Genomic DNA, 1,108,061 nt, shown 5'->3' with positions numbered 1-1,108,061 from the left:
AAAGCCAACACACTGATTATGTTGTGTTCACTCTCTTTGAGGGGTCTGGAAGAAAATCAGCTACAGAGTTCAGTAATTAATAGCTCACAATGAAATTGTTTGATGTTGACAATCTCCAATGTGCTGGCACATGACTCAGCAAATACGTCATTGCAATGGCTATTGTGAGACATAACATGCAACTTTGAATTAGGATATCTTGACAACTCTGGTAATGATGATGGTCCTGTGTATTTGCTGTCTTCATTCAGAATAGGCTGGTAAAATATTTGCATTTTCATAGCATGGTAAAAATGTTGGTTTTGTTTAATCAGTACTACTCTACACCCTATTAATAGCTGCTGTTGTTGAAAGTTCATGGAATCAAAGGGCTGAGAGATGACACACAGTATCACAGATGTATTATGAGGAGGTAAATGTAGGGAAAAAGTTAGAACATAAATATGGTACTTACAACCACTAATGATATGTTAATGTTCCTTTGAAAGTTCCTAAGTGAAACACTCTATGGAATTATTGAATAAATAGGAATCCAGCTCAACTGCTGAAAGAAACATAAACATGTGTACTTAAAGTAGAAGAATAGTGGAATGTAATCAGGAAATTACAATGAGGTACACCACCAGAGTTGCTGCAAAAAAAGAACAAATTTACAATGTAAAGATTCTATATGAAGAAACAGTTTCCAGAGAGATGGAGGATAGGTTGTTGAAAAAACAAGGGACACAGTAATTTGAGCAGTTAGATAAAGTAGGATATAATTTTGACTGTCTCAAGGAGTTGTATTAAGAGCTACTAAATTTTATGTGAAATAAAAGGGACTAACAGACACCCAAAAGGTCAGTTTTTTCCAGCTTTTATGCCCTTTGAGTAAATGTTTAATTGTAACAAATGCTCATCTGGTATGATTCACTCCTAAAGTGTTCTCAAGAAATTATGGTCCATAATGTTCTAAAAGCCTGTTGCATATTTCACAGAAATACATGCCACCGAACAATAGCATTAGCACAGATGGTTTAGGTAGAATACTGTGTCTGCTTATACTGCTTTTCATTCATTCATTCATTCAGCCACCAATCACTCATTCAATTAAAGTTAAAAATTTTCCTAGTACTTAATGATGAACATTATTTTCAATTTTAGTCGGAGCTACAAATTTTTGTACATTATGCCACAGTTGTTGAAAGGCAAACCTGTGCTTCAATTAATTTTCAAAGCAAAGACTTCAGTCTTTGGGTATTTCCTATCTATAATGAAAACAACATTAAGTCTACTCACCAAAACCAATCTTGTCGAAACAATACTGTCTTAGCCTGCCTGGCTATCTGTGTGGTCTAACATACTGCTCCCCAAGCAGGAAGGCATGCTGGTCCCGGCACAAATTCGCCCAGTGGGCTGTTTCCCCTTATTCTGCCTGAGTTACACTGTCAGCAATTGCTGCACAAATACTGTCTCCACATATGCATACACCATAATTGGTCGTATATTTTTATTATCACAGAATCGATTTTCTGTCACTGAGTGACCATCTTCAGTGCTGTATTATATAACTTAAATTAGTAAGCACTGGTGTCAAGCTTACGGCAATCACATAGACTATGTGATTGCCGTAAGCTTGACATCAGTGCTTACTAATTTAAGTTATATAATACAGCACTGAAGATGGTCACTCAGTGACAGAAAATCGATTCTGCGATAATAAAAATATACGACCAATGCTGTCTCTCTTTTCAAGTATACCCATTATCTGGTCGTAGTGCACAGGACACTATGGAGTCACCAATCAATACACCATAATTACTCTACCACACAAACATTTGGGGTTACACTTGTCTGGTACAAGTTGTTCCTGGGGGTCCACTGGGGTCCAAACCATACAATAACCCGGGGTTCAATGTGGGGCAGGTGGACTGCTGTGGCCTGTTGTGGTGTTGTGAACCACTGAGGGCTATGGCAGGACGAAGCCTCTCCATCATTTCTAGGACCCTGGTTCAATACACAATACTGTCTTGGTCAGTCATGACTAATAAGACTTCATAAAATGTAACAGCTATTGGTTCTCTTGTCAACATTTATGGATGAAACATAGTATGCATCATCCAGAGGTTGTGTAGAATTTCTTCTGTAATGGGACCTCACTTCTGCTTCCCTTTAATCAGCGTAGCTACAACAGTAGTGTTATCACCAGTCTGAGATGTTGCTGGCCAAATTCTGTGACTCGCATATTTCACTGACACACTTCTAGAAGACAGTTTGTGAATCAAAGGTACGCTTGGAATGAATCTGGTATACTGGATACTTGTTGTTGAAAGTAATGATTCTATCTACCACTGGCTTTGTAGGGCTACTGTGGGTTATGACTTTAATGTTACATTGTACATAAGTCAATACTAATTTTATCAGTTCAGAAAGGTTTGCAGTTTGTCAATGCTATGGAGGCTGAGAGCAGTGACTGATCATGGGGCTGTGGGGTCACCACGTCCCTAAAACCAATTATTTGAATGAAAATGATTAAAATGGCAAAAATATTATGAATAATAGACTTTGGCAGAAAAGTGGAAGATTGGAAAAGGGTTTGTGAATTACTTTCTTAAGCAGATAGGTGGTGGTGGTGGTGGTGGTGGTGGTGGTGGTGAGGAGGAGGAGGCAAAATGAATGTGTGGTTGAAACACAGTATGAAAAAGGGACCAAATTATCAGAAGAGTGGCCAAAAATGACCTATGAAGAACCTGAAGTTGTTCATTGGGGTTTCAGTATATATAGTAAATAATAGTGTTTCACACATTATGTAAAATTTATCTCCTATACATTTACGTACATTATCTGCAAACCACAAGTTTATGGCAGAAGATATTTCCCATAATATCACACACATGGGTTTCTTCCTGTTCCATTCATGTGTGGAGTGCATGAAGAGAGAGACGTAAAATTCCTTACTATTATTAATCATCCTTGTCTTTGTGTACATTCAGCATTGCCTGTCAGCACCATTTGGTATGAGACTAACACATGATTAGTATTCTATGATTAGACACACAAGTGATTTGTATGTATTCTCCTTCATACAGTGACTAAATTTTCCCAGAATCTTACCAGTGATCTGAGTCTGGCACCCACCTTCCCAATGACTGAGTCCTTGTGGTAATTACACTTCATGTCCTCCAAAGTTGTCCACCCAACTATTTGCATGTGTTGACCAACTCCAGTTGTGATATACTGATAAAGTAGACAAAAGATAATGGTTGTATGCATGTGGATGTTGGAGACTGAAATACCGTATGATGAGATAAAGGAAATAAAAGTAATAATTAGAGCACACTTCAGGCTAGCTGCTACAATACCTAACAATCAGTGGTGAAGGCTAAAATTCAACTGTGGCACAAAATAACATTATTTGTATGACAGTGCCACAGTTTACTCATACCACTGTCCTTTAGTAGTTTATTAAATATCATCTGAGGTAATTCAATTTAGTTATTTCCTAAAGAAATTCACCATGTCCAATAGTCACTGATTTTCATGACAATAACATTCCACAGTAATTTGCACATCACTGTTTTGACATTTTGGCTTATAGAAAATGTTGTATGTCAGAAATTTAGAAATATTCATGGACATCATTCTCCTTATGCAATGTGAATCCAATATATATAAGTACCATATCAAAAAATGAGGTAAATTACATGAAATTATTATGTCATGTTGGGCATGAAAATTAAAGTAACAAAAGTCAATAGTAAAGTCGGAATCCAATAACGGTTTTGACAAAATCTAATGGAAAGCAGGGTTGCGTATGAACTTACATGTTAATTATCTCCTCCAGTAATTACCTTCTGATAATTTAAAGAACTTTCATGTAAAATTTTAATTCCTTGGCTATCTTTTGGTGTGGAACATGGTATGGAATTGTGCTCATTAGCCCACAAAGTTTTTTGTCTATCATAATATAGGTTTAACTTTTAATTAAATGTAACCTTTAATAAAACTGCTCTATAGGCAAGCTAATGGATCAGTGAAATCAATGGAATCAAAGCAAGAAAGTGAATAATGAATTCAAATGAAAATTAGTCTTATTTGTAAGTAACTGCTACATACAAGTAGGTAAATATATGGCAAGGTAAAAAGCTTATGTATCACACAATCTTATATCCTTTTTAATCTGAACACTTAGTTCTTGGTCTTTCAGTCCTCTCTTGCATCTTTTAAATATTGTATACTGTTGTCTTTCCCTGTAGCTTACTCCTGAATTCCTCAGAATTCCTAATGTCTTGCACCATTTTACATTGTTTAACATTCTTTCGCGATTAGTGAACCTTACAAGCATGTCTTGATTTTTCTTCAGTCTTGCCTCCAATATCAAATTTGATGTCATAATTGCATCACTGATGCCTTTAGTTTTCCTAAATCCAAACTGATCATTATTTAACAGCTCTTCAGTTTCCTTTTCTGTTCATCTGTATGTTATTCTCATCAGCAGGGGATACATGAGCTGTTGTGATGATGCTGCTTGTGCTATAGTTCTTTCAGTTACCAACTTTTACTATCTTCAAAAATGCGTGAATAATATTTTTCTGGAAGTTTGGTGGTATGTCATCAGTCTCAATGGTTCTGCACACCAACATGAATAATTGTTTGTCTGACTAAATGCTATCTATCTCTTCTTCCTTGTTTAATCTTGAGTCTGCCAGAGCTCTCTCAAATTCTGACTCTAATATTGAATCCTCCATAGCTTCCATATTGACTCCACATTCTTCTATCATGCCATTGGACAGTTTGTACACCTCAAGAAGAGGCCTTTGATGTATTATTTTCATCTATCAGCTCTCTCCTCTGCATTTAACAGTGGAATTATGACTGCACTGTTGATGTTGCTGCCCTTGCTTTTAATTTGATCAAACATTGTTTTGATATTTCTGTACTCTGAATCCGTTCTTGTGACTATCATTTCTTTTTCAGTTTCTCCACATTTCTCATGCAACTATTCTTCCTTCTCTGCCCTGCATCTCCTGTTTATTTCATTCCTAAGTGATTTATATTGTTGCATTTCTGTCTTTTCATGAACACTTTCATACTCCTCCTTTTGTCGAGTGAAGTATTTCTTCCGTTACCCAAGGTTTCTTCACAGTTGCCTTTATTGTGCCTATGTTTGTGCATCCAACATATGTGACTGCCCTTTTTGGAGATGCTCATTTCTCAACTCAACTACCTACTTTGGTATTCCTCACTGCAATATCCTCATTCTTAGTGAACTTGTGTCTCATCATTCCTCCATACATCAGTATCCCACTTGCTTCTACACTGGTTCTTCCAGACTATTTTCTGAAACTTCAGTCTATTCTTTATCACTACTAAAGTGTATCTAAGTATACGTTTGCTCCTGGGTACTCTAATGTTCTGACAACTTAAAGTGTGGGTGTGGGTGTGGGTTATACTGATTTATTTCCCCAAACCACATTCCACTTCTTTATGAGGTGACATACTTGAAATTTTGCAACCCCTCTTCTTTATGGGATAGTCAGCTACTGGAAAATATCTTGACTTCTTCTCTGTTGAATAGAGCTAGGTACAATAACTTCTAAGCCTCTTTCTACTTACAAAATGAGTAGACATACAAACTTTCCTTTTCATCAGTTAACGGTGTATTTGACTTTCCTGCACAACATAATTCACACTTTCAGCATACATATGCAACTTTCTGTAAATACCTCATACCATCAAACTTTAGAAACAAAATGAGCTGCAGTTAAAGTTGGCTTGACTACCAAGACTTTCTTAAAATGAATCCAAAAATATATGTTGCCTCTACCAAGGCTGAGTCAAGAGTCTACAAGAGTACTTTTTCAACTGTTCTTGTTATAATTAACAATAGTCAATGACACAATAAGCACAGAGTGCTGTGTAAACTCCATGATTTTTCATTACACACTCACTAACACATCTATGGGTTGGCCAACAGGTATTTGTTGGTGCCATTCGATCGCCCTGTCTACATTCTTCCCGCGACTGATTTTAAACCTGCATACACAAACATGTGACGTGCAGTAGGTAGAATTTTACCATCCCACACTTGTATCTAGAATATCATGTGTTAAAGATGGTAGAAAGCTGAGTGGTTCTAGAATTTACACAGAAATTCTCAAGTCACTAATATCCCCTCCCTCAGATTGAACATGCAATATTTTATACATAATCATTATGCAAGTAATATCACTCATAATAACATTCCATGTCTTAACCATATACATTTTTACATATATTTATGTACATATCTCTCCTTTCCATAACATTTCTTTTTCCGTGATTTCCTTAAGTCACTCGAGGCAAATGCTGGGATGGTTCCTTTGTAAGGGCGCGGCCGACTTCCTTCCCCATCCTTCCCTAATCCAATGAGACCGATGACCTCACAGTTTGGTCTCTTCCCCCAAACAACCCGACCCCAGCCCGTGACATTTCTCTGTCCTCTCTGGAACAATCTTTCGCTTATTGTTTCTCTATCCTTTTCTTACTTTACATTGTTATTAAGACATGAGCATTTACTAATGCTTTTAGTCAGCTTTACTGAGGGCCAACCTTTCTCTTTTATGAAACTGCAAATTATACTCTTATATGTTAATGGTAATTAGTCAGACATGAATAAATGGATTTTAAGGAGGCAGATGACAAAACAATAGGGGAAGTAAAAATATCCCAGCTTGCTTCGTCACATCACCCCCTCATTGGATTGACCAGACTAATATTGCATATAGTTAACTTGGCAATTCAATGACCACAAGTGACCCCAGACAGTGGGTTAAAAATCTACCCACAAAAAATATTACACAAGAAATCTTATCAAAAACTACAGTACATATGTTTTTTTTTAATTCCTACATATATGAACTGGCCATACACACTATTTACATACAGTGTATTGTACAATTGCACAAAATATTTACTAGTTATACTTTTAATAAAAATTATGTATCTTCATCGTAAGTGATATCCTTTTTGGTTAAACAAGGATTACATTCTAAGATACTTATCACTTTATGCAAGTCCTGTCTTGCTTAAAAAACTTAATCCTCATGGGTGACAAAATTTAAATTACACTGCGCATTGCAGTTCACTTTTGAGACAAGCACTTTCACTCTTTTAATGAGCTTTGACACATTTTCTCACCAAGTTGTCCACACCATCAACAGGCCCAAGTGGCAGTTAGTCAGGAAATGCATTGCTGTCAGTTCCTTTGGAGGTGGTTCTCCTCTGCCGCAGTGCATGAAAAATTAGACAAAATATGCTACTCTAGTCTACTTACTTTTTCTTCTAACTGAAGTCTGAGGAAAAAAAATCAATGGAGTAGAAGGAGTTGGCCACCAATAAATCCTTTAGGTTGCTCAGTTGCGGATGTTCTGCCAACAGGATTGTTTGAATTTCATTGGTTGTTAAGCTTTTTGTGGCTGCTGGCAAGTTATTGAAAATGTATGATCCTGAATGATGCACACCTTGTTGTACAAGAGTAAGTGACTTTAAATCCTTCCAAAGATCATTCTTATTTCTAGTATTGATTCCATGAACTGAGCTTTTGGTTTGAAAAGTGATATATTTTTAATGACAAATTTTATTAAAGAATAAATATATTGGGAAGCTGTAGTTAGTATCCCTAGTTCCCTAAACAAACCTCTGCAGGATGTTCTAAAGGTTCACACCACATATCTTATTGCATGTTTTTGTGCCTGGAAAACTTTAGTTTGGCTTGATGAATTACCCCAAAAAATAATCCCATTTGACATTATGGAGTGAAAGTAAGCATAATATGTAAGCTTTTTCATTTTTATATCCCCTATGTCTGACAGAATTTGCATTGCAAATAGTGATTTATTTATATGCTTCAGCAGTTCTGAGGTGTGCTCCTCCCAGTTGAATTTATTAACAAGCTGTAATCCCAAAACTTTAACACTGTCCACTTCTTCTATCTACTCGTCATCAAATGCTAGGCATTTACTTGTGGGACACCACTTATAAGTTCTGAATTGCATATAGTGTGTTTTTCCAAAGTTTAGTGACAAAGAATTGGCTAGGAACCAGTGATTAATGTCCACAAATATTCTACTAGCTGATCTTTCTAAGACTACAGTTGATTTGCTATTTATTGCAATATTTGTATCATCGGCAAACAAAACAGACTTGGCATCTGATAATGTTACTGATGAAAGGTCATTGATATACACAAGAAAACATAAGGGCCCTAAGATGGAACCTTGTGGAATTCCACATGCAATTAGTTCCTAGTTGGATGATGCCTGATAGTTTAATACATGTCTCTTTCCTAATAATACTGTTTGTTTCCTGCCAGACATGAGATTTGAACCATTTTGTAGCATTTCCTGTTACACCACAATATTCTAATTTACTTAAAAAGATATTGTGATTTACACAGTCAAATGCCTTTGACAGATCATAAAATTTACCAGTTGCCTGCAATTTTTTGTCTAATGAATTAAGTACATTTTCACTGTAAGTGTAGATAGCCTTCCCAATATCAGAACCATTTAGAAATCCAAACAGCAACTTTGACAGTATGTTATTTGTAATAACATGATTACAAAGCCAATTGTACATTACCTCTTCTAAAATTTTTGAGAATGCCAGAAAAAGAGAAATTGGACAGAAATTTGACGTTACTTCTTTATCTCCCTTCTTAAACAGTGGCTTAACTTCAGCATATTTCAACCATTCAGGAAATATTCCACTGATAAATGACTGGTTACACAGATAGCTTAATATGTTACTTGACTCAAAATCACATTCTTTAATTAACTTTGTTAATATTTCATCGTACCCACTAGACACCTTTGATTATAAAGAATTGATGATGGACAAAACTTCTGCTGGGGTAGTGAGTGTCAAATTCATATTATGGAAGTTACTTGAAATGTCTGGTCTGAGGTATGCCATGGCAGCATCTACAGAAGCTGACAACACTATGTTTTCAGTAACAGTTATAAAATGTTTGTTAAAGTGTTCTGCAACACTATACACATCTGTCACGAGTGTATCATTTGCTCTTAATGCTCTTTGCCCCTCTTCATGTCTGGTTCTACCAGTCTCCTCCTTCACCATATCCCATAGTGTCTTTATTTTTTTATCTGATGTTGTTGTGGTCTTCATTCCTGAGACTGGTTTGATGCAGCTCTCCATGCTACTCTATCCTGTGTAACCTTCTTCATCTCCCAGTACCTACTGCAGCCTACATCCTTCTGAATCTGCTTAGTGTATTCATCTCTTGGTCTCCCTCTGCAATTTTTACCCTCCACGCTGCCCTCCAGTACTAAATTGGTGATCCCTTGATGCCTCAGAACATGTCCTACCAACCGATCCCTTCTTCTAATCAAGTTGTGCCACAAACTCCTCTTCTCCCCAATTCTATTCGATACCTCCTCATTAGTTATGTGATCTACCCATCTAATCTTCAGCATTCTTTTGTAGCACCACATTTCTAAAGCTTCTATTCTCTTCTTGTCTAAACTATATATTGTCCATGTTTCACTTCCATACATGGCTACACTCCATACAAATACTTTCAGAAATGACTTCCTGACACTTAAATCAATACTCGATGTTAACAAATTTCTCTTCTTCAGAAATGCTTTCCTTGCCATTGCCAGTCTACATTTTATATCCTCTCTAGTTCGACCATCATCAGTTATTTTGCTCCCCAAATAGCAAAACTCCTTTACTACTTTAAGTGTCTCATTTCCTAATCTAATCAGCATCACCCGACTTAATTCTACTACATTCCATTATCCTCGTTTTGCTTTTGTTGATGTTCATCTTATATCCTCCTTTCAAGACAATGTCCATTCCATTCAACTGTTCTTCCAAGTCCTTTGCTGTCTCTGACAGAATTACAATGTCATCGGCGAACCTCAAAGTTTTTATTTCTTCTCCATGGATTTTAATACCTACTCCAAACTTTTCTTTTGTTTCCTTTGTTGCTTGCTCAATATACAGATTGAATAGCATCGGGGAGAGGCTACAACCCTGTCTCACTCCCTTCCCAACTACTGCATCTCTTTCATGCTCCTCGACTCTTATAACTGCCATCTGCTTTCTGTACAAATTGTAAATAGCCTTTTGCTCTTTGTATTTTACCCCTGCCACCTTCAGAATTTGAAAGAGAGTATTCCAGTCTACATTGTGAAAAGCTTTCTCTAAGTCTACAAATGTTAGAAATGTAGGTTTGCCTTTCCTTAATCTTTCTTCTAAGATAAGTTGTAGGGTCAGTATTGCCTCACGTGATCCAACATTTCTACGGAATCCAAACTGATCTTCCCAGAGGTCAGCTTCTACCAGTTTTTCCATTCGTCTGTAAAGAATTCGCATTAGTATTTTGTAGCTGTGACTTATTAAACTGATAGTTCGGTAATTTTCACATCTGTCAACACCTGCTTTCTTTGGGATTGGAATTATTATATTCTTCTTGAAGTCTGAGGGAATTTTGCCTGTCTCATACAACCTGCTCACCAGATGGTCGAGTTTTGTCAGGACTGGCTCTCCCAAGGCTGTCAGTAGTTCGAATGGAATGTTGTCTACTCCAGGGGCCTTGTTTCAACTCGGGTCTTTCAGTGCTCTGTGAAACTCTTCACGCAGTATTGTATCTCCCATTTCATCTTCATCTCCATCCTCTTCCATTTCCATAATATTGTCCTCAAGTACATCGCCCCTGTATAGACGCTCTATATACTTATTCTACCTTTCTGCCTTTCTGCTTTTCCTTCTTTGCTTAGAACTGGGTTTCCATCTGAGCTCTTGATATTCATGCAAGCGGTTCTCCTTTCTCCAAAGGTCTCTTTAATTTTCATGTAGGCAGTATCTATCTTACCCCTAGTGAGATAGTCCTCTACATCCTTACATTTGTCCTCTAGCCATCACTGCTTAGCCATTTTGCACTTCCTGTTAATCTCATTTTTGAGACATTTGTATTCCTTTTTGCCTGCTTCATTTACTGCATTTTTGTATTTTCTCCTTTCATCAATTAAATTCAGTATCTCTTCTGTTACCCAAGGATTTCTACTAGCCCTCGTCTTTTTACCTACTTGATCCTCTGCTGCCTTCATTATTTCATCCCTCAAAGCTACCCATTCTTCTTCTACTGTATTTCTTTCACCCATTCCTGACAATTGTTCCCTTATTTTCTCCCTGAAACTCTGTACAACCTCTGATTCTTTCAGTTTATCCAGGTCCCATCTCCTAAAATTCCCACCTTTTTGCAGTTTCTTCAGTTTTAATCTACAGTTCATAACCAATAGATTGTGGTCACAGTCCACATCTGCCCTGGAAATGTCTTACAATTTAAAACATGGTTCCTAAATCTCTGTCTTACCATTATATAATCTATCTGAAACCTTCTAGTATTTCCAGGGTTCTTCCATGTATACAACCGTCTTTCATGATTCTTGAACCAAGTGTTAGCTATGATTAAGTTATGCTCTGTGCAAAATTCTACCAGGCGACGTCCTCTTTCATTTCTTAGCCCCAATCCATATTCGCCTACTACGTTTCCTTCTCTTCCTTTTCCTACCGCCGAATTCCAGTCACCCATGACTATTAAATTTTCGTCTCCCTTCACTACCTGAATAATTTCTTTTATCTCATCATACATTTCATCAATTTCTTCATCATCTGCAGAGATAGTTGGCATATAAACTTGTACTACTGTAGTAGGCATGGGCTTCGTGTCTATCTTGGCCACAATAATGCGTTCACTATGCTGTTTGTAGTAGCTTACATGCACTCCTGTTTTCCTATTCATTATTAAAGCTACTCCTGCATTACTCCTATTTGATTTTGTATTTATAACCCTGTATTCACCTGACCAAAAGTCTTGTTCCTCCTGCCACTGGACTTCACTAGGAGGGAACCAGTGTTCAAACATCACTCCAGTGAATGTCTCTGAGGAGTGTCCTAAAATAATCAATTTTTGGCTTATTGGTTGCCCTCTTTAGTTCAGATTTAACAGATTTTATATCCTGTTCAGTATTAACATTTAACAGAAGGAACTGCATGTCATGGTCTGAGAGCCCACTGACTTGGTTTTGTAATATAATTTTGATCATTGGACTTTTCTATAAAGATATTATCAATGGCTGTTTGCGAGCAAATGGCTACCCTAGTTGGGAACTTTACAGTGAAAATTAAGTTGAATGATAGTGTTACTAACTCAAATAAGTTCTTATAGGGAAAGTCTTTAAGGAAATCTATACTGAAGTCACCAGCAGCCACTATTTCTTTGTTTTTGGTTGTTAAATTGGTCAGTACAGCTTCAAGGTGATTTATGAATAGATTAAAGTTACCTATTGGTGCTCGATACACACTTAATATTACCAAGGATTTTTTATGAAATTCTACTTCCATTGCACATGCTTCCATATGCTGTTACAAGTAAAATTTATGAATGTCTATGTTCTTAAATTTATGACAGTTCCTGATGAAAGTGGCAACTCCTCCTTTCTCCATTTCTGCTCCACAAAAATGAGTTGCTAACCTAAATCCCGTAACACTTAAAAGTTCTATACCAGTGGTCACATGATGTTCAGAGAGGCACATTATATCAGTTGGGTTTGAGGACTCTAATTCATCTATGCAGATAATTGATTCATTAGTTTTATTTCTGTCCTCAGGTATTTTGATGCAATAAAGATAGCTGACATTTCACATTGACTGAGTTAAAATTGGGTAGAGTTGAAATTTCTGCTGATTGTTGAAAATTCTTAACCAACAGTTGTTTATGCTGATGTAATAAACTAAAATTATGTGTTTTTGGTTTCTTTCTCAAACTGAAGGTTTGTCAATCCAAACCTGTCTTAAAACTTGGTTTCTTTCTGTCCTCCCTACTCTAAAAAAGGGTCTTTTCTGAACCCTATAACCACTGATATTTTATCACTCATGACAGTGCCTCCCCCCTTCAACTTTCCTGTTATTTTCCCAGCCAGTTTACCCTTCCCTTTCCTGTTGAGGTAAAGGTCATGCCTAGTATAATCCCTCCTATTGAGAGAATCAACAGGAACCACACCAATTTGAGACTCTGCACTCGACATAAGCAGCCATTCCAACTCCAAATTAACTCTCCTGACAAAAGAATTCAAATGAGGTCACTCATGGTGAACAAGAACAGATACAAACTCAACATTAGTATGCTTTGATGTGGATGCAACCTTAGCCAGGTCACACTCTATACTGTACCCAGGATCACTGTCAATACTATTACTTGGCCCACACACTATAACCACAGTGTCTTCCTGAGTGAAATCTTTGCAAAGTGATCCTAAATCCTCTGTCATCTGCTCCAGACCAGCACTAGGTTTAAAAAAGTTGGTGACCTGGTATTCTGATCCTAGTTCATCCTGCAAAAGTTGCTGAACACCTCTTCCATGGGAACTACCTTTCTTACTCTTTACTGATTTCCCTAAATTCTCACTTTTCAATTTGCTGCTGAAAGTTTGTGGTGCCCTGTGTACACCTGCAACTGCTTATGGCTCACCAGCTTCTAACTGAAGCAATGGGTCAAATCTATTTTCCAAATTCACGATGAAAGCTGTCAGACAAAGTTCTAGGCCTGTTCCTCCTGTTGCCTGTTCCTCCTGTTGCCTGTTTCCTCTTCCCACCTCTCTTTTACCCTTCTCCCTCCTTAACCTTTCAAGACCTCCCCTGGCCTTGTCTAACTCAGCCTGAAGGGCAGCAATTTTCCTCTCCTGTTCTACTATCTTCCTATTTCTACTACATATCCTACAAAACCACTGATGAGTCTCATTTACTTCCCCTATTCCCACGCCACTACAGTCACCCACATGGAAAAAACTATAGCACCCATCACACCAAATACCTGACCCAACAATTCTATGGCAAGCCAAGCACTTTTCACTCATGATAAACGTAATACTTCATTAAGAATAAGTCATTTAAATTACAGATAAATACGAAAATATGATTCCACAAATTTGGCCAATACACAACTGTATGTTAACAAAAACAACAGTGTAAAGTTTCTGAAACAACAACTTAAACCTTACGCTACATTCCAGAAATTTGAGTTAAATAATGAAGTAGTACACTACAGTTCAATTGCTGGAGAGAGCAAAGAACAATTAAACGAAAGTCTATAGATTTACTGCAGTAAAATGTAAACAGAAAATATGACTATAACCCGACTGTATGATCTTTTCACGTTTTCTGCTATATTATGTAAAGAAAAGTGAAACCTTTAATGGTATGCTAAAAAAGCTCATTACTTTACCTATTTACCACATAATCAGTACTAAACAAAACGTTGTTATAATCTAAAATGACTTCTCTTTACAAGAACACCAAAACTCGCATTGGTCACCTGGCTGCAGGGCTGCCAACCACTGCCCTTCTTCTCCACTCTACTCCGAGTACTATTCTTATTCAACCAGAAAATTAAATCCTCACAAAATCAGAAAATGTTACCAAATAGTTAACTTGTCAATTTATTCACGTCACTCTAGCACCACAATTATCAGCAAAATTACTTTTCGTTGTTCCAGTATTACCACTTTAAGCTCATAATTCCTCAGAACACAAACAGAAGTTTTTGGATAACCTATAGATCCAATGATGCAGCATTATACACTCCTGGAAATTGAAATAAGAACACCGTGAATTCATTGTCCCAGGAAGGGGAAACTTTATTGACACATTCCTGGGGTCAGATACATCACGTGATCACACTGACAGAACCACAGGCACATAGACACAGGCAACAGAGCATGCACAATGTCGGCACTAGTACAGTGTATATCCACCTTTCGCAGCAATGCAGGCTGCTATTCTCCCATGGAGACGATCGTAGAGATGCTGGATGTAGTCCTGTGGAACGGCTTGCCATGCCATTTCCACCTGGCGCCTCAGTTGGACCAGCGTTCGTGCTGGACGTGCAGACCGCGTGAGACGACGCTTCATCCAGTCCCAAACATGCTCAATGGGGGACAGATCCGGGGATCTTGCTGGCCAGGGTAGTTGACTTACACCTTCTAGAGCACGTTGGGTGGCACGGGATACATGCGGACGTGCATTGTCCTGTTGGAACAGCAAGTTCCCTTGCCGGTCTAGGAATGGTAGAACAATGGGTTCGATGACGGTTTGGATGTACCGTGCACTATTCAGTGTCCCCTCGACGATCACCAGTGGTGTACGGCCAGTGTAGGAGATCGCTCCCCACACCATGATGCCGAGTGTTGGCCCTGTGTGCCTCGGTCGTATGCAGTCCTGATTGTGGCACTCACCTGCACGGCGCCAAACACGCATACGACCATCATTGGCACCAAGGCAGAAGCGACTCTCATCGCTGAAGACGACACGTCTCCATTCGTCCCTCCATTCACGCCTGTCGCGACACCACTGGAGGCGGGCTGCACGATGTTGGGGCGTGAGCGGAAGACGGCCTAACGGTGTGCGGGACTGTAGCCCAGCTTCATGGAGACGGTTGTGAATGGTCCTCGCCGATTCCCCAGGAGCAACAGTGTCCCTAATTTGCTGGGAAGTGGCGGTGCGGTCCCCTACGGCACTGCGTAGGATCCTACGGTCTTGGCGTGCATCCGTGCGTCGCTGCGGTCCGGTCCCAGGTCGACGGGCACGTGCACCTTCCGCCGACCACTGGCGACAACATCGATGTACTGTGGAGACCTCACGCCCCACGTGTTGAGCAATTCGGCGGTACGTCCACCCGGCCTCCCGCATGCCCACTATACGCCCTCGCTCAAAGTCCGTCAACTGCACATACGGTTCACGTCCACACTGTCGCGGCATGCTACCAGTGTTAAAGACTGCGATGGAGCTCCGTATGCCACTGCAAACTGGCTGACACTGACGGCGGCGGTGCACAAATGCTGCGCAGCTAGCGCCATTCGACGGCCAACACCGCGGGTCCTGGTGTGTCCGCTGTGCCGTGCGTGTGATCATTGCTTGTACAGCCCTCTCGCAGTGTCCGGAGCAAGTATGGTGGGTCTGACACACCGGTGTCAATGTGTTCTTTTTTCCATTTCCAGGAGTGTATGACTTGAACCTCACTAATTGCTCTTTCTGTTAAGCTCTCATTCCCAGCTGCAGTCTTATGAATTGCACATTATACACATTACCCAATTTGCCTAGTTCAAAATTTAGATCCTCAAGATAGTTACACCACATTTGTCTTGTATACAGTTATCTTTCTCATTACTCAATCTTGTCTGTCTGTTCCATTATTTTACTTAAGTTTCTTACGTCGATAGCAAGTGGAGTGCATTCTCAAAAAATATCCCACTGCGGAGACTGGCTCCCTAAACATTAAGACCCTAACTTCAATCATTATTTTGTTATTTCATTATTTCATCATTATTTAATAAATAATCACCTGCTCTGCTTATCTAATGTAAAATTGGTTCTCCTGAAAAACATTCCACAGTAAGAAATCCTTATGCTAAGCAAACTTAGCCCACATTACCAATCAGACAAAATTATCACTTAGAAAAACCATTATTTCACTGTACTCCATCAAATTTCTTAAGATTGTAGCCTGAAGTGTGATATACAGACCTTGCTTAGTCTTTCCATACACATTACTCCAGGCAGCTATGTTTAAAGTTATAATTCCTTTATGTTAGAAATGGCTATACCATAACACACTTCTAAAGGTACATAGTTGTGACTCTTCAGGCTTTCCCGGCGGATATGTTGTAAATAGTCTTCACGGGTGTGCCACCGGATGACGTTGTGCAAATCCCACGATATTTCTTTGGAGCAACTGTCAGACATCATCAGGTGGTTGAACCTCGCTGGTGGCTAGGTACGACCGACAAGATCCGCATGTCGACGCCGCTGTATACAGGGTATTACAAAAAGGTTTGGCCAAACTTTCAGGAAACATTCTACACACACAAATAAAGAAAAGATGTTATGTGGACATGTGTCGGGAAATGCTTAATTTCCATGTTAAAGCTCATTTTAGTTTCGACAGTATGTACTGTACTTCCTCGATTCACCACCAGTTGGCCCAATTGAAGGAAGGTAATGTTGACTTCGGTGCTTGTGTTGACATTCAACTCATTGCTCTACGGTACTAGCATCAAGCACATCAGTGCGTAGCATCAACAGGTTAGTGTTCATCATGAACGTGCTTTTGCAGTCAGTGCAATGTTTACAAATGTAGAGTTGACAGATGCCCATTTGATGTATGGATTAGCACGGGGCAAGAGCCGTGGCGTGGTACATTTGTATCGAGACAGATTTCCAGAACGAAGGTGTCCCGACAGGAAGACGTTCGAAGCAATTGATCAGCGTCTTAGGGAGCATGAAACATTCGAGCCTATGACTCGTGACTGGGGAAGACCTAGAACGACGAGGACACCTGCAATGGACGAGGTAATTCTTCGTGCAGTTGACGATAACCCTAATGTCAGTGTCAGAGAAGTTGCTGCTGTACAAGGTAACATTGACCACATCACTGTATGGAAAGTGCTACGGGAGAACCAGTTGTTTCCGTACCATGAACAGCGTGTGCAGGCACTATCAGCAGCTGATTGGCCTCCACGGGTACACTTCTGCGAATGGTTCATCCAACAATCTGTCAATCCTCATTTCAGTGCAAATGTTCTCTTTATGAATGAGGCTTCATTCCAACGTAATCAAATTGTAAATTTTCACAATCAACATGTTTGGGCTGACGAGAATCCGCACGCAGTTGTGCAATCACGTCATCAACACAGATTTTCTGTGAATGTTTGGGCAGGCATTGTTGGTGATGTCTTGATTGGGCCCCATGTTCTTCCACCTAAGCTTAATGGAGCATGTTATCATGATTTCATATGGGATACTCTACCTGTGCTGCTAGAACATGTGCCTTTACAAGTACGACACATGTGGTTCATGGACAATGGAGCTCCTGCACATTTCAGTCAAAGTGTTCGTACGCTTCTCAACAACAGATTCGGTGGCCGATGGATTGGTAGAGGTGGACCAATACCATGGCCTCCATGCTCGCCTGACCTCAACCCTCATGACTTTCATTTATGGGGGCATTTGAAAGCTCTTGTCTACGCAATCCCGGTACCAAATGTAGAGACTCTTTGTGCTCGTATTGTGGGTGGCTGTGATACAATACGCCATTCTCCAGGGCTGCATCAGTGCATCAGGGATTCCATGCAATGGAGGTTGATATATGTATCCTAGCTAATGGAGGACATTTTGAACATTTCCTGTAACAAAGTGTTTGAAGTCATGCTGGTACATTCTATTGCTGTGTGTTTCCATTCCATGATTAATGTGATTTGAAGAGAAGTAATAAAATGAGCTCTAACATGGAAAGTAAGTGTTTCCGGACACATGTCCACATAACATATTTTCTTTCTTTGTGTGTGAGGAATGTTTCCTGAAAGTTTGGCCGTACCTTTTTGTAACACCCTGTATAAAAGATACCAACAATTTCCTCCTGTGGTGGCCAATTATTTTATGGAGGACTTTGAAGATAAAGCTCTACAGTCAGCCACTCTCAAACCCTGTTGTTTTCAGTGGTATGTTGACGATACGTTTGTGGTGTGGCCACATGGACTGGATACTCTACCTACGTTTTTTCAACATTTAAATTCGCTCCATCCAAATATTAAATTCACTATGGAAGTAGAAAAAGATGGCACTCTACCTTTTCTTGATGATTTGGTATGAGGGAAAACAGATGGAACCTTGGGACACAGCGTATACCGCAAGCCAACGCATACAGATCTATATTTGCAGGCCACAAGCTGCCATCATCCAGCAGAATGCGGTAGTGTATTACGTTCACTATAGTTGAATTCTTTTATCTTGGCGGCTCGCGCATGCCCGCCCAGACACGGGAGATTGCTGCGTTGCCAGTTGCACACGACGCACGCGCCAAGAGAAACAGCACCATAGTACAGTATAGTTCGCAAGCTTACGTTTAGGGGGGAGCGCGCAGTTTATGAAGTAAAGCCACCACGGCCGCATTAACCCTTTCGCTGCTACAGAGACGTGCTCCCCGCATTCCGCGCTGTGCGCGATTTTGTCACTGCACTGATTGCCTGTGCAGACACATTGTGTTCCGACTGCTTTGACACTCTTATCAATCGATTCCACAAAAACTATTTGGCCCAAAAATTAGATTTTTACACATCTTCTTGACTGATACCTTCCCCCCACTTCCTTTGACTGACTGAAGTGCTTCAAAATAAAGCCAAACGCGCCCGGTGTAAATAAAACTTTTATTACAGTCGCGAAAGACGGAATATTTCTCAATATTACATACGACACCTATGTGGTACTTAAATTAAATGAGATATTGTTATACAGTAAATTTTATATGAAATTTAGGTACCTTGTCCACATTTCATTCTCAACATTGTGGCAACTAAAATCGACCATACGGAAAGTATACGCTATGGACTTTTACCTCTGCAAACTCTTCAAAATTTCGTGCAATGGTTTACTACATTTAATGCTGCACAATAACTGGGTTGAACATCGAAACAAAATTAAGTTATTTGTAGGGGGAAGGTATCAGTCAAGAAGATGTGTAAAAATCTAATTTTTGGGCCAAATAGTTTTTGTGAAATCAAATGATAAGTGTGTCAAAGCAGTGGAAACACCGTGTGTCTGCACAGGCGAGCAGTGCAGTGATGACAAAATCGCGCACAGCACGGAATGCGGGGAGCACGTGACTGCAGCAGCGAAAGGGTTAATGAAGAGACAAAGCACTAGAAATTTCAAAAAACTGCATTCAAACGAATAAAATTCGTGAAGTAAGACACTTCGATATTGTTTTAAAATAAAAAAATATTTAGCATCGCACAAGGTTTGAACTCATTACCTATCGTTTTCGAATCCAACGCCTTAACCATTACGCCAACACAGCTCGTCCTGCAATATTTCTCCGTAAGGACTCTAACACGTCACGCAAAATTCTGACAAACACTGTTGGTATGCCTATGAATTACTTGCACTTCGTCGAAGTACAATAGGAAATAAACAATTACCGCTGTTATTTATTGCGAAAAAGCGGTTCGTGAAATTGATACAAACACCTTTCCTTGCTATCGCCTGAATTAAGAGTCTTATTGCTTGTTTGGTTTAATTAATTAATAGAAAATGAAGCAATTGGCATAAAGAATGGTTTTTCCAAACTTTCAAAAAACGAAGTCTGCTATCAAGACATTGCTTTTGTTCTATTACTTTATTTATAACAACGTTTCTAAAACTGAAGACACTCGTCCGTCCTCTGTACTACAGTCGAGATCTGGCAACATCGTTCTCTGTTCATTGGCTGACTGTATGTTTTGACGTCAGATGCGCAGAACGAACCTAAACTCGGCCGTCAAGATATATGACGCGCACTTTAGTTCATAGAGTGCGTGTGGTATCTGACTCTGAAAACCTGCCGAGTGAGATGCAACATTTGAAGACAGTCTTCCGTCAAAACGGTTATTCTGAGAGACAAATACGTAATGCATTCAGGCCCAAGTGAGTTCAATCTATGGATCAGAATGAAGATACGAAGACACCCACCACCTTGGCCTTCTTGGTGTACTTTGGTGCCATGTCGTCAAGAATTGGAAGAGTCCTTGAAAGATATGACATCAAGTGTGTTTTTCAACCATCTGCAAAACTGAGGAACCTGTTAGGTTCGGTTAAGGATGATCTCGGTCTGAGGAAATGTGGTGTGTACAAGATTCCTTGTCAGTGTGGGGCGGCATATATAGGTCAGACATGTCGCACAGTACAAGAACGTTGCGATGAACATCAGCGTCATACATGTTTACGCCAACCAAAGAAGTCGGCAATTGCAGAACACTGTCTGAACACAGGACATCACATGATTTATGAAAAGACAGAAGTTTTATCCCCAGCATCCTCTTTCTGAGATTGCATCATTAAGGAGGCAATACATATCTGTACAGCTGATAACTTTATCAACAGGGATGCGGGATTTCAGTTGAGTACAGCCTGGAACCCTGCATTGGCTGCTGTTAAATCATGATGAGAAAGCAAAGAGCTTTCGATAAGAGACCCGTCATAACTTTGGCAGCATTTTAGTAAACACAGCATCAGCGCATGCACAGAACGGCCATTCTGTGTCTCCCGGCAGAGGGTGTTTGAGTCTGGTGCCATCTATCTGCAAATTTTTGCGCATGCATGGTTTCCATGCCTGCGCAATCTTCACGCGCGTGCTCTATATACAGCGGCATCGACATGCGGATGTTGTCAGTTGTACCTAGCCACCAGTGAGGTTCTACCACCTGATGTAGTTGGACAGTTGCTCCGAAGAAATATTGTGGGATTTGCACAATGTCATCCGGCGGCACACCCATGAAGACTATTTACAACAGGTAGATAGTGATATCAATATACTGACTGCACTAAACATAAACACTTCTTTTATACCACAGTTAATATTAAGATCTAGTATTATAGATGATATTTACTGCACATTATCTCTGCTGCTACACCCATGAGCCGATTACTTCAGATGCCAATTATAGTTTTCAGATAATCTGCACCTTCTCCTCCACATATTCTGATAACTATCATTTTCTCTTTACCTTACCTCTCTGTTTGACAGAAATTCTTTAACCATGGTACCAGTTTACTTTGTTCCATCCTCTTATAATTCCATTTCTTATAACTAACACAACCATATACAGATAACACTGGAGAAACCTTTTCCAAAATATTCCTACACTAAAGTATCCAGCTGTATAAAATCACATGGAAGTTGAGGATAGAATATTTCTGATTCACTTATAAACTACAGATAGGATAGGAGAAGAGTTTGACTGCCTCAGGAAACACGAAAAATGAGACAGACAGCTGGGGTAAGCATTATCGTCACGTAATGAATCCAACACATAATCCCCTACATGCTTGTACCTCTTACTTCTGGTTCAATGCACACTCCATTCTCCTAACAAAATCAATACTACCCAAGCTTAGAAACGTTTTAAACTCTTGTGGATTGATATTCAAACATCTAATGATACACATGCAAAAATTTCTTTACCTCATCATTTACTTTGCTAGATGTTTCTTTGGTTTTGATGAGGACAAGGTCACCAATTCTGAAATGAGTCAGATTCAACCCTTTGTCATGCCTTCTCTTCCTTCCTGCTGCTTTCTTTTTCATCATCTCTTTAGCCAATCTGATCTTTTCATCTTATGCTACTTCACTTACCTGAGAGAAATCCACTTCTTCTCTGATGATGTTGCTGGGTCTCTCATTGAACATAAGCTCACATGAAGCAAATCCTGTCAATTTGTTCCACAAGTTGTTGATAATGTTTTCAAAATGCCGAATATCACCCACCTAAGCAGTGTCTTTCTTACTATAATAAGTTCTGCACAGCCTATTAATCACTTTCATAACCCTTTAACTCATGTTACCTTGTGGAAAATAGGTAGAAATCATTATGTGTTTTATCTTGTGTATTGCCGTACAGTGTTCAAACCTCTCTGAAACAAATTGTGGACCATTGTCAGACAAAAGTGATGTTGGTACCCCTACATTGTAAAAGTAATCAGATGTCAACTTCTCAATTATTGTACTAGTATTTGCCTTCTTAATTTCATACAGTTTTACTTCTTCTGAGAATGTGTCCAAAACAATGAAAATATATTTACAACCTCCTGTAGATGTAGGCAATGCTCCTAGAAGGTCAACTGCTATAAGCTCTTTAGGTTCACTAGGAAGGACAGAATGCATTAATCCTTTTGGTCGCACACCAGTTGTCCTTACTCTCTGACATTTATCACGCCTTCAGGCAAACATAAAACATTGGAAAATCCAGGATGGAATGTAACAATACCAGAAAAGGAAAGTTGCTACTCACCATATAGTGGAGATGCTGAGTCACGATAGGCACAACAAAAAGATTCACACAATTATAGCTTTCAGCCATTAAAGCCTTTGCCAGCAGTAGACACACATACACACACTCACACAAACACAACTTGTACACACGTCTGCAGTCTCAGAGAACTGAAACCACACAAGAAGCAGCAGCACCAGTGCATGATGGGAATGGCAACTGGGTGGGGGTAAGCGGAGGCTGGGGCAGGGAGGGGGAGGGATAGTATGGTGGGAGAGGCGGACAGTGAAATGTTGAGTTTAGACAAAGGGCAGGAGAGAAGGTGCAGAGGGGGGAGGGGGTAAGTAGCAGAAAGGAGAGAAATAAAAAGAAATTAAAGGACTGGGTGTGGTGGTGAAACTTTTCTGTATTGACGCAGAATGAAGGAGCAAAGATCCATGGAGGTGCAAAAAATGCGAAAAATTACATAAGAAAGTGCTGTATTCCTTTTGCATCACTATACTCAATGTCCAGCCTTCTTTCTTTTCTTTCTTGTGTTTCTCTTGTTTCCTTACGAAATGCACTCCACGCTCTACTTATGAGCCACACTGTATCAACCATCTCAGATGCTTGCAACATATGGCCTCAAGACCACGCTGATTGTTGGTGCAGCATCTTATGTCTGACATTACTCCCGCCGATATAATTAAACCTATACCTTAAGACGGATCACACTCTCTGTGTCAGTTCCCGTATTTTTGTGTGTTATCTCCCGCTCTTTTCCCGTGCCACAAGATCTTACATCTCTACCTACAAACCCCTCCCCACTGCCCATACTTTCTCTGTTCTATCCCTGTTTGCACCCACTAAATCCACCTCATCCAGTCACATCTGCCATCCCCCTTCTTTATGCTCATCCGCCCTCAAACCTGAAACCCATAGTAATACACATACGTTTACTAATGATTTGTTATTCTCTACTTTGACTCTTGTGACTTCTCACCAATTTTAGTGAATTTTCGCCTTCCACTATCATCATCATCTTCAGATTTCATCTCGTTTTTTCCCCTTGTGCATCCATTTCGTTCTTTTCGCATTTTTCATACTTATTTTGGTGTATTTTAGCATAATTTTTCGGACATAATTCTACTTTCTTACGTAATTTTTTGCATTTTTTGCTCAATCATGTACCCTTACTCCTACCATCTGCATCAATACAGAAAAGTTTTCTTATACCTAGCCAGATCCCAGTCCCGCATACTGTTCCTGCGTTGCTGCTTGGCTCATGAAAACCCCCCTAATGGCCTTACCATCAAATTACCCATGTCTGGTTGCCATCCCTCGTTCCACAATGACCTTTACCTGTTCAGATTCCACCAATCCTTAGCCCTCACCAACATAGTCCTGCAAAACCATATCCACCAAGCCCAATCCTCCTTGCAGTACCTCCTCTCCATCCACAAAATTCTCCTGCTATGCAATCCCAAATTCCTGGAACCAATAACACACATTGAAACCCTTGCCCTGCAGGAACTTGAGCAATATGCACAATGACACCTCAAAAAGCTCTCCATCCTGCTCACTTCCTATTCCCACCTCAGAGTACCACTGTCCACCACTTCTACGGCAACCTCCAAAGCTCCCACACGCCCCCTCATAGCTGACAAACCCTGAATCATAGACCTACTACACTTATCCCACCCTCCAAAACTCCCTCCCACCACTACACGGAACCCAGAACCTAAACAGACCCACCACACAGTCATGAACTTTTCCTCCAGAAGCCTTAGTCCCACAGAAATATCAATCCTTTCCAAAGGCCTCACCTTTTGCCCTGCTCTCAAATTCAACCATGCAGGACTAGTTAAAGACCTCTCCTTGTCCCGGTCCCTACAGTGGAAACACATTTTCGTCAACAACCCAACCAATCAGACTCAACCAAAGTCCAACATTGAACTTGCCTAATTCAGTTCACTCCTCTATCCAACCGTGATCCACCCCCACTGCCTCCAAACTGCCCCCAGTTAACTTTCCAGAATTTCTTAACCTTGAACCTTGCCTCACCGTCTTTCCCCAAATCACTCAACATGCAAACTAACCTTACATCTGCAAAAAGAACCACAGTCCACCATCTAAAAACTGGTCCCAACCTTATAATCCTACCTGCAGACAAAGTCTCCACCACTGTTGTTTAGAACACCAAGGATTATGTGGCAGAAGGACTCCATCAGCTGTCAGATACTTACACCTACAAACCATGCCACTGTGCATTCCAGTAATCCAGCAGGATCTCCAGTCACTACTCAAATCCTTAGGCCCATCCCAGAACCTTTCCCCAGAGTCCATGTCTCTACTTATCCCTACCACTCCCCGCATTCCTACCTCCTACATGCTTCCTAATGTCCATAAACTCAGCCAACCAGGACGCCCCACTGTGGCTGGTTACTGTGCCCCCACTGAGAGAATCTCTGCTCTCATAGACCAACACCTTCAACCTATTACCCAAAACCTATCCTCCTATACAGGGTGTTACAAAAAGGTATGGCCAAACTTTCAGGAAACATTCCTCACACACAAATAAAGAAAAGATGTTATGTGGACATGTGTCCAGAAACACTTAATTTCCATGTTAGAGCTCATTTTAGTTTCGTCAGTATGTACTGTACTTCCTCGATTCACCGCCAGTTGGCCCAATTGAAGGAAGGCAATGTTGACTTCGATGCTTGTGTTGACATGCGACTCATTGCTCTACAGTACTAGCATCAAGCTCCTGCACATTTCAGTTGAAGTGTTCGTACGCTTCTCAACAACAGATTCGGTGACCGATGGATTGGTAGAGGCGGACCAATTCCATGGCCTCTCCTGACCTCAACCCTCTTGACTTTCATTTATGGGGGCATTTGAAAGCTCTTGTCTACGCAACCCTTGTACCAAATGTAGAGACTCTTCGTGCTCGTATTGTGGACGGCTGTGATACAATACGCCATTCTCCAGGGCTGCATCAGCGCATCAGGGATTCCATGCGACGGAGGGTGGATGCATGTATCCTTGCTAATGGAGGACATTTTGAACATTTCCTGTAACAAAGTGTTTGAAGTCACGCTGGTACGTTCTGTTGCTGTGTGTTTCCATTCCATGATTAACGTGATTTGAAGAGAAGTAATAAAATGCGCTCTAACATGGAAAGTAAGCGTCTCCGGACACATGTCCACATAACATATTTTCTTTCTTTGCGTGTGAGGAATTTTTCCTGAAAGTTTGACCGTACCTTTTTGTAACATCCTGTATAAAAGATACCAACCATTTCCTCGACCGACTCTCCGCAGTTCCTGTCCCTTTACCACATGGTGCCCTGCTCATCACTGTTGGTGCCACCTCCCTGTACACTAACATTCCTAATGCCCATGGTCTTACTGCTATCGAACACTACCTTTCCAGATGACCCATGAACTCCAAATCAACAACCTCCTTCCTAGTCTCCATGACCAACTACATCCTCACCCACAATTACTTCTCCTTTGAAGGCATTACGTACAAACAAATCTGCGGTGCGGCTATGGGCACTCGCTTGGAACCATCCTATGCTAACCTATTCATAGGCGATATAGAGGAATCCTTCCTAAAAACCCAAAATCCTAAACCCTTCATGTGGTTCAGATTGATTGATGACTTCTTTGCTATCTGGATCAAAGGTTTGGACACATTATTCACATTCCTCCAGAACCTCAACAACTTATCTCCCATTTGCTTCACCTGGTCCTACTCAACCCAACAAGCCACCTTCCTAGATGTTGACCTCAATCTCAGAGATGGCTAAATCAGTACCTCCATCCATATCAAACCTACTATCTGCCAGCAATACTTCCACTTCGACAGCTGCCACCCCTTCCATACAGCCTAGCCACCTGTGGTTGTAACATCTGCAGTGATGAGCAGTCCCTCTCAAAATATACCGAGGCTCTCACTGAAACCTTCACTGACCATAATTATCCTCCCATTCTTGTACAAAAACAAATCTCCCATGCCTTATCTTTCCAGTCTCCCATCATTTCCCACAGTCTGGCCACAGAGGAGCACTCCCCTTGTAACTCAGTACCATCCAGGACTGGAGCAACTGAATTACATTCTCCACCAGGGTTTCGATTACCACTCATCATGCCCTGAAATGAGAAATATCCTGCCCAGTGTCCTTCCCACCACTCCTACTGTGGTATTCTGCCACCCACGTAACCTACACAATATACTCGTCCAACCTTACACAACCCCTGCTCCCAATCCCTTACCTCATGGCTCATACCCCTGTAATAGGCCTAGATGCAAGACCTGACCCGTACAACCTCCTACCACCACCTACTCCAGTCACTAACATCACCCATCCCATCAAAGGCAGGGCTACCTGTGAAACCAGTCATGTGATTTACAAGCTAAGCTGCAACCACTGTGCTGCATTCTATGACAACCAACAAGCTGTCTGTCCACATGAACAGCTACCAACAAACTGTGGCCAAAAATCAAGTGGACCACCCTGTTGCTGAACACGCTGCCAAACATGACATCTCTCAACTCAATGACCGCTTCACTGCCTGTGCCATATGGACCCTTCCCACCAACAACAGCTTTTCTGAATTGCGTAAGTGGGAACTTTCCATGCACTCCTGCATACCCCCATCCAGTCACCACTCCCATGATGTACTGGTGCTGCAGCTCTCAGTGTGGTTTCATGGTTTCAGTTCTCTGAAACTGTGTGTGTGTGTGTGTGTGCGCGTGCGCTCTCTCCCTCCCCCCCCCCCCCCCCAAACTGAAGTTTGTACTCTACCCTCCCTCCCTCCCCCCCCTCTCAATTTATTGACTGAAGTTTTGTCTATTTTTCCTCTCTAAACCCCTGTCTAACTTGTCAACATGATCCATTGAGGCCCATGAACTAAATCCAATTGGAGTCTTGGATGCAATCTCCTTGTAACTGCGTCAGTTTGTGTCATCTCATCAGAAGCTCTGTTGACACATATTAGCTTTTTCAGTTGGTTCTTGTTCAGCTTCTGATCAAAATTTATTTAAAATTCCCTTTCCAAACTCAGCAAATGTGATCCACTGATTTGAGTTTCTGTTTGCCCCAGATAAAACTTATACATTAAGAAATTTTTTAACTAATTTTATTTTTAGACTATGCTTTATGTCAGCTACAATATTATCCTTACAGTATTGAAGAAAATCTACACAAATTATCACCATGAAAACTTTTCACTGGTAGGCTGGCTCATAGAACACAACTGTTAGAACACAGATTTTTAGTCACTGTATCATTGTGAATCTCTACTAGCTTTCTGCCAATATTTCACAACTCATTTCCTAAAATGTTAGCATCTTTAGTTATATTATCTTTGACATCATTTAATTTTATATCAAATTTGTTAATTTTACCATCTATCTCACTAGGTAAACTATTCATTTCATTTTTCTAAGGTACTTTTTTCGGATCAGCTTCTATTTTATCATCTTCTTCTTTAATACTAGAACTTCTCACCTTGTACTTATGTTTACTGTGACTACACTCTTTGACAAAACTAGTTTCAAAGTTATCAGATTTATTTTCAAGAGTCTCTACTCTGGAACATGTGCCCTACAAACCAGTCACAACAAATGATTTAAGCTCCTCTAATTGAGTGGTATTTACTGCAGTTTTACTTTAAATATTATCAAATCTCTCACCAAACACCTTAAATTATTCATTAAAATTAGTAGTAAGTTCTTCATATTGTTTACTGAAATCAACATTAAGTTTTTCACTGTTTTCTTTAAGTTTCCAGTTTAGTTGTTTACTGAAACGACACACATCAAAGAAAAAGTTTTGCATCACCTCAGTTCCAAGAGTTCCAGAACCTGCACTGAAAATTGGAATAGAGATCAACATAAACATCATTTACGCACTTTTTATTGCTCATGACAAACACACATTGCATGTTGTACCACCATACAGCAAGACCTTCAGCGGTAGTGGTCCAGACTGCTGTACACACTGGTACCTCTAATATCCAGTAGCACATTCTCTTGCATTGATGCTTGCCTGTATTTGTCATGGCATACTATCCACAAGTTCATCAAGGCACTGTTAGTCCAGATTGTCCCATTCCTCAATCGTGATTCAGTGTACATCCCTCAGAGTGGTTGGTGGGCCAGGTCATCCATAAACAGAACTTTTCAATCCATCCCAGACATGCTGCTGATATGGTTGCACTATCAGTTGGGGGATGGTATTCATGTATCATACAGACATTATGGCGCTTTCCATGACCATCAGTGGCATACGTAGGCCCTATATAATGCCACCCCAAAACAGCAGGGAAACTCCACCTTGCTGCACTCGCTGGACAGTGTGTCTAAGGCATTCAGCCTGACCCTGTTGCCTCCAAACATGTCTCTGACGATTGTCTGGTTGAGGTATATGTGACACTCATCATTGAAGAGAAAATGATGCCAATCATGAGAGGTCCATTCGATATGTTGTTGGGCCCATCTGTACCATGCTGCATGGTGTAGGGGTTGCAGAGATGGACCTCGCCATGGATGTCGGGAGTGAAGTTGCACATCATGCAGCCTATTGCGCACAGATTGAGTCATAACACAATGTCCTGTAGCTGCACGAAAATCATTATTCAACATGGTGGCATTGCTGTCAGGGTTCCTGTGAGCCATAATCCAAAGGTAGCACTCATCCACTGCAGTAGTAGTGTTGGGCAGCATGAGCGAGGCATGTCATCAACATGTCCAACCAACATCACTTTGGTTCATTCCAAGACACCTGGACACTTCCCTTGTTGAGAGCCCTTCCTGACACAAAGTAACAACACAGATGCGATTGAACCATGGTATTGACTATCTAGGCATGGTTGAACTACAGACAACACGAGCCGTGTACCTTCTTCCTGGTGGAGTGAGTGGAACTGATCGGCTGTTGGACTCCCTCCATCTAATAGGTGCTGCTCATGCATCGTTGTTTACATCTTTGGGTGAGTTTAGTGACATCTCTGAACAGTCAAAGGGACTGTGTCTGTGATACAATATCCACAGTCAACATCTACATTTAGGAGTCCTGGGAACCATGGTGATGCAAAACTTTTTTGATGTGTGTACTAATAAATTATTCGTACTGTTCAATGGAATTCACACTGCTCTCTTTCATCTGCCATTAGTATTCTGCACATTTCTGTCATATCTGATTTCTTTGTTTCTTCTGAAGACTGATCTAGCATTCACTCTCCCCCACAAATCCACTATCATCTAAATTTTTGTCACACACTGTTTTTGTCATGCTGAAAAATAATTTCACTATATTCCGTCACATGACCAGCAAGACAAAGTACTCAAACAAACTACACTCTTAAACAAATAAATATAAAACCAGTTCTTAATTTACATGTGCTCTGGTCTGAGGTTCAATTGTTGGTTATATTATTTAAGTCCAAAATCTATTCTTATAACATGTCCATTTTCATTTTCAAATCATCTCCTTTTTCAAGTATTATTTCTTCTCTGTATTTACTTTCTTTTATTTCTTCTCTGTATTTACTTTCTTTTATTTCTTCTCTGTATTTACTTTATTTTAATTCACTTCCATTCAATAAATGTTGCTAAAAATGTATCAGAAGTATTAGTGTTTTAATGTACAACATTATGATCCCAGATAAATAGCCCCCCAAAGTGAAAAGTACCCAGCTCCCACTATGATCATATTATGAACAGTTATATCTACATCTCCACAGACACTCTGCAAGCTACCACACAGTACATGGCAGAGCATTCCCACACCATTACTAAGTCACTTCCTTTCTTGTACCACTCGCAAATAGAGTGAGGGAAAAATGATTATCTATATGCCTCCTTATGAGCCCTAATTTTTCGTATTTTATCTTCATGATCCTTACACACAATGTATGCTAGTGGCAGAAGAATTGTTAAGCAGTCATCTTCAAATGCCTGTTCTCTAAATTTTGTCAATAGTATTTCCTGAGAATTATGTTGCTTTCACTCAAGGGATTCCTGTTTGAGTTCGTGAAGTATCTCCGTAACACTTACACGTTGTTCAAACCTGCTGGTAACAAATCTAGCAGCCTGCCTCTGAACTGCTTCAGTGTCTTCCTTCAATCCGATCTGGTACAGATCCCAAACGCTTGAGCACTGCTCAAGAATAGGTTGCAAAAGCATGCTATATGCTGTCTCCTTTACAGATGAAACACTCTTTCCTGAAATTCTCCCTATAAACTGATTTCAACCACATTACCTCCATACCACAGCTCTCACATGCTCATCCTATTTCATATTGTTAGACTATTTCAAACAGGGCATTAATAATACTGTATTTGAACATTACAGGTTTGTTTTCCTTTCCATCAGCATTAACATTTTTTAACATTCAGAGCCAGCTGCCATTCATCACATCAACTAAAAATTTTGTCTATGTCATCTTGTATCTTCCTACAGTCACTGAACTTCAACACCTTACTGTACACCACAGCATCATCAGCAAACAACCACAGATTGCTGCCCACACTCTCCACCAAATCATTTATGTATATAGAGGACAACAGCAGTCCTATCATACTTCCCTGAGGCACTCTTGATGATACCCTCATCTCTGATTAACACTTGCCATGGAGGACAACTTACTGGGTTCTATTACTCAAGAAGCCTTCGAGCCAATCACGTATCTATGAACTTATTTCATATGCATATATCTTCCTTAACAGTCTGCAATGGGACACTGTGTCAAATGCTTTTCAGAAATATATAAATGTGGAATCTGCCTGTTGCCCTTCATTCATAGTTTGTAGTATGTCATGTGAGAAAAGACCAAGCTGAGATTTGCAAAAGTGATGCTGTAGATTACTCTTTGTATAACTGAATTGGGATCCATCTGGACCTGATGATTTATTTGTTTTCAAATCTTTCAATTGTCTCTCTGTGGCTAGGTATGCTTTTCACTATGTTGTCCATATGGGAATCTGTCTGATGGTCAAATGACAGTATGTTTGTTTGATTCACCTGTGTGAATGATTTTTTGAATGAGAAATTTAAAACTATGGCTTGCGTTTTGCTGTCTTCAACTGCCACACCAGACTGGTCAACAACTTGCGATTTTATATAGGACCAGTATTTTCTTGGGTTCTCTGTTAGATCTTTTGCTAGGTATGACAGTGGTAGTTGTTGTATGCTTTATGTATAGGTCTTTTCATAGACACATGAAGCTCTATTAACATTTGCTTATCACCATTTGTGCATTCTCTTTTGAATCAAGAGTGCAACAGCTTCTGCCTCCTCAGCACATTCAAAATTTTGTTATTAAATCAGGGTGGGTCTTTTCCATCCTTTATCCACTTACTAGGCACATAGCTCTCCAGACCACAATTTGCTATCTGCTTAAACTTTGCCCATAATTCTTCTTTGTCCACGTTACTGGAACTAAATGATGTCAATTCACAGTCCAAGTTAGATGCTAACAGCTGTTTATATGCTCTATCTAGCAGCAATACTCTCCCAGCCTTCTGGGCTAATTTATTAAGTTCTGTAACCACAGTTGCTATAATGACATCATGATCACTAATCCCTCTTTCTATACTGACATTGTCAATAAGATCCAGCATATTTGTAGCTACAAGGTTTAAGATATTTCCATTATGTGTGGGTTGCCAAGCTAGCTGCTCAATACATTTTTCATAGATGTGTTCAAAAGTATTTCACATGCTGGTCTGTCTGAACCCCCCTGCAATGAATCCACAGACATCCCAGTCTGTATTTGGTAGGTTAAAGTCACCTCCAAGTAGCACTACATGGCCTGGGTATTTATGCACTACTGACCATAGACTTTCTCTAAATGACTCTAGAACTGTCACAGCAGAATTGGTTGGCTCAAAACAACATCCAACAATTAACTTGGTTTTACCTGCGCCTATTATACACGACCAGATAACTTCACTGTCACACTCAGCTTCGACCTCAATGAGGACAATATTTTTGTCAGATGCAATGAACTCTCTCCCTACCATGGCCTCTAATCTGTCTTGCCAATACATGTTCCACAACTTACTAAATAACTCAGAGATTACCACTTCAGGTTTCAGCCATTCTTTGGTCCTAAGAATAATCTGAGCACAAGATCTTTCCTGGAGGGTGTGAAAAGCAAGCTGGGATATTTCTACTTCCCCTGTTGTTTTGCCATCTGCATCCTTAGAATTCATTTTTTCATTTCTGACCAATTACCATTAACATATGTGCGTATAATCTGCATTTTCATAAAAGAGAAAGGTTTTAGAGAATACAGCACCAGATCTAATTTTGTGCTCAGTTTTGTGTATGTCATCAATTTCCTAATTTATTTTGACTATTCCTAGTTAATATCTTTCATTATAGGGTGAAACAAGTAATTTTTTCGTGACTTAGATTCTGCTGTTGACTTATAAACAAGTATAAAGTCTGTAATAATTATGAATATTTGGAAAAAGAATCACTAGGACTCTTAAAGTATTTATTTGTTCTATTTGAAAACTTATTAGCAAAGACAGTCCTTAATTAATTCCAAAGTAATTACCAGTTTTGTCAAAAGTATCATTTGCTTAACAATATCTGTTAATTTCATGATTGAAACAAATAATACAATTTAACCCTTGTAATAGAAGAAACTGTTAAAAATATGGAAATTTTCTTTGTATTCAGTTAATTGAATGAGTTATATTTCAATTGTAATTTATGTAACTTAAACATCAAACAATGTATAGTTTCAGTACCTGTTATTGTGATGATATTTAAAGACCCAATTTTTGGTCCCGAGTCAGTCAGTCCACAGCCGATTTTCAGATGAGGAATCTGTGCTGGTTAGAATAACAACAATACATCAACTTCATTGTGGAATAAGTGTAACACAATTAAGACATGTGTTAAAACAATGACAGTGTCTGTTCAACACGTACTGTATTATTCTGCAATAACTGTGTGGTTAGGTTTTTATTGCTCATGGATATTCAACATTAAACTATTGTAGAAGTATGATGAGATACGCCTGCAAACTATTACTGCAGCTTATTGAAACTGAACCAATAGTGAACTGGCCAGATTAACCATGTATTATTGGGGGGTGGGGGGGTGGGGGGGTTGTTTACAGTGAAAGTAAAGAACTATGAAAAGCAACTTTGCAACTGTTGGCTATGTCATTTGAAGTATTCAGTTTTGAACTTACACTCCCATATTTTTCAGCCAGTATAACAATGCTGTACTTTAACACCGAAGACCATCAATGAAGACATAAAGAAGGCAAATGCCACATATGGTGCCCTTCCGGGTGAGGACAATTTTATATGGACACAATAAACTTGGACTTGTGAACTTTGAACAGGGAACTCAAGAACGGTTTACAGTATAGTGATTTTAACAAAGGAAGTGCAATGGCCAATCAGTGCATGGGTTTCATGGTCACAGTAGCACAGCAGCCAATCAGTGAGTGGGTTCTATGGAAGCAGCCATTGAGTGCAGGAGCAGCCAATCAGCATGCAGGTGGACTCATCTGCCCGGTCTAAACAAGATGCCTCACTGGGAGAACTACAACTTGCAGCAGCCGTGCAGATGATGAATCGAGATGACAGCAACAGCAGCACCACCAGCAGCAGCAGGAGTCAAGTGAATAAGAATAATTCAATTTCATAGCAAAAGCCGTTTTATATTAAGTAATGCATAATGAGTGGCCTTAACAAACAGACAGTGTGATGGGAGACAAGGAACAACAAGGGACTGGTTCTGTAGATGATAGTGGCTATAAATCAGACATGAATGTAACTGTGAATGCTGGGGATGGAAGTCCTATTGTAGAGGAAATGATAAAAGCGCCATCTGCATTGCGTGGTGATGTGAGCGAAATGGACGAAAACAGTACTGAAGTGGATGAGATCGTTAAGGCTAAGGCGGAGAAATCTAGTAGCAAAAGTCAGCAAGAACAAAAGCTAATGGTAGACATAAAAGTGGAAGTGATGTTAAGGTAAATTATGAGTAGTCTGAGTAATGTGGATATGAAAGAAGAAATTAGTAGTATGAAAGAAGACATTAGTAGCATGAAAAAAGACATTAGAAGGATGGAAAAGAAAACTGGTAGCATTAGAACTGACATGGTTAGCTTGAAGGATGAACTGAAGAAAGAAATTGAAAAGGAGATTATGGTAGTCAGCTCTAATCTTTCAGAATTAAATAAGAAGGCTGAGGCAGTATTTAAAGATTGTGATGAGAAGATAAAGAAAGTAGAGCAGCATAGTAATGAGAAATTAACATTAATGAGTAGCAAATATGTAGAAGAGAGAGAGAAACTTTGTGGTGAGTATAGTAGGAGGGTGGAGGCTGCTGGAAAATGGTGTAAAGATGAAGTCAAAGCAGCCAGGAAATTTTGTGCCGAAAATCGGGTTAAACTTCAAAACCAAACTGATCAGATTAAATACGATTTTGAAGTGGAGGTAGCAACCAAGTGTGCAGTAGTGGATTGGAAAAACTGGTAAAAGTGAATAAAAATGTAGATTCAAAATTGGCTGAAATAGAGAAAAAAGATGGAAGAGGTGCAAAATCTAAAGCATAGAGTATGTAGTGTCCCAAATAGTCCTTCATTTGTTAGTTGTAAGAAACTTAATAATTTTTAACCATATGGGGAAGTGCATCCACTGGATTTCATTACGGAATTCAATGCTTTGTCTGAAACATGGAATGACAAAGAGAAAATGTCATTTGCGAGAGGTTTTTGAAAGGGGATGCTTATGGAACTCGGGTAGCTGATAGCAGTACTTCATGGAAAAGCTTTGAGAAAGCATTTTTTAGATGAATATTGATCAAAAGATAAGCAGCAGAGAATGTTGAGTGAATTTTGGGGAGGAGAGAGATTTGACTCTAGGAAGGGTACTATGGGTACTGTGAAAGGTTTCTGTCAGTTTTGGGTAAACAAACTGAACTATTTGGACAAAGAGCTAGGTAGTGAAACAATAATTATGGTTTTAGAAACTAAGTTGCCTCAGAAGGTTAGAGAACTTGCTTGTACCTACCCCTATGGGTAATATTTGTGATTTTTTGAATTATGTTGATAAAGTGGAGAGGGTGAAGCCCTCAGTGGAAGATCATATGAGGAATTTTGATGACAATAGAATGAACAGAACTAATTGTACAAGAAATTCAAGGAATGGCTGGGTGGAGGATAGCCAGAATGGGCACAGTAATGGTAGGAGAAATTCAAGTAAAAGAAATGGAGATGATTTTAATTCTTGATCAAACCATTTAAACTGGATAATGATCCAGTTTTGGCTCACACTAGAGTAGGTAGTGATGAAGAGCCATGTGTGTATAAATGTCTTGTAATCACAGGTAAGGGTACTGTAAATGATAGTAGTAAGATGAGTGTAATTTCTAATTCTAGTGAGATGCTGAATGATGGTGTGGGTAGCAATGTTTATTCCATAAAACGAAGGGGAAACTTACTATAATAAAATCAAGTGATGAGACAGAGTGTGTTGCTGTTGCTCAGGATGTCCAAAGTTTCAAAATGGATGGTAAATTTTTAAGAGAACATAAGGAATTTAGGTGTTTTGCTTTGGAAACAAGGTTCAACTAATTAGCCAAGTATTTGAGGACATTGAAAGTGACAGTGTGTCTGATTCTGACAGTAGTTGTAATGATGATAGCAGTGATGAATGCAGCAGTGATGAGGATGAGGTATTTGAATTTATAATTGATAATGATGGCAATGTGCTAAGTAAAGAAAGAATAAAGGACAATATTAAGCTTAATGAAGAGTTAGAGTTTGAGAGTGGTAATGAGGAAGAGGACCCTGCAATCTGTCATTTCACTGTGTCTGATAATTATATTGGTAAGCAGGATGATAGTTTTTCCAGGGAAAGGATTAATGAGGATTTGTTGTGTGAAGAAAATTACATGGTAAGTAAAAAGGAAGTGTGGTACCCCGTAATAACAGCAAATGTACAACGTATACATGTTAAGTGTTTACTGGACAGTGGTTGTGATTTGAATGGCATTTCACAGTAATTTTTTGAATCTTCTAAGAACACAGACAGTATGGTAGTGATGCATGTGTCTGGAATAAAGTTATTGGCACTACTGGTAAGCTATCAAAGAGTGTGAAATACTGTGGAATTGGCAGGACAGCTGTTGGAGTGTAATTTCTTGGTGATTCTAAATCTCGGCATTGATGTAATATTTGGAACTAATTTCTTGTGCAAATGGTGTGAAAATATTGATTTTGCTGGTTGTAAGTTTAGTTTTAAGTACAAAGTATCATTTTTGGGAGGTATGGACGAGTGTGTGCAAACTGAATTAGATTTGCCATTAAGAGTTTTGTTCACTGAGTAGGTTACTGAGGAAGAAGAGGAGGAGAGAGTAAGGTTGGAAATAATAAAGAGTGTTGAGGGTATCAAAGGTATTACAAATAGTCAAAGAGAGGAATTAAAAGGTATTCTTCTGAGCAACTGTGAGGCATTTTTGGACAGACCAGGTTCGGTAAAAGATTTTGAGTGTAAATAAAAGTTTAAGGATCATGAGCTCTTTTTCAAGGAACCTTATATTATTCCATTTTCAAAAAAAGAAGTGGTGACAAAAGAAACTCAAAAGATGGTCTTGTGGGGGATTATTGAAAGGTCTACCAGTAGGTATAATAACCCACTTTCTTTCAGGAGTGCTAGTTCTGCAAGGTTCGCAGGAGAGCTTCTGTAAAGTTTGGAAGGTAGGAGACGAGGAACTGGCAGAAGTAAAGCTGTGAGGATTGGGCGTGAGTCGTGCTTGGTTAGCTCAGTTGGTAGAGCACTTGCCCGTGAAAGGCAAAGGTCCTGAGTACAAGTCTCGGTCCGGCACACCATTTTAATCTGCCAGGAAGTTTCAACCCACTTGTGGTTGTAAAGAAAAACAACAGTGGTGTCAGGTTGGTTCTGAATGCCAGGAAGTTAAATGAAATTGTAATAGGGGAGAGTGACAAACCAGCTAACATAGATTAAATTTTGCAAAAGTTCCATGGATGTAAATTTCTGACTTCTTTTGATGTGACTTGTGACTACTGGAATATCAGTTTGGCCAAGGATTCTAGGCCATGTGCAGCATTTTTACATGAAGGTAAGTGTTACCAATACTTTGTGGTGCCTTTTGGTCTGAACTTATCTGTGTGTGTATATATCAGAGCTATTGACAGGGTGCTAGGTGAGATATTAATCAATGAAATAACAGTCTACGTAGATGATATCCTCATAGCGAGTGCAGAAGGGTTCAATCACTGTAAGATTGTGAATGAAGTACTGATAGCTATGGATAGTGGAGGTATGAAACTAAAATTAAGCAAATCTGAATTTGTAAAGAAGGAAATTTCATTTTTGGGTCACAGGATTAATGAGGAAGGTATACAGCCTGATACAGAAAAGCTTGCTGCTGTTACAGATTTCCCACCCCCAAAGAACAAGAAGGATCTTAAAGCTATGTTTCACTTCGTTTAACTGTCCTTGCATTGGTAATTTGTTGAAAAAGAATGTTGTGTGGAACTGGACAGAAGAGTGTGAAGAGCCATTTCAGAGTTTTGAGAAAAGGATTAGTATACAGTAAGATGTTAGCACATCCAAATTTTTCACTGCCTTTCTGTATGAGAACTGATGCAAGTTTTTGTGGTTTGGGGATAGAAATTTTCCAATTAGTACCTGCTGAGATGGGGGCCGAACACAAAACTTCTGATTTTGCTAATAGAACATTGCAGCCACATGAAAAGAACTATCACATTTCAGAATAAGAAGCATTGGCAATTATTTTTGCATTTCAAAAGTTTGAGTACTATTTGTTCGGATGTGAGACCATAGCATGTACAGATCATAAGGCTTTGAATTATCTTCACAAGTGCAGGCTGAAACACATCACGTTACCTTATGCATTATCTAGGATGCCAGCAGGGAAGAAGGATACTGACAGTAGTGAAAACCGTGAAGAATGTGTAAGGTTGTTTTATTTGCATGGAGTGAAGGATGAGAAGCTTATTAGGAGGATTTGAAACCAAATAAGAAGGGAGCAGAATGAGGATCCCTATTTAAGGTTGGTTAAGTAGTACTACAATTCAGACAACATGCCAAAGGTGAAACAGTACTGTACTATAAATAAGGGGTGTTATTTAGGAGGAAAAATTTGAATGATCAGGACTGGAAGCTATGCTTTCCTGACCAACATGATGATAAATTTATTGACTACTTGCATGAGAGTTATGGACATTATGGGGCCAGGAAAATAGCAACTAAGATACAGGAGACAGTAATATTTAACAACTTGTGGAGAAGGGTTAAGCAGAGACTAAAAAGACGTGATAAATGTTGAAACCATGAAACCACACTGAGAGCTGCAGCACCAGAGCTAAAAATGGCTCAAATGACTCTGAGCAGTATGGGACTTAATTGCTAAGGTCAGCAGTCCACTAGAGCTTAGAACTACTTAAACCTAACTAACCTAAGGACATCACACACATCCATGCCCGACGCAGGATTTGAACCTGCAACCATAGTGGTCATGCAGTTCCAGACTGTAGTGCCTAGAACCGCTCAGCCACCCTGGCCAGTGCACCAGAGCAAATATCAGCTGATAGTTATTTGCTTAAAGGAAGATGAGAATTAATATCAGGCAGGTAGAAGTACTTAAACTCAGATAAATACTGCACTGCCAATGAACTTCACGAACAAGCTTAATTGTAGAGGTGGACACTAACATTAACTCTAATTAAGGGTGCCACAGACTTCCAATAAGATGAAAAGCAATATACAAAGAACTAATTAAAATATTTAACATACCATAAATTCTTGCTTATAGAATTCAGCCTGCAAATTCCATGGAGGGGTGAGCTGCAGTACCAAAAACAGAACCAGAGCATCCAGAAATTCCAGTAAGCATGCCTCTCACAGCTTGGCAGATTTTCAGTAATCCACTCCTGAAGTTCCTTGGCACTGCAAGCCAAACACAGGCCAACCTGACCCCCTGCGTATCCTTCCAGGTTTATGCCCACAGAGAGACAGGTGAGTGGTGGCGAAAGACCTTCCTTCTGCTTGGTTGCTCCATTGATACTCTAATCACTGTGCTAACTGCCATAGTGCCCTTGCAGGGCCAGTAAGGCGGCCCTCAAGCCCATGCCAGAGACAGCTGCACTTGCTGGGCAACATCTTAGAGCCAAAGATAAGAGCATATTGATATCAATACAGTACAACAAGCCGCCACAGCTCACCTACACAGGGGCACTGATTAAAACTAAACTGTGTAGAGTTGTTTTGAAGTGAACACTTAACTATGACAAAGAATTTTGTACTTGAAATCAGTCTGTTACACTAGCAATTTTTAAAAAAATAAATAAATAAACAGCCATACACATGAATTACTATTGATATTAAAATACATATTCCTTTAGGTTATTAAGTTATAAGGGAGCTACTTTGTTTAAATAATTACTATGAGAGAATCACTTTGATAGAAGTTACTTTATTATAATGAGAATATTTTTGCTAATATTTGTTACATATTTTATTTACATCCTGTAGATAATTTTTTTTGTTAAGTTGAGATTATTAAGAAGTAAATGAATGCACACATATTTCATCTGAAACTACTTTATAGATACCTATTGCCTTTTAATGATATTTTGTATGATTTCTATGCTACTGGAAAAGCCAAAATGAAATTAGTGGTACACAATGAATATGATCAATACTGTTTTTCATTGTTGTTCTTACCATCATGCTGCTGAGTGCATGGTGGAGTATTTGGAAGTACTTGTTGGAAGTTATCAATGAAATATCTCAAACATCTTCTTCACATGGAAGAGTTCTACATTGTTTATGCTACATCCATTACTAAAAAGTAATTTTAACTGAACTAGATAAGTATAGCCTGTTATGTTATTGGAAATATCTTATCGATGAAACATGAATTATCTACATTTTATGGTACACACACACACACAGAATCTTTGCAAAGACATATTGAATAATATATGGAAAAGATTGTCTGAATGAAGTGAGTCACAGCAGTTTTGGAAGCCGTTTAGTCAATATTCTTGTCAGATTCATTCATTCCTATTTTCTTGTGGTTATGTGCTGTTCGCAGTTCACACAGTGTAAGATCAACGGTCAGGAACCAGGCTGATTGGAGAGTTTTGTTGTGTATTATGGTATTTTACTACACTGGTGTTTCGCATTTTTCCATGGTAAAGTCGCATAGCCTCAGTGGCACACTAGTAAACTTACACATGAGTTCTCCAGCCATCCTGATTTAGGTTTTCTGTGATTTCCCTAAATCGCTTCAGGCAAATGCCGGGATGGTTCCTTTGAAAGGGCACGGCCGATTTCCTTCCCCATCCTTCCCTCACCCGAACTTGCGCTCCGTCTCTAATGACCTCATTGTCGACGGGACGTTAAACACTAATCTCCTCCTCCTACACATGAGTTCATCTGTTTGTTGACAGATGTAGTTGTATACACAAATTTCACTTTAGTTGCATTTTGAGAGGTGTGTAATTGCAAAACTAATGTGAATAGTTTATGGAAGATCACAGAAATGTTGACATGCAAATCCATTATTGACCCATGATGAGTATACTTTCAGCATGTTATGTCAAAAGAATATTTGTGTTATGAATATAATAGAGGGAAACATTCCATGTGGGAAAAATATATCTAAAAACAAAGATGATGTAACTTACCAAACGAAAGCATTTGTATGTTGATAGAGACACAAACACACACACAAAATTCAAGCTTTCGCAACCCACAGTTGCTTCATCAGGAAAGAGGGAAGGAGAGGGAAAGACGAAAGGATGTGGGTTTTAAGGGAGAGGGTAATGAGTCACTCCAATCCTGAGAGCAGAAAGACTCACCTTAGGGGGAAAAAGGGACAGGTATACAATCGCACAGAACACATATCCATCTGCACATATACATTTGTGTTACATAGATAGTGAATGCTATTTACACAGTGCATGTTATTGAATTTGAGAGGAAGGTTATTTTGGATGGACTATGGTAAATGATAGTTATAGCCCTACCATAATGTAACTTTAGAACAGGCAAATGTCTTGGTTGCACAAGATAGGTTATTTAATCTTCACATGAGACGCATTTCACCTGTTCTAGGCGTCATCAGATACACTGTGGTAATCATAAAGTGGAGTGATTGAAATGTAACTTTGTTGGATCAGAAAAGGAGGTAGTTGAAAAGAATTTACATATAAGCAATTACTTGTAGAGATACATCTGAATGGGTTAATGATTGTCAGTCATATAATTTGCACACTGTACACATTGATTTGTTGTTATATTAAATTTTATTACATATCAGTGTGAGGAATACTTGCACAAAAGTTTGTACTTGCACAGTATTCTGTGTCATAGGTACACACAATTGCACACTACTGAAAAAACTGAAGGAAGGGCTTTATTAATTGCTAATTTTGTTAGTTTATGATGATACACATCACTTTGCTGACATGTGAGGGACACTAGCACAAAACCACGTACTTGCACAGAGATTCTGAAAAACAATTTTAGTATTTCATATTTCAAAGTTTTATGAGTTATGGACTACTTTGCACAGAGAGCAATTGTAATTTCAAAATGAATATACAAACATGCAAAGAAATTGAAAATTACTTTGTCAGCTATAAAATTCTGACATTTCGGTGACTATTGCACAATGCCTTCCTCAGGGTGTATTGCTGACTTTTGAATGGGCGCTAGTTTGATCACTTATATACTATGGAGGAGTGCTGTCATTGGATATGAGGATGAGGAGGAAGGGTATTAGGTGTCATTTTATTGGTCTTAGCATAGCATGTTGTCATTGGCGGAAACAGGCATTTTCCATTCGAGTTTCCTTTATTGCTTGCCATTGGTGGAAATCAGCAAATAGGTAATTGAGCAGCAACTGCAGCATAGTGCTGTTTAGTAACTGCCCAGTATCAACTAGGGCCTTGTCAGCACTCTATGTACCCTCCACCACTGTGGCCTACCACGTGCCTGTTACTTTGTGAGAGCTGTCCTTCTGCAAAGCCATCACAGCTGGCAGCAAAGACACTGGGGATCAGTACCTGTCTTTTCTATTCATGTTGCCGGGTCGTTTGACTATTTATATAGCCTCTCTGATCTTCCTCCTAAAGCTAAACAGCTGTTTCACCAGTACACAGGCCTCTCAAAATTCATTCTTCATCCTGCACTGTTCCTGGTCTTCTACCATCACTGATTTGTTGTATTGTTTGAGATGGATACATCTCTGGTGTTCAGATAACCTTGTGCTTATTGGATGCCCAGTCTCACCTACATACACCAGTCCACATTTGCATCCGATTTCATGAACTCCGGTGGCATGAAACTTGTCAATTGTATCTTTCGTTGAACCCAGAATGCCTTTTATTTTTGTTGTTGCTACGAAACATCAGCTTAATACCTGCCCAGCAGAGAATTTTGCCCAGGTTGAAAAATACCAGTAAATGATCGTTAGGATATGTAAGACATGAAGTGTTGACCTCAGGTGTCAGACTACCAAAATTATAAACTTACATAAATTTTGTAACCATCTTACTTAATTTATCTGGTCATTTTAGAACTCAATTTATTATACAGATTCATATTCTGACCTTAATTTCAAATAGCTCTGTGGTGGTTTGTCTGTTAGTAATTGATTCTTGTAATGGGTCACCCTCCTCTAACATTACCTTTTTTTATAGAAATAAATGATACCATGTATAGTATCAGTTCTTGTATAGGTGAACATTATATGAGCTGTCTAACTGCATAAATCATATTATTATTATTATTATTATTATTATTATTATTATTATTATTATTATTATTATTATTTTGGGTGGGTGGGGGGGGAGGGGGTTGGGGAAATTACCCACTTACTACATCCAAAAATTCATCTAATGAGTAGAAGGAGTTGTCATTAAGAAATTCTTTTAATTCCCTTTTAAATGCTATATGGCTATCTGTAAGACTTTTGATGCTATTAGGTAAGTGACCAAAGACTTTTGTGGCAGCATAATTTACCCCCTTCTGAGCTGAAGTTAGATTTAACCTGGAGTAGTGAAGATCATCCTTTCTCCTAGTGTTGTAGCCATGTACACTGCTATTACTTTTGAATTCGTTCGGATTGTTAATAACAAATTTCATAAGTGAATATATATAAGATGATGTGACTTACCGAACGAAAGCGCTGGCAGGTCGTGTGTCTATCGACCTGCCAGCGCTTTCGTTCGGTAAGTCACATCATCTTTGTTTTTACATATATTTTTCCCACGTGGAATGTTTCCCTCTATTATATATATTTTGTGAGGCTACAGTGAAGATCTCTAGCTCTTTAAATAAGTGTCTACAGGATGATCTTGGATGAGCTCCAGCAATTATTCTGATTACATGCTTTTGTGCAATGAACATTCTTTTACTCAATGATGAGTTACCCCAGAATATGATGCCATATGAAAGCAGAGAATGAAGATAGATGCGGTAAGCTAATTTACTGAGATGTATATCGCCAAAATTTGCAATGACCCTAATAGCATAAGTAGCTGAACTCAAACATTTCAGCAGATCCTCAGTGTGTTTTTTTCCAGTTCATACACCTATAAATTTTGAATATTCTACCTTAACTACCAATTTCTGATCAAAGTCTATATTTATTAATGGTGTCATTCCATTTACTGTGTGGAACTGTATATACTGTGTTTTGTCAAAGTTTAATGAGAGCCCATTTGCAGAGAACCACTTAATGATTTTCTGAAAAACATTGTTTACAATTTCACCAGTTAATTCTTGTCTGTTGGGTGTGATAGCTATACTTGTATCATCAGCAAAAAGCACCAGCTTTGCATCTTCGTGAATATAGAATGGCAAGTCATTAATATATATTAAGAACAGCAGAGGATCCAAGACCGAACCTTGCAGCACCCCATTCTTGATTGTTCCCCAGTTTGAGAAATCACCAGTTCCTTTAGCGTATTATGTGAACTGCTTATTTCAACTTTCTGCACTCTTCCAGTTAGGTATGATTTAAACCATTTGAGCACTGTCCCATTCATACCACAGTACTTGAGCTTATTTAGAAATATTCCATGATTTACACAATCAAAAGCCTTTGATAGATCACAAAAAATCCCAACAGGTAACTTCTAGTTACTCAGAACATTTAATATTTCATTAGTGAAAGATATATAGCATTTTCCATTGAAAAACCCTTCTGGAAACCAAACTGACATTTTGTTAAAACCTTATTTTTACAAAGGTGTGAAGCTACTCTACGATACATTACTTTTTCAAGATTTTGTATACAATGTGAATACAATGTGTTATGTTTCAGGCTAAAATATGTACAAAGAAATCAATTTGTTGGTACTCTGTATGTAAAGTTAAAACTATTCTTCTTTTAAAAATAATTGAAATTGTGATATTTCTGGTATATACAAAATTTGTATTATTAGTGGCACAATCAAATGCTAATTCTTAAATTTATTTCTGGAGTCATTTACAAAATAATGATATATTTTAATGAAGATTCTTCTTTGGTCGAGAAAGTTTGTTAACTCAGGCACAATGAAAAAACTGTGATGAACAAATATAATGAAGTGGGTGCATATTACATTACATGTAGTGATGGCTCTAAGAAATATATAGGACAAAATGGTAGGTCATTTCAAGTAAGATTTCAGGAATACCTTAAATAATCCCCACTCTGCATTAACAGTGCACCTACATGAAGAGGGACACAGCATCGCAAGCCCTTCAGAAAATTTAAAAATACTTCACAAAAAAGAAAAAAGCAATATTTTGAATATATTAGAGGAAGCGGAAATTTTTAGACATAAAAAAGAAACCATACAGTTCATGTTGAATAACTAGTTGGAATTAAAGTAGCGTATCATTCTGGCTAATTTTGATTGTTTGTATGATTAGGTGCTAGTATGTAATGAAAGTCTGTGCTATTCTTGCTTGTAAAGGTAGCAACACAGCACTCCTATTGTACATATATGATGTCACACTGTCCCCATGGGCAGCTTCTGTTCTGCCAGCCAGCTAGTCTCTCTTTGTCTTGCCCTCTACTGAGCTGCACTGCCATCATACTGGTAAGACACTCTCAACTGATTCTTTCTTAATTGCAATTTGTGTGTGCCATGACAAATCATGTTAGCAGTGACAATTCCTTACCACCAACCCAGCCTCTTTTTTAAAAGAATTTTATCATATGCTCACTTTAAAATATTTTCTTTTTTCTTTTTAAATGAGGGCAATTTTTTTTAAAAAATGGGGAACTTTTACTTTATCTTTCACTTGTCATAGTATTGATGATATTCCCTGAATAATAAATTTTGACTAGGAGCGATGGGTATGCCTATAATCTTTTAACATTGTGAGTATATTTTAGACATTCCTTTACTACTTTCAGTATCCACAAAATGTGGTGACACTGTACTTTACTTTATACTGTATAGGTTCACCTGATGAAGCAGCTTAAAGCCATCAAACTGGTCATGTTTTAATAAACAACAGTTTTACCAGTTGTAAGTGAAGTTCTTCCCAACACATCGGTTAGAAAGGATAACCATCTTAATTTCCATCATATACACATTAAATTCATAATCTACAATGGAAGACCACTAATCTAAATGTACATGGTACACTTATGTCATTATAAAAGTAATATAATTGCTCAGACACATCTGACTAATCACCCAATTTCTGGGTGACATCAAGTAGAAAAATTGTCATAAGTATATGGCATCACACTGTCCACATGGACAGCTTCTCTTCTGCCAGCCAGCTAGTCTCTCTGTCATGCATGTGTGTTGCTTTTGTCTTGCCCTGTACTGAGCTGCCCTGCCATCAACTGGTAGGACACAGCCACCTGATTCTTTCTACATTATAATTTGCATGTGCCATGACTAATCATGTTAGCAGCGACAATTCTTTATCGCCTATCTGGTCTCTTTTTTAAAAGAGTTTTATCATCTGCTCACTCTAAAATATTTCTTTCTTTCTTTTTAGATGCATATAAATTTTAAAATAATGGGGCACTTCAACTTCACCTTTCCACCTTTTGCTCGCCATAATATTGACGATATTCTCTGGATAGTAAATTTTGACTAGGAGCAATGAGTATGTCTATGATCTTTTAACAATGTGAGTATATTTTAGGCATTCCTTTACTAATTTTAATATCTGCAAAGTGTGGTGACACTGTACTTTGCTTTATACTGTGTAGGTTCACCTGATGATGCGGCTTAAAGCTGTGAAACTGGTAGTGTTTTAATAAACAACAGTTTTACCAGCTGTAAGCAGAGTTCTTCCTAACGTCATGCTTTTCAACAGCTGTGGTTGCCAAGAATATAAAATACTTTCTAACCAATGTTTGGTTTGAACTTAAAATCACCTACACATTGGGTGACATGTTACAGTGAAAAACTTGTCAAAGCATCATTCTTTTTTGATAAAAAATTTCACAAACACTACAATAAGTGTAAACTTCCTCCATTTGTTGTGAAAAAACAAACTAGATGAAATCAGTGTTAATTTTAACCATGACATACATAAGTGAACCCTTAGATGTCAATGTAGTCTTGGGTACAACAAAGTTTTAGCTTCATGCCTGTCGCTATTATGTATACATAGAGAACCTAAACCAAATGTCTTATAGTTTTTGACAGTGTAGGTTTTAAAATTATAAAAAAATATTTTGTAATTTTTTTTAATATGTTATTTTATAAAAAATTAATTTAAAGTTAATGTCAAAATTATTTTGTTCTTTGACTGGGCTTATATATATTGTAAATAACAATTGGATTTTATATGGCACAAAATAATTATATGGAATAATATACCAGTATCCATGCTTTTGTCCAATGGAAGACAGTATTATCTAATCACCCCACCACAGTGGCATATGGTGGGCTTATGTAACAGTTAGAATGTTAACACTGGTTCTCCGCCAATTACCAGCTGCAGATCTGTGTTAGCACTCATAGTTGGTGCGTTAGTATCATGTTTGTACATAGTACTGTTTTTATGATTGAAACAAATACTAACAAAGAGATAGAGGGGCTGGCCAGTACTTAGCTCAGTACAGCCAATAGATACACAAAACAGAACAGAAAATTTACATTCCTAGCTTTCGGCACTTTGTTCCTTCGTCAGGGAGGAGAGAGGGGAAAAAAAGGGAAGAAGGGAAAGTGGATTCAGTTACTCACAACCCAGGTTATGAAGCAACAGGGAAAGGTAAACAGGGAGGGTAGCAAGGAAGAAGGCATGGTTGTCAGAGGGAAGCCAAAGATATTCTACTGTAAGTACTGTGCCAGCTTCAAACCAAAGAGGATGCATACAGAAGTAAAGAGGTATATAGTATAAAGATAAACACAACTATGTAGAATGAAAAGATGTGTGAATGGCTAGAGAGGAGAAGGAAAAAGGAGAAGACTGAAGAGTAAATGGGAGTGAGGTTGGTTAATGTAGGTTCAGTCCAGGCGGTGGCGGGATGAAAGGATGTGTTGGAGTGCAAGTTCCCATCTCCGCAGTTCCAAGGGACTGGTGTTGGGTGGGAGAAGCCAAATGGCATGTACAGTGTAGCAGGTTCCTAGGTCCCTAGAATTATGCTGGAGGGCATGCTCTGCTACTGGGTATTGGACATCTCCTAGGTGGACAGTTCGTCTGTGCCCGTTCGTGCGCTCAGCCAGTTTAGTTGTCATCATACCGATGTAAAAGGCTGTGCAGTGCAGGCATGTCAGCTGATAAATGACATGTGTTTTTTCACATGTGGCCCTGCCTTGAATTGTGTATGTTTTACCAGTAGCGGGGCTGGAGTAGGTGGTTGTGGCGGGATGCATGGGGCAGGTTTTGCAGCAGGGTCGCTTACAGGGGTAGGAACCGCTGGGTAGGGAAGGTGGTTTGGGAATATTGTAGGGTTTGACAAGGATGTTACGGAGGTTAGGGGGGCGACGAAAGGCAACTCTGGGTGATGTGGGGAGAATATTGTCAAGGGATGATCTCATTTCAGGGCTTGACTTGTGAAAGTCATATCCCTGGCGGAGTAATTTGTTGATGTATTCGAGGCCAGGATAATATTGGGTGACAAGGGGGATACTTCTGTGTGGCCTGGGGGTAGGAACATTGTTGTTGGACGGGGAGGAATTTGATGTTTTTATGATTGATATGACTATTTCCAGTGAGCCAAAACATTATGACCACTTCCCACCTTGAGGTTATATGCTGCCTGGTGGCACTGGGGGCATTGACATGGTAAGAGAAGTATATGAGTGGAGCATACAAGAATGGGGAATCCTTCTAGTGATGATGAGTGGCAGAAATGTGGAAATTCATCAATTTAAGCAACTTTGATAAAAGCGAGAGTGTTGTGGCCCAAGGCCTGTGAGCGAGCAGCTTGGAAGCAGTGAAGTTGCTACTTTCAGTGGAAAGTGGTTGAAGAATGCTGAAACCACGAGTAGGTGACAATGTTGGATGTCCATACCTCATCACACAACATAGGGATTCGAGACTAGACTGCTCTCTAAAGGAGTATAGGCAGCTATCTGTGTCACAAATGTTTTGGAGTGCATTATTTAATGCACAGTGTTCACCTTGGTGTTCTGTAGCAGAGTACCCCTATGTATTCCTATGTTGACCAACAATGTTGTCAGTTATGATTACAGTGGGCACTGGATCATCGGGGTTGGACTGCAGACCAATGGAATCATGTTACCTGATAGCATGAATCCTGTTTGTTGTCAAACCAGGTCAATGGTCATGTCCAGATGCGCTGTCATCCAGGCGAATGATTGCTCAAAACCTACAGCATGCCAGGGAGCAATATTATGTTATGGGGACATTAACCTGGGCTTCCATAGGACCTACAGTAGTAATCAAAGGCACCATGACAGGTGTGGGATAAGTGAACATTATTAGGGAGCTATACAACCCCTTATGCTTGATGACTTCCTCAACAGTGATGTCATCTTACAGCAGGATAACTGCCCTTGTGATAATCCCAGACTCATGCTGCAATGGTTTGAGAATCATGACAGTGAATTCACATTGATGTCTTTACTATCATAATTGGCTTATCTGATTCTGGTGAAACTCAATTTGTATGTTACTTGGTGCCAGCTCCACACCCACAAACCAACTGCCCATAAATTATGGGAAGTGTGTGACCTGTGCATAGGCACCTGGTGCTACAAACCTCTAGAAACTTTTAAGTACATTTCGAATCCATGGCTCGCAAAATCACTGCTGAATTGAATGCCAGAGGTGGACCAACACACTTTTAAGCAATTGGTCATTATGTTTTCACTCATCAGTGTATATATGAGGACTGTTCAAAAAATTCTGGAACATTCATAGTTTTGAGCCAGTGGTGTGTTGGAGTAAAATGTGGTTGGCATCACTGCACATGCCTGAATTTAATGTGTAACTGCAGGATGTTTCATTGTTGTATGTCTGTTGGTTATTTTTTAGTGCTCTATTGAATAGGAAGTTGTATCATACAGTTTGGGAATTTCGAGATGACAGAGTTAGAGGAGCAAAGTGTCTGCATAAAATTTTGTGCGAAATTCAAGAAAATCTTTACAGAGGCACACAAAATGATGCAGGGAGCCTACAATTATGAGTGATTAAGCTGTACTTGGTGTTATGAATGATTCACATGGTTTGAAAATCGCCAGATGGAAGTGAAAGATGACCCTCGTTCAGGAAGCCCTTTGATATCTAACTGATAATGCTTATGTCAGGAATGTGAATGAAACTGCATGTGTCAATTGAAGACTGACTGTCTGATGGATTGCAGAAGATTGTAACATTTCAGTTGAATCATGTCATGAAATCCTGACACAACATTTTGGAATGCATTGTGTTGCTACCAAATTCATCCCATAGCTCATGAGTCAAGACCAGAAAGACCTCTGCCTCACAATCTGTGAAGAACTTTTGTGTCATGTGAATGGGAATGAGATGTTCCTTAAGAGAATCATAACTATTGATGAAATGTGGGTCTACAGTTAAGATGTTGAGACCAAAGTTCAATCTTCCAAATGGATCAGGAAAGGTCCTCCAAGACCAAAGAAAGCTCGTCAGGTCAGGTCAAATATCAGAGCCGTGCTGACAGTATTCTTTGACCTTGAAGGATTAGTTCATCACGAATTCATGCCACAGGGACAAACTGTTAATCAATGGTACTGTTGGGACATGTTGTGATGCCTGCGAGAAAATGTGAGAAGAAACTGGCCTGAAATGTGGTGAAACAATTCATGGCTCTTGCATCATGATAACACACCCACACATTCATCCCTGTTTTTGTGTGACAACTGCACAAACAATGAAATCATTGTGCTGCCTCATCCTCTGTCCTCTTCAGACCTGGCCCAAGTTGACCTTTTTATTTCCAAAATTGAAAACCCCATAGAAAGGATGAAGATTTGCAATGATAGATGAGTTAAAAGAAAATACAAAAACAGCACTTTGTGTGATCCAGCAAGAAGCATACGAAGACTTCTTATGGAGGTGGAAACAGCATTAGGAACAGCATATCAACTGTGTGGGAGAGTATTTTCAAGGAGACCATGTTCAATAAGTAAAAGATAAGCATAGAAAAATTTGTGGACAAAGTTCTGGAAGTTTTTGAACAGGCCTGATATATGTGGTGTAATACCACTTACAGAACTGAGAAAGATGATGATGTAATGTTATAAGCCATACATATGGTATGTTGGCCAGTACTTACCTCAGCTCAGTACAGCCGATAGATACACATAAAACAGAACCAAAAATTTACGTTCCTAGCTTTTGGAACAAATGTTCCTTCATCGGGGAGGAGAGAGGGGAAAGATAGGGAAGAAGGGAAAGGAGATTCAGTTACTCACAACCCAGGTTATGAAGCAACAGGGAAAGGAAAATAGGGAGGGTAGCAAGGATGGAGGCATGGTTGTCAGAGGGAAGCCAAAGATATTCTACTGTAAGTACTGTGCCAGCTTCAAACCAAAGAGGATGCATACAGAGGTAAAGAGGTATATAGTATCAAGATAAACACAACTATGTAGGATGAAAAGATGCGTGAATGGCTAAAGAGGAAAGGGAAAGAGGATAAGACTGAAGAGTAAATGGGAGTGAGGTTGTTTAATGTAGGTTCAGTCCAGGGGGATGGCGGGATGAAATGATGTGTTGGAGTGCAAGTTCCCATCTCCGCAGTTCAGAGGGACTGGTGTTGGATGGGAGAAGCCAAATGGCACATACGGTGTAGCAGGTTCCTAGGTCCCTAGAATTATGCTGGAGGGCATGCTCTGCTACTGGGTATTGGGCATCTCCTAGGTGGACAGTTTGTCTGTGTCCGTTCATGCGCTCAGCCAGTTTAGTTGTTGTCATGCCGATGTAAAAGGCTGTGCAGTGCAGGCATGTCAGCTGATAAATGACATGTGTAGTTTCACACGTGGCCCTGCCTTGAATTGTGTATGTTTTACCAGTAGCGGGGCTGGAGTAGATGGTTGTTGGGGGATGCATGGGGCAGGTTTTGCAGTGGGGTCGGTTACAGGGGTAGGAACCGCTGGGTAGAGAAGGTAGTCTGGGAATATTGTAGGGTTTAACAAGGATGTTACGGAGGTTAGGGGGGCGACGAAAGGCAACTCTGGGTGGTGTGGGGAGAATTTGGTCAAGGGATGATCTCATTTCAGGGATTGACTTGAGAAAGTCATATCCCTGGCGGAGTAATTTGTTGATGTTTTCGAGGCCAGGATAATATTGGGTGACAAGGGGGATGCTTCTGTGTGGTCTGGGGGTAGGAACATTGTTGTTGGACGGGGAGGAATGTATTGCTCGGGAAATCTGTTTGTGGACAAGGTCTGCAGGATAGTTGCGGGAGAGGAAAGCACTGGTAAGGTTATTGGTGTAATTGTTGAGGGATTCGTCACTGGAGCAGATACGTTTGCCACGAATACCTAGGCTGTAGGGAAGGGAGTGTTTGAAGTGGAAAGGATGGCAGCTATCAAAGTGAAGGTACTGTTGTTTGTTTGTGGGTTTGATATGGATAGAGGTGTGGATGTGAGCTTCAACAAGATGAAGGTCAACATCCAGGAAGGTGGCTTGGGTTTTGGAGAAGGACCAGGTGAAATTCAGATTCGAAAAGGAGTTGAGGTTATGGAGGAAATTAAGGAGTGTTTCTTCACCATGAGTCCAGACCACAAAGATGTCATCTATAAACCTATAACAGGCCAGGGGAAGCAGCCATTGGGTCTTCAGGAAAGCCTCCTCCATGCGGCCCATGAAGAGGTTGGCATAGGACGGAGCCATCCTGGTTCCCATGGCCGTTCCCCTGATTTGTTTGTAGGTCTGGCCTTCAAAAGTGAAGTAATTATGGGTGAGGATGAAGTTGGTAAGTGTGATAAGGAACGAAGTTTTGGAAGATCTTCGGGTGGGCGATGGGAGAGGTAGTGCTCAAGGGCAGAGAGACCATGGGTATGTGGGATGTTTGTGTAAAGGGATGTAGCATCTATGGTGACAAGAAAGGTTTCAGGTGGGAGAGGGGTGGGAATGGATTTGAGGCATTCTAGGAAGTGGTTTGTGTCTTTGATGTAGGATGGGAGTCTGCGGGTGATAGGTTGGAGGTGCTGGTCTACCAGAGCTGAGATACGTTCAATTGGGGCTTTGAAGCCTGCTACAATGGGATGGCCAGGATGGTTCTCTTTGTGGATTTTGGGTAATAGGTAGAAGATAGGGGTACGTGGCTCAGGTGGAGTGAGTAAGCCTATGGAAGCCGTTGTGAGGCCTTGTGAGGGACCTTGGATTTGTAGGATTTTTTGCAGCTCAGTCTGGATGGAGGGAATGGGATCCTGGGTAACAGCTTTGTAGGTTGAGGTGTCGGAGAGTTGACGCAGTCCTTCTGCCACATACTCCACACGGTTAAGTACAACAGTTGTGGAGCCTTTATCCGCCGGGAGGGGGAAATAGTCATATCAATCATAAAAACATCAAATTCCTCCCCGTCCAACAACAATGTTCCTAACCCCAGACCACACAGAAGCATCCCCCTTGTCACCCAATATTATCCTGGCCTCGAAAACATCAACAAATTACTCCGCCAGGGATATGACTTCCTCAAGTCAACCCCTGAAATGAGATCATCCCTTGACCAAATTCTCCCCACACCACCCAGAGTTGCCTTTCGTCGCCCCCCTAACCTCCGTAACATCCTTGTTAAACCCTACAATATTCCCAGACTACCTTCTCTACCCAGCGGTTCCTACCCCTGTAACCGACCCCACTGCAAAACCTGCCCCATGCATCCCCCCACAACCATCTACTCCAGCCCCGCTACTGGTAAAACATACACAATTCAAGGCAGGGCCACGTGTGAAACTACACATGTCATTTATCAACTGACATGCCTGCACTGCACAGCCTTTTACATCGGCATGACAACAACTAAACTGGCTGAGCGCATGAACGGACACAGACGAACTGTCCGCCTAGGAGATGCCCAATACCCAGTAGCGGAGCATGCCCTCCAGCATAATTCTAGGGACCTAGGAACCTGCTACACCGTATGTGCCATTTGGCTTCTCCCACCCAACACCAGTCCCTCTGAACTGCGGAGATGGGAACTTGCACTCCAACACATCCTTTCATCCCGCCATCCCCCTGGACTGAACCTACGTTAAACAACCTCACTCCCATTTACTCTTCAGTCTTATCCTCTTTCCCTTTCCTCTTTAGCCATTCACGCATCTTTTCATCCTACATAGTTGTGTTTATCTTGATACTATATACCTCTTTACCTCTGTATGCATCCTCTTTGGTTTGAAGCTGGCACAGTACTTACAGTAGAATATCTTTGGCTTCCCTCTGACAACCATGCCTCCATCCTTGCTGCCCTCCCTATTTTCCTTTCCCTGTTGCTTCATAACCTGAGTTGTGAGTAACTGAATCTCCTTTCCCTTCTTCCCTTTCTTTCCCCTCTCTCCTCCCTGATGAAGGAACATTTGTTCCGATAGCTAATAAATGCTAAATCTAATAAATGCTTTCCTTGCAATCATAACTTTTGAAAGTTTGTTCTCCTTTGCTTGCTACACACAGACTGTTAGCCCCACAGAAGAAATGAGAAGGAACTTGATGTGTCGGCAGCTGGGCCAACACCTTGTAGATCGAAGTGGCTGAAAGTGCACGCTAAACTAACGCAGACGGGCGTGAAGTACTGGAACATGAGACTTATTAATGAATAAGAAGAACAGTACGTAGCTGGAATAATATACTTAACTTTATTCTCTTGTTGGAATACATCTCTTGAATAGTAGTAAGCTATAAGCACTGATACACATGGCGCCTTGCTAGGTAGTAGCTATGGAATAAGCTGAAGGCTATTCTATCAGTCTCTCGGCAAATGAGAGGAAGACTTGGTAGGTCTGGTCGCAAGCTATGTCGTCCGTACAACTGGGGCGAGGTCATGTCCGTGTCTTGTGACCTGCCATGTGGTGGCGCTAGGTTTGCGATTACACAGTGGCGACACGCGGGTCCGACATGTACTACAGGACCGCGGCCGATTTAAGTTACCACCTAGCAAGTGTGGTGTCTAGCGGTGACACCACAGAACTTTCTGTACATAATTTATTATAGCTAATTTCACACTGGGATATGTTTTTGGTAAAGGCCATAGTTTCCAAGTTATTCACAAAAAAGCATACAAAAGTACCCTTCAAACACATTCCCAATCACACACTTAGCCTCCACCAGCCAGAATTTCTAGTATGTTGTTCATGGCACTTGCTCCTGCCACTGTACAGAAGTTTGCAACTGCACAATTTATTTCTCACATTTGACTTTTTTTGTCTTCATTGACTGGCTTATAGTAAAACTGACTTTTGTGTAAAATTTATCTAATAATTTTGTAAACTTTGATAGCATAAAGTTTACAATTACATCATTGTGCCTGATGGGTACAGGCCTTTTGACAATGAAATTACTGTGCTTGTAAGGATTAGGTTTGGATTGAATTATCAATGTAATTAGGTTTAGCATAAGGTTTATAAAAGTCATTTCCTCTCATTACCCTCATGGGCATGTTTAAATTAATAATGTTACAATAAAAGTAATACATGTGCTGGTGGCTAAAGAGCCCAATCGGTTGATACTGAGAACAGTTCACGTAGATGGAAATTACTGTACAGTGGTAGGAGGGCGTGCCATAAACAGCATATTATAAATCCTGACCATTGAGGGAGGAGTGTTGAGGTGGAGATGCGTTTTGTACATTTTGCTTGCATAACTAAAAAATCATGCCCTCCATCAAAAATGTACCGTATTACAAAATTGAACTACATTAAATTTCCTACAAAAATGTCTTTTTCATTTTTTTCTGTAGGAAAAAGACATTTTTGTAGGAAATTTAATGTAGTTCAATTTTGTAATACGGTACATTTTTGATGGAGGGCATGATTTTTTAGTTATGCAAGCAAAATGTACAAAACGCATCTCCACCTCAACACTCCTCCCTCAATGGTCAGGATTTATAATATGCTGTTTATGGCACGCCCTCCTACCACTGTACAGTAATTTCCATCTACGTGAACTGTTCTCAGTATCAACCGATTGGGCTCTTTAGCCACCAGCACATGTTTCCATGTAGCAAGCGAGAGAATATGAAAATCTCTCACGTGGTTTCTGAAGGCCAGATATAACATTACAGGTTGCATAACATGATATTGATAGGGGCAGCTTAATCACCATGTTTGTAGTTAATTTGCAATTTGGGAATTTATAGGAGACAAGATGGTACCGTGTGAAAGCTTTTGTGTAGTGATGCCTCAGCTTCTTAAAAAAGTAATAGCGATTTGCATAAAAAAGGTGAAAAGCAATAACCCATGTGTCAAATGCAAGTTTTGCTACCATGAAAATCTGTAACAGTAAATTTGAAGTATGTAAAAGATGAACAAGACTGAACAAGTGATCAGCAATAAGTAAGAGGTGTGAAGAATGAAACAATGAGCATGCTAAAGTAAAAAGAAAAAGTAATATATGTGCTAGCAGATGATTTAGTGTCAGTCAGTTCAAAATATCAAAAACTTTTGAGGGTGTAGCGATAGTAGAAAATTATCCTTCTGCAATGTGCCACTTGTCAAAGAAGTTTATGAGATGTTATGAAACAATGGCATTGTTTGTTCTTTGTTGGTACTTTTGGTCACTATGTGTAATGAGAGATGTATTTTATGCATTGCCTTTGTAGCTGTCTTTGTAAATATTAGAATTAATCTTGAGAAATACCCAACATTTAGTGGTGACCCCAATGTAATCGCAATGCCTGATGAGCTAAACAACCATGTCGGCTACAGCATATGCATTAACCTTCTGTGATGTGATGTATACAAGTAACAACTGTGCCACTTACTTCTCACACAACTTACAGAGGGACCTAAACTACACTCATGTCAGAACCAGCAGCTACAAGCAAGATGCCAGTGATCTCAGTAGTCAGCTGCGTATCTGTAAAACTGTCTTCTTTTTGGCAACAAAGCCCAGTGCTTTGCTTTGCTCAATTGTAGAGTCAGTTTGTGTTGGCACATGTCACCACCAATGAGATGGAGTACAGCTATGTTGTTGCAGGACTAAACGAAGAAATGGGCAGTGAAGTACAGGATATCCTAGCCATGCCCCCAGCCATGGAACAGTATGCAACAATTAAAAGCACATTAATCAAATGCCTGTGACAGTCAGAGGCCAAGAGACTGGAGAAATTGCTGCACACAGAGGAGCTCGGTGATCACACATAGTCACAATTATTACAACATTTGCCCACTATGGTAAATATTACAGTCAGTGATGACATACTGAGGAGCATCTGGCTGTCATGCCTGCCTGTGGATCCACAAAAAATACTTAACAGTGTGTTCAGGAGATTTAGACACACTTGCAGAGACAGCCTACCATATAGTGACAGTATATCTGTCTGCAAGTGTGGCAGCTGTCATATGACAACCAGAGAGTCCCACCACAGCAACATTCGCATCGCTACTGGCACAACTAGCAGATCTTACAGCACAGGTTGTGGCTCTGCATGCAAGTACCAACTGATGGTGCCATTGTTCCACACTGGGTTATAGCCATTCACCACCAACCACGAGAGTATGTTGGTGCCACAGATGTTTTGGTACAGAGGCCAAGAAATGTAACCCACCATATGAAATGGGAAGCAACGACAAGGGCTCAATGATGACAGAAACTGATTCAACATATAACAATGGTTGCTTTTTCATCACTGAGCAATACACAAAACAGCTATTCTTGGTAGAAACTGGAGCAGATGTGTCACTTTACCTGGCCAATGCCTGCCTCACTATAGTTGTGGTGACTGTAACCTGTTTTCCACCAATGGCTCCACCATTCAGACATATGGAGAAGTGATGTTAGCTCTCAATCTGAGTCTCTGACATTGATTCAAATGGCAATTTGTAGTTTCTGGCATAGTGCATCTGATATTAGGAGCCGGCTTTTTGTCATACTTTGGATTACTTCCAGATCTTAGACACCACCATCTTCTGGACACGCCAACCAATCTAAGCAGCCAGGGTCAATTTTATCACAGTTACTGTGCCTGAATATGAACAGTAATGAGTGATTCATTGTATAAGACTCCTTCAGCAGTATCCAGAGATTATGTGGCAGCAACCCAAGCTTGCACCAGTACAACACAATATGGTGCACCATCTATTAACAACTCCTGATCCACCAGTCCACACGCGACCATGGATTTTGAGCCGGGTAAGTTTAGAGCAGCAAAACAGGAATTGGTCTTCATGCTAGTGCAGGGAATCTGCTGACCATCTAGCAGCAACTGATCTTCACTCTCGACATTATGCCAAAGAAAACTAATGGATGGGGAGCTCTTGTGGTGATTACCAACAGCTCATCAAAAAGACTATTCCCGATTGATACCCTGTGCCCCGCACTGAGGACTTCACACACAACACATGTGGTAAATACATTTTCTCTACTACAGATCTAACATGGGCTTACTATCAGATACCAGTCACACCAGAGGACATCCCCAAAAAGGCAGTATGCACTCTATTTCAACTTTTTTTAATTTACCAGGATGCCATTTGGCTTATGCAATGCTGTCCAAATTTTCCAGTGGTTCATGAACAAAGTGACACATGATCTTGATTTCTGGTTCATCTATATTGATGATGTTTTACTTATGTCCAGATCAGAGACAGAGCACCTAAAGCCATTACACCAGCTTTTAGACTGTCTTCATGCACACGGTTTGCTTATAAATCCAGTGATGTGTGTTTTCAGAGCGCCAGAGACACAGTACCTGGCCCACATCATCTACACACATGGAACACGGCTTCCACAACAGAGAATAGCGGCGATCTTGAATTACCCAAAAGTCATAACCGTACATGAGTTACATCAATTTCTAGGTGTCATGAACTTGTATAGGCAATTTGATCATAAACGTGCCTTATTAGTGGCACCTTTAAGTGAATACCTATGAGGGATGCATAAAGCTGGTGAGGAAGTGTAGTGAACTGATGCAATACTAGAGGCTTTTGTGAAACTGAAATCTGGTATCACAGATGCTACACAGTTGGCTCACCCAGCTCCACAAGCACCTCTTGCCCTCATGGTTGATGCCTTTGTGACAGGAGTCAGTGCTATATTGCAACAACAGACGAACCAGTCGTGGCAACCATTGGGATTTTTCAGCAAGAAATTTTTGATGGTACAACAGCACTGGTCCACGTAAGGCCGGATGCTGTTTGCTGCATACACCACTGTTAAGAAGTTCTGGTACACGCTTGAGGGGTGGCAATTCACCCTAGTTATGGACAACAAACCTCTCAAGTATGCACTTCAACTAAAATCTATAAAAGCCTCACCATGCCAGCTGCGCCATTTAGATTTCATTGGACAATTCACAACCAAAATTGTATACATCAACTGTAAGAAGAAAGTGGCAGCTGATGCTCTATCTTGCATTCAAGAGACCACAAGCACTGTGGACTATGAAACCATCAAAGCAGCACAACAGCTTGATACAGAGCTGCAAGAGATTTTGGCGGAATACTCCTGTCTACAGCTCCGACATCTTCCACTGCCAGTGCCAAATGCCTATACATACTGCAATGTGTCACCATCAAGAGCATGTCCCTTTGTGATGAAAGTTCCTTCCAGCAAGCCATTGCTTCATTGCATCAACTGTCGCACTCAGGAGTCCATGGAACCACCAAGCTGGTCAAATGAACTTCTGTATAGCTGAGTTTGAATGCAGGCTATAAGGCTTATGTACATCAGTTCACTGCATGCAAGTACAATAAAATTATGTGCCATGTTAGTGCACCACTCAGCACATTTCACCACCCAATCAATATTTTGAGCATATACATTTGAATGTAGTAGGACCTCTCCCACAATCTGAAGTGTTCGGCCATAATAAGTCAGTTCACACATTGGCCAGAGGTTTTTCCCATAGCAGAAATCACAGCAGGGTCTGTAGCTACCACCTTTTTTCTGTTGGTGGCTCACTGGATCACCCATTTTGGCATTCCTCTATGCATCACAACTGATCAAAGTAGACGATTTGACTCACATCTGTTCAAGGCCCTCACTTTGCTGCTAGGAGCAAAGAGGATTAGAACCACAGTGTACCATCCAGCAGCAAATGGACTTGTGGAACAAGTGCATCAAGAGTTAAAGGTGCCCTACATTTTCACAACTCACAATGTTGGACCGAGTCAGTACTAATCGTTTTACTACACATCTGTGCAGCTGTAAAAGAGGATGTGATAGCCATGGTAGCCAAGATGGTATATGGAATAATGATTCATCTGCCAGGTGAATTTTTTGACAGTGCCCTGAGTGCTGTGGTCAAGGCCTTGAACTTTGTTACAAAACTGCAGTCACACATGCAGCAACTCTACCCCACAGCACCAAGAGAACAACAGACTCATCATTCATTTGTATTCCATGAGTTGTCAAGATGCAAACAAGTTTTCATTTAGCACAATGTCATGCACAAACTGTTGCAGCCAGCTTATGGTGGACCCTACAATGTGCTCAGTAGAGGCAACAAACAGGTTAAGGTGGACATTGGTGGTAACCTGACGACGATTTCAGTTGACAGACTTAAGCCAGTTCACGGCATTACATCCAACAGTTAGGACAAGGCAATTGGACAAACCAATACAGAAATATTGGCACAGATTCCCATCCGACACCCAAGTGTAGGTGTGATGCAACCTAGGTTAACCAACAGTGCTGGTGACACCAAAGAAGCAATACAACTGGAAGCACTGCAAAGCAAGTTGTTATGCAGCTGGGGCATTATATGAAATTCAGTCAACAATATCATTGGCACAGGGGGTTGGGGAATCCTGCAGTGATAGTGGAAAATTGTCTTGCTGTAAGGTGTCACCTGTTAAAGAAATCTGTGAGATGTTATGTAGTCATAGTGTTGTTTATTATTTATTTTTACTTTTGGTCACTATGTGTAACCAGAGATGTATTTTATGCATTGTCTCTGTAGTTGTGCTTTGTAAATGTTGGAATAAATCTTGTCAAATACCCAACAAGGGCACATCAAGAGCTGAAACTGAAATATAAAACACTCATTGGGAAATATTGCCTAAACCAAGGCAACACTTTTGTCAATGGTCATCACACACACAAAATGTGATGTGTGCTGAACAAAAGGTGCAAGAAAGCACTACATGTAAGTATAGCTCCAGTGATACCACAACAAATAAATTTTTGCCTTAAGACTCTGATTGTGGTAATGTAACAACTGCAGTGACATGTCTCACAATAAAGAGCCAAGAAAGAACTCTTCAATGTAAAGATTCACCAAAGGACTCTTACTGTATGCCAACAGTCATAGAAAAGACCAGTCCACATACATTTGTGAAAGGATGTGTTCAAAGCATGCCATTTTTGGCTATGCCTTGTGCCATGTTAAATGCAGCGGTAGAGAATATTACAGCAGTGACTATAGGTAATTGCAAAGACACATATAAAAATGAAACCAAGACAGCCCCATGGCTTATTGCTGAAACTATGACTGACGTCATCACAAGGATGCCAGTGACATGTTTTTCCACAATGACTGTGTCCAAAGAAAGAAGTTTAGTGCCACAATTCTGAACTAAAAACCTGTATGATAAGTTTAACTAATCATATTTGCTAGATCTAAGTACAGTGAATCATGATGAAAACACACGCCATGGATTTCACATAAACGAAACAGAAGGCCAAGCTAGTTTCCTGTATAAGTGAACTGTATCTCAAAATTAGTGAGGATGAGGATCCAGTTTCCATAGATGACAGCCATAAGGAATTTTTAGTACAAAGAACCATCATACTATTATTCATGGATGTAGTTCAAATATCCTGCATTTTTTTCACTTGAAGAAAAGCCAGCTGGTGAAATAAGTGAGAAGTTACTGGTACAAAGTCCTAAAACCCAAGTTATTGCTGTAAGTTATTGTAGAAAATTAACTTAAATAAATGTGATTTTTGCGAAATGGTATCCAGCAAGAAAGGGTAGCATCATTAAAAAGGATGCACTTAAATGTTCAGTATCACAAAAAACAAATTAGACTTACTGCAAGTGTTTCTAGAGGAACACTCACCATACTTGGAATAAACTCCAGTGAAATCATATAGATTAGATTATGGTGGTAGTCATCCTGGTCTGTTCTGGCCACTAGTGTGCATTCCAGCTTTCATCACACACACACACACACACACACACACACACACACACACACACACACACACACACACACACACACACACACAGAGAGAGAGAGAGAGAGAGAGAGAGAGAGAGAGAGAGAGAGAGAGAGTCTTTGGCAGCTTCAGCTGTGTGTCTGTGAGTTGCGTTTGCATGAGTGTGTGTGTGTATGTTGTCTAATTTTGAAGAAGGCCTTGTTAACACACACACATGACCACAGTCTTTGGCAGCTTCAGCTGTGTGTCTGTGAGTTGCATTTGCATGAGTGTGTGTGTGTATGTTGTCTAATTTTGAAGAAGGCCTTGTTAGCTGAAAGCTCACTTTCTGACAGTCATTTTGTTGTGCCTATCTGTGACTCAGCATCTCTGCTATATGGTAAATACCAACTATTATTTTTGTAACATTGGTAAGCAGTTATTATTGTATGTTTTAACAGGCTGCAACTCTGTGTATGCAGTAGTTACTTCCCTACTTTAGAAATTACCATTTCGGTGGAACAGGAGGGAATTAGAAAATTTTAGTTCTAACAAAGATAAAAAGACTGGATTGCAAATGAAAAAGGTTTACTACCCCTGGAATAGAAGGTTACTTAATAGCACATAGTTATAGCAGGGAATGACGTTAGTGAGGTGGGGTGGTAGTTTATGTTAGTAAGGATAAACAGTTAAAAAAATTCCTTTCATGAGCTCCACAATGAAGAAGAATCAAACAAAATAACTATTGCTGTGTCCCACAATAACAACCATAAGTCACTTAAGCACTAAGTGATTGGGGTATATTGCCCAGCAAATGTTGATGTAATGGTGTTTATGAATAGACTTGGTAGTCCATTTGGTCAGATTTGCCCTAATGACCTTACTATACTTCATGACTTTAACATACACATATCAAAAAAAAGTTTTACATCACCCCATTTCCCAGAATTCCTGAAGATAGGTGTTGACTGTGGATATTTTATCACAGACACAGACACAAACCCTTTGACTGCCCAAAGACGTAAACAACCATGCATTAGCAGTGCCTATTAGGCGGAAGGGGTCCAACAGCTGATCAGTTCCAGTCATTCCACCAGGAAGGAAGTACACAGCTCATGTCGTCTGTAGTTCGACCATGCCTAGAAGCTCAATACCATGGTTTGATCATGTCCGCATTGTTACTTTGCGCTAGGAAAGTCTCTCCAGGCATCTTAGAGTGAAGCAAAGTGATGTTGCTCGGACATGCAGGAGATACAGAGAGACAGGAACTGTCAATGACATGCCTCATTCAGGCCACCCAGGGGCTACTACTGCAGTGGATGACTGCTACCTATGGATTATGGCTTGGAGAAACCCTGACAGCAACACCACCACATTGAATAATGCTTTTTGTTCAGCCACAGGATGTTGTGTTATGACTCAAACTGTGCCCAATAATCTGCATGATGTGCAACTTCACTCCTGAAATCCATGGCGAGGTCCATCTTTGCAACCACAACACCATGCAGTGTAGTTCAGATGGCCCCAACAACATGCCAAATGGACCGCTCAGGATTGGCATCATGTTTTCCTCACCGATGAGTGTCACATATGCCTTCAACCAGACAATTGTCAGAGAACTGTTAGGAGGCAACCCAGTCAGGCTGAACACTTCTGCTGCACTGTCCAGCGAGTGCAGTAAGGTGGAGGTTCCCTGCTGTTTTGGGGTGGCATTATGTGGGGCTGATGTACGCCACTGGTTGTCATGAAAGGCGCCATAATGACTGTATAATACGTGAATACCATCCTCCAACTGATAGTGTAACCATATCATCAGCACATAGGTGAGGCATTCATCTTCATGGATGAAAATTTGTACCCCCATTAAGCACGTCTTGTGAATGACTTCCTTCAGGATAATGACATTGCTCAGCTAGAGTGTCCAGCATGATCTACAGACACAGACTCTATCAAACGTGCCTGGGATAGATTGAAAAGGGCTGTTTATGGATGATATGACCCTTCAACCACTCTGAGGTATCTACACCGAATTGCCATTGAGGGGTGGGACAATCTGACCAACAGTGCCTTGATGAACTAGTGGATAGTATGCCATGACGAATACAGGCATGCATCGATACAAGAGGACATGCTACTGGGTTTTAAAGGTACCGGTGTGTACAGCAATGTGGACCACCACCTCTGAAGGTCTTGCTGTATGGTGGTACAACATGCAATGAGTGCTTTTCATGAGCAATAAAAAGGGCAGAAATGATGTTTATGTTGATCTCTATTCCTAATTACTGTGGTGTCACCGCCAGACACCACACTTGCTAAGTGGTAGCTTTAAATCGGCCGCGGTCCATTAGTACATGTCGGACCCGCGTGTCGCCACTGTCAGTGATCGCAGACCGTGCGCCACCACACGGCAGGTCTCGAGAGACGGACTAGCACTCGCCCCAGTTGTACGGACGACTTAGCTAGCGATGCACACTGATGAAGCCTCGCTCATTTGCAGAGCAGATAGTTAGAATAGCCTTCAGCTAAGTCAATGACTACGACCTAGCAAGGCGCCATAGCAATTGATAGTTATCGTATGAAGCATGTCTCATCAAGAACGATGTATACAAATGATGGATTAAAGTTAAGTATTCCAGAAGCTACGTACTTTTCTTTATAGCATTCATTACGTATCCTGTTTCAGACCTCACGCCATCCTGCGTGAGCTTATAGCGTGCATTTCGGCCTCCTCAACCAAGTAGTGTGCGTAGTGTTGGCTAACTGCTAACACTACATATATTGGCGACGAGAGTAAAAACGGTCTTCTTTATTCTTGCTTTGCTTAAATTACTTGTGTCATAGCTTCGCCACAATCTCTCGATGTGCTGTCCAAATTTTATCGCTTGCAGAATCAGCAGACGCAGGCGTTATTGGATGCCCTTGGACAGCTCGTCCAGGGTTAACGTGCAATGCAAAACGATGCGGCCGCCGCCGCTTCACCACTACCGCAGCAACAACATGCTGTTGCACCCCCGTTCCGGCCATTTGACCCGGCCATGGAATCCTGGACGGAGTGGTCACGCCAATTTGGATTTCATCTCGCCGCCTACAGAATTCAAGGTAATGAGCGGCAGCCTCACTTCTTGTCGTGTGTCGGGGTGCAGACGTACCGTGTGATAGTGAAATTGTTTCCTCGACGCGACATCGCAACTCTGTCCTACGAAGAAATTTTGTCGGCATTAGATTCCTATTTCAAAGAAACAGTCAATGTCATTGCAAAAAGGTATACGTTCTTTCGTACAAAACGTACGGCCGGTCAGACTAATAGGGAGTGGGTTGCAACATTGCAAGGCCTTACTAGGGATTGTGCTTTTGAGTGTGAATGTGGCCTCCCTTATTCAGATACAATGGTACGTGATGCAATTGTGCAGAACGTTTCTGATGTTCGTATACGGGAACAGATTTTGAAACTAGTCAATCCCTCCCTTCAGCAAGTGATAGACATATTGGATAGGCAAGACACACTTGACTTTGCTCAGGAATCATTTGAAACTTCGCCAGCCGTGTGTCACATTAAACGGCCCGCCGGGCGCGCTGCACAGAACGATAAACAGCCCTCGCGCCCGTCCGCGCAGCTGCGGCCTAGCTCTCAAACACGTGTGCCGCGTAAGCATGCCAATGCAGTTCTAAAATCATGCCCGCGGTGTGCAACTAGACATTCACATGACAATTGCCTGTCACACCAAGCTATTTGCTTTTACTATAATAAGAAAGAACATGTTCAAAGTGTTTGCCAGAAAAAGCTCAGATCAGACAATCACAACCATTCCAGGCCCTTTTCTTCGCGCCGGAATCGAACCAAGAATACTCAGGCTCGTGAACCTTTGCCCATGGACATTCATGTAGTTAATTCCACTCCGTCCAGTGCCACTTTCTCTAACAGTGACTGTGTTCGTCCCACAAAATTTGTGCGTCGACGTCGCCGGAAATCCCGTCAGGTCGCAAGTGCTTCTCTACCAGTATCAGTTCCAATTGCATGAGAAAGTCGCTCTTGTCATCAGCAGGACAATAAAATTTTTGTACACTTGGACTTTGAAGGCAAAGTGATACCATTCCAGCTCGATACCGGAGCTGCGGTTTCATTGATCAATCACGACACGTACAAACAACTGGGCAAACCTCCGTTGCGTGCCGCAAATGTTGAATTAACTAGCTTTTTAGGTCAGAATATCCCTGTGTTAGGACAGTGCACCCTTCTTGCAACATACAAGGGACAAACAAAACTTGTGTCATTTTACGTTCTTCGTTCTTCTACTGCAGTGAACTTGTTTGGTTTAGATTTATTTCAGTTGTTTAACTTGTCTGTCAGTGAATCAGCCTGTGCCTTCTGCCAGTGTTTCTAGTCTATGTGAAGAATTTGCAGACATTTTTGCACCGGGCCTTGGTTGCGCTAAGAACTATGAAGCACATTTGGAACTGAAAGTAAACGCGCAGCCGAAATTTTTCAGAGCGCGCAATGTTCCTCACGCATTGCGTGATGAGGTCGCAAGATCGTTAGACGATTTAGAATCACAAGGTGTAATTGAACGTGTGAAGGCTTCTCTCTGGGCCTCACCCTTAGTGATTTTGCCAAAACCTTCCGGAAAATTGAGACTTTGTGTGGACTTCAAGGCCACTGTGAATCCACAACTAGTGATTGCAACTTTTCCTTTACCCCACCAGGAAGATCTTTTTGATAAACTGTGCCCAGGTAAATACTTTTCGAAGTTGGACCTAGCCAATGCATACTTGCAAATACCAGTGGACGCCGAATCCCAGCGCGTCTTGGTGGTTAACACGCATCTTGGTTTGTACCGATTCAAAAGACTGCCATTCGGGTGTGCATCCGCCCCTGCATTGTTTCAGCAATATTTACAAACTGTTTGTGCGTCGGTCCCTACTGCTGCGAACTATCTGGACGATATTGTGATCTCTGGAAAGACAGCAGATGATCATTTAGCAAATCTCCGAACATTATTTCAGGTATTGCGACAAAATGGTCTTTGCTTGCGGAAGGACAAATGTGTGTTCTTTGCTCGTGACTTACCATATTTGGGACATGTCATCAATGCCCAAGACATACACCCCAGTCCAGAGCACATCTGTGCCATACAAGACTTGCCTTCACCGCAGAATTTGAAGCAGCTACAGAGTGTGTTGGGAAAAATTAACTATTAGAATAAATTTGTGCCACGCGCTTCTTCCATTTCAGCTCCGCTTCATCGCTTACGCCGTAAAGGTGTTCCGTTCGTCTGGACGACAGAATGCGAACGCGCCTTTCGCCAGTTGAAATCGGCATTGCTTTCCAATACTTGCCTTATGCCATTCGATCCCCTGAAACCCCTTTTGTTGATGGTAGATGCATCGGATTTTGGGATCGGTGCTGTGCTTGCGCACAAAGATGGTTCGCATGATCGCCCTATTGCCTTTGCGTCCAAATTGCTGTCGTCTGCGCAAAGAAATTATTCACATATCGAGAAAGAAGCTTCGGCTCTCGTGTTTGGTGTTACAAAGTTTCACGATTTCTTGTATGGTCGTCACTTTACCATCATCACAGACCACAAACCTTTGACATCGCTTTTTCATCTGAACAAGCCTGTACCTCCACGTACAGCGCAGAAATTCATTCGCTGGTCAATTTTCCTCTCGCAGTACCGCTACGATATCTTGTATCGGTCCATTGCTAAGCACGGCAATGCTGATGCGTTGTTCTGTTTGCCTGTTGCTGAGGATAGAGCATTCGATTCTTCCGAACTTGCTTGCATGTTCATTGATTCGGAAACCGATGACGTGGTCGAATCGTTTCCGATTGATTTTCGTCGTGTGGCTACCGCCACAGCTGCTGACCCTGTCCTTGCTACCATTTTGCGTTTTGTTGCTACGCAATGGCCCTTGTCAAAGTCACGGATCGAGGATCCGTTGGTTCACCGATTTTTTGCTCACAAGGAGAGACTTTTTGTATGGCGTGGTGTTTTGTTGTTGCGTTCTGATAATGATCAGTCCAGGGTCGTGGTCCCACGTTTGTTACAGTCCTTTGTCTTACGGCTTCTTCACCGAGGACATTGGGGTATAGTGCGAACGAAACAACTTGCTCGTCAGCACTGTACTTGGTTCGGAATTGATGCTGCGATTACAAAGATGTGCTCTTCTTGCATGGCGTGTGCCGAACAACAATCCGCACCACCGCGGAAATTCTTTGCATGGCCGAAAGCCACTTCCCCTTGGCAACGATTACACATCGATTTTTCTGGTCCATTCTGGAATGCTCGATGGTTGGTTGTGGTGGATTCCTTCAGTAATTTTCCTTTTGTTGTCTGGATGTCTTCCTTGACATCATCTGCCACCATCCAAGCGTTATCTGCTATCTTTTGCATTGAAGGTCTTCCACAGACTATTGTTTCCGACAATGGCCCACAATTCATGTCCGCAGAATTTCAGTCGTTCTGCAAGGCCAATGGTATTCAACATCTGACATCCGCGCTGTTTTCGCCTCAGTCAAACGGTGCTGCTGAACGATTGGTCTGGACTTTCAAGTCATAGATGTTGAAGCTGAACGAGTCGCATTCTCGGGAGGACGCGTTGTTGCTCTTTTTGTCTTCGTATCGCTCTCAGCCCCGAGATGGTCGTTCGCCGGCTGAGTTGCTCCACAGTCGTCCTCATCGAACCTTGATGTCTTTGCTACATCCACCGCATCAGGTTCCTGTGCAGCGGCAGACGCCTTCTTTTGCTCCAGGCGACGCTGTATTCTATCGCAACTATCGAGGTTCACGGCGTTGGCTCGCAGGGCGCATTCTTCGCTGCCTCGGCCGTGCGATGTATTTGGTTTTGGGGGCCTCTGGTGAGGTGCGTCGGCATCTCAATCTGCTGCGCCTCTGTCGTCGCTCGGGTTCTGCTGCTCCCCGTCTGCTTTCAGCGACGGTTCCGTCCGGTCAGCGCCCTGGGGACCCATCTACTGGCTCGCCTCATCCCCAGGTGTTACCGACGCTGCCTTCCATTTTGCCCCATGGCGACACGCCGCCGCTGCCTGTTCTCCCGCCGGCACCGCCCACAGTGGACGCGTCGCTGCAGCCGCCATGCGCCTCCCTCGGTCACGCGCCGCCGATCGCTTCCCGTGACCAGCTGTCGTCCGGCATGGAACTCTTGCCCGCTCCAGACCATCTGTCGTCTTTGCCAGTCGGGCACTCCGTCTCAATGGAGGTCGACCCTTTGGCCCCTCCTGTATCTCTACGGGCGCATACACAGCATGTTGACGTGCACCTTGGACTAGGTTTTCAGGCGTTTCCTAGCTCCCCTCTGACTGAATGGTCGGATGCGGGTGGCACAGCCTCGCCTGTTGTTAGGCTCCCCACCTCGTCGCATACGTCAACATGGGGTCCTCCTCCCCACGGCGGGCGGAAGCCTTATAACACGACCGTCCGCCGATTTGCGGGGGAGGAATGTGGTGTCACCGCCAGACACCACACTTGCTAAGTGGTAGCTTTAAATCGGCCGCGGTCCATTAGTACATGTCGGACCCGCGTGTCGCCACTGTCAGTGATCGCAGACCGTGCGCCACCACACGGCAGGTCTCGAGAGACGGACTAGCACTCGCCCCAGTTGTACGGACGACTTAGCTAGCGATGCACACTGATGAAGCCTCGCTCATTTGCAGAGCAGATAGTTAGAATAGCCTTCAGCTAAGTCAATGACTACGACCTAGCAAGGCGCCATAGCAATTGATAGTTATCGTATGAAGCATGTCTCATCAAGAACGATGTATACAAATGATGGATTAAAGTTAAGTATTCCAGAAGCTACGTACTTTTCTTTATAGCATTCATTACGTATCCTGTTTCAGACCTCACGCCATCCTGCGTGAGCTTATAGCGTGCATTTCGGCCTCCTCAACCAAATAGTGTGCGTAGTGTTGGCTAACTGCTAACACTGCAATTACTGTACAGGTTCTGGAACTCTCATAACTGAGGTGATGCAAAACTTTTTTTGATGTGTGTAAAAGCACTTTCTAATAGTACAGTAAACTTCAAACTCAATGATGAACTAAGCTCTTACAGTCTCATATATACAGTAATACCAGACACTGGAGTAACTAAAGCATGACTGGACTCGCATTCGGGAGGACGATGGTTCAATCCCGCGTCCGGCCATCCTGATTTAGGTTTTCCGTGATTTCCCTAAATTGCTCCAGGCAAATGCCGGGATGGTTCCTTTGAAAGGGCACGGCCGACTTCCTTCCCTGTCCTTCCCTAATCTGATGAGACCAATGAACTTGCTGTTTAGTCTCTTTAGAAAAAAAAAGTAAAAAAACTAAAGCATGCTCTATTGAAATGGGTTATCAATTTATATGTATAGATACGTTAATGTCCATAGATTAGACTTTCCTTAATCTAACCACTTTTGTCAGGTGACAGTACATTAACTCAGGTTATTAAATGACCATTTTCCCCATAAACTGCCCTGTAATGGGTTGATGCAGCCCACCACAAGGTCCTCTCCTGTGGCAATCTCTTCACCTCAGAGTAGCTCTTGCAACCTATGTCCTCAGTTAGCTGCTGTACGTATTCCATTCTCAGTCTTCCTCTACAGTTCTTAACCTCTATAGCTCTCTGTAGTACCACAGAGGTTATTATGTGATGTCTTAACAGATACCCAACCATTCTATCCCTTCTTCTTGTAAGTGTTTTCCTCACTGATTCTATGGACAAATTTCTCATTACATAACTTATCAGTCCGACTAATTTACAAAAATCTTAATCAAAATATCCACGGGTGTACTGCCGGTCTACAGTGTCCAACAGGCACAATATTTTGGCGATCATACATGTCGCCATCATCAGGTGAACTGACGGACTGAGCTCCTGTGAACATGCCGGCATGGAGATCCGTACACTATGGCTGCTCAGAGGGAACTGGTTCTGTTGCAGTGGCAGCCGATTTAAATACCCTCCACCCGTGGTGCGCTCCCTCCATTGTCCGCGCCTTGCGCCCCGCGCCATGGTTCCATGGTTGCGCGGTGGAACAGACTGCGACGGCGTCTGAGATGACATCGGAGTGATGGCTCTGTTCGCCATGGTCATCAAAACCATATGTTTGCTCGATTTACTCTTGATTAACCCAATCGCTGGTTCCCAAGCATTGCTAAGATTATAGCCACAATCACAGTTTATGAGGTCGTCATTGGTGCAAATTTCGATAGCCTCTCTAACAACACTGTCCCAGTATATCAATGTCTGTACCAGAATCCTCGTGCGTTCATACTCCGTAGTGTGATTTTCCGACAAACAATGTTCAGCGACCGCCGACTTGCTCGGGTACATCAGTCGAGTGTGCCTCTGGTGTTCACAGCATCGATCCTCAATGGTACGCATTGTCTGACCAATATACGACTTGCCACATTGACACGGAATCTGGTACACGCCAGCCTTCCTCAAACCGAGGTCATCTTTGGCACTCCCCACCAGTGCATGAGTTTTATTCAGAGGACAAAACACAGTTCCAACCTGGTGTTTCTTCAAAATGAGGGTCATTTTCCCCGAGAGTGCGCCTTTGCACGGAATAAACGCAGTGCCTACCTCCTCCCTCGTGATTTCATCCATCTCCACAGGTTGTGCTGTAGTGGTCGGGCAGAGAGCATGTTGAATCTGCCACTCTGAGTGCCCATTTTTTCGAAATATAATTCTCAGATGTTCCAATTCCTGGGGTAGACTCTCTGCATCAGAGATAGTGTGCGCCCTATGCACTAGAGTTTTAAGTACCTCATTCCTCTGTGAAGGGTGGTGGCAGCTGTCTGCGTGCAAATACAAATCAGTGTGCATTGTCTTTCAATACACCCCATGACCTAGGGTGCCATCAGCCCTTCTTTTGACCAAGATGTCAAGGAAAGGTAATTTACCCTTTGTTTCAGTCTCCATAGTGAATTTGATGTTGGGGTGTATGGAATTTAGATGTGTAAAGAAGTCAAGGAGTTTATCCATACCATGTGGCCAGATGACGAATGTAATGAAAAATGAAATGTCATGTGACGAGGGCCTCCCGTCGGGTAGACCGTTCGCCTGGTGCAAGTCTTTCGATTTGACTCCACTTCGGCGACTTGCGCGTCGATGGGGATGAAATGATGATGATTAGCACAACACAACACCCAGTCCCTGAGCGGAGAAAATCTCCGACCCAGTCAGGAATCGAACCCGGGCCCTTTGGATTGACAGTCTGTCGCGCTGACCACTCAGCTACCGGGGGCGGACATGATGAATGTGTCGTCCACATAATGGAAAAAGCAAGTAGGTTTCCATTCGGATGACGACAGGGCTTCCTCCTTGAAGTTCTCCATGTACAAATTCGCTACCACTGGTGAGAGTGGGCTACCCATGGCGACTCCCTCCTTTGTTCGTAGTATTCTCCATTAAAAAGAAAATATGTGGAAGTCAAGACATGCCTAAAAAGTTCAGTGGTCTTCTCGTCAAACTTCTGACTAATCAATTCTAGTGACTCTCACAGGGGTACCCTAATAAACAAGGAAATGACATCAAAAGTCACCATGATATCTGACTCATCCAACCTGAAGCTATCAAGGCATTTAACAAAATCCATGGAATTACGAATGTGATGAGGGCATTTACCCACATAAGGACTTAATATTCCCATCAGGTATTTGGCCGACAAATATGTACGTGCCCTGATGTTGCTGACAGTGTGGCGTAATGGTACCCCCTCTTTGTGAACCTTTGGGAGTCCATATAGTCTAGGCAGTACTGGACCTTGGGGTAACAATTTCTTAGCATCACCCTCCGGTAAATCTGCGTCCTTGAGAAGCGACCTTGTCTTGTTCTCCACCTTCTTTGTAGGGTCAACGCTGATCTTCCAGTAGGAGTCATCATTTAGCAGGCTCTGCATCTTATCAGTGTAGTCCTTATGGGAGACAACAACTGTACCATTGTCTAAGTCCTTATGTGGGTAAATGCCCTCATTACATCCGTAATTCTGTGGATTTTGTTAAATGCCCTGTGAGAGCCACTAGAATTGATTAGTCAGAAGTTTGACGAGAAGACCACTGAACTTTTTAGGCATGTCTTGACTTCCATGTATTTTCTTTTTAATGGAGAATACTACGAACAAACAGAGGGAGTCACCATGGGTAGCCCACTCTCACTGGTGGTAGCGAATTTGTACATGGAGAACTTCAAGGAGGAATCCCTGTCGTCATCCGAATGGAAACCTACTTGTTTTTTCCGTTACGTGGACGATACATTTGTCATCTGGCCACATGGTATGGATAAACTCCTTGGCTTCCTTGCACATCTAAACTCCATACACCCCAACATCAAATTCACTGTTGTTGTTGTTGTGGTCTTCAGTCCTGAGACTGGTTTGATGCAGCTCTCCATGCTACTCTATCCTGTGCAAGCTTCTTCATCTCCCAGTACCTACTGCAACCTACATCCTTCTGAATCTGCTTAGTGTATTCATCTCTTGGTCTCCCTCTACGATTTTTACCCTCCACGCTGCCCTCCAATGCTAAATTTGTGATCCCTTGATGCCTCAAAACATGTCCTACCAACCGATCCCTTCTTCTAGTCAAGTTGTGCCACAAACTTCTCTTCTCCCCAATCCTATTCAACACCTCCTCATTAGTTACGTGATCTACCCACCTTATCTTCAGCATTCTTCTGTAGCACCACATTTCGAAAGCTTCTATTCTCTTCTTGTCCAAACTGGTTATCGTCCATGTTTCACTTCCATACGTGGCTACACTCCATACAAATACTTTCAGAAACGACTTCCTGACACTTAAATCTATATTTGATGTTAACAAATTTCTCTTCTTCAGAAACGATTCCCTTGCCATTGCCAGTCTACATTTTATATCCTCTCTACTTCGACCATCATCAGTTATTTTACTCCCTAAATAGCAAAACTCCTTTACTACTTTAAGTGTCTCATTTCCTAATCTCATTCCCTCAGCATCACCCGATTTAATTTGACTACATTCCATTATCCTTGTTTTGCTTTTGTTGATGTTCATCTTATATCCTCCTTTCAAGACACTGTCCATTCCGTTCAACTGCTGTTCCAAGTCCTTTGCTGTCTCTGACAGAATTACAATGTCATCGGCGAACCTCAAAGTTTTTAATTCTTCTCCATGAATTTTAATACCTACTCCGAATTTTTCTTTTGTTTCCTTTACTGCTTGCTCAATATACAGATTGAATAACATCGGGGAGAGGCTACAACCCTGTCTCACTCCTTTCCCAACCACTGCTTCCCTTTCATGCCCCTCAACTCTTATAACTGCCATCTGGTTTCTGTACAAATTGTAAATAGCCTTTCGCTCCCTGTATTTTACCCCTGCCATCTTCAGAATTTGAAAGAGAGTATTCCAGTTAACGTTGTCAAAAGCTTTCTCTAAGTCTACAAATGCTAGAAACGTAGGTTTGCCTTTTCTTAATCTTTCTTCTAAGACAAGTCACTATGGAAACGTAGGTTTGCCTTTTCTTAATCTTTCTTCTAAGACAAGTCACTATGGAGACTGAAACGGAGGGTAAACTACCTTTCCTTGACGTCTTGGTCCAGAGAAGGGCTGACGGCACTCTAGGTCATGGGGTGTATCGGAAGACAATGCACACTGATCTGTATTTGCAAGCAGACAGCTGCCACCACCATTCGCATAGGAATGGGGTACTTAAAACTCTAGTACATAGGGCACGCACTATCTCTGATGCAGAGAGTCTACCCCAGGAATTGGAACATCTGAGAACTGTATTTCGAAAAAAATGGGTACTCAGAGTGGCAGATTCAACATGTTCTCTGCCCAACCACTACAGCACAACCTGTGGAGATGGATGAAATCACGAGGGAGGAGGTAGGCACTGCATTTAATCCATGTAAAGGCACACTCTCAGGGAAAATGACCCTCATTTTGAAGAAACACCAGGTTGGAACTGTGTTTTGTCCTCTGAATAAAACTCATGCACTGGTGGGGAGTGCCAAAGATGACCTCGGTTTGAGGAAGGCCGGCATGTACCAGACTCCGTGTCAATGTGGAAAGTTGTATATTGGTCAGACAATGCGTACCATCGAGGATCTATGCCGTGAACACCAGACGCACACTCGACTGATGTATCCGAGCAAGTCGGCGGTCGCTGAACATTGTTTGTCGGAAAATCACGCTATGGAGTATGAATGCACGAGGATTCTGGTACAGACGTCGAGATACTGGGACAGTGTTGTTAGAGAGGCTATCGAAATTTGCACCAACGACGACCTCATAAACCATGACTGTGGCTATAATCTTATCATGGCTTGGGAACCAGAGATTGGGTTAATCAAGAGTAAATCGAGCAAACATATGGTTTTGATGACCACGGCGAACAGAGCCATCACTCTGACATCATCTCTGATGCCGTCGCAATCTGTTCCACCGCGTGACCACGGCGCGGGGCGCGGACAGTGGAGGGAGCACGCCATGGGTGGAGGGTATTTAAATCGGCCGCCGCCACAACCGAACCAGTTCCCTCTGAGCAGCCATAGCATATGGATCTCTCTGCCAGCACATTCACAGGAGCTCAGTCCATCAGATCACCTGATGATGGCGACATGTATGATCACTGAAATATGGTGCCCGTTGGACACTGTAGACCGGCAGTACACCTGTGGATATTTTGATTATCAAATACTCCGGGAGAAACTCAAGAATACAACAATCTTCTCTAGCACTACATATCAAATGTTTCTATTCTCTTCTGTTTGGTTTTCCCACAGACAACATCTCCCTTCCATACAATGCTGAGCTCCAGATGTACATTCTCTGAAATTTCTCCTCAAATTAAGACCTGTGTGTGATAGTCAAATTCTTCTGACCAGGGATACCCTTTTTGCCAGTGCTACTCTGTTTTTATGTCCTCCTTGTTCAATCTGTCATGGGTTTTTTTTTTGCCCAGGTAGCAGAACGTCTTGACTTGATATGCTTTGTGATCATTGATCCTGATTTTTCTCACTGTTTTCATTTCTAGTACTTTTCATTATTTTTCTTTTTTTTTCAATTTACTCTCAATCCATATTCTGTGCTTATTAAACTGTTCATTCCATTCAGCAGATCCTGTAATTCTCTTTCACTTTCAGCAAGAATACCAGGGTCATTAGCAAATCTTATCATTGATATCCTTTCACTTTGAATTTTAATCCCCCTCTTGAATCTTTCCTTTATATCCACCATTGATGCTTCAGTGTACACATTGAAAAGTAGGGGTGAAAGACGACAACCCTGTTTTACACCCTTTTTAATCCAACTACTTCGTTCTTGGTTTTCTACTCTTATTGTTCGCTCATGGCTCATGTACATATTGCATATTACCCACCTTTCCCTATAGACTACCCCCATTTTTCTCAGAATTTCGAACCTTTTGCTCCATTTTTTCCAGCTTGACAAATCCCATGAATGTGTCTTGATTTTTCTTTGGTCTTGCTTCCATTATCAACCACAATGTCAAAACTGGCTCACTGGTTTCTGTACCTTTCTTAAAGCCAAACTGATCATCATCTAACACGTCCTCTATTTTCTTTTCCATTCTGCTGTGTATTTTCTTGTCAGCAATTTGGATGGATGAACTGCTAAGCTGACTGTGTGATAATTTTCATACTTGTTCACTACTGCAATCTTTGGAATAGTGTGGATGATGTTTTTCTGAATGTCAGATGGTATATTTCTGGACTCATACATTCTACATACCAAAATGAATAGTCGTTTGTTGCAACTTCCCCTAATGATTTTAGAAATTCTTATGTAATTTTTTCCATATGCTCTGCCTTATTCAATCTTAAGTCTTCCAAACCTCTTTTAAATTGTGATTATAATACTGGATCTGCTATCTCTTCTATAATGACTGTTGTTTCTTCTACTATCACATCATAAAGCAAGTCTTGCCCCTCATAAAAACTTTCAATGTACTCTTTCCACCTATCCACTGTCTCCTGTGCATTTAACAATGGAATTCCCATTGCATTCTTAATGTTATCACCTTTGCATTTAATTTCCTTGAAGGTTGTTTTGACTTTCCTAAATGCCAAGTCACTCTTTCTGACAATTATCTTTTTTTCAATTTCTTCACATTTTTCATGTAGCTAATTCAGCTTCACTTCCTCACAGCTCTTATTTAAATCATTCCTAAGTGACCTGTATTTCTGTATTCCTGTATTTTCCTGAACGATTTTGAATGTCCTTGTTTCATTGATCAGCTGAAGTATTTCTTCAGTTACTTATGATTTCTTCATAGTTACCTTCTTAGCGCCTATGTTTTTCTTTCCAGCTTCTGTGAGTGCTCTTTTTAGAGATGTCCATTGCTCTTTAACTGAACTGCCTTCTGAGCTCTTCCTTAGCTCATTATCTACAGCCTCAGAAAACTTCAAGTGTATCTCTTCATTCATTAGTACTTCCATATCCCACTTCTTTGCCTACTGACTCTTCCTAACTAGTCTCTTGAACTTCAGCCTACTCCTCACCACATCTAAATTGTGATCTGAGTGTATATCTGCTCCTGGATATGCTTTACAATTGAGTACCTGATTTCAGGAGCTCTGCTGTCTATGATGTATTCTAACTGGAATCTTCCCATACCTTCCAGCTTTTTCCAAGTATACCTCGTCTTCTTGTGATTCTTGAACAGAGTATTCGCGATTAATAGCTAAAATTTATTGCAAATCTCATTTAGTTTTTCTCCTCTCTCACACCTATTACCAAGCCAGTATCCTCCTATAACCCTTTCATCTACTCCTTCCCCTACAATTGCACTTCCTAGATATTAGATTTTCCTCTCCCTTTTATACTGAATTACCTGTTCAATATCTTCATATAATTTCTATGTTTCTCCATTTTTTGCTTGTGACACTGACATGCATTTCTATTTGATGAGAACAACCTTATCACTGAACTGTACAAAGTAACTAACTCTCTGCCTTATCTTTCTATTCATAATGAACCCTACTCCCATTAATTTCTGATGCTTTTAAAGGCACATTTGCATGTTGAGCTTTTATTAGCAGAAAACATAATTATAAGTAATGAAATAAAGAAATAATTTGGGCCATAGGGATAGTCCATGGCTGCACAAATATAGTATGCAGCCACTGGAAACATTTGAAGATTTTTGATCATCAGATGATTAGCAGAATAAGAGGCACCTTTGGTTTCTTGGTCTTGTCCAGATCAGACATGCTTTGGCACACCACCATTAACACTACATTATTTTATTAAAAGATTCATGAGTTGCAACCAAATGGCACTCGTAATTGCATGATACAGCTCTCAATGTAAGTGTCTTAATTTAATTGTTATATTTCAGAATATACTGCTATTTCTAACGTATGTATGTTTTATTTTGCATCTTTAGTCATTGTAAGATTGTTGGGTGACATGGCATGGCAAAAGGTTCTGTACTTCTAAGCAAAAACCCATCCAGCTTGATCCACTGCCATCTTTGGGTGCTGTCTTATTATGAAGCCCAATTTTAATCAAAACACAGAGAGAAGAGTATCAGTTAAAAATACACGAACAGGCCTTTAACAAAAAAATCCATGCTCAGGCACCAAGGGTTTGTATGATATTTAATATTCACTTCTATAATTCATTGTATTGTCTTGATCCAGGTACAAATGAGCTAAAAATTAAATTGGTGACTTTGAGTCTGGACACATTGTTATATGTACTGTATTGTCTTCCTTTTCTTTACATGTTTATTGGATACTAAAAACTGGATACGAGACCATTGGAATACACTGAAGTAAGACGAATTGTATGTCAACAACTGAAATAATGCTGCTATTGTGGATACAAGGTAAGACACCACATTTTTACGTCAGCAATCTTGCCCAAGCGCTTTGTATTATCATGGCTTGCTTGGTAGATCTACCACAATTTTCCATTTCCATAGCAGTGATTTAAAGCTACATTGTGGTTACCAAAATGATTTACATTATTCATACAGTGCAACAATAGTTTTATCAGTTCACAGTATGGCTGACTTTAGTTCTGTGTGACATAGTATGGTGTGCAGCCATTAGTGTTCAAAATTCCACCATTACTTACGACAATTATTTTCTTGTTCAGACATTTTTGCACAGTGACAGTAATTTTTACATTTATTCTGACTACACGTATGAGTATGAATTTGTATTGTGTCATACATTATGTGTGGCATGGTATTGGCCAGAAAACAATTAGGAAAGATGGAGAACCAAAGACTGCAAACACAGATGCAATCCGACTCTGACATGACATTAAGTAATGAAAGTGACATTACAAGTGACTCAAATAATAATGAGTGACACATCATTGATGATTCTCAAGATGCAAATTTAGAAAATGGACCGTCCACCAGTAATACGCCTAAATCTAGTTCCGAACCTATTTTGGTATCTGACGTCAAGTCTAACGACGTGGCGAGAGCAGAACAGTTGCACGTCACTAGTATTGTCAGTATGTTTGATGCTATTATGAATCAAATGGCACAACATAAACAGGACATTGATGCACATATTGACCAACTGATGATGTCTATATGCACCACTTTGAAAACAGCTCATGATGAGATGAAAACATGACATGATGAAATTAAATCAGATAAATCAATTAATGAATTCCAAAGTAATTTCCAGTTTAATCAAAAGTATTGTTTGTGTAATGATATCTGTTAATTCTATCATTTAAACAAATAATTCGGCCTAAACCTTGCAGCAGAAGAAACTGTTAAAAAAACAGAATTTTTCGATGTATTCAGTTAACTTCATGAGTTAAGTTTTAACTGTAATTTCTGTAAATTAAACTTCAAACAATGTGTAGTTTCAGCACTTATTGTTGTGAGAATATATAAGGGCCCGATTTTGGATCCCAAGACAGTCAGTCCATGGCCGAGTTTCAAACGAGGGACCTGTGTTGGTTAGATCAACAACAATGCATCCATGAAATAAAGTGTTACACAATTAGGCTGCGTGTAAAAACAATGACAGTGACTGTCCATACATACCTTTCTATTCTTCAACAATTGTGAACTTTGTGGTTAGGTTTTTTACTGCTTGTAGATGTTCAACAGCAAACTATTGTAACAGTATGTGGATGTTCACCTGAAAACTATTAATGAGGCTTAAGGGAAGTTAGAACAATAGTGCACTGGCCATATTAACTGTGTATATGTGTATAAGTGTCGTAATTTAATTGTGTTATATTTCAGAATATACTGTTATTACTAACCTATGTATGTTTCAGTTCACATGTTTAGTCATTGTAAGATTGTTGGGTGACATGTCATGGCAAAAGGTTCTGTACTTCTAAGCAAAAAGTCATCATGTTCAATCCACCATTATCTTCAGCTGCTGTCTTATTGTGAAGTCCAATTTTAATCAAAACACAGAAGAAAAAACAGGGTTAAAAATACATGAATGGGCCTCTAACAAAAAAATCCATGCTCAAGCACTGAGAGTTTGTATGATATTTAATATTCACTTCTATAATTCAATGTATTGTCTCGATCCAGGTATGAATGAGCTAAAAATTAAATGCTGTTGATATTATCCTACACTCATCTGACCAGAAATCCTTGTCTTCTTCTCCTTTCACTTCACTGACCCCACTATATCTAAATTGAGACTTAGTATTTCCTTTTCAGATTTTTGAGCTTCCCTACTGTGTTCAAAGTTCTGACATTTCATGCCTCGACTTGTAGAACAATATTCTTTTGGTGGTTATACAATCTTTTTCTCACCTTACATTTTGACAGTCTTCTCCCAGAGATCTGAATGGGTGATTAGTCCAGAATCTTTTGCCAATGGAGACATCATCATGACACTTTTCCAATTACATGCTACATATCCTGTGTATACACATTATGTGTCTTTAATGCTGTGGTTTCTATTTCCTTCTACATCCTGAAGCCACTGATCATTGCTGGTTATCCCACCTTTTGAGAGTAGTCTTTACAATTTCCACTTCAAAATTGAAAATTACATTGTTATTACCAAACACAAAAACACATCCGATCACATCTGAGGCGTGCCCACTACTACCAATCTGTGGCACTAACAATATTCCTAAGAGTTTACAAATTCTCTTGACAAATTTACAAATGAATCCAGAAATAAAATAACAAATATTGTCAGACTGCATAATTATTAATAGAAATTTTAAATGTGCTGAATATTTCATAATTTCAAATACTTCTAAAAGAAAAGTAATTTTAACTGTACATACAAAGCTAGCACATATTGATTGTAACAACAAAAATAAAGTTATTTCATTTTATACATTTCTGCCTGAATGAGATAATACTAAAAATCTACTCACCAAGCGGTGGCAGAACAAACATAAGGACTACTGTAATTGGCAAGCTTTCAGAGCCAGTGGATCCTTCCTCAGGCAGAAGGGTTGAATGGGAAGGAAGAAGGGTGAAGGAAAAGGACTGGAGAGATCTAGGAAAAGGGGTAGATTTTGCAAAGTCACTGAGAGCCATGGGTCAGGAGAGACTTACCGTATGGGATGAGAAGGAAAGACTGGTTGTTGGGGACTGCATCAGACAAGATTTGAAAACCTGAGAGCATAAAAGTGGAAGACAGGATAATATGCAAGCCAGATATTACTACTAAAACATCATGCACGAGTTAGTGAAAGTGTAAAGCTAAGTGCATTGTACGTCACAGAGGTGGAAGGGGGACAGTGAAAAATGGATGGGAAAGACATAGAAAACTAAAATGGAATTCAGCAAAGACTAGTTACAGTGAAGGAATGCTGAGATGGAAGAAATTAACGTAAATTAATGCCAGGTGGGTGACGAGAACCAAGGACATGTTGTAGTGCTGGTTCCCTTCCCCCAGACAACAGTTTCTTAGAACTCTGCAGGTGCTAGCACTACAACATGCCCATGGTTCTCACCACCCACCTGGCCTTAATTTATGCTAATTTCTTCACTGTAACTACTCTTTGCTTCACTTTGTTATAGTTTCCTACATCTTTCATTGTCTTCCCTGTCTATTTTTCACCAACCCCCTCCCACCTCTGTTATGTACAATGCACTTTGCTTTACACTCTTATTAACTCGTGCATGATGTTTTAGTAGTAATCTGTCTTGCATATTATCCTGTCTTCCACCTTTAAGCTCTCAGGTTTTTAAATCTCATCCGATGCAGTCCCCAACAATAAGTCTTTCCTTCTCATCTCGTATGGAAAGTCTGCCCTGACCTGTGGTTCTGGGTGACTTTCCCGGAATCTACCCCTTTTCCTAGACCTCTCCAGTCCTTTTTCTTCACCCTTTGCTTTGAAGACTGCAATATTGGAATTTAACACAAGGAAACAAATAGAATTTGGCATGAAAATATCATTGAGAAGTTCTTAGGATTCACAATCCAGGACAACTTCAAATGGGACATGCAATTAGATTCCTTAGTCTGTAAGCTGCCAGGGACTGTATTTGCCATAAACATGATTAGCAAATATTGTAAGGATATGTTTGCACTATAAACTGCTTACCATGCACTATTCTCATCAAATTTAGACTTTGCTGTAGGAGTGTGGGGTGCAACATCTCAAGCCAACCTAAGCACATTATTAACACTACAGAAAAAAGTTATCAGAATTATTTGTGTTGCTAAACCTAGAGAATCATGTTGGAAGTTGATCCCAAAATTAGGTGTGCTTACCATTATAGGTGTACAAATATTGAAAATTATATTGCTCATGAAAACAATACATCCAAATTTCAACTATGGCCTGCACCAGCATGATACCAGACAAAAATCTGGATACTATGAAAATAGCCACAGAACAGCTTTACATGAAAAAATGCACTTCACGCTGGGCTGAGCCTAGCCAATGCCCTACCAAAAAGTTTCACAGCCCTTCCTACTAACAAATTAAAAGTCTAGCTAAAAGGAATTCTAATTGAAAAGCCTTTTAATTCCTTCAATGAGTACTTCATCTTTATGAAAATGATTTGCATCTATCTCAAGTTCATAGTTTTAGGTAACTCATAACTGATCTAATGTTGATAACAACAATGTTTGCAACATTGTTATTTGTATATTACCAAATGTAAAATACATCAAAATGTAAAATTTATTAATATAAATAAATCTTTAGTTTGTAACTTATAAACTGACATATTCAGAAAAATAATCTGTATGATGTCCTGAAACTGTATTATTTTTAAGGATTGTGTGGTGTCACCACCAGACACCACACTTGCTAGGTGGTAGCTTAAATCGGCCGTGGTCCATTAGTACATGTCGGACCCGCGTGTCGCCACTGTCAGGATCGCAGACTGAGCGCCACCACAAGGCAGGTCTCGAGAGACGGACTAGCACTCGCCCCAGTTGTACGACGACTTTGCTAGCGACTACACTGACGAAGCCTTTCTCTCATTTGCCGAGAGACAGTTAGAATAGCCTTCAGCTAAGTTAATGGCTACGACCTAGCAAGGCGCCATTAACCATTTGTAACGTTGCATGTACCTCAAGATAGAGTCTCACTTGTATCATCCAGAATGCTGTATACCAAAGGACAATATAAAAGTTAAGTGTTCTAGTAGCTACGTTCTTTTCTTTATCACATTCATTACGAATCCTGTTCCAGACTTAACGCCAGACGGCGTGAGCTGACGCGTGCCCTTTCGGCTACTTCACTGTGGACTGGCTGCCTTAACAGTCCACTACATTGGCGACGCGGATTAATCAGGATCTTGTTCTTTCTCATTGCTTCCATTTACTTGTGTCATGGCTTCGCCACATTCTCCAGATGTACTGTCCGAATTTTATCGCTTGCAGAATCAGCAGACGCAGGCGTTATTGGATGCCCTGGGACAGCTCGTCCAGGGTCAACGTGCGCTGCAAAACGATGCGGCCGCCGCCGCTTCATCGCTACCGCAGCCACAACACGCCGTTGCGCCGTCCTTCCATAGTTTTGATGGAGCCAACGAATCCTGGACAGAATGGTCCCGACAATTTGGATTTCATCTCGCCGCCTACAGAATTCAAGGTAATGAGCGGCAGCCCTTTTTGCTTTCGTATGTAGGTGTGTCCACCTACCGTGTGATAGTGAAATTGTTTCCCCGACGCGACGTAGCAACTCTGTCATACGAAGAAATTTTGTCTGCTTTAGATGCCTATTTCAAGGACACAGTAAATGTCGTTGCAAAAAGGTATACGTTCTTTCGTACCAAACGTACGGCCGGTCAGACTAATAGGGAGTGGGTTGCAACTTTGCAAGGACTTACTAGGGAGTGTGCATTTGAATGTGACTGTGGGCTCCCTTATTCAGATACTATGGTGCGTGATGCAATAGCACAGAACGTTTCTGATGTTCATATCAGGGAACAGATTTTGAAACTAGTAAATCCCTCCCTTCAACAAGTGCTAGACATTTTAGATAGGCAAGACACACTTGACTTTGCTCAGGAATCATTTGAAACTTCGCCAGCCGTGTGTCACATTACCCGGCCCGCAGGGCCCGCTGCACGGAACGCTAACCTGCCCTCGCGCACGTCCGCGCAGCTGCAGCCTAGCTCGCAAACACGTGTGCCGTGTAAGCATGCCAATGCAGTTCTAAAATCATGCCCGCGGTGTGCAACTAGACATTCGCGTGAGAATTGCCCGTCACGCCAAGCTATTTGCTTTTTCTGTAACAAGAAAGGACATGTTCAAAGTGTTTGCCAGAAAAAGCTCAGATCAGACACTCACAACCATTCCAGGCCTTTTGCTTCGCGCCGGAATCGAACCAAGGACAATCAGGCTCATGAACCTTCGCCCATGGACATTCATGTCGTTCATTCCACCCCGTCCACTGCCACTTTCTCTAACAGTGACTGTGTTCGTCCCACAAAGAGTGTGCGTCGACGTCGACGCAAATCCCGTCGCGTCGCACGTGATTCTGTTCCAGTGTCTGTTCACATTGCACAAAACAGTCGCTTTTGTCGTCAGCAGGACAATAAACTTTTTGTAGATTTGGACTTTGCCGGACAAGTGATACCGTTCCAGCTCGATACCGGAGCTGCAGTTTCATTGCTCAATCACGCCACGTACAAACAACTGGGCGCACCTCCGTTGTGTGCCGCAAATGTGCAGCTCAATAGTTATTCCGGACAAGCTATCCCTGTATTAGGACAGTGCACTCTTCTTGCAACATACAAGGGACAAACAAAACTTGTGTCTTTTTACGTTCTTCGTTCTTCTTCTGCTGTGAACTTGTTTGGGTTAGATTTATTTCAGTTGTTTAACTTGTCTATAGTCAATCAGGTCCTATCAGTGAATCAGACTGTGCCTTCAGCCAGTGTTTCTAGTCTATGTGAAGAATTTTCAGACATTTTTGCACCGGGCCTTGGTTGCGCTAAGAACTATGAAGCACATTATGGAACTGAAAGTAAACGCGCAAACGAAATTTTTCAGGGCGCGCAATGTTCCCCACGCATTGCGTTCTGAGGTCGCCAACCGCTACGATATCTTGTATCGGTCCACTGCTAAGCACGGCAACGCTGCTGCGTTGTCCCGTTTACCTGTTGCTGAGGATAAAGCATTCGATTCTTCCGAACTTGCTTGCATGTTCATTGACTCGGAAACCGATGACGTGGTCGAATCGTTTCCGATTGATTTTCGTCGTGTAGCTACTGCCACAGCTGCTGACCCTGTCCTTGCTACTGTTTTGCGTTTTGTTGCTACGCATTGGCCCTTGTCAAAGTCACAGATCGAGGATCCGTTGGTTCACCGATTTTTTGCTCACAAGGAGAGACTTTTTGTACGGCGTGGTGTTTTGTTGTTGCGTTCTGATAATGACCAGTCCAGAGTCGTGGTCCCACGTTCGTTACAGTCCTCTGTCTTATGGCTCCTTCACCAAGGACATTGGGGTATAGTGCGCATGAAACAACTTGCTCGTCAGCACTGTACTTTGTTCGGAATCGATGCTGCGATTACGAATATGTGCTCTTCTTGCATGGCGTGTGCCGAACAACAATCCGCGCCGCCGCGGAAATTCTTTGCATGGCCGCAAGACACTTCCCCTTGGCAACGCTTGCACATAGATTTTGCCGGTCCATTCTGGAATGCTCGATGGTTGGTTGTGGTTGATTCTTTCAGTAATTTTCCTTTTGTTGTCCGGATGTCTTCCACGATGTCATCTGCCACCATCCAAGCGTTGTCTGCTATTTTTTGCGTTGTAGGTCTTCCGCAGACTATTGTTTCCGACAATGGCCCACAATTCATGTCCGCAGAATTTGTCATTCTGCACGGCCAATGGTATTCAACAACTGACATCCGCGCCGTTTTCGCCTCAGTCAAACGGTGCCGCTGAATGATTGGTCTGGACTTCCCAGTCACAGATGTTGAAGTTGAAAGAGTCGCATTCTCGGGAGGACGCGTTATTGCTCTTTTTGTCCTCGTATCGCTCTCAGCACCGCGATGGTCGCTCGCCGGCTGAGTTGCTCCATGGTCGTCCTCATCGAACCTTGATGTCTTTGCTGCATCCGCCGCATCAGGTTCCTGTGCAGCGGCAGACTCCTGCTTTTGCTCCTGGCGACGTTGTATTTTATCGCAACTATCGAGGTTCCCGGCATTGGCTCGCAGGGCGCATTCTTCGCTGCCTCGGCCGCGCAATGTATTTGGTTTTGGGGGCCTCTGGTGAGGTGCGTCGGCATCTCAATCAGCTGCGCCTCTGTCGTCGCCCGGGTTCTGCCACTCCCCGTCTGCTTTCAGCGATGGTGCCGTCCGGTCAGCGCCCTGGGGACCCATCTACTGGCTCGCCTCATCCCCAGGTGTTGCTGACGATGCCTTCCATTTTGCCTCATGGCGTCGCGCCGCCGCCGCAGCCGCCGCCGGCGACGCCCGCAGTGGACGCTTCGCCGCAGCCGCCTCCCTGGGTCACGCGCCGCCGTCCGCTTCCCGTGACCAGCTGTCCTCCGCAATGGAACTCTTGCCCGCTCTGGACCAGATGTCGTCGCGCGTCGGATACCCCGACGCAATGGAGGTCGACCCTTTGGCCCCTCCTGTCTCATTACGGGCGCATACACCGCATGTTGACGTGCACCCTGGACTAGGTTTTCAGGCGTTTCCTAGCTCCCCTAGGTACGAATGGCAGGGTGCGGGTGGCACAGCCTCGCCTGTTGTTCGGCTCCCCACCCCATCGCATACGTCAACATGGGGTCCTCCCCACGGTGGGCGGAAGCCTTATCACACGACCGTTCGCCGATTTGCGGGGAAGGAATGTGGTGTCACCGCCAGACACCACACTTGCTAGGTGGTAGCTTAAATCGGCCGCGGTCCATTAGTACATGTCGGACCCGCGTGTCGCCACTGTCAGGATCGCAGACCGAGCGCCACCACAAGGCAGGTCTCGAAAGACGGACTAGCACTCGCCCCAGTTGTACGACGACTTTGCTAGCGACTACTCTGACGAAGCCTTTCTCTCATTTGCCGAGAGACAGTTAGAATAGCCTTCAGCTAAGTTAATGGCTACGACCTAGCAAGGCGCCATTAACCATTTGTAACGTTGCATGTACCTCAAGATAGAGTCTCACTTGTATCATCCAGAATGCTGTATACCAAAGGACAATATAAAAGTTAAGTGTTCTAGTAGCTACGTTCTTTTCTTTATCACATTCATTACGAATCCTGTTCCAGACTTAACGCCAGACGACGTGAGTTGACGCGTGCCCTTTCAGCTACTTCACTGTGGACTGGCTGCCTTAACAGTCCACTACAGATTGTATTTTATTATTCAATGTTGAATAAATATTATTATTATTATGTAACCATTGAACTCCTACAGAGCTTAGCAGAGGAGAAGGTTCAGAAATTACCAGCCATGAAAATGCACCGCAGACTGATGCCAATCATGAGCACATGCCACTGCCACCTGCAGTATTTGACCTACGGGGTTTTCTAATTCGAAAGCTTAAGAAAAATGGCTAACAATATAAGAAAAGTGAAAGTTAACTTAAGGAAACCAATGAAAGAAATGAGCTGAGAGTTCAGAAAAATGAAGAGAAAAATGACAAACAGTTTAAGACTAAAGCAGGTCTCTAAAAATGCAAAAACCTCTTAAGTAACAGTGAAGAAACCAGAAACATACAGTTTGAGGAAACTAAATAACTGGCTAAAAACTTAAACAAGAACCTAGACAAACAGATAGGAGCTGTGAATCAGAAACTAGAAGATCATATAAAGAAATATGAGGAACAGAACAAGACTTTGGACAAGGAGATAGATGACAAGATATAAAAGGTGAAGTCAAAAGCGGTACATTAGCACAGGAAACTAAAGGGACAACAATTGAATTAAGGAAAGACATCAGTAACAAGACAAAGACTACTGACAATAATATGTAGAACATTTCCGGGCAGGAAGGCATGCTGGTCCCCAGCACAAATCCGCCCAGCAGATTAGTGTTGAGGTCCGGTATGCTGGCCAGTCTGTGGTTGGTTTTTAAGGTGGTTTTCCATGTGCCTTGGTAAATGCAGACTGGTTCCCCTTATTCCACCCTAGTTACACCATGTTAGCAACTGTTGCGCAAACACTTTCTCCACGTACACGTACACCATAATTACTCTACCACACGAACATTGGGGTTACACTTGTCTGGTGTGAGACGTTCCTATGGGGTGTCCACTGGGGCTGAACCATACAATAATCCTGGTTCAGTGTGGGGTTGTGAACCACTGAGGGCTATGGCGGGGGTGAAGCCTCTCCATCTTTTCTAGATCCCCAGTTCTATACAATCCAATCTGTAGAACATTGAGGCCCACACGAATAACAATGTCAATACTAAAGATATTATATAAGGTAAGTCATGCAGGGAGGAGTACATAAACTTGCAGAAGAATACAGTGGAGAAAGTGGTAGAGAAAGTTAAAGTTTTAACCACCAGGCCGTAGCAGGTATTGAATCATAATGCAGCATCTGACAGAATGGTACCAGTAAACGTAAGCAAACATGCTGAGATAATATATTTAGTCCAATTTAAGGATGTGCAAGCAACCGTTAATCACAGTAACCGAGGAGCATTAGACATGCTCCTGAGAGAAAAGGAGAGTAGTACTTTTTCGAGATGAGAGGAGTGCTGTCACATTCTGATCCACCAGTAATTACCATTCTGACTAATAATAATGGCGTGTGACGAGTGCCTCCCGTCGGGTAGACCTCTCGCCTGGTGCAAGTCTTTCGATTTGACGCCACTTCGGTGACTTGCGCGTCTATGGGGATGAAATGATGATGATTAGGACAACACAACACCCAGTCCCTGAGAGGAGAAAATCTCCCACCCAGCCGGGAATCGAACCCGGGCCCTTAGGATTGACAGTCCGTCGCGCTGACCACTCAGCTACTGAGGGCGGACACCATTCTGACTGAGAAATAGGGAATGTCATTTTAGAGAGAAAAAATAAAATTTTGCGAATTTTGTGTATGAGGGACTCCAAAAATATGCCTTTTGATGTGTAATATCCTAATTTAAGAGTGGTAAATTTCTGCTTGATTACAGCACAATTTGAAATTTTCTACAAAAGGGTATAAATAAATATAAAGTCCACCAAAATTTGCTTAAAAAGTGCTCAGTGAACTCAAGCAATTTTCTTTATATTCTATTTCTATTATCAAACACAAAAAACACACAGAAAAACATAAAAAGCTTCAGCCAACAAAATTCATCAAAAACTGCTTCAATTTGTTCCTAGGAATCATTCTCCTGCTTACTTCCTCACTTCTAATGTATACTTCTTGTTCCTCATGAGTATGCTAATGTATTGTGATTGGTTGAGATGAAGTTGTGAAGAACCCTTCTTCGTGAAGGTGGTATTGGTGTAGAAGATGAATCATTCGCATGTTTTCTGGTATCTATTGTAGTGCAGAAATATGAGCATAACTTAGAAACAGATACTGTTGTAACACTAACACATAATGATGATGATAGGGATGATAATGATGAACAACTCATTGCAAACAGTAGTGCTACGGCAAGTGCAGGAAGAGGCGATGGAAGCAGTGACAGTGAATACCAACCGTCTCCCAAGAAGAAGGTTAAAGTTGCAAGTATCATCACAGCGTTTGATGACAACACACTGGAGAACATGTACGATGATTATTACGTAAGAGGTTTCGACACATACGACAAGCTTGTGAAAAGATACCCTAAACTGAAGTCTAAAAGCAATATTAAAAACGTACTGGATTACATGGCAAAGAAAAGAGAAGGAAATACAGTTTTCAAAGGAAATTGTACACTGCTGTTCAAGACCATCAAGGAGTGTGTAATGGCGAAATTCGATGAAGCGCGAGAATGCAGTTCTGCCGTTCATTATGGGCATTTACAAAGTCGTGTGAAGTTAGCACCCCTTTTTCGAGAAATATACATTTTTTTCACAGTTCTTGTTAGATGTGCCATAGTTCTAGAGTTCTTTCCACAAAATTTCAATAGTTCTGCAAAATGTAACGAAGAAAACAACAATACTCGAAAAAATTTTCGTATCGAAAACATTCTTCGTCAATTTTCGCAAATTGTAAATAAGTACAACAGTTCTGAGCACAGTTCTGAACAGAACTCCAAGAGTTCTATCGAAAACCCAAGTAACATTTTTTTGTGCAGCTAATAGTTTACGAGATAATTGCAATTTAAAGAGAAAATCTTTTCACTTACTGTGAAGTTGGCACACTTTTTTTCACAAATGTATACTTTTTTCAGATTTCTTGGTAGATATGCCATAGTTCTAGCGTTCTTTGTACCAAATTTCAATAGTTCTGCAGAACTTGGCGAGGAAAACAATATTCGAAAAAATTCTCGTATCGAAAACATTCTTCGTCAATTTTCGCAGATTGTAAATAAGTACAACAGTTCTGAGCACAGTTCTGAACAGAACTCCAAGAGTTCTATCGAAAACCCAAGTAACATTTTTTTGTGCAGCTAATAGTTTACGAGATAATTGCAATTTAAAGAGAAAATCTTTTCACTTACTGTGAAGTTGGCACCCTTTTTTCAGAAATGTATACTTTTTTTCAGATTTCTTGGTAGATATGCCATAGTTCTAGAGTTGTTTGTACAAAATTTCAATAGTTCTGCAGAATATGGCGAGGAAAACAATATTCGAAAAAATTTTCCTATCGAAAACATACTTCGTCAATTTTCGCAAATTGTAAATAAGTACAACAGTTCTGAGGACAGTTCTGAACAGAACCCCAAGAGCTCTATCGAAAATCTTAATAACATTTTTCTATGGCGATAATAGTTTGTGAAAAATTGATTTAATGTGGGACACACTTTCTCTACAGAAAATATAAATATATTCGTACAGCAGTTCTGATGACAGTTCTGGACACCACGTGAAGAGTTCTATCGAAATTCCTAGTAGAATTTTTTAGTGCAGGTAATAGTTTAAGAGGTAATTGCAACTTAATTAAGAACCCCATAAGAGCTCCTACTGTGAAGCTGGCACTCTTTTTTTCAGAAATATATATTTTTTTCAGAGTTCTTGATAGATAAGTCATAGTTATAGAGTTCTCTGTACAAAATTTCAATAGTTATGCAGAATTTAGCGAAGAAAACAACTTTGTATAACATAGCTGATTCAGGAACCCTTTCCTTCTGATACAATTCTTACTGTTGCCACAATAAATCACTTGTGCATAGATTCCTACGGTACTGATCATTACAAAAATACAACCATTAACCAGCGGCGCACATTTCTTGCAGCGTTATACAAAGGATTCGGCTTATCCGCTGTGAAAATACCACACTTAACGCTATTTTAAAATTTACGGTGGATGGCTTCCGTTTATCTACAATGTCAGCATCTATCGAATTATCTTCATGCAAACGTGATGCCTGGATCACACACGTCCCCTTTTTAGGTACGGAGGAAACTAGAGTTCAGTCTTGTGGAAGCCAAAAAAGGAAATGTGGGCATCCCTTCTTTTACTGATAGCAAACTCTAGAGAAATCTCCACGCTTGTTTTTCTTCATCATGCCAACAAAAGAAAAATTCTCCCTTCATAGCTCTATTATCATTCCAGTACTAGTAAACCAGTTGTCCGCTTTCACATTTCGACCTGACTGAAATATAGGTTTACACAGTCACAGAACAACATCAAAATCTTTATTGCTCAGTTGGTAAATCCTTCTGGTTGCAACACAGCGTATATTTCCAAATTGTACAGGTAAAATACTTAAGAATCCACAATTAAGAATCCATACTCGTTTGTTTTGATTGATACATATTGGCGAAAACTGTACCTTCCACAGAATCCTTCCAGCTTCTTGTCTACTGTAACATTTTCTCCAAGGGTGTAAGATTTGTGGTAGTTGCGTACAAACACAGTAAATATTTCCCGAATAGCTGTTAGCTTGTCTAATTGTCTCCTTTCATCACGAATAGCGCGACTGTAAAATCTAAGGCTGTCCAGAATAAATTTGAAACGTTTTATGTTCATTTGCGAGGTGAAAGTTTTCAATGCCATCACCATCAGTTCCACACAGATCTTCCAGGCTTTATCTGTTACTTTTGTTAACAACAATTAAAAACAAGAGACTCATGAAGGCTTTCAGTTCAATATCATCTATTGATTTTACCCCTCTCTCACGCTGAAATGAGGCTTTGATGCTCTCAAAATTCTGATTGGAATACAAAACTACAATAGACAAATATCGTTATCTATGAGGCAATTACAGCATCACAAATGCTGCTTTGGCTGCACCTATTGGTACAGGTAAATTTCGAATAATATTATGCTCTTCGAACAATATGCTTTGGATTCCTTCAACACTGTCTAGTACTTCCCACTTACAATAATAAAATTCCTATAAAATAACGCAACCACGCGCAGTGTATTAATCTGAAATTTGACGTTCAGACAGCGGACACTGACTATTAAACAGTTCAAACAGAATTTAAGTGCAGTTTACATTTTGGATTAGCTTTGTACTACTTACTACGTTGATAAACAAATAAATTAATCGCTGAAATGAAATACGAAAGGGCACAGTGGATAAAAACGAGCAATCGACTCATATATCATCAAGAGAGCATTAGCGTCGATACTGAATCATACAACAATGAAAGGCACACATGAAGTGTATACTTTTAGAATCAGGAAGAACCAGATGAATTTTATTACGTAAAACAGTAATTGTTTTGAGCTCTCATGACATCCAGGACCCACTAACAGCTAAAAATATGTCCAGGACCCTCATGGATGACAGTTACGTGGCAACATCACCAGCCGCTAGGATACATAAAAACATGTGCTGTGTGTAACGAATAAATTTGACATTGCTGTCGTTAATATTGTTGCAAACATTTGTTCTAGTTAGAAAGGAAGTGTGGAAGTTTGATGAGTTACACTACAGCGAGAGTTAAAAGTCTTTACAATGTATAGAAATGTAAGTATATTTACTGAATATATCGTACAAACGAACTAAGTAGTATGTTTAAATCCTAATTCAATACATGACTGATAGAGGTGTTATAATGTTGAGGGGATACAGTATTAAAGTTAATAAGAAGTTCGAAATTTGTAAATAAGAACCTCGTTTATTTGGTCCTCAGTAATCCTGATTTCCGGTTTATCCGGATTCATATTTTGTGTCCCTTGGTATTTTTCTCTTTTTTTCTTGTAACACCAAGATGTGTAGTCGGTGAGGTACATAGGCTGCTTATCATTAGGCCGGTAATTTAGTCTAGTACTGAGTGATAAGGAACTCGGAGTGTGTGAATGACATTGTTTCTCAAGTATTGTACATTAATATAACGGTGTATTGATGCCCATCAAGTAAGTTGCATAGTAACCACGCCAACAGCACTCCACCACAGCTCATTGTACCTCTGGTGCGATTCTCGACAGGTGTGACACCATCTGGTTAGTGGCGCGTGTGAATGTATCTGCTCTCTCAGCCATCTGTTTGTTTTGCACTGGCGAGCCTTCTCTCCTTGAATCATCTAAGCCTGCACATCCCACGCTTCCACCTACAGTTACTACAGTCAGTCTTAAGAAGGTGTACTGGCATTTGTATAGTGCTGAACATTTAGACTTTTTGTATTTAGTAGAATATACATCCGGGTTTTCGATTTTCGGTTTTCCAAAATAAAAGTGAGAATTTACGATCGTACTCATAGCTGTACTTTCAGCAGTACTTTATCTCCTGCGTTCTCAATTTCGTAGAAGTTGTCCTACGAAAATTGCAGAAGAAGCACTCCTGGACGAAAGGATATTGTGACGATATTCTTTCGTCACAGCCTGGGGTTAGAGACCCGGTCCGGCACACAGTTTTTATCTGCCAGTAAGTTTCACATCGGCGCACATCCACTGCAGAGTGAACACACAATCTATTTCATAATCTACTGGCACCATAAAAATGTTATGAGGGTTTTTAAAAGAACTCTTTCGGTGCTATCCAGAACTGTCAGCAAAAGGGTTGTGCCAATTTATTGTAATGTAGACCAAGTGTGTCTCTCGAAAATGCTATTATCTCATTAACTGTTATCCCCACAAAAAATGTTATTACAGTTGTCGGTAGAACTCTTAGGGTCGTATTAAGAAATGCCATCAGATCTTTTGTACGAATTTATTTCTTTTACATGACGAAAGTGAGTCCCACATTAATTATCTCACATAATGTCATCGTCACAAATAATGTTATTATAGTTTTTGGTAGAACTCTGTGGGTGATATTCAGAACTGTCATCAGAACTATTCTACGAATTTTGCTATATTAGATAAAGTGAGTATCAGATTAAAACAATTATTGTATAAACTATTATCGCCACAAAAATGTTCTTATCATTTTCAATGCAACTCTTCCGGTGCTATCCAGAACTGCCAACAGAACTGTTATACAAATTTATTTTTTCCAAACTGACAAATAATTTTTTACCATACCAAAATTTTGCCGAGTTAATGTTTTCTTCCCGAAATTCTGTAGAACTATTCGTGTTTTGAGCAGGGAAATCTAGAACTATTGCATATAAATCAAGAACTGTGAAAAAAAATTATATTTATCGTAAAAGGGGTTCAAACTTCACGGGAAATGCTCATAAGCATTCCTTAATAAAGGCAGTTACTACGTAAACAATTACCTGCACAGAATATGTTACTAGTATTTTCGATAGAACTCTTACAATGCTATCCAGAGCTGGCATCAGAGCATACGAACAGACATAATTTTTTCTTTTTAGTACGAGTGCCCCACAATTAATTAATTACCATACAAACTATTATAACCACAAAAAATGTTATTATGATTATCGATAGAAGTCTTGAGGTGTTAACCAGAACTGTTCATCAAAACTGTGAACGAATTTACTTTTTCTGTGGAGAAAGTGGGTCTAACATCAAAGCAGTTACCGTATAAACTATCATCGCCACAAAAAGGTATTATTAGGATTTTCGATAGAGCTCTTGGTGTTCTGTTCAGAACTGTTGTACGAATTTACTTTTTGCGAAAATTGACAAAAAATGAATTCGATAAGAAAAATTTTTCGAGTATTGTTGTTTCTCTCGCTAAATTCTGCAGGACTATTCCAATTTTGTACAAATAACTCTAGAACTATGACATTTCTATCAAGAACTCTGAAAAAATATATATTTATGAAGAAAAGGATTCCAACTTCACAGTAAGTGAAGAGGTTCCCTCCTTAAATTGCAATTATCTCGTAACGTGTTAGCTGCACAAAAAATTGTAATTAGGATATTCGATAGAACTATTGGGGTTCTGTTCAGAACTGCCCTCAGAACTGTTGTCCGAATTTACTTTTTGCGAAAATTAATAACGGATGTTTGCTATTCGAATTTTTTTGAGTATTGTTGTTTTCTTCGTTAAATTCTGCAGAACTATTCAAATTTTGTACAAAGAACTCTAGAACTATGCCATATCTATCAAGAACTCTGAAAAAAATATATATTTCTAAAAAGAAGGGTGCCAACTTCACAGTAAGTGAAAAGATTTTCTCATTAAAATGCAATTATCTCGTAAACTATTAGCTGCACAAAAAAAATGTTACTTCGATTTTCGAAAGAACTCTTGGAGCTTTGTTCAGAACTGTGCTCAGAACTCTTGTACTTATTTACATTTTGCGGAAACTGCCAAAGAACATTTTCGATACGAAAATTTTTTCGAGTATTGTTGTTTTGGTCGCTAAATTCTGCAGAACTATTGAAATTTTGTGGAAAGAACTCTAGAACTATGCTACATCTACCAAGAACTGTAAAAAAAATGTATATTTCTCGAAAAAGGGGTGCTAACTTCACACGACTCATTTACAACATTGGGCATTGGACGTAGCCAGAAATCTTGGGTGTACAAACTTTACAGCTTCACTAACATTTATTACTAATTTGAAAAAGGAGTTTAGGATAACATCATGCCGTATCACTATGCTCCAAGCACGAAAAGATAAGGATGACGAAGAAGACCTGATTGAAAGAGCTCAAACGTTTGTTGCTGACGTCAATGAGCATATCACGAGAGAAAACCTCAATATTAGTTCTGTATGGAACTGTGATCAGAGTCAGTTCAACTATGAACTTTCTTGTGGCAGAACACTATCCATGAAAGGGGAGAGAAACACTGTCGCGATGTTGCAATCAGTTAACAGTGCAACACATAGTTACATGATCAATGTTTCTATATCAATGGATGGACGATTGGCAGACAAACTCTATATATGCTTCCAAGAATCCAGTGGGAAGTTTGGACCCTGCTTGTCAAGGGAAATAGAAATTCGGTGCCCTCCAAATGTCATCGTCAATGCAAGTGTGAGTGGGAAGATGACAAAACAACATCTGAAGATATTTTTCCTGTCAGTTTTGAATCCACATTTGTCGAGAAAGTCATTAGTACTTTGTGACTCCTGGTCTGGACATAAGGATGAACGAGTATTACTGGAAGCATCTGGCAGAAAACACGTAGATTTAAAAATCATTCCACCTAAAACTACAAAATATGCACAACCCCTGGATGTGTATTTCTTCAGGCAATATAAAATATATGCCAAGAGAATAACAGACTTCATTAAACTATGTTCCAGTAATATGCAGCCGTAATTGCGCAACAGATTCTTTATCATGAATATGCATTCTGTCATTTACAATCAGTTATCTGCGGGAGTATACAGACCAATGCTTCGTTACGTGTGGCAGAACACTGCCTACGATATTGGTGAACCAGTGAACAACTTCAAAAGTGTTATTGACCTGGCATTCAACATTGATATTATAGAATGTGCGAATATGCCATGCGATCAACTTGCATTTCTTCACCGTGCGTTTTGCAGTCATTCGTATTGCTCGGAGCATTTTATTGACATTCCGCATTTACATTTATAGTTAAGATTGCTGCATTGCATAGGGCATCTACAATTACATCTACAGCGATATCTAGAGCATGACTGCAGAGTTTTTCAGAAAAACGACACCCACCAGCACATTCAGAGGTACATAATGGTTCTGTAACCAAACGTTCACACAGATCTGTTTGTTCAAGCCCAAGTACTTTCCTGGTTAGTCTTCCAAGCATAAAAGTGTACGAAGCACCATTTCACTAAATTCAAGTCATAGTTAACCTATGAGTGGGAAAAAAATATATTCTGGGATTTTAGGATCTTCAGTTGAAAAAGAATGTATTGGGGTCTTTCCACTTGTGACAAAGCAAGCTGGGATATTTATACTTCCCCTCTTGTTTTGCCATCTGCTCCTTAAAATTCGTTTTTTTTTTTTTTTTTTTTTTTTTTTTTTTTTTTTTTTTTTACTAAGTACCCATAACATATAATCTGAATTTTCATAAAAGAGAAAAGTTGGCCCACAGTTTTAAAGACTATTACACCAGATCTAATTTTGTGCTTAGTTTTATGTATGTAATTGATTTTATAATTTATTTTGACTATTCCTAGTTAGTATCATTTGTTACAGGGTGAAATCAGTAACTGTTTTGTAACTTAAATTCTATTGCTGACTTATAAACAAATATAAATTCTATAATAATTATAAACAGTTGGAGGAACAACAAATAGCATTATTTAAGTATTTATTTGGCTGTATTCAAAAACATGTAGTGCCCAGAGTCGATCGCGGTCCTCTGGTTTGGAGCCGTGTGGAGGGTCTAAACCAGAGGCTCAGACGACTCTGCGACTATAATGGTTGCAAATTCATCGACCTCCGTTATTGGGTGGAGAACTGTAGGGCCCCCCTAGACAGGTCAGGCGTGCACTACACACCGGAAGCAGCTACTAGGGTAGCAGAGTACGTGTGGCGTGCACACGGGGGTTTTTTAGGTTAGAGGGACCCCCCCTTGGGCGAAACGATAAAATACCTGACGGCTTACCAGAGAGAACATTATCATCGTTGATAAAGAACGTCCGTCCTCAGAGACCAAAAACAGGAAAAGTTAACGTAATATTGGTAAACTGCAGGAGTATCCAGGGCAAGGTTCCTGAATTAGTATCTCTTATTGAAGGAAATAGTGCGCATATAGTATTAGGAACGGAAAGTTGGTTAAAACCGGAAGTGAACAGTAACGAAATCCTAGACACAGAATGGAATATATACCGCAAGGATAGGATAAACGCCAATGGTGGAGGAGTATTTATAGCAGTAAAGAATTCAATAATATCCAGTGAAGTTATTAGCGAATGCGAATGTGAAATAATCTGGGTTAAGTTAAGTATCAAAGGTGGGTCAGATATGATAGTCGGATGCTTCTATAGGCCACCTGCATCAGCAACCGTAGTAGTTGAGCGCCTCAGAGAGAACCTGCAGAACGTCGTGAAGAAGTTTCGTGATCATACTATTGTAATAGGGGGAGACTTCAATCTACCAGGTATAGAATGGGATAGTCACACAACCAGAACTGGAGCCAGGGACAGAGACTCTTGTGACATTATCCTGACTGCCTTGTCCGAGAATTACTTCGAGCAGATAGTTAGAGAACCAACTCGTGAAGCTAACGTTTTAGACCTCATAGCAACAAATAGACCGGAACTTTTCGACTCCGTGAATGTAGAAGAGGGTATCAGTGATCATAAGTCAGTGGTTGCATCAATGACTACAAGTGTAATAAGAAATGCCAAGAAAGGAAGGAAAATCTATTTGCTTAACAAGAGTGATAGGGCACAAATCGCAGAATATCTGAGTGACCACCATCAAACGTTCATTTCTGAGGAAGAGGATGTGGAACAAAAATGGAAAAAATTCAGAAACATCGTCCAGTACGCCTTAGATAAGTTCGTACCGACTAAGGTCCAAAGCGAGGGGAAAGATCCACCGTGGTATAACAATCATGTACGAAAGGTACTACGGAAACAAAGAAAGCTTCACCATAGGTTTAAGAGTAGTCGAATCATAGCTGATAAGGAAAAGCTGAACGAAGCGAAAAAGAGCGTAAAGAGAGCAATGAGAGAAGCATTCAACGAATTCGAACATAAAACATTGGCAAACAATCTAAACAAGAACCCTAAAAAGTTTTGGTCATATGTAAAATCGGTAAGCGGATCTAAATCCCCTATTCAGTCACTCGTTGACCACGATGGCACCGAAACAGAGGACGACCGAAGAAAGGCAGAAATACTGAATTCAGTGTTCCGAAACTGTTTCACTGCGGAAAATCGTAACACGGTCCCTGACTTCAGCCGTCGCACGGACGCCAAAATGGAAAATATTGAAATAAACGATATCGGAATTGAAAAACAACTGCTATCACTTAGTAGCGGAAAAGCATCCGGACCAGACGAGATACCCTTAAGATTCTACAGTGATTATGCTAAAGAACTTGCCCCCTTTCTATCAGCAATTTATCGTAGATCTCTGGAAGAACGTAAAGTACCTAGCGACTGGAAGAAAGCACAGGTCGTTCCCATTTTCAAGAAGGGTCATAAATCAGATGCGAATAATTATAGGCCTATTTCACTTACGTCAATCTGTTGTAGAATAATGGAACATGTTTTGTGTTCTCGTATTATGACGTTCTTAGATAATACAAATCTCCTTCATCATAACCAACATGGATTCCGCAAACAGAGATCATGTGAAACCCAGCTCGCCCTATTTGCCCAAGAAATTCACAGTGCCGTAGACACTGGCGAGCAGATTGATGCCGTATTCCTGGACTTCAGGAAGGCATTTGATACGGTTCCGCACTTACGTTTAGTGAAAAAAATACGTGCTTACAGAATATCGGACCAGGTTTGTGATTGGATTCAGGATTTCCTAGAAGAAAGAACACAACATGTCATTCTTAACGGTTCAAAATCTGCAGATGTAGAGGTAATTTCGGGAGTACCGCAAGGAAGCGTGATAGGACCTTTATTGTTTACAATATACATAAATGACTTAGTTGACAACATCGGTAGCTCCGTGAGGCTATTTGCAGATGACACGGTTGTCTACAAGAAAGTAGCAACATCAGAAGACTCGTACGTACTCCAGGAAGACCTGCAGAGGATTAATGAATGGTGCGACAGCTGGCAGCTTTCCCTAAACGTAGATAAATGTAATATAATGCGCATACATAGGGGCAGAAATCCAATCCAGTACGATTATGCCATAGGTGGTAAATCATTGGAAGCGGTAACGACCGTAAAATACTTAGGAGTTACTATCCGGAGCGATCTGAAGTGGAATGATCACATAAAACAAATAGTGGGAAAAGCAGGCGCCAGGTTGAGATTCATAGGAAGAATTCTAAGAAAATGTGACTCATCGACGAAAGAAGTAGCTTACAAAACGCTTGTTCGTCCGATTCTTGAGTATTGCTCATCAGTATGGGACCCTTACCAGGTTGGATTAATAGAAGAGATAGACATGATCCAGCGAAAAGCAGCGCGATTCGTCATGGGGACATTTAGTCAGCGCGAGAGCGTTACGGAGATGCTGAACAAGCTCCAGTGGCGGACACTTCAAGAAAGGCGTTACGCAATACGGAGAGGTTTATTATCGAAATTACGAGAGAGCACATTCCGGGAAGAGATGGGCAACATATTACTACCGCCCACATATATCTCGCGTAATGATCACAACGAAAAGATCCGAGAAATTAGAGCAAATACGGAGACTTACAAGCAGTCGTTCTTCCCACGCACAATTCGTGAATGGAACAGGGAAGGGGGGATCAGATAGTGGTACAATAAGTACCCTCCGCCACACACCGTAAGGTGGCTCGCGGAGTATAGATGTAGATGTAGAAAGCCAGCCCTTAATTAAGTAATTACCAGTTTTGTCAAAAGTATTGTTTGTGTAACAATATCTGTTAATTTCATCATTTAAACAAATAATTTGGCTTAACAATTGTAGTAGAAGAAACTGTTAAAAAGAAAGAATTTCTCCACATTTTCAGTTAATTGAATGAGTTATGTTTTAATTGTTATTTCTGTAAATCAAAAATCAAACAATGCATAGTTTCACTGCCTATTATTACGATGATGTATGAGGGGCCAATTTTTTGTCCCAAGACAATCAGTCCATGGCTGATTTTCAGACAAGGAACTCATATTGGTTAGATAAACAACAATGCATCAACTTAACTGTGAAATAAGTGTAACACAAATAGGCCATGTGTTGAAACAATGGCAGTGTCTGTTCAATAGGCACTGTTGTATTCTGCAAGAACTGTGAACTGTTTGGTTAGGTCTTTACTGCTCATAGATATTCAAAAGTAAACTACTGTAACAATATACTGATGTATGCCTGGAAACTACAAATGAGGCATATCGAAAGGTGCCAGTAGTTAACTGGCCATATAACTGTGTATTATTTTGGGGAGGGGGGTTAACAGTGAAAGTAAAGAACTGTGAAATGCAAATGTGCACCTGTCAGTAGTTAGTGTTGAGTTTCCACCCCCCACTTTTCAGCCATTATAGCAATGCAGTATGTGGACACTGAGGGAAATCAACAAAGAAATAAATCAGGTGAAAGTCACACACTCTAGAGAAATTTGATGTGATTGTAAACCAGCAGGAATAGTAAACGCCAATAACATATTCCACAAGCAGTTGCATTGCCTCAAAGTCATTGCCTTTAAGGTCATGATTTGACACCAATATGTGACAAATCTTATTTGCAGTTGTTTACTACTGAGAGTGGATTACAGGACCAATTTCTAGTATTGCCAGATCACTTCTAAGTGCACTTTCCCTTATAGCTTGCATTATCTTATAACAATAATCCTGATCTGTAGAGAGATCTTTGACAATAGTGTCACTCAATGGAGCCAAAGGCTCTGGAAAGAACATTTTGAAAAATAAGGGTTTTATTTTGAGTTCTATTGCACTGTCAAGCTTGTTGACAATCTTACCACTCCACTTGTTGTTAGTCAAAGTTTTCCCAGCCAACCATTTGAGTGTATGGTGCAAAGGCAGCTCAATGGTATGAAGAGTACAAACCAACCACATGAGTATATGATTCACTTTGTATCACTGCAATGCACGCGTCCTCATACCCAAAAAGTGTTAAAATTCATTGAGTCACTACCAATAGCATGCAACCGTTCATCAGTGCTGGTTTTATTTAAATAATCCAAAGATTGGTTAGCAATAGTTTCAGCAGGTTTCCTTCTCTGTCTCTAAAGTAAAATATCAAAGATACCTTCCACCTGGCTCAAAGCTAACAATGTAATACTCTTCTTACACAATACTTGAAACTGATGATTTGAGTTATCTGCTTGTAACAGAACTTTAATGGAATATTGGCATCCATCAAAGAAGGTACATTCAATTTTTGCCTATCCTACATTGAGCATGAAATTATTCATCAAGTGATTTCATCACTTTTTCTTAGGCCCTTCTTACTTTATTGTGATGAACCACAAGTCTCCTGAGTCCTTCAGTAATTAATCCAGCATCAAAATGTGGAGCTTTTGTAATGGCAGCTATAGAACCTTGACCAAAACTGTACCTAATCCTCTGCAATGCAACATTGTGCAATTATAATGTATTATATTGACTTGTACTTGAGCTAGAAGGTACATCAGAATCATCACATGGTATCTGCAAAAGACCTTCAGATTCTTCATCTTTAACATCAGTTGTCTCTTCATCTTCTTTGAAAAAAAAAAAAAACATTTCATTTGCTTATAATGTTAATTCTTCCTTCCTTTTCTGTTTGTATTCAGGAATAATTCTTAACTCATCTACTTGCCTCCTCTGTTTTTGAAATTGCATTCTTTGCTCAGGTAGATCTGGTAACACAATTTGATTTTGTCCAATGGATCCATCTTTCTCTCTTTGACCTTTATTAAACATTAGTTCTTTGAAAGGGTTCTTCACATCCTTACAACATGATCAAGAGATGTACACTTCATCTTTGCAGTCAGCACCACCTGAGCATCGACCCTCAAATCCTGAACATAGTTTAATCTCACACTTGCAACTGAGGATTTCAAAGAGCTTGTCTAATTTTGCTTTGAAAGCCTCTTTCACTTCCAGATTTCATATGCCAAGTGATAATTTTTGATCTTCTCCCAGTTTTCTTTTATCTTCTTCAGGACTGTTTCTCTTAAATTGAAAATTGGTACCACAAAACAGCTGTTTGCTACATTCCCCTGTTCAAGCGCTTTTGGATAAATATCCCTTGCAAGACTGGAGCGCCTGTCTTAGAACATCACACAGAATTGGGAGTTCAGAAGGCAACGTTTCTCGACCAGTTCTAATGAAATTACTCATGTGAGTGGAGTTGCCAGTCTTGTATTCCTTTTACTAGCCATGGTTCTTGATTTTCAGATTTGACAAGTGGAAGAAACTATTAGTGTCTGGAAAAATAAAGACAAGAAAATGTCGCTATGTGTATGATATTAATAAAAAGACACTCTGCTGCAAATGAGTGCTGCTAGTTTAAAAACTTTTACAAATGACATTAAAACAGTTTTCAGATTTTCTGATGTATTCTTATCCTTAGAGCAGAAGTGTAGACAAAAATAATGATAAGAAGGGACTTCTCAAAAGAAGACAGTTTGCTGCAAATTTTATATGAAATATCAAAATATTGTGAAACTGAAGTAGCTGTTTACCAAGCAAAAAGTTCTAATAGCCTTTTCTTGTGAATATAATTGGGAATTGTTAACAAAAACACAACTTTATGAAACCCTTCATTTTTTGAAAAATTAAGTCAAAATATCTGACATGCCCTAACATAGAAATGTTACCACGCAACATGGATGAGAAGCAAATTAGGAAGCAGTTCACGTTGGTAAAAAAAAGTTTTCATTATTTCCAGGTGCTACAAACTGCACCTGAAGCTCTGAGTTGAAGAGTTCCACAAAAAATTACCAAAATCTTGATCACATGCTTTAAAAATTAAATTTGTATTTGCTCACTTCAGACAGGAGGCAGTGATGAAAATGTGACAGACTGCAGGACAGAGCAATGCTTATGAAGAATTTGCATGTGCCTTTCCCAAAGAATATTCGTCAAAGGAATGCAAGAACAATAAAGCTGGGGATAATGATGACAGAAAATTACAGAGTTGAGGTGGCTGGATCCCCATGCAGTACTTCAGAGAAATGGTAGGGAGAAACTGGTTTCTAGATGCACCTTATGGGCCATTGGAACTCTTGCACGTTTGCTTGATGAAGCTCCCACATCAAATTAAGGAAGAGATAAAGATTTCTGGCAGAGACATGCATGATATTTGAGGATTTTTGCAGCTGCTGCATGAATTAGGATACAACAGGAGTGGAGACCTGAGAGCAAAAGAACATTTTGTTCAGACTAATTTTCCATTGGTAAATCTATGAGTAAACAACTGGAATTTGTAAATGAGACAGTAACTATCTTTTGGGATGTCATTATTGCCAGAAGACTGAAGAAACAACTATCAGTGTGATGACTGACCAAATAATTACAGTTGAGATGATAGATGAGAGGGAAGATTAGAGATTGGTGAAGTTAGAAGACCTAGCCTCCAACAAACCTCTAGGAATGAGAAGCAAAGAAATGATTCCTGAAACTGATCAGGAATACCTGCCCCAGAAAAGACAGTTTGATGTGCTAGAACAGCAGGAATATTGTATATTGATATTGAGGAACTTAAGAACACATTATTTGGAGAAGATGATGGTATTGAAGTTTGTGTAAATGTAGATTTTAGCTGTAGATTAGCTCAGTGGTTCCTTGATACAGATAGCCAAGCTTCTATTTTAGGCAAAAGTATTCACGATGTTTGTGATAGGGAAATGAGATGGCCAGTGTTCAAGACATTGAATGTAAAGGTTAGATGGAAAAAGTGAAAGTAGATTTTAAGTGCCTTACTGCATGGGTAGAAAATGAAATTGTGGCTCTGCATTTCGATAACTATGTGGAGAAATATGGAGGACAAGCATTTGTTGCATTGACATTGTCAGAAAATCATGAGAGCAAAATCAAAGCAATTTATGAAGAGATAGAAGCAAAACTTCAACATATTGAATCCAAGGATGCAAGAGCAGGATTGGGTTAGAGAGATTGTGGACTTCCCACTGTTGTGACACAAACACCATCAGGAAACCATAAAATTAACCTTGGAAAGGATTACTGCAAAAGCAGAGAAGAGGAGGGAAAACCAATAATGGAGATGACAATCACTGTGGGAGATACATTTTACTAAGGTCAGGAAGAGATTAAAGAAGAGTGAATATTTAAACAGTAAGTTTTTCTACATATTTTGTCAGCCTTACTGAGTAAAAAGAATTCTCCACCATCATGTCATGGAACTGGAAACTCTATGAAGACATAAGCTGGTCAGAAATCAACACATTCTATACATTAAAGTATTAAGAAAATGATGAGTATTGAAAAAATGAAGAGAGATGCAATATCTAGTCTCCAGTATGTTGCATAAAGGAGCAGTTATATTAAGAGGAGGTGGTCCAATGAAAAAGAAGAGAAATGTAGTTAAAGAAGATGTTTTACATGGAACAAGCCCAAATGTTGTCAGAAGGAATCAGGAAGATGGTGCAGGAGATACTGCCAATAGGATCATTAAACTGATCATTGACTATAGTTACCCTGCACATTAATTGAGGTTTCATTTTTTGAAGGTAAATGAGTTAGGGTTTAGTAATGCTGCACAGCTAGGGTTTAGCAGATATAAGGGTCACCGCCATATGTGAGCAATTTTATGTGAATAATGTACATGAGTTTTGATGCAGTGATTTCGATAGAATTTTTGTGAGCTGATGAGAGTTTGATGTAATGATTTTATGTAATTTCTTGAGCTGTTGCCACGACAGAGAGCTGAATAATTAACTATAATAATGTCAAATGTAAAAACAGAAGAAGGATAAAAGAGTTTATGACCCATGTTGAAGGAAGGAACATCTAAAATTTTTGGATCTACTGCCAAATAGAGAGATGATGGTAATGTATGGATTGAGGTAATGGTAAGAGTGAAAATAAGTAATGTAGAGGACCAACAGAGTTTGCAGATGTAGAAAATAAAGTGAACTGACATAGAGTAAATTTCATATAAGTCTTGAGCAACATAATGCTTGTGATCTTTTTGTTACAGATTTGCTATCTCCAATTTTAAGAGAACCCACAATGAGTAGAGAATCAACTGAAATGATCAGTGGATGGAAACCACATTTCTATAGCCAAAATAACAAAGAGAGCAGAAAGAAATAACAAGGACAAATAAGAAAATAGGTAAATTAACCTGGTACTGGACAAGATTATCAAGAGGTGGGAGAAAGAAATACCTGGAATAAATATGGGAACAAAGGACAAATGAATCAACATAAAATGAATTGCTTTTTCTGATGACCTAGAAATAATTATGCAGACACCCTGGGAAGCCAAACATGCCATCGAGAAACTTCATGAGGTTGCCATCAAAACCAGACTCCAAATTTCTTATGAGAAAACACAATTCATTGACTCCAAACATTCAAATCTGAAACCACTTGCAACAAAATATGGTGACATCAAACAAATTAAGTACTTCAAGTACTTGGGTGAAATGATCAGCAACACTGGCAATGAAAAAGTAGCTCACACAACACAAGTAGAAAAATTATGTAAAGCTTATACAATGATCTGGAACACATATAATAAGAAGTAGCTATCCATCCAAGTCAAACTTCACCACTGTCATACAGTCACTCTTCCAGAAGCGCTCTACACAACTGAAACATCATCATTACCCATCAGCATCAAGGACATTCAGAAAATGGAAAGGCAAACACCCATGAAAATATTTGGACCCAAGATTGAAGATTATATCTGGATGCGCTAAAGCTCTGAAGAGCTGTATTCAAGGACTGAACGTAGTTGCTCAGGAAAGACAATTCAAATTCTACAGACATTTAGCAAGAATGGACACCTCAAGAATGACCATGAAAATCTTCCTTGTCGTCAAAGGAACTCGCCAACTCAGGGCATGCTGGCTAACAGAAACCCAAAATGACCTCATGCAATTCAGTATTGACCCACTAGAAACCACATGGACTGTGTACAGACAGAAAATCAACTCTCATAAGTTCACAACCAAAAACCCAACAGAAAAGAATCTGAAATTGAAAAATGCATGGACACAAGAAAGAAGACAGGCTCATAGTGAAAGGATGAGGAAGTTTTGGGAAGAAAAGAAGAAAAATTAAGAAGACCAGTGCTAATTAATGGTTTTATGTGCTCCTTAGAGGGCGAAATGAACAAATAAATAATAATAAAATAGGTAAATAGTAGTAGGGCCACAGTAGTCTTGGGGTGATGGATGTTGTATGGCAATATGTAAGTAATTGAGAGAGAGCTGTTGAGTACCAGCAGACCTTTCTGGTAAAACTTGTAGTGAGTGAGCCGGTGTGGCTTGTTTGTTGTGGCCAATTCTTATTTTGATATCTTTCATGATGTCTTATCTTCTTGGTCTTGCCTCCTTGACCAGTTTTGGTTTTGAAATTGGCAAGAAAAGGACTGAAGATGGAAGGCTTAGATGATGGGCCATGGGTGTTTTTGAGAGAGTGAGCATGTAAAGCACATATCGTGTTGCTGGTTATCGAGTGCAGCACATGAAAGCTTGTTGACTTACCAGACCAAGTTGTGGCTGTGGTGTTAGTTAGGCACTTCATGCTGGAGGATGGGCAGCTCACTGGTATTGTATTGCTACTTGCAGCCATCTTTGGCAGTTCTGACTATTTGAAATCAATTAGCAGTTAAGCTTGCATTGTCTGTAGCCTGTCTTACTTGCAGGGAATATTTTATATTATAGGCTAGCCTATTTAATTGAGCTCTGATCAGAAATTTGTTTTAATCACTGAACCATACAGTAGTTTTTACTCCCTTGCTCTAGGGAGCTTTAAATAGTCTCTATTGTCTAAAACTTACTTGTGTGTATTTATTGCTGTTCTCACTGATAGTTTTAAAAAATAAGTGCAAGCAAGTTATAATTTACTTGTAAGCACAGCAGCTCAAAACAGTTTTCTCCTTATTTGCAAAGATCTATACATATTCACATGTATATATAGGCAGGCTGCTTTATTGCTAATAAATTATTGTAGGCTACCCCTTGTGCATATGCAGGTTATGGTGTGTCAGCTGGTTATTCATTCATCTGCATGGTGAATCATCCTTATTATCATCTACAGAAACTAACTGATGTGTGTGTATGTCATAGAGTTCAACTGAAATTTGGTTTGTGGCTGTTCTGGCTCAGCATTTGTGTGCGGGGCCTAGTTGGGCTCTCTGTTGTCCCAAGCTAGCAGGTCCATTGTGTGTCTATGGTCCAGTGGTTGTACTGGATGGAGCAGCCCTTGTTTATGTGGATTGGCTGTTGAATGAATGCTTGTGGACACACTGTTAAGTGCAGCCTTATTAAGTTAAGTTATTCACTTGTATTGCTTTCTTATTGTAGTCTCAAGGTTTTGCTTGAGTATTAACTGTCATTTTGTTGTTTTGTTGCTTGGAAAATACCCAAGTTTATGATTTCACTTTGATGTATGGCCTTGTCTCGAAGGTCAAGGTGAATCTGATCAATAGGAAATGGTAATCTAGTTCCCAGTGCTGGTACAGATTTGTTTTAGTGTTTTAATTGAAACTATTTCTTGTTTTTCTTTTTTTTTCTCTCTGTTATACTTGCCATTTTTAAAAGAGGAATTTTACTGCACTTGAATTTTCAGTGTTATTATAACAATTTACAATAACTGTGCTAATAAAATGCCATGGTAAATGATGTCTAGTTAAAGCATCTTGGTCAGTCCTACCATGATTCCTGCTACTCAGTCACAACCACTGCTGGTTCCTAGTGAGCTGTTCAATTCAATTTATTGCTCGTAACACATAATTTTATATGCAAATGCAATTTCAACAAACAATAAAGTTTTTACAATTACAATTTTTTTAGTTTACATTATTTCTTATTATACTGTAAGTCATGAAAAATTCAAGTTATAAGGGCAGTTTTGGATAAGCCACTGCTTGACTCACTTTTTAAAAGTATCTCCTGTCAATATTTTAACTTCATTTGGTAACAAATTATTAAAAACATCTCCTTTGACGTATGGGCTTTTCGCTGCTAAAGTTAATCTTCTATCCACCATATGAAAATCTTTTCTATACCTTGTCTCATAGTTGTGAATATCTATGTTTCTTTTTGTGCTCTTAGTGTCTTCTTTCACTAACATTATAGTTTCTAGTATATATATGGCACAAACTGTGAGAACAGTGTGTCTAACAAATAGAGATTTGCAAGAACTTCCTGGTTTTACTTTTTCTATGATCCTCAAGGCTCACTTCTGCAGTATGAAAAGCCTTTTCACATTAGTTTGGCACATCCCATGCCACAGTACTACTCCATAAGACAAGAAAGGATACACTAATCCATAATATACAATCCTTAGGGTTTCAGAATTAAGATATGGTGATAATCTTCTTAATATGTATAGACTGGGTGTTATTTTTTTACAGACATAATCAACTCGCTAATTCCATGAAAGTCGATTATCTATGCATAAACCCAAGAATCTACAATCTGTATAATTTTCTGGTAGAATTTCATCAATCACAGTATTTTTTCTGTTAGGACCACTTGGTTTAAAATGAATAATATTAGTTATTTCTATGTTTACCTTCAGATTCTCTCTTATCTTTTACTATTTAAGGTTATATGTTTTGCGTTGCATCCCTCTCTAGGAACAGTTCCATCTTGGTAGCAAGAGCATGTTTGGGTGTTTGGGAGCTTAACTGAGAAAGATAATTGGACATCATTTACCATCACAATATAATAGTTTAGGGTGTTACTTGGTAGATTTCATTTTTTTATGTAAAATTGTTGTGTGTCATTGCTAGCCACTTGTCTATCATTGTTTGCACTGTTGCACGTATCTTGTCTGCAGTGGCATCCCATGGTGTGATCAGTGTTGGCATGCTTAGGAAGGAAGAGCTTAAATATGAGTTAAAAACAAAAGGACTCAGTGGAGAGAATGATGTTAATCAATTGTACACTTCGTTGTGCATGACCCTGGCTCTTCCTGTCCAGTCCTCAGCAGAATGGGTTGGACAGATAGCTCTGTGCATCAGGGAATTAGCAGAAACAGACAAGAGTATTGAGTGTCCCTCAGTAGGGGCTCCTACCTGCACTCAGATGTATCAGGTGCAAGCCCAGATCTCACATTGGTTAAATAGAGTAGAGGACTTGAAGGTAGTGGTCAATAATGTGGCTAATACAGTTTAAAACTTGCTTTGATGACCGCACAAAGAAGGTTGAGTTCTGTGGAATGGAAAGAGCATCACATGAGGTTGATGGAGAAGCACAGATGGGAGATAGAGTGCAACAAGCTGTGATTGATACTGCACAAGGTTTAAACAGAGGTTTCCAAAGTTTTGCTAGGTTACCCAACCCATTTTTAAGTGTGCTTCGTAGTGTGGTGCTCATCACTGATTCTGTGGAGAACCTTATAAAATTCCTGTGGTTTCCAGTCAATTTGGAGAAACAGATAAGAATATTTAAATTTCCGTGGCAGGTAATGATACAGCTCATTTACCCACTATGTAAAGGTTTGCTGATTGGGTCTGTCAGTGATGCCTTGAAGTAGGAGAGAGAGATGTGTAAACTGAGGTCCACTCTCCTACAGAGAAGATTACCCCCATGGTTTAGGAATGGTTTAGGAATGAGTTGATTAACAAACATTTCTTTCATGTCCAGCTGGAAAGGGAGCCTCTTTCGCACCACATTTGGGAAGTGTTTATGGCAGCACAAGCCCTTGAAGTGGCTTTATTTGAAGCCAAAATAGTTGTGGCCATTGTTCATGGAATACATCCAGAAGATCAATTCCATATTTTGTACATGGATGGATCCTCCATATTTCAAGAATTAGAATTGTTAATTTCTGATGTTATTGGCATTGCACAAGCCAAGGCAAAATATGGATGTAGGGGAGATGTTAAGCAAACTGAATATGGGATTAATTCAGAATATGGTGCCAGTATTGCTACTCAATCCAACAGATGTTTTCATTCTGTGCAGATCAGGTACTTTTCCTGGCAGTGCAGTCATCAGCTGAGTGTGGCACCAAACAGCTGACACCAGAATATGGTCGGATAGAGTAGCCAAAATAAGATACCACTTGCTTATAATGATCTCAGTGTGGCTAGTAACCAAATGTTGCTATTTGCCTGCACCCATATTAATTATGAATGGATATATGGGTTATTCCCCCCCCCCCCCCCCATCTGTGTATCTGTTGGGAGGCCAGAGAAACATGTGGTTCCTGAAGAGGGGCAGCAGCCTTTTCAGTAGTTACAGTGGCAACAGTCTAGATGATTGACTGATCTGGCCTTGTAACATTAATAAAAATGGCCTTACTGAGCTGGTACTGTGAATGGCTGAAAGCAAGGGGAAACTACAGCCGTAATTTTTCCCGAGGGCATGCAGCTGTACTGTGTGATTAAATGATGATGGCATCCTCTTGGGTAAAATATTCCGGAGGTAAAATAGTCCCCCATTCGGATCTCCGGGCGGGGACTACTCAGGAGGACGTTGTTATCAGGAGAAAGAAAACTGGCGTTCTACGGGTTGGAGCGTGGAATGTCAGATACCTTAATCGGGCAGGTAGGTTAGAAAATTTAAAAAGGGAAATGGATAGGTTAAAGTTAGATATAGTGGGAATTAGTCAAGTTCGGTAGCAGGAAGAACAAGATTTCTGGTTAGGTGAATACAGGGTTATAAATACAAAATCAAATAGGGGTAATGCAGGAGAAGGTTTAATAATGAATAAAAAAGAAGGAATGCGGGTAAGCTACTACAAACAGCATAATGAACGCATTATTGTGGCCAAGGTAGATACAAAGCCCATGCCTACCACAGTAGTACAAGTTTATATGCCAACTAGCTCCGCTGATGACGAAGAAATTGATGAAATGTATGATGAGATAAAAGAAATTATTCAGATAATGAAGGGAGACGAAAGTTTAATAGTCATGGGTGACTGGAATTCGATAGTAGAAAAAGGAAGAGAAGGAAATGTAGTACATGAATATGGAATGGGGTTAAGGAATGAAAGAGGAAGCCGCCTGATAGAATTTTGCACAGATTATAACTTAATCATAGCTAACACATGGTCCAAGAATCATAAAAGAAGATTGTATACATGGAAGAAGCCTGGAGATACTGGAAGGTGTCAGATACATTATATAATGGTAAGACAGAGATTTAGGAACCAGGTATTAAATTGTAATTCATTTCCAGGGGCAGATGTGGACTCTGTCAACAACCTATTGGTTACGAACTGTCAATTAAAACTGAAGAAACTGCAAAAAGGTAGACATATAAGGAGATGGGACCTGGATAGATTGATAGAACCAGAGGTTGTAGAGAGTTTCAGAGAGAGCATTAGGGAATGATTGACAATGGGGGAGAGAAATACCGTAGAAGAATGGGTGGCTTTGAGAGATGAAATAGTGAAGGCAGCAGAGGATCAAGTAGGTAAAAAGTTGAGGCCTAGCAGAAATCCTTGGGTAACAGAAGAGATATTGAATTTAATTGATGAAAGGAGAAAATATAAAAATGCAGTAAATGAAGCAGCAAAAAGGAATACAAACGTCTCAAAAGTAAGATCAATAGGAAATGCAAAACGGCTAAGCATGGATGGCTAGAGGACTAATGTAAGGATGTAGACACATACATCACTAGTGGTAAGATAGATACTGCCTGCAGGAAAATTAAAGAGACCTTCAGAGAAAAGAGAACCACTTGTATGAGTATCAAGAGCTCAGAAGGAAAACGAATTCTAAGCAAAGAAGGGATAGCAGAAAGGTGGAAGGAATATATGGAAGGTCTATACAAGGGCGATTTACTTGAGGGGAATATTATTGAAATGGAAGAGGATGTAGATGAAGATGAAATGAGAGATATGATACTGCATGAAGAATTTGACAGAGCACTGAAAGACCTAAGTCAAAACAAGGCCCCAAGAGTAGACAACATTTCATTAGAACTACTGATAGCCTTGGGAGAGCCTGCCCTGACAATACTCTACCATCTGGTGAGCAAGATGTGTGAGATGGGAGAAATACCTTCAGACTTCAAGAAGAATATTATAATTCCAACCCCAAAGAATGCAGATGTTGACAGGTGTGAAAATTATTGAACTATTAGTTTCGTAAATCACGGCTGCAAGATACTAAAATGAATTCTTTACAGATGAATGGAAAAACTGGTAGAAGTCGACCTCAGGGAAGATCAGTTTAGATTCTGTAGAAATGTTGGAACAATTCAGGCAATATTGATCCTACAATTTATCTTAGAAGATAGATTAAGGAAAGGCAAATCTACGTTTCTAGCATTTGCAGACTTAGAGAAAGCTTTTGACAATGTTGACTGGAATGCTCTCTTTCAAATTCTAAAGGTGGCAGGGGTAAAATACAGGGAGCAAAAGGCTATTTATAATTTGTACAGAATATAGATGGTGGTTATAAGAGTTGAGGGGCATGAAATGGAAGCAGTGGCTGGGAAGGGACAGAGACAGGGTTGGAGCCTATCCCTGATGTTATTCAATCTGTATATTGAGCAAGCAGTAAAGGAAACAAAAGAAAATATGGAGTAAGAATGAAATTCCGTGGAGAAGAAATAAAAACTTTGAGGTTTGATGATGACATTTTAGTTGTGTAAGAGGCAGCAAAAGACCTGGAACAGCAGTTGAATGGAATGGACAGTATCTTGAAAGGAGGATATAAGATGAACATCAACAAAATAAAAACAAGGATAATGAAATGAAGTCAAATTAAGTCAGGTGATGCTGAGGGAGTTACATTAGGAAATGAGACACTTAAAGTAGTAGATGACTTTTGCTATTTGGGGAGCAACGTATTTGATGGTTGAAGTAGAGAGGATATAAAATGTAGACTGACTATGACAAGGAAAGTGTTTCTGAAGAAGAGAGATTTGTTAACTTTCAGTATAGATTTAAGTGTCAGGAATTCTTATCTGAAAGTATTTGTGTGGAGTGTAGCCGTGTATGGAAGTGAAACATGGACGATAAACAGTTTAGACAAGAAGAGAATAGAAGCTTTCAGAATGTGGTGCTACAGAAGAACACTGAAGATTAGATGGGGAGACCATGTAATGAATGAGGAAGTACTGAATATAATTGGGGAGAAGAGGAATTTGTGGCACAACTTGACTAGAAGAAGGGATCAGTTGGTAGGATATGTTCTGAGGCATCAAGGGATCACCAATTTAATATTGGAGGGCGGCATGGAGTGTAAAAAACATAGAGGGCGACCAAGATATGAATACACTAAGCAAATTCAGAAGGATGTAGGTTGCAGTAGTTACTTGGAGATGAAGAAACTTGCACAGGATAGAGGAGCATGGAGAGCTACATCAAACCATTCTCTGGACTGAAGAACACAACAACATATGGGTTAGTAGATTTGGGAAGCTCTGTGTCACTACTCAGTTATGACTGGTACGTTAGACATATGCATATTTGTAAGCTTGAGCAGTCGCACCTGGCATCTGTAAGGTTTCATGCCGTCAATGGTCAGCAACTAGTTACTGTCAGTGCCTTGCAAGTCAGTTGCAGTTTTGCGACAATTTTCTTAGACACTTTGGACCATTATGATTAAGGATTTGAGTTTATTAACTTTAGTCTGTGACTTTATGGATAAAACTGGATCACTGTTGGTTTATGGTCCACTGTTGTTTTATTTCAAGTTCATGCTCACAACTAATTTGGTCTTTCGTCATTGTAGGAGTGACCACAGGGTACATCTGGTGGCTGCTAGTTATGGGGAGCTTAATTTTCAGCATCCATTAGAGGTGGAGGCACAACACATGTGTCAGATATTACAACAGTTTCCTCACATACAGACTAAAAACTTGGGATGACTAATAAGGTGGAATACCATATTCAGCTTAGTGTGATACTCCTGTTAGACAGTCAGCATATCATTTGTCCCCCCTGAAAATGAAGGCCTTGCATGCTGAGATTGAGTATAAGTTGGGTGAGTGTGTTATTTGGCCATCCACTTTGCCCCATATGCCTCCAATATTTTTAGTTAAGAAATGTAATGGGGCAGGGGTTAGACCTGTGATGGACTACCTTGTGTTAAATAAGAAGGTGGTGTTAGAATCCATTCCTTTGCCACCATGGTTTTACTTGGTTCACTGGTGTGAGATACTTCACAGTCCTGGACCTCAACCAAACCTATTAACAGATTCTCATAGTGGAGGCTTCTAAGGCCTTTGCTACAGACTATAATTTGTATGAATTCCATGGAAGCCACACTCTTTTAGTGCCTGTTGGATGCCATCTTGCAGGCCATAAAATTCTGGTTCATATACAGTTATTTAGATGATGTAGTCACATACAACAAAACCTTCTCTGAACAGCTGGAGCTCCTCCGTCAGGTTTTCAGAAGGTTGGGAGAGGCAGGTTTAACCACAACGCCATCCAAGGTTGATTTGGTCCATCAAGAAATCTCATTTTAGGGCATTTAATATCAGTAAATGGGGTTCCAACAGATTATTCTTATACACAAGCCATTTTGAGTTCCGTCCTCCAAAGAGTAAGAAGGGGTAGCCTGGTTTTTGTGAATGATTACTTTTTTTTAAGAAATTCCCAAATTTGCTGAATTAGCAGCCCCTCTGAATGTACTGCATAGGAAAAACAAGGAATTTACATGGTCTGATACCCAAAAGGGGGCCTCTGATGCCGTTAAGCATGCAATGAGCAATGCTTAGGTTTTACAAGTCCCATATTTTGACTTGCCCTTCATCCTTCAGACTGAAACATCAAATTCTGCAGTTGCAGCCATGTTGCTGCAAGAGCATGACAATCAGTGATGTCCTTTGGCTTATGTGTTGTGTGCCCTTACTACTGTTGGGACCAAATATTCCACCTACAAACTGGAGGCACTCGCCGTACTTTTGGTTCAAAAAAATTTTTATTCTACCTAGAACACCATTCCTTCATGTTGGAGATGGAAAACAAAGCCCTGTCATGGGTGCTGGCACCTCCTGCAAGACCTGTCAGATTGTGAGGTTGGCCATCAGAATATCAGTGTTTAAGTTTGAGGTCAGCCACATCAGGGGTTCCAACAATGTGGTTTGTGATGCCCTTAGCAGAAAGTTTGAAGCTGATGCTGAGGAGGACCCTAGACAAGAGGTAGCCCAGCGAGTGGCTTTGGTGACTGCGGTTATGGTTGAAGTGCCTGAAAGGTTTGGAGATCTGGGGCCATGCCAGGATTCAGATCCTAATTTAGGAAAGATTAAGCAGTGAATCCGGTCTGGAGAACATATACCAGAGTACCAGGAGGTGGGGAGGTGGGGTTTTGAAAATCTCTCTTCCTAGCAAAGATGTAAAGCAATTAGTTAGACAGTGTTAGGAATGCAAAAGATCTAAACCCAGTTTTGGATGTAAGTGCAGCTTTCTTAACTCCACGTGGACAGAATTTCCCATGTAGTGACTTTTCATCGAATACGTAGGCCCACTTTCCCACACAAAGTCTGGTTATAGGTATACTTTTGTTGCTATTAATGCATTTTATAGGCTCATGTGGTCAATGTCCAGTGTTGGCTTAGCAGCGGGAGCCAGTGTGAAACTGCTATGTAAAATCATTTCATGGTCTGGTCATCCTGTTATACTGATGAGCAATAATGTCCAAGCTTTTGTTTCCTGAGAAATTCACAGGTTTTGTTTAAAAATGGCATGAAGCACATGACTACAACATCTTATTAGCCGCAGTTGTCCTTTCTGGAGAGGATTAATAGGAATTTGAAGACTGTGCTTATTGCTTTTCATGCTGGCAAAATGGGACCAGTCTTTGCCATGGTTGAACTTTGGGTTTAACATGGCAAGATAACCTGATTTTGTTGATGTTTGGGCATCCAGTTACTTCCCATCTTTCTAACATATAGTGGGAATCTGAATTGTTGGCAGAGGTGGTATTCAGGTGAACTGGCGATGAACTACACCCAATATTCCTTGGGCTCATCATAAGGAGGCACTCCATTTCAACTAAGGCAGAGTGATGAGTTTTAAGGTTGTTGAAATTGTTGATGTGCTTTACGTCACAGGGCATTGAGGGAAGAGCAGGAAACCCAACAAGTTTACCCCACTCTCTATGGGACCAGTATGTGTCATCAAGCTGTCCTGCTTGGTTATGCTGCAGGTGCGAGATGAGGCTTTGAATCCCATGCACAGGGTGTGCATCAGCCAGGTCAAGGATGGCAAAGTGGGGTATGGACTGTTTGACCTACTGCCCCCCCCCCCCCCCCCTTTTGGTGATCTACTATGTCCACAGTCTTGCCTCCTTGGACAGCATTGGTTCTGAGATTGTGAGGGAAGGAGTGAGCAGGTAGCACTTGGATGGTGGGTGGTGAGCATATTTGTGGTAGCGAGCGTGTAAAGTGTGTGCCGAGATGGTGCCTGTTTAGAGCTGCACCTGGAAACTTGCTGGCCTAATGGACCGAGTTGTGGCTGTGTGACATTAGATGCCCACTTTATGCTGGAGAGTGGGCAGTTCTGCTTCACTCAGTGGGGATTGCTAACTCAACCTGAAGTGGTCTTCTGCTTTATCAGCTGTGGATGTAAAGCTGTGGCATGGAATATTGACTGAGGGTTTCTGGCCACAACAGCTCACTGGCATTGTATTGCTGCTTGTGGTCAGCTTTGGCAATTCTGATTGTTTGAAATCAATTAGCATTTAAGCTTTGCTATGTATTTGTTTTGTGTCGAACTTGTCACTTTGGTGATCCAATGCTGGCTCAACCTCTCAGTCTTAATGCTAAGTCACCTTTGTACATTTTGAGTACCAAGATGTTATTGGTTATGAAACCATGGGCTGTAACCTGTCTTACTTACAGGGAATATTTTATATTATAGACTAGCGTATTCTTAGTTGAGCTCTGATAAGAAATTTGTTTAAATCACTGAACCATACACTTGTGTTTCCTCACTTGTTCCAGGGAGCTTTAAACTGTCTCTACTGTCTAAAAGTTACTCGTGCATATATATTGCTATTCTCACTGATATATATTGGCACACTGCCTTATGAACTGCCTTATGACTAGTAAATTCTTGTAGGGTACCACTTATGTACATGCAGGTTATAGTGTTTCACTTAGTTATACATTCATCTGTGTGGTGAATCATCCTTATTATCACCCACATAGAAACTAAATGGTGATGTGTGAGTGTTATAGAGTTCAACTGTAATTTGATTTGTGGCTGTTCTGGGTTGGCATTTGTGTGTGTGGGGGGGGGGGGGGTCTAGTTGGGCTCTCTGTTGTCCAACACCACTGAAGATCCATAGCGTGGGTGTGGTCCAGTGGTTGTATTGAATGGTGTGGCCCTCGTCTATGTGGGTTGTCTCTTGAATGAACACTTTTGGATGCACCATTAAGTGCAGCCTTAGTAAGTTTTGTTATTCACTTGTATTGCTTTCTTATTTCAGTCTCAAAGTTTTGTTTCAATATTAACTGCTGCAGCTACTGTAGTTTTCTTGTTTTGATGTTTGGCGGATGCCCAAGTTTATGATTTCAATTTGAACTATTTCTTGACTTTGAATTTTTAATTATTTTTTTTTCTCTTCTATACTTGCCATTTTTAAAACAGGAATTTTACTGCACTTGAGTGTTCAGTGTTATTATACCAATTTAAAATAACTTTGTTAATAAAGTGTCATGATAAATTATGTTCACTAACACAGGTCATAATCCACAACACTGAGCATAGAAGCACAATAACCATTCAATTTTAAGAGACACTGTTTCAATTTATTCCAATGACTGCATTTAGAAATTAAATGTGCACAGCCATGACCTGATCATATACTTGGAATTACATAGAGTAAGGTCACCAATGCTGTGAGCAATTAAACTTCAAATTCTGTACATCCATGTGGAACAAATGAGTTAAAAACATTACTCTGTGGATGATCCTGCATCGCAACCAGGTTGCCTTAGTTCAGACTCAGACCCATCCGCTACAGTGACATTAAGCTACTTTAAAGAACCGTATAGCTCTCTTATCCAGACTATGACACTAAAATTCACGTGTAATGGACTCGTTGTGCCTTGAACTGACATTAGCTTTTAATGATGCTTTTTCACGTATGATGCTTTTGTAACTTTTGTATTTTGTATGTTTTTGTTGAATATAGACTGGTCTGTAGGTCTTACAAATGAACATTATCTATGAACTGTGAATTTTATCTGTCTTTGTCTTATATAATTACGTTTTTCTTGTAGAACTTATATGTGGAAATGTTAAACTCAACCAGATTATAATTTAATACCAACTGAAATTTTATTTATAGCCTTGTACTTAATTTCACACACATAGTGACACAAGTGTACTTTGTATATAGAAATATGACTTTGATATTTGTGCTTGAAATGATATTATTTTACATGAGCTTGTTATTATATGTATTCTACTTTATGCAAATCTTGTATTGTGCACTTTTTTGAAGTTTGATTTATTTTATGTTGATATGTATAGGCTACCTAGAATTTTGAAAATCTTGTATTTAAATTTTAGAAAGCATTCTGTAATTAGAGCAAAGCAGCGATTGGTATAAAATGCTAAAAATCAAATAAAAACAGTCTTGATCACATTCTCAGAATTTTATTCATTAGCAACCAGTTTCAGCCCTTTCCTCAGACAATCTTCAGGTTTCTTCAGGCCATTATGGCTCTTGGTGGTGGCAGACAGAGTGAGATCCATAGAAGTAAGCAGTGGCATCCTTACTTCTAAGGAACTTGCTCTATCTGCTGCCACCAGCAGCCATAATGGCAGGGAAAAGACTGAAGGTGGCCTGAATGTCTGCTAGTGAATAAAAATCTGAAAATATGTTTGAGATTGTTTTTATGGCTTGTATTTTCTCCACTGCACAACAAAATTAAAGGATCACTTTTTCAAAATTCCCAAATTGTCTCCCATTGTGATGCATAAGTTTCAAATTTGGCTCAAGGGTGCATACAATCTTCCTCTCTAATTATGCAAAAGTGTAGCACCCTGCAACATCATTCTTGGGCTCTACAACACTTCATACAGCAAGCAAAAAAAAGGCCACTGCTCAGAAGTTCATGTTGTAATGGGTCACCCTCCTCTAGCATCACTTTTTCTCAACAGTAGTAGTCGATACCAGTTACATTTTTCAGTTTTTGGACAGGTCAATATTATCTCAGCTACTTTACTGAGAAATTTCATATGATTTTATACACAATATGTTACATTTCAAGGTAAAATTTATGAATAAAAATTATTATTTTGGATGTTATAGTCAATAAATACAAATTCTGAATGCACAGTTAAAATTCCCTTTTTTAATTTTATTTATATACCAAAATTTGAAATTATGAATTATTTGGCACACTCAAAATTTCTTTTATTAATTACACAATCTAGTCCTGTTTATTATGTTTATTTGTGGATTCATTTATAGAATAATAATTAAACAAACAGAAATTCATTTGTAAAGAAAAATTATAAACCCTTTGGAATCTTGTTATAACTGCAAAGTGAAGTAGTAGTAAGCATGGGTTAGATGTGATCAGACATATTTTGTATTTTGGGTAAACAATATAATTTCAGCTTTGTTAATGTGAAAATTCAAAAGACTATGCAATATAGTGAAATGTGACAAAATAAATTAATGTAAAAACAAAAATTCTGCAACAACAAGCTTCAAAATTATTTAGATCGATTCAATGATGTGGACCTAAAATGTGATCCCACGGAAGAAGAACTGGAGCCAACTCTACAAGAAAAGACAAGTAAACTAAAAAGTTTATTGTAATCTTACTCCTCTCAGATATTCAGAAAAGACATTGCTCATCATGGACAACAGCAGCTAATAGGAAAGAGGGGGGTCGATTACAATGTGATGTGTAATAATGTGGGTTAATGGAGTCATGTTGGCAACAAATGTTATTGCAATTGTGCCCAGTGCCATTGTGGATGTGTCATATGATAGGAAGGTGGTCAAAGCCCTCTTACCCACATTTCACTCCTTCTTTTGATGCCTTTGTGATAGATTTTAGAACTGTCATTCCCAGTGCTGAAATCACAGAGTTTTATTTGCAAGTGACTGCAAGACTGTGACTGCAAGACACACTGCCACTCAGAACTGACACGGAAAACCTCAGTGATTAGCATAAAGGGCATCAATGAAATCAACCCTCTCCCTGGGGCACTGATAACCACACATTTCGTTGTCAAAAATTGCAATTCACTGTGCAATGAGCAACATGAAGACATTTTTGACAACCTCAGACATTTCAGCCCTTCTTTAGGGATACTGTTTTGCTGCATCCCCATTAAATATCATCTGATCCCTTTGGTGGGCCAAACAACAACTTTTGCTCTTGTTTACAGGCTGAGACTACTAGGGGCCATTCAAAACAATCCAACAAAATCTGAATGAGATGCTCAACAGGACAGGATACTTATGCATTTTCATCCTTCCTTTTTCACATCCTCCTATGGTATGACCATAGGACATTGGTATGACATTAAGATAAGCATAATAAAATGGCAAAGGGTCTGTCTAAGACCACTGATTTGGCAACACTCTGGGTGCCACCCATGCACCTGATATTGATAAACGCTGCCTGGGGAGGGGAGGGGGGGGGGGGTGCTGATGGGGTTGCCAAACTCTCAGCTGCTAGAGCAGCCTGGAGGCTTATGTGTGTTAGTTTCAGACAGGTACTTTTGTAGCATGGTCAACAAAGATGCATGGATGGCACCCAGGGTGTTGCTTAACTTTAGGTTGTTAGAGGGACCCTTTGCCATTTTATTCATTTGTAGCTTCATTTTGCATGGCATAAGAGGGTATGAAAAAGCAGGGATGAAAATGCATAAGTATCCTTCCCTGCTGCAGATCACATTCATATTTTGTCTAATGGTTTTTAACAGCCCCTAGTGGTTCTAACCTGTGGCTACATTGCTCTCCAAATTGGTCCCATCATGTTTAATGAGGACGCTGCCCCAAAATGTTCTTAGGGAAGGGATGATACATCTGGACTCGAATCTGTCAAAAGTTGTCAAGAATGTCTCCCTATTGCTCATCATACTGTGAACTCTTCTTTCTTTTAGTAGCCATTGAACTCCTAATTAACTATTTTGGAAGGTGTCAAATTTATTTGTCAACTCACCGGCCCAATTTACAAACCTCCACTTTCAAAGATGATTTGCATCCCTCTTACAGTGCACTGAAAATAACAAAAGTGGTTCTGCAAAAATCAGCTCTGAATTGATCAAACATGAACACCTTTAAATATAAGGCAGCAGAGGAGGAACAGGATTCTGTGTACAAGTGAAAGGGTCTGATAGCAAATAGAATGAGTTGTATTCAACCATGTTGGGTCACTATGACTATTGCTGCCCAGTCAAAGAAACCCAGAAGATGGTTAAACATTGCCAAAGTGAGAGTAATCCTAGACTTAAACTCCCACCAGGTCTGATTAGGTTCAGGCAAAACACACATGATCTAAAGCTGCTTTGAAAAGCTACCACTCTGCAGATTTTTAAGAAAAAATACAATCAGGCATAGAAAAATTTTAAAATTAAAATTGCTAACCTAAGCAATAGAGTACTCTGATGATCTGGGAACCCTCATATGAAACCTCTCTCATTTCCAAATGCAATTTAAAAAACTAGGAGTCACAGATACTTGCAGTTTGCAGCATCATGTAAAGCAGTTCAAAAACTTTTGTGTAGATTTTGTTTCTATAGGATTCCTTTTGTTTTGTTTCAGGTGCTAAATAATTATTAGAAATGACTGCATCTTGAGAGAGAGCCCAATGAGTGATATGGTAAGTAGAAACTAAATCAATCATTGCTGTCCAAAGGAATTTCTGGCATGAATTTCAAATGGAGCCACCAGACCTTAAGATGATTAAAGCACGGCAAGTTCCTAGCCACTGGGAGCGTATACAGACAGTCAGGTTCTGGCATAAAGTATACATCTGATGAAATGGTACAAGAGATCAGAGAAACCTTCCAAAGAAACTGATCAGAGTCAGTTCACTTATCATCACAAGAGCTAAACATCCGTAGCTGTACAGTTCACAAGGTGCTGCAGAAATTACTTTGCTTGCACACTTACAAAGTTTAATTTGTGCAAACATTGAAGTGAAATGACATGCATCTTCAACTTGAATTTGGTATTGACATGTTTGAATGGATTAGACAAAACACCAAATTATCTAGGAAATGTCATTTTCTCTAGTGAAACAATTTTCCATAAAGGTGAGAAACTCAAATACTATATACAAATTTTTAATAGCTGTTTCACTTTTCCTATATACCAATCAGCCCCTATCACAGACACAAAGGTTGAGGCCCCATGCCACCTCACTCAAAGCACCAAGCTTGATTTTATGGTAGTGAATGAGGATGGGATGGTATATCCAGTGCAGTTTCTAAAGTGTGCTTAAAAGGAATCTCAAAACCTCCTACCTACCTGATTAACTGCAGCAATAGAGAAAATATGTATCCAGATGAGGAAAATGAATAATGCAAAACAGTGCATAAAAAGGAAAGTAAGGGATATGCCTCAAACTATAGACCAACCCCATTGATTCCCAACTTTAGTAAGATATTTGGAACTATTATCCTGTTCCAGCTAAGTGCCTTTTTCACAAAACACTACTCTTAGATTCTCATCATATCTTTTGAAAAGGGGCAAACATGACCACAACAGTTACACAGTTCTTCCATGAACTGTATTGCTTATTGCAACAGAGGATGCAGACTGCAGGTATATGTTTAGACCTGACAAAAGCTTTTGACACAGTAAAATAGGTTACTCCTACAAAAACTGAAAGTGTAACAAAGCAGCATACTGGAGATCCATCCATGCATCTTCTAGCCACATACCTATTAAATCATAAGCAGTGCACTAAACCGACATATACATTAGAAGATAAGATTATAAACTTCAAATCCACCAGTGAAACAGTAATAGATGTGAACCTTAAGGCTCAATGCTTGGCCCATTTCTCTTCTTTGTGTATATTTAAAAAATTCATAGCCCATTAACTCACATATCGTAAGCTATGCAGATGATAACTCTTTCTTTAAAAAAATGTGATGAGCTAGAATCTTTTGCTACTAGTTGTGTAACACAAATACCAAAATACTACAGTGATTAGGGCTTCAAGGTGAATGTCACCAAATACCATTTTGAACAGGCAGTTCTCATTGCACCATTGCAAATAATGTATGCAACATCTTCATAATAGAAACTTGCGTTGAAAATTTCTGGGTGTGTACATTGATGAAAATTTGCAGCAGACAAACCACTTTAATGTTTAATCTGGAAAAGTCAGTTCATAAAGACAGTTTATAGCCAGAAATTACAAATAGTGTAAAGTGGAATTACTTACCCTTTTCTTAATTATGGGATTGAATTATGCAGTTGTGGAGCAGAGATCCACTTAAAATGAACATAGCTGTTTCAAAAACAATAAGCCTTATTAAAGTAGTTAAATTTCTTATGAATCAACCAATGAAAGTTATCAAATGCAGTGATGTTCATGATTGCAACACCAGAACAAAATATAACTTCTTCCAGCAAAGAATGACCCAAAAATTGACAGATCAAAGTTCATACATCACTGGTATGATTTGATGTAACTGTATACAAAAACAATCTACTCACTAAGTGGCAGAAGGAGAACACACATATAAAGTTATTGAAATTTGCAAGTTTTTGGAGCCAGTGGTGCCTCGTTCTAGCAGAAAGGTTGAAGGGAAGGAAGAGGGGTGAAGGAAAGGAATGGTGAGGTTTAGAAAATGCGGAGAGTTGGAAAAAGTCATCCAGATATCCAGGCCAGGGGAGACCTACTGGACAGGATAACAAGAAAAGGCTCATTGTAGGAAACTGCCACTTAGTGAGTAGATATTTTATCTATCCAGTTACATTACATTTTCAAAAACTGATTATTTTTATTGATATATTAGCCTCCATGGCCATCATTACTTCTTATGTAACCTCCTTGTCTGTCTTTATTGTCATCTGTCTTTTTCAAACTATCATCTGTTGTATACTCTATGTGCTAGTTCACTCATTTATTTACTTGTACCACCTATATTAACCAATATCCTACCACTACATGTTTCATAGTACTGATTTCTGTGCACTTAAACAGGTCCATTGTTACTTATGAATTTGCACATAACACTTTGTTTATGGATCACTACATTGCAGGGCCTTCTCCCAATCATATTTCACCAATTTATTTGCAGATTTGACAGCAATTTTATTTCCCAGCCTCCACATACCTTGCTTCTAAGCAATTCTTTCACATTGTTGTGTATTTGTTTTTCCCAAACTGCACTGATTGACTTTTACTGCCGTGTCCTGCCTTACTTCATTTGCTAAACACGGTAGATTATGTTTCCTCCGATGACTTCCTCCTTCTATTGCACCTGTTTTTAGAATTTTATCCGTTTTAACAACTTTCCCAACTGCAATTTTTTCCTCCAACCATAATTTTTTGTTCTACATTGTCCTGTTTTCTGGTGAGAAATTATCACCCACGTATTACCTCTTGTTAATCCTTGTCTGTTATCCCAATTTTTGTAGAAATTTTACTGATTTTTTTCCAATCTTTCTCCTCACTTTTCTTCCTTTCTGCTTTGGTGAAGGACCCACTTTCCGTCACACATCATGTCAAATGGAAATATCACTTTGCAACCCGATCCCAAAACCTTTTCAACAGCAAACCTGACATTGTACCCTGCCTTCAACTGTTCCCACCATGAGCCCAGCATGACCCTATGCCACTACCTTAAAATCACCTGTTACAAGCCTTCCAAGAGTTCCTAATATTGAGCAATGCTTCACAACCCTTCCTCAGGGCCCTGCAACATGACCCTAAAATGTCCTCTGCAGAACTCCAGGCTCTTCACTCCCTAAAAACTGATGACGCCAACATTATCCTCATAGTGAACAAGGGATCTACCAATGTGGCACTTGACTGATGGGAGTATGTAAGTGAGAGTGTAAGCCAGCTATCTGATACCTCTGCATACGGCAGCTGCCATCAAGATCCTACCCCTTTAATAGAAACTGACCTGCAGTTCATCCTCAAAACCACAGGTCCACCAAGGACTAACACCTCAGTCAATATAACTTCTTACACCACCCAAACCATGCACCCCCACCTTTACCTTCTTCCTAAGATCCACAAACTAATCACCCTGGCCCTTCCATAGTTACTGTCTTCAAAGCACTCACCGAATATATGTCTGCCTTAGTTTATGAACACCTGCAGCCTATAGTACAAAGACTTCCCTCCTTAATTAAAGACACCAATCATTTCCTAAATCATCTGAATCTGTGAACATCTCACTCCCACCACACACCTTGCTTGTCACCATCGATGCCACCTCCCTCGGTACTAACATCCCCCATGTGTATGGTCTGTCTGCTGTTGAACACTTCCCCAATCATCACCCACTTGTTTCCAAATTTATGATGCCCTTCCTCCTCACTTTAATCAACTTTATACTTAGCAACAACTACTTTACTCTTGAGGGGCAGACATACAGACAGATAAGGTGCATGGCCATGGGAACCAGGATGGTTCCTTCTTATGTCAGCCTTTCCATGGGTCACTTGGAAGGGGCTTTACCGGGATCCATAAGCTTTCAGCCATATAGGCTCATGGTGAGTCTAACCTGCTAAAATTCTTGGAATCTCTAAATACATTATGCCAATTAAACTTCACATGGTCCTATTCAAAATCTCATGTCAGTTCTCTTGATGTTGATCTCATTATCACTGAAGGTCAGCAACACACTTCTGTTCACAGGAACCTACTAACAACCAGCAGTACTTACATTTTGACAGCTGCAATGTTTACCATGTCAAATATTCCCTCCCATACAGCCTAAGCATGTGAGGCAGACATATTAGGTGGGATGCAGACTCTTTACAGTAATACACCAACATTCTCCCCTCAGCCCTCGATGGACATAATTATCCTACCAGCCTACTTCAAAAGCAGGTTACCCAGACCATCACATCCAGCCCTGATGCTGCTGATCCCTCCAAAAAACTCTTGTTACTCAGTATTATCCTGGTCTTGAATGTATTAATCAGCTATTTCAACAAGGATATGGCTACCTAAAATTGTGCTCTGAAACGAGATCCATTTTCTGTGACATTTTGCTCACCACACCTACAATAGCTTTTCATTACCATCCCAATCTCCACGAATCATTATTAGACCCTATGCACCTTCTGCATCCATTTCCCTACCCCCATTGCTCCTTCTCCTGTGGTCATTCCCATTGTGGACCTGCCCTGTACACTCTCCTACCATCACCTGTATTAGTAGAGTAACTGGCAAAACATATACCATCAAAGAGAGAGCCACCTGTGAAACAACCCATATCATGTTAAATTAGAATTATACTAATACCTCCAGCTGCTGTCGGGCATTGATATACACTCCTGGAAATTGAAATAAGAACACCGTGAATTCATTGTACCAGGAAGGGGAAACTTTATTGACACATTCCTGGGGTCAGATACATCACATGATCACACTGACAGAACCACAGGCACATAGACACAAGCAACAGAGCATGCACAATGTCGGCACTAGTACAGTGTATATCCACCTTTCGCAGCAATGCAGGCTGCTATTCTCCCATGGAGACGATCGTAGAGATGCTGGATGTAGTCCTGTGGAACGGCTTGCCATGCCATTTCCAACTGGCGCCTCAGTTGGACCAGCGTTCGTGCTGGACGTGCAGACCGCGTGAGACGACGCTTCATCCAGTCCCAAACATGCTCAATGGGGGACAGATCCAGAGATCTTGCTGGCCAGGGTAGTTGACTTACACCTTCTAGAGCACGCTGGGTGGCACGGGATACATGCGGACGTGCATTGTCCTGTTGGAACAGCAAGTTCCCTTGCCGGTCTAGGAATGGTAGAACGATGGGTTTGATGACGGTTTGGATGTACCGTGCACTATTCAGTGTCCCCTCGACGATCACCAGTGGTGTACGGCCAGTGTAGGAGATCGCTCCCCACACCATGATGCCGGGTGTTGGCCCTGTGTGCCTCGGTCGTATGCAGTCCTGATTGTGGCGCTCACCTGCATGGCGCCAAACACGCATACGACCATCATTGGCACCAAGGCAGAACCGACTCTCATCGCTGAAGACGACACGTCTCCATTCGTCCCTCCATTGACGCCTGTCGCGACACCACTGGAGGCGGGCTGCACGATGTTGGGGCGTGAGCGGAAGACGGCCTAACGGTGTGCGGGACCGTAGCCCAGCTTCATGGAGACGGTTGCGAATGGTCCTCGCCAATACCCCAGGAGCAACAGTGTCCCTAATTTGCTGGGAAGTGGCGGTGCGGTCCCCTACGGCACTGCGTAGGATCCTACGGTCTTGGCGTGCATCCGTGCGTCGCTGTGGTCTGGTCCCAGGTCGATGGGCACGTGCACCTTCCGCCGACCACTGGCGACAACATCGATGTACTGTGGAGACCTCACGCCCCACGTGTTGAGCAATTCGGCGGTACGTCCACCCGGCCTCCCGCATGCCCACTATACGCCCTCGCTCAAGTCCATCAACTGCACATACGGTTCACGTCCACGCTGTCGCGGCATGCTACCAGTGTTAAAGACTGCGATGGAGCTCCGTATGCCACGGCAAACTGGCTGACACTGACGGCGGCGGTGCACAAATGCTGCGCAGCTAGCGCCATTCGACGGCCAACACCGCGGTTCCTGGTGTGTCCGCTGTGCCGTGCGTGTGATCATTGCTTGTACAGCCCTCTCGCAGTGTCCGGAGCAAGTATGGTGGGTCTGACACACTGGTGTCAATGTGTTCTTTTTTCCATTTCCAGGAGTGTATATCAACAGGGACAGGTGAAAATGTTGTGTCCCGACCAGGACTCGAACCCGGGATCTCCTGCTTACATGGCAGATGCTCTATCCATCTGAGCCACCGAGGGCACAGAGGATAGCACGACTGCAGGGACTATCTCACGCACACCTCCCACGAGACCCACATTCTCACCTTGTATGTCCGCACATTACATTCGTTGTGTCCCACCACAACACACTCACTACTCATGGAAGACATTCTTACCAAGTCCCTTAAGAGTTCGGGGAATATGTTTGCATCCACACAGAAGAAGGTAATGGCCAGTATTGCCAGAACTATACACTTATATGGATATGGTCTGTTCTTTCAGACAGACACCACATCCATATAAGTATACATTTCATGTTATGTTATATGTTAATATAGTCATATATATTTTCTTTTTGTATGTCTGTACTTGAATATATTGTGCCAGGAATAATAGCATTGGTTTCCACTTGCTATCCTTTCTTGATTTTCTACTGCAATACTATCATCTCCTGTTATTATTGAGCCTAGATATTTAAATGCTTCCATGCTTTGATATTCTTTCTTATTTACTTTTATTGAAGTATCTTGTTTATTCCATCAGGATTTCTCATCACCATACACATTGTTTTGCTTGTATTCATTTCCAACCCTAACTTCCACAACATACCTTCTAATGCGGTATGATTATCCTTCAAAGCTCTGGCATACCTTGGAATTAATGCTACATCATCAGCATACACCACCACCTGGGGCTGCTGATTAAATATAATACTGATCACTATGTATTTGTTGGCATATGCCAAATCAGCTTCTCTAATCCAAAGTTAAAGAGCAGCACAGAGGTAACATCTCCTTGCCACAGCCTCTGCCCTTCTTCCCCCCACCACCCCCCTTTGCATGGAACTCTCTTGACAATGCTTGTTCTATTCTGATCCTGCAAACTGTTTCTTTCAGTGTCATTTTCAACAGCTTAATTAATTTTAGTGGGCTTCTGAAATCTTATTCCTATCTAGGCTGCTTGTTTAAAATCAAAATATAACTGATGCAGTTGCTTGTTAAATTCATAAAATTTCTCTAGCATTTCTCTCAGTAAAAATATTTGGTCCATAGTGGATCAACTTCTGAATCCAGCCTGATAATCTTCCAGTATCTTTCCACCTAGCTTAGAGGATAAAATCTTACTGAACACCTTATATTTCTTACCTAAGAGTGTATTTCCATGCCATTTACTCCATACTGACTTACCACCCTTCTCGTGCAATCAGGAGATTATTGCCATGCTCCAATCCTTAGGCACTTCTTCCTTTATTTGTGTTTCCTTTACTAATTCATTAATAGCCATCTCCACCGTCTTTCCCCAAGCTTTAATAATTCAGCAATTATGCCATCTCCTCCTGCTGCTTTATTATTCTTTAAGTTTGACCAAGGGAGGTGGTGCAGTAGTTAGATACTGGCCTTGCATTCAGTTCAAACCTGTGTCCGGCAATCCTGATTTAGGTTTTTCATGATTTCCCTAAATCACTTCGGGAAAATGCCAGGATTCATCAGAAGGACATGGCCGATTTCCTTCCCTAGCCTTCCCTAATCTGAGCTTGTGCTCTGTCTCTAATGACCTCATTGTCGTCCTTTGTAATTGCGTTCTTCATTTCCTCTAAGGCTGGTGGTTCAACTTCCTGGTTCTCCACTTCTAATTCTAATTCCAATTCTAAATCTGGTTCCTGCTCATCATAGTTCAATGTTTCCTCTCTGTCACCATCCCCCCACCCCCACCCCCTTCATTCATTCCATCAAGTAACTCCTCAGTAAAATTCTTTTGTCCTCTTCCCAAAGCTTTGCTTTTATCTCCAATTATATTTCCATCTTTATCCTGACAGAAGACTGTTCTCTGTTGGAATCATTCAATTTCTCTAGATCTTTCATTGAACTATGGATATCTTATTATTGTTCCTCAAGTTTGTCCAACTGCTCTGTCTTCCCCCTTTCATACTACCTTTTCTTCACCCACATAACTTAAACACTCTTTTCTTCTTCTCTCTACTGAGCGATGTGGCGCAGTGGTTAGCACACTGGACTCGCATTCGGGAGGACGACGGTTCAATCCCGTCTCTGGCCATCCTGATTTAGGTTTTCCGTGATTTTCCTAAATCGTTTCAGGCAAATCCCGGGATGGTTCCTTTGAAAGGGCACGGCCGATTTCCTTCCCAATCCTTCCCTAACCCGAGCTTGCGCTCCGTCTCTAATGACCTCGTTGTCGACGGGACGTTAAACACTAACCACAACCACAAACAATCTTCTTCTCTCTGTTTTCTTCCACCTCTAATCTTTTACAGTGTATATAAATGATCTCATAGAAAGTTTTGGAAGTTCTTTAAGACTCTTTGCAGATGACGCAGCCATCTGTAAGAAATCAGCAATGCTAAGGGACGATATCAATTTGCACAATGACCTGCAGAGGACTGACGAATGGTGCAGGCTCTGGCAGTTGACCCTGAACTTAAATAAATGTAAAGTATTGTGCACATGTAGGAAAAGAAATCCACTGCTGTACAAAAACACTATTTGTGACAAACTACTGCACACAGTATCTACATTAAGATATCTAGGAGTAACCATCCACAGTGACCTTAAATGGAATGACCACATAAAACAAATAGGAGGTGAAGTAGAAGCCAGACTTAGATTCATGAGAAGAATCTTAACAATGTAAGGAAATAGCTTACAAGGCACTTATTTGGTTAATTTTTTAATACTGCTCATCCATCTGGGATCCTTACCAGGTGGGATTAATACAAAAGATAGAGAAGATACAATGAAGAGCAGCATGCATCATCATGGCATCATTTAATTGGTGTGAGAGCATTAAGGAGATGCTCAAATGGTTCAAATGGCTCTGAGCACTATGGGACTTAACTTCTGAGGTCATCAGTCCCCTAGAACTTAGAACTACTTAAACCTAACTAATCTAAGGACATCATCCATGCCCAAAGCAGGGTTCGAACCTGTGACTGTAGCGGTCGCGTGGTTCCACACTGTTTACTAAGTTCTAGATAGTGTAGAGGAAAAACGCTGATAAATAATTATAGCATCTATACAGCTAATGCTGGAAATATGTTAGCAAGTTTTGCAATCATTTAGTTTCAGAGTAAAATGCATCTATAGTTAAAACATTGTTACTGAAACAGAATACCATATTTTGGCAAGTAAGACAGCAGAATTTAATAGCAATTATAGTTTTATCTAAAAGTCTGCATTTAGAAGAATCTTCCCTTACTATTCATTTGCTCAGAAACATAAATCTTTATTTGTAATTTGTAAAAAGACAGCAAACAACAATAGCTGAAAGTAATCTTATGAAAGAAAGGCTTCTGAGAGCCATTTTAGTTGGTCTGCAGCAGGTTATAAAGTGAGCAATATCTGTGTCTAAAAATGTACCACGGATGAATTATCAAAAATTAAAACTTGTGCAGTGTGCCGAGTTTTATCTAAATTTTGCATCTGGGAGATATTTATATATTTCAGTGACTGTTTCCCAGTGACTGACTGTGAGCTTGCAGTTAATCTGAAGAACTGTGCTGGACTGCAATAATGCATTCTGCAAACTGTGACAGTAGCATTGAACAGTGAGCTGTGTTATTCCCAAATATTTACTGTGTACATCATTTTTCATTTAAATATACTGAAGCTGCACAGAAATGTTTTTTCTGTTTTCCTCAATGTAGCAACAAGCAATGCAAAGGAATTCATGATGGATCTTAAGCAAAGATTGAATGAATTCAGAAACACAAATGTGATTTTTCTTTCAGGTGCATAGTGCCAAGATACACCAAACAGGTCCTGTGTAAATACGAGAGTGCAAAAAGCAAACAGATGTTCAAAATATCTGCAGCGGATGTAAGAATGCAACATTTGTGGATATAAGTGAACTTGGAAGTAGTTTCACACACCCCACAGCATCTCTACAGAGTGGGAAATAAATTTGTTACTAGCAAGATTTTAGAAGTAGTGGGGAAAATATTAAGCCTGGAGCATGATAGCTAGAAAGTCATACCTCTCACAGACAAAAGTGATGTGTTTAATTCTAGAAATAAGAAATGTGTAGTAACAAAACTATCCAACAATATTGGGCAATCTAAAGAAATATGTCGAAATTATAGGGTGCAAGAAGCAGACAGCAACATAGGAGGAAGCCACATGGATGGATATCCAAGGGATGGAAAGCACTCAAAGTCAATGAGACAAAAGAAAAGTCTAAACACCTGCATGGATGATTTTTTTTATGGACATAATCTCTTCAAACAAAGCTGAGGTAAGTGGTGTAGTAAAAATGTTCTTAGGAAATTTGGATGTTATTTTAAAATCCAGTATACATTTAAACTGCAGTGACAAGTATCTCTCCATATACCACCAGTCAAAAAACAGGTTTTACACTTTGACATTGTGCTAAATAGTGAGCTTCATTTTATCAGCATTCTATGTCTGTTGGAAGACTGGTTAAAGGCAGATTAGACTGATTCATTTTTGATACCAGACCCTACGCTTGCAGAAGAAATCACATATATGGAAGTATTTTGATTTTAATTAACATGAGTTGAAACACAAAACTGTTGACAGATTTCAGTACCTTCTTACAGCAATAGTCATAGAAATCACTGAAGCAAATATAATTGTCATGTGTATCTATTGTTCTCTAAATGGAAACTGAGTCCTTAACACTGATTTTTGTGCAACAAGCAGGACAAAAAATTATTGCCCAACGTAATAGATATTTTTGATTTACAACAAACAGTAACAACTATGACAAGAATTACAAAATCTACTGTCATTATTTGCACTAAATACTTGTTAATACGATCTGTACTGCCAAATGTGTGAATACAAATTTTATTGATCATGAAGCTGAAGTGGTAACCCTCTCAGGTTGTTGACTTTATAGCCAAAAACATAAAAAGTACTGTGACTGCAAGAAGGTTCAACTCACATAAGTAGAAACATTCAGTCACTTATAATCAAAAGAAAGTGTGGAAGAAGTTTCTCAGATGCATGTGACCAACAAAAGATGAAAAGTTCTAACATTTTAAACTATTACTTTGAAACACCATTTCTTCTCAAAACATTGGTTGTAAGAAACAAAAATCTAAAAGCAAATATGCAGGTAACAAGTGGCACAAAAATCTCAAACAACACAAACAGAGAATAGCTCAGTTGCAGAAAAAACTACAACATAACCGCCAACCCCCCATCAACAATTAAATACATTCAGATTTATAGAAGAGTCATATATAAGGAAAGAAATAATTGATAATCATGAGTTAATATCAGAGTCAGAAAATAAAAGCAAAGTAATAAAGTGGGCAGAAAATAGTAAAAAAGGAAATATCACCCTGAACAGTGACAACAAGAGTTACTGATCCCCAAACAGATTGCAAATCTCTTCAGGCAGTGTTATGCAGACAATACAAAAAAATGTAATAACTAATAATAAGAGAGGGAGCCCAAACAGTCACCAGAACAAAGCAAATTCTTGCCGCCACTCAATCTGTCTCCATGAAAAAACCCCAAGTTAAAATCATTCACACAGAAGAAAACCTTCAACAAATGTTCTCTTGAATTGATGATATTCCAGACTTTCTTATCTTTCTTATAAAGGAATGTATTATAAATATTGGAATACCCCTAGCAGACATAATCAACCTACTCTGTTTCAAAAAGAACCTTTCCTGACTGTCTTAAAATTGCCTAAGTGATCAATATTCAAACAAAGATGTCAACGAAAATTGAGAAAACTGTAGACCAATCTCATCATTATCAGGTTTTGTCAGAAACCGCTGAAAAATCATGTATAACAGATTAATAAAATTCCTGGACAATAACAAAATCTTCAATGATGGCCAGCGTGGTTTCTGGAAAAACAAATCTATGACTAGTGCCATCTACAATTTTTTACATACCTTTCTAGGTCTAATGGAAAAGATATAAAATTCTGCTGATATTTTCTTCGCTCAAAGCAAAGTTTTTGGAATCTTAAGCCACAAAATCCTATTGGAAAAGCTCCAAAAGTATGGCAGTATAAGCACTGCATTAAAATGATTTTCCTCATACTTAACAATTCAGAAACAGGGTATTGTAATAACAAATGAACTAAATGATAGCACTAGAATATATTTCAAAATTCTTCTGGCACGTGGGGAATGAGAATTCATTTGTTCCATATGTATTGGCAGGCTACATAAAGATATTTAGAAACATCCTTGTTTCAATCAATCTAAAATATACTTTAGCAATCTACATCCCTCATAATTTTAACATGCCTAACGTTTGTTTGTGATTTCCTTGGAACCAGCTCCCTGCCCTTCAATTCATCCTTTCCCCTTTCTAAATGGCAAAAAGATTGTAAGATCCATTCATATACTTCTGTGCAGCCACAAAGTAGCTATGCCTGAACAAGTGTGAAAGATTACAAGTATATTGTACATATAACTGGGGGAAAACAAAGCATATGAATCAAATCCAGATGTAAGTAATCATTTTGTTTTATGCATCTACATGTGCCATCAAGTGTCTCATTGATTCATGGTGAATTCCTGCTTGAAATATAATTATTCAGTAATATATTTTTATGTTAACTTCTGCCATGATATTTCCATTCAACCTTACTTAATACAAAACATTTCTTGAGATGTGTCTCTAGTTTAATATATAATTTTTCTTTAAGATACAAATCTGTGGATGTAATAATTTTTATTTCATTTTATTAGCTAATTATTAGCCATGAAAATCACTATAGCAAACGAAAGCACTGTTTCATATGTCATGAGTTATATGAACTCCAAAACACTAGTTGTGGCTTTTTCCCCTGTTTTTCTAATTGTTGAAGCACCAGTCAAATTGGAAGCCCAGTACCTTACAAACATAATAATGACATAAATTTTCATTTACAAATATGTTTCATTTGCTTGATGGTAAAGTTCATATGTTGTTTGATATAAATTTTGGCATTTTGAAATGTAACAGGGACTATATACATGACTATAGTAAAATTTATCAGAAACATTGTACTTCAGAAAATCATAACAGTTACAGCATGTAATTCTTCTCACAAAAGTACTCTGACAGTGTGCAATTTAGTTTTATCCTGTTTTTTAATAAATAAAAAGATGAAATGTCTATGTATTACAGACTTTGAATCTCTGGTAGCATAAGCATACAACAAATAACAGTACTCATAAATGTGTGGCAGTTAGACAGGTTTCTGTGAAAAGTGTATGAGTATGTGTGTGCATAGTATGTTTGGGAAATGGAGCTGAAATTAGTTTTTACCTAAAAAATATAGTAGGAACTTTGCATCTAACATTGGCTTACTTTCATATTGCTTCCATTACAGGTTTTGAAACTACTGTTGATTTTACATGTCTTACAGAACTACAAATACCAGAAATATTCTTTAAGCAAAACATTTTGTTGTAACAATTCTCACACAGTGTAAAGATCTGATGAAATAGCTGTGGATTTAACCATCCATTTACTTTTCTCATTGTGAAACACTTTAACAAAACATGATTGTTATGAAACAAGTAAGAGAATGGAACATGTGTAAGTATGATATTGACTAGAAGAAATAAAGTAAAATAATTTATAGCTTGTATGAATCCTTCTTTTCTTCATGGATATGAAAAATAACCCTCATTCTATTATAAGAGGGCTGGAACTTTATTAGTGGCAACTATTTATTTATAGCTCGTACAAAATAGAGACATGTTTCAAATTTTTACTGACCTTCAGAGTAGTCACCAGCATTGTGTATAACCCATTGCCAGCAATGTTGAAGTCGTAGGATACTCTTAGCAGTGTCAGTTGCGTTGACAGTTCATGCAGCGCAGTCTATTGCCCGACAAATTTGTAGCACTTCTGAAGTGAATGCTGTGAAGTGTTTCCTTCAGTTTAGAAATTGAGTTGAAATCACGAGGGCTTAATTCAGGGGAGTGCAGTAGGTGGTATAGAACTTAGCAGCCCCATAAGTCAAACAAATCAGTAACAGCTTGCACTGTACGTCCTTGAGCATTGTCCTGCAAAATAATGGTCATGTCCTGCAGAAAGTGTCACCACTTCTGTCTCTTTGATGTTCATTTTTGGAACACAACATATGACCAGCTTAGAGACAGAAGTGATGACACTTTCTGCAGGACCTGACCATCATTTTGCAGAACAATGCTCAAGCACATACAGTGCAAGCATTTGACTGATGGGGCCGCTATGTGCTATACCACCTACTGCACTCCCCTGACTTAAGCCCTTGTGAGTTCAACTCAATTTCTAAAGTGAAGGAAACACTTCACAGCATTTGCTTCAGAACTGCTACAAATTCATCGGGCAATTGACTGTGCTGCATGAACTGTCAAAACAACTGACACTGCTAAGAGTATCCTACAACTTCCACATCACTGGAAATGGGTTATACACAATGCTGGTGACAACTTTGAAGGTCAGTAAAACTTTGAAATACACATCTATTTTGTACAAGCTGTTAATAAATAGTTGCCACTATTAAAGTTCCGACCCTCATATACGCAGCATGAGCAGTACTTATAAATATCTTGTTTGCAAGCTCACTTTATTAATGTGTTCTGATGCAGTTTGACTGGAAAGGTGTCCTTCTCAGTAATAAAAATTTTCTAACATCTGTCAGTCAGTTACTGAATACATACAGCCATTAATCATCATATAGTTGGTTCTTGATAGAGAAATACTAGGGCAAAAATGTATTATACAATTTCACATATTAATTTTTGAAACAACTTTTATTGTCCCTGCAATAAAAAGATCAAGAATTTCACAGCTCACATTATCCAATATGTCATCAAGAAACAAAAGATATAAATAATACATGTCATTCTCACTGATGATTCCATAAACATAAGACTAGAATCTCACCACTCTGTTTATGTGGAAAAAATTTTCCAGATCATAACACTTGAAAGAACTGTTAAAATTGCTTGACTTTTTATCTACAACTGTGCTACATTTACAGAGTTCTTTTAACAGTGTCCCTTCTACTAATTCACAATTTAATGTCAGTTTTTCCTGATATATTGCCATTCTTTCTATATACTTATCTACACTGTAGTCATTGCTTGGATGTGATTGACAAAAATGTATGTAGTGAGTTCACACATGTCTGTTCAGTAAATCAACAGTCTGTCAAAGCCTGGTTATGAAGACCTATGGCACAGTTCACACGGTTTATGTTTCATTATAAGAGTTCACATATCATCTCACTAATTTCTGACATCAACACTCTTTGGTTTCTTCACAGTAACTTTGTAGAGCATTTGTCAGGCACCATCACAGTAGTGTACACCACAAAAGCAGGCACCAATTAAGCCACACCTTTAGACATCATACGAACAGTATTCTTGAGGGCCTGACGTTTGTTGCAAAACCAAATACGTATCACCTCACGCTCATATCCCAACTGATGGGCAAGTGCTGTAATTTCAGTTCCTAAAGAAATAAAAAAGATAATATTAGCTGATTGTACGAAACTATGAAAACCATTTAGAAATATTTAATTTTACTGCTTGAAAGTTATGCAGTAAGTTGGATTTCAGTGCTTAAAAACAGTGTAATATTTAAATAAAGTATTTTAAGAGAGTGCAAACTTATTATGCACATGTAAACAATTCATTGTGGGAACTATAAATTAATTTTTTTATATAGGTTCATGTTTGCAGCATACTTGCTAATGACAGATCTAAAATAGGTTATAGCTATTTAATCATAAGCAGTGAATTCCACAATTCTTGACAGAAATTTCTGTAATAGATGACTCGAGCTCTTTTTGTAGCATTCATACAAAGGCATGGTTCTGGATTTGAGTCCTGGTGCTCCACATAACTTCAATCTGTCAGAAAGTTGTGGTAGTCATTTTAGCTATTGTGGACACATGCTGAGAAATTTTGTTTTCAAGAAATCATTAACTGTGCTCATAGATGGGAACATCAGTGCACTAATATTGTTCATTCAGTAATATTGCAGTAGTGCATATGAGGTGCAATCAGCCTCTTTAATTGAACAGAAGGTGATACTTGCATTTTAAGTAATTTATTGTGTGTGTGTGTGTGTGTGAGATTGAAGTAATATAAGTAATTCATCACTTCTTTAAATTCACAAAAATAATGTAAAAATGTTTTTGATCTCTGTTTTCCATTCACTGCTGTTTTTCTACCTTATCCTTAAGTTATACCTGAACCAAAATAACAAAATGATTGACAGAAAGCTGCTGACAGCTATCACAGCAACAAAAAATCTAAGAATGAGACTGGTCACATCCTCAGTTCTTTTCACTATTTTGTATTGTTCTTTTATATCATGTGTCTGGAACCAGTGTGTTGCAGAAAACGTGTGGAGTTAATTTGTTTATTTTGTTTCTGTATGCAGCATTTTTAATTTGCATAAGATGATGTCTGGAGTTAGCATCAAAATCTACTGCAATACTGCCAATTGAATTCAACAATGAATGCTAATAGGAGAATATGTTGAATGAATCCAGTAGAGAGCCAAACAGCTGTAGCTGCTGCAGCCATATTGCAGCCACAGGTAACAGCAAACAAACACCGCCCTTCCCACATTCAAAGGTGCAGAACTGTCTGTTACTTTGTTTCTTCTGATCCAGATGTAACAACATTTTGTAAAGTCATATTTAATCTCAAAAATTAATAGTTCTTGTAAAATTATCCTGAATACAAACCCATAAAGTAAAGTGTAGCAAAATTGCAGTCAGATACCATTCTTCTTAAAAGAGGTACAAGACTAAAAGCAAGATGGAGCAAAGAAAATGAAATGAACGTACATTCCTTCTCGCTTGTGTAAATCATATGCTAAAAGATCAAAATCTTCATTCTAAACAGAGAGAATGATCCTGATGCAATAGTAGGAGAGGTCTGACTGCACTGTAATCATTTGCAAAGATATTATTTAAATGTTTGTGATGGTAATCTCAGATATGGGTTTGGCTAGATTAGCTACATATCATTAGAGACAGTTTCAAAATAGTGTTTATGATAAGCACAATTTTTTGTGACTCACAAGAAAACTATCTTTGTTTCATATATTATAAAAAAACATTAAAGTGTGAACAATCTTCAACCAATTCTCCTAGAGATATACTCATATATAATATATCATTCAGAGAGCTCACCTGATGGATGTGTGTTCCTTTCAAAGTGTGCATTTAGCAGTTCTAGAGCTTGAGGAGTGAATGACGTACGACGCTTTCTCTTTTTTGAGGGCTCCACTCCAATGAACTCCGTTAGGTGATTTTGTCCACTCTTGTATCTGAAAGATAAATATTCTTATTTTCTTTCATGGAATGATATTGGATATTTGGAGCTCTGATGGATGGTATAGGAAATTGGTTCCAGTATCTATGTACTGGGAAATAGGCTCCTTTTTACTGTAAAGTGTGGTATACTGTTGACAACACTGTACACAAGGGACCTTTTGGAGTGAAAGACATACTAGCTGTCATCATTTCTAGCTCATGTGCTTCATACAGGTGTTTTTAGGACCATCAGATTGGTGGAGTTTGATATTCCAAAAGGTGGATCAGTAAGCAGAAGATGACAAGTTAATGCACTGCAAGGCAGGTGAGTTGGGGACCTGGAGGAATAATGGCAAAGTATAGCTTGGTCACATGTTCAGATCACAAAGATTTCATCAAAATGTGAGTCAGAGGTTCAAGGTTTTTTTGGTCAGGAACAATGCCTCTAGACAGCTTTCAAAACAGGATGTCAAGAAGGGCACCACAGTAATGCCCATGGCTATGCCACCGTTCCTTTACAAACCTGTTTCAAGGGAAAGTAGTAGTGTAAACAGATGTCATTGATCTTTTTTATGGGAATAAAGGAACTGGCATTGGCAGGAAACTGGGGGATATGATAATGTTTAGTCAAAACTGGAGAAATGATGGTGTTCAATCATAGCAAGGCAACAGGCATGAGGAATCCAATGCTTAACTTGCCTACCTGCTCATTCTCATAGCAATTTTACCTCACTTTGTCTTTCTTGAGATTTTCCTTGCAACCTTCCCAGTCTTTCCATTTCTAATCCCTCCTTGATGCTCTTTAAGTGTGGTGATTGTCTACTGTCACACTATGTTTATTTTTTCAATTACATTTTTCTAGTATCATATTAATTCTTTGATTGAGGAAAATGACACAATCATTAATTCAATAGTATTCATAAGTACCTCTGCAGCTTCAGAAGATGGGCGCATGCAAGCTACAAGACATACAGAAGCTGACATGTATCAGTGGTTGAGCATCCCTCCAAGTTTTTAACTCAACTTACAGGTGTAAATCATGACAACAGCCTGCTTTGGAAATCTGTCCATTGGGTTGCCTATCTATAAGTGTGACCTAACATGATACAATAGTAGGAGCAGATGACCTGCCTCCATTTTCTGACATACCTGACCCCTAGCATAACTATGCTATAGTGAGTATTACAAATCAGAGGGTGGAGAGATACTCTGTCCATTAATATGGGACTTTTTCTGTGTCTCTTGTAGTCTTTGCAGTTTTTTGGGCTTCTGGAATCCTGAAGGTACTTATGAATAACACTGCATATTGGCATTGAATTTTGCTGAAATGAGATTCAAATCCTGTGGTTTCAGGTCAATACCAAGTGAGTTCCTTCAAAAGCCCAGTGACTATTTCCTTTCTCACTCTTATCTGACTCAGCACACCAGCTCGATGTCAGCAAGATGTTAAAAATCTAAAGTCCCTTCCTTTAAGACTATGAAAATTGCAACGTTCATTCATTTATTCATACATTCATTCCTCATGTTCCACAGATCCCACCAAGAAGGCAAAACTTTAGGGATATGGAACAAGCCAAGGCATACATTAAAAAAAGACAAGTATACCACAAAAACTTAATCTATAGACTGCATCAGTACTGATCAGTACTAATCATACTATTGCCAGCTAAATTTAACTATGTAAATTAGAAAGAAAGCTGCTACTTAGAAATATCTGGTGTCCTTGATTTATTAAATAATTGAAGTTTCTCTTCTATTGTTTTGCTACAGAATTCTTGAGCATATTTTATGTTTGAATCTAAAAAATTTTTTTGATCGTGAAATGCTTCTACTCACAAATCAACAAGGAGTAGAAAGCATCACTTGTGCTGAACACAACTTTCCCTTTTCTCCCACAATATTCTGTGAACCATGGATGAAGAGCAACAGGCAGATTCCAGATTTCTAGATTCCCAGAAAAAGTTTGACACAGTACCACACTTCAGGCTGTTAATGAATGTCTGAGTATACAGAAGAGGTTCTAAGATATGTGCTTGGCTCAAAGACTTTTTAAGTAATAAAGCCCAGTACATAATCCTTGATGGCGAGTGTTCATCAGAGGCAAAAGTATCATCAGGATTTCCTCAGGGAGGTATAATATGTCTGCTCTTGTTCTCTACACAGGTAAATGGCCTGACAGATATGGTGAGCACTCTACAACTGTTTTCTGATGATGTTGCAGTGTACAGGAAAGTGTTGTCTTTGAGTGGTTGTAGGAGGACACAAGGCGACTCATATAGAATTTCTATTTGACATGATGAATGGCAGGTTAATCGAAATGTGGGAAAATGTAAATTAATTCAGATGACTGGGAAAAACACTCATGTAGTATTGGAATACAGTATTGGTACTGTGCTGAACAGTCAGATCTATTAAATCTCAAGGCATAATGTTGCAAAGTGATAAGAACTGGAACGAGCACATAAGGTCAATCATAGTGAAGGTGAATAGTCGACTTCAGCTTATTGGAAGAATTCTAGGAAAGTATAGTTCATCTATAATGGAGATAATGTAAATATCATTTTTGCAATTTCTTTGTGAGTGTTTGGTACCTCAGCCACTTCACATTAAAGAGAAACTTTGAAGCAATGCAGAGGGGTGCTGCTATAAATGTTACTGGTAGGTTTGATCAATATGTATTACAAAAATGCTCTGTATACTCACACATGAATACCTGGAGGGAAGAAGATCTTCTTTTGATGAAACACTATTAACAAAGTTTACAGAACCAGCACTTGCAACAGATTGCAAAGCAACCCTAAGGCCACTAACATATACTTTGTATAAGGGGTGTGAAGATAAGATAAGAGAAATCATTGTTCGTATGGAAACATACCGTCATTTTCCCTTTGCTCCATTTGCAAGTGGAACAGGAAATGGAAAGCCTAACATTGGTATGGGATACACTTCACCATGGTGGCTTGCAGAGTATGTAGATGTGAATGTAATATTTATTTGACTCACTGGTATTTTTAAAGAAATTACTTACTTACATCTGTAAACTCAGAGATCCGTTTACAATATATTACTACTGGTCATGTGGCTAACAGAACTTTTCAATCCTTCAACCTAACAAGAAAGACTTATGACGTTCGCTTTTAATTTTCTTTTTAACTGGTGGCTTTCACAAAATAAAATGGAACAAAAACACGTTGGACTAGGTGTCCTCATCTTACATTAAAATCATAACTTTTCTCAGTGGCTGTCCCATCTCACACCACACACAGCTCTAGGCCACATCCTGCTGGTTTGCTGTGGGCTCCAAGTGTCAATCTGGTGCTTATTCAGAGCTCACAACAGCCCCTGGAGCTCTGCATATGCTCTCAACTTGACACTCTTAGAGCCAGTAGCAGATTAACAGGACACGGCCTGGAGCTGTGTGTGGTGTGAGACGGGACAGCCATTGAGAGATGTTCTGATTTTAAATTAAGATGAGGACTCATAGTCCAATGCATCTTTACTCCATTTTATCTGTGAATGCTGCAGTTGTGTTTGTAGACTTTTTAGCATTTTAACTTCATGAGCTAAATCTTACAAGCTGATGATTAGAGCATTGTCTCTTGAAACGTATTACTGAGTTGTGTGAAGGGCAACAATTACAATTGAATGCTACCAATTCTTACTGTAACTTAATGCAAAATTAAATATTTGTAGTGATCTAGTGAGTTAAAATGCAAAAATAGCTGGAGCAAGCTATATTCTGGACCTACCAGAAAGTCTATGATAAGTACAATGTGAACCCTATTCAAAAATAAATAACTGAAAAGCAAAAGCAAATGAAGGAAGTCTCAAATAGTATCAGCTGCCCTATGTGCAATATGAGAGAATACTTGATAGGAAGTATAAGGATATACAAGCAATGCAGAAAAAGAATCCAAGCAGAAGCAAAGATAGGAAATTTAAAAAAAGGAATCATAATACCTGGACAAGTGCCTGTCACTAAATAAGGCTGACTTTATTTGCAAGTTGCATCAGGTTTGCAAGAGAAACTGGAAGTGACCACCTTATTACAAAAAATAATGACAAAACTTAATTTTCACATAATGACTCTATAAATGAAATGAGAAATTTGGGGTTGTGATAGTTGCAGAAATATATGTGTGACCATAAACATGAATACAAAATACCCTCTAAATACTCTCTATGAGTTAATGTATGGAATTTGCAGTCTAAAATTGTTTGGAGTTATTCTATCAAGTGCACATTAGTTCAGAAGACAGAAGAGTTTCTTCTTTTTGCTTGCATGACCAATAAATGAATCAGGGCTGACAGATATTAAAATGTCAAAATAATGTCACCTTTGTTTCAGACATACCTATTCCACCAGCTGGGAAATAAATACTGATCTTATTTTAAATACTGTTACCAATTGCTTTAATACTATTTAATAAGCTTGTTTTAGATATCCTAGCCTGTGAATAAGTATGTGTGTTGAAGAGACATGGATTGAGACTGGTGTTCCAACTTGCCTCCAAGATACGAGATATGTTATGTCTCATTAAGGACAACATACTTTTTTGAGTTCCTGGTGTGTAAGGCGTCCCCTGTGAATGTGGAGCATTTACGCAGAACAAACTATTCACAGTGTTGCTGAGCAAAGCACTCATGATACAGGGTGTTTCAAAAATGACCGGTATATTTGAAACGGCAATAAAAACTAAACGAGCAGCGATAGAAATACACCGTTTGTTGCAATATGCTTGGGACAACAGTACATTTTCAGGCAGACAAACTTTCGAAATTACAGTAGTTACAATTTTCAACAACAGATGGCGCTGCAAGTGATGTGAAGGATATAGAAGACAACGCAGTCTGTGGGTGCGCCATTCTGTACGTCGTCTTTCTGCTGTAAGCGTGTGCTGTTCACAACGTGCAAGTGTGCTGTAGACAACATGGTTTATTCCTTAGAACAGAGGATTTTTCTGGTGTTGGAATTCCACCGCCTAGAACACAGTGTTGTTGCAACAAGACGAAGCTTTCAATGGAGGTTTAATGTAACCAAAGGACCGAAAAGCAATACAATAAATGATCTGTTTGAAAAATTTCAACGGACTGGGAACGTGACGGATGAACGTGCTGGAAAGGTAGGGCGACCGCGTACGGCAACCACAGAGGGCAACACGCAGCTAGTGCAGCAGGTGATCCAACAGCGGCCTCGGGTTTCCGTTCGCCGTGTTGCAGCTGCGGTCCAAATGACGCCAACGTCCACGTATCGTCTCATGCGCCAGAGTTTACACCTCTATCCATACAAAATTCAAACGCGGCAACCCCTCAGCGCTGCTACCATTGCTGCACGAGAGACATTCGCTAACGATATAGTGCACAGGATTGATGACGGCGATATGCATGTGGGCAGCATTTGGTTTACTGACGAAGCTTATTTTTACCTGGACGGCTTCGTCAATAAACAGAACTGGCGCATATGGGGAACCGAAAAGCCCCATGTTGCAGTCCCATCGTCCCTGCATCCTCAAAAAGTACTGGTCTGGGGCGCCATTTCTTCCAAAGGAATCATTGGCCCATTTTTCAGATCCGAAACGATTACTGCATCACACTATCTGGACATTCTTCATGAATTTGTGGTGGTACAAACTGCCTTAGACGACACTGCGAACACCTCGTGGTTTATGCAAGATGGTGCCCGGCCACATCGCATGGCTGACGTCTTTAATTTCCTGAATGAATATTTCGATGATCGTGTGATTGCTTTGGGCTATCCGAAACATACAGGAGGCGGCGTGGATTGGCCTCCCTATTCGCCAGACATGAACCCCTGTGACTTCTTTCTGTGGGGACACTTGAAAGACCAGGTGTACCGCCAGAATACAGAAACAATTGAACAGCTGAAGCAGTACATCTCATCTGCATGTGAAGCCATTCCGCCAGACACGTTGTCAAAGGTTTCGGGTAATTTCATTCAGAGACTACACCATATTATTGCTACGCATGGTGGATATGTGGAAAATATCGTACTACAGAGTTTCCCAGACCGCAGCGCCATCTGTTGTTGAAAATTGTAACTACTGTAATTTCGAAAGTTTGTCTGCCTGAAAATGTATTGTTGTCCCAAGCATATTGCAACAAACGGTGTATTTCTATCGCTGCTCGTTTATTTTTATTGCCGTTTCAAATATACTGGTCATTTTTGAAACACCCTGTACATCAAACAAAGAGAACTTGAGAAGTCGTTCATGGCTGAACATTGCCTAGAAACTGGACATAAAATACAATTTGAAAAGATGAGAGTTTTGGCTCAAACATCTTCCTACTGGGTTTCTGTTATGAAGTAAGTGGCCAAAATTAGAATAAACAGCGACAATTGTAACAGAGACCAAGTGAACACACTTATTAGTGCAGGAAGTGGGGCGTTTGACATCAAGGGAAAACAAACATGGAGCCTTGGCACTTGTAGGGACAAAGGAGTGAAAGTTTCAAATGTGATGCCAGCCCCTCATACCAAGTGATATCACTGAGTCCCATGGGAGGACAGAGCTACTGTGAGTACCCAACTTGCCTTCTGCACATGTGTCACTTCGGCCTTCTCCAGGAAGTTGCTATTGCAGCTATATAGGCAGAATACTGTGCCAGCCGTGGCAGTCAGTGACTATAACCGATAATGGTATGATGGTGCAGACAGCTAAGAAAAGATCAAGTGTTTTATTCAAAGTGACACAGCTTGTAAACGGAGAAGATTTTACTGAAGCATACCACCATGAAAGACACTGAGGCACCCTGTGATTAAGTTGGAGAAAATGTCCAGGGTAACCACTTTAATTAAGAAACAACTTTTGGACCAAAGAACTATTCCAAATTTTTAGCTAGTTTTAGTGTAATTCCTATTTCATAAAGTATTTTACTTTATATTTTACTTGTATTCAACTGGTGTAATAGAAAATCTTACCTCTCCTCTGCTTCTTTCATCCACATTTCTAAGACAGGTTTGATTTTCTGTGCACTCTTCGGAGTTATGTCTAGCTTCTCAAACCTACAAATGCAATTTTTTGTGTTAGTATACCATCATTTACATTCATAGACAATTTCATTAAAACCATATTATTTACATGCATTAAATTAAGTGGATTTCATGCAGGAAGGTGTAAGTCTAATAGCAAGATTCATTTGTAAGTTGTATTAATTCTATATCTTAATGTCAACGAAAATGAAAACTATAGATTGATAACCATAAAGAATGACCTCTCTAGCATCTGTGTAAAGTTCTCACATTGATCATTTTATAGAGAAGCTCCAATGATTGCCTTAGTATGAAAGCTAAACAACTTTTCAGTTATACTCTGTGTACTTAAATGTTGTTTGTGACTATTTATCCAAAGTTAATGCTATTCTGTTGTTATTGAAGGCATAAAAGCTTTGAGTAATAGCGTCATATTATATGCTTATTTCTACTTTTGGATGAAATTTTTTCAGTTGCAGACTCATTAGAGATAGTGTAATTGATCAGTTTTGATCTGTGAGGGGGAAGAGATGAACTGTAACATTGCTCAACCAATCATCACAGCATATACCTGGAATGTTTTCAGGGAAGCCACATTTGTTAAGGTGGCTACCTAACTCAGTTCTTCTTTTATACTGTGGTTACAATTTATGAAATATTTTTGTCTTAAAATATAGTTGCTCATTTCTCTGTAAACAGAAATTAATCATTCAAAGCACAGTTCTCATAGGTACAGTGCTTTGTTGTATGCTCTCCTTATCAAAAACTATCATGACTGATCTTAAATTTTAGCCAAGTTTGAATGTATTACATCTCATTTAAAACATGTTGTAGGTCAAAAGAAAGTGAATGCAATTTGTTCAAATAATTAATCTCATAGATGAACTGTAATTAGTGAATGGTAATATTAGATATAAGCACTTTTTAGTTGAATCAACTTTTTATCAAAACAGTTACATGCTATATATATGTATAGTATATTGCATCTGCTTGGAGGGAAAAAGGAAAACACTGCGTAAATTGACACCTAGAGAAACAAATGTCTTTGTCAGATATAGATCTTCATAGATCATGAATTTCTCTAAGATAGGCTCTTTTAAAATTGTATGTATTCTGTGCTGTCTTTTGCAAATTAATCTGGTTCCCTACAATATAATAAAGAATCTTTACTGCAGTCTGTTTCTGCATTACCATAAATCGGTGTAAATAAAATAATTCTTCTTATAAATATGCTCTTAATGATTGATTGATATTGAGTAAAAAAGCCACATAGCAAACTAAATTCTAGCAAATACATGCACATCTAATTTATAAAAACATAAAGAAAATAATTCTGATTACAGGTAGCAAAATCACTTATATTATGAAAGCAACATGCAGTTATAAGAAGCACTAAAAAGGAATTAAGCTGAAATGGTTACTCAGAGGCCAGGCAAGAAGAATGTATAAATTATTTGACATGCACCAATTTACAGAACAACTAGACTCATACTACATGCATAAAAGAAACATCCAGGGTTGCCAAGCAATTTCAGTTTCATAACTGTCATGTTTATTAAAGCTGACTGCAAATTCTACTGAAATATTGATGATCAACTGAACAAGTAAAGTTACTGTTGTAGTGCACAGAATCTCCATTTTACTCAATAATAATGTTGGCAACCCTGAAAAAATATTCACTAATGCCAATGCCCTGGCTCACTGATGAAATAAACATAAATCAAATGATGTGTCAAAAATCTTAGGAAATTTAATTTTATATAATGTTTAAAAATCCAATGCTAAATCCCTTGCAACCATCACAATGTAATGGACTGTGAAATTTTACTGTCTAAATAATTTTCCTCTTTCCAGTCTGTTATTAACAGGCACATCATATGAAACAGCATTCCAAAAAATAACAAACATCAAAACAAAAGTGAGTGGAGGGGTATTGGCTTTTCCAACAAAAACGTAATCCACTTTATTGTGAAGATTACGCTTAAGTTGTTTGAAGTTTGCGTGCTGTAAGTTTTAATTTATTTGTGAAAGGGATTAGGCTGAAACAGTAAGATATGTTAGGTGCAGTAGAAGTAAAGAAGATAACCAAACGTATGAGAATAACACGTACATAGCCTGTTGCTGTGACGCAAGGTGTGCAGCACAGTACATCTGAGTGGCCAGGGCACTGGGGACAGAGTAAAACACACTTACTGAGAACTTTATTGCCACTTGCTTTAACTTTTTGCCACAACACATGCCATACTAATATTATTAACTTCTTGTAAAACTGCAGACACAATTATATGGTAATGTGGGGGGAATGTGACATCTGGCAGACTTACCAAGAAATTCTGTATTAATAAGAATGAAAGTTTATACATCTTGCATGTTAGTGTGTTGCTAAAGAGACAGTACTAATCTCCAGAAACACATTACATTAATTCAGCAGTCACCTATAAATACTAGTTGCTTTCCGATTTTGGTTTGAATAACTAATATCAGATTTTAGATCTCTTCTTTTGTGCCCAAAACCTTTCCTTCAATGGAGTTGGAATAATTTCATAGTGGTCATTTTTGAAGATATGCAAATCATGATTGAATTCTCTTAACGTTTCTGATTTACAGGCAAAATAAAAAGAAATGCTCTCACTTTCCAACTTTCGCAGCCCATTACCAGATGCACTAAAAATAATTTTCGTGACATATTCAGTAAGTTCCAGCACTTCATAGCAGCATATAAATGAGTATTGAAATTAAATGAGATATTCTTTGAAATTTCATGAACACTGAGTACTTCTTTAGCTCAGTATTGCTTTTTAATTTAATTTATTTCATCAATGTCATATTCTGTCAACAGAGATACCACAGAAATTGAACCTTTATAGGTATTTGCTTAAAGGAAGATGCTTACCTTTGGGTAACATTAGTAGTGTTGGCTTGAACTGCTGTGCTTAGTATTTTAATATAAAACAATCTTTTATGTTTCTTAGCTTTGAGATTTAGTTCACTCACAGCAGTATGTGCTCTCTACCACTAACAATGCAAAATTTGACAAACTGTCTTCATAAAACTTGTAGCCCCATACTTTTCATACAAAATGTAATTATGTTTATGAAATAAATTAATTTTTTTCAATCTCTTTACAGTTAAATGTACAACTGAGAGACAAGAAAGCACCATCAAACCTGACATTATATCTATCTTACCATAAATAATGTAAAGGCCTGGTCAGAACATCAACAGTTATGAAAAGAATAGATTGCTACTCATCATAAAGATGAGGCACATTGAGTTTCAGACAGGCACAATAAAAATACTGTTACACACTGAACTTTCAGCCAAAGCCTTCTTCAGAAGAAAAGGGAAAAACGCACAAACTCTCACAAGCAGGTGCACCTCATGCATGCACAACAGCAGCCATAGGTGCATGAGGTGTGTCTGTGTGAATGTGCATGTGTTTCTCTTTCTTTTCTGGAGGATGATTTGTGCAAAAGCTCAGTGTGTAATAATCTTACCATTATGCCTGTCTGCAACTCAGTGTGTCACCCTTACAGTGAGTAGCAAACTATCCTTTTCATAATTGTTGACACTACTATAAGTTATGCAGTACATCTATTCTTGTTTACAAAGTGCAATGGATAAGAACTTTTTCATCTAAATTTACAAATAACAGAAGCAAATTGGAAATGAGTATAAAGATGTGTTTTATATCACTCTTGTATGTATGATAAAATTCACACAGATGTTATGAAAGCTATCATGAAAGTTTTTTACTTATTTATGAGTATGATGGACAGATTACCAAACAATGGAATCTCCTGGTTGGAATATCAACAACATAAGGAAAAAAGAGACTGCTACTTACCATAAAGATGAGACATTAAGTTGCAGACAGACACAACTGAAAGACACTTACATATTAGCCTTCATCAGAAAAAGAAAGAGAAATATACACACATTCAATCACACAAGGAAGCATCATCTCCAGCAGTTTGGACCAAAATGAGCATTTGGTCTGAGCTGCCACAGATGAGGGTCATGTGTGCATGAGGTGCACTTGACAGTACGAATGACTGTGTGTGTGTGGGGGGGGGGGGGGGGGGGGGGGGCGTGTGCGCATGCGTGTGTGCGTGTGTGTGTGTGTGTGTGTGTGTGTGTGTGTGAAGAAAAGACTATGGTCAAAAGCTAATATGTGTCTCATAATTGTTCCTGTCTGCAACTTAAAGTGACATCTTTCTGGTAAGTAGCAATTTATCTTCCCCTTAGACTGCGGATAGGAATGAGCAGTATTTACATCATCCTATCATTCCTTCCAGTTACCTAATGTGGCTGTCCACCATTCAATTTAATGCCCTCTCTCTCTCTCTCTCTCTCTCTCTCTCTCTCTCTGCAGTTGAGTCAGTAATCTTCTCCCGGTAGTTTCTTACATTTTTAAGATGGCTGTGAATATCTATATACATACTCTGCAAGCCACCATATGGCGGTATGTGATGGATAGATTAGAATTTAAAAAAAGGGAAACATAAATAGCTGTAATTTCATGGAACAATTTACATTGATTTTGCATTAATTTCTACACTGTTCCCAATTACTATTAAGAATTTGTTTGTATAGGTTACTATGAAACAGAGAAGTGTGTTCCAAAATGGCAGAAAAACATTGTGTTATGGATGAAATAAAAGGAATACTACAACTGAAATTAAATGAATGCTGTACTGCTTGCTAGTGCATTAGGCAAATATTAGCAGCAGGATGTAGAAAGATCCTAGGAATAAAATCCAAAATGAACAAAAAATAAATAGGGCTAGCAACATCAATGGGTACAAATTCTCAACATATGCTAACAATACCTTTGTACCAAAATATTAATATGTGAAGGCTTTGCCTGGTTACATGTATGGCCCTAATTTCATGATGATAAATATAAAACTTCTGGACAGATTAAAACTGTGTGACAGATTGGGACTCCAACTTGGGACCTTTGCCTTTTGTGGACATGTGCTCAACCAACTGAACTACCTAAGTACACCTCAAGATCCACGCTCTCAGCTTTACTTCCACCAGTACCTCATCTCTTACCTTCCAAACTGGTACTGGCAGAAGTAAAGCTATGAGTATGGATCGTGAGTCATACTCAGTTGTCAGAGCACTTACCCATGAAAAGCAAAGGTCCCAGATTCATGTAGCAATCCAGCAGACAGTTTCAATCTACCAGGAAGTATCATAACATCATACACTCAAGTGCAGAGTGAAAATTCATTCTGGTAACTAGACCTGCCTGATTCATATTGAATGATTTGAGATTTCATCCACATTTTTTTGAAAGAACATTAACAGTATATCTGAATGTAATAATAAAACCTATTATAGCGTGCAAGAATGTGAGCTTCAAAGAGGCACACTTACATAAGTGTTCATAAAATGTTATCACCAATGTGCGCTACAGATAATGGAAAGCAAGCGAAGTTCCGCAAGTTTTAAGAGCAACTGGACAAATGTGATGTCATCAATGCACTTATGGTAATATGACAAATTTCTTCTCTCTCTGTTTGTTTTTTTTTTCACTGTGCCCCAAAACGTACTATACAATGGTATGAAAGGACTATTCTGAACAAACTAATGATTTAAGTGAAGATAGCCGAAAGATGTAGAAGTGCAATTGAAAAGTTCCAGAGTTAGATGAAAAAGATAAAGGTATAAGAACTATTCAAAATTAGTGTCTTCTTCTAGAACTGGATAACTTCTAAAGAAAAAAAAAAAGACTTAAAACATAGGTGGCCAAAATAGAAATTTGAATTACATAACATCAGCTTCATCAAAACAATGTAGTCTTACCCTTCTCATAACTGTATCATTGCATAGTTTTAAGTCTCTTTAATTATTTCACATTTCATTATTTTATTTCAGATTGGCATTTAAGCTACATGATTTCCTTTTCTCCCGTTGGGTTTATCAGGAGCTCTGAATATCTACCAAATTATTTAAATGTATATACACTGACAAAAAAAACTCCAGCTCCAAGAAGGAGTTGTGGGACATACATGCTGGTAGGTATTTTTCTACTACTGAAAGATGATGACTGAAATTTCACACCAGTCACATTAGACTGGTGCTAGTAGTGCCACTATGAGGATGTAAATCAGGTTTGGTTTACATACACACTGTAATGGTCATGAGTATTAGTTTATCTCTGAGATTGGACTTGGTGATTTGATGCTAGTCAAAAATGCCTTTAAAGCAACAAAGACACCATTATAAGAACCTCACAGCATTTGAACAAGGTCATGTATAAGGCTATGAGAAGCTGGATGTTCCTTCTGTGATATTGCAGAAAGGCTTGGCAAGAATGTAGCCACTGTACATCATTGCTGGCAGTGGTGGTCATGGAAAGGTATGGCCGCAAGAAGACCAGGCTCCAAACGACTGTGTGGTACTCACAAGAGGGAAGACCACTACGGTCGACATATGGCTCTGGTGTACTGTACTGGATCTGCAGCAGCAATCCGAGCACCAGTTGGCACCACAGTGACACAACGAACTGTTACAAATAGGTTACTTTCAAGGAAGCCCCAAGCCAGATGACCTGCAGTATGCTTTACACTGACCCCAGATGAATTCCAAGGAGTGTTTCCCAACGGGAAAGCACTCACCCACACACAGCTATTATAAACCAACATTCAGAGTGGCCTGTTTTATCACCAGATCTGTCTCCAAGTGAGCACATATGAGACATAATCGGAGGACAACTCCAGTGTCATCCACACAACTACCATTAATCATCCCTGTATTGACCAAACAAGTGCAACAGCCATGGAAATCCATCCCACAAACTGATATCTAGCACCAGTACTACACAATTCATGCACATATACATACTTGTATTCAACTTCCTGGCAGTTAAACTCATTTTTAATGTACCAGCATTTCACGTTTCCTATAGCTCTTCTTGCCCTTACATTAACTAGACAAATGTGTTCTTGAAATTTCATTACTCTGTATTTCTTATCTTTTGGTGTCGTGATTTTTTTTCCAGCAATGTAGATACAAATATTGCCTGTATGAGGTTCACTCTGAAAATTTTGAAGGTATAACCTGAATTTCTTCTCTTGTTTTAAAACTTTAATATTTTCTAAAATTATGCTTCTGTGTTTTGTACATATATGCCTCCTAGGAATGCTTCCTAGCACACACAATTGCTTCCAAGGGCTAAAACACTGCCTTTGGATGCTATCTTAAGTTTTGGAAACATAAATAAATCAGATGTGACCAGATGTTGGCTCTGAGAGGGATTCAGTGTGTCTATGTTTCAGAACCATCCAGAAATTTATGTTTTGGCTGCACTTTGAGTTGTTACATTGTTGTGATCAAACAATATTCTACACAATAAAACCTTTGACTCTTACCCCCAGATTCTTTTTTTAAAAAAAACCTAGGAACACATACCCCATTATGCCAGCCTATTTTTATAGCCATACCTTCTTCAGGTGTGACTGTGCTGTGACTTACAGTGAAGCAGTGAGCACCATTCTCCCCCCCCCCCCCCCACACACACACACACATTTCCTACTTTCCTCTTGTTAGATGAGTGTCATCTGACTTTCTCAATCTTTCTCTGAGCACACAAAGTGCATTTTCTACAGAAGATGTATCTAAACACGTGAATTAACCTTTATCTGAAGTGAATTTATTTATTTCTGAATTTGTTTTTCTAATGGACAAAACACAAAAATGGTCACTGAGAAGGTCTCCCCATCATGTTTACCAGCATTGACTCTTGAAACTGAGCCATCAATCACAATTTCTAATACTGAATTTCATTTTTCCAGAATTAAACAGATCAAGCTGATGTCGACAGGACTTTGTGAACTGAATAATGTGCTATCTGCTCACTGCACAACTTCCTAACAAGAAGGCTCTCGTGGGAGATTTTAACAATGCCCACCAGTTTAGCCCAAACAATAAATTTTATGCACTAATGGGTGTAGGCTTCCTTTTCAATCTTTCTCTGAGTGCACAAAGTGCAGTTTCTTTGGGAGGAGATGTTTCATTTGAAGTAGATTTGTTTATCTCTTAATTCACTGCATCAATGGATAACAATGGTCAATGAAGAAGAAGCAGCCACAAATAGCCAATGTAAAGGCTCAAGGCAATGATCTACACTAAAATCCAGTGCAAACTTATAAAAAAATACTGCACAAAAATGTTCCTGGTTTATTTCCACAGTCGACAAAAAGTCAATACGTTTAAGTATTTTCATTACTTTTATTGGTGCACATGGTTGAAACATGCAACAACTGTTACATTGCATTGATCACACAAATTGATACAGTGTCTCAGATGTTGGACTGCTGTTTGAGAGGAGTGATTTCATTCCCCAGCAAGTCCATAACTTGCAAACTAATTGATGGAGTTGTCTCATTTTTGGTGAAAGTGTAACTTAAAGTCCAACTTAAAGATATCACTGTAGGTGTTCTAAATGGTCACCATTAACATCCACACACAAACAATGCAGCCAAACTGCAGCACAAATTGCTGACTGCAACATGTTCAGTTGGATATTTGCACATGAATTTATGATGGATTCTCGAAGTTCATCCAATGTGCATGGCTTTTGTCAATAAACGCCATCCTTTAGTGTTCCCCACAGGTAAAAGTCCAGAGGAGTTAGGTCTGGTGAACGTGGTAGATACTCCACAGCACCTCTACGGCCTATCCATCTTCCTGGTAGATTTTCGTCGAGATATGCCCTAACATGATTTTGGTAGTGGGCTGGGGCACCATCTTGTTGAAAGTAAACTCTTCCATCTCCATACAAGTCTTTAATGGCAGGTAAAATGGATGTGCAAAGCTTCTGAAGATACACCTCACCGGTAACTGTGCTGACAAAGAAGAATGGCCCAATCCAGCCCTGGTAAGACAACCCACACCACACATTTACTCCTGGAAAATTCACGGCTTTGTCTACATGGTTGTTCAGATTTTCAGTGGCCCAGTAGATGCAATTGTGGCAATTTACTGTACCATTGAGTTTGAACTGTGCCTCATCAGACCACACAATCATCTCTGCAAACTCTTCATGATTGCGCACCCTGTTAGTAAACCACTCGCAGTACTCCATTCTATGATCTGGGTTGTCCTCATTCATTGCGTGTAGCAATCGTGGGATATAGCACTTCCACTTTGCTGTCTTCAAAATTCGCCGAACACTTGAGCAACTCACTCCAGTTTGATGGGCACACTGTCTCAGACTTCTGTGGTGAGCAAGTGGATTGTTGTAACACATGACGGGAGTTAGCTGGGCTTGTTACTGTTACAGGTCATCCAGATCGTTATTTGTGTAAATCTTTAATGCAGCCTTCGGCTTCAAATTTGTCTTGAGTGCGACGAATCATTAAACGTGTCGGTGGCTCTGTTTGGTACTTATTTCGCCACTGCCGCTGAACTCATTAATGTTTTTGTACTTCAAAACTGACTTCCTTGTACTTCAAAACTGACTTCCTTTCTTTGAATGTAAGCCTTGCACCAGCCATGTTTACTCGAGCAACTAGGTGCAACAAAGAACAAAATACTGACTATCTAGTGACTGGCATCTGACAAAACAAAACAACGCAATACAACGCTTGTGTGGTGATTGCCGGAACTACAAACTATTACACTACCAAAGATGAGACAACTCCACTAGTCAGTTTGCCAATTATGGACTTTCAAACAGTGGATACATTTTTTTCAGCCCCTCTGTATGTACTTTAGAGTGCCTTGCAGAATCTGGATGCAGATTTACATCATTGTTTTCAAAATGTGTTATAGAGTATGTTTATAGAATGTGTTTTCATTAGTTATGAATGCTTTTGTATGTATACTTGGACTGCATTTTAAACATGGGCTTCTTGGACAGGAAATGCTAAAATTTAGAACATATAGCACTAATAAAATTATTCAGTAATCAATAACGGATGAGGGAGATACTGAGAGAGATTGTACGGTCATCTTCAACCACAATGCACATTCACATGTCTTTACGTATGCACTGCAATTTGGACATATGCCGCAAAGGCATTGTCAGGCTGCTTTTCAGTCATTCCTTAGCTTTGGAGAATTTAAAGAATGTGCTATGGGGCTCCATAAACTCTTGCTACATAGATAAAAATATCTGCAGTCTTCTGAACATGGAGAAGGTCTTAGCAGAAAAGAGTTTTAATCTGGAACTCTAATTCACTCTTCATAATCTGTTTTTGCTGACAATGTTACATGAAAGTTGCTAATGATCTACAGTTTTAGTTATTGTCCTTCAGAAAAGTTCTCTTTGTCAAACTGATATTATGACAGTCTAAATTCCATGGTACAAACAAGACAGAAACAAAAAACAAAGGAAGACAACACACCTGCAAATGAATGTTTGGTGATTTAAAGGCATGCTTAAAAGCTCAGAACATTGCACTAACTTTCAAGCTTCTACTCTGATATCAACACACACCTCTCCCCCTTAACCTCTCTCTCTCTCTCTCTCTCTCTCTCTCTCTCTCTCTCTCTCTCTCTGTCTTCTGCTTTTCCTTGCACACAAAAACACACATTTACAAAGTTGTACAATGTTCTGTTCATACAAACTGTTATCAGCTTATCTGTGGAAAAAGGCAATTGTATAGTGTTTCCTCAGACCTTGCATGCACAGGATGCATAGGATACATACAATCTTAAAATCAGTACCTTAACATTATGACAAAAATAATCTGACATGATATAATGTACTGTACTGGACACTGGTATGGAGAAGTACTAGACATGCCTCGTGATCTCTGGACTTCTGCAAACTGAATCTCACTCAACGCTTTTTTAGATACAACATAACCATTCAAGTCCATTTGCTAATTCAGTGGGCAGAGTGACCTACTGTCAGAAAATGGTGTCATTGATATGATACTGGAGGACTCCAAAAGATAAAGGAAATGACCACAATGTATCGAGGGGATTTCTTACATTTATAAGAGAAGCGAAATCTGATGCACCAGTTTAAATACCACAACTCAACAGGAATTTTGTTAGAAATGATCTTTTAGCATCAGGTCTTGCCCTACTTACATCAAACAACAGGCTCCTAAGCCTGTGAGTAAATTAACAACTTTTAAAGATTTGAACAACATATAATAAAACTTGAGATATATTACAGAGGACAATGTGATATCATGATTTCCTAAACTGTGTTTGCAATTAAGCACAGTTATAAGATTATGACTCTGTTTTGCATTGTGTGACAAAATTTTGAAATCAGCTCTACAGCAGTGTGTTCAGAACACTAGTGATGTGGGAAAGATGTAGGAATATAAAGGAATTCACTTAGGAAAGGAATTGTTTGAAACTCTGGAAGAATCAGGTTTTATGTATGTACTGGTAGAGAAGAAAATAGTTGAAAGTCGTTTATAGTACTGTTTAGCTTCAAGTTGCACAAATGGTATCACAGTGTTTGTGTGACCAAACACTGCAAAACATAATAAAAGAATTTTATTCATCACTGCAGTACTTCTAGTCTATGTGAGAAAATGGTTTTTCATGTACTGTGTTTCCCTGTTTCATATTTCATACTATTTTGTTCTATGCAAAGTTCATATGAGTCATTAAAAGATGATCATCAACTGTAGAGAACAGACATAACAATATTCTGTTTGGTGTACAGTTCCATTTTCAGCTAGCTTAATGTCCATGTACTGCAGGCAGCCAAAATTGTCCTCCTAGTAAAAACCTGGTCATGGCAATAGCTTTGCATAACCTTTCATTGCATTTACTAATGATTTGCAATTTCTACAGAACAGTGAATTTTGAGAGGATCATAAAGATTTAGATTTAGATTAGTACTTGTTCCATAGATCATAAATACAACACTTTGTAATGATGTGGAACATGTCAGGTTAATAAAAGGGGTCTATACAAGTATTACATTGCACAAAATATTACATGAACTTAATTTTTTTTTGTGGGGGTTGGGGAAATTACCCACTTACTATATCCAAAAATTCATCTAATGAGTAGAAGGTGTTGCCATTAAGAAATTCTTTTAATTTCCTCTTAAATGCTATATGGCTATCTGTCAGACTTTTGATGCTATTAGGTAAGTGACCAAAGACTTTCGTGGCAGCATAATTTACCCCCTTTTGAGCCAAAGTTAGATCTAACCTTGAGTAGTGAAGATCATCCTTTTTCCTAGTGTTGTAGCCATGTACACTGCTATTACTTTTGAATTCATTTGGATTGTTAATGATAAATTTCATAAGTGAATATTTATATTGTGAGGCTACAGTGAAGATCTCTAGCTCTTTAAATAAGTGTCTGCAGGATGATCTCGGATGAGCTCCACCAATTATTCTGATTACACGCTTTTGTGCAATGAACACTCTTTTACTCAATGGTGATTTACTCCAGAATATGATGCCGTACGAAAGCAGAGAATGAAAATTGGCATGGTAAGCTAATTTACTCAGATGTATATCGCCAAAATTTGCAATGACCCTAATAGCATAAGTAGCTGTACTCAAATGTTTCAGCAGATCATCAGTGTGTTTCTTCCAGTTGAACGCCTCATCAATGCAAACACCTAGAAATTTTGAATATTCTACCTTAGCTACAGATTTCTGATCGAAGTCTATATTTATTAATGGTGTCATTCCATTTACTGTGTGGAACTGTATATACTGTGTTTTGTCAAAGTTTAATGAGAGCCCATTTGCAGAGAACCACTTAACGATTTTCTGAAAAACATCATTTATAATTTCACCAGCTAATTCTTGTCTGTTGGGTGTGATAGCTATACTTGTATCATCGGCAAAAAGTACCAGCTTTGCATCTTCGTGAATATAGAATGGTAAGTCATTAATATATATTAAGAACAGCAGAGGACCCAAGACTGAACCTTGTGGCACCCCATTCTTGATTTGTTCCCAGTTTGAGAAATCACCAGTTTTTTGCATATTATGTGAACTGCTTATTTCAACTCTCTGCACTTTTCCAGTTAGGAATGATTTAAACCATTGGAGCACTGTCCCATAAATGTGATATTGTGTCCATAAAATTCTAGTTACACTGCATAGAGGTTTAGGAAACATGTACATATTTTGATCGGCCACAGAATCTGAGGTTGCTAGTACACCATGCATTAGAAATGAAAAATTGATTGTAGTCTCTAACCTGCAAATGGCACTCTGACTGTATGCTGGACCTTCTGTGATGCTGAGAGCTTGTCCCACTTGTGTCTGAGTAAGACCCAGAGAAAGGCGACGCAGCTTGAAAGCCTTGGCAAATTCCTTGATTTCATCCAAGTTAATGCCATCAACGACATTGCCACTTGTTTGATTGATTGTTGGTTGATCTGTGACCATAAACATTGAAGCAAATTCAATCATCCAAAAATTTATTATTTAAACATAAATAGCAAATACAATCAATGAAAACAGAATGATTTTCTCTTTCATGTGAAGAAAGAGGTTACATCATGCACAGAACTGATGGTCTCAGGTATAAGACATTGGTTCTTAATATGTTATGGCATTATCATACAACATAAAAGTTCTCAATTTTTACTTATGTCAAATGGACATATTTATATTAAAGTTAGTTATGTCTTTAAAATTATATTATTATAATGATCGCAATCAATATGTGATACCCAAATTAATATGTGTTAATACTACCACCTGTTCTCTCGTTCTGATGTCAGAATGATCTGCCCTTCCTTTCTAACATTCACCAATGTATCCTCCTCTCCTCCCAGAGGAGTTTTTTTTTTACTTTAATACGTGTCTATCACCAGTACTTAGGATAGCACCTTTTGAATTTTTAATAGCATAGGGTTTATGAAGCATTTAATATGTTGCTTCCTTTCTACTCATCAAACATTTCATCCAGAATGGAGGGAATTCTTTTGATATTAGCAGCATGATATCATAATGTGGTGATTCACAGAGGAATATTAAGGGTAAATGTGGGTTATATTCTGTTCAGTATGTAGGTAGAAGTTTTTGATTAATGATTTTATAGTACCATTACTTTTAAAAAAGTCCTTTATATAGCAGGCATGATACACAAACTGTCACTTTCGTTTTTTACACTGCTCTGGTTTCAGAACCAGAAATTTGACATATAATCAGCTAGATTTTGACAGCCATAAACAAATTATTCATGAAGTAAAACGCAATGAAAGAAAATTTCCCTAACACTGGTAGTAATAATCTATCACATTTCTAGGAATTAAAATATAAATTAATATTTGTTATCTTTTTTATGCTTTTGTTAACACAAGTAAAATTAATTATATATCTTCATTGTCACTATTTGTGTCTCCCCACTAAAGTGTGTCTACCACAGAAACAGCCCGCATCTCGTGGTCGTGCGGTAGCATTCTCACTTCCCACACCCGGGTTCCCGGGTTCGATTCCCGGCGGGGTCAGGGATTTTCTCTGCCTTGTGATGGCTGGGTGTTTTGTGATGTCCTTAGGTTAGTTAGGTTTAAGTAGTTCTAAGTTCTAGGGGACTGATGACCATAGATGTTAAGTCCCATAGTGCTCAGAGCCATTTGAACCACAAAAACAAAGATCCATGAAAGACTTGTGTGACTTTTTAATGTGTGGTCTTTACTCACACTGAGATAAGAAAATGTAGCACGACCATTAACTGAGAACATACAGCTTGACTGTGGGGTGTGGATTATCAGAAGTATTAATATGTGACCTATACTTCCCATCTATTGGTATACCAATTGTATGTGAGCACAAACTCTGATTTTGAGAGCTTCCACAACTGAGGGTCATGCTGATCAAATTCAAAATCCACTGTAGTTGGAAATACTGTATCTTTTTATTGCACAGCTAAGTTTTGAAGCTTATATCTCTATCATCAGATGGAGATATAAGCAGGCTGGCCAGTCAGTCATAAAGGATTAAACACACAGTTGTATGACACATGTGAGCCACTTTGCCAGCCACCACGGAATTATGTATAGGATAAAATCTGCATTAGTGACATGTAGTTTTTCTTCCCGTGTTTTTGGTTCAGATTTGTTGATGGATGTGTGACTATCTAAAATATGTAGTTATATACTACAATTGTTTATAACCTTGTAATGGTGAGAGGAATGAGAGCTCCACATATACTTTGCATATTTGTCTATTTTCAGTTAAGTATTTTACTTTAAAAATTTTCAAAAACCTTGTCTACAGATTAATAGCAGCAGACCAAGTACCACCCAAAAATATTAAAATAAATTCAAAGCATTCTTATCTGGCTATACCATTTGTTTGTTATCTAACTGTCTTGATTATCAGCCCTTATATACCTGCCATTTTATGGGCAGTAATGTTCCAGCAGATAACCCTGAAGTCTATTGAACACAAAATAAATTTATTCTCCTTATTAAAAGTGCATGCACCCAATTTACCTAAATAAATATGAAGTATAACTAGGCGACATCTTAACTGAAAAAGCAGCAAACCTGATTTCCCTGACAATACTTTAGTTACACAACATTGGGAGAACATAACTGTGTGTGTGTGTGTGTGTGTGTGTGTGTGTGTGTCTTTGTTATAGTTGCATATTTCTATAAAAAGTGTAGTTAATTACACTGTTAAAGTAACATAAATAAAAACTGAACAAAGGAAACATAGAAACACAAAAACATCGTATCAGAATAAAATTAATGAGACATTAATCTTACTTGGAGAATCAGCAAGGAAATCAGTTGTGGGACTGCTCCTGTTGTGCTGTGAGTTGCCATTGGTGGAACTCTTGTGCTGATTCTGATTAGATATTTGTGGTGTTGTAGTAATGGTAATATCAGAGTTATTAGCTGCTAATCGATTTATCACAGTCATTGATGTTTCTGAACCATTCATCATGCCATTGTGATGATGATGTTTCTCCTGCAAGACCTTAACAAAGATAGATAAGGGTTCAATAAAAAAACTGAAAGATATTTATGGAAGCAAACATATAAAGTGAATCATATGTACAATAGATAGATTATGTAATCAAATGCATTGCACTATTCTAAATTAATATGGGCAACAACTACAACATTCAACTGTTTGACATTTTTGTCATGACACAAAACGTTAGCTGAAATGGAAAAATGTAGCATCCAGGATGAGGACTTTTAATGTTTCTTAGCATTAATCGTAATGTAAGATGAGAAATTGAGACTATTGCAGTTTCAAAATAACTATAGGAACAAATGTGGTCAACATCCTTGGTAAGAGCTCTTGTATGTGTGGTGTAGTAAATGTCTCTATTGACATGCCATCCATTCCACAAATGTCAGATACAACGTACAATATACCATCTAGCATCTACTTCTGTCTTGTAAGTGAAGTCATGTGGACTTCCCCAAAATTACCGTATTTACTCGAATCTAAGCCGCACTCAAATCTAAGTTGCATCTGAAAACTGAGACTCGAAATCAAGGAAAAAAAAAATTTTCCTGAATCTAAGCCGCATCTGAAATTTGAAATTCAAAATTCATGGGGAGAGACAAGTCAGACCACACCTCCAAATCAAAACAAAGTTGGTCCATTGTAACATGAGAGACAATTTAGGTCGAACGGATGAAGATACAGCTGCAGTAGTTTGGTTCGAGTCATAATCTTAAGAGTTAAGCTTTAACAAGTAGCCATTGCTATGTGCCAGGTGCTCCATCCATATTTATACAGGTACCCTTCCTCTTTAAGGTGCTTCATCTGGTTTGAATAGATTGCTTATTTTGTTTTGATCTGATAAATGGAGTTCTCTTTGTTACAGGTGTTTACGTCACTCTAAGCTGAAAATGCATTACTGCACTGTCTTGCATTGTTTGTCGCATTCTGATAATGAGTGTTCATGACCTGTAGTCGCTCGCGGCGTGACTTGCTTTTGTGCGTGCTACTGCCGCTTACAATAAAAAATAGAGGAATTGTCTCATAAGCGAAACAATGGCAAGAGACTGCTGTTTGTTGTTACTTACACTGCTGCTTTCTTTCATAATGATCAACAAGAACCAAATAATAGAGTGCATATGATAGAAGATGTTCTGAATGAGAGTTTAGCAAAAATTTTTCTCCGTTTGAAAATCTTTGCAGGCGCCTCTTTAGTACATTACATTCTGCACAGAAATTAGAGTCATCTTAGATTTTAAAATCTAGTCAGTTGCCGTGCTTCATTTCTGACTGTATCACTATTCAGCATAAGAATAATACGAATATAAACATGACATGATATGTATATTCTTCCGCGTTTGCTGTTGTCTCACTCTAGTTTTGTAGTTTATTAGGCAGACAGGATTTAAATGAGATAGCAGCAAACACAAAAGAATACATGGCGTAATGTTTACATTCTTCTACCGTTTCTTTTAATTTATTTACTGCCACAGAGGTTTTGGTGCCAGTATTTATCTTTGTGCCTGCAAAGCATGCGTGTGTGGTGGTACATATATTCGACGGCAGAAGTTAGTTGTGGCGGCACCTACCAACATTTTTCAGAACTTCTGCTTACTTTGTACTCGATTCTAAGCCGCAGGCGGTTTTTTGGCATACAAATACCGGAAAAAAAGTGTGGCTTGGATTTGAGTGAATACGGTAATCCAAAATATGTCCCTGCCTTGTGTTTCCTTCATCATTTGCTTAAAACTCATATTTCATATAAATACTTTGTATTCTTGTTAGAGTTTACCCAGGCTCTGAGATTGGGGTGGGGGGCATTTCATATTACTTCTGGGGTGAATGAGAAAACAGATACAAGTTTTCATGGCGAATAGTTCTGGGTGCACTAGTCAGTATCCATTTCATGTCCTGACTTCATTTAAACTGATATCAAATTGATATGTCTCTAGGTTTGACACAGTTGGATGTAAGTTCAGTTCACAAAATTTAGTTTTGCTATGTGGTGTGAGGGGTGGGACAGTTTCCCTTCCCTGTTCCCTCAAAGGATACACTCTTGGTTTACTACCTGATGTTTTGTGGTGCTTCCCCAGTTTACTTAAGGCATTACAAATATCTGAAAGCTTTGAGCAGTAAGTTTTAACAACAAATCCTTAACTACATTCTGAAATTAACATTGCTTCCATTTATAATTTTCTGCTGTTTTCACATACATTTTCTTAACCAATAAAATTGTAATATATTGTCTGCTGTCATGCCATTGGAGTTTCATCAGCACCACCACTTCAACCATTGTCATCATCAGCTATTTGGCTTCTGCTGCCTTATAAAGGATTACTCAAACTTCTCCATGTATTATGGTCTTCAGCTACACACATCTATTTTGCACTTTAATGTTTTCTAATTGTATATACTCACCTACCTTTAGATCTCTTCTCAGTTTTTTCTTATATCTTGGAATCAAGCCAAGTACTTTCTCTGTCCACCTATCATAGATTTACTCACCTACATGTCCTGTCCACCTCTATGCTGCTTATGATTCATTTGTTACTGTCTGTCACATTAATTTTCACCATCTATGTCTCTCCACATTACCAGCTCTCAGTGTTTGATTGGTATTTGTGTGGAATGTCCATGTCTCACTGGTACATATCAGAACTGGTAATACTACTGATTGTAAAGAGATACATCAGAAGCTTAGTCTTCAAAGCTATAGTAAGTTTAATGAAAACACCTGCGGACATTTTTACTCTTTATGTTTACAGCACTTCTCTTATATCCATCCAATTCTTGTCAGCTGCTCAAGATAAAAAAAACTCGTTAATTTGTACTATGACTTCATTATTGATCTGCACAATTTTTATATGTTCATTAATCATCAATTCAGCCTTATTTTAAGATGTGCTTTTAAGCTTCTGCTCTAATGTTATTTCAATAATTGTTATTTACTCACTATGGGCAAATAGTACAATGAAATCAGCAAAATGTGGGCTGTTCAGGTCAGTTCCATTAATATATATTCCTTCTCTTTTTCCAGATTAGGAATTAGAAAACTTTCTCTAGCACTGTTGAGAATAGGTCTGGCAGACTGGTATCACCTTTCCTCCACTTTCAGTTCTAAATTTCCCTCTAAACTGAAGAACCATTGTAGCACTTGTAGACTTGGTGTACATATCCTTAATATGTAGTAACAAAGGAATAATCAGTTTCTGGTTTCTCAAGAGCTGTACATACAGACTGCGTTGAATTCCAGTGAAAAGCTTCCTCAACTTGGCAAAGTGGCAATCCATACTCATTCATCCATCATATAAATTCATTCAAGGCTTACTAATTATCACTTGTGCTACATATGCTGATAAAGCCAGTTCATTCATTTGCTTGATTAAAATTCAATGTCTTTTCTATTGCAGCCTGCTGCATACTGCTATAGCGCATGCAAGTGTGATTGTGCCAATTGTAGTGATGCCACACATGTGTACTTAAATCAGCCACCAGGGGGCCACCTGTAGGAAGCACGCATATGGCCTCTGCCAAGCTGTCTACTAGCTACTTGTGTCTGTATACACAGGGAGTAGCATCAGTTCAACTCTCACTACGGTCTTTTAGTTTATACTGCTCACATCAGTTGTTCTGTGTATCTCTTATAATTCAAAGATTTAAGAATAAAGCCATATTTGTGTTACGTGTATCAGTTTTATATATTAACTTGAATACTACACAACTGGTGATCAGTTTGGATTGGTTTCCGTGAGTGCAGTCTTTAAGTGTGATTTCATCAGGTTTAGTCATTACAGACACCATGCTACTGGTCCTGATTCAACAGCTTATTTCAGCGTGACCAATTATCAGCTTTCATTAATAGACAGGGTACCACTGTGTCAGTCTATCCATCCACTTTTCCTCTGTGTGATGATTCAGCCATGGATTGGGAAGCTATGAAAAAAGACTCAGACAGTATTTTTGGCTTTTGGTTTGATAGACTTGAATTTGTACAAAGCTTTATTCCACCTAAGGTGTATTAATTACTGTGTCAGCTTGCCACTTACAAGAACCAGTAACTCTTACTTTTGATCACATACGCAGTTTATTGTTCAACTAGTATCACAAACAAATACATGTCACAGCAGTGCGAGTTGTATTCTGCTGATGCCACAAGAAACCAAACCAGTCAAATAGGGCTTGGGCAGCCAAACTTCACAGCCACACCTGTAAGTGTCAGTTCATTACTGATGCCCATAATGACTCTTATGCATACTCTCACATGTGACACAATTATCTGTTTAGCTTCAGACAAGGAAGGGCGCCAAAAGACTTTACTCTTTGAAACCCACATTGACATAAGTTTTGCAAATATGCAGTGGGTTACCAAATTGGAGCATAGGGTGATGTGGCAGTAGTGTCACAAGATGTTCCCACTAGGACAACAGATTGCTTGCACAAGGAATTGGCAGTGGCGGCCGCAAGCATGTGGGACCAGTGCCAAGCAGGCCAAGGGTGGCATAAGCAATGATGACCAGCATCAGCATTCTCTGTTTCTATATTGTCTTTTCTGTCTTGTCCATCATGAACATTTGGCATGCCCTAAGAGCTGGACTACTTGTAATGCTTGCCAGAAGAAAGGCAGCATTGCCTACATGTGGCATTCACCGAAGGTTGTTCAGGATATGGACATGGAAGTAAACTGTGTGGCTCCAATGCTTGTGACTTCATCTACATTGTTTATCAAGTTAAGTGTTTTTGCCAAATGCTCTGGCTGCAGATCAACACAGGTGCTGCAGGGATGTTACAGAATTCTCAAGCCTATGTGACTTTAGGCTTAATGCCATTGACACCAGTCATGCAGAAGCTGGTCAGTAATAACAAACAGAACATTCCACTGTTGGAACAATTTATGGCATCTGCCTCTTACAAGTCAGTGGTTTGTTCCATTGCATTTTTGATGGGTGCTTATGCCGGTGTTCCCATCACAGCATTCATGATGTTATGGCTCCACCATTCCATCCTCAATCAAATGATGAGGTGGAACAACTAGTGCATGCTTTCAAGTCCCAAATGAAAAAGTTCGTTGCAGATTCTTGGCTGGATGACGCCCTTCTCCATGTTCTGAGCACCTATGCTTTATGCCTATGGTGGAGTGAGACCCAGCTGAATTGCTTCACAGCTAGCAGCCATGCCTTCTCCTCCACCTCTCGCAGCCTGTGTCACACCTGCCATGGCCAGTTTCATTAGGACACATCCCATTGGGATCACAGACGTGAGTGCGAGGGTTGGTCACTGTTGCAAGTGGATACCGGTCACTGTTATCCACCACCAGGGACTCTGTCTTCATGATCTCCATATGGTTGATGGGCTGGTGGCATGCCACTATGATCAGTTCTGCCCCCCCCCCCCCCCGCCCCCTCATCAACACATGCTACCGGTTCACAGGTGTGGCCTCCATTGCCACAGCCCACCCCACTGCCTATTGCTTTGAGCCAACTGTTGCCTGCTGTGGAGGTGGCCCCATCCCATTGGTTGCCCCCTCCACATGTGGTGCCCTAGGGCTCCAACTTCCTGGCACCAGACACCAGTTTGTCTCCGGCCTCAGGTCCATTGCGTCAGTATGGTGTTCCCACTCAGGTTCAGCCATCATCACCAGTAGGTCCAGCCCTGTCTCCTCTGCACTGGAATCTACCTGCTGATGACGACACAGAGAGGACAATAGCACCCTCCTGGCCTGGTGCTGTAGTGAAGCCCCTCGTGGGCTTATCGCCCTCGGGTATGCCCACATCCCTGTGCATTCCAGCCTCATGGTCAGTGCCCTTCTGGCACATTGTCCTGCCTTCACCATTAGCACTGGCTACTACCACTCTGGATCTGATGGATGTGCCTCTTATCAGGCCACCACCATCTCATCCATAGTTTGAATGGCTTTTTGCATGAGGGAGAGGTATGCTGTATCCTGATACTTGTGCGTGTAAATGTGAGTGCACCGAATGTGGTATCACTGTGCATGTGTACTTAAATCAATCAATAACTGTATCAGCATGGGCTGGCCACTAGAGGCTGCCAGTAGGAGGCACACACACCACAGAGCCTCCACTGCACTGTCTGCCAGTGACACCTGTTTACATGCAGAGCAGCACTGAATCACCCTCGCTATGTTCTTTTAGTTTTGTTCCACTCACATCAAATGTTCTGTGTATTGTTTACAATGCACCTTCTGTATGATTCTTTTGCCTTGTTATGTGTGGAGTTAAGATAAACTTATTTCCATTATTGTCCAGGGATTTGTGAATAAACCCATATTTGGTGTTACCTGAATAGTTTTCATGAATTACCTTGGTACTACAGAGTCAGTAATAATATGGTGAAATGCTTGCACATTATGGAGTGAAGGCTAACGGTTCTACAGTGTTTTGTAACTTTACTGTCTCCATTCTTGGGAAGAACAATTATAGCATGTTTCCAGTTTTGAGGACTTGACTTCCTCTGCAGGTATTATTCTTGTTTATATTTACTATTAAGTTTACTATTCAATTTACAGTTGTGTATTAAGGTGGAGCTGCTACAATTTGTGTAGCAGCAAAAATTAATTTGAATGATGAAAATTCTGTAACAAAATGATAACTTCATTGCTTGATTTTGCACTGTTGTTGCTTGTGAAAATGGATGGATGATTAAACGTAGATATGGAAACATCTGACATGGTAACCGTTCTCATTAGGAATGTACACTATCTTATTAAAAGTATCTGGACATCCCAAGGTAATGTAGAATTGACCACTAGATGTCATAAGAAGTGGATCTGCAAGTATTAAAGGATGAGGCAGTGAGTATTGTGTTCTCAGAAGAAAAACAGTAAAAGCAGAGTCAGTTAGAGGGCTCAGTGACTTTGAATGCAGACTAATTATTTGATGTCACCTGAGCAACAAGTCCACAACAGACATTTCAGTCCTTCTATAGCTGCCAAAGTCAGCTGATGGTGATATGAGTCTGAAGCTGAAAAGTGAGGGAACAATCACAGCTAAACTGAGACCAAGCAGACCTCATGTACTTGGCAGACAGAGATGAGCATCGCAGAGACTGTCTGTAAAAATCACATGAAATCAGTGAGAGGAATCACCCAAATGTCCCAAAATGGTATCAGCAGTCAACTAGCACAATACTGCTCATAGAAAGTTAAAAAGGATGGGACATGGTGACCAAGCAGTTCCCCATATGCTACATATTTCTTTAGTTAATGCTAAGTGATGTTTGAGATGATGTAAGAAGAAATACAACTGGACACTGGGTGACTGGAAATGAGTAATCTGTAGTGATGAATCATGCTCTACTGTGTGGCAATCCATTGGAAGTGTTTGGGTTTGGCAAATTCCTGGAGAAAGTTACCTGCCGTTATGTGTAGTGCCAACAGTGAAATACAGAGAAGATAGTTTTACAGTGTTAAAGGTGTGTTTCATGGTTAGGATGTGGTCCCCTTATTGTACCTAAGAACATGCCAAATGAAGATATGAACAGACTTTACAGCATTTTTCACTGCACACAGCGGAGGAAGAGTTTAGAGATAATATATTTTTTTATATTAGAATGACACAAAGCATAAATCATTATCTGTGGGCAATGGTTAGTGGACATAACATTCCTTAAATGGAGTGACCTGCCCAGACCCCTGAGTTGAACATAATGGAACACATTTGGGATGAGTGCTTCTGGGTGTCCTGTTGAGTTGTTGTTTCCATTTTACACACATTTTAATGACCAATGCAGACATCTTCAGGAGCTGCAAGTTTTGCTGTTATATTCACTCATCATCTGAACTCCAACCAGACTGTGAACTATTGTTTGAACTTCTGTTGGTCACACATTGCTATTTATAGCTGAGCTCATTTCCTGACACCTGCTACATTGTTTGATGTTCTATTTTCAGAGTCAGCACGGGTATTCTGTGAAACATAAATTCTCTCAGCATCTTCCAACTCTGATTGGTGTCATTCTCAGTGAGATTTTAACACTAAGCACTATTTCAACTGGAACTATTGTGTCAATTTATTAGGTTTTATGACAGCTTCATTTTTATAGACTACTTAATTATGCTGTGCCAGCCGCTGTGGCCTAGTGGTTCTAGGCGCTTCAGTCCGGAACCACGCAACTGCTACAGTCGCAGGTTCGAATCCTGCCTCACACATGGATGTGTGTGATGTCCTTAGGTTAGTTAGGTTTAATTAATTCTACGTCTAGGGGACTGATGACCTCAGATGTTAAGTTTCATAGTGCTCAGAGCCATTTGAACCATTTGGAATTATGCTGTCCCAAAAACTTGGCATTTGCACCGCAATACTGATCTCATCATATTTCATTTTATGATTACATTTGAGGCAGTACTTGGCCATTTACTGGTTGTTGTACTCAGGTGTGTCACTGATGTTCCTTGCCATCTCCCTTTGACTGCTCTGATTGTCTGTCCCACGTAAGACATGCCACATTCGCATGGAATGTGATACATGTTCAGCTATTGGAGACCTAAATCACCTTTAACATTATAAAAAATACTTTTTATCCTAGCTGAATGGAGTGGCTCACACTAGATGCTATTTTTTCTGTAGGAGTCTACAATCTTTCTGGATATTTGGCCACCATAAGGTAGATAAGCCATTTTTGCTTTCTCTTCCTCCGTCTCAGTCAACCTCTGTCTCACACATTCTTGATTTTGGTCGCACTGCCTATTCAAGTTGGTGATCTGAGTACCCATTTCTTTGGAGCACTATTTGCAGGTGTTGTAATTCTTCAATGAGGGTTTCTTTACCTGAAAGTGTTCAAGCTATATGGAGCAGTGTCTTTGTGACAAACTGTGATGGCTCTAGGCATGGAGACAGAACTCAGTGTGTGTAAGATCTCTTTGTACTATGTGTCCCATGGAAATGTCCATTCTTATTAATCAATCATGGTGAGAAAACCTGAGAGATCACATTTAGAATGAGTTAGAGCATCAACTTTTCTCCAGACTGCAGCATCCAAACTTTCTCTGGTTTCAGCTCTTAAGCAAAATGGGCAGCCACTCCTCCACAGACATCCATACACAACATCGAAAATGTTCCCAGCAGAGTTCAAGCTGCTACAAAGGTGAAGGGTGGAAACACCTCATATCAATATCCACTAGTAGATGTCTAGATACTTTTGATCAGATATTTCATCTTGCTCTCATGGAGGCAGAATGGAAGAAATACAAAAGTAAAGGAAGAGGAGAAGAAAAATTATGTGGGAAATATAAAACTCACATGTAATAAGAATCATCACAATAACTTTAAGTAAGTTTGGTGCCTCTTGCTATTTAGCTTCCATCTCCAACAATACAAACATCTAAAAATCTGTTTTCTTTTACCTGTTGAGATACCTCTTAGTTTAATAAACACATCCAGAAAAATTAATAAATATCCCTACACACAAGTGTGTGTAGAGCTTTTTCAGATTTTTTTGGTGATGCACAAATAATGCTATAGCTTGTATCCAACCATTTTGATTACCTGCATTCTAATGAAACAGGCGCAAGAAATTTCTAAATTTTTGTAGGTCAGTTAACAAATTGTTTTTACTCCTGTTACTGAAAACTGTATGAATAGCAATAAGTGTAATCATAGAAAATATTTGTTTCAAATCATTGATAATTGATGGAAAATAGTACCGGGTAATGTTGTGGCTGTGAATGCTGTTGTGCACGTTGTTGCTGATGTTGATGCTGCTGCTGCTGCTGCTGTTGTTGCTGTTGCTGCTGCTGTTGCTGCTGTTGTTGTGCTTGTTGTTGTGTTTGCTGCTGCTGCTGCTGCGGTTGCTGTTGCTGAAGCTGTGGCTGGTGCTGTGGGGACTGCTGCGGGATCTGAGATGTTGCTGGCCCTTGATGAGGATGTGGATGGGTATGAGTATGTGGTGGCTGTGGAGGAGCAACCATTGCTCCAAGTAATTGTTGAGCAGGACTTGCACCATTGCTTAGAAGGTGAGGGGGCAGTGTTGGAGCTGCTCCCTGGCCAAGTCCCAGTCCAGCAGCACCAGGAGGTTGAACTGTAAATGATATAAATTTAAGTGCAATAGGAATCTAATAGAAATCCCTTAGCAGTTAAGCCTAACAATCTTAATTTTGACTGTTGGTTGCTTAGAGATGTCTGCACTGTATGTCCTGACTCAAGTTTCATTTGAAGGAGTCTTTAAGTTCTAAGTAGACTGTGGTAATCAATTTATGAAGTAAGTACAAGAAACAAGAAAAAAAGTTGAAATGTAACTAAAAAAATCAGCAAAAATGAAAGAATGTCCCACAGATCAATAAAGTATAAGAAATTCTTTAGTAGGCAGCAGAGAGCTATAGTAACTGAATTACATACAGAAATTTGCCCAGACTATAGTACTCACTGAAGCAGTGATCTCTTGAAGATTAAAAGACATCATAACATTGCTTGGTTAGAAATTAGTCAACAGTTATTTCTGTCATGCATTGTACTCTTTGTCCTTTATTTTAAAAAATGAATTTAAAAATTGAGATGCTTTATTGATACAACTTAATTTTTTGTATATTTCCTAAGTAATATCATGCGTTTAAAAATGAATATAGGGGTTTAAAGGCTTTGTAGCATTTATTACAGTGTGCTTGCATATATGCCATTCCCTAGATATTTCATTAGAAAATGCTAGTAGCAAAGATGCTTTTTATATCTTACAGTTTGCAAGGACAGAACCTGTTGCTACAGGGCAATGTGCATTCCATATTAAGTTATACTGTAATCCTCCAAGTAATAATAACATCAGTAGAGGGTATCGCCAGTGTGAAGACACCAGCTGTCTGTGCAAAGAGAAGAGTATGAAATGACTGAGAGTGACTGAAGTATGTGTTGAACAAGTAGCCCCGAGAAATCAGTTTGGAAGGCTAGTTGTGAATTAGCAATTCCAGTGAAATTAGTGTGTGGACTTTTAAGGAGTTGCTTACAAGTATGCCCTTATCGTTTGCAGTCATTACAAGCTCTAAAGCCCACAGACTTCAGTTTATGTGGCAACTCTGCAAGCCAAACGTTGTTGCATGATAATGAAGATTTTTCTGGATAGTGTTATCTTCAATGATGAACTGACATTTCACCTAGATCGAAATGTGAACGCACACAATGTGTACATCAGGGAGGGTCAGCATATCCCCATGAGATGCTACATTTGCAATGAGACTCCCCTAAATTGAATGTTTATTTGTGCCATATCCTGGCTGTAAGTTTTTGGGCCTATAATTTGTGATGTTCTTTAAGTTATTTTATAGTTTACATAATTCATTGGTTTTTTAAAAAAATCAGTGTTAACCTAATAAAATACCACATGTTGGCTCTTTATAGTATCATATGATCAGTGAATGACTTCGTTTTAGGTTACCTTTTTAGTATTTTAATTGTTTTAAGCCGTTTTAATGCTATTATTTTTACCCACTCTTACACACACATCTCAGCATACAAGTACCGCCCTCTTGTATGTTTGTATGCATGTATTGAACTGTGGACCTAGAAATGATGGAGAGGCTTCGTCCCTGCCATAGCCCTCAGTGGTACACAACCCCACAACAGGCTACAGCAGTCCACTCACGCCACCACAGTCCCCAACATTTGTGTGGTAGAACAAGTATGGTGTATGTGTATGTGGAGACAGTGTTTGCACAGCAATCGCCAACATAGTGCAACTGAGGTGGAATAAGGGGAACCTGCCCACATTTGCTGAGGCAGATGGAAAAAAAACCATCCACAGGCTGGCCAGCATAATGGAACTTGACACTAATCTGCCGGGTGGATTCGTGCCGAGGACCGGCATGCCTTCCCACTCAGGATGCAGTGCATTAGACCACATGGCTAGCCAGGCAGGCAACATTATGTAAGTAGTAAGAGTAAGTAATTTGTCATATGCTAGTGGATTATTTTTTCAATTTTTCTGTATACCTATAATTTAACATGTATATCATGTTAGCAATTGCAAGTCTAATCATTGATCCTTCTGTAGAAGGCATTTTAAAGATGTGGAAACCTAAGTGAAGTGGTTTGAATAAGCTTTTCATTTCTGCAACTGATTGGCTGAATTTCACTTTATCCTCATGAAGTAACTTATGTTTCTTATCTTGATGTGCTATGGCTCTTTCCTCAATTGGAAGAATCTAAATTTTATTTGGCAGCAAAATGGTGCACTGCTCCACTTGCTCAGTACATGACTGGTTAAACTACATTGTACCTGACTGTTGGATTAGCCACAAGGGGCTGGATGACAGAGCATGTTTCTCATGGCCACCATGTTCACCAGTCTGATGCTATGCGATTTTTACATTTGGGGGTTCATAAAGGATCATTTGTATGTGCCTTAGCTGTCAGCTGATCTACCCAACTTAAGAAACAGGGCTGAAGCAATTGTTGCAGCAGTTACTCCAGACACACTGATCAAGGTTTGAGAACAACTCACGTAACAACCTGAAGTGTGCTATATGATGAAGGGTGCTCAAGTAATGCTTGTAAGATAAACTATTTGAGTTGCTCCATCATTTGTTGTGTTAATTATAACTGTAAATTGAATGTAACATATGCTGCAATGTCTTAAAACCCTGATATTCATTTTCAAACACCCAGTATTATGGATAGAATGGGTTCTGATGTGTAGTTTTTCACTTATACTTCAATTTGTTACACATTAAGAAGCATTTGTAATGGTTTAGGGTTTTAATATGTGTAACATGTTAAAACTGTGTGAAACACCAGAAAATCAGATCTCTGTCTTTTATAGGCAGTGCACTACCAGTTATGCAATTCAAGATGTCTTGTTGACTGAATCAGGTCTTCAGCTTATCACTGGCTCCAGCTTCACTATTCCAAGTGAACATACAAATACAGCAGCACACACGACACAGAGTCAAAGAATTAATTCTTTGTAGTAGGTTTTGTTTAAAGCCACAGACAACAGGGAACCGAAACTGATGACATTTCTGTCATTAACTTCTTCAGTTATTAAAAACCTCCTTCTTTTAATTCTACTATGTACTTCATATTGCAATGACATCCTCTTACTTATTTGTTTGTTACGAGCCTTCTTTATTGTCATAGTGAACTAAAGTAAATCAAATGAAAATAGGTTTCTCAAATCGCATCCAGCGCAGTCCCCAACAATCAGTTTTTCCTTCTCATCCCATCCAGTAAGTCTCCCCTGACCGAGGTTCTGGGTGACTTTTGTGAACTCTGTCACATTTCCTAAGCCTCTCCAGCTGTTTTCCTTCACCCCTCTTCATTCCTCTTCAGCTCTTCTACCAGAGACAGGAACCAATGACTGCGAAAGCTTGCATACGCAAAACCTTTTTTTATTTGTATGTTTTCCTGCCACCACTTGATGAGTAGCTATTTTTTTCTATCCAGTTACATCAGATTTAAGTTTTGCTACTCTCTGGTCAGTACATTGATGGACAAAACATGGAACAGAAGACAAATTGCAGTTATTGACATCAAGCAAGGAACCCCCACCCTCACACTGATGAAAAAATTGGTAGTCTGATTAATAGCTCCCCAGAAAACTTGGTTTAAAAAAAAAAAGAGTGAGTTCATGGAAAGTTATGTAAGACATCAACAATAATACTAAATCTGCATGAACAAATTCCAATTATATCAGCGATAAATAGAACCAGGAAAGTTTCTCTCAGAAACTACGATAAGAAGTAATAAAGTATTAAATGCTCAACTAACATTCTTTTCTGTAATTTTTGACTGTTTAACAGTAGCTGCTGTTCAACAAAGAAATACAGCCATCAATTAACAATTAATCATAGAACAGAAGAAATAATAGAACAACACCAGTTGGATCTATATTTTAATTGTTACATTACTGAAAGAGAGTGTCAGTACTTTTTATGAGTGTCAATGCTGAAAATCTGTTTACGAACCACTTGAATTACATCTGTATAAAAGATATAGCACATTCCTTTATCTATGCAGACATTCACTGTTTTAGATATCACTTTCATGATCCAATGGGAAAATGTCTTAGTGAAACATTCAAAGACCCTTAGCTTTATTCCTGGTCAGTCCTAGAATTTGTTTCTGATTCTGCATTGGACTTCCAACTTTAGAAATATTTCAGGTATGTGAAAAAGGCACACTACACTATAAATCATCTTTCAGGTTAAAACCATACATCCACTTGCAGCTGGCTGACACAATTCAAAACCTGAAAGCTGACAAGGGTGTACAACCTCCAGTAGCACCATACTTAGGAAAGCACTATGGTACACAAACCAGCCAAACAGTCATTGGCATCTGTAATTTACATTGAAGATTTTTAAATTGGCCAATGACGAACTATCTTTTTTCTCCAAGCGGTGTCAAGAACGTTATCAAGTTTACCAAATTTTGTATTAAAGTATCAGTTATTGGTTAAATGGGGCACAGCTCTGAAGGGTTTACACTGGGTTATTGGCCATTAGTCATCAACAAGTATGTTTATTATAGTCCACGTAATAGGGAAAAATTTCTTGTCTTGGTTGCATAAATAGAGAAACTTAGCCTTTTCTTTCTCACAGATATATGCATTAATCATTACACTTTTTTCGAACACATATGAAGTAAATCTCATACAGTACTCTACTTCAGGTTGCACAATATCCATAACATGGTGGTAACATATATCTCCAAGATTCTATAACTTTTTTGCATGTTGTAGCACATAAAATGGAGGCTATGATGAATTTACTTGACCATTTATAAAACAATTTCCAAATTAAGATACAATGAAAATTGTTTAATGCTTGTATTTTAGTACTTTTTGCCAATGACTTCACTTATCTTGCAAGAATGAGTGTTTCTGAGCCCTGCCATAAGATTTATAGCTTATTTATTACAAAGAGAGCATTAAACTTGTAATTACTGTACCCATAGGATGAAACTTTGTGTTTCTTTGTTCATGTAAGATGTGAATATTTCCTGATAGTTTGTTGGCATTACTGAAAATTATGGCCTTCAATATCAGTGAATGTTAGGAATCATTTACGTAAAATACGAGTCAAAAAATTCAACTTTTGAGTAACACACATTTGTATATTATGAAAGCCATCTGAAAATGATTAGCACCACCACAAACTGACATTATTTTTGAAGAAAAGAAGGTTGATGATTTACCTGTTGCAGCAGAAGGTGGAGTCAGCAAGTGATGTGGCTGTGCCAATGTCTGCAGATTTGCTAGGGTCGTTGTCACCACTTGTCCATTGCTTAGTGCAAGGTTTACCATCTGCCCACTTGTTACATGATTCACAGGGATTGTCAGTATGGTCTGTGTAGCAATACCTGCATTATATGAACAACACATGTTTTAGTTATTGTGTGTCAAACACTAGTAGAAGCTTCATGTAGTTTAATGCAGTCACAGATTTCTCCTTTTTGTGCAGTTTTAGACTTGAAAGTACATATACACCTGACAGAATTTACGGAACATATAGACTTCATCAAAATGTTGTAATAAGATGATCTGCTTTTTATTTACAAAAGAGCCCACAGGCATAATGACACATGAAAAGCAAAATGTTGCATTGTCTCTTCATTTGAATAAAATATTTGGTCTTATCAAGATCTGGTCTTGTCAAAATGGAAGTTCTATTCTTCCTGTTTGAGTGATTAAAATGTTTAATATCACACAATGGTAGCAATAATATGTCAGTTTAAAAAGAAAACATTTTACTAGTGTGTTGCAGTTTGTATCAGATAAAAAATGATGCAGTTAGGTGTGGACAAAGAGAAAGAGAAAATACGATGTCAGTTCCAAAATACCAAAATTTTTATAAAAGAATCAAATGTGTTGTACTATTGGTATTTCTGTAAGTGGCTAAAAATGAAACCAATAGAATAGGAGCAAATGTTACGAAATAATGGTGGATGTTTCTTCTTGCTGCAGAAAGTTAAATTTCAGCTAGTGATAAACTAATGAAAACTTAAAGTATAGAAATATATTCACTGGAATGCAACATCACACATGTGCACATAAAACATAAAATTGTGAGAAAAGTTTTGCATACCCTCATGGCCTTTATTATTTACAAGTATTTTCTTTATTTTTATGAAAAACCTCTTACACAACACTTTTTTACCATAAGAGCCTGCTACACACACACACACACACACACACACACACACACACACACACACACACACACACACACACACACACAAACATCTTTATAATGGAGATAAAAGTAAACATTCCTTCTCAGTGTTGAATCTCCAATAACTGTGAACAGGTCAATGCACCTAGTGTATATCGTTCTGGTGTCAGAATGTCTTAAAGGGTTATTTCCCACATAGACAGTGTGTACAGTGTCACTTTATGGGAAAGAAATTTGTCAACAATGGAAGTTGCCTGCCAATTTGATGTACACAACAGCAACGTCATTCAAACATTCACAAGAAAACACTTCAGATCTACTTTGTGGTGTTTGCATGTGGTTAATAGTAGCAGCTGATGGCTGCTGCCTACAAATTATAACTCATAGGTAACCTAAGAGCAATACCATAGAACTGTGCAACACATTCTGTATGCAACAATCTCCATACGATGAATTTGGCCACTAGACATCCAATAGGAACAAGATTAGAAATCTCCCAGTATGATTGTGCATTGAGATGGTGAACAAGGGAACACATGGAATGAAAACCATACCAGTGGCATCAGGTTCTCTTCATTGGTGACCAGGATTTCTCTGATCCCTGATGATCATCATAGAAGATGTGGTTTCCCTTGTTCAGGTGAGAGGTGCATCAGTCTCATTTTGAACCAGTGTCACATGCAGATGTTAGGTGCCCCTATTTGCTATCAAGAATAGTTTGAGGGCAATGTAGCACAGGGATATAATTCTCCTCCGTATTGTCCAGCCTTACAGTCAACATATCAGTGATGGGCTCATCTATCAAGAAGATTATGCACAACCACAATGTGCCTTCCTCCAGGAATAAATTTATTGGAGCTGTCTGCAGTGCCAACAGAGTTTGCTTGAGACTAGTTGCAACTTCCATGCATCATCCTAGGAACTCACATTGCATGACCTCAGGATGGTTGCTGTTGAAGAGTGGGATAGACTTGAGCAGTAACATCTTAACTGCCTCATGGACAGCATGTCAAGGAACATCCATGTCTATGACAGTTTATTAGGTGGGGCAACAGGGTATTGGTTCATATCCAACAGCACATTTTGATTTCATAGATATGTAAAGATTTGCACTTTTGGGCAGACTGTCTGTATTTGGGCTATTTTTTGGCAATAATAATGATGTATGACTCTATGGCCTGGAGTACATCTTTGACTTCCATGTTTTTAAACAGCAGCACCCAATGTTTCCTGGTGGTCACCCACTCATTGGTGACCAGGATTTCTCTGATCCCTGATGATCATCATAGAATATGTGGTCTCCCTTGTCCAGACAAGAGGTGGGTCAGTCTCATTTTGAACCAGTGTCACATACAGATGTTAGGTGCCCCTTTTTTCTATCAAGAATAGTTTGGGCCTGATTATGCTCAATTTGGATCATCGGTTGAGAACTGGTGTTTCCAATGTGGTAAGGTCATTGGCAAATTTTTTTGGTATTATAAGTTCCATTTTTTCATTTCTCCCCTTGGAGCCTACACATATTCGCATATCTCAGGTCATACAAAACATTTTTGAGCTGTTTATGTTTATATGAACTGCTTTTACCTTGTGATGTAGGTATGAGAAGTTGAGCTCCTTGTATTCCCTGGATAAGCTGCCCTGAAGCAAGTATGAACTGTGGCATGGCAGCTGGCTGTGGAGCTGCCAGCAACTGTGGCTGAGCAGGTGAGAGCAGTGGAGAGCTGCTTGCACAGGAAGTTGGTACTGCACCACCTGAAACAGTGTACATCAATCAAGAGGTCAAGGTACCACGTATTTTGTTTTTTAAGAGAGTCATTAGACATGAATTAAGGATCATCCAGCTGAGACTACAAATCTGTTCCCAGTAGAGCAGTTTTCATATCCTAAAAATCTTTCTGATAAAAGTGCAATTGCAGCATGCTTGTCACACTGACTGTATTAAGGATAAACCAATGAAAAATGAAAACGATGGACAAAAGCAGAAATCAGATTAGTGAGTTACTAAAGATGTGAAAAGGAATAACTTCCATGGTACTTTGGGAAACTTCAGTGGGTAAAAATACTAGAAGGAGATAGGGATTTGAATATATCCAACACATAATAGAGGACATAGAATGCAAGCATTACTCTGAGATGAAGAGGCTGGCATAAGAGAGGAAGTTGTGGTGGGCCACAGCAAACCAGTCAGAAGACTGATGAAACTGAAGTAGGCAGTGGCTGAAAAAGTGAAACAATCCCACTGGCAAGGGAGTAGTATTCCAAAAGAATGTCAGATTAAAGAGACATCGGAAGCAGACTGTCACGGCAGAACAAAGCTTCCTTGCATATGATCTGACAGTCAGCAGTGTATGAAATATTATTGCATATTATTCACTGAATGAGAATTTCATGACATCAGCTGCAATGGGTATAGATGTATTACCCAACTGTGAAGTATTAATGCATCTACAGCCATTGCAGCTGATGACATGAAATTCACATCCAAACCTGGTTTTCCTGTTTATATGTCACAACTGTGTAATATATCCATACCCATTGTCACTGATGTTATGAAATTTGCATTCAGTACATAATTTGGTATAATATTTGATACAGTCACTGCTCATCAAATCATATGTAAGTTTCAAAAGTCAAGATGAGACATATGATGATAAAAATGGTCTCAATTCCCTGTGGCATGTCATCCTACCTAAATGGGAATCAAGTTATGTTGCAAGCTTAAAGAAAGATGTACATAAGACTACGATATAAGGATGTGGACTATGACATAAGGAGTTTTTGGTCAGAATGAGAAGCACACAGTGGTAGCTGAAGCTGATAAGGCAACTGCTAATGATAAATAAGAAATACAGGTCCAAAGCCTGGTCTGACACAAATTTTCACCTGTCATAATTGGGTAAGACATCTACAACCATTGCAGCTGATGACATGAAATTCACATTCAGCAAATGATTTGGAATAATAAAGCTTTTTCATGAAAAGAGCAGAGCTGGAATCAAATACTGATACAAAATGAAAAGATAATTTCTTGAAACCATTAGTCTGCACACAGCACTGTGTGGAAATGAAAACTAGACTATAGGAAAACTACAGAAGAAGAAACTGAAAGTATTAGAAGGAGCTTAAAAGTTAAATGGAGAGGTTATATACAAAATAAGAAGGTACTAAAAAGAAGCATGAAGTAAGCTGGACTAAAAAAAAATATATATACACTCCTGGAAATGGAAAAAAGAACACATTGACACCGGTGTGTCAGACCCACCATACTTGCTCCGGACACTGCGAGAGGGCTGTACAAGCAATGATCACACGCACGGCACAGCAGACACGCCAGGAACTGCGGTGTTGGCTGTCGAATGGCGCTAGCTGCGCAGCATTTGTGCACCGCCGCCGTCAGTGTCAGCCAGTTTGCCGTGGCATACGGAGCTCCATCGCAGTCTTTAACACTGGTAGCATGCCGCGACAGCGTGGACGTGAACCGTATGTGCAGTTGACGGACTTTGAGCGAGGGCGTATAGTGGGCATGTGGGAGGCCGGGTGGACGTACCGCCGAATTGCTCAACACATGGGGCGTGAGGTCTCCACAGTACATCGATGTTGTCGCCAGTGGTCGGCGGAAGGTGCACGTGCCCGTCGACCTGGGACCGGACCGCAGCGACGCACAGATGCACGCCAAGACCGTAGGATCCTACGCAGTGCCGTAGGGGACCGCACCGCCACTTCCCAGCAAATTAGGGACACTGTTGCTCCTGGGGTATCGGCGAGGACCATTCGCAACCGTCTCCATGAAGCTGGGCTACGGTCCGGCACACCGTTACGCCGTCTACCGCTCACGCCCCAACATCGTGCAGCCCGCCTCCAGTGGTGTCACGACAGGCGTGAATGGAGGGACGAATGGAGACGTGTCGTCTTCAGCGATGAGAGTCACTTCTGCCTTGGTGCCAATGATGGTCGTATGCGTGTTTGGCGCCGTGCAGGTGAGCGCCACAATCAGGACTGCATACGACCAAGGCACACAGGGCCAACACCCGGCATCATGGTGTGGGGAGCGATCTCCTACACTGGCCGTACACCACTGGTGATCGTCGAGGGGACACTGAATAGTGCACGGTACATCCAAACCGTCATCAAACCCATCGTTCTACCATTCCTAGACCGGCAAGGGAACTTGCTGTTCCAACAGGACAATGCACGTCCGCATGTATCCCGTGCCACCCAACGTGCTCTAGAAGGTATAAGCCAACTACCCTGGCCAGCAAGATCTCCGGATCTGTCCCCCATTGAGCATGCTTGGGACTGGATGAAGCGTCGTCTCACGCGGTCTGCACGTCCAGCACGAACGCTCGTCCAACTGAGGCGCCAGGTGGAAATGGCATGGCAAGCCGTTCCACAGGACTACATCCAGCATCACTATGATCGTCTCCATGGGAGAATAGCAGCCTGCATTGCTGCGAAAGGTGGATATACACTGTACTAGTGCCGACATTGTGCATGCTCTGTTGCCTGTGTCTATGTGCCTGTGGTTCTGTCAGTGTGATCATGTGATGTATCTGACCCCAGGAATGTGTCAATAAAGTTTCCCCTTCCTGGGACAATGAATTCACGGTGTTCTTATTTCAATTTCCAGGAGTGTATATGCAGAAGAAAGAGTGTTTCATACAGCGTAAGGAAACTGCCAGCATACTTGCAAAACACAAACACACGAACAAAACACACACCTGCTCCACTGACACTGAGGTTGAGTGGCGCATTGAGCAGTGGAGAGCCAAGCCCAGCAATACCCTGTAGGCCAGCTGCCAGTGATGCCACCTGTGGCAATGACTGCTGTAGCGATGCGAGGTTCTGCAACGTCACCATACCTGCCACTGAAACACAACATGACCTGTCATCACTTCTGTGTCTTTTCTACAAACCATTATCAGCTCTTGACACTGTTAATTTTTTTCTCTTGTCCAGGCAAAGAATAATGCACCTCTTCAAGAAAATACCTGCTGAAAGTATGATTTTGATCAGTGGGAGCAAAGTGTGGGAAACGAAAGACAAGAAACAAATAAAGTGAGATGGATCTATGTCCACAACTCCATGTTTTCCATGCAAGAGACCATTTTATTCACATCTTGGAGTAGCATGTCCAGCTTATTTGAATAGATATCACGCTGTTATTATCTACAGAGGCCATACAAATTCCCTGTGGCTTGTGCTGTCATAACAAGTTAAGTCTGTAAGTGTGAGGCGGATTACTGATGACTGCCTTGTGGGACTAGTTTTTCTTTCACTAACCCACACAGATAAAGCATATCTGCCCTTTCTGCAGTACAGACTTTCTCTCCTGCTGCACTGCCTTCGGTTGTATGGAAGGCCATTAGCTGCTAAATTATGGTGCTCATATCCACTTCTGTGGTGCTCATATCCACTTCTGCATTACAGTGTACCTTGAAAACATCTTCACTGAGCACTGGATCAGATGAGGAATTCCAGTTGTGTGGCCCTTCTGGTCACCAGACATCAATCCTTTGAACTTTTACCTGTGGTGATACGTTTCATGTACTGAGATGTGCAGACATGGAACACTGCATTAATGCTGCCTTTAATTCAATTCAGATGCAGGCTGTTGCATTTCAATAAGTGAAGCGGCCCATATTGTGATATACACATACATGCTCAAAACTTCATGGAGGCCACTTTTGACACCTCTTGTGGGAGACATGGCAAGTCACTGACCACTGTAATATGCTGTGCAGGGTGCTTCATACTACAAATAATTCCCAATAGCATGGAAGCCACATTTTTCCTGACAGCCATTTACTAAAACTTATTTGTTCTTTACAAGTACACTGAAGAGCCACAGAAACTGATAAACCTGCATAATATCGCATGTAGCCCCCCCCCCCCCCCCCCCCCCCGCTCCCAAAAGCATCCAGAAGTGCCGCAGCACAACATGGCATGGACTCGACTAACGTCTGAACTAGTGCTGGAGGGAATTGACACCATGAACGCTGCAGGGCTGTCCATAAATCTGCAAGAGTACAAGGGGGTGGAGATCACTTCTGAACAGCACGTTGCAAGGCATCCCAGATATGCTCAATATGTTCATGTCTGGGGAGTTTGGTCACTGGCACAAGTGTTTAAACTCAGAAGAGTGTTCCTGGAGCCACTCTAGCAATTCTGGATGTGTGGGGTGTCATATTGTCCTGCTGGAATTGTCCAAGTCCATTGGAATGCACAATGGACATGAATGGATGCAGGTGACCAGACAGGATGTCACCCATAAGAGTCATATCTAGATGTATCAGGAGCCCCATATAACTCCAACTGCACACGCCCCACACCATTACAGAGCCTCCACTAGCTTGAACAGTCCCCTGCTGACATTCAGGGTCCATGAATTCATGAGGTTGTCTCCATACCCGTATACATCCATCCGCTCAATACAATTTGAAATGAGACTCGTCCAACCAGGCAACATGTTTCCAGTCATGTTAGTGTTGATGGGCTTAGGCGAGGCATAAAGCTTTGTGTCATGCAGTCATCAACGGTACACAAGTGGGCCTTTGGCTCCAAAAGCCCGTATCGATGATGTTTCATTGAATGGTTCACATGCTGATACTTGTTGATGGCCCAGTGTTGAAATATGCAGCAATTTGTGGAAAGGTTGCATTTCTGTCATGTTGAATGATTCTCTTCAGTCATCGTTGGTACCGTTCTTGCAGGATCTTCTTCCAGCCACAGTGATGTCGGAGATTTGATGTTTCACCAGATTCCTGATATACACTCATGAAGTGGTCATACAGGAAAATCCCCACTTCATCGCTACCTCAGAGATGCTGCGTCCCATCGCTTGGGTGCTGACTACAACATCAAATTCAAACTCACTTAAATCTTGATAACCTGCCATTGTAGCAGCAGTAACTGATCTTACAACTGCACCAGACACTTGTCGATTTATATTGGCGTTGGCAACCGCAGTACTGTATTCTGCATGTTTACATGTCTCTGAACTTGAATATGCATGCCTGTACCATGTTCTTTGGTGCTTCAGTGTGTATTCTAATGAATTTTTCCTGTAGTTAGTCTCAACCATTCAAAATTGTTGTTTATACTTTTGAATACATTATTATAAGTAGTTGCTAGTATCCAGAGTCTATGCTACATGCAGTACACACAGCAACTACATGGTATAGAGACTTGTAAGGTATATACAAGCAGATGAAGCCATTCTGTCTGCAGCGCTTTTAAAAACTGTTCAAAGTGCTTGGCAGAGGATCCACACAGTAGACACAATGACAAGATGATTCCAAAGATAATAACTGGCTAAGGTCCTGGATATCGCATTTTCAGCTGTCTTCCACAATGTAGTGAGGAGCATAATCTTACTGAAAAGTCCTATGTTGTCTAGGAAAGGAAATCATCACATAAAAAATAACGCACTCTCGAGGACTGCTTGATGATCAAAATGGTTATGAGTGCCGTCCATATGAATATCCCATGTCATGGCATGAAAAAAATTTCTAGAGTCTGCAGTCCACAAGACAGCAATAACTCTTTTATATTCTAGAAGCAATGGTTTCAACATATTTACTCTCCCATGTGTCAAGCTCAACATGGACGACTTCTTCTACCTTGTGAAGGTATACAGAAGTAAGAGGCTGGCAAAGGACGTGGTTACTTGATACGACAACGGCTGGCAGTTACAGTAGTGACTCACTGGTGCCGTTGAGGTGGGCGGCGCTGGCAGCGGCGACGGCGGCCGCTTTGGCGGCGGCGGAAGGCGAAGGATCTGGCGAAGGCGGCGCCGAGTGCGCCGGTCCGGGGCCCAGCGAGCCGGGCGTCGAACCGCGGCCGCCTGGCTCCGGAGACGCGCTACTCTCACACGTGTCCTGCACAACAGATACACCACATTCTCACTCCAAAGATACCTTCTCTGTTCAAAACGTGACATTTGCAGTTCGTGCGCTTTTGGAAACGACGCATAGACTCATTGGAGGTCAAGACCTGTTCAGACGAAAGTATAACATGTAAGGCAATATGATTTTAAAGTTACGATATAGTAGTGGAACTTGGATTCATTACCGTTGCAAAACAATGAGTACTTCTACTAGCAGAAACTTAGATTCATTTTGAATACCAGTTGGGAGGATCACGTAACGAACAACCTCATTCCAAAAAGAGTCCATGTTAACAGTACCAAAACCATTATCTTTGGCCACCATTTGAAAAATTCGCTTGCAAGTGATAACTGATCCCTCTCCGAGTAGGTTACAGAATACTGTGCTCAAGAATCTATGAAGACTCCGAAAGAAACATATGACATAACATTGATAATCAAGCAGTACAAAACAGTAGACATAAATAACGAAATATCTGTACCTGGCCACAAATTGTAAACCATATAATTTTTACATTTTTAAATGTCATTATTTTGAAAGTAAAACAAAGGAGCTCAACTAACTACAAAAACGATTTTTCTAAACTTTCGATTCTGTAAACTTTGTTATTACTTCTTTTTAATTTACTTGTTCAGCAATTTCATGCTCAAACACCAAAGCGCCCAAACGGTAGTCGAACGTAAAAAGTCTTTAAATAATTTTAATTTAGAGAAACTCCTTTCGGCCGGCCGAAGTGGCCGTGCGGTTAAAGGCGCTGCAGTCTGGAACCGCAAGACCGCTACGGTCGCAGGTTCGAATCCTGCCTCGGGCGTGGATGTTTGTGATGTCCTTAGGTTAGTTAGGTTTAACTAGTTCTAAGTTCTAGGGGACTAATGACCTCAGAAGTTGAGTCCCATAGTGCTCAGAGCCATTTGAACCATTTGAAACTCCTTTTACCACTTACTTCAGTTATTGGTGCTCGTAGCTAAATTTTCAAAGAACCAGTAATATATGGGACAAAATTCAACTTTGTTATGAAACACAGGCCGGCCGCGGTGGTCTAGCGGTTCTAGGCGCGCAGTCCGGAACCGCGCGACTGCTACGGTCGCAGGTTCGAATCCTGCCTCGGGCATGGATGTGTGTGATGTCCTTAGGTTAGTTAGGTTTAACTAGTTCTAAGTTGTAGGGGACTGATGACCACAGATGTTAAGTCCCATAGTGCTCGGAGCCATTTGAACCATTTCTTATGAAACACAGTATACTTTTTAGTCTTTCTTTTATGCTCAAAAGCGCGGATACTCCAGAAATTTCCTATGCTAGTTCTTCCCCACTTATGTTAACCGAATCACCACGAGCCAAAATACAATCTAAATGCTTACTGTGTTTTAGCTGCATTTCTTTGGCCATGGTATTTAAATCTTATACATTGTATAATAATTGCTATGATTGCTAAGCTGTTCAAATCTATCACCTAATGCTTTTAGTGCCCTATCGATTCTAAAATTTTTTTAAAAAAATTATTTTATTTTGTTCTTTCGGATTTTTGATGGGTTCCTCTCATGCTACGCATAAGAACTTCCTTTTTATTCTTACGGCGAATTCTTAAGCGATTTGCGAGCGGCTGTCGCTTGCTATCGCCTTACCGCGAGCCACATAACAGTTCAGTAGGTCACGCAACCGCGAGCGGAGAACCTGCAAACGGCTGCACAACGAGAGACGTCGTCATAATAATGAAAATTTAGGTAACCGACACGACGGAAATCTCTCTTATGATTACGACTTACATTTTACGTTTGCATACAGTAATATTTTTCTGTTACAGAATATTTAACCATTCACCATTTCTCACGCTTACAGCCAAACTGAGGCCCCTAAATTTTGGCGTCCCGCACAAATGTCCAGGTTGCGCGCCCCTAGAGCGGCCCTCGACTGTGAGCATGTTTGATGTGTACAGGCTTCACATAGGGCACCAAATTCAGTGACGCCAACGCTCACCATTCGGTGCAATCTGTCTCTAAGCAATTTCACGTCAAAAATCGAACTGTATAATAGTGTAAAATATATACATAAAAAACTGAGCGAAAAAGATGCCAAAGAATGCAGATGCGGAAACGCGTAACAACCAACGATGATGACGGTTGTAGGAGAATAGTTTCGACAGCAGGTTAGTCGATAATGACAAAGGTCAGTCATATAATGAGGATTATATTTATAATGAGGATTATATTTAGCCAAACGACGGCCATCTTCAGTGCCTACATGAACATGAATATCGTAAAATGTGGTGAAACAAATGGAGAGAACGTCTGAAATTCAGCGCGCTTTTGATCCAAAATGATCTTCATACATGCTTCTGTTTGCTGCATAAATGGCCGTGTAAGCAAAATACTAAAAAGTCGTCAATAAATGAAACGTTGCTTTTGTCATTGCATCGCTTAATCTAGAGAAATTAAACATCACTTCTCAGAACACGCTGACTATTGTGCTTCTGTCTCATTGCCTCATCTCGAAAATGATCAGGAAAGCTGGTGAATTTTTACTGCATAATACCATGCTGAATTGAATGACAAGAATTTCGTTAATTATGTCTGTAGCTGCTGAGGGATTAAGTTATTTACATACAACAAGTTTTCAGTTATATAACCATCGGCTATAACTTGGTTTAAGAATCATGAAAAAAGGTTGTATATGTGGAAGAGACCTGGAGTCACCGGAAGGTTTCAGACTGATTAGATAATGGTAAGACACAGATTTTGGGACCAGGTTTTAAATTGTAAGACATTTCCAGGGGCAGATGTGGACTCTGACAACAATTTATTGGTTATGAACTGCAGATTAAAACTGAAGAAACTTCAAAAACGCAGGATTTTAAAGAGATGGGACCTGGATAAACTGAAAGAACCCTAGGTTTTAGACTGTTTCAGAGGGAGCATGAGGTAACGACTGTCAAGAACAGGGGAAAGGAGTACAGTAGAAGGAGGATGGGTAGCTTTGAGAGATGAAATAGTGAAGGCAGCAGAGGATAAAGTAGGTGAAAAGACGAGGGCTAGTAGAAGTCCTTGGATAACACCAGAGATACTGAATTTAATCGGTGAAAGGAGAAAAATTAAAATGCAATAAATGAAGCAGGCGTACGATAGTACAAACGTCTAAAAAGTGAAATCGACAGGAAGTGCAAAATGGCTAAGCAGGAATGGCTAGAGAACAAATGTAAGGATGTAGAAGCATATATCACTAGGCGTAAGATAGAGGCTGCCTACAGGAAAACTAAAGAGATCTTTGGAGAAAAGAGGACCCCCTGTGTGAATATCAAGAGCTCAGTTGGGACGAGGAGGAGATTAGTGTTTAACGTCCCGTCGATAACGAGGTCATTACAGACGGAGCACAAGCTCGGATTAGGGAAGGAAATCGGCCGTGCCTTTTCAAAGGAACCATCCCGGCATTTGCCTGAAACGATTTGGGGAAAAAAAGGAAAACCTAAATGGGGATGGCCGGAGACGGGTTTGAACCGTCGTCGTCCCGAATGCGAATCCAGTGTGCTAACCACAGCGCCACCTCGCTCGGTGCTCAGTTGGGGAAAACCAGTCCTATAGAAGGAAGATGTATTTGAGGGCAATATGATGGAAATGGAAGAAAACTTAGACGAAGATGAGAAGGGAGATACGATACTGAGTGAAGAATTTGACAAAGCACTGAAAGACTTAAGTCGAAACAAGACCCCGGGATTAGGCAATTTCCGTTAGAGCTAGCCAAGACAAAACTCTTCCATCTGATGAGCAAGACGTATGAGACAGGCGAAACACCCTCAGACTTCAACAAGAACATAATAATTCCAATTCCAAAGAAAGCAGGTGCTGACAGGTGTGAAAATTACCGAACTATCAGTTTTATGAGTCACGGTTGCAAAATACTAACACAAATCCTTTACAGACGAATGGAAAAACTGATAGAAGCCGATCTGGGGGAAGATCAGCAGGGATTCTGGAGATATGTAGGAACACAAGAAGCAGTACTGGCGCTAGGGTAGATTAAGGAAAGGCAAACCTACGTTTACAGCGGTTGTGGACTAAGAGAAAGCTTTTGTCAGTGTTGACTGGAATACTCTCTTTCACATTCTAAAGGATGCGGGGATAAAATACAGGGAGCGAAAGGCTAATTAAAATTTATACAGAAATCAGATGGCAGTTATAAGAATCGAGGGTCGCGAAGGCAAGCAGTGGTTGAGATGGGAGTGAGACAGAGTTGTAGCCTATCCCCGATGCTATTCAATCTGTATATTGAGAGATCAGTAATGGAAACAAAAGAAAAATTTGGAATAGGAATTAAAGTCCAGGGAGAAGAAATAAAAACTTTGAGGTTTGCCGATGACATTGTAATTCTAACAGAGACGGCAAAGGAATTGGAAGGGCAGTTAAACGGAATGGACAGTGTCCTGAAAAGAGGATATAAAATGAACACCAACAAAAGAAAAACAGGGATAATGGAATGTAGTCGAATTAAATCAGGTGATGCTGAGGGAATTAGACTAGAAAATGAGACACCTAAAGTAGTAGATGAGCTTTGCTATTTGAAAAGCAAAATAACTAATGATTGTCGAAGTAGGGAGGATATAAAACGTAGCCTGACAATGGCAAGAAAAACGTTTCTGAAGAAGAGAATTTTGTTAATATCGAGTATAGATTTAAGTGTCAGGAAGTCTTTTCTGAAAGTATTTGTGTGGAATGTAGCCATGTGAGGAAGTGAAACATGAACGATAAACAATTTAGACAAGAAGGAAATAGGAGCTTTTGAAATGTGGTGCTACATAAGAATGCTGAAGATTAGAAGGATGGAGCACATAACTAATGAGGAGGTACTGAACGGATCTGGCGAGAAAAGTAATTTGTAGTACAACCATACTAGAAGAAGGGATCGGTTGGTAGGGAACATTCTGAGGCATGAAGGAGTCACCAATTTAATGCTGGAGGTGTGCGAGGAGGAGAGGGGGGGGGGGGGGTAAGGGGTAAAAACGGTAGATGGAGACCAAGTGATAAATACAGTGAGCAGATTCAGAAGGCTGTAGGTTGCAGTAGTTACTCGTAGATGAAGAGGTTTGCACAGGATAGAGTAGCATGAAGAGCTGCATCAAACTAGTTTTTCGACTGAAGGGCACAACAACAGTAACAACTATCGGAATTAGAACACAGAAATATCGACAATTCTTTTATTTACTTTCTTCAAAGAGTATAACTGTCAACACCTCTCGCTTTGCTATGAAAAAAAAAAAAAAACTATTCTCTTACTACTTTTCACTGCTCAGCTGTGTTTATTCTTTGAATTTTTTGAATTCATTTTCGACGCAAATACAGCTTAATCTTCAGGCATTGTAGTACTGTTAACGGTGTGTTATACCATGTTAAGTATATTCTGTTATTGTTCCTCAGCGACGTCTATTGTGGTAACTATCAGGCTGCCAAGTTCTTCTAAGATTCTGGGTCGTTTGAGTGATACAGTAAAACCGTTTCGATCCCCGAGGAAAAATATACACGGCAACTTCAATCAGGCTGACACCAGCTGAATTAGCTTACAGTTTGAAAATATAGATTTCTTTGAATGCAGAAAGACACGATAGTGCGAATCACCTAGCGCCTAGGTGTTATACTTTCTCGTTAGTAAATAAAATCAACATGAAAGAAAGTTGTTCCACTTTCTCGATAGTAAGTAAAATCAATATGAAAGAAAATCATTTAACTATATCTCTTTTCCTTTTTTTTTTTTTTTTTTTTTTTTGCATGAAATGGGATTATAACCTTCAAGCCATACGGAAATCAAATGAACGTTGTTTAACTCTTCGAAGTGAAATTAGATGTCAATTGTCAAGCAGTACGGTAACAAAACGAAAGAAATTTCCATCGAAGAATGTAGTTACAATCGATTCTTGTTAACTCGAAACACGGTAAATCGAATTTCTCGATAAATCTAACTAAACGTAGTGTCATTAACGAAAAGATAAACTGTAGAGTGGAAAGTAATAACGGCCTAAGTGCCAATTTTTGTTTCAGTTAGATCCGAAAAACCAAGCTAAGTCAGTTGCCAACAACCAGAAAAGCGGACAAAGTCCATATAAGACCCGAAAGATAGCATGAGCGGTAAGTGCCGGCCTACCGGCGAGGCTGAAGTGGGCTAAGTGCCACAAAGCTTTTTAATTGTTAGCAGCGAGTGACAGAGAGTTTGGTCAGATTGGAAAACGTAAGAGGCTGCAAGAATGTCAAGTACCTAAGGACCTTGCAAAACTTCTGGAGAATGCGACATTAGACAGTCCAATTGTGGTCATTATGCACCAGACTTTTTATTTTAATAACGCAGCCGATATGCATATTAACACAACGAAAATAAATGTTTCCAAATGTAGTTGGATTCAAGTGAAAAAAATTGCACCTTACGCAGTCAAGATGAGAACAATATTTAACGAACTTGAAGACCGCAGCACTGGAAGACTTTCGAGAAAGGGATTACCACATAGTAACGAACTTTGTTTTACCGCCACAACAATGTAAAAACAACTTGTGAGCTGAAAAGAAAAAGGATCTGCAATAGATGCTGCCGTGTTTGAAAGCAGTTAATAGAACATTTCTCGAAACGTTAATCAATTAAAATTACTTTGTACTCTATAAAATTAAAAGAAGGGTTAAAAATAATTTTATCACAGGTTAGTATATCTGTAAAACGTATCTGTAAAATGGTTATTATTAACAAAAATGATAAATGCTTGAGATTTCTTTCATTGGCACTTGCCGATACCTCTACGGCATTTAGCAAGTTCTGCGTTTTCCAGAATGAAATATTTATTTTCACTGATAAAGGGAAGGCGACATAAAAAATTTTGCAATAAATAAAAAATACTGTTGATGTTTCTTCATTAAAATATTTTTGTTAAAACAAAAAAGAAGAATAACTCTGAATCAGTCTTTTGGCACTCAGCCCGTTATTGATTTCCAGACTACAGCTGAAGATATGCTGTTTGTTTTGGTATATTCCATAAATCGAAGCGATTGCATTACGTACCACAACGAAGCACTGTAAATCTTAAGTTAGCGATCAAGCGTTAGTACAGTGAAGTACGACTTCGGTGACAGAAAACGCGCGGGATCATTGTTGTCTTTTTTAACTTTTTTACCGCATATCCTCATTTCGACTATTTCTTGATTTCAGTTTCATCAGTCACACTACCGTTAAATCGAAATCTCAATGATTTGAACGTTTTCTGTGATCCGTTGAACTTTGAATTAACGATAGTCGACTGTGTTTATACACTTCATTATCGCCAATCACGACCCTGCAAGTAGATCCAAGTGGGAAGCTGTCTGAAATGTCTAATGGACCATGTCCTGAAGAACCCCGAGACCATCTGTCACCATAACGCCGAACCAAGCACGGAGATTCAGAGGGATGACCAGTAGCCATGAATCAAGTGATAATCTGCAGCTCTCTGTTAGACATGGAGCGTACTTTATAGCTCGTACCGACTCCCATAAATAAAGACGCTGCTTGTAAACACCATTCTACGTACGGGTAATAAGTGAACGTCAGGAGAGCATCTCATTAGCACCTTCGTGCCAGCGGGAATTATGGTTAGACAGGAGAATGGGGGATCGATGGGCGCTGTTGTCATAATATCCGAGAAACAGAGGAGCGTCTCATTAGAGGGCTAGCCGGAGCAGGCAGCCTAATTCAAGATAAACAGAATAGTGTCAAAGCCATTGCAGGCGTCCATTATGGTCGGACGGAGGCCTTAAGCCGCGACGCTTTCCGACACCAGGCGTATATTTTACAACGTCGTTGTTTCGCCGGAGTGGAAGCGCTCCTACCCGGCGAAACGTCGAACGCAAAGGGAACAAAGTTCGTTTGCTTGTCCAGTTTCCAGACTTAGTTTTTCAGTCGTTTTCGCAACTCCTTTCAGATGTATGGCCGCAACACCTTTTAACAACGGTCTCCGCTCTTTCTGTCCAGCGCCAACTAACTAGTCTGACAAACTTCTATCCACGCCACAATTAACAGTGATACAATTGTCTCGATTCCTCACTTTTCCGACATATTTTGTCACTGCACACGCGGCAGGCCGCTGCACTGTGTACACTGCTATTCAGATGCTCTGGCACCAAGAACCGAACAAAGAGATAGACAGTTAGCTTCGCATATAACAGGATGTCACTACATCCGCCTCTTTGTTGTCTCTCCCGCTGGCAGCAGGTGTTCTTAAGCACTTTGCTAGCAGTTGTACACCGGAATTTACAGCAAAATAGGTGGAGATAAAACTACGTGTTTGTTCCCAGCTAAGCCGCAACACAACGGAGAGGGCTTTCATGACGTCGGAAATATCCCTTTCGAGCATCGTCATATTTGCAAAATAGATTCTCCACCCTTTTCCCTCCCTTTTCTGTCTCTCCCTTGATAAACAGACACATGTCTGTTAATAATTCATTTTTCTTGTAGTCTTTAAACAGCCCTCACACAAATCAACATCAGAGATATTCTAACAATTTAGCCAGTTTTCCTTTAAATTGTAACGTACAGAGAGAGTGTCCACAGAACTCACCATTAGAGGTGTACGCAAAATTTAGCCAGTTTTAACATCTGCAGAGAGGAAACCAGCATTTGAGATACTCATAACATTTAGTCGGTTTTAATACATACAGAAAGGAAGTTTCTGGTAAATTTTTTTCGGTTTCATATTTAAAAACACTGAAACAGCATACAATACTTGGGGACATGATTCTTCGCGTAAAGACTAGGAGAAATATTCATATCTACGTGGCTCCAAATAAGCTTAGCTTTCGAGCTTCACACATGGCATGCTTTAAACGCAACTGTACATTACACATTTCATTTTCTTCATTTTACGAGTAGTTGGCAACACTACACCCAAAGTGACCACATTTCACACGAATACTATCTTTTATTCGTCGTCACACAGAATTCTGAACATGCATACCTCTAACGTAGTGCGTGCTTTCTCGCACACTTTCACATCGCAGTCAGCTGCTGCGTAGACCGTTCTGATACAATCCTACTGCAGGTAGTCCAATGGGTGTAAGTTGGGAGGATGCAGACGCCAAGGAATTGGTCAATCGCTCTAGTGATAATTAACTATTTCGTAACTTTAAAACAAAGCATTACCGAGTCCATGTTGACAGAATCTTCCTACTTCTACACGAGAAATACGATCCCTATGTACTGGTTAGGACGGTTGATAATTTTAAAAGTAGTGTGAATGCGATATATCGATATTTAAAACCTGTCATTGTAGGTCTTCGACGTATCGACAAAGAATCGATATATCACAGGAAAAATGTCAGCATATCAGCCCATAAAAACATCTGCTGCACATTGTAAATATTTATTATTAGATATTCTGTACATCAGCAAATTAGCAGTCTACCAATCCCGGTTACACAAAGAATTGAAAGAAAACATTTAATTTGAAAATTTGTAACTTAATAATGGGACTTTGTGTAGATGAAAAGCTTGTATTACAATAGTTTTTTGTTCGACTGTTGTGTTGTTAATTATCAACTGTGTACATGGTGCACTGTGATGCAATATTTCATTCCAGTTGACCTCTCATACTTTATTTTCTAAGTTTGTCATTGGCTACATGTCGCAATAAGCCTTTTTTCATGCTTGTATATGAAAATAGCGTGGTGAAGCTAAACATTGCAGTTTCTGTTGGTAGCGCCGATTACGTCAGGATTTTCCCTCATACGTCTCCACCCGCCGCAAATCCCAGTCTTGTCATATAGATTTTTTTTCATCATTTTCAGCAACTGTTTCTGAAGGATGCTGATGTGTATAAATAGTACACTAGTTGCGTTAAAAATTGTTTTTAACGCGACTCGTGTGCTACTTCTTCACACTGGCAATACTGATACCCATTCTCAACACCACCACCCAGTGAAATCGGACTTCTTTTGTGCCACATATACTTGCTTCACACAGTCAAAGAGAAAGATTGGACGTGATGAACGCTTAAAAAGTGTTATGATTCCTTCACACAGTAAAGTTAAAATTATGTTCTATTACAAGTTCCAAAGAACAATTTCAAACATTTACCGAAAATTGCAAAGAAAATATAATACAAAATAGAAATATCGGCAACCGACATTGCCATTTTGTTATCGGCATATCGATTTATATGGTCCAAAAATATATCGCCGATTTATATCGATGAGTCTGGATAAATATCGATGTATCGGTATTTCACCAATAGCGCTGATGCTGGTCACTATTTTCGATGTAGCATGTATAGCGCAGATTTTGAGTTCATCACCATGAATTTCTTGTGTCCTTTCTCCCGCTCCTTCACATTTGGCAGCTACTGCAGTAATGGAATATTTATTTCCATAAAAAGTATCCTGTGTCCACAGGCTGAGTCATGGGTAAAGCAGAGGATAGACGTCGGAGCACTGACGTTTCCAAGGGTGGCAGGTTGGGGCTACGAGTCTACAAACATAAGCTATACTGCAACAACTAAACGAAAGATTTAGCGGAATTATAGAAATAATTTGTTGTATGAGAATTCTATAATTAATAAAAATCCTGTGTGCCAAATTGCAGGGGGGGGGGGGGGGGACTACGAAAATACGGTCTAGAAGGGAGACTGCAAATGTCGTGCGACCCATCCTAGAATACGGCTCAAGAGTGTGTGATCCGCGCCAAATAGGACTAACAGGTGATATCGGAGCTGTACAAAGAAAGGCAACACGGGATGGTCACAAACGTTTTTGCTGAAAAAACTGCTGAAAAAATTCAACTGGCAGACGACTGAAAATATACGTATGTCAGCTGAACGCCTACTTACGGAGTTTTAAAAACCGGTTTTAAGTGACGAATCTACAGTCCTTTACGCATCGCTCCCATATGGATTACAGTGACTATATTGGACTAGTTACAGCGCAACCAAAGGCGTTTAAGTTGTCAGTGTTTCCACGCTCCATGTGCCAACTGAACTGGAAGAGCCCCTAATAACTGGTATCTTCTGCTATGCATTTCACAAAAAAAAAATGGTTCAAATGGCTCTGAGCACTATGGGACTCAACTGCTGAGGTCATTAGTCCCCTAGAACTTAGAACTAGTTAAACCTAACTAACCTAAGGACATCACACACATCCATGCCCGAGGCAGGATTCGAACCTGCGACCGTAGCGGTCTCGCGGTTCCAGACTGCAGTGCCAGAACCGCGCGGCCACTTCGGCCGGCTGCATTTCACAGTGGTATACAAAGTGCACTTGTAGCTGCAGGTATATGTACATAGGTCTGAGCATGGAAAGCGTAGCTTTGGCGTTTACATACAGAAAGCTGCATATGCTTGAACCAACGTAGGTTAACTCCTAAAGAAAGACAAGAACCTATAATTAGCGGCATGGAAATACTGAAATATTTGTAGATGAAAAGAAAATGATGAAAGTGTATTTTGCTTAAGGCAATTACATCAACTTCCTTTGTGATATGTATCGTCATCTACTGATGCTAACATAATCTGAAATGACTGAAATAAAAGAGGTGAGCGACAGAAACGTAGAAATGACCGTAATGGTAACGTGACCTTCTTACGAAACAACTGAATCGCAAGTCATTCGGCAGGAACTAAAGAAATATTGTGCCGAGTTTCTTCCTGTACCGGTGAGAAAGCTGCAGCCGGGGTTTCGCTTTCGGCTGATGACCGAGCAGTTTTTACGTGAGACGCGCGGACGTGTCGAACTCTCGCCCTGATTAAGCAAGGTTCGGCAAGCTAAGCAAAGCTCACTTCGCATGTGCGGTGTCGCTAACCTCGAAGGCGCGTTCGGAAATTAAACACTGCACACTGCTGAAATGGCATCAGCAGAATACGCTGTTTACGTCTAAATAGCAAGAAAGAGCGCGGAAGCAGCAGACAGCGTTTTATCCATCTACAAGGCAGGCTTACAGTGCAACTCGTCCTGCAGAGAATACGTTAAAATAAACTGGTTATTACCGAACGATAAGGCGCACGGGTGGTTACAGAGGCCACGTAATCAGGAGCAGAACTAGACAACCCCGTCCGACAACATTAACTTAAGATTAATCGAGAATTCTCTAGTCCACTACTGTCGTGTAGATTCCTTATACAATACATAGCGCGGTTATAATTAAACTTTCGCTACTTGGAAGCGCCTCCTTGAAAAACGATTGATCGTAGGACAATGAAACATTGTGGAAGCATTTGTAAGGACATGCGGAAGAGAATAACGAATCAACCACGGAAAGAAACAATTTTTAATTTCCACTTGCGAGGGTAACATTTGTTAGTTGCGTACCATGTTTACGTTCCAGGTTACAAACGTTGATCAGTGTGACGACCATTTGAATCCACGACAGGCTGGAGCCACGCTGGAGATTGCTCTACTGCTGCTAAACACATCTCAGGTGAGATGTTGGCTACCTCCCTCGCTATGCTCATCTTCAACCTCCAATGTGTGTTAGTGTCCCTTCGATAAACTCTGTCCATCAAGTAACCCCACAGCCCGCATCTCGTGGTCGTGCGGTAGCGTTTTCGCTTCCCACGCCCGGGTTCCCGGGTTCGATTCCCGGCGGGGTCAGGGATTTTCTTTGCCTCGTGATGGCTGGGTGTTGTGTGATGTCCTTAGGTTAGTTAGGTTTAAGTAGTTCTAAGTTCTAGGGGACTGATGACCATAGATGTTAAGTCCCATAGTGCTCAGAGCCATTTGAGCCATTTTTTGAGTAACCCCACAGCCAGAAATCACTCGAGTTCAGATCTGGTGATCTTGGTGGCCAAGCAGTTTGGAACGATCGGCCAATGATTCGGTTTACTCGAAATGTGCTGCGGAGCAATGTGTCGATACTCGCGAAAGACAACAGCTCTGACATAAAACAGCTTTACGAGTGAAGCCCTGCTCACCTCGTCCAGACCTACGTTGACTGTAACTGTAATGCACTCTGTTGCTTGTTTTATCGCCGTACCGGTACCAGCGCCTAACGGCAAGTCATGACACTAAAATGTTGGATACCCGAACGACAAATCATTTTCCGCCTACACTGGCTCAAGTAGCGAAAGTTTAACTATAAAAACTGTGCACACAAAGAACGGTAATGAAGAACGTTCCAAGGGCCATTTTTCTACAAACTGCGTTTTCAGTGCTACTGTGTTTCCGGTACTCTGTTGCACAATCCTAGATTTGTTCCAAGTGTCAAATCACGAAGAAAATGTTAGAAACTAAAAGGTGCACGGTCTTTGTGCCAAATTAGAAGGTGCATGGTCTTTGTGTCAAGACTTCCAAACTTCATTCCAATGCATACAACTGACTTCTTTGATTTGAAAGATGCTGCTGAAACATGCTTGTCATTGCAGTCGTGTAAGATTTCCAGATGCAGTATGATCAGAGTGTCTCATTCTTATCCATCTCACATAGCTACGAAGGATGCTTACTCCGAAGCAGAAGAATGAATAAATTCAAAAGAGCAAAGTTCATGCCAGATCTATGTTATGCCGTACTCCATCTGAATGCCCAGACATGTTTAGTAGTGGCAAAACGGAAAAACCTGTCGACGATGTTGCCATTCCGTCCTCAACAGCGTAGGGAGCTTTACAGTGAACTTTGCTACATCTGATCACAAGAATGGAATTCATCATTAGGATTTGTAGCCCCTTGTGTTTTTCGTGTTTGCACAGGAACATCTTAATCAAGCTTTTGAAGACAACTCTCACTATGCAGTTTAATAAAAATTGCCTAGTTCATAATGTAATTCCAAACTATACCAAAAACTCTGTGAATAGCATGTCATCTGCACCAAAGAAAGGGAAAAAGAAAGTGGCTTGGAAAAAACGGTGTTTTCCATAACTGGCGGACCTTACATCCAACAAGAATTGAATTGCGTAAGAAGAAGAAGTAAGTACTGTAGAATTTTTTTGTCGTTTTCTTATTAAAAACGTAAACGAAATGGTTTTTGTTGACTAGAGTTTTGCTAGTTAAAATATTACTGCTCTATTTCTGTATTTGTATTATCACAAATAAAACGTGGTGCCTATGTATTAATGCACTTCGAACAAAAACTTTCTTATTGGTACGTAGAACCAGTCAGCTTCCTGATACGGCACACAGAAAGTTCATAATAAATTATTATTTAATTTTTCTCATTATTTATTGCAGTGATGAGGTGAGCAGCATAATTTTGTGGTATCAGAATAATTCCAATTTTTTGGCTACAAATAAATTTTTTATAAAAGGAGGTACATCGTTCTTTGAGTCTCCTGACAATTGTGAGATTTGGCACCTAGAACTTCCATTCTTCAAATAATTGGCGAGGTTGGACGCTGGCGGATATTTGGTGGCTGTCAGTGATTATAGTGAAAAGTGATTCATCTGTGATAAATAGGCAATTAAAATGAAAGCTGTCAGGCGTTTACAGTAACTAAAATGCCGCCAATACCTCCGCAAGCCAGAACCCGGCATTACAATAAAGATGTAACTTCTATATGCCCCATCTAAAGATGAGCCTGCAAAGATACCGGCATTACAATAAAGATGTAACTTCTATACGCCCCATCTAATGATGAGCCTGCAAAGATACTGGCATTACAATAAAGATGTAACTTCTATATGCCCCATCTAATGATGAGCTTGCAAAGAAGGGCTCGGAAACTAGATTATGAGAAGAAACACTTATTTTCAAAAGTGTTTCATAATAAATTCTGAGTCATGTGTTCTAGACACCTGCTGGGGCTGATTCCTCATACAAGCTTGCGGCCTATACCCTCTGTATCCTTATGCATCCTCCACGATGTCAACGGAACATAGCACTGTAATCCTTTTTTCCTTCGAATCGTTTTTCATCTGAATGTAGACTCGTAAGAAGGACCAATATGCATTTTTACGACTAGAGAAAGCTTTCAACAATGTTGATAGAGCCTTGCTCCTCTAAATTTTGCAGATTGTAAGGATAAAATGCCAACGACCTTGCCGCAGTGGTAACAAACGGTTCCCACCAGATCACTGAAGTTAAGCGCTGTCGGGCTTGGCTAGCACCTGGATGGGTGAACGTCCGGATCTGCCGACTGCTGTTGGCAAGCTGGGTGCACTCAGCCCTTGTGATGCCAATTGAGGAGCAACTTGACAGGAGCAGCGGCACCGATAGCGAAAACTGACAACGACCGGGAGTGCGGTGCGCTGACCACATGCCCCTCCGTAATCGCATCCGGTGACGCCAAAGGGCCGAGGCGGCCGGTGTGTACCGCTGGTCCTTCAAGGCCTGTTCGGGCAGCGTTTGTTTCTAAGAATAAAATGCAGAGAACGAACGGTCATAATAAACTGTACAGAAACCATACTGCAGTTATAAAAGTCGAAGGGTATTAAAGGGAAGCAGTGATCGAAAAGGAATTGAGAGAGGGTTGTAACCCGTCACTGATGTTATTCAGTTTGTACAATGAACAGGCAGTGAAGGAAACGAAGGAGAAATTTGGGCAAGGAACTAAAGTTCAGAGAAAAGAAATCAAAGCTTTGGGGTTTGCCGATGATATTTTAACTCTGTCGGAGACAACAAGGGACTTGCAAGAGCAGCTGAACGGAATCGCCAGTGAAAACAGATTATAAGGTAAATCTCGACGAGGGTAATGGAACGTACTCGAGTAAATCAGGCGATGCTGAGGAAACCAGGTTAGGAAATCAGACACTAAAAGAAGCAGCACGGTTTTTCTATTTGTGCAGCAACAATTAATGATGGCCGAAGTATAGAGGATATAAGATCCAGACTGGCTACAGCAAGAAAAGCATTTTGAAAAAGAGGGATTTGTTAGCAGTGAATAAATTTGTTAAAAATGACTACATGTAAGTACTAGAAAGTCCATTCTGAAGGTACCTGTCTCGAGTGTAGCCTCGTACGGAAGCGAAACGTGGACGATAAGTAGACAGTACAGCCGTACAGAAAATATTCAATACAATAAAGGGTCATCAGACAACCACAACATTTATGTCGATGCTAAAATATTACTTTCAATTACAATTCTATAACTAGCAAAAAACGGAAATGAGGGAGAGGTATAGTTTAATGTCTAGTCGATATCGAGGCTGAGTAGTACCTCAGTAGAACAAGCATGAGGAAGGAAATCGATGGTAGTGCTGTGGAAGAAAGCCTCGCAGCATTCGCCTAATGTTATTTGGGGAAAACACGGAAAAGGTAATTCAAGCTAAACAAAAGAGAATTTTACTTTCGCCCAATACGAGTGCAGTGTGGTTCCGGAAGTGTCTGTACTTCGGAACCTTAAAGATAAGCCTTTTGTATTGTAAGTTGTCAAACCAGCCCCAGCAGGAGTGGGCAGTATTTGGAGATATGGCAGGAAAGATCATTTGAAGCAAAAAAATTTCTTATTAACATACGTCCTACTCCGAATAGTTTCCGAGAAAGAACACATTTAATGTATACTGATAATTATTTTAATACATTGTCATGTTTACAGACGTACCCACGTATAACAGTTGGTAGACATTACAACATGCTCAAAAAAATGGTTCAAATGGCGCTGAACACTTTGGGACTTAACATCTGAGGTCATCAGTCCCCTAGACTTAGAACTACTAAAACTTAACTAACCTAAGGACATCACACACATCCATATCGGAGGCAGGATTCGAACCTGCGAGCGTAGCAGCAGCGCTGTGCCCGACTGAAGGGCCTAGAACCGCTAGGCCACAGCGGCCGGCTTACAACATGCTTTTTACAAAATATAAACTGAAAAACATGTATTTTAACATATTCGCCTCTAAGCAATACCGTACACGTCGCATTAGAGCTGTTGTACAGTTCACAATAAATATTTGAATATTGCACCGGCAACTTCAGTGCATTTGTGGACTCCTGGGAGAACATGTTGTGTTGTTTACCTGAATGCCTTCGCACGTTCCCTAATGAGGACAGCAGCGTTCATGAGGCGACCAAGCAGTTCATCTCGCATATTCATCTTTCGTTTGCATACTTCACACTTCATCGAAACTCACAAACAAAAAACTAATGGCGTAAGATCTGGAGATCCTGGTGGCCACGTAATTGTGCTGCCACACCCAATCCAGGATAAGTGCGTTTGAGATGTTCCCTCATACGTCTCGTAAAATTTGTTCGGAAACCATTCAGAATAGGCCATGCCTCCGTATGAAGGTTTTTGCTTCAAATGAGCGTTTCTGTTAGACCACGAATACTGATCATACCTCTTGGGACAAGCTGCATGGCTTATCACTTAACTTGTTCCTCCCGCCTCAAGCGTACTGCAAGTTCTTTAATTATCTATGTGTGACTCTCAGTCTTGCTAACAAGACTGGAAAGAGCAGCAGTGTTATTCACAACCTATGTATTAATTACGACATGTTTTGTGTAAGGTTACTTTCTCGCGCAGAGATACCTGATTTCGCTGTTTAACTGAATTTTCTGAACTGTGTGTTTCGTTTCCTATGCGCTGAAAGAACAATATATATTCCACACAGGTCCACTTCTGGTCGCTTCTACTGGGTTCTTACGAAAAATTGTTTCAACATGTTCCAGTACAATGTTCCTGGACAACAAACTGTAAAAAATAAAGAAGAATTCAACAACCAGTCGCAAGTCAATGCGTGTTTTTATTGTAAATCTAGATTTCAGCTATTGAATAGCTGTCTTCAGTGCTTAAAAAAAAACACTTCAGCACTTAAAAGATCGAAATATTGTTCAATAGTAGTGAGAAAGCTGGGCAACGTACCGTTTAAATCGAATCATACAGAGCCGTCAAGCTTGTGACAACACATGTTACTGTACGACTCGAAGACGTATGTGGCCAGATTCTAACTGAGACTGTTGTTTATAGATCAGTACAAACAGCCGCAACTTACGTCTTATTTATAGAGCAAAGTCCTCTGTACCAGTAACATCAACGCACAGTTACCAGTATAGTTTATATATAAAACTGATATTAAATTTTAAAAAACCGAAACCAATTAACTTTTATTAATATTAACGATTTTGGTAAAAAGGAAATTACATGCTAAAAATTACAGCTATGCAGTTAGTGGAAAATTAACATACTAAATAAATGTGAAGAACAACTTTATAATACTGTAAAACATTTTAATGAAAATTTTTATAATTTATAACTTTATAATTTAGTATATTAAGGAAAATTAAACACTTGAGATTAACACCAAGAAAACGATTATTTTACTGGAAGAATTGTTTTCTGGCGTCTGGACAACTACGCCAAAAACACCATATTTCTCGTGTTACCAATCTGAAGTAGCTGACAGATCGCCAGTGAACTTTCTTACAACATATAGTACATACAAAGCAAAGTGTGAAATGCAAGAAAAACCTAGACCACGTGAGAGAAAGCACAGAATTTTACATGATAGGCTGAGAATAACTAAAATTCTACTGAACATATCTATAATATTCGGTGTCCCAGGAGGAATAGCCAATATTCAGGGATATAACAGGAATAATCATTCGAAGAAAAAGTTTGTTAAATGTGGGGTCTAAAATACGTACCTTAAGAGCCATGAACACTTTAATCTTCGATGCTGTTGAACAAATCTCTTCTATTGCAGGCTCTCTGCTTCTGATACTTTGAGAAGTGGTAGAGTGGGAGAAAATAAGAGAAAAATGTCCAGCAAATATGGGCTCTAAATTGCATACCCATGAGTATTTGTTTATCTCACTACTGTGAAACTCACCTTTTATACCAAACTAACCTCAAAGCTCTTGAGGTATGCGTTTTGGAGCTCGTGTTTACCAGACTTCTTTGCTTCGAATGAGCGTTCCAGTAACATCCCTGAATATTGACCATTGCTCTTGGAACACCCTGTATATCTCCAACAACCATGCTCCATCCGTCAGTGGAACAGGTAGAGCTAATACGAGAACGTATTGGAAAGCAATGCTTCCGATTTTTATGTGAAAAATCTCGAAGCTTTTAAAATAAAACAAACATTGTTAACACTACGCATCTTGATTCTTCATGTCTACATATTTATTTCTCGGCCTAGTCACCCTGGCGACGAACACATTTCTCCGAACGAGAGGTCAGCTCGTTGATACCGCCACTGTAGAACGTTCGACTTCGTTCTCGGAACCACAACCACACCTTTGCTTGCGCCGCTTCATCGCTATCGAAGTGAAGTCCTCGATAGCGTTTTTTAAGTTCTGGAAACAGGTGAAAATCGGGTGGGGTCAAGTTGAGACTGTGTGGAAGATGATCGATGACAGTAAACCCAAGGCGTCGGATTGTTGCAGATGTCGCAGCGCTCGTGTGTGATCTGGCATTGCCATGGTGAAGAATATGGTGCTCCACGTGTGAACGAACTCTTCGAATTCGTAACTCGATTAAAGCACGCAGTTTCTCAGCACCAACATAGTTGCATTACACGCCGCTGTGTTACACGCTACAATTCGGAGCCCTCTAACGGCAGAAGAAATATGTAGCCATGAAGAATAAAGTTGTAGAATGTTAATAACGTTCGTTTTACTTAAAACACGCCCTCATGTATAGTACAAAACATACGCCTAATGCCAGCTCCCTCCCTCCTTCCAAACCCAACACCAAAACAAGGAAGTCGATTAAATATGTAGCCATGAAGAATAAAGTTGTAGAATGTTAATAACGTTCGTTTTACTTAAAGCACGCCCTCATGTATAGTACAAAACATACGCCTAATGCCAGCTCCCTCCCTCCTTCCAAACCCAGCACCAAAACAAGGAAGTCGATTAAATAAATAAAGAAAAAAACTTACTCTATGTTGGAATAAAGAGTTATTTAGTGAAATAATACAATAACTATACTGCATCAGAGTTTAGTTTCATGACAATTTACGACATTTAATTATAGGAAAAAGTAGTAGAGCAATATGAATCTTACCGGGAGTGTACTAAAGGCACTCGAAGATTCATCGCGAATAGGATTTTTTGTGTGGGTGGAGTGCAGTGGCTATGTGAGTCTGAAAAGAAACCAGCCATCGATCTCATCTGTCTGAACGAGTGAAGCAGTAAACGAGAGACCGACACGCTAACCATTAATCCATCGCCAGCTCCCACCGCTGGTGGCCGAGCGGTTCTGGCGCTACAGTCTGGAACCGCGCGACCGCTACGGTCGCAGGTTCGAATCCTGCTTCGGGCATGGATGTGTGTGTTGTCCTTAGGTTAGTTAGGTTTAAGTAGTTCTAAGTTCTAGGGGACTTATGACCTCAGCAGTTGAGTCCCATAGTGCTCAGAGCCATTTTTGAGCCAGCTCCCATAATAATAAGAACAGTCACATAACTGTGTAACGCGAGTTTCTCCCGGCGTGTAAATTGTTTTACAGATATGATGACGATACTTTTGTGTTTTGGCTTTTTAGAATATCTGATTTCAACCCACCTGACTATTCGTTTCATGATGGAGGTGGAAAAAGATGGCTGCCGCCCCTTTCTTGATGTGATGGTCAGGAGGCTAGGTTGATGGTACATTGGGACACGCCTACACGCCTATTACAGAAAACGAAACGACGGATAGTGTCACCATCCAGATCAGTGTGAAGTGATGCTTCATACCTTGGTTCATCGGATCCCTGTCATCTAAGGTCCTAAAATTTTGTCAGCTGAGTTGGCAAATTTCAAAGTCACCTTCCGTCAGAATGGTTATAGTGAAAGACAAATCAGACTGGTGTTGCGCTATCGATTAACCGTGAATCGGGTAATTGATGATAATACGAGGGCTATTCGCTCTATGCTGGTCTGCAGCTTGTTGTCTGTGTCAAAGTGTTGTCTTTATATTACCAGTTCATGTAAGGTGAAATGAAACTCAGAGGGAGCCATATCCAGAGTGTACGGTGAGTGATCAAACATTTTCCGCCGAAAACGCTGCAGAAGCTTCTTCATTGCCCTAGCAGTGCGTAGTCGAGAATAATTATAACGAAGAACGTAACGCATGACAGTTACGTTATATGGGCTGCCTGAAATCAGGCGAAATCTCCCAGTAGGTACCCATGCATGGCGGAAGACTATATTTTCTAGGCATCTTTACGTGTTCACGGTGCATTCAGAATTGAAAAGAGCGACAAGACACGATCGGCGAGCATGCTAGAGACACTGCCCAACACATATGTGCAAAGAAAGGTTCATTGGATTTTCATTGTGGTTTCCACTTCGTGAACGAGCGGGCCTGCATATACGAATGGCCCTCATAACAAGGTGGCACCTCAGTCTGCGGCCCTTTTACCTTATGCGGTAACCATTTTCAGCAGGATTGGTCATACTTTGCACAAATATGATGTGAAATGTACTTTTCGACCGCCATCTACTGTGCGATTAGAGGTCTTTTGTGATCCATAAAAGATTATCTTGGTTTTCATAATGTGGACGTATATCGTATTCCTTGCAGCTGTAACATATCATTTATTATCGGTCAGACCATCTGGACCATGAAGGACCTTCGAGGAAATTCAGCTATTTCAGAGCATTGCCTTGTGCACCGGTCGTCCTATGGAATACAACAACACGGAGGTTCTGGCATGCACTTCCAGCTGGAGGATGGTGTTCTTAAGGAAGCAGTTGAGATAAAATTAGTATATGACCTTACAAATAGAGATGGAGATTACTGGTTAAATTCTGCATAAAGTCCTGCTCCCTCCCTGGTCAAACAACAGAGGGACAGCGTTAACGCTACTTCATCCGTTGGTTATTTTGATTATCGACAAGTTCTGACGCTGGTTCTTTGGTTGAGTGGTGGCGATAATGTTTACAGAGTTTGTGTTATCTCTGCTTTCTTGGAGAGCGCTTTGTCGTAGCATTTATTTCTGAAAAATTACAGTCTGTGTGCATGTCGAAAGACCGATAGTTGTCAGAGGCGTGACAGGGCTGCATCCCCGTAAGTTATTTGAACAAATCACATAATTATCAAAAAACCTTGAGGGAAATAGGAATACGGATTATTTACAAGAACCGAACACGTTTCATATGTAAATTGACATAAACCCTTTGGAACAAGAAAGAATAAAAACTATTTTTAGGCGTGTAGCAACACACTCACTTTGCACATATTGGTTTACTAAGTTGCCTGTAGAAACACACTTGTAAACACACTGTAAACTGACATACGGAAATTATGGAGCTTTTCTGAGTTTCCTACAAAATCTGGCCGCCCTACGAGGTTCACCGAGCGAGGTGGCGCAGTGGTTAGACACTGGCCTCGCATTTGGGAGGACGACGGTTCAATCCCGCGTCCGGCCATCCTGATTTAGGGTTTCCGTGATTTCCCTAAATCGCTCCAGGCAAATGCCGGGATGGTTCCTTTCAAAGGGCACGGCCGACTTCCTTCCCCGTCCTTCCCTAATCCGATGAGACCGATGACCTCGCTGTCTGGTCTCCTTCCCCAAAAACAACCAACCAACCCTAAGAGGTTCGCTGAATCACCTAAGCGGTAGAGCCCTGCATACTTCCTGACAAGCACTGTACTACGTTGTATCAACCAACAGTCCTTGATGTATCACGAAGTGTGAAGTACACGCTGTACATTCCTTTACGCCTTTGTGGAAGTGGCGGCCATTCTTCAATGTGCTCCTCTTCTGCACCAGCTGGCCAGTGAAGTAATCTCCTCATAAAAATTTAAGGTGCGTCAAAGAACATGTTAACTGAGTCGCTAATGGCAATGTCGCCGTCCTGTGACGCGAGAAATTGGAAAGCCCGTCTTTCGCGCTGTTTTATTTACTGTTCTCCCCATTTTTTCCCCCGCTGTCCTGGCCGCAGTAGCATTTGAAATTTAAGAACGAATATTTCTGTTATTTATCCGGCGAGCGGACACGATATCGGCGAATTGCACTCGACCGTGTTGTATGACTTGTAGATGTAGTGTGTAGGCTTTTTAAATAAAAAATAGAGGGGGGACCAGGAACGACGGCAGACGAAATCGAAAGGGGGTGGGACGAGTGAGTGAGCGAGCGGAAAAAAAAAATACGCGAACTGCGCAGGCGGAGCGAGGGCGGGCGGCCTGCGATCCGATACGCGCCAGTGTTTGTTTATTAGCGGGTTCTGTTCTGTAGTTGTGTGCCAATAAAACAGGCCGCGTGACAGGTAATCCAACGAGCCCTGGAGACAGCGGCAGCGCGCCGCGGCGAGGCGCGCCCCGGGCGCCAGACAGCCGGCCTTCAAAGCGCCTGTCAGCGCGCCAAGTTTTCGAAACACAAACAGTTGCGAGCAGAAGCGGCCACCGCCGCTACGGTTGGCTACCCTGCGGCTGACCGAACGCACCCCCTCCCCCACCCCCGCACGCCACTCCAATCCCGCCACCCTCTGCCGATCCACATCCCCTTCCGGATCTCCCGCCGGCGGGGCCCACTCGCTCTGTGTCCAAGTGGATTTGCAGACAACACATGCTCACACGCGTACATACAGAGAGAGAGAGAAAAAAATGTTGTAATTGAATATTGGAAACGAACTCCTTTCCCGACACTTCCAAAGCGTGGTTTTAATCCCCTTTGCTCATCGTCGGAATGAGGTGAGAGCCAGATACAATATATATATATATATATAGGCATACATATATCTGACGAAATTTCCAATCAGCATTTTCGTATGCACGTTTCGTTTGTCAAGAACAAAAAGAGGGACCAAAAAAAATTGAGGGAAAGAAAGTGTCCCGGGGGCGCCGCCAGAATATCGAAGGCAAATGTAAATTATTTATTTAGAATAAAATTATTATTGAACTTCAGAAAGGAACGAATGATCAACTGACTCCGAATGGAAACCAATATCCTCTTGCGCTATGACATTTTTGTTTTCGTTTTGTTTTCGCGCAGTCTTTATTTGGCGCCGAATCTCCGCCTGCAGAGAAACGTGCTGGATGTTGTAGTCGTAACATTGACGCGTAGCAACGGTTCCTGCAGAGGCGATTACAGTGATTCTCACTTGGAACGGCGGGTGTTGGCAATATCTGCAGCAGAAGTTATAGTGATCAGACAAAATCACCTCTGTCAAGCAAATATAGGATTTTTTTATTTTTTTATTTTTTTTTAAACCAACAACAGCAGCGGCAGTTACCAATAACGTTTGTAATTAAACACTAATCTTGGTATGCCGCACCGACTCCTGCAGTTAAGCAGTGTACGTATTACAGCCGACCTATGTTTTTCCCATATCGTTTCCTTCGCAGCTAAAATTGTTAACTCCTACCTAGGAAGGAAAACGTCGTTCTATTCTATGACCAGTTCGGAGTTAGTTTTTGATGATTTATTTTCCAAGTATATATATTATTTTTGTCTAATTTATTTGTTTTTCAGTGTTATGTTAAAAATGAAAGTGCAACTATAATAACGTTTTATTTATAGACATTACACACCACATTTCTTTCCATTATTGGGAGAAAGAAACATTTGCTTCAAAATCTGTTGATCACTCTGCAATCAAATATAATTGACAGATTTTCGAAAAAGAAACAATGTCTTTACTATTATGTCCTCTTTCGGTATACTATAAAATGGTTCAAATGGCTCTGAGCACTATGGGACTTAACTGCTGAGGTCATCAGTCCCCTAGAACTTAGAACTAGTGAAACCTAACTAACCTAAGGACATCACACACATCCATGCCCGAGGCAGGATTCGAACCTGCGACCGTGGCGGTCGCGCGGTTCCAGACTGAAGCGCCTAGAACCGCCCGGCACACCCCTACTTCCTATTAATACTTGCTTACTATGAGAATATGCAGTTTAATCGATACGTTGTATTAAAAAATCATTCCAACACTGGTTCTTGGTACGATTTGTTGCGCAAGTGTCAGGAAATGTGATGTCGATGAATGCAACTGTTACCAGAGAGGAGTTCGTGGTAAGTAGGGTATTTTCGTCTGACGTATCTAGAGCATCAATTTTCTACGCGGAAAATAAAGTGCCGCTATAAGGTTATGCGCGAAACTCACTCTTGGGGAAAAAGTCAAGCTCCAGTTTCAGCATTAAATAGCTATCAGTTACCAGTAATGGTATACAGCTGGTTTTAGATTTCCGACAATTTTTTATAGGAGGACGAGAGAAATGCCAAATTTCGCTACATTTCATACGTACAAAGCAGTGATTTCGCGATAAAGCCATAAAAGTAGCCGAGTTCGCGTTACGTTTCATTTGTTCGTTTACGCGAAATTTTCATGTTCTTAAGTCATACCTTCTGTGCAGTGCCATGTGCTCTCGATATGAGCTTTGCGCACGTATTCCACTGACAGAGGTTATTTTATCTGATCACTGCCTTCTCAAGCAGACATTACCAACACACGTCCACACACGTGAGAATTTTGAGAATGAACGTGTAATGACTGTGCTTCAACTTAACGTTTGCTACATCAAGCTTATTTCAGCCTGCAATAGAGGCTCTGCGAAAACAAAAGGAAAACAAAGATGTCGTAGTACAAGAGGATACTGACTGGGTAAGCCAATTTAAAGATCTAAAGAAGGCAAAGGCAGACCCACCCCAATAAGATGATGCGTAGAAGGCGCTGTAGTGTTCAAACGAACCTTCGGGCTGGTTAAGACAATCTAGCGTACGTGTAATTTTGATCCTATAGGCTTAGGGAAACGTGCATTTGCTTCGATTACATTATTCAGTTTATTTTTTATGTGAATCCTGCATATGATTAGAGATACGTTCACATTATAAGGGGTAGTCTTAAAGTTTTGATTATCATATCGAAAAATAGTTATGTCATTATTTTTATTTATTGTTTGCTGGTAAAAGTCTGCAGTCCCGGTACGTACACTGAAAATACCGTAACAAGTAACAAAAAAAAATAGAGCAGCCAACTACATTTTACAAGTGTGTATCGCCGGGATTTCAACGTGTACTAGACCCGCAGACATTTACCAGGAAAAAATATTACAGCGTAAATTTACTTTTTCGAAGAAATAATTAAAAAATTTATGAGTACCAGCCGTGGTTTTTGTAACTCCTGTATGAATATAGAATGGTTTCCTTTCAAAACGATCTATGCTGTCACCTTTCGAATGTTCGATGGGCATTCAATAAATAAGGCAACAATTTTTTTCTCGGTCTGCTTCGGTTAAAAAAATGGTTAAATTGTTGTGGGACATAGGCCCAATAGTATCATGAAGTCCCGACAGGTGGCGATGCTATACGCAGCCTTCAAAATGGCGTCTGTGACGGAGTGTGTACCAAGCAAAGAACTATGAATTGAATTTCTTTTGGAAGAAAACCAGAGCATCGCAGTTATTCATAGCCACTTGCAGAACGTCTACGGAGACTTGGCAGTACACAAAAGCACGACGAGTCGTTGGGCGAGGCGTCTGTCATTATCGCAACCCACAGCAGTGCTACCGTCAGCAAATTGAAGAAACTTCAGCGTCTCAGTCGCCACAAAAATGCGAACGAACTTCTTCTCCGTGACAACGCAAGACCTCACATAAGTCTGCGCACCCGAGAGGAGCTCATAAAAATTCAGTGGGCTGATCTTCCTCATACGCCGTTCAGCCCGGATCAGCGCCTTCCGACTTCCATCTGTTTGGCCGAATGAATGATGCATCCCGCGGCAAGCAGTGCGTGGATGAAGGGGAGGGGGATAAAATGGTTTATTGAAATCCCGAATACAACCAAGTAGCTTTCAGAAAAAAAAGTGCTTCAGAAAAAAAGTGCTGCATCAATCATTGAACGCCCCTCGTGAGTCCGTTTCGTCCTGGGACAACAGCGCAGGAATGCCTCAGTAGTATCACAGCATCACAACAATGGGAAAGAATTCTGCTGCGTTTAGGGTAGGTAGACGGCGCTGCAGGGAGGTGAGCTGTAGCCAGTGGCCAGGCGGGGCGTCGCGTGCGGGCAGCGGCGGCGGCGGCGCAAGTATAGCGGCGCCGACTGAATAGACTGAATAACCGACGAGCGGAGGTCGCGTGACGCAGCTGGCGCGCGCCGCCGCCGGGACGCGCCACTTGCCGACCGCCCCGTGCGCAGTTGGTGCTCAGGTTCAAACAATTACACAAATGAGTTTAAATTGGATATAACGTATTAATCAAGGTAATTACCAAGGGTACGCCTGTGCGTGCGTATGCGTGGCTGGTTGGGCACCGTGAAGCGGGGTCGGGAGGGGGGGGGGGGGGGCAGCAGCGGGTCGACGCGACGTCCACGTCGACTCACGTCCGGCGTCCAGTGGCCCCTACGGTACGCCGACTCCGGTTCGATGGTAGAAACACAAGCCAGTCACCCGAGACACGTGGAGTCCAAGCATCCCCTGTTTAACCCTCGAGCACGCGCGCTTTTGTAAAAAGTACAACAGCAGCAGTTTTTATGCCTAATCGATGCCTTAACTTTGAGCTATTGCCCTATTGCTTCCCTGTATTCCATTGCTTATGTTTCCTCGACAATGTTAAAGTGGCTTCAGTTCGTTTGATTAGCTTTCTCGGTTTGTTTTCTGAATTGTAAGCAACGACGTGTCGAATGTTGTACAAAGTACAACGCGCGCCTGCTGGTGTGACAGTTGCAGACTTTGTTCCAACAGTCAATGTCCAGAGGAAACTGAACTATGAGGGTCACTCCAAAAGAAATGCACATTATTTTCCTAAAAATACAGTTTTCATTCTGCATGTGTGAAAGTTTTACAGTGTGTAGATACATCCTTCCCGCTTGTTTTCAAACTTAGTTCAACCTGTTCCCGTGAGTGGCGCCGTCACAACATGTCTTCAAGATGGCTGCTAAACCAAGTTCGTCAGAAGCAACGTGCTGTCATAGAATTCCTGTGCTGTGAAAACGCGACAGTGGGAAGCATCCACAAGAGGTTGAAAAAGGTGTATGGAGATGCTGCTGTCGATCGTAGTACAGTTAATCTGTGGGCAAGCAGGTTACGTGATGAAAGTGGGCACGGCAATATAAAGCGGGCACGGCAATATTGAGGATTGTCCTCGCAGCCGCAGACCTCGTACTGCACACACTCCAGACAGTGTGCAGAGAGTTAACGAATTGGTGACTGCTGACAGACGCACCACAGTTAACGAATTGTCACGCTACGTTGGGATAGGGGAAGGAAGTGCTTGCAGAATACTGAAAGTGTTGGTGTTAAAAAAGGTTTGTGCCAGGTGGGTTCCCAGGATGTTGACAGTGGCTCACAAAGAAACAAGAAAAACGGTATGCAGCGAACTTTTAGAACAGTACGAGAATGATGGAGATGAATTTCTTGGAAGAATTGTGACAGGTGATGAAACATGGCTCCATGATTTTTCACCAGAGACGAAGAGGCAATCAATGGAGTGGCATCATGCAAATTCACCCAAGAAAAGAAAAAAAAAATTTAAAACCACACCTTCTGCTGGAAAAGCTATGGCTACGGTTTTTTTCGCTTCCGAAGGACTCTTGCTTGTGGACATCATGCCAAGTGGAACCACCATAAATTCTGATGCATATGTGACGACACCAAAGAAACTTCAAGCTCGACTGAGACGTGTTCGACCACATCGGAAAAAGCACGATGTTTTGCTGTTGCACCACAATGCATGGCCACATGTCAGTCAAAAAACCATGGAAGCGATCACAAAACTCGGATGGACAACACTGAAACACCCGGCTTACAGTCCTGACCTGGCTCCATGTAACTATCGTCTCTTTGGGAAACTGAAAGACTCTCTTCGTGGAACAAGGTTTGAAGATGATGATTCCCTTGTGCACGCTGCCAAACAGTGGCTCCAACAGGATGGTCCAGAACTTTAGCGCTCGGGTATACCGGCGCTGGTTCCAAGATGGCGTAAGGCAGTTGAGAGGGATGGAAATTATGTGGAGAAATGAAAATATTGTTCCTAAAGGATGTATCTATACACTGTAAAACTTTCAAACAGGTAGAATAAAAGATGGATTTAAAAAAATAGTGTGCATTTCTTTTGGAGTGATCTTCGTAAAAACTTAACTATACCTGCTCTTTTTTTTTCGTTTTTATAGATGCACATTGAACTTTACTTTGGTTACAGCGACATCTGAATATGTTTATTCATTTCATTACTTTGACGGTTTATTCCAATTCAAAGGGTGTATCAAACAAAGAAATTCGCAAGCTGCACGAAGTAGGTGATAATAAAGTCTATCCAGACTTTTCAGACTTGGAGGAAAGGAAAGTAGATTTGAGTGATGAAAACACTGAATAGGACCATGGCTGTGAATCTGAACTTGAAGGTGAGGATAGTGATGATCCTGAAGAGACAGCAGATGTACGAGCGTTCTTTATTGAAAAGGTTTCACGTTGGTGTAAATGTGAGTGTGCTAAAACATCAAAACCTACAGAAAAGACATTGTACAAATTCCACCAGGTCCGAAAAGAAAGATGATGGGTATAACTGATGAAGTTAGTGCCTTTTTGAAAGTAATTGACCTTGACTTTATTGATGAAATCGTAAACTATACAAATACATATATAACTAAACAGCGAGAGACGCATCAATTCTCGCGCAAAAGAGGTGATAAAGTGACGTTTTTTTTTACGAAGAAGAAAATGCCATCATGGTAATGTACTCGAGCTCTGGGCAGCAGCTGGAACATGAATGCTACTGCTTAGGATTAGTTACAGTAAGTTTCTATTTTTTCTAAGCTGTATGCGGTTCGGACAATATCGGGTATCTAATGCTCCTGAGGACACAGTAAAAAGATATGTGGTGCCTATAGAAAATTCTAACAGGAACCTTACAACTGACAACTGGTACGCAAGTTACCTCCTTTCTGAATATTTTCGCAGAAGACTATCACTTGCATTCGTACAATGATGAAGAACAGATGTGAAATTCTTCCAGAATTTCTCCCAAACAAACCAAAAAAATTGGAAGTGCAATGTTTGGATTTCAGTAGGATAAGACTTTAGTTTCATATGTTCCTTGTAAAAACTGTGCTATCATACTTTTGTCTGCTGTGCATGACATGGCGACAGTGGATGAAGAAATACACAAACCTGAAATCATAAAAATAGTGGAGTTGACGTTGTAGCTAAAATGTCTACCTGATACTCCATTTCAGAGAGTTACAAGGAGATGGTCATTGCCTACTTTTTCATTATTCTGAACATTGCCGGAATTAATTCGCAAACAAATTGTCTGTGAAAGGTGCTATGAACCTGAACGTATATCAGAAAAACTGGCTAAATTGTTATTTAAAGAACTAGAAGAGCAAAACCTTTTGTTATACATGTTGAAGATAGTGAATATGAACTGCTTTCTTCAATAAATATAATAGTTTGTTTAAGACAACTTTGTTTTTACTGACAAATGACCATGTTGTAAATTTTACTACGCGCGCCTGCTCGTGTGACAATACAGGCGCGCCTGCCGGAGGGTAAACAATTATTTACGTTTTCGGCGATTTCTTTGAACCAGTAGTTCCCGTGCTCCAACCATTCTACATCTATAACTATACTGCGCAAGCCACCTTGAGGTGTGTGGCAGAGGGTTCTTTGTATGACACTGTCACTTCCCCACCTTTCCTGTTCCAGGAGCGAACAATTCGCGGGAAAAACGACTGCCAGTAAGCTTCCGTGTGGGCTCGAATCTCTCTAATTTTATGTCCAAGGTCTTCTCGCGATATATACATAGGAGGAAGTAATATACAAGATGATTCAGCACTCCATACCTCTCAATGTTTTCAGCACCTTCGAATACCACACGCAAGATATTCATATGCTCTTGCTCGCTACGCGCGAACTGTTAGTCCTACAGAAAAAATGAACAAGACTGTTGGGTAGGAAATACGGTGTAGCTAAATTTATCCTCGGATACGTTTTAGCTGGAGGCCACGGTTTTTGAGTTATTGAAGAGAAACGCATTTGAAGGTCACTTCTGTACTTTTTATTGAACAATTACTCGCGGGGTAGCCGCGCGGTCTTGGGCGCCTTGCCGCGGTTCGCGCGGTTGCCCCCGTCGGAGGTTCAAGTCCCCCCTCGGGCACGGGTGTGTGTTTTGTCCTTAGCGTAAGTTAGTTTAAGTAGTGTTTAAGCAGTTTGGTCCCATAGGAACTTTCCACAAATTTCCAATTTCTTGAATAATTCGAAAACTAGCGAGTAGGCATCCCATTGCAAAATTTTCGGAGTTTGTCTTTCAGTTCCTGTATTGACTCACGGTCTTGCATTGGTACTTTTCAGTTATGATCATTTTTCTATTATTTTTTTCATCTACATTCATCATTCAATCAATGAAGTGGTTGACAAAGTCAACAAGTAACAAGTACGTTTAAAACACTGCTTTGCTAACCTCACATAACTCACGTAATTTTCATAAAAAGACGTCACTTTCGAAAAAAGTTTCCACAAATTTCCAATTTCTTGAATAATTCGAAAACTAGCGAGTAGGCATCCCATTGCAAAATTTTCGGAGTTTGTCTTTCAGTTCCTGTATTGACTCACGGTCTTGCATTGGTACTTTTCAATTATGATCATTTTTCTATTATTTTTTTCATCTACATTCATCATTCAATCAATGAAGTGGTTGACAAAGTCAACAAGTAACAAGTACGTTTAAAACACTGCTTTGCTAACCTCACATAACTCACGTAATTTTCATAAAAAGACGTCACTTTCGAAAAAAGTTTCTTATACACTGCAGTCGCTGTTGTAATGCGGAAACGGAGTGATTTGTCTGACGTCCAAAAGGACGTGATCGTTGGCTTTCAGACCAAAGGTGGAAGCATTTCCGAAACGGCTAAGTCTGTAAACTTTTCGCGTGTTGCTGTAGTTAAAGTTTACCGCGCATGGCCAAATGGCATTGCCCAAAAGCGGCGCAGAGGCAACTGTGGTACACAACGGACCATAGATGACAGGATGAAACGATAATTAAATCAAGACCATAAGCTGTCGACAGGCGTTGCCCCGACCGGGACTCGAACCCGAGATCTCCTGCTCACATGGCAGACGCTCTGTCCATCTGAGCCACCGAGGGCACAGAGGATAGTGCGACTGCAGGGATTTATCCCTTGCACGCTCCCTGTGAGACCCACATTCCCAACTTAATATCCACACACTACATTCGTAGTGCCCCTGCCCATTACACTCATTACTCGCGGCAGAGAGTCTTACCGAGTCCCGTGAGAGTTCGGGCAATGTGTGTGCATCCAGCACAGAAGAAGGTCAATGACCGGTTAGCCTTAACTATACGTGAAGTTGGTATCTGTTCTTTCGGATATGTCCGAAAGAACAGATACAATCTTCACACATAGATGACAGGGGTGAACGACAGCTGCGAAGATGTGTACAGGCAAATAGACGTGCAACTGTTGATCAGCTGACCACTCAGATGAACCATAAGGCTATCTAACGTGTCCCCTCAACGACCGCTCGGCGAACGTTGCTCCTATGTGCCTCCGCAGCAGGTGCGTGGTTCACGCACCCATAATGACTGCTGGACATCGGCGACGAAGGTTGGAATTTGTACACCAACACAGCAACTAGAAGTCCACTGAGTGGCGATAGAGTGGCAAGTGCGGCGTGAAATGTCTGGAAGCATACACCCTTCATGCGTTACGGTTTGGGGAATGTTTTCGTGGCATTCCCTAGGCGATCTCGTCATTCTGGAAGACACAATTGATCAACACAAGTCTGCATCTATCCTTGAGGACCACGTCAATCACTATATATAGTTTGTTTCTCCTCGGCACGATGACATCTACCAGCAGGACAACGCAACGTACCACACAGCTCGCGATGTACGTGCTTGGTTCGAAGAGCACCACGATGAGTTTACCGTACTCGGCTGGTCAGTAAACTCCCCGATTTTAAAGCCAGTCGATAATCTGTGGGACATCCTCGATCGGCTGTTCGCGTCATGGATCTTCAGCAGAGAAGCATAACGCCGCTGGCCTCGACACTAAAGTCGGCATGCCTGCACATGCCAGTCGTACCTTGGAGAATTTCGTTGACTTTCTTCTTGCACATCTCGCAGTGGTCTGCGCTGCACAAGGTGGTCATTCAGGCTTTTGACAGGCGATCACATTAATGTGACAGAACAGCTCATTAACAGTTTAGGCGATTATTTTTAAAATTCATATTCAAAAGAACGACGGCTTTAGGTTTTCTTTGAGTTCTTAATCACTTTAGACCAATCCCGAGATGGTTCCTACACGGTATTCAAGCCAGTACGATGTAATGAACTGGTCGTCGAAGGGACGTTAAGCCCTTAATTTCCCTTCTGTTAAAAGAGGCAGACATACAGAGTTCCACAAGTCAGGGTCAGGTGGCGTGAGAACTTCTTCGCCAAGCTAGCCCTGTTGCAGAAGTAAAAGTGTTCGAGACGACATAACACCAGTTCGCATTTTCTGAGGCAGGCGCCGACGTGTCTCTAGCGTGAGTTCACAAGAGACAGTAGAGAGACGTTAAGCGTGTCGTACGTCGACGCGTCGTCGGTGGGAGGCGTGGTGCGGCTGAAGACTAGAGGCGGAGATCACAGGCGAACTGGATAAAGCGAGTTAATTGGCAATTACTTTCCGTTCACGTCAGCTTATGCAGATGGTGCAGGATGCTGGGGTAAACGCCCCTCCTCCATTTAAGACCAGGAGCAGGTGCTGCAACCAGCCTGTCGTCAACACGGCGTTAAACGGGCGCACTGCGATAGCACGCTCCTTCTTGCTGCCGATATCCTCGTTCTGCGACACCAGCCTTAGAACTCTCACTGTGGCCAGTTCAGTCACGCAACCGTCTAACTGTGGAGTTCGCAGCAGCCCGGTAATATGAGGAAACCAGCAATCTGCGCTGGACAACTACGAGCACAAAGTTACCCACTTCGTACGACGGATGTTCAGTTAGTAGCGCAACTCTATTTTTCCTCAGTCAGTTTCGATTGAAAAATATGCGGAATTTGTTATGGGATATCGTGGAATATTCAAACTTCAGCCACTATGGTTTCATGGAGTTCCGATATGTGACGGCTCTATACGTAGCCTTCCAAATAGCGTCTGTAATGGAGGTGCGCACCAAGCAGAGATATGTCATTGAGTTTCTATTGGCGGAAAACTAGAGCATCGCAGATACTCATAGGCACTTGCAGAATGTCTACGGAGAACTGGAAGTCAACAAAAGCACAGTGAGTCGTTGGGTGTGGCGTCTGTCATTATCGCAACAAAGTCAAGGAAACCTGTCTTACCTCCTACGTGCTGCAAGCCAATGTTGGAACGCCCAGACACTCTCATTCGAGGTGATCGACGTATCACGATTAAATACGTCGCTGCTCAAATGGACGTCTTTGTTGGCAGTGCGGACACACTCGTCCACCAGTTGGGGAACCCGAAAATGTGTGCCCATTGGATTCCTCGCCGCCTAACGTAAAGAGCATCGAAGGACTATCTGCGCGTAATTGCTTGCGCGCGTTATGAGGCTGATCGTGACAATTTTTTGTCGAACATCGTCACAAGTGATGAAACATGGGTTCGTCACTTTGAACCGGAAACAAAACGGGAATCCACGGAGTGGCGGCACACTATCTCTGTTCCGAAGGAAAAGTTCAAAGCCGCTCCTGCAGTCGGTAAAGTCATGGCGAAGGTCTTTTGGGACTCTGAAGGGGTTATTCTGATGTCCTCCCTCATGCTGCAACGATCAACTCCAAAGTGTACCGTGCTACCCTCAGGAAACCGATGAAACGAATTCAGTGTGTTCGACGCCACAAGAACGCTAGAGAAATTCTCTTTCTCCATGAGAACGCAAGGCCTCACACAAGTCTTTACACACGAGAGGAGCTCACAAAACTTTATTGGGCTGTTATTCTTCATCCACTCTCTAGCCCGGATTACACACCTCACGACGCACATCTGTTTTGCCAAATGACGGATGCACTCCGCGGAAATAAGTACGTGGATGATGTGGAGATTATTGATGCTGCAAGACGTTGGTTCCGACGTCGGCCGGTATAGCTGTATCATTCGAGCGTACAGCCGCCTCCCCCCACCCCCACTTCCCTTAAGGTAGCGTACAGCCGTCGCATTGAACAGAAATTATTTGAAAAATTGTGATTTGTTGTCAAAAGAGTGGGGAATAACAAGGTGTATTGGAATCCTGAATAAAACTGTTGCATTACTTACTCAACGCCCCTCGTAGATCACTCGCCTGCGGTGGAAGACTTTAACAACAAAGGAAGGAATCAGTTTTCATGTTTTGGACTATAATCGGAAACATAACTGAATAACTCAAAAAGATAAGAATGTTGCCAGAGAACAACGCGCCGCAGGTCATCTACTTTTAAAGAAGGGTCGTTGGAGAGAGGTGCACGACTATGGGCCTATATCGCTTATGTCAATCTGACGAATCTCTGTCTCTCTATTTTCCTCTCTCTCTCATTATCCCTCCCTCCCTGTCTCTCTCTCTCTCCCACACACACACACACACACACACACACACACACACACACACACACACACATACACTCCTGGAAATGGAAAAAAGAACACATTGACACCGGTGTGTCAGACCCACCATACTTGCTCCGGACACTGCGAGAGGGCTGTACAAGCAATGATCACACGCACGGCACAGCGGACACACCAGGAATCGCGGTGTTGGCCGTCGAATGGCGCTAGCTGCGCAGCATTTGTGCACCGCCGCCGTCAGTGTCAGCCAGTTTGCCGTGGCATACGGAGCTCCATCGCAGTCTTTAACACTGGTAGCATGCCGCGACAGCGTGGACGTGAACCGTATGTGCAGTTGACGGACTTTGAGCGAGGGCGTATAGTGGGCATGCGGGAGGCCGGGTGGACGTACCGCCGAATTGCTCAACACGTGGGGCGTGAGGTCTCCACAAGTACATCGATGTTGTCGCCAGTGGTCGGCGGAAGGTGCACGTGCCCGTCGACCTGGGACCGGACCGCAGCGACGCACGGATGCACGCCAAGACCGTAGGATCCTACGCAGTGCCGTAGGGGACCGCACCGCCACTTCCCAGCAAATTAGGGACACTGTTGCTCCTGGGGTATCGGCGAGGACCATTCGCAACCGTCTCCATGAAGCTGGGCTACGGTCCCGCACACCGTTAGGCCGTCTTCCGCTCACGCCCCAACATCGTGCAGTCCGCCTCCAGTGGTGTCGCGACAGGCGTGAATGGAGGGACGAATGGAGACGTGTCGTCTTCAGCGATGAGAGTCGCTTCTGCCTTGGTGCCAATGATGGTCGTATGCGTGTTTGGCGCCGTGCAGGTGAGCGCCACAATCAGGACTGCATACGACCGAGGCACACAGGGCCAACACCCGGCATCATGGTGTGGGGAGCGATCTCCTACACTGGCCGTACACCACTGGTGATCGTCGAGGGGACACTGAATAGTGCACGGTACATCCAAACCGTCATCGAACCCATCGTTCTACCATTCCTAGACCGGCAAGGGAACTTGCTGTTCCAACAGGACAATGCACGTCCGCATGTATCCCGTGCCACCCAACGTGCTCTATAAGGTGTAAGTCAACTACCCTGGCCAGCAAGATCTCCGGATCTGTCCCCCATTGAGCATGTTTGGGACTGGATGAAGCGTCGTCTCACGCGGTCTGCACGTCCAGCACGAACGCTGGTCCAACTGAGGCGCCAGGTGGAAATGGCATGGCAAGCCGTTCCACAGGACTACATCCAGCATCTGTACGATCGTCTCCATGGGAGAATAGCAGCCTGCATTGCTGCGAAAGGTGGATATACACTGTACTAGTGCCGACATTGTGCATGCTCTGTTGCCTGTGTCTATGTGCCTGTGGTTCTGTCAGTGTGATCATGTGATGTATCTGACCCCAGGAATGTGTCAATAAAGTTTCCCCTTCCTGGGACAATGAATTCACGGTGTTCTTATTTCAATTTCCAGGAGTGTATGTTCGATTTTTGGTTCAAATGGCTCTGAGCACTATGGGACTTAACATCTATGGTCATCAGTCCCCTAGAACTTAGAACTACTTAAACCGAACTAACCTAAGGACATCACACAACACCCAGTCATCACGAGGCAGAGAAAATTCCTGACCCCGCCGGGAGTCGAACCCGGGAACCCGGGCGCGGGAAGCGAGAACGCTACCGCATGATCACGAGCTGCGGACTGTGCGATTTTTATCAGTGATAATGAACGACATAATCTTATCTCGTGGTTCTAAACAATGTTTTCACGAGATTTCTGTTGGTTATAAGACAAATGCTTGAACTGCTAATCCCTTCCCTCGTAGTTCCAGTCGGAAATCCTTCTGTCCTACTAACAGCCATCCTGAAATTGCGCTGAAAAGAACCGATCCCTCCAATGTCGCAGAAAAAGAAAAAACCGTACTATATTTCAAGTTTCCACAAAGAGCGTATCAAAGTCCTTGCATCAAACGTCTAGGAGCGATATATCACGTCATGGATAACTATTTTTGTTAGAGCCACTAGGATTCTTTTCACAGAATGATGAGAGTGATGGGATTTCACCGAACTAGCGTAGTCTATTAACGAGGTGTCTGCATTTGATGGTACCTACCCCTATAAATTGATTAATTTTCAACAACAAAGTCTTAATACTGTGTGTCTCTAAGCGAAATAAGATATTTTAAAAGCTCGGCTTACCCCCTTTCACGCGGAGCAGATGACTGAATTATAGACAACACATATTGCATAGCAACTCCGCAGAGAACCTCCACCCTGACCTCTCTCAGTGCAATAAACGATTGTGCACGGGGGAATCAAAAAGTTTCCGTTACGAGGCAATACAAACGAAAATCAATATACTAGTCAGGTAAAGTCGCCATGAGCACGGAGGCAATCATCTCACAGATGCACCAGGTTGAAGGCCCCCTGTTTCATAAAACACCGTGTCCCGCTACTTGAACAAGTCTTAATTGCCTGCTGCACATCTTCGTCCGACAGGAATTGTCAACCCTTCGAGGCCTCTTTTAAGGAGCCAAAGGCTCGATAATCGCATGGGGAGAGATCAGGACTACAGAGCGGGTGTTCGAACGTCTTCCACTTGAGTTGGTGTAACGGCTGTATTATGATATTTATCACACCGGGGACATACATTATCATGAAAAAGCAGCGCCCCTTGTCGCAGTTTTCCACAACGGTGGTTTTGGACAGACATGCTGCCCCATACACATTCTTCATTCTCCGATGAATGTCTGCCGGTGTTTGTCCTTCGGCAACCAACAAAAGAATAACAGCACTTTGGTCCTGTTTAGTGTCGCCATAGTTTACGTTTCCGCATGTACTGCAAGCGCGTCGACGAGACATGAATGTCGGTGCTTATTCACTCGCATCAGAGTCGCGCTACGAAGCATATACGCTGCAGCAACTTTTTGATCGCACATTATAGAAGACGCCTGCCGTCGCCGAAAATCGTCAGTAAACGTTTTGTCTCAAACAGCACGTAATTCCCCATGACATGATCTATTACAACTAGACACTTTATGCGAAGTCACCCTGACTATATCTTTTTGGAAACCGAAAATCTCAACAGGGATCTACATCAGTTCCGCAAACAACGATCTTGCGACACTCAGCTCGCTTTATTTGTCCGCAAATTTCAGAAGTCTGTTTATCTTTATGCCGCTGATTCCTTGAATTCCGCAAAGTGTTCCGAGACAGCACTGCACTGTCTACCAGTGAGCAAAATACAGCTTACCTGATAATGGACAAGCTTTATGATTGGTTTGAGAGCTTGCTAGCAGATCATCACGTAGTTACAACGGAAAGAAATCAGCATATGTGAAAGTAGCTTCCTGCATACCCCAAGTCAGTATTGTAGGGCCGTTATTGTTGACGACATATGAAAGTTATCTGGCAGATAACATCGGAAGCGCCGTGAAACTGAGCGCGGACGAGGCTCTTGTACATTGGAAAATTGCAACGCCAGAAAGTTAGAACGAAATCAAAAAGGTCAGCACAGGATCAAAGCTTGGTCCAGAGACAGAGGCTGACATTCAAGATAAATAAATTTAACGTATTGCACATAAATATGGACATTTTTTATGCTTGATGGTAAGGCAATCCCCAACTGGGAACCCTTCTGCTCCACTGCTAGCTCACGTGGTATTTGGCCGAAAAGATCCGAGGCTCTATAATGAGACGAATCTGAAAGAGAAAAAAAGGCTGAAAGACCCATTACTGTTAGATTACACGACTGACGGTTGAAAAACAACCATAAAATACCTAGGATACACATGGTGGCCAGAAACAGTCTGACAGCCTTGTAAGGGTATTCCAGGGTAGGTTGTGCTGAGAAATAAGTGCTAAGAAAAAAATTACAAACACTGCGCCGTTTCCTAATTAATTAACATTGAAGTTAGCCAATCAGGCCGTTAGTCTAAAAACGCCAAGTGGCCCACCAGAGACGTTGTCGCCAAACGTGTTCTTCGTTTGGTTCCCTAAAACCGAATGAGGCAGCGATACAAAAACAGGGCATGGGATGATAGTAGGGATCGAAGCCGAGCCAAAGACTGAGCAGTCTCGTGCGTTATCGGCTACTCTATGAGTGTAACTGATATTAATTGTATCTGGCGGGCCGACTGAATTAGAGCGCGCAAGCGCCTGACTGACTAATTTCAACGCTAATTAACTTCGAAACGGAGCAACGTATTGAATTTTTTTAACAATTAGTTTTCAGCACAACCTACCCTGCACCACCCTTACAAGCTGTATATCTTGAATGACCTAAGAGGCACGTGCACATACAAGTATCTACCGCAAACGGAGATAACAGATTGTGACTGCACTAACCCTACAGAAATGTAATTCACCCAGAAATGTAATTCACCCACGAAAGGGGTACCTTGTAATTCTCTCCCCCTGAGTGTTGCTCTTCTGTATGGGACCTCTGTCCGACAGGATTAATAGAGGTGATTTAGAAGCGTCAGAGAAGAGCTGTACGTTTCATTATGGATTCGTACAGTAATTGCAGAGCTTCAAGGAAATTCTCGTCAAACTCCACCTGCAGACGCTAATAGAAACGGATTGGACATCAGTGAAAGGCTAACTGTCAAAATTCAGGGAGCAAACGTTCCAAGGAGAGCCAAGGAAACAATTACTTCTCCGTCTAGATTTTGCGAAATGGCCATGATGCGAAAATCGGAGAAATTAGAGCTCGTACAGAGTCTTAGCCATCCTTGTTCTTCCCACAACCAGTCGCGAACGGACAGAATAAGAGAAAAATGCTAGCGGTATGCGAATACCTCTCCGCTGCACACAGTTAGGTGGTTTGCGAAGTGTTGATGTATAAGAAGGATTAAAAAGGAAACGAACCAGAGGCTGTAAAATGAAAATCGCTGGTGAGATCGTAACAATATTGCTTGTTGAAGAAGGTGTGCCCTGGAAGAGCGACGATGTCCCGAACTCACAACGTCATCTACACTCAGTCGTGCTGAAAAATGTGAAATGAAGGCTTCAGAACAAGAACAAAGGGGCGTAGAGCGTAGTGCGGGGAATGACACAAGTGTACGAAGAGCACTGCATGACCGTTGCAAGAGGAAAAGCGTGACACAAGCGATTCAACGAAGGACTGGTGTCGTTGGCCGACGACGCATGATCTGGAACGGCATACCGCATTACCGGTACCATTGTCCAGAAGGTGGATGCCCTCATTATTGAACACAGGCCAGCTACAGTGTCAGCCATTGCTCCAGATGTCGGAATGAGCGTCGGAATTGCGATGGACGCGCAGTGCCTTCAGTACACTTGCGCCAGTCTCCGACGAATTCCCCGCGCTCCTTTCTCTATAAGAAAACGCTCTACACCTCCTTGTCCCTCTTCTAAAGCCTTCATTTCTGCTTTAAGCACTACTGAATGCATTGGATGGACGACAAGTGCATGTGCTCGCTCTGTCGTCAATGTCTCTCTAGCGGCGAATCTGGGGAATTGTCAGTGTTGTAGGGACCACGCCTTCTTCCGTAGGCAGTGGCATTACGATCCCTTCACCGGCTGTAACATTACAGCTCCTGTTCGTTTCTTTTTGAAAACACGTTGTAGATATAGAAGACGCGCATCCCTGAAACTATTTGGGGATGACTGATTTCCCTGTCTTTCTAACAATCGCTCTAGGCGTTGGTCACCAGGGTGTTTCAGGAGGAATAGCAAATATTTTAGGGGGTGGTAGTATAGACTAATTCGAATAAAACATTAGATATTAGACGTGTCAATTTTTTATAACATATCGTCATATACAGGATTCTCATCTTGTAGAAGAGTTGGAAAGGAACGGGAATGTAACTTTTCTTTAATCCCTGTCTTCCTCTGCAGTTTCTACCCTCTACAGCTCCCTCTAATACCATGGTAGTTTTTCCCTGATGTTTTAACGGATGTCCTATCATCTTGTCCCTTCTTTTTGTCAGTGTTTTCCACACATTCCTTTCCTCGCCGATTCTGCGAACAACCTCTTCATCCTTACTTTATAAACCCACCTAATTTTCGTTCCAGGTTTCCCACAATCCATGTTTCAGTACCATACAATGCTGTGCTCCAAACGTACATTTTCAGGAATTTCTTCCTCAAATTAAGGCCTATGTTTGATACTAGCAGACTTCTCTTAGCCAGGAATGTCATTTTTGTCAGTGCTAGACTGCTTTTATTGTTCGCCTTGCTCCTTCCGTCATTGGTTACTTTGCTGCCTAGATAACAGAATTCCTTAACTTCATCCACTTCGTGACCATCAATCCTGACGTTAAGTTTCTCGCTGTTCTCATTTCTCATTAATTTCGTCTTTCTTCGATTTACTCTCAGTCCATCTCCTGCACTCATTAGATTGTGCATTCCGTTCAGCAAGTCCTGCAATTCTCCTTCACTTTCACTGAGAATAGCAATGTCATCAGCGAATCTTATTATTGATATCCTTTTAACTTTAATTTTAATCCCATTCTTGAACCTTTGTTTTATTTCCGTCATTCCTTCTTCTACGTATTGTTTAACAGCAAGTGTGAAAGACTACGTCTCTCTCTCACACTCTTTTCTTGGTCTTCCATTGTTATTGTTCCCTATTGGACCTGTACATAGTGTATATTACCTGTCTTTCCTGATAGCTTTTTGCCGGCCGAAGTGGCCGTGCGGTTAAAGGCGCTGCAGTCTGGAACCGCAAGACCGCTACGGTCGCAGGTTCGAATCCTGCCTCGGGCATGGATGTTTGTGATGTCCTTATGTTAGTTAGGTTTAACTAGTTCTAAGTTCTAGCGGACTAATGACCTCAGCAGCTGAGTCCCATAGTGCTCAGAGCCATTTGAACCTGATAGCTTAAAACTATATTCATCAGAATTTCGAACATTTTGCAACATTTTACATTGTCGAACGCTTTTTACAGGTCGACAAATCCTGTGAACGACTCTTAATTTTTCTTCAGACTTGCTTCAGTTATCAACTGCAACGTCAGAACTGCCTCTCTGGTCCCTTTACCTTCCCTAAAACCAGACTAATGGTCATCTAACAGATCCTCAATTTCTGTTCCATTTTTCTATATATTACTCTTATTAGCAACTTGGGTGCATGAGCCATTAAGCCGATTGTGCGATAATTCTCGCACTTGTCGGCCCTTCAATCTTTAGAATAGTGTGCATGCGTTTTTCCGAAAGTATGATAGTATATCGCTAGTCTCATACATCCTACACACCAACGAGAATAGTAATTCAGTTGCCACTTCCCCCAATGTTTTTAGAAACTCCGATGGAATGTTATATATCCCTTCTGCCTTATTTGATCTTCCACAGCTCTCTGAAATTCTGATTCTAATATTGGATCCTCTATCTGTTCCTTATCGGCTCCTGTTTCTTTTTGCATCACCTCATAGTGGCCTTCAACGCACGCTTCCCACCTATCCGCTCTCTCCTCTGCATTCGACAGTGGGGTTCCCAATGCGCTCTTAATGTTACAGCAATTACTTTTAATTTCATCGAAGGTTGCTTTGTCTTTTCTGTATGATGAATCAGTCCTTCCGACAATAATTCATTGAAAGGGGGGAGGCGGGGGTCTTTTCCTGGCCCCTTCAATCTCCCGATCTAACTCCGCTGGATTTCAGTGCCCGGAGGCTCAGCGAGAACATTGATTACAGAACAAGGATTCGTGATCTGATAGATCTGAGACAACGGATCTCTGCCGCAGTAAAAGCCACAAGTCCTGTCATGCTTATGAACGTGTGGCGTTATCTGTGGAGCTGTAGACGGTACCCACATTGGACTGCACTAACATGAATAAAAATGACATCTTGGGTTGTCGGGTGTTCTGCCGGATATCAGCGTCGTATTTGCACGATATTTCGGTCACGTAGCTCGTAACCTTCATCAGGTGCGACCAGAGACTGATGAAGGTTACGAGCTACGTGACCGAAATATCGTGCAAGTACGACGCTGATATCCGGCAGAACACCCGACAACCCAAGAAGTCATTAGATCGCCGGGAAAGCCTGAAGAGTTACATGAATAAAAATGTTTGAGCTCCTGTGTCCAATGTTGGACAAATAAACTTATGAACCTTTATAGGTACTGAAATATAAACAAATATCTTTATATACCTGTAGTCCGGATACGGTATACAAATACTGTTTTGCCCTAGGGCTACATGGACTTCTCGGACACATTGTATTGGTGTCGGACTGTTTTTTTTCTTTGTCACCGTCTTCTTCGGAAGAAGACGAAAACGAGTAGAGGTAATGGAAGATACGTATCTTATCATTAAATGATTACATATTTTTAATAAAAATCTATTTGTCGCTAATGGCCAAAAAGACAGCATTTTGCGGAGAAGTTACAACTCATAAGACAGTGTCAGTTTCGTAGCGTCGCGAGAACAGTTTAGCAATCGGTTGCCCACGTTGCACGCCTGTTCGGGTGGAGGACGGATGCTACAAGCGCGTGCAGAACAGGTGCGGCTGGCCGCTCGCGCCGTACTGAGCGTTTAACGCGCAACGAGTGGTAGCAACATATCTGCGATGCGCATGCGCACACAGACTTTCGCCGTGAATTAACTGCAAGCGAACGCATCGCTGCACCAGTAGCGGGCCAGATAACGGTCTGTGCAGACGCTCGCGTGGGCGAGCGGGCTCGTTGCACTCACTGCGTGACTCCGCTACCGCTGCCGGGGCAGAATGCAGCTTCGGGGCGCCGCATTCATTCTGGACACTCTCGTCGCAAAGCGGGGTCAACCCGGTGCCTGGCGCAGCCACGCCCAGTGAACACCGACGGTCCAACCACCACGTATTTGTTTTGGAAACAGACGCTTCACTGCTGCATTATTTTATATATTCGTCATTCCTTCTGGTTTGGGGAACGTAGCGAATCTTTCAGGCATGCACTACTGCCATCAGACAAGTCGCAGGCAGTGCTTGTCGCAGCCAGTGGTCATACCGGATCCTGGCTCACTGGGCCCCCGAAATTACGATCGCAGCCTACATCTTGACTACGGCAGGAAGATTGCTCGAAAATGGAGCTACACTCCAGAATTTAGAAACAATGAACAAGTAAATAAAACAGAGACACTCAATTCGTGAAACTCTACAAATGCAATATCTAAAGTTAACTGTATGGGAGAAGTGCTTCAGTCATTACTTTTAACTGCGTTCTAGAAAAAGTTGCAAGAATCTGGAATTTTGAACTAACAAAAATCATAAAACTGAACCAATAATTTTTGGAAAAAACAGTTGGAATTAAGGTAAACTTCTTGGATTATACAGATATTTTCAGAAAATCTGACAGAAGCCGTTTCCCAAATAAATCTCCTGGAAAAAATTAGCAAAAAGTCTTATCTTGAAATTTGAGCTGAGGAAACGAAATTCATGACAAATATAGAAAATACACCAAAATACATAGAAAACCAAACACGTAAAATAGAGTGAGTTACTAAATTGAAATAGCATGGAGAAACTATGCGCCAAAATGGACTAGAAAAGTAAGAGTTGATGAAACAGAAAGAGCATATGTTTTGATATAAAAAAAGTATCTCCAACAACAAATGCATATTTAGGAAAACAAAACTAAAACATTATACTACAGTGGTAATACCAGAGTGTTTATATCCATGTGAGCACTTAACGGTGAACTATAAGTTGGTCAGAATAGTGATACTTCAGAGAAGGATATTTATTAGAAAAGTAATGGTGCAATACAAACCGTAGATGGTTACAAAATGAAAAGTAATGAGGAGATCTACGAACATATATAGAAAATATCAGAAGTATTGGCAAAGCGTCGATTAAGCTTCCTCGGACACCTTTACCGAATGAGTGAGAACAGGTTAACGAAGCAAATATTCCTGTATTTGTTGACAAAGAGATCACCCCCACCATGGATGGTAACCGAAGGAAACTTCATAAGCCAAAATACCTAAAAATGCATTTTATTGGATGCCTTTTATTGGATGATCAGTTCGGCAAAGCTATGCTTTCACTATCGGGTCTTATGCTTAAAACATTACAACATTTTGACCATCCGTGTTCAAATGGCTCCAAGCGCTATGGGACTTAACATCTGAGGTCATCAGTCCCCTAGACTTAGAACTACTTAAACCTAACTAACTTACGGGCATCACACACATCCGTGCCGGAGGCAAGATTCGAACCTGCGACCGTAGCAGCAGCGCGGTTCCGGTCTGAATGACCATCCGTGTTGTAAGTCGTTTCACACTGCATATACTCTACCCATTATCAGCTGGTGGTAAACATGTAATCGGCGCAGCACAGTTATGTTTATGTTTGTACGTGGAAATTTCACATTTGACATGCGGGTTTGTAGTGATCTGCAAACGTACATGCGATGTGAAATGACTTGCAACACTGATATACAAAATGTTGTAATATTTTTAAGCATAAGATCCGATGACTACTGTACAGTTCTGTCGAAATCTATCTTCCAATAAAATGCTTTTTAGTGATCTTGGGTTGTGAAATTTTCTTCATTTACCATACATTGCGTATCACCTCCACACTGACCGTGTGATTACAGAAACAAGAAAATAACTAGAAAGAAGCAACATCAACGTCAAAGAATTGGAAACAGCGGAAGCAAAACCTGATAGTAAAATACTACGTTTAGAAGACTTTCAAGACAGAATAAATATGAAATCGGAAGCATGGACAGGAGAATGGAATAAACAAGGAGAGAAGATGAACGAGCATTAGAAAAACAGGAAACAAAGACAAAGAAATAAGAGAAATTAAAGCTGTTACGTGATACTAGTCACTCAATATGAAAAGGAAAAACGTCGTAGCTTTGGAACGTCTATTTCCAAAACAAATACCTTATCAGCTACTCACTTGCCAATAAAACTCGCCTCGAAAATTAACAGAGACGATCATCAACTAACAATGTAGTTCCTGTCCAGCAAACTGTCAGCAAATCTGGTGCTCTTAAGAAAAACTGCGCAGGTAACAAAATTGTTTATTTTGAATGTTATATGGCTATTCAGGTGCTCTCAGGCTTTAATGAGAAGGCGAGGTCCTTTAAGTTTCTAAGGAGATTAACGGAGAAAATTAAATAGAATCACGCCAAACTAGGAGGGGGTCACTAGCAAACATCTCTGCGACGGTGCTAAAAAGATGGAAACTGGTTCGAATACTGCTGGTGGGTAAATTTCGTCGCCAGTATTTGGCCGGCAAGGGGAGGAGAGGTCATGGTGTACAGTTAAAGATCATCAGACAGTGTGGGAAAGTACTAGATTAAACACCATATCTCTCTGCAGTACTTGATACTCTTTATTTCGTGACTAGAATTGTAGGATAGTATTCACCATTTTGTGATTCATGTGTTCATTTGTACCACCACGGAAGCAACCAAGAACCTTTACGCTCAATTTTTATCAAATTATTCGCGGTAGAACGCTCATAACAAAGCCGACAGTGTTTAAGATAGAAATATTTGGTTTGCATCGCGAGAGATTACCCTCACCATTTTATTAGTGTTAAATCGATAGACTTTGACGTTCTGCCTCCAGTCTGTGGGCTCGCAAAGTGTTTCCACTTACGGATCTTAACTTTAATGTGTGATTCGAATCCTGGAGTTCGTCTTAATTAAGCTGCAGCTAAACACTCTGGACTGGTATTGTTATCGTTATTTATGTTTGCGTATTGTGTCTTTTTCATGTACTTGTGGTCTGGCCCACAGCAAGCCCGCGGATCGCTCAGGTAGTCCGAAATTGTGGGCCGGCTCGTTACCAAGTAATTGTATCGTGACTGCCTCTCAATTCAGTGTGCTTACGGATTATATCTCCTTGTCCTTTAATTTTCTGTTAATAGACTGTTGTCTTGCCCTGTTCTCTTATTAATTTCAATCAGCAATCGAAATCCCTGCAGAGCGTGAAGAAGACCCCTACGCCATTACGGTCCAGAACAGGCAGAACTTACTCTTTTTTTTTCACTTCTATCCCTCCGAAGGCAAAAGAACAAGCAAACTACAAGCTTCAGTGTGGTGACCCGGTGGGGACTAATCTAAAGGAGTAAGCTATGAGTTTCATCCGGTCTCTTGATTTTCACAATTATCCATGAGCAGTGCTGTGCAGAATACGTCATTGTTATAGGCGGCTTTCTACTGTTATTATTGCAGAATTTGGCCAATTCTAGATCCCTTAGAACCTAAGACTATGGGACGTTGTTTTTCTTCTTATCTTACCAGAAAGATTGCATGCGTTGGTTGATGGCTTGCCTCTGTTCATTTGCTTTACCCTCCTAGGTTGTGGTTCATGTTGTTAGATAGGAAATTGTGCAGTACTGATCAGTAACCTGATATTTTCCCTGTTCTGTACGGTGTCATCTTCTGTGCCGTTAAGTTTTCTCAAATTCCTTCTCGTCTCTTCCAGCCAATCCGTGGTTTTTTTGCTTTTTAAAATTTAGATATGAGACTCAAAATTTTTTCTTTAGTCTATTGTCTTTCATTCTCCAAAAAAGACCGTTAAGTTCTAATCTGCTCTTCTTTGTTGTGACTGCGATTGTTTCAATGTTTCTGCATATATCTTCATTTCTCCTCTTCATCCAGTTGTTATCTTTGTTCTTTTGTAGTCTTAAATTTTTTCTGAATGTTTTCCTTTCCTTCTTTTCCAGTTCCTGTAGTTCACCTCGTTTATTCAGTGTTAGGTATTAAGATCCGTATAACACTCCTAGTTTAATTACTGTTGCGCAGTGTTTAATTGTTTTTCTGGAACGGTATTGATCTTTTAGTATGTCGGTTTTGGGTGAATTCCTACGCTAATTCCATTTTTTTCAATCTTCATTTGCTTGTGCTCTTATCTATTCCATTTGATTGTATCAATTCTCCAAAATACTTAAACTTATCGATCTTTTTGAAATTCAAGTGCTGTGTTTGCATACATTTTTCTCTTTTGTGTCTATGTTCTATGTATTTCGTTTTCTCTTACGATATTTATAAGCGGGTTCTAGCTGCAATTTTATGAAGTGTTTTTGTTATTGTCTTTATATCTGTTTTGCCCTTAGCAACTACTGCAATATCGTCAGCAAAAGCGAGACAGTTCACCTCAAACTATCCTCTTCCTATAGTTAGAAGGATTCCTTCGATGCTTTTCTCTTCTTCATCCCTCTATCTCACCCATTTTTCTAAGACCAAATTGAAAAGAATCGGCAAAGCACGTCGCCCTGCCGAATTCCTGTGTTATTTCTGAAGAGTTCAGAAACTTCTCCCAGGAATTTAACGTTTGAAGTTGTTTCTGTGAGTGTCTATTGGACTACCTGCCTGGAGGTTTTATCAATACCTGCTTCTTCCAATGCTAGGAATAATGAGGGAACGTAAGTGGCTAATTCTTTATGTCTCAATAGCACCCATTAAAATGAATCACTATGTTCTGCTTCGAACTGTTGTTGTTGTTGTGGTCTTCAGTCCTGAGACTGGTTTGATGCAGCTCTCCATGCTACCCTATCCTGTGCAAGCTTCTTCATCTCCCAGTACTTACTGCAACCCACATCCTTCTGAATCTGCTTAGTGTATTCATCCCTTTGTCCCCCTCTACGATTTTTACCCTCCACGCTGCCCTCCAATGCTAAATTTGTGATCCCTTGATGCCTCAGAACATGTCCTACCAACCGGTCCCTTCTTCTAGCCAAGTTGTGCCACAAACTTCTCTTCTCCCCAATCCTATTCAATACCTCCTCATTAGTTACGTGATCTACCCACCTTATCTTCAGCATTCTTCTGTAGCACCACAATTCGAAAGCTTCTATTCTCTTCTTGTCCAAACTGGTTATCGTCTATGTTTCACTTCCATACATGGCTACACTCCATACAAATACTTTCAGAAACGACTTCCTGACACTTAAATCTATACTCGATGTTAACAAATTTCTCTTCTTCAGAAACGATTTCCTTGCCATTGCCATTTTATATCCTCTCTACTTCGACCATCATCAGTTATTTTACTCCCTAAATAGCAAAACTCCTTTACTACTTTAAGTGTCTCATTTCCTAATCTAATCCCCTCAGCATCACCCGATTTAATTTGACTACATTCAATTCTCCTCGTTTTGCTTTTGTTGGTGTTCATTTTATATCCTCCTTTCAAGACACTGTCCACTCCGTTCAACTGCTCTTCCAAGTCCTTTGCTGTCTCTGACAGAAATACAATGTCATCGGCGAACCTCAAAGTTTTTACTTCTTCTCCATGAATTTTAATACCTACTCCGAATTTTTCTTTTGTTTCCTTTACTGCTTGCTCAATATACAGATTGAATAACATCGGGGAGAGGCTACAACCCTGTCTTACTCTTTTCCCAACCACTGCTTCCCTTTCATGCCCCTCGACTCTTATTACTGCCATCTGGTTTCTGTACAAATTGTAAATAGCCTTTCGCCCCTTGTATTTTACCCCTGCCACCTTCAGAATTTGAAAGAGAGTATTCCAGTTAACGTTGTCAAAAGCTTTCTCTAAGTCTACAAATGCTAGAAACGTAGGTTTGCCTTTCCTTAATCTTTCTTCTAAGATAAGTCGTAAGGTTAGTATTGCCTCACGTGTTCCAACATTTCTACGGAATCCAAACTGATCTTCCCCGAGGTCCGCTTCTACCAGTTTTTCCATTCGTCTGTAAAGAATTCGCGTTAGTATTTTGCAGCTGTGACTTATTAAACTGATAGTTCGGTAATTTTCACATCTGTCAACACCTGCTTTCTTTGGGATTGGAATTATTATATTCTTCTTGAAGTCTGAGGGTATTTCGCCTGTCTCATACATCTTGCTCACCAGATGGTAGAGTTTTGTCATGACTGGCTCTCCCAAGGCCATCAGTAGTTCTAATGGAATGTTGTCTACTCCCGGGGCCTTGTTTCGACTCAGGTCTTTCAGTGCTCTGTCAAACTCTTCACGCAGTATCTTATCTCCCATTTCATCTTTATCTACATCCTCTTCCATTTCCATAATATTGTCCTCAAGTACATCGCCCTCGTATAAACCCTCTATATACTCCTTCCACCTTTCTGCCTTCCCTTCTTTGCTTAGAACTGGGTTGCCATCTGAGCTCTTGATATTCATACAAGTGGTTCTCTTCTCTCCAAAGGTCTCTTTAATTTTCCTGTAGGCAGTATCTATCTTACCCTTAGTGAGATAAGCCTCTACATCCTTACATTTGTCCTCTAGCCATCCCTGCTTAGCCATTTTGCACTCCCTGTCGATCTCATTTTTGAGACGTTTGTATTCCTTTTTGCCTGCTTCATTTACTGCATTTTTATATTTTCTCCTTTCATCAATTAAATTCAATATTTCTTCTGTTACCCAAGGATTTCTACTAGCTCTCGTCTTTTTACCTACTTGATCCTCTGCTGCCTTCACTACTTCATCTCTCAAAGCTACCCATTCTTCTTCTACTGTATTTCTTTCCCCCATTCCTGCCAATTGTTCCCTTATGCTCTCCCTGAAACTCTGTACAACCTCTGGTTCTTTCAGTTTATCCAGGTCCCATCTCCTTAAATTCCCACCTTTTTGCAGTTTCTTCAGTTTCAATCTGCAGTTCATAACCAATAGATTGTGGTCAGAATCCACATCTGCCCCTGGAAATGTCTTACAATTTAAAACCTGGTTCCTAAATCTCTGTCTTACCATTATATAGTCTATCTGATACCTTTTAGTATCTCCAGGATTCTTACAGGTATACAACCTTCTTTTATGATTCTTGAACCAAGTGTTAGCTATGATTAAGTTATGCTCGGTGCAAAATTCTACAAGGCGGCTTCCTCTTTCATTTCTTCCCCCCAATCCATATTCACCTACTATGTTTCCTTCTCTCCCTTTTCCTATTGACGAATTCCAGTCACCCATGACTATTAAATTTTCGTCTCCCTTCACTACCTGAATAATTTCTTTTATCTCGTCATACATTTCATCAATTTCTTCATCATCTGCAGAGCTAGTTGGCATATAAACTTGTACTACTGTAGTAGGCATGGGCTTTGTGTATATCTTGGCCACAATAATGCGTTCACTATGATGTTTGTAGTAGCTAACCCGCACTCCAATTTTTTTATTCATTATTAAACCTACTCCTGCATTACCCCTATTTGATTTTGTGTTTATAACCCTGTAATCACCTGACCAAAAGTCTTGTTCCTCTTGCCACCGAACTTCACTAATTCCCACTATATCTAACTTTAACCTATCCATTTCCCTTTTTAAATTTTCTAACCTACCTGCCCGATCAAGGGATCTGACATTCCACGCTCCGATCCGTAGAATGCCAGTTTTCTTTCTCCTGATAACGACGTCCCCTGGAGTAGTCCCCGCCCGGAGATCCGAATGGGGGACTATTTTACCTCCGGAATATTTTACCCAAGAGGACGCCATCATCATTTAATCATACAGTAAAGCTGCATGCTTCGAACTATTGCGGCAAAAATATGGTACGAATACTGGACGTGGGTTGACACTATTTGCTCTCGATTTATGACGACAGGACGGACAGTCGAAGTTAAGTATCAGATTCTGTTCATCTACATTATATCTGTTAGTTCGGTCACGACAGTTTTGCCCAATTACAATGGTTTTTGAAACTGCAACGTATCAAAATCCGAAGGTAAAGTACATATTCTTTTCTCAAAGTCTTAAGTAGGATACGTAACTCCTCTTGTACTGTTGTACAGAGGAGAACGTCTCTGTTGTTAGCGACGATCATGAAAATGAAGGAATGGCAGAAGTGGACCCGTCGTCGGCACAAAGCCGGTTTCTCTGAAAGGGTTGCATCGAGCTTAACGCCCCCACTGACGGAGTCATCATCATTACGCGTACTCACTTCGCTGCGAAGATACAGAAGCAACTGAACCAAGAAAATTGAGAGCAGTTTAGTGGTGGAGAAAGACATTTCCCCTTGACGGACAAAGACTAGTAGCCAGAATCCGAAGCTGTTACCTTGGAGTGCAGTATGGATTGGCGACGGCTCCTACGGAAGCAGACTGAGGCAGCGCCACATCGTTTTTCAGTCATCCATTGTGTCACGGCGAGTTGGTTCATTGGTAATGCAGTGGTCCCGTATTCGGTAACAACGGCGTTCAAATTGCTGTCTGAATATTCTGATTTGTGATTTCCGATATTTTCCTTAGTCTCTCTAGGTGAATTCTGTGATGCTCTTCCAAAGATCAGCAGTCGATATCTTACCTGTGTACCCATCTCCAATTGATGCGACGTTGCAAGGAACTCCGACAGTACCGTCCAACACCTTCACAAGGACCTCAATTAGCTGAGGAAGGAAGCCCACAATTTTCTTCAGGTACGTCATACACAGCCAATGGCCTTGTCGCAGTGGTAACATCGGTTTCCGTCAGATCACCGCTGTCGGGCTGGGCTAGCACTTAGACGGGTCACCGTCCGGGTCTGCCAAAAGCTGTTGGCGAGCGATGTGCACCCAGTCCTTGTCAGGCCAATGGAGGAGCTACTTGACTGAGAATTAGTGGTACCGGTCACTAAAACTGACAACCGTCGGAAGAGCGGTGTGCTGATCACATACCCCTCCATATCCGGATCCGATGACGTCTAAGGGCTAAGGGCGACACGGCGTACGGTCGGTACCGTTGGGCCATCAAGATCTGTTCGGATGGTGTTTTTTATGTCATAGACAACTGAAGCCACTCACTGACGGTCAGACCCATGGAGCAGCGTAATAGCGGGGATATTGACTGCTGCGTTTCATCTGCTGTTCCAGTCGACATTTTCTGTGAGATTATCGGGTGATTTAGTGGGTCAGTCGAGCTGCGATACGCCAGTTACGTATGCCTGCAGCTCTGTTAACACGTGTGTTGTCATCTTGGATGATGGGAGTCATGTGAACTGATCTTTCCACTGCTGCTCGGTAGAAATACTTCGTATTTACTTGGACTGGCTGAAAAGCAATGGCTTAACATTTTTTATTCTGTTCTCAATATCGGTTGAGATATCACGTTTCACGAATATTGCGCAGTCGACTTTACAGTTTCGTTGATTCAAGTTGATTGCTGCGTTTCATCTGCTGTTCCCGTCCCTGACACTTTTGTGGGATTAAGTTCGGGCTATTTAGCTGGTCAGTCGAGCTCAGGGGACCGATTTTGTAGCGTGTGGCATGGGAGTGTGTAACGTAACTATGCCGGAGCATGGGAAACAGTTCAGAAAGATGAAAGCAGGAATTAGAAGGGTTCGTCAACACATGGAGCACCCTCTCGTTTAGCATGAACATGCCAGACGACACACCAGCGCTACGACATCTGCAACAATCCGGCGCCCTCGGTTCACCCTCATCGACCGTCTTTCACATAGTCTCGACTTAGTCCCATCCGATTTTCATCTCTTTCCAAAATTTAAAGAACACCTTTGATGACTTCACCTTGATAGTTATCAAGCGGAGCAAGCCTCTACAGAGGCGGTATCAACAAACTGGTCTCTAGTTGTGAGAAATGTGTTCGTTGCCAGGGTGACTATATTGAGAAATAAATACGCAGGCATGAAGATCTGAAATATTAATAAAGTTTGTTTTATTTGTAAATCTTTAAGAGTTTTCGTATAAAAAAGTTTTCGGAGGCATTATTTTTCAGTACGCCCTCATATAAACGAAAACCACAAAATTGTGGATGTTCTCTAGGGAATTGTTGTTCTTTTCATTTGTAATAATGAAGACGAGTGTGTCCACAGCATATTCATCATGAAGACGTAAAAGAAAGAGCAATATTTCGTTACTGAGAAATCTGAAATTAATAGATGACAATGGGCGTTTAATAAGTAATGCAACCATTTTTTATGAAAGCAAGATGGTTTTAGTCAGGACCACAATACATCATATTGTTCTCCACTCTTTCGGTTACAAATCCCTATTTTTCAACAAAGCTCATCTCCGTTCAATGCTACGGCCTCCGCCACTTTGCTGTGAGGGCCTTTATGCCCACAAGGTACCAGTCTGCTGTTCGACGTTGGAGCCAACGTCTTGCTACGTCAATAACATCCGCATCATCCATGTACTGCTTCCAAACAAATGGAAGTCGGATGGTGCGAGCCGTGCTCTAGGGTAGATGAGGAAGACGTACCCCAACTGGTGGACGAGTGTGTCACCATTACCAACAGAGACGCCCAATCGAGCAGCGAGGTGTTTGATTGTGACCGATCCCATTGAATGAGAGTGTCCGCTCGTTCCAACATTCGAGGAGTCACAGCTGTGTGTGGCCGGCCGGCACGTGGGAGATCGGACAGGTTTGCACTGCCTTGTTGCGACGATGACGGGCGCCTCGCCCAACGACTCGCTATGCTTTTTTTCCTTGCCAGGCCTACAAATATCTGTGATGCTCTGGTTTTCCTCCAAAATAAACTCACTGATAGCTCTCTGCTTGTAACGCACCTCCGTCACAGACGCCATTTTGAAGGCTACGTGTAGCACCCCTCGTATCGGAACTTCATGAAGTGTGGGGGCTCAAGCGAGAATATTCCACGATGTCCCGCAACAAATTCCGCGTTGTTTTTTTTTCCAATAGAAACTATCCCAGGTAAAAGAAATGTTGCATTACTTACTGAACAACCTTGCAATTCATTCCGAGGTAACGTGAACTGGTACGAAAAATACCCCCAAAACATCACAGAAAAACGTCTGACCTGAACTACAACCTTCAGGCTGGGGATAAATGTTTCACTTGACCGTCGAGCCGATGTTTTGCATCATTTGAAAAGAGGCACAACTGAGTCTCGTAGGGCCATACCACATGCTTCACGTAAACTATGTGGACTTCCTGTGTTGTCTGGTCCACTGAAGATGTGCAGTGTTACATATGGCTGTCAGCAACGGCCATCCGAGAGGTCGCCGACTCTATATGTCCATCCAGTGCGGTTTTCTTCTCTTCTCTTCTCTTCTCTTCTCTTCTCTTCTCTTCTCTTCTCTTCTCTTCTCTTCTCTTCTCTTCTCTTCTCTTCTCTTCTCTTCTCTTCTCTTCTCTTCTCTTCTCTTCTCTTCTCTTCTCTTCTCTTCTCTTCTCTTCTCTTCTCGGAAGCTGGTTGTGACGGCACTCATTGCCAGCACCAATTCCTGACGGGTTTGAAAACTGATTCTCTTTGACAAGCCGTGACCTTCATCTCCGGTCCCTGTCAGTTATCGTTTTCTTTTTACGAACAGTGTTTTTACGCCATGTTGCATAGCTGTAAGTAGTATAACACTGCTCTTAGACACGTTTGACCGTCCGCGTTGATACCCCAACAAATTGGGCAACTACATTCGGTGTGGCCATGGGCACATCCAAACACGGTAGCTCATTCCTGTCATTTTGTCAAGGCTCAACGTCGTCTCCTCTTACTGCACTGATTCCATACAACCGATTGGCACATACGCACCACTTTACTGTCATGTCTCAAGTCAGCGGCTGGTACCATTACAACGGCCCGCCCATCTAGCCGCACGCTCTAACGCGCTGCTTCCCGAGCGGGAACGCATGTCGGTTCACGGCACGAATCCGCTCGGCGGAATAATGTCAACCGGTGTGCCGGCCAGCCTATGGATGGTTTTTAAGGCGTTTTTCCATCTGCCTCGGCGCATGCGGGCTGGTTCCCCTTATTCCGCCTCAGTTACACTATGTCGGCGCTTGCTGCGCAAACACTATCTCCACGTACGCGTACACCATAATGACTCTACCACGCAAACATTTGGTGTTACACTCGTCTGGTATGAGACGTTCACGTGGGGGAGGGGGAGGGGAGAGGAGATAGGGGGGTGTCCGAATCGCACAATAACCTTGGGTTCGGTGTGGGGCGGCGTTGGGGTGGGTGGACTTCTGTGACCTGTTGTGGGGTTGTGAACTACTGAGGGCTACGGCGGGACGAAGCCTCTCTGTCGTTTCTAGGTCCTCGGTTCCATACACATACACATACATACTCCATTACAACGCTCAAGTGCGAACACTGTTCTGTTTTGGGGAGGTGACTAACGCTTCCTCTGTAAGGTTAGTTTCCAGAAGAAATATTAGTGTCTGCATAGGAGAATCGCCTGGATAGGTGTGTGTTTATGTGTGTGTGTGTGTGTGTGTGTGTGAGAGAGAGAGAGAGAGAGAGAGAGAGAGAGAGAGAGAGAGACAGAGAGAGAGAGAGAGAGAGGGAGAGGGAGAGGGAGAGTCGAACGAAGCACAGGGTATGCCCTAGGGATTGTGGTTATAGCTGAAACAACCGTTTCTCGGTTATATAGGTTTTTTTCAACGCTAGTTTAACCTGTGTCACAACCACTCAAAATAATCGGTTTTTGAAGTAGCCGATTTTCGTTTTTTATTCCTATTATTTCCTGTAATAAATGGAGAAATCGAACAATGATTCAAAAATTTTGACTAACTCAGTTTCAGCATACATAGAATCAGAATATTAAATTAATTAGGCAAATGCATGAAAACTCGGGCCTTCCATCGTTCACTGCTTTTCTCGAAATGAGATACGGGAATGAATACTACAAAAAGTCACCAGTATTGAATCTAATCTTTTGAAAATCTTACATTATGTTGTAATCTAGGATCATATCACTACTTGGGCATTACGAATAGTCAGCGAGAACGGGTGAAAACAGAGGTTAATTTGTCCGTTTTCAAAAGCCACAAGCAGGTAAAGGCGTATCAGAGCCATTTGAACCATTTTGAACCAGATGGGGCACGCCTCGCACTCAGCATGTACACACGTAGCATCCAAAAGGCAACGCCACATGGTAACACGTACAGTATCTATTCTTATGCTATGTCTTTGTTGCTCGTTTCTGTCGGCATTGTTACTAAAATAGAACTGATCGCTTTTCCCATTTTCTGTAATAACGCAATGTTTCAAATTAGTGGAAATTTTACGAATAAAAATTACTTCTTTTTTTTTAAAAAAAAAAGTGGTAGTAAGAACCAAAAATTACACCAATGTTGCTATGGCAAATTGATATTTCGATTTTTACCCAGTTATAGAAAAAATTTAAAAAAACTCCTGTTATAATCAAGATGAAACAAATGCTAAAAAATATCGACTATTCAGATTTAAAATACCGCTATCGATTTTAACCATCCCTACTATTCCCTTAATAGGCTCGAAACTTCTACTGTGCGCTGTAGTGCCGGAGAGAGAGCGGATGTTTTCTGCTCTGCCAGTAAGTATAGGCGCAGTAATGAGAACAGATGATTGTTTGGTTTGTCGGAGGGGCGGCGGCGGGCTTCTGGGGGAGGCAGACTGATCGCTTTCCATCCGCACAAAGAATACTCCCCTCCCCCCCCCCCTTCCCGACCGGCCCCTCCCTCGTCACCCCTTCTCGGACGGGCCGGCAGGCTCAATAAGAGCTCGCAATCAAATCCGCACGCACAGCGCCTGCTCCCCCGCCTCTAGCGACCACAGTCTGCACGCCTTGCTGTTAACGCCGTTCACTTTGCGCCTTCCTCCCGGGACTCACTCAACAGAAAGGGAAGGAGGTCAGAATTTTAACGTCTTTTCGACAATGAGGTCGTCGCGTCGGAGGCGGAAAACAAATATAGATGGAGAAAGATAGGGGAACGATTAAACCGTGACCTTTCCCCATGGTTATTTTAGCCCTAGCATTTAATCTTAGTACCCATCGCTATCGACATGAGGTAGCGGTTGTTATAAAGGGTTATTCAAAAGGAAAGTTTTGTGTTGACAGAAAAGCCAACACCGTGTTACGAGTGGAGGCCGAAATGCACGCATTTTAGCTCACGCAGGCTGGCGTGAGGAGGGAAGAACCATACTGACGTGAGGTCTGGAACATGACAAGGAATGAGAATTCAGAAAGCGGCCGTAATTAGTTTGATACTTAACTTTAATCCATTACTGATGAACGTCGCTCTTGACGGTACATGATTCACAATATTCTCTGTTGAGGCTACAAGTAACTGAATATGGCGCCTTGCTAGGTCGCAGCAAATGACGTAGCTGAAGGCTATACTAAACTGTCGTCTTTGCAAATGAGAGCGTATGTAGACAGTGAACCATCGCTAGCAAAGTCGGCTGTACAACTGGGGCGAGTGTTAGGGAGTCTCTCTAGACTAGACCTGCCGTGTGGCGGCGCTTGGTCTGCAATCACTGATAGTGGCGACACGCGGGTCCGACGTATACTAACGGACCGCGGCCGATTTAAAGGCTACCACCTAGCAAGTGTGGTGTCTGGCGGTGACACCACAGAAAGAACAGATGTCAATTGATTATTACAGACACTGCGCATGTCAGTGGATGAAGGAACGTTCAAAGTTTTATATTCGCACAGAAACTGTATACTCAACATGAGCACGGTGGTTGCTGGAGAAACATCGAAACAGTAATCCATTTCATTCAGCACTCGAATCAACAGGTCCCTGTCTATTGAATCGACGGCTTTAACAATTCGATGTCTGAGCTCTTGAATAGTAGGTGACATGGGCGGGACATAGTCTCTGCGTTTTATGCAGCCTCACAGAAAAAATTCGCAAGGTGTGATGTCTGATGAACTGGAAGGCCAATAGTATTGAACAAAATCTTGTTTTCCGGCTCTTCCAGTAAATGCTGGAGGATGGTGTTGTTAAGATAACACCGCTCCATAAGGTGAAAGTGAGGTAGGGCGCCATCATGCACAAAAATGAAATCGCTGGAATCTTTGTAAAGTTGACGAAACAACCAATTTTGTAGCGTGTCCAGATATGACATTCCTGTCACAGTTTCCTCCACAAAAAAAGGTCGATTAATTTTGTGAACAGAGATCGTGAATGGGGCACGGGAAGGAAATCTATTATTAGACCCTTCTGTGTGGTCGAATCCCTCTAATTTAACTGAATAACTTCTCTAAATTTTAACAGTAAAATCATACAGTAAGGTGACAAAAGTTGTGGAATAGCGATATGCGCATCTACAGATGGCGGTAGTAAGGGGTACACAAACTGTAAAAGGGCTGTGCATTGGTGGAGCTGTCATTTGTACTCAGGCCACTCATGCGAAAGGGTTTCCGACGTGATTATGGCCGTACCCGGGAATCTTAGTTGGAGCTAAAGGCATGGGACATTCCTTTTCGGAAATCGTTGGAGAATTCAATATTCCGAGATCCACAGTGCCAAGAGGGTGCCAAGAATACCAAATTTCAGGCATTTCCTCGCACCACGGACAAAGCAGTTGCGGATGGCAGTAACAACTGAGAGCAGCGGCGTTTGCGTAGACTTGTCATGCCAACAGACGAGCAGCACTCGTGAAATAATCCCAGAAATCAATGTAGGACGTACGGCGGACGTATCCGTCAACACGATGCGGCGAAATTTGGCGTTCATGGGCTATGGCAGCAAACGACCTACCGATTGCCTTTGTTTACAGCACAAAGTCTGCAGCGCCTCTCCTGGGCTCGTGACCGTATCGGTTGAACCCTAGACTACTGGAATACCGTAGTCTGGTCAGATGAGTCCCAATTTCAGCTGGTGAGAGCTGATGGTAAGGTTCGAGTGTCGCGCAAACTCCACGAAGCCATAGACCCAGGTTGTCAACAAGGCACTGTGCAATCTGGTGGTGGTTCCATAATGGTCTGGGCTCTGTGTACATGGAATGGCCTGCATCCTCTGGTCCAACTGAACCGATCATTGACTGTAAATGGTTGTGTTCGGTTACTTGGAGACCAATGACAATTTGTGGGCTTAATTTCTATGGATGACAATGTCCGATTGTTTTGGAGAAGATTCTGGACAGTTCGAGCGAATGACTTGGACACCAAGACCTCCTGATGTAGATCGAGTGTGCACTGTAATTATCGTATGGCAGCGAAACTTCCTAGATATGCTAATGCGTTAAAGCCGAACCGATTTACGCTGGAAAAAATTTTGTTCCTACACGAGCAGACCTAGCGCTGTACACTGTTTGTATGACGGTACGACAAGCATGCTGTCATTTGATAAGCCATAACGTAAATGATCAGCATGACTTTCGTGAAGAGAGACTGTACGCTGTTAGTGAAACTGTTTAATGTGAACGGCAACAGCTTCACTGCTGCGTTGAGAGAGTATCGCCAACTGAAAGATCTGCAGAGAGGTCCTAAGTTGTTAAATGGCTTAAAGAAGATGATAATGAAATTCGAAAATATGGGTGAGCTTGGTGTGGCACCCGGAAGAAGAAGGGGTGCTATGCCGGCGGAAGTTATTGACGAGATTGCTGTTGCTGTAACTGACCATTCAGGACGTGCCCCAGGTAGTGCTAGTGCTCGTTCAGTGTCACTAGAATTGTCCATTCCAGGGTCAACAGTACGGGGTTTGGCGGTCTATTTTACACTGGTGCAGCAACTGAAACCTCTTGACCCGCAGCAACGTTCTGAATTTGCTGTTCGGTTTCTGGCACAGATCGAAGTCGAGGAAATGTGGCCGCGCAATATTCTATGGAATGACGAGGTACATTTTACATATTTTATTCTACAGGGTGCATTATTTGAGGTACTGTTAAACCACGTGTTGTGCACGAGGAGCCATTCCACTCGTCGCACTCATAAGTACCTTTATTCTCGGTCCGTTCATCCTAGGAGACAGTACACTCAGATGGCCTGTCAGGTTTACCGAGACATCTCCACATTATCGAGACCTCCTTGTACAGTATATGATTTCCGCGTTGGAAACTGTGTGAAACACAGCTGAGCTTGATGGGCACCTGGAAGAGGATGCAGCATCTCGTCGACGTCTTTGTTGCTGTGTAAACTGCGGTTAATAATAAAATCAACTTATGCCTTTGTCACTAGTTTGACTTTGTCAGCTCACGTCCCATTCCTAATCTATATTATATGTGGAAAATTTTTTGTACGTCTTTCTTCCATTCACAGCCCCCGATTAGCACCTGGTGGCCACAACTGGACCTATTTTTTTCCAGCGCTAATTGGTTCAGCATTAGCCCATTAGAATATCTACCATACGATACTTGGTTTTGCTGCCATACGACAATTACAGCCCATACTGGACCTCCGTGAGTAGCTACATTTTACCCAGTGTCGATGAGAACCTTAAAATATAGACAGCCCCTTACCTCTCGGGCACAGTCGTCACGCTCACTTACCCAAGTAGGTGTGTCAGACACTAAACGTACATGCAAATTCCCCCCTATGCACATTCAACAAGCTTTAAAGCAATGTTCACATAACCCAGCATTGCATTTCTTTATTGTACTGTCAATATATAAAAACTATCCCATAAAAACCGCTGAAACAAGAAAAGCGTTTCTGTGAATACAGCAGCGTACTGTTTCGTTTAGCAGGTCGGAATGGCGTCAAGTTTACGTCGCCTGGGCCAACATTCGTTGAAGAGGACACTGACTAGTGTGGAAGTGTCTTTTATGATGGAACTGCTACAGGGGACCGAAGTAAACGATTATAAAGTAAGACAAAGAATTTTTGCCAACATTTTATATTATAACTGCTAATATGCCTGTTTTAATAGTTTCGTGAGATGGTCTGTACACTACGATCCTGATGATGAAATGCTTGCTTCTTGAAACACGTTGCTGTGGTACGTGAATATTGCTTTGTAGCATCTAACAAAGGAGACTTCATGCCGAAACTGAAACTCCGCTAACAGCGAAATCGTTCTACGGTAAATATTCAATGTAATCTGCTAACTAATATGGTTAGAAAGGTTCTGCTTACCTGTCACTGGATTCCCATCCGTCACAACACAGCCATGACAGAATATTAATCTAGTTTTCCACACAGTCCATATTTACCCTTAAGATTTCATAACAACAGGGGAGAAGACAACTAAACACATCAAAAAAATGTTTTGCATCACCTCGGTTCCGAGAGTTCCAGAACCTGTGCAGAAAATTGGAATGTGGATCAACATAAACATCATTGCCGCCCTTTTTCTTGCTCATGAAAACTACACATTGCATATTGTACCACAATACAGAGTCCAGATTGCTGTACACACCGGTACCTCTAATACCCAGTATCACTTCCCCTTCCATTACTGTATGCCTATATTAATCGTGGCATACTATCTACAAGTTCATCAAAGCATTGTTGCTCCAGATTGTCCCACTCCTCAACAGCGATTCGGCGTAGATCCCGAAGAGTGGTTGGTGGGTCACGTCGTCCTTACAGTCATTCTCAATCTATCCTAGGCGTGTTCGATAAAGTTCATATCTGGAGAACGTGCTGGCCACTCTAGTCGAGCGATGTCGTTACCCTGAAAGTAGTCATTCACAAGATGTGCACGATGGGGGCGCGAATTGTCGTCCATGAAGACGAATGCTTGTCCAATATGCTACCGATATGGTTGCACTATCGGTCGGAGGATGGCATTCACGTGTCGTGCAGTCGTTACGGCGCCTTCCATGACACCAGCGGCGAACGTCGGCCCCACACAATGCCATCCCAGGACATCAGGGAACCTCCAACTTGCTTCACACGCTGGACATTGTGTCTAAGGCGTTCAGCCTGACCGGGTTGCCTCCAAACACGTCTCCGACGATTGTCTGGTTCAAGCCATAAGCGACACTCATCGGTGAAGAGAGCGTGATGCCAATCCTGAGCGGTCCATTCGACATGTTGTTGGGCCCACCTGTACCGTCCTGCATGGTGTCGTGATTGCGAAGATGGACCTCGCCATGGACGTCGGGAGTGAAGTTGCGCATCATGCAGCCTATTGCGCACAGTTTTAGTCGTAACACGACGTCCTGTGGCTGCACGAAAAGCATTATTCAACATGGTGGCGTGGATCTCAGGGTTCCTCCGAGCCACAATCCGTAAAGTAGCGGTCATCCACTACAGTAGTAGCCCTTGGGTGGCCCGAGCGAGGCATGTCATCGACAGTTCCAGTCTCAAAACGGTTCAAATGGCTCTAAGGACTATGGGACTTAACATTTGAGGTTATCAGTCCCCTAGACTGAGAATTACTTAAAGCTAACTAACCTAAGGACACCACACACATCCATGCCCGAGGCAGGATTCGAACCTGCGACCGTAGCAGCAGCGCGGTTCCGGACTGAAGCGCATAGAACCGCTCGGCCATAGCAGCCGGCTGGTTCCTGTCTCTCTGTATCTCCTCCATGCCCGAACTACGTCGCTTTGGTTCACTCCGAGACTGCTGGACACTTCCCTTGTTGAGAGCCCCTCTTCGCACAAAGTAACAATGCAGACGCGATCGAACAGCGGTATTGACCGTCTAGGCATGATTGAACTACAGACAATACAACACGAGCCGTGTACCTCCTTCTTGGTGGAATGACTGGAACTGATCGGCTGGAGGGATTCCCTCCGTCTAATAGGCGCTGCTCATGCATGGTTGTTTACATCTTTGAGCGGGTTTAGTGACATCCCTAAACAGTCAAAGGGACTCTGTGATACAATATCCACAGTCAACGTAAAGCTTCAGGAGTTCTGGGAACCGGGGTGATGCAAAACTTTTTTTTTATGTGTGTGTATTCATTAGGATCTCGCCCATAACTGCCACGTGTTGGTACTCACTTTTCCCCCATTTCACAGCGTTTTAATCTGTCAGGATGTTTCAAAACAACGCACTATGTGCTCCAGGGCGAAAGATTCATCCTGGAAATGGATAGTTTTCAGAGATATGTTCCTACGCCATAAATGGTTCAAATGGCTTTAAGCACTATGGGGCTTAACATCAGTCCCCTAGACTTACAACTACTTAAACCTAACTAACCTAAGGACATCACACACATCCATGCCCGAGGCAGGATTCGAACCTGCGACTGTAGCAGCCGCGTGGTTCCGGACTCAAGCGCCTAGGACCGTTCATCCACAGCGGCCGTCTCCTATACAATAACTGTATTTATAAAGTTCGCTGAACATCCTCTACAAGTGTGTGACAGAATCTATTTCTCTTCGTGTCACCTATTGTCAGTAAAGCACACTACACATTAAGTCTTGAAAACATCGGTGCAGTGAGTATTACGGTGGTGCACATTGCACTGTTAGACACTTAATTCTGATAATGAGACTGCTTTGTGATTTTTAAAATTTGTTTTAAATGAACGCGACAATCTATCTGGAAACGTGATTCATAAAGGACAGCTGTAGGATTCGGCGCAGACATAAAGTGTGACCCAAGGATAACTCCAAACTTGTTTTAGTACGGTAAGGTGATAGCTGTGGCATGCACAGAAAGTGTGCTCTGGTGCGCTGTGAACCAAGAAAAGTCCAGAGGACGGAGCTGCGTGCGACCCCACTTGCTATTTAACGCCGCGACAGCGGTTAAAATTCATTGCCAACTTGTTGCTGAGCCAAGGTGTCCCTCTGCTTCATGATAACGCCCGGCCTCAGTGCTGCGGGCTACAGAGGGTGTCTCTTTCAGTTTACATTACACTTTGAGGTGCAAACTGAATATACTCTCAGAAAAGATATAAAATCTGCAGTCAGAGTTGAAAATTAATGCAAAATATTTGGCGTACACTTCTTCAATGACAAATATTGGTCCTACGCTGATATATACCATGGCGATCTTTGTGATCTGATTTACCCTTGCACTGCTCTGTGCACATTTACTAGCTTATCACATGGAATATACATATCATTCTGTCTCGACTGAATGACGAAATGTGACTTTTAGTATCCAATTCATCTACAGCACTAGGAAATGCGTAGAGTACAGTGGTTCGGCTGCAAATGGCGAGTAGTCAAGCAGCTCAGAAATAGCACAATTAGCTACTGTTGATGTCCTAGAACACCGAGCGAGGTGGCGCAGTGGTTAGCACACTGGACTCGCATTCGGGAGGACGATGGTTCAGACCCGCATCGGTCATCCTGATAAGGTTTCAGTGATTTCCCTAAATCGCTTCAGGCAAATGCTGGGATTGTTCCTTTGAAAGGGCACGGCCGACTTCCTTCCATAATGCAAAGGGACCGATGACCCCACTGTTTGGTCTCTCTCCCTAATCAACCAACCAACCACGAATTCCCTAAATCGTTTAAGGTAAACTCCGGAATATTTCCTTTGGGTAGATCACGGTGGAATTCCTTTCCCTATCCTCTCCCAGCCCAAGACTGTGCTCCATCTCCAACCACCTCGTCGTCGATGGAACGTTCAGCAATCTTGCCCTGTAGTCATGTGTTCGTAACACAGTATCTACACAGAAACGTTGTATTGGTACTGATATGCCCTAAAATCATTCTGTTAGTTAACAGTGATCAGCAGAGTAACGACATGTTTTTGAAAAAAAGTCACTGGCTCCGTAACGCTTATATGAAGCGAGGACAGAGTAGTATGCCAATTTGCGTCATGCGTATCCTTTCTTCCATCCTTTCTTTATATCAGAAATCGGAAAGAGGATCTTTCACGTCTGTGATTTTATGAGACACAAAATGTTAACCTTAGCAAGCAGAGAAACAATGTCAGTTTTTAAAACCATTACAAGAATACTTCGTGTATATGCAAAAGGTCCGAAAACAGCTTTTCAGAAAAAAAGTTGTCCGTAACTTCGTAAATACCACTGACTATTCGTATTAACAGATTAAGAAGGTAAACGTTCCCAGCAACTTAAGATTCTGTGGGATTACTAATGCCATGCTCTTCAGCAATAGCAGTGCTTCTTTTTCCATAAATTGTCGTATTGCCAGCTGGCAATTAGCGATCTTGTTAAACGAGTTTATAATAATTCAATACGTAACAACCGCTTACATATAAACGGCGTTCGAAGGTACCTAATCGTATTTTTTGCATGGTCTGTACGAAGCTCTTTAGTGGATGTATCACGTGTGATCATTGATGGCCCTTGTTACGAGTCCTTGTTACGATTCAAATTTCGAGCTTCCGCTATTTGGATTTACAACTAATAGTGTTCCGCATCGCATTTCCCTCTCCGTTTAATTAATTCAGAATTAAGCTTTGGTGTATTCTGCGCAATTACACTTCGGTGCTGCAGTTTATGGCGTTTAAACGCAGTAATTAAATAATCTAATTATGTACGTGCTCTGTCAATTCAATCCTCTCAAGACCATTGAAAGTCCTCCGTGGACGTGAAACACTGGTAACGGATATCTACTATTTATTACAGTCCTTTGGGGAAATACTTTTCGATCTTACTTATACCTTTTGTTACATAAAGAAATCAGGCTATTTACATTAAATTGCAATAGAAAGTCATCCAATTCTTCTTTTCTTTATAGCTTCAGCTATCCCAAATTCAAATTGTTTATATCTGCATGATTATTCGGAAGCAGTTCTTCAAGACATTACTAGCAAAATGCTACCTGTCTGTGCTTCGTCAGTGCTTGTTATTCTCTGGTGGGAGATATTCGTTTGTAAATCATACTCTCCGTTGCCGATCTATACATCCCTGCGATGATAATTGTTTTGTTCCTGAAGTGCCCTCATAGCGTCCGATCTTCAATTTTATAGCTCTGTTCCGCTGATGCGGAATTTCTTTTCCTGGAATACGGATAATGATCGCTACTTGCCTTTACGAATGTAACCGGACGACAGCAAAGCTGTGCATATTTATTGTTACGCTCTGTGACAGATGCTGCGAGCTCGAACGCGACAGAAACGCGATGTGTTTTTGAATCGTACTCTTCAGTTCTTTAGTACATTCATTTCTCGGAAGACAATTAAACACAATATTGACAATACGCATTTGAGTATTATTTCTGTCTATAGCAACGTGACACGGGTTAGTCTGTCTGTCAGTCTGCCTGTTAATCTGAACAGAGACAGAGACAGTTCGACATCATTTCTGCACGCAAGCGACTTATTATCTGGCGACCCCCCTCCCCTTTCCCTGGTACACTTTTACCACTGTCAGTTTACACTACCAGTTGTGATACGCGCTGTCTGGTGTGGCCATCAGTTTGGCGCCCCCGTTGGCTTTGTCGCTTGGGCCTTAAACCGACCCTGAACAGAGAAACAGCATTAGTTCGAGATACGTCGATGTCTTTTAATAAAACTACAATTTGCAGAGTTCGTTATCTGGGTAGTGGCTTCCAGTTGCGCATGTTACGGATTCATGTGCGACTCTTCGGTATGTTGGCGTGCAAAACTTAAAAACGAAAGTAACTTTGGCTTGACGTGTCACTGCCAAGGAACACAGTTTAATGAAACTTAGATCATACACTGCTGGCCACCGTAAATGCAACACCAAGAAAGACAAGAGGTAGCACAACAAAATTTATTTTGTAGATAACATGTTAACCAAGTATCAAATGATTACGTTTACAGACGTCTGTGACATGTGGTTCCTGCCAGAATCAGTAGCCAGAGTAGCCGCCATTGTTGGAGATCACCGCTGCCACACGTCTCGGCATTGAGTCAAAGAGACGTTGGATGTATTCCTGGGGTACAGCAGCCCAAGCAGCTTCCACATGTTGCCAAAGATCATCTGGTGTGGCAGCTAGGGATGTAATCTGGGTCACTCGTTGAGCAATCATGGACCACATGTTTTCTATCGGCGAAAGATCCGGAGAGCGAGCCGGCCAGGGAAGCAATTCAATCTGGTTATTGACTAAGAACCTTTGGATAATGCGTGCCACGTGTGGTCGCGCATTGTCCTGTTGAAATATGGCTGTGGCCGAGCCCTGAAGGTAAGGAAGGACAACTGGCTCCAGCACCTCGGATATGTAGCGCCGGCTATTTAAAGTACCGGCAATGCGTACTAGAGGCGTGCGAGAGTAATATCCAATACCGCCCCATACCATAATACCCGGTGCAAGACCAGTGTGGCGGTGCATAATGCAGCTGTCCAGCATCCTCTCTCCACGGTGTCTCCACACTCGAATCCGACCATCGTGGTGCTGCAGACAGAAGCGTGCCTCGTCAGTAAAGACAACGTCATTCCATTCTGCCGTCCACATCCGTCTGTCATCACACCATTGGCGACGGAGACGTCTGTGGTTCTGCGTCAATGGTAGACGAAGCAATGGACGTCTTGCGGACAGACCACTCTGCTGTAAACGGCGTCGAATGGTACGCGCAGACACTGGATGATGCATTACAGACGCAATGTGCTGTGCTATGGTTCGGGATGTCACTGAGCGATCCGTCACTGCCATGCGCACAATTTGCCTATCAGTACGTGCAGTGGTGCACCGAGGTGAATGCGATCGACCACGTCGGTCCGTCGTACCCTCCTGCATCCAACGGTCACATATCCGCATTACAGTTGTTTGGTTTCGTCCAACACGACTAGCGATTTCTCTGTATGATAATCCACAATCTCGGTAAGCCACTATCCTTCCTCTGTCGAACTCGGATACTCGATCAAAAGATGTTCGCTGTTGTCTACGAGGCATAACTGATCGTCGTGTGAAACAACCACAAGGTAAACACACATGCCGAACGTACACTCGTCGAAATCGCCAAGCCTTAAATGGCGCTATGAGGTGGCGCCTCAGGCGCGCGTGATGTGCGTCTGCGCTGAAATTCTAATCAGTTGCATATCTCATCGCTGCAAACTCATGGTGTAAATTTCACTTGATTCGGATTCTTTCTTCAGGGTGTTGCATTTACGGTGGCCAGCAGTGTACATAGAAATAATTGCGACAGTATAGCACAGACGGTAACTGAAATAAATACGCATTGAGACGAACAGAAACAATATTTTCATTTAAAGACAATAATCACACTGAAGTCACGGCGATTCAGGATGGACGCCCAGACATTACAAAAGGCGGGACATGGCCAAAGAAACTGGTACACCTTCCTAACATCGTGTAGTGCCCGGCGAGCACGCACAAGTGCGGCAACGCGACGTGGCATGGAATCGACTAATATCTGAAGTAGTGCTGGAGGGAACTGACACCATGAATCCTGCAGGGCTGTCCATAAATCCGTAAGAATACAGCACTTTGCAATGCATCCCAGATATGCTCAATAATACTCATGTCTGGGGAGGTTGGTGGCCAGCGGTTTAAACTCAGAAGAGTGTTCATGGAGCCATCTTGTAGCAATTCTGGACGTGCAGGGTGTCACATTGTCCAGCTGGAGTTGAGTAAGTCCGTCGGAATGCACAATGGACATGAATGGGCGCAGGTGATCAGACAAGATGCTTACGTACATGGCCGCTGTCGGAGTCGTGTCTAGACGTATCAGGAGTCCCACACCACTCCAACTGCACACGTCCCACACGAAAGCTGCTGCCGGAGGCCCCAGGCGAGGCGTAAAGCTTTGTGTCGTGCAGTCACCAAGGGTACACGAGTGAGACTTCGGCTCCGAAAGCCCATATCGATGACGTTTCGTTGAATGGTTCACACTCTGACACTTGTTGATGGTCCAGCTTTGAAATCTGCATCAATTTGCGGAAGGGCTGCACTTCTGTGACGTCGAACGATTCTCTTCAGTCGTCGTTGGTCCCGTTCTTCCAGGATCTTTTTCTGGCCGCAGCGGAATCGGAGATTTGATGTTTTACCGGATTCCTGGTATTAAGTCACAGCTATTTATGATGTTCCTTCGGACATAACAAACGGCGGGACAAATTTCATAACAGTGTGTGTGACCACCACAGAGGCAGTGCATAAGTTTTGTAAACACCAGTGTGTTTTACAACATGGATACACCACGGTCGCTACTTTCTTCACAATAATACTCTTTAATGGTGTCTCTGAAACTCTGAAAAACTGTCTACTCTGTTGCAAGTCTTTCGAGGTGACGCCATTCGGCGACTTGCGTGTCGATGGGGATGAAATGATGATTGTAAGAATAACACAACACCCAGTCCCTGAGCGGACAAGATCTCTGGCCCAGCGGGGAATCGAACCCGGGCCGTTGGGTACGACATTCCGTACGCTGACCAGTCAGCTACCAGGGGCGGACAACAGTGCCATTTTCTAGTCGTAACAGAACATGAATCGGTACAGACACATAATTCCAGAATGAAATCTGTCTTGGATGGTAACACAAAGCACCCCCAAGGTAACTCTTTAGTTTTTCAATATCATTTTACTGTTGAAAATTAGCTCTAATTCTCATTATCGAGAACAGACTAACCTCTATGTAACTTACTCAAGATATAATGTTCCATGTTTATTCGACCTTTTCATTCTTACAAAGCACAAATCCATCCCTCTGAGGTTTTTCTTCAAACACTGTTTAGGAGCTGGGCTTTGCAAAACACATTCAGGCCACTGTAAATTGTAACTATCTCTGATAAAACCAAGGTTTTGTATCAGTAGTCACATATTCAGCCCAGCCAGTTTGTAAATTTGACTCATTCACATAGAAGTCAAAGACAATATACTTTTAAACTGTGTACGGAGCTTTTACAATACCAAGTCACCATTCTGTTCCTCTGTGCGGAAGCAGTTGTTTAAAATACCAGATTCAATCTTGCAGTTTAGTAGGCTATCAGCACGGTTTTAGAAAAGGAATTTTTTTAAAATTTAAACTGTGTAATACCTGAGCACCCTGATTTTATTTGTTTCGGATTATTAATGCTGTCTCGTTACATCCTCATGGTCACTTCATATTTTCTTTTCGTAAGTGCCATTACACTTTTATTGCAAATCTGTTTCATGGAGGTGTATGTAAGTCGAAAGCGTGCGTTGATGCGAATGTGCGAGCGAAAGTTTCTATTTTCTTTTATGTGTGTTTCAAAATTCTGTAATACATAAACACACACATATGTATCAGGTGCTTCTGCATAAGCTTTTACAGTGTTCTGCATTCGTTGTTGAGTGCAGTTTATTAGTTGGTTCTGTCTTTGGCGATCTGGGCTACGAGAAGTCCGATAGCGGACAATTTAAGTTGATAAGCCTGTCATACATCGAAGTCGACAGCTATATTGGTACCTCTGTCTTTAAAATAAAAACACGGGTAACGGTAAGTATTCACGATGGGTCGAATTTTATATGGTACTTAATAGATATTAATAAGAGAAAGTCTGTCGGATCACAGTCTCTTCTCCACTTGCTGGCCAAATACTGACCAAAATTTTGCCGCCATCAGGACATGAATAGCTTCCACCTTCAGGTCAAATGCCAAAGCATTGCCGAGCGTGAAAGAGCTCGGCTAATGTTGTTTTACCTAAAATTGTGCGTTCTCTGCAATTTTTGAACATGTCTTTACAATGCGAGGCAAAAGGTGACAGCTCTCACGTACTGTGAGACCTTGAAAGAGGGGAGCTTCCCGACTGTCCTATTGTCTAGTCTGACGGTGAGCTCCTGTATTACAGCAGTACTCTTTTCTGTCACTGCCTAAGAAAAGCAGACTTGAATGATAGCGCCATCGAAGCTGGAATTATATTTCTGATCGTCGCTGCAGCAAACATCGATTACAGAAGTCAGTATTTATGAGTAAGCAAGCTTATAAGTGTCTAAACCTATTTTATACGAAACTGTAAACGTGTAAACGGATCGGAGTGATGGTGCCAGGAATCCGAACTGTCGGTATTTGCGTGGCTGCGTGCTTATAGGTATTGACATTTCCAGCTGATTACGAAAGAAAACTCATCCTATATTAACAGAAATGGTGCCGTTGCGTGTTGTCCGTCTAAACAGTGAATTAATGAGTCTAAATAATTCCATCCAAACACAATTCCATAACCCAATAAAGACATAGGCTGCAAGGGTTCGTTTTTTTATTGTACGAACACTGTGTGAAAAAAACTAGTAAGTCTGAGATTACATAACAGACTAATTATAGAAGCTAATGATGTTTCAACCCAAAACTGTACTACGCAATCACGAGGACTCTCATACATTTTGAAAAGACTACTGTTAACTTCGTGACTTGATCTGCGCATGTGCAGCGATTACAGTTAAACAAGACACCACAATAGACTAGAACGGATCATTTTGTGGGACAGACGTCTGAGCCTAACACGTTGTAAATGCCTCGAAAACGGTCATGCTGACTGCGCAGTTTGACTGACAGACACTGCTGCGGTACAAATGATTTTTTTTTCCGTTGAGTGTCGGTCATCAAACGCCAGTATCAAGTCATACAACTAAGCTTAATAACCGCCACAGTGGCGTAGAGGTTAAGATCAGCTGATGATGTCGTCACGTCTCACAATAGATGCCCCACCACTGCGTCAGGATTGTCTGTAGAGGAAACGTCTGGCCTGGCACGGGGCTGGAATGAAATTTCTCTTATCTTCGAGGAAGCGAGTAAAAGGCTGCTAAATAAGCAGTGACGTTGACATGACGCAGAGCGCTTCAGTCGCATAAGACGTGAAATAGGTGGTGAAACGTCTTATTAAAATATTTCATTGTGAAAGCATATTTGTAGCTAAATCTTAGAAAATTAGTATCTGTGTGTTTCACAGTTTTTAGAAATTCAACCCTAAAAGGGTGAAACAAAGCCAGAATGATTGCCTGAACCATTATCGCCCAGCCCAAACCGCTAAGGATATAAACTTGAAATTTGGAGAGGGTGTCGAACCACTGAGAGCTATTGTTATTTAATTTTATGAACACAAGACGATAACGAGGAGCTACAATTTACATGCACGTACAGTCAGGAGTTCAACTTCACCGACACGTATAAATCCCTAAATTTATAGCACATAATTATAGTTATTGGATTACGCATCATAAAGATACCAATGTGTTCAGTGAATTGTGACCGATGGTTTAGGCCAAAAGTTAATGAACCATTTTTAAAAAATTTATTAATGGCTTTTGCACATACGACGTTTCAACATTTAAGTATATAACAGCCTGAAACGGCTAAAAATAATTGTCATTTACTTTTATTTAACTTGAAATTAAATCCACAAACTAAGGAAGTTAAAATACGAGTACGTCTTTCAATATGAAAGGATGGTTTACAATACAAATCATACTTATTCATTTACTATATTCTAATGTAGAAGAATAAAATAAAAAGAAATCTTTTTCTTATTTGTCCTTCTGCCAAAATATCTTACATGAGTTTATATACTTTTATGTGTTCTGTCGATAAAAGCCGGCCGGTGTGGTCATGCGGTTCTAGGCGCTACAGTCTGGAACCGCGCGGCCGCTACGGTCGCAGGTTCGAATCCTGCCTCGGGCATGGATGTGTGTGATGTCCTTAGGTTAGTTAGGTTTAAGTAGTTCTAAGTTATAGGGGACTGATGACCTAAGATGTTGAGTCCCATAGTGCTCAGAGCCATTTGAACCATTTTTTTGTCGATAAAAAGTCTGAACGCTTGTTTGTATGGTATTGATATAGTACACCAGACGCTGCATTACTACCGTAGTTTCTTTATACCTTCTGTCGTATCCGAAGACAATGTGGTTATCATCTTCCTCGCTGCCGCATTCATATGCAAAAGATGGGATCATGCTGAGGCGTTAGAGATGTTGCTGGAATCTCCCCTGATTGAATCTAAGTCGTGCCGTGCCATTGTCACTGTAACTTTTGTTCTATATTTGGAATTTGATATGGAGGATGTGATGAGAGGTGATGTACCACAGCAGCATAGTGTCTCCATTTAATTTCCCTAAGACCGCGTTGGTTTTTGTCCCATTAGGTCCTGATTCTACTTCTTGTGGCACTACCGTATACAGACAGATCAGGCGTACATATGTAAAGTGCCTCATTCTATATAAATTATAATTTTACAGTTAATTCTGTCTCTATATGGTTCAAATGGCTCTGAGCACTATGGGACTTAACTTCTGAGGTCATCAGCCCCTAGAACATAGAACTACTTAAACCTAACTAACCTAAGGACGTCACACACATCCATGCCCGAGGTTGGATTCGAACTTGCGACCGTGGCGGTCGCGCGTTTCCAGACTGTAGCGCCTAGAACCGATCGGCCACCCTGGCCGGCCTGTCTCTATACAACGACCTATTTTTCCAGAATATTTTGTTCCACTGGATTATACATCAAGCGATTCTGCTCACATCAATTACGACAATGCATCTCGACGTTTGGCAGTTGTAAACTAATCAGTGTGTACTGTTTTGATCTGAAGATGTGTATAGGCAAAAATAGTTACTAAATAAAATAATTGTGATCATAACTATAAAAATTTCTGTGAATCCACAGATTAAATTCTTGCTCGTCACTACGGCGGAAGTTGTGAGTCCTCCCCTCCAAGCCGTCAGTATCTGGATACGGAGAGAATGTAAAGAAGACGAGAGACGGTGCGGAGTCGTGTGCCGTGAGGTCGTATCGAGAGATAAAGGCACCTGGCCGCAGCCTGGCGCAGGTTTGCCGATTCTTTTGAGTAAGTGCCCCGTTTTAGCTTTAGGACTGCCTTTTCTCTGAGCAGCTCACAACTTGCGTGGTCGATTGCGCAACATATATAGCTTCATACGTCAGTTTTTTTATTTGAATCTTCGATCCGTTTTTCACTTCCGTTTGTGAGCTTCTCAGATTTGAAAATCACTTGCGGTACCATTGCAGTCTTTCATTTACTTTTGAGGTACCTACCACCTGTTAACACAGCAGTCTGTCTCAAGTGAGGTAACTCAAAATATCGTAACTGCTGTTGGGTTTGAAGGTCACTTCTTGAACGTCTAGAAAAGCATGGCGTCCAGCGAAAACGAACCCCAGTACAAAATTGAACGACATTATATTTCCTATCTGTAGGAATGCGTAGTTTTTGAAAGCCAGGTATAGAATTGTGGGTTGCATAAAGCGACATCGGTGGCGGCAGTTGAATGACCCTGTATAATTGCCTCCTTTTCACTTGAGTGTTTTTCGCAATAACTGTCTGCATTATTTTTCACTGATTCATTGTGCCCAGCAAAGAAGTGCGTCTGAAAGTATTCAGTGGCTCTTTTTCCCTTCTCTGCTCCCAGTGACTCTACATTCGTTCACTGCGTTTCTTTTTATGTTCTTCTGTCCTTCCTGGATTTTTTACTTAGCAGTTTTTTTCTTTCGCCCTATGATCCCATAGTGAAAGATTTCTTCAGCAATGCCATTTTTTTTAGTCTTTGCTAACTTCCCTCAGCTAGTTTTTATGGTTTTTCATCGTGAGCCTGTTTTCCATTCAACGTAGGAGATTGTAAAAGCATAGTCACTCTTTCTGGGTGGTAGCTGTGGTTTTTTGTGTAACTCGATAGATCTCTGGAGATTTATTATTTTCTGAATTCCATTTTCGCATTTTGATCCCAAGATTTATTCGTGAATTTTTCTTTCCTGAGTTTCAATGATTTTATTTGGCATCTGCCACCAACCAACATGGATCCAGATGGGGAAAGAGCTTCTGTTTAACATCTGCAATGTAATGTGATTTTCCCCTTTGCGATAAAGACTTTTTATCGTGGTTATTTCCGGTGAGTCTGAATGCTCTTTCAAATGTTCCACATTTTTCTTCGTTAGCTTCTCGATTTAGGTCCGCCGCTTCAATAATTTCTGCTACAAACGAGACATGTACAATAAGTAACGCATGACATTTTTTTTCTAAAAGCAGACTGGTTTTATTTAGGATTCCAATACACCGTATTATAGCCTACTGTTTGGGATACAAAACTCTATTTATCAACATAATCTCTGTTCAATGCGACGTCCTTACGCCAATTACCGCATAGTATCACTCTACTGGTCGACGTCAGGGCCAACGTCTTTCTGCATCAATAACCTCCCCATCATCCACGTACTGATTCCCGTGGAGTGCAGCCTTCACTGAGTCAAACGAATGGAAGTCAGTAGGTGGGAAATCCGGGCTGTAGGGCGGAAAAGGAAGAATAGTGCAACGAAATTTTGTTAGCTCCTCTCGGATACGGAGACTTGTGTGAGTCCTTGGAGAAAGAGAATTTCGTTTGCATTTCTGGAGCGACGAACACGCTGAAGCCGTTTCTTCAATTTCCTGAGAGTAGTATCATACACTTCAGAGTTGGTCGTTGCACCGTGAGTGAGGACGTCAAACAGAATAATCCTTTAAGATACCCAGAAGACCTTCGTCATGAGTTTGCCGGTTGAAAGTGCGGGTTTGGATTTTTTCTTCGGAGGTGAGATGGTGTGGTGCCACGTCATGTATTGCCGTTTAGTTTGTGGTCCGAAGTGATGAACCCATGTGTCATCGCCTTTGACGATGTTCGACAAAAAATTGTCATGAACAGCCTCGTAAGGCGCAAGCAATTCAGCACTGATGGCCCTTCGTTGCTCTTTTTCGTGTTATGTTGGCCGGAAAGGAACGCAGTGGGTGGTGGACGAGTGTGTTAGCAATCTCAACAGAGACGTCCAATTGTCAGCAGGGTGTTTGATTGTTGTTGTATTCTCCAACAGTTTATTGAACGTAACTTCTTCTACAATACAATAGCTGGCTGTACAATACATGTAGACGTCCGTCGATCTAGCCGGAGATGTGGTTCCTCTCGGTCGGCTGGTACTTCGATCGGTGGTGCAGTACGGCGGCTTCGGTGATATCTTCTCGGAGACTCTGCTATAGCGGTTGCCATTAGCAGCGGACGAAGACTGGTCTGCCTTTTTTTTTTTTTTTTTTTCCTTTATTGAGTTTCGATTCCCCCTGAAGGGGGCGGGCTGCCCCGGTCTGCCTTCTACCGGCCGGGCCTATATAGTGAGCTGGAGCCAATAGAAACCCGGCGTAGGAATCCGTGGCCGGATATGTCGCGGCGACCTCTGCAAGGAAAGGTTCCTATTAATCGACTGGAATCTTCGACGTGTTTACCTGATGTCTTCGCCTGTTTGGCTGTTGGTTTGTTTCCCTCATAGCGTGGCTGTTATGCGGTGCTGTCTGCCATTTAGGGGAACCCGATGGCAGACAGTACAATTGTGATCCGTCGATCATCTCGAATGAGAGTGTCCGCACGTTCCAACATTGCAGGAGTCACAGCTGTGTGCGGCCGGCCGGCACACCGGAGATCGGACATGTTTGCACTACCTTGTTGCGATGATGACAGACGTCTGGCCCAACGACTCATCCTGCTTTCGTTCACTGCCTTGTCTCCGTAGACATTTTACAAGCGACTACGAATATCTTCAATGCTCTGGTTTTCCTTCAATAGAAACTCAGTTACAGCTCTCTACCTGGAACACACCAAGCGCTGCCACCTATGCGAACTTCATGAAACTATAGGGGCTGTAGCGAGAATATTCCGCAATGCCCACGATAAATTCCGTGTTTTTTCTATCGAAACTGGCCGTGAAAAAAATGTTTCGCGTTACTTACTGAACGATCCTCGTACTAAAATATGCCAACTTGGGAGATTTTGCCAAATTCCGTGATTAAAATTGATTGTAGAATCCCGATCTGTCGCCTTCCATATAGTGCTTTTGCTCATTATTATGATGTTGACAGGCTGCTTTATTACTTGTACTGCCAGTACAAAGAACACCAAATCCGACCGAAATTAAACGAGTCGTGACGAACGAGACAAGGTGCGGCACCGTCTACAGTTGGGATTAAGATGTCTCCTGCTGTGTGAAATACAGGTGGCCGTGAGCCGCGGTTGTTCTCATTTTCAGCTTAATGGATGGGCGGGATCCGACGCCCGCTACGTTCCAGACGCGCCAGTATTACGTCCTAACGTCTGTGTCGGAGGGGCGGCCGTTCTTTGCGGCGAATTCATCAAGTTATCAGGCGGAGCGCGCAGTGCCTTTATCTGGGCGGCCGCGGGCGCGCTACCTGTTTTACAGTGGGTCTGCGGCGTGCAGCTGCCGGACAAGCACCCATTGTCTAGGCGGGGCTGATTAGTTGCGCCCCCCTACCCCCTCCCCAGCCCGCGCCGGTCGGCTCCGCTGCGGCCCTCCTCTCGCTACCTTATTTAAATGCAAATGAGCTTCATTTCGCGATATTAATGCGCTCCCTGCCTGCTACTCGCCTTGATTTAGCGGGCGTGGGAAGCATGTCCGCGCGCTTTCCGAGCGCGCACATGCATACGAACTCAACGCACACACCCGCAATCTACAGACGCACATACGCGCACGCACATCCCCTCACACGCACGAGGCGTGCGTGGCGAGTTGGGTTGAAGGGATGGGGGAGGGGGAGGGGAACGTGTGGTGGGGGGGGGGGGGCAGGGGGCGTCCGCCTCCAGCGCTGCCACTGGTTGTTTATTGGGCCCGCAGCTCCCGGACAGCCGATGAAAAGTTGTAGTCGTCGCGCTGCGAGCGGGATTTTGCAGCCAGCTGCGTGGGTGGGCCCAGGGCGGCCTCGGATTAGCCGTCCCGCTTCTCACACGTGCCTGTGTGTGTGTGTGTGTGTGTGTGTGTGTGCGCGAGAGAGAGAGAGAGACAGAGAGAGAGAGCTTGTACTGCTACAGAGCCCGACTGACGCGTGGATGTAGGTATTGAGACGTGGCGATGACGCGGTGTAGACCCACCGTGAGCACCGCAACGCCCCCTTGCATTCTCCCGTATCAAGAACAACTACCTAGACACGGTTTCTAAAGGCGTCTACACACCTTCAATTTGACTACGTAATTACTGTTATGTAAACCGAAGGGGGAGGGTGGAGAAAGTAAAGGAAAGGGAAGAGATTACTGACGTCAGCTGCATCGTTCATGAGAATCAGCGAAGACCAGTGAAAGTGTGTGCTGGCCGGGATTCGAAACCGGCACCCCCTGCTTACTAGGCAGTTGCGTTAACCACTGCGCCACCCGGACACGATGTTGATCGGGAATGCGTCGGGTATCTCGGCACGCATCTCAGCCCACCTATCGTCACCTAATCTCAGTCCCTGTACATGTCCTCTACGCTCGCTACGTCGAGATTCGTGGGTTCATCGCCCATCGAGGCGAATAAATTACATGAATGTGAATTCATATGCAGTTTATCACGCGTGGCGTCTGGTCTGTTACTATTACCAGACGCAACAGCGGAGTTCAGTCAGGCGTTCACCTACGCGATGGACTCGTCTTTTGCGACGATACATTGCGCAGTTCCCTTCGGCGATCATACAGTTCGCACATACTTACCGTCGTCAGTCATCTGACCTTGACCTTTTGCCACCACGACCTAAGTGACAAAACAGGTGAGCTTTCGACTTTTACTTAAGTTTACCAGAATCTTCCTGAACTTTGGGTAATAGAAAGTGCTCCTAATCGGGGCAAAAACAAAAAAAAAGAGCACCCATCTACGATGTTTTAACAGAGAAACCGAAACTTCTGAAGGATGGCGCTACTCGTGATTGTGAGTAGTGGAGGAAACAGACAACGTCGGATTCATTTTCGGAAAAAACAGATTTTCCAGTAAACAAGAGTCCTCACACGAACAGTTTGTAATATAATTGCGAACGAGTGGTGAACTAGCTGCCACTGGCTTCAGTATAAAATATTCACCTGCATCTACACGATTACTCTGCAATTCACCTAATTAGGTGTCTTGCAAAGGGTTCATCGAACCACCTTTAAGCTACTTCTTATCGTTCCACTCTCGAACAGCGCGCGGGAAAAACGAACACTTACATCTTTCCATGCTATCTCTGGTTTCTCTTATTTTATTATGATGATTATTCCTCCCCTATATATTTTCAAACTCTGAGGAGAAAGTTGGTGACTGAAATTTCATCACAAGGTCCTACCAGCGAAAAACGCCTTTCTTTTAGAGACTGCCACCCCAATTCACGTATCACAAAACGAGCTGCCCTCCTTTTTAACTTTTTCGATATCCTCCGTCAGTCCTGTCTGATGCGGATCCCACACCGCACAGCAGTACTCCAGAAGAGGGCGGACAAGCGTAGCGGGAGTAGACTCTTTAGTAGACCCATTACATATTCTAAGTATTCTGCCAATAAATCGCAGTCTTCGGTTAGCTTTCCCCACATATTATCTATGTGATCGTTCCCCACATATTACCTATGTGATCGTTCCAGTTCAAATTATTCGTAATTGTAATCCTTAAGTATTTAGTTGAGTTTACAGCTTTTACATTTGTGTTATTTATCCTGTAACTGAAATTTAGCGAATTCTATTTAGTGCCCATACGGTTACTTTTTGTACCACACAGATATCTTCTCTAAAACATTTTGCAACTATTTCTGATCATCTGATGACATTACATGACGCTAAATAACAGCATCATCTGCAAACAATACAAGAGGGGTGCTCAGATAGTCCCCTAAATCGTTTATGTAGGTCAGGGACAACAAAGAGCCTGTAACCGTTCCTTGGGGAACGCCAGATATTACTTCTGTTTTACTCGATGACTTTCCATCAATTAATTTGTTACGAACTGTGACATTTCAGACAGGAAATCACGAATCCTGACAAACAACTGAGACAATACTCCACAGGCACGCAATTTAATCAAAATTCGCTTGTGAGTAACGATGTCAAAAGAATTCTGGAAATCTAAAAATATGGAAGCAATGTGACGCCCCCTATCGATAGTAGCCATTACATCGTTCCACAAGAACGATGCTGTCCTTGTCAGTATATATATATTTTTTAATTCGGCTCAGATTGTACCCTGTGCTTATCTTAACGAGAAATACAATACTATTTTGCAGCATGTTAAACCTTCAAATTTACTGGTGAGTTTTCTGCACATGTAAATACCATTTACATAGTAAAACAATGTCTTACGTTTGATACGTCAGTATAAAATTAGATCACACTACTTTTTGTATTTTTGTCCCGCTTTAGCCGAAGGATAGTGAAATAATTTGTAAATCATAGAATTAAAAAACTTCCTTGTTAAAATAAAGAAATAACAGAACTATGATGTTTTCATTCTCTCTATTTAGTTTAAAAAACAGCATTACTTACTGTATGTAAAAATGGTAAAAGAGCGGACCCGCAAAATCACAGACCCACATCCCTAACATCGGTTTGCTGCAGAATCCTTGAACGTATTCTCAGTTCGCATATAAAATATTTTCTTGAGATCGAGAGGCTTATGTCCACGAAACAGCATGATTTTAGGAAGCATTGCTCGTGCGGAACACAACTTGGCCTTTTCTAACATGATATGTAGCGAACTCTGGATGAAGGGCAACAGGTACATTGCAAATTTCTAGATTTCCGGAAAGCATAAGAATGGTAAAAGAACGGATCCGCAAAATCACAGACCCACATCCCTAACATCGGTTTGCTGCAGATTCCTTGAACATATTCTCAGTTCGCATATAACATATTTTCTTGAGACCGAGAGGATTATGTCCACGAAACAGCATGATTTTAGGAAGCATTTCTCGTGCGAAACTCAACTTGGCCTTTCCTAACATGATATGTAGCGAACTATGGATGAAGGCAACAGGTACAATGCAAATTTCTAGATTTCCGGAAAGCATTTGACACGGCGCCCCATTGCAGGTATGAGACCATGGAATAGGTTCACGGATATATGAGTGGTTCGAAGACTTCTTAAGTTATAGGACCCAGTATGTTGTCCTCGGAGGCGAGTGTTCATCAGAGACAAGGGTGTCGTCAGGAGTGACCCACGGAAGTGTGATAGGACTGCTGTTGTCCTCTATACACATAAATGTTTTGACAGATAGGGTGGGCAGAAATCTGCGATCTTTTGATGATGATGCTGTGGTGTATGGTAAGGTGCCCAAGTTGAGTGACTACAGGAGGATACAAGATAGAAAAAAAATTTGGTGTGATGAATGGCAGCTAGCTCTAAAAGTAGAAAAAATGTAAGTTAATGAGGATGAGTAGAAAAAACACACCCTTAATGTTCTGATACAGCATTAGTAGCGTCCTGTTTGACTCAATACGTCGTTTAAATATCTGGCTGTAACGTTGCAAAGCGATATGAAATGGAACGAGCATGCGAGGATGTGGTAGGGAAGACGAATGGTCGACTTCGGTCTAATGGGAAAATTTAGGCAAGTGTGGTTCATTTGTAAAGGAGGCCGCATACAGGACGCTAGTGCGACCTGTCCTTGATTACTGCTCGAGAGATTGGGTTCCAGGTCGGATTGCCGGCCGGAGTGGCCGAGCGGCTCTAGGAGCTTCAGTCTGGAACCGCGCGACCGCTACGGTCGCAGGTTGAATCCTGCGTCGGGCATGGATGTGTGTGATGTCCTTAGGTTAGTTAGGTTTAGGTAGTTCTAAGTTCTAGGGGACTGATGACCTCCGATGTTCAGTCCCATAGTGCTCAGAGCCATTTGAACCAACCAGGTCGGATTGAAGGAAAACAACGAAGCTGTTAAGAGGCGGCTGCTGGATTTGTTACTGGTAGTTTCGAACAAAACGCAAGTGTTCCGCAGATGCTTCGGGAACTCAAATGGGAATCCCTGGAGAGAAGAAGTTCTTTACGAGGAACGCTATCGAGACAATTTAGAGAACCGGCATTTGAAGCTGACTGCAGAACGATTCTACTACCGCCAACATACATTGCGCGTAAGTACCACAAAGATAGGATCGAGAAATTGGGGCTCATACGGAGGCATATAGACACAGGACACCCTCCGCGAAGCGCCGTACGGTGGCTTGCGAAGTATCCATGTAGTAATAGAAGCTAGAACAACACATAATTTCGCCCGCATCTCGTGGTCGTGCGGTAGCGTTCTCGCTTCCCACGCCCGGGTTCCCGGGTTCGATTCCCGGCGGGGTCAGGGATTTTCTCTGCCTCGTGATGGCTGGGTGTTGTGTGCTGTCCTTAGGTTAGTTAGGTTTAAGTAGTTCTAAGTTCTAGGGGACTTATGACCACAGCAGTTGAGTCCCATAGTGCTCAGAGCCAACACATAATTTCTAGTTTATCTGCTTACGCTGATTTTTTTTAAAAACCCCAGAAATTATCTTAAGTGGAAATAAAATGTTTTTTCTTTTAATATTTAGTTCTCAAATACGATTTATAAACTTATTTCTGTTACAGAGGAATGTCTGTGTAGTACTTATTTAAACGGAAATAACACACCCATTTCCACGGTCACTAAATTTATATATATTTTTAAAAAAATCTTACTAAGAGCTCATGGAAAGGTAACTTATAACTGAAGGAGAAGAGCGGTGGGAGGGGCGGAGGCACAAAATGATTTGCCGCGCTTATGTCGAAAGATGTTCTTGAACCGGTCCTGGACCCACTGTCACTTTATCGTAACGAACACTGCATGGAATACCAGAACTTGGAACGGAACTGAGGGGAAGGTCAGTGTATCGTACAGTTCAGGTAACTGTAACTTGAACGGAAACCTGCGCAGTTTAACTGAACGTGTGCAAGACCCTTAATACTGACAACTGTCACCAACCACATCTTTCACTCTGATGTTAAAAAGGCGCACAATGCGATTCAGAGGACATGTGCCTATCGTCTGATGCAATGCTCTAATAAATATTAAAACTCCACAGCATTACTGCACCATCCATCAGTGTAGTGAATTGTGTTCTACAGCATGTGTTCGATGTTAGTGTCTTGGAGAACTCAAGACTCTGCAATGGAGAGGATCATGTATCGCCATGCCGCGTCGTTTGTTAGACAGTTAAGGAGGACGGCTGGAGCATGTTGAAGTTACTGTGAACATGAAGAATAACCAACACGAAACTGCTGAGAATAGCGGAAGGAAGAAGTACCCATGCCATGAAAAACAATAAATTCAGTAGTTTACTGGGCTCTAAAGCGGCCTTCTTTGGAGCGAATTTGGAGGGATGAAAAAGAAGACGAAGGCTTAGGAAGAAGTTCGTTCATGTCGTCGGAGACTGGTGGAAGTATAAGGGATAACATGTCTTGTGAGTTAAAATTTTGATAATGATTTAAAGGATTGTTAGTTTAAACACTGTCATATAAAATCTCTGTTATATACGTTTTGCATGAGCAAACAAGTGGTCGTGAGAAAATGATAAAAGAAAGCAATAATAGTAAAGGAACAATAGATTATTGTAACCAGCTAATCACTGCACGAAAATTACTGTACCTGGGCCCACAGTCCCGTAACATTTTGGAAATGACAGCACTTTTCGCCTGGAGTGTTATTAAGCGTACTTACTCGCCACGATCGCGATTTCGGCCTGTTACGCTATTTTCATGGGACTGCTCACTATGATGTGCGTCAAGACAAAAAAATTTTAAGTTTCTTAATAATTATTTAACCTGTTGTCAGACAAAATCAATGGTGGACCGTCGAGAACTATGTGGACTGCCCATACGTCAGCAAATAAAGGACATCGCGTTAATGTACGATGTACGGGTGAGTTTTCTTCGATAACGTTACACATGCTTCCTACACGGAATGTTGCTTTCTCTTTCTTAAATTTTTGTTAAGAAAGGCGCAATAATATCTGCAGTCTTCATAGGACATCAGAATTTTAACAATAGGAAGGTTTTGTCATATTTACTTATTCGAAAATCGGAATCGAAATTCATAGCATTTCGGTTTATACTCCAAAAAGTTTCCATCAACTAAAGTTTTCGAATGAACATCAGATGCATTTACGAAGAGCCTGTTATCTGTCAGTCTACATACAACTGACACAATGGTACAAAACAATTTACTGACATAGTCACTTTTAAATCCGTAGGGTAACACTGCATCGTATTTCTGGACAACACAGGCGCAGCAATATCGTATTTATCCGCCGACACCGGACAAGCAACTTTCTACTAAAATGTGTCCCCTGTACGGGCATATACATAATGGATGTACAGTGCACGTCGTAGACACATGGCTGACAACATATGGATGTTTTGGTCTGGTAGCGAGTCATTCTAGGATAGACTAATGGTAAGGTGACCTGCAGCTGGAAATCCGGGTTCGAGGCCCCCTCCGGCACAAATTTTCATTGTCGTCATTCCATTGGACAGCTCATGGTTGTCCTTGTTTCTTATGGCTGACGACATATGGAAGTTTCGGTCTGGTAGCGAGTCATTCTAGAATAGACTAATGGTAAGGTGACCGGCAGCTGGAAATCCGGGTTCGAGGTCCCCCGACAGCACAAATTTTCATTGTCGTCATTCCATTGTACAGATGATGGTTGTCCTTATTTGCAACTGCGAATACATTTCATGCTCTGTCCTCTGTGCGCAGACAAATTTCAAGCTATCAGCTTGAAAGTTCTTGTAACCTCCTCCTCTGTTATCCACTCACTGATACAAGTTCTCATGTGAGTTCCATGACGAATCGGGATCAGACCATCAACTGGTGTCCAGAATCGCACTCTTTAAATCACTTTGGCTCTAAATGAGCTTTATGACGTGTCTAGCTGAAGAACGCAGGGTCCAGAAGGAACGACATGCTCCGTTAAAAGTAGATCGTCTGTCGCTAGACGTGCATAATATCTTGGAGCTTTCTGTAGCAAAAGCAAATCACACGATGGAATTGCATAAGTCCCATTCTTTCTCCGTAGAAAAATACTGAGCAACGATCTTGTGTGTACTCCCTGTAGGGCGGGTGTTTTCCTGAAGTTAGTGAAATAGTAACAGTGCCTCATCAGACCAAACTAATAGTTCCCATATCGAAAAGCTCCATTTGCAACAACTTGCAATAAGTGTTACCCTTCCGAAGCCCTTTTTTATTATCCGTGTAGTACTCTGGTTACGACTAAGCCAAAGGTATTGCATATTACATTCCACACATATGCTGTGCTTTAGACATCCAAAGATGAAGCAGAGTTTTACTGTTTATCTACTAGCTGTTTCACCATCATCTATCCATTGTCAAGTGGTTCTAAAGGTATGTTTACACTGGATTACAGGTATCGCAACTTATATGAGCGTCAAGTCAGTTTGACATGTTGCGGTACACCATCTTATATAAAAATTCACCCAACTTTCTTGCTGACCTCCCTGAGTATAAAAGTTGCATATATATATTTTGTAAGTAGCTTTTTCGCGATATATATGACAAGTTCGCAGAAGTTGAGCATGCGCAGTACGAGTCTTTCTTGGCGCCGTGCCGCAATGTTTGTTTACAAATGCCTATTTGATCTTGAGTGTCCTGTGGAGTCCGTTACTGTACTGGATGCGCCTTGTGATATTGTGCTTTCTTTCCTTTCTTCATCAAAAAGGGCAAGCGCACCAGCAGATAAATACATAAATCTTCAACATTATTTTGGGAAGTCATCGCAAATTCCGAACATCTGCATCATCGAACGCACTGACACAAATCACCAGATTTAAACGCATGATCATACATGTGTGACTTGGAAGTAGCGCTTTCATACAAGTAGCGATCATGTCCCGAAGACGTATATGTATGTCACTCGTACTTGTGCCTGTACAGATCCCAGATATAAACGTACCTTAACGACGGCACCACGTGAACATTCAACGTGTATGATGAGGACCGACGGTATACAAACAAGTGTCCTGCTAGATAACAGCACCAAGCAGAAAGTCATGTTGTGAATTGTACTGCATTACCGGCCGACATAAAGGCTGTTTTCCAGCAACAGAAAAAGAAAATGCTTTCCGGCGGAAAGATTCTAAGGGCAAGGTTAAGCAACACAGTAAAAAAAGTTAATAGCAAACATTAAGTTGCTAGTTTCACTAGAACACGCCGTTCGCCATTAGTAACTGCGTGTAATGGGTGTGTCAGTTGCATTGTAGTCTCGGAGACAACTCAAGTGTCGCGAATGTTTCTTTCCTTCCACTAGAGAAGGAACGAATAGCAAATGTCTGAATCACTTCCCATTCGTAGCTGGACCAAGGCCACTCGTATATTACGCCACAAGCGCCCCGAGCTACAGCACGCCCTTCGCGGAATTGCCTGCTTCTAGGCGGAACAGCGGACGAGTGCGGGTTACACAGCCGCAGCTGAAGTTCTCGAACCCGAAAATGTCAACCGCCATCGGTGATGGCAGGTCCCTCGGCCAAACATAACAGACCTCTCTGTATTGGACATCCGTCAATTAGACTTGTTTTCGATAAATAATGTCGGGCCATTTTTTAATTGGCAGTTTATTTTGTACCTCATTTGTTTGCTGTTCAAATAAAGCCACCCCATCACGGAGGCGCTTCTATGGCTGCCTGAGAAATTTCGTTTTTTTTTCAGTACCTGTCCTGCGAATTCCAGTGGAGTATATAAAGTAACAGTTGTTACACTTTTCATTCTACTCACGACAGGTCTATTAAACTTTGGTAGACTTTATGAAAACACCTTTGCGATAGAGTTAAAAAGTATGGATTTTCACGCAGGCTACAAATTATTTCTCGGAGGAAACGTTACGTGTCATTATGTCAACAAAGAACTGCAACAGACACATTTAGACTCCATCAAAGGCTTAATCTCCGTACATCTTAGGTGTAGCTATAACGAGCATACGATGTTCATAACTCTTCAGCAGTTTACAAATCGAGCTGCAGATTCTTCCTTCAAAACTTTAACTAGCTGGCTCCCTTCTGCACTATATCAAATCCTCTTATTAGCGAACTACAATCTTTAAGCTGCTGAAGAAGTATCTCTTATTTAATAAGTAGTAAACATCTTACTTTTTGCAGCACCTGACATTAGTTCCTAAACTGGATATTTCATCTTATTCCCAAATAACTCCACACCAAGCGTTATTATATTAATTGTTATTCTTACTGGGTTATTGTCCGTAATATGAATTACTTTTTCAATGGTCCATACATACATGCCAGGATCGCATGTCAGTATTATGGTGGTCCTGCACAGTAAACTGAATAATGTCTACCTTTAGTTTTACTTCCTCTTCTTCACTAGGTGACGGACAAATTATAAGTTTGGACCTCTGAAATAATACGGAGTGTGTGACCCACTTTATCAGTGCTCTAGCATCGCAGAGTAGAAAATGTTCATTAGTTTTTCCCCTGCCAGTAAGTGAGCTTCCAAATACGTTCTTCTCGCGATACGCTTTTCGCCAAGAACACAAAACATTAAAAAACTAATATTTCTTCATTATGAGCAACATAACAACATTCGGAGCATTTGTGTATACTGTTCCAGTATATCTGCTGATGACATTCTGAAAAAAATGATAACGATTTTGAAGGAATTCATATACTTAAAACAGGCTACTGTTGTATTTAGTACATACACATGGTTACCTATATACTCGTACATTAAGACACACATGCACGCACACCAGTTTTAACCATTCTTTGGGTGAAACAATCCCGTCTCAGCTTCAAACCACTTTTCCCTAACAATTTTACAGCATTTTTACTGTCTAAACTACAAAGTCTCTCACATTTATTCCTAACTGAGGCTTCCCTTGTCCCGTTACCAGCTGTGGTAAGTCCTGTACGTCACTGCACTAGTTTCTGAGTCACGTTTAGTGGAACTTCTGTTAGGAGCAGAGATAAACAGAAGTCAAGTCGCAAGATACTATAGAGTTTTCTGTCTGATGGAGGTTCTCGTCCAAGCCTACGAAAAAATACTTCAATGCGTTTGCCGGCCAGAGTGGCCGAGCGGTTCTAGGCGCTACAGTCTGGAACCGCGCGACCGCTACGGTCGCAGGTTCGAATCGTGCTTCGGGCATGGATGTGTGTGATGTCCTTAGATTAGTTAGGTTTAAGTAGTTCTAAGTTCTATGGGACTGATGACCTCAGAAGTAAGTCCCATAGTGCTCAGAGCCATTTGAACCATTTCAATGCGTTTTGTTACAGTATCGAGGGACTGCCAGTAAGAATGGGAGATAAGCGTTGGCAGAAGTGATAAGTTTCAGACGAGTTAAACAATAATAAGCACGTAGCACTGCATCTCGTTGTAAAGTGTCATTCTTGCTTTCAGGTCCGGGAAGCATGACACTTCCGCGGTTGTTGACCCATGGTTTAAATGAAGTCGAAGACGAGTTCAAAATTTTGAACACGTAACAGAAGGGAGAAATTTTCACTTAATACAAGATGACGGCTTTCTGGACACGATCGTCATCATGGAGTGTGACACGTTTCCACTAATCCACGGTCCACTGTCTATGAACCCGTGGCCACTGCAACTGAAACTGACGATGTAGACGCTGTACGCCTTGTAGCCTGTTCTTAGTTTCACCGTCCTTCAGCCACTTTCCATAAACACGACGGTAGTATGTGAACAACCGATCAGCATCGCCGTTTCCGAGCTGGTTCCTAGGCACCGCGCCATGATCTGTCCTTTGTCAAACTCGCGTGTCTCAGTGTATTTCTCCACTTTGGACCCAATCGTCGCCAGAATGATTCCCCATACGTCTTTGCTGGCTTATATACTTACATACTTATATATACACACACATATATCTATACCCATACTCCGCCAGCCACCTTACGGTGTGTAGCAAAAAGTACTTTGAGTACCAGTGCCACTTGCCTCTTTTTTCCGTTCCAGTCGCGTTTGGTCCGCGGAAAGAACGCCTCTCTAGCAGCGTCTGCCACTGGAATCGACCGAGCATCTCCGCAATGCTTTCACGTTTTCTAAATTAACCTGTAAAGAAACGTGCTGCTGTTCCGAGGATCTTATCTATTCCTGTTTCCTCTATCGATCATATCTGGTGCAAATCCCAGACTGGAGCAATATTCAAGTAATGATCGAACGATCGCTTTGAATGCTATTTCCTTTGTTGGGAGAAATTTCCTGGCGACCCTTCCGATGAATCTCAGTCCGGCATCTGCCTTACCTGTGATTAATTGTATGTGGTCGTTTCACACCAAATCGCCCCACACACATACTCCTAGATATTTTATGGAAGTAACTGCTTCCAGTGATTGTTCTGTAGTTGTGTAATCACACAATAATGGGTCTTTGTGTCTACGCATTTGCAATACATTACATTTCTTTTCGATGTCGAGGTTCAGTTGCCACTGCCCACTCAAAGCATCGATCCTCTGCAGGTCTTCCTGCATTTTGCTACAATTTTCTACCGTTGCAACTCTCTGCATACAACACCATCGTCCAGGAAAATCCTCAAGGAACATTCGACGTTATTCACTGGGTCATTTATACAGGCTGCCCGAGAAACGTTGCGTCAGACTTCAGTGGAGGGGGAGTTGGGGAGGTGGTAGAGATTACGTTGAGGAACAAATTGAGGATAGAAACCCGTGTCTGGAAACGTCATCCAACGACGCTACAGAGCGTCGAAGTTACAGGCGCCAGCACCTGCCACCAGGCAACCTCTTCTGCAGCAAACGTGACTCTGTACGCAGCCGGCCCATAGGTGGAACGTCTCGCAGTGATGTTTGTTATTGAGTTATCGCGACTGATTGCCACGATAGACAATGAAGGAGGAGGAACTAGCTGTGGTATAGAGAGGCTTGACTTACATAACTGCGTCGCTCTGTTGCTTTATGGATGATGGTTTTGGATACGGTCTCCATCTATAATTTATTTTGCTCCTGTATACTGAAAAACACTGGAGATTTTACACGGTTCCAGAAGAAAAACTATGGATGGAAAACTATGTGTCTGCAACTGCCATCCACCAATGCAACTGAGCATCGAATTCATAGGAAACAATGTGCGTCTATGTAGCAGCTAGCTCCATCTTCTCCACCGGCGATCGTGGCAATCAGTCGGGGTTACTGAGTAATGAACAACAGAGACGTTCTGTTTACAGTCCGTCAGAGTACAAACTCACGTTTGCTGCCGAAGGGTGGCTTAGTGGCGGGCGCTGGTGCCTGTATCTTCGATGTTCTGTAGCGTCGCTGGATGTCGTTTCCAGAAACGGGTTCTCGTCCTCCATTTCTTTCTCAAGACTTCCTCTACAACAACTCGAAGTGTGTCGCAATATTTTTGGGACATCCTATACGTAGTGTCAAGTAATGGTGCTGTAACATTCCATGGCGTCCGCCCGAAGTTACTTTTACGCCTGAAGACTTCTCTCCGTTCAAAATGATAGGCCTTATTGTAGAATAAGAAATCAGGGGGCCTATAATGCTTCCTTGGGTAGCTCCATACACAGGGTGACTCTTATCAACGTTTTAAAACACCCGAAGCGCTGTAGATGAAGATGAGACAATTAATATGACACATGGGACTGCAAATGTAGGGAAATACCCCAAAAGTGGATGACAAATGTTGAACATTTGACGTCACGAGATGTCGTACCTCGCCGCACGTGCAGCGGTTGGACTTGTCGATCGTACTCTCACCGGGGGGGGGGGGGGGGGGGAGGGGGGGGAAGTGCTGCACATCACTCCACTAGGCTGCTTTGTTTTCATTCTTGCATTATCCGACGTGATGTGGTAGTGCTCGCGCTATTGGTAATACAAGACTACGATTAATCGGTTTACATTTACGAAGATAGAGTAGCCTAGCGAAGCGATATAGAGCACTGCACCCACCAGCGACAGCAGGATCGACAAGCCCGACCGCTGCACGTGCGGCGAGGTACGTCATCTGCTGACATCATCACGTTGTTGCGTTTATGCCACATCGCCAACCACGTTTATTATATTTTGTTGCTGTGTTTTAACGCACAGTATACGACGATTTTGTTACGGGATGGTAGCGAGCAGGTAGAATCACAAAGCAGACACAAAGCAGGTGGTCACATAGCGTGAGAACGGCCTGGTAAGCAAGAGAGATGGTTCAAATGGCCCTGAGCACTATGGGACTTAACATCTGAGGTCATCAGTCCCCTAGAACTTAGAACTACTTAAACCTAACTAACCTAAGGACATCACACACATCCATACCCGAGGCAGGATTCGAACCCGCGACCGTAGCAGTCGCGCGGTTCCGGACTGAAGCGCCTAGAACCGTGAGGCCAGCAAGAGAGAGGGAGACGCAGTGCGGATTCACCAACGACGCTGGGCACCAAGAAGCGAATCTTTTATTCTTTAGTATTTACTGTTTTCATAATAATATACAGCTCCAACCGTGCTGATGACGTTACTTGCCCTGAGAAATTGTTAATAGTAATTTCAATATCACTCAGTTCATCCTGAAATGATAATTTCTAATTTTAGTTACTGTCAATGTTTCTTGATGGTTGGTCGGTTTAAAAGGGGGGGGGGGGGAGCAAACTGCGTTTTCTTGATGGAAGAGATGGATCAAGGATCAATCACAAGTGCGCCCTAGAGGCTAGGGGCAAAACTGCTAACATAGCTCACTACTAGTCTACGACACGTTTCCGAGGAGGTAATACATGAATCTGCGTATAGAATCTGATCTCATGTAAAGAAGGAACAGTTTTTTGGAAAATTGCCTCGGATGACGTACTTGTCCGATGTGTTAATCCAAGTCAGTCTACGATCGGTTTTCTAAGTGGCAATACATGAACTAGTGTGTGAAGTGCAACTCCGTGTAAAGACGGAATTAATTGTTAATTTTAGCTCGGAAAATGTATTTGTGCGATCTCACGTTGATTTTACAGTCATGTGAAGTAATGTTGTGACTTTTGCGGTGCTCGGGAACTAATGATTAATGACCGGGAATCTTGTTACGAATATTAACGATAGACTAGCTCTCAAAATCTTTTTCTTGATTTTTTGGCTTCCGTAAATAGAAATAATATCCAGTGGCTTCCCTACACTCCGTAGTTTCAGTTTTAATGGCACTGAATTCTTTCCCATTTGTCACTTGTTTATGCACTGTTTACTACATGCACATCAGGCCCTGCGACCAGCGGAGTAGAAACCAGTTGGGACGGCAGCTGTATGTTTACAAGACGAGAGGTAAGTAAGCTGCCTCCAGTTATGCTAAGGATTGTGAGCGCGGACATTATGTACTGAAATCCACAATATTTGTTAATCCTGGCACATCTTTTTTTATGTGAAATCACAGTACAGTATTTGAGGGTAACAGTTTTCATCGTTTGGGGATTATACTTGACGTACATTCTTACGAATACTTTACAACGTGGTTAACACTTGTCATCCACTTTTGGGGTGTTTTCCGACATTTGCGGCCCCATTTGTCTTACATTAAATTTCTCGTCTCATCGCCTTTCTACGTCTACATCTACATCTACATACATACTCCGCAATCCACCATACGGTGCGTGGCGGAGGGTACCTCGTACCACAACTAGCATCTTCTCTCCCTGTTCCACTCCCAAACAGAACGAGGGAAAAATGACTGCTTATCTTTGTGATCTTTCCGCGAAATGTAAGTTGGCGGCAGTAAAATTGTACTGCATTCAGCCTCAAATGCTGGTTCTCTAAATTTCCTTAGTAGCAATTCACGAAAAGAACGCCTCCTCTCCTCTAGAGACTCCCACCCGAGTTCCTGAAGCATTTCCGTAACACTCGCGTGATGATCAAACCTACCAGTAACAAATCTAGCAGCCCGCCTCTGAATTGCTTCTATGTCCTCCCTCAATCCGACCTGATAGGGATCCCAACGCTCGAGCAGTACTCAAGAATAGGTCCTATTAGTGTTTTTTAAGCGGTCACCTTTACAGATGAACCACATCTTCCCAAAATTCTACCAATGAACCGAAGACGGCTATGCGCCTTCCCCACAACTGCCATTATATGCTTGTCCCACTTCATATCGCTCTGCCGGCCGGAGTGGCAATGCGGTTCTAGGCGCTACAGTCTGGAACCGGGCGACCGCTACGGTCGCAGGTTCGAATCCTGCCTCGGGCATGGATGTGTATGATGTCCTTAGGTTAGTTAGGTTTAATTAGTTCTAAGTTCTAGGCGATTGATGACATCAGAAGTTAAGTCGCATAGTGCTCAGAGCCATTTGAACCATTTGAGCCATATCGCTCTGCAATGTTACGCCCAAATATTTAATCGACGTGACTGTGTCAAACGCTACACTACTAATGGTGTATTCAAACATTACAAGATTCTTTTTCCTATTCATCTGCATTAATTTACATTTATCTATATTTAGAGTTAGTTGCCATTCTTTACACCAATCACAAATCCTGTCCAAGTCATCTTGTATCCTCCTACAGTCACTCAACGACGACACCTTTCCGTACACCACAGCATCATCAGCAAACAGCCGCACATTGCTATCCACCCTATCCCAAAGATCGTTTATGTAGATAGAAAACAACAGCGGACCTACCACACTTCCCTGGGGCACTCCAGATGATACCTTCACCTCCGATGAACACTCACCATCGAGGACAACGTACTGGGTTCTATTACTTAAGAAGTCTTCGAGCCACTCACATACATGGCAGACCAATCCCATATGATCGTACCTTAGTTAGGAGTCTGCAGTGAGGCACCGAGTCAAACGCTTTCCGGAAGTCAAGGAATATGGCATCCGTCTGATACCCTTCAGCCATGGTTCGCAAGATATCATGTTAAAAAAGGGCGAGTTGCGTTTCGCAGGACCGACGCTTTCTAAAGCCGTGCTGATGCATGGACAGCAACTTCTCTGTCTCAAGGAAATTTATTATATTCGAGAATCCTGCAAAAAACCGATGTTAAGGATATTGGTCTGTAATTTTCAGGATCTGTCCTTCTACCCTTCTTATATACTGGCGTCACCTGCGCTTTTTTCCAGTCGCTCGGGACTTAACGGTGGTTAAAAGATTCGCGATAAATGCAATGACGGGAGGAAAATGAACTGCAGTGTCTTTCCCAGATCGCGATCTTCAAGTGTGGCGTGTGGGGAGGTGTTACGAATGTCAAGAGCAGCGACGCGCAACGACGCCACCAAGACGACCGGCCACCGCGACGTCCCCAGAGGCGAAGGGCCAAGGATGCGGCGAGCACAGACAGTGTTTCGGAGGCGACGTTCGACAAACAGAGGCGGGCGTGTTTTGGAAACAGGCGGCCCCGGCAGCGGAAGCGGCGGCAGCCTAGCGGCCACCGACTGGACAAACACATGGCGCAGCACGGCGCGGGCCGTCCGGCTTAGGTCAGAAAATTGCTTACAAATACAGCGGCGCGCGCGACGGTGACCGTTTAAATAAACACGCCGGCAGTCCATATGTATCCTTTGTCCATTCCACACTCACTTCAATACAAATCATAAGCTACCGCTGCTTCCGCAGGCGGGGTGCGGGAGCGGGAGGGGTTCCGGGGGGGTGCGCGGCGGCGGAACGAAATAAAAGTACAAAACAAGCGAAAAAAATAAAACCGTGTATACACGCACCCTTACACAGCCGCCCACACACACATAGTCGGAGATCGGCGAACTTGTGTATACTGTAGGCAATCCTTGCATCTCTGCCATATTTTTCCTTCAATTAAACAAAAATATTATGAAATGGTGGAAAATATTTCAATAAATTACTTGTCATGTAACGATAGCCTCCTGCTCCGCCCCCTGCTACCGCCGCCACGCCTCCCGGTTCCTCTCTCTCGCTGGCGGCCCTCCTACGGGCCAGTAAACAAATAAAAAAACAAACACGCGCGGGGGCAATCTCTCCAGTTGTACAGGGAATGCAATATTTCGTTTCTATTCCGTGCCGCCCGCCCACACACGCACACACACGCTGTCCGCCCGCTCTGCCCTCTTCGACACACCCGCGCGCTGCCTATAATTCTCCGCGTCTCACACGGACGTGCACCACGTGTGTTCTCGCTGCGGCTGTGTGCGAGCTCCGGTCGTCGCCGCCGCCCCCGTATATACGGGTATGTGTACAGCGTGTATTTTTCTTCGGCAGAAATTCCATAATAATTTCCGGCCGGTTTGGCGCTCGGCTGGAGCGTCCACCGGCAGAAGCTTTCGGGTCCGGTAGGAGGCGAGCGTGTGTGTGTGTGTGTGTGTGTGTGTGTGTGTGTGTGTGAAAAGGGGATGGTGAGACAGTGGGAGTAAGGGATGGAGGAGGGGGGGGGGGGTCGGCCAACTGAGTGCCCCCAGGCCTCCTCTCGGGGACGCTGCTGCCGCGACTACACCTCTCGCCATATTGTTAAGTAAATACGCCCGTTATATAAATACGGCACTCGGCTTTTCCCTGTGTATGGTGATTACACGCGGCTCTGAGTCCGGTTATGTCAGCTGTGTTATTGTAATGAACGAGTGCAGGCGAGCGCATTGCCGGACCGGGCGACTCCTGAGGATGGGGGCGGCAGCGGCGGTCTGCTCCGGCAGGCCGACGTTTTAATATTGACCGAGTGATTTTCTGGCAGCATATTAAAAATTACATATACAAACACACACGCAGGCGCGCGCGCGCACCCGCGCGCCCGTCAGGCTTCGCTTCGCTCCCGTTCTCTTATTTGTACCTAGGTGTAATTAGAATAACAAAAGTTATCGTTTATGTAACTCTTTCCTCTCGTTCCCCCCCCCCTCCCCCCTACTTCCTCCCCCGTATGTACGCTTTTCTGCCGACCGAGGAAGAAAATTAGCTACGAGTCACACCGCGAGCAACGGGCAAAGCGAGCGGACGAAATTGAATTACTAACGTTGCAAAATGAGTTCTTTTTCCGGTTCTTATGTAATAAGCTCCGATATCGGACTGTATTTTTAGTTAATATGGCAGGTGAAATGGGGGGAAGAGGCGGTGGCAGAGCCTCCATTATCGCGCTTAATGAAAATGTGACAATAATTTGATCGACTCCTGTTTCCATAATTACGGCGTCGGCATTAATTCACAAAGGAAATTAGGGATAGCTGTATTTATCGACACTTAACTTTTCCACTTCGTTTATTTATTGCCTGAAATAAACATTCATTAGTTCGCGCGCTCGCGCCGTTGACAAGCGTGTTTCGCAGACGAAATTAGGAAACAAAACACACGACGCGCAAACGGGTGTGCTGATTTCTGTTGTGATGAGCGCGTTCTTTGCCAAGTCTATGCAGAAAAAAAGCCGAATGTCGACGATCGTGCGACGCTCTGAAAGGCGGTGGCATTTTTACAACCAACCAGTGTTACCTTGTCCTCGTTGGCATTGTATAGCTGATGCTGTGTAGTGAAAACGATATAATGGTACTTATAACTTTGCAATAGTATCTTTTTATCTCTTTTTTTCTATTCCATGTTCATAATAAACAAGCAGTCAAAGAAGCAAAGAACCAAGAAGTGAAAAGGCACCAGAAAACAGCAGTAGCTATAATTTTAATAATATCCTTCCTCGCTCTCTCGAAATCTCAAGCTTCAATCCTTCCCGATTTCCAATTTTCTCTCCACTTCGTTTTCTGCTTTTTGTTGCTGTTACTCCTCTTAAACACATAAGAACAACACTTTCTAGGAGATATCTGAAACAATGTAAGCAATTTTTTGTCAACTTGCCACTGTATCAATCAAAATCTTGTATGAAATGCGACGGCGCTTCTGGCCTGCATCCAGTCGCCGCACACCGAGAATAAAGTTATTTAATTTTTTTAAAAAAATTTCCTTCAGCCGTCGGTAACAAATGAAAATGAGTCAGCAGCAGACATATATTTCCTAGAGCAAGCGCGTAATCAATATCAAGAGAAGCATGAACGATAAAATGTTAATAAACCACAATCACAAAACTAAAGAGACAGTGACATAATTGAAATCCCGGCATTAGCCGCAACCGTGCCTTGAAATAAATTCAGTGGCGAAGCGTGTAAATTTGTGCCGGACCTGGACTCGAACCCGGATTTCCCGCTTTTCCGGAACGGTCGCCTTAATTCTTTCGGCTATCCGAGCACACCTCCCATCCAACCCAAACTCCCAACTTGTTGCACACTATACATGATTGCTTGACAGCTCATAAAATGAACAGCTTTTCTTACAATACAGGTGTTAAAACTATAGACCGATAGTGAATGTAATGTCCACTGGTCCGCTGTATCTGTGTTTACGTAGAATCCCCTGTTCATTATCCTCATTACTCACAACCTTACACTGATTCCCGCAAAAGATCGGACGAAGAGTGCATCTTCAATCAATAATCATTATGTGCCGTCAAGCTGCATATGTTTATATGCGTGGTATCTGTGCCTTCGGACATGATACTACTCAACCTAAATTTTTCGTCAAAGGCAATACTTTATGCCAAATAGTTGCAAGTATCTAGATCGGAGCTTTCTAAACTGTCTCGACAGCCCGGGTTGTCGCGAGTCTAGTAAATTCACATTTACAATCCTCGTCAAGCTCACGTCAGTCACTGAATTCGCAATAGTATTAAAAATTTATATGTGAAGAGGTGTTCAATGTATAATTAAACTGTACGTAGAAATGAAATACAACAATTAATATTTGTTTACAGAATCATATGCTACAACAGAATCTCCTTTATTAATACTAGTGAACTGGTGTCTCGTGAAACTGTACATATTAAGGAATTCACCACGAGGAAAGCTCTGACCTAGAGAAATACGAGTACAGATCGTCTGCGTAGGAACGAGATAACTTCAGTAATATGAGTATATTTATTGATACACTTTGTGACAGACTTGGTATGTAACATATCAAATTTGTTTATTTGTTACGGACAATGGAATTGATTTTCTTTCGCTTAGTTTACTTTGTCGATTAAGTAAATATAAAGAATAGTACATTAAGTTTTTTCTTTAGTAATGCTCAATCATATTCTTCCCTTTATACGATAGCTCAATAATGTAAAATTGAGCAATACGAAGATATGGCAGTATCGCCAGGAGTCGATGTGATGATGCAGAAGTTCTGCGTGAGAATACACTCGGTTCATGTGCAGGTTAAAATTACCTGAGAAGTCCATCATGGTTCTGTGAGTTGTATCAGCATGGAGATCAAGACGCACCAATTGCCCGAATTTGTGATTTATTTAATTTAAAAACGGAACACATTCGCGAAAACATGATTCCATTACCGAGCACTACGTACAAGGAAAAAACGAGTCGTTAGCTCACATATCTGATCGAAAGTATCCGGAAATCTGTTGGTGGACAATAATATGAAGTGTGTATGGTTCAAATGGCTCTGAGCACTATGGGACTCAACTGCTGAGGTCATTAGTCCCCTAGAACTTAGAACTAGTTAAACCTAACTAACCTAAGGACATCACAAACATCCATGCCCGAGGCAGGATTCGAACCTGCGACCGTAGCGGTCTCGCGGTTCCAGACTGCAGCGCCTTTAACCGCACGGCCACTTCGGCCGGCTTGAAGTGTGTACACTCTTCGCTTTTATAACGGCTTGAACTCTGCCGGGGACGCTTTCAGTGAGGTGTTTTATGAACGGTTGTTTTCTCATGCATACAACCATTGTCTCGGAACTGTTCCTCAACTTTTTGCAGTACACAGTGCTGAAAATGTGTTCACATCCTTTAGCGTTCTGTAGAGGACACTGAGGGGAGCACACCCTAACCACGAGAAACACCCGCATAACTTAACATCACCGCCTCCAAGCTTCACTGTTGACTCTAGACATGATAGCAGGTAACGTTCCCCAGGCATTCACCGAACCCAAACCCTTCTATCGTATGGTCACAGCGAATAGCGTGATTTTCAGTCATCCATTGTCCAGTTGCGTTCTTCTTTACAGGAGCACAAGCGTCGCTTAGCATTGACTAGAGAAATGTATGTCTTACGAGGAGCTGCTCGACCACTGTAGTCCATTCTCTTTAAGTTCCTACGCACAATCATTGTGCTAACTGTACAGCTCGTAGCACCTCAGACTTTAGAGTGACTCCTTCCGCTAATTTCACGTGATTTTTAGTCACGCCTCGGACGATCGACGATGCCTGACCGTCAATACAAGAGGTCTGTCTCGTTTTGGCTTAACTGTGGATGTTCCTTCGCGTTTCCATTCCACAGTGACATCACCAACAGTCGACTTGGGAAGTTTTAGAAGGTTTCAAATGTGCCTGATGGATTTATTGTTCAGGTGACGTTCAACGGCTAGGTCACGTTGGAAGTCACTGAGCTCTCCAGATCGACCCATTCTGCTCTTACTGTTCCTCTACTGACACCACAGTAGTCCCCGCCTTCTTTTACACCGGCTGGTGCGCCTCTAGTGACATCTAGTGGTCAGTTACGCATTACATAGGGGTGTTCGTAGATTTTTGATCAGATAGTACGCAAATAGTCTTAATTTGATAATCTGTGGCTTGAAACTAAAAGGACGGTGATGCTGTAGGCTCCTGGCAACATTTTGTACGTCAGAGATTTTGAGATATACGAAATGGACGAAAAACAGTTTAGACAAGAAGAGAATAGAAGCGTTGGAAAAATGTTGCTACAGAAGAATGCTGAACATTAGATGGGTAGATCACGTAACTAATGAGGACATACTGAATAGAATTCAGAAGAAGAGAAATTTGTGGTACAGCCTGACTACAAGAAGGGTCTGGTTAGTAGGACACATTCTGAGGCATGGTTCAAATGGCTCTGAGCACTATGGGACTCAACTGCTGTGGTCATTAGTCCTCTAGAACTTAGAACTACTTAAACCTAACTAACCTAAGGACATCACACACATCCATGCCCGAGGCAGGATTCGAACCTGCGACCGGAGCAGTCGCACGGTTCCGGACTGCGCGCCTAGAACCGCGAGACCACCGCGGCCGGCTCTTAGGCATCAAGGGATCACCAATTAAGTACTGTGGCGAAGCGTGGGGGGTAAAAATCGTAGAAGGAGACCAAGAGACGAATACAGTAAGCAGATTCAGAAGGATGTAGATTCAAATGGCTCTGAGCACTATGGGACTTAACTTCTGTGGTCATCAGTCCCCTAGAACTTAGAACTACTTAAACCTAACTAACCTAAGGACATCACACACCTCCATGCCCGAGGCAGGATTCGAACCTGCGACCGTAGCGGTCACGCGGTTCCAGACTGAAGCGCCTTTAACCGCACGGCCAGAAGGATGTAGGTTGCAGTAATTACTCGAAGATGAAGAGGCTTGCAAAGGATGGAGTAGCAATGAGAGCGGCATCGAAGTAGTCTTTGGACTGAAGACCACAACAACAACAACATGAAATGTGGAAGGATGTATTGTAGGAATGATGTTTGTTGAGTACTGGTGAGCGTCAAGAGATGGCATGATAAGTGGTGAAATGGCGAGCAGAATTGTAGTTACACAGGTTAACAGCGGGGCGTAGTCTACATTTGCAAATGGAAGAGGAATGTTAGTTTGTACTTTATACGATGTATAGAGCTGAGGGATAATTTTATGGTCTGGGAAGGGGAAGTGGTTGAAATTACCCTGGAAAAGGACGTGGAATGTATGGACACGTAAAGAAGATGGAAGTAGATGTCAGGGTATACAGTGGTGTGTTGGAATCACAAAGGAATGTCAAAAGTTTTCAAGATGTTCTAAGAGACGAAGGAAATCTATAAGCTGGACAATAAACGCTTGAGGGAGGGTTAACAGGAACAGATATGGAAAGCGAGGTTCAGTGCATGCTGCTCAAGCATTAAGAGGGAGACGCAAAGCTTGGGAGCAACGCAGATACACGCAACATTTGTGCAGAAGAGGACTGCTGTTGGTCGTGTAGGGAAGTGTGACAGTCAATGGGCTTAGCTCCCATTATGTCAGGACGGTTAGTAGTTTCAATGTAGGCCTTCTTTTGGATGGTTAGCAGGTGGATGTTCAAGTTTAGCGTTTGTTAGATTATAAATCCAAGAAATATTGCTGTTTTAGTTAAGTGAACAGAGTGGTGGTGAATTGTGAGGTAGACGACGTCTCAGGGCCGTGCTCGGGTGCTTTTCCTTTAATTACCGCCTGCGTTTTCGCAAGGTTGACGAAACCTAAGTATACCCCACCCCCTCCCCCCTCCCCACCAAATAAAGTCTTTCATTGAAGGGTCGTCTAAGTTTCACCTTGATTTCCTATGAAAAGCTGTCTCAGTGTAATGGTCATAGTTGTTGTTGTGCCCTTCCTACCAACAACAGGTTGTCTATTCTCCATGCCTGTCTACTCTTTTCAAGCCTTTTCGTACCCGCATAAATACTGCGGCCTAAGTTCGTTTAAACCCACTTACTGTATACAAGCCTTGGTGTGCCTCTGCAATTTTTACCTCCACATTTTCTTTCAATGCCACATAGACGATTTTTTGATGCCTCAGGATGTGTACTACCAATCCATCCTTTCTTCCACTCAAGTCGCACCATACGTCTTTTTCTCTCCAATACAATCCATACCTCCTCATTAGCAATTCGATGTACAAATGTAATCTTCAGAATTGAAGAGAGGAAATGGAAAATGTTCTGTGCCATTTTTTCATGAAACGCATTATCAGTGCTGTTGCATTTCCCAAGTTCTGATCCTGGTGCCAAACCATGGAGAACACCTTTCAAACATGCGCATGTTATTTGTGCCAACCTATGCTTCCCGTTGGACTCCCAAAATTTAGAAGATACGAGAAGTAACTTGTGTTGACTGCAGCGCTCCTAGTTAAAAGCCTGATGCCGTATTTATGTAGGCCTATTTGTGTTAACGTAAATAAAACTTAGTGCCTCAATATTAATAACATTTGGAACAAAACCTTTATTCCTGCTTTTTTTATCGAAAACTGGCAGTTTGAGATCGTCGCTATGTACAAAATACAGTTGAGTCCTGCAAAGACAAAAAATAAACAGTCATCAGTCACTGTTAATAATGCTATTTATTTACACAAATAGCGCCGTTAGCGATTTCGAAACGACAGGTCATCTTCAGAGGCCGTTCGCGTTCTTGTTACATTTGTTGTCATATATGTGAGTTGTTGAAAAAAAGCAGGCAACAACTAATGTAAACAACAACAAATGTAATATAAAGTGAACGGTTGCGTCAAGACTAACCGGTCGGTTCGAAACCAGTAATGGCGATATTTGTATAAAGAAATAGCAATATGAAAAATGGGTACTTGTTGTTTCGTTCTCTGTCAGAATGGATTTCTAAAAATTTCCTTATTGACTCTTAGAACCGATCAGTTTCCTCGTGTGGTACTTAGAACGTTTTTAATACACAGTTTTCTTGTTTGTCTCATTATTTATTGCGGTGATAGGGTGAGCAACACAATTCTGTGCTATCAGAATACCTTCTCAATTTTTTGTATGCAAATCAGGTATGTACAAACAGAGATATACTGTTTTTTTTTTCATTCTCCTGACAAATATCAGATTTGACATTCAGAACTTTTTCCACTTCCAGTCTTCAGATGTTCTTCACCACTACATTTCAAAAGTTTCTGTCTATTCACTTCTTGTCTGAGCTATTTATCGCCTGGTTTCATTTCCGCATAACGCTACACTCCAGACCAGGCACGGATCTAGGGATGTGCTGTGGGGGTAAGGTGGGGGTGGTTGCAGTTTATATTCCTTCTTCCTCCTCCCCCCCCCCCCCCCTCCTCCAACACACACAAAATTTTAACGTACCTCAATTGACTAGGATTTGATAATAATACCGAAAAATATATATAAAAAGCTTTAAGTAATTTGCTTATACTATCGCTGAGTACATTGTCTTAACATAATTTACGAGAATAATAGTTGACAAGATATAAAGTCGAAATATACACTCACCATTATCAGTATTTCAACTGGCACTATTATTGTGAGCTCAAGTCTGCAGAATATCACTATGTGAGTGTGTAAATAAGCGGAATGCTGTTTCTTTCCGTTTTTTCCGCCTATGGCCAGGAATGTCAGTGCTTCCGTTATTTTCACTTAGTGAAGGGCCTTTCCTTTTCTACCTTGCCTTATTCAGCTTCCTGTGGTTTGTCGGTTCCGCCCGTTGACTAAAGAACCGCGTCGGATTTGTTGTCGGCACCAGGTAGTGTCAGCCTGTGAATGTGCGCCTTTCTCTGGCTCAAGTTATCTCTGCAGCAGGCGAGTCTGCAAGCGCATCCAGAACTCAATCGAGCAACTGAAAAGTGTCTTGTGCTAAACATAGGTCGTAATTTTGGCGAATTCGAGAATGAAAACGTGGTCCAAGTAACTTGCATTCTTTTTATTATCTGTACCATCGGTCAGTATTAATTTACGTTTAAGATACGTGCTTGAAAATGAGCCGAGGTTGAAATCGGTCTGTCACACAGATAATAAAAAGTATACAGCCTACTTGACAATGTTTTCATTCAAAAACACATTGAGGCTGTAGGCCCACACAAAAATAACATTTTGTAGATTTTTTTGCCATTTTGAGAGTCCTATAGTGCTATTTTATTTTCCTAAAATTATGGAAGAAATATGGATATTGAAGTACACTGAAACAGGAAGCTGCATCGTTCATGCCTCAGACGGGCTAATCGGGACTGAGCGACCGCCGTGTCATTCTCAGCGTCATTTGGATGTGGTATGGGGGGCCTGGGATCAGCACACAGCTCTCCTGGCCATCAACGTGTTTGCAGACCTTCGAACCGCTCCTGCTAATTCAAGCAGCTCCTCAGTTGGCATCATGGGCCTGTTCCAGTCCTCTCAACAGGGAAAACTCGCTGACAGAAGTCAGCCATGCTGAACACTCAGCTACAGCGTTGGACGTAGGTAAAAATACAGGTGTGTGAAAACCTGTCACATATTGCTACAGGAGAGGGTATTGGTAAAAACTAGAAGAAAGGTTACGACAATGAAACACTGAAGTGACTGAAGTCATGAGATTGCGAAATGCACATATACAGATGGCTGTAGTATCTTGTACACAAGATGCAGGGTGCGGCAAATAAAAGTAGCTCGTAATAGTGGATAACATTTGTGGCCACATTAAGGAAGGAGGAAAAGACCTACAGTTATTTCCAACAGGGTGGAGCAACTGCCCATACACCCAGCTGGACCTTGGAACACATTGACGCATTCGTCACGCCTGGCAGAGTTGTTAGCAGAGGTCAGTCTGGTCACGGCATTAGGTGGCCACCTAGGTCACCTGATTTGTCAGTATGCGACTACTTTGTGTGGGGAGCCCTCAAGTCTAAGTGTATCGCAACAGCCCCATAGTATTCACCATGGACAATGCAATGGCTGACGGCCTTTACTTAACGACTGAGAGCAGCGGCGTTTTCGTGAGTTGTCAGGGCTTACACCTCATTGACAATGGCTAGACTGGATTGTGTAAAAATTGGACTGTGTAAAATTGGGACTTTGTACAGGCGCTGATGACAGCGCAGTTGAGCGCCCCACAAACCAAACATCATCATCATCATCATCAGTTCTTACAGTTAAACAACACTTGTAACGTCCCCTTTGAACAATTATACAAGACTGTGCTTAAACTGACGCACAATATTTTTAGCGCAACGCAATCTGACTTTCAAAATTCCCTACAAAAGAATGGCCCTGACTAACATTAAACTATACCTTTCACAAATCACTTACCTCACAAAAATCTTGGTTACTCCCACTACTGCAATATAGCAAGCGCCACTACTGCCAGCTAAATAAAAGATTCAAACTATGGAAGGCACTAACTACTGAGAGGGATAGTTAGCAAATGAAAGATATTAATAGAGAACAAACGTTGTATTTACCTTAATAGTCATCATATATATATATATATATATATATATATATATATATATATATATATATATATATATATATATATATATATATATAGCAGTTCATGACAAATTTCAAAACTCCGCCATCTCTCTCCCCACATCCACCACTGCTGGCGGCTCACCTCCAACTGCCCAACGCTACGCGCTGTTCACAGCCAGCTGCCTAACACTACAATGGCGAGTATTACAACAATGAAAAGCAGCCACAGACTGCACACAGCACAGCCAGTGATTTTCATACAGAGGTGGCGTTACCAATAAAAAAAACCTAAACAGCCTACTTACACACTGCCTGAAATAACCGCAGAAATCAATGTTGAACGTACGACGAATGTATCTGTTAGCACAGTGCGACGTAATGTGGCATTAATAGGCTGTGACAGCACACGACCGATACGACTACCTTTGCCAACAGCAGGACATCACCTGCAGCGCCTCTCCTGGGCCCGTGACCATGTCATTTGGGCCCTGTATGGCTGGAAAACTGTGGCGTGGTCAGATGAGTCCGGATTTCAATTGGTAAGAAGTGATGGTAGGGTTCGAGTACGGCGCAGACATCACGAAGCCATGGGCCCAAGTTGTCAACAAGGTACTGTACAAGCTCGTACCGGCTCCATAATGGTGCGGGCTGCGTTTATATGGAATAGACTGTTTCCTCTGGTCCAACTCAACCGGTTATTGACTATAAATGTTTATGGTCGGCTGCATGGAGACCATTTGCAGACATTCATGTACTTCATGTTCCCAAATAACGATGGAACTGTTATGGATGACAATGCAACATGCCACTGTTCGTGACTGGTTTGAGTTCGAGCGAAGGATTTGGGCACTCATATCGCCCGACATGAATCACATCAAACATTTGTGGGACACAGTCGAGAGATCAGTTCGTGCACAAAATTCTGCTCCGGCAACACTTTCGCGATAATGGATGGCTGTACTGTAGAGGCAGCATGGCTTAGTATTTCTGCAGGGGACTTCCAAAGACTTGTTGGTCCATGCCGCGTCGAGTTGCAGCACTGCACTGGGCAACAGGACGTCCAACACGATATTAGGAGACATTCCATGATTTTTTTCATTTCAGTTCATGCCCAGAAACTAGCATTTTTGAGATACGGATCAATGTGTCTTTATTTCTATTTGTCTGCGACTTATAAGAAGACACAACAGGCAGTGATGTATGCGTCTACACGCACCGTTAAACGTCCTTCAGCTCTTTTTCGTAGTGAATCACACACTCTTTCAAATAATCTGGCTCCATTCCGATTGGGTCACATCCATTGGTTACACGCACCTGTAACGTCTACACATTGGCGATCGGTTGGGCATACACCAGTACTTTTAAATGTCGCAATCGCCAGAAATCCAACGGATTCAAGTCTAGTGAACAGGAATCCCTACACCAATCCACCGCCCACAAAATACTGTGATGAAGTCAGATGTGTCTGTTGAGTCCCAGTCGTGACGCTGGAAGCGTAAGATCACAGTTCATTATAAAACAAATCTTTGTTCATAAAGGGAAGCTTGTGCAGTGCTCGTTCTTTTCTCTGACTTCGCAATATATCTGACAGTTGAGTCTGGCCACTGAAACACTGCTACATTGAGAATAAAGAATTGTATGTACAACAGATATTTGTCATTCGTGAGTCGCCTAACCATGGAAAAGTCGTAGGACAGTGAACTATCTTGAGACTAAGTCAAGTTTCGTATTTTAACAGTTATTTGTTTCCTCTAATGATTGACACAAATCACAGTGAAATTGCTAGAGACCAAAATACTCTAAAACACAAATCAGATTACGAAATGACTAACGCTGTGGGATGAAAGGCTGTATGGAAAAAGAGCAACAAAATCCCCTCATTAGGCAAGCTCACAAAATCAAAGATAACAATACTACAAGATTTCACGAATTGTAACTAAACTAAGGAACTCTAGTTGCGTGGAAAAGCCTGTCCTAATGAGATTCACTGACTGCCTTCTGCCAACAACAGAAACCTGAGACCACACTGATAGCCTCACTACTAAGAATGTAAAGCTTTCTTCCCAAGCAGACAGGTGCAATGCTAACAAAATAATTACCATGAAATAGTGGCAGAGAATAAACGATATCGCATAGCGATATGTGACAGTAATATCACAAGTTTCTACGATCGGTAGAAAACAATGTGGTGGCCTCATCGTGTGTAAACCATAATCATTGTCTTCCTGCAAGGATAACGTTCTCCATAGCGTTCTCAAAAAAATCAGTTATAAACAACATCTGTTAATCTGGACATATGATCTGTCAGTGTCCCTGACGCCTTACGTCTGTGATTGCTGGAGGATTTGCAGTTACCTGTAGTGAGGTAATTTCCTACCTCCTCTGTAAATAACGAAGAAGTTGTGAACAGTGGATCTTCAGCCCTTATCTCAATGGGTGTGGTTTCTGAACGCACATTATGGGAGCTTTCCTTCTAGTTTTGTCCAGTACTACCTTTTGTAGTAACACTTGGTTCAAGAATCATAAAAGAAGGTTGTATACCTGGAAGAATCCTGGAGATACTAAAAGGTATCAGATAGATTATATAATGGTAAGACAGAGATTTAGGAACCAGGTTTTAAATTGTAAGACATTTCCAGGGGCAGATGTGGATTCTGACCACAATCTATTGGTTATGAACTGCAGATTGAAACTGAAGAAACTGCAAAAAGGTGGGAATTTAAGGAGATGGGACCTGGATAAACTGAAAGAACCAGAGGTTGTACAGAGTTTCAGGGAGAGCATAAGGAAACAATTGACAGGAATGGGGGAAAGCAATACAGTAGAAGAAGAATGGGTAGCTCTGAGGGATGAAGTAGTGAAGGCAGCAGACGATCAAGTAGGTAAAAAGACGAGGGCTAATAGAAATCCTTGGGTAACAGAAGAAATATTGAATTTAATTGATGAAAGGAGAAAATATAAAAATGCAGTAAATGAAGCAGGCAAAAAGGAATACAAACGTCTCAAAAATGATATCGACAGGAAGTGCAAAATGGCTAAGCAGGGATGGCTAGAGGACAAATGTAAGGATGTAGAGGCTTGTCTCACTAGGGGTAAGATAGATACTGCCTACAGGAAAATTAAAGAGACCTTCTGAGAGAAGAGAACCACTTGTATGAATATCAAGAGCTCAGATGGCAACCCAGTTCTAAGCAAAGAAGGGAAGGCAGAAAGGTGGAAGGAATATATAGAGGGTTTATACAAGGGCGATGTACTTGAGGACAATATTATGGAAATGGAAGAGGATGTAGATGTAGACGAAATGGGAGATAAGATACTGCGTGAAGAGTTTGACAGAGCACTGAAAGACCTGAGTCGAAACAAGGCCCCGGGAGTAGACAACATTCCATTAGAACTACTGATGGCCTTGGGAGAGCCAGTCATGACAAAACTCTACCATCTGGTGAGCAAGATGTATGAGACAGGCGAAATACCCTCAGACTTCAAGAAGAATATAATAATTCCAATCCCAAAGAAAGCAGGTGTTGACAGATGTGAAAATTACCGAACTATCAGTTTAATAAGTCACAGCTGCAAAATACTAACGCGAATTATTTACAGACGAATGGAAAAATTGGTAGAAGCGGACCTCGGGGAAGATCAGTTTGGATTCCGTAGAAATGTTGGAACACGTGAGGCAATACTAACCTTACGACTTACCTTAGAAGAAAGATTAAGAAAAGGCAAACCTACGTTTATAGCATTTGTAGACTTGGAGAAAGCTTTTGACAATGTTAACTGGAATACTGTCTTTCAAATTCTGAAGGTGGCAGGGGTAAAATACAAGGAGAGAAAGGCTATTTACAATTTGTACAGAAACCAGATGGCAGTTATAAGAGTCGAGGGGCATGAAAGGGAAGCAGTGGTTGGGAAAGGAGTGAGACAGGGTTGTAGCCTCTCCCCGATGTTATTCAATCTGTATATTGAGCAAGCAGTAAAGGAAACAAAAGAAAAATTCGGAGTAGGTATTAAAATTCATGGAGAAGAAGTAAAAACTTGGAGGTTCGCCGATGACATTGTGATTCTGTCAGAGACAGCAAAGGACTTGGAAGAGCAGTTGAACGGAATGGACAGTGTATTGAAAGGAGGATATAAGATGAACATTAACAAAAGCAAAACGAGGATAATGGAATGTAGTCAAATTAAGTCGGGTGAAGCTGAGGGAATTAGATTAGGAAATGAGACACTTAAAGTAGTAAAGGAGTTTTGCTATTTAGGGAGTAAAATAACTGATGACGGTCGAAGTAGAGAGGATATAAAATGTAGACTGGCAATGGCAAGGAAAGCGTTTCTCAAGAAGAGAAATTTGTTAACATCGAGTATAGATTTAATTGTCAGGAAGTCGTTTCTGAAAGTATTTGTATGGAGTGTAGCCATGTATGGAAGTGAAACATGGACGATAACTAGTTTGGACAAGAAGAGAATAGAAGCTTTCGAAATGTGGTGCTACAGAAGAATGCTGAAGATAAGGTGGGTAGATCACGTAACTAATGAGGAGGTATTGAATAGGATTGGGGAGAAGAGAAGTCTGTGGCACAACTTGACTAGAAGAAGGGATCGGTTGGTAGGACATGTTTTGAGGCATCAAGGGATCACAAATTTAGCATTGGAGGGCAGCGTGGAGGGTAAAAATCGTAGAGGGAGACCAAGAGATGAATACACTAAGCAGATTCAGAAGGATGTAGGTTGCAGTAGGTACTGGGAGATGAAGAAGCTTGCACAGGATAGAGTAGCATGGAGAGCTGCATCAAACCAGTCTCAGGACTGAAGACCACACACAACAACAACAACCTTTTGTAGTTAGTTATACGAGTATGTTGATACCTTTTCTTTTTTTTTTCAAACACTCTGTATAAACGCTTTTAGTAAAATGTCCTTGTCCTTTGGGGCGGAGGAGGTGCCATGATCAGCCACTCATCTCTCCCCCCCCCCCCCCCCCCCGCCCCGCCCAACGGGGTCTGCGACTGTTCCAGACAAAAGTCCAAGCCCAAATGCCTTCATAAAATACTTCCAAACATAAAAAATTATATACGAAACATATAAATAAATTTCTTAAGTGCGCGAGTCACACTTGTTTATTTTCTCACTACACGTTTTGATGGTTCACACCGTCTTCAAGCAGAGTATTTCCTTGTTAAATTCCTTGAGTTAAGTCTGCTGCTGTCGAAGGGATCCTGTGCTCTAAAGGAAGACCACGACTGTAACAATAAAATTCTCCAGCTGAAGATGATGGTGTGAATTATCGAAATGCACAGTGGGAATTTAAACATATGGCTAACGCAGTAAAATCTCTTACTTATATTTACAAACAGTTGCAGCCCTCACAGTGCCGCCAGTTATGCCGCCGCCTTTCGTACAGCCGCCAGCGCGTAAGGACCACAAAGATAAGATCGAGAAATTAGGGCTCATACGGAGGCATACAGGTAGTCCTTTTTCCCTAGTGCGACCTGTCCTTGATTACTGCTAGAGTGTTTGGGTTCCAGGTCGGATTGAAGGAAAACAACGAAGTAGTTAGGAGGCGGGCTGCTAGATTTGTTACCGGTAGCTTTGAACAAAACGCAAGTGTTCCAGAGATGCTCCGGGAACTCAAATGGGAATCCCTGGAGAGAAGATGTTCGTTTTGAGGAACGCTATCGAGAAAATTTGGAGAACCGGAATTTGAAGCTGACTGCAGAACGTTTCTGCTACCGCCAACATACATTGCGCGTATTTGAAAGTGTGGCCGACCGCATAGCGACCGATACCGCACAAGTCTGCATTTTATATTCCGTGTACGTTGATCATCATCGGTCATTTTTCTGCCCAAATAGCATAAATGATCTACTGCTATTATTGGCTCATTTCCTAATCCAGCGGTTTCACACTTTTTGGCACCCTTGCCCTGAACATGAACACCTGCGGCTCCTTTCGCACATGACATGCGACTCGAAGTGTGTGGTAAATGAGTTTAGGTTTCGGGAAAAATGAATAAGAGTAGTTATTTATTAACTGTTGACATGACATATCAACTTTTAATATTATTACATCTTATTTTTACAACGAAGTCAGTGGGAAAGGTGAGCTTGTTTCTTCATCATCGCGGCACAACATTGGAAACTGCGACTGGTACCTCTTTCTCCACATTCATTCGCTGTCTTTATTCCGCACTGATGACTGTAAGTACTGAGAAACCAGTCTAACAGAAGTACGATTTTGCAAATGGTACAAAAACTCGTAGAGTCTTGTTATTTACTTACGGATAATCCTTTACCAAGCTCCAAATCTGAAACTTGATGGGGAAACGAATTTCAACTTCAGTGTGGAATCTGAAGAAAATAAATTGGTGTTGTTTTTCAGTGGTAAATGTTGATGGACGTTCTGTTCGGAAAGGGTCTTTGATCCGGTAGTTTTAATAAACTTCTTCTGGGAAGTACATCAGTTAGTAACCACTTAGTTCAGTTAAATGATCCACAAATACATAATTCACTTCTTCATTCAAAGTCACTGTCTTCTGTTTGATGAGCAGCGAAAACATAATGGATATCTTTATCATCCAACTTTTTCTTCCACAATATTCGTTTCATTCTGAAGGCTACAATGTTGCCTGAAGGTTGTAAAATGTTGGTGTTATTACGATGAGTGGATACGTCCTAAGAAATGAGTTTGTCACAGATGTTACGAAGATACGCCAGTTCAAAACACATTCAGTATCTACGAACATCTCGGAACCCAAAGGTTTCTCTCTCACTCCTGAGTTCCTATATGCTTTCAAGATAATCGCGCCAGAAAGACAGCGAGTGTTACTGTAGTGAATAAGGGAAAAAAGTTACTGTAATAAATTAGGGACATGCTCTGAGGCCCCATATCAACGTAACTGATGGTTAGTGAGAGCGTTAAAGCGGCTGCTTCCGCGAGATTGGGAGACGCGCCGGGCCCGGATCGAATCGGTTAAAGATGGTGGCCGTTGTGTCATGCAGCCTGGATGTTGTTTTTAAACTGTTCTGCACATCCAGTTAGATAAATACCGGGCTGGTACCCACGTCCTGCTTGAGTCACATGATATGCAACACTTCGAGAACATTCTCACATTTGAACATGAGTTTTATTCTAGACACAGAAATTTCATCCTTGGATGAAATGGATGAAATTGGTGGCTTCAAGATGGGCATCCGACAACCAGTTACCACTAACATTGCCAAAACCAATATTGCTCGCCGACTCCGTAGACGTAGGGACATGGGGAAGAGGCGAAGAAGAGGAAAAAAAATAAAAAACAAATGAGGCTCGTAGTGCAGATTCGCCTTCTTTGAACCACACTAACTAGCACACGCGTTCTTCCTTTAGTCGTAAAGCAACAAACCAAATTATTATTTTTACGACACCATCGCGACGCCCGTAGTGTAAGGCCGCAACGCCCCTGGAAGGAGCGACGCAGAGTTTGGAGACCCCTGTCCTAATCTAATTCCCTCGGCGTCGCCTGACTCAATTCGACCAATTGATAATGGCCCTTATGAAATTTACATCTACATATATACTCCGTAAGCCACGTGCGGTGTGTGGTACAGTGCGTGGCGTCGTGTTCTCTGTACCATTACTAGTCATTTCCTTTCCTGTTTCACTCGCAAATAGAGCGAGGGAAAAAGTATGAAACCTAATTTCTCGTATCTTACCTTCGTGGTCCTTATGCGAAATGTATGTTTGCAGCAGTAGAATCTTTCTGCAGTCAGCTTCAAACGCCGTTTCTCTCAATTTTCTCAACAGTGCTCCTCGAAATCAATGTCGCCTTCCCTCCAGGGATTCCCATTTTAGTTCCCGAAGCAAATTTTTAGCACTTTCATGTTGTTAGAACCTGCTGGTGGCGACTCGAGCAGCCTGACTCTTAGTTTCTTCGATGTCTCCCTTTAATCTGACTTGGATGTAAGACCGGAATGTAGTCTTTCGCCCCTGTTGTTCAATCTATACGTCGAAAAGGCAATGACGAACATAGAAGAAAGGTCCCAGAGTGAGATTAAAATTCGTTGATGGCATTGCTATCCTCAGTGAAAGTGGAAGTAGATAGTGTTAAGGAATTCTGCTACCTAGGCGGCAAAATAACCCACGACGGACGAAGCAAGTAGGACATAAAAAGCAGACTAGCACTGGCCAAAAGGGCATTCCTAGCCAAAAGAAGTCTACTAGTATCAAACATAGAAATTTCTGAGAATGTACGACTGTATGTATGGTAGTGGGACATGGACTGTGGGAAAACTGGAAGAGAAGAGAAATGAAGCATTTGAGATGCGGTGTTACAGAAGAATGTTGAAAATTAGGACGACTGATAAAGTAAGGAATGAGGTGATTCCCTGCAGAATCGGTGAGGAGAAGAATATGTGAAAAATACTGACGACAAGAGAGAGAGGGTGATAGGATACCTGTTACGACATCAGGGAATAATTTGCATGGTATAGTACAGGAAGCTATAGAGGGTAAAAAATGTGGATATTCAGCAAATAACTGAGGATGTAGGTTGCAAGTGCTACTCTGAGATGGAAATGTTGGCACAGAAGGAGAACATATGGCGGGCCGGATAACACCAGTCAAAAGACTGACGACTTAAAAAAAAAAAAAGAAAAAAACCGAACTGGTGCGGATCCCAAACACCTGAGCAACACTCAAGTTCTGGTCGCCCTAGTGTCCTATATGCGGTCTCCTTTACAGATGATTCACACTTTCCCAAAATTCTCCCTATAAACTAACCATTCTCCTTCCCTGTCATAATCATCGCATGCTCGTTCCATTTCATATCGCTATGCAATATGCAATACTACGCGCAGTTATTTAAACGACGTGACTGTATCAAGCATGACACGAATAACGCTGTTTCCGAACATTACGTGTCTTTTTTCCTACTCGTCTGCATTAAACTCCTTTTTTATGTTTTTAGAACTAGCTGCCATTCATCACGCCAACTAGAAATTTCGTCTAACTCATCTTGTATGCTCCTATAGTCACTGAGCTTCGACGCCTTCTGTATACACAGCGTCATCAGCAAACAACCTCTCCGCCATGTCATTTATGTATATAGAAAACTAGCTTAGCTCCCGCTACTTCGCTCACGTAGACTGTATAGTCTGCACAGATTTTTTTTATTTTTCTTTAACAGAATTTTTATATTGTTCACAATTTGCAACACCTTCCAAAATTTTCATGCCAATTAAGGCCATATAATCATGGTCTTTCCCGCATGTGCTTCTGACAAAAAGCGATTCTGTTAGCCGGAGTCCAAGGATTTTGTTAATCATGTCTTTTGCTTTTTGTGGTGATATTTCCATAGGAACTTCCATCCCCTAACACATATTTCTTTATCTCTAGCCGAGTAGTGAAATAACAATTTTAACTTTACACTTTTTTAATATAACAAAATATTTTCCAAAAATTTTTCATCCCCTATTTCACCCCTTTAAACGCTGAATTTCCAAAAACACTGAAACACATATTATTTTATTTCTAACTGAAAAGTCAAATAGCAGTTTTCGTAACTGTAACTTTCAAAACGCTTTAGTAGTTCTTTAATATCGATGTATTTCCAAAAAGACTTATCACCCATTATTTTACCCCCTTGAAGGTTGAATTTCCAAAAATTTTGAAATACGAATTCTATTTCACCCACTTGGGGACTGAATTGTCAACAAGTATTTTTATTGCTTCCAACCGAGAAGCCAAATTCAAATTTTAACAGATTTATCTATAAAAATGCTTTCTTATGAAATAGTTCATAAAACATTTTATCTCCTATTGCACCCCCTTAGGGGTTGAATTTCCAAAAACAATGAAACGTATTTTTTAAATTGTAGCTGAGAAGTAAAGATTTAACTTTGAAAATACTTCAGTAGCTCTCTCATAATGATTTATTTTCTAAAAATATTTCACCCATTATTTCACCACCCACAGTAGTTAATGTTCCAAAAATGCTGAAACACGTATTTCTTTATTTTTGACCGAGAATCCAAATACCAATTTTCGTAAGTCTAGCTTCAAAACTGCTTTAATAGCGACATTTTTTCGGAAAACCTTTCATCCCTTCTTTATTCCACCCCCTTTAGGGGTGGAATTTCGAAAAGTCTTCTTAAACGACTGCTACAGCATGAGATCCACGCCCTCTCCAAATTCAAACTTTCTGTCCTTAGCATTATGAGCTGGGCGATGAGGAGTCAGTGAGTGAATGAGTCAGTCGGGGCATTACCTTTTATATGTAGAGGTAATAGTCGTACTATCACATTTCCCTGGGGCACTCCTGACGATACCCTTGTCTCTGATGAACACTCACCGTCGAGGATAACATCTTGAGCTCTGTTATTAAAGAAATCTTCGAGCCACTCACATATCTGGGAACCTACTCCATACGCCCATACATACCAGGTTACGCTTATAGTAGGAGAGAAATCAGCCGTTAAAGTAACTGCCATCGCAGCAAATGCCGCTCGAGACGGCATCCACGGCGATGTCGGCGCGGCAAGCACGGCACGGCCGGCTGCGAGGTGCGCGCGCAGAAAGCGGCGAAACCCGGCCGCGCCGCAGCCCGGGCCGACACGCTGCGATTAGCATTCGGCCTCCCCGAGTACAGATTGTCTAATGAATAAACATAACTCAATCCAGACATTATGCAGCCCGCTTCCGTGTTCGGCACGTTCCAATTAGAACACATTTCAAATTCGGCCGGAGCGCTGCGGCCCTCCACCGCGACGCCCCGGCCTACCGCTCCACGCCACGGCGTCTCCATTCCCAGCGGCGAGCGCAAGCGCCAGCTTTGAGCAGCTGGCCGTGGACTTCCCTCTTAAGAGTTACTTTGGCCGAGAAACAGCTGGAAAAGTGTCGCGGCACTTACATAGTAAGATATTAATTATGCTGAATGAGATTTTCACTCTGCAGCGGAGTGTGCGCTGATATGAATCTTCCTGGCAGATTAAAACTGTGTGCCCGACCGAGACTCGAACTCGGGACCTTTGCCTTTCGCGGGCAAGTGCTCTACCACCTGAGCTTCTGTAAAGTTTGGAAGGTAGGAGACGAGATACTGGCAGAAGTAAAGCTGTGAGGACCGGGCGTGAGTCGTGCTTCGGTAGCTCAGGTGGTAGAGCACTTGCCCGCGAAAGGCAAAGGTCCCGAGTTCGAGTATCGGTCGGGCACACAGTTTTATTAATTATGCTGTTGCACAAAACCAAACGCTGAGGAGTCATTTCATTATGGACTCCTCCTCTGACAAGTTTAACCCTTCGATGCATAGTAGCTGGGCTCACAGAACTACATGAGACGGAGTCTGTAAGACTCCTACCTAAAAGAAAATGAAACATGTTGGCACCAACAGAAATGTTATCAGTTTTTGAAGGGGGTAATGACAGGGAATGAATAAGAGAGTACAATAACGGGGAAAAAATCGCAACACCAAAAACTAATTAATGTAGAGTAATGAAATTTCTGGAATACATTTGTTTCGATAACATGTTTAAGCAATTAACATTGTATGATAACAGGTTAATATAAGAGCGAGACAAGCCATTGCAAATGTGAAATGCTGGTACATTAACAAGCGGTGTAACCGCCAGAGTGTTGAATGCAAGAATTGGTACGTGCGTACATTGGGTTGCACATGTGCCGGATGTCAGTTTTTCGGACGAATTTCCACGACTGTTGCACTCGATCGGTCAATACAGGGAAGGTTAATTCTGTCTGTAGGTGATGCTGGAGTTCTCGTCCGATGATGTTCCATATGTGCTCGGTTGGAGAAATATGGTGATCGAGCAGACCAAGGCTACATGTCGACACTCTGTAGAGCTCTCTGGGTTATAGCAGCTGTATGTGGGCGAGCGTTATCCTGTTGGAAAACACCTCCTAGAATGCTACTCGTGAATGGCAACACAACAGGTTGAATCACCAGACTGACGCACAACTTTGCAGTCAGGGTGCATGGGATAACCAAGAGCGTGCTCCTGCTGTCATAGGAAAGCGCATCCCAGACCATAACTCCACGTGTAGGTGCAGTGTGTTTAGCATGCAGACGAGTTGCAGGCATTAACTGGCCTCCTTCTAACCAACACACGGCCGTCACTGACACAGAGGCAGAACCGGCTTTAGTCAGAAATCACAACAGACCTTCACCTTGCTCTCTTTTCGCCACTTAAGCGGTAAATGGCGGTGGTTTGGGGTTAGTGGAATGTACACTACAGGATGTCTGGCTCGGAGCTGCCCTTGAAGTAACCGGTTTGTAATAGTTCGTTAAGTGATAGTAGTGCCAACTGCTGCTCATATTACTCTTTTAGATGCGACAGAGCCAACGCTGAAACCTGTGACCTTCCCTCTCGGTAGTGACATGCAGCCGTCCGCCGTCCGTCCTTCTTGTAACCGTACATCTCGTGACCACCGCTGCCAGCAATCATATACATTGGCTACATTTCTACCAAGTCTTTCTGCAATATCCGGAAGGAACATCCAGCTTCTCGCAGCCTTATTCCACGACCTCGTTCAAACTCACTGAGCTCGTGATAACGGTGTCTTTGTCGTCTTAAAGGCATTCTTGACTAACGTCAACTTACCAGCTCCAATCCCAAAGGCAACTAATTCTCACAACCGTTAAGAGCGTTTACTTCAAGTAAACCTTATTTGTATCCTCATAGTGACACTACTAGTGACGCTCTTATGCGACTGGCTTGAAATCTGAATAATCGTCCTTAAAATGTAGAAACACCCCTACCAACTTTCGTTTATGTCGCACAACTGCTTCTTGGTCTTATGATTGTTTTTCCGTCTGTTTGATTATTATGATGTTGTGACCTTTATTTTAGAGTAATATGAAATACAGTATCATAAAGTATGTTACAGTTTTCCTGAGACTGAGTAACTAAATCTAAATTTTAGTGATCATCACCGGAAGATTTGCTCATTAAAAATAACACTCTTCAAAAATAATTTCACCGTGTCCTTCGAACGTATTTTGTATGCCTCTGCGGAATATTTGACCACTTTTTCTATCCAATCGATCTAGGCACGTGAAGCATCATTTTACTGGTGACCTTCCAGTTTCCATAATCTTCACCTGTTCGCAAGTCTTTTCATGTCTTCAAGAGGCCTGGGTTGCCGATTCTTCTCTCAATATAAGAAAAATTCTCCTTTTATCACATCTGCCTCCAAATGCGTGGAATGTTGATGTGAAAATAACTACAATATATTTATTGCTGCTACGTCTCTTACCTTTGTGCATAAGACAAAATACCATCTTCTTCACTGCCAATTTCAGGTGTGTGTACATGCCTTCACCTCGTGATTTACGTTCAGTTGTTTTTACGTCATCTACACTAGTCTCGTAAAGCAGAGAACATAGCAATATCACATTTTTTTTCTTTATGGCTACGTAACTTACGATTATCAAATTGTCTTTCAAACAAAAATAAGGAAGATAAAACTGTAGTATTTTATCCATCTTCAGCAACTGTAGTTATATATATATCGAAATAATCGATAAATAACGCGATAGTTACAACCTAAGTACCCAAAGCCGGTTAAGAAATTAAATTTCCTTTACGCAGCTGATTGCTGATTATTTCGATAGATCATAAAACTACTCTGAACGTAGAAGCCTTCATTTCTAGTGGAATTTCGTTTTCGTTTTGCTGCAGTACCTCTTACTGGACCAGGAAGAATTTTCATGATATTGTGCTCACGTATTTTGCTCGTTGGTGGCAGTGATTTACTCTGTCGAGTTCCATCACTGCCGATAAGAAAATCAGTTATTAAGTAGTCTGTATCATCTAATTCTTCACTGCTTGTTTCACTTGGGACGCTAAAGGACGAGAGTTCATTATCCTTGGAACCATTAGTGTCTGAATTTACGCTATCTTCCTGATAAAATACAGCTTCATCTTCTAGAAATTCAGTAATAGCTGATTGAAAATTTCGATCACTTACGTTGACTTTACATTACATTCTTTTGTCTCTTACACGTATTACGCTACCCATGTTCGAAGTAAAGATTAAAAGTAATTTACATAATGATTCTGCTTATGAAACTAAACTGATATCTTCTGAAACTATTTTGGCAATGAGAAATACACTTACCTCCGAAAGAGTACTCGGTTGTAGCTTTCACAGTACTTCTGACAACAAAGATTATGCCTGTGCAGCACTGATAATTGTTATTAGAAACTTCCTATTTTTGTGCATCATTCAGATCAATGATAAATAATTGGAAGCACGTCTTGTTTGATAAGAGATGGTCTAAAACGCCCCCTGTCGTGCTTTGCGCTTGAAGGAATAGAAAATTCATAAAATAATATAATTAATTTTACTTTCAATATGTATCATATTTGCGAAGAAAGTAAAATCTATTTCCAACGATTATGCTGCATATTAACTGACATAAACTAAGTTTAAGACAATTTATTGAGAAAACGAGAGGTTGTCGCATGTAAAAGGTATCTGTTATACATCGAAGTGTTAAATGACAACATTTTAGGTTACGCTTGATGGTGACCTTTACGAATATCAACTGAAGAGTGGAAAAGTCAAACGTTTCAGATGTTCTGAGTGCCACTCCATCTCTTCCAAATCGCGTTGTTGTTGCTAGTGTGTTTTCGGTTCTCTGTTGCATATCCATAGACTGGTTCCAAGTACCAAATCATGTACCCAGCTCTGCAACCCACTCTAGTACCAAGTGCCGAGAGACCACGTCTCCCCATTTAGTTGGTACACGGTTTGTGTGGTAAGAACAAGCTTCGTAATCTTTTATTTGTATCAATAAAACATTTTTGTAATTGAAGGAGATAATTTGGGTTTAAAAATAGTAAAAACATATGGAGTTGTGAACAGATAAAACAACAAGTGTCTGGAATATGTTATTTAACGTCATTTCTTCGCCAACAGCACAAAGAGTTCTACACTAAACTTTGCAACATTTGATGCCAAGAATAGAGTTGCATAAGACACAGAAGTAAATACAGCAAGATTTTTCTTCTTGAATTTAATTTTGCTATTCTCTTGTAAAAGAAAATTTAAAAGATATGTAAAATTGTTTTGATGACCGTCTTTATACTAGTTAAAACATTTCTGCTAAAATTATGTACTTGCATTTCACAAATAAAACACAGTGCCTCAGTATTGATGGTACTGAAAGCAAAAACTTTTATCGGAACTCAGAAACGGCCAGTTCCTTGGTAAGACTCTTAGAACCTTCTTAACAAATTATTTATTTTCTAATCTGTCTCATTTTTTGTGGTGATGAGGTGAGCAGCATAATTCCATGGTATCAGAGTATATTCTCCTGTTTTTATGCAAATAAGTAATGTACAAAAAGACATATATTAAAAAGATTTATATTAGTTGTTGATTCTTCTGGCAAATGTGAGATTCGGCACTTAGAGCGTTTGACATTCCCATTCTTCAATTAAAATTTCAATTTACTATCATCTGTCACAATTTATTATGTCTACGCACCTTTCAGAGGATGGATTTATGTCAGTTAAGAAGGCCTGTATGTATACTGGTTCTCTAGGACGTCCTGATCAAGTTTTCAGAGGATGCCGGAAATAGAGGAGGCAAGTTCTGCCCAACGAAGTCCTAAACATGGAAAGCCGGAGAGCGAGCGATGCTGAGAGGTTACAGACTATTCTTTGATCCCGCAGTTCTGGCGCTACACATGTCCTTACTGATTTGGAAAGACACGTTATGGCACGACAGTCACTCTAGTACGTAGGTACTGTACTTTAAGGTCGATAATGCTGGCAGCAGCCAGACGTGAAACACTTGTGAACCGAGGACCATCCATTTCTACTGGCCTTCAGCCCATCCAGAACTAGGGAGCTCTCTTCCAGGGCGTTGTGAACGTACATACTGAAAGGTGGCTACACTGAGCCACAGCGCCAGAGATCGCGCTAGAGAGTATTGTTCCGCCGCCTCCACTGGCAGTGATTATTGAGAACTCGTAGTGGGCAGTACTTCGGGAGAACTCGTGGTAGTCAGTGCTGAGATGTCGTAGTGAGGAGTGTTTGTTGAGATGAGCTAGTAGGCAGTGCTTGCTGAGATGTGATACTGAAAAGTTCTTGTTGAGATGTGATAGTAGCGAGTCGGTGTGGAGAGATTGTAATGTCTAGAGTGCTTTTCATCAATATAAATTAAGGTAACAAACTACTTTTCTTTTCTTTCTCATTATTTCAATGTCCTGAATAATGCGTCATTACAGGTTCAGTCCACAAAGCATCTGGCTTGTGTTCTTGTATTAGAGTGTAATTCTGGTTTTCTTGAGTAATTATGGTATTTCTATTTTCTTTAATTAATTCAGTATAAATGATATTTAAAATTTCTTGTGTTGTTGAAGAAGAACCGTGCCAGATGCGTACGTTGAGCCATACTTCCACACACAGAACAGTTACACTTGTGCTTTGGTTTCGTAGGTTTTATAGTTGCTGGGGACTTAATTAATTAATTGTGTTAATGAAAATTTCCATTTCATTCTTTGTTGTTGTTCTATGCAGTCAGATTGCGTAATAATACTAGTCAGGGCCAACCGTTTACGAGACTTCGTAATCGGACAAACAGCTACAAAAATTTAAAAATTATTTGCATTATATTTTAATTAAGCCCCCACGCACGTGGCGACCCTGCCAGGATCGTGCATGGGGGCTTAATTAAAATATAATGCAAATAATTTTTAAATTTTTGTAGCTGTTTGTCCGATTACGAAGTCTCGTAAACGGTTGGCCCTGACTAGTATTATTACGCAATCTGACTGCATAGAACAACAACAAAGAATGAAATGGAAATTTTCATTAACACAATTAATTAATTAAGTCCCCAGCAACTATAAAACCTACGAAACCAAAGCACAAGTGTAACTGTTCTGTGTGTGGAAGTATGACTCAACGTACGCATCTGGCACGGTTCTTCTTCAACAACACAAGAAATTTTAAATATCATTTATACTGAATTAATTAAAGAAAATAGAAATACCATAATTACTCAAGAAAACCAGAATTACACTCTAATACAAGAACACAAGCCAGATGCTTTGTTGACTGAACCTGTAATGACGCATTATTCAGGACACTGAAATAATGAGAAAGGAAAGAAAAGTAGTTTGTTACCTTAATTTATATTGATGAAAAGCACTCTAGACATTACAATCTCTCCACACCGATTCGCTACTATCGCATCTCAACAAGAACTTTTCAGTATCACATCTCAGCAAGCACTGCCTACTAGCTCATCTCAACAAACACTCCTCACTACGACATCTCAGCACTGACTACCACGAGTTCTCCCGAAGCACTGCCCACTACGAGTTCTCAATAATCACTGCCAGTGGAGGCGGCGGAACAATACTCTCTAGCGCGATCTCTGGCGCTGTGGCTCAGTGTAGCCACCTTTCATATGCCCTTCCTCCACGGCTAGAATTTGATGGTATTTTTGCCAGCATTGGTGGTGAAAATACCACCAAATTCGTCAAAAAAATACGGACAAAAATAAAAGATAATATTAATGCGTAAATATCATATAACTAGATAAAATTTTGGCTTTGCACTGACCTTTCAATAACCTAATATATAAAATACAGTAAGCAATACAAATTCTTTCATACATGTGATTTTACATAACAGTTTACACAAGTATTATGTGGTTAAACAGTTCAATCAATAGCGTCAGCAATGACGAATATGTGCAGGTAAGAGTCTCATAACTTTTCACAAACAGTAATACATAAAAAATCAGTTTATACAAATATTCACATAAACGCTTTTGATTTAAAAAAAAAAAACAAGTAATTGATAGTTCCACCAGTAGCACCCAGTAATGGTCAACAGGTGCAAATACCAACAAGTAACATTTTTTCAGTAGAAACAGTCCATCAGTGGCACCCAGTAATGTTGAATAGGTGCATACACCAACAAGTAACACCATTTCAGTATAAGCAGTTCCATTAGTGGCACCAGCAATGTTGAACAGGTGCAGACACCCACAAGTAACACCATTTCAAGAAAACCAGAATTACACTCTAATTCCAGAACACAAGCCAGATGCTTTGTTGACTGAACCTGTAATGAAGCATTATTTACGACATTAAATAATGAAAAATAAATCAAGTTTCGTTACCTTCATATATTGACCAAAATCACTCTAATCATTACAATATATCTCCACACCGACTCGCTATTACCACATCTCAACAAGAACTTTTCAGTATCACATCTCAGCAAGCACTCCCTACTAGCACATCTCAACAAACACTGGCAGGGTCGCCACGTGCGTGGAGGCTTGATTAAAATATAATGCAAATAATTTTTAAATTTTTGTAGCTGTTTGTCCGATTACGAAGTCTCGTAAACGGTTGGCCCTGACTAGTATTATTACGCAATCTGACTGCATAGAACAACAACAAAGAATGAAATGGAAATTTTCATTAACACAATTAATTAATTAAGTCCCCAGCAACTATAAAACCTACGAAACCAAAGCACAAGTGTAACTGTTCTGTGTGTGGAAGTATGACTCAACGTACGCATCTGGCACGGTTCTTCTTCAACAACACAAGAAATTTTAAATATCATTTATACTGAATTAATTAAAGAAAATAGAAATACCATAATTACTCAAGAAAACCAGAATTACACTCTAATACAAGAACACAAGCCAGATGCTTTGTTGACTGAACCTGTAATGACGCATTATTCAGGACATTGAAATAATGAGAAAGAAAAGAAAAGTAGTTTGTTACCTTAATTTATATTGATGAAAAGCACTCTAGACATTACAATCTCTCCACACCGACTCGCTACTATCACATCTCAACAAGAACTTTTCAGTATCACATCTCAGCAAGCACTGCCTACTAGCTCATCTCAACAAACACTCCTCACTACGACATCTCAGCACTGACTACCACAAGTTCTCCCGAAACACTGCCCACTACGAGTTCTCAATAATCACTGCCAGTGGAGGCGGCGGAACAATACTCTCTAGCGCGATCTCTGGCGCTGTGGCTCAGTGTAGCCACCTTTCAATACATACGGACACAGATACGTACATACTTGCTTTGTTACGAGGGTTGGATCTTAAACAGTGGCAACTATTTATTCACAACCGACAAAAAAGAGTTACATGTTTGCCCCTGTTACTGTCCTTCAAAGTTGTGTAGAACCCGTTGCCAGCGATGTAGGAGGCGTAATATACCGTTAGCAGAGCCTGTTTTGTTGATGGTGCGAAAGGAAGGTCTACTTCCTGTCGAATCTCTGGAACAGTTGTGAAGTGAATCCCTCGAAGTGGTTCCTTCATCTTCGGAATCAAATCAAAGTCACAAGGACTTAAGTCCGAGGAGTTTGGTGGCTGGTACTGTACTTCCCAGTCCCATCGACCGAACAGAGCAGCCACAGCTTGGGGTGTATGCGCCCGTGATTGTCGTTCAAAATGATGGGTGGGATGCGCAGAAAGTGTCGCCGCTTCTTTCGCAAAGCTGGTCGCAGGTGATGCTCCAAAAACGAATAGTAATACTGTGCATTTACGGTCTGCCGTGGAGGAACGTAATGCGTTAGGATAACACCATCACAATCGTACACGGGAATTACCATAACTTTAGACTGCTCCATTGGCACCATCAACAGAACAGGCTCTACTAACGGTGTAATACGCCTTCCACATCGCTAGCAATAGGATCTACACAACACAGGTAACTACTTTGAAGGACAGTAACAGGTGCAAACATGTAACTCTTTTGTATAGGTTGTGAATAAATAGTTGCCACCGTTTAAGTTCCAACCCTCGTAATTGACATAAATGTCGCTGGTGGATGAGGTCTAACGTTTCAAAATGTGTAGTGGAAATTATAATTTTGTTGTGACTGGTTACAATAATTTGTTGTTTCAATTGATAAAACAAGGGTAACAGAATCTAAACGTAAGGTGGAATAAAGTTGTCATCAACAAGGAGGTAGATTTCAGCGCCAAAATCCGACGTCCGAATTCACTTACACACCCCATTGTAGGGTGGTTGACAGTTTAAGGAGGACTCCAAGCCACAGTGCAGTCACATCAACAAACATTGCAAGAGGTGAAAGATAAGTTAAGTTGCACACAAAAATCCTAGGACTGACTAGTAATCGAATCCTTGGTGTTTGGATCCGTAGACCCGCACCTAACTAATGAGTGTAATCGAATTAAATTAGGCGATGCTGAAGGAATCAGACTAGGGAATGAGACTCTGACACACTAAATGAGATAGACGAATTTCTTATTTGGGCAAGAAAATATTTGACGATGTCCGAAGCAGTGAGGATATAACGTGCAGACTGGTCACAGCAAAAAAGCGTTTGTCAAAACAGAATTTAGCCGACATCTAATACAAACACAAATGTTAATACATCCTTTTTGAAATAATTTGTCAAGAGTGCCGTCTTCTACGAAAGTGAAACGTGGACGATAAACAGCACAGACAAGAAGGGAACTGAAGCTTTTGAAGTGCGTTGCTGTAGAAAGAATGTTGCACATTTGATGGGTAGATCTAATAACTAATGAAATGGATCGGGAAGAAATGAAATTTGGGTAAATGAAGGGATCGGTTGATAGGACAAGGAACAATCAATTTGGTAAGTGAAAGAAGAGTGGAAGACCAAGACTTGAACGCAGTAATCAGGTTCAGGTGGACTTAGGTTATGGCATTTTTGCTGTAATGCACAACTGGTGCAGGATAGATAAGCGTGGAGTGTTGCAACAAACAAATCTTGGATCACAATAATTTTCAGAATACTTTATGATTAACCGCGTTGTCACGCTCGGAGTTGCGATATGCAGCAACACAGAAACACATTTAATTCTCTTGTAGTTTTATTCTCCATACAGTGAGTGACATCAGATATTGATAGGCTTCATCTGAGACTTAGTAGTGTTTTATTTTTTTAAACTACGTCAGAGGAAGAGAGGTTAGGGCGTCAGTCCATCCCACCTGCTTATTTACGCTGTAATTACAACGTATACTGGTTCAAAATGGCTCTGAGCACTATGGGACTTAACTTCTGAGGTCATCAGTCCCCTAGAACTTAGAACTACTTAAACCTAACTAACCTAAGGACATCACACACATCCATGCCCGAGGCAGGATTCGAACCTGCGACCGTAGCGGTCTTGCGGTTCCAGACTGTAGCACCTAGAACTGCTCGACCACTCCGGCCGGCAACGTATACAGGTGCTAACAGCTAATTAACCAGATAACCCCCCCCTCCCGAACACTATATCGCTTAAGGCGAACACTCGCATAATACGAACAAAATTTCGTCCCCGGCAACCATGTACATGACGTTCGGTTAGCACTAATTCGTGACAGCTTTCTGGTCCGTTGCGTCATTAGATTTTTTTTTTCATTTAACGTGAACTTTTAAAGTTTTTCTCATTTTTTTCGTTTTTTTTTATGGTGGAGCTGCGTGAGTAACATTACTCGACGCTCGCGATCAACAATGACAGCAGTCGCAATGCCACAGCATGATCAATAAGTTTCAATCAATAAATGCAATTCTGTTTTCAGGTATCAACAATTGCGATGCCAACAACGTGAACAATAAGTTTGAGTCAACAAATGCAATTCTGTGCTCAATTATACTTTTTTATATTTTAAAACTGAGCTAGTGACGTTGCAAGCAGTAATAGGGGAGTCGTGGCCACGAGGAAGCACAGAAGCATAGATCTGCAAATAAATCAAAAATCCTAGACGAAGTAGGCCATCTTCAGCCTTTGAATCAAGGCCTTATTGCTCCTATGAAGAAGTCGTATCGCAAGCGTCGTGAAAGCAGCAATTCACGTTGCTGAAAAAGAGAAATGGAAACGCAAACTCGGAGTGTGCTTGGTGCAATAAAAGCTATCGCTGCACCATGGATACCAGTGTCACCAAACCTACAGATCGCTGCATCCTGGATATGGTGTGACGTAGAGAGCTCTTTTAGCAAAGCCTGGACACATAAAAACGCTAATCCTCTTGACGATTTAGATGGTACTACTTCAACCGAAGAATGGAATATTATACAACACGTTGCGAACCTGGGAGATAGTTTCAAGAAGTTTTCCAAAGCAGTCGATGTTGCCGTGTGTGCTCCAGTGAAATCTGATGTCCAAAGAGGTGTGTCTGAGGGGAAATAAACGTCATCAGAAGAAAGAGAAAAGGACAATATCATTACGCCTACTCGCCACAAAGTGTTACACGCCTTGGACACTGCAGAACGTTTCGTTGCAACATCCGACATGGGCGCTAGTTCTACGGAACACATTTATTTTTTGTGTCATTACTGCAATTGATGTTACGTTGGAAGCCTTGTTTTTAATCTTCCGAGATAAGGGAATAATGGGTACTCGCCTAGTGTTTTCTATGACGACGTACATAATATGCTTTAGTACGTATGTACTTATAAGCGTGTCCGGGCTAGAGGTATACAAAAACATTTGTTTATATTTCAGTACCTAATACAATTTGTATATTAATTTGTCCAATATCGTACAAAGGAACTCAAACCTTTTTATGCATAATAGTGCTGTTCAATGTGGCCACCATTCATACATAGCTCGAATCCGTTGTCTGAAATCTGCCAGATCTCGGACCCTTGTTTTGTAAACATTACCCTTGATAAACCCCCATACACCGAAGTCCAGCGCAGTCAGATGGGGAGATCAAGGAGGCCAGCCAATGGTGGTCCCCTTCCGATCCAACGTTCAGGAAATGTCTCGTGGAGAAATGTAATATCCCCATAATCGGAAGGGAGGGGGGGGGGGGGGGGAGGCGCCACCCTGCTGTAAAATGAGTCGGAAGGCATCTGTGGAACTGCACAATTCACCAACACGTCAAGATAGGTGTGGCCTGTCACTGACACGCTGGCGCCGTGTGACTCAGCGCTGTCCATGAAATGGTGAGGATCACATCTTGGAGAGTGTTTCTAGCGGTTGCGTATCTACCCAACAACATAAAATGTTGAGTTCGTTATGAGGATTCGTTTGTGTATATCTCTAGCTCGGATACCCTGTATAGTACTAGTGGTTCATGTGTAAGTAAAAATGTATTCCAAAAATAGAATTTTGAGTCCCCGGTTAACAAGAATTATTTTAATACGAACTCCTGATTTTTCGTTCCCTTGGGATACGTGTTAACGAGGGTTTTCGGTATAAATCTCAACGAGTTAAGGATTATTTAATCTAAATCATTATTTTTGTTTGTGCATTTGTATGTAATAAACATTATTCTGTAACTTGGCCATACACGGAGCTGCGATTACTTATACCCCCTTTTCTGGGGAGAAGGGGGCGGGGACTCGGCCAAGTCATGGCGATTGTCGCCATCGAGTGGGTTTAACTTCAAATTATTTTGTCACAAAAGTGACGAGTTCTTTTGTCACAAGAGTGACAAGTAGCATTAGCTCAAACTAAGCTGACACTCGGTGCCGATCCCCTATGCCTGAAAACCCTTCTGAAGTGCTTTGCAACAGGTACTTGCTATTTCCCAGTATTGCTGCAACGATCGGCTTATTGTGTGAACATGAGATTTGCTCCTTGATTACGTATGAGGTATTACAGTTAATATCAGAGAACGAAATAAATACCTCTAGAGTGAGATTCCTTGAAAATGACAAATGAGATTTTTACTGGACAGTAAGGGAAATTTCAGCCACAGCCTACAGACCGTAATTTATTCTGAAGTTTTTTCAGCTATTTGTTGAGACCACGTTTGGATGAGACAGAAAAATCACTTTGCGATAATGCCTACCCAAGTCTGGTGAAATATTTTTCTAGAACGACTGGGAAAACATCGTAATGCTACCTGCGTGTTTATTTTGTATTGGCAGAAATGAGAAGATAAAACAAGCAATAAAGAGCGTGAAGTAAGTCAAACAAGCAGTGCTATCTCCCCCCCCCCCACCTCTCTCTCTCCCTCTCTCTCTCTCTGTCTCACACACACACACCCACACACACAATGAAGGCACATCGGAGAAGAAAATCCGTTCTGCATTTCGCACGTTTGCCGCTCTGCCGAGGATTGAGGACGACAAAATGTTTATACTTGGTATAATATCCATCCATTTTCTGTTATATCCTATTCAGTTGAAATTAATGCTGTTTTTTTTTCTTTGTCCTTAATCCCCCCAAATAATGAAGTCGGGTATGTTTCTTAGCAACAACAATCTGAAGTCCCTCCCTAGAATTAAGACTGAAAAAAAAAAAACCAACGACGGATACCATGGAAAGTAACGTATTGCACAATGTTAGATTTTTATGGAGGCCTGTATTCAGTCACCACATGAATGTGAAGTAAGTGCGGACATACTGCGGAAGTTTGGAACCATCTGTAAGGAATCCCTCACCTGTTCTTGTCCGTCTGATTTTTGTATCACAATACCTCTTCTTCCAGTAGTTCATTAATAATTAAAATTCATCAACTCAATTCTCACCAGCTTTGCAGAGCCAGTTTCACCTTACTGAAGGAAGCTGTTTATGATGACTCAGTTAAGTAAGGTATGATCCTCTTCGTGAAGCGAACCTTCGTATATACCGATTTATCATCCTTTCCGTCACTTGTAAAAGTATATGTTGGTTGTAAGGCAACAGTACTATTCTCATTCCATGGCTTCATGTCTGTGTAAAGTACTAACCATATATCATTTTCTTTATACTCTTTTATAAATGAAGATTCTGTTACACTTCGCTGAAGCGCACTAGACAGTTACTACGCCACTGTGGCTTTCTTCCCGTCGGAAACGGAGTACTGAGATAACTGTGCCAACCAATCACCAACATATTCGTGCACAACCCCTCAAACGTTCGACAAGGACATATTTGACTTACGAAATGACTGTGTTAAAACAGGTCAAATATAATGTTTTTTGAAGTTAGAACCGCCTGCATGGAACTGAATAAAGGCAATACTGACACAGAATTAACGGATCACCAATATAGATCTAAGAGTTTCGGTTTTCACGTTATTCTGTTGACCTCAGGGCAGACAAATCAAGTCAGTTCGAACTTCCAAGGCTGCATATGTTTATTCATCTTTTCTACAAATCAAGGAGAAATTTAAAGCACAAATTTCGTTGACATTCACGAAAAAAAAAATGCACTCGGCAAAAGCTATGGGGCACCCATAGTGCACACATCATCTTCATCTTCAAATCCTCATGGATGATGATGGTGCGGAGGACTCCCTTTCATAGACATGGTCCCTTCTTTAGTTCCTCAAACATGATTCGCCTATGCCCCATTATCAAGCCACTGACACACTGGACATTGTTTGGTTTGCGTACAATTGCTGGACGCACAGTGTTTCTGCATTTTTCAGCACAGTCCCTGCCATCTCCGAATACTGATACCTAACGAAACACAAATGGCTCTGAGCACTATGGGACTTAACATCTATGGACATCAGTCCCCTAGAACTTAGAACTACTTAAACCTAACTAACCTAAGGACACCACACAACACCCAGTCATCACGAGGCAGAGAAAATCCCTGACCCCGCCGGGAATCGAACCCGGGAACCCGGGCGTGGGAAGCGAGAACGCTACCGCACGACCACGAGCTGCGGACTAACGAAATACAGATTTGCGACATACGCTATCTTACCGATGTGCATTAGCGTAACTCGGAAACCGAAACACACCGACCGAGGTGGCGCAGTAATTAGCACACTTTACTCGCATTCGGGAGGACGACGGTTAAAATCCGCGTCCGGCCATCCAGATTTAAGGTTTTCCGTGATTTCCTTAAATCGCTTCAGGAAAATGCCGGTATGGTTCCTCTGAATGGGAACGGCCAATTTCCTCCCTATTCCTTCCCATTTTTTCTATCATGTACAAACTCTAGGGACTGATCAATGAGAGAATACAGTACAAAAAAGCTCTAATGAACCTACATCCGGAAATGCGTGGTTTCCATGCCAGAGAGCATTTATTCAATCATAGTTACTTAGAGAGACAGTGGTCTAATATGCGCTGTACCATGCAGTCACAGTTACAGTACGCGTGGTTTCCTCCCAAAGCGTGGTATTGTTCCTCTACGTCATGCCCTAGTGCCCTTTCCTCCCATAGTAATGGGTAATGTTGTGTCCAGTTCACTTCTCTCGCTGACTCACCTTGTAGTGGATATGATACAGCGTTGTACATAATGGTTGCGTGTTCGAATCGAGAGCCTGCCGACAAGGTGGTTACTTACGGAAAGGCAAATGGCAACGAGCTGCGGGTAGCGTGTGCAGGATTTGCCTGCGACAGACTTTTCACATCGGTAACAGTTTTGCCGCTGGTAAGCCAGATGACCGTGGGGAACATTCTCCAGGAGAAATGCAATCTTATCACTTTCAGCATATCCAAGGCTTACTAGCGACAGACTTTCCACATCGGCAGCAGGAATTATCGGCGTTTCTTGTGAGTAACTTTGTCTCCCCTGCTCGAAGAAGTGCCAATGATGATTCGAAGTTCATGTGGCTGCTATATGATGATGCTCCGCCCCACTTCGCCGTTAACGTCCGAACGCATCTCAATCGTGGTCTACACTGGTCGATTAATCGGTCGAGGGGGTCCAGTTGCACGGCCTGCTCGTTCACCGGATCTCAACCCGTGCGATTCCTGTTTATGGGGCCATCTCAAAGGTATCGTATATGCATAGCGCATCCCAGATGTGGAAACACTGGAGCAGCGTATTCATGCTAACTTTCACACTGCTCGGATGCAGCATGGACGATGTGAATGTGTGAGCCTGAACATGTGACGGCGCGTACACGCATGCCTTAAGGCACATGGAAACCATTTTCAACACATACAGTAATGTGGCTGCATGGTACAGCGCGTATTAGACTGCGGTCTCTGTAACAGTGTATCATTGAATAAATGGTCTCTAGCATGGAAACCATGCATTTCCGGACATAAATTCATTAGACCTTTTTTGTACCGTATCCTCTCATCGATCAATCCCTAGAGTTTGTACACGGTGGAAAAAAATCACTCTGTATACTGGGAATCCCAGAAATGTTGCGACAAACTTTGAGAGAGGTCGAGGGTGCCTTGAGAAACAAATTGAGGTTAGTAACCTGTATCCGGAAACATCATACAATGTCGCTACAGGCTACAGCGCCTCCCAATATGCCACCCCTTCGGTAGCGAACGTGACTTTGGACGTTGGCGGAATGTCTAAAAATGTTGTTTGTTATTCAGTGATCGTGACTGAATTTTAAGATTGCCAGCGGAGAAGATGGAGCTAGCTGCTCCGCTGACAGGCCTTGTGTCCTATGAATGCGGTGGTCTGTGGCCTCGTTGGATGACTTGTTTCGGTTTCTTTTTCTCCTGGAATCCTCTAAAATCACCAATGTTTTTCAGTGCACAGACGAAAAATAAACGGCGTCAGCATAAAAAGTCGCGTTTGCTGCTGCAGCGTTGGCCTAACGGCAGGCGATGGCGCCTATAACGTCGTTGGATGACGTTTCCGGACACGGGTTCCTATTCTCAATTTGTTCCTCAAGACACTTCCTTACAACCCGTCGAAGTGTGTCGCAACATTTGTGGGATATCCTGTACGTGTGTGTGTGTGTGTGTGTGTGTGTGTGTGTGTGTGTGTGTGTGTGTGTGTGTGTGTGCGTGCGTGTTTTTAGAGAGAGAGATTATAAAAATCTTATAATGATATATGGGACGACATGCAGTTGTCTGGTGTTTAGTACAAGAACAACAGCCTGTAAGTGAGTCAGAATTGGAGGAGTGGCGGGAAGGGCAGATTTCTTTAATAATAAACGGTTTAGGTAACGTCGAGCGACAGGGTGTGCTGTTAAGACATCGTACTCGTCTTATTATTTAAAACGGTCAAACTTGGAGATATGCGATCTGTTGTTAACATTGTTCTCGCATTCAGGGGAATCATATCAAGTTTCAGGTTGTCCGTTACTTCTCCAAACTGCTTAAGGCAAATACCAGAACTGTTCCTTTCAAAACACAGCCCATTTCCTTCCACTATTCTTCTACAATGCAAGCTTGTATTTGGTTGCTGATGACCTCTCCGTCGACAGGACCCTACAACCTAATCCACCTTCCTTTGGAACACTAAATTCACGAAAGTGAGACATGTGGACAGATGTCACGTCGGAACATTGAGATCATGCTCTGTTGTGAGTGGTCCTCCCCAGAGCAAGCGAGTGCCTTCTTCAGGCGGCGACGTAGGGCTGGTCTGCACGCAGACGCACCGCGCTGCGTCAGCCGTTGCGCTCGGCGCGCTCCCACTTGTTTTCGCCCTGATTTCGCAAACGGCTGGCTTAACTTATACTGCGCAGCGGTGCAGGCGATGGATCTTTATGCCCGGGGCCGGCGGCTGCTAACCTCATTTACAAAGACGAATTCAGAATTCTGTAATTAACTTTACCCTATAATCATATGCAAATTGAGAGTCGGTAATTGCCATCGACAATATTTACCGAAAGAAGCGAACAGACGAAGGTATAATTAGTGAGCAAAGGGAACGAAGTAGGGCCACGAATGGGTAACGGAAAGGAAGGGGAGAGGGGTACGGGGGAGGTGGAGGAACAGGAGGGGGACGAGAGCTGCAGTAGGGTTGGTCGGACAGCAACCCCTGGCGAGCCCGAATTACATACAACTTCCCAGAAACTGCGAGTGGTAGTTTCAATGTCCGTCGACACATACCAGTTCGTTAGCATGCCATGAATAATTCATTCGCGCATAAAGGCAACCTTAATTACCAATCAAAGACAACGTCTTTGGAAACTTCTTTCCTACGACTCCCCGAGCTCCTCCCGGCACTAAAGTTCCGTGCCGGCCATTATAATTATTTCTACCCTCATTAACAATTTTTTTGGTGCCCGGCCGCGCTGACACCCCGGCGTCCGGGCCCCCCGTGTAATAGGCACGGGCGCGGGCCGGTGGGCGGGCGCCGTTCCCACCATTGCGCTTGTAATTTTCCGTCATTTGTGTGTCACCGCGAGTGATGTATGGCGGCTAAATTTGCAGACGCGCCCGTCCGGCGGGCCGGCCGCGGGGTGAAATAAACGCGACGTGCCGCCTCTATTTGCGCAGTCGTCCACTTACATTACGGCCGCCGCCTGCCGTCGCCACCTTTAATTCTGCTAATTACAAATGTGCCACACTCTAGGACCAATCATATTAATTAATTCTAATTAGGCGCAAAGCCGGCTGCAAATTAGAGTGCGCGTCGCGACGGCAGGAATCCGACTGCGACTTGCGAAGACGCGAGCGAGTTCTGTTCCCGTCCTCGTACGTATACCGCGCTGCTGCCCTACACAGATCAGGTCCTCGCGTCTTCTACTCCTGCCGGTAACACCTGGCGAAGCAGTTCGATCCCTGTCCGGCAGTCTTGATTTAGCAAAATAACTGTCTCAGTCCTCTGGCCACTGAACTACTATTAAAAAATCAGTAAAACAGTATTGATCATAACAGATTTTCTTTTTTTTTTTTTTCTTTCCAGTCGGGTTTGCTCTGTACTGTAGACCACATTCATACCGTAAGCACCATGATGGCGGCTAAACACCATGATGGCGGCTGGTGGCGGTGGACGGAATAAGATCTGCAAGAACAGGAACGTCAACTGTTTTGCGGATCTTCCACCGACCGCCGCCACCAGCCGCCATCATGGCGCTTAAGGCCAGAAGATGGTCTAAATTACAGACCGAAATTGGCTGCCAGGCCAAATAAACATCGTTGCGATCGAGACTGTTTCATTGAATTTTAATATTTTACACCTATCGTTTTCACTTTCCGTTGAAACAATGGCTCTGGCTCTGAGCACTACGCGACTTAACTTCTGAGGCCATCAGTCCCCTAGAATTTAGAACTACTTAAACCTAACTAACCTAAGGACATCACACACTACCATGCCCGCGGCAGGATTCGAACCTGCGACCGTAGCGGTCACGTGGTTCCAGACTGTAGCGCCTAGAACCGCTTGGCCACACCGGCCAGCTTGAAACAATGTTTTCTAAAATTGATGTGCTAGTTTAGCTTACATCTCATAGTTAGTAGTGTACTACCTATCACTGTTGATGGTATTTATAAAGGAAGTGTTGATTAGATAAACTACAAATTATAAGGTGTAAGGCATTCGCATTTCTATGGATGTTGAGAGAAGCCTGGGATACAGTTTGAGTGATATTAGATGCACGGTGCCGTAGGTAATGGCACTAAAACAAAAGGTGCAGTCAAAATTCATCTCGTAGGCAAACTGCTGTAGTAATTAAATATTTATAGATAACTAAGAACAATTTCTAATACCGGTTTACTTAGTGTTATTCGGTGTTGGCATAAAACCGGAACGTCCTCTTATTCAGGATGTTACACAATTCACGTTACACACTTTTAGAGATTGTAGAAGGGCCTGAGTAGATCACGTTTTATACAGCAACCCATGTCCGGAACGTCGTCCAACGACGCTACAGAGCGTCATAGTTATAGGCACCGGCGCCTGTAAATGTATACATGCGCAGGACGACTCCGTGATGATGTTACAAATGTTCTATGATGATGGAGAACAATAAATCTATCAATCCGAGGTAAGGGTCACTATACTGGAAATCAACGAGTCGAAAATTATAAGCGAAAACAGTTCTGATAACTCTGACAGTGGAATACTTACACTGGTCCTGCTGTTGCTAAGACTGTAGGGTAGGTAACTTTCAGAGCTGGTAGTATGGATCTGAACAAGGAAAAATGTCCAGTAAACATGGGCTCTAAAATGTATACCTTAAGAGTTATGAGCACTTGTTCATCTTCGCTAATATGAAACACATCTCTATTGAAAAAGTGCTCACATCTCTTAAGGTATGCATTTTGGAGCCAATGTTTACTAGACATTTTGTTCTTCTTTTAGTCCATATTATCATCTCTGAAAGTTGCCTACCATACAGTCTTAGTCACAATAGTACCAGTACATGTATTCCGCTGTCAGATGTATCAGAACGGTTTTCGCTCGTTGGTTTCCAGTACAGTAACCCTTACCTCAAATTGATACATTTATCGTTCTGTATCATACTAGATAACTTTTATCATCATCACGGTATTACAGAGTATATGCATACATTTACAGGCGCCGCACCTATGACTTTCACGCTCTGTAGCGTCATTGGATGACGTTTCGAGTCAAGTGTTCCTACGTAAAATTTGATCTATTAAGTCCCCTCTACGACCTCTAGAAGTGTGTAACATGAACTCTGAAATACCCTGTAGATAGAAAACAACTCTGTTGACAGCACGGGATGAAAAAGCTGCTATTCGCTTCCACGTCCACTTAACACGTTGTGAACATGCTATCTCGGAGGGACGCAGATGAAATGTATTTTCTTAAGAGAAAGAATACAGACTACGTCAGGCTGCAATTTAATGACATGATTATACACTACTGGCCATTAAAATTGCTACACCAAGAGGAAATGCAGATGATAAACGGGTATTCATTGCACAAATATATTATACTAGAACTGACATGTGATTACATTTTCACGCAATTTGGGTGCATAGATCCTGAGAAATCAGTACCCAGAACAACCACCTCTGGCCGTAATAACGGCCTTGATACGACTGGGCATTGAGACAGAGCTTGGATGGCGTGTACAGGTACAGCTGCCCATGCAGTTTCAACACCACCACAGTTCATCAAGAGTAGTGACTGGCGTATTGTGACGAGCCAGTTGCTCAGCCGCCATTGACCAGACATTTTCAATTGGTGAGAGATCTGGAGAATGTGCTGGCCAGGGCAGCAGTCGAACATTTTCTGTTGCCAGAGGGGCCCGTACAGGACCTGCAACATGCGGTCGTGCATTATCCTGCTGAAATGTAGGGTTTCGCAGGGATCGAATGAGGGGTAGATTCACGGGTCTTAACACATCTGAAATGTAACGTCCACTGTTCAAAGTGCCGTCAATGCGAACAAGAGGTGACCGAGACGTGTAACTAATGGCCTCCCATACCATCACGCCGGGTTATACGCCAGTATGGCGATGACGAATACACGCTTCCAATGTACGTTCACCGCGATGTTTCCAAACACGGATGCGACCATCATAATGCTGTAAACAGAACCTGGATTCATCCGAAAAACTGGCGTTTTGCCATTCATGCACCCAGGTTCGTCGTTGAGTACACCATCGCAGGCGCTCCTGTCTGTGATGCACCGTCAAGGGTAACCGCCGCCATGGGCTCCGAGATGATAGTCCATGCTGCTGCAAACGTCGTCGAACTGTTCCTGCAGATGGTTGTTGTCTTTCAAACGTCCCCATGTGTTGACTCAGGGATCGAGACATGGCTGCACGATCCGTTACAGCCATGCGGATAAGATGCCTGTCATCTCGACTGCTAGTGATACGAGGTCGTTGGGATCCATCACGGCGTTCCGTATTACCCTCCTGAACGCACCCATTCCATATCCTGCTAACAGTCATTGGATCTCGACCAACGCGAGCAGCAATGTCGCGATACGATGAACCGCAATCGCAATAGGCTACAATCCGACCTTTATCAAAATTGTAAACGTGATGGTACGTATTTCTCCTCCCTACACGAGGCATCACAACAACGTTTCACCAGGCAACACCGGTCAACTGCTGTTTGTGCATGAGAAATCGGTTGGAAACTTTCCTCATGTCAGCACGTTGTAGGTGTCGCCACCGACGCCAACTTTGTGTGATGGTTCAAATGGCTCTGAGCACTATGGGACTTAACTGCTGAGGTCATTAGTCCCCTAGAACTTAGAACTAGTTAAACCTAACTAACCTAAGGATATCACAAACATCCATGCCCGAGGCAGGATTCGAACCTGCGACCGTAGCGGTCTTGCGGTTCCAGACTGCAGCGCCTTTAACCGCACGGCCACTTCGGCCGGCCAACTTTGTGTGAATGTTCTGAAAAGCTAATCATTTGCATATCACAGCATCTTCTTCGTGTCGGTTAAATTTCGCGTCTGTAGCACGTCATCTTCGTGGTGTAGCAATTTTAATGGCCAGTACATGATCTGTTTAGTGTCTTTCCACTGCTTCAGATTCGCTCCGTTGTACATGATCTGTTTCAGAGTACATGATCTGTTTCAAAGTACATGATCTGCTTCAGAGTACACATTCCGTTATCAGATGTATCTAGGAGTCCAATGAAACATCACCTATATTTGAGGTTACGTGAGACTGTGACGTAAAGGGTTGTTAGCTCCGGCTATGTGGCTGGAGCCAAGGTTTTCTGAGTGCAACCCCTCCGCACAGAATCACGTTTCCGGACACGGGTTCCTGTCCTCAAATTTTTCCTCAATATACCCTCTACACCCCTCGAAGTTTGTCGCAACATTTCTGGGATTCCCTGGAAGAGCGAGGGGGAGCGGAGAATTACAAACGGGAAATTACCGACGCTTTCACATACAAAGTAAATCTTCCTGGCAGATTAAAACTGTGTGCTAGACCGGGATTCGAATCTGAAACCTTTGCCTTCCGCGGGCAAGTGCTGTACCAGCTAAGCCGACGACCCGTCTTCGCAGCTTTACCTACTCCAGAACCTTATCTCCTCCCTTCCAGCACTCACAGAATTTCTCCCGTGAAACTTGAGGGACTAGCGCTCCCGAAAGAAATAATCTTGCGCAGACATCGCATAGCCACAGCCTATGCAGGTGAAATCAACCTAAAGAACTTAGAAGTCAAGGACGCAGGTAGGTATTTGCCACATGGCAAACAAAATACCGACTTACAGATATACAAATACACACTATACCTCTATATTTTTGTCTGTTGCCTCTGAAACAAATTACAAACAAACTCACCGGACAAAAAATTAGTGCCCCGCTGGGTAGCCGCGCGGTCTCACGCACCTTGCCACGGTACGCGCGGCTCCCCTCGTCGGAGGTTTGAGTCCTCCCTCAGGCATGGATGTGTGTGTTGTCCTTAGCGTAAGTTAGTTTAAGTTAGATTAAAGTAGTGTGTAAGTTTAGGGAGCGATGACCTCAGCAGTTTGGTCCCATAGAATCTTACAACAAACTTCCAAATTTTCCAAAAAATTTGTCGTCCTAAAGAAATCATTACAAGCATAATTAGGAAATGAGTCCACAAGATTGTGCAGGTACGTCGCATCCAGCCACTCGCTGAGGACTTCAGCACCTAATTCCTACAGATTGCAAGGATGTTGATGTCAGCATCTTAACCGCTGTTCCAACATGTCCCACAGGTTTTCAGTGGAGTTCAAGTCAGGTATTTTGCAGGGCAATCGAGATGTAACAGGGGGAGGGAGGTCGTTCAAAAAACCAGTCACACATTCTTCCAGCCCGATGAACTTTGCTGCTGTCATCTTGAAAAATAGGGGTATCAATGGCCTTCCCTCGGTAACAGGTTGGGATGGACCTTAATTCGCTGCCTGCAGGAATTCCTGTCAGGTTTGGAAGCTGCTATATTTCACAAGCCGTTAAACGCATGTTCGGTTCCTCTCAACCAGGATCTTTTTCGACAACAATTCTGACGTCGTCTTTCGAAGCCACATGTGTTACACCTCCGCTTGTAGACACGTTGAACAGTACACTGCGAAACACCAACACGTCCAGCGACGGCCAAATACAGTTGTTCCTTTTTTGCCACTCTCTCACGTCCTTACATTCACCCATTTTTAGGTAAAATGTACGATGGAAACATCAATGCCTCACTTACAGCGACTACCTTACGATCACGCACAGGCAGTGAGCGCGCAATTGAGCATTTGACTCGATCGCTGCGCTATTTGTGTAGGCCTAACGATTCATCTGTCCTTGCGAGCTGAGGTGACTAACTTTTTATCCGGTGACCTTAACTACAAATCAGTCGGTTCCGATCAACGTACACCGGACGTTTTCGTGGTGCCAAATATTTCTAGTTAGGAAAACGGAGCGAATCTGAAGCAGTGGAAAGACACTAAACTCATCACTTATTATTGGTTTTTCCGCCTTGAGCTTACTGATATTTTATTAAAGGGAATTTCACACTAGAAGCATTTCCCTTTTATTTATAAAGCATCTGCCATGGTTATTCTGCATATCGGATGGGTACGTTTGTACAATTTTGGTTCCGAGCAAGATGGCGCAGTGGTTAGCACACTGGACTCACACTCGTGAGGACGACTGTTCTAGCCATCCCGATTTACGTTTTCCGTGATCTCCCTAAATCGCTTCGGAAAATGCCGGGATGGTTCCTTTGAAAGGACACGGCCGATTTCCTTCCCCATCCATCCCTAATCTGATGGGACGAATATGTCGGAAGATTTCGTTTCACATACACACTTGGAAGTTTTCGCCGTACTGCAGTTTCTTTCGCTGCATTTTGGTTTTTTTACGCCTCATCTTTGTAAATCGAACTGAGGTTATGTGTGTTTCTCACTCTGCACAATATTACAGCGTTTACGTCTGTTCATTTGTTTTCGTGCAGGTTGCGAGCGTTGCCAACCTAGGAAACTATTACTTTTTACACAAGCTGCGACATGGTCGCAAATTGAACAGTGACCAAATATACAATAAATTTCCTTTACTTCATGTCTATGGTCACAAATTTTTTGTCGTCAGACAACCGGTTTCGGTCTATAATGACCATCTTCAGATCTGTTTTATAATAACATGTTCTAATATACTGGAGCCATCGTGGCATCGCTTATAAAACAGATCTGAAGATGGTCATTATAGGCCGAAACCGGTAGCGTTATGACAAATAATTTCTGACCATAGACGTGAAGTAAAAGAAATTTATACTTCTTTTTAACACAAGCGCGCGTGCTCGCGTGTGTGTGTGCGTGCTACTGCGGAAGGCGGTCACGCAAACAAACTTATCAAACTCATCACATCTGGGAGGACGCCTGTTCAAACCCCCGTCCGGCCAGTTAGTTGTAAGTTTCTGTGGTTTCGCTAATCAATTACATCAAGTGGCGGGATGGTTACTCTGAAAACACCCAATCTGGGTGTGTTCTTCACTCTAATGACTTCGATGTCGACCCTTCACGCTTCCCAGTTGGTAAATCTTCTGACCCAGTCTCAGTTTGGTTGGATTTGACTCAAATAAATCAAACTCTACAATAAGTCGTATCTCGACCTGCCCGCTGTATCCTCCGGTGAAGAGAATTAAATGTAATTTAAAAACCACTTGGAAGTCGTTAGGCTTAAAACTATAGGCATATATTGCTGTCGTCTGTCTACTGTAGAAATTTTGAACAGGTTTTGTACTCCTGCACCGTGTCGGGCGATTTATTGATCACATCTGAGGCGAGTAAGTGATCTTTGCTCTTGGTCGACAGGTGACATCTCCAGTGATTGTCACGAGGGGGCAGGTGGCGGCCGCGCGAGTATAGATTTATGTGGCGCGAGTGCTCTTAGAGTGGTAACAAGTAGTTGTGCTTTGGTCTGCAAGCGGTGTGAGAGCGGTGCTATTGGCAAGAGCGCTCATGAGCTGTGTTTCCGGATGCATAGTGCTGATTAGGGCAGTACAGAGCAGCGCCGTGCAGTGATAGCCGGGCAATAACTAACAGGGCTCAGTCTCCCGCAAGAGGCCCTGGATTCTTCGGGATGGTTAGCTAGCCAGCTACATATTTTGAGTATTTAAATAAATTTGTCTAAAATAGGAAGAATAATTCTTGATTTTTGAGACTATCATTATAGATCACGAATTTTCGGTATATGATACTACGGTTTTGATTAAAGCCCAGCACCTTACCACTCCACCACCTAGTCCCTACCATTTCAACTCCCCCACTGCGACCTCTCTAGAGAACGAAAATCTTCTCTGCAGCTTTCAACATGGATTTTGCAAATGGTGTGAAACCAAGGTACATGTCTTCGTCCACCAGACGCAGAAGGCTGGAAGTACCGACGCCCGTGTTGAATCATAGTTCCTTGACCTTGGAAAGAGGTTGTTACAATTCTGCACTGCTTCCTAATGAATAAAGTACGAGATTATAGAATATCATACCAATTTTGTGATTCGAATTAAGAGTTTCCAGTAGACAGAACATGACATGTCATTGTTAAAAGAGCGAAATCTTCACATTAAATTTCTTTATTTCACTTATATTATCACAAATATTGTGCATCTTCAATTCCCACTATGGATTCAGTATATTAGAACTTTTTTTTTTTAGCGGATAGATCTGAAGATAGTCATTGCTGACCGAAACCAGTAGGCAGAGGGCCTAAAATAGTTGTGACCACAGACGCGAAGTAAATAAATTTATTCTACATTTTGGAACCACTCTCCATTCTCCATTCGCGCCCATGTCGCAGCTTGTGAAATCTTTATACGTAGTAGGAACGCAAAGAGAGGATTATTACTGCTCACCATATATACGTATATGTAAATGAGCTAGAGGACAACGTTGTAAACTAAGTGGGACTGGTCGCGGATGTTGCTATTGTATAAGAGGGGATCAAAAAGTTTCCGTTCGAGGGTTTGCTGCAACATATATGCAACGAAGCGCGATTCCGAAGTGGGTATATAAGCACTGACATGTAGGCTAGGGATTAGTGTAGCACATGTGTGTTTCCGACGTGCGTGCGGTAAATGCGGGAACGTGAACTATGGCGCCGTTATTACCAAATGCTTCCAAACAGGACCAGCGCGATGCTATTTCTTTCTTAGCTGCCGAAGGACATACAACGGCAGACACCCGTCGGAGAACGGTTGAAACGTTCGGGAAAACTGCGACAAGAGGTGCTGCCGCTTCATCATAGCGCATGTCCCCAAGTCGCAAATGTCGTAACGCAGAAGTTACACCAATTCAAGTGGGAAACACTGGAGTACCCGCCCTGTACTTCTGATCCCTCTCCACGCGATTATCACGCCTTCGGTTCCTTAAAAAAGGCCTTGAAGGGTCGGCGATTCCTGTCGGACGAGTATTTGTAGCAGGCAGTTACGGACTTTGTTCACGCAACATGACGGTGTTTTACCAAACAGCTGTCTTCAACCCGATGTGTCGCTGGGATGATTGCCACAATGCTCATGGCGATCTTGCCTGATTGGCATACCGATTCTGGACTTTATGGCCGTCGAACGGAAACTTTTCGATCGCCCGTTATATACAAAGCAAAGCTAGGAAACTGACGTGAAATGCTTGAAAACTTGCAGAGGATCGGCGCTAGATGCAGAGATCGGTATTTGATCTTCAGTACAAATATAAGTACCGCCGAGAGCTTAAGTAGGGAGAAAATCACTTTGTGTACGAGTATGATTACACGATTGCCGAACGATCATTTGCAGTACCCACAGCTGTTAAATATCTGGGAGTAGGTGTGTGGAGCTATTTCAAGTAGAAAGACCACACACAACTAACTGTGAGACAAGCAAATCCCAGACACAATGACTGGAAGAACGTGTAGTCCACTCACGAATAAGGTGGCTGACACAATCCTCGTTTAACGGATACTGGAATATTATTTGTCAGTGTGGGACCGTTACTAGGTAGTGCTGATACATGATGTGGTGTCACCACCAGACACCACACTTGCTAGGTGGTAGCCTTTAAATCGGCCGCGGTCCGCTAGTATACGTCGGACCCGCGTGTCGCCACTGTCAGTGATTGCAGACCGAGCGCCGCCACACGGAAGATCTAGAGAGACGTCCTAGCACTCGCCCCAGTTGTACAGCAGACTTTGCCAGAGATGGATCACTGACAAATACGCTCTCATTTGCCGAGACGATAGTTAGCATAGCCTTCAGCTACGTCATTTGCTACGACCTAGCAAGGCGCCAATACCAGTTTATATTGAGATTGTAATTAATGTATCATCAAGAGCGATGTTCTCCAATTATGGATTAAAGTTAAGTATTCCAGCAACTACGTTCTTTTCTTACTAGATTCAACTACTTTACCTTGTTCCAGACCTCACGCCAGTCTGCGTGAGCTTAAACGCGTGCATTTCGGCCTCCTCTAGCAACACGGTGTTGGCTCTTCTGCCAACACATCACATGAAATAGAGAATATACAAAAAAAGCAGCATGTTTTGTCATATGTTCGTTTAGTATGCGCCAAAGCATCACAGAGATGCTCATCCATCTCCAGCGACAGCGCTCGAAGAATTTTTTGGAAATTAGTAGTAAAATCCTGTAAGACCAAGCTGCTAAGGTCATCGGTCCCTAAGCTTACACACTACTTAATCTAAGCTAAAGTAACTTATGCTACGGACAACACACACACCCATGTCCGAGGGGGGACTCGAACCTCCGACGGGCGGAACAACGCGGACCGTGAAAAGGCGCCTCAGAGGAGTTGTGCACAGCGATGTGGTCCACTGTTAAAAGTCCGGGAGCGTATATTTCTAGAAGAGTCAACCAGTAAATTACTTCCGCGTACGTATTTCACGGAAAAGATCATAAAGATATAAGGAGCAATCAAAACGTATCCGTTCGAAGGCCGCACAGTCCACAATCGGTATGCCAATCAGGCAAACTCGTCGTAATCAATGAGGTAATCACCCCATAGACGCACTAGATTGAAGATGCTCGTTTGGTAAAACACCATGTCCTACTGCGTGAAGAAGTCTATAACTTTCTTCTTTACATCCTCGTCCGACGGAAATCGTCGACTTTCAAGGCCTTTTTAAGGGTCCGAAGACGTGCTAATTGGATGGGGAGAGATCAGGATTATAGCGCTGGTGCTCGAGCGTATTCCACTTCAATTAGCGTAACTTCTGCTCTACGACATTTGCGATATGGGGAAGTGCCTTTTCATGAAGTAACAGTACCCTTTGGGGCACCATTTCGTAACGGTGATTGTCGACGGACATGCTGCCCCATACACATTCTACATTCTCCGATGGATGTCTACCGGTATTTGTCCTTCGACAGCCAAGAAAAGAGTAATGGCAAATTTGTTCAGGACCGTCGTGGAATAATCGCGATCCAGCCCATATAGTTTCATTAAGCTCCGACAAGTGGCGGCGCTATACATAGCCTTCAAAATAGCGTCTGTAACGACGTTCCAAACAAAGAGCTGTGATTGAGGTTTTTTGTTTTTTGAGGAAAACCAGCGCACCGCCGATATTCATAGGCGCTTGCAGAATGTCTACGGAGACCTGGCGGTGAAAAAAAGCACGCCGAGTTGTTCGGCAAGGCGTCTGTCATGATAGCAACAATGTCGCGCATACCAGTCCGTTCTCCGGGGTGCCGGCCGGCCTCACAGAGCTGTGACTCCTGCAATTTTGGAACGTGCGGGCACTCTTATGCGAGGTGACTGACGAATCACAATCAAGCACCTCGCTGCTCAATTGGACGTCTCTATTGGTACTACGACAACGGCCTTGCCCCAGTGGTAACACCTATTCCCGTCAGATCACCGAAGTTAAGCGCTGTCCGGCTGGGCTAGCACTTGGATGGGTGACCATCTGGTCTGCCGAGCGCTGTTGGCAAGCGGAGTGCACTCAACCCTTGTGAGGCAAACTGAGGAGCTGCTTGATTGAGAAGTATCGGCTCCGGTCTGGGAAATTGACATACGGCTGGGAGAGCGTTGTGCTGACGACTTGCCCCTCCATATCCGCATCCAGTGACTTCTGTGGCCTGAGGATGACACGGCGGCCGTTGGGTACCTTCGGGCTTTCATGACCTGGTCGGGAGGAGTTTTGTTATTGGTACTGCAGACATAATCCTTCTGTTTGATGTCTTCCCTCCTGATTCAACGATCAAGTCTGAAGAACATTATACAACCGTTAGAAAACTGAAGAAACGACTTCAGCGAGCTCGTAGACACAGCAATGCAGACGAACTTCTCCATGACAAGGCAGGGCTTCACACAAGTCTGTGCACACAAGAGGAAAAACTTCATAGGACTGTTCTTCCTCATCCAACCGACAGCCCTGATCTCGCAGCTTCTGACTTCCAGCTGTTAGCGGATATTGAAGGTGCTCGCTGTCTGTCAGCTTTGGTGTGTGACAGGTTTCGGCTGCGGCGAGTTTCGTCACAGAGCTAAAAACATGATCAATATATTTGCTCGCATTTGGTGCACTAGCTGTACATTGGTGAGGAAATGTTGTGCAAAATGTTTCAAATGGCTCTGAGCACTATGGGACTTAACTTCTGAGGTCATCAGTCCCCTAGACTTAGAACTACTTAAACCTAACTAACCTAAGGACATCACACACATCCATCCCCGAGGCAGGATTCGAACATGCGACCCTAGCGGTCGCGCAGTTCCAAACTGAAGCGCCTAGAACCGCTCGGCCACAACGGTCGGGCAAATGCTGTGCATGTTTTAACTTATTATGGAAGTGAAATTTTATATTTCACTGACGCCTTTCGACTATTTTTTAACGTACCTGTGCCACAACATGTAATGCATTGGTCTATGTTTCCTTCTGATGAAGACACATTTAAAAACACTGAAACCATGGTAAAGGCGTTTTAATAAGGCTTCCAGTTTGCAATTGATTAACTGTTTACTATTCCTACAAGAAGAAAAAAAGTGAAACTTCCTGGCCGATTAAAACTGTGAACCGGACCGAGACTCGAACTCGGGGCCTTTGCCTTCAAGGGCAAGTGCTCTTCCAACTGAGCTATCCAAGCACGACTCACGCCCCGTCCCCACAGCTTAAAAAGTGTTGCATTACTAGTTGAACACTCCTCGTAGATATTTATCTTATGGGCGAGGTATTATTACGTTGCATAGTAATCTACGTGCGTCGCGTATATTGCAAGCTTACTGGACCACGGCAGTCTTCGCCGACGCGGAAGAAAGAAACATTTCGACACATATCTGCAGATCCGGCACCTGCAAGTGCTTTGCTACAGTTTATACCGTTAAAATATTTATTTTCCTGCGACGGAATTGGAGGGTAGCAAAAGGAAAAAAACTGCGTACGAACCAAGACAGTCGGCAGCCGTCCTACTTGGCGGACCGTTCAAAAGAGGGTTCTCCTCGGAAGCAGGGGGTGCGGCCGGTTCGGCAAAGGAGGCGGCGGCGGCGGCGGATTCGGCTGCGACGCCGCGCGGCGCGGCTGCGGGTGCGCAGACACGGCCACGGCCGGCCGCCTTTGTGATCCAGCGGCGCGTGAAGCGGCTGGACGCGCCGCCGCTATTAATAGGAGGACGCACCTGCACGCGCGCTGCCGCCCCAGGGCCCGCGTATTAAAACGCGCGTCGCCTCAGCGCTACTGCTCCCTGCCGACCTGCTTGACTTCGGTCGGACTCCCCGTTCGTGAATACTTTCGAGTGGAGACACTCAGACCTGGAAAGGAGAGCATACGGACTGGCCCTCTTTCCGTTTCGAATCTTTCAGGAGCTGAGGGTCCTAAGGCAGTACGACGCGTTCCTCAAAAACACTCGAGAAAATAGAGTTTACGCAGGTTGGTTTTATTCAGGATTCCAATATACCAAATTGTTCTCCTCACTTCTGGCTACAAAACCCTGTTTTTCAACATAACCTCGGCTCAATGTGGCGGGGAGGGCCTGTATTCCCGCATAGTACCACGTCGGAGCCAACGTCTTGCTGCAACAGTAACGTCCCGATTATCCGCGTATTGCTTCCCCCAGACTGCTTAGCTCATTAGACCAAACAGTTCCCCCCCCCCCTATTGTTATTTCACCCCTCTCGCCCCACACGAGCAAGGGGTGGACTATCAGAAGTACAATTCTCCGCTCTCCATCCAAACAAATTTTAAAAAATTACAATGAGAAATATAAACAAAACTCGGGGTTGCTTTTTGTTTCAAATTAAAAATCGAAGGCAGACAGTTCAAAATTGGAAATATGTACATGTTAAGAACACATCACAGGAAGGTGAAATTATTCTGTTAAAAACACCGAAGTACTGCACTTTCCCCTAAAAACTGAAGCATCTGACCTAGGGTGAGAGGTATTCCCTAGTGTTAAAGCTGTGGGTAGAAAGACAGTGGTCTGTTAGATAGGAAAAGCTACGGAGATGCGAGGTAGGAGCTCAAGTGGATCGTGGGAAATACAGTCTTTGGCAAAGATAGTGGGTAGGAGTAGTGTGTCTTGTGCGTAAGGCAGTGGTTGCAAGAGGAAAAATATGGTTCAAATGGCTCTAAGCACTATGGGACATAACATCTGAGGTCATCAGTCGCCTAGAACTTAGAACTACTTAAACCTAACTAACCTAAGAACATCACACACATCAGTGCCCGAGGCAGGATTCGAACCTGCGACCGTAGCAGCAGCGCGGTTCTGAACTGAAACGCCTAGAACCGCTTGGCCACAGCGGCCGGCTTGCAAAAGGAAAGCTATGGACGTGGATAGAGAGGGAAAGGAAAAAGGAGCCCTGATGTGGAGTGGAATAGGCAGAGAAGAGTTAAGGTTAGTAGGCGGGATAAATATCAGGGCGGATCTCGTTATCTGGGAGAGAGAGTTGGTTGAAGTTGCGTTGGGATAGGATATGGATTGTGTGTAGATGTAGGGACGGAGGGATGTGTTTGTGAAATCGCGGCAGCATATCAGGGTTGGTGATCTGAAGGGAGATAATGTGGTGACTGGCATCTAGTATGTGGACAATATACAGAGTGTTCGATGTGGGTGAGAAGGAGTGGGAATTTGAAATGGTAGAGGATCCAGGTAGGGGACCATAATGTGATCCGAAAAACGAGACAGAGTGCATGGCGTTCGAGGATTTGGAGGGACTTTCGGAACCTTGGTTGAGCGGAGATCCACGCAACATTTGCTTAGCAGCGGATAGGTCGGTTCAGGCTTTGTAGGTGTGGGGAATAGTGGAGGGGTGTAACCCCCTTCGGCCAGTTAGTGGTTTCAGTACTTTTAGTTTATTGTGGGCTTTCTGCTGCATGTTTACTAGGTGACCAAACAGGTAGTCCTTCGTTGCTCTTTACTCTCTTCTGTTAGGCAGCGAGGAACCCAGCTGGCGCACACCTTTGGCACACCTGCTGGACAAATGTGTCAGAAATGCCAACAGGGACACCCAGTTGTGCAGCGAGATGTTTGACTGTGATCTGTCGATCACCTCGAATGAGAGTGTCCGCACGTTCCAATATAGCAGGACCCACAGCTGCGTGAGATCGGCCGGCACGCTGGAGCATTACAGACGCCACTTTGAAGGCTAAGTATAACACTGCCATCTATCGGAACTTCATGAAACTACAGGGGCTGAAGTAGGAATATTCCACGATGACCCACAACAAATTCCATATATTTGAAACCGAAACTGGCCAAGAAAAAAATGTGTTGCACTACTTATTGAACACCCCTCGTAAAAAATTTCCAGCGCTGTTAAAAATAAAAAAAAATGTACAGAATTTTGAACGCACCCGTCCGTAGATACGTGCTTAGCGTTCTAATCATGAAATCGCGAAGTTCTGGTTCGATACTCGATTTACGCAACTTCTTTTACTTTTATACGAATTCTATATTTATTATAAAATTGAAATGCCAACTAACAAATATTGAATCATAATTTTCTAGAAATAATATCATACTTTATTTTTATTAATCGCATGAAAATGTCAGTAAAACCCTATTTTACCATGTCTAGGTGGGATCATATGTCATCCGGATTATTGCAAATCATGATAATCCCGAAATTCACAAAAGAATTACAATGACACAGGTTAAATGCTGTAAACAAACACTTCATTTTTATTTTCACGTAAATACACAAATTACAAATTATTCTGACATTAAGCTGACATTAATTTTTGTCGTATATTGATAGAAAACGTAATAAACTGAGTTTTTCATATACTCAAATAATCAGCAAGTCTTTTTTGCAGCTACATTCGAATGTCGTTTGCGTACAACAAGATGACGTAGGCTTTTCACCAGCATTAACTCGCCAGAAGTTGTTTTCACCTGGTGTTCATTATTTTATTCAACGTGTTGTTGCTCTGTGCGTGTCACAATGTCTTCAGATCAAGCGCCAACATCGTCAGCTAATCCATCGCCACAGTTGTAATTGTCAGACGAAGAAACGGCGACAATTTCGTCATCAGAAATCATGTCGTGGCAGCTAGTAATTTACATAATTAACTTTCATGTATGAGTATCCTTTTTGTCCATGGACACTACCAGCTTCCTTTTCTTCATGATGGTCAAATATTGTACACAATTGGTATCCTTAAAAAAAGGCTCAACCGACAAAAAATTAATATTTGGTGTAAAATACAAAATAAAATATTTTTTATTTCTAGAGATTACGAATAAATACAAAATAACATTAAAACAGCATTACTACTTATTGTATTTCAGAGTCCATGTAGACTATGCAGACTCCGATTTATCTTTGAAAATGTTTTCCATGAGAGGGAAGAAAACAGCCTCCTTTTGTTTCCTCCCAGAGAATCTTTGATACAGTTCCGTAGCCTTGCCTAAAAGGAATATACGTACATACGGAATATCCGAACATACGAGGTGTGCCTGGAGATTAGTCAGTATTCAGGGATATGACAGCAACGATGACATGAAGCAGAAAACTTCATATGGACATTTGCTAGACCGAATAGTTTCTGAGATAGAATATATATTATGTACATTGTCATTCACTTTCTGTACTGTTCAACACATTGTCAGGTTTCCAAATGTACAAACCAACAAAAGTTAGTGAACACTATAAAGGCGTTTTACAAAGTATCAGTTGAAAAACACGTATTTTTAACACTTTAAGCAATACCGTACAAGTCACATTAGAGCTGTCGAGCAGCTGACAATAAATGTTCGAATATACCATCGTTAATTTCTGTGCATTTGTGTACTCTCGGTAGAACATTTTGTGTTGCTAGTCTGCATTTTCCCTTATGAGCGCAGCAGCGTTGATAATACCACCAAGCAGGTCATCTCGCATATTGATCTTCCGTTTCTACACCTTAGACTTCTCTCAACACCACAAACAAAAATCCAATGGCGTTGGGTCTGGCGATGTTGGTGGCCAGTTAATTGTACTAACACGACTAATCCATCAAGTATGGTTAACGACACCAGTCGAAAGAAAAAAAGGGACAGTAAATGTGTTGTATCTCGAAAACCATTCCAAATAGGGCATATGTGCATATGAAGTTCTTTGCCTCAAATGGTCGTTCATGTCACATCCCTGAATACAGCCCTTGTGGAACACCCTACGTCTAAGACATCAGAGCTAGGAGATTTGGTATGCCGCTCTAAATGCGAAGATATCGTCAGAAAGTATAGTAACGTCCGGCGTACATAAAGGTAGTGTTATACGACCGTTGCTCTTCAAGACATAAAAGACGTTGCATATAGTGTCTGTATAATTCTGAGGCTACTAGCAGACGCTGTACCTGTGAACAGGGAAGACACATTTTTAGGACATAAAGTGCTGGCGATAGCGCTTTATAATTACTTAGAAAAACAAATATATAGGGAAACATCAAAGACAAGAATATACAAAGCAACAGTGAGACCAATTACGACATACACAGCTGAGACAAGACCTCAAACATCAGAAGCTAGAAGACTTTGGAAACAATGTGAATGAAAAGACGACGTTGAGAGACACGGAGAGAAGCGAAAGCATTAGAAAAGGGTGTAAAGTGAGCTCAATTAATGAGCTGGTACATAAGAGAAAGCGTGAATGTAACGAACACACGGACAGGTTGATGTACGGAAGATTGTGAAAATCTTAAGAAATAAATCAGCAGCTGCTAAAAGAAATATAGGCCGCCCAAGGAAAAGATGGAGCTGCTACCTCAGTGTAGACTGAGGGTCACTCAAGAAAACTAGCTGTAGCCGAAGAAGAAATGAAGAAGAAGAAGATGATGAAGAAAGAAAGCGAAGCGCTTGAGATTGAGAATAGGGATTATTTTTGCGGGAAGAACTGTTTTCTTGCGTATGGACAACAATGCAAAAAAATCTATGTGTGTCTATTACGACAGCACATGAAATCGTTAAATTAGCTCATTAATTACATGAAATATATAAAAATCAAATGTTTATTGACCCTGGAAGCCGTTTGTTGGGCAACCTGCAACTGGGATTGTGCCTCAAAATGGTTCAAATGGCTTTAAGCACTATGGGACTCAACAGCTTAGGTCATCAGTCCTCTAGACTTAGAACTACTTAAACCTAACTAACCCAAGGACATCACACACATCCATGCCCGAGGCAGGATTCGAACCTGCGACCGCAGCAGCAGTGAGGTTCTGGACTGAAGCGCCTAGAACCGCTCGGCCACAGCGGCCGGCCTTGTGCCTCAGGTTATCCGTTTAGTAAAGGGTTGCTTTTTTGAAACCACCATCATTTTCTCCCATTGCGACGCAGAAGCGTGAAATTTGACTCAAAGGGGCGTACAGCCTTCCTGTGTAAGGGTGAAAAGCATGACGCCCTGAGATATAACCCTCGGGCTCGGCGGCTCTTCAGACAGCAAGGCGTCGACACATGCGGAAAAATATGGTCAGAGCTCAGAAGTTCTTGTGAGGTGTAAGCTGGGCTAATGATGTCACATCAGATTGAACCACAGTTCTGTCCAGCGCCAGCGCGGACATGTCACGCGATGGGAAGGTGTCCCACCCCTCACGTACCCACATCTCATCTCTTCACGCCTGTATGATAGAGGTAGGAATCGCGATTCCCAGAGTTTAGATCACACGGTTTTCTTAAGGGTGGTCGAGGAAAACATCTCAGTCACCCCGCCGCATAGAATCGACACGAAAAGGGCCCAAGGAGGTGGCATAAAGAGCGTTCATCTACAGACATTTCGCGGTCACAAATTACAATCTGCAGTGCGATGTGCAGGAACAAATGCGTCTGCAACGCCGTTGTACATGATCTGACGCTCTGGTATACATCGTGGGGAACCACTAGAACCTTTGAAAAACATTCGACGAAATTTGAAGGCAGTCCGAAGCAGCAAACGGATTATGCTTTTTCAGTCCTCGTGATTCGGGCAGCCACTTGTGATTTGGAGAGGAGGGGGGAAGGCGTTGTGACATTGCCATTTGTTTAAATAAAACGCCAAAAGGTCCCTCTAACCCCTCCCGCCCCTCCCCCCCTTTCCAGCAACATCCTCGGTAACACCTGCGCACGTTCGTTGAGCTCTTTAAAAATGTACCTGTACGGAGACAACCCTTCTACATCTACATCTACATTTATACTCCGCAAGCCACCCAACGGTGTGTGGCGGAGGGCACTTTACGTGCCACTGTCATTACCTCCGTTTCCTGTTCCAGTCGCGTATGGTTCGCGGGAAGAACGACTGCCGGAAAGCCTCCGTGCACGCTCGAATCTCTCTAATTTTACATTCGTGATCTCCTCGGGAGGTATAAATAGGGGAACCAATATAATCGATACCTCATCCAGAAACGCACCCTCTCGAAACCCGGACAGCAAGCTACACCGCGATGCAGAGCGCCTCTCTTGCAGAGTCTGCCACTTGAGTTTGCTAAACATCTGCGTAACGCTATCACGCTTACCAAATAACCCTATGACGAAACGCGCCGCTCTTCTTTGAATCTTCTCTATCTAATCTGTCAACCCGACCTGGTACGGATCCCACACTGATGAGCAATACTCAAGTATAGGTAGAACGAGTGTTTTGTAAGCCACCTCCTTTGTTGATGGTCTACATTTTCTAAGGACTCTCCCAATGAATCTCAACCTGGCACCCGCTTTACCAACAATTAATTTTATATGATCATTCCACTTCAAATCGTTCCGCACGCATACTCCCAGATATTTAACAGAAGTAACTGCTACCAGTGTTTGTTCCGCTATCATATAATCATACAATAAAGGATCCTTCTTTCTATGTATTCGCAATACATTACATTTGTCTATGTTAAGGGTCAGTTGCCACTCCCTGCACCAAGTGCCTATCCGCTGCAGATCTTCCTGCATTTCGCTGCAATTTTCTAATGCTGCAACTTCTCTGTATACTACAGCATCATCCGCGAAAAGCCGCTTGGAACTTCCGACATTATCTACTAGGTCATTTATATATATTGTGAAAAGCAATGGTCCCATAACACTCCCCTGTGGCACGCCAGAGGTTACTTTAACGTCAGTAGACGTCTCTCCATTGAGAACAAGATACTGTGTTGTGTTTGCTAAAAGGTCTTCAATCCAGCCACACAGCTGGTCTGATATTCCGTAGGCTCTTACTTTGTTTATCAGGCGACAGTGCGGAATCGTATCGAACGCCTTCCGGAAGTCAAGGAAAATGGCATCTACCTGGCAGCCTGTATCTAATATTTTCTGTGTCTCATGAACAAATAAAGCGAGTTGGGTCTCACACGATCGCTGTTTCCGGAATCCATGTTGATTCCTACAGAGTAGATTCTGGGTTTCCAGAAACGACATGATACCGGTTTCCTAGGCGCCTGTGTACAAGCAACCCCTCTTCCAGTTGAGTGGCACTACGCTTCTGCCCTAGCAGCTGCCTGCAGACAACGGATTAGCCGAGCGGTCTGAGGCGAGCCAGCACGGTAGCTCAGCATGCTCGGTCAGAGGGTTAGCAGCCCTCTGTAATAAACTGAGTGAACCAATCAACAAAGAACCTTAACTGCTGTCATCGGACGTCCGCAACGAACAAATTCATCGACCAATATGGAGCAAAAATGAGATAAAAAAAAAGGCGCTGCAGTCGTGGACTGTGCGGCTGGTCCCGGCTGAGGTTCGAGTCCTCCCTCGGGCATCGGTGTGTGTGTTTGTCCTTAGGTTAATTCAGGTTAAGTAGTGTGTAAGGTTAGAGACTGATGGCCTTAGCAGTTGAGTCCCATAAGATTTAACACACATTTGAACATTTTTATGCAGGCAACGGAATCTATGCAAATGATCGTTCCAAGGGAAGCGGTGATTTCATCGACGCCCTTTATGCCACTTTCTGAGGCCCATTCGTGGCGATTCTAAACACCGATGTGCCTGAAATTCTTTCGTCAGCCATCCATAAGAAATACGGGGGGGGGGGGGGGGAGGGGGGGGCTGTGGTATTGATCATCGTCGTGGAGGCATAAAAGAAGGGGTGAAATGTGGATGAAAGGGGGCACAATGCGTCCGCTTGGCGCTAGGCTGGTGACACACGTGTCCACTCCCCGCTGTTTGAATCGTAGACGAACCCGCGGATGACGCCGTAGGGCGCCACGCCTTTGCACCACTACAGAATAAGGCTGTAGGTAGCTTCGTGCCAAATTTCTAACTCCTGCGTCGCAATGTGGGAAAATGACTGGATTTCAAATTAGTGACTCTTTAACTCTTTCGTGGGCAAAATTATTGAGGAGTTTTTTTAATGAATGCAGAGCAGATAGTAGTTAACACATAGGTATATTTATCATACAGAATATCAAATTTGCTCCAACTGTGAAATTGAGATCACACAACAAGGCAGGAAGTATTCTTCCTACTGCCCTTCCTTGGAGTTAAATGACAAAAACATCTTTTTCAATATATGTCATATTTATTTGATAAATTTACTTCTCTTGTTACAATGATTGTTCACAATTACTTGCCATGAAATTTTCTGAAACATGGGTGTATGCAGAGTGATATTTGACAATATGTACAAACACAGCGAGTGCTCTTTTCCGCAGCTTTTGTACTACAATGACGGCACGACCAGTAGGTTTCTTTTAAATGGGTTGATGCTCCCCTACAGCCACATGACGAAAATCTTCAGATGCTTTACCCCTTTTTGCCAGAAAGACAGGTTTTTGTCCACACCTTTTTTGGGATGAGAAGCCAGTGGTCAATTGTCTGGCTAGATGGATCTTGTACGTGAGCTGATCGTGACGTCCACTTTCTCTTTTACTTATTCTCCACAGGATAAAACTGTTCACTGCAGCAACGTCCACCAGGAAATAAAATATTCTGTGCCAACATTTTACAGAACGTCTGCCAATAGCGTACCTTTCCCGTAATTGATCAAACTTATCGACACCACCCATTATTTTGTTGTATTCTGCCACAACTTCAGGACAAGAAATCTCCGTACTAGTACCATCCTTGTTTTTCCTTTTCACTGTGGCTGTTTCTCATGGGTCATGAACTGACGACAGGAAAGTGACTGGACGGTTATCCATCCATTTTACTGCAGAAATGGCTCCTTTTGTTTCAAACTGGAATTCCCCTCGTTCCAATTTTACGTTTTCCTTCATAAATTTGGGTAAATCAAAAGTATTTACCTTATACTATAGCTTTGAGGAAAAAAATCACAAAATGTCACGCAAACAGCACTGAAAGGCTCCTCTACAGAGCAATGCCTCTGCGCGAAGGTACAGCAAAAATGGCGGGAACTTCCGATTGGAAGCAGTACCCTATACTGTTCACTAGGTGGTAGCACCATACAGAGGTGGGAACCGTGAATCCTACGGGACTAGGAGCGAGTTCATTGTAGTGGGAAGTAGAGATGGGCAAACTGCAACACGTAACTGTTTCGAAACAAATGAAACAGTACAATGTAAGGTTTCGATACGCTATTTCGAAACAGTGAAACAGTTTGTGTTTTGCAATCTAATAAACCTACACATTTTATCATCTTGAATGTCTACTGTATAAGTATGTCCATATACACATAAATGAGGTGCGAGAGCGCTAATCATATCGTAGAAAGTATGAAACTATCACTTAGGCCTCTTGGCAGTTTCGTATTTCCTGAAGCAAATGCGCTGCTTTCGTGTCGTGTGACTTCCATACTTTTCAATTGGCTGAGTACAGCCGTAGCTGAAGACGGAAGAACCACCACGAACGGAACCGAAGGTGGGAGCAAACTGCAGAAACAACGGATATGCTACCGGGATTCCCACATTCCGTTAGTACGGGTAATATACCCATCTTGTTAACTTCCATGCACACAAAGGGAATCATTGTGGATAATAGGCACAGTGACTATAGATTCACAAATAATGCCAAATAATTCGAATAAATAACAAAATATAACAGAAAAAAGTTTTGTCTTTCAAGGTGTTTCGAACCGTTACTATAAATTCACCATGCTTCCCAGCCCCTCCCGTTCACCATTACACTATCAGTGATATGTCAAACAGCCGGCCGCGGTGGTCTCGCGGTTCTAGGCGCGCAGTCCGGAACCGTGCGACTGCTACGGTCGCAGGTTCGAATCCTGCCTCGGGCATGGATGTGTGTGATGTCCTTAGGATAGTCAGGTTTAAGTAGTTCTAAGTTCTAGGGGACTAATGACCACAGCAGTTGAGTCCCATAGTGCTCAGAGCCATTTGAACCATTTTTGATATGTCAAACAGATTGCTTGCAATTATACCTACGTCAAATTTATGTATATGTCTAATAACTGTCACTCTACGCCTTTTTTTACTCAAAATGTTGTAGGCTTACTTGCGTTTCTTAATATGATTACTCTGCATGACCAGAGAAACGTATGTTATAAAAAAAAAGTGTAATTTAAGTGAATGATTTTCACATATTTATTATTTTGAATGTGAATAGTATGCGTTGTTTTATTGTTTGGTTAGTGTTTATTAATACAACACAACAGTTGTCTACAGGCAAATGAATAAATAAAGCAGATGTTACGCCATTTCGCAATAGGACAGTCAGATAGAAACGAAGCTTTATTTTCGGATATCTTAAGCTTCATGCTATTGCTTGTCAAAAAGATTTCGACACTCTTCAAAGTGTTTCACGAAGTGGTATGTCGTGTTTCAGTACCTGTGCCGAGCCCGAATCTCGTCCGACACAGAGCGGAATGAAACATAACTGTTTCGATACAATTAGTCCGTTCCAAGCACTGGTGGACTGAAACAGCCTTATTTTGAAACAACAATTTCTGTGTCTGGCTCGAGATCGAATCTGGTCCGGTTATCCGAGACAGGGGCGGAATGAAACACCACTGTTTCGAAACAGTGAACCACAGTCGTTCCGAAACACTGAAAAAGTTCCACGTATCGATACACTGTATCGAAACATAGAAACAGTGGCCAAGTCTAGTGGGATGCATGTTTCCCAAAGCTCACGAAAGGGTTAATTCTTTTGCGCTATGTAGATATTCCTGCTTTTTATATCGCGGAAGGCATTTGATAAATTCACTTTCACAGCTGGTTACTGGTCTAGGCGAAGTGGCGTCGTTTCTGTTCCATTTACTGTGAACGCACCACCATTTGACGCCGCCTTCACTCCGCTCACGGCCGGTGTGAATCAGCCTTAAGTGGTTTCGTAAGTCTGGAATGGGCTGAGGACGAAAAGCAGCGTCGCGCCGTGCGTGTTGGGAGCGCCGGCGCGGCTGCAGCACGTGGGGCGGCGACTGCGGCGTGGCGGCGCGCCCCGCGGTGCCACTTGTGTGCGCACTCCCCTCTCCCCATTGTTCTCGCAGCCCTCCCCGCACGGGCAGAGTGTGCCGTGCTCTGTTTTTGTGCGGACCGCCGGCAGCACAGACGTCGCCAGTGGGGGGCGCGGGTAGCGGCCGCCGCCTCAATGACGCCCCGGCAGCGGCGATTAGCGACGGACGCTGGTCGCGCGACTGCCACCGCCGCCCGCTCGTGACAAGGCGCGCCGTCGCCGGATAAAGGTCGGGACACACATGCCCGGACCGTGTCCGTGCCGAGACACGTCCGAGTATCGGCCGTCATCCGGACAACGAAATACATCATTAAAACAAATGTAGCGGGCCCCACTTGACCGGGCCGTGCACGGGGAAAGTCAACGGGCCGGGGCCGGGCCGGGCGGGATTCGCCGTGTTTAATTTTTCACGTGACGGACACGGCCTGACGGTAGAATTGTCTTGTGAGCTGTGCAACTGCGCAAGACTGTTCTGTATACAAAACATGGATGTGGAACGACTAATAGAAGAAGTTCATAAGTTTCCTGTTCTTTACGATCAGGGAAGCGAAAACTACAGGAATATCGAGTACAAAGACAGAGTTTTTCATCAAGCTAAAACAGAATTTTTTCAATTGTACATGACTTTGAACTGAAGCAACTCATAAATGACGTATCAGTCCATCAATTCACTCCATCATCCTCCAATTCCTCAGCAAAATCTGTTTCAATACCATATCCGTCACCTGTGGAAAACGAGTCAACAGAACCTACACAGCAGCTTTTGGATCTGCAAAGGGATTCACACAATTCGTATACAAATAACGAAAGTGATCATCCTCCAAGTTCCCCTGCATCCTCATCAGCTTCAGAAACTAATTCACTGAATATTCCTCATTTGTTTTTCTTAGGGTAGTTGTATTTATCTTTCAGTTACTAAAGTAAGAAAATAAAAATGCTGTCCTTAAAACTTCATATTTATTTGTGTTCCGTGTACTTTTCTTTAACCTACCATAAAGAAAAAAACAGCCTGTCGTTCCTTGGGTGAAACTGATACTCTCCAGAAAGTGGCGTATTTTCTCAGTCTTGGTTCTAGTTTCTTTAAAAGTTCACAGAAGGTGTACTGCGTCATCCTAAAATATTCATAAAACTTAGTCTCATTATCTATGAGATGATAAAATAATGTTCGAAACTCTCCCTGTACTGGTCTTGTTTTCCAGGCCCGTGGATCCACAATTTTCTTCTTCCTGTGTGCCTTCTTTCTTTTTCCTTTTCAGATGGTTCAGATGGCTCTGAGCACTATGGGACTCAACTTCTGAGGTCATTAGTCCCCTAGAACTTAGAACTAGTTAAACCTAACTAACCTACGGACATCACAAACATCCATGCCCAAGGCAGGATTCGAACCTGCGACCGTAGCGGTCTTGCGGTTCCAGACTGCAGCGCCTTTAACCGCACGGCCACTTCGGCCGGCTTTTTCCTTTTCGTCTAAAGCAAGTGCCGTAAGTCCTAATTCACCATTACGAAAATTAGTGAACATGTTTTACAGTTTTCACAAACAGAAACACAGATCACAGCGTGCGAGTCACTACAAGGACGCTACGGTCGCAGGTTCGACTCCTGCCCCGGGCATGGATGTGTGTGATGTCCTTAGGTTAGTTAGGTTTAAGTAGTTCTAAGTTCTAGTGGACTTATGACCACAGCAGTTGAGTCCAATAGTGCTCAGAGCCATTCGAACCATTTGAACCACTACAAGGAACAACAAAGACACGGAAGTGCCCGGGTCATGTGTGGCCCCTGCAGGAACGGACCGGAGCACGGCCGTCACTTGTCCGACGCTCGGCCCTGACACGGCCCGGACGTGTGTGTCCCGACCTTAAAGCGCCCGTAATAAACACGGACCGCCCTCAGCTGCTCTGCTCCCATCCGGCACCCTGCTGTAATTACCTTTCTTGTTGTGCGCTACACTATTCCTCCGAAAACACTCCTCGGCCAGAGTCGAATGCAGGGTTTTGGTCGGATTGAGGGGGGCGCTGACAGCACAGAAATTTTGTATCACTATGCTGACATCAAATTCGTAAAGGAAGGTGTTTTATTATGGGAATGCTTGGTGTCTGTGCTTTTGAACATGTGGGCAAACGAACACCTTCACTGGAGATGCACAATTCCTGCGGGAATCTCAAAGTAGCGAACATGGAGGACATGGGCAGAGACTGCAGATATGCGGCGCTAGGTGGGAATGTGGGTGGAACGTGAGGCGTGCCGAGATAGTCCGCGCAGTTGCAATAAACCATGGGTCCAGATGGCGCAGTGGTTTACGCAGCTGCCTCGGTAATCAGGAGATCCTGATTTCGAGTTCCAGTCTGACACGCATTTTCACTCTTCCCCAATGAATCCGCATAAGGTCCCAATGAAGCTGATATCAACAGTTTCTCTCCTTTCCTTTCCTTCCTTCCCCACCACCTTCAATTTACTTATTTAATCTATTATAATACCAAGTACAACAACAAGAAAATTTTCAGGAGTGTTAAGTCTGAAAGCTATGTTGCAAAGAATTTCTTTCACCCTATTTCTTATTTTTTTTTTTTTTGTGCAACAGGTGTAATTCTGGTGGGGGAGGGGCGGGGGAGCGCTGCAGCCCCACCCTCTACCTCCCTAGATTCGCCTCTCACAGTCTCCTCCATAGCTGAAACTCCGGCGGAGTTCTAGATTTCGAGGTAGCCGTTCACGATCTGTTCACCCTAGCTATATCGGACATCCTTTTTTATATCGACGTCTACTACTACCGTCACATGAAAATTATCCAGGCACCTATTAACCTATTAGTGGACACTGATAAGGGGTACATCCACCGCCTGTATGATGGGCTCAAGTCTGTTTGGGACACTTTCAATGAGGCTGAATGTCTGTGGACGGATGGCAGCCAGTTCTTCCTCAAGAGCCGACAGCGGAGAAGGCTGTGATGTTGGATGCTGGGGTCCGGAGTGAAGTCGACTTTATAACTCGTCCCGAAAGTGTTTCATTGGGTTCAGGTTGGGACTCTGGACAGGCCAGTCCATTTCAGAAATGTTATTGTCAGTGGTGGCTCGTGCAAAATTTTGCCGATATGCAACAACGTGATGGCCTGTAACTTTTCGACTTACAAGTTTTGTAATCATAATTAAACTGAATACTTTAATTTTACGTATATAAACTGAACTGACTGAATATAGCTAAATTTTACAATTAATCGTTTAACATTGCGAGCAACAGAATAAAATGAAAAAAGTATTATCAGCAAGAGGAATCGGATCCGAGCCAATGAATTGCCGGTCAGTGTGTTTGCCCGATCAGCCACGGTATCATTATGACACGTGCTTTTCCCTCATACTCTAGTCTTTCACAATACGTTACTGACAGTTTGAAAGAAAATTATTGACCTGGTGCTATGAGCAACATAGCACACAGTGCCCAAGGGGATGACGCCACATCGGAGCATATGCAATCGAAACCGTACAGCTGGTCTCTTCTCTGAGTTAATTGTGGTGCAGCTGACCATCAGTTCAGCACTCACCACTCGCATCTAGTTATCGCGAAGAGAGCGCTACAAAACATGTTTACGTCTGTTTTATTTCCATATCAGCACGCATTCGAAGAGAAATTGCGTAATTTTAGTTCCATTCCGATTCACATGTTTTAATTTTAGTTTAATGTTCTATCCATCCTCAGCAACTGTAGTTGTATATGTCGAAATTATCGGCAACCATCAAAAATACCATTTTTGTACAGGTGCTATAAACCACATGACCACGGCATTTTCCTGCATGCATCTTACTGTTGACATTCGTAAATAATGCGATAGGTATATGCTTCTGAAAAATGGCACTATCTGCCCAAAACATGTTAAGAAATTAAATTTCTTTTATGCAACTGTTACTGATTATTTCTATATGTCGTTTTAGTGTGATTTCTGGTTCTCATTCAAAGAGAAATGGCACAGTTTTAATGCGATACCTACATTTGTACCTGATAACCACCCGCCACAACCCATTGCCTTACACTATATCTCAATTGTTCATCAGCTGTAAGCAGATTATAACGCTGTAAAATGTGCCTATATCCTTTTGCATGTGGCGTTTTCATAAGCACAATAAGAGGAGTACATCCGAACCAGGAAAAATACCCGCATAACGTGACGCAACCACATACGTCACTGTTGGCACTACAAGTATCGCAGGTAATGTTCTCCATCAATTCGACAAATCCAAACCCTTCCATCGGATGGCCACATGGCACAGCGTGGTTCCTTATTCCAAATCAGTCACTTCCAATCATCCACTGTGCAGTGGCGTGGCTCTTTACGTCACATCACACGTCGCTTAGCACCGACAACACAGGTGTGTGGCTTACGAAGAGCCGGTAGACCATTGCACTCTTTCTTTTCGACTTCCTAAGTACGGTCATTGAGCTAGCTGAACTGCTGGTAGCAGTTTGGAATTTACCAGTGATTCCTTCCGCTGGTTTCGTACGATTTCTGACAACTACCCTCTGTAATTTTCGACGGTCCCTCTCGGTCAGTACATGAGGTCTGCCTGATCTTGTATTGGCTGATTGTTCCTTCGCGTTACCACTTAACAATCACGTCACCATCAATCGACTAGGACAGATTTAGAAGGGCTCAAATGGCCATAAAGTGGCTGTTATTCAGGTGACAATAAACGACTAGTCCACGTTCGAAGTCAAGCTCTCCCGACCGACACTATTGTTATTGCTTCTTTGTTGTCAATACTTCTCGCCTCCTTTTATAGTGGTGCGTCCACCTCTTGTGACACGTGGTGGTCAATTTCGCGTTATACAGAGGTGTCCACAGATTTTTGATCCAATAGTATATCTCCGCAAGCCATCTTGTGTGGCGGACGCAACTTTTAGCACCATATTAATTTACCCAACCTGAAGTGGAATGACGGATCTCCGTGATTCCAGTTTCTCTGATCTCGTCGTGGACATTTTGCGAAACGTATGCGGAAGTGTGAACCAAAACATTATGGCGATTGCTCATGCGAGACTGAAATCCGCCAGGTTGTGTAACGGGTGCGCGACGCCGTAAAGAAAATATATAAGCGGAGCAGAGACGAACAGGGACTCGTTCTAGGGATGGCACACGCGGCAAAGACAAAATAAACTGCTGTAAGAGACTTTTGCAAAGGGCAGATTGTTATGGCCTGGCGCTTGGGAACGACCATTTCGGTAACGGCGAAGTTGGTCGCCTGCTCGCGTCTACTGTTGTATCTATGTAAAATGGGTGAAGGATAGTGAACCCATGAGTAGGCTTAAGGTGTTGGACGTCCATGCCTAGTCACGGAACGTGGAGGTCGGAGTCTTACTCGCTCTGTAAAGCTTGCTAGGCGGCTTTTTGCGACAGTACTGACGACATGCAGCGCTGGCGCAGCCACACCGTCCAGTGCACAATGATGAACACGAGCCTCTTCAGCAGACCGCCTCCACGTGTTACCATGTTGACCCAATGGCATCGTCCACCTCGATTGCAGTCTACACAGAATTATCGAAATTAGACCGTGCATCATTGGAAATGTGTCGTCTTGTCGGATGAATCACTTTTTTCGTTACAGCAGGTTGATGGTCGTGTCAGGATACGCCGTCATCCAGCGAATGGCTGCTCGAAACAAACACCGCGGCTCTGAGAGGATTGGTAGGAGCAGTGTTGTTATCCCATGGGGGACAGTCAACTGGGTTCCATGAGACAAGGCGTAGTATCTCGAAAGTACCACGACAGCTGTGTACTAAGTGAACATTATTGCAGACCGCTGGCGCCCATTCGTGTTTGATGTCTTTCCTGGCAGCGATAGCCTCGTACAGAAGTCTTGCCCACCTGGCCGTGCGGTTAAAGGCGCTGCAGTCTGGAACCGCAAGACCGCTACGGTCGCAGGTTCGAATCCTGCCTCGGGCATGGATGTTTGTGATGTCCTTAGGTTAGTTAGGTTTAACTAGTTCTAAGTTCTAGGGGACTAATGACCTCAGAAGTTGAGTCCCATAGTGCTCAGAGCCATTTGAACCATTTGAATCTTGCCCACCAAATTCGTTGGTCCAGCGGTTCTAGGCGCTTCAGTCCGGAACCGCACTGCTGCTAAGGTCGCAGGTTCGAATCCTGCCTTCGGCATGGATGTGTGTGATGTCCTTACGTTAGTTAGGTTTAAGTCGTTCAAAGTCTAGGGGACTGATGACCTCAGATGTTAAGTCCCATAGTGCTTAGAGCCATTTGAACCAAATTCGCCGGATCTGAACCCGATGGAACACACCATCAGGCATCAGCTTTTCGTCCACAAGCTGTCGCCCATAATTTAAGGGAACTGTATGAGCTGTGCGAGACATCTGCTGCCACATATCTCCGCAAACCTACCTGAGGCTTTTCGGATCGATGCCACGCAGTATCTCTGAAGCGTTGCAATTCGAAGTTGAATTCATGACGATTACTCATCATGCTTCGGATCATTAGTGCATGCGATACATTAAAGAGAGTTAAATTACAGGTTAGCGCCACCTTGCTTGCTACCCTTTAGTTACACTGAAAATAGTCGTATAATTTCAGGAAGTAGGAGAATATCTCTTGCTGATAAAGCGCGTAGGTTCAAAAGTTATCTTGACTAAAGCCGTAGTGTAAGACGTAGCAACATTCAAAAGGGATGTCTGAACAATGGAGGCAATGGTGAGAATGTTAACGATGTAGTCGAAATCGTGCACCCGTACAGAAATCTTTCACAATATTTTTCTTCGATGTTTATTAGGTTTTAACGACTCGTCAGCGGTGAGATCATTAGAGGCGGGGCACTAATTCCGTTTGCCGGACAAGGCCCCGGGGACGGAGCAGGTAAGGAAATCGGCCGCAGCCTTGTAAGCACATATCCCGCCACGCTTCTTGAGTAATGTACACGGACTGTAAATTATGATGGCCGTAGCAAGATTTGAAAAGGATTCCACTTCATACTAAGGCTTCACATGAATCAGAAGTTCTGTTGCTTTGTTGCCTATTTAGTCAGGGGGCTGCGATGGTGTAATGGTTGGCGTTGCTCGTTGCAAAAGCGGGTGTCGGGTTCGATTGCGGGTGACAACAATTTTTCCTACGTTGCAGTCGTCAGGTACGAAACATGGGCTCAAAACACAGACCTCAAGAGTGAAGAGCTATGGGCACTTGTTCAGTAGAAGACATAGGTATCACAGTAGCGAAGATGAATAAGAGCTCATAGCTCTTAAGGCATGCATTTTAGATTGAATGAATATCTGACATTTTTTATTGTTTTGGTCCGTACTACCACCTCTGAAAGTTGCCTATCCTACAATCTTAGAAACAGCAGTGTCCGTACATGTACACTCATCAAAAAAAGTTTTGCATCACCCCGGTTCCCAGAACTCCTGAAGATAGACTCTGACTGTCGATATTGTATCACAGACACAGTCCCTTTGACTGTTCAGAGATGTCACTAAACCCGCCTAAAGATGTAAACAGCCATGCATGAGCAGCGCCTATTAGACGGAGGGGATCCGACAGCCGATCAGTTCCAGTCATTCCACCAGGAAGGAGGTATATGGCTCGTGTTGCCTGTAGTTCAACCATGCGTAGATTGTCAATACCGCGGTTCCATCGCGTCCGCATTGTTGCTTGTGCCAGGAAGGGCTCTCAACAAGGGAAGTGTCCAGGTGTCTCGGAGTGAACCAAAGCGATGTTCTTCGGACATGGAGGAGATACAGAGAGACAGCAACTGTCGATGACATGCCTCGCTCAGTCCGCCCAAGGGTTACTACTGCAGTTGATGATCGCTACCTACAGGTTATGGTTCGAAGGAACCCTGAGAGCCACGCCACCATGTTGAATAATGCTTTTCGCGCAGCCACACGACATCGTGTTACGACTCAAACTGTGTACAATAGGCTGCATGATGTGCAACTTCACTCCCGACGTCCATGGCGAGATCCATCTTTGCAACCATGCAGCGCGGTACAGTTGCGCCCAACACCGTACCGAAAGGACCGCTCAGGATTGGCATCACGTTCTCTTCACCTATGAGTGTCGCATATGCCTTCAACGAGACAATCGTCGGAGACGTGTTTGGAGGCAACCCGGTCAGGCTGAACGCCTTAGACACTCTGTCCAGCGAGTGCAGCAAGGTGGAGGTTCCCTGTTGTTTTGGGTGGCATTATCTGCGGCCGACGTACGCCGCTGGTGGTCATGGGAGGCGCCGTAACGGCTGTACGATACGTGAATGCCATCCTCCGACCGATAGTGCAACCATATCGGCAGCATATTGGCGAGGCATTCGTATTCATGGATAACAATTCGCGCCCCCATCGTGCGCATCTTGTGAATTACTTCCTTCAGGATAACGACATCGCTCGACTAGAGTGGCCAGCATGTTCTCCAGACATCAACCCTATCGAACATGCCTGCGATAGACTGAAAAGGGCAGTAAGGACGACGTGACCCACCAACCACTCTTGGGGGATCTACGCCGAATCGCTTTTGAGGAATGGGACAATCTGGACCAACAGTGCCTTGATGAACTTGTGGATAGTATGCCACAACGAATATGGTCATGCATCAATGCAAGAAGACGTGCTACTGGGTATTAGAAGTACCTTTGTGGACAGCAATCTGGACCACCAACTCTGAATGCGGGAGTACCGCAAGGAAGCGTGATAGGACCTTTATTGTTTACAATATACATAAATGACTTAGTTGACAACATCGGTAGCTCCGTGAGGCTATTTGCAGATGACACGGTTGTCTACAAGAAAGTAGCAACATCAGAAGACTCGTACGTACTCCAGGAAGACCTGCAGAGGATTAATGAATGGTGCGACAGCTGGCAGCTTTCCCTAAACGTAGATAAATGTAATATAATGCGCATACATAGGGGCAGAAATCCATTCCAGTACGATTATGCCATAGGTGGTAAATCATTGGAAGCGGTAACGACCGTAAAATACTTAGGAGTTACTATCCAGAGCGATCTGAAGTGGAATGATCACATAAAACAAATAGTGGGAAAAGCAGGCGCCAGGTTGAGATTCATAGGAAGAATTCTAAGAAAATGTGACTCATCGACGAAAGAAGTAGCTTACAAAACGCTTGTTCGTCCGATTCTTGAGTATTGCTCATCAGTATGGGACCCTTACCAGGTTGGATTAATAGAAGAGATAGACATGATCCAGCGAAAAGCAGCGCGATTCGTCATGGGGACATTTAGTCAGCGCGAGAGCGTTACGGAGATGCTGAACAAGCTCCAGTGGCGGACACTTCAAGAAAGGCGTTACGCAATACGGAGAGGTTTATTATCGAAATTACGAGAGAGCACATTCCGGGAAGAGATGGGCAACATATTACTACCGCCCACATATATCTCGCGTAATGATCACAACGAAAAGATCCGAGAAATTAGAGCAAATACGGAGACTTACAAGCAGTCGTTCTTCCCACGCACAATTCGTGAATGGAACAGGGAAGGGGGGATCAGATAGTGGTACAATAAGTACCCTCCGCCACACACCGTAAGGTGGCTCGCGGAGTATAGATGTAGATGTAGATGTAGATGTATGGTGATACAACATGCAATGTGTGGTTTTCAAGAGCAATAAAAATGTCGGAAATGATGTTTATGTTGATTTCTATTCCAATTTTCTGTGTAGGTTCCGGAGCTCCCGGAACCGAGGAGATGCAAAACTTTTTTTGACGTGTGCATTTCACTGTCACAGGTATACGAACGATTTTTGCTTACAACTTTCGAATCAGTTGTTTCCAGAGGAGGATCCGTTATCTTAAATTGATACATTTGCCCTTCTCCATCATCCATGAAAGTCTACATCATGACGGAATCACAATGTACAGGTGTTTCAAAGTCTTTGCGTTAAATGTCTGTGTTGATAGGTCACGTGTGGAGAACACAAGCTGCTTTTTCAACAGACAGGATATAACCACGAGTAAACGTCTTACTAATTTCATGTTTATGGTGCCTTTGTGCCTTCGTTCATATTTAGACATCTCGGCGTCACTGATTAATGGCATTCTTCCGGGTGTGCAGCTGAGTTATTTGAGGTCCAGTGGTCTTGAGCTCCTGCGAGTTACATATACTCGCTTCCCTGTTCCCAAACGAATAATTGGATCGTACATCCGGAGAGACACCATTAATTTCGCAACTTGGCGAACTCAGATGAAGTTGGTGCAGTAATTTATATCTTAACAAAAAATATTTTCCCGCTGGAAGTCCTACCACTATATGACTCAACAGCAAATTTTTCTACAAATTTACACAGTGTCTCGTAGATACGAAAACGCTATGAAAATGTAGAAGCAACGCTTATGTTCATAAATTTACTGCAGGTATCTGGTCTTAAATTTACTGCAGGTATCTGAAGGTGACCTGTTGGCGTTCGTAACCAACAAAAAAATCAATCGAATAGCAAAGCAGTATAGTGGGTGTTAGCTATTTTACAAATTTCTTACCTTGGACGCACGACAGTGATAGAGAGGACCGGCGGTGAAGCTCATTAAGAAAACATGAATCCATTCGTGTAAAAGGTTTCGTAGGCTTTGTTTTTTTCCTAATCAAAATAGCCTGCAGAGAAATCGAGCCGAATTATTCCTGAATACAAATCTTACAAATCTGTCGCTGTAGCAATGCGCTCATTCCACTCTGGGCAGTGGGGCAGATTTATAGTCGGTCTACAATGAGTCTGGCAGACAGAAGCTGTTTCTTAGGTCTTTCATTTGTTTACCAACAGTGACGTTGGAAGCGCAGAATGCTTCTTAGATGGAGTATGTGGCGAACTGGCGGCGGGCAGCAGCGCAGTGAATGGGTGATTTGTGCTGCCGCCACGGCTCACCAGGTTACCGAGTTTCTCCAATGAGCGTGTGGGGGAGGGAGGCGGAAGAGGAGGAGGATGAGGAGGAGGAAGAGGTAAATGAGGAGGTGGAGGAGGACAGGCCGCTGGCGAGGGTGAGGGGGGGTGCAGGAGGGAGGGGCGGGAGAAGCGGGGAGGGATCGGCAGGGGACAGAGAGGAGCTGCGAGAGGGAGAGAGAGGGAAAGAGAGAGACGATAGCCGCGCCGCCATCTCATTTGAATTGCTAACTAGGAAACCTCCATGCAATTATTGGATTAATGTAAATTACGGTAGAGTTAGAAGCGCGGGGGTATAGGATAATTAAAATCCGTTGATTAATATGTAAATTTAATAAGATTACAGCGTCGTGCACACGCTCTGCAGAGAGGGCGCCAGCCTAGAGGAGGCGAACAGAGGGCCAAAACCTAATCTAGACTCGGCGGCGCTCCGGCGCACTCACGCAAGCGCGGGGTTGCTGCGGTGGTGAGGGGAGGGAGGGAGAAAGAGAGAGAGGGGGGGCAGGGTAGTGGCAGAGGGACACCAGGAGTGTGAGAAAGAGAAAAAAAAGGGGGCACAAAAAAGTTAATCCGGGCGCAGTGTACTAATGTGGCTAGCAGAGGCGGTGGCGGCCACGCGGTCCGCAGTGTGGGGGGAGTGTCTGGCCGGCCTGCCGCGGGTGTTATGATGACGAGCAACAACAGAAATTAAACACGGGACGCTTCCTGCGGCTGCCGCAGATTTCCTCCGCTGGCGCGCGTCCGCGCTCGTTAATCTTGGCGCGGACCCACCTCGGGCTGCAGCCGGTCGCTTTGGCCGGCTCTCTCTAGGGTTTCCTCCCGACTGGGCAAGGTATTCGCAGGTGCTTCCGGCTTTCTTCGGGCGTAATGTGCGGAATTAAAGCGACCCACGTTACGAATTGCACTGGCCGACATTGTTGCTGACACTTCCAGCCGTACACGGCACCACTGTTGCTTTTACCACCAGCGACTGAATGATCATTCGCTATAGTTAAATTACGTCTGTCACTTGCTGCTGCAGCGTTGTCACATCGGCAGCCGGCTACCACTCGGTTATAGGTAGGGTGACCAGATGCAATTGTTTTAAAAGGAGGACAAACAGCTTCAAAAAGGAGGACAAAGGAAGAAAAAAGAGGACACATCAAACGGGTCAACTGCAGATGACGATACCACCCATCAGCTTTGGAGAAGTCACGTGACTGCCGGGAATTCTCGGCAAAACTAGTAGTTAATTGTTACTGATGGTCAGGTGGTGGTTAACTCAGCAATATTAAAAAAACTAAAAACATTGATTGTGGTGACAGTGTGGCGTCAATTATTTTGTTATGTCAACAACACGGAATTGTTGACAAAGCGAAAAACGTAAGACCATTCACCTCCCATCATTCGACGCACCGCTACCAACATCTACAATTCAAGAAGCAGCTGACGACATGTAAACTGTACTTTAACCTTCCGAATACAAATAAATTTAATGACTACGAAACAATGAAATAAAACCATGACAGTTAATGTGTCGAGTTATTTCTTACCTTTATTGGCCACTGAGACGTACTTTCCAGCTCCACATATCTTACATTCCGATTAAAATTCATTTCTCCCTTTCTTGAAAGCCGGATATTTGCAGGAAAGGACATTAGAAAATGAGTACTTTCGTTCATGCATAGCCAAATATTTTACGTAACTAACTCGGTTAAAAATTACACACCCAAATCACACGGGCACTACAGGAAGCCAAGCCAAATACAAAGCGAAGATACGAAACGAAAATTTTAAATAATCGATATTTGCATTCGCTTATAGGTCGATCAATGATAACGTCGACGATCCTGGTGCCACATACTAACACCGCCTTCGTGCATGTTTATCACGAAGGCTGTGCCAATAGTTAAAGTATTTAAGAAAAGAGCAATAGAACGGGACGAATTGCAAATTTAACTGTATTACGCTCAACTTTGCGAAAAAGCCGGACTCTGTAAAAATCCGCCCGGACCCTGGACAAAGAGCTAAAAAGGAGGACATGTCCGGATTAATTCGGACGTCTGGTCACCCTAGTTATAGGTGACACAGAAACACGGTGGGTCGTTTCACAAATGCTGTTCATGTGTTGATACGGAGCAATGCTGGAAGCAGCCGCCGCGAGGTATGACGGAGATGCTCCGTCGACAGCTGATTTTAAGTGACGAATGACTGGACTGCAGCAGACGACACGTATTGTATCCCTGAATTTAAACTCATGTCCTGACCTATTCACAATCTCGTGATGTGCAATGTATCCGAGAAAATGGCGGTCAGAAATCCGAGGCAGAACTATATTCATGATCGCTTTGTTCACGGCGATTAAAGCTAACCTCTACGTGCAAATTGAAGACAGAAAAATTTCGGTTTCAGCGCTAAAAAACCAACTGTAATTTATGGCTATCATTCATTGGTTACCTGAAACTGTCCTTACACTGGCTACACAAAATGCCGCTTTATCAACCGATGAACAGTTCTGTTTGGCACTTGGTTGTAGATTACAAACGATGCTGGCATCTTATAGGAAGGAAAATAAAGTAAAAATAAAATAGTCAGTATGACTATGAAAAGGACGCGGTAAAGTATTAAAAATTAAGAATATTACATTTAAATTAATTATTTGAATAGAAATAATAATGAAATCCTGTCCTTCACGAATTTCAAACCTACGACCTTTCACACGACAAGTTCTTGTGATAACCACAACGCTGCGATAGTAACATCGTTGAAAGCTTTACATTTATGACTCATTTTGCACTCGTGGCGTCAACAACTCGTACGTAACTGGCGAGCATCCAGAACTCGGGACCGGTTTTTCGTGCTCCACCATGTATGTTTTTCCTCTCTTTCTGTATCTTAAACTTCTTTAAAAAGATACACACTGTCTGATAAAAAAGTTGAGGAGCCAGAAGATTTGGTTGGACGTCATTGTAACTTCGCTCACGTACACATCATCGACAAATATATAAATGGTTAGAGTCGCATTTCTCTGTGACCGGTAGAACGGCCACAAGGGTGCATTACTGTGGTTCATGTTTAGTCTTGTTACAGTGCATGCTGAACTATACAAGGGGGGGGGGGGGTGACTGGCATCACATGCTGAAGGACACGGAGATGCCACGTACTCATGTGAAACGGAGTTATCAGCACCTGATACGAGTTTTAAAGGTACCTAATTGTGGTCGCCATTAGAACACGTCAACTGCGTCCCAATGCCAGTATTGGGGCAGTTTGCCTCAGGAGCGAACAGAATGGCTTTATGACGAAATTCCGAATCAAATCAATGCATGCATTCAGGTCAGGGAAGTGCGTCATACAGATAAGTGGGCTCAACTGCCCAAGTTCTTTATGAATTTGACTCGATTTTGTAATCATTGAAGTAATGTCACATACAATCTCAAACCGTAAAGTTTCATTTCGTTCCTTTCTTTCCTTCTCGGTTCCTCGCTGTTTTTCCTGCCAGACGATGTATTTTAATGCTAAAATTTCCTCTTACCTCCCGTTATAAATACTTTTTAATTACAATATACTGCAGAGACAGACCCTCTAATCAGGCCACTACACAAGTCACTTTCACGTAGAACGGGGGAACGACGTGTTTTGTCAAAATTACAAATGTAGGCAAAGCAGACGCAACAGTTAAACTATGTGGCGCGCACAACCCGCCCGTGTAATATTCAGGCGGTGAGCCAGGAAGTTGCAAGTAAGAGTTAAAAGAAAAGGACCTTACTACAGACTATTGGAGTACATATTCGCTGATCTCCAAAAATGGTTCAAATGGCTCTAAGCACTATGGGACTTAACAGCTGAGGTCATCAGTCCCCTAGACTTAGAACTACGTAAACTTAAGTAACCTAAGGACATCACACACATCCATGCTCAATGCAGGATTCGCACCTGCGACAGTAGCAGCAGCGCGGTTCCGGACTGAAGCGCCTAGAACCGCTCGGCCACAGCGGCTGGCGAAATTACGAAAACTTAGGAAAAATCAGTTACTACTTCCGGGGTCTCATTTACTAACATAATTCTTTCAGCGTCTGTTTGCATTAGGCGAAATTCAATTACATTTGTTTTACTTTTATTTATATTCATCTTATGACATCTTTTTAAGACACGATTATTTCCATTCAACAGTTTCATGTCCATAACAAACCTCAAGATTTTTATTTTTTCTCCCTGAGTTCTCATTCACTTTCCAAATTTTACATTAGTTTCTTTTACCGTTTTTTCAACGTACAAGCAGAATAACAACGGTGATATTTTACAGCTCTAACTCATTCACTTCTCAACTACTGCCCCCTTCCATACCTTGCGACTTCATTATATTTCCAATAATCGTAATAGTCTCGGATAATTAGTAGGTCATTATGAAATTTGGCTGCGAGTGTGTTTACAGTGATGACTTACCGTTTAAGAAAAAAAAAAGAAGGGTAAAAGCTACCAGTTATCTCTGATGAATATCGTTTGTGTTTATGAGCTGTGCCTTGCCCACGCAGCCTTTGCATGTCTGTCAAATCACGCACGTGTCAGCCCAGGACGCATCTCCATTAATCAGGCTAACAGAGGTACGCTGCAATTAATAAGCGTGGTTCGTCAGCACTTTCAGGATGAATAAGAAAGGCCTCCCAGGCTATGAAATGTCTCACTTCCACAGTGCACCAGAGTTCCTAAAAAATTGTCAGATACACTAAAAAAAAGACTCACCACGAAGAAATTATCCGAATGAGACGGAAATTAAAAGATGTGATATACATGTACAGACAAACGAATGATTTATTCAAGAGAAATAGCTTCGTAAACTGAGCAAGTCAATAACGTGTTGGTTCACCTCCGACCCTTATGCAAGCAGTTATTCGGCTTCGCATTGACTGACACAGTTGTTGGATGCCGTCCTGAGAGATATCATCCCAAATTCTGCCCAACTGGCGCATTACATCGTCAAAATCCCGAGCTGGTTGGAGGGCCCTGCCCATAATGCTCCAAACGCGCTCAATAGGGGAGAGATCCGGCGACCGTGCTGGGCAAGGTAGGGCTCAGCAAGCAGTAGAAACTCTCGTCTTGTGCGGGCGGGCATTATCTTGTTGAAATATAAGCCCAGGATGGCTCGCCATGAAGGGCACCAAATTGGTCGTAGAATATCGTTGACGTACTGCAGATGACAACGAAAGGGGTCTTCATATAAAAGGAGTGACACCCTAGTCCATCACTCGTGGTTGTCGGTCCGTAATGAGGGCGACAGTCAGGTTGGTATCCCACCGTGTCCAGGACGTCTCCAGACACGTCTACGGCTGTAATCTCAATGCCTGGAGAAGTACTGTTTTTAGTGATGAGTTCGAAATGAGCCCTCATGACCAGCGAAGTGGTTTGTGGATACGCTCCGGGCAGCGGTGGGATACCAAACTGACTGTCACCCTCCATACGGTCCAACAACCTGCGGTGATGATCTAGGGTGCCATGTCTTATCATAGCAGGACCCCTTACAGCATAGCGGGTCGTCGACGATAACCTACGCAGTGTTTTGTTGCCCTTCATACAAGCCATCCTGGCCAACATTTCAGCAAGAAAATGGGCGTCCGCACGCGGTGAGAGTTTTTACTGCCTATATTCGTGCTTTCCAAACCCTACCCCGGCCAGCACGGTTGGCGGATCTCTCTCCAATTGAGAACGTTTGGAGCATTGTGGGCATGGTCCTATAGCCAGCTCTGGGTTTTGACGATTTAATGCGCCAATTGGACAGAATTTGGTACGATATCCCTCAGGTGGACATCCAACAACTCTATAAAACAATGCCAAGCCGAATAACTGCTTGCATAGGGCCAGAAGTAGACCAGTGCGCCCGCATCTCGTGGTCGTGCGGTAGCGTTCTCGCTTCCCACGCCCGGGTTCCCGGGTTCGATTCCCGGCGGGGTCTGAGATTTTCTCTGCCTCGTGATGGCTGGGTGTTGTGTGATGTCCTTAGGTTAGTTAGGTTTAAGTAGTTCTAAGTTCTAGGGGACTGATGACCATGGATGTTAAGTCCCATAGTCCTCAGAGCCATTAGACCAGCGCGTTACTGACTTGCTCAGTCTATGAAGCTCTTTCTCTTCAACAGATCATCCAGGTTTTCTGAAACTGTAATCATTTGTTTGTCTGAAAATATAAGTCACATCTACCGATTTCCAGTCCACTCTTATAATTCCTTCTTGGTGCGTCTTTTTTTTTTTTTTTTTTTTTTTTTTTTGTCTTAGAGTGTACGAAAGGATTTACACGAAGGTGTTGCTTTGAGCGAAAAAGCCAGCAAATTACAAAACAATACTAAATAGTGAAAATAAAAGCAAAGCAATGTGGAAGGTCGTAAAACAAGAAACCGAGACAGAATCGCAGTAACTTTCTGACGAGAGTCATGAGTACGTCGATAAATGATCCACAGAAACTGCCAGATTTTGAGAATGAATATTTTTCAGGTGTAACAGATAAAATATAACAAAAAATTCCAAAATTAAATGTTGTTTCAGTAAATAAAATATAAGACAAGTAGAATGATGTTGTTGCCCACTACACAGAATAAAGTCAGGAAAACAGTAAAGAAATTAAAAATTAATAAGTCAGCAAAATGGGTGAATTGGTAGTCTCTGTACTTAAAGGCTCCATCTTTACATGTGGAATAATTTTTATGGGGTCCCATAAAAAAAATGGAAGAAGTCTTCAAACTACAGGAAAGGTCAGTTAAAAACTGTGTGCCGGACAGGATTCAATTCTGGGTCGCGATTCTGGCCGCGGGCAAGTCCTCAACCGACTGAGCTAAATTATTTTTTTAAGGATAGAGATACAGCTATTGCTTCATAAAACTGTTATATAAATAACAAAGACTTACAGCCACATGCTTCTGGTGTAAACAGGTACAGAAAAGATCTGCTACAAAGTGTATGATCAAAGATTTGAGCCCCACACTATAATTTGGCCACTACGCTAATAAATATGCTTCAGAAAAGTGAGTGATGGCAAATCTTAATACTTGAAATATTCATGCCATCTTCTGTAAGTACGTGAAATCAGTGTAGCATCCTCAGGCTGTACAAGACTACAAAAAAAGAAGAAAGTAAGGTGCTTAGCAGGCAGAAACAATCACTCACAAAATATTTCCTCAGATCCAGAGTGATATTTTTGAAACATATCATTACCTGAGAATTTACGTTCACTACTGAACCTGTCACATTTAATAGGTAAAGTGTGCCTGTAATTCACATAGTCAGTCGATTTCCACTCCTCTCGGTACATAACACAAAACCATTGCAACATCGTATATATCATTCCACGTAAGGTTATCATTATTGTATACTGAACAGTCGAAGTAGGCTTCATCCGGTGGGTCGGGTGGTCCGTTCGCCCTGGATGCAACTGTCTGCTTTCCAGCCGTCTTATGCAGCTCGTCGAATGGCGCGATTTTATCGTCGTTATTTCCTCTTTTACATATTTTGTTATTTGAGACAGAAGTTTCAATTTCGTTTTTGATTTTGCTATCCATGCACGATTCAACACCATCCCTCGCAGCTTTACTTCTGCCGACACCTCATCTCTTGCCTTTCAAACTTCAGAGAAATTCCCCGGAAACCTTACGGGACTAGCACTCGTAGAAGAAAGGATATTGCGGAAAGTTGGCTTAGCCACTGTTTGAAGGATTGCTCGAGTCCGGTAGGACACACAGTTTCAATCCTCCACTACATTTCATATCAGCGAACACTCCGCTGCATAGTGAAAATTCATTCTGGGTACGGAAAAGGACCATTAGAACAATAACCGAAAACAGCAACCGAGCTCCCTGTAAAGATATATTTGCATAACTGGGGGTTCTATCTGCAACAGCACCTTGTAAGCACACTTAACAATCGGTTATGCATATTACGAAGAGCATCACCTACCGTTTCACAATCAGTAGTATTCGTGATCACGGAACAAAAGCCAGTCTAAATTTACATTTACCAAGAGTAAACAAACAAAAGAAACAAAACAATATTTTCTACAAGAGAAAAAAATGGACAATAAGTTGCTCAAAGATATTAAAGGAGTAACTAAAATCCAAATTCATACAACAAAGTTAAGGAGTACGTAGTTAACATAAAGTGTGTAATTATAAAAATTTACCATTATTTAACAATAAACAGCTGCCCGTGTACAGTAATGTGTCATAATTTAATGATTCTTACTGCAGAATCCTATGTCCAGGATCTTTGATGGGCAATTCTAACCGTTTCCCATTTTCTGGCACTCAACATCTCATTGATTGTGGTGAGGTGCTGACTCAAATTTTTGAGTCTGGCACAGTGGTCAACAGGAAGAATTCAATGGAATAGCGTAAGTATCACCAAGGTCCTGATGTGTGTGTGTGCGCGCACACACAATACAGTGTAGATTGTGTTTGTGTGTAGTGTGAGTAGTGACCAGTGATGTGATACAAATGAAGAATTTTAAGGTAATTTTTGATTAAGATAATGGTACTGAATGCATAAATCATAATTCATTTTTAATTGCTTTTTTTTCACTTAAGATGACATGTCTAATTCCATTTGTAAATGATATGTGGATGAATAACTTAATAGCAATCTGATGGCCAAATGTTATTAAATGATGGTGCTGCATCACATAGTGAGCACTTACTATGTACCTAAATGTTTAGTTTGACGTTGATACTACATCAGAATATTTTATGATCTGAAGATGGCGTAGTCGAAACCGGTAATAGTGAAGTGTAAAAGTTTGTGTAATCAAGACGGACCTGTAAAATAAACTGGAGCTATGCGTTTAGTTTACGGTACATCACTATGCCAGACTGATATTCAATGGAAGAATTCTCAGGAAGTGCAGTCTGCCCACAAAGGGAAGAAGCTCGGAAAAGCCTCGTTCGAGCAATATTTGATTATTAATCGTCAGTCTCGGATCCGTACAAGATTCATAGAGCAAATAGAAAACACCCGAAGAAGAGCAGCACGTTTTATTATAGGCTTCTGCCGTCTAGTCACATAAATGTGACCACCTGTCAAAAGCCGTGAGACGTGCAGAAAGAGAGTCACGGGCAGTGATGTGTAGCCCTGCCACTCCAGTACAGTGGCCAGATACACTAGGTTTCTCGCCTGAGGATCCACGGCACGAACAGCCCGATCGGGATGGTCCCACAGATTCCAGACTGGGTTTAAATCAGTGGAGCTTGGTGGCCAGGCGAATATGGTAAACTCGCCTTGGTGCTCTTCGAACCAAGCACGTACACTGCGAGTTGTATGATAAGTTGCATTGTCCTGTTGTCAGATACCATCGTGCTGTGAAAGAAGAAACTGCACGTAGTGGTGGAAATGGTCCTCAAGGATAGATGCATACTTGTGTTGACCCATTGCGCCTTCCAAAATGACGAAATCACCCAAGGACTGCCACGAAAACATTCCCCAGACTGTAAAGCTCCCTCTTGGCTCCAGAACGTTTGCTGTCAGACGTTTCACGCCGTACATGTCGAAGGCCATCTGTCAAATGGAGCATAATAAGTAATTTATCTAGAAAGGGCACTTGTCACCATTTACCGGACATCCAGCTGCGGTACTGGGGTGCAAATTCCAGCGTTCGACGTCGACGAACAGTGGTCAGCATGGGAACATAAACCAGGCGCCTACTGCAGAGGTCCATACGCAGAAACGTTCGCTGAACGGTTATTGAGGAGATACTGTTGGTAATCCCTTGGTTCATCGGAGCGGTCAGTTGGTAAACAGTTGCACTGCTATTCCCCCGTACATATCTATGCCTCCGTTGGTCACGGTTGTCATATACGGCTCGTGGTGCACCAGCGTTGCCTCGGCGCCTGTTTTGGATAGCGCCATTTTGCCACGGACGGTACACATTAACCAAGACGCCCAATGAACAGGTTACAAACTTAGCCGTTTCGGAAGCGCTTTCACCATTGATCATGCCCTTCTAGACGTCAGACATATCGCTCCGTTTCCGCATGACAAAGACTGCACTGTTTTCCAAGTCCCCTCGACACGCTTTACATGCCCTACACAGCTAGTGCTGCTTCCTGCTGTCAGTGAGTGACGTCGAACATTGGCGGTAGTCACATTAGTGTGAACTGGACCGCGTAGTTGGTAAGAGCGAAAGCGTCACGGAGGTGCTCAGCCAACTCAAGTGACCGACGTTGCAAGAGAGGCGTTTACTTTTTCGAGAAAATACTTTCCTAGAAGAGTCAACCAATACAGGGCTATTACAAATGATTGAAGCGACTTCATAAATTCACCGTAGCTCCATTCATTGACACATGGTCACGGCACACTACAGATACGTAGAAAAACTCATAAAGTTTGGTTCGGCTGAAGCCACACTTCAGGTTTCTGCCGTCAGAGCGCTGGAGAGTGCAGTGAGACAAAATGGCGACAGGAGCCGAGAAAGTGTATGTCGTGCTTGAAATGCACTCACATCAGTCAGTCATAACAGTGCAACGACACTTCAGTACGAAGTTCAACAAAGATCCACCAACTGCTAACTCCATTCGGCGATGGTATGCCCAGTTTAAAGCTTCTGGATGCCTCTGTAAGGGGAAATCAACGGGTCGGCCTGCAGTGAGCGAAGAAACGGTTGAACGCATGCGGGCAAGTTTAATGCGTAGCCCGCGGAAGTCGACGAATAAAGCAAGCAGGGAGCTAAACGTACCACAGCCGACGCTTTGGAAAATCTTACGGAAAAGGCTAAAGCACTAGCCTTACCGTTTACAATTCCTACAAGCCCTGACACCCGATGACAAAGTCAAACGCTTTGAATTTTCGGTGCGGTTGCAACAGCTCATGGAAGAGGATGCGTTCAGTGCGAAACTTGTTTTCAGTGATGAAGCAACATTTTTTCTTAACGGTGAAGTGAACAGACACAATGTGCGAATCTGGGCGGTAGAAAATCCTCACGCATTCGTGCAGCAAATTCGTAATTCACCAAAAGTTAACGTGTTTTGTGAAATCTCACGGTTTAAAGTTTACGGCCCCTTTTTCTTCTGCGAAAAAAACGTTACAGGACACGTGTATCTGGACATGCTAAAAAATTGGCTCATGCCACAACTGGAGACCGACAGCGCCGACTTCATCTTTCAACTGGATGGTGCTCCACCGCACTTCCATCATGATGTTCGGCATTTCTTAAACAGGAGATTGGAAAACCGATGGATCGGTCGTGGTGGAGATCATGATCAGCAATTCATGTCATGGCCTCCACGCTCTCCCGACTTAACCCCATGCGATTTCTTTCTGTGGGGTTATGTGAAAATTCAGTGTTTAAACCTCCTCTACCAAGAAACGTGCCAGAACTGCGAGCTCGCATCAACGATGCTTTCGAACTCATTGATGGGGACATGCTGCGCCGAATGTGGGAGGAACTTGATTATCGGCTTGATGTCTGCCAAATCACTAAAGGGGCACATATCGAACATTTGTGAATGCCTAAAAAAACTTTTAGAGTTTTTGTATATGTGTGCAAAGCATTGTGAAAATATCTCAAATAATAAAGTTATTGTAGAGCTGTGAAATCGCTTCAATCATTTGTAATAACCCTGTATATTGCTCCTTCCCACGTATAGCTCGCGAAAATATGACGAAGGTAAAATTAGAGAGAGTCGAGCTCACACAAAGGCTTACCAACAATCGCGACTGGAACAGGTAAAATGGGGGGGGGGGGCAGTATTATACAAAGTACCGTTAGCCACACACCGTAAGGTGGCTTGCAGAGCATAGATGTATATGCAGATGGAGGAACTATTGTTTGGAGAAAAGTATCGCAGCAGGCGTTACCATAATTGGAAGACATTTATCACCTTGCATAAAAACTTAAGAGAAACTCAGTCGCCCAGTCCACAGTGAGCTGGCCGTGATTCTTGAAAAGAATTGGTCGGACTGTTAAATTTAAATAGGTGATGCTGGACTGAAAAATGCCCAAGACGAATGAGTGGAGAATGTGGTAGGCGTGTAATTACTGCATCATCAGTAAAAGATGTGTGCTAGTGATTGATAACTCACACAACTGAGTACTGTCAATGGATTACATTATAAATCATACCCTGAAAGTGACGGTTGGGTCGCTTCGAACAACTGCTATGAGCTGAAACTGTTACTGATCTCAAAATACTCACTTTAGGATTCTCCAGAACGCAATAATTTTTATCGTAAATGCTTGGTGCAGCCTATATATACATTCTTCCTCGGAGCCATTCGCGAATTCAACAGAATGTATTGGTACTACACTACTGGCCATTAAAATTGCTACACCACGAAGATAACGTGCTACAGACGCGAAATTTAACCGACAGAAAGAAGATGCTGTGATACGCAAATGATTAGCTTCTCAGAGCATTCACACAAGGTTGGCGCCGTTGGCGACACCTACAACGTGCTGACATGAGGAACGTTTCCAACCGATTTCTCATACACAAACAGTAGTTGACCGGCGTTACCTGGTGAAACGTTGTTGTGATGCCTCGTGTAAAGAGGAGAAATGCGTACCATCACGTTTCCGACTTTGATAAATCCAGTGATTGTCAGCAGAATATGGAATCCGTGGGTTCAGGAGGGTAATACGGAACGACATGCTGGATCCCAACGGCCTCGTATGACTAGCAGTCGAGATGACAGCCATCTTATTCGCATGGCTGTAACGGATCGTGCAGCCACGTCTCGATCTGTGAGTCAACACATGGGGACGTTTGCAAGACAATAACCATCTGCACGAACAGTTCGAAGACGTTTGCAGCAGCATTGACTGTCAACTCGGAGACCATGGCTGCGGATACCCTTGACGCTGCATCACAGACAGGAGCGTCAGCGATGGTGTACTCAACGACGAACCTGGGTGCACGAAAGGCAAAACGTCATTTTTTCGGTTGAATCCAGGTTCTGTTTACAGCATCATGATGATCGCATCCGTGTTTGGCGTCATTGCGGTGAACGCGCATTGGAAGCGTGTATTCGTCATCGCCATACTGGCGTATCACCCGGTGTGACGGTATGGGGTGCCACTGGTTACACGTCTCGGTCACCTCTTTTTCGCATTGACGGCACTCTGAACAGTGGACGTTACATTTCAGATGTGTTACGACCCGTGGCTCTACCCTTGATTCGATCCCTGCGAAACCCTACATTTCAGCAGGATAATGCACGACCGCATGTTGCAGGTCCTGTGCGGGCCTTTCTGGATACAGAAAATGTTCGACTGCTGCCCTGGCCAGCACATTGTCCAGGTCACTCACCAACTGAAAACGTCTGGTCAATGGTGGCCGAGCAACTGGCTCGTCACAATACGCCAGTCACTACTCTTGATGAACTGTGGTATCGTGTTGAAGCTGCATGGGCAGCTGTACCTGTACACGCCATCCAAGCTCTGTTTGAATCAATGCCCAGGCGTATCAAGGCCGTTATTACGGCCAGAGGTGGTTGTACTGGGTACTGATTTCTCAGGATCTATGCACCCAAACTGCCTGAAAATGTAATCACATGTGAGTTCTAGTATAATATATTTGTCCAATGAATACCCGTTTATCATCTGCATTTCTTCTTGGTGTAGCAATTTTAATGGCCAGTACTGTAAATACCATCAAACATGCGCTGCACAGTGGGTGGTGGAGTATATATTTAAATGTGGAAGCCATATTACTGAGCTTTATTCTATTTTACAAGGAGGTAAATTCGGAAGGTAATGGTCTTGTACTGCTGACTACGGAGATTGCGAAATTTGCTCGCTCCATCCTGTACTTAGCTTTTGTAACTACTTGTGTTGACTTAGCTTTTATAACTACCTGTGTTGTTTGTTCTCTCTTATTGAATACGCGTTCAATTACTACCTTAAGGCTACGGTCGCAGGTTCGAATCCTGCCTCGGGCATGGATGTGTGTGATGTCCTTAGGTTAGTTAGGTTTAAGTAGTTGTAAGTTCTAGGGGACTGATGACCACAGATGTTAAGTCCCATAGTGCTCAGAGCCATTTGAACCATTTTTGAACTACCTTAAGGCAACAAACTAAAGGAGACTGTGTTCTGAATTTATACCTTTGTCGCACGTCAGCAGGCAACAGCTCTGTGCCGTTAGCTGCGAGTGTTTCGCGAACCTTTACCTTCGTCGTGGTCTCCTGCCAGAGAGACATCGTGCCTTTCAGACGTTGGAGACTAGCTGCACGCACCCGCACAGTAGACCCTTGTGCGCCGCATTTGCAGCTGACAACTGTAACACATCGTCAGCCTAGTCCCACTTAGAGGCGGCTACTGTTCAGCACACGAGAACTTCCCTCCGCTTAGCGACACAGTATCCAACGAAAAGTATCGATACTTTACTCATGCTTAATTTCGTACTAATGAAAGTATCGAAACAAAAAAAAAAGATTAGAGACGATTCTATCAGCACCAGTCTCATCATATATGATTTTAAAATGTATCTATAACAGAGAGAGACGGTTAATTTTCACAAGTTTTAAATAGAACTTAAGTCTACTTCCACGTATGTTCTGCCAAGTAACGTAGCTCGATGAAACTTGGACCATACATAGAAACAACAGTTACAGTACAGTGCAGAAGGTAACTGACAGGAATACGTAACGACACGAACTGAAATGACACTCTTATTCGAAGAGAATTACACTGAAGGCGCCGAGATTCATGATGGTCCCGTGAAAATTACATAAGGCGGGGCACGGTTCTTAATAAGGTATGTGGTCAGCATAGGCGGCAGTGCATGCTCTGCAACATGCTCCCATGTTGGCCAAAAAGTTGATGAGGAGCTCTTGTGGTAGGGCGTTCCATTCCTCCATCAACACAGTTGTCAACTGCTAGATGGTCGCTGGTGTACTGCAATACGTATTCCAAATGCATACCACAATTTCTCATTGTGGTGTAAGACGGGGGATTGGGTTGGCGAGAACATTCGCGGAATATACTCTCGTTCCAAGAAACGATCTATTTGCGCTGTTCGATGAGGTGCCTTGTAGATGAAGTCAGGACCAATCTCACCACTGGAAAGACGCACTTGTGGAAGGAGAACAGTAACACAATAACATACACCGTTTAATGTATCGTGTTCGAAGGTCTGGAAGTCAGTACGTCCATTCATCATTATGCTATCCCTCACCATAAAACTTGGATCACCAAAACCATCATTTCGACATCGCTGAACGTATCCTCATGTGGAAACACGTAATGCTCCCAGGAACACGGTCGAACATTATCGTTTTGGTGGTCGAGATGCTATGGTGTGGGAGGCATAATGTTGCATGGGAGTACTGTCCTTCAAATCTCTGCACGCGGTACACCCACCGGCCAACGTTATTGTGACGCTGTACTCCTTCGCCAAGTGCGTCTTTTCCGGTGCACATTCGTCCCAGTCTTCATTTCTAAGTATGACAATGCGCGACCGCCTCGAACAGCGCAGTTGGAAAAGCTCTTGGAACGAGAGGATATTCGGCGAATGGACTTACAAGCCACTTCCCCCGACTTATATCTCATCGCGAACTGTCGGATGCGTACATCCACATGCGCCAACGACCATCCAGCAGATGTTAACCAAGCTTTTGGAGACATGGAACGCCCTACCACCTCAAAAACTTACCAACTTTGTGGCCAGCATGGAGTCAACTTGTAGAGCATTGCCTTCATTGGTGATCACACACCCTTTTAAGAACCATGTCCTGCCTTTTGTAGAGTCTATGGAACCTTCATAAATCGAACTTCTCTTTCAGTTACTTTCTGTACTATGCTGTAGCTATTCTGTCTATGTGTACTCCAAGTTTCATGGAGCTATGTTACATGGCATAAACACATCATGCGAGAGTTACTTTCGTCCTTACGTTTTGCACACCCGTATACAAACTATAAATCAAGCAATGTTTTTATTTTCATTAAAGATTCAAATAAAAAAAATTGGAACATGCAATATGAAATTGCAGAGTATATTTTAGGAATCCGCTGAATAGAAACCAAAAATAAACAAATTAAAACTTATCTAAACTTCCCATTCCTCCTTCGAACAGTCACTCAAATCAATATTTTATCCAATCGTTTCGTCGATAGTCCGTTTCGTGACAGTGAAAACGTACTGCCTGTCATTAAGAACAAACTCACGGAGGGCACTGATCTCGCTGGAGTCGTCAGTCACTCGTTGGGAAGCTTATACAACTAGAGGGGAAAAACCTTCACGTGTTCCCATTCCTCTAAAGGATTAGCCCACAACCCTGATACAAATGCTGCCAAATAAAGGCTCATTGCATCTTTTTGATCAACCAGAGTGGCTTCGAAAACGGCTACTGTTTCACATTTTTTCTTGTCTTTCCTGTGTGCTAACATCTTATGATGACTGCAGATATCGTATACCGTTTGAAGCTGCTAGAAACGTAAGGGTCGCTAATAATTTCGTACACTCACACTGTCGTTCAGTTGTTGGCCTGATGGTGCTCGCACGTTCAAATGCTGAAAGTGTTGCAACTGAGTTATGAGGCCAGAATGTTGGGTAAATAATTAAAATGTAATAAATCATTATTAGGGTCATTCGATACGATGCCTTCTGCAAAGTTCTGGTATGTGAGAAAGCATCAGCTGAAAAAAGTATGGATATCGAGATAAAAATGCTCTATACCAAGAAGTATGGATACTTTTTCCGTTTCAGTTCCCCTTCTGCTAAGCTATTACGATGCGCGTGTTCTTATTATGCCCAGCCCTTCTTCCAGCTATGCTGGGAGGCTAGAGCGTGCCCAAGATCTTGAGGGGCTGTCGGGAGGCTGCGGCAGGGCGGTTGTGGAAGAGGGAAAGTGGAGAGAACAAAGCACAATTTCTTAAGAACTAAAGAGCAAAACTATTGGAAAACTGTATTTATTAGGTGAAACGGCCTAATGCTACCACTTTTAATGTACTACCTGCAATGTATTTAACTCAGAGAATTTAGTTTACATGGGGCATGAACATATTATTTTGCTGTCAAGCGGCTAGCATTCATATGTATTCACATCGTTATCATTTTTTTTTGGTTGGTAAAACGAGGAAAAACCACCGCGATTGAATGTTGTACAACGCTAGGGGAAGTTTTCAAAGTCCAGAGCCACGTGGCATTTTCAGTCTCAAGGAAATTTTTTTCTTGGTGGAGGGACAAGCATCTCTCCTCTGCCACTCGCTGAATGCATTCTTCTTGCTGAGAGGCGAGGGTAATCATTGTTTTTACGCTTTCTATGATATTACTGAGTGGTAAGCTTTTGCACTGAAAATTTGAAACGATATTACACCATAATTTAAAGAGCACAGCATCGCGTCAGTGTAGTTCCTAGTTAATTTTGGTTCTCTTCTTACGTAACAAATCTTATCCATAATGATCACTTGTCAAATTTTATGATAGCAGTGAAAATCGATGTCACATCCACGACTGTGTACATTTAATCTCTAAACTCGCTACGTACTAGAGATCGCTAACACGCATTTAGTGCGTTGTCGCTCGACAGCGAAGTAGCTGGCCGCAATTGGAGGAAAAAATGGTTCCAATGGCTCTGAGCACTATGGGACTCAACTGCTGTGGTCATAAGTCCCCTAGAACTTAGAAATACTTAGACCTAACTAACCTAAGGACATCACACACATCCATGCCCGAGGCAGGATTCGAACCTGCGACCGTAGCGGTCGCACGGTTCCGGACTGCGCGCCTAGAACCGCGAGACCACCGCGGCCGGCGCAATTGGAGGAAACGAATTGGCGTTAGTTCTTGAGTATCAGAAAGTCTATGCTAATCCTTTATTAAATTCCACAACTCTTCACAATATCTCTTCCACCGCAACTATGTGACACCGCTTACAAAGATGCGTCTGAAGGATGGGGATTTTAAGTTCAGCGGTACCCTCACTGCTATTCGAGAACAGACGATATCGATTTTTTTTCTTTCACGGGTCTACATTTCATTTCTGTGGTCGCCCTTAACAACACAAACGCAACAGTAACCCAGCACAAACATTCATCGCAGCCATTCATGCGCCTCGGCACACTAAACTAAGTAAGGAACAGGAACATGTAATCACTACTATTACACCTCCCAAGAAAACTCATGGAGAAACATCACAATGAAACGTAACATATGATTGCATTAAAACATATTTGAACTGCTCTCCTTAACAATTACTCATTTTAAACATTTAATGTTTTACTCATTTTAAACATTTAATGTTCTTTCATTCCACTGCATGCAACATTTCTTCACAGTATTTAAGAAGTCTTATAATTTCAAAAATGCCTTACCATAATGGGTGTGAACCTCAAAAAACGTTATTACAACATAATCAGCTGAAAAGCTTCCACTGATCAGTGGCAAACATCATGTTATTGCAATTGTTCTCAGAAAATTCATCAGTTGGGTTCAAACAGTACTGGGCACTTCACAAAAGTTCAAAGATCGCCTTTAGATTATTTATCAGGGAGCATTAACATTGTAATGAAAGTACATACCATCTGGTCTACTACAATTTTTGATGATTGGTTTCAATTTGATAAATTTAAATTTCCAGTCTAGTGCTGCAAAACGCAGTTATCCATTTACTCCACAATTCCTAATTAAGTGGCTGGCACCTCCTTCAAGCTATTTCTGCATGTTCCACTCTCGAAAGGCGAATGGGAGAAGTGAACGTTAAATCTTTCTGTGGGAGCTTTGATTTCTCTTATTTTATTCTGATGATCATTTCTCCCTATGTAAGTGGGCGCCAAAAAAATATTTTCCCAATCGGAGGAGTCGGTGATTGAAATTTCAGTGGAAGATCCTGCCGAAACTAAAAACGCCTTTGTTTTAACGATTGCCAACACAGTTCATGTATCATATCCGTGGCACCCTCTCTCCTATTTCAAAATAATACAAAACGAGCTGCCCTTCTTTGAACTTTTTCCATGTACTCCGTCAGTCCCATCTGAAGCGGACTCCACACGGCACAGAAAGGGCGCACAAGCGTGGTGTAAGCAGTCCCTTTAATAGATCTGCAGCACTTTCTAAGAATTCTGTCAATAAATTGTAGTCTTTGGTTTGCTTTCCTCACAATATTATCTATGTGATCGTTCCAATTTGAATCAGTCGTAACTGTAATCCATAAGTATTTAGTTGAAGGTACAGCCCTTAGATTCATGTGATTTATCGTGTAATTAGCGGACTTCTTTTACTATTCATGATGATAACTTCACACTTTTCATTATTTAGAGTCAACTTCTGCTCTTCGCACCATGCAGATATCTTGTCTAAATCATTTTGCATTTGATTTTGATTAAGTGTTAACTTTCAAGGCGTGATTTATGCTGCGGAGTTTCGGGAAACAATGTTTAGTTACTCAGCTTTAGTGGCACTGTCACCAGTGACATCACCACTATTATCGCGTAGTGAAGGTATTGATTACTAAAGAATTAGCAGTGGTTTGGCTTACTTTGAAAGTACGTAAGAAATAATGGTTTCAATCTTTCTGACGTTATTACATGTCCTTGAATGGAGAAAATGATATAGGATATGAGAGAAACTCTGTATAAAAACATGAGGATTGCTCAGACGCACTAAGACAACGATGCACAGCGGCAAACGAGGCAGGAATTTGAAACAAGTTGAGTGAATTGGCCGCGGCCCGAGAATAGCCGAACCCATTTATGACTGCCACTTCTTAGCTTATTTTAGACCGTGCAGAAATAGGTCATCTTCAGCGCTGCAGAGCTATCCGGACAGGACAAAAGTTGTGGGACAGGTACCTAATACCGTACGCAAATCAGTACATTTCGATGTACTGCAGCAACTTCACATTGCGTCCGTCCAGTATCGAGACGGAGGACGCTTCTCCAGTAATAACGCCACTCCAACCGTGATTTTATTAAGCTGCAACAGCGATATCGGTTATCATTTGGAAGAGGCAGGTTATATGGTATAGAAAATACTCGTAAATCATTTGATGATGAACGACCAGAGATTGAAGAATCATGGTGCACGGTTCGAAATAAAGTTATTTATGTCGAATGCAGCATTTACGAGTACCACTGTTTCAATTACTAAAGGACAGCAGTTTTTAGAAATAATGGACGACAAGTATAATGTAAAGCAACCATAAAATGGTAGTGTAATAAAGCTATACTGATTTTAGTGTTATTAGATAACACCACGTTATACCCCATGTCTCTTGGGAAATGAAAATACTAACTGCGCAATTTATAATGATTCTTTGCTATTCCAATCTCGACATACAGACTAGCATTCGCATATCTGACGATCCTGGTGTTGTTTCACAACCGAGTAAGTAAAACAGAAAAAAACTGAAACGAATTCCCAGAGACGTTTTGGGTATGAGTGACTTTTAGCTTTATAGTTTGTTTCACTTTAGGAACTAGATGTACATGAGCGTCCATCATCGTCACTTTCGTGAGCAACAGTTTTAAATGAATATCGACTGCAGTCATGATTTACTTTCGTGACTCACAAGCAATTATGAATAATATGAATGCCTTCTGTAAATGTCTGTACAGGGTGCTTCTACAGGGAACGAACATATTTTAAGAGGTGATAGTATGAACCATTAATGCTACTTTTTCTTAACAATTAACGTTAAAAAAATTCAGTGACACAGCGAATGTTGCACAAGTTTATGTAATGTTTCCCTTCCAAATTGGTCCATACGACCACAGTTTCACCCTAAAATACCCCGCGTTTTTAATTATTCGAATTCACATCTACAGTGTCAGTTCTCAAGTTCTGGTATCTCGGAAGCATTCTGCATGACGTCGAAATCCTAACTTTCAGGCAAGCTGTTTTAAAATTTACATAAATAGCTCTTCATCCATAGTCAATTATTTTCAGTGGCCATTTCGTACTTGATATATGTCTGAAGAACGATTCAGAATTTATTGTGCTAAACGGAGCTGTTAAATATAAAGGCGACTGGAAGAAAGGAATGAAAGGCCCGCCCGGTTAGCCGAGCAGTCTAACGCACGGCTTTTCGGAGCGGGAAGGAGCGCCTGGTCCCTGGCACGAATCCGCCCGGCAGACTTGTGTCGAGGTCCGGTGGATGGTTTTTAGGCGGTTTTCCATCTGCCTCGACGAATGCGGGCTGGCTCACCTTATTCCACCTCAGTTACACTATGTCGGCGATTGCTGCGCAAACAAGTTCTCCACGTACACGTACACCATCATTACTCTACCACGCAAACATAGGGGTTACACTCGTCTGGTGTGAGACGTTCCCGGGAGGGGGGGGGGGGGGTCCACCTGAGGCCAAACCGCACAATAACCCCGGGTTCGGTGTGGGGCGACGGAGGGGTGAAGTGGACTGCGGTAGTCGTCGTGGGGTTGTGGACTACTGCGGCTGCGGCGGGGACGGAGCCTCTCAATCGTTTCTAGGTCCCCGGTTAACATACAACATACAAGGAATGAAATGCCTGAAGAAGGTAAAGGACTTTGTGTGCAGGTTGAAAATGGGAACGGGAAATATATCGCACTTAGACAAAATGTGCAAGAAAATTCTTATGTTAGAGCTGATGATTACTGACCTCGTTGATTGAATGCAGGTACGGCGAATGGTCAGATGAACGGGCACCATAACCAGAGTGTCCCTGAAACAAAAACAAGTTGATAAGCTGCCTGCCTCTGACGTTGATGATAAATAAAAAGTTTGACTGCAACATAAAAGAGTATTTCTTCACTTACTTATTGACAGGCATACACATCGCGTCCTCTCTCTCTCTCTCTCTAACAAACAAACACACACACACACACACACACACACGTAGGGAATATTGTTTATATGAGCAGTATTCAAACAATAATGGCTTACATTTTCTTTGTATGGACATATAACATTTGTTTGTAATCTTTGTTATCAGTTACAGACGCAGTCAACTGTCGTCCCGGGGAATACGATTCTTTCCAAATCTATCTGTCTTCACTAAATAAGTCCAACTATCTTTTTAAGTCTGTTGGTTTTGTTATAACTATTGACAAATTCTACATTTCATTTTTCCCAATGAATTTTAGTTTTTAGCATTACTGTCAAAACCCACGTCGATTACTTCACAAGTGGTGGTGTTTTAGAGTCTTACTGGGAACATTTGTCTTCTGTGAACGAATAAATAAATTTCTCTGGCATCCCAGAAGCCACTGATAATTGATAACACAACGCAATCATTTGTGCTCAGTTTTACACGACAATGTATGTACTGCAGAGCTGATGGTGGATTTCCAAGACTATTACAAATATGTAGTTCTTCTCCGATGATATCGACGGTGTTGAACTCGGCAAGGGAAAACTTAGTTTTAGCAATACTCATAATATAGTATACGCGGAAACAACCCGAATAACGCAACCGCAGAAGAGATGGCTGCTGTGCTTCTCTTCCAGTAGCAACTTCTGACTAGCCGGCGCTCAGTGCTTTGCCAAAAACATTTCGCCGCTTTTGTTGCTGCTGCTGTTGCCCAATCGTATATTTCCACTTTTCATGGCCTGTCCTGCATCATTACTAACAACATTACCGCTCACTGCATTTGGCGCCATGTTAATCTCCAAGTAGACACGTCGGAGCATAACATGAACTACTTATATTCAAGAAGGTATAATTCATATTATATTGTTCCCTGCAGCAGCACATCTCACCACCTACGTTATTACTGAAGACTCAGCTACCATCACAAGCATGTGTAACTGGCTGCCGCGTTTTGATGTTCATAGCTGTGTCGCCTGATAAATCAAATATAGAAGAATTATATTCTTCTGACGTTTATTGATTACAGAACTGTAAAATGTTATTTATTTTCTAGAAACACGATTTCGTTCATGGACTCTGTTGCTGTTTTGAATAAAGTTTGTGCCACTGATAATTCGCTCCTTCAAGATGCTGTTGAGTGAGGAATAAAGTAATCAGATTTAGTAAAACCAATAAAAAATCGTTATGCAAAATATTGCTGTTGAAGAAGTGCTTTTGAAAGAATTTTTGATCGCGACATTTTTGAAAACTATTAATTCTGGAAATTTAAGGAATGCAAAAATGTTGAAATCTGAACACGTTCGCATCAGATAATCAACTTTTCCTAATACGAAAGAACATTGATAGGACAGATGAGAGTGGGAATAGCACACTGAGGGTTCCGTTCAAACTCGACCGGGAATCGTGAATCTCGATCATTTTTGCCTGTTATCGACATTGATACTGAAAAGATATGGGTTATGGGGATTCTAAGATTTTCGAGGATGTAATTTCAGTAATATAAATGTGAGAAAGTCTTACAGGAGGCGGGCGGCCATTACTACACACATCAAAAAAAAGTCTTGCATCACACCGGTTCCCAGAACTCTTGAAGATAGACGTTGAAACGTTGAATGTGGATATTGAATCCTGATTCAGTCCGTTTGACTGTTCCAGAGATGTCACTAAACCCTCTCAAAGATGTAAACAAGCATGCATGAGCAGACCCTATTAGACGAAGCGGTCCGACAACCGATCAGTTCCAGTCATTCCACCAGGAAGGAGGTACACGGTACACGGCTCGTATTGTCTCTAGCTCAACCATGCCTAGACGGACAATACCGCTGTTCGATCGCGTCCGCATTGTTGCTTTGTACCAGGAAGGGTTCTCAACAAAGGAAGTGTTCGGGCGACTCGGAGTGAACCAAAGCGATGTTGCTGGTACATGGAGGAGATACAGAGAGGCAGGAACTGTCATGACATGCCTCGCTCAGACCGCCCAAGGGCTACTACTGCAGTGGATTATGGCTCAGAAGAACCCTGACAGCAACGAAAACGTGTTGATTAATGCCTTTCGTACAGCCGCAAGACGTCGTGTTACCACTCAAACTGTGCGCAATAGGCTGCATGATGCGGAACTTCACTCCCGACGTCCACGGAGATGTCCATCTTTGCAACTGCGACACCATACAGCGCGGTACAGATGGGCTCAACAACATGCCGAATTGACCGCTCAGGCTTATGCTTTCAACCAGACAATCGTCGGACACGTGTTTGGAGGCAACCCGGTCAGGCTGAACGCCTTAGACACACTGTCCCATGGATGTGTGTGATGTCCTTAGGTTAGTTAGGTTTAAGTAGTTCTAAGTTCTAGGGGACTGATGACCTCAGATGTTTAGTCCCATAGTGCTCAGAACCATTTGTCCCTGCTGTTTTGGGGTGGCATTATGTGAGGCCGACATACGCCGCTGGTCGTCACGGAAGGCGCCGTGACGGCTGTACGATACGTAAATGCCATCCTCCGACCGATAGTGCAGCCATATCTGCAGCATATTTGCGAGGCATTCGTCTACATGGAAGATAATTCGCGCCCCAATCGTGCACATCTTGCGACTGACTTCCTTTAGGATAACGACATCGCTCGACTACAGTGGCCGGCATGTTCTCCAGACATGAATCTATCGAACATGCCTGGGATAGATTGAAAAAGGCTGTTTATGGACGACGTGACCCACCAGCAACTCTGAAGGATCCATACCGAATCTCCGTTGAGGAGTGGGGCAATCTGGACCAACAGTGCCTTGATGAACTTGTGGATGGTATGGCACGAAGAATATAGTCATACATCAATGCAAGAGGACGTGCTACTCGGAATTAGAGGTACCGGTGTGTACAGCATTCTGGATTAGCACCCCTGAAGATCTCGGTTAATGGTGGTACAATATGCAACGTGGGGTTTTCATCAGCAAAAATAGTGCGGAAATAATGTTTATGTTGATCTATATTCCAATTTTCTATACGGGTTCCGGAACTCTCGGAACCGAGATGATGCAAACTTTTTTGATATATGTATAAATATCTGTAGTTCTGCATTCAGGCTGACTGCGTCGCAATGGTAAAGTCAAAAATCAGGCAAGGAATGATTTTCACTACAGCCGACATAATCGCCTTGGCAGAATTCTGCAGCTGTATACGAGTAGATATTAAGATAATTCTCATTTATTGCTCCGTCTCAGTTGCACACGTTTTTAATTCGATTACATGCTTCGATCACTCGGATCATCTTCAGATCCAAGCAATTACATGAGCAACCCGTCTTGTCTACCCAGGACAACATATCAGAATACTGACAGAATAGTGAACAGCTGGCAAGAGGTTACAGAGGAGCACGCAGAAGCTTTGGAACATGGAGGAGATTGTGATGCAAATGTTGTAGCTGCCATTTCTACAGTTTCAAACAGTGTTGCAGTAACTGGGTAACACTGTCAAGTGGACCTGTGCGTGAAACGTCTAGTAGAGATGCAGCAGGTACGGTAGACTGCCTGTTCTTGAAGAGTGAATTGACTGCAAATATGGAGTTATATGCATGGTCTAAAGTTAGTTGTGAACCTCAGTCGTCCGAGAAATGTCTTTCTCCTGAGGGTACATGTTTACTGGCAGAAGCTGACATTGTTGATAATTTCATGTAGATATTTTCGAAATGTTTCACCGAAGAATCTGTGTCCCTGATTCATTGGTATGAATATTCACAACCCCATAACTCATGATGAACTAAGATATACATACTGTTCACAAAGAGGGCGTAATGATATATTTTCTTCTTTAGGGGCAGCAGCATAATATATGCCAGATAATTACATGATTATTAGAAATATGCACCGTAATACATGCTTATAACAATTAATCTTTATTAACGACAGACTTTCTCGGCATTTATCGCCATTATCAAGTACCTGCATACGTATATAAGTGTGAATGTCATTTATATTAAAGTGACTATATTGTACTCGTGTCTACAATGCTGTGACATCTATATTACGTCGTTGGAGAATTGCCTTATAACTGTCGGTGTTTTAATTATATTGTAAATGACGTAAATATATGGAAATAATTCTTAATTATGGTTTGATGGTAGTTTGACAGTTCTACTCTTACAACGTAATACGTTTGCAAAGATTATGCTGATGGACAGGTGGACAGCGATATTATTTTATTAATTGAATTTCGTCGCAATTATCTTTGGTTTCAGATTTATTCATTTTCGTGTTCTAAAAGTTCAGTACGGTGTTTGAGGTAACAGCCTATTTATGTCTAAATTCTGTATGCTCATTTAGTAGTCCTTGTGGATAAAGAAGCTCGACTGATGTCTTTCTGTTTCTAAATGTGTTTTTCAAATCCGGCGTTAATTTTTTCTTTTGTTTGGCCAATGGAAAAGTTACTACAGTTGCTACATGTGAATTTATATATACCGGGATTATATTGGTATGTTCTAGTGTTGGCGAAATGTAATGCGTCGTGGTGGATAATACATTTTGTTACTTAAAGGTTTCATACCGTAGTTGGGTCGTTATAATTAACCAGCATCGGTTTGTACAGGGGACTACTGAATACACCATTGTTGCGGTGCACGGTGTACGCGTGAAAACCACTGCTTTGCGTTACGCCGTTTTCCCTCGCTTTGCGCCTCGGGCCACGTGGAATTTGAGCGAACCGCCACGCCGTGCGCGCCATCTGTTGGTCGCCGCCCAAAGCTCCTCCTCGGCGCCCCTCGTGACGTAAGGCGTGACGCCGTCTATTCACCCTTCTTGCCTCGTACCCCGCCTTTATGGCCTAGCATAATTACTAAATTTAACCAAACTAATTAGCCAAGCTGCTTGATTAATGTTAACAAAGACGCTTTAAAACACACAAGAAAATACACACGCAGCACTGTTCCCTCTGTGCTGCTCCCACTTAAAGGTGAAACCAGCACTGTGCTTTGCAGTGACAGGCGTTTTATTAAAAATAAAAGACAAAAAAAAAGAGCAAAGAGAGAGGGAACTGTTAATTAAAAGACGCGATATAACAGGGAAGTGTGAAGAAGGAGGGACGCGGCGGTGAAGGGAAGTTTTATTCTGATAATTAGGGCTACAAAAATATTAATGACTTGACTCCCTAATGTATCCAGTCGAGAAGCGAGAGGTGGGCTGGAAGGGGCAGCAAGCGATTCACAGGCAGGAATGTCTGCGCGCTGGGACTGGGGAAAATTGCCTGCAAAAGAGCATCCCGCCACTTCGTCAAACAGAAGTCGCGGGACTCTGTTGCGGTGAACTTCTGCATTTAGGTACATCGCTTCTCCTGAGTACGAAATCTGAGTTTCAAAATTGTCATATTCAATATTCATACGAATATAAGAGAATATTAGCATTGTACGAAAAACGATGTAGGGGAACGAAACGTAGTCTTGTGGTGCATTTTCCCTAACGGTTTTTCCTTTGTTTGTTTTGACTTTCAGTTATCTGAATACTCACCCACTTACAGTCTCTGACACGTTGGTCAGCAAATTGAAGGTGGGAGACGCAAATCATCGCAAAACGAAAGCCAACCTTAGTAATCACTTACCATGCGGGCAGAGTGTGAATGATGTGATTACCACTATTAGACCGCTTTAAGGGTAGTTAGCTTGTCGCATTTCCTACCGTTCGTCAGGACTTCGCAGATAAACATTCTCTCAAATTAAATTGTATTCATGGAATTTCAATGTTAGAAATAGTTTGGGGAAGAATTCCTTGGTTCACACGCACGAAGTGACCATTTCATATCTTCGCTGGTGATTGTTCTTAGAAATCCAACAGATCCTATTAATTTTTTCTTAATTCTATCATAGGACAATCAGATGTCTTTAGATTTCCCCAGCATTCGAGCCTTTACTTCAGCGACTTTTTGGAAAGGCATGTCTGTTAAAATTAGTGATCAGCGTGGAAAATAAGATACTAATAATAATAATGTCGTATGACGAGGGCCTCCCGTCGGGTAAACCGCTCGTCTGTTGCAAGTCTTTCGATTTGACGCCACTTCGGCGACTTGCGCGTCGATGGGGATGAAATGACGATGATTAGGACAACACAACACCCAGTCTCTGAACGGAGAAAATCTCCGACCCAGCCGGGAATCGAACCCGGGCCCCTAGGATTGACAGTCTTCCACGCCGACCACTTTTTTTTTTCCTTGGCTGATCGTTGTATTTGGTCGCTGCGGACGTCCCATGACATCCGTTGAAGTTCGTTGTTGATCCTTTCACTCAGTTTTTTATTACAGAGGCCAACCAGCTCTCTGACCGAACACGCTGAGCTACCGTGCTGGCTAACCACTCAGCTACCAGGGGCGGACAAGATACTGAAGAATACACAAAACCAGTGCTTTAATAGAGGCAATCATCAAACTAGACTAATAACGCAAGTAACTATTTAAAAGTCTCTGTAATTTTTTTTGTCTAATTTCATTGGGAACCATGTGCACCACGACCTTATTATTGTCAATATATTTTGGATAAATGGGAGCATCGGTGGTAAATACTGAAATACTTTATTTTACGATCAGAACTAGTCTAAAAAATTTATAGAGCCCTCCGTCCCTATCTCAACTGTAAATTCAATTTTCTCATAAAACGATTGTTTAGATCAGCCGATTACAGGAGAAACATGTGGTACCATAGAAAATTTGCTTACATATCTTACAGCATTTGATGCTATACGCAGTTATTTCTAGAAAATTTGTAAAGTTTCAGTGAAATGTTGAAGAATTTTTTAAGTGCAATGATGGTAACAATTTCCTTAGAGTGTATGCAAGTCCGAACGATCAGTGTATCTTCAGCCTGGAACAATGAGAGTAAGCGAATTGTGGCTTGTCCCTAAAATTCTCAGTAGCTTTTAGTATTCTAAAATTCCGTTACACAAACGATCTTTACATCATACGATCAGTTCGGTCCTGACTTGCAGGCAATTACCATATTTAGAAACAGTCGTGATTTACCTTTCTTTTCGTCATACAAAGACTCTCAAGTGATTTGCCTGCTAACTGACAATTCATTTACATGGCAGTCTCTCAATTCCGTGTCCCTGTCTCTATGACTTGGATACCACTGAGAAATCACTCAGTTTCGGGCTACAAAACACGATCCATGGACCATTATAACGAATCTACTATTATTATTATTTCTCTTTCCTGTCTCAGACGTTATGTCTGGTTAAAAATGGAAGGTGACGCGGACCTTGATCAAGCGTGACTTCCTTTTAACTGTACGGTATATGTTACATTGCATTTAGGAACTTTCAGGTAATTGAACAAGTATCAATAATTACAGATTTCTGTAGTTGTATATATAAGTTTGGATGTATCTGTATTGCGTTGATGTACTGGTGGATATTGTGTGGTATGACTCCTGTAGTTGATAGTATAATCGGTATAATGTCATCTTTATCCTGATGCCACATGTCCTTGACTTCCTCAGCCAGTTGGATGTATTTTTCAATTTTTTCTCTGTTTTCTTCTGTATATTTGTTGTATTGGGTATGGATATTTCGATTAGTTGTGTTAATTTCTTCTTTTTATTGGTGAGTATGATGTCAGTTTTGTTATGTGGTGTTGTTTTATCTGTTATAATGGTTCTGTTCCAGTATAATTTGTAGTCATCATTCTCCAGTACATTTTGTGGTGCATACTTGTATGTGGGAACGTGTTGTTTTATAAGTTTATGTTGTCGGGCAAGCTGTTGATGTATTATTTTTGCTACATTGTCATGTCTTCTGGGGTATTCTGTATTTGCTAGTATTGTACATCCGCTTGTGATGTGATCTACTGTTTCTATTTGTTGTTTGCAAAGTCTGCATTTATCTGTTGTGGTATTGGGATCTTTAATAATATGCTTGCTGTAATATCTGGTGTTTATTGTTAGATCCTGTATTGCAATCATGAATCCTTCCGTCTCACTGTATATATTGCCTTTTCTTAGCCATGTGTTGGATGCGTCTTGATCGATGTGTGGCTGTGTTAGATGATACGGGTGCTTGCCATGTAGTGTTTTCTTTTTCCAATTTGCTTTCTTCGTATCTGTTGATGTTATGTGATCTAAAGGGCTGTAGAAGTGGTTATGAAATTGCAGTGGTGTAGCCGATGTATTTATACGAGTGATTGCTTTGTGTATTTTGCTAGTTTCTGCTCGTTCTAGAAAGAATTTTCTTAAATTGTCTACCTGTCCATAATGTAGGTTTTTTATGTCGATAAATCCCCTTCCTCCTTCCTTTCTGCTTAATGTGAATCTTTCTGTTGCTGAATGTATGTGATGTATTCTATATTTGTGGCATTGTGATCTTGTAAGTGTATTGAGTGCTTCTAGGTCTGTGTTACTCCATTTCACTACTCCAAATGAGTAGGTCAATATTGGTATAGCATAAGTATTTATAGCTTTCGTCTTGTTTCTTGCTGTCAATTCTGTTTTCAGTATTTTTGTTAGTCTTTGTCTATATTTTTCTTTCAGTTCTTCTTTAGTATTTGTGTTATCTATTCCTATTTTTTGTCTGTATCCTAGATATTTATAGGCATCTGTTTTTTCCATCGCTTCCATGCAGTCGCTGTGGTTATCCAATATGTAATCTTCTTGTTTAGTGTGTTTTTCCTTGACTATGCTATTTTTCTTACATTTGTCTGTTCCAAAAGCCATATTTATATCATTGCTGAATACTTCTGTTATCTTTAGTAATTAGTTGAGTTGTTGATTTGTTGCTGCCAGTAGTTTTAGATCATCCATGTATAGCAAATGTGTGATTTTGTGTGGGTATGTTCCAGTAATATTGTATCCATAATTCGTATTATTTAGCATGTTGGATAGTGGGTTCAGAGCAAGGCAGAACCAGAGTCTCCTTGGTATATTCCACGCTTAATCTGTGTTGGCTGCGATGTGATATTATTTGAATTTGTTTGGATATTAAGTGTGGTTTTCCAGTTTTTCATTACTATATTTAGGAACTGTATCAATTTAGGATCTACTTTATATATTTCCAATATTTGTAGTAACCATGGTTGGTTGGTTTGTTGGGGGAAGGAGACCAGACAGCGAGGTCCGATGACCTCATCAGATTAGGGAAGGATGGGGAAGGAAGTCGGCCGTGCCCTTTGAAAGGAACCATCCCGGCATTTGCCTGGAGCGATTTAGGGAAATCACGGAAAACCTAAATCAGGATGGCCGGACGCGGGATTGAACCGTCGTCCTCCCGAATGCGAGTCCAGTGTCTAACCACTGCGCCACCTCGAACCATGAGTGGGGTACACTATCAAAGGCTTTTTGGTAATCAATGTATGCGTAGTGTAGCGACCTTTGTTTAGTTTTAACTTGATATGTCACCTCTGCATCTATTATCAGTTGCTCTTTACATCCTCGTGCTCCTTTGCAACAGCCTTTTTGTTCTTCATTAATAATTTTGTTCTGTGTTGTATGTGTCATTAATTTCTGTGTAATGACTGAAGTTAATATTTTGTATATTGTTGGTAGGCATGTTATGGGGCGATATTTAGCTGGGTTTGCTGTGTCTGCTTGATCTTTAGGTTTCAGATAAGTTATTCCATGTGTAAGGGTATCAGGGAATGTGTATGGGTCTGCAATGTAACTGTTAAATAATTTAGTTAGATGTGAATGTGTTGAGGTGAACTTCTTTAGCCAGAAATTTGCTATTTTATCTTTTCCAGGGGCTTTCCAATTGTGAGTAGAATTAATTGCTTGCATGTTGCAAAATTATCACTTCAGGCATTTGTGGTAGCATTTTGTATATGTCTGTTTCTGCTTGTATCCACCGTGCATGCCTGTTATGTTGTACCGGGTTTGACCATATGTTGCTCCAGAAGTGTTCCATGTCTGTTATGTTTGGTGGATTGTCTATTTTAATGTGTGTGTTATCTATTGTCTGGTAAAATTTCTTTTGGTTTGTGTTGAATGTTTGGTTTTGTTTCCTTCTATTTTCACTTTTTTTGTATCTTCTAAGTCGTTTGGCCAATGCTTGTAATTTCTGCTTCTTTTCATCTAATTGCTCTATCGCTTCTTGTTGTGAGATTTTACCTAACCTTTTTCGTTTTTTTTCTGACATTTCATTTCTTATAAATTGTGTTAGCTGTCCGATGTCTTTTCTCAGTTTTTCTATTCTGATCTGTAGCCTGTGTTGCCATGCTGGTTTTGTGGGTTTCTTCTGTGTGTTGGTTGGAGGCTGATCTCTGCCTAGTGAGTATATTTAGTGTAGTGAGTGCTCCTATATAAACCAGTAGTTGTAACTCTTCCATAGTTGTGTTTTCATTTATTTTGTTGTGTATGATTGTGTTGATAGTTTTTATTGTTGTTTCGACTTGTGGGTTATTTGGCGGTCTATGCAAGAATGGTCTAATGTCTGTATTTGTGTCTTTGTATTCTATATATGTCAGCTGAAATTTTTCTTCTATATCTAACATGTGTGTCACTTCGTGTTCTATTTGTGCTTGTTCTGGTGGCTGTCTTAAGATTTCGTTTTCCTCTGATTGTTTAATTGATGTGTGTTGTTCTTTGTTTGTTTGCTCTGGGATGTTTGAGTCCATTACTGTATTTTCTTCTTCTTCTGATTGCACATTATTTTGTTCCAGTATTTGTTGTACTTGTTGTTTGATGTTTTCTAATTCTGACTGGGGTATCCTGTTATTTTTGATTATTACACGGATCTGATCAGCTAGTCGTTGTTCTGTTAAAAATTTTAATTCTAGGTACCTGGTAATAAATGTTTTGTATACTTGTGATCTGTATCCAGTTGTGTTGGTTCCTAGGTTTGTTGCTTGGTAATAACAGAACATGAGGTGTCGATTAACTTCATCTGACCATCTCATCCTCTGTCTTTGTTTTCCTTCTAGGGTGGTTGCAGGAAGCATATCCTGCAAAACACGTCTATTTGGATTTAAATCATTTTCCAGTTCGCTAGCAGTGTCGTTACCATTGTGGGCGGGCGTAGGGTTCAAGCGTCGTCCCCGACCATGACGGCGCTTGTCCGAGGCTTCTTTTGTTCTGTCCTGAACCAACTAATCACAGTAAAAGGGGGTTAGCGCTATTAGTGGTCTGTTCTTTTCGTCGCCTTTTACGACTGGCAGAACATACCGGAGGCCTATTCTTTTCCCGGGCCTCCACGGGGTGTTATAATAATAATTATTATTATTATTGTTATCGTTATTATTATTACTTACGATATTGTAGTCGTGACCATTATTTAATTACACCGTAATGTAGGCATTTGCAGAACACTGGTCTAAAGTAAAAGAAGACCTGAAGGAACTAAGCTGCTCACGTTAATATAAACAAATAAAAAAGAAGAGTACAGAATATTCCAAGATCATAATGCCGCTATTCGGATGCAAAGATTGCCTTTAATACCTTCAAGGGTAAGTTGGGATGACATTTCTAACCTGCTCGCTACAAGAACTAGACCTATGTTAGGGAGCTACAAAAGTCAGTATTGAAAGGAAAACAAAATTAATGACCCAGTGCCCTTCTGCATCATCTCTCAAGAATTTGAAACAGTTTCTTTGTGATAAATTGTACGAACTTCAGAATTTGTATGCATCTAACCCTTGGAGAATGCATTCAGCACTACAGTTTGCATCATATGGAATCACTGTACAGACATTCTGAATTGGCTAATCTTAGGAAACAGGTTGGATAAAGAACACACATTTAAGGCTACCTTAGATTTAAAAAAAAAACGCAGTTGACACTGTTGAGTGGTACGCTCTATGGAATTCTGAAATAATCATGGATAAAATACAGGGAGCGAAATGTTATCTACAACTTGTACAGAAATCAGACTGCAGCTATTAGGGCCTAAGGAAATGAAAGGGAGGATGTAATTGAGAATGGAGCGAACGCGGCTGCTGCCGATATCTTGTATTACTGAACCTGTAAATAGCGAAAACAGTAAAGGAAAGAAAGTTAAGACATATGGGGAAGGAATTAAAGTGCTCCTTTTTTCGGCCTTTGTGCCACACCTGTGCAGGGTCGGCACGGTTAAGAAAGCATTTATCATGGTTAATTTAATAGGTGGCCGTCGTCGCACCACTATCCTCCCCCCGTTCCCCACGTCGGGGCAACTGTCTGCGTGTTGTGTCACTTATGTGAAAGTGTGTGAAAGTTTTCGAAGTGGTTGCGAATCGTGTAACTGACGCGGAACTTGGGATCAGCCCGATATTCACCTAGTGGGATGTCGGAAACCGCCTGAAAACCACATCGAGGCTGGCCGGTACACCGGCTCTCGTCGTCATTAATCCGTCGCACATTAGGTGAGAATCCCGAAAAGTGGCCATAAATAAAACAAAGTTCGGAGTTAAGAAGTTTCTATTAACAGGTTGCCTAGAGTTACGTTGGGACTATTGAATCTCGGCCTTAGCAGCATTTATTTGTGAACCGCGCTCAGAGTTAGCCGGGTGGAAAAGCACTGCGGCGTTCGGATGAAATATTTTTGTTCAGCGACATCAGACCAAATTTTTATAAACGGAGGCTGTTCCACGAGGTATTTACTTATTTACGAATATTTACTTTTTATTTAATCAACTTCTTACCGGAATGAAAACAAGAAAATTGCAAAACGCTGGCGAAAAAAGGTAAGGTTTAGATTCCACTACATTATCTCTTTTTTTCATTTCATGCGTAAGTATGTACTATTATCTTCGCCTTAAAATCAAGCTACTAGCCGTAACTTCGGCTTTCAGCTATTTTTTAAGTGACAGTTGCAAAATAGAAAGTGACGTCGAAAAATTTCAAAGCTACGCCTCTGCAGCAGCCAGGCATTATGTCGAAGAGTACTCATGATACAACATGCCAAGAGGAGCCCACAGACTGTTCATCCACGGGCTGAACGTAATTGCTTCTACACTTTTGCCAATTAATTAGCTGTTGAAAGATGCGTAGGCATCAACAAACAAATTAATAACTCAATATCGCCTTAGCTTTGCTTGAAAGTCTTCTCGCGTGAAAAATGTGGATGATGTGTCCCGGCGACTTCCGGCAACAACCGATCTCTCTATTTCTTCTTTGCGGGAACCATCTCCGAGGAAAGTGAAAACTTCGTCATTGGAAGCTGTTGCCTTTTGTTTGTTTGCTCCAGTGGCTTACGATGAGTCAGATGCTGTGGATGATGATGAGGATACAGATATTGGTGACGAAGAACATGAAGAAGCAAATGAAGATGAAGAGCAAGTTGTACAATAGGAAAAAAACACGTAAAACTTCCCATTTTTGTTACTGATATATATTTTCTGTGATATAGACACTAATAGAGAGAGTTTTGTAATAAAGATTACCATCAAAATTATGCCTGTTCACCGAAAAAATTTTTTGTCCACGTCATTACTTTTTTCCAAATTCTTATCACCATACTGGATCCGAAACTTTGAATTGTTCAATTCTGACATAAAAATCGTTACAAGAAGGGTCAGAAACGGCATTGCACACATTTCTGGTCATACTGGAAAAGTTTTGAAAAATTGACCAGGTCATCAGGATTCTGGCCCAATGTGGCGCCGCGTGAATTCGATTCGCCGCTGGCCCACCTCCCTGTCTCGGAAGCAGCGCTTTCACACGCACGACTGTTCAGAGGGTTTGGGATAAGAGTTGAAGTTCAGGAATAAAATAAACAAACTTAAGGTTAGCTAGCTGTAGTGCACTTCTATCAGAACGGCAAAGCACTTGGCAGGTCAGTTGAATAGTATGGATCGTGTCTTGAAAAGAGGTCGTAGGATGAACGTTAATGGAATACAGTCAAATTATATTAGGAGATGTTGTGGTAATCAGGTTAGGATGTGACACACATAAATCAGTAGACCACCTTTGCTATTTATGCAGTAAAGTAACTAACAATAGACGAAGTGGAGGATATAAAACATAGACTGGCAAAGGAAAGAAAAGCTTTTCTGAGAAAGAAAAAGACTATTAAAATTGAATATAAATTTAACTGTCCAGAACTTTTTTTTCTAAAGCATCTGTCTTGAGTGAAGTTTTATACCGATGTGCAATGTGGACCTTATAAGCAGTACAGACAAGTGGAAAATAAACGCGTTTGAAACGTGGTGTTACAAAAGAAATGCTGCAGATGGGATGGTTAATAGAATACTACTACTCTATTCTATCCGAACAAGCCCCGCAAGGCCCAACGGTACCGACCGACCGCCGTGTCATCCTCAGACTACTGGCGTTATTGGCTGCAGGCACGGAGTGGCATGTGGTCAGCTCTCCCGACCGTTGTCGTTTTCGTGACCGTAGCCCCTACTTCTCAGTCAAGTAGCTCCTCAACTGGCCTCACAAGGGCTGAGTGAATCCCGCATGCCAACATCACTGGGCAGACATGGATGATCACCCTTCCGGTGTCAGCCAAGCCCAACAGCGCTTGACTTCGGTGATCTGACAGAAGCCATTGTTACCACTGCGGCAGGGCCGTTGACTGTGTTGATAGAGTATTTCATGAAATGGTCCTGAAAAAACTGAGGAGAAAATAACGGCAAATCGCGAATAAAAGAAGTGACTCATTCTGAGGCATTAAGGAATAGCTAATTTGGTAATGGAGGGAGTGCGGTAGTTAAAAATTATGGGAGACAAATGCTTGACTACAGTAAACAAGTTGAAGTGAATATAGGTTGCAGCAATTATGCAGGTAAGGAGAGGTTTGCACAAGACAGAATAAGGTGGAGACCAGCATCGAACTATTCTTTACACCGAAGGCCACAACAACAGTAACAGTGTTGCGAAATTTATTTCGGAATACGAACTGTGTGACCACCAACCTTCAGCCTGAGAAGAAGATGAATACCTGCAGGTGCGTCGTTTCTTTCACCATTCCTCAACACGTTTCACGTACTGACACCTCGCTGCGCAGCAAATTGACCCCTACTGACTGTCATTGGCCACAGTATTTGGAAGTTCTCTGTTTCGTAGTCGTCCCGCAGAGGCACCACGCCCTCGTCTGTCGTGACATCCCTCCAAGCCATGTCGCCCGCCGAGCTGTGCGCCGAAACAGATGAAATAGCGGGTGAGGGGCGCTAGAGGGGTGGGGGGAAGCGAAATTGTCTGATACACAACTGCCGGACCGTGCCCGGCCGTCCGCGTTCCAATCACAACTGAAATCTCCCCAAAGGCCGGGCCAAACTACATTATGCCGACCGAGTCCATCTTGGCGTTTCCATCGCGCCCACACAAAGACAGCGGCAGGACTGGAGGGGGTGGCTGGGCAGGGGGGAGAGGGAGGGTCTAGGTGACAGACGCATCGCACACGGGACGGCTGCCTGCGGGACACAACGCTGCCGCCGAGACGCCCAGAGCCAACAACGCGCCAATCGGCGAATTACTTTAAAGCGAATTACCGTCAAATATTCATGTATGCTAATTGCGCCGAATGCTACACCAGTCTAAACGAACAATTGCATCATTAATTAAAGAGTCAATTAGATGTGTTTTCAATGTTTCATTAGTTTATAAAATACGCTTTGCATGTGTGCCTAAGATTTTACTGTTGTATATACCACCAAGGCGTGGGCTGCAGTACGGCCAGGCCAGCAATATTTAAGCATCATATTTTTCTCGCGCGTTATTTAAGTACACAGATTCAGCAATATGAAAAAAAAAATCCTCGTACGTGATACGGTGGCTGTTGGAAACAAGGATTAGAGAACTGTCCATAGCTAGGCTATCATACCATTCGTCTGAAGCGATTTAGAAAAATTATGGCTATTTATTCCAAGATATACGGATAGATAACAAACGTAAATACCTCATGAAACGGCTGCTGTGTCTCTACCCATTCGTTACAGCACAAGCTTCTCTTCTGTTGCGTTCCTCTCCTTTTTACGTAGTGCATTATCAGTAAAATGTGAAAGAAATTAAGTTTTAATGTCAATTCGATGACGAGGCAACTAGAAACATAGCAGATGCTTGGATTAGAAAAGTACCAGTAAATCCCTACCCCCGATTCTTCAAAGAATCGAACTCCCATCCACAAAACGTCACATCTTCCGAATTACATCTCCTACTAAGATATCATTTTGTAGGTACGTTCATTCAGCGGTATATGCCGATACTGCCCGCAAAACGTGCTGCGAAAATGTAGTAAGCGACAAACTTCTTTACCTTCATCATTTTATGGGGGATGTCAGTGGGCTGGCTCTGAGCACTATGAGACTTAACTTCTGAGGTCATCAGTCCCCTAGAACTTAGAACTACTTAAACCTAACTAACCTAAGGACATCACACACATCCATGCCCGAGGCAGGATTCGAACCTGCGACCGTAGCGGTAGCGCAATTCCAGATTGTAGCGCCTAGAACCGCTCGGCCACTGCGGCCAGCGTTGTCAGTGGGAAAGAGTTTCGTAAAGGTATAAAATTATGTGTAAAGTTAGAAGCTGCTTAGAGCCCTCATTCTCTAATACTGGAAGAATATAGTCGGGGTTATTTGCGCACGGGTTACACGGCCTTAAGCCATACACACAGTTTCGAACTGTAATAATAATTATGCTAAGCCTTTAACATAGAAATATTAAAAATCAAATCATGGCACAGAAAACAAAAACTGGCTCTGAGGCATCCGTACATATTCATTTGCAATATGTCCAGACCAACACGTAAAAAAAAGTAACGACAGAATAGTCTGTTTCCCGTGGGAAGTTTTCCGGAGCACCTCAATATGTGGTGGAGCACCCCTTGTTCAGATGCAGGCTTGAATCCCTCGTGGCATATCATCGATGAGACCATCAAGCTAGCCCTGATCCAGATTCTCCCACTCTTTACTGGCGATTTTGGAAGCGATTCTGCGTAAGTCGAGCAGAGTAAGTGATCGTTGTCGACTTCCAAAACGAGCTCGTTTCAATCGATTCCACACAGGTTCGATTGGGTTCATCTCCGGTGAACAGAAAGACACTCCGTTCTAATGATCCTAGCATGCTGAAGGAACTTGTCCACGAGAACAGCACGGTGAGCACGCGAGGTATCATCCATCAGGATTAAATTTTCAGCAAAATGTTGGCGATACGGCCGCTCTATTTGCTGCAGAATCTCGTTCCTGTACTGTAGAGCAATTGTCTCCAGACATGTTGTCTGCGAGCGTCAGGGTACAAACAAATCCCAGGATCGTCAGTAAACAACAGCTGACGCCAATCCTAGGGCGATCTTTTCGTGTGATTTTTTGTCCTCATGTAACGGAGACAATGGAATTGTGGTGTCTGACGTTGTGCTTACGGTGGTCGTCGGGAATGGAGATTCGATCAGCCCCACTCAAAAGTGCCGGCCGCTGGTGGCCGAGCGGTTCTGGCGCTACAGTCTGGAACCGCGCGACCGCTACGGTCGCAGGTTCGAATCCTGCCTCGGGCATGGATGTGTGTGTTGTCCTTAGGTTAGTTAGGTTTAAGTAGTTCTAAGTTCTAGGGGACTTATGACCTCAGCAGTTGAGTCCCACAGTGCTCAGAGCCATTTGAACCCACTCAAAAGTCGTAGATGTCAATCATCCTATTCACCTGTCGAACGTGGACGGCCTGTGTGGTGTAAGTCCTCAACACTGTCAATTGGAACCGACTGCATGACCTCCACACATCACTTTGACTCCGGTGCACACATCGAGCAACTTCCCTGGTTGACAAGATTTCTTCGCGTAATGTGATGATATTGACCTGGTCATGCGACCCTACTGATGCTTTGTTTTCAACTGAAAAGCTGCAATAAAAGATGTAAAACTATCGTAAGCTATCATAAGTAAGAGTAGACTACGGCAGTTTTCCCAGTAACATTGATCAGTTACGATCGTAACCACGTTACATGTACATTACGTGTGTTGCAGACCTATCGGACGTTCCTCATTTCGATTTTTTTTTTTTTTTTTTTTTTTTTTTTTTTTGCTTATGCATTGAGTGCCTACTAGACTGCACTAGTAAGCAGAAGCTGTGAATCGTCTGGGAACTGAATAAGGGTGTGTAGAGGGGACATTTTTGTTCTACACCGGCCGCTGTAGCCGAGCGGTTCTGCTGCTACGGTTGCAGGTTCGAATCCTGCCTCGGGCATGGATGTGTGTGATGTCCTTAGGTTAGTTAGGTTTAAGTAGTTCTAAGTTATGGGGACTGATGACCTCATATGATAAGTCCCATAGTGCTTAGAGCCATTTGTACCATTTTTTTTTTTTTTGTTCTACGTAGTTGTCTATCTCACTGTTACTTAAATAAACATTATGTACGGCAAAACTCGAATTATCAATGTTTAATTCAGGTTTTATTCCACAATTTGTAAACGGAAACAGAGGGATGTTGTAGTAAAAATAAAAAAATACTTCAGGTTTATCGTATAGCGCTAGAAAATGCAATTTCCTATAAAAGGTAACATAAAATTTAAAAAAAAAGAACATAAAACGAAAACTTATCAAACCTCGCTTCAGTACTTCGTCGAACTTATACAAAACACGTTCTGTTATTCATTAACAAATTTCACACTTATTAATAACAACAGGAAACTCTTGCCTTTGGTCATGATGAAGAACGTTCTAGAGTACAAAATAACGGCAATAATCATAAACATTTTTAATGTTTGTTCATGCAAACTGTACTTGATAAAAATTAATTGATTTGGTTACATAAAAGGGCAGAAGTTACACGATAAACTAATTTCTGTTACTTACAAAATGTCTGTGAGGCCATAAAATTCACAATGGACTAACACCGAACGAGGTGCTGTTCTAATAATGTGCAAAACAAAGAACAAAGAGATGTCGTCAGCTCGCAGTTTCTCTCTCAAACATTCAGTTATGTTTCTTTCCCTACTAATGGTACTAGACTACCGTAAACCTACCACTTATTACTCATTTATGTACTGTACCAAAACCACCGAACCGTAATTCTGGTAGAGCGCAACTCTAGCTACAATCCATCCGAGTGCGGCATCCTGTCCGTAGGTAACTGTGTGTATGTTTACAAAGGCAAGGGTGACTTTCAGATGGATACAGCAACATTCACAATAGCAACACAGCTGCACGACATATCGAGGTGACGCAACACTTCTGTTGATGCCTGTAGGTGGGGACGGAAATCGACTGTGCGTTTTGCAAGTAGCCATCCCGCATTCACCTCAAGCGACTTGAAGAACCCACGGAAGACAAACCTGGAATGCCTTACGGGGATTTAAAGTGCCTTTCTCCAGAACGTGAGTCCAGTGTCGTACCACTGCATCACCTCTCTTGGTAATAAAACATGAAGTTGGTTCTCATCCTTACATCGTCTGGAAACGAACTGGAGGGAATTCGGGTGGAACTAAATCCTTAACCATTCACGCAGTTGGTGCTGGTGGTTCACCGACATTGCGATGAGCTGCATTATCTCACCCTCTCGGGATATAATTGGTGGTAACTGAATCAAAACACATTTCAGACAGTCTGCTTGTGTAGCATATCACAAGTACTCTTAACAACTACGTGACAAGTGAATAAGGACGGTTTACGGAAGCAACAACATCCCGCCGACAATTACGCGTTTTGCTCGGTAGGTCTGCGGATTAAGACGCATGTGTTGGGAGCGCGGAGCCCTCATATTTGCTGAGTAATCCCCGTATTAAAGCTCGGGGCGAGTGGATCTGGCGGCGGGAGAAAATGCTGTGGACTGCGGTAGGTCGCGCGCGCGAGGCTTACGTGGGACTTGATGAATGGGGCGCCCTGGCACGGCCCCTCTCCGTTGCCTGCATACGCGTCAGCAGCAACACTCGCTCCTCGCACTTCTGCCACCAGTCCACTACTTTCGTCTTTTTTTCCTCTAGATTTCCATATGGTTCTAAATATACTTGTTGCTGCGGTCTTCAGTCCGAAGACTGGTTTGATGCTACTCGCCACGCTAGTCTATCGTGTGCCTCTTTGTCTTTGTATAACCACTGTTACCTATCAGTCTCAACCTGCTTATTGTGTTCAAGATTTTTTGGTTCTCCTCATACTGTGGTAAAGACTTTTTGGCTCTCCTTTATAATCCCCTCCCCCTTTCCCTCCACACTTGCCACTGTTATCAAACTGACGACTCCTTGAAGGAAAAAAAAATGAAATTTTCGAATAGCATTATTGGCCAAGAGACCCAGTTTGGGATTATCAGTCACCTGGTGTAAGTCTTTTTATTGACGCTTCTTCGGAGACTTGCGTGTCGAGGATGAGGATAAAACACACATCTAGTCCCGAGCGGAGAAAAACTTTTTTTCTTCAACAATCATAAAACTTTACTCAATTTAAAGTTTTATGATTTTTAAGGAAAAAAGATTGTTATATATATATTTTGCCAGTACTACAGCCGTTGGAGAGCCTTGACTTCTTCAACAAACTTCCTCCACATTTTTCGTTTGTTACATTATTTTTCATTTTAGATTTCCTTTTAAACTTTTCTCTTCCCTTAAATTTTCGTTGAATATCCTTTCGATGTTTACAGCTCGTTTTGTTTTTGGTTCTAAGATATCTTTTCAAGTGTCTCTTTTTGGAATGCTTTCAGTCTTTACGTCAAGTTTTCGAATGTATTCGTTTTTTGTTTGACGAATAATGCCAACAAATAATAAATTTTGTGAAACTTCCTGGGAGATTAAAACTGTGTGCCGGACCGAGACTCGAAATCGGGACCTTTGCCTTTCGCGGGCAAGTGCTCTACCAGCTGAGCTACCCAAGCACGACTCACGCCCCCTCCTCATAGCTTTACTTCCGGCAGTACCTCGACTCTTACCTTCCAAACTTTACAGAAGGTCTCCTGCGAAAGGCAAAGGTCCCGAGTTCGAGTCTCGGTCCGGCACACAGCGTTAATCTCCAAGGAAGTTTCATATCAGCGTACACTCAGCTGCAGAGTGAAAATCTCATTCTGGAATAAATTTTGTCTTACTAGCACAAAGATTTTTATACAACACAAACGTATGAGAGTAAGTTGGCAGTCTGCACTGTAGCTAGTCTGCAGGAGAATCTGTAGTATATTTTGATTTTTGGATACTTCATAGTTTGGAGGACCCTATTGTATGTGGGAAGGGTGATACCGACATTTATCACAGGGGCAATGCAAATGAAAAACACTTTATGGATATAACATGACTTACAATTTTAGCATTATTAAGAATTTTACAGAGAGACTACGATGTGTAATGAAACCTAAATGAAGGAAACATGGGGAAACACATATTGAGGGGTAGTTTAGGTCAATCATCTTGCCTTTAGTGTGATTACGTATGAAATTTGAGAGTAGAATTTAGATTTTTGTATGGGTGCGTTTTAGCATAGTAATATTGTTAACACAGATTTAATTTAAGCAGGTGTAAATTAATAAAGTGAACCCAGGATTTCGTGATCGAGAGGCAGCAACGCCGACCACAAGACCACGATCTGCTGGTTGACGATTCCTTCATGTCACAGGATATTTCTTATCAATCTAGACGTTATTTTTGTCACGTTTTGCTTTAAACATATTTTCCGCTAACTGGATTCAATAGCCCTTCATCAATTATTCTACCTAAAACAACCTTCACTTTCCTTCTCTAAAATCACGTTACATCTGCTTCTGTTTTCATATTTTCTGTATTTTTTATCGTCTACATTCCACCTTTGTACGAGGCTAAGCTATAGACAATAAAATTCCAGAAAACACTTCCAAACATTAAAATTCAAATTTAACGTTAGGGAAGTTCTCTACTCCAGAAACGCTTTCCTTCCTATTGTCAATCTATGTCTTATATCCTCTTTATTTCTGCCGTCTTCATTTATTTTGCTGTCCAGATAGAGAAACACGTCTGTTACTTTTAATGCATCATTTCCTAATCTAATTCCCTCGGCATTGCCTGATTTAATTTGACTACGCTCGATAACAAGTGTATCTAACAACACTGTGTCTAACAATATCACATAGAGTATGATATTTTAATGGTGTAGAGTAATCTGCTATTTTATCCGTTTCAACCGTATCAAACGTTCCTTGTCAGCTCATAAATTACGTGGTGTAGCCAATTTAAATTAAATACACTAACGGAAAAAAAACTCAATAGCAAGAAGGAGTTTTGCGACATAAAAGAAAATGGTAGGCATGTTTCTACATCTGAAATACGATGTCTATTCGAATTTCACGCCAGACGTATTAGGGGCCGCTAGTAGAGCAACTATGAGGATGCAGATCAGTTTTGCTTTCAATACGCGTTGTAACGCTCGTGAGTGTTAGTTGCCTTTGAGATAGGCCGTGGTGAGTTGATGTTAGTCAATAATGCCTTTAAGACGACAAAGACGCCATTATCAATACCTCACTGAGTTTGAACGAGGTCGAGTAATAGGGCTACGAGAATCTGGATGTTCCTGCCACGATAATGCAGAAAGACTTGGCAGAAATGTAGCCACTATACATATTTGTTGGTACTAGTGGTCATGAGAATGTGCGGTCGCAAGACGACCGGGCTCGGGACGAATATATTCCCTAAATTTCATTACTTTAAATCAATTATTTTTTTGGTGTTGCGATTTTTTTTCGTTGTTTATGTCCACGGAGGAACTGCCTTTGTCATTAGAATATGATGGAGAATAAAACAATAGTGGATCATGTTGACGGCTGTTCCAGAATCTGTATGAATAAGAGTCGAAAGTATCTTCATTTACCGTCTTACCCATGAGACATGGGTACTTAGTTTCTTTTCTGAATAGTTCCGTAGCATCCCCTGTCTCTACCTGTATTGTGTAAAAATATTCATTTGTACATCCAACATGCAGACTAGTCTGCGTTATACATTCGATTCTTTGTTTGGTTCTAGAGTTTTACTCTGCATCATTCCTCCTAACGTCAAGTTACTGAGTCCCTCATGCCCTCTCAGACTCGCCAATGACTTGTCCTTACTGCAGTTATACTCAGAAGAACTCATCCCTATTCTTTTTTCACTAACATCTCTTCTCCTCGCAGATACTTTATTTGTCCACTAAATTTCTAAAATCCTTCTACAGCATCACAAAGAAATTTATGGCACATCTTGATTAAAAATAGGGGATAGTTTTACAGGACACATTCCAAGACGTCAATGAATCGTTAGTTTGGAAATAGAAGTAATTGTTGAGCGCACAAATTGTAAAGGGAGACCAAGGCTTGATTACAGAATATTTTTTCAAAAGGATACAAGTTGTAATTATAGGGAGATGAAGATACTTGAACAGGATAAACTAGGATGGAGAGCTGCAGCCCATGTTCTTCAGACTGAAGACCGCAGTGCCAGCTTTCAATTTTTGGAGACTAAATATCACGGGAACTAACCATTGTTTGGAGACTTGCATTCTCTTGGATATGTTCATCTGCTAGAAATATGGCACCAGTTGATGCCTGTGCGGTAATATTCTCTTAAAACAATCTTTCACAAATGTTTCACATCTTCCTGACGCGAGTCATAGACTGCTCTCAGGAAGTCCATAGTACTGACGGATATTCTCCTCATCTACTCGATTTCTCTTCAATTAATTGACAAGGATTACTATGTATGATTCATCAGGCATAAGGAAAGTATCTTCAGCTAAAAAATCATCTTCCTCGCAGAATCATAGCAGAAAGCAAGTTGGTCTAAGACTAGACAGTTCCTTCGTGTAGTGCGCATCCGTCGGCCATTGCAATACAGGAGCGGTAATCTAGTTTCTAGGACATTACCAACTGCGGGTCGCGACTAATTAATGAAGCGTGTTCTCTGTGAAGCCTTATATTAGCGGCCAGAGTTGGCCGCTACTCCCTGTGCCAGCAAGCGAGTTAATTAAGCTTAATTACGAATCGAGCCACTGCTTGACCGAACGGCGACTGTCGAGTTAGTTGCAAGAGCGGGGCGCTGTTTTCTTACAGCCGCTCAAATGCCAAGGAACGCTCGCGAGAGGTCCGGGTCACTATTCTGTACTGGTTATAGAAATGATCCCTTCCTTAGAACAGCGAACAACATAGCTTAAGAGACGAGCATATCTGCTACTGTGGATACCTCTCTTCCTCCCAATGGACTTATACAAAAATCAAGCGAGACAGAAATTTAATATCAGCAGCACAAATCTAAGTGATGGTGAACTAGCAAAAAATATTCCTAGATAATTCGTGATGTACAATGAATCCAATTTTTTTTTCACTCCTTTAAAAAGAATTTAGTGGATGGCTTTTGGTTGCAGGTACCAGAAGAAGTCCCTTCTTAATAGTAATCAAAATGTTGGGCATACATTTTAAAAGGCGGTGGCTGAGAAATTTTTTTCTACTAACTACTCGTTAACTTGTGAAATGCAACAACAGACAAAATGTATGCAGAGCGTTTAATTTTCCTTATGCATTCATGCCTAGCGCTTTAAATCACTGAGATTTTGAGAACATACGTCCAGTAATAAAAGTCCTTATACTGAATAATGTAAAGATTCCTTCAAGAAGCTAAAGAAGACAATTTTGCAATTCCAGCCTACAAAGAAATTAATTGTTTTAGATTGTCCTTCACAATAATTTCGCCTGGTAAAAAAGTGGATAGTATTGTTTAGCAGGAAATGCAGAAGCACAATACCAGGCTGCCGTAAAATAGCAATCCTGTAATATCAATAAAAGATAACGAGAGAGAGTCTAGTTGATTTAAAATTCAGAAAAAATAATGCAATGAAATTTGAACGTAATAAGAAAGGAAAAAAATGGATGATTCTCTGGAAGCTTCCACTTTCGAAGAACACTCTATAATGCAAAACACTTATCGTTAACCCCACTCAATAAAGATTTTTACATATATCAAAGAAACTGAAGCGAACATTGAGCACTCGTCGAAGTAAACCAGCAATCTCAAATGATTTCACAAAAAATACGCCTATATCATCTTCACCAAGATACGGATATTAACTTTGTATATTGTAAATTGCTCAGCTGTATCTTGCACAAGGGTGAATAAAAAATCTCTCCTGTGGCGGACATGTAATAGCTATATGAAGAACGATATCTTTACAGAAGGGGAAAAACCGAAAGCAGGGTCTAAAATAAACAACCTTACATCTTCATCAAATCTTTCAAACCTCTCAGATTTATGCAATTTTGTCATATGATGAGACCGTGGCTGTTATTTGAAGCCGGCCGCGGTTCTAGGCGCGCAGTCCGGAACCGTGCGACTGCTACGGTCGCAGGTTCGAATCCTGCCTCGGGCATGGTTGTGTGTGATGTCCTTAGGTTAGTTAGGTTTAAGTAGTTCTAAGTTCTAGGGGACTAATGACCACAGCAGTTGAGTCCCATAGTGCTCAGAGCCATTTGAACCATTTTTTGTTATTTGAAGACAAATGTTGATGGTGTTGAGACATCAACCAGCCACAAATTTATTTTCAGTTCCTTCATTCAAAAGGTACCGTTACCGGTTTCGAATCATTACGATTCATCTTCAGACGCTTTACATGCTTTCATTTCATTAGAACACATGGTGCGTTTTTTTACGATTCATCTTCAGACGCTTTACATGCTTTCATTTCATTAGAACACATGGTGCGTTTTTTTACGGATTCTAATGAAAGCATGTAAACCGTCTGAAGATGAATCGTAATGATTCGAAACCGGTAACGGTACCTTTTGAATAAAGGAACTGAAAATAAATTTGTGGCTGGTTGCTGTCTCTACACCAACAACATTTCTCTCAGATTTAAACTAACAACTCCTACTTTGTGTTAACTTGGCGACACCAGCAATTATTTCGGAGATATAGTTTGAGTTGTTCTTTCCAAGGTAATGTAGAAGCAATAAGTAGAATTAATCAAATATACCTTACATTTCTCAAGTTGCGAAAATATTACTTTTTTTTTGAGTACCTTCCATTTTCGAAATGAAATACTGCCTGTCAAGGCTCTCTGCGGTTGCGAAGAGTTCTGCCACCGAGTCTGTGCAATACACCAACGGCGCACGTACTCGTCGTCTTCATTAGATGATGCTACAGTTAAGTAGTGTCATAACCGCGTCTATTGACAGAAAGTAGCCAAAGAGACGCAAAATGCAGAATTCGAGTCCGGACGGAAATACGTTATCACATATCAGGTTGTTGTAGCATACGCTCTGATGAAGAATGAAATATTAATTTACCTTACGAAATACTTGCACGGCATTACTTTAAATATTGTTCGATTGCAGCCAAGCTATATCCAGCTGGACGAAGAGAAATACGAAATATCTACATGGAAAGTCGATATGAATAGCATTTCGTCTTGTTCAGAGCAGTAGCGAGTTAAAGAAAAAACTAGTAGCACCAGATCTAATTATTGCAAGGAATCTAGGAATGCGCCATAGCGTTCGACAAAGTTCAAGTGTAAGAGCAGTTATCATAAGAACTGATTATAGAGTTATTTTTAAACCGTTATTCTTACTACATGTTGTCGGTCAATCGAACGTGATAATCATTCTGAATGAGGCACAATGAAGAATACGACCTTCGGTGATTTGACAGTCATTTGCCGGTTACTGACGTAATTAGTGTTTGCGCGCCAATCCACATAGCTGTCATGCCACCAGCGAATACAGTTCGCGGTCTCCCGTATTTCTCAGTGTGCGTTGAGAGCGGAGCCAGTTATTAAGTGGACGTGATTGGCGTGGTTTGTGTATTCAGCTTACTGGCACTCAGCGCATATAGGCAGTGGCTCCGCATTCCTACCAGATGTCAGCTCACCTACTTGCGGATATGACTCCTAACTGCAACACATACACAAAAGTTACAGCGTGGATTTCATCTGCCTAATTTGACCAGAATCCAAAATTTGGTGGATCCAGAAGTATATGTGTGACCAGATGGTAACCTAAGAATGTGGCGCAAGACAAGAATGGGAACTTCAGGTAGAAAATATTTCGTGAAATTCGATAATAATGTGGAAGAACACTGAACCCGTAATGGGCGAAATGCTACTTCGAACCGGGAAACAATCTTCGGAATCACGGATACTTTTTATGATATTCACTCGCTTATTCACTTGCTTATTCTTCTACATATACACCACACCCAAGAAGCATATTTTGTACCGTGGAAAAATTTATTATCACCCTGCCGGAAAGAACTCGCCGGCTGAGATAGCCAGTTTGAAGGTTTCAAACCTTTACGGACTTCACGACGCTGACGTTGTTGATATGAGGAAGAGATACGGGGTCATAAATGTAAGCAGGTGTTTTAAATGTATCAGCATGGAGTTTCGAATCGCCTAGACACAGCAGGATTATTATAATTTGCAGAGTATACTCAATGAACAGATGAAAATCATCCATCCAATCTTTGAATGATCGCGCACCGAAACGGACAATCGCACAGAGAGGGCAGAAGTACTGAATTCGATCTTGTGAAATAGTTTCACTGCATAAGATACTAATATGGTTCCTACTATCGTACTAATGTCAAAGTTACAGATTTTGAGATAAGTAATCGTGAAACTGAAAGTTGACGGAAGTTGTTCAAATGAAGAAAGATGACGAGATCCGATGGGATACTTGTACAGCTTCATGTAGAATATGCGAAAGAAGTCGCTCCCTTTCGAGCATCATTTTATCTTAGGTCTCAGCAGTAACCAATCCTTCTAAGCGACTGGAAAGTAGGCTACCACCAGGTTATTCCTTTGTTTCTGTATGTGTTGTCAGACAGGCACGCATAACTATATTACTAACGTCAATCCGTTGTAGAATATACAGTAGAACATGATTTATGCTCACTCATCATTGCCTTTTTTGTGACCGAAAATCTACTGTCTGGAAATCAAATTTGATTCCCGAAACAGCCTTCTAGTGAAATCTAATCCGGTCTTGCCGTTATTGTGATACTGGTAGCAGTAGATAATAGTGCTCAGGTCGATGCTGTGTTCTTTGACTTTCGGAAGGCATCCGATAAAGTAACGCACTGTCGCCTTGTGGAAGATATAACCCTACAGTAAGCCTGGCCAGTTTTGTGACAAGATTGAGTCTTTCTCGCAGATATAAATCAGCAGGACGGATCTTTGGGTGTCAGATCTTTGGGTTTACCCCGAAGAAATGCTATAGTGCAGTTGTTGCTCATGATATACATAAAAACGATCTAGCTCATAACTAGCTCACAACAGCAAATATGTACAACATGGAGGTCTCCCTTAGTAACACCAAAGCTACGGCCTTCATCTGGAAAGACCACAAGAGAGCCAAAATTTCAATACAAAATACAACCCTCGAGCATCAATTTTCAGATACCTAGGATACAACTTCAGTAACGTTAAACAATACAGTACGTAACACAAAATCATAAACTTCACAAAAGTCACCTAGCTACACAATACACGAACAGCTAGCTACATACTATGGGACAGGAAAATGTCTGAAGACATCCTAAGGAATTTCTAAGTGAAACAAATTCTCATCACGGTACAGAACCACCGAACATCTGTGAAAGACCGTGAACTACGGATGAAGACCTGCCGCATCCTTCGAAAAATCTGAAAACCAATCCAGAGGTAGAAGAGATGTAGGAAAACCAGCAAAGACATGGAATGGTTACAGGCCACTAGGCAAAATACTGGGTCCTCCAGGCCTGTTACTGGATAAGAAGAAGAAGACGAAGAAGAAACTCTAGTGGAAACATCGGAAACTCAATGACGCTGTTCAAAGAATATGCTCTCGTACATAGTGTTGTCATTACTTTGTACATCTACGCCCCGCAAACTACTTTATGAATTGTAGCGGAAAAAAATTTATTTTCGTTGGAAAGACACGAAAATCCGGTTACAGTATGGTCGGCCTTTATTGACACATTTTATGCTTACAGTAATACAACTGGTTTTCGGTGTCAATATGTTTTGGATCACTTTTAGGTACTTCAATGTTCTGGTTCAACTACACTGCTACATGTATGTCTGAAGATGAAACCGTATAATTTCGAAATCGCTCATTCGAATTAAATACCGTCAATGTAACAGATGAAGGTATGATCCAGTATTACTAGATAAATGTAACTTACTGCATTTAAATAGGCGCAAAGACTTATTATTGTTCTGTTATATGACTAGCGATGAATCACATGAAAATATCTGGAAGAGGGCGACTGAAATGATCTACTATATTCCATATTATTTTTGAAGGGGAGCTTTATATTGGTCCCAACCCGATAGTGTATTTGCTTTCGAAACAGTAGACATATAACACTAGTTTCGGGGTCGTAGTCCCATTATCAAACCCTCATTCATGTACACGCAGTCGAACTGGAATCTGGTACAATCATTAGTCTATCTGTGATCAATGATTATCCCAGCTCGACGGCTGTATACATGAATTAGCGACTGAGTATAGGGCTACGATACCGAAATATGTAATACAAAGTGTAGCTGCGCACCTTCTGTATTCAAAGAAAATGTAATTCGTACAGGAGTTCGACAGATTCTTTAGTATTGCTTGGAAATTTGGGACCCTTATCTGATAGGATTAAAAGAGGAGGCAAACAAGATTCAAAGACAAGCATCCTATGTCATCACGGATTCTTTTAACAGGCACGGGAGCTGTTACAGTGTTGCTAATCCAATTGCGATGGCGGACGCTATAAGAAAGGCATTGCGCGAAGCGCAAAACTTTACTATTGAAATTCAGAGACCGTACTTCCCAAGAAAGGACAGACAATATATTAGTTCTTGTCACGTACATCTCGCGAAATGAACATGACTGGAAAATCAGACAAATTCAATTTCATACGAACGGTTACCGACAGTTGTTCCGCCCGCGCTCCATCCGCGAATGGAATATGGGGGGCGAGGGTGAGGGAGATGGGGGTGGAGGAGAGGGAAAGAGGGGGTTGGTAGTCCTTTCGCTTGTGACAAACATATGTAAATTTAGATGCCTGCACTGCTACACTGGCGAGTGTAAGAACTCTCGGAGGGAGGACACGGAAATAGGCGTCCCCAGCGTTGAATATCAACTGAAAAAATTGAAAACAAATAAGTCGTCAGGTCCAGATGGAATTCTGTTTCGGTTTACCGAGCGAGGTGACGGAGTGGTTAGCACACTGGACTCGCACCCGGGAGGACAATGGTTCAGACCCGCGTCCAGCCATCCTGATGTAGGTTTTCTATGGTTTGCCTAAATCGCTTCAAGCAAATGCCGGGATCGTTCCTTTGAAAGCGCACGGCCGATTTCCTTACCCGTCCTTCCCTAATCCGAGTTCGTGCTCCGTCTCTAATGACCTCGTTGTCGACGGAACGTTGAACACTACTCTCCTCCTCCTCTGCCTACTGTTTCGGTCTTACAGATAGTAATCTCTGGCATTGGCCTCGTACTTACCTAGCACGTATCGTCAGCGGAAAGTTACGAGCAATGGAAAAAGTGCGCAGGTAATTCCCACGTATAAGAACAGTAAAAGAAGAGACCCGGAATATTACAGACTATGTCCAAAACTTTGGTTTACTGCGTCATTCTTGAAAATTGTCTACGTTCAAATATAGGAAGTTTCATTGAGAGAATAAGGCTTGACAAATCAACCCGGATTTACAAAGCGACGCTCGTGCGAAAGTCATCTTCTCTACCACGATATCCTGCAAACCACGGATGAAGGGCAAGAGGCAGGCCACGGAAGAGATTCTCAGATATGTGAGTGGCTTGAAAACATTTCAAGTAAAAGAGCTCAACGCGTTGTCCCGGGTGGCGAGAGTTCATTTGAAACATCGGTATCGTCTGGAGCACCTAGGCTAGTGTGACATAACCGCTTTTGTTCTCTATATACATCATCAATTTAATGGATAGGATGAGCAGTGATGTTGTAATATGCGAACACAGCATTAGTGATATGCAGCTCGACACAGGCGCGTGGATTAAATATCTAGGCGTAACACTGCGAAGCGACACGGAATGGAACGACCACGTGAGGCTGTAGTAAAGAAGGCGAATGGTCGACTTAGGTCTACTGGAGGAGTTGTAGGAAAATGATGTGACCCATTGGTAAGTACTGCTCGAGTGTTCGGGATCCCCACCAGGACAGATTAAATGAACGAATCGAAGCAATTCATAGGCTTGCTGCCAGATTTCTTACTGGTAGGTTCGATCAAGACCGCGAAGACAAGAGACATCCAGTTTCGTACGCAAGCATATAGACCAAGGGTCGTCAAACGTTTTTGCTCACGAGCCAATACTGATATCGCGAGGCGGCACCTCGGACCGCATATATACCAGTCTTGTTATTAATTGGTAACCTACTTAACTTAGTGTGTTATGAGCCCACAACAGACTAGCTATTGTAAGGACGCGATAAACTGGCTGCCGTCCCCAATACTGATCATTAAAAGTCAGCACCATTCGCAACACTTCGTGCGGACTGTTCTCTGTTCCAGATCGCTGCCGCCCTCAGCGACTCCAATGATGTGTCACTGTCATTGCATGACGAAGAACTGTTTTGATGTCTGTGTGAGCAGATGACTAATTGATTAATAACAGTAATTGTACATAAATTTAAATACATAATGATATGTGACACATGATCATAATATTTTATTAAATCATGTGAATTATTTTCATTCTACTTATTGCGTTGTATTGCAAGAGCCTCAATTTATATTCCTTTCTGCGAATATGTGACGGATTTGAAGATGATCACCTTGGTAATACGCATTCAAGAATCTGTGTTATGTCCGCAGCTCGTGGTCGTGCGGTAGCGTTCTCGCTTCCAGCGCCCGGGTTCGCGGGTTCGATTCCCGGCGGGGTCAGAGATTTTCTCTGCCTCGTGATGACTGGGTGTTGTGTGTTATCCTTAGGTTAGTTAGGTTTAAGTAGTTCTACGTTCTAGGGGACTGATGACCATAGATGTTAAGTCCCATAGTGCTCAGAGCCATTTGAACCAATACGTGTTACTTCTGTGTCTAAGTTTATAGCAGTAGTCATCAAACTTTTGTGCTTAAGAGTTAAGAGCGATGTTGTAGGGCGACACCTCTGGCTGCCAAGGAAAGAATGCGAGGGGGAGGGGCGGGTGGAGCGAGAGAGTAGCCACTCAAACAAATATTTACAATTTTGACGAAAGCATGGTTATTGGTAGAAGTTTATTACTCACACACTTTGAATCTTCATTTTATAAGATATCAATCAAATATTTGCAATATGTTGTTGTTGTTGTGGTCTTCAGTCCTGAGACTGGTTTGATGCAACTCTCCATGCTACTCTATCCTGTGCAAGATTCTTCATCTCCCAGTACTTACTGCAACCTACATCCTTCTGAATCTGCTTAGTGTATTCATCTCTTGGTCTCCCTCTACGATTTTTACCCTCCACACTGCCCTCCGATGCTAAATTTGTGATCCCCTGATGCCTCAGAACATGTTCTACCAACCAGTTCCTTCTTCTAGTCAAGTTGTGCCACAAACTCCTCTTCTCCCCAATTCTATTAAATACCTCCTCATTAGTTATGTGATCTACCCATCTAAACTTCAGCATCCTTCTGTAGCACCACATTTCGAAAGCTTCTATTCTCTTCTTGTCCAAACTATTTATCGCCCATGTTTCACTTCCATACATCGCTACACTCCATGCAAATACTTTCAGAAATGACTTCCTGACACTTAAATCAATACTCGATGCAAACAAATTTCTCTTCTTCAGAAACGCTTTCCTTGTCATTGCCAGTCTACATTTTATATCTTCTCTACTTCGACCATCATCAGTTATTTTGCTCCCCAAATAGCAAAACTCCTTTACTACTTTAAGTATCTCATTTCCTAATCTAATTCCCTCAGCATCTCCTGATTTAATTCGACTACATTCCATTATCCTCGTTTTGCTTTTGTTGATGTTCATCTTATATCCTCCTTTCAAGACACTATCCATTCTGTTCAATTGCTCTTCCTAGTCCCTTGCTGTCTCTGACAGAATTACAATGTCATCGGCGAACCTGAAAGTTTTTTTTCTTCTCCATGGATTTTAATACCTACTCCGAACTTTTCTTTTGTTTCCTTTACTGCTTGCTCAATATACAGATTGAATAACATCGGGGAGAGGCTACAACCCTGTCTCACTCCCTTCCCAACCACTGCTTCCCTTTCATGCCCCTCGACTCTTATAACTGCCATCTGGTTCCTGTACAAATTATAAATAGCCTTTCGCTCCCTGTATTTTACCCCTGCCACTTTCAGAATTTGAAAGAGAGTATTCCAGTCAACATTGTCAAAAGCTTTCTCCAAGTCTACAATCGCTAGAAACGTAGGTTTGCCTTTCCTTAATCTTTCTTCTAAGATAAGTCGTAAGGTTAGTATTGCCTCACTTGTTCCAACATTTCTACGGAATCCAAACTGATCTTCCCCGAGGTCGGCTTCTACCAGTTTTTCCATTCTTCTGTAAAGAATTCGCGTTAGTCTTTTGCAGCTATGACTTATTAAACTGATAGTTCGGTAATTTTGGCATCTGTCAACACCTGCTTTCTTTGGGATTGGAATTATTATATTCTTCTTGAAGTCTGAGGGTATTTCGCCTGTCTCATACATCTTGCTCACCAGATGGTAGAGTTTTGTCATGACTGGCTCTCCCAAGGCCGTCAGTAGTTCTAATGGAATGTTGTCTACTCCCGGGGCCTTGTTTCGACTCAGTCTTTCAGTGCTCTGTCAAACTCTTCACGCAGTATCGTATCTCCCATTTCATCATCATCTACATCCTCTTCCATTTCTATAATATTGTCCTCAAGTACATCGCCCTTGTATAGACCCTCTACATACTCCTTCCACCTTTCTGCCTTCCCTTCTTTGCTTAGAACTGGGTTTCCATCTGAGCTCTTGTTATTCATACAAGTGGCTCTCTTTTCTCCAAAGGTCTCTTTAAATTTCCTGTAGGCAGTATCTATCTTGCCCCTAGTGAGATAAGCCTCTACATCCTTACATTTGTCCTCTAGCCATCCCTGCTTAGCCATTCTGCACTTCCTGTCGATCTCATTTTTGAGACGTTTGTATTCCTTTTTGCCTATTTCATTTACTGAATTTTTATATTTTCTCCTTTCATCAATTAAATTCAATATTTCTTCTGTTACCCAAGGATTTCTACTAGCCCTCGTCCTTTTACCTACTTGATCGTCTGCTGCCTTCACTACTTCATCCCTCAGAGCTACCCATTCTTCTTCTACTGTATTTCTTTCCCCCATTCCTGTCAATTGTTCCCTTATGCTCTCCCTGAAACTCTGTACAACCTCTGGTTTAGTCAGTTTATCCAGGTCCCATCTCCTTAAATTCCCACCTTTTTGCAGTTTCTTGAGTTTTAATCTACAGTTCATAACCAATAGATTGTGGTCAGAGTCCACATCTGCCCCTGGAAATGTCTTGCAGTTTAAAACCTTGTTCCTAAATCTCTCTCTTACCATTATATAATCTATCTGATACCTATTAGTATCTCCAGGATTCTTCCACGTATACAACCTTCTTTTATGATTCTTGAACCAAGTGTTAGCTATGATTAAGTTATGCTCTGTGCAAAATTCTACCAGACGGCTTCCTCTTTCATTTCTTAACCCCAATCCATATTCACCTACTATGTTTCCTTCTCTCCCTTTTCCTACTCTCGAATTCCAGTCACCCATGACTATTAAATTTTCGTCTCCCTTCACTACCTGAATAATTTCTTTTATCTCATCATACATTTTATCAATTTTTCATTCTCTGCAGAGCTAGTTGGCATATAAACTTGTACTATTGTAGTAGGCATTGGCTTCGTGTCTATCTTGGCCACAATAATACGTTCACTACGCTGTTTGTAGTAGCTAACCCGCACTCCTATTTTTTTATTCATTATTAAACCTACTCCTGCATTACCTCTACTTGATTTTGTAATTATAACCCTGTATTCACCTGACCAAACGTCTTGTTCCTCCTGCCACCGAACTTCACTAATTCCCACTATATCTATCTTCAACCTATCCATTTTCCTTTTTAAATTTTCTAACCTACCTGCCCAATTAAGGGTTCTGACATTCCACGCTCCGATCCGTAGAACGCCAGTTTTCTTTCTCCTGATAACGACGTCCTCCTGGGTAGTCCCCGCCCGGAGATCCGAATGGGGGACTATTTTACCTCCGGAGTATTTTACCCAAGAGGACGCCATCATCATTTAACCATACAGTAAAGCTGCATGCCCTCAGGAAAATTACGGCTGTAGTTTCCCCTTGCTTTCAGCCGTTCGCAGTACCAGCACAGCAAGGCCGTTTTGGTTAGTGTTACAAGGCCAGATCAGTCAATCATCCAGACTGTTGCCCCTGCAACTACTGAAAAGGCCGCTGCCCCTATTCAGGAACCACACGTTTGTCTGGCCTCTCAACAGATACCCATCCGTTGTGGTTGCACCTACGGTACGGCCATCTGTATCACTGAGGCACGCAAGCCTCCCCACCAACGGCAAGGTCCATGGTTCATGGGGGGGTTTTGTAATATATTGGAAATATATTATTTTTCTGAAGGCTTTCACAGTGACGAATTTTCCGCATGTAAGCGGGTACTGTGGCCAGTGCCGTCGCAACTGGATCTCATGTTTATTGTTCTGGTTTCCATGTACTTTTTCTAATAATCTTCGCGCCCCTGTACCTGAAAGAAAGCCAAGTGGCTGCAGCAGACCGTTTTTTGCAATAGGCCAAATATAATAGGCCAGAGACTGTTTAAAAAAATGTAACGTAATTAATTCAAGATGGTTACAAAGGGATAGCCTTGTAATTAACAAGTGTTTAGAAGTAAGTTTTATCTGTTGTATTATACGTGTTTTTTGAGTGACTTACTGCTACTGGGGTGCACAGTTTTGCCACTTGTTAGTAAATGGTAATCTACATAAATTAGTTTTTGGAAAGTGACTAACTGCTATTGGGGTGCACACTTTTGCCACTAGTTATTAAATGGTAATCTACATAAATTAGTATGTCGTTTTAATTAATAACAGTGGCTGCAATACGAAACACGATGACGAATTTTTACTAAAAGTTCTGAATGTCTTTTTTTTTTAGTGATTGCATTGTATTACAGCGGCATTAATTTGATTTCATATTACTTCCTACAAACATGTATGACATTTGAAGATGACCGTCTGTATAATGCGCAGTCACAAATCCATTTTATTTCCGTGTGACATTTATGCCATAGCAGCTGATCGGTGCTAGCTGCGCACATACCTTAGTTGTCAACATAGAAAGACAAACAATAAAATACTTTCCCCTCCCACTTCTTTAATCTCGGAATGGCCGTTCTACATATCACTCTGCCTCTGGTGAAGGAGGCAAACTTTACTTAACTCACGACCAAAATGGAGAAGGAGGAATTAGTGTTTAACGTCCTGTCGACAACGAGGTCATTAGAGACGGAGCACAAGCTCAGATTAGGGAAGGAGGGAGAAGGAATGTGGCCGTCCCCTTTAGAAGGAAACATCCTGGCATTTACCTTAAGCGATTTAGGGGAACAAAGGAAAACCTGAATCAGATGGCCGGACGTGGGTTTGAACCGTCGTCCCCCCGAATGCGAGTCCACGACCTAAATCGGCAACCTCACATCTTAAAATGTTACTGTGTCTGTAAGTATTTTTGTTCGTCACTGAGCAGGAAATGTACACTACTAAGATGTTATTAACGTTAGTTGACATTTTTGAATTCTGTTGTTAGTTGTTAGGTGCATGTTATTATTAAAATACGGCTGGCAATCGCGGGCCGCACGAACACTTGATTCGGGCTGCATGTGGCCCGCGAACCGCAGACTGACGACCATTGGTTTATACCATAGCAGCTGATCGGTAGAGTCGCGGACGCCCGTGAGTCGTCAGCACATAAAATTAAACATTCCCCCTCTCAATCCTCTAACCCCGCAGTGGCCGTGCTGCTTACCCCTCAGCCACTGAAATAAGCGGCCAGCTTTACTTAGTTCACGGCCAAATTGACCAGCATCTTAATCACAAATATTACTGTTTCTGTGGGTACACTTGCTATTGAGCAGGAAAACAACACTCTTAACAAGCTCTTAATTTTACTTGACTCTTTGGATTCAGCTGTAAGCTGCTAGGTGCATATTACCTTAAAATACGGCTGTGAACCGCGGACCACGTTTTTACGACTATTGATATTGACAGCCCTTTTCCCTCAATGCATTTCCGAGAAGGGAATCACAAGCTGTGGTACAAGGTACCCTCCGCAATGCACTGTGTGGTGGCTTGAGTAATACGTATGTGATGGTAGATGTAGATGCAGATGATAACATACACTACTGGCCATTAAAATTGCTACACCACGACGATGACGTGCTACAGACCCGAAATTTAGTCGACGGGAAGAAGATGCTGTGATATGCAAATGATTAGCTTTTCAGAGCATTCGCACAAGGTTGGCGCCGGTGGCGACACCTACTACGTGCTGAAATGAGGGAAGTTTCCAACCGATTTCTCATACACAAACAGCAGTTGACCGGCGTTGCCTGGTGAAACGTTGCTGTGATGCCTCTTGTGTGGAGGAGAAATGCATACCATCACGTTTCCGACTTTGATAAAGGTCGGATTGTAGCCTATCGCGATTGCGGTTTATCGTATCGCGACATTGCTGCTCGCGTTGGTCGAGATCCAATGACTATTAGCAGAATTTGGAATCGGTGGGTTCGGGAGAGTAATACGGAACGCCGTGATGGATCCCAACTGTCTCGTATCACTAGCAGTCGAGATGACAGGCATCTTATCCGCATGGCTGTAACGGATCGTGCAGTCATGTCTCGATCCCTGAGTCAACACATGGGGACGTTTGAAAGACAACAACCATCTGCACGAACAGTTTGACGATGTTTGCAGCAGCATGGACGCCAGTCACTACTCTTGATGAACAGTGGTATCGTGTTGAAGCTGCATGGGCAGCTGTACCTGTACACGCCATCCAAGCTCTGTTTGACTCAATGCCCAGGCGTATCAAGGCCGTCATTACGGCCAGAGGTGGTTGTTCTGGGTACTGATTTCTCAGGATCTATGCACCCAAACTGCGTGAAAATGTAATCACATGTGAGTTCTAGTATTATATATTTGTCCAATGAATACCCATTTATCATCTGCATTTCTTCTTGGTGCAGCAATTTTAATGGCCAGTAGTGTATTTGTTTCGACAGCTTCAATGCGGTGCGAAATAATAGCGACATTTAGGGATCGGTCCCAAAAGAAATTCTCCGCAGTGGCCTCTCGAGGAACACGGCCGGTGCGAGGAGTGGCAGCAAAGAAGAGACGCTGAAAATGCGAGTCGGCGGCTGAGGACAGCGCGCCGTGCGGCAGAGGCACGGCGTCGACTTTTTCGCCGGCAGGGGAGGCGGCCGGCGGTGCGCAGCAAAGCCAACAAGTGCCGGGCCCGGCCCTAATATTGTGCCGAGAATCGGCCACTCGAGTGGAGGGAGTCGTTTATTGATCTGAGTGGACGACGGTCGGCGGCGGCGGCGGCGGCGGCGGTAGGGCGGGCTGCAGCTCGCCAGGGGCAGCGCCCCTCCGCGTCTTGACTGGCCGGACCTCGCGCCATGCCGACCTGCAACCCGGCTGCCGGCTGCCGGCGCTGCCCGCCGCCCCACCTGCTCGTCGACGTGTCGCGGTTTTCCGCTCATTACAACTCTTCCTCTGCTAGGTCACTATTCGAAAATAGGACGATCTCCATGTTGCCGTATGATATAAATTGCGGTTATCATTCCCCTCACACGCGGCCGCGTCCGCTGTTCGCGATTCCGTTTTGACTGGAGAAGTGGACCCATCCACTATATTGCAATTCGACTGTTTTATTCTATGACATACCGCCTTTTAGCGGTGTTTTGGTCTGAGGGCCGACGAATGTCGGGTAAAAAGATTTCGGGCTTTTCCACAGTAATGTTTTAGTCATATGTTCACCTAAAGATGTGGCTTTAAAGCCACGAAACCGGTACTGATGCAGTAATAAAGGACTAAATGAAGATGGCACGGTTGTTAATAGCTGTCGTTGTCCTACCTACAAGGTTGTGGTTCAAATGTCTCTGAGCACTATGGGACTTAACTTCTGAGGTCATCAGTCCCCTAGAACTTAGAACTACTTAAACCTAACTACCCTAAGGACATCACACACACCCATGCACCCATGCCCGAGGCAGGATTCGAACCTTCGACCGTAAAGGTCGCGCGGTTCCAGACTGTAGCGCCTAGAACCGCTCGGCCACCCCGGCCGGCTACAAGGTTGTTTTCAGACAAGAAAATGTACAGTGTGATTCTTATTAACGTTAAAAAAATCGAAGCGGGGTAGATGACGATAAGACAAGTAATTTAATATAAGACACTTGGGGCCGAAAATTTTGGGAAGCACCCCAAAAGTGGATGACAAATGCTAAATATGTGACGTCACCAGATGATGTACCTCGCCGCACGTGAAGCGGAGATAAGGGTGCATTTTTGAGCAAGTGTGTGAAGGGGTGACTAAGCGATGCAATATTTGCATTCATGCAACCTGTGCAAATTTCAAACACCTTTTGTAAATGTGACCTGTTGTAAACTCAGTTACAAAATTATTTTTCTAGTAGTAACCAAACAAAATCTGCTTTTATTTTATGTTTCTTTCCTTTCGACCCTTCTGTTTTCGATTACAAACTTTGTTTAGTAAAGAAAATGTAGGCCAATTACTGGTAGCGACGCAGTTCGGAAGCTTATATTCATTTAATTGTGACGCAATACGATAGATTTTTATTATATTGTAGTTTGGGGTTAACCAGCAGAGACCGCGAGACTGGCGAATATAATAATAAATGTTACCTCAATGTAGCCATATAACTGTCTAACGCAATGCAAAAAAAAAAAAGAGAAAAAGAAAGGAAGTGCCTGCCAGACGCAAGACACGTACCCTAAGCCCCACGCACTGATTGCTTGACTCGGGTTGTGATGATCAGGTGTGACAGACTGACAGGCTCAAACGCTGCACATGTGACGAGGTAGGTCATCTGGTGACGTATATGTTGAACTTTTGTGATCCTCTTCTGAGGTATTTCCCGACATTTGCGCCTCCAATGTGTCTTATGTTAAATTACTCGTCTCAGCGTCATCTAAGTCGCTTCTGCGTGTTTTAAACGTTAATAAGAATACCCTACATAACACCTCGTTACCCCTTTAAGGAGGTATGTCGGGTATATCCGAGCATGGATTGCTGGTTCTCACCGCATTCGACGGAAATTTCCGCGCGCAACATTCTGTGGCGTGTAGCTAACGGGAAAGATGAGATTCAGGATGGCAGGTTTTATAATATTATCAGTCGTTTCTACCTCCACTAGTCAGGATAATGCATACTGCCTGGCAAAAAAGTGAAGAACTCTGGAGTCAATGTAACTTCATGCACGTACACACCATCAACGGGTATGTAAATGATTAGAGCTGCGATTCTCTGTGACAGGAAGAACGGCCACCAAAGTAGGTTGGTACGGTCGGTGTTTATATGTTTAGCGTTGTCACCAGGCCTCTACAACTCATCTCTAGTCCTTCCTATTATCTTTAAACTTACTTCAGTTTCAACAAATTACTAAAAATCTTATTTAAAACTCTCCATTTCCATTAACTAATTTAATTTTGCTTTGTAACTCATTGTTATTACTTCGATTTTCATTGCTGAAAACAATATTTGGTTTTAATAAGGAACAACGTGAGTTATCGTACGTTAAATTGTAAAATGTACGACCTGTTTCTGGAACACTACGCAACAGGTCTCTAAATATGCAATAAATGAAACGATTGAAGAGTGGCATCCTACCAGGCCTGGTAGGGTTTACAAGGGGCGTGAAATACGTCAGATGTTGAGCGATCACTGTGAAGGTCTCGCAGATGGCATGTACTCGTGTGAGACAGCGTTATCAGTACCTAACACAGTTTGGAAAGTTCCTCATTATCGATCTCTAAATGCTTGGTGGTAGAATCGTTTAATATGTGGTCTTATGGGGCATTCGGATGTGAAAGTGGCCCTGTTTGGGACTGCATGGGAACTTGCAGTCGGCCACGTCTGACCAACTACAATAGAGGAACCCTTCACTATGTACCTGCTATTCGAGAACAAGTAATGAGCTCTGGTCACCATTATGTCTCATCCCGCACCAGTGGTCGGAGACTAGCAGCAGCCAATTATCGTCGCATTCGTAGGCTGCCTTTAACACCACAACACAAACGGCTGCGTATGGAGTGGTGCCTTAACCGAGAAGCCTAGAACGCTGACTAATGGCACAACATTGCGTTCTGTGAAATCGCGGTTCTGTAGTACCTTGGATGACAATCGTTGGCGAGTATGGCGGCGACATAGGAGGAGGTCTCATACTTTCATTGTTTTGCAGATGCACAGCAGTATTACTCTTAGCTTCATGTTGTGGAAGTCCATCGGCTATGATTTCAGGACACCGTCTGTAGTGACTCCGACGTCACAACGGTACGTCGTGGGCATCCTACGTCCTCGTGTGCATCCTCTCAAGCGACAGGATCGACGTGCCATACTTCAACAGAACAACGCTCGTCGAGGTAGTTCTGTGTCCAGCAAGACACTACTCCGTTCCAGTGCCAGCATCCAGGATATCGCAGACCGGTTATAACGGCTGTGAGACATCTTGCCTCGGGAGAGAATACAACGGCATTATTGCGTACTTCCCACACGAATCAGTCCAAAGAGGACGCAACGTCATTATGTAAGTGGGATCAGGCTGCCAAGTTCTTTGTAAATTCGACTGGATTCTGTAATCACTGAAATAACATCACGTACCTTCTCAACCATGGGGAAACAATCTGTTGTATCTTCCCCTGAAGGGTCATCAACTGGACACAATTTGAACACTTAAATCGGCTGTTCTTACAGCCAGACATTTTCCAGAACATTTTTTCCAGCATAATGAAGAAAAGGGCAACAAAGAAATCTGCAGTAAGCAGGAGAAGAATCCTTCGAAAAGAGACGTCTTATTGGTGTGCATAATGTGAAGTTCCTCTATATGCAGAACCATGTTTTAAAATATTTCACTCTGAAAGAGACCTGTAATTATCTGAAAATGTAATATCATTCTCTTCTATAATACCGTCTAGTCTACGTTAATTCACTTTAGTTTTGGTCCGTAAACTATAATCAACAAAATAATGTACAGGTGAGCGAGTAAGGCACGTGGCTCGACTACGCGACTACGCCAGGCAGAGATGGGGAAATTATCAACTTAGATAGAGGAGCGCACACGAAAAATACCCACTTAATAGGGTTATGAGATACGATATCATTAATGTAATAGTGAAGTGGGAGAGAGCTTCTCAAAATTTTAACTCAATAGAGATATGCCATGAATATGGTCAAAATACTACTACATTTAGAAAGTACCCCTACATTTAGAAAGAGCTCCTTTGAGAGCTGTGAACGCTCAGAGACGCATATTACGAAAAGCAGTCACAAATTTTAATTACCATCTCGCTAAAAACACATTGTTTCCAACCATGCATTTGCAGTTGACGGTGTGACTGTGGGCGAAACTCTGAAAGAGGTGATACATATCGATTTATGCTAGAAAGGAGCACACTAGATTTACTGGTCAACCATGAGAAGACAAAATACATGGCAGTCTCTCGCCAACAAAAAGATACGGATGCCATCAGTATAGACGATCATAATTTAGAAAGAGTCTAAACATTCAAGTACTGTACTGTCAAATAAGTGTGGGGTTGAGAAGGAAATTCGACAAAGAATAACGAATGCGAACAGGACGTGCTACAGATGTAGCTCTTCAGGGTTTCCCACCGATTTGTCGACATGTTGAATCATCGGGTCTTCCTCCGGTTGCTCACGTCGTTCCCGCGCGGTACTTCGACAGCGTAGATCGCTGTCTTTCTCAGGTACTCTTGAGACTGGTTCTTGGGTGGTTCTGGTTCAGTATTTGTGCTTGGATGATGATAAGCGCTCCGGGAGCATCTGAAGAAATTACAAGTTACGCCGTCGAAATATCGTACGGTAACGACGCGAGCAACCGTCAGAAGGCCCGATTATTAAATATTTCAGGGTGCACTACGTTTTAAACCACCAATGCATGTCAAGCATTATATCCCAGGAGAGCAAGATACAGTTGTACATGTCTCTAGTGCGACCGGTTATATAGTGTGGTTGTGAAATATTGGTGTGTACGGCATACAGACAATGGAAGAGGCATCCTACAGCCGGCACTGAGGATGCTTGTCACAGAAGTAAATTGGCAAACATATGTAATCAATTTTTGTCATGTTACAATTCTATTTACTCACGATTCTGGGGCTGGATGTGTCGATTATTTCGTTATGTTTTATGTTTATGTATTTGTATATTTTTTTCTTCTTCCAAGGGCCTAAATGTCCTGTTTGTGTGCAATAAATGATAATGGTCATGAATGGATGAATTTGAGCAGACCTAGGTTATAGAAATCTGCAATTTGTCGATCAGGAAACGTTACACATCGAAACACGTGATTCTGAAGTCACTCAGTGGTTTCTTCATGTGAGGAAGGAGGAAGAATTCACTTGCAACCCATAGAAGCACCAGGTTTGACAGTGTGCTGAGCAGAATGAACGGAAAAACTCTATGTTGCATTATTCTGTGTTTTTGTGTTTTACGTTTTAGTGATTGCATATTACCAGCTTCTGCAAATTTGCGAAATTATTTTCAGCGAAACAAGATAGCTGCAAACAGACCGAATAATTCATAATTACATTACTACCATGTAACGAATTACCAGAGACCACATGGGTTCCTTATACCAAAAGAGTCAGAAAATACGAAACAGCATTGCCTGTGTTATTAAGAAGTACAGTGCGATATTCCTTCAGGTACCCTAATGACTACAGCCATCAAGGTATACAGAAAATGTATTCGAAATTGGGAATATGAACCACCGTCGGCTGTATTGACAGTGAAAATTTCTGCCAGCATCGTACTTCTTAATAATAAAGGCATTCGGATTTATTTGCCAATTCCAGGCCCTCGACTCTCAATAAATGTGTCTTTCGTGGACGTGAATATACGTAACGTATTAGTACAGATTGTGACAGCTGGACGACGACATATGCAACTTTGGAGTCTGGTCGTGATTCGCGCACGGATAGCCGAAACGGTTAAGGCGACCGCGGGCGTAAAGCAGGAAATCAGGTTTCGAGTCCCGGTCCGGCACAAATTTTCACTGCCGTCATTCCAATATACAGCCCATAGTGGTTCATATTCACAATTACGAATATGTTTCCTGTAGTCAGAAAATGCCCTGAACAACCTCAGAAAGTGTATCGGTGTAGTCGGATTCAGCCTGTAGAGGTATGTACTATCTCCGTGCTTTGAGCGCAATACCTTATGTCTGATTGATGACCGTGACGGCATTTTCTTGGAGCGGACTGCACGTTGGACGGTGCTGGAGCGTTAAGCTAGACAAAACTGCTGTTTAGCAAGAGAGACGCTTCCCAGTGCGCGATCGCAGGCGCGGCACGTATGCAGACGAAGAGCAGTCGGGATTTGTGCGGCCGGCGTGTGTCCGGGCATGCAAAGGACTCAATCTGCTTGCCGTCCGCGCAGAGATAGCCTTCCCTGTTATTCTCCCGTGTCCAGCTCCTCCCCGTCCAGAGACGTCCCCTTGTCATTTCCGGAAATAGGCTGCCTGATCCACCCCGCTTCTTCTTCCCTCCGCAGACAGGGTTTCGAAAGCCATGGCAGCCAATTTATCCTGCAGTGCCGCCCCACTGCACCCCACAAGCCATCTTACGAACTTGCCTTTGTTTATCTGCGATAGTCTGGTTATTCACCAAATGGTATCCCAGTGTGCGTGGACGTTTCGCTAATACAAACTTGTTCTAGCGTTACACGAGTACTAAATGAGCACGATAGCACAGATGCTGACTGGTTCAAACCTCGTTATTTGATCGCATCGTGGTACACAATAGAAACTGTAGTTTCTGTTGATACTACATGTGGCATTGACCACGAAGGTGCAGCTATTTATGGTGCTCCATTGCAGCTGCATGTACATACTGCTGGGTCATAAGTCAAGCAGAGAGACTGAGAGTCAGAACTTCGTTTATAGTTGCAACAGTACTCCACAAGAAGACCCCGTATGAGGGATGGCCGAAGAGTGCTTCTCATGGCATAGTTATAAAATGGTTCAAATGGCTCTGAGCACTATGGGACTCAACTTCTGAGGTCATCAGTCCCCTAGAACTTAGAACTAGTTAAACCTAACTAACCTAAGAACATCACACACATCCATGCCCGAGGCAGGATTCGAACTTGCAACCGTAGCGTTCTCGCGGTTCCAGACTGCAGCGCCTAGAACCGCATGGCCACTTCGGCCGGCATAGCATAGTTGTAGACAGAGAAGATTGTTAATGGAGTACCTCGAGATTTATAGGCAGAAAGTTCTCAGTTACAGGGCAGCAATCGTATATTTACCTGTCGCTAAATAGGAAACGATCTCTTGGTTTGGCTTCGTAAAATCACGAGGTCGTGGTGAAAAGCGATGCCTCTGAATTTTTTTATGTGAGAACTCCTACGGCTTTTAAAATAAAACCAACTTATTCTACATCTTTATTCTTCACGTCTACATATTTGTTTCCCAACATAGCCACCACGGTGACGAACATATTTCTCCAAACGAGAGACCACTTTGTTGATACTGTCACTGTATAATGTTTGACTTCGTTGACGGAGCCACAACCACACTTTTGACTGCACCGCTTCGTCGCTATAAAAGTGAGGTCCTCGAAGGAGTTCTGTAAGTTTTGGAAACAGATGAAAATAGGATGGGGCCAAATCAGGACTGTATGGAGGACGATCGGTGACAATGAATCCAAGGCGTCGGATTGTTGCAGATGTCGTAACGCTCGTGTGACATTGCCATTCTGAAGGAGAGGGTGCCCCATGTGAGGACGAACTCTTAGAATTTGTGCTTTCAGTCTTCTGTGGTTAGAATCTCGATTATAAGCGCACTTTTTCTCACGCACAGGCGTACTTATGGTACACACCACCATGTTACATGTTAAAATTCAAAGCCCTGTAGTGGAAGACGTTTGCATCTTGCGTCAACATAGCGGGAAAGTCGAGCGAGTAATATGCATGACATGTAATACCTCAACCGATACTGAGTACAGAATAAAAAATTCGGACCCATTACTTTTCAGTACGCCCTCGTGTCTTACTTCTGCCTATCACAGAAACGCCAATACTCACATTGGTGAGGTAATAGGTAGGAATTCTCGTAGGCAGATTGTTTCCGAGAACGTTTCGTTTCTATAGCATGATGGTAACAGCAGGCAGAGTTTTAGCCCTTTTATTTCTTAGTCCGATAACGTGGTGGTCATCTCCCCAGCATATTTCTATAGTTCATTGAATTCACTACGTCATCTTTTAATTTTTAGATGTATTTTAATGTAAATTCAGCCTTTGAAATGACAAAGTATATACGTATACAATTAAATTACTAACATTGTACTCCAAAGTATTGTACACAAGTTAGAAGTTGAAAAAATTGCCAGATGTTAGTTTTAACTCCCAAAATAATAGAAAATAAAAGTGTAATTATTGAATGTAGTCATTCCTCTTTTTTAAAAAATGTTATTTATTCTGACTGCAATTTTGACACACAGTTATTGTCGATCATTATGAAGGCAAACAATCTCCAAATAAATCACTCTATTGTTAAAAACTAAGTACCTTTAGAACTGAAAACATAACGGTACTTTCTTGGGATACTGAAACCCACTCTACAGCACAGGCCGGCCGCGGTGGTCTAGCGGTTCTGGCGCTGCAGTCGGGAACCGCGGGACTGCTACGGTCGCAGGTTCGAATCCTGCCTCGGGCATGGGTGTGTGTGATGTCCTTAGGTTAGTTAGGTTTAAGTAGTTCTAAGTTCTAGGGGACTTATGACCTAAGATGTTGAGTCCCATAGTGCTCAGAGCCATTTGAACCATTTTCTACAGCACAAAGTTGTGGCACGCTGGAACATAGCTCCCAGTAACCTGAAACCAAATACGTACCTGTGGTCGCATAAATCTACCCACCGCTCCGTGCACAGTGTCAGCGTAAGCCTTGTAGCTAATACAGTAATAGCGAAAACCTAACACGAAAGTAAAAACGACATTTACCATATCTACCGAAGCACAGGGCTCATTTAGCCAACATGGTGGATGGGTTACAATGGAGGTAGTTCAACAGGTAAGTTTTGTGGGACTTCACAACATCGTCCCTCGCGCGGTCCACCGTCTGTTCTGACACGTCCGGTTGGCCGGAACGTTTTTAACCGCGCAAAATCCATCCTCCTCGAATTTATTGTACCATCCCGCTATACTTTTGTGGACTGGTGATGTGAAAATTGCCACTGAAATATCTTTGCTCACTAACTACCGATTGGTAAAAAGCAAATCCTAGCATACAAAATTTTTCTCTGCATTTCTACATCTAGATGACTTCTTTGCAATTTACATTTAATTGCCTGACAGAGCAAACCGTCTTCAAACTATTTCTCTACTGTTGTACCCGCTAACAGCGTGTGGGAAAAATGAACGCTGAAATCTTTCTGTGCGAGCTCTGATTTCTCTTATTTTATTACGATGATCATGTCTCCTTATGTAGATTGGCGACAGTAAAATATTTCGCATTCTGAGGAGAAAGATGGAGAGTGAAATTTCGAAAAAACAAAAAACACACCTGTGTTTTAATGAACTCCACCCCAACTCTCTTACTACATCTGTGACATTCTCTCCCCTACTTCGCGACAATATAAAACGAGCTTTCTTTCTCTGGATTTTTTCTATGTTCTCCGTCGATCCTATCTGGTAAGGATCCCATACCGCGTCGCTTTACTCTAACAGAGAACGGAGAAGCACGGTGAAAACAATCTCTTTAGTAGTCTGTTGCGTCTTCTAAGAATTCTGCCAATAAAAAGCAGTCTTTGGTTTGCCTTCTTCACGACATTATCTATGTGATCGTCTCAAATTAAGTTGTTCATAATTGTAATTCCTAGATCTTAGGCTGAAATGACAGCCTTTACATTTGAGTGATTTATCGTGTAACAAAAATTTAACATATTTCTTTTCGTACTGATGTGGATGATCTCACTCTTTTTTTTATTCAGATAAAACTGCCCCTTTTCGTATCATAAATTTATTGAATCTACGTCATTTTGAAATTGCTTCGATCTTCTGATGAGTTTGCTAGACGGTAGTGACAACATCATCACCAGACAATCTAAAAGTGCTGCTCAGATTGTCTCCTAAATTGTTTATATGGATTCGGAACAGCACAGGGCCTATAACACTTCTTTGGGGAACGCAAGATTTCTCTTCAGATTTACTCGAATGACTTTCCGTCATTTACTACCTACTGTGGCTTTCCGGCAAGAAATCAGGAATCAAGTTACACAACTGAGATGACACTCGATAAACATTCAATTCGATTAGACGTGTCTTCAGAGTGCAGTTTTCACTCTGCAGCGGAGTGCGCATTGATATGAAACTTCCTGGCAGATTAAAACTGTGTGCTGGATCGAGACTCGAACAAGGGACCTTTGGCTTTCTTTCAGAAGTGCTAGCTTTCAAGTTCACAGGAGAACGTCTGTGAAGTTTTTAAGGAAAGGGACGAGATAATTGCGGAAGTAAAGCTATGAGGACAGGTCGTGAGTCGTGCTTGGATAACTCAGTTGGTAGGGAACTTGTCCGCGAAAGACGAAGGTCTCAAGTTCGAGTCTCGGTCCGGCACACAGTTTTAATGTGCGAGAAAGTTTCGTAGATGAATCTTGTGAGAAACGGTGTGAAAAGCCTTCTGGAAACCTAGAAATATGGAATCAGTTTGAGACCCACTGTCGATAGTACTTTTTACTTCTGGCGGATAAAGAGATAGTTGTGTTTCACAAGACCTATACTTCCTGTATTTGTGTTTTATGTCAAGAGCCCGTTGCCTTCGAGGTAATTCATAATGTTCGAAAACATTATATGTTACAAAATCCTACTACAGAGCGACATCAGTGATAAGGGCCTGTAAATCATCGGATTACTCCTATTTTCTTTACTGAGTATTGGTGTGACCTATGAATTCTCAGCAATTACGGTCGATGACGCCTGAGTTTGCTGTTTTCCAACTTGCCTGTACCACGTTCAAAAGAACTGTCAAATTTCCGTTGCACGTACTGTATCATTTGTTGCATTATGTTTAACCATTTAGTTATACCCATTCCGTAAAATGTTTCTCACCCATTTTGAAACGTGTTCTCGGAAGTTTGGCATTCGAGAGGACGACGGTTCAAATCTCGCTCCACGCGAGTGCGCGATGGTTCCTTTATAAACGGCATCACTGGTTTCCTTCCAAATCCTTCATACAATCCGCGCTTGTGCTCCGTCTCTAATGATCTCAACGTCGACGGGATGTTAACCCTGATCCTCTTTCCCACCGCTTTGAAATTTTGGGAGTAAGGTTCCCCAGCGATGTATGCCGTCTCTCATTGCAGTTTTTTAAGCGTTACCGTAACACTCTGATGTTGCTTAAACAGGTCACTCGTGAATGTTGCAAGTCGTCATTCAATCTTCTGTCTCTTTTGGTAATCCAATCTGAAATGGGGTCTAAGAGCAGACAATAATACTCAAGTATTGGTCAAACGATGGTCCTGTAAGCGACCTCTTCTGTACGAGGGCCACACTTTCTTTTCTCGTTGGTAAAGTAGTAAATTTCACTCACGCAAACCTTATTCTAAAGCCCACTCCAGTCACAGCGTACTACATCAGCATAGGGCAGCATTGTATAAGTTTAAAAAACGTCCAATATTGAAATTCGTATAAGATAGCGTTCTGTGATTGAATTCCTTCCTGCAAAAGCTGGAACGCCCCATCGACTTTCTGAAAGGCTTAATAAGGTGTTTGGAGATGCTACGGTGGACGTAAACACCGTTGGATTATGCAATCGTTGCTGTATAGAAGCTGAAGGCAAACACAGTTATCCGGAGCAACGCGGAGCGGTCGACCAGCAACAGCAGTAACTTCGCACAACGTCCAGCGTGTCGATCAAAGCACTCACTACGACGGCCAGGTGACAACCGATGACCTGTGCCATCAGATATCCATCGGTAAAGGCAGTGTAACGGGCGTTACTGAAAAACTGGGCTAATCCAAGATTTGTGTACACTTGGCTGGACGTATTGCCCCAGCCACCATATACCCCTGGCCTCGTGCCATCAGATTTCCATCAGTTCAACACACTCAGATAAGCTCATTGGGGTATCACTTTAAAAACGAGGAGACTTTAAGAAATTCTGTGTGACAGAGGCTGAGGAAGCACGACTATGGTTTTTACTGCACTGGTATACCCGCTGTTGTTTCAACATGAAAAAAAAACTGTGTACAAGGATGATGATTACACTGAAAAGTGAAAAAAGTGATCAGTTAACTGAGGGTGTTATAGATGTTATCCTACATATACGGCATATAATTTTATTGTAAAAAATCTCTGAGTCATCAGTTTCTTAATGACCCTCGTAGCTGTGGAAAGTAACATGTAAAAGAGGAAAGAGCAATTACACAAGGGGCAAACAATATTTTACTCCTTGTGAATGTCACTGAATCAGGGATGTTGGACAAAATGTGGATATTTCAAAAAAAAAGTTATATAAATAGCTGTACCTTTTGACTGCATTGACTTAGAACAGGTCTTGCTGAGATTTCGGCTCGCGGGCCCCACTCTGTCTCGAGTGCCATAGAATTATCGTGGCTGTAAATTTCCCCTGCCGCCCTGGAGTGTGAAGAGGAGGGATGGCGCGAATGCGCTACATTTAAATGGCAATGAAGCCTCACCGCATATGATTTGGTTTTATATTTCACATTTCACAATAACATAGACGGCAAATAAAACCAGTTTCCATATTATTTAACTTTTTTTGGCACGCTGAAGACAATCTAATTTTTATCTGGTAAAAAGTCCCGGCACAGAGAGAGACGCAGACAATTTCACAGATTTTGACACTCAGATTACCACGTAATTGTGAATTACATAGTTTCGTAATCTAAAAAGGTCTCTCACACACACATGTTGATCTAAATATTGTAGCAAGTTTGCAACTACATTTTGGAGACGTGGTAAAAGGATTTGTTTCTAAAACGGGAATTACACTGCAGATCATTCAGCTATATCTGCATATGTATAGCCGCACTTTCAACTGAAACGACAAAGGGTCTCGAAAACAGATGGAAGATTGACATTGTCCTTGTAATTCTTTCCAAAGCCATAACATATTCTTCAGACCTCGCGTTTCATTTAACGCCAGTGAACTAAGGGAACTGGACTTTGTTTATCAGAATTTGTCCCTTCTACAATGCGATTTTCTTCTTAAATGCATCCCCACAAATCAAAATTAAGTTGTGTCTCCCCTTGCAATGCCTTACTGTGGGCACTGTGCAGTCAAATCCATTTAAAACGCGATGTCTGCAATCCATTTCGGACGTTCTAATTTTCGTTCATGCACTCCTTTTTGGCAAATAAATTCAATAATACGGGGCTTTAAATCGAAAAATCGTCCCAGTCATACCCCTTGACTTAACCAACGTACTTTGCAGTAATACATAAAGTCTCCATACTCTATGACATGTCCATCGAAAACTGACGCAACTGACAGTGGAATAATACGTCCGACTCCAGAAATTTTAATATTCGTACCACCGGTTTCTTCTTGTGCTCCATGTTTTAAAGCTAGCTCATTGCTTCTTGATTTACAGAACAATGAATCCCGTCTGCCGATCGTTATAATTTTTTGCTCTTTTATCGTCAACAAAACCTTAAAATTCTATCTGCATTGTATCTTAATGTCATTTCATAGCAAATTTGCAGTACCCGTCGATATGGGAGTGAATAATTTGAGATGTGATCAAAAAGTACGGTGAATATGAGTAATTTCATTAGAAACCAAGTAATAAGCTCATATGGAGTTTGATTTAATCTCCTCCAAATTACAGTCCTTGGCTAGCAATGCACTTACCCCAACGGTGAATACAGGACTGGAAGCATTTCTGGAAGGCTTCTTTTGGAAGAGCATTAAGCAACTCTGTCATGGCTCTCTAAATGCCAGGAACGGTGTCAAAACGGTTTCCTTTAAGGATGGTTGTAATGTTTGGGAGAAGCCAGAAGTAGCATGGTGCTAAGTCTGAGAAGGCGGATTTCGACAGACAGGAACACTCCGGCCAGAAACACGCGAATCAAAAGCGAAGTGTGGCACGGCGCGTTGTCGTGATGAAGAAGGAAGCCACTGACACTTTTTTCGTTTCTCTTTCTTCGTATAGCGCTTCGCAGACGTCGTAGAACGCCCTTGTAAAATAAAACGTTTATAATTGTTCCCCTTGGAACGAACTCTGATCGCTCTATGCCCTCAATATCGGCAAAAAAAAAAAAAAAAAAAAAAAAAAAAAAAAAAAAAAAAAAAAAAAAAAAAAAGATCACGTCTTTGATATTCGATTTCGATTGACGTACCTTTCAGGTCGAGGAGATTCACTGGTTTTCTACTGGGAACTCTAAATTTTCGTCTTAGTGTCATACCGATAGACCCAAGTTTTGTCTCCTGTTACAATTTTGGACATGAAGTCCGGATCTGAATGAAGACTATCCTTCAACTCCGTGAAAATTAATACGCGATTTTCCTTCTGTTCATCATTCAAATGCTGGAAACAGATTTTGTACTCAGTCGCCTCATCTGCAAACTGTTGGTTAAAGTGCTTGGCATGGGTACGAGATGCTAAGTTCTGCAGTAAGCTCTCGAATAGTTATTCACCTATTGGAACGAACAATGTTTGCCTCTTTTCGCAGATTTTCTTCTGTTTCTGACGTTAAAGGACTTCCCAAATATTACTTGTCTTCTGTCGACTCATTTCCGCTTTTAAATCGCTCAAACTACTCTACTACTTGCAAACAGTCTTCGAAGTCACAGCAGAATTGTCTTACACCAAATTCAACATCACATGAGACTCTTTGGCATTGTTTTTTCATTTGAAGCAGAATTTAATGTTCGAAATCTGTGATGCGCGACAGACACGGTAAACAAAACTTCATTCTAGCGTCTCTGGACGCTGACTGACAAGTGAGAACGTGCTGTAACTTGCTTGGCTCAACGGATCAGGCTATCGGACAAATTACATCAAATTGTTGAAGAGTCAGCAGCTGCTGCTAAAAAAAAAAAAATTCATTCACCGTGTTTTCTGATCACAGCTCGAAGATATTGAGCATTCTCATTCCTCTCTTTTGTCATTACCATTCATTTTAAAGGCTTGTGACGATAGATCACTAGACTGCCTCTTTTTGTGTAAGCGCCCATTGGGCCTGTGAACGTCCTTCATACCACGAACAAGTAGCGAAGGGTAAAAAGCACTGATACCAAGATTCTGCCGAACTGAAGAGAGATATGCTGACCGACAATGCGACATCGCAATACCAAATGCAATCTCGCGCTGCACTGAGTACTTCCGCAAAGGACCGAGCAAGGCCGGCGTGCGGTATGGCAAACTGTGGCCGCCACTGACGCAGAAGCTTCATTTCTTTCTAAGGGACCGTAGACTTTGGTATTTGACATAAATTTCAGTTTGATACCTGTTTTCGTCCTGAGAAAAAGGGATCTTAACGGACGGACAGACAGACGTGCAACAAAGTGATCTCATAAAGACTCCTGTGTTACCAGTCGAGGCACGCAATCGAAGTGGAGAGCGCCTCGTCTTTGCTTGATAACTTCCCGATCGGTTGCTGCTTTCGTAGGGGATAGCTGGTGCTCGTGGTGCCCTTAGAAAACGCGTTCTTAGAGATTAGGCCGGGATGCCGACTTAGTGGAGACAGCCCACCAGGCCTCCCGGAAAGCAGCAGGTGCCGGCCGGCGTCCGCCACTTCCCCAGGCGATCCGCTGTTTTCCTGGAGATTTCCGGGGTCGACTTAAAGCTGATTACACTTCTTCCAGCAGAGTCGCCCCACTCCAGAAGACTTTTCCTGCTAGCGAGTGCCCCTCTCGACGCAGAACCTCCATGAAATCCGCACTGCTGAAGACAGGCTTGGGTTACACCGAGGTGATGCCCTAATTCTCACTCGAGAGCTTGTTACGAGTAATAAGGTGTTTTAGGGAACATAGTGAAATCTGTAAATAATTACGAAAAAAAGTTCGTTAAAGAGGCTGATGTTTGAAGATGTACCCCTCCATGAATATATTACGATCGCGCCACGTGATGACTGTTGTCAGAGGGGCGAGAGACAAGGAAAGAGGAAACGGTCTGTGCGCATGCGTAGCGCCAGCAGCGGAGTCCTATAAGGCGAACATAAGCCGTTTTATTCTTGGTAATTGAACCAATCTTTGCAGTTCAGGCTGTAGCGTCGACACCAGCTGATACTACTACACACCTCTGCTGTTTCTCCTGGCGAATGTGCAGTACAGTCCACGAAAACTAAGTTGAGAGTTTGTCACAAACAGGTTATTACGAACGTAGGAGAGTTGCCCGGAAAAGTCACTTTCGCTACCCTCTGAACTAAATACCGTTACATTACAAGAAAATTTAATGGAGCAATCTTAAAGCTACACAGTCATCACACAGATTTTGATCATTTATCATATCTGTTAACGAATCGACAGATTCCTTTCTCATGAAAATTCTGAAACCTCATACTGCAGCCAGCCTGTGATACTCGTAGCATATTGAAGTTCTTCATCAGATAAAAAGCGCTGGGAGACAAGGCACTTCTTTCGTGTGCATGAACGTGTGAAAATTAGTCGCAGGAAAGTCTGCGCTGAAGGAGAATTTTTTCGTCAGTTTTCTGTACCAGTTTGTCCCTGACTGTAGACATTTCTCGTCGTGTACGTTCGTTACCCATCTATACTACTAAATGGCCTAAACGATGCACGGTCCCATTTGTGGGTTATCTAACGACTTTCAGAGCTGCTCTCAGGAATATCTGCTATATCTGGAATAAAATTCGCTGTCCAAAAAAGAAAGGGAAGTACCCAGAAGGTAAAGAGGAAACGAAATACCTTGAAGGCGTATGTGATGTTATTTCAGTAATTAGATAACTTAGTCAAATTTACAGTGAACTCGGCAGTACGGGCCCACTTTCACTGAAGAGCCAAAGAAACTGGTACACCTGCCTAATATCATGTAGGGTCCCCGAGAGCACCCAGAAGTGCCGCAACACGACGTACACTTGCCCAATATCGTGTAGGGTCCTCGCGAGCACCCAGAAGTGCCACAACACGACGTGGCATGGACTTGACTATGTCTGACGTAGTGCTGGAGGGAACTGACACCACGAATCCTGCATGGCTGTCCATAAATCCATAAGAGTATGAGGGGATGCAGATCTCTTAACAGCACATTGCAAGACATCCCAGATATGCTCAATAATGTTCATGTCTGTGGAGTTTGGTGGCCAGCGGAAGTGTTTAAGCTGAGAAGTGTGTTCCTGGAGCCACTTTGTAGCAATTCTGGACGTACGGAGTGTCGCATCGTCCTTTTGGAATTGCCCAAGTCCGTCCGACTGCGCAATGGACATGAATGGACGCAGGTGATCACACAGGATGCTTACGTACGTGTCACCTGTCAGAGTCGTATCTAGACGTATCAGGGGCCCAATATCCCTCCAATTGCACACGCCCCACTCCATTACAGGGCATCCGCCAGCTTGAACGGTCAGCTGCTGACATGCAGAGTCCATGGATTCATGAGATTGTCTCCATACTCGTACACGTACACCCGCTCGATACAATTTGAAACGACCTCGTCTGAACAGGCAACATGTTTCCAGTCATCAACCGTCCTATGTCGGTGTTGACGGGCCCAGGCGAGGCGTAAATCTTTATGTCGTGCAGTTATTAAGGATACACGAGTGGGTCTTCGGCTCTGAGAGGCCATGCCGAACTTGTTTCGTTGAATGGCTCGCACGCTGGCACTTGTTGATGGCCCAGCATTGAAATCTGCAACAATCTGCGGAAAGGTTGCACTTCCATCACATTGAACGGTTCTCTTCAGTCGTCGTTGGTCCCGTTCTTGCAGGATCTTTTTCCCACCGCAGCGATGTCGGAGATTTGATGTTTTACCGGATTCCTGATATTCACGGTACACTCGTGAAATGGTAGTACGGGAAAGTCCCCATTTCATCGCTGCCTCGGAAATGCTGTGTCCCATCGCTCTTGCGCCGACTGTAACACAACGTTCAAACTCACTTTAATCTTGATAACCTGCCATTCCAGCTGCAGTAACCGATCTCACAACTGCACCAGACGCTTGTCGTCTTATATAGGCATTGGCGACCGCAGAGCCGTATTCTGTCTGTTTACATATCTCTGTATTTGAATACACAAGCCTATACCAGTTTCTTTTTGGCGCTTCAGTGTAGTAGTATAACGTTGCATCTTATCTGGCTTGGAAGCATCAACTCATCCGGCAGCGAAGTGAATGATAAAGCCTTTGTATCCTCTCCTTACGCAAGGTAGCCAATAGCTTACTGGTTCTTGACATCCTGGATATTTACACTGGGTCGGAGTAGATGTCTAAGCTTGTCACTCACATGTTCTATCTGGTGATGTTGCTGGCCACGGCGGTACATCAACATCACCCAAACAGTTCATACATATTCGTGCCACGTGTCGACGAATATTTTCCTGCTGAAAAATTTCGCAATGATATTGTCGAATGAGAGGTAGCACATGAGGACGTACGATGTCCGTGACGTACCTTTTGGGTCATCGGAATTACCCAGCCCTGACCTGAAGGCACTCTCGATGACTCCCTAAACATTTCGCTGTGCTTTTCCGAAACAGTGGAAGAATGGATCTCTCCCCATGTCGCCGCCACACTTGTCGACAATCGTCATTTGGGGGAATATAGAGTCGAAATTCGTCGCAGAACAGAATACAACGCTATTCCTCAGCAGTCTATACTTCTCCGTAATGGCACCATTCCGGACGTACCCATTTTGTTGTGACGTTAACGGCAGACTACGCATAGACTAGTAATTCCTTAGCACGGCTGCTGCTAGTCGTCGTCCAATGATGCAAGATCACACAGAATGTTGGAGGGAGTCCATTATTTGCTCTCGGGTTTATGATATGCTTGGCACACAGTACGGTGATCCTGTCTTGAAGTGATCAGACGTGGCCGACTGGAACCTTGACGACGATTATGCCTGCCCTCATCTTCGCTTATAGTTCAACATCGGACCACTGGGACATCTGGATGCCGCACAAATGTAGATACTGCATGATTCGACAGCCAGTCAAGTGGAGACCCACAATGAGGCCCCTTTAAAGCTCAGTCAGCTGCTGGTAACGCTGTCTCACACGAATAGAAGGCATCTAAGTGCCCTTCACAGAGACCACTCAACATCTGACGCAGTTCATGTTCCTGATATACCTTACCAGGCACAAAATACGAACCATATTAATGCAATCTGTTGACCACTCTACCTCTCAGAGAGAATTGTAGCTGTTCAAAAATGGCTCCGAGTACTAAGGGACTTAACATCGGAGGAACTGTAGCTGTAATCATTTGCATAGATGCTGATGATGAGTATGCGCAGGTAGTTAAATTGACATCAAACCATGTCTTATGGGTGCATCACTTTATTGTGAGGAACTGTAACTACATATGTGGTTGATAGATATCTATAGTCGTTGGTAAGAAAAGGAAAGGGGGCAGTGGGAAGAGGAGTGTTGCAGGTGTTGCAGTCAAGCCTGAAAAGCCCCGAATGTACCTGCAGAACATGCAAGCCCGAGAAATAGCTGCGACTGACTGGCAGCTGGCCCCCTAGGAATCGATTCGTTAAAATGCTAATAACAAACTCAATGACTTCTTACAGCCGCTATAAGATGTGCGTTGTGCATCACAGACAGTTTTACTGTTGAAATTCCGAAAGCGTACGTCAGGAAAGAGTAGGGTAAGATATTACTTCTACCACAAACTATTATGCCAACGGCCTTGCGGCAGTGGTAACACCGACTCCCGTCAGATTACCGAAGTTAAGCGCTGTCGGGCTGGGCTAGCATTTGGATGGGTGACCATCAGGTCTGTCGAGCGCTGTCGGCAAGCGGGGTGCACTCAGCCCTTGTGAGGCAACTGAGGAGCTACTTGATTGAGAAGTAGCGGCTCCGGTCTGGGAAACTGACATACGGCCGGGAGAGTGGTGTGCTGACCACATACCCCTCAATATTCGCATCCAGTGACGCCTATGGGATGAGGATGACACGGCGGCCGGTCGGTACCATTGTGTTTTCATGGCCTGTTCGGGAGAAGTTAAGTTTAGTTTTCACAAACTATTATGCACTATCTGATCAAAAGTACCCGGAAAACTGTTTGTGGGCATTAAGGTGCGGTGTGTCCACTCTTCGCCCTGATGACGGCCTCGAAGTCTGCTGTGCATATATTCAGTGAGGTATGTGAATGTCTGTGGAAGTATGGCAGTCCATTCTTCCCCATGAGTTGAAACCAGAGAAAGCACGAATGACGGACGGTAGGTTTAGGAGCGAATTCGACGCTCTAACTCATCCCAAAGGTGTTCTATTGGCTTCAGATCGGGACTGTAGACAGGCTAGGCCACTTCAGAAATGTTCTCACAGATACTGCTTTATAACAAGGTGCACAGAGCGGGGTAGCGCAGTGATTAGCACACTGGATTCGCCTTCGGGAGTAGGACGGTTCAAACTAGCATCCGCCCATCTCGATTTAAATTTCCCGCGGTTTCCCTGAATTGCTTAAGACAAATGCAAGGATGGTTCCTTGGCAGCTCATGCATCCAAGATGCTGACAACATACGAGAGCTACGTCAGCGTTGAAAAGAAAATAGAAAAGAACAGCCCAAAGTTTCTCCATCGGGTATACAGCTGTCAGCGACAGTCCAAACTTTTGATTTATCTACTCTGTAACTATCATGTAAGGGACAATCAAAAACTTTCCGTTTGAGAACATTCATGCAGCGTATATGCACACCAGCGCTACACCGATGCGGGTATAAAAGCACCGACATGGAGACAAGGAGTTAGTGTGGTCTTCAAAGTAAACTCATTGATCGACCATTATACGTCTCTGTGAAATCACTGTATTAAGAGTTTGATAATTAAATTACATATTAATAAGAATAATGTGTTAGGTGACGATCAGTTTGGCTTTAGGAAAGGTAAAGGCATTAGAGAGGCAATGCTGACGTTGCGGCTGATAATGGAAGAAAGACTAAAGAAACATCAAGACACATTAACAGGATCTGTCGACATAGAAAAAGCGTTCGATAATGTAAAGTGGTGCACGATGTTCGAAATTCTGATATAACTAGGGGTAAGCTATAGGGAGAGACGGGTAATATAATAAGAGTGGACGACCAAAAACCAAGAGCTCGGATTAAAAAGGGTGTGAGACAAGGATGTAGTCTTTCGCCCCTACTGTTCAATCTGTACTTCCAAGAAGCAGTGATGGGAAGGATATCAATGATACGATTCGCTGATGACGTTGCTACCCTCAGTGAAAGTGAAGAAGAATTACGTGATCTGCTGAATGGAATGAGCACTCTAATGAGCACAGAACATGAATCGAGAGTAAATCGAAGATAGACGAACGTAATGAGAATTAGCAGAAATGAGAACAGTGAGAATCTTAACATCAGGATTGATGGTCACGAAGAAGATGAAGTTCAGGAATTCTGCTATCTAAGCAGCAAAATAACCAATTACGGAAGGAGCAAGGACGGCATCAAAAGCAGACTAGCGGTGGCGAAAAGGTCATTCGTGTCCAAAAGAAGTATACTAGTATCAAACATAGGCCTTAATTTGAGAAGAAATTTCTGACAATGTTCGTTTGGAGCACAGCATTGTATGGTAGCGAAACACGGACTATGGGAAAACCGGAACAGAAGAGAATCGAAACATTTGAAGTGTGGTGCTACAGAAAATTTTGAAAATTAGGCGGACTGAGAAGGTAAGGAATGGAGGTTCTGCGCATTGTACTGTTTCTTTTTTGGGGGGTGGGAGATTAAGGAGGAAAGAGGATTATGACCACCACCCCCACACAAAACCTGTCGCCCTGTCTCCTCCCTTCCTGGAACCGCGCCTTAAAACTTCAACAAAAGCGTGTTACGACACTGGTCATGACAGACTCGCAAAGCAGCCTCAACCTAGCCCACTCTGCCAGGTATCGTCTCTGCTGAACAGCCCTACAATACCCAATGTTCTCGCCATAAATGTTACTGAACTTGTCGGGACGCGGGAGTGATTCTGGTCAGCAGATGGCGCAACGAGATGACGACGACGGGAGCGGCCGCGGCGGCCGGCGTGACGTGCAGAATATGGGCGGAGCGGCGGGCTGCAAGTATCGCCCCTTCCGGCGCGCTCTCTGGCGACGTGTGCCGCTGACACGCGACACGCCGCGACAAGCGACAAGCAGCGCCGACAGGCGACAAGCGCGACCGACCGGCCGCCCCTCCCCTCCCCCTCCTCTCCCCCCTCGCCGCACAACGCCCTCCACACCTGGCGGCCAGCCGCGCTCTCCAAATGACATAGCGTCTGCAATTATGCCTCTACTACACTCGCCACCGACGGCCCGCCTCATTATTAATTTTGCGACGACGAGAGCGCGAGCGGAGCGCGCAACGCATGTATTCGTGTGTGCGTGAGTGGGTGGGTGCGTGAGAGAGGTGCGTGGATGTGAGGTGTGGGATGGCGGGGGAGGCGAGTGCGGCGCGGCCGCGGCAGCGCGCTGGAGAGCCAAATCTGACACGTGTCAATGCGTGGCAGCGAGTGCATGCTGGAGGCGGCCGGCCGCGTGGCAGGTGCCAACGCCGCTCCAGCAGCGGCGCGGGCTGACGCACCGCACACCGCGCCAAGTGCTGCCCGCCATTACGCCCTGAATATTTAATGCGCCGCTTAATACGGACCGCGAGCTGTAAGAAAATCTCACACCTCCGGCGTTTACCCAAATCGCAAACCCGTGCTCCGCGTCCGCTCGAAAAGTAGTGCGTCGAGCAGAAAATTCTCGGACAAACGTTAGTTTATGAAACGATAGTACTTGTACGGCGTCTACGAGAGGCGCACTTCACTTGCTTGCGTGGAGCCACTTATCAGCGCCATAAACAGATGAAAAACAGTAGACAACACGTAGAAGAGCTAATGTTCTCACGTCAGCTCTGCCGTACAGGCGAACTAGGCGGCGGCCTGAAATCCGTTTTACATGAGCGACATTCTGGTTAAAACTGACTTTTCGTGCCTACGAGTAAATCAGCAAACAAAGACGACGCGATGTGTCTACGACGTCAGTGATCTATAGGGAGTGCCGAGTGTAGAGTTCTAAATTTCCGAGTACGCTGCACTCTGCGCATGTGTAGAAACAGGAGACTGCAGGGGCGTCTGCTAACATCTGAAATTAACCCATTCTGGCCGAGCCCACTCCTACTGTAGGAATGGATTTTGGTTTTCGTGTCTTATTCATCTTTACTGTGTTATCTGCTTTGTTTTCGTGAAAAGTTATACAAGATCCTGGTATTTTTTCCTACTGGTGTTCTAGAAGATGGTTCAAATGTTTCTGAGCACTATGGGACTTAATCTGAGGTCATCAGTCCCCTAGAACTTAGAACTACTTAAACCTAACTAACCTAAGGGCATCACACACATCCATGCCCGAGGCAGGATTCGAACCTGCGACCGTAGCGGTCGTGGGGTTCCAGACTGAAGCTCCTAGAACCGCTCGGCCACACCGGCCGGCGTTCTACAAGAGAGACGAAATATCTGAAAAAAAGGCATTTACGTTTTACAGAGAAAACGTCTACACTATTAATGAAAAAGAACGTAAATAATTAAACGTATTTTAAGGAAAATTATTTCAACAGCAGGAAACTCAGAATTATTTAACGATAAAAATAATTTTCGATGTTATTTAACACTTACGAAGAAAAGAAGATACAAAGGCTACAGCAAAAAGGCGCTATTTGTTGCGTTCTAGATACTGTTTGTTGTGTTTGCAAATATATATTTTTTTGAACAAATAAATGTTTATGTTCTGAAATTAATGGATGAGAATTTTCGTATTCTTTCATTTCCCACAATTGTAAAGAATTTTTAGATGACCTGTGACAAGAACCTCGTCTATGAATTCGACTTTGATCTTTAATAAACTCTGTTATCATTGTTTTTCCTACATTTTGTACTATATTCACATTTTTTGTATAAAAAGGGTAGTCTCTCATAGGCTCACTTTCTCCGTTCGGATGCCAAAGTCTCAAAACACACGCAATTTTGCGCTGACATGTAATCGTAAAAGGACCTTTCGAAACAGACGAGACTCAGTGGAGGAATAAAACTCAAGGAGCTTTGCAGCTAAGTTGCTTATCTGTAGTAGTCAATTGAGACAAGGAAGACGATCATGCAAAAGTGTCTTTAGGCTACGGTCACAGTGGCACCGACATCGGTCGGTCCCGTCGACAACCGACGTAGGCGGAAGAGCGCCAATCTTTCCAAATCAGTACGTCAGTGCTTGCGCGGTTTCACTGCAACCGACCTCAACTCAGACTTCGGACGACGGTCGGTGGAATTCAGATCAGTTTATTACCTTCTGTCGAATAGGGCGATGTATCCGGAGATGTTATCAGTAATGAGGACAAGAGAATTGGGGTCGGAGGTTCGGGGGAACTCCCCAGAATTTTCCAAAAATATTGACAATAACAGGAACATTGTACGATCAATACATACCGTATATTTTACCTGTTTTTCAGTAAAACAAAACATTCTCTGAAAGCAGCAGGACTACCTATATAACGCAATCAAACTAATCAAATAAGACAATCGGAAATGTTCTTAAACAAAGAATTATGACTTGAAACTATCGTTATTTACTCATAAAAAACTGAATACACTTCGTAAAGGATAACAAGTATAATGCTCCCCAAACACAGAATACAACAATGAGTACATCGCTAGTGGTTTGGGAACTGTGGTTGCAGTTCTAATGATGTGTTGAAAAGACTTGCAACGCAATTGTGAAGACACGAGAAAGACGCCTAATAAAAGAATACTCTGGCAGGCTTTTCCTCTCTCTAAAAGAAGCAGTTACATTAAATTTTACGTTTGTTTGCCCATACCCGAAAGAGACTAAAAAAAGTGCTACACTATTGCTTTAGACTCGACAGTGACGTCACAACGTGAACGTACACCAGATCGCAACATAACTACAAGGTCACGCACCCACAGTAGTCAAATGAGCGAGGCACCGCTGTGGCAGGGAAGTGTTTAAGTATATTATATGGCCTGTGTTAAACAGATGATGAAAGGGTATTGAATTACTTTTGAACTAATACAGGTTCACAAAATGATACAACGAAAAACATAGTGTTGTCAAACTAACAAAATAAATAAAATAGCGAATTCGGTAGTTTTAGCATAAGATCGCAGTTTTAGCCTAGAACTCGTGATATTTGTGGACAAATTGAGCGAAAGCACGTGCAAAACATTGACTGTGAGAAATTTTGACATGAAAAACTCTATCCGCTCGTTAGTCGAACTTTCTTGTAAGACGAAATACCGTTCGATTGGTAATAACTACGAGACTAGTAAAGCATAAGCAGTGGTTGAGCCCACAATGGGTAGATCATAACTGTATGTATTTATTGCAAAGTATTCGTTTTCCCTGTGTCATCGTCGTACCAGTGTAGGCATATTTGCGTGACTGTTAAGAATTAGCTATGTGTAAAGTTATAAACTGGTGTGTCGTGGAAAGGCGTCATTATGAAGAACTTACGGAGTCAACTAACACACAAAGTGAGGCAATAAAAATATTCTCCAGAGTACGTGACAGTCGGTATTAAACTGAAAATTACAAAATATTATAAGACGTTGTCTAACATGACTCGTAAATATGAAACGAACTACAGAAAACGCATGTCAGAGGAAACACGGTGTCGGAAGGAAACCAAAAAGTCTACAAAGTCTAGTGCCGAGAGAATATGAGATATACGTCAGCGTTGAAGAGGAAACAGAAAAAACAGCTCAAAGCGATTACGTAGTTGGTCCATCGGGTATACAGCGGTCAGCGACAGTCCAAACGTTTGATTTATCTACTCTGTAACTATCATGTAAGGGACAATCAAAAAATTTCCGTTTGAGAACATTCATGCAGCGTATATGCAGACCAGCGCTACACCGATGCGGCTATAAAAGCGCCGACATACAGACAAAGAATTAGTGTGGTCTTCAAAGGAAACTCTGATCGCCCATTATACGTGTCTGTGAAATCACTGTATTAAGAGTTTGATAATTAAATTACATATTAATAAGAATAATGTGTTAGGTGACGATCAGTTTGGCTTTAGGAAAGGTAAAGGCATCAGAGAGGCAATGCTGACGTTGCGGCTGATAATGGAAGAAAGACTAAAGAAACATCAAGACACATTAACAGGATCTGTCGACATAGAAAAAGCGTTCGATAATGTAAAGTGGTGCACGATGTTCGAAATTCTGATATAACTAGGGGTAAGCTATAGGGAGAGACGGGTAATATAATAAGAGTGGACGACCAAGAACGAAGTGCTCGGAATAGAAAGGGTGAAAGACAAGGATGTACTGTTCAAACTGTACATCGAAGAAGCAATGGTGGAAAGGATATCAATGGTACGATTCGTTGATAACATTGCTACCCTGAGTGAAAGTGGAGAAGAATTACGTGATCTGCTGATTGGAATGAACAGTCTAACGAGTAGAGAACATGAATCGAGAGTAAATCGAAGAAAGACGAAAGTAACGGGAAGTAGCAGAAACGAGAACAGCTAGAAACTTAACATAAAAATTGATGGTCTCGAAGTAGGTGAAGGAATTCTGCTACCTAGGCAGCAAAATAACCAATGACGGACGGATCAAGGAGGACATCAATAGCAGAAAGGCATTCATGGCCAAGAGAAGTCTACTCGTACCAAACATAGGCCTTAATTTAAGGAAGAAATTTCTGAGGATGTAGTCTGGAGCACAATATTATATGGTAATGAAACATGGACTGTGGGGAAACCAAAACAGATGTGAATTGTAGCATTTGAGATGTGGTGCTGCAGATGAATGTTGAAAATTAGGTGGACTGATAAGGTAAGACACGAGGCGGCTCTGCGCAGATTCGGAAAGTACTGTGAGGAAAACACTGACAAGGAGAAGGGACAAGATGATAGAACATCTGTTAAGACATGAGGGAATGACTTCCATGGTACTAGATGGAGCTGTAGAGTGCAAAGAGATTGGAATAAGTCTAGCAAATAATTGAGGTCGAAGGTTGCAAGTGCTACTCTGTGATGAAGAGGTTGGTGGCACAGGAGAGGAATTCGTGGCTGACTGCATCAAACCAGTCAGAAGACTGATGATAGAAAAAAAAAAAAAACTTGTGATTTTATCCCGTACTTTTCACGAAAAATCTACGGCGCAGATCCGAGCTGTGCACACAGTATTTTTTTGAGTTAAGCAGTCTGTGGCATTCCGAGGACGAAAAATATAGTAACAGGTATATTTCCCGCGATCTATGGTTTGAAATTGCTGCTTTATTCGAAACTACAGCCTCATTTCAGCGTTGTACTTATACTTAAAATGGTGCAATTTGCAAATTGGTGGGGCATTCGGATGTGACAGTGGCTCGACGTTAGACTTCTTGGGAACGTGAGAGCAAGGCATACTCGTCGCCAACGTTCTAATGGACCAGTTACAACAGTTGTAGGCGTTCCCCACCGAACCGTTTTATGCATACAGGCCAGAGAGGGTGCTACGTTATACTCACAAGGGGCTCATACTGCCAAGTTCTTTGTAAATTTGACCAATTATTGTAAATACTGAAATAACATCATACTCTCAACCTATAAAGTTTCATTTCGTTTCCTCCTTCCATTGTGGGTGCTTCAGTTTTTTTGTCTGGCAGAGAATATTTAGAAAGTTAATAACGTCTGTGCAGATTAGTTCTCCTCTTTTTCTCGGGAGTGTGCATTGGGCTTCAATTTTTCTATTCTTCTCATCAGAAGTTTGCTAGTTTGACTTGTCAGACTAGTAGTAAGATAATTTTAACACTACTCCGCACATACGAGGCATGTTCAGATAACAAGAATATTATATTTTTATATTTTTAGAGGATGTTTATTTGAAAAAAAATTCAGGGTACTGTTGATACACTTGTTGACTATTTTCCCATACAATCGCCATCCCGCCAAATGCACGTGGTGAGCAGTGACACGAGCTTTTCATGCCCTTCTCGAAGAACTCTCCCGTCAGCTCCTTTTTTCACTTCAGAACCTCTTTCTGAACATGCAGGTCGGTTGAAAATTTAAGTCCAGTCGTGTGTGTCTTCAGGGAGGTAACAAAATGATAATCTAAAGGCACCGAGAGGGCCATGATAGCTAAGACTGTGCGAGGACGGGTGTTGTCGTGCAAAACTCCTCTCGTCATTGTTTCCCTCCCTTTGTTTTCAATGTTTCTTGTTTTTTTTTAGGATCTAATAGTATCGTTTTGCATTGATGGTCTCCGCTTGAGGCATAAAAAAAATATAATGTCCCTAACCATGGAAGCCATGGTTTCTTTGCTCGAAGTTGTGGTTTCGAATTTTATGGCAGGCGGAGAATTAGTGTGACGGCACTGTGACGACCATCTTTTTGTCTCAGGGGTATCATGAGCCACCCACGTTTCATCTCCACTCACAATACAGCTCAGAAAACCCTCATCTTCCGATTCAAGTCACTCAAAAAACTTACAGGCCCTATGACAGGATTTTTTCTTGTGTTGCTCTGGCAGCAGTTTTAGGACGCATCTTGTGCACAACTTCCGTTACCCCAGCGTTTCTGTGAGTATCTCGTTTAAGAGAGTTGTGGAAACATTGCAGAAATTTCATCCACTGTCAATCGGGCCGTGTTCACGAGCAGTTTCCTCAATTTTTTGTACCATCAGTCAAAATGGAAGGTCTTCCATTCCTTTGTTCGACATGAACATTTGTTCTACCTCCACTAAACTCCCTACACCACTTAAACACATTCGTTCCGTTCATAACAACTTCGCTGTAAGCCGTTCTGATTCGCGAAATAATGTCCGTAGGTGTTATTCCTTCTGCGAGTGGATCACAGACGTGGCGCGGACTTGGCGGTATTTCTTACCGACATCTTTCGCACAACTGGACACTGCAACGTGAGTTTAGGTACTAACGTGTTCCTGCGATGCTCGCTCTGGTCAGGGGATCCCCCTCTACCACTCATTGTTGCCAGTCCTCAAAAACCAAAAACCACAGCACGTAAAGTTCATTGTATAGTTACTTTCTCAACCTGCCTCGTGTCTGAAATTTTAAATACGAATGACTTCACTGCATCGGAAGATATTTATGAAACGTGACCCACTTCGGATACTGCTGTGATGTGTTCGCTTTCAGGGATTCCGGGACATATCGGTTGGCGACAGTGGTGCGGTCGGGGCGTTCGCCAGCGATCGGGCAGCGGCTTACGTAACGCGTGAGCTGCGCCGCTGGCGTCAGCGTCAGCGGGCATAATTAATCAGCGAGCGTCCTCAGCCATGCGGCGCCGCTGCGGTAATTTGTACGGGCTCCACCGCCGCCGCCGCCGCCACCACCGCCTCCCCCGCCGCCGCCCCCGCGCAACTCGCACAGTCACCTGGCTGACAGCCGTCTTTCGCAAGGCCTCTACCCACTGTCACGAAGCACGCTGTGCCCTTTTCGGGACAGGCGAGCGATTACGACAAAGACCTAAATAGTGACAGGAAACGTAAACTCGAGGAACGATTTTACGATGTAGCTCATAAACCTGCCCGTGCCGACCTTACTGACTAAAGAAAATGCCAAAGCACTTAGAAAGAAAGACTGCTGAAATGGAGATTTCTTTTCAGGGAGACGGAAAATTTGTGTTGGTACCGCGTTTCTCGACCTCTGAACAGATTGCGACAACTCCGAATTGCCGCCTAGTAAACACGACACAACGCCGCACTTTAGTCAGGTAAGCCAGGTACACATTCTTATAGGCTCATCAAGCGACCTGTGTACTGACACGAGAAGGAAGTATGTGCTTTCTTATAATCGATATGCCACAGTGTGGTAAAACACTGCGGCTACCGAAATGCTGATGTTTTTGTGGAGGCTTTCATTACAAATACTGGTATGATGTGGCTCTCCAATTTAATCTATCCTGTGCCAGCCTCATCATCTCTGCCCAATTACTGCAACCTACAGTGTCGCGTCCCGGCACAGTTTCCCTAGACCATTTTTATTTATTTTTTGCCTTCGTTGTTATTTGCGAGACGCAAACAGGACATTAACGAGAATTTTGGTTTTGTCTGATCGACTGTGAACCTTTATACTGGGGATGAGAGGGAGATGTTTTCCTAGTTTGGGATGGGTGTTCGGTTAAAACAGTTTGGTAATTCTCGTGGAACTGACAGGATTGTTCTGCAGCAGTAGCAAGTTATTCTTTTATTGCTTTTCATCTTCCCTTTATCAGAATCGACTTCTTTCACTGCCACTCCGTCTGCTAACTACTACTGGCCACTTGGCGTAAATCATAAATCATCAACACACTGAAAAAATTCACTATTAATCATTACTTCCCTGAATGCGTAATTTCTATAAACCGCGTGGTCACCAATTACATTTGCTTAAGGGCTTTGAGAACACCAGAGTCTACCACAGAAGTGCCAGCGCTAAGATAAAAGTAAAGCTGGATCCGAGGAATTCTCGAAGTGTGACAAACTTCCGAAATTGACTGTCCAATGTGTATCGCTCAGGCTTTCACAATCCGATAATGCTTTCTTTAGAGCCATAATCACGTTATCTGAAATTCCGGAACATATGTTAGAGTTCAAGTCAGGTAAATAATAACACTCGGCCTCTCCACTCACATTTTCACTAGTTGATAACACGGTTGGACGTTTTTTCCTACGTACACTACCATCTCATACTAATGATTGCCGCAGCCTAGGACCCATTAAACCGACAGCGGACTGGGGAGACAGCCTTCGACATCATCAAGGCGCTCCAGCAGTTAAGATTTCAGGGACGTCTCGCACTTTGCAACAGTGGTGGGGGGAATCAGATCATGTCACACGTTCAATAGCACGTATCTAACAACTCAGTTCCATCAACAAAACATGACCGATCTGTCTTCCAATGAGTCTCCAAACTAAATTACTGCTATCCCTCCCATTTACGTCCGCAGCTCGTGGTCGTGCGGTAGCGTTCTCGCTTCGCACGCCCGGGTTCCCGGGTTCGATTTCCGGCGGGGTCGGGGATTTTCTCTGCCTCGTGATGACTGGGTGTTGTGTGACGTCCTTAGGTTAGTTAGGTTTAAGTAGTTCTAAGTTCTAGGGGACTGATGACCATAGATGTTAAGTCCCATAGTGCTCGGAACCATTTGAACCTCCCATTTACGAATGTAACTCAGAGACGGAAAAGACACAAAAATAGAAAAATCTACTTTTTCTGTATTATTCGTAGGACATGTTTAGAAAAAACGTCGCTTACGCTGCTTGTTCATGAAGAGCTATACGCTGTCAGTGAGTTAAGAAACTTCACGAGTATACCTTCCGATTTTGTGTGGTACGTAGGCGAAGAAAACGCTATCAAAAATGATCAGCTGACGGGAACACTCTAGAAACACTGGGAAGTCAATTTTCTGGCAATGCTGTTATACATTCAAAAAGTATTGTAAATTTGTTTATTCGCTACTTACACGAATCCCCTAAAAATATATGTCATTCAAATAAACGTCATCTAGCTAGTGTCGCAAAAATCTGTTATCGAAATTCAGTTCTTTATTCGTGGCAAAATTTGCGCAAATGTGCATTCTGTTAAAATGTATGATCCATTCCAATAGTCTCCCTGGTAATGCATATGGCTGCAATTATTTCCAGGGATATAGTTCTACAGTCATCACACACATTGTGAATTTTTTCATCTGTTCTATTAAAATGTGTGCTCCATTTAACAGACTTCCCTAATAATGTGAACGATTGTAATTATTTTCTCGAAATTTATATTCCACAATGGGCATAGTTCTACTAGACGGTGATTTTGATTTCTCATTACTCCCTATTGTAAAACCGCTATTTGATATATTAAGTAAATAGATGTTATTCGTTCCATACTGCTGAGGTCTGTCTACGATACCACGACGCCCCCTCTTCTGCAGTGCGCTTTACCATAAATGGGAACATGATTTAAAACTTGTATGAGTCTGATAAAATATATGATTTTCAAATTTAAAAAAGTGTTATATATATAGGGTCTATTTGTAGTTTTCATCTTAAATGAGGACACCTATTTAGATTTTTACAACATCAGAACGGTGTGATAGTTTACGATCCAGATGAAGGAAGCTGATGATTGGTGATTCTATGTGTAGGTCCTGTGCCACTCAGATATGGCGAGCTCTGAAGAGAGAGTGTGGGCTTAAGTCAGCAATTTGAAGGCGAGTACGTAGAGCTGCAGTGAGTACTTGTTTCATTCGAAGGTTATGGAGAGCTTAGGTACGGAGATATTTAGGAACGATTAAGAGAGGAAATCTAGTATATAGATGGAAAGGAAGGAGCTGTTACATCTCGTAGGATGAGTAAATAGGATGAATTTCGTTGTGTGTTAGTGGGACAGGGGTGACTCGAAATGACAGTTCTGTTTTTATGTAATTCATTTTCGCCATCCATACGTATCTGTAACTGAAGGCCAGCGTGGCGATTGCATAGAGGATCTAGGTTTGATTCTCCATATTGCCAATAATTTTTATTTTTTTTTTTAATGGGAGACCATTCAGTTTCGTGGGACCCACTTAGGAGCTACACACTGGTGGAGTAGCGTCTTCTGCTTCGAAAGCCGTCATTAACAGAGGGGCGTTTATTAACTGTGACATTTCCGGCTGTGAAAGTTTATATTTTACGGTTCTTACCCCTACAGTATTTCTTTCCAGACTATAACTAACTTGTGTATCAAATTTGACTGAAAACGTTCCACGCGTTTAGGATGAGGGCTTAACCCGCAGCTTCGCTCGCATACGCGCGTGTCAGGCATATTTCACATACATTTAACGTATTTTATTCGTAATTGTACACGTATTTCACTTGTATGTCTAGCGAATTTCACCGCACAGTTTTATTTTCATGCAGTTTATGACTTCGTATCTCCTGGACTATGTGCTGGACAATGATATAATTTTGCAGGTACATCGAACGGTAGCTGCGAAATGTGTTGTGAATAGAGTTAGTAATTAAGAAAAAATAAATTAAAACACCATGCATGATATGGCAATTTTTCATGCATTTGTCGTCATATCTCTTGAAGCACATGTTATATAATGACACATTTTTGTAGATACATTCAGCGGCAAATGAGGATACTGTCGGGAAAAGTATTGCGAATAGAGTTATTTGGAACGAATAAATAAATTTAAATATGTTGCACGATGCCGTAGTTTCTTACACATTTAGTGTTTATAACGTCGTATCTCCTGTATTAACTGTCGTACAATGATATAATTTTTATGGTACACTCAGTTGTATATGTGAATATAGTCTGCAAAATATGTCACGAGTACAGTTAGTAGTAAAGAAGTAATACATTTAAACGTCATGCGCCATGCAGCAGTTTTGCTGCATGAACAGGGAAAATGTAGTAAGCGACAAACTTTATTGCTTTCATTATTTTGTGGAGGTCATCCGCGAGGTTTGAAATTATGTGTAAAGTTAGTTGCAAGTCTCCAAGTGTTCTCATTCTTAAAAACTGTGTGACTAAAGTATGGACATTGTCGCGTTGTGGGCTGCACTGCTTTTTCACTCCCAAGCCCAGCCCTTTGATAGGCGTGTGGTTCTTACTCCCACAGTGATTCAGTCCAGACAGTAAATGACATATGTACTAAATTTGGTTTACATCGGTCCAGTGGTTTAGAGGAGACGTTAGCACATACACATACATACATATAATAAATGCATATAAACATTCATTTTTTATACTTAATATGGATATAAAACACTACCTCTTCATGCCATTATTATATTCGTACTGTCGTCAACATGATGTGTCCCACCTCTCGAACAATTAACGTAAAAAAAATCGCTTCATTATTTCATTCATTCCTTTTTTTGTGGGGTAGATTACAGGTTGTAACTGATTCCTTTGTTGAATAAATTTATTGTGCAGTTACTGACAATGATCACTCTTTTCTATGATATTAAAATTCTCCGATATGGGGGCTAATAATTTTAAACTGGCCGCAGAATTTTGAACTGGCGCGCACCAGTTAGACAACAACTAAGCACATCTTAAGGTGTTACTGTCTCTGCAAATATTTTTGTTTCTTTCTGAGCAGGAGAATTACACTACTAAGAAGTTCTTAAATTTAGCTGACGTCGGCTTTTATAGTTACCAAGTGCGTATTATTACAAAATTGGACCGTACGCGACCCGCGGACCGCAGGCTGACAACCCCTGTTCTGAATATACATATACGTCCTGCCAGTTGGGATCAGAAGTTGTATAACATTGTACAAATGGTTCAAATGGCTCTGAGCACTATGGGACTTAACATCTGAGGTCACCAGTCCCCTATAGCTTAGAACTTCTTAAACCTAACTAACCTAAGGACATCACACACATCTATGCCCGTGGCAGGATTCGAACCTGCAACCGTAGGAGCAGCGCGGTTCCGGACTGAAGCGCCTAGAACCGCTCGGCCACAACGACATTGTATACTAGCGATACTACAGTATATAGGAAAGTTTTATTGTTGGACAATTTTAAGAAAATGCAGAAAGAATTGGAAAAAGTTTCCTCTTGATCTAATGAATGGCTGCGCTCCTTAAATTAGGATACATGTAACTGGCTATAACGATAACAAAGAACCTGATAGGATTTCATTACATTCACTTTGTAGGGCTATTTAGGAGAAAACCTACGCAACGATATGAGTTCTAACGATCACGTAAAATCAGTATTAGAGAATGCGTAGTCTTGCTTTGGGGTATGGTGAGTGGAGGACGACCTTTACAGGTTTCTCTAACTTTCTCCTGCAGCGTTTCCTCAGTTGGCCCTAATTTTCCTGGCCTGTCTTGAGGAACGCGGGCTTACCACCTGTAGTTTGGGCCCTCGTTCCCCTTCAATCAGAAGCTAGCCTCACCTAGCAGTCTGGTCAGCCAGACTATCTAGCCTACCGCCATACCGGAGTGAATGGTACACACGACAGTTGTGGGAAAATCCCGTACTGTAAACACAAGCCTTTGATTTTTCATTTGGCATCTCGCTGACAGTCGTCGTAAGTTTCTCTAGGCACACGCAAACTGATTGATTGATTTGAGGTCATCGGTCCCTTCGGATTAGAGAAGGATGGGCAAGGAAGTCGGTCATGCCCTTTCAAAGGAACCAAATTGGCATTTGCCTGAAACGATTTAGAGATATCATGGAAAACCTAAACCAGGATGGCCGGATGCGCGTTTGAACCATCGTCCTCCCGAATGCGAGTCCAGTGTGCTAACCACTGCGCCACCTCGCTCGGCCCGGCTAATTGATGCATAGGCTTTAAACGTAACACGCTGCTCGCGACACGCTTGCTGCCCGGAGACGGGTATGTGACCATTAAGCTGCCACCATCGTATACCCCCTTTAGGTATCGTTAGGTTAAGAGAGATCACAGCACATACAGAGGCATGTTGTTGTTGTGGTCTTCAGTCCTGAGACTGGTTTGATGCAGCTCTCCATGCTACTCTATCCTGTGCAAGCTTCTTCATCTCCCAGTACCTACTGCAACCTACATCCTTCTGAATCTGCTTAGTGTATTCATCTCTTGGTCTCCCCTTACGATTTTTACCCTCCACGCTGCCCTCCAATACTAAATTGGTAGACACCATTATACGCTCGCTCAGTTTTCGAATGGAATATGAAAGAAAATCGACAACATCGGTACTATGCATATTCTGCTAATCTGAATTTGAGGTAACATTTTTTCCCCACTTTCCTGCTTCTCCTTACTGATCCGGCATCTTCTAAACTAATAACACATGATCCAGTCACATTAATGTGATCACCGGCTATATTCGTCGTCAACGTACAGTAACCACTCACAGACAGCAGCTGGCAGCACTAGCAGTGAAGGGTGCATAAACTGTGTCAGGGAGGAGGAGGTAAACAGTGCTGTCGCTATCGTAATGCGGAAAAACAGAGCGATTTATCTGACGTCCAAAAGGCATGATCATTGGTTTCCGAAACAAGGGTGGAAGCATTTCAGAAACGTCGAAGTTCGTAAAATGATCGAGTCCCGCTGTGGTTAAAATATACCGAACACGGCAAGCCGGCCGGGGTGGCCGAGCGGTTCTAGGGGCTACAGCCTCGAACCGCGCGACCGCTACGGTCGCAGGTTCGAATCCTGCCTCGGGCATGAATGTGTGTGATGTCCTTAGTGTTATATCCTAGCCAGTAATGCCAACCGAGCCCGCTGCCAAAAGGTTGGCAGCATCAAAGTCCGGACGCCGTCCGCATAAGCAGCGCCAGCGATACAGGAAATCGCCGCAAGTCTGCGCGCGCCACCGCTGGCTTCTGGCTTCTTAAGCGCTGGAGTCGCGGGCGCTAGGACAGTTCTGGATTCGCCGCTCAGTTGTATACTCGCCACCGAATTGTCTACCTGCTAGTCAGTTGTGTGTTCATCGCAGCAGAGTTGTTGTTTGTCGTCAGCCGACGCTGACCTAGCCGCTCCGACTCGAACTAGACAGATTTCTGTAGACCATGTTCACCACTGTGTTCTGTATCGTCGTTAATAAAGATAAGTACCGACTTTCATTTAATCCGAGTGTTTGGGTTTTCATCTTTCTGTTCACTGTTCCAGCGGACCGGTCGGCCCGCTATTAAAAGTGTGGCGGTGACTTCGTAGGCCGTTTCTACAGCGAAGTGTTGTCGCTACGAAGGCCGTCACAAAACTGGTGACGAGGACTTCCGAACTCGTGTGCAGGGCTGGTTCAACTTGTTTCTTGAGATAGAATTTTGGGGGCTGGTTTAATTTGTGTTCACTATGTCTGCCGAATTACAACAGTTGATCTTGTTACAGAGTCAGCAAATACAAAGTCTGGTGGAAGCAATCGCCAAACAAGCGGCTAATCCACCACCACACAAGGAACAAGCACAGGCAGCACCGCCTTTTCGTGCTTTTGAGGCATCACAACAAGAATGGCAAGAATATTTCGCGCAGTTGCAGGCGCACATGTCAGTCTACAAAATCACAGGTAATGAGCGGCAGCTTTATTTAATTTCCACTGCAGACGTGGAAGTCTATAACTACTTTGTAAGTTGTTCCCGGAATCCAAGCCAGAAGCTTTAGACTATGACGTTGTTGTTACCAAGCTTGCTGAGTATTTCGAGTCGCGAGTTCATGTGGCAGCGGCCAGATTCAAGTTCTTCAGATTAAAGAAACTGCCACATCAATCTAATAAACAGTGGTTAACAGATTTACGGGGCCTCACCCGTCAGTGCCGATTTAATTGTTTGTGTGGAGCTTCCTACAGTGATGTCATGTTACGCGACGCTATTACTCAAAACATTGCAGACTCTCGTATTCGTGCTGCTATCTTAAAGTTGCCTGACCCGTCATTAGAGACTGTGATGAACATTATTGAAGCCCAAGATACTTTTGACTATGCTGAGTGTGAGTTAGATCAGCCATGTATTTCTCAAATTGCCTCTGCTAAGCAAGTTATGTCACGCCCGCGGCCCCACCGGCAGAGTCAGACTGTAAACACTAGCCGGCCGCGTCATGTTAAACACATTCGTCAGCCGCGTGTGCAAAATGATAGAGTTAAGTCTTGCCCTAAGTGTGTTCTTGCTCATCCTCGTGAACGTTGCCCGTTAAGAAACGCGGTTTGTCACTTTTGTCAAAGGAAAGGACACATCCAGACTGTTTGTTTGCGTAAACGCAAGAACAATTCTAGTGCTGCCCAGCCCATGGATATTCATGTTCTTCAAAGCCAGCCCGCCCAGAAGGTCGCGTTTAGAGACTCTTCCACGGTTCGTGTGGGTAATAAACTTGTTCGCAATAAGCCACCCACCCAGCCCTCTGCTATGCGACCCAAGCGTAATTCAAACGCTGTAAAAAGTAATGTACAGACTGCAAGTGAAGCGGGAGTTGTTGTTCCACCCGCCCAACCCACGAGTTGTCGTAATCAGCGAACACGCGCTAAACGCGCTGATTTTGTGTCTTCCGCCTCCGCTGCACCGATCCAGAGACAGTGTAATAAACTATTTGTGAAGCTACGCATCCAGGATAAGACCTTCAATTTTCAATTAGACACTGGTGCGTCTGTGACTCTCATAAATAGTGCTACGTATGCGGCTATCGGCCGCCCTCAACTTTCAGCGGCAAAACATTCTTTGGCTACTTATAGTGGCGAACACATTCCTGTGTTAGGTGTATGTAGCGTGCCAGCCACATTCCGGGGCAACAAAAAAACAGTTTCATTCACAGTGCTCCGCGCTACAGACAGTGTAAACATTTTCGGATTAGACTGTTTTGACTTGTTTGGCCTGGCTATCCACGACAATGTGTTGCAAATTAATTCCGTTGTTGTTCCTCAAGACAGCATAACCGACTTGTGTAAACGATACAGTGACATATTTAAAGACGAACTCGGTTGTGCTGCGAACTTTGCCGCTCATATTACGTTAAAAGATAATGCTCAGCCTCGATTTTTTCGTGCTCGTCCAGTGCCTCACGCCCTCCGGGCACCTGTAGAAGATGAACTTCGTCGTTGGCAAAACAACGGTGTTATTCAACCCGTTTCAGCGAGCCAGTGGGCTTCTCCCTTAGTTATTATAAAGAAACCGTCTGGCAAGTTACGTTTGTGTGCTGATTTTAAGTCGACAGTTAATCCTCAGACTGTCATTGATTCTTTTCCTTTACCTAGACCGAACGAGCTGATGGATAAGTTAGGGAAGCTCGTTTCTTTTCCAAAATTGATCTCCGTGAAGCATATTTGCAATTGCCCCTCGACGAGCAATCACAACAGTATTTTGTCATAAACACGTCGTTGGGGTTGTTCCGTTTTCTGCGTTTGCCTTTTGGTTGTGCGTCAGCTCCAGCTGTTTTTCAGCGTTTTTTGTCCCAACTTTTGGCTAATGTGCCATCGTGTTGCAACTATTTAGACGATATTGTTGTGTCCGGTCGGACGCCTGCTGAACATTTCCGTAATTTGGAGTGTTTGTTTACAGTGTTGTCTCAGGCAGGCCTACGTTGCAACATCGATAAATGTTCATTTTTCCTTACGGAGTTGGAGTATCTGGGACATGTTATTAATGCTCAAGGCATTCATCCCTCCCAGTCACATTTAGCAGCTATTCGTGATTTGCCCGCCCCTCGCAATCTGCATAAATTGCAAGCAGTTCTTGGCAAATTGACATATTATATTAGGTTTATACCTAATGCATCACAGATTGCTGCACCGTTGCATCGTCTCCGCCGTAAGAATGTTCCGTTTGTGTGGTCAGCTGATTGCCAATCAGCCTTTCAGCAGCTTAAAGAGGCTTTATTGAATGATCGTTGTCTGGTCCATTACGACCCTAACAAGCCTCTGGTGTTGGCTTGTGATGCCTCTTCTTTCGGCCTCGGTGCTGTGTTGTCTCACCGAGTCGGTAACACCGAACGTCCTATTGCGTTCGCATCTAAATTGCTAAACAAAGCTCAGTGTAATTATAGCCAATTGGACAAGGAAGCGTTGGCTATTGTGTTCGGTGTCACAAAATTCCATCACTACCTCTATGGTAGACCATTCTATTTAGTAACAGATCACAAGCCTCTGACGTCGCTGTTTCATCCGTCTAAACCAGTTCCTCAGCGGACAGCTCAGAGACTACAACGTTGGGCTCTTTTGTTATTACAATACCAGTATGAGATACTGTATCGCCCTACAGCTCAGCATGCAAACGCTGACGCGCTTTCTCGATTGCCGATTGCTGCGGATGAGGTCTTCGATTCCTCTGACGACTCTTGCCATCAGATTGACGACGATGAGCATCATTCCCTCCGGGATTTTCCGATTGATTATCGTCAGGTGGCACGTGAGACAGCTACGGATCCTCATCTGAGTTTACTATTACGTTTTGTTCAACGTGGTTGGCCGTCCAAGGCAAAGGACATATCGGATCCTGTGGTTCGTCGCTATTATCCGCAACGTCATCTGTTGTCCGTTTCGCACGGAGTTTTGCTGTTACGCACCGAGAATGACCAGCTTCGTGTAGTGGTTCCCCACGTGCTCCAATCCAAGGTCCTCGACTTGTTGCATCAAGGTCATTGGGGAGTGGTCCGCACCAAGCAGCTTGCCCGCAGTCATTGTACATGGATCGGCATTGATAAGCAGATTACGCAGATGTCTACAGATTGTTCGACGTGTGCCGAACACCAAGCTGCTCCGCCTCAACGCTATTTTGAGTGGGCACGCCCTGCCGGTCCCTGGCAGCAAGTACATATTGATTTCGCTGGTCCATATTGGCATTCTCGTTGGCTCATCGTGATAGATACATTTAGTAATTTTCCGTTTGTTGTGCCCATGCAGTCTACAACGTCTGCACAAACTATACGGGCGTTGACTTCAATTTTTTGTATTGAGGGTCTTCCCGAAGTTTTAGTGTCTGACAATGGTCCACAATTTACCTCTGCTGAATTTGAAGGTTTTTGTTCTGTCAATGGCATTCGCCATGTTCTTACTCCGCTGTTCCACCCTCAACCGAATGGTGCAGCGGAACGTTTTGTACGCACATTCAAGGATCATATGGACCGCCTTCGTGCTACGCACTCTCGTCAGCAGGCCCTCATCACGTTCCTGTCGTCGTACCGGACCACGCCACGCGACGGCCCTTCGCCTACGGAGCTTCTCCACGGCCGTCGTCATCGCACCCTACTACGGTTGTTGCACCCCCCGGATCGACCCGCCGCTTCTGAGCATCGCACGCGTTTTCAGCGCAACAACGCCGTTTTTTTCAGAGTTTATCACGGTCGCCGTCGTTGGGAACGTGGTACCGTGATAAGTGTCCAGGGTCGCGGTTTTTATACTGTTCAAGGTGCAACTGGGGTGCACAGGAGGCATCAGAACCAGTTGCGCCGCGCTGGCCGCCCGGATTCTGCCGCTCGTTCTTTGTCCACAGATTTGGTCCGCGGCGGGTTCCAGCCGCGCCTTCCGACTTCGCTGCCGCCCCCAGGGCAGCAGCAGCAGCAGCCGTCGCCGCTACCACGCCGACAGCCCGTCCCGTTGATACCTCCCGCGCAGCTTCATCCGGGAGCGCCCCAGGTGGTCGCTCCGGCGCCTGCGGTCCCTCTTCAGTCGCCACCGCCTTCGGAGCTGATGGACGTCGACCCCTCAGCCGGGCCGCCTTCCCAAGCGGTGGCTGTGCAGTCTGTCCTGCAGCCGCTTTCCCTGGGCACCCCCAAGGAGTCTGACACCGCAGCGCCTTGTCCGGCGCCCACTCAGCAGCCGTCGCCGCAGCGTCAGGAGACGCTGCCTCTCTTCGTGGGTCCCGACGCCCCGTCGCGTCCAGTACCAGAAGCTGCGCCCGTGGTCACAGGCGTGCACCCTGACCTCGGTTTTCAGTCGGTGTTTCCCGAGGCCCCGCGCAGCCAATGCTGGGGTGCGGACCGGGGACTGCCACCGACAACAGTCTCCGCCCCGGTCTCTTCTGCTACACCTGCGGCCAGACCCCTCCCCCGCCGTCGACGCTCGCCACGTCATTATTCAACGACGGTGCGGCGATTTGGGGGGGAGGAGTGTTATATCCTAGCCAGTAATGCCAACCGAGCCCGCTGCCAAAAGGTTGGCAGCATCAAAGTCCGGACGCCGTCCGCATAAGCAGCGCCAGCGATACAGGAAATCGCCGCAAGTCTGCGCGCGCCACCGCTGGCTTCTGGCTTCTTAAGCGCTGGAGTCGCGAGCGCTAGGACAGTTCTGGATTCGCCGCTCAGTTGTATACTCGCCACCGAATTGTGTACCTGCTAGTCAGTTGTGTGTTCATCGCAGCAGAGTTGTTGTTTGTCGTCAGCCGACGCTGACCTAGCCGCTCCGACTCGAACTAGACAGATTTCTGTAGACCATGTTCACCACTGTGTTCTGTATCGTCGTTAATAAAGATAAGTACCGACTTTCATTTAATCCGAGTGTTTGGGTTTTCATCTTTCTGTTCACTGTTCCAGCGGACCGGTCGGCCCGCTATTAAAAGTGTGGCGGTGACTTCGTAGGCCGTTTCTACAGCGAAGTGTTGTCGCTACGAAGGCCGTCACAAAACTTAGGTTAGTTAGGTTTAAGTAGTTCTAAGTTCTACGGGACTGATGACCTCAGAAGTGAAGTCCCATAGTGCTCAGAGCCATTTGAACCATTTTTGAACATGGCGAAAAGGAGCTATCCAAAAGTGGCGCCGAGGCAACTGTGGTGCATCTCGAGCTATAGATGGTAGGGACGAATGACGTGTGCTGAGATATGTACGGGCGAATGGACGTGTAGCTGCTGAGCAACTGACCGCCCAGATCAACGAAGGGGTTACCAACACTGTATCCTCAACGAATGTTGTTTCGTATAGGCCTCCGCAGCAAGCGCCTAATTCATGCAGCCATGCTGCCTGCTGTTCATCGGCTACGAAGGCTGGAATTTGCACGCCAGTACCCCAGCTGAATGTGCACGGCTGGCAACACGTGGCCTTTTCAGATGAATCACTTTCTACACTCCACCGGCGTGAAACGCCTGAAAGCAAACATCTTGCAACAATCGTAGGAAGGGTCCCGGCCGGAGGAGGGAGCATTATGGTCTGAGGAATGTTTTCGTTGCATTCCCTGTATGACCTCGCCATTCTGAAAGGCACGATAGATCAACAGAAGTACGCATCTATCCTTGGGGACCGCATCCACCTCTATTTTCAGTTATTTTTCCTCGGAACGATGGCATCTACCAGCATGACAATGCAACGTGTCACACAGCTCGCAGTATACGTGCGTCTTTCCAAGAGCGCCAGGATGAATTCACCAAACTCCCCTGGCCACCAAAGTCTCCGGATTCAAACCTAATCGAGAATCTATGGACCACCTCGATCTGACATTCCGCGCCATGAATCCTCAATAGAGAAACATAGCGCAGCTGGTAACAGTGATGGAACCGACATGGCTTCACATCCCTGCCTGTACATTACAGAGCCCCATTAACTCTTTTCCTGCAAGTCTCGCTCTTGACAGGTGGTCACGTTAATGTGACTGGGCAGTGTAAAACTGTAAAACGGTCATATCTGTTTGAACACGTTAATCTCCCAAACTGCTGGACGGATTTTCACTGGGGTTTTCTCAAGCATCTTTAGCGTGGCTGAGGCAACGTTTAGGCTTTATTTCATCAGAATTGTGTCACAGAAAAGTAGATATCGTGATTTAAAGTTTTATCTTAAAGTGTCGTGTCTGTTTGTGTGCTTGAACACGCTGAATTTCAAAATTACTAGACGAATTTTCTTGAAGTTTTCAAACGAGACTTGAGTGTAGCTCGGGTCAACATATATGCTCTATTCCATTAAAATCGGAATATGAAAAAAATGATACCGTAATTTAAAGTTCTGTCTAGAATCGCCTGTCAGATTAGTTGTTTACATGTTTCATCACCACGGCATAGTACACCAAAGAAAGAACAGATAGCTTGGTAGTACACCAAAGAGCCAGCACATGGCGCTGATAGTTCCGTTTCAGTTCAGTAACACACGTAGTTTGAGAAGTCAGTGACAGAATTAAGCCAACGGCCTTGCCGCAGTGGTAACACCGACTCCCGTCAGATTACCGAGGTGAAACGCTGTCAGGCTGGGCTAGCATTTGGATGATGACCATCCGGTCTACCGAGCGCTGTTGGCAAGCGGGGTGCACTCAGCTCTTGTGAGCCAAACTGAGGAGCTACTTGATTGAGAAGTAGCGGCTCCGGTCTCGGAAATTGACATACGGCTGCGAGAGCGGTGTGCTGACCACATGCCCCTCCATATCCGCATCCAGTGACGCCTATGGTCTGAGGATGACATGGCGGCCGGTCGGTACCGTTGGGCCTTCATGACCTGTTCGGGAGGAGTTTAGTTTAGTTTAGTTTTTAGTGACACAATTAAGCGCCGCATGCTATTCTTAACGAATTCAAATTAACAGCGAATTTACGCGGCAGGGATATGTAGATTTACTGATTTCACTCATTACTTCCCTTCTTTCGACAGATCTTGTTTACATACTTGACGAGGAAAAACTGATTTATTCAGTTTGCTTTATAATCTGTCTGATTTCGTTTTGTTTACGAAGAAGGATGCCTCGAAAACTGCCGAGGCTTTCTGAAGACACCACAACGGCTAAAATACTGAGGACTATTCAGTCTCAAGAATTAATGAAAATTGTGAGGCGACTCTTGCTGCGCTTGAGGACATTAGGTTTTAAGATGCTCTTTAGAAACTCCTTCCGAAAGCGAGGCGCGATGTAATTCTGATCGAGAGTGTCATGAATCAGCTTGCACCTCAAAGTGCTTCTTTCCCCGAGGCTTAAAGTGATTTCCCTCCAAAGTAATACTACGTTACAATAATTTCATCTTATAACTATAATAAGGACCACAAAATTTTATAACTAGAAAATTTGCCTAACGTACACAGGTAGCTCCATTTGTTTCCGTTGCCCTCAGCGGAAGGTAAACGCTTCCTTGAGTCCGGCTACTGCACAACACACGCCATTTGGTTGTTCGATATCGGCCTGCAGTTATATTAGACTTTTTACCGTAACCTTGGTGCTGAAAGAACAGGTAATTCACAGCAATGAGCGTCGCAGCTGACGAAATGAGGAAGTCATCAGCCGGCTCCCTCGTGTAAGGCGTAAGCAAGCAAGCCAGCGCGCGAGCAGGAAGCAGGGGAAGCCATCGACTGGCGTGAAAGGGGGTGCGCCCTGACCGAGTCGCAGCGAGCAACAGGAGGGAAGCAGCGCTTTGTCCCACATAAACAAACCGGCAGACATCCGGCGGGCGCACGCCGCCGTCTTTTGTTTGTTGTTGGTAGAACGCCTAGTCCATCTACAATACTGAAGAAGCTTTAGACGCTGCGTTAGGCGCACAGGCGCTGTGCAATGGTTAGCAATGGGTAACGTAGGTTCACGCGAAACAATGATTCCAGTCTCTCGGTTGCGACGGAAGTAATGTGGGCTGCAGATGAGCAATTCAGGACATCAGCACCGACCTGAAGATAATCAGCACGGTTGATCTAAAAGACAAAGGGAGTAAACACAAATGAGTTCTGCAAGGTCACGTTAGTTCCTACTGTGGCACATTTCACATCGTTATTTGTGTTCCGAAGGTAATAGTAGCCAAAGATTGCGACTGAGGAAAATTTTTTGGTAAGTGGGAATTATTTTCTTCTTATCTTCACCTGTGTAACAACTCATTTACATTCAACTTTCGATGTTTGTGGGTGTGTAGTTCCTACATCATATCGTTACCCACACAATGTGGAGTGTGTCAGTAAGATTTCGATTTATGAAATGTCTTTCCCGCCTGTGATTAATAAAGATAAATAAATAACCAGATCTCAGCATCTCCACTCATACCTCCATAGTAAATAGTGTTATAGGATATTTTTTATATCTCAAGATGAGAAGAGGTCTTGCTCAGATGGGCTGTTGGTGAACAGCACAACAGAAACAGTGAATGACTGACATAGTTATGGACAATTTGAGTGATAAGGTGTTGTTTTAAGGCCCAGCGTGCTGCAACACAAGAAAGATAGACCGTCTTCATTTAACTGAGGTTACTTGGATCGCTGTAACGTTGCAACAGAGTAGGTAGTATAAGAAATGAAATAATCACATAAAGCTAGTTGTAGGAAATGCAGGTGCCAGGCTTAATTCATTGGAAAAATCTTAAGGAAACGTAATTCAACCACGAAAGAAGTGACTTACAGAGAACTCGTTCTACTGTTTACTGCTCATCAGTCTGGGGCGTTTACTGTATTCGTTTAGAAGAAGCTACAGAGAAGATCCAATGAAGTGTACGGGGATGAAACTGCAGTGACAAACACTACGAGAAATGCGTTATGCATCACGGAGAAGTTTACTATCGAGATCCTGCGAGCGCACGGACGGAAAACATCTTTTTTCCTCCCGCATACGTCTTGTGAAGTGATCTAAAGGATAATATCAAAGAAATTACAGCTCATATGGAATATAACGACAATCGTCCCTCTCAGGCATTATTCGTGAATGGTGTAGGAAGAGGGGAAATGGGAGTCAACACAAAACTGTTCACTGTAGCAGGGGACATATGGCAGCCCCTAGTGGCTTGCACCTCTGTTGCATTTTACTTTAATTCTATTTGACGCTGTCAGATATGACAGCAGCTTTCGTATTTTTTGGTACGTTATGCTGTAACATTTAGTTTTAATTTTGTACGACGAAGGTGTCCCTTGTGACACCGAAACCTAGGTTACAAATTAATTGTGTTCGCGACTGAGGGCCGTGTTTTTCAAAATTTTGTATTATACAACAGTCGCTGATTGACAGGCATGTTAAAAACCTTAAGATGTATGAGAGTATTAGGCGTACGCCTAGCAGCAGGAAGACCAATACATAACAATATTAAACCCAAACACACGTGTTCTATAACTGTCGGACACAAAGAGAGCGAAGAAAATCCAGGATTATAATCCTTTAAGAGCATCTGTGGGATGCGCAATGAGTGAGTTGAAATCGAAACAGTCCGTCCCAGTCAAAACCTTATAAGTCGAAAGAATATGATACACTATGTAATCAAAAGTATACGGACACCCCCAAAAACAAACATTTTTCATTTTAGGTGCATTGTGCTGCCACCTGCTGCCAGGTACTCCATATCAGCGACCTCAGTAGTCATTAGACATCGCGAGAGAGCTGAACGGGGCGCTCCACGGAACTCACGGACTTGGAACGTCGTCAGGTGATCGGGTGTCACTTGTGACATACCTCTGTACCCGAGATTTCCACACTCCTAAACATCCCTACGACCACTGTTTCCGATGTGATAGTGAAATGGAAACGTGAAGGGACAAGTACAGCACAAAAGCGTGCAGGCCGACCTAGTCTGTTGACAGACAGAGACCACCGACAGTTGAAGAGGGTCGTAACGTGTAATAGGCAGACATCTATCCAGAACATCACACAGGAATTCCTAACTGCATTAGGATCCACTGCAAGTACTATGACATTTAGGCGGGAGGTGAGAAATCGGATTTCATGGTCGAGCGGCTGCTCATAAGCCACACATCACTCCGATAAATGCCAAACGAAGCCTCGACTTGTGTAAGGAGCGTAGACATTGGACGACTGAACAGTGGAAAAACGTTTTGTGGAGTGACGAATCACGGTACACAATGTGGCGAACCGATGGCAGAGTGTGGGTATGGCGAATTCCCGGTGAACGTCATCTGCCAGCGTGTAGTGCCAACTGAAATTGTAATAATTTTTTGGCACTACACGTATATCACACCTGCCGATATGCGTCCCATTTGGGTAATTCCTTCGTTTTGCACCCTTCTTGTGTTATAGTGTATCACATTTCTCTTATCAGCTCCGAATAGTTTTTTGTCCAGAAGCAAAATAAAAATTGTATCAATAAAATTCCATTTAGCGACCAGGGTGACATTAACCGCGATGATTGCCTCGTGACATTGTTCATTACGAAGATATGAACAGCAATGCGTCTTATTTTAAACGGTGCCCCATATTTTTTGTTTGGCAATCCTCCAGACCTGTTCAAAAACGTACCGCATTCACGTAAATATGACGTTACTAGAAACTTATCACAAAACTGACTTCGAATGTCCTGTACTAAAGTACGCTGCAGGTATCGGAGGCAGCGTAACTCCTCCACTTTCTAGAGTTGACAGTAAACAAATGGAAACACAAGAAAAATGCAGTCAATCCCAACAAATGCAAACGCAAAAACAATGCAGTCAATCACAACAAAAAGTAATGGTGATGCACTTTTTAACTAAAGATTACCTTTACTGCACACAACATGTAAAAGTACAACAGTGCTGTATTGTAAATAAGAAAACATTATTACAATTACTGTTCTGCTATCTTTCGTCCTCCATACATGAATAGTATTTTTATTTTGTCTTCGTTGGCGTGCATTTTACTCGCCTCAAACCTTCAACTCAAGACGGCAAAGACGACCACTGTGCATTTTCTTTGGGTTTCCATTTGTTTCGTGAACTCCAGCCAGTGGACGAGTTTGAAAGTTGCACGTTAATTTTTTTTAATTTTTTTTATTTTTTATTTTTTTGACAGTTGAGCACTGATTCTGCTGTGGCGTGCATGCACAAACTCTGAGTCTGAGATATTATTATCCCGAGTGGTAGCGAAAGAATAGTTGTTGAGTGTAGTCGGACGCAGCCTGGCGTGGAGATAAGCCGCGCGTCAGGGTAGGTGGCATCCTGCTCTGACCGTGCTAGTAGCGCCGGAGGAGATTTTCTTATTAATGGAGGATTTTTGGTAATTTGCCTTTTTTGCTGCGCGTTGTTGTTGCTGGCTTGCACACTGGCTTGTCAGATTAACGTACGCATACACTGAGAGTAATATTCGTATCTTTCTCATGATCGGATACGTGACTATTGATCGTAGACATTGTGGAATAGATAAAGTTTTCAAACTGTTTAAGGAAAAGAAAGTTCCGAGTAAATTTTGTCAAAGTATGAATCTTAATTTTCAGAACATGGTAAATTAAAAGTTTTTATTGGTTCCTTTCATTTTTTACACCGTTTAAGGTTTGTTGACCAAATCCCTATTGATCATTCAATTTCTATATAGAGAAACAAAGGAATAATAGCATCAGTAGTTGTAACCAGCCATGGATCGTAGTATCTCTTTTGAATATTTTAGCATGTCGCTGGTCATGCAGTTGCAGCGGCAACACGAGGTAAGTTGTCTGTTGGTTACAGGAGCATTGTAGTATAATTGTTAGGAGACGCTAGAGAACATTTCAAAATACGTGCTCAGATACTGGAGAACTGATTTTTGATGATTTGTAGGAAGAGGGTTAATTTTTTTTCCTCTATCAGAATACTGATATGTTCCAGAAAATTTTTGAATACTGACAGGTCGGAATAAGTGTTTCCATAATACAAGTTGAACGGCTACGTATAAGATTTTTTGATATCGATACTAAAGTTTCACTAGATGCCTTGCGATTTTTATAGAAAAGTATAAATAATGAAAATATTGTCAGAGATGGAGCGTTACACATCTCCGCAAGTCTTTCACGAGGCAAAAAATAGTAATTACAACTTACGAAAAAAAATTTCAAGTTACGTTACACCAGGTAACTGCACTGTATGCTAGCATCGGACAGTGAAAGTCAGTTTTGTGTTACGTTTTTAATAAAGTCACGTTTCGGTAATTGGTACACTGTGATGTGTTTTAAAACGATCCAATGGAGAGAAAGTGAATTTCTTAGTAAAAAATACATGGTGCTATTTAAAAACGACGTACTGTTGTTACGAACAAAGTTATAAGAAAGACAATCATGCTGGGTAATGTCGCCCTCGTAGCTAAACAATATTTTCTTGATACATTTTTGATTTTGCTTCTGGACAGACAGTTATTTGGTGTGCTGGAGGTAAATGGCATATCGTATATAAGGAACATTGGGAGGTGGCAAGTTGACGAAGGTGTGGTGAATGCACATAGATATCGCAATTAGGAAACTGTGTAATGAAGAAACCGCTGAAAATCTGTATCAGGATGGCCGTAAAGGATTTGAGGCTTGCTCAGGGTTAAGCAAAACCTGGGTATTTGGAAAAAAAAAACTGTGGATAAAATTGGATTTCATGAGACCTTTTTTTTTCAAAACTTTTCGTAGATGACTATCTACAGCTGTTAGACATTTTAAACAAGTACGCTTGTGCCATCAGCTGTAGAATTGTATGTTTATTCTCTACCAGTTTCGATTATTATAGTCGTCTTCACAGGAGATGTTTTTCGTATTGACGATAAAATAATTCGGTTTATATTCCTATCATTAATTTGTTCAAAACACTAAATCGTTTTTAGAACTACTTTGTAAGTGCCTCTTTTCTTGCCCTGCCAGCGCTCCATTAATTTTGGCTAAAACTAGGAATTAATTTAGGAGAGGAAAGGCCCGAGGTATCAATGAGTATCTATACATTTCTGCATGCTTCCAAAGAGTAGGTAGTAAATTGTACTTTACAGTCAGTAAGATTCTACTTCAAGTTAAAGTTTATTGCTGGAAGTGTAAATGTTATTTAACTGTTTTTCTTATAGTCCAAGAAAAGTCAAAACACAATATTAATAAAATAAATTCTTGTAACAGTAAATAGTTTCCTTCAATAAATATGATGATTCTTTTTAATTTGTGTAAGGCTAAGTAAGTAACATTTTGAGTGTTAATTAAATTTTCATTTATATACTCCCTACGAACAAGCCTGAAAGGGCAAATGTACCGATCAACCGTCGTGTCATCGTCAGTCGACAAGCGTCGCTGGATGCGGAGACGTAGGGTCCTGTTCTCGGCACACCGCTCTTCCGGCCGTTGCCAGTTTTCGTGACCGGAGCCGCTACTTCTCAGTCAAGTAACTCCTGGATTGGTCTCACAGGGGCTGCATGCACCCCGCTTGGCAACAGCGTTCGGCAGTGCTAGCCAAGTCGGACAGCGCTGACTTCAGTGTTCCGTCGGGAACCAGTGTTACAACTGCGGCAATTACATATAGCTGGGTTTTATTACGTTTATGGCGGTTTTTAATTTTTTTAACCGCATAAGGTTTTATTGGATTTTTCATGTTTTTTTTATTTTTTTTAACCGTATGGTCTTTTTGGGTTGGGTTGAATCACAGGAACTTTGATCTGGCTCCTCCAGAGTGCTGGTCCATTGTCTTGCTTACTGCGACACGTCAGTCGGTTAGAAGAAGGAGAAAGGTCATCGTGGGTTACTGATATCGATCGATATTATTATCAAGGATCCACTCTGTGATACTGCCGAGAAAAGCTAGTAAAATTTTTCATAATTTTTTAAACACGACGAAAACAGAATTGCTGTCTCACACACGTCAACTGCAACAGTTACAAGCGACTTCAACGGAAGCAATTCACGCTACAGCGGAATCTGTAAAATATTTCCCTTCCGTGTACGTAAAGCGACAGAGCTCCTGCATTTTCCTTTTTTTTTCGCCCGGTGTTTCGACGTTACGCCGGCGTCGCCGCCAAGGATTTGGCGCTCCGTGTCCGCCCGGAATTAATATTCGCGCGGTGCGGAGCGCCGTAGGTGTTAGGTCCATCTGGGGCCCTCTACCGTACTGCCGTGTTGCGATCCATCGCCTAATGAGAATTCATGCCCAGCGCGGCCGGGCAGATCTTGCCGACGACTTCTAATGACGTGGGGAGGGAGGCTGGGTGGTGTGGGGAGGAGAGAGTGGAAGGCTACGTTTCGCGGATACTCACGTCTCCCCCCACCCCACCGCCTCATTCTCCCACCACCCTAACCGGCAGGTCTTTCGCACTGCCTCTCCTCCCACTGCGACCCCCGTAGCACCTCCGGCGCAACCCGACCCTCGCGCTCTCTCACCGTGCCACAGCCGTGCAATAATGATGATTTATTTTATGGCTAAAAATTATAGAGGGAGTCATTGCATGAATAATGTTTCGAGCTACTCGTAGTTTGCGAAGGTTTACTGTAACGAGTGCGGGGCGAACGGGGAAGAGGAGAACAGCGTCCGCGCGAGGCTAGCAGCGGTGAGAGGAGGGGGGAGGGGGAGGGTAGGAGGAGGAGGAAGAGGAGGTGGTATGTGGCCGGCCGAGGGATGAGGGCGGAGAGCCGGACGATAAAAAATGACGCCCCACCCTCGAGTTGAGGGAAACGCCTGCGTGCTAAATCATATTTTCGCATCGGGATATATGGCAGCAACAGAATCCCGTGATCCCCGCCGATGTCGGTGCGCGCTGCCGCCGCCGCACACGCTCTCTCGCGCCCCGGTGCCATATAGTTTATTACAACGGGCGGGCAGAAAGTGGCGGAGCCGGCCATTGCATGATTTAAGCATGTACAGATCGGCAACCGGCGTCAAGAGCCTCGTCCTCCCCGCAAATTTATGGGCCGACCGGCGGGTGGTGGCGGTGGCGCGCGCGTTCGCTCGGCGTGGAAAAAAAAAGCGAGGGGGGAAAAAAGGTACAGATACATTTACATATTTTTGTAGTTGGCTTTCGCGTAATGTTATCCATTTCTAATAAATTATGGGCGGCGTGAGGTAGCGATATATATAGCGGAACAAACCTCCGTGTCCTGGGGGGGCGGGGGAGGTGGGGCGGGGGTTGTAGGTGGGGATTCGTCTGTCGCGGACAGAAGAAGGGTTAATGTGTTGCCTCCCCCGCCCGCCAGCGGCACCTAGCGGTGGTCGGGGCGCGGTTGCAGGAATCGCGTCACTCTTATCGGATCTCGCGAACTCGCGGCAAAAATCGACAGCCTGGAGGTAGTACGCTCGTAACGGTCGAAAGGCCACAGTTTTCAAAACGACGCTTTTGGAAACCGAGTAATATTGTTACTCGACGAGAAGAAATATTTCTGCTCGGTGGAAACTATACAATTTGCTCTTTGATGCACATTTCCAGACGCTACTCTTTCGAGATGTTTACTCAGAACAGGTCGTAGTATGACAAAATACTATTCCCTTTGGTTGTCCTTATGCATAGCACTAGCTTACTTTCTTTTTTTTTTTAGTGGTTGAATCCTTATCCCTTGTCAAAATACTAATTCGTTTTCGGAAAGGATTCTGCCTTGAGGAAACAACTTTGTTGATTTTTCACCCATACACGTTTCACAATGTTTACAGACCACATTAGTCTATGGTGGCAAGTATTTATTTTATTCAGTGGCCGGTTTAAATCGTAATTATGATCTTCAGATAGATCTGTGTCCTTAAAGTTAACAAAAGAGGCACAAAGGAGCTGTAGCTACAGTGCACTAACGAGGGCACTGTGGTTACCATAATTCCATCATTTTTTTATACCAGGTGAGGATGCCACTCAAGTTTATATATATATTTTTCGCCCCTTTTGTTAACTTCAGGGACATAGATTACTCTGGGGATGATCATTACGACTGAAATCGGAAACTGAATAAAAGAAATAATTCCGATCATAAACTTCTGTGGTTTTCACATGTTTTTAAACTCTGGATTGGTGTTATCCTCAATGTGACCATGTCACCCCTCATCATACATGTTTCTGTGAAGTTCCACACGTAGCTGCTATCATTTGCAATACAAACGATATAACGTAAATAAATGTAACATACAGCGTATACAGGGTGAGTCACCTAACATTACTGCTGGATATATTTCGCAAACCACATGAAATACTGACGAATCGATTCCACAGACCGAACGTGAGGAGAGGGGCTAGTGTAATTGGTTAATACAAACCATTAAAAAATGCACGGAAGTATGTTTTTTAACACAAACCTACGTTTTTTTAAATGGAACCCCGTTAGTTTTGTTAGCACATCTGAACATATAAACAAATACGTAATCAGTGCCGTTTGTTGCATTGTAAAATGTTAATTACATCCGGAGATACTGTAACCTAAAGTTGACGCTTGAATACCACTCCTCCGCTGTTCGATCGTGTGTATCGGAGAGCACCAAATTACGTAGGGATCCAAAGGGAACGGTGATGGACCTTAGGTACAGAAGAGACTGGAACAGCACATTACGTCCACATGCTAACGCCTTTTTATTGGTCTTTTTCACTGACGCACATGTACATTACCATGAGGGGTGAGGTACACGTACACACGTGGTTTCCGTTTTCAATTACGGAGTGGAATAGAGTGTGTCCCGACATGTCAGGCCAATAGATGTTCAATGTGGTGGCCATCATTTGCTGCACACAATTGCAATCTCTGGCGTAATGAATGTCGTACACGCCGCAGTACATCTGGTGTAATGTCGCCGCAGGCTGCCACAATACGTTGTTTCATATCCTCTGGGGTTGTAGGCACATCACGGTACACATTCTCCTTCAACGTACCTCACAGAAAGAAGTCCAGAGTTGTAAGATCAGGAGAACGGGCTGGCCAATTTATGCGTCCTCCACGTCCTATGAAACGCCCGTCGAACATCCTGTCAAGGGTCAGCCTAGTGTTAATTGCGGAAGGTGCAGGTACACCATCATGCTGATACCACATACGTCGACGCGTTTCCAGTGGGACATTTTCGAGCAACGTTGGCAGATCATCCTGTAGAAACGCGATGTATGTTGCAGCTGTTTGGGCCTCTGCAATGAAGTGAGGACCAATGAGATGGTCGCCAATGATTCCGCACCATACATTTACAGTCCACGGTCGCTGTCGCTCTACCTGTCTGAGCCAGCGAGGATTGTTCACGGACCAGTAATGCATGTTCCGTAGATTCACTGCCCCGTGGTTTGTGAAATCCGCTTCATCGGTAAACAGGTAGAACTGCAACGCATTCTCTGTTAATGCCCATTGACAGAATTGCACTCGATGAGTAAAGTCATCACCATGTAATTGCTGATGTAGCGACACATGAAACGGGTGAAAGCGGTGACGATGCAGTATGCGCATGACACTACTTTGACTCAGTCCACCGGCTCTCGCATTGTCCCGTGTACTCATGTGTGGGTTCATGGCAACAGCAGCTAACACACCAACTGCACCCACTTCTCCTGTGACGGGCCTGTTACGGACCCGTTTGCGTGCTACGACCATACCTGTTGCATACAGTTGGCGGTAGATGTTTTGCAATATGCGGCACGTTGGATACTCTCTGTCCGGGTACCATTCTGCATACACCCTGCAGGCTTCAGCTGCATTTCGTCGACACTCGCCATAGATGAGTATCATCTCCGACTTTTCAGAGTTCGAATACACCATGGTCACAATTCCTACAACACTACACTATCACAGACGTCTAGTAACACGGTGTACTACAGTTGGTCTGCGTGCGGAGATGAATGGAGAATAACAATAGCAGCAAGCGCTACATGCGGACACTGCGACAACTAGACCAAACCACAACAGTGCACTACAGCCACAATCGTAAACACGGTCGTCATCGTAAACATGTCCCTGCAGATGCTGCTCGCCGACCGTGGCTCGTGTTTGTTACAACACGCACCTGAACGTCGGAGGTTTTAAGCGTCAACTTTAGGTTACAATATCTCCGGATGTAATTAACATTTTACAATGCAACAAACGGCACTGATTACGTATTTGTTTATATGTTCAGATGTGCTAACAAAACTAACGTGGTTCCATTTAAAAAACGTAGGTTTGTGTTAAAAAACATACTTCCGTGCATTTTTGTATGGTTTGTATTAAACAATTACACTAGCCCCTCTCCTCACGTTCGGTCTGTGGAATCGGTTCGTCAGTATTTGATGTGGTTTACGAAATATATCCAGCGGAAATGTTAGGTGACTCGCCCTGTATATAGGGAAAAATATCCACTACTATACAACCACTACTGATGACAAATTGCTGGAAACAGTATCTGTGGCATATATCTAGGAGTAACTATCCAAGGCGACCTTAAGCGGAATGTCCACATAAAACAAACAGTGGGAAAAGCAGACGCCAGACTGAGATTGATAGTAAGAATCTTAAGGAAATGTAACTCTTCCACGAAAGAAGCTGCTTACAAGGCGCTTGTTCGACCGATTCTTGAGTATTGTTCATCAATCCGGGATCATTACCTGGGCGGGCTGATAAACGAGATAGAGAAGATCCAATCAAGAACGGCGCGCTTCGTCACGGGATCAGTGCGAGAGCGTTACAGAGATACTCAACAAACTCCATTGGCAGACACGACAAAAGAGGCGTTGCACATCACGGAGAGGTTTGCTATTGAAATTTCGAGAGGGGACTTCCCCGGAAGAATCAGAGAAACATTACTTCCTCCCAGATACATCTCGCGAAATGACCACGATGAGGAAATTCAAGAAATTAGGCTAATACAGAGGCTTGCCAACAATTATTCTGCCCACGCGCCATTCGCGAAAGGAACAGGGAAGGGTGAAAGTCAGCTCAAGGCAGAATCCTATTCCAAACATATTTAGTTGAAAGCAAACATGGGCACAAAACTAAACGACTGAAATCGGAAACAATAAAAGAAATAATTCCGATCATAAACTTCTGTGGTTTTCACATGTTTTTAAACTCTGGATTGATGTTATCCTCAATTTGACCATGTCACCCCTCATCATACATGTTTCTGTGAAGATGATTACAAAGCTGTATCATCCAAAACTTTTACACTTAACATTCAGTATTTTAAAATTTCATTTTTATCGATTTTAATGACAAATACATCATTTAGTATTTAAATTTTATGAACAGTATATGCGATAATATGGCAAAGAATCAACATTGGTCCAGAATAACTTCGTCTGCAAAAAAACTTAGAAACACGGGGATTAGAACATTTTGCTCAAGTATGTCGAGTGTCCGGCAAGACTTTCTGTTGCCACGTCTACATATTTAAGTTGCGCCCAACAAACCTGTGAAAGCTTTATCCAAAAACACAGAACGTTTCAAGTACCTCTGCGAGAAGTTTCTTCAAATGCGAGAGGCGAAACTGAAAGATTGCGCGTTTACTGGAGCGGAAATTCGAAAAATGATGTTCGAGCTCAACTTTAAATTAAAAGAATTAGTGACAGGTTGATTTCGGTATCGTTCACGTAAGCAGTTATTCAATACAAACGAATGCATGATATTTCTGTTGTAACCCACATGGTGAACTTCAAGACGTTAGGTTGTTTGATGAGCCTCAAGATTCACTCTTTGAAAGATACTTTGATTTTTCCCTGATTTCAGGGATCAATAAAATGAACGTATTGTTCAAGAAAGAGAGTGATGAAAAGCAGTATTAGGGCAGCTGCAATACCAACATGATGCGAGATTACCGTTGGTACAAAAGACAATTCATCCGAGGATGCTTTAAGGAGAATAGAGAAAGGAAATATACGCCAATGTTTTGATGTTTATGATTCAATAATACTCATATCGAAAAAACTAGTTACGTCTGTTTAAAATGAACGTTCCGGCCCCATAAAGACTTTCTGGTTTAATGACTGTGTTGTGGTGTCTCAGTTTTATGTATTTTATTGTTATTATTATTATTAACGTCTAGCCCCTACTGGACCGCACAATGTACAACAAATGTCATTTTCAGAGATTAGTTTTAGCTTTTCTCTGTGCCCATATTACTTTCATCCTCTCAGAATGAGCTCTTTTCTGCACGTGACGCCAAGTTGTTCCGGTATTTTCGGGTTTTTCTTCCAGGTAAACTGTTCATTTGTAAATTTTATTCCTAAATAATGTTTTTTTATCTGTGTTATTGCAAGCTGTGTTATTTCTGCGTTCTTCAGGTCTTCATTTGCTGCTCAGTTCACTTAACTGTTTGAATTTTAACTTTTCTGCCTATCTCGCAACATGCTACCTGTCTAGTTATTCTGGTTAATTCCATCCTTCTTATATGGAAATGAAGCCCCATGCTTCTTGACAGAGCGTAGAGGAACGATGCGGGAGACCCACACCGCCCTACTAGGCAAGATCCTAATGGAGGTGGTTTGCCGTTGCTTTCCTCCGCCCGTGATGGGAATGAATGATGATGATGCAGACGACACAACAACACCCAGTCATCTCGGGGTAGTTGAAAATCCCTGACCCCGCCGGGAATCGAGCCCGGAACCCCGTTCTCGGGAAACGAGAACGCTATCGCGAGACCACGAGCGGCGGACCCTTCTAATATATCCGTTGTATTTTAGCCTAGGTTTTTCTATATCCGAATACACGGAATAATTTGGTACACTTCAGTTCCTTTACTTGTTTTTACAGTTAGTCCGTATGTTCCTTCTACAGTATTATTTGGACCAAAATTTTTCCGTATTACTTTTCGTGCTTTCTTTGGCATTTCTTCAACGTCTTGTTGCTTTATTACTGTTATTTTTCATTTATTTATTCTTCATAATTACAGCCTATCATATGAAAAGCTAAAATAGGCCATACACATCACATTTCCTTGGACAGTAATACTTTATGTATTAACTATTTATTTCTGATAATTTAAGAAAAACTACAACTGTTTCTACTACTTCAAAGCTACAGTGAAACCCTTAACCAAATACCCAAATACTTACACCACTACAAGAACTTCGGAATTTGTAGTCTGTTTGTCATTTATTTGGGTACATTTGACTTGTAGATGGGTGTTTCCGCTACTGGATCCGCCTTCATACTATCCCAGTCAACAGCCATTGTTTGCTGGATTCCTTCAGCGACGGCCACCACGGCAGCAGCGTTTCCAATGTAGCAAGTAATTCCACCCGCCATTTTTTCTCCCATGATCACCTGCACCACCGCAGTGCAGATTTTTGGGACAGTATTTCATTCGGTGGTCGCCGAACTCAGTTATCTTCCCTCCATCTGCAGAGTAAATCGTCCAGCCTTGATAGCAGCTTGTTGACTTATGTTTGTACGCCCCGTGAAGTCTTCCTCGGCCTTCCTGGATACTGCGGCTGCAGTATCGTCCAAGATGCGCTCCTTAGTGCTGCTTTGGGGTGGAAGATTCTCAACACCTGACGTCCATTAGAGCCTGTAGTCACACAATGTGTGTTCTGGTGTGCACGCAGAGCCGGAAGGTCCGTTGCTAGTCAGATAACGTATCAATCCACTCGACGGATTAAGATATCTTATTTTTAATGTTTCACTGATGTTGGGGAGAAATTCGTGTTCTCCCGTCCGTGCGTGATGCGTCCCATTCATTTTGCCATAGTTATAGTATGTGGTCTTTTATTGCCGTTTTCGAACTGGCCTCTGTTCCAAGCAGCCTTCGTACTTCCACTTGATTGCCTTCCCTTAACCAGTAAAAGAACCCCCATTTCCTAATTTCCAAATCCAGAGGGCGTATTCCTGGAATTATTAACAAAGCAACATTCGGGGTAGCGCAGTAGGCGCCCGTTAGTCTTAGTAGCACTCGTCGTTGAACTCTTCTCGCTAATGAGACTAACTTTACTGGACGCAAATCTATGAGCCCAAACGCTCGCTCCATATCCTACGACTGATGTTAATGAAGATTGGTGGTATACTCTGATTGTTTTAAGGGGAAGCCCAAATTGCCTATCTGCAATGGCTCTAATTTTATTCATCACGTTTGTACCATTTCTGCTGCTTCCTCTGTATGATGTGCAAAGTTACGACGTTCATCCAGAAATATCTCGTTACCTGCGCTTCTCCTATTCGTTCTATCGTTTGATTTTATTTTAGGCTTTCTTATTCGGTTCCCTTTCAGCAGCAGGTACGTTGTTATGTGAGGTAATAATGATAATCTAAAACTGCGACACTAGCCGTCATGTTCGTGGAGCACCGCATTACATTTGTCTTCTATAATTCTTCCTGAGTCACCACTTGCAACGGACAGCACGTCATCTGCAAATGTCACCAGTCGCCTTACGTTATCGCTGCCATGTAACTTCTGCCGTATGGGCTACGCGCTACATCCCAAAACTCTGGAACACACACTGAACCCTGCGGACAGCCTTCTGTTATTGTTTTCGTTATTTTCTTTCCTGGGCATGTTAAAGAGGCATGTCGCCGTGGCAATAATCTTTCAGGCAGTTGTACAACCCTTTTGGACACTCCACCTCCATTAAGGCGACCAAAGAAAGACGGCCACCATAGGATATCAAAAGCGCCAGCAATATCAACAGTCATCGCTAAAGCGTATGTAGAAAGTTCCTGTTACTAATTTCTTGCTTTAAAATTAGATGGTACTTCCTTTGAGATACGGGATTCGAGTTCAGTAAAAGCGGTATTAAAATGTGTGTGGCCATCCGGATTTGGAATCTCCGAGGAGTTCCAAAATGAACGCTAGGATGGTCGCAATCACTTCTTGCAGATGCTGGAATAATTCCTATCGCGCTCGCCAACTCCTTGCGTTACCCAATACTCTGTTTCTAGTAGTGCGTATGCCAACGAGACAAGCTTTCGATTTCACCTCCGAACGGTTAACCTTGGCATCTGTGTTTGCAAATATTGTTACCCGCCAAATAATTAATAATCGTCGGTAGTGTCCCATTGCCACATCCTCGAAATGCACCAAAAATTATATAAGCGTCTATAGACGTATGTCCGTCCAAAATGTATGCAAGCAAAATATATTATTAGAGTTCATTAACAGTGTATATACCTGTTGTTATCTGACATTGTTAACTTGGAAGATAGGCGATCTGTTATGTTAAAATGTGTAGATAAAAGCTCATATGTCAAGATCGCTAAAACTCCTTCACTGATTAGTAGTTTCAGCTCACTGATGAGCCATGTTCAAATAAATAAAAATTATCACTTAATTCAGCATGTATCAGTCACCAGGCATTACACATCGTCACTATCTGTCGATCTGAATCGCTCTAGTTGACAAAAATGGTTCAAATGGCTCTGAGCACTATGGGACTCAACTGCTGAGGTCATAAGTCCCCTAGAACTTAGAACTACTTAAACCTAACTAACATAAGGATTTCACACACATCCATGCCCGAGGCAGGATTCGAGCCTGCGAACGTAGCGGTCGCGCGGTTCCAGACTGTAGCGCCTAGAACCGCTCGGCTACTCAGGCCGTCTCTTGTTGACAAGTACACACTAAAGTAGGTCCTCGGGATGTAAATTATATTGACATGACGATCTACTTTAGTGTGTACATGATAAGAAGACAGATTCAACTCAGCAGATAGTGACGATGTGTAATGCCTGGGGGTTGATATATGCTGAATTTTGTAATAATTTTTATTGAATTTAAGATGGTTCGTCAGTGACCTGAAACTAGTAGTCAATAAATTAGTTTTAGCTATCCTGACGAAGGGTTTTTTATCACCACATTTTTGTATACGCATGTTTACACAAATTATTGTAAGAAAACAACAAATTTGTGCAACTCGCGCTGAGTTACAAGGCGTGCTAACAGAAGCAGCACGACATGGCCCTCCACTCGACGCGCCTCCCGAGCCAATGGTTCGGTAAACAAAACAGGCGAGAATAAAAAGTCGCGCTTGGATGGTGTTTTCGTTAGTTGGAAAAAAAAGAGAGCGAGCCCGTCGCAGGCTCGTTCTTTGACAGATAAGCAGCTAATACTCAGCGATTCGCTTTGATTTACCGAGCGTCGCGCGCGCCTCATTAGGCAGATGGATGGACAATGAAATCAAGCGCACTCGCGTGCACGCAGAGACGCGCAGGTGCAGGTGCGCCATATCCTCTCCTCCCCCCCCCCCCTCTGCCATCCCTGGGGGCCATCGCGCACCCGTCCTTCTGACTCCCACACATGGCGGCTTTCCTATCGGTGGCGGCGCTGCACGCGCGGATATTCGACGACTAAGTTTGAATGCTCGGCAGCCGCCGTAAATCTTTATTAAGCCCGGCGCTTTTATTACTTTCTGTATTGTTGTTTTATAATTAAACGATCGGCCCGGCGCGCTCGACTCGCCTCTTCTCGTCGTTGCGAGCGACGACGTAGCTGGCGCCTGTTGTTTTTGTTTTTTAAGCTTTGTTTTTCGAGCGGCGGCGCGGGGCTCCCGAACGTGCGTGCGTGCGTGAGGGCGTGAGCGGGTGCGTGGCGTGCGCCGGTGCCGCAGCCGCCGTGCTGACGAGGCGCCGGTGAGGCACTACAAGGCAGCTCTCCCAGATGTGAACAAGGCGCACACTTGTCGTAATCGCCTCGACTCACTCACAAAACTGGGCAGTCACTCAGTATGTAGTCTGAGTGTCTCTGCCGATGACATCTGCACTGTGTCTTCTACGACAAGTATTTTGATTGTGTAACCGAGTGATAGTGCAACAAGAACACCACTTTTCGGACTGAATCACAAGCAGCCTCTGTCAGGATAAGCGTGTAAGCATTGTTATGGTCGACTGCGCACCGTCATCTGGAATAGTACTGGCCTCTCTCTACAACTTAAAACGTCCCCTTTTATCAATTTTACTAGACTGTGCTTAACCTGACGCACAATATTTTTAGCGCAACGCAATCTGACTTTCAAGATTCCCTACAAAAGAATGGCCCTGACTAACATTAAACTATACCTTTCACAAATCACTTACCTCACAAAAATCTTCGCTGCCCAAGCTACTGCAATACAGCAAGCGCCACTACTGCCAGCTAAATAAAAGATACAAACTATGGAAGGCACTAACTACTGATAGGGATAGTTAGCAAATGAAAGATATTAATAGAGAACAAACAATGTATTTACCTTGATATCATCATATATATAGCAGTTCATGACAAATTACAAAACTCCGCCATCTCTCTCCCCACATCCACCACTGCTGGCGGCTCACCTCCGACTGCCCAACGCTACGCGCTGTTCACAGCCAGCTGCCTAACACTACAATGGCGAGTATTACAACAATGCAAAGCAGCCACAGGCTGCACACAGCACAGCCAGTGATTTTCATATAGAGGTGGCGTTACCAATAAAAAAACCTAAACAGCCTACTTACAAACTTTTACCCTCCACACTTTCCACCACTGTCCTATCAACCGATCGCTTCGTTGGATCATGACGGCCCCCCAGTTCGATTCAGGATCTCTTAATTACTTATACTATCTATCCGTCTTATCTCCAGCATTTCAACAGCTTCTATTGTCTTCTTCCCTAGAGTGTTTATCGTCCACGTTTCACTTCTGTACAAGGCTGCGGGAAAGACTTCCCGACTCTAAAACTGTTGCCCAAATAGCAAGCCTCGCGGGACTGTACGGAGGACGATCAACGATAGTGAACCAAAGGTGTCGGACTGTTGCAGATGTCGCAGCGCTCGTGTGTGGTCTGGCATTGTGGTGCTGAAGGAGAGAGAGGTGATCCACGTGTGGACGAACTCTTCGTATTCGAAATTTGATTACAGCACGCTGTTTTCCGCAAGCCGACATAGTTCAAATGGATCTGAGAACTATGGGACTTCACTTCTAAGGTCATCAGTCCCTTAGAACTTAGAACTACTTAAACCTAACTAACCTAAGGACATCACACACATCCATGCCCGAAGCAGGATTCGAACCTGCGACCGTAGCCGTCTCGCGGTTCCAGACTGTAGCGCCTATAACCGCGCGGCCGCTTCGGCCGGCCGACATAGTTAGTAGTTACTTTACGCACCGTCGTATTATACGCTACAAATCGGAGTCCTCTAGCGACAGAAGGCTGAAAATGTGTAGACGTGACGAATAAAGATTAGAATGTTAATAAATTTTGTTTTATTTAAAATACTTTAAGAGTTTTTAATTAATAAACTCGGAGATTACTTTTCATTGCACTCTCCTCATTCCCTCAGCATCAGCTGGTTTAATTCACCTGCTTTACCTAAGCATTGTTTTACTTTTGTTGATGTCCATTTCACAAGTCGTTTTCAAGGCACTTTCCATTCCGTTCAACTCATCAGTTGTTTTGCTGTCTCTTACAGAGTTACAGTGACATCGGAAAACTTCGAAGTTTTTATTTCTTCTCCTGAACTACGTGCCTTTCCAAATTTCTTGTCGGTTTCCTTTGCAGCTCCAGCTACGTTCATATTGAATAATATCGGGGATAGGCTACAATGTTATTTCACTTCCTTCTCAACTACCACTTCCCTTTGATGTCTTTCGACAGTTACAACTGCTATCTGGTTTTGGTACAAAAGGTAGACAGCCTTTCGTTCCACGAATTTTATCTCCGCTACCTTCAGAATTTCAATGAGTGTATTCCAGTCAGCATCGTCAAACGCTTTCTCTAAATCTACAAATGCTATAAACGTATGTTTGTCTTTTTTCAACCTATCTTCTAAGACAACTATATCAGTATTGCCTCGTGTGTACCGATATTTCTCCGGAAAATGCTCTCATAAAAAGAGAGCCATAAAGATCTGCGAATGTTACTACAAAACCTAGCAACCTAAGTACTCAATATTGGCTGCAATAGCCTTTCGGCGACATTTTTTTAAAACCACTGTGAAGTATCAGCAAATCCCTCATTTGGAATCGATTGAGAGATTGATGTTACACGTCTCTGGAAGAAAGGACAGAAGATAAATTAGGATTTAACGTCCCATTTACGACGAGGTCATTAGAGACAGAGCACAAACTTGGAGCGGGAAGGAAATCGGATGTGTCCTTTCACAGGAATTATCCTGCATTAGCATTAAGCGATGTAGGATAATCATGAAAACCTATATCTGGATGACTGGACGTGGATTTGATCTGATGACCTCCCAAATGCGAGTCCAACGCATTACCACTGCGTCACATCGTTCGGAACAAGCCCGTTCGTCAGTATGCTACAACCTATTGCGTTCTGCGATTGTGAAGGCTACTTGCCCTATTTCGGATCTAACTGGCAGCACCATGTCACACCCTTATTATGACGATGAGACATCCAAAAATTTGCGTTCATATTGCCTCATACAATTTGTTAATTTGTGTGGTACAGACCATGGACAGCTCTCCTGTTTACTCAGATACCTCATTTGTCTGGGGCAGTGACCGATTTCTGTCAGGAAGTATCGCACTTGCTGACGGAGGATCCGAACTTTATGGATCATCATCAGTTTCCTTTCCCTTCACTAAATTATTGCACCAACCGCAAAAGCGATGTTTGCATGCGGTTTCTGTTCTGCTGACTTGCATCCAATTATGATCGTCCTCAGTGCAGTTGTTCACGATTCATAATAAAGTTTCACGTGGTTGTGTTGCACTTTAAGACAAGATCTCCCTCCTACCACATTGGAGGGACACAGTCAAAGAGTCCTTCTAGCTTATTCTGTTCTACTTTATGTGCTGCTTCTCACATGTGTCTACATGAGTATGCACGCATGTCGATACATATTGCCAGTTAAATATCAACTCATACTACATTTAGATGGACTTTGCATGCATGTGATGTATTCTCGTAGGAACTTTCTGCCGTCTCATGAATCGAGAGATCAGAAACGCGATCAAAGACTGCTTTACGGGAGGAAGGGGAATTAGCCGACAATGATTCATTATGTGCTTACGTTTCAACACATTTAAGTGAATATCATTATCAACTTTCTTATTCCATTTGATTTGAACCGTGGGAAGAAGGACTGTGGTTTTTCCTCCATATAAGCCCGCATTTCTCTACTTTTACCCTCTTGGACTTTACGGGAGGTATACTTGTGGGGAAAAATATAAAAGAGTATTCTGCTAGTCTGACGGTTACATTCTCCTGGAGACTATTTCGCCGACCAGATTTTTCGTCATCTGCGCCCTGCTCTCTGAACGCCGGCCAGACTGAACAATATAGAACATTAATTTTTCTTTACTTAGTGCGTTATATTCTTACGCAATAAACGGAAAAGTTGTATCACTTCAGAAAGTCTTCCTCTTTTCACTCGTTCTAGTAGGCGGTGAGTATGTAAAGGAGATAATGTGGGACAGAATTTCCAACTGCGCCATCTGGATTGCAGTCAGAGGACATTTATTCAAAACCTCCTCCAGAACCTGGGAACCAGATCTATATTTAATGCTTGATTGACATTTCTCCGGTTAAAAATATGTACTTCTGGGCGTCTAAGTCTATCGTTGTACTTAAGGGGTGCAGTAGGTGATTTGGCCAATATACAGGATGTTTCCAAGTCCTTGCACCATATGTCTATGGGTGATAACTTGGAATGGGGAATAAGTTTTGTTAGAGACAAAATGTTCGTTGACGCTTACGTTCCGAAACGAGGTTTCTTTTATAATCGATTATGGCCCTGAGACGCGGCAGATTGTATGCATTCTGTGGCGTTCGTACGCGATGTGCGTTGCCTGTAACACAGTCTTGTGCTCCATTTGAAAGGGAGTAGGCTGAGCTTCTAAAAGCTTTTCTCCTCTTAGAGACACTCAGTCTCAATATTTTCTTGTTGAAGGAATGTCAGTCTATCACTTTACTGGCTAGATAGAGTGCAGAGACAGCACACCTGGTTAGTAGACACTGCTAATTCGGCGAAATCTCGCTTGCCCAGGGCTAGCGAATTGTATAAAATGACACCTAGCATCCACAGGAAGCGCGAGCAAACATTTTGTCTCTAATGTAAATGCCGGCCATGGTGGCTGAGCTGTTCTAGGCGCTACAGTTTGGAACCGCGCGACCGCTACGGTCGCAGGATCGAATCCTGCCTCGGGCATGCATGTGTGTGATGTCCTTAGGTTAGTTAGGTTTAAGTAGTTCTAAGTTATAGGGGACTGATGACCACTGCAGTTAAGTCCCATAGTGCTCAGAGCCATTTGAACCATCTTAAGATATAGATTTATTACGGTTTCAGTGGTTTCTGCTGTGCTAACGACGATTCCGCCCTTTTGCGTGAGGACGTCAAAATCTTTGTTTTGACGAGAGACTCACACAGTGTATCAAACACGATAGTTCCTATCGAACTCTCTTTGACATTCGGATGTTTAAGGTTGAAAATTGGAAGTTACATGTTCGGTAAAACCTCATCTTCAAAATTACCGGAGGCGTTGTCGTAGGTGCCTCTTCAGTCGGGAGGTCCGACCTCTCGGAATCGGAGCTTTGTTACATCCCTGCTACACACAGACGTGTGAAAAACTTGCCAATAGGAAGACTACACACTTTTTCGCGAGTGACTGCCTAGTATAAAGCGCGCCTGAAGCTCGCCTGATGGTGTTTCGTTCCCTTTTTTCGCTGTAACCGCAGATCTCTGCAGAGTGGACAGAGAGACGGCGGAGCGTTTGAATCGACTGAGGCTAGACGCCAATTTCTTGCAGAGCCACGCTGTCCGCTGTCCGCGACAGCCGCAGGCGACACGAGCGCCGAATATCTGCGTCATATCGGCGCTAAAACAAGTGCCCTGCAGGCGACACCTCAGCACCACTCTTTGTGCACGACGCACGTGCGCCGTTCGTCCCTGCCTGAATCGAACGTTAATTGAGTGATAGCTTGGTGATTCATCAGCCTTCGAATTCAAACCAAAGCCTCACCCCCGGTTCCAAACCCTTCTCTCGCCTTGTCGTATCTCCGACGCAGACAAGCGCCCCCCCCCCTCCCCCTACACCGCCCGCCGGCCACTCCTCCCCATTTCCCAATCCCTCGCGCTTTTTCTCTCAGTTCCTCTTCCACCGCGCTACTTCTGTCCTCTGAAAAATCCCTTTTTATACAAACCTTTTACCGTAAAAAATTAAAAACCCTTTTTTACCTATTAAAGATATAAAGAACTAGTACACTAAAAATTCAATTGAAAAAAGTGCGAGATATTTTTGTCGATTGAAGAGGAGAGAACCTGGGTGGCAGAGCGGTGTGTGGGAGCAAAGAGAGAGGGGGAAGGGACGGGGTTTGTAAGGCGAGAGAATTGTGACGGGGGTTGATTCGTTTTTGTTCTCGTAACTGATTTTTCGAGCACACACACACACACACATACGTACACGCACTCACACACGTGCGCGCTCACGTAGACACACACGCACACGTCGGGGGAGGGAAAAAAATAAAAAATGGAAAAAGCCTCCCTCATTCCCTTCTCCGCGTGCAGACAATAGATGTGTGGTCCTGTATTCTCATCGAGTTCGCTTGGACTGGATTGGAAAAAACAGATAGGAGGTGGGCCGGGGTGGGGGTCGTTAGTGGGGCGGGGGGTTGGGGCCGGCCGTAGAGGGGTGCTGTGGCGCGCCGGGCACAAAGAGGGAAAGAGGGAGGGACGCGAAGCGCGGAGAAGCGGGGGCGGAAGGTGCCGCGGAGGCGGCGGCGGCGGAGGGCGCGGCCGGCTGCAACCGTTGATTAGGAGCGGCCGAGGGGCGCCGTGTGGTAATGAGACTGGATTATAATTATGATAATGAATTTTCGAGCGAGCGCGTGACGTGTCCGCGGCGAGGCCTCGCGGGGTACAGTCGCAGGCGGCCGCGCTGGCCTCGTCGTATTTCGAGCCGTCGCCGCCGCTGCCGCAAGCGTCAGATAAGGCGGACGCGTAACAGAAGCTGCGCGGCGCGGGAGGCGGCGTACTTGACACCCGACGCGGGGGAAAAGAGCGGAAGAGCAAAGCCGCTTGGTACCGGCTAAGGAAAGCACCGCGCAGTTCCTAGGGGGATTCTTCGGATATTTTCACGTGGCGAAGACGGTAGCAATACGGTAGTCATTTCTGTAGACGGATTTAGGAAATGCGTTATTAAACACAACTTCCAAAATTCCTTCGCGAAAAAAATGTAGTAAATATTCCAGAATTCGAACAGAGAAGAACTGCCAAACAGGTGTGGGAGAAACCGACCGGTTACAGCCGATACCAGTATTTTGGTTCTGAATAACCGTTATTTTTCGGTATTTTTTTTTTGCCTAGGTTGTATCGGGTGTTTTTCTTCCATTCTTTTTCTTTTTTCCGTTTGGGTCATCTAAGGACCACGCGCCAGTTTCAGTCATTCCTCCTGTTAAAATGGCTCTGAGCACTATGCGACTTAACTTCTGAGGTCATCAGTCGCCTAGAACTTAGAACTAATTAAACCTAACTAACCTAAGGACATCACACACATCCATGCCCGAGGCAGGATTGGAACCTGCGACCGTAGCGGTCGCTCGGTTCCAGACTGTAGCGCCTAGAACCGCACGGCCACTCCGGCCGGCGTTCCGCCTGTTCTTCTGTCTCCTTCCTCCAGTATTCTTTCATCTTCTCACTATGTACCCTTTTTCTCTCCTCAGACCATTTTGACCCTGTGTTCCTGCCCTTTTCAACACTTTCCTGTGCGGCTGGTCCCGGCGGAGGTTCGAGTCCTCCCTCGGGCATGGGTGTGTGTGTTTGTCCTTAGGATAATTTAGGTTAAGTAGTGTGTAAGCTTAGGGACTGATGACCTTAGCAGTTAAGTCCCATGAGATTTCACACACAACAACACTTTCCTCTCGAAAAGCTGTCATTCTTTTGCATCTTTTTCACTTATGTTGTTTCCTTACAAATCTTTCCTAATTTCCTAAAACCAGGCTATTGTTGATTTACTGTCCCAAATGTCGAAAAAACAGCAGTCGCCTATTCCGTAGCATTTCAGTTATGTTTCCTGTGTTCATTACTTCTTAACTTCCATAATTCTGTATTTCTTAGCGGAACGAGTATTTTTCGGATGATTCTTCTTCCTAGGACTTCAAGGTTGTGTAATTTGTAATTCAATACTGAACACTCACTTGCGTAAAGACATTCTGGTTTTACTACTGTGTTATAGTGTTGTATTTTCAAATTTTTAGACAGAGACCCTTCGTTGTAGATGTTCCTGGTTATACCATATACTCTCTCCATTTTTCGTACTCTTTCTTCTACAGCGAATTTTTCTAATCCACTTCCTTGAATCATTTCTTCCCAACTTTTTAATTTATTTACCCTCTGTATCTGCCCAATATCGGTTACTAGGATTTCTGGACCATTTTTTAATTTTGTTTTTCCACACAAAGTCTTAAACCTGCTTTGTTGGCTGTTTCTTCTAAGAGATTTATTTGTACTTCTGCATTTGTCATGTTTTCAAAAAGAATGGCAAAAACGTTCACAAATGTTTTTGTATTGAATGCTTTAGATATTTCACCCCGAAACTTTTTCTGATTTGGTGGCTGTGAGCATTTCACGAGTAAGGTTTGCTAGCTTAGACTTAATGCCAAATTCTCGTATCGCTTTATCTAGTGTTTCTCTATGAACCGAATCAAATACCTTTTTAAAATCTATAAATGTTACAATATGTCTTTCGAGTTTGTAAGTACCAGGTTTTTTATTTTTATAACAGCTGGAAAATAAAACGGAAAAATCAATAAGCCATGGCAGCAGTGCTAAAATTCTTCGTTTATAACCAAACCCTTTTTAAAGAATGGGTAATTTTTATTCGTAATATTTGCATTGCTTTGAAAGACTGCATTATTATAAAAAATGGGAAAAGTGATCAGTGCTACTTTAATGAAAATACCGACAGAAACGAGCAACAAACACTGGGCATAAAAATAGGCACAATCTTGCTGAGACAATAATGTACCTGTTACCATGTGGCGTGGTCTATAGATGCTACGCGTGTACATGCAGTGTGCAAGATTGACCCATCTGGAGTATATGGTAGTTCCTCTCTGTCGTCGTCGGACATCAGTTGTATTACAGAATGGCACCATCGCTAGTGGAAGTTAGAGTCGATGGTAGAAGTGTACTGGGGATTTTTCGTAGTAGCCACTCATCACTTTTCGAGAAAAGCAGCAAACGGTGGATGGATTAAGTTTTCTTTTATTTACCTATTTAATTTAATATTCTGATTCTGTATATCCTGAAACTAAGGAAGTCAATATTTTTAAAAATTTTTATTCAATTTCTACGTTTATTACAGGACATAATAGGAATAAAAACCGAAAATTGATTGTTTTAGAAACCGGTTATTTTGAGCAGTTTTATTAGTCCGGTTAAACTGGCATTGAAAAACATCGACACAACAAAAAACCGGTTGTTTCAGCGATAAGTGCCATCCCTACTGCCAACAAGAGAAACTTAGAAGCAGCTTAAAGCACTTAATAAAGGCAAGACTTCCGGTTCAGACAGCATACCAATAACGTCTCCTTGAGAGTCTGCTGATACAACAGCCCCATTCTTTGCAGTCATATACAACCGCTGACTTGACCAAAGACAAGCACCAAAACACTGGCAAACTGCACAGGTCACACAAAGACTCAAGAAAGGAAGCAGGAGTGATCCAATGAATTAGAAACCCAGCTGCACAGGTCACACCAATCCTCAAGAAAGGAAATAGAAGTACTCTGAAGAATTAAACACTAATATCGCTAACGTCGATTTGAAGCAGGATTTTAGAACATATACTGCGTTCGAATATCGTGATTTACCTCGAAGGTAACGGTATATTGACACACAGTTATCACGGATTCAGAAAATATCGTTCTTGTCAAACACAGCTGACTTTTTATTTGCACGAAGTAATAAGTGCTATCGACAGGGGATCTCAAATTGATTCCATACTTCTTTATTTCCAGAAGGCTTTTGACACCGTTCCTCTCAAGAGATTTCTAGTCAAACTGCGTGCCTATCGAGTATCGCTTCGACTGCGCCACTGGGTGCAAGATTTCCTCTCAGAAACGTCACTGTAGGTAGTAACCGAAGGAAAACCACCGAGTAAAACAGAAGTGATATCTGGCATTCCCTAAGGAAGTGTTATAGGCCCTCTGTTATTCCTAATCTACATAAACGATTTAGGAGATAATCCAGGCAGACCTCTTAGATTGTTTGCAGATGATGCTGTCATTCACCGTCCAATAAAGATAACATAAGATCAAAAGCTCTTGCAAAATAACTTAGACACGATATCTTAATGGTATGAAAAGTGGCGATTGTCTCTGAATAACGAAAGGTATGAGGTCATCCACATGAGAGCTAAAAGGAATCCGTTAAATTTCGATTACACGATAAATCACACTAATTTAAAGGCTGTCAATTCGACTAAATACTGAGGAATTACAATTACGAAGAACTTAAGTTGTAACGATCACATAGATAACGATGTGGAGAAGACAAACCAAAGACTATGTTTGATTGGCAGAACACTTAGAAGATGCAACAGGTCTAATAGAGAGACTACTTAAACCATGCTTGTTCGTCTGCTGCTGGCGTATTGCTGTACTGTATCGAATCCTCATACGATAGAATTGACGGAGGAGATCTAAAAAGATCAAAGAAGGGCAGTTCGTTTTATATTATAGCGAAATAGGGAGAGAGTGTCACGGATACGGTAAGCGGGTTGGGATGGCAATCATTAAAACAAAGATGTTTATCGTTCTGGCGAGATCTTTTCACGAAATTTCGATCAACTTTCTCCTCTGAATGTGAAAATATTTTATTTTCGCGAACTTCCATAAGGAAAAATGATCGTCATAATAAAATAATAGAAATCAGAGGTTGTACATAGAGATTTAAATGATCATTTTCGCTGTTAGAGAGTGGACAGTAGGGAAATATTATGGATGTGTTTCGAAGAACACTTTGCCAGGCGCTTAAATGTGAATTGCAGAGTAATTATGTAGATGTAGATACAGGGTATCCCATTTACCTTGACCACCCCAAATAATTACGCCCACAAGCAAAATAAAAAAAATTTTAAAGAAAATGTTGTGTAGCTAGCAGGAGGACATTAACCAAAATGATTACCTTCCCTTTATCTTTGTTCATTGAGAAGGTACGGGCAGCAGTATGTCTTTTGTAAATAGCATCCTGTTTTGAAACTTCTGGGAGATTAAAACTGTGTTCCCGATCGGAACTCGAGCCAGGTACCTTTGTTTTCAGTGGACAAGTGCTCTAGCAGCTGAGCTACCCGAGCATGACTGACGATCCAGTCACAGCTTTACCTCTGCCAATACGTTATCTCGTAGCTTCCAAACTCCACAGAAGTTCTCCTGCGAAACTTGCCGTACTAGCACTCCTGAAAAAAGAGTATTCCGGAGACATGACTTACCTAGTGTCTGGGGGATTGTGTCAGGAGGCACCCTGTGATTTTTATTCCGTTGGCCACTCCCTCTCCTCAAGACCCTTTGAAAACCGTATCAATGTGTATCACTCACGTAGAGACGACGATTATTAAAAATGTAATACAAAATTGACTTTGACTGTCCTGTATTAGCACAATGTGCAGCTACCCGGGGAACGTAACCCGTCGACTTGTAGGAGTTGACAGTAAGCAAATGGATACACAAGGTACCTGCTCACTAGTCCTTCAGTCAGCTGTCTTCATTTACCTAATCTTTTTTATTTGTTTGATTTTAGTTTACAGGGTTCCGGCCCGAGAGTTCTTACACTCAACTACATACATATTTTGTATAAATAACGTAACATCGCCATAATAGAGCAAAACAATTATCGTGGAATTAATTAAAGAACAGCAACATGACAAGGTACAGCTGAATAGGTAACACGGATTAAAGATTTTCTGTGACAATTATCAGTTCACGATTAAACTGTAACAATGGTCCCTTACAAGTAACCTTATCCATAAGTTTTAGACAACACACATCACTATTATAAAAAAGAACACTGTTTACAATGAAGTTTGACCTGGAACGTGTTAGCACGATGGGTATGGCACTGCACGTTGTAAGTCAGCCTCAGATCGTATGGTTATCGATGTGGTAACAGTACCAATTTTGGACTCATCCGTCATCAACTGAAGGTTTGTGTAAGTACAATGTACGCCAACGAAGGGACGGTAGAAATACTACTCATTTGGTGTACTCAAGATAACTGAGATTGAATGACCAATGTACCTTGTGTTTCCATTAATTTAGTGTCAACTCCTCAGCAAGTGGAGGAGTTACTTTACTCCAGGCACTTGCAATGTGTGATAGTACGGGAGAGTCAAAGTCTGTTTTCTGTTACTTGTTTAATACCCTCGTGTTTACATGAATTACACATTTTTGAACAGGTGTTGAGGAGATGAAATTAATTATCGAATAAAAGATGTACGGTGTGGTTCTCCTTGTATACATAATATCTGGTTGATAAAGAGATGATTTTTTTTAAATTAACTGGTTAGTTTCATGTTCCATGGATCATTTGCGCGATAAATCGTAATGATGTGGAACACGTCACAAATTATTTTGTAAATACTGTATGCCAGCATGCTTATCATTTGTGAGCTATACTATGAGACATACACAGATCTGAATTAGTAGACGGCTACGATACACCAAAATACTGCATGGTAATTCCCCGTACATCTTTCTTGAATCAGTGTAGCAAGTGGCTGAGAAATGAGTGGCTTGGTAAGTGGCTGGTGAGTATATTTCCGTTTTGGTCAGAAATGAGCACACGTGCAGAGAGTCAGGACTCCAGTCCACGGTGCCCTCTGCTGGTCAGGAATTAAATCATTGACATCATAGAATTTCCTGCACAAGTTGAATATTTCATTACTAAGCACATGTTCAGTACTTCGTTATTTACAGCACAGTAATATTTATAGACGTAAAATAATAAATTAAATGCACACACTTGAATCCACTTGTATAATAAAGTAACAGCGACCCTACCTTCAGATATCTAGTCATATCGCTCATGTAAAGATCTTTTTATTCAATGTGAAATCTTAAATGTTTTTCTTTTTTTAAATGTTGTGTGGTTATTATCGTGTATCATAATACTTCTTTCTTTTACCTAGAGTGTATGCCGTCTAGCGAGAGCGTCGGCTTTTTACAACTTTGGGAAATTTGTCTGGGAGCCACATTAGGCAACGTAACCTACGACAGGGAAGTCATGTGCGCCATCTGTGTGTGAATCTGTGTTTGGTACCATATTTTAACAGTCCGTGTATCGTACTCTCCGACATGGGATTTGGGGACCAGCATAGCATTTGTCTAAACCGGCATGAGAAGCCGCCTAAACACCACGATCAGGCCGGCCGGTATACCAGCCCGCTGTCAGTAATCGACGCGTAGATTCGATCTTAGTCCAGCTCACCCCCATGTATCACAACCTAGCGCAATGTGAGTTACGCTATACGAGCATGTCAGTCAGACCACTTTTACGTAATCCACTTATCACAGATGCTTCACATCTGTATCATAAAATACGCTAAAGGCAGATACATAAACGCAATTTTATACATTTCCTTGACTATAATACGAACTATTAATAATACCTCTTATTACCCGACATTTGTCTTAGCGTTATATCAACCTTACAATGTCCCCGTCATAGAAGGCGGCCGCCTGTGCTTTCCGCCACTTCCCTACGCCCGTCTGCAGTACGTTTTCTGTGTCAGAATGTTGTCTTCATAGCGAGCGGGTCGCGTGAACAGAGACGAAAATCAAAGTTCGGGCTGTGTAGTTGGGTGATCAGTTTCCATCGAAAACGCTGCAGGGGTGTCCTCATTGCCCTGCAGTATGCAGCCGAGAATTGTTATGTCATGAAAAAGGAAATGACGGATACGTTATGAGGGGTTGCATGAAATCACGCGAAACCTCGAAGCGGACACACATACTTGACAGGGGGGACTGTAGTCCCAGGGATTTTTAAGTGCTCACTGTGTGCTCATAACCGAACATAGCGACGTAATGCGATTGACAGACATACTAAAGACACTGTCCAACACATCTGTGCAAAGCTTCAGCGGATTTTCACCGTCGTTTGCATTTTGCGACCTATCGGACCTTACTTTCCAAATAGCTTTCGTAGACATTTCTTTGAGAAACACCTCAAATAACAAAATTGAATGGAATCCCTGCCAGTTCTATACAGAGTTAGTAGCAGAATTAATCCCTTTCTTAACCATCACATTCTATCTCTCGGAAAAAGAACTATTCCCAGTAGTAGTTGGAGGAAAGTAGAGGTAATACTTGCAAGAAAGACAGTGGAAATGATCCATGTAAGTGATCCATGTAGCTACCGTCCAGTATCATAGACAACCATCTGTTGTAGCAACTTAGACCTTATTCTGAGCTCAAAACTCACGAGGTAACTGCAACAGAATGACTACCACCACGCCAACTATGGTAGATTCTGAATACGTCAAGCGAAAACGAACTCGCGTTTCTCTCGTATGACATTCTGAACCAACCATCAAGGCTGTAGTGTTCCTTGTCTTAGGAAGAGTATTTGTATTTACGTAGGTGTATGTGCACTGGCACGCCAATAGTTGGTTCCATGCCCACCAAGGTAGTAACCTTTAAATAAATGACGCTCCTCAGTTTTATTAATTGATAATATCGTTATCACAGTGTTTGGAGTGAACTATTGCACCCACCTTATGGTATCAGATCAATGTATTTTACATTTTTAATTTTCGAGTAAGCTGTACAGATTCGCTATTACGAGTAATTTTTAACTTATTTGTCTTGTAGCTGTGAAAATCGCCGGTGAGAACCAAAACTGGCAATTACTGATTGAAAATGTGTGTGATTGTGCCCGACATATAAACTATATTCAAAACAAGTATGTTCCCATTGTCGTGATTCCGTCAGTTTGCAATTTTGCAACGGCTGACCTGAAAGGGCTGCGTGTACGTATAAAGTTTTGTTTCAAACTTGAGAAAACCTTTGCAGAAACGCAAGAAATGTTGACGTAAGCTTTTCAAGACAATGCATTAGGTCAGACACAAAGTTGTGATTGGTGCAGTCGTTTCACAATCGCGCGAATATCGACCATTCCAGTCGATTGTCAACTAGCATCACTCCAGAAACTGTTCAGAAAGTAAGAGATCAGATTCAGCAAGATCTTAGACTTACCTTTCAGCACGTCAGCACCTCTACAACACCTAGGGAATAAATTATGGTACATGTGAAGGTCCCCGTCAGAAGAAATAAAACTAAGGAGGATATCGACGAAGTTTGTGTTACGACTGTTTCAAGACGATCAGACGCAACATCTCGTCGCAGCCTGCAGGGATCTAAACGACTACTTCGGTATAACCCAAAATTTCTTTTAAAGGTTTTCACTGCTGACGGATCTAAAACTAAGCAGCAGTCTTCGCAGTGGGATAGTCCTCTCTCTCGGCCAAAAAAAGCTCAACAAGTCAAGAGTGAAAATAAGTTCTTTTTGATATTTTTTATCAAGGTTGTTCATAAACAGCTTGTCCCTCCTAATCAGATGGTCAATAAAGAGTTCTATCGCGATATTCTAAGACGCTCCAAAGACGACATGAGGTAAAATGCACACAAACGCGACGTACTGGGTACTCCATTACGTCAATGCATGTCACCACACGACCTACTATTCACGAATTTTGACGAAAAACAAGTGGACAGGTTGTACCCCACCAGGCGCAGACACAATATTTACATCTACATCAATGGTGGATGAGGGTATTTCGGATACCACTAACTGTCACCCTGCCATGTTCCACACGTGGGAAGAATGATTGTTCAGTAAGCCTCTGTATTAGCCCTAATTTCTCACATTTTCCCGCCGTAGTCATTACGTGAGATGTATGTGGGAGGAAGTAATATGTTGTCCGACTCTTCCCGGAAAGCATTCTCTCGAAACTGCAATAGTAAGCTCATCCATGATGCACACCGTATCTCTAGTAATGTCTCCCACTGGAGCTTGTTGAGTATCTCTGTGATGCTCTTGCGCCAACTAAACGATCCCGTGACGAAACGCGCCGCTCTTAGTTGTATCTTCTATCATTACTATCTGGTAACGGTCCCAGATAGACGAACAGTACTCAAGAATCGGTCAAAGAAGTGCCTTGTAAGCTACGTACTTCGTGGACGAGTTACACTTCCTTGGGATTCTTCGTATATCCCAGGCTGGCATCTGCTTTTTCCCACTGTTTGTTTTAAGTGATCAGTCAACTTAAGGTCTCTCTGGACCGTTACTTGCAGATATTGTAGGGTAGTTTTGTTTTCAACAGTTTGTCATAAACGGTGTAGTTGTACAGTATTGGATTTCTTTTCCTATGTATGTGCAACATATTATGTTTACTGATGTCCACGGTCAACTGCCAGAGCCTGCACCATTCATCAATCCTCTACAGGTCAGTCTGCCAATTGATACTGTCTTCCGTCTATTTTTTCTTCAGGGAATGCCATCATCTGAGAACAGACTTAAAGAACTTCCGACGCTTTCTAGTAGATCATTTATTTACTTTGTAAACATTAACGATCCAATCACACTCCCTTAGGACACACGTGAAATTACCTTCACATCTGTCGATCTTCTTCCGTTAAGAGTGACACGTTGAATTCTTCCTGCGAGGAAGTCTTGAATCCAGTCGCAAATCTGGTCCGATACTCGGTATTTTTGCAGTAATCGGCAGTGAGGCACGGTGTCGGGTGCCTGCCTGAAGCCGAGGAATACGGCGTCAACGTGAGCGCCGATGTTCACAGCGCTATGTTCTCAAGGAGGAACATAGCGAGCTGAGTTTCGCGGGATCTCTGTTTGTGGAATCAATGTTGATTTTATAGAGGAGTGTTTCGTCCTCCAAAAACGTCATAATTCTCGAACATATAACAAGTTCTGTTATTGCACGATACATTGAGGTCAACGACATAGGCTCTAATTATGTACATCTGTCGTACGACGCTTCCTGAAAACGAGGATGACATGTGCTGTTTCCAGCCGCTAGGCGTCCTTCGTTGCACCAGCTAAATACGGTAAGGGGAACAAGTACTTTCGCTTAATCTCTGTAGCATCTTACTGGTCTCTCACCTGGTCCTGATGCACTTCCGATCCAAAGCTATTGTAGTTGATTTTCTGTTCCGCGATCGGTTATCTCAATACCTGCTATTTCGACGTTCGTACGATGATTGAAAAGACGGGCGGTGTTATTACGAGGGTTGCGCAGAAAGTAATGCACCGCATTTTTTTTCTCAGCCTAAAACAAGGCTACGAACACGAAACGTTGTATATGAATTATTTGATGTCTCCTGAGTGAGCGCGCCAAGTTTCTGTTACTTCCGACAGATAGCGTAGCTGCAGGACAGTTTCAAAATGGCGTCTACAGGTGAGGTACGTTACAAGCAATGTGCCGTCGTTGAATTTCTCACTGCAGAGAAAGACACAGTGGGGACTATCCATAAAAGCTTGTGCAAAGTCTGTGGAGCGTTTGCTGTTGACAAAAGTACAGTTAGTTGCTGGGCACGGAGAGTGAGGTCATCAGAAGGTGGTTCGGCGGAGTTCCACGATTTGCAGCTCTCGGGGAGACCATCCACGGCTGTCACACCTGACATGTTGCAGTGAGCCGATGTTGTTTGAGCCACTAAATGATGCCATTCGTGGAAGACAATTTGAGGATGATTAGGAGGTGATTCACACAGTGAAGCACTGGCTCTGCCACCAGGACAAGGATTGGTACCGACAGGGCATACACGCCCTTGTTTCGCGCTGGAGGAAGACCATAGAACCGGATGGAGATAAAGTGGAAAAATAGGGCTTTTCGATAAAACACCATTCTTTCGTGTGTGTGATTTTCATTATGTTCATTAAAGAATTGAGAAGAAAAAAATGCAGTGCATTACTTTCTGGGCAACCCTCGTATCTCCCGACCTGAAAGAATTTCGGAAGACCGAATTCAGTAAACGACCTTCTATTTGCTATCTGCCGTTTCGCTCACAGCATAGTCACCGAGTGACTGAGTAGATGATATCAGAACAGTTTACTGACTTTCCTTAAGATCAAAACCTCTTAGAGTTTTTTGTGGGACTGGATGACAAAATTTTACTTTCAATGTAACTGAATGCTCGTCTCATTGTTCTCCTTTTGCCCATTTTTGCTTCGTCCAGCTTTTGTTTGTGAGCTGTTTTTGACTTCTCGTGAATCCGTGATGACGTTCTCTCAGTTTACGAAGCAGTTTTCCAACAAGGCTGTTCAGCCACGGCGGGTCTTTCCCATCCCAAGACCTTTCTCGGCACGTAACTGTCTAAGCCATATTGAACGATGCTTTTAAGTTTTTCCATTTGTGCTCCACACCTTTGTCCACAGCACTGAATATCTGACGTTGAGTAGTCAGACACTCTGGAACTTGTACCCTCTCACTCTTACTAAGCAAAAATATTCTTCTATCTCTCTTAAAATTCTTTGTAATAGCCGTAGTCATAGTAGCTGTCACCATCTTATGATCACTGATAGTTTCCTCTGCGCTACATGATGCGATAAGTTAAGATGTGTTTCTTGCGAGGAGGTCTAAGACGTTACTTTACGAGTTGGTTATTTAACTACCTGCTCGATGTAATTTTCACACAAGACAGACATAATAACTTAGAACGAATGCCTGTCTCGGTTAGCAGCTTTGATAGCATGACTCTCTCAATCTATACCTGGCAAGTTGCAGGCACCTCGTACTAAACCAGCATGATCAGGAAAGTTATTAACGATATTCTGGAAGTTCCCTCTGAAGTGCTCTATCGCTACTATTCCTTATGCTTAACTTCACCCTGACTAATTCGCATTCGGGATCCGTGACAACATCGGGGGATATTATCGACTTCTTTCTTGCAATAAATACGCCGCCACGATTGGTGACTAACCTATCCTTACTATAAATGTTCCAGCCTGAACTTAAGGTTTCGTTGCTGTTCACTTCCGATGTCAACCAATTTTCTGTTCCTAATACTACCTGCGTATTATAACCTTCAATAACCGATACTAATTCTGGGACATCCTTCCCAAAGATGAAATTCAGTTTGAACAGGCGAAGATCTCTTACTGCATAAAAGACTGCAAGCGGTGTCGCACAGGGTACTAAACACCCTAAGAAATACAGACTAAACGCCCTGCCGGCCGGAGTGGCCGAGCGGTTTTAGGCGCTTCAGTCTGGAACCGCGCGATCACTGCGGTCGCAGGTTCGAATCCTGCCTCGGGCATGGATGTGTGTGATGTCCTTAGGTTAGTTAGGTTTAAGTAGTTCTAAGGTCTAGGGGACTTATGACCTCAGATGTTAAGTCCCATAGCGCTCAGAGCCATTTGAACTATTTTGAACCAAACGCCTTACAAATACAGAGTTCCAAGATGCACTTCAAAAGTGGCAGAAACATAGTGGTCGGTGTAAAATAAGATATATATAAAACGTAGAAATGTTCATCCAACGGCTGCGACAACGACACAGAGGAGAGAACCCGGGGGAATGTGAATGGCGCGCGCATCATATCAGTAACAATTTTTCTTGCACGCTTCTCACTCGCCTTTTCCTGTAGGTCCGTCTTATCAAAGACTTTTTTTTATTTCTAACAACCACTAAAATATGCTGGAAAAATATTCATGTATTAACTATCAATTTCGATCATCTGATCATCTTCAGATACCGTAACATTGCTTATAACAGCCTGCGTGGAAATGTTTTCAAAAATAAAATACAACCTACCCTTCTTTGCTGGAGTCGGTAGTAGAACGATGACTTCATTCTTTCTGACGCCGCAGTAGAACTCAGAATGCAATAAATACGCGATCAACAAATTTTGTAAAAGTTAATACCTTAACGCTTAAGCAATAATACTTGCTTTTTCATGTAATCTTCCTTCCTAGGCCTATAATTTCAGCTGACTTCACTGGCTTCATATCTGCGTTTGATAAGAAGTTAGAAATCATTAACGTTTTTTTTTTCTTGGAAATGTTTGTTTCTAACGGGTGCATTGCTTCCTTGTGGTACGAAAGGGAAAGGATAACCCGTGAATCAAAAGGAGATACTTTTGTTTTCAGAACTTAATATACGGATTTAGTCTTACAACCTGTTTTCTTACTGTTTTTTCATGCAAACCCTCGAATACACGTTAGTAAAAACAGCCGCGACGAGAAAGGGTAAATATCTGTTCAAACTAAGGTTTACATTTCTATCTCTCGGCTTAAGTAATCGGATTGATAGAATGATTTTTGTTTTTCGTCACTATGGTAGGAAGATGATTAAATTTTGCAGAGAGATTTCTGAAATAGGATTAAGCGATCACGTTTTAAAAGTTCGATAACGCACACTGCCTCTAGATAATCCGCGCTACTAACCTTTGTCCTAAATACCAAAATAAAATATTAAACTTCGGTTGGGGACATTACTAAAGCTTTAATTCATTGGTTATTACCTTCACCGCAGGCGGATTAGGCTTTGCCTTACTCCATTTCCACTCACAACAAATTCTGTATCTTTTCGTTGGCGCAGTTTGGGCAGAGGATAACCGAACAGCAAAATGAGTTACATCGGTACTCTGTGATTCATACAACCACTGCTCCCTCTTGCCGCCCGTCTACCAACAGAATCAATAAGTCTTTCATTTCGCTCTTGAAATCGTGGAATATGAACACTTTGTCAAAACAAATGCGAAACAGTTGTAGTTTGTAACAGAGTACATCTCGAAATACTGAATTTGGGATGTGGTGTTTGTGTGAGTCTGTATATATGTGTCTGTGTGTGTGTGTGTGTGTGTGTGAGAGAGAGAGAGAGAGAGGGGGGGGGGGGGAGGGCGGGGAGGGAGAGAGAGGGGTGGGTGGGGAAGGTGGTCATTGAGAAAGGTGAGGGAATGTGGCCAGTGAGAAAAAATTGAATTCGTGTTGTAGGTATGAGGAGTTTCGCATCCACTAAATATGGTTCAGTTTTCCGTTATTTTCATAAATCGCTATAGGAAAAATTGGTTTCATTCCGTAATTCCGCTGCCAATTCTTTTCCCTAGCTTTGTTTAGCTTAGTTAGTTCTCAACCGTTGTTGACAACGACAAGGTAAACTCCATCACATATTCTAATGAAAAAAAAAAAAAAAACCAGCAGTTTCACTGGAAGATTGTGACCACTGTTGATGCCAGGTTCTAGATTGACAATTTGGCTACCTAAAACCAAGTGCATTTGTGAATGGCGCTGCGAGCCTCACACTAGTTGCAAAGAATAAAGTCTAAAAATTAAAATAATAAACTATGCTTGTGAAACTGCTGTTCCCACAAAAATAGTTCGTCAGCTGCGGATCCATAAATAAAATACATCTTCGAAAATAATGGAGAAGACAATGTTTCATTATTTATATTGTCGCTGAAGTGCCGAGGGATGTGGTTAAGACAATGATCTCGCATTTGGGAGAACCTAGATTCAAATTCCGGTCTGCGTACAGAAACTGTTTTCTGTGGTTTTCCTAAATGAATTGAGGAGAATGCCGTGATAATGTCTTCGAAAAGAGCTGTTTTCCTGCCCTATTCTTTTGCTACGGCTACAATGACGGAACGTTGAATTCTTCATTCCTGCTTCGAGTAAACTAAGGTCGGCAGAAGCTCAACAGCAGTCACACATAGCTTTCATCTGTGCATCGGATTACTACGAAATTTCAAAATAATTCTAGTTGGAAAACAGAAGCGGCTTATTTATTTCTGAGGTACAATCTTCAGTAATTTAGATAAACGACTGGGAATGTACAGAAGACATTAGTCCATATACACTCCTGGAAATGGAAAAAAGAACACATTGACACCGGTGTGTCAGACCCACCATACTTGCTCCGGACACTGCGAGAGGGCTGTACAAGCAATGATCATACGCACGGCACAGCGGACACACCAGGAACCGCGGTGTTGGCCGTCGAATGGCGCTAGCTGCGCAGCATTTGTGCACCGCCGCCGTCAGTGTCAGCCAGTTTGCCGTGGCATACGGAGCTCCATCGCAGTCTTTAACACTGGTAGCATGCCGCGACAGCGTGGACGTGAACCGTATGTGCAGTTGACGGACTTTGAGCGAGGGCGTATAGTGGGCATGCGGGAGGCCGGGTGGACGTACCGCCGAATTGCTCAACACGTGGGGCGTGAGGTCTCCACAGTACATCGATGTTGTCGCCAGTGGTCGGCGGAAGGTGCACGTGCCCGTCGACCTGGGACCGGACCGCAGCGACGCACGGATGCACGCCAAGACCGTAGGATCCTACGCAGTGCCGTAGGGGACCGCACCGCCACTTCCCAGCAAATTAGGGACACTGTTGCTCCTGGGGTATCGGCGAGGACCATTCGCAACCGTCTCCATGAAGCTGGGCTACGGTCCCGCACACCGTTAGGCCGTCTTCCGCTCACGCCCCAACATCGTGCAGCCCGCCTCCAGTGGTGTCGCGACAGGCGTGAATGGAGGGACGAATGGAGACGTGTCGTCTTCAGCGATGAGAGTCGCGTCTGCCTTGGTGCCAATGATGGTCGTATGCGTGTTTGGCGCCGTGCAGGTGAGCGCCACAATCAGGACTGCATACGACCGAGGCACACAGGGCCAACACCCGGCATCATGGTGTGGGGAGCGATCTCCTACACTGGCCGTACACCACTGGTGATCGTCGAGGGGACACTGAATAGTGCACGGTACATCCAAACCGTCATCGAACCCATCGTTCTACCATTCCTAGACCGGCAAGGGAACTTGCTGTTCCAACAGGACAATGCAAGTCCGCATATATCCCGTGCCACCCAACGTGCTCTAGAAGGTGTAAGTCAACTACCCTGACCAGCAAGATCTCCGGATCTGTCCCCCATTGAGCATGTTTGGGACTGGATGAAGCGTCGTCTCACGCGGTCTGCACGTCCAACACGAACGCTGGTCCAACTGAGGCGCCAGGTGGAAATGGCATGGCAAGCCGTTCCACAGGACTACATCCAGCATCTCTACGATCGTCTCCATGGGAGAATAGCAGCGTGCATTGCTGCGAAAGGTGGATATACACTGTACTAGTGCCGACATTGTGCATGCTCTGTTGCCTGTGTCTATGTGCCTGTGGTTCTGTCAGTGTGATCATGTGATGTATCTGACCCCAGGAATGTGTCAATAAAGTTTCCCCTTCCTGGGACAATGAATTCACGGTGTTCTTATTTCAATTTCCAGGAGTGTAGGTCGAAATCTCAACACTCCATAAGAGGTATGAAAAGCAACGTTTATCACTACCATAAGACTCATATACATACAACGTTCGTGACACCAATTTTGCTGAAATTCAGTCTTAGAACTGCAAGTAATAAGACGAAAGCTATTAAACAAAAATATACATCTTGGAGTATGTGGCCTTTCAATGCCTACAAGTTACTCTTCAATATCTCACTTGTGCTATAACTGGACGGCTTCCTGTCAATCGTCGTACGGTTCGAACTGTAGAGCCTTGGCTGTGACCGAATAGGCTGACTGGGACCCCTGTATCTCGGAGCTTTTTTGGGGTATTCTAAGAGACTTTTGACAGCAAACCTAATTTGTGTTTTGACAGCTTCTTTGTGTTCATTTCTGAGAGGCGTGGTATTTTGTACCCTAAAGGCCTTGCCGTAGTGGTAACACCGGTTCACGTCAGATCACTGAAGTTAAGCGCTGTCAGGCTTGGCTAGCCCCTGGATGGGTGTCTGCTGAGTACTGTTGGCAAATGGGGTGCACTCAGCCCTTGTGAGGCCAACTGAGGAGCTACTTGATTGAGAAGCAGCGGCACCAGTCACTAAAATTGACTACGACCGGGAGAGCGGTGTGCTGACCACACGCCCCTCCATATTCCCATCCGGTAGCCCCTAAGGTCTGAGGATGACACGGCGGCCGGTCGGTACCGTTGGGCCTTCTAGATTTTTTTGTAGTATTTCGTGTATCTTGGTGAATACCCACATTCAATCCGCTTGTTTAATTCTGTTACAATCGCGCACGTTTTAATTTCTCATAATGCTGTGGAATGAACAACTTTCAAATAAAATCAGGGTTTCTACTTGAATTTAGTTCTTATTTCAGGAAGACTGTTGCTGGCGCCTGTAATACGTCACTTTAAGCAATCTACTGCATTAAATTTGGTGCCTGTTCCCCAGGCAGGGTAAACTGGAACAAACCAAATTAATTATTCTCTTTTTCCAACTGATTGAGCCTATTTAAAGTGTAACACAATAGGCGTTTGCAGCTTGCATTTTTATGGCTATGAAGAAATAAGGAACAAAGTCTCATATTGCAAATCGTAAATTATAGCATCAAAAGAACAAGTAAGGAGTTTAATAACAAATCGTTCGAGATTGCGGTTATGGATGGAGGTTTTAATAATTAAGACGAAACGTTTGAAATTTAGAAAGAAGAATGTAGCAGGAACAAAGCTGCTAACGCGTCGCGGTTAAGAGAACACAACGAGCTCATTAGTCCTGTTAATGGGACAGCACACAGAATTAGCTGCGTATTACACGGAGTCTCTATGTTGTTATTACAGATAATGCAAAGCAGGCGAGTCACCACAGGTCTGCTATAGAACAAGATAATACAAAACGATGACGCCCCTTGTGGCAGGTACTATTTTCAGAGCCTCCCCTTAGCTGCTGAACCATTTTGCTAGATGCATCAAAACAGCGAGGATCTCACATGACGCCTCTCATGGCATGAACTTACGACGCATGACTCAGGTGTAACAGCGACGAACAGGTAAGGCCTCCGGCAAGGGCTGCGGTCAGTTGACAGCTCGTGATGGCCGGTACTGCGACTCCCTTGTCACTGCCTGACGCCAGGGAGGATAAGAACGGGACGTAACAATGGAGGAAAGGCAGAGCGGTCAAGTGTTGTATCAACATGTGCCGAACCTCAGTTTTGCTACAAATATAAACCAAACTCAAATAACGTTGACTGATTTAAAAGTCTGTTAACACAACTTTGACTTCTGAAATAGCTTCGAGCGGAAAGGCCCAAGCTAATAGGCTATGGGCGTGATTCGCTCCTGATCCAAGGAGAGTTTTGTTATTCTTCTCTCTTTTAGTCTTCTTCTGTTTCCATTTTTAATATAAGCAGATAACCTTCTCATTACGCTGAATACAAAACAGTTAAAAATACAATCCGTACTAATACAAACGCGAAAGTGTGTTTGTTATATTATCACGACTAAACCGCTGAATTGATTATGATGAAATTTGGTAATGGAGACAGCTCGAAGGCAAAGGAAGAACACAGGCTACTTCAGAAAGTGTCTAGTACAAAACATTTACCCTTCGACCTTTGAACTTTATCATTTGTGAAAATGCTTTTTTTGGTTGATGTGTTCTATGTAATGCGATTCAACGTAATGCGTACAACGCTTGTACTATCTTCAGCTGTGCAAACCTCTTAAATTCCGACTAAATATTGAAACCTATATCCATTTGGATTTACTTACTGTATTCACCGTATTCTATTACCAAAATGAACTCTGTGGCCGAGCGGTTCTAGGCGCTTCAGTCCAGAACCGCGCTGCTGCTACGGTCGCAGGTTCGAATCCTGCCTCGGGCATGAATGTGTGTGATGTCCTTAGGTTAGATAGCTTTAAGTAGTTCTAAGTCTAGGGGACTGATGACCTCAGATGTTAAGTCCCATTGCGCTTAGAGCCATTTGAAACAAAATGAAGATTCCTTGCCTCAGATTGTGTCACGTCAACCGATCGCTTCTTTTAGTCGCGTTTTGCCATAAATATTTTTTCCCCCAATTCGATTCTGTGCCTCTTCATTATTTACTCTATATACCCATCTAATCTTCAGCATTCCTCTGTTAGATCACATTTCAAAAGCTTCTACTCTTTTCTCGTCTGGACAGCTTATCGTCCACGTTTCACTTCCGTTCAAGGCTTCACTCCATACAGATACCTTGAGGAGAGAGTTCATTAGACATAATTTTTTTTTCTCTTTTTCAAAAACATTGTTCCTGCTACAGCCAGTCAGCATTTTACGTCGGGCATCTTGAGTTATTTCCCTAACTCAATGACAATGTCGATCCACCAATTTTAGTGCTTCATTTCCTAATCTAATACCTTTACCATCGCTTGATTTAATTCTATTACTTTCTATTACTTTTGTGTTACTTTTGATGATGAAGTGATATAACAGTAAAGAGGGGAAATTGACATAACATATGCGCTCACTCGTCACGTGGTTCACGCGTGAATGAAATGGGAGAGAGGTCAGTATATTATACGAAGGTTGAAACTTTAACAGTGGAAACTATATTTACAACTTCTGGAAAACAGATACATGTTTCAAAGCTTTACTGTCCTTCAAAGTAGTCACCATCGACGTGTATAGCCCGTTTCCAGCGATGTGGAAGTCTCAGGATACCCTTAGCAGCACCAGTTGTTTTAATAGTTCAAGTGGAGTGGTATATTGGCCGACGAATCTCTGTAACAATTCTGAAGCGAATGCCACCAGGTGCTTCCTTGATCTCTGGAATCAAATTGAGGTCACTAGAGCTTAGGTACGGGGGGTGTGGTGGGTGGTACATTACATCCCAGCTCCATCGAGCAAATAACTTACCTCCTACGCAATATGCAGCCGCGCGTTGCCCTGCAAAATGATGGGCGGGTCCTGCAGAAAGTGTCGCTGCTTCTTCCTCAAACCTGTTCACGTTTGCAGCACAGCCTGCGCTCAACTTGGAGAATGAACGGCGGCACTTCCTACACGATCCGCCCATCATTTTGCAGGACAGTGCTCGGGCGCATATGGCGCAAGTTGTGACCGAATTGTTCGATCGATGGGACTGGTATGTGCTGTACCACCTACCGCACTTCCCGCCCTTCATGAGTCCTAAACTGAAGGAAGCACTTCATGCCATTCGCTTCAGAATTGTTACAAAGATTCATCGGGCAATAGATCGCTCCAGTTGGACTATTAAAACAAAGGGCGATGCTAAAGGTATCCTACGACTTTCGCATCACTGGTGACTGGTTATAAACAACGCTGGTGGCGCAAAACTCTGAAACATGTATCTATTTTGTGCAAGTTATAGAAACGCTGTCCAGTCATATTAATGTTAGCATCTGTTACAAGCCTGAATAACCACCTTTTCCAGCGCGGACAGCTGCGAGACGTGCAGGAAGAAAGTCAGTGCCGTTCAGGAAGGGACGAACGAGAATACGGAGCCATGCCGACTCTAGTGCCGTGGCCTACTACGCTAGATTTCTCGACAGAGGATCCATGGCACGTAGAGTCCGATCGATGTAGCCCCACGCATAATCGACTGGGTTTTAATCGGGGGAGTTTGGTGACCAGAGGAACGTGGCAAACTCATCCAGGCACTCCTCGAATCACGCACGTACACTGCGCGCTGTGACACGTTGCATTGTCCTGCTGGTAGATGCCATCGTGCCGAGGAAAAATAACTGTATAAAGAGGCGGATAGGGAACTCAAGAATAAATTAAAACTTGTGTGGACCTATTGTGCCCTCCAGAATGATATCACCCAGGGAATGCCACGAAAACGTTCCTCAAACCATAACGCCCCCTCCTCCGGCCTGGAGCCCTTTGCTCCCAGACGTTTCACACTGTACACGACAAAGGCCATTCGTCCGATGCAGCGTAAAACGTGATTACTTCTGGTGCTCCTCGAATCGCGCACGTACGCTGCGAGCAGTGTGACGAGGTGCGTTGTCCTGCTGGTAGATGCCATCGTGTCGAGGGAAAATAACTGTATATAGAGGTGGATACGATCCCCAAGAATAGATGAATACTTGTGTTGACCTATTTTGCCTTCCAGAATGACGATATCACCCAGGGAATGCCACGAAAGCTTTCCTCAGACCATAACGCCCCCTCCTCCGGCCTGGACCCCTCTGGTTTCACACGTTTCACGCCATACAAGCCAACGGCCATACGTCCGATGGAGCGTAAAACGTGCTTCCTTCTGGTGCTCCTCAAATCGCGCACGTACGCTTTGAGCAGTGTGACGACTTGCATTGTCTTGCTAGTAGATGCCACTGTGCTGAGGAAAAACAAACATCATGTAGGGATGGAGATGGTCCCCAAGGATAGATGCATACTTGTGTTGATCCTTTGAGCCTTCCATAAGGCGAGATTATCCAGGGAACGCCACGCAAACATTCTCCAGACCGTAACGCACCCTCCTACTGCCTGGAGCCATCTGATGATCGTTGCAGGGTGTTTGCTTTCTGACCTAGGGAGCGTAAAACTGGATGCCTCTGAGAAGGGCGCCTGCCGCCACTGAACGGACTTCCATTTGCAGTACTTGCGTGCAAATTACAGCTTTCATCGCCGATGAACAACAGTCAGCATAGGTGCAATGAACCGGACACCTGCTGCGGAGGCCCACACGCAGCAACGTTCGCTGGGCGTTCGTTGAGGAGACACTGTGGGTAGCCCCTTGGTTCATCTGGGAGGTCAGCTGATTAACAGTTGCACGTCTATTCGTCCGTACACATCTCCGAAGTTGTCGTTCAAAATGGCTCTGAGCACTATGGGACTTAACATCTGAGGTCATCAGTTCCCTCGAACTTCGAACTACTTAAACCTAACTAACCTAAGGACATCACAGACATCCATGCCCGAGGCAGGATTCGAACCTGCGACCGTAGCAGTCGCGCGGTTCCGGACTGAAGCGCCTAGAACCGCTCGGCCACCGCAGCGGGCGAAGCTGTCACTCTTGTCATCTATGGCTCATGGTGCAGCACTGTTTCCTCGGCGCCGGAATTGGTTGCATCATTTTTTCCATTCACGGTACACTTCAACCGCGGCGGCCGCGAAATGATTACAAACTTCGGTGTTTCGGAAGTGCTCCCACCATTGGGTCGAAAGCTAATGACCGGGCCCTTTCGGACGTTAGATAAATCGCTCCCTTTAAAGCATTACGCACTCGCACATTTTAAGGAGGAAGATGTCCTCGACTGTGAACGAAGTTCTAGCGCGCGAGGCGCTTCTCCTTCTGACACGGTGGTTTGGGGAGAGAAATTCTTGGCTTTATGGTACCGCTTGACTTTGTGCTTTTTTCCTTTTTTTGTGATTTTTTATTATTATTTTTTTATATTAAAATAAAAGAAAGATTAAAGGATAGTGAGAGGGACAGTGAGAGAAGTAGAAAGCGAACGGCCTAAAGTGACTGGCCGGTGGTTTTAGCAAGAGTCTCCGCTACATCTGGTGATGGCCTCGCATGGTTTTCATTACTAAAATTGGGGGCGTTTGTTTCCGCGCTGTTGACGTGCAATGGCTTCCATGGCTTCCTGAGCTTCGGGATCCATCTTCCTCCTACCAGACCGGAACTCTTCCTTCACCCATAGATCTATGATGTCCACTAGGTCGCCCCATTGAGAGGGCGTGAAGATGGGGTGTGAATTGATCGTGGCTAACTCTTTCTTCGTGAGCGCTTCCATCAATGCGTCACGGTATCTGTATGTGCGGAGGGGGATCGGTCGATGGGGTAGGGGAGGTTTAGGCTGGTCTGGCGGAGTGAAGGGGTATGGGTGATCTGAGTAGGGGTATGGCCCGTTTTGCAGTGACGCGGCAATGTTCTTGAGGATGGCCTGCACGTTACTCACTCCAGGGAATGGTAGGCAGAGCCTCCTCTTCTTCACCACTACGGTCGCAGGTTCGAATCCTGCCTCGGACATGGATGTGTGTGATGCCTTTAGATTAGTTAGGTTTAACTAGTTCTAAGTTCTAGGGGACTAATGACCTCAGAAGTTGAGTCCCATAGTGCTTAGAGCCATTTGAACCTCCTCTTCTTCGTTGGCTTCTCAGCTTGCGAGGAGTCAGGAGGCGCCGTAGCACTCTTGCTTGCGGCTGCCACCTTGGAGGGGGGCAGCCCAGGTGGCACAGCGTCATCCCCAGACACGCTTTATATATCCTCCATTTCCAGTGCTACCACCTGCCGTCTGCGAGTGGTTGTTGCACGTTGACGTCAAACATAGGCGGTGGTCATATTAATGTGACTGGACCGTTAAATAGTTGCCACTATTATAGTTCCAACCTCGTACACTGAAAAAGCGCCGTCTGCCTCGTACTTTATACTGATTTTTAATCAATAAACGTTGAGGTAGGAACGGAGGGGACACATGGAGTTTTGCACACTTATTTTCTGCCCAGCACTAGCGAGGTAGGCTCTGCGGCGAGTCCTCAGACGCGTCACGGCTGAGCGACGCAGTGACAGCGGCAGGCGCGCGCCGAGTGGGCCCGCTGCAGATTCGGACGGGTGGCCGCCAGCTCCCGGCGACAACCCCCGTAAATCCTGGAGCTGGAAGCGCGCCGCCGCGCCTAAGGCACATAAATTACCCAGCTGCTCGCGGCCTTCCAGGCCTACCCGAACGCACAATTTTTCCGAACAAAAAAGTGCGTTTATCATATTGTGCGGTCGGTAAAAACGATACATAAATTATCAATACGCCAGTGACGCGTCGGACACGTGGCCCGTACATAAATCATTCCAAGTGAGGGCCCGGCTCTAGCGCACGCGCCCGACCGCTCGCCTCCGATTCCAGACGCGCCAGTGTTGTTTTTGTGCTGTTATCATTACGGTTCGGCGCCAGGTGGAACCAGCAGTCGCGGTATTTGCGTGCCTCCGGAATGTCAGTAATACATTAGATCAGCATTACGCGGTGTGGAAAGATTATACAGCACTCGTTATCGCGAATTTAAATCTGAGTATAGTGACAAAGCGCAGTACCAACGACGTTGTACTCGTAGCTCAGAGGAATGAGATTCAAATCTCCGTCTCGATGATCAGATTTATGTTTGCCGCGATTTTCTTTTAACCGTCATGGAGAGGACAATCATTTTGGGTCCACTCATATTTCTCAAATATGTGGATGACCATCTATTTAACATTCAAAAGCAAAATTGGTACTTTTTCCCGACGATACTAGTTAGAAGAGAAAGCAATAGGAGACCTGGTGTGATATTTTCCAAGGAATTATTAAGTGGTTCTCTGGAAATTGACTCTTCCCAAATTTTGAAAAAACACACTACATTAAACTCTCTTCAACAAATATTTATGGCAACAACTGGTCTAGTACGAGTACATGAGAATGAGTCAATAAACGGGGTAGACTGCTCCACATTTTTGGTGTACATATTGATGAAAACTTGAACTGAAAGAAGTATGTTACTGAGCTTTTCAAACAGTTAAGTTCAGCTACTTTTGCACTTCGTATAATTGCTGATCTTAGAAACAAACCTATCAATCTCCTGACATATTTAGTATATTTTCCACTCAATAATGTCTGATGGAATTTTTCTGCGGTAACTCATCATTTAGAAAGAAAGTATTGAGTGCACAAAAGCGAGCAGTAAGAATAATATGTGGTGTTCACCCACGGACGAAATGTGGGTACCTCTTCAACAAGCTAGGCCTTTTAACTGCGCCGTCATAATACAAATATTCGTTAATGAAGTTTTTCATAAATAATCCATCACAATTTGAGAAGAATAGTGATGGCCATACCTACAACATTAGAGGGAAAAATGACATCTGTTACCTCGTGTTAAAGTTGTCAGTAGCTCAGAAAGGAGTTCGGTATGCAGCAACGAAAATTTTTGATCACTGCCCAATATGCCTGACAGGTGGTGAAGAAAGTTTTAAATCTAAAACCATTTCTCCTGGGCAATTCATTCTATTTCATTGACGAATTTCTAGTTAAAACTGGTAGACAGTTAAAAAAAGTAGTTGCATGAGTAGGATTAAAAATAATAAAGTGTTCATTGACGTTAACACTAATCATGTATACATATCCTGTAAACTGACTCGTTCCACATCGCTTCGATAAAAGAATCGTTCAGATGATCTATGGAACATGTAACTCACTAACTAAGACCATTAACTAAGACCATTAACCCCCCATCAAAACAAAGCAAACGCGCCGTAGTAAATACTGATGTAAACAAATTACTATGATTATGTTAAAACATATTATAGATTTTATTATTATTTTTAAAACCATAGCCATCTGTACCATGTTAAATGTTTAGGTGGAGGTGACCTCTATAATTCCAGCTGTGTTAATCATAATTGCTCTAATTTCCACAACACTCAGTTGCAAAATATAGTGGTAAGTGTAGTACAGTGACGTCTATCTGAACAAGAACTGGAGATTAAACCACATTTAAAAAATCGATAAGCAGAATTAATCTTGCTATTCGGAGACTTTTGTTGTCCGCCAGATATTATGGCCTAATGCAGTGTTTCATCTCTCCATACATAGCAATCACATGAAATAATTCTCTTATAGTAGTAGACAGCTGTCATTTGACAGGCTTACAGAATTTTAAAAATAATTCTGTACACGCAAAGAGATGCGATATGTATTTACTAAAACGTCACTACGCAGTCTCACAGGAAATGGAAATTCCCTTCGCAGAAAAATATTAACATAGCTTCACGATATTTAATAGTGTGTACCCCTTCATACATCACTGAGGTGTATCTCAAGGACGTTGTGTGTTTCCTGCTGGGGCATCGAGGAGTGCGGATAGTGCGTAAACCCCAGCGGTTTGAAAATTCTAGCGGTGGAACTAATTTTCATTACATCTATCTCACCAGCGAAGCCAGAACAAAAGGTGGCTTATAGAACTTCGTAAATTTCCTGCATTAAATTCCAAACCTTTCAGCATTGTCTCATAGAGTCTTGGGTTACCATACGTAAATGAGACTTCGTCGGGACGCTCTGAGATGGGGGTGTAGCAATGAAGTAAAAATTTTAATTAATATAATCACTTTTTATTTAGAACATAATTACAGAAGTAGTTGGTATATCACATTTTTCGGAAGATTTCAACTTTTTCGGCAAGTCTTTTTTGGCTTTTACGTATCTATAAAACTCCGTGCAAGTCAGCTTGTCGTTAAACTGGCACTTTAAGATTGATTCCACAGTACTTCGCAGCAGTCGATTTCTTTCACCAGTCCACAGGGCCGACATCAGCGAAAATACTGTTTCCACAGTAGCGTTGTGTGCAGGAACAGAAAACAAATACTCGCAAAATTTTTGCAGTTGGCATTTGCGTTCAGGATTTTCGGTTTCCTTAAGTAAGTGAATCCACCCTTCTTTCACGGAGTATTTAGACTTTCATCCTTCCGAGTGACGCCTATTTTCTAAAAAGCTCTTCAGATACATATATGCCTGAAAACAATTGTCGTCTGAAAACTTCACATCATTTTTAGTCAGGCATACAATAGTGTTTTCAATCATCATCCAATATCTCGGGTTTCAAACAGCGTCATCCAATAAATTACTTGATATTTATCAAAAGAAATAGTCCATTTCTGTAAGTAATAATATGTTGTAGTATAGATAACCATAGTCTCTTCCTCAAATTTCGATATCAAATTAATTATTTCTTGGTTAAGGTTCTCATTTTTTTTTATTTGTTCGAATACATCTTGGTTTGCATGCCAATAAAATTGGCGGTCTTCCTTTCATTCAGACATCTTTGAGTGTCGATTAATGCATATATTTCTTATTTCAAATATCGAGACTTTATTCTTCTCCACGCTTTTGAAAAAATCTGAAATTATTTGAGATGGCCTGTCTTTGGCGTCAAAAAACTGTTTTAATGGAATCCAAAGCTTAAGAATTCTCTCAACTCCGGCCGTTAATGGCAGCCGTCTTGTTTTTGAGTGAGATAGAAGAGTCTGACGATTGACATAAACGGATAAGCAGAACTCTTTCAGCTGCTCCGTCCTTGCTGTGGATCTTGAAAAATAATTAAATATTTTCATGACGATTATTTTAATGTTGACATTTAAGACTCCAAAAGGAGAGAATATGGGCAGGGCATCCGACTCCTTCTACTTTCTTTCCTAGTTGTTTCTTAGTCCACTGAAACACAATCCGCTGGCCACATCGATGAACCCCTCTGAAGTTGGTATTAATAAGGTCTCCATGAAAGGCGATTAATTTATGTAATTGAATTTGCAGTTGTTTTAAAGTGTCTAGACAAAATTCGCAGTTGTCTCCGACATTTTGTTATTCAACGAATAAAACTTCAATAGCATATTTTGGAGTCTCTCAGTTTCGATAAAGTATTGAACAACTAAAGGAAATATCTTTTCAGGTTTGTGGTTCGGTGCGTCGGTGCCTATACCATAACATGAAATTTCTTGCAATCGCTTTATGCATTAAAACACGCCCTATATACCTACAGCAAACTCTTCAGACATTACCAACTTGTTCTCGTTGTTCATACTACGCTTAGAAAGAATCGTCTGATCAGATCGCTATTCAAATGGGAAATGCCCGTTTCTTCCGCGTCGCGCTCCTTAAATAGTTCCACCCCCGTACTGTTGGAGGAGTCTGGTATTTTCTCGAATGATGGCGCTAGGTATAGAAGGTGTCTGCATCGTCTATACAGGATACACGACATGCAATGCCATCTGTAAGACGATCTTGTCAACATTAACTTGTTGACATAAATAAAACTGATAGAAGCTGAATTTACATGTTGCGCTAATAGATAGCGTTACTTCAGAATTTGAACCAAGCTCGTAACAGTATTTTGCAAAATCGGGACAAAATTGGCTGTTGTCGGGATGTCGGGACCATAAATCCCATAACGGTGACGGTCCCGATATATCGGGATGGATGGCAAGCCTACCTGTGACACTCTTGATCGTGATTAGTCGGCTGGTCGGGGATGTTAAGCTGCGAGGCTGCACTTGTGCTCTTCGGAAAGAACCGGTTATTCGTGGTTTTATACTCTCTCTTTGTTTCATCCATAACGCTACAAACTCCCAAGCGCTTACCATAGTCTTCAGTTCGATACAGAGACACACTCAACAATTCAAAATAGTTCGGGAAAAGTCTAAGGTAAACTTCTTTGACTTAGATATTTCACTGGCCAAAGAAGTGGTATTTCCGTATTGACCAACAAACTGGTACTGACTTTGTCTTGCGTTTTGCATTCATTCATTGCATTCTCTCCTTGGCGTACCAAATGAGATATGTTCTGCATTTGGATTAGAAGTGCAACAATTTATCCTCTGTTTAATTGAAACGTATACTTTATTTTAATAATCTCACCTAATAACTAGCTTCTCTGTTCTATTAACATAGGTGCGACGCTGTTGCTACAGCTGGGTTATGAAATCCCCTTCTGTGCTGTTTCAGGCTTATAGTTTCCATTCAGGTAAATAGTTCAAACTAATTACGGCAAATTGAAGAAAGCTGAAAATTAAAGGTATGGAAGGAAAAACTAATACAAAAGGTAGATCCATAGCGGATAAAACAATCCATTTATTAGATGCACCTGCATTTTATGATGCATATTATCATTCCAGCAGGAATTGTTATTTATTTAACTTCCTGTATTAGCTACCGAACTAGACAAGAAAGTCACATACTCCCAAAATTTTATAATGGACTTTTCGTTCAGACAGTTCGATAAACATTTGCCCTCTGCTTCTTTTGGGTCATTCCGGAAGGTAATGCAGGAACGAGCGGCTCATAAAAGCGATTAACGATCAATTCCGACGATGACGTGTTGAGTATGTGGATCAGCACAACTCCAGCTAGACTGTGTTGACGTGAGTCAGTCATAAAGCATGTACTAAGAGATTACATGAAATAGAAACACATTTCGGGTTTATTCTTCTACTTATTTAAATTTGTAGTACAGCTCAAATTACATACATATCAAAGTATTCTATTCTTGGTCGATGATGGTAAAATACTGGGCTGATGCATTAGTGTCGCAAGCACATCCTTCTTTTACTTGTAAAGAGGAGGGAAGAGTAATATCGGTTTAGTGTCCCGCCAACAACAATATCGTTAGAAACGAAACATATGTTCGGATATGAAAAGAATGGGGAAAGCAATCGGCAGTATATTTTCCAAGGCAATTCTTGTAGCTTTCGACTTATCCAATTTAGAGGAAACACGAGAAACGCAATTCTGAATGATCGGACGGGAATGGAACCTCACAACTCTCGACTGACACTCCGGTGCCTTGTACACTACTCCAACTGGCACCGTTCCTGCCTCTGAAGTCCTGATGGTAAAATACCGCTGATATGCAGAGGTTACTTCTCACTGCACGGGCACACAAATGTCTAAAGCGTGAGTGTAATACCATGTGTCGTTACAGTCAGTTCTGAGAGTATCCACAGAATAATGTGTGGCGAAGGAAAAAGGAGTTCACGGACGTGACGTACGTGAAAGGTTTCAACGCCGGTAATTACGAAGGGCACCATTAACCGTGGAAAGTTCCGACGTCGGTTAGTTACTACGCCCATTACGTGCGCCACGGCATACTAGTCACGCCATGCGAATTGGACAAGGCGTAACTACTCACAACCCAGGAACTTCTTGGTGATCAAACGAAGCGTCCACGACACGGTAATTTGCAGCACACTTATTTTTCCTTAACGGAGTGTTTCTACTGATACGTTGCTCACTGTTGAACAGGAGCTTGAGCCTTTCTGAGCTGATGGCGTGACCACTTTCAGCATTTTAAAAATGTGCAACTGATACTGAACAATAAATGAGAATTCTCTTAAGGGTATCTGCTCCGTATTCTCTGCCCATGGACTGACCAAATGGTCTCGAAGAAAGCTAATATTATTAGAGGCTCTATCTTAGCTGGCTTAGGAGTAAGGAAAGATTCGGCCATGGCATTGTTAATGCAAAAATCTCAACATTCAACATTTAGGTTCAAAATGGTTCAAATGGCTCTGAGCACTATGGGACTCAACTGCTGAGGTCATTAGTCCCCTAGAACTTAGAACTAGTTAAACCTAACTAACCTAAGGACATCACAAACATCCATGCCCGAGGCAGGATTCGAACCTGCGACCGTAGCGGTCTCGCGGTTCCAGACTGCAGCGCCTTTAACCGCACGGCCACTTCGGCCGGCTCAACATTTAGGAAAAACATGTAAAACCTAATTCGGCATTGTTGGACAGGAACGTAGTAAAACTCGTACCTCCAGAAAATGTGTCCAGTGTCTCTGCCACACCAGCACCCCATTCGACAAGAAGCTCAATAATGTACGAGTAGAAGTCGGGTGACTGGATGAGATTCGAGGTGCCGAAGTTCAACCTCATATTCGCAAGGTCACGCGTTGTAATGCCTGCCACTGCCCTCTTTCTCACTGTGTTAGTCCGTCCACGTTTAGTGATAAGAGCTTTAGCGTAAGCTAGCCTTCATTATTTGATGCAGTTAATTGTTTCCTCCTAGTCTAGTAACAGGCATCATTCTCTCTTCATCTAAGAAACGTGTTATCATAAGACCACGGATAAGCGAAGAGAGGCCAAGCATTACGATCAAAGACAGTTCTTTTTGAAACTAGGCTTCAATACAAAAGAAAAGGAAGGCACTGCGGATTCGCAGTTTGAAACAACAAATATAGTAAAGCACATCGTCATCAACATGACAACTTAGGATAATATTGGAAGTGTTGCTTCCCATACTGCTACTACATGGGCACATTGCATTCCGTTACCTGACCATACGCTGGCGAACTGTGCGGAACAGGCGGCATCATCATCTTTCAAAATCGCTATTAATGCTATGACTCCGAAAGGCTTTTCAAGAGAAACTTCAACAAAAGTTTCTTTTGGTTCCAGGTGTAAGACCATGACTGTTGGGAGATAGCATGACTGTTACGATTATACTGAGTTGCAAAATGACTGTTCTACGGTGCTACCAGCACCAGACGAACCACAAGGCAGTGGGAAAGAAGAGCTCGCTAGTTCATTAGAAATGGCTGTTCTACGGTGCTACCAGCACCAGACGAACCACAAGACAGTGGGAAAGAAGAGCTCGCTAGTTCATTAGACTCTTACATAGTTTAAGGAAGCAGCAGACAATCTAGAAAAAGCTCCTACTTTGTGTGGCCAGCCTGATGGGTTGTACTGTAGGAAATTCATATTCCAGTTGGCCCACGGATTTTTCTGCACAATATGTATTCATGTACGTGGGTGGGATGTCACCATAAAAAGACGATTTAAAACTGGCTGTCGTTTAATTAAAATAATGAAACGAAATTGGAAACTGTATCTTGAAACATTGGCTACACCAGTGCAGAATCGCCTCCATTTTTAAGCAAAAGGACGCAGTCAGCGCAACAGACAATCTTTTTTTAAATATCTGAAAAAGTTTAACAGACTTTTAGATATAATTTGAAGAATGGCTCATGAGAGTTAGTCTCTTCCAGTCAACTCACATGAAATGGAATGCTTATAGCTTTGCGAAGCACGCACTATTTTTTTATCCGTAATAATATTATTAGAACAACAGCTCGTTCGACATGAAGAGTCACAATTTAACTTAATAATTTTTCAGAATGAGTTTAGAAGCTTTATATGTCATCTGGAGGTACATATCTTTTAAATGTCTCAAATGAACCACTTAAATTGTACATGGTTATCATTTCACGTGCTTATGCTTCTTGAAACACATATAGTAAATCGTGTAGGAGACATGCACCTGAAAAATGAGTTTTTAAGCCCCGGAATGCGCCACATGAAATTAATACTGTTGTCTTACCTCAGAATATGTTAGCGAAGAATTCGTAAGAATTTACAAATGTGAGCGAGGAGGGGACTTCATTTCCTGTCTTTCACGGGCAATGTCCTTTTTCGGCCACCAGTGTCTGCCTGACTGCTTCAAAATGCCACAGTCACTTTTCTATTCTTGCTGAGAAGTCAGACTTTCCACTACATCCAGATGCTAGTCAAACATCAGAATAAGAGCCTGCGTGACGTTTGGAAGCAGGGAAGGTGAGTCAGTGACAGTATGAAGCTTTGGCGCAATCCCTGTACTGTGAATGGGTGATTCTGAGATAGAACACTGCTGTGAAAGGGTTTCGACTCACATATAATTCAAATGCGTCCACACTGCTGGGTCTCGGAATAATTCTGATCGTGTTGACTCGTTCCTGATGTTGGTGAGAGATTTGGAGAGATCAACCAAGTTGCGGGTGCTGTGTTTGTGCAATTCATTGTTGCTACTAGTTGCGGATGCCGTCACCACTTTGGACACTGCTGATATCGGCACACTTGGCAAAATGACACTCTTGCACACGCATGTTCCAGATAACCACGCTCCAGCAATACAGTCTCTTGCCCTCTTTATTAGTTCAGAGAGGTTTCTATGTGCCTGACCAAGTGTACTGTGGACTAACTAAATTCAGATTAATCTGGTAACAGCCTGTATAACCTCAAGCAGCTACGTCCATACATCACTTAAAGCATAAAATGTTGTACTGCGGAAAATACCGTGTAAATTTAAAGTTCAGTTTTACTATCGCAGCCATACCGACAGTCTGTATCAACGGGTGATACACTGCTGCCTGATACTTATAAAAATCTACGTAATGCATGCGATGGCAGTTATCATTTTGTATTCTCCGTAATGGACACGGAGTCAGCGCCACTTTACACGCCGGTCATTTTCGTCTTCTGAACAAGGACAGAACAGCTGTCCATCGCACACCTGGACCATCCTCCGTTAATGATCAAATTAAAATACAGAGGCAAATCTCTTCGTAGATCCGTGTAATGCAGCGAGTGTGGTTGTCCGATACAGGCAGAGAACATACAAAACCAGCTACAATAATTGCGTTTGCCGTAAGCGACGCGAGTGCAGTCAGCCATTTGCATTCCGTGGAGGAATGTCTTGAGTCTTCTTTGCAGGTAGTGCTGCACGAGACATCGTACTGTGAGAAATATTCACGAATTATTATTATCATATTAATAGCGTCCACATTACCGAGGCGACCAAAAGCAATATGTTCAAAGGAAGTGAGTTTATAAATCTGTCACGCTTCATTTATATGCTAAATACCAATGAAATCAGCGAGAAGAGCTGTACCCATTACTTCGGAGAAAATGATATGCATGGGTTCATAGCGAGAGACCCTATATTAGGGACGTATATTCGTCGCAGGTGCCCAAATAGAGCATTAAGTCTTCACAGGTAATTTAACCGACCTAACACCTGATTACTCTCATTATTCGTGCTTCACGACAGTCACGCTCATTTCCATGGACAATTCCGGTTCGGCAAGACAACTACTTCATAAAGAAATGCATTTCACATAGCAAATTTAGTAATATACCTTTTTCCGCAAAATTCATGAATGGTAACAGAACCTACTTCATAAATTTTTATCCCTCATCACTATATCCCTCGAGAACAGAAAATTCGTGCGAAACGAATTCTGAATTACATAACCTGGTGAAAAATCCTTTGTTAGCTTTGCATTTTGTAGCAATAAGTCGAAATAAAGCATTCCTCAATCCGGTGGTTGCTTTAAGCATCACGTTGTTTCATTGATCAACTAGGACGTTTAAATAAATAAAAGTAAATTAATAAAAATGAGGCTGAACCTACCCAATGTGACTCTTTACAACGAGAGGCAGAGAAAAGACTAGAGTATCGCCAATATGAAATAAGAGATAGTAAATCATTTCTCATTTTATAAATGCAAACAATCAATATTATGGCACAATATTTAATAATCATCTGGCGCGCTAGAATTGTTACCTGAGAAAATTTCGCGAACGCCTTGGATACGAGTGTCGTTTAGTGTCATCAGGACTCAAATTGTAGATATTTTTACACAGGCACATAATAAAGGAACACGTTGCCTACTGTATATGAAGATGTATAAAACAATGAATTTCATAAGTGCAGGATGGAAAAGTATCTTACACGTTGTATCATAGAGTTCTGTCCATCTGATACATACGAATTTATATTTTTGAATATTTAAATAAAGATGAAGGCGGATATCGCCACAGGTTACATACAAAACCCCTTGTTGCACGCTGATTACGCTTATAATTTTGTACCAGTGTCAATTTTTTCCGCTGCTACACGTTAAAGGTTGAATGTCGCTCGAATAAGACAGACTGATTGGTAACACCGCAGACACGAAGATATTAGGAGGTGGAGAAGGCGTGACTGGACAAGGAGACGGCAATGAAAAAGAACCCGAAAATGAGAAAGTAGTGTAACATTACTGACCTCAGAAAAAGACTCACGTTTCCTGCTTTGAACGGACCCATCTATTAGAGTTATATGTGTCACTGGAACGCTGAAGTATTACTCGTTATCGAAACTAAAAATGCTTTTGCGAAGAAGAGAGAGCAGGGGGCGTTAGCAGTAGAACAGTAAATGGCTTCTTTCCCACAGAATCTGTTTGTAGGAGAAGGCTGCGCATATTTTCTTTCCACACGTCGCTCACTGAGTCTTCCACGACCAAGGAGATGCTTAAGAAGCATGAAAATTGTGCGTGACTGTTGAGAATGGATGACGGTATTGAGTGTAGTGTTGTGTGCAATTTTGCATGCAGTGTGTGTCAGTGTAACCATCAACGGCGCATCGACAACTGTGTCATTTTCTCTCGCTTAACGAGACCTGCAATAACTGCTGTAGCTGTGTGGAGTAAGGTTCAGGACAGAGCAATCACTAGTGCTCTCACACTACTTCTTAAAGCTTCACAGAGCAGGTAAACTGCGGAGGCGATTTTGTTTCAACCCTCATACTTTGACGCCTGCTCGTGATCGCAAATTTCACGTCACCACCTGTTATCTCCTTGCCGGTCATCTACACCCACAATTACATCAGTAACCTACAAACCATCGCGAAGTTCATGACAGAGAGTACGTCCCATTGTACCACGTAATAGGGTTCCTTCCTGTTCCACTCGCATATGGAGTGCTGGTAGGATGGCTGTAAACGCCTCCGTGTGTATTGGTATTAGTCCAAACTTGCCTTCACAAATATTACTGGAACGATGCACAGAGGAATTTCTAAATTCCACACTTAATAGTAGTTCCTGAAACTTTGTAAGCAGGCTTTCGCGAGATAGCTGATGTCTTTATTCATGTTTGTGCGATTTCAGATTTTTCAGAGGTTCCTGTCACGGATAATGGAAACTCCTCTGGTACTAAGAGTCGAATTGGCTCTGCCTCTGTCACACAACAGCACCAATTTGCATTAGCAACCTTGTCCACAGAGGAGAGTGTGGTCAAAGGTACATTAATGATATATAGTTGACGTTTCGTAAACGTTGCATCGAAGTTGACAATGTGTGTCCAACGAGGCAAAATCGTCTTGGAACTCTGCGGTGTCAGTTTTCTCACAAAGGACTAAACTCTCAGCGCAACGGGCAAAATGCAGCACCGAACAAAAGAGTCGTGGCTTCAACTATGGTGTACTAGAGGCTTCCAGCACGCAATTATCGGAAGTATTTCGGTTTCTGCCGACTGAGAACTAGGGAAACATGAGTTTTAGTTCATAAAGCACATCTTGGTGTCTGATGCAGTAAAGGCTGTCAGACACGCAATTTATCCGACGTATTCTAGTTTCTTTCGACTGAGAACCAAAAGTGTTTATTTTCCAGATCGGTATTTGGGCTCATAGCCCGTCATCAGTGGTACATAATATGCACGTTTACATCAAAAGACGTGTTAATCAAGTCATTGACCATGGGTTATATGCACTAATACCAGTCTGATATATAAATAATTTTCAGGTGCAGTTCACGATGTACAGAAAGATGTTCATCAACAAACACATACAAGATGCAGAGAGTTCAGCATACAAAATTTTCATAAGGCTTGTAATGTACTGACCCTCGAGGACTATTTTTTTCACTTGCTGCAGTTATTTTGTGACCTACCACCAAATTTCTTACGATGGGTCGTGTGGCCTGTTGTGCGCGTGGTTTGAGGTTTTCGGGCGCTAAACAGCGTGGGGTGGCCTGTTAGTCGCTACGTCTGGTTGCAGGCACTGAAGGAACTAGTACCTAGTACATTAGTACCCACTAACTCCACAGCCACACGTACCATTGCTCGTGTCCCGGAACGTTGAGGCGAGCCATACTTATATCCTATTTGTTTTCTTTCTTTCATGTCTCTTGTTTATTGCCTATAGCATTATTTATCTTGAAAATCTTATTAAAATGAGTAAATAGGAAATTTGAAATCATTGATATCATTAGAAGAAAAAGTAGATCATCGGGAAGAGTGAAAAGTGACAGAGCCATCAATTTAATATTATTACAATATTTGGGAAACATTATAATTTTGTTTAACGCGTTGACATAAATGATAACCTCAGACATACAGACTTCCAATTTTTTAGCTTTCAGAATTGTTGCTATAAAAACAGCATTGCATATCAGTGCGACTGTGATAGCTACCCTTCTTATAATCTAAATATATGACATACTTAAACACTATGTGGCAGATGTACAAACTGTAATCTAAGGATGTTCAGTATTGAGTTACAATTTTGTCTCTAGTATAAGATTCCACTTTGCTATTATTTCTACATTTAAGAAATCTGTACTGATTTTATCTACAATGGCTTCATTTACAATGATGTGCTGTAATACGCACTGCCATAAGGACATTGACTTATACAGATTAAAAAAAAAAAAGAGTCCGCAGCTCGTGGTCGTGCGGTAGCGTTCTCGCTTCCCGCGCCCGGGTTCCCGGGTTCGATTCCCGGCGGGGTCAGGGATTTTCTCTGCCTCGTGATGACTGGGTGTTGTGTGATGTCAAAACATGGTTCAAATGGCTCTGAGCACTATGGGACTCAACTGCTGAGGTCATTAGTCCCCTAGAACTGAGAACTAGTTAAACCTAACTAACCTAAGGACATCACAAACATCCATGCCCGAGGCAGGATTCGAACCTGCGACCGTAGCGGTGTGTGATGTCCTTAGGTTAGTTAGGTTTAAGTAGTTCTAAGTTCTAGGGGACTGATGACCATAGATGTTAAGTCCCATAGTGCTCAGAGCCAAAAAAAAGGACGACGTTATAAAGCTGAAAGTCGATCACGCCATATGCTCCGAAATTCCGCTGACTGGCCTAGAAAGAGTATACAGCATATAGCCATCGGCTGCAGTTTATCTTACCTTCAGCCGATCGAGATTGTACGCTACACCGCCAATGCTACTGGTTGTCACGCGACTTCGTCCGGTACACCCACTCCGCAGTTTCACCTCTCGCCCTCATCTTAACTCGTCCCAATGTTTCTATTTCAACCATGCATACCTGTATGTCGTATTTTAAATCAAATACATATATCAAGAAAAGCCTTTCTGAAAAACGGAAATACGTAAGCATTAAATATGAATTAAAGCACCTTCCAGGTCGGACCGAGATTCGAACGTGGATAAAGGCTGGAAATAAATTTCAGTGCTAGGAAATCTGTTCTGAAAGTGTTTACCTCGAGTGCTAGTGATACGTGGACGATGAACGATAGAGGCAAGAAGAGAATATAAGTGTGTTTTAATGGCCATATTCTGCAGCAGCTATTACAAATCAATTACTGTTTGTTTTTTTTTATGCCTTGAGCGTATTGCAGATTAAGAGAGGGGTTGACCAGAATCATATTGATTTTTATTTATGAAACATCATCAGTGGCGGTTCTGTGAAAATAGCATCTACATTCCAATACTTACAGGTATAAACATTTTTTTCCTTTTAAATGAGGTGTACAACTTAATCAGAGCGTTTGTTAGTCCTGTCGGCTTCACAACTTGTAAAATAGAATAGCAAGCGCCTTAACTAAATTGCGCAGCATATTCAAAAGCACAACCTTGTTTTTAATTTATGAGTATCCATAATTATAACATGATACGGATGCTATATTTACAGAACGGTCCCTGGCGATGCTTTATCAACAGTTTTTTATCTGTGTGATCGATCTAAGTTGAAAACTTTGAACTATTAATGCCGAGAGTAGTATCAACTGCTTACGAGAATTGGACGTTCCGTGCTACGGACGCATCTCTCTGGAATAAGAAACCAAATTTGTATCCTTGGGGACTCGGGTTACAGAGATCGGACGTGGTTTATGTTCGAGAGATTTTGCTATTGCTGTGGGACGCTATTAAGCTCCATTGTGAATTTTTAGTTAGTCGATGGCACAATAAACAAATTCAAGAAAATAATACGCATTCAAGGTGTGTATTTACCAATTTATAAAAGATTTGACAAACATTCTTCACATATCACGTGACGTAGATCGATCGGAGGCGCTGTGTGGGATGATAGTACGAGCCTGTATCTTTTCATGGTCAATATTCTTCGAGAGAATATCTCAGAAGCAATAAACTTTTCGTTGATAAAAAAAGTTAGACACATCAATCCATACGCATCATACAACATAGCACCTAGTTGTGGCGAACGATCTTCGTAGCGAAATAAACATTTTAGAGATTTCAGGTGGAGCAGTTCCGACGAGGAGTACCAACGAGATCGACGCTGCGGGACATATATCTTGCTCTCCTGTGGTATTTAAAACCAAACACTTATATTCTTTAGCTTTTAAAAGACTGAAGCTAAAACCTAAATAAAACCACTGGAAATCATAATTAAAAATACCAAAAATAAATAAGAAGTAGAGAATTTTCTTAAACAAAATTTCTTAAATAAATAAATTAGAATCTAATAAAATAAGTACATAAATTTAGAAAGATGTTATGTATGCTGTATTTACAGAACCGCCACTGGTGATGATGATTCATAAATAAAAGCGAAATGCATATGGTGTAACACTCTTTTAAACTGCAGTCAGTTTAAGAAAGGTAAAACAGATAATAATTGAGAGAACTGAAGCTTTGGAAATGTGATTATACATACACAGAGGTGACGAAAGTCATGGGAAGCCTCCCAATATCGTGTCGGATCTCCTTTGGCCAGTCGTAGTGCAGCACCTCGACGAGGACGGACTCAACGAGTCGTTGGAAGTCTCCTGCAGATATACTGAGCCATGCTGCCTCTATAGTTGTCCATGGAATGTGTGTGAACTGACCTCTCGATTACGTCCCATAAATATTCACAGGGATTCATGCTGGGCGATCTGGGTGGCCAATTCATTCGCTCGAATTGTCCAGAAATTTTCTTCAAAACAATCGCGAACTATTGCGGTCCAGTGACACGGTGAGTGGTTGTCCATGAAAATTCCATCGTTGTTTGGCTGCAAATGGCCTCCAAGCAGCCGAACATAACCATTTCCATTCAATGATCGGTTCATTTGGACCCAGTCCGCTCCATGTAAACACAGTCCGCACCATTATGAAGCTACCAACAGCGTGCACAGTGCCTTGCTGACAACTTGGGCCCATGGCTTCGTGGTGCCCGTGCCACACTCGAACCTCACCATCAACTATTACCAGCTGAAAGCTGGATTCATATGACCAGGCCGCGGTTTTCCAGACGTCTAGGGTCCAACCGATGCGGTCGTGAGCCCAGAAGAAGCGCTGTAGGTGACGCTATGCTGTTAGCAAACGCACTTGTGTCGGTCGTCTGCTGCGTGGTCCATTAATGCTACATTTCGCAGCAGTCTTCGCGGATACGTTCGTCGTTGATTCCTGCAGGTTATTTCACACAGTGCTGTTTGTCTGTTAGCACTGACAAATCTACGCAAATGCCACTGCGCTCGGTCGTTATGTGAAGTCCGTCGGCCACTCCGTTGTCCATGATGAGAGGTAATGCCTGAAATTTGGTATTCTTGGCACACTCTCGACACTGTGGATCTCGGCATGTAGCGATTTTCGAAGTGGAATAAATGATGACTTTGCCCTTTTACACCTTGTTTATGCAATACCACTGCCATGTGTATATGTCCATATCGCTGTCTCATTACTTTAGATAGCTAGATTGGATGACTACTGAAGAAGTACTGAATCAAACGGGGAGGAGAGGATTTTATAGCACAACTTGTCACGTTCTGAGATATCAAGGCGTTGCTAATTTGGTAATGTGATTGTATGTGTGTGTGGGAAAGAGGGTAAGAGGGGCAAGGTTCAAATGGTTCAAATGGCTCTGAGCACTGTGGGACTCAACATCCGTGGTCATCAGTCCCCTAGAACTTAGAACTACTTAAACCTAACTAACCTAAGGACATCACACACATCCATGCCCGAGGCAGGATTCGAACCTGCGACCGTAGCGGTCACGCGGTTCCAGAATGGCGCGCCTAGAACCGCTCGGCCACACCGGCCGGCAAGGGGCAAGGGGTGGATATAAATTGCAGAAGGTGACAACGTCTACCATTAACAGTTCCAGGGGGATATAGTTTGGAGGATAGACTAGGGTGTAAAGTCATCGAACTGAAGCCCAGAACAATAAATTAATTCCTGCTTTGTATCAGAATAGTTTATTTGATTTTTTCTGGAAATCTTCTGAAATGGTTAATTATGTCTGAATATTAGTATTTTTTTGAAAAAAAAGAAAGAAATTCAAATAATTTGAAGCCCGCAAAATACATACTGAAACAAACTGCTGAAGATTACAAAAATTTGAGTGACAGATTTTGGGGCCGTGCAACAGCTATTAGAGTACGCGCGGTGAGAACGATTCCGAGTTTGTAACAATACCCAAGGCAAGCGTTCCTCGTGCGCTGCCTGGAAGGCGCCATCCACTACGTGTGAGAAGGGGTGGTATCGGGGGCGTGGCGCGTGGTGCGCACATCGGCGCTTTCCCGCGCCGGAAGTCTGTCTGATAGCGGCCACAATGGCGCCGCAAATGCACGGAAGCGAGCGCTGGTAGCGCGCGCCAACAACAGGTAATTGTTGATAGCGGCTTCCGCGCCCGGGCGCTGGCGCTGCCAGCCGCCGCTAGTGTCCGCCGCGAGCAGGCGGCAGCGCTACTGCACAGCCCTTCTCGTACCTGTACTGGAGTCGGAGAAAGAAGATCTCTAGATTTGTAGTTGACTTGGTGCGTCTGCTTCGCGTGTCAACTTCAACTAATTACGTAACACGATTTTGTACAAATATGTGACTATGAGAACGCCTCAGTCTTGTCACAGGTCTATAGACGACCACTTGTTCGCCTTTAGATGTTTGCACTTGGCAACTGGAAGCTGGCCAAACTGCTGCCAGATGTTAGGTACCTTCTTTCCTTGAATCTACTACAGCCTCCTGGTTTTATTCCTCAGTTACGTCTCAGTTGCCTTTTCAGAGTGCCCCCCAGGTTGGCTTTTTTTATTTCTGCGCGTTCCGCGGGGATCAAAATAAGAGCCGATTTTATCGCTATATAAAAGTGTTATATTTCATATTTGACATTCTCAAATAGTTCTTTCAGCATGCACTGCTGTCAAGGTTAGTAGAGGTACTGAAGCAAGGTAAATGAAATTATCTTCAACATTATTTCGTTTAGCCAAAATGAACTACTAACAAAACTGGAGCAGAACACGTTTCATTCAGTTATCTAGTACATAGTACATGTCTTGTACTTGAACAGCAATTTGGGGGGAGGGGCGGAGGGGAGGGGGGATCCATTGTTAAATGAAACTACAGCCTTTTTTCTTGTATACGCTCACTGCTAAGAGTTTCAAGTCATATATTATGGATCCTCTCAGATGTGTGTCTTGTCACAATTTTATATTATTAGCATAGCAGATTATGGACATTCCAGCGTCAAAAAGTTGACTTATAAATTTTCATGAATTCACGTTTGGGGCCATTTACTGGCAGAAGAAGCAATACAAATGGTTCAAATGGCTCTGAGCACTATAGGACTTAACTGCTGTGGACATCAGTCCCCTAGAACTTAGAACTACTTAAACCCAACTAACCTAAGGACATCACACACATCCATGCCAGAGGCACGATTCGAATCTGCGACCGTAGCAGTCGCGCGGTTCCAGACTGTAGCGCCTAGAACCGCTCGGCCACTCTGGCCGGCAAGAAGCAATACAATTCTCCGAAAAGTGTCATAATCCCTATTTGAGGGCTTCTTGTGGGTAGCCCTTTAGACAGATTTGCGTGTTGCCATATGTGTCACTACACAGTTATTCCCCAACGTGGTTTTTTGTCAGCAATGAATTGTAGTTGCATAAAGGACCATTACTTCAATGCTTCTGGCTGCAGAAGCGAAGCTTTGGAAATAACGAAGGTAGGAGTAGAGTAAGCAGCCATTTGATCAACTCTTAAGAGTCTAATAGACAATATTAAAATTAATTAATAATATTTTAAAAAATGGTTCAAATAGCTCTGAACACTAGAGGACTTAACTGCTATGGTCATCAGTCCCCTAGAACTTAGAACTATTTAAAAACCAACTAACCTAAGGACATCACACACATCCATGCCCGAGGCAGGATTCGAACCTGCGACCGTAGCGGTCGCGCGGTTCCGGACTATAGCACCTAGAACCGCTCGGCCACACCGGCCGATTAATATTTAAAAGTATACCCGAAACTTTCTGACTGATAATACCTGTCTGCCATAACAGGACTCTAACGCGGTCCTATTTATAGTGAAAAACGCGCTTTCGGAAAGAGCTATCAAGAGGCGACTTACGATACGTCTGCAGAATTTTAATGATGTCAGAACTTATCTTCCAACTTACACATTTCCCTGATATATCCCTGTATACCTTGATGGTGTAACATTCGTTGAATAATTGATAATTTTCTAGAATATGGGTAAGCCATGTTTCCACGAATATTCTTAACAACTGTATTTGAGTCTATGTAAACTCCTGTTTACTGTAAGATTGAACCTAAACGAAATTTATCATAACAGGCTCGAGGACAGCTATCCAATTAGCGAGCACGCAGTCGTAGCACCACTTCATATATCTAATTGAAGAATGTAATTTGCAACGTATTAACCAACGGCACAACATGTCAAGTCACTAAAAAGTGTTGTATGTATGATCTGTGAAACAAGTAATGAACATAACCAAGTAAACTAAATTGGTTACCGGTTGTACTTCATAACATTGTACAAAAATTAGGGTTTGAAAGTTATTTTAGCTAATTCTTATTACAACACAAAAATTATTTTGTAACGGGTATCAACAGTCCTCGAATGAAGAGTTTTTGCATAGAAAACTGGAAATTATGATTTCGTCTGCTTTATAACTTCCCTTCGTCGGAATACACTGATACGAAAATCAAGGTCTCCAATGACAGTTGCTACAATATTTTCACATTTATGTGACGAAGTATACCTGGTGTACCAGTATCGTTTTTCCAATTCTACTCCATTTGCAGATGTGTTGCAGGAAGAAAGATTATTCGTACTACTGCACACAACTCCCCTTGCACGAAATTTTGGAAACTGCCCCCTGAATTCCTCTGACTCTCAATGTTGTATCTCTGATTCCCAAATCTATATATGTACTTGGACGAGAAGGACAATTCCAAAATAAAGAGCAATGAGCCCTGAATTTTTATTGCCCATTAAGTATTTTCATATCTAAAAAGGGCTATCATAAAATGTAACCGACGATAGATACCATATGAGTCTACTTGGGAATGAGAAGCCAGACATTGTAAAAATAACGCTTCAGAAAAGCTGTGACTGGTTGATGTTTGTTAAATAAATCAATGGATTATTAGTTCTATTTCATTGATTGATCTTCGATGAAGTAGTCGAATAAAATCTGGTCTTTGGCGAGGCATTTTAATATTTATAAATTCGAATCGAATACATCCGGATGCAGAAATATAACGAACTGTACACATAGAATGATGGAAGAATATATGTGGTTTCAAAAGAGCTAACAGTCAGAATAAAGATAGAAGAAAGACGTTATACGGTATTAGACTAAAGCTTGTGCTCATGTAGTGTGTTTGATACCCGCCCCAATGGATGAGCAATCAGCACGACTGACTGTCGTGCAGAAGATTCGAGTTTGATTTCCGGTACCGTCCGAGACTGTTTCTTGATGGGGGGTGGAGGTTGGGATGGGAAAGTTGATGGGGTTTACTAAGTGTCGTAATGTCAATTGAGAAGCAACTTAAATCACGGCCCTAAGATCGGAAAGGTGACAACGGGTGGAAGAACAGTGTGTTAGCCACATGCCTCTCCATACCACAAGCAATGCTGCCGGTAGTAGAGAATGAAAAGACGAGCGACCTGTATCGGAAACCAGTGTAAGTGACGCGGTCCATAATATTGTCTATGGAAAACCGGTGAGGACATTCAGAATAGTTTCTAATGTCCTATAAAGTCTGACTTAGCCGTCAATGAACTACTCGTATGTCCATCCTATGGAAAACCCTGCTAGCACATCTGAACTCATGTCGCGGTTACGCACATGCGTAGACGATTCCTGGTTTGCTAAAAAGTCCGGCTCGAACGTCTTGCTGAAGGCGTGACATTTTGAGGACCAATTCGCCATCCAGATTGCTTCGAGGCTAGTTTAGACTCTGACAACAGTACCTGACTGTTATTTCTGGGAATCCATTTTACTTCATAGGTTTCATGAACGCCACTGTAGAAAAAAAGATGCAATGTCTCAGTTGTGCGACTGGATTTGTGATTTCCTCTCATAAAGGTCCCAGTTGGTAGTAATTGACGGAAAGTCATCGAATAAAACAGAAATGGTATCTGGCGTTCATCAAAGATGTGTTACAGACCCTTTGCTGTTCCTAATGCATGTAAATAATTTAGAAGACAATCTGAGCCGCCATTGTAGATTGTTCGCTGCTAATAAAGTCATCAGAAGGAGAAACCAATTGCAAAATGGTTGAGAAAAGATGTCTGTATCGCGCGAAAAGTGACAACTGACGGCAAATAATGAAAATTGTGACGTCATCCAGAAGTGTACTAAAAGGAATACGTCCATTTTCGGTTACACAATAAATGACAAAAATCTGAACCCGCCACTTCAGCTACATTATATCCGGTACCAAGCATGGAACTGTTAACTGCAGAATAGTCATACAGAGGTAGACAGAGCTTGATTTTGGTTGGAACGTGCCGGTACGCAGTTTCGGCAAATTCCAGGGCATTTTTTTTAACTCACTGGAACAAGTCGGTACCGGAGATTTAAAAAAATACACATGTATTAAGTAGCAACACAACTACAATTTGCCGCTGCGCCGAAACCAGTGAGCATGGGATCACCAACGTGATGCGATGGGCAGGAGCGTAGGGCGAGGTTCTGTGTAACTAGAATAACATATTGGTTAATGCAATGCTTCAGTCAGAAAATTTAAGTTTCCGGAAAAATCATGGTGAGCTTTTCCAAAATATAGGAATGCAAACGTACACCCAAAACTTCCTCTTCACCGATCAGCTGCAATGCAACTGTTTAAACATTGCGGCTGGCGGCAGTTGAAAACACGACACACAGTCACGACGGCTACTGACTTGTGCCGATGAGTATTAAGCAAAACTACAGAGTAACGTCAGGTTGGTACAAGCGGCAGACGGAACACGAGTCGTTTATGTTAAATCTTGTCGTTTATTGTTTTGTTTATAAGAAATTATGTTTTAAAAACCTGAATTCAGAACAGTATTTTGTAAAAGTAATTTCTCATTGTGAATTTTACCACAAGTTTTCAAAAATGGCCACCTGTGATTTTTATGGCTGGGGGTGGCGGGGTGAGGGAGGAGCATTGTGTGGTTAAAGACGTGTGTTCCGGCACCTAAACTTTTTGAAATTAAACCTTGCATGTAGAGCTACAATTTTTGTATGAATGATTCATTTCACGGTAACTAGTTTCTGACGTAGCTCCGCCTAACAGAAGCGAAGATTCCTCGTGCAAATTTGTATTGAGGAATTTATAGCATAGAAGTCTGCTTCATTCGTATGTGGCACGCTTTTTGCGAGAAATCCTCGCTGTCGTCTAACGCTAGGCCGAGGCACTAAAGTAGTTACCACGATATATCATCAAAGAGCGTAGCTCGTTGCAGTTCTTTCTTCTGTAACAGTTATGAAAAAAACCGCAGTGTTGGAAAATAATGAAATACAGGGTGTCCGAAAAGACTTTCCCTGATTACACGAACTGATAACTCAGGCTAGAAGTAAGATACAAATATGAAACTTGTGTCGAATTGTTTACAACTATCAAAGTTTTTTTTTTCTGTTTTAGGTTCGCAGTACGTAAGTAGTGGATGAGGTGCAGTGCCCAAGAAGCCATGTTAACCAAGCAGGAGAAGGCACAGTGTGTCCTGTGGTACCATGAGACACGATCACCAACCACAGTGCAGAGACACTTCCAGACAACATTTGGAAGGTATCCGCCTGATGTCAAGAGCATTAAGGCCTGTTATGAGAAGTTTAAGAACACAGGATCGGTTGCTAGCCTTCCGAGGTCTGGTCGACCAAGAACCTCAGCAAACAGGGTGGAAGCTGTAAGGCAGTCTTTTCTGCCAAGTCCGAAGAAATCGGTGGGCAGGGCCTCGCGTGAATTACAGATGCCAAAAAGCTCTTTCCATGACATTTTATACAAAGGTTTATTGTTTCGTTCATACAAAGTGCAAATCGTTCGACCTTGTTGCCCAATGACAGTACACGTCGATATGATTTTGCGATCGAAATGCTATCACGTATTGAGGACGATGATGGTTATCTCAGATGAATTGCCTTTTCCGACGAAGCGACCTTTTTTGCCAGTGGAGTAGTGAATCGCCATAATGTGCGCATTTGGGGTTCACAAACCCCTGGCGAGGTCATGGAGTGCACCACAGGCAGTCCAAAGGTGAATGTTTGGTGCGCGCTATTGCACAATCGAATTATCGAGCCATTCTTCTTCGTTGAGGCTACCATCACATCTGCAGTGTATCTGGACATGTTGCAACTGTATGCTGTTCCTCAGCTGCTTCAGTGTCACCCCGATGTCTTGTTTCAGCAAGACGGTGCACCGCTCATTGTGGTTTGGACGTTCGTGCCTATCTCGATACGACCTTTCCTGGGCGATGGATTGGTCGTGATGGGCCAACGGTTTGGCCTCCACGCTCTACTGACATAACCCCAGTAGACTTCTTTTTATGGGGTTATGTCAAGGACGAGGTCTACCGAACACGTGTACCAGATCTTGAAACCCTGCGGCAACGGATAACCACAGTCGTTGAATCGATCCCTCCAGTGATGTTGGCTAATGTGTGGACGGAAATTGAATATCGCCTAGATGTGCTACGTGCTACCAAGGGTACTCATGTGGAAGTTTACTGATGTGTGAAAAAACTTTGATAGTTTGTAAACAATTAGACACCAGTTTCTTATTTCTATCTTACTTCTAGCCTGAGTTATCAATTTATGTAAACAGGGAAAGACTTTTCGGACACCCTGTATAATTAAATATCTTTGCAGGCTGGTTGTACAATGACTGCCCGGCATCGTTATGTGTTTTCAAGACAGCAAAGTCAGCTGGACTTCTTACTGAGTACGATTCTGAAGCAGATCGTATGACGTCTTCGGCTAGGTAACTCTTCAGCAACCAGGGATAATTATAGTACACTTGTGTGATGGAATTCTACGGTTATTGTTTGTCGTAAGTGATACAGTTGAAACAATATAGAGTTACCAGTGGAGACTTCTGGAACGACCTGCTTGCATCAGAGGCGACTGTACCCCGCGACGCCCGGGAGTCCCCTTACTCTCTCCCCCCCCCCCACTCCACCCTTCACAGGCACTGCCGGGCTCCCCACACTAGCGGCGGTGCGCGGACAATACAGCCATTATGTATGCACGCTATGGCAGCGCCGACCAAACTTTCTATACGTATTAAACCCTATTTACTTGCGAGCGCACTCACACACGCATCGGGCCGTTAATTTATTCTGGAAATCTGATTAATTTCGTTCGCCGGCGCTTCAGCGGCCCGGGAGGGGCGGCGGTGGGAGGTGCTGCGGCGGAGGCGGCAGTAGCGGCTCTCCTCCTCCTCCTCCTCCTCCTCATCGTCCTCTTCTTCCACCTCGTCCTCCTCCTGTCCGCTCCTCTCCGTCTCTCTCGCTCTTAATTTACACAGATGCGTTCTATTTTTTTTATTCCCGACTGGCCAGTCGGCCACGCCGCGCAGTGTCGTGCTGCAGATGTCACAAAACTGCTGGTGGTGGAATGGTAAGGGTGGCGGGACAGGAAGGGGTGCGGGGTTGAGTGGCGCGCGAGTGAGGGGTGTGGTGGTGGGGGCGGAGGGGAGGGGGCAGTGACTGGTCGGGGTTCAACAGGAGGGGGTTGAGGGCGGGGGGAGGGGTAGGAGGAGGCAGTCATCGCAGTCCACTTGCCGGGATTAGTTGGAGAGCGGCCGCGAGCCCGAGGTGACGCGCCGGGCTTCGACACCTCCCGCCCAAGGCGGAGCGCACCGCCACGTATTTACAACTCATTAGCATCCTTCCCCAAACGCATATTTTGCCTCGGTTCTGCATGAATGACGTCACAGTATCCTTCGGCTCCGTTTCTGTCTGACGTCTAGTTGCTGCAACAACAGGCGACCGACTCATACATTCCGCAGATAGTGCTGGGTATTTTGATAGTGCTTCAGGGTATTTAAAGGACATAATAGAACCACCAAAAATTGTTGTAATGAATATTTAACAGACAACCAGTTTTTGATCAAGTGCCTGTAATTCCATCTCGCACAAATGTAAGAATGGGACTGCGGCTGGTCAATGACTTGCAAGAATAGATATCCAGCAACCGTAAATTTATGAAATAATTTTAATACGCTACCAGTTTCGGCATCTCATTGGACTCATCTTCAGGCCTCTCTGCACGAAACGAGATAAGCCATCCAGTCGTCTGTGCTTGCCAAAGGAACCACTACAAATAACTAATAATTATCAATGAATTTCGACAGTAGCCGCGTAATTGAGATGTTATTTTGACTACCAGTTTCGGCATTCCACTATGTTATCTTCAGGCCCCATATGCATCTACCAAAAATAAACGATACTGTCATACAGTGCCATATATTCCTGGATATCGTGAATTCAAAACTGTTTCCCAAGTGCTTCATTCAAATACATGATTGCAGTGAAGTCTTCGAATGAAGCACTTGGGAAACACTTTTGAATTCACGACATCCAGGAATATATGGCACTGTATGACAGTATCGTTTATTTTGCGTATGTGGCCTGAAGATGACTTGGTGAAAAGCCGAAATTGGTTGTCAAAATAAAATGAAATAACATCTCAATTACACGGCTGTTGGTGGATTTCATTGATAATTACTTGACCAGCTGATGTCCACTGTCCACGATGGATCAACAGCGATTATAACAAACTGTTTCCCTTAGATGTCTTCACAATATATACGGACTTCTCACAAAATCTATGTCTATGCATGGACTGAGAATACAAAGCACCACAAATATCATTTTAGCACTTGGATCTGAAATCCTATAGTTGTATGGGGTCTGCGCTTCGTAGGTAAACGGCAATCTGAATACCTTTTAGTCGACACAGACTGCTTTTTGAAATCGTACACTTATTACATACATATCTTACCACAAATCAACATATCCATTGATATCATATGGTAATCTGGCAAGTGCTAAGCTTACTTTTTCTAAGGATATTGCGGTTAGCGGCGAAATATACATGCAATAAACAACAGCAGTCGCTTTCACTTTATATATATATATATATATATATATATATATATATATATATATATATATATATATATATATATGTGTGTGTGTGTGTGTGTGTGTGTGTGTGTGTGTACGTGATCTGCACTCATAAAATCGATGTCCACATCATACTGATATTAACGGATCTGCCTTACGCCTATACATGTATACATAAATGGAGTGACCGATTACAAATATTTGGATATTATAGTGTTATTAAGTTCATATATCACTCGATATTTCTAACTCCTGTAACTATGTACTAAAAATATTGTAACGTCTTTGATACGAGCTGTAATCAGTAAAAAACCGCAAATCAAATAGTGATCAAATCCCGTTAACAACCCGAAATCGTAATGTCCGAAATTACTGACTTGAGACTCATGAAGGACGCGCCACATCAAATGAAACAATGGTAAGTTATCTCATAAGAGATGATTTACCGAGGGTCGTGGCAATCGATATATTTACATCTGGTAACAGCGTGAAAACTGGTGGAAAAATAAAAACACATTTGCCTCTGAAACTTTTTTATGTCTGGGCAGGAATCAGCTGTGGTGACCATAAGAAATCCATTGTTACGCAAATCGGGTTTTTTGACAGGTCGTTGGTACAGGGACGAGAGACACCGAACGAAATCCACCACCAGTGGCGATTCTTCCCCTTTTTTCTAGAGACGGAACAGTTCAAGTTCCTAGGCGTACGGATAGATAGTAAGCTGTTGTGGAAAGCCCATGTTCAGGATCTTGTTCAGAAACTAAATGCCGCTTTATTTACCATTAGAACAGTATCTGAAATAAGTGACATTTCAACACGAAAAGTAGTATACTTCGCATATTTTCATACGCTTATGTCATATGGTATTATTTTTTGGGGTAATTCTTCTGATTCAAAAAGGGTATTTTTGGCTCAAAAACGGGCTGTTCGAGCTATGTATGGTGTAAGTTCGATAACCTCTTGTCGACCCCTATTCAATAGTCTGGGAATTTTGACATTGCCCTCACAGTATGTATTTTCTTTAATGTCGTTTGTTGTTAGCAATATTAGCTTATTCCCAAGAGTTAGCAACTTTCACTCAGTTAATACTAGGCAGAAATCAAATCTGCATGTGGAATGCACTTCCTTGACTCTTGTTCAGAAAGGAGTGCAGTATTCTGCTGCATCCATTTTCAATAAGCTACCACAAGAACTCAAAAATCTTAGCAGTTGCCCAAACACTTTTAAGTCTAAACTGAAGAGTTTCCTCATGGCTCACTCCTTCTATTCTGTCGAGGAGCTCCTGGAAGAGCTAAAAAATTAAGCAAATTCCAGTGTTACATTCTTGATTTTCTTTATTTAAACTAACGACTTGTCGCCTGAATATGTTTCTTATATTTCATTTTATCTGTTTCTACAATCGTGTTATAATTTCATGTATTGACTCGTTCCATGACCATGGAGACTTCTCCTAAATGTGGTCCCACGGAACAATAAATAAATAAATAAATAAATAAATAAACGACAATGCTCGTCTCTTCAGAACACTAACGCAACAAGACGACGGAGCCACTCGAACGACGTGTTCAGTATGTCAGCATGCCCTGGCAGCTGTATTGCAGCGAGATCGGAAACTCAGATGACTGATTCAAACTGAAAATATAGCCTTCTCGAGATAGGACAAAACGTCTCTTAATATCTCCTCAATGTAATATGTAGCTATAATGGGCGTCTTGGTCGTTCGCAATGACTACGCCTTAAATCTTTCCACCGATTTACTCGTATTAACATAAAAGTAAAACCGATTATTTTTACCATCAGAAGTCATTAGTGCATAGATTTATTGTTTTCTTGACGAACGCTTAGCCGACTTGTAGCTTTTATGATACAGAACTGTAACCATTTTGCTCACACCAATTTTCATTTTATGTCAGTGTCTTCGACCACAGTGCCTTCGTGTACAGTGTCGTTACTTTTTACTGTGCTCTGAGGTGTCTCAAAATAGATACTGTCACTGCTACGAAGCGTACCTCTTACAGTCACTTAAACAGTTATTAGTGCTGTTATACCATCACTCAGCGTTAGTAAATGGGAACAATTACAGAGCTGGAGGACTAATTATATGGCTTATTATTGTTTATCCATTCCTGACCACAATCAGTCGATCTTGGAAGGTGCCGTTAATCTGCACAGCAGAGAGCTCATGATTCATTTGCCCGTCGTCTCAGCCACGGCGCTATTGGCTGGCACAGTTTACGACTGCCTTCTCAGACACGCTGATGTAAACCCTGCACTTATGCGCAGTTAATCAGATCAATCGGCACGCCGGAGCAAAGACTGCTAATGAGATACTGTCGCCGTTTTTATTCGTGCCAAATGCAGCAACAGCCTGTTAAGAAACTGCAGTAATTCAGCGTCAAATAGAAACTTTAGCTATCGTTATGTGTCATTCATGATTCTTTTTTAACTCGAAAAAGTACATACCACTCTAACTGCATCCTAGCTATCAATCCTTCTGCCAGGCATAAGGCAGGACCGTAGGGAAGTTATCATAATAGAGTTTGGTCATTTCTCGTTAAGTATATGGGTTGATTAGAAATTTCAAATAAACCAACTCACTTTTTCTAAGCGAGATCGCTCACATGTGTAGTGCGATGACGTTCGAAAAGATGGTTTTCAACACTAGTGCATTTCCTATAGAGAAAGAACTGAGGTAATGTAAATATCCTAACCACCAGACCTAGTGCCGGTGCCCAAATGTTAACGCAGTACCTCATGTGACTACTTGGGACGTTGTTGATGGTTCAAATGGCTCTGAGCACTATGGGACTCAACTGCTGAGGTTATTAGTCCCCTAGAACTAAGAACTAGTTAAACCTAACTAACCTAAGGACATCACAAACATCCATGCCCGAGGCAGGATTCGAACCTGCGACCGTAGCGGTCTTGCGGTTCCAGGCTGCAGCGCCTTTAACCGCACGGCCACTTCGGCCGGCGACGTTGTTGAGAAACACACGTTTGTAGAAGAAGTTAAGCTGTGTGTTTATTTTGGTGCTAATTGAAAATAGTAACTAACGCGTCAGTACTTCTACTTCCTTAATGATCCAGATCGCTACGAGCACAATTGCACAATCATACATCACTTTCATCCAGAAACTACATTCATTTGCCACGAGCAGAGAAGGGCGACCTTAACTTACCATATTAGCATGTCTCAGATGGAATCTAGCCACAACATTCGGGAACAAACTACATCCAAGTATAGCTCTACATGTACGATACACTGCCATTTTAATCTGTGTTTTTTATTATTTTTTAAAGTTGTGGAATCAGAAAAATTCTTAATAGTTAAGATCGCAGTTATAATTTAATTGAATACTAGTTTAGGCTTATCTACATCTACATACATACTCCACAATCCACCATACGGTGCGTGGCGGAGGGTACCTCGTATCACAACTAGCATCTTCTCTCCCTGTCCCACTCCCAAACAGAACGAGGGAAAAATGACTGCCTATATGCCTCTGTACGAGCCCTAATATCTCTTATCTTATCTTTGTGGTCTTTCTGCTAAATGTAAGTTGGCGGCAGTAAAACTGTACTGCAGTCAGCCTCAAATGCTGGTTCTCTAAATTTCCTCTGTAGCGATTCACTAAAAGAACGCCTCCTTTCCTCTAGAGACTCCCATCCGAGTTCCTGAAGCATTTCCGTAACACTCGCGTGATGATCAGACATACCAGTAACAAAACTAGCAGCCGGCCTCTGAATTGCTTCTATGTCCTCCCTCAATCCGACCTGATAGGGATCTCAAACGCTCGAGCAGTACTCAAGAATAGGTCGTATTAGTGTTTTATAAGCGGTCTCCTTTACAGATGAACCACATCTTCCCAAAATTCTACCAATGAACCGAAGACGACTATGAGCCTTCCCCACAGCTGCTATTACATGCTTGTCCCACTTCAGATCACTCTGCAATGTTATGCCCAAATATTTAATCGACGTGACTGTGTCAAGCGCTACACTACTAATGGAGTATTCAAACATTACGAGATTCTTTTTCCTATTCATCTGCATTAATTTACATTTATCTATATTTAGAGTTAGCTGTCATTCTTTACACCAATCACAAATCGTGTCCAAGTCATCTTGTAACCTATGAATATGAATAACTTATTGGGTAGTATTAACTGCGATCTCCGAATTTTCGCAGTTGACGCACTTATACATGCAGGAGTATTATTCGAACCTGCGACCGTAGCAGTCGCGCGTTTCCGGACTGAAGCGCCTAGAACCGTTCGGTCACAGCGGCCGGCGAGACCATCTCAAGACGAAGAAAATACAAGAGTTTGTTCAAAATATCTAGCGAAGTACGCGACGGCACAGAAAACTTTTTGCAGACTGAACATAACACGGTATCCTGTAAAAAATTAATCTACAATGTTTGTAGCGCACAACGAAAGTGTGCCATGTTCAGAACTCTTCGAGTTACATATGAACAACTTATTGGGTAGTATTAACTGCGATCTCTGTATTTTAGCAGCTGACGCACTTATACATGCAGAGGTATTATCCGATGTAGTCAGATCTGGACAAAACAGCATCCTGGGGTAAAATCTGACCTCTAGGTCTTAAAGTAGATGAATTTGAAGTTTTCTATTTTAAAATATTTTTTTAAAAAATATGGAAATGTTTGATCACGCGATTAGCAAGTCGCAACTATACGCAATCATTACATATATCTACATACAGGTGTAAAATAACGCGCGGATATCAAATGGAAGGATGTATAAGTGGTACTATAAGTGGTTGGAGTCACTTTATTTGTCGAATACTGGGAATCATCAGTTTATCTACGGAAGAGATGACTTTCAACACATGTACTACTTGTAACAGATTAATGCCCATGCGTGAAATTTCAAATCAGGTCTTACCAACACCGCACTTCGTTACAAAATGTAACAGAAATGACAAAAATGACACCAAATATATCGCAAAAACCAACTTTAAACAATCCAAGTATCAGATTTCAGGGCTCAGCTTACAATTATTGTTTAGCCCTCTTCGTCGCGATTGTGTAGAGTTTATGATGGGCAAAAAGGGAGCTATAACAGCACGCATAGACGCACATAAGCAATCTGTCAATGAAACAAAAAAGTACCATTTGATTCGGAAAATACAGATTTAGGTGTTGACAATTTCAAGGCGCCTTCAAATTTGTTTACTTCCCCACAGAGATCCATCAAGCGTTAGGAGGTAGGAAACTAGTGACAAATGAAACGCTTAGTTTGTCTAAACTGGAGCCAAATTTATAAACAAGTAATGCGCATCAGGCAGTAGATACCATTTACGTATAAAACATTTAAAGACACAGGGCGTCTGCATAAATCATAAAAGAGAAATTCGCCGAAGAGGTTCATGAGATGTGTCACTAACAACAACATAATCTTTTGACGGACATGCTCTTAACGGTGGAACAGATACGAAACTCTCTCGGAAAGGAAGTTAATCAGTACAATTATTTATCATAAGTCATAGTCCCATTCCCAAGCTGTCACTTTCAGGAACGCATGCCTTCTGCTTCTGGTTGCTGAAATTACATGGTGCATCTAAAATTCTCGATGAATGGTGCCATGAAAACAGGAAAACAGAATACAAAAACGCAAAAGGCACTTTTGGCAACGCTTATAAGGCTGCTAGAAAACATCAGTGTCGAAAATCGACCGAAAAATCGAAGTCGCTGTCGAACTGAATGACTGGCAGTTGTGCACTGGAACCATAATCGTTGCTTATCCTACCCCTGATCGAACTGCGGCCCCTCTGACTGATGGCTGGCAGAAAATTATTTTGGTTGCACAGATCAATGAAACATTCTGCAATTTCCATTCCAGTTACCTTCTACTTGTCAATGAAATTGTGCTGCATAAGTCGGAAACAGATGTTCCGACTTTCTAAATGATGGCGCTAACACATTTCTTGCTTTGAAACTTCCTCGCGAGCTGAAACTGTTTGCATGACCAGGTCTCAAATCCGGAACCTAGTTTGCCGGACGTAAAACTACAAGGTGAGGTTATGAAACGTGCTTAGATAGCTCAGTCTTCAGCGAGGGTTAGCTGCCCTCTGTAATAAAAAACTGAGTGAATGAATCGATGATGAACTTCAACATGCGTCATGGGACGACCGCCCCGAACACACACAACGAACAATAACGAACAAAATGAGATTAAAAGAAAGAAGTCGGTAAGGTCACTGCCCGCGATTGTCAAGGTAACGAGTACGAATCCCGGTCGTCCACGCAGTTTTAACCTACCAGGAAGTTTTAAAGCAGAAAGATTTATCCTGGAAACTATTACTGCTCGTCTCCAATTCCCCAGTGTTAGTCAGAGACAGTAGCCGATTTTGTGGCAGCGTCTTTTGTACTCGTTCGACGTCATCCGCCGTTAATCTCGCTGACTATCGATCCTATCGTTGCGCATCATCGGCATTTTTCTTTCCATTACGAAAACATTTTAGCCAGTCGTAAACACATTTACTACTCACAGCATCATTTCCCTACACCCACCCATACTGAAGCGTTTCGGTCGCAACATGCGCACTTCCAAAGCCCGTTTTGCACCAGTGACTTTCTTGCGTCAATCGACTTCTCGTGGCAAGTGAGTCTACTGCAGCACCGCTGGTGTATAATTCGTGTGCTGATTCTCACCTGCCACGTTTACATGTCGGCGCAGAAACTGGGTATATTCTGACAGTTCTCTGCTGTGCAGTTTCGTACACTGAAAGTAAGTTTATTTTGGAACGTCATTACTACAAAAAATTAAAATATGAAAACAGACTTGAGGAACTAGCAATGCCAATGGAATTTATCAGTGCCCAATGCAAAACATAATGCGGATATTTTTTACAAAGGTCGTATAAGTTCTCCACAATGATGAGAACTGGAAGAATAGGAAAAGTTTTGTCCAAACATTTCATAACACTAATATCTATTAACATGAGAAAATGTATACCTACAACCGAGCGAGGTGGCGCAGTGGTTAGACACTGGACTCGCTTTCGGGAGGACGACGGTTCAATCCCGCGTCCGGCCATCCTGATTTAGGTTTTCCGTGATTTCCCTAAATCGCTGCAGGCAAATGCCGGGATGCTTCCTTTGAAAGGGCACGGCCGACTTCCTTCCCCATCCTTCCCTAATCCGATGAGACCGATGACCTCGCTGTCTGGTCTCCTTCCCCAAACAACCCAACCCACATGTATACCTACAAACCCATCAAGACAACAGTTACAACGCAGTAATTAGCACCTTTTTATTTTATATTTTGGGTCTTATTTTCTTTCTAATTGCCAAATAAGCTCTCTAACAATATTTCTCTTTCCGTGGTTCGGGGTCTTTCACTACTGAAAGAATTTTCATTAAAAAGCTTTTCCACATATTTACGTTATTGTTTGTATACAGTACAAGCTCTTTCTTTGTCCCGGTGTTGAAAAAGCTAAATACCTTTTTACATTCAGGTATTCGGTCTTTTTTGTGGGAAAATACAAGTAGGAAGAGTGTCAAGATCTCGTGCAACCTCTGGGATGTGTCGGGAAAACAAAGTAAAGATTAAAAGAAAGATATAGAAGTCACAACATGCACAAAATCCGTCACTACAACATCAGTGAGTGCAGTGAGAATAGCTTAATATTTTTAAAAATAAAATGCAGTCTTCAGCTGCACAAATATTTTTATTATGCTTTGCCGGTTTCGACAAATAAATTTGTCATCTACGGAAACCTATAAAATTAGGGATATTATAAATCTTTACACCTTGGCTACACATTTATATGAAGTATAAGAAGTATACCACAGAAACTTACTTAGGACTGGTTTAGTAGATGTCAATATTGTCTTCATGATCTGTCGAAACTGATAAAGTATAATAAAACACTGTATTTGCAGCTGACGACTGAATTTTACACTGAAAAAATATTTACTACAGCTATGAATAAAAGAATAGCTTAAGGTATCACAGAATCAAAGGAGAAAATAAAAATTAAAATGACACAAAAAACACAACATCCATAACTGTAATACATGTGAGCGCGGCGCGAATAGTTTACTGCCAATTTTAGCGGATAGACGTCACGATCTTCAGCATGCACAGGATTTTAATACTCTACATTCTGCACAGTCACCTGATCCTAACGCACTCTATGTGGTTGGTGGCTGGTTTACACGCATAGAGCTGACGCGTACCCTCCACGAGTAGACGATCTTGACAATAAAACCGCTCGTGTAAAACTAGCTCTTCACATTTTTGCCTATTAGATAACGACCCATTCGGGGAACATTTGGAAATGTTAAAAAATGATTAGTGAGACACAAAAGTACAAATCCATTACTATAACACAGGTGGGTGTGTCGAGAATAGGTTTACTTCTGATGTTTAACAGACGACAGCACAGTGCCCTGTTTCTGCGCATGCGCAGTGTCCAACATACTCTGGATTTCAAAACTCTACACGTAGCACACTCAATTGATCACAGGCCCACTCGCTACGCATTTGGAGGCTGATCTACAAGCAGGCATGTCGCACGCTCCCACAGGGAGTAGTCGATTTTGACCACAAAGACACTCGCGTAAAACGGGCTTAACAAACGTTTGTCCATTAGGTAACGGTCCATTTGGCGAATGTTTAGACGAATCTCGTAACGCAGGCAACAGCGTGGCACTCAAACAGTAAGTAATCAGTGTGTTGTAGCTCACCGTTCTGCACACCATCTCCGCAGAGCTGCAGACGGACGATGCGCCCTCGGCTGCAGCCAGACCACGATTGCCGGCGTGGCGTGTCTTGCGCGAGCTGTGTTGCAGTGAGTGACACTTGGGGTAGGTGGGGCGGAGCGGAGCGTCTGTTCGCCCCCTCGCTCCGCGGGGCCGCTCCCCCTCGTGGGTGGCTCATATAAAATTAATGGGCACAGTTCTCTCGAACGATTTTGTGCGCCCGCGTTCTGTGAAATGACGTCGTAATTATGCGTGTGTTCGCGCAGCGGCGGAGGCCGGGGCTAACGACGACGGCGTGACTCATGCGTAGCTCCTGGGCTGCACGCGGCCAGCGCGCTCCCACTTTGTCTCGTTTTATTGCTGGCCGCTGTAGCAGAAGCGCGGCAACTCTAATGGGATCTGCGGCCCATCGTCCGCGCTGGCGAGGCCTGATTTGATTCCCCAGTGCGGGTACAAAAATCGTCCCATCTCCGACGAGAGATAAGCTTACGTCGCTGGTGCTAAAAATCTTCGTAGTTATCGGGCCTCGTCGTATTCATCTAACTCCTCCAATACTTGATGCAACACATTTTGTGTTTTGACATAATGACCTTTCTAGACTCTGAGAAGCTCATCTGCAGAAGCCAGCACGGTTTTAGGAAACAAGTGGTCATGCGAGACACAGCTGGCCCTCTTTGTGCATGATATACAAAAGGCTCTAGATACCGGCTCCCAGGTTGATGCCATATTTCTCGACTTTCGAAAGGCGTTCGATTCAGTTCGGCACTGTCGCCCGCTACAAAAATTGCGCGCTTACGGTCTATCCAGTGACATATGCGGTTGGATAGAAAGTTTTCTAACAGGCAGGGAGCAGTATGTCGTCCTGAACGGGTAACTTCAACAGAAACAAGAGTAACTTCAGGTGTGCCTCAGGGCAGCGTAATAGGTCCTCTGCTTTTTACGATTTACATAAACGATCTGGTTGATGGTATTGACAGCGGCCTTAGACCGTTTGCCGATGATACTGTAATCTACAGAATGTAGTATCACACGAATGTTGTGAACAAATCAATGAGGATTTGCAGAAAATAAATGCGTGGTGTAATGACTGGCAGTTATCTCTCCATATTAGTAAGTATAACCTTCTGCGTAAAACAAGGCGAAAATCTCCATTAATGTATGAGTACAAAATAAATGATCAGTCTTTGGAAGCGGTAACATCAGTCAAGTATCTGGGTGTGACTATTCCAAATGATCTCAAATGGAATGATCAGATTACGCAAGTAATGGGTAAGGCGAACTCTAGGTTGAGGTTTATTGGTAGAATACTGAAGCGATGCAGTCCTCCAACAAAGGAAGTAGCTTACAATACGTTAGTTCGTCCAGTCTTAGAGGATTGTTCGTCCGTATGTGACCCTTACCTGTTGGGTCTCATTCAAGAAATTGAGAAGGTCCAAAGAAGAGCGGCAAGATTCGTGACTGGCACATTTAGCCATCGCGAGAGCGTTACAAATTTCATAGAAAGTTTGAAGTGGGACACACTTGCAGATAGACGACGCGCTAAACAGAAGAGGCTGCTCACTAAATTCCGAAGTCCAATCTTCACCGAGGATGTAGAGCGTATATTATTACCACCAACTTTCAAATCGCGTAATGATCATCATTCTAAGATAAGGGAAATAAGAGCTTGTACTGAGGCGTTCAGACAGTCGTTTTTCCCTCGTGCGATCCGCGAGTGGAACAGAGGGGGGGGGGGGGGGGGGGTGGAATATGATTTTGGCGCGAATTGTGCCCTACGCCACAAACCGCTTGGTGGCTAGCGGAGTATATATGTAGATGTAGATGTTTCAACTCCCCAATATGGATCTTCTTCAGGATCCTTTCGTGCCTCTGGGTCGCTGAAAATTTACTAGTTCGACAGGCTGCAGATGACAATATCTTCCTCTGTTACGTGGAACTTCTCCAGTGGCGGATCTGAGAGGAGTTCAGGGGGGTCATCATACCCCTTCACTCCTCCCCCAAAGAACATTTTACTAAAAATGTTTTCATTTTTACATAAATTCCTTCCATCCGTAATCCTAAACAGCACAGGAATAACCTTTTCTTCTTCTGCAAAGAACTTGGTGATAATTCTCGATCATCACTTAGCTTGAATTGTACACACAGCTGCCGTCTCTGAGGAGTTATCATCATTTCATTCAGTACAGAAATACACTGGAGGGAAGGCGACGTTCATTTCAAAGATCACTATCGAGAAAATTTAAGGAACCGGCATTTGAGGCTGACTGCAGAACGATGCTACAGCCGCCTAAGTACATTTCAAGTAAGGACCACGAAGGCAAGATTAGAGAGATTAGGGCTCACACAGAGGCATATACAGGTAGACAGTAATTTTTCACTCGTTCTATTTGCGAGAGGAACATGAAATAACTAGTAGTGGTACTTCGCCATGCACCGTACGGTGGCTTGCGGAGGTATGTAAGAAGATCTAGATAAAAACGTATTTCCCCTCGAGCTTAAAAAGACACTGGCACAGTTCCTAATATTCCCCATACTTCATTACGGTAATGCTGTTCTCCAAGGGCTTTCGTCTAAGACCTCACGGTGGCTGGAACTGGCGATGACTGCTTCTGTGCGATACATTTCCGACGTACGCTGTTTCGACCATATCACTCCTGTCTACGAACAGCATCATGGCTATAAGCGATGGTTGAATATCGATCAAATCTACACCCGAAGGCGACTTTTTACGTTTCAAAAATAATCCAATTAATTTTGTTTTCTCATTTGGTATAGTAGAGGAGATATGCGTCTTCCACTTTACACTCAAAACGAAAGGGTATAGCTGGTGGAAGCCCTCCATCCATAAAGTCGAAGTCGATTTCGCCAATCGGAAAGTTAATGGTCGGTTTTTGTTTGGAAGGAGAAGATAAATGACAGGTTTTAAGGATTTGGCAATCCCTCCTAATTCTTCTCACATTTTTGTAAAAAGATACATTATTTCGCTACTAAGTTGAAAATTTTTCACCTAATTCTCTTAAATGGCTACCTGCTCTTTCCTTTCCCTCTGAACTACCAGCAACGAAACTTACCTCCACCTACGGAATTCGAACTAGTTGCCTCAATGAAGAGAGTGTTAACTACAAAAGCTATCGATGCGGCTCTGTGCAAATGTAGTAAAAGTTATCATACTATGCTTCAATGTAGGAAGGTTAAACTTAATAGTGAAAGGAGTCAGTTACGGAGTAACGTGGATGCTGGTGGGGGAAGCAGTCATATGTGCCATTATTGAAGGTAAGTTCCCATAGGAGTCAGTTACGGAGTAACGTGGATGCTGGTGGGGGAAGCAGTCATATGTGCCATTATTGAAGGTAAGTTCCCATAGGAGTTAGTTACGGAGTAACGTGGATGCTGGTGGGGGAAGCAATCATATGTGCCATTATTGAAGGTAAGTTCCCATTCTTCGGCTGGAATGGTTAGCAAAACAGCGGGAAACTAACACTGTGGTGACTAGGCAGGATTAAAACTCCACTGAAACCAGAGATGTAGCCAGTATATAACCATCACTCTATTCGTGAATAGTACGAAAAGAAACATAAGCAGCTGACACAATAAAACGTACTCAGAACTCTTGAGCATGGTGTATGAAGACAAGATACAAATATACGTGTTCTAAACGAAGTATTGCTATCGTTTTACGTCCCGTCGACGAGAGCTCAATAGAGACGGAGCCATGTTTGCATAAGGGAAGGATATGAGACAAATTGAACAGCGTCATTTTCCTGGCATTTGTATTAATTTCTACCAACTTTTATTTACGCAGGGAAAAGAACTTTGGCTCTCTACATACTACCTGATGAAAAGCATAGAACACCCCTACGTAACGTGGAATCGACCGGTAGATGTCACGAGAGGCAGACACCCCAACATAAAAGGAGGCGGGGAGTACCGTTTTGTTAGTAGACAGGCACTAACAGCAGGATGGGTTGGTCGGGAGAGCTCAGTGACTTCTAATGAGGACTATCCACTCGAGGTCACCTGAATATCAAAGCCATCAGCAACGTTTCATATCTTCTAAAGCTGCCCAGGCCGATGGTGATGAGATTAAGAAATGGAAACGCGAAGGAACAACCACAGCTAACCCACTATCAGGGAATTTGATATACTGACGGACGGGTAGCGTCGAGCATTGTGTAAGGGTGGTTGTAAAAAATCGCATGAAATCAACGACAGGTATCACTCGTGGGTTCCAAAGTGCTACCGGTAGTCCATCTAGTACAATGACTGTACATAGGAAGGTAAAAGGAATAGGGTACGAAAACAGTGGTTAAGCAGCTCCTCATAAGCTACGCATTTCTGTAGTCAGTGCTAAGGGACGCTTTAGGTTCCAAGACCGACATCACTAGATAGTGGACGGCTGGAAACGAGTAATCTGAAGTGATGAACTACGCTGTACGCCGTGGTAGGGAGAGTTTGATTTCGGATGCTTGGAGAATGTTACCAGCGCTATGAGTAGTGACAAACAGCATTGGGATATTTTTAGTGGGAAGGGTGTGGTCCCTATATTGTGGTCAAGAAAACGATAATTGCTGAAGATATGAACACATTAGACAGCATTGTGCGATGTGTACATTAGGTGAACAGCTCAGAGATGATGACTGTTGAAATGAGCATGACAGTGTACCCTGTCATAAAACGACATATGTGAGGCAATGGTTTGTGGACAACAGCATCCCTGAAATGAACTGGTCTGCCGACAGTTCCGACCTGAATCCAATGGAATATCTTTGGGATGAGTTAGAATGTCGAAATCGATCCACACCCCAGCTTACAACATCACTGCCTTCTCTGGTTTCGGCTCTTGAGGAAGTACCAGCTGCCATTACTTCACAGATATGCAGTCAACTCACTTAAAGTATTCTCACACATCGTAAAGGTGAAGGGCGGACATACCCCATATCAATGACCACTAATAGATGTGTCCTCGGAGTCTTTCGCGGTGGCATGATTCAATAAAATCTTGTCGGTTTACAAGACGCGCCATTTCGAATGGAACAATCGAGCTTTCGACAGCTGCGTCTACCACCGTCGTCAGGAGTTGAAATCACTGACTGCCGGGGCAGGCACGGTGTTCTGCTCACACAGAGGTAATGGCAGCGTCTGAAACCTTCCAGAACACCGTGCCACCCCCGGAAGTCAGTGATTTCAACTCCTGATAACGGTGACGGAGGAATCTATCGAAAGCTTGAATGTTTTATTCGAAATGACGCGGCTTGTAAACTGAGAACATCTTATTGATATACTAATAGACGTCGGTTACTTTACTAATAGACGTCGGTTACTTTTAGATAGTTAATTTCATACTTGGAGCAAGCCAACAAGACGTAAAGTGCAAGTGATGTAAGGACACAAATCTCCCCTATACTATCTTGTTTTGTGAACTTTCTGTGTGCGCTTTAAACTACTGCTAATTTGTAACGCGCCGTAATTTTTATTATAAGTAATGCTGAAGTTTCCAAGTATTAAGACAAATTACGTACCAGTTTTATGTGCCTGACATAATAGTCTCAGCTGCCCATGTGAAGCGTCTCATACACAGTAACAGCCCTCGCTCATCTGTACTGGATGTATTTTTCCACGAGACGTGAATTCCATTTACAGTCTGTTAAGGAAGAGCATGGACGGCATTACACAAAGATACGATATTGCGGTTGCTGTGTTATTCAGATTACGATGTAAATTCCCTTTGGAAATGCATGCATGCATTCCACAGCCGTTACGAAACACATCTAATGAATTCAGCTGTAGTATAGAATGACAACAACGAAAATTTATGTCGGATCGGGATTCGAACCCGGATTTCCCGCTTATCGCGAGCGGTCGGTCGCCTTACCGTTTGCCTACCGCGCACGACTCACCGCCAGACCCAAACTTCTATGTGTCGTCAACTATGCGTCTACGACCTATTGTCGTACATCCATTACATATATTCACGTCTAGGTCAGACGTTGTGTGCATGTGTGATTCTGATTACGATGTAGAGTTCCTTTGGACGTGCATGCCAAATGGTAAGGCAACCGCTCGAGATAAGCGGGTAATCCGGGTTCGAGTCCCTGTCTGGCACATGTTTTCATTGTCGTCATTCCATTCTACAGTTGATTGTAGTCCTTATTCACAACTGAGAATTCATTTGAAGTGTTACACACAGATGGTAAAAGATATCGCCTTACCTCTTTCACAGTCCACTAGAGGGAAAATTTGTCCTTCATACAGTGTCCATAAAGCATTGTCCGCAGCTCGTGGTCGTGCGGTAGCGTTCTCGCTTCCCGCGCCCGGGTTCCCGGGTTCGATTCCCGGCGGGGTCAGGGATTTTCTCTGCCTCGTGATGACTGGGTGTTGTGTGCTGTCCTTAGGTTAGTTAGGTTTAGGTAGTTCTAAGTTCTAGGGGACTGATGACCATAGATGTTAAGTCCCATAGTGCTCAGAGCCATTTGAGCCATAAAGCATTAGTTTAGTTTGAATTCTTGACTGAGATTGGCACGTGTTTACCTACAACTTAAATGCACAGAAGATGTTATACAAATTTATCAAAGATGCTTGACGTCGACTGCCAAACGTTTGTTCATTTACAAAAATGAAGACTGGATATTGCAAGATCCCAGCACCGCAGCAGGCTTTGCCGCGACCGGAGAAAGTGGGAAGATGTATTGGTATTGGATTGGTCCTTACAGCTGCATGAAGCTAATCCTGTTGAAAATGTATGGTCTTAGATGGAAAACAAATTTCATGAAAAAGGATCTTCACTTTGAAACAGCTGTCAATGCAGATAAGACGCATTTGGAGCTCTCTTCCATCTGAATACGCCGAAACCTTGGTCTCAAGCATGCCTTAGAGATGCCAAGCAATTACCGATGCTGCGGTTGATTGGACGTATTATTAATTGTAATTTCATTTTTCTTTTGTTGATATGTAATGTACACTACTGGCCATTAAAATTCCTACACCACGAAGATGACGTGCTACAGACGCGAAATTTAACCGACAGGAATAAGATGCTGTGATATGCAAATGATTAGCTTTTCAGAGAATTCACACAAGCTTGGCGCCGGTGGCGACACCCACAACGTGCTGGCATGAGGAAAGTTTCTAACCAATTTCTCATACACAAACAGCAGTTGACAGGCGTTGCCTGGTGAAACGTTGTCGTGATGCCTCGTGTAAGAAGGAGAAATGCGTACCGTCACGTTTACGACTGTGATAACGGTCGGATTGTAGCCTATCGGTTTATCGTATCGCGACATTGCTGCTCGCGTTGGCGATATCCAATGACTTTTAGCAGAATATGGAATAGGTGGGTTCAGGAGGGTAATACGGAACGGCGTGCTGGATCCCAAGGGCCTCGTATCACTAGCAGTCGAGATGACAGGCATCTTAGCCGCATGGCTGTAACGGATCGTGCAGTCATGTCTCGATCCCTGAGTCAACAGATGGGGACGTTTGCAATACAACAACCATCTGCACGAACAGTTCGACGACGTTTGCAGCGGCGTGGACTATCAGCTCGGAGACCGTGGCTGCGGTTACCCTTGACGCTGCATCACAGACAGGAGCGCCTGCGATGGTGTACTCAACGACGAATCTGAGTGCACGAATGGCAAAACGTCAATTTTTCGGATGAATCCAGGTTCTGTTTACAGCATCATTATCGTCGCATCCGTGTTTGGCGACATCGCGGTGAACGCATATTGGAAGCGTGTATTCGTCATCACCATACTGACGTATCACCCTGCGTGATGGTATGGCGTGCCGTTGGTTACACGTCTCGGTCACCTCTTATTCGCATCGACGGCACTTTGAACAGTGGACGTTACATTTCAGATGTGTTACGACCCGTGGCTCTACCCTTCATTCGATCCCTGCGAAACCCTAGATTTCAGCAGGATAATGCACGACCGCATGTTGCAGGTCCTGTACGGGCCTTTCTGGATACAGAAAATGTTCGACTGCTGCCCTGGCCAGCACATTCTCCAGATCCCTCACCAATTGAAAACTTATGGTCAATGGTGGCCGAGCAACTGGCTCGTTACAATACGCCAGTCACTACTCTTGATGAACTGTGGTATCGTGTTGAAGCTGCATGGGTAGCTGTACCCGTACACGCCATCCAAGCTCTGTTTGACTCAATGCCCAGGTGTATCAAGGCCATTACTACGGCCAGAGTTGGTTGTTCTAGGTACTGATTTCTCAGAATCTACGCACCCAAATTGCGTGAAAATGTAATCACATGTCAGTTCCAGTATAATATTTTTGTCCGATGAATACCCGTTTATCATCTGCATTTCTTCTTGGTGTAGCAATTTTAATGGCCAGTAGTGTATTTGATTTAGCTTGATATCAAATAAATTTTTCCACTGATTAACCCGACCACGATCTTACTCAACAGACTGTAAATTCAGAAGCAGGTTTCACAGTAATTAATGCTAGGATTCTCTTCGTGATGAAAGGAAGGGATCTAGCAAAGAGGAAAAAAGAGAGGACAGATAATAATTATTCTTCTAATTCTCGTGGGTAACTGGTCCTTTCGTAGCATCCCGCGGATGCACGCAGCTGCGATAAGGGTACATTAGAATTACGTACTCGTAAGCTACGGCGCCACAGCCTTTCTTCTGGCCTTTTGAAATGCACCGGCTGGGCAGAGGGCGTGCGCAGCACGGACGACACGGCTAGCGAAGGCGCGGCGCAGACGAGAAGAGGCGAGGCGACGAGGAACAGGCGGCGGAAGCCGGCCTAATGACGATTACTAATGTATGTCCAGCGCGCTAAGCCGATTCGCGGCATTCTTATGGAGATGCGGGGACCCGGATTATCTCATTTGAATACAATGTACCCTTCCGCCGCGGCGCCTGGGCTCATCTCCAGGTAGCAGTGCGCGGTGGGCGCCACCGCTCATCCCTGGGGGCTTTCCTCCGCTTGCCTGCGATAACACACGCGTCCGCCGCCCAGCTCTGTGTTACACAGCGGACGCTCGCTGGCAGTGCTCTGTTTGCGGAGTACGTGCTCGATGTCTTCGCGAATACACAGACTAAAAGATGGGACTCACAGAAAGGAAGACCTGTATCCCTAACTAACTCTATCCTTCTGCGCATTCAGAGTTCAAATACAATGACAATGGCAATGTTCGCCTGACTGAAAATGTTTCCTGACGCATATGAAAAATGGCGTTGTGTCTTGTCGAAACCGACCGTATTTAGAAAACTAAAACAAAACTTGCCACTGAATTTCTGTAATTGTCATCAATTATCTACAGTTTCCTCGAGGAAAATACGCCTCTCTAAAGAAATCCAAACACATCCCTCAAACTAACGTCTATGTTCGATACTACAAATTTGTGGGAATGTTCATCTACACTCCTGGAAATGGAAAAAAGAACACATTGACACCGGTGAGTCAGACCTACCATACTTGCTCCGGACACTGCGAGAGGGCTGTACAAGCAATGATCACACGCACGGCACAGCGGACACACCAGGAACCGCGGTGTTGGCCGTCGAATGGCGCTAGCTGCGCAGCATTTGTGCACCGCCGCCGTCAGTGTCAGCCAGTTTTCCGTGGCATACGGAGCTCCATCGCAGTCTTTAACACTGGTAGCATGCCGCGACAGCGTGGACGTGAACCGTATGTGCAGTTGACGGACTTTGAGCGAGGGCGTATAGTGGGCATGCGGGAGGACGGGTGGACGCACCGCCGAATTGCTCAACACGTGGGGCGTGAGGTCTCCACAGTACATCGATGTTGTCGCCAGTGGTCGGCGGAAGGTGCACGTGCCCGTCGACCTGGGACCGGACCGCAGCGACGCACGGATGCACGCCAAGACCGTAGGATCCTACGCAGTGCCGTAGGGGACCGCACCGCCACTTCCCAGCAAATTAGGGACACTGTTGCTCCTGGGGTATCGGCGAGGACCATTCGCAACCGTCTCCATGAAGCTGGGCTACGGTCCCGCACACCGTTAGGCCGTCTTCCGCTCACGCCCCAACATCGTGCAGCCCGCCTCCAGTGGTGTCGCGACAGGCGTGAATGGAGGGACGAATGGAGACGTGTCGTCTTCAGCGATGAGAGTCGCTTCTGCCTTGGTGCCAATGATGATCGTATGCGTGTTTGGCGCCGTGCAGGTGAGCGCCACAATCAGGACTGCATACGACCGAGGCACACAGGGCCAACACCCGGCATCATGGTGTGGGGAGCGATCTCCTACACTGGCCGTACACCACTGGTGATCGTCGAGGGGACACTGAATAGTGCACGGTACATCCAAACCGTCATCGAACCCATCGTTCTACCATTCCTAGACCGGCAAGGGAACTTGCTGTTCCAACAGGACAATGCACGTCCGCATGTATCCCGTGCCACCCAACGTGCTCTAGAAGGTGTAAGTCAACTACCCTGGCCAGCAAGATCTCCGGATCTGTCTCCCATTGAGCATGTTTGGGACTGGATGCAGCGTCGTCTCACGCGGTCTGCACGTCCAGCACGAACGCTGGTCCAACTGAGGCGCCAGGTGGAAATGGCATGGCAAGCCGTTCCACAGGACTACATCCAGCACCTCTACGATCGTCTCCATGGGAGAATAGCAGCCTGCATTGCTGCGAAAGGTGGATATACACTGTACTAGTGCCGACATTGTGCATGCTCTGTTGCCTGTGTCTATGTGCCTGTGGTTCTGTCAGTGTGATCATGTGATGTATCTGACCCCAGGAATGTGTCAATAAAGTTTCCCCTTCCTGGGACAATGAATTCACGGTGTTCTTATTTCAATTTCTAGGAGTGTATTATACTGTATGGAAGGTAAACATCAACTGTGAGGAAAGTGGAAAAGAAGATAATCGAAGCGTCTGCAACGTGAAAATGAAATGAACTGAGAAGAAATGCGGTGGGTCTTTATGGTGAAATAAATACGGTCCAGTCACAAATGTGATCGCCGACTATGTTCGACTTCAACGCGAAATAACCAGTCACAGACGCCATGTGGCGGCACTGGCAGTGGAGGGTATACAGGGTGTTACAAAAAGGTACGGCGAAACTTTCAGGAAACATTCCTCACACACAAAGAAAGAAAATATGTTATGTGGACATGTGTCCGGAAACGCTTACTTTCCATGTTAGAGCTCATTTTATTACTTCTCTTCAAATCACATTAATCATGGAATGGAAACACACAGTAACAGAACGTACCAGCGTGACTTCAAACACTTTGTTACAGGAAATGTTCAAAATGTCCTCCGTTAGTGAGGATACATGCATCCACCCTCCGTCGCATGGAATCCCTGATGCGCTGATGCAGCCCTGGAGAATGGCGTATTGTATCACAGCCGTCCACAATATGAGCACGAAGAGTCTCTACATTTGGTACCGAGGTTGCGTAGACAAGAGCTTTCAAATGCCCCCATAAATGAAAGTCAAGAGGGTTGAGGTCAGGAGAGCGTGGAGGCCATGGAATTGGTCCGCCTCTACCAATCCATCGGTCGCCGAATCTGTTGTTGAGATGCGTATGAACACTTTGACTGAAATGTGCAGGAGCTCCATCGTGCATGAACCACATGTTGTGTCGTACTTGTAAAGGCACATGTTCTAGCAGCACAGGTAGAGTATGCCGTATGAAAACATGATAACGTGCTCCAATGAGCGTAGGTGGAAGAACATACTGACGAAACTAAAATGAGCTCTAACATGGAAATTCCCGGGCACATGTCCACATAACATCTTTTCTTTGTTTGTGTGTGAGGAATGGTTCAAAAAATGGTTCAAATGGCTCTGAGCACTATGGGACTTAACATCTGAGGTCATCAGTCCCCTAGAACTTAGAACTACTTAAACCTAACTAACCTAAGGACAACACACACATCCGTGCCCGAGGAAGGATTTGAACCTGCGACCGTTGCGGTCGCGCGGTTCCAGACTGAAGCGCCTAGAACCGCTCGCCCACACCGGCCGGCTGAGGAATGTTTCCTGAAAGTTTGGCCGTACCTTTTTGTAACACCCTGTATAAATAGTGTCGCGGGGATGCAGGAAACAGTGCAGTCGTTGTTGTAATGCGTAAACGGAGTGATGTATCTGACATCCAACAGGCATGGTCTTTGGCTTTAGGGCTAGGGATGGGAGCATTTCCGATACACCTAAGTCTGTAAGCTGTTCGCGTGCCACCGTAGTTAAAGTATACCATGCATGACAAAATGGCGCTATCCAAAACCGGCTCCGAGATAACTGCGGAGCAGGAGCACCAGAGGGCCATAAGTGACAGGGGTGAACGATAGCTGCGGAGATGTGTGCGGCCGAACAGACGCGCAGCTGTTGAGCAACTGACCGTGCATGGCTCAAGCTGTTTATATCTCAGTTAATCCTGTATATCGGGTTTGAGCCTTGTCGATAATTTTTGAATAATAGGTATTGTTATTTGTGTTGGTTTTGTGTAGTTTATTTGGTACTCAGGATTAATGTAAGTTCAATTTTACTACCTGCTGTTTTAAATGGTTCAAATGGTTCAAATGGCTCTGAGCAGTATGGGACTTAACATCTGTGGTCATCAGTCCCCTAGAACTTAGGACTACTTAAACCTAACTAACCTAAGGACATCACACACATCCATGCCCGAGGCAGGATTCGAACCTGCGACCATAGCAGTCGCGCGGTTCCGGACTGCGCGCCTAGAACCGCTAGACCACCGCGGCCGGCTGCTGTTTTAGTTAAAGTCATGCTGGTATCGCTGTTTAAAATTTTTTTCATGCTTTCGATTAGAGAACTGGCCTGAGTTATCGCAGCTTCTGCTGTGATACGCATTCTACTGAATTCCATGTTTGGCTATTTTAATGAGACGAACGCTACTTACTTACGACAGTTCCCTGTATTTCTGTAATTTAAGTATAAGTTTTATACCTGACCATTGCCTGTAGTGATCTTCTACGCTTACAGCTACTAATTGATATATTAACTAAATGTTTATCGAAGCCTGAGGTATTTCTTGGAACATGCGTTAACTGAAATGTTTTTGTCTGTTCTATTACTAGGCCTAACTGCAAAAAATGGTTAAAATGGCTCTGAGTACCATGCGACTCAACTGCTGAGGTCATCAGTCGCCTAGAACTTAGAACCAATTAAACCTAACTAACCTAAGGACATCACACACATCCATGCCCGAGGCAGGATTCGAACCTGCGACCTTAGCGGTCACCCGGTTCCAGACTGGAGCGCCTTTAACCGCACGGCCACTCCGGCCGGCGCCTAACTGCACTCAACTGCTTTTTATTGAGTTTATTGTGAGACAGAAGCTCTATGCAATGTTACGATTCCAAATCTCAACTCAAAATTGGTCAGATTTCAAATATTAAATCTTTATTATAGATTTCCTTGCATTCATCTGTGTTTGTCAAGTTTCACGTGTTAAAAGAAACTCATAATAACAGTTTTCTTCAATAAATTTGTCTTTCCTAGATGAAGTGTTTGGCTACGTCTTTTGCTTTGAAATTGAATTAAAAACAGTCTTGACAGGAATAAAGTACTTTTTGGCAATGGTAATCTGTTTTTAATTCAGTTTTAAAATATTTTATCGATAGCGCTGACATTCTTCACGAAAAGTGTTCTCAAAGATTGTGTTTTTCAAGGGCTGGCAACTTATCGCTCCCAGACCCTCGCTTGTTTATGTATTTCACTTTCAATGAGCGTCAGTATCCGCTTTCATACAACTAATTTTGATGTGTTCGTTCCACTTGAGATGCAAATTATCGTTACATTTAATATGGCAACTATTTTTCGTGGCAACACAGACGAATAGAATAGAAAGTTTACGAATAGAAACTCTACACCTGCTTATAGAGTTCGTACGTAGACGTAGGAACTGGCACTGTTTCTCGGAAGTGATAAATTTTTGCTACAAAGAAAAGGCGTGAACTAAATCAGATCTGCACCGCCTTCCCACAGGTAGCACTGAGTATCTGCTGCCGAATGACTTGTATGGCGTAGCGGCAAAAAATGTGTACAGTTACCTTTCACGTGAGTTATTCCGTCTATTAGTGAGAACTGTCACTAAATCTTCTACTACCGTTCCTGAGATAAGCCTTCACATACAGACAGAAATACGCATCTGGAGACTTCAAATTAACAATAACAGGGGCGATCAAAGAGTTTACCCTTGAAGGCCATACAGTCCAGAATGGTGATGCCAGTCAGCAAAATCGCCGTGAGAGTTGAGGCAATCATCAAATCAACGCGTCAGATTGAAGATAACATATTGGTAAAACACCATGTCCTGCTGCGTGAATAAGTCAGTAACTGCCTGCTGCACATCACCCACCGATAGGAATGGTCGCCCCTTCAAGGAATTTTCTAAGGGACAAAAAGCGTGATAATCGCATGGGTAGTGATCCAATCCGAAAAGTTTTGTGACTAGACTAATAAAAAAAAATAGACAGAGATCAAGACTACAGCGCGGGTGCTCCAACTGTCGAATCGCGACCCCTACGGAATTTGGCGCATCATTCCACAATGATGATTTTCAACAGACATGCTGCTCCGTAGACATTTTTCATTCACTGATGGCTGTCTACTGGTGTTTTTATTTCGGCAGCCGAGAAAAGAATAACAGCACGTTGGTCCTGTTTGGATATATTTGGTACAAACGTATTCATAGTTCACATTTATCGCACGCACGTCGGAAAGACATTGAATGCCACACTGATCCTTCGCCAAGATGTCGGTGCTTATATACCCACATCGGAGTCGCGCCACGTTGCATGTAAGCTGCAGCAACGCTCTCACACGGAAACTTTTTGGACGCTCCTTATATGTATAAATGTGTTGTCATTTCATGCGTTTACTTGTGAAATTTGTTAAATAGGCGACTAGGTTTACTTGCAATTGCGCTGTCGGCACTGACTATTTTGTAAAAGTGTGTAGTAATTGCGTCTGTACAATTAACGCTTATGTTGATTTATGCATGCCACAAATTTAGCAGATCTTGTTATTGAGAACGGAAGTAAACGCCACAGAAATGCAATTACCTTTAGAATTTAGACTGACGACAGAGTTTCTAGTGATGTATAGCACTATCACCATGTATAGTATTTTCGGATCTCGATACACTGATATATTTCCATGTTCGACGAACATTAATGACCCGCCACTGTTGTTACCTGCCATGCTTCTGCACGACAGTGAATGGCTCCTGGCTGTTATTTTTTTACTGTTACAGGAATGATGTCTCGCAGCCGAGAAGTACTTCTTCCCGTAAGCTAGTAATCTTTTCTTTCCGGGTTATGTAAGTACACTAACGTTACAGTGATATCTAGGGACACAGAAGCTCTTAATCTTAGAGGTGTCAGCTCACCCATCGAGAAGAGGGCCTAATTAAAGAACAGAACTGACGTCTGCTTAATGTTAATGCGGCACGCAAGCAACTGGCTCGTATCCTCAGCGGCCCCAAGGCACGGGGTTATCACACGCCCCATATTTCCCCCACACTTCGCGCTTCACTTAATGGGGTTCCTTTACGCCCCCGGGACTCAGATACCACCCAGTCCCAGTCGTCTCTACTGGCAACGACTCCTTTATGATATTCCTCTTGTTGCACTCGACTTTAAAACCGACGGCCGCATCATGAGGTAAGTAAGATCCATCTGTATTACCCCTAATTAAAATTTTTTACAAGCACCAATTTTTTAACAGATCTCTCTCCCGAAAAGGTGAATTAATACATCACTTACATCTTGCTTCAGCACATGTCAGACGTTAAAATCCTGCGACACGTATAAATGCCATCGTCAAAAGTAAGTCTTTTCTCTGTATGAATACAGTGACGTCAGACGAGTGTGAATCTCTGTACGTCGTGAAACGACGTGAACTACATGAAGTGTTGCCACTTTAAGCATTATTCCTGCAAATCGTTACATGTAATCAGGGTACGAGAACGTTGATTTGTGACAATTTACGTGAGTGAAGCTAACAGTGGTAACCATACATGTAATTTACTGTAATTTACGTCATTTCATCACGTACAGAGCTTCAAACTCTTCTGATGTTACTGTATTCCTCCAGTAAAAATGCAATGTTTGACGATGATATGTATACATGTCGCAGGATTTTAAAGTCTGACGTTTGCTGAAGCAAAATGTAATGTATTATTTTCACCATTTTTTTCGACAAGATCGCCGTTTAACAATCAGAGCAGTGTCTGAGTTAACAGGAGTTGACAAGGAAAGTGTCGAACAAGTTTACCGATTTTTTCAATGTTTGCATCAGTTTTTGCTGACAATGGTCTGCCAGTGCGAGTGTCATCACTGGTGTCTTCGCTGCCATCTTTAAACCGTTTAAACCACTCAAACACTTGTGTTCGCGATAAACAATCATCGCCGTACACTTGTTGTAACATTACAAACGTTTCACTTGCAGATTTTCCTAGTTTGAAACAAAATTTGATGTTAACATGCTGTTCTTTCTGTACACTCAACATTTTCCGACGCACAGACTAAACGTCAACTACTTAAAACAGACGCCACGGGCAGACTGAGTGCAGGAGGCAGATGAAACTCGAGCAGTAGGCGGAGCGAGCGTCACGTGACAGGCCACGCGACTTTCAGCCTTATTGCATTCGTTTTATTGTTTCACCAGTACTAGTCCGGTTTTTTTCTAGCCACACCTCGTATACGAGTACAATCTGTGCTTCATTTCTGTATTATTTCAGCTTTTGCAGCACCACTTGAAAATGCCAAAATTGCAGTAGTGAAATAAATAATTTCTACAGTCAACCGACTGTGATGTCGTTTAAAAAATTCTACTTGACTGTGAACCCCCTCCACGAGACATTAATCATGTTGGTTACTGTTACAAGGCTCGATAAGTCAATCATCTAGACTTTTGCCCCTGCAACTATTGAAAAGGCTGCTGCCCCAGGAACCACCTGTTTGTCTAGTCTCTCCACAGATTTCCCTCCATAGTGATGGCAACTATGGTATGGCTATCTGTATCACTGAAGCACGCAAGCCACCCTACCTAGGTAAGATACATAGTACATGGGCCCCTAGTACATGTCACATTACAATGCGGAAAGAAGAGGGAACAAGTACGTCCCATGAAGACCCATAAAACGTGAAAAGGAACAGTTCGTGTTCACAGTAATTAGTAAATAGACATATGAAATATGGGGATGTGTACCTGTGATCAAAGTAGAGCCCCAATGTGCACGTGACATTATGTCCAAGCAGCTGCTTTTTACCTTTCTTTAAAAAAAGAAATCATTTGAAAGTCATGAAGTTGCATGATAAATACTCGATGCATTTGGTTCGCCTTTGAAGTTTCGTTCCGAAGCTAAATAAAATAAGGTGCCTAATGATACAGTAATCGGATATAATTTTAACACAGCGTGTTAAAAATGTACGACGCCAGATGGGACGAAAGGGCCGCTTATTCAGCGCACGCGCGTTGCTAATGCCTTGGCCGTCGCTATGGACCGGACTTGAGCGCAGACCTCCGACTAGCAAACGTAATTACGTCGAGATCGCGATGACAGCGATTGGAAGCGGATGGCGGCAACAGCAAGGCGGCTCCGGCTCACGTCTAGCGGGCTATCACTCACAGGCAATCCGGCAGCGCGTTGTCCGCGCGACGCTGCTATTGACTCTAGCGATTGGGGGCTGTGCTCGCACTTCGCGCTACGCGCTTAGTCCTCTAATCCCGGCGATGGCGCCAGATCGCCAAGAGCAGCCCGTCCACTCTCGGCACCACACCGCATGCTCTGCTCTCTCTAACGTACGCACCTCCAGTGCAGGAACCGCATATTTAACTGATAAGCGGGGAAGGAAAGAAAGCCCACGCACGTTATTAAAGCTGAATAATGGAATCATGACCACAAAGAATTAGTTCATCACCTCCAGCTATTCCAATGCGTGGCCAAGCGAGGTGGCGGAGTGATGACACAATGAACTCATACTTGACAGCATGGCATTTCAGATCCCCATCCAGCCATCCGGATTTGTGTTTTCCGTGATCACCCTAAATCGCTTAACGTAAATGTCGTGATGGTTCCCTCTGAAAGGGCACGGCCGATATCCTTCCCCGATCCACACTAGTGCTCCGTGTCTAACGGCCTCGTTACAAATGCAAGTTAAAAATTTGGTTTTTTGGTACTTCTCGTTCTCTACCCTTCCCACTGTACAGTCAGGATCCTTTCAGCCAACTACGAGGTGAGTTGTATTGGAATAGAGGCAGTTCCAGCTGGGAATATTTCGGCAGGTTATTTCCAGTTCTGGCACTTGCATTACGTCAAGGGCAACAACTAGAAAATTTGGATAGAACCGAGTACTGAGAACTATTTTTACGTTAATTCCGGACAATATGTCCCAGGTGGGACGTATGAAAACCTAGTGCTTGTATAATTTACAGAGGATGAAAAAAAAATGAAAATACCTAGACACAACACATTACCATGACTAAGCAGTCATGTAAATACCTCAAAGTTCAAGAACAAAAGATTGAAATAGTAAAGGAATTCAAATATCTCGGAGAATGGATTAGTTGGAATAATGGGGAAAGCAAAACAATGGAATCCAGAAAAAAAACTTGAATTGGCCTTCCAACAACAAAAAATACATACAACAAAAAATCCGTTTCATGGGTCTCCGGCTCCAAAATTACACATTACAAGACAGTGATTAAGCCTGAAGCACTGTATGCATCAGAAACACTAAACATGAATTTCGAAGGCCAGATGGATAAACTTGAGATAAAGGAAAGAAAAATTTTAAGAAAAATCATAGGACCAAAATTTCAAGACAATAAGATTATATACATCAAAAATGAAACTCTCTACAAGAAAATTGAAAAACTTTCAGATACTATACGAAAAAGGAGGATACATTTTTATGGTCATCTTCTCAGACTGAATTCCAAAAGATTAACCAAACAAATCTTTGACTTTTTCCGTAACCGCAAAACGAAACCCAACTGGTTTAAAGAAATTTAGAAATACCTAGTAGAGTTAAAGATTTCAGAAAATTCACTTATTGATCGAACAACTAAAGTAATTACTAAAGATGAAAACATAAGGCTCCAAGACAAATCTACACAAAAGTCCAAACCCTTCATCTCGGAAGAAGAGAGGAAAAGAAGATCAGAAAGAATGAAGAAATACTGGGCCCTAAGAAAAGAACAACACACAAAGAAATGATTGATCCAGCGTACACCAAAGAGGGTGAAACGAAAGAAGAAGACCATGACTAACACGATGTAGGAAACCTGATGCCATTCAAAATAGCACCCAGTCGTATAATGGATAAATATAGGTGGCTGTGTGGTTTTAAGGGAATCTTAAAGAATTCCTCCTGCAACATAGTGGCAAGTTCAGGTAACGATGATGTAGGTGGATAGCGATCATGCACTCTCTCTCTAAAATAGACCGCAAAGGTTCAATGATATTGAGATGTGGTGACTATGGTGATAAGAGAAGATGAGACAATTCATTCTTGTGCTCAAAAAACCAGTCCTGGAGGACGCGAAACGTGTGAACAGAGTCCCTATCGTCTAGAAAAGCAGCATCACCAATGGGGGAACATTGGCCATGGGGTGGACCTGCTCAAAATGGTCACGTAATCCTCGACAGTAATGTGACTGTGCGGAGTAACCATGGAACCATGGGGCCCATGGAATACCACAACATGGCTGCAAAATCATCACCGAACCCCCGCGATTCATTCTTTCATTCACGGGATGTAAACTGAGCCAGAAGTTGAAAACAGTGCCCAGCAAGACTCATCTGACCAAATGACTTGCGGAAGGAGCCAGATAGGTCGCTAAAAGCGCAACATGAGGTTTTAAACACGGCAGTGTACACTGCTGACATCAAAATGGCGGCCCGATGAAGTCGGCATGCAAAAAATGGTAAAATGGCATGGGGTGGACTAGATCCTTTGATATGTAAATGATTAGCATTTAAGCACAATCGCACAGCGTAGTTGCGCTCATATGCGAAATCATATGCGCTCTGTACATAAAAGAAAGATTACGCAGTGGGTTTTTCATTCAGAAATCGCATCTGAGTGTCGGTTGTTTGTAAGAAAATCGTATTATGCCTCATGTTAAGTACGAGAAACGTCTATCACCACATGACGGAATACGACAGCGGCAGGATCGTGGCCTGTCGAGATGCCAGTTTATCATTCCGCGATGCTGTTGCTCGCGTTGGTCGGGATCCTGTCACGCGAATATGGAAGCGATGATTATAGGAGGGGCCTGTATTCTGTGCCTAGTAGGCTCTCAACGGCCCTAAGCGACTAGCCTCATTTCAGTTGAGTACCATTTCTGTGCACATTATGACGATAGGTACATCCTTGTGAGAAAGCTCCGGGGAGAAAAAGGTTGCAGATTACATTCGTTGATGTCACATGGGCTTAGGACCTACGGCGCGTAAGTCTAGGGACCGATAACCTCAGCACTTTGGTCCCTTAGGAATTCACACACATTAGAACATTTTGAGCTTAGGACCCGGCATAATGGTATGGGGTACCGTTCTGCACTCCACACAATCACCTGTGTTTTGCATAGCCTGTAATTTGGACAACAGCCGTTCCTTTTCTGAGTTATTAAGGCCTGTAGCCAAATGGCGGAAAACAATAAGTTATTCGTTATCGTCTATCCTTACTGGTTTACAATTTTAGTGGTTAGCAGTGTGTGTACAGGGTGATCAGAAACAGTCAACGTTGCGCCGTTTTCGAGTTATTTAACACTGAAGTTAGCCAATCAGTCCACTGAGCGCGTAAATTTAGCCACTTGCATGGGCTAAAATGCGGTACTGCACAGCCATCTATTGGTCCATAAGTTACCACTTGCTGAAGTACTAATTACCAGTTAACATGTGCCTTTTTCGTAAGTGATAAATGAAAGCTGGGTGTACAAAAGCTACGTTTGTTCAGTTTGAGGCAGGCTGCTGAAATTTGCGCCCGCGGCGACCTGATCGGTTAACTCCAATGCCAATTAACTCGGAAAGGGCGCAATGTATCGACTTTTATAGACATGCTAAGTTATTTGATTATCACGAAAAAAATAAAGTGACGCAGAGAGAATACAGTAGGGTATCTTTAAACGTCCATACCATTTTTCACGCCAACTAATATTTACAAGACTATTGCTATTTTTTGTAATTCACAAATGACAACTTAAAATATGCTAACTAATGCATAAATACAATGATGACATAACTGAGATTCCCTAGAGGTGCTTCGTCTTAACGAAACACGTTGGTTGCAAAATGCAAGAAAAGTTTCAATGCTGGTAACGTTTCGCCTTCTTACACAAGGTATTGCACGACCATCAAACAAGCCGAAATGTTCAAATGTGGTTTCTGAATGAGAAACCTGCAGCTTAATCTTCATTTAGATATAGAATTTAGATGGTGTTACTCTTTCCTACTTCCTGCAGTTGCACTGAGATGATAATCTTTTGTATATCCCAGCACCATGTCAGTGGAGATGCTACGCGTGTTCTCGGGATATACCCGATAGACATATCTATTAATTATCGCGAGTTAATGCACTGGCTGAAAATGGGAAAACTGAGAGACCTCTCAGGGGAGGAAATACAGACCTTTGGAGAGGTGAAAAACTGGAGAGTGAATTCAACGGTAAGGGAGTTGCACGGACGTCTTCAAAAAGTCTCGTACGGTTCTTGTATTGTTCCCTAACATCAAGAAGCGACTGAGGATGAAACGTGTCTATCCTAGCCGAAGCATGGTGCACTCCTTAACCAGCCGTGGACCCCACATATCTGCTGTGTGTAAAGCAGGATCAGGAGGCTGATTGTGCCTGTGAAGAACAGAAACCATAGGACACATACTTACTCCCATCCTGTAACCGTTGCTTGCAGAAAAGACAACTAGCACGCTCAGACAAGTAATAACACAATCACTTAGAGACCAGACCTTGTCGACCGATCCCAAAGACTGCGTAGACAGAACACGTAGAGCGCTGCGTATAGAGCAAGAGACTAGAGTACGAGCAGCTACGGGCAAAGGCGGCGAGTGACTCCTCAGACAATAGTAGCGAGACGTACGAGGGGCTTTCAGTAAGTAATGGAAAACATTTTTTTTCTCTGCCAGTTTCGGTTGCAAAAATGCGGAATTTGTTGTGGGACATCATGGAATATTCCGCTTCAGCCCTTACAGTTTCATGAAGTTCTGGTGGTGAACCTATACGTAGCCTTCAAAATGGCGTCCGTAATGAAGGTGCGTTCTTAGCAGAGAGCTCTCATTGTGTTTCTTTTGACGAATAACCAGAGCACTGTAGATTTTGATAGGCGTTTGCAAGAAGTCTGTGGTGACTTAACAGTGAACAAAAGTACGGTGAGTCGTTGGGGGAGGTGTCTGTTGACATCGCGACAAGGTCACGCAAACCTGTCCGATCTCCCGCTTGCCAGCCGGTCGCACACAGCCGTTACTGCAGCACTGTTGGGACGTGCGGACACTCTCATTCGAAGTGACCAAGCACCTTGCTGCCCTATTGGACGTCTCTGTTAGTAGTTCTGACACACTCGTCCACCAGTTGGGTACTCAAAGGTGTGTGTCAGTTGGGTTCCTCGCCGCCTAAAAGAAGACCATAAAGATCAACGAAAGACCGTGTGTGTGGAATTGCTTGCTCGCTACGAAGCTGATCGTGACAATTTTTATCTAACATCGTCACAGGTAATGAAACATGGGTTCATCACTTCGGACCGGAAACAAAACGGCAATCCATGACGTGACACCACACCATCTGTCTCCTCCGAAGAAAAAGTTCAAAGCCACACTCTCAGCCGGTGAAGTCACGGTGACGGTCTTCTGGGACTCTGAAGGGATTATTCTGTTTAGCGACCTCCAGCATGGTGCAACGATCAACTCTGGAGTGTACTGTGCTACGATCAGGAAACTGAAGAAACGACTTCGGCGTGTTTGTCACTACAAAAATGCAAACGAACTTCTCCTTCTCTACGATAACGCAAGGCCTCACACAAGTTTGAGGACCCGACAGGAGCTCACGAAACTTCATTGGAATGATCTTCTTTATTCATCCTACAGCCCGGATCTCGCAGTTTCCCATTCCCATCTGTTGGTCCCAATGAAGAATGCACTCCGCGGGAAGTGGACGTGAATTTTGGGGAGATTATTTATGCAGCAAGGCGTTGGCTCCGACATTGACCAGTCCAGTGGTAGCATGCAGGCATACAGGCACTTCCAGTATGATGTAAGGACATCGCATTGGGAGGAGATTATGTTGAAAAATAAGGTTTTGTAGCCAAAGAGCGGGGAATACTGTGATACATTGGAGTCCTCAATAAAATCAACCTGATTTCAGAAAAAAATACTGTATAACTTATTGAACGCCCCTGGTAGTAGTAATGGTAACAGATGGCACCAAATGTGTTGTCACTGGAATGTCACAAAAGCAAGTGTACATTAGACAGTTATATTAGAATGTATAACGGAGATGTGGGATCACGCTATCTGAGGGCGAGAGGCTCGTAAGTACTTCTGAGGTCCCCGTACTAGGACGGCGAGCAGCAGTGGTTGGTCCAATGGCGAATTACGATGAAATCAGGGCAGATTTTTTTAGAAATACTAATAGAGTATAGTAGTCTATGTGATATCGTCTATAAAAGTGGTTTTGCAGGAGATAACTCTCATATTCATGCTTATATCAAGTTCAATGAAGCATTTTAGGTAGTTCATTTACCAGAAGCATTTTAGGTAGCTCATTTAACAGATTATTTGTAGAAAATTTTAGTTGAAAAATGGTTCGAATGGCTCTGAGCACTATGGGACTTAATTTCTGAGGTCATCAGTCTCCTGGAACTTGGAACTACTTAAACCTAACTAACCTAAGGACATCACACACATCCATGCCCGGGGCAGGATTCGAACCTGCGACCGTAGCGGTCGCGCGGTTCCAGACTGTAGCGCCTAGAACCCCTCGGCCACCCCGGCTGGCAAACTTTTAGTAGCTTGTAACTTGAAACTTAGTGAGATCGTTGAGAGAGAGGAACCTATGTGTCAAAAACTGATTACAGATACTTGTTCAGTTTTAGTATTGATCACCTGACCAGCTCTTTGAAATATTATTACTGTAATACAAATAGAAATTGGAATGTGGTGCATCCATTTGTACTTACAGGGTGTTTCAAAAATGACCGGTATATTTGAAACGGCAATAAAAACTAAACGAGCAGCGATAGAAATACACCGTTTGTTGCAATATGCTTGGGACAACAGTAAATTTTCAGGCAGACAAACTTTCGAAATTACAGTAGTTACAATTTTCAACAACAGATGGCGCTGCAGTCTGGGAAACTCTATAGTACGATATTTTCCACATATCCACCATGCGTAGCAATAATAAGGCGTAGTCTCTGAATGAAATTACCCGAAACCTTTGACAACGTGTCTGGCGGAATGGCTTCACATGCAGATGAGATGTACTGCTTCAGCTGTTCAATTGTTTCTGGATTCTGGCGGTACACCTGGTCTTTCAAGTGTCCCCACAGAAAGAAGTCACAGGGGTTCATGTCTGGCGAATAGGGAGGCCAATCCACGCCGCCTCCTGTATGTTTCGGATAGCCCAAAGCAATCACACGATCATCGAAATATTCATTCAAGAAATTAAAGACGTCGGCCGTGCGATGTGGCCGGGCACCATCTTGCATAAACCACGAGGTGTTCGCAGTGTCGTCTAAGGCAGTTTGTACCGCCACAAATTCACGAAGAATGTCCAGATAGCGTGATGCAGTAATCGTTTCGGATCTGAAAAATGGGCCAATGATTCCTTTGGAAGAAATGGCGGCCCAGACCAGTACTTTTTGAGGATGCAGGGACGATGGGACTGCAACATGGGGCTTTTCGGTTCCCCATATGCGCCAGTTCTGTTTATTGACGAAGCCGTCCAGGTAAAAAGAAGCTTCGTCCGTAAACCAAATGCTGCCCACATGCATGTCGCCGTCATCAATCCTGTGCACTATATCGTTAGCGGATGTCTCTCATGCAGCAATGGTAGCGGCGCTGAGGGGTTGCCGCGTTTGAATTTTGTATGGATACAGGTGTAAACTCTGGCGCATGAGACGATACGTGGACGTTGGCGTCATTTGGACCGCAGCTGCAACACGGCGAACGGAAACCCGAGGCCGCTGTTGGATCACCTGCTGCACTAGCTGCGCGTTGCCCTCTGTGGTTGCCGTACGCGGTCGCCCTACCTTTCCAGCACGTTCATCCGTCACGTTCCCAGTCCGTTGAAATTTTTCAAACAGATCCTTTATTGTATCGCTTTTCGGTCCTTTGGTTACATTAAACCTCCGTTGAAAACTTCGTCTTGTTGCAACAACACTGTGTTGTAGGCGGTGGAATTTCAACACCAGAAAAATCCTCTGTTCTAAGGAATAAACCATGTTGTTTACAGCACACTTGCACGTTGTGAACAGCACACGCTTACAGCAGAAAGACGACGTACAGAATGGCGCACCCACAGACTGCGTTGTCTTCTATATCTTTCACATCACTTGCAGCGCCATCTGTTGTTGAAAATTGTAACTACTGTAATTTCGAAAGTTTGTCCGCCTGAAAATGTACTGTTGTCCCAAGCATATTGCAACAAACAGTGTATTTCTATCGCTGCTCGTTTAGTTTTTATTGCCGTTTCAAATATACCGGTCATTTTTGAAACACCCTGTAGTAATATGAACTATTGGATATATTTGCACGATTATCATTCGCAGGTCTAGTCACATATAGAGTATCCTTATGTGTTTGAAAAGTTTCGTATTATGTCTTTCTGACATACTCATTCGTGACATTCTTTAAATCTAAACTCTTTCCTAATTTCCAATTTTCCTTTCTTCTTAAAACAGAAATTGTGTCGTGATTACTTTTAAGTTTAAGAGTATGTAACATGTTTAAAATTTTGTTAAAATAATACGATCGCAGTTAGAATGCTCAGCAGCGTGTTTTCAAAAGAGTCGCCTTTCTGTCCCGGAGCGCATTTGGCAAAGCGGGTGCTTCCCCCCGACTGCAGCGAATGAACTGCTGCGCGGGCGACAGCAGCGCCACCGGCGGCGGACACGTGAATGATGTCGCGCCGTTTCACTGGCGCGCGCGCGCGATCCGCTGCCGCAGGTGATTATAAAGATGGTAAAAGCAATTGCGCGCAACTGGTCGCCGCTAGTAATGATGACCGGGGATCATAATAATTAGAGTATTTACAGCAATAATGGGGAGCAGTAACAGTTGGCCGGCCTGTCGCGGGTGCGATTAGGGCGGCAGTTGCGCGCGGCCGCGCATGCGCCCTGGCAGCGGGCTTTCTTGCGCGCCGCGCCGGCGCGGCCGGATAAATCATCGTCATTATGGGCCGGCCTCAATAGCAGTCGGGCAGGCGGTCGCGAGCGCGAGCGCGCTGGCCTTGCGGCATCAGCTGGGCGCCGCAGCACGTGGCGCGTTTTGTCACGCCCGGAATGGCACAAAAGGGCCAGCCCCGCATAGGGCGGCCGCGCCAAATGAATACGCCCGGATATCAGCCGCATTGTGCTGGAGGCGCCAGATTCCGAAGGACAGAAATAGATATTGGGTAAACGCCCTGGTCGCGCGCACGCGACCTCCACAATGGCACCCGCGGCTCCAGCTGATACCTGTCCCAGAATGAGCTTTCCCTGTGGATAATAAACACGGCCGACAAGTCGAGAACAGCAATTTGTACCGACACAGGGCGATGTCAGCGGCTCTGAAATATCGCTTCTAGATTGGATCAGTCGACCGGACGAGGCACTGTACAGCGACGGAACTCTACACACGGTACTACGTGGTCTGCGAATGTATTTCCAGACGAATTCTATACAAAATGTTTTGCTGCAACGGGGTCACACGCAAAAATAACTCTCTGCATTACAGTAATCTGCTTCAGCGGCAGACGGTACTTGGATTGGGCAATGGTTTTATTTTCTGTTCTTCCGCACTGTATAGTTTCGGCTTTTTGGCTATTTTCAGGGTCCTCAACTGTACGATGGTGGCGCCGGGCATCAAATGGCACAAATACATTTCTCAGCTGAAGTAGGCTTTTAACTGTACAGCTAACAGAGTTCGAGTTTGAATAGATCTGCTATGTTAGCTAGGCATTTCGTTTGTATGTTGCTGGTGGCATTTGGAGTAGGGTTGCCGGAACTCCCGATTTTCGCAGTATTTGTAGACTGTTACTACCGATGTTGGCCAGCAGAGAGTATCTCAGAAAGATATTGAGTCTCCCGCTTCTAGAAAGCCACTCCCCAACCAATTGCTACTCGCCATCCGAGCACGAGGACGTCAGGAATAATCTGATACTATAGCCTTAAGTAGTGTGGCCACATATCTAGATTCGTTCTTTTTTATTTTCTCCTGCTCTCCACGAAAGTGTGTGCTGCCCTACAGTCTGACATCACTGTCTAATGTACTTTTTTGTGACTCTCGGGCGACAATCACTATTCACGTATAATTACAATTCTGAAATATTTTGTGTAGACAGTTTTTAGGTAGGTTAAAAATTGCATTAGAGAGTACGCAACTGTACCACTATCTTTTATTCAAGATAATCGATTTCGATTCAACATAACACCATCTTCGTATCTCAAAAGCATTCTCACAGTTGCAACAGCAATTGTAGCTTAGAGAGTGTAATAATGATTAATGGAGTTACAGTGGTATTGCAAGTGTAAGAATGCTTAGATGAGCTGCTTTTGAAGCCCGAAAATGGTCTGATGCTGGATCGAAAACAATTTTCTTCAAAAATAATATAGATGCAGCTGTGTATTTTACAATGCAATTTTTAACTGTAATTCTATAGGCCTATTTACTATTTTAGGTTTGTTAAGACTTCCACCATGTGCTTTCGTATGTTTATGTTGTATCCTGTAAAACGTAGTGGTCAGTATTGCTTCATGCCTAGGATACAGGATTCAGTTGCGTTAGTAACTAGTAATTCCGCTGTATCATTTGGTTTTTGTTGATACTTTACGTGTAATGTTCATCCTACGTCGGTCTATCTTCGCCTGTGTCACAGTCGTCTGGTCTGCTGCAACTGTTGCTGTTGTATGTCTCGCAATATTGTCTTTTGTGTCATTCTTCGCCTGTGCTCGTTTTCGCGTGTAGTCTCATCGCTGCGAGTAGTCTTCAGGTAAAGCTACAGATACTCTGCACTGTCGTTGAGAGCGGTCCACAACGTCTGGTATCTAAGAGATTATGTTACGTCGCTGTGTTCGTGTGTGTGTGTATGTGTGTGTGTGTGTGTGTGTGTGTGTGTGTGTGTGTGTGTGTCTGTGAGGGAGAGAGAGAGAGAGAGAGAGACCATCCCTCTCCCTCCACAGGCAAAATCAGCCCATTGAATAAGCCTTACACATAGCTCCCCAATGTTCGAGAAGAACGCGTATACTTCTAGTCTTTCCACATTTGTCCCACTTCCTTTTCCACGAATTTACTCTCCAGTTCTTGAGCTCTCTCAGGGTCCTGTGAGATGCCCTTCACTGTGTGTAGTCTGCTGTTTTCAGTCAATAATTTGTCATGCGGACTTTAGTAATATACATCCCATACCGAGCAATGCGCAAAGTGCTTCCAGCAACGTGGTGCCAAAAGCTCCAATAGCCGTAGGAGCCCACAATTGTTACCTGCACGTTACCCCCTTGGTGCAAGGCGTTAGCAGTGGTGCAGAATCTATATGCCCATATGATACCCGCAAAACATATAGTTCAACTGAGAGTGCAGCGGTATGTTCTGATTATAGGCATGGGCAATCTAGTTAACACTGGCAAATACATGCAACAACTTGCATGGTTTTTTGTAGCTATTTGTGACCGAAGTTGATGCTCAAGTATCTTCTTATCATGTTTATTTTAACGTTTCTTCATCTATTTGGACACTAGCGTGCTTTTACTAGTTCTATTTCAACACCATGTAGAGGGTTTTATTTTCACAATGGCGAGTCTATTTCTATACGGTGGGCAAATTGAAAGTGGGCTGATATATGTTTCATGCATCCGACTTACATCTTATGTCCCACGTGTGGATGACATAAGTTGGGTTGCCTATCTTATGATGCATGAAATATTTTCCAGGCCATTTTTATTTTGCCTACCATGTAGAGCACCAGTTGCTCGCCGTTTGCAGTACTCCTGATATTTTGGCTCTCTCGAGCTGGTTGCTATCACGAGGTCATATACGACTACTGCTACTGTGCGATCGTCCGCTTCCTCTGGTATTAGGAGGGATTCAATGGTGATGTTCCAGGAAATGGGTCTGTCCATCGATCCTTGCATGCATCCCTTGGTGATATTCCTGACATCTTACGAGTCCCCCCTGGCCACTCGGTGACTTGTTTCTTCAGTGGTCAAGAACACCATCATAGAGGCCGCTGGGAGTTACAGGTCTTGAAGGCGTACAAACATCGTGGTCCACCTGAAATTATCGGATGCCGCTGCAATACCTGCCGCGCAGGATTAGCCGAGCGGTCTCAGGCGCTGCGGTCATGGACTGTGAGGCTGGTCCCGCCGGAGGTTCGAGTCCTCCCTCAGGCATGGGTGTGTGTGGTTGACCTTAGGATAATTTAGGTTAGGTAGTGTGTAAGCTTAGGGACTGATGACCTTAGCAGCTAAGTCCCATAGGATTTCACACACATTTGAACATTCTGCATTACCTATTAGTAATGCTATTGCGATTTCTCTTGTGTTGTTTTCTATTTGAACTGCCTAACTAACCGCGTCATACTGAAACAATCTAGCTATACTCGCCGCTGCTACTTGTCCTTGCTGCATAATACAACACGTAGGGCGACAGACTCGTGAAAGGAAAAGCTGAAAGACGCAGATCCATCTGGGGTGGAGTCCATTATAAAAGAAAAGTAGGAAATTATTTGCTGGTAGAGGGAATATATGCATTGAGCCATAGTTAGCTTAGTTAATTAAAGATAAACCAAACGTTGTACTGTCAAAAAAAAATAAAGAAATGAAAGGTTCGTTGGGCTTTGCTACTGCTTTTCCAAAATCAAATGTATAGCTTTCAACATGATGTAGACTAAGAACAAATACATTTCCAATAATATACTTCGTAGCTGTAGACGTAGTCCACTACTAAACCAAAACAGTTCGTCGGTACAGCGAAATGAGCCACTGTAGATGAGCCATTTTAAGTTGATCCTAGGCATTTGCAAAGGGCTGGGCACGGCAGCTTCGCGGGCCTACCTGAAGCAATAGCGTAACGCGATATTGTAAACACCTCTACGGCAACACCTTAGTGCTGTAACAGCTCTGTGAACGGTTACTGTTTTCGCCTGCCTCCGTTAACGTTTTGCAGTTGAAAGTTGGTGACAGTGCTGCGAGCTGTCAGGGTTCTTCTTATGCAGTCTCGAATACAGCCGACATGATGTCAGACTTAACCACTTATATCCGGGACCTTGTCTTTAGCTCATGGTTCAGGATGTAACACATCAATAAAGCAGATCTCTATGCTGTAAGATATAGCAAAACTTTTCCTCGAACAAGTAAAACGTAAGGACCTTTCATATAATCTAAAAGCTTATGCAGACAGAAAACCATTGCTATTCTGGCAGTAAAAATGTGAAATTTACGCGAGGAATCCGCTGTTCCGTGTGAACATGGAGTTAGAGACAAAACTAGTTACTTAGAAAATTCATTCGTTCAAAACAGTGGCTGGTGCAGTTTTTCCACAGTGATACAGTGTTATTTGTTATTACACTCGTGTCATAATGAAACGCGTTGCTTACTCGATACATCCTGAATGCGCTTGAAACTTAATCATTTTCACTGGCGCCAACCCCTAAGCCGCGACCACTACTATAAAATTTCTCCGATAACCATGCTGGTGAGCACAGTGAAAAAAATATCTATACTATTTTTTTGTGCGACAAATCTTCCGACTGTTTTGATGCGGCCTGCCATGTCTTTCTGTCATGTGCCAACCTCTTCATATCACAGTGTCACTTGCACCCAATATTTTCAGTATTATTTGTTGGATATAGTGCAATGGTTGGATATAGTGCAATTCTGTCTCCTGCTACAGTTTTTGCCCTCTACCGGTCCCTCGTGTAGAATATTAGTTATTTTTCTATGCCCTAACAAAAATGGTTCAAATGACTCTAAGCACTATGGGACATAACATCTGAGGTCACCAGTCCCCTAGACTTAGAACTAGTTAAACCTAAATAACCTAAGGACATCAGACACATCCATGCCCGGGGCAGGATTCGAACCTGCGACCATGGCAGCAGCGCGATCCCGGACTGAAGCGCCTAGAACCGCTCGGCCACAACTGCCGGCTATGCCGTAACAGATGTCCTATCATATACTCCCTTCTTCTTGACAATATTTTCCGCATGTATAAGAATCGGTAAATCTTTGATACGCGTAATCCTAACCGTGATATTCACAAGTAACGAAAAACTATCAGCGATTCATCCCTTCTGTGACTTAGGAGCAGTGAAAAGCGGATCAAATTTAAAATTTCTGGACTTACTTGTAACGCCGCCGGCTGCTGTCTAGGTATCCAAGAGCACCTGAAGGTGATTCCAGAGACACTACAAACTCTTTCAGATTCCATGGCACCTCCAATACCAAGCCTTCACAAACAATACATCAATCAGAACCTTAAATAGCCAGTATGAAGTGAAAATACAGTAAACACCTCTATATTTAATGCATTAAAGGAACACGGTTGAGTCGCGAGTAGTTTCAAATTTATATGTCTTCAAAGCTGAGCGACTGTTGACGAACAGTAGTGAAACAACGTCTGCTGCGAAAACGGCTTCGTGAACAGAATAACATTTGCTGGTAATCATCTGCTCGCTACGAAGTTTTTGTGAGGTTTTCTTTTTTTCGGAATTTTTTTTTCGTCATTTCCATTGTGCCTGCTTGGATCTCATTTCAAATTACACGTAATTCGAAGTAGGGCAATATTTCTAATAGCAGCATTAACTCTAGCAAAGGCGTCAGAGTGATATTTTGAATAGAAGGACAAGTAACATCTTCCAGTTAACCGTCAGAGCTATAATTTAACGCGTGCCGCGGTAAGGGCTAATGGACACCCAGCAGCGAACAATAACTTTATTGGTACATCGTCGAGTCGGCAGACAATGGCGCTCTCCATTAGAACGGCAATAACGGGCGGAATTAAGACGCAGCGCAGTGGAGATGGGATCTGGCGGCGCGGCCGGCCAGGGAGTTCGGCCAGCGTCGCGGCGGTGCGTGTCGCTTTTATCAGCCGTGTCAGAGGCTTGTAATGACGCCGACAAGGCGCCGCCCGCATTAGCTGGTGATAGATTACAAGGCTGATATTGCGCGCTCTGCCCGCTATAATCGAGCCGTGTGTTTTCCTCCATTGACAACAAACGGACGTGCGGAAGTAATTAAATCATTATTGGCGATGCGTTTAGCCTGGCGTAGGCGACAGCAGAGCAGAGGTGGCGGGGGGGGGGGGGGGGGGGGGGCGCACCCGTAAAATGTGTGACGACATTTTAGAAATTTCCCAGCTCTCACACTGCATGGAAAGAAGGTGACATTTTTCACTTTCGCTGTATCTATTTTATTGGTACACTATTATAAAACTGACACAGCAAAGTGAAAAAAAGCCACATTCTTTCAATAAATTTATTGCTGTGGTTCCCACGATGAAGAAAATGTCTTACATGGGCAGTAAGTCGAACGGAGAGGTTCTGTTCTGTCGCACACACACACACACACACACACACACACACACACACACACGCACACGACCACAACAAGAGAGGAGGAGAGGGAAAGACACAGTTGGGGAGCAGAAGGGGTGGGGGGGGGGAGAAATATACAAGCACTGTCATACGGCGAAGTCGATTCAGACAAACAATGTAGTACGAAGGTGAGTCATCAGTCAAATGAAAACTTTAAATATTTTTTTAAATATTATTTATTGTGCAGAAGTGGTACAAAGCTGTATCACTTTTCAACATAATCTCCCCCACGCTCAATGCAAGTCCTCCAACGCTTACAAAGCGCATAAATTCCTTCAGAAAAAATTCTTTTGGTAGTCCGCGCAACCACTCATGCACAACGTGGCGTACCTCTTCATCAGAACGGAACTTCTTTCCTCCCATTTCGCCTTTGAGAGGTGCAGACATATGGAAATCACTTGGGGCAAGGTCTGGTGAGTATGGTGGATGAGGAAAACACTCAAAATCCAGTTCTGTGATTGTTACAACTGTTGTACGGGCAGTGTGGGGCCTTGCATTGTAATGTTGCAAAAGGACACCTGCTGACAGCAATCCACGTCGCTTTGATTTGATTGCAGGCCGCAGATGATTTTTTAGGAGATCTGTGTATGATGCACTGGTGAAAGTGGTCCCTCTAGGCATGTAATGCTCCAAAATGACGTCTTTTTCGTCCCAAAAGAGAGTCAGCGCAACCTTCCCTGCTGATGGTTCTGTTCGAAACTTCTTTGGTTTTGGTGATGAGGAATGGCGCCATTCGTTGCTCGCTCTCTTTTTCCGGATGGTGGAAGTGAACCCAGGTTTCGTCCCTAGTAATGATTCTTGCAAGGAACCCATCACCTTCTCCTTCAAAGCGCCGAAGAAATTCTTCACAAGCATCAACACGTTGTTCTCTCATTTCAGGAGTCAGCTGCCGTGACACCCATCTTGCAGACACTTTGTGAAACTGGAGCACATCATGCACAATGTGGTGTGCTGACCCATGACTAATCTGTAAACATGTTGCAATGTCATTCAGTGTCACTCGGCGGTTTTCCTTCACTATGGCTTCAACTGCTGCAATGTTCTGTGGAGTCACAACTTATTGTGCTTGAGCTTGAGCATCTTCCACTGAAGTCACACCATTTGCGAACTTCCTACTCCATTCGTAGACTTGCTGCTGTGACGAACATGCATCACCGTACTGAACCTCCATTCGTCGATGAATTTCAATAGGTTTCACACATTCACTACGCAAAAACCGAATAACAGAACGCTGTTCTTACCTGGTGCAAGTCGGTAGTGGGGCGGCCATCTTCATACTGATACTGCGACGGTATGTATACATCTGCACTATGCTGCCACCTACAGGCCATTCTGCACGCTGTTTGTAGCACGCTTACCAGCTCACAGGATAACGACGAGAAATTTCGATTTAAGATTTTCATTTGACTCACCGTTGTACATATGTTATCACAGTTTGTGTGGGAATGACAGTAGTTCATTACCCCTCCGAATACTGAAATTTATGTTTACGTCATCCCTCTGAATCACTTAATGTGATATGCTTTATGTTAAAAGGGCACGTTGTAATGTTATCAATCCAAAGTCACTCTCTGAATTCGATGGTACCACCGTCTATCGATCAACCTCCTCGTTTACAACAACGAAAATGGCCAGGTGCGAGTAGGACTCGCGCACTGAGGGTTCCGTACAAAATTATGTATAAACGCAGTCCATCCATGCCGGGAATTGATAATCCCGATCATTTTTGTCTCTTATCGATATTGATACAGCCAAGATATCGATCACAGGAATTCCAAGATTTTCGAGAATGTTTAAATTTCAATAATATAGATATGGCATAACGTCATACAGGAGGCAAACGACAGTTATTATAATCATCAGTAGTTCTGCACTCAGGCTGACTGGGTCGCAATGGTATAAGTCAAACATCAGGCAAGGAATGACTTTATGCTCATATGACGTGTTTCGAAATTTATCCATCATCAGATATCCAGGAGCTATTACTGCACGTAGATACGGCGTTTCACACACAACTTGAAACGCCGTATCTACGTGCACTAACAGCTCCTGACGATGCATAAATTTTGAAGCACGTCATATGAGGAATAAAGTCATTCCTTGCCTCTTGTTTAACTTTTACTGAGGCGACCCAGTCAGCCTGAATACAGAACTACTGACTGTTTTACTTTCAAGTTTGGCTTCGGATAACACATGACAAATTAACAATTTTCGCATTTTTCCTTTACTTTGAAACGCATACGTTTCATATGTATTCATTACCAGCGATGGCGAGGCATGACAGAATCTCTGACCAGAGAGTTATTTATCGTGGCTAGTCTGCGCTTGACCGCGCGAGACGACAGTTGCGAGTGGCAGTCTGTCTGTAGTAGAAGTCGGATATAGTTGTGTGTGGCGAGTCGGCATGCGTCCGCGGTGTGCTCTGCCCACGAGTCTGGTCAGGAATGTGGTGGACGATATGTATATTATTATTGAAGGTAATGAAGCAGCATTGCGCTCAGCTAATAACGTGTGTTAATTGTAATTAATCTGTTCAAGAAATGCCCCAATAATAATTTTTTATAAAGTAAATCTTTTAAAGAAAAATAATCATTTCAATTTAAGAAATTTTTCCACTTTTTAAAGAAAAATATTCATTTCAAGTTAAATAATATTTCCTATGCATTCCGTCCAAGAATCAAAATTAAATATGGGCCAGCATTGCGCGGAGCTGTGCCGAAAAATAAGAGCAGATATAGATGCAGTTTTAGCAGTTTTACTGAGGTAAGAATTTGTCAGGTTTAATTATTTCACAGGGCCGAAGGTCAGCGCAGCTGCCCTTATAAGATTTATCAGGTTTAATTATTTGTGTTAAGATGTTACATACAGTTCTTGGTTCAGTATTTAATTAACACTATTATTGACTTTTAATGAGCAATCATCTTAACGTTAATTTTGTGGGGACTTTACATTTGGGCCATTATTATTCTTTAATTTTGCAAGGAGGTTACGCTTGGCTCAATTTTATTATTCAGTTTTGTGGGAAGACAACATTTCACTTAACATTGACTTTCATATTCTTGCTGGGAGGTTACAGTTTCACTATTATTGACATTTAAAATTTTTGTGGGGAGGTTACAACTTGTACAGTGAAACCTTCCTTCTTGGCAAATTTCATGGTTCTAGGTCAACAGGAAGTACACTTAGGTTTTGGTGAGTGAGTTTGCGAGTACTTAAGTATGTGACATAAATGGCCGTATCGCCAAGCGACCGTGGGCCTCAGTATGGGACATAAATTTCAACTTGATACGTCTACCCGTTCCTGAGGAAAAGTGTTTTTAACTGTCGGATGGACAGACAGAAGACAGACAGACGGGCAACAAAACGATCCTATTAGGATTAAGGTACGAAACCCTAATAATTCATATAAAATTTGTGTGAAATAAAATAATAATCTAATCTCATGCTTAAATATTTATATTCCATGTCTTTAGAACAATGTTGAAGTTTTTGACATAAAATTTTGTAAGTTCAGTTCTATTACACATTGCTACACTACTGACCATTAAAATTGCTACACCAAGAAGAAATGCAAATGATAAACGGGTATTCATTGGACAAATAAATTGTACTAGAACTGACATGTGATTACATTTTCACGCAATTTGGGTGCATAGATCCTGAGAAATCAGCACCCAGAACAACCACCTCTGGCCGCAATAACGGCCTCGATACGCCTGGGCATTGAGTCAAACAGAGTTTGGATGGCGTGTACAGGTACAGCTGCCCATGCAGCTTTAACACGATACCACAGTTCATCAAGAGTAGTGACTGGCGTATTGTGACGAGCCACTTGCTCGGCCACCACTGACCAGACATTTTCAATTGGTGAGAGATCTGGAGAATGTGCTGGCAAGGGCAGCACTCGAACATTTTCTGTATCCAGAAAGGCCCGTACAGGACCTGAAACATGCGGTCGTGCATTATTCTGGTGAAATGTAGGGTTTCGCAGGGATCAAATGAAGCGTAGAGCCACGGGTCGTAACACATCTGAAATCTAACGTCCACTGTTCAAAGTGAGGTCAATGCGAACAAGAGGTGACCGAAACGTGTGACCAATGGCACCCCATACCATCACGCCGGGTGATACGCCAGTATGGCGATGACGAACACACGCTTTCAATGTGCATTCACCGCGGTGTCGCCAAACATCCCACATTTTCTCCTGGTATGACAGACAGTAACTTCTTTTTTCTTAAGATAAAGAAACCACTGCATTGCAGACATTTTTACATTGACAACAAAGTGATTTTCTGGGAGACACGTGTCCTGAACCGCCGAAATGAGGACTTCTGCAACCAAGATCTCCGCCAAGTTGTCCATCATTGAAAAAACATGTCTTATTGGATGGCGAATACAGACGGACTAACATGGTCACCGTCTTATTTTTCGTTGTGATAATAGAAACTTTATAGCACCCTACGTATAGCTCAATACATGTTAATGGTGCGAAATTGTCAAATCTAAGAGTAACTTCAAAGGTACCCGAAGGCGGTGTCATAGTGCCGTTCCAGTTTAGTTGGATAGAGTAAGGTTATTCGCCGATAACGCTGGTGAATATAAACGACTTCCAAAAAAAATACCCCGAGAAATACACGCTTGAAGAAAAAATGCAGATGCTATCCAATCCTGCTGGTTGCGCTGTTGTATTTGACCACCAATGGCACCTGCGCTATGTCATCAATCCGTTCCAAGCGTCAGTAGTGGTCAGAACAGTGTTTTGTTCGTTCTAATCAGAACGTGGTTCGTATGGTAGGTGGTAGGTAGCGTAAGTGTTTGGTGTTTCAACAGGTACTGCATCGAAGATTTATACCGCTAAGTCACAACGCTTGCGAAAGCGCGTATTCAGTGACTGTGGCGATGATATCTGGTTTGTGGGACGCTCAACTGCGCGGTCATCAGCGCCTGTACAAAGTCCCAATTTTTACACAGTCCAATTTTTTACTCAATCCAATCTGTATGGCCATAAAATGATGAAGATTCCCGTCTGCTCATGCGCACTAAGTTACATTTATATACTTATTCTTAGGGTCAACTGACAATCCCTGCACCATATTTCTATCCTCTGAAGTTGTTCCTGCATTTTGCTTCTCTATGCACAATATCCTCCACAAACAGCCTTAAATAGAGCTTCCGATATTATCTGCTAGGTAGCTTATATATACGAACCAAGTACGACTGCTGTGACCTATATGCTGTGCCATGACCACGACGCTAGGTTCACATCGAGGAGATCGCTACTACTGTCACACAAAAACTACTGCTTTTTACAAACTCTTCCGGTTTGCTGACATTCATTTTAGGATAGGCTCTTTAAACCGTTTAGCAATTTCAATAACATTATTTCCACCTTTGTACTGCTGTAACACGTGAACCCATGGTCTAGAGGAAGAACGTGCACAAAATGTGTCCATAAATAGCGCTCTATATGTCTTCCCACTTTATCATCTTTCCCAAACTTAGACCACCCTGTGAAGTAAGCTCCTTAATAACCAATCTTGAAGTAGTTAAAGTAACTTTTTCATTTATGGTGACCGCTTTCGGTTAAGCCATTTTCAGATCAACTGTTAAACAGAAGAATAGAATAAGCCATGAAAAATATATCACATTACAATAGCTGATGAATGGGAATATACAGATAAGCCTTACAACATCCATGATGAGGTGGTAGTTTTTCCAGTGTTTATTTAGTAGTATCTTAGAGTAAGTACCAATCATATGTGTCAAATAAACAATTTGTCACTGACCGGAAGCTAGGCTGGAAATTATACAGAGTTAAGCTTCGTCCACATAACCTCATGTATACGTCAACGAAGGATTAACCAGGACAAGCTGACCTTAATATCAGATTGTTGAAAATTTTTAAAAGTTTGAAATACGATCAAAAATGTATCCTTGCGTGCCTTACCTTTCTGTTTATATTTTAAAACTGTAAACATTTTAAATCTACTATACCTATCACAACACTAATTCTGGCGCGTTACGTAACCTCCGCTGCATACCTGAAGATGGCTTGCGGTGTATAGATGTAGATGCAGATAATTCGGTATTCGGTTCACTCATTCCGATGCCTCGAAAGAGTAATATGTCATTCATCAGATCAAATTAAGATTTGACTTGTTCACGGGTGTAAGTTGTCTCACTTTTTTTTTCACTTTACCTCTGTCACATCCGCTATTCAAACACTTAGTTTCGATGCGTTTTTAGAGAAACTGTCTACAAGAATTTTTTCAAAGCAGAAAATTCTTGACTACCAGTTTAAGACAAAATAAACTGTAAAGAAATCAAAACTAGACATTTGCATTTGTCCCTATTTAATTTCTGTTATTGGTGTCATATCGGTCAGTCTCAGCGTAAGATGAATTCTGATTGGTTTATTCATTAGAGGCATGGTTCGCATCATTCAGTATTGCACCATAGTGTGAAACTGAATGAATAATATAAACATAATGGATCGCAAGACTGGCAGGCTTCAAGCTTCTCTCTAATGTCACACGAATGATTGAGGAGGTACACGGCTACAAATGTGACTGCAAATAAAATCACGTAGAAAGTAAAAGTCGACATTCAATGTGATCTGGTCGATTCGGCAAAGATGGCGCCATAATATGTTTGCCCATTTTGTCTGCCATTTTGTTTCATGGATGCCTTCGAATTAATACAGAAATCTCTCATCTTGGGTGATGCTGAGGATACAGTCACAAGTAAACGAAAAATCGACGTTCTACTTCGTACTGAACAGGGATGGCAGAAGGAACTCGACACCGAACTTTCGAAAGACAAGTGCTGGCATTCGCTTTAGGTGACTCGTGCCACGGAAATAACTAAACCTTAATCAGAGTCGTTGAATGAAAATCTGAATACCGTTCCTCCAGCTTACGAGTTTAGTATCATAACCACTGGTTTACCGTGGTTTGTAGCGCAAATGTAAGCCCTCAACTTTCGTGTGTTCTATTGGTGAAATATAACACTACGACGAGCGTTTAACAGATACCTAAACCACAGACAGAGATTAATCGATCACGAGATGTTTTAAATCAAGTCGGTATTCGTGATTATATCGACAGTCTTGATAATCGAACAACTTTCTATTCGTATGACTATAGAAGCTGACGAGCAGAGATCTAGTGATATTATATAAAAACGGTTCCCCTTAAACGACACACGTACGCTGTGAGTGAATTCGGAATGAAACGATAAATGCATATGTTATTAACTTCGCGCTTTGTATGAAGATGTGGGTCCTCGTAATTTCGTACCCACACTCACTTTAACCGCTTGCTACAAAACGTTACTAAATCGGTGACGTAAAAAAAACGCAATGAAATTCGCGCAGCTATTAGCCGACGATCTGCCGGTTAGGATCTGTGCATAAATGATGGACCAACATGGTGAAAAAAATTGCAGACTGGAGTTCTCCCATTAATCCTATTTAAAATTCATGTACTTATCGACTATGCAGTCCTCGGACGTTGATCTGTTTACTTTGTTTCATTATCTTTCCGAAATTTTATTAGACTGTTGTATAATTTATAGGGTTTTTATGTATCGAAAAGAATAATATATCGAATGTCAGCGGGCGAACGGTCAGAAGCTATCTTCAGTGCGCTAGAAAATATTGAACTTTCATTGCCCAAGCGCTTTTTTGGTTGGCTCAGTCGCCATATTTATGCAAATTAAATTGCACGAGCAAAAGAAAAATTTGTTTTTGCTATCGACGGTAAGGATCGCCGTAGTTCGGAATACAGTTAGGAGAGAGAGTGGAGAGGGGCTGGATTATTCCGACACGAAACAGCCCCAGTCCGTGTTTTTACAAGTTCCCCAACGCGATAGGTATCTGGAATAATCTGCTCTCGCAAGAGGTGTAATAAGGGCCCTCGCCAGCGGAACGGCACTCGACGCCGCATCCATTGTAGAATGCATCCGTTTCTACTGGGTTATGAATCAGAAACTGTTGCGGCGTGTTTCCTCAATTCTGGCACAGAAAAAACGTGTTTTCCGAGGGGCCGTAACAAGGTGAAAAGAAATTAATCCTTGCAGTGAATGGCAAGTGACGTCTCTCCACAGCAACGTCGTAACATTTCCACATCTGTAAAATGTTGAAAAAGGATGGTCCACCTATCATCTACGCGACGAAACTAGAACTACGAAAATACAAACACTTTGTGATGAGCCTGTATAAGGCATTTGACTGTCCCAACTACAACATTCTTTTGGAGAAACATAAGGCATTTGACTGTCCAAACTGCAACATTCTTTTGGAGAAACTTAAATTTTATCGTTTTTGAGGTACAAAGACAAATGATCACTTTATATTTAACTGATATGAAGCAAAGGGTCATGTAGCCCTCATGATGAATCTTCTTCCGAGTGTGGGAACATTGGTAATGGTGTTCCACAGGGTTCAATTTTAGAACCACTCTTCATGTTGCTACATATAAATGACTTTCTATCTTACGCTGATAACGCAGAAATAGAGCTCTTTGCTGGCGATTTACGATGTAAGCATCATAATCAAACCCAAAAGAGCTGCAACAACAGAAGGACAATAGTATTACTGATTGGTTCTCCTAAGTGATGTATCACTTAACTTAGAAGAAAACACAGGTCATTCGAGTTTGCACGAGGCAAGATATACCATGATCAGTAACAAGACAGTAAGAGGGAAAGGAAATATGTAAGACCTGCGCATATTGATCAGAACTTGAGCTGGAAATCACAAATTATGTATCTTCTCAAACGCTTCAGATCAGCAACGTTCAGTCTACGTATAATTGCTGATTCTGGTGATGAAAGCATAAAAAAATAGCTTACTTGGCGTAACGCTAAGACTTGATGTTATATGGAATAATTTTCGGGATGAGTTCCACATGTAAAGAAAAAGAAAAATTCTTCAGGGTTTGTTACTGCATTGTCAGTATGTAAAATTGTTCAACATTTTGGCCACTGTTACAAAGGCCTTCGTCAGGGCATTGTGCTGACATCCTGAGGGAGACCATTTTCAACACAGGCCGAAACGTTGGAGAAATGTACAAATCCACAATGCGGTCACTTACCCTGATTTTATGGATAGTAACAACGGCCGCCGAAGCTCACGCGTACATAATATCTAGCGTCCATCCTCAAACTACAGGGTTAGGCAACTGTTTAAAAAATTACGTACTCTAACAACTGTATCACAATACATATATTCGCTTAAGTTGTTATCAGGCACTATTTGAAAGTAATGTAGCATTCACAAATGTAACACAAGGAACAAATATAGATTTCACTATTCGTAAGCTAACCTCAATCTTGAACAAAGAAAACAAAGTAACCTATAATGAGAATATTTGATCTAGTGAATTCAAGGTTCTGGCAGATAACAAAAGTTTTACAACAAACAGAAGTAATTTTTTTGAAAATAATTATCAGTTTCTAGATGACAAGGCACACTTACGCAAAGGTAACCGGTTTCGTTCATTACATGATTATCTTCAGAACAAGTCATTTTGACTGATCCGAAACGGACCACCTTCGAGTAAATGTGCCTTGCGATCTACACTGTTGTAATTATTTTCAGAGATTATAATTGGATCGCCATTAACGTTATCAAAAAGAAATCATTTCTGCTTGACAACTCCTTCAATTTCTGTGTGTGACTGAGTTTCACTTATCAAAGTTAGGTGTACGTTAAGACTGAAGAAAATAAAAAAAATAATTCAATTATGTAAATAGCCTACATTTAGCAGTGTTTTTACACAGAAAATATATCTTTCACAGAGAAAATTTATCGTATTTGTAAATTTACATACACGTTCCGCATCTTAACGAGATGGAAATATGATCACTTGAACAAGCAAAAATTGAACTAAATTCTCAACCATCGGAGTTATTGTTTTGACGCTAGGGAAAACCGTATCGTGGTGATCTGAAACCTCTTTCCCAGTGAGAAACGTAAGTCTCACCTCTAGTATTATTATTTCCTGACTTCGTTAAAGGCATGTTTATAATAAAGGACACCGACGATAAATCGAGATATAAACTGAAATGTTGCACTTTACGGAGCTACATGTTTCGTTAAGCGATGCAATACGAATTTTTCTTGTGGAACTGTCGCTTACAAAATCTCAACAGTCTGGGACAATTGGTAACTTGAATAACAGGAACAGATGAAGACGACTTCCTAGTAACTGTGCGATTCTTTGCAAGTTTACTTAGCGAGGAGGCGCAATTGTTAAGACACTGGACTCGCCTTCTGGACTAGTGGGTTCCAAATATCCGTACGACAATTTAGATTAAATTTTTCTGTGGTTTACTGCTAACGCGCTTAAAGTAAATGCAGGGACGATTCTTCGAGAAGGACGTGTCCGATGACCAATCCCATTCCTGTCCTTTCCGAGTTTGTGTTCTGTCTGTAACGACCTCATCACGTTAAAAACTGATCTTCCTCCCTTCTTTCGCAGATCGTGCTGTCAGTGCGAGAGATTAAGAAAAAGACTCAAGAATCTGCAATGGAATATTCTACAAAATACGTCATACTCCATACCACTATTAAAATTCAGAGCCCAGTGGCTTCAATAAGAAACAGGTACTAGGCGAATAGGAAACAATAATTTCACTGACCAAGTGGCGTTGACGCATCTTACTCGCATGTGGCATTGGTAGAAAATAATTCTATTTTTCACCCTGACTCTTATACAATCTGTGTTGTTTACACCACCATAGTACACTTCAGTGCAGCAGTAAAAAAGCATAAAGTCCGCCCATAAGCACTGGCGGACCCATTGGTAACGACCGACCGCCTTGTCATCCGCCGCCAATACCATTACTGGATGCAGTGTGGAGGGGAGTGGGCTTACCACATAGTACTCCAGGTCTCTGTCAGTTTTCGTGAGCTGGGACGCTACCGCTCGGTCAAGTTGCTCCTCAGTTGGGAACACGAGGCTGAGTGCACCCCGTTCCAGTTCACCCACTAAGGAGAAATCCCTGGCAGTACCGGGAATCGATCTCGGATCTTCCGGACGGCAGTGAGCCGCCCTAACCAGTCAGCTTAGGAGGCGGTTATAATATAACAGTAAGCACTTGGAAACGCTAACAGCTGATAGTGGTGCAAATAACAGTGATTTTATAACAGCTACGGTGGAAAATGGAATCGTCCTTCAATAAATTTGTGACTGTGGCAGCCGAAATGAAAAACAGCTTATTGAAACGATTAAAAAGCGCCCTGCTGTGGACGAGTACGAGCCGTAATCGGAGGTTTACCAACACTTGTTCTTCCCGTGCAACATTCGCGGCTAGTGCAGGAAAGGTGGTAAGCGAGAGTGCTATATGAAGTACCCTCCACCATGCACCTTAGGTGACTTTCGGAGCGTTGTTGTGGATCTAGAATACGCTGAGCCCATAGCAACTAAGTGTTCCTCTTGCTGAAAGAGAAATCTGTGGTTTCGAGCATTATACTGGATGACTGCATCGACTAACACAGCTATAAAGTGAATTGCAGTGAGTTGTTGAATGATCAGCCAGTCTTCCTCTTGTAGTCCTTCACCTTTTCATAACGCTGCCTGCCTCCGATGGTGGGACGAAACAACGCAAGTAGGGAAATTAATGGTACAAAGGAGCGCTTACTGAATGAACATGTTCTGCCTTGGCGTAAGTAACGGTTGTTAGGGAGTGCAGTAGTTACGAAGATGATCCTCTGTTGATTACATTTTGATGTATTAGTTGCCAACGCCATCTGATGATGGCAGATGTTTTCTTCACCACTACTGGTCTCTGTGTACATTCGGTTTGCACCATGTTTTATATACGGTGCGTATGATTTGTCCTCAATACTTTTGTTTGCCCACTGCTGTGTGGCTCGCTTTTGCAAGTACTGGTGCAACGGCTGCCCATTGTGCATATAATTGTCCTGTGGCATTTCATATTGCAATTTCTTCTTTTTCATTTTAACACAGCTACGTTCTTTTTCATTTCAACACAGCTACGTTCTGATGATGATGTTTCGAAATGTATCAGTAAATGAAGTTGCTACCAATATTTTCCACAATTCATTAAATGCCACTTTATTAAGTGTATCAGACGACGACGTATAGAGTCAGCTCGCATCACAATCAATGTAGTGTACAATGACTGTACATCTCTCGTGTCTATTGAAGGAATACTGAGCAGTGGACGATACATCGTGAACTACTCCTTGTGTTATCTCTTGTTTAATTTTTGGACTCTTGACGTCAAAGTCAAAAGTGTCTGCTTGATTCAGTTTGCTCCTTACAGTCATTGTCTGCTCTTCGCCAATACGTGATAGTCTTATGATTACATTATTACACTACAGATGCAGAAGTAGGTGTGGAAAACAATGTCCGTACGTGTATGACTTTTCGTTCAGGATCATTTACAGTGTGCAGTTCGTTCATAATGTGAATGAAAACTCATTCACTGGGGACTACTAAAGAAATCCACGAGTATGTTACTTCTTCTGACTTACACCTCAATGTCAACCTTTGACTGATTATTGTTATCAAATACTTTAAAATATTTGTAAACCACACTGTAAAAGGTGTTAAGTCATCTAAACTGAGGTACGAACACAAAGTAAATGCCATCTTTGACAGAGAAGCGATAATGCAATTAAAAAAGTAAAAAGTTTAAAGGTAAATAAATATAAAGGGAGCAAACCAGTAAAAGCAGCAACATTACACCGAAAAGCAGTGCCTATATATCAGCTTAAATTAACATTGCCATTAAAATAAAATTAGTTCTTGATAAAGTATTAAGGAATGGCTTGAAAAAGTATTACAGTTTTACAGCAAAATGTTGGAGTACATGGACAAACACAATTAAATAAATAAATACAGGAAGATGTAGTAATAGAAAGGAAGAGACAGTGTGGGAAGCGCTTGGGAAGCTGTGAGGGTTAAGTGAAATTTAGAAGAGAGGAAGTGGTGTGTTTTGTTTGATCATTTAACATTATATTAGCACTGTATGTCAGATTGTGTTGATTTCCAGGGCTTCTAACAGGATACGTTAGTCTCATAAGCCAAAAACTAGTTAGGTAAACTGATTAATCCGTGGAACATACGCAACATTGTGCTTTTCTTTTATAATTATGTTGACAACAATGCAATTAGTCATTAGAGACGGAGCGCAAGTTTGGATAAGGTAATGATGAGGAAACAAAAGTGCGTGTCCTTTTGAAAGGAACCACCTCGACAATCGTCTTGATCAGAACGTAAATCTGGATGGCCGGTCGGAGCGTTAGAAACAGCGCTTGTGTTAAATAAGAGTCCATTGTTCTGACTACCATGCCATCTATCATGCTTGCAATACAGGTGTAGGTACAGACGTAGGTAGCATTGCGCGCCAGTTGTTTCTGTTACGTGGTTCCTCTACAACCACAAGGCTACGACCTCGTAGTAGAATGTACAGTGCTGTCCATATAAACCTGAACTACTTCAATGAGTCGTAACATCAGAACCAATAATGGGACATAATTGTAATTTTGGGAGATGATAATACGGAATTGGGAGACTATACACACACACGCACGCACACACATACACACACACACACACACACACACACACACACACACACACACACAAACACACACACACACACACATATTTACATACATGCATACAAATCTCCCACAGCAAATGTTGGAAGTGCCCTCCAGCAGCATCAATGCACAACTGTACTCGTTTCACCGTATTCCGCGACGTTCTGGAAGTGTGTCCTCGTCAATGTTGCTTATTTCGTGCGTAATGACGTCACGGAGCTCTGCAGTTCCGTGTTCTAATTTTGCACACTCAGTTTTTAAGATACCCCCACAAAAAATCCGGGAATGGGGGAGAGTTAGGTCGGGTGATCTAGAGGGCCACAAATGTTTTGAGATTATTCGGTCACCAAAGGAAATGGAAGTCGTTAGACGTATGACACGTTGCTCCATTTTCTTGGAAATAACCTTTTGTGAATTCGACGTCATCCAGGCGCTTCACAAGTGTATTGAAGATGTCCGTATAAATTGTAGTGTCTACAATCGCATCAAAGAAAATGGGGCCAACAGACTTGGAAGTTGAAACCGCGCACGACACTCTACCCTTCTCATCATGCAGCGGTGTTTTTTGGGTGATACGGGGGTTTGCTCCAGTCCAGTATCTGATCTTTTGTGTGTTGATGTAACATGGCAGATGGAACCCTGTCTAATATGTAAATCATATATGGAGAGAACGCCTGCACGTTGAATAAGAAACCCCTGAAACCATCGACGGTAACGCATTATTTTCGCCGACTTTTTCACACCTCTCTGATATGTGCCATAAGAAATGCCATTCTCCTAGCTCAATCGAAGCAACGACCTCCTTGAAGAGTTCTCCTAGCGTCCTCGAACATTATCAAATGGCTCTGAGCACTATGGGACTCAACTGCTGTGGTCATTAGTCCCCTAGAACTTAGAACTACTTAAACCTAACTAACCTAAGGATATCACACACATCCATGCCCGAGGCAGGATTCGAACCTGCCACCGTAGCAGTCGCACGGTTCCGGACTGCGCCCGCCCTAGAACCGCGAGACCACCGCGGCCGGCTCGAACATTATCAATAACCTCTGCACTCAATGACGGTCTGTGTTTACCACTGTCGCTGTTTAGTACACCAGTTGCGTCCAGCTTCCTTAAAATCGATAAAATTGTTCTCCCTGTTGGAACATCACGCACACTGGATTGTCTTCGGAATGTCCGTTGTGTTGTAACCAATGAGTCTGCCTTAGTACGTCTCGAAGTGCGCACTACATGTTTCTGCCAGCTAAAGACTGCGAACGAATCACTAATTTACTTGCCCGCATCTCGTGGTCGTGCGGTAGCGTTCTCGCTTCCCACGCCCGGGTTCCCGGGTTCGATTCCCGGCGGGGTCAGGGATTTTCTCTGCCTCGTGATGGCTGGGTGTTGTGTGCTGTTCTTAGGTTAGTTAGGTTTAAGTAGTTCTAAGTTCTAGGGGACTGATGACCATAGATGTTAAGTCCCATAGTGCTCAGAGCCATTTTGAACTAATTTACTCGTTATTGTTACGCGACTCGAATTACACGCTTACACATATTTCACAAACCGTGGCCGACGAGGTTACGAACGAACTAATACGAGCACGCCATTGCACCGTACAAAGGGCCTCATGCGCAGAAACAACAATCAACTTTCCAACAACGAGGATACTTCCTATTCTCCCAGAGCTACTGAGATCATTTAAACAACTTTCCCATTTCTAAGAACTTTCGGAGGGAAATTATGACCTACTGAAATAGCTCAGGTTTATATAGATCTCCGTGTAGTTGGAAACACTGTTGTGACAGAGAAACAATGCTACAGGCATACATGATAGCTGAAAATGTAAGAGTTATGAGGGAATAGTTGAATACGTTTGTGTAGTGAGAAGGCGGCCCATTAAAAGGACCAACGAGCAAGTAAATTTAGCGAAGTCACAACTATGCGTCCGATGGTAAGAAATGCCTTCAGCGCCCCAGGAAAGATTCTTGCTACAAGTCACACTTCGTCACTTGCTACCCACGTGTTGGACCCGCACCGTGGAGCATTTGCAGGCTCAGAAACACTCCAACGACAAAAAGCTTATTATCGCGGGGGCAGCGCTTCTCTTCGTCGATAAATGATGCAGACCCTCCGCCTGTTCTAACCCCCCACCCCATCCTGGCAGCGCGATGACTCACAGCGCGAGCGAACAATTAACTATGCCTCAGTCAGACGTAATTAACAAAAGTACTCTAAGAGTGATGATGACGCATAAAGAGACGAGACTTTTCATCTACCTCCTGCAGTGCGGCCAACTTCATTCGGTACCAACTGCGCGCAAACAAACTTCACTACAAGTGCTTCCGCCTGTCCCTCCACACGAAAATAGTGCCGCGTCAGTAATTAATTACTACGCGCCGTAAAAGATAAACAACGACACTTTACGGCTTCGAGCAAGGACGCATCTAATTCATAAAACTCGTCGTTCAGGGCGGAAGTCAACGAGGCTGATTACCGTTCTTGAGAATAAATTTGCAAAGCTGTGTTATGCCCTCGCAACGTTTAGCTACGACACCCAAACTACTATTGTACGCATTTACGGAAGTTAGTTGCAGCAATCATAGACACCTCAGAATGCTGGATACATCATAGTGTGGGTAAACAAGGCGTGTAAGTTTTGTGGACTGTTTAGCTAAAGCATTTTGGACTATAGTGAGTAGGTTCCATTGCGTTCTGAGAACTTCTCCACTTTCACTCGGGAAATGACGTCTGCCAGTTGTCACACATCACTTGATATTTTGCGGTAATAGAAATATAGTTAAAAATATAAAGCATGACTCATATGTGCTTGTATTTGTGGTAAATTATAGTTTTTATCTATTGACAAACCAACGTGAGAAGAATTTAAAGCAACTGCACTCTACCATGCATCGTGACTGCGAATTCGTAATTTACGTGCAACAGAGCAATTGAGAATCATGAGGGCCTAAAGTATACAGTCGTCGATTTTGAGAGTGTAGCACGCATGCATGCTCCTGATATCTGCTGATCTTATAGTGAACCGGCTTTATCTTTATCTGTAGCCCCACACGGTATATATGAATATTCAGGAAAAGTCGTCTCACGGATTTATCGGATATTCATTACCATATGGGCCCAAAGCACAAAGCATAATTTTGTTTCTCTGCGCTGCACGTTTGTTATCTATGGTTGATAACACAACTGACTGTCTACACCATGTTCTCCGTAGTAGTACTTCATAATCGGAGGTGTATTGGCAGTTTTACCTCATGCTCAAGTCACAAATTGTGCTTCATGAAAATAACGATAATGAGAGTCATGAAGTGTTGAAATAGGTGTGTGTGAGGCATTCTGTATCCGTTATCTACGTTCTGATTCTAGTTTCACATTGATTACAAACTTCACAACTGTCAAAAGACACAGTTGTCAGGAGCATTGAAAATTTGTGAATTAACATTAACTATAAATATAATCTTAAACACAGTATTAATTAATATTTCACAACATAAAGTGAGAACATTACGTTTTCATAGGAAATTCAGGATGTTGAGACTTGGTTAAAAAAGAATTTTGACTTATGAGACTAGGGATTTGTCTACAAATTTTGGAAAATGAAGAAAGCTTCACATACCAAGGTCGCTATACTTTTGAATTTTTACAACATATTATTCATCAGTGTTACAAATCTCTTCACACTGCATATACACTTCCCACTATCACGAAGCTCACCACATATCAGCAGCTCAAATGTAAAAGTATGATATGTCGATGTGTGGTGTTCTTAGTGCTGCATATTCAATACAAAGCGATTTATAACAACAATGAATAATATGTTGTAAAAATTCAAAATTTTAATACCCGATGATGACAGCATCTGTCGAAACCGGTCATCCGATAAAATGCTCTTTTAGCGACCTTGGCTTGTGAAACTTTCTCCAGTTACCATACATTGCAGATAGCCCCCAGAATGACCATGTTAGGATTGTACCATACTCCAGAATGTCAGATCAAACATCTTTCAGCCGCCTACATTTCCAAACTGTTATTTTATTAGGCAACCTGTTCCAGGGATATATTACGCCATCTTCAGGCCCCCTGACCGATGCGTAGGAAGATTCCAACAAAGGTTCTGATCAAACCGAACCGAGATGTCGGTCAGGGGGCTTGAAAATGGCCTAATATATCGCCGAAACTGGTAGCCCAATAAAATAAGCTTGGAAATTTAAACAGCTGAAAGGTGTTTGATTTGACATTCTGTACTGGACAGCCGAGGTCCCGCAACCATCTCTGAAATGATGGACATACAGATACTAAACTTGGCCAGAACGGGTTGAAGGCACAATGGTACAGACTGACCGCCGTGTCATCCTCAGCCCAAAGGCATAACTGGATGTGGATATGGATGGGCATCTGGTCAGCACACAGCTCTCCCGGCCGTTATCAGATTTTGTGACCGAGGCCGCTACTTCCCCATCAAGTAGCTCCTTAATTGGCCTCAGAAGAGCTGAGTATACCTCGCTTGCCAACAGCGTCCGGCAGACCGTACCGTCTCCCATCCAAGTGTTAACCGAGCCCAACACCGCTGAACTTCGGTGATTTGACGGTAGCCGGTGTTACCACTGCGGCATGGCAGATCTGACTTTCACAAACATCTATTTTTCTCAAAACTTTGTTTCTATTCTTTGGACCCTTGTGGTTCTCAGTGTCTCCATTAATTGATAATGTACTAGTGACCCGCCAAGCATTAGCACGGGTAACTCTAGACACCCACACCCGAACGGTCTATCTGGCGTAGCGGTAATTTTCTTTACAGAAAACTGCTTAGAGTTATGATTAAAATTCAGAGAAAAATGTTCGGTAACTTTACACTGAGGTGACAAAAGTCACGGGACAACAATATGCAAATATACACATGGCGGAACTATCGCGTACACGAGGCATAAAAGGGCAGTGCATTGGCGGAGTTGTCGTTTGTACTCAGGTGATTCATGTGAAAAGGTGTCCAATGTGATTAAGGCCGCAAGCCCAAGCCAGCAGCGGCGTTTGCGTAGTGTCGTCAATGCTAACAGAGAAGCAACACTGTTTGAAATAAACACAGAAATCAATGTGGGAAGTACGACGAACATATCTGTTAGGATACTGCGGAGAAATGTGGCGTTCACGGACTATGGCAGCAGACAGCCGACGCGAGTGCCTTTCTTTGATAATAGCACGACATCGCCCGCAGTCCTCTTCTAGGCTCGTTCGATCCTAGACGTCTGGAAATCGTGGCCCAGTCATATAAGCCAGATTTATACATCTACATCTACATAATTACTTTGCAATTCACATTTAAGTGCTTGGCAGAGGGTTCATCGAATCACAATCATACTATCTCTCTACCATTCCACTCCCGAACAGCGCGCGGGAAAAACGAACACCTAAACCTTTCTGTTCGAGCTCTGATTTCTCTTATTTTATTTTCATGATCATTCCTACCTATGTAGGTTGGTCTCAACAAAATATTTTCGCATTTGGAAGAGAAAGTTGGGACTTAAATTTCGTAAACAGATTTCGCCGCGACCAAAAACGTCTTTGCTTTAATGACTTCCATCCCAACTCGCGTATCATATCTGCCACACTCTCTCCCCTATTACGTGATTATACAAAACGAGTTGCCCTTTTTGCACCCTTTCGATGTCCTCCGTCAATCCCACCTGGTAAGGATCCCACACCGCGCAGCAATATTCTAACAGAGGACGAACGAGTACAGTGTAAGCTGTCTCTTTAGTGGACTTGTTGCATCTTCTAAGTGCCCTGCCAATGAAACGCAACCTTTGGCTCGCCTTCCCCACAATATTATCTATGTGGTCTTTCCAACTGAAGTTGTTCGTAATTTTAACACCCAGGTACTTAGTTGAATTGACAGCCTTGAGAATTGTACTATTTATCGAATAATCGAATTCCAACGGATTTCTTTTGGAACTCATGTGGATCCCCTCACACTTTTCGTTATTTAGCGTCAACTGCCACCTGCCACACCATACAGCAATCTTTTCTAAATCGCTTTGCAACTGATACTGGTCTTCGGATGACCTTACTAGACGGTAAATTACAGCATCATCTGCGAACAACCTAAGAGAACTGCTCAGATTGTCACCCAGGTCATTTATATAGATCAGGAACAGCAGAGGCCCCAGCACGCTTCCCTGGGGAACACATCACTTCAGTTTTACTCGATGGTTTGCCGTCTATTACTACGAACTGCGACCTTCCTGACAGGAAATCACGAATCCAGTCGCACAACTGAGACGATACCCCATAGGCCCGCAGCTTGATTAGAAGTCGCTTGTGAGGAACGGTGTCAATCTAGAAATACTGAATCAACTTGAGATCCCCTGTCGATAGCGGCCATTACTTCGTGCAAATAAAGAGCTAGCTGCGTTGCACAAGAACGATGTTTTCTGAAACCATGCTGATTGCGTATCAATAGATCGTTCCCTTCGAGGTGATTCATAATGTTTGAATACAGTATATGCTCCAAAACCCTACTGCAAACCGACGTCAATGATATAGGTCTGTAGTTCGATGGATTACTCCTACTGCCCTGAGCACCAGTTGGTAAGAACAGATGACATTGTTCGAATGTGGCGCAGATTCCACGAGGCCATGGACCCAAGTTGTCAACAAGGCACTGTGCAAGCTGGTGGTGGCTCTAAAGTACCGGGGGTTGTTTTACACGGAATGGACTCGGTCCTCTAATCCAGATGAACCGATCATTGACTGTACATGGTTATGTTTAGCTACCTGGAGATCATTGGCACCCATTCAACGAAGGAACTTTTACAGCTAACAATGCGCCATGTGACCGCGTCACAACTGTTCGCGATTGGTTTGTCGAACATTCTGCAGAATTCGAGTGAATGATTTGGCCACCCAGATCACTCATGAATCCCACGAACATTTATGGGACATGATCGAGAGATCAGTTTGTGCACAAAATGCTGCACTAGCAGCAATCCGCAATTATGGGTGCCTATAGAGGCAGCGTCCACGCCACGTCGAGTTGTTGCACTACGCCTGGCAAAAAGGAGGTCAGACACCATATTAGAGGTATCCCATGAGTTTTGTCACCTCAGTGGATACCATCACTTTCATATAACTGAAACGATTTAAACAGCGTACACCAGGAAAGTTCTCAGGAGGCACGAATGTTACCTGGTCCACACTATTTTAATTGCATTTGGAGTGAGGTCCTGCGGCAGCTCAGTTGGCCTCCCGATAGTGCAGCTCTGGCCGGCCTGGTGCCGCATTCGGTCGAACTAGCGATTATCTGTCGTGCCGATTAAAACCGATATCGGTATTTTAACTCTGAATAATCAGTATTTTTCGATATTTGTTTGGTCTCGGTTATAACAGGTATTTTTTATTTTTTTCCCAATAACTGGTATATTTGCCATGGCAGTGGTACTAAAATTTTTAGTTTTAGATAGAACATTAAAAAAAAGTTTGATAAGGTGTTATGTGGCTTCTGAAAGACTGATATCGTGCTTGAAAAGTACTGCTTCTGATGAAAGACGTCAATTTACAGATCAACACATTAGAAAGAGTATTTATGAACAGATTGGACAATTTTATTTAATCGTACGGCTAGGGCCCCCCGTCGGGCGGGCCGTTTGCCGGATGCCGGTCTTTCAATTTGACGCCACTTTGGCGACCTGCAGTCGATGAGGATGACAGCACAACACCCAGTCCCTGGGCGGAGAAAATTCCCCGACCCAACCGGGAATCGAACCCGGGCCCAGAGGATTGACAATCCGTCACGCTGACCATTCAGCAACCAGGGACGGACGAGACTGGGCAATAAACACTCGCCATTAATTCATTATTGAAATTTTAAATAGTGTCATGAATTTGTTAATGGTAAATGTTATGTTTTGCCCACTATCTAAATTGTTCATCTGAAGTTTTTAAAAGAGCATTTTTGGTATTGTTCTGTAAAATATCCCGCTTGAAAGTAAGGATACATATTTGACAGAAAAACGCACTTTTCATTCGAAATAGTTAAAGGAGTTGATTTGCTTCCTGGTGTCTACATAATATGCCTCTCTCTGCTTGCGGCCCTTAGAAATGGAGAACTTAGCACGAAAAAGTTCTCCAACCTTAATTTTCACCCTTTACCACTGACTATTAGCAATACCCAAATAGCGAAATGATTCTCGATTACAACGCGATTTTTAACAGAGATTTAGAAAATTAGAATCAGTAGGAGAATACTGGTAATTTTTTTGTACTTTTCATACCCTCACTACTTTTCGAGAAAGGAATGAGTTTTGTTTATTTACCTGTTTTATTCGATATTTTGATTCTCGGAAGTTTGAGGGAGTTGCAGAATTTCTCAACCTTGTCCGATGTCTACGTTAATTGTTGAAAAATAATAGCAACAAAAAACCGAAAATCGGTTATTTCAGAAACCGAATACTTTGAGCAATTTTAAGTCAGGTTAAGCTGTTGATGAAAATAACCGGTGTAGCCGCAAACCAATTGCTTCAGCGATAACCGCCATGCCTAGCCTTAAACCTTCCTCATGTTTTGCCACAGACCGCTGAACGTCAATGGATCGTATTCACAGTGACCGACGCCTTTAATTTATCACAGTTCAGCCAATTTGCACGAAATATTTATAAATTATACATACAAACCTTCCTCACGAATCACTGTATCTCTTAGTAAAAACAGTTTTAAAATTCCTACTGTAATTCCTGAGATTAGCCGAACATACAGATAGAACTTGAGATAGGGAACTTCTAATTTATGTATGTACAGACGTCAAAAGTACCATTATGAAGCGACTGCAGTTGTACACATGTAGAAAAATACTCAGCTTCTCGAAAAGAATATTACGCAGGGTGCGACAGCGAAAGCAGAACACCAAAAATGTACCGAGGTACGATTTTCGCTAGGTTATAGCGGAAACTGTATCGAATTTTTTGACGTACGCAAGCAGTTTTTAATGTTTATAGATGTCGAATTATGATGTAGACTTTGGCTTTTTTTAATGGAACGGTATACCTTTTTGTGTGGCTTTGGAAAGATTTTCCCAAGAGGTCATCGACGACATATGTGTGGAACTCGATCAAGTAGTAACAAGATAACAGTGCACAAACCACTGTCACTCCGTCAAGAGAAGAGATCCCACAAACGCTTGAACTTCTGTGCCAAATGTAAGTAAACACGAACTACCGTACAGTTCCTGTTTTTACTTGTGAATCTGAAGTTCTGTAACTTAGCGAAAACCGGGTGAAAACTGCGATTCTATATGTAATGCGACCGAAAAGTTGCGAAGATGAAGGTACGTGAGTCTGTAAATAGGAGTTCAATTGTTTTCGTTCGATCAGCAACTGTAATATAGCACTACTGGTATTGTCGACAGTAACCGAGGACACTAATTTAACGTGTAGAGATACATGGCATTAACGGGTAGTGGTCGTACTGCATAATCACCTTCGTCCGTAACTTGTCGCTAGTATTGCGCTGTTCATTTCTTCGTAAAAATGTCGTTTTTACAAGAACAACGACTTTTCATTGGCCAACAGTATTTTGCCAGTAGTTCCTACACCGGTGTTGCAGACACATTTAATAGATAACATCCATATTCCGCAGTGCCGAACATTTCATCAGTAACGAGATTAATTGCCCATTTCCGGGAACGGATATCAGTTGCAGACATAAAGAGAACCAGGAAACCAGCAATTTTGACGAACGCTAAACCAGTTGAGGTGAGAAATCATATTTTTTTACGGTAGTTCTCTGGAAAGGGGGCAGAGGTTAAAAATGTCGTGCGTATCATGTTCGTAGTGTGCAGAAACTGACGGCATCAGATAAAGAAAAGAGTAAATTCGGCCTTCCATCTATGGAGTCGCAGAATTGAACCGTGTTATCTTCACAGATAACGCACGGTTTTGCCTTATTGGATACATGAACAGTCAAAACACAAGAATTTGGTCAACCGAAAATCCACATGTCGCTCATGAAAACATCCTGCACTGTACGGTACAATGTCCCTCATGGTTATGCTGTGTTCCAAGATGTCAGTGCCCCTGTTCACACAGCTCGCATGTCCTAGACTGGTTTTGTGGGCACTAGGATGAATTTTCGCTTCACCCCTGGCCACCCCAGTCACCAGATCTCCATATTATTGAGTCTTTGTGATGAACTCTGGAGAGAAGGTTGTGTGATCGCTATCCACTCCCATCATCGCTATGTGAACGCCACTAATTTGCAGGAAGAAAGGTATGATATTCCCTTTGAAACCATGCAGGACCTGTATTTATCCATTTCTGGAAACTGTTTAGAATACCAGCGGTTTCCCTATATCTTATTACACCTGGCAATACGTTTTTTGTTTTTCTTTATTTCCATATTTTTATCTACTCACTGTACCTCTCTCCCGTTTCGTTGACAATGTCAACAGAACATTCGGCGTAGTTTGTATTCTATAATTTTATTTACGTAAAATTTGTGATCTGTGAGCAAACAAACCAAAACACGAGAAAAATAAACCACAAAAAGAATTCTACATCTATGGTAATAAAAATTATATCAACGTAATGTGACTGGTAGCAGTAACCCAGATATTAATATTCCATAATATTCACAGTCTTTATATTCAGCGTACATGCCTACAACCAGTTAAGAATAATAGTATAGTTCCGCGAATGTCAAGTACAGTTGAGGGATTTCTTACTCCAAAACCTAGTGAACATATGTTCTCCAGGTATAGGATTATTTCATTTCAGCTTACTTTTTAATCAGATACTAGAGAACTACACACGTGACTTCATTTACTATCTTCCTGTCGATATCCATTTCTGGGCGACCGTTGTGACTGAGCGGTTCTAGGCGCTTCAGTCCGGAACCGCGCTGCTGCTACGGTCGCAGGTTCGAATCCTGCCTCGGGCATGAATGTGTGTGATGTCCTTAGGTTAGTTAGGTTTAAGTAGTTTTAAGTCTAGGGGACTGATGACCTCAGATGTTAAGTCCCACAGTGCTTGGAGCCATTTGAACCATTTCTGGATGTGTGAATCGTTTTCTTTATAACGTAAGTTCTAGTGGAGTTCGGACTTTTAGATTATAGCCAGTAAACCATTCCTGTGCCTGAGCAGTTCCTGACTTGATTGTATTCGGGACTACCGGGCTAAGGTTCGTGACCAGAATATCCAAAACAAATTGCAGATTACAGTATGTGACAGAAGATCTTAAGACTCTGGTACCTCACGTGCGTACAGTAGGGTTATGTGGCTTGAAGGCTATTGGCTAAGTGCAAGACTACGCTGTTAAAGGTCTGTGGTTCAGTCCTCGTTCAGTACGAGAATTTTTATCCGTCATATATCACTTCTGAGACACTGACACGTTCGTTAATCTGTAAAGTATCGAGTTAACGCGTTGTTCGGAGTCCACGGCAAACAGCAGTACTCTCTATAACTGGCTAGGGAAGTAAATTCACAGATCTGAGAAAGCTGAGGGCTCACCATATCCATCAGGATCATGCCTAGTAAATGCATTATTACTTATTAATCGTATGGTATATATTACGAGCTTTTGAATCACAACAGGAGCTGTACATATACAAAGATTAATATTACATTTCAACACAGACATCCAGTATAACAATACTAACAATAGTTCTAGGCGAATATTGAGATATTAAATAGTTTAACACTCCATTCGTCAATGCCAGGATATCTTCGAAATGAATTTTGTAGACACGTGCGGTACATGTCGATACAATATCACCACAATATCTGATACCTAGTAAACCACTGTGGTGTTCAAACCAACAATGTTGATGATCGATTTAACTTGTTTTACGTTACGAAGAGAAGCAGTTCGGGGAGAGGGGGGGGAAGTATTATGCCTTCAGAAATGAAACTTTTTATACTATTTCTTCCACCCGTCATCTCCATAAGCAATCGACAAGTGAGTATTTCTTCCCCCGAAGCGTAATGCTAGTGAAATGTAGCGGAATTTTTTACGGAAAAGAAAAACATGTAGCAATTCCTTCAAAAGCAGAACGTTTCTGCATTGTTCTAGAATGTTGGTTAAGCTACATCAGGGCGACGTACTGAGGTTACAACGGAGAAATAATTCACAGTTAATGTGTAACCATCACTGACAAGTACAGTGCAAATTATTGACTCAGGCGGAATGATTAAAAACGGGCCTTGGCGGTAATAATTATCCAATTGAAAAAACATTTCGGAGCATTAATACGGGGTTGTCGGTGGCGGTCAAATAATTTATGTGGCACTATTCAGTCGGCAACAACCATGATAAACTGCCGCAGCCGGCGAACCAAGTAATAGGAGACGGAAGAACCAAAGTCGTAAAAAGCAACATCGATTTATACAGCACGACTGTCTGAATTATTGGCGCCGCCGCGCCGTCTTCGGACTCGGAGAGAAAACACGCGGCCCAAGTGCTGGTTAGTCCTAATTGTTGTAATTGCGGGCAGTAAACAGCAGCACCTCGTAATGAGGGCAAGACGGATGGCTCACAATTACCGCAAGTGGTCGGATGGTACGGAGTGCCAGCGATGCTCACTTCTCGCCGAGCTCTGCTGGAAACAACGGCTATTCCCGGCCTGTGCGAAAGACGTCAGATGCTGTTTTCCGCAGACTCGTCAGCACTGCGTCAAGCCGGTTGTCATTTCGTCTGATGTTCACTGCCTCGTGAAATTTCCTTCTCCTGCTCATGGGTAAAACGTGGCAGATGGCCAATGCACGCCGTTGGGTATTAAATGTGCACCACCACGAAGGTAACATGCAACAGACATCAAGGCGGCAGGAAGTATGCTACGTGCTTGGATATCCGCATAATTTAGAATTTCGCGCAATAGCACGCAATAGGGAAGAGTAGAACCATCTATATCAGCGGTCGTCAAATATTTTTGCTCAAGAGCCAATGTAATATCTCATTATATTCTACTAATTATCCCTGCACAATTCTAGGAGTGAATTACGTTTCCTACTTGACCATCTATTTACTCGTAGAATCGATGCGCAAAGTAGTACAGTACTATTACTATTACATGAGCGCATAATTACTCTTTGTAATATATTCTCTCTGGTGTGTTGAAAGGGCTTCTAGGATCTTCTCCGTGCCGAATAGCCGCATTGAATAATTGTAATTTTGCCATCGAGATTACTGGAAGAAAGAGATTGAAAATATATTGTATGCTACTCAACAAAATATATACTGAGCATTTAAATCAAAGGTATGTAATGAATTTCATTATATATATATATATATATATATATATATATATATATATATATATATATATATATATATATACTATCAAAGCAAACTTTCCGCTTGATTTGAGGTTTCCCGACTGACTACGCAACGCAAGAAAACCAAGACATTTTATTTACACATGATTGCAGATCGCTTCGAATCATCGAGACTGCGGACAAGAAGAGTCATCGTCCGATTCTGATTAAACGAGTAAAGCTTAATTATAACTTTCTTGACGACTGTGATGATTGTGATATGGCTGCTTATGAATGAGTTCATTAATAAAATACTAATAACTAACTTTCCTCCTCACCAGCAACCAGTATAAACATAATATTAAATAAAATTATACCAATAGTGACATTGCGAGGTAAGGATGGGAAAAACCGACCGGTTAAAAACTACACCGGTACTTTAGTTCTCAATAACCGGTATTTTTTGGCATTTGTTCGGTCTCTGTTGTAACAGGTAAATATCAATTAGGCGAAGCAGCAGTGCTAAATCATTTTAAAAAGGAGCAATTTTAATAGTAAAATTTGCATTGTTTGAAACATTGCGTTATAATAAAAATGGGAAAAACGATCAGTGCTATTATTATAACAATGCTGTCAGAAACGAACAACAAACACGTGACGCGAACTGCTACAGCATTGCTGAGATGATAATTTCCCTATTGCCGTGTGTCGTGGCTTTAAGGTATGCGTGTACGTGCAGTGTGAAAGACTTGTCAACACCAGGTCTAACGGTAGTTTGTCGCTGTCGTCGCCGGACATACGTTGTACTGCAGAATGGCAGCAATCCAAAATATTTTTTATGAGATGACAGAGCAGTGAAGCACAATACTTCAGTTTTTAAAAAGATCAAAAGATTTGCCTGCCATTTCTATGAAATAATAAACGAGGACGGAAATTATGGTAATAGCAATAAATTATAAACAACAGTTCATTAATAGTACACAGTAAAAACCAAAAGTAGCTGATCTGCTGCCTGTGTCTACAAATACGCCTTTATCTGCGTGTAGCGTTTGAAAACAGGCAGCGTTTGAAAACAGGCAAGTTAACATAAAAAACAGAGTTCTTCTACCCTTGTTTCCATCCCTTAGCGCTGACTATTTGTAATGCCCAAATAGAGGTATGATATCCGAGTACAACATCATTTTTGAGCAGAGTTTCAAAAAATTAAAACTCTTTAGGAGAGTACTGGTTATCCTTATGTAGTATTCAACCACTCATCACTTTTCGAGAAATGCAGCGAACGGTAGACGGAGTAAGTTTCCTTTTATTTGCCTGTTTAATGTAATATTTTGATTCTATGCATCTTGCAACTGAGAACGTCAAAATTTTTCAATCTTTGTTCAATTTCTACATTTGTTACAAGAAATAATATTAATAAAAAAACCAAAATCGGTTACTTCCGAAAGCGTTTATTTTGAGCAGTTTTGACAGGTTAAAAGTGGCGTAGAAAAAAAAAAGCGATGTAACCGAAATGTTGTGAGGCAAAACTTCGGGCCTCATATGTACCTATCTTATCATTAACTGGTAATCTTCATAAATTAGCTTGTTAAGAGCTTCCAAAAGACTAGATATAAGCAGAGCCAAAAACGGCAAAACAGTCTTGCCGAAAACGCTCATCTAAATCTAATAACTGATTTACTAGCGATCTTGGCGTTTGAAAGTTTCTTCAGAGTCCAAGCTACAATCAGAGCGCGATAAGCTGGCTGCCGATCCCCAGGTACTGATCGTTACAAGTGTCGACTGCTTCTGTTTCAGACTGTTGCTACCCTTAACGACACCAAAGTTGTGGCAGTGTAATCGCCTGACGAACTGTTGTGCTAGTTGTGTAAGCGGTACTTTAATTTATCAATAACAGTACTTGTATTGATATTTAAATGCGTTAGTCACTATGAGATACGATCTCAAATGTTTGCTAAATGTTTTGAATGGCAGTTTTCTTCTAATCATTGCGACGTATTACAGCAGGCTACATTTAATTTCGTCCTTTTTGCTAAGAATATGTACTGCATCTGAAGATGACCATTTCCTGTAATGCACATTCACGAATCGATGTTACTTACGTTTGAAATTTACAACATAATATGTGACTGTACGAGGCACACACGTCAATTAGTTGTCAACACTGGAGCACAAACGAGAAAACATTCACCCTCTCATCCTTTAAAACCGCAGCGGCCGCGCTGCTTACCCCTCTGCCTTTGCGGTAATCGGCTAACTTTACTTAGCTCAAGGTCGAGTTCACCAACGTCAATTAAAATTTAAATGTTACTGTCTGCGCAGAGGTCTCTTTGTTTCGTAGCAGAAAAACTACACTATGAAACTCTTGACGCCAGTTCAGGTTTTTCGCTAGTTACTTGCTAGATGCATCTATGTATCTGCCTGTATAAATAAAAATCATTTGTGACATGCACGAAAGATCATCACCTGAGAAAGATCTCACTGATTTGGCTGATTTCTTTGTTGTGTTCGTTATTGTCAGGACAAGGTATGCATGAAGAAGAACAGAAAATCCAGCGGTGAAGTCGGTAATAAATATCAATTGCCGCATGTATGAAGTTTCATCAGTTAAGAACGGCTCGACAGATTTGGTACATTTTCGTCTTTGTTGTCTTCGTAATTTTCACGATGGGGTTAGTACAAAAGAAAATTTTTGAAAATGCACTGGAAAATTCGTAAATTTCAATTATTTGTAAAAGATCATCACTTGAGAAAGACCCGACTAATTTAGCTGTTTTTTCGTAATTGTGGATAATAATGGTGTTTTTGGTGTGAAGAAGAAAATAAAAAAATTGCGTTCCGTTTGATAGTTCGGCTGTCACATGTTTTCATAAAAAAAAGAAACAATTTGTCACTTATATGTATGTATAATACACATGAAATATATAAAGAGGAAACGTTGGCACCGAAATTCCGAAAATTTTTACGCGTCACTCTAATAAACGTTTGAATGAACATAGACTACATATTTTTGTAATATATTAAATATATATGTAATGTATAGAGAGGATACGTTGTTACTAAAACTCTAGAAACGACGTTGACAGATTTACTTCGGATTTTTACACAATACTCTACTGAACATTCGGATGGAAATTGGCATTGAGAGCATGGAGGAGGAGATGGACAGAGGAGGGGAGAGAAGGTTATACACAGACAGGTGGGGGGTGGGGGGTATAGGAAGTGTATGGAGAGAGGGGGGGGGATGAGCACATGGGCAGAGAGAGGAGGGCAAGGAATTTAGGATTTATATGCAATTCTCATACATATTTAGCAATTGCGAAGCATTGCCGGATTCGCTAGTATCATTATTGAATGCAACGGAGAATGTCGGGCGGCGCGATTATTTAATTGGAGCCGCGGGCGGCCCGCCGGCCACAGTTTGACGACCACTGATCTACATATTCCATAAGGGAAGATTACGCAGTTGATTTCTCATTCAAAAACGACATCTGACTGTTGGTTGTTTGTGAGAAGCTCGTATAACGTCTACCGGTAGGAGAGGGAATTCAATGGCTGCAGGATCGTCGCTGGTCGACACTGGGATAGATCTTACGCAGTATTGCTGCTCTAGACGGTTAAGATCGCGCAACTCTCAAACGAATATGGAATCTATGGATTAAAGAGAGCCATACGCAACTCCTAGCAGGATCTCCAAAGACCACGCGGCTAGAGCCTGAGAGGAAAGGCGTATTGTTCGCCCGGTCGTAATCATTGCACAGTCACATGAAGAACTTTTGAGTCATGAAACGGACTGTTGGTGTGGTGTGGTGTGGATACTAGAGTTGGGCAACACGATTCTTTTTCCCGATTCGATTCCTACGATTCAATCTCACATTGCGAATCGATTCCTACGATTCGTTCACGATTCTTTCACGATTCATTCTAGTCTGCGATGGCACGATTCTTACGGAATGCAAAAAGTTCTCCATCTTACTCACAGATGGCAGGACATGTCAAATTGTCAATGGGGTTACAATCGAACTGTGTCAAGATAAGATATGCCAGAAATAGTTTATTTATGAATAAACATGCATACGACGTTACAAGTGTGATTCTCGATTTATACGTTTAATACCTTAATTGATGAAAGGTCACGTTTCATTTGATTGCGTCTGTTGTGTGGCTTGTACGTATATAACTACAGAAGTCTGTTTTATAGTAACAAAATCTAGCAGTGAGGCAGACGTGGTTTGGCTCATATCATCCTATTCAAATAAAGTTGAAAGCAAACAGTTAAATAAATATAAATTTTCATTTCCGAGATACCAGCGATCAGAGGAAACCATGTCCGACCTAAAACATATCTAGGATGATTGTTACTATTGGATGTACAGTAAGTCCAACGTCTTCGTATTCGGATAATGTTATACCGCCATCTCACAAAATTTTGATACACCTCTACTGTAACATCCAATAGTAACAAAGATTTACGAAATTGTGATATAAAATACTTATTGTGTAAAATTGAGTTTTTTCAGGAAACACACCAATACAGATAAACTTAAAAATCAAAATCTTTATCTAAATATAAAATTCTATCCAAACTGTTAAAGCCGTTCCCAAGAAACACGAAATTCGCGTTTTTATTTAATAAATTCTTTTGTGAAAAATCGCGTGCTGTAAGGAAAGACACCTATATACAGATAAAGATAAAAACCAAAACCTTAACTACATTCAATACGCACTAACAAAGTTTTACGAGATGGCGTTATAAAAACATGTGAAATAGCGTTTTTATAATATAAAATTGGGTTTTTACGAATGGAACTATGTAGGATATATGTACTGTAAAATTGACTTTTTACGAAAGAATGGAACTATGTAGGTGAACTCAAAAAGCAAAAACAAGTCTAAATACAAAATTTCATTCAAATCGTTAGGGCCGTTTTCGAGATACGCGAAATATAATACATAATCCAAGTGCTATTGCTTCGTGTGTAAAGAAGGTGTGTTTTGCATTGCATCTGCAACATATAAGAGGTACGCATTTATTCATCATACTTGGATTTCTTGATTTTAATCGTGTGTATTGGGAGCTGTGTACTCGCTGTATATCGTTCCTGTCATCACTAGTTCGTGTATTACTCGCGCAAAGTAAGCTGACGTAAATGGGTAATGCCTTTACGCTCGTTCCCATCAGCCACCGCCAAGTGTCAGCTTGAGCTTGGTTTTCACAGTAATATTACGGCCCACGAACTTCGTTTTTTCGTTCCGAGCTTCCTTTGTTCACAAGCATCCTCCACTTGACTGCCATCTGGCGGTCGTAATGATTCGGCACGACTCGGCATGATTCGGAAGTTGCCTTCGAAGCATAGCGTACTAAGAACCGATGAATCGTTGGAACTTGGAATCGTCACGACTCGGAAACACGCAATCGCTCTTACGATTCTTTTGAACGACGATTCGTCCGTATCACGATTCGATTCTTACGATTCTTTATTTATAGTCGTTCAAATGAACGACTCATTCACGAATCGCCACAACTCTAGTGGATACTTGGCATGCTCAAGGCGCGTCAGCTTCCAGGCTCAAGGCGCGTGAAGTGGCTGGACGATCCTACAGGTCCGAGTGAACAGTATGTCCATACTCCTGGGTGCTTGTCGATTTCCGCTATGTCTAGCACGAGGTATAACACGATCTTCCCATAAACAACCAGTATTCCCATGCGATTTCTGAATGTGGAGTCAGCTGCGCAATCTTTCCTTATCTAGAGAATGTAGGTGCTGGTACTCCTACCTACTGTGTGCCGTTGCACTGAAACTCTAACCATTTGCATGTCTAAGCGTGTAGTACACTTCAAGTTAATTTGACGTTTGCCACATGGGACCAACAAGATGTAAATCATTAACGATGCAGTAGCGAGACTCACAGCTAAGCAGAATTTTGATAACTGAATACAATTTCTCCGACGAATTGCCGTTTCGTCAATATCCTCAATCTCGTCTTATTAAAGTATCGTGTGCAAAGTTTCACGTTTGTGCAGAGGAAGACGTTTAATATGTAGTTAGACACCTCTTAGCTTCTCAGTCAATTTACTACAATCTGATAGCACGAAATCGAGGGTGGGAGCAGTGAAGGAAACGTTAAATTAAGCAATTCTATTTCAGAACCGATTACTGTATCTGCACTATTCTTTGCTGTAGTTATTTTCCGTCAGTAATCCAGAATAACTGCATTTGTTGCCAGTAGCCATGAAGTACACTCTGTATGTCCTTACATTCCCTTTTCAATCAAAGATCATCCATTTTCTTAGTTAGGTTCTGGCTGCACGATTTGTATAAGGGGCGATAAAAAACTTTCTTTTCGAAGACCGTACTGTCCAGTATCTGTATGCTAATCATGCATAATCGCCATGAGCACTGAGGCAACCATCCCTCCGATGCACCAGGACAAAGATACCCGTTTGGTGAAACAGAGCCGCGCGGGATTAGCCGAGCGGTCTTGGGCGCTGCAGTCATGGACTGTGAGGCTGGTCCCGGCGGAGGCTCGAGTCCTCCCTCGGGCATGGGTGTGTGTGTTTGTCCTTAGGATAATTTAGCTTAAGTAGCGTGTAAGCTTAGGGACTGATGACCTTAGCAGTTGAGTCCCATAAAATTTCACACACATTTGAACATTTTTTTTGTGAAACAGAGTTTTCTGCAGCGTGAAGAAGTCCATAACTCCCTCGTCGTCCGACAGCACTCGTCGACCCTCCATGGAGAGAGATCTGAACTACAGGGCGGGTGATCGAGTTTCCCCACGCGAGTTGGCGTGTGCGTTATCATGAAACAGCACGGAATGTGGTGCACCATTCCACAACGGTGGATTTTGACAGGCGATGTTGCTCTATATACATTGTTCAATCTCTGATGGATGTCTGTCGGAATTTGTCCTTCGGCTGCCACGAAAAGAAAATAGCGCGTTGGTCCTGTTTGGACGCAGTTAACGTTTCCGCATTTACCTCACGCTTTCCGGAAAGACACTAATGTCACACTAATCTATTGCCTACATGTCGGTGTTTATACTCGTATACGCGCATCGAACTCACAGTACGTTATACATAATCGGCAGCAACGTCCTGAAACGGAAACTTTTTATCGCTCTTTTATGTCAACCTAAATCAAGTCGTCGCTCCACGTTATGTAATTATGAGCGGAGGACTAGATCTAACAGAAATGTTGGGCTTAATGGAGTCAGTTCTTAGCACGAGTATGTTTTGAAAATGAAAGATGGGAAACGCGGTTACTTATGTCTAGTAGACTTGTCACAGGGGCACACCTTGTATTTACAGTGAGAGAACACACGGACAATATGGAGAGTACCATTTGTTTTAGCATGAAATAGTGGACCGTCGTATCATCCACAGTAACAAATCCGTGAGGCGATTCACACTGATCTTTTTAAAGGAGTAAGCCAGATATTGATTGCAAATTCGTTGCAAACTTAGCTTTAATTAGTATTCAACAGATGTGGCATCCACCTCCCAGAAATCTCGTGATTAATCTTTTACGTAAAAAGTACTGTACGCTTTCTTATGATACACTTATGACGCCAACTATTTCAGAGATCTTGAATCGCTGATATTCCAACAACATATTGTGCTCTTTCTAAAGTGGTAAGGCAGATTCAGTAAAAGTATTATTTATTGGGAAGGGACAAGCGTAATGTGTTCATATCGAATATGTCTTGCACCGAACTACGGATAGAAAACCAAACATCCTCCAACTTACGTGTACTTATTTAATCCTAGTATACGGATGCACCAGAGCGGCTTGAGTCGCGGTAAGTAGAGCAGAACGAACGCGAACAGCTGCTGGCAGCTGGCGTGGCGAACACCGACCTGCTGTTACGTTTGCTAAGTGAGGGCATTATCACCTTCGACCGTAACTTGTCAACTGGCAATGAAAGGCATTTCTACACTATAACTACAAATATGTAAGCGAGAAACATTTCATGATTTATTGACTGTGGTGGAGATTGAAGATGAGTTAGATGGAATTTTGTACCGCCTTCTGGAATATAACAAATAAAATAACTCCATAAATGTATTGAATGCACACTGCTGTGAGATCAAACATCGATCACTATGCAGCGGACGAATAGTCTCTCAGAGATGATAAAGAAGTTATCTCAAAGTGAACAGCGTTTCGCCCCTACATCAGGTTACATACAATTTAGAAAAGTCCGTCAAAAGTGACGTTAATTAATTTTTGCTCTGAGTAGCTTACAGTAATTTATTAATGATTTAATGACAGATTTGAACCCACTACGACCAAAGAATAAGAATAATTTACCTTTACTTAAACACACATCGAGAACGTAATAATTTCTATTCGGTGTGATGAATGGCAACTTGCCCTACATATAGAAAAATTTAAGTTACTGCAGATGATTAGGAAAAACAATCGCGCAATGTTCGAATAAAGCATTAGTGGTGAGCTTCTTGACACAGTAACGTCGATGAAACATCTGGGTGTAACGTTGCAAAGCGATACGAAATGGAACGAGCACGTCACGTAGTAGGAAACGCGAATGGTTTCCTGGGAGAATTCTAGGAAAGTGTAACTCCTCTGTAAAGAAGACCTCATGTAGAACACTAGTGCGAACCATTCGTGAGTACCGATCGAGTGTTCGGGTTCTCCACCACGTCTGACTAAAGGAGAACATGGAAGTAGTTCAGAGGCGTGCTGCTAGATGATTGCATTTCGGGAATGCTTCGTGAACTCAAATGAATCTCTGGAGGGAAGACATTCTTTTCGTGACTGACTGCAGAACGTTTGTAATTCCGCCAACGTATAATTTGCGTAAGGACCGAGAAGGCAAGACAAGAGAGATTAGAACTCGTACCGATGCTTATAGACAGTCGCTTTTTCCTCGCTCCATATGCGTATGGAACAGGAAAGGGAAATATTAGTAGTGCTACAATGCACCCTGCGCCATGCACCGCGTGGTGGCTTGCGGAGTACATTTGTAGTTGTATTAGTCGACCGCAATATTATTGCACCAGGGCTTATCGTGAGTTTTTATCGTGACATGTTACGAAGACACGCTCAATCAGCTGATAGTATAACCAGGACTGCCTTAAAATCACTCACAGTGTGGTGCACTTTTCTTGGCCACACCTGTACTTGTTTTCTGTAACGTCAATGTATTTTTCCGATAACGGCCACGGGAAGTCAAGTGCAGTAGTATCGTTGTTGGCTGGCAGACGTAGAATCTGCATGACACTAACCGTGTTTCCACACGGTGTTCACGGACATGGCCAACAAACGGCAGTGGCAACGCTACTACAGAGTGTATCAAGGAAAGGTATACAGCTGAAATACCGAGAAGGTATGGTGCAAGAAGAATCGGGCCATGTATTACTTTCTCCCACGTATGCCTTTATCTCGCGAATTGACCAAGACGAGGAAACTGGAGCTAATAAGGAGCTTTATCGACAGTCGTTCCTACCACCCACCAATCACGTATGGAACGGGGAGGATAGCAAAGTCACTCTGGTACCAAAAGTACCCTCCGCCACATACCGTAAAGTGGCTTGCGCAGGACAGACGTAGATATGGTCTGATATCAGCAGCTGTGCTGTCACATAGTCACATTCACTATAATATTTCGGAAAGTAAGTGGAACGTCAGCGATTTCTGGTGACTGTCTATAGTGATACAAGGCACGAAACTACAAGATTAAGGACTACATCTAACAAAAGTTCCATCACATTTGGATGTGATGGAATCCTAAGAGAATATTTAGGCGGTAGTAAACATAATGAAACGGTTCACCAGTGCGGTATCGACCAGCGCCCGTCGACCGCACTTTGAAACACGCGCGGCGCTAGTCACCGCCGCGCTTCCCACAAACGCCGCCGCGGCCAAGGGGGGCTGCTCCGACGCTGTTATGCCGCCGCCAATAATCTGAGGGACCCTCGTGGCTTTTGCCAGGTGTGTTGCCACCCTAGGCGAGAACTGGAAAATGACGTCGTCTTTTTTTTTTTTGCCACCGGTCTCCACGATATATCCCCCCCTCCCCACCCCCTCAACGACCAACAACATCCAACGGCACAACAATGCAAATCTCCTGTTATAGTTCTTAAGGTGACCAATCGTCCTCATATACTGGGGACAGTCCTCTGTTTTCATACCTTGACATCAATTCCTTTAAAAATGTTTTTTTCCCTTTTCAATCTTTCTCCTCGTTTGTTCAATTTTTTCACTGTTTGTTTTGAAATTAATTTTTTCCGACCATTGCTATCTCTAAAAGTTTGCTGCCTAGTCTTGCATAACGGTAAAACGGCTCTGGAACCCGCCTCTCCACTCTGAGGTCCAGCGGCGGACGCATTTAAGTTATGAAAAAGGCTTTTCTCACTCAATTGTGACTTGTTCTTGTGATTCAGCGTTCTCATGTACTTGTTAGCCAGGGCTTAAGGACTTTGTAATTATCATTCTTAACGTGAAGCCAGACTGGATAATTCAGAACATGTTTGTTTGTCTTTACAAGGAACTTGTACAGTCAACTGCTACCAGAAAGATGTGTATTCATTCTTAATAATCTCTCTCCGACTTTTAAAACGAAAAAAATAGACTTATCGACGAAGTGTGGAATATTCCAGCTTTTGTTAAATTAGTCCACGGTGGAGCTGTCATTGCAACGCGAGTCGCTGGGACATTATTGCGGAAGCATGCTGCAAGCCCACATTATACTGGCGTAAGGTTTCGAAACGAGCTAACAGCTATGATCCCAAAGTAATAGATAACGTGTTAAATTATTAGATTGAAAAACTGAGCGATTTAGTTTTATTAAAAAAGTTCAGATCGACATGATATTTTTAACAATGAAAGCATTAGAATGTTAGTTACGGCAACAGCGTGTGACGTAGTGCAAGGTCCGCAGGTGTTAGCTGCCGTTTACTAAACAGGTTTATGACGTGTAAAAATACAAAATAATGCGAACTAGCTATTAAACAGCCTAGAACAGACGCTTAATAATAATAATGTCGTGTGACTAGGGCCTCCCGTCGGGTTGACCGTTAGCCGGGTGCAAGTCTTTCGATTTGACGCCACTTCGGCGACTTGCGCGTCGATAGGGAGGAAATGATGATGATTAGGACAACACAACACCCAGTCCCTGAGCGGAGAAAATCCCCAACATTCTGTCACGCTGACCACTCAGCTACTGGGGGCGGACAGACGCTTAATGAAAGTGCAGATTTGTAAATACACGCAACTATAAACGACCCTGAACGAACTACTGACTCGTCTGACCCTGAAATGCTTACTGTCGAGGAAAAATAAAACTATCCTGGCACTTCACTCCACTGTAGTAGGATCGTGCATTTTTGCGATAGCAGATCGGATTACTTGCCATACTCCAATGGATGCCTTTTCCGAGATATGTGAAACATCTATCATCTACATCTCGATACATATAGGTCTACCACAAGCCATCGCTTTTACTGTGCATCTTCGTGGGTACTTTGCAAAAATACACTGGTGTGCAAAATTTAAAAATGAAAGTAACTTTCGCAAGCAATGTCACTGCCAAGTAACGTAGCTTGATGAAGCTTGGACCACACTTACAGAGAACTACCACGGCATTGAACAAAAGGTAACTGAAAGAAATACTTAATGACACGAACAGAAATGACACTTTCAAAGACAATAATTACACTGAAGTCACCGCGATCTGTGATGGTGTCCTGTACAGAAACAAAAGGCGAGACAGTGTTTTTAATAGGGTGTTGGACTACCACGAACGGCAGTGCGTGCTCTGCAGAGTGATCCCATGCTGGCCACAAGGTTGGTAAGGAGTCCTGCAATGTAGGAGGTTACTTTCCTCCACCTACGCGGTGACTACTGATCGGCGGTCGTTGGTGCCGTGGACGTGCTTCAATATGTCTACCCAACGCATCCTGCTCGCGCCGTATGGCAGTTCAGTCGGGGGAACGAAAGGGCAGCCGGTTCATTCTCCGTACATCTTCTCGTTCCAAGAGTTCCTCCATCTGCGCTGTTCGATGCGGTCACGCATTGTCGTCCATAAAAAATTAAGTCAGGGCCGAATGCAACCCTGAAAAGACGCACGTGGCGAAAGACTAAAGTTTCACAACAACGGTGTCGGGTGAGTGTGCCCTGTTCAAAAATTTGGAGGTTAGTACACCCATTTAACACTATTCCTCCCCACAGCGTAACACCTGCACCACCGAAACGATCATTTTCGAATATGTTACTGACTGCCTTACGTATTCCCGCCTCTCGCCGTATGAGGCTAAGTCAGGCACATACTATGAAACAAATGTATCTACACTACTGGCCATAAAAATTGCTACACCAAGAAGAAATGCAGATGATAAACGGGTATTCATTGGACAGATACATTATACTAGAACTCACATGTGATTACATTTTCACGCAATTTGGGTGCATAGATCCTGAGAAATCAGTACCCAGAACAACCACCTCTGGCCGTAATAGCGGTCTTGATACCCTGGGCATTGAGTGAAACAGAGGTTGGATTGCGTGTACAGGTAAAGCTGCCCATCAGCTTCAACACGATACCACAGTTCATCAAGAGTAGTGCCTCGCGCATTGTGATAAGCCAGTTGCTCGGCCTCCATTGACCAGACGTTTTCAGTTGGTGAGAGATCTGGAGAATGTGCTGGCCAGGGCAGCAGTCGAACATTTTCTGTATCCAGAAAGGCCCTTACAGGACCTGCAACATGCCGTCGTGCATTATCCTGCTGAAATATAGGGTTTCGCAGGGATCGAATGAAGGGTAGAGCCACGGGTCGTAACACATGTGAAATGTAACGTCCAGTGTTCAAAGTGCCGTCAATGCGAACAAGAGGTGACCGAGACGTGTAACCAATGGCACCCCATACCATCACGCCGGGTGATACGCCAGTATGGCGATGACGAATATACGCTTCCAATATGCGTTCACCGCAATGTCGCCAAACACAGATGCGACCATCATGATGCTGTAAACAGAACCTGGATTCATCCGAAAAAATGACGTTTTGCCATTCGTGCACCCAGGTTCGTCGTTGAGTACACAGACAGGCGCTCCTGTCTGTGATGCAGCGTCAAGGGTAACCGCAGCCATGGTCTCCGAGCTGATAGCCATGCTGCTGCAAATGTCGTCGAACCGTTCGTGCAGATGGTTGTTGTCTTGCAAACGTCCCCATCTGTTGACTCAGGGGTTGAGACGTAGCTGCACGACCCTTTACAACCATGCGGATAAGATGCCTGTCATCTCGACTGCTAGTGATACGAGGCCGTTGGGATCCAGCACGGAGTTCCGTATTGCCCTCCTGAACCCACCTATTCCATATTCTGCTAACAGTCATTGGATCTCGACCAACGCGAGCAGCAATGTCGCGATACGATAAACCGCAATCACGATAGGCTACAATCCGACCTTTATCAAAGTCGGAAACGTGATGGTACGCATTTCTCCTCCTTACACGAGGCATCACAATAAAGTTTCACCAGGCAACGCCGGTCAACCGCTGTTTGTGTATGAGAAATCGGTTGGAAACTTTCCTCATGTCAGCACGTTGTCGGTGTCGCCACCGGCGCCAACCTTGTGTGAATGCTCTGAAAAGTTAATAATTTGCATATCACAGCATCTTCTTCCTGTTGGTCAAATTTCGCGTCTGTAGCACGTCATCTTCGTGGTGTAGCAATTTTAATGACCAGGAGTGTAATATACTGATATTCTGAGGCGGGTAATCATACCACAGTTTTACGACGGTTATTTTTGTATCAACTTCCCAGCACTTTCGTCATAGAAGGCACACGCTTGTGCTTTCTGCTACTTCTTTAAGCTGATCTGCGGCTTTTTGTCTGTGTCAAAACGTTGTCGTCATAGGCAGAGGTTTATGTGAGCAGAGATGAAAATCAGAGGGAGCCAAGTCTGGGCTGTATGGTGGTGATCAAACACTTCCCATCGAAAACGCTGGAGGAGCATCCTCATTATTCATGGAGGGTGCGGCCGATATATTGTCATGAAGAAGGAAATGCGTGACAGTTACGTTGTGTGGGCTGCACGAAATCAGGCGAATATTCTCACAGGCACTCATACTTGACGGGAGATACTATTGTTCTAGGCATCTTTAGGTGGTCACTGTGCGCTCAGAACTGAAAAGAGCGACCTGACGCGATCGACTGGCTGTGTAAAGACACTGTCCAACGCGTCTATGCAAAACTCCATCGGATTTTCATTATGGTTTCCATTTCGCGACCGATAGGACCTTACTTTCCGAATAGCCCTCGCATTATGCCCTTTTACTACATTTTTGCAGTTGGTGCACCTTATTTTGTTTATATATTTAATTTCATCTGTCACATCCAAGTGCGCATGTACAATTAAATAGTAATTAATTAACACTTCATTTGAATATCCTGTATTTACCAGTAACTCACAGAATCGATCAGTATACAATTAGCACGCCAACGTGGAGCTGGACTGCTTTAACAAGTCGATTATAACAAGTTTTACTTTCATCTTGGTTTTCGTTACAGAAATGTTGCCATCATACAAAAGTGTGAGCATTGCTAACATTCTGCAAAATTTTATTAATGTGTGTTTTATTCTGTGTCGTTCGAGAGTTCTTCCAATTACTCTGTATATTCCTGAAAAGTCGATGTTTACTTTTCTTTCGTTTCTATAATTCTGTACATAGTTGTATCCAAAGTATTTTAAATAAATTATCACTTTATTATCATTATTAACTCGATTGGCCACATTGGACCACTTGAGTCATTCCATGTTCATTTTCTCTTTGAAGATTGGACTACTTGCTTCTTGCGCTCAGCCCAGTACTGTTTCATTCGTTCGAACGAAATTTGCTTAACTCGTCTGAAGTCTCTACTGGTCTTCTGTGCGTTATTTCTGCTGAAAATTTATGATTCATGAGGAGAGTGTTAGTTTTGTTTTTGTTCTCTGCATCAGAAATTCTAAGTCCTACTGCTTCAAGATCTTGCTGAAATTCTTTGACCCACTGTCCTCCAGTCTTCTTTCCGAGACTTCTTATCACTATTTGTTTTAACATCCTGTTGTCAGGCAGTCGTGAGACATGAAAGAAATGTGAGATTGTTTTCTTCTTCATTGTACTGGTGACTGGGTCAATCTCACAATAGACAGTTTCATCAGGGAGATTCTCGAAACTCCATCAACCTAGTATTTTCTATTGATGCATGTTCTGAAAATTCTTCGTTCAGTCTTGAGGAATTGTTCGGTTCTTCTTTCATTTTTAATTTGGAACAGAGTTTCACAAGCATAAGTTGCTTCCGAGAGAGTTACAGTTTTGTAATGTTGGAACTTAGTGTCTATTGACAGGCATTTCTTATTATATGTTGACCAGGCTAGAAATTGTCCTTTTTTCATTTTTTTGGTTCTATTTATCCATGTTGCTTTCTCAACCAAGATTTGCAAAATAATTTCTCCAAGATATTTAAATTGTAAAATTATGTTAATTGCTTGATCATTTATGAAGATTTTATCAATTCAAAGAGGTTTCATGGGCATGATTTCAGTTTTCTCAAAGGATATTTGTTATCCTATTTTTGAAGCAACTTTCTGAAGGCTTGTGATCTGAGCACGAATTTCTTCCATGTCAAGGGCTAAGAGAGCTAAATCGTCAGCAAACCCAAGGTAGTTTGCTCTTATTGCTGGTTTTCCTCCTATTTTGATTTTACATGGATTTTCTTTTTGTCAGATTGACATGATGTAATCGAGGGCCACATTGAAAAGCAAAGGGGACAATCCATTACCTTCTCTGAGTCCCCCTGCTGAATGAGACTTACCAGTTTGGGATGGAGGCCATATGACCTAAGGATTTTTAGAAGTGTGTGTCTATGAACACTATCATATGCTTTTTTTAAATCTATGTATGAGATGAATAACCGTTTATTTCTATACTATTAATACTCCATTATTAGTTTCAGGCTAAGAATTTGGTCTGAGCAGCTTCTGTATGGTCGAATCCTCCATGATATTCTCCAAGTTGTGTCCAGAATATTTTTGATCCTATTGTAAATTATGCGGGAGAAAATTTTGTATATCGAGTCCAGAAGGGTTATTCCTCTGTAATTACCTGGGTTGGTTCTACCTCCTTTTTTAAATGGACGGATTATTCCTGAGGTCCAGTGCTCTGGAATTTTCTCTGTGATCCACATTTCAATTAGATGTTGGTGGAGATTTATGACCGCAGGTTTTCCAGCATCTTCCAGATTTCTTCAAATACATGGTCTTCACTACATGCCTTGTAATTGTTTAGTTCCTGAATTGCGACCTCTACCTCATTGATAGTTGGAGGGTCTATTAGGTTTGGGGTGGTTAAAATAGGTGCTTCAGAGTCTACTTGAAATGTTTCCAGTGGGTCATCACAATTTAAAAGTTTGTGTTACATTACTTTAATGTAACATAATCCAAACGAAGAAACTATTGTCGACATGAACAGATTTGTTGTAGGTTATTTTCAAGCTAAACTAATATGGCTTGTTCGGTAGCGAAGAAAAGAGTGCGAAGTAATAAATGTCCGTTTAGCTCTATACCTTAAAATAAGAAGCTCAGCCATTTCTTGGTCTAAATACGAGTGTGCGGAAAGTCAGACCAGCTGTGTGACTGGACTGAAGAGTTAGTAACAATCAGAACACAATAGGTAATTCGTAACAGAGAGAAATCGTGAGACATAAAAGTAAGATTGGGCCGCACCCCAAGGTAGCGTTATAGGACCTTTACAATACGTATCAATAACATAGCGAATAGCACCTAAATTCCATTAGTCATTCCGCGGATGATGATGCCGTACACAGAGAAGTCGCAACTCGAGAGAATTGTAGTGAAGTGCAAGGCGACCTGTAGATGATCGACGCTTGGTGCAGAGATTGGTAGTTGACCCTCGATACGTATAAATAAATGTAACATATTGCGAATAAGAAGACAGAAATACACAATAGTAAATATATTACTGTTATACTTGATGACATGAGGGCATTAAAAAATTCTATGGGGACAACTGAAAATTTGTGCCAGATCGGGACTCGAACCCGGACTTCCCTCTTTACGCGATCGTTCGGCTTGATCGCATTGGCTACCCGAACGTCCAGATTTCGAACTTCTCACACACTACTTCCGTAATGCCGCCACCCCCCCCCCTTTTTTTTCCATTTTCCTCGTTGCTCGCAGAACTCGCATGATTCCCGCAAAAAAGTTGGACCTAGAATGCGTATCCGAAAGAACCGAAACCACAAAGTCATGATTGTGCGGCCGTGTATTTACACGATGAAAGAGAAATATCGATGACAGCCGTATGAGGGCACTGAAATAACTCAATGGCGACAAGTAAAAATTTGTGTCGGACAGGGATTCGGTCCCAGATTCCCCGCTTCACAAGCGGTCGCCTTAACCGATTTTTTTTATTATAATCCATTTCTTTTCGTTTTCTGTGCTGTTCGCTACGTTATTTAATTCGAGTGACACCCTCCAAGAGTCTGTCAAGTGCCATAAGTCTCAAGACGCTACGCCGCTTCGGTTACCCAAGCACGCTTACGAACCTACCTCCGTAGCGGCCCCTCCCTGTCCATTCTCTTCACTGCTCATGGCATCTCGCATGATTCCTGCAAGACGTCCGACCCAGGGTGCATCCACGCTGAAGATATGATTAAATGCCGTCAAGGTTTAAATAGTACTACTGTACATAGTGTTCGGAAATTTCCGCTACGAACTTCGAAGTATTGTAGAGGGGAGTGAGTGCGTGATATTTTGAATAGTACGGCTTCGATTCAGGTGATTAGCTTATTGACTTGTGCTTGAGGAACTAAATTAGGGGTGATGCAGCACAATTATTAGATAACAACTCGAAAAGAAACATAATGGAACATCCATTTATCACCTAAGCACATTTGTTTGTATTAATGGTTCAAATGGCTCTGAGCACTATGGGACTTAACATCTATGGTCATCAGCCCCTAGAACTTAGAACTACTTAGACCTAACTAACCTAAGGACATCACACAACACCCAGTTTGTATTAATACTGCACCATTAATGCTCAGCAATTTTTTGAAAACATTTCTAGTGGAGAAACAGCTGTGTGGCTAGAAGTGCTATAAAAATGGACACAAAGAGTCTCGGCTACAAAAACGTTTATTTCGATGGTATCCGGTTTGGATCATTTTTGACCATCCTCGTTACAACACTAGCCACCGCCTACCATCATGGTATGAGAGTCTGAGAAGGGTTAAAAACTGACCAAAATCGGTTACCATCGAAATAATGTTTTTGCGAGCGACATTGTTTGTATCCATTTTTAAATAACGTGCTTAAATTATTCCAAAACAAAAAAAGAACTCAACGTACAGAACAGTACTGATGCAGAACAACAGCGGCTCTATGTGGTGACCACCAATGTTTTACAGGCATTGTACACCTCATCCTGTCTACAATGTTGCATACCAGGACGAGCAACTCGGAAACCGTCGTATAAGGGGAAAGGTACGTTTCTGAACATGGGTTCATATTCAAAATATTATAAACACTCTCCCCTCTACAAGTTCTAGAAGTTTGTACTGGGAATTTCCGAACACCCTGTAAGTGCGTGTGGTGTCTGTTCTTTCGGACAAGTGATGAACATTTCTACAAAGGTTTTTGAATACCGGACTGGTGCGCCATGGAATCTCCATTATCGTCAGCGTATTAATTTTGAAGGTCTAATGGCCATTTCAGAACTGATCACTCGCCGGCATCATGTGGCTGCATCTTCCGAATGGTGAATGCAGAGAGAGACAAGGTGGCGTTGTTCCGCCGCCCGAGGACTGGACCATCCCTGTGATAAAGAGTCGGAGGCCCCGTGGCGAAGGCCGTGCGAGGAGCAAGACAAGAGGAGACAGACGCCTTTAATCAAAGCGGTGGCGGCGGCTGCGGAGGAAGAGGAGGTGTGGGGGTGGGGGTGAGGGGAAGAGGCGCCAGTGCTGGTCCGCGGCAGCAGGCAGCCAGTGTCCGAGTTGTTTAGTTAGCGCTACAGTGCGAGCCAGCGTGAAATTACATGTGCGGGCGGGCGTCCCTTCTCCGCCGCCTCCGCCTCGGCCCGCGCGTCCCCCGGGGTCCTGATGGACGGCCCGAGTTAAGGAGAATACATTACCGGCCTCCTCAAACAATGGCCAGCAGTGGCTCGCTTCTGTCCCGCCCGCGCTAGTACCGTGCTCCGCCGTCGAGGCGCTGCCGCTGCGCGCTTATTTCGCCGCCCGCCGCGCTTCTGTTTGTATTTCGCGTTCTTCGCGCGCCTTCGCCGAGTGTTGCGCAACTTGTAGGCGCTCCCCTTGCACTACACTGCGGTGGCACCAAGTTTCTCGCCCGTCTTGGCAGCCACGCGGGGACACGCTCGTTCGTCATTAAGTCCTCGCCTGTCCCCACTGCACCTACTCCCTCTCGCCCAGTACTGGTCACAAGACTGACGATGCATAAATTAGCTACTTCCACCTTCGTGTTGAGTTTGTCAAGAAAGCAGAAAGCAATAATTTAATGCTATTTTGTCAAAAACTGACATTTCAAGCCCCTGGCTGTGTACAAAATACAGGTTGATTCTTGCAGAGAAGATAACAGCAACCAGCCACTTTTTATAATACTGTTTATTTACATAAATGGCGCCGTTATCGGTTTCGAACCGACTGGCTCGTCATCAGAGGGTTTGTCCACGTTAAGATACATTTGTCTTATAATTTACATTAATTTTCACTCTTTTATTCCGTCATATGATGAAATTCCTTGGATTGGTGTACCTTACAGCCAAACCATGACGTGAGAAACTGTCTATTTAACAACAATTGTGCCTCATAACCATTTCAAACGATGTAAACAAACTATTAAAGTGGAAAAGTTTTAGTTAGTTACGTCAAAAATTCCGCGCCGTTACGTTGTAATGCTCACTATTTGTGTTCATGCAGCAGCGAAGACTATATGAAGGGCTTATTTCAATAGTGGTACAAGTCCATTTTTGTTCATTCTGCGAAATATTCAAGTACATATAGTGCAGTTGAGATACCAGAAATATTCAAGTACTTATACTTGAACTGCACTATATGTACTTGAATATTTCTGGTATCTCAACTGCAGATTTTTCAGCGCTCATTTAACTTTAACTCTGTATCTCAGAATGAACAAAAATGGACTTGTACCACTATTGAAATAAGCCCTACATATGTCCGCGGACTTTTCGACGTAAGTAACTAAAACATTTTCACTTTAATGATTCGTTTACATTGTTTGAAATCGTTACAAGGCACAATAACAGTTAAAGAGACAGTTTCTCACATCAATTCCTGCCCAAGGAATTTTCGCCATATGGGGGAATAAAAAGTGAAAACTAATGTAAACTACAAAGAAAATGTATCTTAACGTGAACAAGCCGTCTGATGATGGACCCCTGAGTTCGAAACCGGTAATGGCGATATTTATGTAAATAAGTAACATTACAAAAAGTAGCTGGTTGCTGTTATCTTCTGCAACAATAATTTAATGCCCAAAAAAGCGTAACCAAGTTTTTGTGATCGGTTTCGGCCGAATTTGTCTATTTTAAGGTTTAACGCTGATATACAGGACTTTTGCTGTCACTGTTGTCAGCTGATGCGCGTTATTTGTCGCAGTAGGTGCCTTGTCGCTCCAGCTTCTATCTTCTTCTAGCATTCTCCTGTACCAAGTGAGACGAGAAACAAGTACTGTGTAATCAGCACAGTTTTCCTGAACATTAATTAACGTTTATAAATTTCTGCAATTTACGTGGGAGAAACGGGGTAAATATGGTTTTTGACTGCATTAATTTTTAGTGAAAATATTTCAACGATTTAATATTTGATCCTTGACGTAATACGCTTGTGTGGTCGACGTATGATCATCAATTTACGATTTTCTTCTGTGACTTAATTGTAAATTGCAACAATTTTTCGCAGAATCGGAAAAGCGAAAAAGACTTGAGCGGTCACGCAAATTAATTATGAGCTGCCGGAAAAGTGATGCTGCATAATTTTCTAATACCCACTTACAATTCCGAGAAATACTGCATGCAAATTCTCTTCTGTTTCGCATTAATAACACTCATTAAATTGATTACTTAAATTATTCTGTACACGGTGGGAGATATTTCTTAAACGTAACTGTCTCGTCGAAAATTAATCAAAACATTTTAATCGCGTATGAATAAATGTGGGATTATTTTCGTGTTGCATCAAACTATCTTCGACAAAAAACTGGTTTTGTTCTCAGTATTTTCAAGGTTAACAATAATTCCAAGACACAACAGACATTTTAAACAACATATGCTTTTTCTGCAATAACACAACTTTCCTTAAACTGGGACGCGGATCCCCGATATTATTTGTAGAAAATACTGTGAAGGAAAATGCTATCGTCTAATATGACGTATCTTCAGTTCAAAGAATATTTTGATAACTGACAGTCATGAACGAAACAAAAAGCAGCCGAAAACAAACATAAGATAGAGAAATGCAATGGTGCAACCGATAAAAGCACACTAATACTTCTTGTTAATTAAAAATAATGTAAAATAATTATCTGTCTCAGTCAATTTTATATTCTCCTACGCCGTGTTTCGAGGCCTCACACACTCATCTATGGGTGGATCAGTGTCTTACATTAGAATTCTTTTGCTAGTTATAGGCAACTGTCTGTTTTAACAATAATTCCACGAAAATACCTACTAATGTAATCCACCGATCCAAGTGAATATGATGGTTTAAGTCTTCGAAAGGTGTCGTGAAGAAAATAAAAGTGACGGGCACAGGTAAAAGTTTTAATTTGTCTTTTATCTCATGAACAGCGAGTTTCCAAATTTCAATCCAACATGAACGACGTAAGGTTGTAGCTGTTTTTTCTTTGGTTTTCCTGGCTTGACTGATAGAAGACATTATACATCTCCTGCCACGTTCACGATTCAGTTTTTCTACACGCTGTATCCACGAATGAAAGAATCATCAACTTCACCATTAGTATTTGAATTTTTTGAGAACAGAAGTTCCCAGTATAGTGGATAAAGATATAATATTTTACATCCGATAGAATGATACTTCACCATTAGAGAATATTCCTGTTTTCATTCCTGTATAATGTGTGTTCGGATACTGACCGTGACGCATAGGGCTGGGCGTGAGTCAGTCGTGGACGGATAACCAAAGCTGTTGACGCGACAGCCAGTGTAAAGCGTGAAACCCGGGTTCGAGTCCCGGTCCGGCGAAAATTTTCGTTGTCATTCCCTTATAAAGATGATGGTTGTTCGTATTCGGATCTGTGAATACAAGTCATCTAAAACAGAATAACGACTGGAATGCAAGAAATGTTGGCGTTATGAACCTCTCCGAAGCCGAAAAGCTCCACTGCAGGTACCGACAGTGAATCCATGAATAGTGCTCTCATGAAACTGGGTCCGCAGCACGTGGTCTAGTGGTTAGCGTTGTTGCCCGGGATTACAGGGTCCTGGGTTCGATTCCCGGCCCTGTCGGGGATTTTCTCCGCCTGGGGACTTCGTGTTTGTGTCCTCCACATCATTTCACCATCATTCAGGAATTGACGAGACTGGACAGTGTAAAGATCGGGAATTTGACGGGCGATAATAACCACGATGTTGAGCGCCCCACAAACCAAAATCATCCTCATAGTCATCATTATCTTGAAACTGAGATCAATAGTAGACGACGGCGCCAAATTTGGTGCTGTAGTCCTTGACTTCCGTATGGCGTTCAGTACAGATCCGCATTATTGCCACATAAAGAAAATACAAACTTATTGTCTACCGGAACAGATTTTTGACTGCACTGAACATTGAAACAGTATTAGGAAAAACAAATGCGAGGCTGACATTAACTGGAAGAATGCTAAGAAAATATGAAGGGTATTCAAAAGAAAAGGTACGAAACAACATTGTGGATATAATAGAAATCTACTCAAAAATAATCAACAGAAACTGGAGCACAAACATCCCACTGTTTCACGAGCCGGAGCATTCGCTGTTCCCAGAATTCTTGTGGTTGTGACAGGAGCCAGTCCACCACTGTGTCCTTCAGTTCGTCGTCCGAGTTGAAGCGCTTCCCTTTGAGAAGTTTAGTAGCGGACGAATCATGGAAGCCGCAGGGCGATGTGACCGGGCTGTAGGACGGATTCTCAAGCTGCTACCACTTGAACTTAACCGTTACATATTGCATGACTTTGCAGACGTGTGGACCCGCGTTATCGTGAAGCATAATCACTCCTTCCGTGAGCAGCCGTGGTATTTTGCTCTGGAAGGACTATTGTAGGCTACGGAATGTCTCACAGTACACGTCACTGTTGATAGTTTGTCCGTTTTCGAGGAACTGGTTGAATATCGGGGCTCGGACGGAGCAAAAGACGGTGAGCATCACCTTGCCTACTGGGACACAGCCTTAAACTTTATAGGGGGAGGTGACGACGCTATGTTCGCGTCTACGTTATCCCAAAGCGGCGTATGCAAATTTCAAAAGGTTTGGTTGTTACGACGTTCGTAGATTTTCATGACCCGCCCATTTAGCTGAGTGTTCAGCAGGTCTGACTGCCATGCAGCGGGACCGGGTTCGATTCCCGGCCGACTCGGTGATTTTCTCCGCTCGGGGACTGGGTGTTGTGTTGTCTTTCTCATAATTTCATCATCATCGACAAGCAAGTTGCCCAATATGGCGTCAGCTTAGAAAGACATGCAACTCGGCGGCCGAACTACACTAGGTGGGACTCCTGGCCATCAGAACCATACGATCATTTCATTTCATTTCGTTCCTTTTCATCTGAACACCCGTTATACAATTTATTCGCGAAACAGATAACTTAAAAAGCCTCGATCTATGAATTTTCTCGTTACTCTAGATCCTTTCCCAGGATGACATAGAGAAAATGCAAAAAACGAGTTGCGCGTTCGTCACCGATCAGACGGTGTCGACGGATCACGGCTGCCCCGTCCTAAGACGCCCAGGTTTGTGCGCACCAGATGTTACTCGCCGCATCCGCGTCAGTCGATACGCGGCTTCAATCCGTGGCGGTTTTCCGCTGCTATCACTGATTGCCTAGTGTGAGCAAGAACACCATCAACATGATAAGAGCATTGGCTGCCTCCATAGTGATATACACTGAGGGGACCAAAGTTATGGAATGCCTTCTGATATCGTGCCGAACCCGCTTTTGCCCGGCGCAGTGCAGCAGCTCCATGTGGTATGGATTCAACAAGTCGTTGGAAGTCCCTTCCAGAAATATTGAGCCGTGTTTCTTCTGTAGCCGTCCATAATTGCGAAACTGTTGCGGGTGCAGAATTTTGCGCATGAACTGACCTCTCGATTATGTCCCTTGAATGTTCGATGGGATTCATGTAGGGCGATCTGGGTGGCCAAATCATTCGCTCAAATTGTCCGTAGTGTTCTTCAAACTAATCGTGGCGTTGCGCATTGCCATCCATAGAGCCGGCCGGAGTGGTCGAGCGGTTCTAGGCGCTACAGTCTGGAACCGCGCGATTGCTACAGTCGCTGGTTCGAATCCTGCCTCGGGCATGGATATCTGTGATGTCCTTAGGTTAGTTAGGTTTAAGTAGTTCTAAGTTCTAGGAGACTGATGAGCTCAGAAGTTAAGTCCCATAGTGCTCAGCGCCATTTGAACCATTTCATCCATGAAAATTCCGTTGTTTGGGAACATGAAGTGAATGAATGGCTGCAAATGGTCTCCCAGTATCGAAACATCCGGAGGACAGAGTCCACTCCATGTAAGTACAGCCCACACCATTATGGAGACACCACTAGCTTGCACAGTGTCTCATTGACAACTTGGGGTCATGGCTATTCGTGGGGTCTCCGCCACACTCTATCCGTACCATGAGCTCTTATTAATTGGAAATCGGAATTCATCTGGCCACGACAGGGTTTTCCAGTCGTCTAGGGTCCAACCGATATGGTCACGCCCAAGAGAGTCGCTGCAGACGATTTCGTGCTGTTAGCAAAGGCGTTCGAGGCGGTAGTCTGGTATTCTCGGCACACTCTTGACACTGTGAATCTCGGAATGCTGAATTCCTTGACGATATCCGAAATGGAATATCTCAATGCGTATCTACAACTATCATGCGGCGTTCAAAGTCTATTAATTGCCGTCGTGCGGTCATAATCACACCAGAAACATTTTCACATGTAACACCTGAATACAAATGACAGCTCCGCCAGTGCACTGCCCTTTTATATCACGTGTACCCGATGCTACCGCCATCTGTATATGTGCGTATCCATCTCCCATGACTTTTGTCACATTCGTGTACAACATTGAACACAATAGGAAACCGAAGCGAAAAGTTGTGTATGAGAAAACTGTATCGCCAAAGAATGAAAACAGAGTAAGGCAAGGTTTGAATTTCGAAGTGATGGAAGGGTCAACTAAAAATTTTACTTGATTGTTGTTACATGAATTCAAACAAAAGGCGACGATCAAACCAAAAACAGGAAAAACAGATACCTAGTTTCGAGAAGTAAATACAGTGAGGAACAGAATCTTCTCTCTTATGTAGGAATCCAATGAAGGTATAATTTTCTTTTTCAGTTCCTGAACTGGCACCTTCATTTTGCTGCTTATGCCTTTTCAGGCGTCCGCCACGCGTATTTTTGCTGTGGTAGTCTCTGTCCTTGGGTTCTACGACTCCTCTTATGCTTTGTAGAGCTCTGCCAGGGCAAGACACGTCTCTCTGTTCATTTTTGTCGCTCGCGAACAGCAGAACTAACTTATCGACTGTACGAGTAGAACACTGAATCTCTTTTCCGCGGGACGGTAGAACGCTCCGCTTCCCGCTTGCGATCGCTGCGCGGCAAGTTGGACCGTGACGGCCACGGACTGCAACACGGCATCGTCTGCACGAGACACAGCAACAGACTGCCGCTGACCGCTGCCGCGCTCAATGGATAAGCGGCTGCAGCTATCGGCAAAAGGGACGAAGTAGCTGATGTTGATCTGCTCGCAGACTGAATGTCCAACGTTACGAGACTCAGCGCCATCGGCTTTATTTTGCTCGCCAACCAGACAGTTTGTTGACGAAAACGAACGCGTGTAAAATTGCTATGTTAGCTCTATTAAAACGCACATTTCTTCCCTTGTCCATGTGCTAGCTACGTTGTTCTGACTGTGGCATATATAAATATATACTTCAATACCAGTAAGACAAAAAGAAAAGATACATGTCCGTTTCAGTGAGAACATGAGCTTGTAGAAGTTCACCAAATCAAACAAACTCGACCTTGACAGAGTACCCACTTGTACTTAAATACCATCAGGTATTACAGATATAATTTCTATTAATTTCATAAGAAAGTCCCACAACCTTTCAAAAAACATGTAGATGAAGAAAAGATATTAAATACAACTGGACTCAAACACACGACCGGAAAAAAATCCGTTTATGTAAAGTTATGGAATTTTTGGAATTTTGTGGTAAGTAGGCCTACTATGGGACCAAACTGCTGAGGTCATCGGTCCCTAGGCTTACTCACTACTTAATCTAACTTACACTTCATGATGGGGGGGGGGGGGGGGGAGCCGCGCGAACCGTGACAAGGCTCCTGAGACCGCACGGCTGTAAAGTTATGATAAACCGAATACTTTCCACCTGAAATTACCGACGCACGATCCAATTCTCTCACTGGTCCATTTTTTGCGGTTATTGCTAGTCGTCAGGTAAGCTAAAAGGTTGAGCACCCTTGCTCTACACACTAAGCTAGGCTGTAGCTTCGTTTTGGATTTGATCTTATAGTCTTCTATAGGCTTTAATCGCCAATAAGTTACTAGTTTACATTTAATTATAACAAATCCTAATAACAACGACACGCTTTTCACGAATCTTTAAAGAGGCGTTGTCTTAAAACGGCCGACTCTGATAACATACGTGCTGTAACGGGAGCCTCAATCTTTCTGCTTGCGACTTAGGGAGCGTTCTTTCTTCCTATTGACTCTGTTTTACGTGACACGTCGCTGAACTATCGCAGAACTTATTTTATGTTTCATGTGACGAACTCAACTTGACACAGCCGGAATAACATAACTCGTAGAGCGCCACGTCAACGTTAGATAACTTATCCCGTGTGCCGGCGGCTTTAGTAACAAGAGCATAGACGTTCATCAACGACAGCTTCACGGTCAAATTTCTAGGAGCGGGAAATATAGAATACATGAACACCTCGTGAAATGACAACTACCGAGAAAAAGAAAAATCCCGAATGTCGTTCTTTCCCTGCGAATGGAACACTAAAGCGTGACGGTACCCGAAGTTCATTCTGCCATTCAGAGGAAGACGGCTTGCGGAGTCTAGGTACGGATCTAACGTATCAAAGATGCGACTGAAAAATACGTCAGAAAAGAACAGCACATTTCTTTCTTTTTTAATTTGTCTGTAATGAGCCATAAAAATCTATACGACATTTTACGCAGTCGTGGCATATTATTACGAAAAGACATACGTTATTAATACGTAAAGTTCTCTAACAATGTTCTGTGTGTATTTCTTTGTACTGGAAGAAGATTTAAATGTGAGTCTGCGACTAGAAACAGCTGTATGGCGACAATAACGTATACTTACTGCCGAGGACCACAACTTAAATGCCGCTGTCGGATCTTAAAGTCAATAAACATTTCTATTCCTCCTGCTGTTAATAATTACCAGTGTCCGAAGCAATCTAGAATTCTTTCAGAAACAAATTCAGACAGCACAAACACACAGTCGTAGTGGTGTTGTATCTCTGAATATGACATGAGAAAATGCACTGTAGCGACGTTTTTCAGGTACTTTTGGTCATGGAACTCGGGGAAATATGGTGGCCTTAATAGATTTATTCATACAACGCTAACGCCTCACTGTCTGACGTACGTTTAATTGTGTTACAGCACTACATCAAAATTTGTTACGTTCTTCTTGAGTATCGTTCCAATTATGTGTAGAGAGTTTTCGCAGTAATCTGTATCATCAGTTTTTATCTTCTTAGTTACTGTGTAGCATAATTCGTTTCCCAATTTGCTGTTAGTCTTCCACCTGACCATCTATACGACACCCACACAGAACTAAATAAACGACTGTCCTACTTGGAAGACCGAGACATCATTTCTTCTGTCTGTTTCGAAGATAGACTGTGTCGAAATGTTCCTGCAGCGCGGCCTTGCTACGAAGCGGAAACACGGGAAAGTTTTATACCCTTTTACGCGGTCATGTAAATGAATATATTCACTACTTGTAAATAAAACAATTATAAACAAGGGACACCTGGCTGCAGCCGTTCTCGTGCCTCTTCCTGGTTAAGAATTCATTGGCCTAAGTGAGACTTGGGCATGTTCTGTCACCTACGCGAAACACTGACAGCAACACTGAAAAATTCAGTGGCTAAATGCAACTAAAAAAGGGCGCATAAGCAGATTTATAATTCAGTGCGTGATATTCGGTTCGTGATTACCCCAGAGAGATTGACTTGCGGTTAGTTTATTATTTTTTGTGAGGAAGGGAGAGGAAATAGTAGCGAAGAAGTTCATACTGTCTCATTGAAGACTGACAAATATTTTCTGCTGCGTTTATCTAGTATGGGGAGGAAATAGTTGAATTCCCAGATTTATTTAATGATGTATTAAAATGTTGAATTCCCATAGTCGTGTGTAAGACAGCTTCTTTCCTTTATGAAACACTCTCAAAATAAAAGCTCATAAATTCATCACAGGAAGACAAAATCACATGGGTTCGATGCTTTATAATATTTTTTGATTGGCTGCATTTATCTTTCTTTAGCTCTCAATGTTTTGTACTTCGTTATTGAGCTAAGCAAGCCAAAAGCAGTGCAAGACGGCAGAAACACTCGAGCCCTACGAACCGGCGATAAGAAAACAGGGAATTTTTGTTTCGTCTCGGTCATAGCAAACCATAGTATACATGTAACTAAAGGAACTAACATTAGATAAGATCTTCTGAAAAATCTCTAATAATCAAACTGATATCGGTTGAAAATTAAGTTTTTCGAAGTGTGCTCAGTTATTCTTTTTGTGATGTAATTCTTATTTCCACAACACTGTGGATCTGAATTCTGCAACAGACTACTGTGTAACCCATACTGTCCTAGTGAACCACATAGGTTTGTTAAGAACGGTAACATTAATAACACACGAATCCCGAAGCATCCGTTACCGCTAAGGCACTGATAAGTTCACTATAATGAGGTTAGATTATATCCATTGCACGGCCTTGACGCTATAAATACTGTTAGAAATTTTCTGCTGTTCCTTCTGTTACTCTGCGTTATATTAGAATATGCTATGTACTACAGTATTTCTAATATGCGTGCGCTAATCTTCCTTTCGAGAGATTACTTGCCACAGCATTAAAAACTGAAAATTACAGAAGCAACATTGAAAAGTGAACATATTAGAGGACAATTCTTCGTTTGTGTGACCATGGTGTTCATTATTGCGGTATAATTACTTAAGGTATTTTAGACCGGCGTTGCAGCTAGCAAAAATGCATATTTATTTCATGATATACGTTTCGCTTTATTCATTTAAAATATGCAGATGGATGTAAGTTCAACAATACGAAACTTCAGTAAGTAAAATTACATTTGTGTATGTTAAGAAACGAATTACTTTTAAATATAGATTGAAAACAAAATTTGTAAATGTGTTTGATTCTATACCACTGACGAAGTTTTAAGTGAATAAAACAAAACATGTATGGTACAATAAATAAGCGTTTTTAGTGTCTGCAAAGGCAAACTTGAAACAGCTGAAATGATTATTGGAAAAAGTCAAGCTGTACAGAAAATAGCAATAATACAAATGTCATAAAGAGTTATTCTTAAATGTTAACTATCGTTTAGTTGATATTGTGTAATGGAGAGGGGGAGGGGAGGGGGTGGACAGCGATCGAAGACAACAATAAGTGAGACAGGTGCGTGGGCAAAATATCGTAGCTTGTAACTGTCTGAAGTAACTTGCAGTGTGAAGTATTAACCGTTCGACTTCGAAGAATTATCAGAATTCCGCCAACACGACCTTCTTTCTCTTCGTGTGTTCTGTTTAATTGAATCCTCGTCTTCCGCAAAGCATAGAATAGCATAGTCTCGCAGTTTCTCTTTTCAGTTTTGGAGGAATGTCATTGCATGAAACTGAATATTATCATTTTACTGTAGGCGGTATTATGTAAATATATACCTAGCTGGGGCTTTTTAAATTAGAAAGTTCAAATTTCTTTCGTAACAGGAAATGTACCGTGCTTCATTCCCTTTGCATTCTTGGAATCGTATCAGAGTAAAGTTCACCGAACCATATATTATATCTCTGTGGAGGCCGTACGAGTAGCGGTAAAACACTGAGAGACAATCTAGAGGCTGGTGAAGCGGCATAAATTTTCATCATAATTTGGCTGTGAAGAGGAGGAGGAAACATACATAACTTTTGATCAGTAGACTGCATCAGCGTCGTGTGTTGAATTTCACCGCTGTAGACCATGTCCTTTGAAGTGAAAACATACGTCGTTCTTCATGGTGAACAGTTCTTCGGGCTTACGGTCAAAGCCTCTTTTAGAGTTACAAGCGAGGGGATGGTGAAAGTCATTTGCCAGTTTCTTCTTACAAGCTATTTCAAAGACTCAGCTATTTATCTGTGCATGTCAATGTGCTATATATCGTTGTATTCATGTTGTTCGGTTGGGTATGGAAAGAAAGAGAGATGTTTAAGCCAGACGTAGGTGCCTATCCTACTCTTCCAGAGTGCACAGAGAGCCAGTAAGCTGAACACTTTAGACAGCAAACCACCATCAATCGAGTCACATGGAACATTTACATTAAAACCATTTTCCCCTTTCTGCTGATCGCTGTATGTTCCACTAACATTATCTAAATCTTTCTTGACGTTCTTCGGGCAGAAGATTTAATCGAACTAGGATGCATTCCATCTAGTAGTCGTGCAAGCTGTGTACGTCCTGTGAAGACGTTCTGTGAATGAAATAGGAAAGACAACGATTGGCGTTAAGTGCAGTGTTTTGTTTTATAGGAAGGAAACTTGCAACCCATACTCGAGCAAGGATGTTAGCTTGCGCGTATACACGTTGGTGAGTGGTAGCTTTAGGGGCGTGCGACCGTCTTCTCACATTTAACGGCGCGTCCTTTACAAATTCCGATAAAGGGAAAGATTGGACTAGATATTAGTGTTAACAAATGACAGGCATTAATAAATTAGCTAAATAAAAGTCACAAGGAAGTAAATTTAACAATAGTAATAGTAATAATAATAATAATAATAATAATAATAAATTCTTTCTAGAACGAGCAGAAACTAGCAAAATACACAAAGCAATCACTCATATAAATACATCGGCTACACCACTACAATTTCATAACCACCTCTACAACCCTTTAGACCACATAACATCAACAGATACGAAGAAAGTAAATTGGAAAAAGAAAACACTTCATGGCAAGCACCCGTATCATCTAACACAGCCACACATCGATCAAGACGCATCCAACACATGGCTAAGAAAAGGCAATATATACAGTGAGACAGAAGGATTCATGATTGCAATACAGGATCAAACAATAAACACCAGGTATTACAGCAAGCATATTATTAAAGATCCCAATACCACAACAGATAAATGCAGACTTTGTAAACAACAAATAGAAACAGTAGATCACATCACAAGCGGATGTACAATACTAGCAAATACAGAATACCCCAGAAGACATGACAATGTCGCAAAAATAATACATCAACAGCTTGCCTTACAACATAAACTTTTAAAACAACAAGTTCCTACATACAAGTATGCACCACAAAATGTACTGGAGAATGATGAATACAAATTATACTGGAACAGAACCATTATAACAGATAAAACAACGCCACATAACAAACCTGACATCATACTCACCAATAAAAAGAAGAAATTAACACAACTAATCGAAATATCCATACCCAATACAACAAATATACAAAAGAAAACAGGAGAAAAAATTGAAAAATACATCCAACTGGCTGAGGAAGTCAAAGACATGTGGCATCAGGATAAAGTTGACATCATACCAATTATACTATCAACTACAGGAGTCATACCACACAATATCCACCAGTACATCAATGCAATACAGCTACATCCAAACATATATATACAACTACAGAAATCCGTAATTATTGATACATGTTCAATTACCCGAAAGTTCCTAAATGCAATATAACACATACCGTACAGTTAATAGGAAGTGACGCTTGATCAAGGTCCGTGTCACTTTCCATTCTCAACCAGACTTAACGTCTGAGAAAAAAAAAAATAATAATAATAATAATAATAAAAAGAACAAGAATAGCAAAGTGACACTGACAGCAACAACAATGTAAAGATCATATCAGGTAACACATGTTTATGTTGAGGAATTATTATAATGCAATTGGTGAAAGAATGGTATATCTTTGTTAAGGACTCTGGATGTGATTGAAGAGAACCAGAAAAAATGGCATACAGGGAGCTGCTGGGATTGCATAATGAAGGGGAAAGAAACTGGTTAAAGCAGATTCGTGGCTTTGAAAAATAAAGAAGAGAAATAAACCAGAAAGAAAAACAGAAAGAAGTACTGAGACAAAGTACGACGATTCTCTGGGCTTTTTGGACGCTCTGTTTACAAAAGAGCTGGAGATCGCGCATTAACTGGACTTCTTTCATCTACAATATTTTACCACGTTTTCCAACTTACTTTCTTTACTGTCCACCTGTTCATCATAAATTTTACATTCTATTTTAAACCAACCACTGATACACTAGAGACTTGAAATTTTAAGTACTGCTTAGAACTCATTGTTTTTTTTTTGTTTTTTTTTTGTAGGGGTGGGGGTGAAAAGGCATGATAGTGCCTGACTTCTAGGCTGCTCTGCACGACTGGAATGTTATGTGTGTAGTACTGGAAAGTGTTTCAAGGGGTGTAAGTGTAGACAAGCATGGCTGAGGAGAGAGATGGGTTGGAGGAGATGGATAGTGAGAGAGGGCAACAGGCAGAGAGAAGGGGGAGGGACTGAGAAGAGGTAGAAGGAGATGTGTGCAATATTTGTTTCGTTCATACTCGTACAAGGGCGATGCCGCGGCTGTAAAGCTAGCATTGAAATGAAAATCTAATAAAATATTAATTTTGTTCGCTTCTGTATTTAATTTTTTTGGAAAATAACAATTAAAAAGATTCATATATTATTATTAGGCAGGTATAACATTATTCAGTTTATACTATGTACAGCAGTGACGCGTGAATAGTTCACCTCCTTACTATTATCTAATGCACAAGTCCCACGTTTTACGTTTTAAATCTTACAAGTATTTTCATAGCGAGCAAAAATTCGCAATCACAAATTTTGTAGACTATCTGTGTGGGGTTAGGAGTCTATATGGGGCTAGGAGAAATTATTTAATAGTTTTTACTCCGATTTAAAAACATTGTCTTTACAATAATCGGAAACGTTACGCAAGCAAGCAAATACTTCGTGACACTGCAATATGTTTGTAGAAACATTGTTGGCCAGATGTGTTTTTAGGTACGCCTGGAGTCACTCTGCCTAACATGGCTAACCCAACAGCAAGTCTGAAAGGGAAGAACGATAAAAGATGTCCGTAACTAAGAATATTGGAGACTAGCAGGTACTGCCTTTCCTTAATAGTAGTTAAAGAGTGGACGTGCTCTTCTTGAAACCAGTTTAACAACTGTCAACGATTTACTTGACCTGTATTTAAGTAGTATTGCTAAAGTCAACTACACATTATCGAACCCACTTTGAAATTCGTTATGTTTAAGGAGGGTAGGTAACATTATCAACAGTCTTTTCTGTTATACTACGTGATCTCTTCTAACAGTAAAGTCTAATAAAAAATAATCATATTTTTGAATTTATAAACCAAAACATTATTCATTTTTTCTAAACGATGATACCGACTTCTCCACCATTTCTTATTTGGCCATCAGTGCAGATTTTGTACACGCGTAAGTGAATACACATTTACTTACAGTCAATCTAAAAAGAATAAAAATATTTCCAAAAAGCGGACGGGACGTTTCGCCCACTGAACTCGAAGCAGTGATGCTATTATTAAGTGCAACTGTCCCACGACTGTTCCTGTCACAAGCAGCAAATTCTTTATATGTTCCTCGTTGTCTATAAGAATAAATTGAAAATAACGAGCAAATAACGAAAGGAAACATTCTTTTTCAATTTATTTCTTGTTGTTTTCAGGCGGTGACTAATATCGGCATATATCCTGAGGTGTTCGGCTAAATATACAAGTATGCTGCAGTGTGTTGAAAAGAAAGACAGTACAATTGGAACAGTATAACAAGCAGAACAGAACCACAGCAGACTATCTCTAGTTTACTTCAGTAGAGTGCCGTCTGAATGAGGAATTCCGACGCTCTTCGTCTCCGGGCAGAAGGCTGCAGCTGCTGTAAAATGGCCGTACAAGAGTTGTCGTTGCTCTTCCTTTACGTGTTTCCGTTCCTTCTGGCCACCAACATTTTAGTAGGAGCTATGACGGTAATGGTGTTGGGTTTATGTTGAGGCTTTGGTCTTATATGTCCTGGTACTTTTGGGAACGGTTAAGTACTAGTTCTAGGAAGCGAAGGACGCCGTTACGGATCAGCTTGGGAACGACCGAATGAATGAAGATCTTTTACTGCGTCAATCAATTAATATTTCGGTTTTAAACATCGCAACAACACTTCGTGTTTCGTAGTCACGCTCTTGATCATCAGGTAACTTTACATTCAACTGCATTTACGTAGTACCTCTTTCGGTACCCAGGTACCACTCTTCGTTCTACAGAACGATTCCGTGAGTAGAAGTGGTCCTTCGCTGGAGAAACACCTAACAAGGAAACATATTTTGATGAAAAGCCTCTGATGGTAGGGACGTGACATAGAAAAGTGCAGTTCAGATCAAAACAGTAAAAGTATACAAACATAGTAAACCATTTTCATTCGTTTGAATACAGCCACTGACATCTTTGACTACATTCGCAGAATGAAGAAGATCGAAAGGTAAGACTACACGGTGAAGCGGCTTACATGCTGCGAACAATCTTTGCTTTCCACCAACATTATATCAATAAGTGTGTGCATTTGATTTCTTTGTTATTGTAATTATGAAAAATTTTTTCAAATCTGTATTGTCCACTGCCCAAAACAATTTGTAAAATTTTTTGTGGGGAGCATGGGGGCTATGTAAGTAGGCTGTTTAGGTTTTTATGTTGGTAACGTCACCTAGCCCTCTGTATGAGAATCACTGGCTGTGCTGTGTGCCGTCTTTGGCTGGTGGGCGTTGTTGAAATAGTCGCCATTGTAATGTTGGGCAGTTGGCTGTTAACAGAGCGTAGCGTTGCGCAGTTGGAGGTGAGCCGCCAGCAGTGGTGAATGTGGGGAGAGAGATGGCGGAGTTTTGAGAGCAGATGATCTGGACGTGTGTCCATCAGAGAGGGTAAATTTGTAAGACTGGATGTCATGAACTGATATACATATTATGACTTTTGAACACTATTAAGGTAAATACATTGTTTGTTCTTTATCAAAATCTTTCATTTGCTAACTATGCCTATCAGTAGTTAGTGACTTCAGTAGTTAGAATCTTTTATTTAGCTGGCAGTGTTGGCGCTCGCTGTATTGCAGTAATTCGAGTAATGAAGATTTTTGTGAGGTAAGTGATTCATGAAAGGTGTAGGTTATTGTTAGTCAGGGCCATTCTTTTGTAGGGATTATTAAAAGTCAGATTGCGTTGCGCTAAAAATATTGTGTGTCAGTTTAGTGATGATCAGAATAAGTAAAGAGAGAAATGTCTGAGTACGTTCAGTTTTGCTCAGCTGTTTGAAAATCAAATAAAGTAAGGGGTTTACCAGCACAGTAATTCACTAATTTTTCTAAGGGGACGTTTCACATTCGCAGAGTGGAGAAGATCGAAAGGTAAGACTACACGGTGAAGCGGCTGACATGCTGCGAACGTTCACAGAAAGGATCACTGTATTTTTATGTGTTTATAGTGTCAACATTGATGTTCCCGTAAGTGGCTCGCGGTAGGACAAGAAGTCAGGGAAGGTGGGTTCCAACAGAGTGCAAAATGAGCGGATGTGAAGTAACTTGCCTTTACAAGAGCAGGTAGGAACGACACAATGTCTTTTTTCTAAATAATAATAGAAACGGTGCGAAGAAGAAACGCGAGTCTATGCGATGTTAGGCAGACGGCGAGGCCGTACCACAACACCGGCGATCGGCGTGTGGCATGCGTAATTACACCAGCCACACGCTCAAGCTCGCCTTCGGTCGCGTAACGAGTGGCTGCAACACTATCGCCAACACGCAGGACAAAGTCCTGGCCCCACCTTTACCTGCTAGCAGACGCAACAGCCTACTCTCAGGTACTCATACCCACGCATCTTACTTAAAACATATTCTAACGGAACACCGTATCAGGTCTTCCTCTTTCAGGAGAGACAGACGGCTGCGAATACCCCCCATACACTTCGCATTACTTTCAATAGAGGCGACTGGTGCTGGCGATGGACGTTTTTCGGCCACATATTCCATCTTGCGTACAACTGTCTCCGTTACGTGCATACACTGGTACGGAACAGACTAAGTCTTTTCAAATGAAACTGTATTGTTCCAGAAACCTTTTCAAGTCTCAAACATCTTGATGTATGTATGCAGACTAAAGTGATGATGAAAATTTGTATCAAGGCCGGGATATAAGCCGGGTCTCCTGGTGACTAGGCAGATGCGCCGTCCTGGCACAGTGGCTATGAATAGCTGGAGGGACTACCCTGGAACGCCACCTCTTTAATCCAGATTCCCATTTCGCCACGTTCCACTTGGTGCTCGCCCTAAACTCGAACAGTGTTGCAGAAGCTCTCCAATTGCACTGGAGTAGCGCCTCAGCATCATCGATGCCTCAGACTTGAAAGTTCTCTGGTACCACGTAGTTTCATATGATTAAACCATTTATGCCTGAGAATCAGTCAGGATCCCTAGTTGCCTTCGATGCTGAGGTTCTGTTCAAGTACAGTTGGAGTGCCTGTGCAATGCCGTTCGAGTTTAGGAGAGATTAAAAATTTGGACTGAGGAGGGAAGGGAGTGCAGTTGTGCAAAGCCACTGTGCCAGCGTGGCGTAGTGGTTACCGCATCTGTCTAGTGAGCACGAGACCCGGGTTCGAATTCTAGCCTTAGTACAAATTTTCATTCGTAGCTTCAGTCGGCATATATACATCTATATTTTGTTACTAATCGATCACCCTACGAAGACTTGCGGCGCAGTGGCTGCAGGAGTAGTTGCGTCGATAGAAGGTGGAAGGCGATATATGACTTCGGAAGGACATCCATTTCTTTCTGGTCGTTATCAACCTTATCTGTCAACATATTCACTGATCGTAGCAATAAAGTTAAATCATTTCGAACTCAAGTAGATATATTTATGTGGTTTCTAACTCAGCGTGTTACGTCCACTTTCGTTTACGAGTACGTAGACGCACCAACTCAGCTTCGTCTGTTAGCTAAAACTGACCATGTTCGCTGCGCAAAATAAGCTGTATTAACCGACGCCATTCGACTTCTATCGGTACAACTAATCCCAACAGCCACCAGACAGACAGTCTTCTTAGAGTGAACTATCAATACTCTACCCGCTGTTTTATCACCACAACCTTTCATGTTCATCTATTCGAACAACATAGGTATGTTCATTTTCAACAAAGTAAAGTCCTATATAGCACTCCATAACATAGTTTCTAAAAAAAAAAATTATGTGTCAAGAACGCGACTCAGGAACAATCTGTCCCGAAATCCGAGAGCAAATACACACCTTACTCGCTCACCTCCCAAAACAGTATTTCTGTATTCCTTTCATTAGAAATAAAACTAAAGAAATGTATTCTACGTCATATAACGGTCAGTTATTGGCGGAAAACCCGAAAGGAGGAAAAAGCTGAGCGGAAACAAGATGAAAAGGGTAATGGGCAAACTAACAGTTCTATCTTACAGAATAATTGAGTACGACATCGAATGATTGAAATGACGTGCATGATACATATCATCCTTTAGAAACCTACAAATACAATTTTTTCGACAAAAAAGAGTTGAGCAGGAGAAGCACCTGTGTGAATGTTCCCTGCATGTACTGAGTGATTATAATTAAAGTGCAGCTACTCACGGATATCCATTGTGTTCTGTGATTATCGTATGCCAACGAAACTTGATAGATATGCTAATGCGCTAATTCGGAGCCGATTTAGGCTGGAAAACTTTAGTTCCATTTTTGGTCACCAGGTGCAAGTCTGGTGCTGTAGAGAATCTCTTAAAAACCACCGGTGATCATATCAAATAAACTGTGTAAGCGGTGATTAATAATAAAATCAACACTATGCCTTTCTCACTTGTTTGACTTTTTCTGTGCGCGTACCGTTCCTAAACCATTACATATTCTAAATATCTTTCTGCATTCACTGCGCCAGATTTGCACCTGGTGCATAAAACTGGAACTAATTTCTTTCCAGCGCAAATCAGTTCTGCATTAACGCATTAGAATACCTACCAAGTTTCGCTGGCATACGACAATTACGGCCCACACTAGACCTTTGTGAGTAGCTGCTATTTAATAATAGCCGGATGGTGTGGCCGTGCGGTTCTAGGCGCTTCAGTCTGGAACCGCGTGATCGCTACGGTCGCAGGTTCGAATCCTGCCTTGGGCATGGATGTGTGTGATGTCCTTAGGTTGGTTAGGTTTAAGTAGTTCTAAGTTCTAGGGGACTGATGACCACAGATGCTAAGTCCCATAGTGCTCAGAACCATTTGAACCATATTTAATAACCAGCCGGTATTTGAGACTCGACATGTATTATAGATTCAAATATTCAAATGTTAAGAACGATGATGTGGCGTGGAATATACTTGAATGACATTTAAGATATTGCTACCAGACATTAAAACTTGCCAGTTTACGAAATTTCTCTAAATTTAACTGCAGAATGGCATTTGTGCCTTGTCAGTTCAGCTTTCGTTAGCTTAATGTTTTCACTGAATAAACAACGCATGACAACATGTGGACGGAACTGGCGACGACGCGCTATCTTGAGGTTGAAAAGAGAATCAAATGTTGTTACATCTCTCGCTCACCGTGCTATTTTGCGTTCTGGAGTACCACGTCTGTTTTTCGCCACACCGCTCTTCGTGTCGCGCCGGTGTTTCACGCGATAAAAATGAGCGGAGACAACAGTATGTAATGTGGCGCGTTATGGTGGCATTTAATGTCATTTCCCCAGGGTGCGGTTAAATGACAATTCAAAATAAATGGTTTAACTTTTTGCTCTATTGGTTAATCAATTTATAAACGAAACAGCAGCGCGTTACATGTTAACTGCACGGTTAATGTCATTATGCTGTTTAAATTAGAGGTTTCGCTGGAGCAGTAAATACGAACAATACATCAAGCTCAAGTTTTTACTGCGCCCCCGGCGTGCTATATTGCCCGACAACGGGCGACGCGTCGTCATACGGTAGATGGCCGATGCGTGTACTTGCGACTAGCCTCTCCCGAAAAAATTATTCAGCTATTTAACTCTAATGGTAATTACCGTAATGACTCCAATTTTCTGTAGCGTCGCACATTTACATGTAACACGAACTGACTGCGCGGAAAGAGTGTCCGCCGGCTAATAAGCTGCGCCCCGCGCCACATTCGGAAAGCGCCCAGTAATCATTACAAAAAAAAAAAAAAAAAAAACCAAAAAAACACAAAAATTTCAACCCGTTTGCCTTTCACAGAGTAAATATTGTATTGGCTGCACAAAGTACTGATAGCAATAATCACTGAAAACCATTAAAAAGATTCCGCGAAAGGAAGGTTCTAAAAAGTGCGATACTGTTTCAAATTAGCGACCGAGTTCTGTTTTCTCAAATTATGGAATCCAGGCCAGGAGATCTACCAAATACAGTGAAACACGTTTGGTGTGAAAATGTTTAAAACGGAAAATCTGCTAACGTGAAATACTACAGGATGTCCTACCATCATTTCAAAAAGCCACAGACTGGAAACTATTAGACACAGAGAACCGTGGTTTGTTGTAAAATGTTTAGCATCTCTCAAAGTATTTTCCATTGTCACTTGTTGTAGAGTTGACATGGAGTGCATTAAAAGGTGACAGATCTGGAGAAAGTACAACGTGTCACCTGGTATGCAGAATCAAAATCTGTGACAACGGTACTGCGGAATTATCGACGTCATTATGAGAGGGCACTACCGGCAAATACGAGTACAATTTGGTGGTTCAAAATTTTAAAAGAGACAAGCAGTGTCAAAGACCTTCCTCGAAATGGACGCTCTTGTGTCTGAAGCACATGTTGACAGTAAAAGGTCAATTACCTGTGTCAGTCACTTTTTATTTATTTCCACGGCGAGTTCCGTTGGCGTAAACCCTCATCGCCGCGGGAGTAAATAAAAAGTGACTGACATAGACAGCTGCTTTAATTTACCTTTTACTGTCATAAACAGTCACAGTTTCCTAAACACAATCCAAAATGTACGACATAAAGCGATGTGCAAGCTGCATTTACATGCAATCCCCAGATGACAATTGGCCGCGCATCACGCGAACTGCAGGAAGCAAGATCAGCCGTGCGTACAAACTGCAAATGGTCCAATCATTGCCGATATGCATTCGCATGTTCCATGCAGGCCTCCATAGACGCTGACAATTACTGCCTGAAGAAGTGTCTCTTTTCACATGAAGCAACGTTCCACGTTTCTGAACGTGTTAATAGTCGCAACATTCGGATTTGGGGTTCCGAAAACCCACACAACACAAGTGAACACATTCGTGATAGACCGAAGTTTAATGTTTGATGTGAACTAATGCACGATAGGGTGATAGGCTCTTTTTCTCCGTAGAGAAAACCAAAACGGGGATGATAGTCTCATTTTTCTTCGCAGAGAAAACCATAACGGGAAATGTCGTGCAAACACAGATGGAGTAGCTACAGCCGTCCGTCATCTTCCACCGTGATGGTCACCCCCACACAGGAGATTCTTTTCCAAGGGATACCCCTAGGATCGCGTGTACGTAGTGTAACACTAGTCGACGACATTGTTACTCTTCGTGTACGACTCAGTGAAGTATCCACAATTGCTGATTCTGCAATACTGACCTATACGTGGACAGCTCGTATATAGCCTTGATGTTCTATGAACGACGAGCAGGACACACTGAAAGAAACAAAAAATCTCTGAAAGCTGCTAACCGTTTGACAGCTAGCCACGATGCTCTATATCTTATTGTTTCCTGGTTGTAATTTTTTAAGATAATACTGGGGCTTCATTGACACCCTGCATTCGACAAAATACTGTGTTAATTTCACACATTTTTTTCTTTAACACGGAAAAAAGTTGTTTAAAATGAAAACATTACGCTTCTCGGACGAACAGACACACTCCCTTGTAGCAGCCGCGAAGCCATCTACATTTACTGGCTTTTCTTTTCTTTCTTCGTTAGAGTGACGTAAAATATTTTCCAAATGCTGCTACTTCACAGCTAATCTTTCGATACTGCCACTGTCAAAACAGTCAATTCTTGATTTTTGTCTTGTCGTAGTCGATGAATTGCGTGTCGAAATCAGTGAATGCTGCGTCAAAATATTTTAGTGTTATTATTTTGGTTTTAAATATATTTACTGTATTTTATATTTTTAAGTGCAATACCAGAGAAATGGGGACTAAAGTAAACAGGTCTTCCGCATAAAATGGGAATGGGAGTAGCTTAATGCAGTTTAAGAACGGAGGTCGAAAACCGAAACCCATAAAATAGTTTGGTAACGCCAACTCTCCACTGAGGACGATAATTAAATATGAGAGTTCAAATTAAGCCAGTGTGCGAGGGCAGTATGCTCGAAATTAAGCCAATGTGTGAAGGCAGTATGCTCGAACCAGACAGGGAACGTATGAGAAGGGCTAAACACGAAGATGTACAAACTGTGTTACCTGTTTTGTTCAAACAGACTAGGTCTCAGAGCGGCTCCGTTTCATGGCCTTTATTGCTGGAAAGAGCTAATGAACTTGCAAAACTAATGGATACTCAATTTTCTGTTAAAATAGGTTGGCTTGATAGAGAAAGAGAACGGCACAGTATTAAAATTTTTGCGATGAAGGTAAAAAAGTTTTACCGACTACGACTACAGATTAGTTGCAATCCATTTTGCCTGCGTACTGAACATATTCGATATGACGCGAAAAATGCCAACGTCAACAAAGACGGCTTATTTGACACTGCTTGTTTTACAATACCTTTGTCGTATAACGGATAACAGTTTTCGGGGGTACAGGTACTCTAAGGAAAAATTACGGTATTTGTGTGACGCAATTCGGGCGGATCTGAAATACAACCCTTATTGGCCACCGAGAAAAGTTTAAAACCGCGATGTGCTATAAATGTAAGAACATCACCAGTCGAATATCTGGCGAACAAAAAGCGTGGATGTCGACCAGTATGTTCACAGACTGGCTTTTCAATTTGGATAATCAGTAAGACTAATCTTCTCAAAAAACAATAATACACTGTATATAGCCTTCAGTTCTTGATTTTGTCTATGGGTGCGACGTAGCCGATGAATTGTGTGTCGAAATCAGTGAATTCTGCGTCAAAATATTTTAGTGTTATTATTTTGGTTTTAAATATATTTAGTGTATTCTATATTTTTAAGTGCAATACCAGAGAAATGGGGACTAAAGTAAACAGGTCTTTCGCCTAAAGTTTAATGCAGTTTAAGAACGGAGGTCGAAAACCGAAACCGAAACCTTCAATACATAGTATGCACCTGCAAGCCCAAATTTTTGTAGAATCTCGAATTACTGTTATGTAAATTTGACGAAACGGAAAATATAGTAATTTTTACTCTTATGTCGTTCAAAATGAAATTCCTTCAACGCTACGATATTTTCAGTTTCGTGTTCACGGTAGTTCTATGTTTAGGATTGCACTGCTTAATTAAAGTTAGGCACGAGAATACTCACGTCAATGATTTCTGTAGCCAAAGTTTCAGTCTGTAGCACTTACGAGATCGCACTTAAACTTCTTACGATGAATGTAATGGTGAAATGAACGTTTTATGCGAAAAAAGGGGCAAGACTAAGAGAAATGCAAGTGTTTCACGCACAACATTCCATAGGACCTACGGAAAATTTGAAGGAGCCTTCCGGAGTGAATGAAACTTCGAGTGAAGTATATTATCTCTCTGGGTGACAGTTCATCGAATTACATCAAGATACTAAATGCATATAAATGATCATGTGTATCTTGCTTACACGCTTCTTATACCACCACCGAGCAGGTATAAGAAGTATGTAGAAATTAGAACAGCGGCAAAGCACACGATCTTATCAAGACTCTAGTAGCACTGGGTACTTTAGATATTGACTCTAGTAGCACCGAGTATTTTAGATACTGTCTGTGTCGGAAACACAACAAAGGATTTTCGGGACTCGAAGGTTTTACGTCATATCCCTGAAAGCTTGAACACAGCTACTGGAGACCGGGTAGTACGTAAATAACGCTCAATATTACATCCCATGTTTTGCATAAATTAAAGAAATTTTGTCTTTCCATTCTTATTACGTCACATTTAACAGTTTTTGCAGCTCCAAATAACATTAACGCTGAAAACAAAAAAAAGTATGGATAACTGTGCATAGCAACAGTGCTTGTACTAAGATACATACTGTAGACTCGATAGGGCACCACTTATAATTGCCATTATGACTCATATAAAAACTTCGGATGTAAACACTATGATAGCTTGTACATTTCTGAAAATGGTACAGGGGCCATTTGCAAATTAATGATTACTTTTCATGCTGTATATGTTTCTCATAGAATCTACATTTATTCTGTTACTTTTGCGAAAGACAGTACAGTTTACTGCTCGTAAACGGATTTTTGCATTTAAAATTGAATAGCTTACGACTGAATCTCTCCATGCCAAGTGCAGCCATAACAGCGGTGCCATTAAAGGCAGAGAAAATTAAAGTCATGCTTACAATTTTACAAGCAATCCAGAGGTACAGTGTCGTTTGTGTATAGATGTTATCGTAGCTTGCGCAGCGCAGCAATCAAGTGACGCAACTGATGCAATACCCAAATTTAACTATGATAGTATGAAACTATCGACATTTTCCTCAGAGTTAATCACTTCTCGAGGCAGAGGTCGCCTTTCTGTTAACTTCTGCCTTAAGCCGACGGTAACAAGCCTTCTTTTACCACTTAATCTACCAACAAAGTTGCCTCATATCGGTACCACTCTCGTTTTACTAACATAAATAATAATAATATTAACACTCAGACAGAACAGTGACTGTTGTACATGATCTTATATTGCTCAGTTTTCTCGCTCAACTCAATATAGATTTTGCTCTATGTGTGATGCTGTGAAATAAGTGATTTGTTAGTCGCCCTTTTCTTCAAGTTCCATGGCATGTTTCCCGCACTTGCTAATCGTCATCCGCTTGCTTATCGAGCGTCAAAGAACGATAACCTTTTTTTTAATATTTTTTTTACTTGACTTGAAACATGAATTGTGAACTGCAAAGCCTCAATATCGTAGTGGATGGGAGTTGGTAGTTGCGACCACCACAAGATATTGTTTCAGATCCTCGTCTGGCTACCACCTACGTTGATTCCGGAAGTCAATCCCGTCGTATGCCTGAACGATTTCTTCCACAAAATTGTTTCCTGCATCATCTATGTTAAAATGTGTCTGTATTCCGATTATAATAATCTCTCTTCAAGAAATGATGCACCAGTATCATTCACTTTGACGTCTGTATTTAACGACGAAGTTCATCAAAATTTCGTGGCAGTTCGGTGCAAAATTCAGTAAGTTCACATCAAATGTCATAGATAAGTAATTTTGGCATGTACGTTATTCGCTCAGAATGTCGATTAATCTTCAATATACAGGGGAAAGCAATTCCTCCAAGCAATTACTATTTTTAAACTGATTTTAAAACATCACAGTTCCATTTTCATTGCAAGCCGTTTCACTTGAGATCTTAAAGCCTTTGAGGATTGTCGATGAGACAGTGCTCTGATACGGGGTGTGCATACTACTTGCACAGGTCAAATAAAGTTTTTTAATTGGAAACGGAGTTAAAATATTTCGAAACCGATCCTTAAAATAAAAGTACCTAGTTGGCGCATGAAGGAACTTTTTTTCGTTATACAGAAAGCGCTGTCTAATTCGTGTGAACCTGTAATTTCTGAAGGATTTTTTCCATAGCAAACTGGAAACTAAACTGGAAAGTGATGAGAGAAATAATTACCCAAGTTCTGGTACAAAATTATTTATTTTTATCAATGAAAGCCGCTGTTGAACATCGCGTATCTTGAAAAGTATATTTCGCGCGTAGGTTGAACGCTGAAATTTCACACCACGTGCAATATAAGTTAACCGTTGCTCCACTAAGATTTTCATATGTTCAACTGTGCGTGAATTTCTAAGGGACCTATTTGCTGAGGTCATGGGTCCCTAGACTTACACACTACTTAATGTAACTTAAACTAACTTATACTAAGGACAACACGCACACCCATGCCCGAGGGAGGACTCGAACCTCCGACGGGAGTGGCCGTGCAGTCAGTGACATGGCGCCTCTAACCGCGCGGCCACTCCGCGGCTAAGATTTTTCGCTGGTGTTAATTTTTTGAGTTCTCTTTTACTACAATAATTTTGAAATTGTTAGTATTTGAATAATGAAACTGAGTGAGCTTCTTCCCCCCCCTCCCCGCCCCCCCCCCCTCTCTCTCTCTCACACACACACACACACAAAAGCGCGCGCGCAACTTCACGAGTTTCCGCAGCTATCCTAACCTTCTTTATGATTACATATCCAATTGCTTCAAAGTAATCAATTATAAAATGTCAGTGAATAATTTTCGAAGTTCTGATTCTTCGTTGTCGTTTTGATTGTATTGCAAAATAAAAACATGTAAAACATACGATCATATCAGGAATGAGAGCATTAATTCTATAAAAGTAAATATGAATAAGACGAAGAGATGTGTTTCGTTACTTTTGAACGAGCAGCAACGTTACTAGAGCTCAGTTTTGTGGTGTGTCCCGCTAGGAATTGTTTAAACTTGGTGAACCGATGTAAGGTCACAATCGGAGAAAGGTTCCAAATACAGTTTCCATTCATAATGCTGAAGCAACAGTAGAGTACGAATTATAATTTTTAAGCGACAGTGTGATAAATGCCATGAAAACAATGAAACCTTAAGTAATCGATTAGCATCAGCGAGAAGTGTTTCCCTAAAATTTTTAATGTTAAACACCAATTTGTAATCAAGAATTAATATGTACGAAGTACAGAACTACATGGAAGTGCAACTCGGGAAGCTTAAGGGCTTTGAAACCTGTGACGAAGAATAACTGTCTACTACTAATAATTTTGCCTACTACTTGAAGAGGAGGAATAAAAGAAGACGATGGCATAAAATACTCTGTAAGAAGTAGATCGGACAGGGCTTAGTTAAGACGTTAGGGAATAACTGCCATTGCACTAAAGAGAGCCGTAGAGGGAAAAACTGTAGAGGAAGACAGAGATTAGGATATACACAACAAATAGTTGAAGACTTTGGAAACGAGTGCTACTGTGAGACTAAAGTATTGGTAAAGGAGGAATAAATCTTGGTGAACTTCAGTCAGAAGAAAGATGAAGGAAATACAACTATCATCTAAGGAGAAGAGAGCACAGTACTGCAGCTTTTCCTCTTCCTTTATATAAACTGAAAGTATGCTAGATCGCCACTCTTACAGCTGCACTTTAAAAGTACAATATTGAGTGCAGGCATCCTGTCAGCTGACACAATGAAACTTCCATGGGGATGACGAGTAATACCGCAGTGAACGAAAGGAAACTGCACATGGGGTAGAGCGGGCTCCGAGAAGAACACAGGAAAAATAATCTTCCTGGCTTTCACTGAACAGAGTAAGAACACAGTATGGAGTTTATGCGTGTAAACAGAAGAGCGCTTCACCGTTGCAACAAGCTATCAACGTTTCCGAGAGATAAAGCAGAACCGAAACCCTTTTTGCGTAACTCGTTCTTCTTGATTACTTTTTCAATGAGTTCTACGCGAAAGTTAGCATTAAGTGCGAGAGACAAATCTGGTAATTGTGCTCCATTGCCCGAAAACGAAAAATATTGATAAAAAACAATCAGTTAGGATTCTGAAGCAAAAAGCAGAAGGAACATTTTGGCAGCAAAAAGACGCATTGACTGATGAAACTGTGTGGCGGATCACGATTGATACGGGTAACGGCAATATCGATTGAGCCATTACGTATCGTTTGGTTTTGCAGTTCTTGCAGTAACCGTTTTTTCTGACAAAGTTAGGGATGTCAGGTTCGCCTGTTACGCACACAAACGTTTTTTATTATATAAACTCAAAAATATTTCAGCACCGTTGTACCAGCATCAGTGGGTCTCCTTTATTCAGATTTGTAAACTGTGAACACATTTTAAGTTACAATTGTTTTAACTAAATCAGGACCTAAACAGTTTCTGTCCGTTGTTGTTATTGCCTTAATTTTTCTATAGTACTGGAGGGTCCTCACATAGCCCAATAAAGCAGAAAAATTAAGGTAGATCCAACGACAACAGATAAATACTGTTTTAAGCCTAATTTCGTTAGAATAATTATCACTTAAAACATGTTTAAATTTAACATGTGAATTATGAATACCCACCGGCTATGGTAAAAGGGTGCTGAAACATGTATGGGTTTATGTAAAAAACAGTTGTTTGCATAACAGACGGCCTTGATATCTTGATACTCAATAATTGTAGAAGAAATGTGATTCGCTGTCTGCCGAAAATGTTGACACTTTATCCATGATTATAATTGTTGCTGCCTCACATCATGGACATGTAATATAAATCTGTTTTGTATTTTTTTCGTTTTGGTTTTAAATCACTTCAGTGATATTGCAGGAAGGGGCTACAACTTTTGTGTGACAAGGTTATTTCAGTCGCGGCTGAATGCCCGAGGCACCGACGGGCGAAAAAACATTAAAGAACGGCAAAAGCAAAAGGAAAGATGGGGCCAAGTAGGAGAGGGAGAAAGAAGTTGAAGACGAAGAATGAGAAGAAGAAGAAGAAGAAGAAGAAGAAGAAGGACAGATTGGAAATGGGAAGCAGGCGAAAATGTACGAAAGGCGAGCATGACGAGAGTCGGGTTGGATTTTGCTGAACAAGAGTTCCGTAAGACCTACCTCTCCCAGGTACGGGATGTTGGTCCCTGGTTTTCAGCAACTTGATGCAGCCATTCGCTTTGTGCCAAGTAAGCCAAACCAATAAGAAATGGAAAACGCAGGATGGAATAATGACAATATTATGAAAACGATGGAGCGCTATTCACCATATAGAGGAGATGAGTCGCAGACAGACACAACAAAAAACTGATGGACGTGTGAACATTCGGCCAAAAACGCCTTCTTCTAAAGTAGACAACACACACGCACACATACACATACATTCATACATTCACAACTCACACACATATGACCACTGACTCTGGCCACTGAGACCATGGTCATGCGTGTGTGTGTGTTTTTTTGTACATTGTCTAATTTAGATCTTCTGGCCGAATGCTCACATGTTTAGCAGTCTTCTTGTTGTGCCTGTCTGCGACTCAGTATCTCCTCTATATGGTGAGTAGCAATCTATCCTTTTTATAATAAAAATCAAATGGCTCTGAGCACTATGGGACTCAACATCTTAGGTCATAAGTCCCCTAGAACTTAGAACTACTTAAACCTAACTAACCTAAGGACATCACACACACCCATGCCCGAGGCAGGATTCGAACCTGCGACCGTAGCAGTCCCGCGGTTCCGGACTGCAGCGCCAGAACCGCTAGACCACCGCGGCCGGCTTTTTATAATATTTATAGTATTAAAATATATTTTATATTTTTTGTTTTGCTTGTTACGGCATTACATTGATCGGCAACGAAAATACGAAAAAAAAATCGCGTAACTGTTGCAAGCAGTGCGACTTTGGACTGTATGTAGTTCCATGTTTTTGGTCAAATGTTTGAGCTGAGCGAAAACAAGACTCCCTAGGAATTACACAATTGATTTTTGTCCTAATATTCACAGCCAAACAAAAGGTATAAAGGGATATCAAACCGACGAGCGGGACATCTAATTTTGCAAAAAAAGATTTAACTGCTTGGCAGTAATCAGGATAACTGAGAAAAACTTAATTAATGAGATGACGGTAAATTAAAATATTGTACGAACACCTGTTACGTAAACGAAGTGTCAAAAAATGTCAAATCAAAGCATAAAGTGAAACCTCTATGTTTTCTCTTGCTCTATATACACTTAATAATAACAGAATATCGTTCGATATTGAAAAGTGTTTCATGCTATCTCAACAACATATAAAAATAAGAAAAATTAACAAATTGAAAAAAAGAAAACCCGTCAAATGTTTCGAGAAATGATTTGTCTAAAAATAAGAAATAAAACAAATTAGAGAGTGCCTTTGAATGACGCTCGAAATCACGCATTCCTACAGCAAACGAGGTGCCGACTGACAAATTAATTTGATTGAATTCTCATGGTTGGGATTCACAGTCATATAATATTTCTTAAAAGACATCATAGTCGCCGTTGACTGTATGAAAGTCAACGGCGACTATGATGTCTTTTAAGAAATGACAAATTAATGTTCAATATTAAACTTATAATCCAGTAATTTTAAAAAGGCAAATCATTTCGCAAAACATTTGACCAACTTTTTAAATTTTTTATGCATTATCCGGCGTTTCCCTGGTATGTATTTATTCCAACTTTCTATTAGTCCATCTCCTCCCTCCATCTCTTTCTATAGGTGTCCACCTCTCTCTCTATGTCTGTCAATTTCCTCCTCCCCCATCTCTCTCCACGTTATCACCCCTCTCCAAATAGGAGGTTACTGATTCTTAATCCCACAGTATTTCTTTACACATCGTAAGTAATATGTGTACCAGATTTGGTTGAAATCGATCCAGGACGAGATACAGGACAAGTTTTCTGCTTTGGCTTTGCAGGTGAACAATTATGGAGTACACAGTGATAACAGTGAAAACGTACTGCTTGCATTCTTTGTGTTGTTGAGCATCTCCCCACAACACGTTCCCTCCTGGAAATTCAAGTATTCTCAAATAGATCAGCCAAGGTTTGAGGTGGAACAGCAGTGTGCAAATGACGGAAGGGGGAAGAGGGGGAGTAATGAATAAATTCGCCCTTGGCTCGAATTATCGTAATTATGCTACTGGGTCAGTACCCTTTTTTTACACTTCGTAGCAGTAAATGATCCATTGCATTATTCTTCTTAGGCTATAGTAACAAAGGTGTTTGGCGTTCGTCTGTTTTTATTATCTGCTTCGGCTCTTTTTCCTTCATAGCGATTCCAGTGGGAGGAGAAACGGCGAGCTTCTTAAGCAGCGCCGCGAGTCTGTTTCGCTAAGTAAGCGCAGTGTCGGCCTCACGGTAGCGTGGCGCCTGCCGAGCCGCGAAGACGGCTCCACCCTCGGGCCCGACAATAATCTATCTGCCCTCCTCAGACGGAATCCAATTACAGGTGCTGCAGCAGCTTATAACTGCCGTAAAGAATGCCGGAGCAACAAGTGTTACAGAGTGGCTCGCAAGTGCCGACGCCACCCCAGCAGCCGGCAGCCTGCCGCCCGTCCTCCCCTGCGAGCCGCGTGAGCTGTTCCGCAAATCACACACCAAACAAAGCAGTCTCACTGATTCTATCCGGGGGGCTTCTGTCAGTATGTGCGGAACTTACGGCGCGAGTAACTTACCGTTAAGCACCGGGAGCCCGTAATTAAGCTAGATTATACAGAGAATCTTAGCAAATAGGAGACTTGCTCGATGATATTTGACAAATAGAATCCAGGACGTTATTCTGGACGGCTGGACAACGAATGATCTACAGAAAAGAAAGTCAATACAGGTACGTCTAGAGTTGTAAAATTACCGAAGGCTACTGTAGACAAGTAAGAACAGACTACGGTAGTTTTCCTAGTAGCTTTGATGAGTTAAGCTCGTACCCGCATTACCTGTATGTGTTGCATACCTACTGGCGTTAGCTCATAACCATCGCTTTCTTTACGTACGCGATCAGTGTCTTGCTAGATTCCCCTACAAATCGGAAGCAGTAAACCGTCTTGAAAATGAGTGAGGATATATAAAGGGCTGCATAACCTACGGAACATTGATGTCCTGCATCGATATCTTCCTGTCTGTTATTTAAAAGTAAACAGTGTTTAAAGTAAAACTGATCTTATCTATGTTTAATTCAGGTTTCATTCGAATATTGTTAATTTTTAGCCGGCCGCGGTGGTCTAGCGGTTCTGGCGCTGCAGTCCGGAACCGCGGGACTGCTACGGTCGCAGGTTCGAATCCTGCCTCGGGCATGGGTGTGTGTGATGTCCTTAGGTTAGTTAGGTTTAAGTAGTTCTAAGTTCTAGGGGACTTATGACCTAAGATGTTGAGTCCCACAGTGCTCAGAGCCATTTGAACCATTTTGTTAATTTTTAAACTTGGGGATGACGTAATAAAAATAAATAAAACGATAGGATTTTATCGTATAGCGCTATAAAACGTAATTTCCTCAACAAAAAGGAAAAATTAAAAAAACGCGAAACAAAAATGTATCAAACATCGCTTCATTTCGCACTTATCAATAATAACAGGAAAAATTTGCATTTGATCATGATGAAGAACATTTTATTGAGTGGAAAATAACAACAATAGTTATTACGTATATTATTTTTATGTTTGTGCATGTAAACAGTACTTGTATCAAAAGTAATTATTTTGGTTAAATAAAAGCGCAGAAGTTACGCTATCGACAAATTATATAACACACAAAATGATCTAACACTGAATGATGTGCAATTCAAATTATGTTAAAAAAGGAAGAAGAAGAAGGAGAGAGAGAGAGAGAGAGAGAGAGAGAGGAAGAAGCCGTCGGCTGCCAGTTTCTTTCCCTACCAGTTCTACCAATACCACTGGTAATCCTGCCATTTACTACGTCATTTATGTAGTGTAGTAAAACTACCGAACCGTAGCTTTGGTAGGGCGCAACTCTAGGTACATTCGAAGACAGTGTAATAGGATCTCTACTGTTGTCAATACACAAACACGATCAGCAGTTCTATAAGGCTCTTCGCTGACGGTGCTACGCGAAAGCGTCTTAGTTGGACAATCGTAAGAAACGGTAGAAGTACAAAATTTTCAAATGTGTAACGAACGGCAGCTCTCTTAAAATGTGGATAAATGTAAGGTAATGTCTATAACAGAAAGAACCCATTAGTGTCTCTGTACTCTCGTGTTCTCGCAGCACAATCACTGATCCGGGCGTGCAGCCGCATAAAATCTATTTCTTTCTCCTAATATTTCGGCCATATACCTTCCTAGCATCTTCAAGGGCTTCAAGTGAGACGACAGACGGACACTACAGCATTCACTCCGTCCTTTTTACCCGCGGAACGCGACCTTGAGCATGTGGCTATAAATTGATCGGAGGCAAAGAAGAACGCATAAATTGAATCTTTGACTACGCGGTCGATCCGGGCTGGGATATCGATGTACCATTACGAGCTGCGCTGTGGCGACATCCTTACAAGTTTATTAAAGAAAGCGTTGGATTCTATGGTTTGTCCAAGCTGAAACAGCTATTAATTAAATTCTTCGCCAAATGAAATTTAGTCGCTTCTTTCAACACGAGTTGCAAAAAGATGAAGTCGACGCTAGAATTGTAACGTTTTCTTATTGCATACTGTGACCATTGTCGATGCAGTGCTCTACCATAGCCGAGGTTTTGGGCTGCAAAAAACAAGGTGCCTTTGTGGTGTTCCGTGCATCTTTCATAGTCTGTACGAGCCGTCTGTCTGACATACGGAATGTCAGTTTCATAGGGGAAATTGCAAACATCAGTCAAGGCATCTTTGGTGGAACCCAAAAGGTTTCGGTGAAGTGCAAAAAGCCACTTTTATTTTGTGCTTAGTCAGGCATCTTTCTAGTTTTGACAGCAGGCTTCCTATATATGGCGGAAATTTCATAGATTTAAAATATCTAATAACGTCTTCTTCCTCTTTCCTTCTGTCGACGTTAGTGTTTTTTTCGTAGCGCCACAACGGACACGTAAGCATGGAGTCACCGCGTAGCTATAGATTCAGTTTATACTTACAACTTTGTCGCCGTTCGACGTCTCTGGCGTTTGTATATCTACAGCCGCATGCGCATTGGCACGTTCGCAGGTTTAAATGGAAGAAGCGAGTTTGGTAGTCTTCCGAAGTCAAAAGAGTGAGTGTAACGTCAGTCTGTCGGCTACGCTGAAGATGGCCGAAATGTTAGGAGAAGGAAGAGAATTTATTCGGCAGCACGCTATAAACTGAATTGACCAGTAATATCCGATTACAAGATTAGTGGTGTACATCTCGAGTACGTCTCATCGTGTGTTTGGAGGTAATAATACTAAGAAGCAGTATGAAACTGGATGATCATGTAAAATCAGTATTACAGAAAGCGAATGGAAGATTTAGATTTGTTGAAAGGCTCTGGGGAAATGTTGTGCATCTGTAAAGGAAATTGCATAGAAGACGTTAGTACGACTAATTCTAAAGTATTATTCCAGCGTTTGGAGTCCTTACAAAGTACGCAGGTCAACAAACATCGAGCGAATTCAGAGATTCGATGCTTGGATCTTAACAAGCCGGTATACCTCATACGGCAGCGTCACGGAAATGCTCTCTGTGCTTAAATGGAAATCAGCACAAGAGAGACGAGGTAGTCCTATCGAAACGTTCATGTGTAAATTCAGAGAGGCTGTATTCTAAGAAGAATGTACGGGCATTACGTTGCGACTACCACCTCATGGGAGAGATAAGTGGACGTACTCATTTTTCCCACGCTAATTACGCTAAGACACAGGGCAGAAAACCGATAATATGTCACGATATACCCTCTGCCGTTTACTGTAAGTGGCTTTCAGAATATACAGGGTGTTTTTTCTCCAATCTGAGACAACTACATGTCTCGAAATCGACGCATCGTACGAAAAAAATGTTCTAAATGAAAAGTTAATATTAGTAAAGGTGACAGCTGTGTGTGCTACAGCTGGTCACCTCCCAACCACCCCTCCTGCGTGGATGGGGTTAACTTCGTATTTCCAAATGGTAACCACCCATTTTCATTGCATATTCTGATTCTACACCAAAACGTTCGTACTGTCTACTCAAACCACTGTTTCCCATTCGCAGTAGATGGTGATGTAATCGACAAATATCAAGTATGCCTGTTTTTGTTATTAAGAACCGACGCATTTGATTCTAGATTTCATTTACGATGTAAATGTAAAGCTTTGTGTTCTGCCGGTTGATATCTATGTTCGAAATTTTATTGGTGATACATAATACTTAATTGAGTATTGTAGCATTGAACTATGGAACATGGCAACACAAAGACCAAAACACTATGGCAGTATGGTATAATTAACTTCCATTGCATGGGTCGCACTACCTGTTTTCACAGAGAATATTTACGGATCTTAAGACGTCAGCGTTCATAGCACAAGATTTACGTTTTCCTTGCGGAAAATTTGCGTCTTAAAGAAGTGGAAAGTTCATACAGCGTCATTTCATGGAAATTGGTTACTCACCTTTTTTTCCTTGCAACCTTTGTGTTTGATCATCGGGGACGCATAACTGATATTTTCTTTACGTAAATAAGATGGTTAAATCATTCAATAAACAAGTTATGAGAAAAAGACATGACATCTAACGCACCCATGAATGCAGTGTAACAAATCTACAGTGCAGTTGTTTTCGAACAGAAATTCTCTATTTTATTACTTGCAGGTTGCTGCATATTCTGTTTACAATCTGTCATAATCTCGTAAACTTTATGACAATACCAGAAAGCCCTCCATAGCGGCGATTCTTTAGACTCTGAAACATGTTTTTATTTCTTTATTATTTCTGTAATTAACTTCTTTTATTAAAGAATTGTTATTTCTGTTGTGTGATTGTTTTGTTACAGTATTAAGAACGCTGCAAAATTAGTACAGTTCTTGCTAAATAAGATAAATGGGACATATGGAATACATAGACTTCTCTGCTCGGATTACAGTCTTGTTTATAAATTTTGCTATCTAATTTACGATATTTCAGCTCAGTGGAAGAAAACAGAATACTTTTAGTCAATAGGTAAAAAAACTGAACATCAAACACAAATTTGTCTGGACATTTAATTGTTAGATTTGCAAGAGCTTGCTTAAAAATCACTGGGATACTCAAAACAAGTGCGATTATTGAGAAATATGTATTTCAAAGAAAACTAAATATACGTGGAATTTATAAGACACCAACATTTGTTCCTTTATTAGAAAAATTAGTTCAAATCACATATCGTTGAGTTTTTGATAATATGTGAAGGCTTGACATGATGCCAAGTTGAGATATAACCGCAATAATTGACTATTATTCTAATTTTTTTATTGCAGTCTCTTTATAGCGATTACTGGTTATATTCAAATTTCGAACATCTTTAGATCCTCTGTAGTTGCAGAGTAACCCGTCAGTTTTGCGCAGCCTCCATACATCGCTAATAACAATCATAATGGACCAACTTTTCATAGAAAAATTCTATACGAAAAGGTGACCTGTTTATTGTCTTTCATCCTCTCAAAAATTTAATAATGTAGTTTATATTCGCAATGAAGTCATTCTCCTACGTTGTAAGAACCCATATGAAATAAAGCTTTTTTTTCGCCTAAGTAACAAGAACCTGTATGAATTAAAGATTTTCTGTTAACCATATTAAATATTACTGAGACATGAGTATCTTCCAACTGGAAGGCTTTTGATTAATTTGTGCAGCGTAATTCCTTAACAGTGTCATGAGAAATTTATGAATTACTAGCGAAAATTTCGAGAGAGGCAGGTCCTTTAATGCCAACTGCATATGTAACTGTAATTAAAAGAAATGACACAAATAGTATAAGCGCAAAGAAAAATTGGAAGCAGAGAGGTCAGTATGACTGCAAGGAAGAATCTTTTATGGACTCAGTACTAGGCGGGTGACGTAATTTAATCTAGAACCCAACTACACGGTCTACGTACACCACTGTGGGTTCTAGAATATTCTAATTACACCACTGAGAAATTATTAACGGAATAAGTTTTCACACGTTTTTACAATTATTATGTAACAGGAACTTCGTTTAAATTTTGCACGGTTAAACGTCCAAAGCAATTAAGATTCGTGCGGACGCCGCTTCTGTCGCAAAAGCATCGCGAAATTATTTGGTCAAGGAAAAAAATCTATATTTATCCCGCAGTTGTCAATAACTAAGCATTTGTAACGCAAATATTTATAAGAGCTCATGGTATATTCTGATTACTTAGAACAAGTCGCAACAACACGAGCCGGCCGCGGTGGTCTCGCGGTTCTAGGCGCGCAGTCCGGAACCGTGCGACTGCTACGGTCGCAGGTTCGAATCCTGCCTCGGGCATGGATGTGTGTAATGTCCTTAGGTTAGTTAGGTTTAAGTAGTTCTAAGTTCTAGGGGACTTATGACCACAGCAGTTGAGTCCCATAGTGCTCAGAGCCATTTGAACCATTTTTGAACTAACAACACGAAGAAAATGCAAAGAGGAAACACACGTGCAGAAACCTGTACAGCATCAATTATGCATAACTCTGAAGTATGTGATAAGGACTGACATTATTGTTACCACGCCATAAATTGAAAAACTAATGTCCAGAAAACTCCTGGTCGCCGATCACACATTATTTCTGGGAGGACACCGTTTTATATATCCGCAGTGCTCTGATGTCCGTTCAGGATGATGAAGCAACTTAAAGAGGGGGACATATGTAAAATATTTTGTGCAGCTGTTAAATTCTGTGGCATGAACATTTCTCGGATTCAAAAACTTACAACTGCTCGCCGGATATTGATAAACAGAGCGTTATCATATTTTTTCAGAACACGTTTTTTTATCAGGAGCTCAAGTAACATTGTATTTTCGCTATAAATATACTGCATGAGTATACACGCGCTATGTTTGTCACATCGAAAAATAAACTGAGTGAGATGCACGTCTGCTTTGGTCGCCATACCGCCCGGAGGCAACGTGTCTTATTTTGCAGTTGGTGTTCCACTGAAGTCGCCTTTCCACGAACATAAACAGAGCTGGAAAGTAGATAAGCGCGCCCGTTTCCACCATCACATCGTAAGATTTACATAATAAAGGCTTCATATTGCTCGATTAAAGTTGTCTCTAGACGCTGTTGATTTACAGATGGATATTTTTATGATAAGAGGAAAAATTGCACCCATGTTTCTCTCTATGTCTTCTAAAAATACAAAAAATAAGAGCAGCTAGCTAGTATGCTATACGAGGTGCGCTTAACAGAGATGCATTACATTCTAAAGGAATTTCAGTTGCATCAAGAAGAATTATGAGAAGGGGTGTAGTTTTTCAGACACAGCTCCACTACGAGTTCATGAAATGTCTCTGTATTTTGTTTTATTCAAACCTCCAGGTGTCGTAATAAAGGATTACTTTTAAACGTGCTGTGACACAGTGCCTTCTTGAAAAAGCTGTTTCTTTATACGAATAATATTTTTAAAAAAAGGATGAATTAGCGAACAAAATTTTGTTTTTTTGTAAGAGGCCAAGTATCTCATACAGCGCTGCAAGTCCCACGCTTACTTTATTTATATATCATAGAAACAGGTTTTAATATTTTATGATGATTTTTGTTTTTAATATATCGGATGTTTAGTGTGCGCCGCATGGAACTGAAGAAAAATGTAAGTGCAGCTACTACGCTGGGACGACTAGTGTATCAACCCCGAAGGAAGATTAGTTACATAATTACTGTAATTACTGTGTGGAGAATTTAAAATACAAGAAACTAATAGTTAAACATCTTCAAATATATTTACATTTGATTCTAGAGGTAGATTTCTGTACGCTTGTTCGCCCACTGCTCAGCAGTGTGGGATCCGTACCAGATAGGGTTGAAAGAAGAGATAGAAAAGATCCAACGGAGAGCAGCACGCTTCGTTACAGGATCATTTAGTAATCGCGAAAGCGTTACGGAGATGATAGATAAACTCCAGTGGAAGACTCTGCAGGAGAGACGCTCAGGAGCTCGGTAGGGACTTTAGTTGAAGTTTCGAGAAAATACCTTCACCGAAGAGTCAAGCAGTATATTGCTCCCTTCTACTTATATCTCGCGAAGAGACCATGAGGATAAAATCAGAGAGATTAGAGCCCACACAGAGGCATACCGACAATCCTTCTTTCCACGAACAATACGAGACTGGAATAAAAGGGAGAACCGATAGAGGTACTCAAGGTACCCTCTGCCATACACCGTCAGGTGGCTTGCGGAGTATGGATGTAGATGTAGATTGTAAAACATAATTAAAAAGCACAGCCACTAAAAAATCAGCACCGAGCCTCAGGTAAAATTGTAGTGTTGTCTGCACCATTTATCCGTAACATAAAGTTAGTTGCGCAACTTTACTTCCACTCTTAAATGGTTTATACATGATATGAAACAAATTTACATTGTCTTGTAAGACAACAAAGCGACGTTTTATTAAATCAAAGCCTAAACATGAAATAGAACTTAAGCATGAAATTACTTCGGCATTAAAACAGTCGAAGGGGCCGAGGATTTTCTTTAATTGTGTGATGGTGCTAATGTATCTTGGAACCACAATAATTTGGACCTATTACATGCTACAAATTATGAAGCAATTTATGGCGGTACGAACCACTTTTTTAAATAATATTTTGGAGGTATTTTTGCTTCTCAAACATTTGTCAAGGGCAATGCAGAACATTGTCCGACAAATAAATTAAAATAGTCCCAACCGTCCGGCTCAGACCAAGGTTTCCATCATGTGAACCAAACTGGAAGCCCCTTCCAAATATACCCACTTGGGTACCCATTTGCCCCATTACCGGCTTGCTGGAATTTGGTTGAAAGAATAACGTTCTACAACAGTCCGCCAAGCCCTCATTGGTCAGGAATGAAAGACGCGATTTGTAAGATGTCTCGGTAGTTTTTCCGACAAAACTACCGAGCCGGAGCCAGTTTCAATAAAATTCTTCTACATCTATTACACTGCGATCTTGTAACGTCCTCCAGCTGTGAAATATTTTTCCACACTGTGTTTAATTTGTCGATTAATTGCACTGTTTTAGTCGATAACTGGGGGATAATAATGCTAGAATTTTACTAGTGCTGTTCAGTTTGAAAAAGTGCCTTCTGACAGCAGGTATGCACTTCAGTTTTTCATTGTTTTGTGCAGTCCATATAACTTATCAACTATGTACACTCCTGGAAATTGAAATAAGAACACCGTGAATTCATTGTCCCAGGAAGGGGAAACTTTATTGACACATTCCTGGGGTCAGATACATCACATGATCACACTGACAGAACCACAGGCACATAGACACAGGCAACAGAGCATGCACAATGTCGGCACTAGTACAGTGTATATCCACCTTTCGCAGCAACGCAGGCTGCTATTCTCCCATGGAGACGATCGTAGAGATGCTGGATGTAGTCCTGTGGAACGGCTTGCCATGCCATTTCCACCTGGCGCCTCAGTTGGACCAGCGTTCGTGCTGGACGTGCAGACCGCGTGAGACGACGCTTCATCCAGTCCCAAACATGCTCAATGGAGGACAGATCCGGAGATCTTGCTGGCCAGGGTAGTTGACTTACACCTTCTAGAGCACGTTGGGTGGCACGGGATACATGCGGACGTGCATTGTCCTGTTGGAACAGCAAGTTCCCTTGCCGGTCTAGGAATGGTAGAATGATGGGTTCGATGACGGTTTGGATGTACCGTGCACTATTCAGTGTCCCCTCGACGATCACCAGTGGTGTACGGCCAGTGTAGGAGATCGCTCCCCACACCATGATGCCGGGTGTTGGCCCTGTGTGCCTCGGTCGTATGCAGTCCTGATTGTGGCGCTCACCTGCACGGCGCCAAACACGCATACGACCATCATTGGCACCAAGGCAGAAGCGACTCTCATCGCTGAAGACGACACGTCTCCATTCGTCCCTCCATTCACGCCTGTGGCGACACCACTGGAGGCGGGCTGCACGATGTTGGGGCGTGAGCGGAAGACGGCCTAACGGTGTGCGGGACCGTAGCCCAGCTTCATGGAGACGGTTGCGAATGGTCCTCGCCGATACCCCAGGAGCAACAGTGTCCCTAATTTGCTGGGAAGAGGCGGTGCGGTCCCCTACGGCACTGCATAGGATCCTACGGTCTTGGCGTGCATCCGTGCGTCGCTGCGGTCCGGTCCCAGGTCGACGGGCACGTGCACCTTCCGCCGACCACTGGCGACAACATCGATGTACTGTGGAGACCTCACGCCCCACGTGTTGAGCAATGCGGCGGTACGTCCACCCGGCCTCCCGCATGCCCACTATACGCCCTCGCTCAAAGTCCGTCAACTGCACATACGGTTCACGTCCACGCTGTCGCGGCATGCTACCAGTGTTAAAGACTGCGATGGAGCTCCGTATGCCACGGCAAACTGGCTGACACTGACGGCGGCGGTGCACAAATGCTGCGCAGCTAGCGCCATTCGACGGCCAACACCGCGGTTCCTGATGTGTCCGCTGTGCCGTGCGTGTGATCATTGCTTGTACAGCCCTCTCGCAGTGTCCGGAGCAAGTATGGTGGGTCTGACACACTGGTGTCAATGTGTTCTTTTTTCCATTTCCAGGAGTGTATTTTATAACACATTACTCCTCAAATTTTGGTCATCATCACAGCTTACGCTGCAATTTTTTAATCACAGCTTGTGATAATTCCGGTAATGAAAACTGACAACGGCTGGGAGAGTGATGTGCTGACCACATGCCCCTGTGTATCTGCATCCGGTGATGCCTAAGGGCTGAGGGTGACACGACGGCCGGTCGGTACCTTTGGGCCTTCAGGACCTATTCGGACGATGTTTTTTCGTCTATAGTTACATATTTTTAGGTGTAGCTGACGGGTACACCCTACATGTAAACGAGTATAACGTTTTATTGTTCAGAACTTCACATGCGGGATTTTTTATGGTTGTTCATTCTTCACAATAAACACAGTTTTCTATTGTCAGGTTTACTTTGACGTGTATCTATCATATTTCTGTGTCACAGAGTGGCACTGTAAATTTCTGATGCTTGGTAGGCATAGTTCTATCCTACAGCTGTTCCCCTTAGAAGTGTTTGTTGCTTGAATTTGTGTTGTGTTATTGGACGTACGCACTACTTTCTGTACTTGTTTTAGAGCGATTTCTGAGCTGATTCTTTTACTTTCATAAAGGGGAAATCTCAAAGCATCTAAGTCTGCTTTCGTGGAACACACATGTTAATTTTCAGGGAATGCTAATAATCTTATCAACACATCAAGTTCTTAGATGAAAAAAAATGAAAATCTGTTTCAGCAATACGGAATCTACAGGAAATATGGTTTGTAATACAGATTTGTTTTTGTTTTTTAAGCAAATAAAATGTGTGTGGGTTGATGGACTCAAAATGCTAACTGGATTCAAAATTGTGAGATATGTCCAAATACTGTTTTTTTTTGGGGGGGGGGGGAGGGGGGGAGAAGAATAGTCTATATAGGGACTTGTGACGTTGTAATTACTCCTAATGATGGAATGGATGGCAGAATAAAGTTTATTGAGAAACTTAAAATACTTTAGTGGCAAAATACGACAAAATTATTAAAGAGTGATGACGTGCAGAGAATAAAATCTTCCCAAGAAAACTTCCCAAAAAAGGTAGAATGGTGTACCAAGGACGCAAGAAAAGCACGGAGGAGGGTGGAGCAAGGAAGGGATAAGAGCAAGAAGTACGGTAATAACCTGAGCAGTTTAAGTTCACAGGAGTCATCCTAAGGTACATAAATATGCTTTTCCCAGTTCACATTATTACAAAATAATTTCCCAGGTTACTTTTTGTCTGATGCATGAATCAGCTTATTGTTTTCAGAGAATACTTCACTTATAAAGGTATACGATATACACTAGAATTTCTGCTGGAGATTGGAAACTTTGTAAGTTATAAATTTTTAATGGCCGTAAAAATGGTACAAAATGTGGTTCATTTAGTATAAAACAATATATTTAGTATAAAACAAATTAGAAAGTACCTTAACTTTACTGTGTGATAATTGTATCTTCCTCGTTAGGACTGTTACTTGACATACAGAATGCTGAGAAACAATCTGAAAAACTTGCAAGGGTGTTGGAGGGTAGATTGTGCCCAGAAATAATTGTTACAAAAACAATTTCGATATTTCGCACCAGTCCCGAGTCAGTTAGCATTGGCGTTAACAAATCAAGCTGTTGCGCCAAGTGTGTGCACTTCATTTGGTTTTCTAAAACCGAATAAGAGAGCGGTTCAAATATTAGACATGGGACGTGGATCGACCCGAGCCAAAGGCTGAGCAGCATCGTGCGCTATCATATTCTACTGTATGAGGACAACTGATACTAACTGTATCTGGCTGTCCTCTAGAATCTGCGCACGCAACGGACTATTTGGCTAACTTCAATGCTTATTAACTCAGAGCCGGCACTACGTATCGGAATTTGTTTCTTAACGATTGTTTCTCAGCACAGCCCACCCGGTAACACCCTCGCAAACTGTTTCAGACTGATTCTGACCACCTTTATATTCCGACTGCTCATAATGTCCTTGGTACTCAAAATATTCGTCTGGTATTTGTAAAATACGAACTCCACCGAAAAAAATTCAGGGGTTGTTCAGGGATATTTTCTGAGTATTTTGTTGTAAGGGACACGTGGTTGTCTCCAGTATCTCTTTACAGACTAGTAATCTAATTACGATTTGTGAACTTTTTTTTTACTCCACATGGCTTTGTTTCTGTGAAAATACCGACACACGGTGAAAAAGCTTGCAATATGCAACCGCAAAACTTAACAACACAAAGCACAGAGTGATGCAACAAACCTCAGATGGAAAAATAACTGGTTTCGTCGCTGCGGGAACTGCTCAACATAGGGTCGTTGTGCGCCCTTCCATCGCAATCAGTGAACCAATACACATAGTCCATATAATTCTGTTCTTCATCAGTAAATCAATCCAAACCGCTGTGTATCACTATTAACGAACAACTAACACTGTGGGAAAAACAAACCAGAAACAGAACAGAGGAAACCGAATGCAGGCTTGAGGACGAAGAGTAAAGAGGACATCACCAATGTCAGCACCAAGTATCGTGAGGGTCCTGGATGGGAGTTTCGTCGGAGACAATGTTATCGTGGGACTGCTCTTGTTCTATATACACTTAAACCATCTTAATGATAAGGTTTGCAGCATTCTGCGACTGTTAGCTGATGACGTTGTATTGTTCGGGAAAGCGTCGCCCTTGAGTGCTGTAGATAGATACAAGATGACATGGGTAGAATTTCTATGTTGTGAGATGAATGACAGCTTGCTCCAGATGTGGGAAAGTCTAAGTTAATGCAGACGAATAGTAAAACAAGGCAGTATTATTGGTATGAGACTTGACGTCGATTGAATATACATGCATGATATGGGACGCGCACACAAGCAATGTCGGTTGTAGAGAAGAGGAATGATCGATTCACCTGCAAAGGAAATGCTGTACAGAACACCTGTGTAACGCATTGCTGAGTATTGCTCGAGTGTTTGGGATCCTCAACAGGTAGGATTAAAGGAAAACATTGAAACACTTCAGAGGCATAATGCTGCTGGTAGGTACAGTCAACAAGCGAGTGTTACAAAAATGCTTGATAACTCAAAGGCGTATCCCTGGAGGGAAGAACACGTTCTTTTCACGAAACGCTGTTTTGTAAGTTTAGAGAACCGGTATTTGCGAGAGACTGAAGAATGATTCTACTGCCACCAACACTCATGGGTTAGGCCTTAGGCCTATTTCGACTGACCGACTACTGCTTACAAGGCAGTACGAGGAATGATGTATGATCGTGGGACATGTGATCAGCATATTCGACAAGCCATCCAGCCGTTATTGCAAGTAGATGCGTCCTGATGTTGCTGCTTCTGCTTCCTTACTGAAACAGCTCCTCATTTGGCCTTACAACGCTAAGTTTCAGATATCTTATCCGTAGGAAAAGGTACCGGTAATCGAATACCGATCATTCCGTATCGAAGGCAGTGAGGCTAATCATTTTTTAAATTCCTCTTTTCTTTCTTATTTTTCAGTAATCTTGGTTAATTATTATACGAACACAGAAGGTCGCTCTTACTTCTCGGCGTAAAATACATCAGTTTTCCTTAGATTTATCAAAATTGAAAGTCCTTGCATTTGAAAAAAAAATTGCTTTTCTTCTCGCGCTAAACGAAAATGTTTTATCCTCATCAGTAGTTGCTATAGACGAAAGTAGTTTTATATTGTTTCTTGTGTAAACCAACGTAAAAACTTTGTGAATTTTTAAGTTTTTCTGCATTTACTTTTTTGTTAAAGAAAAACAATAATCATAATTAAGTTCCTACTATGCGAAATCCAAAATTTTATAGTTTCATAGTTACATTCACCTATGTATTGTTTGAACGTAATAAACATTCAGAAAGCAAAAAGAATGCAATTTTCTAATGTGTTTCTTTTCCACTGTCCTAATCACTTAGTGTTTGCAAACTTATGTTGGGTAGTGTAGATACTGTCCTCTCCATTTCTGTTTATGATGTAGTTCGCAAAATTTCCTAGGATCCACATCAGTATTGTTCTTCGTTTTTGGGTAATCCTCTGAGTAAGGCCAGAGAAATATGTCGGTGTTGTAATTGGTTTCTGAGCTTCTTGTAAGTATCGCTAATCTCTTCCTGACTCCCCGTTCGTCTACGGAGCGTCTATAGAGAATGTAGTGCAGCTTACCTCGGTCTTGACGACGACGGGCGCGTCCGGGTCGCGCTTGATGGGGACGGGGGCGATGGGGGCGGCGGCGGGTGCGGGTGCGGGGGCGGCGGCCAGCATGGCGTCGCCGCTGTCCTCCTCGGGCCCGTGGCCGGCGCCGCCCTCAGCCATGTCGGCCTCGCATCCCGACTCGTCTGAAACACGCAGCATGTCTGCGTCACGCGCTGCCGTCCCTCACGTCATATCAACAAAATAGTTCCTACGGTTTATACTGAGAAGTAGAACTACGCTACATGGGAGTGTGCCCTTAAGGAAGCCCATGTTTTAAAATATGTAGGTTTTCTAGTTTAATAGAAATCCTCCGTTGGAGGACTATTTGGCAGAAAGTAATAATAAATACACGATAAAATAAACACAACTGTACAGGAAGGTGGTGACCTTTCACTAATTCTTTTTTAGTTGTGTTCTACGGAAAAATTGACAATTTTGAAAACCTGAACGAAAATACTGGGTTTCAACAATAAGGTTAGAAAGAGGAAGCAAAGATATGAAAAATCACTCCACAGGAAGAATATTTCATACAGGTGATAAACAAAAATTAAAATATTCTCATTGGACAAAATAGTATTAACAGAAGACCAATATTCAAATTAATTCACAGCCTAACACGAAAATATATTTTAAACATTAAAACAAATAAATAAATAAACAATAAGTAAATAAAAATTCACACACACACACACACACAAAATAGTCACCCACCATCCACCCTTCCTTCATACTCACCCCAACACCCCACTTCACTCTTCCTGGATCCGTCAAAAAATGGCTCTGAGCACTATGGGACTCAACTGCTGAGGTCATTAGTCCCCTAGAACTTAGAACTAGTTAAACCTAACTAACCTAAGGACATCACAAACAACCATGCCCGAGGCAGGATTCGAACCTGCGACCGTAGCGGTCTTGCGGTTCCAGACTGCAGCGCCTTTAACCGCACGGTGGATCCGTCAATTAGTTCCTATGATCCCTCAGTCAGCTCTATATCGTGAGGCACAGGGCAGTGCAAACACGTGCAATTTTCTACAGTATAGGTTATGTGCAGAGAAGTATTTACTGGAAGAAACCTATACCACGTACATTTTGCACATATAGAAAACAAACTGGTGGATGAACAGGTCATAAAAATGAATTTAAGTAAAAAACACAAACATGTAATTGTAAACAGAAATAGCTAGATCTAAATAAACTGCAAAGAATAATTACAAATCTCACATCAAAATACGCGTAATTAACTAACATTATATGCGGTGTATAACCGCTGAAGATGCTTAACATGAACAGTAGAAACATGTCTGGCACTCAAGAAAAAATTTCAGTTGTAAAAGACGGAAATTTTCTTATCTTTATGACAGAACATAATTGGAGTTACTATTAGCAACTGAGGAGCAATGGTAGCAAATATTAACAAGTAATATTGAAATCAACTGTCTTGCATTTGCTGATGGCTTTGCTACTATTTCTGAAAATGTGACATCTGCTGTAATATAAATTCATCATTTAGAAGAAATAGACTGTCAGACCAGCTGAAGAATTTCTGCGGAAAAAAAATTAAATTTTTAACCATCATTAAAACAAAATAGATATTAGACAAACAGGTAAGGATAAAAAGTTAAAATATCTCGGGTGATAATCCAAGGAAATGTTTTGGAAAAAAATGCTATAGAAGAAAGTATCCATAAACTAGAAACGGTATTCAGTGTAACAAAAGACTTTTACAGTAAAAAACGCCTATCTAAAAAAAAATAATGCATTACAATACAGTACTGAAGCCAGAATCTCCAAGCAAGTGAATGTCTAGGATTAAATTATAATTTAGATAAATTAGAAATACGAGAAAGGTGGATTATTAGAAAAATATTAGGCTGAAAAAATTATGGAAGGCTAGTATTATGAAGTATCCCTGAAATTTATTGAAAAACAGAAGACGTATCAGAAGCACTGAGAAACAGAAGACTAATATCGTTGGAACTGTTGTATATTGGCCAAGACTGTAGATTAACCAAAAGTATCTTCAAATATTTATGGAATAAAAAGTCAACAGAAAGCTGAATGCACGAAGTAAAAAAAGCGTTTAGAGAAAAAAAATTGATATAAAAGCTGAAGAAACAACCGACACAGAAGTTTTTAGGGAAAAGATGTTGAATGCGGAAGGGTTTAGGAGAATGAAAAGCATTCGTTGGTATGGTAAGAAGACAGGGAAAGAAAACATAGCGAACAGATGAAAGAATACTGGTAGAAACGAAGAACGAATAAAGTTTTGAAATTGGCACTTGGTCTTTAGTCGGAAGGAAAAATTTACAAAGTGAAAATAACCGCACCATCACGCCCAGAGGGACACGCCACGCTTGCAAAATATTTGTAATTTTTTAAACAGTTTTCGATAGGTGAGCGCACTATATAAAAAAACATGTAACGAAATGTCGCTGGTGCGAATCCCACTAGTAGTAACATCAATTTTACCTTTATTTGAGTTTCGTATGACAAATTGACGAACCATATCGTTAGTAAAATTAACGCCGGCCGCGGTGGTCTCGCGGTTCTAGGCGCTCAGTCCGGAACCGCGCGACTGCTACGGTCGCAGGTTCGAATCCTGCCTCGGGCATGGATGTGTGTGATGTCCTTAGGTTAGTTAGGTTTAAGTAGTTCTAAGTTCTAGGGGACTGATGACCACAGATGTTAAGTCCCATAGTGCACAGAGCCATTTGAACCAGTTTTGAGTAAAATTAACGAACTGAGAGGATAAGCAGCATGGTTTGCACAAACGCTAAAAGGCCTAAAGTAAGCAAACGTCATAATAATGAACATACATAACAGGAATTTATTTAGGAAGAAAATTCAGAAAGTGATCTTAAGGGACGAACAAGAAAGATAAACAAAACAGCCTCGTAACATTAGACACCTCCGGAAGGAAAGAACATTACAAGTGAAACGATTGTGGGCGAGGGGGATGAAGAATGCACTCAGCAACAACTGAAATACTAATTTAATGTAGTGTGTAAAAGGTAAACAGATAAAAATAAAAATAAATGAATGAATTCCACATTTACAAACAAACAGAAACGCTAACTAACAAATATAGAATCATAATTTTGCAATAAAAATAACATCTTTTTTTATTTTTAATTGCTAAGTGCGTGAAAATGTCAGTGTTCACAAAAAGATTAAAATTTGCTGCAAAAATGCGGAATGTCGTATAGTAAATGCAATACCTTTTTATTTCCAGAGACTGATCAGTATTACTGATTTGCATATCTTCTGTTATTGTAAGAACTGAGCATTTCGAACGTAATAACTGTAAAATCTTTTCCTCTTTTATTCTTGTTTATAGGAAGAGACTTCAAAAAATAGCTTACTCATTATAATGGCAGGCCAAATAACTTTTACTGATTTCTGCGACGCACTTCAAAGTCGCATTGATACATGACACTATGATTCAACACTGTTACCAAGTCAGTTCCAACAACGGTCGAAATGTTCTACTAATCGTTCAGTTCCTCGAGGACAGCAGACACAGAGCCATTCTAGATCTGCTGTGTGAGCATCCTCATCTTTGCAAATTCTCCGCCCCCCCCCCCCCCCCCCACCCAAAAAAAAAGATTTCTTTCAATTACCGAGAACATGAACATCGCATGGTACAACATCTGGACTGTAGGACGATTATTTCCAAACTTCACATCAAAAACGCGAAGCAATGCTTGTGTTGTGTGCACTGTGTAGGGCGTTGCATTGTCGTGCATAACAATGCCTTGGCTTAATTTTCCCCGCCTCCTTCACGTTTTGTGCAATGTACTGTCCCCCGTACTTCAAGTTGGCAGTACGTTTCCAGTTGCCACACTATTTCACTCGTACCCTGTGCGCTCTGGTGCACCTGTTACCCGTAACGTATCAGAACTGTCTCTGCAACAAACGCGGAACATGTACCCCTCTCTTCTGAGAATGCGCTATTCTTGTTGTGCAATAGTCTTCAGCGTGGGGCGACATGCGCAACTTATTCTGATGCTGCTACGTATAAATGTTTCGCACTTACCAGCGCTCGGAAGTCTTCTAATATTCAAAGGCAATTACGTGAGGATTAATCGCACAATGAGCTTCAAACCCTGAAAATATGGAGGAAATCGAATGAGCCAGTCCTTAAGGTCCTCTCTTGTTGTATTTCTGCTAACGGAATATAGTATTCGGAGCAAAATAAGCAATTGCTTCTTGTAACACGGAACTGAATCGTGATCCAGTTGTAGAGAAGGCGATAGGCAGGATTTGCCTCAGAGAATTGCGATAGGTGGAGTGTCAATGAGATGTAATTGACTTGTTCACAGGAGCGCAGCTCCAACGCCTGACACCGCTCCCAGTACAGACCGAGAACAAGTAGTGATTTCGCGAGCGCGCCTGTACGCTTTGCCACGATCCGTAACTTCCTGGTGTTTGACAACTGATGCTCTCTTATCAGGAGAGCTATTTCAGTCGAAGCCTAGAAGCCGAAATAAATAATATTATTCAAGAGTTCCTGCTGTTCTCACGTACGAACAATATGCTTGCGGTAACGTAGCATTCTTTGTGTGTATCATACATAACAGCAACTGCATGAGGGTTCGTGACTTTTTCTATGAATTGGGCTCACCTGTGCTCAGATACAAACCATGTAACAGCGTTTAACATTGCCGAACGCTGCATTTCCAAAGAAGGGATACAACATATGATTCTACCTAATCCGCTGGAGATACTGGAACTCAACATCTGTCAATACGACAGTCGTGTCGCTATTGGAACCAGCGATGTCTTATTACTTAGAACTTAGGAAAAGAATAAAGTACAGTCTAAACACTCACAAGTCATAAATATCAAACGTAATTCTCTGTGGTTTCTCGAACATGCTCTCAATACGAACACGAATTTCATAAATTCTGTGGAATGAGTCTAGAGAATTTCCACTTTTCTGGAGCAGCTGGTATAAGTAACTGTGCCGAAGAAAGACGAAATTTGCTGAGAAATTATTACGACAGAGCAAATAAGTGACGTTAAAAAAGGTTTCCTCTTCAACGAAAGCGTCTCGGGATGAATATTTATTCACAATGGTACAATAAATAAGATGCGATGAATGCTTTTTGACAAAGGTACAATACTATTTTTATAATTATACAACTTTCCAACATATCACTATATTATGAAGATGGCACTCCCTTCGCAACTTCTACTCCTACAATTACATCTATAAAACGAAAGTAACCTCACTAACAAGAGGACCACACGGCAATCGGATTTTTGAAATTTTACATATTTTTGGTACGTGAAGTTCGGAACTCAAATATTAGTTCCCAAAAATAGTTCGATGCAACTCTCAAAAATTCTCGAGAAAATCGACTTCTAAGTTTTCCTACCACCTTTAATATACTAAGAAAGCAATGTCATTTTTCTCGACAGATCGTATGGCAGAATGCTCGCCTACCATGTGTCTACCACGCGCACGATTCCCAGACTTGCCACAATTGTAAACAAAAGAAGCGTAAAATACACAAAGTGAAAAAGAATTTAATTTGTAAGTTTCTAATTTAAACAATTTTTTATAGAAAACCAGTAATTAAGAATTTATATTTGTAATTGAACCTGGAATTCATGTGCGATATGTAATTGGAAATAGGAATACCTACATATTTCATAAAAATAGTAATTAGATATCTGTTAATTAGTACACATTTGATGAAGTTAATTCTTAAACGACTTAGATATTAGAACTGAACGGGAAAAAAATAAATAATGACCGGTAAGAGACTTGAACCAGTGATAACAGTCACGGGCGCTATTATTTTTTTCCCATCTTGATGTATTTTAAACTACACGGAATTGGTACAAGAACGTGTGCCTCTCTTGAATGGCTCCCAGTTGCGCCGCTTCGCGACATATTGTCGTCGACGCGAGCCGTCTGATCTGTGGCTCCGTGTGGTGACTCCCCTTGTGCCGAAGCCGAGGTGATGGTCAGAGCGACCGTGGGTGGAGTTGGTTGTGAGCCTACGGACAGGAAGGACCTGGGTTGATTGAATGATTAAACTCAATGCAGGAGTTGGCAGTATTAGCTCCGAGTGTTACTGTATTGTATACTCGTATGAAGTGAGGCGGCGCAGTGGCGTGATTATTTGAGAACGGCACTTGCAGCAGACAGTTGGTTTTTCACCTGCCCCAGAATGCGGATCAGCCTCCGACGCTGCGAATATTCGAAAACAAGCTTCTCAACGAAACCTTGGCGCAACTATCTGGGAATACTCGAATTTCCAGGAGGGAACGTGTTGTGGGCAGATGCACTCTAGTCAACAACAAACAGAACGCAAGCGGTACTTTTTCTCTGTTATCTACTGTGTACACCATAATTATAACTTATCACATATTCTGAGCCACTGGGATGTTCAGGAAGTGTCACCTCAGTCTTCAGTCTTTAATTTAAACAAGCACTTGTCACGACTGAGTGTGTATGTGGCGGTTATATAGTATACGCTCTCTTGGGGGTTTGAAAGTTAAGTGGAGTTTCAGACGCTAGTTATATTACGTAGTTTTAAACTGTCTTCCTTCTCTGTGCCAATTAAACTTTAAATTCGGAGCTAGGAAGTTGTTGTTGAAAGCCATGTTGTCCTGCGCGTGCTAATCACTTTTTGAAGTATTATTTGATTGTGCACTAGCGTGCTGACATTCCTTAAAATATGAAATACATTGATTATGTGGGTAGAAGGAATTTTACTATCACATTTGTGAAGGCTTGGTGGGACTACGGATTATAACCTTATGTCTTTGCCAAATCCTAATGTGAACTAATTTTCAAGTTAGTAACCGCTGTTTCTAATACTGTCACAAGTAACCCACGTTGGCCAATCCGTCGCCACTCAGCATCTTTACAGTTGCGTAGTTCAAGTGTTCGAAGAATATTACTACAGGACTTGCAATGCCATTCATACAAGTTGCAGATCGTCCAGAAACTGAAATCCAACAATCGTATTATGCGAGGACAAGTTTGTGAACTAATGCTTCAAAAGATATACGAGAACGAGTACTTTACTAACTGTGGATGTCTCACGAAGCCCATTTGTTAACAGGCAAAATGTTAGATATTTTGGGCACAAAACAATCCTACGGAGCTACACCATGCGAGGACAAGTTTGTGAACTAATGCTTCAAAAGATATACGAGAACGAGTACTTTACTAACTGTGGATGTCTCACGAAGCCCATTTGTTAACAGGCAAAATGTTAGATATTTTGGGCACAAAACAATCCTACGGAGCTACACCAGCGTTCATTGTACAGCAACTAAGTTACCGTGTGGTATACCGTGTTTTCATAAGGTGTGATAGGCTCTTATTTGTTTGAGGACGAGAATGGTCATACGATTAGTCACATCGAAGCGTTACGTCGCCATGCTTGAAACCTTTGTTTTGCAACAATTACCGAGATTTACAAATACTGTTGACGCAGCCTGGTTTCAACAAGATGGATGAACGCCACACACAGCGCTAATATCGATGACTGTTGTAAGCTAATTGTTTGGGGAACGTGTAATTTCGAGAAATTAACGAGGGGACGGCAGAAATGTCTGCATAGAAAAGCAACTTACCTGCAAGATGTCATATTAAAAAATATAAATTAGGGAGTATGTATTTTAAAAAGGCATTATGTTTACTGTTCATGACATAAATAAATACTTTAAGATGATTTGTTTCATGAAAATATTTAATTTTCAAAAGTTTACGTTTCTTTGAATCATCCTGCATCTAACACGTAAGAAGAAAATTTAGTTTCAATTTGCTGGTTAGCGTTTAGGCGACGGCTGAGCGCGTGTCTTCGTAGCTCTTGATACAGTGTTGTTACCGAAAGTGTAAATCAGGAGTGTCCAACCCGCGGCCAGTGGGTCGCATGCGGCCGAACGCAAGTATATATGTGTACCTAGAAGTGAGCCTGCATCACACGATCGGTAAGAAGAATCCATAATATTCCGTTTGCGCAAGTTATGAAAAACTGAACATTTTCAATCTGAAACTCCGCCACACGACAATATGTGTTAACCATAAGTATACACTTCCAACTTCCTTTTTTTCAAAAAAAAAAAAAATGGCTCTGAGCACTATGGGACTTAACATCTGAGGTCATCAGTCCCCTAGAACTGAGAGCTACTTAAACCTAACTAACCTAAAGACATCACACACGTCCATGCTCGAGGCAGGATTCGAACCTGCGACCGTAGCAGCCGCGCGGTTCCTGACTGAGCGCCTAGAACCGCTAGACCACTGCGGCCGGCGGCCTTTTTTTCCAGCAGTTATTTTTAGTGTTGAGTGTGTTATGTGCGACCCAAAAATACTCGTCATCTTCCAGTGCGGCCCAGATAAATTAAAAGGTTGCACACCCTGGTGAAAATCTTTATCTGAATATACCGTACCGTACATCCTTTTAATCTAAATGGTAAGATTATCTTTTATGGTCTTCGTTCAGGCCAGTATAGTCTGATGCTAAAATTATACTCCATCTAATATAAGAAACTACTTCATAAAATACCAGTGGCTATTGTACAGCGCGTTTCTTCCGCTCCTGAATACCATAAAGCCGCTAGTTCACATTCAGAAGAAAATCAGGAGCTGATTTGTGGCGTTAACCAGGCAGGGAGGCATTATCACGCATACTGCGCTGTCTCCTGTTATTGGATAGCAACAGGTGTCGATGAAATTGATATATTTTACCTCTAGGCTGCATTGGTGGGCAGACCACGTGTCGTGTTTACGCTGCGTAATCGGACTACGGAACTACGCGAAAGATAGTTGTCAAACCGTCACACTGCAGAGGACGTTGTATAATTTAACATACTGTAGAGAGAGCTTCTGCTGTCGCATCGAAAAAGTATCATCTGCAAACTGCGGATGTGAGAAAATGCAAGTCATTTCTAAACGGGAATCCTGCTCTACTGGACCAAAAGCGACAGCTTTATCTTCGGGTGGCACCACCCGTTTTGATTCCCTCTTTTGTTTCGCTGAGTACGGGGTACTGGCCATTGCTCGATGCGATTACAGTTTCTTTGAGTGGTGTGAACACAGCAGGCAACTCCGATATCTCACTGTTGGGGAAGACGTTGCAAATGGCCTAATGCATCTCTCGGTTCGAAACTCGTAAGGTGTTTGTTTTGAATAAATAGAGTGACTAAAAAGTGACCAGTTACTGTTTTACATCACGTAAGAAATCACTTGCACTTATAAGTAATCTGGAGGGAACATCTTAGCTTCCAAACACTGTACTTCATATATACAACAGCTCTGTGTTGCGAATGGCACGTTTCAGTTCATCAGTATCCAGGGAAAGTATAATTTGACAGCCTTTCTTAATCCTCAGATTAGGCTTGTTAACGAGTGTTACTGCCTCGTCGTATAAAACTCCAGAGAAAAAAATTAAGGAAAGATTTTACGTTCTGTCGACGTCGAGGTCATCAAACCCAAAACGACCAAGTAGTGAAATTAGATGAGAAATCAGCTATTTGCTTCTACAGGAACCAGTCGATAATTCGTCTGTCGTGATATGGGGAAATCCGCGTCGGAATTTGAACCTTCATTCCTACTGAAGAAAATTCCAGTATTTCAATTTCTTCGCCAGCTCGCTTGGTGTTTGAACATGACTGTTCATACGTAAATGGAATTAGTTGAAAAGCTGCATAAGAAGTTCTTGGTTTACTTGCCTCTACAGTGTTGATCTAGTGTCATGGAGAGACAAACTAGAAAACTTGCTCATGCATCGAACTACGGGGAGCCTGTGATCAGGAAGCAGTTAAAATTAGACTATGTGAGAAACATTCTCCATAGAGACACAGGCAGGCTACGCACTTAGCAATGCATGGAACCGTGCCCTTGATTAAGAAAGAGCACAGAGGAAGACTATCGAAGTTTACCGCCTGATGAGAAGGATGGCGCTGCAAGGAAAAAAAAAAACCGATTAGAGAGCGCAAAGAATACCTATGAGTGTAGAGGGCGCCGCCTGAGTAGGCAACATTCCTGTGGTGTCATCAAGAAGTAAACCAGTCAGTCAGACCCCGTCCTATGGGTTTAAAAAGTGGTAGCCTCATCAGTTCACGGTTTCCGCTCCACTAATCACCAATCCAGGTACCCTGATGCGCCGACGTCCACATTCCACCTTCCACACACATCTATGCCTTATTCATCCTCACCCGCCAGAATTTTAACCAACTCCCATTCCCCAACGATGAAATCCATCCAGAGATATACCCATGTTTCCAACCCTAATCACAGCGCTCCACCTCACACCATCATCCAATTTTCTCCTACCCCTTCATCCTCATTGCTGACTTCTAGTCACTAAATGCGGTTCTATAGGGCCTCATAATCATATCCATCATCGCACCTTCACCATGACAATTTTTTCGTATGTCTCCTCGCATCACCATTATTCCATAGCATCATTTACGTTCAAGAGTGATTGTATTTCAACCGTATATAAAATCGGCAAATGGGTTTTAAAAACCATCAGTATTTTCATTTATGCGTATTTTACAAATCCTCGTTTATTGTCACTTGTTTTTATCTAAAATTCGTCACTATAGTCCACCTATGTATTTTTTAAATCACCTATTATTGTCATCTTTTAAATGTTTTAACCATTTTTAAATACAATTTGTGAAACCTTTGGCAGAAGAGCAGTTTTTGTCCGCCGCCAGCCCGCCCCATTGTGGGAAATTGAAAAACCAATAAAAAAACAGTTCGCAGACTGACGTCGCTGAAGTGTTAACGGACTTCCAATGAAACTCCGTTAGCTGTTAGCAAAGCACTTGTGGCATTACCGCGCACAGTCACGGCGATCCGTTGAAATACCATTGAGAAACCGTACCACCACCTCCACCACGCCCAAGGACATCGAAGACGGGCTGAAATATTAGAAGACCGCCACACCTTATACCATAGAAGAACACGAAGACCGTCAGATCGAACACCAGATCTGACACCTGAGGAGGGCCAGGGAAGAATAAGATGGTCAGAACTCGCACCACAAAGGGCCGCACCCAAACAGAAACCAACCAGACCCCACATGAGCGAAGAGCCGACAAAGGAAAGAAGACCAAGTAAAAAAAAAATCGGATCATTGCCTTATCACAATAAGGCAACTAGACGACGCAACGACCCAGATTGCACCGAGAAGACACGACCATAAGCGTGAAGACCCAGTGCGTCAACCCACTAAGCTATCAGGAAAAGTCGACAGATGAAGTTTGCTATAACCACTCATTATAGTTGGTAATTTACGACGAAAGGTGAGTGTGTGTTCACGAGTCAGACAGTCTTAGCCCCTGATGAGGATGATGGAGGCAGATATCGAAAGCTTGGGAGTTTATCCGAATTTGACGAGGCAAAAAAACCGAGAACCCTTTATGCAAGGACTCCGTCGCGATAAACTTCGTAGCTTAGTGAAGAAGTTGACTGAAGTCAGTGATCAGTATGCTAGCGTCTTTCTTTTGCTTTTTTCCCCTAGATTCAGGACACGTTTCCAATTGGTCGGTAAGTGAGGCCTTGAGGCAAAGTTGTCTTGTGACAGACAGACCGAGATGGCACAGTAGTAAGAGGGCAGTGGTTCAAATCCTCGTCCGCCGATCCGTATTTACGTCTTCAGTACCTTCACTAAATCTCTTGAAGTAAACGCTGGGACATTTTCTTTCAGAGGGACACTGCCCATTTTTGCCCAGCAAACGGCACTTCCTACCGAGACCGAGAGAAATTCAATTCCCTTGAAAGAATTTACACAAAGAAGTGAAAGAAAAATAAATGAAAAAAAGATCAGGAAGAGAGATGGATGTATTAAAGCACCACGCGGTACTTTGAGAAATGAAGTTGCAGTTTGTATCGTGTTGGCTGGGCCGGTCGCGGTGCAACGATGCCGGAGCCTGAGTATTATTGTATAAGGTAAAAAGCAGCCTCGCGCGTATATAGTAATATATCTGAACTCCCATGTATATGTTTTAAAAATGTCCTAATAATAATCTTTGTCATATAAAGTAATTTTTGTACAAGCATTCATTTCAATTTAAAGAATTTACTAATTTCTCCAATCCATGATCATTCCGATTGTTGCAAAAGAAAAATCAGTTGCTTCCTTTCATAAATGACAAATCTATCGGCCAGCATTGCACAGAGCTGTGCCGGAAAAATTTATTGTAAGAGCAGATATTTAGCGACTTTATTGAGGTAAGAATTTTTCCTTTTTTTTTTTTTTTTTTTTTTACTAAGAATGATCTTACAGGGCCGTGACGCAGCATTGCTGTCGTCCAAAATTTACCACGTTACTGAATTTGTTTTTTATTTTTTTATTACGAGGTTTAGGAATTTTTCTGTTTTGAGCTTACATTAAATGAGAAAAGAATTTTGTGGGTACATTAAATGGGAAACAAATTTTGTGTGGAGGTTAAATGTGAATGAATTCCTGTAGGGAGGTTATAAATGGGAACCAATTTTGTTCTGAGGTTACACACAAAAAAAAAAAAAAATTAGAATCATATTCATATTATTATTATTATTATTTATTTTGTGGGGAGGTTACATATAAAAAAAATTTGTGGGGAGGTTACACTAAGAGCAGATATATGACTACTTCTCAGAGATTCACAAAGAAATACGATCCTGGCAGGGTCGCGAAGTGTAACCTCCGCACAAAATTTGTTTAAATAATAATAATAATGATACGAATATGATTCCAATTTTTTTTAGTGTAACCTCAGAACAAAATTGGTTCCCATTTATAGCCTCCCTACAGGAATTCATTCACATTTAACCTCCACACAAAATTTGTTTCCCATTTAATGTACCCACAAAATTCTTTTCTCATTTAATGTAAGCTCGAAACAGAAAAATTCCTAAACCTCGTAATAAAAAATAAATTCAGTAACCTGGTAAATTTTGGACGACAGCACTGCTGCGTCATAGCCCTGTAAGATCATTCTGAATAAAAAAAAAAGGAAAAATTCTTACCTCAATAAAGTCGCCAAATATCTGCTCTTACAATAAATTTTTTCGACACAGCTCTGTGCAATGCTGGCCGATAGATTTGTCATTTATGAAAGAAAGCAACTGATTTTTCTTTTTCAACAATCGGAATGATCATGGATTGTAGAAATTAGTAAATTCTTTAAATTGAAATGAATGCTTGTTACAAATTACTTTATATCACAAAGATTAGTATTAGGACATTTTTTGAAACATTTACATGGGAGTTCAGATACATTACTAGATATGCGTGAGACTGCTTTTTACCTTATACAGTAATACTCAGGCTCCGGCATCGCTGCACCGCGACCCGCCCAGTCAACACGATACACTATTCCAGACCAGAGCAGACTGCAGACGAGCACAGACAAGCAACAACTTACTGCTACAGCTACACAGTTCCTACTCAGTCAACACTGCTCTCTGGTCAGCGATTCTCTTTTACCTTGCATATCGCAGGCAGCGCATGAGCCATGCATCGAAATTACATCTGCTCGGACCTCTTACTTAAAATTACATCTGCTCGGACCTCTTACAAGTTGCCGGCCGGAGTGGCCGAACGGTTCTAGGCGCTCCAGTCTGGAACCGCGCAACCACTACGGTCGCAGGTTCGAATCCTGCCTCGAGCACGGATGTGTGTGATGTCCTTAGGTTAGTTAGGTTTAAGTAGTTCTAAGTTCTAGGGGACTGATGACCTCAGAAGTTAAGTCCCATAGTGCTCCGAGCCATTTGAACCATTTTTTGAAGTTCCAGTTGTTTACGAAACGTCAGATACCCCCTTTTTTCACAATAGCAGAGGGAACTGAAGGTCATGGAGTCATTACAGTAAACAGAAATATTTTATTAGTAGCACTTTTCTGAAATGGCATATAATATCAGGCCAGTGATCAGTAAGCATACATTTTTTTTCTTGTAACAGTTGTTAAAGCACGGACATAAAATCATTTGGGCTTTCAATCGATAATCAGTAAATAATTATTTTATTTCGTTTGCAACCGATGTTACACTAGAGAAATAATTAGAAAACAGCTTATGCGCATGACAAGGTACATAGTTCACTTGTTTAATTTGTAATTAGTTGGTGTCGTGGTTTACGAATCTACGCTTCTGCGAATGAGCCCTTGATCCATTGAAATGTTTACTGGAAGCTTTTCAGACTTCCGCAAAATTTCTGCTTTTGTTTTTCAAAGCATGCAACTCAATCACAATACGTACGAGTTCCACATCGTCAGGCACCGACATGTTCGCGGTGAAGGCAGAGTTCTAGCTGAGGCGTTCCGGGCATGGGTCATTTCAACCCAGGTGATTCATGTGAGAAGGTTTCCGAGTTGATTATGGCCGCACGACGGAATTAACGGACTTTGAACGCGGAATGGTGGTTGGAGCTAGACGCATGAGACATTCCATTTAGGAAATCGTTTGGGAATTCAATATTCCGCGATCCACACTGTTAAGAGTTTGCTGAGAACACCAAATTTCAGGCAGTACCTCTCACCACGGACAACACAGTGGCCGACAGCCTTCACCTGACGACAGAGGGCAGCGTGAAATCACCGCAGAATACAATGTGGGGCGTATCGGTTAGGACACAGCGGAGAAATTTGGCGTTAGTGAGCTATGGGAGGAGACGATCGACGCGAGTGCCTTTGCTAGTAGCACTACATCGCCTGCAGCGCCCCTCTGGGCTCCTGACCATATCGGTTGGGCCCTCGGCGGCTGGAAAACCATGACCTGGTCAGATGAGTCCCTGTTTCAGTCGGTAAGAGCTGACGGTAGATTCGAGTGTGGCACAGACCCCACGAAACCATGGACCCCAGGTGACAACAAGATGCAAGCTGGTAGTGGCTCCCTAAAAGAGTGGGCTGTATTTACATGGAAAGTACTGGATCTTCTGGTCCAACTGAACCGATCATTGACTGGAAGTGGCTATGTTCGTCTACTAGGAGACCATCTGTGACCATTCATGGACTCGTGTTCCCAAACAACGATGGGATTTTTATGAATGCCAAAACGCCATGTCACTGGGCCACAGTTGTTCGTGGTTGCTTTGGACAACATTGTGGTGAGATCGACCGACATGAATCCCGTCGAAAATGTATAGGACACGATAGAGAGGTCCTTCGTGCACAAAATCCTGCTCCGGCAACACTTTCCCAATAATGGATGGCGACAGAAACAGCATGGCTCAATATTTCTGCAGACGACTTCCAACGATTAGTTGAATCCATGTCACGTCGAACTGCTGCGCTATGCCGGGCCCGACACGATATTAGGAGGTATCCCATAACTTTTTTCACCTCAGTGTAAAGAAACTGTAGAAATATTAGTTGCTAGGTTGAGACTCATTGGGAGAATCTTACCGAAATGTAATTCAGCTTAAAATGGGCTTCTAAAGAGGCTGAATTGCAAAGAACGTGACGACCGTCGTCATTGTTGTGCCCGCTCCGTTTGAACGTCGTCAATGTGAATAGCAGAGGGAATATAGAGGGACGAGTCTGCATCACGTTGCGGCCTAAGAGAGGAGCTAGGCTCGGCTGGCGGCAGCGGCGGAGCGCAGAACACACACACCGCAGCTACTTTGCGCGCATCGAACTAAGTTGTCCGACGGCCGGCGGAGGCCCTCCAGCTGCCGTAGCTACACCGCCACTCGACAGGGGGCCGCAAAGTACTCGAGCAACATTTCAAATGCTCGCCCTTGTTGCTCTTTGGATGCCAACTCTTCTCCCTACTTCCAGACGGGTGAGTAAAATGAAGTCCGCCCTACGAGTAGGGGACCCGCAGGGCAACCGGTGCTCGGGAAAAGCAGAAATCCGGACACACTTTCTTTCATATACGAGGCAAATTACGTAAATTTTGGTGAGGCTCATCTGTAAACGGAAACTTGGTAGTGTTCTTACTTCATCTGTAATGAGTTCTCTAAGGTTCTGTAATAGTGAAACAGTACAAGGTGAGTCAAAAAGAACTTTAAAACTGTGGAATGTGATACGAATTTATGAGTTAATTAACAGAATCTGCAGATGTGTCATTCTGTAGCAAACAACCTCAAGTTTGATTCACATAGTACATCAGTACCCTGTTCCGCCACCAGGAGCGCCAGTATAATGCACAGGTAAAATGGCTACTTTCACTGTTGCGGAGCGTGCTCGCTGTGTGTTTTTGTTTCATGAAACGGACTTTAATTCCACAATAAAGATGTTTTAGATGGGATGGTTTACTACCAGCAAGACGCTGCACCACCTCATTTCCTCACGGAAGTTCGAGGTTTCTTCGATAACCGCTTCTCATGTCGATGGATCGGCCGTGAAGGGCCAGTCATATGGCCGTATGGGTCCCCAGACTTGACACCACTGGATTTCTTTCTCTGTGGTTTAATTAAAGACCGTATGTATGTTCCTCCCCTACCAAACAATTTAATCGACCCGAAAAATCGAATCTACGCTTCTATTGCACAAGTTACGCCAGATTTTCTGCAAAGAGTGTGGTTTTCTGCAAAGAGTGTGGGAAGAAACTGACTACCGGTGGGAGGTTTGCGGCATCACACAAAGTCACATAGTAGTGACATAGAAGCAAATTGACACTTGACGCTTTTATGTGAAACTTGAAGTTGTTTGTTACAAAAGACAACTCCACCGATTTTGTAAGTTATCTCAATAAAATCGCAATAAATTTATGTATCGTTCCAAAGTTGTCAAGTCCTTTTTGGCTCACCCTGTATAACGATAAATCTGTTTCGGAATTTTCTGAAAACGAAACATACGCAGTATTAACAAGAGTTAATCTCGGTAATGATAAGCTGAAATGGCTGCATAAAAAATATGAAGAAATCGAAAAAGAAAGGCTCACTCAGCATACAAAAAAGTCAAAACAGTCTTCGGGAAATCAAAAACAAGAGTGGTATCATTAACAGTGCAATGGGAATTCCACTGTTAAATGCAGAAGAGAGATCGGGTGAGTACGCTAAAGGTGCCATTGACTTGCCTGATGACGTGATAGAAGAAACAGGAGTCGATAGGGAAGAGATAGGAGATCCAGTTTTAGAATCAGAATTCAAGAGAGTTCTGCAAGATTCAACATAAAATAAGACAGAAGGGATCGATAATATTCTTTCAGAATTTCTAAAACCATAGGAGAAAGTGGCAACAAAACGACTATTCACGCTGGTGTGTAGAATTTAGGAGACTTTCGGAAAAGCATCCACACAGATTCGGAGACAGCAAGAACCGATAAGTGGGAGAATTATTACACTATCAGCTTAACAGCTCATGCATTCAAGTTGCCGACAAGAATAATATTAAGAAGAATAATATATAGAAGAATGGAGAAGATAATTGAGGACCTGTTAAATGATGATCAGTTTAGCTTTAGGAAATGTAAAGACAACACAGAAGCAGTTCTGACGTTGCGGTTGGTAATGGAACCAAGATTGAAGGAAAATCAAGACACGTTCATAGAATCTGTCGCCCTTGGAAACCGTCCGACAAAGTAAAATCGTGGAAGATGTTCCAAATTCTGAGTAGAATAGGGATAAGCTATAGGGACGTGTAATACACAATTTGTACAAGAGCCAAGAGGGAACAATACGACTGGAGGACCAGGAACGAAGCGCACGGATAACAAAAGGTGTAAGACAGGGATGTAGTCTTTCGCACCTGTTGTTCAGTCATACTTCGAAGACGCAGTGACGGAAATAAGAGAAAAGTTCAAGAGTGGGATTCAGGGTGAAAGAATATCAATGATAAGATTCGCTATCTACAGCGCAAGTGAAGAATAATTACAGGATCTGTTGAGTGGGGTGAATAATCTAATGAGTGTAGACTATGCGTTGGGAATAAATCGAATAAAGACGAAAGTAATGGGAAACAACAGAAATGAGAACAACGAGAAACTGAACATCAGAATTGATCACGAAGTTGATTAAGTTAAAGAATTCTGCTTCCTAGGCAGCAAAATAACGTAAGACGGACGGAGCATGCACGACATAAAAAGCAGACCAGCACTAGCAAAAAGGCTTCAAACGTAGGTCTTAATTTGAGGAATAAATTTCGGAGAATATACGTTTGGCGGACAGCGTTGTACGGTAGTAAAACATGGACTATGGGAAAACCGAAACAGAAGAGAATCGAAGCATTTGGGATGTGATGCTACATACAGTGTTGAAAATTAGGACTATTAAGGTAAGGAATGAGGAGTTCTTACGCAGACTCGAGGAGGAAAGGCATATTTGGAAAATATTGACAAAAAGAGGAGACAGGATGAATGGACATTTTTTAAGACATCGGGGAATAACTTCCGTGGTATTAGAAGGAGATGTAGATAGTAAAAACTGTAGAGGAAGACAGAGACTGGAATACATCCGGCAAATAATTGCGGACATAGCTTGCAAGATGAAAATGTTGACACAGGAGAGGAATTCGTGGCGGGCTGAATCAACCAAGTCAAAAGACTGACGACTCAAAAAAAATTATGATCATCAGCAGCCCCATCCCAGGACTGAAAACCCCATTACCTATTCCAGTCACCATCTTTTCCTTAGTCTTCCCGAATTACTCCCAGAGGAAACACAGGATTAAGCAATCCCTTCAATGTTTCTGTATTCTCTTACTTTATCCGTTACTTTGTACTTCATCCGTTACATCGTATATACTCTATTCTGTAAGTCAGAAAATCCGGGAGTGCACATTCTCGTAAGAGTTGGGATACGTATTGCTTCCTGCAACGTATGTCTTGCGAAAAGACCACAAAAAGGAAATTAGAGAAATGAGAACCTCTAGTTCGAATAAACATTGGCTGCTCCATATTTGTTATGGGAATCAAAATTTGGAAACCTATAAATGAGAGACGTTTCGGAGGTCCAGCCCAGCGAAACGATGTTTGGTTCTGCTGTTTAGGGATATTTCATGGAATGTAAAATACATAACACTAAGAAATATGGAATGCATTAAAGAGAGGCAAACCTTTTATTATATAATTTGTTCTTCGTATTTTTTGCTGATTACATTAAATTCCATAGAACATCTCTTAAGGGTTCGAGTAAACGTCGTTTCGATCGGTTCGACTCTTGTTTCTGTAAGTGTCCAAGTTTCATTTCCGCACAGCACAGAGGGAACGGTTGTTATTTACTGGAAGTATATCTTCGAATCCTTCCTTGTTTCGCTTTTCTGTACTTAAGGTATTGGGTTTGGTCGTTGATAGGTATCTCTATGCACGTTTAAAATGCGTGTTACACATTAGAAGTCACACACTTCTTCAAGCGTATGATTTTCGAGATCTGGAAAATAATTGACTTTAAAGGCCACAACTTTATTTATTTAAATAGTTTGTCCGTAACCTTGACTTAACCTTGAAATATTTCTCCTGCAAATACGTGATAGTTCTTTGTATATTAACTACGAACGGCATGCATAATAGTATTGTAGATTCTGCGATAGTTCAAATAAAATACATTTCTCGTTGTGTTATTCGTCAATCTAAACCTTACAATACGCAGAGCAATGCACAGCACCGTTCGCACACTCCATTGTCAGCTGTAAATTATTTTGTTAGGAGACTAAGTAGAGCTAATATTGTAGAAGTGTTATGATTAAGGCTTTCAAGCTCTACAAGTAGGTGTTTGGCACATCCTTAATGGATGCAGGTTAACTCCGCAATTGCTCTCTTTAGGGTGTAAATTAATAACCGCTACAGGTGATTTTAAGTAATACACGACCGGTTTCAAATGGTTTAGATTCAGGCGTATGTTTCCATACTTGGAAAGCTGGAAATTAATAAAGCTGGTGTACCTATATCGTTTTGACAGTACATTTGTCACATTTTGTATAAAAATATTTCGTGTTTTTATATGTTGACTACACGTTAGTCACCATGCTAATTATTGGTGCTTCCACGTTATGTCTTTGTAAGCAGTAGTACCTTAGATAATGGTAACTTCAGATACTCATACATTCACAACACCCTACATGCGTGTCTGAAGTTACCAACATCTAAGGTGCCACTACGTTATCAAAGACGTAATATGGAAGCACCAACAATTAGCACTGTGACCATTATACATTTAAACATGTAAAAAGCGAATTTTTTTTTACAAAAGTGTGACAAATGAACTGTGAAAACGACATGAATACACCAGCTTCATCGATATCCAACTCTGACTGGCATATACCTGAATGTAAACCACCTGAAGATGGGCACAAGCCCGAAACCGAATGTGTGTTAAATAAAATCACCTTCTATTGTGACTGGTACCGGTTATTAATGTACACCCTATATCCTTTCTTCTTCATTCCTCACAACTCAGCTATCAGAACATTAATAAAAGGATTCTTACTGTACAAAGGCTAATTCTACAAGAATTACTTAGTACAATCGTGACTTGTGAGCGGCCAGAATGAAGTTGTTCTTTCATTTCTGCTTCCATTACCAAGCTCTGAACGTGTCTTTCCCAGCTAACAGCGCACGGAATCCACGCCCTGTCGCCATTCTTGTTCATGGCCTCTGATATTTCCTTTACAGAGTTCGCTATAAAGTGAACAAACAGGTTTCTCACAAGCAAGCAGCTGGTCCAGCTCTAGTAAGCACAGCTTTGAGATGCTACAAAACTTAACTGGAAACTGATCATAAGATTTTAACGTTCCCATCCTTCTACAGGTAAATCAGCAACGTCTCTAACTCCAGGTTGATAAACGCAAAGAGATAAAGAGAAATAGACGATAAGTAACGGATGTAATGTGTAATTTAAAGAGAGCAACCAGCAAAAAAGGAAAAGAGTTCAGGGCACAGGGCATGATTCACTTTTACCGATGACTCAGTCGGTATTTAATGCAAGGAGATACAGTTCTACGACGATGTTAAACGCACTACTTTTTATTGCAAACATTGCAGTTTGTTATTAAATGAAACGCTTAGTTCTGATGTTCACAATGTCAAGTATAATTATAACGTATTGTGTTGACGTAGTGAAGGGAAAACATAACTGGAGTTAATATTTCTTTGCTGCCTACGAAAAAGGGGAAATACACGTCTCATGTTTACCATAACACAATTGCTCTCTTACGAATGGTCTAACACAATTATTTGTGAGCCACAAAACTGAAAAAAATATCTTACGAATTCGATTTCACGACTACGCAAACCTATCATGTTCTCAAAGTCAAAAAATTGTTAGTTATTGTCATAGAAGAAAACATAACAGCTGATCTTAAAAATCTCTGATTGCATAACATCCAGGATTTGAGAACTAACAATCTGTAGAGCTACATCTTGAAATGTTTCTAAAAATATATGAGAGAATATTCCAAATAAGTGCATCCGTAATTTTTTGTTATTTAACATTTCCCTTTCTAGTTTGGATGTTTTTTCTACGTAGTAAAAATTTATTTTTTAGTCAGAATAAATGAAATTAGCCTGATGATCAACACTAATAGTTAGGGAGTTACTCTAAAGGTAGTACCGAAAACGAATTCTAAAATTATAACAAAGTCAGTTAAGAACTTAAATACGTTCAAGAAATAATACGTTGTTTTTCAGCGTAACAGCGAACGGAAACTGAAGTACAGTAAATTAAGCAAAAGGCGGTACAGTGTATGCTGGAAGCACAAGAGATAACTCACGTCCCATAATTTTATCCTTTCTTGTCGGTGCCACGAGAATTCCAGACTCTCATGAGAAATTGAAAATTGTCGTTAAGTAAGGATACCATGTTCGCCATTAAAATATGATTTTGATGAATTAGAAGTTTCTGTATTACCAGGTGGTTAACATGGTAGTATCTGATAACTGTGTGATGAATCCTATTACCGGTATCCTTAGTATTCTGAAGTTGGCGAACTGAATTATAACTAGCAGTAAGACTAAAAGAAAAAAGGAAGGTGAATATAAGCTTTTCCCATCCCTTTTACGTTTGTCATGTCGTATTAACGTAGTAAAATAATGTTCACATACGGGACTCACGCTCTCGTGATTTCAAGATAACTGGACGTTAACGACAGTCTTGTATTCAAAGAAGTAATCAAAATTCAATATACCTACAAATACGAATTACCGTCATGCTGAAAGCGGAATGGATTTGATACTTCTGGAGCTTAGGGAGCCGGACGCCGTCCGTTCTTGCATTGTCTTCCTGCATCTAGCATCCATTACAATGAAATAATGCAAAGGTTAACGTTGATTAAAGTTACAACCAAAGATATTATTACTTGAGAGTCAGCAACATTGTTTGATCGCAGCCTGTCTTATACAGTCACGATACTCTTGCTCATTTTTGTTACACATTGCGACAGCAGCGTTCCAAGCGGTGAGAAAGCTACATTTTTGAATACGATATCAGATTAGTGCGAATAGTATCGTTTTTATCTGTTTGGAATATATTTTTTGTAACAGAGAGCGTATGTAATGCCATAAAAACCTGCATTAACTGAAAACTGACAAAATATTTGTCTTTCTTTAGTTTTCTAAGGACGCTGGGAGGTATGAAACGGTACATTATGGACAGTTTATTTACGATTCTCTCGTAACTTGCAAATATTTACTGAAGAATGTAGTTTTATGTTAAGAACAACAGAATTAATAGTAAACGACGAAATACCTTACCTTCTGCAGAAAGACGTCGCACTTCTACGCAACAACATGAACTTTTCTTCACTACATCTCAAGTCAAATCAGTAAATGTGAAATGCAGAAAACTTTTATGGAATACAAAACCTATATTATTTAACGTACCGAATAAGCCACCACAACTTTAGCTGATGGTGAAACCACACGTACTTGATAATAAAACGTCAAAAGCAATAAAACGTTTTCCCAATACAGAAGAAATCAGTTCCACAATTGTTGCTACATCTGAGTCACAAACGACAAGACTCTTCAAAGCATTCTCTTTTGAAGCAAAAGTAATTACATTTACAAAAATATTAGTTTATTAGAAAATCGTGCGAAGTGTAAGAATGTGCCTATTTTAAACTTCATAAAAAATTTTCGCACTTCAAGCAAGGCGGCTACCATAATAAGAACGGACAACAACAGAAATATGTGCTTCTCATGCATGAAATATGTGTTCATGTTCTCTTGTCTCAGTGGAGTATGCAACAATTTTACACATATTCTATAGTATTTCTCCCAGATTAAGTTGTAACTTGCGTCACTGAATCACTAAGATTCGGCTGTTTTATATTTATTTCACGACCATTAGCGTCTCTCGATAATTTACTAATCCACGGTAATTAGTATATTGTTAATTAAGAATAAAAGTAATTAAAAATGAACATTAATTTTACGGCTGGCTTTCTCGTCGCTAGGGGCACTAGTGTCGTTCCATGTGTCAGTAACAATTTTCAGATCAGTGAGTGTCGCGACTGTATATGTTAGACTGTGGTTTGATGGAAACGATCTTGGGTACATTTTCCTTTATCGGGGAAAAACTAGGTCTTGAAAGTCTACATTAAGGTACGTACCACATTTTCACCACGTCCATTACGTATGCTTGCAACGTAACTATGATGTGGCTGCTAAAGATAGAGATATTATTAGTGTGTACAAATCAACTTGAGATATATTCTTGCTTTAATTGCTCAGTTCTAAATGTTTCGCTGCTATTTGTTCTGAGCTCATAGGGCCACTTCTCTCCATTTTTATATATAATTTTTTCTATAATAATTCGATGTTTAACGACAGCTTGATTAACAAGCTTCTTTTAGACCGAAAAAAAATACTTCCTACACATTTCTTGTTACTGAAATGATGACATCTGAAATTAAGTTGTTGAACAGTAACTCTATTCTCAATCCTATTTTCAAATGCTTATACCCACATCTACGGAATCTACATTCTTTTGCATCTTCGCGGAAATTAGGAATCCTCCCAACAACGGAATATCTTTTTATGTTCCCAAAAATTTCGTATAACTGTATTCCTTGTTAAGAATTTGAGTCCGAATAGTAACCCACTAACGCAAAATGGAAAGTTACGTGACCCATGTTGCTGCCTATTTTTCTTAGATCTGGTAAGTGCAAACAATATCTGTGCATCTACGAGTCACTACAACAGATACATGATGTAACAATTGCTATCATTTCAACCGTGAATGATAAAACCTAATGTGTAGAAGATTATTGACAAAACTGCCCTTGCAGGTTATTAGGCTCTAGTTCTCCAGGAATAAGAGACGACTTATTTTAAGGGGATGAATGACACTAGGGGTAACTACAGTAATACGTGCCTAACCTTCATTCCTCACTGCTTTTCAGCCCGAGACTACAGATATCATTAATTAGTCTGCATAATCTAGGAACGTTGCTATAGGTGCTCCACGGGAATCCTACCGTACATCGCAAAATCTTCTCTAAGTTGTGCAGCTTGGATCAGATTTCGAATTTTGCTTCCAGTCTTGTGAATGATACTCATCTTAAGTTTCACGCAAAGGAAAACTATGGGAAACTTAGATTCTTTTTCAACTTACTGAGATTTTAGCAGCATGAAATGGCTCCGTATTAGCGATGAATCACCTGACCGAGCGAACTAAAGCTTTCTGATTACTTCCTGACGAAAGAAACTCGTTAAACGGTGTTATTTTGCTGTTGATCACTGTGAAAATGCAGCGCCCATGAGCGACACGCTCCTCGCGATTAGCCACGAAAATGTTTTTGCTTCACACCCCATTACACAACTTCCTCACAGATTTCACATCGGGATTAGGCCGCACGATGAAATAACGATCGCTGGCGTCCAAAATTGTCATAAAAATAGTGAGCCGCGCGGCGATGGCACTTTATTTCCTGCAGGGAACGAGTGTTTCCTGAAACGAAATTTGGAGTAAATGGCGTCCGAAACGCCACCAGATGTGTAGCGAGGCATGCCCCTCTGCGCGTTAAGAAATTTGATTCGCGAGTCACGACGCAGTAAAGCAGAATTCTGAATTATTAAATCCCAGAATGAAAATCAAAATAATAACCAGTCATCTGCCTCACCTTTTACATCTTTATAATCTGTAATGAAGGGAAAGGTTTCAGCCATGAAGTAATAGTAGTTACATATGTTCAAAAATGGTTCAAATGGCTCTGAGCACCATGGGTCTTAACTTCTGCGGTCATCAGTCCCCTAGAACTTAGAACTACTTAAACCTAACTAACCTAAGGACATCACACACATCCATGCCCGAGGCAGGATTCTAACCTACGACCGTAGCGGTCGCGCGGTTCCTGACTGTAGCGCCTAGAACCGCTCGGCCACTCCGGCTGGCTAGTAACATATTTCATGGCAGTCAACTGTATTGGTTTTGTAAAACTATGGAAAACGCAAATCGGGATGGCTGGTTGAGGGAAAGAAACTATTACTTTCTGAGCAAATTTTTTGTATGACCTTCTTTGGTTGTGGTGAATTTTAGCAATGCAATTGCACTGGTTTGCTGTTCAAATTCCCAATAGACGTAGAAAAACCATGTATCACAACCAGTCACGGTGCGATGTTATGTCTGTAAATCACAAGTGGCGATATTGTAAGATCACAGGTTACAGCAAGCGCGAGGTAAGTCGTGAAACGCTGATACATTAACAACCGGCGTAACCGCCAGGATGTTGAATGCAAGCATGCAAACGGTTATGCATTCTGTTGTACAGGTGCCGGATGTCAGTTCGTGGGATGGAGTTCCATGCCTGTTGGACTTGGTCTGTCAGTACAGGGACGATTAATGCTGTTTGTAGAGGACGCTAGATTTTCATCTGATTACGTCCCATACCTGCTCGATTGGAGATAGATCTGGTGATCGAGCAGGCCAATGCAACATGTCGACACTCTGTAGCGCATGTTCGGTTACAACAGTGGTGTGTGAGTGAGCGTTATCCTGATGGAAAACACCCTCTGGAGCGCTGTTCATGAATGGTGGTCAACAGGTCAAATCACCAGACTGACGTACAAATTTGCAGCATGGTTGCTTGGGATAACCACAGGAGTGCTCTTGCTGTCATATGAAATCGCACCCCAGATCATAACTCCATCTTCAGGTCCAGTGAGTCTACCACGCAGACAGGTTGGCTGCAGGGCCTCACCTGGCTTCCTAACCAACACACGGTCATCACTGGTCCCGAGGCAGAAACAGCTTTCATCAGAAAACATAGCGGACCTCCACCCTACTCCCCAATGCGCTATCGCTTGACACCACTCAAGTTGCAGATGGCAGTGGATTGGGGTCATTGGAGTGCACGCTACAGAAGGTCTGGATCGGAGCTGTCCTTGAGGTAACCGATTTGCGATTTGTAACAGTTCGTTGGGTCACTGTGGTGCCAACTGCTGCTGAAACTGCTGCTGCACGTGTATTTAAAGCAAACCTGATCTGCATCCTCATAGTGGCGCTAAATTTGAATTTACATCAACTTTCGTTTATGTCGCGTAGCTCCTTCTTGGTGATGCGATTTTTTCCCGTCAGTGTATATACACTACTGGTCATTACAATTGCTACACCAAGAAGAAATGCAGATGATAAACGGGTATTCATTGGACAAATATATTATACTAGAACTGACATGTGATTACATTTTCACGCAATTTGGGTGCATAGATCCTGAGAAATCAGTACCCAGAACAACCACCTCTGGCCGTAATAACGGCTTTGTTGCACCTGGGCATTGAGTCAAACAGAGCTTGGATGGCGTGTACAGGTACAGCTGCCCATGCAGCTTCAACACGATACCACAGTTCATCAAAAGTAGTGACTGGCGTATTGTGACGAGCCAGTTGCTCGGCCACCATTGACCAGACGTTTTCAGTTGGTGAGAGATCTGGAGAATGTGCTGGCCAGGGCAGCAGTCGAACATTTTCTGTATCCAGAAAGGCCCTAACAGGACCTGCAACATGCAGTCGCGCATTATCCTGCTGAAATGTAGGGTTTCGCAGGGATCGAATGAAGGGTAGAGCCACGGGTCGTAACACATCTGAAATCTAACGTCCACTGTTCAAAGTGCCGTCAATGCGAAAAAGAGGTGACCGAGACGTGTATCCAATGGCACCCCATACCATCAAGTCGGGTGATATGCCTGTATGGCGATGTCGAATACACGCTTCCAATGTGCGTTCACCGCGATGTCGCCAAACACGGATGCGACCATCATGATGCTGTAAACAGAACCTGGATTCATACGAAAAAATGATGTTTTTCCATTCGTGCACCCAGGTTCTTCGTTGAGTACACCATCGCAGGCGCTCCTGTCTGTGATGCAGTGTCAAGGGTAACCGCAGCTATGGTCTCCGAGCTGATAGTCCATGCTGCTGCAAACGTCGTCGAACTGTCTGTGCAGATGGTTGTTGTCTTGCAAACGTCCCCATCTGTTGACTCAGGGATCGAGACGTGGCTGCACGATCAGTTACAGCCATGCGGATAAGATGCCTGTCATCTCGACTGCCAGTGATACGAGGCCGTTGGGATCCAGCACGGAGTTCCGTATTGCCCTCCTGAACCCACCTATTCCATATTCTGCTAACAGTCATTGGATCTCGACCAACGCGAGCAGCTGTGTCGCGATACGATAAGCCACAATCGCGATAGGCTACAATCCGACCTTTATAAAGTCGGAAACTTGATGGTACGCATTTCTCCTCCTTACACGAGGCATCACAACAACGTTTCACCAGGCAACGCCGGTCAACTGCTGTTTGTGTATGAGAAATCGGTTGGAAACTTTCCTCATGTCAGCACATTGTAGGTGTCGTCACCGGCTCCAACCTTGTGTGAATGCTCTGAAAAGCTAATCTTTTTCATATCACAGCATCTTCTTCCTGTCGGTTAAATTTCGCGTCTATAGCACGTCATCTTCGTGGTGTATCAATTTTAATGGCCAGTAGTGTATATTGTAAACAACAACTGTCCTATCACATTTCATTCTAGTACACCTGAAACTGACTTTACATTTGTCGATTTTGTTGCGTTAAGAGCGACGGGTTCAATACTGTTTGAAAGGAAGTCAGTGAAGAGTACTGGACAGCGGTGGGTGGATTTTTGTGCTATTTTACTGACAGTACGAAATATTTTCTCCTTTCTTTTAGTAGACGAATCATATTTTGTAACCAGTCAGCCTCATATAAACTCAATGGCGAAAACTCGTGGGAAGATACTGTGACACAAGTCTGACATCGGCTGTTGAGGGCTGTGCACTGTATTTGTCTCCGTATAGTCCTGGTAGAAACGAGTTGCTAACGTCCCACACTCAAATGAGCAGCGAACTAGCTCAAAATAGACCGTCGATGGCCCCGAACGCCTCTGCGGAGGCGATGTGACGTCCGTTCGTCCAATACTTGCGGTCGTCGTGTGCGTCGATTTATGCCTGTGGGAACACTGGGACAGCGGTTTTGAAGGTCCAAGCTAGGCATTGTTGACATCAATATCTCGATATGCCATAATGGATGCGTTTTGCAACTATCATAATCATATACTCAAATTCGGTTACCTCATGTCGTGTTGCCTTGTTTACTCGCGGCATACGCAATATGTAGTCGCTACACACGGATGTCATACACGGTAGAGTCTATCTGCAAACTGAAGGGTGAGTAAGCTAGCCCCCCCCCCCCCCCCTCAATCTCTCTCTCTACAGGAAGGTTATAATTAAACTTTGGTTACTTGAACCAGTGTAAACGGAAAACCATTTAGTGTACGAGTACCCAACCTTATAGGAATGATGTTCACACCGCGTGCTGCAGGATTTGCGTTGTTAGTAGTGACAGTCTCATGACTTCCTGTTAGGTGCCATTTACTAGTACGACGACACTGGGTTAAAACACAAGCATCAGTGTGCACTACAGTTGTAGACACTCAACGTAGGTCTGGAGAAGATGATCACGGCTTTACTTGTAAAGTTGCTGTATCAAAACAACAGCAACGGAGCTGTCGCTCTTCGCGAGAATCGGTGCCTTAAAGGATTACAGAGAGGTCATGATTCCTCGTTGAGGTTAGTAGAGAACGATTCGGATGTTAGAATTAACTGACGATTCGGTAATTGCTTCCGGGAGATGGTTCAAATGGCTCTAAGCACTATGGGACCTAACATCTGAGGTCATCAGTCCCCTAGAAAAATGGTTCAAATGGCTCTGAGCACTATGGGACTTAATTTCTAAGGTCATCAGTCCCCTAGAACTTAGAACTACTTAAACCTAACTAACCTAAGGAAATCACAGACATGCATGCCCGAGGCAGGATTCGAACCTGCGACCGTAGCGGTCGCGCGGTTCCAGACTGTAGCGCCTAGAACCGCTCGGCCACCCCGGCCGGCTGATGACTATGGCTTTAGCAAAGGCACCGTAGAGGCAGTCCTGACTTTGCGCTTGATAGTGGAAGCAAGACTGAAGAAAACTCAAGACTACGGCGTTTTTCTCAGAGTGTCACTGGGCACATGGCTTTTTAAATCCTCCTAACTTTCATTCTTTTTATCATTTGGAGTTGTTTCTCTATAGCCCAATGTAAGTTAGATATTCTTTCTCTACTTCAAACGTAAATAGCTCTTTCATCACCTATTATCTAAAATATTTATATATCTATCACAGTGTGCAACAACAAAGGCAGTTTCAGATACACTTGCAAATCACTTAATGTAAAGGCCGAAAGCGGATGTGAATTTAATGAAATTCTTAACAGCGCATGGAGCGGCTTTTCATTAACTAAACCCTACAGTTGTCCAATCAGCACCCTCCGAACATCGAGAAACGAATAGTTTATTTCTTCACGTCCGCAGACAGTACGAACGCATTTTAGAAAACCATATCAGAAGCTCAGGAATAAACCGTATGCGTCCTGTGCTTATCAGACAAAAACCCGTCCTCAGGAGGCTGTTGCACTTGCAGTAGCAGGAACCTAGCGCCGACTGATTCGTGTCGCCCCGGCGGCCCAGGTCCGCTAAGTGCCGGCAAGCTGCAGCGACGTCCCACCAGGATTCCAGAGCGTTCCGCCTCCCCTCATCAATAATGTGCACACTCTTGCCCGCAAATGTGCCACAATTAGTGCGAACCACATGGGCCAGCAACGTTTGGGACACAGGTACATTACCATGACAGCTCAATGTTCCACGTATCTTCCAGACTGCGCTTGTTCTGGTGACCACAGCAAGGCAGAATTGTTCCAGCTTCTCAGATTGCCTTAGTTTCATACTGATATTGTACTCCTACCTGCGTTCATTACGAACATACACTAAATATAATTTAGTAATAACAAAATCATCACCTGCATGCTTGGATGAACAGGCATTGGTGACGATAGACAGCCATCCGAAATTACTTCAAAATACATTCGCTGAATAGGTCCCACATCCATACCTAACGCAGCTGAAGCCAAGGTATTCGCATGCAGTGAGTTTATTTCGAAGCAATATCGGACGGCTGTCTATCGTCACCGAAGTCGATTCATCCTGACGTGCAAGTAAATATTATATGTAGGTGCAGATGTAGACGTACATGCGGGGGCGAGGAAAAGGCAATAATATCGTAGGTCACGAATCCTCATATTCTCATTCTCACTAGTGCGGGGATACAGAATACTGCTGCGAGATTTAGTAATGAATGTAGGAGACTATGGAACAGACAAGTAGACAGCGTGACATATGGAAGTTTGAGTCCGTCCGGGAGGCGTGCACGGATAGCTTAATGGTTAAGGCGACCGCTCGCGATGAGCAGGAAATCTTCTTCTTCTTCTTTATCGTCGCCTTGTCCCACGTCACGTAGGGTCGGCGTTGCTCTTCTGGATCCTTCTCCTCCATAGTACTCTACCCATTGCCTCTTCCTTCTTCCATCCTTTCTCCCTTAGGTCCCCGGATATCTTCTCCTTCCACCTCATCTTCGGTCTTCCTCTCCTTCTCACTTCTTCAATCTTTATATCTTCAACTCTGTTTCCGATATACTCTTCCCCTTTTCTCTGTAAGTGTCCGTACCACCTTAGTCTGCTTTCTTGTATCTTTTTCCCCATGGGTCCCACTTTCACTGCTCCTGTAACAAATTCATTTCTAATCCTGTCCTTCCTTGTTACCCCACACATCCAACTCAGAACAGTCATTTCCGCCACTTCCATCTTCCTTTCCTGGGCTACTGTGATTGGCTATTTCTCTGCCCCGTATATCATAGCAGGCCTTACCACCGACTTGTACACTTTCCCTTTCAACCCAGTGCTCACCTTCTTGTCAACAACACTCCACTCATTTTCCTCCAGTTGTTCCAACCGCAATTTATTCGGTGTTGTATCTCGCTTTCCAGTCCTCCGTCCCTCTGTATGTACGACCAAAGATATTTAAATTTGCAGGCCGATTCCAGCTCATCATCCTGGATCCTACAAGACCTCATCTGCACATCCTTCAGTGCTAAATATTCTGACTTTGTCCTGCTAATTTTCCATCCCTTTTTCTTCTAGTGCCTTCCTCCAATCCTCCAGCTTTTCCTCAAGTCTGTCGATGCTCTGCTCACAAAGAACCACATCATCCGCAAACATCATATTCCACGGCGCTTCCTTCTTCACATCTTTCACCAGCACATCCATAATCACGTCAAAGAGGTAGGGACTAAGCGCAGATCCTTGACGTAACCCTACTTTTACTGGGAACTCCTTCGTCATGCCCACTCTACTTCTCATCTGTGTTATTCCTCCTCTGTACATTTCTTTCACTACTCTCACATACTTCTCTGGCACGCACTGCTCTCTCATGCTTCTCCATATTTCGTCCCTTGGGACTCTGTCATATGCTTTCTCCAAATCAATGAAAGCCATATGTAGATCGGCTTGTAGCTCCCCGTGTCTCTCCACTATCCGCCTTGAAGCATGTATTGCATCAGTCGTTCCTCTTCCAGGCATGAACCCAAACTGTTCTTCACACACCACAATCTCCTTGCGTTATCTTGCTTCTATAACTCTTTCCCAAATTTTCATTGTGTGTGCCATCAGTTTAATACCTCTATAGTTACCGCTCGCGATGAGCAGGAAATCCAGGTTCGAATCCAGGTCCGGCCCAGATTTTCATATGTCACCTATAGGTGGTACATCTATACCTATTACAGCTGAACCATGATATTTGCATTCGGCTACTAATGAGTTTAAATAATCAAGCAGACAGTGGAGAACTGCTCTGTGATATAAAAATTTAAATGAGACAGCGGATTTACTTGAGTGCAGTATGTACCACACGACGGAATGGTAGCACATGACGTAATATAAGCAACAGAGTTATGCTGTTAGGCCCCGTTCCCACTTATAGTAGTCACTTCAGACCCCTCGAGGAGCAAAACCTCAGTTGATCATCGAGATTTCTTGTGTAGACTTTGCGACTGGTTACAGGGAAGTTCGTATCTCCAGTACAGGGAGTTAGCGGGGCTCAGCGGCGGGGTCGTAGGTAGGTATGAGGAGAACAGGCGAAGCCAGAATTGTGTTTCCTGTAATAAGAACAGTGGTAGCCACCTTCATATTCAGATCGATGATGTGCCGAGAAACTTTGCATCGACGGTTGAAGCCGCGAAAAAATTCTTAATCACAGAACACAGAAGTGAAGTAGGTTATCATGGAACGTGAGTCTGTAATTCAGCTTATGCGTATGTCATATCTAAGTTCTGCACAACGCTGTTAATGTGGTAATATTCCGCTTTCACATACTTCTCTGCAGTTGCGCAGGTTTGGCAAAGCAAAACGATGTGAAAATATTTTTTTGACACCGACCTACATAGGGAAGAATGATCACCACTATAAAATAAGGGAAATCAGAGCTCGTACGGAAAGATATAGGCGTTCATTCTTTCCGCGCGCTATACGAGATTGGAATAATAGAGAAGTGTGATGGTGGTTCGATGAACCCTCTGCCAGGCACTTAAATGTGATTTGCAAAGTATCCATGTAGATGTAGATGTAGATGGTCACGATAACCCTCACCAAGAGCTACTTGTTGAAGAACTGTTGCTGGACTAAAAGTGTCGAAGGTAGCCAATGTTTTCGGTTTACCGATGCAACATTGTTGACGATGTATGGGACTCTCTAAAAACTGGCCTCAACAACGAGCAAGTAAAATAGTTAACTGAATTCTCCGTCTGTGTCGAAGGAACATAATAATAATTCCAAAAGAAAAATCTTTCTTGATGTTTTGCAATAATTTTTTCTAACCAACTCATCTTCCTGCGGAGACTTAATGTATCATCAGCTGTCACTTAATGAGCAGTCCTCAATGCCCAGAACATTGCACACCACTTGAGCCAATTGTGACGACACTAATGGTGCTACTACTTATACGAGTAAAGTAAAGATTAGTTGTCGCTAATAATGATCCCAGAAAGAGATAACTGGTTAGTGAATAGATAAAAATTGTATCACAGCGTCCAATAAGTGTAATTTTTTCTGTACTATCGAATAATTCACGAAAACGTATCGAGTGCTATACGCCACACTGAAATGTTGAAAGCAAACAAATAATCACAATGAAATTATCTTTCAATTGACTCACGAAGAAGTAAAAAATGCAGTTCATAAGATTAATACCTATGACGATTGTGAAAAGATTCAGATGAAAAGTTATAAATTAGACTCAAATTCAGCGAGGGTGCACCAGTTCCTACGTTACTATATGGACCAGAGAGAGTGCCCCACTGGGACAAGACCTCAAGGGAACACAAACACAAATATTAAGTTACGCAGAATGGTTATAGGCTGTAACAGGGTAGATAAAATGAGAAATGAATATTGCCAGTAACACGAAAAAAATAATAAAGAACAAAATTAATCTGACAGATCAAAAGAAAAAACAAGAGTTTCTCCACCTTGATCGTTAGTACATTTTAAGCGTTGGTTGACGAAATTTCTATCAACGTCTCTGTTGTGAGTTGCTAGCTTCCCACTTTTTTGACAAGAAACATGTAGATATTGTTCCTTAGCAGAGTTACCGTCTTTCAGACACCTTCTCTATGGCCGGAAAAGTTATTCAAATTAAACATTGTTTTGAGATTCGGCCGTCGGTTTTACGGTAAGGATTAGATTAAAATTTCGTACTGTTGGGACAACATTCCTCATAGCTTAACGGAAGGTACAAAAACGCATATAAAAATAATTAATGTACAACGTGACTACTGGAAACGGACATTTATAGACTGGCTAGTACACCGCTGTCAGTAGTGAGAGGGAAAAGACCTGTACTCCATTTCAGTAGCGTTGGAACAGTGGACGACATAGTTTCACGTGTTCGCATACGAAACCCTTGTCCTAAACGCCAGGCCTGTCGTGTAGTATGGCGGATATTCCGTCGACATTTTAATCTCACAGCTCCACGTCGCAATACGATCTTCCGATTAGTTACAGCTTTCGGGACACCAGGAAACATTCTTAAGGAAAGTCTTCATATCCTGATAGGAAAAAAAGCGATTACACCTGGAAACATAGCTATTGCAAGAGGGCAATCATCAGCAGTCGCATGCACACTGTGTACGAACGAGCCTTCAGTGTTGGTGGTTCAGCAGTTCGAAGGTATAAACTTCCAAAAACGAGCAGATTTCTCTGTGCCTAAGCAAGTGATTTTTGAAGACGGTCCAAATGCAATAGTATTTATGAATGATGAGACGCATTTTCACTTAAACAGATCAGCTAACATAGAGAAATAGCGTTTTACGCACCTAAGCAGTCGTACGTAGTTCATTAAAGACCTTTTCACTTCCCACGTGTGGCCATGTGGCGTGCGGTAGTTGCTGCTGGTAATCGAGCTTTATTGTTTTTTAGGACGGTGTAACAGTGACAGTGACCTCCTTACGTTATGCACACATGCTTAACACGTTCTTTCTGCCGGACTTGCAGAGACGACGGATAAACACGAGGAGAGTTTACTTTCAACAAAACGGGGCAACATCGCACTCTAAAAATGCATCCATGGCAGTTGTGAAGGACATTTTCCGCTGGGCGCCTCAGTTTTCGCTTGGATGAGATTCCGTGGCCATCGAGACCACGTGGCTTTTCCGCTTTCGAGTTAATCTTTTCGGGGTATTTGAACGATAGTGTCGAGGTTGACAAGCCTCAACGTTTAATGCGGTTGAAAGCTGCCATTGAAGATGATATTTTAATGATTAATTTGAAGCTAACGGTCGTCCACTACCATATTATGCATTTTCGTTCAGGTATTACCTTTCAATAGTCATATGAGTCTTCATCACGATTTCTTTCCAGCTAGCCGCGTAAGAACTTTGTGAACGACAAGTCTTCACTGATTTTTGCCGTGGTAAAGCTTTTCTCTCTCCATTGCATCCCACGTTACTCATCTCCCCTTGAGATCTCCATTAATCTGGTCTGCCTATCTCCTCCTAGGCGGCCAAATCAGTATTTTTCTTCGTATTTCCATCTCCAAATGCTATCTTGGAGTTCCGAGTCGGTTGCAATCGCTTTAAATGACGTAACCACTTCAGTCTCGCAGCACTCATTCTCTCCTCCACGTTGAGGTCACCTTCAGGTCTCTCCTGACATATTCGTTCCTGACTCTGTCTCTCCTGCTTTTTTTGTAGAGCTGATCTAAGGAATTTCATTTCACGCGTTTGTATTTGACTCTCTTCTCTCATATTTATGACACAGCTCTCCAGACTACACCTCTTGACTGAGATTTTATACATAGTTTGTTTAGCTCTTAGACGAACTCTCTTTCCCAGATTAAATTTCGTACTTGGTGGAAGAAGCTGGATCCTTTTCATACTCTGTTTAAAACTTCTAGTTTGGCACTTCCATCTCTTGATAGGACTCTACCCAGATAACTGAAACTCTTCACACATTCAGCCTTATCTCCTTCACGGTGTGGGTATCGTGCTCATCTTCAGTGCCACCGTCTTGGTCTTACTCAAAGTCAAATTGTGTTGTTTAAATTTTTTATTTCAGTAATGCAGTCTCGTGTTGCCCTCCATTTCCGTCTCTCCCCAAATGGCGATGTCATAAGCAGCCGCAATGAGATCCTCACTTTCTACTCCCTAGATTCCCTTCATGATTGTATCAGTAAGTGTAATGACGAGTAACGGTAAAAGCGAATAGAACCTCCATTTCCGTGTCTCTCCAAATGGCAATGTCATGAGCAAAAGCACTGAGATCATTTTCTACTTCTTTGATTTCTTTCATGATTGTGTCAATAAGTGTAATGAAGAGTAACAGGGAAAGCGAAATGCCTTGCTGAACACCTCTCTTTGTGTTAAATTATTCTGATCTTCCACCCTCTACTTGTGTACTGTTTTCAACAGCCTTCACAAAGTGTTTCTACTTTTTTAATTAATTTATCAGAATTTTATTTTTTCTCAAGCTTTACCATATTTTACCCCTTGGCATACTGGCATATGCTTTTTCCAAATCCAGTAACGCAACTACACTCCTGGAAATGGAAAAAAGAACACATTGACACCGGTGTGTCAGATCCACCATACTTGCTCCGGACACTGCGAGAGGGCTGTACAAGCAATGATCACACGCACGGCACAGCGGACACACCAGGAACCGCGGTGTTGGCCGTCGAATGGCGCTAGCTGCGCAGCATTTGTGCACCGCCGCCGTCAGTGTCAGCCAGTTTGCCGTGGCATACGGAGCTCCATCGCAGTCTTTAACACTGGTAGCATGCCGCGACAGCGTGGACGTGAACCGTATGTGCAGTTGACGGACTTTGAGCGAGGGCGTATAGTGGGCATGCGGGAGGCCGGGTGGACGTACCGCCGAATTGCTCAACACGTGGGACGTGAGGTCTCCACAGTACATCGATGTTGTCGCCAGTGGTCGGCGGAAGGTGCACGTGCCCGTCGACCTGGGACCGGACCGCAGCGACGCACGGATGCACGCCAAGACCGTAGGATCCTACGCAGTGCCGTAGGGGACCGCACCGCCACTTCCCAGCAAATTAGGGACACTGTTGCTCCTGGGGTATCGGCGAGGACCATTCGCAACCGTCTCCACGAAGCTGGGCTACGGTCCCGCACACCGTTAGGCCGTCTTCCGCTCACGCCCCAACATCGTGCAGCCCGCCTCCAGTGGTGTCGCGACAGGCGTGAATGGAGGGACGAATGGAGACGTGTCGTCTTCAGCGATGAGAGTCGCTTCTGCCTTGGTGCCAATGATGGTCGTATGCGTGTTTGGCGCCGTGCAGGTGAGCGCCACAATCAGGACTGCATACGACCGAGGCACACAGGGCCAACACCCGGCATCATGGTGTGGGGAGCGATCTCCTACACTGGCCGTACACCACTGGTGATCGTCGAGGGGACACTGAATAGTGCACGGTACATCCAAACCGTCATCGAACCCATCGTTCTACCATTCCTAGACCGGCAAGGGAACTTGCTGTTCCAACAGGACAATGCACGTCCGCATGTATCCCGTGCCACCCAACGTGCTCTAGAAGGTGTAAGTCAACTACCCTGGCCAGCAAGATCTCCGGATCTGTCCCCCACTGAGCATGTTTGGGACTGGATGAAGCGTCGTCTCACGCGGTCTGCACGTCCAGCACGAACGCTGGTCCAACTGAGGCGCCAGGTGGAAATGGCATGGCAAGCCGTTCCACAGGACTACATCCAGCATCTCTACGATCGTCTCCATGGGAGAATAGCAGCCTGCATTGCTGCGAAAGGTGGATATACACTGTACTAGTGCCGACATTGTGCATGCTCTGTTGCCTGTGTCTATGTGCCTGTGGTTCTGTCAGTGTGATCATGTGATGTATCTGACCCCAGGAATGTGTCAATAAAGTTTCCCCTTCCTGGGACAATGAATTCACGGTGTTCTTATTTCAATTTCCAGGAGTGTATTTGGTCCTCTCCATGCTGTTGTTCCTCAAATTGATGTTCTAGGATTTTCCCACTCTCTTGTTTATGATGTTTTCCATTACCTTAAGACAACGTGACAACAGTGTGCACTTTCTTTTCATATCACCCCAGAATCCGATGTAGCCATTGTATTTCTTGGATTCTAGGTGTCTTAATCATTTCCGCTGTCAGCACATCTACTCCTCCCGCCTTCCTACTTTTAATTTATTTCAGGGTATTTTCAGTTTCTGCTCAAGAAATTAGATGCTGTTCTTCCTCTATTCCGGTGACTTCGTTGTGACTGTATTGTTCATTTTCCGCGTTCGGTAAGGTTTCAAAACAATTCTTCGTCACTTTCCTGATGCCTTCCATGTCCCTGTTTCAACCGTTTTTATATCTTCTCTGCCAAATCTTTTACTTAAAAAAACCCATATAACAGTTTTTGGCTCCCCTTGCTGCCTCCCTGTAGTTTCTAAGCGAATATTTTCCAACTCTTCTCCTTCTCTATTTTTACTCCCTTTGCTTGGAGTTTCTTCTGTCGGCATTCCTACTCCATCGTTGTCATCTTGTGTTCATCTTTTTGCACCAGCCATATGTGTATCCTCGTGTAAAGACTTCCATGACATCTATACGGGGAAACAAGGTGCTACTGAGATTCTATTTAAAAAAAGGATGCCAACACTGGTCTAAATGGGGCCTGGGTTACTGTTTTAGGCAGCTAGAAGAACAATTCTCTGCAGAACGTTATGGCGAGACATATAAGGCAACATAACATATTAACTACTCTAGGGAATTGAATGAAAGTGTGGGGGTATGTTGGCAGAGGTCACCCAGTCGTACGTGGGAAGTTGGAACTCCTATGGCGTGAGGTCAGGTATGTGGGCTGGCCGCACGACACGAGGCAGTTGAAGGAATGGGAAAAGACAGTGTGTGTCGATCAGCCAGTTGTTACGGTGCGCTGTGGTGGTGATCTTCATTACAACAAGTTTCGAGATATTTGAATGATTTCACACGAGGGGAGAATCATTGGGGAAAGGACGAAGAGTGTAGCCCATTAGTTTCGTACTGCTCACGACACTGTTTAACGTCCACAGGGAGTGTTGCGAACTAGAGGCTCTGCTGGGCGAGGTAGATGAGATGACCGCTACATTGTGCAACAAACAAGAAGGATACACCTTAAAGAGAGGGAGCAACTTATAATAGTTTTGTTATACACGGACGAGCCAAAGGAACTGGTACACGTTTCTAATACCGTGTAGGGCCTTCGCGAGCACGCAGAAGTGCCGCAACAGGACGTAGCATGGACTCGGCTAATGTCTGAAGTAGTGACGCAGGGAACTGACATCATGAACCCTGCAGGGCTGTCCATAAATCGATAAGAGTAGGAGGGGGGGTGGAGATTTCTTCTGAACAGCACATTGCAAGGCATCCCAGGTATGCTCAATAATGTTCGTGTCCGGGTAGTTTGGTGGCCAGCGGAAGTGGTTGAACTCAGAAGAGTGTTCCTGGAGCCACTCTGTAGCAATTCTAGTCGTATGGGGTGTCGTATTGTCCTGCTGGAATTGCCCAAGTCCGTCGAAATGCACAATGGACATGAATGGACGCAAGTGGTCAGACAGGATGCTTACGTATGTGTCACTTGTCAGAGTCGTATCAAGACGTATCAGTGGTCCCATATATCTCCAACTGCACACGCTCTACACCAGTGCAGAACCTCCTCTAACTTGAACTGTTCCCTGCTGACACGCACGGTCCATGGATTCTTGAGGTCGCCTTCATACCGGTACATGTCTCCACGCTCGATACAATTTGGAACAAGACTCGTGCGATCAGGCAACATGTTTCCAGTCATGAACAGATCAATGTCGGTGTTAGACGGGCCCAGGCGAGGCGTAAAACTTCGTGTCGTGCAGTAATCAAGGGTACACGAGTGAACCTTCGGCTCCGAAAGCCCATATCGGTGATGTTTCCTTGAATGGTTAGCACGCTGAGACTTGTTAATGGCACAGCATTGAAATCTGCAGTAATTTGCGGAAGGGCTGCACTTCTGTCACGTTGAACGATTCTATTCACTCGTCGCTGGTCTCGTTCTTGCAGGATCTTTTCCAGGCCGCACCGATGTCGGAGATGTGATGTTTTACCAGATTCCTTATATTTGCGGTATTCTTGTGAAATGGTTGTAGGGGAAAATCCCCACTTAAGCGGTACCTCGTAGATGATGTGTCTCATCGCTCGTAGCCGACCATAACACCACTTTCAAACTCACTTAAATCTTAATAACCTGCCATTGTAGCAGCAGTAACCGATTTAACAACTGCGCAGACAGTTGTCTTTTATCGGTGTTGCCGATCGTAGCGCTGTATTCTATCTGTTTGCATATTTGTGTATTTGAATACGTGTGCCTATACCACTTTCTTTGGAGTTTCAGTGTATGTCAAATACGTAAGACTTGGTAAGATGGTGCAACATTCCGCAAAGGCTACTGTCGTTTGAGGGACAATATGGGGGTCAGAATGACGTGGAAATTACAGCGTGGCATCGTGCTGACGCAGCCTGACGTCACACCGTCACCTACGTCAGAAGCTTTGTGTTGTCTGAACGAGGTTCCAGTATATACAGCAACATAAAATTTATGTGGCTGTGGTTGGTTGAAAGAGCGACGCAGAAGCTCTTTTATTTCGGCAGGTTCGAAGGTCGTGGGAGCGAAAGCAGGGGTCGCAGTAGACGGTCGGGTCGGTGGTGGCTCTCGTCAGTCGGTGTGATCTATCACTAATAATATTGGTTGGAAGGAGACTGGTTGCGGGACCCACAGCAGACGGGCGTATATCGTGTGGCGCTAGAGATATTGTTTATGATTGCGTAGTCGCATGCCGGTCTATAGCGCAGCCGCAGTATTGGAAATAATTAAAGTGTAACGTGATCACAGTTGCTGAATTGTATGGATAACAAATATCTTATGCGACGTATTCAGTCTATAATAAACTGTGCTGTGATTAAATTCACTGTAATCATGAAATGCTGTTGCTTGAAAAAGTGAAACTCTGTGCTCTTTACCGCAAACCGAGTTGTTAAGGATTTCCTACTATTATCACCATTACTGCATGCACCACTTCTGCCGCACCTGTATGGCCCCACGACTGAGCGCATCCAATGCAGCGAAACGGGCATCTCTGAAGACGCAAGGTTAGTGGCTTTCAGAAAAACCGCGAGATTTGCATTTCTCCAACGAAAACCTGGTGGGTACGGTTGCTCTGTTACAAAGAGATTCAGAGGTTCGTCTTGTCAGCTCAAGGAAACTGTTGTAAATTGAAGTCACATTTAACACACAGGCACACAATCTCGCGCCCCACAGTGGCAGGCTGACTGCGTGAGGGTGGTCTCTTTGCCCGGCGACCAGTCTTGGTGTTCCGTTGACACCCACACATTGGCGACCAGGAGTATAGGGACTGGACTCATGAGGAAGGGGGTCACGCGTTCTTCTCGGATGAAAGCAGATTCTCTGAGCAGTGATACTGGGCGTACCATCACATAGCCAAAGTTGGGAACACGTAATGCCCCCAGGAACATTGTCGAACGTGATGGTCCAGGTGTTATGCTGCAGAAGCAGAATGTTGGTAGGGCGTGCTGACCTCCAAATCTTTGAACATCGTCATTCACTGGTCAACGTTACTGTGACACTGCATTCCCCATGAGCGTCTTTTCAGGTGTGTATTCAATCCTGACTTGATTTTCATGGATAACAGTGTGCGACTGCATCGAACTGCGCAGGTGGAGGAGCTATTGGAACGGGAGGATATCTCTGAGCACTATGGGACTTAACATCTGAGGTCACCAGTCCCCTAGAACTTACGAGGGGCGTTTAAAAAATCCGTGAAAAGTCCGCGAGATGGCACCACCGGCGCGTATCCAGGTCCTGTTTACTTAGTAGCATCTTTGGAAAGAACACACACCAAGTTTCAGCCATATTGGTCTATTTCTTTGTATTTGGCATTCGTGTGAATCAAGGAAGCGAATGATTGTCAAGAAAATGAACGAAAAAGAATTTCGTGTGGTGATTAAAAATTATTTTATGAAAGGCAAAACGCCTCAGGAGACTAAAGAGAAGCTTGATCAACATTACGGTGACTCTATACCTTCGATTAGAACAGTTTATAAGTGGTTTCAAAATTTTCACATTGGCCATATGGGCACAAGTGATGCTGAACGTTCTGGGCGCCGTGTAGAGGTTACGACTCCAGAAATCACTGAGAAAATCCATGATATGGTGATGGATGACAGAAAAGTTAATGAGCGTGAGATTGCTAGTGCTGTGGGCATCTCGAATGTACGGGTACATAATATTTTGCATGAACATTTGGACATGAGAAACCTATCCACAAGATGGGTTCTGCGATTGCTCATGCTTGACCAAACACGGAATCGTGTGAAGTGTTGCAAGGATGATTTGCAGCAGTTCAGGAAGAATCCGCAGGACTTTAAGCTCGTTACATCACTGAAACATGGATACATTACTATACTCCTGAGACCCAAAAACAATCTAAACAATAGGTTACCAAGGGAGAATTTGCACCAAAAAAGGCGAAGACCATTTAGTCGGCCGGAAAGGTTATGGCGACTGTCTTTTGGGATTCGCAACGGATAATCCTCATCGACTATCTGAAAAAGGGTAAAACTATTACAGGTGCATATTATTCATCGTTATTGGACCGTTTGAAAACCGAGCTGCAAGAAAAACGCCGGCGATTGGACCATAAAATGTCCTTTTCCTTCACGACAATGCACCAGCACACACCTCAGCAGTTGTGGTCGCAAAATTAATGGAAATAGGATTCCAATTCGTTTCACATCCTCCTTATTTTCCAGACTTGGCTCCCTCGCGCTACTATTTGTTCCCCAATTTGATGAAATGGCTGCCAGGCCAAAGAGTTTACGCAAACGAGGATGTGATTGCAGCAACTAATAGCTATTTTGCAGACTTGGACAATTCTTATTATTCGGAAGGGATCAATAAATTAGAACAGCATTGGACGAAGTGTGTAAGCCTAAAAGGAGATTATGTCGAAAAATGAAAAAGGTTTATCCCAAACACGTAAATAGTTTTTATTTTCGCACGAACTTTTCAAACGCCCCTCGCAGAACTACTTAAACCTAAGTAACCTAAGGACATCATACACATCCATGCCAGAGGCAGGATTCGAACCTGCGACCGTAGCGGTCGCGCGGTTCCAGACTGAAGCACCTAGAACCGCTCTGCCACAGCGGCCGTCAACGTCCTACCACAAGAACTCTTTACCAACCTTATGGCTAGCAGAGGATCACGTTGCTGAGTACGCACTGCCATCCTTGACGATCACACACTCTATTAAGAACCATGACCCGCCTTTTTTAATGTCCAGGGCCATCATAAATCGCGGTGACTTCAGTGCATTTATTTTCATTGGTTAAAAGTTTCTGTTCGTCTCATCGCGTATTTTTTTTTTTTCAGTTACCTTCTGTACTATACTGTACCAGCTCTTTCTATGTTTGCTCAAATCTTCATTGAGCAAAGTTATTTGGCAGTGACGCGTCAGGCGAAAGCTAATTTCGTCCGTAAGTTTTGCAAACCAGCGTAATTTAGTTTAAGCTCATGTAGTCGAAAACAACAATAATTTCAGCCTCAGTGAACGGAGTCGTCGACGTGTCGCTCAACGCAAAACGCAGAACTGCAGTTCAGCAAGGATCTCGCTGCGAGGGCTAACGAGCTATTCTTATGACTGTTGCCAGGAAGACGCAGCTGCGAGCGAGGGACACGTTAGCTGCCGTGGTTCCTGGAACCTCTTATTCTGGGTTCACGGAAGCCGGCGCAGCTTACAGGCGTGGCACAATTAACACCGCGAAGCTTGCGACCTTTTCAGCGTCAAGTAATTGTAGCTCCCATTAAATTAATTCGTTAGTTCGCCAAATCTAAACTGTTCCGGCAGCTGTAGTCGGTTCCAAGCTCGTATACGTCTCTTGCAGGGCGTGACCAGATCACTACCAGCCGCACAGGAATTCTGGGCAGCAGGGCACAACGGGACTGTGATGTTTTCTAGACTGGAGAATACTGCAACCTGTTTTAGGGTCATGCAGCTGTGATTCCAAATGGAAGGTGCGACAGCAATTTTGCTTGGTTTTGAGTGCGACTTGTAAGTGAGCGGTTGTCTTTTACGTTTTCAGTTCTATTTTTATAACTTTTGGTGGATTTCAAAGCAAGATAACACGTTAATTGTACGCCATTAAATGTCGTTTTGCCTTAAAGCGCATTTCGTTAATCCCAGTTATACAGTTGAAAAATCCCGACGAGAACTTTAAAAATGTGTTCACTGTAGAACAAAAAGACGAGCTGGTAGCATACCTGAGGTCAATGGAGAAGACTTTTCACTCCAACGATGAAACATCCCACTGTCAGTTCATCATCCTATCGACCAGCAGTAGGTAATGACTTACCACACAGATTTGACAAAGAAACTTGTCTAGCTGGACAGGACTGGGTCATAGGACTTTCTACTAGGCATCCTATGCTGTCTATTCGCAAGCCATAAAATTCATCTGGTGCAGGAGCGATGGGATTCAACAAAGTAATAACAGCAATTTGGTACTAAACATTAAAAATAATTGGACGTTTTTCAAAAAGGCATTAATATGTTTTCTTATTCTAACCGACTTTTTGATGATATCATACACCTTAGTCTAAATTTTTCATGAAACAACTTCATGTTTAAGATTATTTACCTAACAATTTCAACATTTATGCAATAACTGCATAAAATAACTGCCTTATTCCATTCGGCCACGTGCGTTAGATAGAACGGGAAATATACAAGCATTTCTTTGAAAAAAATGTGAAAAATACGTAATATACAGTTTAAGTGATTTTCAACTAAGGGGCGTTAAGTTACAGTACAGGGTGATTTTTTTATGCCTTTAAGAAGCGTTTTCTCGTGCTTGTCTATTTTACAAAAATTGTTAAAGTGTCCTGTTCCGTTCCCCTGTAGGTTTCCGCTGGCCTCACCATTATCTTTCATTTAAGTATTCTCCTCCGTAGTAGTCCGAGCGAGGCGATCTGTGTAATGTCGATCGAAAGACATTGAAAGTATTAAAGATCATTACCTAAAGCAATTAAATGAGGGAAACATGGACAAGTATAGGTGAGGGAAAGGTTACGGCTTTGTTTTCTAAGGAGCCACCACGTTATTCGCCTCTAAGTGAGGAAACCGGCATAAAACTAAGGGGTCTGTGTTCGAATCCTAGTTCGTCACAATATTTTTAACGTACAATGATAGCAGCAAATACTCTGCTTAGAGGAAATTACTGGGTTGGTGCGTAAGTTCTTAGCATTTTTCCATAAGTTTAATAAACACAACAAGTAATTAACAGAGACTTGCGTCATCAATAAAATATTCTCCTTCACTATTTGCTACAGACTGCCAGCGCTGCAGTAACGACTGTAGAAATCACGTGTTTCTCAGGCGAAGCACTCGTCGAGCCATATTGAGAGCACATTTTCACCCGGAAAGGAAGTTACCTGAATTCTTTCGATAGAGAGCTGAAAGGTGAAAATCTGAGGGCGCTAGATCAGGTGAATGGGGTGGGTGCGGAATGACTTCCCAACCCAGCTCTTGTATAGCGTTTTTTGTCAGTCTAGCGGAATGCAGGCCGGCGCTATAGTGGAGTAGCATCATCGCACGTATTCTTCCTGGTCGTTGTTCTTGGACTGCGTCTGCAAGAAGTCTCAGCTGATGACAATAAATGTCAGCAGTGATGTTTACACCTCGGGGAAGTAATACGTAGTATACCACACCGTCGCTGTTCCACCAGATGTATAACAGTATCTTCTGGGGATGCGCGCATGTCTTCGTACGGGGACCTCCTGTTTTGTTTGGACTCAACCATTCCTTTCTTTAACTTATATCAGCATAAAGACACCACTGCTCGTCACTAGGAACGATACAGAATAGAAATGGTTAGTGTTGTTCACGAGTCAATTGATAACGGGCAAGTAGAGATGCATCCGCTGATTTTTATGATTTTGGCTTAGAGTATGTGGTACCCATAGACATAATTTTTTTTCTATCTCGCTTCATAGTGACCACTTCAAATATATGTTACCCAGCAAATATAGTTCGCATCAGTTTGAATCTTCATAAAAATATCGACGCAGTGGTGTACTGTAGGCCTATACTGAAACTGTAGTACTTAAGAAAAGTCTCAGGTTTTATAGGCTTCTATCTGTCTCCTCCAACTGGTTAACAATTAGACGAGCATTAGGCTGTCCTTCGTTTCCATGATGTTTACGAACACCAAGAAGAATGTGGAAAGATATCTACATTTCGTAACACTTTTCAGTAATAAGTATATGGCTTTCAGATTTTCTAAGAAACTCATATTTAACAGATACCCAGAAAAAGCCCGAAGATTCGCTTTTCAAAAATATTCTAACGAATAACTAATTGCATCTGCCGAGTGCAAAATAGTGTTGTAATAAGCATCACGTGTTTAGAGCAAACAGATTTACCACAGGAATGTAACTTAGTTTCCGCAGCTCCACTGTGAAGCCATTTCGTAAAAGAGAGCTTCATGTATCTGAGCGACGTTAACAATAATTACTTTAATGGATCGAGTATGAGGAATGAAGTGTGCAATATAAAATACAATGAAATTACGAAAATTGATGAAGTGAAGGGGGAGTAATGAAGTACCTGTTGATCCGCTTGGCTATGTAAATCAACAGGTATTTCAAAATCCACTGGCGAGATTCGCCGGCGCAACATTAGCGCATTTTTCCAATGTATGCGAAAGGTGTTGTGAGGCTTGTGTGTAATAACGGTCTTCAGGAACGCTTTGTAACTTATTCCTACATTCACCTACATGTAAAATCTTTATGTGAAGTACATTTTTCAGAATTTTTCTCATTTCTCACGAGTAAGCAACACCCTGCTCAGATTATAGTTTACCGCCGTGTTGTTTCAGACACTTTGTCATCATAAACGTTTGATTTGTCATGAAGTACTGCCATTTATCTGGATCAAAGAGACGAAAACATGCAAGTGTTATCTACAATGATGTAGCTAACGAGGAAAATACTTGTCACGATATAGCTTTTGAAAGAAAAAGGAAAAAAGAAGAATCACTATTCTAGATGGTCTTCCACAAAAAGGTTTACACATTGTGAACTTTAACAACTGATGAGGTATCCACTTGTGATTATATGGTACTACCATTCGTTTGTTTATTTGCAGTTGCCAGCAACTACTCGTAAATAGCAAGATGGCTGGGAACTTGTCCTTGGAGCATAGAAAGTGGATTTTAAAGTGTTGTTGGAAATGAGAAAACATGAAAGAAGAGCAGAGGCGATGGCGGGCAGCGTTTGATACTGCCTCACCGTCACGTGTTACAATAACGGAATTACGCGACAAATTTGAGCGGGAAGGCAGTGTGCGTGATCTGAAGAAGGAACGATGTGGCAGGAAGAAATCAGTAGCGGACGAAAGAGGGGTGACTTAGTGGTACAAGGATTTACAAGATCTCCAAATAATGTCATACGGCAAGCTGCGCGTGAGTCACGTGTGACCAAATCAAATGTTCATCAATTTTAAAGCAAGCAAAGTGGAAATCTTACATTCCCATGTTGCTGCACGGTGATCCAGATAGGCGCCTAGACTTCTATGTAATTTCGTAAATGGTTGTGCAATAATGAACATTTGACTGATGTCATTGTTTGATCTAATGAGGCGACGTTTAAACTGAATGAAACCATCAATCGCCATAACTGCGCGTAGTGGGCAAGAGATAGTCCACATGTTACGTATGAAAGAGCTGTTAATCTTTCTGGTTTATCAGTGTGGTGTGATATGTCTGTCAGAGGACTTGGAAGTCTATTTTTTTTTAAGTAACAGTGACAGGTGTCAACAACACGGTGCACCACAACATTAGTATCGTTAGGTGCAGCAATTCCTAGATGAAACATTTTTTTGAGAGGTATATAGGCAGACGAGGCAGTGTTGAGTTTCCACCCAGATCTCCATACTCAATACGGTTAGCTTCTTTCTGTGGGAAACTGTAAACGACACCGCCTATGCCACAAAGCTACGTACGCCGGATGAGATGAGATAGGCGACTGCAGTCATGGACTGTGCGGCTGCTCCCAGCGGAGGTTCGAATCCTCCCTCGGGCATGGGTGTGTGTGTTTGTCCTTAGGATAATTTAGGTTAAGTAGTGTGTAAGCTTAGGGACGGATGACCTTAGCAGTTAAGTCCCATAAGATTTCATACACATTTGAACATCTGAGATAGGCGACTGCGACTGCTTGTGAAGCCATTCCAATGGCAACCATAACATGTGTGTGTCGATATATACGGCAGCGTTGCAGACGTTTTATTGCTACCGATCGAGGACATTTTCAACATCTTCAGCAACGAAACATCATCAGTAATGTCGTGACCATCAAATATGACTTAAAAACTCATAGTTATTTTTATTCGAACTATTAGAGTTCAGACAATGTTAAGCCCTCTGTTGAATGCACTGTTATTTCGATCGTGAATACTTCAAGACTGCCTATACAGTAGTTGGCAATCAAAACTAGAGGTAACTGGTACATTTCATATGTATTGATCTGCAGGTCATAGAATTACACGCAGGCGGTGGACAGACATAGAAGCATAGCACTGTATCTGAAGAGTTATCCGGCATATTCGAAGGACTACTGGTGGCAGTCCTAATGGACATTTCATGAGTGTTTACTAGTAGCTGGGACGTAACTACTTCTTCGCGTTAGTTACTTTAGTTCTCGCAATGTAGTCGCAGATCGACATCCGTAAAGTAAATACGAAGTACTCGTAGCACGTTTTCAAGAATGGCTTTGCATACGTTGTATTTAACGTGACTATGTTGTTGTCCATTGGAAGGTTGCTACACCAGAACATTAGAGAAATGCAGGAAGACGTGCAGAGGAATGACGATTGGTAGAGGGTCTTGTAACTGACCTAGGCGTATTGTAATTAGATGAAAGGATCGACAACTGTTGGATAACACTATTAGCGAGAAATCGCTAGAAACAGTAACCATCGTAAAATACCTAGGGGTAGCCATCCGCAGCGACCTACAGTGGAACGATCGTACAAAAAAATCCAGTAGTACGAAGAGCAAATGCCAGCCTGAGATTCATTGGGAGAATCATAAGGAAACGCATGTCATACACGAAAGACGTGGCTTGAAAAATGTTTGTTCGACCAATTCTTGAGTTATGTTTGTTAGTTTGGGATCTTCTACCAATCAGGATTAATAGAAGAGAGAGAGACAGAGAGAGAGAGAGAAAGGGGGGGGAAGGAGGGAGGGAGGGAGGGAGAGGATCAAACGAAGAGCGACGCTAGAGCTTTACGGAGATGTTCAACAAATTCCAGTGGCAGACGTCACAAGAGAGGCGTTGTGCAGCATGGACAGGCTTACCGTTGAAATTTCGAGAGTGTATATTTCAAGAAGACTCGGTTAAAAAGAAATTCCTCTCACGTTCGTGTCGCGAAATGGTCATGGCGAGAAAATCGGAGATATTAATAAGTTTCCTTTGATTTACGTCTATGGTCACAAACTTTTTATTAACAGATTACCGGTTTAGGTCTTTAATTACCATCATCAGATCTGTCAACAAAAAGTTTGTGACCGTAGACGTAAATTAAAGGAAACTTAATACGTATACCGGTCACTGTTTTTTCGCGACGATATCGCAGCTTGTGATCGGAGATATTAGATGTCACATAGATGTTCACCGACAATCATTCTTCCCATGCGCCATTCGCGAATGGAACAAGAAAGGTGGGAAAAGATAGTGGTACAACAATTTTCCGCCACACACCGTAAGGTGACTAGCGGAAGTAGATGTAGACTGAGAGATTGCCGATGAAGTTTTATGATGTTGCGCAACAGAAGCCTTGGACAGTGCTGAGGTGAGCCACAATACAGACGCCCGCCATACCTCAGCGCTCCTCTGCCGTGACGACAGCTCTAATTAACATAATGTCTTCAACAATTAGCCTTAATGATGAACTTGTTGTTTGGAAGCACGTAGTCAGCTCTCATCATAGACCTTTCGTCACTGAGCAGTCATCTGCATACTTGGGCTTGCTGGTGTACTTACCTTCCTGCCACGTATGTGCTCTGTGCTTTACATTCAAACGTCACTCTTACATCAGTTCGTTTGGTGTTATGATTTCAGGTATCATTAACGATATACAGAATTGATTATCTACTCTTCGAGCAGTACTGGCGTAGGATCCTCGAAAAGCGATGCGTGCGGCACATTTTCCGATTCGAGTCTCTTGAGGACAACTCCAATGTTAATCTATCATCGCATTCGAGGCCCGCATACAAGATGCGGTAATTCTGAGTCACATCCTCCCATTCGAGCATCAATGTGCGATCAGGAACGCAAAGAATTCTCTGTCTAATTTAGAAAAATAAGAGAAAGTTACTAGCAGCTTCCGTGGGAATTTGCAAGTTTAGCAAATATTGACGAGCTGATGGTCACAGGACTGGAGATACACTGATGAGGCAAAACATTATGACGACCTGCTTAATAGCGTGTTGGTACATCTTTGGAACGCAGTACAGTAACGATATTGCGCGGCATGGATTCGACGAGTCCTTGCTAGTGGCCCAGACACATGAGCACAAGTCATGCAGTTTTCGTAAATTACAGGCTGGTGGTCTGTCGACACAGAGCTGGTACCCAATAGCGTCCCAGATGTGCACCATCGGGCTCAGATCACGCTAATTTGGTGGTCAAAACGTCAACATTAGTTCACTATCATGCTCCTCAAACCAATGCTGCACGGTTCTCATCTTGTGAGAGGACTGTTATCGTTGTCGGGCAAGACGTCAAGCACGACAGGAGGCCCGCAATAATGTTCACGTTGTTGCCATGCTGCCCTACCACGGGTTCCAAGTCCAGGTGAATATCCACGACCATTGGAGCTGCGATGAGCAGCGCTTTTGCATGGTGGTAGGCGTCAACGATGGCCGGGGAGGTGCTGTCCCTTCTGGGGTACTGGTTATTCTTCGTGTTTATCTGCCCCTGTTGGCACGTATCGATAAAACGTCTAATATGGGACCGATCATCGAATGGACGCGTAAAATTCTGCTCTAAAAATAATTTTGTCTGTAATGTCAAACAAACCGAGGCTTTTCCGTCGACAATGGGTGTCGCACGAAAGACGTGATTAGCAGAATTTGCTCGGGCTGATTCCAGATACACATTGCAAAAACAAAATTGGTGAAATACCAGAGACAATGCGCCTGTCGGCTCTTAAGGGGCTCCGGAAAGGCTCAAAATCATGAAAAGTTCAATTTTTACTTTTTTGCGTTTCTGAATCTGCAGACTATTACCTTTTAATAGATATATAATTTATTCAATTCCGAAGACTACAACTATTTTTAAATTTTTTTTGAAATGTGTTCTACATGGGCATGACCCACTGTGGCGCTGTTAAACTGCTGTCAAATGGTGTTATTATTAACGTCCGTGTTCATCAGGTACATTTTAGTGATGTGAGATAAAGTGTGTGTTGTGGCTAACCTGTGATGGTTCAATATATATCGCTGGTGTGATTGTCGATTTTTTCATGTTTATTTACTCTGTCGTTATCTCGAAAATATTCGTAATTAATTCTGTTTCTTGAGTCTCTGTTTTGTTGAAGTATAATAATGAGTAAAAGTAAAGTTATTAGAAATCCTCTGAAGGCTTTTAAGAAAAGGAGAAATGTTGGAAAGCCAAAGGTATGTGTTATTACTGTAAACAATGAAGACGATGAAAATCCCCAACATAGCTTGTGTCCCAAAGAAGAAGACAGTTGGTGTAAATATAGCAAAGGATTGCTAACTGGTGAAGTGTACACTCATAAGCATAGTCTGCCTCATGCAATAATGGAGGTGATAAAACCTATTTTCAGAGACTTAGCAGCACCTGAACTGTTGAAAAAGTGTATTCACGGAAAAACTCAAAACCCCAATGAAAGTGTAAATAGTGTTATATGGTCGAGAATCCCCAAGACAGTATTTGTTGGAATAGAAACACTTCACTTTGGTGTGTATGATGCTGTTGCGACTTTCAATGATGGCAACATTGTAAGGTGCAAGGTATTTAGAAATATGGGAATGAAGATAGGTTCTAACATGGTACGAGCGATGCTTGCTTTAGACAAGGAACGCCTTCGGGCTGCAGACAGGGCTGTAAAGAGTCTAGAAATACAAGCAAGAGTAAACAGGAGGAGGAACAAGAGGAAGCTGGAGGAGGAGTTTGCAGAGGATGAAGATAATCCATCCTATGGACCTGGAATGCACTAAAAAGTTAATCCAATCTTTGTCGCTCGATTCCCAAAACTTTTATTTTCTCATACTAATTACATGTTTTCTAAGGATCTTCCAAACATATTTGTTTCAAACTTTCAGTAAATGTTACACAGTACCTTCTGCATAATTTAACACAGCCTTTTTCCAAAAAACTGTATATTTTTGAATATACAGATAAAAAATTGCAAAAAATGTTGTGAATTTTCATTACAATTGAAAAAAAAATCATCTTTAATAACTGAACTAAAATTTTGTAAAATCCCTGTGTTAAGTTGTCGCCCATATTCCAATAAATAATCTGTAAAAAGTTCAACTTCCTACCTCAAATACTTTGTGAGGAAAGATGTAATTTATAAGCGTTATTTTAACATTGCAAGTATAGGGCGTTCCGGAGCCCCTTAAGAGGGACACCATGTATAAGGTGTTACAGTATTCCATATTTTGAGGGATGGTGATATGGACCAAAGCAAGACAAAAATATTCAGTAAACGAGGCCTCTAAAATGCATACTTCAAGAGCTGTGAACACTTGTTCATTTTCGCTAGTGTGAAAATCTCTTGGCGACAGGCTAATAGGACCTAACATACTACCAGACAGGTATTGTTAGTTCTTTACTAACGAATTGTCTGTCCTACTAGAGGAGGTAACATTCCAACAATGGCTGGATACGTAGTTCATACATGATGGAGCACCAGCCTACTCTCTCCGTAATGTCCGAAAACACCCCATACACATATTTAAATGGCAATTTATTGATAGGAGAGACCGACTACGTTGGCCAGCTCGTTCCCCTGATGTTAATCCTCTGGATTTTTTGTTGAGGGCCCACTTGAAATCTTTGCGGTATACAAGCCACGTGAACGACGTACAAACACTACAGGAACGTGTCATCAATGTCTGCCAGTGCATCCGTGACAGACGTGGAGTTTTTCACACTGTGCGTGATTCCCCAGAACGTCGGAGAGAAGCCTGCCTTACTATGAATGGACACCATACTGAGCACCTCCTTTAACAATGGCAAGTCGTATGTAATAGCAAATAGATTACATGAAAAGCTCTTCTAACGTGTTCTCATTGGTTTACTGCATTCTGTAGTTCATTCGTAATGGCCAAGAGCTTGCAAGAGAAGCGATGTCTTTCACACTGGTGAAGATGAACAAGTGCCCATGGCCCTTAAAGTATGTCTTTTAGGGCCTATTCTTACCGCACACTTTTTCCTTGTTTTGGTCCATACTACTACCTCTCCAAATACTTTTTTTTAATACCCTATACACACTTTTTACGCACAATTTTATGTACAATGCATCGTAGTTGTAATGCTTCGGGATACGAGCTAAGTCCATACATAGTATAAAAATGGATATATCTTTTACATCTTCACCTAAACCACTTGACCGATTTCAACCAAACTTGGTACACAGGTCACTTACTGCCTGGAAAGAATCATCTACCTATTAAGGGGATTAGGGTGGTGGTGAAACAGCAGTTTAGCCCACGATGCGAGGATAGCCGTGCTATACGAGTACTCATCCAATATTTGCGAATGAGAGCGCTTAGTGACTTGTAAACATCGTTACACATAATTTCAAACCTTTGTGAAACTTCTTCTAGCTGAAAAGCCCCACAAAATGATGAAAAAGAAATTGTCGTTTACTACATTTTCGCTGCAGTAAAATTGCGTCATGAAGTATGACGTTTTAATTCACCTCTTCTTTAGTACTTGAGCGGTTCTGGCGCTACAGTCTGGAACCGCGCGACCGCTACGGTCGCAGGTTCGAATCCTGCCTCGGGCATGGATGTGTGTGTTGTCCTTAGGTTAGTTAGGTTTAAGTAGTTCTAAGTTCTAGGGGACTTATGACCTCAGCAGTTGAGTCCCATAGTGCTCAGAGCCATTAGTACTGACTGTATCCACGATACATATCGAAGACAGCATTCACAAATACCACTCAATGTACAAGGAAACATCTATCATTGTTCGACACATAGTTCAGGACATATGAGGTCATAAACACTGAGAAGTGTGTAAAACTGTCGCATCCTGCATGACATTTGAATTTACTATTTATTTTCTACTAACTCTATTCACAACACATTTTGCACACAGTAGACACATAAACCACAGGAAGTACGTGCAAAGTCAAATCATTGTACGACACATAGCTCAGGAGACGCTGCGTGAAAAATGGAAATTCGCTAGACATACGGATGAAATATCCATACAATATACAAGTATGAAGTATATTAAATATACGTGAAACATACACTGAACCGCGAAAGAAACTGGTATAGGCATGCGTATTCAAATACAGAGATACGTAAACAGGCAGAATACGGCGCTGCAGCAATTGTTATAACGGTTACTGTTGCTGCAATGTCAGGTTATCAAGATTTAAGTGAGTTTGAACATCGTGTTGCAGTCAGGACACGAGCGATGGGACACAACATCTCCGAGGTAGCGATGAAGTGGGGATTTTCCCTTGCGACCATTTCACGAGTGTACCATGAACACCACTAATCCGTTAAAACATCATATCTCCGACATCACTGCGACTGGGAAAAGATCCTTCAAGAACGGGACCAGCGACGACTGAAGAGAATCCTTCAACGTGACAGAAGTGTGACCCATCCGCAAAGTGCCGCAGATGTCAGTGCTGCGTCATCAACAAGTATCACCTGCGACTCATTTTACGAAACATCATCGATATGTGCTTTCGGAGGCTCTGTAATGATGTGGGGTGTGTGCAGTTGGAGTGATATGGGACGTCTGATACGTCTAGATAAGACTCTGACAGCTGACACGTACGTAAGCATCCTGTCTGGTCACCTGCATCCATTCATGTCCATTGTGCATTCCGACGGACTTGGGCAATTCCAGTACGACAATGCGACACCCCACACGTCCAGAATTGGTACAAAATGGCTCCAGGAACACACTTCTCACGTTTCTACTCTTCCGCTGGCCACCGAACAGCCCAGACACGAACATTATTGAGCATATCCTGGATGCCTTGTACGAGTATCTACATCTACGTGATTACTCTGCTATTCACAATAAAGCGCCTGGCAGGTGCTGCAACGTGCTGTTCATCAGAGATCTCCACTCCCTCGTACTCTTACGGATTTACGGACAGCCCTGCAAGGCTCATGGTGTGACTTCCCTCCAGAACTACTTCATACATTTGTCGATCTATGCCACGTCGTTTGCGGCACTTCTATGTGCTCACGGGGGGCCTACAAGATATTAGGCAGATGTACTAGTTTCTGTGGCTCTTCAGTGTATTTGACACGTGCGTACGTAGGCAAACGGTAGGTAAAAAGCTCGCTCTAAACCCCTGGAACGATTTCAACAAAATTTGGTACACATATTTGTTACAATTTGAAAAGAAGTGCTGTGTGGGTAAGAATCACTAACTTCCTATTGGGGTGAGCGTGATATCGTGGAGAGAGAAGGGAGGGGGAGGAGATGGACGCTTATAGGGGGGAGGGGGGCAGAGGGGGACTGACAGAAAGAGTGGGAGGGGGAAATGGGCAGAGAGAGATAGCAGAGAGGAGGAGATGATTGAGAAAGGAGATGGACAAGGACGAGGGGAGGACGGGATGGATATGGACAAAGTAGGAAGCAGGAGGAGATTGTCGAAGAGAGGGGGAGGACGAAATGGAATTTGAGGGGAGGAGGACGTGATGAAAAGAGGGGAAAGGAAAAAATGGCCGGGGGAGGGGTGGGGGTAAAGAGCAGATGAACAGAGCGGAGGAGAAGATGGACAGAGAGAGGGGGAGGAGCAAATGGACAGAGAGAGGGGAGAGAGGAGATGGACAGAGACAGGGGAAGAGCGAGGAAAATGTGGGCAGAGAGATGGAGAGGAGGAGATAGAAGGGGGTGGGGGAAGGAGGAGACGGACAGAGTGAGGGAGGAGGAGGAGATGGAGAGAGAGAGAGAGAGAGAGAGAGAGAGAGAGAGAGAGAGAGAGAGAGAGAGGAGGAGGAGGAGGAGGAAACGGACTAATAAAGAATAAAATAAATACATACCCAGGCAACGCTGGGTATTCAGTTAGTAAGCTAATAAATAAATAAACATCTTAAATAGTCGCTGTGTGTGATGTAAATTTAACCAGTGACTAGAGGCGGCACCGAGCCGAGGCGGTGAGTGCGTTGTCTGGCACTTCCAGCAGACGCGTTCCTCCAGCTTCAGCTCCAGCCAGTGGACAGAGTGCAGTCGCCTGGAAGAGACCGCGGCGACTCGCAAGGAACCCGTGAAGAGCTTCCCCGCGCCGCGCCGGGCCGTGCCGCACTCCGCCGGCCCACTTGCGGGTTAATTAGCGTTGATTAATCCGAATTAACGATTGCGCAATCAATTATGTGGCGTAATGCGCCGCCGTGCTGCGCAAACAAACGACACTACCTAATTGCAGCACGCATCTAATTATGGTTAATTATGGAACCTTCATTAATGTAATTGTTCAGCTCTCGCCGCGAACGTACGAGCGCTTTCTTTCCGCTGGCGCTACACTGGTTAATCGAAAAAGGGTTTTAGGGCCTGGACATAAAGAACGTGTTTTGTGAGATCAAGCTGGCAGCGCAGCAACGTCCGTCCTAATGAAAACGCGCGCGCTCCGCCCCCGCCACATTTCTTGTTCTAATTGCAGGGAGTGGAAAGGAAAATTACTTCATCAGTTAAAAGCCAAGACATGTCGCTCTCGAAAACAGTAAAATTCTTGTATGTCACCCTGTACCTTTAACTATAAAATAAATAGTTAAATGAAATGAGTTTTGAAATACATTTTAGTGAATGGATGGATTTCAAATTGTTGGGTGCTAAACAACGTGGTCATGAACACTCTTTCTCAACTTAGTGGTACCTGCGTATGAGTAGACAGTCTTGTTAAAACAAAAAGCAAATGCCATAAAGTACCGCCACAGTAATAAAACATTTCACATACGATCTCCAGTGTATCTGTTCATACCGTTGTCGTACGTTAATAGTATTAATAAAGTAGTGGAAAACATTAAGATGGGTGGTTGATCGCGGAACTAACAGGAGGAGGCTGCCTACAAAAAACATTAGTCCAATTAAATTGGGCAGAAGTCCTAATGCCATACCAGTTGTATTACCTCCTCGAGTTGATGGTAAAATACTTTATTTACACAGTCAGTTTCAGTCGTCTGACCATCGTCAGATTCATAAAAGTTCCGTCTAACACCAAAAAGGAAAAAAAAAAAAAAAAGGAAACCGACGCATCACGAAGGAATTATTCGAATAGGACGGAAAACGATAGATATGCATTAAAGACAAACAAATGTTTACAATTTCAGAAAAAATTGATGATTTATTCAAGAGAAAGAGCTCCACACTTTAAGCAAGTCAACAATGCCTTTGTCTCCCTCTGGACCTTATGCAAGCAATTATTAGGCTAGGCATTGGTTGATAGTGCTGTTGGATACCCTCCTGATTGATAGCATGCCAAATTCTGTCCAACTGGCGCTTTGCGTGATTAAAATCTCGAGCTGGTTGGAGGATCCTGGCCATAATGCTTCACACGTTCTCAATTGGACGACCTTGCTGGCCAAGGTAGTATCTGCCAAGCACGGAGACAAGCAGCAGAAACTCTCGCCAAGGGGGCATAATCTTGCTGAATTGCCAGGATGGCTTCCCATGAAGGATAACAAAACGGGACGTAGACTATCGTCGACGTACCGCTGCACTGTAAGGGTGTTGCGGATGACAACCAAAGGAGACCTGCTACGAAATGAACTGGTACCCCAGACCATCACTCCTGGTTGTCGGATCATATGGCGGGCAACAGTCAGGTTGGCATTTGTTTGCTGTCCGGGGCATCTCCAGAGACATCTTTGCTGGTCATCGGGGCTCAGTTCGAAGCGGGACCCATCAATGACGACAGGTTTACTCCAGTCAATGAGATGCTCAACTAAGGCCTGAAGATGGTGCACTGAAGCGCCTAAACTGATAGCTACACAAGAAATGAGATCATAAGCCCGGATGTAGGTGTTTCATTTTCTTGCAATAGTGAACGGCCGTAGTCCGACAGATCTCCAGTCACAAGATTGGACATACAAAAACGTAAAGAGTGTAACCACGTCCAGACGTCGTGGGATTGCGCAACCACCCCTCATTATAGATGTCTGACGTCGTAGTCTGGGCAGACTGGTAAAACAGGATAGGCGGAAAACTGTGATGAAACTAACATTTGACTTTAATGCTGGGCAGAATACAAATGTGTCTGAACCCACAGAGCACTGAACACTCCTAACGATGAGTTTCCGCAGTCGAAAACCAGTCATGTGCCAATGTTAACACCATGACATTGGCATTGGCAACTATGACTGAAATGAGCACGTGACTATCGACACTGGACGTTGTTACAATGGCAGAGCGTTGGATGGTCTGACGAATCTCTTCTTTATACCGACGGGGGGGGGGGGGGGGGTCGAGTCCGTCGTCTTCCAGGGGAATAGCTCCTTGCATTTGTATTGCGAGATGGAGACAAGCTGGCGGTGGCTCAGTTATGCTCAGGGAAACATTCACGTGGACATCCATGGGTCCAGTGGAGCTCGTGCAAGGCGCTATGATGATCGAGAAGTATCGTGCACTGATTGCAGACCGCGTAACCCCTTTCTTGACGCCGGCCGGTGTGGCGGAGCGGTTCTAGGCGCTTCAGTCTGGAACCGCGCGACGCTACGGTCGCAGGTTCGAATCCTGCCTCGGGCATGGATGTGTGTGATGTCCTTAGGTTAGTTAGGTTTAAGTAGTTCTAAGTTCTAGGGGACTGATGACCTCAGATGTTGTTAAGTCCCATAGTCTGCAGAGCCATTTGAACCCATTTCAACCATTTTGAACCCTTTCTTGACGATCATGTTTCCCGAGGGCAGTGCCATTTTTCAACAAGATAATGCGCCGTACCACAAGCCCAGGAGCGTGATGGAGTGGTTTGAGGATCACAGTAGTGAGTGCCAGTTGATGTGCTGGCCCTCAATTCGACAGATCTGAACCCAACCAAACACATCTGGGATGTGACCGAACGTGGCGTCAGACTTCATTCCCCCTCCCCGGAATTTTCGGGAATTAGGTGACTTGTGTTTGCAGATGTGGTGTCAACTCTCTCCACCGACCCACCAAGGCCTCATTACTTCCATGCCAAGACGCGTTGCCGCCGTTGTCCCTGCAAAAGGTGAACGTACCGGCTATTAAGTAGATGGTCACAATGTTCCGGATGATCAGTTATAAGAGGTGTGGGGGACTACGTCTGAAAATATATTTATTGCTATTGTTTCATCATCGCCTAAAACTGAGGGTCGGTCTCTCTGTAGACCAAAGGTTTCTCTCCTATCAGCATACAATAGACACGACGTTAAAGCATGTTGTACTATGAGTGTGATGCCGCAAACACTGTATTCTGGTGGGCGTCCATGCTGCAAGAGACACGGTTACGTCATTGGCAAGACAAGTGTGCCATGGTCGAAGAGTTGGTTCGGCTGACTGCAGCTTGCTGTTGGCCACTTCCAGCCACTGTCTTTGTCACTCAGCCAATGCCCTCTTTCTCACCAAAGACACAGTCTGTAGACAGATATTAAGGTGAACTGTAGTATTTTCCTAGCAGACTGCTTTCGCTCCTTTGTCAGTTTCCTCCTTCCCTTCGATTGCCATGTGCCAGGGACCCAGCAGAAGGCCACCTCTTTCTTCTCCCTGTGCAGCAGGTGGACAATTTCCTCTACCATCTGAAATGTCCTGGGAATATCCACCTCATGTGCTCCAGTACCTTCTTGACCGCCCACAGCTCTGCATAGCACACCGATAAATGGCTTGGCAGGCGGGATTTTAATGTTAAAATGTGGGAAGACAACACAGCACCCGACATTGCCCCCTTGCTTTGATCCATGGGTAAAAACCACCATGTTCTCGCGGTAGTCCGATAAAATGAAGTTAAAATCTTTTCTAAAACTATAGGCGGACAGATGGTTTTGCTGTACTCTTTCGAGTAGAGGGGGGAAGGGGGGTGTCTATCATCCAGGGAGAGTATATTGATATGTGTCTGCTACATCAAGCTGCTCGTGATAGTCCTTCGCACAGACAGAAAGAAGCTCAGTTGGCCGGCGAACGTGTAATAAATTTCGGTACCTTTAAATCTATATTGTCTATGGTGATGGTTGGCGAGGCACAGTAGTAGTAAATCTAAGCTTCGCTGTTCCTATTCTGTACACTTATCGGTATATTTTACGTTACTTAACCAAGGCCAAAAATTTTTGTGCATTGAGGGTGTTTCAACCCGATCCAGTGATCTTCTTCAGGAGCTGCGACTTGTGTTATACACATCCGTCGCATAGATTCCAGACAGCCGGTGAAGTATTGTTGGTGTCTGTGGTGCCACTATTTAGAGCCAAGTTCGACTCCCGAGCTAAGCTCTTCGATGCTCATTTATTGCTCTTTTTGTCGCATCCCTCACTGTTGTTCAGTGAAATACACATTCTCTCAGCATTTTGCAGCAATAACGGGCGGTGACCGTCGGTGACGTCTTAAAGGTCTTAATGAATCGAGTGTCTGAACTCAAGTCTTCCTTAAATTAAAACCTCGATTACTGGATTTCCGACATCTTTATTTCGATTGACTCGCAGTCGCAGAAACATGAAGTCTTCACCACGATGCTGGTGATATTTCATTGCATGAATATACTCGAGGCAGCTTATTTGCTAGCTTATTTTAGTTAAGTATTATGATATTATCTAGCAATTATATAATTAATATTATACTATATTAATATTATGGTAATAGTTATAAAACGATTCGCAGCACCTGAAGAAGGCGACTGGATTGATTGCCGAAATATCACGCGAGAAATGGAATCAAGAACTCGGCTGGACACTCAAACGCACACAGTCAATAGCTCAAGCCGAGAAAAACCGAGAGATCACATTGCGTTGTGTGTTCATCTCGACTAGACTACAGAATACATCATTAGTATTAGAGCGAGTTTTCGCTACATACTTCCAGACATATTCTGTGCATTACTTATGTAGTTTCGTGTCATAATTTCATACACCCATACAAATATTATAAATGCGAAAGTAACTCCGTCGGTTATGTTTTCACAACTAAACCGCTAAACCAATTTCGATGAAATTTGGTATGTAGGTAGCTTTATCCTGAGGAGGAACAAGGCTACTTTAGAAACCAAACAAAAAAGGACAAATCTACCATCGTGTCGCCCTCCTATACGGAGTCAGTGAATGTGGTATGGAGGGGCATGTTTTCAGTACACGCTCTCCCGGCTATTGTCAGTTTTCGCGACTGGAGCCGCTACTTTCAGTCAAGCAGCTCTTCAATTGACCTCACAAGGGCTGAGTGCACCCTGCTTGCCAATAGCGCTCGAGAGACCCAGACGGTCACCTACCCAAGTGCTAGCCAAGCCCTACACCACTTAACTTTGGTGATCTGACGGGAACCGGTGTTACCTATGCAGCAAGGCTCTTAGCCGCAGTGAATATAAACCATGTCAAAAGATTGCTACATCCGTTGTATAATGTACACGTCGTATAATAATAGCTACTTCAATAGCTTGATGCATAGATTGATGATCCTGCCCATTCCCCTCTGCATGCACTGCTTGGCAGCTACGCTGTGTGTTCCGCCGCTTCGTGCGTTGGGGAGTTAGGAAGGAGTTGGGTACTTTAGGAGCTAAGCTTAATCCAAATAGACAGACATGTGAGGGCATCTGTTCGTGCAGCACGTACAACACGACGTGAAAAATCAAGATTTTTCTATAACAGATCCTTCATAACATTGGTGTAGTACGGTCCTTGGAGAGTAACGTCTGGCCACACTGTTAGTAAACGCAGCGTACAGTGTTCGCGCAGGAGAGCCGCTCTGCGATTTTCGGCAGGCGCGTTTGCATATGGTAGCATCTATCTGCAAATCGTTTGCGCATGCACGATTTCCGCGCCTACGCATTCTTCGCACGCGTGTTCTAGATACGGGGCGCCGACGTGCGGATACCGTCAGTCGTACCTAGCCATATTCAAGGTTGAACCACCTGAAGATGTCAGACAATTGCTCCGAGGAAATATTGTGGAATTTGCACAACGTGATGCGGCGGCAAACCCGTGAATATTATTCACAAGATATTAGAGCTGCCTGTCCTTGGCACAATTGACCTCCATGTGCTAGGTCAACTCACCAAATTCGATCGAGTGTCAACTCCTTGCAGTTTATTGTAACATACAGTGCAGCTCTTCGAGTAGACTCCATCATCTGCCAGCTTATGACAGAAAAGGAAAAATGACATAGTGAGACATTTCCAATGCCAAGCGTAATTCCTCCTAATATGCGACTCCTAACTATTGTTTCTAGAGAGACTTCAAAATAAAGACGATACCAAGCGAAATGATGCAGTGAGTCGCAGGACTGGTGTTCGTGAGGTGCAGAGTCGAAATCCCGTAACTAGTCAAAAAAAAAAAAAAAATGGTTCAAATGGCTCTGAGCACTATGGGACTTAACATCTGAGGTCATCAGTCCCCTAAAACTTAGAACTACTTAAACCTAACTAACCTAAGGACATCACACACGTCCATGCCCGAGGCAGGATTCGAACCTGCGACCGAAGCGGTCGCGCGGTTCCAGACTGTAGCGCCTAGAACCGCTCGGCCACACCGGCCGGCCGCAAGTAGTCATCCTGTTTAGATTTTCTGCGATCTCTCATTTAAAGAGAATTGTGGAATGATTCCTTCCACAAGTTCACAGCCCATTTACTACACAGTCTTCTTGAAACCAAGCAAGAGTATTTGGCTAATGTTCTCGATGTAGTCTAGAAGGTAAATTCCAACCTTCTTTACTTACATCTAAGGAAAATGTTGAAAATCACTTAGTAGGGTTCCACATTCATGACAGCAGGCTCGAACGTGTCCTATGAGTACTGTTTTTCTCCCGTTCAGGCACGGGTTAAATAAATTTACAGTCGAGACAACATTCATCAAACGGAGAGCTCTGAACAGAACCGGTTCGACAACAATGCTGCAATCAGTGGAACAGATCCGGAATGCTAATGAGCAGCGTGTAAAAACAAATCTAGATTAGCATTTCACGCCGCGGGAGGAAATATGACGTCTGGGTAATGCGGCTGCCTGCTGTGGAGAAAGCGCGCTGCAGCCGGGGACGCGTGTATCGCTGGCGGCTGCTGCTGGCGCTGTCTGTGATTTACGGTCTTCCGAAGTGAAACTACTTCTTACGTGCTTCTCTAAAAAGGAATGTCAAAGGGAAGGCGGGGCGACGGCGACTTAATGAGGCCTGCATTGTTGCCGTGGCAGCATTCTCGCTATTTTAATCGAAGGCCAGACGTATTCCTGTGCAGATGATGGGCGGCACGCAGGTGCGCCCTTTGTGTCTGGTCACAGCAGAAGCGGCACACGCCTCGAGGGTACCTCACAAGGGACACTTTCTACCTCGAATGTTCGGAACCGCACGAAACCATGCTTGGAATAACACTCTATCACGAAAAAAAAAATAATAACACTGGCCTTGTCATTTCCAGGCAAAACGTTGCATACTTCACCAACTCACTTTTTAATAGAGAGAAACAAAGCAAAAAGATATCAATGCCAAATGGGCGCAATTACACGTAATTCAATGACAGCGTATCACATTTTCAGTCAACAGTGCCAAAAATCCTTTGTGTAAAGTAATTGTAATGACGCAAAACACACATATCCTACACACCTGATAGTGCTTATATTAGTCTCACAGTGCAGATGCGGGATTTAGACGAAGTGTTTGAAACAGAATGCAAGAGAACAATGTGCACATCTCACTAAAGCCACGTTTTTACATTAAAAACCAATTTCACCTCAACCAGTCGAACATCAAAAGCCACACTAACTACATTTTCAAATTGTGGTATGGTTATGTCAATGTCATAACCTGCCTTTCGTCAAGCATATTGCAACATAGTGTATACTTCGGTGCAAAAAATTGATTGTAAATAACAGCGTGAAGTTTGATGATGAAATAACGATCATGTATCTTCGCTTGTGGCTTGTGACACTGTAGTCTTACAAAATCAGCAATACTTCTGATATTTGTCTTATATTGTCGAAAGAAGTTAACTTCAAGAAGATGGCAAATGTATTGTTCTTTTCAGCTGCAATATCTTCAACATAACATCTTTGTAGCAGGGTACGATTTGTATGACTTGACCAGGAATCACACAGCAATTGGCTCTTTCCACTTGTTACATTTTTGTTAGGAAACGTTTCATGTGTTCATTAGTCATTTTTACACTTTAGCTTGTCTGCATTGGAATGTTTCGTGGGAAGGTTACTTCAAGTGTCTCTGAAATATTTGGTTCGAAAGTGCCTTGTGCCTCTGGGAAACAGATGTACAACTTGTTTTCTAGTCTGCCTGTCACTGATAAAGCCATATCAGCTGTGTAACTATGGGGACAGCTATGGACAGACTGTAGCACACTAGCTGTAGTTTTTCTCTCCTCCGTGACACAGTATTAATGAAAACATTTCACACTGGAATGTACTCTGGTCACTGTTCCAAACAATACCTTTCTCCACGCCGTGCTCTGTCATAAACATGTTCATTTGCTCCACAAATTGTTGTGCCTCCTGACGAATACTATTATCGTCTTCTATGTCCTTACGTGTGAAAAATGTAGTAAAATGTCTGTATGAAATACCATATTCAGCCTTAGTGTTGTCGATAAAGGAAATAGACGCTTTGAAATTGTCGAAGCCAACCATTTTATACGCTTCTAGTGCCCACATTTGTAGACGCCAATAGTGAACTGTAGATCCATACAACCTTGCTCTGTCAATTTGCGATATTAAATGCTCGTTTGTAATTTATGATTGCGACGGTCTGTTTTCCTTGAAACGAACTCCTGCTCACCTTTCCTAGACCCATGCTTTAGATTTAATCTGCAATTTGATCTACTTTCAATGCACTTACAGCGCCTCATTAGTTTGCTTTAGGAATTGAAGCGACGATTGTAATAGCCATCATAAGTGTTCTGCAATATGCTGTCATCAGTATCTTCTCGTACACTGCGCATCGACTGTTCGGGTGAAGGTACTTCGTACTCACTTTGACTGGAGTGTTGCCATCCTTTGGAGATGAACGTCTTGTACTGCTTGAACGGCCACCGTTAAGTTCGGGTTCTTCATGTCATTTAAAATCAATAAATCTGTCCAGCTAACATCACGTACTTCTGTGTCATCCCCATTATATTTCAGAAAATCAGCAAACTCTCTATGCTCGACTTCGATTTCATTTCCATTTCAGCACGTCGCAACTTTGTCTCTAATATCTGGACCACATTCGTAGGATTAATTCTCTTCGTGGTATCACTGTACACAGTTTATACGCAACCCGCATGCGAACACTCCAAGAGACACGTTCATACTGCAGCTATACCATTCCCGCGACTCGACCACTTGTTAGTGCAGCTCTACAACATGCCACCGTCTGATGGCGTTAGCAGACAACTGCGGACTTTTGCATCGAAATGCCACAGACCATTGATGTTTTTATGATCGAGTGTTAGTCTAAGCATGGTTTCGTGCGCTTCCGAGCGTTCGACGTCAAAGGCGTCCATTGTCAGTGTTTATACACTGTACTGCCGCCGTGGTACAGGCTAAGAGTTAATCCTTGATTGGTGTTCACGTTTCATTTTCGCGGCTCTGTGAGAAGAGACCCACATGTCACTGATACCCGAGCTGAACCGACTACGCTTTTACGTCAGGGACAAGCGACGCGACATGCTGCAGTGAAACAGCTCATCGTCCTAGAGAACCAGGGGGCAAGCAGCGCATAAGATGCCGATGCAGATGCGTGGTGTCAGATCATTAACGAACTAAGTCGATGGAACAATCATGATTTTGCTTGTCAGCATAGAAACGGGACTACTATTGAACAGCAACGGATAGCCTTCTATAGAGGGTCATCTTTTCAGCATCATACAAAGAAGAGACATGGATGTGAACTACGAGGAACTTAGGAGAATAGATACAACAGTGGAAAATTACATAGATATAGCATCCAAAAATATGAACCATCAGAATGAGAAAAGCCGTATTTGGAGCAAAGCTCTATAAGGCTTTGACACATGGACAATGGAGAAGATAGATATATAATTAAGTTATTCTACTGCACGATGAAAAATGGATGACCTTTTTTTGACGAAACTCTTTCAATGTAGTTTTCAGCCACGGGTCAGACAGAAAATGTCGTTTCTGGTTTCGATAATCATTCAGTATGACCCTTAATTATTTTTACCTTGTTTTCTATTTATACTGAAAATTTCCAGCTGTTCCATGCCTCATTACTTCTTTTTCATCCTTCAGTGTATAGAATGCCATGCATCTTAAAAACATCCATCCTGGCAGCTGCTAATTTTGTCTTGGCTGATCATTTTATTGTCTAGTTGTCGCAGCAATATATTAACATGGGCACTGCCACTACCTTATGGCACTTTCTTTGAACTGACTTCGGGGTTTTCTCCTTAAACGTCCTGTTAACTGTAATGTCTCTGGCAGAAAGATATATACATCCTAATTAACGCAAAATGCATACTTGTTCCATAATTTATTATTATTATCTGTCTTCATCTGTTGTTTCTCACTTGAACCCATCGTTATAGCGACAGTTACAAAGTACAAATCTGGTCACTTGATTAAAATTGTCGGTTAGCCATCTACTTCTTGTAGCAGCAGAGATACCGGCTACGAAGCGCAAAGGAATGATTAAAACTAAGGAAAAAAATACTCTAATTTGGGCGTCATAAATGTCCCATTTTCAAGACTACGTTTCCATTTGCAGACTGTACACACAACAGTCACCTGAAGCCTCTCTGTGAGCGTCGGAAATGACTTATTTTCGCGTTATTATCAAGAAGTGTATACTGGGTGTCTTCACAAGAAGGCGTCAACGGTTGCCGGCCGTGTTTCAGTAACTTAGGAAGAACTGTTAATAACGAAAACACGCGCTTTTTCTCTCAAATTTTTAGCACAAGTTACGGAGAACGACTCCGCTTTAAGCTGGAGAGAGCAAGTCCCATGAAATGAGATTGCGTTTACTCCACTGGAATAATCCAGCTGCGGTCACCCCGTTATTAAAGCTTTTATGCGGTGTTATCATTATAAAGTATTACATCACCCTTCCCTTAAATACCACGTATATTTCAAACGAACCGTACACGGATCCTTTCCGCTGTGTCCCACGAACATATTGTGCGTAATTGCAAGCATTAACCTTGTTAATTAAACAACTCCGGATTTTCTCACTCTCCTGTGTCCCTCATAAAAGCAAATATTTTGCCATGTCTCAGGTGCACGCATTTCATTTCTGCTAAACGCCGTGCCACACGTCGGCCGGATCTCGTTTAAACTTTGAGTTTATTCTACAGCCGCCCACGGCTGATAAATATTCTTACGTTCTGCACGTATTGCGTATAAGGGTTGTTTGCGTTGTGACTGTATTAATTTTCAGGGTTTATGGAAGGGAGAGGTATCAGTATGAAATAATAAAATCAAAGCTGTCCAGTCATGACGTCTAAATTAAAAAGCTGTGAACCGTCAACATTTGCGGCTGCCTATCAAAATTTAATAACAAAATTCAAGTTAATGATATTCAAAACGAAAATTAAAAATGCCCCAGAATTATTAACCACAAGATATGTTAGACTCGACAAAGTGAATAAGTGTAAGTACTTAGGAGAAATAATACAGCTACACTGTCTAGGTAGGGAAGCAGAAAAAATTAGTCTAGAAGATGGAGACGACTTAGCAGGTAACGAAATGACATTTACAATAAAGAATCACTCTCAGTAAAACAAAACATCAACACTACAACGCTATCATAAAAGTCATAGAGCCTTAATGAAGCAGAATGCTTAGTCCTTAAAAAAAGGGAGAAATTGAAGGAGGAAGGAAGAAAGATTAGAGTTGTAACGTCCAGTCGACAGCGAAGTCATTGGATACAAGGTAGCATTTCGAAAGCATGGGGAAGAAAATCGGCCGTGCCCTTTTCGTAGGAACCACCCCGGCATTTGCATGGGACGATTTAGGAAAATCATGGAAAACCTATTCTAGATGACCGAACGGGGATTGGAACCGCCGTCCTCCCGAATGCGAGTCCAGTGCACTGACCACTGAACTACCTCACTTGGTAGAAACTGAAGAGCTATAGAAAAGGAATAAAAGTTACTACGAAAAATACTCGGCCGAAGAAAAGCCTGGAGGTCACTGATCAGGAATGAAGAAGTCTACAACCAAACTGAAAAACTATCTGACGCTCTCAGGAAAGGAAGGACGTCGTTTTGTGGTCACTTGGTTCGAATGAACCCGGAAGGCTGATTAAAGAAATGTTAGATAATTTTGACAAAAAATCCCATAACGCTAATCAGTAGTTTTAAAGAAGTGAAAAGTAAGAAATTAACATTATGAAAGCAGAAGTTCTAGACAGGCCTAGTTTTCGAAACAAGATTACGAAGTTTAGGGTCTCTTAGGAAAATGTGTGAAAGTGCATCACTGCCAGTACATATGAAAGAAGCAAAGATCACAGTGAAAAAATGAAGAAATACCGAAAGAAGTCAGGAAAGCAGATAAAATTATAATGAAGTCACTTTACGTGATCCGCAGATGGCAAAAGTAGAGGAAAGCTATTAAGAATGCATGTACAACTTCCCTTAGCGTCGTCGTTAAACTTCGATGATGTTAAGAGAAAGTCGTATTTCCTTAGTGGTACTTGCGGTGTTATGAGCAACTACGTCCTTTTTCTGGAGGTACTCCTCGTTGTCTTCTAGTATCCCTCATATACAGCTCTTCATCTGGTTCCGAAAACGATAACTGAGGAGTGTTCGGACGCTTGAAACAGTGGATCCCTATAATTGAAAGTGCTTCCCACTGCCAAACCCACAGAGTCTGTTTAAGATATTCACGGGCACCACACAACACGAAAGACAGACCAGCCTGCTGTAATTCTGAGCGCTCATCCCCTACCTGACACTCACTGGGTAGAAATTTATCAGTAGCTCGGTCAGTTATCTGCGTGGAAATTTGCATGGACATAGATACCATCTTTGAAAATACATGACAGCAGTATACCAGAACCTTATGTAACATAATACTAAAGAAGAAAATAGCACTTTTGATTTATTAATTCAAAAGAAGAAAATGTTTTTATTAAAATTATAAACCGGTAAAAGTATAAGCTACTTCCTGAAACAATTTTAACTTTCATTCTCATGCACAAAATGTGTTATCTTCAGTAAGGTATACGTGAGGATGAGGGTTAGTTGTGTGTAGTGTTTTCGTTTTTCCATATTTGTTCATAATTCAGTGCTCTGTCAAACTCAGATGGGGATCACCCATTTGTCCCACATCAACCTCCTCCTTCTATTCTATGCACTTCGTGACAGCTCTTATCCATCTTAGTAACTGTCGACGTATCCCTGTCTGTTCTTTCTCTCGTTTTCGTTTGGTTAAAACCTTCATTTTCCACCTTTCCGGTATCACTTTTTCTCTTGTTGTACATTGCGTCACTTTCTCCTGCATCCCATTCTTTCTCAATTTCTTTTTATGCCTTACTCATCCATTCAGAATTTGGCTCTTTGTAATTCTTGTACACCTTACAACGACCTATATTTTTGACTACCCATAACATCGTTCGTATTTTTATATTTTCTTCTTTCATGGATAAAGTGGCGTATTTTATGAACTGATCTTGGATCTTTGCCCTCGCTCATGCTGGCGCGTCCAGTTCAATTAGCTGTTTACTTCCTTATTATGATCCACTTTTTCTTCAGTTGAACTAACTACAACATTTTTTATTGGCCTCCGACTATTTCTTATCAATATGCCATTTACTAATACATTCACATTTGGATTTGTCTTTATTCTCTGAAATTTGGTCTACTGTTAATGATTACTAAGTTGTAATCTGAATTGACATGCATTGAATGCATTTGTGTATGCATTATAACCTAACATTTCATTCCTAAGTCCCTTAGAACTGCCACTTTAGAAAACTTGTTTTCTTGTATGGTGTTCAATGCAATACCACCATCATTATGATGTTGATTGTTACTATATTATATTCATGTGATGACTTCCGATTCTTCATCGTTGAGGATGTCTGGAAGGCGGTCCATACAGTCTCGCGTTGCAAGAGTAGCAGTTTGAGTAAATGAGTTGCAACATTGCGTGAACAAACCTGTGAACCAATTATATTTGTGCTCGGAGTCTTTCGCTGTATTGTGACTGAATAACGTCTCCTCACTTTAAAGGCCGCGTAACTTTGAATAAAACACTCAGGCTTTCCACAGCTTTCTCCGCCATCGTCATCACGACCAAAAATCACTGTCTGCCAGTGCTGGTACGGTGGTCCGCTTATATAGGAGCTGAGGAAATTACATTAGGAAACGGGACACTTGAAGTAGTAGATTACTTTTGCTATTTTGGCAGTTAAATAACTGCCGATGGCAATGGCAAGAAAAGTGTTTCTGAAGAAAAGGAATTTGTTAACGTCGAATATAGATTTGAATGCTAGGAAATATTTGTATGGGATACAGCTACGTGTGGGAGCTAAACATGGATGAGAAACAGTTTAGACAAGAAGAAAATAGAAGCTTTTGAAATTTGTTGCTTCAGAAGACCGCTGAAGATTAGATTGGTAGATCACATAACTAATGAGGAGGTACTGAAGAGAATTGGAGAGACAATAAATTTGTGGCACAGCCTAACTAGAGGAATGGATTAGTTGGTAGGACACATCGCGAAACATTAAGGGAGAGATGAATACAGTATCAGATCCAGAAGGATGCAAGCTGCAGTAGTTTTTCGGAGATAAGAGGCTTGAATCACAGGATGGAATAGTATGTGGAGCTGCATCAAACCAACCTTTGGACTGAAGACTACCACCATAACAACGACAGCTCATAGCAGCTCTGGCCCGCCAAGGGTCCCTGGCCTACACCTCTTCGTCCGAAGCAAATCGAAGGCCACGATTATCTTTCTTCAGGACTCCAAAATACGAAAATCGTATGGGGAGAGATCGGTACTGTATGGAGCATGAGTGAGGTTTCGCCAGCGAAATTTCTACTGTATAGTCGAAACCAACTTGGTTATATATGTGCGGATATTAGACTGCAACAGAATGATGCCGCCTATCAACATTCCTTGGCGTGTAGTCTTGATGGGGCGCTACAAGTTTTGCAAAGTGCGCACGTGCTGCTGTGCGTTAATTGAAGCATGCCACCAAATCCAGAAGCCCAGGAATGTCGACAGACGGCATCATTCTGTTGCATGTTGCCCACCTGTTGCCAAGGTAGTTTCGATTACGTTGCAGAAGTTTCACTGGCAAGCGCTTACACATTCTCCATACAGTCTCAATTTCCTCCTTATAAGAATCCGTTTTCTCAGAGCCCTGCAGAAAGATATTTGTGGCTGTCCATGTTCTTCGGACGGAGCGGTGCACGCCAGAATAAAATCATAGATCCGTAGGCAACCGCAAACATTTTCCCATGATGGAATTTACTGTCTTTTTATCACAGTGGGAAAAATGTATTAACAGTTACGGCGCTTACTTTTGAAATGATAAACAGATTACTTACCTTTTCCATCTGCCTCCTTTCCATTGGATTGTCCGTTATACATTTTCCTATTAGTCATTAACTGCCCACCGAAGAAGTATCATAAAATGACGACCAATTGATGTTTGTTTTCACATAAGTGGAGCGATACTACTTACGAATTAGGATAATCGATCACAGTTTCACCAGGGATGCATAACTAACATTATTTACGTCTTTAATTTTGGTTTATAAATAAAGCTAATAAATATTTACTGAATTTTCCGTCGGTGATTGGCAGAACATGATAATAACATTAAAAGGGAAAACACTTCCTAATGTCCAGCAAAATTATATTTGTTTTGTCACGAAGCGGCTTTCGGATTCTGAGGCCATCTTCAGGTGACAAAATAAATATAATTTTGCAGAACATTATGAAGTGTTTCCCTTTTTAAAAGTAATAAAACTGACGATACGGTGACAGCCACATGTTACGTCAAGCTTTAAATGTTCATTCTATAACATAAACTAGACTAGACCAGTGTAATTGTTTGGGGACAAACAGCATATAACTGCGTACACAACTCTTTTTACACAATGCAAAAAATGGCAATTTTACATCAGTCTGTACTGCAAACAAAGACAAACTAGACTAAGAAAAGGTTATCATATATACTGTCTGATCAAAGGTATCCGGAGACTACCGTTCTCGTATGTAACGTGTTGCAATCTGCTGGGGACACTTTCAATGAGGTGTCTGAATGTCTGTGGAGGAATGACAGCCCGTTCTTCCACACTCTTGAAACAGAGAAGTTAGGCCGGCCGCTGTGGCCGAGCGGTTCTAGGCGCTTCAGTCCGCTGCTGCTACGGTCGCAGGTTCGAATCCTGCCTCGGGCATGGATGTGTTTGATGTCCTTAGGCTAGTTAGGTTTAAGTAGTTCTAAGTCTAGGGGACTGATGACCTCAGATGTTAAGTCCCATAGTGCTTAGGGCAATTTGAACCACTTGAGAGAAGTTAGCGATTTTGGACGCTGGGATCTGGAGCGTTGTCGACGTCCTGACTTATCCGAAAGAAGTTCCATTGGATTTACGTCGGGACTCTGGGCGGGAAAGCTCATTTGAGGTATGTTATTGTTCACAACCCATTTCTTCACAGATGCTACTTTATGATGGGGTGAATTGTCGTGCTGATACTGTAAGCAGCAAACAATGCTACAAAATGTGTTAATATCCTTCCGCATATAGCGTTTTCGTAAGAGCAATAAGGAGCCATACACGAAAACTGAAACATTGACACCCTCCCCCTCCTCGCACAATATCGTAACGTCATCTCATCTGTAGTACCCTGTTGGCCTGCACACGATGGCAGGTGACGCTCTCCAGACATTCGCCAAACCCAAACACTTCCACTGGATTTCCACAACTTATATCGCGAATCGTCACTCCATATCACGTCAGCCGCCGGTAGCTGAATGGTCAGCGTGACGGATTGTCAATCCTCTGGGTCCGCGTTCGATTCCCGGTTGGGTCGGGGAATTTTCCCCGCCCAGGGACTGGGTGTTGTGCTGTCCTCATCATCATCCTATCATCCTCATCGACTGCAGGTCGCCTAAGTGGCGTCAAATTGAAAGACCGGCACCCGGCTAATGGCCTGCCCGACGAGGGGGGGGGGGGGCTAGCCATACGATTAAACAAATAAATAACTCCATATCACTCGTCTCCAATCCACTATCCAGTGATGTCGCCCTTCGCACCACTCCGAGCGTCGCTTAGCCATGACTAAAGAAATGGGTAGCTTATGATGAGCTGCTGGACCATAGCACCCATAGCACTCCGTATGCACATTCGTTGTGCCGGACGGAGTACTGGTAACACTTTGGAACTTACGAATGATTCCTTGTGATGATTTCACGCAATTTTTTACAGTCAGCCTCCACAATGCTGACTGCTCTGGTCATTCAGAACGTGAGGTCTGCTTGGTCTTGGTTTAGCTGTGGTTGTTTATTCGCGTTTCCACTTCACAGTCTCATCATTAGCAGTCGACTTGGGCAGGTAATAAGGGCTGAAATGTCCCGGATGGATTTGTTACTCAGGTGACATACAGTCACTGTTCGACGTTCGAGGTCATTGATCTCATCTGACTGATACATTCTGGTATTACTGCTTCTCTACAGGCAACATATGAACCACCTCCTCCTTTCACACTCGGTTCCGCTCATTATAGCATCTTGTGGTGAATTGAGCCTTACATAGGGGTGTCAGGATACTTTTGATCAGACACTGTACTGGATTGGCTGGGTAGTTAAAAACGCTTTGTTACTGTACTGTTAATAATAAGGGCTGTTTTATGTCTAAAACAATCCGCTTTCATTATAATCATGTTATAAAATTTCGTTTTTTTAATGAACATTTTAAAAAAATTTGGTAATATGTGATGGCGCAAAGACGCTCGTTCGACATCGAGTGGGTTAGCACAGTGCTTAGAACGATGGTTCAAACCCGCGTCCGGCCACCCTAACTTGGGTTTTAAGTGATTTCCCTGTACTGCTTAACACAAATGCCGGGATGGTTCCTTCGAAAGGGCACGGCTGCTTTCCTTCTCCATCCTCTCCTAATTAGTAGACGAGACATTAAACTCTAACCTGCGCTCCCTCCTTCGCTCGCTTGACCTGAGCTAGTAGTCGATAAATACACACGCATCACACCTCCTTTTGATGGGTCGTGATGCCGTTATTTAAATACACTGTAGGTATGGAGCGCTGTTTACAGAAAAAGTGCAAGTATGACTGTTTTACCTCATTTTGCCTTCATGCAATATATTTGAAGGTGCATGAGGTGACAGCCAATCAAGGAATATCTTAATTAAAAACAAATTATTTCAGAGGGGCAGTCAAGTCTTTATATGTTTTCTCCCTGAGTAACTTCGGCTGTGCCTACATGACACAAGCTGCCTGCTTTCAGAACCGAAGCAGTTCTGTCCAGCTAAAGCTGCTGACAACGGATGCCTTCAGCCCTCTGCTGAAGTAGCTAGCCGATTCACGCCATCGGTTTAGCCAATAGCGTGCTTGGGAGGTACGTCACGTGTGTGGGCGCTGGAGGGTTCTGGAGAGCAGAGCGCAGTTGATTTTCACACTGTTGTAATCCAGACCTCGAGGAGAACAGATGTCTTTCTTGTGAGGCAGAGCCTCTGGCTCTGCGCCTCATGACCAGCTACCAACAGAACTTATCACGAACCGCCTCCCCTCCCGTTGCCACACCATTTTGATCCAGCAGCCACAAGAAATTAAGATTTAAAGGTTGGTTGATTCGGGGGAGGGGACCAAACAGCGAGGTCATCGGTCCGAGACAGGAAGGAATTAAGGACATTAGCCGCGAGAGGGCATTTATTTACACACATGGGGGAAGTTAAAAATTCGTCCTGGACTAAGATCTGAACCCGGATATCCTGCTTGTTAGGCAGATGCTCTGACTACTAAACCATTCAGTCACAGTGATCAGTGTAACTCCACGGACTACACTAGCACAAATGTAGTGCCTCTTGCCCATTACTCGTAATGACTGCCTGATTAAAATGATATCTGTTCTTTCGGATATAACCGAAAGACTAGATTCTACACACACCCACAGACACATTTAAAAAATTTATGCACACCAAGCTTGAACTTTTACTGGAATCGGCGAAATGCTGCGAGTAATGAGGATAATGAGCAAGGGGTTTGCATTAGTGGTGTGTGGATAGCTTGAGAATTATGAGTTGACGAGAGGTGTGCTAGGCTAGTCAGTGTTAGGATGGCTTAGTGGTCAGAGCAGCATTACAAGCAGGAAGCCTGGGTTCGAATCCCTGTCTGGTACAAATTTTGAACTTCTCCACAGATTTAAATCAATGCGCACTTGTAGCATCCGTCTGTAATTCCTTCGTGCTTTTACTTAGTTTGTTCGACCTTCTAGACAGGCCTACGCCTGGTAACTTCGTAGCCCAGGTGCGCCCCATATATCCTTTACATTAAAATATATGCTCGTTATTTAGCCTCATTTCCTATTCTGTCATTTAACGTCAGCTCGGGAACCCACCTAATAATTCCTCACCGCCCGGCCTCCTGCACGAAGGGAATATTTTGGTAATGAAGGGAAATGAGCGGGTGGAGCAGCAGCTAAAATTTGTAGAGGGAGGGAGACCAAGACTTGAATACAGTAAGCTGTTCGAATGGATGTAGTGTACTGTAGTTGTGGAGGTATGAGAATACTTGAACATAGTAACTAGGGAGCTGTCTTCGGAGTGACGATGACAACAACGTCAGTGTTCGTATTGGGGGCCGACGTGCCGCGCCGCTGAGCCTCAAGACTACAGAGGCGGCGTTCGTTGTATCGACAGCGTCTGCGCTGCGGGTCTGGCCAGCGACCGGGGCCCGCCGCCTGCCCCGTCGCCGCCGCCGCCGCCACCGTCATTAGCGGCGGGTCATTCCTCATCCGGCCGGTAATAAGATTACAGCTAATTACTGCTCCTGATGTAGCATTAGGCATAATTAACGGCGATGGAGTCCGAAAATTCCGGCACAGCCGTAACTCGCCAGCAATTATCTCTACAAGGCCGAGGTTTCTTTTATTGCCGTACAGGGCGCCCTGCAACGCCGCCGCCCGCTGCCTGCGCAACCATCGGCTTCGAGTCCTGAGCCCCTCCTGCCCTGAGTATACCATCCTGACTACCCCCATTCTCAATGCGCGACTGTGAATACACGGCCACTGTTAACAATCAAGAGTAGCGCTTGCGGTAGAAATGAAAGGTTTCGGTGGCTTTAAAAATATTCTTATGCTTTACTTATTTATGGATCCGCCATTTCACGGATGCAATGCCCGCCAATCGTAGCCGAAGTAGGTGTCGCACGACTGAATGTTGCCACACACCTCGGCGGTAGCCCGATCTAATACTACTAATGTAAGAAATTTTCGCCGCTAGCATACTGCTGGCCGTCAAAATTGCTTAAACACTATCGCGGTATGCAACAAACGCCACTGTGCACTATATGCTAGAATACGCAGATATTTAGTACACTACTGGCCATTAAAACTGCTAAACCACGAAGATGACGTGCTACAGGCGCGAAATTTAACCGACACGAAGAAAATGCTGTGATATGGAAATGATTAGCTTTTCAGAGCTTTCACACAAGGTTGACGCCGGTGGCAACACCTCCAACGTGCTGACATGAGGAAAGTTTCCAACCGATTCCTCATACACAAACAGCAGTTGACCGGCGTTGCCTGGTGAAACGCTGTTGTGATTCCTCGTGTAAGGAGGAGAAATACGTACCATGACGTTTCCGACTTTGATAAAGGTCGGATTGTAGCCTATCGCGATTGCGGTTTATCGTATCGCGACATTGCTGCTCGCGTTGGTCGAGATGCAATGACTCTTAGCAGAATATGGAATCAGTGGGTTCAGGAGGGTAATACGGAACACCGTGCTGGATCCCAACGGCCTCGTATCACTAGCAGTCGAGATGACAGGCATCTTTTCCGCATGGCTGTAACGAATCGTGCAGCCACGTCTCGATTCCTGAGTCAACAGATGGGGACGTTTGCAAGACAACAACGATCTGCTCGAACAGTTTGACGACGTTTGCAGCAGCATCGACTATCAGCTCGGAGACCATGGCTGCGGTTACCCTTGACGTTGCATCAGAGACAGGAGCGCCTGCGATGGTGTACTCAACGACGAACCTGGATGCACGAATGGCACAACGTCAATTTTTCGGATGAATCCAGGTTCTGTTTACAGCATCATGATCGTCGCATCCGTGTTTGGCGACATCGCGGTGAACGCATATTGGAAGAGTGTATTCGTCATCACCATACTGACGTATCACCCTGCGTAATGGTATGGGGTGCCGTTGGTTACACGTCTCGGTCACCTCTTATTCGCATCGACGGCACTTTGAACAGTGGACGTTACATTTCAGATGTGTTACGACCCGTGGCTCTACCCGTCATTCGATCCCTGCGAAACCCTAGATTTCAGCAGGATAATGCACGACCGCATGTTGCAGGTCCTGTACGGGCCTTTCTGGATACAGAAAATGTTCGACTGCTGCCCTGGCCAGCATAATCTCTAGATCTCTCACCAATTGAAAACGTCTGGTCAATGGTGGCCGAGCAACTGGCTCGTCACAATACGCCAGTCACTACTGTTGATGAACTGTGGTATCATGTTGAAGCTGCATGGGCAGCTGTACCTGTACACGCGATCCGAGCTCTGTTTGACTCAATGCCCAGGCGTATTAAGGCCGTTATTACGGCCAGTGGTGGATGTTCTGGGTACTGATTTCTGAGTGTCTATGCACCCAGATTGCGTGAAAATGTAATCGGTTCAAATGGCTCTGAGCACTATGGGACTTAACTTCTGAGGTCATCAGTTCCCTAGAACTTAGAACTACTTAAACCTAACTAACCTAAGGACATCACACACATCCATGTCCGAGGCAGGTTTCGAACCTGCGACCGTAGCGGTCGCGCGGTTCCAGACTGTAGCGCCTAGAACCGCTCGGCCACTCCAGCCGGCTAAAATGTAATCACATGTCAGTTCTAGTATAATATATTTGTCCAATGAATACCCGTTTATCATCTGCATTTTTTCTTGGTGTAGCAATTTTAATGGCCAGTAGTTTATTTCGGCACAAGCCAATAAAGCAGGTAGGAGTTACCCCAACTACACTGTCTACATCAACGGGGTGACAATTATTGAATTATATGAAGTAAAATCTTCATAGCTTCCTACAGGTTTGCGTTAGGAAGTTCAGACTGCTTGGTTGGTCGCGGGGTATGATGAGAATTAGTATGTGCTCTATGGTTTGGTTTAGCAATGAAATTCACTTTCATGTTGATTGGTTCGTCAATAAGAAAAATTGGCGCATTTGGGTGACTGAGAATCCGCATTACGCGATCGCGAAGTCTCCTCAAACTCAACGGTTGACTGGGTGGTGTGCAATGTCCAGTCACGGAATAATCGGTGCGACGTTCCTTGATGGCACGGTGACTACCAAATGGTACGTGAAGGTTCTGGAAGATGATTTCAAAGGTTCTGGAACATGATTTCATCCCCATTATCCAAAGCGACGGCTGATTTCGACAAGATGTGGTTCAGGCAAGACGGAGCTCGACCTCATCGAAGTAGGAGAGTGTTTCATGCCCTGGAGGAGTAGTTTGGGGACCGCTTTCTGGCTCAGGGTTACCAAGTAGCCACTGGCATGGGCCTGGATTGGCCGCCATATTCTCCGTATCTGAACACGTGCGACTCCTTCTTGTGGGGCAGCAATAAGATCGTGATACGCCTCGTGTAACAAAGAGAAACGTTTACCATTACGTGTCAAACGTCGATGGCAGCAGGATTGCGGCCTCGACATTGCAGTTTCTCCGCAGTACTGCTACTTGCACTATTCGGGACACCACGACTGCCATGCAAATACGGAATACTTGGGTTTAGGAGGGCCGTAATAAAGCGGGACTGCAACGGCGCCACGCGACTAGCGCTGGAGAGGATAGACATATTGTTCGCCCAGCCGTGCAGGATCGTATACCCCATCACGCAGCTTGTCGAAAAATAGGCTTTTTTTTGGCATGACAAGTATTAACACTGACAGTGCGACGGCGTCTGGAGGACCATATACTGTAACTGACCATTGTTGCAGCTTCCCTTGACGCGGTCATAGATTGAGATGAGCCGACTTTGAATTACCCAACGACATCACTGGACACAGGAGTCTTTTCAGACGAGTCCTGATTTTGTGTACAGCAACATGGTGTACGTTTCCATTTTGGGGGGTTCTGAGGAGAACGAACTTCGAGATTTCATTTGTCATCCTCGTACGGACACAACACCTGGGGTGATGGCAAGGCGCGTCATTAGATACAAAACGGAGCCACCTCAGGTTCGGTAATTTGAACAGCAGTCCCCACAATTCAAATGTAAGAAGGCTGATGTCTCTATGACGTCATCTTTTAATAAGGTAACGCAAAACCGCATTTTGCCTCTTTTGGCCTATGTATGTATGTATGTATGTATGTATGTTAACCGGGGACCTAGAAACGACGGAGTCTCCGTCCCCGCCGCAGCCGCAGTGGTCCACAACCCCACGACGACTACCGCAGTCTACTTCACCCCTCCGCCGGCCCACACCGAACCCAGGGTTATTGTGCGGTTCGGCTCCCAGTGGACCCCCCAGGGAACGTCTCACACCAGACGAGTGTAACCCCTATGTTTGCGTGGTAGAGTAATGGTGGTGTACGCGTACGTGGAGAACTTGTTTGCGCAGCAATTGCCGACATAGTGAAACTGAGGCGGAATAAGGGGAACCAGCCCGCATTCCCCGAGGCAGATGGAATACCGCCTACAAACCATCCACAGACTGGTCGGTTCACCGGACCTTGACACAAATCCGCTGGGTGGATTCGTGCCGGGGACCAGGCGCTCCTTCCCTCCCGGAAAGCCGTGCGTTAGACCGCACGGCCAACCGGGCGGGCCCTATTTTGTCCTAACATACATCGATACTTAAAAATTTCTCACAATGCGTGTTTTGCGTGTGGAAAATTCACTCGATTCGACCGAAAAAAACAAATTGATGTGAATTCCATAGACCATAGTCAGAAAACTGTACGTTCGGGAGCTGACATCGGTTGCACTGAAATCCTGCACATACTGGCGTACTGATTAGAAAAGATCGACTGTCTCCGGTCGATGTCGGTCGTCGACGAAATCCCTCGATGTCGGTGCCAATGTGACCGCAGCCTAAGTCGCGTTTCGGTGTTGCATCGGTAACTGAATTTCCATGTGACGTCTTGAGCATAGTGTGGAGAAATGAGAATGACCGTTATAGCATGCGCCCGGCACAAGATTCCCTGTATGGTGGTATACGGTGCACAAGCGTCGTCAATGTAGAGTATGACAAGAGGGAACGAGGGGTTATCGCGAGCTTAACTACCGTGAGGCAAGAAGAGTCGTCTGGCAACAGGTGTTAGCCGAGGCTGTCGGCGAAAGAAAGCTGTTGAACAGTGCCACGCTGCTTAAGCACGTCTACAGGTTCTCCCCTGCTTTCTAACTCAATTATCGACTTGAGAGATTCTTTTCATTGCTCACACTTTCCTGTTAATGTAACCGTAATAGTTCTCGAACCTATGCATATTTTACTGAAGTGTAAAAGAGCGAAAAGTAGAATAATTGGATAGGTTTCAAATAACACTTTTCTGCTTATAACATCATACACAATCCTGTACAAGCAATTTTGATTACGTAACATATAATTAACTCTTGTAAACAGTGCCGTTGTTTATGCAGAATCTAAGGCGATATAGCCATGGACTGTGCGGCTGGTCCCGGCGGAGGTTTGAGTCCTCCCTGTTTGTCCTTAGGATAATTTAGGTTAAGTAGTGTATAAGCTTAGGGACTGATAACCCTAGCAGTTAAGTCCCATAAGATTTCACACACATTTGAACATCTTTTTATGCAGAAGCTGTTGTTTAAACTGAGTGTCTTTGGTTCGCTAAATATGCTATTTGACATACTGTTACTGATTCTTGCTGCTTGTGTGACGACTGGGCAGTTTTCCCCTGTTCTAAAGCGAATGCGTACGATTTTCCGAGGAAAGTGATGTCTCACAAAGCATTTGTAAAGCCTGCATTGGGATACTGGTGACGTGTATGTGATCAATTTCAGATCAGACTCACAGGAGACGTTTAGTACAAGGATAACAAGAACTGTTTTAGAATTGTAGAATGATACGGACATGCTAAAAACTATCAGCCAGCAGGCACTGAATAAATATACATCGAACTTGTAGTGTAAATCTGCTTCGAAAGTTCGAATAACTGAATTTCAAGTCGATATTGTCTGAAGATTGTAGATCACAGAACGAATGTTCTATTAAAAATTACGTTGAGGAGTGCTTCATTATGAACCGAGAGAAACAGAAAGAAGAACTGCAAAATTCTTTGAGTCTTTACAGGTTCTTTAGTAAGGGTGCGTGTGTCACAAAATGTTTAACAGTAGGAAGGATTGCGCACTCAATATATTCAAAAAGGCCACATTGCTAAACGAGTCATAAAATGCACTGTCTCATCCGACCAATTATCTCATGTAGTGACTAAAAAGCCAAAACTAGAGAAAAGTTGCTACGTATACATGTAGATCAGGAATTCTAGCCGCAAAGGACTGTAACGTCCACGGCTTTGTGAAAAAAGCCTTTTTGTCAAATATTCGCCAAATCGTCCATCGTTTCGTTCATTTCGTCATTCGAATGCCGATCTATACAGCTGCCCACACTTTTCATATTTTCCACATTTCTGTTGTTTGGGGACAGGAAATGCAACGTTGAGTTCACTGTCAAATTCGTCGTCGTCGTCCACATCGACGCGGTGTTTTGAGCTCTGAAGGACTTTCAAAATGTCTGCGTCTGTAGTAATCGTCGCTATACACACGTCATCACCGACGGGCAAAAATTCAACCATGGATAGTGCAGGACAACGTAATAATGTAGAAAATTTTCACATTTCTCTACCATATCACATAAAATTTTTCTATAGCGCCACTGTTTAAAAAACAGAATTCGAAAAACAGACTAAAGTGTTTTAACCATGGCAGTATCCAAAGACAAGCGGTAACACAGCACCACTGTAGTGCGGACATTTTACCATAGCAGACGGTCGCGAGCGTAAACAAACGGGAACTTAGACCGCCATCAGGAGGTGTGGTGCGGGGAAACAAGCCCTGCCTCCTTCTCGCAGCGCTATCAGTCATCGCGCTTGACCATTGCTTCTGCGAAAGCAAAACTAACATATAGTCGTAGAGATCACCGATTCGCTGTAAGTCCATCTCCAGTTTATTTTGTAGGCTACCGGTTTCGGTGATACAGTAAACCATCATAGTACGCCATCATCAGGCTCTCTATTCTAGTCAGTGGTTGAATTTTCCAGTGACAAAATGCATGTATGTCATGTACGAAAAATGACCAGTTTCTCAGCCAGCACGACTTCAGAACAAGTCAACACCTAGAATTCGTGTATACTTTTATTTCATCGTCGACGTGTGCTAATCTCGTGCATACATAAACTGGTGCGAGGACGGGTTGTTTTTCATATATCACGTACATACATTCTGTTATTGGAAAGTTCAGCCACTATCTAGAATAGAGAGCCTGATGATGTATTATATCGATGAAACCGCTAGCCTAAAAAATAAACTGGAGATGGACTTACAGGTGACGGCTTTTTTTATACTTGTTACATACATATCGGTTTACGTTCTTCCATCCAACATAGCAAGAATGGACGCATTTAAGATCCTTCCTGGTGTCGTGGGAGTCGTCGGCTTGGTTGACACTGCCCAGTAATTTAAACACTTCCGATGGCCACCCAACTCCCCAGACATGATCATTGTTGAGCATATCTGAGATGCCTTGCAACGTGCTGTTCGGAATAGATCACCACCTCATACTTTTACGAATTTATGGACAGCCCTGCAGGATTCAAGGTGTCAGTTTCCCTTCAATACTACTTCAGCCATCAGTCGAGTCCATAGCACGTCGTGTTGCGGCACTTCCGTGTGCTCGCGGGGGCCATACACGATATTGCGCAGTTGTACCAGTTTCTTTCGATCTTCACGGTATTTTGGAAACAAAACGGTAGTTATTGTGGTTATTATACTGTCATTAATTATTGCTAATTTGTTTGTTAATGTGAATGTTGGTGTTTTGTCTATTAACTGAGAAAACGTTAGCATGAGAACTCCGACAGTACAGAGAAAGTGAATTACATTCTCATGGGAATTTTGTAATGTACAACTAGCCAGTTTATGGGATTGGGAAAACAGAGAACATTTTACGATAATACTGTTATTTAAAGAGAGAGTTATTTTAATATTTGTGGAGTTTCTTAATTTGTTGATGTAGTAAATTATTCATAAAAGCTATTACGTTGCAATTGGTCAAATGTAAAAGATGCTGGATTGCGTGGTTTAATACTAATATCGGATCGGCTGTAATGTGTATCAGCCAATCAGAGGACAGTATGTTCGCGTGTATTTTGTGGGCTAAAGAACTGCTTTGTGAAGCCTAAAAAGTGCAGCTTGGAGCTCAGCTGTCATCATGTTCGGATGCGAATATATGGAGTTCTGATTTGGTGTGATGAATAATTCTTAAAACTTGACCGTGGAGTGCCGCAAGCGGATGCGAACATGTGAGAATCACGAACACTGAAATTCCGATTTTAATATATCAAGTGTGACTTTTGAATAACCAAAATCTACGTGGTATGTTATACAAGCCATGACCGCAAACATTCGTAGTGGTCAAATTGTGTAATATTTGAGCGCTGTCGACCGAAGTGGCCGAGTGCTTCTAGGCGCTACAGTCTGGAACCGTGCGACCGCTACTGTCGCAGGTTCGATTCCTGCCTCGGGCATGGATGTGTGTGATGTCCTTAGGTTAGTTAGGTTTAAGTAGTTCTAAGTTCTAGGGGACTGATGACCACAGCAGTTAAGTCCCATAGTGCTCAGAGCCATTTGAACCATTTGAGCTCGCATTCTCTTAAACACAGTCGTTTTTGGTTACGGGTTTGATTAATTGCCATAAGCAGGTTACGACGAGTGTCTGTAATTGCGTGTGGAACTAGAATTCAAGATTAGCACGGGCTTGGCAGTGTCCTGTATCAAACAAGTACCAATGAATCGAAGTTTTTACTCATATCCTACCTTTGAATCAATTGCTCAGTTAATCTGGTACCGAAAACCATTTGTTGCTTTTCCAGTAGAGCAGAATCACTCGTTTTTAACAGCGATTGCGTGTGGACCGGACTGCTGAAGAAGGAATCACCGTAAGGTGAGTGAACATTATTTCTGTAGGACGGGCTTATAGAAACCGCGATGTTGCACTACGCAGAACCTGCTACAAGCAACACCTCAGTACGAGAGCAAAGGCTTTCGATTTTCCATGTCGTCTTTGGCGAGTTTCCTGACAAGAAAGTGTTTCACAGGTACGTTTGGAAATGGACTTGCGAGGCTGCATAATGGACAGCAGTCACGTATGCAAATGGTGGGGCTAATCACACAGCTGGCGCGGCGAGTGCGCCTGGAGAGGCTGGGCCGGGTCCGGGGCCGGCATGCAGATCAGATAATCACGGTTTTACGCCGGAAGTCGTTAGAGTGGTGGGGGCGCCGCGCCGCGCCGCAGGCAACTTTCTGCAGCGCTTCCGCGCCCTCGCCGGAAGCCGGCCCGCGACTCGGCCGCAGCTCGCAATAGCGGCCGGCGCTGCAAATTATGCAGGCGAGACCGCGCCGCGGATGGAATGACTTATAAAACGCACGGAGTGCCTCCTTTCTTACCGTTGCAGACAGACGTACCGCCGAAATAACTGGCCGAATTCGCGGTTCGGCTATTGCAGCTTTCTCTCGTCCACAGAGAGTTAAAGACGCACAGCACTATAACAGCTGGTTTGATGGACGTTGGTCACACTATAAGGAAGCTTGCAGTAAAAAGGCGAATTCGAACACGATTCCTGACTGCAAGACCACAGCGGGGCTGTTCGGCTTTCTAGCAGATTGGGCTTGCAGTCGGCAGGAGCCAAGCTTGGCTATCCAGACAGTCGCGAATCCAAAGATACCCCTCACCCTCACCCAAGGTTGGGAGGAGGGACCAATAATGGAGATCATGACGAGCTGTACCAGGATTATCCCATGCCCCTAGCTAACTGCTCAAAATGGTTCAAATAGCTCTAAGCACTATGGGACTTGACATCTGAGTCATCAGTTCAAATGGTTCAAATGGCTCTGAGCACTATGGGACTTAACATCTAAGGTCATCAGTCCCCTAGAACTTAGAACTACTTAAACCTAACTAACCTAAGGACATCACACACATCCATGCCCGAGGCAGGATTCGAACCTGCGACCATAGCAGTTACGCGGTTCCAGACTGAAGCGCCTAGTACCGCTCGACCACACCGGCCGGCAGGTCATCAGTCCCCTAGACTTAGGGTTCAAATGGCTCTGAGCACTACGGGACTTAACATCTGAGGTCATCATTCCCCTAGATTTAGAACTACTTACACCTAACTAACCTAAGGACATCACACACAGCCATGCCCGAAGCAGGATTCGAAATTGCGACCGTAGCAGCAGCGCGTTTCTGGACTGAAGGGCCTAGAACCACTCGGCCACAGCGGCCGGCTAGCTGACTGCCAAAGTTGCCCCACTCACATGAAACCAAGGCTGTGATGAGAAAGGAATCGTGAGGCTCATGGCCACAGCCAACCCGAGATGATCTCACGCCTCTGGTTGAACTGCCAAGTTGCCCCCTCATATGAAACCTTTGATGGTAGGTAGAGGAATCGTGAGCGTCATGACTCAGCCGCTGTGGCCGAGCGGTTCTAGGCGCTTCAGTCCGTAACCGCGCTGCTGCTACGGTCGCAGGTTCGAATCCTGCCTCGGACATGGATGTGTGTGATGTCCTTAGGTTAGTTAGTTCATTTTCACAGACGAACATAGGCTTTATTTGTTGTAGGTACGTTACATATGGCGAACTCTGTTGCTAGACGACGGCATTGGAAATCAAAAGACGCAGTCAGATCGACATTGCACACATTGTGGTTACAGCTGCGCTGCCTTGTTACTAATTATGCAGTATATATACTTCCTTTTTCAGTAATAATTGTGTATTATTGTCTATGTTAACTATTAGGAACATAAAGTTTGCGTGTGACTTGACTGATCCTAAATGGCAGGCAATTTATCTTACGTTAGCAGAACTCATTATCTCTGGTTCGTAAGTGATTTTGTAACTAGATAGATTCGTTGGTGAAAAATTATTTTCTGACATACTTTTTCTGATTACTACTAACGATGGCTCACATCACGAGATCCACTAGTCACACTGGGGACCTCAAGGAACTACCAAATGCAGACACCACTAACGTCGAGATTAACTCTCCACAACATTCCCAGCCTTCAGAGACTGAAGCGGAAAATGTTCTCACGGATAGTGAGATACAAGTTTCTACTGCCTCATTACAAGGGTCAAACAATGTAAGGGATGACTCAGAGGCAATGCAGAAAGCGCTGCCGAATTAACAAATAGTAAAGTATCACAGCACAATGACACATGAAGACAAATCTTTTCAGAGGTAGTAATTTCAGGGTCGTTAAGTCATTCTGAGGTACAAACAGCTCCTCATACGGCTTCACATAACAGTAATGTTCAATTTGATACGAATGACTCATTGCAAACACTGTTTGAAACCATATTTAGCAAGTTCCAACAAGATACACATAAGTCCCAACAAATCATGCTTACAAAATCCCAACAATAGACCCAAACCATGTTTACCGAGTCTAAAAATAAAGATTCAATTGATGTGACTTCTGAAATTTTCCCGGTGTATTTCTTCTTCTAATAATTTCCGGGTATGCAGCCGATGATGATGGCCGGACGTCTCTGGGCCGAAATATCGTGGCAGAATGTCGACGGGATCCGGCTGCATACCCGGAAATTATTAGAAGAAAAAATGATTCAATTGGCTCTGAGCACTATGGGACTTAACATCTGAGGTCATCAGCGCCCTAGAACTTAGAACTACTTAAACCTAACTAACCTAAGGACATCACACACATCCATGCCCGAGGCAGGATTCGAACCTGCGACCGTAGCGGTCGCGCGGTTCCGGACTGAAGCGCCTAGAACTTCTCGGCCACAGCGGCCGGCTCCGAGTCTAAACAGGACACACAAACAATGATAGAAGGCTTGACAACTCAAATATCACGACGTCGCAGACAGAAAATGAAACGGTTATAGAAGGCTTGCAAACTCAAATCGCGCAGATTAATACGTCACAAACAGACATGCCCCCTCAAATCACGACGTCGCAAACAGAAAATAAAACTGAACTGACCAAACCCTAAAGTGCAGACTTTAAAACTGAAATTAACACGGTTGAGACTGTGCAAACTCAACAAACAGAAAGAATCTCAAGGATTGAGCAGGTTTCCAAAATCACAAACAGGAAGTGTGAACTGCCGTTAAGGCTGCAATATCAAATAATTTGATCACGGATCTCAAACAGCACTGCAATCAAAATACCTGCAAAATTACAGAAAGTAGCACCAAAACAGATTCTGTAGAAGAAATTGTTCATTGTGTTGTAGAGCAGTTAGGTACATTCTCCAGAAAACTGACAACCTAATGATAAAGGTTACACAGACTTGCCTAACAACGTAGACGCAAAACTCGTATGTCACTGCCCCTGTACACTTCTCCCAAAAAGAAGAATGCTTAAAAGTGAAACGTGTACAGTAAGGGCAAATAAATGCTCATCAACACGAAAGTAAAAAATAGATTAAATTCTTTGGAAGTGGAAGTGGGAAGTATTAGACCATCCCGCATATAGTCTTGATTTCATTCCGTGTGATTTCAACGTTTTTGGGTCACTCAAGAAACACCTCCGGCGATGCCACTACGCATCGGATGAAGAAGTGCAACAAGCTCTGACAGAGTGGTTCCATTGTCAACCCAAGGAGTTCTTCTTCCAGGGTATTCATCATCTCGTGTCAAGGTGGCAAGGTGGGATGAATGTCTCAACAGCCATGGTCATTATATGTAGCTCTAGCCAGTAATAGTCTGGAAATGGACAATTAAAAAAAAAAAGAAAAAGAAAAAACCAGTACAAAGAAAGAAATGTGGCTTTCTACAATATAAAAGTTGGGGTGATGGTAAGTAACGTAAGTTGTAACATTTTCTGTTTTTGTGCTCAGTGGCTCAATTTGTTCGTGAAGAAACTGCGCATGACACTGATGCGTTTACGTAGAGTGTGGTGTAGTGTTTGTGCAGTAGATAGCGGCAAGAGAGAAGGAACGCAGAAATACACGATGCCGGCAGACAGCCTGCTGGTCTCAAACAGCAAAATGTGACCCGTAGAGTAAAAGTTCCTGCCCGTCAGACGGATCAGAATCAACAGGATCCACATCCTTACACAGTTAGACATGGCAGAGAGGTTTGGTAATTAGCCTACGACTAGCAATTGACGACTGAATGGTTATTCAGTGTCATAGTTCGCGGTAACTTGGCGTTTAATGGACGTACTACGTAGCTGATACTGCCAACTCAATGTTTTCGTTTCCCTTGTGAGGCACAGGTCTTGCTCATACAAGCTTTTAACTCCACTATCTTATTTTCTTATCTAAGAATTCTGTTTTCTTCTTTTTAGTCCTAAGTCCTAGACCTTCTGGTGACGAACAGACCCGAACTATTTGATACAGTTAACGCAGAACAGGGAATCAGCGCTCATAAAGCGGTTACAGCATCGGTGATTTCAGCCGTAAATATAAATATTAAAAAAGATAGGAAGGTTTTCCTGTTTAGCAAAAGTGACAAAAAGCAGATTTCAGAGCACTTGACGGCTCAACACAAAAGTTTTATCTCAAGTACAGGTAGTGCTGAGGATCAGTGGACAAAGTTCAAAACCATCGTACAATATGCGTTAGATGAGTATGTGCCAAGCAAGATCGTAAGAGATGGAAAAGAGCCACCGTGGTACAACAACCGAGTTAGAAAACTGCTATGGAAGCAAAGGTAACTTCACAGCAAGCATAAACATAGCCAAAGCCTTGCAGACAAACGAAAATTACACGAAGTGAAATGTAGTGTGAGGAGGGCTATGCAAGAGGCGTTCAACGAATTCGAAAGTAAATTTCTATGTACTGACTTGGCAGAAAATCCAAGAAATTTTGGTCTTATGTCAAAGCAGTAGGTGGATCAAAACAAAATGTCCAGACACTCTGTGACCAAAATGGTACTGAAACAGAGGATGACAGACTAAAGACCGAAATACTAAATGTCTTTTTCCAAAGCTGTTTCACAGAGGAAGACTGCATTGTAGTTCCTTCTCTAGATTGTCGGACAGATGACAAAATGGTAGATATCGAAATGGATGACAGAGGGATAGAAAAACAATTAAAATCGCTCAAAAGAGGAAAGGCCGCTGTACCTGACGGGATACCAGTTCGATTTTACACAGAGTACGCGATGGAACTTGCCCCCCTTCTTGCAGCGGTGTACCGTAGGTCTCTAGAAGAGCGTAGCGTTCCAAAAGATTGGAAAAGGGGACAGGTCATCCCCGTTTTCAAGAAGGCGCGTCGAACAGATGTGCAGATGTATAGACCTATATCTCTAACATCGATGAGATGTAGAATCTTGGAAGACGTATTATGTTCGAGTATAATGACTTTTCTGGAGACTATAAATCTACTCTGTAGGAATCAGTATGGATTTCGAAGAAGAAGATCGTGTGAAACCCAGCTCGCGCTATTCGTCCACGAGACTCATAGGGCCATAGACACGGGTTCCCAGGTAGATGCCGTGTTTCTTGACTTCCGCATGGCGTTTGATACAGTTCCCCACAGTCGTTTAATGAACGGAGTAAGAATATATGGACTATCAGGTCAATTGTGTGATTGGATTGAAGAGTTCCTAGACAACAGAATGCAGCATGTCATTCTCAATGGAGAGATGTATTCCGACGTAAGAGTGATTTCAGGTGTGCCGCAGGGGATTGTCGTAGGACCGTTGCTATTCACAAAATATATAAATAACCTTGTGGATAACATCGGAAGTTCACTGAGGCTTTTTGCGGGTGGTGCTGCAGTATATCGAGAGGTTGTAACAATGGAAAATTGTACTGAAATGCAGGAGGATCTGTAACGAATTGACGCATGGTGCAGGGAATGGCAATGACTCTCAATGTAGACAAATGTAATGCGCTGCGAATACATAGAAAGAAAGATCCTTTATCATTTAGCTACAATATAGCAGATCAGCAACTGGAAGCAGTTAATACCATAAATTATCTGGGAGAAGGCATTAGGAGTGATTTAAAATGGAATGACCATATAAAATTAATCGTCGGTAAAGCAGATGCCAGACTGAGGTTCATTGGAAGAATCCTAAGGAAATGCAATCCGAAAACAAAGGAAGTAGGTTACAGTACGCTTGTTCGCCCACTGCTTGAATACTGCTCACCGGTGTGGGATCCGTACCAGATAGGGTTGATAGAAGAGATAGAGAAGATCCAACGGAGAGCAGCGCGCTTCGTTACAGGATCATTTAATAAAGCGTTAGGGAGATGACAGATAAACTCCAGTGGAAGACTGTGCAGGAGAGACGCTCAGTAGCTCGGTACGGGCTTTTGTTGAAGTTTCGAGAACATACCTTCACCGAGGAGTCAAGCAGTATATTGCCCCCTCCCACGTATATCTCGCGAAGAGACCATGAGGATAAAAGCAGAGAGATTAGAGCCCACACAGTGGCATACCGACAATCTTTCTTTCCACGAACAATACGAGACTGGAATAGAAGGGAGAACCGATAGAGGTACCCTCCACCACACACCGTCAGGTGGCTTGCGGTGTATAGATGTAGATGCAGAAGTCTGGAGGCTGACTTCCGCGCAAAGCACACAGGACTATAGTAAGAAGTGTTGAAAATCTTGCGGTATGCTTCCAAATACTGCCAAGCTTTTGAGATATACAGGGTGATTCCGTGATGATGTTACAAACTTTCAGGGATGATGGAGACGGGTAAATGTATGAATTTGAAGTAAGGGTAAGTGTGTCAAGTCGAAAGTTATAAACTAAAATCGTTCTGAAACCTCTTTTTTTTATTTTGGTCCACATTAACAACTCTGAAACTTGCGTAGCCTACAATCTTAGCAACAACAGTACTGGTACAAGTATTCCACGGTCGGTATCAGAACGATTTTCGCTTATAACTTTCGACTCGGTCGTTTCCTGACCAGGATGCCTTACCTCCTTACGGACACACTGTACACATGTATTTTATACCCAAGTGAGGATGGGTAAAGGAAAGAGGAGAAATAATGTGTTGTGCACTTGGGGTGACTTTCGGCAGTGAAAGTGCGTGTTTAAAGCAGTTTTTCACAAACAATTAAGTGGAGACACATTCCCAAGTTTACTGTTTTTAACCGATCGGAAAACACGTTATGCAATATGGTTTAAGACGCTTGCTCATGCTTTTAATATTTCTCACATCCTGCCTTATGATAGAACGTGAAGTTGCATTAACGTGTCTCAAATTAAAAGGTACGACATATCCTAAAATAGAATTGCTGATTATAGTATTAGGAGAGATCGACTTCGCTTTCGAGCAATGAAAGGAACCACAAAGCTTGCTTCCTGCGCTATTGAACTCCAAAGTTCTCCATTTAGACAACTAAACTTCTGTACTAAACTTTAATAGGCACGGACTGTCGGGGCCCAGACACATCTGGGAAAGTGACTACGATAGCAGGCCGGTTGGAAATTTAGAGTGGTCTGGTTGAGATCAATGGTCTTCTAAAAATGAATGCACGACATTTTTCAACCGATCTTATCTTCTTCGAAGGCGACCATTGTGGCCTAACGTGTATAATAAGTGGAGAACCAAAGCATTTAGAAATCCTTTGCAGATCCTGGTACATACACCACTCTGTATGTATGTTATCTACCTCATTAAGTTTTCTGATACATTAGTCGTATCAAACACAATACAGGAAAAACATTTCAGTTCATCTTGTAAACTACTTGAAAAAGAATCAAGAGAGTGTAATTTACTATCTCGTACATAAACGACTTGGCCACGCGGTAAGTTAGTTTAGGTTAGATTAAAATGGTGGGTAAGCCCAGAGACCGATAACCTCAGCAGTTTGGTCCCTTAGGAACTTATCTACCTACTTACCCTGGTTCCTTCAACAGCGGACAACGAGTTCATTCCCTTCAGTTCCTTCAAGTAGAATTTTAAAGAATTCCAGTTCTGTGCTGTTGGAATGCAACTCTGAGTATCGGTATGCTTATTAATAATTTTGTCAAACTTTGCCGATTCGTCACCCATACGTAAACTTCACCAGTTATCTTTCTTTTTGCCTTTTTCACCCTAATGCTTTTTAATAATAATCCATGACATTAACCTGAAGAAGCTTTGTCCCTACTGAAACAAAAAAATCGTGTTACGAGGCGTGTGAGACAGGTAATGAGACAGACAGCAATGTGAGCCATCCGCCAACATTGTCTCGCTCTGTTTGTGCGGACCGATGTGTTAATCCGCTACAGATGTTCAGTCCCAGTTTCAGCTCCTTACAGCCATCACATGAGTTTGAGAGCGCCATCAGTGAAGCTGTGTTTTTGCTGTATATTATGAAAATGGATCAGCGGAATTTAGAGCAACGTTATGCCATAAAATTTTGTGTTAAACATGGGGAATCTGCGAGTGTGAGCTCTGAGAAGTTGAAACAGGCGTATGGGGAACATTCCTTATCAAGAGTACACGTGTTTCGATGGCGAAATTATTTCTGGAAGGCCGAGAAAAACGATGAAGATGAACCCCGCTCAGGGAGACCATCAACTTCAACAACTGACGGAAATGTCGAACGTGTGCCTGCTCTTGTGAGATCAGACAGATATTTAACAATAAGGATGAAGGGTGACCTGTTACACTTAAATAGTTTCACCGTACATAAAATTTTGACCGAATATTTGCGCATGCGACAGGTTTGTGTCGAAATGGTGCCGAAAAACCTCACAAATGAGCTGAAGGGCAATCGGTGAAACGTGTGCGTTGGTCATCTTGAGAGGATTGTAAATGACCAAGGATGGTTCAGTTGTATGATGACAGGTGATGAATCCCGGATTTTTTAGTACGATCCTGGGGCAAACCGGCAAAGTGAGGCGTTGAACGTCGAGACACCTTCTCGACAGAAAAAAGCTAAAGACATCCTTGAAAGCCTCAGTAAAAGGGGGAATCGAGTGAGGCCGGACACTGTAGCCAAGGTGATGTTGCATCACAACAACGCCCGATGTCACATGGCCACTTCCAACAAGGAATATTTGGCCTTAAAAGACATTCCTGTTGTTCCGCAGCCACCCTATTGACCTGATCTGAATCCTTGTAACATTTTTCTTTTCCCTAAATTGAAAAAGTCTTAAAAGGATGTCGTTTTGGGACTCTTGAGAAAATTCAAAAGCTTGTGATCGACATGTTAAAGGTCGTAACAGTTGAAGCCTTTCAGCGCTGCCGATTCGTTGACTTGGAACAACGGCTCCGCTGGTATATAGCTACCGAAGAGAAGTACTTTGAAGGCAACAATATTGTTCTTTGAAAAAATAAAAACAATCGTAGATAAAAAAGTCATACTTATACTTTTCTGACAAACCTCGTATGTTCCTGTAGAGTGAAGAACAATTAGGTAATGCGTATATACGTGTGCACCAGTAAGTGAAGTTATCACATTTATTCACTGAATATATCAGTTTGCTTATACTATTCACACGTGATGTTGCCTCATTTCTTTGGTGTCTCAAAATTTCAAGATCGTTGCATATTATTCGTCTCAGAAGATTGTCTCTTCAAAGCGGTATTTGGTAACTACATCTTGCGTATTAAGAACTAACCTCGCCATCGGGGGAACAGCAATGGAAGGATAATATTAACTTGGAAAAGTACGCACCGATAGATGCAAACAACGTCAACGTTTCTCTTCTTTATAGACTGAGTGCATGAATTGTACTCGCCATAGCGGATCGTCTAAATTATGAAGCCATCCACCTGTCGAGCACAAAAGTTGAACACATCGGTGACGGCAGCAGCGAACAATGGAAACGCGGCGGGGTAGGTGCCAGGACAATTCTTGGCTCATCGCTCCAACATAATTATGCGCTCGTGGGAATTCCACGCCAAGTCTTCAAGACCGGACAGTGTTTGGTTATTTTTAGCTCCGGGGCGGTGTAAATGATACTTGGAGGAAGAGCATTTCTATTGTTGACGCTCCTTCGCGGTGAACATCGGAATCTTCCGCCAATGCGGTGACATCTAAGAATAATATGATCATTACACGAGACGAAAAACCGAATAATGAATGCACTACCCCACGTATTTGATCTTTCCATTAAAATGTAAAGGGTGTTCATAAATTATTCGCTGGATTACAAATCGTAATAACTTTACCGCATTAAAAATGTCAGAAACGCGTTTTACGTCATCCGTTACACTGTCTCTGGTAACGTTTGCAAATTTGGTCTCTTCACAACGTTCTGTGCAACACGCTCACTACACTTCTTGTAATTGTAGGGATATTGTGCAATGTGAATGTATTGCCGCTGAAAAAGAAAATAGTCCGATCACATAGCCATACAAACGAAACCATAAAAGGAAAATTTGGATTTCTCATAACGTATTTTCACAAAATTCGAGGATTTTCAGAGCCCGAAAGTCGTCTATTGCGCTTGTTCACAGTACCGAACAGAAACCAAGTTTCCTCGTCGCTAAAAACAAGACGTTGCATGATTGCTCTTTATATGTTCCGGTTAGAACGTTAATGGAAAATTCCACACGTTTTACAATCTTATCTTCATTGGCATATCTTTAACTTTTTCGTAAACTTCGGCACAATTACTTTTGTGAGGGATATGGGTAAACCTTTACCATATTAATGTCACTACTATGTGTGAAGCATGTGACCTATCTGAATGCTTTCGATGAAACGTGTTACCATATTCAAGAAATTATTTCAACCAACGTTTCATCGATTATGTCGTAAGGTATTTAAAATTTTTCCATGTATCGACATAGAACATTTCATCTTCCACAGTCAGAATATGCCCTTAATCTTCCCTTCGATAGTTGCCATTTTTACTGTCCTCTCATATTGTAAAACCGTTCTCAGGGTTACCAACCGCAAGCAACGAGCTACTCCAGATGTTTCGCCTACTATTGTCTGGCAACGTTAGAGGACTTTCTTTCACTCGAAAATGTTCTTTCAATGCAAAATTATAATCTGGGTAGTACAATATGGATTTCTTTGCTAACTCTGCAGTTTATTTTTGAAATTTACATTCATGTTGAATCTTAATACTTCTTAGAACCAGATGTCAAGCCTTAGCTAAAATAGTTCTGTCTGTGGGGTTTGGAGTTAAAAAGTGCCAGGGAAAAGAGGCATCATGCGCAAATGAGACAACACAATTACATAAAACGCATATTGCATTACACTTTTATGAAAAAATTAAGCATTAGCATTGAAGTGGCGAGTGGTTCAATCAGGCGAAACATGGATTCTTATGTAGGTGTACAAGTGCAGATATCTCTGTTGGTGACTGAGGAAAGTACTGAACTATATGACATGAGTATTTGCTTCATTTGGAGACAAATTATTATAGCTACTGCCGATTGAAAGTTTTTAGGTTGATTAGTACCTCCAAGTACACATGGAGCAAAGCGAGCCATTAATGTTCGTTTTTCCGTGGGCAGCAGGTCAGCTATTGTAGTGTGTACTCATGGACGCAAAACGGATAGTCTGTACTGACATGTGTAGACCACTTCTTCGCGGTGCAGTTGGGCCTGGGCAGAAAACATCAGGAAGTAAATTATATGACGTATCTGCAGGAAGGCTGTTCGACAGAGAGAGAAAACATCTAGCACACTAAAGTGCCTTCATATTAAGGTTCCAGTAATCATAATATCTGAACCTATACCCCTAACATCCTGTATATTATTCAGTGAATAATTTTGCAGTGATAGTGTGTTACAAATATCGTCAATCTAAAGTGCTTGCATAAAAGTTCCTTGGTTTTGCCACTTCAGATTTGTCTGAATACTGAAGCATTCAAAAACTGCCGCTGACTTCGTCATCAAGAGTTACCTACTGTACTAATATGCAGTGTAGTACTTTTATATGCAGTTTGCCATAATAACATCATGGAAAAATCATGAAATCACGAAACTTCCATATGCCTCTAGAGATCCTGTTGATATCTGTGATGGAAGAACATTAGCAGCAACACTGACTCCGTCAGATTATACATAGACAATTCTGCTTATTTTTCTGTAGCTTTTCAACATCGAGTAACCGTTTTCATTCTCGTCTTAAGGATGTAGCCACTTCTCCAGTTGAAGATGCTGTTGCACATTATGATCCTGTCAGCTTCTTTAGTGACAAAATAGCAGTAAGTAGATACAAGGGAAACGATATTCGCTTCATCAAACGTAATCGTATGTTCGACCATGAAGCTGTGTTCGGCAACAATACATTTGCCAAAATCACGGTATTATGATATCGTACGTCCCTAGTGACGATTGTAGCTGCTATAGCTCACGCAAAATAAGGTGGCCTCTGCGCAGAAATGCCTTCTTGTCCTGAGCGATGGACGAGTCCATCCTGTGGCTCCGCAGGGGTGTCCTCCTCAACTGAAGGCCGCCTGGAGGCTTCAGCACTTCCAGCATTCTCGTTGCTCTCTCTTTACTATACAGCATGGTCCTGCAGTCTCTGTTTCCGGTAGGTCCAAGGAAAGCTTTTCGTAATCAAGTACATGTAATTATGTGGAATGCCATTAGATTTATGTCGGAAGAGACAAATGAGGAGTGGCCGAGCGGTTCTAAGCGCTACAGTCTGGAACCGCGCGACCGCTACTGTCGCAGGTTCGAATCCTGCCTCGGGCATGGATGTGTATGATGTCCTTAGGTTAGTTAGGTTTAAGTTGTTCTAAGGTCTAGAGACTGATGACCTCAGATGTTAAGTCCCATAGTACTCAGAGCCATTTGAACCATCTGAGGAGAGCAAACACAGCTACAAGCACTTCCCAAGGCTCCACTGCTTCATAGAAGACGCAGAAGAAGGAGAAGAAAAATTTATATTTAGGTAACACTGACGAACAGTTTGTCAGGTGACTGGTACATAATTTCCATGTGATATGTATCCTTTATTTTACATTGTAAGTGTTATAGTACATGAGACTGTCCGGTATGCTGCTGTTGTACCACTTTTTGGATGAGATTTCTTTGTGGCAGTTCATTGTCAAATTTGTTTTGTTTTGGTTGAGTCTTTGTTTATACGACTATTTCTTTTTAAGCAAATGTTTGTCGAATTATTGGTCATACTGACATAGCCCGTTATTGCATCGTTAGCAGACTTGTTAGCTGTAGCTTACAAGTTATACAAGACAGACCGTCCGTGCAAGAAGTTCCCAGATTGAATTTATTCCTGGCGTAGAAGCGACGTATAATCGCTCTTTCTGTTGAGTTAACTGCTAATATTTGTTGTAGAGAATAGATAATTCAAAATGGAGAAAGAATGATTATAATGGTGAGATTAACGACGAAAATCGGCGGAGCCTGTGTTGTAGGTCTATCGTTAACGCGATGATGGGTGACAGTGGGAAGACGATTAATCTGTTTTGTGCGTCAGAATTAACTTTGCAATAAAATGACACCTCTAAATCGGCATCGGACTTGGTTATCATGTAATTAAATAAAGATAGATTCGTTTTCTAAAACTTGCTGTTAGCACTTATGGCTGCGTCAGTGGTGGCCAATCCATTGCATCAGCGTGTTAAGACGAACAGTAACGAATATTTGCTGAAAAATATTAAAAAATTATTAAATAGGACAAGGAATAAATTAAATAATGCAGATGGATAAAGTAAATCTTCGTGTTATTGTAATTTATCTAATCGAAATTAACATTTTAAGATACTACCTTTTATTACTTCTGTTCAGTAAGACGGCTACGACAGAAGAGTACGAGTACAAAAGTCTTGAGATCCTAGCATTTTTAATAAAACAAAATCATATCGTAATAAGTCACGAACACATCCTTGAGATTGGGAAGCTGTGGTAATACAAACTTGCCGGACCTTTTCTTTCGAAGCGTTGCCAAATTTTGTTGTGTTGTATGAGTTAACTGGGGAATAAGTAGTGTAAGGAGTGTGACTAAACGGGAACGTCTCTATGAACCGCTGTCGCAAGTCCTTGTTACTTCCGTGTCTTACACCGTTGTTGCCGATCGGTACGAGGCCACAGCATCCGTAGGTTGCCAGTACTGACCGAGAAACAAGGAGACATTCCCCCTCTCAAGAACTTTCTAAACGCGTAGGGGCTATGCCATTCTTCCTCAGCTGCTCGCATTTCCTTAGGCCAAAACCGTCATATTTTCATAGAAGCACGTACAGAAAAAAATATTGTCGACATTAGTATCGATTAGTATATGAAACTCCTTGAGATCAGTGGGTCAGGGAAATCAAACTAGCAATAGAACTTCGCGGAACTAATATTTATAACAGTAATCTCTGAGGAAATATACGAGGGAAACAGGTGGTCAACAATGGAGTCGGGAGCATTGAGAAAGAGTTGCTATAATACTGGAGATCACGGGAAATATTGGAGAGTTTGTCACTGGCCACTCTGAACGTCCGCCAAATATCATCACAACAACAGAATAGAAGACAGTGCACATTCAATAGGGAATGAGTCACGCAAAATATCACTCTCAAATTTGCACGGAAACAAATGAAATTTATTGGCATGAATTAAACCTAGCCAAGCCCATCGCATTTCCTTAACACCACGTCCAGCTGGCTAATGGCTCCTTGCGGTGGTCTAGCGGTTCTAGGCGCTCAGTCCGGAACCGCGCGACTGCTACGGTCGCAGGTTCGAATCCTGCCTCGGGCATTGATGTGTGTGATGTCCTTAAGTTAGTTGGGTTTAAGTAGTTCTAAGTTCTAGGGGACTGATGACCACAGATGTTGAGTCCCATAGTGCTCAGAGCCATTTTTTTTAATGGCTCCTTACTCCGCTCTAAGACCTCCTCCTACCGAGCAAGTACGCACTGAACACTCGTCGAGAAAAGGAGGAAAGTACCTAAGCAGCATCTGACGTCCACACACAGGAAAGCACTTTCGAAAGCTTGGTAGACTTTCATTACCGGAAAAGTACGATCACGAAGGATTATTTACTTCCGAAATGATAACCACTTTAAAACACAGTCTCTGCTCCAGATGGTCCATGACTTGCTACCTATAACCGCAGACGGATGCCGGCAAACTCCGTGACTCGGAAATCCCACACCACTCCACGGCGTTATTTAACATTCAGGCCTTTCATCCAGTCAGAATCAGGAGCGGAATATAGGCCTCCTCGTTAGCCATTTGCTGCTCGCGCATACACCGCTTCTGTAAGCTTTTTCTGCAACTGATGTTGGAAACACCAGACGTCTTCGGGAAAACTCTCCCAGACATACATGCTCCGATCGAAACTCTTACAAGTGGACTAGGGAAAAACTGACCCATCAGCTTTTGGCTGAAGAAAGCTTCCTTTCCCCAGAACTCGACCCTGCTGGAGACAATACTCAAAGAAAAGGCACACACAGGAAATGACACGTCACAGTCGAACAAGGTCCCTGTACCCGAACTGGATTTGCCTGTTCACCCATTTCAAAACAAGAAAAGAAAATGAGCAACGCGCAAACGACACAAAGCAAAGCGGGCAAATAAAGCATTTGGTAGAGGTTCCTGCACAGTTGTTTTCTCAGTTTAACGGCGTCGTGGACGGGGAAGCTCCAGCCCGACCTCCACCAGTAGTTTAGTCAACCATAGTTAAAAACCCCTCCCACTTAAAGCCACCAAGTTAAAGTGTCCGCCAATACTACCTCACCTGCCTGTTTCTGAGCCGTAAACACAACGGCCCTGCCACCCCGCCCAGCTCTTCAGTCCGCTTTGCCGGGTAATAATCGGAAGCGGGAAACAGTCCAGAAACAGCAGTTATACAGTAGTTATCAACTTCCAATTTCTCATGTTTCAGGCGTCTTCTAACTCGCGAGCACATTTGTTATGATAACCTGCTAGTCGATACCTGAGCCCTGTAGTCAGTCCTTGCTGGGCTGTGGTAATTTGTTTTAAGGTCGCTGTTTGGGTGAGTGGTGGCTCGGCGGAAAGACGTTCTGCACGTCTAGTGTGATGAGCATGGTCTCTGTGTTTGAATAAGGTACAAAAGTTCTAGCCTGTTCTGTAGCGGGTTGGTTGTAAGGAGGAAGTGTAGCTACTCGGAGGTATAACGAAGCAGGAAGAGATGGGTTGGTGATTACAACCTCGGTTTGTGTGAGAAATACTGGGAAGTGCGACATGCCTTTCTCCGCGCAAGAGCGACGAGATACGAGGTGATGCATGCTTTAGATGCGTTGCTTGGCATGCCATATTGATGCTGGGTATCCATGTCTGTACTGAGCAATTATGAGTGATATTGTGGACATGCAGTTTCGATTAGTGTGCGGCCAGAATCCGTTTCCTTTATGCTATGCATTTGTTTCGTAAGCGTGCTATGTAAATCTATTCTTCAGAATACTTTGTGAGCGAAGCCTTTGTCACGCTGTGACTGATGCCACGTGATCCATCTAACTTTGTGTCCTTAAGGTATAATGACTAGTGTAAGAGTGCCAGTGAGGTTCTGGAAGGTACCGATACTGATGTGGAGCATGCCGACTCCAGTTCCGTGGCCAGCTGTGTTAGGTTTCTTGGTTGAGAATCAATGGCGCGTACAGCCCGATTGAGTTGGTCCAACAGATTCTCGATTGGGTTTCAATCCGGGGAGATTGGTAGCCAGAGGAATACGGTAAATTCATCCTAATACTTTTCGAACCACTGCAAGCTGTGTGGCACGCTGCATTGTTCTGTTAATAGCTGCTATCGTACTGACGAAAACAAACCATGTGGGGGTGGACATGGTCCCCAAGGATACATGCATACTTGTGTTGATCCACTGTACCTTCCAAAATGACGATATCACCCAGGGATTGCACGAACACTTTCCACAGACCATAACGCTTCCTCCTCCGACCTGGTCTCCTCCGAAGATTGTTGCAGGGTTTTTGCTTTCAGGCGTTCCACGACGTAAACGCCAACGGCCATTCGATGGGGCGTGAATCCGTCAGTCATCTGAAAACGCCACCTGTCTCCACTCAGTGGATGTCCAGCTCCGGAATTGGCGTGCAATTTTCAACCTCCGATGCACAGTAGTCAGCGTGAGTGCATGAACCAGGCGCCTTCTGCGGAGGCTCAACGTTCGCTGAACAGTCGCTCAGAACATTAGTTCAGGAGACACTGTTGACAGCCCCTTGGTTCATCTAGGCGATCACTTCTTCAACATTTGTACGTCTATTTGCCAGAAAACATCTCTGCAGCCGACGTTCTCCCATGTCACATATGGCCCATGGTGCACCGCCGTTTCCTCGGTGACAGTTCTGGATAGCATCATTTTGGCAGGCACGGTATACTTCTACCATTGTGGCACACGAACAGTTAACAAACTTAGTGCCGGCCGGATGTGTGTGATGTCCTTAGGTTAGTTAGGTTTAAGTAGTTCTAAGTCTAGGGGACTGATGACCTCAGATGTTAAGTCCATCAGAGCCGTCTGAACCATCAACAAACATAGCCTTTTCTGAAATGCTTCCACCTTTGGCCCGTAAGGTAATTTGCGCGTCCCCCCCCCCCGCCCCGACACGCTTTATATACACTCCACTGGTAGTGCTGCCAACTGCCGTCTGTGACGGATTATTTCACGTTGACTTCGACCGTAGCCAGTGTGCACACATTAATGTCACTGGACCGTGTACGAATGGGCAATATAATCGGGGACATTTTCTGTAAGCTTCAGAGTTGACACAACACACAGGACCTTTATACACCGAAGGGTCACCAAACCCACGGAGGGTAGCTTCTTGACAGCAGTGCCGCCTCTCCCTTAGAGCGCATGAGCCGCAGTGTGTCGCGGTGTGCGCTAGCTGGAAGTCCCCTGTCTGCGGTCCAGAGTGCGAGCGCCGTCCCGAGCCGCGGGCAGACAGAAGGCGAGCAGCCGTCGCGCAGCTAATCGCGCCCGTGACTCACCCACTCCCTGATTGAAGACGGCGCCATTACGGGATCGTTACGCGACATTGAGTCAGCGGGCAGCGGAGCCGCCGCTAAGCGTGTCACAATTACCGGGAAGCGTCGCGGGGGTCACACCACACCAGCGCCGCGCCGTGGCCTTTCCGTGAGTCACGGCCCGCTTATTACGGGCATCGCGACGAGGCGAGTAGCGGTGCCGGCAACCTGGCCCTCCTTGCAGCGTCAGGCTTATTCCCGACAGGTCGCGCACAAGCGTTTTGGTCGCCTGCACCACAGAAGTGCGTGGATTTGAAGTGGGCGTGAAAGTGCATAAGGCTGCTGAGAAGAATGGCGGCGGGAAGTGAGATGTGGAAACATTCCCTTTTTGTGAAATCTCATATACTGCTACAATTACCTGTTGCTAAAATTTTATTAGCACGTCGCGTTTCGGCAGCATACAGCCATCACCGGGTACATTTACAGTTACTTTTACACTGTAATTAAAATGAAGTAAGGTTAGCTTCGTTTTCTGTGTGTGCCAGTTCGATTCATTTTAATTACAATGTGAAAGTAACTGTAAATCCCCCTGATGGTGGCAGCATGCTGCCGAAACGCGTGGTGTTAATAAAATATTAATAACAAGTGACTGTTGCAGTATACGTTATTTCACAGGAATCTTGCAATACGATCGCAGCCCTCAAACAACATCCGTATAACATGGTTAAATTTCTTTCCTTATTACTATAAGTTGATAATTTTTATTTTGGGCCCGTCTAATTACAGCTCAATAAACACAGTTTTTATGCCACATGCGTTTCGCATTTTTTTAAGGCATCTTCAGTGGCAAACTTCGTGGATGCTGATCTACATGCTGTGTTTTGTTCCTTTCTTATTGCTGTTCTGCTTCTTACAACTGCAATTTGAAATTTCGTTCTCAGACTTTGCAGCACTAGGAACTGAAACGAGTGTTCAATTCTAGTGCTGCGAAGCCTGCAAACAAAATTTCAAATGTCAATTATAAGAAGGAGAACAGCAACAACAAAGGAACAGAAACACAGAATGTAGACTAATAGCAACGAAATCAAACCATGACGATGTCAAACCATGACGATGCCTTACAAAGAATAAGGGCGAATCTCGTATGACACAAAAACTGTGTTTCACTCAGCTCTAATTAGACGGTCTTAAAATAAATATTGTCAACATACCGTAATATTATATGCAACTGAGGACGATAGGACTACAAAAGCCGAAAAAGTCCTTCCCTTCGATCCCTCTCAACTCGGGGTTGCCTACGGTCTCTGAAATTAGTTGTCCAAAACTTGTCTTCTGTGTTTCATGGTTTACCGTTCATGATCTGACTGTAGCATTCATTTTTTTATCTACAGCACATGCCCAATGCGAAATTTCTTGTAAAATATGCATGTAAACATTACATCTACATTAAAAGCCAGAAACGGGCGAGAAAATTCTACCATTTGCGATGACTTAACTGAACAGATGCGCCTGTTGTAGACGACATTCAGTCGGATCTACTGATATCCTTGGGGGTGCCAGCTATGAGAAAACTATCCCACCTGGTATGTAACATATATATGACAGATGAAATACCCTCAGAATTCTAGAACGACTCCAACGAAAGCCGGTACCTATAGGTGTGAATATCCCGAACTATGAGATTAATGAGTCAGCGTTGCAAGATAACTAACAGGAATTAGTTAAAGAGGGATGGAGAAATTGCAACAACCACACCATGCAGCGCCTTACAGATGGGCCCAACAACATGCCGAATGGACCGCTCAAGATTGGCATCGCGTTCTCTTCACCGATGAGTGTCGCATATGCCTTCAACCAGAAAATCGTCGGAGACATGTTTGGAGGCAACCCGGCCAGGCTGAACGCCTTAGTCACACTGTCCAGCGAGTGCAGCAAGGTGGGGGTTCCCTGCTGTTTTGGGGTAGCATTATGTGGGGCCGACGTACACCACTCGTCATCATAGAAGGTGCCGTAACGATTGTACGATACGTGAATGCCATCCTCCGACCGGTAGTGCAACCATATCGGCAGCATATTGGCGAGGTATTAGTCTTCATGGACAATTTGCGCCCACATCGTGCACAACTTGTGAATGACATCCGTCAAGATAACGACATCGCTCGACTAGAGTGGACAGCATGCTCTCCAGACATGAATCCTACGAACATGCCTGTGATAGATTGAAAAGGGCTGTTTATGGACGACGTGACCCACCAACCACTCAGAGGAATGTAGGCCGAATCGCCGTTGAGGAATGGGACAATCTGGAGCGACAGTGCCATGATGAACTTGTGGATAGTATGCCACGACGAATACAGACATGCATCAATGCAAGAGGACGTGTTATGGGTCTTAGAAATACCGGTGTGTACAGCAATCTGGACCACCACTCTGAAAGTCTCGCTGTATGGTAGTACAACATGCGATGTGTGTGGTATTCATGAGCAGTAAAAAGGGCGAAAATGATGTTTATGTTCATCTGTATTCCAATTTTCTGTACAGGTTCCGGAACTCTCGGAACCGAGGTGATGCAAAACTTTTTTTGATGTGTGTAGATTTAAGTGTTAGGAAAACTTTTCTGAAGGTATTTGTCTGGAGTGTATCCTTACATGGAAGTAAAAGTGGACGATAAACACTTCACACTAGAAGAGAATAAAAGTGTCTGAAATGTGTTGCTACAGACGAATACTGAAGATTAGATGGGTAGAGTGTCCATTTCAGACGGCACTTGTCGAGAACGTCATCGAGTCACGTACGGTACGTTAAGCGTATAAGCGGATACTATGTCTTCATACTTTTATATGGGGCGTATTCTACCAGACATAAAAATATCTCTTATCACCTTGTCCCGGCACATGTGATATGGCAGTTTCCCTGCGAATAGCGAAACATGAAATCTCCTCCCACACATTGCCAATGGATCCACGCCATCTAGAAGAAAGCTACAGAGAAAGGAAGAAACATCCACTACGAAATATTTGAAGGAATACTCGATCCAATCCATCCTCTACATGCTGTATCACATCAGCTCAAAAAGATTCGAGACAGAAATAATATAAAAAAAAGAAAAATTAAGATGGTAGTTTTAATGTTTAATGCACCACGTGTTCTAAGTAGTCTGCCCCCTCCCCCCCCCCCCCCTCCCTCCCGCGGAGTGCAACGTAATAACGTCCACAGAACCGTAAGAAATTGTCAGGAAAGTCCTTATTTCGGAAGTTTCTTGCGTGAACAAAGTAAGAGCATATGGACTATCAAACCAATTGTGTGATTGGATTGAAGAGTTCCTAGATAACAGAACGCGGCATATCATTCTCAATGGAGAGAAGTCTTCCGAAATAAGAGTGATTTCAGGTGTGCCGCAGGGGAGTGTCATAGGACCGTTGCTATTCACAATATACATAAATGACCTTGTGGATGACATCGGAAGTTCACTGAGGCTTTTTGCGGATGATGCTGTGGTGTATCGAGAGGTTGTAACAATGGAAAATTGTACTGAAATGCAGGAGGATCTGCAGCGAATTGACGCATGGTGCAGGGAATGGCAGTTGTATCTCAATGTAGACAAGTGTAATGTGCTGCGAATACATAGAAAGATAGACCCCTTATCATTTAGCTACAAAATATCAGGTCAGCAACTGGAAGCAGTTAATTCCATAAATTATCTGGGAGTACGCATTAGGAGTGATTTAAAATGGAATGATCATATAAAGTTGATCGTCGGTAAAGCAGATGCCAGACTGAGATTCATTGGAAGAATCCTAAGGAAATGCAATCCGAAAACAAAGGAAGTAGGTTACAGTACGCTTGTTCGCCCACTGCTTGAATACTACTCAGCAGTGTGGGATCCGTACCAGATAGGGTTGATAGAAGAGATAGAGAAGATCCAACGGAGAGCAGCGCGCTTCGTTTCAGGATCATTTAGTAATCGCGAAAGCGTTACGGAGATGACAGATAAACTCCAGTGGAAGACTGTACAGGAGAGACGCTCAGTAGCTCGGTACGGGCTTTTGTTAAAGTTTCGAGAATATACCTTCACCGAAGAGTCAAGCAGTATATTGCTCCCTCCTACGTATATCTCGCGAAGAGACCATGAGGATAAAATCAGAGAGATTAGAGCCCACACAGAAGCATACCGACAATCCTTCTTTCCACGAACAATACGAGACTGGAATAGAAGGGAGAACCGATAGAGGTACTCAGGGTACCCTCCGCCACACACCGTCAGGTGGCTTGCGGAGTATGGATGTAGATGTAGATGTAGATGTAGACATGACGATTTGTCGACAAAGAGTTAACCTTCATGTGAACAGGTACTGATGAAACCGAGTCCCCTTCCCCATGATTCTTTCTCTAAGGAAAGAATGTCGCGTTTTGCATTTCAGCCAAAGCACGGTAAGTGTCCACTGTGGTGGTGTTTGTTCGGGAGTCGAGGTGTGCGGCACAAACTTTGTGTACACTTTTCTCGTCTTCACAACATTCTGAAGAATATCTTGAACCCGTAATGTAGAGATGTTGCTCCAATGGGATTAGTGACACAGCAACGTTGACACACAACGACCGCACTTCCACAACTTAACAGCGTCTTCTCACAGCAGACTGGTCGAATGTACATCTGCAGTTTACATATGTTAGTTCTAGGTGCTACCGTAGTTGCTGCGCTGACTTCCCGTATACTCCTGGAATAAAATCAGTTTCGGAGATTTTAAACGGACGATATATGTACTCGGAGTGAAGCAAAATTGGTACTTTAGCTATATTTACTTTGGCAGAGAATGATTCTGTCTCCATCGACTCGGGCACAATAAACCTGTTATACTTTATATTCGTGCCCTGAAGTGATCTCTCCAGCAATAAAGTTCGTCTCGCTGAACTGCCTTCAGCGTTAAGCTAGACGGTAGCAAATATTTTACCTCCTTTCATTTAGCTGATAGAGGCCCAAATCAGGCATAATCGGCAAGGGCGATACTGAGACAGCTAATTCTTCTATTTAAGTTGAGAGGTGGCATGAGCCCCCTCTCATATTTCTATCTTACGATTCTCCTCTCTAGTTGCATGCGGTGGAGGGTTGCTTTTCCTTAACACGCGTACTTCCCACGCAGCGTCTCTCGTCACCCGGGTGGGCCGGTGACAGGCGGGCTCTGTGGAACAGGAGAGAGTTAAGCCGACGTGTGTGAGGCAGTCGAGTGAATGCTTTTCAGACGCCGACATTGTCAAGAGACACGCCCGCTGGGGTGTGAAGTAGCGGCTGGGCTAGAGGTTCCGTTACTTCAGAGAAACCTTGCGAAAACACTTTCTGGCGGGCTACCAGCGAGGCGTGGGAATGACTTGTGTACCCACGCAGTTGTGGCGGGAAAATTCCCGCACTTTCTGCAAAATCAGCACAGAAATTGGCGCCAAGAATCTCCATTGGTGGAATGGTAGTGCTCCGGCAATGGAGTGGAATTTCCGCCGGTTTTCGAGTTGCTGATTGGAACGTAACCACGGCCACTGTCGTGGGGGCGGGAATGTTCGGTGTTCGGCCTGTGCGGGTGCTCTGGGTAGTCGGCAGTCGCCTTTCGGTCGAGGACGTCGGAGCAACCAGCCCTCGCCTGCGGTACGCCAGATCGTGTTCTGGGAGATAAGAAGACTGTTGGTAATGTACGTCCGCAGCACCGGCAGATAGGGATTTTCCTAGGTGATAATCAGAGCTCAGCAGAGCGCGCCTGTTCATCCTTTTCTAACTTTGTTCAGTTTCGAGTAGCAGCAATTACTATTGGGTTAGCTGTGTGTCTCTCTTGAGATTTGAGTGGAAAGGAATTGGCTCCACATACCACTTCGTCTTAAACCTCACGATCTAAGTTAGGGACAACTTCACCTTTACTGTGTTTGTATGAATCTCCAATTTTAGCCAATTTGATGTTTTATATTTCCTGTGTCTCTTTTACTATTCTGCGTTTAATCTTAATAAATCATATTGTTATTTTGGACAGAACTTTCTTTCTGTTAATCAATAGAGCAACCCTATCATTCCTCACTATGCTAATGAAACCTTTGTTTATTTAACTTATTTATCAAATTAAATTATTGCAGGTGCCAAACTCTCTTCTACTCCACTAGCAGGGTTGATTAGAGTCAGTTCGCGTATTTGTTTTATCCTTGTGCAACAGCAAAAGTCGGAGTTAGAATAGGGGGGGCTTAGAGCATGATTTACACATGTGGATTCTAGTAGAATTTAGTGATAAATACACTACTAGCCCCGGCACCTCGCAAAATATGGCGACCCTTGGCCTCGGATCTTTCCTGTGAATCTCTGATAAACAAACAGGATTCTTAGTAGGAACATTCAATTTTTTTTCTCTCTATTTTTTTTAATGATTAATACCCAAGTTTTTTTTGTTTTGGTAGTTCCGCGTTTAGTTTTAAGTAGCGGCGCATGACTACAGTTTTTGTTTTCAGTATATATATTTTTTGTTCATTGTTTTTTTTGTGTTTCGCTGATGTGGTGTCTGTACCGCATCGCACTTTGTCGGATTTGTGTGTGGTTTCTGTACCACATCATATTGTGTTTGTGATTACAGCGTTGGAACAGCGTTTTGAAATTTTATGTTTATGTGTAAAAAATATATGGAGTAGATTAATTTTATTGTGCATTTTAGATGAATTTGTTTTTATGAATGATAACGAGAAGTAAGGCACGACTATTATCGGGCGAAGCTAAAACAAAAGAGGATAGCATAATGGATAAGGGGCAGTTTACTGACGGGAATAGGTTCGGAGATGAGATGGGCGCATTTTTAGCAGGACAGGACGCCAGGGGCATTGATGAGGAAGGTGATTTGGACGCGATCTCAGAGCAGCGTTGCGGCCGTGATTATGATAGTGAAGTAGAGGATGAAACAGAGACAGGCACACAGGTCGAGACGGTAGCAGAAGTTTATAGTCAAACGAACGAGTGCAGACAGAGGCCAGCTCGGTCACGTCAGAGCTCTAGCGCCCAGGTGTCCAGAGTTACATCGCCCATGTTTGAAGAGGATCAAGAAGATGACGTAAACCCAATACTGAGCTTCCTACGATCAATGAAAGAAGAAGCTGACGAACAGCGTAAGAGGGAGAAGGAAGAAGAGGAGAAACAACGTAAGAAGGAGAAGGAAGAAGCTGACGAACAGCGTAAGAGGGAGAAGGAAGAAGAGGAGAAACAGCGTAAGAAGGAGAAGGAAGAAGCTGACGAACAGCGTAAGAGGGAGAAGGAAGAAGAGGAGAAACAACGTAAGAAGGAGAAGGAAGAAGCTGACGAACAGCGTAAGAGGGAGAAGGAAGAAGAGGAGAAACAACGTAAGAAGGAGAAGGAAGAAGCTGACGAACAGCGTAAGAAGGAGAAGGAAGAAGAGGAGAAACAGCGTAAGAGGGAGAAGGAAGAAGAGGAGAAACAACGTAAGAAGGAGAAGGAAGAAGCTGACGAACAGCGTAAGAGGGACACTGAGGCAATAATCTCGCATATAGGGGCAATTCGTGGGGAATTATTAACAATAAAGAAAGAATGTGGAGAAGCAAAACAAATGTCAATGGTAGCACAAAAAGTAGCAGGCCTAGCCAAAACTGCAGCAACAGGGGCAATGAAAATCGCAAGAGTAACTCTTAAACTCGCAGGGCGCTTGCGACGTGCGACACAAGTCCACTCGAAATCCCTAGCGGCCTTAAAGACTCAAGGTAATATTGCGGTTACGAACATCACGAAACGAATGAAAGAAGTAGAGAGTCGGATAGCAAAACTAGAGCGAAATGGGCACACGAGCACTGCGCGTTCGGATACCAATGATGGAGCACACAGGATTGTGTCTCCGAGGAAAAGCCCGCCGTGCTCTAGCCCAGTGACAGCGTGCGGAACAAACAATGCACACGCAGAAACAGCGAGTAATAGCCCCAATAATTGCAGCCCACTTAGAAGAGTGAATGCTGAATGCCACTTCCACTGTGATACAGACGTAGCACATCACAGTTATCAGCAAGATAGATCAGGACACTCCGCAGACGTGCAAGTATCGGAAACGTCTGACAACACCAGTGCGAGGATCGGACAGAATTTTGATCACAATCACTTCCTGTCGATACTCAAATTCCAGAAGTTCAAAGATAATGGAGGGTCGATGCATCCGAAGAGCTGGGTGATGCAATTTACTAATTCATTACCGTCGTCTTGGCCAACCCAGGCCAAATTAGAATTCATGTGTGGACACATCGAAGGCCAAGCCGCGGAAAAGATGCGGGGCGTGGCAGCGACGTGTCGGACTTATCAGGAATTTGTTGGTGCATTCCTGCGGACCTACTGGTCAAAGGAAACGCAAGACAGGATTAAAGAGGAAATAATATTTTGTCCTGAACTGGAAGTGTCCGGGCATAAGAGCGCAACCAAATTTTTTGATGACTTACTCAAGAAGAATCAGTTTTTAGATAGTCCATACAGCAACGGAGAAATTATTAAATTTTGCTTTTCGAAATTGCCAGTTAGGTATCAACAGACACTTGTCGGGAAGTGTGGATCTGACATAGATGCATTCAAGAGTCTACTGCGTGAACTCGAAGTAGTCTTCGATAAACAAGACGCAAAGGACAGGAAGAAGGCGCAAAATAACAAATACCACGGGCCAGCAAGGGAAGACGACAACAGATCGCATAATCGCACTGGTCAGTTAGGAAACCAGGGTTACCGAGATCAAGGTTACGCTATTCAAGGTTATGGAAACCAGAGACACGGAAACCAGAACGTCAGGGAACAGGGTCAATCCAGACAAGCAATCTGGGACAGGAGGAATGACGAACGGCAAAGCGACCGTAATTGGAGGGAGCGAAACCAAGGACAACAGGAGAACCAGGAGATTGAAATTAGACCTCCAAATCCTAATGCACGTCAGAGGAGGGGGAGTCTAAGAAGGGATTGACGCTAGTCCATAGGACTCCACCACTTCTCTCACATAAAGGAGTTCGTAGAATAGTAGTAGTGTAAGAAATGTACATAGTAGAATAGGCAAAGATATGAACCTTTGTTCGGGGAACAATAATCGTTACATTAATAGATTAAGATTGCTAAAGTATTAACACGCTGCGTTGTCTTGCATAAGAATTTACTGCTGCTATCCTCTTTTTGTTTATGTTTGCGATCTCCAATGTCGATGGAGTAGGAGACACTACCTTTTCATGAGCAATGTTTTTGTCCTTTCCTATCTGGTGTCCATGTTAAGGGATAAGGATGAGTGACGAGACGTCGCACAAACGGGCGCATACAAGAACGTGCTCTTAGAAGCGTTCTGAGAGGTCGTGATACGCTCCATAGCGGCCACAACCAGTTCGTGAGACGTTCATACCAATGCTTGCAGGCACGCGTCAGTGCACTGCACGATTGTGGTATATTGCGCGATTTCGAGGGTGAATATGGGCAGTATAGTTTTTGCAGAGCTGCGCCGGTATCGTTGTCTTGCAAGTCGGGGTGAACCTGTGAGCATTTGACTCTAATGGTGCCCTAGACGAGAGAAATGAGGGCATAAAAGCCTACCATGCTAATGTGCTGGTTGGGGATTTAGCGTGCTGCTCGTTTTTGTCACAGATGAATCACCAAGGAATTGTACTTGGATATTCGTGACATACTGTGTAGCTGGCGTGTGTTGGGTGTCTGAATCCTCAACAGGAACCAGTCCTGGCTTGGTCATATTACATTGCTTCTGGAAAGGTGTACTTCGATCGCGAAAACCGCTTCACATAGAGAAGGAAGTTGCAACTATAAATTTATTGTCGTGTATAGCCATGGCTAACCCAGTCTCTGGAGTTTCAGTGAGGCGTAATGAAAACTCGGAGGTCATGTCGTACGGCGCGCACATCACTGTCGTCAATAGCGGCGAGCAGCAAGACATCTCAGCGTAACAGGAACTATGTAAGGGTATTGTATAAGGTAAATAAAAAAATAAATAAATAAATAAATAAATAAAATAAAATAAATAAATAAATAAATAAAAGGGAAAGTACGATACTAGGATAAGTTAAACTGTAGGATTTAACAATAACTAGATTAATATTGTGGGGGTTTTCTACCACAAGTGTGGCGCGCGCCTGTTGAGTTGCTATTTTTCAGGTCACCAATCCACAGACCCGAGATGGAGGGACGACGGGCGAGCGAAAGTAGCGTAGTTGCATGTTCTTTATAGCACAGTAAAACTTAGACCTGCATAACAACATAATTTAATTAAAAGACGTAGAATGTAGATCGTTGGGATATGGTAGTTAATTCTTGAAGCATGTCTACTGTCGATCTATATAATTAATAGTAATATTAGTGCGGGCCCGCACATTTAGTTGTTCATTCATTACAAAGCATCAGTTATCACACACCATGTACTTACTGAGATCGGTCTCTACACGTATATCAAAATAAATTATTTCCATGTCTAGATTAGATGTTATAATGATTGCCATAGATTAATAACTATAAAAGTAAAATAAGAGTGTCTGAAATGACAGACCATCAATGTTTCATTAGGTAAATTTATTATAACATAGAAGGTCATGGGAAAAAGTTAGGCATAAGACTTTTGTAAGAATTGTACAGATGACGAGGAACGTGGCAATGCAGAGGCCAGCCAGCGCAAAAACAAGAGGTCTTCGGCTACCTGATAGAGGGCGAGCGTCCCGTCCTACACGCTGACAGTCACCCGGCTGCCTACCTGAGGGATTACACGGGACCCTTGCCCCGCCACAAGCGAAAGTGGGGCTGGCCGTTGACCCTGACACGCGACAGCCTGCTAGCTCTCCGGACGCGGCAGCCGCTTGGAGGGATTCCCTGCGGCAGACCACGTTGTCGTGAGTACACGAAGAAGATCACATATCGTGTCAGAACCTGCGCCTCATGTGCCTCAGGACAGAAAGGGACGCTCTATACTCACCTGTTTGGGTTTTTACAACTCACTAGCATTGGCCGATCTGCATACACAAAGCAGTATCGTGCCACACCAACAAATGTATGGTCTCATGTCTTACTTCTCCTCTCTATTAGAGAGCAGTTTTTAACAATAGTCGCTCCTAGTTCGATCCTGTATGGATGACCTCACACACTTGTGGAGTCACTCCACGTGCCATCATCCCTCGTCGAACTGCAATATTGGGAAACGTTAAGTTCTGTCCAGCGAGAGAAGAGACCTAGACTAGTGATGTATCCCAACGAGTAGACCTCAGAGACAATTAATCGACGTGAGGAGAGCCTATCACTGTGTCTTCCTACCATACGGCCGTGATCATATGCGTGGGTCTGACTACAATCTCAACAGCGTACTGCAGACACTCCAGAACTCCCTATTGCTGTTGCCACAACGTAGCAACTACAACCGACGTTTAGCCTTATGTGATGTCAGTACAGTGGAATCAGTGAAGTGCCACGGATATTTCTAACAATGTGATTTAGTGCCTCATTCTCAGCACAGTCGTGAACTTTGTGCAATGTGCACGCACAATTTGATGCCCCATGAACCTTGTTTTTTTTGTTTTTCTTAAATTTCTTTCTCTTATGTTGTTTCTGTAATGTATGTTATACCTTGTATGCGTTTGTGTTTTACACTGTAATTCTTATTACAGATTACTGTATTGTTCTCCACATCATGTTTTTTTTGTATTTTGTGTTTATTGTTGTGTGTATGCTAACAGTGTGCCTGAAGTCCCCATAAACTGAAGCAGATACCACCACTGTCATTGTGAATGGACCATCAGTTCAGGGAACATTTTGTAAAGGTTATTCTTGCTGCAGGGAGACAGAATGAATCGGAGGTTGTAACTAGATTCTGAAAACTCACAAAGAGATTGTTAACTTAAATATTATCATGTGTGAATGAGGTCAGGTTAGTTAATGATTAAAATTGTTGTAACATCTTGGGCATTTAATTGCGGAGCACTCCAACTCTGATTGTAAAGAATAAACTGCTCCATATTTGGCTCAGATGCCCGGGCCATGTTTAGAGCGTGAATGTCTGCGTGAATCGGTGTTTGGAAGGGGCTCCCTGGGTATGGATGTGTGATGTGAGTGTTAGTGTTCCATATTAAGAAGGTGAAGTTGGCTACATCATAAATAATCCTCCCTCTATGAGTTGCATTTTTCAGTTGCAATGATCTTTTTTATAGAGTGCGGTATGTGGAGTCACTTTGTAAGATTGTTCTTGGGCGATTGACTCACTACCTTGCTCCTAAGTGAGCCAACCGCTCACCAATTACAATCTAAAATGGCGTAGGGGCAATGAGAGGTGGCATGAGCCCCCTCTCATATTTCTATCTTACGATTCTCCTCTCTAGTTGCATGCGGTGGAGGGTTGCTTTTCCTTAACACGCGTACTTCCCACGCAGCGTCTCTCGTCACCCGGGTGGGCCGGTGACAGGCGGGCTCTGTGGAACAGGAGAGAGTTAAGCCGACGTGTGTGAGGCAGTCGAGTGAATGCTTTTCAGACGCCGACATTGTCAAGAGACACGCCCGCTGGGGTGTGAAGTAGCGGCTGGGCTAGAGGTTCCGTTACTTCAGAGAAACCTTGCGAAAACACTTTCTGGCGGGCTACCAGCGAGGCGTGGGAATGACTTGTGTACCCACGCAGTTGTGGCGGGAAAATTCCCGCACTTTCTGCAAAATCAGCACAGAAATTGGCGCCAAGAATCTCCATTGGTGGAATGGTAGTGCTCCGGCAATGGAGTGGAATTTCCGCCGGTTTTCGAGTTGCTGATTGGAACGTAACCACGGCCACTGTCGTGGGGGCGGGAATGTTCGGTGTTCGGCCTGTGCGGGTGCTCTGGGTAGTCGGCAGTCGCCTTTCGGTCGAGGACGTCGGAGCAACCAGCCCTCGCCTGCGGTACGCCAGATCGTGTTCTGGGAGATAAGAAGACTGTTGGTAATGTACGTCCGCAGCACCGGCAGATAGGGATTTTCCTAGGTGATAATCAGAGCTCAGCAGAGCGCGCCTGTTCATCCTTTTCTAACTTTGTTCAGTTTCGAGTAGCAGCAATTACTATTGGGTTAGCTGTGTGTCTCTCTTGAGATTTGAGTGGAAAGGAATTGGCTCCACATACCACTTCGTCTTAAACCTCACGATCTAAGTTAGGGACAACTTCACCTTTACTGTGTTTGTATGAATCTCCAATTTTAGCCAATTTGATGTTTTATATTTCCTGTGTCTCTTTTACTATTCTGCGTTTAATCTTAATAAATCATATTGTTATTTTGGACAGAACTTTCTTTCTGTTAATCAATAGAGCAACCCTATCATTCCTCACTATGCTAATGAAACCTTTGTTTATTTAACTTATTTATCAAATTAAATTATTGCAGGTGCCAAACTCTCTTCTACTCCACTAGCAGGGTTGATTAGAGTCAGTTCGCGTATTTGTTTTATCCTTGTGCAACAGCAAAAGTCGGAGTTAGAATAGGGGGGGCTTAGAGCATGATTTACACATGTGGATTCTAGTAGAATTTAGTGATAAATACACTACTAGCCCCGGCACCTCGCAAAGTAACATTATCTCGCATATTTCTCTATAAATTGTTGCCAGGGACACACGGACGGAATGCTTAGACACCTAATTGGACAGCATTTCTCCCATCGTGCACTTTGCACAAATTAAAATACTATCAGCCTGTATTTACTACACGATTGTGAAGCCTGTTTTTGGATGATGGTATCGAATTTGTGCCGCATATGAAGAAACCGGGTTGCGACACAGAGCCTACCTGTTGCAAGTAACATCAATGGGGCTACATCAGTTTCTATCTCCATCCAACGGATGGCCAACCATCAGTATTGTAATATGACCTGACAATGCGGACACATTTGTGACTAGCCTAGGACACTGCAGCACAATCCTTCAATCAAAAGCTGAAACGCGCCCCTCTCCTCCTTTGACTGCTGAATTTTTGTAATGAACATTTCTCGCACCGTCAGATCTTGAACTTGTTATACACAGATCTAGCGTTAGTTAACGACCTATCTCCTTGTAAATTATGGTTCATTCCAGCTATTGTGCGATGTGTCGAAAACGCTTGTACTGCCATTTCCGTGAGAGAAATGGAGAGTAACGAACGTTTTGACGGGAAACAAAAACTGTGGTTTTTCTTATGTCAGAATGTAAATAACACCGTATGGAATCCGTATTCGCTTCAGAATCAAAATTTTGTGTCTGTAATATAATAAGACAGTGCATGGGGGCTTAATTGAATGCAATGAAAATAATTTTAATTTCCGCTTTAGTATTAGTCTGTCCGATTACGAAGTCTCGTAACGGTTGGCCCTGACTGTTATTATTACGCAATCTGACTGCTTAGAACAATAACAAAGAATGAAATGGAAATTTTCATTAACACAGTTAATTAATTAAGTCCCCAGCAACTATAAAACCAACGCAACAACAAGCACAAGAGTAACTGTTCTGTGTGTGGGAGTGTGACTCAACGTACGCATCTGGCACGGTTCTTCTTCAACAACACAACAATTTTTAAATAACATTATACTGAATTAATTAAAGAAAATACAAATACCATAATTACTCAAGAGATCCACAATTACACTCTAATCCAAGAACACAAGCCAGATGCTTTGTTGACTGAACCTGTAATGACACATTATTTAAAACATGGAAATAATGAAAAATAAATCAAGTTTCGTTACCTTCATATATTGACCAAAATCACTCTCATAATTACAATATAGCTCCACACCGCCTCGCTATTACCACATCTCAACAAGAACTTTTCAGTATCACATCTCAGCAAGCACTCCCTACTAGCACATCTGAACACGAACTGACTACTACCAGTCCTGGACAAGCACTGACTTCTAGCACATCTCAATAATGACTGCCCGTGGAGGCGGCGGAACAATGCTCTCTAGCGATCTCTGGCGCTGTGGCTCAGTGTAGCCACCTTTCATATGCCCTTCCTCCACGGCTAGAATTTGATGGTATTTTTGCCAGCATTGGTGGTGAAAATACCACCAAATTCGTCAAAAAAATACAGACAAAAATAAAAGATAATATTAATACGTAAATATCATATAACTAGATAAAATTTTGGCTTTGCACTGACCTTTCAATAACCTATTATATAGAATACAGTAAGCAATACACATTCTTTCATACATGTGACTTTACATAACAGTTTACACAAGTATTATGTGGTTAAACAGTTCAATCAATAGCGTCAGCAATGACGAATATGTGCAGGTAAGAGTCTCATAACTTTTCACAAACAGTAATACACAAAAAATCAGTTTATACAAATATTCACATAAACGCTTTCCATAGCTCAAGAATAAGCAGTTGACAGTTCCAGCAGTAGCACCCAGCAATGGTCAACAGGTGCAAAACCAACAAGTGACATTTTTTTAGTAGAAACAGTCCATCAGTGGCACCCAGTAATGTTGAATAGGTGCAGACACCAACAAGTAACACAATTTCAGTAGAAGCAGTCCATTAGTGGCACCAGCAATGTTGATCAGGTGCACACAGTAACAGGTGACTTCATTTCAGTAGAAGCGATCCATCAGTGGCACCCAGCAATGTTGAGCAGGTGCAGACACCAACAAGTAAAACCATTTCAGTAGAAGCAGTCCATTAGTGGCACCAGCAATGTTGAGCAGGTGCACACAGCAACAGGTGACTTCATTTCAGTAGAAGCAGTCCATCAGTGGCACCCAGCAATGTTGAGCAGGTGCACACAGCAACAATTGACATCATTTCGGTAGAAGCAGTCCATCAGTGGTACCCAGCAATGTTGAGCAGGTACACACAGCAACAAGTCACATTTCTCAGCAGAAGCAGTTCCATAAAATACACTGTCACTGATCACACTGTTCATCAGAGTTTATAAGCAGAAATTAAACATGTCCTTGTGGCACCAATCATGTAGAGAAGGTACAAGTAACAGTCCATAATTTTTTACAATCACTGATCACACAGTTCATCAGCAGAAATTAAACATGTCCTTGTGGCACCAATCATGTAGAAAAAGTGCAAGTAACAGTCCATACTATTCACCATAACTACTGAGACAGTTCAGTCATGAACAGTAGTTTGAATGCACATACAATTTCTTTAACAAATTATTATCAATGCTCTTACACTAAACATACAAATCATAATAAACACACAAATGATATCAGGTAATTGTCACATTAACTATTACAGTACACAATAACAGTTAACCTATAATATTTATGGGTGTCAGTGCAAGCCACAACAAACAAGTGAAATAATATTTAGGAGATAGGTTGGGATCACTTCTCTGGGATTATAAAAGGAAAACACACAAAACACATCCACTCATCTTTCATCCACATTAAGTACTACTGTGTAATTGAATAGTGTTAACTGTGTAAATGCAATTCTGTCAAAATTTTATGTTCATCATGTGTATCAAGTAGTAGTGGCAGCAATGTATAACAGTCAATAATAGTTAGTCAACGTCATAGTCATCATGTCAAGACCAATGTTTGCCAAGCCAGATCAAATTGTACTGTTGCTGAACAACTGTCAGGAAGCCAAGATATGCAAATACTTCCTCTCTTCAAAAAAAAGTGTATACTGCTTAGTGATTTAACAAAGTGTGTGTATAGACAATCTTCCTTCCACTTTAGTGTTCTAGTCTGCCATCTTCATCCTCCTTGTTCCATATAAACCAACAAAAACAATATGCTCCTCATTTACTTTACCTCTTATCCACCAAAACTCCAATAATCATCACTAATCTCAATACTTCACTAATACCTCATTTACCTTACCTCTTGTCCACGAAACTCCAATAATCATCAACTTCACATAATCTCAATACCTCAATAATACGTCGATACATATAAACCTCAGCACCAATATCATTTCACTTCCATAACAACTCTTTCCTCTAGTCAGTCTCCTCGAACAAGTACAGATAAAATCCTAGTGCAAACTTCAGTTCATCATCCCATACAATCCGAAGACACAGTGTCCACACACAACCTCTGTATAATCCATCTGACCCAAATCTTCTACTCATTATAAATTATAAGATACATTTTGGTTCCTTGTCCATCATTAAATAAAAGAAATGCATACATGACCTCTAATAGACTTAGTTCGAATAACTCTCAGTAATTAAGTACGATTACGGAGTGTGAATGATCATAATATTTCACAGTGTGTACACCACTTCAAGAATCATAGCAGAAGCAAACATGTGGAGTATTTTTTTGTGTCAAGTGTCACTTCCTATTTCAATTGCTCACGAAAAATGCAGTGTAATAACTGTCAATGGTCTAACCTAGTGTTGGTATGTCATGTCGTCAGCTTCCTTCCTATTAGCATAAATTTATACAGCTTCCATAAAACCTCAGCTCATGTGACTTCTATGACTTTCTTGCACCAATGTCGTTCGTAGAATTACTGCAGTTCATTTTCTTATCTTAAAATATAAGGCACTAAGCGTAAGCAAAACATGCAATAGCGAGTAAATATACCAGTAGAGAACAGAATGTCAACAAGTGGATGCAGCACAATTCCTACAACGAGGCTCTGCCAAGCGAACAATCTATAATTAATACCACAGTGTAACCTAAACTCTATGTTCGTACACTGTACATCAGCATTGCTATATTCTAAATTGAAGAGTAGTTATGACAACAAAACAGAAATGTGTAAATATGCAATCCATACAAAAAGCAGCAAACATATATCTTACGTGATAAACAAGTCATTAGCATCATATCAGCATAAGCAAATAAATGTTTATATGTAATCTTAATAAGTACACATGAAGGCGCAAGCAGATAAATCACAAAGTATAACTTACATATCTAACCACATCAGCACAATTAATCAGGTGACAATTATAATTTAAATAAATAAGCACAGCAGGCACATAATAAGAAAAATATGACATCAGTGAAAAAGCATAGCAGCCAAGCGATGCATAATATACACAAGTAATAACACTGTTCATTAATCAATAATTGTCAAAATCAGTAAATGTACACAAGCACGTCGCTTCACAAGTAAATTCATAGAACATAAAATTTAGCACAAAGTATGAGTCACGTAATCGCGAGCAGCAAATTACGTCTAAAGTACGTACCTAAGTGGAATTATGTTACCTGAAAAATAAACTCAATTAACCGTTACCTTTTTTTTTGTCTATTACTTTCTTCTTCGAAATGACATTCTTCCTGAAAATTTTCTCCAAAGCAAGTCGTCTTAACGTCGGGCACGCACAGAATTTACCTGAAGGTCTTAAATATTTTACACAACCTTATCCTGAAAAATACTGAACGTTAATAACATAATTTATGAAGTCCTTGTAGCTTTATACAGAATTTATTCGGAGAAATTAGACTGTGTATTTGTTTACGTCTGTCAGTGCATTCGCACTGAGCGCTCGATCAGCTGTAGGCGCGTGACGTAGGAAGCGATTGTTTGCGGTCAACGACTGCCTTGTGCGGCGCGCCGACTTGACTGTTGCTTTGAGTATGTGCCGCCGCCAAAACACAGCGCGGTATCCTTGTACTCTCTTCGTGTTTACATGTAGCTGTTGGTTTCTCAAAAGTATGTCATTCCACAAAAATTTTTACGTTGGATATATGATGTATTCCCTTAGAGCGCCGAGATTTAAGAGTTTCTACTTCAACAGTGTTATCATGAATAATTTTGCGAACTCTATACGGACCGTTATAAAGCAGAAAAAATTTGCGACATAAGCCTTTTCCTTTATGAGATAAACGGTGGGACTTAATTAACACCTTCTGGCCAACTGACAAGATTTTTAAACGACCAGGACGCTTAGCTGATTTCTCTCTTCTAGCAGCCGCCGATGCAATATTTTGTAGAGCCAGGTTGACAACTTCTGAATGCCGCAGTTTCCGTGAAGGCGGAAAAGGAACGATTTCAGAAATGCGATTTGTTGGTACTTTATTTTTTAATATCAGTATAGGCGGTAAAGAAGTTGAATCATTAGGAAGTTCATTCAGAATGTTTTGAAAAATATGAAGATACTGATCCCAAGTTCTGTGATTCTGATGACAATAAAGACGGCACAATTTACTGATTTCCTTCATCCATCTCTCTGAAGCGTTAGACTGAGGGTGAAAAAGTGAAATGAAAATTGGTTTAATTTTACGACGCCGTGGAGTACGAAGCCAAATTTTAGAGCGAAACTGTGATCCATTATCTGATATAACGTTATCAACATGACCCACTTCTTTAAGAAAATGTTTGATGAAAGCATTAGATACTGAACGAGCTGTTGCTTTGCGTAAAGGTGTAAAACACACATATTTTGATGTCAATTCCACTGCTACCAAAATGTACGCAAAACCATTAGTAGAACGAACCACTGGACCGAACAAATCGACTGCAGCCATGTCCTTTAATTTCGCTGGAATGATAGGAAACAACGGTGCTCTGTGAGAAATCGTTGGCGGCTTAGCCTATTAACATAATTTGCATTTGGCAAGAACAGATCGAATACGTTTTTCCATATTACTGAAGTAACAATTTTCTCGTAATTTACGAAAGCATTTTCTGGGACCAAAGTGCGCATAACTGAAATGTGTAAACGAGGTGTGGCCAAATCATCCAATCTAACAAAGCGTCTAAGAAAATTACAGACACCAAGGAAACTACGAACATCACGTTTTGTGGTAGGAACAGCATAATTACGAATAGCGTCTAGTTTCTCTGGATCAGGAAGAATACCTTCTGTAGAAATAATGTGACCGAGAAATTTCACCTGAGAACGACCAAATTCAGATTTTTTTAAGTTCTCTGTAATGCCAACTCTTGCAAAAATACGTAATAATGAATCCAAAATTTTGTTGTGTTCACTCCAAGAACGTTTAGCAATAAGAATGTCGTCAACATATGAAGTGATATTGTCACGAAGATAATCAGGTAAAATTTCGTTTAAACTACGAATGAATGCTGCAGAAAATATAGTAAGTCCAAACGGTAATTTCCAAAGTCACTTTTGGGTAAAATCGTCATATCCGGTTAATCTTTACTTACTGTCTAGATAGATTGATAGTAGAAGAGTTGTTTTTATAGATGCAAAGAATAGTGAAAGAGTTGGCAGCGGTGCAGAAAACTAAAAGGGAAATAGCACCACTACAGCTCGGGGCCCTGTGATCGCTACGGCACATATTCACTTAGTATAGTGAATCCCCTGAGGACATTAATAGCTGCACATTAATTTCAGTTTGTGACTTAGTAACAAATTTGGCGGAAGTGCGTACGTAAATTGATCTAACCATGAACATGGATGTATGTCATTCTTAAAATTACAAAAGATCCTAAATTTCCGAACAGTCAAGAAGTGTTTACAGTCAAAGCTTCCGCCTCGCGGCGACAAAGACCTACCGCGTCTGTCCCAGTCCCAATGTCGATTATTGTCAAGTTCGCGCGCCTGGCGCTCTCTTGTTGCATCCCGTAAATGAAACAGATTACTTTCTTCACACCCTTCTGCTAAACTAACACTTGTCAATTTATCTGAGATCTCCTCAACTCTTTCCGATGAGTCACTTAATTGTTCTTTCTGATTATTTACGTCTTCCGTAAGTGTCGCGACTCGGTTTTCGGTATTGTCACATTTAGTAGTTAACTGTCCACACTGTTGCGTTAAGTTATTTATTCTGTCATTTGGTACGGATTCCTCGATTCTTTCAATTATTTCTTTCTTATCGTGTGCACGTTGTAAATTTAACTCTGAAAATTTCTGTACTGTCACGCGATCTTTTTCTTCCCGTTCTCTGTCCTGTTCCTCTTTTCTGATTTCTGTTGAAATTAAGCTATTATTGTGAGCCTTCAAAATCGGTTGTACTTCTCTAATTTCTTTCTTTGATTCATCATTCATGTTCTTGAAACATGTCCCTGTTCGTGAGTCTAACTGTGTTTCCATTGTTCCCATATCAGTTTCTAATTCAGATCGTAACTGTGATCCCACTGCTTTCGTCTCAGTATTAATTGTTCCTATTAGTGATCTCATTGAGTCTAACCATGTTTCCATTCGTGTTTTATATTCAGATCGAAAATCTAATATTGCACTCATCAACTGCTCCATAGTAACTGGTTCGAAATTCTTTTCGCCCCTAACATTTCCCGCAAAACTAACTTCCTTCGTCATAGCAGTAAAGCTATCTGTGTTCGATACAATTCCAGAATCTTCTGCCGTTAATCTCGGATTCTGTGAATTTTCTGATTGAGAAAAATTTTGAAGTGGTTCCGGACTATTTTCCCGACTTATTACATTGTTTTCAACTCCATTATTCATGATACTGTTTTCCTCTGTTGGCGAGTTCGCCATGTTAACAATTTCGTCATTCTCACTATCCATCATTTTTGCCTTTATCATCGATCGCGTAATCATTTACAAAACATACAAAACTCGTCACTATATGAAAATTACACACAATGACACTTTATCTCCAACAACACCATTCACACGAAATGTTTCCCTCAAACACGATTAATCGAACAATTGAAATAATTGCACTAAATTGTCAAACGCGTATACAAGACAACAAAATTAAATTCTGAAAAAAAATACCATTATAAGAATGACAATTACCAAATCTACACATGCAAAACAGACTATAATTACTAAACTACAAATTGCTACAACAATCCTACTGTCTACTATTTCTACAATCAGAAGATTCCAAGGGACGATCCGAAGCAGCGGTCGCCACGTGCATGGGGGCTTAATTGAATGCAATGAAAATAATTTTAATTTCTGCTTTAGTATTAGTCTGTCCGATTACGAAGTCTCGTAACGGTTGGCCCTGACTGTTATTATTACGCAATCTGACTGCTTAGAACAATAACAAAGAATGAAATGGAAATTTTCATTAACACAGTTAATTAATTAAGTCCCCAGCAACTATAAAACCAACGCAACAACAAGCACAAGAGTAACTGTTCTGTGTGTGGGAGTGTGACTCAACGTACGCATCTGGCACGGTTCTTCTTCAACAACACAACAATTTTTAAATAACATTATACTGAATTAATTAAAGAAAATACAAATACCATAATTACTCAAGAGATCCACAATTACACTCTAATCCAAGAACACAAGCCAGATGCTTTGTTGACTGAACCTGTAATGACACATTATTTAAAACATGGAAATAATGAAAAATAAATCAAGTTTCGTTACCTTCATATATTGACCAAAATCACTCTCATAATTACAATATAGCTCCACACCGCCTCGCTATTACCACATCTCAACAAGAACTTTTCAGTATCACATCTCAGCAAGCACTCCCTACTAGCACATCTGAACACGAACTGACTACTACCAGTCCTGGACAAGCACTGACTTCTAGCACATCTCAATAATGACTGCCCGTGGAGGCGGCGGAACAATGCTCTCTAGCGATCTCTGGCGCTGTGGCTCAGTGTAGCCACCTTTCAACAGTGCTCTCGCGATGTCGCGTTAAAGGCTTCCAGGAACACTAAAAGAAGTTGCTTTTTAATACGTGTACCGTTGCAGCCCCTTCAAGAATCGAAATAGGAAAGTTGTATGCGAGCGATACTTTCGCAAATTCATTGCGAGTATGATTGACTACCTACATCCACATTAAAAGGCGGTGGAGTTTCACTACTAAAACTTCTCCGACTTATTCGATTTACCGCTCAGGAACAGTGCCTTTCACTGTTAATAATTGAGTGTGGTTCGCAAGCGTAAAGAGTCTACATAGAAGAAGAAAGAAGAATACTGACCTTATGAGCAGGACTCGTAGAAGAAGTAGAAGAATACAAAATAGATGAAGTGGTTTCAACAGACAGTAGCCTCTTATCCTCTCAGTGAAAGCGTAAGAGTATTTGGCACTCAAGTAAATAATGGATCAGAACTTAAAGCAAACCAACTGTAATATTGATTCCGGAAAGAATGGCAATAAATTTGGGTGCAGCATTGAAATAGAACAAGAACAGAAAATCAGAAACGCTAGGTCATCTCATTCGTAGATTATAATGCTTCCATTACGGCAGATAAGATCTATGTCCCGAAACTCGGAGAGCTTTCTCCTGCATTAAATTAGCTTTCAGCACTTTATTATACGCTGAATTTGTATACAAAATCTCATTAGTACACTAATTAATCTGTAAATCATGGAATTCTAATTTCTATTTAGATTACGCAGTGCTTTACTTGTCTGTAGTGCGATATAATTATGCTGCTTACTGGAGCTGAACTCGAAACTGTACATAAAACTAAAATAGGCATTCTTCAGTCGTGTTTTGAATGCCATTATTTCTGTTCAGTGGGACACACTAACATCCAAAGATGGCATCAGCCTGTTTCCGGGAGAGCCTGACGTCATTATGTAACGTGCTATGGTTAATGAACGTCTTGTAAATACGACTTACGTAAGAACGCAGCAATCGTGATCGCTGAGCCTCATGAGAACGCTACGGACCTTCGAGGGTTCTGAAGTTCTTCTCTTTTTCATTATGCTAAGATGTTCAGATAAACACTGCCAAATGTTGTAAGCGCGTGCGCTAGTTTCCTTGGGTTGGGGTCCAAAACACGTAAGTTAATACTATCCGACAACCTGTCGAAAAAGCTCATAGCGCGTGTTGATACACTCGATTCGCCGTAGCCCTAGAAAACAAAAGTCTTATTTCCTCAAACACAACAAGGGTGGTGCGTGAAACTACAGATACAATAGCCCCTTCGCTGTTTGACACGCTAATATGTGCCACTTGGAAGACAAAAAGAAAAACGCTTTCTACATCTGTATCACGTGGCTACTCTGCAACTTACACTTAGTGCTTGTCAGAGGGTTTATCGAACCACCTTCACAATAGTTCTCTGTTTGTTTCCACTCTCGAACAGCGCGCGGAAAAAACGAACATCTATATCTTTCTGTGCGAGCTCTGATTTCCTTTATTTTTATATGATGATTGTTTCTCCAGCATCAACAAAATATTTTCGCGTTCGAAGGAGAAAGTTGGTGATTGAAATTTCGGGAGAAGATCCCGCGGCGACGAGTAACGCCTTTGTTGTAATTATGTCCACCCCAAGTCCCGCATCGTGTCCGTGACAGTCTTCCCGCTATTTCTCGATAATACAAAATGTTGAGCCCTTCTTTTAACTTTCTCGATGTGCTCCGTTAGTCCCATCTGGCAAGGATCCCACATCGCGCAGCAGTACTCCAAAAGATTGTAGTTCAGTAGATGTTTCACCTTCTATGTCTTCTGCCAATAAAACTCAGTTTTTGGTTCACCTTCCCCACGACATTTTCTGTGTGATCTTTCCAATTTAAGTTGCTCGTGATTACAATTCCTAGGTATTTAGTTGAATTTAAGGCCTTTAGATATGACTGGTTTATCGTGTAACCGAAGTTTAACGGATTCGTTTTAGCACCCATGGTGGATAACCTCACACTTCTCATTATTTAGCGTCAATTGCCAATTTTCGCACAATACAGACATCATATCTAAATCGTTTTGCAGTTTGTTTTGATCTTCTGGGGACTTTACTAGACGAGAAACAATAACATCATCTGCAACCAACCTAAGTCGTCGCCAAACGATATTTTATATATGCTCGTTTGCGTCCAGTAAAGTTTCTTAGTTTTGTCATTTAAAACAGTAGCTTCAATTTTAAGAACATACAGGTAGATCACTACTTATTCCTTGATTACCGATTCCCGGTAGTGCATAGCATTGTCGCCAAACGATATTTTATATATGCTCGTTTGCGTCCAGTAAAGTTTCTTAGTTTCGTCATTTAAAAACAGTAGCTTCAATTTTAATTTCACTGTTAACAACAATCATAAAAAACGGGTGAGAAATGTTGTTATTACTACATTACGTAGACACAGCAATGACACAAGGAAAATATTTAAGCATCGTTAACTGTACCCTCGCCAATACAGATTTCAGAAATTGAAGTGGCATGAGCTTAAAAAAACTATAAAACTAAGACTCTAAAGTTTAATGTTTCAAAACAGAGCACACAGACATAACTATTTACACACTTCACTGGCCGAAATTCATGTACCTATATATCCAATACACCTGCACACGTACTAAGTAGTAACAATATCTGCCCTATTCTACAGGGTTGCCGAAATAAAATTTGACTTGGTAAAGATCTCATGCCCCTAAAGAAAGGCAATTCAACTTGCATCATGTGGCCTTGCTGTGGATGACGTTAAGTTGGGTTACCTATCTTTAGGGGCATGAAATCTTTACCAGGCCACTTTTATTTTGGATACCCTTTAAAAATGTACCATGTAACTTTTGTAAGCTGAATAACTTCCTTTCAGCAAGAAGGGCCAACTCGATGCAAGTCCATTTTGCAGAGGGTGCCAATTTGTGGGTTGCGTATGTGGGATATTTTGTATCATGTTTTGTGCTATAATGAGTATTTTTTCTCGGTTTTGCCTGGTTTTGTCTGTTAACGGTTTCGCGGAAATATACCCTTTAATAGCAAAGCAAAGGAAATAGATATAATTTTTTCTTGAGCTTGGTCATACAGCGTAGAAATGTAATGCAGTTGATATATAGAAGACTACAATATTGGGTGCAGTTTACTTAATCCCAGGACTGTGTATACTTTCGAAACCTAACAAAGACGAAGTAGTCATCTGTAACAAGAATACTATGGATTCGGAAAACCCTTCGCAAAAACTATTTCGCGCAACTTTTACTTTGCAAACCGATCAGTGCTTTTGTGACTTCTCGATTAAAGGCTGCCTCCCGAACACAACACCACACGTATGTGGCTATCGTGAAAATCCGTTTGATTAATGATGCAAATATGCTGGGGCTTTATTCTGATCGTCGTCTAAGTGGATCTCCGCAGTCGTTGTGATTTTTGCAATCGTTCATTTTACGTGAAGCTTATATCTTGTATCCAATAAATTTGTTCCCTGAGAAACGTGCAATAAAATGGTACTCCAAAAATGATCAAATTAAAAATTAAATATTTATCCTCTACAATTACATATTTATCCTCTGAGATAAGAAACAGAATATAACCAAATAAAATGGATGAAACAAGTTACAAGAATGGACAAATATTAACAGCGACCTGGCACACTTTTTCATGATTATAACCTGTTGTTTTTGTTTTTTACGGAATATCTTCGGATCAATAGCACTTGCAGGCCAATCAATCATATTTCAGATTTGTAAGAAAAGACAGTATGAAAAATTTCGTTGTCGCGGGTTGTCCATTTGACAGTAAGCGTGCTTTTTATTAAAAAAAAGATAAGTAAATAAATAAAAAAGAAAGGAGGTACCGGATTTTAGGTAACTTAGAGTTAACGTGACGGCCACTGAGAACTGAGCACAGAATTCTGGCAATAATGTAATTAACATTATCTTAGATGCGTTTACTGTCACTTTATTCACCACTACAAACTACAGTTGCATTTAATATTATTTAGATTTTCAGAAAAGCTGTCGGATGTGACTACGTGCAACGATTCCTGTTAACCAGCATTTTAACGCACACAAAGTGTTACATATACAAGAACGGTATGTTAAATTCTAAGTACAATACATGCTGTGTTATAGTTAACTGTAACCGATTTCGAAACACAATAGAGCACTTGCGCAATACCTGCAGAAACCTCCTGCTTAAAAATCAGTTCCAGTTTACGTTTAGCCTTTGATGTATTCTTAAAGAGGTGCGAAACTTCATCCCTCGTTTGGGGTATCCCATGGACATCGTAAATAGATACTTACGATTTAACTTCATGTGTTACTAACAATTTTCTTTACCCATATCTTCATTACTCTTGTTCCCATATTCACCGCTGTATTTTACTGGCATCAATATTTTAATTGCGCTATTCCCCATCTTTTTGCATGTTTTCTATTCCTCGTGTCTCAGTCAAATTCGGGCGTATAAATACATTCTGGTTTTATTATTATAAGGTAGATCTGTAACTTTGCTTGATAAGAGATAGATCATGTTTTGCGCACATCTTTAGTCAACTAAAGGCTGTTTCCATCTTCCTTGACGTGAGCTATTAGTCTACAAGTCACGGCCCCTCTTCTGCATTACCTACACCAAGATATTTTAATTTTTCCGTAATCTGTATTCATGAAATTTGGAGGATCTTTTAGACGTATTATATATTACGTTTTTGCGTAAGATATTTGAAGAACTGCTCTTTCTGCAGTTCTTTTCAAAATCATGATTTTCTTTGTTGTCACTGCTAACAGTGCTGCAAGATCACTTTTATAATGCCTGCTAGCTGACAAATCCGGCATTTTCCGCGTGTTCGATTTGCCAGCTTTCTATTAGATGCTGAAACAAAAAATAAAGTTTGTTTATAGTGTAATATCGAAAAAACATTCATTTCCATGTATCCGCGAAAACACCTTTCAAGTTATGAAAAACTGTACAAAGAAATACACATAATATACAAACGCATAAGAACAGCTGCTTCGCGTGTCTACAAAGCGATTTTGTAAAGGTCTCTATGACAACGCCATTTCATAGCTTTATAGAAGGCTATTGCTTTCGCCTACAACAGTTTGCGCTTCGCTGTTGAAAGCTGTCAGAAGTGCTGTTAGGTGTCAGGGATTTCCTTAAATTGACTCGACTGTGGGAGTACCTTAGTAGCAAAGACTAATTTATTACAAATTTACTCATCTCAGTGTTAATAACGTCATGTTTCCTGCACTAGGTGTCTGTCATACAATGATATAATTTTGTAGATGCATCTACTGGCATGTGTGAATACTGTCTGCGAAAATTTATTGCGAATATTAACGTCATGCATGATGGGGCATTTTTTCACGCATCGCATTGTTTGTGATTAAATTATGATAGGTATGTGGTTCTTACCCTTACAGCGATTCTTGCCTTACATTAAGGGGTATGTGCACCGAGTTTGAATGAAATCGGTGAAGTGGTTTAGGAAGAGATGTTGAAAAGACACACACACACTTCTGCATTTATAATATGTATGGATTTGTGTACGTGCTGTATTATCGTTTCGAATCACTGTCGCAATATTTTGCTGGTAATTAACGTTCAGTATACTCAGATTTAGATTAACTCTAAAGGTAGCTTTCCCTCAATACTCTAACAACTAATGATGATTGTGCACGTCACCGCGCTTTCATATAATGCTAATACGACCAAAATTCTCGTTTCCCGACCAACGAACAGAGGCTCTGAAGGCAACAAGTGGTTTTCTGTTGAACTTTTCACCCTCTACGAACCACATTGCCAGCAAGCAGAGCAAATTACGGAGTCATACAACGAGCATTTACACCGTGTGACTGTTGTCATTTATGGACAACGAGGTTTACTTACGGACCACGCGTACCGCGCAAAAGCTGCTCGAATAATGACCGGACTTTGGGACGGAAATGTTTCCAGCACATTTAATGCACCGTTTGTTTGAGCTCGAAACAAAGAATAATCGCCATTGTACCGTATTCACGGCGCACACACGAAACAAAACCTTGATTTGCCCGTCTCTTTTCTAGAGATGTTTTGCCACGGCTTTATGGCTAATTTGTGTGCGACAATTTTTTCCCGCAGTAGTGTGAAGAATACTGAGAGAGGACAAATTACTAATGTGGATACAGTGAGATTTTAATGCTGGAAACGGTTGCACTGTAAATTTTAGAGTGTTTTTGGAGCAACAGAAACAGAGAATAGATCAAGTGCTTATACAATGAGAATTTAGGTTTGTAAGTAGCTCGTGACTGATGAAATGTGACAAAATAAAAAAAGTAGTTTGTTTCAGTGATGATGCATTACATTTTTTTATTTTTTTTTATTGGTCTATCCAACTGTATGCAAGCTGTTGGAGTACTGCTTGTAATCGATATTCAGTATTCGTAAAATCCTTGAATGGATACACACAAACAATTTTTGGAACTTTAAATGACTCAACTTTTTTGATTTATTAAATATAGTGTCATTAATTGTTGATCTTCCCACAAAAAATTGTATGTAGCTCAGTGGTATATATTCAAATAATTACGACGCTGCTTTCATTTCTCAGTTACGTACCAGTATATCCGGAAACACAGTACGCATTTTGTAGGTTTCTGTTGAAATTGTGAGTCATTGTCCTCTGCTGCTAACAACATTGAGAGAGCGGTTGTTACTTACTGATGCATAATCTGCCAATTTGCACATGGTGACCATTATTGTGGACAAAAACTTTTACACTGCGGTTTCCAAGCTACTCTCAGAGACCACGATTAATTCGTCATGGTAGTGAGGAAGTAGTCATTAATTTTATTATAACCTATTTTCTTGATTTAGTAGTTGAAATACGAAATGTAAAAACCGCTACTACAAATGTAAAACACCTATGATGACAAATGGAAAAACGGGGAACAACTAAAATTATAACCCTGAATATTACTCCATTTACATGTAAAATAAGGTTTGTGCTCCATTCTTTTTTCAAGTGAACCAATTACCCATTATGTATTCTAGATAAAATTTTTCTTTAGAACAGAATGAGTCCGAAGATGAAACTATTTTAGTTTAATTTTAAAATTAGCTCTACTGTCAGGTGTTTTAAATCATTATGTGTGTGCTAAGGGTTTTTTAAGCAGTAGCTATAATTGTAGTTAAGGGTATCGAATTATTTCATGAGATAATATACGTACTACAAAGCTGTCGTTGAAATGTCTAACGTCTCGAAAAAGTGCTTATGAGAAGAGCGTGAGTGTGCACGAGCATTAATTTTACTGCGTGGGCCTATATGACGAAAATTTCCATTCCCCGAGATCAATTCCACCGAAGCGATTCCGTAGGGAACCAGTGAAGGAAACTAAATGCCTCAATTTACTGAGGTAGTATACTCTGACACTTGTAATGGCACAAAGTGTAAAAATGGCTCATCTGAGTTGCTTAAGAACTCTAGAAAATGGTTTGTTCAAACTGGCATCAATAGGTACAGCAAAAATTTCGAATATTCTCCCTTCGCTAATAATTCTTCGCCGTGTACCACATTTATAATTGTTTTTATGTCTTCTGATGTACAGATCTACAGATGGCGGATCTGTTATTTACCAATTAATACATATTTCTTCGGTGTTGCGTAGGTGGAGTAAATGACTAAGTATTGCGTAGAGGCACTGTCTCATCACTCTCATTCAGACTAGCGAACAGAATTTTAAAGTGACTACGATGTTTCACATGGCTTCCACCTGTGATGTAATAATTTGGTTGTTCATTATTATTATTTTGGAGATATATTTCTTCTTCGATGCTGTCTTCACAATGGTTTTTGTAAAATCTCTGCATCTGGTCAGGAATGTACCAACGCATTGTCTCTGTGGGAAGCGCCCCTTTCCTGTGTGAATAGCACTGTTATTGTATGTACTGGTAGCGCGGATGAGTAGGATAAGCGTTATCAACAACGTCCTTTCAACTTTCCTAATAGGCGTACATAATACTGCTTCTGCGAACTATGATAACGAGTGACTTTTTTCAGCCTGTATGCAATTCGAGTTTTCATAATTTAAATAAGCATTACAATTTGATTAAAATTTGAGTTTCACTTAGATTAACAAGTCGTTAAATTAGATTCACGTGCGATGAAACGTAATGCCACATGACAGCATGTATTTTTCGTAATTATTCGTAGACTTAGAAACAATTCAGAAGAATTTCTTATTCGTTTACTTGTACTTGCACAGAGTCACAAGAAACAGAAACAAAAATCTGTTTTTCTAAAAATTGTAATTAGGGATGAGCAGTGATGGGCCAGCTACGGTGCGTTTACCGTTATTTGTGATGTGTACAACGGCAAATATGTTAAACACATCTCCTCACAGAGGTAAGTGGCTGCAATGTGCTGATGACAGTACTGTGAAATTATGAAAAAAAGTAACTATGTAATAAAAAGAAGTGTATGTTATAATTATGTAGTAAACGCACTGCCAAAATTTACTCGTGGAAATGTACCCAAAGCCTTAATAAAAGCACAGTAAATATAAAAATTTCGAAAAACTCACCAGAATATCCGTAACGTTTAGGATTATTAATAAACAAAGCGTAGCATGGGCAGCATAAGGAACTGAACACACGTGTTTTCGGGGTAGTTGCAGATAGCTTAGGAGGTTAACCGTATTAGGATATTCGATTATTATCTCTTTCTTGTGTAGCGATAGACTGACATTGATAGCTCGCTTCACGTTAAAAATACACCAAATTTCTCTCCCAAGAATCATCAGGTGCATTTTTTCTGATATTTCGACAGATGTTTGCAATTCTGAAACTTCCTGGGAGATTAAAACTGTGTGTGTGCCGGACCGAGACTCGGGACCTTTGCCTTTCGCGGGGAAGTGCTCTACCATCTGAGCTACCCAATCATGACTCGCGCCCCGTCCTCACAGCTTTACTTCTGCCAGTACCTCGTCTCCCACCTTCCAAACTTTACAGAAGCTCTCCTGCGAACTTTGCAGAACTAGCACTCGTGAAACAAAGGATATTGCGGAGACATGAATGAGATTTTGACTGATCAGCGCACACTCCGCTGGAGAGTGAAAATCTCATTCTGTATTTGCAATTCTGTTTTTGCGATGTGTATCTGGAGTGAGCCCGAACAAACACTGCTCCGCACACCTTTCATGTGACGCCCAGCGACGACCGGAAGGCTCGGTTCGTTGCCCTTCACTAATAAAATTATTTTAAAGGAGAATTTTACGTGTCCATTCGATGGAGCGGTCCAGAATTAGTCAATTAAGATATTTGTCATGTCGATATGTATTAACAGGAAGAGTAAAACACGAAGAATATACTCGTACTCCAGCAGCTACTGAGCAGCGCTTGCTGCATGGCGTTAGCAGTCAGCGCGGGTCAGGGAACTGCTGTCCCTGCTGGAGTCTGGTTCTTCTACATGTTCTACTGTCCCTGTTAATTCAGTTCGATAAAACGAATACCGCAGTAGACTAATCTGGAACCGCTGTATGGAAACGATACGTAAAGTTCCATTTCAGAAAATCATTTTGTTTGTAGCGGGAAACCTACCGACGCTTTCCGTGGAGGGTAGAAGTCACATGAAAGACGTGATGAAGAGTATGTGTTTCGACTGACTGAAGCTACACATTGCAAATATCTGCTTAAATATTAGACAAAATGCGCCTGAGGAGTCTTAGAAGGGACACTTAGTGTAAGGATATGTGTAGTATAGGTGTGGAGTATTCGCATTTAGATGACAGCGCTGTTTCGCGATAGGCAGGCCGTGAAAACAGGGGGACCTGATGTTCTACCTGCAAGACGTCACCTTACCGCAAGAGACATTTGGAGAATGACATTATTATGCAAAGCCTGTTTCGAAGGCTTTGCGACAATAAATGCGGCAGTCAGGGAAGAGATGTTGTTAGAGAGCCGATTTTAAATATTATACATCTACACGGTTACTCTGCAATTCACGCCGGCCGCGGTGGTCTCGCGGTTCTAGGCGCGCAGTCCGGAACCGTGCGACTGCTACGGTCGCCGGTTCGAAACCTGCCTCGGGCATGGATGTGTGTGATGTCCTTAGGATAGTTAGGTTTAAGTAGTTCTAAGTTCTAGGGGACTAATGACCACAGCAGTTGAGTCCCATAGTGCTCAGAGCCATTTGAACCATCTGCAATTCACACTTAAGTGCCTACCAGACGGTTCATCGAACCATTTTCATACTACTTCTCTACCATTCCACTCACGAATGTCGCGTGGTGAAAAGGAACACCTACATCTTTCCGTTCGAGTTCTGATTTCTCTCATTTTATTATGAGGAGCATTTCTCTCTACGTAAGTGGGTGTCAACAAAATGTTTTCGCATTCGGAAGAGAAAGTTGGTGAATGAAATTTCGTAAATATATTTCGCCGCAAAGAAAACCGCCTCTATTTCAGTGACTGCCACCCCAACTCGCGTATCATAACAGTGACACTCTCACCCCTATTGCGCGATCACACGAATTGAGCTGTCCTTCTTTGCACTTTTTAGATGTCCCCCGTCAATCGTACCTGGTGAGGATCCCATACTGCGCAGCAATATTCCAGCAGAGGACGGACAAGTGTAATGTAGGCTATCTCTTTAATGGGTTTTTGGCATCTTCTGAGTGTTCTGCCAACAAACCGCAGTCTTTGTTTCGCCTTCCCCACAATATTATCTATGTGGTCTTTCCAATTTAAGTTGCTCGTAATTGTAATTCCTAGGTATTTAGTCGAATTGACAGCCCTTAGATTTGTGCGATTTATCGTATACCCAAAGTTTATCGGATTTCTTTTCGTACGCATGTGGATGACCTCGCACTTTTGTGCAGTTCTGTCGTTTCCTTACATCAGTTCAAACAGATTCTGAGGCGATTCCTTTTAGAAGGCCGTGGTCGATTCTCTGTTCGTCCCTCTGAAACCAAGCTTGGGCTCTGTCCGTATTGAATCCAACGTTGACGGGACGTTTTATTCTAAACTATCTCAGCTACTTTTACAGTATACCATTTCATTAATTTACAAAATTTTTGTTAATTCATATCGTATTTGTAAGCAGATTTTAATCAGAACTGTGTCGCTTGTCTTTGCCTCACTTATTTGCTACCGTTGCTAGAAACATTTGCACTTTAATCTGTTGTGCAACGGTTAAGATACTGAACTGACGTTCGGAAGAAGTACGACGTAGATTAGTGTATCAAACTAACCATCCTGACTCTTCTTTTCCGATTCCTTAATTCGAATTACATAAAACGCTATTACTGCTGCTTTGCCAAGGTGATGGGCATTTTGCATCTTATTCCTCCCAAAGCAATTACTTTATTTACTGATTATTTCTTGTAAAATCTTTGAGAGACAAAAATGTTGTCTCTGAAAATTCCTGACATGTACAGTATGCTAACTCTAATATATCTGATATTTGTATTCTAATCTCTTCCTCTACATTTTTTGCTCTCATTGGCTTCCTCTGTGATGGAAGTCATTCACTAATGTCTTAACACATATTCTACCATCCTGGCACTTCGTATAGTGAGTGCTTTCCACATAGTGTACTCCCTTTTCACCGATTCTGCGTAATTCCTCAGTTCTTACCAATTCACATAATTTTCAGTGTCCTTACGTAACACCACACCTCAAATACTTCGATTTTTCTCTTTTCCGCTTCTCCTGCAGACCTTAATTCACTTCCGTAGAAAGGTCGCGCGGGATTAGCAGAGCGGTCTAGGGCGCCACAGTCATGGACTGTGCGGCTGGTCCCGGCGGTGGTTCGACTCCTCCCTCGGGCTTGGGTGTGTTTGTGTTTGTCCTTAGGATAATTTAGGTTAAGTACTGTGTAAGCTTAGGGACTGATGACCTTAGCAGTTAAGTCCCATAAGATTTCACACACATTTCAACATTTTGAACTTACGTAGAATGCTGTGTTCCAGAAGCACATTCTCAAAAATTTCCTCCATTTATAACCTCTGTTTGATGCTAGCAGACTTTTTGTGCTTACTGCCTGCGCTCGTCCGCTTCTTACGCCATCCTTGCTTAGTCCCTCAGACATCATTTTGTTTCCAAAGTGACAGAATTCGTTCATTGAATCTAGTTAAGCGTCTCCAATTTTCGTATGTTAAGTTTGTTGTTAATTTCATTTCTGCTGCGCCTACATACTTCGATTTACTCTAAATCGATATTCTGTGTTTTGTGATTGTTGACAGATTTTGATCAGTGATAATATACCACAAAAGAAATTTTCTGATCGCTTTCCATACTTCGTCCAGCGTTGCCGTTTCAATATGTCATGAAGTTAGCAACATACACCCTGTTTCAGAATGAAAGACTATGTCTAAAATTTGCAGAATCAATCACGTATTCGAGTCTTACCTCCGATGTAGTATTTCCTATGAATATAAAACTGTTTTATGAAAAATACTGTACAACTCTTCGTTCCTTTATTGTAGTTTGTAAAATTTAGGTAACCAAATTTGCAAGACAAGTTGACTATAAGGAGTTCCATGCAGGCAGTAAGAATAAACACTGTATTTTCTACGAAGTGATTCATCTGTAGAACAGCTTTACTTAGTAATAGTGTCTTTGAAAACAGACAGTTTCATACGAAACACGTATCACAAACAAATCATCGAAAAGAAATAAAATTGTCAATACAGTAGTAAGTTTTCTTAAGAAACTCACATATACCGATGTGGTGCTCTTCTATTACTTTCATGCATTTTACCAACATTTTTTTCAGTGGAAACCTCTGTCGAGCCTCTGGAACGTGCTGAATTTGCAGTGCACACACAACCTCGTCTAAATTCATTCACCTTTTAGCAGAGACGGTATCAACTTGTTTCCATCAACACAGTTTTTAAATGCACAATTAGATATTTGACGATAATCACTTATGATCTGTGCCCTCTAAGAAGGCTCGTGGCAAAGCGGTTGATGCGAATAACTGAATCGATAGTAACTACTGCCATCGACAGGTATTGACTTATTTCTGGTCGCTGCCAACATAAGTTGCGTCTTTTTTACACTTATATTAATTTTTATGTCACTTTCATGTATCCATGTGTCTTTCTGTATGTACTACATGTAAGCAAGACAACCATACATTTGTAAATAGATAATTCAAATTAGCTGCCAAGAAATGTTACATACTTCTTGTCAAAATATGTATAATTAAATAACTTTCTTCATACCTCGGACCGTTGATGATTCCTAGCGTGAACTGGCAAAACATGTTTTTAGACAAATAAAACATTTAATTGTACAAGATCGAATTTTTTCTTATCTGTATGGTACAGCGTAATTGAAGAAGCGACTGAAGAAAAATGGCTGCAAATATTAAGTATAATATTATTTCGCTTCTTCAGCTAGAAAGTTGGTGCACGGAAATACAGGAATTCGATCTGTTGCTTTCTACAGAAATGTACAACTAGACAAATGAATTTGATACGTAATCTACGCCCTCAGCTGTGGAACATAGAAAGGATGTTTCGATATATTTAGCTTGCAGTTAGAGACAGCTTTGATGTCTAAGCTAATTGGCTGTGAAAGTTCCACTTCCCTCCACTTTTCACGTAACAGTTACTTTTTGTGCGATACATGCATTTTTAGCGGACTGGTATGTTTACTCAGCTGCATTTTCTTTAAATTACATGTTCCTCACCCATTAAATCATCTTATTAGGTAAATTGTAACAACAGTTTCAAGATTTTCAAAATATAGCCTATGGTACAAAAATGTCGTTTCATTTTATAAGTTGGAAAGTGTTTCGATCAATTTTCAAACTAAAAAAAGAGTTCACAGCCACATATGACAGAAAATATCAACGAAGTTAGAAGAAATTGTGCAACTACATTGAGTTGTGTAGTTGTGAAGAACAATTTAGTGAATTAATTAAAACCACACCGTTATTCTTTGCAGTGTCGCCCTTAACGGTTGTGTTGAGTGGTTATTCTCCTCAATACAGGTGCAGTGGTCAAAGGAGAGAAATAATTTGAGGTCATCAGTCCCCTAGAACTTAGAACTACTTCAACCTAATTAACCTAAGGACATCACACACATTCATGCCCGACGCAGGATTCGAACCTGCGACATTAGCGGTCGCGCGGTTCCAGACTGTAGCGTCTAGAACCGCTCGACCACCCTGGCCGGCAGAAATAGTTTCACAGTTGAATCTGTAAAAGGGATGGCAATGGTAAAATTCATTTTAGACATTTGTATTGCAAAAACTATTTTAAAAACCTGTGTGAACGAAAAGAACTTTCGAACAAGATTCAGTCTAGTGAAAAATGCACATGCGAATGGGCTCTGAAGTAACGTAGGTGTGTGTGTGTGTGTAACATCTTGTTTGTTCCATATGTAATAGTCATTTGACAACATAAAATTGAACTAATAATCTTTCATTCGGCAGTCCTAAAAGGACTAGTTCGGATTTCGATAGGAACATAACAGTCACTGTTTTACGTCAACCGAGGAAACCAAGAAAGGTCGCAACATAGCACCGATTAACCTGGGCTACGCTACAGATAAAGCAAAAGAAAATATTATATCACCGCTATAAACGATATGACGTCAGCAACGTTTACATTATTCTACACTCTTTCGAGATGCGGGCTAGAACCGTCCAAAAAAACATACTAATCAACCCTGTTCAGTGAGTCATCATTTTAGAATTTCAGAATATAGTAATCCTACGCGTATCCAGCATCATTTCACAAGTTATTTCGGAAGCAGTTAACTTACTTAAAAAAGAACGAATCCACAAAGGACGAATACTCTCTCTCTTTCTTTCTTCTTTGTGGCATGTAAAAGCAAGAGCCCCGATTTCACTTCCAGTAGCCGAATGTCACCTATTTCGTGGGAATACTGTGACCAGCGTGAACACGCCCGGAAATATATTCCTGAAACCATTGCTGGGCAACAGAGACCGGCAGCGGTGCCGACAGGTAGTGTTGCCGGACGGGGTGCTGACACGTAGCTGTTGAGGGGCAACATTGCTCGTCTATATTTCCGGGAACTTGCAGTATGTTTTCCGTTTTTAGAGCACGTGTACAGTTGCTAACAGTCAACAGTATGCTGCATCAGAAAAGTTAACATAAAACCGTTACAGCAGTCATGCTTTCCGATAGCCATGGCATTAAGGAAACGTCTTTGGTATAAATTTGATGGACTTGCCAGTATACCCCAGCGATTCCAGACTGCTTTTTTTTCGCAGTTTTAGGAAAAATATGTCTTGGGAGGGAACTTTTGGGGAAATGGAAATGTTGGTAAAATTTTTGGGGAAGAAAATTTCGGTACTGGGGAAATTAGAGAAGCATTTTATCTTCATAGTCTTGTTACTAATACCATTTCTCATATTTTAGTTCAAACAACACATAGGCTAACTTGTTTTCTAGATATTCACTACACACCAATCTCTCTTCAAATCTATAGATACACCTTTCCCATTGTGGAAGACGTTAGACGCACTGTAGTGACACTTTTCCGTCACATCACTATGAGGTGTACATGCCCAGTTTCGACCATTTGGGCTGTCTGTCCACATCAGAAGTCGTATCAAGGTCTGGGGAGACGTAGTATTTCATTTCGTCGTTTTAGTTGATGGTCTTTATGTTATAACGTATGTCCTATGAATATATGCTGTTCCAAATATTGAGGATCCCCGAAAATGTGTCGGTGTTGGTACGATTTGTTATATTGGTATGATTTGTTACAATTCAGTGTAAGGAAATGACAAATTGGCGGCTAAGAGGCTTCATGAGGCGTGAGTAAAAAACACTGACATGGGTTTTGCGTGTTCACAGTAGCGTAATAGATAGAGGTATCGAGTTGCGAAATAAGCTACAGGTGGTGCACTAATGGCAAATCAGTACAATGTGGCGTCCCTAGAGCAAGATCTGTTTTTTGTGTTCAAACTAATCAGATTACTTAAAAATTAAAAATTTTAGTTTAGGTGCTGTAACTTTCTAATATGTAGGATAATTTTATGGCCCTGAACACATAATTCCCCCTCTTCAAGCTGCTGACGATGGTAACAGATAGTAGTTTAACTCTAGAAGTGTACACCAGGTTCACTCAGACCCTGAAGTTTTTTGTTTGCTGCTGCGCATGCGTCACTGATCATACATAGCCCGCTGCCATTAACGCTAATTCAACATTGAGTGAGACCTAGCAGAGGACCTACATTCGAAGTTGGGAGACACTGTTATTTAACTGATTTGATAGAAATATTTTTGAAGGGTTGCATTGACCCTGGTGAACACACCGTACAAGTGTTCTGTCGGTGAGATGAAGTACATTTACGTGAAAATGGCACACAGGAATTACATTTTATTAACGGAAGATCCAATACGGGAAACATTGTTAGAAGAACTGAATCGTGAAAGTGACTTAAGTGATATTCGTGATGCAAGTGATTCTGAAGTTGATGCTCCTGCAGCAGTTATGGACAGTGGCGAAACTATTCAGACTGACGAATCTTCAGACAGCGAAGAAGAAAATACAGTACGCCACGGTAAGAACACTCCTGTTGGAAAACTGCTGTTCCTGATAGACGAGGCCCGCGAATTATCGATAACACTGTAGTCACTATATTTCAAGAGTAGGGATATAATGAATGAACGGTTTTACGAATAATTGAGAGCGCCTCAAAATATTTCTGTAGTATGCGCAATTCATTCGTTGAATAGCATCTTCATCTAATTCTGCCGGAAACTACTGCTTGCAGATTATACAGTCCACATTCATGGCTCGCCTCAGCATCCAAATTACCGTCTGCTTTTCCCTGACACGGCGATCCATCTCCCGCAACTGCAGCCAAGAATGGGGATTCCTCTTGCAGTCCGTGTCCGGTCGCTATTTACTGAACTCGACACTCTCCCTCTACCACCTGCGGGGCCACTAACGTACACCGCCGTGGTTCATGCCTGGGCCACAGCTGGACCTATCGCAAGGCTAAAAGGGCTCAGTTCCACCTGAGGTCCACCGCCGGTAATTTTTCTCTATTCTTGGCGAGTTCCGGGGCTCAGAAATAGTCAAAGCCGATGGATCAATGGTCAACGGTCTTGCTGGCTTCGCTTACGATCACGGTGGACTTTCTGAACAGCACTCCTTGATGACCAAATGATTTCACCGCAGAGTTGGTGTCCATCTATCGCGCTCTTAAGCACATCCGCTCCTGCGTCGGTGTGTCCTTTGTCATCTGTAGTGACTCCTTTAAGCAGCCTATAAGCTCTCGACCAGTACTTGCCTCGTCATCCTTTGGTAATGACTATCCAGGAGTCTCTTTATGCCCTCGACAATAGTAGACGTTCAGTGACCTTCATTTGGACGCCAGGACATGTCGGAATCCAGAGCAATGAAGTTGCTGACAGGCTGGCGAAACAGGCTACCAGTAAACCAACTCCAGAGATCGGCCTAACGGAGACTGATCATCGATCGGTCTTCCTCCGTAAAGTTTTCGCGAACTGGGATACTGAACGGCACACCCTCAGTACACCAGATAAACTAAGTGTTATCAAGGAGACGACGAATGTGTGCCGCTTATCCATAAGAGCCAATCGCAGGGACTCTGTTGTCCTTTACTGGCTCCGCATCGGCCATACATGGCTAACACATGGTCACTTCCTACGACGCGAGGACCCATCTCGGTGTTGCTGTGGCTCTCACATGACTGTCGTTCACATCTTGTTGGACTGTCCAATTTTAGCCGCTCTGCGGTGGACTTTTAACCTTCCCAGCACCCTGCCTCCGGTGTTGGGCGAAAGTACCTCAATGACTGAAATTTACGTTTTATTCGTAAGGGGGGCTTTTATCACACAATCTAAGGACGGGCGTATGGCCCTCTCTCCCAGGCCTCCGCTCGTCCCTCCATTTTAACTTCTCTTCACTCTTTCTTTGCTGTTTGTTTGCCTTGGTGTTCTTCTTGTCCCTGTGTGTGTTCATCTCGCCTTGTCTTTTAGAATGGTGGTTTTAGTGTGTTGCAGAGTGGCTGCCTCATCCTTTTTTTTTTTCTTGTGGTCAGCCAGCCCAGGCCAACTGCTTATTATTTTAATACCTTCGACTACTTTTCCTTTTAGTGTACGTTTCCACCTTTTGTTTAGCTTCTTTTATTTTCTCTTTCAGTATAGTTTCCTTCTAGTTTTCCGCCCTTTTACTTTCCTCGACTCCTTTCGGGAATTGTTTTAACTTGAGCCTTGTTTGCATGAGGAAAAGTGACTGATGACCCTGTAGTTCGGTACCTTTACACCCCAAATCAACCAACCAATCTGTTTAAACTACAAATAAAGTCTTTAGCTCCACATCACCTTCAAGTTTCTTCATTGAAAGGCCTCCACGACAGATTTTACATAGTCTCTAATTTTGGATGAATTAATACTAATGTTCTTTGAAAGAGTACACGACAGAGATGAAATAAAACGCATTTAGTATATGAAAGTCCAATTTCATTGTAGAATGTTCTGTATTCATGCAGTTCCTCCAGCAAATAATTGAGGGTCACTGTGGCCATGGGGAACAGTTAGTGTGACAATTTTAGAGGTGTACACTACTAGGGTTCAAGGAATAGATAGGTTGTAGATATTCGGGGCAATGTTTCTGAAATGGTAGCATGTTGGGAATTTTTTTGTCCACTGTGAGGGAACTTCGAAAACTGAATCTGGAAACGCTGACGTGCCCTCTCAAAACAGCTCGCATCAGGCCATCTGGTGAAGGTCGGGCAGTGAGACTCTGACTGGCTGTGGAAGGAAGAGCATTCCACGAGTGGAGACTCCTCGTGGTCGCCGTGGAGACGCGCGCTCGTATGAAAATAAGTAATGGTGCCGTAACGAGAGGCATTTATAGAAAGAGCCGCAATTAAGGTAAATTGTTGTGGCCGGCAAGGTCGCAGCCCTAGAGGCGCGGCTTTTCTGCCTCCCCTCTGACGGCCCCCTCTCGCGGGCTTTCACTCACACTCTTTTTCTCTCTCTCTTTTCCCCTCCTCGCATCGTTTTCATCTCTGTGCCCACTCTTACCCTTCTTTCTTAGTGCTTCCCTCCGATTCCTCATGGAGCTCAGATACGCGAGTTCATCGGCCCAGCACAAATGAAATACTCGCTGGCGTGATTGGGGTAAAGCCACTTACGATCGCGTCTCGGTCGAGTGGTAAATAAATTACGCGCACAGTTTGTTTGCCGCGACGTTGCTGAATATATGTCTGCAGCTACGAGATACCGTACTGGCTTTTTGTTTGTCGCCGCCGTTGCAACACTGCCGGCTCTTTACGACTCAATTATTCTGTCTCGACTCCAGTGACTTGTTAGAATCATTCAAGAGCGAAAGCTCACATGGCGAGTATTCTCTTGTTGACAAGCGCCTTAATGAAGTTGACCTCCTCCAGATTATGACTATTCTTCTCACCTTGTAGTAAAATTATTACAGATCGGTTAAAGACGTCAAGGAAAATACACAGTGCAGAGATATTGAAAGAAATCTAGAAAACTAATTTTCTTTGAGTTGTCGCTACACAGCCTTAGCTACACACTGATATAAACTGCTTCTCACTTCAGATCTTGGTTCCGTCTAGAATTTTATGTACTGACGACATACGGGTAATTCTGACGAAGAGAAAGAGCTCGTTTGGCGTGGATAATTTTCTTCTGGATCTGTAGGTCCGTCTGAGTTGATGAACGAAGGGATCGCGTTGTTAAAATGAAGTCTACGATACCAGTGACTGTATGCTGGCCTGTATTTCGAGTGTGCAAGAGGTGAGATTCTTCCTACACGGAGGTCGAGGTCACAGGGGCCTGAAAATGGGATAATGTAAGGTCGTATCTGGTACCAAAAATAAAATAAAATTGAACAACCGAAAATCCAGGATGGAATGTAACAATATTATGAAAGGTATAGTTGTTACTCACCATATAGCGGCGATGCTGAGCCGCAGATAGGCACAAAAATAAGACTGTTACAAAGTAAGCTTTCGGCCAACAGGGCCTTTGTCAAAAATAGATGACACACACACACACACACACACACACACACACATGACTGTAGTCTCTGGCAGCCAAAAGCTTATTTTGGAAAAGTATTTTTGTTGTGCCTATCTGCGATTCAGCGTCTCCACTATATGGTGATTAGCAACTATACTTTTTATAATATTGTTACATAAAATAAAATTGGAAATACAAACGGCTGAAAGTGTTCTTGATTTGACATTTAATTTTCTTCTGTGGTGGCAGCACAGCCTAGATAAATTTGCATTTGCATTCAGCTCTTAAAAATGGGCGATTCCCACAACTACGAGTTTTGAATAAAGTATACACGATTTTAAAATACAGCCCCGTGGAATCATGCCTTTCTTCATTCGGCACGGTTAGAAAATACATAGGCATGAAATTGTGGAATGAGCAATCGCGGGCTTTCACCTGAAGTGAAAACCTACATTATGATGGCTGGATGGGGATTCGATTCCCGCTCTTGATGAATACGAAACCGGTGTCTTACCACTGCGCTCGGGTCGTACCTGTGGAGTTTTTGAAAACTCAGCGTCGTGCGTTGGCACTGATGTTCCCGCGAATTTATGTACATACTCGAAAAGTCACAGTAGAGCTTTTGGTGGTATGTGCTTTCGATCATTTAGCGTTCGTTTCTTCTTTCATTTCCAAATGGAAGTATGGAATTAAGCAGAACTCGTAGTAGCCGCAGCATAGCTGCGCTATAACCTGTCTAAATTACTATTTCTTTCAAATAACAATCTTGGATGGAAACCATAGCTTATTTTCAAGCGGAATCCAAAGGCAGTGCGGAGAACAAAGTAGTGATCTAGTTTACCACCGTGCAAGAACGCAATGCTGACGCCGCGTAATGGCGTGCAAGTCTCCCCAAAGTTTTTACAGTCTCAGTAAGATATACAAGGAACAGGTCTGCCACACAGTGGAAATGATCCATGTAATCACCCCTCTGTGCAAATCTCGGACGTCCAAAGCGTTGAATTATAATTCTGACTACAAATTTTTCGCGTATCTCTAATCCGCTGTAATCAAATCCTAACGGTGCCTTCAACACGACAAAGTCCTCTTACACAAACCTGTCAACGGGACGAAAAATCCTGACAAAAAGGGGTTCCTGGGAGAGCACGCTGAAGACGATATTGTCTATACAGCGAGAGCTTTTTTCAGTCTTTCAGTCAATGGAGAGATTAGTTTGACCAGGCCTAGACGGTGGAGTTAATTTTTTTCAGGACTTACCATAGCCCAAATCACTACAACAGTAGTAAGACAAAAAAAGGAAGAATCAAGTACGTTTGTGTAGGGATCAAAACACTAGTCTCGTACTCGAAGGAAGTGGGTTTGAACTCCCCCTTGTCAATTCTATAAGGGATAGTCAAATGAAAACGATATAGAAGAAAAAAGGTAAGTAAAATATTTATTATTTCAAAAGTGATCGTCATAACTGTTAATACAGTGATACTAGTCGGCCAATTACTTCCTAAAAAAATGTTTCCTATTGGCTACGCAACCATGTTGTATCCAGGCGCGCACCTATTAGCCAGAAGCAAATCGATTGCCACGAATGTGTTTTTTCAGGACTCCAACATATGTAAATTGCATGAGGAGAGGTCGGTACTGTACAGAGGATGTGTAAGGGCTTCCCAGCGAACCTTCGGCAGCGTACTCGAAACAAGTCGATTTCTGTATTTTTGGAGGCATGAAGAATGACGTTTGTGGACGTCTATTTGCATTGGACGAAGAGGAGCAGTCTTGATTCCATAGTCTTGATTCCATAGTCAACCGCAAACATTTTTCCATGAAGGCATTGACTGTATTGCCTCGCAGTGGGATAAATGTATTAACAGTCATGGCGAGTACTTTTTGAAATAATAAATAATTTACTAATTTTTTCCATCTGTCCCACTTTCATTTGACTACCTCTTAGAATTTAGGTTCACCGCAGCTTTCCAAAGTCGCTTACGGAAAATGAATACTTAGTTCTAGCAACAAGTGCATGGCCAATTTTCTCTATCTTCATTTCAAGCTAAAACCCACAAAAGACTAGTTTTTAGTCACGTTGATAACGATTCCAGTTATACACTGAGTGGTGACAGCGCTCCAAAAAAAAAAAAAAAAAAAAATGTAGCGTGTACATAAGGAAATTGACAGTGAGGCAGCAACGCACCCCTAGCCTCGCCAAATTATGAGCCCACAATGCTAAGAAATAGAGGATGGTCTCTAGATTTCTTACATGGTTTCAGTAATGTCTGCCACCGAAAATATCCCCTAGTTGCACGTTGCAGGCGTAGCGAGAGCGTCACTTGTGATTCCCTGTCTTCTTACGTCAGTCTCTCGACCGCCATGGGCCAGAGTCGCAACGAAACACGCACACAGCCTCCCAACAAAACAGCGCATTAAGCAATAATTCACGCACGAACGACGTCGCAATTAAACAGTCGCACGCGCCGCCAGGTAGACCAGCCCGTTTGACAGCGTACGCGAATTTACTTTGATATTAAAATGCGTTCAGTTATTGTCGGGATTTAATTTAGTTAATGCTATTTCCAAAGTGACGTCGCGTGCAACACCTTATTTACCAAAATAAATTTCATTTATTTCCCTACCGTGCCATGTTCTGGCATTAGCACCGCGATCGACTGTAACAATTTTTAATTTTGCACAAAGCCCTGTGTACAAAACCGTTCTTTTTTTTTGTCACAAGATTAATAAGCATTTGTTGCGTTCCTTTGTTAGCAGATATCGATAATAATAACACTAAATACCTTAATATTTCTGTGTGCACATGTGGCATATGCCCCGTTCGCTCAGATGAGACTTATTCTCAGCCGGCGCGAAAACTATACACTTCTTAAACTTTCCTTCCTGTGACTGTGGTCTAGTTACCCCGCTCAGGCGCTCCTCTTCCTCATCCACCACCCTCTCCCCCCCCCCCCAACCCCTCCGCCACGCGGACCTCGCCAACCCCCTTCCCATACCACATCTGTTCTTCATATAACAGGTTCCACATCAAATCTTCCCCAATATTAATCTGTCAGCTATTGCGCAGGGGTGTTCATTTTCAAAAGCTGTCATTTGTGTTTCTAATTGGTTACGAAATTACATGTCATTTCCATTGAGAAACATATCAAGAGTGGTGGCCTTTTTATGAAAACAAAAAGAGCTTTTGGCACAAATTATTTTTACATGGCACTAGGTCAGACCAAAAGATTAGTATTCGGGAAGATTCAGGTGTGACCGTTCTAAGTTTAGATTTCAGCACTTTCTCTGTCTCACTTTAGGATGGGCTCACGTTGATTCTTTCAAAATTTATCTCTTGTTCCTTTAATTTTTCTAACAAGGACTGAAGTAGTAGCCTGCCTCTAAAGGAAATTCTTCCTACTGTCCGCTAGGGTATTCTCAGCTCATACAAATTTACATTGTAATGAAACAGCTTAAGAATCTCCCGAACTGTCTGCACCCTTTTCGTTGTCTACTAGTCTAATCACAGTCGTCCAAAATTACTTCTGTGTCCGAGGATGACTCACCAGCCTGCAGGATTTCTGTTTGATTGTCTTCACATGATGAAATTCCTTGCTGTTGACCTTGCACAGTAACCTTAAAAGTCTCGATTTGTTTAAGAATAGATCTGCCTACAGTCAAACACATTCGCAAATAATTACGGAGACAGAAATTCGAGGCTTTCGGCCACACATTTATGTTTACATAATTATCTGGTTTTACCTGAAGATGAAGCTTTAGGCTTCTAAACAGATAGTGCAATAAAAGGTAATTACTGGCAACTGATGCAGATCTCTTTGTTTTATTAATATGGGCCTCAATTTCAGATGTTCGCCTAATGAAATATTTTGTATTTTTAATGTCTGAAAAATAAACAACATAAAATTGTGTATATAGTAGGTCATGTTTTCCTGCTTTTCAATAAAAAAACAAACAGAATTTACTTTGAAAGACTATTCAATTCGAAATATTTTCCACAGTTGTTTAGGAGGTAACACACAATAATCATACATACATTGTCAACAAGTTGCAGATGTTCGCCTGATCAAATATTTTGTATCTTTAATGCCTGAAAAATAAACTACATAAAATTGTGTATGTAATAGTTTTTTTTATTTTTGCTTTTCGATAAAAAACAAGCCGAATTTACTTTGAAAGACTATTCAATTTGAAATATTTTCCACAGTTGTTTAGGAGATAATACACGATAATCATACATACATTGTCAACAAATTTAAGTGTTAGTTTAGTGAACTTTCCTAGACTCAATAATTGCAAAACACATTTTAATTCAGACTGAAATTGGCACACTTTAGAAGTTTTAAGTGCCACTGAAATATTTCATCTGAAGCATCCAGAGTGCCCCAAAAAGTGGTTTTAGTTCATAATCTTTCAACTTTTCCCAAGGGATCTCCCCTTTAGACCTCCATGTGATCTATACCCTGTCTATTGACTTCCCCCTCCCCAATATTTTAGTGCTGGTGACTCCCGTGAAACTATCATATTTAGGAAATTTTTGAACCGATTGTTGCACGAAGAGTAACTCGCGCTAAGTCATATAATTCAAGTAGCTTAACTGATAAACAAAACGTCATTTTCAAACAAAATTATGATGGAAGACAAGGGGTATACGCAGGTGGCGATTGTCAAGCCATTGTCGTATCGTATAAATCTTAGATCTGTCAGTCCTCTGTCAAATTCTTCCCACAGTATCACAACTCATTTCATCTTCATCTATTTTATCTTCCTTTTCTATAAATACCTTCTAGTTGCCTCGCAACACCCCTATGTATATTGGTTCCATCTTTCAGCTTCTCTTTCTCTGTTTAGTACTGTCTTGCCATGTGAGTACTTGACATTCAAACACTTGCTTCTATTTTCGCCAAAGATCTCTTTAATATTACTGAAGGTGGTATCCATCTTTCTCCTAATTGTACATATTTCTATGGCCTTGCATTTGTTCTCCAGTCAACCCTGTTTAATCATTTCGCATTTTGTGTTAATCTTATTTTCATGTCTGTATATCTTTTCGGCTCATTCATTTCCTGCATTTTTATAGCTTCTCCTACCGTCAATTAAATTCAATATCTCCTGTGTTAATGAAGGATTTCTACTAAGCCTTGTCTTTTCACCTATTCGATCCGCCGTTGCCTTCAATATTTCATCTCTCAAAGCAACCTATTCTTCTTCTACTGCATTCTCTTCCCCTTTTTAAGTTAAACGTTACCTAACTCTCCTTCTGATACAATAATCTCAGATTCTTTCAATTTATGCAGGTCCCATCTTCTTACGTTCCAATCTTTTTGCATTTTCTTAAGTTTTAGGTTCATAACCACATCAGATGTGGTTATGATCGACATTATTTGTATTTGAGACTATGCTTAAATGAAAAGCTGAGTACCTTGTAATGTGCAATTAAACATACTAGGGTATATTTTTCATGCTTTCTAAATTTTTTCCTGAACAAGAAATGCTGAGGTATGCATTTGCAAAACCCGTGTGTTTATTATTTTTCGTGGTACAACACGAGTAGTCCCTTGAAGTATCTTTCACTCAAACATTTTCTGGTAACTTAAGAGATAAGAACTAATTTTGTAAAACTGATCACCAGAATATCGAAAGACTAAAATGTGAAAGAAATGGTTCTCGTAGATAACAGTGAAATCTTGACGTTAACATCTGGTGGAAGAAAAATTATAACGTACATATCTGGGAATTTATTCCAAATACGGTTTAAATCTAAGCGTGCTTTAATTAAATTCCACGACTGGTTCACCTTTCAAGAGCGCAGTTAAAATAAAGAATACCAAATGTAACGAGAAGCGACTTCGCGAAAATTAAACTTTAGGTAATCGTATTGACACCTTAGAAAGGAACCCAAAACTTACATATCGGTAATTTTGCAAAGACAAATTGTAAAGAAGAAATCATTATCAATCTCTAGTGATTGAATCGTTATTCGCTATGCAGACAATGTCTATAACGTTGTCCTCTCTTTATTCATGTGTTAACAGCCGATATGTATCGTTTCTTTGTTGGTACACAATGTACACAACATTTATCTGTTCAAACTTAGTTAATTCCGTAAGTTCTTAACAACATAACATCTTAGAAGGATGAACAAAAACTGTTCGCTTCCATTTGTGCAGGACTAGCGTCCAAGGCTTAGCTTCAACAGCTGTGTAGACTCAATAATGAGACACCGAACCTTGTTGCTAAGGTCGACGTTTGTTAAGGGCTTGTATAAGTTAATAAGTATTTTCGGTAATATAATGTGTGTGTGTGTATATCGCACAAACTTTGAACTTTAGGTGAAGGAGAGAAGAGATAAGACGATATTGTCTGTCACATATCTTTCTCAATTTGTAAAAGTAAAGAAGATCTGGAGGAAGAATTTCTACTGTTTGTTCGCGGCCTCGTAGCCCGGAATGAAGATTAGAATTCAACGTATCGTCAAAGACAAATACGTTAGAGACGAATCACATGCTCTAATAGCACAACAGTGTGAAGGATATCGGTCAATCCTTTTCGAAACATACATACCAGCATACACCATAGCCAATTTAGCAATACTACGAAAACCAGAAATTTGCATGACGTGGGGACCAGTGCCGTTGCGGGTCCAGCGCGTTAAGCTTTCAACCACGCCGCTCAATTATGAACTATGCACTGATAAATGAGACAGTTTGCGTTTCGCAAGCAAAATTGGCAGTAGTCAGCATGTAGACATGACAAAGTGTTGTCCACAACAACTACTCCCAAAGCTTCCATCTTAAATCTAGTCTCAACTCCTTCGGGCAAGTTCTTAGTAATCGCAATAGATATTTCCTTTCATCACTTTGGATTCATTCGTGAGTCTGCAGTTTACTGCTTGGTGTTTTGAATGATTTACGTCCATCAGTGGAGCTGCCATACGGAGATGAATCAAAGAGATTCCAACGAAAAGAGAGCCAAATTTCTTTCTAATAAAGAAGAATTCAGTCGCACTAGCTTCTCATTTTTAAAACACTTTCAGCTACTTAAAACAATTTGTAATGCATACAGTTTGTTGCCAGAAACGTTCCCGGAAAAAAGCTTTAATACTGAAACTGAAAACCTTGATGTAGGCGTAACCTCATCGTGATAGGCAGTTAAAAATATTTCTGTGCGCCAACGAGAAACGGCAAGATAAATTCCTTTGGATTTTTTTGGTAGATCGAGTTCTCCAGCTGCAAAAATTAGTCAGTAGATACGCAGTGGGCTTATAAACCTAACAGAGCAACGAACTGAAAACGTCAAGATGCACGTGTTCGTATAAAGGAATCTGAAGTTCGATTCGGACTGCAGTTTGTACCATCAATTTCGTCTCTAATCAACTCGACGTTTTTGGGACGCTACATTCTAGCATTTATGTTTAACCATTACTTTGAATTTCTCGACAAACACTGCTTCTTCGGAGAGACTAATTATAGGACGACGTATCGGCGTGTTGCGCTTCTAGTATCACTGATCTTCCAGAAAGATGACGGTTACCTCATCACCTATGACAATGCTTCCTGCAATAAAAGTGCGCTACAAATAAACGACAATGATTTTTATTCCTTGCAGAACATTGATATAAGCGAAATAATTTACAAGAGTTTTTTGACTCTAAATACAACATGCCTTATATGGGACAATACAGCGGGTAATTTTATTAAGCGGCATTACTGTTGGTAAGCGTGACCTTTGTAGTACCAGTCTTCACTCATCCAAAAGATTTATTGCGCAGTTGTTTGTTAGTAACTGTCTTCAGTGATTGGAGACACGCGTTTCGTGGAAATAAATACATGTGAACATTGCCGAATACCGTGAAAAAAATAACAAACCGAGTTCCGAGAAATTCACGGGGACTTCACCAGCACTCAGGATCCCTTGCGACGAAATAAATAATTGTCCTCCATCGACTCCATACCATAAATATTTCCCTTGTTTGACTTCTTACTTACTAAACTGAAAATTATACTTAAAGGAAGAAACTTTCGTCGAATTACATTGCTGTAAAAGAATAATGTGTAGTGCGGAAGAAAATAAGAAACAATATGTAGCAAATGGATTATGCCCAATGCAGGATATGCTGTTAGGTACATTTCTGTTTTTGGAAAAAAAACTTAAACACAATGAAATTTAGCAAATATATATCATTCGCCGTGTCTGTGATCCGCAAGTTTGCGTTTAGAACAGGATACAGGCCAATATGAATTATTTTTTTACTTCTTTATTTTAAATGCGTTGGACTCTTACCTCCTTTGTAGTCACCTACGTAGCATTGGAGAAATACTAGGTTACAATCATCCTTGGTTTTACGAGATTTTATAATCTATCGTTGATAATTCCCTTGTGACTGGATGTGCAGGATGCAAAGGCGAAGGAAGCAGGATTGCCAATCGTACGTATTGTGTTTCCGGTATTTGAGGGTTAAAAAAGAATTATCTCATACAGACGTTGCACAGAACGCTAAAATTCCATATTTATTATTTTTCTTGTAATTTAGCTTATTCGTGTCTCGTGTGTCAAATTACATCAATGTTAATCCTCAATGTTAATGATTAATATATCTCGGCTTATAATACGAATGCCAAAATCACGCTAAGGCACATCGCGTAACTTATTTGTTAGTATGCATTTAAGTTTGAAACTGCCTTATTTAAACTTTGGCCTAACTCAGTTTTTAGAGCAACATCACTAACATAATATTACTAATAAATACTCTGAAGTTTGAAAAGTTACACTACGTATACCAACCAATACTAACTACAGCTGCGAACCATCTGCGGTTGTGCGTAGACAGTCAACAGTCGACACTTTAAATCATTTGTTTCTTGTACGAATAGGATTAACATAGAAGTAATAATATCTAACTCATTTCCTAGGCGAGTTAAGCGGTATTATTCGAAAAGACTTTACACTATACTGATTGACGTAAGTTTTCTGGTCACTATATGCGTATGTCCTTTCCTTAATAAAATAACAGCTGATGGAGATAAATCTTTTGAGTTATTATTGGTGTCCCTTACTGGGGTGTATTAGAAGATGGCGACTCTAGAAGGTCTAACAATACCGTTTTCACAGTCCATCAAGCACGAAGATATTTGACTGAGCGCAAAATTAGTTTTTAAACATCTGTGTCCGAATCAGCAGATGAAGAAATGTGTGGAATTACAATCTGGAAACCAGAACTGTAGACTCGCAGCGCCTATGTTGTCTGTTGCAATAAACAGAAGTGAAAAAATATACTCATCTTAAATTCTCGTTGTTGTTGATGTTGGCTCGGCTTCTCGTTCTGTAAAAAATTCGGGGTATGATCTCTGCGGAAGCCCAGGTCTTGACATGTTTAAGAACAAAACATTCTCCTGATAACGATGATTCGTCGTAATGTGTCCATGAAATGACTTCTCTCAGTTCCCAGACTTCGTTCATTTAAGTAAAAATAAAATTGGATAAACTTGTAAAATTTTGAAATAAACGCCTTCCGTGCCTCCCCAAGTCCGATCTATTCCATCACTTGACATAGATTCTTTCCAACCATCCCGAAAATTATAAACAATGATGTTACTTGCGATAGTACAAGGAGTTTGTTAGATGAGAGTGTAGTAAGACTGCGATAACCTTCCTACAGAAAATATTATTCAGAATACAAACATATTTTGTAAACAACGAGTGATTAGGTAATCTTAAACACAATCTCTATAATTTATTTCTAATAATACTAATAATTTAATAATTGTAAAGAACGAATGACTAGATAATCTTAAACATAGGCTCTATAATTTATTTCTAATAATTTGTGTATTACCAAAAGTAGTTTACCTGCCAGTAATTGGCAAAGGAAGCAAAACTGACTACATCGAATAGTTAGCGTTTTCAGAGATAAAGCGGAAACGTAAAGGAACGTATTTTCAAAACATAAAGCTAAAACCATAACATGATACTTAAATTTCAAATATTAACTGCCATACATCATAGTGGTCCTGAAAACTCACGTAATGAAAATAAGTTTTGCAATTACAAATAAACATAGAATATGAATGCTATCGAATGGCTCGTTTGAAACAGCTGTATCGTCATGTCCTACTGAACAGACGTCACAAACGTAATAAAATGGAACACGTGTGGCCGACGTTCTGATGTAATTTTACTATATGACAACCAGTTACGGTGACTCAGTACACTCAGTACAGTCTTAGCTGACGCGAAGGGGGTAAACTCCGATTGTATACACGTCCCATCAGTGGCCAACACGTAAAATACTGCGAAAGCCAGTTCATACATGTTGACCACTACACTTTACCTTGATGAATTTTTTCCGCTTATTTTCTAACCATGTGTTAAGCATGCGATACATAAATCCGCGGAGGAAATTATGTGACTATTACTTCATCGTTTGCGACGACATTACTTTCTATAGAATTTCCCAGTTATGTCGATCTCACCATACTATTCGTTATTCAATCTGTACATCGAGCAAGCAGTAAAGAAAAACCAAGGAAAAAATTAGGAAGGGAATTAAAGTTCAGGGACAAGAAATAAAACTTCGAGATTTGCGGTTGACATTGCAATTCCTTCAGAGGTAAAGGGGTTGGAAAATCAGTTTAATGGAATGGGTAGTTTCTTGAAAAGAGGTTATAAGATGAATATGAAATAAAGTAAACGACGTGTAAAGGAACATAGTCTAAATCAGGTGACGATGAGGGAATTAGATTAGACAATGTGACGACAAAATATCTGCCGAAGCAGAGAGGACATAAAATGCATACTGACAACAGCAACGAAGCGTTGCTGAAAAACACAAAAATCGTTTGTATTGAATATAAATTTAAGTGTTGGGAAGTCTTTTCCGGGGGAGACGGGGGTTATTGTCTGGAGTTTACCGTTGTACGGAAGTGAAACGTGGACGATAAACAATTCAGACAGGAGAGGGTAGAATGTTTTGAGATTCAGTGCTAAAGAAGACTGTTGAGGATTAGATGGGTGGATTGGACAACTACTGAGGACGTAGTGAATCGAATTGGGGATACAATAAATTTAAGCCAAAACTTAATGAAAAGAAGAGTTCGGTTGATATGACTCATCTTGAGCCATCATGGAAAGTCAATTTAGCAATGGAGAAAAGTGTGAATGAAGAAATCGTAGAGGGAAACCGATGTTTAACTAAAGTTAGCAAGTTATAATGGATGTAGGTTGTACTCGTTATGCATGAACATCAGAATGAAGGAAGGAAGATGATGATATAATGTGCCATCGATGGCTAGGCCAATAAAAGGGGGAGGGGGAGGGGTAGAATTGGAAATAAAATCGAGCGTATGCTTCACTAAGAGACAATCCCTCTGTCACTCTAACAATTACTTGGGGTTGAGTAGAAGTAACTGCAATGTCCTAATTGAAATTACGAAGGAAAGAAAATGTTTTGATTACAAGAACGAGGTTACACTCGTACTTTTCTTATGTATATTTGGGAAAATAAAATAGCTATAATAAATGATATTTATGAAGCTATTTTTTTTATTGGTTTCAAAGATCCGGGAGATAACTGGAGACAGTTTGTGTTGGTTCTTGGAATGTTGTTGGCTTGAAGATCGTTATGCACACAGATCTGGCCGTTCCCTCCTTAATTTGGTGACACGATCTACGAAAATTACACACTGTTCACTCGAAGAATTACGTTTATTCGAAAGAACTTCACTCCTCTCGATCACGAATCTGCTGTTGCACTGATCGCATTAACTTGTTGGATGTCGCTATTACACAATACTCAGACGAGATTGCAGATGCCTTAAAAATACCTCATGCAGTATTTGCAGTTTTGAAAATTAATTGAGTTTCATGGATTATGTTTCCTGTCCTTCCACGGGGAAGATTCTTCTACACGACTTCGCACGATTTTCTTTTAAAGTAACTTTCCTGTATTGTGGATTATTGAGACCATGAACGAGTAGAACATCGCCAAGACTAACCGTTAGATCAGATCGATGATGCGGAAGTTTCTTGACGAGTAATCGTCTGACTTTTGCTTTTTTTTTAATCGTGGAGGAAGGTATCGTCGTGTAATGTCTGCTTCCTTTCTCGGTATACAGTGAGATGGAATCGTGAGATTTCGCTCATAAAAATCACACGCCCTTGATCAATGTTCCCACTTCACAATCATTCCTCGAAACGCGTCAACATAAATTTGTGTTGCAGTGCAACTATCCTTTCTGCTGTTATATTCGTTACTGAATTCGTTGTTCTTATAAGTTTCAGTGTAAATACTAAGTGAGTGTGCCTCTATGGTGGCGGTTGTCCAAAGACCATTTCTCAAGCCCGTTCTGTCAGATATCATTTCGTACTTTGTCTTTTACATCTTCCATGAGACTCATAAAAAACGATTTTGACAAATTTTATCAATTTTTTTCTTTTCATTTTTCGTGTGGTACATGTTTCTCTTTAATATAGGGTTGTGCTTCAGACAAGAAGTTCTAGCAGTTTCTTTCCCTAGTTTCTGCTTTTAACTTTATAAATAACAGAATTTTTCAGAATTCTCTGACATCTTATTGTATATGTAACTATAACACTTCATTACTTTTGTCACTTCATCCATACCACATACTCTATTTCAGTCAGGCCAGTTTATTAAGGCTGAATGAACTTCTGAATTTTCTTTACTTTCAGTCAGAAGTACGAGAACCTCGCCGGTCTCCAATTAAACAGCTGTGAAGATACGGAAATTTGTCTAAGTTCATTGTTCAAACTCGATTTATATACTTCCACTCAGGATTTTAACACTTCATTCGATTGCGTACAGACAATGCCCTGAAGGTAACGTTGTTTATCTTATTCCTTCCTTTTCTTGGCATAAATTAAGAATTCGTGCTTCATTAAATAAACAGATACAAACTACTCACTATCCAGCACACCTTAATGTTTTTCGCTATTTTTTTATCATTCCACTCAACTGTTTGTATGCAAAAGCGATCATCTCAGCAGCCATTTCCTTCGACAGCGCGCAATGATGTTCTCCTCAAAACTATCTGTTTCTAAGAACTTTTTTACACAAATATGAATGACGTTGCAGTTCTCAAGCACCCAACTAATTTTTGTCGATGTCGCGATACCTCACCAACACTTTCGTCCCTTCTTTGAAATAAAGATTCAAATGCAGCTCACAGTAATTCGTAACGAATATTACCATTAATCATTATTGCACTGCTGAGCAATTCATTCTTTTCATCAGACTTCCTGTTCTTTCCACCTGTCTTCTCTTTGCTCTGTCTTTTTTTTCGCCTGCTCGCTTGAAATTAAGAACTTCCTCTTTCATTTTCCCGCATTGCGGTTTATCTAACTGTATTTGATGACGACTTTTTCTGTTCATATTCCCTTAGCATCTCTTTATATTTTAGTCCATCATTTTGTATTTTCTTCTGTGTGCTTACGATTAGCGAAGGAAATGTAATAAATGTTCCTATTTAGAATTATTTTCGTCATTAGGCTTTCGAATGGCTGGTAGCACCTCATTCTACACTCCTGGAAATTGAAATAAGAACACCGTGAATTCATTGTCCCAGGAAGGGGAAACTTTATTGACACATTCCTGGGGTCAGATACATCACATGATCACACTGACAGAACCACAGGCACATAGACACAGGCAACAGAGCATGCACAATGTCGGCACTAGTACAGTGTATATCCACCTTTCGCAGCAATGCAGGCTGCTATTCTCCCATGGAGACGATCGTAGAGATGCTGGATGTAGTCCTGTGGAACGGCTTGCCATGCCATTTCCACCTGGCGCCTCAGTTGGACCAGCGTTTGTGCTGGACGTGCAGACCGCGTGAGACGACGCTTCATCCAGTCCCAAACATGCTCAATGGGGGACAGATCCGGAGATCTTGCTGGCCAGGGTAGTTGACTTACACCTTCTAGAGCACGTTGGGTGGCACGGGATACATGCGGACGTGCATTGTCCTGTTGGAACAGCAAGTTCCCTTGCCGGTCTAGGAATGGTAGAACGATGGGTTCGATGACGGTTTGGATGTACCGTGCACTATTCAGTGTCCCCTCGACGATCACCAGTGGTGTACGGCCAGTGTAGGAGATCGCTCCCCACACCATGATGGCGGGTGTTGGCCCTGTGTGCCTCGGTCGTATGCAGTCCTAATTGTGGCGCTCACCTGCACGGCGCCAAACACGCATACGACCATCATTGGCACCAAGGCAGAAGCGACTCTCATCGCTGAAGACGACACGTCTCCATTCGTCCCTCCATTCACGCCTGTCGCGACACCACTGGAGGCGGGCTGCACGATGTTGGGGTGTGAGCGGAAGACGGCCTAACGGTGTGCGGGACCGTAGCCCAGCTTCATGGAGACGGTTGCGAATCGTCCTCGCCGATACCCCAGGAGCAACAGTGTCCCTAATTTGCTGGGAAGTGGCGGTGCGGTCCCCTACGGCACTGCGTAGGATCCTACGGTCTTGGCGTGCATCCGTGCGTCGCTGCGGTCCGGTCCCAGGTCGACGGGCACGTGCACCTTCCGCCGACCACTGGCGACAACATCGATGTACTGTGGAGACCTCACGCCCCACGTGTTGAGCAATTCGGCGGTACGTCCACCCGGCCTCCCGCATGCCCACTATACGCCCTCGCTCAAAGTCCGTCAACTGCACATACGGTTCACGTCCACGCTGTCGCGGCATGCTACCAGTGTTAAAGACTGCGATGGAGCTCCGTATGCCACGGCAAACTGGCTGACACTGACGGCGGCGGTGCACAAATGCTGCGCAGCTAGCGCCATTCGACGGCCAACACCGCGTTTCCTGGTGTGTCCGCTGTGCCGTGCGTGTGATCATTGCTTGTACAGCCCTCTCGCAGTGTCCAGAGCAAGTATGGTGGGTCTGACACACCGGTGTCAATGTGTTCTTTTTTCCATTTCCAGGAGTGTAGTTTATCTGATGTTAATAATTTTATCAGTACATATCCACCACACGCAACATCCTCTATAATCAGTTCTACATTATCCAATCTCCATCCCTCCTTACTGCTTTTTCCAGCGGAAAGTTAACAGTAGCTGGATGCGTTAGCTAATGATCAACTTCGTTGGTAGGAGCTTTCCACATACAACGTTCCTAATCTATTCATTTTAGTACCATTTCCATAAACATTATTTGTAACGTCCTTCTGTGCAAACAGGCAACAAACGCTTCGAGTTTATTCTTTTACTGTTTTTCGCACCACTTAAATGTGAATGTGAAGGTGAACCGTAAGAAATGTCATCTTCAAGACGATATTAAATACTAGCGTAACTATGCTGTAGAAGCGAACATTCTTCTGTTGCTGAAATCTGCTTCTTGATTCTGTCGTCATTTGTAGTCTTAATTGTTCCGCTCTATCTGCTGAGTCTTCTCGTGTTCGAAGTTTTTGGCCAGGTCTTATATTCTTTTCCGCTACTCTTCAGCAAAATCGTTTTTGCGTCTATTATCCAAATTTCGCACTACATACATTTTCAATTCTTCTCAGTAGATCAGAATTGTATTTAACCTTGGCCATAAAGGGTATGTTATCTCTTCCCTTTTGCATTTCTATTTTCTTTTGAATTTCTTCCGCTTAGTTTTAGAAAACAGTTGCGATAAGAAGCAACTTTGTCTTAACATGACCTTGTTTATGAATTTCCCACGGTCGAGGTTCACAGTCATGTAGAGTTATTTAAAAGATATATTCCCCGTTGATTGTAGAAATTATTTATTTCACAATTGCAGTTTCGGCCTTTGGGCCATTTTCAAGTGGTACTGAGAAAGATTTTGCTTCAGCGCATGTTTGTCTATAAAACCCTCCGACGGTATTTTGAACATATTATTCGACATTACTTGTGGTAGGATTGAGTGCACAATAACTTTATATTGAATGTATTGTGGTTATCATTTATAGCCTATAGACTGCTTATGGTCGGTCATCGTATGCGGTCATTACGTCATGCTGCAAGAGAGAGTTTCAACGTCTGCACTGGCGGTGTCGAGAGTTTGTTTCAAGGCACCACTAAGATTGTAGCCGCTGTCCTGCATGAAGCTGTTCTGACACGTTCTAATTTGATATGCTTCAATAGAAGAGTCCCAAAATTTGAGGTTCATCAAGTATTGTTCTGCATTTATCGTGTGACTGTGCTCACCGACTGCTGATTTCAGCTTCTCGATTTTTAATGTACTAGTCGGTAACGGCACCGGCAGACTGACCGATGTAGTGGTTTCTGCCTCAGAAGAATAAAGTTCGGGGACTGTAACATCCAGACTGTCCTCAAATGTACGCAACATCTCGTCGATCTTCTCAGATGATCAGAAAATAGTTCTTAACGCCTCTTCTTCTCACGACCATATGTTGAAGTACCACCGCAGAGAGCAAGAAACGTAACAGATAGATCTTGAGGTGACTGTTCAGCATTTCGCGTTACTTTTATGAAGACGTGCGCCGACCAGTTACAAGCTGTGATTGGGCTACAAGACGCCATCACAGCACGAGCCCTGACGGGCAACTGCTTCTTAGGGAGGCGACGTAGGATTTCGTCGAATACGCGAAGCTGTACTCAGATTTGAAGCGACAAGAAAACGAATAATGTCACTAGTAATATTGTCTGCCGGGTTATTAATATATAAAATGAACGGCAAGGGCCCCAAAATCCTTCTTTAAGGCGTTCCTAAAGTTACTTCAACTTTCGCTGACCCTCCTCTCCAAGAAATAGTCAGGCCAGTCACAAATTTCGCTTGGTACTCCGTATGACCTTAGTTTCGGTAATAAACGTCTTCGTGTAAAGGTAGCCAAATGCTTCTCAGATTTTTAGCGACATTACCCGACGCAACCTCCGACAGTTTCAGCTTCATTTGTCACATCTGCTCTCACGAACTCCCCTGCTCAAAACCTGCTCAACGACCGAACTCCGAAATTTGTCCCAAAACCGCCACTAACCCCAGCACCCGAACTTCGGAACTTGCACTAGACCTGTGATTTTCTTTTGGCCAACCCCCACAAATCGTCAGTAACCCAACTTGCAGGATTGGAGCAACGTTTACCTACAGAGTGTTATAACATTTTTATTACATAATTGACAGAAAGATAAATTATTATCTAAAATATCCTAACTGACAAAGAATGATGGAAACTTTTTACAGAAAATTACACAATGCAATAGCAGGTACTCTTACTCGTAAGGTAACATTTAAGCTTTTTACGAAACAGACTTCAGAAAGTGCAGTCTGTCCGTATCAGTCAGTACTGCACTGCTTTGTTCTGGATGAATATTTGTAGATCTTTGGTTTGCTTGTCCAGAATCGACACTATTTAGGCGAATGTAAGAGCCTACTCGTACTCTTCTGTGGTCACTAACAAAACTGTAAAAGCTATGGCAAGCCGATCATTTAAAATGGGAACGAATGAAATCTCAAAAATGGTTCAAATGGTACTGAGCACTATGGGACTTAACATTTGAGGTCATCAGTCCCCTGGAACTTAGAACTACTTAAACCTAACTAACCTAAGGACATCACACACATCCATGCCCGAGGCAGGATTCGAACCTGCGACCGTAGCGGTCGCGCGGTTCCAAACTGAAACGCCTAGAACCGCTCGGCCACAACGAATGAAATCTCAGGCACGCATTTGTTACTCTCCAAAGCGCAGAGGACTCGTCTGCCCAAATAAATCAGAAAGAAGTATTTTACTCGTTATTACAGTTTTCTATGGGACAGAGACCGAACAGCGAGTATACGCTCTTCCGGACAAACCATCATTATCATTTATCTCTTTGTTCCTCATGTAAGCAAGAGAGAAGGAATAATGAAGACACTTCCCTTATCGGTCTGTGTGCGGCAGCATGCGGACCTAATAAGTTCCAAGGCGGTGCGCGTAAAAACGGGATTTTCCGGTATTCAGACTTCGGGTACTATGGTTATAAAAAGGTAGGGTCAAGTATTTTGGACTGGTCTTGGGCTACGGATCGTTTGTATACCCAAAAGAATGATCGTCTTAGCGTCACTATCCTACAGTACAGGGTCAAACAATGAACGTTACACAGTTCTTCCTGCGTAGACAAATGGAGCCAATCGGTTGGTTCTTTTTGCATTTGATGTGGTCTACGGTGGGCTTGATGGGAAATATGGAGACACCATTAGTTCCCGGAAGGTTCCTAGGAAAACCCCACAAAGAGTGCTTTTTACTGCATTTTCGCCGTCACCAGCGGACTAAAACCCAGCCAAGGATTCCAAGACGGCTGTGTACAGTAAATGGCTGAAATTTTTGCGATATATTCGTAAGATACCGATCCCGAACAGGTTCGAAAATTTTCTAGGTATCTTTATCCGGCCGGCCGAAGTGGCCGTGCGGTTAAAGGCGCTGCAGTCTGGAACCGCAAGACCGCTACGGTCGCAGGTTTGAATCCTGCCTGGGGCATGGATGTTTGTGATGTCCTTAGGTTAGTTAGGCTTAACTAGTTCTAAGTTCTAGGGGACTAATGACCTCAGCAGTTGAGTCCCATAGTGCTCAGAGCCATTTGAACCATTTTTATCTTTATCCGTTTCCAAGATACATAGGTTAAAAATTACCCTACTTCTATACGTATAATCCGGTATGAAGAGAAATCTTAATTACCGCGGCAAATTGCCCATTTTAACGGTGTATTCTCTAGGTATTTACCTAGAAGAATGATCTCCCCGTTTTCAAAAATCTTTATCCGATATTGCGAAACTCCCCAACAACTTGTTTTATGGCTACCAAAACACAGCCGCTGATTCCAAGACGGATATGCATAGCAAATGGCTGTAATTCTTACGATGTATTCCTAAGATCTCGATCTCATCTCTAACAACCTTGAAACTTTTCCTCATATCTTTATCCACTTCCGACACACAGAGGTCCAAAGTTACCCTACTCGTAAACGTAAAATACGAGCGTAAAATTCGATGTGAAGAGATAATGTAATTTCTAAAGTGACGTCGCACGGAGAAATATGCCGTAAAGTGTCTCCGTTATCATCTGGGAACTTCCTGTTATAGTACTGAAGCACATGCAAAAATTTTTTGCACGTAAAATACGGTCGGAGATGTAAAATTAGTTTTGAGTTATTTCAGTTTCACATAAATGTAAACTCCCTATATGTTAGTGACCACATATTTCTTTTCGTATGAATTGCATGCCCTGCTGCAGCAGAGAAAATAAGGGAACCAGCGGAAATCTCCTCCTATCCTAGCACAAAAATATGCGAATATGGTCCTGTTTATTTAAAATACTCTGACTCAAAATTGCGGTGTCAGTTGCCTCATTCTATCTTCTGCAGCATCTTTGAAACTTTTTCTAAAACTTTTGGCATGCCAGCAAATCGTTCTTTTTCATGCTAGGAGAGAAAAGCAAAGAGATGGAAAAGTAATAAATCCTGGAAGATAGCAGACAATGGTTGCGTCACAGAAAGGTCGAAGGAAACAATGGTAGTGTGGCGGAAACAGTGGGACACAGTGGCAGTGGAACATAGTTGACATTGACAGAATAGTGTTACGAAAAGAGTGTAGGAAACAGTGTAGGGGGGGGGGGGTAGGGATAAAGAGGAAGAGAAAACAGAAGTATGTGAGAGCCAGTGATAACGAGAGATAGACTGACAACGAGGAAGTGAGGGAGCCGGCCACTCTAATGTTGCCTTCACGGCTCCTACTGGAGCGATACGTAGGAAGATGGATATTTCTCGATTCTGCACTTGAAATTGATTCTTGAAATTTTGTAAGTAGACTTTAGTGGGGTAACTTGCGCCTGTCTTCAAGAGTGTGCCAATTAAAAAAAATGGCTCTGAGCAAGTTAAGTCCAACTTCTGAGGTCATCAGTGCCTTAGAACTTAGAACTACTTAAACCTAACTAACCTAAGGACATCACACACATCCATGCCCGAGGCAGGATTCGAACCTGCGACCGCAGTGGTCGCGCGGTTCCAGACTGTAGCGCCTAGAACCGTTCGGCCACCCCGGCCGGCGTGCCAATTAAGATTAACATTTCGGCGATGCTCTGCCCCGAGTCAAACCTATGACAATTCGTGCCACCCTTCTTGAATATGTTCATTAGCTGCAGTTAGCCACATTAGGTGTGGGTTCCACACACTTGAGCTATTTTCTGAGATCGGACACAAGTGATCTGTAAGCAGTCTGTGAAACTGTCCTTTTTCATCGAATATAAATTTCTTTAGCTAAAGAAAACACGCCATAAGTTAAGGTTCAATCAAATGTTTGCAACACCTCCTGCCAATAAACCGATGTTTCCCATCTGCACCGAGCTAGGTGGAGCAGTGGTATTAGCACACTGGACTCGCATTCGGGAGGACGACGGTTCAAATCCGCGTCCGGCCGTACTGATTTAGGTTTTCCGTGATTTCCCTAAATCGCTTCAGGTAAATGCCGGATTGGTTCCTTTGAAAGGGCACGGCCGACTTCCTTCCCCATTCTTCCCTAATCCGATGGGAGAGATGATCTCGCTGTGTGGTCCCCTCCCCCCCCCTCCCTCCCGAATCAACCAACCAATCAACAAATGTCCTACCCTCACACTCGAAACTGAGCCTCTCCCATCTACCTTACCTGCAATAGCCTATGTCATCATCCCATTTAATACCTCTTCAAATTGTTATACGCAATATTTGTTTATGATTTGACTGATTCTAATTGCCAATCACTGACAGTCTATTTCAATTGCTATCGCGCAGAGAAGCCATTAACTGTGACTTGCCGCTAGCATACTTTACGTATGACCAGAATCTCTTTGGATTTTCTGCCAAGTTTCGAGATAAAGTTTGGCCGTGGAAACCATTGTAAGCCTCTTGCGTTGATGTCCGCGCTAAGCTTCGAGATTCTGTAAAACATCGTCAATCTTCGAGATATTGCGTTCGTTTAAATATGGCATGATCTTTTCGTTGCTTCTGCAACAGTGTTCTGATCCGATTTATGTACCAAGGGGGATCAGCTCCGTCGTTTGCTAATTTATTTGCTACGACTCTCTCAATTGCTTTCGATACTACTTCTTTGAATTCGAGCCACATCTGGTGTACACTTAAATTGTTAATTTGGAAGGAGTGGAGATTGTCTCTCAGGAAGGCGTGAAGTGAATTATTATCTGCTTTTTTGAATAGGTATATTTTTCGTTTATTTTTGGAGGATTTGGGGATACAATATTCAATCTCGCTACGACCTCCCCGTGTTCACTAATCCATGTATCCGTTTTGGTGCTCGTTAATAGCTCGGGATTATTTGTTACTAAGAGGTTAAGTGTGTTTTCATAACCGTTTACTATTCGCGTGGGCTCATGAAGTAACGGCTCTAAATAATCTTCAGAGAATGTGTTTAGCACAATTTCGAATGATGTTTGATGCGTACCTCCGGGCTGAAACTTGTATTTTCGCCTACATGCCGAGGGTAAATTAAAGTCACCATCAACTACAATTGTGTGGGTCGGATACGTATTTAAAATTAAACTCAAGTTTTCTTTGAACTTTTTAGCAATTGTATCGTCTGAGATGGGACGTCAGTAAAAGGATCCAGTTATTATTTTATTCCGGTTGCCAAGAATGATCTTTGCCCTTACTAACTCACAGGAACTACCTGCTTCAATTTCGCTACAAGATAAACTACTTCTAAGAGCAACAAACACTCCACCACCAACTGTGTTTAGCCTGTCCTTTCGGATCACCATCAGGTTCTTCGCAGAAATTTCGGCTGAACTCATCTCCGGATCTAGCCATCTTTCAGTGACTATAACGATTTTAGCATCAGTGCTCTCTATTAGCGCTTGGAGCTCTGGTACTTTTCGAAACAATTTGCAACTTTTATACCGATGGTTCTGTATCTACTTTCTTCCTATGTTCGACCTGCACCCATTGTGACTGAAGCCCTTTTTGTGTTTCCCCAGGACCATCTAACCTAACAAAGAAATGATACATGTTTTCCTCAATTTAACTTCTATTTTTCAACATTATCTCCTTGTTAAGTACGTATTCTTGTCCTAGGTATGCTACCATCTCTTTAACTCGTTGAAATAATAAGTAGTGGCTTTCTCAGCGAAAAAGTTGTTCACGGATGTGATTGCCTCTTTACCCGACGATAATTCTGTCCTCCCAGCTCAGCTTTTAGCCGAGGGAACAACAATACGCCGCTTAGGGCTAGCTCTGGCGAGCAAGGAGGATGATCAAGTAGTCGAAATCGTAATTCGTAGATTATCGTCATGGCAAACACTGAGGCGTGGAACGGCGCAGAGAGAGCAATCGTGGCAGCCAGCGTGCGGCAAGCTTTCTCATCCCTAAGTTTTTAATCAGTATATGACAAACACGTTCTGTAGATATGATCATAGCCTCTGCTATTTCTCTCTCCTTAGTTTGACTGTTCTCTAGCGCTATTTGGTGAAGACCAACATTATCATCGGTGGCTGCAGTTTTTGACCGTCCCGAACGTTCATCGTCACCCACGCTGGTATGGCCACGTTTCAGTTCGACCGCCCAGAAGTTCAGTGATAAACGATGGTGCAGAGTCCTCGTAAACTGCGTACAATTCGTGTTTAATTTGCGTAGAGGTATTGGCTTTCAGAAACAAAAATCTAATGACATCTCGACTAAAACGATTTTCATGCAACAACTGAGCTTCCAAAACGGCTCAAATTTTAATGAGTGCCTTACTAGACATTCACAAACAAATTCCCCATATTTTGTTGACAAGGAGTGTTCTACGTATGTCGAGGTCGGAGTCTTTTCAGACTAACCAAGTAACCTACTTTCTGAAGACGCTACGTAAAACATATGTCGATACCTATCTTCGCCAAACAAAAATCGTGTGGCATGCGTAGTTGTTCGTAGCACGGACACTAAGGCGTGCGATCTCGCGATACATAGCGTGGCACGCCATTTGTGTCTGACGAGGTGTATACGCACTTGTTGTAGATGCACCTGAGAATGAGCAACGCTCGAAAATAGTGGTGATTACTAAAATACCATTTTAACCCTTTTACTGAGCATTTAGTCTGAGCAACCGCCCGCCATGCGCGCGTAATATTCAAGTAGTGCGTATATATACGACTATCGCTAACATTGAGAAAAAAACTGAGGCGAGAAATGTAATATTATCGGTTTGAATTGTTTCTTTTCTTAGTCTTTGCAGAGAAATACTTATGTTTTCCAAAACAGTCCTTTATTAGGAGAAAAAATACAAAATTTATTACATTAGTAAAACTTCAAAGCGTCGTCTCGTTCGAACATAAGGTGCATTACTTTCTATACAACTGTATCTAGTGTCACTTCGATTGTCGTGTTTGGCACCTCCTTTTGGCCTCTTCTTCGTCGATGTACCCGGGATTAGCGAGATGTTAGGCGTAAGGAGTTATGACCATCAGCCGATCTCCTTCCAGGACTGCCCTCTGTTTGCGGTCGGTGGTGAACTAGAGGATCTGCTGAAAAACAGATATTGCAATATTTCTTCCTGTTTGAATTTTACATAACACATGAATTTTCAGCAGAGACAGATCTAGCAAATGAGAAAGAAATACTTTTTTATAGCATTTTACAGTTTTCGTATACGTTCTACTGAACTTAGCATCATGTTGCTAATGTCGGCGTCCCCCATATTTTCAGTGTAGCTAACGATGCAAGATGGTTACCTTTTTGCTTCATTTGAGCTTCTGTCGATGTTTTCATTTGCTATAATTTCGCTTTTATGAAGAGTTTAAGGCATCCTGACTTCCCGCTTGTCCTGCCACTTAAGAGCAATGAGGATGACATAAATCCGATCTCACTTGTTTTAGGTGTTTTTATAATGCAGGGAAGCCTTTACTGTTTTTCTTTACAGGACAACAAGCATTAGTCACTCTGTCATGCAGATAAGAAACTAATGCCTAGCTAGTGTACGAATTGTCAACATACAGTCTACGACCATTACCACGTTAGCGTTCAAATAAAGTAAGAACAATGCTCCCAGATATTCAAACATCTACACCAATATCAGTTTCTGTATTTACGTCCGTTGCTACACCTATATAAATAATAAAGTCAAGAGAATATTCCAATTTCACGATCACACGACACAAAAAACTGCAGCAAATCTGTAGCTTTTGGATGGAATGTAATTTTTGAAGAAGACACTACTTTTGTAGAGGACTAATCGTTCGTTAATGCGCAAATTTTGAAAAGAATGGAAAGCATATGGAAATGTGTTTGTTAGACAATGTACAGTTCGCTTACTTTTTCAGACTGTTTTTCATCTCCAGGGTCCTCCTTGTTGTCAGTAAAGTGGACCATTCTTAGTAACAGAAGGTACCTACATCTCGGCATGATTTGCGTAAACACTGGAGTAGACAGAAACAGATTGTTGGACCAAGCTGTTTATTTCATTTATTCTCACCTGAGCCATCAGAAAATTTGTGGCAAGGAAGCTTAAATTTGATCACTGTGTTTCTCCAACATCGCAGACTAGATTTTTCACTGGTGTCGCTACAAAAGTGCTCGTAACATAAATTGCATTGCTCACCTATTTAATTTACAATTTCTTGGCCAAAAAAGAGCTTGTAAGCAGTCATATATAGTAGATGAGTCATCTAAATGGACGATTTTGCAACAAGAATGACTGTTATCGGAATTATATACTTTACGTCCAAAGCAGAGTCTTTCCATCTAAGATCACCTGCTTTGTGTCTTTTAGCAGATTTATCAGGGATATGCTCAGGCTCTTCTTCGGAATCGGAGGAAGAAGCGACGGTAACATCAAAATCTGGATATCCATTTACCATTTCAGCGCTGGATGGTTCACCAACACCTTGAATTTTGTGATAACGGATTCACCTACAAGTTCATCGGCATCAGTATCTGTCCAACCATAATCAGCTGGACTGGGCTTGATGAAGTCTTCGTAATCACTGTGATTCAGAAGACTCGGCAGCTCATCTTCTGTAAAACTGACGGTAACCTCATGTCATTTTATTCGATAACACGAAGGCGTAGCGCGAAAACTATGTTAAAGTTACGACACCAGTGACCTCTAAACAGAATTTAGTATTGAATATGTCGGTCGGGTAATTCCCTATACATATCTGTACGATTGTAGCAGGAAACCGCTGCAAATATTTTTCGCAGCAGGTCGTATGTATACGCCTGGAACATTGAAATGGTTAGCGTGATTATACGTTTGGAGCAGTGAAAGGATTAATATACAGAGTGGCGCTCACTGGACAGTTGGTTAAAAGAAAACAAAAGTAGCAGGAAGAATTAGACAAGAGAAAATTTTAACCCGTTAAGATGTTATTAACAGCCGGCCGTTGTGGCCGAGCGGTTCTAGGCGATTTAGTCCGGAACCGCACTGCTGCTACGGTCGCACGTTCGAATCCTGCTTCGGGTATGGATGTGTGTGCTGTCCTTAGGTTAGTTAGGTTTAAGTAATTCTGAGTTCTAGGGGACTAATAACCTCAGGAGTTAAGTCCCATAGTGCTCAAAGCCATTTGAACCATTTTGTTATTAACAAATGGTGATAATTACGCGTTGCCCAGTTGGTAAGCAATGCAATAACAAACCATACAAACAAAATAATCATACAAGTTAATTGTTGAAAGCGTGATCTGTGAGACGTCTTTACAGCTGTAGTTTTACAGAAAAATTGTTCAAATGGCTCTGAGCACTATGGGACTTAACTTCTGAGGTCATCAGGCCCCTAGAACTTAGAACTACTTAAACCTAACTAACCTAAGAACATCACACACATCCATTCCCGAGGCAGGATTCGAACCTGCGACCGTAGCAGCCGCGCGGTTCCGGACTGAAGCGCCTAGAACCGCTTGGCCAGCGAACCGGCCGTGATTTAGACAGTGATATCACAGTATGCCTCAAAGTGTGTACCAGTGTTTCAAAAAGACGTCAAATAAGTTTTAATGAAGACGAAATACAGTTTACAAGTGTTGTTCGTATTTGTAATGAAATATAAATTCAGTGTTATGTTTATATCACTGTCCAGTGTCCAGTGACTTTGTGCCATCCTGTTCAGCCTGGTGGAACGATCATAAATATCCGAGCCTGTTGGTTGGTCGGTCTGGGGTGTAAAAGGATCAAAGTGTTTGGCCATCAGTCCCTTTTTCCTCATGCAAACAAGGCTCTAGTAGCGCCAAAAGGAGTCGGAGAAAGGTAAACGGCGGAAAATTAACGAGGAACCGTACGGGAAGAGAATACGAAAGAAGCTAACGATAAGGGGAAAGCGTACACTAAAAGGAAAAATAGTGGAAGGTATTACAATAATATAGCAGATGACCGAAGCTGGCTGATCACACGAATAAAAAAGGATGAGCCAGCCACTCTGCAACACACTAAAATTTCCAGCCTAAAAGAGAAGGCGAGATGAATACACTTAGGGATAAGAAGAATGCCAAGGCAAGCAAACAGCAAAGAAAGAGTGAGGAAGATATAAAATGGACGCCGGCCACAGTGGCCGAGCGGTTCTAGGCGCTTCAGTCAGGAATCGCGCGACTGTTACGGTCGCAGGTTCGAATCCTGCCTAGGGCATGGATGTGTGTGATGTCCTTAGGTTAGTTAGGTTTAAGTAGTTCTAAGTTCTAGGGGCCTGATGACCTAAGATGTCAAGTCCCATAGTGCTCAGAGCCATTTGAACCATTTTTTAAATGGACGGAGAGTGGAGGCCTGGAAGAGAAGGCCAGACGCCCACCCTTAGATTGTGTGATAAAAACCCCCCTCTCGAGTAGGACAAAATCAGCCATCGAGCCATTGTCGCCCAACACCGGAGGCAGGGTGCTGGGAAGGTTAAAAGTCCGCCGCAGAGCGGCTAAAATTGGGCAGTCCAGCAGGATGTGGACGACAATCATCAGGGGGCCACAGCAGGTGGGTCCTCGCGACGAAGGATGTGGCCATGTGTTAGCCAAGTATGACCGATGCGGAGCCGGCAAACAACAACGGAGTCCCTGCTAGTGGCTCGCGTGGGTGACTGCCACGCATTAGTTGTGCAGTCCAACCATAAGAAGATGAACACGAGACACAGATACATATTAATCGTCTTGAGGTAGATGACTAAGAAGTTCTGCCTCGAGGAAAGGTGTGACGAGTGCTGCTAAACAGAAGGCAGCGAGCGGCGCGGCGGGCAGAAGCAGCAAGTGTCGGGGGGCGGAGCTGCGCGGCAGCGCCAGCTGGCGGCGTCGGCAGCGGGGCGCGCGACGGCAGGCGCCAGCCCAGCCGCCGCCGGCGGTGCCCAAGTTTTTCGGCCGTGTCGGAAGTAAAGCAGCGGCGGCGGCGGGCATGCGCCCTGGTGACCTGCTCAAGAAGGCGGCCGGGAGGGGGAGGGGGTAAGGACGAGGAGTCTGCCGGCGCCGCGCCGCGCTGCGCCTTGCCAGAAGCCCGCGCGCCGTCGCAGCCGCCGCCGCCGCTACGCAGCCCTGCCGGCTCTCGCCGGCCGTCGCGGCGCTCGTCTTCTCCGCAGGCGGAAGTCGGCGCGCAGCTGACGTCGGTTGCTCGAGACGCCGTGCGCGCCTCCAGTTTTCGTGCTGCGTGCTTACGTGACGACTAGCCAGTGTGTGCGTCGGCTGTATTACTGAGCGCTTGCGGTGCTTAGGTCTGCTCGTGCACAGAAGATCAGCTAATTTACCCGCTGAGATCTGCCAGCAAGTGCACCGTAACGCTGTTCTTCGTACTATCTTAGAGTCGTTGCGTACAACCACCATGAAGACGCATAAAATCTTGTTCTCCAGCTATTTTCGACATTATGTCACCGTCTGGTAGACTTAAACATTTTAAAACGGCGTAGAAATATTACATATCCGTAATTTTAAAATTTGCCAAACGCGTATGTATACCGCCGCGCAAATAAGTGGGCTGAGTCTTGTGTTCCAATTCCAGCCATTTTGACGGAGCTAAATAGATTTATAGCATATTTTAAAATTATAGACATGTAATATATTACATCATTTTAAATTACTAAGTCTACCCCACGATGACATATCGTCGAAATTACTTGCAAAACAATAAAGCTTTGTGATGTTTATACGTAAGATGAATTTTTTTTTCTAAAAAAAAAAGCTAAGGCGCACAACTTACAGAAGATTTTACATACTTTTTAAAATTACTTTTTCTACAGTCACATACTCTCTCTCGCATAAAATGACTACAGATTTATTTCGTACTCGTGTTTTTCAACTCTTAACATTCGCAGAAAAAAAGGTATCGCGCATTATTCAGATATGGATCTTTTAATTGTAACTAAGCTCATCAATGAAATACACGGAGTGCATTCCACACGGTTGTAACCTGACTATGACAGTGTGCCTAGGTTAATGAAATATATCAGTGCACTTTTCTGTTCAATGTAATATGTGTGTTACTGTTGACGGCAGTGACGTGGGATCATCTGACTTGATTGAATGCAACAGTAAGAATGTTGTCATACAGGTTATTGCAAATAATTTCAAGATACCTGAAAATGATGAAAACAGGTAGTTAATATAGATTTATTTATCAGTAACCTCACCAAAGCACTTGCTCGCGTCCACGAGCGCAAGAGTAACTTTTTAGGCGTTTGACGAAAAAAATTGTAATGGGTATCATCACACCGGCAACGAAAGTACAATTTTGTATACTTCCTACGAGCGCTTTTTCTGTGTTCTTTACAGTAAAACAAAAATTCTAGCACTAGTACCACTGTCAGTGCCGAAAATCATCACTGGCCTATACGGGGAACGCATCACCAAATTACTCGTTTGCTCGTGTAGGCTCAATTTTGATTTTGAAGTCGTTTATTCGGCGTGACTAAATCGTGAAGAACTGTGCGATTTTGAACACGTTATCGTAGCGCTTTATTATTAGAAATTATCCTCGGAATAAATGTGTGCGCAGAGAAACAACAATTTGTGACATGCCAGTGGTCGGCACAAAATGGGAAAGACCGATAGCGTCACACTTGTATTAACCCATGTGCTTAAAAATTGCAAAAAAGTGTCACTTCTCTAGCGTCAACACCAACTCTGCCGCTCCAAGTAATTAAAAAAAATACATTTCTTTTCCTCTGATGCATTTTCCAACAAAGACAAGCTCTATTTAATGGAATAAACATATACAGACAGCTATGGAGCTCGCTAGGAATTTTATACGGACAGTTTTCTCTTCTTGTCATACGAACATTATTATTCTATCATTACATTTAACTTACATGTATTACACAACACGCACATCCGCAATGAGTTGCGCGTGACCAAGGTAGCGACGAGCATGAACATTTGAGTTAAATATTTTGAGCTTCTTAACAGAAGTTTTGTTGTTTGCGAAACCAAAACGTTAAGGAGTACAAATAAATTTCAATTTCGTCTCTTCGACTGCGCATTTTGCCTGTATCCATGAAGTCTCGTAAGCATGTTAAGAATTTCAGTTTAGTAATATTACTAAAAGTATGTGACTTACCTTGTGTGTACATGTGTAGGGGCCGTCCTGGCGCTGTCTTTACGTCTATACGTGATGATTTCCAAATAACAGGCAAGACAAAAGAAATGATATGAATTGCCTCCTTCATAGATTTTACAAAATTCAGATTACAATTGTGGGAACATGGCTACAAAAACAGCGATTAAGTTGAAAGAAATATGCCATTTTTTCTCCGTCTAATAAAATATTTCGATGTGCTAGTGCGTTGTTGAGGTTTTTACAGCAATAAAACCCCAACCAATAGTACATCTATATCTTTTTTTAGATAGCAGTGAAGCACTTTCCTTCCAATGGCGTTGTTAGAGCGTGTTGGAAATATATATGGACTGTAGCTAACTTGCCAAAGATAATTTCTGTAAAAGCTACTCGCGATGCAAGAAAAGACGTTGATCTTAACAGAAGTAAGAAACGACGTGATTTACTTGGCTGCGAGATTTATTCTAATCTATGTGGCACACACGTCTGCCTTTTAGTGCTAAGCACCTGAAACATTTTTCGTGGTGCGCTGTTCGCAGAAATAAATTTTTGGAACAGCGCGCAATAAAAATGAAAGGAATCTATACTACTAAATAACAACTTTACAATAGCAACTATACTACAGTGAAGGGGAGTGAGTTTCACGTGCGTGCACTCTACTGTACGGACGTAGATGTTCAGAAGACGACTACAGTTCCGTTAGCCGCAGAAACACGTGGCTCCGCGTTTGCTGCAGACACGTGGTGCTCGGTCATCAAGAGCAGAATTCGAACCTCCCCAGCCTGTCCAGTCCAAGATCAGCGCGTTATTTACGACGGATCTCTCGGGTGGCACTTTTCGCTCTCCCTCCGGCGCGTTTCCGCCGGCCGTCGTAACGGTCTGTGTACAGTCGGCGGACGCAGCCTCAGCCGCAAGTATAATGAGCGCCTTGCAGTGACGTCGGCCACTATTACTGCTGAGTAATGGTGTTATTACTCCTCCGCAAGACAAAGAGTAACGCACGAGGCGACGGCGCTGCTCCGTGGGATTGTTGAGCCGGAGGAGCCTAGCGGACCCATGCCATACACACGCACAAACACTCACACACGTACACATACACACACAATTCGCAATTAGCTCCACAGGGGAGGGACACATTAATAATTCCAAATTGTTCCTGACTGAATCGATTATCGTGTTAGCTTTCCTGAGGTAAATGGCTATTTCGAAAGCGCGGCGCGGCCCTCGAGAGGGAACGAGAGAGACAGGCAGAGACAGAGGGGGGGGCGTGGGGGAGCTAAGTACGTGGCGCAAAAAGGGAACAGGCTCCCCACCTCCGCGCGAGTAGCATGGTAATTGCACGAGCCGCCGTGTCTTGTCCGAAGAAATTACACTGTAGCCTGCGGAACGGCCGCGAAAGTGCACCGGTTGTTCGTTTGACAGAGTGAGGTCGTGCGCGCTGCGAAGCGGACGTGCGGGGGACGATTTGTGCCCGTTTCGCGAAAACACAGGCGAGCGAGTTTTCGCAGTTGACGCTCTGATGAATGGGCGGCTTCCTCTGGCCAGTAATTACCGAGTCCACTTTCTTATTTCCCGGAAGCTTAACGAGAGGGAATTACAAAACACTCCTCCGCCTCTCCCTCTCTCGGCCTCCTTTTCTCACGCCTGCCAACCATCGACTTCTCGAGATGCAGTTCTAAATTAGCCAGGCCAAATCTATGGCGTATAATAAGTACTATTACCAAGTCGGCTGTTTATCATACGGTAGGAATGTTTTCCCGCCAGCCTGGGAGTAACTTACAAGCGTGTCGCGCTGTCGGGGCTATTATCCGCTCGGGAACGGACGCCCAATGGACGTGCGACGTTTGGGAACGGATCTCCACCGAATCGCTTTACCGGCGGCGTGTCGGTTTCGGCGGCACATAAAAGTCAATATTGTTATTCGTATTACGGTGCGGCGGTTTAATCAGTGTCATACAAAACGCACGCGGCGCCAGAGCGCGCGAGAGAGGGGTAAACTGCCACGCTGCCAGTTGGCCATTATTACGTTTAATTACTTCTGTAATGCAATCAGCGATATATGGCGGGTGCAGCGTCAGATAATTGAAAATGCGTCATTGGACTTACTTGAATAGCGGAGCTAAATTACGGTAATCGCAGGAATTCGGACGGGCAGTGTGAGCGCGCGCGCGCGCGACTTTGTGAAATTGCCGGACCTGCCTTTTACGTTCGCTACGGTGGTCTGGTTGTGTGAGAGAGACAGTGGTCTCCTCCTCTCTCTCTCTGTCTCTCCTACCGCCTCACTGTGCGCACCTCCTCCCCTGTCGGGTCTTGCTGCGCGCCGCAATTAACGGAACCACTAATGAACAGTGCGCTAATCGACATTAATCCGTCTCCGTCGGCGTCGTCCGGAGGCTGCCCGCCAGACGAACATTTACGACCCACAGACACACGCGTGCTTGCACGCACGTGAGACGGCAAACGCGGAACAGCTGACACGTGACGCGCCGGCGGCGTAGCACTCACCTGAAGTACAGAAGGTCTGCGCGTCCAGCTCAGCGCGTCGCCTCGGCGCCTCCGCCGTTCGGCCCTCCTCCGGCGAGGTCCGTCTCGTGCGCCGCTAGCGTCTCAGCGACTGTCAACAGCAGGCGCGCACTCGGCGACAAAACAAAACACGCTGCACTTCCGCTTCAGCACGTGACAGCGCGCCGGCGTCAAGGTAGGTGGGGATAAAAAAAAACAACAGCGATCGAGTGTTGTGATTCGTCGGCCAAAGTCAAGTCAGAAGAGCTCCATAGAGGACGGGCCGGCTCGCCACGAGTGTGAAGCGTGGTCTGCGAGCGCTGTCACAGGCGTCGTCCCATCACCGGCAGCGGTCACGTGGCGGGGGTGGTCCGCAGGAGGAGCTTGTGCGTGCGCGCAGCCAGCTCCGCGTCCTCCGCGCAGCGCTCACTTGACGCGACTGAGCGCGCGCCACCACGCTGCTAAGACAGAGCCATCTAGCAGGCGGCCGGGGAACCCCCTCCTCCCCGGCACGGCACTCCCCCTCCTCCGCCGCGGCCGCCCGCCCCCTGCCCCCCGCGCGCCCCTCTGACGCCCTTCCGCAACGTCCCCCACGCGGCGCGTGATGAATATCCCCCACCCTGGGTCCCTCCTCGGCCAACCCTCTTTCTGTACAACGCACAAACGGGGTCGCGTTTGCGCATGACCGAGAATTATAATTAGATTCGTAATGTCCAGTTATTATTCTTCGGCGCTACTAGCCGCGCAGAAAACATCCGGCCGGCGGCGAGAGCGCGCGCGGGAGGGAACGAAGTGTGTGCTCTCCGCAAGGAGCGAAGGGGCGCGCCTTCGTAGTACAACGGGACGCATCGCGTGCTACTACCGACCATCGGGCGTCGCGAAATATCCCCGATGTCTTGGCGAGTGCAATGTGCGATAGTACTTATTTCGGTCGCATTTCCTTATTTATTTTCACACTCCACTTGCCACGCAGTTTTAACGCAACAACCCATTGTTGTCAACTTCCTATAAACACTACAGGATTTTTTGAAGCCTTCCATCTAAGCCCGTGTTAGTTCAACTGTAACAGACTTTGTGAAAACTGCCTTAAAGAAAGCTACATTGTAATTTTACGGTACCTGAAAAACATTTTTGTTTTGACAGTGTTCATTTCTAAGTCATGGCATCATCATCAGGGCTTCAGGACCGCAAAATGATTGATAAAAACCCTATTGGAAAGACAGTGGAAGGACTTTTTTTATTACGTCGTCAAACACTTATTGCTTTTAGCTTATAGCCATAGATATTGTGCTATCATTAATTCTCTTACAATCTATTTTCTTTGCTCCACATTCGGTTGTTCTTGTGGTTGCTGCGCTGGGTGGTATTTTCGCTGCCGCAACAGTTCGCCATCTGCAGTTTTTCGCCGAACTGTTATTAAGATGTTCTCTAGTTTTAATATGCGACTATGTCTTAAGTTTCTCCGAGTCTTTATTGTATTCTGTTTGCAGTAGTTCCAGTTTCGCTATTTGTAGAAGACAGTCTGCCTGAGCAATGCGACAATGTGCGTTTCTTCGGTAAAGATTGAAACATTTGTCACCACAACAGAACCACTAGAAACAGTAACAAAAGGGCACTCGCGAAAAGTAAACTCATCTCTGGAAAGAAATAACGGTAGGCGTAAAATTACAAATGACAAAGGGAAAGCAAGATGAACGTCTTCTGCTGAGAGCAGAGAGCTACTTTAACGACCAAAGAATGGCATTGATGGTTGCGTACCACTACGTTGAACAGTAAAACTGTTGTGTTCGAGATGATGACTTCAAAAGATTTTTATTCGCTGTTTTCTGACAGTATGCAAATGTATTGTGATAAATATACAACGAACTGTGATGGTAAATGGATACATGCTAAGACGCGATAGCATTTCATGTTATGCTCTGTTGTCAACTGTTTCCGAAGTACAACAAATATTAGAATCTCTGAGGAACGCAAATAGAACCGAACTGCATTTTCTTGATCTGTTTAATTGTCAATTTCCTTTCAAAAACCATGTTCCAAAACTTCATCGTGAACCTCAATATTTTTGCAACTCGTGTAGACAGATCTGTTCCTAATCGGAATGGGTAACGATGTTCTACATTAACATATCCACAAATATTTGAAACACGAAAAAGCATTTCCTCGTCTTAATGCAATTATAACAAAGTTGTAAAGGAATAGTGATAATAAAGTACGCAGTACTCCACTAAGTTACTACCGCGTACGCTCTTCTTTATCTCTCAGAGATGTGAGTCTGGAAAACTCTTAATATGAAACTTTCCCTTCGGTATCGTTCATATTGTCAGATCCTAATTTACTTTCGTTTCCTCGTGGAACGCTCTGTATTGAGGGCGTCCTATCTAAGATGGACATCCCAAATATTTAACGAACAGTTCAAATTTTCAAAAGTAAACATACACTATGAACAACATTATGCAAAGGATCGAACATGGTTATTACTCGCAATGTTTTTGTCTGACGTGTACTTTTCTAACGGTATTCGATATTCCATGAAAAGATAACTGCAATGATACAATACATGTCAGTGCATACAGCCGAACTCCTAGAAAAAATAAGCGGTGTTGTATTAAGTCCACATCTCAGTTATAGCACCTTCCTGTGACGCAAATGAGCTGCTTAGTTAAGCATGTCCATCACATTTAACGTACTGACTTTGTTTACGTTAAGGTTTGACTGTGAAATTAACCTGTACCAAGCTACGCTACTCATTTTTCACGACTTATGGAATGATCGTCAAAATATTGTGCCAATTAAAAAAAATTAATATCTTTGCACAAAAAAATGGTAACGAAACACCGAAATACTCACCCTTTAGCGTCAGGTGGTTTTGAAAAGAAGTTTGTGTCTAATTAAAGGTAGTTTCTCTCATGAACGTGCAAGGAAGTAAAAGACCCCATTTTCTTATCTAAATTTCCTTCTTTTACCTTCTGACAAAAAAATTCAAAGTGTTGGGACACTGAAATATTTAAGACAGAGGACAGAAAATTGCGTTTGACAACTATTATGATCTAGGGATTAAGTAGTTTGTTATAATCCAATGAAATCTACAGATTTTTAAGAAAAGAGTCTAGGCATCTAATGATTGGACGATGTACGCAGAACGTTTTTTGTGGGTTTATTTCTGTAGCAAAGACATAATCGTCATCTATCTTCGAACTGCAATGTCTACGTTTGCTTTTCTGTCTGTCATCTCGTATCCCGCTGTTGTTCTCAAAAAATTAATTTATGTCGACTGTTTCTGTTTCGTTAGAAACCACACATTAATAGAATACAATGTTATGGGATTATCCATAGTTTTCAAATAAGTTAGTAGGCAAACCAGACGAAAGAGAAAATCAAATTCCACGTAAATATGATATTTTCTGCTTTGTAAATGTGCCCAATAGCTCAAATCCTTTACAGGAACACAAATAATCTTCCTGCATTTCAGTGAAAGCAAATTTATACCTTCTTTTGCTCTTCACATAAATTTCTAACAGAGAGTACACACTTTCACACTTCTTTAGAAGCGGATTTGATAAAGAAAATGCTTCAGGCTGTAAAAATACGAACAAGAATTAAATGGTATCGGGATACGTAAAACGTGGTAAGAGAGATATTGAAGTTCTGTTTTATACCTTCAACAAAGTGTTTTAAGAACATGTCGCCAATATATTAAATAACTAACAATGTTGTTGTCGTACTCCGGCTGTCCAAAAACCACTCAAGTTAATGCTGCAAGCAGTAAAATCCATGAATATCTGAACTGATCTATGAGATCATCCTGAGACGAGACAAAAATTTTGCCGCGAACACTTGGCCAAACGCCTGAATATCAGAATGCAACGGCAATTCGTTTTCTCTTCTCCGAAGACAAATTTCGTAAACATCGAAAACATAAGTCTTAATTCAGGTTACTGAAAGGCGAAAACAGTATGTAATTTATCTTTGGAAAGTCTTAACCCAGCAGTACTGTAAAAATTTGTATTTCAGAAGACTTGCAAATCGAATTCTCGGAATGCGTTGCAATAAAAGTTGCAAAGGCGTGAAGTGTAGCAGAGAAACCTTTTCTTACAACAAAAAACTTTGTGTCTATACATCATAAGAACCTTATTCCACCTCAGGAGAAACACTCATTAAGCCGTCTGAAGCAAGGAATAGGAGGAGCAAGAGACAATGTGATGCAGGTCGCTTGAAGAGTATCTAACAGTCAGTTTCCTAGTAGGAATAGCCGTTACAAACCATGATAACATTGAAACTTCCTGGCAGATTATCATTCCATGATAACATTGTTTTGTACCCGAAACTGTTGCTAATGCTCGTCTGACAGACATCTGCTTTAATTAATCGTAGACATTTTCTTTCACATCTTCTTCACAATTTTATTTGTATGGCCAATTTGTCTTCCTACCTGGAACAGTCAAAAGCGAGTTCGTTTGCTTTTGCTAACTGTTAACACTGCTAATAAGCGCCTGTGATTTCATTAAGAACATTACCGTCTGTAACCATTCAAAAACAAATATGGTGACGGAGAAACAGGAGATATTTAATAACGACACGCAGCGATACCTGTATGCTAGTGTAGTGTATGGGAGCTGCTGTATATCAGGCCAAACTAACACGTGACATCGAGGGTACACAAAGAATGGCGGTGAGAGTGATAACAGGTTTGTTTGATGAGAGAAAAAATGAAACAGAAACGTGCACAGCCGAGAAACCTTGTCCTGGTAACGTGAGCAGCTGGTAGTCAATAAAGGATTGGCGATATGGTAAGAAAGATCTCGATTACTCGAACTAAAAATTTAAAATATTGTTATGATAAGCAAGATCTTTTTTGCCTAAAGGGTTAAACGAACCAAGTTTTCGACGAAACGAAAAGCATTTTTAGCGCTATTCGAAAGCTCTATAAAAAAGCGTTTTACAAAAAGAGTAGGAAATTGCGTTAAATGGATGTCACTAGACTAGTATTTCTCAACCGCCGTGTCGTGATATACTGGTCTGTCGTGAATGCACGGTCAGGTGTGTCACGAGATTTTTATGTTCGTCATTAAGAGTAATCAGTTTCTTTTATTGCATGTCTTATGTTTATGTTCATCTGTGCCTTTTCAGGAGTCTTACGTAATAAACTTGTATCTCAGAGTCGTTCCATAAAAAATAAGAAACGTTTTTTATATACTTTCAGTGTTGTCTTTTGCATATGGGAAAAAAATCATATGTAGGTGTGTCGCGAATGTTTGAAACACACTTTGGTGTGTCCCAAAGAAGAAAATATTGAAAAACACGGCATTAAACAACGGTGGGAAATGTTTATCAAGTGACGCACATTGCTTTGCCAGCGATCAGGGACCCACTACGTGACACTGAAAATAGCATTAAGGTACATCTGTCCCAGCCGTCCCTTAATCGGAACGAGAGTTGACTTTAGTAAGGTGTAAATCGCATATCAATCCCATTAAAATATTTTTTTTACTCTTCTTCAGTATGTCAGAGATTTCTTAACTGAACCAAAACGTTTTCCAGCTACACTGGACTCGCATTCGGGAGGACGACGGTTAAATCCCGTCTCCGGCCATCCTGATTTAGGTTTTCCGTGATTTCCCTAAATCGTTTCAGGCAAATGCCGGGATGGTTCCTTTGAAAGGGCACGGCCGATTTCCTTCCCAATCCTTCCTTAACCCGAGCTTACGCTCCGTCTCTAATGACCTCGTTGTCGACGGGACGTTAAACACTAACCACCACCACCACCGTTTTCCAGCTGTTATCAGGAAAGATACGCTGTAATAGGCATTTCTGTCATAGCAATGGGAACAACAATTACACTCTCTTTTATCCACCCGTAAGTCGAAACCATAATGCCATGCAAACAGGTGATAGACTTGAGCTTTAGTGTTGTACGTCAATGAGTAATAGATACCGTGATTCGTTATTTAACAGAATTTCGTTGGGCGCTATAGTGGTCACGTACTACCTGATACACTAAAAACATTTTCTGATTTTCCGTCGTAATATTCTTTAGAATTAAACTACCAGTACGAATTTCATTATTTTAGATAGTTACTTTGTAATCTGAGAACACTGAATAAAGTTTCAAATGCCTAGGTCGCTAAACTCATTTATTCATATAGGTGACCGGTTTCGGCAATTCTTTGCTGCTATCTTCGGATCTGCAAAAGATGGGACCGAAAATGCAACGATGCAGCACACATATCTAAAATTTGCAATACATGGAATAGCAACATTCCTATGTTTACATCATTACATAATCTCCTCCTTCAGTAGAGTAAGTGGTGCTATACAATGTATGTCCATTTTGGTATCGTGAGCTGTACTAGAAGCCGATGTGTCAGTTTTAAAATAACGACTATGTACATACGTATTATTGCGCCGATTACAAGTGTTCGCATTCATCACCACATTTCGAGTGACAGATCCCAGTGTAAACACTCTTATCTGATATATAAGTACATCAGATGGTGCACTGATAGTACAAGTCTATATTATCATCTCACATTAGATTAAGGCGTGGATGTACTATTTCATATAATTAGGTATGCTTATTATCATAACATATAAACCAAGTCAGTATTCTACATTGTTTAAAAAATTGTCTGTAAACCAACGTGCAACAATCATAAAAAGTAATTTATACATAAACCTTTTTATGTTATTTTCGAAAATTTTTAAAAGCATTTCATAAACATTCGTACATCTACATCTACATCTACATCTACATGACTACTCTGCAATTCACATTTAAGTGCTTGGCAGAGGGTTCGTCGAACCACAATCGTCCACAGCTCGTGGTCGTGCGGTAGCGTTCTCGCTTCCCACGCCCGGGTTCCCGGGTTCGATTCCCGGCGGGGTCAGGGATTTTCTCTGCCTCGTGATGACTGGGTGTTGTATGCTGTCCTTAGGTTAGTTAGGTTTAAGTAGTTCTAAGTTCTAGGGGACTGATGACCATAGATGTTAAGTCCCATAGTGCTCAGAGCCATTTGAACCATTTTGAACCACAAGCATACTATCTCTCTACCATTCCACTCCCGAACAGCGCGCGGGAAAAGCGAACACCTAAACCTTTCTGTTCGAGCTCTGATTTCTCTTATTTTCTTTTGATGATCATTCCTACCTATGTAGGTTGGGCTCAACAAAATATTTTCGCATTCAGAAGAGAAAGTTGGTGACTGAAATTTCGTAAGTAGATCTCGCCGCGACAAAAAACGTCTTTGCTGTAATGACTTCCATCCCAATTCGCGTATCATATCTGCCACAATCTCTCCCCTACTAAGTGATAATACAAAACGAGCTGCCCTTTTTTGCACCCTTTCGATTTCCTCCGTCGCCCGCATCTCGTGGTCGTGCGGTAGCGTTCTCGCTTCCCACGCCCGGGTTCCCGGGTTCGATTCCCGGCGGGGTCAGGGATTTTCTCTGCCTCGTGATGGCTGGGTGTTGTGTGATGTCCTTAGGTTAATTAGGTTTAAGTAGTTCTAAGTTATAGGGGACTTATGACCATAGATGTTGAGTCCCATAGTGCTCAGAGCCATTTGAACCATTTTTTGATGTCCTCCGTCAATCCCACCTGGTAAGGATCCCATACCGCGCAGCAATAGTCTAACAGAGGACGAACGAGTGTAGTGTAAGCTGTCTCTTTAGTGGACTTGTTGCATCTTCTAAGTGTCCTGCCAATGAAACGCAACCTTTGGCTCGCCTTCCCCACAATATTATCTATGTGGTCTTTCCAACTGAAGTTGTTCGTAATTTTAACACCCAGGTACTTAGTTGAATTGACGGCCTTGAGAATTGTACTACTTATCGAGTAATCGAACTCCAACGGATTTCTTTTGGAACTCATGTGGATCACCTCACACTTTTCGTTATTTAGCGTCAACTGCCACCTGCCACCCATACAGCAATCTTTTCTAAATCGGCTTTACAACTGATACTGGTCTTCGGATGACCTTACAAGACGGTAAATTACAGCATCATCTGCGAACAACCTGAGAGAACTGCTCAGATTGTCACTCATGTCATTTATATAGATCAGGAACAGCAGAGGTCCTAGGACGCTTCCCTGGTGAACACCTGATATCACTTCAGTTTTACTCGATGATTTGCCGTCTATTACTACGAACTGCGAACTTCCTGACAGGAAATGACGAATCCAGTCGCACAACTGAGACGATACCCCATAGGGCCGCAGCTTGATTAGAAGTCGCTTGTGAGGAACGGTGTCAAAAGCATTCCGTAAATCTAGAAATATGGAATCAGCTTGAGATCCCCTGTCGATAGCGGCCATTACTTCGTGCGAATAAAGAGCTAGCTGCGTTGCACAAGAACGATGTTTTCTGAAACCATGCTGATTACGTATCAATAGATCGTTCCCTTCGAGGTGATTCATAATGTTTGAATACAGTATATGCTCCAAAGCCCTACTGCAAACCGACGTCAATGATATAGGTCTGTAGTTAGATGGATTACTCCTACTACCCTTCTTAAACACTGGTGCGACCTGCGCAATTTTCCAATCCGTAGGTACAGATCTATCGGTGAGCGAGCGGTTGTATATGAGTGCTAAGTAGGGAGCTATTGTATCAGCGTAATCTGAAAGGAACCTAATCGGTATACAATCTGGACCTGAAGACCTGCCCGTATCAAGCGATTTGAGTTGCTTCGCAACCCCTAAGGTATCTACTTCTAAGAAACTCATGCTAGCAGCTGTTCGTGTTTCAAATTCTGGAATATTCCATTCATCTTCCCTGGTGAAGGAATTTCGGAAAACTGCGTTCAATAACTCCGCTTTAGCGGCACAGTCGTCGGTAACAGTACCATCGGCACTGCGCAGCGAAGGTATTGACTGCGTCTTGCCGCTTGTGTACTTTACATACGACCAGAACTTCTTCGGATTTTCTACCAAATTTCGAGACAATGTTTCGTTGTGGAACCTATTAAAGGCATCTCGCATTGAAGTCCGTGCCAAATTTCGCGCGTCTGTAAATTTTAGCCAATCTTCGGGATTTCGCGTTCTTCTGAACTTCGCATGCTTTTTCCGTTGCCTCTGCAACAGAGTTCGGACCTGTTTTGTGTACCACGGGGGATCAGTTCCATCTCTTACCAATTTATGAGGTATGAATCTCTCAATTGCTGTTGCTACTATATCTTTGAATTTGAGCCACAACTCGTCTACATTTGCATAGTCATTTCGGAAGGAATGGAGATTGTCTCTTAGGAATGCTTCTCGTGACACTTTATCCGCTTTTTTAAATAAAATTATTTTGCGTTTGTTTCTGGTGGATTTGGAAGAAACGGTATTGAGCCTAGCTACAACGACCTTGTGATCACTAATCCCTGTATCAGTCATGATGCTCTCTATCAGCTCTGGATTGTTTGTGGCTAAGAGGTCAAGTGTGTTTTCGCAACCATTTACAATTCGCGTGGGTTCGTGGACTAACTGCTCGAAATAATTTTTGGAGAAAGCATTTAGGACAATCTCGGAAGATGTTTTCTACCTACCACCGGTTTTGAACAAGTATTTTTGCCAACATATCGAGGGAAGGTTGAAGTCTCCACCAACTATAACCGTATGAGTGGGGTATTTATTTGTTACGAGACTCAAATTTTCTCTGGACTGTTCCGCAACTATATCATCGGAGTCTGGGGGTCGGTAGAAGGAGCCAATTATTAACTTAGTTCGGCTGTTGAGTATAACCTCCACCCATACCAATTCGCACGGAGTATCTACTTCGACGTCACTACAAGATAAACCACTACTGACAGACACAAACACTCCACCACCAATTCTGCCTAATCTATCTTTCCTAAACACCGTTCCTTACCAAATTTTTCCTTATACAAAATCACTATCAATATGACAACCTATAACGACTTGAAAGCTCTGTATGTACAGCTAATGGTACCACATGACGGTACATTATGGTACATCCCGTAACGGCTCGATATCTACAGGCAAAAATACGGTGTTCCTTCAAGAATGCACCCAAGATATGCGTACCAATATGCATATCAACAACGGAGCTATTTAATGTTTGTGCATTTGTTGTCAGCTACGACGTTTACGTAGCTCACGATACCAACATGGACATACATTGTATAGCACTACATAACTGCATCGAAGGAGGAACTTATGTAACTACATTAACATAGGTATTTTGCTATTCCATGTATTGCAAATTTTGGATGTAATTAACTGTGCTGTTACGTTAGTTGCTCTATCCTAACGTTTTCAGACACATCTTTTGCAGATCCAAAGATGACAGCAAAGAATTGCCGAAACCCGTCATCTAATATGAATAAATGATTTTAGCGAGATTGACAGTTGAAAATTTATTCAGAGTTCACATTACAACAGGTCGCCCGAGCGCGGACGACGTCAGAAGTGTACATACGTTGCAATCCTTCTCTGAGCCGCCTTCTTGCGCAGATTTCAGTGTAATAAGGTAATGTCGAGGAACTCTTTCAGGGCGTACTTTATAGTGCTTGGAAGTAACAAAACAACAAACGTCGTTTTCAAACAAGTGACGGATTCTGTCGGCTTTTTCGGATGAACTAGAAGAAATTTATGAAGCATAAATGCCGTATTCCTAAACCGGATGCCACCTGTTACACATTTGTTGCTTTTCAAAACTTTTATTTTGTAATTTCTATTGCACATTCTTTTTTCCGTACATATTTTGGCTTTTCACTCTCATGTTGATTCAATGTATCAAGTTATTTCATTTGGAGAGCATGGCCTGTGCCGTTAAAGTTATCGCTAAGTAAGAAAGCACAGTTCTGTAGATTGCCTCATACTTTTGTTTCTTTCGGCTCAAGATTTGAAACTGCTGTAGGAAAAATATTTGGCTCATTCGACAAACAAAACATAATCTTAGAAACTGCATTTATTTAGCTTGACTACTCCTATTCCATAAAGCAGGTCGTACAGAGTTTACCTACATTTGTCTGTGAGTGTGTTTTCTTTTACGATATTAAACCCTTGAATTTACCATAAATGTAAATACAGGTATACTTAGACATCCTAGGAGACATCTCACTGGACTCTTTATTCCGCATGTGGGTTACCGTACGCATTACATTAAAGTGTTGGTCAATTTACTAAATTATTAAATTTTGATTTGCAAATAACAAAATCTATGGTTTTAGGGAATAGATAATTCGATATGTGTCGATAAATGATACTAAACTCCGTTCGAATAGGCCTCGGAAGGTCCAACGCTAATGACCGACCGCCATGTCATTCTCAGTCGATGGGTGTCACTGGATGCGGATACGGAGGGACCTGTGGTCAGCACACGGTTGTCCCGTGTGTTGTCAGTTTTCGTGACGGGAGCCGGAACACAGGAAAGCGAACACGCCTCTCGGTTTATCCGTAGATACTCGATCATTTCCGACAAAAAACGACGGTCAAAATTTTCGAGCTTTTTGCGAGGTACTTTATATGCCTTTTACCACAAGATATCGTCAGACGAAATGTTGACTCAGACATTAGCATCGCGGATTCTTAACTTTGCGTGCCATGATCGAAACCAGATAGTTGTTTTTATTTATTTTATTTTTATTGTTTCCATTTATCTACTCATGTCCGTAGAAGGTTACTACACGAATATTTATCATAGAATTAATGGATACAATGGATTCATACTAATTGTAAAATTACAAATGGACTTCACAATAAGATGGTTCAAATGGCTCTGAGCACTATGGTACTTAACTTCTGAGGTCACCAGTCCCCTAGAACTTAGAACTACTTAAACCTAACTAACCTAAGGACATCACACACATCCATGACCGAGGCAGGATTCGAACCTGCGACCGTAGCGGTCGCGCGGTTCCAGACTCACAATAAGTCACACATTTATTCATTTATTATATAATATTCGTTTGTATGGTATGTTGAAGGGTAACAATGTTTTTAAATTCTCATATTCTCATATTTAATTCTCACATCAGTTCTTTTATTAATTCTTGTATTTTATTTGTGGATTTATTCTGCAGGAAGATTTGGTGCATTCCATTGGATGACACCGATCGTAGAGACATTCGAAACAAATTTTCCGTACCCCACAAGCATCACGCGAAGGCAGTTTGGCAAAGAGACATTTCTCTGTAGGAATCTCACTCGGGATAGAAATTTCCTTAACACTGGTGAAAATTTCGCGTGTCGGCAATTATTTCGCAGCAAACCATGCAAAACGGATCACTTTTTCGGAAACTGGCGCTCGTAATTGATCACGAATCAAGATACACTACAGGAATTTCACGGAAAACAATTTAAAATAATTTTCTCATTTTTTAAAATTCATTCATCTGACATACAATTAGTAGACGAATAAGGACAGCGGAATATCATTATACATTTTGTGCGGTGATCTTTTACAGACACCTATATACAGGGTGTCCACAATGAGACTTCAACATTTGAACTCATAAAATCTGAGAGGAAACACAATTTATTGACGAAGAAATACAGGGAAACCATACAGCAGCAAGTTTTCATACGCAAGTGGAGGGTTCAGTACACTTGAACATGGGCGCGACGGGTAGCGCGAAGAATATCAAGTCTATAATCGATTTCGTGCCATGTGTTGCGGAGCATCTGTTATGTGACAGAGTTGATGACAATTCTTATGCGCTTTAGATTCCCCTGCTATTTATCGCCCTACTTACTTATTTAAATAGTGATGTATTTTCCGCATAATGACGCAGAATAAACTCTAGAATCCATTTTCTTTTAATGAACACCAAAGACGTCGTTAACGAAACAATTTAATTTTTGCACATGTTTGCCACAATCAACTCTGCGATAGTAACGAAAGCAGTTCCGTTTGGTTGACTTACTTCAGAGAAGTGCGTAACAAAACTCAAAATTCCTATCGACTTATTCGTCTTGCTTAATGTAAAACGAACTCGTAAGAAGTTCGAAGCACTTTAGAAGTAGTGTTGGATATTTCCAATGAGAGCACAGCATAATTCACTATGTGGCAGTAAAACAGCAGACAGCTGAAATCATAAATAAAGTTTGCGATACGCTATACAACTAGTACGTAAGGTTAACTAACATAGCGGCTTCGAATTTACTGTTCTAGTAACGATACCTTTCCATTAAATCCAAATAAATCCACGAAAGTTGCTTGACTGGAGAACGAACACTTCGCTTAGTGCTGTATTTCAGATTTACCGACTGCAACGTTATGTAACTGTGCACTGAACCGGTAACTCAAATATATGTCGACAAATAATACCGTCTGGCGGTTCAAAGTGAAAGACTAATAATGTGCGCTTGCTGAAAATGTGATCGTCATCCTAAGGCGTCAGGAGCAGTGAGATAAATGAAATAATAACATTTGACCTGACGTATCCATTCGAAACAGCCAGACGAAATTAAGTAATAACATTCCACAGGGCATTTCCGATACGAGAGTCAATAAGGATGTCAGAGAACCGAATTTTCGTTTCCTCTTTACTTGCACGTTGTGGCAACGAGGTCGGAGAAGCTACGTAGGCAATGAACAACTTCTTAGGAAATTTCCAACAGTGTTCTTCACTTGTGCTTTACTCCAGTTGACAAATGACAAGTTCAAGAAACTGACAGTGCCAAATCACAGTTCGACTTTTCAAGTGCCACATGTGGTGTACTCACAAAAAATAACTACGGCAGAAACTTTTCAGCGAGACACATCGCTTGCAATTTGAATAGTGCCCCGTACAGATTTTTTTGACTGTATCATCAGAGTTTACAGATAATGGTGAGTACTGTTCGGAGAACATGGGTGTAAGTCAACGTTTGCCTCAAATTATTTAATTATTTCCATCAAAGCACTGGAAATACTACAACTACTACTTCAGTTAAAAAAAAAAAAGACATTTACCAAAGAATACTACATCTCAGGACATTTGCTACCTCATTGGCCGACGATAGCAATTATCGTGATGAATATTTTGCGATGAAATTTGTTACCTTCTTGGACCCACATTAACATTTAGCCTTACAGCTTTACCAAGCTGCGGTAGAAGAAACGTTTGGAAGCAGATGCATTCTCCGAAATATTGGCTGTCCGTCTGCAGTTAACAGGATCATCTTAGACTGACGTGCCCACAATATCACAACTAATGTCATCACAGAATTGCAGAAAACGTCAAGTACGTCGTGTATAACACAAATCAGGGCGAGAGATGTCGCTACTGATGCCGTGTAGGCACCTAAGAAAGATTGTAGCTTTGAACTGTCTTCTGATACTACCTCGCACTGTCAATACGATATTAACAGGACCGTATGTGAGCTCCATAGATCTCTAGGCTATAGAGGAAAAATTTAGAGATAAGTAATCCGAAATCATAGCATTTTAGATCAATTTTTGAATTAAAAGTTTATATTGAAGCATATTGTAAAAAAAGACTCTGGTTAAAGGAAAAGACAAAAGGAAAAACTGGACGGATCAAAATGGTGACGAAACTGGATACGTAAATGGATTTTCTGGATTTAGAATTGGAACATGGAATGTAAGGTCAATCATGACGGGGGGAATGAAACAACTTGGAGGAGAACTGAGTAAATATCAATGCATAGTGGCAGCAATTCAAGAAACAAGACTTCCTCAGGGTGTTATGAAGATTGGAGATACTCACACGCTCTTTAACAGCAATGAGCTAAGCCCAGCCTGGACTTCTGGAGTTGGTTTTGCTGTACACAATAAAATGATATCGGCTGTCAACAAATGGTCTCCTGTAAACGACCGAATCTGTTGGATGATTCTACACGCTAAACCATATAAGATCTGCCTAGTCAACTGTCATGCCCCATCAGAGGATGCCGATGAAGAAACAAAGAATAACTTCTATCTAGAACTAGAGAATGTAGTAGACAAACTCCCAAGACACTCAATTCAGTTGATAATGGGAGACTTCAATGCCCAAGTGGGAAGAGAAGTGCAGTATCGACCAACGATAGGGCCTGATAGTATCCATGAAACAAGCAACGAGAATGGTATCAAGTTAACTAACTTTGCCGATACAAGGAGAATGATCGTTAGAAGCACATACTTCCCCCGCAAAGCAGTGCATAAAGTAACCTGGATATCCCCAGATGGAAGTACGATGAACCAGATCGATCACGTTCTTGTTGACCGAAGACATCATTGTAGTGTCGAACATGTAAGATCCTTTCGCGGGGCAGATATGAATTCAGATCATTTCTTAGTGGTAGTCAAACTACGTCTGAAACTTTCAACCATGTGGAGAAGAAATTCTGAAATGATGGTCCGCTTCGACAAGAATAAGTTGAAAGATGTAGAAGTGAGACAGCGCTATCAAGAAAAAATTGCAGAACATCTCACAATATCAGAGAACCCTACCAGTGTGGAGAACGCATGGCTGCTGCTGAGGAATGCAGTGTTAGAAAGTGCAAATGAAGAACTAGTTTGCGATGCAAAACGAAGAAGTAAACCTTGGTTCGATGAACAATGTCGAGAATCTGTTGAGATTAGATCAGCGAAGAGGATACAATGGCTACAGCAACTCTCGGAAGAAGCAAGGGTAGCTTACTACGAAGCGAGGCGTAATACGGACCAACTCATGAGAAAGAAGAAACGGGACCACCACAAAAGTCTGTTGATTGCAGTCGAAGAAGCAAAGTCGTCACGCTCGTTTTTCCAGGCCTCAAGATTCGCCAGAGGCGCATACAGACAACGTACATTGGTCCTAACGAATGAGACGGGTGAAGTTGTACCGCCAGAAGAGCAAGCAACCCTATTTAAAAAACATTTTGAAAACCTATTGAATCCCGACAACCCACCTGTAGGGACAACACAGACGGATGCCCGTTTTGACAGAGTTGAAGTCCCTGAACCATCTGAGGAAGAAATCAGTGTTGCCCTAAAAGCACTCAAGAACAACAAGGCTCCAGGAGGTAGTGGTATCACAGCTGAGATGCTTCGCTTGGGAGGGGAAACACTGGTGGGTGCTTTGAAACGATTAATTTCTACCATCTGGGAAGCAGAAGTAATTCCTGAGGAATGGAAGGGAGCAATCATATGTCCCATATTCAAGAAGGGAGATGCTACTCATGTATCCAACTACCGAGGGATTTCGTTACTTGAAATTGGCTACAAAGTTTTTACAACACTGCTACTAAACCGCATGAAACCACTGGCTGAAGGAATTGTAGGGACCTATCAATGTGGGTTCGTTGCTGGACGATCGACAATTGATCACATATTTACTCTGAGGCAGTTGATAGAAAAATTCTACGAATTCAATAAGGATCTACACCTCATCTTCATCGATTTTCGACAAGCTTATGACAGCATTGACCGCGCCACGTTATGGGAAACGTTAGAGGAACTTGGCATCCCATCAAAATACATCCGCTTAATTGCTGCTTGCTACTCTCAGTCTACGGCCCAAGTGCGGTTTGGTAATCAACTATCACCATCATTCAGTGTACAAAATGGATTGAGACAAGGAGATCCATTGGCGCCAATATTATTCAATTTGGCCCTGGAAAAAGTAAGCCGTGACACTTGTCGAACCAGAGAGATGGAGATGGTGGGAGCAGACACAATCTTGGCATTTGCTGATGATGTTGTGATCCTTGGTGACACTCTAGAGCAAGTACGCAGTGATACCTCCCGATTCCTCCACAATGCAGAGAAAATTGGGCTGGTGGTGAACGATGAAAAAACTAAATATCTTGTTGTATCACGCCGCCGAGATCTCCCTCCTTCCATTGATGTCGACAGGCATACCTTCGAACGAGTCGAAGAGTTCAAGTACCTGGGCTCCATACTAACAAATAAAAGTGAAGTAACGAAAGAAGTACAGCAACGTATAACAAATGCTAATCGCATGTTCTTTAGCCTGAACAATCTTTTCAGATCTCGGCTAATATCGCAGAAAAACAAGATCCACCTATACACGACACTGGTGAGACCAGTACTTTTATACGGCTGTGAAACTTGGGCAACATCAGCAACAACAGAAGAAGCAATATGTGCATTTGAAAGGAAGGTACTTCGGAAGATATATGGACCCATCTACAATGCCATGGAAGGTAAATGGGAACGAAGAAAAAAAGAAGATTTATACCAGCGGTATGGAAAGCCACACATTGGACGAATATTGGCGCAGAAGAGACTCCAATGGTTTGGCCACATCCTACGGGCAGACGGATCCCTTCCAAACAGAGTCCTCCACTCTCAACCCACAGGAAAACGCCCTAGAGGACGCCCAAGAACTCGATGGAAGGAGAGGATAACAACGATCCTGAAAGAAGTGGAACCAGCAGCCGTGGAGGAGGACGCCAACGACCGGATGAGATGGACTGCCATCTGCAACAGCTCCCTCCTCTCGTGTAATTGACAGACACTGCGAGTGTGTTTTTTTGTTTCTGTAATGTATCCCTCTTGCCTTTTAAACCTTTGATTGAATGCCCTGTTTATTTTTCGTTTTCTTTAAGCTGTAATATATATATGTAACCTTTACTACTGTATAGTGTACTTTTGTAAGTCTTTTTTTCTTTAATTTTTCCGTTTGTTCTTCTTGCTGTAGGCCTTAAAGGCCCGATAAGGCAATAAATGATGATGATGATGATGATGATATTGAAGCATTTAAGATTTTTGATTTTAGTGTAAAAAATTTTACTACACAATCATTGAATTAATGCATCGATTAGATTTAAAAAATGAAGAGAATTGATATCATTCAACTATGAAAAACGATGTATTGGCATCACTACGAACAACTATTTTCTTTTTATAACTCAAAGAGGAAATTCATGTCCGTACGAAAATCGTTATTTCAGTTTTGAAAATAATGTATTTTACTGTATGTAAACATGTTTGTTATTAAGCAAATGTAGGATAATAAAAGGAATGTATTAACCAGGAAAATTTTACCTATATCGCCATTAAACACAATACCTTCCAACAATCCGCCTTAAAACGGGAATTTTAAATTATCTTATTAGTTAATGATTTGTGTATACACTTACAATAATTAAGCTACTTACTATATCTTTAAACCTTAAGGTCGTGATGTATCACTTTCAGCGCTGAATAATGCCAAAACGTTGAACCTGTCTTCTAACACGGCGTTCGAAGCCTGTTTTTGATCAACTTTAATTTTGAAAATGACCCTCTTCCACCGCTGTTTGTGATAAGAAGGTGGCCGGGTCAACAGAATTAAGAAAAAAAAACCTTTTCTTTTCAAATTTTATTTTAAATGTTCGCGGTCCTGGCTCTATAGTGATACATCGTCTTATGCTATACCACTACGTAGTTTTTTCGTCTTCACTATATATTGTTAAGTACCTCTATGTTGTTGTTGTTGTGGTCTTCAGTCCTGAGACTGGTTTGATGCAGCTCTCCATACTACTCTATCCTGTGCAAGCTTCTTCATCTCCCAGTACCTACTGCAACCTACATCCTTCTGAATCTGCTTAGCGTATTCATCTCTTGGTCTCCCTCTACGATTTTTACCCTCCACGCTGCCCTCCAATACTAAACTGGTGATCCCTTGATGCCTCAGAACATGTCCTACCAACCGATCCCTTCTTCTAGTCAAGTTGTGCCATAAACGTCTCTTCTTCCCAATCCTATTCAGTACTTCCTCATTAGTTATGTGATCTACCCATCTAATCTTCAGCATTCTTCTGTAGCACCACATTTTGAAAGCTTCTATTCTCTTCTTGTCCAAACTATTTATCGTCCATGTTTCACTTCCATACATGGCTACCCTCCATACAAATACTTTCAGAAATGACTTCCTGACACTTAAATCTGTACTCGATGTTAACTAATTTCTCTTCTTCAGAAACGCTTTCTTTGCCATTGCCAGTCTACATTTTATATCCTCTCTACTTCGACCATCATCAGTTATTTTGCTCCCCAAATAGCAAAACTCCTTTACTACTTTAAGTGTCTCATTTCCTAATCTAATTCCCTCAGCATCACCCGACTTAATTCGACTACATTCCATTATCCTCGTTTTGCTTTTGTTGATGTTCATCTTATATCCTCCTTTCAAGACACTATCCATTCCGTTCAACTGCTCTGCTACGTCCTTTGCTGTCTCTGACAGAATTACAATGTCATCGGCAAACCTCAAAGTTTTTATTTCTTCTCCATGGATTTTAATACCTACTCCGAATTTTTCTTTTGTTTTCTTCACTGCTTGCTCAATATACAGATTGAATAACATCGGGGAGAGACTACAACCCTGTCTCACTCCCTTCCCAACCACTGCTTCCCTTTCATGTCCCTCGACTCTTGTAACTGCCATCTGGTTTCTGTACAAATTGTAAATAGCATTTCGCTCCCTGTATTTTACCCCTGCCACCTTCAGAATTTGAAAGAGAGTATTCCAGTCAACATTGTCAAAAGCTTTCTCTAAGTCTACAAATGCTAGAAACGCAGGTTTGCCCTTTCTTAATCTAGCTTCTAAGATAAGTCGTAGGGTCAGTATTGCCTCACGTGTTCCAACATTTCTACGGAATCCAAACTGATCTTCCCCGAGGTCGGCTTCTATTAGTTTTACCATTCGTCTGTAAAGAATTCGCGTTAGTATTTTGCAGATGTGACTTATTAAACTGATAGTTCGGTAATTTTCACATCTGTCAACACCTGCTTTCTTTGGGAGTGGAATTATTATATTCTTCTTGAAGTCTGAGGCTATTTCGCCTGTTTCATACATCTTGCTCACCAGATGGTAGAGTTTTGTCAGGACTGGCTCTCCCAAGGCCGTCAATAGTTCTAATGGAATGTTGTCTACTCCGGGATCCTTGTTTTGACTCAAGTCTTTCAGTGCTCTGTCAAACCCTTCACGCAGTATCGTATCTCCCATTTCGTGTCCATCTACATCCTCTTCCATTTCCATAATATTGTCCTCAACTTTAATTTTGAAAATGACCCTCTTCCACCGCTGTTTGTGATAATAAGGTGGCCGAGTCCACAGAATTAAGAAAAAAAACCTTTTCTTTCCAACTTTTATTTTAAATGTTCGCGGTCCTGGCTCTATAGTGATATATCGTCTGATGCTGTACCACTACTCTATATGAGGTAGCATTTTATGCTTGCTAGTGAATTTTGTGTTATTAATTGTTTTTTAAAAAATTACAAAAACTACAAAATGTTTGATGTTTTTATTTGTTGCATTCTTGACGCGGAGATTTACCGTCAGCAGATGGACCTTCTCGGCGCGGTGCGAGGTTTCTTCAAGGCGCTGCTTCGCATCATGTCCGAGCCGACAGCCGTTCCCCGGGAGAACGTCCTGAAGCTTTGTCACCAAAAACTGGATGTTCAAAAAGTCTCTCCGCAGTGCCGTATGATCGTTAGCCGCGCGTGCCGTATGATTGTTCGCCTGCCTGGGTTAATTCCCTTCATGTGGACTCTCCCAACATTCCACTGTTTCGTCTATCTTAGGCAGCGTCAGTTGTGTCGTTGGTGTGTGTCAATACGTGTTGACGTGGACGTTTAAGTTTAGTTCCTTTGTTCGATTGTTTCGTTTTTGTCACTGTTAACATGCTAACCATTGAAGAGCGTGTGTTTTTAGTCGAACAAGTGTTCAAAGCTGGCGGTAAATACACAGTTTCAGTTCGTCAGACCTTTAATTCAGTTTTCCTGGAGACAACACTCCCACATCGCGATACTGTGCGAGGTTTGACTAACAAATTTCGAAGCACGGGTTGAGTGACAGATGCACCGAGAAGTAGTCGTCCTAGCGTTTTGTCTGAGGATAAACTACTCGATATTTCCGATAAAATGCCCACGAGTCTGAACAAGTCTGTAAGAAAACTCACCCAGTAACCGATGTTAGTGTCGGAACGGCCCACACAGCTGTAAGGAAAAAATTAGAACTTTTCCCATACAGAATGATAGTCGTGCAAAAACTGAAAAATACTGATCATGGCAAGAGACTGCATTGTATTCAACAACAGGGGGGGGGGGGGGGGGAAAGACGACACTTTCAACATTTAATGTGAAAATTGGTATGTAAAAATGAATATTCAATAAATTAATAACTTGTATTTCACTGAGTTTCATTTCGGTATATTCACTGCGGCATACGGCACGCGCGGCTTACAATCATACGGCACTGCGGGGAGACTTTTTGAACACCCCGTACATTACCCACCTCTCACTTTCAACAAACAACATATTCATGCCGTCCTTGTATCAATTCTGATTTAACCACAAGTGCTTTCACATACTTGCTGATTAACTTGAAGTTTCATTGGGAGGCAGTTACTTATATATTGCGATGTGGAATAATATTACTTGAAATGCTGAAGATAAAAAAAAGTGTTGGTGTGATTACTTACTCTGAAACTACCTAAATGATTTGTTTTGAAAGTTGTCTGCTGGGTGGATGCCTACGAGGGCATGTTGAAAAGTAATGCCTCCGAATTTTTAATGTGAAAATTCATGAACTTTCTTAAATAAAACAAGCATTATTAATATTCTGCATCTTTATTCTCCATGTCTACATATTTATTTCTCAACTCAGTCACCCTGGCAACGAACTAATTTCTTCCAACGAGAGACCAGTTTGTTGATAGTGCAATATGTTTGACATTGTTGACCGAGCCAAAACCTATCAAAGTATGGTCCTCGAAGGTGTTCTTTAAGTTTTGGAAACAGATGAAAATCGGATGGGGTCTATTTGGAGGATGATGAATGGGTGAACCCAAGCCGTTAGATTGTTGCAGATGTCGCAGCGCTCGTGTCTGGTTTGGCAATGGCATGTCGAAGGAGAGGGTGTTCCATGTGAGGACGAAATCTTCGTAATCGAAACTCGATTACAGTACGCTGTTTCTCGCGCACTGACTTAGTTACAGTACACACCGCCATGTTGTACTGCAGAATTCGGAGCCCTCTAACAGCAGGAGGTTGCAAATAGATATAAAGAATAAAGGTATAAAATATTAATAACATTTGTTTTATTTAAAACCTTCAACAGTTTTCACTTAAAAATCGGAAGCATTACTTTTCTGCACGCCCTCATAAGACAGATACATCCGATTTAAAACTAAAATGCAATTATGGCGCGAAACTGCAATATTACACTGATATCTGATCTTCAAATAATACGACAAATTAAATATAGGAGAGATTGTTTGATGTTTCCTGAAAGGAGCTTTAAGTTGTCTATTGGTTAAAAGTACGATAATTAGTACGGAGCCGGCCGAAGTAGCCGTGCGGTTAAAGGCGCTGCAGTCTGGAACCGCAAGACCGCTACGGTCGCAGGTTCGAATCCTGCCTCGGGCATGGATGTTTGTGATGTCCTTAGGTTAGTTAGGTTTAACTAGTTCTAAGTTCTAGGGGACTAATGACCTCAGAAGTTGAGTCCCATAGTGCTCAGAGCCAATTAGTACGGAAAATGATAGTAGTGACAACGAAGCCTAAATAACAATTTGACCTTATTTCAGAATCATTAATTAGTGTCCAGGGGTTAATGCAAGTTTCAGTGCTGTGGTTTTATGTTATCTCTGGTTCCTGTAGCGACAGATAATCAACTGCGCAGACATTACGAAAAGCTTTAACCGTAATTTCTTTACTTGACCAAGATAAAATTATTTGTGCCAATATTTCATCCAATAAACATTTTAGACGAACCGGTAACAAAAATACTTCGGAAACAAAGAGTTAATATGATCTCTGTGTAACAAGGCTTTTAATTTTGTACGTCGAATGCAAAATCAGTGGACGCATAACAACGCTTACGCTACTAACATAGGTAGTAGAGCTTTAAACAAAGAGTAGCAAGGCTTTTAATTTTGTACGTCGAATGCAAGATCAGTGGACGCGTAACAACGTTTAACGCTACTAACGTAGGTAGTAGAGCTGTAACCTCTGGCCTGGAGCCTACAAAGCCTGCGCGTTAAGTACAACTCTCTGTGTTTAGCGAGCAGTTCGTGAGATGCTCAGTGAAGATGGAGACGAAATTCCCTGCTACACAAACCGATTCCTTCCGAAATCCAGATTCCCTACACCTAACATGGTAAATTCTCAGCATATTTCCCTTAGCACGCGCCAGAACCATTCTCTCATCGTGGTCGTGCAAGTTTATAAATACGTCTCATTTAACCCGGAGATAAACATTTCCGCAGCTAAGCTTATTAATTTCTTCATATATTCGCAGGCCAACGATTCTCAAGCGTTCATTCTCCTTCATAGCAGTCAAGCTGTCGTGCTGCTGCCTGGCATAATTACTAACCAGAGTTCGACGTAGTTGAGGATCAAGTTAACTACGAAAATTCGAATGACGCGGAGCACGCCTACTGAAAATTTCTCGGAGCCTCAGCTGTAAGGACACTGTGAAACACATCGCAGCAAATCAAGCTGTAATCGCTCGAAGAGTGCCTAGATGACCTGTTATTTATGGTCTGCACAAAATGCACAATAATTTGATGACCTTTTGGCCTATTCTGAAAGTCGGCGAGTCATCGACTTAAAGACTGGTAATACATGTTGCTAGTCTCCTTATTTCGCATGTAAGTTACTGGACGCGTTATACCGAATCAAATTATACAAAATTATCGATCAGTTTCATTAATCGAAATAGGACTCTTCGTCTTAGAGAAGGTGATACGATAGATTTTGATGTGTAAGGGGCAGCCAAAGGAAAACGAGATAGATGGGAAAAGTAAGCAAACCGTTTACTATTTAAAAACTAACCGCCTTAAGTTACAGAAAGAACAACAAAAAATACAGTAGAACAGACTGTGAATGGTATTAGACATCAACTAACAAACGTCGAGGAGTACTCGGTCAAAGTTGTCGGCGCCAAAAATCTATGAAACAGAAGGGTTATTATCGAACTTCAAGAGAAACATTACCCAATTATTATCGGCCAAGGCTCCTAGCAGATAAACTGTATACTTCGTTCATGATAAAAATAAACCTTATGTAAACAAACAGAAACGTGATGGATGGTCAACAGCCGTAGCCCACGTACAGATATGTGTTGGGCTTGGAAGTAGGTCGGACTTAGGTATTAGATATCTTACTACTACGTCACTGAAAACGAAATTTTAAGGTATTCTTTGTATTGACAGCCATCAACGTTTTATTCTTAATCATACTTTAGCTATATAGTTTTAATATAAAAAATCGTGTACAGTTGCAGTCTCTGTAAATGCTAGTTGTGCTCTGAGTGTTGCGCTGTTAATAAGTACGACGGATACTAGTATTCTAGCATCCATGATAAGTACTGTGAAAACGGCTGACAGTGCTTCCTGCTTCGTAGCGACACATGCACGTGGAACACTGTTAAAAATGGCGAGAAAGAGGATGATCATTTTTTCACAAATTCACAGAGAAATTTGGATTTGAAGTTTTTCATTGATATTCAGTATGAAAAGTTAAAGCGATAGTGTTAACGATATGTATAGTGAAATTGGTAACATTGCACTGTGGTAACCGTGCGTTCTGTTCATCACTGGTTCGAATCTTAGTGTAGTCTTCCTGCGATTTGCCGATTTTTTTCGTTCAACTCGAATATATTCTTCAAATGTATGCTAATTAACACGTATATAATCATCATCTTATAAGAAATCACGTCTTCTTGTTTCTACACTGCTGGCCATTAAAATTGCTACACCAAGATGAAATGCAAATGATAAATGGATATTCATTGGACAAATATATTATACTAGAACTGACATGTGATTACATTTTCACGCAATAACGGCCTTGATGCGCCTGGGCATTGAGTCAAACAGAGCTTGGATGGCGTGTACAGGTACAGCTGCCCATGCAGCTTGAACACGATACCACAGTTCATCAAGAGTAGTGACTAGCGTATTGTGACGAGCCAATTGCTCGGCCACCATTGACCAGACGTTTTCAATTGGTGAGAGATCTGGAGAATGTGCTGGCCAGGGCAGCAGTCGAACATTTTCTGTGTCCAGAAAGGCCCGCATAGGACCTGAAACATGCGGTCGTGCATTGTCCTGCTGAAATGTAGGGTTTCGCAGGGATCGAATGAAGGGTAGAGCCACGGGTCGTAACACATCTGAAATGTAACGTCCACTATTGAAAGTGCCGTCAGTGCCAACAAGAGGTGACCGAGACGTGTAACCAATGGCAACCAATACCATCACGCTGGGTGATACGCCAGTACGCCGATGACGAATACACGCTTCCAATGTGCGTTCACCGCGATGCCGCCAAACACGGATGCGACCATCATGATGCTGTAAACAGAACCTGGATTCATCCGAAGAAATGACGTTTTGCCATTCGTGCACCCAGGTTCGTCGTTGAGTACACCATCGCAGGCGCTGCTGTCTGTGTTGCAGCGTCAAGGGTAACCGCAGCCATGGTCTCACAGGTGATAGTCCATGCTGCTGCAAACGTCGTCGAACTGTTCGTGCAGATGGTTGTTGTCTTGCAAACGTCCCCATCTGTTGAGTCAGGGATCGAAACGTGGCTGCACGATCCGTTAGAGCCCTGCGAATAAGATGGCTGTCATCTCGACTGCTAGTGATACGAGGCCGTTGGGATTCATCACGGCGTTCCGTATTACCCTCCTGAACCCACCGATTCCATATTCTGCTAACAGTCATTGGATCTCGACCAACGCGAGCAGCAGTGTCGCGATACGATAAACCGCAATCGCGATGGGCTACAATCCGATCTTTATCAAAGTTGGAAACATGATGGTACGCATTTCTCCCTCCTTACATGAGGCATCACAACAACGTTTCACCAGGCAACGCCGGTTAACTGCTTTATTTGGACTATGACTGAGAAACGTCGTAGAAAAGTTCCCATGGTATCGAGTACACCGTACAAAAGCTACATTTTGACACTTGCTACCGTACCAATCGGAATCAAATAGAATTTATGTGAGCCCCAGGTAAGGATTCTGTCGCGAGAAATAACAAAACATTTAAGTTGCCAGACGTTGTGGAACTCATGTACGAAGGTTTGTCACATATCAGTGGCGGACGCTGGCGGGAAGCAGAACAGCACATCATAATAGAAGAAGAGAAAATGTGGGCTACAATGGTTTCGGGAATTCTATTGTTGGTCGCCTCGTTATCAACGTAGCAGATCGCAGTTCAAGTACTGAAATGTATTCCTCAGATTCGGGTCTGGAAGAACTTGAGAAATTACCAAATGACTAACTGTTAAGTAAAACCTTCAGTGGCTTGTGTATTTAACTATACGGTGAAATCTCTGCAATATGATTTTACGTTAGACTTAACTAAAGGAGAAAAATTACTCTGTGTAAAAGTTAGGATTTCTCATTACTCTGGTTTTTTTATTTCAGTACTATGTTAGCTAAGAACGAGAACGTGTTGTGTTTCCCGTCTGGTCTCCTCAGAAACATATTGCCGGTCTTCATCTACATCTACATCTACATGGATACTCTGCAAATCACATTTAAATGCCTGGCAGATGGTTCGTCGAACCACCTTCACAATTATCTATAATTCCAATCTCGTATAGCGCGCGGAAAGAATGAACACCTATATCTTTCCGTACGACCTCTGAATTCCCTTATTTTATCTTGGTGATCGTTCCTCTCTATGCAAGTCGGTGTCAACAGAATATTTTCGCATTCGGAGGAGAAAGTTGGTGATTGGAATTTCATGAGAAGATCCCGTCGCAACGAAAAACGCCTTTCTTTTAATGTTGTCCATCCCAAATGCTGTATCATTTCTGTGACCGTCTCTCCCATATTTCTAAGTGTCCTGCCAGTAAAACGCAACCTTTGGTTAGCCTTCCCCACAACATTTTCTATGTGTTCTTCCCAATTTAAGTTGTTCGTAATTCTAATACCTAGATATTTAGTTGAATTTACGGCTTTTAGATTAGACTGATTTATCGTGTAACCGAAGTTTAACGACTTCCTTCTAGCACTCATGTGGATGACCTCACACTTTTCGTTACTTAAGGTCAACTGCCACTTTTCGCATCATTCCGATATTTCTTCTAGATCGTTTTGCAATTTGTTTTGATCTTCTGATGACTTTATTAGTCGATAAACGACAGCGTCATCTGCAAACAACCGAAGACGGCTGCTCAGATTCTCTCCCAAATCGTTTATATAGATACGGAACAGCAACACTACCTTGGAGAACGACAGAAATCACTTCTGTTTTACTCGATGACTTTCCGTCAATTGCTGCGAACTGTGACCTCTCTGAAATCACAGATCCAGTCACATAACTGAGACGATATTCCATAAGCACGCAATTTCACTACGAGCCGCTTGTGTGGTACAGCCGCGCGGTATTAGCTGAGCGGTCTATAGGCCGGTTCCCACTAGGGCGGCAGCGGAAGCGGTTCGACATGGTCAAACGGGCCTAGAACTTAGAACTAATTAAACTTAACTAACCTAAGGACATCACACACATCCATGCCCGAGGCAGGATTCGAACCTGCGACCGTAGCGGTCCTGGGTTCCAGACTGTAGCGCCTAGAACCGCACGGCCACTCCGCCCGGCATAACAGTTGTAAATTGTCGTAGTTGTGTTGGGAAAGTACCAAAGCTCCAAGCGCTAATAGAAAGCAATCATGCTCAAATCGTTATAGGCACTGAAAGCTGGCTAAAGCCGGATATAAGCTCAGCCGAAATTTTTGCGAAGAACCTAACGGTGTTCCGAAAGGATAGCGTAAACACGGTTGGCGGTGGCGTGTTTGTTGCAGTCAGAAGTAGTTTATCTTGTCGCGAAATTGAAGTAGATACTTCCTGTGAGTTAGTATGGGCAGAGGTCATTGTTGGCAACCGGAATAAAAGTAGTAATTGGATCCTTTTACCGACCTCCCAATTCAGATGATACAGTTGCTGAAAGGTTCAAAGAAAACTTGAGTTTGATTTCAACACGTATCCGACTCAGACGATAATAGTTGGTGGTGACTTTAATTTACCCACGATATGTTGGCGAAAATACATGTTTAATTCCGGAGGTACGCATAAAATATCATCCGAAATTGCGCTAAACACATTCTCTGAAAATTATGGTTGACGTCTTAGCACCAAATAAGCCTGAGTTAATAACGAGCATCAAAACCGATTCGGGGATTAGTGACCACAGGGCTGGCGTAGCAAGATTGAATATTGTAATCCCCAAATCGTCTAAAAATAAGTGAAAAATAGATATAATCTTTCAGACGTGGAAACAAGCCTACCAACTCTTTTTTAAGTCGCACAACTATTTTGGTGTTGTCATTTTTTCCGTCAATGTCTTACAGCTTCTGTTGATAAGCAACGAAGACAAAGAGTACTGCACTATGCTTACATCATGCAGAAAACCAAAAGATGAACCTTCTCAGAGCGAGACCAAGAGATTAGTTCTCCTGGGCCCATCCAATGCGTTAGCCATTAAAATAAGAAGCGTTGTACATACCTCTCTCACTTGATCGGAAAATTGATTATAGTTCCAAGACGTAAAAACGATAATGTAATCGGCTGTACTACCAACACTGGATAAATAAACATATATTCTTAAGAATTGTAGAAAACTGCAAGAAAGGTGACTAATTTCATGTCCAAAATGGTAAATTTCTTACTTATCATTTGAAAAATGGCACGCAATGTGGAGACGAACCGAAGGGATCCCAGCTTTCGATGCAACTCTCCTTTAAATTAGTAGCAAGGGATTTATCCGCAAATTTTTGGCAAATCATCGTAGCACTTACCATTTGTCGATGATGATCATGTATGGCTTGTGGGGCGGTCAATTGCGCGGTCGTCAGTGCCCGTACAAAGTCCCAAGTTTTACTCAGTCCAGTTTGTTATACAGACCAATCTGGCCACAGTCACGAATGATAATGCTGAAACGATGAGGAAAACACAAACGCCCAATCCCCGGGCAGAGAAAATCCCTAACGCAGCCGGGAATCAAACCCGGGACCCCGTGATCCAGAGGCAGCAACGCTAGCCACTAGACCACGAGCTGCGGAAAATTTATTTGGCGATTTCCTTCCTTTCCGTAATGCACTGTATAGTAGCAGCACACCAGCGACGAGTGCTTAATGGTGCACTATCAGGTTCACGATTTTAGGAATGCCTCTACGACGGTAACACACGTTGTGAGATTTTATTTTTCTTAATCATACTGTTTCTTGTTTGAGGCGTGTGGGGGAGTGCAAGTGTCTTCCAGTGATGACTACAAAAACGGATCACCGAAACGATGGTTATGAGGTTTTATTTAAGAACAACAAATAATGAAAATTATGTTACAAATCGTAGAACTCATTGTTAGTTCTATAACTGCTGAATAGGAACAAGTGTTGTGAGCTTTATAAGTTTACTACAGTTTATTCGAGACAGTCGACAAACTGTAAATAGAAATTGTTAAGTTGTTAATTATTTTGCTTTGTTGATAAGAATACAGTCAGCAGTAAAACCACAGCTGTTTACTAACGGACTGCCTATTTACGCTCGGAGTTCTTTCTCATCTGTCTTTTCTCATTATTCCCACGAATGTCATTAACACGTTTCGTTTTCGCCAAGTGCAGTTAGGTGGAAATACCTGAAATATTTTTGCGAGATTATGTGCTCCTGTTGTAACGTATGTGTTGTTGTTATTGTTGTGGTCTTCAATCCAGATGCTGGATTCATGCAGCTTTCCATGCTACTCTATCCTGTGCAAGCTTCTTCATCTCCCAGTACCTACTGCAACCTACATCCTTCTGTATCTGTTTAGTGTATTCATCTCTTGGTCTCCCTCTACGATTTTCCCACTCCACGCTGACCTCCAACACTAAATTGGCGTTCCCTTAATGCCTCAGAATATGCCCTGCCAACCGATCCATTCTTCTAGTCAAGTTGTGCCACAAATTTCTCTTCTCTCCAATTCTATTCAATACCTCCTCATTAGTTATGTGATCTACCCATCTAATCTTCAGCATTCTTCTGTAGCACCACATTTCTAAACCTTCTATTCTCTACTTGTCTAAACTATTTATCGTCCATGTTTCACTTCCATACATGGCTACACTCCATACAAATACTTTCAGAAACGACTTCCTGACATTTAAATCAATACTCGATGCTAACAAATTTCTCTTCTTCAGAAAACGCTTTCCCTGCCATTGCCAGTCTACATTTTATATCCTCTCTACTTCGACCATCATCAGTTATTTTGCTCCCCAAATAGCAATACACATTTACTGCTTTAAGCGTCTCATTTCCTAATCTAATTCCCGCAGCATTACCCGATTTAATTCGACTACATTCCATTATCCTCTTTTGCTTTTGTTAATGTTCATCTAATATCTTCCTTTCAAGACCATGTCCATTCCGTTCAGTTGCTCTTCCAGGTCCTTTGCTGTCTCTGACAGAATTACAATGTCATCGGCGAACCTCAAAGTTTTTATTTCTTCTCCATGGATTTTAATTCCTGCTCCAAATTTTTCTTTTGTTTCCTTTACTGCTTGCTCAATATACAGACTGAATAACATCGGGGATAGGGTACAATCCTGTCTCACTCCCTTCCCAACCACTGCTTCCCTTTCATGTCCCTCGACTCTTATAACTGCCATCTGGTTTCTGTACAAATTGTAAATAGCCTTTCGCTCCATCTATTTTACCCGTGCCACCTTCAGAATTTGAAAGAGAGTATTCCACTTAGCACTGTCAAAAGCTTTCTCTAAGTCTACAAATGCTAGAAACGGAGGTTTGCCTTTCTATAATCTATTTTCTAAGATAAGTCGTAGAGTCAGCATTGCCTCACGTGATCCAACATTTCTACGGTATCCAAACTGATCTTCCCCGAGGTCGGCTTCTACCAGTTTTTCCATTCGCCTGTAAAGAATTCGTGTTAGTATTTTGCAGCTGTGACTTATTAGACTGATAGTTCGGTAATTTTCACATCTGTCAACACCTGCTTTCAAAAAAATGGCTCTGAGCACTATGGGACTCAACTGCTGTGGTCATCAGTCCCCTAGAACTCAGAACTACTTAAACCTAACTAAGGACATCACACACATCCATGCCCGAGGCAGGATTCGAACCTGCGACCGTAGCAGTCGCACGGTTCCGGACTGCGCGCCTAGAACCGCGAGACCACCGCGGCCCTTGCTTTCATTGGGATTGGAATTATTATATTCTTCTTGAAGTCTGAGGGTATTTCGCCTGTCTCATACATCTTGCTCACCATATGGTAGAGTTCTGTCAGGACTGGCTCTCTCAAGGCTTTCAGTAGTTCTAATGGAATGTTGTCTACTCCCGGGGCATTGTTTCGACTTAGGTCTTTCGGTGCTCTGTCAAACTCTTCACGCCGTTTCATATCTCCCGTTTCATCTTCATATACATTCTCTTCCATTTCTATAATATTGTCCTTAAGAACATCGCCCTTGTATAGACCCTCTATATACTCCTTTCACCTTTCTTCTTTCCCTTCTTTGCTTAGAACTAGGTTTCCATCTGAGCTCTTGATATTCATGCAAGTGGTTCTCTTTTCTCCAAAGGTCTCTTTAATTTTCCTGTAGGCAGTATCTATCTTACCCCTAGTGAGATAAGCCTCTACATTCTTACATTTGTCCTCTAGCCACCCCTGCTTAGCCATTTGCACTTCCTGTCGATCTCATTTTTGAGACGTTTGTATTCCTTTTTGCCTGCTTCATTTACTGCATTTTTATATTTTCTCCTTTCATCAATTAAATTCAGTATCTCTTCTGTTACCCAAGGATTTCTATTAGCCCTCATCTTTTTACCTACTTGATCCTCTGCTACCTTCACAATTTCGTCTCTCAAACCTACCCATTCTTCTTCTACTGTATTACTTTCCCCCATTCTTGTTACTCGATGTGAACATTTACTAAATGCAGACTGTTTGTCTACTATCTACGGTGAAAATCTTTTTCATATTAACACGTATTTTTTACATAATTCACTTACTGCAGTATCTAGAACTAATTAACTTTAGTTTTTGTCGGTATAGTTCTGTAACTGAGTGAGAGCAATCAATTTTAGTGTAGTCGATGGTTAATTTTTAAAAGTAGGGGTTGGAGTAACTTCGGGGCTGAAACTTTTCCTGCTTAAGGTTGATGTAATCTTCAGTCCTACGATTGGTTTGATGTACTTCTCCGTAACAGTCAATCCTGTGCAGTTCTCTTCTTCTCTCCATTAACTGCTGCAGTCTCTATCTGTGTGAACCGGCTTACTTTCATCCTCTTCCCTCTCAAGCACCCCCCCCCCCCGAACAGCTCCGCCCCACACGCATATTCGCACATTTCCTCCCATTACCAAAGTGAAATACCTCGACGCCTCAGGATGAGTCCTACCAACCGTTCTCTTCTTCTTATGAAGTTGTGCCATAACATACCTAATATAATCATACAATCTTCGGTATTCGTCTGTAGCTCTACATTTCAAAAACTTCGATTTTCTTGCCGTTTCAACTGTCAGTCAACCATTTTTCACTTCCGTGCAAGGCTCCAATCCATAAAAATGCCTTCAGAAAAAATGTCTTAACAATTAAATTTACGAAGGAAAAGTAATTCCTCTGAATTTTTTTTATGCGAGAACTCGTAAAGTTTTTTTTTAAAACAAACGTCATATTATAAAATAATAATAAATAAACATAGTTCGGAGCACAACTTTATTTTGACGCAACTGGTGACAAGCTGCACTTCGCAACTCCTGATCTGAAGATGATCTGCAGAGTGGTAGCCGGTAGTAAAAAGTTCTGACCCTGATGGCGTTTTAGTATACCGAAAAAAATCTCGGTTTCTGAGACGTGGCATCAATTATGTTATAGAATACTCTTCGCCCTGAGGACGGCCGCTGGAACTCTCCGAAACGTCGGTATATTTTAGCATTTTAAATATTTTGACTTAAATAACGATAATGATGTGCAGAATAAAGTCGATAAAATCTTTAACTGAAACTATAAAGAAAACTGTAGAGAACAAGACGAGGAATGACACAAAATTCAAATATTTACAAAAGAATGGTTGTGCCTATCTTGCTCTGTGGCAGTGAATTTTGGACGAAAAGAAATAAAAACTAAACTAAAAGCAGCGTACAACCAACAGAAATGAAATGTTTGAGGCCTGTCAAAGGTTGCTCAAGGAGTGAGCTTATAATAAATGAGAATATACAAGAAAAATTACGAATATTGAACTCAAACGGCGAAGTGGAAGAATATATGGGGAAATAGAGGTAACGTCCTAAACGTAAGGAAGTAGACAGTCATTGTAAACATGTACAGACCTTGAAGAAAAAGAGACACTGGATAACCGACAAAAAAGATTGTCTTAAAAATGTGAAGTCGGAAAAGGTATGTTGGCTAAATATTGAAGAGAAGGAGAAGAGACGCTGGAAGACCGAGAAAAATATTGTCTTAAAAATGTGAAGTCGGAAATGGCTTGTTGCCTAAACTTTGAAGCGAAGAAGAAGAATAAGAGGATGAAGAGGAAGAAGAATATAAGCAGCAGCGGTTCCGTTAACGAGAGCAGTTCAGCTCCACCAGTACTTTCGTTGTGTTAGCGAATGTGCATTCCGCGGGGTGTTCCTCATTCCCAGAAACAAGTTTTACTTCTTACTGAAGTTGCTACTTGACATTCGATTCTAGCTTCTGTGTGGAGTATTAAGCAAACTGAGGAAGATATGTGGTCCTGAAAACTCGAAAATGAACACCCATGAGCAGCTGAATTAGAAGAAGGAACATTAGATTCTAGCTCCCCGTCGTTGGCGAGATAGTTAGAGACGAAGCATTAGTTCAGACTGGAGAAGAAAACTGGCCGCCCTCTTTTGAAGACAAATCACCGGATACCGACCTCCTGAAAGGAGTCCGATGTCTTACTGCTGAACCACCAACATCTGCATCTACGTCTACACCTACATTCCGCAAACCACAGTATGGTGTGGGGTGGTTTGTTTTCCACTGTCACTTCCTGCCTCCCTTTCACAGTCGCCAGTGGACGTGGGCCAGACTGTTGTCGGTGAGCGCCCATGTGAGCCCGTGCTCTCTAATTTTCCCTTCATGGCTTTTTTCTTGAGGTTCACGTAAGAGGAAACAATATATTGGGTGACCTTTCTAGGAATATAAGCTCTTGGAATTTCTACAATAAACCGCAATGCGTTGCACAACGACCTTCCTTTAGTATCTGCCACTGGAGTCGGATGAGCATCTTCGTGACGATTTCGCTCTTACTAAACGAATCTGTGACGATACGCGCAGCTCTTCTTCTGATCTTTCCATTTTCTTTGTCAATCCTATACGGTAAGGGTCCCATACTGCCGACCGGTCCTCAAGTGTAGGCTGAAAAAATGTTTTGTAAGCTACCTCCTTTGTGGATGAACAACAATTCTTGAATATTCTTCCAGTAAATCACAATATGGCATTATAGTTTTCCTACGATTACTATTATGTGGTAGTCCACTTTATTTTTATTTTATTTATTTAAGCTGATCTTACAACGGATCAGGGTTTCACATATACAGTGCCTTCTTACATCACAGTTACGTAAGGAATATTTTTAAATTGACAAATAATATTGAAATAATTTCAGTGTACATCGTGACAATGTGAGTAAATAATAATAGGAAACTAATCAAATTAATACTGGCTGTATTTATACTACTACTGCTGCTGCTGTTACTAATAGTAATTATAATAATCATCACCATCATAATAGTAATGACAATAATAACAATAATGATAATGGCAGATATAAAAAACTTACAGGTGCTAAATATAGATGTTTTCTGATATCGTGTGTTACGCCATACAGTCAGCGCCGGCACGCCAATCGGGAACGACAAGGAAGAGAAGGCTGTGAGAAGAAGTCAGCCATTCGCACACAGACCTTACCTCCCTTCCAGGACGACAATGCGACGGCAGCGGCCCCTAGGTGAAGAGGACATAAGCGCCGCGCCCCACTGGTGGCAGCCCACTTCAATAGCAGCTTCAAGATTACCCACTTGGATAGCAGCGTCAACGTTAGGCACCTCGATAGCAGTTCAGGAAAGACTTTTTTCATTTAGAGATCAGCAGTCACTGCAAAGACTGATTAATTGGTATGTCGCCCTTTGCTTGCGCCACATCTGTGTAATTGCCAAAGTTAAGTACCTATATGTGTCTTTTTGTAATAAAACTCATTAATACGAGTTGTCTGATTGTTTGTCCAGCGAACCGAGTAGGTAGGATTCCTAGACACAACATAGTGAATTCTGGGGAGAGGAACTTTAAAGAGACTGCACCAACCAAGCATACGTAAAAATGAGGAAGATCTAGTTGAGAAAAAGTTGTCCAGGGGTAATGACTGTGTACAGGGGCAGTGGTAATCATTATAGCTGCTTTAGTAGATGCGTCATTAACAGTGTTCTGTAGCTGGAGATGTTACTCGGTTCTCTAATATTATGCGGAAGGCTATTCCCGGGTAGGGTTCCTGCCACTGAGGAGGACTTCGAGAAAGTGGCTGAACAATGGAGCGGGACAGAAAGGATTTTGCGGTGATGCGAATGGGTGTTTATATCATGCTGTTCAGACAAGAGCATTAACGTCAAGGAGAGCTATGGTGGTCAGTGTACGTTCATAAGAGTATAGAGGAGACAGAGGGTATGAAAATATCTACGCTTGTCTGCATGCAACCATGATAGCATTGCACATGATGCTGAAATATGATCAAAGAGTTGAACATCACAGATATAACGGACGCACTCACTCATATCCCGTTCCAGGCCCCGTGAGCTTTACTGAGAAACGCCTTGCAGGTTGACATTGCTGTAATCAACAACTGGAAGTGTAAGAGTTTGTACAAGTTTCTTTTTCAGGTCAAGAGGAAATAGCATTTTATATTTTTGTATGGTGAGGAGAGATGCTCGTGCGTTCTTGCAGTTTGCAGTTAGGTGCTCAGTTCAGTTTAGATTTTCATTTATTATTACTCCTGGACTCTTTGCTGAGGGAGAGAAATTGATGTTTGTCCCATTTAGGATTAACGATGGTGGGGATCCCAAATGTTTCGGGTTAATGATCCAGCACCGCTTGTGTTTTGAATAGGTTGAGCTTTAACCATGCATTCTATGCCCGTTTTGATAGTGAACGCAGTCGGTACTGAGATTGTCGATATCCATCTTCAGGTTTACTGGTTTTGCACTTTGTTACAACTGGAGGTCCTCGGCGTAAGTGGGGTATTTGCAGCAGGAAGAACGGATGAGACATCATTGATATATAACGAAAAGAGTATAGGACCTAATACCGAAATCTGGGGTACGCCTGATACTACCTGCTTCCATTGTGACTTTCTCATGTCGGACATGACGTATTGCTGGCGAGACGTCAGGTGTGAGCGAAACCATTGCAATACACTGTTCGAGAAATTTAGGCCGCTAAAATTGGCAAGTAAAAGGCTTTGCTGAAGTCCAAGAAAAACATGACAGTCGCCTTTTGAGCATCTGTGACAAGCTTCACGTCATCTGTTTCCTTTATTATGGCGGGTGGTGTGCTGCGACGTTTAAATCACTCTGTAGGCATACTCCCAGCTATTTAATACATGTGCTTCCAGTGACTTTTTGGCAATATTGTAATCATACAATTAGTAGTCTCTCCGCCTAGTTATACGCAGTGTGTCACATCTGTTCGTGCTGAAGGTCAACTGCCAGTCCTTGCATCAAGTGTAGATTCTCTGTGAGCCTTCTTGCATTTCATTGCAGTTTTATAGTTACGTAATCTAATTGTATGTTTGTCTGAACAAAAAATATCTTATTAATTTCCCGATGCATTTTTCCTTACTTTTGTGTTCTAGAAATATACAATTAAATTATATAAATGCAACTATGACCGCTACATCTCGTTCTTTTCTTACGTCGGTATTCCTTCAAAAATATGGGAAGCCAGTGACAAAGGCAGTGTGTCACATCTGTTCGTGCTGAAGGTCAACTGCCAGTCCTTGCATCAAGTGTAGATTCTCTGTGAGCCTTCTTGCATTTCATTGCAGTTTTATAGTTACGTAATCTAATTGTATGTTTGTCTGAACAAAAAATATCTTATTAATTTCCCGATGCATTTTTCCTTACTTTTGTGTTCTAGAAAATATACAATTAAATTATATAAATGCAACTATGACCGCTACATCTCGTTCTTTTCTTATGTCGGTATTCCTTCAAAAATATGGGAAGCCAGTGACAAAGGCATCAGAAGGAGTTTAGCTAATAGCTTTCGGCTCGTTCGTTTCCGGTTCAGTACCCCTTGATATATTTACCACTCTGCATCATCCCTGAATGTTTGTAACATCACTACGGAATCACCATATGTACAGGGTCTTTCAAAGCCCTTGCATCAAAAGTCAACGGATGATAAGAGCTCGATATGAGGCACAGTTTTTCTTAGAGGCAAAGTCTTCGCTTCCTGGCAACCTAGGCATCCTTCGGTATTGGTTAGGTATTCTGCTGCATCTATATGCAGTGTGTATTGCCCATAAATCCATTCATCTGTTCCGCCGCAGAGAGACTGGGCCGAGAAAAATTTAACCGTTTGGATATACTCATTGTTATGGTTCTCTTACTGAAAATCACTCAATCAGTGCATCGGAGTACACTGCATGCAGCCCGTCTGGTTATTAGACACCAATAGTTCTGTGAAATTACCTCGTCCCAGAGCCGACCAAAACTAGAGGAACCTAGAGTCACCAAGAGGTCTCAGCGAACGTTTTGTCTCTAACAGCAGTTGATCACTATGACGTGATCTATCACCACTACACGTTTGATGCAAAGACTCTGAAACACATAATACATAGCAGGGTGTGTTCGATTAAACACATTATACATAGCTGGGAGTCTATAGTTAAAGTTCTAGTTCCAAAACGCTTTAGAAGGAGAACCACTGCTCAGAATGATGTCAAACTTGAGCAGCATGTAATTGACGCAGGAGGAAACGTCACAAAAAATGAACGAAACTTTGACTAATAGATGGCACTGTATGCGTCAGGATATGCACACCAACAGACGCGCGGGACACTACTGCTCCTCAGTTTGCGTCCGAGACGCTCAACATGACTGACTGTCTCCATGAAGGCCTTCGCGCTGCCGTTACGAGAACGGTGACCTTGCAGAAGTTCCGTACACTCAAGTATATGAAAAAAGGCATTGGTCCGATGTCTGCTAAAGGTCTGGAGAAAATGATCACAAAATCCGAAAAGACAGGTCTTTGGGAAGTGCAATGTGAGAAGGCATTTGATCGGACGTCTGTCGAAGACGTGGCCACAGCATTGCAGTAAGGGTCGAACGATGGTGTGCGATGGACAGGGAATTGCCCGAACGTCGGACACGACTGCGAACATGGTGCATAAAATCCTGTGAAACATCCTGAATCGCTATCCATACCAAGTCACCCGAATTCAGGAGTAGCATACTGCTGACCTGACAGGGAAAACGTCCGCTCTGGAACTCCTTTCTCGCATGGCAGTGTACAATGAAAGGCCGTGGACAAACGAAGACCATTTGCATCTCAAAGGACACGTCAATATGCAGAATTGCAGAGTATGGGCAACGGAAAGTCCGTACGTACATAAACTGGTACCATTTCATTCTGTCAAGGTGACTGTATGATGCAAGCTGATGGCACCGTTAGTCGTAGGGCCGTATTTTTTGGGGGAGACCAGCCCTGTGCGTCCTGCTATCTGTATCGTCACTGACAAATACTACGAGAATCTTTTCCGCACCAACGTCATTTCAATCTCTCAACGGCGTGGATGTTTAGGTCTTCAGTCCAGAGACTGGTTTGATGCAGCTCTCCATGCTACTCTGTCCTGTGCAAGCTTCTTCATCTCCCAATATCTACTGCAACTCATTCATCTCTTGGACTGCCTCTACGGTTTTTACCGTCCACGGTGCCCTCTAATACTAAATTGGTGATCCCTTGATGCCTCAGTATATGTCCGACGAACCGATCCCTTCTTCTGGTCAAATTGTGTCACAGATTCCTCTTCTCCCCAATTCTATTCAATACCTCCTCATTAGTTATGTGAACTACCCATCTAATCTTCAGCATTCTTCTGTAGCACCACATTTCGAAAGCTTCTATTCTCTTCTTGTCTAAACAACACTCCTGGAAATGGAAAAAAGAACACATTCACACCGGTATGTCAGACCCACCATACTTGCACCGGACACTGCGAGAGGGCTGTACAAGCAATGATCACACGCACGGCACAGCGGACACACCAGGAACCGCGGTGTTGGCCGTCGAATGGCGCTAGCTGCGCAGCATTTGTGCACCGCCGCCGTCAGTGTCAGCCAGTTTGCCGTGGCATACGGAGCTCCATCGCAGTCTTTAACACTGGTAGCATGCCGCGACAGCGTGGACGTGAACCGTATGTGCAGTTGACGGACTTTGAGCGAGGGCGTATAGTGGGCATGCGGGAGGCCGGGTGGACGTACCGCCGAATTGCTCAACACGTGGGGCGTGAGGTCTCCACAGTACATCGATGTTGTCGCCAGTGGTCGGCGGAAGGTGCACGTGCCCGTCGACCTGGGACCGGACCGCAGCGACGCACGGATGCACGCCAAGACCGTAGGATCCTACGCAGTGCCGTAGGGGACCGCACCGCCACTTCCCAGCAAATTAGGGACACTGTTGCTCCTGGGGTATCGGCGAGGACCATTCGCAACCGTCTCCATGAAGCTGGGCTACGGTCCCGCACACCGTTAGGCCGTCTTCCGCTCACGCCCCAACATCGTGCAGCCCGCCTCCAGTGGTGTCGCGACAGGCGTGCATGGAGGGACGAATGGAGACGTGTCGTCTTCAGCGATGAGAGTCGCTTCTGCCTTGGTGCCAATGATGGTCGTATGCGTGTTTGGCGCCGTGCAGGTGAGCGCCACAATCAGGACTGCATACGACCGAGGCACACAGGGCCAACACCCGGCATCATGGTGTGGGGAGCGATCTCCTACACTGGCCGTACACCACTGGTGATCGTCGAGGGGACACTGAATAGTGCACGGTACATCCAAACCGTCATCGAACCCATCGTTCTACCATTCCTAGACCGGCAACGGAACTTGCTGTTCCAACAGGACAATGCACGTCCGCATGTATCCCGTGCCACCCAACGTGCTCTAGAAGGTGTAAGTCAACTACCCTGGCCAGCAAGATCTCCGGATCTGTCCCCCATTGAGCATGTTTGGGACTGGATGAAGCGTCGTCTCACGCGGTCTGCACGTCCAGCACGAACGCTGGTCCAACTGAGGCGCCAGGTGGAAATGGCATGGCAAGCCGTTCCACAGGACTACATCCAGCATCTCTACGATCGTCTCCATGGGAGAATAGCAGCCTGCATTGCTGCGAAAGGTGGATATACACTGTACTAGTGCCGACATTGTGCATGCTCTGTTGCCTGTGTCTATGTGCCTGTGGTTCTGTCAGTGTGATCGTGTGATGTATCTGACCCGAGGAATGTGTCAATAAAGTTTCCCCTTCCTGGGACAATGAATTCACGGTGTTCTTATTTCAATTTCCAAGAGTGTATTTATCATCCACGTTTCACTTCCATACATGGCTACACTCCATACAAATACTTTTAGAAACGACTTCCTGACACTTAAATATATACTCGATGTTAACAATTTTTTCTTCTTCAGAAACGCTTTCCTTGGGATTGCCAGTCTACATTTTATATCCTCTCTACTTCGACCATCATTAGTTATTCTGCTAACCAAATAGCAAAACTCATTTCCTAATCTAATTCCCTCAGCATCACCCGATTTAATTCGACTACATTCCATTATACTCGTTTTGCTTTTGTTGATGTTCATGTTATATCCTCCTTTTAAGACACTGTCCATTCCGTTCAGCTGCTCTTCCAGCTCCTTTGCTGTCTCTGACAGAATTACAATGTCATGGGCGAACCTCAAAGCTTTTATTTTTCTCCTATTCCGAATATTTCTTTTGTTTCTTTTACTGCTTGCTCAATATACAGATTGAATAACATCGGGGATAGGCTAGAATCCTGTCTCACTCCATTCCTAACCACTGCTTCCCTTTCATGCCCCTCGACTCTTATAAGTGCCATCTGGTTTCTGTACAAATTGTAAATAGCCTTTCGCTCCCTCTATTTTACCCCTGCCACCTTCAGAATTTGAAAGAGAGTATTCCTCTTAGCACTGTGAAAAGCTTTCTCTAAGTCTACAAGTGCTAGAAACGTAGGTTTGCCTTTCCTTAATCTATTTTCTAAGATAAGTCGTAGGGTCAGTATTGCCTCCCGTGTTCCAACATTTCTACGGAATCCAAACTGATCTTCCCCGAGGTTGGCTTCTACCAGTTTTTCCATTCGTCTGTAAAGAATTCGTGTTAGTATTTTGCAGCCGTGCCTGTTTAGGTAAGATCATTTTTATGCCAGATGGCGCTCCTGAGCATATTGCACAGACAGTGAAGTGGCTGCTTCAGAGGTATTTCGGAAGTACTAGAATTACCAACCATCATTTCCGCAAAGCCTAGCCTTGCAGATCACCTAATCGTAACCCGTGTGACTTCTGACTGTGGGGTTACCTGAAAGATGTTGTGTTCAGTGCTCCAATTACTAACGGAGCCGAAATGAAGGCACATATTGCACAACTCATTCAGAATGTGTCTCCCGAGACACTCCTGTCCGTTTCGCAACATGCCGTTTCTCGAATTCAGCTTGTGGCAGAAAACGTTAGACAGCATCTGAAAATGTCTTGCACCAGTCTCACGACAATTAGAAACTCATGTTACTTTGGTTTTTATGTAGTTTATGGCCCTGAGCCGTGACGGCTCATTTCACCTTCCGACCCACTGGCCATATGGCGTCTCACCAGCGCGCGCGGATTACTCTCTTGTGCGGTGATCGCCGCCTCGCCTTGTCTTGAAAAGCGGCCGCTGGAGTCGCGTCTGGAGAGGGGCTTCCGATGAGCGCGGTGCAGCGATTGGCGGGAGGTTTTCGCACAGTGTGGAGCTGGGGGTAGCAGCAGTGCTTGGAGCAACGGACACGCGGTGCGGATCTGCACGGCCCCTTTTCCTGGTCGTCGTTCACTGTTCTTTGCCAGGACTGGGCACAAGGCAAAGGTCTGGTTCGCTTGTGTTGTGCGCAACTAGTTGTTCTGCTTTGTGCACGGATTCCCGCTCTACAAGCTGTTTGAACAGTTTTCGTGTCTATGTTGATTGAGTAGTTATGTATACCTTATTATTAGGCTCTGTGATCAGTCCTAGAGCCCTGTCTGCTCTGTGTTATTTTCAAGTAACTTGTGGTAATCTGCTGGACAGCGTTCTCTCTCAAAAAATTTGCCTTTGTTGAAATTGTTATGGTTATGTAATGTGCCAAGAAGTCACATATAGCTACATAAGGGGCCTACACCTTATCCAGTTTCTTTAAATTGTGATTGTTTTAAAATTCTTATGCAAGAAAACCAGCTTTTTCTGAATTCTAATATTTGTTTTCACGACGTTTTAGAAGCTAGTGGTCTCTCTGGTATCAGTGTTATCCAGCTCTTTAACCATGTAGTGAACTCCTGTAATAGTAAGACCCTAGCGTTATCTATATCCCATCGTGGAAGATATTACAGCTCCCTTTCAGTCGTTCTCTGTTATCGAAACTTATTTCCTAGGGGGCATCAACTTACTGGAAAGGCTCTGTGTGGTACCGATAGCTACGATGCCACAGTGTAGGTACAAGTTCTTAGGTTGACACTACGACACCTAAACCGACGACAGCGCCCTCTAGCCGGCGCTGTTCAGCTCTACGAGCGCCGCTCCAGATTCTGCCCGTTTGATCAGGAGCAGACGACCAAGCAACTTAGCTCCTACTTCACAGGGGGCTAGCTATGACAGACTTTACCTTTATTACTTCAATGATTGTTTGTCCAACTACTCGTAACTGTTAGCTTTGATACATGAACGGCTTCGCACCTACGCGCTCATCTGTACGCAAAGTTAAATAATATTATAATTTGTACAAGTTCATACACCAATAAAAGAGCTTTAACCTCTACGCAGTACCGAAGTACTTCACCTTTTCCTGCTCCTACTCGCGTTCTTCACTCTCGGCCTATTCTGCAGAAGCAGTTCATAGCAGCAGATCCACGCTCCGCCTATCCAGGTGGGATACAAAATACTCTGCAAGTGCACTCATGGTTGAACCATAACTTTTATGTGTGGTATAATACTGTCAGACACTTGTCTTTCTTGTTTATCAACAGCCGCTACTAAGTTTCTGGGAGAGTGTTCCGTGTCGGTGGCTTGTCGCCGCGTGGGCCTGCCTTACTTGCGGCCGTGTGCGCGGCTCTCGAGTAATTCCTAGCGCGGTTTGCTATTTGCAGCCGCCCATTCTGGCTCTCTGTGCTCAAGCTGAGTGTCTTATGTTATCCGCACTGTAAAAGAAATTTTGTTGTCGGACAAGCGTATTTTGACAAATTGGCTTCACACAAGAAATTTTAATACGTATTGTATCCTCGTTCTAAGTTTTACTATAAATTCTTTGGTGTAAACCGTTTGGGTAATCCCTAAAGGCCAACTGCTATCTTTCTTAATATTTATGCTTTGGGGGTCTACCTAATGTCTTGGATTTGAATACGCTTGGAGAAATTTATCTAGAACTGCCTTATTTTAAATGTTTAAAATTGTTAAAAAGACCAATATTGATAAGGTCTTATTTCTTGAATGTGTTTGAGGTTATTGTTACTGTAATTCACCGGCTGTCTCATTCACCATTTTGAACAACTTCGTGTTCCTAACGCCCAATTAACTTCGAATTTACCAGTTTGTTTTAAGCTGTTTTTCAAAGTGCACCTGTTGTTACCAGAAAATATTGAAAAATAAATGTTGTTGTCTAAGGGTAAATGATGTCAATTAAAGGGACCTAATCCTCCCCCATGTCATTTCCCTGATCCAGGTAATTCCCGATTTCAGGCCCTAGAACAATTAAAAACCGATATCATTTTGATTTTTACACAGATTTTGGCGTCAGGACAATTAAAAGCCGATTTTTTTCAGGCACTTTGAACAGTATGGATGGGGTATCGTGCAACTCAAACCATAGCCGTCGTATTGCGATTCATCTGTCATTTGTAGCCGACCCCCTTGACGTTAAGACGCTTACAGCGCTGTTGTTGTTGTGGTCTTCAGTCCTGAGACTGGTTTGATGCAGCTGTCCATGCTACTCTATCCTGTGCAAGCTTCTTCATCTCCCAGTACCTACTGCAACCTACATCCTTCTGAATCTGCTTAGTGTATTGATCTCTTGGTCTCCCTCTACGATTTTTACCCTCCACGCTGCCCTCCAATGCTAAATTTGTGATCCCTTGATGCCTCAAAACATGTCCTACCAACCGATCCCTTCTTCTAGTCAAGTTGTGCCACAAACTTCTCTTCTCCCCAATCCTATTCAATACCTCCTCATTAGTTACGTGATCTACCCACCTTAACTTCAGCATTCTTCTGTAGCACCACATTTCGAAAGCTTCTATTCTCTTCTTGTCCAAACTGGTTATCGTCCATGTTTCACTTCCATACATGGCTACACTCCATACAAATACTTTCAGAAACGACTTCCTGACACTTAAATCTATACTCGATGTTAACAAATTTCTCTTCTTCAGAAACGCTTTCCTTCCCATTGCCAGTCTACATTTTATATCCTCTCTACTTCGACCATCATCAGTTATTTTACTCCCTAAATAGCAAAACTCCTTTACTACTTTAAGTGTCTCATTTCCTAATCTAATCCCCTCAGCATCACCCGATTTAATCTGACTACATTCCATTATCCTCGTTTTGCTTTTGTTGATGTTCATCTTATATCCTCCTTTCAAGACACTGTCCATTCCGTTCAACTGCTCTTCCAAGTCCTTTGCTGTCTCTGACAGAATTACAATGTCATCGGCGAACCTCAAAGTTTTTACTTCTTTTCCATGAATTTTAATACCTACTCCGAATTTTTCTTTTGTTTCCTTTACTGCTTGCTCAATATACAGATTGAATAACATCGGGGAGAGGCTACAACCCTGTCTCACTCCTTTCCCAACCACTGCTTCCCTTTCATGCCCCTCGACTCTTATAACTGCCATCTGGTTTCTGTACAAATTGTAAATAGCCCTTCGCTCCCTCTATTTTACCCCTGCCACCTTCAGAATTTGAAAGAGAGTATTCCAGTTAACGTTGTCAAAAGCTTTCTCTAAGTCTACAAATGCTAGAAACGTAGGTTTGCCTTTCCTTAATCTATTTTCTAAGATAAGTCGTAGGGTCAGTATTGCCTCCCGTGTTCCAACATTTCTACGGGATCCAAACTGATGTTCCCCGAGGTTGGCTTCTACCAGTTTTTTCCATTCGTCTGTAAAGAATTCGTGTTAGTATTTTGCAGCCGTGCCTGTTTAGGTAAGATCATTTTTATGCCAGATGGCGCTCCTGGGCATATTGCACAGACAGTGAAGTGGCTGCTTCAGAGGTATTTCGGAAGTGCTAGAATTACCAACCATCATTTCCGCAAAGCCTAGCCTTGCAGATCACCTAATCGTAACCCGTGTGACTTCTGACTGTGGGGTTACCTGAAAGATGTTGTGTTCAGTGCTCCAATTACTAACGGAGCTGAAATGAAGGCACATATTGCACAACTCATTCAGAATGTCTCTCCCGAGACACTCCTGTCCGTTTCGCAACATGCCGTTTCTCGAATTCAGCTTGTGGCAGAAAACGTTACACAGCATCTGAAAATGTCTTGCACCAGTCTCACGACAATTAGAAACTCGTGTTACTTTGGTTTTTATGTAGTTTATGGCCCTGAGCCGTGACGGCTCATTTCACCTTCCCACACACTGGCCATCTGGCGTCTCACCAGCGCGCGCGGATTACTCTCTTGTGCGGTGATCGCCGCCTCGCCTTGTCTTGAAAAGCGGCCGCTGGAGTCGCGTCTGGAGAGGGGCTTCCGATGAGCGCGGTGCAGCGATTGGCGGGAGGTTTTCGCACAGTGTGGAGCTGGGGGTAGCAGCAGTGCTTGGAGCAACGGACACGCGGTGCGGATCTGCACGGCCCCTTTTCCTGGTCGTCGTTCACTGTTCTTTGCCAGGACTGGGCACAAGGCAAAGGTCTGGTTCGCTTGTGTTGTGCGCAACTAGTTGTTCTGCTTTGTGCACGGATTCCCGCTCTACAAGCTGTTTGAACAGATTTTCGTGTTTATGTTCATTGAGTAGTTATGTATACCTTATTATTAGGCTCTGTGATCAGTCCTAGAGCCCTGTCTGCTCTGTGTTATTTTCAAGTAACTTGTGTTAATCTGCTGGACAGCGTTCTCTCTCAAAAAATTTGCCTTTGTTGATATTGTTATGGTTATGTAATGTGCCCAGAAGTCACATATAGCTACATAAGGGGCCTACACCTTATCCACTTTCTTTAAATTGTGATTGTTTTAAAATTCTTATGCAAGAGAACCAGCTTTTTCTGAATTCTAATATTTGTTTTCACGGCGTTTTAGAAGCCAGTGGTCTCTCTGGTATCAGTGTTATCCAGCTCTTTAACCATGTAGTGAACTCCTGTAATAGTAAGACCCTAGCGTTATCTATATCCCATCGTGGAAGATATTACAGCTCCCTTTCAGTCGTTCTCTGTTATCGAAACTTATTTCCTAGGGGGCATCAACTTACTGGAAAGGCTCTGTGTGGTACCGATAGCTACGATGCCACAGTGTAGGTACAAGTTCTTAGGTTGACACTACGACACCTAAACCGACGACAGCGCCCTCTAGCCGGCGCTGTTCAGCTCTACGAGCGCCGCTCCAGATTTAGCCCATTTGATCAGGAGCAGACGACCAAGCAACTTAGCTCCTACTTCACAGGGAGCTAGCCATGACAGACTTTACCTTTGTTACTTCAATGATTGTTTGTCCAACTACTCGTAACTGTTAGCTTTGATACATGAACGGCTTCGCACCTACGCGCTCATCTGTACGCAAAGTTAAATAATATTATAATTTGTACATGTTCATTCACCAGTAAAAGAGCTTTAACCTCTACGCAGTACCGAAGTACTACTTGTTTCGGAGTGTTTTTAATACTGTGGCCAACTTTTAACCTGTGCATGCGCATCCAGTGTCTTCTCTGTGTTTTAAGAATCGCCAACTGTGTTTTTTAACTTTGTGGTGACTTTTTTAACTGTCCCCAATGAACGTCTACATGTCAGTGTATTTTTACCTCCATTTTCTCCCCTTACTCTGCTTTCTGTTCCCCTTTTTTACCTCCTTATGTATGTATTACTTTATTCTTGTTTTAGTTGTCATGTCACTCGGCTGAAGAGCGGCGGATTGTGCTGCTGACAGCCCTCCCCTGCCCATATGGGGCAGGGGAATGAAATCACAATAAAGTAAAAAAAAAAACCGAAGTACTTCACCTTTTCCTGCTCCTACTCGCGTTCTTCACTCTCGGCCTATTCTGCAGAAGCAGTTCATAGCAGCAGATCCACGCACCGCCTATCCAGGTGGGATACAAAACACTCTGCAAGTGCACTCATGGTTGAACCATAACTTTTACGTGTGGTAAAATACTGTCAGACACTTGTCTTTCTTGTTTATCAACAGCCGCTACTAAGTTTCTGGGAGAGTGTTCCGTGTCGGTGGCTTGTCGCCGCGTGGGCCTGCCTTACTTGCGGCCGTGTGCGCGGCTCTCGAGTAATTCCTAGCGCGGTTTGCTATTTGCAGCCGCCCATTCTGGCTCTCTGTGCTCAAGCTGAGTGTCTTATGTTATCCGCACTGAAAAAGAAATTTTGTTGTCGGACAAGGGTATTTTGACAAATTGGCTTCACACAAGAAATTTTCTCTTTAGTGTTTAATACGTATTGTATCCTCGTTCTAAGTTTTACTATAAATTCTTTGGTGTAAACCTTTTGGGTAATCCCTAAAGGCCAACTGCTATCTTTCTTAATATTTATGCTTTGGGGGTCTACCTAATGTCTAGGATTTGAATACGCTTGGAGAAATTTATCTTGAACTGCCTTATTTGAAATGTTTAAAAATGTTAAAAAGACCAATATTGATAAGGTCTTATTTCTTGAATTTGTTAGAGGTTATTGTTACTGTAATTCACCGGCTGTCTCATTCACCATTTTGAACAACTTCGTGTTCCTAACGCCCAATTAACTTCGAATTTACCAGTTTGTTTTAAGCTGTTTTTTAAAGGGGACCTGTTGTTACCAGAAAATATAGAAAAATAAATGTTGTTGTCTAAGGGTAAATGATGTCAATTAAAGGGACCTAATCCTCCCCCATGTCATTTCTCTGATCCCGGTAATTCCCGATTTCAGGCCCTAGGACAATTAAAAACCGATATCATTTTGATTTTTACACAGATTTTGGCATCAAGACAATTAAAAGCCGATTTTTTTTCAGGCACTTTGAACAGTATGGATGGGGTATCGTGCAACTCAAACCATAGCCGTCGTATTGCGATTCATCTGTCATTTGTAGCCGACCCCCTTGACGTTAAGACGCTTACAGCGCTATCTATTGATAAAACTTTCGGTAATCTTTTTTCCCCGTGACTTTTCCCCTCTGAGTCAAAAACATGTTTTTGCTGGCAAGCATCAGAGGAGAACTACGTATGTAGACATGTGAAGTTACGCAAGGTGCATTTTGGCTACGTATATTTTTACTTGTAACAATCATGTCTGTAACTTTGTTTTTGACAAAAATGTGTGGCATGTGCAATATACTTGAGCCATGCCGGTGTTGCTGGCGTCACCTTTCGAGTTCCTGGCACCACTAGCTCGGTCTATGTTCCTCTGGTTTGAGGCCACTAAGATCTTTGCTCGAAATTGTTGATGGGGGTGACGGAGCGTGTTGTGGCGTGGCGAGTTGGCGAGTGGTAACGGAGCGGGGAGGACGGTGTGAGAGGTCTGCCCGGCGAGTACGGCGAGCACTTGAGCAAACGTGTGGGGCACGGACTCCGGCGGTGGTTGCTGGGCATATTTGCGGGCCGATTTGAGTCCGTGGCTGACTTAGAGTGTCGTTTGGTGCGTAGTCTGGCCAACCAGCTCTGGGAAGTGGCACTCCGATGAGAGAGCTGAAGTCAGTTTCGCTTTGCTAAATTCTGGGCCCACTTTGTAACCGGCAAGCTTCAGCTTCGATTCGTGAATTTCAGTTAAGTTATGGATTTTGATGTCTTAACTGTTATTGTCTTATTGATACCTATAGGTCTGTTGCGATCATTGCGATTTATTAGCTGATCTATTTCACCACCAGTTAGTTCCTTGAATTTTGGCTGTTGTTTGATTTTCCTGAGTCGATAATGGCCTTGGTTGTTTGTTAACAAGATATCTTAAACTGTGTGGGCCGATGGTGTTTCCTAGCCGGGGCGATGATGTGTTTCTTCTATGCTGTGGCCGGGACCCCCATCGTCACGCAGTACCTAGATGGCTGCGTTTTAGCCGACCTCCCTGCCAAACGTCTTCGAACACCAGATAATTACCTTTCTGTTGGAATATGGGAGGGTGCCGGTTTCGAGACATCTATGGCAATTGCAGACGCTATCGCTGTGTGAATTATATTGGCTTAGGAGGTTCCTGCGTCTCAAAATTTGCAGTTGTTGAGGCTATGTAGTTGGGTTTGTCAGTCAAGTTTGCCTTCTTCGCCGTGCTTGTAGAGGTGGTGGTATCTTCCAGTTGGCTAGTTATTGTTGCTTTCAAGTAATTAACCTTGCTGTGTTAATATTTCTTTTGCCGGTCTGTACCCAACGGAAAGGACCTTGGAAGGCCGGTCCTCTCGTTTCAAGCTTTCTTGGCCTTCCTATTGGATGTACTCGTGTGCTCCTTGCACATAAGCCTTCTGGTGCACCACCTGTGAGGAGGCAACTCAGACTCTTGGTAACTTAAGTGAAGCAGTCATTCATGAAGGCCTACTTGTTTTCTATTTGGTAGTCTTACTTAACTGGCTGTTATCATTGAAGCCCTGGCTGTTTTATATTTGTTTAGTTAACTGAAGCTATTATTAAACAAGAGCTACATGTTTTCTGTTTGGTAATTTTACTTAACTGATGCTGTCATTAAAGAAGGCCTGCTTGTTCACTTTTAATTAAATTAAAAGCTGTTTCATAATGTGGGTTAGCTGAAACTATCATTAATCAAGACCTACCTGTTTTTAATGCCCTTTAATTGAGATCTGATATCTTAATTTGTGTTGTAATTAACTGAAATTGTGATTGCCAAATGGCTATCTGTTTCAGAGGTATTTATGTCAATAAGATAGTAACAGGAAATAACACATGATGTTACATGGGCCCTGACCTTTGTCCTTACATCCCTTCATCCATATTTGTAGGTTTCAATACTCTCCACTAAACTGTTAACATAGCATGAGTAAGGAACGCACAGTGGAACATGACGTACAACCAAAGACGTTTTTGATGGTGTGAAGATGACAGTCTTACCACTCGAATCCCGTCAATAAGAAACAGTTTTGAGCCCTATCTTGGCTACAAAAAAATTTATTTAAAGTGAATACAGATCGCTCTTTCTCATATCTCATTATCAGAAACTTCAATGAAATCCGTCTCTTGACGCTCTTACTAAGCAAATCTCTTACTGGCTTTCTTTGTATTCCAATTTTCATCCGTATTCACTGATGCTATAACGGCATTATGATCGCTGATTCTTCGTTCTACACTAACACAGTCGAAAAAATCGGGTCTGCTTGTCACCAGCAGGTCAAAGATGTCACTGCAAGACTCAGTTCTCTGATTAACTGCTCAAGTTAATTTTCGGATAAGGCACTTAGAACGGTTATGTCTCTGTCTCTACTACTCATCATAACCACTTGGGCCTCCCAAAGAGATAAGTTAAAACATCCACCTAAAAGCATAACATACCCAGAAAATTTATGCGAACTAATCTCCAAATTTCCTCTCACCTGTTCCGCCACTGCTGCTGTTGAGGCAGGGGGTCTATAAAAGCATCCGATGACCATGTTTGACCCCCTTTAGCACTTATCTTAACCTAACTAGATATTTTAATATTTTTATTGCTATAAACACACTTCCACCACCGGCGTTCAGAACTTCAAAAACTTCATTGCTATTAACCTATGATTTGAATTATCTTTGTGTCCCTAGTACTATGCGAGTTTTGTTACCGTTTGTAAGCGAGAGTACTTCTGGGACTTTTCCACAGAAAATCCTGCAGTTAACTAATACTACATTAATATTTTCTCTCTCCGGTCTACTGTGACGATTGCTACTTTGTCCGGACTCATAAGGGCCTGGGAGGGACATCTCTGTCCAAAAAAAAAAAAAAAAAAAAAAAAAAAAAAAAAAAAAAAAAAAAGCACACCAAACGTACTCTGCTACCCAAGTACTTAGTTCCTGAGAGTAGTGGCTCAAATGGTTCAAATGGCTCTGAGCACTATGGGACTTAACTTCTGAGGTCATCAGTCCCCTAGAACTTAGAACTACTTAAACCTAACTAACCTAAGGACATCACACACATCCATGCCCCGAGGCAGGATTCGAACCTGCGACCTTAGCGGTCGCGCGGAAGCGCCTAGAACCGCTCGGCCACACCGGCCGGCAGGGAGTAGTGGACACTTGACCTATTGGGGAGGGGGATCATAGATTACCCAATAGCAGATGTCGAGAAATCCGCTTCCAAGACTGTCACAGAACTGTCTGAGCCTCTTCCTCTCGGCTCCAACCCAGGTGGCAGCTACAAAACGCTACAAAACGATAGCTCTATTTACATCCCGTGAGCGAGGCTAGCTGTCTTCATTAAGTCAGACAGCAGCCTGTAGGAACCGAAGATGGTCTCTGAATCCATGTGCCAGGCGTCATTCTTGCCGACATGAGCCACGAATCGCAGTCGTATGCACCCAGTGCACTCAGTCGCTGCCGGCGGGGCCGGCACCACATCTCGGACAAGATCCCCACTGGCCTTCTTTTCCGACCTGCCCGCTATATCCTTGAGGGGCTCTATCACCAGCCCAACATTGCGGCTCCCAATGACAAGCAGTCCCATTCGTTGTTCTTCTCAGGACCTCCTTGGAGGATCAGGCACGATCATAACAAGTGAGGCATCTTGGGCTGGTTCAGACGTAGTTTCACCAGTGGACATTACCTCAACTCTGTTTTTGAGGCGTAAGGGGACAGCCGTGCGGGTAGAACCCAACTTCATCTTATGCTCAGAGATTTGCGATCCTGCCAATTTGTTCCAGTCGCATTTAGGTAACCGCCGACCGGCCGGGACGTGCTAGTCGGGAGGCACAGGAGCATCAAACGTAATAAAATAATATCAAATAGTAAGCTTAGATCAAGAAATAACACAGCTAAACGCTAATCAGGAACCAAAAATTGGGAATTTCAAAAACATTGTTTTAGTGACATCAACTTTAATCTGTTACAAAGCCTACCTAAAATAGATGCTTCAGTGATCTGTTTAAGCAAAGTCACGTTTTGATAACGATAGTGCCTTTGCCACAGCCTGTGAATATATAATATGCAAAAAGCCGCAGGGCACGAAGAATACAACTAGCACTCATGGGAGTTGGACAAAAACATGGAAACACTGCGAGAAACGGTTGCTTGAACATAAATGCAGATGCTAGCAAAGCCTGCAGGTTTCGGTGCTGTATTTGACCACGAACTGCATCTGTTCAATGTGCTCAATACGTCGCAAATGTCAGTTGTCGACACTTCAGTGTTCTGTGTAGTTGTGAGTGCATTAGGTCAGAGCTAAGCGAATTCGAAAGTGGGTAAATTCTTGGTGCTCTTATGGTGTGCGTTCCCGTAACCAAGCTGTACGAAGTGTTTGATGTTTCAAGAGGCTCTTTATCTAAGATTTATACCACAAACAAGGAAAGTGGAAAAATAACATCTCCTAAGTCACAACACAGACAGAAGCGTGTGTTAAGTGATGGTGATGGATGGTCATGGCGTAGGAGTGTGACCAGGATAAGAGGGCGACAGCTGCAGAAGTCACTGCGGATATGAATATCGCACTTGCAAACCATGTCAACACCAAAACAACCTGGAGGTAACTCCATCAGCTGGGAATTGCAGGGTCTATGGAGAAATGGAAAAATGTCATTTAGTCAGATGAGTCTTGTTTCACACTGTTTCCAACATCTGGCTGAGGTTACGTCCCAAGAGTGAAACATGGCAGGGATTGATAATGATTTGAGCAGCTATATCATGAGCACCATGAGCAGTCGCATTGCTGCCAAGGATTATGTGACAATTTTCGCTCATCATATTCCTCATTTTATTACAATGTTTTTGCCTTGTGGTGATGCTGTGTTTCAAGATGGCAGAGAGCCTATTCACACAGCTCCCATAGTCCAGGATAGGTTTTGTGAGTACGAGGAAGAATTGTCGCATCTGCCCTGGTCACCACAGGTACCCGATCTCAATATTATTGAGCTTTTGTCGTCTAGTTAGGAGAGGAGGGTCCGTAATCGGCAGCCATCTGGGTCATCGTTACCTGAACTTGCCAGTATTTTCCGTGAAGTACGGTATAAGTGTCGTAGCGTCCCCTTATCAGTTAGAGGGCCCGCATGACAGACAAGCAAGGTGGGCTGCCGACCTCCCTTCAAGACCACATATCAAAAACATTTCCAGTCACTGTAAACATCAACAGACCTTTCACATAAACACGGCACTACTTCATGAAAAGCCATGTGACAGAGATCCATCAATTGGAACTAATGTGACTAAGAGTAGCACGTCACAGAATCGGTGTTATAACCACGCCAGCAGAGTCAGACCGGCAGTGTAAACCTACAGGTAGGACAGCTCCAGCCAATACCTACGCCAGCACTAGCCCAGTAGACACTCACCGTGCCTTATGTAGAAATTTGTATCTTGTTGGGTGTAACGCCACTTCTGGAATTGTGTAGCATAGTATTTTGGTTGTTATATTTTTTTTCATTGTCTTGTAACTTTTATCTGGCTCTTGCCACCACAAGAATTATTGTGTTTCTTCTTGTTCTTGAGTTTGAAAATTAGTGAAGGCCAAGAAGGCGTTTTAGTTAAATAAAGTGTGTTCAAACTTGAACTTTAGTTCTCTCCTGACAACTGCAGGACACTTCGATATGATTTCCCTGGCAGTCATATAGATCTGTATTTATTTATTCCAAGACGACTGGAAGCTGTTTTGATAGGCACGCCAATGTGTCTCGCTTCTATGGTGTTTCCAAGTATTTGTCCACCCGGCGTATCTGAGCGAAATCAGATTGGTACGCCAAAGGAATGTATAAACTGCATGAACTGTTAATTGCAGAATGTGAGAGAGGAGAGATTCTTTGAGCAGTCCCATTTACGGGACACACAGCACTAGCTGCCATCACGTCCTTGCACTCCAGGCACAGCCTTCCAACAACATCGGCTGGCACGTTCTCCAAGTAATCGACGCCGCTGTCTCCCTTGCTGTCTTCAGCTGCCAACCAAGACTCGGCTCCACAGGTGCACACTTCAAGTCCAGGCTGTTTCACTGCTCTCCAACAGACTCATGAATGTTCTTGGAGATAAGATGACACTGAAGGGTTCGTGAACCTGGCGCCGCTATCCGTATGGTGGCAGCCAGCAGCCGCCCACTGCCTCGGCCTCAGGCTCCTACTGCTTCACTGCTCGCAGCAAGCCACGAGGAAGACACCACTCGGGAACCCAGACAACACCGGGTAGCGCACGCCGGGTGCAATCGACGCCGCTGTCGGAGTGTAGTCAGCCAGCAGCCGACCAGTCGTCTTCCTCGGCGCTATCTCGAAGTCCCGGCTGGCCTGATGGCACGAAGCACGCCAGTCTTCGTTATTGTAACGTTGTCGCCAGCTCGTCGAGAACGGGGACGCGACAACGGTGGCGCTGTCCCTGCTGCTTTGCTGCTCTGCACGGCGCCTGCAACAACGGGTGGACACAAGCTACCTTCATTCCAAATCCCGAGGAGAGCGGGACTCTGTGTCGCAAAATCGCAGCACATTGCTGCTATTTAAAGCTGTATAGTTGGATTGCTCATGAGAGCATTCTAGGGGTAGCAATTTATTTGACGGCTACGAGAGCCAGAACAATTATATCTAGTTTCCTTCAAAAGGCTCCATCTGTCATCTGCCACGGGCACTACAAAGTATTTGTAGAAGCGCCGACACTGTACAGAAGTACTTCACTTTAATATCTGTCTACAAGTTCTCATCCTATCAGTTATTCCTCGACAAAGTGAAGAAGAAAACTCCACACAATAAATATTGATTTACCTTCATGAATAAATGTTATTAGACAGCAATTTCTGTGATATTACACACATCAAAAAGAGATTTGCATCAGCCCGGTTCCCAGAAATCCTGAAGATAGACGTTGACTGTGAATATTGAGTCACAGACACAGTCCCTTTGACTGTTGAGAGACGTCACTAAACCCGCTTAAAGATGTAAACAACCACGCATGAGCAGCGCCTATTAGACGGAGGGGATCCGACAGCCGATCAGTTCCAGTCATTCCACCACGAAGGAGGTACACGACTCGTGTTGTCTGTAGTTCAACCATGCCTAGACGGTCAATACGGCGATTCGATCGCGTCCACATTGTTACTTTGTGCCAGGAAGGGCTCTAAACAAGGGAAGTGTCCAGCTGTCTCGAAGTGAACCAAAGCGATGTTGTTCGAACAGGCAGGAGATACAGAGAGACAGGAACTGTCGATGTCGTGCCTCGCTCAGGCCGCCCTACTGCGGTGGATGACCGCTATCTACGGATTATGCCTCGGAGGAACCCTGACAGCAACACCACCATGTTGAATAATGCTTTTCGTGCAGCTGTGCGCAAAAGGCTGATTGATGCGCGACTTCACTCCCGGCGAGGCCCATCTTTGCAACCACCACACCATGCAGCGCCTTACAGATGGGCCCAACAACATGCCGAATGGACCGCTAAGGATTGGCTTCACCTTCTCTTCACCGATGAGTCTCGCAATTGCCTGCAACCAGACAACTGTCGGAGACGCGTTTGGAGGCAACCCACTCAGGCTGAACGCCTTAGACATACTGTCCAGCGAGTGCAGCAAGGTGGAGGTTCCTTGCTGTTTTAGGTTGGCTTTGCGTGGGGCCGACGTACGCCGCTGGTGGTCATGGAAGGCGCCTTAACGGCCTTCCTCCGACCGATAGTGCAACCATATCGGCAGCATATTGGCGAGGCATTCGTCTTCATGAACGACAATTTGCGCCCCCATTGTTCACATCTTGTGAATGACTTCCTTCAGGATAACGACATCGCTCGACTAGAGTGGCCAATCTGTTCTCCATACATGAACCCTATCGAAAAAGCCTGGGATAGATTGAAAAGGGCTGTTTATGGACGACGTGACCCACCAACCACTCTGAGGGATCTACGCCGAATCACCGTTGAGGAGTGGGAAAATCTGGACTAACAGTGCCTTGATGAACTTGTGAATAGTATGCCACGATGAATACAGGCATGCATAAGTGCAAGAGCACCTGCTACTGGGTATTAGAAGCACCGGTGTGCATAGCAATCTGGACCACCACCTCTGAAGGTCTAGGTGTATGGTGGTACATCATGCACTGTGTGGTTTTCATGAGCAATGAAAGGCAGCAATCGATGTTTTATGTTGATCTCTATTCCAATTTTCTGTACAGGTTCCGAAACTCTCGGAACCGAGGTGATGCAAAACATTTTTTGATGTGTGTATGAACAATACAAAGAAATACTAACTTAGTAAAAGCGACAAAGCTTTTCTCACACCAAATTTGACTTCAAGGCTAGCAAGCAGATTATGAAATAAATTTTTCTGTGAGATAGGTTTTTAAATTGACTGAAGAAGAGTCGTCATGTGTATGAACATATAAGGGCCAGTCGCACGAAGACGACAAAGACTGTACAGGGTGTTCGGAAATTCCAGTTACAGACTAGAGGGGAGTGAGTAAATAATATTTTGAGTAGGAACCCAACCCCGGGAAAGGTACCGTATCCGTTCTACGACGGTTACAATTCAGATGTGTAACGCGTCCTTGTCTGCTGAGGGAAGGAAAAGGGTTCAGAGTTGCTTGTCCTGGTATGAAATAGAGTAGTTAGGATGACGTGTACTGAATGTCCGTCAGGAAATGTGGTTTCAGTATGATGGTGCACCACCTCACTACTTACGTGCGGTTCGGAGACATCTCAACAGACGATATGGTGAATGGTAGATAGGCCGAAGTGGTCCAACCACGTGGCCGCCGTGAACGCCGGATTTAGCTCCTATGGACTACTTCTTGTGGTGTTGGATGCAAAGTTTAAGTTTCAAGATTCCTATAGAGACAGAGGAAGATATGATGGCACGATTTCTGGCCGCTGCACTAGAAATTGAAGAGAACATTGTCTGTAACAACGTTGGTGGTCGCCACATTGAGCCGCTGTTCTAATGGATCAGAACAATTCTATACCTGCAGCATTCTCGGTTATTTTTTATTTTGGGATAACGTAAACTCGTAACGTTTAAGTGTTAATACAAACAAATGTGATTAAGTGGTAAATGGATATTCCTTTATGTTTCCTTTCGAACTGTTACCTAATAATTGTATTGCGTCATGCCTAATTCAGTTCCTCCAGCAGAAGTGGATGAGTTAAAGATCTGAACTAAAATCGCCGTAGCAGAGAAACGGCACGTTTTCGGACATGGGTTCCTATTCAAAATGTTATGTAATCAATCCCCTCTACAGTTGGCAAGGACAGCCTCATAGTTTCATTGTCTCTTCTGTCATTGCTGCGGTCGATGCTGCTGTCAGACAAGACCAGTGGCGGACGATGTAAGACATACTGTTCATGTTGGGAATAAGTCACGGTACCGCTCACATCATCGTGACAGATCGTTTGAAGTTCCGGAAGATCTGTGTGTAGTGGGTTCCCCACAGCCCGACGGAGAAACAGAAGTTGAACAGTATGACATCGTTGCTGCATCTGGAACGTTATTACCATGAGGAATATCCTTCTATGTCGCTTCCATCCGGGAGTACAGCAAGGTATCCTGCACTCTGTTTACAGTGAAATGCCCTGTTACTTTTAAAGCCAATAGCCTCGGTGCAGTGGTAACACCGGTTCCTGCCAGATCACCAAACTGAATTTCTGTCGGCTAGTACTTGGATAGGTCGCCGTCCGGGTCTGACGAGTGCTGTGGGGAAACTGGGTGCCCTCAGTCCTTGTAGGGCCAGTTGAGGAGCTACTTGATTGAGAAGTAGTTGCACCAGTCACGAAAGCTGACAACGGTCGAGGGAGTGGTGTGCTGACCACATGCCTCTCCGCCGGCCGCGGCGGTCTCGCGGTTCTAGGCGCTCAGTCCGGAACCGCGCGACTGCTACGGTCGCAGGTTCGAATCCTGCCTCGGGCATGGATGTGTGTGATGTCCTTAGGTTAGTTACGTTTAAGTAGTTCTAAGTTCTAGGGGACTGATGACCACAGATGTTAAGTCCCATAGTGCTCAGAGCCATTTGAACCATTTTGAACATGCCTCTCCGTACCCGCATCCGGGCTGAGGACACCGAGGCGGACGGTCGGTACCGTTGGCCCTTCAAGGCCTGTTTGAAAGGTGTTGACTTTCTTTTGTTACTTTTAAAACGAAGTCGACACAGTTCCTCTTGGCATTCTTATAACCATTCCCCAAAAATAAACGTATATGGTCCCCTGTCAAACAGTAGAGCAAATGCTCTTTTTCTCTCCCATTTGCAGTTCTTATTCTTTTGATTTCTCCGTCAGTCACATCCCTTTATTTTCCCAGTCTCCATAATATTATGGTTTATTACGTTCCTCCTTGGCTCCCTCTTCCACTCCTTCTACCACGTGGATTGCTGCTAGCCCTCATAGTTTGAAACTACCTCCCTGTAACTTGCCTCTATTGTGGCACTCATGAACGATTGTAAAATGTGCCTTTCTATGGTTCCGTACCTCAAGCAGTAGAAACAGAACCCTTATCCCTTTGCTGTCCGTCTGTCTGTCTGTCAGACCGTTAAAAGCCTTTTTTCTTATGGACAGGTAGAAGTATGAAGTTGAAATTTATGTAACATACGAAGGTCTACAGTCTCTTGGTGCCGTCAGAAATTGAAACTCCTAAGTCAATGCAATATAAACATACGGCCATTTACGTTACATATTTTGAAACTCGCAAACCCACTCGCGAAAACCTATAGGTGGTAGGTGGGGCCGTTTTCTTTATTGTCTTTCCCACCAGTGTTTGATTATCTGTTTTCAGCTACTTAAAATTTGAGGCTTATGGTTATTTTTTATTTTTTTCTTAAATATTTTGCAAAATTAATTGTGGGCTTTCAGTCTTGAACCTTATTCTTAAAATTATATTTCATGCTTAAACATTGCGGCCTTCTGCCTTTAAAAGATTATGGTAATATATTTTAAAATTTTGAAACTTAATTGTGGCCTTCAGCCATTGGTATTGCACCTTGCATATCTTTGTTCTATCTGCTTTGCCTTGAGGCTTTCCACTTAATCGTGATATGTCTTTTTTAATTTATTTTATTGCTATTTTAAATGGATTTTTATCTTGTTGATTTGTTAAGATTTATTGCTTGGAGGCCTTCAACCATGAAACAGTTGTATTTGGTAAAGGTTCGGCTATGTGCCGCCTTTGTTGTAATGTGTTATTAAATTACAATAAATTACAATTAGAAGGTGAAACTGACCCCAACCTTATTTGGCCCTTTCCACAGTAATAATTACCTATTCTGCCCAGTGGGTTTATCGGGCGTTGCGGTGCATTTAGCACAACAAGAAAGCACAGTCAATTTCCTTTCTATTTTCGTGACGCTACCTTCAGAACGGCCGGGACACGGTCAAAATCAAACAACGGGCTCGGACGAGGCACCAAATCGTCAAGACTATCAATGTCGGACACAACGGCGTTAACACCCTAATAGCGTTGTGCACGAAGCACTTGATAGATGTGGAACTGTGAATGTGTATCACCGTTTAATGAGTTCGAGCGGCGCAGCATGGCAGGAACTCCATATCTTCCTCGGGCCGTCTACGGTGCGCGCAGACAAATTACGGACAACCCTTAGCAGCAACCACGTCTGAGGCACACCCTCAGTCAAACATCAGTTCTGTTATCACGAGGACGCCACGCCTCGTTGTCCCACAAAGCCATGCTGCCAAATGTTCAAATGGCTCTAAGCACTGTGGGACTTAACATCTGAGGTCATCATTCCCCTAGACTTAGAACTACATAAACCTAACTAACCTAAGGACATCACACACATCCATGCCCGAGGCAGGATTCGAACCTGCGACCGTAGCGGTCACGCGGTTCCAAACTGACGCGCTTAGAACCGCACGGCCACACCGGCCGGCTCAGAAACGGGTAGACACATCAAGTTGAAAATATGTCAAACAATAAGCTCCATAGTCCCTTGGGGTTGTGATTCATCGGTGAGCTGCTTACACTGACAAGCCAGAACATTACGACCATTGTCCACAGCGACGCTGGATACCACCTGGTGGCGCCGCGGGCAAGTGACACGGTAAAAATAAAAATATGTAAGCGGAGCAGACACGGACGGGGGATCATTCTAGCGAAGATATAGGCTGCAAATGGGGTTCAAATGGTTCAAATGGCTCTGAGCATTATGGGACGTAACATCTGTGGTCATCAGTCCCCTAGAACTACTTAAACTTAACTAACCTACGGACATCACACACATCCATGCCCGAGGCAGGATTCGAACCTGCGACCGTAGCAGCAGCGCGGTTCCGGACTGAAGCGCCTAGAACCACTCGGCCACACCGGCCGGCTGCAAATGGGGAAATCCGCTGAGACAAGCAACTTTGACTAAGGGCAGGTTATTATTACGCAGAGTCTGTGAACGAGTGTCTCAAAAACAGCGAAGCTGCCCGGGTCTTCACTTTATGCTGTCGTGAGCATCTCTGGAAAGACGTAGAAAGTGAACTTCCACTAGGCGCTAAGTGGTTGGACGTCCACGACTCTCTACAGAATGTAGGGTTCGGAGAATCGTCCGCTCTGGAAAGGAGACTCGGATGTGATCTATGGGATCTCTGTCGAAAGAGCACAGTGATGATACACGCACAAGTGTTTCGAAGCATATCGTTCATCGTACATTGTTGAACACGAAGCTCTACAGTAGACCAACTCCGTGTGTTCACATGTTGACTCAACGACATCGTCAACCACTTTTCCAGTGGGCACGGGTCCGTCGCGATTCGACCGTCTATCAGTGGAAACTAGTTGAATCTTGGGGTTGCTGCGTTAGGTCGATGACAGTCTCCATGAACGCCGTCATCAAGGTGAACGGCGCCTCGACACGTTCAGCGTTCCACGAACGCAGGCTGATGGGAGCAGTATTTTGCTAGGGGACACATTCTCCCGCTCTTGCTAGGGACCTGTGGCAGTAATCGAAGACACGCTGACAGCTGCGAAGCACCTGCATCCCTTGAATGCTTGATGTCTTCCCTGACAGCAATGTCATTTCTCAGCCGTATAGTTGTCCGTATCACTGACCCAGAACCGTGCTACAGTGGTTGGACGTGCATTATAGTGAACTAACGCTGATGTCCGCGTGACCAAATTCACCTGATGTAAATCCTATGGAACCCATCTGGGTCACTTTCGGGTGCCATCACCGCGTACGATAATAGGTGACCCGTTATTTAGAGATTACGTGACGTATACGTAGACATCTAATGCCACATACCTCCACAAACTTACCAACAAACTGTCAGATCCCTGATAAGCAGAATCAGTTATATATTTCGTTCCAGGCCTTTAAGCAGGTGTTCATAATATTTTGGCTCATCAGTGTACATACATAATTAAGTCTGTATGCAATCCTCTCTGCATGAGTCCTACTCATACCTGGCCAATATTTTTCCTCTTTCTGCCTATAGTGCTTACTATTTTTTTATAATGTTGTATACTAGCTATAACTCACACTTGCTATAGTGAATATAATGCAAAAGATACTATCTGATGAAAAGTGTCCTGACACCTCTATGTAAGGCGGAATTGACGGCTAGGTATTGTGAGAGTCGGACCACTACTTATAAAAGGAGGAGGGAAGTATTGTGTTTTCAATGGAGAACTAGCAACAGCAAAATGGGCCCGTCACGCTCAGTGACTTCAGATATGGATTAGTCACTAAATGTCACCTGAGTAACAAATTAACTAGGGGGCTTTTCACTCCGTCAGACCTGCTGAAGTCGACTTTAGGTGATGTGTCTGTGGACAGGTGAAAGAACAAATACAGCTTAACCGAGACCAGACGTTAAGTACTGCCGGCCAAGGATCGTCGAATATTACGGTGGGTGGCTGTAAAAAATCGCATGAAATGAAAGGAATAAATCACTCGTGGGCTCGAAAGAGCTAACACCTGTCCGGCTCGCAAAACGAATGGGATGACATGGTCGTGCAGCTCCTCGTAAGACACACGTTTCTATAGTCAATACTAAGCCATTCTCGAGATCCTGCAATGAGCTACGTTAGTGGTCAGTGGATGACTAGAAACGAATGATATGTAGCGATGAATCACGCTGTGCTGTATGACAGTCCAATGGAAGGGTTTGGAATTGTCGAATGCCTGGAGAACGCTGCCTGCCATCATGTGTAGTGCCAACAGTAAAGTACGTAGGAGGTGGTGTTACGGTACTGTGCTTAAGAAAATGCTAAATGCGAACGGCTATGAACACATTTTATACCATTGTGTACTGCGTACAGCAGAGGAACATTTAAGAAACGACGTATCTATCATCATGACAATGCGTCCTGTCGTAAAGCAACAGCTATTGCGCAATGGTTTGTTAACAATAACATTCCTGAAATGGACTCGTCCACCCAGAGACCCGACCTGAAGCCAATGGAACAAAGGGAGTTGTGAACACACCCTATATTAATGTCCACTAAAAGGAGTCCGTATACTTTTGATCAGATAGTGTACATAGGATGCTGGTTAGATGTAAGAGAGGATCAGATGGCTCTACGCTTACGAGTTTAAATAAATCAACAACTAAAAAATTAAAAATGAGAAGATCCAATGAAGAGTGGCAAGTTTGGTCACGGGATCATCTGATAAGCGCCAGAGTATTCCGGAGATGCACAGCAAACTCCAGTGGGAGGCACTACGTGGGAGCTGTAGTGTGTATCACAGTGTGGTCTGTTACTGAACGTCCGAGAGCGTATCTTCCAAGAAGAGTTTGGCAACATGTTACTTCCTCCGACAGACACTTCGAGATGTGAAACCGATGATCCCAGGCACCATTGGTTTGCGAATGGGACAGCGAAAAGATGGCGAGGGGATATGTTTTTCTTCTTCTGACTGGTTTGATACTGCCTTCCACGAGTTCCTCTTCATCACAGAGTAGCACCAGCGCACACCGTCCTCAGTTATTTGTAGGATGTAATCCAATATCTCTTCCCCTTCAGTTTTTACCCTCTGCAGTTACCTTTAGAAGCATGGACCTTATTCCGTGATGTCTTAATGCATGACCCATCATCTTCTTCCTTGAATGAATTTTCACTCTACAGTGACTTATGCGCTGATGTGAAACTTCCTGGTAGATTGAAAGTGGGCGCTCAAACCCAGAATCTTTGACCTTCCCAGGCAAGTGCTCTAACCTCTTTTTTCTCCCGTCCCTTCTCGGCCTAACTTCGGTGCCGTTAATGTTCTTCTCTGGAACCGCAAAACTAAAGTTGAAACTCTTGATAGTTACAAACACTCCTGTAGCCAGAACATCCGCAACTGAGCATTATAACAAAGGATGAAAATACCGCTTCAGTTGTAAATTACTTTATTTTCACACGACCGGTTTCGGACTGTTATAAGCCCATTCTCAGGTGACACCCTGTTCGGCATTCATAGGCAGCACACCACGCCTGGTACACGCGGCGCTCGGGGATCAACCACAGCTACGATACCTGAGGATGGGCTTATAACATTCCGAAACCGGTCGTGTGAAAATAAAGTAATTTACAACTGAAGCGGTATTTTCAACCTCTGCTGTCTTGATAGTTAAATTAGGTAAAAATCTTTTCTTAACAAAGAATCTAAATTTTAACTCGGAACATAAAAAGTCTTCTTCAGCGACAGAACCGCCATAATGAGTTGCTAAACCTGCTTGAGATGGTTTATCTGAATGTCCAAGAAAGCAGGCAGGTGTTCAGTTAATCAAAAATGAAAAGAAGTTAAATTCGCGAACTGCAAAATGTTGGGTCTTCTGCATATGTACAGCAGTTTCCCATGTGTTCCTCACTCGTGTGCTTAGTATATATGTTATAATAAAATTAAATAGAAAAAAGAGAGAAAATCCACTTACAGGCATAGTGAACGTCTCGTCACTCTATCATTTTCTTTATGACTGCTTAGTCACTTTAGTTCTTGAAAGCATAAAAAATGTAGAATAAGCTATAAACTTCTGTTTCCATATAAATTCAAAATCCTATTTTCGATTATCACTTTTAGGAGGATTGTTATGCGTCACAAGTCGACTAAAATATTAATACTCAGTCCACTAATGTCATGTGCATTAGAGGACTCTTTTCACTTGTTCTAGGTGTGTCCGTTTACGACAGTGCAAACTTTAAGATGTTCTGAAAGCAATTCATGTATCTCAGGTGGTTTTGGCCGGCCGCGGTGGTCTCGCGGTTAAGGCGCTCAGTCCGCAACCGCGCGACTGATACGGTCGCAGGTTCGAATCCTGCCTTGGGCATGGATGTGTGTGATGTCCTTAGGTTAGTTAGGTTTAAGTAGTACTAAGTTCTAGGGGACTGATGACCACAGATGTTAAGTCCCATAATGCTCAGAGCCATTTGAACCATTTTGAGGTAGTTTTGCGGCTGGCGATGCTCTCCAGTAATAGATAATATGAAGTCATCTAAACAACTGAGCCACCCGAGTACGACTCACATGACTTGTCCTCCAAGTCGGAAGGAAATTCCGACAGTACCTCATCTACTACCTCCCAAATTTTACATAAATTCTCCCGCAAAACTTCTGGGACTAGAGCTCCTTCAAGAAAAAGTCCTGCGAAGACATGTCTGAGCCACAGCCTGGGAAATTATGAGGACAAGTTGGTAGAGCACTTGCCTGCGAAGGGCTTCGATTATCTTCTGCTCCGTTTTTCCCACATTCAGTGTCTCACTATCACAGGATGCTGTGCTCCAAATGTGCATTGTAACAAATCTCTTCCTCAAAGTTAGATCTATGTTTGATTCCTGCCTTGTTGTTGTTGTGGTCTTCAGTCCCGAGACTGGTTTGATGCAGCTCTCCAAGCTACTCTATCATGTGCAAGCTTCTTCATCTCCCAGTACCTACTACGCAGGAAGCGGTGGTCTCGCGGTTCTAGACGCTCAGTCCGGAACCGCGCGACTGCTACGGTCGCAGGTTCGAATCCTGCCTCGGGCATGGATGTGTGTGATGTCCTTAGCTTAGTTAGGTTTAAGTAGTTCTAAGTTCTAGGGGACTGATGACCATAGCTGTTAAGTCCCATAGTGCTCAGAGCCATTTGAACCAATTTTTGAACCCAGTACCTACTGCAACCTACATCCTTCTGAATCTGCTTAGTGTATTCATCTCTTGGTCTCCCTCTATGACTTTTTCCCTCCAGGTTGCCCTCCAATACTAAATTGGTGATCCCTTGATGCCTCAGAAGATGTCCTACCAACAGATCCCTTCTTCTAGTCAAGTTGTGCCACAAACTCCTCTTCTCCCCAATCCTATTCAGTACCTCCTCATTCGTTATGTGATCTACCCATCTAATCTTCAGCATTCGTCTGTAGCACCACATTTCGAAAGCTTCTATTCTCTTCTTGTCCAAACTATTTATCGTCCATGTTTCACTTCCATACATGGCCACACTCCACACATATACTTTCAGAAACGACTTCCTGACACTTAAATCTATACTCGATGTTAACAAATTTCTCTTCTTCAGAAACGCTTTCCTTGCCATTGCCAGTCTACATTTTATATCCTCTCTACTTCGACCATCATCAGTTATTTTGCTCCTCAAATAGCAAAACTCCTTTACTGCTTTAAGTGTCTCATTTCCTAATCTAATTCCCTCACCATCACCCGGCTTAATTCGACTACATTCCATTACTCTCGTTTTACTTTTGTTGATCTTCATCTTATATCCTCCTTTCAAGACAATGTCCATTCCGTTCAACTGCCTTTCCAAGTCCTTTGCTGTCTCTGACAGAATTACAATGTCATCGGCGAAAGTTTTTATTTCTTCTCCATGGATTTTAATACCTACTCCGAATTTTCCTTTTGTTTCCTTTACTGCTTGCTCAATATACAGATTGAATAACATTGTGGAGAGGGTACAACCCTGTCTCACTCCCTTCCCAACCACTGCTTCCGTTTCACGTCCCTCGACTCATAAGTGCCATCTGGTTTCTGTAAAAATTGTAAATAGCCTTTCGCTCCCAGTATTTTACTCCTGCCACCTTCAGAATTTGAAAGAGAGTATTCCAGTCAACATTGGCAAAAGCTTTCTCTAAGTCTACAGATGCTAGAAACGTAGGTTTGCCTTTTCTTAATCTAGCTTCTAAAATAAGTCGTAGGGTCAGTATTGCCTCACGTGTCCCCATATTTCTACGGAATCCAAACTGATCTTCCCCAAGGTCGGCTTCTACCAGTTTTTCCATTCGTCTGTAAAGAATTCGCGTTAGTATTTTGCAGCCGTGACTTATTAACTGATAGTTCGGTAATTTTCACATCTGTCAACGCCTGCTTTCTTTGGGATTGGAATTATTATATTCTTCTTGACGTCTGAGGGTATTTCGCCTGTCTCATACATTTTGCTCACCAGATGGTAGAGTTTTGTCAGGACTGGCTCTCCCAAGGCCGTCAGTAGTTCTAATGGAATGTTGTCTACTCCCGGGGCCTTGTTTCGACTCAGGTCTTTCAGTGCTCTGTCAAACTCTTCACGCAGTATCATATTTCCCATTTCATCTTCATCTACATTCTCTTCCATTTCCATAATATTGTCCTCAAGTACATCGCCCTTGTATAGACCCTCTATATACTCTTTCCACCTTTCTGCTTTCCCTTCTTTGCTTAGAACTGGGTTTCCATCTGAGCTCTTGATATTCATACAAGTCGTTCTCTTTTCTCCAAAGGTTTCTTTAATTTTGCTGTAGGCAATATCTATCTTACCCCTAGTGAGATAAGCCTCTACATCCTTACATTTGTCCTCTAGCCATGCCTGCTTAGCCATTTTGCATTTCCTGTCGATCTCATTTTTGAGACGTTTGTATTCCTTTTTGCCTGCTTTATTTACTGCATTTTTATATTTTCTCCTTTCGTCAATTAAATTCAATATTTCTTCTGTCATCCAAGGATTTCTATTAGCCCTCATCTTTTTACCTACTTGATCCTCTGCTGCCTTCACTACTTCATCCCTCAAAGCTACCCATTCTTCTTCTACTGTATTTCTTTCCCCCATTCTTGTCAATTGTTCCCTTATGTTCTCCCTGAAACTCTGTACAACCTCTGGTTCTTTCAGTTTATCCAGGTCCCATTTCCTTAAATTCCCACCTTTTTGCAGTTTCTTCAGTTTTAATCTACAGTTCATAACCAATAGATTGAGGTCAGAGTCCACACCTGCCCCTGGAAAAGTCTTACAATTTAAAACCTGGTTCCTAAATCTTTGTCTTACCATTATATAATCTATCTGATACCTTTTAGTATCTCCAGGATTCTTCCATGTATACAAACTTCTTTGATGATTCTTGAACCAAGTGTTAGCTATGATTATGTTATGCTCTGCGCAAAATTCTACCAGGCGGCTTCCTCTTTCATTTCTTACCCCCAATCCATATTCACCTACTACGTTTCCTTCTCTCCCTTTTCCTACTACCGAATTCCAGTCACCCATGACTATTAAATTTTCGTCTCCCTTCACTATCTGAATAATTTCTTTTATTTCATCATACATTTCTTCAATTTCTTCGTCATCTGCAGAGCTAGTTGGCACATAGACTTGTACTACTGTCGTAGGCGTGGGCTTCGTGTCTATCTTGGCCACAACAATGCGTTCGCTGTGCTGTTTGTATTAGCTTACCCCGATTCCTATTGTTTTATTCATTATTAAACCTACTCCTGCATTACCCTTATTTGATTTTGTATTTATAATCCTGTATTCACCTGACCAAAAGTCTTGTTCCTCCTGCCACTTCACTTATTCCCACTATATCCAACTTTAACCTATCCATTTCCCTTTTTAAATTTTCTAACCTACCTGATTCTAATACTGGATGCCCTATCTCTTCCCTGTAGACTCCTGTTTCTTCTTCTGTCATGTCATAAGAAAAATTTGCCTCCTGCCTTATAGCATTTTAAATCGGAGCACTTCGTTCTTGGTCTACCGGTCTCATTGTTCCCTTTTGGTTCTTGCACATATTGTATATTATCCGTCTTTCCCTATAGCTTACTCCTATTTTCTCAGAATTTCGAACATCTTGCGCCATTTTACACTGTCGAACGCTGTTTCCAGGTCGACAAATTCAATAACCGTGTTTTGGTTTTTCTTCAGTCTTGCTTCCATCATGAAGCACAACATCAGAACTGACTCTCTGGTGCCTTTACCTTGCCTAAAGCCATACTGATCGTCATCTAATAGATCCTCGAGTTACTTTTCCATTCTCCTGTTTATTGTACTTGTCAGCAACTTGGATGCATGAGCCTTTAAGCTCTTGCTCTTTTCCGAATTTTTCCAATAGCGTGGGGTATATCCCCAGTCTCATACATTCTAGACACCAACGTGAATAGTCGTTTTGTTGCCACTCCCCCCCCCCCTCTCCGCGACAGTGATTTTAGAAGTTCCGATGGAATGTTGCCAATGCCTTCTTGCCTTCTGCAATTCTGAATTCTGATTCTAATACTGGATTCCCTATCTCTTCCCTGTAGACTCCTGTTTCTTCTTCTGTCATGACATAAGAAAAGTTTTCCTCCTCGTGGAGGCCTTCAGTGTACTCTTTGCACCCCTTTTCTTTCTCGTCTCCATTTAAGAATAGAATACCAACTACACTCTTAATATTACGGTTCTTTTTTTTAAAATTTCATCGAAAGTTGTTTTCACTTTTGTATATGCTGAGTCCGTTCTTCCGACAATCATTTCTTTTTCGAATCCTCCAAATTTTTCATTTAGTCATTTCGCCTCAGCTTCCCTGCACTTCCTATTAATTTCGTTCGTGAGTGACTCGTAATTCTGTGTTGCTGTATTTCTCTGAACTTTTCTGTACTTCCTTCTTTCGTCGTTCAACTCAAATATTTCATCTGTTGTCTATGGTTTCCTCGCAGTTGACTTCCTTGTACGTACGATTTTCTTTCCAACTTCTGTGACTGTCCATCTTTGTGTAACTGAACGGCCTACTGAGCTGTTCCTCGTCGCAGTATCTACGGCCTCAGAAAACTTCGAGCGAGCCTCATCACTCCTCGGTACTTCCGTATCCCATTTCTTTGCGTATTGACTCTTCCTTACTGAAGTCTAAAGATTCAGCCGACTCTTCATAACTACTAAACTGTGATCTGAGTCGACATACCCTCGTAGATACACCGTACAATCCAATATATGGTTTCAGAATCACTGCCCGACCATCATGTAATCTAGCTGAAACCTTACCGTATCTCCTGACCTTTTCCAAGTATATCACTTCCTCTTGGTATTCTAAACAGAGTATTCTGTATTACTAACTGATATCTTTTGCGGGACTTTATTAGTCTTTCTCGTATGTTGTTCCTACTATCAAGCCCATATTATCCTGTAACCCTCCCTTCTACTCCCACCCCTACAACCGCATTCCGATTCTTCATGTGTATTAGGTTTTGATCTCACTTTACGTACTGAATTACACGTTCAATATCCTCGTATACTTCCCCTGTATCTACATCCTCTTATTGTGACTCCTGCGTGTATATCTTAATTATTTTGTCGCTGTCGGTTTGCTACCGATTCTGATGAGGACAACCCTATCACTGAACTACTTCTACCATTCTTGATACCTCCCCAATTAGAGGACTCTGCTGATTTTTGCAGCCTATGTGCACTATTAATTTCAATCTTCCACATTCTTCCAGTTAAATACGAATCAAACCATTTATGCACTGTCCACCTCATACCACTATACTTAAGCTTATGTAGCAGAATTTCTTGATTCACACAGTCAAAAGCCTTTGAGAGATCATAAAATATCCCAATAGGTGATCTTCGATTATTCAGAGCATTTCATATTTGATCTACATCTACATCTACATCTACATTTATACTCCGCAAGCCACCCAACGGTGTGTGGCGGAGGGCACTTTACGTGCCACTGTCATTACCTCCCTTTTCTGTTCCAGTCGCGTATGGTTCGCGGGAAGAACGACTGTCTGAAAGCCTCCGTGCGCGCTCGAATCTCTCTAATTTTACATTCGTGATCTCCTCGGGAGGTATAAGTAGGGGGAAGCAATATATTCGATACCTCATCCAGAAACGCACCCTCTCGAAACCTGGCGAGCAAGCTACACCGCGATGCAGAGCGCCTCTCTTGCAGAGTCTGCCACTTGAGTTTGCTAAACATCTCCGTAACGCTATCACGATTACCAAATAACCCTGTGACGAAACGCGCCGCTCTTCTTTGGATCTTGTCTATCTCTTCCGTCAACCCGATCTGGTACGGATCCCACACTGATGAGCAATACTCAAGTATAGGTCGAACGAGTGTTTTGTAAGCCATCTCCTTTGTCGATGGACTACATTTTCTAAGGACTCTCCCAATGAATCTCCACCTGGTACCCGCCTTACCAACAATTAATTTTATATGATCATTCCACTTCAAATCGTTCCACACGCATACTCCCAGATATTTTACAGAAGTAACTACTACCAGTGTTTGTTCCGCTATCATGTAATCATACAATAAAGGATCCTTCTTTCTATATATTCGCAGTACATTACATTTGTCTACGTTAAGGGTCAGTTGCCACTCCCTGCACCAAGTGCCTATCCGCTGCAGATCTTCCTGCATTTCGCTATAATTTTCTAATGCTGCAACTTCTCTGTATACTACAGCATCATCCACGAAAAGCCGCATGGAACTTCCGACACTATCTACTAGGTCATTTATATATATTGTGAAAAGTAATGGTCCCATAAAACTCCCCTGTGGCACGCCAGAGATTACTTTAACGTCTGTAGACGTCTCTCCATTGATAACAACATGCTGTGTTTTGTTTGCTAAAAATTCTTCAATCCAGCCACACAGCTGGTCTGATATTCCGTAGGCTCTTACTTTGTTTATCAGGCGACAGTACGGAACTGTATCGAACGCCTTCCGGAAGTCAAGGAAAATAGCATCTACCTGGGAGCCTGTATCTAATATTTTTTGGGTCTCATGAACAAATAAAGCGAGTTGGGTCTCACACGATCGCTGTTTCCGGAATCCATGTTGATTCCTACAGAGTAGATTCTGGGTTTCCAAAAACGACATGATACTCGAGCAAAAAACATGTTCTAAAATTCTACAACAGATCGATATCAGAGATATAGGTCTATAGTTCAGCGCATCTGCTCGACGACCCTTCTTGAAAACTGGGACTACCTGTGCTCTTTTCCAATCATTTGGAACCTTCCGCTCCTCTAGAGACTTGCGGTACACGGCTGTTAGAAGGGGGGCAAGTTCTTTCGCGTACTCTGTGTAGAATCGAATTGGTATCCCGTCAGGTCCAGTGGACTTTCCTCTGTTGAGTGATTCCAGTTGCTTTTCTATTCCTTGGACACTTATTCCGATGTCAGCCATTTTTTCGTTTGTGCGAGGAATTTGAGAAGGAACTGCAGTGCGGTCTTCCTCTGTGAAACAGCTTTAGAAAAAGGTGTTTAGTATTTCAGCTTTATGCGTGTCATCCTCTGTTTCAATGCCATCATCATCCCGGAGTGTCTGGATATGCTGTTTCGAGCCACTTACTGATTTAACGTAAGACCAGAACTTCCTAGGATTTTCTGTCAAGTCGGTACATAGAATTTTACTTTCGAATTCACTGAACGCTTCACGCATAGCCCTCCTTACGCCAACTTTGACATCATTTAGCTTCTGTTTGTCTGAGAGATTTTGGCTGCGTTTAAACTTGGAGTGAAGCTCTCTTTGCTTTCGCAGTAGTTTCCTAACTTTGTTGTTTAACCACGGTGGGTTTTTCCCGTCCCTCACAGTTTTACTCGGCACGTACCTGTCTAAAACGCATTTTGCGATTGCCTTGAACTTTTTCCATAAACACTCAACATTGTCAGTGTCGGAACAGAAATTTTCGTTTTGCTCTGTTAGGTAGTCTGAAATCTGCCTTCTATTACTCTTGCTAAACAGATAAACCTTCCTCCCTTTTTTTATATTCCTATTAACTTCCATATTCAGAGATGCTGCAACGGCCTTATGATCACTGATTCCCTGTTCTGCACTTACATGGTCGAAAAGTTCGGGTCTGTTTGTTATCAGTAGGTCCAAGATGTTATCTCCACGAGTCGGTTCTCTGTTTAATTGCTCGAGGTAATTTTCGGATACTGCACTCAGTATAATGTCACTCGATGCTCTGTCCCTACCACCCGTCCTAAGCATCTGAGTTTCCCAGTCTATATCTGGTAAATTGAAATCTCCACCTAAGACTATAACATGCTGAGAAAATTGATGTGAAATGTATTCCAAATTTTCTCTCAGTTGTTCTGCCACTAATGCTGCTGAGTCGGGAGGTCGGTAAAAGGAGCCAATTATTAACCTAGCTCGGTTGTTGAGTGTAACCTCCACCCATAATAATTCACAGGAACTATTCACTTCTACTTCACTACAGGATAAACTACTACTAACAGCGACAAACACGCCACCACCGGTTGCATGCAATCTATCCTTTCTAAACACCGCCTGTACCTTTGTAAAAATTTCGGCAGAATTTATCTCTGGCTTCAGCCAGCTTTCTGTACCTATAACGATTTCAGCTTTGGTGCTTTCTATCAGCGCTTGAAGTTCCGGTACTTCACCAGTGCAGCTTCTACAGTTTACAATTACAATACCGATTGCTGCTTGGTCCCCGCATGTCCTGACTTTGCCCCGCACCCTTTGAGGCTGTTGCCCTTTCTGTATTTGCCCGAGGCCATCTAACCTAAAAAACCGCCCAGTCCACGCCACACAACCCCTGCTAGCCGTGTAGCCGCTTTCTGCGTGTAGTGGACTCCTGACCTATCCAGCGGAACCCGAAACCCCACCACCCTATGGCGCAAGTCGAGGAATCTGCAGCCCACACGGTCGCAGAACCGTCTCAGATTCAGACCCTCCACTCGGCTCTGTACTAAAGGTCCGCAGTCAGTCCTGTCGACGATGCTGCAGATGGTGAGCTCTGCTTTCATCCCGCTAGCGAGACAGGCAGTCTTCACCAAATCAGATAGCCGCCGGAAGCCAGAGAGGATTTCCTCCGATCCATAGCGACACACATCATTGGTGCCGACATGAGCGACCACCTGCAGATGGGTGCACCCTGTACTCTTCATGGCATCCGGAAGGACCCTTTCCACATCTGGAATGACTCCCCCCGGTATGCACACGGAGTGCACATTGGTTTTCTTCCCCTCTCTTGCTGCCATATCCCTAAGGGGACCCATTACGCGCCTGACGTTGGAGCTCCCAACTACGAGTAAGCCCACCCTCTGCGACCGCCCGGATCTTGCAGACTGAGGGGCAACCTCTGGAACAGGACAAGCAGCCATGTCCGGCCGAAGATCAGTATCAGCCTGAGACAGCGCCTGAAACCGGTTCGTCAGAGAAACTGGAGAGGCCTTCCGTTCAGCCCTCCGGAATGTCTTTCGCCCCCTGCCACACCTTGAGACGACCTCCCACTCTACCTCAGGTGAAGAATCAGCCTCAATGTGGGCAGTATCCCAGGCATCCACAGTCCTAGTCCGATCTGGGGATGCGTGGGACGAGCTGGCCGTCCCCGACAAACCCCCATCCGGACCCCGACAGTGATGCCCATTGGCAACAGCCTCAAGCTGTGTGACCGAAGCCAACACTGTCTGAAGCTGGGAGCGAAGGGATGCCAACTCAGCCTGCATCCGAACGCAGCAGTTTCAGTCCGTATCCATGCGAAAAACTGTTGTTCAAAGAACGTCTGAACTAATGTACAGAGAGCACAAACAAATCGACACAAAATTTAAACGATTATTAAAATACAAGATTGCCTAGTATATGCAGTAATGCTGCTACTTGCGCACTGCTGACACACTGCTCGGCGGCGGAAGGAGACTACGCGATTTTACACTATTCAGGTACTAAAACGCGATCAGTGGAAGCATATATAGCATTTTCAATTGAAAAGTCTTTCTGAAAACCAAATTGACATTTTGCTAGTACTTCATTTCTACAAATGTGTGAAGCTACGCTTTAATACATTACTTTTCCAAGAATTTTGGATAAAGCTGTCAGGAGTGAGATTGGGCACTAGTTGTTAGCATCAGACCTGTCCTCTTTTTTGATGCAGCCGTTTAACAATAGCGTATTTCAGCCGATCTGGAAAAATGCCCTGTTTGAGTGAGCTACTACATATGTGGCTGAGAATCCTACTTATCTGTTGGGAGCAAGCTTTCAGTACTCTGTTGGAAATGCCATCAGTTCCATGTAAACTTTTACTTTTGAGTGAGTTTATGGCTTTCCTAATTTCAGTTGGAGAGGTGGGTTTAATTTCAATTTTGCGTCTACCATGCACAGTCTTGCATTTTATAATGAGTAGCTGGAGCCTATTTTCTCTGCAACACTTAAAAAATGGTTGTGAAAAATATTTTCTACTTCTGACTTTTTGTTAACTAACTTTCCACTGAGTCTGGCAGAAATAGTCTTCCTGTGCTCTTGGTTGCCCTGTTTCCTTTTAACAGTATTCCAAATTGCTTTAATTTTATTATCAGAGGTGCTAATCTGAGACATAGTGCACATCATTCTGGACTTCTTAATAACTTTTCTTAATAATGTGCAGTAGTTTGACTGTTTCTGGATCATAACTCCTTCTGGCTATAAGATACATTTCCCTTTTCTGTATACAAGATATTTTTATCCCAATAGTAAGCGATGGCTTTTTAGATGGTTTCTTACAATTATGTTTCAGTGTTTTCGTAGGGAAACTGTTTTCAAATATACTCACAACGGTATCATGAAATAGATTAAATTTTAAATTAGCATGAGGTTCCCATTACACCTCATCCCAGTCTAACTATTGCAAGCTTTCCCTAAAATTTGCAGTTGTTAAATTAGTAATTGAAAGCACTATTTTGGAGGACTCTTTTGTATTACTGTGTAGAGCTATGTAATATACTGTAACTAGCTGCGCATCATAATCAGAAAGACCATTCTTCACAGGAAAAGTTTGTATTTGATTAAATTTATTTTGCTATATGTAATATTATCAGTGTGCTGCTCTCCTGTAACATCTGAGTAGGAAAATCAGTAACTGATGTCAAATTGAAGGAACCAAGTAATACTTCATCGTCAGGCTGTCTATCGGACTGTTTCAGAAAATTCACACAAACAATACATTTCTATAATGAGTGCTTTGGTGCTTATCTTAGCATTCGCTTATTGGAGAGATGTTGGATTTTTATTTATTTATGTTTGGCTGTTAAATGGTAATATAATGAAATATGTGTGCCCTTTGTAATGCTGTGTACTGTTACCAGCTTTTCTCACACCACCCACCCCGTGTGTCGTTTTATCCCGCCTGTCGGCGCGGCTGAATTATATCTGTATAACTTCTCCCGGTTCTGAGCTTCTCACCAACGGAGGTGACACATTGCTTATGTTGTTTCAAAATGTGCTGCAATCATGTAAGATATTATATTTAAAAGTCAATTGAAAAATTATGTAAATGTTAAGGTTTTGATTATTAATATGCAGCTTGCCTGACTTCAGAAACCTGTTAATGTTTGACGAATTAGTGTCTTGTTTGAAAGTTCTTTTGCTGAAGTCAATTCGTAAACTCATGTCTTCGTTAATATCCGACAAGTTGTTTAATCTCTTATTTACTTTTAAAAGCTATTTTACTGACTTAGTAAGTCGTTGACTTTTATTTACATAAAAGATTATGCATGTATTCAACTATGAACGCTGATTTCTTGCCTTCTAGCCCAGCCCTGCCACTCAATAGCGTATTAAGCATGTTTAAGGTAACTACACTGCTGGCCACCGTAAATGCAACACCCTGAAAGAAGCATCCGAATCAAGTGAAATCTACACCATGGGTTTGCAGCGATGAGATATGCAACTGATTAGAATTTCAGCGCAGACGCACATCACACGCGCAGACGCGCATTACCTCATAGCGCCATTTAAGGCTTGGCGATTTCGACGAGTGTACGTTCGGCACGTGTGTTTACCTTGTGGTTGTTTCACAAGACGATCAGTTATGCCTCGTAGACAACAGCGAACATCGTTTGATCAAGTAACCGAGTTCGACAGAGGAAGGATAGTGGTTTACCGAGATTGTGGATTATCATACAGAGAAATCGCTAGTCGTGTTGGACGAAACCAAACAACTGTAGTGCGGATATGTGACCATTGGATGCAGGAGGGTACGACGGACCGACGTGGTCGATCGCATTCACCTCGGTGCACTACTGCACGTGCTGATAGGCAAATTGTGCGCATGGCAGTGACGGATCGCTCAGTGACATCCCGAACCATAGCACAGCACATTGCGTCTGTAACGCATCATCCAGTGTCTGCGCGTACCATTCGACGCCGTTTACAGCAGAGTGGTCTGTCCGCAAGACGTCCATTGCTTCGTCTACCATTGACGCAGAACCACAGACGTCTCCGTCGCCAATGGTGTGATGACAGACGGATGTGGACGGCAGAATGGAATGACGTTGTCTTTACTGACGAGGCACGCTTCTGTCTGCAGCACCACGATGGTCGAATTCGAGTGTGGAGACACCGTGGAGAGAGGATGCTGGACAGCTGCATTATGCACCGCCACACTGGTCTTGCACCGGGTATTATGGTATGGAGCGGTATTGGATATTACTCTCGCACGCCTCTAGTACGCATTGCCGGTACTTTAAATAGCCGGCGCTACATATCCGAGGTGCTGGAGCCAGTTGTCCTTCCTTGCCTTCAGGGCTCGGCCACAGCCATATTTCAACAGGATAATGCGCGACCACACGTGGCACGCATTGTCCAAAGGTTCTTCGTCAATAACCAGATTGAATTGCTTCCCTGGCCGGCTCGCTGTCCGGATCTTTCGCCGATAGAAAACATGTGGTCCATCGTTGCTCAACGAGTGACCCAGATTACATCCCCAGCTGCCACACCAGATGATCTTTGGCAACGTGTGGAAGCTGCTTGGGCTGCTGTACCCCAGGAACACATCCAACGTCTCTTTGATTGAATGCCGAGACGTGTGGCAGCGGTGATCTCCAACAATGGCGGCTTCTCTGGCTACTGATTCTGGCAGGAACCACATGTCACAGACGTCTGTAAACGTAATCATTGGATACTTGGTCAACATGTTATCTACAAAATAAATTTTGTTGTGCTACCTCTTGTCTTTCTTGGTGTTGCATTTACGGTGGCCAGCAGTGTATAAGGTGTGCAGTTATGATCGCGCCAATGCAGGCGCACCTATTTTATTAACCAGTGAGTATTGAGAGCACGGTCGGTGCGGACAGGCGGAGGAAGCTGCAGTTCTAAGTTCTGCCTGTCCCATAATTATCCTTGGCTCCGGAGATAACTCGTGGTTCTCAGCCAGCAGCAGTAACAGCAGCAGCTCAGTATCGTCCTCAGCTACAGTCTTCGTCGTCCGCACAGCTGCAACATCGTAAGACTGTTAACTGACCGAGTATAACCATATTGTACAGACATTACCCAGCGGCATTTCTTTAACAAAAATTGACTACTTTCCGTGAATAGCAACCTGCAATATTTAACTCTTGTAAGAGGGCACCTGTGATACCGTTGTACTCAGACATTATTATCAAGCAGGGTCCCTTTCCTTTCCATGCAATCACCGAGTGGTTGAATGTTGATTAACAATTTACTGCCAGTTTTGCTTGCTAATAAACAGTCTGTCTAAATTTTGCTGCCTCCGTATTGGTTCATTCTTGTATTGCATAGCAGAGCCTCAACTAATTTGCAATTTTGAGTATTAACTTCACTCACTTAAAGTAACGTAAAATTTCACTGGAAATGCTAATAACTAAAGATACAGAACAAATTAAGAGTGCACAACTTTATTCATTCTGAATTTAGGGTAGCGAGTGACTTCTACGGGCTTGGTGCCTGTTTCATTGATCTTTTGTTACAAGTAAATCAGTTGCTCATTTGCTTAAAGTAAATTCCACTCAGTCTTTCAATAATTAAAATTAAATTGCAAGCTTTTTTCCAAATTTCGCATTACGTTACGCTGAGGTTTCTGGAAGTAATTTTGAAGTTTTAGTTACAGGCAGTCATTTATTTAATATGCAACTTCAGTTAACTTTGCTTTCAAAACTTAGTATTTCAGAACAAGTAACTGCAAACTCACTGAGGTCTGATTTATTAATTTTCTCGTGAAGAACGTGATTATTTGCTTAATTTTCTTTGCCATTACCTTTCTTACGATTTTGGATATTCATTGCCCTAGTGGGCCGGCGACCGTTTAATTATCCATTTTTTGCTAATCAGTATTTTTTGTATTATCTGTTATGTGGTACGCTTTTCCTCGCTGTGTGGTTCATGAGTGATTGCACACATTTCAGAATTTCTATCAGTATTTAGATTAGGTTCAGAATAGATGCTTCCTTCAGAAGGGTCTGTTTTACACTTCCCTCCTACTAGCCGCTATTATTTTTCTTCGGTAACGATAGCATTACTGACTGTAAAATATTATTAGGCATACCCGATTACAGTCATTTATGTCGCAATCCAATAGGATGATTAGGAAGGGGGAGGTTACTCTGTATACATACCTTGGTCTCCTCTACCATTGTTATACACCACATTTCCCTCCTTGGTGATCCCTTGACGTCTCAAAATGCGTCCTATCAACCGATATCTTCTTCTAGTTTGGTTGTGCCACAAATTTCTTTTCTCTCCAGTTCTGCTCAGTACATCCTCATTAGTTACGTGATCTACACCTCTAATCTCCAGCATTGTTCTGTAGCATCACATTTCAGAACCTTCTATTCTCTTATTGTCTAAACTTTTTATCGTCCATGTTTCAGTTGCATACGTGACTACACCCCATACAAAGGTACTCCCCAAAAAATACTTCCTCACACTTAAATCTATGCTTGATGTTAACGAATTTCTCTTCTTCAGAAACGCTTTCCTTGCCATCGCCATTCTACATTTTATATCCTCTCTACTTCGACCATCCTCAGTAATTTTGGTGCCCAAATAGCAAAACTCATCTACTATTTTAAGTGTCTCGGTTCGTAATCTACAACCATCAGTACCGCCTAATTTAAAGAGGCTACATTCCATTATCGTTGTTGTGCTGTTGCTGTTTTTCATCTGACACCTACCTTTCAAGACACTGTCCATTCCGTTCAACTGCTCTTCCAAATTCTTTGTTGTCGCTGACAGAATTACAGTGTCATCGGCAAACCTTAAAGTTTTTGTTTCTTCTCCCTGAAATGAATTCCTTCTCCAAATATTCCTTTGGTTTCCTTCAATACTTGCTCACTGTACAGATTGAATAACAATTCACTTCTCTGTTACAGTGGTCCTCCACTATTATAACTGCCGCCCTAAGAACATGTAATTCACCCACTAAAAAGTGACTTACAAGGCGGCTGTTCGATCAGTTGTTGAGTGTAGTTCATCAATATGAGATAGAGAAGATCCAATGAGGTCCATTTGCATTAACAATGCACTTACAAGAAGTGGGGCTCAGGATCACAAGCACTTTAGAAAATTTAAAAATATCTCATAAAAATGAGAAAAGCATATTTGAATGTATTAGAAGAAGTATAAATTTTTAGATATAGAAAACAAAGTACATTGTTCACATTGTATAATCAATTAGAATTAAAGCACCATAGCTGATTAATTTTGGTTGTTTACGCGAATAAGTATTAGTACGTGATGAAAATCAGTATTATTCTCACTTGTAAAGGGAGCGACCCAGTGCTCCTAGCCATGAGTGTATGACGTCACACGGTCCACAACAGTCTCCGTTCAGCCAGCCTGTTAATCTGTCTTAGTCGCTTGCGCGGGCTGCTTCTAAACTTCCCAACACTGGGTTTCCCTGCCGTCACACCGATAAGAAAGTGCCACCTTATATCATTCCACACAGTAATTTGCATTTGGCCCCGACTAATCCCGTAAGTACTGACTACTGTAGACAGCTAGTTCACCTCTTAAAAAAAATTTTGCCTCCTCTCACTACGAAATGATTTTCTTCCTTTGGATGCAGGTAACTTTTAAAAGAAGGGTCTATAACTAGACGATACATCCACCAGCAATTTTTACGAAATCACTGGATCACCTTAGTTTACCAACGTAGTGTAGACAACATTCACTACATAATATAAACGTGTTTCACAATTGTGTCCTCGGAGTATAGCAATTTATGTAACACAGTTCTAGAGGTTGTAGATGGGACTCCGTAGCTCAACTTTTATACGGGATCCCATATCCGCAGATGTAATCCAAAGACACTACAGAGCGTGAAAGCTATAGTTGCTGACGCCTGTAAATGTATGTGTACTGTGTGCAGCGTGATTCCGAGATGATTTTACAAAATTTCTAGGATGACGAAGAAGGATAAATCTACCAATTTGAGGTAAGGACGCCTGTATAGGAAACGAACGAATCGAAAGTTATACGTGAGAACCGTCCCGATAACTCTGACAGTCAAATGCATGTACTGGCACTGTTCTTGCTAACATTGTAGTGTAGGCAGCTTTCAGAGGTGATAGTATGGACCAAAACGAAAAAAGTAAAGTAAACATGGGCTGTAAAATGCATACATTAAGAGCTACGAGCACTTGTTCTGTAGAGGAGACGTGATTCACGGTAGTGAAGATGAACAAGGGCTCATAGCTACTCAGGTATGCATTTCAGAGCCCATGTTTACTGGACTTTTTTCTTGTTTTTGTCCGTACTACCACCTTTGAAAGTTGCCTATACTATAGTCTTAGCAGGAACACTGCCAGTACATGTATTCCACTGTCAGAGGTATCAGAGCTGTTTTCACTTATGAATTTCGACTCTTTCGTTTCTGGTACCCCAAACTGATACATTTCTCCTTCTCGTTTATCTTAGGATGTTTGTAACATCATCACGAAATCACCCAGTATTTACATAAATTTACAAGGGCGCCTGTAACTTTAAAGCTCTGTGGCGTCGTTGGATGACGTTTCAGGACGTGGGTTCCTACATGAAACGTGACCTACTAAGTGGCCTCTACAACCTCGAGGAGTGTGTAACACGAATTGTGAATCACCCTGTATACTGACTAGGAGCAGTAGGTACACCTATGAGCTTTTAACATTGTATGTTATATACATTGTTGTTGTTGTAGCGGTCTTCAGTCAATAGACTGGTTTGATGCAGCTGAAAGTTAACCTGTTTGAGGTCTATATAAAAATGTTTGAGAATGTATGCAGAATCTAGCCTACTGACAAAATTTATTTTCCCAAAAACTGACATAGTTTATGCAAAACACGTTATGACAGAATATCGTAAACAACTTACAGGTGGTTTAAGACCACAATGGACACTGAAATATTGTATCCCGGCTAAGACACAAGTTGAAAATATGGTCACTATTTTTTATTTACATAAATTTGACATATTTCGTGACAGTACCTTTCCCGTTAGACGTTTGCAAGGCGATATTAGTCTTGGCTTCAGTTGCCTAAGTATGATTCCACAATGCATCTTTGTCGGCTGCAGAAAAGACGTGGTTCAACGTGTTTGCCTCATTTTGGTGTTTCAAATACCATTTCTTCAAATGTAGTTTCTTTTTTTTATGGTTAATACAAAAAAATAGTAACATAATTCAAAATTATTTATGACGGCGACCTTCACATTGTTCTTCCGTCAACACACGCCAAGAGTTAGCTGCCGACTGACTATAGTCAAAGACGACTCCAGCGTCAAAGATATTTTACACAACACACAAGCTTCCACTTGTAATCAGTCTCTTTGCTATTCTTCGATACATTTACTAATAGTAATCAATATGCTTTCACTCTCAAAAACATAAGTAAATTAACATATAATAAGGCAAATTACAATAAATTCTGACAAAAAGTATTAAAAAAATTTAGAATTTGGTATCGACAAATACAGTAAAAAAAATATCTCCCAGATCCATTACAACACGGATCCGGGGTGGCAAAAGTGATTCGAGTACCCTGGCCCTGAAAATGTGGATAACACAATCTGAATTGATCTGACGCTGAGCAGGCTTTGATCGATAATCGACAGACGTCTATATAGGTGAAGCTGAGGACAAGTGGTGCTTGTGATTTGTACGCCCTGACAAGGCTAGAGCAGCAGTACGTAACCTGTCCCAGGACAGGTCCCAAGTACCAACCACAGATGCCAGAGCTTCGACCAGAGGTTGCTTCCAGACCGAAACCAAGAGATCGAGTGCCTCGCACCTCTCCCAGCGAAAACAATTCCGTTTTTCAGCAAAGTGCACGAACGACACTGCCTTCACCCCGTCTTGAGCCAATCTCAGGGCTTCAGAGGCGCTAAATATCCCCTCCTACACGACAGCACAAACTTATGTCGAACCAGTGCAAGAGTTAAGAAACCTGCGTCTCTCTAAAAAAAAGAAAACGCCCATTACTGGCTTTTTTTAAGTTTTTGCGGTGGGAGAAGATATTTTTCTCCAAAGTCGCGTCTAGAGTTTCACTCAAGTTCCGTAGGTTGTAAGAAAATCTTTATGAAAATAGGTGAGAGAGTAACTTGTCCTCTCTTACAGCTCTCCATTCTTCTCTACCCTGTGCAAGCTTCTTCATCTCCAAGTAACTACTGCAACCTACATATTTCTGAATCTGCTTAGTGTATTCATCTCTTGGTCTCCCTCTATGACTTTTCCCCTCCAGGTTGCCCTCCAATACTCAATTGGTGATCCCTCGATGCCTCAGAACATATCCTACCAACCAATCCCTTCTTCTAGTCAAGTTGTGCCACAAATTCTTCTTCTCTCCATTTCTGTTCAGTACCTCCTCATTATTTATGTGACCTACTCATCTAATCTTCAGCATTCTTCTGTGGCACCAGATTTCGAAAGCTTCTGTTCTCTTCTTGTCTAAACTATTTATCGTCTATGGTTCGCTTCCATACGTGGATACATTCCATACAAATACTTTCAGAAAAGACTTCCTGACATTTAAATCCATACAAATTTCTCTTCTTCAGAGAAGCTTTCCTTGCTATTGCCAGTCTACATTTTATATCCCCTCCGACTATCATCTGCTATTTTGCTCGAACAGTCCACGGTTGTACTGCCAGTCCATAGTGTCCAACGGGCACAATATTACGGCGATCAGTCACGTCGCCATCATCAGGTGCGCTGACGAACTGAGCTCTTGAGGGCGGGCGGCCGTCTTAAATACCCTCACCTCGCGAGTTCTCTCCGCGCCCGCGCGTCAGCGGCCGGTGAGACGCTGGCGTCGACTTCTGTGGTGGCGTTGGTGTAATTGCCTAGTCACCCGTTCGTTTCCTTTGCTGAGCGTCTTTTTAATTAGAGTGAATGCTGGTTCTCATGCCCTGCTGAGGTTGTACCCGCGATCTCGGTTGATGGGTCCGTAGCTGCTACGAATTTCGATGGCCTCTCTAACGACACTCTCCCAGTATTTAGATGTCTGTGCCAAGACCCTGGTATGTTGGTAGTCCATTTTGTGATTTTCGGACAAACAGTGCTCTGCGCCCGCGACTTGTTGGGGTACCCAAGTCGAGTGTGCCTCTGATGTTCTCAGCAACGATCTTCGATGGTGCGCACTGTCTGTCCACTGTAAGTCTTCCCACATTGACGCGCAATCTTGTATACGCCGGCCTTCCGGAAACTGAGATCGCCTTTGACACTTCCCAATAATACCCGCGTTTTATTTGGAGGGCAAAAGACGGTCTAAGGCACTGCAGTCATGGACTGTGCGGCTGGTCCCGGCGGAGGTTCGAGTCCTCCCTCGGTCATGGGCGTGTGTGTTTATCCTTAGGATAATTTAGGTTAAGTAGTGTGTAAGCTTAGGGACTGATGAGCTTAGCAGTTAAGTCCCAAAAGATTCCACACACATTTGAACATTTTTTGAGGGCAAAAGACAGTTCCAACTCGGTGTTTCCTCAGTATTCGTCCTATTTTCTCCGATAGTGCGCCAGTATACGGTACGTAGGCAGTTTTTGTCTCTTTCTCCGTGACTTCTTCCGTCTCCACACGCTGTACTGTAGAGGTGGGGCGGAGAGTGCGTCTGATCTGCCATTCCGAGTACCCGTTTTTCCGGAATACAGTTTTGAGGTGTTCCAGCTCTTGGGGCAGACTCTCTGCACCAGTGTTTTTAGTACCTCATTCCTCTGCGCAGGGTGGTGGCAGCTATCCGCTTTCAAATACAGGGTGGTGTGCGTTTTCTTCCTGTACACCACGTGGCCCAGGGTGTCTCCACTCTTCTTCTGACCATGACGTCCAGGAATGGTAATCTTCCTTCTGCTTCGGCCTCCGTAGTGAATTTAATGTTCGGATGTGTGGAGTTCAGGTGTGTAAGGAAGTCTCGGATCTTGTCCCTTCCATGTGGCCAGATCACGAAGAACGTGTCATCCACGTAACGTAGAAAACAAGTAGGTTTCCATTTGGATGACGCCAAAGCTTCCTCCTCGAAGTACTCCATATATAAATTCGCGACCACAGGCGATAGTGGGCTCCCCATTGCGACTTCTTCTGTTCGTTCTTAGTGTTCTCCATAAAAGAGAAAATACGTAGAGGTCAGAACGTGTTTGAAAAGGTCGGTCGTCTTCTCGTCAAATTTCTGTGCAATAAGCTCAACTGACTCTCGAAGAGGCACACTGGTGTATAAAGCAAAGCCTCAAAACTCACCAGGATATCTGAGTCTTTCAGCTTGAAGTTGTCGAGACGTTTTACGGAATCCACAGAATTACGAACGTGATGATGGCATTTACTCACATAGGGGTACACGTTTAAAGCCGGCGGCAGGAATAAAACGTCATCGGAAATTGTACTGAATGCTTTCTCAGAAAATTATTTTGAACAATTAGTTCATGATGCCACTCGAAGCGCAAATGGTTGCGAAAGCATACTTGACGTTTTAGCAACAAATAATCCTGGACAAATAGTGAGTATTGTGACGAATACAGATATCAGCGACCACCAGGCAGTTGCTGCTAGGCTGAATACCGTAACACCTTCAACCATCAAAAAGAAACGCAAAGTATATCTGTTTAAAAAAATCTGATAAAAATGCTCTTAACTCCTTTTTATGAGACAGTCTTACACTCCTGCCGATCTGATCATGTAAGTGTAGAAAATCTGTGGAATGTTTTCAAAGAGATAGTATCGACAGCAGTTGAGAGATGTATACCACATAAATTAATAAGTGTGGTACTGATCCCCAACGGTACACAAAACGGATCAGATCGTTGTTGCAGAAGCAACGGAAAAAGCATTCGAAATTTAAAAGAACACTAAATCCCCAAGATTGGAAAAGTTTTACAGAAGTTCGAAATATAGCGCGTACTTCAATGCTAGATGCTTTTAATAATTTCCACGACGAAATTCTGTCTCGAAATCTGGCAGAAAACCCAAAGAGATTTTGGTCATACATAGAGCACACAAGTGGCAAGACGCAATCAATACCTTCACTGAGCGATAACAACGGTGACATCACTGATGACAGTGCCACTAAAGCTGAGTTATTAAACACGGTTTTCCGAAACTCCTTCACCAAAGAAGACGAAGTAAATAGTCCTGATTTCAAATCAAGAACAACTGCCAAGATGCGAAACATAGAAGTAGATATACTCGGTGTAACAAAGCAGCTTAAATCACTTAATAAAGGCAAGGCTTTCGGTCCAGATCGTATACCAGTCATGAAATTTCAATCACCAGTTTTCTCCTCCGATTGCGAAAACATTCTGTTGCCACCCACCTTCGTAGGGAGAAATGATCATCACGAAAAAATAAGAGAAATCAGCGCTCACAGAGAAAAATTTAAGTGCTCGTTTTTCCCGTGTGCCCTTCGAGAGTGGAACGGTAGAGAGACTGCTTGAAGGTGGTTTATTGAACCCTCTGCCAGGCACTTTATTGTGAATAGGAGAGTAATCACGTAGATGTAGATGTAGATGAAGGGCTTAGTAATTCTGCCAGGTATTAGGTGCCCTAATGTTGCTGACAATTGGGCGTAACGGCATCCCTTCTTTGTGGGCTTCAGGGAGTTCATAAAGTCTTGGCGGTACAGGTCCTTGACGTGTTAATTTCTTGGCGACACCCTCTGCTAAATCTGCGTATTTAAGAAGAGTTCTAGTCTTGTTCTCCATATTCTTTGTGGGGTCAACGTTGATCTTCCTGTAAGGTTCGTCATTTAGCAAGCTCTGCATCTTCTCAATGTAGTCTTTATGGGAAGAACAACCGTAGCATTGCCTTTGTCAGCCGGTAAGACAACAATCTCAGGGCTCTGTCTCAGGTGTTGAATGGCTGCTCTCTCCCCGCTGGTAATATTCGATTGATCGGTTTAGTTCTCGTCAGAGCAAGGCAGGTTTCCCTACCGGCGTGAACCGAGGTGTGGGAGCAAAATTAAGTCCCTTCTCAAGAACACAAACTGCATTCCCAGTCAGCTCAATGTCAGTGAGATTGATGACCATCTTGCGTGGAGCCTCCAGCGATGGTTTGTCAGAGAGGTCTTCTTATGTGCAGAATCGGCGGTCACCCAGATAACACTATCAATCCTGTCCTAGGTCCCGTAATTAAAATGATTGGCTAGGTGTAGATGTAGTTTAAGTAGTTCCTGGGTGTTGTACTCAAGGCTGCGTCTTGTAAAGTGTACTCGCCCGCCCTCAGGATCCCAGTTCATCGGCGCACCTGACGATGGCGACATGTCTGATCGCCGAAATATTGTGCCCGTTGGACACTATGCACTGGCAGTACACCCGTGGACTGTTCGAGCAAGAAGTACCCCGGGAGAAACTGAAGAATCACATCAGTTATTTTGTTTCCCAAATAGCAAAACTCATCAGCTGCTTTAAGTGTATCATTTTCTAATCTAATTCCCTCACCATATCTGATTTAATTTGACTACATTCCATTATCCTCGTTTTGCTTTTGGTAATGTTCATCTTATATCCTCCTTTCAAGACACTGTCCAATCCGTTCAACTGCTCTTCCAGGTCCTGCACTATCTCTGACGGAATTACAGTGTCGTCGGAAAACCTCAAAGTTCTCATTTCTTCACCATGGATTTTAATTCCTACTCCAAATTTTTCTTTTGTTTCTTTTACTTCTTGCTCAATGTACAGACTGAATAACATCGGGGACAGACTACAACCCTGTCTCACTCCCTTCCCAACCACTGCTTCCCTTTCATGGCCCTCGATTCTTATAACTGCCATCTGTTGTCTATACAAATTGTAAATAGCCTTTCGCTCCCTGTATTTTACCCCTGCTGCCTTCAGAATTTTAAAGAGTTTTCCAGACAACATTGTCAAAAGCTGTTTCTAAGTCTACAAATGCTAGAAGCGTAGGTTTGTCTTACCTTAACCTATTTTCTAAGATAATTCGTAGGGTCAGTATTGCCTCACATGTTCCAACATTTCTACGGAATCCAAACTGATCTTCCGCGATGTCGGCTTCAACCAATTTTTCTATTCGTCTGTAAAGAATTTGTGTCAGTATTTTGCAGCAGTGACTTATTAAACTGATAGATCGGTACTTTCACACCTGTCAAAACTTGCTTTCTTTGCGATTGGAATTATTATATTCTTCCTGAAGTCTGAGGGTATTTCACTTGTCCGATACATCTTGCTCTCTAGATGGTAGAGTTTTGTCAGCGCTGGCTCTCCCAAGGCTATCAGTAGTTCTAATTGAATGTTGTCTACTCCCGGGGCCTTGTTTGGACTTAGGTCTTTCACTGCTCCGTCAAATTCTTCACGCAGTGTCATTCCTCCCTGAAGTACATCGCCCTTGTATAGACCTTCTACACTCCTGGAAATTGAAATAAGAACACCGTGAATTCATTGTCCCAGGAAGGGGAAACTTTATTGACACATTCCTGGGGTCAGATACATCACATGATCACACTGACAGAACCACAGGCACATAGACACAGGCAACAGAGCATGCAAAATGTCGGCACTAGTAGAGTGTATATCCACCTTTCGCAGCAATGCAGGCTGCTATTCTCCCATGGAAACGATCGTAGAGATGCTGGATGTAGTCCTGTGGAACGGCTTGCCATGCCATTTCCACCTGGCGCCTCAGTTGGACCAGCGTTCGTGCTGGACGTGCAGACCGCGTGAGACGACGATTCATCCAGTCCCAAACATGCTCAATGGGGGACAGATCCGGAGATCTTGCTGGCCAGGGTAGTTGACTTACACCTTCTAGAGCACGTTGGGTGGCACGGGATACATGCGGACGTGCATTGTCCTGTTGGAACAGCAAGTTCCCTTGCCGGTCTAGGAATGGTAGAACGATGGGTTCGATGACGGTTTGGATGTACCGTGCACTATTCAGTGTCCCCTCGACGATCACCAGTGGTGTACGGCCAGTGTAGGAGATCGCTCCCCACACCATGATGCCGGGTGTTGGCCCTGTGTGCCTCGGTCATATGCAGTCCTGATTGTGGCGCTCACCTGCACGGCGCCAAACACGCATACGACCATCATTGGCACCAAGGCAGAAGCGACTCTCATCGCTGAAGACGACACGTCTCCATTTGTCCCTACATTCACGCCTGTCGCGACACCACTGGAGGCGGGCTGCACGATGTTGGGGCGTGAGCGGAAGACGGCCTAACGGTGTGCGGGACCGTAGCCCAGCTTCATGGAGACGGTTGCGAATGGTCCTCGCCGATACCCCAGGAGCAACAGTGTCCCTAATTTGCTGGGAAGTGGCGGTGCGGTCCCCTACGGCACTGCGTAGGATCCTACGGTCTTGGCGTGCATCCGTGCGTCGCTGCGGTCCGGTCCCAGGTCGACGGGCACGTGCACCTTCCGCCGACCACTGGCGACAACATCGATGTACTGTGGAGACCTCACGCCCCACGTGTTGAGCAATTCGGCGGTACGTCCACCCGGCCTCCCGCATGCCCACTATACGCCCTCGGTCAAAGTCCGTCAACTGCACATACGGTTCACGTCCACGCTGTCGCGGCATGCTACCAGTGTTAAAGACTGCGATGGAGCTCCGTATGCCACGGCAAACTGGCGGACACTGACGGCGGCGGTGCACAAATGCTGCGCAGCTAGCGCCATTCGACGGCCAACACCGCGGTTCCTGGTGTGTCCGCTGTGCCGTGCGTGTGATCATTGCTTGTACAGCCCTCTCGCAGTGTCCGGAGCAAGTATGGTGGGTCTGACACACTGGTGTCAATGTGTTCTTTTTTCCATTTCCAGGAGTGTATATACTCCTTCCACCTTTCTGCTTTACCTACTTTGTTTAGAGCTGGTTTTCCTTCTGAGCTCTTGATATTCATGCAAGTGGTTCTCTTTTTTCCAAAGGTCTGTTCAATTTTCCTGTAGGCAGTATCTACCTTACCCCTAGTGATATATGCCTCTACATCCTTACATTTGTTCTCTAGTCATCCCTGCTTAGTCATTTTGCACTTACTATCGATCTCATTTTTGAGACTGTTGTATTCCTTAATCCCTGCTTCATTTACTGCATTTTTATATTTTCTCTTTTCATCAACTGAATTTAATATCTGTTCTGTCACCAGTGGATTTCTACTAGCCCTCGTCTTTTTACCTACGTGATCCTCTGCTGCCTTCACTATTACATCTCTTAAAGCTACGCATTCTTCTTGTACTGTATTTATTTTCCCCGTTCTTGTCAATCGTTATATACATACATTACCATCATTAATTATAATATCCACGTAGTTGACACTGTATATTACTATTTACTACGTAGGTTGCAACTTATGATGCTGGTTTAAGACGCGAAACCGTTTATGTATCAATAAAACAACATTTCTCAAGCTGTCTGCGGAATTCTTCTTAACATCACATTGTGAGGTGGCATGCGGAGTTTTGATATAGATGTAGAATCTTAAGCTAGAACTTTACTAAAAACTAAAGGTAAATATGGGCGGATTGGGTCGCTCTTTGACAGGAACAGAACTTTCGGTCACGTGCTACAGCAGCACGGAGACCGTGCAACGCGGATGCGAGCGCTGCGGACAAAGTAAACCCCGTGACGTTTGCAGGATGACTGTGACACGGGCCCCAGCGGCTCGCGAAGATAGGCGCGGCAGGCGCCGCAGCCGACCGGCCTGTGTTAAGGCCCTGTCGATAGGCCACGCTGCGCTCCCCCTGGCAGTCGCTTCACTTTGCCCCACCCACAGATAATGAATCGAGGGAATCCGTTTTGTGCGCGCACCCGCGCATTGCCTTCGGCTGAAATTACCTGCTGCTGCTGCTGCTGCTGCCTTTTGATATTTTTACGTGTTTTGTATCGCGATTTCCGTTTGAGCGACATACTGACAGATGTGTTGTACGCTCAAGCCGTGCTTGGGGATAGCGCCAAGTGAAAATGAAATGTGCGCCTGATCGCTTATGTTAACCCCGATGTGCGTCATGTTGTCGTTTTCAAACCTTTCGTTTAATTACGCCAAAGCCGTTTGTGCGCGTGTCTCTGGCCACGTTTGATGGAAGCAGATTTTTCTGTGAGTTGCTGTAACGGTTTATTTCCAGCGCGTATAAGGCATTCCGGGTATCAACCTACATCAGTTCGTTCTGTTATTCCAAACACACTCCACAACTACTGAAACACGTGTGTTACATCATTTTCGAACGCTGTGCTTCCATTTTTTGTAGTTTATGGTTATAGGCACTCTTCGTCTAACGAATTCATCTCACGAAAAAGCTACGAAATGAAATATATTGCATGAACACAAAATGGCATGTGGCGGTCATAATCACAATTGTATAATTTAATTATCTCCTGGTTTTGATCACAAAATTTTATAACTTTCTTGACGCGTTTCGGTCACTGGTCATCTTCCACAGAACATGAAACGGATTGATACAAGCGTCTCCTCAACGTAGGCGGTACAAGTCACAAGTGAGTTTGTCTTTTGGTTCGCACGAACAGTATTGACGTGATGAAGCAGGGAGTGGACAAAAATATGGGAACATAGGAATATATTTCCATGCCTAACACATGCAGGAAAATCTTTGGCATTCAAAACAGCCTCCAATCGTCTTGGAATGGATTCATACAAGTCCTGCATGGTTTTCAAAGGAATCTTATGCCATTCTTCTTGTAAAATAATGGCAAGTTCAGCCAACGATGATAAATAGCGATCACGCACACCTCTGTCCAAAGTAGACCACAGAGACTCAATAATATAGAGATCTTCTGGCTGGCAGTCAGGGGTGATTCGACAGTCCATACTAGTGCTCACAAAACCAACCCAGGACGATGCATGCTGTGTGAACAGGGGTCCTATTGTCTTGTAGAACACCATCACCGTTGGGGAACAAACACTATACCATCATGCGGAGTCGCCCCTTACCCAGAATGGTCACGTAACCCTAGGTAGTAAAGTAACCGAGTAGCCAAGGGGTCCTTGAAATATCCGATACATATCACTCTTTTGACGTAAACTCGGCCGCAAGCTGGAAACAGCGTGAACCAAATGACGTTTTTTCGTTGCTCCTTATTCGGGTTTTTTGCTCTCAGAACCATGTTTTCCCATTATGGGCACTTCTCAGGGATGAGTGGTTTTGGAATTTCAGTTCGCCGTCCAATTCCCAGCTTATGGAATTTCCTTATTGCTGTTTTGTTACTGAGAGAGTTTGCGAGCGCAACATTCAGTTCTGTAGTGGCCTTCGCAGCGACTCTTAAAACACCAAACACTTATTCTCCGCTGGTTACGGAAACACGAACAATTAGCTCCGACATAATCCACTCACAGCTATACAGACCAAGACTGACGCCTGCAACGCATAGAGGATATTATAGAGCTGCAGCTCGTGGTCAGATACTGTCCAACAGCGCAAACTGCACAGTGGACTAACATCTGCATTTATGTTTAAGCATGCATATTTTGAATCAGTCTGTTTGCTGCCCTGTAGACTATCGAATCGTTCCACCAGAAATCTTTTATTTTACGTCCTCAATGGGACAAATTTATTTTTGTCCATCATTCGTCTTTCTTATAGATTAACTGATTCCACCAGTGTTATATTATACCTATCGGTTCTTACATTCCTCTACCATGACAGTATCAGAACTGTGTCTCACCGATTTTCCTACTTACCTCGCAAGTCACTATAGCACGATGTACTGGTTCCATCTCATGGCTTACGATTTTTGAACGTGATATTACTAATAGAATTCTTTTCATTTAACTCGGTCTCAGGCACATATTTTTATTCATAGTCTCGCTTTTAAGTCGTTCATCGCACATTTTGACTGTCGACAGCCAGACTCCGAGAAAATGTCACCTGTCGATCCGAAAAATACGCTTGCTGTAGCGTGTGAAATGCTGTTTTCCATTTTTTGTACCGACAACTTTGACGATGAATCACTCTGTTTCATGTATTTTTCATGACTACCAGTGGCCGAAAGGTATCAGACGTACATACAATGAAGTTATAAAAATAATTTAAGTTTTCTTGAAACGTGGTATTAAGATTTTTAATGTTTTAAACAACACTGTATATTACATACAGAATAGGACAAACAAAACGAAAAGCATATAATAGGAAGATACGACAGTCAACTTCATCTTTTTTACACAAAAAAGTAGTATTTATTAATAACACAAATTCAGTGACCCAACGGTTTCGTATGGATAAGAAAAGATCAAGAAGTAACCGTTCATTTAAGACTGAGATTCATCTGCTGTTCTTGCATTGAGATGAATAGTAAATTGTTGGAAATTTTATGACATTTTTCAATTGAAATATTAGTCGCTGAAATTCAAGATACTGAACCCTCTGTCGATGTAGATCAAGATCGTTATAAAAATGACGAAATTCATTTTCAGTATGTTTTCAATGAAATAAACTTTTTCATTTCTTGGTGCCCTGTCAACCAATTTTTCATCTATAAAATTTGTTGTAGACATAAAAAAGACTTTAGACGTAATAACGAGTCGACAACGTGAACGTTTTATGAAGAAGATACCGTAAATTAACTGAGCACAGCAGTTCCACTGCATCTTCTCATATGATCTGTAGGGCAATGCACAGTCAGCAAGAACCTTAGTTTTCAGCAATTCATTTTACCAGTGGCGGGTCATGCAAAAATTTACCAATGTGCTACAATGGCCTATAGCTTTTTGACTTACAATGGTAGTAATCGTAACTAAGTTGAGTATATAAACTTTACGTATATAAAATGAACTGTTTAAATATATTTAAATTTTATGATTAATTGATTAACATGGTGAGGAATAAAATAAAAAGAAAAAGAAAAAAAGGGTGTGTAGCACCAGGAATCGAATCGAATCCGAGCCGACAAATTGTCAGACGGCGTTCGTCACTGTTCCAGTCATTTGGTCTGGGCGGCCGTCACGTGACACCCCTTTAAGTTTCTCGTTGAATATTTCACCCAGTTTTTTCTTTTTTTCTTTTTTTTATTGCAGAGAGCAGCCAGCCATCTAACGGAACACGCTGGGCCTCCACCCCAAGTCCACTACGATACCACGCCTCCCATTATGTGAACTGGTGCACAAAAAATTCCCATGTATTCTATGCACAGATCTGCACAGAGCATTTTTGTCGTACAGTCCACTCATGCCAAATATTCTAGGAACTTGAAAAGGACATCTACCTGCATCTGCTCACATAGTTTGAACAAAGTCGTTCAGCCTTGTCCCATGTTCCCTTGTTGTTCAGAGGAACCATCCCGGCATTTGGCTGCAGCGATTTAGGGAAATCATGGAAAATCTTCATCAGGATGGTTGGACGCAGGTCTGAACCGTCGTCCTCCCGAATCGGAGTCCTGTGTGCTAACCACTGCGCCACTTCGCTCGGTTTCATTTAGAGTAGGATACGGAACATTTTAAATCACACTTTCTCCTCCAAAGACCTACTGGAAAGGCCTATTTATCAGACTGTCTACAGAAATCCCTTTCATACGAAATTTCTTCACATACTCCCTTTTTTTACCACTATCTATAGCCTTTTGACTTACAGTAGTTGCAATCGTAACTAAACTGAATATATTAATTTTTACACGTGTAAACTGAACACTTTCAATCTGTTCAAATTTTATGATTAGTAGATTAACATTGCGAGGAATAAAATAAAATTGAAAAAGAAAAGAAAAGTGTTGATAACAGTGAGAATCGAAACTGAGCTGTGGAGTTGGCATTCAGCACGCTTGACCAATTGGCCATGGTGCCGTTGCCACACTCTTCTGTTGCAAAGTAAGATACGTGCAGTTTCAAAGAAAAACACTGACCTGTTGCTGTGAGCAACATAGCTGCACATCGCAACATGAGCAGTCGAAAACAAACGGCTGCGTCTATTCTCTTGAGTTGATCATAGTGCGGCTGATCATCATTTCACCACTCGACACCGGTTTCAAGTTATTGCGGAGAGAGTGCTTAAAAATATGATTTCGTTCAGTTTATTTGCCTACCAGCGTGTTTTCGAAAAGAAACGGCGAAATTTTTGTGCGAAGAGAAATGACGTATTCCGGTGTTTTTTCCTGCTCTCATTCAAAGAGAAATGGCTTAATATTAATATGATATTTACAGTGTGCTGTAGCTCATTAGAACATGATAACTGGCCGCCTCTGCATTTTACCGTTTGGAGCCGTAGATATTACCAGGTGGCGCGTTATTCAACATGTTGCAATAACAGAAGAATATTGATGTGAATGTATGTTTACTTAGTACTTTCATATCAGATAGACGAAATTGTGAATCTCTGACTCTGTCGAGACAAGCATTGCTACTTTGAAGCCAAGCCACAGCGTAATTTTACTAGAAGTAAGATTCTAGAACGTCGTATCTCCTTCACCCATCTAATTGCGTGCAGACAAATAACACCACATTATAAGCCGCTACATTTCCAGGAGATTTTCTGTGACGCATTCTTATTGGTCAATAAAAGTGGCAGGAACGTACTGAAATCTTAATTATCGGATCACGTGGTGTAAATTTCTGGTTATAAGCTAGCTGAACAACTTTACTGTACAGTGGAAGTTATTAGGAATATGCAACCACCTTTCCTCTTTGCTTATCTCTCTCTCTTTTGGCCCCTTATTTTGTCCTGTGACATAGCTATTAGTTGACAATGGATATCTACTTTTTGAAGTAAGCAGGAATTCTTTACAGTAGGTATACTTACGTATTCAATGATTTTCACCTCCGAGACTCTTCACCTAAAGGAACAGATGTAGAACGGTGGTGGCAGGGTGGGGGAAGATGGACACTAAATATTTTTCAGGTTTGACCCTAGTCAACACTATGTAAGTGTGCATACTTTAATTAGCGTTTTCACTGAAAGTAGAATCTTCTAAGTTGTTACGCTACGTCATGTAAACTATTAAAGTTTCTACTTACACACTCAACATTTAGACCCTTCTGTTGGGATTCTTCTTTAGTACCTTCTGTTGCCGCCAGTTACGTGAACTTCAGCCCGACAGCCCAGAAGGTTTTACTTTTAATGTGAGGTGTAATCTGCCCATAGCCTTCTTAAAGGAATAGTAACGACTTTAAGCATGGGTGGTTTACGGAATCCACAGATAACTTAAGCCACAAAAAACGGATATCAGTTTCAGCGAAATTTCTCCCCATCAGCCTTCCTTCTCTAAATGTTTGACCACCACAACGCACGCAAAGCGTCTGCAGTAAAATGCAATAACCGTAAGAGTGCGAACGAGCTATCTGCTTCCGAATTTCTCGTTGTAAATTAGAATGAACAGTATGTCGTGTCCTGTTTTGTAAAATGGTTTTCATCAGTACGTTTGAAATTTTCTGTGTACGGAAATCATTCTAAAATATTGCCGGACTAAAAAGTCTTTTTTATGTGTGTTTATAGGGTGATAGATATCATCAGACTTTCGGAAAAGTAAGCGTTCGACAACGTAAAATGGTCTAAGATGTTAGGAGTCCTGAGATAAATAGGAGTAAGCTATAGAGAAAGATAGGTTATACACAAAATATATAAGATCAAGATTGTAAGTTGAAGAACGAAGTGCTCGGACTAAAAAGGGTGTAAGACATGGATGTAGACTTTCACCATTACTGTTCAATCCAAACAGAGAAGAAGCAATGACGGAAATTAAAAAAAAAAGTTCAACAGTAACATTAAAATCCAGAGTGAAATATCAATGCTAGGATTCACTGATGGCACTGCTAGCCTCAGTGAAGGTGAACAAGAATTATGGACTCTGTATAATGGAATGAACAGTCTCAAGAGCACAGAATACGGATTGAGTGTAAACCGAATAAAGGTGAAAGTAACGAGAAGTGGTAGAATTTAAAATTGAGGGAAACTTAACATTAAAATTGGTGATCACGAAGTAGATGACGTTAAGGATTTCTGCTGCCTTGTAAACAAAATAACCCATGACAGGCGAAGCAAGGACGACGTAAAAACCAGAATAGCAAAGGAAAAGTCAGGAAGGTCTACTAGTATGGAACACAACCCTTATTTTGAGGAGAAATTTCTGAGAATGTACGTCTGGAGCAGAGCATTGCATGGTAATGAATCGTGGGCTGTGTGGAAACCAGTCATAGCGTTGAGATATGGTGCTAAAGGAATGTGGAAAATTAGGTTCTCTGCAGAATTGTTGAAGAAACGGACATATGAAAAACTCTGACTCGAGAAAGGAGTATGGTAGTTGGACATGTGTTGCGACATCAGGGAATCACTTCCTTGATACTGGAGGGAGCTCAAGAGAGTAAAATAGGTAGAGGAAGACATGTACTGGAATACAGCTAAAAATAATTGACGACGTTGGATACAAGAGGTATCTGATATGAAGAGTAGCGTGTCGGGATGAATCAAGCCACGCAGAAGACGTATGACATAAATAAATATATAAAACCAGTTGTGAATGGGGAAGGGAGGCAGAAAGGAATCATACTATGATGGCACATTCACGAAGGAGGCCGATAAAATGATACAAATTAATAATTACTTACTCTAGAGTAAATGAAGGACTTTAGGCTAAAAGTTAATTAAGAAATGTGCAGTCGTCCCATGTCAAAGATGGTACCTCACAATGGACGCACAAGTAAGGATGGTCGCTGTCTGATGCAGCAACGAATGAGGGTCGTCAGTGTACACACGCCCTCAGGAGGTGGCATACGCCACCGCTGCAAGAAGAGTACTTACGTCAGAGCACAGTGACGCTCAGACCCATCTGAAATCATCGCTTAAGATGACAGCAACGTCTTACTGCAGATCCAGCAGCGCGAGTTGTTTTAGAAGTCAAAATGGTATGGAGCTGAGACTTCCGTTCTGTATTGCGTCAAGTGAATTCCTGTGGACATTGATTGTTTCCAGGTTTACTATTCTATCTTTTTCAAGTTTTAATGAAGTGATCTAATATTTTCTGTGTGTTGCATTATCCACTCAATCTCCTTCACAAGTAAAGCTACGCTTGCTAGAACTCACAGTGCCGTCGCGAATGCCTCAAGCGTTTCTGCGTCCGGCAGTACAAGACACTTCAAAAATTAATGAGTGTAAAAATTTGCATATCAATTTTGTGTATGTTGCGAGGGCAGCCAAAAATGATAAAAATAATTATATTAGTGGTACATAGGTATAGAGGAATTTTTCTGTGGTTTTTGCCAATAAGTACTTACTTGCATTAAAGAGATTATAGTTTCCGTTAGAACGAAGTCAATCAACTTGAACGCCTTGCACGTAGGAATACACATACAAGACATAGTTGGGCGGTAGAAGGCTCGAGTGCCTCAAACTTAAGGTTGCTGGGTGGTCTTTCTAGAAATACTGCGAAAGTCACAGTTACGCTGGCCATAAAACGTAGGTGGCGCTTACGGCCGTTGACTGTTTCGCTTGGGAGAAGAGGAAGTAAATAGCAGTCCAAGCAAATTCACGCTTTCCACTTGCCTTGGCGGGGCACGTTATAGCAGAACTGAAGTCTCAGAAAAATTATGGAAGGCTGCCAGCTTTCGAAGTGCGAACCATCAAGCATCGGGTTGCTTGCTATATGCGACAACTCAAACAAATATTACTATGATGGCTCAAAAGTACGACCGCCACAGAATCACGTTAACATCCACGCTGGAGCTCAGCTAACGCTAAACGTTCTGCTGCCAACGTATCATTCTCTGGTAGAATTTCTCTCCTGCATTTCAATACTTCTTGCGTGTATTTTTTTCTCTTGTGACCGAGCGTTGACTGCTGGTCCAATAACCTGTCAACATGGACTAGTCTGTTTGTGATCTACATCTACATCTATACTCCGCGAGCCACCTTACGGTGTGTGGCGGAGGGTACTTATTGTACCACTATCTGATCCCCCCTTCCCTGTTCCATTCACGAATTGTGCGTGAGAAGAACGACTGCTTGTAAGTCTCCGTATTTGCTCTAATTTCTCGGATCTTTTCGTTGTGATCATTACGCGAGATATATGTGGGCGGTAGTAATATGTTGCCCATCTCTTCCCGGAATGTGCTCTCTCGTAATTTCGATAATAAACCTCTCCGTATTGCGTAACGCCTTTCTTGAAGTGTCCGCCACTGGAGCTTGTTCAGCATCTCCGTACCGCTCTCGCGCTGACTAAATGTCCCCATGACGAATCGCGCTGCTTTTCGCTGGATCATGTCTATCTCTTCTATTAATCCAACCTGGTAAGGGTCCCATACCGATGAGCAGTACTCAAGAATCGGACGAACAAGCGTTTTGTAAGCTACTTCTTTCGTCGATGAGTCACATTTTCTTAGAATTCTTCCTATGAATCTCAACCTGGCGCCTGCTTTTCCCACTATTTGTTTTATGTGATCATTCCACTTCAGATCGCTCCGGATAGTAACTCCTAAGTATTTTACGGTCGTTACCGCTTCCAATGATTTACCACCTATGGCATAATCGTACTGGAATGGATTTCTGCCCCTATGTATGCGCATTATATTTCATTTATCTACGTTTAGGGAAAGCTGCCAGCTGTCGCACCATTCATTAATCCTCTGCAGGTCTTCCTGGAGTACGTACGAGTCTTCTGATGTTGCTACTTTCTTGTAGACAACCGTGTCATCTGCAAATAGCCTCACGGAGCTACCGATGTTGTCAACTAAGTCATTTATGTATATTGTAAACAATAAAGGTCCTATCACGCTTCCTTGCGGTACTCCCGAAATTACCTCTACATCTGCAGATTTTGAACCGTTAAGAATGACATGTTGTGTTCTTTCTTCTAGGAAATCCTGAATCCAATCACAAACCTGGTCCGATATTCCGTAAGCTCGTATTTTTTTCACTAAACGTAAGTGCGGAACCGTATCAAATGCCTTCCTGAAGTCCAGGAATACGGCATCAATCTGCTCGCCAGTGTCTACGGCACTGTGAATTTCTTGGACAAATAGAGCGAGCTGAGTTTCACATGATCTCTGTTTGCGGAATCCATGTTGGTTATGATGAAGGAGATTTGTATTATCTAAGAACGTCATAATACGAGAACATAAAACATGTTCCATTATTCTACAACAGATTGACGTAAGCGAAATAGGCCTATAATTATTCGCATCTGATTTATGACCCTTCTTGAAAATGGGAACGACCAGCGCTTTCTTCCAGTCGCTAGGTACTTTACGTTCTTCCAGAGATCTACGATAAATTGCTGATAGAAAGGGGGCAAGTTCTTTAGCATAATCACTGTAGAATCTTACGGGTATCTCGTCTGGTACGGATGCTTTTCCGCTACTAAGTGATAGCAGTTGTTTTTCAATTCCGATATCGTTTATTTCAATATTTTCCATTTTGGCGTCCGTGCGACGGCTGAAGTCAGGGACCGTGTTACGATTTTCCGCAGTGAAACAGTTTCGGAACACTGAATTCAGTATTTCTGCCTTTCTTCGGTCGTCCTCTGTTTCGGTGCCGTCGTGGTCAACGAGTGACTGAATAGGGGATTTAGATCCGCTTACCGATTTTACATATGACCAAAACTTTTTAGGGTTCTTGTTTAGATTGTTTGCCAATGTTTTATGTTCGAATTCGTTGAATGCTTCTCTCATTGCTCTCTTTACGCTCTTTTTCGCTTCGTTCAGCTTTTCCTTATCAGCTATGATTCGACTACTCTTAAACCTATGATGAAGCTTTCTTTGTTTCCGTAGTACCTTTCGTACATGATTGTTATACCACGGTGGATCTTTCCCCTCGCTTTGGACCTTAGTCGGTACGAACTTATCTAAGGCGTACTGGACGATGTTTCTGAATTTTTTCCATTTTTGTTCCACATCCTCTTCCTCAGAAATGAACGTTTGATGGTGGTCACTCAGATATTCTGCGATTTGTGCCCTATCACTCTTGTTAAGCAAATATATTTTCCTTTCTTTCTTGGCATTTCTTATTACACTTGTAGTCATTGATGCAACCACTGACTTATGATCACTGATACCCTCTTCTACATTCACGGAGTCGAAAAGTTCCGGTCTGTTTGTTGCTATGAGGTCTAAAACGTTAGCTTCACGAGTTGGTTCTCTAACTATCTGCTCGAAGTAATTCTCGGACAAGGCAGTCAGGACAATGTCACAAGGGTCTCTGTCCCTGGCTCCAGTTCTGATTGTGTGACTATCCCATTCTATACCTGGTAGATTGAAGTCTCCCCCTATTACAATAGTATGATCACGAAACTTCTTCACGACGTTCTGCAGGTTCTCTCTGAGGCGCTCAACTACTACGGTTGCTGATGCAGGTGGTCTATAGAAGCATCCGACTATCATATCTGACCCACCTTTGATACTTAACTTAACCCAGATTATTTCCCCTCATTTAGATGAGCTTCTGTATCTATAATTGAGGGCCATATACAGTATATTTATGCAAATAACCTAATGGATAACGTCGGATGTCTTACGAGGTTTTTTCACAACACTATAAAACTGTAGCGAAATGCAGGAAAACCTGCAGAACATCAATGCATGTTGCAGTGACTGGCAGTTGACACATAGCATAGACACACATAACCTATTACGTATAAGTAGGTGGGAAAGCCTGTTATATGGTTACACCGTTGCAATAAAATCACTAGAAGCAGTCAAATCCATTATACAGGGTGATAAAAAAGTCAGTATAAATTTGAAAACTTAATAAACCACGGAATAATGTAGATAGAGAGGTAAAAATTGACACACATGCTTGGAATGACATGGGGTTTTATTAGAACCACCCCATATTGCTAGACGCGTGAAAGATCTCTTGCTCGCGTCGTTTGGTGATGATCGTGTGCTTAGCCGCCACTTTCGTCGTGCTTGGCCTTCCAGGTCCCCAGACCTCAGTTCGTGCGATTATTGGCTTGGGGTTACCTGAAGTCGCAAGTGTATCGTGATCGATCGACATCTTTAGGGATGCTGAAAGACAACATTCGACGCCAATGCCTCACCGTAACTCCGGACATGCTTTACACTGCTGTTCACAACATTATTCCTCGACTACAGCTACTGTTGAGGAATGATGGTGGACATATTGAGCATTTCCTGTAAAGAACATCATCTTTGCTTTGTCTTACTTTGTTATGCTAATTATTGCTATTCTGATCAGATGGAGCGCCATCTGTCGGACATTTTTTGAACTTTTGTATTTTTTTGGTTCTAGTAAAACCCCATGTTAAATACCGATAAAGTTAAATCCAAGTAATTAATCTCTCTAGTATTATTCCCTAGTTCCATAGTGAACTTCATTTTTTCATGCATCGATTTGAAATGAGTATGGAACGGCTCCAGCTCCTTACGGGACCAGTATACCACAAACAACAAATCATCAACATATCGTGCACAGAATCTAATGTTATCATTAACGTTCATAGCGCTATTGAAAAAACCAATTTTTTTTTAATTGACAAAAATTCTATGCACGATATGTTGATGATATGCCGTACTCTAGCAGTGTCTCGGTGTCTTCAGAGATGTCTTCCCAACAATTGAACCTGCATGGGACCTGTTGAAGGTGGCCATTGCACAACGTCCGAATCCACCTGAAAATCTTCAGGTCCTCACTGACGCTACAACTGAGGAGTGGGACCTCATACTCCAAGATAAACTTGATGGTCTTATCCAGAGCATGCCTTGCAGTGTGCAAGAACTCATCCGTGTGTTTGGAGGACACACTAACTAATAAAGACTGATAATCACCCTCATGTGGCAAAGATTTTCAGTGTTTTTGTTTTCAGGATGTACACTTAGGTGAGGGCCTGCTTTGTTTTGCAATGATTTTTGTGACTAACCAAAATCGTTCTTGCCTTCAGAAGCAATCATATTTATTTTGTTAATAACATGTTGTACATACGTCAATGGGTGTAGTATAGGAAGTCATTGCAGTAAAATCTACGATATTCCAAACTTTTGTTGAGGTGTGTAGTTTGTGGTGAAGAAATATGGCCAGGACAACCCGCCATGGTAGCTGAGAGCGCTAACGCGCTGCTTCCTGGACTCGGGTAGGCGCGCCGGCTCCGGATCGAATCCGTCCGGCGGATTAACGACGAGGGCCGATGTGCTGGCCAGCCTGGACGTGGTTTTTAGGCGGTTTTCCACATCCCACTAGGTGAATACCGGGCTGGTCCCTATGTTCCGCCTCACAAGGGAACCTGCACATCGCACCCCCCTCAGATTTAGTTATAAGTTGGCACAGTGCATAGGCCTTGAAAAACTGAACACAGATCAATCGAGAAAACAGGAAGAAGTTGTGTGGAACTATGAAAAAATAAGCAAAATATGCAAACTGAGAAGTCCATGTGCAAGATAGGCAACATCAAAGATAGTGTGAGCTCAGGAGCGCTGTGGTCCCGTGGTTAGCGTGAGAAGCTGCACAACGAGAGGTCCTTGGTTTAAGTCTTCCCTCGAGTGAAAAGTTTATTTTCGCAGAGTTATGATCTGTCCGTTCGTTTATTGACGTCTCTGTTCACTGTACTAAGTTTAGTCTCTGTGTTTTGCGACCGCACCGCAAAACCGTGCGATTAGTAGACGAAAGGACGTGCCTCTGCAATGGGAACCGAAAACATTTGATCGCAAGGTCTTAGGTCAACCGATTCCTCCACAGGAAAACACGTCTGATATATTCTATACGACACTGGTGACGGCATGTGCGTCACATGACAGGAATATGTTGCCGTCCTACCTAACTTCTACACTTGGCGAATGGGTAAAAAGATTCTTCTACCTTGCCTGATTTACGTTTTCTTGTGGATGTGATAATCACTCCCAAAAAAGTGATGAAAACTTAAGAGTTTGTCACATAAACTGCAACAAATGAATGCAACAGTTTTACAGTCGCACAGTTTTCCCTGTGCTCCGTCAAAACATATGTTTTTAACGTTTTCAAATTTTTCCGTGTGTAGACCGTCAAATTCTGCATATGTCCAAGCAAATCTGAACATGTCCTGGAATTTTGGAGAGCGAAGTTGATTATATAAAAAATTAAACTTTTCACTTGAGGAAAGACTTGAAACAATGACCTCTCGTTCCGCAGCTGCTCACGCTAACCACGGGACCACGGCGCTCCTGAGCGCACATTATCTTTGATGTTGCCTACCTTGCACATGGACTACTCAGTTTGTATATTTTGCTTATTTTTTTCATAGTTCCACACAACTTCTTCCTGTTTTCGCGATTGATCTGTGTTCAGTTTTTCAAGGCCTATCCACTGTGCCAACTTATAACTAAATCTGAGGGGGGTGCGATGGGGAGCTTCCCTTATCAGTTACACGGCTCGCAGGCATCTGAACACTTTCGCACTATTCCACGGATTACACTCGACGCAGACAGTTGGGGTACACTGATTCCGTCCTGGGGGGTTGGGGGTGGCGGCAGGAAGGGCACCCGGCCACCCCTTAAACATTAACATGCCAAATCCGATTAACGGTGGTTCACCCTGCGTCACTGCGGGACAAGGTTCAAGCGATAGAAAAAATACGACCGAGACAAGCTAAATACAATATTTTGCAGCTAACTGAGAATCAGTTCGTATAGAAAACTGGAGAAATTCTAGCTCACACGAGGCCTTACCAACAATCGTTCTTCCCACGTGCCATTCGCGACTGAAACAGGAAAGGGGGAACTGACAGCGGTTCACCCAATACTGTCCGCAACACACCATAAGATGGTTTGCGGAATATAGACGAAGATGTAGATTTGCTTTTGTCTACGACTCTCATTTTCGCGTGGTTGTAATCTCATCAGTCCTTAATTTGTAGACCTATTTGTGGCTTGTTTATAATCACTGTGACTGAACGAGAGACCAAGGTTAATTACGGTTGCAGGTATGAGAAGAAGCTGATTCCTGCATTACGGTCACGACAGGAAGCCGGAAGGCAGGTGTCCATTTTAGTAAGAACAGCGTCGCGACGCAATCTATTACAACGCCAGTGATTGCAATCGAAAAGCTGTGGGACAAGCAGAAACTTATCGTAGTCTTAGAAAAAGTGCTGTTTATGTGAAGAACAATGTTCGTTTATCACCTGCGTTGTCTGTCCTAACAGTTTCAATAAACCTGCAAAATACCCTTCGAAAGAAGTGCAAAGTATTCTACTAATTTTTAATGAAACAAGATATTCAAACGAGCGATATACTTCCGTTGTTGAAATGAGTGGTTTTCTACGTTTTTAAGGCTTCATGGTACATGAAATTTATCGAAACAGTTGTCGCTTCCTCGTGACGTGTTGCCTTAGGCTGCGTAACGCTTCCCCTGCTGCTGCTGCTGCTGCGGCGGATCTTGTGAGAGAGTTTACCTGTAGCTGGCGCAGCGCCGCGCGGCACTTCTTCACTGGCAGCAACAGGTTGCTCCTCCCGCTTGTCTCGGGCGGAAATGCAGAGAGCGTTGCCAAACTTCTGCCATAATTCTCTCAGCCTTTACTCGGCGGCACTCTCCTTTAACCGTTTCTTCATGTTCGCCGAAAGATAATGTCAGTCGAGGCTGGAGACAGATGTGTTTAAGACCTGGTGACGACAGCAGAGTCTGCTGATGTGTTTTTCTTGCTTATAGAATAGCTTCGCCACTTGTTCAGACAAACGATTGCTAGATTCTTCTTTTTTATAATTTTTTTTTTTTGCCCGTCGTAAACTAAGCTATTTCGCTGGAGGAAATACATGAACAGGAATATTTTATATTTTGAGATTTACTGCCGACATAGGTTGATCCAAACGTAACGTAAGCAGCTCCGAGCCCAACATTATAATTATCAAGATCATCAACATCAAATACTATGCCTGCTGTTGCGGCCATTCTCAGAAACGTTAACACCATCGTTTTAAAAGGTGGTCAGTATTTCGTTTTGCACAGGTATAGCTCCAGGGAGCCAACGTAAATAATTTATTTTCCTTTATTACTTTGATTTACTCGTTATATGTGGTAATGTCACAGATTCAAATAATAAATTAGCCTGAACAAAAATGTTTCAATGCATTTGTATACAGTACAGGGCTACCATAAAAGATTTCCAACGGCTTTGCCGCAGTGGTATCACCGGTTCCCGACAGATCACCGAAGTTAAGCGCTGTGGGGCTGGGCTAGCACTTGGAAGGGTGACCATTCGGTCTGCCGAGCGCTGTTGGAAAGCGGGGTGCACTCAGCCCTTGTGAGGCAAACTCAGATGCTACTTGGTTGAGAAGTAGCGGCTTCGGTCTCGGCAACTGACATATGGCCGGGAGAGCGGTGTGCTGAACACATACCCCTCCATATCCGCATTCAGTGACGCCTGTGGCTGAGGATGACACGGCGGCCGGTCGGTGCCGTTGGGCCTTCGTGGCCTGTTCGGGAGGAGTTTATAGTTTCTTTCTACTATAAAAGATTCATTCGGTTTCAAAACTCTGTGTTTTCCAAAGTACTACATATGTACAAGTATGATCGATGCGTGAATGGGACTGTATGCTCACCAAGTTTGCATTTTGCGTTCTGCAAATGCTGTACGAGTGCCCTTCTGGTCACACAACACACGTCCAAATTGTAGTCAGGTGCGTTCCATACCTTATCTAGCAAAAACCTGTCAGGGGTCGCAGCAGCAGCATTGATGCGTTCTCTGAACTGTTCCAGTGTCCTTAGCAGTGGAAGTGCGTAAACAGGGGCCCTTAATATACGCTCCACTACCCCCCTCCCCTCTCCCAAAGGACAAATCACATAGCGTTAGGTCAGGGGACCTGGTGGAAGGGGCAGGGGAACAGCGCCAGTCATCTTCACCACTATGCTCCATCTAGCGACACGAAAGTTCGTCTTTTAGGCAGTGACGATCATCTACGCTACTGTGAGGGATGCCCCGTTTTGTTGGAAGGATACACTGTTTACAAGGCGACTCTTTCCCGAAATTACTTCTGAACGCACGTTGCACTATTGTTAGCAGATAAACGTCTCGAGTATTCCAGCGCACAAAATCTCTTGCTTTGTGCCATTTTCTCACGGCACTGCACATCACGCCAGCTGGTGGACGCTATGAAAAGTCGGTGAGTTTACTGTTCTATTCACGCATCAGTCATCTTTGCACATGTAATACTCTGAAAACTGATGACTCATTTCTTTCCTATTAAGAGAGCCTCTTTTGAACTATCGATACTGAACAATCGAGTGGTAGGGTGGTGACGAGGAGAATGTGGATTGTTGAAGTGGCGCGGCTGGTGTCTTATGTTTTCGTGTATAAATACACAGATAAAAGACTTAAATCGATATGTGCACCATATCGCGTGATCTGCAGGAAGGCAGTGGTTAACACTGAGTAAACTGTCAACAGCGTACTCTGCTACGTGTGTGGATGAGCTAAGACCGTTTGCGCCTGTGCAATAGACACAAAACGGTGGCTTACTGTTCAGACAATGCGATGTGGATAAGTCTTGAACTACGCCATACCACACTTTGAATTGAAAGTTTTTCGCGGCTGCTACGGCGTAGGACATTGTGTAGATGAATCTAAATTCGTCAGTGCCGCCTATTTTAGTTGTGCATACTTTGGAACTGTAAGCCCCCGTCATCAGGATCACGTCGACTGCTCCGATTGTGCAAGAGTGTTACTGTCTGCAAGAGATGTACAGAGGATCCGGAGACATTATTTTCAGCACAGAATCACAATACAGCAGCATTGCGCTGCACTGTCGCCACACTATCTCGAAAATCTGCAACGAGCTGATGTGTAGGCATAGTGGCGATTTTAGAAACAGGCTGCTACATAAAAGCAGGCTCTCATTTGCTAAACAGTATGCAGAACGTGTTTTATTTTTCGAATAAAACATTGTTCCCGTCGTAATACCGTAATTTCTCACTTTGACAAAACTGTCATTGCAACAGTACCAGTATATGAACATAGTTTTTGTTCCACATCCCTCCCAATAATTTTCTGTTGTTTACTAAAATAATAGTCACACCTGCTCTCATTAATGCAGTGCATTTGTGATATTTCGCACATTCTGATTTCTCACGTAATAAATAACTTTACGAAGTGAGAAAATTTGCAAACCACCGTTATACAGCGTTCGCGCGAAGCCATCACAAGTGTGATTTGTTGTGATTGGCAGAGAACCGCAGCCCACGCTATATTTGAATTTGACAGCTGGTGTACACGTGTTAGGGGCTGCTGCGTCCACAATATTGCGCGAGTTGCATGGGCTGGGCGCGCCAGTGAGGTTCGTGTAACAGTGCATTTTAGAGTGCGTTTATACTTATTATTCAACAACGTTGCTACTGTATACTTGCGGAAGTTATAGTTAATGTAAGAGAATGATCTTTATTTAATTTTCTTGATGCAGTTTTTTTCATGTTTGAGTAAGGGTACACGTCGAGTATGTAAATACAGTTTTATTGCTTTTGAATTGCGCATTCAGAAGTTAAGAGCTCAGCTTTCGCATCCGTACAACAGTAACAGAAGATAGAATTGGAAGGAGACTCAGCATTGGCCGTATTTTTTTGTTTTATTATGCGCAAAATCGATTTTCGGTCACTTAGTGACCATCCTCAGTGCTGTAATATACAATTACAACAAACTTAGAGCGATCACATAAACTAGTTTATGTGATCGCTCTAAGCTTGTTGATACCAGTGCCTACCAATTGTAATTGTATATTACAGCACTGAGGATGGTCACTAAGTGACCGAAACTCGCTTTTGCGGACAATAAAACAAAAAAAAATACGGCCAATGCTGAGTCTCCTTCCAATTCTATCCACTATTTGGTCGTGGTGCACAGACACTCCATGGAGTCGCCAATCAAGTAACAGAAGAGGTACAACTTTGTATAGTTTTAGTAGGTTCTCTTTACCAACGTTATATTTTTGTTCGACGCGTTGTTTCATAGAAATGGTTCAGTATTCGTAGCTTCATTTCAGTTTGGCGTGATTTTCTGTACAAATATTTAAATTCAATTATTTGTTCTATTACTTCTCCATTTATTACAATTGTTGCCTTTTTGATACTAATTCACAAAATGACGTCACTTTAGTTTTGGCTGTGGAAATCGGCATATCATACCTAGCATCATGTTGCTCCCAATGAAAGTAAGAGAAAATTCTTCCGTTCGGTATCGTTTCTACGTATATGCATAGTCAGAGGCAACTGCTGCCATTCAGAGAGGTTTGGTGAGATCATGCGCTGTCAAACAGGTAGTGCTGAGGAGCGTCCTTTCCAAATCCCGAAATGTCTCATCAGTCATCACATTCCGGGGATCTAGTTCCAGCTGACTCTTTGTGGAGATGGTGATGTATGGGTCAGCTGTGGCCACAGCATGAGGAACAAATTCATGATAATAGTTGAGCTGCCTTAACAACGATTTCAGCTAGCTGGTGTTGGTGGAGGTATGAAGGTATTGTATAGCCTGATATATGCGGAGTAGGGTGAATGCCTGAGTCGCTGAAATCGTGGGATAAATATTCAACCTGGGGAACAAGAAAACAACACTTATCCTTGTTACTTATTATTGACGTTAGCTAATGGAACAACTATGAAAATCAAGTGAAAGTTGTTGGCCAGGTCCTGGGTGTCCTTATTGGCCACGGTGTCCTTGTTGGACACCAAGATGGCATCCACGTAACTCACCCTGCCTGGGACTTGGTGGTTAGATGCTCCATGTATTGCTGAAAAATCACCTGTGCACTGGCAATGTGAAAAGGGAGCCTACTATATTGGAAGAGATCAATCTGTGAGTTGATAACAAAAAAACTACGGAATTCTGCAGTCATCAGATGCTGGATATTCACATCCCCAACGTTGACTTAGCAAACAACCTGCCACTGAAGAGGGGGCAATGGTCTTCTCCATCCTAGGCATAGGATACTCACTGACGACCAACTGGAAGTTGATGGTGGACTTGAAGCCACTACAGATGTCTAGTGCCCCTTTGGGCTTCTCAACGTTGATTATGGGGAAGTCCCACCGCTTTGGGACACAGGAGAGAGAATACCTTCATCCAGGAGCCACAGGAGCTTTTGTCGAAGCTTGTCATGAAGAGTGAATGGAACATTCCTGGCCTTATGGAATTTTCGGGTTGTGGATTGAAGGACGATGACATGCACCTCAAAATCATTAACCCTCAAGGCATGGTCAGAGAAAATCAAACTTAAGTCTGATAAGAAGGATTTCAGGTGGATGTTAACTCCAAATGCATAGACAGTGTAGTACGAACCATGAACATCAAGACCCAGCACATGAACGAGATCCATGCTAATGATAGTGCCTGTTACATTCATGACCAGGATTTTGGCCTAGAGGGAGGTCAAATGTCTTACCCAAGGCAGTAAAATAGCCACTTACCTTGATGAGGTCTTCGCTGTAGTTGCACAGAGGGCTGAGAAAGGGCTGTTTGAGGGAGTGGGAGCAAACTTAGCAGTACAACTTCCAATCAGTGATGGTCACTGATGACCCGGCATAGATCTGCAGCCGATGGGGCACGTCATTGGTGTTCACCATGATGTGCAGCAAAGCACAGCCAGAATGCATTGATGTTCGGAAAAGTGTCCAGCTTCTTAAATCCTTTCATGTCTGGTGGAGGGTGGAGGGTGGGGGGGGGGTGACCCTGTGAACGAAGTACACCAAAAACCTGATGACATCTGACACGTTTCGTAGTAGTGTCTGGGTGTCTGGACTTCCCACAGGCAGAGCACTTTGCACAATGGGAAGGAAACTGGTGCCATTGGTGGCTAATGAAACATTGACTACAGAAACGAAGATGCTGCAGGCGGCGCCAGACTGCTGAGGGCGCGCCTCCATCCTAAGCATCCGTCTAGGGTGAGTTGCGTACCTGAGCCAGAAAGTGGCACATCACTCAGATAGCGCACATGCTAGCAGGATCCTGCAGAGTGGCTGACAACCTAAGAGACTGCTCGAATACCCTGGAAATTGGGAGGCAAAATACCATCGATGTGTCCCTTGACTTGAGAACGTCCATTTAGAGATTTTTATCACGTGTGAACGATGATTATGTTTCTGACCAAGAAGGCCACATAAGAATGTTTAAACTTTTCATTACTACACCGAAAATGGCAGTCATGAGACAGGTCCTGGAGGGGTGCAATTCATTACTGCCTTGCCCAAGACGAACCTGGCTGCTTGTGGCAGCAAAACATTTATGTCGAGCTCAGCTACATGCAGCAGAGAATGGAAATAAACCAACAGGCTTGACGTGATATGACCATGCGGGATGGTAAGAGGTTCTACTCCCAGTTGAAATTGTTGTGGGAGGTCGTAAATCTCAGGGCTGTAGTATGCTAGGAGAAATGCGCGTTGTTGGGTATTATCTGATAATCCATGCACCAGGAAGAGTTGCTCCAGGCACGCGACGTAGTTTGCCCATTGCTTGATCTTATTGAATGGTGGAAACTGTGGAATCGCCATCTGGAACCACTTGATGATGGTGTTTATCCAGGAGAGGCTATTGGAGAGTTCCAGCGATGGCATGGAGATGGCCTTTAGAAGTTCGTGAGTTCGCTGCTACCGACTGGAGACGTCATAGTGGAAGCAGTGGGGCCAAAGAGAACGTATATGAAGAGGAGAACATACGCAAAAGCAAAGAACACCTGATCGCCAAATGAAGTAACTGTGACAGGCAGTCAAGAGAAGAAGGCTTCTAGCAAGGTCATATCGAAGGTTCTGGGTTGCAAAGAATGGCAGGGGCAGCGGTGACGGCGTAGAGATTGCTCTGGAATGGGCTCCTGATAGATGAAATGCGACTGCATTTAGCGCCTCACCCAGGAAGCCCACTTTGAGTCGACTGGCTGCTCAGGGCCCGAGCACCAGTCAAGTATAGCTTTGGGCGTCAGGATACATACAGCTTGTCTTTCTTCCTGTCACGTGACCGGCATAAGAAAAAGGTCCGTAAGACCAACGGTCTGTAATGACGCTTAGGTTGCCGTTTAGTGGCTGTGTGGAGCATGGCAGCCTTTGTGGGTCGTCTGCTAGGAAGACAGCTTCCTGCATAACTTGGATGTAGTGCGTGATGCTGGCAGTGTGGGTGTAGGCTCACGATGCAGCAGATGCCACTAAGTAACTATGGCCAGACGACTTGTCTGGCGTAGCGGTAATAAATTATATACACAAACTTTCAGGCACTAGTCTATTACTAGTGAGAATCGTATGAGAATCTCTACTATAGATTGTGAGATTAACCTTCACATACGTAGAGAATAACGTGGTGGGGTTTTACATAGTTCAGACAATTTGCATAGAATATTTATAACTTGTATACATACGCTTTCCTTGTGAATGAGACTATGTATTAATGAAAACTGTATTAAAATCCCTACAGTAGTTCTTGATATTAGCGAGGATGAAAACGAAACTGCACATTTTCAGAGTACAGCACATCATTTTATCTCAGTTGTTTTTAACAGAAAAGCTGTATAGCCTATGCCAGTCTGGATGTTTATTAGAGTACTGTGTAAAAATTTGAAGTAAATGAGACCAGAACTTTTCGAGAATTTTTGTAATAACGTTAAACAACGTTTTGTCTTTATATAGTGTTACACAAGTGTAGATATGTACAAATCTGCATCGTAAATCAGTCTGTCTATAAGTAAAACACTTATCAAAATCGTTACAATAGTTCCTGAGATAAGCCTTTACATACTGGCAATAAAACACTGCAGGGGACTTTAATTTACAATATGTGTAGAGTACGCCTTATTGACCCAAAAAAATATCGAACCTGGAGTTACAACGTGCAGGAAACTAGCGACTTATCGCATTTTGCAAAATTTTAGGGACTTTTTATATGTTTATATATATTCAGCCTCCTTCGTCCTCAGGAAAACTGAAATATTAATCGCACATATACATTCTCCATGTTATGAGCACTAGTACAACAGTTTTCCATCGTGACTACTTTAAAATAGACACAATGCTTTGAACGTTTGTATAATAAGAAGGTGATGACTGAGACATCCATACATCAGTTTTATATGGAGGTGAAAACTGCTCGAAATGTGTGTGCATTCAACAGATTGGTTGCTAGCACACCCCCAACATAACACATTGGATGTCTCGTAAATATATGGCGATACAGTCACATAAATAAGCCCTACGATTTTATGTCTTGATTTCACTGTGGCCCAGAGTTCTATTTCTAGTAATTATAGTTAGATGTAACAACTAAGTACCATTGCTGTTACTAATAAATAAACTGCAAGTGTTGCTGGGTGTGAAGTGATCGTATTCATAAATAAGAACTTTAGTCTTAAAAATTGCTTGTTGAGATATTTTGATTTCCTCGATGAGTAATTTCGACAGGTCTAGCTGTCATCTTCGGATCTTCTGGAAATATTACCGTGCACGCATCGTACAACCATAAGAAGAGCACACTCCATTTATAAAACGTAGGCGCCACATTGGTATGTAAAATAAATAAAAAGAGCAATATTATTTCCAGAAGATCCTGAGATGACAGCTAGTCCTGTTGAAACCGGTCATTGTAGAAGTAAAAATGTTTCAAAGCAGAATTATTTTTTTTTCAAAAATAAATAAACGTGCGAAAACAGACTATGTAAGTGTAACATCAAAATTGATGTCTTAGCAGCACATGCGCAATAAGCTACTCTTAAACCGTAGAGGGTCCCACTCTGTGCTGATGTTAGCGGTAAACGTTGGTTCTTGTTGCTAGCAGGGGGCTGTAATATACCCCCCCCCCCCCCCCCGTTTCACGTTGTTGCTACTGTCCACGATGGTGAAGTCTTTTCCGAGGATTCGAGAGGAGTAAGATTTACAACGAACTTTTTACTTATATTTTCTCGCACAGTTGGCTCCAGTTCTTCATGTCTAGGGGTCTGATTCCTGAAGCTGAAATTCTTACATTTTAGGTTCTAGTGGTTCAATTGATCTAAATAATTTTGAAGAATGTCTTTGCAGATCTTTGCTTTCACGGTAATTTATTGTCTATCATTTTACAACATGACACTGTCTTTTGATTTTCACGTTAACAAAGGCGGAATTCCTTTGTTCGTCCAAAATACAAAAATATATCTAGAATGAGATTTTCACTCTGCAGCGGAGTGTGCGCTGATATGAAACTTCCTGGCAGATTAAAACTGTGTGCCCGACCGAGACTCGAATTCGGGACCTTTGCCTTTCGCGGGCCAGTGCTCTACCAACTGAGCTACCGAAGCACGACTCACGCCCGGTACTCACAGCTTTACTTCTGCCAGTATCTCGTCTCCTACCTTCCAAACTTTACAGAAGCTCTCCTGCGAACCTTGCAGAACCAGCACTCCTGAAAGAAAGGATATAGCGGAGACATGGCTTAGCCACAGCCTGGGGGATGTTTCCAGAATGAGATTTTCACTCTGCAGCGGAGTGTGCGCTGATATGAAACTTCCTGGAAGATTAAAACTGTGTGCCCGACCGAGACTCGAACTCGGGACCTTTGCTTTTCGCGTGCAAGTGCTCTACCAACGGAGCTACCGAAGCACGACACACGCCCGGTTCTCACAGCTTTACTTCTGCCAGTATCTCGTCTCCTACCTTCCAGACTTTACAGAAGCTCTCCTGCGAACCTTGCAGAACTAGCACTCCTGAAAGAAAGGATATAGCGGAGACATGGCTTAGCCACAGCCTGGGGGATGTTTCCAGAATGAGATTTTCACTCTGCAGCGGAGGGTGCGCTAATATGAAACTTCCTGGCAGATTAAAACTGTGTGCCCGTCCGAGACTCATTCTGGAAACGTCCCCCAGGCTGTGGCTAAGCCATGTCTCCGCTATATCCTTTCTTTCAGGAGTGCTAGTTCTGCAAGGTTCGCAGGAGAGCTTCTGTAAAGTTTGGAAGGTAGGAGACGAGATACTGGCAGAAGTAAAGCTGTGAGTACCGGGTGTGAGTCGTGCTTCGGTAGCTCAGTTGGTAGAGCACTTGCCCGCGAAAGGCAAAGGTCCCGAGTTCGAGTCTCGGTCGGGCACGCAGTTTTAATCTGCCAGGAAGTTTCAAAAATACATCTGATCACATCAGAGTCATGCTTACTACTACTTCACTCTGCGGTAATAGCCATATTCCAAAGAGTTTACATTTTTTCTTAACAAATCAGTTTCTGTTAGTTTAGATTATTATTTTGTAAATGAATCTGGGAATAAACATAATGAATAGTACTAGATTGCGTAATTAATAATAGAAATGTTAAGTGAGATAAATATTTAGTAATTTCAAATGTTTCTTAGAAACGATTTTAACTGTACATTCAGAGCTAGTATATATCAATTGTAACAACGAAAATAAAGTAATTCCTTTTCATAAATTTTAGCTTGAAATTTAACGTTTTGTTTGTATAATTATATGAAATTTTTCAGAGAAACAGATGAGGTAATATTGAGCCGTCCAAAATTAGAGAAATATTTCTGGTATCGACTACTACTGTTGAGGAAAAGTATTGCTATAGGAGAATCTCTCTTTGCAATATGAACTCGTCGAAAACCAGATAGGCCGCTTTTTCCCACTTGACAAGAGGGCTTGCCTGACGCAGGTGGTAGTGGGCTTCTCGTGTGGAAGAAGTTTACGTGGAATGCAATGAGACTTTTGATTAAATTTTTGCCATCGCCACTCACCGCCGGCCGACACCAGCACTCTGATCACGCTTTCTCCTATCTTGCTCTAAGGACAATGTCTCACTCACTCGTTCCGGAACTGTGTCATAATATACAAGGTGGTTATAACTAAACTTTCACTACTTGAACCAGTGTAGACGGAAAACTACCTAGCGTAGGATTACTCAAGATTGCTCTGCAGGATCAGTGTTGTTAGTAATGTTAGCGTACCCGCCCGTCTTGTCGCGCGGTCTAACGCACTGCTTCCCGAGTGGGAAGGCGTGCCGGTCACGGGCACGAATCCGCCCGGCGGATTGGTGTCGAGGTCCGGTGTGCCGGGAAGCCTGCGGATGGTTTTTAAGGCGGTTTTCCATCTGCCTCGGCGAATGCGTGCTGGTTCCCTCTATTTCGCCTCAGTTACACGGTGATTGCTGCGCAAAAACTGTCTCCACGTACGCGTACACAATAATTACTCTACCACGCAAACATAGGAGTTACACTCGTCTGGAACGAGACGTTTCCGGGGAGGGGGGGAAGGGGGGGGGGTCAACTGGGTTCCGAACCGCACAGTAACCCTGGGTTCGGTGTGGGGCGGCGGTGGGATGAGTGGACTGCTGTAGCCTGTTGTGAGGTTGTCTACCACTGAGGGCTACGATGGGGACGAAGGCTTTCTGTCGTTTCTAGGTCCCCAGTTCAATACATACATACATAAAATGTTAATGGCATGACTTGCCGTTAGGCGTTGGTACGTACGGTGACGGAATGGTTGAAACACAAGCATCAGGGGACATTACATTCGCAGACAATCAACGTGGGTATGGACAAGGTGAACGGGAGTTTGCCCGTGAAGCTGTTTTATCCAAACAGCAGCGATAGAGCTACTGCCCTTCGTTAGTATAGACCCGTTAAAGGATTACGGAGAGGCCCTCTTGCACCGCTGTTGATATACATGGTTCGGAAGTTCGAATTAACTAATTGTATGGAAATTGCTCCTGGGGAAGGCCGACGACCAGTTGCGCCACAAATTGTTGAAGTTACTTTTGTTATGGCTGAGAATGCTGCACGCAGTGTGTGATCTTCAAACAGTGCACGAGTTGTAACGACAGTTTAACATTCCACGATCCACTGTTCAAGTGCTGCGAACAAATTATGAAAAGGTATCGGCAGACAGTTCCAGGCTGTCGTGGATGCACATGGTCGTCACACTGGGCAACGTTTGTAACCTAGAACGCAAAATGGTACGCAATCTACAAATGTTACCCTCTCGTGTGGGAACTAAAACTTGTTTCTTTCAATGATTTATTCAGTATTTATCTTCCGCATGTCCTTTATAATGTTTTCACAAAGTTTCATTGTCCTATGGTCACTCGTTTTCCATGAGGGCCCTCTCAAGTAACGAAAGTTTAATTAAATGGCTCAAATGGCTCTGAGCACTATGGGACTTAACATCTGTGGTCATCAGTCCCCTAGAACTTAGAACTACTTAAACTTAACTAACGTAAGGACATCACACAATACCCAGTCATCACGAGGCAGAGAAAATCCCTGACCCTGTTGGGAATCGAACCCGGGAACCAGGGCGTGGGAAGCGAGAACGCTACCGCACGACCGCGAGCTGCGGACGAAAGTTTAATTACAACTACCCTGTATATACATATTTCGGATAATATTGGAAGCTACCTGAGCTGTTCACGAATAATGATATTGTGTGAAGAGAAGTCGTAATGCTTGAAAAATGTAACGAATTTCAGGAAGACGTTTAAAGGATCGACGCTTAGTGGAGGGAGTGGCAGTTCACCTCGAACGTAAGAAAATGTAACGTATTCTGCATAAACAGTCGGATAGACCCGTCATTGTGTGATTATACGATTGCTGAGCAATCTTTGGAAGCGTTCACATCCATTGACTATCTGGGAGTATGCATACAGAATGATTTCAAGTCCAACGAGCACATAAAATTAGTCTTCGGAAACGCCGATGCCAGATTTAGAATCACTGGAAGAATGCTGCAGACGTGTAGTCCACCCACGAAGGAGACAGCTTATAAAACCCTCGTTCGACCGATACTTGAGTACTGCTAGTGAATCTATAACGACCCTACAATCTCTTTTCCGTTCGTAACTAGAATGTTCTCTTACTGTATTTTACTACGAGTATGCACCTGTTAGCTGCGTGACTTTGTGTCATCGCAGTCTTTCGCGGTTGCATGACTGGATAAAATCTTCTCGGGTTTCAAGCAGCGCCGATTCGAATGACTTTGTTAGAAACTTGGCAGCTTTCCCTAATGTGTAACTTGGACTCGCTAGTAAAAATAGTAAAAGTAACGTATTCAACACTATTTTAGCGTAGAATGAACTGTCTTACGAATGTAACCTGCGTTAATTATGCTATCATACTTGTTCCGGAGCATTTAGTGGCCAGACTAGGAGAGGCATTGTATCCCAAAACAATGTATACACTTCACTTGACTATAACCTGTAATTATCGTTGTGATAGACAATATCTTCCACTAAAATACTGTCAGGAACCAATATAACTCAATTAGTGAACTTTTCTCCTGAAAAATCAGTACTTCTACTTGCTAATACCTGTCTCAGCGGCCGGAGGGAACGAATATTGGAAATAGGTATGCTATTTAGCACAAATAACGAATTTATAATTGTAGATATTTAATTATAGCTTTTTGTACCAGAATCAAACTAAGAAAGTCTTAAATGATTTCCTTTTCGAACATTATTTTTCAAGCTCCGCAAAGACAAACTGAACTAACTAAAATTCTGAGACTTTTGGTAAATGAATTTTAACAAATGAAATTTAATCAAGTACTGTAACCAGGCGAACCATCGTAGGTGTGTATATAAACTTTATTGCTTGAATAAACCACACAACTGCTGCCTTTACTATTGTTAGTTTTCCACACAGTACTCGTAAATGTTAATTTCAAGATAGAATTTAGGAAAATTAATGCAATGTATATTAAATAACAGGTAAGATAGTGCTATTTAACTGTCAATGTGTTCAGACAGAAGCACTTTTTTAAAACAGTTTTTGTTGAGCCAAGTCTGGCGTCCCTTACGTGAATTAGGAAATAAATTGTCTGTATATTGGATTGTCAGAAGCAGTGTAGTTGTATGTGTGGTGAAAAAAATACTGCCTCAGATACTTCATGCCTCCTATTAATTAAATAGCTCGAATATGCTATAATATCTATCGTCGATAAGCATTCGTAAAAGAAGAGGTCATTGTTGCACCACCCTGTTTTGGTCAGGGAAAATCTTAAGGGGAGGGTGGCGAAGTGGAGCAGGCGCCCTAGGGGCAAAATTTTTAGGGGCTCAGAATAGTTGTAACATACAATTTTTATAGTAAAATAAAATACGATATCCCGCCTTGTAATTGAGATCCTACTTTAATGTTCTTTCAGTAGTTATTATTTTACATATTCGGTCGTAGGAGTGGGGGTCATTCCACCCTCAAAAATGCGGACCATGAGATTTCCGATCGATTGGAGTGGCTCGCTTTCGATCATGGCGCATTTGCAGACCAAGTGCTCTCGCTTTCTTAACTTCTTTATTGTCATGTTTCTGATCGGAAATGAAGGCTTTCCGTACTAATCTACACTCCTGGAAATTGAAATAAGAACACCGTGAATTCATTGTCCCAGGAAGGGGAAACTTTATTGACACATTCCTGGGGTCAGATACATCACATGATCACACTGACAGAACCACAGGCACATAGACACAGGCAACAGAGCATGCACAATGTCGGCACTAGTACAGTGTATATCCACCTTTCGCAGCAATGCAGGCTGCTATTCTCCCATGGAGACGATCGTAGAGATGCTGGATGTAGTCCTGTGGAACGGCTTGCCATGCCATTTCCACCTGGCGCCTCAGTTGGACCAGCGTTCGTGCTGGACGTGCAGACCGCGTGAGACGACGCTTCATCCAGTCCCAAACATGCTCAATGGGGGACAGATCCAGAGATCTTGCTGGCCAGGGTAGTTGACTTACACCTTCTAGAGCACGTTGGGTGGCACGGGATACATGCGGACGTGCATTGTCCTGTTGGAACAGCAAGTTCCCTTGCCGGTCTAGGAATGGTAGAACGATGGGTTCGATGACGGTTTGGATGTACCGTGCACTATTCAGTGTCCCCTCGACGATCACCAGTGGTATACGGCCAGTGTAGGAGATCGCTCCCCACACCATGATGCCGGGTGTTGGCCCTGTGTGCCTCGGTCGTATGCAGTCCTGATTGTGGCGCTCACCTGCACGGCGCCAAACACGCATACGACCATCATTGGCACCAAGGCAGAAGCGACTCTCATCGCTGAAGACGACACGTCTCCATTCGTCCCTCCATTCACGCCTGTCGCGACACCACTGGAGGTGGGCTGCACGATGTTGGGGCGTGAGCGGAAGACGGCCTAACGGTGTGCGGGACCGTAGCCCAGCTTCATGGAGACGGTTGCAAATGGTCCTCGCCGATACCCCAGGAGCAACAGTGTCCCTAATTTGCTGGGAAGTGGCGGTGCGGTCCCCTACGGCACTGCGTAGGATCCTACGGTCTTGGCGTGCATCCGTGCGTCGCTGCGGTCCGGTCCCAGGTCGACGGGCACGTGCACCTTCCGCCGACCACTGGCGACAACATCGATGTACTGTGGAGACCTCACGCCCCATGTGTTGAGCAATTCGGCGGTACGTCCACCCGGCCTCCCGCATGCCCACTATACGCCCTCGCTCAAAGTCCGTCAACTGCACATACGGTTCACGTCCACGCTGTCGCGGCATGCTACCAGTGTTAAAGACTGCGATGGAGCTCCGTATGCCACGGCAAACTGGCTGACACTGACGGCGGCGGTGCACAAATGCTGCGCAGCTAGCGCCATTCGACGGCCAACACCGCGGTTCCTGGTGTGTCCGCTGTGCCGTGCGTGTGATCATTGCTTGTACAGCCCTCTCGCAGTGTCCGGAGCAAGTATGGTGGGCCTGACACACCGGTGTCAATGTGTTCTTTTTTCCATTTCCAGGAGTGTATATTAGGACTCAAAAGACATCGGAAAAGGTAGCCTTTAGATACAACGCACAGATAAATAAATTTCTGTATTATAGATTGGTACATAAGAAACTTCATTAATTGATAAGTTTGTTTCTGGCAATAAAAATTCTGCTGTTCCCAAAACAGTTTTACCAAGTTTCCCTTATGAAACAGTAGGTATTAAGGTTGGTCTTAACACTTGCTTACCTGAGAGGAGTATCTGAGTCACTCCAAGCAAGTTATTTGTTCATAGTTTATTAGTTTTAGTTGATTATGGACTACAAGTTTAGTATTTGTCCATTGAAATGTCTGTTAAGATAAAAAACTTGATTTAATGTAGAAGGGGAAAATAGATAATCTAAAAAAAAAAATCTGCTGTGGCAGCTTGAATACCGCACACAGTGTTCCTCTTCACAGTGATTTCTGGCTGTCTACAGGACTTACCTGGCACGTTCTGTCCTGTTTGCCGTTCCTGCCCCGACCTGTGCACACGTACTACACCCTATCGTAGCCTCTGATGCCTTTTTCTCTTCAGTAGGGCCACTACGTCTACTAAAATGTTTCTACACTATTTGCCTATTAGTTTTTTATGCTAATGTTTTACAACTATTTAATATGTTTTCAGTATTTATATCACCCATAACGCCTTTAAGAAAGAATTTTGGTTCTCAATACAGGAAAAGATAGAAAAAGAACACATGAAGCTTGCAAAACTAGCTGGAATTCTTGACAGGTTTAATGCGAAAACTGTTGGTAGCACCAGGTCTGTAAGTGCGACAGAATTTACATGACTGTATAATCCAGAATCCGCAAGCTATTCACTCTCTACAGTAAAACGAGAGGCAGCTTTCCCTGAAAATTCTTCAACGTCTGTACAGAAAATCTCTCTCTCAGAACAGATTGATTTGAATGTTTTCAGTGACTTTACGTAGTTATAGTAAAATATTAGGGAGACTTTGAAGAATGAACATGTGAACTACAGAATAAAGATGCATTTTATCAACAGAAAATAACGGCAGATAATTTTCCAAGGATTGGTTTTATGAAGTTAAAAAATAACGAAAGAGTCTTAGGGATATGGTTGTTGTATTCTCCTGTGAAATGTGCTCATTAAAAAAAAAAAAGAAAGTAGAAGCTCTTTTGTACAGCGACAGTGCTATAAAACAGAGTGTTATACCATGAAAGAAGTTGTTGAAGCTGTAGAAAACTGGAAAAGCTTGAAATGTGACTACAGAAATGTGAAACAACTGATGATGCTGTTCAGTTAGAACAACGTAAGGTATTTGAGAAACGGAAAGCTGTATTAACACGAATTCTTGATTGTGTACTGTATTTAGCAAGACAATCCTTAACCTTGAGCGGTTACTCAGCAGATTTTTGTGAGATTCATTATTGTGGAAATTTCCTTGAAACTTTCGAGCTACTTGCCAAATATGAACTGTTGTGAATCATCTTCACGAAGTTCTACAGACAGACGGCTATTTCGTGCCTTATCTTTCTCCGTGAAGCCAAAATGAATTCATCAAACGACATCATGATTATGTCAGAATAGAGATATTCAAGAAAATTTTTAAGGCGCAATATTTCTACATCGTATTTGATTGTACATCAGATATAAGCATATTGACCAAATGTCTCAAACAATTCGTTATGCACCGGATGGCTAGAATTAGGCTGACGGTTGAAACATTCCAGGCTTATGGTTACCACCCCTACATTATGTATTACTACATGAATACTCTTATGTCTCCAGCTATAATTAAATTCAATTACTTTTCGATAATAGGAAAAAAGGCTTTTAGAAGAATAATAGCATTACGAAACAATAGTAGTTACAATACCTTTTGTACTATAGACAATCAAAATCGGATTCAGGTAATTAATATATGGAAAATTTTTAGATAAAAGAATAATATATTTCGTTCACATCATCAGTAAATCGTAGGAATTAAACCTGTAGCCTAGTTAACAAAATCTAGATAATCGTTTAGCATTGTTAGAATGCTTATTTCTGCAATTTCAATATTAATGTGATTTTTATGTGTTTAGAAAATGACTTAACCTTGTTCTAGCGAAGTAGGGAATATTATAGTGTGTTTGATAATGTTTATGAACTATTTAATATTAAAAATTATATATTGCATTATTATTATCAGTAGTACATTGTAGGAAGAGTGTAAATACTTGGCCTCGAGTACTGTTAGGGCAGATGTGTGTTGGACCCACTAGGGGGAAGATCTGTGCGTACAGTTGAGATAAGTTCTTGGTGCATGATTCAGGTTTGGATTTACAATAGAGCAACTCATGTGTTGGATATTGTCTAAAACAGCATATTAGAACAATGCAGTGACGGATTATTTTGGAGTGTTAAAGAGTCTGGTCTAATATCTCAAAAGGCAGAATGATATGTGACTTTATATTCGTACTTTATTGAGTATTAGTGTTGAACAATGCAATAGTCCTCACACACGCATTTCTATTAAATTACTGCATCTGGATTATTTAATGTCGCCAGTGTAGTATGTGCTACCATCGGTTAGCTGTAGTAGTAACAACGAGGCGTATTACACCAAAGACTGATCATGAGTTCATAAGATACAGATTTTGAAGTGAAAAAATCTTCCTACTTGCTTTAATTCAGTTGTGGCATACATCAATGCAGTGAAATCCATTGTGGTATCCTGTACTTACTGAACAAGCATATTTTAACTCACATATGCAGTCGTCGAGGGACAACGAAGGCAAGATATTCACAGATATTTAAACCATTTTTAACTACTCACTAACCGGTGGGACGTTACGCGGTGTTCTGAGGACTGCAGTGCGGTTTGTATACGTCACAGGACGTTGAAACACGTAGGTATGTTCATTAACTGTCGTAAGCACGGAATATGTTAGAAAAATAATAGGTCCACTTTCTGCCGCCAGATGGAAAAATGGTTCCTTAAGCATTCAGAATGTGATGTAGGTGCAGGAAAAGACGAAAAACGATCAAACACATTATGACGGTGGTTCTGGCACATGTATTAGAATTTAGTCACAATTTACAACATGTGTTCGATATTGTGTCCCGACTCAGGAACTTGCTGCTTCAGTAACACTTCATGGTCGATAGTTGTATTTAGCATATCCGATGTAATCAGAGGGATATGTCATCGTGTGCTGTCCTTCAAATCAGGAAGAGTCCGAATATATCCCCGATAGACACGATCTTCCAGGTATCCCCACAACCAGATGTCACATGGATTTAGTTCGAGAGATGTGGAAGACCACCCATCTTGAAATTGCCTAGAGATGACGAGGTTGTTACCGAAAGTTTCTCGAAGCAAATCTTTCACCTGGAATGTGACATATGGTGTAACCACATCTTGCATGAAATGGACACAGCTGGGTTCTTGTAAGCCTGGACACACGAGTTGCACAAGGGGGTCCTTATCACGTGCATATGCAACTGCAAACCTAACAAATCCGCGAGGTGTCATCTCCTCGAAGGAAAACGGACAGAAAACGAAACCACACTACACAGTCGCATAAGCAGAGTGCGGTGGATGTTCCTGCACTGTGGCGAAGTAGAACTCCATATGCGACAATGCTGTGCGTTCACGGCACCGTGAAGAGTAAAATGTGCCTTGTCTATCGAATACTTCCCAGGCACATGTCATCGACTTCCATTCGTTCCGAAAAAGAAGGGCAAAGTCATGGCGATGTAGCCTTTCTTTGGGCGTAATTTGGTGCACATTCTGAATCTTGTAGGGATACCAGTGTGAAATTCTCCACCAAATCCCTTGAACTGTTGACCACGGAAGAGACAACTTCCGTGACACAGTTCGAGCACTTGCTGTAGAATTTGAGACATGTTCTGCAAGATCGCCTATAGTTACAGCAACTTCATCAACAACTGCCAAGAGAATGGGCCGCTTCCCTCTCCTTGTTCCAACTTCTAATTCAGCAGTTTCTTTAAATTTCTTGCTCATATACTTTATCCCATTTTCTGTTGGCGACATTCCTGCTTTACAATGCTGCTATTGCTTCTGTTCTGATCAAACAACTTCACCAGCAGTACACAGTCTTTCTTCTCAATAGGCACTCGTTTCGTACCGAATACTTCAACATTCTTGACGTTTTACACCAGATGTTATTTCACAAAAGAAATCAACACTCGCCGCCAAGTGATAATCAGCATACTGAGTCAAAACCGCAAACATTTCACATTCTGACAGCTTACAGTGCCATATATACACATGGTGACAGAAAGCGAAATTATTATTTTTGCAGCATACTCCCCGAACGTTCTGATTAATGACTATGATGTTTCAGCATCCTGCGATGAATACAGCTCGCATTGCAGCACTCAGTACATCGTCAGTTTGATTATAACCACCTGGTGCGTGCTGAAGGTTCAGTTTAGTAACTTCATTACATTACAAAGGAGATCAGCGAATGAAATTATAGAACAAATTTGTGACAAGTTGCAAGGAGATAGCGTAAAACTGGAGAACTGCTATGGACAAGGATATGATAATGCTGCGACAATGGCTGTACACATTAGTGTGTATCGAGACATATTTAGGATATAAAGCAGTTATTATGTCATATAACAATCAATCACTTAAGATGTACAGATGTACAACTGTAGAAATAAAACTGGTGAGTTTTCTGGGTACTCTGCAAAATGTGTACACTTTTTCTTTGGCTTCACAGGTAGGTGGGGTGTTCTTAAACAACATGTTGCAATTAATGTGAAGCGATCTTGTGACACAAGATGGAGTTCAACACATGCTTGCAGAGCACATTGAAAGCCAAATTGGAACTTTGCAAGTCTCGAGGGGTGGATCAGAAGAAGCCACAGAAACCAGAGTAAACGAAAGAGTTTGGTGGTTTTCAGTTTGTTGGTTTTCATTGTGTTGGTTTTCATTAAGACCTATCCTTCCTTTGCACTCAATTATTTTTGAAGCCCAGTGCTTGCTGATCTGAGTGAAGCTCAAATATACCTACAACAATGGCGGTTTGGACTCGATCCGTGTGTTCAAAAGGTGAAAACACTGACTATTTTGTGAGACAATGCGTGATTCTTTAATCATAAAAGCAACTGAGAGAGACATGGAAATAAGCCATATGTTTGATATTTCAACACAAAGAAGAATCGGAAGACGAAATAAAATGTCTGGCGAGATAAGTATCGAATCTCATTTTAATTTAATTTAATTTAATTCACTGTGCTCGTCGGGAAGGGCTTGCCGCAGTAGATGAGTTAACATGAGAATTAAAAAAACCGTACATTACAAATAAATATAATGTACTTCATGAACTATTTACCTTGCTTCAAATTCAATTACTATTGGAAGTAGGAAAGAAGAATGGCTCTTTCGAAACATTCGGCACTGATGAGAAAAAAAAATCCGAATTTGAATTTTCCAGCTGTGATTCCTGAGGTAAATTGTATTAGACGCCACATTTCTTTATTTAAAGAAGTTCATCCAAGAGAGAACAGTTTTGCATTTACAACTTTGGAATTATGAAGCTGGATAATTAAGAGGAAATGCATGAGCGTTTGATTAACATTGTTGTGGCACTAGGATTTTTTAAAGAATCACTGTGCCAAATGCTGCCTGTGAAAGAAGTGTTTCTAAATTAAAGCTAAGACCTATGAGAGATCGACCATAAATCAGAAGATTTTTAAGTAACATTGCAAAAAAATAAATGTAAATTTTAATCATGTAACTGAACAATTTGCAGGAACAAAATCCAAAAGATTTTAAATAAATGCTATTTATATACGGAAATGTCTAATTTTAATGTTATCTGTTCTCTGTTTTGTTATACTTGTCTTGACACCTGTAAACTGTTGCAGTTACGAAATAAACATTAGTATTTACGGAGATGTAATTTGATTTTAGAACTATAACTGTAGGTCTATGAAATAAAGTGGGTGCTATAATTTAAAATGCCCCAGGCGCTTATATCCCACGACATACCACTACTTGCTGCAACTCACATGAGACGACTTATTACTGCAGAAGTGATAATCATCGTCTTCGTCGTTAAACTCTACAGTTATTAGCACCAAAGATTTAATATCTTGGCGAGTGCTACAAAACGTGATCTCACTCGACCGCATGTTCTACAGTTCAGTCTGCCTGCGGTATATTTCATTCCACATAAAAGGCGTTCACAAAAAGGAGACAAGGCACATCTGCCAACTATCTCGACGCTGTCCACTCGGGTTGCCGACTGCACTTTTTCCCTAGTAACAGATGCGTTCACAAAATGAAAGGACAAGGGAAAAAGCCTGGCCGTCCTCAGGCCTAATGACTTTCTCTTTTCTTTGGCAGAATACTATTATTTTCGTAACAATAAAGCATAACTTACTTAGGAAGAACTCAGACTTTACAAGTATTATTGATTTAAGTAATTAACTATGTATCATTGACGTCAAAATGCAGTTACTAATTACAATCTACTTTTACAATGATTTGATAACACTTTTTCCCCCATAATCATCATTAAATAATCGTTACTAAAGCTTTTGAAATATCGGCCATACATTACGTCAGCGTTTCTCAAGGTGAGGGTAATTAAGACTGACGGATAAAATTTGATTTCCTTAGGGAGTGAAAACAAACGAGTTCAATTGTGTTTTGGTCACGAAAATAAATTATTTTTAAAAGATCTTCACTATTATTGCTGTTCCGTAAGATTGTTATAGTGACTACACAAGTTACCAATAATTACATTTTTCTTTCAAATACTAGCATTAACGCATGACACAATGTTATGAGGGTTACAGCTTGTTAAACGAAAGTATGAACATCTTCCTCACATGGTCCAACCAGTACACACATAGTTGGTACTTTGTACCATGCATGTATGGCAGTAAAACTGAGATATATAGAGATATATACGTCGCATATTCTCTAATATATAATGAAAATTTCTTCTACGAGTTGTTGGTAGTTTCCGCAGTAGACCAGAAATTGCTTTGTTATTCACTTCACAACAGGTAAACGAAATAATTAATAGCACAGCAGCAATAATGAACTGTAAAGGCTACTGCACTGCTGTGAGCTCCTACACATTAATGTTATTATTTTCAGTGGTCAGACGTAAACGATAGACAGCCTGAAGTCTTCCAAGTTTTGCCTGTTCAGAAGCAAGTGGTCTATCAATCAAGTGATTTACAAACAGTAGGCCTAAGTATAGTCCACACATTTTAATTTGGTTGCTTTTAAGTTCGGGTACAAGGTGTGAGTGAAATAAGTGTCGTTAGGCAGAGGAGTGGTGCAGAGGATTAGTGTTTTGTGACAGCTGTTTGCCCTCAATGTGGATTGTTGTTGTTGTGGTCTTCAGTCCTGAGACTGGTTTGATGCAGCTCTCCATGCTACTCTATCCTGTGCAAGCTTCTTCATCTCCCAGTACCTACTGCAACCTACATCCTTCTGAATCTGCTTAGTGTATGCATCTCTTGGTCTCCCCCTACGATTTTTACCCTCCACGCTGCCCTCCAATACTAAATTGGTGATCCCTTGATGCCTCAGAACATGTCCTACCAACCGATCCCTTCTTCTGGTCAAGTTGTGCCACAAACTCCTCTTCTCCCCAATCCTATTCAGTACCTCCTCATTAGTTATGTGATCTACCCATCTAATCTTCAGCATTCTTCTGTAGCACCACATTTCGAAAGCTTCTATTCTCTTCTTGTCCAAACTATTTATCGTCCATGTTTCACTTCCATACATGGCTACACTCCATACAAATACTTTCAGAAAAGACTTCCTGACACTTAAATCTATACTCGATGTTAACAAATTTCTCTTCTTCAGAAACGCTTTCCTTGCCATTGCCAGTCTACATTTTATATCCTCTCTACTTCGTCCATCATCAGTTATTTTGCTCCCCAAATAGCAAAACTCCTTTACTACTTTAAGTGTCTCATTTCCTAATCTAATACCTTCAACATCACCCGACTTAATTCGACTACATTCCATTATCCTCGTTTTGCTTTTGTTGATGTTCATCTTATACCCTCCTTTCAAGACACTGTCCATTCCGTTCAACTGCTCTTCCAAGTCCTTTGCTGTCTCTGACAGAATTACAATGTCATCGGCGAACCTCAAAGTTTTTATTTCTTCTCCATGGATTTTAATACCTACTCCGAATTTTTCTTTTGTTTCCTTTACTGCTTGCTCAATATACAGATTGAATAACATCGGGGAGAGGCTACAACCCTGTCTTACTCCCTTCCCAACCACTGCTTCCCTTTCATGCCCCTCGACTCTTATAACCGCCATCTGGTTTCTGTACAAATTGTAAATAGCCTTTCGCTCCCTGTATTTTACCCCTGCCACCTTTAGAATTTGAAAGAGAGTATTCCAGTCAACATTGTCAAAAGCTTTCTCTAAGTCTACAAATGCTAGAAACGTAGGTTTGCCTTTCCTTAATCTTTCTTCTAAGATAAGTCGTAAGGTCAGTATTGCCTCACGTGTTCAGTTAGCTTTATTTTCAGAGAATTAAGTTTAAGTAACGATCGCACTGTATTGGGAAAAAGACTGTTAGAAATAAGCCATACCTCAGTTACTCATTTGTTCACGATTTAACACAGAAACTAATATATTTTATCTTTCTTTTTAATATGAAGGCGTTAAAAACATCTTTTTCATTTTAAAGTTTAGTTACGTGCTAATATTGCTGACAACGGAAGGAGGGGAGGGAAGTAGGTCACCAGCCAGCATCTGATTGCACTGAGAGGTAATTGTCTCTACGTGAATGTAAGATTGAACGCTTTTCCGTTACAGGTGTTCACCACATATGTCTGACTGAGGAAACAGAAGATCCAAAGAAAAGCAGCTCGTTTCGTCACAAGTTCGTTTGTTATGTGCGGAGGGGTCACAGAGGTGTTCATGCTATCTCCAGTGACAGATGTAATAAGAGAGCCTCGAATATCATATACAACCGTTCGCTCGACGAAAGATCCGTTCAGAAATGGCTCTGAGCACTATGAGACTTAACTTCTGAGGTCATCAATCCCCTATAACTTAGAACTACTTAAACCTAACTAACCTAAGGACGTCACACACAACCATGCCCGAGGCAGGAATCGAACCTGCGAACATAGCGGTCGCGCGGTTCCAGACTGTAGCGCCTAGAACTGCTCGGCAACTCCGGCCGGTGAAACATCCGTACCCAAAGACTGGAAAGTAGTACAGGTCACACAAATATTCAAGAAAGGTAGAAGGAGTAATCCACTAAATTACAGGCCCATATCGTTAACGTCGATATGCAGCAGGATTTTAGAACATATATAGTGTTCTAACATTATGAATTACCTCGAAGAAAACGGTCTATTGACACACAGTCAACATAGGTTTAGAAAACTTCGTTCTTGTGAAACACAACTAGCTCTTTATTCACATCAAGTGTTGAGTGCTATTGACAAGGGATTTCAGATTGATTCCGTACTTCTGGGGAAGGCTTTTGACACTGTGCCACACAAGCGGCTCGAAGTGAAATTACGTGCTTACTGAATATCGTCTCAGTTATGTGACTGGATTTATGATTTCCTGTCAGAGAGGTCACAGTTAGTAGTAAATGACGGAAAGTCACCGAGTAAAACAGAAGTGATTTCTGGCGTTCCCCAAGCTAGTGTTATAGGCCCTTTGCTGTTGCTTATTTGTATAAACGATTTGGGAGACAATCTGAGCAGCCGTCTTCGGTTGTTTGCAGATGATGCTGTCGTTTATCGACTAATAAAGTCATCAGAAGATCAAAACAAACTGCAAAACGATTTAGAAAAAATATCTGAATGATGCGAAAAGTGGCAGTTGACCAAAACGTCCAAATGTGTGTGAAATCTTATGGGACTTAACTGCTACTGCTAAGGTCATCAGTCTCTAAGCTTACATACTACTTATCGTAAGGACAAACACACACACCCATGCCCGAGGGAGGACTCGAACCTCCGCCGGGATCAGCCGCACAGTCCATGACTGCAGCGCCTTAGACCGCTCGGCTAATCCTGAGCGGCAGTTGACCCTAAATAACGAAAAGTGTGAGGCCATCCATATGAGTGCTAAAAGGAACTCGTTAAACTTCGGTTACACGATAAATCAGTCTAATCTAAAAGCCGTAAATTCAACTAAATACCTAGGTATTACAATTACGAGCAACTTAAATTGGAAGGAACGCATCGGAAATGTTGTGGGAAAGGCTAACCAAAGACTGCATTTTATTAGCAGGACACTTAGAAAATGTAACAGACCTACTAAGGAGACTGCCTACTCTACGCTTGTCCGTCCTCTTTTAGAATACTGCTGCGCGGTGTGGGTTCCTTACCAGATAGGACTGACGGAGTACATCGAAAAAGTTCAAAGAAAGGCAGCACGTTTTGTATTATCGCGAGATAATGGGAGAGAGTGTCACAGAAATGATACAGGATTTGGGCTGGACATCACTAAAAGAAATGCGTTTTTCGTTGCGACGGAATCTTCTCACGAAATTCCAATCATCAACTTTCTCCTCCGAATGCGAAAATATTTTGTTGACACTGACCTACATAGGGAGGAACGATCAGCACGATAAAATAAGGAAAATCGTAGCTCTTACGGAAAGATATAGGTGTTCATTCTTTCCTTTTATGTATTTCTTGCGAAACGACTGAAGGTGAAAACAGAGAGACGAATTCACGCAGAGACTTACCAACAATTATTCTTTCCCCGCATCATTCGTGAGTGGAACAGGATAATGGGACAGACGGTATCCTCCGCCACACGCCGTACTGTAGCTTGCTGAGTACAGATCTGATGTCTATGCAGAATTGTTTGAGGTGCACACCAGTGACATCAGTCTGTAGTGCGGTCACCAGATCACACCTGCGACACTATGGCTGAGGAAACTCTCGGCTTGGATCTGCGATCGGACAGTCTCCATGACTGGGCGGTGACTGAAGTCGCATCTACCTGAAGTGCTTCCTCAACACTCTCGATATTTTGAATGATGTGCGTCGAGTCTATACAGTATGTTCCAGACGAGTGGGTAATATTTAGTTGTGTGACGGATTGATCGTTAGAAGCATGGAGTCTGAAAAACATTGGCTCTAAGAATTCTAAGCACTTGTTCATATTCGCTACTGTGAGATACATCTCTTCTACTGAATCGACAGACCAGTTACAGGTTGTCTACATAACGGATTCAAGGGGCAACAAAAATTCGATTGTCAGTATTTCGCATCATTATTGACCGAATTTAAAATTTTAAATGCTGTCATTATCTATTCATTAAGAGCTATAATGTCATGTTAAAAATTTAACACAATAAGCACAGCTACCAACTGTGTGTTTGGTTTGAGGTAGCGTAGTAACATCACAACGCACACATACCCGAGCTATCTTCATCCAGTACCTGATAATGACAGCACTTAGCGATTTACAACAAACTTTACCCGTAATTTCAGGTCGTTAGGAAACTTTTTGTCTCTGACACCCTCCACAATAAGAAAGGAAAAAATTATCGCAACTACATTTTTGTTATTCATGCAGATAAACGTCAGCATCAGGCATGACATTTTAATTATTATTTCTTCACTACTGTCTATATTTGGAACACACACTTGGCAGATAGTATCCAGATACACTACTGAATGTACCTGGAAAATTTTGTTACTGTACACATTATTTAGAAGATATACTTAAAATGGTGCGCAGCAAAACTTCAACATCAGGCATGATGTTTTATTACTTCTTTACTAATAATTCTATTTGCAACACACTTTCCAGGCAGTATCCACATATTCTATCGACTGTACCTGGAAAATTACATCATTGTACGACATACAGTTGAAACGTCCCCTTAGAAAAATTATACAAGACTGTGCTTAAACCGACACACAATATTTTTAGCGCAACGCAATCTGACTTTCAAAAACCTCTACAAAAGAATGGCCCTGACTAACATTAACCTATACCTTTCACAAATCACTTACCTCACCAAAAATCTTCGTTACTCGAACTACTGCAATACAGCGAGCGCCACTACTGCCAGCTAAATAAAAGATTCAAACTACGGAAGGCACTAACTACTGATATGCATAGTTAGCAAATGAAAGATTTTAATAGAGAACAAACAATGTATTTACCTTAATAGTCATAATTGACATCCAGTCTTACAAATTTCAAAACTCCGCCATCTCTCTCCCCACATCGACCACTACTGGCGGCTCACCTCCAACTGCGCAACGCTACGCGCTGTTAACATCCAGCTGCCGCTGCCCAACACTACAATGGCAGACAAAAATGCAAACTAGCCACAGACTGCACACAGCACAGCCAGTGATTTTCATACAGAGCGCTACGTAACGTTGCCAATAAGAAAACAGAAACAGCCTACTTACATAGACCCCATGCTCCCCACAAAAAAAAAAAAAAAAAAAATTACAAATTGTTTTGGGCACTGGCCAATACAGATTTGAAAAAATTTTTCATAATTACAGTAAGAAAGATATCAAATGCACACACTTTTTGATACAATGTTGGTCAAAAGCTAAAATTTTCTCACAGTTCATAAAGACAGTCCTGATCATTCATCACAGTAACATTGCACTGTTTTTCTCAAAGTCTGAGCAGTAAAAGAAAATGCACACGGAAGTAATGGATTTCCATGCAATCTTGAAGAAGTAGTGTTGTCCTTCCAACGGAAAGACAGTGCTGACTCTTGACATGCAGACAGGTATTGGTCCACAACAGAGCAAACCCACAGCAGAGTCAGTCGAAATTTTGAAGAGTATTGGTAGGTAGGTCATCACAGAGCAGACCCACTGTAGTCCTGGTAGAGATTACGGTTTTGGTGGGCCACCAGATGCGCAGACCCACTGCAGTCCGTGTAGAAATAATGGTACTGGTGAGTCAGCAAAGACGCAGACCCACTGTAGTCCTTGTAGAAATAATGGTATTGGTGGGTCATCAAAGGTGCGGACCCACTGTAGTCCTTGTAGAGACGGCCAGCAGCCATCTGTTGCAAATGTGCAGGTGCACAATCACCATCGAAGAGTCTTGCGGACAATATAGCAAGTCCATAAACCACCACTTGTGCACTCACAAAGTTTTTTTAATTGTCCTTAGAACCAGCAATGCTGTTATCCAGTCCCTTGCTGAATTATTAACACACGTGCAAACACTAACAGTCCCTACTTCTCACATATTGTCCATATACTATGACCAACAGAAACGTGTGCAGTGAAATGGAACTTACAAGTTACTTAATTTGATGACCTGGTGTCAATTATAATTTTATAACATAAGAATACAATTACAAAGGTACAAAACACATCATTAAAAACATAACAATACAGAGAACATTTGTAGTACAGGCTTTACAAAAGAATCGAAATAACATATACGTCAGTGTTACAGGAATTATGACATGAGTACATACATAAAAGATCAGAATAACTTTCGAAACATCAACTTCACACATGAGCATTAAAACAAAACAGAAGAAATAATGTCTAAACATCTTTACAAAGAAAATAACATATTATCAGATAAATTCTACAACATATCTCTTATCAGATAAACACATAAAGACAGGAAAAACACAAATACACAAGAGTGCACAAACACATACCAGAATAACACAGGAGGAAAGGACAGAGTTTGTTTTCAGTGTAACATTTGGTACTGCAGTACAACCCAAAACTTCATTCCATAGATCTTTCGTCTTATTTCAACATTTGTTTCCACAAAAAAAATCCTATCCGAGCATGCTTTCTGTATTTATATGTTCACATATTTCTTACCTCATTATTTATTTCCAAGAAAATACTACCTAAACCTGTTGTCCCTAAACCCTACTTTTTTGGTTCATATTCTCTTTCAAAATACTTTTTTTTTTGGCCAAACCATTTTCTTACAGCTTCTCAATGCATTTCTTCCAATTCATCACAACTCGTTCTCTCATATAGCCTACCCCATCTTAAGCTAACTTAAATCTACTGAGCTCAGATGCTAAACTAAGGGACGAGGCAATGCAGCAGCACAAGACAGTTAACACAAACAGCAATGACAAAAACAAATGGAAATTGGCCAAGCAATTGCAATATTACAACTAAAATAAGCCACTGTGCAGCAAACAAGAAAAATAAATGTGTAGTAAAACTGGCTTAACAGCGTAATGCAAAGTCAAATTCAGTAACATTATGCCTGGTTCAAATGGTTCAAATGGCTCTGAGCACTATGGGACTCAACTGCTGTGGTCATAAGTCCCCTAGAACTTAGAACTACTTAAACCTAACTAACCTAAGGACATCACACACATCCATGCCCGAGGCAGGATTCGAACCTGCGACCGTAGCAGTCGTGCGGTTCCAGACTGTAGCGCCTTTAACCGCTCGGCCACTCTGGCCGGCATTATGCCTGGCAAACAGCAGCAGCATATGTAATAACTTATATCTAAACATGACAAAGCTCAAGCAGAAAAAATATTACATTAAAGACAACAATGCAGACAAGGGAAATGTATATTCACATCTTAATATCTATGTCATTAAAGTGGTGCACCACAACTTATTCTACAAAATAAATTACCAAGTACTAGAAAAGAAAATTATGAATGCAGTTCCTGTGAAGGTAAATGTCTTTTTGTGCTCCCTCATTTTTTTGAGAAAATTATTATTTACTCGATCTGTAGACAGAAAATATTTATATTAGTACATCTATAAAATTTTATTTTAACCAATGCTGCAGTGCAGCTAGAAACTAGATATTAAACAAAATGAGTAAATAAATACATAAAGCAAGCCATATGGCATTTCTCTCAATTAGCAAGACAATAGCCGTGAAATGTTTCTCATCGTTTCATTAGGCATTTTAGTAAATATCATAAATTAAGAGCTCCACAGTATAATCATATGTTTTCAAGTTCGACCGTGTCGTTTTTTGCGATGCTTTCTACAAAGGAATGTCAATAGCGAGGATAATGGCCTCTTTTTTTTCACCTGTGCCTCTGAAAGGCACTCACTAATGACTTCTTTCCAGGCAACTGTCGCCTTTCTGGGTGCCCACGATGCATTACGTGCAGGTGGTCACTTAACTTTCTTACGGAAATATTTACGACAGCAGTTTCCGCTACAGTGACAGTCTCATATAAAAATATTTCACAGGTCAAGAATTTGCGTTACAAGTGTGTAGAAACAAAATCCTATTGATATAACAGAGTCCAAAAAATTTTCGTCAGCATTGTAATACATTCACGCATTTACATACATTTCATAACTCTTAAAGTACGATTCTTGGTTTCCAACAACCTGTTTCACAAATCAGAGTCCCTAACCACTACTCATTATTCCTTACCTTATTCGTCGACACTTCTTCAATATTTCATCATAACAGATACGTAGCATACTCAAATAACTCATATAGCATCAGCTTATTGATCATAAACATACCGCAACAGCATAGTACACATAGTGATCGTAATAATAACATCATAACACCTCAGTCAACTCTCAAAATCGTCGTAGCTTCCTTCAATAATTTCAAAACCTAAAAAAATTCTCTGCTCATGTCAAAAGTGTCATCTGCCTCAAACGTACTTTAAAAATCGTGATCCCATACCAAATATATCATTCAAAGCTCTCATAATATCACAATGGGTCCGAAAAAATATGAACAGTTCACAAAGTACAGATAAAATACAATTTCGTAAGTGTGAAGTTACCCAACTGTGTAATTGCGTAAACATGTGTCACTGATGTAGTAAAAAAAGTTTATCTCTCAGTTAAATGATCAGAGAGCTGTGTAATTTGTGTGTTAGAGAAATATGGTACCGATGTGTAAAGTTGTATAAGCAAATACCATATTAGCTAGGGCTTCTTGTGCTTGCCAAACACTTGGTACACAAAGTAAGTGTGTACCCCCCTGAGGATTAATGTAATTATACCCTCAGGTGTTACAGATTACAGCAGTGGAATGAAATGTATCACGGAAAACCTTTGTATCATTGTACTTCAAATACCTTTAAAAATAAATGATTTAAGTGCAAAATTAATCACTCAAATACGTGTCCTGTAGCGCTAAATGTGCATCTTGTTGCAACATAATCTCTGTGGAAGTGTCGTAGTTATCGTCCTCCGAAAGCTAAGTTCTGCTGAAGTCAATGTACTTACCTCATGATAAACAAAAGTGAAATGCTTTGCGTATAGATATCTTAGTTATTACGCTTATTGCCGTGATGAAGAAAGTACTGTGCTGTAACGTATTGTTGTGCTACGGAAAAGGCTGTCTCATTGTAGCTATACCACAAAAGTTACTACTAAAACATGTTTTACTTTCCAGACTAAAACAGAAAAAACTGTGCAGATATAAAACAGATACACCGCAAAAGCAACATTGTAAATTGTCACTCATTAGTAGCGTCGTGATAAAATCGTGTAGCTGTCACAGAAACCAAATACTAAGTCATCTTTAATCTCACACAAACTACTTCAAATAAGGAATGTCTTTTCAAATAAACCAAAATGTTGCATTAAAATCTCATTAGCAGTATATGTTCTAAGTATGTAAGCCTTATAGTCGTTACGTAATCGTGCAACTAACACGCAAGAATGTACACACACAATGACACTGTGACGTCTGTTCACTATAACAATGCATTCGTAATTTCTGTTTAAATAAGTTCTCTTGGTTCTTGATTGGATATTTAACTTCAAACGTTGTTGCATATTAACAGATTCTAAGTCTGACAAAGCATACTAGTAATGTAAAGTGAAAAGTTATATGGCAAAGACAAAGTTAAAAAGCAGATTACTTTTCAATAAACGGTTTTACATGTGAAATGTGGTGTAAACCTTTACTCTTCCTAGTACGCAGAGTTTCAACTTCAACGCAATTCTCATGTGGTATACGTCGGTAAAGAATACTGGAATTTTTCTCAAGGTTAGCGTCTATGTTATTTTTCTCTGAGCCAGCCGGCGCATGCGGCTGCCTGCGGTGCGAGTCATTGTCTGTCCCTTTATTGGCGCACGTCGTTATTGGGATTAGGAGACCTAACTTCTACAAATTCACCTTGCCGAGAAGGCCCTGCTCTGTTTAAATCCCGCCAGTTCTGATGCAATTCAGGTCTGTCGTTACGATCATATCGTCTGTCGTCATGTCGGTAGATTCCATAGTTTCTTTCTTGTCGGTCATGTGGTGGAGAATTTCTCCCTGAATCGTAACTGCACGCTGGACCATTGCATCTAAAGTTATTCTGTCTCCCTTGATAATAATTATTTTGGTTCCCATATTGTCTGTTTCTATGGTAATCTCTATCATATTCATTACTATGGAAGTGCGATCTTTCTCTGTACCTATTATTCTGCCAACGGTTGTCATACGGATGGTGTCTGTTTTGGTCACGATTTGTGTTGTGAGAATAGCCTTGTCGTGTCCAGTTATTATTTCTTTCATCGCGGAATTGTGACAGATGTGACCTGTAATTGTTGTGCTCCTGTTTTCGCGTTCCGCGATTGTCAGTGTCAGTTTCCAGTTCTTGTAACAGTCCCTGAAAAGCTTCAATGTCGTCTTTGCAACGTACTGCTAAAATAATATGTCGTAAATGTTCAGGCAATTTGATTAAGCAAATGCGGATGAGTTCTGAGGGGCTGTATGGGTTTGAAAGATACTGATTCTTATGCAACATGTCTTCAAAATATTTGACAAGACTGGAAAATTCAGATTGTTCAAAGTGTTTCATCATCATGATGCTATGTTTTACTCGGTCTTGTGTAGCTTGAGACCAATATGCTGAGAGGAAGGCATGGTAAAATTCTCCTTCACTGTGACAATCGTGAATGACCGATCGCATTCTTACAGCTGGTTCATTCTCTAAATAGCCACACATAAATTCTAATCTGTGTTCTAACGACCAGATGGGAGGAAAACAATGAGAGAATTGATGGAGCCATGCTTGTGGATGAATGTCGTTGCCAGAATTCTTAAATGTTTTGAATTTACGTGTAGTAATGAACAGCTTATAGTCTAAGTCATCATGTCAGCGAGTCGCATATCGGTCATTGTTACGTCGTTTCGGCGGTTCCATTTCAAAATTCGGTGCACCTTGCCAATTTCTTTCATAATTTCCGAAATGCGCTGTGTTATTATTTTGTGGCTGTTCCGTATTTCTATGTCCCTCTTCCCGTATTGGGGCGCGAGTGTCCTTTGAAATACGTAATTCTTGTATTACTTGTGCCAACTGATCTTGCACTTCCCGGATTTCTCTTTTGTACTGTATATTGATTTGATTTTGATTTTGTTTGAATTTTCTAATTTCTTCATACTCTTCAGTGTCAGTGAAGGCTACAGGTGTTGTGTCATTCAGATCATCATCTACCTTTGTAGATAAGTTAGTGAACTGATCTGAAAGTTCGGCTACTTTATCCGATAGTGAAATTATTTCCTCTGTATGCTTTTCTGAACCAAGTTTCAGAGTGTCCATTTGTGTTGAAATCGTATCTACTGTGTCCTTTAAGTTTTCCTGAATTTTTGCAAGTTGCGTAACCGTATCGGTAGATGCAACTGAGTCAATTTTAGCTTGCAAGGTCTCATGATTTTCATGAACAATAATTTGCAGTTCTTTTATGGCTGCTTCGTGATTCTGTAATGCATTTTCATGCCGCGAAAAAATAGCTTGAAAATGCTCACAAATTTGTGTTTTTACTTCATTACAGGCTTTTTGACATTTCGATTCAATGTTATGTAACTCAGTAGTTAATTCTTCACGTGTTTGTTCAAGAGTTTGTTCCAATGAGTCTAACTTTTGAAGCTGTTGTTGTGTTTGTCTCTGGTGTTGTTCCATTGTGTCTAACTTTTGAAGATTTTGTTCCATTGTGTCTAACTGTTGCTGTGTTTGTCTTTGGTGTTGTTCCATTGTGTCTAACTTTTGAAGATTTTGTTCCATTGTGTCTAACTGTTGCTGTGTTTGTCTCTGATTTTGTTTCATTTGCTGCATTAATTGCAATAATAATGTATTAGTGTCTGGAATCTGTTCCTCTATGCTTTTCGGCAGTGCATTTGCACCGGCAACATTTACATTTTGACGAGCAGAAAATGTGCCTTGACTTATTTGAGAAAACTGTGGGGACCCAAAACCTGAGTCTACAGTATTTGCAATATTGTGTTCTGTCATTTCGGATTCCTGAGGCGAGCTGTTGCCGACCGATTGATCGATAATGCTTCCCTGTTCACTAATTGTTCCACTGTATACGCCATTATTTGCCGCCCGCTCCATTTCCCTATGCACAATTACCAAATTACCACTTTGAATGTCTGTTAATTCATTACACAGTGGTGCTGATAAGCTACGCTCGTCGTCACTATTATTTCTCAGTTTACTTTGTAGCCTAGTGTTACGTTTTTCACACGCCATTATTGTCACAATATTTCACACGATAACACAGAAAAGCACAATTTGAAGAGCAAAAATAAGAGAACACATTAACATAGCACTGAAAATAATATCTAGTTAATTGCAGCTGCGAAATACTTGGTGCAAATCTACATGCATGCCACAACTGTGTACAACAATGAAAAACTACAACTACAAAGGAAATTCTCTCTATAATTACGCACTAGCAATAAACAAAAGCTACACTAATTACACAAACTACAAGAAAAAATCAGAAGATTCCAGTGAGGTATCCTCGGCTAAGGGTCGACATATGAAACGTCCCCTTAGAAAAATTATACAAGACTGTGCTTAAACCGACACACAATATTTTTAGCGCAACGCAATCTGACTTTCAAAAACCCCTACAAAAGAATGGCCCTGACTAACATTAACCTATACCTTTCACAAATCACTTACCTCACCAAAAATCTTCGTTACTCGAACTACTGCAATACAGCGAGCGCCACTACTGCCAGCTAAATAAAAGATTCAAACTACGGAAGGCACTAACTACTGATATGCATAGTTAGCAAATGAAAGATTTTAATAGAGAACAAACAATGTATTTACCTTAATAGTCATAATTGACATCCAGTCTTACAAATTTCAAAACTCCGCCATCTCTCTCCCCACATCGACCACTACTGGCGGCTCACCTCCAACTGCGCAACGCTACGCGCTGTTAACATCCAGCTGCCGCTGCCCAACACTACAATGGCAGACGACAATGCAAACTAGCCACAGACTGCACACAGCACAGCCAGTGATTTTCATACATAGCGCTACGTAACGTTGCCAATAAGAAAACATAAACAGCCTACTTACACAGTTCAGAAGAGATGTCATGAAGTTTGAGACGCGTGGGAAAACTAGGTTTTGCTTAGAATGGAGCGCAAATTACCCAGACTATACTCATCCACTGTTTTATAATGAGAGCACTTAACAACTTCTAACCAATCTCAACAGTAATTTCAATTAATTCCTTAAGTTTTTCTCGCTTACCTGCTTTAAGTCAAATGTATAACACAGTAACTCGTTTGTAAACTAATTGGACGTTTGAAGCAATTTTATACATGAGAGTATGATTCTTTGAAGGATCACGGCTTTATTAGTAGTCTTTCTCTGAGGTAGTTCAACCACTGTTCCTTACGAGTAGCACCATTCAAGGGTATGCAATGCGAAATCTGCTGCTGCCAGCAGCTTGTTGATTACAACGACCTTCATAGACCACCAAGGTTTATAACAACGGTTTTAAGGAATACTTGCGTCTAGATCATTTAATTTATTTTGATTTCTTACCAAGTCTTGGTAACTGCCATCATCAGATCAAAAGTTATTACTGGCAAAACGTAGCTCAGTGGGTTACAATAAAATCTATATCCAGTTTAAACTTAGGCTTCATCTTAGATAGAAATGAACTACAATTTACGAGTTTAAGTTTTAATCTGATGGTGGCAGTATTTTTCAACTAATTTATTACCTTTATTATAAGATCATGAAGAAGTGATAAAAGACTTTTTGAAACTGTCAGAGAATAGCTTAAGGTTAAATAGATGAAAAACAAAGGCGGCGAAGAGTAATAGTAACAGGAATAACAGCTTGATTAACATAAAATTAGTGATGGACACACTGGCGAAACAAGTGAATGACTTCTGTCGTTGAAGGAAAATTACACAGGGCTGCCAAAGCAATGAAGACATCAGAAGTAGATTGTAAGAGGCGAAGAAAACTTGCTTCAGCGTAACAGCTCTACTGATATAACTTATTGATATGGAACTGGTGAAAAATTTCCTGAAGGCACTGCATGGAAGTGAAACGTGGGTCATTGGAAACAACAAGATGAAGAAAATGACTTGCAGTTTGGTAAAACTGGAGGATGTTAAACCTTAAGTGGACAGATGAAATATGAAAGCAATAGTACAGAAAGAATAAGTGAAGATAGAAGTGATAGTTAAACTCGTGCTGGAAAGAGCAGAACAGGGGAAAAATAGCAGAGGCAGACCAAAACAAGATTATGCTAAACAGATTATGATGGATTCTGGATTGTACAATCAAGAAGAGCTGCAAATTTTCTTTACGACTTCGTAACAATTGTAAGGAGGCAGCTGTCATTGAAGGAAAGCTAGACAGGAGCAGAAATGGTTAGCCAACAAATTAATACAATGAACAGACGGTTTACTTAATTTGTATTTCTTCAATTGAACAAAGACTCTTTGAAAATAATGCCGCAAAAGTAAAGTATAGCTTTCAGTGTCAACAAGGAATACATTCTCTGAATTAAGCACGAATGATGGTGTTGGAGCCACGATTAGGAAGGGTCTGCATAGCAAAGTGGCTCTGAAGATGAGTGGGAGTGTGTGGCTGTCCCTGGTCATCCTGTATGGTGGGGGAAGAAGGTGCTCATGGTACGGAGTTGCAGGAGCAGTGGCGCAGCAGGCATGCACCGTTGGATCCACCGGGTCTCATGCAACTTGCAGTTCCATTGCCGGCCGTGTGGCCGTGCGGCTCTAGGCGCTTCAGTCTGGACCCGTGTGGCCGCTACGGTCGCAGGTTCGAATACTGCCTCGGGCATGGATGTGTGAGATGTCCTTAGGTTAGGTAGGTTTAAGTAGTTATAAGTTCTAGGGGACTGACGACCACAGATGTTAAGTCCCATAGTGCTCAGAGCCATCTGAACCATTTTTTTTGCCGTTCCATTGCCAACTTGAAAACACCGATAGGGTGCTCGTGATACGTGATACCACAGCAAAGACTAGCAAAAGATAGGAAAAGATGGAGGTCAGCATTAAACCAGTCAAAAGAGTGACGTCGTAACAAAAAAAGATCACTAGACAGCCACAGTAGTCACTGGTGGGTCAGTGTTGTCATTGCAACGAATAACAGTGCCATATGCTACTAAATTGTTATGTCCAATCCAATTGCTAATACGTGCATACATCATGTGTTGAAGTTAGACAAAAATGGGCTGCGTCTGTAAATAATTAATACACTTCAGTTGTAATTTTTAATTCCTATATAATGTGAAATTCGTTCAGATACAGTTAACAATGCTTTTATGTGAACTAGAGTGGCTGTAGTGTTTCGTATTTGCTACCCCAGTTATCTTCATCATGATCATCATATTCATCAATAAATTCAGTCACTTGGTGACGTGGCCTCTGTGAGTCAGAGTGCAAAACAGTAACAGCAGCTTCTTCCATTTCCCTGATCTTGGGATTCCTGTTGTCACCTGCATCCAGCTGTCTCTCCCGAGTATCTGTCTGATCTTCCCTTTGGTCTTTTTTGGCAAGTTGGGTTCCAATCTAATCTGTCATACTTTCTTTGCCTGACATGTCTAGCCCCTTGCCAGTTTAAGGTATTTTCGTTATGTCACTGACATTTGTTACTCGTCTGATATCTACTGTTTTCTTTCTGTCTTTCACTGTGTATCGCAACGGCTTTGAACTATTATCAGTTTTCTCTAACATGATGTCATTTAATATCCATTATTATTGGTAGTGTACGTATGTCAAAACTGCTTTCTTGAGTTCAGACGACGTCTTGAAACTGGAGAGTATCTTCCGTCAGCTAACCAGCCCAATTCACTGCATAGAAATGTTCCTGACCTTATGTCTCCTTTGATATTTACAATTTGACTCAGCTAGACAATAGGAAAAGAAACAACTGACATTACACAGGGTTCGATTTTATTTCGCCATTGCTATCGCTCTATGGTAATGTCCTTTTATTATATTAGAATCAAGTGGAAAACTTAATCTTTTTATTACTGTCGGATCGAGGAAAAAAGCATCAACAAAGAAAATAATAATTGAAGTTGTTGTGAGAGGTGTTACTGTAACTACTTTGGGAGAGGGAGGCTCGCTGCAAAAAAATAAACATTTAGTCTTTATAACACCCCAAATATAGAGCCCCTAATAACATACCTTTTGGCAGCAAAAGATATAAAAATGAGATATTCTGACCTTGACGGTAGCTACTGGCAACAAAATATTAACACTATTGAAAGTTTGACCAATATAAATACTAGGGAACTAACAACATCTGTTCCACGGAAAGAACTAAATGAAAGACTATCAGATGATCACTTAATCTACGAAGCATGAAACTCTAAATAATAAATTCAAAACATATGCTTAATGAAGATTAAAACCCAGACGAGATAAAGTGATAAGAGATAACATTTATCCAAGAAAAGAGCTGTAGCCGCATCGAGCTCTAAGTTCGCTGCGACTACAATGAAAAACTTCAATGGAGATGTTTATTCGCTCTCTTGTAGACATCGCGATAGAAGCACGCTTATTAACCGATACTAGATTGTTTCAGATCGATCTGAAATTTTAAAGTTTTTCAAGTATCGTCTTGATGTATTAGTCAAAGTTCTGAAGAAAGGTGATAGAACATTTACCGTTTAGCCAGACAACGGAACAGATATTATACGCGAAGGAAAAGTAGCCCGTGTGATACTTAATCAATTCCGGGACTTCGCCGTCGTGATCTGTGATCGTCAAGAACATTGAAGGACACAGCAAAATACCAAATGCCGGCATAAACTCTACAAATAGACTTGAGAAGGAAACATAAACACGCAATCATGAAGAATTCACAGGTACGCCGTGTTGTCGGAAGCTGTAGTCATTGTTAGAATTGCTGATGTAAATCGTAGCTTCGGTGCCCTGAGTGACAGATCTGTGTGCTTTTCAGTGCAGTGGTTACATAATTCAGAAGTTCAATAAACACAGTTGTAACTTTAATACTTCGTGTCGTCTATATCATTTAATTGAACTTTATTGTGTAACTGTAAATAATTATTTTCTTGATAGAACGCCGAATCTAAAGGTGATTGAGTGATATTATTAACAGTGAACAGTAATTGAACATTTTATTACGACGCTTTCTGTACGTTATTTAGAGAATACATTATCTCTGGATTTACGGCGTAGGAGTCGTTGAATTAGCACCGTAGCGACGCATTAATGACGCTATAATGCTTCACAAATCAACATTCTCGCAAGACTATAATATGGCATCGGCTTGAATGGTGGAACTTATATTTGGAGATATCATATTATCTACGTCTGAACATTTATTTGCAAGCCGGGCATAAAAACTACTGTTCTCAAGTTTCGCGTAAGCTTATAAGCTCGTCGCGAACACGCGAAAGATATTTGGTTTATTGTTTCAGATAAAGGAAGTTGTTGCGGTACCGGGTGGTGCAACCGCTTTTTGTAGCAGTAAAGAAAACAGACATCCTTAGAACATCATTGCTTCAATTATAAGCGAGAGCCGCTTATACATTTCGGCGTGCTGCTCCATCGATACGTGAATATCTGTTAAAGGGAGATAGTATCTGAAACTAAACAAACAAAGCGAGGAGTTTGTTTTAACAGTTACAGATCGGAGTTGTCTCGATCGACAGACGCCGACCTACGTCAACCAGACTTGAACAACCATCCAGATCGAGCCGACACACACACACACACGCCACATCTTTTCTCTTTAACGTAGCGCACAAAAATAGTAAATAGGAAGGTATTTTGTTGTTTCTTGCGTATCTAAATCAATGAAAAACCATGCAACACCTTTATCAATGCATCTATGCTAACCTATTTTTGTCATGAACAATACTGCCAACTCAGGGACACATAAATTCTAAGTTGAAGTATTTTTCGCGTTTTCATTTGTTGATCTACAGAACTGTGTAGTTGGGGAACGTTTTACTCAGACAAAAATTACTCGTAGTGCGAAAAGATGTAACTGTTGTCACGTATGTGCTTCACAGACGCCCCCCTTTTAGATTTTTTAAGTAAATAAGAAACTTTAATTTCATTACCATAGTATATTTTTTCACTGATGAAATTTTCTGTGAACGAGTTATTTGAATCTGATAGTGATATATCTATTCACAAACAGTTCTAGAACGAGGGACGATCTGTCTGAATGTGTGTACCACTTTTATTGAACTGAAGCGTTTCAAAGCCTATTGTTAATCGTGCGGTTGATTTATGGAACACACAATTAAATTAAATTGGTGAAATTCATCAAGACTACTCTGCTTCAACTGTCTTACAACTCACGACTGTGATGATTGTGGTAATGGTGACGACTATTGCAGTAAAGAGGAAACCTAAACATTGCTTTAAAAATTATGACATGCGTTAATCGTATGTCACTTGCAAGACATAAACAAGAGGCTTCTGCTGGTTTATATTATCAAGAAGTATGTAAAATAAGAAAGTTTGGATGTAAAGTCATTTTGACACCTTGATCTTTACCAAGAATCGAGACTCAACCAGGAGTTGCGTGCACCACGACCACATCAGTATGAATACCAAAAGGAGGGTCAGCATTGGTGGCCGAAGCCAGAAATCTTTATTTCTGAAGAAAATCGATTTCAATCACTGCGTGACCATCATCAGCTTTAGTATTAAAGCGCTGTAGACCCATTAACACAAGCACTGTAATTTCCCAGGTGCAGTTGTACCTTCGGTCTGACAAGTACTCTTCATTGATATGTGCAGATGCTGCAGTCATACTGCTTGTACAAATTATGACTCCATAGAGCTTTAATAGTAGCACTAACGATGGTCACGTAGTAACTGAAATCGATTTGTTACAAAAACAAAAATTTCTACTTCAACGATCAGTGCTGATCCTCCTCCTGTTATCAACAATCTTTATAAGCCACAAGAATGTGGAATAGAGTCCGCAGTATCAGTACGCATTTTCACCTTGCAGCTCCAAAACAGTCTACTTTTACACCTCACTTAATTTTACACCATAGGCCATGCAGCCAATTTTTATACAATTTTCGTACGAATGTGGTTATACAAAAACGTTAAAATACTAACAGCGTAATGAACGGTGATAAGTTTTAAAGAATCTATTTGGATACTCTACCAATAAAATGACGTCAATGCAGATGAAAGCGACATTCACCCGTCTTACTACGCAAACGGTATTCGTCTAGAAAATGGATCAACATTTTTAAATAATAAAAGACATATTACAGCCGGTGAATTCCGCCAGACAGCAGAAAATGCAGAGCCCACTGAGTTTCGTCGAAATTCTAAAATCTAAAAAATTACCCGATTGAAAGTATTCAATGACCAGTTTCTGTCCCTCCCTCTCTATATCTTTGTGTCTACGGTATCTTAAGAATTAGGAACTTTTACATCGGTGCTATACGATAAAATGTACTCCAAGACGAATCATTTTCTCTTAAGTATTTTAAGAGAAGTATTAATATCGGATGGACTGAGACGTATTACCCTTCGTGTTTTTGGAAATTTTTTAAAATATTTGTGCCCTTCCTCACGCATAGATCCTGTGTGGGCGGCCTAGCACAGTAGCATTTATAGTAGTGGTTGCGGTGTTCTAGGGGAGCAATTCTGCTCATAGCGTCATGAATTACGTCTGTTGTCATACGTCCTGAAATTATTCATCGGCCATTTCCGGTGCGGAGCGTGACCGGAAGTCAGTCAAAATGGCGAACGTTCTCTCACCGCACACCTCCGAAAGTAATTAACACTAGGTTCCAATGAGTTACGTGTCATACGAAACGTAATGAAGTTCTGCAAATTATATGACACGCAATTACGCGTCACATTTCTTAATGCGCCCATCACATCAATTGTGCTTGCCGCTGTAATTAGTGATTATTAGCCGGGCGCACTGCGTTTTCCCTGTCAATGAAAGGCAATGGTAGCAACTGTCCCCAGCGCAGAGTGAATAGGCCTCATAACGCATGTCCCTCCAGCAAAAAAAAAAAGAAGGTGCGTACCGCAATTCATCATCCACTCGCCGATTCCTGCGTGCAATCATTGTCCGAATGCAAGCGGGAAGTAAGGACACAAATTACTATGGTACTTTGTGAGGTTACGAATATTGTATTTTATAAGTATGCATGGAAACTGTGACCCGCTGGGCTACACGGGAGACTCATTAAAGAAAATAGCTGCTTATTCTCAAGAAAGCTGTGGAGTAATTCGGTTAGTAAAACACTGTACTCGAGCGATGTAATCTCAGTAAGTATATGTTTGTGGCGCAGTACTAATTTTATGACACTGGGCTACCTGAATTCGTTTTATAGCCCGGCTCACCCTATTACTGTGAAGCCTTTTTTACATAAATTATGGGTAGGCGGTATAATGTGGGCTGATCACGTAAGGAGAGGGGCCGTGACTCCTCCCAGCCTCTCTGTGTAGACGAGCGTCGCTCTTTTATGGACCTGCGTGGCTAATATGATGCAAGGGACTTTCATTGGCACTGGCCAGCCGCTAAGCCACGCCCACCGCCGGACTTTCCAGTCCATAAGTCAGGAATGACATTTCGGGAATAGTCGTTTTATCTTAGCAGAGATCTTTGGCGATCCTCAGATCTCCGCACCTTCCAACTTATCCCCTGTGACGTGATCCTGTTTCATAACGAACTTACTCTATTAAGAGAGAGGAATAATCTTGAGATGTTTTCTGAGGACACCTGTTATAAAGTATATTATTAAACAGTAAATACGAGATGTTCGAAAAACTGTACTTTGCAACTATTGTTTGCTGTACTACATACATTGCTTTTAACAGCAACCAACTACTGTCAGAGCTACAAATGAGAATAGCTATTTAATACAGAAGATGTAAGTGACAGATGGAAAGAGTATGTTGAACACATGTACAGTGGTTCTGAAACTGGAAGTTTAGATGAGAATACGACAGGAGAAAAACTAACTGATGGAAACAATGAGGGATCACTGATAAGAAAAGAAAAGTTCTTCCTTGCGTTAAATTGGTTAAAATCAAACAAAGTAAAGGGTATAGAGAACAGCCCTGCAGTGCTGCTAAAAACAGTAGTGAGAACATCGAAAGTAAATTATTTACGGTGGTATCTAAATGTTATGAAGTGGGTATTACACCACCTGAATTTCACAAAAAGTAAAACTATTGCATTACACAAGAGCGCAAAACGCAAAGGTCTGTACAAATTACAGAAAACTAGTCCTTCTGTCACATTCATCAAAAATGTCACTGGCATCAGTTTAAGAGAGGATTAGAAGGAAAATATGAAGGTTGACTGAAAAGTAATGCCTCCATCTACGTAAATCTTCAACAGTTGGCAGCACTGGTATGCGGCAGGTATTGGCTTGTTCCATAACCTCTTCTCTACACCTCCAGTTGGCGGGAAGCCTTAGCATTGAATGGTTGTGTTGTTACAGTTTCAAGTATGGAACCGTGCACAGATGGTCAGTCAATACGATTTAAGCAACGTGTAGTCATTGAATTCTTGACAGCAGAAGGTGTCACCCCTAAGGAGATTCATCGGAGAATGAAAGCAGTTTATTATGGTGATTGTGTTGGTGTGAGTACTGTTCGTCGTTGGGCGAGTAATTTTAAAGATGTTGAGGCGGGAACATCTGAACTGCGTGACAAACAAAGAGTCGGACATCCTGTGACAGCAACCACCGAGTTTCACAGCAAAATGTTGACACATTGATTCAGGACGATCGTCGTATCACTCAGAGAGAACTTGCAAGCACAATCGCCATTTCACGAGAATGTGTGGGTCACATTTTTGCTTTGCTTGTCTATCGGAAGATCTGTGCACCGGATGCTGACTCCTGAAACGAAAACGCACAGACTTGAAATTTGCCAGGAACTCCTCTCGCGTTACGAGAATGAAGGTGACGCATTTCTCCACTCAATCATGACAGGAGACGAAACGTGGGTACACCTTTACGACCCGGAGACGAAACGTCGGTCTATGGAATATCGACACGAAGACTCGCCCAGAGAAAGAAATTCAAGACGCAGCCCTCAGCTGGGAAAATCATGGCCGCAGTGTTCTGGGACGCAGATGGTGTTATCCATGTTGATCTCCTTGATCTTAGAACAACAATAAATTCAGAGCGTTGCATCACAACCCTGCGAACTCTGAAACGACGGTTAACAAGGGTCCGAAAGGAAAAGGGAAAAGTTTGCCTGCAGCATGCCAATGCCAAACCATACACTTCACGTGCCACCACAGCAGAACTTCAGAGACTGAATCTCACCACCATACGGCATCCTCCATACAGTCCAGATTTAGCACCATCTGACTTCCATCTGTTCCCGATAATGAAAGACGATCTGCGGGGACATCATTATGCTTCTGATGAAGACATTGACAGAACTGTGAGACTGTGGTTGCGGAAACAGAGTGTCGACTTCTTCCATGACGGCTTCAGAAAACTTGTTCATCATTGGCAGAAAGGTGTCCAATTGGCTGGTGATTATGTGGAAAAGTGAATATTGGTAATTAAAGGTCACATACTAAGAAGTATTTCTGCGTTTGATTTATTAAAATATTTCCATCCAATCCCAGTTAACGAAGATGAAGGCATTACTTTTCATTCAACCCTCGTAGACTGGAACTTAGCCACTGGTTCTTCAGAACAGGGAAAGGAACGAAGGAAGTAATATTGACGCTTCATAAAATTTTGGAAAGAATATTAGAAGTAAAGAGTAAAACATACACAGCATTTAATGACAGAAAAACGATTTGACATTGTTGATTGGAAGTTATTATTTAAAGCAGTGCACGTAGTAGGACTTGAAGGACAGGCGATTAATGTTGAGTATACACAAAAGTCAAAGTATTCAAATGGAAATTAATGGTATCAAGAAAGAAGCAAAAAACGGAATCAGAGTGATATAGGGGTGGCCTCTACCACCTCACTTATTTAACATGCTCATCGATGAGACAATTACAGCAGTGAAAGAAAAGACCGCTGGAATCAAATTAATGGTATTCTTATCCACTGCATCAGATGTACCAATGACATTGCAATAGTGGAAGATTAAGAGAAAGAATTAAATAAAACGCTTAAGGTTTTAAATCATGAGTAAACAAAACTTAAAATGAGAATCAATACCAAAAAGACAGAAGTCATGGTTATAAACAAGAATATAAGAAGGGGTGGTAGAGGTAAGACTTATATAATAATAGGCATTGAGCAACTCGATGAAGTAACCGAATTTGTGTGTCTAGGTAACAATGTGTAGGAAAATAACAGATGAACAGATGTGGTCAAGAGTGCCCTCCAGAATAAGATTCCATACTAAGAAAAGCTTTGTAAAGACTTACGTGTGGACTGTCCTGACATACTTAAGGGAAACGTGGTCGTTAGCAGAGCATGAGAAGCTCTCCTCTGTGGAAATGTGATTGTCGATGAGAACTACAAGATTGCCAGAATGACTAGTGAGATGATTCTACAGGAGAAGGAGAGAAGAGAGTTAGAGACCAATGCAAAGCCAAACTCGTTGGACACTTCATTAGATATGATATTCTTCTACAGAACGTTTCCGAAGGTATGATCGTAGGGAAGAAAACGAAGGGACGACCGAGAACATCCCATTTAAAAATATGATCAGTGAGATGGGATGTTCTTACACACTGAGATGAAGAGGAGTACTGAAGAGAGGAAGCTGTGGCGGCAAATACGTAGCCTTTTGAAAGAAGAGAAAAAAGAAAAAAATATTGTGGATATAAAGTTTCTAAAGAAATTAATACAGTTAGCTACACCACACGTACGACAATTAGGAGGTGTCCAATTAATGTTACGGAACACAGCCAAATAAAAACGTTTTATTCCAGTACTGTTCAAAGAAGTATTATGGGGCATTACAGCCTCGTCTGAACAAAAAAATATGTTTGCATCTACATTTCTTTTTTCCAGCGCCGAATCACTGTGTAGGTCGGAGGCTACAGTACGCGTTATTTTCATTTCCACCGTTCGTGGCCCATTTACGAATGGTTCGCTGCAGGAACTGCTGTAGCTAAGCCACCATATGAGCTCTGACTTACGTGGTTTTATTGTGGGCATTTAGAGAGACTCTTCTTGAAACTGAATTTTAACAGTGAACTTCGCCAAGACACTCGACAGCTTTCTTGTGGCGTACACCGTCTGTTCAAAAAGTTCCGAGGCTGATTTTATTCTTGGCGTACAAACGACGTCAGCACAGTAAGTACGCTGAGCAACTTGAAGTAACAACTGTAACCAGCAGATGTGCACTCGGCAGGTCAGTTGTGAGCAGACAGTGTTAAGCAGTGAACGCGCGGCAGAAGTGTGTCAACGCTGTTGTGTCACAAATCGCAATGCAGCAACATCTCTAAATAAAGTGTTCAAGACATTCTCCAGAATGTTTTGAGGAAGACAAAAGTGTGCGAAAAGTTTTTCCCGTACGCCTTGACTCCCGAACAAAAACAACGATGCAAATGTAAAACGTGGACAATTATTTTCTGAAAAAATCCTCATGGGTGACGAGATTTGGTGTTATCAGAATTAACCAGCTACAAATCGACAAAGTGCAGAAATTCACGTGAAAGGTCAACCAATGTGACGTGCGAGTTGAACAACACCCCAAAGAAGGAACTTTTTGACAGTTCTACATGGTTGTACAGACATCGTGTGGGCTATACTCAAGTGGGGGGTGACACCGTAGGACGCGTGAAGCATTAAAACCGAGATCTATTTTTTTTCTTTTTTTTATTAATCCAGTCTCGGAACTTTTAGGACAGGCAGTTTATATTGCGGGTATAAGATGTAAACTAAACGCATTATTTTTATTCGGATATGCTCTATCACTGCTTGAGACTAAAGAGCAATATTGGAAAATCAATCCAACGATGGTTTTGTTAATTATTTCATTCATTGAAAAAATACACTTCCTTGGAACTATTCCAATTAATCTCTATGTGGCACTGCTGTTCCTACAATTAGTTTTAAGTGGTCATTTCATTTTAGGTCATTCCAGATACTCACTACTAGATGTTTAATGGGTGTTAGTATTTCCAGTGGCCGGTAGCCCATCGTGTAATCACACAGTAATAGGTCTTTCAGCTGATTTCAAATGGTTCAAATGGCTCTGAGCACTATGGGACTCAACATCTTAGGTCATAAGTCCCCTAGAACTTAGAACTACTTAAACCTAACTAACCTAAGGACATCACACACACCCATGCCCGAGGCAGGATTCGAACCTGCGACCGTAGCAGTCCCGCGGTTCCGGACTGCAGCGCCAGAACCGCTAGACCACCGCGGCCGGCTTTCAGCTGATTTAATGCGATACATTTATTTAAAGTTGAATTTCAAATGGCAGTCCGTATACCAAGCGAAGACCTCCTGCGAGTCTTCCTGCATTCCGCTACAGTTCTATAGTTTTGTGATTTTCATATGCCTAACCGATCGTTTACATGCAGTATATATCTTTGGAGTATGCCCGAAAATACTTGCACATTTAAAGACTTCCTAACGTCATTAACAACGCTTTGAATTCCATCCTACCACAAAGCTGATCATTTATTGAGTAAGCTTGTATTTTGTACAGTGAACGACGGTATTGAACCGTATCGAGTTCCTTCTACAAGTCAACGATCGCGGTAGAACTAGTATCGCTATTTACCACCCTCTGGACGTTAACCGTTCAACTAGAAACGCTTATGAGATCAAAAGCAACATTCGTACTGTCGTATTAACCCCACTGACAGCGCCAACCTGAGAAGCAAGAAAACTGATTTATATACTAGAGCATGACTTCCATAGGCTCTAATGATAAACATGTCAATATGAAACTCAAGCAGTACTCGCGATGGGAGTGAGACATGAATGGAGCTATTGTTGTAAATTGAGCAAGTACTGACGGAAACAAATAAAAAATGTGGAAACGGAATTAAAGTTCAGGGAGAAGAAATGAAAACTTTGCAATTTGCCGATGACTTGGTAATTGTGTCAAACTTCTTGTGAGAGTAATAGAATGGAAAGAATGTTGATGTGGTTGTGGTCTTCAATCCGAAGACTGGTTTGGTGCAGTTCTCCATGCTACTACATTCTGGGCAAGCCTCTATATCCGTATATCTACTGCAACCTACAGCCTTCTGAATCTATTTACTTATTGATGTATTTGTCTTCCTCTACGATTTCGGAATCGAAATTTAAAAGGTCATTCGAAGGACTTCTGGTTTCGGTATGCTCTTGTGACGCCAGTGGATTGCTATTGCTTCTCAGAGGTAAAACTGAACTGAAAGTAATTGTTGATCTCTTAAGTGTTCCGCAGGAAGTTAAACTATATTGCCGCCGGAAAAAGTGACGTTTTGAGACTAAAGACCGTAATCATAATTACGAAGGGGTGCTGAAAAGTAATGCCTCCGAATTTGTCATGTGAAAACTCGTAAACCTTTTTAAATATAACAAGCGTTATTAGTATTCTACATCTTTATTCTTCACGTCTACATATGTATTTCTCAAGGTAGACAACCCGGCGACTATCACATTTCTCCCAACGAAAGCTGAATTTGTTGACACCATCATTGTAAATAGTTGTCTTTGTTGACGGAGCCACAAATTCACCTCTGATTGCACTGCTTCATCACTGTCGAAGTGAAGTTCTCGAAGGCGTTCGTTCAGTTTTGGAAACAAATGAAAATCGGATGGGGCCACGTCGGGACTGATCGATGACAGTGAACCCAAGACGTCGGATTGTTGCAAATGTCACAGCGCTCATATATGGTCTGTTGTAATGAAGCAGAAGGTGCTGCGCAAATGGACGAACTCTTCTGAAGTTAGAAACACGATTACAACACGCTGTTTCTCACGCAGCGTTATAATTACCTTACACACCGCAGAGTTACATACTACAACTCGGTGCTCTCCGGCGGCAGAGGGCTGCAAGTATGTGGACATGAAGACTAAAGATATAAAATGTTAACAACGTTTGTTTTATTTAAAAAGCTTGGAGTGTTTTTTCACATAAAATATTCGGAGTCAATATTTTTCGGCACGTCCTCTTACTGTTTGGAGGAGCGTGAATCAGTGACTGTGTCTTATTGCACAACATTACACAGCTACTGGCACAGTGAACGTACTGTATATGATCGTGATTCGCTAGCAAATTAATGTTCTTGTGCTGAGGCAATACGCCAGCTCAGACATCGGTCATTTTGAAGGCCAAAGTGATGAGCTTCGGAATGATTCCTCATTCCTTTGATTTGGTCCCATATTGAGTTTTCTTGTTTTAATCTCAAGAAATGGCCTTTAGAGTAGAGTTTTCAATAGGAAGAAGGGGTTCTCCATGCAGTAAATAGGTATTACGCATTTCATTTATAAGCGATATTGGAATACAGCTGGTCAAAGGTGACAAGATCAATAAAATTTTGTTGGAGGTATATTTGTTTTTGATACTAATACAACTTTTAATCTTAGTACGAGGCAGCAGCATGAAGCGGGAAGGCTTCAAGTAGGTTGTTATCTTTACATACATACGGACTTGCCTATTCAGTTGTCTTGTACAAGGGACGTTCCCAAAGTAAAATTCGTCATTGTTTTTGAAAGTGAAGATGGTACACCAGGTTACAGAAGCAAATGCCGTTCGAACATACGCCCGTTGATTGTTCAACCACGAAAGGGGCATCAGCGAAGGAGGAATAACGCATGTGACGCACATGTAGAGTGCCAAAGAAGAGAGAGTAGAAGCAGACCGATGTGACCGATAGCAATGTTGTGCAACGCGAAAGGTGCGACTCTCCTTCATTTTCTCCAACAAGCAATCATCAATGCAGCTCGCTACTGCGACACCATCACCAAACTCAGTTCCGCCATTGGACGAAAGAAACCAGGGCGCAGCGCGGAGTGGCCGCGCAGTTTGAGGTGTCATGTCACGGACTGCGCGGCCCGTCCCGTCGGAGGTTCGAGTCCTCCCTCGGGCATGGGTGAGTGTGTTGTTCTTAGCATGAGTTAGTTTAAGTAGTGTGTAAGTCTAGGGACCGATGACCTAAGTTGTTTGGTCCCTTAAGAAATCACACACATTTGAACATTGAGTGAAGATGTCATGCTCTTGGGCGACAACGCAAAACCACACACAACAAGGCTCACACAGGACAAGATTCGTCGCTTCCGATGGGAGACACTCGATCACCCGGCCTACAGCCTCTATTTTGCCCCATGGGACTTTCACCTCTTCCTTGCATCGCAGGGAACCGGGTTTCAGCAGTGGTTTCTTCTAACTGACGGCACGCTAATAAAAATCTATTAATGTCGATAGCGATTATGACGAAAAATGTTGCAAGGTGTATAGTTCTGATGCCATGGTGCAAGTTTTTGACAATAAAGCTTCATTGTAAAAGACAATGACGAATCTTACTTTCAGAATATCCCTCGTAAAAGATGACTGATCAGTGATACAGATAGCGCACAATTGTAAATACTGATTACAAAGAGCTTGTATCATTTGAGCATCAAATTTCGAAAATCGATTGTGTGCATAAAATTACAAATATATCTACAATCGCATCTTTATTCTAATTTTGGTTAAAGTGAAACAAATAGTGAGAATAGTAAAAAGGCGCAGTGGTATATCTGTGTAAACGAAATAAGGCATAGAGGACAGAATATTTTCCCGACGCTTCTGTACGTGCAGACATATGTAACAGTCTGAGGCAAGAGCGAGGGGGTTAAGACTATTAACGGTTTCAAGAATGGGGAAGGGTGGATGAAACGAGCTAAATTTCTTGCAATATAAACCTCAAAACTCTCTGAAAACCGCGTTTATTAATGATCCAACTTTATGAGTGGTACCACTATACAATACGGAGTGGAGGAAGGCAGATGCTAACTGTTGCTCGTCGTTGGGTAAGCTCCTGGTCTGAGGAAATAGCTTTTATCTCATCTCAAAGAAAATTTTAGTCGCAGTTTTTGCTTGTAGAAGTAGTGTTAAGTAAACTAAGAGATGTTTCCGAAAATGGCCTTCGTATTTGAGGAACACGCAGCAAATGAACTGTACACAGAAATTGAGATACAAAAATCACAATGTGAATGGTAGACTTTTTGGACTGTATAGGAAAGCTTTTTGAGAGTTATTTCGAGTTCACCGTGTGTTCTTGGTGAAACATTATTATATGGAAGAAACAGACTTACCACTTCTTTCACTATTACTTATGTTTTGCTATCAAGGCTTGGTGTTATTAGTCCATTGTCTAGAATTATTGACAAAGTATGTTGCTGTGCATAATGGTACATACGTAATCAGCATAGAATTTACAATCATCAAAGAAACTAATAACTAATTTTTAATAAGCTACTTTAACAACCATAAGCGAGTCACGGTTGCAACAATTGAGAACTTGTTCTGATATTTATCACATAGAACATATTCCTTAAGAGCGATGCGTAAGGGCAACAGAATACAACTGCAAGGTTTAAAAACATTATTATTGTTACAGTACTACTGTATTGCAGGTAATCTATGGACCGGTTCGATGTTGTCCTCCACTTATTTCGTAGCTCGCATTATTTCCTTCATCTCAGCTCACTTTGTACACTCAGTGCCCTTAAGTACAGTATTCTGTATTGTATACGTCAGTCTTTCTTTCTCGACGATTTTTCTTTGCACAGCCTATTTCCGTTCCTAATTACCTATTTATTACATAACGTGCTGTTCTGTTTAGTTATGTAGTTGTATCTGATCTGTCTGCCCGCTATAATCATCAAGGAGCTGCTTAAAATATTCACTACTGATTTACTTTCTTATTGTTTTATCGATAACGAGTATGTATTCCTAAAGACTTGCACTGAATCCATATCGATAGGCCAGTAGTGTCAATGACAATCAATGCGCACACAGTGCGCTGAATTCACTTCTTTGCAGTAATTGTGGTTTTATTTCGACGATGGCTGGCAATACTATGTAGAACTCCAGGAACTAACCACCCTAGTAGAATATAAAAAAAAACATGTATGACAAATATCGTGCGAACATAGATAAACAAAACAGTTTTCACTATAAAAGGTTCGTAATTTAGTTTATAATATCATGGACCTGCCTCGTGTAACAAATATTTGCCTTCTACAGAATTTAGATAGATAACTCATTTGCGATAGTAGAGGGACAAATATTTGAACTGCATCTTTACAACGTTCCACGTTCTGTTTTGTCGAATAAGGCATAATATAACTTTCATGACAAACAATGTAATTTGATGCCCACAGTCAGCTTTGAGATTTAGGTTAATCTAGATGCTTGTAAACAACTGTTTCAGTTGCATGCTTTGTACAGAATTTAATTTAGGCGTTTCCCCTTTTGATTAAGCTGTAAAATTCTATTTTAGTGTTTCTGTTATCATGCAACAGTGATACGACAAATGAGGTTGCAAATAACGGATCCTTTGAAAAATGAGCAACTTCTCAGTTTTCTGCGGTAGAATCTCTTCCATGCCCCTACCACGATGCTACTTTCCACTGATAATAATGGCGATGCTGGGAGCTTGCATCTTTCTCCATTACTTATTTGAACGAATTGTTGTAACACCTCTCTGCAACACTTAGATGTCATCAAAACTGTAGGTGGTAGTATTGAAGTGTCAGGCAACGGAACACTACAGGAAGCCGAATACAGTGCAGTACATGAAAATCTAGACAAGTAAGTATATGTAAAGCATTCTGGGTGGCGCTCTATTTATATTATGTATTCATCGAGTTTTCTTCAACGTATTCAACGAAATATCAACATGGACTCACAGTTTCGCAGCAGTATTTCCATATATACCGTATATTCCTCAGATAATCTGCTGCACTTAACCATTATAAAGTATATTTCACATTCAACAAGAATGGTATTCTCTTACCTGCTCCTAAACAAATTAGTTTGCATTACATTTTGCTCTTATTGTTTAAGTTTGTTAACCTGGACGCTGTTGCCAGTTATATGATTATGTTCGGTTAACCGTTCCCCAAAAATTAAGTCATCGTGGAGGATACACAGTCTACTTTCTCATATTTTATTTATACTCACGCTCAACAATCAAGATTTTAGAGCAAAGTTTTCTATATAATTTCTTTCACAAGTGAAAGTAAAATGACCTTTTGCTTTCGTCTTAAAATCCCGGGTTCGATTCCCGGCGGGGTCAGGGATTTTTCCTGCCTCGAGATGACTGGGTGCTGTTGTGTCGTCTTCATCATCATCATTCATCCCCATCACGGTCGGAGGAAGGCAATGGCAAACCACCTCCACTAGGACCTTGCCTAGTAAGGCGGTGCGGGTCTCCCGCATCGTGCCCCTACGCTTTGTAAAAATTCAATTGTTTACTCACATGTGACACCTTACAGATTAGAGAATTTTTCTTTCCTGGAATATTCTTGGGAGAAATATTTCATTGTGTGCTCCATGGTACATCAATATTCTTCTAAACCATTTCGATTGTTCACGTTCCAGTTTACCTTTGTGGCGTGCTTCAAATGACTGTTGTGACTGTTTCAGCAAGTTAGTCATAGATATTTATAGATACATTTAGGAGAAGAATGCTTTGTTGATCTGTGCCAATTTGTTCTTTATGTTGCGCCAGCTTTGACCCGCATATGTTACCTCAATTCTAAAACGACAGTCTCTTTCGATTTTTCCTGCGTGTTCCTCAACATTATTATACTCTCTCCTACACTGGCTTCAATCTGCCATTCGAACTCAGAAGTGTTATTGGTCCGTTTCTACCTTACTCGCCTATTGACATTTCCTCCATCAACCGATACACAGTTGGATGTCGTATAATTATTGAAAATACTTTTCGCTGCTGTCTGGTTGTTCCTGTTTCTATCCTGCTGTTTCTGCATTCGGACATTGATTCTTCTTAATGTACTACTCTCCCCCACGTCTGCTGCGTGGAAGAGATTTAGTACTTTCCTGTGGCTATAGGAATCTAACTGAAAGAGTAACAATATCCATTCTTAAGGGACAATCGAGACATCTGTTATTTTAATGTTGCATTGTATTCATTTATTTATTTATGATTTCTTTTCACCCTGCAAGATTGGGCCCTTATGACCCTTTCTTACATTAAACCAGTCGTCCTTAATGAGTCAACATTAAAATTTGTTTAGCACGGAAGCAATTTATAACGATGACAATGATAGTAAAATTTATAAGTTGTGTAGTAATGAATAGTTACAATTTAAGAAATTCAGTCTTATTAATTTTATGTTAAACAATTTCCTCATTGAGTTTGGGGTGTGAAATCATAGACAGTTTACAATGTGACAGAGATACTGGTTTCCTGTTGCGCAGTAGGACAATAGTTGGAATATTCCGAGAGGGAAGTTTCATATGTAATAACAGATAGAGCTTTAACACTTAGAACAGAACATCCATCTGACAGGAGGATATGTTCCGCCAGCGGCGCTGAAAATCGCCCTACGGTTCTAGCCAACTACGAGAATCTCGCTTGGTATTTAGTCGTAGTTCAGGGAAGGTTACGTGCCTCGTCGTGCCGAATTACCGAACAAAACTTGCTCCCATTTCAGATCCACAACGACTTACAAACTGATGTTCCAAATAAGAGCAAATATTCACCCATGTCACACAACGATTAGATTAAGCGAGGAAGTTCTAGCATATCCGGTTCCTAACTCAGGCTGCTCTTTTAAGGTGCAGTGGCTGGTAAAATAGTTGCAAATGTGTCTAACAGAAGCAGACGAATTATGCAGATGCGGGGATACTTTCTGAAGACTAACTCTAGAGTTGGTTGATATGTTCCTGACAAAACGATCTGTCACGGTAGAACACTACACAGAAAAGTCCAAAAACGAACTGGATCAGAGTATTTTGTCTTAAGAAAATGCAACTAGTACAACTTAAAGTCGGTCAGCACCACCTAGCTGGAAAAAGGAGCAATCTCAGTTCTGACGATAATGTGCCAGATACGATGAGCACGGAGTGTGACCCTCCAGATTCATCACGTGTTCCAAATTCCTCTTTTAGTTTATCTCAGGACTATCGATGTGACTCTGCTCGTTATTTATGTGTCGCTGAAATATTGGACAAGACTTACAAACTTGTTTGAAACTGATGGATTTTGCTCTCTGAAATCTAAATAAAATAAAATAAAATCTTCGACTTTCAACAGTTCATTCATTTTAACTTTTCAGATAAATCCCAATATTCAACAATGACTTAATATATATCAGAAAAATGCTTCAGTTCCCTATCCATCTTCCAGGCGGATTTCCCGCAGTATGCTCTGTAAAATTATGTTCCGGTCCAATTATTAACCTCCCTTCGAACTTTCGCAGTTCCTTTTTACACATTAATGCGTTGGTTACAAATTTAATAGTTACCAAAGTTACGGTGGATAACGGAGTGGAAAAGACTATTTTTCGCGTTTGGTTTATGGAGTGGAAACGCACTTATAAATTCAACAGTTTCAGTTCAGTACTCTGTCCCCGCTAGAGTCTACCAAATAATGTGACGGAAATTTAGAAATACCCTTAGTCACATAGGCATCAATTTTATTTAACCGAAGCGAGTTGTAATTTGAAAACGAATGTCATTGGTGATAGTCGAGAATTGGTGCTTTAAGCTACAGTAATTGATACTCTGTATGCGACGACGGAGTTGAAAAAGGCGTTCTTATCCGATGTTCCCTTCAGTCGGTGAGAGGCCTTGAAATCTATAAGGTTGCGCGTGCAGTGACGCGTTAAACAAGGCCACAGCAGAATTCCTTCGTCGTTTTTGCTGATGCTCCGTCACTGATCACCACGACGTAGGCGGGAGCTTAAACTGCGGTTCTTATAATCAGTTATCGCCCATATCTGAAAATAACCTAAAAAATAACACGGAGCAGAAGCGCGAATCCCTAGGTTACCCAAAATTAGCGTGAGACTTTGTATATTTTTCCGTGTTTCGTAGCGCAATGGAGAATGACATTGTCTGCCAGGAAGTTTCATATCAGCGCACACTCCGCTGCAGAGTGAAAATATCATTCTGGAAACATCCCCAAGGCTGTGGCTAAGCCATGTTTACGCAATATCCTTTCTTTCAGGAGTGCTAGTTCTGCAAGGTTCGCAGGAGAGCTTCTGTAAAGTTTGGAAGGTAGGAGGCGAGGTACTGGTAGAAGTGAGGCTGTGAAGACGGGGCGCGAGTCGTGATTGGATAGCTCATATGGTAGAGCACTTGCCCGCGAAAGGGAAAGGTCCCGAGTTCGAGTCTCGGTCCGGCACACAGTTCTATTTCTACATTTACAGTTAAAACAAATACCCAGGAACAATTGCTCGTTGCTGCTGCAGAACTAACAACGGCTTATAAAGTTGTCAAAAATCATCGATCTTTCAGTTCTATTGACTGTACCGTAAAACTGAATGCCACAATATATCCTGACTCCGAAGTTAACGCAAAATAGTCTACAGCAGCCAGGACCAAAGCTACAGCGATTGTGAAAAATATTCTCGAGCCACACACCGCGTCCGAATTTTACGGCATAGGCACCACGCATCGAACCACAAGGCTGAAAAGATGTTTCCTTTAGTTCTTCAATCCATGAGAAGCTTTGAAGTTTGATTCGCGGATTAACGAAACATCGGACATAAATTCAAAGGTTTGTCTAGACACTTTAAGACAACTGCAAATTTTATTAGATAAATTAATCAGTTTTTGGGAAGACAACAGCAATACCAACTTCAGAGGACTTCATCGATGCGGCCAGCGGCATGTGTTTCGCCAAATTAAAGAAGAACTAGGAAAAAGTGTCGAAGGAATTGGTTGCCCTGCTCATATTCTCCACGATACTTTATCAAGTGTTGTTGGAGTATTAACTATCGACATTGAAATAATTGTCATGGACATATGTAATTATTTTTCAATATACACAGTAAGGACAGAGAAGCTAAAAGAGATCTGCTTATATGTTGGTGTCAATTGGCAGACTACTATCTCACTCAAAAACATGATGGCTGTCGTTAATGCCGACAGTTGAGAGAATTCTTAAGCTTTGGATTCCATTAAAACAATTTGTTGACGCTGAAGACAGGCCACCCAAAATAATTTCAGATTTTTTCAGTAGTCCGATCGGTGAAATTCACTTCATTTTCCTGCAGTCAGACTTGGCTTTGTTTGAAAAAATAAATAATATAAAAAGCGTGGAGAAGAATAGTCTCGAAAATTTAAATAATAAATGTATTAAAAATGTCTGAATGAAAGGAAGACTGCCAAATTTATTGGCATGCAAACAAAAATGAATCTAAACAAAGTAAAGAATGAGACTCCTAATCAAGAAATATTTAACTTGAATTCGAAATTTGAGGAAGAGACAATGGTTTTCTATATCATACCATTGGAGTACTTGGAGAAATAGGCTCTTTCTTTTAATAAATACCAAGTATTTGATTGGATGACGCTATCTGAAACTCCAGATTGGGAGATGATTGAAAAAGTTGTTATATACCTGGCTAAAAATGGTGTGAATATTTAAGGAATATATGTATCTGATTAGCTTTTTAGAAACTAAGTGTGAGTCGGAAGAATGGAAGTGTAAATACTCCGTGGAAAAATGGCTGATTTACTTTCTTAATAAATCCTGAACGCAAACGCCAACTGCTAAAATTAAGCGAGTAATTGTTTTATATTCCTGCGCACAACGCCAGTGTGGAAAGAGTATTTTCGTTGATGTCGGCCCAGTCGACTGATGAAAGAAATCGACTGCTGCCAGGGGCTGTGGAATCAATCTCATAGTGCCAGTTTAACTACTGACTGAGTTGCATGGAGCTTTATAAATACGTAAAAGGGAAAAAGCACTTGCTGACAAAGGCGAAATCTTTCTAAAGTATGGTATACCAACTACTTCTACCGCAAATTGTGTTCTAAAAAAAAGTAATTGTATTAAATAAATTTTTTACTTCATTTCTTCAACTCATCTCAGAGTGTCCCGACGAGGTCCCAGCTAGGTATGGCAAACCTAGCCATACCACTGGAGCCTGTGTCCGCCAGTCGGCGCAGAACTTTTTGTGCCAGCTCGCAGGGGTCGTCTGTGAATCATTGATGGATTTGGAACAGTGCGGCGTTTGCGATAGGACCACGCAATTGTCGAACAATACACTGCATGACGAGTTGTGCTGTTCATTGTGTCTTTGGCTGTTTTGTTGAAGAGGAGACACTGCTCAATATAAATCAATAGATTAGTACACGGAAGGCCAGTGCTAAGGTACGAAATGACGAATATACGAATACGAAAGATATACTCTCTTTACGAATGTTAAGAGGGGAGTTTGTGTCTTTTTTAACAAAGATTTTAATATAAAAATAACGTACTTGACTACTCCGCAATTCACACTGACGTGTTTGGCGGAAGATTCATCCAACCACTTTCAGACCATTTCTCTACCGTTCCACTCCCGAATGGCACGTGTGAAAAGCGAATACTTAAATGTTTCCTTGCGAGCTCTGATTTCTCTTGTTTTATTACGATGCTTTTTTCTCCCTATGTTGGCAGGAGTCAACAAAATATTTTCTCGTTCGGAGGAAAAAGCTGGTGATGGAACTTTCATGAAAAGATCTCGCAGCAACGACAAACGGCTTTGTTTAAGTGACTGACACTCAACTTGCTTCTCATATCCGTGACACTGTCTCCTATTTCGTAATAAAACAAAATCATCTGTCCCTCTTTGAACATTTTCGACATCTCCCGTTAATCCTATCTGATAAGGATCCCATACCCCGCTCCGCATAGCAGTACTCCAGACGAGGACTTTCAAAGGCAGTGCAAATAGTTTCTTCAGTAGATTTGTTGCCTCTTGTAAATGTTCTGGCAGTAAAACGAAGACCTTTGTGCGCTTCCCCACAACATTATCTGTGTGATTGTTCCAATTTAAGTTGTTCGCAACTGCAATCCCTAGATATTTAGTTGAATCAACAACCATTAAATTTGTGTGAACTTTCGTGTGAATTTGTGAATTTCTTTTAATACTCCTGTAGAGGACGTCACACTTTTTTATTGTTTAGAGCAGTGGTTTTCAAACTACGCGTCGCGGCTCCCAGTGGTTTCTCGGTCCTACAGTAGGGGCGTCGCGGTGGTTTCATGAAAATAGTAATCTCGTTTATTTGCTTTCTGCGCTAATAATGATACGTAGCGGGTCGGCAAGTAAGTGTTGCTACTATGCCAGCGTGATGAATGGCAGTCGAATCGCACTACGTGGATTGTTCGTTTTTATAACGTAACTATCAATTTTAATATTAGTTTTGTCGCATGCAGATTGTGTTCAATTGGTGTTTGCTTCTTTGTCAGCATGGTCAAATTTTTAAATGTAATTTCAAAACGCGATATAATTTCCAAACTCAATATTTCAAAGGTTCCCTGCAGTTCTAAAGACATGAATAGAAAAAAATTCGTGGACCATGACAGTTACTTAAATTTCGTTCTATTAAATTTCGTGTACTACCGTTCTAAATGAAGGACTACCACACTGTGTCCTTCAAATTCCTAGTTACTGAATGCATGCTTCCTAATAAAATGAAACGATACTTGGAGACAAATCATGATAGTTTGGTAAACAAACACCGAGCATCATTTCCTTCAAGTTAAAAGAAGTGACAGAGCAAAACAAACTTTCACTAAACAAGCTACGATTCCTGCAAAGATTCTTCTTTCGTTTTATGAAGTTGCCTATTGTGTTGCAAAGCGCAAGAGCCCTCACATCATACGGGAAGAACTTATTTTATCATCTGTTGTGGACGCGTAATCTGTCATGGTAGGTGGGTCAGTTTTCAAGTAACTGGCAAATGTGCCTTTATCTGAAAACACTATTTAGCGCCGAGCACTCGATATGGCTGACTACATTAATGATCAGTTGGTTGAAAAACTCGAAGATAATGGTGGTTTCGTTATTAAACTGGATGACGTTACAGACCTCCACAATGATACGCATCTAATTTGTTACATGCTGTTTGTTTATGGAAACTAATTTCAAGAAGAGTTTCTTGTCTGCAGGAAAATAACTTTTGCAACATTATCAACCGACTCTTTGAAATATTTCTCTGTTATTGAAGAAAAAAACATTAACAGGGGAAATTGTGTAGGTACGCGTACAGATGAAGATCGTAGTATGACTGGCTGTGAAAGACGGCAAGTTCTGTGGGCTTGTTTCCCTTTCATTTTTATTATTATCATGACATTAGTGAGGTGGGATGACAGTGACGGGCACTGCCTGCCTCAGCGTATAGTTGTGCTGGTCATTGGAGGTTATGGTCTTGCCTTCCGTTCACTAAGATTTTGTGTTCTGTCTGTGTTGCTGTTAGGTTGAGAGAAACGCATTGCTCAAAGTCCTACCCGAGGGTCACGTTAATATGTTGAATTTGAGGAAAGCAGAAGCGGCTAGCCGCAGATACGACGATGATGAGCACGTGGGGGATTATGCTTCTTTCACATTAAGGGAATTTGGGCAAGGGCCGAGGGGGACGTGATGAGGAGTCGCCAAGCGACCTGCAGTGGGTCGCTGCTAACGGAGTGTGGCATATAGTCCCGAATGCTGGCCGGAGGGATTTTACGGTTTTCACGCTCTCTGGCACAAAATGCCGGCTCCCTCGAAGTTGTTCTCGGTCAGGTATCTGTAGACCGTATGGCCGAGGACCTTTTTTTCTTTTACTGAAGCATAACTGGTAACATAATAAAACATGCTTCTCTGAAAGCGTGAGTCCCTCATTGCTAGATGTCCGACAATCTGTAGTCAATGGAAACAGTATTTTTTGGAAAGTTGGCTTCCCATGTCAAGTGATTTCCAGCATATGAAAAAATGCATTCATTAGGTCATACAATCATTTCACATACCTGACAATACTGAGGTAAACATTTCTATTGGGGGAGTGTCTTTTGCCCACCTCCTGGGGAGAGAAAGTGTGGCTATTTTTCCTTATGTAGTTGGTGTAGAGGACTCTTGCCACAAGCAATTAGTGGGATTAGTTTAAGAGGCGCTCCATCTGGAGTAACATTTTTAGGAAGTAGGGATTTTAGAGGGAGATCGGGGGGTGCTCTTTTGGGGCCGACGTGGTGTGTGGATCAGGTTTTGTTCCAGAGATCTGAGTAGAATCGTTCATTCCGAGACGGCGTCATGCACACATTACAGAATCGTATCCGCGGGTAACTACTGAGGCAAAGTTCGACGTGTGGGCCTCAACATGGGCGTCTTGGATGCGGGGTTGCAGATTCTTTGCACCACTGAGCATGGAATTCAGCCACAGTGGGTAGTTGCCTATTGTTAACATCTTTACGGTCCCAGCAAATAGGGAATTTTCCATGTTGCTTTTCATACCCAGTGGCATATTTCAACTTTCGACAGCTGTTAATCAATTAATACATCTTGCATAGCTTTTCAATTCTGTGATTTACAATCACTGGCTTGTCAGTTAGCCAGATAGCGTCACTGTTGTTACATAGCCAGGGTGGCGTCACTAAGAGAGACCGATCCCTTCAGGCAACTTTGCCTGCTTAATGTTACTACTGAGATAATTGTGATCCTCACTTGCTTTGTGGATCTGTTTTCCGTATTGTGTACTTTGAACATCATATTTCATCCATGATTCAGTTGCACTAAATTAGTCATATCAGTGAGCAGGATTTCTTATTTCAATAGAAAACATGTCATGTTCATGCACTAATTTTGATGTCTTTTGGTGGGACATTATATGTTAGTTATTTTTTATGACAAATTGCCAACGTAGGTTTCGTTACTAGGGCTAGAAAACATTAATAAGCGTTCAGATAGTCCACTGCACACAGACTCTAGAAGTGTTTTTTACAGATGCATCTGGATAAAGAGTCATTCCAAAGTAGAAATTAGTCTCTGGTAATTCCAACATTACCAGATCCACAGGCATCTTGCATATACAGGCGACCCTGCCAGTATCTGGGCTGTATAGAAAGATTTTAGTGCATAATTTTGTATAAATCGGTGAACCCAGTACCATAATAGTGCACAAAGTGGAAAATTATGGTTTGCAATCAGATTAAACTTCTGTCACATTCAAATTTCTTTTAGATTTGCAGTAGTTGTATGATTGCTAACTTCTTATAACTAATATGTGCGTTTATTCCAGTAGTCTTTCTCTTTTTCTGTTGATTCTGTTCCATGTCTGTTTGATGTCGCTATCAGAGTTGAGTAATTTTTCGGAAGGGCTGATCATATACGTATATGTTTTGTTAGGTGTAGTTTGGGAACTGATTTAAGTGTTAATATGTTAGGTAGCACATGAATGAAAACTAGAAGCAAAGGAAGTTAGTGCTGGGGGAGGATAAGTGTGCACATTTTAATGACATGTAACATAGAACAGAGATGAAGATGTGTCCAATGTGGAGGTGGTTAACTTTCCCATGGAACAGTCAGGGACATGCACAGAGCCTATGGAGATAGGAGCACCTGATTATAGGGAATTAGATATATGTAACTGGAAATGAAGATAGTTTGAAAACAGAGATAACAAATTCAAAATATCATGATCACTTACTAGAGCATTTATTCATATTACTGGTTTTGGCAAACTATGTTGCCATCTTCAGATCTGTAAAGCATAGTAATAAACTGAATTACACCATTTCAAATATAACTTGAGCATAAATATAAGTCCATATACACGTTTACAATGTAGTTATGCAGATAATCATCCAGTCAGAGTATAATTTTTTAAAATGTTGTTTTATATTTAACGAGCTACTTCTTACATTTTTTTCAGTTTTTGACTTCATAATTCTTTGTTAACCCTCAAAAAAGTGCTGCATATCCATAATTATCATTCAATGTGTCTTAAGGAAGCCAAACATATGGTGTGTTCAAACTAAATACATCGACAAACGAATAATTAAAGTACCACTTCTTTTGTAGAGAACAAGGTATAGTGGAGATAGTTTGCATTAAAACTTTCTTAAAATGTTTTATGAATTATATTTATAAGATAGCAACTTAAAGGAGTTTTGCAATTGTAATCTTAATCTCATTATACAAGTAACCAAATTATACAATACAACAGTACAGAATAAAATCTAAGTACAAAAACAATTTATTGCTCAGTGTCTAGTTGAATTAAATCAAACTGTAGGTACTGAAAAGGACACAAATTCATCCACTTCATTACACATGAAAATCATGTAGTCATTAGTTCACGAAAAGGGATCCTACAAACATAGCTCATACCTGACAATACTTGTTCATAACTTATAGCCCAAAATTTAGGTACTATTTTAGTACACAGTTCTAGGTGTAACCGCTATATATGGTTGACCTTTAAGCTGTCATTTACTTCCAGAGGTACACCCATGGATTAATACAGGGATATATATTTATTATAGACGATGTATGTTAAGTATAGGAACAGATATGCTGAGAATGAAGTGCTATATTTGCTCCCACTGTATACAAGAGCATTTATATTGTATACAACAAACGTACATTTTTATATCCATATACATAATCCCCAGAGTAGAATAATGTCAAGAGAAAAAAAATTTACTCGAATTTGGACACACTGATATATTAGTAAATATATGAAAGGTTCCGATAAAGAATTACGATAGATACGACACTGAAATGCTGTTCCACAGAGCATTCTCGTATCTCTGCACTGTAATCTACGACAGAAAGAAATACCCAGATGGACAATGTCCTAGAATTCCTAAGATAGTCAGAAAAGAAGAGGCATTAAGAAACTAAGGATTTCGAAGAGAGGAGGCACAAGAAACGTAAGGGGGCAGCAAAGAGCAGGGAGAATGAAATTAAGGACTTAGAAAAGAGGTTGACAGTATCCCTAAACTATATCAAAGATGATGTGACGAACGTTAGGAAGATATCAGCTGAATCAGTACAAGTAACAACTGAAGCTAAGAAAGATGTGTTAGTAGCCAGGATGGAGGCAATAGGAGCCAAGAATATGGCTCTAGTAGCCATGAAACATGCAACTCTAGCTAGGAATGTAGCGAATCGAAATACGTAAGTTCTGGCCACACAGCAAGCTCATGGTCAGAACATAGTAGAGAAAACTAGGGAAGAAGTATCTAAGACTATGAAGATGATGAGGTGGATACGCAACAAACAGAAATACAAAATAACATTAAAGGAACAAGAGGTCAAGTAGAATAGATGAAAGATGAAGCTGACAAAAAGTTCAAAAACAATGACGACTGTCTGAAAGAGGTGGAGCAGAAAATGAGAAAGAGAAGATTGTGAAACAATATAACAGAACTGTTGTGTACGGCAGAATATCTGGTAGGCCAATCACTATATGCAGGTCATGCACAAGTCAGTGCCCCACAAGACGTGAGCTGCAACATGGAAAGCAACCCATGACAATAATTGTGTCCCATGCAGGAGATGTGACACGCACTTTAACTACAAAAATAACGCAGGTCAAAGTTGCTGCCACTTTCTCCATGAGGTTACGCATCTACGCATCACATGGAGGAAATGAGAATAGCAGAAGCACAGATAAGAATGACCAGAAGACAAGACATGCCATTCGAGTACAAACGCTTTATGTCGGTGCAAAACTTCCAAATCTGTTGGGGTAGTGGAAATACACTACACACAAGGGTTTGATTGCCCAGTCTGATAGGCCAATACTACCATCCTGGCCATTGGAATGTAAATTAGAGTTTATTCGCAGACATATGGAAGGGTCGACAGCTGAGAAAACGTGAGGAATTGCATTCACCAAAAGATTAAACCTGGAGTTCAGTGAAGCTTTCCTCGACAGCTATTGGTCACTTGAGGCGCAGGACCAAATCAAACAAGAGATAATTATGTGGAAAGATTTGGAAGTGTCAGGATTCAGAGAACCAGTGAAACTCTGAGTCACTAGTTACAGAAATTAGTTCCTGGGCGCGCCACATCGCGCAAGTGAAATAATCAGGAACTTCGATGCGCAGCTACCTATTAATTATAAGCAATTACTTGCCGGGTGATTTGAGGATAATGTGGAAGCTTTCAAGATCGTTGTCTGTGAGTCAGAGTTCGTATATGAGACACATAATGCGAGAAAGAAGAGAAGAAATTACGAAGGTAATAATCGTGAGTCATCACCCAGAAGTAATGGGCAAAGATATAGTAGGAATAGATCATTTGCACGACACTGTCATGATGGACCAAAAGAAGATCGGGAAAGAAACTGGAACAATTTCAATTGGGGAAACAACATTCATCAATCATAGCAGAACTGGCATGAACCTGAGAAGAATCACCAACAGGCGGAAATCATGGAGATTCGATCACAAATCCGACAAATAAGCGTTGTAACAGTGGCTCGTCTTACGATTGACATAATATTGATGTTGGAAAGGCTCAGAATACACCCTCGATTGTGATCAGATCGAGCTGAATCAACATGCTGGACTACATTCCATGTTGTTGAAGTGGATTCCATCAAAACTAAGAAATTGATAGGACTACATCACATATGTCACATTGAACCATATTTTTTGAGTGAAGTATAGATGCGAGCTCATTCAGGCTAGGAATATGTGGTTACCTTCTGCTGACAGTGAGCCCCTCTGAGTGATGTTGGTATTAACTAGACGTGCTGTCGTACAGTTTGTAAGAACCGGTCTGTTATATGAAATCTCTGTACTTGTCCATTTATCCTTTTATGTTGATTGAAGGCAGTAATGAATGGGCTGCAAATTCAAACGTATTATACGTTTATTTGCGTGGCCATCTTCCGCAGCAGCTGTTAACATCTGTTATTACTGGGTGTCCCAGCTATCTTGTCCACCCAAAATATCTCTGGAACAATAACAGCTATTGGAAAACGACTTTCACCGGTATCACTGTAGGGCTAGGGCCCATGAATGTACATATTTGAAAAGATTCTAAAACGAAAGCATATGTGTTTTTTAACACAAACTTATGTTTTTTTAAATGGACCTCCTATATTTTTTCTTCAGCAATCCATAGCATGACAAAACACATACACAATGGCGTTGATTGCATTGCAATATTCCCATTACATCCCGAGATATTGAGAAGCGAAGTTGACGCTTGAAACACCCGGCATGCATTGCTAGCGCATGTCCTGAGGCTCAGGCGTGGACCCCATGCTGCCGGTAAAAGCGATGTGATTGACATGTGTAATCACACCTCCATACTTATCAAGAGGTCCGAAACGAATAATACGGTCTGCTTCCATCAACTCTCATAAGCACATAATGGTTTCCCTCCAGCCGGCCGAAGTGGCCGTGCGGTTAAAGGCGCTGCAGTCTGGAACCGCAAAACCGCTACGGTCGCAGGTTCGAATCCTGCCTCGGGCATGGATGTTTGTGATGTCCTTAGGTTAGTTAGGTTTAACTAATTCTAAGTTCTAGGGGACTAATGACCTCAGCAGTTGAGTCCCATAGTGCTCAGAGCCATTTTTGTTTCCCTCTTGCACGTTTTACGTATCTACGTACACAATATGAACCAGTACCGATCGGTCTACACCCGTCAGGTTGTCTTATTTATCCTGCACACCCAAAATAAGGTTTATCTAATGCGTTATATGACCCATTGTGCCCGTCGCGCAGGGCCTGGCTCTATCTAGTCAAGTGTCCAACGTATTTCCCACTACTGCCACAGTTACCACTTCGCCTTGTTTATGATTTGCGACCCATGCAAACTCCTGTACTCCACCACCCTCCGAGCATCCCATTTGTTGTTGCTTTGACGTGCAACACATATGCTCTCGTTTTAGAATGTTTTCAAATATGTACATTCATGGGCCCCAGCCCTACATTGATACCGGTGAAAGTCGTTTTCCAATAGCTGTTATTGTTCCAGAGATATTTTGGGTGGACAAGATAGCTGGGACACCCTGTTATAGGTTATCTGTCTTGAGCTGACTGCGATGTAATTAAAAAGAATTACACCAGACGCGTTTCGCTTTTATTTACAAAGCATTCTCTGTGGTACTGGTGTTTCTTTACGTAGTCTGCACCTTCCCCTCTTGCTAGCAGTGATTGGTGTCGACAGACTTCATTTGACATCTGCAGTTTTTGGCATTTTGCGTTATTTCCTGCGCTGCACTATTTATAATTGACTTTCTTAACTTTTTTTTCATTCATCACTGCCTCAGTGTTTATGCCTAGGCCACGCCACAGAAGATGCTTTGTAAATAAAAGCGAAACGCGTTGGTGCAATTCTTTGTAATTACATTGCATTCACCAGTTTGCTTTTGTTCTACAATATTACTTTTATTGTTAACCGGTTTTCGGCTTACAAGGCCATCTTCAGACATTTACTGAGTATTATCACGAAAGAAGTTAAATGTTAGCAGACAACATTGGAAGAGAAGTAACACATGTAGACTGAAGTAGAAACGTACAGTAAGTAACATCTTTGCAATGTAAAAGTAAAAACTGAACAGTGCATAAATAGCAATGGAGTAGACAGGAAAACCTTTAGCACAAAGTAGGAATAGCATGCCTACATAACAGTTTCAATCAATAAACAAAATTAATAAAATAAAATAAAAAATTAGTACTAGACAAGTCTGCATCAGGAGGTATGAAACATGGAGAGTGATACACAACCAATTAAAAGAAGAGGCCGCTATCAATGTAAATACAGAACACATAAGGAACTAACGAACTAAGGAATGTACTGTTGGAAAGAGCAAACTCTCGAGTTTTCCATGTCCCCACTAAGTAGTAGGATTGTGTGCCCACTTTAGTTCTAGTGAAAATCGTGTCGGGACAACAGAAAGCGTTTCTGTATTCTACATTTTGCGCAGTGCTGGTTAGTAACAATTGTTCAGTGTGACCTTCGTACTAGGTATGGTATGGGTCTTCCTAAGTACAGAGCTTCAGACGTTGGCATGAACAATACCGAGAAACAGGTTGTTTTTGTAAAGGCAAATTGCCGGACCGTCCTCCAGTGTCTGACACAGACGTCGAAATCATCCGCAATAGTTTCACAAGGAGTCCGCAGAAATCCGTTCGCCGTGCAGCTTGACAGCTGAGCGTGTCCCCTATGTCCTTCTGACATTTGAAACCAAGCAAAATTCAGCTACTGGAAGCTCTTCGTGAAGGTGACAAACAACAATGTGTGGAGTCCTGTAATTTCGTTGTCGTAAAGATGGAGGATGACAGTTTTCTTCCATGCTTAGTGTTTAGTGACGAGGCAACATTCCATTTAAATGGAATGATGAACCGTCATAATGCGAGAATATGGCGTACGAAACAGTTAAATGAAGTTGTACAACATGAGAGGGACTCTCCAAAATTTAATGTGTTTTGTGCAGTTTCACGGGAAAAGGTGTATGGTCCATTTTTCTTTGACGAGAACACTGTTACAGGAAGCACGTGTCGCGATATGCTTGAGACCTTTCTTTTCCCACAGTAGGAGACTTATTCGAACGAGGTTATTTACAAACAGGATGGGACACCGCTAAACTGGCATCTGGAAGTACGGGAGTTTTTAAATCAAGTGAACAATGGATCGGCCGCACTGGACCAAATGATTCAGCCTTACATTACTAGTCTCCAAGGTCACCTGACATGTCTGTACGTGATTATTACTTGTGGGGGTTTATAAAAGACTGTTTATGTGCCTCCGTTACCAACAATAATGAATATACTGAGACATCGCATACCAGCAGCTGTGGAAGCTGTAACTCAAGACATACTCGCTGCTGTGTGGGAACAATCTGAATACCGCACTGACATATGCCATGCATATCAAATGAGGCATATTGAATACCTATGAAAGGTATGAAAAAAACAGCTTCCCATTCATCAAAAACAAAATTCATTGTATATGTTTGTTAGTTTTAGAAATATGGACGTGGCAAATCGGATGATTCTTTTTGATACACGCTGTACTTACGACGACATGTTTACGTGTCATAATCAATATATTAAATATACCTCAGTATGTTATCAAATATGTTACTGTTTAGTTCATTTGGTATTATTACATTTATTGTATTTCATATGTTTTGTGTATAAAAATGCTTGCGAGTAGATCACTGACTGGTCATGTCCAAGGCATCTGCATATCGAGACCAGAAATAGGGCATGAGGATGCACAGTACACGGTTTCCAGAGTATGCAGACGGGCAGTCATATTCGCAGAGCAGACTGTTTGCAGGTGACGACCCAGCTGATGGAATATTGGTGACCCACTTTCTAGTCAGACCACGGCAACTGACACAGCAGCGGGAGTTCTCTGCAACACAGGCTCACCCACCTGGCCAAATCCACAGAAGGATGCCCGAAAAACGCAGGACACCCCGGCGAGACAACCACCTGATTAAAAACTTCAGTGGAGCAGACAACCTTGGATTCATGCAGATATTAACCCAGGCCACTTTCTGACGCTCCGACAGCAACCAAGGCGTACACATGAGGCTTTACAATTCTTTGACAAGAAGATAGCAATGGTCCATTGTGGCAACGATTCTGCAGATCGTAACAGCACATTCTTAATCTTCGAGTTATTATTACTCAAGCATTTGGCCATGCTGTAGCCATATGCAGTTCCGTGCTGTGAAATAGTCCACCAAAATATAGCTACTTTTCTCCTTGTGAGAATATCAATCTAGTAGTCATGGTACCGATCAGCACAGTCATTCTTAGTTACTCCAAGCATAGTACTGACAAACCAGTTAAAATGTTCAAATGTGTGTGAAATCTTACGGGACTTAACTGCTAAGCTCATCAGTCGCTAAGCTTACACACTACTTAACCTAAATTATCCTAGGGACAAACACACACACCCATGCCCGAGGGAGGACTCGAACCTCCGCCGGGACCAGCCGCAAACCAGTTACGCTATTCCAGTTTCCACCTCCATCATGACATGAAAATCCTACTGTCATCTGACAGCTGAACAAAAACAAGTCCAAGGAGATCCACATCAAGAAAGACGCCATGAAGTGCCACTGTCAAAGGCAATATATTGAGCCATTCCTGCTGTCCAAGAGTTCGTCAGTATTGTACCTTCATGATGTTGAACGCTGTCATTTTGCCTGTGAGATTTGCTACGTCGGAGTAATAATGAAGGATGATGCCTGATACTACCTGTTCCTGTTCTGTATTAGGGTATAGCTGCAAGTGGTCCTCCTCACTATCCACCAGATCAATATTCTCCAATTGCCCCGCCCCTTGTCACCCAGACTTTTAGAAAGTGAGCTCCGGTGTGGAAAGTGATAGTGTTTTCTCTCAGAGTGTCGTGTGACGTAATACTTGTTCTGCAGTCTCTGGGCCTAGTGTGTTTTTGTTACGTGCCATATCAGTCAACCATCATACATGAACAGCAAGTCGAACTTGCGACTTGTGTAATCCTCAATGAAACTGTGTAACTTTTTTATTTATATGGTTTATTCTTTTTGTACGAATCATTTTAGATTTAATGTTCAGTAACACCTCTGACATGATATTTTATGGTCACTTTTGACCACGTAGTATCAGCATACATGACACACATATGACAGACTATGTCGTATTCCCATGTTTTTATGTTGATCTTGAAGCGGAACAAATAGGAAGAGAATTAATATTTTGGTGGATTGCCACTGTTGTTACACAGTTAAAATTATTCTTTTATTCCGTTGACACTCTGATCCTTTACAAATGTAACTCATATCTTTGTCTGTGGCCAATTATTCGTTAATTTCATATTTTGTCTCTGTTGTCACACTATAAAATTTATTCCTTTGTCCTGATGACACAATCTGGCTTTACACATGTAACTCTTATTTTTCTCTGGGGTTACTTACTTACCATTTTCATACTGTGTTACTGTTGTCACACAACAAACATTCTTCTGTTTTTATATTGTTGACACAAGGTGCCGTCACACATGTACTACGTATTTGTGTTGGTAGTAATTTATTTGTATGATTATCAATGGTCCAACACAGACTTTGACTCAGATCTTATTCATGCCTACTTGCTCAATTGATTTTTTATTGTTTTTGTACATCTCACATTTCATTTAACAGAGATATTTGTCATCATGTGTCACTTACACATATTAGTGTGGTGATAATGCTACAATTAAACATGTTCTTATGGTGAGAACTGACTGTGAGGATCTCCAGGCAACCTAATCTTTCGTGCACATTTTGCTGTTTTAGCAAATGTCGAAGAAGTGTAGAGGTTCCATTACAGCTTCGACATTGTAATTAAGTAAAATTTGTTTCTAACTCTGACCACAGTAAAGTAGTGTGAATTTGTGATGCAGGGTACAGTCTGTTTGTATTTTTAGATTATCTAAATCTTCTCTGGGATGATTTCGGAGACCAGGAAGCCGTATATTAAATGATTGCAACATCCAGCACAGCCTTGAGTCTCGTATCCAGCAGTAATTTGACTGTGTGGGTAAATTTGTTGGCATCCCTGAGAATGTTTCGGTGTTGGATGTTGATCTATTTATTGCTTATGTTGACATTGGCGAGGCTGACCCTCCACTATCACAGGTATATAAAACAATGTTGGTATAAGATTTATGTTACAGTATCTTATAATTTTTGCTTGAGAGTACCACGCTACCTGAATTTAAGTGTGACAACCCCTGCATAAGAATTTACAGTGAGTGGAAGGTATTGAAAGAAGGCAAGTACCGTGGGATAGCTTCCCTTTCATTTTTATTGTTGTTATAATGTTTAATAAGAACAGATGACAATGACTGTGTACGGCTAGCCTCAACATGTACTGGACTGGATAAGTTGAGGTAGGTCCATTGATTACGATTTTGTGTACCGTCTGTATTGACGTTGGTTGGAGAGAAACGGTTTGCTCTGAGACCTGTCCGAGGGTCACGTTAATGAGCTGGATTTGAGGAAAGCAGAAACGGCTAGCCGCAGGTACAATGACGATGAGCAATTGGGGATTATGGCTGCTTTCACAATATGGAAGTTTTGCACAAGGTCTTTAGAAGACATGGGGAGTCACCAAGCGACCAGCAGTGGGTTGGTACTAACACAGTCTAGTGTATTGTCCCAAATGCTGGCCGGAGTGATTTTACGATTTTCAGAGGCACTCTGGCACGGCTGCTCGGCGCCCTCGAAATTGTTCCCGCTCAAAAGAGTAATTTTTTTCGTAATTTACAGCCATCTGCAGGCAGGATGGCCAAGGATTTTTATTTTTATATTAGAGAGAGGTGTTTTCGCTAAAATAATGAGATAGAGGTAGTCCCACGGAACTGGACCTCCGACAGTCTGTTGCCAATGCAGCTGGTGTATGTTTCGGGAGAATACTTTGGAATGTTGGGTTCGTATTCCAAGTGATTTCCTGCGCAAGCTAAAAAATACGCGCCATGATTGCGAATCAGACGGACACGGCAGAGATGTACCGGTGGCATCAGTAACCTTTGGTGGCAAGCGTTTCTATTGGGGGGCGGGGGTGCCTTTGCTTGTCTGCTGGAGGGAGACGCAGAGGCTACTTTTTAATTACCTAATTGGCGTAAAGGAATCTTTGCACATGAAATTGGTAGGATGAGTTTCAGAGGGGATCCACATGGAGTAACACCTTTTAGATGTGGGGATTTTAGAGGGAGATCGAGGGAGCTCTTTTTGGAAGACGGGAGAGAAGGGTTCGTTTGGGGTCCGACGTGCTGTATGCATCGAGTTTCATTCCGAACTCCGAGGAGAAGAGTTCATTCGGAGTTGGCATCATGTAAGCGTTACAGAGTTGAATCCGCAGGTGACTATTTAAACAAAGCCTGACTTTTGAGCCTGAAAACTTGCGTCCTGGGTGTAGACTTGCAGATGTATGGCAGCACTGAGCATGGATCCAGCCACGATGAGCAGCTGTCTACGGTGAGCAACTTTGCGGCTCCGGCATGTAAAGAAATTTCCGTGTTGCTGTACACACTCTAAGGCATGTTTCAACTTCTGGCAACAGTTAATCAATTAATGCATGTTGTGTAGCTTTTCAGTTTAGTGGTGCATAATCACTGATATGTCAGATAGTCTGACAGTGTTACCGTCGTACACAAGGAGAGAAGCGTTGCATAGAGAACGCCGTCTCTTCATGCAACTTGGCCATCTGCGCATTACTGGTGAGCTAGCTGTAACCTTCACGTTTTTGTGGGATCCGTGTTCTATATTGTTTACTTTGAATGTCATATTTCATACATGACTATTGTAATAAATTTGTCATTTCGATGAATAGCTTTTCTTGTTTCTGTAGAGTATGTTGTTATTGTGGTCTTCAGTCCAGAGACTGGTTTGATGCAGCTCTCCATACTACTCTATCCTGTGCAAGCTTCTTCATCTCCCAGTACCTACTGCAACCTACATCGTTCTGAATCTGCTTAGTGTATTCATCTTTTGGTCTCCCCCTATGATTTTTACCCTCCACGCTGCCCTCCAATACTAAATTGGTGATCCCTTGATGCCTCAGAACATATCCTACCAATCGATCCCTTCTTCTAGTCAAGTTTTGCCACAAATTTCTCTTCTCCCCAATTATATCCATTACCTCCTCATTAGTTATGTGATCTACCCATCTAATCTTCAGCATTCTACTTGTAGCGCCACATTTCCAAAGCTTCTATTCTTTTCTTGTACAAACTATTTATCGTCCGTGTTTCACTTCCATACATGGCTACACTCCATACAAATACTTTCAGAAACGACTTCCTGACACTGGAAGTGGAAATGAGCGTTTGGCGTCATTGGCCGGGAGGCCCCTTACATGGCAGGTCCGGCCGCCTTGGTGCAGGTCTTACTACATTCGACGCCACATTGGGCGACCTGCGTGCCGCATGGGGATGAAATGATAATGAAGACAACACAACACCCAGTAACTGAGCGAAGAAAATCCCCGACCCAGCAGGGAATCGAACCCGGGCCCCTTAGGATAGCAGTCCGTCACGCTGACCATTCAGCTATCGGGGCGAACTTCCTGACACTTAAATCTATACTCGATGTTAACAAATTTCTCTTCGTCAGAAACGCTTTCTTGCCATTGCCAGTCTACATTTTATATCCTCTCTACTTCGACCATCATCAGTTGTTTTGCTCCCCAAATAGCAAAATAGCTGTAGAGAATATACCCGGTTAATTTACTAAATTTGATTTCTTTTTGTGGGACGTTACGTGTTATTGTTTTTCACAGGATGCCACCTTAGGTTTCACCACTAGGGCCACTAAACATTAAGAAGCGTTCAGATAGTTGCACAGAGATTTCAGTAGTCTGTCTTAACTGTGGTTCGGTGCCGAGAGCCATTCTGGGGTAGAAATTAACCTGAGGTAATGCCCACATTACCACGTCCAGTGAAATTTTGTAGCTGTTACCGGATTGCAATCTCTGACCCATGAGAAGGTTTCTTTTACTATTTGGACACGCTGTTTTGTTCTCTGAGATGCACTGATATCTAAAAGCCCGAGGTTCTTCAATCAGTGATTGAAGTGGTAAACATTAAAAGTAGATATTTTTTTAAGAAATATGCTTTGATGTGGGAGTCAGCACACTCCCCCAATATATTACAATAATTCTCTCTGGCTTTTACTTACGAATGTCTTGAAAATGGCGTGTAAACTCTTACGTTTCTCAAAACAAACAATTGAGTCCTGTGAAGTTAGTAGACAGAGACATGATTTTGAAACTTGCCTACCTTTGTGACATCTTACAAGGGAACCTCCCCATCGCACCCCCCTCAGATTTAGTTATAAATTGACACAGTGGATAGGCCTTGAAAAACTGAACACAGATCAATCGAGAAAACAGGAAGAAGTTGTGTGGAACTATGAAAAAATAAACAAAATATACAAACTGAGTAGTCCAAGTGTAACATATCCAACATCTAGGACTATGTAACACGAACAGCGCCGTGGTCCCGTGGTTAGAGTGAGCAACTGCGAAACGAGAGGTCCTTGGTTCGAGTCCTCCCTCGAGCAAAAATTTTACTTACTTTATTTTCGCGAAGTTACGATCTGACCGTTCATTCATTGACGTCTCTGTTCACTGTAATAAGTTTAGTGTCTGTGTTTTGCGACCGCACCACAAAACCGTGCGATTAGTAGACGAAAGGACGTGCCTCTCCAATAGGAACCGAAAACATTTGATCGCAAATTCATAGGTCAACCGATTCCTCCACAGGAAAACACGTCTGAAATATTCTATACGACACTGGTGACGGCATGTGCGTCACATTACAGGAATATGTTGTCGACCCACCTAACTTGCACACTTGGCGAATGGGTAAAAAGATTCTTCTACCTTGCCCGATTTAGGTTTTCTTGTGGATGTGATAATCACTCCCAAAAAAGTGATGAAAACATTGAGTTTGTCGCATAAACGGCAACAAATGAATGCAACAGTTTCACAGTCGCACAGTTTTCCCTGTGCTCTGTCAAAACAAACGTGTTTAACGTTTTCAAGTTTTTCCGTGTGTAGACCGTCAAATCCTGCATGTGTCCAAGCAAATCTGAACATGTCCTGGAATTTTGGAGAGCAAAGTTGATCATGTTTGAGTGCATGAACTTTGATAATTGTCTGAAAATAAAAAATTAAAACTTTTCACTCGAGGGAGGGTTGAACCAGGGACCTTCCGTTCCGTAGCTGCTCACGGTAACCGCGGGACCACGGTGCTCCTCAGTGAACAGGTACCTTAGTGTGACATATCTTGCACACGGACTACTCAGTTTGTATATTTTGCTTATTTTTTTCATAGTTCCATACAACTTCTTCCTGTTTTCTCAATTGATCTGTGTTCAGTTTTTCATGGCCTATTCCTGTGCAAACTTATAACTAAATCTGAGGGGGGTGCGATGGGGAGGTTCCCTTGTTAGAAAAACTCTGTTTATTGAACGTATCCCTTCAAGGTAAAGAGGCCAACATTCGCCAATTGTCAGATAAAATCTGAGCCTCGAAATAGAAACTACTATTGTGAAAGAAAAAGTTGGATGGTGATGAGATACATTACGTCAAAACACGGTTTTGGGAGACAATGTCTTCCAGCTGAGAGATGAATTGAAGCCTGTGTTTGGAAATCATGTAACAGAACTCAGTGATTACTTTCTGTAGTACTTTCCTGATGAAGTTGATCAACACAATTGGATCAGACACCCTTCCAGCATAGAACTTCGATCAACATTTACCACTGAAGAACAAGAGCAATTTTTCGATGTTCCTTCAGACTCCACATTCATTTGGAGCTCGTTTCCTCATTACTTCTTGAGCTTTGGTATTTGGGAAGTAGGATTATCGACAGTTAGATGACAAGGCCTTACGAATTTTAATAGTGTTTGCAACATCCTACTTATGTGCCGTAGATTTTTCAGAGGTGGTAGTTATCAACAAGAAATATCGATCACATATCAGTGTGAAGAAAGAGACGCGATTCACAATTTGTAACCTTGTACCGAGATTTGAAGGGCTTGATGATAAAAAAGCAAGCTCATCCTTCCCATTGATTTCGTTGCACGAATAGGATGTAATAATATTAAAAGTTGATTAAAATGTGTTATATCGACAGATAATAAATAAATACCTGCTCTTAGACATTTTTTTCGAAACTTTATTTATCCCAACTACTTCGAGTTGGATGTTACGTCGAAAGGAACAACTGGTGATCAGTCGTATATTCACATCAAGAAAGCCTAGGGCACAAAAAGTTTGAAAACGGTTGGTCAGTCAGTTGCCAGTTCTCGCACCATAGAGATTCAAATCAAATGTCAATGTCAATCAATCAAATGTCAAAATTCATGATACAAAAATGTAAGCCTATGCTTTTATATGCGACGTGTTCCGAAAAGGGGTTAACACTGAACTTTAATAACTCGAACAAAAACAATAAAAACTATGTAGTTTTAAGTCATGTAGATGATAGCGACATTACTGATGGAGTTTTAGTCTTGAAGATGTTCGAAGTGTCCTCCTTCGGCATCAGTAAAGCGTCTGCAACACTGCGGAACAGACACAAATGTGTTACGATTGCCAATGAAACGGATTCACAGGGAGTCACAATCGCGTCCTCCATCTCGTCCAGCGCACGTGGCTGTGGGGCGTAGACGGTGTCCTTCAGAATTCCCCACAGAAAGAAGTCTAACGGCGTTAGATGGAGGGATCAGGTTGGAAACTTAACACTACACGTTTCCTTTAAAAACCATTGTTTTTGTCTTATTTTCTGAAACCTTCAAGTGGCCTTTTTCAGAAATTTTACCTAATAAATGTATTCCTCTTTGTGTGTCATTTCATTCTCAGCCAGCACTTGGCGTTGCTATTAATTTCTTTTAATCTTAATTCCCCTGGTTAAAAAAACTCCTTTATTTTCAAATTGCACCCTCTAAGTAAATGCTAAAAGGTTTGGGTAAAATATTTCACCCTCGCCTAATTCATACGTATGTTGCTATAAGCTGCGTTAGGGTGCCATTTATCACAAAATTACAGTCGTCTGTTTGTACAGTCTTTCTACAACGTTTATTGGGTGCTTTGGATAGCCTCATTTCCTCATAACTCAACATAATCGAATGCCTTAATAAAATCAAAGAATGCCAAATACTTCTTCATATTACAGTCTCTCTGTTTTTTATTATTTGTTTAATTATAAATACTGCATTTGTTGTCGACCTGCCGCTCCGAAGTCCGATTTGTTCTTCATCCAATAAACTCTCAGCTATAACCTTTAAATTGATCCTATTTTTAGATAAACTTTGTATTCGGTGTCCAGTAAGCTAATAATACCTCTATAATTCTCGCAGTCCCTTTTTAAAAGTGGCATTGCCTTTTCTTGTGACCGTGCTTCTGAAATAGTTACAAGCAATGATAATATCACTGGAATGGAACTTAGTAAAAATCAGGCGACGCTGAGGGAATTAGATTAGGAAACGAGACACTAAAAGTAGTAAACGAGGATTAATATTTGGGAAGCAAAATAGGTGACAATGGCCAAGACTGAGAGGATGTAAAATGCAGACAGACAATAGCAAGAAAAGCGTTTCTGAAAAAGAGAAATTTGCTAACATGAAAAGTAAGCGTAAGTATTAGGAAGCCTTTTCTGAAGGTAATTGTCTGGAGTGTTGCCTTGTACGTAGTGTGAACTTGGATAGTAGAATATTCAGACAAGTTGAGAACAGAAGCTTTTGGAATCTCGTGCTACGGAAGAATGCTGAAGGCTGTGTGGGTGGATCGGATTACTAATGAAGAGGTATTGACTTGAACTGAGGAGAAAATAAATGTTTGCCAGAATTTGACTAAAAGAAGGGATCGGTTGACAGGACACTTCGTGAGGCATCAAGGAATCGTCAGTTTGGTAATGGAGGGTTGTTTTGGAAGTAAAAGTTATGTAACGAGACCGAGGCGTGATTACAGTAAACAGCTTCAGTTGGACGTAGGTTGTGTTAGGTATACAGGCGTTAAAAGGCTTGTACGGGATAGACTAGAATGGAGAATTGGACTAAGAGAGTTTCAGACTGCAAACAACAACAGCCACAAGTCTTCAAGAAGAGAAATTTCATCTGGGATGGCTTTATGAGTTCAGAAATGAAGTGTAGAGTCTAATGCAGGCTATTAAAAGGCAAAAACGCCTGGCAAATCACCAAGTATAAGATGTCCGAAAGTAGGAACTCCGAATAATTCACATACGCAAGCTAGAGGGTTTTTTGGCGGTCATCAGATAAAACTTTCTCGAAACACATACTAATACAGCCTGACCACATCCAACGGCGTCCTAACATAGACCCCCTCCTTCCAAATGGTTCAAATGGCTCTAATAACTATGGGACTTAACATTTGAAGCAATCAGTCCCCTAGACATAGAACTACTTAGACCTAACTAACCTAAGGACATCACATACATCCATGCCCGAGGCAGGATTAGAACCTGAGACCGTAGCAGCAGCACGGGTCTGGACTGAAGCGCCTAGAATCGCTCGGCCACAGCGGCCGGACCCCTCCCTCCAAAACGCCGCTGATCACCCAGGAAACCTCTGCCAAGCAAAAAATGGTTCAAATGGCTCTGAGCACTATGCGACTTAACTTCTGAGGGCATCAGTCGCCGAGAACTTAGAACTAAATAAACCTAACTAACCTAAGGACATCACACACATCCACGCCCGAAGCCGGATTCGAACCTGCGACCGTAGGGGTCGCTCGGTTCCAGACTGTGTAAGTAGGCTGTTTAGGTTTTTTTATTGATAACGCCACCTCAGTATGAAAATCCCCGGCTGTGCCGTGTGCAGTCTGTGGCTGCTTTGCATTGTTGTAATACTCGCCATTGTAGTGTTAGGCAGCTGGCTGTGAACAGCGCGTAGCGTTGTTCAGTTGGAGGTGAGCCGCCAGCAGTGGTGGATGTGGGGAGAGAGATGGCGGAGTTTTGTAATTTGTCATGATATCAAGTTTGAATCTTTTATTTAGCTGGCAGTAGTGGCGCTCGCTGTATTGCAGTAGCTTGAGCAGCGAAGATTTTTGGTGAGGTAAGTGATTTGTGAGACGTATAGTTTAATGTTAGTCAGGGCCATTCTCTTGTAGAGAATTTTGAAAGTCAGATTGCGTTGCGTTAACAAAAAATATTGTGTGTGGAAAGTCAGATTGCGTTGCGCTAAAAAATATTGTGTGTCAGGTTAAGCACAGTCATGTGTATAATTGTTTAAAGGGGACGTTTCATATGTCGACCCTTAGCCGAGGATACCTCACTGGAATCTTCTGATTTTTTTCTTGTAGTTTGTGTAATTAGTGTAGCTTTTGTTTATTGCCAGCACGTAATTATAGAGAGAATTTCCATTGTAGTTGTAGTCTTTCATTGTTGCACAGTAAAACAGTTGTGGCATGCATGTAGATTTGCACCAAGTATTTCGCAGCTGCAATTAACTAGATATTATTTTCAGTGCTATGTTAATGTGTTCTCTTGTTTTTGCTCTTCAAATTGTGCTTTTCTGTGTTGTCGTGTGAAATACTGTGACAATAATGGCGTGTGAAAAACGTAACACTAGGCTCCAAAGCAAACCGAGAAATAATAGTGACGACGAGCGTAGCTTGCCAGCACCACTGTGTAATGAATTAACAGACGTTCAAAGTAGTAATTTGGTAATTGTGCATAGGGAAATGGAGCGGGTTGCAAACAATGGTGTAGACAGCGAAACAATTAGAGAACAGGGAAGCATTATCGATCGATCGGTCGGCAATAGCTCGGCTCAAGAATCCGAAATTACACGAGACGATCTCACAAATACTGTAGATTCAGGTTTTGGATCCTCACCGTTTTCTCAAATAAGTCAAGACACATTTTCTGCTTGTCAAAATGTGAATGTTGCCGGTGCAACTTCACTGCCGAAAAGCACTGAGGAACGTGTTTCAGACACCAGTGCATTGTTATTACAATTAATGCAACAAATGGGACAAAAGCTTGAAAAATTAGACACAATGGAACAAAATCTTCAAAAGTTAGACACAATCGAACAAAATCAGAAACAAATGGAACAAACTTTTGAACAAACACGTGAAGATTTAACTACTGAATTACATAACATTGAATTGAAATGTCAAAAAGTCTGTAATGACGTAAAAACGCAAATTTGTGAGCATTTCCAACCTATTTTTTCGCGGCATGAAAATGCATTACAGAATCACGAAGCAGCTATAAAAGAACTGCAAACCATTGTTCATGAAAATCATGAGACCTTGTCGGCTAAAATTGACTCAGTTGCATTTACCGATTCGGTTACGCAACTTGCAAAAACTCAAGAACATTTAAAGGACACAGTAGATACTCTGAAATTTGGTTCAGAAAAATACACTGAGGAAATAAGTACACTATCAGAGAAAGTAGCCGAACTTTCGGATCAGTTCACTAATTTATCTACGAAGGTAGATGAAAATCTGAATGACACAAAACCGGTAGTCTTTAATGACACAGAAGAGAGCGAACAAATTAGGAAACTGAAACAAAATCTGAATCAACACCAAAGAGAAATCCGGGAAGTACAAGATCAGCTGACAGAGGTAATACAAGAATTACGTATTTCAGAGGACACTCGCGCCCCAATACAGGAAGAGAGACATAGAAATACGGAACAGCCACAAAATAATAACACAGCGCATTTCGGAAATTATGAAAGAAATTGGCAAGGTGCACCGAATTTTGAAATGGAACCGCCGAAACGACGTAACAATGACCGATATGCGACTCGCCGACATGATGACTTTGACTATAAGCTGTTCATTACTACACGTAAATTCAAAACGTTTAAAAATTCTGCCAACGACATTCATCCACAAGCGTGGCTCCATCAATTCTCTCATTGTTTTCCTCCCAACTGGTCGTTAGAACACAGATTAGAATTTATGTGTGGCTACTTAGAGAATGAACCAGCTGTAAGAATGCGATCGGTCATTCACGATTGCCACAGTGAAGGAGAATTTTACCATGCCTTCCTCTCAGCATATTGGTCTCAAGCTACACAAGACCGAGTAAAACATAGCATCATAATGATGAAACATTTCGAACAATCTGAATTCTCCAGTCTTGTGAAATATTTTGAAGATATGGTGCACAAGAATCAGTACCTGTCAAACCCATACAGCCCCTCAGAACTCATCCGCATTTGCTTAATCAAATTGCCTGAACATTTGCGACATATTATTTTGGCAGGACGTTGCAAAGACGACATTGAAGCATTTCAAGGACTCTTACAAGAACTGGAAATTGACACTGACAATCGCGGAATGCACGAGCACAACAATCACAGATCACATCCGTCGCAATTCCGCGAAGAAAGAAATAATAACTGGACGCGACAAGGCTATTCTCACAACACGAATCGTGACCGAAACAGACACCACCCGTATAACAATCGTTGGCAGAGTAGTAATAATTACAGGGAAAGATCACCTCTCCGCGGTAATGACTATCACAGAGACAATCAGAGAAACAGACAATATGGGAACCAAAACAATTATTATTACGAGGGACAGAATAACTTTAGACGCAACGGTCCAGCGCGCAGTTACGATTCAGGGAGAAATTCTCCACCACTTAACCGACAAGAAAGAAACCACAGAAACTACCGACATGACGACAGACGATGTGATCGTAACGACAGACCTGAATTGCATCAGAACTGGCGGGATTTAAGCAGGGCAGGGCCGTCTCGTCACGGTGAATTTGTAGAAGTTAGGTCTCCGAATCCCATTAACGACGCGCGCCAACATAGGAACAGACAATGACCCGCACCACAGGCAGCCACCTGCGCCGGCTGGCTCCGAGAAAAATAACATAGACGCTAACCTTGAGAAAAATTCCAGTATTCTTTACCGACGTATAGCGTATGATAATTTCGTTCAAGTTGAAACTCTGAGTACTATGAAGAGTAAAGGTTTACACCGCATTTCACACGTAAAACCGTTTATTGAAAGATAATCTGCTTTTTTTTTAATGCAACATTTTGGTTTACTTGCAAATACATTATGGATTCAAGGTGCTTTCTGAGAGATACCAGATGATACAGTGGTTAGTTTATGTGACAGCTACACGATTTTATCACGACGCTACTAATGAGTGACAATTTACAATGTTGCTTTTGCGGTGTATCTATTTTATATTTGCACAGTTTTCTGAATTCTTTTGAAAAAAAAACATGTTTTAGTAGTAACTTTTGTGGTATAGCAACAATGAGACAGCCTTTTTCGTGGCACAACAATACGTTACAGTACAGTACTTTCTTCATCACAACAATAAGCGTAATAACTACGATATCTATACGCAAAGCATTTCACTTTTGTCTATCATGAGGTAAGTACATTGACTTCTGCAGAACTTAGCTTTCGGAGGACGATAACTACGACACTTCCACAGAATTATCTTACAGCAAGACGCACATTTAGCGCTACAGGACACGCATTTGAGAGATTAATTTTGTACTTAAGCCATTTATTTTTCAAGATTTTTGAATTACAAAGAAAGTTTTCCGTGATACATTTCATTCCATTGCTGTAATCTGTAACTCCTGAGGGTATAATTACATTTATCCTCAGGGGGGTACACGCTTACTTTGTGTACCATGTGTGTGGCAACCACAAGGAACCCTAGCTAATATGGTATTTGCTTATACAACTTTACACATCGGTACCATATTTCTCTAACACAGAATTACACAGCTATCTGATCATGTAACTGAGAGATAAACATTTTTTTTTTACTACATTAGTGACAGATGTTTACGTAATTACACAGTTGAATAACTTCACACGTATGAAATTGCATTTTGTCAGTACTTTGTGAACTGTTCATATTTTTTTGGAACCATTGTGATACTATGAGAACTTTGAATGATGTATTTGGTATGGGATCATGATTTTTAAAGTACGTTTGAGGTAGAGAACACTTTTGAAATGAGCAGAGAATTTATTTTAGGTTTTAAAATATTCAGGAAGCTACGAAGATTTTGAGATTTGGCTGAGGTTTTATGATGTTATAATAACGATGTGTATTACACTGTTGCGGTATGTTTATGATAAAGAAGCTGATGTTATATGAAGAATTTGATTATGCTATGCATTTGTTAAGATGAAATGTTGAAGAAGTGTCGATGAATATGTATATGTGTAATAAGGTAAGGAGTAATGAGTAGCGGTTAGGAACTCTGCCTTGTGAAGACGTATGTTGGAAACCGAGAATCGTACTTTTAGAATTATGAAATGTGTTTAAATGCGTGAATGTATCACAATGCCGTTTCGCTTCTGACATTCTTTTGTAGAAAGCATCGCAAAAACGACACGGTCGAACTTGAAAACATATGATTACACTGGATGCCTAATGAAATGACGAGAAATATTTTTATGTCTATACACCTGATTATGACTACTGTCTCTCTAGTTGAGAGATTTTTCAACTAACTTATGAAATGTCACATAACTATTGAATGATATTTTTATGCTTTGCCTTTCATAGCTGCTTATTTCATTTGATATCTAGTTTCCAGCTGTGTTGCAGCATGGGTTTTATAAAAAAAAAAAAAATTCATTTGCTAATGTGAACACTTTCTGTCAACAGATCTATTAAATAATTATTTTATGACCCACATTCTTCGAAAAAGGAGCTCTTGGAATGGAAAGAACAATAACAAGGGACTAATAACAAGAACTGCATACATAATTTTCTTTTCAACTACTTGTTAATTTTTTTAGTAGTGTAATTTAAGGTGATGCATCACCCTAGTGTTAAGATGTGACATAGGTTTTAAACATGGCCATTTTTACTGTAATATTTTTTCTGCTTGAGCTATGTCATGTTTAGGTATAAGTTGCTGCTGTTTGCCAGGCATAGTGTTATTGAATTTGACTTTGTATTATTCTGTTAAGCCAGTTTTACTAATGATTTATTTTTATATTTTTATTGTTTGCTGCGCATTGCCTTATATTAGTTGTAATATTGCAATTGCTTCGCTAATTTCTAAAATGCTGCTTCCTTTGCAAATCTGCACTTTTTTGTCATTGCTGTTTGCGTTTATTGTTTTATGTGCTGCTGCATTGCCTCGTCCCTTAGTTTAGCATCTGAGCTCAGTAGATTTAAGTTAGCTTAAGAGGGGGTAGACTATATAAGAGAACAAGTTGTAATGAATTGGAAGAAATACATTGAAAATCTATAAGAAAATGGTTTGGCCAAAACAGTATTTTGAAAGAGGATATGAATAAAAAAAAGGGTAGGGTTTAGGGACAACAGATTTAGGTAGGATTTTCTTGGAAATAAATGATGAAGTAAGATAATGGAAAATAAATAAGGAGGTAAGAAATATGTGAACATATATATACAGAAAGCATGCTTGAATAGGATTTTTTTTTGGTGGAAACAAATGTGGAAATAAGACGAAAGATCTATGGAATGAAGTTCTGCAAGGACTGCAGTACCAAAAGTTACACTGAAAACGAACCCTGTCCTTTCCATTGTGTTATCCCCCTATGTGTTTGTGTACCCTTGTGTATTTGTTTTCTTCCTGTCTCTGTGTAGTTTCATAGAATTTTTTTTCTAATACTATTCACTATGATGAGGAATACTGTTATCCTCAAATATAATTGGTATTAATAATATGTTATTTAACTTGTAAATATGCTTAGACATTTATTCTATTTTGTTTTAATGCTCATGTGTAAAGTTGAAGTTTCAAAAGCTATTCTGATCTTTTATGTATGTACTTATGTCATAATTCCTGTAACACTGATGTATATGTTATTTCGATTCTTTTGTAAAGTTTGTTACTACAAATGTTATCTGTATTGTTATGTTCTTTAATGATGTATTTTGTACCTTTGTAATTGTATTCTTATGTTATAAAATTGTAAGTGACACCAGTTCATCATATTATTAACTTGTAAGTTCCATTTCACTGCACACATTTCTGTTGGTCATAGTATATGGACAATATGTGAGAAGTAGGGACTGATAGTGTTTGCCCATGTGTTAATAATTCAGCAAGGGACTGGATAACAGCATTGCTGGTTCTAAGGACAATTCCAAAAACTTTGTGAGTGCACAAGTGGTGGTTATGGACTTGCTATATTCTCCGCAAGACTCTTCGATGGTGATTGTGCACCTGCACAGTCGCAACAGATGGCTGCTGGCCATATCTACAAGGACTACAGTGGGTCTGCGTCGTTGCTGACTCACCAGGACCATTATTTCTGCAAGGACTGCAGTGGGTCTGCGCCTCTGGTGGCCCACCAATACCGTAATCTCTACCAGGACTACAGTGGGTCTGCTCTTTGATGACCTACCCACCAATATTCTCCAAAACGTCGACTGACTCTGCTGTGGGTTTACTCGGTTGTGGCCCATTCCCTGTCAGCATGTCAAGAGTCAGCACGGTCTTTCTGTTGGAAGGACAACACTACTTCTTCAAGACTGCATGGAAATCCACTACTTCCGTGTGCATTTTCTTTTACTGCTCAGACTTTGAGAAAAACACTGATATTTTACTGTGATGAATGATCAGGACTGTCTTTATGGACTGTGAGAAAATTTTAGCTTTTGACCAACATTGTATCAATAAGTGTGTGCATTTGATTTCTTTGTTATTGTAATTGTGAAAAAAAAATTTTAACAAATATGTATTGGCCAGTGCCCAACAAAATTTGTAAAATTTTTTGTGGGGAGCATGGGGGCTATGTAAGTAGGCTGTTTAGGTTTTTTTATTGATAACGCCACCTCAGTATGAAAATCCCCGGCTGTGCCGTGTGCAGTCTGTGGCTGCTTTGCATTGTTGTAATACTCGCCATTGTAGTGTTAGGCAGCTGGCTGTGAACAGCGCGTAGCGTTGTTCAGTTGGAGGTGAGCCGCCAGCAGTGGTGGATGTGGGGAGAGAGATGGCGGAGTTTTGTAATTTGTCATGATATCAAGTTTGAATCTTTTATTTAGCTGGCAGTAGTGGCGCTCGCTGTATTGCAGTAGCTTGAGCAGCGAAGATTTTTGGTGAGGTAAGTGATTTGTGAGACGTATAGTTTAATGTTAGTCAGGGCCATTCTCTTGTAGAGAATTTTGAAAGTCAGATTGCGTTGCGTTAACAAAAAATATTGTGTGTGGAAAGTCAGATTGCGTTGCGCTAAAAAATATTGTGTGTCAGGTTAAGCACAGTCATGTGTATAATTGTTTAAAGGGGACGTTTCAACTGTAGCGCCTAGAACCGCACGGCCACTCCGGTCAGCCTCGGCCGAGGACCACGGAAGTCAAACGCCTGAACATGAAAACTGCCTTTTATACACATGCGATACATCGAGTCACATGTAATTTTTCCGAGAAATATTATGCTGTTATCATTTTTTTATCTCTCATAGTTTATTTATAAACAGTTTCTATATTTGTCGTCTGTTTTCGGGTTTGTAAGTGTAAATGTCAAGAAACAATTTAAATTAGACGTTAAATAATTTCCTATATATACACTACTGCCGCTACTTTTAATGTTTCTCTACTTACTTAGTAAGAAAAGCTGTTTTTAATTGAGGATAACCACTTTTTGGCCTCTGATTTATGTGTGTGAATAATCTCAGTAAATCTACCATCACAGTTAGATGCAGTTCTTCGAGATGTATCGGTAAACACCCTGTTTGTTGCAATCGCATAATGACTTGCCGTGGTATTCACGTTTAGAGTTCAGGAATTATTTATAACATTTAGCTTACAGCAACTTATAAACTAATGCGTATATCCAAGGCGCAATCTTCACATTTTTCGCTTCAAATGAGCCTACTGGATCTTGAGTGACACATGGTTCAATATTAATTTTGGGACAAGCTTAAATTTTGCACTGGACGCGGGAAGCGGCCATGAGAAACGAGCAGCCATTGTGCTGCCAAATCGACGGATTTTCTCGGTCGCGCTGTCACCTTAGCGGCCGGTGGAAGTCCAGAGACAACCCCATCTGTGGAGCATAGTGTGAAAGTGGCCCCTCCACGTGCTCCTGTCAAGCTTATTTCCGCTGTCAACACGAATACGAGCAGATCTTAGCAACCGCCGGTGTATCTGCGATCGCGTGTTTCGGACTGAGTAAAGTGTCTGTTTCCTTTATAACAGCTTGTCGTTTTGCAGTAAGTAGAACAGGCAGGTCCTGGTGCAAGTGGAGATGTAGCAGTATTGGCAGAAATAGCCGAAGTTATTACCAGAGCAGTCCTGAGTAGTGTTATCTGCAGTAGTCTGGAACAGTAGATGCAGTTCTAGCTGGGTAGCTGAGGACTTCCGTGTGCGCCGCTTTGTGAGTGCAAAATAGATGGAATGGTGCTAGGTAATCACCGTCTCTGTATAAAGACATGGTCTTTCGTGGATACAACTCATTTAGAGCAAATGTATTCTAGGCTGACTGTATTCTGTGAATAAAGTTAGGAGCTCTAAAACAGTATTCGTTATTCAGTACTAATTCCTACTCTTACCTTTCGTCATAAGGGAGATTTAACGCCATAGTCTAGTCAAGACTCCCTCTCACTTAGTCCAGATAACTAATTCCCTTACAAAAAAATGTTGAAATGTGTGTGAATTCCTAAGGGACCAAACTGCTTAGGTCATCAGTCCGTAGACTTACACACTACTTAAACTAACTTATGCTAAGAACGACACACACACCAATGCTCTAGGGAGGACTCGAACCGCCAGTTGGAGGGGCCGCGCAGTTTGTAACATGATACCTCAAACCGCGCGGCCACTCCGCGCGGCAATTTCCTTTCTCTCCGAACCCTGTCGTCGAATCCCAAGCAACACTCACGATTAGGACGTGGCAGAAAAAGCTTAACTGTTGTCAGGTGTACGGTAGAAAGAAGGTTAAACAGGGTTACTAGGTCTGGTTGTTGCTACAGTGACTGTGACAAATAGCAGGAACTTATGGCGACTCGCAACTTTCAGCCTGACAGAAATTCGTACCACGCCAATAGAGACTAACATGGAGTCATAACAGTGTGCTGGGCAACATAGGGCACTGACAACACGGCGCTGAGGGTCCAACATCCACCATAGGCAACACTGCCTCAGGCATAGCTGCAAGGAGCAGCGCATCCAGGGAAAGCAGTATTGGTCAAACACAAGGCTGCATTCTCGTTCAATGGGAACGCCCCATTCCGCTGAGCAGAGCCACAAGGTCGACTCAAGTGCCAGTGATTCATCGCCAAGCATCAAGAGAAACTGGTACTTGTCTAAACGAAATTGTAATCATTCTAACAGTGATTCTAGATATATATTAAAAAACTAAAAGCCCGCCTCGATTGTGAAAAAAGCACCTAGTGTTAAGTGTTAACCCAGGTTTCGGCGTAGATAACTACACCTTCTTCAGAACAACAATAAAACCCACAAGTGCCTAAGAAGACCTTTGTCAATGATTAAAAGAACACCATAGCTACACATTTATAAACGAAAAAGAAAAGGAAAATGTTGTGTCTATTTCAGAAAGCATAGACACAATGAGGTAGCTAGGTGCACGCTACTAACGCAGACGGGCTTGAAGTTCTGGAACATGAGACTTATTAATGAATAAGAAGAAAAGTACATATAGGTTTGTTACTTAACTTTTAATGAGTCCTTGGAATACATCTCTCTTGAATATTAGTACGCTATAAGCACTGATACAAATGGCGCCTTGCTAAGTAGTAGCTATGGACTAAGCTGAAGGCTATTCAATCTGTCTCTCGGCAAATGAGAGGAAAGCTTCGTATGTCTGGTCGCAAGCTATGTAGTCCGTACAACTGGGGAGAGGTCTAGTCCGTGTCTTGTGACCTGCCATGTGGTGGCGCTAGGTTTGCGATTACACAGTGGCGACACGCGGGTCCGACATGTACTACAGGACCGCGGCCGATTTAAGTTACCACCTAGCAAGTGTGGTGTCTGGCGGTGACACCACATTCCTCCCCCGCAAATCGGCGAACGGTCGTGAGATAAGGCTTCCGCCTGCCGTGGGGAGGACCCCATGTTGACGTATGCGATGAGGTGGGGAGCCTAACAACAGGCGAGGCTGTGCCACCCGCACCCGGCCATTCGGTCCGAGGGGAGCTAGGAAACGCCTGCAAACCTAGTCCAGGGTGCACGTCAACATGCGGTGTATGCGCACGTAAGGAGACAAGAGGGGCCGAAGGGTCGACCTCCATGTGGTCGGAGCACCCGACGGGCGAAGACGACATCTGGTCCGGAGCGGGCAAGAGGTCCATGGCGGAGGACGGCTGGTCACGGGAAGCGAGCGGCGGCGCGTGACCCAGGGAGGCGCCAGGCGGCTGCAGCGAAGCGTCCGCTGCGGGCGGCGCCGGCGGCGGCTGCGGCGGCGGCGCGACGCCATGAGGCAAAATGGAAGGCAGCGTCGGTAACACCTGGGGATGAGGCGAGCCAGTAGATGGGTCCCCAGGGCGCTGACCTGACGGCTCCGTCGCTGAAAGCAGACGGGGAGCGGCAGAACCCAGGCGACGACAGAGGCGCAGCTGATTGAGATGCCGACGCACCTCACCAGAGGCCCCCAAAACCAAATACATCGCGCGGCCGAGGCAGCGAAGAATGCGCCCTGCGAGCCAACGCTGTGAACCGCGATAGTTGCGATAATAGACAACGTCGCCAGGAGCAAAAGCAGGAGTCTGCCGCTGCACAGGAACCTGATGCGGCGGATGCAGCAAAGACATCAGGGTGCGATGAGAACGACCATGGAGCAACTCAGCCGGCGAGCGACCATCGCGGGGCTGAGAGCGATACGAAGACAAAAAGAGTAACAAAGCGTCCTCCCGAGAATGCGACTCTTTCAACTTCAACATCTGTGACTTGAAAGTCCGGACCAATCGTTCAGCGGCACCGTTTGACTGAGGCGAAAACGGCGCGGATGACAGATGTTGAATACCATTGGCCGTGCAGAATGACTGAAATTCTGCGGACATGAATTGTGGGCCATTGTCGGAAACAATAGTCTGCGGAAGACCCTCAATGCAAAAGATAGCAGACAAGGCTTGGATTGTGGCAGAAGACGTCGTGGAAGACATTCGGACAACAAAAGGAAAATCACTGAAAGCATCGACCACAACCAACCATCGAGCATTCCAGAATGGACCAGCAAAATCGATGTGCAAGCGTTGCCAAGGGGAAGTGGCTTTCGGCCATGCAAAGAACTTCCGCGGCGGTGCGGAGTGTTGTTCGGCACACGCCACACAAGAGGAGCACATATTCGTAATCGCAGCATCGATTCCGAACCAAGTACAGTGCTGACGAGCAAGTTGTTTCGTACGCACTATACCCCAATGTCCTTGGTGAAGAAGCGTTAAGACAGAGGACTGCAACGAACGTGGGACCACGACTCTGGATTGATCATTATCGGAACGCAACAACAAAACACCACGCCGTACAAAAAGTCTCTCCTTGTGAGCAAAAAAACGGCGAACCAAAGGATCCTCGATCCGTGACTTTGACAAGGGCCATTGCGTAGCAACAAAACGCAAAACAGTAGCAAGGACAGGGTCAGCAGCTGTGGCTGTAGCTACACGACGAAAATCAATCGGAAACGATGCGACCACGTCATCGGCTTCCGAATCAATGAACATGCAAGCAAGTTCGGAAGAATCGAATGCTTTATCCTCAGCAACAGGCAAACGGGACAACGCATCAGCGTTTCCGTGCTTAGCAGTGGACCGATACAAGATATCGTAGCGGTACTGCGAGAGAAAAAGTGACCAGCGAATGAATTTCTGCGCTGTACGTGGAGGTACAGGCTTGTTCGGATGAAAAAGCGATGTCAAAGGTTTGTGGTCCGTGATGATTGTAAAGTGACGACCATACAAGAAGTCATGGAACTTGGTAACACCAAACACGAGAGCTAAAGCTTCTTTCTCTATTTGTGAATAATTTCTTTGCGCAGATGAGAGCAATTTTGACGCAAAGGCAATAGGGCGATCATGCGAGCCATCTTTGTGCGCAAGCACAGCACCGATCCCGAAATCCGATGCATCTACCATCAACAAAAGAGGTTTTCGGGGATCGAATGGCGTAAGGCAAGTATTTGAAAGTAACGCCGATTTCAACTGGCGAAAGGCGCGTTCGCATTCCGTCGTCCAGACGAACGGAACACCTTTACGGCGTAAGCGATGAAGCGGAGCTGAAATGGAAGAAGCATTTCGCAGAAATTTGTTATAATAATTAATTTTACCCAGCACACTCTGTAGCTGTTTCAAATTCTGCGGAGCAGGTAAGTCCTGTATGGCACGGAGGTGCTCTGGACTCGGATGTATACCTTGGGCATTTATGACATGCCCCAGGTAGGGTAAGTCACGAGCAAAAAACACACATTTGTCCTTCCTCAAGCGAAGACCATTCTGACGCAAGACCTGAAATAATGTTCGGAGATTTTGCAAATGTTCTGCTTCTGTCTGTCCTGAGATCACAATATCGTCCAGATAGTTCGCAGCAGTAGGGACCGACGCACAAAGAGTTTGTAAATATTGCTGAAACAAAGCAGGTGCGGATGCACACCCGAATGGCAGTCTTTTGAAGCGATACAAGCCAAGATGCGTGTTTACCACCAAGACGCGCTGAGATTCTTCGTCCACAGGTATTTGCAAGTACGCATCTGCGAGGTCCAATTTTGAAAAATATTTTCCCGGGCACAGTTTGTCAAAAAGATCTTCCGGGCGGGGCAAAGGAAAAGTAGCAGTCACAAGTTGTGGATTCACAGTTGCCTTGAAGTCCACACAAAGTCTCAGTTTTCCGGAAGGTTTTGGCAAAATTACTAAGGGTGAGGCCCAGAGAGAAGCCTGCACACGGTCAATTACACCTTGAGATTCTAAATCGGCTAATGTTCTTGCGACCTCATCACGCAATGCGTGGGGAACATTGCGCGCTCTGAAAAATTTCGGTTGCGCGTTGTCTTTCAGTTCCAAATGTGCAGCATAGTTCTTAGCGCAACCAAGGCCCGGTGCAAAAATGTCTGCAAATTCCTCACAAAGACTAGAAACACTGGCGGAAGGCACAGTCTGATTCACTGATAGGACCTGATGTACTATAGACAAATTAAACAATTGAAATAAATCTAAACCAAACAAGTTCACTGCAGTAGAAGAACGAAGAACGTAAAATGACACAAGTTTTGTTTGTCCCTTGTATGTTGCGAGAAGGCTGCACTGTCCTAACACAGGTATATGCTGTCCTGAGTAACTATGTAACTTAACATTTGCGGCACGCAATGGCGGTTTGCCCAGTTGTTTGTACGTGTCGTGATTGATCAATGAAACTGCAGCTCCGGTATCGAGCTGGAATGGGATCACTTTGCCTACAAAGTCTAAGTCCACAAAAAGTTTATTGGCCTGCTGACGACAAGAGCGACTGTCACTTTCAATTTGAACTGATACAGGTACAGAAGCACTTGCGACGTTACGGGAATTCCGGCGACGTCGACGCACACTTTTGGTGGGACGAACACAGTCACTGATAGCTAAAGTGTCACTGGACGGGTGGGAATGAACTACATGAATGTCCATGGGTGAAGGTCCACGAGCCCGATTGTCCTGGGTTCGATTCCGGCGCGAAGCAAAGGGCCTGGAATTATTGTGATTGTCGGATCTAAGCTTTGTCTGGCAAACACTTTGAACATGTCCTTTCTTTCGACAGTAAAAGCAAATAGCTTGGCGTGACGGGCAATTTTCACGCGAATGTCTAGTTGCACACCGCGGGCATGATTTCACTGCATTTGCTTGCTTACGCGGCGCCCGTGTTTGCAAGGGAGGCTGCCGCTGCTGCGACGGGCGCGAGGGCCGCCTAGCGTCCCGTGCAGCGGGCCCGGCGGGCCCGTTAATGTGACACACTGCTGGCGAAGTTTCAAACGATGCCTGAGCAAAGTCAAGTGTGTCTTGCCTATCCAATATGTCTATCACTTGTTGAAGGGAGGGATTTACGAGTTTCAAAATCTGTTCCCGTATGCGAACATCAGAAACGTTCTGTGCTATTGCATCACGCACCATAGTATCTGAATAAGGGAGGCCACAGTCACATTCAAAGGCACACTCCCTAGTAAGTCCTTGCAAAGTTGCAACCCACTCCCTATTAGTCTGACCGGCCGTACGTTTCGTACGAAAGAACGTATACCGTTTTGCAACTACATTTACTGTTTCTTTGAAATAGGCATCTAAAGCAGACAAAATTTCTTCGTAGGACAGAGTTGCTACGTCGCGTCGGGGAAACAATTTCACTATCACACGGTAGGTAGACACACCGACACAAGAAAGCAAAAACGGCTGCCGCTCTTTACCTTGAATTCTGTATGCTGCTAGGTGAAAGGCGAACTGGCGAGACCACTCTTGCCAGGTCTCGTCGGCCGCCACGTATGGCCGAAAAGGAGGTGCAACAGCGTTTTGTGGCAGCGGTAGCGAAGAAGCGGCGGCTGCCGCATCGGTTTGCAGCGCACGTTGACCCTGGACGAGCTGTCCTAGGGCTTCCAATAACGCCTGCGTCTGCTGATTCTGCAAGCGAAAAAATTCGGACAGTACATCTGGAGATTGTGGCGAAGCCATGACACAAGCAATTAATACAAACTCTTTTACTCGTCGCCAAATAATGTTGTGTCTATTTCAGAAAGCATAGACACAATGAGGTAGCTAGGTGCACGCTACTAACGCAGACGGGCTTGAAGTTCTGGAACATGAGACTTATTAATGAATAAGAAGAAAAGTACATATAGGTTTGTTACTTAACTTTTAATGAGTCCTTGGAATACATCTCTCTTGAATATTAGTACGCTATAAGCACTGATACAAATGGCGCCTTGCTAAGTAGTAGCTATGGACTAAGCTGAAGGCTATTCAATCTGTCTCTCGGCAAATGAGAGGAAAGCTTCGTACGTCTGGTCGCAAGCTATGTAGTCCGTACAACTGGGGAGAGGTCTAGTCCGTGTCTTGTGACCTGCCATGTGGTGGCGCTAGGTTTGCGATTACACAGTGGCGACACGCGGGTCCGACATGTACTACAGGACCGCGGCCGATTTAAGTTACCACCTAGCAAGTGTGGTGTCTGGCGGTGACACCACAGAAAACACAAACAGTACATATGTATAAAGCCAAAACCACTAACTACTTCGCCGAAACCTGGGTTAACACTTAGCACTAGGTGCTTTTTTCGCAATCGATGCGCGTTTTTAGTTTTTTAGTATATTAACCAACGACTGCTGACACGCTGCGATGCTGAAGATTCTAGATATGCTAAATGTAACTGCTTCATCGGTAAACATGAAATAAGTGCTACGGAAGCGTTGTGTATTCTAGAGAAATCTTATGATGGCAACATGAGGAACCTTGAGGAATACATTAGAAATATTGATTCACCATTTGAGTTAGTGAAGCCAAGTTCATGGACTCTCGTTTACACATTTTGTAAGAACAAAAATTCTGGATGAGGCAAGATCAAGACTGCAATTGTGAGATAAAACGGGAACATCGGAAGAGATAAAAAGACATTTTACAAAAAAACTGCGTGACGGACCGAACGACGGACTTATGGGGGGTAGGACGTCAAACGGGCCGACTTGGAGCAGGAGAGGCATCACAGGACATTTTAATTTCCAGTGTCTATACTTTTACAAATACATTCATAAAACTTTGTCAGCATCACCAGGAAAGATTCAGGATTCACACTCATTGCATTGGAAGTTTGAAAAAATAAGAAAATAAATTTTTTTGCGTGTGAAAATTCATCATTTTTTCACTTACTAATGGCTGCGTTTGTTGCTATAGGTACAATTTTCTTCATAAGTTAGACAGATTCTTCGATGAATTTTGCACAGCATACATACCATAAGACAGTGTCTTGAAAGGAGGATATAAGATGAACATCAACAAAAGCAAAATGAGGATAATGGAATGTAGTCGAATTAAGTCGGGTGATGCTGATGGAATTAGACTAGGAAATGAGACACTTAAAGTAGTAAAGGAGTTTTGCTGTTTGGGGAGCAAAATAACTGATGATGGTCAAAGTAGAGTGGATATAAAATGTAGACTGGCAATGGCAAGGAAAGCGTTTCTGAAGAAGTGAAATTTGTTAACATCGAGTATAGATTTAAGTGTCAGGAAGTCGTTTCTGAAAGTATTTGTATGGAGTGTAGCCATGTATGGAAGTGAAACATGGACGTTAAATAGTCTGGACAAGAAGAGAATAGAAGCTTTCGAAATGTGGTGCTACAGAAGAATGCTGAAGATTAGATGAGTAGATCACGTAACTAATGAGGAGGTATTGAATAGAATTGGGGAGAAGAGGAGTTTGTGGCACAACTTGACCAGAAGAAGGGATCGGTTGGTAGGACATGTTCTGAGGCATCAAGGGATCACCAATTTAGTACTGGAGGGCAGCGTGGAGGGTAAAAATCGTAGAGGGAGACCAAGAGATGAATACACTAAGCAGATTCAGAAGGATGTAGGCTGCAGTAGGTACTGGGAGATGAAGAAACTTGCACAGGATAGAGTATCATGGAGAGCTGCATCAAACCAGTCTCAGGAGTGAAGACCACAACAACAACAACATAACATACTTACAGGTGCATGAAACTGTAGAATTTATTTAATATATGAAAAAACGAATGAGCTGTTGTATTTTAAACTTCATGTTTAGGAGAAACACAAATTTTGTAGCTAATTACCTCAATTTTTACCACAGTATGTAATAGATTTGGAAAATTCTAGAGTTTCATACACCTTTAAGTATGGTTTGCATGCTGTGCAAAATTCATCGAAGAATCTCTCCTATTTATGAAGAAAAGTGAACCTATAGCAACAAATGCAGCCAATAGTAAGTGAAAAAATGATGAAATTTCGCCGGCCGAATGGCCGAGCGGTTCTAGGCGCTACAGTCTGGAACCGCGCGATCGCTACAGTCGCAGGTTCGAATCCTGCCTCGGGCATGGATGTGTGTGATGTCCTTAGGCTAGTTAGGTTTAAGTAGTTCTAAGTTCTAGGGGACTGATGACCTCAGAAGTTAAGTCGCATAGTGCTCAGAGGCATTTGAACCATTTTTTTAATGAAATTTCACATGTAAAAAAATTATTCCGTTATGTATTACAACTTCCACTGCTAAGAGTGTGAATTCTGAATACTTCCTGGTCATGCTGACAAAGTTTTATAAATTTATTTGTAAAAGTATAGACAGTGGAAACTGAAATGTCCTGTGGTGCCTCTCCTGCTCCAAGTCGGCCCGTTTGACGCCCTACCCCCCTTAATGCGTGTAGGACATTTCACGCAAGGCTAGGCCATGGGAAACCAGTCTCTTCACGGGGCAATACGAGTAACGAAATGCAGGTAAGCTGTAACAAGGGCCACAAGCAGACAAAGCAGGAATGTTGCCATAGAGCTGGCCTCGTGTGCTGTCGGCAAGTGCGGACCCCGTTGCGCTATTCGATCAGTCGATGTATTACAACTGATGTGGAGCGAGACTCGAGGGACCAGTAACGCTTGTCGTCGTATCCTCGTGCGCTGTCGACAAGTGCGGAACCACTCCGAGAAACTGGATGTATTGTTCCCCGTTGCGGTGTTCGATCAGTCGACGGCGGTTCTCGAGAACACGCTCCGCGGCGGTAGGAAGAGGGAAAGAGTTAAGCAGCAGCCGTCCTCCGGAAAGCGGACGCCGTCGGTCTGGGGGCGGCGCGCGCGACGCAGTAAGGCAATTAGCAGGAGCACGCGGCTCTCTTTTTCCCCTTTTGAAGTCCCGGAGCGCGGCCGGCGGCGCTCGGCGCCTCCCCTGGCGCCCTCGTCCCGTCGACGACCTCGCCAGCAGCGGCAGCGGCGGCGGCGGCTCGAGTGCCGGGGCCACCGCCAGGGCTGGTGCCGCCTCGCGCCGGTCTTGAACACGCGGCCTGCCCGCCGCCCACGCCCGCCCGCAGCCGCTGCCGCTCCGATGACTCAACATCTCATTACGGCGCTCATTACGGCCGCGTGTCCGGCTGGTTAATGGCGCCGCGGCCCGCCCTGGCCGTGTTTAATGAATATTACCGGCCGTAAAACGGGGGCATTTTAGCTATCAGCCGGCTGGCTGCACGGGGTGCGCGTGGCCGCCGCAACACCGGCAACGAGGGGCGTCGCAGATGGCGCCGCCGGCGATAACGACCCCGCTGTCGCCCCGACCTGGACGGCCGGAGGCCGGCAGGCGCCACCTCGCGTCGCTACTCGATACGTCCACTGTGCTGTTCAGCCTGTCCCGCTTCGCCTCGGCACTGAACCCGCCCAAAATTGGCTATTATTTTCATTCTGCAGCTGGCTAAAATGCCAACTCACTGTTCCTCCGCTACAACCTGCCCTAAGGAGGCCATAGTTGCTTCACCAATGCCCTTGTCAAGGGTTAGCGCTTTTGGTTTGCTTCGCTCAGAATTGTTCACGCCATCTCTTTAATTTGACATTGTACATTTTAAAAACGTTGAGGTGCGCCGATGACATTGTAATTCTGTCAGAGACAGCAAAGGACTTGGAAGAGCAGTTGAACGGAATGGAAAGTGTCTTGAAAGGAGGGTATAAGATGAACATCAACAAAAGCAAAACGAGGATAATGCAATGTAGTCGAATTAAGTCGGGTGATGCTGAGGGAATTAGATTAGGAAATGGTTCAAATGGCTCTGAGCTCTATGGGACTTAACATCTGTGGTCATCAGTCCCCTAGAACTTAGAACTACTTAAACCTAACTAACCTAAGGACATCACACACATCCATGCCCGAGGCAGGATTCGAACCTGCGACCGGAGCAGTCGCGCGGTTCCGGACTGAGAGCCTAAAACCGCTAGACCACCGCGGCCGGCGATTAGGAAATGAGACACTTAAAGTAGTAAAGGAGTTTTGCTGTTTGGAGAGCAAAGTAACTGATGATGGTATAAGTAGAGAGGATATAAAATGTAGACTGGCAATGGCAAGGAAAGCGTTTCTGAAGAAGAGAAATTCGTTAACATCGAGTATAGATTTAGGTGTCAGGAAGTCGTTTCTGAAAGTATTTGTATGGAGTGAAGCCATCTATGGAAGTGAAACATGGACGATAAATAGTTTGGACAAGAAGAGAATAGAAATTTTCGAAATGTGGTGCTACAGAAGAATGCTGAAGATTAGATGGGCAGATCACATAACTAATGAGGAGGTATTGAATAGAATTGGGGAGAAGAGGAGTTTGTCGCACAACTTGACCAGAAGAAGGGATTGGTTGGTAGGACATGTTCTGAGGCATCGCGGGATCACAAAGTTAGCATTGGAGGGCAGCGTGGAGGGTAAAAATCGTAGAGGGAGACCAAGAGATGAATACACTACGCAGTTTCAGAAGGATGTAGGTTGCAGTAAGTACTGGGACATGAAGAAGCTTGCACAGGATAGAGTAGCATGGAGAGCTGCATCAAACCAGTCTCAGGACTGAAGACAACAACAACAACACCTTATATACTTACAATGTTAAATTTGTCATCTTCATGATAATGTTATAAAGTTTTAATGGCTGGTGGAGGAAGAGTCTCTCTCCCTCGCCATATTTTTGTAGATAAGTCGCTTGCATATTTTATTTTTTAGAGAATTTTCTGCAAGTTGTAAAATTTTTTCCACAAACCGGGTGATCAAAAAGTCAGTATAAATTTGAAAACTTAATAAAACACGGAATAATGTAGATAGGGAGGTAAAAATTGAAATACATGCTTGGAATGACATGGGGTTTTATTAGAAAAAAACACCCCATATTGCTAGACGCGTGAAAGATCTCTTGCGCGCGTCGTTTTGTGATGATCCTGTGCTCAGCCGCCATTTTCGTCACGCTTGACCACCCAGGTCCCCAGACCTCAGTCCGTGCGAATATTGGCTTTGGGGGTTACCTGAAGTCGCACGTGTATCGTGATCGACCGACATCTCTAGGGATGCTGAAAGACAACATCCGACGCCAATGTCTCACCATAACTGCGGACATACTTTACAGTGCAGTTCACAACATTATTCCTCGACTAAAGCTATTGTTGAGGAATGATGGTGGAGATATTGAGCATTTCCTGGAAAGAACATCATGTTTGCTTTGTCTTACTTTTTTATGCTAATTATTGCTATTCTGATCAAATGAAGCGCCATCTGTCGGACATTTTTTGAACTTTTGTATTTTTTTGGTTGTAATAAAACCTCATGTCATTCCAAGCATGCGTGTCAATTTGTACCTCTCTATTTTGAACTTTTGTATTTTTTTGGTTGTAATAAAACCTCATGTCATTCCAAGCATGCGTGTCAATTTGTACCTCTCTATCTACATTATTCCGTGATTTATTCAGTTTTCAAATTTATACTGACTTTTGATCACGCGGTATTTAAGCTTTATTAATTCACAATTTCTACAATATTAAACAGAATGTCTTTTAAAAATGCATCGTTGACGTTCAGCCCAGTTTATGTAAGTTGTGTAAGTTTCACTGTTCTATAATGGTAAGTTCCTGAAAAATGTACCTAATCATTGAAAAAATAAAATCTCAAGAACCCGGCTTTAAAGTTGAACACAGTTTGTTACTGACCTTAGAACATCCCTACACCATATCCTGCGTGATCTTCATTTTATTCATCCTCCCTGATTCTCTTAGCATTCCTTGAGTGCATTCGTGCCTTCCTAGGAAATCATAGTAACTTCATAATCTGCTCTCTTCACACGGATAGCATCCAATTTGTAACATGCCATCACCACATTTTCCCCAGGTGTTATTCCTAACTTTTGAAGCAGTCTAACTCTCTCCACATTGCCATCATTAAATGAAATAACTGCGTCATGAACACCAAAATTCAATCTATCTTTACCTACAAATACTGTTTTAGGAATTCTAAACCATATGACACAGTTAAGTGATTCATTTGGGTTTTGGAAGGACAAGGAACATGTGAATGTAGCACACGAACAGGGCAGCCAACTGTGAGCACGAAATATTATCACAAATCAGCAAATTAGGTTTTCGAAGTTCAAGAAATTGACAGAATGCAAAAGGAGGGCATGGCAACATGTGCTGTCCTTAAAGTAAATGAATATTTAAAGTCTTTAATGGCTAAAAAGCCCTTAAAAACATATTTCTCTTGTAAAATACACTCCAAAGAATGTTTGTCAGCAAAAAAATTCTTTTTTTATATTTTGGCTCCTAGGAGGGTACAACTCCTCTTAAAGGATACCTAACGTTTCTCTTTCCTTTTATGTTATAAAGCAGGCAGCTTCATTTACCCTGTTAATAGACGTACACTGCACATGGTTTTTCCAGTTGAGTCCGTATTTTTCAAATGTAGTTGAATGAGCGCAACATTTACTTCTTGTCTAATACCAGTCTTTTTTTATGGTTGGTAGTGACTATCCCGTTACGAAATCCGGGTCCGGCTCCAGATGTCGCCTTTGTATTCAATACCTCCTCATTAGTTACGTGATCTACCCACCTTATCTTCAGCATTCTTCTGTAGCACCACATTTCGAAAGCTTCTATTCTCTTCTTGTCCAAACTGGTTATCGTCCATGTTTCACTTCCATACATGGCTACACTCCATACAAATACTTTCAGAAACGACTTCCTGACACTTAAATCTATACTCTATGTTAACAAATTTCTCTTCTTCAGAGACGATTTCCTTGCCATTGCCAGTCTACATTTTATATCCTCTCTACTTCGACCATCATCAGTTATTTTACTCCCTAAATAGCAAAACTCCTTTACTACTTTAAGTGTACGAGGGTAAGCCACACGAACAGGTGGAACATTCTCCATGACAATTGTTACTACCCTTATAATTTACAGAGTATGCAGGGCTTACTAGCGATAGACTTTCCAAATCGGGAGCACTTTTGTTACTGGTTTCTTCACCAGGCAACCACGATTCCCTGATTTGTGTCATCCATCCTATTTACAGACGAGGTATGTAGAACCGCTATCGTATGGTGACAGCAAATCACCAACATCGGTTAAGCCTGAATGTGTCGGCCGAGATAATTGGCGACCGTATTTTGGGGACAGTTTTCCTTCTACGTTGCCTAACAGGCCAGAACTATCGGCATTTCTTACTGGTGACTTTGCGTCCCCTGCTGGAAGAAGTGCCATTGATGATTCCAAGGACTATGTGGCTGCTACATGATCGTGCTCCAGCCACCTTCGCTGTTGACGTACGGACGCATCTCAATCGTGTCTTCCCTGGTCCAATGACAGGACGAGGGGGTCTAGTTCTATGGCCTGCTTGTTCACCGGATCTCAACCCGTGTGATTTCTGGTTATGAGACCATCTCAAAAGTACTGTGTATGCAGAGCCCATTCCCGATGTGGAGACACTGGAGCAGGATATTCATACTGCCTTTGACACTGTTCGGCAGCATCCTGGAAGATGTGAACGTGCGAGACAGAACATGCCAAGGGGAGTAACGCATGCGACGAGACACATGGAAACCATTTTCAACACGTACCGTAACTGTGACTGCATGGTACAGCGTGTATTAGACGGCAGTCTCTGTAGGAATGTGTGACTGAATAAATGGTCACTAGCATGGAAACCATGCATTTCCGGATGTAAGTCTGTTAGACCATTTTTGTTTCTCATCTTCTGATCGATCAATCCCTAGAGTTTGCACACTGTGGAAAAAATCACCTTGGATATTGCTTAAATTTCATGCATGCTTTGTATTTAAATGTAAATGCAGGCAGTCTGTAGCTCAGTTGTCATTTCGATGGAAAGCGAGCTACTCCACTAATTCTTTAGCGTCCACTGGTGACACGTCAGGAGGGTTTGCATATCTAGGTATATGCCAGCTTCTATAGTTTTTTTCTTGAGTTAGTTTTCATAGGATAGGTAGAATGTGTGCGTGCTGTGTGCGGACGCAGGAGGAGCTGGCTGTAGTTCGCGAAGACTTGAATGTGGTCTTTGCTATGGTCAGCCGTCCTCAGGCTGCTGCTTCGGGGTGTAGCGGCGGCGGAGAATCTGGCACGCCGCATGGGACACCTCAGGTGTCGCTTGTTTGTACCCAACATGGATGATCTGCCCTCGCCGCAAGAAGAGTGGCGGGTGGTAACGCGTCGCTCGAGGTGGAGGGTCAATGCCGAGACTGACAGTCTGGCCTCGCCCGTTCGCCCTGTGGCTGAACGGGTGGCCCTTCCTTCAGCAGGGTTTGAGCAGGCACACGAGGACAGGGGCTTGCTAGTTATCGGGAGCTCCTACTTTTGGCGTGATAACCTTTAGGTGCCTCATCCGAAACGTGGAGGCAGCCCTGCCTGCGGTTATCGAGTGTGCAGGGTGCAGTCGTCTGCAAGTTGCGCCTTCGCGTCAGCAGCAACGACGGCTGTCGCGTGGGTTCTGATGCCATCCTCGTTTCATACAGGCGGCTGGTGGAGATGTTGAAGCCTGCTAGCCTCGTTCGTGATGTGCAAGCAGAACTTGTAATTTGCAGCAATGAGTTTTATCAGGGTCCTTTGGTTTGGAGCCAAGTCGAGGGTCTCAATCATAGACTTCGTCGACTCTGTGGAGGTCTTGGCTGCAGATTTCTAGACCTGCGTTATCGGGTGCAGACTCTCCTTGATGGGTCAGGGGCTACTCAAAGGAAGCAGCTACTTGGATAGCAGAGTTACTGTGGAGTGCACATTATTTTTTTATAGGCTAGGCGCTAATTTTAAGTATACTGTTGAACACTCTCCACTATATTCGCTGCCAGGGATATCAGGCCACTTTCAGAGTAAAGACATTTAGACTGCCACAGTTCTATAAGTAAAACGTGGAAGTATTCGTAACAAAACTTTCATATTATTCTCGGGATCGAGTGCTGGTTAAAACCCAAAGTACGAAGCTCTGAGATATTTAGCAAGTCATGGAAAATTTATTGGAAAGACAAATTAAAAGCCGTAGGAGGGGGAGTTTGACAAAGATATTGTCTCTATTGAGGTTGAAATTGAGTGTGACAGTGAACGTATCTGGTCGCATATTAGAGGTCTAGGAGAAACCAAGTTTATTGTTGGATGTTTCTACCGGCCACCCAATTCCTCTGTGACAGCTGTAGAGTCATTGAAAGTAAGTCTACGGTCGGTAGCGCGTAGATATCCAGATTATGCAATACTAATTGGAGGCGACATTAACCTGCCTACTATAGACTGGGACGTCTGTGGATGCACTGCAGGGGATGCAGACAGACAGTCTTGGGAAGTACTTTTGAACACGTTTTCAGGAATCTGTCTTGAGCAGCTAGTTCGGCAGCCCGCACGCAATGCTAAGGTCATCAGTCCCTAAGCTTACACACTACTTAACCTAAATTATCCTAAGGACGGACACACACACACACACACACACACACACACACACACACCCATGCCCGAGGGAGGACTCGAACCTCCTCAATGTAAGTATTTTAGATCTTGCAGCAGCAGACAGGCCGAACCATATCGAAAGCGTCGTATAGAGACGAGGATTAGTGATCATGATGTCATCGTAACAACCATGGTTACGAAAGTTAGTAAATCAGTCAAGAGTGTTAGGAGAGTGTTCCTGCTAGAAAGAGCAGATAAGCAATTGTTAATGTCTCATTTAGACAATGAATTGTAATAATCTAGTTCCAGTATGAAGGACTCAGAGGAATTATGGGCGAAGTTTAAAGAGACTAATCGTGTTCTGGACAAATGTGTGCCTAATGAGTCGATTAAGGATGAAAAGGATCCGCCGTGGTTTAGTAATGAAATGCGGGAATTCCTGAGGAAGCAAAAGCTGTTGCACTCATGGTGCAAATGACAACAACCATAGGTTAGTAGAGATTCACGCGTCTGTGAAAAAAACTATGTGCGAAGCACACAACAACTAAAACCATCATACCTTAGCAAAAGATCTTGCGAGAACCCGAGAATATTGTAGTCGCACGTAAAATCACTAAGCGGGTCTGAGGCTTCCATCCAGTCATTCATTGACAAGTCTGGTAGGGCGATTGAAGACAGCAAAACAAAAGCCGAATTTTTATATTCACCGTGTAAGAAATCCTTCACGCAACGGAATCATACAAACGTACCGTCGTGAAACTTCCTGGCAGATTAAAACTGTGTGCCGGACCGAGACTCGAACTCGGGACCTTTTCTTTCCGCGCTCAAGTGCTCTATCATCTTTTTTTTTTTTTGCTTTATTAAAACAATCATATAAGCACATAAGCACAAAAACAAAATAATGAAGTACTGTAATTGTTTCAACACGAATTATATCCTACAATAGACTGAAGAAGACATTTCAATATAGTGCCATATAGTGCCATTTGTAAGCTTACAAAGCAGAACAAAAATATTAAATTGACAACGGCATCTTCAGTTCAGACAGAGACATAGAACCTATATATATATATATATATATATATATATATATATATATATATATATATATATATATATATATATATCCACCCCCATGAACCATGGACCTTGCCGTTGGTGGGGAGGCTTGCGTGCCTCAGCGATACAGATGGCCATACCGTAGGTGCAACCACAACGGAGGGGCATCTGTTGAGAGGCCAGACAAACATGTGGTTCCTGAAGAGGGGCAGCAGCCTTTTCAGTAGTTGCAGGGGCAACAGTCTGGATGATTGACTGATCTGGCCTTGTAACATTAACCAAAACGGCCTTGCTGTGCTGGTACTGCGACCGGCTGAAAGCAAGGGGAAACTACAGCCGTAATTTTTCCCGGGGACATGCAGCTCTACTGTATGATTAAATGATGATGGCGTCCTCTTGGGTAAAATATTCCGGAGGTAAAATAGTCCCCCATTCGGATCTCCGGGCGGGGACTACTCAAGAGGACGTCGTTATCAGGAGAAAGAAAACTGGCGTTCTACGGATCGGAGCGTGGAATGTCAGATCACTTAATCGGGCAGGTAGGTTAGAAAATTTAAAAAGGGAAATGGATAGGCTAAAGTTAGATATAGTGCGTATTAGTGAAGTTCGGTGGCAGGAGGAACAAGACTTTTGGTCAGGTGATTACAGGGTTATAAATACAAAATCAAATAGGGGTAATGCAGGAGTAGGTTTAATAATGAATAAAAGAATAGGAGTGCGGGTTAGCTACTACAAACAGCATAGTGAACGCATTATTGTGGCCAAGATAGACACAAAGCCCATGCCTACTACAGTAGTACAAGTTTATATGCCAACTAGCTCTGCAGATGATGAAGAAATAGATGAAATGTATGACGAGATAAAAGAAATTATTCAGGTAGTGAAGGGAGACGAAAATTTAATAGTCATGGGTGACTGGAATTCGTCAGTAGGAAAAGGGAGAGAAGGAAACATAGTAGGTGAATATGGATTGGGGGGAAGGAATGAAAGAGGAAGCCGCCTTGTAGAATTTTGCACAGAGCATAACTTAATCATAGCTAACACTTGGTTCAAGAATCATGAAAGGAGGCTGTATACATGGAAGAAGCCTGGAGATACTGACAGGTTTCAGATAGATTATATAATGGTAAGACAGAGATTCAGGAACCAGGTTTTAAATTGTAAGACATTTCCAGGGGCAGATGTGGATTCTGACTACAATCTATTGGTTATGAACTGCAGATTGAAACTGAAGAAACTGCAAAAAGGTGGGAATTTAAGGAGATGGGATCTGGATAAACTGAAAGAACCAGAGGTTGTAGAGAGTTTCAGGGAGAGCATAAGGGAACAATTGACAGGAATGGGGGAAAGAAATACAGTAGAAGAAGAATGGGTAGCTCTGAGGGATGAAGTGGTGAAGGCAGCAGACGATCAAGTAGGTAAAAAGACGAGGGCTAGTAGAAATCCTTGGGTAACAGAAGAAATATTGAATTTAATTGATGAAAGGAGAAAATATAAAAATGCAGTAAATGAAGCAGGCAAAAAGGAATACAAACGTCTCAGAAATGAAATCGACAGGAAGTGCAAAATGGCTAAGCAGGGATGGCTAGAGGACAAATGTAAGGATGTAGAGGCTTGTCTCACTAGGGGTAAGATAGATACTGCCTACAGGAAAATTAAAGAGACCTTTGGAGAGAAGAGAACCACTTGTATGAATATCAAGAGCTCAGATGGAAACCCAGTTCTAAGCAAAGAAGGGAACGCAGAAAGGTGGAAGGAGTATATAGAGGGTTTATACAAGGGAGATGTACTTGAGGAAAAAATTATGGAAATGGAAGAGGATGTAGATGAAGATGAAATGGGAGATAAGATACTGCGTGAAGAGTTTGACAGAGCACTGAAAGACCTGAGTCGAAACAAGGCCCCGGGAGTAGACAACATTCCATTAGAACTACTGATGGCCTCGGGAGAGCCAGTCCTGAAAAAACTCTACCATCTGGTGAGCAAGATGTATGAGACAGGCGAAATACCCTCAGACTTCAAGAAGAATATAATAATTCCAATCCCAAAGAAAGCAGGTGTTGACAGATGTGAAAATTACCGAACTATCAGTTTAATATGTCACAGCTGCAAAATACTAACGCGAATTCTTTACAGACGAATGGAAAAACTGGTAGAAGCCGACCTCGGGGATGATCAGTTTGGATTCCGTAGAAATGTTGGAACACGCGAGGCAATACTGACCTTACGACTTATCTTGGAAGAAAGATTAAGAAAAGGCAAACCTACGTTTCTAGCATTTGTAGACTTAGAGAAAGCTTTTGACAATGTTGACTGGAATACTCTCTTTCAAATTCTGAAGGTGGCAGGGGTAAAATACAGGGAGCGAAAGGCTATTTACAATTTGTACAGAAACCAGATGGCAGTTATAAAAGTCGAGGGGCATGAAAGGGAAGCAGTGGTTGGGAAGGGAGTGAGACAGGGTTGTAGCCTGTCCCCGATGTTATTCAATCTGTATATTGAGCAAGCAGTAAAGGAAACAAAAGAAAAATTCGGAGTAGGTATTAAAATTCATGGAGAAGAAGTAAAAACTTTGAGGTTCGCCGATGACATTGTAATTCTGTCAGAGACAGCAAAGGACTTGGAAGAGCAGTTGAACGGAATGGACAGTGTCTTGAAAGGAGGATATAAGATGAACATCAACAAAAGCAAAACGAGGATAATGGAATGTAGTCAAATTAAGTCGGGTGATGCTGAGGGAATTAGATTAGGAAATGAGACACTTAAAGTAGTAAAGGAGTTTTGCTATTTAGGGAGTAAAATAACCGATGATGGTCGAAGTAGAGAGGATATAAAATGTAGACTGGCAATGGCAAGGAAAGCGTTTCTCAAGAAGAGAAATTTGTTAACATCGAGTATAGATTTAGGTGTCAGGAAGTCGTTTCTGAAAGTATTTGTATGGAGTGTAGCCATGTATGGAAGTGAAACATGGACGATAACCAGTTTGGACAAGAATCGAATAGAAGCTTTCGAAATGTGGTGCTACAGAAGAATGCTGAAGATAAGGTGGGTAGATCACGTAACTAATGAGGAGGTATTGAATAGGATTGGGGAGAAGAGAAGTTTGTGGCACAACTTGACTAGAAGAAGGGATTGGTTGGTAGGACATGTTTTGAGGCATCAAGGGATCACAAATTTAGCATTGGAGGGCAGCGTGGAGGGTAAAAATCGTAGAGGGAGACCAAGAGATCAATACACTAAGCAGATTCAGAAGGATGTAGGTTGCATTAGGTACTGGGAGATGAAGAAGCTTGCACAGGATAGAGTAGCATGGAGAGCTGCATCAAACCAGTCTCAGGACTGAAGACCACAACAACAACATATATATATATATATATATATATATATATATATATATATATATATATATATATATATATATATATATATAATTGACTGTCTTAACTAGAATTGCAGTTCTGTCAGTTGATTCAAAACCGTCCAAACTCTTCACAGAAAGTCATTTGGACCATACAAAAGGATAACACAGACATGCACAGGCAACTTAAATTAAGGAAAACGTCAAATAATGTTAGTAACACCATTGAGAAGTCGGGAGCAGTCCTAGGAACAGGTGTAACCCCTTATTTGTTGTGTAGTTTGTTCGCTACATAGTCTTAAATGTGATTTGAGTCCTTACCGGCGTCGAGAATTACCCTACGCCTTGTTTTTCATAAATGATGCCTAACATGTTACCAAACATCGTCCTGAAATTTGGGTAACGTTTCATCTTCCAACGTGCCGTTCTCATAAGTCTCGAAACTAATGAGATATCTTCACTGTTGTGGATGATATATGTCACAAACTGTCCTAACATCCACATCACGGTGTTGTTCTTGGTAGCGGGAAAATGTTTCGTGTCCGGCCAGAGCAGGATGTCGGTGCAGTGGCTGGCTGGGCTGCTGCGGGTAATCAGGCCCAGCCTCTGCTGCACCCATTTGCAGTTAATGAGATGGCCGCCACAAGTGAAGCGATGGCGTAAGGTGTCGACCAGACCACAGCGGACGCATTTATCACTGTCACATAAGCCGATACTATGCAACCTTTCATTAGTGGGTATAACATCGTTTACCACTTTATACCAAGTGGACGCCACCTCAGCAGTGTGAACAGTTAAACTTATGTTGTCCCAAACTGCCTTCCAATGAATACTCGGGTATTTAAGTTCAATGGATTCCGGACTATTGGAGATGTCCATCTATTTAATAACAGGTGCGTCGTCGGTAAATCCTGCATGAAATAATGTCCATCAATATAGTTTTTACTTCAAGAAAAAACTGATTGACATATCGTAGTTCGTAATGCAGTTTACCTACATCAATGGGTGGGTGCATATCGGTGGGTTGTAAGGTTCGAAAGAGCCAACTGGCTACGCTGAGAGGTTCCTTATCCAACAAGTGGGTGATTCGTTTAATATATAACGCAGTACACTTTCGATTAATGTCAGACATGTTGAGTCCGCCGGCCTGTGTGGAAGACGTCAGCGTGGTGTATTTCACTTTGAACATATGCCCTTGCCAGATAAACCTATTAAAGAGTTTCATCACGTGTTTGGCCTGCATCTTGGGGACTGGAAATATTTGGGCCGTATAGTACGCTTTACTGAATATATAACTGCTGAGGAGTTGTATGCGTTGGAGAATGTCAACGGACCGCCAATTGTTTTCATAGATGGCACCTTGCATTTTATTGGTGACCTGTTTCCAATTTTTTGCATTCATTTTTAGCGGGCATTTGTCGATAATCATCCCCAGAGTGGTGTGGGCTTCGACACGCTTCGCCCAAGGTACAATAACTGCGTCGAATCCTCGAATGTTGACAAAGGTGCATTTATCGGCGTTGATTTTAGCACCGGAAGCACGACAGTACTCGTCTACCGCGGTCTTGAGGGTTGATACGTCTCCGTCGTTGCGCAGTAACACTCCGATGTCGTCGGCGTAAGCACGAACCACGAAGGACGTCCCGGCGATCGAAAGGCCTGCAGGTTTGTCATGAATAGAGTGTAAGAGCGGCTCGAGCGATAAAACAAATAACATCATCGAGAGAGGGCTCCCCTGCGGCTCTCCTCTTTGGACCTTGATGGGTTGAGTAAGCTGTCCATTTACGCTGACTCTGTTTGTGATGCCCGTGACGAAATGTTGCACGACATTAATAACCCGTTGATCAAAACCACACCGCTGCAGTAGCTGTAGGAGGTACTCGAGGCGGACGCGATCAAATACCTTGCAAAAGTCGATAAATAGCAATGCGAGATTCGCGTTAGTGACTGACGCTGTGGCTATTACATCTGTATATTCCGAAAGGGGCGTCATAACAGTGCGACCAGGGAAGCATGATTATGGTTGTGAATCACTTGCTTCATTAATGGAGACAATCTGCTGTTGAGTGCTCTGGCAAAGGTTTTGTAATCAAAATTGAGTAAAGTAATCGGTCGGAAATTATCGAATGTTTTTCGATGCTTGCTTTTTGGTATCAATACAATTCGACCTTCCTTCATTTCGGCCGCCACGTCATTCCCTCGTATCACTTCATTGAGAACATCTGTAAATGCGTGTCCGATTATGGGCCAGAAACGCACATAAAATTCACGTGGCAAACCATCAGGGCCAGGGGATTTATTCTATGGCGAGCCAGAAATCAGTTCAAGGACTTCGTCTGGAGCAAAGTCGTCTACGACCGCCGAGTTGTCCGCAGGTGTGACTACGGTGGGCAGAGCACTCACTATATCGCCGCCGTCATCACCATATGTATCGCACTGCGAGTACAGATCCGTGATGTACCGGTAACCTGCAGTTAGAATATTACTGTGTCGGGTCAAACGGAGTCCATCATCTGTATCCAGCTCCCCGATAAAAGCTCGCTTGCGATAGGCACGATGTTTTATGAGGTGATACAGCGATGCAAGTTCGTCCTCTTGAAGCGATTTTGCTTTAGATCTGATCTTTAGTCCTTCAAGCTGCGTTCGCTTTATGCCTATAAGCTTCGCCTTTAGTTGTTTGACGGTCGTCAGCTGCGTGTTGCTTGGTGATGTAGTCGCATACAACTCTCGCAGCACTGTCTCGCGCGTTTGACATCTTGCGCCCGTTAAGGACAATCGCATTTTCCGTTTGACCACAACATTCCACCAGGCTATCTTGCTCGGATATCTGCAGCGTTGCTTGAGACAATCCGCCCATGCCGTGTCGAGAATAGAAATATTTAGGCTCCACGGAATCCTATGCCATTTAGTATGCTGTTTGGCCAGATTTATCGTGACACAGAGGGCGCAGTGGTCGGAGAAACTAGCCGGAATAACATTGGCGTCCAGAATATGTTGGTAAATGTTCTCAGAGTGTACAAACGGTCCAGACGGCTACATGCGGTGGCGGTTAGGTACGTGTACTTTACCAGGGTAGGAAATTTTAGTTCCCACGCATGCTCCAGCTGCAGGTGACGCACCAGATCATATAGTTTCCTACAATAATTAAAGTTTGGTGAATGATCTATCCTGTGGATCACACTGTTAAAATCACCACTAATTATCAACTGGGTTGGGTTGCGGCGTAACAAGTAGATGATGTCTTGTTTAAAGATGTTAGCTCTTTCTGATTTTAGGGTCGTTCCAGATGGAGTATAGATATCGACGAGGGTGACGTCAAAAATTTGGCAAGCTATGCCTGTACCGGAATCCAACATTTCGATATTGCTCTCTAGGATTCCGTCTCGTGATAGAATGGCCGTACCTGTACCCCCGTCCGCCGCGGTGTTTACGATTGTTGCAAATCCTGATACATGAAAACTTGACAGACACTTCCTGTAACAGATCTATATCAGCTTCGGACTCATAGATAAACTGCCGTAGCATTGCTAATTTTAAATCTGTCCTAACTCTATTAATGTTCAGGGACCAAACCTTATAAGCTTGACTCATGATCGTCAGAGACGTGTGGGTGTTGGGAAGCGTAGGAAGCCCAGTCCATCTCACCGTCGGACTTCGAACCTACATCCACACGTTTTGTCCCAATTTTTGCGCTGACTTTACTTTTTGACTTACTTCCAGCCACGGAGTCATTTGGTTTAACTTTATTTTGCCGTCTCACAGTCGTCCGAAGTGTCATGGAAGACGGCGGAGTCGGCGAGTCATGGCTGTAAGCAGTATGTGAAAGTCCTTGCTTCGGAACGGGTGACGGCAAGTCCGAAGACGCGGCTTCAGTAGGCTCATTGTGTATGTTTGGAGCCGCACTGGCTGTTTGTTTACAGCTTTGCGGTTCCTCGCGTTGTTTGGAAGCAGTTCCGAGGTGGCGGGTGTTTATGTTATGCTCTACACCGCGTGCATCATCCTCTGTGTCTACGATTTGCAGTTGACTGACTGCCGCCTCTTGTGGGTTGACCACCTCTGGCGAGTTGAGAAGCGGCATCGGAACGGATTGCTGTAAACACTCGACTGCACTCGTATTGACAGTTTCTGCGTCGGGAGTTTCAATGTAAATTTGGCAGGTCGTAACTGAGCCATCCGACAAATGCGTGTCCTATGTGGAGACCCGTGACTCGGCGTCATCGTTTTGATTTTTTACGACCTGGTCTCCGGAGCCACTACCGTCACTAGTACAGCGTCGTTTGTTACCGACAGATAATGCAACACCGGCGGCTAATGGGTGACTGGCCACGGGTTTCTGAGGTAAGGGTGGGAAGGTGCCGTTACCGAGATCGTTGTCCTCTGACACAGATGCACTTGGTTAGGAGTCAATCACAAAAGGCGTCTGATTTTGAGTTAGGACATCAGCCAATGTTAATCTCTGTCGTTATTGCAGACTCTTTCGAAGTACGACAACGCGCCGTGGGCAATCATCTCGTAAATGGCCACTCGTGTTACAGATAAAACAAGTGCCTACTTATCCATCGTAAATGACATGAGCATTATAACCACAAACCATTATATAGGATGAGATATCGACTTTAACGGCCACGTCAACTGAGCGATCCCCACTATAACATTGGAGTTTGTGACGGTTCGACCATTTTTCGTTTCTAATCTGTCGGATGTCACCGTATTTGGCGAGGATATCTCTAAGAAAACAATTCTCAACTTCAGGTGGCAGATTGAACACTCGCACTTGTTTATAGTCAATGTCAGCGTTAGTTACTGAAACTATACTCACCGACTGATCACGATGTCGGAACTCTGCTTTCCCACCAGTATTCACCAAAATTTTCTCCAGTTGTATCTGGACTAAAAACTTCACAAAGAAACAGTATTCCGCCATGTCATAATATGCTGTGTGGACCTGGTCGGACGTGATGCCAATAATATCTACTATACAGTCATGGATTTCTAGAGAACTCGGTTGCACATTCCTGGACGATTTCTCAAATGCAAAACACAGGATAATCTTATGGGGTACACTGGGAGCCATAACTGCACTATATGAGCGGCCGAGACCGCTGTGAGCGAATTAAGAAGCGTGTGTACGACGGTAGTGAAGAAGCACTGACAATATCACAGGTGACAATCCAAGAATTCCTATAAACACGGCTTGCGGCGCTACGACTACGCGGAAGTACCCACACGTCCGGTCGTTGTCGCGTCCCAAGCGGAACTATCATCTGTGCTACCCAAGCACGACTCACGCCCCGTCCTCACAGCTTTACTTCTGTCAGTATCTCGTCTCCTACCTTCCAAAATTTACAGAAGCTCTCCTGCGAACCTTGCAGAACTAGCACTCCTGAAAGAAGGGATATTGCGGAGACATGGTTTAGCCACAGCCTGGGGGCACACTCCGCTGCAGACTGAAAATCGCATTCTGGAAACATCCCCCAGGCTGTGGCTAAGCCATGTCTCCGCAGTATCCTTTCTTTCAGGAGTCCTAGTACTGCAAGGTTTGCAGCAGAGCTTCTGTAAAGTTTGAAAGGTAGGAGACGAGATACTGGCAGAAGTAAAGATCTGAGGACGGAGCGTGAGTCGTACTTGGGTAGCTTAGATGGTAGACCACTCTCCCGCGAAAGGCAAAGGTCCCGAGTTCGAGCCTCGGTCCGGCACACAGTTTTAATCTGCCAGGAAGTTTCATATCAGTGCACACTCCGCTGCAGAGTGAAAATCTCATTCTTGAAACCATCGTTTGACCATAGCATGGAATACCGTATGGACGCCATGGTAATAGGCATCCCTGGCGTAGATAAACAACTGCTACAGTAGAAAACAAAGAAGTCACCAGGTCTGCATGGAATGCCAGTTTCGCTTTTAAGTAATCTGTGTCACTGGCCCCTTGGTTAGCTTCCATTTATCGCGAATCTCTGTCCCAGCGCAAAGTCCCAAGGGCCTGAGAAAAACGCAGGAGACACCTGTATATGAGAAGGGTAAAAGGACGGACCCAAAAAACTAGGCCAATGTGGTTAACAATGTTTTGCTACTGAACTCTAGAACATATTCTGAGTTCAAAATGGTTCAAATGGCTCTGAGCACTGTAGGACATAACTTCTGAGGTCATCAGTCCCCTAGAACTTAGAACTACTTAAACCTAACTAACCTAAGGACATCACACACATCCATGCCCGAGGCAGGATTCGAACCTGCGACCGTAGCGTATTCTGAGTTCAAATGTAACAAATTTCCTATAGGCTGCAAAGCTTATGTCCACAAATTAGCATGGTTTTAGAAAGCATTGCTTGTGTGGATCTCACCTTTATCTCACACGACATACTTCGAACTATGGATGAAATGCAACAGGCAGATGCCACATTCCTAGATTTTCGAAAAGCGTTTGACACAGTCCCTCATTCAGACTGTTAACGAAGATACGATATAGGTTGCCAGATAGGCGAGTGGCTCGAAGACTTCTTAAGTAACAGAATCAAGTATGTCGTCCTCGACGACGAGTGTTGAAATCAGGAGCGGAAGCAGAGAAGGGTGTGTCAAGCAGCACCATAAGGCAAAGGCAATTACAACGGCAGATTGACATGATAATCGCACCATTTTCGTACCAGTTATAAGCAAATGCAAGGCACTGCTCGCAGAATATGCGATCGGTGGACAGCACGGATAATAAGAAATAAAGGACAGTAATGCATTCGGAGTAATTTCTAATAAGAAGAGCTCTCAGACCGAGGTAACTAATTTAGTAAGTTGGAAAGGACCCCGTCCTCTTGGTCCTTGTAGACCGCAATAAGTTCAACCACCAACTGTTAATACTGCCGAACGGTTGGCTAGAGAAGTTCCTCCAGACTGTGCCAGAAAGCTTTTATTGGCCGGCAGTAGTAACTAGTGGCTCACAAATAATGGCGCGAGACACATGTCAGTCCCGTGTGGGAATCAAAACAACACTTCAAGAGTAATGCATAAAACATAAATAAACAGGAAAGGAACGAATTTTAACAAACTTCACCTCAATAACTTGTTAGACTTCGAGGCAAATGCAACGCCAATGTGACACACAGGGAAGCGGTTAGAAGCGGCGCGTATCGTAACTCAGGCCGCTACATTCAAATTTGGAGGCAGTACGTTGGCAGCAAAAACGAAATTCTAACCAGGAGGCTGAGATTAAGCACGAATTGGGAGGCAACGCACTTCGTTCAGTCACAGAGTAATTACCAGACCAAAGGCTTCTACTGCAACAGGAAGGACGCTAGCAACACGAATAAGTTAGCCCCGAGAAATATGAAAGTGGCCAGACGTGCTCTTATGAGGAGTCAGGTGAAGAGCAACTGCCGGTGTTGTGCCCAGCTCTGGCGGTGCAGTAAACGGATTCCTTCCGCCTGTTCTCCTCAGTGTGTGCCCTCGTCGATCCACTGATTTGCCTTCTCCACGCGCTCCTCGGGAAGACAAGTAGGCAACGAACCCGTATGATCCTCATGGGGGCGTACGGCAGGGACGCGCGCTGAACTCGAACCTGACGTTTGCGCACGCCTCACCGCGACCTATCCTCGCCACCGCTCACGTTGGCGATCCGATGCGAAATCCCTGTCTCATGGCTTCACAAGTCTCGACGCCCGCGGTAAGGGGCCCGTAAGGGGCGTGGAACGATCTATCGTTTCGAGCAACGTGTCAGTGTCGTAATCTATGGAAACAGTGAGTCATAATGCACAAGGAATGAGTGTATGGCTCTCTAATTTCAATTAATCATACTAATTCATCTCAGGAAAGCGATAATGCACTTCATCGGAGCTCAAGCACACAGCTGATTTGCGTACCAGGAACTGCGCTTTCAGGCGAAGAAGCCAGACTAAGGGATGCCAGTGCTGTTTGCATGTGTAGGAGCTGTAAATGTCTTTCCTTGCAGTCAGGTTCTGTTCATAAACACAGTTAGATTCAGTAATACGGACTGACCTATGAATTATGCGCATGAACGTTAACATTTAACAGACAGGTAACAGTGGACTTACTATACTTTGCTAAGAGCACCAAAATAAAGAGTTATAACGATTTCACACGTTATACTTTTCTAGGCACTCAAGGGTAAAATATAAAACTAATGCCATACTTTGTCGAAGAAAATTCTCAGACGACAGTGCCAAAAGTGCGCAGGAATATAATTACTGCAAAAAAGGGAAGTAGTGTGTGAGAAGAGAGAGAGAGAGAGAGAGAGACAGGGTGCTAACATATCCCCGACGATGTTCAGTCCGGATATTGACGGAGCAGTAAAGGAAGCCCAAGAAAAATTTTGAGAAGGAATTAAAGTTTACGGAGAAGAAATAAAATCTTTCTCTAAAGCGAATGCTACAAGGTTTTCCTATATAAAATTTTTTACATTCTACAAATTTTATAAACCTCAGACTATGTGTGAGGTTTTCTTATTGCGTGACCTAAGCCGGCCGCGGTGGTCTCGCGGTTCTAGGCGCGCAGTCCGGAACCGTGCGACTGCTACGGTCGCAGGTTCGAATCCTGCCTCGGGCATGGCTGTGTGTGATGTCCTTAGGTTAGTTAGGTTTAAGTAGTTCTAAGTTCTAGGGGACTGATGACCACAGCAGTTGAGTCCCATAGTGCTCAGAGCCATTTGAACCATTGCGTGACCTAACGTATTAGCAATACGTAAAGACCACTCTAACTTTGGTGTTTTAGAACTATTTAGCTATTCTGTCAAAAAGAGATCCGGTTTATGTAAAACACAAATATTTAGTTTGAACCTTCTCCTATTTCTACAACGTGATCTCATGGGTAGTGTGGCAGCCATGCAATTTGGAAATTTCTTTCTCATTTTATCAGTAATTTGCGCTGTGAAGCTCTTGTTCAGTTCTACAAGTCCGAGGATTTCTACTTCTTTATCAATTTCATTTCGCTCAAGAAGAAGAGTAGCAAGTCTACGAACAATGAATGGAAAAATACCTTCGTGTGGGCTCATGGGTGACGAGAGAGAGATTATCAGTCCAAGTGTGCTAACAGCAGATGATAAATATGACAAATCTATGAAGAACTTTATCATTCTTTAGAATAAAACACGCAATTAATTTTTTGTGTTTGACAACTCCAAGGTGAAATTTACGTTGAAATTAAAATCAAATCAATACCATTAGCAGCTGACGGGAGTTGATATACATCAACGGGGACAGTTGAAAATGTGTGCCCCGACGGGGACTCAATCAAATGGCTCAAATGGCTCTGAGCACTATGGGACTTAACATCTTAGGTCATCAGTCCCCTAGAACTTAGAACTACTTAAACCTAACTAACCTAAGGACATCACACAACACCCAGCCATCACGAGGCAGAGAAAATCCCTGACCCCGCCGGGAATCGAACCCGGGAACCCGGGCGTGGGAAGCGAGAACGCTACCGCACGACCACGAGATGCGGGCGGGGACTCAATCCCGGGATCTCCTGCTTACATGGCAGACGCTCTATCCATCTTTTTTTGTTGATTTCATTTTGTTCTATATTGTTCGTTGTATTTGTTCGTGGCGGACGTCCGACGACACCTGTTCAGGTTGTTCGTTGATCCGTTCACTCAGTTTTTTTTTTATTACGGAGGGTAGCGAAACCCTCTGACCGAACACGCTGAGCTACCGTGCCGGCTGTCCATCTGAGCCACCGAGGGTTCAGAGGATAGTGCGACTGCAGGGATTTGTCGCCGGCACGCTCCCAGTGAGACCCACATTCTAAGCTTATAGTCCACACACTACATTTGTAGTGCCCCTGCCATTATACCCATTACTCGCGGCAGACAATCCACCGAGTTCCGTAAGAGTTCAGGCAAATCGTGTGCATACGCACTGAAGAAGGTCATCAGCCGGTCAGCTTTATTAACGTTAGTGTGCCTACTATTGAATTCTTCTAACGTAATGTCTGTGTCACTAAGTAATCCTCTAAATAACACTAACCTGTCATCCACTTATTTACTAAAGTATTAGATTTTATTAGCTGTAATGGGAAATTTCTTGAAGAACTGACTTTCGAGAGGATTGACAAGAATTACAACTACAGATAGCAATACCCCCGGCTGTGAAAAAATTTTCATCACTGTACTTGAAATAGTTACAACAGAGAACCAGATGTAATAAGTTAACGACTCATTAATCTCTTTTGCACTGTGTTTCTTGTGTTCAACAGAATTTTGAATGGAAAAAACGATAAAAAATTAACTATTTCAAAGGATAGAAATTTACAGTTAGTCACGCTACAGACATCCTTAATCTTGGCTGCTAGTTCAAGGGAACTTTTAACATTTTCTTCAAAAACCTAATATTTTTAGGTAATGTAGCTAATTTTTTCAGACTTCATCTGTAGTTGTACCTATATAATTAACAACTGGGCGAGCTGGAATACTATTCTTATTTATTTTTGATTGGGCACATGAGGGGGTCTGTGGGATCTTAAAAAGATTTGTTTTACGTCTTTGTAGGAAAAACTGTCCATCAAATCGTACTTTAACTTTATAATACTATTGGTAGAAGAAGAGTCACGCATTTTATTACCATAATCGTTTCGACTGATGACAACTAGATAGTTCCTTTTTCCGCCTTAAGGGCGATAGCATTGTTCTCAGATATTTCTTGCTAATTTTGAGAACTTTCTGGCTTTCCTTGGCTGTGTGGCTGTTATTCTCTTTATCTCGATCTATCTGAGCAGAATAATCTTTGTATTTTGATTGTGATTCCGTTCTGTTCCAAGGAGGTGCCTGGGCCATGACTACGGTGATTTTATTTTTTGGCAGTTACATTCCAAACCATGCCACCTCTCAACGGGGGGGGGGGGGGGGTTACACTATATTTTAAACTCTTATTTAAAATTTCAGTCTCACTGTTGGTATAATAAATGACAGACAAATTAGAGACCAATCAGAATAAATCTTGAAGGAATAGACTGACCTAAAAATAAGAGACGCTTAGACAGTCTCAGGGACATCTATTAATCTAGTGTTTTTTGATAATTGTGATTTTAGATGTGTTGATTTTGGCACCATGCTACAGTTATTACTAATGAGTGCCTGTTTCTTTTCTAGGTATGATTACATTTACGTGTCACTTACATCGTATCACTCTTGACAGATCGTTTGCGCTTGTTTTGCCTATGTGGACCGCTGTTTTTGTCTATACCCCAGATTTTTTATCCTATTCTATACTCATATTTAATAGGCATCGTTTTAAGGAGACTGTTCATTTTTATCAGATGACTTAAACACTGCGATTATGTGTGTGTGTGTACTTATGGAATAAGGTATCACTTACTTTAAACTCTTGCTTCACTTTACAGTGTTTTTCTGTATGAGCATACCTTGCGTACATGTACCTCACTATTTACGTTAAGGATTCCTGACTAAGTTACATTCGTGTTTTAATGTGTTGTTTCCTGTGACTAGGCAGGTCAATTTGAGTTTAGCATTTGACGTATCGGTTACGATTAGATGTACTTACGTTCTTAGGTATTATCTACTTGTAATTTCCATTCTCAATTACATTTGTTTATTCTATTTTTATTCAGCACATACTTCTATCAGTTTTGTCCTTCCTATACACGATCCACAAACCACATGATGTCGACTCTATATACTAGCTTCATTTCGCTTCCAGGGTCACGTTCTTTCGTGTTTGCATGTTCGTCATTTTCCCGCCATTGTGATCCAGTCACCATGTCTGCTACAGGAGATTTTTGACTTTAGTGTTTGTAGTGGGTTTTGGATTTACAATTTACCTGTTAGCTGTTATTTTATCAAGTTTCTCACGTATACTCGAATATTGTATGGAACAGTAGGTAGATTTATACCCCTGAATACACTTGGCTTAACACTACCGGGAACTTCGTTCGAGCATGTCACAACGTTATTTTGCTGAGTGGATCCCCATATCCCACTTCAGTAGCTTCGAATTCTCAGTTTTAAGCATTTACAAGTTTTGTAACCATAAGGTATTTTATTTGCTGACTGATTGCTTTCAGAACGCTTTACGATGGTTACGAGTCGAAACTGCAAACGAAATAAATAATATTTTAACAGCCTTCATTTAAAAATTTCACCAAGTCTGTGGAGCCAGTCCTCATCAAAATTCTCTATGATGTAACGTTGCCGTTACATTTTAGTGAGGTTGATAACACAACGGGAAACGTTTACACCGATTCCTAGGCGCCTGCAGTGTAGGTAACCCATTGACACGTCTCAGATAAGTGGCGCTACGCCGAACAGGAAATCAGAGGGGTGTCGAAGGGTTGAATCGTACGGAGGTGTCAGCATTCTCAAGGGCAGTTCGGTAGCACACCGCACTCAAAACTGTCATTTTCGAACGCGAAACGTGTTAAAATAAACGCCCAACGGTATGAGATGGTTTCATTGACGCCATTCATAATACCTCCTGAGACTCTGTCTCGATTCCGAGCAGCGTAGTGTGCGAGGTGTTTTCCTCGGCCACTCGTAAGAAAACGTGTGACTTCAACGCTGGAAATTGTTGCTTGACTTCCATTTCAGAGGCGTCAGGAAAAGAGGATATACAGGAAAGGAGAGGGGAAGACCGTGCGACCCTCCCGCGGTATGCCGCACCCACGGTGCCTTTGGGTAGAAATGTGTTGAAATTTGGTTGTCAGTGTGACGCCTTTAACCCACCTTATGCCCACTCCTGAGCTCCGGTCTCTTTTTTCGCTCTTGTCTACACCTTGCTGTATGAAGCTTCGCCGAACCCGAGGGTGACATCTCAGGGTGTCAGTCTTTAGCACCGTTATAGCGGAAATTTGTAGGCACGTTCGAGCCAAATTTTAAAATTCTCCGTCGCAGTGGAAGAAAAGGGGTTTGAAAACAAGTGGCTCTTTAATTTTGTTGCGCACTGTGTAACATCTGCCCGGATAGCCGACTGCGTTGACTCGTCGCTTCCGAGACAAGGGTAGGTGAGCCTGACGCGGATACTATCCTCCTGGCAGGATTAACGATGAGGAATGGTAGGCCAGCTAGCCTGGATGTTGTTTTGAGGCAGTTTCCCACGTCTCACAGGGGCACATTAACTGGGATTGTACCCATATGTCGCCCCAGACATTCGCTATGCTCTGAAGAAAAAGAGACTGATGACCCTAGACGTTTAGTCTTTTTAAACATATACTCATAATCACTGTACATAACGACACACCTTATTATCAGAGCTCCTGGATCCCCGATAGTCAATGTTGGCATCGCAATAGCAGATATCGGCAATGTTACCCCTCAGCTCTTCCACATTTCTCAGAACTTAAGAGAAATTGGCGGCAACATTAACAAGGGCTATATCATTGTAAGTGTCTTTTTACGAGCTTCCCAATGCAAATAAAAGTATAGTGATAACGTACCTTCGAAAAAATGCGTAATGCGATATCTCTTGATACATTTCAGCCTAGCCGTGCTAAAATTTGATGTAAATAGTGATGGGTAGTGTGTGTGCGGATTTCTAATAAATGAAGGAGGCACGGTACCTTACAGTCGTAAAAAGACCACTGCAGCGCTACAGAAGCTAAACAGCATATACGCACACATCATATACAATAGCAGTATGGATCGTAGCACTTGGAAAGGGGAATAAATTCCTTTAAAAAACCGTGATATGCGTACTGCTGCAGTATTTATTATGTAAGTCGTTGCAAGCTTCCGAAAAACATAGACTGTGATGAATAAACTGAAGTCTGAAGTATCAAAGAACAGCAGAAAGAAGAACAACAATTTGTTATAGAATATAAAATAAACGTGTAGTAACCTGTGAAGCAAGATTACACAAAACGAGGCATCAGAACCACTTTGGTACAGACGAAGAAATTTGTATTCTTTAAAAATCCTACTAATACGAAATAGCGAGATAGTATCGTCGAACCGTTTCTGAAAACGTGCTTCAGCAGCAAAGAACTGATTAAGTAATCAACACGAATCATTGGAAAACTAGATAATAAAGAAGCTGGTATCATCGGAAAATGTGTTCTTACCAAATGTGTAGATAAAGTATTAAATGAAACAGTGCATGAAAGAACAAGGGATAAAGGAGGTCATAGGAAAACCCATGTGTGGAGAACAGGTTAGTTGTATTTTTGATAAAGCATCCGGTAATAGTTAACCAGATACTGCAAGTAGCAGCAGAGGAGAAAACTGGAAGAGCACGTAAATAATAAAATGTGTAGATCATGTTATCGAGTTCATTGAGAGCAATAGGTTTCAGAAGACGAATACAAGATAGGGCGAATGGAACACCTATTAACCATCTGAAGCACAACTGAAAAATACTAGTGATTTAAGTATTTATTAACTGTAGAACTTCCAGTGAGACTTTAGCTGTATCCACAAGTGAAACTATATGGTTGCACAGACATTTTCCAGTCTCAAACATCAATGATGTGTATATGTAGACTGAAGTGAATGAAAATTTGTAGCAAGGTTGGAATTCGAACCCAGGCCTCCTGCTCACCAAGCAGATGTGTTAATCACTATGCCGTCCTGGCAAAAAAGGCTTTGCGCAACTGCACATATTATCCTAGAACACCTCCCTTCTCAGTCCAAATCCCGACCTTCATACAAATTTTCTGTCGACGCTTCTGTCTGCATATATGTATGCACAAAATTTGAAACTGGAATGAGAGCTCTGATGTAGGGAAAAGATTTTCCAAAATTTATTTCTGAGTTAGAGATTAACCGTGAATTCCAGTTTCCTGAGACAGTAGGTTGTACCCCAGGTGGCCTGTTACGTAATAAAAACAATTTACAAAAGACAATTGGATTAAAATAATATATTCTTTAATTGTTTGGCGTCTGTAGTAAGTCTCATCCGGTTTACATTAGACTTGAACTTGTAGCAGAATCTCAGAAACTTGTCGGCATGGTAATATCTCAGAGAAATCTGAAACAGAAGACGCTAATTAGTCTCTGAAATGTAATGTGATTCAAATATAATCCTAAAGTTTGTCTGTTCTCAGAGACTGATATAGGGATACCAAAACTTTGTCCTAAATGCTGGTTATGCAGTTCGTAAGCAATGCAAAAAACATGTACCCTATTTATTTGAACAGAATAATGCTGTACCCATTTTTACACTTTATGAGATCGGCTGCATGTAGCTCATGATAAACGAATGACATCCCCAAAAAATGGGAGTATCTGAGATGCGTGAGACTATCGCTAGCGGTGTGTTCGATTTTTACAGAGTTTTACACACGTGCCTGGTTAAACTATTTGCTTCTAATGCAGCTTTCGAACATCAGTCATAATGCCAAAGGATGCCACTGTACGTTAAAATTTTGATTTATAGTGCTGCAGAACGGTAGTATTAAACTACTGAGTCCAGTATAAACTCGTAGAATATTCTCACACGTAATATTTCTCAATCTATTATAAACTATAAATAATTTACAGTAAGTTATCAGAGTTATACTGTATGAAATAGTGAACACAAATTATAATATTCATTAGTGTACACAACAAATATATTCATATGTGTCTGAATTTTTCTCTAATAAATGTAAAAAAGAACATAATGTGTCACTACTACTGTAGTTTACTTACCGTAGATGAAATCTGCACAAAGCAGCTCGTACAGAAAGCACTGCAAAGCGCCCGGCAGGGCACTGAAATGTTCCCTTTAAAAACAGGCACGCGAACTGCAGCTGAGTATTCATTGTGGATGAAGATGATATCATCCACGCCACAATCCTATTTTTCCAAAAACTACGTTACGGAAAATTACATTAGAATGCTGCTTAGTTAATTTCTCATTATGTAATGAGTGCTTCATTATCAGGCCCTAACATCATTTTGCCTCTCCCCATGCGAGAAAGTGACAAACGGGAGTCCATCAACGAACGAATCAAAAACAGCTCATGGACAGTAGGGGAAACAACAAAGGGAACCCCTCATGCAAGTGCGCCGGTTTTCCCCTCTTTTTGTCACCTACTGCCCACCGTTGGGCAGTGTTCTCAGCAGATCTATTGACACTTAACAATTAAAGCGTGCAGAGTTAGAACTGATCACTAGTACCTCGAACAGCGTTACCCAAGTTCCCCGTGTAACTCACTGCCCAACACACGGAAGCTACAGCATCTTAGGAAGAACATATGTCACCTACCAGAATGCTGATTTTTTAGAATCCAGCAAGTAATGTGCTGTACTATTTATATACGTGGCTACATTATTGATAAATGAATCTTCTTCCTGGAAATGCATCTGTTCTTTTCGTAATCGTCATTGCTTTTCATATCTTCTAAGCTATCGAACTGTACTTTTTCTACACTATCTTAACTGATTTCGTAATGAATTTTGATAAAAAAGTATTAAAAGCATTTTTCCGATGAAAAGCTCATTTCATTTCTTCCAGCTATCGCTTCAGTAACATTTATAACACTTTTATTTTTCATCGCATCGCTGAGGTATCTTTGTAAGCCTTGCTTTAGTGATGCTTTTGGTCTCATTTACTTCTGAGCCCAAGGATCACCTCTCCCCTCCCCTCCCCTCCCCTTGATCGCCATATCAGTGCCAGAAAAGAACAACAAATAGAAAAAGCCTCTATAGCTTTAATTCTAGACTTGTAACAGTGGTAGATTCATATTGTATGTCACAGAAATCTCCTTCGGGAATATACGAACAAAAAATAATAATTAATAAGATTTACAGTTGCGAGGTCACACGAAAAGGAGAACGTGTCCACGATTTAAAACGAATGAGATCCGGAACTTGTCAACATAATCGAGGGATGAGATTTTCACTCTGCAGCGGAGTGTGCGCTGATATGAAACTTCCTGGCAGATTAAAACTGTGTGCCCGACCGAGACTCGAACTCGGGACCTTTGCCTTTCGCGGGCAAGTGCTCTACCATCTGAGCTACCGAAGCACGACTCACGCCCGGTACTCACAGCTTTACTTCTGCCAGTATCTCGTCTCCTACCTTCCAAACTTTACAGAAGCTCTCCTGCGAACCTTGCAGAACTAGCACTCCTGAAAGAAAGGATATAGCGGAGACATGGCTTAGCCACAGCCTAGGGGATGTTTCCAGAATGAGATTTTCACTCTGCAGCGGAGTGTGCGCTGATATGAAACTTCCTGGCAGATTAAAACTGTGTGCCCGACCGAGACTCGAACTCGGGACCTTTGCCTTTCGCGGGCAAGTGCTCTACCATCTGAGATACCGAAGCACGACTCACGCCCGGTACTCACAGCTTTATTTCTGCCAGTATCTCGTCTCCTACCTTCCAAACTTTACAGAAGCTCTTCTGCGAACCTTGCAGAACTAGCACTTCTAAAAGAAAGGATATTGCGGAGACATGTCTTAGCCACAGCCTGGGGGATGTTTCCAGAATGAGATTTTCACTCTGCAGCGGAGTGTGCGCTGATATGAAACTTCCTGGCAGATTAAAACTGTGTGCCCGACCGAGACTCGAACTCGGGAAAGTAAGGAACGATAGGTCGCGAAATGAAAACAACAGTGTAAATCAGTACTGTTTTATTTGCAACAAACTTTCAGCTACTTACCTCCATAGTCGCTGATCCGACTTAGACGTTTGTCGTAGCGTTGTACCAAATTTCCAATACCCTCGTTATATAAAGCAGGCGCCTGTGCTTTCCGCCGATTCTCTACGCTGGCGCCGAGCGGTTCCAGGCGCTTCAGTCCGGAACCGCGATGCTGCTACGGTCGCCTGTTCGAATCCTGCCTCGGGCATGGTTGTATGTGATGTCCTTAGGTTAGTTAGGTTTAAGTAGTTCTACTTCTATGGGGCTGATGACCTCACATGTTAAGTCTCATAGTGCTTAGAGCCATTTGAACCATTTTGAACCATGGGCTTACATTTCAGCAAGCTAATGCCCACCCGTACACGACAAAATTTTCTCATGCTTATCTTCGTGCCTGGCGATCAAGGTCGCCTGATCTCTCCCCAACGGAGTACGTGTGGAGCGTTGTGGGCAGGACCCTCCAACCATCTCGGCATTTTGACGATATAACGTTGGAGCTGGACAGAATGTGGCACGATTTCCCTCAGGAGGACAAGTAACAATACTATCAATCAGTGCCAAGCCAAATAACTACTTGCGTAAGGGCCAGAGGTGAACGAACGCGTTATTGAATTCCTCAATCAGCGAAGCTCTTTTCTTTGAATAAATCATCCAATGTTTTTGAAGTGGTAATCATTTGTCTGTAGACGTGCATCAAACCTATCGGTAGTTCCTTCAGGTTTTTTTTTTTCCGGAGTGAGTAGTAGAGATGGTTTGCACTAAGTTATGGTGGACAATTTTGCGAGTTTTATGATGCATTTCTTTTCTTCAGCGACATAGCTTATGTGGAACTCGTTCAAGTACTAGCAGATTAACTGCACTTCAAACCACTAGCCTGACGTCAGGTCATGAAGTCCCACAGAAATCCGCCTTATCTATCAAATGTTAGCAAACACGTCACTCAGCCTAGATCTGTGCATTTATTATCACATCATATCAAGTTCTTAAATTGTTGGACCTTCAGCACTGATGGATGCCATGAAATGATTCCGGACAGACACTACAGCACGCTGAATTTCATTTGCGATTGTCACAGATCAGGCCAGCGTTATTCGGCCTGTCATGTATTCGCGAGTCGTCGGTGTGTCTTAGCTGATCCTTTGTTTCAATTTTATCCACGGAAAAGATTCGAGACGTGTTAAGTCTGGTGAGAGTGCTGCCCAATTTGTGTTTCCCGAAAAACAGATCTACCGATCTCTAAATGTTCTCTTTAGAAGGTCTGTAATTATCTATGCGGAATCGACGGGACATCTACACTATGTGACCAAAAGTATCCGGACGCCCCTAAAAGCATACGTTTTTGATGCTATGTGCATCGTGCTGGCACCTACTGCCAGGTACTCCATCTCAGCGACCTCAGAAGTCATTGGACATCGAGAGAGAGCAGAATGGGGTGCTGCGCGCAACTCACGGACTTCGAACATGGTCAGGTGATTTGCTGTCACTTGTGTCATACGTCTGTACGCGAGATATCCACACTCTTAAACATCCCTAGATCCACCGTTTCCGATGAGATAGTGCAGTGGGAACGTGAAGGGACACGTACAGCACAAAAGCGTACAGGAAGACCTCGTCTGTTGACTGACAGAGACCGCCGACAGTTGAAGAGGCTCGTAATGTGTAATAGACAGACATGTATCCAGACGATCACACAGGAATTGCAAACTGCATCAGGATCCACGGCAAGTAGTATGACAGACGGGTGGTGAGAAAACTTGGATTTCATGATCGAGCGCCTGCTCATAAGCCACACATCACGCCGGTAAATGCCAAAGGACGCCTCGCTTGGTGTAAGAAGCGTAAACATTGTACGACTGAACAGTGAAAGAACGTTGTGTGGAGTGACGAATCACGATACACAATGTGGCGATCCGATGGTAGGGTGTGGGTATGGCGAATGCCCGGTGAAAGTCATCTGCTAGCGTGTGTTGTGCCAACAACAAAATTCGGAGGTGGTGGTGTTAGGGTGTGGTCGCGCTTTTCATGGAGGGGCTTGCACACCTTGTTGTTTGGCGTGGCACTATGAGAACACAGGCATACATTGATGTTTTAAGCACCTTCTTGCCTCCTGCAGTTGAAGAGCAATTCGGGGATGGCAATTGCATCTTTCAACACGATCGAGCACCTGTTCATTATGCACGGCCTGTGGCTGAGTCGTTACACGATAATAACATCCCTGCAATGGACTGCCCTGCACAGAGTCCTGACCTGAATCCAGTAAACACCTTTAGGTTGTTTTGGAACGCCGACTTTGTGCCAGGCCTCGCCGACCGACATCGATACCTCTCCTCAGTGCAGCATCCCGTGAGGAATGGGTTGCCATTCCCCAAGAAACCTTTCAGCACCTGATTGAACGTATGCCTGCGAGAGTGGAAGCTGTCATCAAAGCTAATGGTGGGCCAATACCATACTAAATTCCAGCATTACCGATGGAGGACGCCACTAAATTGTAAGTCATTTTCAGCCAGGTGTCCAGGTACTTTTGATCACATAGTGTATCATGTTAGTACCACATGGGTCGTCTTAAATTGAGTGGAGCCCCTTTCAGTAGCTGTGGCAACAACATATCTGTTTTGAAGTGTAGATACTTGTTGCTGTTTAATGTGCCATGAAGCCGGCCGCTGTGGCCGAGAGGTTGTAGGCACTTCAGTCTGGAACCGCGTGGCTGCTACGGTCGCAGGTTCGAATCCTGCATCGGGCATGGATGTGTGTGATGTCCTTAGGTTAGTCAGGTTTACGTAGTTCTAAGTTTAGGGAACTGATGACCTCAGAGGTTGAGTCCCATAGTGGTTAGAGGCATTTGAACCATTTTTTGTCCCATCTAGAGAACAGGGACCAGTGATGCGATTCTAGAAACGACCACAACTCACGTTGACATACAAAAGTCATTGTTTATCCACTTTACTGAGCCAGTGTAGACATTCATCTGACCACTAGTAGATATTGTGAACGTTGATTTGCCCATGTTTTCTAAACGATTCTTTAGCCGCAAACAAGATCTTGAATGAAAATCCGTATCACATCGCACTATTCGTAGACATTATTAAGGGAAATATGACCAATTTTCAAAGCCATTGCCATGATGGTTTTTTTGGAGTGAAATGTGGAAAATATTAAGTGCACTGAAAAGTAGTACTCGTAGAATAGTCGTTTGGTTGAAGCCACTCACTGATTAAAGTTGCTTCGTAGTAAAATGTGGTATGTTACTGCTGTCAAAATGTTAGTAGAATTTCTCTCATCAGTTGCTGTTCTCTTTCGTTAGTGCATTCTTTCACAGTTTCAGTTTCTTGATATGTTTCATAAAGTTTGCGAAGACAGATCGTGATGACTTGTCACGACCAGAATACCTTTCGGTACTTAATCGGAACGCTGTTCTAACAGTTTGGTGACATCCGCCATAAACGGAAAGCATAGCCATTTTTTCGTCTTTGGTATCATTGTGAAAGTCTGAGTGTGATAACTACAGTAGCACAGCACAGATTGATGGCCTTCCAGCGCACAGGTATACATATGACTCACAATTGATTTATGGAATGACAATTGTTGAACTATATGAAAAAAGCGTAAACTACAAACTACGGTGTTCACATACTATATTCAGCATGTAAACGTCACTACAGATATTCGGATTTAGCTTATGACATGCCCGATATGCCAGACATAATTTTCAATGATGTGGCGTAGATGAATAGCACAATTCCGCATGACTAGCTGAAGTGTCGGAGCATTGATACTGTCGATGACCTCCTGAATGGCTGTTTTCAGCTCAGTAATGAATGTCGGGCTATTGCTATACACCTTTTCTTTAACATAACCCAGCAAAAAGAAGTCCCATGTGTTCAGATGCGGAGAATATGGCAGCCAATCGAGGCTCATGCCAGTGGCCTCTGGGTACCCTAGAGCCAGAATGCGGTCACCAAAGTGCTCCTCCAGGACATACAGGACATCAAATACTCCCCTGCTTCGATGGGGTTGCTCTCCGTCATGCATGAACCACATCTGTCGAAATCAGGGCCACGTCGTATAATGGGGATGAAACCATCTTCCAAAAACTTCACGTACCATTCGCTGGTGACAGTGCCATCAAGGAATGTCGCACCGATAATTCCGTGACTGGACATTGCACACCACACAGTCAACCGTTGAGAGTGAAGAAACTTCTCGATAGCGAAATGTGGATTCTCAGTCCCCCAAATGCCCCAGTTTTGCTTAGTACCTTATTTAGTGACACTGGACTCGCATTCGGGAGGACGACGGTTCAATCCCGCGTCCGGCCATCCTGATTTAGGTTTTCCGTGATTTCCCTAAATCGCTCCAGGCAAATGCCGGGATGATTCCTCTGAAAGGGCACGGCCGACTTCCTTCCCCATCCTTCCCTAACCCGATGAGACCGATGACCTAGCTGTCTGGTCTCCTTCCCCAAACAACCCAACCCAACCTTATTTAGTGCGTCATCTACAGATTTTCCCACCCTGAAACCGAATTGTTGAGGACTAAGGCCAAGGAGCTCCGTGTGCGTTTGCACAGAAGTCGTTCCTGGATCTTGGCCGGGGTGTTAATTAAGCGTATAGTTCTATGCGTTTTTGGATATGAATTATTTTTAAATTATAACGGCATTTACTGTTTTCCAGATTTGAGGTACCCGTCCCAGATATAACGCTTCGGTGAGCAGTCCCAGCTATAGCGCTTCGGTGAGCAGATCAGTAAGGTTTGGAACAATCTATGGAGCGACAATGTTCAGTGTCTCGGGGTGAATACTACCTGGTCCAAGGGCTTTTTCGTTCTTTATTGGCAATCGCAAGCTCGACCTCCCCACATGGAAAGGGATTACTGACGGTACTATTTTCATAACAAGAATTCATTAACATTCGTTGGCCAGTATGAATCTGTTCATCCGACTGTTGCCGTCATCGGGAAGAAGTTTGTTTAGCAGGAATGCCACAGAACTTCTATATCCCTCTGTCATGGTAATGTCATCTCGTCTCAGCGTTGCTAAGCCTAGTCTTCACACGCACCGTTTGTATTTTGAGGGGTTCACCTCAAATGTTGGTTTGGAGCTGTTTCTGCACGTGTGAGTTCCAATGTCCTTCTGGAGTATTTTGTAATTCTTGTTTGTAGCGTTGTTTTGCTTCCCAGAACTATATGGGTCCGACATCTCTGTCCCTTGTCGTTGTTTCTGCATGTAGGGGTCGACATGGTTCAAATGGTTCAAATGGCTCTGAGCACTATGGGACTCAACTGCTGTGGTCATAAGTCCCCTAGAACTTAGAACTACTTAAACCTAACTAACCTAAGGACATCACACACATCCATGCCCGAGGCAGGATTCGAACCTGCGACCGTAGCGGTCGCACGGTTCCGGACTGCGCGCCTAGAACCGCGAGACCACCGCGGCCGGCTCGACATGGTCGACGAGGATTAATGCATTTTTGTTTCGATCCTCTGAGCCTTCCAGAACAACGAGATCACTCAGGGAACAGCACCTGACACCAGGCAGTGGACGCCTAGTTGCGGTATTAGCGTGCAGCAAATTCCAACCTTCGTCGCATGTGAATAACAGTCATCATGGCTGCATGAACCAGGCATCTACTGTGGAGTCCCATGCGCAGCAGCGTTCGCTGAACAACTATCGTTGAGGGGAAGCGGTTGGTAGCCCCTTGGTTCATCTGAGCTGTCAGGTACTCGACAGGTGCTGAGGACCAAACAACGTCCATAGGTGCCTTGGGACGGAGGCATCATTCATCATGTCTCCAGGAGTCGGAGACAGCTTCGTGGATCGTAATAGTACCGTATGAGCGGCTGCACTGCTGAAAAATCGTTGAGTATTGAAGATTCACTTGGGCTGTTCCGTTTTGTTTCACAACATTCCCCCGTACACATTTCCACAGCCGTCGTTCACACCTGTCTTCTATGGCTAGCGTTGCGTAATAGATAACTCGGCGTCTGTTATGGATAGAGTAATTTTGCCACACACTGTATACTTTAAAGACAGCGTCAAATATGCAACTTACAAACTTGGCCGTTTCGGAAATGCTTCCACATTTGGTCCAAAAGCGGAATGATCATGCCATTTTGGACACCAGGTAAATCGCTCCGTTTCTGCATTAAAACAGCGACTGCAGTGTTTTGCAGATCCCTATGACACGCTTTATTTACCCTCCACTACTAGTTCTGGCACCTGCCTTCGTTGAGTGTGGTTATTGTAGGTTGAAGTCGAAAGTAGCCGGTGGTCATACTAATGTGACTGGACTGTGTATCTAGTGATCAATTCTGCATTATATAGAAGTGTCTAGAGACTTTAGATCAGATAGAGCATTATGGAAGCCTGGTAAAATTAAGGTATTTTGGGTTCATCATGAGAACGGGAGACTCACTACGAAAACTGTAATCCTCGGAACAGCGGAAGGTTAAAAATGTTTCACAACATCGCCTCGCGAGTTCTCGTAGCATTCGAGTCGTCCTTCTCATATAGATAGCACAACCAGCTCGTATGCGGGGTTGGATAACGCTGTGCCAGATCGGTATAAAAAGTTCGAAGACAACACTTTCTACATCTACATCTACATCTAAATCTACATGATTACTCTGCAATTCACATTTAAGTGCTTGGCAGAGGGTTCATCGAACCACAATTATACTATCTCTCTACCATTACACTCCCGAACAGCGCGCAGGAAAAACGAACACCTAAACCTTTCTGTTCGAGCTCTGATTTCTCTTATTTTATTTTGATGATCATTCCTACCTATGTAGGTTGGGCTCAACAAAATATTTTCGCATTCGGAAGAGAAAATGGGTGACTGAAATTTCGTAAATAGATCTCGCCGCGAGGAAAAACGTCTTTGCTTTAATGACTTCCATCCCAACTCGCGTATCATATCTGCCACACTCTCTCCCCTATTACGTGATAATACAAAAAGAGCTGCCCTTTTTTGCATCCTTTCGATGTCCTCCGTCAATCCGACCTGGCAAGGATCCCACACCGCACAGCAATATTCTAACAGAGGACGAACGAGTGTAGTGTAAGCTGTATCTTTAGTGAACTTGTTGCATCTTCTAAGTGTCCTGCCAATGAAACGCAACCTTTGGCTCGCCATCCCCACAATATTATCTATGTGGTCTTTCCAACTGAAGTTGTTCGTAATTTTAACACCCAGGTACTTAGTTGAATTGACAGCCTTGAGAATTGTACTATTTATCGAGTAATCGAATTCCAACGGATTTCTTTTGGAACTCATCTGGATCACCTCACACTTTTCGTTATTTAGCGTCAACTGCCACCTGCCACACCATACAGCAATCTTTTCTAAATCACTTTGCAACTGATACTGGTCTTCGGATGACCTTACTAGACGGTAAATTACAGCATCATCTGCGAACAACCTAAGAGAACTGCTCAGATTGTCACCCAGGTCATTTATATAGATCAGGAACAGGAGAGGTCCCAGGACGCTTCCCTGGGGAACACCGGATATCACTTCAGTTTTACTCGATGATTCGCCGTCTGTTACTACTAACTGCGACCTTCCTGACAGGAAATCACGAATCCAGTCGCACAACTGAGACGATACCCCATAGGCCCGCAGCTTGACTGAAAGTCGCTTGTGAGGAACGGTGTCAAAAGCTTTCCGGAAATCTAGAAATACGGAATCAGCTTGAGATCCCCTGTCGATAGCGGCCATTACTTCGTGCGAATAAAGAGCTACCTGCATTGCACAAGAACGATGTTTTCTGAAACCATGCTGATTACGTATCAATAGATCGTTCCCTTCGAGGTGATTCATAATGTTTGAATACAGTATATGCTCCAAAACCCTACTGCAAACCGACGTCAACGATATAGGTCTGTAGCTCTTAAACACTGCTGCGACCTGCGCAATTTTCCCATCTGTAGGTACAGATCTATCGGTGAGCGAGCGGCAAGTGCGTGTGGCATGCGCAGTGCGCAGGCATCTCTGTAGTGAGGCGGTGTCCGCGGCGGCGAAGAGCGTTGCGTCTACGCTGGTCCAAAAATAGCCGTGAGCATAGCGGCGGCCAGTCGCCGTGGCCGCGGCGGCGCAGCGGCACAGAAGCAGCGAGCGGCGGCGGCGGCAGCGGCCGGACCGGCGTGGGCTGGCGGGGCAGGCTGGAGTAGCCTACACGAGACACTAGTAATGATATGTTGAAGAAGGCGCCGCACAAAGGAAGGATTGAATGGCGCAGACAATGGTTCCGCCCGAGGCTCGCTCCGAGGACCCATTGTGCCGCTGGAGCGTGCTTGACCCGCACTCTTTTATCCGTCAGATGAAACAATGGTCGGCCGGCGGTGGCCGCGCCGCGGGCTGCGGGGGAGGCGGCTCGAGGGCGCCGCCGCCGCTGTCGCCCCCATCCTGCTGCCCCCATCCGCCGCCCCCGCCGCCGCCGCCCCCGCCGCCGCCGGCTGGTCCTTATGCTGCTGCTGCTGCGCGACGCCAGAGCCGCTCGGCAGGGCCGCCTAACGGCTACCGCTGAGCACAGCTCTTAATCTCATCTGCTGGCAGCCGGTGCTTCGCGAAAGCCGATAAGGCGGTATCGAGCGATTTCGGGAATTTCATCTCCTTCCGCGTTTTCTGTTTCAGTGCGACTGCAGTCAACACTGACTCAAAGGAAGGCCTCGGCGCTTGTTGGTGACGTCAAGTCAGCTAGGCACGGCGAACGCCAGATCTGTTGCAGGCAGAAACGCCTGGGCGTGCTTATCACTATAAATCTCTTATTTTTGGACAAAATATTTGGTATTGTTTTGGATTCTGCAGTTTTATTTAGATGAAAGATTTTCTTACTATCGTAAAGCTACAAATGAAGTTCATAGTTCTGTATTACTGAATCCTGTCGAAACAAACGTAGATCAATATGAGAAGACGCTTTGCCCCATTGCAAGCTTCGGAAATTTTACATTCAAGTAACTATATTTACTTGATCCATTTTGCTATCGAAACTTACCCCAACCCCCCTACAATGAACTCGTTTCTTTTATTTATTTATTTTCGTTTGACGTCGTCACTGGAAATGTGAACGAATTTACATGTGTAAATGTCCAACTGTTGCCAGTCATTACATCACAGTCGTTTTGAACGAAAGGAATTCTAAACAGGAAACAAAATAGCTTCATACATCGAAAATACTGCTGAGCTTAAACTTTTTTAAACATGCACATTAGAAAAGGTAATATTCCCCTCTTGCAACTGAAAGGAGAAACTTTATAAGATAAAAAAATTTTATTTGATAAAACAAGTATCTCTCTTTTGCCTCTTTGTCTGTCCCCCACCCCTTCCCCCAAAGTGTAAAATCGCAAACATTCAGTGCTCCTCACCCCATAGTCAACGAAGATACCTAAAGAAGAGCACCAATATGTCCACAGTTCCTTGTAAAAGCAACCCAGTACAAACGTAACTTCCTCAGATTTACAAATAAGGTAAAGAAGCACGAATTCTGTTGCTGCTGGACCATGAAGTTGTTTTTTTATGTCAATCCTTGAAACAGGTGGAAATTTAAGATCAGGAGTACACTATTTGTTAAGAAGTGTAATGAATTGCACAATCAATTGATTGCATAAATCTCTCAGAATAATGTGTGTCAACTACCGCCAATAGTTTCGCATTTTTCTGTGTCAAGGAGGGAGACACCACCATTATGAGTATGCCTGCAGCAGACCTGGCGTTCGCCGTGCCTAGCTGACGTGACGTCACCAACAAGCGCCGAGGCCTTCCTTTGAGTCGGTGTTGCTGCAGTAGACTGACGAATAATACAGGGTGATTCAAAAAGAATACCACAACTTTAAAAATGTGTATTTAATGAAAGAAACATAATATAACCTTCTGTTATACATCATTACAAAGAGTATTTAAAAAGGTTTTTTTCACTCAAAAACAAGTTCAGAGATGTTCAATATGGCCCCCTCCAGACACACGAGCAATATCAACCCGATACTCCAACTCGTTCCACACTCTCTGTAGCATATCAGGCGTAACAGTTTGGATAGCTGCTGTTATTTCTCGTTTAAAATCATCAATGGTGGCTGGGAGAGGTGGCCGAAACACCATATCCTTAACATACCCCCATAAGAAAAAATCGCAGGGGGTAAGATCAGGGCTTCTTGGAGGCCAGTGATGAAGTGCTCTGTCACGGGCTGCCTGGCGGCCGATCCATCGCCTCGGGTAGTTGACGTTCAGGTAGTTACGGACAGATAAGTGCAAATGTGGTGGCGCTCCATCCTGCTGAAATATGAATTGTTGTGTTTCTTGTTCGAGCTGAGGGAACAGCCAATTCTCTAACATCTCCAGATACTGTAGTCCAGTTACAGTAGAACTTTCGAAGAAAAAGGGACCAAAAACTTTATTGGCTGAAATGGCACAGAAAACGTTTACCTTAGGCGAGTCACGTTCATACTGAGCTGTTTCCCGCGGATTCTCAGTGCCCCATATACAGACATTGTGACGGTTGACTTTCCCGTTAGTGTGGAAAGTTGCTTCATCACTAAACACAATCTTTGAAACGAAAGATTCATCTGTTTCCATTTGAGCAAGGATAAAATCACAGAAATCGATTCTTTTAATCTTATCAGCTGCAGACAGTGCTTGAACCAATTTCAGACGATAAGGTTTCATAACTAACCTTTTTCGTAGGACTCTCCATACAGTTGATTGTGGAATTTGCAGCTCTCTGCTAGCTCTGCGAGTCGATTTTCCTGGGCTGCGAACAAATGCTTGCTGGATGCGTGCTACATTTTCATCACTCGTTCTCGGCCGTCCAGAACTTTTCCCTTTGCACAAACACCCATTCTCTGTAAACTGTTTATACCAACGTTTAATACACCACCTATCAGGAGGTTTAACACCATACTTCGTTCGAAATGCACGCTGAACAACTGTCGTCGATTCACTTCTCCCGTACTCAATAACACAAAAAGCTTTCTGTTGAGCGGTCGCCATCTTAGCATCAACTGACGCTGACGCCTAGTCAACAGCGCCTCAAGCGAACAAATGTACAACTAAATGAAACTTTATAGCTCCCTTAATTCGCCGACAGATAGTGCTTAGCTCTGCCTTTTGTCGTTGCAGAGTTTTAAATTCCTAAAGTTGTGGTATTCTTTTTGAATCACCCTGTACTACGGAAGTAATGCTCGGATGACATTTGTTTACTCTTCACTGGGACAGTTTCATCTAGATTTAGTCTTTTCGACTAATGATAAAAATGCCTCGAGTTCTGGGTCAGATCCCAGCCCCTACTTACACGTTCCAGTCACACTAACGTGATCACCGCCTAGGTTGGACGTCATTACGGAATAATCATTCACAGTGGGCAGGTGGCAGCACTAGCACTAAGGTTTACATAAAGCGTATGGATAGTAAGCGGAAAACAGTGCAGTCGTGGTTAATGTGGAATGAATGAATGAATGAATGAAACCTCCGTCTACAGGCCACTAGGGACCCATCGGGATCATCCGACCGCCGCGTCATCCGCAGTGGAGGACGCAGATAGGAGGGGCGTGGGGTCAGCACACCGCACTCCCAGCTGTTATGATGGTATTCTTGACCGAAGCCACTACTATTCGGTCGAGTAACTCCTCAATTGGCATCACGAGGCTGAGTGCACCCCGAAAAATGGCAACAGCACATGGCGGCCTGGGTGGTGACCCATCTAAGTGCCGGCCACGCCCGACAGCTCTTAACTTCGGTGATCTCACGGGAACCGCTGTAGCCACTGCGGCAAGACCGTTGCCAGTTAATGTGGAAGCGGAGCGATTTGTCTGTTGTCGAGAAGGGGATGAACATTGGCTTGGCGGATCAGGGGTGGAAGCATTTGAGAAACGACTATGTTTCTGCGTGTTGCCGTAGTTAAAGTATATCATGCATGTCAAAAAGGCAGTATCCAAAAATGACGCCGAGGCAAGTGTGGTGCACAACGGGCTGTAGATGACAGGGGTGAACGACGGCTGCAGAAATGTGTACAGGTGAATACACGTGCAGCTGTTGAGGAACTGACCGCCCAAATGAAAGAAGAAGCTACCAGCAGAGTGTCCTCAACGACCGTTGCTGCGTATAGACCTCCGCACCTGGTTCACGCCACCATGCTGATTCCTGTTCATCAGAGACGAAGCCTGGTTTTTGCACGCAAATATCGCAACTGGACGTCCACTGAGTGGTGTACAGGTCACCTTCTGAGATGAATCACGTTTTGTGCTCCACTGGACATATGGGTCTTGGCGCGTACGTCGAGAAATGTATGAAAGCAAACACCCTGCAATCAGGAACGAGCGTTACGATCTGGAGAATGTTTTGGTGGCATTTCCTGGGATCTACCATACTAGAAGGAATAATGGATCAACGCAAGCACGTACTATTATCGAGGACGCAGTTTTTCCTTCCTCGGCACGATGGCATCTACCAGCAGGAAGATGCAATGTGTCACAAAGCTCGCAGTACGAGGGCTGTCCAGAAAATAAGTTACGATCGGCCGCGAAATGGAAACCACTGGGAAAATCCGGTAAAGCTTCGCACAGATGTGTTGGTCAGTGTCTCTAGTATGCCCGTCAATCGTGTCGCGACGCTCTTTCCAGTTTTGAGTGAACAGTGAGCACGTAAAGATGCGTAGGTAATAGCGTCTCCCGCCAAGCATGAGGGCCCGGTTAGAGATTTCGCCTGTGTCATGCAGCCCACATAACACAACTGTCGAGCAGTTTCTTCTTCAAGCCAATTCTCGGCCGCACACAGCAGGGGCAATGAAGACGCTCCTGCAGCGTTTCCGATGAGATGTGTTTGATCACTCACAATACAGTCCGTAATTGGCTCCCCCTGAGTCTCATTTCTGCTCACAAAAACCGCTGGCCATGAAAACAAAATTTTTCGACAGACAACGAGCTGCAGACCTGGCCGAAAGCATAGGCGTCTGCTTTCTATGACGAGGATATTGGAAAGTTGATACAACACTACGACAAAACTCGAAGTTGAAGCGGCGACTACGTAGAGAAGTAGGTGGAAGGTGCACCTAACTGTTGCAAATAAAATGTTTCTGGTTTTCACTGTGGTTTCCGTTTCGCGACCGATCGTAACTTACTTTCTGGACAGCCCTCGTATATGTGCGTGGTTCGAAGAGCACCAGTATGGGTTTACCCTAATCCCCTGGCTACCAAACGCCCCGAATTGGGCTGCTCTCAACCTACAAACCTAGCGCAGCCTGTCGGTACCTTCCAGAACCTCTCTGACTCTTTACCTGGACGTCTCGCGCTGCAAAAGGTGGTCACTCAGGCTTCTGACAGGCGATCACCTATTTTTTTCTGGACAGTGTATATTCTGAGTACATACCGAACACTTCTGCTATAAGAAGCCAATATCCTTCGGTCAACGATATTGTCAAGACAGACCGGAGGAGTGGACAGAGATTCACAGAACCATTTTAACTTCGGGTTGGGGAAACTGCCTCTCAAAACTACTGCTTATGCAAACTTCTTCACCACACAGTAACACTTACTGCCGACGTCCTCAGTTATTTGTTGGATATATTCTAATCTCTGTTTCCCCTACAATTTTTACCCCCTACAGCTGCCTCTAGTAGGATGAAAGGTTTTTCCTAATACCTCCTTGTCGGTGTTCTCCTTTATTCGCCGATTCTGTAGCCAACCTTCTCATTTGTTATTTTACTGGACCACCTAATTTTCAAGATCCTATAGCATCATATCTCAGATCCTTCAATTTTCTTCTTCTTCGGTTTTCGCACAGCCTATGTTTCACTGCTATAAAATTCAGTGCTGCAAACGTAGGTTCTCAGAAATCGCTTCAGCAAGTTATGGCCGATATTTAATACTAGTAGGCTTCTTTTGGTGAAGAATACTCTCTTTGCCTGTGCCATTTGTGACACGATGGTTTCAAAGTCCTCCATGTTTCTCTCATTATGCTATTTTGCTTCCAAGGTAGCAGAATTCCTTCATTTCATCTGCTTTGTAATCATCAATTTTGACCTTGCGTTCGTGCTGGTCTCATTTACGGTACTCCTCTTTACTTTCGCCTTCCTTCAGTCCAGATTGTCAATTGAAGACACGCAGTGTTTGTCCACGGGAAATGTGGCCTGTTATTATAAAAGTATCATGGTGATATCTTCATTGGCAAAATTTTCAGATTAGTCACCAGTTCGGATCTCATGTCGGAGACTGCCAAATGGGGACGCCGAAATGATATAAAGACTGAAAACCAACGAACGGTAACATTCTAGCAGTCGGAGGGTGGAATGCCATAATTCTGAGTATAAAAGCTACAAAATCTCAGAAGGAAATGTAGCTGGATGTACAACAGAAGACATTGAGGTGAAATAGAAAGAACATATTTCTGGTCAGACGAATGTGAGGTAATGCCAACAGCAGCAGAAAATCGAGTAATAGTTGTAAGATTTGTGTGGGATAGGAAGACTGGGCATAGAGTGAGTTACTGTGAATATGTTGACATTAGTGGCAGAGTGAGTATCACCAAGCACATTACTTACAACGATGAAGTTTATTTCAATTAAATGTTGACACGAATGCCTTACTTGTTAAGCTGGTTCCCACTGACTAGCAGCCCATAAATACTTCTTGGCCGATGACTGCATTAGAATATTTTAAGGATAAACATTACGATGAAGCTATTAATAGAAACATTATGGAATTGTTGACCCTAGTAGAAGCATCAACGACTAGTCAGACAAATCATTTTATACACTAAGGAATTTACATGAGAATTTGACTGAAATAAACTAACGCCAGGCAGTTCAACACATAAAGGGACATGAACAGTTGAATGAAATATAAAAAAATCGTGAGAAAATATTAAAGCATGTGGGATACTGAAGTACTGAGGAATCCCGATAGTTGTTTGAAGTTCTTTCATGATGTTGGTACTAAGATAACAAAGACCACATTATGTAGTTCCGTTGACGAAGAATGGGCATCCTTTTTAAAAAGAGCAATCAAATTACCTGAAATGACAAATATATGCAGAATGTATTATCTACGAAGAAACTTTGGGCAACAAAAGAAATACAACTAGTCGCCAAAACATAAACGTAAAAAAAAGATCGACGGAAGAGAGAAGTACAGCAATATAAGGCGCTTACGAATGATATCAATAGGAAGTGCAGTGAACCTAAACCGAAAAAGATGTAGGAAAATTTTGGAGATATCAAAAACGAAATGATCATAGGGATTCATTATATAGAAGAGTCAAAATAACTTTCGGTGAGTTTAAAGGCAAGGTCAACATCAAGACTGCAAATGGAATCCCATTTTTAAACGCAGGGGAGAGCGCGAATAGGTGGAAAGAGTGCATTGAGAGTGATAAACCGATGTGATACTAGAAGTGGGGGTTGACCACAGTGACATAAGGGACCCATTGTTACAGCATTCAACAGCACTTTGTAACACATGCAATCAAACAAGGCAGAAGGCATAGATAACAATTGTTTGGAATTCCTAAAATCATGGGGTGGGGGGGGGGTGGGGGGGGAATGACAACCAAATTAATATTCGAGTCAGTTACGGAAGTTGTACGAAATAATATGAACCACACAACCTCAATCAATAATAGTTAAATGCGGGTACCATCACACAGTCATCTTAACATCGAATGTAGACAAATATACAGAATAGTGGAACGGTAACTTGTCCTCGCAGCGGTAGGCCTCGTACTGCACACACTCCAGACAATGTGCAGAGAGTTAACGAATTGGTGACTGCTGACAGACGCATCACAATGAACGAATTGTCAAGCTACGTTGGGATAGGGGAAGGAAGTGATTGCAGAATACTGAAAGCGTTGGCGTTAAAAATGTTTGTGCCAGGTGGGTTCTCAGGATGTTGACAGTGGCTTACAAAGAAACAAGAAAAACGGTATGCAGCGAACTTTTGGAACAGTACGAGAATGGTGGAGATGAATTTCTTGGAAGAATTGTGACAGGTGATGAAACATGGCTCCATCAGTTTTCACCAGAGACGAAGAGGCAATGGAGTGGCATCACTCAAATTCACCCAAGAATAAAAATTCAAAACCACACCCTCTGCTGGAAAAGTTATGGCTACGGTTTTTTTCGATTTCGAAGGACTCTTGCTTGTGGACATCATGCCAAGTGGAACCACCATAAATTCTGATACATATGTGAAGACACTGAAGAAATTTCAAGCTTGACGGAGTCGTGTTCGACCACATGGCAAACGCAGGATGTTTTGCTGTTGCACGACAATGCACGGCCACATGTCAGTCAAAAAACCATGGAAGCGATCACAAAACTCGGATGGACACACTGAAACACCCGCTCTACAGTCCTGACCTGGCTCCCTGTGACTATCATCTCTTTGGGAAACTGAAAGACTCTTTTCGTGGAGCAAGGTTTGACTCCCTTCTGAACGTTGCCAAACAGTGGCTCCAACAGGTTGGTCCAGAATTTTACTGTGCGGGTATACAGGCGCTGGTTCCAAGATGGCGTAAGGCAGTTGAGAGGGATGGAAATTATGTGGAGAAATGAAAATATTGTTCCTAAAGGATGTATCTACAAATTGTAAAACTTTCAAACGTGTAGAATAAAAGATGGATTTAAAAAAAAATAGTGTGCATTTCTTTTCGAGTGACCCTCGTATCATTATTATATTTTTAGGGCCGGATTGGACGATGTGAATGTAGTATTTGGTGCTATACGCAGGGTGAGTCAAAATATGCAGTACACCCTGATCCATCGAAAACCCTGCAGGAATGAGGAAACCTGAATATTCCAGTAAGGAATGGGTGAGGTGGCCCGTCTTTTATGGTATGTACCGAACATGGGCGCCATATTGAAATCGGCCATCATGAATCTATGTCTTTTTTCTTTTTTAAATGGGAAGAGGGTCGTGTGATGTACCAAATAACTTCGGCATTTTCTGACAGGTTCATTCCTGTAAACAGATCCGAAGCGGAACCTATGGTTCAAAAGTTACAACACAGTTTGGTTGAAATTACAGGCTGGATTGTTCTCCATCAAGGACAGCCATTTAATGTGTTCAACATGGTGTCCCTCTTGGTCAACGCATATCGAAGGCGCTGAATCCAATCGTCATGCACACGCAGAGGGATTTCCGCAGAAATGCTGGCACACGCTTCTTCAGTGTGTTGCTCGAGATGGTGTCTGTTTCTTATTTTCTCTGCGTATACGAGCTGCTTTAAGTGAGCACAAAGATAAAAGTCAAGCGATATGAGATCAGATGGTTTGGGTGGCCATTCCACAGAACCACATCTGCCAATCCAATGACCAGGAAACTGACCATCTAACCACTGACAACAACTGCTCCATAGTATGGTGGAGCCCCATCCTGTTGAAAGTAAGAGGGAAAGTTGCCATCTTCATTCAGAACTAAGGGAAATAACAGTTCTGGGAACATTTCCAGGTAGCGTTAAGCAATTAGACTGCGGTCAACAGAAATGGGTTCAATTACATGGGTACTCCTTATTCCACAACACACCATAACCTTTAAGTCACCAACTACCTTGGAAAGTTCCATCCGGTGTGGATTCTGGTCACTCCAGTATGTGTGGTTGTGGTGGTTGACTTCACCACTGATAAAAAAGTTTGCTTCGTCACTGAACAAGATACTTTGTGCAAAAGAGGGATCTTCTTGAACTTGCTCTAGGGCCCTCGTCCAAAACTGCATACATCTGTCTGGGTCATCCTCTGCTACGTGCTAGAGTAGCTGAATCTTGAAGGGATGCCATTGATAAGCATGAAGGATTCGTACGATTGATGTCTGGCTGAGTCTACGTTCGGCTTCCAAACGTCTTGTGCCGTTAAGGACTCAAAACCATTGTTGAGGTTGTCTCTTCAGTAGCACTCTGTGGACGCCCACTCCGTGTCATGTCAACCACAGTCCCGGTTTCTCTGAATTTGAAAATTAAGCACCTGACAGTACTGCGCGAAGCTGGAGGTCCTTGTGGGTGACGGTTGTTAGAATCTGCCACTATAACACGTAAACTCGGTTTTCCAGACATAGAAATAATCTCATTTCTCTCCTCCTTGATCAAAGTCATTTTCAGTCACCTGCAACAAAAAAAGTGTTGTAACTTTTGAACCATAACTACTACTTCGAATATGTTTACATGAATGAACTTTCAGAAAATCCTGATGTTGTTTGATATATCATACAACCCCTTTTTCATTAAGGAAAATGACTTACATTCAAAATGGCCCATTTCAAAATGGTCACCAAGTTCATTACATACCGTAAAAGATGGACCATCTCACCCATTTCTTACTGGAATATTCGGGTTTCCGCACTCCTGCAGGATTTTTTACATGGCAGGGTGTGCTGCGTCTTTCGACTCATGCTGTATATAGTTTTGTAATTTGCCACCAACGAACCATGATACGTGCATGTTTGTCTCAACTTTGTGCACAACCACGTTGATTGGTTGATTGATTTGAGAGAGGGGACAGAAAAGCGAGGGCACCGGTCCAATCGGATTAGAGAATGAAGTCGGCCGTGCCCTTTCAAATGAATCGTCCTGTCATTTGCCTGAAGTGCTTTAGGGAAATCATGGGAAACCTAAATCAGGATGGCCGGACGCGGGTTTGAGCCATTGTCCCGCCAAATGCGAGTCTAGTGTGCTAACCACTGCGCCACCTCGTTCGGTCACAACCACGTTGTTCTTCACCGGAGTAAACATCATGTCTTTCTGCAGGAAACATGAATTAGCATTCTATATTGTATTTAGAAGCTCCAGTGCAACATAGGCAAAACAGCTGGTAAGTCGGTTCTTCCTTAGTACTACTGTGTAGTAGCGTTATATCTGTATGTTATATTTTTTGCTTAGAGAGGTGTAGTGTTGGCTACTGATCTGTGTCGTGAACGTGGTTTCGGCCTGATTGCATGATGTCTACATGGAGCGGGCCTTGAGAATCTCACGAGTTTCTTTCCCTGACACGAGTGCAAGGTTGTCGATGGTGTTGGCTGGTACCGAATCGTACCGTTAGATACCGCACTACGTGTTTCTGTGTTGTGTGAGATGATTCATTCCATGTTGGTACGACATACTCTGTTGCAGAGAAGCACAGAGCGATTCTTGATTTATAAGTATGACAATAGTGCACCGAAGTTTCTCAGTTAGGTTTTGTTGAGTCCTTTTTTTTTTTTTGGGGTTCACTTGGCACCTGATCTTGAAACAGTGCTGACTTTCTAGGAGACAGATGAGAGATATCTTGCGTACATCATTAGCTACAAACTGGAACTAGTAAAATAAGGTGTTACGTATGGCTCAAGAATAAGAAAAGAGAGAACAGTGTACAAAACACAGGTAATTCTGCTGTAGTATATCATGTCATGATGATAGAGGACCATCTAATGAAATTAACTGAAATCTTTTGCTGAGGTCTAATCGTTGCTGCACTTGAATTTAAAAAGAGGCCATATAAATTTAGGCACATGAGAACAACTTGATCACGAACGAACACAATATAAACAAACTTTGGGTCTTAGTATTAAATAAAGCAATGAATGCTGATTCGTCCACTGAGCAAGCTGCAAGTACCACTTGCGCTCAGCTAGACAGCCTTTGGTGTATTCGAATAACGCCACGGCGTCACCACTGATGCGAATAAACAATTGGTCTGGAATAAACGCTCCACCCTGCAATGAAAGTTATGCAGTTCTGCTATTTTTGATGGCGTAGGACGTCATCACTGGAATCTTCAAAGCGGAAAAGAAAACACACTGATTTTACAAAATCCATTCTGCTGTAAGCCATGCGTCTGTTCGTGCGAGTGCTCATCTATTTAATACAAACAAAAGCAAACATTTTTAGGGCACTACACTTCAGAAGATTAAATTATTTTTCGTGCAGCGTCTAAATAGGCCGTTTTAGCGCATTTGAAGACGCATCTGTGATTTATGTGACGACGGCAGGTAATTTTCGCAAATGCAATGTAAAACAGACTCTGGGGTATTAGAAGGAAATAATTGTACATGATAATGGGTGTCTAGTTCTAAACACGTGATCTAGGAAGAGGACAGATTACGAATTTTTAGAGTTATGGTGATCTAGTTCTTGTCATGCACATTTTTTTGCTCTCGCAACCTCAATTACAACCACTGGTACCTTAATACAGAACGAAATCTTACATCAGTATCTACTGAGAGATGAACTGTAACGAGTGCTGATTTCGCTGCTGCGTTTACCGCCAGTTTCTTGTATGGTTAGATACCCACAAACGCTGAAAGTTACATATCATAGTAATAGTATTCACAGCATTGAGGGATGTGCAATATTTTTGACGTTATAGTTAAACAGATTATGGAGTCGTACTATAGCCTCTTGCAAACTGTGATCTTACATGAACAAGTGCTCGCAGGAAGAACAAAGGAAGTTTCTGAAAAACCGGCATATTGAGACCAGGTTTGCTAATAATTTTCTGTATTAGAAAAACCATTCCCTTCAGAGAATGAGCAGAGGAGCATTAAACTTATTAATAAACATCAAAATCCAACGTAAGTACAGAAGAAATCGATCACTTCACAGGACATATGAAATATCTTAAAAAATCGGACAATTTACTGAACGAGAGGACGTGTGATATCTATTCGCAGTATGGTCACGGATGGCAACGGAAAGCATGGATAACCTGGTTCAGCTGGGCACACGACTCAAACCCACCCACAAAGAGCTAACTTCCGTTTTAAATCAAAGTGCCAAGGAATAGTAAAGGAATGACGGTGACTTATGGTGACATAAATAAGTATGCTCGTCCTACATGAACATAGCCAACTCTATTTGCAATGTATTGCTTAAGGCAAAAGTATGCAGTTATCTTACCAACATATATGTGTCAACATCAGCACCGCAACGAGCCTCTACGCGGCGAAACAGAACCTAAGGAGACTCACACGCCACAATTAAAATATTGTAGGGCAAGCGTCTGACTGGCTGCTACAGACCAAAGATTTTCCGTGAGACATGACTGACGTACATCTACCTGCGACACCAAAGAGCTAGATGGTGTACCATTGATAATAAGTGTCTACGTACGTGCCTCTTTGGATAACAAAGGATGGCGTCCTGTTAGGGCATCAATGAAACGAGTAGAGACAAAAGGCGCTCTAAGCGCTCGGTGGACTTCCAGAGTCCACTGAAATTCTCGGTGAAAAACCGAATATTTCAGCCTGAAGAGACTGTAGAATTTCTTCGGATCCGACTTCATTTTCGCACTGCTAATCGTTAACCCTCTGCCCCCACAGGTATTCAGTACTGCGTTAATGTTTAGTCGCAGCCTGTTCCTGCTAGATTTGAAATCAAGATCTCGTTCACTTTTTCCTCATGCTGGACATGCTATGGGGAGTGGCGACCTACGTTTGCATTCTACTCATTACCTGCTGCCTCAGCCCTCTGTGATGTGAGGCGTCCGTCGTTTTACCGCCCTTAGAGCCCCTTCACGCGGAGGCACTGGTGAGCAGCGCTTGCCGGTGGCGCTTTCGTTGGCGAAGCGTTCGTTTAAATGGGTGCCTCCTGATGTGCAGCGCCACCGGCGCTTCTTTGGCTCTCGGTGGCGGACTACCGCCGCCGTTGGCGCAGGTGCCCCATTGGGCCACCGCTGGTGGAACAGTGCTTTCAATGACGTCCTTCACACGACGCCACATGGGCCAAGCATCGGATAACGCCGCTCATAAACAGTCGGTTCGTGACGAATTGCGATCGCTGCACACTGTTATTTGGTATCAGGCTCGTTTAGGTCATACTGTTGGCTATAGCTGGAAGTGAATAAAGAAGATTTCATCTGTGAAGCTGAAAAACATCCCCCGACACCGAACATGGAGTGTGAGGAATGTTCAAGTAAGCTGCAGAAAATTAAATCTTGGGAGGAAACATTTATAAGTTTTCATCGGACGTTGGAGACAGAATTGCTTCATAGAAGAAGACCACTGATGAGCGTCTCACGTTTCTTCCCAGTTATGTTGTGTCTGTTGACGTGTCGCGTAAACCACAGGAAGTCAAAGAGATTTTAAATCTGTATCCGCTTCGATGATGTGCATTATGCAACACACAGTATGTTTTTAAAATATTTTCGGTAAGTCCTGGAGATACATTCAAATGTCGATCAAGAATTCCGCTCTCTTTAATCCTTAACACAAGAGGTGACTTCTCTGTAATGTATACTAAGACATTGGCTCTGGGACACATATGTTTAAACCGAGACTTAAGGCACAAATCATTTGTTTTTACAATTATATGAGCGTTGTTTAAATGCTTATTGTATATTTTGTTGCACTGAATAAAGTGTGCAGCATTTTACTCTTTATCGCGCAAAATCACATACTTCTGTGTGTTTTTTTAAATAGTACACATAGATGAGCTGTTATAGAACTGAATTTTACATTTTGAAAAATTGTATTATTCTGTAAGAAGTAAATTTCCATATAAAATTAAATTCCAGTTTTTAAATTTGCACATAAAAATGCCACTCGACAGACACAAAAAGAAAGTCTGCAAAACTGACATTCATTGCTAGGATCTACATTTTTCTTATCAGCACTCAGAACACTTTTGATTTTAACTAACACCTTAAGTATTTTATTGGAGAAACAGACACATCGCCATCACAAGCGTGCTGAAGTTCTTCGTCTGAATATTTGCTGTTGTTCGGTAGCAGAACTGTGATCACTGGGTACTGTAAAATCGTCGCCTCTTTCGTCTGTTTCTTGATCTGTATCACCTTCGCATGAATTCTTCAAGCCACGCGTGCTAGCCGCGATGCCTGAGCCGCCTTGCCACGGTTCGCGCGGCTGCCCCCGTCGGAGGTTCGACTCCTCCCTCGGGCATGGGTCTGTGTGTGTGTGTGTGTGTGTGTGTGTGTGTGTGTGTGTTGTCCTTAGCGTAAGTTAGTTTAAGATACATTAAGTTCAAAAAAATGTTCAATTGTGTGTGAAATCTTATGGGACTCAACTGCTAATGTCATCAGTCCCCTGGCCGAGCGGTTAAAGGCGCTACAGTCTGGAACCGCACGACCGCTACGGTCGCAGGTTCGAATCCTGCTTCGGGCATGGATGTGTGTGATGTCCTTAGGTTAGTTAGGTTTAAGTAGTTCTAAGTTCTAGGGGACTTATGACCACAGCAGTTGAGTCCCATAGTGCTCAGAGCCATTTGAACCATTTGAATCATCAGTCCCTAAGCTTACACACTACTTAACCTAAATGATTCTAAGGACACACACATACCCATGCCCGAGGGAGGACTCGAACCTCCGCCGGGATCAACCGCTCAGTCCATGACTACAGCGCCTCAGACCGCTCGGCTAATCCCGCGCGGCTATAGATTAAGTAGTGTGGAAGCCTAGGGACCAATGACGTCAGCAGTGGCGTCCCATAGCAGCTTACCACAAGTTTCCAAATTTCCAAAACTCTTGAACACAGATGAGTATTACCATCTTCCATTTGCATCAACGTAAATTAACATGAATCTGTAGTGGGAATCACACAGGGCCTGGAGCAATATGAAGAAAAAATTTCGGTGTTGTGATAAAGCGACGCACACACAGCTGACTTGCGGACACGTATATGCTCACCATTTAACGCCGCACAGCTGCACACGTTGGCTCCCTATTTAATAAACCTTTAAGCATTCTTTCTTCGAGAAAGGATAGCGCTCAGAATTTACTTTTAAATTTCCTCTTTTTTATTTTCTTGTTGAATAAGAGAAATAAGATAGGAGCCTTACTCATTAGATTCTTATGACACGGGCGACGCTGCAGCTGTCGCACATTACAGCAGCGCTGCTTGACAACAAAGGAACCGCGTCTCTTTCCAGGAGCGCCGCGCAGCAATTTGTGAAGTCTGTGCGCTTCAGAGAAGCGCTTCTCTCCGCCTCGTGTGAGGCCAGCCAAGATACCTCGCCGGCCTCTTGGAAGGCTGCACAGGCACCGAGGTTGTTGCTGTCAAACCTCCGTCCCCTCCGCATACACAGTTCGCTTCAAGAAGTGAGTGGTCAGGGTAGCAGAATGTTGTCTTCATCATCATTTTATCCTCCACCGAAGTGGCGTTAACTAAAAAGATTTGCACCAGGCTACCGGTCTACCCGACGGGAGGCCCTAGCCACACTCACATTACATTTCCTCATGTTGGCACAGATTCTCGATTATTACGTGACTTCCTCTATGCTGTTCCTGTGTTGCCAGTCCTGTATAGCTTTCTGATAGAGCTGCTGGACTAACAAATGTGCTACGAGACTCCAAGTACCGTCTCGATACTGCTCGCGTGCAGTTCGTGTCCAGCTAGCACCGGGGCGGCAGTATTCGTAAGCCCACAATTGCTTACTCCAGATACATTTACACTATTCGCGCTGTGAATTTTGTGACGTTTATGGCTTCAGAAGCCATGGTATTATACCCTAAGATTCACTTCATTGTTTGGTTGAGATAGGGTTAGCTGAGGTATGAGGTTGGAAGTGCAGTAAGAGGCAGAAACATATGGTACAGCGAGTACGATTTCCGTGCGAAATTGCGCTAGATTAGTAGGAGGATAACCTGATTGGCTGCCACTACACGGATCATCGAGCCAAATTTCTAAAGCTCATTTATTAATATTATTATATGAGTATGTGCCAAGCAAGATCGTAAGAGATGGAAAAGAGCCACCGTGGTACAACAACCGAGTTAGAAAACTGCTGCGGAAGCAAAGGGAACTTCAAAGCAAACATAAAAATAGCCAAAGCCTTGCAGACAAACAAAAATTACGCGAAGCGAAATGTAGTGTGAGAAGAGCTATGCGAGAGGCGTTCAGTGAATTCGAAAGTAAAGTTCTATGTACTGACTTGGCAGAAAATCGTAAGAAATTTTGGTCTTATGTCAAAGAGGTAGGTGGATCAACAAAATGTTCAGACACTCTGTGACCAAAATGGTACTGAAACAGAGGATGACAGAATAAAGGCCGAAATACTAAATGTCTTTTTCCAAAGCTGTTTCACAGAGGAAGACTGCACTGTAGTTCCTTCTCTATATTGTCGCACAGATGACAAAATGGTACGTATCGAAATAGATGACAGAGGGATAGAAAAACAATTAAAATCGCTCAAAAGAGGAAAGGCCGCTGGACCTGATGGGATACCAGTTCGATTTTACACAGAGTATGCGAAGGAACTTGCCCCCCTTCTTGCAGCGTTGTACCGTAGGTCTCTAGAGGAGCGTAGCGTTCCAAAGAATTGGAAAAGGGCACAGGTCATCCCCGTTTTCAGGAAGGGACGTCGAACAGATGTGCAGAACGTATATGTGCAGAACTTATATGTCTAACGTCGATCAGTTGTAGACTTTTGGAGCACGTATTATGTTCGAGTATAATGACTTTTCTGGAGACTAGAAATCTATTCTGTAGGAATCAGCATGGGTTTCGAATAAGACGATCGTATGAAACCCGGGTCGCGCTATTCGTCCACGAGACTCAGAGGGTCATAGGTAGATGCCGTGTTTCTTGACTTCCGCAAGGCGTTCGATACAGTTCCCCACAGTCGTTTAAAGAACAAAGTAAGAGTATATGGACTATCAGACGTGTGATTGGATTGGAGAGTTCCTAGATAACAGAACGCTGCATGTCATTCTCAATGGAGAGAAGTCTTCCGAAGTAAGAGTGATTTCAGGTGTGCCGCAGGGGAGTGTCGTAGGACCATTGCTATTCACAATATACATAAATGACCTTGTGGATAACATGGGAAGTTCACTGAGACTTTTTGCGGATGATGCTGTAGTATATCGAGAGGTTGTAACAATGGAAAATTGTAGTGAAATGCAGGAGGATCTGCAACGAATTGACGTATGGTGCAGGGAATGGCAATTGAATCTCAATGTAGACAAGTGTAATGAGCTGCGAATACATAGAAAGAAAGATCCGTTATCATTTAGCTACAATATAGTAGGTCAGCAACTGGAAGCAGTTAATTCCATAAATTATCTGGAAGTAGGCGTTAGAAGTGATTTAAAATGGAATGATCGTATAAACTTATTGTCGGTAAAGCAGATGCCAGACTGAGATTCATTGGAAGAATTCTAAGGAAATACAATCCGAAAACAAAGGAAGTAGGTTGCAGTACACTTGTTCGCCCACTGCTAGAATATTGCTCACCAGTGTGGGATCCGTACCACATAGGGTTGATAGAAGAGATAGAGAAGATCCAACGGAGAGCAGCGCGCTTCGTTACAGGATCATTTAGTAATCGCAAAAGCGTTATGGAGATGATAGATAAACTCCAGTGGCAGACTCTGCAGGAGAGACGCTCAGTAGCTCGGTACGGGCTTTTGTTGAAGTTTCGAGAACATACCTTCATCGAGGAGTCAAGCAGTATATTGCTCCCTCCTACGTATATCTCACGAAGAGACCATGAGGATAATATCAGAGAGATTAGAGCCCACACAGAGGCATACCGACAATCTTTCTTTCCACGGACAATACGACACTGGAATAGAGGGGAGAACCGATAGAGGTACTCAAAGTACCCTCCACCACACACCGTCAGGTGGCTTGCGGAGTATGGATGTAGATGTAGATGTAGATATGTATCACAAAAGTTTAATTCTGATTTAACTATCAGTCATACCAACTAACCTCTCAATAACAAGCTGTCAGCCACTCATTTCACATCTCATCTTTATAACAGTTCTCATAAACATTAAAATAATAATATTCAGACGATGCAGTTCCTGCATCTTCAGCTCCGTAAAAGGTACGTCGAGCGAACTGATTTGGGCTGACCAGTTTTGGAGGAGGGGGTCTTACGGTCCACTTGGCTTTACACGCCACAAGATTAAACCACGAGACGCATGGCGTATCGGGTGATATTAAGCAATCGCGACTCTGCGAGCAAAGCAGAGAACATAAGTGTGAATATGTATCTTAGTTTTTGAGCGTAATTTACGCAATATACTTAGTTTTCAAGACCCATCAGTTCTTCTAAGATGTAGTGTGATAACGTGTGACTTGTAAGTGGGCTGCTTCAGTGTTGGCAGCGCTGTGTAGCGCTTTGCATTGGATCTCTGACAGCGCTTTCTTTGTAAGAGACTCTGTGGTTTGTTGGACTCGTTGTTGGAAGTTAATCGCCAGTACTGTTGGGCAGTTGGAAGTTAGTCGCCAGCAGTGATGGAAGTACTGTTGGGCAGTTGGAGGTGAACAGCCAGCAGTGATGGATGTTAGATGTGAGAAGTTAGCATTGATACAGGGTAGAGGTCTGAAGTGTTAGCGTAGGCTAATTATCTGTACATGTTTGACTTGGAGATTTAACGTTATTCATGTTCAGTAATTAAAACTTCCAGGCTAAGAGGCCGTGGTCCAATAGTAGAAATACTTCTCCCTGACGTTTCGTTGCCAGCTGCGGGCAACATCATCTGAGGTGAGTCTACGACTTATACCTTTGTACCAGATGTCAATGACGATTTATACTCGTATCTGAACTGGATGTCACTTTATTAAGGTAAATAATACATTATTTGGTTTGCAACAAAATCTTTCCTTTGCTAACCACATGCCTATTAGTAGTTAGTGACTTTAGTAGTTAGAATCTCTTATTTAGCTGGCAGTATTGACGCTCACTGTGTTGCAATAATTCGCGCAATGAAGATTTTTGTGAGGTCAGTGCTTAATGAAATGTATGGGTTATTGTTAGGATTTCTTTTTAGTCAGGGGCATTCTTTTGAATTAATGATTTGAAGTCAGGTTGTAATTTTTTTGAGTAGTCAGATTCCTTTGCGCTAGAATATTATGGGTCGGTGTTGACATGATAAGAAAAGGTAAAGAGAAAGTAGGCTGCGTAGGTTCAGGTTTACTCAGCTGTTTCAGAATTAAATAACGTGGAAGCTTCAACTTGCCATTTCATTCAGCAATAGATGCAGAAATGAATTTCAATTACGAATTTTCAGACTTTTTAGACGCAGAATAGTAAAAAACATTGACTGCAGTTTGGTGCTTTGTCTGCAACGTGATTCGTGTGATCAAATAAAAAGCATCTGGCATCCAAAAATAAGAAGTTGACAGATTACTTTGTAGAACTGAGAGCCTTAGCCATCTCGCTAGTCTCTTGCAGCCTCACCTGAAGAACAACTGATTCGCGACCTGAGTGCTGTATCTGCGCTGGGAGAACCACGCCTTTACAAGATATCACTTATGATCAAAATAATAATTATATCGCTATCTAACGTAATAAATATTAATTTTATTAAATTAAGAATCGTTATTGAATCTCAGTTTCACTTGATGCGGTGCAATAGAAATAGGCTCCCTGAATCTCCGTATTTCCAATACAAATGGGTCTAGTTCTACAGGGTGTTACAAAAAGGAACGGCCGAACTTTCAGGAAACATTCCTCACACACAAAGAAAGAAAATATGTTATGTGGACATGTGTCCGGAAACGCTTACTTTCCATGTCAGAGCTCATTTTATTACTTCTCTTCAAATCACATTAATCATGGAATGGAAACACACAGCAACAGAACGTACCAGCGTGACTTCAAACACTTTGTTACAGGAAATGTTCAAAATGTCCTCCGTTAGCGAGGATACATGCATCCACCCTCCGTCGCATGAAATCCCTGATGCGCTGATGCAGCCCTGGAGAATGGCGTATTGTATCACAGCCGTCCACAAGACGAGCACGAAGAGTCTCTACATTTGGTACCGGGGTTGCGTAGACAAGAGCTTTCAAATGCCCCCATAAATGAAAGTCAAGAGGGTTGAGGTCAGGAGAGCGTGGAGGCCATGGAATTGGTCCGCCTCTACCAATCCATCGGTCACCGAATCTGTTGTTGAGAAGTGTACGAACACTTCGACTGAAATGTGCAGGAGCTCCATCGTGCATGAACCGCATGTTGTGTCGTACTTGTAAAGGCACATGTTCTAGCAGCACAGGTAGAGTATCCCGTATGAAATCATGATAACGTGCTCCATTGAACTTAGGTGGAAGAACATGCGGCCCAATCAAGACATCACCAACAACGCCTGCCCAAACGTTCACAGAAAATCTGTGCTGATGACGTGATTGCACAATTGCGTGCGGATTCTCGTCAGCGGAAGTTACAGTACTAGCCGAAACTGAATTGTCTTGTAACCTACCTATCTCACGTCTGCTGTGGGTGGCACACAACAACTGTTCAGATCTGATAGAAATATCGTTCCGCGGTAGCCCACACATGTTGATTGTGAAAATTTACAATTTGATCACGTTGGAATGAAGCCTCATCCGTAAAGAGAACATTTGCCCTGAAATGAGGATTGACACATTGTTGGATGAACCATTCGCAGAAGTGTACCCGTGGAGGCCAATCAGCTGCTGATAGTGCCTGCACACGCTGTACATGGTACGGAAACAACTAGTTCTCCCGCAGCACTCTCCATACAGTGACGTGGTCAACGTTACCTTGTACAGCAGCAACTTCTCTGACGCTGACATTAGGGTTATCGTCAACTGCACGAAGAATTGCCTCGTCCATTGCAGGTGTCCTCGTCGTTCTAGGTCTTCCCCAGTCGCGAGTCATAGGCTGGAATGTTCCGTGCTCCCTAAGACGCCGATCAATTGCTTCGAACGTCTTCCTGTCGGGTCATCTTCGTTCTGGAAATCTGTCTCGATACAAACGTACCGCGCCACGGCTATTGCCCCGTGCTAATCCATACGTCAAATGGGCATTTGCCAACTCCGCATTTGTAAACATTGCACTGACTGCAAAACCACGTTCGTGATGAACACTAACCTGTTGATGCTACGTACTGATGTGCTTGATGCTAGTACTGTAGAGCAATGAGTCGCAGGTCAACACAAGCACCGAAGTCAAAATTACCTTCCTTCAATTGGGCCAACTGGCGGTGAATCGAGGAAGTACAGTACATACTGACGAAACTAAAATGAGGTCTAACATGGAAATTAAGCGTTTCCGGACACATGTCCACATAACATCTTTTCTTTATTTGTGTGTGAGGAATGTTTCCTGAAAGTTTGGCCGTACCTTTTTGTAACACCCTGTATATGTGTGGCAACAAAGAAGCTGTGGTGACATAGAGGAGAGAAAGAATGAATGTGAACGACACATGTTGCACTGGACACTAATTGCATTCGTCATGTCGGTTGTTAGTTCACTTTCTGTCACTCCGACTGCTTTCCACCCTTTTCACTTTCTTTAATGTAACGCCTTAATCCAAACGCCGCTCACGAGATAGTGTGAAAGGCTTGTGTCGGAACTGTTGTGTCACAAACAGCGATTAATTTGACTTACCTACGTTCCTATTTTATTAGGTTGGAGCATAAGTTCGTAGAGATTTTGTTTTACATGTTGTAATTACGGTTGCTATAAGTTTATTTATCGACTGACATCTTTTATTTCTAGTTCACTATTGCTATTTGAGTTTACTTTCTGTTATGTTATCATCTGGAGATGGCGAGTGGAGCTGTGGACGCTAGAAAATGAAGTGCCAAGTGGAGAAATCTTCTGTTTGAGTGCAATAGGGGAGAGGGAAACAGAGGCAGCCAGAAACATTTGGATCCTGTGTGGAGAGGATGCCACTGGACAGAGCATGGCAAAAAGGATCTTTCTGACATTAGTGACTCTTCATCTTCAGGAAGACCTTCGGGGTTTGATGAAGATTGTTTAAATGCATTAATCTATAATGGTCCACGTCAATGTTCTCGAGAACTGGCAAATTTGATGAACTGTGACCACCCCAAAATCTTACGACATTTGCATGCAATTGGAAAGTTTCAGAAATCGGGTGTGTGGGTACCGCATGTTGTAAGCTAAAATCACAAAAATCTGCGAGTGGCCATGTGTGCATCTCTACTTGTTAGTCGCCAATTGGCTCGTGAACAGCACCGACCGTTCCTATCCTACGCCTTTACTGGTGACTAGAAAAGGTGTCTTTGTGACGAGAAATGGTGTCTTTATGTTAACATAAGGAAAGAAAGGAACTGTTGAGCCCAAACATAGCGGCAACTCGCCGTACAACTGGGCGCATCCACAGAATATGTTGTGCATCTGGAGCAACAGCGACGATGTTGTATACCACGAATTGCTTCCCTGAGTCTTAACCATCACTGCTGACATTTACTGTCAACAACTGAAACGTCTTACGGACGCAGTCCAAGAACAACGACGAGGAAGACTTCAAAAGGTGATGCTATTTGTCGGTATCGCCAGCACGTATTTTGCCAGACCGACAAACGCTAAACAGGAACTGGGTCGGGAAGTCATTCTACACCCGACTTATTCACCTGGCCGTGCGCCCTCAGATTTTCGCCTTTTCCGCACTCTATCGAGGAACCTTCAAGGAATTTCCTCTCCGGATGAAAACGCGCTCCGAACATGACTCAACGAGTTCTTCGCCTCAAAATCACGTGATTTCTACAGCTGCGGAATCGAAAAATTACCGCAGCTTTGGCAGACTGTTGTAAATATTGAAAGAGAATATTGTACACTGCTGGCCATTCAAATTGCTACATCAAGAAGAAATGCAGATGATAAACGGGTATTCATTGGTCAGATATATTATACTAGAACTGACATGTGATTACATTTTCACGCAATTTGGGTGCATAGCCCCTTAGAAATCAGTACCCAGAACAACCACCTCTGGCCGTAATAACGGTCTTGATACGCCTGGGCATTGAGTCAAAAAGAGCTTGGATGGAGTGTACAGGTACAGCTGCCCAAGCAGATTCAACACGATACCACAGTTGATCAAGAGTAGTGACTGGCGTATTGTGACGAGCCAGTTCCTCGGCCACCGTTGACAAGACGCTTTCAATTGGTGAGAGATCTGGAGAATGTGCTGGCCAGGGCAGCAGTCGAACATTTTCTGTATCCGGAAAGGCCCGTACAGGACCTGCAACATACGGGCGTGCATTATTCTGCTGAAATGTAGGGTTTCGCAGGGATCGAATGATGGGTGGAGCCATGAGTCGTAACACATCTGAAATGTAACGTCCACTGTTCAAAGTGCCGTCAATGCGAACAAGAGGTGACCGAGACGTGTAACCTATGGCATCCCATACCATCACGCCGGGTATAGCGATGACGAATACACGTTTCCAATGTGCGTTCACTGCGATGTCACCAAAAACGGATGCGACCTTAAATATGCTGTAAACAGAACCTCGATTCATCCGAAAAAATGACGTTTTGCCATTCGTGCACCCAGGTTCGTCGTTGAGTACACCATCGCAGGCACTACTGTCTGTGACGCAACGTCAAGGGTAAGCGCAACCGCGGTCTCCGAGCTGATAGTCCATGGTGCTGCAAACGTCGTCGAACTGGTCGTGCAGATGGTTGTTGTCTTGCAAACGGTCCCATCTGTTGACTCAGGGATCGAGACGTGGCTGCACGATCCGTTACAGCCATGCGGATAAGATGCCTGTCATCTCGACCGCTAGTGATACGAGGCCGTTGGGATCCAGCACGGCATTCCGTATTACCCTCGTGAACCAACCGATTCCATATTGTGCTAACAGTCATTGGATCTCGACCAACGCGAGCAGCAATGTCGCTATACGATAAACCGTAATCGCGGTAGGCTACAATCCGACCTTTATCAAAGTCGGAAACGTGATGGTACGCATTTCTCCTCCTTACACGAGGCATCACAATAACGTTTCATCAGGCAACGCCGGTCAACTGCTGTTTGTGTATGAGAAATCGGTTGGAAACTTTCCTCATGTCAGCACGCTGCAGGAGTCGCCACCGGCGCCAACTTTGTGTGAATGCTCTGAAAAGCTAATCATTTGCATATCACAGCATCTTCTTCCTGTCGGTTAAATTTCG

General features: G+C 42.3%; 1 protein-coding gene and 1 pseudogene across 2 annotated transcripts; one reads left to right on the top strand and one right to left on the bottom strand.

Moving 5' to 3' along the window:
* Positions 1-138,678: 138,678 nt before the first annotated feature.
* Positions 138,679-844,738, bottom strand: LOC126251528 (POU domain, class 3, transcription factor 2). 2 transcript variants are annotated; one of them, XM_049952019.1, is made up of 14 exons: positions 844,306-844,738; positions 667,540-667,712; positions 378,717-378,779; positions 187,867-188,038; positions 184,880-185,026; positions 181,746-181,913; positions 179,185-179,349; positions 173,709-174,082; positions 163,855-164,068; positions 161,334-161,514; positions 150,289-150,345; positions 148,128-148,211; positions 141,065-141,201; positions 138,679-139,368 (listed from the first exon to the last, which is right to left on the bottom strand). In XM_049952019.1, the coding sequence occupies exons 2-14, from the start codon at positions 667,687-667,689 to the stop codon at positions 139,244-139,246; spliced, it is 2,037 nt and encodes a 678-aa protein (XP_049807976.1). In that variant the 5' UTR covers positions 667,690-667,712; positions 844,306-844,738; the 3' UTR covers positions 138,679-139,243. The 2 variants fall into 2 exon arrangements, with proteins under 2 accessions (XP_049807976.1, XP_049807978.1); XM_049952021.1 differs by lacking the exon at positions 150,289-150,345.
* A 105,216-nt stretch (positions 844,739-949,954) lies between these two features.
* Positions 949,955-950,072, top strand: LOC126253847 (5S ribosomal RNA; annotated as a pseudogene).
* Positions 950,073-1,108,061: the final 157,989 nt, after the last annotated feature.

Source organism: Schistocerca nitens, chromosome 4, assembly GCF_023898315.1.
Source record: "Schistocerca nitens isolate TAMUIC-IGC-003100 chromosome 4, iqSchNite1.1, whole genome shotgun sequence".
In the NCBI taxonomy this organism is placed as follows: domain Eukaryota; kingdom Metazoa; phylum Arthropoda; class Insecta; order Orthoptera; family Acrididae; genus Schistocerca; species Schistocerca nitens.
This window is presented reverse-complemented; position numbering and strand designations above follow the sequence as displayed.

What these genes read in the sequence shown, in the direction of transcription:
- LOC126251528 (XM_049952019.1), bottom strand. Translation starts at nt 667,689, where the DNA reads ATGGCTGAGGGCGGCGCCGGCCACGGGCCCGAGGAGGACAGCGGCGAC. An exon ending in CCGTCGTCGTCAAGACCGAG is followed by an intron (nt 378,780 to 667,539) that starts GTAAGCTGCACT and finishes TTTTTGTTTCAG; the next exon opens with GGACACTCTGGTTATGGTGC. An exon ending in AAGGAACACACATCCATCAG is followed by an intron (nt 139,369 to 141,064) that starts GTGAGCTCTCTG and finishes TTATTTCTTTAG; the next exon opens with GAACTGAAATTACAGCACTT.